The sequence below is a fragment of the Rhinatrema bivittatum genome, chromosome 11 (genome assembly GCF_901001135.1).
Source record: "Rhinatrema bivittatum chromosome 11, aRhiBiv1.1, whole genome shotgun sequence".
Classification (NCBI taxonomy): domain Eukaryota; kingdom Metazoa; phylum Chordata; class Amphibia; order Gymnophiona; family Rhinatrematidae; genus Rhinatrema; species Rhinatrema bivittatum.
This window is the reverse complement of record NC_042625.1, coordinates 54,195,257-55,089,127: the sequence shown is the minus strand read 5'-3', so window position 1 is coordinate 55,089,127 and position 893,871 is coordinate 54,195,257. Positions and strand designations below refer to the sequence as shown.

The following is an 893,871-nucleotide window of genomic DNA, read 5'->3' as shown; positions in this document are numbered from 1 at the left end:
CTGTATGCTCTTGACTCGATCTGTTTCTCTGGCCAGTGGTAAGCAAAGCTTTTCTTAAGCTAAAGGCGACTAAAACCTACCTACCTACCTACCTTCTTCATTGATATGACAGACTTGAGCTTTCCATCAAATGAACATGAAATTACAAAAAACATTGACTTGAAGAAACTTGTTTCTACATTTGCTAAACTTAAAATTGTAAAGTGCATAGTTATGAATACTAGACAACAAATTGAAACATGAGAATGTACTATGTATCATTCTTTTTTTCATGTAAACAATTTTTATTCACACTAATACCCAACTTTATCACTTTCACAGTACCAAAATATCCTGGGAGCATTTTATTTTCAGTTTACTAATTGGAATATATAACAGTGATGTTAGAGGAGCATGGCTCTTGGAGTAAACTGAATTCACTGCAGGCTAAAATAGCTTTTATTGGATCTTTATTATCCAAACATATCGTACAATATATATTCTATCTGCAGCTGTGAATGTCCCTGCTATATCTAAAAACACTATATCTATATATATATATATATATATATATAGTGTCTTTAGATATATGCTATATCTAAAGACACTATATCTAAAAACACTTCTGTTCAACCATGCTTACCCAGAATAACTCTTCCATCTCCCCTCGTAGTCCCCCCCCCCTCCAGGGGACTGCCCTCTCCTTATATTAAGGAGACTACCATTGTAAATTATAAATTGTATTCTCTGGTTATGACTTTCTTGTTTTATCTATCCTTCCTACTGCCTATTTATTTTACGCCCCCGCCCAGTTACATTCTCCTTGTTGAAATGTATTTTCCAAGCTTTAAGTTATTATGTATGATGTATTATGTATGATGTACCCACTAATGCCGGTATATAAAAGTTTCTAAATAAATAAATAAATAAAATAAGAAGGGACTTGCACAGTTTCAAAAACTTGCATACAGTATGTGTAGATAATTGTGATTCAATATTAAGCCAGAAGTCCACAATTGGAACAAAGTTCAATATTAAATTATTGTATATTCTACATACAACTTATTTTGTTATCTGGAGCAAGGTGCAGGTGGTCAAATAAGTATGTGAAAACTAAGAGCAATTCACCAAGTGCAAGAGAGCTGGTGAGGGCTTTGTGAGAAGAAACTGGCAGCACAGCACTGATTGTATAGGAATCAGCCTAAGTGGCATAGACCCTTGGTTTTTGCAGTATGATTGGTGCACATTATAAGGCTAGCAGAAACTTGGTGACAGTCCATTATGTGCTTCTAAAGGATTCCTCAGGGAAGGGGGTGCTATTTTATAACTGTTGAGTTTAATTATACAAATGTCAGGAGCAGTCTTTACCTAGCAATGCCTTTGTAGAATGGAAAACAGGAGCAGACCTTTTACCCCCAAATCCTCAAGCGTGTCCAGTTATGGCCCCTAGAAAACCAGACACCCTCCCCAGACCACAGCAAAGTTAGGGCCAGCCCCTAAACCATGCCCAGGGCACAAGATGGGTGGGAGAAGCTGGCCAGTGATGGCCTCTGCCCCAAGGCAAAACAGAGGTGATATGATGAATGGAGGAGTAACCTAGAGGTTAGAGCAGTGGGCTGCAAATCTGGGTTCAAATCCCACTGCCACTCTTTGAGACTTTGGGCAAGCCACTTCACCCTCCATTAGCTCAGGTACAAACATACGGGCCGATACAGTAAGATCGCAGGAGAGCGGGCGAGCGCCCACTCTCCTGTGCGTGCGATACAGTATTTTAATTTATTTAAATTAGGCCCCGCAGTAAAAAGAGGCACTAGGGACACTAACGCATCCCTAGCACCTCTTTTTTTGACAGAAGCGGCAGCTGGCAGCGGGTTTGACAGCCGACGCTCAATTTTGCCGGTGTTGGTTCTCGAGCCCGCTGACAGGCACGGGTTCGGAAACCGGACACCAGCAAAATTGAGCTTCCGGGTTTCGACCCGCCAGCCGCGGGCCCATTTTACTTTTTTTTTTTAAATTTTTTACGTTTTTAAACTTTCGGGACCTCCAATTTAATATTGCCATATTAAGTTGGAGAATACCTACTAGGGCCATCAACATGCATTTGCATGTTGCAGGCACTATTAGGTTTGGGGGGGGGGGGGGGGGGTTTGGACATGCGTTTTGGCCTGATAGATTGTAAGCCCTCTAGGGATAGGAAATAGCTATAGTACCTGAATGGAATCCACTTTGAAGTGCTTGAAAAGTGGAATGTAAATAAACTTTAAAAAGAAGGGTATGTCCACAGTTGGGCACAGCAGGCAGGAATGGATAGGTGAATGCTGCACTCCTACTCCCTACAGAGATTGTAGAGATGAGATGCACACAAACAAGGATAGAGGAGCTACTGAGGAGTGTTCTGATTATGAGGAGATGCAAGTAAGAGCCAGCCCCCATACTGCAGGGAGGCACTAAATCTCACTGGTAGAAGAAGCAGGCTCAGAATAGTGGAGAGAGTTCACATTAGCCTTGGCCATGAGCACAATCGACAGTCGTATTGCTATTGTTCAGTTGCAAGTTTCCCAAAAGGGAAGCAATGAGCTCTGGCTTATAGCTCCTTTACCCTTTATGTCAAACCAAAAGCTTGATTAATACAGACTACAAATGCCAAATAAAGGGGCTTTTCTTTGCATAGAAAGCTGATGAAATTATAATTTTTTTCGTATAGAAATCTGAAGATACAATATGCTTTCTAGTTGCAAATTACTAACATCATTTATAACATTATCTGGCACTGAGCTATTTTCAGTTAGGATATGAGATCCAAAAATTAATATCTTTTTTCTGTCGAGAAGCAGTATGAATTAGCCATGCTGCATAAATGATGTCATCAGGCAGCACTAGAGCTTTTAGCTCTACTGAGCATGTGCAAATCAGCTTCCAGATGTTTCCTCAGTCTATTTTTGGCAGCGCACTGCACACTCAGGCCAATACAGAACGGTGTGCTCGGCCGAGCCCAGCATTAGACCCCGGCTGGACACGCGTTTTCAACGCACCCCCTTATACAGTAAGGGGTAATAGCACGAGGAAACCGCGTGTCCAACCCCCCAAAAACTAATAGCCCCCACAACATGCAAATGCATTCTGATGAGCCTATTAGTTATTTCCACACCATACAGAAAGTAAAATTTGCAGCTAAGCCACACATTTTACTCTCAGAAATTAATGCCTGCCCAAAGGCAAGAGTTAATTTCGTCTGGCACCGGGAAAGTGTAAAGAAAAGCAGAAAAAACTGCTTTTCTGTACATCCTCCGACTTAATATCATAGCGATATTAAGTTGGAGGCCCCAAAAAAAAAAATCAGCTCGCGGGTTGGAAGACAGATGCTCAACTTAGCCGGCGTCCATTTTCCGAACCCGTGGCTGTCAGGGGGGTTGACATCCGACACCGATAAAATTAAGTGTCGGCTGTCACCCGCTGACAGCCACCGCTTCTGCCAATAAAGAGGCGCTAGGGACGTAGTAGTGTCTCTAGCACCTTCTTATTACCGCGGGTCCTCATTGGAATACAAAATTGCGCACCCAGGAGAGTTTCCCTAGATAGCAGGATGAATTAGCCATGCTGACCCACCCACCTCCCTAGACAGTCTCGAACAGTCAGACACACCTCCTAAACTTACTTCTCGCTTGGCTACAAAGAAACTGAAGAGGTGAGAGAACCGCGTGGGAAGACGACCGCGCAGACGCACAGAGTTCAAAACTCTGTGGTTAACTAAGAGAAACTCCGCCTAACAGGGATCGCGGTGCTTCCCCATACAGCATGGCTAATTCATCCTGCTATCTACGGAAACACCGTTTACGGTAAGCAAACTTGCTTTTTCCTAAAGTCTAACTTCTTTCACCATCTGAACTATTTATGTCATATATGAAAGATGTTTTGGAGATTCCTGATGGAGCTTTACCTCCAATTGCTAAGTTTTATCATCTACAGGTTCCTAAGAAATCTACAGATACTGAGGTTTCTGGGAGTTTGTCTAACCTTTCTAATTTTCTTGAAAATTTGGAAGATAACTTGGGACTGCTCCAGTCCCACTCGAGGGGATTGTGTGCCCTTGAGCCTCGGCACAGTCCCAGACGAATCCAAGAAGCAACGAGGGTAGGCGAGGCCCGTCCCATCATGGGTGGAAGCTGACAGTCCAACCCTCTGCCGGACCTGCATGCTTCTGGAACCAACAATCATGATGTTGGTAATGAACAGTCCTCCAATTGTTCCCGGCCCTTTCGGACCTGCCGCTGGAATGGCAAGAAGCAGCAGGCCGGACTCCGGACGAGGGCAGACGAAGGCTCAGGGCAATGCACTGGAAACGAAGACACAGGAACAAGGCACTGAAGACAAGGAATCAAACGAGGCAAGGTTCAAGGTATTCAAGGAATTCAGGCAAGGATTCAGAAGCAAGTGAAGTACTGGGTTGAGCCCTACCACACAGCGTGCCCTACACAGCCACTAACCATGGGCTGGTCGCAGACCACGCTTGAATGCGAAGCAGACTCCAGACGAGGTGTGGAATAGCTGAAGCTGGAACATGGCGAAGATACTGAAGAGGCCTGCACCGGGGCGCGCCCCTACACAGCTGCCAGTGGCTGGTCGCGGACCATGCTAAGATGGAGCAGGTTCGAACAGCGTCTTAGGCATGGATGGAGCTAGCTCAAGTATCCGAGGGCAAGACAGAGTTCAAGACACAGGACCAAGACGGAACTTGGCTTTAGGCAAGGATACAGGTCCAAGACGGGACTTTGCTTCAGGCAAAGATACAGGACCAAGATGGGACTTGGCTTCAGGCAGGAGGGTCCCTCCGGAGGCTTGAGCTGCGGACATTAAGGATGGCGACGAGGAACCAAGGGTAGCGGGCATCAGGACAGGATCACGGACATCAGGAATGGAACTGGAACATGAACATCGGGAACAGGTAACACAGGACATGGAGCTCCAATGAAGAACATGGACCTGACGGAGCGCTGGAAGGCAAGACTTCCAGGGGCGGGAAACTCTCAAGCAAGGCAAGGCAGAACTGAAAGTGAAGCCCTTTTATAGGCCAGAAAGCAGGCAACTCCCTGGGAGGAGTTCCGATGGGCCACACCTGGCTGGCCCTATAAGTATAGAGAGAAGCTGCGGGCTGACCCCTTAGAGAGAAGGGCAGGGCCCAAACCAGAAAGTCCAAGCTGAGACTGGAGCAGGCCTCAGGCAGGCTCCGATGACATTGAAGGCCTCCCAGGCAGTGGAGCAAAATCCGGAAAGCCAGTTCAGGCGAGGCCCCGGCTTTGGAGCGGCCTCCCGTGGCTCCAGCTACGGGAGGAATCGTAACAATAACATTACATTTAGAGCTACACTTTGTTTCATTTGTCTTTTTACAAGATAGAAATCACATTCTATGTCTATTTTTCCACCATAGAGGTGTTTTGTTCAAGGGTCAGCAGCTCTGGATCTTTCCAGATTTATCCAGGGCAATGCATAATCACAGAAATACATTTCTTAATATGAGATCCAAAGTTTTGGCTTTGGGTACACCTGTGATATAAGATATCCTTGTAAATGTTTGATATTTTTGAATGGTGTTAAATATCCTTTTTGATCCCACTCAGTTGCAGGGGGTTTTGGATGCTAATTCATGTTTCCTTAGATATTGTTTGGAATGTATATTAGTGTCTAGCCTCAGGCCTATTATCATTTTGCCCCACTATAGTGGTCTGTATAATGCATTAAAATTGCCTATAATTTTTTTTCGATATGTATTCTATTTTCCTACTGTGTACACTTTTTCTGTCAAATATATTTGTACTTGATGTTTATTTTTAAATTAATAAAAGAAAAAAGTGATACTACTCCCACTATAAAAGACCACTTTTATCGAAGAAGGTCTTACCTGCCGAAACAACAATATCCGTAGCCGTATCAGCTGCCTTGACAACAAAGCCAATCTTCCCAAAATCTAAGTTACCAAAAAGACTGACAACAGCAGAAACCATAAATCCAGACAGCTCTTAAACCTCAGCAGCATTTTTAAGGATACCACCATAACACAAAACATTGGTAGAGGGGGGCAAGCTACAATTGTTTTACCAGCAGTGGTCTAAGATCACCACCGACCAGTGGGTATTGACTATAGTTCATCAAGGGTACCACCTGAACTTTTTCCGTCATCCACACCTGCCTCACCTACTGTTTCTCAATAGATCACTCCCACTGTTCCATCCTGTTCCAAGTCGCGTGCTTACTTCAAGATAACACCATCCGGGAGTTGCCTCCTCCCCAACAGGGGTATTACTCCAAATACTTCGTATTACTCCAAATACTTCCTCATTCCCAATAAATCGGGTGGGCCTTCGCCCTATCTTAGATCTCAGAGCGCTCAACAAATATCTCCGGCGCATAAAGTTCAAGATGACATTTCTGGGAACAATATTATCATTCATCCAACTTCACCATTGGATGTGCTCTCTCGACCACAAGGATGCTTAGGCATACATCCCCATACACCCCTCTTATTGCATATGATACCTCTGCTTTAAAGTAGGAATGAGGCACTCCCATTTGGATTCTTGCCTGCCCCCAAAGTCTTCATGAAATGCCTAGCTGTGGCGGTGGCATACTTATGATGTTCGAAAATTAGAACTGGTTAATCATAGCCCCCTCCAGGGAAATACTGCAGTCAGACATGGAAGCAACCATCACTTGTCTAGAGGAGCTGGGCTTCCTAATAAATTATGAAAAAGTCAAAACTACAACCAGATCAAGTTCTGCAATTCATAAGGGCCCACACTTCAAGTCAGAGCTTTTCTTTCCGACAACAAAACCAAAACTCTTCGTACCTTGGTGACACAATTGCATCACAGTGAATACATGACAGCACGCCATGTATTAAGGCTCCTCGGATGCATGGCCGCAGCAATCCATGAAGTCCCTTTCCCCAGGTAACATATGAGACACCTTCAGTGGGGATTATGGTCTCAATGGGATCAATTTCTACAACCACTAACGTCCCAGATTTGATTTACTGACCAGATGAAAATGATGAACATGGACACTCTATGGTGGCTATAACCACATGTCCTAGAGATGAGGCCTGCTCTTCAGCCAATCCTCCACGGGTGATCTTAACCACAGATGCCTCGCCTCCCAGATGGGAGGCCATCTTCTTCAGTTCAAAACACTAAATTTCTGGACTTTCAAAGAAAGTATCAAACCAACCTGCTGGAGTTATGAGTGATGCGCTACGCCCTATGCACATTTCAACATCTGCTTAAAAGTTTAATGATTCACAAAACAACCAGGTAGCTCCATTCTATATAAACAAGCAGGAGCAAACAGGCTTTTGGATCCTGTGTCAACTTTGGAGCCCTTCAACTTTAGAGTTTGGCACACCATAACAATACGATGTGTTGCAAGCAGCATATCTTCCAGGCATAGAGAACAAGGAAGCAGATAGATTAAGCAGAATATTCTACCCACACAAATGGGCCCTAACACAGAAAGTCACAGTCAGTCTTTTCAGACGATGGGGATGGACTATGGATAGATCTCTTTGCAACAGAAAGCAACTGGAAGGTGAAGCGTTTCCGTTTCATTCGTCCCAGTCTATACAGAGAAGCACCAGGTGCCTTCTTAATATCATGGAGCAAAGAGAGGTCTTTCTCTATGCATTTCCCCCAATTCCGTTACTCTACAAAACAATTCAGAAATGCATGCAGGACCGAGCCATGAAGATCTTGAGAGCTCCAGCATAGCCGAAACAACGATGGTATGCATCTCTCCTACAATTTTCAATCAGTCCTCCGCAGAAGCTGGGATGCAGCCTGACCTTCCTAACCCAAGAAGAGGGCTCTTTCCTGCACCCATGCCAATCTTCCCTCAACCTCACTGCGTGGATGTTGAACATGCAACTATAGTAAACTGGGGCCTCTCCACTGATACTGAGGATATCTTATTGTCAGCCCAGAAGCCTTCCACAAGAAGAAATTATGCGTTAAAATGGAGCTGATATACAGAATGGTGCAGGGAGTATTTGATTAGCCCCCTCCCCTGTGGACCAAAGCAGCTATTCTTATACTTGTTTCACCTTGCCAAAAGGAGTCTTGCAACATTATCAATCAGAATACATATGAATGCTATTGCTGCCTATCACCAGCACATAGAGGGATCCCTGTTCACATACTGATCTCAAAATTCATGAGGGGCCTCCTACATCTTCAGTCCTCTATGAGGAAGCCTCCAGTTCCCTAGGACATCAATGTGGTCCTAGCAGCTCTAATGGAAGCCACACACAAGCACTTGGACATAGCTGACCTAAAATTTTAGCCTTGGAAAGTACTGTTTTTAGTTGCATGAAGAGTGAGTGAGCTGCAGGCCTTTGTTCACCTCCCTCCATATTTACAATTGAGCCACGAAAACACCCAAAATTTCTACCGAAGGTCTTAACTTGATTTTAATGAAAAGCAGATATCACTTTTCTCACTTATTTTCCAAAACCACACATGCAGGACAGAGAAAATGCCAGCACACCCTGGATTGCAAGAGAGCCTTGGCCTTTATAAATGGAGCATAGGATGTTCTTTGAAATATTTTATATCCTATGATCCCAGTAGGCTGGGTGCTCCAGTTGCAAAAAGGACTTTATCAAATTGGATCACATCTTGCATACACAGCATTGTCATATCTCCAGGCCCTCGTCTCTATCTCATCCGATAAAGGTGCATTATGTATGGGCTACAGCAACATCAATTGCCCATTTGTGCAATATACCCATTGAAGATATTTGTAAAGCAGCTACATGGTTATCTGTGAACACCTTCACTTCCCACTATTGCTTGGATGCACTGGCAAGTATGGATAGCTCAATAGTTCATCCTGCTATTTACAGAAAACACCGTTTAAGGTAAGAAAATTTGCTTTTCTTAAAGTAAGGTTAAAGGACTTATAGAGGAGGATGGCTCCGTTTATCAACAAAATGATTCTAACAGGATAACATTAAAGCATTCTTAAACATTCCTTCTTTTAATGGCAATCATATTTTAATTCCCCCTACACTAGGATTTGAATTTCAAATTTTATTTAAAGAGCTTCAGATCTGCAGAGAAAAAGAACACACTTTAAAATCATAAGCAGCAACTGGAAACCACAAACATTAAGTTCACTTTTGCATAAAGAGCTGTAGAAAGCTGACATAAAATCCAATTTCTTTAGTTTTTATACAGTTTCACTATAAGGAAGTGTCATACGCAGACACTAGTTCAGCAACCAGAAAATCAGACTTGCTGGTTGATCTATTCTTTCCCATAAAAAAAAATATTACACTTCAACTTTTCAATCTGGTAAGGGCATAAGGCAGTCTCTTTGGGTACATTTTGATAACAAAATATCTTTGTGAACCTTTTTATGGTCTGTACCTTTCACCATAAAATCTATTTTCAAAAATGAAAATAATTGTAAAGTGAAATGCTGATGCTATCAAGTTGGCTCATCCATGTTGTCCTTTACTGTCATGTCAATATCGTTTCATCGATCATTTCACTGGAATCAGCCTGGCTAGCAAGTTTCTTTAGAGACCGTCGGCAGCTTTCATTTAGAAGCTCAATGCTAGCTACATCGAGGATCTTGCAGACCGCCTAAGAAACAGAAAAGGGATACCAGTCAAGAAGACTACAGTCACAACTAAAACTACCCTTTTCTTTAGTCACCAATTCCAGTATAATAATTGGTACCATGGAAAGCTGTTACAGCACATAGCTATGTACCTAAGATTTGCATTTTATTCACAATTATTATTATTTTTTTTTTAGCACTTGCCTTTTTATCAAACTGCTATATGGCGTTTTCCCATGTGAAAAGCACCTTTAATACATGCGAAAACACCTTAATGCATGGTGCGATGCAAATTAGGAAAAGGGGAGGAGTTTGGGGCAGGATTTCTGGATAGTGGGCCATATCACACAGTTTTAACATGGATTTTAACTATACCTTTTTCATTTGCATTAAGCCGGGCAATATGGCTTCATCGCACTTTGCGATGTTTTTGCAAATAGCGTTTTCAGTATTTTGAGCTGCTGGAGAGAGAGAGAGAGAGCACCTAGCTATAAGGCCCTCATACTAGGTAGGTATTTATACCTCTATAAGAGGCCCACCTATCTACTCGAGGTGAGGTTTAGGTATTAGTGTAGGAGCTAGGGGCCACTTTGACATCTTGTGAAGATTTGATGACCAGTCCTTTTTCTTAGACTGACAGCAGTTCTGATGGTGTTTTGTGATTGAGATACCAATTCATTTCACATATACAGCTAAATTAATACCAAGTTAGAAATAATCTGTTTCCAGCTGATCTGAGGAGAAGAAAAAAATTGAAGAGTTTCTCAGTAGACTCATTCTGTTCACTATAGTAAACAGCAGAATGCTCTTTTGATGCTTACCTGAAGAACACTTTCACCTTCCCTCATCTTTAGAATGTTAACGATGGCCTGGTCACTGTAAGCCCTCACACTGGTGTTTTTATCTTTTGTGTTGTCCAGAAGAGTTTTCAGAATTGGTTTGATTATTTGGGGATCCAGTGGAGGGAGTTGCTCTTTATTTGCCCACCAGATCATCTTTTCTGCAACCAGTTTTATATCACTGGAAGGGTTTTGTAGACACTGAAAAAGTTAAGAATGTCATCAAGTTTATTTATATTTGAGAAAGCAACAGATCAAGAAAGCAAAAAATAGTGATTTCATGCATCTGTAACAACTTTATATCCTAGTCTTTATTTAAAGTGGTTCTCATCATACTGATCACTAAGCCTTAAATAAAACTATAGTACAACACTCAACAGGCATATGCAGAAATCAGGGTCAACATCAGGAACAGATGATGGAGGCTGGGCAGCAGCAGACTAAGAGGTTATGGGATAACATAGAAAAAAAGTGAAGCAATAGCACAAGTGCAGCCTAGTGATACATGTTTAAAGGACCCTATTCAAATGATTCCACAACTAATGTTGGGTTTGCCACAATGAATGGCAAGCGAGTAATATGAAATGTTAGAAGTCCTAGTGGATATGGAGGATACACATGGCTGGGTCTGTTTGACAGGTTGCAATGAAAATTAACTAGCTGATGGTGTTGCAAGCGGGGAACCTTGGGCAGAGGTGGAGTTGGAGCAACCTGAGGGAGGAGCCCTGCAAGTCCCCACCATTGGCTGGCAGAGGCCCAACTGGAGCTTCACCCATACCAGCCCTAGTTCCCCTTAGGATGAGCCTCTGGGTGCCGAGGCTGACAGGTCCTTAGGCCTCTGCTAACAAGCTGGATGTCTGTAGAGATGTTCGGGTCATAGGCCAGAGTCCGAGGCAGGCTGGCTTTAGGCATAGTCAGAAGCAGGCAGTGGTCGAGGCAGGCAGCGTTCAGATGTGATGAGTCAGGCAGAGGTCAGTGGCAGACGGAGTTCAAGTGGAGTCTAATGACAAGCAGGCCAAAGTCAGAACCAGAAATTCTGTCTGAAGGAAGGTGGGATGGATACACAGGCAGGGACGCTAGGAACAGCACAGGCAGGCAGACAATGACATTGAAGAACTGATGACTGAACATAAGACAAGGAACTGACAAAGAATTGAAGACTGACACAGGATGAAGTTGAAGACCAGGAACTGAAGAGATGAAGACCAGGAACACGCTGAGGCAACTTGCTCTACTTGCAAGAGTGGATTCTATTGCCGAGGCGCTGGTTGCAGGAAGGAAAGGCCTTTTAAGGCCAAGACTAATATGATCATCACGTGGGGCAACGGTGCTTTACCTGCCGTGGTCTCTCCACATTTAGTCAGGAGGTGCATGTGCTTAGGGAGGACTCGCCTCACTGCAGAGCATCAGCCACATGTGGCTGCGTTGAATGGTGGCTTCCCTCTGGACCAGGGTAGAGGGAAGCCTGCAGACTGCCGATCTTATCATTAGGTTTGTCTGGCAGGCTGGAAATATGATGATAACTTAGTACTAGTGAAATCACGTGCTCATGTAGCCAGGTCTGTCTGACTGGCCATGCTCAGGAATTGGCTATGCTGCTATGGGTAGCTATTTAGATTATTATGAAGCCATGTGGTTAGACACAGGAAGGGAGAGGTGCTAGGTGCAAAGTAAGTGGGTGATCTTGTATGCTTATCTGCCCAAAAAGATAGAATACAAAGGAAGAAGATAACAAAAACTGACCTGGATAAGAAATCTTAGACGTGGTCATGCTATATAGCTGGCAACTGATAGATATATATATATATATATATATACAGTGTGAGCAGGAATAACTGGGCAGACTGAATGGGCTGCTTGATTTGTTTCTGCCATCTTCTACTATGTTACTAGGCTGGGCAAATACCTTTTTACTGGATTAACAATATTATTGTGACTAGCCTTCAAAAGTTTAATCCCTTCATCAGATTAGTGCAGAAGAGGTTGCCTGAACATACATGTACATTGCAGATTGCTTTAAATGGTGCTGTTCATTTTCAAAGCTGTAACAAGCTATAAAGGAAACTGACTGGGAATGATGTATTTGTAGAGGGGTGAGAAAACAGAAAGACAAACAATTTTTCAACTACAGAAGGACTCTGGTAGTGGGTGAAGAAACCAAAGGCCCTATTAAGTCCCCTTGTGCTTGATCATCTTAATTTCAAATATTCTACATTCTTGGGGTAGCTTTGAATTTTAGTTCTTGTCTATCTTGTAACCTATTTCACTGATGTAACATCCCTCTTCACTATTCCCTCTAGTAGTATATAATGAAGAGCAAGAAAAACTAAGAAAAATCATAAGAGCCTACAGCTACTTTTACTGGAGGATGAATCACTGAAAGAAATATTCCCCATTCCTCCATTTCTAGTTCTCCAGTAACCACCTAATCTGAAACAAAAACTAGTAAGGTACAAATTTCAAACTCAAACAAAAAAAAAAAAAAAAGGCACAAAACTTTGTAAGATGCCATTCTGAAAACTGTGCCAGAACATACCTTATGGGAGAGAAATTCAACATAAGGGATACACATTCATGCTCCTCTATTAACACAGTGTGTATATGTATATATACAGTTGCTTGCAAAAGTATTTGCCCTCCTAAGAAGATTTGTGTGGATTACAAATGACACACAGATTGTTCCAGACAGTATGTTTATTGCAAACCAGTATACTCTTAAAGTAAATTTTCAAAGTCACATTGATTATTTCTCTGCATTATTTATAAAATAAAATTAAAACTGAAAAATGCTGCTTGCATAAGTATTCAGCCTCTTTAGATTAGTACTTGATAGAACCACCTTTTGACGCAACAGCAGCTTTAAGTCTGTTGGGGGTAAGTTTCTACCAGCTTTGGACACTGGGAATGATTTTTCCCATTCTTCCTGGCAGATTTGCTCCAGATTGTTCAAGATGATTGGATGACGCTTATGGACTGCAATTTTCAAACAGTGCGACAGATTCTTAATTGGATTGAGATATGAACTTTGTCTTGGCCATTATAGAACATTCACCTTTTTATTGTTCAACCACTCCTGTGTTGCTTTTGCCTTATGCTTGGGATCATTGTCTTGCTGAAAGGTGAACTTTCTCCCAAGTTTTAGTTTTTAGCAGGTTGTCTTGCAGTATCTCACTGTATGCTGCACCATCCATCTGTCCTTCGATTTTAACAAGATGCCCAGTCCCCGCTGAGGAAAAGCATCCCTACAACATGATGCTGTCACCTCCATACTTTAGTGTTGGGATGGTGTTTGCTGAGAAATGGGCAGTGTTAGGTTGTGCCACACATAGCCTTTTGAATTTTGGCCAAAAAGCTCTATTTTTGTCTCATCTGACCACAAAACCTTATCCCACATTTTAGGTGGCTCACTCTGTCACTTTCTGACAAACTCTAAACATGCTTTGATGTGGTTTTTCTTCAGTAATGGCTTCTTTTCTAGCCACCCTGCCATGCAGGCTAGTTGTATGCAAAGCTCTTGATATGGCTGACTAGTGCACCTCCACTCCAGTCTCAGCCACTGAATTCTGTAGCTCCTTCAAAGTGATGGTTGGCCTCTCTTTGGCTTTCCTCACAAGTCTCCTTTTTGCTGTTTTGAGGGACGGTCTTGTCTAGGCAGGTTCTGAGTGGTACAATGCAGCTTCCATTTCCTCACAATTGATCCAACAGTGCTCACTAGGATATCCAAGCACTCAGATATTATTTTGTAGCCTTTTCCTATCTTGTACATATCTATAACTTTAATTTCCTTAGAATGCACTTTGGTTTTTATTTTCACAGCTTTCCTTCAGATTCATAGTCTTGACCAATGGAACTGGAATTAGGAAGCCTTTTATCCAGAAAAGCTGACCTTTTTTTAATGATTCACAGGTAGAAGCCAATTTTAAGCCAATTGTTGGGGCAATATCTTTCATCTGTGTAAACTTAGAGCTTCCACAGCATTTTTCAGTTTTAATTTTATTTTACAAAGAATACAGAGAAATAGTGAAACGTGACTTTGAAAGTTTACTTTAAGAGCATACTGGTTTGCAATAAACAATTTGTGTGTCATTTGTAATCCACAAAAATCTGCAGACTTTTTAAGGGGTTGAATATTTTTGCAAGCCACTGTGTGTGTGTATATATATATATGTCCAATACAGAATGTGGGGTCAAATGTTAAAGATAAAACAACAAGAGATAACACAGAACAGATGTAAACATGGCGACTCTCCTGTGGGGAACATTTTTCCAGCCCAGACCACTGCATCAATGATCTTACAATTAGGATAATAAATTCAAAACTACCCAAGAATGTAAAGCATTAAAATGATCAAACACTTTCAAACACACATAAAGGGACCTGATAGGACCACTGTTTTCTCACCCATTATCAGAATGGCCCTGGAGCAGTAAATTCTGTTTGTTTCCCTCAGTTTCCTCACCCCTCTGCAACCTCATGCCCTTTCCCAGTTTGTTTATAATGATTTACAATAAAAAAACCAAATCTTCTAAATGTAAGCAAAAAATAAAATATTGGCTCTTTAAACATGCATTTGCTAGACTTTAGGTTACATTTTAATATTTTTCTTGTATATGGGGGGAGAGGGGAGTAGCATATATTCTTTGTCATCCTGCTTCTCCAGTCCAGCTGCATGGATTTCGTCCATCTTGCCAGCAGATGGTGATAGATAACCACAACTTTTTCAGTACTATAAGGCATAGTGCAAAACAGGCACTTTTGCCTGTATTTTCTGTCTCTAGCAGATGATAGCACTTCCTGAGCTGGTGCAGCAGGATTCCTTGCTTAAAGTTTTAGGGCTCCAGGAATTTCCTGGTAAAGCTAATTTCATGATGTTTGCTCCCAGGGCAATAGCTTTTATATTGATATCTCTGGTACAAATGGTTCTTCCACTTCTAGGGCAACAATTCTTGTGATTGTTTCTCAATTCCAGATAGCCTAAGAAATATCGAAAGCAAGAAAGTATTCAAAAAGAGCCTAAAACCTACCTCTTTGAAGCTGCATTTAACAGAAGCAATTAGCTGGTAACACCTCGAAACCTCATACATTTCCACAGAACTAACTCAGACCTCTTTCCCGCCCCTTGCCCTGCGTTCTTATACCCACCACCCTTGAGATCTGGGCTCAGTTTAATTTGCTGTTAATTCATTTCTTTTATTTACTTGTATTTCTTTTATCTTTAATTTTATTATTTTTACTTTGTTTTCTGCTCGAGTTAGTTATATTTTAATTGTCTACGTGATGTTTTTATTATTACTATGTATGTATTAAGCTGTAAACCGTTTTGACTACCCCCGGTAAAAAAAAACAACAAACGGTATATAAAATATTGTCTAACTAAATAAATAATAGAGCTGCCTCTGGTACTGGCTCTCTGTGCAGTTGGTTGAGCAGGTCCTGGTAGGTGGCTGTCAGGATTTGGTTGGGCATGGTTGCGCCCCAGGGATTTTGGGGGTATCAGGAGAGGGTCCCATGGGTAGGCATCTCTTCTCTTGCCTTCTGATCTTCCCTTCCCTGTTCTCTGCCTTACTTATTCTACTTGTCAGAATTGGTAAAATTAAAAAAAAAAAAAAAGAAGAGAGGAGAGGAGTTTGCTGTGCTGCAGCTGAGGCTATATAGCTCACCGGTGTCAAAGATGAAGAAAGTGCAGCCTTTAGCCAGTTGGGGCAAACTCCATTCCATGGTAAGGTGATGGTGAGCGACTTCAGCTGACCCTTGGGGTGGCCGGGAGGCATTTTTTTCTTTGCCAGCTGTGGTAGGGGGCTGGTCTGGAGGAACAGGTAGTCCTTGCAGTCTCATAGCAGAGGCATGTCACATATGGGGGAGGTGGGCTTGTGGGAGCCAGAATGTGTCCAGTATGCCAGGCTCCTTTTCTTCTGAATGTGACCGTGACAAGGGCAAAAACTAGGCTCTTTGCATGCAGGAAAGCTGTGAAGCAGCCCACCAATGGAGACAGCCTCCATTTTTTATTCTGCAGGCAGCCCTGCCTTTTTCTCCTGGCATGAAACCCTAGGCCCCAAAGGGAGAGCTTGTGAGAGCCTCTTCTCTTTCCAGTTAATCTCAGTAGGTGGCCATCTCTAGCAGTTTTACGGGAGTGGGCCCATATTACTTCGGACCAGTAGGTTCTGGATATTGTGCAGAACGGTTATTCCCTAGAATTAGTCACTTCCACTTCAGACACCTTTATGGTGTCCCCTTGCAGGTCTGACTAGGCACTAGGCAAAGAGCTGACTCTCAAAGCTCAAATCTTTTTTTTCCCTACTGGACATGTGCAGTAGTTTCCATGCAAATGAGCCTTCCAAAAGTCTCCTCAGCATTTTTTCATCCGCACTTTCCATGGTCATGGAATTTGTCTAATTTCTCCTCAGATATACTCATGTTTTTCTTGCTTCGACGACTCCAAAAAAGCACTTTTAAGTGCTACCCTGCCCCAGAGGAAGATCAGGGGCTTTAAGTATTGTAGTTGGGGGCCACATTATGTCCATCAAGGATGGCTAAAACTATTGTTATTAGTGCCTAGGAATGGATCACAACCAGGCCAATTGTCATGAACATCCAGGCAGTAGAACCTAGAGAAGGTGTGGATGGAGGACCATGTCGCCGTCCGACAGATCTCAGCGGGTGACATCCACTTGGTTTCCGCCCAGGACACTGACAGGGCTCTAGTGGAATAGGCCTTGACTTGTAGAGGTGGGACTTGCCTGCCTCTACCTAGGCCGCCTTGATTACTTCTTTGATCCAGCGGGCTATGGGTGCCCGCAAGGCCGCTTTCCCCTTGTTTCTTCCCGCTGTGAAGACCGAAGAGGTGGTCCGTCTTTCATACTGATTCCGTCCTTTCCAGGTATTGGACTAGGAGTCTGCCAACGTTAAGGTGGCGAAGGCGGCGAGATTCTTCCGAGTCCTTATGCTCGTCTGGCGATGGCAGCAAGATGGTTTGGTTTAGATGGAAGTGAGAAACCACTTTTGGGAGAAAGGAGGGGACTGTGCGTAGCTGTATGGATCCCAGTGTGAACCTGAGGAACGGTTCTCGATAGGACAGTGCTTGAAGCTTGGAGATGCAACGGGCCGCACAGACTCCACTAGAAATGCAGTCTTCAATGTTAGTAGTTGGAGGGACAGACCGTGGATGGGTCTGAAGGAGATTCCATAAAGGTACCGGCCACTTTAGGGGTGGTCGGATCTGTTTGACCCCTTTCAGGAAGCGGAAGACGTCTGGATAAGAGGCTAGGCTGCCGCCCCCCACCTTGGCTCTGTAGCAGGCCAACACGGCCACCTGCACCTTGATGGAGTTGAGAGACAACCCTTTCTGTAAGCCGTTCTGCAGGAATTCCAGAATCGTGGGAATTTTGACTGAACACGGGAGGATGTCGCAGTCTTCACACCAGGCTTTGAATATCCTCCATATTCGTATGTAGGTTAGAGATGTGGAAAACTTGTGTGCTCGGAGCAGAGTGTCAATCACCGCCCCCGAGTATCTGCTCTTCTTCAGGCATGTCCTCTCAATGGCCAGACTGTAAGAGAGAATAGAGTTAGGTCCTTGTGGAGGATCAGGCCTTGTTGGAGCAGATCCCTGTGTGGAGGTAGAGGGAGAGGGCTCCCTGTCAGTAGTCTTCGCATGTCTGCGTACCACGGTCCTCTTGGCCAGTGCGGGGCCACTAGAAGTACTAGTCCCCTGTGGTGTTCTATCTTGCGGATGATCCCGCCCAGTAGCGGCCACGGTGGGAAGGCGTATAGCAGGATTTCCTGTGGCCAGGTCTGGACGAGAGCATCGATCCCTTGGGATTGTGGTTCCCGTCTGTGGCTGAAGAAGTTGGGAACTTGTGCGTTTGACTGGGTTGCCAGGAGGTCCATGGCTGGTGTTCCCCAGCGGTTTACTATCAACTGGAAGGCTGTGTTCGACAGCCTCCATTCCCCTGGGTCTAGACTTTCTCTGCTGAGGTAATCCGCAGTGACGTTGTCTTTTCCCGCGATGTAGGTGGCTGAGATCTCTTGTAGGTATGATTCCGCCCACGCCATTAGGAGGTCTATTTCCAGGGACACCTGTTGGCTTCTGGTTCCTCCCTGGCAGTTGATGTAGGCCATTGTCTGACATGACTCTGACCGATTTGCCCCGGAGTCTGTGACTGAAGCGTAGGCAGGCTAGTCTGCCTGCCCGTGCTTCCAGTCGGTTGATGTTCCATCCCGACTCTTCCTTGCCCCATTGTCCCTGGGGGGTCAGTTCCTGGCAGTGGGCTCCCCACCCTCGTAGGCTCGCATCCATGGTGAGAAGGATCCAGGTCGGCGGGGATAGCCTTACTCCCTTGTTCAGATGGTCTTCTTGTAGCCACCATTGTAGCTGGTTTCGAACTTCCTCCGGGAGCTGGAGGCAAAAGGAGTAGTTCTGGGACATCGGATTCCATCGTGACAGTAGGGAACGCTGTAGGGGGCCGCATGTGAGCTCTTGCCCATGGAATCACTTCCAGTGTGGATGACATGAGGCTGAGGACTTGGAGGTAGTCCCACACCTTGGGGCGAAGACTGCTTAACAGGTTTCGCAATTGGTTCATCAGTTTTGTTCTCCTTGGAGGAGTTAGTATGACCTTGTCTTGTCTGGTGTCGAACCGGACTCCCAGGTATTCCAGAGATTGGGAGGGCTGCAGACAGTTCTTGTTCGTGTTGACCACCCACCCGAGGTTCTCCAATAGAGTTTTGACTCTGGTAGTCGCCTGATGACTTTCCTCTGGGAATTTTGCCCTGATCAGCCAATCGTCCAGATATGGGTGTACGAGGATTCCTTCTCTCCTCAGCGTCACCACCACTACCACCATGATTTTGGTGAATGTTTGGGGCGCTGTGGCTAGCCCGAAGGGTAGTGATGGTCCAGGATCGCGAAGCGTAGAAAACGCTGATGCTCGTGGTGGACCGGGATGTGCAGGTAGGCTTCTGATAGATCCAGAGAAGTAAGGAATTCTCCCAGCTGTATCGCTCTTATGACCAAGCGTAGGGTTTCCATGCGGAAGCGAGGGTCTTTCAGGTGACAGTTGACGGACTTGAGGTCCAGGATGGGTCAGAACGTACCCTCTTTCTTGGGAACGATAAAATAGATGGAATAGTGCCCAGTATTTTGTTGTTGTGGGGGCACCGGCGTTATGGCCTTTAAGGCGAGCAATTTGGTCAGCGTGGTTTCCACTGCCGTCCTCTTGGAGAGGTCGTGGCAGGGAGATTTCACAAATTTGTCCGGAGGAATGTTGTGGAAGTCCAGATAATATCCCTCTCGAATGATGGTTAGGACCCACTTGTCCGAAGTTATTTCGAACCATCTTTGGTAGAATAGGGCAAGTCTGCCCCCTATGGCTTCTTCCTGTGGATGGGCCGGCTGATTTTCATTGCGGGGTGCGGCTGGGGCCTGGGCCAGAGCCTGCTCCCCTTTTGTTGTGCTTGTTCCGAAAGGACTGGCCCCTGCCTGCGGGGTGAGATGTTTGATATGTACTTTTGTACGGTTTGAAGCGCTGTGATCCCCTGCCCTTAGATGTTCGGGGAGAGGGGCGCTGGCCTCTCTTGTTCTTGTCCTCTGGTAGCCGCAGTAGTGGGGATTCGCCCCATTTGTCGGCTAACTTCTCCATTTCGCTTCCAAATAGGAGGGTTCCCTTAAAAGGCATTCTCGTGAGTCTCATCTTGGACGTCACGTCGGGCGACCAGCTTCGGAGCCAGAGTTGTCTTCTGGCTGTCACAACGGACGAAACGCCTCTGGCTGTGGTGCGTACCAGGTCGGAGGTCGCATCCGTGAGGAATGATACTGCTGCTTCTAGTGCTTCGACAGGCGTGGTGGCGTTCCTGGTCTTAGATAAGCAGGTGCGTGTCACCATGGCACAGCAGGCAGCAATCTGTAGTGACATAGCTGAAACGTTGAATGACTGTTTGAGGATGGATTCCAGACGTCTGTCCTGGGCATCGTTGAGTATTGCTTCTTTTTTTTTTTTTTTTTTTAATTTATATCTTTATTGATTTTTGTTTAAACAAACAAGAAATTTCAATGTTTCACATATTATCCAGGTTACAAAAGAAAATAATGCACTTTCTTTCACCTATGTGAACACATACAAGAAACAAATTTTAAATGTTACCTGGTTTGTGTACATTGAATTAGTATAATAAAGGAAATACCGGGAGATCATGGGTGATTGTAGCAGTACAATTAAGGAAAATATGATTTTAACAAGAAAATAGCCGATTTAACAGTGGGTTACGCCAACTAAATACTCTTACTTCCAACACTTTGGGATTAACTAGGTTTGCACAGAGATATCTAAATGTTTCCGTAATTGTTCAGGGTCTACAAATATAAACTTTGCATCACCACGAGAAATTAAACAACGACAAGGAAAACGCAATAAAAAACGTTCCCCTCTTTCTACCACTTCTTTCCTCATTTCTAAGAATTTTTTCCGCTTAATTTGAGTTATCCTAGCTATGTCTGGGAATACACGTAATGGCTGGCCAAAGAATTTCACATTTTGGGATCTAAAGTACAATTTTAATACATTATCTCTTTCTATCCTAGAGGAGAATTGTACAATTAGCGTCGCTCTTAATGGAATGTCCATTTCAAATGATTTTTCTAGAAAATTTGTAATATCCAAAGTTTCTTCCTCTGGTATCTCTTGATTTTCTTCAGGTTTCAATTTCCCTTTCTCACGACCTTGTTGTTCTTGATAATATGTAGTTGCTATTACTGGAATATTTTCTGATGAAAATTTTAAAACATTAACAAAATAACTTCTTAGCAAGTCCAAAGGTGACTGTAGTCTCGTTTTCGGGAAATTTAAGAAACGTAGATTTGCTCTCTTTGATATATTTTCTTGAGCTTCCAACTTATTTTGAAACATTTTCTCCGATCTTATGAGATTCCCTTGTATTTTTTCTATCCCTTCTACTTTTTGTTCCAATGTTGCCACTCTTGTCTCAACCATACTCATTTTTTCTTCTACTAGTATAGTTTTGTTAATAGCTTCTTTCACAGTCAGCGTTAGTATATTTATCGATTTTTGCATCACAATCAAGATGTTTTTTATTTCCTCCAACGAAGGGGCTAAGGTAGAAGTGGTATTGAGGAAAGGAATATTACTCACTGCAACTCCTACGTCCGAAAGTCCTTCACCGCTAGACTTGAGTTCTCCTCCTGGGCCCTGCTGTTGTTGGGCCTCTTTCCCACGCTCCCTGGAACCTGGTTCCTCCAGGCTCACCGAGGGGAAGTCTCCATCTCCTCTCTGGGTAGCGTTCTCTAAGTCGGATGTTCTCTTAGGCGGGTCTGGAGTCGTTGGATATCCCGGGCTTAGAGATATTTCAAAAGTCTGGGGGCTGTGCTGCTGCTCCAACGCAGCCCCAGCAACCATAACATCCGGGTCTGAAGATGGCGTTTGGGCGAAGGCAGCTTCGATCCTCATCTGTCTCGAATAATCAGGAGTAGAGGTATTTTCTCGAACCCGCGCCTTCCTCTTAGTGTGCGGCATTTTCTTTGCAAAAGAAAAACGCCAGAGATTACCGTCAATAGGAAAAGATTTCTTAGGATTTAGCTGGGAGGAAAAATGACGAGGCAGGAGCTGCGATCCGCACACCCTCACTGTTCGGCGGCCATCTTGGTTCGTTCCTGTTGAGTATTGCTTCTACCTCGACTGGGATGGTAGTGCGCTTAGCGACCACACAGACCATGGCATCCACTTTGGGGACTGCCAGGAGATCTTTGGCGGTGGGGTCCAGGGGGTACATGGCTGCCAGGGTCCGCCCCCCTTTGAATGTGGCCTCCGGAGAGTCCCAATTCCAGGCCAATCAGCTATTGGATGGCTTGCAGCAAAGGAAAATGGTGGGAGGCCTGACGGAGTCCCTGGAGGAGGGGGTTCGTCTTCGGTTCCCCTGTGGCACTTGTACCTGAGATAGCGAGCTCTTTCAAGCTGCGTGCCACGAGGTCTGAAAGCTTGTCTATGGCGAAGAACCGCCTCATGGTTCAGTAAGTTTCCGTTCCTGGAGGGATTTCTCCTTCCTCCAGGGAGTCTTGATCCTCATCCGAGGTGTCCGTGTCCCCTATGTTGGGGCTTTGAGGTGGGAGGGGCACCTCTGGGTTTAGAGGGCCCTGGGATGTTAAGGTCCTCTGGTGGAGGCTGTGGTTGTATCATCGGGGGCGCCGGTTGCATGTGGACAAAGGTATATAGGCCTTTGAAGAATTCTACCTAGAAGGAAGATGCTGAGTCTAAAATGAGAGGCGCTGCATCCCGGGAGAGCCCCGTTTGAGGGAGGATCCCGCTGGGGGAAGCCAGATCCAGTGTACTGTTGGATCCGGATGCCAGTGCCGGCTGGAGAGGACCTTGGCCTGGTTCATCCAGAGCCTCCTCGCACTGTAGACACAGGGCTGTGGCCTCTTCGTGTTGCGCAGCTCTAATGTGGCATGCTGGGCAGAGGCCCTGAGCCTTGAGCTTCTTGTCCGGTGGTGCCATGGTTTGTGTGCGCAGAAAAACTCCGGTTTGTGCGTTCAAGCGTACGCTGGGAGGCTGAGTTGTGTGCTCTGGGTGCGCCGAAGTTGTGCACATAGGTCGGATGCTCGCTCAAAGAGATGCGCGCGCCGCTGTGCGCACGGGGTTTACTTATACGCCCAGCACCGATGAGCGTGTGGCTGTGCGTCCGGCGCCCTTGTGCACGTCGCTGTGCGCACAAGTGATTTTGTGTGCACTGCTCGCCTCTGTGCGCACGGATCGAATCGGCGGACAGGACGGTGATCAAGCGAAAATGATCAAGCGAAAACGGCGAGCAATGTGGCGACCACCTCGGAGGGTCTCTAATTGAGAGGACCCTCGTATCGGACCGGGGTCTAGCCCGGATAGGGATGATCAACCCAGTGGCACTGACGCCGGCTGGCGATCTGTGCGGCTCTTCCAGCCTCAGAGACTGGAGGCTTTTAGGAAGTTTTCTACCTTACCTTGTCTCTGTGTTTCCCCAGTCTCGTTCCGGGCGGTCTCAGGCTGCGGGGGTAGAGGGGAGTACCTTCACCACCACGCTCGAAGTTGCACCCGCTGCCTCTCAGCCATGCCCGATGTTGGGGGCTAAGTCCACGCCGGGAACAGGCTGCCAGACCGAGGCTTACCTCTGAGGGATCACAGAAATCACCTCGAATTCTCAACTGGAGGAGGGACCCACAGGTATCACCGCAGGAGAGTGGGGCTCGTCTGTAGAGGTAAGATTTCTTCTTAATTTGGATTTCTTTGGTTAGAATACTCTAACGCTGTGCAAGCGTGTATAGTGTCCCGAACTGCTATGGAGATGGAAAATACTGAAGAGCATGGCGTCCTGCAAGGGTATATGTACTAGGGCTGACGTCAGATTGAAATCTGATCCGTCTCCAACTGCTATCAGGAGCACACTATACCCATTGGTCCTGAGTCCATCCGTCATTGAAACTCCAACGGGGTTTCAATGACTGCCAAGATTATCTTTTAGTTCATTTAGATGGCTGCCTTCGACACCAACCACAAAATTCTAGCCTGTAGGCTAAAAAAGACTAGGATCAGTGGTCAAACACTGCGTTGGTTTGTTTCTTAGCTGAGTGATTGCACTCAACAAGTTATTTGGGACAGCAAGATTTCTAAGAAAGTCCAGGCAGGGGTGCCACAGAGGTACACCCTTTCTGCGATGCTTTTTAACATTTATTTGTTACCATTATGTAGGATGATGGCTTGTCTGGGCTTGAATTTTTACACCTATGCTGATGGCATCCAGTTTCTTGTCCCTATTAAGATTCTCTGGTGATTACTATTGAATTTGTGAAAACCTACTTGAATGCTATTAACCGATGGATGTCATACAATTGCTTGTTTCTTAATGTCTCAAAATCTGAACTCATGTTATCCAGAACAAGAAATCTCCTGTCAACTTTACAATTGAATTCAATGGCCATTCTATTCAGATTTCTTCCACGGTGTCCTCATTGATACTCAACTGTCCATGGGCCCACAAATAAAAAATCTGATCCATGCCAGTTATTTTAAAATTCCTTTACTAAAAAATGTGAAACCCTTATTTGACAAATTCAAAATATATGCTGGCTCAAAAACCTCAATTATATTACTATGAAACAAAACCAAACCGTTGCAACTTGAGGTACTGCAAAATAGCAGATGTGTCTTACAATTATTATTAATTATTTATAATTAAAAAGACTTACCCAAGAGAGTGGTATCAGAAAGATGTCAGTGTGTTCGCAGTCTCATGAGCTCTTGCCCTTACAGGGCTACAGCCCCTCTCTTGACTTCACCACTTATTAATTACGTCATTTACCTACTCTCTTCAGGTTTGTCAATTGATATTACGTTTTTATAAAGTGCAAATGTGCCTCCCTTAAAATCCCTAGAAAACCCGTATTTTGTCATCTAACATGCCACAACTAATTATTAAAATCTTATATTTTGTTTTATGCTTATCTCTCAATAGTAGTGCTGTTATGTTTCTTCGCCGTGTTTCATCACTGCTTCAAATGAATCGCCCGACATTGGCCATGTTTCGGCGCACTCCTCGCGCCTGCTTCAGGGGCTACCGTTCCTTCACAAACTCTATTACAAAAACATAAATCTATAAATACCTCTAGAAAAATATCTATATATGTCTCACTCTACTGCGGCATTAGTACTCACGATTCAGTGTGACACAGATCCCTTCTACCGTGTTGCCTTTCAAAAAATGGCGCTCAAACGCTATTCTTCCGTCTCCACCGGATGTCAGCTGTTTTATACCCGAACCTCAAATCCAGAACTAAACTATCCACTACAGAAAGACCGCCCAATCAACTTCCTTATTAAGCCCAGCAGGGGCAATTGTGTTCAATTTAAAAATCCAACGCTGTTCGCGCTGTAGTAAACACAGATTTAAATCCCCTCCCCGCTCATCCTGCTCAATACAGTCCAAGACCGTACTATGTAAAGTTTCAAAAACATGAGATTGTTCAGCGCAATGCTGAACCAATGGAGCTTCCATCCTTCCTCTCTTCAATGCGCTTGTATGCTCTATTAGGCGTGTTTTTAATGCTCTCGTGGTTTTACCCACATAAATGAGCCCGCAAGGACACCAGATGGCATATACAACATTTCGTGAGACACAGGTGGTCACTCTAATAGGTTTAAATTTTTTAATTTCTCTTGGGTAAGTCTTTTTAATTATAAATAATTAATAATAATTGTAAGACACATCTGCTATTTTGCAGTACCTCAAGTTGCAACGGTTTGGTTTTGTTTCATAGTAATATAATTGAGGTTTTTGAGCCAGCATATATTTTGAATTTGTTAGATATTTGAAAAGAATATAATTTTCTTGGCCATAAGTAAATATGGCGATGCATTGGGACGATACGTTCAGTTTCTCACAGTCTCATCTGCTTGAAGTTTTGTCAGCACCAGCAGTGAGCTTGCCAGGTATTCAAGGGGACAGTTGGGAAAATCTTGTTCGTCTGAATAAAAGATTAGTACGAACCAGTTTACATCATGGCACCCTGATTGAATACTGTAGAGCGCAACGAATACCAAGAGGATTGAGGATAATGAAAGAACCGAAGTTGTATGTAGAACATGAGGATTTTTTGACTAAATGGAATCAAATCCTCAACAAATGTTCTCTTGATTTGATGTTGTTGGTTATAGAAAGAGCTAAAACATTAGCGGAATCTTTGCAGAAAGAACATGATGAGATGATTGAAAAAATTAAAAGTCAAAATGTGGAGACTTTTGATGATAAATGGAAGGAATTTCAAGATACGATTAATAATTTTACAGAAGAACTGAAGCAGTTTAAAGCTAATAAATTTGTTCGAGATGAACAAGATTATAAGAAAGGTTCCATTTATTATTGGATGAATCCACAAGTTAAAAGATCGTATGGCCAGAAAAAAACTTTTGACTTAAGCTCAGATGACTCTTCTGGTGAAGAGACATCACGGGGGCAAAATGTGATACCAACAGGTGGGCAATCCGCTGTCCCTTTTTCCGAGGTAAAGCAAGACCGCAAGGTCAGATTTCATCCTCATACTCAAGACCCACCGGTAGGACAGAGACCACAGAAACGATGGACCCGTTCTCAAGGGAAAGGGAGGTCAGCGACTCCACAGTAATTAATCTCTCCTCACGTCCTCTTACTCAAGCACAGATCCAAGTACTACAAAAAGGTTTAACTTATGTACCTACAGTGCAATTTGATCATTTTGAAATAAATAAATTTTTCCAAAGATTTCTGAGAAATCTTAGATTACGATTATTTTTTGCCCAACAGCCACCAGGAACTGTCGCTGATGAGTCGGTAGTACATCCAAAATCAACTTGGTGCCCTCCTGGCAATATGGATCCCGTTATACACACTTTTGCAAAGTTAGTGCAAAAAGATATTGATAATACGCAGAGAAACATCAAAAAGGGCCAATGGAATTTATCAATACAAGAGCAGAGAGCGGTGCAAGAAATAAAGAGAGATACATCTCTGGTGGTTAAAAGTGCCGACAAAGGTGGTGCAGTGGTAGTAATGAACCGGGATTTTTATAGAGAGGAAGCTTTGAGACAGCTGGCTGACCAGAAGTTCTATAAAAAACTGGAAGCAGATCCTACCAAACAGTTGAAAGATTCAATTGATGAATTGTTGGAAGACGCTTTTGCGCAAGGTTGGTTAACTAAGAGAGAATTCCGGTTTTTAAAGGTAGAACACCCTAGGGTACCAACCTTTTACCACCTTCCAAAGATTCATAAAGATCTGGTACACCCGCCAGGGCGTCCCATTATTTCATCTAAGGGTTCGCTTCTGGAGCCACTCTCTCAATACGTTGATACGTTTTTGAGACCTTTAGTACCATCTTTGCCCTCTTATGTTCGGGATTCAGGTCAATTGATACAATTTTTGGAGACTTTAGATGTCCCTTTAGACGGTGTGCTTCTAGCCACAATAGATATCGTGTCGTTGTACACAAATATACCGCAGGATGCGGCACTAGAGGTGCTTAGGGACAGTTTAACAGCACAGGTAACATCTACTCGCCCTCCCATAGCTTTCATTATAGATCTAGCCACTCTGGCGTTGAAAAAAAATTTTTTTCTATTTGAGCAAAGCTATTATCAACAGGTTGGTGGCACGGCAATGGGGGCCACCATGGCCCCCAGTGTCGCTAACCTGTATGTGGGACATTTTGAAGCACACTGGTTAGAGACTTCTCCATACAAAAATAATATCATAGTATGGCGCCGTTTCATCGACGACATTTTCATAGTGTGGCATGGGACTGAGGTCCTTTTCCAAGAGTTTATGGTTTGGCTAAATTCCTGTGAACAGGCATTGCAGTTTACTTATAATTATGATCATGTTTCAATTCCTTTTTTGGACATAAGGATCTCTTTGGATAACAATAAATTCTGTTTCACGATTTTTCAGAAACCAACGGATCGAAATACATTACTAGAATACTCTAGCTGTCATCCTCTAACTTTGCGCAATAGTATTCCTTTCGGCCAATTTTTAAGGCTGAGGAAACTATGCTCATCAGTTCAAGAATATAAATCGAGAGCAGGAGAGATGAGTCAGCGTTTTATGGAAAGAGGTTATCCGTTGGGGGTAATCCGAAAAGCCTATAAACGAGCTAGATGGAATCATAGAGAATATCTATTGCAATCGAGACAAAAATCCACAAACAATAATAGGTTGACATGTGTATTACCATATTCTATGGGAGTGAATGGGATAGTGCGGAGCATTAGACGACATTGGAACGTATTACAGGTTCACAATGAGTTTATAACTCAGCCTTTGATAGCCTTCAAAAGAGGAATGAGCATTAAAGATCAGGTGGTCAGGTCACACTTTAAAGTTTCGGCGATTAGATCTGAGGAAGGGAATGGTCATTTCCCGTGTGGGTCGTGTGCAATGTGCCCACTTGCTCATTCCAACATAAAAATTCCTCTTGAGAAATTAAAAAAATTTAAACCTATTAGAGTGACCACCTGTGTCTCACGAAATGTTGTATATGCCATCTGGTGTCCTTGCGGGCTCATTTATGTGGGTAAAACCACGAGAGCATTAAAAACACGCCTAATAGAGCATAAAAGCGCATTGAAGAGAGGAAGGATGGAAGCTCCATTGGTTCAGCATTGCGCTGAACAATCTCATGTTTTTGAAACTTTACATAGTACGGTCTTGGACTGTATTGAGCAGGATGAGCGGGGAGGGGATTTAAATCTGTGTTTACTACAGCGCGAACAGCGTTGGATTTTTAAATTGAACACAATTGCCCCTGCTGGGCTTAATAAGGAAGTTGATTGGGCGGTCTTTCTGTAGTGGATAGTTTAGTTCTGGATTTGAGGTTCGGGTATAAAACAGCTGACATCCGGTGGAGACGGAAGAATAGCGTTTGAGCGCCATTTTTTGAAAGGCAACACGGTAGAAGGGATCTGTGTCACACTGAATCGTGAGTACTAATGCCGCAGTAGAGTGAGACATATATAGATATTTTTCTAGAGGTATTTATAGATTTATGTTTTTGTAATAGAGTTTGTGAAGGAACGGTAGCCCCTGAAGCAGGCGCGAGGAGTGCGCCGAAACATGGCCAATGTCGGGCGATTCATTTGAAGCAGTGATGAAACACGGCGAAGAAACATAACAGCACTACTATTGAGAGATAAGCATAAAACAAAATATAAGATTTTAATAATTAGTTGTGGCATGTTAGATGACAAAATACGGGTTTTCTAGGGATTTTAAGGGAGGCACATTTGCACTTTATAAAAACGTAATATCAATTGACAAACCTGAAGAGAGTAGGTAAATGACGTAATTAATAAGTGGTGAAGTCAAGAGAGGGGCTGTAGCCCTGTAAGGGCAAGAGCTCATGAGACTGCGAACACACTGACATCTTTCTGATACCACTCTCTTGGGTAAGTCTTTTTAATTATAAATAATTAATAATAATTGTAAGACACATCTGCTATTTTGCAGTACCTCAAGTTGCAACGGTTTGGTTTTGTTTCAAACCCTTATTTGAGCCATAAACTACTGAAAATCTTTTCTGTTGGGTTTCTCTGGCCTTTACAGCTTTACAGAACTCAGCTGCCCACTTGCTAAATGGTCAGAAAATGTTTGATGACATTACTCCAGTTTTGGAAGCCTTGCATTGGCTTCCCTTAATGCCAGATTTGACTACAAAATTTTGATATTACTTCACAAAACTGATAACTAATATTGAAAGCACCTTGGCTTGTTGCAGCACTAAGATTTTATTTTATTTATTTTTATTTATTTTATTTATTTTATTATTATGTTATTTTTCAATGTTCAATGTTCGATGTAATCAACCCCGGTCTGACCTCCCAGACTGGGGCAATCTTTTCGTTTACTGTAAACCGGACTGATTTGTATTGTATACAGGAATTCCGGTATATAAAAATTAAAAATAAATAAATAAATAAAATAAGAATTTACACGCCATCACAAAGTCTCCGTTCTCAGGATAAGGGACTGCTTGAAGTTCCTGCAATTCGTCATGCTCATTTAGGTTGCTGCTCCCATTCTTTGGAACAAAATGCCAGAACATTTACAAATCACTGCTACAAAATTTTTTCAAACAAATTTCAAGACATGGCTATTCAAACGTGAGTTTAGCAAGGCGCTGGTTAGAAACTAATATCAAAATATAAACAGCAATAAATAAATAAAGTCCTCTCCTCTATATGGAGTACAACCACAAGCAGGTCTATCACATCCTATCTTAACGCACATGCCCCTAAACATCATCGCGGTCCAATCAGATGAAAGTCCTCGATCAAGTCCACTTGCCCACCTAATAGAAACATACAGGTCTTCCTTCACATCCTATTTTGGGAAGGAAAGCCCCCAGGGTGTCATTGCAATTTAAACAATTCAGAATATCACTTTTGCACTTGTGGATTAGATCAAAGAATACCAGTTAATTTTTTCATTGAGGCCGTATGGGTCCACGGTATTCAAGGTAAATATCCAATAGTGCTCACGGCGATTCAACCAAGATTGTACATCACCTCCTCTCTGGTTTTGTCGCCCCTGTTCCAAGATTGACCAACGTAGATCAGTGAAGCTATGCTTCTCTTTAACACAATGTTGAACAAGCGGTGCAGTGATCTTCAGAGTCTTAATGCAGCTCCTGTGTTCAATAAGCCTAGTCCGTATTTTTCTTTTGGTCCGCCCAACATATACCAGATTACATGGGCATTGAATAACATAGATCACACCCACAGAATCACATGTGGTAACTTATCTTGATGCACCACAACACCCGAGTGAGGGACCTGCCATTGATCTTTATTGAGAACTGCGTTTTCAGCTGTGTTTCCGGTGGAGCTCCATAAAGGGTTCCGGTTTGTTGCCATTTTTCAAATTATGCGAGTCTGAGTGCAGACCGCGGGAAGAAAGTTCTCTGCACTGAAACAGCCGTTTTGATGAGATGCTGATGGAATGATAAATGCTTTTTGATGACGAAACGATATATAGATTTGGATTTAATTATCAAGTTATTCCCCTGAAGCAGGACCTCCGGTCCGAAACATGGCCGTGTCGGGACTTTGACGTTTGGAACCTTGATGCTTCCGTGATGTTAAGTATTATGCTTTAAACTAAGCCCTTGGTGACTGGAAAGTATTTCTTTTGTCATAGCATTCTGTAGGAATAATAGTCCATTTGGAGGATTTGAAGGTTATCAGCATTTTTGAGACGTTGGTTTTTATGGAAAATATATAAAAATATGAACAAAATAGAAATGCTATTTAAATAAAAGTAATGTGACCCAATATCACAAACGAGTCTGTTATAAATTCTGACTCAAGATTTGAGGGTCCAACAAACTTTGTTGGCAGTAGGGTGTATTATAAATGAATACCAGTACACTGCTGTTTATATTTTGTTTACAAATTAGTGTACTTGATTACACATTTGGTGTTGGTGGGTTATTTTGTGATAGAAACTAATATCTCCATCCAGGTTCCTTCAATTTTGTTGTCACTTATGAAGTGATAGGCGCAGGAAAATTTGGGTAGTTTGTATGTTTTTAGTTGTTTTAATTGTGTATCTGACCATATCTGCCTGAGATTGTAAGCCCTCTGGGGATAGGGAAATACCTACAGTACCTGAATGTAATCCGCTTTGAGTGCCGAAAGTGTGAAAAGCGGAATATAAAAATCTAAATAAAAATAAATAAATATCATTGTAAACTACTGTGACATTTTTTCTGTGAGCATGCTATATAAAAGTGGTTTTAAATAAATAAATACATGTATTCCACCTATTAGAAAAGGAAGAAAGAAGACCAGATGACTGCCAGCATGGTTAATTGGTGAGGTTAAAGAGGATATTATAGCCAAAATGACATCTTTCAAAAACTGGAAATTTAATCCAAATGAAGGAAAAAGCATAAGCACTGGCAAGTTACTAATAAGGCAGGCCAAAAGAGAATTTGAAAAGAAGCTTGCCAGAGAGGTAAAAATTCAGAATAAAACGTTTTCAAGTATATTTGAAGCAAGAATCGTGTGAGAGAGTCAGCTGGACCACTAGCTACCGAAAGGTAAAAGGGGCATTTAGGGAAGACAAGGCCATAGCAGAAAAAAATAAATGAATTCTTCGTTTTGGTCTTTACTCAGGAGGGTACTGGGGAGATACCTATGTCAGAAACATTCTTTGTAATGATTCAGAGGAACTGAATCAAATCACAATGAACAAGGAAGTTGTAATAGAAGAAATTGACAAACTAAAGAATAACAAATCACTGGGACCGAACGGTATACAGGAAATGTGCTCTCTGGAGAAAACATACATCTCAGAGGGAAAGAGAATCACAGTTCACATAAAGTCCCTGTTTCACCACAGTTTCCTTTTACCCAGCCTATCAGAGTGCAACTTGAACAAAATAATAACCAAGAAGAGTCCCATTGTTGTTTTGTTGGGGGTGATCAGTAGCTTACATACAGATTTAAAGCAAGTTTATAATTTAATATTTATATACTGCACATACCAAACTTACGGGCCGATTCAGTAAAGTCTGCGGGACAGCGGACGAACACCCAGTCGCCTGTGCACGTGATACAGTATTTAAATTAGGTGGTGCGGTAGAAACGGGCAAAAGGAGGCGCTAGGGACACTAGCGCCTCCTTTTAGCCCGGAGCAGCGGCTGTCAGTGGGTTTACAGCCGACGCTCAATTTTGCCGGCGTCCGTTCTCGAGCCCGCTGACAGCCATGGGCTCGGAAACCGGACGCCGGTAAAATTGAGCATCCGGTTTTCCGCCTGACAGCTGCCAGCCCATTTAAAAAAAAAATTTTTTTTTAAACTTTTTTTTTACTCTTCGGGACCTCCGACTTAATATCGCCATGATATTAAGTTGGAGGGTGCACAGAAAAGCAGTTTTTACTGCTTTTCTGTGCACTTTCCCGATGCCGGCAGAAACTAGCACCTACCTTTGGATAGGCGCTAATTTCTTAAAGTAAAATGTGCGGCTTGGCTGCACATTTTACTTACTGTATCGCGTGGGCATACCTAATAAGGCCATCAACATGCATTTGCATGTTGAGGGTGCTATTAGGTGCCGCGGGTTGGACGCACGTTTTCCTCCCCTTACTGAATAAGGGGTAAGGGAAAACGTGCGTCCAAGGGCAGGTTAACAGTGCGCTCCGTCGGCCTGTTAAAGAGTAGATCAAGGTGGTTTACAACAAATACAGCAAAAAAATATATAAAAACATTAAAACCTCCCATACTCAGACCATTCCCTCTAGACATCAATAAAACCCATTCTCTCCTATACTCTGGCAAGAAACTGTCATCTCTACCTGTAATACTCATATCAGTATAATACTGAATCGCCCATTCCCCATTTCTCACCTTAATGAACAGGTTGACAAGTTTTGCTGGTAGGTTTCCACCTTCAGCTTCAATGTGATGCTTCATTAGGAAGCCCATGCCCTGGATGCCACTCACTGCAATTGGGATCTGCAACAAAGAGAGCAAAAGTACAAACAAAATCCCATCCACTCATAGCCTTCCTTTTGAATCAGGTGCTATTATCTATCTATTGATTCAAAGCTATTTGACACTGACCACTGAAAAGTAGCCAACAGTCTATAGATAGGATTGATCACTTACATTTTTACTAGTCAGAGTTGGTCAGGTTGAAATGTATAGGAGACACTTTTTAAACTGTATATTTGATTTATTTAAGGCACTTATATACCACCTATAGCAAGGGTTCCCAAGCTTTCAGGGAACATGGACCCCTTTTCATCTTCAAAAAGTGTCACAGACCCCCCACATAAGTCTCTTTAATTTTTGCATGCCATGACAAAAGAAATATTGAGATGCACTCCAGAATTAGCCATAATATATAAAAACATTGATCTAAGCCGAATACGTAGAGAGGGCAATTTCCAAAGCTGTTTAAAAATTGTCCTCATAATTGAAGGTTAAGGCCATTCCGTCTTCAAATCTAGCTGCAATGGGGAAAAGGAAGCATGTTCAAAAAAGTTCCAATCTAGCAACTTGGCATGACCTGACAAAATCAGCACTGCTACCTGCAGACTAATTTTCAAAGGGAAACTACCCACAAAGTTTTCTTTTAAAAACTTGGGCTGGCAGGGGAAAGCCAGTACTTTTGTTCCTGCGTACTTTTCATCTGCTTTGAAGCAGGTGCAAAGGAAATGCGTGGAAGTATGCACAAACATTTCAAAATTAAATCTGTGTGTAATAGACCCTCCGGTCTCATTACCAGTAAGCCCTGGGTAATTCATGGTTTAGCAAGTGCAGTGCAGGTTAGTGAGTAAGGGGTGGCACTATTCTTTATGGCCTTCTCTTTGAGGGTGCTGCAATGGCGATCCCCTTTCTGAAGTTTTATAAGCAGTTCTCTCCCAAGAACTGTGAGGGCAGTTTGAGTTACTTTTGAAGTTATTGGAGGTGTTAGGAGTTTTTTCCTAAAATGGATTTTTGGGTCTGCTCTTAGGACTCCAGCAAACCCTGCTGGGAGTTTATGAATTAGGTCAGGGATCTGCCCTGCTTTTCCACTCCCTGGTGGGTAGGGTCTACATCCTGAGTTCATTTTTGGGCTTAATTAAAGAGATTTTTAATTTGTAAGAAGCCTGGTGAGACCCCTCGATACTGTGTGGGGAGAGGGCCAAGGGAACACTCTCTCTGGGAGTCCCAGACTAGGGAAGACCTGCCCTTCTGCACCTCAGTGAAGACAGAGGAAGGGGCGACCCGGTGCCAGTACCTTCTGGTGTTTAGCTTGGTTTTGAAGAAGAAGAAATCGGTTTTGGGAAGATCTGGATGGAAGTATTTGGCTGCCCCTCTGAAAGAACATCTAAATCTGCTTGTTCCAGAGTGGATCCCTCTCATCAGGGATTCGTCAGAGTAAAGAACAATTGAGAACACCCATCAGGAGTCTTCACTCTGGGGAGAGAGAGGTCTTGGATTCTCTGCAGAGACAGTAAATTCACCTTATTTTTTAGATAGTTCTGGAAGGGGTTTTTCTGCCCAACTAAAGGATACCCTGCCCACCTGGGAACTCCACTTAGCCATGCCCTGGAGGGTAGTTATTTCTCTTGCCCTGGTAACAGAGACACTTGTACAGATAGAGGGGAAGAACTATAAGAAGAGATATTCTGTGATGCTGAGGACTAAGTTTTGTGCCATAGATCATCTGACTTTCGTAACATTAAAGACTTTGATTTTGGACACTAATCCAGTGGCTCTAACTTATTTATTTCACATTTACAGCACACACAGTGAAGAAAAAATATCCCTCTCTTCCAGGGACACGAGTATAGCTATAGAGTCACGACTGGAAAGCAAAACCTTTCCCACCATTCAACAAAGAATTTAGATCTTGGAAGTAAGAGACAATGTTAGAGCTAGCCAGGAGCGATTCCAACTCCGAAGAGACAGTGAAATCTTTTATGGCCTATAGCACAGTTCTAAACTGCTCATAATAAAGTACATAAGATAAAACAGAACATAAAACATGGCAATAAAAGACTGCTACTAAAATAAAACAGTAAATTAAAATTGAAACATCAGACAGAAAATAAACGCAAACAGCAGAAAAAAAAAAAGCTCAAACTGCATCATAAGAACATAAGAAAATGCCATACTGGGTCAGACCAAGGTCCATCAAGCTCCGCATCCTGTTTCCAACACTGGCCAATCCAGGCCATAAGAACCTGGCAAGTACCCAAAAACTAAGTCTATTCCATGTTACCATTGCTAATGGCAGTGGCTATTCTCCAAGTGAACTTAATAGCAGGTAATGGACTTCTCCTCCAAGAACTTATCCAATCCTTTTTTAAACACAGCTTTACTAACTGCACTAACCACATCCTCTGGCAACAAGTTCCAGAGTTTAATTGTGCGTTAAGTAAAAAAGAACTTTCTCCGATTAGTTTTAAATGTGCCCCATGGTAACTTCATGGAGTGCCCCCTAGTCTTTCTATTATCCGAAAGAGTAAATAACCGATTCACATCTACCCATTCTAGACCGCTCATGATTTTAAACATCTCTATCATATCCCCCCCTCAGCCGTCTCTTCTCCAAGCTGGAGACTAGTTTCTTTGAATGTTGATGCCATGGACACTAGGACTTGAGGATAATCCCACACTCTGGGGATTGGGAGATGCAGTAGAAGGCGCACCTGCTGCTCCAATTTGCACATCCTGTCCGTTGTCAGGAACACCCTGCCCAGCCGTTAAGCCGATACTGAAGACACCATGATCCGGGCAGACGCACATGCACCAGGTCATATAAAGCATCCGCCACATAAGCGACCGCCGCCTGAGACGTGGACAGGACACCCGAGGACGTGCTTTCTTGCAGTTTCTGAATCCAACAAGAACATGCTCGCTGCATCATGCTCACGCCCACCGCCGCCCGAAGGCCCAACGAGGAGACTTTGAACAAGTGTTTCAGCTGCAATTCCAGCTTGCGGTCTTCGGATGGTAGTTTTCCTAGTGACTGCCGATACTGCCGCATCCACCTTAGGGACCTTAAGGCATTCCAAGTGCTCATCAAGTAACGGATATAACTTTTGCATTGCCCGGCCGACCTTAAGACCTGCGTCTGGGGACTCCCACTCACGATTGATGAGCTTCTGAATCTTCTTCGGGATGGGGAAAGCGCTAGGTGGCTCCCAGAGGCCATCCAGGACCGGGTTCACGCCGTCACTGTCTGATTCTTCCAGACAGAGTTTCACCCCCAGTTCCTCAAGCACCTGGGGAATAAGGGGCCACAGCTCCTCCTTCTTGAACAACCACACCACGAGGGGATTGTCACCTTCCGAGCCAGGATCCACCTGACACTGGTCGCCATCGCCCGCATCCAAGTCCAGGGGGACCTCCCCCTGATCGTCAGCGGTGTCACCGCTGGGGGAGGGGGGAACCTTGTCCCCCAACAGGTCGTCCAAGCCATCCAAATCTTCCCGCACCAAGGCAGCATGGGAAGTACGATTGGACGCTTCGAGGCCCCCACACTCCCCTCCAGGGATCTGCGCTTCGCAAACTTCCATGCCAGGAATGCCTTATGCATCAGGAGCACAAATTCCGGCGAAAAACCGCCCGGGCCAGCGTCATCACCGCTGGAATCCGACTCCGTGGCTCTCAAGTTCTCCAGTCTCGGTTCCTGCACCACAGGAGACAGCGGAGGAGGGTCATCCTGGGAATCTTTTCCCACAGGGGGAACAGCAGACGCCGAAGCCCTACCTTTGGGACCCAGTGCCGGCACCCGATCCGCGTGCGGCCTTCCGAGGCTTAGACCCCTTAACTGAAGACCCCTCCCACAGCACAAGTAGTACGAAGTGAGAGGGTGTTCAAATAGGCAGATCACAACCCACAAGCCTTGCAGGGTTCCACCAGTGGCCCAAGGTCACTTCCCCCGGGAAGAATCAAGAGCTGCCTTAGAGAACTGATGTTGCCCAAAAGAATCCCTGGCAAAAATCAGTCCCAGCACCTTTAGGGAACCTCATGGAAGCTGAAAAAGAAAAAACAAAATGGCCACCGCCCCAAAAATAGACCCGGGACCGCCGCGGAGACACTGCTTAGGAGGCCCTTCCCCACCCGGGGAAGGCTCCACTAAAGGCTGCTAGCTCCCACCTCTTCAGAGAATCGAAATTGGGGCTCTCTGATCCAGCCCGTGAGCCATGGGACAGAAGAAAAAAAAAAGGCACTTTTTTCTTTTTCCCCTCCCAACAAAACAAAGTAAGCAGGAAAAAATAATTTCTTCAGCGGGGATACTTCCCTGAACCCGCGGTCATGGAGAGGGAGCCTTCAGGCCGCTGAGAGAGCCAGTCCTCTGGCTATCAGGAGTCCTGGATCACTCGGGTTAGCACTGCCGGGGGCATCCAACCCCCCCATTCGCCCGGCTCTACTTGAGGGATGGTTTAGAAAACTAAACCTGGCATCCCGAGGAGCAAGAAATCCAAACTCAGCTCAGAACTACAGGTATGCACCACCATCTGCTGGAGACAGAGAAATACTGAGGAGCTGGCAGGTGGCACACTTGGATATAGCAGTGCCTCAAAGTTTGTTCTCTGCCTCCATCTGCTGGTGGGAGTGCAGAACATTACTTCATAATATATTGAAGACACCGTATAGAAATGATCCTTACCCTATCTGCTGTGGCATTGTTGAAAGTTGTTGCTTGAACACCATCAAAGAATCTGGGTGAGCAGAGCCTTCTGGGAGCAACGTTTATGGCAACAGATAGTGCCAAGCTCCGTCCATGTCTTACCATCCAATCAATTCCAGAGACATCCGCTGCATCGAACAAAGCAACATGTTTAACTTTACAAATGTATGGAACATCAATTACTCAGGTTCCAACTTCTAACGGAACCTATTTTGAAAGTTGCAATAACTAGTGATCTAAATATTATTATGGCTCTCTCTTCTACACACTAGAGAGATAATTTTCAAAAGGATTTACGCATGTAAATGGACTTTTGAAAACTGCTTCTTTTACACACAATTCCTTTGAAAATTCACTCCATAGGGTTGAATTTTCAAAAACATTATGCGTGTACATGGGCTTTTCAAAATTGCTACAACATATGCAATTTTTTTTTATATGTGCAACTCCTTTGAAAATTCAATCCTTAGCCTTTTATTGTTTTGAAAATTATGTCGATATATGGGGTCAATTCAGAGAAGGTCCTTTCTGGAATAATTCTTCAATAAGTAGTAAATTAACTTGTCTTTATGGCAGTCCAAAGGTTTATTGACTCTAGATAGCATCCTTCATGAAGGAAGACTTATGACTTGTGTAAAATTAAGAATCAAATATAATTTATCATTGTCACATCAATTTGGGTGGCTTTAGCTTAAACACTGTTCGATTAGAAAACAGATTTAAACAAGTTAACTGAAATTTCAAGAATTTATTTTGTCTGTGGCATGATGGTATATAAAACATTTAAATAAATACATAAATAAATATGGAGCACTGAGCAAATTTTTTCTAATTTTTACAAAGTTTTAAAAAATTCTGTACTTATGCTTCCCATTGTAGTGGTTTGCAGAACAGAATGTGAATTAGGGACTATGTTAACTAATTGTCAATGACAATATTTTGGGAATAGGTTATGAGGCATTTTTTGTCAGTAGTAACACAATCCCTTTTTCTCTTGACAAGCAGGCATGGATCAGTTTTACTGAGAATGTGTAGACCAGAGCTTTCCAAAGTGTGTGTCGCGACACTTTAGTCTGTCGCCTGCAGTGGGCCGGTGTGTTGTGCAAGCCCGGTGCACGTGACACACCGGCAAGTGGGAGCCAATGCAGCCGCCGGTGGACCTCATCCCACTGGCGGCTGAGCAGTAAAGAATCGCTGTGCTGTGTGCTGGAGACACAGCAGGAAGATCGGTAGGACCATGGTGGAGCTCACCTCACCACGGCCCAAAGAACAAGGTCACATCGAAACGTGCAGATGCTCCTCCTCCTTCCTGCCCACGCGGCCCCGGAAGGAAAATGTTGCCGGAGCCGCACGGGCAGAAAGGGGGAGGAGCATCAGCCGCGTGCAGAAGAGGAGCAGCGTTGTTACAGCGTGCAAGAAGAGGAGGAGGCCCGGTAGCAGGGCCCCCACCGCGGATCGGCCCGAGAAGATCAGGGCCGTTGCAGAGCCCGTCCTGCAGCGACCCGTGAAGAGGAGGCCCAGAGGTGAGAGAGAGGCTGAGGGCCTGTAGAGTATGTGTATGAAGTGAGTTGAGAGATTGGGTGCGCGTGTGAGGTGCTTTGAGAGATTGGGTGTGGGACCGAGGACCTGAACGTTTGCAGAGACAGCACGTGAGAACCTGTATGTGTGTGAGAGAGACAGCATGTGATAGTGAGAGCTTGTGCTTGAGCAAGACAGCATGTGGGAGTGAGAGAGAGCCTGGGTGTGTGAGAGTCAGACAGCATGTGCAAGAGAGAGACTGTATGAATGATTGTATGAGAGAGAGCATGTGAGAGTGAGAGCCTGTGTGTGTGTGAGAGAGAGAGAAAGCATGTGAGAATGAGAACCTGACTGAATGTTTGAGGCAAGAAGATAGATGGAGAGAAAAGAAATAGAAAAAAAGACAATATGAAAGGAATTGGCAAAAAAATAAGAAAGGGGAGGTGGAACAAAAAAGCCTGTGACCAACCGATTAGAAAACTAAGATCAGACAGCAAAGGTAAAAAAAAAAGAAATAAATTACTTTTTACTGATTGGCACATGTAATCTTTGGTAATGTGCAAGAGTAGCCCTTTCTCTATGCGGATCTCACAATGTACGAGATCAACATGGAGGAAGTGGAAACCCACGGGGCCTGCACAGAGGAGGCAGCAGAATGGGCTTCAGTGCCAAAAGCAGCAATCAGCGCCTCCCCAATAGCCATGCGGCATCAGTGACAGTGGCAGCAGAGGAATGAGAGAGGCTCCGAGGTTGCTGGCAAAAGAAAGAAAAGGGGTCTGCCTTTAGTGTGTGCATGTGTATGAATGGGAGTCTGCCTGGGGGTGTATGTTTGTGAATGCATGGGTGCCTGCCTGAGGGTGTGTCTGTGTGTGAGAATGTATGGGTGTCTTCCTGGGGTTTGTATGTGTGAGAATAGGTGCCGGCCTCTGTGTAGTATATGTGTGTGTGTGAGAGAATGAATGTGTGTATGCCTGGGAGATGGTGAGGGAGTGGTGTGAAAATGAATGGGAGCCTGCCTGGGGGTCAGTTTCAGTGTGTGAGAATGACTGGAAGCTTGCCTGGGGGTCAGTTTCAGTGTGTGAGAATGACTGGAAGCTTGCCTGTGTGTGTGTGTTTGTGTGAGAATGAGTGGGAACTTGCCTGTGTGTGTGTGTTTGTGTGAGAATGAGTGGGAACTTGCCTGTGTGTGTGTTTGTGTGAGAATGAGTGGGAACTTGCCTGGGTGTGTGTTTGTGCGAGAATGAGTGGGAACTTGCCTGGGGGGGGTGTGTTTGTGTGTATGTGAGGGAGCCAGAGAGAGTGTGTATGAGAAAATCCAGGGGAGTAAGAGTTTGTGTGGGGGGGTGTGTGTGGAGGGGGAGAGAATGTCTTAGAGCCTGAGAGTGTGTCAGTGTCTGCGAGAGGTTATGGTGGGTATAAGAGCATGAATGTGTATGTATGTGACAGTGTATGTGTGAGAGAGAATGGACATGTGAGTCTGTGTGAGAGAGGATAACCTCCTAATCCTGGACAATATCAGGGTGACTGGAAATCAAGAGCTCCCACGTATGGACAGCAGGGGCTTTTTAAAATCCTTATTAGTTTCAATTATTGGGTGTTATTTGATATATGTGCTGTTTTGAAATATTTTATTGGTGTTTGGGAAATTGTAAAAAATGTATATGATTTTAATTAATAGAAATTCTATTTATCAGTAGTTTTAAAATATTCTTTTATTAGTATGGTTTTACTATTATAACTGATGCTTTATGTTTCTTGATTTTATTTGTTTTATGAGGAATGGTGGTTCTGTTTTTCCATTGTTAATACACAGAGTCTGGCTTTTCTTGGGGTTTCCATTTCAGTTTTTGTCTAATTTGTGCTCCTTTATTTTGTATTCTGTATTTGGTGAGGGTCTGTCTCTGCTCTGTGTGTGTGACCATTATGAGAGATTCTGCTAGTATAGGGATCTATAGCAATCTGGTTTGTTTTGTTTCCTCAGTAGGTGGTGTATTGGTATTCTAGGACCCAGTGTAATATTTACCCTTGCTTTTTCACAGGTAGGGTTATTGTTGTTTGAGTCCTTGGTGTTATTACTGTTGTGTTACAATGGGATTGCAGTATAGATTTTGAGTATCTTTTTTGCGAGGTTTTGTGTTAGTTCACAATGTGCCTGGCAGTGGAAGGTGTTTGTGCTGCTGTTACTGTGAGGTGACACCAGCATTTGAAAATATCTTTTAGTATGATGAGCTGTAAGGGAAACATCCAAGCTCCATTGTTTGGGGGAATTTCAGTGGATGCACAGAGTTACAGAACGGTGCAGGATTTATATTGACATTCTGTCCCTTCCTATAAATTCCAGACTTCACTCTCATAGCCATATATAATTAGTTGAATGAGGCTATCAATTTTATAGTGTGAAACTGGCCAGCTTTTTAAAATTACGCAGAAGACCCTTTGGACTTTAACACCAAATATTCAAAAGCTGTGTTCATCCCGTCAAGCTCATATATCTCATTAAAGAGGTAAATTGAATAACACAATAACTTTGTTTTATTATTGTTATTCATAAATTATAACAATAATATTAATCTTGGAATATTATATATTTTTAATATAAATGAAAGGTTTTCACAAGATAGGTTGTGTCGTGAAACATTTTATTATGTATATATTTAAGGAAACATACGTAAATTGTCGAAATACATTTTGTTCGTTTAACCTTTAACCTCTGGTTTTCTAGTAGACTGAATTACTGTGTCCTGAAATTATGTGTGTCTAAAAAGTGTGTCACCAACATGAAAAGTTTGGAAAGCTCTGGTGTAGACAATCAAACCAATGGGAAGTATTGACAACTGGTGTGGAGCGCCTCAGAACCAGGCACTTCTATAGTTACAGCTGCTATGGCTCCAAACTCCTACTCAGTACCACCAGCCCTTACTGAAGATGAACCAATTTGGATTTCTGTAGAAATCCAACTCCAGTGCAGAGGGTCCCTCTACCAGTGGGAGCCTGTCAGAGCAGATGAATTTCTTTGTCTCCTTAAGCCCCAATTGCCAGAGAGGGATTTTGAAATCTCACTATTCAAGAGGGAGGACATTTTCACAAATAGTGGGGCTGCTCAGAGTTCCCCAGAGATGCATGTCTTGCCCCAGGGGTGCCTGGCACTGGGAGTAAGTCACCACCTTGAAGTGGTAAATTCATTTCCTTCAGGGAAGTCTCTTCATGGATCAGAAAGGAAAGAAGTGGGATCAGCTTGTTGTGATTTCCTTCCAGATGCTTCCCCCTTGGATCAACAAATATCGCCTCCTGGTTCTCCATCATTGTTCCTGGCTCAGTGTACCTCTGTGGTCAGGAGAGGATTCCACAGGATTCCTTCGATCCCCTTCCAGATTTTCCTCAGAACACCTTTTCTCTAGAAGATCTCAGTTATTCACAGTTTTTGGATAAGTTAGTGACGTCACTGTACTTTTATTTATTTAGACCTTTTATATACCGTCATTCCATATATAGATCACAATGGTTTACAAAGACATTCATAGTTATAACTCAACAAACAATGAATGAATGGTTACAGAGGTAGTATTCCTATACATGTATTAATATGCTATCTTGTGAAGTTTCTATTACATATTAATATTTCTCTTATTAATTTTCAAGTTTTGATTATTATATCAGTGTTAGGAAGGAGGAGGTCCTGAGAACAGATGACTGACTTCTGCAATTTCTCCAATTTTCAGTGCATAGCCTCAAGGACCTGCAAATGAGGATGTGGCAGGTTTTGATAACTGTTATGGGATTATTTCTGGCTATTGATGAACTCACAGCCATATACAGACAGAATGTACATAGGCATATAGAAACAGATTCTGGGCCTGACCAACTCAGAACCGATTAACAATTTACACAAACTGTTCCAGACATTTGATCCCCCAGATACTGCTCGCATAGCTTCCAACTCTTTGCTAATGTTTAGAGCAGAAGGGAGGTGTCTCACAAATGCAGATTTTTTATTTATTTATTTATTTATTTAACGGTTTTATATACCGACATTCATCAAAGATATCACATCGGTTCACAGCGTAACAAGAAACTAGTGCCAGTGACGGCGCTTTACATCGAACAGGTTTAACATAATACAATTAAAAAATATTGGAACATAATAACTAGAGCAAGAGGAAAGGAAGGGGAAATAAAACATTAAACTAAAATTAGAATAACATGATTACAAGATAGTAAAAGCAGAGAAAAAGGGGGGAAGAAGTGACAGAAGAATAAAATTAGATTAGTAAATTATTGTAAGCGAAGATTGCAGGTATATACAAAATGTACAATTATAGGGAATAATATAAAATAACAATAGTTCAGGGAAGGGGAGAGGTGAGGTGAGAAGGGGAGGGGGAGAGGTAGGGAATGGAGGGGGGAAGGGTAACACAGGAGGGAGGGAGAAGAGGAATGGTGTAAGCTTAGGTAGAAGCCGGTTCAAGCGGGGGCTCACCCGCTTATAGTGAAAAACCAAGTCAAGGGGGACAGAGAAGGGAGGGTGTAGATGAGAGCACGGGGACTTTAAGTATATGCTTTGGTGAAGAGCCAGGTCTTGAGCTTGCGCTTGAAGGTTTTTGAGCATTCTTCTTGGCGAAGTTCAACTGGCATTGTGTTCCAGAGAATAGGCCCGGCGATAGATAATGCACGGGCTCTCGTGGAGGTTAATTTGTAAAGTTTGGGTGAGGTGGTGGGCATGGTGGCGAGATGAATGTGTCTAGTGGGTTTATTGGCTTGGTGAAATCGGAGGGTGTCATTGAACCAATTCATTTCAGGATTGAACAAGGCCTTATGAACGAGTGAGAGAGCCTTATATTGTATACGGGAGGCTATGGGAAGCCAATGTAGATCTTTTAGGACCGGTGTGATGTGGTCGTGTCTGTGAGTGTTGGTCAAAATCCGGGCTGTTGTATTTTGTAGTATTTGAAGGGGGTGGATGGCATTGTTGGGGAGTCCGAGGAGAAGGGAATTACAATAGTCGATTTTGGCAGAGATAATGGTTTGTAGAACCGTACGGAAGTCAGGGGGATGAAGTAGAGGTTTAAGTTTTTTAAGGGTGTGAAGTTTAAAAAATCCATCTTTTATTATACTACTGATGAATTTCTTCAGTGTGAGGTGGCCATCGAGAATGATACCCAGATCTCGGACTTGTTGAGCAAATGGGATGTGTGAAAGAAGAGAGGGGTTCAGTTGGTTTTGGGGTGAGATAAGCATAATTTCAGTTTTAGTGGTATTGAGGGCTAAGTGGATGGAAGATAGGAGATTGTTTATGGATTGAAGGGTATCTTTCCAGATATCCATGGTTTTTGAAAGAGAGTCGGTAATGGGGATGAGCAACTGTACGTCGTCAGCGTATATATAGTGAGGGAGGTTGAGGCTAGAAAGGAGGTAACAGAGGGGTAAGATGTAGATATTGAAAAGGGTTGAGGAGAGGGATGAACCTTGTGGGACACCTTGCTTGAGGGGTATGGCCTTGGAGATATGATTTCCTAACTGAATTTTGAAATCTCTGTTACTAAGGTAGGAGTTGAACCAATTGAGAGCAACACCTGTGATGCCAATTTCAGTTAATCGCTGTAGGAGAATGGAATGGCTGATGGTATCAAATGCAGAGGAGATATCAAGAAAGGCAAGGATATAAGATTGTCCTTTCTCAAAGCCTTTGAGTATATGATCTGACAGAGAGAGTAAAAGAGTCTCGGTGCTATGAGATTTTCGAAAACCGTACTGAGAAGGTGCAAGGATGTGGTTGTCATCGAGATAGTCGGTAAGTTGTTTGTTAACGGTTTTTTCAAGGAGTTTGGATATGAAAGGGAGATTGGAAATGGGGCGGTAATTGGCTAGATCAGAGGGGTCTAGTTTAGGCTTTTTTAGAATAGGTTTGACGATTGCTTGTTTAAGGGGGACAGGTACCTTTCCTGAGTTAATGGACAGGTTGATGATGTTAGTTAAGGGTTTAGCAATGAGGTTAGGTATTGCGAGGAGATGTTTGGTGGGTATTGTGTCAGTTGGATGGGTGGAGGGTTTGGCTTTTTTAATGAGAATTTCTATTTCTAGTGTAGAAGTGCATGATAGAGAAGATAGAATATTAGTGTTATTTCTAGTCTTAATTTGGTTGCAGATGGGTTCAGATTGTTGGGTGGGAGTGGATGATGCATTGGTGAACCTGGATATCAACTTGTCTATTTTGGTTTGGAAAAATGTGGCAAGTTCTTTACATTTAGATTTGGCTACGTCATCTGGGACGTCAGAAGCTGCTGACTTGGTAAGAGAGTTAACGTACTCATATAGCACTTTAGGATTGTATTGGAATTGGTGTATTTTGTTAGCGAAGAAATCTCGTTTTGTATTGTTAAGTTTTTCTTTATACAGGTGTAGGGAGGATTTGAATTGTGCCAAATGTTTATGAGATGGGTCATGGCGCCAAATCTTTTCGGATTTTCGAAGTTGTTGTTTGAGGTTTTTAAGTTCGTGGGAGTACCAAGGTTTCTTTTTGTTGTTGTTTTGTGAGGAGATGAGTTTGGCTTGTAGGGGGCATGTGGAATTGGCTATATTATTTGTAATGTCATGCCATGAAGCCAGTGCTGTGTCAGCGTTGGAGAGGTCTAAGTGATCAAGATTGTTTGAGACTGCTGAAATAAGGTCATCTCTAGTACAATTTTTTCTGTAGTGGATAGTTTTATTTGTGTTATCGAGGCGTGTGGGTATCTTGATGGAGAGAGAAGCATTGATAAGGTGATGATCTGACCAAGGGATGGGTGTTTGGGAGGGAGGGTCAGTTTGAATGAGGGCATTAGTAAAGAGGAGATCGAGGGTATGGCCTGCCTTGTGAGTAGGGAAATCAATGGATTGTTTGAATCCAAGAGCATTTAGTGAGTCGAGTATAGCGTCACATGATGGGGTCCGGGGGGAGCTATCAACATGTAAGTTGAAATCGCCTAATATGATTGCTGGGGTGTCGATAGAGATGTTCTTAGCGATGTATTCTATAAGGATTGACGGGTTGCTATGTAGAGTTCCTGGGGGGGCATAGACGAGACAGATTTGTAGAGAGGGGGACTTGAACAGTCCTATTTCAATTTTAGGTGGGGGAGGGATGGGGAGGAGAATCATATTGAATTTTTTTTTGATGGCTAAAAGTAAACCACCTCCTTTCTTTTTTGCCCTGGGGATAGAAAAAATGTCGTATGTATCAGAAGGGAGCTGATTAAGGAGAACCGTATCAGATTCCTTAAGCCAGGACTCTGTTATGGCACAGATATCCGGATTTTGGTCTATGAGTAGGTCATTGAGTAGAGGGGTTTTTTTGTTTAGTGACTGGGCATTGAGGAGAACAAGAGAGAGAGCGGTAAGACCAATGATGCTGTTAAGACTGTCTTAAGTATAGTGCCAAAGCATAAAGGTTTGATGTGCTTAACTAGGACTGATAAGAAAATGGAGGACGACACCCCCCCCCCTTGTCTCAAGCAGTTTGCTCATTCTTAACTCGTGCATCTACCAGTGTTCATTTTCTCCTGATAGATTTTTCTCAAACTGTACAAAGGTGAACTATGCTGTAAAAGAAATCAACATCAATACAGACCTTAGACCATGACAGGGCAGATTGATCTCTTGGATTCTTGTTTTCAGCTGTGGCTGGGAAGATAAGCTCTGTATCTTCATATGTATATATGTATGTATATTTGGGTGTTCTCTGTGATAGTTGTTATTGCCTGCACTCAACCATTTAGTGTTATTTGTAGCAATTCCCTTTGTCTAATTATTCCTATAAACCAATAAAATATCCATTAATTTTACCTGGCACAAGGTGTTTTGTATGTGCTGTCAGTCACAAGTATTCTAGTCTCATTCAGATTGGACCTAGATCATCATCATATCTTCCAGTGGCCCAGAAGCTTGATCTGAAGTATAAAATCCTGGCCTCACCAGGCTATCACACCACTCTGCCGTGATGAAGTCTAAATCGAAGTGTGCAAAGTGTATCCATGATCACTAATAGGCCTCCTAGGAAGGACCCAAATGTGTTGGATGTGTTTGGGAAGGTGGTCTTCCAGGGAGCCATGCTTAGTGCTTGGATTGTGGCTCATTAGTTGTGTATGGTACAATATTTGCATAAATGTGATCAAATACTCCACCCGCCCACTACAGATCATACAACACTCAGCAGCAAGACTCCTTACCAGCACCCCCATGCACTATCACATCTCTCCTGTACTCAAATCTCTTCAATGGCTCCCTATCTCCTACCGAATACAATTCAAGCTGGCCATGATCACCCACTCCTCTATCCATAACTTATACTCCACATGGCTCTCTCCAACAATATAAATCCCCCCCCCACCCCCCCCAAACTCAGATCATCCAACCAGATGCCTCTAGATGCCCTGCCTACAAAACTCACCCATCTCGAGGAAACCAGAGAATGAGCATCCTACCAAAGGCAATAAGATGTATCCAAGAAAGAACTTTCTTCAAAAAAGCCCTAAAAACTTTCCTCTTCAAGAGAGCATACTCCAACCTAGATGACAATGGACTACCCTCAACTTGTCCCCCTTCAGAGGATGCTACCTAGTCTTCTACTCCCCTCTCCTCTGACCCCCTGGCACAAATGAACTCATTCCCTCGATGCTTGTCTGTCTTCTCCCCCCACCTAAGATTTTGCATTGCCCTTTCCCTCCTCTGTTGTCTGTACATGTTCTATATTGTACCCCACTCTGAATGCAGGAAGGGCAGGCAATAAGTGCTTTAAATAAATAAATAAAGTTGAAGTCTTTGATAGAACTGTCCATCTGTGTGAAGAATGTGAAAAGCATTTGAAGCATTCAACATCACAGTCAGAACCTCAACTGCATCTTTAGGATGACAAGATCTCACATGGTTCAACTATGTGGCCTGGCACAATTTATTTGGAGATAAGTTACAAGAGATGGCCACTCTGATTAAGAAGCAGTAGCAGGAGACCAGCTGGCCCAAGCCCAAAGGCAGTTTTTCTCCTAAAGCGCCTGTTTATTTCATTTATATTCCACCTTTCAGGCACTTCAAAGTGGATTACTTTCAGGTACTAAGTACTTCCCTGTCCACAGAGGGCTTACAATCTAAGTTTGTACTTGTAGCAATGGAGGGTGAAGTGACTTGCCCAAGGTCACAAGGAGCAGTAGTGGGATTTGAACTCCGGCTTCTCTGGTTAATAGCCTACTGCTCTAACCACTAGGCTACTCCTCCACTCCAGCCTTGCTGGTGTCTGGTTCTGCCAAAAAATCTCCTGAAGAGAGATATCCATGTTCAGTCTGGCAAAGCTGACTTTCTTGAACCAGCCATTTGTTCAGTCTCAATTCTCCTGTTTTCTTGGATATGAGGAAAAAAATCAGGAGTAAAACCCCAACAATTCTGGAAAGGCACAGGCTTGATAGTCTTCTGCAAGAGAAACAACTCCACTTCCAACCTACATTGGGAAGATTGAGATGGGCCTAAACTAAAGGCCAAAATCCACTGGGTCGGAGGCAAACAAGGCAAATTTTAGTAGTATCCAAGTCAGATAATATTCAGGGCCCATCGGACCTTGGTGATCGGTTGATACTCCAGCATGAATGACTGGACCCTTACCCCTACTGGCAGAAACCTGTGCCAAGTTCAGGCTGTGTCTGCAGCAGAAATCGAGACTAACGCCTTCCCCTCAGATACTCCAAGATAGTTTTTTATCAGCTTCTTCTACTGTACACCACCTGCTTGGGCAGTTGACAGTGCAAGATCTCCTATTTAGTTCACAAAGAGCAGCAGTTGCTGTTGCAGAGTGGATAGAGCTTGATGGCACTGAAAAGGATGGAAAGGCATCTTTGCAAGAAAGGCAATTTAAAAGAGAGAGACAGCTGCCAAGCTGGGGCTGGCTGGACCCCCGCCTCAGCTGATGACTGTTGCGAGGATTGATAATCTCTAATCTGAGCCATCTGCTCCCTGACTTTATTGCTAAGCATCTTGCCCTCTGACCAGGAGACATGAGCAAAAAGGACATGAGCATCTTCACATAGGTTTCTAGTCTTCAATCATGCAAACCTGTGGCTTTTCTTCCAAAGATGACCTTTCCACTCTTTTCAACGTCATTGAGCTTCTGGCTAGATGTTGGCAGAAGGAGAGGCATCAAAGGCCCAGTTATAGTCTCAGCCAAAGCCTGGGTCCAGTTTTTGATGTCCTTGAGGCCTACCTCCTCACCTCCTCCAGTGGGGGAATGGTCTATTCCTTCCTTCCAGAATGGATCCATGTCACCTAGCACAGATGGGTCCTGAGAACTGTGAATATGGCTTCCGCTTCTCTTGCCCTCCTCTGGCACAACATATATTAGACCCTTTCAATCTGCTCAATTATAGCTGAAAATAGCACCTCTCCTTCAAACAGATGGTGATCCAGTTTGTACCTTCACAGGAATGTGGTCAGGGATTGTATTGCTGGTATTTTCTAATACCCAAGAAATCAGGAGGATTGAGACCTATCCTGGAGTTATAGAAGCTGAACGAACTGTGATCCAAGAGAGGTTGAAGATAGAACTCCCTCCAGACAATTCTTCCCTTCATTCAACCAAGGAATTGGAAGTGCACTCTGGATCCCTTGTCCTGTGGCTCGAGGAACTCATTTCAATATCTTTTCTTCCTCTTGACCTCAAGACTTCAGCACCTCTTCAGTTACAGTTCATCTCAGTGCTACTGTGATATATCACTAGCAAGTGGAAGGAGCTGTGATTTCTCTCCGCTCTAATATCTAAGATCTGTGGCATTCTAAGCTTCTGGTAAGTAAACCTCCAGTTCCTTGTGACCTCAAAATAGTCCTAGCTCAACTCACAAAATCTCCCTTTGAACCTATTGGTGGATTTGAAGTATCTCACCTGGAAAGTGCTGCTGCTCGTGGCTGTCAGCTTGGCATGAAGAGTAAGTGAATTACAGGCTCTGGTTTCATATTTTTCATACCTGTAGTTTTTACACAACAGGGGTGTCTTTCACTCAGCACAAAATTAGATATGGAATCTGTTGCCAGGAAGCGATCAAGGCAACTAACGTAGTAGGGTTCAAAAGAGGACTGGCCAAATTCCTGAAGGAATAGTCCATAAACAGTTATTAGCCAGGTAGACTTGGGACAGCCAGCACTTATCCTTGGGAGTGAGATATAAGAAATATATCGTTCCTGGAGCCCCTGGCGATTAAACTTCGCATGTTACCTAGGTTTCAGGGCATTCAAATTGGCCAAAATCAGGTGAAACTGGGCCTCTATGCGGTTGATATGACGCTATTTGTTCGCAACCCGGGAGAGGCTCTGGGGGAAATCTTGCAGGTCATTGACCATTTTGGCTCCTTCGCGGGCCTCCGTCTCAATCTCACTAAGTCGGAGATCCTGCCGCTGGATGCAGCTCTCCCGCAGCGCTGGGTGGGGTCTTTTCCGCTGAGTTGGGCGACCCAGTCTCTAAAATATTTGGGTATTCATCTTGATGTACAAAACAAAAAGGTCTATGAGTCTAATTTTTTGCCCATCCTGGACCAGTTCGGAAATCCTCCGCCTGATTCACATGAAAAGCTAAGACTACCTTGGGCACGAAGGAAGGAACCGTACGCAGCAAAATTCTATCATCGTAAATCCTAAGAAAAGGATCTCGACACGACAAAGCCTGTAACTCTAAAATGCATTGAGCAGAACAAATGGCTACGAGGAAAACGGTCTTCAAGGTCAAATCCTTAATGGGAGTCCTCCATAAAGGCTCAAAGGGGGCTCTGCAAAACACCCGAAGCACCAGGTTCAAACTCCAGTCCGGACATAATGGGCGTAAGGGAGGACATAAATGCTTTACTCCTTTGAGGAAACACGAAATGTCTGGATGCACTGCCAGCGACTGACCGTGAACTCTGCCCCTTAAGGCACCTAAGGCAGCCACCTGAACCCTAAGAGAGTTGAAAGCTAAACCTTTGGCCAACCCCTGTTGCAGGAAGCCCAACACCTGGGGAATCTCCTTTGACAAAGGATCCAAGGAGCGCTGGCGGCACCATGCCTCAAATAATTTCCAGACCCTAACATAGGCCATACAAGTAGAAGGCCGATGCGCCTGAAGAAGAGTGGAAATGACCTGCTTGGAACATCCCCTCAATCGCAATCGCCACCTCTCAAAAGCCAGGCCGCGAGAGAGAAGTGATCCTCCCGATCCGAAAATATAGGCCTCTGACGGGGTCTGGCAGTTGTAGAGGACCTTCCATGGCTAATCGCACCATGTCCGCAAACCACGGGCGATGAGGCCACTCCAGAGCCACCAACACTACACTGCCTGGATGCCGCTCTATGCATCGTAGAAGGCGACCGATAAGAGGCCAGGGAGGAAAGGCCTCCTGAGACTCCGCTCGGATTAGCCAGTCGTCGAGATACGGGTGAACAAGGACTCCCTCCTTGCGCAGGAATGCCACCACAACCACCATGACCTTGATAAAAGTACGTGGAGGCGTTGCCAGGCTGAAAGGGAGAGCTTGAAACTGGAAATGTTGGCCCATCACCTTGAAGCGGAGGAACCACTGATGAGCCCGGTGAATTGGGATGTGGAGATATGCCTCGGTGAAGTGTAACGACGCAAGAAAACTCTCCTTTGCGTACAGCAGCCACCACAGTTCTCAACATCTCCATACGAAAATGGGGAACTCGCAAACACCTGTTCACTTTCTGCAGATACAGATTGGGACGAAAGGTGCCCTCTTTCTTGGGAACCACAAAGTAGACCGAATACTGTCCCTTGCCCTGTTCCGCCAGAGGAACTGGAACAATGGCCTGGAGATCGAGCAGCCCTTGTAGAGTCCCCTGTACTGCCTCGCACTTGGACCCACGAAGCGACGCAAGACTGCACAAAAACCTCCCACATTGGGCGCGAAAACTCGAGAGTGTAACCGTCCCGGACCACTTCCAAGACCCATCGGTCCGAGGTAATCTTTTTCCACTCCGTGTAGAAGCTCGACAATCTGCCTCAGACAGCTTCTATCACTGCTTCATTGGGTAGGTTTTCCATGACCAGCACCCTGGCCCATGGACTCTCTGCCTGGGCGCCGACCTCCACGAAAGGACTGCTGATGTCCCGAGGCTGGCCTGGACCCCGAAGGAGCTGAAGACCTACCAGGGCGAAATCTGTGAGAATCCCGAAAATAAGCCCACGGGGGAAAAACGTTCCCCGAAGGTTTCCTATCCTCTGGCAATCGGTTGCCTTTGGACTCCCCCAGGAATTTCACCAACTGGTCGAGATCCTCCCCGAAGAGAAGCTTGCCCTTAAAGGGGAGGTTACAAAGTTGAGACTTGGAAGATAAGTCTGCTGACCAATTACGCAACCAGAGCAATCTACGAGCCGTAATCGCAGACACCATACTATGCGCCGAGGTCCTAATCAAGTCATACAACGCATCCGCGACATAGGCAACTCCTGCTTCCAAATGCACGGCTTGCAAGGGCCCCCCGCCATCGGGACTGGGGGTTGCAGCCACCTCCTGAACCCAAAAACAGGCTCTCTGCATGAGGCTGGTGCAAATCGCCACCCTGAGACTCAGCGCTGAGACCTCGAAGACTCGCTTCAGATGAATCTCTAGTTTGTTGTCCTGAATGTCCTTCAGCGCAGCAGCCCCGGCCACAGGAATGGTGGTCTTCTTAGTCACGGCAGACACCGCCGCGTCCACCTTTGGTATCTTTAGAAGATCTAAAACATCCTGTGATAGCGGGTAAAGCTTTGCCATGGCTCTTCCCACTTTTAAAACCGCATCCGGCGAGTCCCACTCCCGGGTCACTAGCTTCAGGACCTTCTTAAGTAATGGGAAGGAAGTCATCGGACCCCGAATCCCATCCAGGACCGGGTTGACACCTTTGCTGTCTGATTCCTCCTGTGAAACTTTGATCCCCAGGATCTTCAAGATCTGGGGAATAAGAGGTCGGAGCTCCTCTCGCTTAAACAAGCACACTACGCTGGGATAGTCGTCTTCCGAGGGTGGGAGGTCATACTGGTCCTGGTCGTCCTGTATCACATCACCCATATCCTGGGTGAGTCCCAGATCTTGATCCGCCCCAGGGTCTGAGATATACCTGAGTAGGGCTGGCAACCTATCCCCACCTTGAGCCCCTTGGTGAGCCCCTGCAAGGTGATGGCAGTCCGGGGATCCCGTGGGTATCCGCTTTGGTGGAGGTTCCACCAAGGGTCTGGCTGCACTGCTCTCTTCAGGACCTCCTGTTTCTTATCCAGGAACACCTGATGCAGCAGGAGTACAAACTCAGGGCAAAACTCCCCTGAATCAACACCACCTCCTGCAGGAGGGTCTAGTGGCCCAGAGTCATCCCAAATGCAGGAATTTGGTTCACCGGAGAAAGAATGGGAGGGGCCTCCTCCCTCGGCAGCCGCCGCGAGTTACCCTCCCCCACAGAGGAGGACCGGCGCCCTTGCCTGCTTGCTGCTCTCCCCGAGGAAGTTCCCTCCTGCCCTGAAGAACAGAGAGAATATAGGGAACTAGCATTTATGGCCTGCCCTGACGCCCCAAACGCGCGGCAGGTTCCCAACTTAGGCCAGGGTACCAGTGAGAAAAAATTCCAGTCAGAAAACCTTTGCGCGACTGCAGGAGCTAAAAATAGAAAAACTCCCTGCTGGCGTAAAATTGCTGAGGAGAGCTGCCGGCACAAATATAAAAACAAGGCCTCACACGCGAAGGGCTACACCCCCCCCCCCCCCGACCTACCCGAAGCCCCGGGCCGTTGTGAGGACCCGCGGGGTTAAGTTCACCACTCCAGCTGGCCTGCCGACTAAACGGCACGGCCCGTCCCCCAAATGAACTCCTCCTACCTTGAAAGGCTTCTTCCTTGCTTTCTTTCTAACCTGAGAGAGTTGGAGTCTGAGGAAGGAGTGAGAGGAGCCTCCTCAGTGCTCGAGGAAACCAGGAGCCCCTGGCTATCAAGACACTGGCAGTGATGCGGGTGAGACACAGGCAGGGGTATCCACCCCCCCCCAGACGCCCAGCTTCAACTGAGTGATGGCCCACGAAGGTGCCTAAACCTCAGGAAGCTACACAACTAACTGCAAACTAGCCTATCCTAGGAAAAAAAAACTTTCCCTAACTTTTTTTTTTTTTTATTAAACTGACTAACAGACTGCAGGTTTGGAACTCTACCATCTGCTGGAGTCTGAAAAATACTGAGGGGCTGCAGGTGCACTCTCGTTAAGTAGCAGTGCTCAAAGTTCTATGTTTTTTGACGCCATCTGCTGGTAGGAATGCACAACCCACTGGTCTGGACTGATCTGGGTATGTTCAGGAATAATGGTTTATGGACTCTGTTTCCAGGAACTTGTCCAAACCTTTTTTAAACCCAGCTACACTAACATCTTTCACAACATCCTCCGGCAACGAATTCCAGAGTTTAATTATGTGTTGAGTAAAAAAATATTGTGTCTTAAATGTATCACCTAGTAACTTCATTTGAATGTTCCCTAGTTTGTGTATTTTTTGAAAGAGTAAACGACCAATTTGCGTTTACCTGTTCCACTCCACTTGATTTTATTGTTTTTGTTGAACATTTTCATTTATTCTGTAATTTGCTTAGCACAGGTGGCCATTCTAGGCAGAATATAAATATTTTAAAATAAATTAAATGTTACAGCAATTTGAGCAGAGTGTCTTTAAAAATACAGTATTCCAAACATAATTTAGCAAAATCACAAATTGTGTTTTGATCTGAGAATCTGAAACCAAAGTCCAAGTGCTTTCCATGCTAAAAATACATTTGTTTAGCTTAACCAAAGAAAATCTTTTGAATTCAAGGCAATTGTTAGAAATATGTAGTATCCATACCCAGCAGGTGCTGCAGAAGAACTGCATTGAGCTCTTCATCTGGAAGGAATGCACAGAACTCCCCTAGACAACCAGCTGAAGCCATACGAGTTGCATCCTAACATGGAGAAAAGAGATACGAGACATCTTTAAAAAAAAAAATAAATTATAATAGATTTCTATTGTAAAGGATTAGCAGTGACAAATACATGAAGCATGAACAGTATTAATTAAACCACAGCGTCTTATATAAACATAGTAACAGATAACAGCAGTTATTCCTGGCCACACTGATACCAGATATATTTCAGCTATCCGCCATATAGCATGACTGCCTGTAGGATATCACTCTTTATTCAAGATAGTTTTTTATCAGCTTCTTCTACTGTACACCACCTGCTTGGGCAGTTGACAGTGCAAGATCTCCTATTTAGTTCACAAAGAGAACCTCTCATCTCCTTTATCATTTACAACCACAAGGTTCCATAATAATCCAAACAGCCATAAACATGGCTGTTACCTGTGGGAAATATGCGCTTGCCAGCAAGCCATTTCATCAGGGTTTAAACACTTAACTTCCCTTCTCCCTGACATTTGCCTGAATAAAAGCATCACTTGTGCTTAAGTCTCTGCCTAGGAAAGGATACCTGACTATCATGTATTTCTCTGGCTTGTGCTTAGCCCTGAATTCCTGGGGGAGGGGCTGGGTGTTCCCTAGTCAGAGGCAGGACAAAGTCAGGAGGTATAGATTTCAGCAGCCAATGAAATGATCCGTGCACACCCCCTGAGCCAAAGCCAATAGTGTAGGGACTCGTCTGTTGCTATGGGAAAGTAGCCAATCATGTAATGACACATCATCTGCCTTTGTATGAATGTACAATAAAAGGAAGAGCCTCGTGAGGGCTCAGCCCTTCCCTTCTCTTCCTGCCTGCGATGAAAGCTGTCTCAAGTGTCTTCCTTGCCTCCATATTCAACAGTTACCTAAACATCTTGCCTCCCAGGTCTATGTGGCCTTTCTCAATAGTGCTTCCCCATCAACAACCTGCTACACTGATCCAGTCAAGCCCGCAGCTTGCCAGATCCTATCACATAAGTCCCTGCATTTCCACTAGGATTTCTAGTTATTACTGTACTTGAAAACTGTCAGACAGATCCAGCTCCTAATAATTATTTTTTAAAATAGTATTTTTAATGAAAATTCCATATCAGTGATAAACAATATATCGAAACAAAAAAATACTATTACTATATGTTTCCAGGAATTTAAAACCAATTTCAATTATTCTAGATCTATGTTTCTCAATAAATGTAAACCAATAAAAACCTTGTTTTTTATTTTTTTATAAAAAAGTTTGCAAAACATGCTTTCACCTTAAAGACACTGAGATCTGAATTACTAATGAGTAAACTTCATAATAATGGGCTAAGTTTCTTGCCTTACAAGCTTTATACTGCAAATATCTCTTGCTTTGTGCCCCAGTAGAATAATCTATAGCTCATACATAATGTGACTTTCTAGTCTTGGCAGCAGCAATGAACGCATTTGCCCCCTGCCTCTCACTCCCCCACACATATACTTAGATGGAACACATCAGTGAAAACACGCACACTATTATTTTGGATGAAAAAAGGCTGCAGACAGTTTTATTTAATACATTTCCAGATTGACAAAACTGCTAATCTAGTGTATCCGAGCTGGACTCTGTTACAACCCGGTTTGGCCCAATTTCAGCCACCTGCTGTGTAGCTAGCAAGGCAGCAATGATGTTTGAACATGCCCCCCACCATGTTACCAAGCAAGGGGGTCCTCTGTCGGGTATTAGCATGCCCTCATCTTTGTTGCATTAACGGCCATGTAGGCCCAAAATGAACCGTTATTGTATCTACCACAGACATATCTAGCACTAAAATGCACACCAGCTCCAGCACTCCGCCACAGGCATGAGGCAGTGTTATAATTGCCTCGTCCCCTCCCCACATCCCTAAATACCCTATCATTAAATTGCTCCTGTGATATGCAATGCGATTTCCAAGGACTCCTGTAGTACATTGTTTAATAGGGCGATCCGGGAAACTACAGACCAGTTAGCCTGACTTCAGTGCCAGGAAAAATAGTGGAAAGTGTTCTAAATGTCAAAATCACAGTACATATAGAAAGACATGGTTTAATGGAACAAAGTCAGCATGGCTTTACCCAAGGCAAGTCTTGCCTCACAAATCTGCTTCACTTTTTTGAAGGAGTTAATAAACATGTGGATAAAAGTGAACCGGTAGATGTAGTGTACTTGGATTTTCAGAAGGCATTTGACAAAGTTCATCATGAGAGGCTTCTAGGAAAAGTAAAAAGTCATGGGACAGGTGACGATGTCCTTTCGTAGATTACAAACTGGCTAAAAGAGGAAACAGAGAGCAGGATTAAACTGACAATTTTCTCAGTGGAGGGGAGTGGGTAGTGGAGTGCCTCAGGGTTCTGTATTGGGACCCGTACTTTTCAATATATTTATAAATGATCTGGAAAGAAATACAATGAGAGGTCATCAAATCTGCAGATGATACAAAATTATTCAGAATAGTTAAAGCACAAGCGGATTGTGATAAATTGCAGGAAGACCTTATGAGACTTGAAAATTGGGCATCCAAATGGCAGATTAAATTTAATGTGGATAAGTGCAAGGTGATGCATATAGGGAAAAATAACCCATACTATAGTTACACAATGTTAGGTTCCATATTAGGAGCTACCACCCAAGAAAGATCTAGGTGTCATGGTGGATAACACATTGAAATAGTCAGTTCAGTGTGCTGCTACAGTCAAAAAAGCAAACAATGTTGGGAATTATTAGAAAGGGAATGGTGAATAAAATGGAAAATGTCATAATGCCTCTGTATCGCTCCATGGTGAGACCGCATCTTGAATACTGTGTACAACTCTGGTCCCCGCATCTCAAAAAAAGATATAGTTGCGATGGAGAAGGTACAGAGAAGGGCGACCAAATGATAAAGGGGATGGAACAGCTCCCCTATGAGGAAAGACTGAAGAGGTTAGGACTGTTCAGTTTGGAGAAGAGACGGCTGAGGGGGAATATGATAGAGGTGTTTAAAATCATAAGAGTTACAAATTGGAAGCAGAAAGCAAAATTTAGTCAATCATTTGAAGATTGTTTACATCAGTACCTCATCATGTCCCAACATGCCCAGCAATGCTGACATAATATTTTTCCGGATTGTTGCATCCACCTTGGTACCAGCTCCCCGTGTAACAAATCGTATGGCTTGCAGCATGGTCTCCCTACAAAAGCAAACAACAGTCTGCATTAGGCATCTCTGTGTGTAACAGAACATAATATTTATTTATTTATTTATTTATTTAGGGTTTTTATATACCGACATTCTCGATATACATATCAAATCAAGTCGGTTTCCATAGAACAAAACTGTCGCCGGTAAGGCGTTACATTAAACAATAAACAGAGTATTGAACAAAAGAACATACGGCTTTACATTAAACAATAAACATATAGGATGAAAGAGAGCCCAAACCTACAGCTGCTAGTTTCTCGCTGAAACAACCTATTAATGTAAGAGCCTAACCCTGCAGTTGCTAGCTGCACTGTACAACAACCTGACTTTCTGCATAGAACCCTATGTAATCATATAAGCACTGGAGTGGAAAACTCCATGTAAAAGCTATTTCTGTCTAAAACTGCCTAGAGTTTAAGAGGTAGATATTAAGTGGGTCAGTAAATGGGAAAGTTGCTCAGATAATTTTATCTGGATATTCAGTGAAAGATATCCAGATAATTGTTCCACAGCATATATATAGCTAAAGTTATGCAGTTATTTTTCTGACCAGACTTACCCGGCTAACTTTAGCTGTATAGCACTGAATATCAGCACTCACTGACTAACATATAGCCCCATCTCTGATCACCCAGCTAAATTTTATCCAGGTAATTAATTAATTAATTAACAAAATATTTAGTCTGGGAACAGGGGGAATTATTTAAATCTAGGGTTTTGTCTGAGTAACTAGAAAAGTTATACAAAAAGCTCCCCTATGAGGAAAGACTAAAGAGGTTAGGACTTTTCAGCTTGGAGAAGAGACGGCTGAGGGGGAATATGATAGAGGTGTTTAAAATCATGAGATATCTAGAACGGGTTAATGTGAATCAGTTATTTACTCTTTTGGATAATAGAAAGACTAGGGTGCACTCCATGAAGTTAGCATGTGGCACATTTAAAACTAATCGGAGAAAGTTCTTTTTCACTCAACGCACAAGCAAGTTTGCTTACCATAAACGGTGTTTCCGTAGATAGCGGGATGAATTAGCCATGCTGTCTGGGATCGCGTCGCGACCGGTCAGTAGGCGGAGTTTTCTCAGTTAGTACAGAGTTTTGAACTCTGTGCGGCTGCGCGGTGAGGTTCCCGCGCGATTGCCTTGTTACCTAAGTCTTTTGTAGCCAAGTGAGATGTACGTTAAAAAATTTTCTTGGTAAGTGTTCATATACTGTTTAGGGAGGTGGGAAATGATCGCATGGCTAATTCATCCTGCTATCTACGGAAACACCGTTTACGGTAAGCAAACTTGCTTTTTCCCGTCGATAGCAGGGCTGAATTAGCCATGCTGTCTGGGAATCCCAAGCTCCCGGGTTGTGTCCAATTAATATGTTTTATGAGTTGAGGCACTACCCTTCAAAAAAGGTAGACAGTCTTATTCATTATTTAGGGTTGACAGGACTGCCGAACCCAGAGCTTCATCGGAAGATGTTTGCTGTTCGATACAGTAGTGAGATGTGAAGGTTTGAAGAGAAGACCAAGGTTGCCACTTTGCATATGTCCAGCACCGGAACCTCTCTCAAATGCACCACAGATGCTGCTGTTGCACGCATCTGGTGTGCTATAGGTTTTGGTTCAAAGCAAGAGAATGTTTATTGTAGCAGAATTGAATGCATTGGGACAACCAACTAGCAATGGTACTCTTGGAGACAGGCTGGTTTGGATTATTAGGGTTAAAGGAGAGGAACAGTTGAGATGGTCTGCATTGAGATTGGGTCCTTTGTTTGTAATAAGCCAACGCTCTTTTACAGTCTAAAGAATGTAGAAGTCTGTCTCGATCATTATCATGAAGTATAATTGGCAGTATAATTGACTGGAAGAAAGGTAGGATGAGGCCGAAGAGTGACTTTATTATGGAAAATTCTAAATAAGGGGAATAGTGAACCAAGGCTTGTAGCTCACTTTCTCTCCGTGCTGTGACGGCCACCAGGAATATCGTTTTCCATGTTAAGTATTTTATGTGGCATGAATCTGGTGGTTCGAAAAGAGGCAGCAATAGTTGTTCAAGGACGATTTTGAGATTCCATGTATAGGTGGCTTTGTCACCGGTGGTCTTAGACGTAGCATGACCCGCATGAATCTGGAGATTAAAGGATGGTTGGAAATGGGGAGACCATTATGAGAGTGGTGGAAAGCTGCAATGGCGCTAAAATGCACACGAACTGAAGCGGACGCTAAACCAGCTAGGTAGAGCGTAAGGCAGTTGCGTGACTGTTGATGAGAAAGGGTTTAGTCGTCGCGGTTTGCACCATTCTGTGTAATGATGCCACTTTCCTGCATAGTTACGTCTGGTTGAAGGTTTCCTGGATGCAATGAGAATGTCGTCAAGTTGAGATGGCAGTCCCGGGTGGTTTAATAATTGCCTTTCAACCTCCAAGCTGTCAGGTGAAGGGAATGATGCATTGGGTGAAGGAGGGATCCCCCTTCCTGAGTCAACAGACATGGATGGTTCTCTAGTGGAATTGGTGGGCGAATGGATAGTCGCATGAGATACGGATACCATGGCTGCCTTGGCCATGCTGGAGCTATGAGGATCATATCCGCTGTGTCTCAGATGCATTTTTGAATCGTCCTTGATATTAGCAGAATGGGAGGGTAAGCTTAGAGCAAGCCACCCGTCCATGGCATGAGAAAGGCATCTGGAGCATGAAGAAGTTTGCTCCGGGTAAATGGAGCAAAATGTTGCGTTTGATGGTTGTTCTCTGTGGCAAGAGATCTATTATCGGGTTGCCCCAGCGTTGAAAGATTCTGGTTGCTACTTCCCGATTTAAAGTCCAATCGTGTGGATGAAAAATTCTAAGGCGATCCGCCGGGACGTTGTCTAAACCTGGGAGGTAAGTGGCTTGTATCGATATGTCGTTTTCTATTGCCCACGTCAGTATCCGAAGTGTTTCCCGACAGAGGATCCATGACCCTGACCCCTCCTTCCTTGTTTATGTAGAACATGGTGACTTAGTTGTCTGTGTATACTATGAAATGTTTGCCCTGAACTTGAGGAGAGAAGGTTTGAAGTGCTTTCCAAATGGCTCGACGTTCCAGGAGGTTGATCTGGTGTGTGCTCTCCTGAGGAGACCAGAGACCTTGAATCTTTAGATTGCACAGATGGGCTCCTCAGCCCCTTCCGGATGCATTTGTTGTGAGCGTGAGTTGATGGGGAGGTAACCGGAAAGGTGCTCCCGAGGTCAGATTGGTGGTGTTTCTCCACCATTGAATGTCAGTGCGCATTTGAGTGGTAAGTTGTATCCTGGTTGAGAGGGGTTGTAAATATTGAGACCATTGATTCTTTAGGCCCCATTGTAGGCGGTGCATGTGTAGTCTCGTGTAGGGAACCACATGAATAGCTGCCGCCATACGACCCAGTAGCTGGAGGACTTGACGTGCCGATGCATGTAATCGATTGTATAGATGTCGAGCTAGTGAGGATAGAGCTTGAATCCTGTCTTGCGGGAGGTATGCTCTCTGTTGTGTTGTATCGATGAGTGTTTGGGTCAGTTGCAGGTTGGACTTTTCGTAATTGATTATAAAGCCCAATGTCTGAAGACAGTTGGTTGTTTGGAACGTGTGAGTTCGTAGAGTAGCCTGATCCGAGGCTACTAAAAGCCAGTCGTCCAGATAGGGAAAAATCTGGATCGCCAATTGTCTGAGGTGAGCCACCACCACTGCTAAACATTTTGTGAATACTCTTGGGGCTGAAGACAGGCCAACGGGTAGAACCCTGTATTGATAGTGGCTGCTCTGAGCTTGAAAGCAAAGGTATTGCCAGGAAGAAGGGTGCATGGGTATATGGGAGTACACATCCTTCAAGTCTATGGAACATAGCCAGTCGTTGGGTTGTAGGAGGGGAAGGATGCTTTTGAGAGAAGTCATCTTGAATTTTTATTTTTGAGTGTGTTTGTTTAGGTTCCGTAAGTCTAAGATGGGTCGAAGACCTCCGGACCTTTTTGGAATGAGAAAATAGTGGGAGTAGAATCCCTGATTTTCCTGTGACATTGGAATTATTTGAATGGATTTCTGGATTTGTAGATTTTGTAACTGTTCTTGAAGATACAGTGAGTGGGTTGATGTATTTTAGGGGGAGGGGACATGAGGGAGGCATAGGAGTGTTATAAAATTTATTTGATAGCACCTCTCTTATGATATTCAGCACCCACAATCTGAGGTAATCGCCTCCCTATTGGCATAAAATCGTTGAAGGCGACCTCCTATATATGGTGGTGGAGGTGGCTCGGGATAGCTCAAAAAGATGAAGTCTGTTTTTGAAAAGCTGGCTGGTGCTTGCTTTTGTGGTCGTTGTTGACGAGGTCATTCACGGGATTGACGAGTCTGAGATTAGTATCTTTGGAGGGAATAATTCTGTGCTCGATAGGTATTGTATGGTTTAAAGGGTGCCCTTGAATAGGATTTCTTTCTGAATGAAGAGTAAAATTTTCTGGACGAGGTATGGGGGTCCGTTGGAGATGTTAGTGACAGTACAGCGGTACTCTGTTCTTTTAGAAGGGTAGCAGTTTCCCCAAATTTATCACCAAATAGATTGTCTCCTAGACACAGTATATGTCCACTAACGTATCGTGAACATCCTCTCTTATTGCGCTTGCTCTCAACCACGCCATTCGTCGTGCTGCTATAGGCATAGCCGAAGATCTTGCGGAAAGACCTCAAATGACTCATATACAGTCTGAAGTAGATGGCGAAGACCTTCTTCCCATGTCTGTAAATGGTTGTGGTAGGGTGTTATCAGAGGCTAAACATAAGGACGTAAGCTCTGAAGACATTCAAATAAATACTGGATTACATAAAATTGATTGTGTTGAATTTTTGTTGCTAGCATGGACGAATGGTACACCTTACGACCGAAGTCATCCATATACTTATGGTCCTTTCCTGGTGGTGAATTGGCATGAAGTTTTGTCCTTTTTGCCTTTGATAGTGCAGATTCCACTACTATTGAGTTGTGTGGAATCGTAAATTGTGAAATTACGCATACGCTACTTTAAGCCCGTTTTCCTCGATGCGGATGTGGTGGTAAAAGGTTTCTCCCATGTTTTACGAAGAACTGCATCCAGCACGGCATGTGGTGGCAGAGCTGTTGGCTCTGGAGACATTTCAAATATTTTCAGTATTCCTAGAACCTCCAACCTAGGATCAGAGATCTTTCCCGTCTCGATATTTAAAAGAGAACCTACTTTCTTGATGAATTTTGCATAGGACAGGTCTTCAGAAGGAGAATAAGGTTCCGGGAGATCTTCTGGAGGGTCAGATGGGAATCCGGGGGATGAACCAGGTGACGATATCCATTGAGAGTCTGAAGAAACCTGGTCGATCTGGGACTGGAGATGGTGCTGTCGGCTGAGACGGAAGGAGAGGAGTCGGTGATGCAGATGGCGAAGGTTGAGAAGGTGCAAGTGGAGGCTGAGGATGTGCAGACTCCAGATCTTGGAAAAAAAGTATTTAATGCCTGTGTAATTTGTAACATCGCTTTAGATGCGAGATGTTGAGGTTGTGAAGGTTCTGGAGATGGATTTGGTCCTGGAGGCAGAGCTGCTATGATCAAGCCTTGAGGAGGCAGGCATGACTTATGTGGAAGACGAGGGGATTGTGGTCTACTAAATGAAGACCCATCAGATTCAGCACCCTCGCTAAATGAATGATTGTTAGAGATGTCCTGAGTCATGGTCAGAGACTAGCTCCACATCTTGGTCGAATCTGTCTCACAAGGATTTGATGGCCTTATATGTTTCATTTTTTGTGTCCTTTTAAGGTGTTTTTGACTGTGCAGTGTAAACTGCATTGAGACTGGTGTCATATGCAGAGTTCGAGGTTGGTTTGAGAGCTTCGATCTGGTGTGGTGCGCTTAGATGCGCCGATCTGTGCGCCGATGCGTTTTGCGCGCACCCCTGCGCAGATGTGTTGTGTGCCGATCCCCGAATGCTTCATTCGTTTGGATTTTTCATGCTCTGACTTTTTTGGCATCGAGGAGCGGAACGAGCAGGTACAGAGCCTTGTAACCCGAGCGGCTCATGAGGGTCTTTTGTAGAAAAGGAGTTGAGGCCTGCTATATATGCCTTTACCGGCCCTGGTGGTATAACAGACCTGACCGAGGTGCCCTCCAACGAAGCAGATCTCTTAATTGGTGTCTTCTTCGGTCCCGGTGAAGACTGTGTGGACGATGACTTTAAACACGCGATTTTTTCTGTGCGTTGCCTTTGGCCCCGGTGGGACATACAACCACAGTCTTGGCATGAGACTTGGTCGTGCTCCGGTCCCAGGCATATATAGCAGTAATTATGTCCATGTGTTATGGACATAATTTTACCACACTGACAGTACTTAAATCCTGATGGCTTAGGAGCCATCACTGCCAATAAGAAAAAATGAAAAAAAATTCGGAAAAAAAAAAATCGAAACATTTCTTCAGAGAGATGAGAGAAAAAACCCCGCATGCAGACTGCTCGCAGAAAAAAAAGACTGAGGTAACAAGGCAATCGCGAAGGAACCTCACCGTGCAGCCGCACAGAGTTCAAAACTCTGTACTAACTGAAAAAACTCTGCCTGACTGGTCGCGACGCAGCATGGCTAATTCAGACAGCATGGCTAATTCAGCCCTGAAATTGACGGGAAAAATTAAACTCTGGAATTTGTTGCCAGAGGATGTGGTTAGTGCAGTTATAGTGCAGCTGTGTATAAAAAAGGATTGGATTAAGTTCTTGGAGGAGAAGTCCATTACCTGCTATTGATTAAGTTGACTTAGAGAATAGCCACTGCTATACTAGCAACATTAGCATGGATAGACTTAATTGTTTGGGTACGTGCCAGGTTCTTATGGCCTGGATTGGCCACTGTTGGAAACAGGGTGCTGGGCTTGATGGACCCTTGGTCTGACCCAGTATGGCATGTTCTTATGTTCTTAAATATCAACCTCTGAGTTAGAGGAACCTTGGTGCTGTAACAAAAGCCTAGATTCTCACTATATTACTTGCGAAATGATCTTAAAGGAAAATAGTTCTTACCTGTTAATTTTCGTTCCTGTAGTACCACGGATCAGTCCAGACAGTGGGTTTAGCCTCCTTTCCAGCAGGTGGAGACAGACTAAAACTGAAAGGATATCCTATATGAGGACAGAGGCCTATACTGTAACCCTTCAGTATAACCATTATCAAAGCAGAAAACAACAAAACCCAAATAGGCTCAAGCAAGTAACCATAAAGCTCAAAGGAGCAAACTATAGAACAATAAGACCAACGGGGTATACCTATACCCTCTTGCATATACTTGGTATGAAAAAAACCGACCAAGGCTTCCGGTGTAATTGCTCAGTATTTGTGCATCACATAAGAAGGAAGAGAATCTGCAGACCTGTAAGAAACAAGCTTCGAGAGGAGACAGAAAAGACAGACAGGGAATGGCATCTGGACTGATCCGTGGTACTACAGGAACGAAAATTAACAGGTAAGAACTAATTTTCCTTTCCCTGTACGCACCCGGATCAGTCCAGACAGTGGGATGTACCAAAGCTTCCCTAAACCGGGTGGGACCGAGATAGTCCCCGCTCAAAGCACTTGTCGCCCAAAGGAACAGAAAACTGGGGCGTGCACATCCAGACGGTAGTGCCGAGCAAAGGTATGCAAGGACGTCCAAGTGGCAGCCCTGCAAATCTCCTGCGGAGAGACAGATTGACTCTCCGCCCAAGAAGTAGCCTTAGAGCGCAGAGAATGAGCCTTCAGGCCCTCAGGAACCGGCCGACCTTAACAAAGGTAAGCCGAGGATATGGCTTCCTTCAACCACCGCGCAATCGTGGTCTTAGAAGCCGTTTACTAAGGTTGGGACCACTCCAAAGGACGAAGAGATGGTCCGAAACACGAAAGTCATTGGTAACCTGAAGATAGCGAAGCAGGGCTCGTTTGACATCTAGACAACGGAGATCGCCCCCAGCCGGACCCGCAACCTCCTCAGGAGAAAACGCAGGGAGTTCTACCGACTGGTTGAAGTGGAAAGTGGACCCAACTTTAGGCAAGAAATAAGGAACCGTCTTGAGAGAGACCCCTGAATCAGAAAAACGCAAGAAGGGCTCCCGACAGGACAAAGCCTGAATCTCGGAGATCCGCCGAGCGGAAGAGATAGAAACCAGAAAGACAGTTTTAAGGGTGAGGTCCTTAAGCGTAGCGCGGCGAAGAGGCTCCAACGGAGCCGCACAGAGAGCACGAAGGACCAGATTGAGACTCCACGACGGGCACGTGGCACGAGAGGGAGGGCAGAGATGTTTGACGCCCTTCAAGAACCGAATCACGTCCGGATGACCCGCAAGGGAATGACCTTCCACCCAACCTAGGAGAGAAACCGAACGCAGAGACCTGTATGCGCAGAGAACTGAAGGAGAGGCCCTTGGAGAGACCCTTCTGAAGTAAAGAGAGAACCACAGAGACCGAGGCGGAGCACGCTGGGATATCAGACTCCGCACAGACAGACTCGAAAACCTTCCAGATGCGCACGTAGGCCAGGGAAGTTGACTGTTTCCGGGCCCGCAGTAAGGTGGAGATGACTTCCTCCTTATATCCCTTATGCCTCAGGCGTCGCCGTTCAAAAGCCAAGCCACTAGACAGAAGCGATCGGCCTGGTCGAAAAATACAGGTCCCTGTCAAAGGAGACGAGGAAGATGACCGAGACGCAGGGGGCCGTCTGTCGCCAGGTTGACGAGATCTGCGAACCACGGTCTTTGCAGCCACTCGGGCGCTACCAGAATCACCGGTCCGCGGTGGAGTTCGATTCGGTGGAGAACTTTTCCCACCAGGGGCCACGGGGGGGGGAACACGTACAGTAGGACGTTCGCTGGCCAAGACAGGGCCAGAGCATCCATGCCCTCTGCTCCGTGCTCCCTCCAGCGGCTGAAGAACCAAGTGGCCTTGGAATTGCGCAGAGTCACCATGAGGTCCAGGTGGGGAGGACCCCACCTGTCCACTATCAGAGCCATAGCCGCATCCGAGAGTTCCCACTCCCCCGGATCGAGCGATTGTCGGCTGAGGAAGTCAGCCTGGACATTCTCCTTGCCTGCAATGTGGGAGGCCGCCAGGCACTGCAGATGTCGTTCCGCCCAGGTGAAGAGATATTTGGCTTCCAGGGCCACCAGGGGACTGCGAGTGCCCCCTTGGTGATTGATGTAGGCCATCATGGTAGAGTTGTCGGAGAGGACTTACCGCCTTGCCGCGAAGCAGGGGGAGGAACTCCTGAAGGGCCAGGCGTACCGCCAGGGTCTCCAACCGATTGATGTGCCAGTGAGACTGAGTCGGGGACCAGGTTCCCTGGGTGGACTGGGAGAGACAAACCGCACCCCAGCCCGACAGACTGGCATCCGTGGTCACTATTGTCCACTGTGGCGCTTCGAGAGGCATCCCTTGAAGGAGATGAGGAAGCGATAGCCACCACTGCAACTCTGCGACGGTAGAGTCCGAGAGCGGGAGAACTATGTGGAACTGTTCCGACACCGGCTGCCAGCGGGAGAGCAAAGCTTTCTGTAACGGACACATATGAGCAAAGGCCCAGGGGACGAGGTCTATGGTGGAAGCCATGGATCCCAAGACCTGCAGATAATCCCAGGCCGTCGGGGAAGATAAGGCAACCAGGTTCTGGATTTGCTCGATTAGCTTGAGAGCGCGTGCACGCGGAAGGAAAACCTTGCCTATTCGGGTGTCGAAGTGGGCTCCCAGGAACTCTAACTCCTGGGAGGGCTGAAGATTGCTCTTGGAGAAGTTCACTATCCACCCGAGAGACGCGAGGAGAGATAAAACGTGATCCACTGCCTGTTGGCAAGAAGCCGCCGACTTGGCCCGGATGAGCCAGTCGTCCAGATAGGGATGGACCAGAATCCCTTCCCAGCGCAGCGCCGCCGCAACCACCACCATGACCTTTGTGAAGATGCGAGGCGCCGTCGCGAGGACGAAAGGGAGCACCCGAAACTGGAAATCCTGATTGAGAATGTGGAAGCGAAGGTACTTCTGGTAGTCGCAGTGAATGGGAATATGGAAGAACGCCTCTGCGAGATCGAGCGAAGCGAGGAACTCTCCAGGACGAACCGCCGCTATGACCGCTCGCAGGGTTTCCATGCGGAAGTGAGGAATTTTGAGGGCCCGATTGACCCTCTTGAGGTCCAGTATCGGGCGAAAGGACCCGTCCTTTTTGGGAACGGTGAAGTAAATAGAATACTGGCCGGTGCCAAGCTCCCTCTCCAGGACTGGGACCACCGCGCTCAGAGCCAGGAAAGAGTTTGTTCCACCGCGACCCTCTTGGACCGTCCGCAGGGCAAGAAAAGAAAAAGATCCAGCAGGTCGCGAACAATCTCGAAGGCATACCCGTCTCTGATAATGTCGAGGACCCACTGATCCGACGTGATTTTGACCCACTCCTCGAAGAACAGGGAGAGGCGACTGCCGAGGTAAGGGACAGAGGAGTGAGTCAACTGAACTTCATTGCGTGACAGGCTTAGGGGTGGCACGCGCGGGCTGGCCCTCGCAAAGGGCCGCAGCCCACGAAAGGACTGTGACCAGGACTGAGCACGAGAAGAACCCCTCGAAGAACCACCCCGCCCACGCAGAGCGTAACGACGCTGACCCCTGAAGCGAGAACGAGAGGGCGCGTAAGACCGGGTAGGTTTAGGACGGTCCTCCAGAAGTTTATGGACCTTGTTGATAGCCAAGGAGTCCATAAGCTTCTCAAGGTCCTCCCCAAAAAGCATCTTACCTTTGAAGGGCAACTTGCCTAGCCGGGCTTTGGAAGACGAATCGGCCGACCAATTGCGTAGCCAGAGGAGCCTCCGGGCAGACACCGCTGAAGCCATCGCCTTCGCCTGAACATTTGCCCAGATCATAGAGGGCGTCCGCTCCGTAAGCGATCACAGCTTCCAGCCGCTCAGCCTGCTCCGCCTCTGCCGGCGGAAGCTCCTGAGCGCAGAGCAATTGCTGGATCCAACTGAGGCCTTCCCGTAGCATAAGGCTGCTGCAGCAAGACGCCCGGACTCTAAGAGCCAAGACTTCAAAGATGCGTTTCAGATGAGCCTCTAGCTTACGATCCTGTCCGTCCTTGAGAGCCGATCCCTCAACCGGAATCGTGGTGTGCTTGGTGACCGCTGAAACATAAGAATCCACAGAGGGATACTTCAGCAATTCCAGACATTCCTCCGGGAGGGGATAGAGCTTATCCATGGCACATCCGGAGATTCCCCTCAGGGGCCTCCCATTCCCGTAGGATCAGAAGCTTAAGCATGGGATGGAAGGGAAAGGCGGTAGCCGGAGCCCGGAGCCCTCCCAGGACCGGATTCATATCTTTGGGCAGGGAGTCCATGAGGGTATCCACAGTGGGATCCTCTAAGCCCAGTTCCTGAAGCACGAAGGGGAGGAGGGGCTCTAATTCTTCCTTACGGAACAAGCGAAGGGCTCTTGGGTCATCCCCCTTCAGAGGGGGGGTATCCTCCGATTCCGGGGAAGCAGCGGGGTCCAGGAACCCTGGATCCACTGGGGGGGGGAGCCCCTGGAACCACCCACACCTGAACCGGCCCCTGGGGCTCCACAGCCGGGCTAGAAGTCAACGGCGCGGAACAAGGGATTTTTGGAGGGGGGGGTTGAGGGGGGGCCTTCGTCCTCCTCCTGCAAGCTAGCTAAATAAGATTTATGCATGAGGACAAATTCCGCAGAAAAAGGGACCCTGGATTTCCCGGAGGGGGGGGGAGGAGAGGGGGCGGGACCCCCCTCCTGGGGACCCGCGGGGCTCAAATCGGTGGGTATTTCAAAATAATCTGGCCCCCAAGCCTCAGGGAGCTCCGAAATCGGGGCCACTGAAAAATCCAATATGGCCGCCGTTCCTGGGCTTTGCCGACCCGGGAACGGCCTGGCCATGCTTCAGGGAGACGATCCCCGGGCTGGATTTGCTTGTCCTGACGAGGAGGGGCCCTCCCCCACCCTGCAGGCAAGCAGAGCAGAGGCCCTGCTGCGAAAAACGCGGCAAAGGCAGCCCACAAGAGAGGCAGACTGCCGGCCGGGGCATAGCAGAGCCCCGGCCGGCAGTCTGCCTCTCTTGTGGGCAGACTGCCGGCCGGGGCTCTGCTATGCCCCGGCCGGCAGTCTGCCCACAGAGAAAAAAAAAGTAGAAAAAAAGCTGTGATTGACAGCCTGCAGGGCCGGAGTGAAGCAGGAGGGAATCCTGCTGACTCCTGCCTGTCTGGCTGCCAGATCAAGGCCGGCTAGGACCAGAAAAATAAAAAAGACTGGTCTACTGCTGCAAATAAATTAGAGGTATGTGAATACCTGCAACTTATTTAAAACTTGGAAATTTTATTCCTAAATTTGGGTTTTTTTTACTGAGCGCAGCAGCAGGTTCTAAACCCTCTCGGCAGCCAGATGGGGGGGGGGGGGGGAGACGAGACCCCGAGAGACTCGGTCCCCACGCATGGAAGCGTCACGGACTCAGGCTATGCAGCGCAAAAGGGGCAAAGCCCCCCTGAGCCCGGCAAGAGGCGGGAGACGGAACCATCTCCCTCACAGAAAAAAGGAAAAAAACACTAAAAGACAAACAGGCCTTATTATGAGGAGGAGAAATTTGTAAAACGAAAACTACAATAAGTACTTGCTTGAGCCTAAGGAAAAAGGCTAGCTAGCCTACAAGCAGAGAACCGAAGGGGAGCTGCTACACCTGCTTGGAGACAGACGAATACTGAAGGGTTACAGGATAGGCTCTGTCCTCATATAGGATATCCTTTCAGTTTTAGTCTGTCTCCACCTGCTGGAAAGGAGGCTAAACCCACTGTCTGGACTGATCCAGGTACGTACAGGGAAAGAAAATATTCTTATTGTGCACCTTATAGTATTTTAAAACTATACAGACTGCAATATTTATTATATATCACGTTACTTTTAAGCCATGCTTTTAGACAGATTTAAAGTTGCTTCCCAATAAGCATCCAGTAGAGCAGAAAGTCACAAATGAAAGTGACACACTGACCAACTGAAGCAGGATCGGAGATCTCATTTGTGACTATCACTTGATAGGACAAATTAGTTTCGGGACAGATGGGGGTTTTTTTTTGACAATGTGTGTTTTAGTCAAATTTTCCAAGCACAAACAGGACTGTGCAGTACAACATAACATAAGAACATATGTTTCACCATGTTGGGTCAGACCAAAGGGCCATCAAGCCCCACATCCTGTTTCCAACAGTGGCCAGACCAGGATTCCTAAATTCAATAGATTCCACGCTGTTTATCCCAGGGACAAGCAGTGGATTTCCTAATGACCGGCTTAATAATGGTTTATGGACTTTTCTATCACAAACTTGTCTAAACCTTTTTTAAACCCAGCTACACTAACAGCTTTTACCACATTATCTGGCAACAAATTCCAGAGTTTAATTATGTGTTGAGTAAAAAAGTATTTTCTCCTGTCTTAAATGTAGCACCTAGTTCCTAGTAAATTCATTGCGGCAAAAACGGAGCGGACGCTAGGCTGGAGCACCCAAGACAAGAAAATACAACTTTTACATCTTTTTTACCTGGTCGGGATGGGTCCCGCTGAGGGTGAGTGAGCCGGTATCACCCTCAGCCGCGGCAGTTTCAGGGTCTCCAACCCTCTGCTCACCAGCCTCAAATACCAGGGGGGATGGTCCCACCAGGACATACTGACCCCCTGGGAGGCTAAATGCCACAATCTGTGTGAACAAACTTTTTTTTTTTTTAAACTAGTTTAAAGATAAAGGGACAGTAACCTAACCTTCCTCTGAAAAATACCTGTGCCAATCAAACCTAAATCAGAGAAATTTAAACCTAACACCAGACACTAGGCTTTGCAGATCCACCATCTGCTGGAGACAGAAAAATACAGACAGACACTAGGTGGCACCTCAGGAGTATAAGACAGTCCGCGAAGTCTTTTTCTGTCTCCATCTGCTGGAGGGGAGGCAAAACCCAGCTGCCCTGGACTGATCCGGGTACGTACAGGGAATTTGCATTTACCAGTTTCATTCTATTCATTTTATATGCCTCTGTCATATCTTCCCACAGCCATCTCTTCTCCAAACTGAAGAGCCCTAACCTCTTTAGCCTTTCCTCATAAGAACCTCTGATAATATCCTGTTCATTACCTAGAGTTTTGCAGTAAAAGATTTGCTATGAGAGACGGATTCAATCATTCTTTGCAGTTATTGTATACTACCAAGGGTTGTTGGAACTAGCTTATATCAATCTGAGTAATGTGAACTTGTATTTGATTGTGATGTTTTAGCTGTTCAAATGAATACAAAGAAACTGCAGATGAGCCATATACACATTCAAAAAGTATGGTTTAAAAGTAGAATACTTATAGAAACATAGAAATGACGGCAGAAGAAGACCAAATGGCCCATCCAGTCTGCCCAGCAAGCTTCACACACTTTTTTCTCTCATACTTATCTGTTTCTCTTAGCTCTTGGTTCTATTTCCCTTCCACCCCCACCATTACTTGATACAAGTACTTGATACAAGTAAGAACATAATGACATGCCATACTGGGTCAGACCAAGGGTCCATCAAGCCCAGCATCCTGTTTCCAACAGTGGCCAATCCAGGCCATAAGAACCTGGCACATACCCAAAAAATTAAGTCTAATCCATGCTACTGTTGCTAGTAATAGCAGTGGCTATTCTCTAAGTGAACTTAATCAATAGCAGGTAATGGACTTCTCCTCCAAGAACCTATCCAATCCTTTTTTAAACACAGCTATACTAACTGCACTAACCACATCCTCTGGCAACAAATTCCAGAGTTTAATTGTGCGTTGAGTGAAAAAGAACTTTCTCCGATTAGTTTTAAATGTGCCACACGCTAACTTCATGGAGGCCCCCTAGTCTTTCTATTATCCAAGAGAGTAAATAACCGATTCACATCTACCAGTTCTAGACCTCTCTTGATTTTAAACACCTCTATCATAATATCCCCCCTCAGCCGTCTCTTCTCCAAGCTGAAAAGTCCTAACCTCTTTAGTCTTTCCTCAGAGGGGAGCTGTTCCATTCCCTTATCATTTTGGTAGCCCTTGCCTAATAAACTTTTGAAATACTGTGTTTATACATGCATAAGAGATAAAAGGTTTTTTTTCAAAATGCTCTTGATATGACCTCTTTGGTGTGATGTCCAGTACCTGATTCCAGAATCCTCACTGCTGCGGATACCATTCAGCAGCTCAGTGAAGAGCGGATCCACCTTTGTATGGATAATTATCAGTTGTCCCAGGGCATCTGCAGCCCTAGGCGCACAGAGCGGTTCGAGTCCTGCAATGCTTTGGTAAAGGTAGTCTGCAGCTGGGGCAGGAATGGTTTAAGAGCAATCCCCACCTATAGAAGCAGAAAGATTAGATGTGGTCATAACTGAAACAAAAGCTAATAAGGAGCAAGACAGAGCAAACAAGAAAGCAAAGATACAAGTCTGTGCCAGGACAGAGACATTGGACATAGTGTGGCAGTTTGAAAATAGCCCATCCTGTATAGAGTAAAAAGAAATACACAAATCCACAACTGGCAGACTTTCTCTCGCATTGTAGCAGAGATGTTTCCAGAGCACTTAGTTTTGGTTGGAAAAAATTTCTACAGAAACATTTTTGCCAGTACTTTTCCTTCGACACTGCAAACTTTTACTTTGAAAACTGATAAGACTGTGAGTAAAAAAGTACCCACATAGGGGTAGATTTTCAAACATAAGTGCGCGTGTCCACGTGCGTACAGTTCCCTGCACGCACACATGGATGCGCTGATTTTATAACATGCACTCGCTGACATGCACATGTTATAAAGTCGGGTCCCGGCACTGTCCCGGCCCGCCCCACCCCTTTGAAGAGGCCTGGCACTTGTGCGCATTCCGGGGTTTACGCAAGGCCCGGCCACCGCCTAAACCCCAGGATTTATGCGCACAGGCCTTTTAAAATCCACCCCATACTTTGCAGTTGGGCAGGTGTGATGTTTTGACGACTCATGAACGATAGTCAGGAATCATTTGAACCATTCGAAAACACAGCCCTTAATACTGATACAATATTACAAGGAATTTTTGGATACCCTAGTTCCAAAATTAAATTGCAACAAGTATTGTCAAAGACTATGATACAGACAATTATAATGCTTATCTCTAAGGAAAGGAAGGATCCCTTATTCTGTTCCAGCTATAGCTACATTTATTTATAAACCTCACCATAAGTAAAACTATTAGAGTGGTTTACAATAAAAACATCCATAAAAAATATAAAAAAAAAAACAAATAATCACCCTCTACAGTGTTAAACCCTTTATTCCTGCAGCCCTACGCACTCAAGTATTAGGGAACAGGAAAGCATTAACATGTTTCCAGAATTTTCGCTAGGTCAGTTTCAACAGCACTGCAATTGGTAACTTATTCCATAGTTGTGAAGCTATGCTAGTAAAAGGTTTTATGAAAATACTGCAGCCAAATCTATATCCCACTGAAGTTGACAACTGGAAACCCTGTGAAGACAGCAAGGTCTGATCTGAAATGTAGCATTCCAATTTATCATACAAGTATGTTGGACCATTACTCTGCAAACAGCAAAAGGCCACTGTTAATAATTTAACTTTATTCTCTCCAACACTGGTAATCAATGGAGGTAAACTAACAATGGAGCAGCATTTTCATTTCTACTCATACCACAAATTAACCTAGCTGCACTATTTTGAATAAGTTAGAGCTTTCTGAGTACAGCAATCGGCATCCCTATCAACAAAACATTTCAAAAACCTAACACCCTAAGAATTAAAGATGAAATCACTATCCAGAAAGCAAAATCATTCATATATAGGCTTCAGATGCCTAAGCATTTAATAATTGAAAGTAGACATGCCAAGCCACCTGAAAAAGTACGGTACCAAAGAGAAGCTGGAGTCTAAAGTGACCCCCAGCTTTTGACACTATCTGAAATCTCTACATTAATTCTTAATGTGGATTTAAAAATCTTAATCTACAATATTAGCTTAACAACTCAAAAAAAAAATAGATGTGATTCACCTGGACCAAGTTGGTTTTATTGCTGGACAGTCATCCACAGGTTATATAAGGAAGGTGGTATGTTTAGTATGAAAGACATCAGGGATGTTATTATATTGACCATTACCTTGCCAATTATTCTTTGTAATAAATCTGTCCCAAAGTAAAAACTTTTATAAAACCAAACTTGCCCATAATGCTAAATAAAAAATATTAATTCAGCTTTATTGAAGGTTTTTTTTTAGTGTCCATAGACAACAGAGAAGTATTCTCTCATATTTACTGTTATTTTTCAAGGATGTTTACTGTTAGTTATCTATTTATTTTATTTATTTATTAATTGTTATTTTATCTATTATTATTACTTCTTAATTGTTAACATTATTATATATATTTTCCTGTTATTTGGATTAACCATGTTCATTGTAAACCGCTAACTTGAAGCGATAGTTACTGTTCATTGTAAACCGGGGTGATATGTATATTATACAGGAACCTCCGGTATATAAACCCTTAAATAAATAAATAAATAAATAAATAAATAAATATATCAGATATCTTTCATACTAAACATACCACCTTCCTTATGGAAATCCCTGTTGATGTGCCCCTTTTCATTTAAATATCTGGGATGTTATTATATTGACCATTACCTTGCCAATTATTCTTTGTAATAAATCTGTCCCAAAGTAAAAACTTTTTATAAAACCAAACTTGCCCATAATGCTAAATAAAAAATATTAATTCAGCTTTATTGAAGGTTTTTCCAGTGTCCATAGACAACAGAGTAGTATTCTCTCCTATCAAATATTTAAATGAAAAGGGGCACAACAACAGGGATTCCCATTATCACCATTGTTGTTTGCTCTGGCCATTGAACCACAAGCCATAAAAATTAGATATACAGCAACAATTAAAGGGATTTTTATTTGGAAACTAGAAAATATACTTCTGTTGTATATAATTTATTACTTAATTTGATTCCCACTTTTTCCTAGAAACCCAGTCATTACAAAAATATAATAATTCACAATATTAATAATCACAAAAAATACAATCCCCAACCCTAATCAATATTCTATAACCGCTTAATCCAATTATCTCCCAAATCATCTGATACTGATGCTGGGGGATCTGGTGAGTTTTGGAGGGAAAACTGGGGAAATTCTGAAGTGTTGGGGGAGGGTACTGGAAAGATTTTGGAAGGTGTTTAAGTCAGTGGATAAGTTAATGTATTCAGCAATTTTTCTAACTCTAAAATGGTAAAATATATAAAAAAAACTAATTATAATTTGGAGAAATGGGTATATTTATAATTTGTGCTGTTGTCAAATTATGTGTGCTTTCATTTCCTGCTATATATTGCAGAAAATAATTTTAAATAACTAGAAGGTGTACACTACAAATTTTGAGGAGGAAAGGAAAATTAGTTCTTACCTGTTAATTTTCGTTCCTGTAGTACCAAGGATCAGTCCAGACTGCTGGGTTATGCCTCCCTTCCAGCAGATGGAGTCAGAGAGAAACTGAAAGGCACCTCCTATATAACCCGGGGTGCCACCTGCGATCCCTCAGTATTATCGATATCAAATCAGAATGAATGGCCGTTGCTACCAAAAAATTTGTTTAATATAGAACATTATGCGTAAACACGCTTTTTCAACCAGTGACTAGATCAAGTTAAAACTAAACCTACTCAAAATGAAGAACGAGCATGAACTTGCAAGAACAAGATAACCGAAGGTGGTTCTGCCAAAGGAAAACGGACTTGCGTAATAACCTGTCGAGAAAATATGAACAGCTGACTGGACTCTCCTGTGTACGGGCGGGCGTCTGGACTGATCCTTGGTACTACAGGAACGAAAATTAACAGGTAAGAACTAATTTTCCTTTCCCTGTACGTACCAGGATCAGTCCAGACTGCTGGGATGTACCCGAGCTGCCCTAAATGGGGTGGGACCTGGAGAGTCCCGCGCGAAGCACACTGTCACCAAAGGAATCCACTGTCAGATCCCTCACATCTAACAGATAATGCTTAGCAAACATGTGCAAGGATTTCCACGTGGCCGCCCAACAAATCTCTTGTGGGGAGACACTGGCTTTCTGCCCATGAAGCCGCCTGAGACCGAAGAGAATGCGCCTTAAGACCATCCGGCACTGGGTGCCCACAACATATGTAGGCGGAAGCAATAGCGTCCTTCAACCATCGGGCGATAGTAGTTTTAGAAGCCTGAGCCCCCTTCTTAGGACCGCTCCACAAAACGAAGAGGTGATCAGACAATCGAAACGGATTAGTAACCTCCAAATATCGCAATAGGACCCGGACATCCAACCTTCTCAGATCTTTATCTGCATCAGAAAATGCCGGTAACTCGACCGACTGGTTGACATGAAAAGCCGAGACTACCTTGGGCAGAAAGGAGGGCACTGTGCGAAGAGATATACCCGAATCAGAAATACGCAGTAAAGGCTCTCGACAGGACAAGGCTTGGAGTTCTGAAACCCGCCGAGCCGAACCAATAGCTACGAGAAACACCGCTTTAAGCGTCAAGTCTTTAAGCGTCGCTCGCTTCAAGGGCTCAAATGGTAGTCCACATAGGGAATGGAGAACCAAATTTAAACTCCAGGATGGACAAACCGTTCGCACTGGTGGTTTCAAGTGCTTGGCCCCCTTCAAAAACCGTATCACATCCGGGTGAGCCGCAATGGAAATACCATCAATTTTACCACGGAGACTGCCCAAGGCCGAAACCTGAACCCTGAGGCAAGCTGTAAGACAGACCCTTTCGTAACCCGTCCTGTAAAAAGGACAGGATGTGAACGATCGTGGCTCGTCGTGGGGACAAACCGAGCCCACTTCACCAGGAATCAAAGACCTTCCAAACCCGAACGTAGGTAAGCGACGTAGAAGTTTTCCTGGCTTGCAGAAGAGTAGAGATAACTGCTTCAGAGTAACTCTTTTTCCTTAACCGCCTCCTTTCATAAGCCAGGCCGCTAGACAGAATCGATCTGCCTGCTCTAAAAATACTAGACCCTGCCTTAGCAGGTTGGGCAGGTGATTGAGACGCAGCGGACTGTCCACCGCTAGGTTGATCAGATCGGCAAACCATGGCCTTCGGGCCCACTCGGGGGCCACTAGAATCACTGGGCTCTGGTGACGTAATACCTTTCCAATCAGCGGCCATGGAGGAAACACATAAAGGAGAACATGCGGTGGCCAAGGAAGAACCAAAGCATCCTCTCTTTCGGACCCGTGGTCTCGCCTGCAACTGAAGAAAACGAGCCGCCTTTGCGTTCCGACGAGTTTCCATCAGGTCCAGATGGGGAGTCCCCCATAGTCTCGATATCATGCTCATCGCTTCCTCCGACAGTTCCCATTCCCCGGGATCCAATTGTTGCCGGCTGAGGAAGTCTGCCTGAACGTTGTCGACTCCGGCGATGTGAGACGCCGCAATCCGGTCGAGGTGGCGCTCTGCCCATCTCATCAGCCTGTCAGCCTCATCAGCCACGGGACGACTTCTGGTGCCTCCTTGTCTGTTTATGTAGGCCACCACGGTCGCATTGTTGCAGAGGATCCGTACCGCCTTGTTGCGTAACATGGGTAAGAAGTGTTGTAGAGCTAGTCGGACCGCTCTGGTCTCCAACCTGTTGATGGACCACTGTGTCTGAAACGGAGTCCAAGGACCCTGAGCTGACCTCGACTGGCACACCACTCCCCAACCGGAGAGGCTGGCATCGGTCGTTACCACTACCCATTGGGGGGCTCTCGAGGTTCACCCCCTTCAGTAGGTGATCCGGATTGAGCCACCAGGCCAGACTAGACCTGGCCGGCTCGAGCAGAGGCAAAGGGATCTGGTACTCCTCCGATTTGGGATCCCAATGCGAGAGCAGCGCCCTCTGTAAAGGTCTTAGATGTGCGAAGGCCCAAGGGGCTAGCTCCAGGGTAGATGCCATATATCCAAGAATCTGCAAATAATCCCACACCACTGGGGAGGGGAGTGACAGCAGACGCCCACCTGGGACATCAACCTGTCCATGCGATCGAGGGGAAAGGAGACTCTGCCCGCCAACGTATCGAATCGAGCCCCCAGGAACTCTATCACCTGAGTTGGAGTCAGCTGGCTCTTGGCATAGTTGACAACCCAGCCCAGCGACTGCAGACAATACACAACCGAACGGACCACCACCCGGCAGAGTTCTTCCGACTTCGCTCGAATAAGCCAATCGTCCAGGTAGGGATGCACCAGAATTCCTTCCAGACGTATGCTCACCGCTACCACCACCAGCACCTTGGTGAATACGAGAAGAGCAGTCGCCAGCCAAAGGGTAAGGCACAAAACTGATAGTGTTGCTCCAGGATCATGAATCTGAGAAACCGCTGATGGTGTTCTTGGATCACTATGTGAAGATATGCCTCCGACAGATCCAAGAAGCCAAAAACTCTCCTTTGTGGACAGCCGCAATGACCAACAGCAACGTTTCTATCCGAAAGCGAGGCACCCGCAAGGCCTTGTTGACCTGCTTGAGGTCCAAAATCGGATGAAAAGTCCCATCATTCTTTGGTACCATGAAATAGAGTATCGACCGGTCCGGTGCTCCAACGGAGAAACTGGCATAATGGCTCCGAGAGCCTTCAACCAACCTAGAGTCTTGAAGGACCACTGTTGCTTTCGCGGTGGCCCGCAAGGGGACATCAGGAAAAGATCCCGGAGGGGACGAGCAAAATCCAAAGCGTAACCGTGACTTATAATATCTAGTACCCACTGGTCGGAAGTAATTTTGACCCATTCCTCATAAAAGTGGGACAGCCAACCCCAGACGTTCGGTATGGAGGAATGGGTCGGCGTCCCTTCATTGTGCAGGCTTGCTGTTGTGTGCGAAGGCATGGGTCCCGACTCGCTGAGGCCGCCTGCCTCGAAAGGAAGACGACCAAGACTGTGCTCTTGAAGCTGATTGCCGAGGGGTATAGCCCGAAGCCCCCCTACTTGATCGAAAACGCTGTCCCCTAAAATGGCCTCGGTAGTTACCCAGAGCGCAGGCCGCCCTGGGCTTGTCCTCTGGCAGCTTGTACACCTTGTTGTCACCCAAGGCCTTGATAAGTTGTTCCAGCTCATCACCAAACAATAACTTACCCTGAAAAGGGAAGGATCAGAGTTGGGATTTAGAAGAGGCATCCGCAGACCAGTTCCGGAGCAACAACAGAAGACGCGCAGATACCGCCGAAGACATAGTACGTGCCGAGGTACGAAGAAGATCATAAAGGGCATCTGCCGTATAGGCGACAGCTGATTCCATACGGGCCACCTGTTCAGTTTCCCCAGGGGGAAGGTCTTGGGCCGTCAACATTTGCTGAACCCATCGAAGCAAATCCCGCTGCATAAAGGAAAATTGGTTCTTACCTGCTAATTTTCATTCCTGTAGTACCATGGATCAGTCCAGACCCTGGGTTATGTCACCAATCCAGTAGAGGGAGGCAGAGAAAACATTCTAATGACTCTGACGTATACCCTGGAGCACCACCTGCAGTCACAATCAGTATTGAGCAGTATCAAAGCAGAAATTTAGCTACTAACATATTAACTAGCTATCTAAATAGGAGAACAAATTTCCAACTCACAAATCCTAAATGGAAGCAGAATCCCCCCAAAAAATCTTGGGAACAAACAAGAAAATATTAAGAACAATAGACAGCATGAAAGGCGGTTTAATCACCCAAACAGTGAACGAGCGGACTCTCCGAAAAGACAAATATAATACAGAGACATAAAGGGTGGGCATCTGGACTGATCCATGGTACTACAGGAACGAAAATTAGCAGGTAAGAACCAATTTTCCTTTCCCTGTACGTACCTGGATCAGTCCAGACCCTGGGATGTACCAGAGCTGATTCAATTAGGGTGGGACCCAGAGAGTCCCGCTCGGAAAACACTCTCTCCGAAAGCTGCCGAACTTGGAGCGTGAACATCCAAGCGGTAATGACGAGCAAAAGTATGCAACAACTTCCAAGTCGCTGCTTTACAAATCTCCTGAGGAGAAACTAACTGACATTCTGCCTAAGAGGTAGCCTGTGACCTAGTAGAATGAGCTCTCAACCCTTCAGGAAGGTCAAGACGAGCTAGAAGATAAGCTGAACGAATTGTTTCTTAACCAACGAGCAATCGTAGCCTTCAAAACCTTATGACCTTTGCGAGGGCCACTCCACAAAACAAACAAATGATCAGACAATCGAAAATTGTTTGTAACTTCAAGATAACGCAACAGAGCTCGTCGTACATCCAATTTTTTAAGATCCCTAGAGGATGGATCCAAACAATCTAAAGATGGAAAAGCCGGAAGCTCTATGGACTGATTTAAATGGAAAGAAGATACTACCTTAGGTAAAAAAGATGGTACAGTCCATAATGAAATTCCTGTATCAGAAATTCTAAGAAAAGGCTCTCTGCAAGACAAGGCCTGCAACTCAAATTCTACGAGCTGAAGAAATGGCCACAAGAAACACCACCTTCGCATGATTAAAGGGTTCAAAGGGAGCCGAACACAGAGCCCTAAGAACCAAATTCAAACTCCAAGCAGGACAAGGATTCCGAAATGGAGGACATAGATGTTGCGCACCTTTGAGAAAACGCGCTACATCCGGATGCGCAGCCAAGGATAATCCCTGAACCTTACCACGAAAACATCCAAGCGCTGCTACTTGTACCCGTAAGGAACTACAGGACAAACCCTTGGCTAAACAGTCTTGTAAAAAAGATAAAATATTGGATACCGAAGAGTGAACTGGATCTACTTGATGCTCATTACACCAAGATTCAAAAACTTTCCACACCCTTGCATAGGCCAAAGATGTAGAAGGTTTTCTAGAACGCAATAAAGTAGTCACTACAGCATCTGAATAACCTTTATTCTTTAACCGACGCCTCTCAAAAGCCATGCCGCTAGAGAGAAGTGTTCGACCTCTTCCAAACAAACCGGACCCTGAGACAGAAGGCAGGGAAGATCTCGAAATCGAAGGGGACCGTCCAGTGCTAGTCTGACCAGGTCTGCGAACCACGGACAGCGTGGCCACTCCGGAGCCACTAAGACAACGTTGACTTGTTGAACTTCTATCCGATGCAGAACCTTGCCGATTAGAGGCCAGGGAGGGAACACGTAGAGAAGAACATCCCTTGGCCAAGGAAGTATCAGAGCATCTACTCCTTCCGCTCCTCTTTCCCTCCTGCGACTGAAGAACCGAGGAGCTTTGGCATTCTGAAATGTGGCCATGAGATCCATTGCCGGAGTGGACCATCTGTTGCATAACATTTGATAGGCTTCCTCGCACAGTTCCCACTCACCTGGGTCGAGATGATGCAGACTGAGAAAGTCGGCTTGAATGTTGTCCACCCCGGCAATGTGTGAGGCTGCGATGCTGAGCAGATGTTGCTCCGGCCAGGCGATCAGCTGTTGTGCTTCCTGAGCTACCAGGAAGCTTCGGGTTCCTCCCTGACAGTTGATGTACGCTACCGTGGTCGCATTGTCGGAAAGAACCCGAACCGACTTCCCGCAAAGGAGAGGCTGAAGAGCGATTAAGGCTAAACGAACCGCTCTGGTCTCTAAAAGATTGATCGACCACTGCGCTTCCTCTTCGGCCCACTGACCCTGAACAGATGTATTCTGACATACCGCTTCCCAGCCTGAAAGACTGGCGTCGGTAGTGACCACAGTCCATTCCAGAATCTCTAGTGGTACACCTCGTTGCAGATTCGCTGTCTGTAACCACCAATCTAGGCTGGAACTCTAAGAGGAAGGGGAAGGTGGTATAGTTCCGAAACCGGATTCCAGCGTGAAAGCAATGCAGACTCAAGTGGTCTCATGTGCGCAAAGGCCCAGGGAACCAACTCCAGAGTAGAGGTCATTGAACCTAAAACTATCAAGTAATCCCGCACACGAGGAATAGGAATAGACTAAGTCTCGAATTTGTGATTGAATCTTAAGAAGGCAATGCTCCGGAAGGAACACTATCCCTTGACGAGTGTTGAACCATGCACCCAAAAACTCCAGAGATTGGGAAGGTAATAGGTGACTCTTGTCTTCGTTGATCACCCAGCCTAGAGACTGCAAAAGGCTGATTACCCTGTTGATTGTATAATAACAAAGAGATTCCGACTTCGCTCGAATCAACCAGTCGTCCAGGTACGGATGTACCAACAGGTCCTCCCTTCCTGAGTTGAGCGGCCACCACAAACATTATTTTGGTAAATGTTCTGGGAGCTGTGGCTAATCCGAACGGGAGAGCCCTGAATTGATAATGTTGCCCTAGAGTGCAAAACCTGACAAACTTCTGATGATCGGATTGAATGCCGATATGAAGATAAGCTTCGGTAAGGTCGAGAGATGCTAGAAATTCTCCTCTGTGAACCGAAGCTATGACAGACCGAAGAGTCTCCATCCGGAACTCTGGAATCCTTAGACAACGGTTGACCCTCTTGAGATCGAGAATGAGACAAAAGGTTCCTTCCTTTTTGGGAACGACGAAGAAAATTGAATAACGACCTTCCCGATGTTCTGATGTTGGAACTGGAACTATAGCTCCTAGGTCGCTTAAACGCTGTAGCAAGGTCTTGGATTATGAGATGCTTTTGTAGGGAAGAACATGGTGAAATTAGGAACAGGTGGTGAAGTCACCAAACAAAATCTAAAGCGTAACCTTGATTTATCACTGATAGAACCCATTGATCCGACGTACATCTGGCCCATTCTCCGTAAAACAGAGACAGCCTGCCCCCTATGACGGGAACCGGAGAAAGGACCGGCCTTATCTCATTGGACAGACTTTGTGCCTCCTGAGACTTGGGAAGTTCCAGGTCTACCAAAGCGGCGGCCACGAAAGGACTGAGACCAATTCTGTTGTCTATCTGAAGACTGTTTAGCTGGAGGAGCCGACGGATGAGAAGAACAGAGAAGGGCTACCAAAATGATAAGGGGAATGGAACAACTCCCCTATGAGGAAAGACTAAAGAGGTTAGGACATTTCAGCTTGGAGAAGAGATGACTGAGGGGGGAAATGACAGAGGTGTTTAAAATCATGAGAGGTCTAGAACGGGTAGATGTGAATCGGTTATTTACTCTTTCGGATAGTAGAAAGACTAGAGGGCACTCCATGAAGTTAGCATGGGGCACATTTAAAACTAATCGGAGAAAGTTCTTTTTTACTCAACGCACAATTAAACTCTGGAATTTGTTGCCAGAGGATATGGTTAGTGCAGTTAGTATAGCTGTGTTTAAAAAAGAATTGGATAAGTTCTTGGAGGAGAAGTCCATTACCTGCTATTAAGTTCACCTAGAGAATAGCCACTGCCATTAGCAATGGTAACATGGAATAGACTTAGTTTTTGGGTACTTGCCAGGTTCTTGTGGCCTGGATTGGCCACTGTGGAAGCAGGATGCTGGGCTTAATGGACCCTTGGTCTGACCCAGTATGGCATTTTCTTATGTTCTTATGTTCTGTTAGACCGAAAACGAGAGCGAGATGAAAAAGAGCTTCTAGGCCTAGGACGGTCCTCTGGCAATTTGTGAATCTTATTTTCCCCTAGGGACAAAATTAAATCTTCCAATTCCTTACCAAATAATAATTTTCCCTTAAAGGGTGAAGCCCCTAATTGAGCTTTGGAGGATGCGTCTGCAGACCAATTCCTCAACCAGAGAAGTCTGTGAGCCGATACAGAAGCAACGATACAGCGAGCCGAGGTCCTAATGAGATCATATAAAGCATCTGCACTATAAGCAACTGTAGCTTCCAGTCTACCAGCCTGAGCAACTTCTTCAGAGAGGAAAGAATTGTTTTGTAAAGCCTGGACCCATCTTAGTCCAGCTCGCAAAGTCAAGCTACTACACATGGCCGCCCACACACCAAGAGCAGAAACCTCAAAAATTTGCTTAAGCTGAACCTCCAGCTTACGATATTGGAGATCTTTAAGAGCCGTAGCCCCAGTTACTGGAATAGTTGTTTTCTTAGTGACGGCTGAAACAGCGGCATCCACCTTAGGAAATTTTAAAATTTCCAAAGCTTCCTCAGGTAATACAATTTTTCCATGGCTCATGCTACCTTAAGCCCCAACTCAGGAGTATCCCACTCCCGGTACATAAGGTCAGTGAGAGAAAGATGAAAAGGAAATGATGTCGTGGGACCTCTAAGGCCAAGCAACACTGGGTCAACGTCACCCATCCGAGAATCCTTTACTGGAACCTCGAGACCCAATTCCAGTAAAATAGCTGGAATTAAGGGGCTAAGTTCCTCTCTTCTAAACAGGCGGACTACTTTGGGGTCATCCCCATCCGCAACATGAGGGTCTGAACTAATACTCAAGGCAGGGTCTTCATTTAAATCCCCCTCTGACAAGGACTTGTCCAGGATAGGTAAAGAGCCATGTTCAGAATCATCTGAAAAAGAAAAAATTGTCTGATCCGGACCCTGACGAAGGGGATGCTTCAGAGCTGACCCCACTCCCAAATCCGTGGGACTAGCCCTTTTTGAGGAACGTGGCCTTAACCTCTGTTCAGATGAGAGACTCTTATGTCTCTTATGAAATTTCTTAGATTTGTAAGCTTTGTGAAGAAAACGAAGAAAATCCCCTGAAAAGGCAGAAGAAGAAGAGGAAGAAGAATCTGAAATCTCCTCCAGGCTTTCAGCCGATAAATATGGCCCTGTTTCGCGCGGCTTGTCCCCCCCCAGGGACCGCAGGCTGCGGCGACAGTGGAGGCGGGTCAGAAGCACCCTGACTAGCTTGTTGTGTCGCCACCCTCAGAGTAGACAGGAGTGCCTCAGTTCCCGCACTGCAGCGAAAAGAGTCTGGGGCAGGAGAGCAGCTGGGCCGAGGTTTTGGGGCCACGCGAAGTGTCCAAGTCCCTTACTTGATGAGCCTTCCCCCCCGGGGTGACAGGATGAACAGAGACTCTCCCTGGAGAGACGCGCGCGCATCTCCACAAGCGCGGCAGGCCGTGCCTCGCGGCATTATAAAGAAAAAATGGCGCGAAATAAAAAGTATGAAATAAACTAAAAAACTAAAAGAAACCCCGGCGAAAAACAAAGGCACAGGCCCACCGAACACCAAAAGGTAAGAAAACAACAATTCAGCTGACAAGAAAGGAAAATTAGTTTCTTACCTGATAATTTTCGTTCCTGTAGTACCAAGGATCAGTCCAGGACACCTGGGTTGTGACTCCGCACCAGTAGATGGAGACAGAGCAAGATCTGTCGGACTTGGCTACATTTAGCGACGTGCCTCACACAGCCCCTCAGTCTTATGTAATGTCAAAGTAGAAAATCCAGAACAAACAAACTAGCTAAATAACTAACATCAACAGGGAGCCATTCAAAGGACCCCCAACTGGAACAGGACCCCCAAACCGAAGGAGCGAAACCAATAATCAGAATAGCTAGTAAAACTGCGAGCGGACTCTCCGTTACTTCAGCACAGCAAAAATGGGCGGGATCCTGGACTGATCCTTGGTACTACAGGAACGAAAATTATCAGGTAAGAAACTAATTTTCCTTTCCCTGTACGTACCAGGATCAGTCCAGGACACCTGGGATGTACCAGAGCTAAATTACCGAGGGTGGGAAGCAGAGAGTCCCGCTTGGAGTACCCTCTCTCCAAAACCCCCAGAATCAGTAGCCTGAACATCCAAACGATAATGTCTAATGAAGGTATGTAACGACTTCCAGGTAGCCGCCCTGCAAATCTCTTGAGGCGACACCTGAGAAGATTCCGCCCAAGACGCAGCATGAGCTCTTGTCGAGTGAGCCCTGAGACCGATCGGGATAGGCTTCCCCCGTACAACGTACGCTGAGCCGATGGCCTCCTTAAGCCACCGGGCGATTGTCGTCCTGGAGGCCTGGCCCCCTTTCTTTGGACCAGAGCACAGAACGAAGAGATGATCGGACACCCGGAAAGGGTTAGTGACTTCCAGGTAATGAAGGAGGACTCTCCGCACATCTAACTTCCGTAATTCCTTCCATTTCGGGTCCGAGTATTCCCCACCCGCGAACGCAGGGAGCTCTATTGACTGGTTCAAATGAAACGGTGACACGACTTTTGGCAAAAAGGACGGAACCGTCCGTAGGGAAACTCCCGAATCGGAAATCCGCAAGAACGGCTCCCTACAAGACAAAGCCTGTAACTCCGAGACTCTCCGAGACGAAGTAATCGCAACCAGAAAAACGGTCTTCAACATGAGATCCTTGAGAGTAGACCGCTTCAAGGGTTCGAACGGAGCTGCACACAAAGTGGAAAGGACCCAATTAAGATTCCAGGAGGGACATGGATGACGCAGCGGCGGGCGAAGATGCTTAGCCCCCCGAAGAAAACGAGAGACATCCGGATGCAGGGCCAGAGAGGAACCGCGAACCTTACCCCGCAAACAACCAATTGCTGCCACCTGTACGCGAAGAGTACTACAGGAAAGACCTTTGGCAAGACCGGCCTGAAGAAAAGCCAGGACATCGGAGACTGAGGCGGAGATGGGATCCAGCCCTCGGTGTACACACCAATCCTCAAAGACTACCCAGACACGGACATAAGCCAAGGACGTAGACTGCTTCCTGAACCGTAGCAACGTGGTCACCACCGCATCTGAATAGCCTTTCCTCTTCAGGCGCTGCCTCTCAAAGCCATGCCGCGAGACAAAAGTGATCCGCATCCGCCAAACAAACGGGGCCCTGACGGAGAAGTCCCGCAAACCCCTGGAGGCGAAGGGGAGCATCCACCGAGAGCTGAACGAGATCCGCAAACCACAGGCGCCGTGGCCACTCCGGTGCTACCATGATCACGTTGGATGGGTGCAATTCTATGCGCCTTAGGATCTTGCCTATCATTGGCCACGGAGGAAACACGTACAGTAACACGTTCGTCGGCCAAGGCAGAACTAACGCGTCGACGCCCTCGGCGCCTCGCTCCCGACGTCGACTGTAAACCCGAGGAGCCTTCGTGTTGTGCCATGTGGTCATCAGGTCCATGTGGGGCAGCCCCCACCTTTCGCAAATGAGACGAAACGCATCGTCCGCCAACTCCCATTCCCCGGGGTCTAGGCGGTGTCGACTGAGGAAGTCTGCTTGAACATTGTCGACCCCGGCAATGTGGGACGCTGCGATGGAGCTGAGATGGCGCTCTGCCCAGCTCATCAGAAGCTGTGCCTCCTCCGCCACTAGTGGACTCCTTGTCCCCCCTTGGCGATTGATGTACGATACCGTTGTTGCATTGTCCGACAACACGCGGACCGCCTTCCCCCGGACCAATGGGAGAAAGGCCTGCAGAGCCAGACGTACCGCTCTGGTTTCCAGACGGTTGATGGACCACTGCGACTGGACGGAGGACCACCGGCCCTGCACTGACTTGTCTAGGCAGACCGCTCCCCAACCGGAGAGGCTGGCATCCGTCGTCACCACTGTCCAGTCGGGAACTAGCAGGGATACTCCGCAAGTGAGATGGTCCGAATCGAGCCATCAGTGAAGACTGGCCCTCGCCTGGGCCGTGAGCAGAAGCGGTAGGTGAAACTCTTCCGACACTGGCTTCCATCGGGAAAGCAACGCAGATTGTAATGGTCGTAGATGAGCAAAAGCCCAAGGAACCAACGCCAGTGTGGACGCCATAGACCCCAGAACCATCAGATAATCGCAAACCAGCAGCAGCTGAAGACTCAACAATCGACGCACTTGAGACTGAAGCTTGCGTGCACGATCCGTGGAAAGAAATACCTTGCCCTGTTTTGTGTCGAATAGGGCTCCCAGGTATTCCAAGGACTGGGTAGGAACTAGCTGACTCTTGTTGAGATTGACGACCCATCCTAAGGTCTGTAACAGCTGGAGGACTCTGGCCACCGCCTGACGGCACCGACCTTCGGACTTGGCCCGAATCAGCCAATCGTCCAAGTAGGGGTGTATCAAGAACCCTTCTCGTCGAAGTTGTGCCGCCACCACTACCATCACCTTCGTAAACGTGCGAGGAGCCATGGCGAGTCCGAAGGGGAGAGCCCGGAATTGGTAGTGCCTGCACAAGATGCAAAATCTGAGGTACCGCTGGAAGAACGGCTGGATGCCTACATGGAGGTACGCCTCTGTGATATCCAAGGAGGCCAGGAATTCGCCTGGACGTACCGAGGCAATCACTGACCGAATCGTTTCCATCTTGAAGTGTGGAACACGCAGGCATTTGTTTACCCCTTTGAGATCCAAAATTGGCCGGGACGTGCCATCCTTCTTCGGCACGATGAAGTAAATGGAATAACGACCTGTGCCTTGCTGATTGGGAGGTACGGAGAAGATTGCTCCTAAGGCTTCTAGGCGCCGGAGGGTGCTTTGCACTGCCGCCGTCTTCCTTGGGCACTTGCAGGGCGACATCAGGAATTTGTCTGCTGGAGTCCATGCAAAATCTAATGAGTAACCGTGCCTTATGACGTTGAGGACCCACTGGTCGGACGTTATTTTGGCCCATTCCTTGAAAAACAAGGTCAACCTCGCCCCTACGTTTGGAACAAAGGCCTGTGGTTGCCGTAAGAAATGGGCCAGCCGTATCTCATTGAGAGGCCTTGGGCCCCGTGCCGGACGGGGTTCCTCCCTGTCTACCGTAACGCTTCCCCCGAAAGGACTGCGGCCACGAGGAGGCCCGGGAAGAAGTCGAGCGGTAAGAAGGACCCAGAGGACCTCTGGGGACGAGATCTCTTGTTACCTCGGAAACGGGACCTACCAGAATAGGAGGACCGGGTTCTGGACCTGTCTTCTGGGAGCTTAAAAGCCCTGCTCTCTCCAAGGGAAAGCATCAAATCATCCAACTCCTTACCGAATAACAACTTTCCCTTGAAGGGCAGCGCTCCAAGGTGAGCCTTGGAGGATCCATCCGCCGCCCAGTTGCGAAGCCAAAGCAAGCGGTGCGCCGAGACAGCAGAGACCATGGATCTAGCCGAAGTACGCAGTAGATCGTAGAGAGCATCCGCACTATAAGCAATGGCCGCCTCCAGTCGATCCGCCTGCGTGGCCTCTTCAGCAGAGAGACCTGCATTCGCCTGTAGAACTTGGGCCCAGCGCAAACTAGCCCGCATGGCATAGTTACTACAGATGGCAGCCCGGACCCCCAACGCTGAAACTTCGAAGATCTTCTTGAGCTGCACCTCCAGCTTCCTGTCCTGTATGTCTCTAAGGGCCGTGGCCCCTGTGACCGGGATCGTTGACCGCTTCGTTACCCGCCGACACCGCCGAGTCCACCTTCGGAAGCCGTAGAAGTTCCAGTGCGTCCTCTGGCAGTGGGTAGAGCTTATCCATTGCCTTGGTCACCTTCAGCCCCAGCTCAGGAGTATCCCATTCCCGAAACAAGATGTCCGACGCCGAGAAATGGAATGGGAAGGCCACCGCTGGACCAGTGAGACCCAGCAGAACTGGGTCCATGTTTGCACCAGGACGCGAAACCGTCGGCGGGGCTTCTACCCCTAGCCCACCTTAGGGTCATCCCCATCACAGGCTTGCGATGGTTTGCCCGGACCAGTCTGGGCAGAACTGTCCCCTGACGCTCCATCGCCCCCCCCCCCCCCCCGGGGGCTCGCCGGGCGGATCCACCTCATCCTGTGAGGTGGACTCAGATTCCGTATCCTGCGGGTCACCTCTTGGTGGCCGCTTTCCTGTTGCTGGAGCCGGGGAGAAATCTGGGCCATCCCGGGATTTCTTCTTCCATGGACCATCCCTTTTAGTGTGGCCATGCTTTTCCTTGCGCCTGCGGCCCTTGTATTTTAAAACCTTGCGCAGTAGGAGCGCAAAATCGGCCGAAAACGACGACCCCGATCCGAGGAGTCCACTTCCTCACTAGCCTCCACCGGGGATTCAGCCCCCCCGGGGCAACCCCCCCCCAAAGGCCTTTGTTGAGGCGACAACGCGGGAGGCATGCCGGTATCCCCTGCAGGTTCCCGCACAATTTCGCGGGCTGACCCCAAAATGGCCGCCGCTCCCGCGCTGAGCGGGAAGGGGTCAGCCGGCATGACGCGACGGCGATCGTGCCGACCGGGATCGGCCCCCCCTGCCTGTCCCGGACAGTCCCTCCCCGCCCGGGACGCAGGCGGAGCAAATCCCCTCTCGAGAAAGCCGCAAGCGCGCCGAGCCGCAAGCGCGGCAAACCGTTCCCCTCGGCATCCTCGCGGTCGCGGCGGAATGGACGGGCAAAGAAAGGCAAAAATTAAATTCATTAAATTAAATTCTAACAGCCCAAAGGACCCCCCCCCCCCTCCCCTCCCCTCGCCGAGCAGAGTGACTCCCCCCCCCCCCCCGGCGAAGAAACGGAGAGCCGGCACAAGAAAAAAAAACTGAACTCAAAAGCTAACTTTTTTTTTTTTTTTTAATCAAACCTGCCGCTGTCCACAGTCCTGGGGCTCCTGCTTCTGTTGGGGGTGAGTGAACCGGGCTCCCCGGTGTCACCCCCGACGCTGCTGCCTTTGGTAGACCGGGTCCTCGACCCTCAGCAGCGGCCTCAACCAGGGGGGGATGGTCCCCTCAGAACCTTCCAACCCCCCTGGGAGGCAGGACGGACAGCTTCTTTTTGCCTACTCTCACCTTAAATTATTATAATAATTAATTTTTTTTTTTTTTTTTTTTTTAAACCAAAACCAATAAACCAATAATGAACCCTGACTAACTATCTATCAGTCCTCAGGGCACTCAGAGGCTGTGACTGCACCTGCACCACCTACTGGAGACAGAGTAAGACTGAGGGGCTGTGTGAGGCACGTCGCTATATGTAGCCAAGTCCAACTGATCTTGCTCTGTCTCCATCTACTGGTGCGGAGTCACAACCCAGGTGTCCTGGACTGATCCTGGTACGTACAGGGAATTTTTTTTTTTTTTAACCTGACTGAAACGTCCTCCCAGGACTTGGCAACCTCCCGGGAGGCAGTGAAACGGCTGTGAAGAAAAAATAAAACTTTTTTTTTTTTTAATAACTTAAATGAAAAGAACAGGCTCTCTTCAAAAGAAAAAGAAAGCCTGCAAAAAATTAACTCCTAAACTACCTGACTAAAAAATAACAAACTGCCACAGACTGCAGGGGTTAGGGACGTCCACCTCTGCTGGGAGACAGAGAAATACTGATTGACCGCAGGTGGTGCTCCAGGATATACGTCAGAGTCAGTAGAATGTTTTCTCTGCCTCCCTCTGCTGGATTGGTGACATAACCCAGGGTCTGGACTGATCCAGGTACGTACAGGGAAAACTACTACATACAGCTGCTCGTATCCCCAAGACGGATACTTCAAATATACGCTTAAGCAACGCTTCCAACTTCCTATCCTGTAGGTCTTTAAGCGCAGTGCCCCCAGTCACCGGAATAGTAGTGTGCTTGGCTATGGCCATGACTGCGGAGTCCACCTTTGGAACCATAAGGAGGTCAAGCGTCTCAACAGGGAGTGGCTATAATTTTTCCATGGCTCTGGTAACCCTCAAAGAGGCCTCCGGGGTCTCCCACTCCCGGGACACAATCTGTGAAAGCTTTGGGTGAAAGGGGAACGTCTGTGGTGGGGCGCGAAACCCCACTAACGCTGCATCCCCCATAGATAAATCCGACGATTCCTGAGACAGGGGGAGTTCCAGCTCCTGCAGCACATGCAAAATCAAATGGTCCAGTTCTTCCCTATGGAACAGACGTAGGACCTGTGGGTCGTCGCCCTCCACCTGGGTGACGTTGTCTCCCTTATCGTCCAGAGCAAGGTTGAAAGGATCCTGACAACCCGGATCCACCGGGTCCACCGGATCAGGCAATCTATCAGGCAACCTACCCCCCGAGTCCCTTGGGATCTTTGCTGGGAGGGGAGACTGGGCATCCCACTCAGTCTCCGCCTCCAGATAAGTTTTATGCAGCAACAATATAAATTTTAAAGAAAAAGGTTGCCGTCGCTTTAAGGACCCCCCCGAGGACTTACACGGAGGAGCAGCTGGTTCGGCTGGCAAACCGCGCGGTCTGTGCAGCGGGGACAGTGGGAGAGGGAGATCCCCTCCCTCCTTCGAGTCATCAGCGTCCCCGTCTGAGGCAGACAAAATGGCCGCTGCTCCCGCGCTAATCGGGAGCGAGCTAGGCCCCTGCCCCTCTACCCCGTGTGCCTCTCGCAATTGTCTGCGTCGCGAAATGGCCGCCCCCCCCCCGTGCAGAATCGCCGCGCTGCGAAGGCCCCTCGCCCCCGTGGAGACACCGGGAGCAGAGGCCTTCGTGGGAGAGCCGGAGCCCAGGCTCTCCACAGGAGCTGCACACCATCCCCCTAGGCATAGTTTGCAGTCTTGTGGAAACTCCACCCCCTCCGGAGGCCTGGGAGAGTGCTGGCAGGCGCAGCTGAGGAAGGAAATCGCAAACGAAGAAAAAAGTAAAATTCTGCGAGATATATGCATTTTTTTATTTTTAAACGAAACTCAGCCCACGGGGAACGGCGTTGGGGGGGGAATCAGAGGAATGAAAGCGTCTCTGAGGGAGGGGGAGAGTGACTGGCCCACCAGTAAATCCTCCCCCTCTCTTCTCACTGGGCCAGACTTAAACACACTCCGGAAAGTAGAGACAGGACAATGCCCTGCCTTGCCTGCCTGTGGGTGGCTGCTTCAGCAAAATAGATGAGAGAAAGAAGTCAGAAAATTGCTTTTTGATCTTTTTTTTTTTTTTTTTTTTAAATGATCCAGTCAAAGGCTCGGAAGCTGTATTATTGCTGATATATAATAATTTTTTTTTTTTTAAGGTGTTCAAACCTGGTGGGGCACAGCCCCAGGGAAAACCAAGATCAGGACCGCAGGATATGCCTCTCAATCTGCTGGAGTCAGAGAAAATACTGTGGGATTGCAGGTGGCACCCCGGGTTATGTAGGAGGTGTTTTTCAGTTTCTCTCTGACTCCATCTGCTGGAAGGGAGGCATAACCCAGCAGTCTGGACTGATCCTGGTACGTACAGGGAAAGAAACATCACAGAATTAAGAGGAATCTACTGCAGACTACTTGGGAAGAAGGTGGCTTGGGTTTACCATGCCCGATATATTAGTGGGCCTTGCAAATAATTCAGAGCTCCAGTAAATAAACTTGAAAAAAACCTTGCTGGTTAAATCTTGAAAAGGAAATTCTGGATACCTTTACAGTGTTAGATAATGCCTGGCAATTATATATTGCTAATAAAAACAATCATCCAGTGATATTAGCCACTAAAACGATTTGTAAGAAGGTGTACAAAGAAGTAAAAGTCTCCCACGAATTTTCACTAAATATTTTTTCTTTCACTAAATATTTCTTTCTTTGGAAAAATATTTCTTTCTTTCACTAAATATTTTTTCTTTGGAAAAATCAGAATATAAAAATATTTTAAAAAACATAAAAATAAAAAGAATGGCATATAATGAAAGGAAAATATTGGATAACTTGGGATACAATAAGGATTCAATATGTTCAAATTTTCAGCAAAAAATCTCTCTGAGCTCCAAACAGAATTTGGTTTACACAAAGATGATTCTACAAACACAGATCAGAAATGATTTGAGAGATAAAGGACTCCTCATCGAAGGTTGGGTGGGGACAACTATCTGGGATAATTTAATATGGTTGGTAGGGGTTATAATATTCAAGGGATGTTATACCTCTGGAATTTGATTCCCCTTAAGGAAAAATGGGAAAAGGACTTGGGGATTTGTCAGAAAAGATATGGGGGAAAGTTAAAGTTATGTGGAAGACTAAGATTAGAGGCTTCGATAACAAAGTAATATAATTCTTACATTTTTTCACAGGTGCCCAATCAACCAAGTAGAAAACCTAGGAATAGCTCTTGGTCATGTTGGCAGAGGTTGACAGTAAAGGGGCACTTATTTTCATACGATCTGGTAATGTCCTCTTATACAAGCTTTTTGGCAAAAGGTTCTGGACCAAGGCACACCTCTGAGGGATATCGGAGATCAACCTCAGGAATTCTCGACTGGGGGAGGGACCCTTAGATATCACCGTAGGAGAGCGGGGCTCGATCTTCCTTAAGGTAAATTTTGTTTCTTCTTTGCTGTAATTCATAAGAATAGTGCCGTAATTCACTAGAATAGTGATTCTAGTGTGTGGGATAGTGTCCGCATCTGCTAGGAAACGGAGAGATACTGAAGAGCTGAAGTTACTGCAGGGGTATATATCGAGTGACGTCAGCTTTGAAATCTGACTCCATCTCCCATCTGCTAGCAGAAGAGCACAATACCCATTGGTCCTGAGTCCATCTGGCTACATGCTAGGAAACCCCTTTTTCTCTCCCCTCCTCTAGGCTATACAAATTAAGATTCTGAAGTCTCATCTCATATGGACCCTTCTTTAGAACTGCCTCCACTGTGTTTATGGTGACATCATTATCAAGAACTTAACAATTCCTGAATAATGAGAAAAAGTCTTTCAGAAACTGTATGTCAAAAGAGGCAGAAGAATTTTAACTGAGTAATTTAGCTTCTTTTGTCCCTTTCAATTAAAATGAAATTAGAGAAAGGAGTTGAATATATAGGTAAATTTTAGATGGTTATGCTGTATAAGATGAGTGTTTCTGTTGCTTGTATAGAAACATACTGAGACATATTCTACATAATACATAGTGCCAATGTTTTACAACTTACCTTGGCTAGCAGCAGGCTCAGTGTCTCCAACAATGCCACCTTGACATTCCAGCTGAATCTGTCTCCTAAAATGCGGATGAGTGGTCCGGTAATGCTCACCACGGAAGGTTTCAGAGCTTCTGCTGATGTCAGTCTGATAACAAGTCCCAAAGCTTTGGCAGCTTCCTCTTTCTGCTCTGGGTTTCCAGTTAGCACACCTTCTCTCAGTATTGGCAGAATTGATGTTACTCCCTGACCAAAGAATCAGAGCAAAAATTCAGGATCAAACAGACTTTTTCCTTCCTCCAACTGTAATAACCAGTTGCAGTCTTCCACTATCAATCTACAGCTTATTAAAAATTTACTTTGAAACAAGATGACATTTGTGGGAACAACTAAATATTCCAGTTGAAAGACACAATATGACTCATTCTTGGACTCCAGAGACTCACTCTCTATTGGATACTGATCATACATGTAATTTACCTTCTTAGGGATACAGAATCCTGGTACATGTTCTCCTTTGGCCTCATTCCCTACCATGCGCACATCTTTGTGTAGGTCTTCAATAAGAGCTAGCTGGTTCCCAGCATCCAGTTTCTGCAGAAAATTTAAGACATGGTGCAAAATTAAGGCATGCTTTCAAGGAAATCCTTAATGCAATAGGGTATCTTCTAACAGATTTCAGACCTTTAATGACATAATTCCAAAGACATAATTATAACCAAATTAGCTTTTACGCCATGCTATATCATCATCAATGTTATTCCATCTCACCTTGGTAATGGCACTGAGGGCGTCCCAGCTCTCATTCAGCACTACACTATTTGTATCGTTGAAGAGTCGGATGAGACCAGAGACCAAGTTTCTGAGGTGGCCAGTGTAGTCTGCTTTTGTCTTAGCACAGTAGATATTCAAAGCAATAGCTGCTGCCTGCCGCATCCCCACATCAGGGCTTCGTGTAGCATCCAGCAAGTCCTCAATAACAATTCTTTGCCCTGCCTCATCTTCCACGGACAAGACTACAGCCTGGCAGTTAGCCAACTCCTAGAAAAAAGTTTTGGTTTTTTTTTACTTATTTACTGATAGAACATTTTAACCAAATCAAATTTGAATCCATTATAAATAATAATTCAAAGTCAAAGCCAGGAATCCGAAAGATGAAGGTCAAAAGACATAGGTAGAGAGCAAGAATCTGTTTAAGAACTGAAATGGAAGAAGCTGAGTAGTTAGAAAGCATAAATTTATTCCAGAAAATGTGATCTAGGAATTAAAAAGCACAGGGCAGTAGAGAGAGAAAAAGAGCTTACTTCTGCCTTGCCATGCTGTTTGGCAAACTTATGATCATACCTAACACATAATGCTAGACTTTCTTACATTAAATCACTCTTCACCTTTCTTCGATCAATCCTCAATTTTTACTATTCCATCTCTGAAGTATTCACTCTGTCAGCAAATGCCAGCTTGTCTCTCTCCTCCTCCAGACCAATTTTTCATGCAGTTTCCTGTGTCACTATAGGCCAATTTCTAATTTGCCTTTTTTTGGGAAGATTATGGAAAAAAATAGTCCTTAGTCAATTATCAGAATTTTTGGAAGGTTCTAGTGGTTTGTTGGATGGGAAGTCATGCATTAGACCTGAACATGGCACAGAATCGGTAATGATGTCCTTAACAAATGATTTCTTTTGCTACCTTGATGCTGGTTGGTCAGTATTTTTGATCCTGCTAGACCATGCCTGCACGTTTGATTTGAAAAATTACAGTTATCTTGGAGAGATGTAATTAGGTGGTTTGAGTGGGCAGGTGTTAGCCTGGATTGCTTACTTTTTGGACAGAAAGACTGAGATAGTGCAGGTGGCAGGGGCATATTCGCAACCAATGATTTTACAGACGGGGGCTCCTCAGGATTCCTGCCTTTCACCCTTGCTGATTAACATTTCAGTCCATCCTGTAGTTGACCTTTTTTGGCAGCTGGATGTCACTACATATATTTTATGCAGATGACATCCAGTTTCTAGTACTTATTGATTCAAGCATAGCTGCAACTGTTGATCTGGTTAGTAACTGACAAAGATCGCTTGTTGGATGAATGCTAGTAAACTGGTTTTGAATAAAGCGAAAACCAAACTTCTTGGCATAAGGAGGTTGATTGATGGCTTGGATAGCCAGATAGTAGGGCCTGTATTGGATGGCTCTGTTACAAAGATTTTGATTAATGTTAAAAGCTTGGGGGTCATGTTAGACTCAGTTTATCTTTGGTACTGTACACATTTCTCAGGTAGCTCAGCATGCCTACTTGCAACTATGAATGTTTAGGCAACTGAAGCCTTATATGAATGATTTTCCTTTCTGGACAGTGGTTTCATCTTTAATTTTTGGGATGTTAGATTGTAATGTTTTGTTGATAGGGATGCCGATTGCTGTGATCAAGAAGCTCCAACTTAATTAAAAATAGTGCGGCTAGGTTAATTTATGGTAAGAATAGAAATACGAGTGCTGCTCCTTTGTTAATTTACATCCACTGATTACCAGTGTTGGAGAGAATAAAGTTTAAATTAATAACAGTGGCTTTTGCTGTTTGCAGAATAATGGACCGAAGTACTTGTAGGATAAGCTGGAATGGTATGTTACACATCAGCCTCTGTGGTCTTTACAGGGTTTTCAATTTCCGTGGGATATGGATTTCAGTTGCATTTTCATAAAAGGGCGTTTACTAGCATAGTTCCACCACTATGGAATATGTTCCCAATTGTAGCATGGTTGTAACTGATCAAAACTTCTGGAAATATCTTAAGGCTTTCCTGTTCCCTAGTGTGTGAGTGGATGGGATTGAAGGGGTAAAGGGTTTAGCAGTGAAGAGGGTGATTTTTTTATTTGTTTTTACATTATTATGTATGTTTTTATTGTAAATCACTCTGATAGTTTTGGTATGATATATACATTTTTAAATAAAATAAAATAAATGTAAGCCAACAAGGAGATGGAAACCTAAAGAAGGAAAACAAAGAACTTCTGTCCACATCATAAATAAAATGAGCATACAGCAATGATTCTACTATGTGCTTATGAAGAAAAGTGGCATCCTTCCAATTGTCCATATCCATTACAACAGCAGACTTCAGCACAAATTCAATATTTAATTAGTTATAGTCATGGAAGAAAACAATTTAAGCAATAATACAACCAATGTTTAAGGTCATATGGAAAGTTCACTATAAAGTGAATCAGCAGCTGTGTAACTGGCTATTACATTTGATAGCACAATGCCACATTCTTGCATCTAGTTGTGGTATGATCTGCCCCCTAAAGCATCTGTGAGGACAGCTGTCAACACATGGAGCAAGAATCTATCATCAGGTTTCAAGAGTAACAATTACCAGAAATAAAAAGATGATAGTGAAAAACTGAGAACCTGAAAAATAATTAAAATGTTTTGGATTTTGTGTTATAAACCATGCTCATCAGTGGTTTAGTGAAATGGTCTTATAAGGCAAATGCACCAAAGAATGAACTTGAAGGCTGACCTGTATCTCTTCTTCTGTTCCCAGCTTATCTTTCAGGGCAGACATCACAGCAGGCAGGATCACACCAAGGTGCCGTGTCAAAGCCTCTCCTGCCACAGATGATAGGAATGCTAGGACTCGGGTGTTCACAGGAGGACATGTCAACTACAGAGGGTAAGAAGGGTATGACATATTTAGTCAGCACCAAAATCACAGGAACTATGCAAGAAAGAAAACTTCAAAACAGAATGTAAAATGCAACCCTGGGCATTTGTCCAATATGATTTAGAAGTCTACTTTTTATGATTTTTCAATGTATGTATCTGAGATTTGTTCTCAGACTTTTACCTTAGGTACCAGGTATGGCAGTACCACACGGCTCTTCACAGCCATAACCTGTTTGAGTCCATCCAGGGCAAAGTCAGACAATACTTCAACACCCTGCAGTGAGAAAGACAAGCTAATCAGTAGCTAGAAATCAGGCTTGCTCAGATCCCAGACATAGAAGTTATGCTACTGAACAGTAGCAATGGTAAACAGAGATAGAAATAGTTTTTAGAGAAGATGATGGCATCTTTGTATTTTATTACCCTAGTCAGTGTTCACTATACATTACCAAAACTTTTGGTTTTGTAAATCTTCTCAAAGGAGATATTCATTTTTAACTGATAATTTCCTTTCTTTGAGTCCAGCCAGACCAGTCCAGACACATGGGTTTATGCCTCCCAACCAATAGTCCCAAACCAGGTTTGCTGACATTTCCCTATACACGCTCCCATGCTGACCTCAGCCTGCCAGTATTCTACATAAGTTAAGATAAACATTTTTAGTACAGTAAAACTTTCCCCTCACTCTCTATGCAAAAATCTGAGGGCTTCCAAGGGAACAAAAAACATGACATATCCTGCACTTCTTGATGAGGCTTATTACCTTAATATCCATCATGCTGACTAGCACACACAAACGGTTATTCTGAAAGGAATCAGGAGAATAATACACTTGGCAGGATAAGGAGGGACCTGTACTGGTCTCGCTAAACTCAAGGAAAGAAAATAATCAGATAAGACTTTCCTATTTATCCAGCCACACCAGTCCAGACATATGGGATATACCCAAGCTATTCCTCTACTGGGTGGGTGGGACGGACACTGCCTAGTCCACTCCAACTTCCGAATCAAAAGAAGCCCCTTTTCCTGGCTTAAAGGTTGAGATGATAATGCTTCAAAGAAATATGCACAGACGACTAGAGATTTGCAGAGCAGACAACATCAGACTAAGTTCTGCCCATGAAGCCACCTGCACATTGGTAAGGCATACCCTCAATTTCTTGGATATGTAAGCCTCCCCATCACTTTCTTAATCCAACAAGCTATTACAAGTCTTCAAACCTGCTCTGATCTTTCTAGAACCACTAAACAGAACAAACCCCTCTCTTAAATTTGGACAATTAAGTTGATCATACTCTTTCACCTGAATCCCTCTAAAAGGAAAGGAGATATATCATTTAGTTAAGATGAAAAGGGCAAAACCAACTTAGGGCAGAGCAAAGCAACCATACAAATTTTCACCACCTTGTCTGAAAAACCCAAAAAGAGGCTCCCTACACCCCAAGCCTGCTGTTCCAAAATTCATCTGGTAAAAAGTTGATAATCATCTCCCACACATTTACTGAAAGGTCTGGGAACTTCTGGACCCTCCCCAAGATTTAATCTTTACCTCCCTTCTTGCAGTTCTGAAAGGACTGGAAAACACTAAAGGATCTAGACTGCTGGCCTCCTGTCGACCTTCTCAGCATTATATGCTTGAAACCCCTAAAGCAGCTCCTAGCTGTTGGTCACATCGTCTTTGGGCAATATGAGAAATTTTGATTTCACCCATGGGTTCACCAGCTTTCCTAGATTTTTTCAAAAGATTTTTATCTGAAGGATTGTTTGGCCCAACTTGTGTTTGAAATTGAATCTGCTGACCAGTTACGTATCCACAGCAAATGACGATAGCTACACTGGAAGTCATACTCCTAGCTAAAGCATGTACCAATTCCTACCCAGTTCCATCTGAGCTGAATCCCCCAAAACTGTTGTCCCCCTCCCCCCATACAAACATATCCCAAGGAACTTTCCTGTATGTGTGGTGCAAATGCAGTTCTGCCCTAGCAACAATACCACTGCACACAGCAGCCTCTGATGCCTGCTTAAGTATATCCTCTATGTGCTTATCCTGATCATCCTTGAAGACAGAGACACAGAAATAGAAGCCCTCCTAGTGGTTGCAGAAATGAACATGTCCACCTTAGGAGATTTCATCTTTTCCCTTTTTTGAGCCAGGAGGACATATAGCCTCACCATAATCTTACCCACTTTAAATTTTATTTCTGGAGCATCCATTATACAGAAATCAAATCCCTAAATGAACTATACCATGGAAATGCTTTTGATGGCTTTCTTAAACTTGTCATTATATAATCAATCCTTTACTTCCACAACATTCAGCAATCTTAGGGACTGAACTATAGCTAAAACTATAGCTAAACATCATCTTTCCTATGGAAACATTCCCCCTCCTCCCACTTACCCTTAAATCCTTAAGGTCTAAAAGTGACAAAACCAAAACAGGAGGGCTTCCTCCCCTCCCAATCCTCCTCGTCTGCTCTGGATTTCCAGGAGTTCCAGGGGAGGAATTCCCACAGGAGAGAAATCTGGAGCTGTACTTAACCCTATAGAAAAAAGGCTTGATATAAACAATTCACAACTCCGTGGAAATAGAGGCCCAGGATAAGAAAGGAATCGCATCTCCATATGAAGGAAAGGGAGCTGACTTCCGGTTATGCATGGCTGCTGAGAAGTCGCACGCTGGGGAGCTCCAGAAGAGCCTACTTAATTTTTGCTGATTAACTACCCCCAAAATCTTTTTTTCTTTCCTTGTATGTTCTGTTGTGTACCCTGAGCAATGGACGCTGCCCTAACCTTGTAATGCCGGTAAAACTGGTGAGTGTGGCAAAGATAAAACAAAAACGACAGAAGGCAATATGGTGGACGATACTGAAAAAATTATTACTGACCTCAAGGAAGATTTAGTTAGAAATATTTCGAAGATGGTTTCCATAAATTTGGAAGACCACCTTTCTAAGCTACAATCCTCGATGGATGAAATAAAAGATAGCATGGCAAAACACACAATCATTAACAGACCTGGAAAATTGAGTGGCGGCTCAAGAACTCTCCTCTGATCAGCTTATGACGCAAGTAGCTGACTTGAAGAAGGATAATGCAGTGCTGCGTGAGTGCCTGGAAGACTAGGAGAATCGGGCCAGAAGGAAAATTTAAGGATTATTGGTTTCCGGAACAGATTAGAGAGGAAGATCTTATGCATTTTATGCAAGTTTGTCTTCCCAAATGTTTGGGCCTTTCTCTGGAAACGGAGCCGATCATAGTGGAAAGAGTCTATAGGGTCGGCCTGGTAAGGGAAAACATGCAGCATCCTAGACCGGTCACTGCACGCCTCAACTTTGCGAATAAAAGCTTGCATCATGAAAGCCTTTAAAAAGCGGCCAGGGGCCTTGGAATACAAGGGACAGAAACTTATTCTATTCAATAACTTTTCCCAAAAAGTGTCTGAAGTGCGTCGACAAATGTCGCCTATATTCACATTCCTCTTACCAGCCATTATAAAGGTTTTTCATGGCTCTAAAGTGGTTATCTTGAAGAAGAAGGATCAAGCCCAGAGGTTTATGGCCTCCATGAGAGAGTGAAATCGAGGCGCAGGACTGAATGGGAATTATTTTCTTGATTGTCTCTCAATATTTTTGGCTGGTTCCTAACTTCTGACACAGTTGTTTTAAGACTGCGCATAGCTAATATATGCTTCTGTGTGTTGCTGGCTGCAGAACTGAATCGAGCTCATTGAAATTTTCACTTAGTTGTTTACATACTTAAACTACCTCCTGATGACTGTTTCTGTGACATTTCTCTTCTATTTTTATGGGGTACGATTTTTTTCTCTTTTAGAATGTCCCCCTAGCTGGCTCAGTCGTGCCTGGTGATATTTTCTTTTTATCATCAGCTTTTATGACACTTGGAAGATTCACCCTCCTTTTTCTGATAATGTGATTGACAATGAAAAAGGAAAAAAAGGAAGAAAAGAAAAAAGCCAGCATGGATTTACCCAAGGGAAGTCTTGCCTCTCAAATCTCCTACATAATTTTGAAGGGGTGAATAAACATGGGGACAAAGATGAACCAGCAGATGTGGTGTATTTGGATTTTCAAAAGGCGTTCGACAAAGTCCCGCATGATGGGCTTCTAAGAAAACTCAAAAGTCATGGTATAGGAGGTGATGTCCTTTTGTGGATTGCAAGCTTGTTAAAAGACAGGAATCAAAGAGAATTAAATGGCTTGTTTTCACAGTGGAAAAAGGTAACACAGTGGAATACCTCAGGGATCTGTACTTGGACTGATGCTTTTTAATATATTAATAAATGATCTGTAAAGGGGTACGACAAGTGAAATGATCAAATTTGCAGATGACACAAAATTATGCAGAGTAGTTAAATCTCAAGCGGAATGTGATAAATTACAGGTGGACCTTGCGAGATTGGAAGATTGGGCATCCAAATGGCAGATGAAATTTAAAGTGGACAAGGGCAAAGTGATATATATAGGGAAAAATAACCCTTGCTGTAGTTACACAATGTTAGGTTCTATCTTAGAAGTTACCTCCCAAGGAGGAAGTGGTGAAGTCTAAAACTGTGAAGGACTTCAAAGGGGCGTGGGATAAACACTGTGGATCCATCAAGCCTAGTGGGCGTAAATAAAGAGGAGGCAGCAAAACACTGCACGGAGCGGCAGTAGCCATAGAAGCATTCACGGAGCGGGATGCCAGTGGCCAGTAGTTGGTGTTCCACCTTCAGGCAGCAAAACACTGCACGGAGCGGCAGTAGCCACTGAGGCATTCACGGAGCGGGATGCCAGTGGCCAGTAGTTGGTGTTCCACCTTCATGCAACAAAACACTGCACGGAGCGGCAGTAGCCACAGAGGCATTCACGGAGCGGGATGCCAGTGGCCAGTGGTTGGTGTTCCACCTTCACGGAGCGGAAGGATGGAGGGCTGCCATCTCCAAAAAAAAATAAAAAAAACCAAGCAAGCAAACAAAACAGGGGTGGGTAAGGGGCAGGGGTGTAGTCTGCTTGTTGCAGCGGTTGCTACCCCTGATTGAGCTGGATGTTCACTAGGATGCAGATACGGCGCTGCTCTCTGCATTGGTGGAGGGGTGCAAGGGAATTGGGGCCGGAGGGTGCTGGAAGCCAATAGTGATGAGTGGGAGGGAGAAAAAAGGATGGGAAAAAAAATGGATAAACTGCGTAGCTTGCTGGGCAGACTGGATGGGCCGTTTGGTCTTCTTCTGCCGTCATTTCTATGTTTCTATACACTGAAATTGTTGGCTTAGTGTGCTGTGGCAATCAAAAAACAGAATATTAGGAATTATTAAGAAGGGAATGGCAAATAAAATGATAAATGTCATAATGCCTCTGTATCTCTCCATGGTGAGACTGCATCTTGAATACTGTGTGCAATTCTGGTCGCCACATTTCAAAAAAAAAAAAAAAAAAGATATAGTTGCACTGGAGAAAGTGCAGAGAAGGGCGACCATAATGATAAGTGGCATGGAATGGCTGTCCTATGAGGTAAGGATAAGGAAGTTAGGGCTGTTCAGTTTGAAGAAGAGATGACTGAGGAGGGATATGATAGGTATACAAAATCATGAAAGAACTTGAAAGTTAATGTAAATCAGTTATTTACTCTCTCAGATAATAGAAGGACTAGGGGGCACTCCATGAAATTAGCAAGTAGCTCATTTAAAACAAATCGAAGATAATTATTTTTCATTCAGCACTAAGCTCTGGAATTCATTGCCAGAGGATGTGGTTACTGCAGTTGTGTAACTGGGTTTAAAAAAGGTTTGGATAAGCTCCTAGAGGAAAAATTCATAAACTGCTAATAATTAATAAGCAATAGTAGCTTGAGATTTATTTAATGTTTGGGTACTTGCCAGATACTTGTGACTTGGATTGGCCACTGTTGGAAACAAGATACTAAGCTTGATGGACCCTTGGTCTGACCCAGTTTAGCAATTCTTAGGTTTTATGAAAGAAAAAGGAAAGGAAAAAATTTTTTTTTCTTTTGGAACTAGTTCGAATTCAGAGCGATGAAGCCTTTCAAGTTTTTCTCTGTTTCAGTTGCCCGAATTATGTGGGAAATTTCCGAGAGAGAGAGACTTCTTCAAACAAGTTTGGTCTTCTTCAGTATTCGATGGGGAAGATTAATCTATTGCCCTCGCAGGGTACATTTTCGCTAAAAGAGACGTCTAGCAGAAGAGAATGCAGACCCTTGAAGATTGTTTTGGACATGTATTTGTTCATCAGCTTGTTTTGTTGTGTGAATGTGTGGTATGTGCTTGTTTGGGACATAAGATGTATGCATGGTAGAGTTCGTGTTACCTCGGGTGCGCGGGTTAGAGCAGGGCAGCGCGCGGGTGGGATCGGCCTGGATCCGGGGAACAGCAGGACGGACATCGCAGCGTCCTCTCCGCGGCCCGGTGGTGGTCGGGGCATTTCCCTGCGTCAGACGCGCCAGCACTCCGGCACAGAACAAGGCACAAAGCATCGCGCGATTCGGGGGCTGGCCACGCCCCCTGATGTCAGACGCCGGGAGAGGCGCATTTGCGCGGGAAAAAGGGTTATTTAAAGAGAGCAGTGTCTCTAGCTCTCTGCTTCGGCCACATTGGTTCCTCGGACTCTCTGTGGGATTAGCTGCTGTTTTCGCTGCCTTTTGACCCCGACTCGGACTGCCTACCGGACTACTCTGCCTGCTGCCTGCCTATTTGGATTTCTGCTTGGTTCCTGATTACTCGCTGCCTGCCCCGATTCGGACTGCCTACCGGACTACTCTGCCTGCTGCCTGCCTATTTGGATTTCTGCTTGGTTCCTGATTACTCGCTGCCTGCCCCGATTCGGACTGCCTACCGGACTACTCTGCCTGCTGCCTGCCTATTTGGATTTCTGCTTGGTTCCTGATTACTCGCTGCCTGCCCCGATTCGGACTGCCTACCGGACTACTCTGCCTGCTGCCTGCCCATTCGGATTATCTGCTTGGTTCCTGATTGCCCGCTGCCTGCCCCGACTCGGACTGCCTACCGGACTACTCTGCTTGCTGCCTATTTGGATTATCTGCTTGGTTCCTGTCTGATCGCTGCCTGCCCCGACTCGGACTGCCTACTGGACTACTCTATCTGCTGCCTGCCTCGACCGGAATTATCTATCAACCTCTGGGCTTACCCCCTGGTTCCCGACTCTCCAACCACAAGGTAAGCGGTCTAAACTGTGGTTCCATACTATCCATAAGGAGGCCGTAACAGTTCGTTAGTGGACATGGAGCCCTATTGTTGGTATCTTGGGTTTCTGCAGGATAGAAGCTTAAAAACAGATATTACTTATGTTGTAAGCATCCTGTTTACTTTTGGGGGTGTTTAGGCTGGGAAGCACTCCTCTCTTACATTTCTCAAATTATAATAGCTTGTATGCCTGATTTTCTAGATGTGGGTCCACAAAAAATTCAGTTTGTTGTATGTTGGCGTCCATTCCCCTATAAAGCACAAAAAGATTTTGAATCTTTTTAAAAAAATCTAATTCCCAAATTTGTTTTTACAAGAGACGAACTTGACATTGAAAGAACATCTTAAATTTAAAAGGGATTGGGTAGGTCAAACTATTTCTGCTTCATATTCTGGCGGCCAGCGAGCGGTTTTGATTTTGATTCATAAGAACCTCTCATTTCATAGAAACAAAATTGACAGCAGAAAACGACCAAATGGTCCATCCAGTCTGCCCAGCAAACTTACGGTAGTATCTACTGCACCATGCTTATCAGTTTCCCGGAACATAAAAGTCAGGGCCCTTGTTGGTTGCGGTTTGAATCCAATTCCCCTTTTCCCCCTGCCATTGAAGCAGAGAGCCATGATGGGAGTTGCATGAAGAGTATGAAGGCTTACTGGTTAAGGGTAGTAACCGCCACACCAGCAAGTTACCCAATGCATTCTTTTTTTCAGTTCCATCCTCTAGCCTTTAGGGATCCACAGTGTTTATCCCATGCCCCTTTGAATTCTTTCACAGTTTTCATCTTCACCACCTCTTCCAGAAGGGCATTCAAGGCATCCACCACCCTCTCCTTGAAGAAATATTTTCTGATGCTGGTTCTGAGTCATCCTCCCTGGAGTTTCATTTCGTGACCCCCTAGTTCTATTGATTTCTTTCCAACAAAAAAGTTTGTTGAATGTGCATCACTAAAACTTTCAGGTATCTGAAGGTCTTTATCACATCTCCCCTGCACCTCCTCTCTTCCAGGGTATACATATTCAAATCCTTCAGCCTCTCCTCATAGATCTTCTCATGAAGACCCATACCATTTTGGACTCTGGGCCGCCTCCATCCCTACTTTGTCCCTCTTGAGATATGGACTCCAGAATTGAACACAGTACTCCAAGTGAGGCCTCATCAAGGATCTGTACAAGGGCATTATCACCTCCTTTTTCTTACTCGTTATTCCTCTTTCTATGCAGCCCATCATTCTTCTGGCTTTAGCTATTGCCTTGTCACATGCTTCGCCATCTTCAGATCTCCAGACAGTATTACCTCAAGATCCGTGCACATCAATTTTTCACCCCACTATCACATACAGCTTTTTTGGATTACCAGACTCCAGATGCATGGCTATACACTTTTTGGCATTGATCCTAGCTGCCAAATCTTTGACCACTCTTCCAGCTCTCTCAAATCCCTTTTCATTCTCTCTACTCCTGCAGGCATGTCCACTTATTGCAAATCTTTGTATCATCCGCAAATAGACCAATTTTACTTTCCATGCCTTCTGCAATGTCAATAACAAAGATACTAAACACAACCAGTCCCAAAACCAAACACTGAGGCACTCCACCTAACACTGTTTTCTCTTCAGAGTAGGTTCCATTTACCATTACACTCAAGTTGAGACGGTTATTGCTGATAAAGATGGGCACTGTGTTTTTGCTGCTGGGTCACTGTATAATCAGTAATATCTGTTAGATAATATCTATGCACCAAATGTTTATAATCATGCTTTTTTTTCTGAACTGCTAGTAAATTCTTGGACCATGTTTTGATTTTGGGTGGGGATTTCAATGTGGTCTTGGATCCTAATATTGATGCAACACCACCTACATTACAGCATCTATTGGGTAAAGGGATAGGAATCTCCTTCTTATTAAGAAAATTGCAGTTGATGGACATCTGGCAGATTTTGAATCTGGAGGAAATGGACTTTACGTTTTATTCAGCACCTCATATTGCTTATTCCAGATGATTATTTTCTCATTTCTACATTCTTTTTCCCAGAATTAAAGCAGCCAAGATTATCTCTGATCATGCCTCTATTACAATAGAGCTAGAATTGATACAGAGGGCGTTTTACCTAGATAGTGTTTCCCTTCCTTTTTATATCAGAATGATGCCTTTAAGGAGTTCTTAAAAACTAGGTAGCAACAATATTTAGACGATATGTCCCCTGAGATCTCTCCACAGGTGTTGTGGAAAGCAGGTAAATCTAATTAATTAATCATTTCCCATATAAGTAAAGTAAGAAATGCACATATAATACAACTTACTCAAAACCTAACTAATGCTAAAAAAAAACCCGCAGCATATTCGTTCAAGTTTGGAATCCGACAGGCTGGCTATGCTTAATCTTAAAAATCAACTAAACAATCTGCTGTTTCAAAGGGCTCAAAGATCAGTGTTATGGACAAAAGCTAGAATGTTTCTCTACACCAACAAGGCTAGCACAGTAATGATGAGGTTTACTTAAAAGTTCCCAATCAAAATATTATATAACAAATATGGCTGGTAAAAATGCTGGAGTTGTTACAGATACTAAACGAATCTTGGAAATTTTTATGGACTATTATCGTATTTTATGCCAGGGTAAGCCAGTACAGGAAGACTTTTGCACTTCTTTTTTTGAGAATTTAGCTTTCCCTGGTCTGTCTGATTCTCAAATTCTTCACCTAAATAGACCACTTAACCTGATGGGAATTGATCTTACTATTAAAGTGTTGAAGTTAGGGAAGGCCCCTGGACTTGATTGTTATAGCCCAGAATTTATAAAATACTGAGGTCGTTGTTGACGTCCCCATTATTGCAGTTTTATAGCGGAGCTTTGGAAGCTGGTATTCTTTTGGGGAGTGCCAATTAAGCATTAATTACAGTGTTCCCTAAGAAAAGTAAAGATCTCTCTAAACCAGAAAGTTATTGACCTATCTCTTTGTTAAATGTGGACCTTAAACTTCTGGCATCTTGGCAAAATGACTTAGTTTGGTGGTTCCTGACCCGGTTAACCCTGACCAGGTGGGTTTTGTAAAAGGGAGACATGGTGTCTAAGGTCCGCAAACTAATAAATGCCTCGTGGTCCTCAGCATCTACTGATAAGGATAAGCTGATTATCAGCCTTGATGCTGAAAAAGCCTTTGACAAAGTTCAATGGCATTACCTGTTCTGGATTGTGGAGCGCTAAGGCTTTCAAGTAAATTTTTTGAGGTGCTAAAGCTATTATATGCTAATCCAACAGCTAGGATAACTGTCAACAGTTTGATCTCAGACTCTTGATCTCCAAGGAGGGACACGACAGGGCTGTCCTCTGTCACCTTTATTGTATTTATTATTAGAACCATTGGCCCTAAAACTTCATAATTGTCCTGATTTCCATGGTTATATATTAGGGCAATATGAACAAAAAATTTGTCTATTTGCAGATGACTTTTTTGTCTCTGAACCTGTAGCCTCTCTACCTATTATGCAGATTTTTCAAGATTTTGGTAGGTTTGTGGGGTTGTCCATTAAGTAAAAGGAGTCAGCAATACCACCGCTTAAGGATTCATGGGTTATTCTCAAGTTTTATGTGTTTACGATTAAAATTTTCTTCTGATTATAGGCAGATTTATCAACTTAACATAACTCCTGTTATAGAGTCTATTCAGTTGACATTTCAATCCTGGATGGATCTTCCTTTATTATTTGGTAGGGCTGCATTGTTCAAAATAGTACTTTTTCCTAAATTGTTGTACCAATTACAAATGCTGCTTTGGTGGCTTCGCAAGAAAGATGTCCATCATTTGCAATCATTGGTTTTGAGCTTTTAATGGAGGAACAAAGCTAAGCATATCAACCAGGTTTGGTTGTCTATACTATTTCCATTGACCCCTTGGGCGGAATTGCATTTGCCCAATACCAGTATTCCGAACAGTTTGAAATCTTATCCATTACTTCAGGCTGTATATCTAGCCTAGAAATATATCTGCTCTTGGTGGGACTCTGATTACAAGAGGTCAGGCTTTTTGCTGTTTGTAGGCAATGTTGCCTTCAAACCTGGTATGCAGCATAGTTTTTTTTCAACTGTGGGGAGGGAAGTGTCTAGGTGTTTGTTTCTGATGTAGTTTCTGTAGCTGATAATTTGAACAGTTAAAATGTATGTTTGATTTACCTGCTTCTCATTTTTATGCCTATTTGCAGGCTAAGCATTATGTGTCTTTTCTACTGCGCTTATCTTCAACCTTTATGGATATCAACTCTATATCATATTTGCTACAGGGTGTGGGTAAAACTTGCAACAAAGTCTCATTTTGTAACAAATTGAAAAAAATGTCACATTGTTTTGTTAAAATTAATGACACAATGGTCTATTGAGTTTGGTACAATAGTTACTGAAGAGTTGTGGCATATTCTTATGCAGTTGAAAAAACTAACAATTAATACTAAACTTCAAGAGATGCAATTTTGTATTATCCATAGAAGTTATTATACTGTGGTGAGACTATATCAGATGGGATTATTGGCATTGGATCAATTTATACACTGTAAAGTTACTAAAGCTAATATGATCCGTAGTTTTCTCTTATAACCTTTTGTTATATCCTAAAACCTTTTGTTCCATGTACCACTGTTATAATATGTTATAATTGGTTTTTTTTTTTTGGTTACCATGTTATAATGTAAAATAGGGCGGACTACGCCCTATTCTCTTGGTTATCTGGAAACCGATGTGATATCTCGATTGAATGTCGGTATATAAAAGAAATAAATAAATAAATAAAAATATACTATGTTGAATGGTTATTTGATATCTGTCCTAGTAAGTGTTGATGCTCTGGCCACCTTTCCTTGCAGAAGTGTTAATTTTAGGAGACTCTACATGGGTGAAGCATTTATCTAGGAGTCGTTAAATTTATACAAATTGCACTTCTTCCAACAAGACTGTTTATTCTGCAATGTTGAAAGAATGTGAATCCCCCGTCTGTGCAGATGTGGATTAATCAAATGCAGAAATGGAGGGCTATTGAAGATTTGGATACTAAAATGGTTCACAAACCATTGAATAATGGTTATACCACAGTATGGGGAAGATTTTTGGATGCTAATCAGATTCTAAAATGGGTAGAAGTCTACTGGGGGTGTGCGAATAATGGGGTGTATGAATGCATTCATAGTACTGTGGTAGATGGTTTGTCTAATTTTGTCTGCTGCTATGGCTGTTATAAGGAAAAACTGGTTAATGTACCGGTTGCAGTGCTCTCATTTATTATACAGTTGTATTTTTGTTGCTGTAGCTGTACATTACCACAATAAAGATACGTTTAAAAAAAGAAAAACAAAGGAGCTGATCCTCTTGGAACATTCAGAGGAGCTATGAACCAGACTACAACAGCATCCGAGACTACTGAAATTAGTGTAGGAGGCCCTTGCTCTGAGCTACTCCCTTCTTGCGGTTAAATTATGGCTGCTGTTCCCACCGTAGTAGCAAGAATGCTGATGGAAATGGCCAGAAGACAAACCTGCCAATGCAGTTCCCCCTGCCCCTCCCCCAACTCCGGGACAGATGACTCCATGTTTTGTCCTTTCTCCCCCACAAGATTTATAGAAGCTTCCCCCTCCCAGTGCCCGACAGCGCCATCCATATCAACTGCAAACTACTGAATTCTTCTCACACTCCTGAGATGCCATTGCTTCCTCCCCTATGTCTACTGCCTCAACCTGCAGTTCCTGAGCACACCATCAAGAAAAACCCCACATTAACTGCAACTCACCCTCAGATTGCAAGCTGTTCTGTTTTTAGCTTTCTTTTCCTTTCCCTTTTTTAAACTGCTTTAACAAGCAAGAACCAGGGCTCAGCAGAAGAAAGGGAATGATAGCAAGGGAAGCCTTGTTTAGTTTTTATTTTTTTGAAAAGGAGAGACCTCAGCGGAGGCGAGAAAAAATGTGGAGGAAAAGAGGTAATTCAGCAACTTTGTTCAAATAACTAGAAGTCCCGTGATCCACTGGCTGTGCTCAACCGAAAGAGATAGTACAAGACTTTCACCTCAGGAGCTGCCCATCCAAATTACTGTCTTCTTCACTTGGCCTAACCAGGTCTTAGCGCACTGCATGGAATACTTACCTGCCATCAGCTGGAGACAGAGAATACTGGCAGGCTGAGGTCAGCACAGGAGCCTTTATATGGTGAAATCAGCAAGCCTGTCAAGTCTCTGTTTCCATCTGCTGGTTGGGAGGCATAAACCCATGTGGCTGGACTGGTCTGGCTGGATGAAAAAGAATAAAGCAGATACAACCCACATGTTCCAAAGGAATATTTGCTGGTTTTACTTGTTATAGAAATAGAATACAGAAAGTTTTCTTACCAACTGATCCAACAAAAATGGCAGAATGTCTTCTAGTGCCTGGTGGCCAATTGTTGTGTGCAGCTGTTCAAAGGTTTTGGCTGCAGCCTCTCGGACCTCTTCCAAAGGATCACAAAGAGCCTTCCTTACTGTTGGAACTAAAGACTCAGAAAAAAACAGCACCTACAAACAAAAAGCAAAGGCTTCTGAATGTTGAACACAGAGCCAAGTAATAATGAATCAGTATTAAAAGAAAATTATTCCTTTCCTGCTAATTTTCGTGCCTGTAGTACCATGGATCACTCCAGATGTTGGGTTATGTCCCCCGTCCAGCAGATGGAGCCAGACAAAGCTTCGGAGGGTGCTGCCTCATAAACCAGTGCACCCTCTGTAAGTCTTCAGTATAGAGAATATCAGAGCAATAAGACAGAGAAGGATGGATCAAGATAACCAACCACCCATGACTATGAATAAAATATACAGAACCGATAAAGAACTGGTGTCAAAAAGTGAACTTGCAAAAAGAACTGTGGAACAGCCCCTTAAACCGAGAGGCTAACACCGGATTAGATGAAACAGAGTAGCAGAGTCAGAGGGAAGTCGAGCAGTAAACCCCAATCCCCAGAAACCTTAGGGAGGGCGTCTGGACTGATCCATGGGTACTACAGGAACGAAAATTAGCAGGTAAGGAATAATTTTCTTTTCCCTGTACATACCAGGATCATTCCAGACGGTGGGATGTACCAAAGCTTCCCTACGTAGGGTGGGCCCTTGATAGCCCTGTTTGAATGACTCTGTTGCCAAAGTAACCGGAAGTCAGCGACTGGAGATGCAAGCGGTAGTGCCTTGCAAATGTATGCAATGATTTCCATGTCACCGCACGGCAGATCTCCTGAGAGGAGACAGACTGGCTTTCCGCCCAGGACGCCGCCTGAGAACGAAGAGAATATGCCTTGACGCTTAGAGGGGGCTGTCAACCCGCCCCTATATACGCTGTCACAATAGCCTCTTTGAGTCATCGAGCGATCGTTGTCTTCGTAGTCTTGGAGCCTTTCTTTGGGCCAGACCAAAGGAGAAACAAATGGTACAACAGACAAAAATCATTGGTGACCTCCAGGTAACAGATCAGTATGCGCTTAACATCAAGTTTGCGGAGATCCCGTGGATGGTCGGCAGAGAAGGACGGAAGTTCTACCGTCTGATTCAGATGAAATGCAGAAACCACCTTGGGCAGGAACGAGGGAACTGTGCGCAAGGAGACTCCAGAGTCCGTGAAACGGAGGTAAGGCTCCCTGTAGGACAGCGCTTGGAGATCGGAGACCCAGCGGGCAGAACAAATGGCCACCAGAAAGACAGTCGAGGGTGAGGTCTTTGAGAGTGGAGGCACGCATACGTTCGAAGGGAGGGCCGCCCAAAATCCCGACAACTAAGTTGAGGTTCCAGGAGGGACAAGGGGCCTGAACTGGGGGCCTCAGGTGTTTCACCCCTTTGAGGAACCGGACGATGTCAGGGTGAGAGGAAAGCGGAAGCTCTTCCTGGAGGTGGACCAGGGATCCAAGAGCAGAAATTTGGACCCGCAGGGAGTTGTAAGCGAGGCCCTTCTCCAGACCCTCCTGAAGGAATGCAAGGATCTGAGGCACAGAAGCCGATCGCGGCCGTGCGGCCTGAGAAGCGCACCAGGATTCGAAGATCTTCCAGACTTGTACATAAGCGATGGAGGTGGATGTCTTCCTAGCCTTGAGGAGAGTGGAGACTACAGCCTCCAGGTATCCACGGCATCTAAGTCTCCGCCTTTCAAAAGCCAGGCCGCAAGACAGAAGTGATCTGCCTGGTCGAAAAATACTGGACCTTGATGCAGTAGGCGCGGCAGGTGGCCCAGGCGTAGAGGACCGTCCACCGCGAGGTTGATCAGATCCGCGAACCAAGGACGGCGTGGCCATTCCGGTGCCACCAGGATCACCAGACCTTGGTGGACCTCTATCCTCCGGAGAACCTTGCCCCTAGTGGCCACGGGGGGGAACATGTAGAATAGAAGGTGACGTGGCCAAGGAAGGACCAGCACATCCACGCCTTCTGCGCTGTGCTCCCTTCTGCGACTGAAGAATCACGGTGCCTTGGTGTTGTGAAAAGTGGTCATGAGATCCAGGCGAGGGGTCCCCCAACGATGATTAAGGAGCTGCATCACCTCCTCGGAGAGTTCCCACTCTCTGGGATCTAAACGTTGTCGACTCAAGAAGTCTGCCTGAATGTTGTCCACACCCGCAATGTGAGAGGCTGCAAGTCTAGAGAGGTGGACCTCCGACCACGACATCAACTGGTCCGTTTCCAATGAGACATGATGACTTCTCGTGCCCCCCCCCTGGCGGTTGATGTACGCTGCCATGGTCGCGTTGTCCGAGAGGATCCTGACCGCCCGATGCCACATGAGGGGACGAAAACGTTCCAGTGCCAAACGTACAGCTCTCGTTTCCAGGCGATTGATTGGCTACGCTGCTTGAGATTTTGTCCACTGCTCCTGTACTGAACTCGTCTGGCACACTGCCCCCCAGACGGATAGGCTGGCATACATGGTGACCACCATCCAGTCTGGAATTTCCAGGGGTATGCCCTGTGCCAAGTGGAGCGGGTCTAGCCACCAAAGCAGGCTATCCCTGGCGAGTTGGGGGAGTGGGAGGATGAGCTGGTACTCTTGCGAGACCGGTTTCCAGGGAGAGAGTAACGCTTTCTGTAACAGACGCATGTGCGCAAATGCCCAGGGTACGAGATCGATAGTGGATGCCATGGATCCCAGGACCTGTAGGTAATCCCAGGCTGTGGGAGAAGGGAGACAAGAGAAGCACTGAACCTGCCCCCGGAGTGACTGGGCCCGATCCGTTCGCAGGAAGACCTTGCCCATCGCCGTGTCAAAGCGCGCACCCAGGAAATCCAAAGTTTGTGACTGAATAAGACTGCTCTTGGCGAAGTTGACAACCCAACCTAGGGATTGAAAGAGCTGCACCACCCGGGTGACCGCTGCGTGACCCTGTGTCAGTGTCTTTGCTCAGATGAGCCAGTCGTCCAGATATGGGTGAACTAGAATCCCCTCGCGTCTGAGAGCTGCCGCCATTACCTTCGTGAATGTTCAGGGGGTGGTCGCCAGGCCAAACGGGAGGGCTTGGAATTGGAAATGTTGACCCAGAACCTTGAAGCAGAGGAAACGCTGATGCGCTTTGAGGATGTGAAGATAAGCCTCCATCAGGTCCAGGGAGGCAAGAAATTCCCCCTGATGCACTGCCGTGATCACTGAGCGTAAAGTCTCCATCTGGAAATGAAGGACCTTGAGGGACTTGTTGACCACCTTGAGATCCAAGATTGGAAGGAAGGATCCCTCCTTCTTGGGGACCACAAAGTAGATCGAATAGTGGCCTGAGCCCACCTCCTTGGGAGGTACTGGAAGGATGGCCCTGAGAGCTAGAAGTCTGTCGAGAGTCTGCCGTACAATGAGCTGCTTTTGAGGTGGTCCGCAGGGAGAGAAGAGAAATCTGTCTCTTGGGGGTCGAGCAAAATCCAATGCGTAGCCGTATCTTAGGATGTCTAGTACCCACTTATCCGACTTGTCCGACGTGATCCGGACCCACTCCTCGTAGAAAAGAGAGATTCGCCTCCCGATCCTGGGGGTCGGGGAGTGGGACAGTCTGGCATCAATGAGAGGACATGGAGGGAGCCCCTTGGGCTACAGTTGGCTGCTCAGACTCCCAGTGCGGAAACCTCAAATACCCTTTTGAGGTAGACTTCTAGCTTCCTGTCCTGCAGGTCCTGCAGGGCCGTGCCTCCCATGACTGGAATAGTCATACGTTTTGTGACAGCTGAGACTGCGGAGTCGACCTTCGGAACCTTAAGAATATCTAAGAAGTCCTCAGGAAGAGGGTACAGTTTATCCATCGCCCTGCTGACCTTCAGTGAGGCTTCGGGCGCATCACATTCTCTAGCCAACAGTTGCAGGAAGGTAGGATGGGTAGGAAAGGCCCTGGTCGGAGGGCGGAGACCCGCCGGCACTGGGTCCCCCTTCTTCCCCGAGGTGGTGGGTCCCGGCGGATCCAGAGGAGCCTCGATGTCCAGCTCTTGAAAGATATGTGGAATGAGAGCATCCAACTCATCCCTCTGAAAGATCCGTAGCAACTCTGGGGCATCCCCTTCCATCTGGGCAGCGAACAGGGGATCATCCAGGCCAAGCAGGGGATAATCCAGTCCAGGATCTGGGGCCGACTCAACCCCCCCTGCAGGGGGAAGAGTGAGACGTACCCAGGAGATCCCCTGAGGGATCCCCCCCCACTGGGCCCTGGGCTCCCTGGAGGGCTCCCTCGGGAGGAGTATCGGCTGCCCTGGGAACCTTGTGAGGCGGGGGCCCTGTTGCGGAATCCGGAGGCTGGGCCATTCTTGCCAAATAAGCGTTGTGCATAAGTAGCACAAAGTCCGTGGTAAACGGAGCCAGGCCCGAGGGGGTAAGGCAGAAGGATTCCCAGGCTGTAAATGGGGTCCCAGAGGCGGGACCGGTGTTAAAACCAGTGGTAGCAGTTCAGAAAGATCCTCCAAATCCTCTCCTGATGGCAACAGTATAGCTGGTTCTGAGACCAAAATGGCCACCGTTCCCGCATGAAGCGGAATCGGAGCCAGCCTGTCTGTGAAGGCACGCTTGACCACGCGAAGAAGAATGTCCCGCCGGCTGTGAGGTGCCCTCCCCACCAGGGAGGCACCTCATACAAATCCCCTCGCAGGAGAGCCTCGATCCCGGCTCCCCGCATGCTGCACATCTTAGAGCCCTCTGCATGAGGGGGAGGGGGAGAGAGCCGCGAGGAAACACAGACAGTACCGCGAGCAGCGGGAAAATGCCTCCGCTTTTAAACACACTGACCCCGAGGAAACAAGAGTGCCAGCAGAGGAATGTTACTTCTCTGCAGTCAGCAGCACCGAGGAATGCGCTTCTCGGGGGTGCGGGTCGGGACACGGCGGGGGGGGGGGGGGGGGAGGAGGGAGAGGTTGAAACCTCCAACATGCACCCCCAGGAGAGCTGGTTTGAGGAGACCTAAAGGAAAGGAATAAAATCACAAAAACTTACCCCCAAACCAAGAAGGAAAGAAGAAAACCAGACAAAGTGAAAGACAGATCTGTCTGCAAGTTAAGGCAGAATAATTTGCTTGCTTTTTTTTTTTTTTTTTTTAAATAACTTGATCCATCAAACAAAAGTACAGAGGAGAAAGAAAGAAAGAATAACTCTCTCCATATACTGGGGAAGCCAAGGTTCGCATGCTCCTATCTGCTGGAGTCAGAAAGATACTGAAGACTTACACTGGTTTATGAGGCAGCACCCTCCGAAGCTTTGTCTGACTCCATCTGCTGGACGGGGGACATAACCCACCATCTGGACTGATCCTGGTACGTACAGGGAATTGAGTTTCTCTCTTCATCATGATAATGATTACTTCATAAAGGAGAATCCACTGACTGTCTCCCAACATAGCACCCACAGGTACCCCTCAAACTCCATTAGCTTAGACACAGACTGAAGGTTTCCTGGTACAGTGCCAACTGCACGTATGCAAAGCCTTCTTCATATATGGTGCCATGCAGTATCACCCTCACGTGGGACTCAGTTCTGCTGTCCACAGAGAACACCAGTGTCATCTCCCGTCTGCTTTCATTTTGGAAAGGGGAGATGACGCTTCATTTACACTGTAGTGCAAATATCAAAAGCAGAAACTTAGCTTATATCTCTGCCATAGGAATCACCCTATGGTGGAGTTATAAGTTAAGTTATAAGCTATTTGTATTTTACTGCCATCACTGGTCAAAACAATACATGCACGAGTAGCACCAAGAGAATAATTAAAAAATAAAAGAAGACCCTGGTGTTGTGCTGATTGAGGTTTTTCCCTTTCAAAAAAGAAATGGTAGTCTAAGCAGTTGTGGTTCAAATGAATTTTTACAGTCATTTGAAGTGTATTAAAAAACTAATATAAAAAAAAGATTATAAAAAATTAAAAACAGTTAAAAATTAAAAAAGAGGATTGTTATCCAGTGAGCATTGGTGTAGATCTAGTTGGAACTATACACTGGAAAAGTGAAGGTATTTTTAGAGATTGTTTAACTTCTTATCATGTAGAGGTTGTGACAGCTTCTGTTCATTTAAAGATTCATTGAAACATCCAATTTGACTAGGGGTTCTTAAACATTTGCTCCAATGCTTAATTGTGTATTAAATGAAAAAAGCAGAATTGCTTACCTTGTAATAGGTGTTATCCCAGGACAGCAGGATGTAGTCCTCACATATAGGTGACATCATCAGATGGAGCCCTGATACGGAAAACGTCTGTCAAAAGTTTCTAGAAACCTTTGGCTGGCACACTGAGCATGCCCAGTATGCCATGATAGATAGATAAATTAATTAATAAATAAATAAATATTCTCAGCCACAGGGGTCTCCCTTCAGTCTCCTTTGTAGCAGTATGCACGAGCTAAAAAAATAAAATAATAAAACGTAGCGGATCCAACTCCGCGGGGTGGCGGGTTGGTTCTGTGAGGACTACATCCTGCTGTCCTGGGTTGCGCTGTTATTGGCACATCCCCTATTCCCTTGTGATATGCCGTTATGGCACTTAGGTGTACCCTTACCGAGGATGTCTGGAGACCAGAATCCGAAAGGTGGCATAGGTAATCTAATAAAGAAGGAGTGGGGCAAGAGAAAGGGTCAAAACTTTTTTGTGTGCACCACTTGGAAAATCTAGTCCACTTAAAGTGGTAAGATTTACGTGTGGAAGGCTTTCGTGAAGCTACGAGCACTTTAGAGACTTGTGTTGAAAGATTAAGTGGTTGCAGAATTAAGCTTTCAACATCCAAGCTGTCAGGGCAAGAGTTGTCAGTTTGGGATGACGCAACTTGCCCTGATTCTGAGTTACGAGAGTGGGCACTATGCCCAGGCGAATTGGCTTTCTGATCGAGAGGTCAATGAGTATGGGAAACCATACTTGTGTAGGCCAGGACAGAGGATCATTATTCCTCTGTCCTGTTGTAGCTTCACGAGAGTTTTTGCTATGAGCGGGATTGGAGGATACACATATAGAAGTCCTGTGTTCCAGGGGCGAGCAAAGCCGTCTCTGGGGAATGCTTGTCGACGGTCGTGGAGGGAGCAGAATCTTTCCAGAGGTCTATGGTTGGGCGACCCCAGCGTTGAAAGATTTTGCTTGCTACACGTGGATCCAGAGACCATTCGTGGGGATGGAAATGTCGACTGAGATCGTCCGCTAGGACGTTTTGTATGCCCACTAGATAAGTTGCTCGGAGATGCATGGAGTGCTCTAGAGCCCAAGCCCAAATCTGCATCGCTTCCTGGCAGAGCAGATAAGAGCCTGTGCTTCCCTGTTTATGTACCACATTGCTACTGTGTTGTCCGTTTGTATCAGCACAGTCTTGTTTGAGAGGCAGTCTTTGAAGGCATAAAGGTCATATCGCATCGCTCGAAGTTCTAAGAAGTTTAGCTGACACTTCATTTCGAGTGTAGTCCACGTCCCTTGTGTTTGAAGGTTGTTGACGTGAGCTCCCCATCCCAAGTTGGAGGCATCTGTGGTCAGGATGACTTGCGGAGTTGACTGCTGGAATGGGAGACCAGCTTTAAATACTGTTTGATTTGTCCACCAGCGGAGCAATAGGCGTAGCTGGTGGATAATTTGAACTGTGGTTGGAAAGCTTGTAGCCATTGAGATTTCAAAGTCCATTGAGTTCTTCTCATGGCTAATTTCGCCATAGGGATAACATGTACTGTCGAGGCCATGTGTCCTAGTAGCATTAGAAGTTGATGGGCAGATGCGAACTGGCATTGGGTTATAGAGTTCGCCAAACGTGCTAGATTGTTGGCACGGTTGTTTGGAAGAAAAAGTTTTCACCATTGTGGTGTCGAGGTCTGCTCCGATGAATGTGAGTTGAGACGGGTCGATGTGGGATTTTTGATAGTTGATGAGAAATCCCAGGGAGTGTAATAGTATTATTGTGCTTTTTAAGGCAGACAGAGCTCCCTGCCTGGATGGACTTCTGATTAGCTAATTGTCTAGGTATGGAAAAACATGAATGCTGTTTTTTCTTAGATGTGCAGCAACCACTGCTAGACATTTTGTGAATACTCGAGGAGCAGAGGCAAGTCCGAATGGTAGGACTCGAATCTGGTAATGATTTCTTCCTACTATGAATCGTAGATACTTGTGATGTTGTGTGGAAATGGGTATGTGTGCATAAGCGTCTTGAAGATCTAGAGAACAGAGCCAATTTCCCCGTTGAAGTAATGGAAGGATGGTTCCCAGAGATACTATCTGAAATTTTTCTTTGTGAAGAAATTTGTTGAGGTTGCTGAGGTCTAAGATAGGGCGAAGACCGCCTGTTTTCTTTGGAATTAGGAAATAGCGGGAGTAGAACCCCTTTCCTTGTTGAGACCGGGGAACTGGTTCGATAGCCCTGGCAGGCAGCAAAGTAGAGAGTTCAACTTGGAGTTGAGGTGTGATGACCATGTTTGTCCAAAGTGGAATGGGTGGAGAATGTGGGGGTATTGCTTTGAACTTTAGACGGTATCCCCAATTTAGTATGGCTAATACCCACTGGTCCTTTGTAATAAGACTCCACTGGTGTTTGAAATGATGGAGTCAACCTCCTACTGGTATGTGGGGTATAGGGTGGATGGAAAGACCTCTGTTCTCTTGATTGACTTCAAAAACCCGCTGTTGGACCAGTTTGTGGTGGTGGTTGGGGTTTTTGCTGTTTTGGCTGGCGTACCCATCCCCTTTGTGGTGGACGGTATGAACGCGCTGAAGAAGCAGGTGGGTAATATCTTCTAGGTCTATAGAAGGGTCTCCTGGTGTCCCTTCTAGTGGATTTTCTTAGGGAGGATGGCTGATCCGATGGTAGTTTGGAGAGTTGGCGGAGTGTCTCGTGGTGATCTTTTAACTGAGAGACGGTAGCTGAATCTTTTCTCCGAAGAGATTCTCTCCAGTACAAGGGAGATCTGCCAATCTTTCCTGGACTTCTTGTCTGAAGTCCGAGGCCTTAAGCCAAGCCCACCTCCTTGCATTAATTGCTGATGCTTATAGGCGAGTAGATGTTTCAAAAGCATCATAAGCTGCCCATACCTCGTGTTTGCCAGATTCCAGACCCTTTGCAATGAGTGTGTTCAAAGCCAGTTGTTGCTGAGGGAGATCATCGGCAATACCTTGAACTTGCTTCCACAAGTTTCTTGGTACTGTGTCATATAAAGCTGGTACGTCGCAATACGAGATACCAGCATGGATCCCTGAAAAACGTTTCTTCCTAAGGTATCTAAGAACTTCTAAGTGTGGCTTCCGTTTCCTGGCTTTTTTCTGAGCTGATTCAATGACTACCGAGTGATGAGGCAGTTGGGCCTTTTGGAAACCTGGAGCATGTTGTACCAGGTATGTGGCATCTGTTCTTCTATTTACAGCTTGTACTGAACATGGATGTTCCCACATCCTTTGCTGGAGTTCTAATAGGGCTTCATGGATTGGCATTGCCATTACCTCCTTTGGTGCATCCATGAATTGAAGGACTTCTAGGGCCTTGTGTCTTGTGTCCTCCTCCATCAGTAATTCAAAAGGAATTGTGTCCACCATTTCATTAGTGAAGTTTGTAAAGGACAAGTCTTCAGGAGGGGATTTTCTTCTCTCCTCTGGTGGAGAAGGCTCAGACTGTAATTCTTCTGACTCAGTATCAGTATCCACATCCTTCCAGGGAGTATACAGAGGATAAGGTGATTCAGGATCATCTGGCTGTAGATGATGCTTTGTCTTAAAAGCAGATTTTGATGGAATCTGCTTTGGCAGCATAGGAGGTAATGAAGGCATCGATGGAGAATCGATGGGCCTTGATGGGAACAGATGTCGGGTATCACCCGATGGACCGGGACGCATTGGTATCGAGGGATCTTTTACTGGCATCGATGGTTTTTCCGGTATTTGATGACGGTGAAGGCCCTGGGACGGAATCTGATCCCCTATCATCTTCCTACGATGAACCTGGGATCGGAATGGAAGGAGTCACAGATGGATGCTTCGACATCGATGGAGTCTATGGTTGCATCGGAGGTACCGGCGGCGTCGGTGCCGGTGGAGGAAATATACCGATCAAGGCATAGATTTTGTTCAGCAAAGGCTGAAATATCGACAGATCTGATGTCGATGTCGGTACCGATGGTACAGAAGGCGGCTGGAAGTTTCGAAAAGCCTCGACGATGACCTGCTGGACCATGAAAGTCACCTCTTCCCTGGAAACTGGGACTGGGTCCACTGTCACTGGGGAAGGTAAGACTGGCGCTACTGACACTTCCACGACTAAGTGTGGTGGCACTGTCTTTAACACCGAGCCTGTTGGAGAGCGCCTCGGTTCCTAGGGTACGGTAGGGCGTGTTGGTTCCAGTACCCGGACTCGCTTGGGCATCAGCTCGATGTCCTTTGACGTCGATGGCTGTCTCTTTCCATCCGATGGGTCGGTGGAACGATGTCGATGGCATCTTTTTTCTTGATGTTCCTTCGATGCCGAGGAAGACGCTATGGAGGACACCGATGGAATCGGTGACGGACGGTCACCGGTCCTTATTTTTCCTCGATGTTTTGCAACCAAGGGAGATGTTATTCTTGGAGATGTCGTCGACGATGACGACGGGGTTTTCTTAAACAACTCCTCCATCTTGTCCAAACGGGCACGCCTGCCCTTTGGTGTCATCTGGGCACAAGTTGAACAAGACTTGACATTGTGTCCTGATCCCAGGCACAAAACACAAACATTGTGGGGGTTGGTAATCGACATAGTCTGGTTACAATCCAGACATTTCTTGAATCCGGAGGCCATGATAAAAAGTTAGGCCGAGTAACGGTCGATGACCGATGGATTCTGTTAGTGAGGGTGACCGGAATCGACCGAAAAATGATTCAAAAAAATGTACTCACTGAAACTATGTCGAAGGGAGACCCGATGACAATTATTTTGTGACTGGAAATATTTTCTTCCCTGAGGAAAAAAGTGAGGGAAAAATTCCCAGAGCTCCTCATCTGTTTTGCTTACAGCAAGGCAGAAAAAAAGAGACTGAAGGGAGACCCCTGTGGCTGAGAATATCATGGCATGCTAGACATGCTCAGTGGGTCAGTGTGCCAGCCAAAGTTTCTAGAAACTTTTGACAGAAGTTTTCCGTATCAGGGCTCCATCTGATGATGTCACCCATATGTGAGGACTATCATTCTGCTTGTCCTGGGACAAAATATTTTATCCAATTTGTTTTAAATGTGCTAATATTTAGTATCATCATAAATTGTTTCCTAGTCTCAATGAGGATCACATTCAGTAGGGCAGTTAGTGGACAAGTAATGAGTAACAATGTTGCATGGCAATGGAGATCAATGTCTTCTCACTCTAACTGGATGGTTGTGACTACTTTGGCATGTACATAATATACAATGGAATTCATTTCCTATCAGCTGTGGGATTTTTACCCTAATGTGCCCAAGAATTTTTATTCAAAAATAAACCCCTTAGTTAGGTTAATGCAGACTCATGCCAAGAAATCTAATGAATTATCTGCCTTTGCTTTTTTATTTCCAGAGCTTATATTTGAAACGAAATATGGATTGCATATAGTTCTAACTTGTATAGGACTATTTGTTCTTTTAGGTCAGATGCACATTTTTTGAAATTTTGTTTACCTTGTTTTTGCTGATTTCATCTGACAACGTACTGCATTTTAATCAATAAAACAAACGAGTAACCATTTCAAGTTAACTATACTCAGCTAGAAATCCAAATATACATACACTGCAGAATTAAGACGCATCATTTGTTCCTTTTCATTCACCCAGAGGCTAAAATTATATGCAACACAGACCACTTTTTGGGTTACTAATAGGTCTTGCAACAGTCTAGTGCAGTTAGGGAAATAACTAGGGGATTATCCATTCACAGATAGACCTCCCACTGGCAGAGATGTAATGGATAGCCTTGTCCTGAAGTTTTAGAGCAGAGCTCTGCAATAGGTTCGGGGCAGACTAAGTTGAGAGTGAGACGTTGTATTTCCCTAAGTTGAATTTTGAACCTACCTGAAGCCTAACTCCTGGGGGAATTCTGCGCAAACAATTTAAAATTCTGCAAACTTTATATTGGTCAAAATAACAATTTACATGGAAGTCTAAGCAATTACATTTTAAATTAATACAGAAAAAAGTTATTACTTAGAGATACAGAATTTTAAATATTTTGAGAAGAATTTCCCTGGAAATTCACCTTAACCGGGTCCCCTTCCACTCGCTCTCCCTACTCCCCTGGCCACTTTGCCCTCTCAGGCCCCAACCACCTACCAGTATCTCTCACTCCACCCCTTCCACTCTATCACCAGTCCCAGAGTTTGACCCCATTCTCAGTACTACCCCTCACACAGGCTCCCCTCTGTCCCTCCCTCACTCACACACATGCTCCCTCTCTCTAGTACACATACACACACCCTCGTACAGGCTCCCTCACACACACACACATCCCCTCATACAGTGTCTCTCTCTCTTGCATACACACCCACACAAGCTCCCTTTCTCTCTCACACAGGCTACCTATGTCTCTTCTCTCATGCACCCCTTCACAGAGGCTGTATTTCACACATACACAATCCCTTCACACAGGCTAGCACCTTCACATACACACGATCCCTTTTTCATACATACACACTCCCAATCTCTCTCACACTTACTCACTCCTTCACAATCTCCTCATATAGGCTCCCTCTCTCTGGCACCCACACTCAAGCATCCACCCCCCCCCCCCCGCTCTCTCACCCTCCCCATCTCTCTCACACCCCTCTCCCTCTCCTCTCACACAATCACACATTCACTCTCACCGGGGCCTTCATCGTCACCGCAAGTAGAACGCGACCTGCGGCACACGGGGGGGGGGGGGGGTCCTTCATCGCCGTGAACGGCGTGCCAGGGCCTTCATCGTCGCCACAAGCAAAGTGCATTCTGCGGCACATAGGGGCCTTCATCACCGCAAATGACACACCGGGGCCTTCATCGTTGCTGCGAGCGGAGCGCATCCCACAGCACATGAGGGCCTTCATCTTCATGAGCTCCGTTCGCAGCATGCCAGGGTCTCCTCTGTCATTTTCTGCGCGGGGGGAGGGGGGGGGGAATTCTGCACAGTAGCGCAGAATTCCCCCAGGACTACTGGAGCCTCAGAAACCCAGAGACCCTTCCAGGATAGGCCAAAGAGGCTCCACTGCTGTACTCTCCCCACGAGTTGCGGAGTGGCTACTCTGGGACTAATTTTTAGGATTTTGAACTTTTATTTAGAGGAGCCCTGCTGAAGACGGGACTTTCCAAAGCGCAGGGAATGGGGAACCCTGGGCTGAAGACACCCAGAGAGTTTAGGAAAGATCTGCCAAACAAAAGTTGTGACCCGTTGCAGTGGATTCCTATAGTTATTTAAGTTGGGGAAGAAGATTATTTTCCAACATCTGGGAAGCAGTGTTTTTCTGCCTCTCCTTCCAGTCCATAAAGGGGGCTGGTAAGAACTGCAAGCTGCAAGGCTTCCTACCACCAGGGATCCCACCAGAAGATCAAGCTACTAACTGTGAGGGACAGAGACATTAGCTCTGTGCCGAGACAGATGTTGTGCCATTGGGAGGGGATTCCCATTCATCTAAGAGGGCCTGGCCCAGGGGGACCACTGCACAATCTAATCCAGAAGTGTGGATGGGTTCCTGAGTTAATAAAGACTAATGCACAGATAGAGGAGAAAAGATCTGTAATTCAGAGAGAAACTGCAGAGACTTTGGTGTGTTATTTATCATATTTAATTGTGTCATTCAAAGAAACTGTATCAGTAAAGCATTATTTTGTGCACTGCCTATGTGGTCCAAGTGGGGATTGTTTGGCACACAACACACAGCAAAAACAGGAAACTCCAGCACAGCCTACTAGTCGCCCAGTACTGGGCCTGGAGAGGACTCCTTTCCACCCCTAGTTCGAAGGACCTACACTTTGGGTTGGGGGAGAAGTAAAAGCTAGCCAGGGTCCCTTCCCCAAAGAACTTACAAATAACTTTATGTCCCTCTCTGTACTTAACTTGTTCCTTAAGGAGGGGCTTCATATACAATTATCAAACAGAGCAAGTTTCCAGCATACAAATCCTTACCGCATCCCTGCCTGTGGATTTCATGATCTCGCTCAGTCCTATACACACTCCCTGCCTCTCATCACTCTTGTCTGATCTCAGACCCTCTTCCAAGATTGGGATGATTTCTGGAAGGATTTTCTCTCCAAGCTTCCGAACAAGATCACCAAGTGTTCTAGCTGCAATCTGTTCCAAAATACAATAGCAGTCTCATTTTCTGAGGTTATATCAATATAGAACTCAGGGCAGAACACAAACACTTATGTATTTATATTAAGGTTTATACACCAACACAAGATACTGCTGTCTCTTTGCAGCACAGCAGCATAGGCAACACAAAGATCATTTATTCATATGCATAACATTATGGATGGATATAACCATTCCTATTCAATTTTTTCCATATCTATGAACAGAAGAGTTGTGAATGGAGCAGGATGGAGATATTTTACATAAACAAACATTGGCCAATACTGAACAAATGCTGCTAACACAATTCATGAAATAATCTTACCGTTCTCTTGTCTGCACATGTGCTGGCCAAGAACCCCAGCAAAAGACCAAAGAGAGTTGGCAGAATTTCACGCAGAGTGCGAGGTGTGTTTGAAACCACTATCTTCCAAACATGCAGGGATGCCTGACGAACTACAAGCTGGGTATCAGAGCGCCCCATGTACAGCCCTGCCAAGACCCTGTTCCGTCGCTCTGCTCCTAATGCACTGATGATAGCCTGAAACAGAGCAGATACACAAGTGAAGACATTTTATTCAGCTCATCCAAAATAGGAAGAATAAGGATCTCACTTCCCAGTGGCTTTCCCGAGAAACCAACCTGATTCTGTGCATGGTAAGAGCTCTCTGATAAATACTCACCTTGGTTGACTGGGCTGTTCCAAAATTGTCATCTTCTGAGGCTGTTTCTGTAGTCATTTTGCCAGTGACTCCAGAAATATGGAAGAGAAGATCCCCAAGAAGCTGAACAGAGCTAAACCTGAAGAAAGGAAGATGCCACTCTTATGACATGGGAAAAAAACAGTTTCCCTCCACCAGATTAATAAAAAAAAAAAAAAAAAAGAGGAGAAAGCAGAGCAGAAACAGAAGAAATATGACTCCAAGATATGGAGCATGTCAAGAAGTAAAACAGCATCTACATTCTGCACATGCCAAACCTCAACAGGAAAGCAAATGAAAGTAAGAAACTACTTTAAATATACAGTTTATCTTTGAAAAATAGGAAATCAGGATTAAGGAAAATATGCCCATTGCACTGGATATTGTCACTAGAAAGCACAGTCTTCTGCCAAGTAAGATTTGACTTTGCAAAATCATCAGAAAGGAAAAGTAGTTTCTTATCTGATAATTTTTGTTCCTGTAGTACCACGATCAGTCCAGACACCTGGGTTTTGCCTCCACAGCAGCAGATGGAGACACAGCAAGATTTGACAAGCTCTGCCACATATACCAGGGTGCCACCCACAGTCCCTCAGTCTTACATAATGTCAAAGCAGAATGGAACAAACAACCAAACTACCTAACTAACTATGCTTCGCCTAATAAAGGCTTAGTCCAACCCCCAACTGGAAACAGAACTCTCAGAAGCAAAGGAACCAACAATAAGATATCATAAATATCCAGGGAAAAATGAACATACGAGCGGACTCTCCGTTACTTTAGAATACACAGACATGGGTGGGTCCCTGGACTGATCCGTGGTACTACAGGAATGAAAATTATCAAGTAAGAAACTAATTTTCCTTTCCCTGTACGTATCCTGATCAGTCCAGACACCTGGGATGTACCAGAGCCAACTTACCGAGGGTGGGAACCAGAGAGGCCCGCTCGGAGCAGTCCCTCACCAAATCCTCCCGAAGTCGAGGCTTGAACATCCAGACGGTAATGCCTTGCAAAAGAATGTAACGACTTCCAAGTAGCCGCCCTGCAAATTTCCTGAGATGTCACTTGATAAGATTCCGCCCAAGAAGCTGCATGAGACCGCGTAGAATGAGCCCGAAGGCCCACGGGAACAGTTTTTCCATGCAGCAAATATGCAGACCCGATAGCTTCCTTGAGCTATCGTAGTTTTCGAGACCGCACCACCTCTCTTTGGACCACTCCACAACACAAAGAGATGGCCAGACACATAGAAAGGATTCGTAACCTCTAGATATCGCAGCAGCACCCTGCGAACATCTAGTTTCCGTAAATCCTGTGCCATAGGATCAGCCCGCTCCACCTCGGAAAACGAAGGAAGCTCAATCGATTGATTCAAGTGGAAGGAAGACACCACCTTTGGCAGAAAAAAGGGAACAGTCCTCAATGACACCCCCGAATCCGAGATCCGCAAGAACGGCTCCCTACACGACAAAGCCTGCAATTCAGACACTCGCCTAGCTGAAGAAATCGCAATCAAAAACACCACTTTCAGCGTAAGATCCTTCAACGTCATCCTCTTTATAGGCTCAAAAGGCGGCAAACATAAGGCTGAAAGCACCAAATTGAGGTTCCAGGAAGGGCAAGGATGGTGAAGCGGAGGATGTAAATGCTTAGCCCTCCCCCCCCGAAGAAAACGCGCCACATCTGGGTGTAAAGCCAATGACACTCCTTGAACCTTACACCGGAGACAACCCAGCGCCGCCACCTGAACTCGGAGGGAACTGCAAGAGAGACCTGCCTGAAGAAAACCTAGAATGTCTGAAACCGAAGCCCACATGGGATCCACCCTGCGATCCGCACACCAGGCTTCAAAAACTGTCCAGACCCGAACATAAGCTAGACTGTTTCCGTGACCTCAATAATGTAGCTACCACCACATCGGAATAACCTTTATTCTTCAAGCGCTGCCTTTCAAAAGCCATGTCGTGAGACAAAAGTGATCCGTCTCCTCCAAACAGACGGGGCCTTGATGAAGAAGAGCCGCGGACTCCCGAAACCGAAGAGGTGTCTCGACAGACAGGTTGAATAGGTCCACAAACCACGGACACTGCAGCCACTCCGGAGCTACCAAAATCACCTCCGGATGAAGCTCTATGCGTCGGATCACCTTGCCTATCAGGGGCCATGGAGGAAACACGTACAGCAACATGTTCGTTGGCCAGGAAAGGACCAGGGCATCGACCCCTTCGGCCCCTCTCTCCCTGCACCGACTGTAGAACCGTGGGGCCTTTGCATTCTGGAAGGTGGCCATCAGATCCATGTGAGGCGTGCCCCACCGTTCGCAGATGAGCTGAAACGCCTCATCTGCTAGTTCCCACTCTCTGGGATCTAGATGGTGACGACTGAGGAAGTCTGCCTGTATGTTGTCTACCCCGACGATGTGAGATGCTGCAATGCTGCTGAGATTCTGTTCTGCCCAGATCATCAATTGTTGTGCTTCCGTCGCAACTGGTCGACTCTTGGTTCCTCCTTGGCGATTGATGTATGCCACTGTGGTTGCATTGTCTGATAAGATTCTGACCAACTTCCCCCGAAGGATCGGGAGGAATGCTTGCAGGGCCAGAGCCACTGCCCTGGTCTCCAGGCGGTTGATGGACCACCGAGATTGTGCTCTGGACCACTGCCCCTGCACTGACCTTCCCAGACAAACCACTCCCCAACTGGAAAGACTGGCATCCGTGGTGACTGACCACTGTCCATTTGGGCATTACCAGGGGTACTCCACATGTCAGATGATCCGATACAAGCCACCAATCGAGACTGGCTCTCGCATGGTCCGTAAGCGGAAGCGGTAGATGGAACTGCTCTGACACAGGACTCCAGCGGGACAGCAATGCAGATTGTAAGGGACGCAGATGAGTGAAAGCCCAGGGAACCAATGCCAGCGTGGACACCATGGAACCCAAAACCTTCAAGATAATCTCTCACCTGTGGTATCTGTAGGGACAATAAATGCCTCACCTGACTCTGCAGCTTGACCACCCGTTCTGTGGTGAGGAATACTTTGCCCTGCCTCGTGTCGAAAAGAGCTCCCAGGAACTCCAGAGACTGTGTAGGGGTCAAATGACTCTTGGCAAGGTTGACCACCCAACCGAGCGACCGCAAAAGTTGAAGAACCCGGCTGACCGCTGCCTGACACAGAAGCTCCGACTTCACTCGAATCAGCCAATCGTCCAAGTAGGGATTTATCAGGAAGCCCTCCCTCTGGAGTTGTGCCGCAACCACCATCACCTTGGTGAACGTGAGGGGAGCGGTGGCGAGGCCGAAAGGGAGAGCTCGGAACTGATAATGACTGCCTAGAATGCAGAATCTGAGGAACCTCTGGTAAAACGGCTGGATGCTGATATGGAGATATGCTTCCATGAGATCTAGAGAGGCCAGGAACTCGCCTTGCCGGACTGAGGCGATGACCGACCGAATAGTCTCCATTTTGAAACGCGGTATCCGAAGATACCTGTTGACTCTTTTTAAGTCTAAGATTGGTCTGAATGTCCCCTCCTTTTTGGGGACTGTGAAGTAAATGGAGTAGCGGCCCTTGCGTTGTTGCGCAGGCGGAACCGGAATTATGGCCCCCAAGTCCCGTAGGCGCTATAGAGTTCCCTGAACTGCCTCTTTTCTCGGTACTCGCAGGGAGAGATGAGGAACTTGTCTAAAGGAATCTGTACAAAATCTAAAGCGTAACCTTGACTTATCTCGGTGAGGACCCACTGGTCCGACGTTATTTTGGTCCATTCCTCGAAGAATAGCGATAGTCTGGCTCCCTCATTTGGTACTGGGTGAGAAACCTGAAGAGAGGAATGGACCGGATGTATCTCATTGCGAGGCCTTAGCACCTGCCCCCAATTGAGGGTTACTTGGTTTGCCGAATCTTCTGCCGCAAAAGGACTGAGGCCAAGAAGGTTGCCTGGCCGAGCTTGTGCGGTAAGATGACCCGGAAGACCGAGCTGGACAAGGACAAGGCCTCCTGTTCCCACGGAACCAAGTCCTAGAGGAAAAATAGCCCCGAGACAGAGGCCTGTCCTCTGGTAGTTTATGAACCTTGTTCTCTCCTAGAGATTGTATCATATCCTCCAACTCCTTGCCAAACAACAACTTTCCTTTGAAGGGAAGAGAGCCCAGGTGGGCCTTGGAAGAACCGTACGCAGCCCGATTCTGGAGCCAAAGGAGGTGGCGTGCGGAAACCGCGGAGACCATGGATCTGGCCAACATGCGCTGGAGATCATACAACGCATCTGCGCTGTATGCGATCACCGCCTCTAGCCGATTCACCTGAACAGCTTCTACTTCTGAGAGATCGGCATTGGCCTGAAGTTGTGAGCCCAGCGAAGGCCCGCCCGCAGTGCAAAGTTACTACATATCGCCGCTCGGACACCCAGGGCAGACACCTCGAAGACCTTCTTGAACTGGAGCTCCAGCTTCCTGTCCTGTAAGTCCTTAAGGGCTGTAGCCCCTATAACTGGAATCGTGGACCTTTTTGTCACAGCCGACACCGCTGCGTCCACCCTAGGAAGTCGAAGAAGCTCCAAAGCGTCCTCTGGGAGAGGATATAGCTTGTCCATGGCCTTGCTTACCTTCAGACCTAAATCCAGGGTGTCTCATTCCCTGAAGAGAAGATCAGTCGCCAAGAAATGGAAAGGAAAAGACACCGTAGGTCCCCTGAGGCCTAGCAATACCGGATCCATAGCTCCCAGACGTGACTCCGCCGACGGAGCCTCTATGCCGAGCTCCTGTAGGATAGCCGGAATGAGCGGTGCCAGCTCATCTTTCTTAAAGAGACTTACCACCCTTGGGTCGTCCCCTTCCATCGTTTGAGATCCTTTGCTGGTACCTGGCTGAACCAGTACCTCCACATCTGCCTCATCGGCCCCTCCCCAGGGGGCCTCACCTGCGGGTCCGTCTGAGACGTCGAATCAGTGTCCGTCCTCGGTGGGACGGACTGCAACGGTCTTTTATCTTTAGGTGGGTCCGAGTCCCCCCGGGACCTATTCCTTTTCCGTTTCCCCTGGGACCTTGGCTGTAGCACAAGCCTCCCAGGTGCCAGCTTTCTCCCTGCTTTCTTGGCCTTAAACACTTTGTGCATAAGCAGCACAAACTCTGAAGAAAACGAAGACTCCGAAGAAGAAGCCTGCTCCCGCAGGAGCGCCCCCCCCCCCCCCCCCGACGGGAGCTGCTGTGGAGAAAGCGCGGGGGGGGGGGGGGGGGGGGTTGCGTCCCCTCCCCCAGTGCTGCCCGCGTGGCTTCTCGGAAGGAGCCCAAAATGGCCACCGTTCCCATGCTCAGCGGGAACAGGTCCTCAGCCCCTTTATCACTCTGTCCGGCGTGAGCCGGCAATCGCAGCTCCCGAATCAGACCCCACCCCCCCCCCCACCCCCGAACGGGACCGGAGGAACCCTCGCTGCCCTGCACGCAGCCGGTGCAAAGGCCTTCGCGCGAAAGACACACACGCGGCATGATGACCCCCCCAGGGCATCACAGCCCGCGAAACAACACAACAGAAAATTTGGATAAATTAAACTAACCAAAGGCACAAACAAAGGCAGCGGAGAGTTGGCGTGCACACACACGGAAAAACAAAACTTTTTTTTTTTTCAGAGGGGGAAACTTGCCGTTCACTGTCCCTGGTTCTGGAACTCCTGCTCCGGTGGGGGTGAGTGAGCCGGGCTCCCCGGTATCACCCCCGACGCTGCTAACCAGGTAGGGCCAGGTCCCTCGACCCTTAGCTGTGGCCTCGACCAGGGGGGGATGGTCCCCTCAGAACCTTCCAACCCTCTGGGAGGCTCTCAAAACAGACAAGGGACTTGTCTCCAACTTTCAATTATTTTTTTTTTTTTTTTAAACTTTAAAGAAACAGATCACCCACACAAAACCAAACAGACCCCGACTAAAACTAGACTACCAAAAATTTGCAATCAGGGATCCCAGAGACTGTGGGTTCTGCACCTGTACCATCTGCTGGAGACAGAGTAAGACTGTGGATGGCACCCTGGAATATGTGGCAGAGCCTGTCAAATCTTGCTCTGTCTCCATCTGCTGGTGCGGAGGCAAAACCAGGTGTCTGGACTGATCTGGGTACATTCAGGGAAATAAATATTCTAGTGAAATTGGGTAAGGACAGTATTAATCTTCCACTCAGCCTCACCTGATTCTCCAAAGATCATCAAAGAGGCCTTGCTCTAGCTGAGGCAGAAGGAGAGCAATGGCAGTCTCTGCATACATAGTTATGATTCTTTGTCCAGCACGAAGGGCGGTATCACGTACAAATTCATTCTCATCAGCCAAAGCCTGGAGAGAGAAAGCACAGGCACCAATTCATTTTCATTGATAATACGGCAAGCTAGAAGCGTTCCTGCTTCTTCAGAGACGGCTGCAAAACAGAGACGCTGCTGTTCCTCTAGATATGTTCTCACTGAGTTAACAAACATTGCTTCTACAAACAAGTTCTACTCCATCCATTTAATTTTTCATAGAACAAAAAGGCTGCATTCACTTTGAAATTTGCCACAGGTACAACATATACATGGTTACTTGTATCTGCTTTACTGTGGGTAGATTTTTCCTGGAAAAATACATACACAGATTTGAAAATGCAATCTATATGCATATATTTCCTCTCCCAACTTAAACACATCTCTAGCAAACCTCCTATCAATGTGGCTAAGACTTTGAGTGTTGTTTTCCAGATTGACGGGGTAATTTTCAGACAGCTGGTTAAAATTAGTTTTCCCATGTAAATTGATTTATAAATTGTCCTCTAAGTTTCCTTAATGAAACATGCTTTTCTTCTAATTGTTCTTTCCCAACATTATATAAAAAATGATGTCGATGAGTAGCTTAGCGATTAGAGCAGCAGGCTACAAACCAGGAAAGCCAGGATTCAAATCCCACTGCTGCTCCTTGTGACCTTGGGCAAGTTACTTCACCCTCCATTGCCTTAGGTACAACTTACTGGGTCATTCATCAAGCTGTATTAGATCCTTATGGCATGATAAATGGGGTCTAATGCACGATATTTATCGTGGTACACCTCATCATGTAAATATGATAGTCAATTTGCAAAACCAGGAAATTTATGCAAATGAGGGACCCCTACCGCATTCTGCAATAAAATGATGAGGGAAATAACACCTTTAAAATAATGAGTGGAATGTAACAAGTAAATGTCAAATCAGCTTTAGATTTGTCTTTCACCTCTAAGTCGAAAGTGACATCATCTTATGACATCGTCTTTACAAAAACTGGGAAAGTTTTCTGTAGGGAGAAGTACTCTTGGCTAGTGGAGGCAATGGGTCAGATGATTTATCCAATGAGTAATCTCTATCAGAGTTCAGCTCCATTGATCTGTACTCAGTTTACCACGTGTGATCTGATTCTGAATTAGACTTAAGCAAGAAAGAGGAACTATGAGGCACTGGAGAATGGCAAAATGTGTACCTCTTTTGGAGTGTAGTCCTAGAAACTACCCTATCAGGATCTGGAACAGAACATAAGAACATAAGAAATTGCCATGCTGGGTGAGACCAAGGGTCCATCAAGCCCAGCATCCTGTTTCCAATAGAGGCCAAATAATGCCACAAGAACCTGGCAATTACCCAAACACTAAGAAGATCCCATGCTACTGATGCAATTAGTAGCAGTGGATATACCTCCCTTTCAGCGGCTGAATGATTTCTCATGTCATGGTTTGCTTCATGGAGATGAATCTATCCAACCCATCAGCCCTGAAGACTATTGTTGATCTTGACTTACATGGAAGGATTCTAGTACAAGATCTAGCTGTACTGATGTAAGATGCATTATTTGTTTATTTATACAATTCATAGCCTGCTGATTCACAAATCTCAGCAGGTGACAAATACATATATAATTAAAATTCAGTATAAAACAACATATGACTAGAACACATTACTAATCACAAAAGACAAACACTTTGTATCTGCTTGACCCAGTACAAAGAACTTGGAATGCAATCAATGGCATCTATCTGAAAAAGCCATGGAGAGCAAGTGAGTTTTAAGAAGTTTTCTAAAATGAAGAAGGTTGTTTTCAGCCTAAGCGCTTTCAGCAGTGCATTCCAAAGAGCTGGACCAATTATATCAAACATCCATTCTCTAATGGAGGTTAAACGAGTATACTTCACAGTATGGACTTGTAGAGGATGTTGGGAAGAGGAACAGAGAGCATGAGAAGGAAAATATCTGCAAATGACCAGTTGGAGAGATGGAGGAACCAGATTGTGCAAGTGTGGGATAGTCAAGCAATTTTCCCAGGCTGGAGGCACAGACACTCAGACATCAGCCTTCCTTCTTTACAAATTATAGCTTTATTAAACTCTTTCAGCATACAAATAGGTAGACTGCTTAGCTTCAGCAGTGCACTTCCACCATTACCTTAATACAGAGATGTATTCAGGAGCTTCTTCTCCTAGAGATGTGGTGCCTCCTGATCCTAGCTCGGCTCAGCCTCTTATCCTGCCTTAGTAGGATCCTGCCCACAGAGCTCTCCCTCACTTTGGATTTTAAGGTGGACCAGGCATCTAGCCTGGTCCTGCTCAGGTTAAGGAGAGGTAGCAAAGACACTCCTTCACAGCAAGGCTTTAAAACAATGGGGAACACCTTAAATATGATCCTCCACTCTACTGTAAGGTACAGGTGCTGTTGGCACTGAAGGTTCCTGAAGCATAGCTAGATGACAAGTGAGAAGATCATATATCTTTTTGTCTAAATCCTTCTCACATACAATGCTAGCAAATGCTGACAGATGGAGACAGGATGCTTTTATGTGCAGAGGGAAACATAGGAGATGTTTTCAATGCAGTCAGTATTGACAGAATCTCTTAGTAAGACAAACTTCCATGTTATTGTCATCAATGACAAAGGATGATGCCACAAGACTAGACAGATGTTGAAGCCATGGCCTGATGCTTGGTCTCGACAGCTCTTGTGCTCAACCCAGACTCCCTGTCCAGGGAAATTTGAGGATTTCCTTTGAAGTATCTTACCTTTCCACAGACGACACCAAATAGAAGGTGGCTACTTTTCATGTCAAAGGTTTGTGAGCTGAAATGGAAGTTTTTGATGTTGAGGGTTTCTATACCTATAATTTGGAAGGATTCAGTGCTGAAGCCGATGATGGCTTCAAAATGGTTTGGAAAATATCTTGAAGACATAGCCTTCTATGGCCCAAGGAGATATTTTGGAACAAATTAAATAATTTTGATCATCATGTTAGAGTCCTAGACTGTGCATACACTCGGTATAGTAATTAGACATTTTATAGTAACAAGCAGGACACCATTTAAAGCCAAAAGAAAAACCACTGAGGGAACCTTGTGACTAAAGTGAAGAACATTTTGCCAAAGCATGTCCATATCTGTCTTGTTCTATCAGAAAAGACTTGACTGAGGATAGGCTTTCAGGCATGCAGTGCCAGCTGCGTATGAGCAGAAAACCCTTCTAGGCTTCATCCTCGGCACTGCGGGATGACATCACTCACATGTGGGACTGATTTCATCCTGCTTATTCATAGAGAAAGTATGACCAAATTAATTACAAAACACTCATACAGAGAAAATCAAAGAGCCCAAAGTGTGTCTGCTCATTGATTTATAGTCTTGAACCAATATAGTGAGTGATAAAATAATAGAACATTACACATTTTCTTTTCCACTCTAGAAATTAAATGTCTTTCATATAATCTCCATGGCATTTCCTACCTTAAGAATACATGGTATAATGGGTCCAACATAAGGTGTGAATTTGTCCCCAAAAGTGATTGGCAAATAGATAAACATCATGATATATCCATCTCTGACATGGGGTGCAATGTCCACTTTGCTTGCTGTAGATACAATTTCTGGCATCAGCTTCTCCAGTTTTTCTACCCCTAAACCAGCCATAACTTCAGCCAGACCTGAAACAAGAGACAATGGTTGGCAACAATATAACAAAGGTCTACAATTATAAACAATGGTTATATGAGATCTTGAAATACATTAGCCTTTTATTTCTCATCTGCTAATGACCAAATTCTCAAAGCGCTGCGCGCACTAAAACCAGGGACTATGCACATGGCCGGGCAATGCACGGGCTGAGCACATTTTAAAAAACGGCCCAGTCACTTGCGTATCCCAGGTACGCGCGGAAATGCCGGCCTGTCTAAAAAGGGTGGGCATGTTCTGGGCGGGGATGGGGCCGGCCGGGACAGCGGCCATTAGACTCTGTCCCGGGGAAGCACACAGCAGCAGCTGGCTGGCGCGCCTAACTTACTTCTTCTCCAAAGAAGCAGGTAAGTTATAATACAAAAAAATTAGGGAGGGTAGGTAGGTAGGTAGGGGTTGGGGAGGAGGGGGGGGGGGGAAGGGTAGTTAAGGGGATAGGAAAGTTCCCTCACAATCTGCTCCTTAATTGGACCCCAGCTCCTTAATTGGAGTGGACTGGGAGGGAAGTGGAAAAAAATCAGATCATCTAGCTCGTGCATGAGTAGGGCACCTGCACGCGCCGATACAAAATCGGCCACTCATGTGTGCACGGGCATCGGATTTTATAACATGCATGCGTTGGTGCACGTTATAAAATCGGTGCGTCCATGGACGCCTGAGTGTTTATTTTTTTTGTTTGTTTTTTTTAAATCTATCCCTAAGAGAACAATTAAGATGACCAAAATGCTGAGATCTGCTCAATATAATATGAGGATACAAAGAACTCAACCCCACATCCATGTTCTTGTCTATTCACATTCAAGAAAAAAAACATGCTCTATTTCTAACTAGCCTTTTACCACTGTTAGCAAACATTTCATATCTTCCATAACACTAAAATGATCATTGCTGGAACAGCCCAGCAAGCATTTTATCCTGTGTATCACGGTTTTCTTTCTACTACAATCTGCAGTTAATTTACTGAACAACATATGCATTCCGATGGTTTCAATTAACCCCAACAATTTCCTCACCTTGGGCGGCTCCTGAACGATCCACGGAGCTCTGCTCAGAAGCCAGTGTGTCCATCAACCATGGCAACAGATCCTCAAAGCAAGACTCCCCCATCCCCTTCACCATAGCACCTAATGCCTTGGCAGACACCGTCCGCACCTAAAGAGAGACAAAGGAGAAACAGATTTTTTTCAATTGCTTTTCAAAACTGATTTTAAAAAAACTGGCATGTTAAAATACAATTATAGTGTACCTTATATTAGTCCTGGGGGAATTCTGTGCTACTGTGGAGCGTAGAATTTGCGTAGAATCCCCCCCTGCGCAGAATTGCCAAATTCTGCACAGAAAATAGTAGAGACGACCCCAGCTTGCCCCGAATGGAGCGTGTCCCATGGGACGCATCTGTTCATGGCAAAGATGAAAGCCCCAGTGTGCCATTCGTGGTGAAGATGGAAGGCCTCCGAGTGCCGCGAACGGAGTTTGCTCCACTCACAGCAAAGATGGAAGGCCCCCATATACTGCAAATGGAGTGTGCTCCACTCGCGGCGAAGATGGAAGGCCCCGGTGAGAATGTGTGTGTGTATGAGAAAGGAGAGGGGGAGGGGAAGGTGAGAGAGAGCAAGAGGGTGTGAGAGAGCATGGGAGGTAAGAGGGGGATGCTTGAGTTTGGGTTTCAGAGAGAGGGAGCCTATATGAGGAGATTGTGAACGAGTATGTATGTGTGAGAGAGATTGGGAGCTCGTGTGTATGAAAAAGGGATCGTGTGTATGTGAGGGTGCTAGCTTGTGTGAAGGGATTGTGTACATGTGAGACAGAGCCTGTGTGAAGGGGTACGTGAGAGAGACATAGGTAGCCAGTGTGAGGATGTATGTGTGAGAGAAAGGGAGCTTGTGTTGGCGTGTATGCAAGAAAGAGGGCCCTGTATGAGGGGATGTGTGTGTGTGTATGTGTGTGTGCGAGAGAGTGAGGGAGCCTGTATGAAGGTATGTGTATTAAAGAGAGGGAGCATGTGTGTGAGTGAGGGAGGGAAAGAGGGAGCCTGTGTGAGGGGCAGTACTGAGAATGGGGTCAAACTCTGGGACTGGCAATAGAGTGGAAGGGGTTGAGCCTAGAGGTGGAGGGGAGAGATACTGGCAGGTGGAGGAGTTGGGGCCTGAGGGGGCAAAGTGGCCAGGGGAGTAGGGAGAGCGAATGGAAGGGACACTCTTACAGTGAATTTCTAGGGAAATTCTGCTCAAAATAGTTAAAATTCTGCATCTTTAAGTAATAACTTTTTTCTGTATTAATTTAAAATGTAATTTCTTAAAGGCTGTCATGTAAATTGTGTTATTTTGACCAATATAAAGTTTGCAGAATTTTGCAGAGTTTTAAGATTTTGTGCGCAGAATTTTAAACATTTTTGCGCAGAATTTCCCCAGGAATATTATATATATGTTTTGCATCTTTGTTATTTCATGCACATATAACTATTGTCCTTTGGTATGCTCTATAGGTTACAATGAATAAAGTTTTATTCATCAAGTATATATGTTAGAATATCAACAGAAGTAGATGTGGGGGTTTACAAATGGAATCTGGCACCCCACAGTGCCAATGTCAAATTTTCTGTTACAGATTCTCAAGATTTGCACTTGTAACCTTCCTGCTTCCAACCTCCAACTCTAGCCTTAAGCTTCATCTTTTCTAATTTGGCTGGATTGCTCATTTCCTGTTCCACTTATATTGCCCTGTCACTATAAATCATCAGAATCCAGCTTTTGATTAATAAAAGGTAATCAATCATTTTCTTGCCTTCCTGCAAATATAAACTTTTTTGAAAGATTCTGCAGTATTAAATTTGCTAATAAGAAAAAAGGAGTTAGTCACCTTAAATATCAAAAACTGAAGTAACAAAATGCAAAAAAGGTGCCCAGTCAATTCAAATTTCAATACAATTTAAGGAATTTGTTTTCAGTGCTCAAGGTCTAATCCACAGTCTCCTGCCTGCAATGGGCTCCAGACTCTATCATGTGAAAGCACTATAATAGACACACCTCAATCTTGGCACTTATGAGGCTGTCATCTGGCATAAGAAATTGCCATACTGGATCAGACCAAGAGTCCATCAAGCCCAGCATTCTTTTTCCAAAAGTGGCCAATCCAGGCTACAAGTACTTGGCAAGTACCCAAAAGCTAAGTATATCTCATGCTAGTATTAGCAGTGGCTATTTTCTAAGTCAACTTGATTGATAGCAGGTAATGGACTTCTCCTCCAAGAACTTATCCAAACCTTTTTTAAACCCAGCTCCACTAACTGCACTAACCACATCCCTGGCAACAAATTTCAGAGTTTAATTGTTCATTGAGCGAAAAAGAATTTTCTCTGATTAGCTTTCAATGTGCTACATGCTAACTTCAGGGAGTGCCCCCCTATTCCTTCTATTATCCGAAAGAGTAAATAAGAACATAAGAAACTGCCATGCTGGGTCAGACCAAGGGTCCATCAAGCCCAGCATCCTGTTTCCAACAGAGGCCAAACCAGACCACAAGAACCTGGCAATTACCCAAACACTAAGAAGATCCCATGCTACTGATGCAATTAATAGCAGTGGCTATTCCCTAAGTAAACTTGATTAATAGCCATTAATGGACTTCTCCAAGAACTTATCCAAACCTTTTTTGACCCCAGCTACAATAACTGCACTAACCACATCCTCTGGCAACAAATTCCAAAGCTTTATTGTGCATTGAGTGAAAAAGGAAAATTAGTTTCTTACCTGATAAATTTTCGTTCCTGTAGTACCACGGATCAGTCCAGACACCTGGGTTTTGCCTCCCCTCCAGATGGTGGAGACAGAAGTTTTTCAAAACAACCCTGCCATATATAGCAACGTGGCACCCATGGTCCCTCAGTCTTACGTAATGTCAAAGCAGCATGGAACAAAACCAACCCATAAACGTAACTATAACAATGCTCAGCAAACCCCAAACGGGAACAGAACTAGCAGAACCAAAAGAACAAGCAATACTGTAGCAGAAACAGTCAGAAAGAAAAACTAACAGGATCCGAGCAGACTCTCCGTTACTTCAATATACACCGGAAAGGGCGGGGCTCTGGACTGATCCATGGTACTACAGGAATGAAAATTATCAGGTAAGAAACTAATTTTCCTTTCCCTGTACATACCCGGATCAGTCCAGACACCTGGGATGTTCCAGAGCCAACTCACTGAGTGTGGGAGCCGGAGAGGCCCGCACGGAGCACCCCTTCTCCAAATCCCCCAGCATCTGAAGCTCGCACATCCAATCTGTAATGCCTTGCAAATGTATGCAAAGATTTCCAAGTAGCCGCCCTGCAAATTTCCTGGGGCAAGACTTGGTCACATTCCGCCCAAGAAGCGGCCTGTGACCGTGTAGAATAAGCGCGAAGCCACACCGGTACCATCTTCCCACGCAGTAAATACGCAGAACCGATGGCTTCCTTCAGCCAACAAGCTATTGTAGTCTTGGAGGCCATCCCACCTTTACGTGGACCATTCCACAAGACAAAGAGATGATCAGATACCTGGAAAGGATTCATTACTTCTAGAAATCGAAGCAGATCTCTGCGGACATCCAGTTTCAGTAAGTCCTTGGCTACCGGATCCGATCGATCCACATCAGAGAATGAGGGAAATTCAATGGACTGATTCAAGTGAAAGGAAGACACCACCTTTGGGAGAAAAGATGGGACCGTTCGCAACGAGATCCCTGAATCAGAAATCCGCAAGAAAGGTTCCCGGCACGATAACGTCTGCAATTTGGACACCCGGCGGACCGAAGAAATTGCCATCAAGAATTCCACTTTCAGTGTGAGATCCTTTAAGGTCGATCGCTTTATAGGCTCAAAAGGTGGTGCACACAATGAGGAAAGCACCAAATTGAGGTTCCAAGAAGGACATGGATGGCAAAGAGGAGAGCGCAAGTGCTTTGCCCCACGTAGAAAACGAGCCACATCCGAGTGTAACACCAACGCTACCCCCTGGACCTTACCTTGGAGACAACCAAGTTCCGCAACCTGTACACAGAGGGAATTACAGGAGAGACCCTTAGAAAGACCCGCTTGCAGAAAACTGAGAATGTCGGAAACAGACGCCTGCGTAGGATCTACTGCGCGATCTGAACACCAATCCTCAAAGACCTTCCAGACCCTGACATAAGCTAGAGAAGTAGACGGTTTTCGTGACTGCAATAATATGACCACCACCGCATACGAATAACCTTTATTTTTTAACCGTTGCCTCTCAAAAGCCAGACTGCGAGATAAAAGCAATCTGCCTCTTCCAAACAGACGGGGCCTTGATGAAGAGCAGCCGCGGACTCCCGAAACCGCAGGGGAGCCGTGGTGGAGAGATTGAGCAGGTCCGCAAACCAAGGACGCTTCGGCCATTCTGGGGCTACCAGAATCACTTCTGCCGGATGGAGCTCTATTCGCCTGATCACTTTGCCGATCAGCGGTCAGGGAGGAAACACGTACAGTAAGATGTTTGTCGGCCAGGGAAGAAACAGGGCATTCGACCCCCTCGGCCCCTGTCTCTCTGCGCTGACTGTAGAACTGTGGAGCATTGGCATTCTGAAATGTGGCCATCAGATCCATGCATGGCGTGCCCCATTGCTCGCAGATGAGTTGGAAGGCCTCGTCGGCCAATTCCCACTCTCCGGGATCGAGATGGTAACGACTGAGGAAGTCCACCTGTATGTTGTCCACGCCTGCGATGTGAGAAGCTGCAATGCTGACGAGATGCTGCTCCGCCCAGTGCATCAACTGTTGCGCTTCCGTCGCCACCGGGCGACTCTTGGTTCCTCCTTGGCGATTGATGTAGGCCACCATAGTCTCGCTGTCTGACAAGACTCTGACAGACTTCCCCCAAAGGAGCGGGAGGAAGGCTTGCAATGCCAGAGCCACTGCCCTGGTCTCCAAGCGGTTGATTGACAACTGAGATTGATCTCTGGACCACTGTCCTGCACCGACTTTCCCAGACAAAACGCTCCCCAGCCGAAGAGACTGGACGACCGTCCAGTCGGGCATTACCAGGGGAACTCCACGCTCCAGATGTTCCGAGATAAGCCACCAGTCAAGGCTGGCTCTCACGGAGCCCGTAAGCGGAAAGCGGCAGGTGGAACTGTTCCGACACCGGATTCCAGCGGGACAGCAATGCTGATTGTAAGGGACGCATATGAGCGAAGGCCCAGGGGACTAATTCCAGGGTGGACGTCATGGATCCCAAGAATCTCAAGCAATCTTTCACCCTGGGCAGCCGCATGGACAAAAGGTCCCTCACCTGTCCCTGAAGCTCTTGACTATCCGCTCCGTGGTGAGGAAGACTCTCCCCTGCGCCATGTCAAAACCGCACTCCTAGGAACTCCAGCGACTGCGAGGGAACAAGACGACTCTTGGCACGGTTGACCACCCAGCCGAGTGAACGCAAGAGCTGGAGCATCTGGCTGATATCCGTCTGGCACTGAGCCTCGGACTTCGCCCAAATTTGCCAATTGTCCAAGTAGGGGTGCACTAACAAGCCCTCCCTCCGGAGCCGTGCTGCAACCACCACCATAACCTTGGTGAACGTTCTGGGTGCGGTGGCGAGTCCGAACGGCAGAGCCAGGAACTGGTAATGATTGCCCAGAATGCAGAACCTGAGAAACTTTTGGTGTGAAGACCGGATACCGATATGGAGGTACACTTCCGTTAGATCCAGAGAAGCCAGGAACTCTCCTTGCCGTACAAAGGTGATGACAGACCGAAGGGTCTCCATCCGGAAACAAGGTACCTGAAGACATCTGTTGACTCTTTTCAGATCTAAGATTGGTCGGAAAATACTTTCCTTTTTGGGGACTATGAAGTAAATAGAGTAGCGGCCCCAGAACTGTTCTGCGCGCGGGACCGGTGTTATCGCCCCCAAGTCCAGGAGGCGCATGAGTGTGCGGTATACCGCCTCCCACCTTTCTCGGTATGCGCACGGAGAGACCAGGAATTTGTCCCGAGGGCGCTGTACAAAATCTAAAGCGTAACCTTGACATCACCGTGAGGACCCACTGGCCCGACGTCAGTTTGGTCCATTCATCGAAAAACAGCGATAGTCTGGCCCCCACATTTGGTACTTGAATGGAGGAATGGACCGGCAGGATCTCATTACGAGGCCTTAGCCCCCGCCGCCGGTTGCGGGTTGCTCAGTCTGCCGAAGCGCCTGCCTCGAAAGGACTGAGGCCACGATTGCTGCCTGTTTGAACCCGGGCGAAAGGAGGAACCGGACGACCTCGCTGGACGGGGTCTCCTTGAACCACGAAAACGAGACTACGCTATAAACGATCCTCTTGACCTGAGTCTGTCCTCCGGCAGCTTGTGAACCTTGTTCTCTCCCAGCGATTGGATCATGTCTTCCAACTCCTTGCCGAACAACAGCTTCCCCTTGAAAGGTAGTGAACCAAGGTGTGCCTTGGATGAAACATCAGCCGCCCAATTGTGGAGCCAGAGGAGTCTTCGCATGGAGCCAGCGGACACCATGGATCTCGCTGATGTGCGCAGCAAATCGTAGAGAGCATCTGCGCTGTAGGCGATGACCGCCTCCAGCCTGTTTGCCTGGAGAGCCTCCCCCTCGGAGAGATCGGCACTGGCCTGGAGCTGTTGGGCCCAGCGAAGGCCCGCACACAGTGCAAAATTACTGCAGATCGCAGCCCAGACTCCCAGCACTGACACCTCGAACACCTTCTTGAGCTGTAGCTCCAACTTTCTGTCCTGCAAGTCCTTGAGAGCTGTAGCTCCTGTAATTGGGATGGTGGAATTCTTGGTTACTGCAGACACTGCTGCATCCACCTTCGGGACTCTCAGCAGCTCCAATGCCTCCTCCGGTAGAGGATATAGCTTGTCCATCGCTTTACTGACCTTCAACCCCAGATCTGGAGTATCCCATTCACAAAAGAGGAGATCCTTTGCCAAGAAGTGAAAAGGAAAAGACACTGACGGATCCCTGAGTCCTAGCAATACAGGATCCATAGCCCCCAGCCGGGACTCCGCCGGCAGGGCACCCATTCCTAACTCGCTGAGGATGGCCAGAACTGGAGAAATTACTTACCTGATAATTTAGTTTTCCTTAGTGTAGACAGACGGACTCAGGACCAATGGGTATAGTGTACTCCTGATAGCAGGTGGAGATGGATTAGATATCAATCTGACGTCAGCCCTAGTACATATACCCCTGCAGGAAGTGCAGCTCTTCAGTATTCTCCTCGAAAAGCATTGTGGATATACGTATGACTGAATAATTTGAATAACTTGATTAACTTTATAACTTGGTTAACTTGATTAATTTGAACTGGTTGAATTGGCTATAGCTGGAGACCGCCAATGCCCTCAACCGAGAAACGCCGACACCCAGTAGGATGGGTGTCCTAGATGAAGGAAAGCATGGCTTACCCTTGAATCACTCGCTCCCAGGGATGTCCCCCAAGAATTCCATGAGTAACGGCAGCTGTGGGTGGGATGCTGAGTCCATCTGTCTACACTAAGGAAAACAAAATTATCAGGTAAGTAATTTCGCCATTTCCTAGCGTGTAGCAGATGGACTCAGGACCAATGGGATGTATAAAAGCTACTCCCAAACCGGGTGGGAGGCTGCCCGTGACCCACTTAGTACTGCCCTTGCAAATGCTGTGTCCTCCCGAGCCTGAACATCCAGGCGGTAAAACCTGGAGAAGGTGTGGATGGAGGACCATGTCGCCGCCCTGCAGATCTCAGTGGGTGACAGCATCTTGGTTTCCACCCAGGACACTGCCTGGGCTCTAGTAGAATGTGCCTTGACTTGTAAAGGCGGTGGCTTGCCTGCTTCCACGTAGGCCGCCTTGATGACTTCTTTGATCCAGTGGGCTATGGTTGCTCGCGAGGAACGGTTCTCAGCAGGACAGTGCTTGTAGCTCGGATATACGACGGGCTGAACAGCCAGCCAGCAGGAAGGCTGTCTTCAATGTTATTAGTTGGAGAGACAGGCCACGGAGAGGTCTGAAGGAGGTTCCTGCTAGGAAATCTAGGACCAGGTTAAGGTTCCAAAGAGGTACCGGCCACTTTAGGGGTGGTTGGATGTGCTTGACTCCTTTCAGGAAGCAGGAGACATCCGGGTGAGAGACTATGCTGCCGCTCTCGCTCTTGGTTCCATAGCATGACAAGGCAGCCACCTGTACCCCTTGATGGAGTTGAGGGATAAACCCTTTTGTAGCCCGTTCTGTAGGAATTCCAAAATCGCAGGAATTTTGACTGAGCGTGGTATGATGTCATGGTCCTCGCGCCAGGATTCGAATACTCTCCAAATCCTTATGTATGTTAGGGATGTGGAGAACTTGCGTGCTCGGAGTAGTGTGTCAATTACTGCCCCCGAGTATCTTCTCCTCCTTAGGCGAGCCCTCTCAATGGCCAGACCGTAAGAGAGAATCGAGCTGGATCCTCGTGGAGGATCGGTCCCTGTTGGAGCAGGTCTCTGTGTGGAGGTAGCGGCAGGGGGTACTCTGCCAGCAGCCTTCACATGTCTGCATACCACGGTCTTCTGGGCCAGTCCAGGGCCACCAAGATGTACTGTCCCCTCTGTGGTGTTCTATCTTGTGGATGATCGCGCTCAATAGGGGCCATGGTGGGAAGGTGAATAACAGAATCTCCTGTGGCCAGGTCTGTACCAGGGCATAGATTCCCAGGGACTGGGGTTCCGCCTGCAGCTGAAGAAAATGGGTACCTGGGCGTTGGACTGGTTTGCCAGGAGGTCCATGATTGGTGTACCCCAATGGTTTACTATCAATTGGAATGCTGTGGTTGACAGTTTCCATTCTCCTGGATCTAGACTTTCTCTGCTGAGGTAGTCCGCTGTGACATTGTCTTTGCCGGCAATGTGGACGGCCGAGATCTCTTGAAGATTCACTTCCACCCATGACATTAGGGGGTCTATTTCCAGAGACACCTGTTGGCTTCTGGTTCCTCCCTGACGGTTGATGAAGGCCACTGGTGTGGCGTTGTCCGACATTACTCTGACCGCTTTGCCTTGGAGTCTGTGACCAAACCTTAGGCAGGCTAGTCTGACTGCCCGGGCTTCTAAGCGATTAATATTCCATCCTGACTCATCTTCGTTCCATTGCCCTTGGGCAGTTAGCTCCTGCCAGTGTGCTCCCCATCCTCATAGGCTGGCATCCATGATGAGTAGGAGCCAAGTTTTGGAGGATAGTCTCGTTCCCTGGCTCAGGTGGGCTTCTTGTAGCCACCATCGTAGTTGGGCCCAAACTCTGTCCGGAAGCTGAAGCCGTACGGTGTAGTTCTGGTACAGTGGATTCCATCATGATAGTAGTGAGCGTTGTAGGGGTCTCATGTGAGCTCGTGCCCATGGGACTACTTCCAGTGTGGATGCCATGAGGCCAAGAACTTGCAGATAACCCCATGCTGTGGGGCGAAGTTCGCTCTACAGGGTTCGTAACTGGGTCATCAGTTTTGATCTCCTTGTCTGTGTCAGGATGACCTTGTCTTGTTTGGTGTCGAACCGGACTCCCAAGTATTCTAGAGATTGGGAAGGCTGCAGACAGCTCTTGTTTGTGTTGACCACCCACCCGAGGCTCTCCAGTAGAGTTTTGACTCTGTTGGTTGCCTGGTGACTTTCCTCTGGGGATTTCGCTCTGATCAGCCAATCGTCTAGATAAGGGTGCACACGGATTCCTTCCTTCCTCAGTGTTGCTGCCACCACCACTATGATTTTGGTGAACATCCGGGGTGCAGTAGCTAACCCGAAAGGTAGTGCCCGGAACTGGTAGTGACAGTTCAGGATCGAGAAGTGTAGAAAACGCTGATGCTCTTGATGGATCGGAATGCGTAGGTAGGCTGACAGATCCAGGGAGGTAAGGAACTCTCCCGGTTGTATCGCCCTTATTACAGAGCGTAGGGTTTCCATGCGGAAGCGAGGAATCTTCAGGTGACGGTTGACCACCATGAGGTCCAGGATAGTTCTGAACATTCCTTCCTTCTTGGGAACGATAAAATAAATGGAATAATGGCCAGTATTTATTTGTTGTGGAGGCACCGGTGTTATAGCCTCTAAGGCTAGTAATCTGGTCAGTGAAGCTTCCACTGCCATTCTCTTGGAAGGGTCGTGACAGGGAGATTCCACAAACTTGTCCGGAGGGAGGTGGTGGAAATCCAGGTAATATCCCTCTCGAATGATGGATAGGACCCACTTGTCCAAAGTTATCTCGACCCATCTTTGGTAGAATAGGGCCAGTCTGCCCCCTATGGCTTCTTCCTTTGGATGGGTTGGCTGATTTTCATTGTGGGGTGCAGCTGGGGCCTGTGTCCGAGCTGGCTCCCCTCTTATTGTGCTTGTTACGAAAGGACTGGCTCCGGCCTGCGGGGCGGGCCGCTTGATATGAGCTTGTATATGGGTTGAAGCGCTGTTATCCTCTACCCCTGGAGGTCCGGGGGAATGATCGCTGGTTTCTCTTATTCCTGTCCTCCGGTAGCCACGGCAGTGGGGACTCGCCCCACTTGTTGGCTAGTTTCTCTAGTTCGCTTCCAAACAGGAGTGTTCCCTTGAAAGGCATCCTTGTGAGTGTCGTTTTGGAGGATGCGTCAGCTGACCAGTTTCGGACCAGATTTGTCTTCTGGCCGCCACAGCGAATGAGACTCCTCTAGCTGCTGTGCGTACCAGATCCGAAGCGGCATCCGTGAGGAATGATACAGCTGGTTCCAAGGCTTCCCCAGGAGTGTTGTTCCTCGTCTGTGCTAAGGAGGCGCATGTCACCACGCCACAGCAGACCGCGATCTGTAAAGACATAGCGGAGACGTCAAAGAACTGTTTGAGGATAGATTCCAGTTGTCTGTCTTGAGCACCACTGAGTGCTGCTCCTCCCTCCACCGGGATAGTAGTGCGCTTCAAGACCGCGCAAACCATGGCATCCAGTTTCGGACATGCCAGGAGATCTTTGGCAGCTGGGACCAGAGGGCACATGGCTGCCAGAGCCCGGCCCCCTTTGAACATGGTTTCTGGGGCATCCCATTCCAAGTCAATTAGTTGCTGGATGGCTTGTAATAGTGGGAAATGGCGGGAGGTCTGACGAAGCCCCTCCAAAAGTGGGTTCGTCTTAGGTTCCCCCAAGGCACTTGTGCCCGGGATGGCAAGCTCTTAAGCTGTGTGTGACCAGGTCTGGAAGCTCGTCCTTGGTGAAGAAGCGTCTCATGGTTCGGTAGGGTTCTGTCCCCGGGAGTTCCCCTTCCTCCAGGGGTTGTGACTCCTCATCTGAGATGTCTGTGTCCCCGAAGGTGGGGCTTCTGGGCAGTGGGATCACTTCCCTGGGCATAGAGGGTCCTGGCATGTTGAGGTCCTCTGGTGGGCCTGTGACCGCATTGTAGGAGGCCCCGGTTGTATGTGGACGAAAGTATGTAGACCTTTGAAGAATTCCATCCAGGGAGCCCCATTTGAGGGGGGTCCCACTGTGTGATGCTAGGTCCGGCGTACCGCTCGAGAGGCTGGGGTCCAGTACCGGCTGGGGAGGGCCATGAGTTGGGTCCCCTAGGGCCTGTTCGCACTGTATACACAGGGCCGAGGCCTCCTCATGCTGTGCAGCTCTAATGTGGCATGCTGGGCAAAGGCCCTGAGCTTTGAGCTTATTTTCAGGTGGTGCCATGGCTTGTGCGCGTACAATACAGTTGTGCGTTCCGGTATGCGAAGTTGCGCGCGTGGGTTGGTGCGCGCATGCAGAGAGGTGTGCGCGATGTTGTGCGCACGGGTCGAAATTATGTGCCCGGCACAGTGAGCGCGTGGCTATGCACTTCGCTTGTACGCACAAGGTATTTGTGCGCATAGCTCGCCTCTGTGCTCACGGATCGAGATGGCGGAGAGGGCTGCGGACAGGGCCAAAATGGTGACGGCGACCACGTGGACAATATGGCGATCACCTCGGAGGGTCTCCACATGGGAGGACCTTCGGGTCTTACCAGGATCTAGCCCTGCTAGGGCAGATCAACCCGGTGGCACTGGTCCCGGCTGATGACCTGTGCGTCTCCTTGAGCTTTGGAGACCGGAGACTTTTAAATAGATTTCTACCTTTACCTTGTCCCGGCGCTTCCCGGTTTTGTTCCAGGCGGTCTCCAGCTGCGGGGGGAGAGGGAAATACCTTCACCACCACGCTCGAAGTTGCACCCGCTGCCTCTCGTCCTCACCCGATGTTGGGGGCTAGGTCCCCGCCGAGGGTCGACCGCCGGACTGATGCTTACCTCTGAGGGATTGCGGAAATCACTTCGGAAATCTCGACTGGGGAAGGGACCCAAAGGGCGTCACCGCAGGAGAGCGGGGCTCGTCTGTAGAGGTAAGATTTCTTCTTAATTTGGATTTCTTTGGTAAAATTTACTCTAACGCTGTGCTAGCGTGCATAGAGTCCCTAACTGCTATGGAGACGGAAAATACTGAAGAGCTGCACTTCCTGCAGGGGTATATGTACTAGAGCTGACGTCAGATTGAAATTTAATCCATCTCCAACTGCTATCGGGAGTACACTATACCCATTGGTCCTGAGTCCATCTGCTACATGCTAGGAAAAAGCGGATTCAGCTCATCTCTTTTAAAAAGGCGGACCACCTTTGGCAGACCACCTTTGGATCGTCGCCTTCCATAGCCTGAACTCCTTGGCCCCGCTCCTGCGGTAGATTAGTATCCTCATCAAACCCCCCCCCCCCCCCCGGGGGTTTGGATGGTGGATCTGGTTCATCCTGGGATGTGGAGTCCGAATCCGTCCCTGGAGGCACAGACCGTAAGGGCCTCTTGCCCCTTAGGATGGTCCGCCCCCTCCCCAGAGCCTGCACGCTTCCGCAGCTTCTTATGAGAAGCCTGTGAAGAGAATTTTTCCCGATTCCTCCTAGCCTCTCTCTCCTTAAAGGCCTTGTACATCAGCAGGACAAACTCCGAAGAAAAAGAGGAATCAGACTCAGGAGAAGCTAAATCAGCCCCCTCGAGGTCACTCTCAATTGCAGGGGGAATAGGGGCTGCAGTCACCTCCCCCTCGGGGAGAATTCGCTGCGGAGATAAGGAGGGTGGTGAATACCCCTCCCCCATCACATCCGCGTGGCTGCCCGAAGGGAATTCAAGATGGCCTCTGTTCCCGCGCTCAGCGGGAATGGATCAACTGGGGCCGGGTCGGCTGCCTGGAGCTTTGCGGAGGACCGAGGAACCCTATGGCGATCTCCCCGGGGCAAAACAGAGGGGCCTTCCCCTCTGGGCAAACAAGCCACACAAAGGCCCTCCCTGAAAGGCGCACGCGTGCCACAGGTGCAACAAGCCAAACCCCGAGGCATCCTTGCCGCGGCAAGAAAAAGTATAAAATACAACAGAAAAATAATAATAATAAGACCGAATAAAAAGCGCGGTGAAAAGCAGCGAAACGGCAGCACGGCTGAGGGATAGAGAAATAACGGAGAGACGGCGCAGCAAAAAGTAACAAACTTTTTTTTTTTGGTAAGGCTTGCCAGATCGCTGTCCTGGGTTCTGTAACAGGGCCTGCTCCTGTAGGGGTGAGTGAGCCGGGCTCCCCGGTATCACCACGACGCTGCTGATCACCCAATGCAGAGTCCTTGACCCTTACAAGCAGCGGTCTCGACCAGGAGGGATGGTCCCCTCAGGACCTAGCAACCTCCTGGGAGATGGACAGAACCGCCGTCCTTCCTCAGCTTCTAACAAAAACAATTTTTTTTTTTTTTTTTTTTTTTTTTTTAAATTAAAGGCACAGACTCCCAGAAAATGTACCAACTCTAAACCTGACAACACCACTACACTAAGCACTAATTGTCATCAGGTAATCAGCAGAGACCATAGGTTTTGCACCTCTGCCACCTGCTGGAGACAGAGTAAGACTGAGGGACCATGGGTGGCACCTCGCTATATATGGCAGGGTAGTTTTGAAAAACTTCTCTGTCTCCACCTGCTGGAGGGGAGGCAAAACCCATGTGTCTGGACTGATCCAGGTACATACAGGGAAATAATTTTCTCCGATTAGTCTTAAATGTGTTACTTGCTAACTTCATGGAATGCCCCCTAGTCCTTCTATGATTCGAAAGTGTAAATAACAGATTCATATCTACTCGTTCAAGACCTCTCATGATCTTAAAGACCTCTATCATAACCGCCCTCCGTCGTCTCTTCTCCAAGCTGAACAACCCTAAACTCTTCAGCCTTTCCTCATTGGGGAGCTGTTCCATCCCCTTTATCATTTTGGTTGCCCTTCTCTGTACCTTCTCCATCGCAGCTATGTCTTTTTTGAGATGCGGTGACCAGAATTGTACACAGTATTCAAGGTGCGGTCTCACCATAGAGCGATATAGAGGCATTATGACATTTTCCGTTTTATTCACCATTCCCTTCCTAATAATTCCTAACGGGCTGATACAGTAAAATGCGCGGGAGAGCCGGCGCTCCGAGGTGAGCGCCCACTCTCCTGGGCGTGCGATTCTCTATGCTAATGAGGGCCCATGGTAATAAGGAGGCGCTACGGACACTAGCGCGTCCTTAGCTCCCTCATTGGCAGAAGCGGCGGCTGTCAGCGGGTTTGACAGCTGACGCTTAATTTTACCGGTGTCGGTTGTCTAACCCGCTGACAGCCATGGGTTCGGAAAACGGACGCCGGCAAAATTAAGCATCCATCTTCCAACCCGCGAGCTGATTTTTTTTTTTTTTTACGATTTTTTTTTTTTGGGGCCTCCGACTTAATATCGCTATGATATTAAGTCGGAGGGTGTACAGAAAAGCAGTTTTTTCTGCTTTTCTGTACACTTTCTGGTGCTGGCAGAAATTAACTCCTGCTTTTGGGCAGGCGTTAATTTCTGAGAGTAAAACGTGCAGCTTGGCTGCACATTTTACTTTCTGGATCATGCGGGAATAATAGGCTATTAGTTTCGGGGGGTTGGCCACGCGTTTTTCACGTGCTATTACCCCTTACTGCATAAGGGGTAAAAATAGCACGTCAAAAATGCGCAGCCATATGGGGGCTAACGGTGCACTCGGTCGAGCGCACCATACTGCATCTGCCCAATTGTTTGCTTTTTTGACTGCCACAGCACACTGAGCTGACGGTTTCAAAGTATTATCCACTATGAAGCCTAGATCTCTTTCCTGGGCGGCAGCTCCTAATATGGAACCTAAAATCATTTAACTACAGCAAGGGTTATTTTCACTTATCCAGTTAGTGTGGATAAGTGCATCACCTTGCACTTATCACACTAAATTTCATCTGCCATCTGGATGCCCAATTTTCCAGTCTCACAAGGTCCTCCTGCAATTTATCACAATCCGCTTGTGATTTAACTACTCTGAATAATTTTGTAACATCTGCAAATCTGATTACCTCACTCATATTCCTTTCCAGATCATTTATAAATATATTGAAAAGCACAGGTCCTAGTACAGATCCCTGAGGCACTCCACTGTATACCCTTTTCCACTGAGAAAATTATCCATTTAATCCTACTCTGTTTCCTGTCTTTTAACCAGTTTGTAATCCACGAAAGGACATCGCCTCCTATCCCATGACTTTTTAGTTTTCTTAGAAGCCTCTCATAATGACCTTTGTCAAATGCCTTCTGAAAATCCAAAGACACTACATCTATCGGTTCATCTATATCTACATGTTTATTAATCCCTTCAAAAAAGTGAAGATTTGTGAGGCAAGACTTGCCTTGGGTAAAGCCATGCTGACTTTGTTCCATTAAACCATGTCTTTCTATATGTTCTACAAGTTTAGGAGGCTCATAGATAAGTATATATTTTAATTTGAATGGTTGAAAGTTTTTTTTATATAACATATAGAAAATAATTTTTTGCAGTATTTAAGATAATTTATGAGATTAAATATAGGTTGAATATATAATTCACTCTGCTTCCACATGATAGTCTGGAGCCCATTGCAGGCAGGAGACTGTGGATTAGACTTTGAGCACTATATTAAACTAAAACCAAATTCCTTAAATTGTATTGTAATTTGAACTGAGTGGGTACCTTTTTTGCATTTTGTTGCTTCATTTTTTGGTACTAAATTTGCTGCCATGAAACTAAAATTATCAGCAGGAGAACCTAGAATGAATACTATGGAGGCCAGTATCTCACTCAAGAGCCTTCAAACAGTGCTTACCTTAGGCACGGGATCTAAGAGGGAGGATTTCAGGCCAGGAGTCACGCTGGGAAGGTAGGGAGCCAGATCCTGAAACAATCAAGTCAGACAACTCAAGACTATATTGCTTGATTTACTTAGATTGTTACCAATAGACACAAAATGGCAAACCCAGCTTAGTAAAGCAACAGATATAAACCATTTGGAACAGCCTCCATTTGCCCATTGTACCAGCCTTACTGTGCCATCACTAGAACCCTCAGTTTTCTGTGGCAGATTTTCCAATGTTCTGCAACAATTATTTGTAGTAATTTCTATTCCACCCAATAACCAGAGTCTGCAAAATCTGTGGCAGATTTTTCAAAAATATGTGATCAATATGCAAAATTTTGCATAAATAACCTATCAGTGATCCTTCAGGCACTCCATTAGTTACTTTCTCTTCATCAGAATGAGCCACTGATCAACATTCTCTGAGTTATGTTTCTTAACCCATGAGTTCCAACCCAGTCCTCCGGGAACACCTATCCAGTCAGGTTTTCAGGATATAGGAAAATTGGTTCTTACCTAATTTTCGTTCCTGTAGTACCATGGATCAGTCCAGACAGTGGGTTGAGCCTCCTGTCCAGCAGATGGAGCCAGAGAAAAACTGAAAGGGCATACCATATAAGGACAGCACTCACCCTGCACCCCTCAGTATAAGTGTTATCAAAGCAGAAAAAACAAATGCAAATCGAACCAGAATAAGATCAAGCAAGTAACAAAACCAACAAAGCTAATATAATGAGAACATTGAACAGTGCAAGAAAAAAATCAGCTCTTGTCTATGTGTTAGATACATCCAGTGCCAAATCATCATGTTACATCAAAGATCTGCAAGGAAGAAGGCATTCTCCAGAGCTGAAAAGGAAAAAACTATGAGTGGACTGACAAAAGAAATATGGGAGGGAGTCTGGACTGATCTGTGGTACTACAGGAATGAAAATTAGCAGGTAAGAACCAATTTTCCTTTCCCTCTACGTAACCGGATCAGTCCAAACAGTAGGATGTACCAAAGCTTCCCTAAGTAGGGTGGGACCGAGACAGTCCCCGCTCGGAGCACATGTCTGCCAAAAGAACCAAAAACTGGCACCACTACGTCAAGACGATAATGCCGAGCAAAAGCATGCCTAGATTTCCAGGCAGCCGCTCTGCAAATTTCCCGAGGAGAAACCAACTGGCTCTCTGCCCAAGAAGTAACCTGCGAACACAGAGAATGGGCTTTTAGTCCCCTCTGGGCCTGGCCAGCCCCGACAAAGATATGCCGATGTGATCACCTCCTTTAGCCAGCGAGCAATGGTGGCTTTAGAGACCTTCTGACCTTTATGAAGACTACTCCATAAAACAAAGAAATGATCGGAGACTCTGAAATCATTAGTAACCTGCAAGTACTGAAGGAGAACACGCTTAACATCCAAGCGTCGGAGATCAGTACCCAACATGCTAGCAATATCCTCCGGAGAAAAGGCAGGGAGCTCCACAGATTGATTGACATGAAAAGAGGAAACTACCTTTGGCAGAAAAGAAGGGACCGTCTTTAGAGAAACCCCCGAATCAGAGAGTCGCAGGAAGGGCTCCCGGGAGGATAAAGCCTGCAGCTCGGAAACCCTCCTGGCTGAGCAAATAGCCACGAGGAACACAGTCTTAAGTGTGAGGTCCTTGAGTGTGGCCCGACGTAGAGGTTGAAAAGGTGCGGCACAGAGAACCCATAAGACCAGGTTAAGTTTCCAAGACAGGCAAGTAGCCCTGACCAGCGGATTCAAATGCTTAGCCCCCTTAAGAAATCGAACAACATCCGGATGGGCGGCCACCGAGTAACCATCAAGCCTGCCCAAAAGAGAGCAGAGAGCAGAGAGCCGAAACCTGAACCCGCAAGGAGTTGAAAAACAACCCTTTAGAGAGCCCGTTCTGAAGGAAGGAAAGAACCAGAGAGACCGAGGCCTTGCGCGTCGACACCCCAGCCTCCACGCACATATTATCAAAAACCCTCCAAACCCGAACATAAGAAAGAGATGTCGAGGTTTAACGGGCCCGCAATAGCGTGGAAATCACTTCCTCCTTGTAGCTCCTCTTCCTCAGCTGCTGCCGCTCAAAAGCCAGACCGCAAGACAAAAGCGATCTGCCTGATCTAAAAATACTGGACCTTGTCGCAGGAGGTTGTGGAGGTGAGCGAGACGAAGAGGGCCATCCGACGCGAGATCCACGAGGTCCGCAACCCACAGTCTCCGAGGCCACTCCGGCGCTATGAGAATGACCGGCCCATGGTGAAGTTCTATCCTTCTGAGATCTTTTCCCACCAGAGGCCAAGGAGGGAATACATAAAGGAGGACATTGCTGGGCCAGGGCAGGACCAGAGCATCCACACATTCCGAGCAGTATTCTCTCCTGCGGCTGAAGAACAGAGGAGCCTTCGCATTCTTCAGGGTGGCCATCAAGTCCAAGTGGGGGACCCCCCCACCTGCGTACAACTAGATCCATCGCCTCGTCTGACAACTCCCACTCTCCGGGGTCAAGATGCTGACTGAGGAAGTCGGCTTGAACATTCTATTTTCCTGCAATGTGGGAAGCCGCCAGGCAGTCCAAATGGCGCTCTGCCCAAGCGAACAATAGGCTGGTCTCCAGGGCTACCAGGCGACTCCTGGTGCCCCCCCCCAGCGATAGATGTAAGCTACTGTGGTGGCACTGTCGGAGAGGACTCTCACCGCTTTGTGACGGCATCAAGGGAAGGAAGAACTTGAGTGCCAGTCGAACCGCCTGGGCCTCCAGTCAACTGATGTGCCATTTGGATTGGATCGGAGACCAAGAGCCCTGCGTCGATTGAGACTGACAAACCGCTCCCCAGCCGGAGAGGCTGGCATCCGTCATCACGACAATCCACTGGTGAGTCTCCAGGGGCATGCCCCTCGACAGGTGGTCGAGAGAGAGCCACCACTGCATGCTGATGATGGTAGACTCAGGAAGTGGTAGGGGCGCCCGAAACTCCTCTAAGACCGGCTTCCAATGGGCCAGTAAAGCTTTCTGCAAAGGACGCATATGCGCAAACACCCAGGGCACCAGATCTATAGTGGAAGCCATAGAGCCCAGAATTTGAAGGTAATCCCAGGCCGTGGGTATCAACAGAGATAAGAGATGCTGTACCTGCTGCATGAGCTTGAGTGCACAGACCTTGGGCAGGGAGAACTTGGACACGCAAGTGTCAAAGCGAGCTTCCAGAAATTCCAGAACTTGAAAGGGCAAGAGGTTGCTCTTGGAGTAGGTGACTATCCACCCGACTGACCGCCATCACACCCAGCTGCTCCGACTTCGCCCGGATGAGCTTGGAACTGAAAATGCCGGACCAGTATGTCAAAGCGAAGATACTTCTGGTGTTCCTTGCGAATCGGGATGTGAAAGTAAGCTTCTGTGAGGTCGAGCGAAGCCAGGATCTCGCTGGAGTGAATCGCTGCAATGACCGCCCTCAGGGTTTCCATCTGAAAATGGGAAACCTTGAGCACCCAAGTTGACTCTCTTGAGGTCCAGAATCGATTGGAAGGAGCCGTCCTTTTTAGGGACAATGAAGTAGATGGAATAGTGGCCGGATCCCTGTTCCTCTGGAGGAACAGGGACTATGGCTCAGAGTTCCAAGAACCTGCCAAGAGTCTGGCATACCACTGCCCGTTTTCGACTGCCACATGGAGAGATCAGGTAGCTGTCGGGAACAACCCGAGCAAATTCTAACGCGTAACCTTTATCGATCACATCAAGGACCCACTGATCTGTGGTGATTTTGGCCCATTCCCCAAGGAAAAGGGACAGACGTCCACCTAAGGCGGGAGAGAAAGAATGGGCCTGCCTCATCTCATTGCGAGGACTTGGCGGCGGATCCATGGGGATTGCCATCCCAGAACGGTCGACGTCCTCGAAAGGAATGAGACCATGCCTGCAGAGCCCTCAGACCCACCAGGACCGGGTCAACGGTATGGGAGGCGGCGGCAGAGGCGGGATCTTCTTCGAGCACATAGATTTCAAGTTCAACCAGAACAAAAGGAATAAGCGGGTCCAGCTCCTCCCGCTTAAACAACCTCAAATCCCATGGGTCATCTCCCTCCACGGGGGGATTATTGAGAGAAAGATCTGGGTCGGCATCTGGATCGGGCAGCGGAGTGGGAGGAGGAGGAGGGTCAGATGGGTCCGACCCACCAGGTACAGTCCTGACTCTAGTAGTACCCTGCGAGTCTGGGACGCCAGAGCCCTGGCTAACAACCAAACAAGGGATTTTTGCCGGTGGAGGGCCCGGAGAGGGATCCTCCTGCACCTCCAAGCTTGCTAAAAAAGTCTTGTGAAAAAGGAGCACAAATTGTGGTGAAAAAGGAATATGTGCCCTGACGGACCCCTTGGGGGGGGGGGGGGAAGAGGGCTCCTCGGGGAGGGTCAGAATCGGCATCAGGAGATCCCATAGAGCTTAAGTCAGGCAGTAAAACGACAAAAATCCGGCTCCCCTCCCCCCTGAGGATCCGAGTCTGCTTGTGAGGTCTGGGCACAAAATGGCCACCATTCCTGCAGTATTTTATGTGGAGGATGGCCCGGACACATGCTTGCCGACCCAACCTCAGGTTGTCGACTTCAAAGGAGCCACGGAGGGTCCCTCCCCTCCGGGCAAGCAGAGCCCATTGCGGGAGAGCCGCGAGGCAGGCTCCCCGTAGGCAAGACAAAACGCAGACCTCGGCATCGGTAAGTCAGCTGTGAGTGAATCAGCTGAGCCTGATTGCTGCAAAGCGGGGAAGCCAACTGAACGGCCTCGAGTCGTTGCTTTCCCTGCCAGACGGCCCGGAGCCGTGAAGAACTGCCTTTTTCAAACTTTTACACTGAAAGTAAAAAATTCTGCTGTGTCTCTCTTTTTCTTTTTTTGAGAAACAGTTAAACAGGCTGAAGGGTTTGTGCCACAGCAAAGGAATTAAACATCTCTGCAAACGACCCGAGGAATAATCACATCTCAGGGTCACCAGTGCAAAAGAGGGGGAGTGACTGGACCACCAGTATCACCCCTAGGCAGGGAATTAGGCTACCGGGAAGAGACCTAGGCTGAATTACTCAAGGGGAAACACCCCCCCCCCCCCCCTCCAGGTCTCTACAAGAGCCTGGAGACAGAACTGTCTCCAGAGAAAAAAAATTCACTGTTCCTGTATACTTTTTTAGAAATACTTGCTTGACCCAGCGAAGAGAAAACAGAAGACTTCGTAAGAAGAAATAAAGAAATATCACTAAGAAGAGGGAACCGCAGGTTCATCCGTCTGCATCTTCTGGAACTAGAGAAATACTGAGGGGTGCAGGGTGAGCGCTGTCCTTATATGGTATGCCCTTTCAGTTTTTCTCTGGCTCCATCTGCTGGACAGGAGGCTCAACCCACTGTCTGGTCTGGTCACGTACAGGGAACAACAATGAATATGCATGAGATGTATTTGCATGCACTGCCTCCATTGTATGCAAATTTGTCACATGCATATATAGATATCCTGAAAACCTGACTAGCAGGTGTGTCCTAAAGACTAGGTTGAGAACCATTGGCTTAACCAATTTCTCATCTGGTTTATAATTTTTGTACTTACTCCATTAACAGTATTATAAAGAATATAAATCTGGGGCTGGCCTTTGGATGAATGAGACAAAGTCTCTGTTATTGATGGGGAATGGGCATATTGCAAAGGTGTTGCACCTTTGCAATATGCCCATTCCCCATCAATAACAGAGACTTTGCAAAGTAGGATGCAAAGTAGGAGGGAAGATGGCAGCCAATACTATAATGACCTGCATGTGCCTTGCCATTTAGTTACTAAGCGCTAACATCATTAGAAACTTAGAGAGAGCACACACTTCTACAAACACTTAAGTCCTGAGTTCACAAGGACAGGATTAACATAGGGTAGGGTTATGCAACTCTGGTCCTCAAGCCATAAGCCAGTTGAGTTTTCATATCCATACTGAATAATCATAAGAACATAAGAAATTGCCATGCTGGGTCAGACCAAGGGTCCATCAAGCCCAGCATCCTGTTTCCAACAGAGGCCAAACCAGGCCAAAAGAACCTGGCAATTACCCAAACACTAAGAAGAGCCCATGCTACTGATGCAATTAATAGCAGTGGCTATTCCCTAAGTAAATTTAATTAATAGCCGTTAATGGACTTCTCCTCCAAGAACTTATCCAAACCTTTTTTGAACCTAGCTACACTAACTGCACATCATGAGATGCTGTGTTGATTTAGGTGTGTGTGTGTAGTGGTCTTTAAGCAAAAGGCAGTAACAGCTTGAAGCTGGGGTGACAAATGTTTACACTAGCAGGACTACAAATCCCAGGATTCCAGTCACCTAGTTAAAGAGAGGTGGTACAAGAAAAGGGGCTGAGTCAGAGGGAGGTGCCCTCAACTCTCCAATGGGCTGCTAGTTTCCATAACAGGAACAAGAGGGGAACAGAGCACAGATCAGAGCGGGCTGGAGGAGGTGGAGACAAGGGGCACCTGGCAAACAATGGAAGGTAGTGCTGAGGAGGATGACCCTGATACAGATGGTCATTCCCATTTCTAAACAGTCTTTATCTAGAAAAAGCAGGGAAATTGTGGCCATTCCCCATGAGGATTTGGGGAGAACATGTCTTGAAAGCAACTAAAGGCTAAACTTTTGAAGTAATGTATTAGAAACTACTGCAGAAGGCTACGCCTGTTAGAGCACAACTCAAGGGAAACCCAGAGAGGGAGAGCTCTAAAAGAAATAAAAGGACAAGAAACAGGGAGAGGAAAAGGGCTTATTTCAAATCCCAGGGAACACTAATCAAGCGGGTGGCTAATTCAAGAAGAGGAGATTTTGCTGCACTTAAGGTTATTGGCTAAAACTTGATTAGAGAGAGAGACAAGCCCATTAGTGGCAGCAGAAAGGCTGAGCTGTATACACCCAGGCACATTAAGCTGAAGTTACCTTAACCATTGCTGGGGCAGCTTACATGTGTGTTGATTGGTTAATTTGTGTTCTGAAACCCTAATGCTGGAAATGCTGAAGCTGTGTGGTGAAAGTTTAGCACTTCTGAGCTGTGCTTGATAAAGTCTGTTCCTGTATGCTTTTGGGGAAACTGGTGTTTGGAAACCCTGACCATTTGAGTTTGAAAGGTAATCCCATTAATTGCCTATAACATGTACTGCAAACTATATCAATTGGAACTCCAGGCTACAAGGGTTATTTATCTTAGTCAATCACTTGGAAACGCTGGCATGGAATCCTTTTAATTTGTGCAAACCAGCCCATGAGTAATAGGACTACAGGCAATACTTTTCTGCAGGTGTTTGTGTCTGCTTGAAAGCTTAAAGGTTGAGTTCTTTTAAGCCTTGCTAAATACCTGCTCCAACTGTTGCTGCTATGCTTGAGTGTTAGCTGTTACTGAATAAACAGAATTTTGGAAATTGAATTATGGCTTGGTTTGGAGTCATTACTAAGGACTAGAATGGCATAAAAGGTTTTGGGAGACAGAAATAGAACATTGCCAGAAGTGTCATGAGGAGTTTCAAATCCAGTTCCAGATTTTGTTTGGAGTTAAAAGGGGAGATTCCCCATGGTTGCCAAAGACATAGGGGAGCAGAAAATGTGGGAATACAATCTTCTGAATGGAGCTGGGATTATTGGTTGACACTGGTAATAAACTCAAGATACCCAAGATTTGCAACAGCTAGGGATAAGGACCCCTTTTGCCTTAAGGTAAGAGGTATATGATTTATGTGCAGGGGGGATTCTGGTCATAGAAAACCCACTTATGTGTACAGGGTGTTCCACTTCCTGAAAATCCTAAGACCCAGCTCTTGAAATTGCTCATACTAACTTGCCAGGATTGGCCACTGTTGGAGACAGGATGCTGGATTTGATGGATCCTTGGTCTGACCCACTATGGCATGTTCTTATGTTCCAGAAATCAGACCCACAGTCACCCTGAGACTACATGCCAAGCCACAAATGCATTTTGCATGAAATGCCTCCATTACATGCAGATACATCTCATTCGAATTCACTGTGGATATCCTGGAGGGCTGACCAGCTTGCGACACTCAAGGACCAGAAATGTGTAGCCCTACATGTGTTGTTAATCTCCAAAAGTTGATACAAAAGAACCCACCAACAGCCACCACAATATCCTTACTGAGAATTTAGTATAACCTCTACCCCCTCAACAGGTACTAGAGATAACTAACAGAGTGATGTTTTCAGCCATTCGCTAAATTACTTTCTTCAGCTCCTACCTTCTGATCCGTAAGCGAGTACATGTTCCCAATGATCTGAGCTGCCATTTTCCTGGTGTCCGTGGAACGGTCCTGAAAGGCTCGCTGAACAATTGGCATTATCAGGGCCAGAGAAGGTGCATCAATAAAGTGGACAAATTTTGTGTCCAGCAGGGTCTGCAGGCACTTCTGGGTCTTCCTAGATGGATCTGTCAGAGCATCCAGCAGAATTGGAGAGATTGCTGTACGGAGCAAATTACCAGAGTTATGCAATTCCAACCTAATACGGATTAAGGCAACAGAAAACATCAGCATATAGCATCTATAAACACAATCCCAGACATATAAGTTGAAACTCCATGCATAGGATTATAAAGAATGTGTAAGCATTCTACTGTAATACATTTTTTTATATACAGTCCATGTTAAATCTATTTTTTAAAAACAGTTCCAATAATTTGTAATCAGGTTTAGATTTAAATATAGCTTAAACAGTGCTTAACACATTCATTAATATAATTTGTATAAAGTCATCAGTACCCAAAGCACTACACAAGATAGAAAGGAATTTTGTTATCAGATTAGTCTCTCAATTCCTGCAAGAGGCAGAACCGTAACAGACCAGCAGCAGGTCTGATGGCACAGCAATACCTCACAGAGCTTGGAGAAGTTATCTTCCAATGGTCCCATCTACCAATACTCATTTCTCCACTTCACCAATTTTACCACTGATTAAATTCTGAGGGGAAAAAATGCTCCTTAGTTCAATGCTGGGTCATGGGTTTAATACTCAGAGGAAATGTGTCCATTAGTTTTGCCTTTAGAAGGAGGGATGAGTGTCTCCCGCTGAGGCACTAAAACCACTTCCTGCAACTGCTATCCTTATCTAAACAACTAGAACAAACAGGCACATAGTTCTATTTTCCTACTCAGGATTTTAAAATACAAATATTTATTCATGAAGAGCAGTGGTTCCCAACCAGGGGTCTTTCAAGGGGTCCTCTAGAAGAGAAGCAAGTAAGTTTATCTAGGGGGAAAATAAGCAGGCTGTTGCCACAGGCCAGGAGAGAGAGAATAGATACACGGAAGAAAGCGGGGTTATCAGTGGTGAGAAACATTTCTCACTATTGCCACGTACTCTGCATCTAGCTTGACAGAGAGGAAAGCTGCACCAGGAAAGTGAGTAGAATGGCTCAAAGTAGGAAAGGAAGAAATGAGTCTGAAATGGACAGTAAAAAGGGGTAAGACAGCAGAGAGAAGGAACAAGACAAAGAAGGAATGAGGATAAAAAGGGAGACAGAAATCCATGATTGAGCTGGTTAAGGAGAGTGAGAGTGGATGGAAGATTATCAGGGGAAAGAAGGAGGGGACCCTTCAGGAATCATGATGGACAAAGGTAGAGAGAGGAAAGAGGGATAGAGGACCACCATAGTCCAGAAGGGAAAGATGACCACCAGAGATCAAGGAGGAGGGAGGATGAGATTATAGTCAAGTGTGGATATAACATTAAACACACAAGTTATTTAGGGGTATACACAAACAGAAATGGAAATCTCATTAGCTGCCTTCCCATTGAAAAGTAGGCTTTTGTTTTGCTTTTTCTAAAATTAACTTTTGTGACTTTTGCTGTACTTTTGTAAAAACTGTAAAAGGAAATAAAGTATACAATAAAAACAGGCTAAAAGGAGGTGAATTTTCAGGGAAGGTAAATTTCAAAACTTTAGATGAGTTAACACCTGTTTACCCAAGTAAATAGGCCCTTTTGAAAATTACTATTCCCCACCACTGAAGGTAGAAGTACCTACGCTGTGTACAGCCAATATATTTTTACCGTGGGGGGGGGGGGGGGGGAAGGAAAGTACATGCAGAGATTTAATTCTGAAATCCTCATGCTTACTTTCACGCATGTACTTTACACCTGCTTCAAACGCAGATGAAAAATATGCAGGAACAAAAGTACTGGCTTTCCTCCACCAGCCCGAGTTTTCCAAAGGAAACTCCATGGGTAGCTTTCCTTTGAAAATTAGATTGCAGGTATCAGTACTGATCTTTTGTCAGGGCATGCCAAGTTGCCAACCTGAAACTTTTTTGAACTTGGTTTCTTTTCCCCATTGTTACTGCATTGGAAGATGTAATAGCCTCAACCTTCACTTATGAGGACAATTTTTAAACAGCTTTGGAAATTCCCTTCTTACTTATTCAGTTTAGACCAAAGTTTTATACATCAGAATGATTCTGGAGTATCTCTCATTATTTCTTGTATTATAGCATATACAAATTATATGTGTGGGGGTCCGTGAAACTTTTTGAATCTGAAAAGGAATCCATGTTTCCATGAAAGGTTGGGAACTCCTGATGTAGAGTGTTGAATGCATGATAAAGCTTCTGACTGGGCACTGTGAAGGTAAAACCAGTAACAGAATTTAGGAAAAGAGGATCCTTAGCTGTGGTAAAGTGAGGAAAGAGCCAGAAGGTTATTTGGTGGGCAGACTGGATGAACTTTGTGATCTTTATCTAGTCATACTCTGATCTCAGCCAGGAACACTGCACTGCCACCTTCAAAAAAAAGCTAAAGACGTGGCTGTTTGAACAAGCCTACACTTGAATTATCTCCCTCTGCCATATCACACCCCCCTTCTAACTCCCCCACCCTGAAGTCCACAAGCATTTGTATTATAGTTATTGTTCTATCTCTTGAAAAATCTTCTCCTACCTCCCAAGTTCACCTATATTCCTCTCGGTTCATTATATTTATTCCCTTATTACCTGTAAACCGATGTGATATGTCTATGAACATCGGTATATAAAAGTTTTAAATAAATAAATAAATAAATAAATAAGAGATATGGCTAGAACACCAGAGTCTGTTTTACTCTATCAGGCCGATACAGTAAGGAGCAGTAGGGAGAGCTGCGTTAGTGCCGGGCGCACCCGCTGTTGCCGCATGCACAGTCCGGCTCACCTACCGCTCAATACTGTATGTAAATAGCTTGCAAATGCAAGCTGCGTCTAAGAAGCGTCCGTGAAGCGTTAGGCCCGCGCAACCCATTTTACTGTATAGAGCGCTATACAGTATCCTGGGTGCGCTGGCCTAACGCTTCACGGACACGCCGGTATCTGTCATTTCAAATGTCACTTGAAATGACAGGTACCAGGAAGTGGATGGTTTTCCTACGCTCGGAATTGCCAGTCCTCTCTCCTCTCCTCCCGAAGCAAGCAACGAAAGCGGAAAAAACGAAAAAAAAAAAAGTAGCAAGAGAGAGAGGGGAGAGAGGACGGGCAATCCTACGCTCGGGATTGCCAGTCCTCTCTCCCCTCCTCCCGAAACAAGGCGCGAAAAGCAGCCTTGCTTTTCGGGAGGAGGGGAGAGAGGACTGGCAGTGAAAAGCAATGAAGCGACTTACTTTTTTTGCAGCCCAACTCCGGAGACGGACATCGGCGACGAGGGACCGCGGCTCCCCTGCCTCCAGCTGCCCGTGAAGATAGACGCATCGCACGGGCGAAAGCAGCCCCTATGCGTGCAATTGGCCGCTCAAGACGTGACGTCACATGCCATGACGCCAAACATCGTGACGTCACATCTTGAGCGGCCCAAATGCACGCACAGGGGCCGCTTTCGCCCGTGCGATGTGTCTATCTTCGCGGGCAGCTGGAGGCAGGGGAGCCGCGGTCCCTCGTCGCTGATGTCCGTCTCCGGAGGGGGGCTGCAAAAAAAGTAAGTCGCTTCGTTGATTTACACTGCCAGTCCTCTCTCCCCTCCTCCCGAAGCAAGGCTGCTTTTCGCGCCTTGCTTCGGGAGGAGGGGAGAGAGGACGGGCAATCCCAAGCGTAGGATTGCCCGTCCTCTCTCCCCTCTCTCTCTTGCTACTTTTTTTTTTTTTCGATTTTTCGATTTTTTCCGCTTTCGTTGCTTCGGGAGGAGGGGAGAGGACTGGGGCTGCCCCAGAGACCAGCACCCATGGACGCGGCTGGGGCAGGGGGAAAGTTTGCCGCCTACCCTTACCCCTGCCTCTAACGCAGGGGTAAGGGTAGGAGGTAAGTTAGCAGGTTAAACGCGCGGCAAAACGGCAGGGTAAAAAAGCGATCGTCGGGGCGCGCGTTCCTGTATGGGAGGGAATAGCTAATTCGATCGTTTACATGTAATATACATGCCGCGGGCGGAAGGGTTTACCCGGTGATTTAAGGACGCGGTAAGAGTAGGTTAAAAGGGATTGTGTATCGCAGGAAGGGCTAACGCGGCCGAAAAATGGGTAGAAAGCGGGTTAGGAGCAGGGTAACCGCGGCCACACTTTACTGTATTGACCTGTATATAAGTAGCCACCATTGCTCTGATGGAAGATTCTCTGAAGAGCCTTGTGTGCTTTTTTTTTTTTTTTTTAGTATGACCAATAATGCAAAAGTTAATTTATCATGAAACAAAAGTAGTAGAAACTAGCAATCCTCTTGAAAAAGTTTGTTTTAGCAAATAAAAATTAAGATATAAAGAAATACACCTCTGCTTCAGGCCCAAAGTAGAAAGAACAATTTCTTGGTTAATGTGACATACAAATACATATTCTAACAATTTAAAACAAAAACTTGAATTAGCACAAGTTTAATACCTGCCAATAGTAGTAACATTTGCCACTATCTTTAAGGTAATCAAGTTCAGAATGTTTAGAAAAAAATGGGTTAATGAACTGTAATAAGTAATAAGTAGGCTGAAAGCTTAACGAATAGTGCTGCTACTGACAACATTCTTACTAGGGCTAACGTAACCCTTTCTTGTATGTGTTGTGTGCATTTTTCTATGTATCTACAGCTAGGCATATTCAGCATGCTCTCTCTATTCAGGAAGTTCTTTACAGCTCCATTTTAGGAAAAAGATTTTTTTTTTTGCTTAGAAAGTCTTCTGAAATGTACTTTTAGCAAAGGTGTGGAAAGTAGAATTTGTAGGATGATATCTCATGTTTTACCCCTGAAAGCAGAAAATATGAATCATAATAGAGAAGAAACATACAGTTCAGTGTACTGACAGGCCAAAACCCTGTCACAGCAAGAGAGAACTTTTGCCCAGATGAACCTTAAAACAGCACTGTCTCAGTAAACAAAGAAGAAATCTTGCCCTGACCAGAACAGAAGGATACCTTATCAGATCTGCCTGTTCATTTAATTCTTTTTTTTTTTTTTAATAAGTTTGTAAGTTCCTGTGTAAATATTTTTAAATAAATGTTTGTAAGTTCCTCTGTAAATAGGAGCACAGCAGAGGGACAATATGACTTAAGCTCATAAGCAGGTGTCAGGGACAAGCCAAGGCAAGTCCATAGGTCAGAAAGACCCCCACCCTTGGAAGAAACAGGGGGTAGTTAGAGAAAAACACTCTGACACACAGCTTGGCATATAGATGTGGCAGGATCCCCTAAAGTAATGAGGAGGGGGAAAAGACCTGTAATGCAGCAAAGACCCTCCACCCACCACACGATTATGCATATTTATCAGATGGAAAATATAAGACAGGGGGGCAAAGAAGAAGAAGTGAGTGAAACTAAGGGCAAAATCCTGGGAGCAGACCCGAAGAGTGAACTTTGAGATCCTGATGGAAAGAAACAAACTTGTGGCGAAGCACACCAGAAGCAGACCAGCATTCCCTGCTATCTAGGAGGGGATCACCTAATATGAACCTAATGGTGACCAGAAGAAATGCATAGGGCATCAACGCTGTAGTCCTGCCGTGGCCTCACAACATGCTGCTGTATACCCACCAGATGCCATGGAGGAAAGACAAAGTGATAAGGCGGATAGAGAAGCATCTGTAAGACATGATAGTGGCTCCGGAGTGGCCGGTCTGTCCTAGGTTCGCAGACCTTGTCAACATGGCCATAGACAGGCCCTGAGGTTCAGCCATCTAGAGAATCTTCTCCATCAGGGACCTAGAAGATCTATTCTTGCACCTCCTGCATCACTGCTGGACTCCTGGTTCCACCCTGGCAGTTGATATAAGCCACTATAGTCGCATTGTCCATCAAAACTTTCACTAAACGACCTCATAATCTTGGAAGAAAAGCACATAAAGCTAATCGTACTGCTCTCGTCTCTAACCAATTGATAGACCAAGAAGCCTCTTTCTTCAACCACTGGCCCTTGCCCATCTGATCCTGAAACACAGCTCCCCAGCCTGAGAGATTAGTATCGATAGTGACCACCACCCAATCCGGAACTTCCAGAGGCATTCCCTGTTCTAGATTGGCCTGAAGTAGCCACCAAAAGAGACTGTACCTGCTTTCCCCCCTCAGCCGACAAAGGATTCCATCGGGAGAGAAAAGCCCTCTGGAGAGGTCGCTTATGTGAAAATGCCCAAGGGACAGACTCCAAGGTTGAAGTCATAGAACCCAGGACCAGCAAATAGTCCCAAAACCTGTCCTCCTTGAGGAATACTCTCCCCTTCCTTGTGTCGAACCATGCTCCTAAATATTCCAGGGACTGAGAGGGAACAAGCTGGCGCTCTGGAAGATTCACCATCCAGCCTAGTGACTGTAATCGGTCCAGCACCTTTTGCACAGAGATCCACTGACTTTGCCCTGATGAGCCAATTGTCCAGATATGGATGCACTAGCACTCCTTCCCTTCTTAACGCCGCAGCCACCACCATCACACCTTGGTAAACATACGCAGTACCATTGTTAAACCAAAGGGAAGAGCTTGAAACTGAAGATGTTTCCCAAGAATCATAAACTGGAGAAAGCTTTGGTTGTCCTGCCTGATGGCTATGTGCAGACAGGCCTCTGTCAGATACAGAGACACTAAAAACTCGCTTCCTCGTATCGCTGCAATGACTGACCTTAAGGTTTCCATGCAAAACTGTGGAACTCTGAGGGCCAAACTTATCTTTAAATCCAGGATGGACCTGAGAAACCCTTCCTTCTTTGGAACCATGAAATAGATGGAATACCTCCCCATTCTCTATTCCTCTATGGGAACGGGCGCTACAGTCCCCAGAAGTTTCAAATGACTCACCGTCTCTCGGACCCCCAATTGCTTTGCAAGTGGACCGTAAGGGGAAATGACAAAGGCATCCCTGATGGGACAAGCAAAATCTAAAGCATAGCTGTCTCTTACCACCTCGAGGACCCACTCCTCGAAAAAAAAAGTGATAAATGCCCTCCAACAAGTGGAACCAAAGAGTGGGCCAGCCTCACATCATTGTGAAGGCTTTGCGCTACCTGAACCTGTCCCAGAATTGTCCCTGGTGGCTCTATGGCAGACAACTGGCATTGTCCCTGGTGGCTCTATGTCCTGGCAGACAACTGGCACTGCGGCCCCCCAGAAGTTACTTGTGCACCTTGGTTTCACCCAGATGCTTCATAACCTTCTCCAAGTCTTCTCTAACAAAAGGAAGTGCTACAAGCTGCGACTTGGACCAAACATCTGCTGACCAATTCCACAACCATAGCAGATGCCTAGCAGACACTGCAGACATCATAATCCATGAAGAGGTCCTGATTAGATCAAAGTCATCGGCTCCATACGCCACTGCTGCTTCCAGCCAATCTGCCTGTTGTACTTCCGCTGCTCCCGCAGGATGCGATTTCTGCAATTGCTGGATCCACTGGAGGCACACCCTCTGCTCCAGACTGCTGCACACCGCAGACCTGATGGCCAGAGCGGAAACCTCAAAAATCTGCTTGAGATGGAGCTCCAACTTTGAATCCTGCACATCCCACAATGTGACGGAGCCCACTACCAGAATAGTAGTTTTCTTGGTGACTGCAGACACCAAGGCATCCACCTTTGGTAGAGACAACAATTCCAAGGTGTTCTCCGGTAATGGATAGAACTTCGCCATAGCTCTTCAGACTCACAGGCCAGACTCAGGAGTATCCCACTCCCTGACCACCAGCTTCTTCACAGGCTTGTGGAAGGGAAAAGCCTTAGCCAGCTCTGCACCCTCTAAAAGTCTGACTCTTCCTGCGGTACCTTGATTCCAAGCTCCTGAAGAACCTGTGGAATCAGTGGTCCAAGTTCCTCTCTGCGAAAGAGTTGAACCACCTCGGGATCGTCCCATTCAGCCACAGGCACATCTTGCGGATCCTGGATCAAATCTGATGCATCCTGCAGTAGAGTATCTCCTGGGACTCCCTAAGTGGCCTCCTGCAGATCCTTATAATCATCCATATTATCCTGTGGGGCCCCAAAACCCAAAGCCAAGCTGAAAAGATGTCGAGGTCTCTAAGCACACTCTAAGGAGGATTATACTTTGTTCGCATTTTAACCCCCCCCCCCCCCCCCCCAAGGAGTCAAGGCCGAGAGTCAACTTGCCCCCCCCTCCCTTTCCTGGCCAGAAAAGCCTTGTGCATCAGGAAAACAAACTCAGAGAAAAAAACCAGAGTTATCAGAATCCTGCATCCAGAGGGAAATCTTCCCCTTCCAGGTCATCCTGAACCATCCCAGGACACGAAGCAGCTAGGAAGAGATGTGGAGAAGGACCGGGCTCCCCCAAAACTGCGGGACATCACATGGCCAGCCACGCGGCAGCATCTAACAAGGTTGCAGACCCCCCCACCGGAGAGAAGTGCCCTAGGGGAAACTCTGGCACAGCACACTGAAGATGCAGTGAAAAAATGAGGGGAGGGCCCTGCCGACACGCCTTTCCCACCAGCAGCACACCCAGCGTATAGGCTGAAATAATTGAGCCGTGAACACAATTCCCTGCAGGCCCGGCAAAGAGCAGAACGCGGCATGACCAAAAATGCACACTTAGTGCCTGAAACTAGTCCCTCACAGCACTGCTGAAAAAACAGACACTGGGAAAAACTCGCCTGTTGCACTGTACCCCTTCAGTCACTTGTCCCTCCCGAACTAAGAAGCAAAACAGCAGCAGAGAAAAAGAAAAAAATTAAACATACTTTTTTCTTTTTTTTTTTTTTTTTTTTTTTTTAAAGAAAACTTTACTAGGAAAAGAAGGGAAGCCAAAAGAAATAAGATACTTCCCTGTATCTTTGATGGAGTGGACAGGATCACCAACAGGTCACAGCGCTGTCTTGTGAAAACTGAGGGATCTGGACCACCAGATGTCAGCCACACGGTAACAGGAGCGAGCTAAAGAAGGATCACCAACCTTCTGCTTGTCTGCCTTGACCATACTATCCCTTCTTAGAGCCAATGGTAGCTTCTGGTTTTCACATTGGCACCAAGAAGGATAGCATAGCAAAAAAGGCAACAATTTAACATTTAAAATAATTTGAAAATAGAAGGAAGAGCAGTTACAGCAAGACAACACCCTGATGCAGTGATTCAAACACAGACCCTTGTCAGAGAGTTCCAGTTTCACGACTTACTAAAATACATTTTAATTGCAAAAGAAAAAAGAAAAAAATGTGTTAATCAGATATTGGCTGATGATTATATATAAGGCAAAGAAGGTGTTTGATACCAGACATGCCTATTATGATGGCCACATAGATGGTAAAAATATTTATCTTAGAAGCTATTCTCTTGATATTGATTACATTTAAAAGTCCCTTCCATTTGAGCACCATTGACATATTATTTTGATAGGGAAATACCTACAGTACATGAATGCATTCTTTTTTGAAGTGCCAAAAAGTGAAATATAAATTTAAAAAAAAAAAAAAAAAAGTTACTATAATCAAGGAATCTTACCCAGGATCTCTGGATTCCTGATAACAGAGCCGATCTGCCTCAGAGCCTGCTGCCCAGCCTTTTGTACTTTCACATGTGAGTCTGTCAGGACTTCCGTCAGCTTTGGCACAATGTTTGGGAGACAGGACGACAGCTGTTTAGGGGCACAATATGCCATAGCACCCAGGAGTTCCACAGAACCTAAAATGTAAAAGCCATCACTATAATTAAGAACACTAATTAAAAAGATAAATCATAGAATTCACTGTAAGCTGCTTAAGAAAATGCAGGCACCCAAGAGCTTATTAGAGTTAGGATGAAGGGATCTGGGACTCTCTCTCTGGGTATCAGTGTGAGAGGAGTTGGAACTCTTTCTCTAAGTGAGACACTATCAGTGTGAGGGGATCTGGGGCCCTCTCTTTAGGTGGGGACACTGTCATTGCGAATGGAACTGAGACTCTTATCTCTGGGTTGGAACCCTATCTCTGGGTGAGATGCTGTTAGTGTAAGGGGAACTGGGACCCTTTCTCTAGGTGGGATGGGACACTGACAATGTGAGTGGAGCTGGAATCCTATCTCTGGGTGAAATGTTGTAAGTATTAGAGAAGTTGGAACTCTATATGAAAATTTGGTTATCTTCTAATTTTCATTCCTGGAATATCACAGATCAGTCCAGACACATGGGTTTTTCATCCCTACCAGCAGATGGAGACAGAGAAGAAAAGCTTTACTGATACTGTTACTTAAGATAGCAGCCCTCATACTGAAGTCCCTCAGTATGACTTGTACCCAAACCAAGATGAGATATAATCTAAAACTAACTTCATCACCTCTACATTGAGCAGGGAAAAGATTGAGCCCCCCTCAACTGGAGCCCGTTCATCAAGAAAGGGGATTGAAAAGTCCCGAACGACATTTCTCCACTATTTACCCACAGAAAACAGAGCGGTCTTTCCAGAAAAGGGGGGGGGAGCACCACTAGACTGATCTGTAGTATTCCAGGAATGAAATTAGCAGGTAAGAGCCAATTTTCCTTTCCTGATCATACCCTAGATCAGTCCAGATGCATGGAATGTATTCAAGCTCCCCTAAACTGGAAGGGAACCTGAAAGACTGGCTCGCAGCACACTCTCTCCAAAACCAACTGACTCCAGCGCTTAAATATCCAGACGGCAATGCTTATTGAACGTGTGCAGAGGAGACCAGATCACTGCCCAACAGATCTCCTGAGGGGACATCAACTGAAATTCCACTCAGAATGTCGCCTGTGCTCTAGTAGAATGAGCTGAAGCCCTTCAGGGCTTGGATGCCCCTTACAAATGTAAGCCCTCACAAAGGCCTCCTTCAACCATCGAGCAATCGTGGCCTTCGAAGCCTTATTTTCTTTATTTGTTCTTCCAAACTGAACAAAAAGATGATCAGACCTCGAAAACTGGTGGTGACCTTCAAGTAGCACAACAGAACCCGAAGAACATAAACAAGTGAAGCTATCTTGCATGCAAAACAGAAGAGTCCAAATTCTGAAGCGAGGGAAGCTCTACCTTCTAACAAATGAAAGGCAGAGACCACCTTCAGTAAAAAGGAAGGTACAATGCGTGGAGACACCCTATCCTCTGAAAACTGAAGGAAAGGGTCTCCAACAAGAATATGCTTGCAGCTCTGAAATTTTCCTGGCCGAACAGATGACCACCAGGAACAGTACCTTTAAGCATAAGGTCCTTCAAAGGCACCTTCCTGAATGGCTTGAACAGAGGACAACAGAGGACCACAGAGAACCCACAACACCAGATTAAGGTTTCTTACCAGAGGACACAAATGATTCACTCCTAAGTAAACTGACCATATCCAAATGTGAAGCCAGCTACACCCCGTGCACCTTAGCTTGGAAACATCCTAAAGTGGCTACTTGGACTCTTAGTGAATTGAAGGCAAGACCTTTCATTATACTGCTTTGTAAAAATGCCAGAGCATGAGATATTGATGCCCAAAGTGGGAAAACTCCCTCTCAAAGGCACCATATCTCAAACACTTTTCATACCCAAACATAAAACATACGCCAGAGACATGAAAGGTCTCCTAGCCTGCAACAAAATGGTAATGACTTCTTCCGAATAGCTCCTCAAGCACAATCTGTTTCTTTCAAAAGCCAATCCATGAGACAAAAGTGAGTGCCCAATTCAATAAAATTGGTCCTTGAGTCTTTAGTAGATGTCTGAGTCTTAGAGAACCATCTACTTATAGATTTACCAAGTCCGTGAACCACGGACAACAAGGCCACTCTGAAGCTACCAGGATCACTTTCCTCCAGTGTGCCTTAACACCTCTCCTATTAGTGGGCAAGGCAGAAAGATGTCCAACAGAATCTTGCGGGGCTCCAGAAGGACCAGAGCATCAATTCCCTCTGCCCTGATCTCCCGCCTATGACTGAAAAAGCGAGTTGCTTTGGCGTTCCACCTCGATACCCTCAGGTCCAGCTGTGGAATGTACCACCTGGCATAAATAAGCGTCATTGCTTCTTCTGCCAGCACCCAGCACCTGTCGATTTAGGAAGTCTGCCTGTATGTTGTCCAATCCAGCGACATGAGACACTTCCAGCGCCATCAGATGCCGTTCCACCCAGCAGAAAAGCTGCTGAGCCTCCCAAGAGACCATGAGACTCCTGGTCCCCCCCTTGGCAGTTGAAATCCGCCACCATTGTTGCATTGTCTAATAGGACTCTCACTGCTCGATTGTGCAATTGAGGAAGAAAGGAGAGTAACATTTTGCAAACCGCCCTCATCTCTAACCAACTGATAGACCACGATGCCTCTTCTGCTTGGTACAGGCCCAGTGCTGCTTGGCCCTGGCAAATGGCTACCCAGCCCTGTAGACTGGCATCAGTGGTCACTACCACCCAATTCTGGATTTCTAACTCCATGTCCAGATCCTAATTGGTTCAATAAAGCCATCAGGAGAGACGACCTGGATTCCCTCCAAAGCGGTAATAGCATTTGGAACTCCTCTGACTGCAGACTCCAACGAGATTGATGCGCCCTCTGATATGCGCAAATGTCCAGGGAACTAGATCTAGCAGAGACGCCACAGAACCCAGGACCTGCAAATAATCCCAGACTCTGAGTATTGAAAGCTGTAATAACCTCCAGACCTATGCCTGCAACTTCGGCACCCTGTCCTCTGGTAGACACACTTTGCCCAGTTTGGTATCGAAGGGGGCTCCAGGTACTCTAGAGATTGGATCCAAGTTGCTCTTTGCCAGATTCACTACCCATCCCAGGGTAACATCTGCATAATGTGGTGGACTGACTCTGGACATAGATCATTTGGCTTTATCTGAATGAGCCAGTCATCCAAATAGAGATGCATCAGAATGCCTTCCCTTCACCATCACCTTGGTGAATGTCCAAGAAATCAATGCTAGCCCAAACTGGAGCATTCGGAACTGAAAATGCTCTCCCAGCCCCATGAAGTGAAGGAATTTCTGATGCTTCTCCCTGAAGGTAATCTATAGATATGCTTCTGTGAGATCCAGAGAAGCCAGGAACTCCTCTTTGTGGACAACCACTATCACCAAGTGCAGGGTCTTCATCCAGAAATGTGGCACTTACAGAGCTGCATTCACCTTCTTCAAATCTAGAATGGGCCAACAGGTACCTTCCTTCTTCGGGACTACAAAATAGATGGGATACTGCCCTGTGTCCTGCTCCTCTGGAGGCACCAGAACAATCACCTCCAGGTGCTACAGATGATCCAGGTTGGAGCAAACTGTCTTTCACATGGTACAGGAGGTGCATAGGAGCTCATGTAGGACTCGTGGACTGGACGAGCAAATTCTAAGACGTAGCTGTCTTATGACTGTAAAGACCCACTAGTCTGTGGTTATCTTGGTCCACTCCTCTCGTAAGAGAGGGCTAACTGCCCCACAATGGCCTCTGGGGAAGAGTGGACCAGCCTCATTTCATTGTGCGGTTTTACTTCCTCCAGCACCTTGTGCGGAGCTCTCTCGGGCAGGTCTACATGAGCCATGAAAGGACTGTATGCTGCCCAACTCCTGTCTCTAGGCGGAGGCTGAGCCCCTTCCCGGGTGAAATCTTCTTTTCTTCCAGTATTGCCACTGGGCTGGAAAGTTATTCTTGCCGCCTTTCAGCTTATCTTTGAACAACTTATGCCTCTTCGACTCGCCTAAATGCTTCAACAGGTACTCCAGATCCTCCCCAAACAAAAGGCTGCCTTTCAAAGAGAGATGGCCCAGTTGCGACTTGGACCAAACTCCGTAGTAGAGAAACTGCTGCTCACCAGCATCGACACAATTAGGTGTGGTTTTGACCGTGGAACTAGTTACATTATGGTACTTTTAGATGTGTCTTCTGCCTTTGACACTATTAATCACCATATTCTCTTAAAGCATTTTGAAGAGATTATTTCAGGTTACATCCTCAAAGAGTTTATCATCATATTTTTCTAATAGATTATAGCTGGTTTCCATTGTGAAGTCTTCTTCTAGCTGGCATTGTGTTGCTTCTGGGGTACTCTAGGGTTCCGCGCGGTCAGCGGTTCTCTTCAATATTTACATTTCCCCACTCTGTAAACTGATATCTTGGCTGGGAGTTATTTATACATTATATGCTGATGGTATACAGTATTTTGTCCCTAAGCAATCATCATGGTCAGCAACTAATGACTTGTTGAATATTTGTTTCTCATCCATAAAATCTTGGCTTTCCTATCAACATTTGGCTTTAAATTTATATAAAACTGAGATCTTAATTTTAAAGAGACTCCAATTATGTTCCATCTTTATTTACTTTTGAGAATTTGACAATTAAAGTATCCGCTGTCGTTCGGAACCTTGGGGTCCTTCTTGACAATGAACTAACTATGAAACCTTTTAGTTCTCTGGTTAAATCATCCTTCATCAAATTGAAGATGTTGCGACAATTAAAGCTCTTTTACCTGCACATTATTTTAGATCGATATTGCAAGCTCTGGTCCTCAATAAATTAGAATATTGCAATTCTTTATTGATTGGACTACTGGTTAATTCATTGAGAGCCCTTCAACTGATACAAAATTCTGCTGCCAGGCTATTAAGAGCAAAAGATTTATGTGGGCACATTACTCCTGCTCTCTTTTCCCTTCACTTGCTTTCAATTGTGTGTCGTATTAAGTTTAAATTTTTCTTACTTTTTAAGTTTTTATATTCCGATGTTTCTCCTTGAGTGCATGCGATTTTAAAATTTTATGTTCTGCCTTGTACCTTGTTAGAGGTCCCATGCTTCAGAATAGTTCATCTTTCTGAAGCATGTGCCCGTGCCTTTTCTGGGGAATTAGGTCCTCGAACATATCAGAACAATAACCTGTGTCTCTATATTCAATAAGGCAATAAAAACCTTTTATTTGAAAAGGTATTTAATTAATTTGCAGTAAGTTTAAAACTAGGATGATCTGGTTTGTTATGCTTGCAGATAGCAACTTCTAGATTCCTTAACTGTATTTATTTTGGTGGTATTGGAAGTCTCTGGTTACAATTTGATTTTAACTAAGTTTATTCTATGTAGTTTGTTTTTATTTTTATTTATTCTATAGTTTTTAATCTATGTTTTAATGAATGCATTATTTATCTGCCTTGAACATTTGGATATGTGCGGAAAATGAGTACTTTAAATCAACTGACCAATTTCACAACCACAGGAGTCTTCACTGCTGACACCATGTTCTGAACAGATGTGCAAAGCAAATCACACAACACGTCCACCACATACACTATTTTCACCTCCAAGCACTCTGCCTGTTTGGTGGGGACAGAGGACACCGTTCTTTTCACCTGAAGCTGTTGAACCTAGCACAAATAGGCACGTGCCATGAAGCTGCTGCAAACAGCTGCATTTATGCCCAGTGTTGAGACTTCAAACATCTTTTTAAGATATCTCCAACTTCCAGTCCTGAGCGTTCTTCAGAGCAACTGACCCTGCCACCGGAAAGCAGAGTTGCTTACCTGTAACAGGTGTTCTCCTAGGCAGCAGGATGTTAGTCCTCACATGTAGGTGACATCATCAGATGGAGCCCGGCACAGAATGACTGGCACACTGAGCATACCCAGCATGCCACTATAAGCGCGTCCTTGCGGGATCCCTCTTTAGTCTTGTAATATAGAATTTCACAAGCGAAAAATAAAACAAAATGCAGGAGAACCCAACTCCGCAGGGTGCTGGCCGGGGTTCCTGAGGACTAACATCCTGCTGTCCTGGGGGAACACCTGTTACAGGTAAGCAACTCTGCTTTCTCCTAGGACAAGCAGGATGGTAGTTCTCAAATATGGGTGAATACCAAGTTACAGGCTGCTCCTATTCAGTGCTGTTGGCAACAGAGGGAGGCAACCTGAACCCTAACAATCGGCCCTAGGCAGGAAGAGTTGGGTTTAAGGCTAGAAGAGATTGCGAAGGAGAGATTGGCTGAAGCTACTGTTGTGCCAACCATCCTTGTCCATGCAGTAGTGGCAGCGAACGTGAGTAGGGAACTCCATGTCACAGCCTTGCAGATTTCGGTGACAGAAACCGCCTGCAAGTGGGCTACCGATGCTGCCATAGCTCCCACAGAGTGAGTCTTGATACAGCCTCCAAACTGAAGGCCTGCCTGAGCATAGCAGAAGGAGATACAATCCACCAGCCAGTTGGACAGAGTTTGCTTGCCTACTGCAACTCTCACTCTATTCTTGTCGAAAGAGAGGAAGAGTTGTGTGGACTGCCTTTGGCCTGCTGTGATTTCTAGAAGAAAGGTAAGGCCCACTTGCAATCCAAACTGTGCAGAGCCCGTTTGCCGGTGTGAAAGAGGCCTCAGAAAAAAAGTGGGCAGAACAACCAACTGATTGAGATGAAAATCAGTCACCACCTTAGGCAGGAACTTAGGATGCAAATGCAGAACCACCCCATCAAAATCAAAATGTCCCATCATCACCAAAGAAATCAAAACCGGAAGCACTCTCAAAGCACCATGGTACAAACACGAGCTGAAAAACATCAAACGATCACTCCGACATGCCGAGAAAAAATGGAGAAGAGATCCTACCCCAACCCACCTGAACAAATACAAAACAATTCTTCACATCTACAAAACTGACATAGAACAGGCCAAACGAGAATACTACGAAAAGAAAATTAATGATCACCAATACAACCCAAGAGCCCTCTTCAACCTCATCACCAAACTTACTCAACCCATCCAAACCCCACCTGCAAACAAGAACACTTCTGATACCTGTGACAAACTAGCACAGTTTTTCATGGATAAAGTCTCCAAACTAATAACACCCACATCTCAACCTACCAAGGATATGACGACTCCCCAGGTCACGACCGCCCCCACCTGATCCACCTTCGACAACACAGCCTCCACAGAGATTAAAACCATCATACAAAAAACAAACCCAGCCACACACCCACTTGACTCCATACCAATCGCAACCTTGAAACTAATCCCGGATATCACAGCCAAACCCATAGCAGACGTCATTAACATATACCTAGAGCAAGGAGTTTTCCTAGAAGCTCTCAAATGTGCCATCATCAAACCCATACTAAAAAAACCACACCTTGATACCAACGACCCTACCAATTTCAGACCCATATCGATCCTCTCTTTCATCACAAAAATCCTAGAAAAAACTGTTAACCATCAACTCTCCAAACACCTGGAATCACAAAAAAATACTATACCCATTGAAACACGGATTCAGAAAAACCCTCAGCACAGAGACCCTTCTACTTACACTTACCAACTCAGCTCTCAGAGGTCTAGACGCCGGCCAATCCTACCTTCTTATACTGCTGGACATATCTGCTGCATTCGACACCATCAACCACAACATCCTCCTAACCAGACTAAGAGAGATTGGACTAGACGGCACCACAATCAAATGGCTCAGCTCCTACCTAACAAACAGAACATACAAAGTAACTTTCAACAACAAAGAATCAAAACAGTTCCCCCTCCCACACGGCGCCCCCCAAGGATCATCACTTTCCTCTACCCTCTTCAACATTTACATGCTCCCATTATGCAAACTCCTAACCAACCTGAGCCTACAATACTTTGTGTACGCCGATGACGTCCAGATCCTCCTCCCCACGAAACAAGACATACAGAACACCCTCACTCAATGGAACTCCATCCTGACTCAAATAAAAATACTCCTATCACAAATATCACTCACCCTTAACCACTCCAAAACTGAAATCCTACACATCTCTAACAAACCCCCTACATGGAATATTCAAGATCCCACTTCCTCCCTAAGCCAAAGCCAATTTGTCACAACCGTAAGAGACCTAGGCATCACACTAGACTAAGAGCTCAACCTGCAAACCTTCATAAACACAATAATAAAGGAGGGCTATTTCAAACTACAAGTCCTCAAAAAAATCAAACCCCTACTACACACACAATCCTATTCTCATCCTATCTAAACTTGACTAATGTAACTCTATTCTCCTCAGACTCCCTGCCTCCACCCTCAAGCCACTCCAGCTACTGCAAAATGCGACAGCCAGATCCCTCACAAACAGCCCCATACTGAAAGACCTCCACTGGCTCCCCATAATCCACAGAATTCAATATAAAACCCTCACTCTCATGCACAAATCCCTCAACAATGAAAAGACTGACTGGCTAAAGGACACCCTTCTTCCATACAACTCTCAAAGAAACCTACGTTCTAAAAACACTGGACTCCTAACCGTCCCTTCAATCAAACAGGCACACCTCACCTCTACGCGAGAACGCGCATTTTCCTTAGCAGGCCCCAGACTGTGGAACAAACTACCAGCAAAACTCAGAACGGAACCTTCATCTCAGAACTTCAAGAAAGCCGTAAAAACAAGGCTACTCCGCAAAGCGTATCCTGACAACAATTAACCCATACTACTGGGCTCCAACCCCAAACAACCAGCCCTCTAACCCCCAATTTAACCCACCAAGAGAACCCCCTAACACCACCAGCAAAGGTTCTCTCAATCTTGAAACCATCAGCTATTAGAACGATAATGCCAAGAAACTAAATAGCATTTGTCAGTCAAGGTATTGTTAAAATGTTAATATTGTTAAACTTTTCACTTAAATGTAATTTTCAAAATGTTACAATGTTACGATGTCCATATAATATAACCGCTGTCACATTATCACTCAAGTTCTCATGTAAACCAATGAGATACCCATGTTTGAATGTCGGTATATAAAAAACAAATATATAAATAATCTAATGGCCCTGCTTAAGTCCACTGGACCCTTTTCTTTCCTCTACTCCTCCCAACTTGTTTCCTCATTCTCCCTGTTACATGTAACTTTAATTTTATCTCTTTCTAAAGCATGTTTTTATTATCCCCATTAATTGTAAACCGATGTGATATGCAAATGAATGTCACCCGTTTGGAAGCCCACTTCCCCTTACCCCAACGGGATCGAAAATGTCAGCACAGCACACCAAGCAAGGAGACTGGAGGAAGTCTTACTGAAACCCCTCCAAACGTCTCTGAATTGGGAGGTAATTTTATTTATTTTTTTTTTAAACTTACCTGGGTTCAGCGCTTACCAGCTAAGTACAGAGATGGTCTCCAGCTGCGAGGGAAGAGGGCTTTGGCAGTCACCGCCGCGCTCAGCTTCCTGCATGCTGGGAACTGGCTACCGGACCAAGGCACCCCTCTGAAGGATCTCGGAAATCGCCTCAGGAATTCTCAATTGGGCGAGGGACCTTTAGGTATCACCACAGGAGAGCAGGACTCAATTTTGTTTTCTTCAATTTAAATGTAGAATTTTTTCCTTCCAAAAAGTACAGCAATCCCCATAGAGAGAGGTACATCCACCATCTGCTGGAGACTAAGAAATACTGAAGGCCTAAGGTCACTGCAGGGTGTATGTGGGGTGACGTCAGCTTTGAAATCTGACTCAGTCTCCAACTGCTGGCAGGGGAGCATAACCCATTGGTCCTGAGTCCATCTGGCTACACGCTAGGAAAGCTTTTCTTCTCTGTCTCCATCTGTTGCACTGGAGGTGGATTCTTGGACTGAGGAGGGGTTGACGCAACCCGCAGGCAAGGGCCTACAGGTCCCCACCGTCAGCAGGTGGAGTGGGCTGAAGCTAGAGGCCACTGGAGCTTCACCTACACCAGCCCACGTTCCCCTCGGGTTGAGCCTTTGGGTGCCGGGGCTGGCAGGACTTAGGCGGGCCTCGAGATTGGACATCAAAAGCAGGTAGTTCAGCCCAGAGACAGCAGCCAGTAGGTGGCGTAGTTGTAACCTGGACTGGTCCCAGTACAGGAACCCAAGCACAAAGGAACGAGGATTGACTGAAGGTGCTTGAGCAAAGAAAGGCATCCACGCCCAGAGGCGTCACTGACGAACTGGAATGAGAGCTGGTGGCAATTGGAGGGTGTAGCAAGCAACATAGAACTCTGGACACAAAGGAGTCTATAGCTTGGTCATCCGTAGCAATGGTCAGGGCACAGAGAAGGCAGGCGTGGTCAGGCGTAGCAATGGTCAAGGCACGGAGAAGGCAGGTGTGGTCAGGCGTAGCAATGGTCAAGGCACGAAGAACGCAGGCGCGGTCGGACGTAGCGGAGGTCAGGCTTGGAGAAGGCAGGCAAGGTCGGACGTAGCAGAGGTCAGGCTTGGAGAAGGCAAGCAAGGTCGGACGTAGCAGAAGTCGGCACCGGGAGGCCAATCAGAGTACAAATGAGACGAACGAGGAATCAGGAACTTGGAGACAATAAGAAATACGGATCAAGGAAGCACGGAGGCAACGAGTACTCAGAACCAAACAGGGAACCGAGGAGACCTGTTGCAAAAGCAACGCTATGGTGCGAGGCCTGAGCATTTACACGCTGAAGGGTCTGACGTCAGCATCCGGGTCTGCGGCCAGGTTCCCACCATGGGCCCTTTAAAAGGTTTACTGAGGGGCGCGCCCTCTGCGAACCCCGCAGAGAGGCCCAACGGATGGTGGCATCTTCGCTATAAGTCCCGGGACGTGGAGCAGGGCCGGAGGCGCTGGCGGGAGCCCAAGGTCGGAGCCCAAGGTCGGAGCCAGCAGCCACTGCCACAAGCGATGGGGAGTTGGAGCCTGGAAGTTGCTTAGAAAGGTGAGAGGGCCGCACTGTGGGGCTGCCGCGGGCGGCAAGCATAACACCATCTTCTGGAAGGAATGAAAAGCCCAAGCATCTATACTGATTTGGGGGATGAACAAAAACTCTTGGTTGGGACCCTGTTAGTGTGAGGGAAGTTGGGACGCCATTAGCATCAGGGGAGCTTGGACCCTCTCTCTGGATGGTACGCTATCAGTGTAAAGAAAGCTGGGAAACTCAATAGCAATAAAGAATCTTGTGGGGGGAAAAAACAGTGAAGCTACTCAGCATCAGAATTACATATGTTTGAGTCATTTCAAATTCTGAAGTTTCATACCAGCTTTGGTTCTCCAGGATTCCTCCTCAAGTGCTACTAGGAGAGATGGCAGCACCAGTTTTACACCATGGGCACTCAAGTTACTCATCACAGCCTTGGCACATTCATCTGCAGCCTTAGAAAAAATGTGGGAGATAAATCTACTTTATTTATCCTCTTGATAAAAAAACCAAAACAAAACATGTAGTACTCAACCCTTGAACCCAAGAGAATAGTCACTACCCACAGAATTCATCAGCATAGCCCCAAGCTCTTAGTGCGCTTAAAGGACTGCAAATTTAGCATTCCAGAGCCAATAGTAGGAAGGACACACTCAAAGGATATCAGTAGCTTACTGAAGAACATCCAAGCTCATGCTAAGCATGTGTTTATTCTATAGCTAATACCAAAAAAGAAGCAATATAGGTTTCACTCTAATTATAAATTCAGAATAGAAGGGAACCAAATATTTGCAATATTTAAGCAAAAATATTTAAAAATTAGTGTAAAGATGGTATTATAAAAAGTGTCTTTAGCCACTGAACTCGGCTCAACTTCACAAACATATAAGCTCTAATCATATACCAAAAATGCATCATTCATGTCAACAGGTGTGCATAAATTCCAAAACAACATAGTGCTGTGTGTGGAATATCAAACAAAACTGCTATATAAAACTTCTTTATCCAAAAACTACTTATCTGAAAAGCAACACTGCTCCAAAGATTCTCTTGCTATATAAAGGTCCCAGGCATATTAGACTATCAAGGAAAACAAACCCTGATTGACAAAGTTTCAGCATGTAAGCTCAAATCTAATCTAAAATTTTGATATGACTGTTTTGTTTAATATTCCACACATGACATATTATTTTGTAATTTATATACACCTATGGAACTGAATGATGCACTTTGATGGTGACAAGGTCCCCAACCCTCTGCTCAGCCACTCAATCCGGGGATGACCCTTAATGAAGCTTAACACTCCAGAGACAAGTCCTTCGCCTTGTTTTATTTTTCAAACTCCAGACTGCAGATGTTACACTTCTACCATGTACTGGAGACAGATAAATACTGAGGGACTGCACGTGGCACTCTAGGTTAAGTAGCAGTGTCAGTAAAGCTTTTTTCTCTGTCTCCACCTGCTGGTAGGGAGGCAAAACCTATGCGTCTGAACTGATCTGGGTGTATGAACAGGAACTGAAAATTTTTATTTGTTTTGTTTAATATTCCACACATAGCACTATATTATTTGTAATTTATACACACCTATGGAACTGAATGATGCACTTTGATGGTATATGATAAGAGTTTATGTGCCTGTAGTTGAGCCAAATTCACTTTTTTATGATACCATAATTGTTTTTTGGGGGTTTTTTTTTTACTTAAGTGTTGCAAATTTTTTGGTTTACTTCTTTTTTAAGTTTATTCTATAGCTATCATATACAGGGCACATACCTTGTACATTATTCACAGGGCTCAGCCCCTCTCCAGAGTGCACGCTATGCAGGGCATATACTACATTGACCATCACAAGGCTCAGTCCCTCCCCCAGATAGTGCTATATAAAGGTATACAGAAAGAGGGAGAAAGTGTACTTCACAGTTTTATTAATGATATAATTTGGAGCATTTCTTTTTTGTGCAAAAGTTTATAATAAAGATATTTTACCAAAGCACACAATAGCTAAGGATCACCACCTTTACTTGTTCTCAATTAAAACCTATTCCATTCACCTAATGATTCATCCAACAGACATACACACATCACATTCAAGCTGCATACTCATGCAAACAATATTCAAAATCACTAAATATCACAAAAACCCCAACAGAGACCCCTGTTTCGTTATGAAATAGCTTCTTAAAGGGGATTTCTTAACATCATGAATGAATTAAAAAAGAGACCCGATAGCTACTGTGACATCCTGCACATGAGATTTGCATTCACATAAGGGTTAATTATACAAATGTATTTCCATGAGACTGTAGTTCAACAAATATAATTCAATAAGACCGCATGAAGGAGTTGACTTCACATGTTATAGACAACAGCATAGCTCATCTCAATTGGCAAACTGAAAACAAAAAAGGAAGAGAAAACAAAAATTAAAAAAGAAAAATTAGAGCAAAATTCTAATAAGACCTACATACTTGGCACTACTGGAATTCAAAAAACATACATAAAGGGGCTGTCTGATTTCTCTTCCCACAACCACACTGGGATATGAATTTAGGGTAAACCTATGCATCATCAAAAGAAATAAGAACAAGTTAACCGAACATACCCTAAACTCCACAACCACTATCTGAGACACAAATATATTAAAAAATAATATGTGCAGCTGTGCACTGTCACTTACTAGATTTTAGGGCAATGTGGTTTTGGGAAGATAAATCAGAATTTTGATCTAATTTTTTTTTTTTTTTTTTTTTTTGTTTTCTCTTCCTTTTCTGTTTTCAGTTTGTCAACTGAGATGAGCTATGCTGTTGTCTGTAACATGTGAAGTCAACTCCTTCATGCGGTCTTATTGAATTATATTTGTATAACTCCGGTCTCATGGAAGCACATTTGTATGATTAACACTTATGTGAATGCGAATCTTAAAGATATTTTACCAAAGCACACAATAGCTATCATAAAATATCTTTATTATAAACTTTTGAACAAAAAAGAAATGCTCCAAATTGTATCATTAATAAAACTGTGAAGTACACTTTCTCCCTCTTTCTATATTTTATGTCTATTCATTTTGGAAGGAAGTCCCTCGTATACATCATCTTTCTTTGACCTATACAAAGGTATGCACCATGTGCACCATCACAGGGCTAGGCCTCTCCTCACAGAGGACTATACACAGTGCATACATATACTACATGTACAGGAACAGGAACTATAAGCACAGGAACCAGCCTTTCCCAAGAGGGCACACACCATGCACACTATCAGATGGTCCCAGATTACTATACACAAGGGATATATCATGTTCAACATCATAGGAGCCAGCTCTTCCCCAATGTGCGCCATACATACGGCAAGTATCATGTGCATCATTATAGAAACCTGCCCCTCCCTAGAGAGTACATGTGCAGGGTATATACTATCTGTACAATCACAGGAGCCACCCTATCCCCACAATGTGTCATACGCAGGCCATATACCATGTGCAACAAGCAGCCATCCCCTCCCCAGAAGGTGCTACTTATAAGGCAGAAATTATGTGCAGCAACAGGGTGGGATGTGGGGGTTAATGGGTGGTGGAAGGTGTGTGTGTGTGTGTGTGTAGGGAATGGAGGGATATAGAAGTGGTTATGGGGTTTGAGAGGTGTGGGGAGGGTTAGGCATGTGTGTAGAAACTAAGGCTTGGGGCAGGATTAAGCTCCAGGGGTTGTAAGCTCCTCCTTATGTACATCATGATCAGGTTTCTTTATAGGGATCTAAACCCTTGAAACATTACATGGCTCATTCTCTCCATACTTTTCAGAACCTCCTTCAGCACTGCCATTTATGACACCAGCATTATAAACTTTCCATTAAGGCCACCATAGATTTTTTCCTAATTACAGCCCACCCTTCCTCTTTGATTAGCCATCGTAGCTTCAGGGCTTGGCAGGAGGACATAGACTGAAGCTACATTCAAAATATGGCACAGAAAACCTGTAAGCAAATGTTATTAGCGTCATAGGTGTCATTACTGTGTGATAGCTGTAATTTCCTCACTCTGGGAAATGTCAACAATTTCCCCAGCCCCGGCCAGCATAACATCCAGAATCTGGGGATCACAACTCAAATACGTCCAGCTATGCATTTCAGGTCTAAGAGGAACTGTAAAACTGTACTAACCTCTCGCACATACTGATTCCCATCTCCAAAGCAGAGCAGAAGGTGAGGTAGCACATGAACCACATAGGGCTCAAATAACTTCCCTAGCATGTTACACAGCATCTCAAAGGCAAAAAGAGCACCTGTAGAAACAGTACGTGATGTCAGCCAAGAGAAGGACACAGAAAACAAGAACCAGCAGCAATTCATTCAACCTCATCAAACCAGAAACATGCATTATACTTATCTATAGATCAACATTTCCCTCATGCAACTGAAACCAAGGGGCTGCACACCAGGAAGACCTAAGCTGGTAGAGCTGGCAATCTGTTAAAGGGATGTAGGAAATAAAATAATAGCATCTATCAGGGAGGGGACTTTAATCATGACAGTGCTCGAAACCAGCACTGCACTTTATTATTAGGCAGACTAAATGATTAACTAAGGCACCAGCTTCTGGAAAGTGGAAAAGAACAGCAGCAATCACAGCAAAAAAATAGGTTCTGACAGCCACACAAACTCAGAGCCATCAGCGTTTTTAATCACTTTGTAATATCTTTGCTAAGCACAAACAAACTGACATACCAAGGGGCCCATGCAATACAATGTGCTCACCCAAGCGCACTGTTTAATCCGCAGTTGGACGTGGGTTGTGTAGGCATATCTTCAGCCCCTTATGCTAAGAGGATTAGCGCCTCCACAATGTGCCGTGAAACTAATAGCGCCCATCACATGCAAATGCATGTTGATGAGGCTATTAGTTAGTCACCCCAAATGCAAGAAAAACATGTGCATCCAATACGCACATTTTTGCACTCAGAAATTAACGTCTGTCCAGAGCATGCGTTAATTTCTGAGTGCCCCCAAAACGTTGTACAGAAAAGTAGGAAATACGGCTTTTCTGTACATCCTCCAACTTAATATCATGGTGAAATTAAGTAGGAGGAACAAAAGATTTAAAAAAAAAATTTTTTTAAGTGCCGGCTGTGCACAGATTAGGAAAACGGACACGGATAAATTCAGCGTCTGTTTTCTTAACCAGCGGATAGCCACGGACAGCCGACTTCTCCTGGGTGTCCGTTGTCAAGGATGCGCTAGGGGTGCACAATCAACCTTAGCGCCTCCTTGACAGTGCACCCCGTAATTTTAATATTGCATGGCAGCCCCAGGAGAGGTGCCTGGGGGGCATTAGGAAAGTGGGTGCTGAACACTCAGCGCCCGCTTTCAGCACTTTTTTTTTTGCATCGGCCCCCAAGTATTTGCTTTTCATCATACTTTGATTATTCTTGTGTTTTAAAGCTTTGTTGTTTTTTTTTTTTTTTTAAGAGATTTAACACTTTGTGACTTCACCTCTTAACAGGACCTGAAAATTCATTTTTGAACCCAGGTTTTAGCCTGTAGTGCATGAAACAGGTGGGGAGGGAACTGACAGAGTTACTCTGCTCCCTAATCCCAGCCCCTCCCCAGCAATTGCAGGGAATAGGAAATGATGGGTGTGGCTAGAATAGATAGCAAAGAGTTCACACTTTACACATTTCTACTTCTAATTTGTGGTCTCTTAGTCTGCATTTGGTGAGGGATTGTCTGTGTTCTGCATGTGTGACTAAGATGAGGTATTCTGCTAACAGGTAATTTCTGTGTAGGAATCTGCAGAAGTCCAGCTTGTTCTGTTTTCCCAATAGGTGGTGTGCTTAGTGCTGCGAATAAGCTGACTCAATAAGGTATCAGTACTTGTTAACATATTTACTGCCAGTATGCCACACTAGAATGACACAGAGCCAAGCTCCCACCCAGGGAATACCCCCACAGCTGGTGAGCAGCATGGGGGCTAATGCCTCAATTCTATAACCAGTGCCCAGAATCTCAGGGAGCAGAAAAAGAACTGCTCTGCTAAGTGCTGTAGCTCCTCCCTCTCACACAGCATCCAAGCAGGGGGTGAAACAGGAGCGAAGAAGATAGGATTATAGACAGTGCTGGGGAGGAGCCGGCCGTCGTGATACATGTGGGCACCAACGACATAAGAAAATGTGGGAGAGAGGTTATAGAAGCCAAATTTAGGATTTTAGGTAGGAAGCTGAAATCCAGAACCTCCTGGGTGGCATTCTCTGAAATGCTTCCTGTTCCACGTGCAGGTCCCCAGAGGCAGGCAGAGCTCCAGAGTTTCAATGAGTGGATGAGACGATGGTGCAGGGAAGAGGGATTCAACTTTGTAAGGAACTGGGGAAACTTTTGGGGAAAGGGGAGACTTTTCCAAAAGGATGGGCTCCACCTTAACCAGAGTGGAACCAAGCTGCTAGCACTAACTTTCAAAAAGGAGATCGAGCAGCTTTTAAACTAGAACAAGGGGGAAAGCAGACAGGCACTCAGCAGTGCATGGTTCGGAGAAATGTATCATTGAAGGATACTAATAAAACAGGAGAGTTAGGGCATCCCAACAGAGAGGTTCCATTAAAAGCAAACATAGTCCAAATGCCTATATGTAAAAAATCACCGAAGCTAATCATTTCCGAATTATCCCAAACAACTGAAAAGCAGGTTGTTAAAACAAACAAAAAACACACTTTGAAATGTCTGTATGCCAATGACAGAAGTCTAAGAAGTAAGATGGGAGAGTTAGAGTGTATAGCAGCAAATGATGATATTGACATAACTGGCATCACAGAGACTTGGTGGAAGGAGGATAACCAATGGGACAGTGCTATAATCAGGGTACAAATTATATCGCAATGATAGGGAGGATCAACTTGGTGGGGGTGTGGCACTTTATGTCCGGGAGGGTATAGAGTCCAACAGGATAAAGATCATACAAAAGACTAAATGCTCAGTAGAATCTATATGGGTAGAAATCCCATGTGTGTTGGGTAAGAGTATAGTGATAGGAGTATACTACTGTCCACCTGGACAAAATGGTCAGACAGATGATGAAATGCTAAGAGAAATCAGGGAAGCAAACCAATTTGGCAGTGCCATAATAATGGGAGATTTCAATTACCCCAATATTGACTGGGTAAATGTAACATCAGGACTTGCTAGAGACAAAGTTCCTGGATGTAATAAATGATTGCTTCATGGAGCAATTGGTTCAGGAACCAACAAGAGAGGGAGCTATTTTAGATTTAATTCTTAGTGGAATGCAGGATTTGGTGAGAGATGTAACGGTGGTGGGGCCACTTGGCAACAGTGATCATAACATGATCACATTTAAACTAATAACTGGAAGGGGGACAATAAGTAAATCTGCAGCTCTAACACTAAACTTTCAAAAGGGAAACTTAGATAAAATGAGGAAAATAGTTAGAAAAAAACTGAAAGGTGCAGCTGCAAAGGTTAAAAGTGTTCAACAGGCTTGGACATTGTTTAAAAATACAATCCTAGAGGTGCAGTCCATATGTATTCCACACATTAAGAAAGGTGGAAAGAAGGCAAAACGATTACCGTCTTGGTTAAAAGGTGAGATGAAAGAGGCTATTTTAGCCAAAAAAACATCCTCAAAATTGGAAGAAGAATCCATCTGAATAAAATAGGATAAAACAAACACTGTCAAGTTAAGTGTAAAACATTGATAAGACAGGCGAAGAGAGAATTTGAAATGAAGTTGGCCAGAGGCAAAAACTCATAAAAACTTTTAAAAATATATCCGAAGCAAGAAACCTGTGAGGGAGTCGGATGGACCATTAGATGACCGAGGGGTTAAAGGGGCTCTTAGGGAAGATAAGGCCATCGTAGAAAGACTAAATGAATTCTTTGCTTCCTGTTTACTACTGAGGATGTTGGGGAGATACCAGTTCTGGAGATGGTTTTCAGGGGTTATGAGTCAGACGAACTGAACGAAATCACTGTGAACCTGAAGATGTAGTAGGCCAGATTGACAAACTAAAGAGTAGCAAATCACCTGGACCGGATGGTATGTATCCTAGGGTACTGAAGGAACTCAAAAATGAAATTTCTGATCTATTAGTTAAAATTTGTAACCTATCATTAAAGTCATCCATTGTACCTGAAGACTAGAGGGTGGCCAATGTATCCCCAATATTTAAAAAAGGCTCCAGGGGCGATCCGGGTAACTATAGACCAGTGAGCCTGACTTCAGTGCTGGGAAAAATAGTGGAAACTATTCTCAAGATCAAAATCATAGAGCATATAGAAAGACATGATTTAATGGAACACAGTCAACATGGATTTACCCAAGGGAAGTCTTGCCTAACAAATCTGCTTCATTTTTTTTGAAGGGGTTAATAAACATGTGGATAAAGGTGAACCGGTAGATGTAGTGTATTTGGATTTTCAGAAGGCGTTTGACAAAATCCCTCATGAGAGGCTTCTAAGAAAACTAAAAAGTCATGGGATAGGAGGTGATGTCCTTTCGTGGATTAGAAACTGGTTAACAAGACTGGAAACAGAGTAGGATTAAATGGTCAATGTTCTCAGTGGAAAAGGGTAAATGTCTGGTAAAAAAGTGTGCAATGACTTCCAAGTAGCCACCCTACAAATCTCATATGGCAATACTTGTTGACATTCGGCCCAGGATGCCACTTGCGATCGAGTAGAGTGAGCCCTTAACCCCTCAGGTACAGGGCTGATAGATGTACGCTGAACCTATCGCTTCTTTCAATCATTGCGCTATGGTGGACTTTGAAGGCTTATGTCCCTTTTTTGTGTCACTCCATAGCACAAAAATATGATCTGATAGCCAAAAGCCATTAGTGACTTTAAGATACTGCAACAAGGCTCATTTCACATCCAAAAGCCACAACTCTCTCGCGTGAGGCGTCGCCACATCCAGATTTGGGAAACCCGGTAGCTCTACCGATTGATTCAAACAAAAAGATACCACCTTCTGAAAAACAGAAGGAACCGTGCACAAAGTGACGTTAGCATCCATAATACTCAGAAAAGGATCCTTACACGACAGAGCCTATAGTTCCAAAATCCTCCTAGCGCAACAAATTGAATACAGGGTAAAATATAAAACCCTTTGCACTATATTTGGGAATATATTTAGTGTGTTTGTGTGTTTGTGCCTTTAATAGTCAGTCAGTAAATAAAACAAGTTAGACTGTTTGCATTTTTAAATAGTCAGTCAATAAGGTAGCAGTAGGTAGTGTGTTTATTTTTTAAAAAGTCTGCCTGACTATTAAAGTGTCCTCCAGACTTTTAAAGAGCTAAGTGTTTTATTTAATAAATAACTGAGTGCATTGTATTGAAAACAAAAAAATCCACAAAAAAAAAAAAAAAAAAAACCCAACAAAAAAGTAGCCAGAAGCTAGAAATAAGCTAGGAGCAGTATATACCAAAGTAAAAAAGTTGAATATTTCAGCTCAGTTACTCACCTTGGAAAGGTGTTGAGGTAGTGTGATTAGGTTTGAATAGGGAACAACATTTGTTAATCAAGGGAGCTGTGAGTCACTCAGGCTGACTAACTAAAGTTAGACTGTTTGTAATTCCCAACCCTCCCACCCCTCGCCCACCCACCCCAAGCTCATCCCTTAATTTATAGGCAGGTGCCACTTGCACAAAAAAAAACCCAAAAAAAAAAAAAAAAAAAAAAAAAACCCCATCAACAAAAACTTTATTGAGAATTCGATCAGACCCCAGTAGGCCACTACCAGACATATAGTGAATTCACTAATACATTTAAAGGAACTTAGACACATTCCTAATCCCATAGCAACCTAAAACTTAACTAGGAACTGATCAAAATTGAGATGAAGGCAGCAGTCCAGCAGCAAGAGGGGGGCTTCCCAGTCTTTTGCATCGAGTGTCACATGTATGATTTTTTACCCACCGGTGAGAAGTTGTACATGTGCACGCGATGCAAAGAGCTCCTGGCTCTCAGAGAACGAGTCCGATCTCTGGAGGCTAGAGTGGCAGACCTGGAGGAGCTGAGGGAGACAGAGAGGTATATAGATGAGACCTTCAGGGACATAGTAGTCCAGTCCCAACTTCAGACTGGCAGCCCTGGTGCTGCCTTGGAGGAAGAAGGTCTCATAATGGGAGAGCACCAACCAGATGTAGCAGGAAAGGATCCTGTAGCAAGGACCTGCTCTCTAGGTGATGCATTGTCCTTTCGCACTGAGGATATCTCCCCAAGGCCTACTGCCCAGGAGGGAAGGGTTAGGTCGGCCGTCATAGTTGGTGATTCGATTATTAGGAATGTAGATAGCTGGGTGGCTGGTGGGCGTGAGGATCGCCTGGTAACATGCCTACCTGGTGCGAAGGTGGCGGACCTCACGCGTCACCTAGATAGGATTTTAGACAGTGCTGGGGAGGAGCCGGCTGTCGTGGTACACGTGGGCACCAACGACATAGGAAAATGTGGGAGGGAGGTTCTGGAAGCCAAATTTAGGCTCTTAGGTAGAAAGATTAAATCCAGAACCTCCAGGGTAGCATTCTCTGAAATGCTCCCTGTTCCACGCGCAGGTCACCAGAGGCAGGCAGAGCTCCGGAGTCTCAATGCGTGGATGAGACGATGGTGCAAGGAAGAGGGATTCAGTTTTGTTAGGAACTGGGGAACCTTTTGGGGAAGGGGGAGTCTCTTCCGAAGGGATGGGCTCCACCTTAACCAGGATGGAACCAGACTGCTGGCGCTAACCCTTAAAAAGGAGATAGAGCAGCTTTTAAACTAGAACAAAGGGGAAAGCCGACAGTCGCTCAGCAGCGCATGGTTCGGAGAGATGTATCTTTAAAGGATACTAATGATGCACTAGAATTAGGGCATCCCGACAGTGAGGTTCCAATAATTAGAAAAGTAGTCCAAATGCCTGTAACTAAAAACTCACCTGAGCTAAAAAATTCTAACTTATCCCTATCAATTAAAAAGCAGAATAAAAATACAATCAAAAAACAAACTTTGAAATGTTTGTATGCTAATGCCAGAAGTCTAAGAAGTAAGATGGGAGAATTAGAATGTATAGCAGTAAATGATGACATAGACTTAATTGGCATCTCAGAGACATGGTGGAAAGAGGATAACCAATGGGACAGTGCTATACCGGGGTACAAATTATATCGCAATGACAGAGAGGAGCAGTCGGGAGGAGGTGTGGCGCTTTATGTCCGGGATGGCATAGAGTCCAACAGGATAAACATCCTGCATGAGACTAAATACAAAATTGAATCTTTATGGGTAGAAATCCCTTGTGTATCAGGGAAGACTACAGTGATAGGGGTATACTACCGTCCACCTGGTCAAGATGGTGAGATGGACAGTGAAATGCTAAGAGAAATTAGGGAAGCCAACCAAATTGGTAGTGCAGTAATAATGGGAGACTTCAATTACCCCAATATAGACTGGGTAAATGTATCATCGGGTCACGCTAGAGAGATAACGTTCCTGGATGGAATAAATGATAGCTTTATGGAGCAAATGGTTCAGGAACCGACGAGAGAGGGAGCAATTTTAGATCTAATTCTCAGTGGAGCACAGGACTTGGTGAGAGAGGTAACGGTGGTGGGGCCGCTTGGCAATAGTGATCATAATATGATCAGATTTGATTTAATGACTGGAAAAGGAACAGTGTGCAAATCCAAAGCTCTCGTGCTAAACTTTCAAAAGGGAAACTTTGATAAAATGAGAAAAATTGTTAGAAAAAAACTGAAAGGAGCAGCTACAAAAGTAAAAAATGTCCAAGAGGCGTGGTCATTGTTAAAAAATACCATTCTAGAAGCACAGTCCAGATGTATTCCACACATTAAGAAAGGTGGAAAGAAGGCAAAACGATTACCGGCATGGTTAAAAGGGGAGGTGAAAGAAGCTATTTTAGCCAAAAGATCTTCATTCAAAAATTGGAAGAAGGATCCAACAGAAGAAAATAGGATAAAGCATAAACATTGGCAAGTTAAATGTAAGACATTGATAAGACAGGCTAAGAGAGAATTTGAAAAGAAGTTGGCTGTAGAGGCAAAAACTCACAGTAAAAACTTTTTTAAATATATCCGAAGCAGAAAGCCTGTGAGGGAGTCAGTTGGACCTTTAGATGATCGAGGGGTTAAAGGGGCACTTAGAGAAGATAAGGCCATCGCGGAAAGATTAAATGATTTCTTTGCTTCGGTGTTTACTGAAGAGGATGTTGGGGAGGTACCCGTAATGGAGAAGGTTTTCATGGGTAATGATTCAGATGGACTGAATCAAATCACGGTGAACCTAGAAGATGTGGTAGGCCTGATTGACAAACTGAAGAGTAGTAAATCACCTGGACCGGATGGTATACACCCCAGAGTTCTGAAGGAACTAAAAAATGAAATTTCAGACCTATTAGTAAAAATTTGTAACTTATCATTAAAATCATCCATTGTACCTGAAGACTGGAGGATAGCAAATGTAACCCCAATATTTAAAAAGGGCTCCAGGGGCGATCCGGGAAACTACAGACCGGTTAGCCTGACTTCAGTGCCAGGAAAAATAGTGGAAAGTGTTCTAAACATCAAAATCACAGAACATATAGAAAGACATGGTTTAATGGAACAAAGTCAGCATGGCTTTACCCAGGGCAAGTCTTGCCTCACAAATCTGCTTCACTTTTTTGAAGGAGTTAATAAACATGTGGATAAAGGTGAACCGGTAGATATAGTATACTTGGATTTTCAGAAGGCGTTTGACAAAGTTCCTCATGAGAGGCTTCTAGGAAAAGTAAAAAGTCATGGGATAGGTGGCGATGTCCTTTCGTGGATTGCAAACTGGCTAAAAGACAGGAAACAGAGAGTAGGATTAAATGGGCAATTTTCTCAGTGGAAGGGAGTGGACAGTGGAGTGCCTCAGGGATCTGTATTGGGACCCTTACTGTTCAATATATTTATAAATGATCTGGAAAGAAATACGACGAGTGAGATAATCAAATTTGCAGATGACACAAAATTGTGCAGAGTAGTTAAATCACAAGCAGATTGTGATAAATTGCAGGAAGACCTTGTGAGACTGGAAAATTGGGCATCCAAATGGCAGATGAAATTTAATGTGGAAAAGTGCAAGGTGATGCATATAGGGAAAAATAACCCATGCTATAATTACACGATGTTGGGTTCCATATTAGGTGCTACAACCCAAGAAAGAGATCTAGGTGTCATAGTGGATAACACATTGAAATCGTCGGTTCAGTGTGCTGCGGCAGTCAAAAAAGCAAACAGAATGTTGGGAATTATTAGAAAAGGAATGATGAATAAAACGGAAAATGTCATAATGCCTCTGTATCGCTCCATGGTGAGACCGCACCTTGAATACTGTGTACAATTCTGGTCGCCGCATCTCAAAAAAGATATAATTGCGATGGAGAAGGTACAGAGAAGGGCTACCAAAATGATAAGGGGAATGGAACAACTCCCCTATGAGGAAAGACTAAAGAGATTAGGACTTTTCAGCTTGGAGAAGAGACGACTGAGGGGGGATATGATAGAGGTGTTTAAAATCATGAGAGGTCTAGAACGGGTAGATGTGAATCGGTTATTTACTCTTTCAGATAGTAGAAGGACTAGGGGACACTCCATGAAGTTAGCATGGGGCACATTTAAAACTAATCGGAGAAAGTTCTTTTTTACTCAACGCACAATTAAACTCTGGAATTTGTTGCCAGAGAATGTGGTTCGTGCAGGTAGTATAGCTGTGTTTAAAAAAGGATTGGATAAGTTCTTGGAGGAGAAGTCCATTACCTGCTATTAGGTTCACTTAGAGAATAGCCACTGCCATTAGCAATGGTTACATGGAATAGACTTAGTTTTTGGGTACTTGCCAGGTTCTTATGGCCTGGATTGGCCACTGTTGGAAACAGGATGCTGGGCTTGATGGACCCTTGGTCTGACCCAGTATGGCATTTTCTTATGTTCTTATGTTCTTATGTTCTATACATAAACTAATCCACGACGAAAAAGCTGAATGGCTAAACACAGCACTCCACGTCCAAGTCCCACACAGAAACCTGAGATCTGCCAACAAAGCCCTCCTAACCACCCCCTCAGTCAAAACTGCAAAACTAACACAAGTCAGAGAAAGAGCACTATCATTGGCTGGACCGATACTATGGAATACCATGCCCATAGAGGTAAGACTACAGAGATTTCAAAACTTTCAAAAAGAGCTTAAAGACATGGCTCTTTAGAGAAGCTTTTTCACAAAGCGAGCGAGAAGGAGAAAAACACTGAAAGCTGTACACACAAAATCTTTATACAGCACTAGCACATTTTATGTATGTACGTCATGGTTTGTTTACTACACCTCTTAATTGAATGTATAATCTAACAGTCTTTATTGTAGTCACAGGTCAGATTAGACAACACTAAACATATAGCCATTATTGTGAAACTATGTTACCAAGCTTATCAGGCACCTCCATTACTAATAATAGAAACAGATGCATGTGCAATTTACTATATGTGCCTCTATGTAAACCGTTGTGACGGTAATATACTGAACGACGGTATAGAAAAGATTTTAAATAAATAAAATAAATAAATAAATTGCCCCCATAAAAACAACCTTTCAGGTAAGATCCTTCATAGTTGCCCTTTTAAGTGGCTCAAACAGAGCCATTCACATCCCCCTGAGAACTAAGTTAAGGTGCCAGGGAGGACACATTCTACACCAGAGGCTACAAATGCTTTGCCCCACTGAGAAAACGCATCACATCTGGATGTGCAGCTAGGGCTGCTCCCTGCCCCTTTCCTCTAAGACAGCTCAATGTTGCCACCTGGACTCTGAGGGAGTTAAAGGCCAAACCCTTCACCAACCCCCGTTGTAAGAAAGTAAAAATGTGTGCCATAGATGTTTGAGTAGATTCAACCCCCTGCTCTGCGCACCAAGTTTAAAAACTTTCCACATCCTCACATAGGCTAAGGATGTTGAGGTCTTCCTAGTTTGCAGCAGAGTGGAAATGACATCCTCGAGATATCCTTTGCACCTCAAAATGAAAATTGGTTCTTACCTGCTAATTTTCGTTCCTGTAGTACCACAGATCAGTCCAGAAAAGTGGGTTGTGTATCCCTACCAGCAGGTGGAGTCAGAGAACAATTAGAACTTTGGGCACTGCTACATAACGAGAGTGCCAGCTGCAGTCACTCAGTATTGACCTGTACCCAAGCCTATACTAACAAAACTAAATAAAGAAGGGTAGCACCCAACCAAATTTCCGGACTACCACTTCGTCACTGGCAAAAACCAGACCGAACAACTGCTAAAAACTGCTCCATAAATCATGTCTGCAAAAAAAGAGCTTCAACAATAAAAAACTTAAGCAGGTTCTGCCCAAGACAGTCTTTTGGTATCTGAAGAAAGGGGTGGGCCTCTGGACTGATCTGTGGTATTACAGGAATGAAAATTAGCAGGTAAGAACCAATTTTCATTTCCTGAACATACCCAGATCAGTCCAGAAAAGTGGGATGTACCCAAGCCACCCTACACTGGGTGGGAACCTGAAAGACCCGCATGAAGCATACTCTCCCCGAAGGATGGTTCATCAGAAGCCTTAACTTCCAATCGGTAATGTTTCATAAAAGTGTGAATAGACTACCACACCGCCGCCCTACAGATCTCCTGAAGCGACAGTAACTAACACTCTGCCCAGGAGGTAGCCTGAGCCCTAGTGGAATGAGCTCTGAGACCCAAAGGCACCTGACGCCCTCAGGCTATGTATGCTGCGCAAATGGATTCCTTAATCCACTGAGATATGGTCGCCTTTGACACTTTGTCCCCCTTCTTTGGGCCACCAAAGAGAAAGAACAAATGATCAGAACGTCTGAAGTCATTGGTAACCTCCAGATAACGGAATAAGGTGCGCTGCACATCCAAAAGATGAAGGTCTCTGTTCTGAGTACACTCCCGGGACCAGTTGGGGAACCCCAGAAGTTACACAGTTTGATTGACTTGAAAGGCTGAAACCACCTTAGGGACAAAGGACGGAATCGTATGTAACGATATCCGATCGTCGTAAATCCAAAGAAAAGGATCCCGACAAGACAGCACCTGCAACTCTGAGATCCAACGGGCCGAGCAAATGGCCAGCAAAAACACCGTTTTCAAAGTCAGATCTTTCAGGGAAACTCCACGAAGAGGCTCGAAAGGAGAGCCACATAGAACTCGCAGGACTAAATTCAAACTCCAATCTGGACACACCGAACGGATGGGAGGGCATAAAAGTGTTTGACCCCCTTAAGAAACCGAACAATATCTGGATGCTCTGCCAGCAAACAGCCGTCAAAGTTTCCCCGCAAGGCACCAAGAGCTGCAACTTGTACACGAAGGGAATTGAAGGCCAAGCCCTTAGCGAGGCCCTTTGCAGAAAGTCAAGCACCAGAGGAACATGCACCGCTAAAGGGTCGCAGGAATGCTGACGACACCACGTCTCAAAAAGCTTCCAAACTCTCACATAGGCCATAGTGGTGGCTGGACATCTCGCCTGTAGGAGGGTGGAAATGACTTGTTCTGAATAACCCCTGAAGCGTAAATGTTGCCTCTCAAAAGTCAAGCCGCAAGAGAGAAGCGATCCTCCATATCCGAAAATATGGGCCCCTGACTGAGCAGATGCGTTACATGTGCCAGCTGAAGTGGACCCTCTAGAGCCAAGCGTACCAGATCCACGAATCACGGACAACGTGGTCACTCCGGCGCCACCAGAATCACCCTTCCTGGGTGCAGTTCTATGCGATGGAGAAGCCGACCTATGAGGGGGCCAGGGCGGGAAGGTATATAGCAGAATCCCCGTGGACCAAGGACACACGAGAGCGTCAATGCCCACCGAGCCCTGTTCTCGGCGACGGCTGAAAAAACTAATTGTTTTTGCGTTCGTCTGCGTTGCCATCAGATCCAGCTGAGGAGTTCCCCATCTGGTGCAAATGAGATTCCATGCCTCAAGAGATAGTTCCCATTCCCCTGGGTCTAGTTGTTGACTGCTGAGATAATCGGCTTGCACATTCTCTACTCCCGCGACATGGGATGCGGCAATGCCCTCGAGATGGCGCTCTGCCCAGGTGAACAGAAGACGTGCCTCCAGTGCTATGGCGGGAATTCGAGTCCCGCCTTGCCGGTTGATGTACGCCATCGTTGTTGCATTATCCGAGAAGACTCGCACCATTCTGCCCTGGATCCAGGGAAGAAATGCCCGCAGGGCCAGACGTACAGCCCTGGTCTCGAGCCAGTTTATGGACCAGGATCTTTCCATCGCCGACCAGAGCCCTTGGGCGGACCTGTCTGCACACACCACCCCCCAATCTGAGAGGCTGGCATTGGTGGAGATTATCAGCCTTTTCGGAGTGTCCAAATCCACCCCCAGTTCCAGATTGTCCAGTGACAGCCACCATGACAGACTGGCTCTGGATTCCGGAAGTAGAGGCATTGGTAGATGGAACTGCTCCGACACTGGGCTCCAGCGAGACAAAAGCGCACCCTGAAAAGGTCTTAAGTGAGCAAACGCCCAAGGTTGAAGCCATGGAGCCCAGGACCTGAAGATGATGCCACGCTGAGGGATTGTTCCTTCGAAGAAGGGAATGTATTTGTTCCTGCAACTTCCCTATTCGGTCCGCCGCTAGAAACACTTTGCCCAACAAGGTATCGAATTGTGCTCAGAGATAAATCAACTTCTGAGTGGCTTCCAAGTGATTCTTCTGCACATTGATTACCCAACCTAGGGATCGCAATGTGAACATCACCATGTGCACTGATCTCTCGCAGTCCTCCCGAGACTTCGCGCGAATCAACCAGTCATCCAAGTACGGGTGGACCAAGATTCCCTCTTGACGAAGGAAGGCCGCCGCCGCCACCACCATCATCACTTTGGTGAATGTGCGAGGAGCTGTTGTGAGACCAAATGGGAGGGCTCGAAATTGGAAGTGTCGTCCCAATACCTTGAACCGCAGAAACCTCTGGTGATTCAGCCGGATTGGAATGTGTAAATACGCCTCTGTGAGGTCCAGAGAAGTGAGAAACTCCCCTTTTCGAATTGCAGCCATCAGAGTCCTCAGGGTTTCCATACGAAAGCGAGGAACCCAAAGGCAACGGTTCACCTTCTGCAGATCGAGGATGGACCAAAAGAACTGGTTCCAGAACTGCTGCCTCCCAGTGTCTTGTCTCTAAGCTCCTCCCAAAGCCCGATTCTGCCAAAACCGCCAATCCATCCAAAAGCAAGGCCGTGTAGAAAAGGATCCTTTTCCGCTCTTCAGCTTATCCTCCGGCAACTTATGCCCTTTATTCTCTCCCAGATGCTTCACAAGCTCCTCTAAGTTCTCTCCGAAAAGCAATTTCTCCTTAAAGGGTAACGCCTCTAACAGACATACCAAATGTCTGCTGACCAGTTACTCAACCAAAGGAGCCTCCTCTGACAGAGACCACTGACATCATAAGTCCTGGAGGACGTTCTGATGAGATCATATATTGCATCTGCTCCATAGGCCACCACTCTTCCAGCCACTCAGCCTGCTTAGCCTCTGACACTGACATCGCTTTATCAGCCTGCAGCTGCTCAACCCAGCGCAAACCAGCCAAAGCATAAAACTGCTGCAAACCACAGCCCGAATGCCCAGAGAAGACACCTCAGGTATCTTTTGGAGATGGACTTCTAACTTCCTGTTCTGCATATCTTTAAGTGCTGAGGAACAGGTCATGGGAAAGCAGAGTTGCTTACCTGTAACAGGTGTTCTCACAGGTCAGCAGGATGTTAGTCCTCACATATGGGTGACATCATCAGGATGGAGTCCAATCACGGAAGACTTTTGTCAAAGTTTCTAGAACTTTGACTGGCACCTACTGGGCATGCCCAGCATAGCATCAACCCTGCAGCCAGCAGGGGTCCCCCTTCAGTTTTGTCTTATAGTAAAAGTATATACGAAAAATAAAATAATAAATCGTAAGTGAACCCAACTCTGCGGGGTGGTGGGCGGGTTTTCTTGAGGACTAACATCCTGCTGTCCTGTGAGAACACATGTTACAGATAAGCAACTCTGCTTTCTCACAGGACAAGCTGGATGGTAGTCCTCACATATTGGTGAGTACCGAGCCGAGGATGCCCGAGCAATGCACCAAATGTACTTAAAGACGTGCAACAGGCACAAGAACTGGGATGGAATTTGGTAGAGGGCATCCTGAACCCTACCAGGTTGGTGAAGGATGTTGGTACCTCAGTTCGCAAATAAGTTGCATAGCACAGACTGGCCAAAGATGGTATGTCTGCCAGCCTTGTGTAAACAATAATGGACTGCGAAGGTGTGGAGAGAGCTCCAGGTAGCAGCCTTACACGTGTCAGTAAGCGGCACCGAGCATAGGTGCGCTACTGATGTTGCCATGGCCCTAACAGAGTGTGCTTTAACACGGTCTTGAAGCGGGAATGCCTGTCTGTTGGTAACAAAAGGAAATACAGTCCGCTAACCAGGAGGAGAGAGTCTGCTTACCCACAGGTTTGCCCAATTTGATGGGATCGAAGGAAACAAACAATTGAGTGCCCTTCCTGTGGGCAGCTGTATGGTCTAGATAAAAAGCTAGAGCACGTTTACAGTCAAGGATATGCAGAGCCCGTTCTCCTGGGTTTGAGTGGGGCCTGGGAAAGAAAGTGGGTAGTATAACGGATTGATTATTATGAAACTCTGATACTACCTTAGGCAAAAATGTAGAGTGAGTGCGGGGTTCTACCCTGTCATGCAGAAGTTTAGTGTAAGGCAGGTAAAGGTGACTAAGGCATGTAACGCACTAACTCTGCGAGCCGATGTGATCACCAACAGAAAAATCACTTTCCAAGTGAGATAACAGAGATCACAGGATTGGAGAGGCTCAAACGGCGGTTTCATGAGCCTTCCCAAAACCATGTTGAGGTCCCAAGAAGGGGCTGGAGGGCGCAGTGGAGGTTTAAGGTGAAGCAAGCCCTTCAAAAAGCGTGTGACGAGGGGTTGTACTGAAATGGGTACATCCCCCACACCTTTACGGAAGGCAGCTACTGCACTGACATGTACCCTGATAGAAGTAGTTTTGAGGCCTGACTGACAGGTGCCAGAGATAGTCCAGAAACTTCGGTGTGGGACAAGTGAAGGGATCGATGGACATGGAAGTACATCATCCCGTAAACCTGTTCCATTTATAACGATAAGACTGCCTTGTGGAAGGCTTTCGTGAAGCTACTAGGACACGGGAAACCGGCTCTGAAAGGTTAAGAGGTTGAAGTATTAACCTTTCAACATCCAGGCAGTCAGGGAGAGGGCCTGGAGGTTGGGGTGACGAAGGCAGCCATTGTTCTGAATGATCAGAAGCGGGTCCTTCCCTAGAGGAATGTGCTGGTGTACCGATAGGTCGTGGAGAATTGGAAACCAGACCTGGCATGGCCAATGAGGGGCTATGAGAATCATTAGACCCCTGTTCCTGCGCAACTTCACGACAGTCTTTGAAATGAGTGGAAGTTGAGGGTATGCATAAAGGAGACCGCTGGCCCACGAGAGGGAGAAAGCATCTCTGGGCTGGCGGTGTTGGCTGTAATTGAGAGAGCAGAAGTTCCCTACTCTGCAGTTGTGAATTGACGCAAAGAGGTCTATGTGAGGGTAACCCCAACGTTGGAATATTGAGTCCGCTACAGTAGGGTTGAGGGACCACTCGTGCGGTTGAAAAGTGCGAGTCAGCTTGTCCGCCAACACATTGTCAACTCCCGGCAAGTAGGTGGCCCTGAGGTACATCGACTGGGAAAGGGCCTCCGCCCATATCTGTGCAGCTTGCTGACACAGGAGGTAGGAGCCCGTTCCCCCCTGCTTGTTGATGTACCACATGGCCACCTGGTTGTTGGTTTGAATCAGGATGACCTGGTTGGAGAGGTGATCCTGAAAAGCCCTGAGAGCATATCTGATTGCACGAAGCTCCAGGAAATTTATCTGGTGTTTGGCTTCCTCTGGAGAACAGATGCCCTGAGTTTGCAGGTGTGCAACGTGAGCACCCCAGCCGAGGTTGGAGGCATCTGTTAAAGTTATTTGAGGTTCTGGAATCTGAAATGGAAGGCCTTGAACCAGATTGGATTGGTTTGCCCACCATCCTTTTGGATTGATGCTATGATGCGCATGCCCAGTAGGTGCCAGTCAAAGTTCTGGAAACTGACATAAGTTTTCCATGCCAGGCTCCATCCAATGATGTCACCCATGTGTGAGGAAAACCATCCTGCTTGTCCTAGGAAAAATCACAGATATCTTCAGCTTTTTGAAGTTGCACATATTGTTAAATTGATATTCAATTAAAGGAAAACAGTTACAAGTTTAATTCTATTTTGGGAAAACTGCAGACCTTCTGTGAGGGATGTGAATGTCTAAAATTTCTGTTTCAGTTCAGTTCAGTTTTTCAGTTCAATTCATTTCTCAAACTGAAAAAAAAACATTACATTGCTAAAAAAAAATCTTGCTGTGGCAAAACAGAGGTTTTGCATGTTTAGTAGTTTATTTTTCTGCTCTATAACACTTTTCTCCAAAGAGCTCATTTCCTGTGTGATGGCCCTGCAGATGGTGTTGGACCTCTGCCTGTAGGTTCAAACAGAGGCTTTGAATGATGACTTGACTGAAGGTGGCTTTGATCAGCATATACATTCCAACAGCCCTGAGTGCATTTAACACCGAAACACCCTATAGTACCATTGGCCAGAAAGCTCACTATTAATGCTGTGTGCCCTGACTGGCCCTGGAGACAAAGAACTCAGCTCTAAGGTTTCTGGAACTCTCCAGTCTCAGCTGGGAGTCCAGAGGGAACAGATCTCTGCACTGAGGCCCTGTTCAACTCCTGTGGACAGACTTTTCCAGACCTCCCCAGGCACTAGTAAGATAGTGAAAAGTGTTAGCTAGTTTATATTGTTTAATCCTTGTTGTGTTACCTGTTTCTGTTTGAAATGTAAAACTTTTATCCGTTCACTGTTATTACGTTTTCTTAATAAACTTATTAGTTTGTTAGCTCTGCCTGTCTTGGACTGACTAACAATCCTGGTATTGTGTATATTTGGTCTGTGGGTGTATTTCTAGGAACTGTGTGACCCCTTAGTTATGAGGGGTCTCAGTGGCCCTAGAAACCACCAGGGGATAACTTGTGGTCAGGGAACTTGCCCAGAGGCAAGCAGAAACCCAGCTGGCGCGGTGAGAAGTTGTCCGTGTAGAAGCACATGAGCAACAGGCCTGTGCAGTGCTTGATAGGACCTCCAAGTGGCCATAGGGTTAACCCTGCATGGGTATTAGGGGTGAAGCTGCTGCATTATGTGACACTTGCTGGCATCATTCTTAGTATATCCACTTGGTCCTATTGCCTTGACCACTTACAGTTTTGCTGGCTCCATACAAACCCTCCTCTCTGTATGCCAGAGTAATATCAACCTCTGTAATTAATGTATTCCTGGCATCTACCAGCAGTCCTTATCCAAACCCTTCTTTAATGAACAGTAAACAAAAGTATTTCAGGGGAGGGAGGATCCAGATTGTGGGAATGGGGGGAAAATGCCCCTCCCTTGTCTTTGGTTTGAGAAAAGGGAAAGAAGGCAGCCCTTTCTTACCCTCACGTCGTCTGAAGTTCTTTTTATCTTGAATAGCATCTGTGAGAGTTGTCATCATTTCTTGCTGCTTCAGAGATAAGATTCCCAGGCCTTTCACCAGGCCAGCAAGGCCATAGGCTGCACCTTTGCGTTCAGCATATTTATCTGATTCTAACAGCAGTTCCATGAGCTTTTGTATCATTCCTCCTGCATCCTCCTTGATAGCTGGTACAAGAGGTGGCAGACAGCTGGCTACAGATTCCTGAACCTGAAGAACCACCCATCAAAGAAGAAATATCAGTATATTCATGTCACACAAACCTACCTACTGCATCTAAATTGCAAATCATCTTCAGCAATGGTCTGGAAAGGAGAGTAATTAAATCCAAATCCACCACCAAACACTAACACTCTCCTTTTATGTAGAACCATTGCAACATCTCTAAAAACCCAAAGCTCTCCGCCACTTTCCCATCAGCAATGACAGGGTCAAACTGTTGTTTAGAGCCCCCCTTCAATGGAACCCCTGCTAATGTATAATGTAGTCATATTGTACATTTTGTATATATGCTATATGCCACATCTATATACCCACATTTAATATTTAATTTTAATTTTATTCTTATGTTACAATGTTCCTTATATTAATTGTTTAATCAACTGTTATCTTGTTACAATGTAAAATAGGGCAGTTCTGGCTCTATTCAACCTGTTATCTGGAAACCGATGTGATATCTCGATCGAATGTCGGTATACAAAAGAAATAAATAAAATAAATAAATAAATAATGGCACTGTGTACTGTCTCTAGCGCGCCTAAGCAGTGGATCCCAAGAGATTCTGTAGAAGATACCTGCTGAGATGGCGTAGACAGTGCTGTTATCAGTTTGGCTACAATTGGTTTCACTTTGGGGTCATTCTTGTCCAAGTGCTTTGCCAATGAGCCCATTAGAATGACTACACTCTGTCTCACTGCATCATAACTAGCATCAGTGGGAGCATTTCTTAAAAATTCTTCAAATACTGGCAAGAGAGAATTAACACTGTCCTAAAAAAAGAAACAAATATGTCACTTCATAATATACTGGTATGGAAACAGAATGAGCTTAATAAGGCACTTAAAAAAAAAAAACCCACACAAATCTGCTTATTTAGTCCACCACCAGCCAGCAAGGTATGCAACATTAATGACAGAAATATTCTCATACAAGGATTAACTTCTTAGCATGATGCTATTAAAGAGAATTTCTGGTGCTCAGCCTGAGCAAAGCAGAGAGTCTCATGACACAGTCATGTAAAACAAGATAAATAAAGACTTACAGCATATTATTTACTAATATCAAAACTTTTCAGTTTACTCTAAAGTATCTGCCATACGGGGTTCTCTAGAACTGTTGGCCTGATGCAATTTTGCACTCAAGAGACCTACCTTGCCGTGGGTGTTGAGTGCAGAAAGAGCAGCATCCAACATGCACTTCCTGACCTCAGGGTGACGATCATTGAGGGCATCAGGAACAAAGAACTGAAAAAGAGGCTTGATTTGAAACCCATCCAAGTATTGTGCCAGCTTGTTTAGTGCTAGGGCTATGCCACACCTAGAGAGGAAGCAAAACGACAAAAACTTCACATGTTACACATTCTGCATGATGCAGATAAAATACAGTCTATTTAGTTGGTCTATTTTTTTTCCTGACAATACTGCAGTTTAAATTTAAGATAACGGAGAAATGACTTACCTGATAATTTTGTTTTCCTTAGTGTAAGACAGATGGATTCAGGACCAATGGGTATAGATGGGAGACGAAGTCAGATTTCAAAGCTGACGTCAGCCTACATATACCCCTGCAGGAAGCTCAGCTCTTCAGTATTCTCCTCGAAAAGCAATTGTGAATATATGTGTGCTTTAATAACTTGATTAACTTGGTTAACTTAATTAACTAGGACTGGTTCAAACTGATTTCCAAATTGGAGACCGCCAGTGCACTCAACCGGATAACGCCGACACCCAGCAACTATGGGTGTCTTGAACTAGGGATAATACCTGGCTTACCCTGTGTGTCTTGTTCTCAGGGTTTGTCACCTGAGGTTCCCGGATTCCGGGGCAGCCGTGGGCAGGGTGCTGAGTCCATCTGTCTACACTACGGAAAACGAAATTATCAGGTAAATAATTTCTCCATTTCCTAGCGTGTAGCCAGATGGACTCAGGACCAATGGGAAGTACAAAAGCTACTCCTGAACAGGGCAGGAGGCTGCCCGTGGCACACTTAGTACCGCCCTTGCAAAGGTTGTGTCCTCCCAGGCCTGGACATCCAGGCAGTAGAACCTGGAGAAGGTGTGTATGGAGGACCATGTTGCCACCCGACAGATCTCGGCAGGCGACAGCATCTTGGTTTCCGCCCAGGACACTGCCTGGGCCCTTGTAGAATGGGCCTTGACTTGCAAAGGTAGGGGCTTCCCTGCCTCTACGTAGGCTGCCTTGATTACTTCTTTGATCCAGCGGGCTATGGTTGCCCGCAAGGCCGTTTCCCCCTGTTTCTTCCCGCTGTGAAGGATGAATAGGTGGTCCCGTCTTTCGCACAGATTCCGATCTTTCCAGGTATCAAACTAGGAGTCTGCCGAAGTTTAGATGGTGAAGAAGGCGTGAGTCTTCAGAGTCCTTATGTTAGTCTGAAGATGGCAGTGAGATGGTTTGGTTTAGATGAAATTGAGAAACCATTTTTGGTAGAAAGGAAGGGACAGTGTATAGCTGTATGGTTCCCGGTGTGAACCTGAGGAACGGTTCCCGACAGGATAGCGCTTGACGCTCGGAGATACGACGGGCTGAACATATTGCCACTAGGAATGCAGTCTTCAAGGTCAGGAGCCATAGTGACAGGCCGCGTGTTGGTCTGAAGGAAGTTCCCACTAGGTAGTCTAGAACTAGATTGAGATTCCCCATAGGGGCACCGGTCACTTCAATGGTGGTCGGATTTGTTTGACCCCTCTCAGGAAGCGGGAAACATTTGGATGAGTTGATAGACTGATGCCGTCCACTTTGGCTCTGAAGCAGGCTAACGCGGCCACCTGAACCTTGAGGGAGTTGAGAGACAACCCCAAGCCATCCTGCAGAAATTCCAGGATCATGGGAATTTTGACTGTCCGCAGAATGATCTCACGGTCCTCACAGCAGGCTTCGAATACTCTTCATATTCGTATATAAGCTAGCGATGTGGAGAAAAGATGTGAAGAAAAGAGTATCTGCTTTTCTTCAGGCGAGTCCTCTCAAGGGCCAGACCATAAGACAGAATAGAGTCGGGTCTTCGTGGAGGATCAGTCCTTGCCGGAGAAGGTCCCTGTGTGGAGGTAGGCACAGAGGGTTCCCCGCAAGAAGTCTTCGCATGTCTGCGTACCATGGCATTCTTGGCCACTCCGGGGCCACTAGAAGTACTAGTCCCCTGTGGTGTTCTATCTTGCGGATGATCCTGCCCAGTAGTGGCCATGGGGGAAAAGCATATAGCATGTCTTCCTGTGGCCAGGTCTGGACGAGGGCGTCGATTCCCCGGGATTGCTGTTCTCATCTGCGGCTGAAGAACTTGGGAACTTGGGCATTGGACTGGGTTGCCAGTAGATCCATGGCTGGGGTTCCCCAGCAGTTTACTATCAACTGGAAGGCCGTGGTCGACAGCATCCATTCCCTTGGGTCTCGGCTCTCTCTGCTGAGGTAGTCCACAGAGACGTTGTCTTTTCCCACGATGTGGGAGGCTGAGATCCCTTGCAGGTTTGTTTCTGCTCACGCCATGAGGGGTTCTATCTCCAGGGACACGTGTTGGCTTCTGGTTCCTCCCTGGCAGTTGATGTAGGCAACTGTTATGGCGTTGTCCAACATGACTCTGACAGACTCGCCCCGGAGTCTGTGGCCGAATCGTAGACAGGCTAGTCTGACTGCTCGGGCTTCCAGTTGGTTTATGTTCCATCCTGCCTCTTCTTTGTCCCATTGTCCCTGGGCCGTCAGTTCCTGACAGTGGGCTCCCCCACCCTCGCAGGCTCGCATCCGTGGTGAGCAAGATCCAGTTCGGTGGGGATAGTTTTACTCCCTTGCTCAGATGTCTTCCTGTAGCCACCATTGGAGCTGGGTCCGGACCTCTGCTGGTAGCTGGAGGTGAACGGAGTAGTTCTGGGATATTAGGTTCTATCGTGACAGTAGGGAACGTTGCAGTGGGCACATGTGGACCCTTGCCCATGGAACGACTTCCAGGGTTGATGTCATGAGACCGAGGTCTTGGAGGTAGTCCCATATCTTGGGGCGAGCATAGTTCAACAGTTTTTGCAGTTGACCCATCAGTTTCTTTCTCCTTGGAGGGGGAAGGACAACCTTGTCTTGCTTGGTATCGAGCCAGACTCCCAGGTAACTCTAGTGATTGGGAGGGCTTCAGGCAGCTCTTGGCTGTGTTGACGACCCACCTGAGATTCTGCAGCAGATTCTTGACTCTGGTGGTCGCCTAGTGACTTTCCTCTGGAGATTTTGCCCTGATCAGCCAATCATCCAGGTAAGGATGTATGAGGATTCCTTCTTTCCTCAGTGTTGCCACCACTACCACCATGATTTTGGTGAAGGTCCAAGGGGCGGTAGCTAGTACGAAGGGTAGTGCCCGGAACTGGTAATGATGGTCCAGTATCGCAAAGCGTAGGAAGCGCTGATGGTCGTGATGGACCGGGATGTGGAGATAGGCTTCGCTTAGATCCAGTGAAGTCAGGAATTCTCCCGGCTGTACTGCCCTTATGACTGATCGTAGGGTTTCTATATGAAAGTGTGGTATCCTCAGGTAACAATTGACAGTCTTGAGGTCCAGGATGGGCCGGAATGTTCCTTCCTTCTTGGGAATGATAAAATAGATGGAATAGTGACCAGTATTTTGTTGGTGTGTGGCACCGGGGTTATCGCCTTTAGGCTGAGTAGTCTTGTCAGTGTAGTTTCCACTGCCGTCCTCTTGGAATGGGAGTGGCACGGTGATCTCAAACTTGTCTGGGGGGATGCTGTGGAAGTCCAGATAATATCCCTTTCGAATGATGGTTAGGACCCATTTGTCCGACGTTATCTCGACCCATCTTTGGTAGAAGAGGGTAAGTCTGCCCATATGACTTCTTCTTGTGGATGAGTCTGTTGATTCTCATTGTGGGGTGTGGCAGGGGCCTGTACCTGAGCCTGCTCCCCTCTTGTTGTGTCTGTTCCAAAAGGACTGAGCCCTGCCTGCGGAGCGAGGTGCTTGGTAGTGTGTGTTCTGAGATCCTCTGCCCTTGGTTCTTCGGGGGGAGGAGCGCTGGTTTCTTTTGTTCCTGTCCTCCGGTAGATGAGGAACTGGAGATTTGCCCCATTTGTTGGCTAGCTTCTCCAATTCGCTTCCGAACAAGAGAGATCCTTTAAAAGGCATCCTCGTGAGGCTCGTTTTAGATGTTGCGTCGGCTGACCAGTTTCGGAGCCATAGATAGCTTCTGGCTGCCACCGGAGGCGACGTTCCTGGCTGAGGTGCGCACTGGGTCTGAGGTTGCATCCATGAGGAAGTATACCACAGGTTCCACCGTCTCAACAGGTGTGGTTGCATCTCTGGAGAGGAGCAAGCAAGCAAGCAAGAATGCGCCACCAGAGCACAGCAAGAAGCGATCTTAAGAGTCACTGCTGCTACGTTCAAAGGACTATTTAAGGATGGATTCCAGTCGTCTGTCCTGGGCATCCTTTAGTGCCGCTCCTCCCTAGATGGAAATGGTCGTGCACTTGGAGGTTGCACAAACCATGGCGTCCACCTTTGGGAACCGCAGGACTTCCTTAGCCGCGGTTTCCAAGGGATATAGGTCTTCTAGGGCCCGTCCTCCTTTGAAGCTGGCCTCTGGGGCATTCAATTCCAGGTCAATCAGCTTGCAACACTGGAAAATAGTATGAAGCTTGATGGAGGGAGACCAAGATGGGGTTTATCTTTGGTTCCACTGTGGTGTCCGTGCCTGGAATGTCCAGCGTCTTCAGGGTCTGGGACACGAGAGCTGGTAACTCGTCTTTGGAGAAGAATCACAGCATGGTTCTGTATGGTTCCATCCTGGGGGGATTTCTTCTTCCTACAGGGAGTCAGCCTCGTCCTCCAAGTTGTCTGTATGCCCAGTAGGGAGGCTCTTGCTTAGGAAGGGCATGTCTCGAAGGGCCCAAGAGGTGCTTGGAAGGTCTTGCACTTCTGGTGGCGACTGGGACAGAGTTGCAGCCAGACCTATTAGTAAAAATTTGTAACTTATCATTAAAATCATCCATTGTACCTGAAGACTGGAGGATAGCAAATGTAACCCCAATATTTAAAAAGGGCTCCAGGGGCGATCCGGGAAACTACAGACCGGTTAGCCTGACTTCAGTGCCAGGAAAAATAGTGGAAAGTGTTATAAACATCAAAATCACAGAACATATAGAAAGACATGGTTTAATGGAACAAAGTCAGCATGGCTTTACCCAGGGCAAGTCTTGCCTCACAAATCTGCTTCACTTTTTTGAAGGAGTTAATAAACATGTGGATAAAGGTGAACCGGTAGATATAGTATACTTGGATTTTCAGAAGGCGTTTGACAAAGTTCCTCATGAGAGGCTTCTAGGAAAAGTAAAAAGTCATGGGATAGGTGGCGATGTCCTTTCGTGGATTGCAAACTGGCTAAAAGACAGGAAACAGAGAGTAGGATTAAATGGGCAATTTTCTCAGTGGAAGGGAGTGGACAGTGGAGTACCTCAGGGTTCTGTGTTGGGACCCTTACTGTTCAATATATTTATAAATGATCTGGAAAGAAATACGACGAGTGACATAATCAAATTTGCAGATGACACAAAATTGTGCAGAGTAGTTAAATCACAAGCAGATTGTGATAAATTGCAGGAAGACCTTGTGAGACTGGAAAATTGGGCATCCAAATGGCAGATGAAATTTAATGTGGATAAGTGCAAGGTGATGCATATAGGGAAAAATAACCCATGCTATAATTACACGATGTTGGGTTCCATATTAGGTGCTACAACCCAAGAAAGAGATCTAGGTGTCATAGTGGATAACACATTGAAATCGTCGGTTCAGTGTGCTGCGGCAGTCAAAAAAGCAAACAGAATGTTGGGAATTATTAGAAAAGGAATGATGAATAAAACGGAAAATGTCATAATGCCTCTGTATCACTCCATGGTGAGACCGCAACTTGAATACTGTGTACAATTCTGGTCGCCGCATCTCAAAAAAGATATAATTGCGATGGAGAAGGTACAGAGAAGGGCTACCAAAATGATAAGGGGAATGGAACAACTCCCCTATGAGGAAAGACTAAAGAGGTTAGGACTTTTCAGCTTGGAGAAGAGACGACTGAGGGGGGATATGATAGAGGTGTTTAAAATCATGAGAGGTCTAGAACGGGTAGATGTGAATCGGTTATTTACTCTTTCGGATAGTAGAAGGACTAGGGGACACTCCATGAAGTTAGCATGGGGCACATTTAAAACTAATCGGAGAAAGTTCTTTTTTACTCAACGCACAATTAAACTCTGGAATTTGTTGCCAGAGAATGTGGTTCGTGCAGTTAGTATAGCTGTGTTTAAAAAAGGATTGGATAAGTTCTTGGAGGAGAAGTCCATTACCTGCTATTAAGTTCACTTAGAGAATAGCCACTGCCATTAGCAATGGTTACATGGAATAGACTTAGTTTTTGGGTACTTGCCAGGTTCTTATGGCCTGGATTGGCCACTGTTGGAAACAGGATGCTGGGCTTGATGGACCCTTGGTCTGACCCAGTATGGCATTTTCTTATGTTCTTATGTTCTTACTGAGTGCGTTTGGACAAAGGTCTGTAGCCCTTTGAAGAATTCCACCCAGGAAAAAGCCCCTGGGTCCATGGTTATTCCCGGCGGCGCTATAGTGGAGGTCCTGGAGGTGCTTTCATGTGTAGGTGCAGAGTTGGAGATACAGAGGTCCAGGGTACTATCATTAGTGGATCCGGATCCCTCTACTGGCTGTGAGGGACCTTGGTTTGGTTCCCCCTGAGCCTCTTTGCACTGCTGGCATAGGGAGGAGGCCACTTCAGGTTGCGCAGCTCTCAGGTGGCAGGCTGAGCAGAGGACTTGGCCCTTGGCCTTCTTGGCAGGCAGTGCCATGGTTTGTGCTCTTGGGGAGCTTCAAAACTCGTCTGTGCGCGTAGGTGTGCGCGCCGGGAGGCTTAGTTGTACGCTCTGGGTGCGCCGAAGATGTGCATGCAGAATGCGTACAGATGAGCATGCAGGCTACTACTTATGCGCCTGGGTGAGATGTGCGCGCCGCTGTGCACACGGCAATATTTGTGCGCTCGGTTCATCTAAGCGGGCCGCTATGCACCTGGCACAGATGTGCACGTCACTGTGCATACAAGTCTGTTGTGTGCACGGCTCAGTTGAGTGGGCAATATGGCAGTCAAGGGGGGGAAATGATGCAGACAACCACGAGGACAAGATGGCGGCCTCCCCAGAGGGTCTCCATGTGTGTGGACCCTCGCGCCGGATCAGGGTCTAGCCCAGAAGGGGCTGCTCAACCCGATTTAACAGATGCCGGAAGGGACGATCTGTGCGGCTATTCGAGCCTCGGAGACCGGAGACTTAAGAGAAGTTTCTACCTTACCTGGTCTCGTGCCGGGCGGTCTCCGGCTGCGAGGGGAGAGGTCATTTCCTTCACCGCCACGCTGCCTCTCAGCCACCCTGGGGGCTAAGTCCATGCCAGGAGCCAGCTACCGGACCGAGGCTTGCCTCTGAGGGATCTCGGAAATCACCTCAGGAATTCTCGACTGGGGGAGAGACCCTTAGGTATCACCGCAGGAGAGCGAGGCTCGTCTTCTAGAGGTAAATTTTCTTTCTTCTTTGATTTAAAATTGCTAAGACTATTCTAGTGTAGTGTCCCTATCTGCTTAGGAGACGGAGAAATACTGAAGAGATGAGCTTCCTGCATGGGTATATGTAGGCTAACATCCGCTTTGAAATCTGACTCAGTCTCCCATCTGCTATCAGGAGTACACTATACCCCATTGGTCCTGAGTCCATCTGGCTACACGCTAGGAAAAGGAAAGATCAAGTTCCACACATCCACTATCCTTTTGTAAATAAATATTTCCTAATGTTGGGCCGGATCCAGTTTGAATCCTGGATCATGTCTTCTGTACTCCAAGTCAGCTGAGGCAGGCAGTGCTGCTGATGCAATGGTCACAGCCCCAGGAGGGTAGGCGGGAATCATGGCTATTGTTAAAGGTGATTATTTATTTGTTTTTGGATCTCGGCCTCAGGACCATTGTTGTAGTGACCAAACTTGGAACAGCGGGAGGGAGGGTCTCAAATAGGGAAAAAAATCCATGGGCAGTCCTTATCTCTCCTCTTCTGTAGGGTGCACCTGTTATGGTCCTTAAGTATCACTTCTTAGGATTTCTTTCCATCTCTGACCTGTCTCTAACTCTGTAACTTTGGAGGTATTAAACAGTCAAGCACTCAGATTACTACTTTCCCTCCTATGTGGGAGCAGATCAAAGACTTTACTGAAATCTAAGTGTACCTTGAGCTAAACATTTGGTCATCCAATCAAAAATATAGATATATTTGATGAGCTCTCTCTGGCAAAAACATGCTGCCTTGGATTATGGAATCTGCTAGATTATCTAGAGTCTCCATTATCTTCTCTTTTAATGGCTACATTAATTTATCTATTAGCAAAGTCATACTAAAATTGTCATCAGCCTGCTCCCCACTCCTACATTTATGAAGAGGAACATCGTCTGTCTGTCTCTGACCCCTGCTATATCTTCTTTTTCCAAAGAATGACTGAACAGAACTATCAACAGAGCCGCCAAAACTTAAGATCCTTTCATATCTTAGTATATCCACCTGGTCCCATTGCCTTGACCACTTACAGTTTTGCTAGCTCCATATAAACCCTCCCCTCTTGTATGTCACAGTACTATCAAGCTCTGTAATAAATGTACTCTTACCCATCTACCGGTAGTCCTTATCCAAACCCTTCTTTAATGAACAGTAAACAAAAGTATTTCAGGGGAGGGAGGATCCAGATTGTGGGGATGGGGGGAAATGCCCTTCCCTTGTCTTTGGTCCATTCCCCTCACAATCCTATCTTCCCTTTCCTTCCCATTTCTCATAATTGTTATTCTCTCCCTTTCTCTACCCACCTCTGATTCTCTCTCACTCCCCTCCAAGCCCTTCACATTCATAAACAACCCTAATGTTGAATCCCTCTCTTACATACATATCTGGAGTCAATCCCCCCACTTTCCTTCTTACAAACAACCTTGTGCTATTCCTCTCTCTCTCACACACACACACATCTGCACCAATCCTCTCTCGTTCTCACACCCTAGGAATCAATACCCTCTCTGTCTTAAAACACACACACAGAGGTGATCCCCCTTTCTAACTCACTGACAAGCTGGTTCCCTCTAATCGATCTCTCCCTAAACTGGCTCTCTCATATAGCGCATCCCCAAGCTAGTTAGTCCCCTTGCTCACCACCAGAAGGAGAGACACTCCAGCTTCCAAAAACTGAAGAAAAGGATCCCTACAAGGCAATACCTGAAGCTCCAAAATCCTCCTGGCTAAACAAATAGCCATTAGAAAAACTACTTTTAGAGTAAGGTCCTTCAGTGACATCTTTCTCAATCGCTCGAATGGAGGACATCTGAGAACCCATAAAACTAAATTAAGGTTTCATGAGGGAAACACTTGTCTCAGAGGATGCAGATACTTCACCCCTTGAAAAAATGGACCGTATCTGGATGCGAAGCCAGGGATACACCATGCACCTTACCTCTGAAACAGCCCAAAGCTTCCACATGGATTCAGAGAACTGAATGCAAGCCCTTTCGCTAGCCAATTCTGCAAAAAAGGCCAGAATGTGAGACACCAATGCCCAAAGGAGCATAACAATCTCTCCGAGACACCTTGTCTTAAATACTTTCCATACCCTGACATAAGCCAATGACATGGAAGGCTTGCTACCCTGCAACAAAGTAATAATGATGCAAACGATTCCCTTCCAAAGCCAGGCTGCGAGACAAAAGCGATCCACCTAATCCACGAGGATTGGTCTTTGATGAAGCAACTTGGGAAGATAGCAGGCCCTTAGAGAACCATCCAGTGCCAGATTTACCAAGTCCACAAAGCACGGGCGGCATAGCCATTCCAGGGCCACGGCGATCACTCTCCTCAGGTGAGTCTTGCCTTAGTACCCTTCCAGTTAGGGGCCAAGGAAGGAAGATGAGCATCAGAATCCTGGACGGCCACTGACCTCCCACCTGCGACTGAAAAAGGACACTGATATTCTGCTTCAACTTTGTTCGAATGAGCTAGCCATCCAGGTAAGAGTACACTAAAATGCCCTCCTTTCATTGCATTGAAGCCACTATGACCATCACCTTAATGAATGTAAGGGCAACATCGCTAGCCCAAACAGAAGGGCACAAAACTGAAAATGCTCTCCTAGCACCTTGAAGTGAAGGAATTTCTGATGTTCCACCTTGATGGGAATATGTAGATACTCTTCTGTAAGGTCCTGAGAAACCAGGAACTCCCGTTTGCAGATGGCCACAATCATCAGATGAGAAAATTCTAAGGCATAGCCATTCCTTTTGACTGAGAACCTACTGATCTGTTATAATCTTGGTCCACTGATCATAAATAAGCGCCAACTGCCCTTTGATAACCTCTAGGGAACAGTGGACCAGCTGCATCTTATTGTGCATTTTTAATTCCTCCAGATCTCTGACCAGAGTTTTCTAAGCAAACCATAAAAGGGCTGCATTCTGCCAGACCCCTGCCTCTGGGAGAAGGAATAACCCCTACCTAAGCAATATCGCCTCGCCCCCCTGTACACGATCTGGCTGGAAAGCTCTTCTTGCTTCCTTTTGGCTTGTCTTGGGGCAATTTATGCCCTTTTGACTTACCCAAATGCTGCTCCAGGTCCTCCCCAAACAAAAGCTTGCCTTTAAAAGGGAGACGCCCAGTTGCAACTTGGACCAGACATCCACTGACCCAATTGCGCAACCACAATAGTCTTCCAGCAGAAACCACTGGCATCATATTTCAGGCCGAAGGGCACAGGAAGTCATACAAGGAATTAGGGATGTGCATTATTTTTCTTCCAATTCAGCAGTACGTGTGTACCTCGTCGACTTTATAGTACACACGGGAAAATGGATAGTGTGTGTTTAGTTTTTAATAATGAGATACATGCATACTATCCGTTTTCCCATGTGTACTATAAAGTTGGTGAGGTATGAGCGTACCACTGAATCAGAGGAAACCAATGCACATTCCCACAAGGCATCAGCCATAAAGGTAAACCCTGCTTCCAAGTGCTCTGCTCGTTTGGGAGAAAAAGGGGGCTCTGTGCCCTTTACCTGCAAATGCTGAACCCTCTTAAGATCTATCTCCTTTTTACAGTCCTGAGTACCTTTAAGCACAATGGAGCCTGCCACCGGAATGGTAGTCTTCTCCAATCACTGCAGAAACTAACGCATCCTCCTTAGGTAGCTGCCACAACTCCAACACCTCCTCCAGCAGCAGATAAAGCCTCGCCATAGCTCTATTAACTTTTAACCCAGTCTTCGGGATATCCCACTCTTGAAACTCCAACTTCTTAGCAGTGCAATGAAAGGGAACCGTCCTCGTCGGACCCTGAAGCCCTTCAATAATGGGGTCTTCCCCAACCTGTTAATACCAAGTTCTTCCAGAACTTGGAAAATAACTCCTCTGTATGGAAGAGACAAACTATTTTGGGGTCATCCCCTTCTGCCACCGGGATCCTATGTCCACACTCCGGATCCTTCAGACTCTCCATCTAATCAGAATCAGTTCCGCGAACCGAACTGGGATCTCAGACCCAACCCCAAGGGGCCACTTTGTGCACCTTAGTTGGGAATGATGCTCCTCTGGGCCCAGGCCTCCTCCCTGTGGATCCTTTCCTGGTAAAGAAGGCTTTGTACCTCAAAAACACAAACTCAGGGAAGAAGAATACCTCAGAAACTGAGTCACTTTCCAGAGGAAACACCAGTCCCCTCCTGGGCCAAAGTAGGGGCCTCTGCAGTCGATGACAACACTAGAGAAGAGGCTTCTCCCTCCCCCACTGACCTCTGAACCTCATGAAGAGAAATCTAAAATGGCCACTGGTCCCATGCTGTAGATCGGCCCAGCCTTACATGCCTCAGCAGACTGTGGCAAAGATTTTCTCCTTCTTTCCCACAATTGCGGCACTCCCAGTACATGAAGGACCCTTCCCCACCATCTGTGCAAACCAAGGGAGGAGAACTTGCCCACTTGTCCCAACATGTGGTACAGTGCTTCTCGCACTCACAGGATGTCACCATTGTCAACACTCTTGCTACATCTGCAGGTCGCTGCCGCAAAAAGGCTCGTTCTAAGGTCCTGTACCCAGCAACACAGATCAACACACACTCACAGGTACTGCTTTTGTTAGCCACTCCAGGACTCAGTCACTAGCCGAATTCTCCTTCCTCCAACTCTAAAAGCTGGTCCCTTGAGGCCACACTTTTTTTTTTTTTTACTTTAATAGACAACCCCCCCACCCCCTCCCCAAGCCATAAAGGAATAAAATGGGAATAATTTCCTGACAGCTAATAACTGCTGACCGGGAGCCAGAGAAGCCAAGAAGAAGGGCAGGAATAGAGAGAAACCAGACCATTGGATATCTAAGGGTCTAACACCTCTGAGAGTAACTGAACACTCCAGACTGCAGATTTTGCATCTCTACCCATCTGCTGGAGACAGAGAAATACTGGGGGTCTGCAGGTGGCATGCTATCTTATGTAGCTCACATTAGTAAAGCCTTTCTTCTCTGCCTCCATCTGCTGGTAGGGATGAAAAACCCATGCATCTGGACTGGTCTGTAAAGAAAAGACCATGTGTCATGTTAATCAGCATGTTAAAAGAGATCTAAAATAAAGTGTGTGCTTGAGATGTGTTTCCTAGAGCACAAACTATTTTTTTAAACTATTTTAACAACCAAAACTATTTTTTAATAAAAACTTTGCCAAGTTGGGGGCATAGACCTTCTCGGTTCTTTTAACCATTCCCTCCTTTTCGGATGTATGTTTGTCCACTATCAGGTGGCCGCATTCAATTATGTTGATCCAACAATGTGGAACTTTGTCCCTTCAGAGATGCGGGATGAATTAAATTATGTTCAGGAAAAAACCAAAATCTGGAATGTTAGACAACTGGTGTAGAAACATGATGGCGCGAGGGATTACTCTCGTTAGAGGGAGAGAGTTCTATAGAAAATTAAGACTGGGTTCTTGTAATTTGAACATGTTTTATGAGTGTTTGTTAATACTGAATTACTGGAATTTTATCATAACCCACAAGACATTTTAAGCATAAGGAAGGAAATCAAATGTTAAATAAACATTTTCCTCATTAAAATATATTGATGAAGTTTATTTTTCCACATGACAAAATCTGAGGGAGCATTTGATCTATAACAAAATAAAATGTCTTCCTATTAAGGATGCATTTCCAAGGAACATCTTATGATGCTTCTTGCCCAACAATTTATTTACTTCCCCTAAGATATCTACAGCACTTCAGTTTTAATCAGGCAACTTTATGTAACATTATTCAAATACAGGATCAGCTCATCCCAAAACGCTGCAATTCTTGCAAACTCCATAGACAGTGGATTATAATCCAAAAAGCAACAGGAGTTTAGGACAAGGGCTAGAAGCAATCAGACTTACCTTACAAGTTCAAAAGGATGAATTGCAATTTTAAATTCAAAATTGACGTTTTCTCATGCTTAATTTGAAAGGCAACTTTTTAATGTGGCAAAAGCACTTATTAGTTCTGGGGAAATATGACCTTTTACATCACCATGCCATTTAGTCATCAAAGATAGCATGACCAAAATAACTTTTTAATGCTTTTCCACCAGGACTAGAAGCAGTGATTCAATCTGACTGTAAAAATGACCAATTAGGTCCAAACATGAGGGAAGGGGTTGGCAGAAGTACAGTATGGCCCTGGCTCTTACCCTATTTAAAATGACTGATCTTATTCGGGTGAGGTAATTTTCAACAAGATCAAAGTTGAAAAGCTTGAAAATCCCTGCATTAGCCTGGTTATCACTTCCTTCCTTCTTAATATTGGATAATGATTCTTAATATTGGAGTGTGATGCAACAGTGACATATGTAGTCTCCATAATTTCTTATGACAATGCCTAGGAAAGGATTCTGGAAGTACACTTTAAAACTTTCGCATCACTGAGTTCATGTAGCAACTTGCTTCTAAATTTGATTAGGAGAATGAATAAAAAATGAAGTTATTTACCTGTAATTTTTTCTGAGCTGGTGTTCCCACTGCGCGAGTCTTCGCTGTCTCTGTAGCAAGCAAACTTTTAACTCTAAGAGGAGGGTGGGATTGTGTAACTGATTTGTTCTGCTGTCTATAGAGAACATCTGTTGCAGCTAAGCAACTTTGCTTTCTCTGTGGACAAGCAGGACAATAATCAGCCACATAAGTGTGGACTCTCAAGCTGAAGGTAGCATGAAATTCTCTTGTATTCTTACATTAGAAATGAAAGTCATGTGACCTGTATGATGAAGTTGGAAGGAGAGTTAAAGGAAATAAACTTTTGAGAACTTTGACATGAAGTATTTTCTAAGCAGGATGTGAGCTACCGAAGTCTGACTCTATCCTACTTCCTAACTGGTGCACCAGGACTCGAAGACTTTCCAAATTCTTTCATAAGACAAAGAAGTGGACATTTTTCTAGTCTGCAACAAGGTGGAAATTACATCCTCTGGATATCCCTTCTCCCTCTCTAAAGCCAAGCCATGAGACAAAAGTGATCCGCCCAATCCAAAAACATTGGACCCTGATAAAGAAGGTTCGGCAAATAGGCAACCCACAGCAGACTGCCCACCACCAGGTTGACCAGATCCATGAACCACGGGCTCCTTTAGCCACCGGGATCACTTCCTCGGGATAAGCTTCCATTTGCCATAACACTTTTCCCACCAGGGGCCATGAAAGAAATACATAAGGCAGGATCCCTCAGGGCCAAGGCAGAACCAGGGTATCTATCCCTTCTGCTCCTTGCTCTCGTCTGCAACTGAAGAATTGGAACGCCTTGGCGTTCCTCGGTGATGCCAACAAGTCCAGGCGAGTTGTACCACACCATTGACATATCTGAGCCATAACTCTCCCAAAAGCTCCCATTCTCCAGGATCCAGTTTCTGGCGACTGAGAAAATCCACTTGAACATTGTCTACTCCCGCAATGTGGGATGCCGCAAGCAATGCTAGATGCCTCTCCGCCCAGAGAAACAACTCCTGAGCTTCCTGGGCCACCGCCTGACTCCTGGGTCCCCCCTTTTGTCGGTTGATATAAGCCACCATGGTCGTGTTGTCCAGCAAGATACGCCCTGAGCGGCCGCCTAACAGAGGCGGAAAAGCAAGCAAAGCGAGCCACACCGCCCTCGTCTCTAAATGATTGATAGACTAGGACGCCTCTTCCTTGGACCATTGCTCTTGGGCTGACTGGTTCTGGCATACCACTCTCCAGCTGGAAAGCCTAGCATTGGTGGTAACTTCCACCCAGTCTGGGATTTCCAAGTCCACCCCACACCTTAGATGCTCCGGACCAAGCCACCATGAAAGACTGGACCTGGCAGGCTCCTTGAGCAGCAGCGGAAGATGAAACTGCTCTGACAAAGGATCCCAACAGAAAAGGAGAGACCTCTGCAGAGGCCTAATATGCGCAAAGGCCCAAGGGACCAGTTCCAACATTGAGGCCATAGAGCTCAACACCTGCAGGTAATTCCAGACGCTGGGTACCGTCACCTGCAGTCAGCGTACCTGCTTCTGCAGTTTGAGAATGCAATACTCTAAGAAAAATCCTTCCTTAACCTGGTGTCGAAGCATGCTCCCAAGAACTCCAGAACCTGCGACAGGGTGAGATGACTGTTTGCCATATTCACCACCCAGCCTAGAGACCTCAATTGCTCTACAACCTGAGCCACTGCCTGAGTACAGAGGGCCTCCGACTTCACCCAACTGAACCAATCGTCCAGATATGGATGAACCAAGATGCCCTTCGTCCTGAGCACAGCTGCAACTGAGCGTTGCTGCCACCACAACCATTACCTTGGTAAATGTACGTGGCACCGTTGCCAGACCAAATGGTAGGACACAAACTGGAAATGCTTCCAGAGAATCATGAAGCACAGAAATCGCTGATGATCTGGGTGGATTGGAATATGCAGGTATGCCTTGGTTGAGTCTAGAGAGGCCAGGAATTCTCCTTTGCTCACCGTTGCAATCAAGAATGCAGAATTTGAAAATAGGGAACTCCCAAGTCTCACATTCACCTTCTTTAAATCCAAAATTGGGCAGAAGGACCCTTCCTTCTTTGGTACCACAAAATAGATGGAATACCTTCCCTTTCGCTGTTCTCCCAAGGGAACGGGAACTATCACCCCCAGCTCCTGCAACCATTCCACGGTCTTGGACTACCTTTTTCTTGCTGAACAGAGTGCAAGAGGAAATCATGAACAAAGTCCAACAGAGGACGAGAGAATTCTAACAAATAATCTGTCTCTTATCACGCTGAGAACCCACTGGTCTGTCATAATTTTGGTCCACTCCTCATAAAACAGAGTTAAACGCCCCCTATCAGAGGAAGAGAGGAATGGACCGGCCTCGCTTCATTGTGAGGACTTTGCCCCACGAGAACCCTGGACAAGACCCTCTGTCTGGTTTTCTGTCCCCTCAAAAGGACTTGGCTGCAGAATTGCTGCCTCCCAGTACCTTGTAATTGAGCTCCCGCCGGAAGCCTACTCAGACAAAACTTTCTACTCGTCTGAAACCGGGAATGCTGTTTAAGGAGTCTTTACTTCTTTTAGGCTTATCTTCTGGCAGCCTATGCCCTTTGGTCTCAACAAGATGCTTCACGAGCTCCTCCAAGTATTCTCCAAATAGAAGCTTACCCTTGGAAAGGTAACACTCCTAAATCAAGACTTAAGACCAAACATCCACTGACCAGTTCCTCAACCAAAGGAGCCTTCTGGCCGAAACCGAAGACATCATAATTCTCGAAGAAGTTTTGAATAGGTCTTACAGGGCATCTGGAACATAAAAGCTGCAGCCACCTCCAGACAATCCTCCTGCTTAGCCTTTGACGCCATGCAACTGCTGAACCCACCGTAAACTGGCCCTCTGCATAAAGCTACTGCACACAGCCAAGTGCAGAAACCTCAAAAATCTTCTTGAGTTGAATTTCCGACTTCTTGTCCAGAATGTCCTTCAGTGTCACTTTTTAGTGACCGCAGACACTGAGGCGACCACCTTAGGAAGCGCTTACAGCTCAAGCATGTCCTGAGGCAACAGATATAACTTCGCCATCGCCCAGCCAACCTTCAGGCCTGTCTCTGGAGAGTCCCACTCCCTGAGCACCCACTTTTTCACTGATTTATGAAAAGGGAAGGCTTTTGCTGGACCTCTCAGGCCATCCATGACCGGGTCTACTCCCTCCTGACAAGACTCCTCCTGAGGAACACTGATCCCCAGCTCCTCGAAACATGCGGGATTAAGGGCCATAATTCTTCCTTCCGGAAAAGACACCACTTTCAGGTCGCCCCTTCAGCCACTGGCACCTGGCTCAATCCTTCATCCGGGACTGGTACATCTGGGGTAGCATCAGGCACAGCTGGATCAGGAGCGGCAGAAATTTTGCTGAACCCGTCAGAATCATCAGAGTACCAGCTGGCCTGCACAGAGCCGTCTTCTACCAGAGGACCCTAGGGGCCCACTGCGGAACCGGACTCTTTGAGCAGCCCATCCTTTTTCCAGGACAAAGACCCAACCGTCTTTTGCACCAAATACATGTCATGCATAAGGAGGACAAACTCCGAAGAAAAAACTGTGGGGTCCTCAGATCCATCCCTGGAAGGATCCCCCTTGACAGAATCTGGCCCCCTCTGGTTGCCTATACCCTGGGCCACTGGAGATAAAGGGGGGAGGATGGAAGATCCTCACACCCCCGAAACAGTTCCGAAGGGTCTGCAGGCCCTGATAATATGGCCGCCTTTACCGTGCCCAGCGGGGGAGGGGCAGCCAACTTCAAAGGCGCTGCAAAGTCTGACTTTTGTGTAGGCTGCAACTCCGATGTGGCTTCTGCTGGCCTCAACCCGCCCTCTCCAGGCAGCAGAAGTACAGCATGGAGCGGGAAAGCTGTGCACATAGCTGCAAGCACAGCAAGCACTCCCGCACGCCATTACTGCAACTGCTGACCGCGTGGAAGAAACAAGCACCACCACACCAACCCACTCTGCCACCCGAGAACTCCCTTCCCCGAAGCTAGTGAGCACCTCAAGGGCTCCTCACACCCTTCCCAGCTGCTATACACTGCCACTTTCACCTACAGGTTCTTTTTTTCCCTTCTCTTTTTTTTTTTGCCCCCCCCCCCCCCAAAAAAAAAGTAAGGGTACTTTCCTGAGGAAGAAGAGCCGTGAAACTCGAACTGGTGTTCGAGTTTCACGAATAGTTTCACGAATAGTGAAACTTTCTCTATTTCCATTTGCTGGAAGGGAGGCATAATCCCAGGAGTCTGGACTGATCCGGGTATGAACAGCAACTGAATTTTTTGATTGATTGACAGAGATCTATATATCTCAGCACAAAGATGACAACGCTGATAAAAATATATTATCTATGCTTGTCAAGAGAACCAGCAAAAATTCTGTGCTAAGGAGTGATGGCACTAAAAGCACTTTTCTATGTGCAAATGTGTTGTTGGTGCCCCAGGGACTGTTTTGGCTCCTGAATGCTTACATGCTGAAGAACACATTTTCTCTTTTTCTTTAGAAGAGGGGGAATGATGCCTGCGCCAAGATTTCCGAGTCATAGCACATAACATGAGAGGGCTCCGCCTTTTTTTTTTTTTTTTTTAATTTAAATGGTCTCCTCTTCACTGACCCAGAGAGCTGAGGAGAATTAAAAAATTCTGCAAATGTGTAACTTCTGGATCTTCTTGCATTAGGGCACAGGTAGCATACTTAGGAACATTAGGGACATTCCTAAGCAGTGAACACAGCAATCATGATGATCCGATAAAATCATCTTGCAGGAACAACAGGGACATCTTTGGAAGACTGGTTTGCTGCCCACCTTCATGAAGAGAACTAAGGTTAATTCGAACTCTTAGAATAATTAAAAGTAACAAAAAAAAATTGGGGGTGTTTGTGGAAACTTGCGAAAGAAAAAATGAAAGAATACTTCAACAAAAGGAAAGAAAATAATAAAGAAGAAACATAAGAACAAAATTTTGATGAGTGTTTTAAGGAGAGAGAGAGAGCAAACATCCTTTTGCAAGAGTGGAAGGAAAAAAAACTGAGGAGACTTGTGTGGCACTGCTTGGGAACACCCACACATGCTTAGAAAAACCTTCTGAGTTTTTCTGAGCTCTGAAAGAGCTTTCCATCTTGGTATAAGATAACAACATTACTCATGTATGCTGATTATTGTCCTGCTCATCCACAGAGAAGAAAATTTTGTTTACCTTTCAATGGTCCCTTTTAAATTAGTCTACAGCTCTAATTCACCTAGATCCTTCCACCTGGCTAATGCTTTCCCTCTAAGGTACTCCTGAAGTCGAGTCCAGATTAAATCCCTTCCTTTTCCTGAAGAACTATATGGTCTGGAAAACACCTGAGAATCATCTCTTGATAATTCTTAAATCGGTCTACAAAAGGTAGCCCCACTTCACAAGAATTCAATTTTCTTCAGGATCAATACAGCTTCTAAAATTGTTCAATCCAATTCTGTGAGAATAAATACAGATATCCTGAACAGGGAAGATCAATAGGATTCAATGTGCACACTGTGAAGTTATAAATGTCTCCAAAACATGCATCACATCATACAACTATAATTATTCCTAACTTTACTCTCTTCACGATGCTAAAATATTATAGGGCAGTCATGGACTGAACACCACCACAAAACAGTAGTACCTGGATTCCCACTGGTCAGGCGGAGGTTCAGAAATCACACGCCCGAGAGCATCCAGAACTGGAGGCGGTCTCTGGAAAACACAACTTGGTCAAGCTAAAGGTCAAAAAAACAGTTACTAACTACACAGTCTATGAAAGCAAACTGGTAATGGTTACTGACCAAATGTAGAATACTGCAGCTTTTTAAAATGCAAAATCTTAAAAACCTACATCTTATCCGAATAACCAAAAGAAAATTATTCCTTACCTGCTAATTTTCGTTCCTGTAGTACCACAGATCAGTCCAGACAGTGGGTTGTGTCCCCCTTCCAGCAGATGGAGTCAGAGCAAAATTGTAAGGACAGTCCCTTATAGGTTAGAGCACCCGCTGCATCCCTTCAGTATTAAGAATATTCAAGCCATTAAGAACACCATTGGATGGATCATGAAACAGGTAACATTGAACCTTAAAAAACTGGTATTGAGCAACAAGGTGGCCCAGAAACTTGCAAGAATGAACTAGTAGGCACATAAAAGAATAAGGTGAAAACAAGTAGTCGAGCTGAGAGCAATCCCTTTCCCATAGATTCTTAGGGAGGGCATCTGGACTGATCCATGGTACTACAGGAACGAAAATTATCAGGTAAGGAATAATTTTCTTTTCCCTGTATGTACCCGGATCAGTCCAGACAGTGGGATGTACCAAAGCTTCCTACGTAGGGCGGGCCCCGGATAGCCCAGCTCGAATGACATGTGCACCGAAAGAACCAAACACCGGTGGCTGTACATTCAAGCAATAGTGACGTGCAAACGTGTGTGCAACAACTTCCAGGTCGCCGCTCTGCATATTTCCTGAGGAGAAACGGCCTGGCTTTCTGCCCAGGAGGCGGCTTGAGCACGAAGTGAATGCGCTTTGATACCTACTGGAGGAACACGACCCGCCCCGATATACGCGGAAGAGATCGTAGCCTTTAGCCAACGCGCAATGGTGGCTTTAGAAGCCTTGTGTCTTCGGTTAGGACCGCTCCAAAGGACAAAGAGGTGATCCGATAAGCGGAACTCATTGGTGACCTCCAAATAGCGAATGAGTATGCACCTAACATCAAGTCGTCTGAGTTCTCTGGAGTCTTCGTCTGTAAAAGATGGGAATTCCACCGTTTGATTCACGTGAAAGGCGGACACCACCTTTGGCAAGAAAGCAGGAACTGTGCGCAAAGATACTCCAGCGACAGAAAAACGGAGGTATGGTTCTCTGCACAACAACGCTTGAAGCGCCATTATCCTTCGAACAGCTAGCCACTAGGAAAACAGTCTTGAGAATGAGATCCTTGAGGGAGGCTTCTGTCAATGGCTCAAAAGGCGGGCCGGATAGGACCAAGAGGACCAAATTCAGGCTCCACGAGGGACAGACACTGAGCCCGGTGGCTTGACATGCTTCGCTCCCCGCAAGAACCGGACGATGTCAGGATGAGACGAGAGAGGAGCACCATCCAAGTGACGCACTAGAGAGCCAAGGGCCACCACCTGGACCCTGAGGGAATTGTAAGCCAAGCCTTTGTCTAGGCCCTGCTGTAAGAAGGAGAGAATGTTGGCTACCGAAGCATGCTGCAGAGGGACCTGCACGGTGTAACACCAAGTCTCAAACACCTGCCAGACTCGCACATAAGCAATGGATGTAGAAGTTTTTTGGGCTTGAAGGAGGGTGGAAACCACCGCATCAGGGTAACTGCGCCGTCTCAGCCTGCGCCGTTCAAAAGCCAGATCGCAAGACAGAAGCGATCTGCCCGGTCGAAAAATACTGGTCCTTGACGTAGAAGGTTCGGAAGCTGAGCCAGCTGCAGAAGTCCGTCCACCGCCATGTTGACTAGTTCCGCTAACCACGTTCTGCGGGACCGCTCTGGTGCCACGAGAAACACCATCCCTTGGTGGACCTCTATTTGTTGAAGCACTTTCCCCACCAGGGGCCACGGAGGGAACACGTAGAGGAGAAGGTGTCATGGCCAGGGGAGAACCAGGGCATCCACTCCCTCCGCGCCGTGCTCTCTTCTACGACTGAAGAAGCATGGAGCTTTCGTATTTTGTCGCGTGGCCATGAGGTCGAGATGAGGAGTTCCCCATCGATGGAAAATCAACTGAATTGCTGCGGACAGTTCCCACTCTCCGGGATCCAAGCATTGACGGCTTAGAAAGTCCACCTGAACGTTGTCTACTCCCGCTATGTGAGAAGTTGCTAGACGAGCGAGGTGGAGTTCCACCAACGCCATCAACTTGTCAGTTTCCATGGATACGCGACGGCTTCTTGTCCCTCCTTGACGGTTGACATACGCCACAGTCGTCGTGTTATCAGAGAGTATCGGTACCGCTCGTCCCTGGACCAGGGGAAGAAAACGCCGCAGCGCGAGGCGGACTGCTCTGGTTTCTAGATGATTTATCGGCCATCATGCTTGGTCGGATGTCCATCGACCTGCGTCGACAATCTCTCGCACACTGCCCCCCAGCCGGATAGGCTGGCATCCGTGGTGACAATCACCCAATCACGAGGAGGGCTCGTGCCCTGTCCCAACGAAGAAAGACCTTGCCCAGACTGGTGTTGAAATGAGCCCCTAAGAAGTCTATTGTCTGTGAAGGGGCCAAACTGCTCTTTGCCAGGTTGATAATCCATCCGAGGGAACGGAGGAACTGGAGGACTCTGTCGACCGCCCGCTGGCACAGATCCTTGGACTTTGCATGGATAAGCCAGTTGTCCAGGTAGGGGTGGACCAGGATTCCTTCCTTCTGTAGTGCCGCCGCTACTACCACCATTACCTTGGTGAACGTGTGCGGCATGGTCGCCAGTCCAAATGGGAAAGCCTGGAACTGGAAATGCAGACCAAGGTTCTTGAAACGATGATAGCGCTGATGATACCGGAGGATGGATATGTGTAGATAGGCCTCTGTCAAATCCAAGGAAGCTAGGAACTCCCCTTCGTGTACCGCCGCTATCACGGAGCACAAGGTTTCCATCCAGAAACGTGGAATCTTGAGGGATCTGTTGATCATCTTGAGGTCGAGGATGGGACGAAAGGATCCTTCCTTCTTGGGAACCACGAAGTAGATAGAATAATGGCCTGACCCTTGTTCTCCCAAGGGTACCAGGAGGATGGCCCATAAGTCCAGGAGACGATCCACTGTCTGGCGAACTACGCATGGTTTGTGCACTGGTCCGCAAGGGGTGAAGACAAACCGATCTCTTAAAGGTCGAGCAAATTCTAACATGTAGCCATGCTTTAGAATATCCAGGACTGAGGTGATTTTGACCCTCTCCTCGTAGCAGAGAGCCAGCCAACCCCCTATCCTGGGTGTCGAGGAGTGGGCCGGCAATACATCATTGAGACGACTTGGTGGGAGCCCCTTGCGAGGGGCTATCCCTGGACGATCTCTGTCCTCGAAAGGAATGGGAACAGGACTGCGACCTGGAGGAGGGAGTCCTCTGCGGGAGTGTCCGTGACTGGCGGAAACAATGTTGGCCCTGGAATTGGGTACGAGTGGCAGCGAAAATCCCGGTACTGCGAGAACAATCTTTGAGTAACTTGTGCACCTTATTCTCACCCAGGGACTTGATGAGTTGGTCCAGGTCCTCTCCGAACAGTAACTTCCCTTTAAAAGGCAGGGAGCCCAGCTGAGACTTGGAAGAGGAATCTGCCGACCAGTTGCGGAGCCAAAGCAGACGCCTGGCCGAGACTACCGAGACCATGGACCTGGCCAGTACCCGGAGTAGGTCGTAAAAAGCATCTGCCCCATAAGCTATGACCGCTTCCAGATGTTCCACCTGCAGTGCCTCTTGTGGAGATAGCTCTTGGGTACCAAGCAGCTGCTGCACCCATCTGAGGCCTGCTCTTTGCATAAGGGAGCTACAGACAGCTGCCCTGACCCCCAGAGCGGACACCTCAAAGACGCTTTTAAGGTATACCTCCAGCTTGCAATCCTGCATGTCCCGGAGCGCTGCACCCCCAGTGACTGGGATAGTTCGTTTCGTGCCCGCCGACACTGACGCGTCCACTTTGGGGACCTTGAGAAGATCCAACAAGTATTCAGGAAGTGGGTACAACTTGTCCATTGCTCTGCTGACCTTTAGAGAAGCATCTGGAGTATCCCACTCCCTAGACAACAACTGGAGGAGCATAGGATGAAAAGGGAATGTCTTGGCTGGTGGACGGAGGCCCGCCAGGACAGGATCACCCTTCCTTGACATTGTGCTGGGGCCTGAGGTATCATGTGGGGCCTCAATGTCCAGTTCGTCTAGCACATGTCCATCTAGCACATAGCATCTCCATTGCATGCATAATGGATCCAACTCATCCCTTTGAAAAAGACGTAACACTCGGGGGTCATCACCTTCTATTGGCGTGGATGGTGACGAGTCGTCCAGGTCGGGGTCCGGATCCGGATCCTGATTAGCGAGACTGGGAACGGACGGGTGAGCGACCACCCGTACCTGGGAGGACACTTGAGATGGAGCCTCGGACACTGGGGGTACTGGCCCTCCTGTAGGCCCCTGGGGCAAAGTGCGCCCTGGGCTCTCTTGGGAGCCCTGGGGGTTGGAAGGGAGCCCCAGCATTCCCAGGCTCATCCAACCTAAAAATCTTCGCAGGCGCAGGCAGGGTCCATATGAGCTAAGTAGGTATTATGCATCAAAAGAATAAAGTCAGAGGAGAAGGGCAGAGGTGGGCCTGGTGGGGGATTCTCAGAAGGGTGCCCCGAAGGAGGCTCTGGGGCTGGGAGGATCGCAGGAGTCAGGATCGGCGGCGCTAGTGGAAAACCACCGTCAGAAACGGAGTCTGGCTGCTCCGGAGCAGGCAGAGGAGGCGGCAAGATGGCCGCCGTTCCAGCGGACGGGAATGGGGCCGGCCTGTCTGAAGCCGTGCGCACGCGCAAAGAAGAATGGCCCCCTGGACTCGAGGTGCCTTCCCCGCCGGGGAGGCAGCTGGTACATAGGCCTTCGCGGGAGAGCCGCAATCCGGGATCCCCGCAGGCACAGCATTGCGCCAGGCGCGGCATCGGAGGGGAAACGGGACCTGCAAAGAACCACCCTCTGGAAAATAGCAGCAGCCACAAGTGGAGCCTGCATTGGCTAGGTAAGGCAGAAGGAGCACAGAGGAATGGCGCCTCTCTGTGGGGGCTGCTCCGAGGAAAGACGACGTCTCAGAGCAGCCGGCCAGAGGGGGAGAGGCTGGATCACCAACGTGCACCCCAGCCGGCAGGAAAGTAGGGAATAGGATTCCTGTGAAAAAGAAAAGAACAGAACTTACGCCAAAACAAAGGAAAGTAGACAATTTGGGAGTACCAAATTCTGACTGCAAGTTTCACAGATTGGAAGGAGGAACTCCTCCACAGATCCTCTAAGTTAGGAATTTCCCTCTTTTTTAAATATGATCCATCCCAAGACAGAAAATTAGTAAGAAAATCTATCAAGAAAAAGGGGAACTGCAGGTGCAACCTTCATCTGCTGGAGTCAGAGTAATACTGGAGGGATGCAGAGGGCGCTCTAACCTATAAGGGGCCGTCCTTACAATTTTGCTCTGACTCCATCTGCTGGAAGGGGGACACAACCCACTGTCTGGACTTATCCGCGTACATACAGGGAACAGATATTTCTCAGATTTACAAGGCAACATAAATATGTACAGCTTTCTACCATAACCCTTTATTTTGTTTTTTTGGTGTTCCATAACACTTACATAAAGCTTCTCCTGGTAAATCTCGATCAGTTTGCGCATGATGTCTGCAGATTGATCCCGATACTGCATCACAGCAATGGAGAGCGCTTTAGCAGCAGACTGGCGCACAGCTTCTTCATGATATGTGATGTCCTTAAGCAACATTGAACAGAGCTCAGGCTGCAATTCCAAAGCCATAGAATCCCACAGTCTACAGGAAAGATAGAATGCATGTTACAGCCACAACAATATCCAAGATGACATCTCCGCACTGTTCCCCTACCCATGCATGATGAACCTTTCCATCCTTATTTCCAAGGGGAAATAGTATTTCCATTTACACTAGTGTGATCTTCAGACTTCCAGCACAGATTTAAGAGCTGGATAGAAATTTAGTCAAAGACATCCATAAGATTGCTATGAGGAGGCGTTCCTGATCTTAATCTTCCAGATGCTGATTGAAGCATCTCCACTGCATGCACATATATTTATTTATTTTTATTTATTAAAGGCTTTTATATACCGACTTTCTTGATACAAATCATATATAGAAGCAGGAAGATCCTAAACACCCTACAAGGAACAATATTCAGACAACTGGGAAAAAAAAAAATCAAAAGGCAAAAGGCAACAATGGACCTTGTGCTATTAAATGAAGAATTTGCAGTGTTGCAACTGGAATGCGGCCATGCTCGAAGCAGATACCTGAATGCCATGCCGCTTTTGCCACATACACATGCTGATTCTCCCCGCACCTGCGGCACCACCAACACCTCAACGGCAAGCAGGGGAACAATCCCTCAGCGCCACGGAGACAACATCCAGTCTCCTCCGTAGGTAGAGAAATTGCTGAAAAACCTCATCGCTGAGCTCCCTGAGCTGCTAAGGTAGCTCCCCCACTGGAACCCCGCTGCTGCACAGATTCCTCTAACTAGTTCCTTGTACTTTTTTTTTTTTTTTTTTTTTTTTTTTACTCTGAGAACAAATAAAGATACATAGAAACCAATATTTTCCTTTGTGCAGAGATTCCAGTTCAAGGAGCGCAGAATGCATTGCATCTCATAAGAGAGCCAGACCACTGGCTATATCCGTCTACTTGCACCAAACTTTAGCAACTCAGCCCAGGACAAACCATATAAAAGGGATACTTCCCTGTTCTACTGGGCTTGCAGTGCAAAACTGCCAGCAAGTTCCACCCTTGTCTCGTGGGGGATGAGGTATCTGGACCACCAGATGTCCGCCCCACGGATCTCCAGACTTAGCTATTAGAAGGGTCACCAACCCCTTTGCTCGCCAGAACTTACAACCCTCTGGGAGGATCCATAAATTTTGTCTTTTAATCTTTTCTCTCTCTCTCCGAACGCCCCCGACACGGACTGCACCCTCACCACGACCCTCCGAGGCGCCGTGGAAGCTCCCTCTCCCCCAGAAAGGCAGTTGGAACAGAAGCCATCCTGCGACAGGCGCGCACCGCGCCACAGGCCCATCAGGCTATCCGACGCGGCATAAGGGATAATAAAAAGAAGTTACCCCCCAAAACGCGGCGAAAACGGAGCGAAATTACCACACACCCCCCCCCCCCCCCCCCCCCCCCCGAATTGGAAGGGAAGGGAGAGCGAAGCTGCAACAAAAGGAACTGACAGCCCAAAAAAAATTTTTTTCTTTTTTAAAACAAATACTTGCCACTAGCCCTCCGGGTCCTGGCCCTACTGGGGGGAGTGAGCCGGGCTCCCCGGTATCACCCCCAGTAGTGAATGAGTTGGAACAAAGAAAGGGCTTTCACCCAGTACCTCAGCTGCAGCCTACAACCAGAGAGGATGGTCCCCTCAGGACCTCACAATCCCCTGGGAAGTGGGAGACTCTGACCTGCAGGCAATCACTGCAGTCCCAGTCAAGCTACTAAAACTGTCCTTTAAGTTTTTTTGTTTTTCTTTAAACTAAACCTGTCACTAAAGCCCAAAACTTAACTTAGGCCCTAAAACAGACTGTAGGATTTGCACCCCTTCCATCTGCTGAAAACAGAAGAATACTGCCAGACTGTAGGTGGCACCATCCTATATAAGGCGGAGTTTTTGTTGATAACCTTCTGTCTCCATCTGCTAGAGGGGGGGCAAAACCCAGGAGTCTGGACTGATCCAGGTATGTACAGGGAATATTGTTTCAGTATGTGGTGACCGCAGCACGAGTGTTGGTGGCGGCTCAATGGAAGTCGCAGACAACGCCGTCCCATACACAGTTGTTAGTAAAACTACGGCACTTCCAGAGGCTGGAAAAACTGACGGCCATCAGAAGGGAAGCTTTTTCTAAATTTCATAGAGTATGGTCCCCGATTACCAATTATCTCCAAGAAGAAAGAGGAATTGGAACACTAGGAGGGTCCCCAGGGGGATGGGGGGGATGAGATTATAGCACTGGGGGAGGGATAGGGGGAGTTGGTCCATGTAAAAGACAAATGAGGATGTTTTGTTCCTGCAGTCAGTATTTTATTGGTAGCATGTCTAATTATACTGTCTCTTGTAATTTGTCATTCTGCATGTGATAGTTCTATTCGTTGACAATGTATTGTTAATGTGATTATATAAAAAACTGTCAATTATAAATAAATAAATAATTCCTTTTTGGCTTAATAGCCTTTTTCACAGTGCTATACAGCCATTGTGGGAGATGCTTTTTCTTCTTTTGATCTTTTAATTCTATGATGCTAGAAGGGAGAAAATGGAAGAAGCAGAGAAACCAGCTACTTTGCAAACCAGAAGAAAACTAATGGAAAAAGTAGGCACCACCCACCTCTCTGCTTGCTTTTTTATCTCCTCCTCTACATCAAATTTCACCACCCACAGCCTGTGAAGAAGATTCAAACCGTTCTTCTCATCACTGTCTGGGGTTGGCAATACCATTTGCAACTCCATCAGACCCTGTCAGAAACAGCAAAAGAAACAGTGAATAAAACGTTTGTCTTTACCTATGCATACTTGAATTCTTTCAAAGTTCTGGCTCCTGTAACTTCATCTGGAAGTCTGATCCAGGTGTCCACCACCCTCTAGTGAAAAATTATTCTCATTATTTTTCAGCTTCCCTCCCTTCAAGCTTCATATGACGACACTATTTCAATTCAATAGCAAATGTTTCCTTCTGGTACTTTATTGTAACTTGTTATGATTAAAGGTCCATCGAGCCCAGCATCTTGTCTCTAACAGTGGCCAATTCGAATCATATGTACCTGGTAGGATCCCAAAGACCTTGCTCAACCTCTCTTCTAGAAAGTACATCTTTAGCTCTCTCACCCTCTCTGTTTATAGCTTACAGTGCAGACAATGCAGCATTTTTAACTGCCTCTATCTTGTCACTATCCTTTTGTAGACATCTCCATACTCATTTGGGTTCTCACTAGAGACCTATGGAAGTGTAATATTACTTCGCTATGATCTCTCAATATTTGAACTCAAGAATGCCATCAGCTTTCCCAACTGCTTTGGCAAACTGATTGGTGATGTTGAGATCAGAGATAGTGATACCCAAGCCTCTTTCCTCTATGGTGACTGCTAATTATTCCCCTTGAATTTCTGCATCTGAAATGCATGAATTTACATGTATTTGGATTAATGTATACTTGCTATATCTTTGACTACTTTCTAAGTTTTTCAAGTTCTCTCTCATCTTTGTGGCAAACTTTCATATCATTTGTAAACAGGTACACTTCCCCTTCTATCCCTTTCCCAATAAATTCAGATACTGTCCTTGTCTCCACCACCTCCACTAGGAGGCTGTTCCAAGAACTCAAACATGAAATTGCAAACCTGTTTCCAGTAAGATATAACATATCATTTAAAATAGCCACAATATCTGAATACTGGCAAGGATAGGTAAATGTAAAGCTAAATTTTAAAAGAGGCTCTGGGCTGATTCAGGCAACTATAGACCAGTGAGCATGACATCAGTGCCAGGCAAAATGATAAAAGCTATTCTTAAAAACAAAATTGCTGGCCATATAATCACCACCCAAGGAAAGTACTTTGGAGTTCTTGTGGACCTTTGAAATCTTGGTGACGCTGGCAACTGGAATTGCCATGGCCCAGATGCTGGTACAGCAGGACATGAAAGTGGTGAACTGCACCTAGAGCACGTAGAAGATCAAGAAAGTCTGATCTACGTAATGAAGAGGAGATCCTCTCCATGTTCTGTGCCACCAAGACCAACAATGCTGGCTTGGCCCACCCGAGATGCTGCAGTTTGGAAAAACTGAGGGGTGGAGAACCATAACAGATGCCAATCTTCTGGCTATAATTATTGACAAGTGTCGAGAGAACCAAGTTCTACAAAATCACAATCTAATATACAAAAATATGTAAAAATTTATTTTTATGTTTCCTTTGTTAACTAAGCTATTTCATTGTATTCGACTAAGGAATTTTTTCCTGCTTTTTCTGTTTCACTGTAAACCGGCATGATTTGCATTTAATGCAAGAATGTCGGTATATAAAAGTTAAAAACAACAACAAATAGAGACACCACTATTCCATTATATTATCAAACATATAGTTACTTATAGGTCCCTCTCCTGTGTTGTCACCCACATTTTGTTGCATTGCTTCTTCGCTCCCTTCCCCCAGCCTATCTTGTTTCTCCTCTACCACTTTTTCCCACCAAAATTTATTTTTATTTATTTTTATATACCGCCATTCAATCTGAAATATCACATTGGTTTACATTCAGGTACTGTAGGTATTTCCCTATCCCCAGAGGGCTTACAATCTAAGTTTGTACCTGAGGCAATGTAGGGTAAAGTGACTTGCCCAAGGTCACAAGAAGCGACAGCGGGACTTGAACCCTGGTCTCCTGGTTCATAGCCCACTGCTCTAACCACTAGGTTCATCTCAAAAGTGGGTAGATCTCTGCACCAGATTCAACAGTGTTAGTGGAAACAGAAGTCGCGAGCATTGGCGGGAAGAGCAGGAGCCTCTCCCTCCTCCTCACAACAGTAGTAACCAGACATAGCTGTGGTTTGGGAATGGGAAGATAGAACCTCTGCCACTTGCACTGGTGACTGAAAATAGTGACAGCCACTGAATACAGAAAAGCATGATTCCCCATTGTTATAACCCAGCTGTCCAGACTGAGGTGGAGGAAGACACAACCATCTGCAAGGGTAGGAAATGATAACTAGTATCAAGAGTGACTTGATTGCTAACAGTTAATTAATAAAATTGTGCAGACTAAATGGAGTTAAAGCTCATCATCTAATCTGTTGTCATATTCTGTGTTTCTGCGTCTCAGCAAAATAAGTTCCTCACACCCTGATTGAGCAATTAATAAAACTTCAGTTACTAAATCAAGGGTAATTTGATGAATTCTTTCAATTTTTGATGGATATTTGCAGTCATCATTCCACAGAAAAAACATTATACCTTCTACTCTCCTCGACAAGTTATGTATAGTAGAACTGATTACTTCTTATGCGCTCCACATCAGGTTTGGCAATGGCAACACCCAACCTATTCCTAGCAAAAGAAATAAAAAGTTGGGTGGACTGTCTAAGAGATTCTGTCCGCTCCAGATAGAAGGCTAAGGCTCGCTTGCATTCCAAACTGTGCAGTGCTTGTTTGCTCTGGTGTGAATGGAGATTGGGAAAAAATATTGGCAGAACAATTGACTGGTTAAGATGAAAGTCCCAAGTTCACACCGCCTTGGGTGTGAACTTGGGGTGCGTATGCAAGACCACCCTGTCATGATAAAACTTAGCATAAAGTGGATAAGTCACTAAGGTGTGGAGCTCGCTTACTTTGCACGCTGAAGTGACCATCACCAAAAATATAACCTTCCAGGTCAGGTACGTCAGGTAGTGGCTGAAAAGGAGCTTTCAGTGGCTCCACGCTGAGGACCCCAGACTTTAGGGGAGGCTTCAATTGATGCAGGCCCCACATGAAGTATACAATTATAGGCTGTATAAAGATGGGCATACCATCTACACCTTGGTGGTATGCACCAGCTGCACGGAGGTGAACTCTAATTGAGTTGGTTTTTAAGCCAGCTTCCGAAAGGTGTAGAAGGTAGTCAAGCAGTTTTAGTGTGGAGCAGGAGAACGGATCTAGGGCCTTCTGCTCACACCACACGGAAAACCTCCTCCACTTCAGTCCATAGGACTTTCTGGTGGAAGGCTTTCTAGAAGCCACCAGGACCTGAGACATCCAATGAAAGATTAAGCGGCTGCAGAATTAACCTCTCAACATCCAGGCTGTGAGCGACAGGGCCTGGAGGTTGGGATGCCACAGTCTGCCTTGATCTTGCATGATGAGATGTGGGGAAGTCCCCAGACTGATCAGTCTCCGAAAGGACAACTCCCATAGGAGTGGAAACCAGACCAGTCTCGACCAATGAGGGGCTATGAGAATCAGTCCCCCTGTCCTGACGAAGCTTCAAGAGAGTCTTCATCACTAAGGGAATCAGAGGATATGCATACAGAAGACCCTTGCCCCAATGATGGCAAGAGCATCCAAGGCTGGTTTGCTGCCTGACCTATACAGTGAGCAGAACTGAGGCACCTTCCTTTTCTTAGCAGAGGGCTTAGATCCTTGAGAAATGACCTTTTTACCAGATTGCAGCTTCCCTAATGTCCTCTCCTTGTAAGCTTTATGAAGCAATAACACAAATTGTGACAAAAAGAGAGGAAGAGGAGGAGTCAGAGGCCCCCTCGAGGCTATCCTCCATTGCAGGAGAATTAGGCTGTAAAGGTTCCCTGTCCCTTGGGAAACCTTGCTGGGGAGAAAGAGGAGGTAAAAAAAAAAACCCTCCCCCAGCGCTGCACTTGACACAACCCTGAATGACTGGAAAATGGTCCCCCATTCCTGTGCTGAACGGGAACTGATCAGCCTCAGAGTGAATTGCAGCAGACATCCCAATCGGGACCGGGGCAGACTTTGATTTAACTAGTTTTGCCATTTTAATATATATATAATTTTTTTGGCTCCCGACAGCCCCTCCCCCCCGGGATGCAAGCTGAGCAAAGGCCATCCCTGGAGAGCCGCACGCGGACCGACCCGCACACATGGCAAACGGACGAACGCAGCATCGAGTCGTGACAGGAAAATAAAGACAAAATAAATTAAAGAAAAGTCAATGAATAAACAGCAAAACGAAAGGCAAATACCACGCTGCGACAGGGAGTGAAGGAGAGAGAGCCGGTGCAAGAGAAAACGAAAGCAAAGCTTTTTTTTAAATTATAAAACTTCCCCGGCAGTGGTCCAAGTTGCTGATCCCTTTGGTGGAGTGAACCAGTCTCCCCGGTGTCGCACCCAAGCTGCTAAGTAGATAAGTAGGGCCCTCGATCCTGTGAAGCAGCTGCCTCAGACCAACATGGGATGGCTCTCTCAGAACCTAACGACCACCTGGGAGGCTAACGACCACTGTGCTGTCACAAGCTCCTTTTTTTTTTATTCTTTTTAAATAAAGCTGAAATAATCCATAAACAAAAGACAAAAAAGTCTCCTAAACTAACTAAACACAAGATATCAACTTAAGCACACAGCCCAGACTGTAGGTTTGGCACCTCTCCCATCTGCTGGAGACAGAAGAATATTTCCGAACATAGGTGGCATCAGCCTATTTATAGGCGGAGTTTGTTTTGATAACTGCTCTGTCTCCATCTGCTGGGGGTGGGGGGAAACCCAGGAGTCGGGACTGATCGGGGTTTTAAAAAAAAAAAAAAGTTCCTCACCCTGAGAACTGCATCTCGCACGTTTGAACAAGGAGACTGCAGTGCTTGCAGCAGCACATCAATCTCCTCTTGCTCTGCATAGGCACAATAGTCTTCTCCACTGCTGCTGTTGCACAGAGTTGTCAATGTGTTTGATGCCAGTACCTAAAATGCAGAGATAATTATCGTTACATATTCTCATGGTCAAACTGTGAATTCCCCAAGGCAGATACACTCATTTCAGCTTCTTTCCATAATGCACCACAGTGTTTAACTTGCCTACAAATTTTGTGCATATTGCTCTGCACCATTAGGCCAGGACTTTTAGATGGGCACATAACTAACCTGTAACCGTGGAGAACCAGTTCCAATCACCCTCGTCAGCAAAAGCAGCATTTCCTTACGAGGCAGCAACTCAGGGCCATTCTAAGACAGAGAAACAATTTCAGAGAGAGCAAAAACACAACAAACTCTCCAAGCTAAAAAAATAACCAAGACAACAAGTAACAATCAAGATGGCACAGAAAGGAGATCCTGGAAAGCCCAGAAAGTGAAGCAAACAACATAAAAAAGATTAACACCCACTTTAGAAACAGTCAGCAATAAGAAGGTGAATGCCCTATAAATGCAGGATTATAAAAATATAAATATTCATAAGTAAACCTATCCCAATGGGCAGTAGGGACAAGAGTTTAGGCTCCTTGCCTGTCAAGGCTGCTTAGGTGTAGAAATGAGAGGAAGAGCTTATGGAACACTGACCTCATCCACTAGCCCCGTCTGGCTACTGCTGGATCTCAGCTGAGCATGGACAGTAAAAATGTGGAGAATGTGAACCAACAGTTCCTCCTCTTCTTCATTGTCATTACGTGTCTCCATCAACACCATTCTCAGGAATGGAAAAACAAAGGAAAATGCTGGCGCTGACAAGGGAGAAGCACCTGCAACAAGGAGAAAAGTGTTAAGCCCTCTAGATCATTGGCAGCACCTGTGTGAGCTTCGGGAAATCTTTTCAGGAAATCTTCTCCCCAGCCTCCAACATCTGCAAGAGTTATATATGCATACACAAAACTTAGCACAGCAACACAGAAGAAATCTTACTATTGCCCATTACCTGGTTCCCCTTTCCCTGTCCGACTTGGGATGGTGTAAGTGTGCAAGAGCTTCACAGCCCTATTCACACTAGCATGTAAGTCTTCCTGGCACCAGGACTCATCTAACTCACACTCTGGCTTCAGCAAACGTAGTGTCAAATGACCCACTAAGGTACCTGAAGAAACAGAACACACAAAAAGGCTGACTTTTGTTTAGCTGTAATGTGCTGCTATATCACAGAATCCAAACGCATCTGAAATCCAGGAGTCCTAGACAGGAAAATTGGTTCTTACCTGCTAGTTTTCGTTCCTGTAGTACCACAGTTCAGTCCAGACTCCTGGGTTTTGCCTCCCCTTCCAGCAGATGGAGACAGAGAAGTTCTGCAGACACCACCTCTTAACCTGGTGTGCCACCTGCAGTCCCTCAGTATTACTAAATACCCAAGCAGAAAATAGTTTAAAAAACTTCTAATAAACCAACGCTATAATATCCCCCAAATGAGCAGAGGAAAGAGGAAAATTTATAATTGAGAACTATAACCAATTCTGGAACTTTAATTGTAAGTACTAACCAGAAACCTGTGCCATTCGTCAGAATTATTATAGCAAACAGATCGAACGGACTCTCCAAATTTCCTCTCCCCCACCGGGCGGGTCTCTGGACTGATCTGTGGTACTACAGGAATGAAAATTAGCAGGTAAGAACCAATTTTCCTTTGCCTGTACGTACCCAGATCAATCCAGACTCCTAGGATGTACCAAAGCCTCCCTAACCAGGGTGGGACTGCAAGAATCCCGCTCGAAGTACACTTTCACTAAAATTGCCGACGTCCAAGGCCTGAACATCCAATCAGTAGTATTTGGCAAAGGTATTGAAAGACTTCCAAAGTAGGTACCCTGCAAATTTCTTGCGGCGATACTAGTTGACATTCTGCCCAGGTCGCCGCCTGGGACCGGGTAGAATGAGCTCTTAACCCTTCTGGGATAGGACGACAGCAACAGATGTATAGCCTCTTTCAACGAACGCACAATCGTGGCTTTTGATGCTTTCTGACCCTTTTTCGCACCACTCCATAGAATAAAAAGGTATTCCGATAATCTGAAACTGTCAGTGACCTCTAGATACCGCAACAAAGCCCTTCTAACATCCAGATGTCAATTCTTTTGCATGAGGCACAACCTCCAGATTTGGAAAAGCCAGAAGGCTCCACTGACTGACTTAAGTGGAACGCCAAAACCACCTTCGGCAAAAAAGACAGAACCATCTGCAGAGAGACTCTGGAATCCGAAATCTGCAAAAAAGGTTCCCTACACAACAGGGCTTGAAGCTCTAACACCCTTCTAGCTGAACAAATTGCCACCAAGAAAACCACCTTCAAAGTGAGATCTTTTATGGTGGCCCTTTTAAGAGGCTAAAACGCCGCACACATACCCTTGAGGACCAAGTTAAGGCTCCAAGAAGGGCACACCTTATGAACAGTTGGGCACAAGTGCTTTGCCCCTTGGAGGAAACATACCATATCCGGATGCACAGCTAGGGTTGTTCCATGAATCTTGCCTCACAAACTGCCCAGGGCCAATACCTGCACACTCAGGGAACTAAAGGACAAACTTAAGGCCTCTCTGCAAAAAAAGCCAGAATCTGCACCACCGACAGTCACCGAGGATCAACTCTTTGCTCTGTATACCAAGACTCAAAGATCCTCCAAACCCGGACATATGCCTCAGGATATCTTTTCTTCCTTAATTGCCTCCTTTCAAAAGCCAAGCCGCTAGACAAACGCAATCTACTTGATCTGAAAATATGGGGCCCTGACGTAGCAGATTTTGCAGATGGCCAGACTTAATGGGCTGTCCACTGCTAGATTGACCAAGTCTGCAAACCACGGAGCCACGAGAGTCACCTTTCCTGGATGGATCTCTATTCTTCTCACAACCTTGCCCACCAGAGGCCATGGCGGAAACATGTAGATCAGAATGTCGTGTGGCCAAGGAAGAACCAGGGCATTGACCCCCATTCTGCTCCGCGCTCTCTTCTACAACTGAAGAATCGTAGTGCCTTGGAATTCCACTGAGTTGCCATCAGATCCATATGAGGAATGCCCCATCTGCAAGTAATGAGGCCCATTGCTTCCTTCAATAGCTCCCATTCTCCGGGTTCCAACTGTTATCAGCTGAGAAAATCTGCTTGCACACTGTCAGACTTCACTATGTGAAAAGCCGCTATCAAGGCCAGATGCTGCTCCGCCCAACACATCAGCATCTCTGCTTCCTGAGCAACTGCTCAATTCCTGGTACCACCTTAGCAGTTGGTGTAGGCCACCATCGTCGCATTGTTTGATAGGATTCTGACTGGACGGTTGTGCAAAAGAGGACACTTCCTCCACCAACCATTGGCCTTGCACTCACTGGGACTGACACAGTGTCGGTAGTCACTACCATCCAATGAGGCACCTCCAGATCCAAGCCACGGCAACAATGGTCCCAAGCCACCATGTAAGACTGGACCTGGCTGACTCTGTAAGCGGTAGTGGAAAATGAAACTGCTCTGACATAGGATACCACCGGGATAGTAATGCATTCTGTAGAGGTCTCATATGAGCAAACACCCATGGGAGCAGCTCCAGGGTAGATGCCATGGAATTGAGGACCTGCAAGTAATCCCAGACCCTGGGCACTCAGGAATCTAATAGATTCCGAACTTGAGTCTGCAGCTTGATAATCTGCTCCTCCATGAGAAATACTTTCCCCACTCGGGTATCGAAGCGCGCACCCAAGAACTGCATAACCTGCGAAGGGGAAAGATGGCTCTTGGAAAGATTCACTATCCAGCCCAAGGATCTCAAGCAGTGCAACACCACTTCCACTGCCTGCCTAAAAAGGTCCACCGATTTTGCTCGGATGAGCCAGTCATCTAGATATGGATGAACCAGCACCTCCTCCTTTCTGAGGGCTGCCACCACCATCACCTTGGTGAAGGTCCTCTGATCCATGGACTAGCCCAAACAGGAGAGCGCAGAACTGAAAATGCCTCCTGAGGATCATAAAACAGAGGTATTTCTGAGGATCTTGGTGGATCCCTATGTCTAGATTCGCTTCCGTTGGATCCAAGGAAGCCATCCAGAAACGGGGAACCTTGAGAGCCACATTTACTTTCTTCAAGTCGAGAATTAGATGAAAAGTTCCTTCCTTCTTTGGTACCACAAAATAAATGGAATAAACATCCCTTCCTCTGCTCTTCCTGGGGAACAGGAACAGTGGCTCCCAGCTCTCACAGTGTTTGGATGATCTGCTTAACAATCCATTTCTTTGCCATCGAAGAACAGGGAAATACCATGAATAGGCTTCTTAGCGGCTGAGCAAATTCTAAAGCGTAGCTTTGTCCTATCATGCTTAGAACCCACTGGTCCAATGTGATCTTGACCCACTCCTCGACAAACTGAGTCAACCGACCCCTGACGGCTGGAATTGAGGAGTGGGTCGGCCTCGCTTCATTGCGCGGACTTGATTCCAACAGCCCCTTGGCTGGAGCCTTCTCACTACGTGCTGCGTCCACGAAAGGATTGGGTCCAGAACTGAGACCTCCGCAAGGTCTGCCTCTGGCCTGCGCCCAGAGTTCTGCTCTGACGGAAATGCCTTTGCCTTTAAAAACGAGAGCACAGAGGCAGAAAACCTTTAGACCTTTAGCTTGTGCACCTTATTATCACCCAGATGTTTAATCAGCTGCTCTAAGTCTTCTCCAAAAAGGCAACGCCCCAAGCTGAGCCTTCGTTGAAACATCCACTGACCAATTCCGTAACCAAAAGAGCCTCCTAGCCAAGACAGTGGACATCATCCTGGAAGAATTACAAATAAGATCATATAAAGCATAGGCCCCATAAGCGACCGCAGCCTCCAAGCATTCCGCCTGCTTAAAATCCTGGGGTGACATATCCATTTTACCCTGAAACTGCTGCACCCAACGCAAGCTAGCCTGAAGCATAAAACTGCTGAAGACTGCAGCATAGATGCCCAGAGGAGACACCTCAAAAATCTTCTTAAGGTGTCCCTCCAGCTTCCTGTCCTGCAAATCCTTCAGAGCAGCCGCGACAGCTACTGGAATGGTGGTTCTTTTTGTAACTGCCAAGACGGAGGCATCCACCTTCGGAACCCTTAAGAGCTCCAGAGTGTCTTCGGACAAGGGATAGAGCTTATCCATGTATCTGCTAACCTTAAGGCCAGTCTCTGGAGTATCCCACTCCCTGACCACCAACTGTTTTACCGACTTAAAAAAAGGGAAAGTTCTGGCCAGACCGCAAAGGCCAGCCATGCCTGGATCCCACTGAGTCCTGGTCTGACTCCTCCTGTTGAACAGTTATCCCTAACTCCGCAAGGACATATGGAATCATGGGTCCTAGTTTCTCCTTTTGAAACAAGCTACTTTGGGATTGTCCCCCTCCATAGATGAGACCTTCACCAATTCTTCATCTGGATCCTGCCCATTCCTGGGTAGACTACAGTCGGGAGGACCGTCCCCAGACGGCAACCTATGATTGGACTCCTCGGAGGAACCATCGACGGCCCCTGACACCACTGGACCGAGGACTCTCCAAATCCTTTTGGCCCCTGAGGCCCCCCAAAAACGTAGATCTCTTCTTGGGCAGAGCTTCTGAAGATTTTCGCATTGGGGGGTGGGGGGGCTCGCAGTACTCCTGGCCATAATGGCTTCATGCATGAGGAGACTAAACTCCAGGGAAAAAGGAGCAGGACCAGGAGGAATCCCCCTCCAGAAGATCTGGCTCCTGTTCAGACTGCTCCTCCTGGGCCCCCCAGGCTCCATTGGGGCTGTAATCCTCTTGCCCTGCCATCCTTTCTGCAGCAGCCATGAAGGTTTTCAAAATGGCCACAGTTCCCGTGCTGAGCGGGAATGGATCAGCAGCATCCTCCAATGCAGCTGGCAACCTACCAGGCCCATACTGCCTCAATGATGCTGCTGCAGCCCTCCTAGCATTGGGAACATCAGCCGGCCCTCAGCAAACGCAAGCTGTGCTCACTGCATGCAGCACAGCGAATCCCATAAGGCATGGATCGACCCAACTGACTGCTCGGCACGTGCCCGGAGAGAAGGAAGGGGGAAAGCCACAAAGACAGGAGTCCCCTGAACGGCTTACCTCCCTCTGCCATCACAGACAGGAAGACCTGGATGAAAGAGAGGCCCCTGTCGTATACTGTTTCTCTTTTCAGTCTTCTGAGACCTTTTTTTTTTTTTTTTTTTACTTTAAAAGAGAACCACTTTCCTGCATGAAGGGTGGCAGCGGCTTCCTTCAATCCTCTTGAAGGTGAGGGAACTGGACCACCAGCTTTCACCTCCGGTGTGATTCAAGGAGCAAATTAGGGTCCCCAACCCCTGCTCATCCTGCCCTACAACCAGAAGGGATAGTCCCTCCAGGACCTGCCAACCTACTGGGAGGATAAACTCCTGCTAAAACTCCTGCTAAAAATCCTCTTTTTTTTTTTTTTTTTTTTTTTTTTTTTTAAACTTAGGTACAGAGCAGCAGGTTTGGCACCTCCTCCATCTGCTGGTGACAGAGAAATACTGAGGGACTGCAGGTGGCACACCGGGTTAAGAGGCAGTGTCTGCAAAACCCAGGAGTCTGAACTGATCTGGGTACGTATAGGGAAATCTAAATAAAAACCACTGTCCAAAACCCTGCTGTCCTGTAGCCCTCAGATAGCCCCCTTGTACAGAAGGAGCGAGGAATGAATGCCCAATGATCTGGCAACAATACATATAGAAAATGACTAAAAGAAAATTGGTTGTTACCTAATTTTCGTTCCTATAGTACCAAGGATCAGTCCAGAGAAGTGGGTTGTGTATCCCTACCAGCAGGTGGAGTCAGAGAACAATTAGAACTTTGGGCACTGCAACATAATGAGCGTGCCAGCTGCAGTCCCTCAGAATTGACCTGTACCCAAGCCAAACAACCAATACTAACGGGCGAAGGGGCGACCAAAAACCACTGTCTCCCACTTTGCCCCAAGGAAACAACATGAGTAAATAAACCGTTAGAAAAAAACTGCTCCAACAATCGTATTCTGCAAAAAAGGAGCTCTATGAAAAAACTAGTTACTTTACAAAAATCACTACTTGGTTCTAATGTTTTAACTAAGTATTTACTGAAACCTTACTCAATTTTTATTTTTTAAATTTTTTTAAATCAGAAAAATGTTTTGGAAGGACGGGGATGGTTTCATATAGTTAATGTACGGCAACCCCCTTGGTGCCTTTGCCGTCTAATCATCAACGTACCCTCCAACCTCCATATTTTTATTTCAACAAATTATATTTTAAAAACTTTTAGAGTTGAGTATCAGTAAATATCATTTTTGTTCTTTTTTTTTGTAATTATTTATTTAAATAAACTTTCTTCTCTTTGTGCAAAAGCACTATTTATTGTTGTTCCAAACAGTCAGAAATTAATATGCTATACTTAGCTTTGGAATGTCTTGAATTAATCCCGACTTGCGCAAGTTTCGACATGCAATGTCTTCCTCAGGGTTCATTCATGTACATTTTCTTTTCACCAAAGTCCAACAAGATATTCATTCGTTTTTCAATTTTCCAGTGCTCAAACAAGCCTCCGCCTAACGCTCTTCCTGACGGCGTTCTACACTGCTCCACTTCCGGCTTGCATATAAAACATCTTCCTGGATACCAGCTGATCGTATCATTAAATCTTAGACCAAAGAGAACCAATCAAGCTGATCATTAAGACCCGCAAGTTGTTCTGAGCCAAGTTTGAAAATCCATGCTTGCTCACGATAATTTAACAAGGACTGGTTACCTTGTTTCTCCTCTAGACTGTCAATTACTGTCCATTGCAACTGATCATACGTATGACTTTTTTCCATGCAATGTTGCACAATGGGAGCAGATATTGTAGCGTTATTTATGCGGGACCGATGTTCCGCCATCTGAGGTAATCTCTGTTGTGGAATAGGAACTATGAAAAAACTAGGCAAATTGTAGCCAACACAGTCTTTCGGTAACTGAAGTAAGGGGTGGGCCTCTGGACTCATCCTTGGTACTATAGGAACGAAAATTAGCAGGTAAGAACCAATTTTCTTTTCCCTGTACGTGCAAGGATCAGTCCAGAGAAGTGGGATATACCCAAGCCACCCTACACTGGGCGGGAACCCGAAAGACCTGTGCGTAGAACACTTGCACCGAAGGACACCTCATCAGAGGCCTTCACGTCCAAGCGATAATGCTTAGTAAATGTGTGCAAAGAGGACCACATCGCCGCCCGGCAGATCTCCTGAGGTGATAGCAACTGACACTCCACTCAGGAAGTAGCCTGAGCCCTGGTGGAATGAGCTCGGAGACCCAAAGGCACTTGGTGGCCGCGGACCAAGTATGCTGAAGTAATAGTCTCTTTAATCCATCGAGAAATGGTAGCTTTAGACGCCTTGTCCCCTTTCTTTGCACCCCCGAAAAGAATGAACAAATGATCGGAGCATCTGAAGTCATTGGTAACCTTTAGATAACGCAATAAGACCTGACGCACATCCAAAAGAAGAAGATCCTTGTCCTGAGGCAACCTCCTGGAACCCTGTGGGAACCCTGGAAGCTCCACTGTCTGATTAACATGAAAGGCCGAAACCACCTTAGGAACAAAGGAAGGAACTGTGCACAACGTCACCCTATCGTCGTGAATCCGCAAAAAAGGGTCACGGCACGAAAGGGCCTGCAATTCAGAAATCCGACGCGCCGAGCAAATGGCCACCAAGAACACCGTCTTCAAGGTTAGATCTTTCAGGGAAGCGGTGCGTAGAGGTTCAAAAGGAGCACCACAGAGCACACGCAATACAAGATTTAATCTCCTATCTGGACACACCGCACGGACGGGAGGTTGTAAATGTTTGACCCCCTTGAGAAATCGAACAAAGTCAGGGTGTGCTGCAAGCGAACCACCGGCAAACTTTCCCCACAAGGCTCCCAAGGCCGCTACCTGGACCCAAAGAGAACTGAATGACAAACCATTCTTCAGCCCCTGTTGCAGAAAATCCAGTACCAGAGAGACCTCGACCGTTAAAGGATCGCAAGAGTGCTGATGACACCAGGTCTCAAAGAGCCTCCATACCCTCACATAGGCCAGGGAAGTGGAAGGATGTCTTGCCTGCAATAGAGTGGAAATAACTTGTTCAGAATAACCACTCAATCGTAAATGTCACCTCTCAAAAGCCAAGCCGCGAGAGAGAAGCGATCCTCCCGATCCGAAAAGATGGGACCTTGACGAAGTAGATGCGGTAGATGAGCCAGCTGCAAAGGACCCTCTAGGGCCAAGCGAATCAGATCCATGAACCATGGGCGGCATGGCCACTCTGGAGCCACCAGCACCACCCTTCTGGGGTGGAGTTCTAAGCAACGGAGAAGCCGACCAATGAGAGGCCAGGGGGGAAAGGCATACAACAGAATCTCCGTTGGCTAGGGGCACACCAGAGCGTCGAGACCAACTGAGCCTTGTTCTTTTCGACGGCTGAAGAAGCGTTCTGTCTTCGCATTCTCCCGCGTTGCCATCAGATCCAACTGTGGGACCCCCCATCTGGCACAAATGCAGTTCCATGCTTCGGGAGACAGTTTCCATTCTCCCGGGTCGAGTTATCGCCTGCTGAGAAAATCCGCCTGCACGTTGTCCATGCCTGCGACATGCAACGCTGCAATTCCCCAAAGATGACGCTCCGCCCAAGCGAACAGAAAACGTGCTTCGAGCGCCACTGCGGGACTTCTCGTCCCCGCCCTGTCGGTTGATGTAGGCCACCACCATCGCATTGTCGGAGAACACTTGAACCATGCGTCCCTGAATCCAGGGTAGAAACTCTTGTAGGGCAAGACGTACAGCTCTTGTCTCGAGACGATTGATGGACCATGAGCCCTCTGTTGGAGACCAAAGCCCTTGGGCGGATCTGGTGTCGCACACAGCTCCCCAACCTGACAGACTCGCATTGGTGGAGACTATCAGCCAATTCGGTGGGTTCAAATCCACCCCCCTTCTCCAGATTGTCGCGCGAAAGCCACCATGACAGACTGGCTCTGGAAGCAGAAACAAGGGTAGGTGGAACTGCTCCGACACCGGTCTCCACCGTGACAACAGCGCACGCTGTAGCGGATGTAAGTGAGTGAACGCCCACGGAACCAAGTCTAAGGTGGATGCCATAGATCTCAGCACTTGCAGATGATGCCACACAGTGGGTGTATGCCTGAGAAGAAGCACCTGTATCTGGCTCTGCAACCTGGCTACCTGGTCCGATGCCAGAAAGACTCTGCCTCGCAAGGTATCGAAACAGGCTCCCAAATAGGTCAGCTCTTGGGTGGGTTCCAGGTGACTCTTCTGAAGATTGATGACCCATCCAAGTGATCTCAAGGTGAACATCACCATGCGAACCGATCTTTCGCAGTCCTCCCTGGTCTTGGCGCGAATCAGCCAGTTGTCCAGGTATGGATGGACCAGGATCCCTTGCTTGCGAAGGAAGGCTGCTACCACCACCATGACTTTGGTGAAAGTTCGAGGAGCCGTCACCAGACCAAATGGAAGGGCCTGAAACTGGAAGTGTTGTCCCAAGACCTTGAAGTGTAGAAACCGCTGGTGGCATAGCCGTATCGGAATATGCAGATAAGCCTCCATAAGATCCAGGGATGCAAGGAACTCCCCTGTCCGAACGGCAGCCAGTACCGTCCACAGGGTTTCCATGCGAAAACAAGAGATTCGGCGACAACGGTTCACCTTCTGTAGGTCTAGGATGGGACGAAACATGCCCTCCTTCTTGGGAACCACAAAGTAAATCGAGTAACATCCCTGACTCTCTTTTGCCTCCGGAACCGGGACAATGGCATGTAGCTGGATTAGGCGCTGCAGAGTCTCCCGTACCACTTCCTGCTTGCTGCACGAAGCCACGCGGGACTCCACAAACACCTCCTGCATGGGACGTGAAAACTCTAGAGCGTAGCCTTCTCTGATCACCTCCAGGACCCAACGGTCTGAGGTGATCCTTGCCCATTCCGTGTAAAAGCTGGACAATCTGCCCCCAATAGCTTCAACGACGGAATGGGGACTCGTGGCTTCATTGGGAGGGTTTACTACCTCCTGTCCCGAGGTGTCCAGAATCCCGGCTGGGACGACGACCTCCTCGAAAGGACTGTTGCCGTCCTGAGGTCTGCTTAGACGTGGAAGGTGAGGAATACCTGCCGGAACGAAATCGGCATGAATCCCGAAAACGCGGCCGCAAAGGAAACACCTTTCTGGTGGGCCTTTTATCTTCCGGCAACTTATGCCCCTTAGATTCTCCAAGTAGCTTTACCAACTGCTCCAGTTCATCACCGAACAGGAGCTTACCCTTAAATGGGAGGTTACACAGCTGAGATTTTGAAGACAAATCCGCTGACCAATTGCGCTGCCACAGCAGTCGGTGCGCAGTCACTACAGAAACCATGCTGCGCGCTGAAGTTCGCACTAGGTAGTAAAGCGCATCTGCTACATATGCGATGCCCGTCTCTAAATGAGCGCCCTCCAAGGCGGCACCACTGCCAGCTCTTGTAGTGGCGTTAGAAGCCTGAACCCAGCACAAACATGCCCTCTGCATGAGGCTGGCGCAGATCGTGGCCCAAAGACTCAATGCAGCCACTTCAAAGACTCGCTTCAACTGGATCTCCAGCTTACAGTCCTGCATATCTTTTAAAGCGGCAGCACCGCTATCGGAATAGTGGTCTTCTTTGTCACGGCCAAAACCGCCGCATCCACCTTCGGAATTTTCAGAAGATCCAAGACATCTGTTGAAAGAGGATAGAGCTTGGCCATAGCTCTTCCCACCTTGAGCCCCGCGTCCGGTGCATCCCACTCACGGGTCACCAGCTTGCAAACCTTTTTAGGCAGTGGAAAGGACGAAGTGGGCCCCCATATTCCATCAAGAACCGGATTAACCCCATCACTATCTGATTCTTCCTTAGAGATCTTAAGCCCCAGAACTTCCAACACCTGGGGAATAAGGGGTCGTAGTTCCACCCCGCTTAAAAAGGCGGACCACACTGGGATCATCCCCTTCTGTGGGTGGCAAATCATCACCATCTTGATCAGGGTCCCCAAGATCAGGAACCTGAGCCGAACCCGGATCCGGAACTCAGGAGGGTGGGGGCGGGGTCTGCGGCCCCTGGGGACCATCACTTCCCCCGCGGGCCTGCTGCTTCTCAAGTCGACCCTTTTTGAGTGGTGGCTCGGAAAGACCCACTTATTGAATTTGCCTCCTGAAGCCTGCCTGCTTTCTGGCCAGGAAAGCCTGGTGCATGCCTGCTTTCTGGCCAGGAAAGCCTGGTGCATTAACAAGACAAACTCCTGCGAAAACCCCTCCAGGTCTCCCTCTGCCGGAATGGGATCCTGAGGAGCCGGTTCACCAGTCCCCCAGCGCTGTCCTCCGCCACAAGGGCTAAGACTGGAGGGGATCCCTCCTCCCTTGAGCCTCAGCATGAAGACCCCCCGTCCCGGGGGAAGGGCTCAGGGCCCGACGAACTCTCCATCCCTAGGAAGGATAAGGGAGGGGAAAAAAAAACTAAATTCTGCCTTCACGCCCACACGCCTGACAAAGCGCGGAGAAAAAGCAAGGGCCCCTTGAAAAAAACCGCTTAGCCACGTGGCTCAGGAGCTGAGGGGAGGAACGAAAAAAATGGCGCGCTGCCGGCAGTCTGATATCGGGAAGGAGCAAGGCCCCACCGGAGCTGAAGAAAAAAAATGCACGCCGAAACCGAGGCAGGAGGAAAAAAAGTGCCGACAAACCCACTGCAACGGGTCGCGCTGCCGAGCGCGGTGAGCCGTGCCAAAAATTGGCTGGCAAGAAAACACTTATCCCGTCCCTTCAGAGCAACCCAGAGCCCCGGCAGTAGAGGGAAAGGGGGCCGGAGGGCTGCCAAACACCCCAGATTGTCTGCAAGGCTGGCTGTCCCGACCTGACTCCTTACCTCAGCTCGAAACCACAGAAGAAGTCTCACTCCGTTTTACTTTTTTTTTTTTTTTTTTTTAATTTACTGAGTCCTATAGAGCAGAGAGGGTCGAAGGAGCAGCTTTGGGGGAGCAGCCACGGAAGTGAGTAACCAGGAGTCCCTGGTCTTCACACTCCAAGTGGTGACGGACGAAACCCAGACGGAGGTAACCAACCCCCCGGACGTCCGGCTTCGACTGAGGGATGGCTCACGAAGTTGCCTAACACCTCAGGAAGCAATCCTGAAGAAAAAACCCAGAGAAAAAAATCTAACTAACCAACCTGAAAAATTAATTAAGACTGCAGGTGCCTCTCTTTCAGCTGCTGGAGTCAGAGAAATACTGAGGGACTGCAGGTGGCACTCTCGTTATGTAGCAGTGCCCAAAGTTCTAGTTGTTCTCTGACTCCACCTGCTGGTAGGGATACACAACCCAATTCTCTGGACTGATCCTTGTACGTATAGGGAACATGGGCTGACCAGGTAGTCAGAGCTGAACTGATTTAAACAGTGAAAAAAGCAAACAGATGTAACTGAAAAAACATATGTACACGCACCATATACACAGAGAGAGAAAGAGAGAGAGAGATGTGTGTATATATAGATAGATGTGATGTGTGTGTATTAGCTGTCTATTTCTAAGGTTTTTAATATTTTTTCTCTTGGGATTTTCCCCCCCAATTTAGGACCCCACCCCCCGCTGTTCTATCTAGCCCACAGACTGCAGTTCCCTTTAAAAGCCAGTACATGCACCCCTTGAGCTGTGATTGGTGTTAACAGATGGCTGGGACTTTGCACCTCCTGGGGCTATAGACTGTTTCCACAGCACTCCTAGTCTCTTTTGCCCCATGTGCTTGTCTTGATTAGATTGTAAGCTCTATGAAGCTGGGACTGTTTGCACAGCACTGCATACATCCAGTAGCTCTATAGAAATGTTAAGCAGTAGTAGTTCTCCCTGCTGGTCTGTGTAGGTGCACAGTACAGGAATCAAATCCAGGTATTTTGCATTACTGTGCTGCAAGCCCTTTCTCGTTTAATTAATTTGTAAGAACTAATTACTACTTGACATTTCTGAAAGCAGATCCTATTTAGCCAAACTCATCATTCTAAAAATAATCAGAACCTTATCAGATTCCCATGCAGACATTACACTAATATAGGTAAAGCGATAGAACCATGATGGCATAAGTATATGAACTCAGAGAAAAAAAGGTTTCTTTAAGATTTTATAAAAATGCATTAAAAAAGTAACTGCAGATATTTAGAAATGTTTTAATAAAGATGCATACTCTCTTTCAGAATACAAATTTTAACATTCACACTTCAAAGTGTCGATGATTTAAGTATTGGAAAACATGAGGACAAAAACATTCGAAGTATAAAAAATAGAATGCATTAAAACATTAGAAATACTACAACAGGAAACAGAACCAAGAAATGACAACATTTGATATTTTAAGAAATGTGGCTGGTTCTGCCACTTTATCGAACTCATAATCCCCAATAGATTCATCTCCACTGCAGAACTGCACTTTCAGGACAGAACATAATCTATATCACAAACATCTTCACTTTCTTCTTTTAATATGAATTAAACCTAGAATTAAAAAACTCATTTTGGCAAACGGGAAGCTGGAAAATATATCTAGTGATAAACAGCAACATTTCAAACAAGCTGGAGAAACTAACCTAGATTTTTTAGCCGAGCAGGCATGGCACACTCAGCTAAGGACAGGAAGGCGATCCGGACTCGAGGAGCTGCGAGTGGAGAATTTAACAATGGCAAGTAGCAGCGGATTAAAACTGGGATGTACTGGGAGAGTCCAAGAGGTGCTCTCTTTTGAACAGAATCCAACAGCCCTAGAACTGCCTTCAGTTTCTCATCCAACTGTGAGATAAAAATGAGCAATGGTTAATGCCAAAAACATACAGCAATTAATTAATGGCAGTTAGTAGATTGTGACAACTTTTAAAGAACCATCAAAAAGATATTGTGGTGTCACAGTTCCCTACTTCAAATGTCACATCTGAAGGCAGCTGTGTACTCGCACATCAGTTTTTCTACTGATCCTTTAAAGTTCTCACAACCTGCTAACGGCCCAGTCCAAAAGATTTTATCCCATTCAGTGCCTATGGTAAAAAATCTTTCTTGATTAAGGCCCTAAGTCTCCAGATTTCCCAGGACTGAAAGGCTATTAGAACTGACCAATAGAGCAAATGTCCAAAAATATTTGAACGTATTTAAACATTTTATGGAAAAGAAAGCAATGACGAATTCTTAACACAGTCATGAACAACTGCAATGTTTCATTACCCCTTGTTTGGACTAACCTCCCGCAGCCGCTTCCTAATCTCAGACTCCCTCTCTAGCTGAAGTTGCAGCATCTCCTTCTGCTTACTACTCAGCTGCACTTCATCCTTTATACCCTTCTTCTTCTTGATCTCCTACAAAGAAAGAACAAAGTATTAAAACACCAGTACTGCTCCTCCATCAACAAGGGCAGACACGGCAGACAAAGAGATAATGCAAAGAGGACTGGGAAAACAGTCATAGAGAGAGAGACACACACACACAGACAATATGGAAAAAAACAGAAGTTGCCTCACCTCTTTCAGCTCCAGCTCAATAATCTGTTCCTTGAAAGAGTAGGCCTTGTTTTCACGCTTCATGTTGGCTTTCTTTAAACCATCTTGCTGTGCACTGCAGAAGAAATGGTAAAAAGAGCTGATACATAAGGAACACAAAGAAAAGCTGACTACCAGTAAATGATGACTCTTACCTCTGGATGATGGATTTATCATAAAGCTCCCCCTCTGGTGTCTGCATGATGGCAAATTCTTCCCTGGTCACCTGGTGCAGCGCAGGAGTCTCCAAAGACACAGTGATAATGTTCATCAAGCGTGGGAGCACTTTATTTGGTGCAAGAAGAGCGAGAACACTCACCATATTCAGTGTAGCCTGCAAAGAGAAAAAAGGAATAATCAGCCCTGATCTAGAAGAGCGCCATATACACACTGCATGCCTATCAACTCCCCCAGAGAGATTCATAGTAACAGAGAAAGACAAAATGGCCTATCCAGTCTGCTTATTTGAGAATCGTCCACTATTAACAGATTCATATATAAGGAGAAAATTTGACCTGTTCTTTCCAGAAGTCCTACTACAGGAGTCCAGTTCCAATAAGTGGATTGTATCTCTCTATCAGCAGATGGAGGCAGAGCACACTAATTTCTCCAGTGACATCATGTCACTATGTATACATAGTGCAGGAGTAAAAGAATCCAGTATCTCTATGACAAAGCAGTTAAAGGGTGTATTGTATAGGGACTGCTATGATTGTATCAAAATTGTCATGTTTTGGTGATTGATATGTTATGTGTACAGCTATAGCAAATGAGTGCTGTATTGTTGTTTTTGATTTTTACACTCAATAAAAATATTTCAATACAAAAAAAAAAAAAAAACCAACTAGAACACACAATAGATAACATTCAGAATGACATTCTCAATTTATCAAACAAGAAATCCTTGTGATTTCATCTGCCTGTCCAGATTACTAGAAACCCATGGATGGAAACAGGATGGGCAACTATATAACATATTGAACTTGTGCTGAATTGCCTTTGACATACATATATAAAGACAGAGATCTGAGCCGTACACTCCTCACAGCCACAGAGGCTCAATTTCCTGGGAGGGTCCTGGACTGGTGTGGCAGAACTCCTGGAAAGAAAATTAACAGGTAAACATTTCTTGTTCCATTTCGTCCTGCTACACCAGTCCAGTCCCAACAGGTGGTAACTACCCAAGCCCCACTATTTAAGAAGGGAAGAAGTTGGGGCCTCTTTGAGGACACCAGCCCCAGAGGCATAAGAACATAAAATGCGCCATACTGGGTCAGAGCAAGGGTCCATCTAGCCCAGAATCCTCTCTCCAACAGTGGCCAATCCAAATCACAAGTACCTCGAAAGTACCCAAATTTTTATTTTAGTTTCGCTTGCGCTTTTAGCTATAAGACAAGACTGAAGGAGACACCTGTGGTTCACAGGGATAATTGCAGGCTGAGCATGCTCAGTGCACTCAGTGTGCCAGTGTCAGTCAAAGCTTTGTAGAAACTTTGACAGAAAAGTTTTCCCATACAGGGCTCCATCCTGTGATGTCACCCATATGTGAGGACTAACATCCTGCTGTCCTGTGAGAACACCTGTTACAGGTAAGCAACACTTGCTTAATTCCTGGATTAAATAATCCCTGGTTTTTTCCCTGCAGAATCTAAGCTGCCTGGTATCTGGCACCTGATTCTAGATGAAAAGAAACAGATTTTCACATCTGAGAAGTTCCTTTCTTTGGCAACCGAGGAAGGCGAGTTAAAATGATGGAAGCATAGGATAAACACAGAGGACCCTAGTAATGAAGGAACCGGACAGCCTTCACTGAGCTACAATTACAGCCCAAGGCAGCAGTGATATGACTGCATTGGGCTTCCTGGATGGCATGGGGTAACCTGCACGGAGCAACAGTTGCAACCTTAAAGAGGACACAACGGGATTGAGAGTTGTGTTCCATGTGGGAATTGATCTATTTTGGGTAAATGCGCATAAAATTGCTTCTGGGCATATTGATGTACCTTTTGGGTCTTTACCTGCTATTTACTGTGTTTCTATTTGTGTTTACATTCTTGAATGCTTGTTCCACTTCTGTTTGCCTCGGCACATATCACTTGTATCAGTGCTGTACTTGCTGCTTGTAGTGTAGTCTATGGAAAGTTCATCTCCTTCCAGGGTGGAGAAAATCCATGCAACTAAATTTTTTTTACCTACTACTGGGCAAAGGAGCCAGGGCTGGGAGTGGGATGAGCAGTGGCTACTCTGGGCCAAGAGGACTACTGGCATGCTAGGGCGAGAAAGGACAGTAACTGCTGAGGCGGGGAGAAACATTGAAGCCCAGAGGTGGGAAAGCGCAGTGATGTCCTCGACCTGGGAGAGGCAGCGGTTGCTGGGGTCCTGATCAGGCCCATGGGGAGCAGCAGTAGTGGCCCCAGGACAAGACGAGGGGCTGGAGCCAAAAAAAAAGTATAAAAAAAATATAGCATTAAATATTGCTCTCCCACTCCAGCATCTAAGAATTTTGGCTGCTGCCTGTTTTTGAACCCTTTTTGCAGCCCATTCTCCTCCTATTCCCTGAAGCATTTTATTCCATATGCTGTGTCCTCCCGAGCCTGAACATCCAGGCTGTAAAACCTGGAGAAGGTGTGGATGGAGGACCATGTCACCGCCCTGCAGATCTCGGCGGGTGACAGCATCTTGGTTTCCGCCCAGGACACTGCCTGGGCTCTAGTAGAATGGGCCTTGACTTGTAAAGGCGGTGTCTTGCCTGCTTCTACGTAGGCCGCCTTGATGACTTCTTTGATCCAGCGGGCTATGGTTGCTTGCAAGGCCACTTCCCCTTGCTTCTTCCCGCTGTGAAGGACGAATAGATGGTCCGTCCTTCGTACGAATTCCGACCTTTCCAGGTATCGGACTAGGAGCCTGCCGACGTTGCGATGGCGTAAACTTCAAGCCTCTTCCGAATTCTTATGCTCATCTGGCGTTGGTAGCGAGATGGTTTGGTTGAGATGGAAGTGAGACATCACTTTGGAGAGGAACGACGGAACTGTGTGTAACTGGATGGTTCCCAGGGTGAGTCTGAGGAACGGCTCTCGGCAGGACAGTGTTTGTAGCTCGGATATACGACGGGCCGAACAGACTGCCGGCAGGAAGGCTGTCTTCAATGTTAACAGTCAGAGAGACAGGCCGCAGTGAGGTCTGAATGAGGTTCCTGCTAGGAAATCTAGGACCAGGTTGAGATTCCAAAGAGGCATCGGCCACTTTAGGGGTGGTCGGATCTGCTTGACTCCTTTCAGAAAGCAGGAGACATCCGGGTGAGAGGCTATGCTGCCGCTCCCTCTCTTGGTTCCGTAGCATGACAATGTGGCCACCTGTACCTTGATGGAGTTGAGAGACAATCCCTTCTGTAGGCCATTCTGCAGGAATTCCAAAATCGCAGGAATTTTGACAGAGCGTGATATGTCGTCACGGTCCTTGCACCAGGCTTCGAATACTCTCCAAATCTTTATGTATGTTAGGGATGTGGAGAACTTGTGTGCTCGGAGTAGGGTGTCAATTACTGCCCCTGAGTATCCGCTCTTCCTTAAGCGAGTCCTCTCAATGGCCAGACCGTAAGAGAGAATAGAGCTGGATCCTCGTGGAGGATCGGTTCCTGTTGGAGCTGGTCTCTGTGTGGAGGTAGCGGCAGGGGGCTCACTGTCAGCAGTCTTCGCATGTCTGCATACCACGGTCTTCTTGGCCAGCCCAGGGCCGCTAGAACTACTGGTCACCCTGTGGTGTTCTATCTTGTGGATGATTGCGCCCAATAGGGGCCGACGCTGACCCGCGGCTGGCCCTGCCCCAAGGCGCGCACTTGCGTGCACCAGGGCCTCAGATTTAAAGGGGCCAGCGTGGGAAACCTGGGAACAGCCTCCTGATGATGTCAGACGCTGCCGAACCATTTAAACCCGGCAGCTGAAGCTATACCTCGCCTTGCAACGAGGTTCTCTCAGTTCGCTGAGTTCTAGTTGCTGCTTTAGATCTTGGATCATCTCTTGTGTCTTCTCGCTTGAGTCTCCTGTGGCCAGGTTTGTACCAGGGTATCGATTCCCTGGGACTGGGGTTCCCACCTGTGGTTGAAGAAACTGGGTACTTGGGCATTGGACTGGTTTGCCAGGAGATCCATGGTTGGTGTTCCCCAACAGTTTGCTATGAATTGGAATGCTGTGGTCGACAGCCTCCATCTCCTGCATCTAGACTTTCTCTGCTGAGGTAGTCCGCAGTGATGTTGCCTATTCCGGCAATGTGGATGGCCGTGATCTCTTGAAGATTCACTTCCGCCCATGACATTAGGAGGTCTATTTCCAGAGACACCTGTTGGCTTCTGGTTCCTCCCTGACGGTTGATGTAGGCCACTGTTGTAGCGTTGTCCGACATTATTCTGACCGCTTTGCCTTGGAGTCTGTGAATGAACCTTAGGCAGGCTAGTCTGACTGCATGAGCTTCTAGGCGATTGATGTTCCAGCCCAACTCTTCTTCGTTCCATTGCCCTTGGGCAGTTAGCTCCTGGCAGTGTGCTCCCCATCCTCATAGGCTGGCATCCATGGTGAGTAGGATCCAGGTTGGTGAGGATACTCTCGTTCCCTGGCTCAGATGGGCTTCTTGTAGCCACCATCGTAGTTGGGCCTGAACTCTGTCCGGGAGCTGAAGCCGTAGGGTGTAGTTCTGGGACTGTGGATTCCATCGTGATAGTAGTGAGCGTTGTAGGGGTCTCATGTGAGCTCGTGCCCATGGCACTACTTCCAGTGTGGATGCCATGAGGCCGAGAACTGGTTGGTAATCCCATGCTGTGGGGCGAAGTTCGCTCAACAGGGTTCGAACCTGGGTCATCAGTTTTGATCTCCTTGTCAGTGTCAGGATGACCTTGTCTTGTTTGGTGTCGAACCGGACTCCCAAGTATTCTAGAGATTGGGAGGGCTGCAGGCAGCTCTTGTTTGTGTTGACCACCCACCCGAGGTTCTCCAGTAGAGTTTTGACCCTGTTGGCTGCCTGGTGGCTTTCTTCTGGGGATTTGGATCTGATCAGCCAATCGTCTAGATAAGGGTGTACTAGGATACCTTCCTTCCTCAGTGTTGCTGCCACCATCACTATGATCTTGGTGAACGTCCGGGGTGCAGTGGCTAACCCGAAAGGTAGTGCCCAGAACTGGTAGTGCCGGTCCAGGATCAAGAAGCGTAGAAAACGCTGATGCTCTTGATGGATCGGAATGTGTAGGTAGGCTTCCGACAGATCCAGGGAGGTAAGGAACTCTCCCAGTTGTATCGCCCTTATTACCGAGCATAGGGTTTCCATGCGGAAGCGAGGAATCCTCAGGTGACGGTTGACCACCTTGAGGTCCAGGAAGGGTCTGAACGTTCCTTTTTCTTGGGGACGATAAAATAGATGGAATAATGTCCAGTATTTATATGTTGTGGAGGCACTGGTGGTATAGCCTCTAAGGCTAGCAATCTGGCCAGTGTAGCTTCCACTGCCATCCTCTTGGAAGGGTCATGACAGGGAGATTCCACAAACTTGTCCGGAGGGAAGTGGTGGAAATCCAGGTAATATCCTTCTCGAATGATGGATAGGACCCACTTGTCCGAAGTTTATCTCGACCCATCTTTGGTAGAAATAAGGCAAGAATGCCCCCTATGGCTTCTTCCTTTGGACGGGTCAGCTGATTTTCATTGTGGGATGCAGCTGGAGCCTGAGCCTGCTCCCCTTTTGTTATGCTTGTTCCGAAAGGACTGGATCCGGCCTGCGGGGCGGGCCACTTGATATGTGCTTCTATATGGGTTGAAGCGCTGTGATCCTCTGCCCCTGGAGGTTTGGGGGAAGGATCGCTGGTTTCTCTTATTCCTGTCCTCCGTAGACACAGCAGTGGGGGACTCGTCCCATTTGTTGGCTAGTTTCTCTAGTTCGCTTTTGAACAGGAGTGTTCCCTTGAAAGGCATCCTTGTGAGTCTCGTTTTGGAGGAAGCGTCGGCCGACCAGTTTCGGAACCAGGATTTGTCTTCTGGCTGCCACGGTGGATGACACTCCTCTAGCTGCTGTGCGTACCAGATCCAAAGCGGCATCCACGAGGAATGATACAGCTAGTTCCAGGGCCTCCCCAGGAGGGTTGATCCTGGTCTGTGCTAAGCAAGCGTGTGTCACCACGGCACAGCAGGCCGCAATCTGTAAAGACATAGTGGAGACGTCAAAGGACTGTTTGAGGATAGATTCTAGATGTCTGTCTTGAGCATCCTTGAGTGCTGCTCCTCTCTCCACCGGGATAGTAGTGCGCTTAGAGACCATGCAGACCATGGCATCCACTTTCGGACATGCCAGGAGATCTTTGGCGGCTGAGTCCAGAGGGTACATGGTTGCCAGAGCCTGGCCCCCTTTGAATGTAGTTTCTGGGGCATCCCATTCCAGGTAAATTAGTTCCTGGACGGCTTGTAATAATGGGAAATGGCGGGAGGTCTGACTGAGTCCTTCTAATAGTGGGTTTGTCTTAGGTTCTCCCGAGGCACTTGTGCCCGGGATAGCAAGCTCTTTTAAGCTGTGTGTGACCAGGTCTGGAAGCTCGTCCTTGGTGAAAAAGCATCTCATGGTTTGGTGGGGCTCTGTCCCCCGGGGGGAGTTCCCCTTCCCTCCAGGGGTTCTGTATCCTCATCTGAGTTGTCCCTGTTCCCGAAGGTGGGGCTTCTGGGCAGTGGGATCACGTCCCTGGGCATAGAGGGTCCCGGCATGTTGAGGTCCTCTGGTGGAGCCTGTGGCCGTATTATAGGAGGCCCCGGTTGCATGTGGACGAAGGTATGCAGACCTTTGAACAATTCCACCCAGGAGATAGATGCTGGGTCTAGACTAAGGGGCGCCGTGTCCCTGGGGAGCCCCGTTTGAGGGGGGGTCCCACTGTGCAATGCTAGGTCCGGCATACTGCTCGAGAGGCTGGAGCCCGGTACTGGCTGGGGGGGCCATGAGTTGGATCCCCTAGGGCCTCTTCGCACTACATACATAGGGCCGTGGCCTCCTCATGCTGTACAGCTCTAATGTGGCATGCTGGGCAAAGGCCCTGAGCTTTGAGTTTATTTTCCAGTGGTGCCATGGCTTGTGTGCACTCTGGTGTGCATCGAAGTTATGTGCGTAGGTTTGGTGTGTGCTCAGGGAGATGTGTGTGCTGTTGTGCGCACAGGTCGAAGTTATGCGCCCGGCACAGTAAGCGCGTGGCTATGTGCGTCGCTTGTGCGCCCGGTACTTGGGCGCGCGACATTGTGCACACAAGGTATTTGTGCGCACGGTTCGCCTCTGTGCGCACAGATCTAAACGGTGGACAGGGCGACGAACAGAGTAAAATGGTGACAGTGACCACGCGGACAATATGGCGACCCCCTCGGAGGGTCTCCACATGGGAGGACCCTCGGATCTGACCAGGGTCTAGCCCTGCTAGGGCAGATCAACCCAGTGGCACTGGTCCCGGCTGGTGACCTGTGCGGCTCCTTGAGCTTCGGAGACTGGAGACTTTTAAATAGATTTCTACCTTACCTTGTCTCGGTGCTTCCCGGTCTCATTCCGGGCGGTCTCCGGCTGCGGGGAGAAAGGGAAAATACCTTCACCGCCACGCTCGAGGTTGCACCCGCTGTCTCTCAGCCTCACCCGATGTCGGGGGCTAGGTCCCTGCCACCGGACCGAGGCTTACCTCCGAGGGATCGTGGAAATCACCTCAGGAAATCTCAACTGGGGGAGGGACCCAATGGGTGTCACCGCAGGATCTCGTGTGTAGAGGTAAAATGTAGAGATTACTTACCTGATAATCTCGTTTTCCTTAGTGTATGCAGATGGACTCATTACAAATGGGTATAGCGTGCTCGTGCTAGCAGTTGGAGACGGATCTGACGTCAGCACGGGTACATATACCCCCGCAGGAAGTGCAGCAACTCAGTAATCTTCCTTGCAAAAGCTTTATGGCTATATGTGTGACTGACCGATCGATTAAATGAACGTGATTACCCTTACCGATTGATAGTAGCTGGAGACCGCCAGTGTTCTCAACCGGAAGGCGTCGACACCCGGCAGGGTGGCTGCCCTATATAAGAAAACATGGCTTACCGTGAGTAGGTGAATCCCCATGTATACCGGCAGCTGGGCGGGATGCTGAGTCCATCTGCATACACTAAGGAAAACGAGATTATCAGGTAAGTAATCTCTACATTTCCTAGCGTGTAGCAGATGGACTCATTACAAATGGGATGTACAAAAGCTACTCCCGGACTGGGTGGGAGGCTGCCCGAGGTCCGTTTAGGATTGCCCTCACAAATGCTGTGTTCTCCCTAGCCTGGACGTCCAGACGGTAGAATCTGGAGAAGGTATGGAGGGAGGACCACGTAGCCGCTTTACATATCTCTGCAGGCGACAGCATCCTAGTTTCTGCCCAGGAGGCCGCTTGGGCCCTGGTAGAGTGAGCCTTGACCCGTAGAAGTGGTGGTTTTCCCGCTTCTACGTAGGCCGCCTTGATAACTTCCTTGATCCAGCGAGCAATAGTCGCCCGTGAGGCCGCTTCTCCTTGCTTCTTCCCACTGTGAAGAACGAACAGGTGGTCCGTCTTTCGTACTGCTTCCGACATTTCCAGGTATCTGGACAGCAACCTGCCGATGTCGAGATGGCGCAGTCTTCGACCTTCTTCTGACTTCTTCAAACCTTCCGTGGTTGGCAAGGATATGGTTTGGTTGAGGTGGAAGTGTGAGACTACTTTGGGTAAGAAGGAAAGAACAGTGCGAAGATGGTTAGCCCCTGGAGTGATTCTGAGAAACGGATCGCGGCAGGACAGCACTTGTAGCTCGGAGATGCGGCGTGCTGAGCATACGGCCAGCAAGAACACCATCTTCAAGGTTAACGAACGGAGGGACAGGCCTCGGAGGGGTCTGAAGGCGGGTCCCGCTAGGAATTCCAAGACTAGGTTGAGGTTCCACAGGGGCACTAGCCACTTCGGTGGCAGGCGAATGTGTTTGACTCCTTTCAAGAAACGTGAAACGTCTGGGTGTGTGGCAATGCTATTGCCGGCGCTCCTGGGGCCGTAGCAGGATAGCGCTGCCACCTGAACCTTGATTGAACTGAGGGTCAGACCCTTCTGAAGTCCATCTTGCAGGAAATCCAGAATGATGGGGATTTTAGCGGCATGCGGATTGGTGCTGCGAGTTTCGCACCAGGCTTCAAATACTCTCCAGATCCTTATATAAGTTAGTGATGTGGAGAACTTGCGTGCTCGGAGGAGTGTGTCTATTACCGGCCCCGAGTATCCCCTTTTCTTCAGTCTAGCCCTCTCAATGGCCAGACCGTAAGAGAGAATTGAGCTGGATTCCCGTGGAGGAGGGGACCTTGTCGCAGCAGGTCCCTGTGAGGGGGCAGGGGTAGAGGTTCCCCTGCCAGTAGTCTTCTCATGTCTGCGTACCAGGATCTTCTTGGCCAGTCCGGGTTCACCAGAAGAACTAGGCCTCTGTGCCGCTGAATCTTGTGTATAGTGGCACCTAGCAGGGGCCATGGGGGAAAGGCATATAGCAGGATCCCCGGAGGCCATGGCTGCACCAGGGCGTCGATCCCGTGGGATAGAGGATCTCGCCTGCGACTGAAGTATCTGGGTACTTGAGCGTTGGACCTGTCCGCTAGTAGGTCCATGCCCGGGGTCCCCTACTGATCCACAATCATTTGGAAGGCCGTGGGTGACAGCTGCCATTCCCCCGGGTTTAGGCTTTCTCTGCTGAGGAAGTCTGCCGTGGCGTTGTCCTTCCCGGCAATGTGGAAGGCGGAGATGTCCTGGAGATTTGCTTCCGCCCAAGCCATCAGGGGGGCTATTTCTAAGGATACCTGTCGGCTTCTGGTTCCACCCTGTCGGTTGATGTATGCCACCGTGGAGGCGTTGTCCGACATCACTCTGACTGCTCTGTTTCGAAGTCTGTGGGCAAATCACAGGCAGGCTAGCCTGACTGCCCGTGCCTCTAGCCGGTTGATGTTCCACCCCAACTCTTCTCTGTTCCACCGCCCCTGGGCGGTTAGCTCTTCGTAGTGTGCTCCCCAGCCACTCAGGCTGGCATCTGTAGTGAGCAGGGTCCAGGTTGGGGAGGACATCCTTGACCCCCGGCTCATGTGGCCTGGCTGCAGCCACCACCGTAACTGATTCCGTACTCTGGCCGGTAGAGGTAGATGCACGATGTAGATCTGTAATCGTGGGCGCCACCGAGATAGGAGGGCGCGCTGCAACGGTCTCATATGAGCCCGTGCCCATGGTATCACTTCCAGAGTGGAGGCCATTAGGCCGAGGACCTGTAGGTAATCCCAAGTCGTGGGCCGGGTGGTGCTCAGCAGATTCTGCAAGCGATCCCGGAGTTTTGATTTCCTCTTGGAGGTCAGGCTGATCTTGTCTTCCTGGGTGTCGAAACGGACGCCTAGGTATTCCAGCGACTGCGAAGGCTGTAGGGAACTCTTGTTTATGTTGACTACCCATCCTAGGCTTTCCAGAAGAGATAAAACTGTTGGTTGCCCGGTGGCTCTCCTCCGGTGACTTTGCCCTGATCAGCCAATCGTCTAGGTAGGGATGGACGAGAATGCCTTCCTTCCTGAGTGACGCCGCCACCACTACTATTACCTTGGTAAAGGTCCGTGGCGAGGTGGCTAACCCGAAGGGTAGAGCCCGGAACTGAAAGTGCTGATCCAGGACTTTGAAGCTTAAGTAACGCTGGTGATCCCGATGAATTGGGATATGCAAATAGGCCTCAGAGATCCAGGGATGTGAGATACTCCCCCGGCTGTATTGCATTTCGGACTGACCACAGAGTTTCCATGCGAAATCCTGGGACCCGTAAGTGCCGGTTGACTGACTTGAGGTCCAGGACGGGTCTGAAGGTGCCCCCCTTCTTGGGGACAATGAAATAAATGGAGTAATGCCCAAAATTTATGTCCAATGCAGGCACTGGGATTATGGCTTTTAGGGACAGGAGTCTCTCCAAGGTAGCTGCCAGCGCCGCCCTCTTGAGGGGCGGACAAGGCGATTCCACAAACTTGTCCGGAGGGAGCTGAAGGAAGTCCAGGTAATACCCTTCCCGGACAATGGCGAGGACCCACTGGTCCGAAGTAATCTCGACCCACTGCGGTAAAATAGGGTAAGCCTGCCCCCTATGGCTTCTTCCCCCAGATGGGTCGGCTGATTCTCATTGTGGGGTGCGGCGGGGACCCGACCCCGAACCAGTTCCCCTCTTGTTGTGCCTGGTCCGAAAGGACTGGTTCCTGGCCTGAGAACGAGGTGCTTGGTAGCGAGCCCTGTAAGGATTGAAGCGTTGAGAGCTTCTACCTCTGGATGGTCTAGGAAAAGGGCGCTGGTTCCTCCTTGACCTGTCTTCCGGTAGACGGGGTAATGGAGATGCACCCCATTTATTAGCCAGTTTCTCGAGGTCGCTGCCGAACAGGAGGGATCCCTTAAAGGGCATTCTGGTAAGGCGAGTCTTGGAGGAGTCGTCGGCTGACCAATTTCGTAGCCAGAGGTGTCTTCTGGCAGCCACTGAGGATGACACTCTCTTGGCTGCTGTACGGACTAGGTCGGAGGCAGCGTCAGTAAGGAACGAGAGGGCTGATTCCATTTCTTCTCCTGGGGTGTTGTTCCAGGCTTGTGATAAGCAGGAGCGCGTCACCACGGTGCAGCAAGTTGCAATTCGTAGGGACATGGCTGCCACCTCAAAGGCTTGTTTCAGAATGGCATCCATGCGCCGATCATGTGTATCCTTGAGGGCCACCCCTCCTTCCACCGGAATGGTGGTGCGCTTCACAATTGCGCTAACTATGGCGTCTACCATCGGGCACGCCAGCAGCTCCTTGGTTGCCGGGTCTAGGGGGTACATGCTAGACAAAGCCCGACCCCCTTTGAATGAAGCCTCCAGCGCATTCCACTCCAGATCGATTAACTGCTGTGCTGCTTGTAGGAGGGGAAAATGGTGAGCCGTTGGATGCAGGCCCTCTAGCAGGGGGTTCTCATTCTAGGTTCCCCTGGGGTGCCTGGGCCCGGGATAGCCAGCTCCGACAGGCATTGAGACACCAGGTCTGAAAGATCCTCCTTAGGAAAGAAGAGTCTCATGGTTCGATACGGTTCTATCCCCGAGGGGAGTTCCCCCTCCTCGGGGGGCTCGCCATCTTCCTCAGAGTAATCCGAGTCCCCATAAGTGGGGCTTCCGGGTGGCAGGGGGCCATGCGTAGGTCTTGAGGGTCCCAGGGTAGGGTCATCCGGTACGTATGGGTCCGGTCGGGGATCAGACTGCATCTTGACGAAGGCATGAATCCCCTTGAATAATTCCACCCAGGAGAGGGAAGCAGGTTCTAGCCATAGGGGCACCAGGTCTGTAGGGTTCCCTGGCTGCTCACCACGGCCTGCTAGGTTCGGGGTGTTCCCTGAGGAACTGGCAGTCAAACTGGGCTGAGACCGGTCCTGGCCTGGAACTCCCAGGGCCTCCTCACATTGAGCACATAGGGAGTCTGCTTCCTCGCTCTGTGTGGCTCTGAGGTGGCATGCTGAGCAGAGGCCAAGAGCTCTTATGCATGATTCTGGAAGTGCCTGCTCTGCGGACGTATGGGCTCTCTTACGCTCCATCGCGTCTGTTATCCGCACACTCCGGTGTGTTCTCAGCCCTTTCAATGTGCTCCTACCAAAGAGCGCCTATGAATGTGCGCCTATCAACGTGCGCTTATCAATATGCGCCTAGTACGTGCGCCTATCAACATGCGCCCATGGTCGTGCGCCCATGTGCGCGTATCAGCGTGCGCCTCTCAACGTGCGCCTAAGCAATGGGCGCCCAAACCTTTCCGGGCGCCTAACATACGCGCTCGTCGCCCTGTTGAGAACGAGGCGGCGAACCAGGGCTGGCGACCGAGCCGGCAGGCAAAATGGCGACCTCCTTGGCGGGCTGCCACGTAGGTCGACCCAGCTAATCCTCGCTCTCCGGAGACCAGTAAAGTAAAGATGTACGCCTTACCTGATCTTCGGCGCTTCCCGGCTGCGACCTGGGCGGTCTCCGGCTGCGGGGGGAGAAGGTAAGTACCGTCACCGCCGCGCTTGAGGAAATGCACCCGCTGCCTCTAAGCCGCGCCCGAACTCGTCTCGCTCGGGGGCTAAGTCCTCACCGGGACCGAGGCTGCCTCTATGCCGCGCCCGAGCCCTTCTCACTCGGGGCTAGGTCCCTGCCGCGAACTGGCCAGCGGACCGAGGCGCTCACCTCCGAGGGACCACGGAAATCACCTCGGGAAACTCAACTGGAGGAGGGACCCGAGGGTATCACCGCAGGAGTGCGGGGCTCGTCTTCAGGATTTCTTCTAAGAATTTAGTCGTTAGAATTTGGAAGAACGCTCAGCGAGCGTAAGGGAGCTCCAAACTGCTTTGGAGACGGAAATTACTGAGTTGCTGCACTTCCTGCGGGGGTATATGTACCCGTGCTGACATCAGATCTGTCTCCAACTGCTAGCACGAGCACGCTATACCCATTTGTAATGAGTCCATCTGCTACACGCTAGGAAATTTCTTCTTATTTTGGTTTTCTTTGGTAAAATTACTCTAACGCCGTGCGAGCGTGCATAGAGTCCCTAACTGCTATGGAGATGGAAAATACTGAAGAGCTGCACTTCCTGCAGGGGTATATGAACTAGGGCTGACATCAGATTGAAATCTGATCAGTCTCCAACTGCTATCAGGAGTACACTATACCCATTGGTCCTGAGTCCATCTGCTACACGCTAGGAAAACATATATTTCTAGAGCCGGAACAGCTTAGGGGCTTTCTAGATGGGAATTCTGGACGTGTGTAAAAGGGATAAGGGGTGTCCCGTGTTATAGTGAGGTTAATTTCTTATAATGATTGACAAGATATTAGGGCTCCATATTTCCTGTATAATCTTGGTTCCGAAATTTCCAAATACATTGAGAGATTTTGTGTTAGAATGTTTAAAACATTCTTTACCATTAGTTTCTTATATATTTTTCCTTTGAAAATAAGGTGTACAAATTCTCTATTTTCTTTTGTAAATGATATTGTAATATATCTGAAAATGCAAAATTTAAAATTAAAGAAACAAAAACAAAAAAACAGGCTCACAAATTATAAGACAGAACTCTGCTTGATATAAAATCAAAACTGTATTGAACAGCACTCTTCAGACCCTTTGTTGCAATTTTAGTTGCAACTCAAGTTGAACGCTTCCCTAAATAGAAATGTTTTAAAATGCTTTAGAACATGCCACCTTGCAGAGAGCATCAAGGAGTTGGTTCCATAATATTGGACCTAGTACCACAAAAAGCCTCTCTTGTGACTCTGCTGATTTAACAAATTGAGCGGAGGGCGCATCCAGCAGGCATAGTACAGAAAGTCAAAGACTTCTCACCGGCCCTCTTTTCTTTAACATATGATGTATAAAGGCCCTGATATTTTACCTCATAGGACTTGTGATGCAGAATCCAGCAGTGTGATAGCTTTTCAGTGGGCTCCTTTTACTCCATCTATTTCTTTTTAAGTGAGAAACTAATTTGACTCAATCTGACCCTTTTGTTCTCCCCTCCCCTTTCAGAAAATGTCTAGTCACCTGATCCATGGTACTCTGCAAGGCAATTGAGGGTAGAATCTCATCCAGATGTTTATTAATAAAACACACAGGATCAATCTTCATCCTGAGCAGAAGAGCTGGCCAAAGTCCTGACTGTGCTGCAACTGGTAAAGAGAGAGGAAGCATCAGAAACAATTACCCTACAACATCCAATCGTTACTTCCCAGGCAACACTTACAAGCGCAAGCCATGGGTGACAGACAGGAAGGAAAGCACAGAAGATTTACATGAGCCCTTCTCCTAAGCACAAAGCCTCCTCTCACACTCACCTATGGAAGGGTGGTGTGCCACAATCAGGAGCTCATGTGCTATTTTCTCTCCTTCATCAGGATCTGCTTCCAAACCTGGCCCACTAACAATGACACACAGTGTCTCTTGCAAAATCCGAGGGGAGATGTATGCTTTTCCTGGCTCAGATAGCTCCCCTGACTCAGTCACCATGACCTCTGGTGGAAGTACCTAATAAGAATATCATGATAAGTCATGCATGATGATTCTCAGTAAATGACAAGATCTATTCAATGTCTTCCTCTTTTTTGACTCACCTTATGAGACAGAAGAACAACTCTGAGCTCCTCCAGGAGACCATATGCCAGTTTAGCTCCTCCGAGCGAAGACAGGAGCTTCCTCGCGGTCTTCTGGGCCTGTCTGCGAACTCTCCAAGTACGAGTCAGCAACACAGTGATCAGCGTTCGATGATATTGCCTGAAATCATGACAAAAGCAAGTTCAATGGTAAAAAAATGCTGACAGATTTATAGAGAATGCAGCCAATTTTGGAACAGACTGCCTGTATTTCCTGTTTCTGAGACAAATAATACTCCTGAACACAATTCTGGAATGACTTGGCAGGTAAGCACTTCATATCTCTACCCTCAGGCAGGTATTTTCATATTCAATTACAATGAAGATTTATTATTCATTTTTACCAGCAGAGCAGGGCTTACAATGTAGCTGTGAACCTGGAGATCTGTGTTACCACTCTCAGCAACTTACCTCTCTGGTAAGTCTGTGAATCATTTGGGAAAGGTACCCAGCACTTTAATGGACCAACCTATATAGCACTATGTACAGTGATGGTGCTACAAACATATAAAAAATAAATTGTAATTTCGACCCTCCTGACATAATTGTGCAATGTTTTGATAGTGGCCCCAAGACTACTAGTTGTCTCTGGCTTCGCCTGACACAAATCAATTCCTCATCTCTCAAGGGGTCAGTCTGTCCACCCACTTTATTTGCAATGCAAGGTGCTTTCACGTGCTCTATTTATAATGTGAATGTTTTATCCGAGGTCCTAAGCAGCTCACATAAAAACATTCTTAACAGATAAAACAAGCATACTCACAAGTTAACTATAAAACCAGATCTCTGCTTAATATAAAATCAAATCTGTATCTGTCAACAGCCCACTAGCTTGAATATCACTCTTCAGACCCTTTGTTGTTATTTTAGTTGCAACTCAAGTTGAACACTTCCCTAAACAGAAATGTTTTTAAATGCTTTAGAACATGCCTCCTTTATTTGCAGTGCTGACCCCTTCTCCATTTTCAGGATCTTAATCTACCTCCAACATCCTTTTCTCCTTGAAGTCCCCTCCTTTCAGTTTCTGAAGCTCCACATTCTTAGTTTCTCAGTGCTTCATCTCTCCTAATTCTACATCTCTTCCTTCTCTGACCTTTTTGCTCAACATCTGCTCTCCTCTTTCTCCCTCTCAATCCCTCTCCCCCACACACCCACCTCTGTAAATAGTCAGCTGCCTTTAATTCACCCAGCAGCTACATCTCCTCCATTCTTCACAGTGTGCATCTCTTACTCAGGAAGAAAGTGAGAGTCACAAGGAAGAGACAGTCATGCAGATTCCACCCGCTATAGCGGCTGAATATGCTCCATTAGCCTGTAAGACAACATGTCTGTCTCTTAATCTACCTTCCCATCTTTCTCCAAATTCCTCCATTCCCCCTCTCATTTCACCTACATCTCCTATCATATTCCTAACATCCCTCCTTGGCAGAGGCAGCTTTTGGCCATTAGTTAAGAGAATATGCATTCAGCCTCTCTCCACTGTGTGTTAATTGCTTCAACATGGAAGCAAATTAGTGGAAAGGAGCAACAACCCTGGGGATCTATCCCTGCATTACCTGCTCCTCAGGAAAATTTGTTTCTTACCTGATGATTTTCGTTCCTGTAGTACCACGGATCAGTCCAGACTCCTGGGTTTATTCATCCATGCCAGCAGGTGGAGACAGAGAAAGTAAAACTGACACTGCTTTATATACACTGATGACACCTGCAGTTCCTCAGTATTGATCTGTACCCAAGCTAAATGCAAAACACACCATAAAAAAACATTTCAATACAAACTTGATAAAAAAAACTTCTATTGTCTGTAATTTAAAACAGTTGAGCGGACAACTCTCCACCCTCCTTACTACTTGGGTGGGTTCTGGACTGATCCGTGGTACTACAGGAACGAAAATCATCAGGTAAAAAACAAATTTTCCTTTCCCTGTACGTACCCGGATCAGTCCAGACTCCTGGGATGTACCAAAGCTTCCTAAACAGGGTGGGTCCTGGAGAGTCCCGCTCGTAACATGCTTTCGCCAAAAGACAGGGACTCCCGATCAGCCACATCCAGCTGATAATGCCTTGCAAAAGTATGCAGAGACTTCCAAGCTGCCGCTCTACAAATCTCTTGTGGTGATACCATGTGAGCCTCTGCTCAAGAGATCGCCTGAGAACGAGTGGAATGGGCCCTCAAGCCTTCCGGAACTGGCTTACCCTTGAGAATGTAAGTGGAGCCAATAGCCTCCTTAAGCCATCTGGCAATGGTAGTTTTGGAAGCTTGAGACCCCTTTTTCGGACCACTCCATAAAACGAAAAGATGATCAGATCGTCTAAAACCATTTGTGACTTTAAGATAGCGAAGTATCGCTATATGGACGTCCAGTAGCCGAAGCTCACGAGCATTAGACTCAGAGGCTGCCAAATCCAGAAAGACCGGTAGCTCTATAGACTGATTAACGTCTATGAACAATTTCAAGAAGAAATTGAAAACATGGCTGTTCATCCAAGCCTACCCAGAATAAAAGTCATTAATCCTTGCCAAAGTAGACCACAATAGGCCTACCCCCTTTTTTCTCATATTGAGGAACTATGTTTGTTATACTCCATCTCCTCACCTCGAGGACCTTGTTTTAGTTAACCTGTCTTTCTGAGCTGCCTGTCGTTACCCCCCCTCCCAGTTGAATTTCCTGTTAAAATGTAATTTTCCAAACCTTTTTGTTTACTGTAAACCGACATGATGTCCACAACGAATACCGGTATATAAAAATGTTTAAATAATAATAAATAACATGGAAGGTGGACACTACTTTCGGGAGAAAGGATGGCACCATTCGCAAAGATACACCCACGTCCGATATTTTAAGAAAAGGATCTCTACATGACAGCGCTTGTAATTCCGAAATTCTCCTCGCAGAGCAAATAGCTACTAAGAAAACAACCTTTAAAGTCAAATCTTTAAGAGTAGCTCTGCGGATAGGTTCAAACAGAACCTCACACAAACCCTGAAGGACCAGACTGAGGTTCCAAGGAGGACAAACTCTCCTCACCAGTGGACGTAAATTCTTGACTCCTCAAATAAACCTGATCACATCAGGATGAGAGAACCAGCGGTAACCATCCAGCTTTCCCCTCAAACAAGCCAAAGCTGTCACATGAACTCTAAGAGAGTTGAAAGCAAGGCCCTTGACCAGACCGTCCTGAAGGAAAGACAAAACGTGTGACACTGAAGCTCGCAAAACCTTAGCCCCCTTAGCCATGCACCAGGACTCGAATACTTTCCAGACTCTGACATAAGATGACGAGGTGGACTTCCGTCTAGACTGGAGGAGGGTAGTAACTACAGTCTCCGGGTACCCTCTCAACCTTAAACGCCTCCTCTCAAAAACCAAGCCACTAGACAAAAGCGATCTGCCTAGTCGGAAATTACGGGGCCCTGCTGCAGGAGGCGAGGGAGATGACTGAGTCGTAACAGGCTTTCGACCGCAAGGTTTATCAGATTGGCGAACCATGGGCGGCGTGGCCACTCCGGGGCTACTAGCACCACCTTCCCTGGATGCCTCTCTATCTGCCACAAGATCTTTCCTCCCACCAGCAGCCAAGGAGGGAAAACATATAGAAGAACTCCCCGCGGCCAAGGAAGAACCAGATCATCTATGCCCTCTGCTCCGTATTCCCTTCGTCTGCTGAAAAATCGAAGAGCCTTTGCATTGTGGCGCATCGCTATCAGATCAACCTGAGGGTAGCCCCATTTCGTGCAAATGAGCTGCATAGCTCTGTCCGACAACTCTCATTCTCCCGAATTGAGTAGCGTGTGACTGAGATAATCTGCTTGCACACTTTCGACTCCGGCAGTATGAGACGCCGATATTTGAACTAAGTGCTGTTCTGCCCAAAAGATCAACTCCTGAACTTGATAAGCAGGCACGTGTCACCATGGCACAGCAGGCAGCGATCTGTAGTGACATAGCTGCTGCATCAAATGACTGTTTAAGGATGGATTCCTGACATCTGTTCTGGGCGTCTTTGAGTGCCGCTCCTCCTTCGACTGGAATGGTAGTGCGCTTCGTGCCAGCGCAGACCATAGCGTCCACTTTGGGGAACACGAGGAGTTCTTTGGCTGAGGGTTCCAGTGGATATAGGGCTTCTAGGGCCCATCCTCCTTTGAAACTGGCCTCTGGGGCATTCCATTCCAAGTCGATCAGTTGTTGTACGGCCTGCAGCAATGGGAAATGGTGTGAGGCCTGACGGAGACCGACCAGCAGAGGGTTCGTCTTTCGCTCCGCTGTGGCGCTTGTGCCTGGGATGGCCAGCTCCTTCAAGCGCAGAGCCACGAGGTCTGGTAACTCGTCTCTGGAGAAGAAATGCATCATGGTACGGTATGGTTCCATTCCTGGAGGGATTTCTCCATCCTCCAGGGAGTCTGGTTCTTCCTCCGAGGTGTCCGTGTCCCCTAAGAGGAGGCTTTTGTCCAGAGGGGCATGTCTCGGGGAGGCCGAGAGAGGCCTGGAAGGTTTTGGTCTTCTGGTGGAGGCTGTGGCTGTGTCACCGGTGGCACAGATTGTGCCTGGACAAAGGTTTGAAACCCTTTAAAGAATTCTACCCAGGAAAAGGTTCCTGGGTCCATATTGAAGCCAGCGGCGTTCCCAGAGGGACCCAACTGAGAAGGGGCCGAACCGGGGATAGAGAGGTCCAGGATACTATCGTTAGTGAAGCCGGATTCCTTTACTGGCCCGGGGGGGGGGGGGGGGGGTGCCTTGTCCTTATTCCCCCAGGGCCTCTTCGCACTGCAGGCACAGGGCCAAAGCCACTTCGAGTTGTGCCAATCTCAGGTGGCAGGCTGGGCAGAGAGGTTGTCCCTTGGCTTTCTTGGCTGATGGTGCCATGACTTGAGTGCTTGGAATCGTTCAAAACTCATCTGTGCACCTAAATGTGCGCAACAGGAGGCTTAAATATGCGCTCCGGTTGTGTCGGAGATTTGCGTGCAAGCTGCGGAAGATGTGCGTGCAGGCCGCTATGTGCACCTACGGAGAGATGCGCCCGCCAATGTGCGCACCGGCTTAATTTGTGCGCCCGGCACCATTGAGCGCGCCGCTGTGCACCCGGCACCTTTGTGCTCGCGCCACTATGCGCACAAGTACTTTATGTGCCTGGCTCACCGCTATGCGCCCAGCTCAATTGTGCGGACAATACGGCAATCAAGGGGGGGAGATGGCGCCAGCGACCATGCAGGCAAGATGGCGACCACCCCCGGAGGGTTTCCACGAGGGAGGACCCTTGTACCGAATCAGGGTCTAGCCCGGATGGGGCTGTTCAACCTGATGGGACAGATGCCGGAGGGCGATCTATGCGGCTATCCAAGCCTCGGAGACCGGAGACTTTAAGAAAAGTTTTCTACCTTATCTTGTCTCGGCGCTTCCCGATCTCGTGCAGGGCGGTCTCCAGCTGCGGGGGGTGAGGGAAATACCTTTACTGCCGCGCTTGGTATTGCACCCACTGCCTCTCAACCACTCCCGTTCCTGGGGGCTAAGTCAACGCCGGGAACTAGCTACTGGAGCGAGGCTTACCTCTGAGGGATCTCGGAAATCACCTCAGGAATTCTCGACTGGGGAGGGACCCTTAGGTATCACCGCAGGAGAGCAGGGCTCATCTTGTGGAGGTAAGATTTGGAATTTTCTTTCTTTGGTTTGAATTTCCTAACACTGTGCAAGCGGGTGTAGAGTCCCAAACTGCTAAGGAGATGGAGAAATACTGAAGAGCAGAGCTTCCTGCATGGGTATATGTAGTGCTGACGTCAGATTGAAATCTGACTCCGTCTCCAACTGCTATCAGGAGCACGCTATACCTATTGGCCCTGAGTCCATCAGCTACACGCTAGGAAAGGGGGGTTTTGGCCACCCCCACCGGGCACAAAGCTCTCCTGTTGTGCCAAAAAGCTTTGTGCATAAGCAGCACAAATTCTGGCGAGAACGGAGCCGGGGCCCATATGATATCCGCATCCATCGAAAAAGAGCCCCCCAGGCAGCTTGCCGAGTCCCCCTGTTCCCCAATAGGACCTGGGTGATCCAGGGAAAGGACTGGAGGAAAATCCCCCTCGGACCCCAACAGCGTGGGCCCGACCTCCGGGGGATCCAAAATGGCCGCCGTTCCCGCACCGGACAGCTAAATGCTAACTTAACCATTCAGAGCCGCAGGAGGAGGAAAGGACGCAACCTTCCTCAGTTTGGCAGGCACTGGGAGTTCTGAGGGAGCCCCTCCCCTCCGAAACACAGGCTAAGCACAGACCGAGGCGATTCAGCCACACAGGAGTCGCTCCACAAGCGCGGCAGGCCACCCCCCTCACCATCGAGTCACCAGCAGCCCGATCACACCCCAAAAGTAAAAAACAGAAAAACAGAAAACCTAAGAAAAAGACCTCCGAAACTGCGCACGCCGGGGGGGGGGGAGAACCGACCTAATACGCTGTTCCTACCTGCTTTTTTTTTTTTTTTTTTACTTTATTGCTCTAAAAGCAGCCTCACTGCAGGTTCCTGCTCCTAACACTGAAAAAAGCTGTCCAGCTCAATTCAGCAAGTTAACTAAAATAGGAGAGGAAAGTGAGGAAAAAATAAGGAGACAACACGTGAAAGGGAGGGATCTGGACCACCAGATGTGCACCTCACGGTTACCTGTGGAGCGGGCATACAAAAGGGTCATCGACGCCCAGCCCGTCCGCCTCGACCAAACAGGGTAGGGGTCCCTCACGAGAAATCCCGACCCCTGGGAGGAAGGCTCAGAGCAAAAATCAAAAATAAGACCAAAAAATACTGCAACAAACTGCAGGTTTATGCATCAGTCACCAACTGCTGGAGACAAAGAAATTCTGAGGACCTGCAGGTGGCATCAGTGTATATAAAGCAGTGTCAGTTTTACTTTCTCTGTCTCCACCTGCTGGAACGGATGAATAAACTCAGGAGTCCGGATTGATCCGGGTACATATAGGGAACTCCTCTTACCATGGCTAAAGAGCAGCGGTAAAAAGTGCTGCTACAGTACAATAACCTGTACCACTCCCCACTTGCTTTTCAGTCCGTAGCAGGTGTGCATCCTCCAGATGCACTTCACACCTCCTCACACTCTGAATCCAATAAAGAAATATTTATTTGATTTACATTCTTTTTGCTATTTCGCTGTCTCCAGAGGGTTCACAAATCTAAGTTTCTAGGTCACAAGGAGCGGCAGAGGGATTTGAACCCTGGCTTCCAGAGTTCATAGCCCACTGCTCTCACCACTAGGCTACTCCTCCACTCCACGTAAATTTATGTTAGAATATTTACAAATACATGCATATTCTAATAGCAGCACACTGGATAAGTTCTCAGACCTCAGAAACATTAGAAAAAATGTCTACATACTGCACTTTCTTATCCGGGAGTCGATGCATCTGGTCCAGTAAGAGTCTCTCAGTGAGTTGCAAAACTGTACATAGTGCTGTGTGAGGGAAAAGAGGCATATGGAATAAAATGCTTCAGGGAATAGGAGGAGAATGGGCTGCAAAAAGGGTTCAAAAACAGGCAGCAGCCAAAATTCTTAGATGCTGGAGTGGGAGAGCAATATTTATTGCTATTTTTTTATACTTTTCTTTGGCTCCAGCCCCTCGTCTTGTCCTGGGGCCACTACTGCTCCTCCCCATGGGCCTGATCAGGACCCCAGCAACCGCTGCCTCTCCCAGGTCGAGGACATCACTGCGCTTTCCCACCTCTGGGCTTCAATGTTTCTCCCTGCCTCAGCAGTTACTGCCCTTTCTCGCCCTAGCATGCCAGTAATCCTCTTGGCCCAGAGTAGCCACTGCTCATCCCACTCCCAGCCCTGGCTCCTTTGCCCAGTAGTAGGTAAAAAAAATTTAGTTGCATGGATTTTCTCCACCCTGGAAGGAGATGAACTTTCCATAGACTACACTACAAGCAGCAAGTACAGCACTGATACAAGTGATATGTGCCAAGGCAAACAGAAGTGGAACAAGCAATCAAGAATGTAAACACAAATAGTAACACAGTAAATAGCAGGCAAAAACCAAAAAGGTCCATCAATATGCCCAGAAGCAATTTTATGCGCATTTACCCAAAATAGATCAATTCCCACATGGAACACAACTCTCAATCCCATTGTGTCCTCTTTAAGGTTGCAACTGTTGCTCCGTGCAGGTTACCCCATGCCATCCAGGAAGCCCAATGCAGTCATATCACTGCTGCCTTGGGCTGTAATTGTAGCTCAGTGAAGGCTGCCCAGTTCCTTCATTACTAGGGTCCTCTGTGTTTATCCTATGTTTCCATCATTTTAACTCACCTTCCTCGGATGCCAAAGAAAGGAACTTCTCAGATGTGAAAATCTGTTTCTTTTCATCTAGAATCAGGTGCCAGATACCAGGCAGCTTAGATTCTGCAGGGAAAAAAATGGGGATTATTTAATCCAGGAATTAAGCAAGTGTTGCTTACCTGTAACAGGTGTTCTCACAGGACAGCAGGATGTTAGTCCTCACATATGGGTGACATCACAGGATGGAGCCCTGTACGGAAAACCTTTCTGTCAAAGTTTCTACAAAGCTTTGACTGACACTGGCACACTGAGTGCACCGAGCATGCTCAGCCTGCAATCATCCCTGTGAGCCACAGGTGTCTCCTTCAGTCTTGTCTTATAGCTAAAAGCACAAGCGAAACTAAAATAAAAGTAAAAACGTATACAGACCCAACTCCACAGGGTGGAGGGTGGGTTTCGTGAGGACTAACATCCTGCTGTCCTGTGAGAACACTTGTTACAGGTAAGCAACACTTGCTTTCTCATAGGACAAGCAGGATGGTAGTCCTTACATATGCGTGAGTACCGAGCTGAAGATGCCCGAGAGTGCACCAAATGCACCCAAGACGTGCGAAAGGCGCAATGATGAGGGTGGAATTTGGAAGGATGTTGGGTAGTTAAACCGAAAGGAATAGGAGTAGACGGACTGGCCAAACATGGAGCATGCCAGCTAGTCATATTTAAGCAGTAATGGGCTTTGAAGGTATGGAGAGAGATCCAGGTTGCAGCCTGATAAATATGTACAAGCAGCAGCGGCCGAAGGTAAGCTATGGAGGCTGGGACGGACACAACAGAATGTGGTTACACACAGTGTTGTAGTGAAATGCTTGCTTGTTGGTAGGAAAAGAGATACAGATCATCAATTAGGAGAATAGGTCTTTTTGCCCACTGGAACTCGCAGCTTGACTCTTGCCACAGAAGGAAAGAGTTAGGTGGAATTCCTATGGAGTGTAGTGCGATCTAGATAGAATGCAAGTGCACTATTACTGTCCATGGAGTGGAAAAACCCTCTCGCTTTGGTGAGAGAGAGGTGTTGGGAAAAATAGACAGAGTATATTCTGAGTAAGGTGAGATGCAACGTCTACCTTAAGAAAGATGTGAAGTTGAATACGTAAAACCACTCTGTCACGGAGGAACGCAGGGTCGGATGAGTATGTAACAAGGTGTGTAACTCACTGACCCTGTTGGCAGAAATGACATTTATGAGGGAAAGAATTTCCCATGTCAAACTGTGAAATGAGAGGAATGGAAAGGCTCGAACTGAGAACATATGAGACTTATAAGGATAAGATATAGGTTCCATTCCGTGACTAGTGAAAATAGAGGCGGCTTGATCAGTGGATAATCCATGGTAAGCTGACTCAGAAGGGGTTTACCGTTAATCGGGTATTCCCACTCCCGAACGATACACCATTTGGAACAGAGGTGCACGTGTGTGGAGGATGTCTGGGGAGCAGAATCCGAGGAAGCAAGAGAAAAGAGTGGTGTAGAAAAAAGAAAAAGGGAAATATCTTTTGTATGCGTCATGTGGTAAATCATGCCATTTTGAATGGTAGGATTTAGGTATGGAAGGTTTTGTGACGCTACCAGTACCTGAGAACATCAGTGAGTCTACAATTTGAGACTGACTTGTGAGAAGGCGAAGTGGTTACTGGTGTGATAGATTGAGAAGTATGGGAAGCATACTGGTCTCGGCCAGGACGTGGGTCTGAGGAACAGTGAACCCCATCCTGCTTCAGCATTAGAAGAGTGCTGGCTAAGAGGCAGCAGAAGAGACACATTTAAGAGGCCCTTGATGGAAGAAAGGCGTCTATGGGAACACATTGGAAACATGCATAGGGAGTAGAATCTGTGCACCGTATGGTTCGATTCGGACGCAGAGGGCAAGTTCGGTTGACCTCAGCATTAGAAAACCTTTCCCGTTACACATGAACTCCGAGACCATTCGAAAGGATGGAAACCTACATGGAGAAGGTCTGCGCGTTCAGTAAATCTCTTAGATAAGTGGCCCGAGGATACATGGAGTGAGCAAGGGCCAAATGTAGAGCTGCGCAGCTTCCTTGCAGAGCAGCTAAGAGGTTATGCGTGATTGTGTGCTGGAAAGCACATTGTCCCTATGCAGTCTGTCTGTATGCACAAAGATTTGTTGCAGAGGCAGTATTGGAAGGCATAAGGGTATAACTCATGACTACAAGCTCCAGGAAGTTCATGTGAAACTGTGCCTGGAGTGGAGTAGACGCATATTAGGTTGAGAAGCTTTTAGGTCAAACTTTACAACCCTGAGTAAATGCGAGCATGAGCAGAATCAGACTGCATGGGTTCTAGATCTGCAATATGGATGAGGGACGAAAGCGGTTGAACAGCTTAGACCCACTGATAATGGAATTTCACTGAATCTAACTCAAAGCAGTTTTCTATGAGGAAAGTGCATAGTGAAAAAACCCCATGGCCCAACAATGAAGAATTGAGGGGCTGAGGTTATGGAAAATGCACGCAGGAACATGTAAGAATTTATTAGAATGTCTGCGTGTATGCTGGACAGGAAGGTCACTATGACTGTGGTGTCCAGAAGTGTTGTATAAGGGATTCATGGCAGTGACGGCAGTGACAGGAATCCCAGTTAGTAAATGTATAGTGAGTCATGAAGAAGTTAGAGCTCCTTGCGTGGACTGACTGTGGTTATGCAGCTGTCCATGCAAGGAAAAGCGAGAATGATGTTGCACTCCGCAGAGAAACAGCAGTCACAGATAGTGATTTAATGAATACCCCAGTTGCCGAAGCTGGTGCAACCGGCAGAACTTGGGATTGTAATATTTTTGACTCACCATGAAGCACATAGAAAGATTAGAGGAATGTACTTTCTGCGATATGGAAGCATGGTAATGAGAGATACCATTTTGCCTGTGCCTTCTGAAGAAAGTTGGTATTTCTGAGGTCTAGGATGGGTGGAGAGTAACTACTTTCTGTTGAAAGAAAGAATAGTGTAATTAAAACTCCCCAACTCCCCCTCCCCCTCTCTGCGCTTTGTAGCGTCTGGGGGAGTGTACCGGGAACTTTAGTACAAGGTGGGATGGCCACTCTGATATCCGGCCAGTTGGGAGACCAGGTGGTGTCCAACTGGAGGGACTGATGTAATCTGGATATCATGTAACACCGTATGTGTTACATGATACAGATCGGGAACATGAGCGGTAAAGCCTTACCCGCATTTCTGTGTGCTGTACAAAGAGACATCGAGACCTGTCGTCAGGCTTCGAGGTGGATTTGCACTTGAGGCAGTATTTGCTGGATCTCGTGTTTAACAGATCAGTGAATGCACCTGGAAAAGAAAATTATTCCTTACCTGCTAATTTTCGTTCCTGTAGTACCAAGGATCAGTCCAGACAGTGGGTTATCTCCCCCTTCCAGCAGATGGAGTCAAATAGAACTTTGAAGGATGCTTCCTTATAAGGTAGTGCACCCTCTACTAATCCTCAGTATGGAGTATATCAAAGCAAAGAGGAAAATCAGGATAGATCAATACAATAGAATTAAGTAACAAATAACAGTGTGCAAAGGGCACAAAATCAGTGTCAAACAACAAACTTGCAGAATGAACCATTAACCAGCCAAAGGAAAAAAGGCACTGAAGAACAATTTGAGCAGAGAGGCAATCCCAAACAGAATAAACAGTCAGGAAGGGTGTCTGGACTGATCCTTGGTACTACAGGAACGAAAATTAGCAGGTAAGGAATAATTTTCTTTTTCCTGTATGTACCAGGATCAGTCCAGACAGTGGGATGTACCAAAGCTTCCCTACGTAGGGTGGGCCCCGGAAAGCCCTGCTCAAATGACCCTAGAGCCAAAGGAACCAAAAGTAGGCGACTGTATGTGTAGACGATAATGACGAGCAAAGGTATGTAATGATTTCCAAGTTGCCGCTCGACAAATCTCCTGGAACAAGACCGATTGCATCTCCGCCCAGGAAGCAGCCTGAGCTCGAAGAGAATAGGCCTTGACACCCGTCGGAGGTTGTCGACCCGCTCCAATGTAGGCCACCGAGATCACCTTCTTCAGCCAGCGAGCAATGGTAGTTTTCGACGCCTTGGCCCCCTTCTTCGGACCATGCCAGAGAACAAAAAGATTGTCTGACAAGCGAAAATCATTAGTGACTTCCAGATAGCGAATGAGGATACGCTTGACATCTAGCTTGCGTAGATCCTCCGATGCGTCTGCTGAGGATGGAAGCTCTACCGTTTTATTCAAGTGGAACTCGGAAACTACCTTGGGCAGAAAAGCAGGCACAGTGCGCAAGGAAACTCCCGAATCCGTAAAACGAAGGTAGGGCTCTCTGCACAAGAGTGCTTGAAGCTCCGAGATTCTGCGGGCAGAACAGATAGCTACCAGGAAAACCGTCTTGAGAGTGATATCCTTGAGGGTCGCGGAATACATGGGTTCAAAGGGTGGTCCGACCAAGATTTGGAGAACGAGATTGAGACTCCACGAAGGATAAAGAGCGTGCACCGGGGGTTTCACGTGCTTCACCCCCCTGAGGAATCGGATGATATCCGGGTGAGAGGAGAGGGAAGTTCCCTCTCATTGATGAAGTAGAGAGCCTAGGGCAAAGACGAACTCTCAGCGAGTTGTAGGCCAGACCCTTGTCCAGTCCCTATTGAAGAAAAGATAAGATCTGAGCCACCGAGGCAGTCCATGGCAAGACAGGTATGGAGGCACACCAGTTCTCAAAAACTTTCCATACCCTGACATAGGAGATGGAGGTAGACGTCTTTCTAGCTTTGAGGAGGGTCGAGATAACGGCATCTGGGTATCCACGCCATCTCAGCCAGCGCCTCTCAAAAGCCAGTCCGTAAGACAGAAGCGATCGGCCTGGGCGAAAGATACCGGACCCTGATGCAGCAAGCGTGGAAGGTGACCCAGACGAAGAGGTACTTCCACTGCGAGGTTGATCAAGTCTGCAAACCACGGACGACAGGGCCATTCCAGCGCCACCAGCATTACCGGACCCTGGTGGGACTCTATTCTCTGGAGCACCTTGCCCACCAGAAGCCAAGGGGGGAAACACGTAGAGGAGACCGTGACGGGGCCAGAGGAGGACTAAGGCATCCACTCCCTCTGCGCCATACTCTCTTCTGCGACTGAAGAACCGAGCTGCCTTGGCATTCCGGGAGGTTGCCATTAGATCCAGATAGGGGGGTCCCCCATCTGTAGAACAGGAGATTCACTGCCTCATGATAAGTGGGCCTGAACAGAAAACCAACATGAAGAAGGAAATCCCCAGAATCCTCTGCTTTTCTTTAGCCTGCCTGGGCTGAATGAACTCTAAGTGACTCTCTGAGCATGACTTGCAGAATTTCCCTGGATATCTATAAAGGCAGACAAGCTGGCACCAGAAAGGTGAGGCCTATTCATTGGGTCACAAAGAAACCAACGGCGGGAGATTCAGGCACTATTCTCAGGAGTTTTTATCAACACAGCCACAGATGTGTTAATTATCTTGACCAGTAAGATTTTAACAGAACAAAGGACTATCTCGAGAGTGAGGGCAAATGGGCCATGCCTGGGAAAACTAATCAGGGCAGTTCAGAGATAGTCACATCGTGCTGTTGACATGACAACCTATGTAAATTATTCTTTGGGCAGTCACGCAAGTCTAGAAGCTTCCACAATACTGAATGTTATCTATAAAAGAAGGATAACTTCCTGTATACGATGAGATGCTGGTGGACAGTTTGTCAGAGGCATGGCATCAGTATCTCCCAGGAATACTTATATTGTTCAATAAAAGATTATGGTTTACACTGAAAATCTAAGTATTCTTGTGTCCCTGGCCAAAAGCGTCCTGAAAAATGGCATGGCGCTTAACACTCCTCTGAGAGTTCCCACTCTTCGGGATCTAGATGTTGACGACTGAGAAAGTCGGCTTGAACGTTGTCTATACCTGCGATGTGGGAAGCAGCTAGGTGGGAGAGATGAGTCTCCGCCCATGCCATCAACCTGTCTGTCTCCCGAGAGACATGCCGGCTCCTCGTGCCCCCTTGGCGATTGATGTAGGCCACAGTGGTCGCATTGTCTGAGAGTATTCGGACTGCTCGATGATAGACAAGAGGTAGGAAGCATTTCAATGCCAGACGCACTGCTCTGGTCTCCAAGTGATTGATTAGCCAAGTTGCTTGGGACGGCGTCCACTTCCCTTGCGCAGAACTCATCTGACACACCGCTCCCCAGCCAGAGAGACTGGCGTCCGTTGTGACTATTATTCATTTCGGGATGTCCAAAGGAACACCCTGGAGAAGATGAGACAGGTTGAACCACCATGAGAGACTGTCCTTGGCTCCCTGCGGGAGAGGAAGGATGGCTTGGAAGTCTCGAGACACCGGCTTCCAGCGGGAGAGCAAGGCGCGCTGTAAGGGACGCATATGAGCAAACGCTCAGGGGACCAGATCGATGGTGGAAGCCATGGATCCCAGGACCTGGAGGTAATCCCACGCTGCAGGAAGTGAGAGACCGAATCGCTGTATTTATTTTTTATTTATTTATTTTTAATTTTTATAGACCGAAGTTCTTGTAGGAACTACAAATCAATCCGGTTTACATACAACTTTTAAATGCCCAAAAAGAGTAGTGGGCTTTACATAGAACAGTTGAACAATAAAACAGGTAACAATAGAACAATAACAATAATGATGGAACAAATAGAATAGATAACCAATTAAACATAGTAATATAGTAATAAATATTATATAGAAAATAAATATAAAAGAGATAGAGTAAATGGAGTGTGAGTACAGTATAAATACAAAAGATGAAAGAGCTCAAAAATTAAAGTACAGTTGTATCTGAGTTGTATCTGAGCTATGAGCGTATGAGCCCTGTCCGGAGGCAGAAACACCTTGCCCAGCGCTATGTCGAAATGCACCCCCAGGAAGTTCAGAGACTGAGATGGAGAAAGGCTGCTCTTGGCGAAGTTGACCTCCCAACCCAGGGAGTGAAGAAGTGTCAACAACCTTATCAACCACCCGGTGGCACTGGGCTGAGGACTTTGCCCGAATAAGCCAGTCGCCCAGGTATAGGTGCACCAAGATTCCCTCCTTCCAGAGAGCGGCAGCTACTACTATCATCACCTTCGTGAAGGTTCGAGGAGAGGTCGCAAGACCAAAGGGTAGAGCCTGGAACTGGAAATGCTGTCCCAGAAGCTTGAAACGCAGAAAACGCTGATGCGCTTGGAGGATGGGAATGTGTAGATAAGCTTCCATCAGATCCAGGGAGGCCAAAAATCTCCGGAGTGTACCGCCACTATCACGGAGCGCAAGGTTTCCATCCGAAAGTGGGGAATCTTGAGGGCCCTGTTGACCATCTTGAGATCCAAGATCGGGTGGAAGGAACCTTCCTTCTTGGGGACTACAAAGTATATCGAATAATGTCCCTGGCCTACTTCCAAGTGGGGGGGGGGGGGGGGGGGAACCAGACGAATCGCTCTGAGAGCCAGAAGCCTGTCGAGTGTCTGCCGAAGTATGAGTTGTTTCTGGACTGGGCCACATGGAGAAGAGGAACCTCTTACCGGCCAAGCAAATTCTAACACGTAGCTGTGTCTTAGAATATCCAGGACCCACTGATCTGACGTGATGTTGACCCACTCCTCGTAGAAAAGGGAGAGACATCCCCCTATCCTGGGGATCAGGGAGTGGGCCGGCATAGTGTCATTGTGAAGACTTGGAGGATGTCCCCTGGGCCAGATCAGAGTGGGGCTGTCTTCGGGCACGAAAGCACTGAGTCCAGGATTGAGATCGAGAGGACGGCTGACGAGGAGCTGCAGTTCGTGCCTGGCGGAAACGACGTTGATTCCTGAATTGGCTTCTAGTGGAATTAAAAGACCTAGAAGAATGAGGGCGATCCTCTGGCAGTTTGTGTACCTTATTCTCTCCGAGGGACTTGATAATCTGGTCTAGATCCTCCCCAAATAGTAGCTTGCCCTTGAAGGGTAGAGATCCCAGCTGCGACTTGGAAGAAGAATCAGCCGACCTGTTGCGAAGCCAGAGGAGGCGTCTAGCCAAGACTGCAGAAACCATAGATCTGGCCAATACTCTAAGAATGTCATATAGAGCGTCTGCTCCATATGCTATGACGGCCTCCAGGTGGTCTGCCTGAAGTGCTTCCTCAGGAGGCAACTCCTGGGAACTGAGCAGCTGTTGAAGCCAGTGGAGGCCTGCACTCTGAGCGAAGGAACTACAAATGGCCGCCCAGACCTCCAGGGCGGACACCTCGAAACTCTTAAGATAAACTTCCAGCTTTCGATCTTGAAGATCTCGCAAGGCTGCACCACCCGTTACTGGAATGGTAGTTCTTTTCGTCACCGATGAGACTGCAGAATCTACTTTGGGAACCTTAAGAAGCTCCAGGAAATCATCCGGGAGAGGATATAGCTTATCCATGGCTCTGCCGACCTTGAGGGAGGTCTCCAGAGAATCCCATTCCCTGGATAACAGTTGAAGGAACGTGGGATGGGAAGGAAAGGACCTACATGGTGGACCGTAGACCAGCCAGAAGGGGGTCCCCTTTCTTCGCTGGTGGATTAGGCTCAGGTGGGTCCTGAGGGGCCTCAATGTCCAATTCCTGTAGGATATGTGGAATGAGGGGGTCCAGCTCATCCCTCTGAAAGATCCGCAGAACTCTAGGATCATCCCCTTCCAATTGAGCCGTAGTTGAAGGTTCATCTGGATCCGGATCCTGCTGAGGAACAGACCCCTCGCAGAGGGGTGTACCAAACGGACCCTCGGAATGCTTGAGGTGGTCGGAGGTACCCCTGGTCCCGGGACCGCTGACCCTTGGGCACTCCCCACCGTCTGGGCATTTCCCAAGACCTCAGTGGAATCAGCCATTCTGGGTACCTTAGGAGGAGGAGGTCCTGCCAAAAATTCCTGGTGCTGGCCCATTCTGGCCAGGTAAGCATTGTGAAGCAGGAGAACAAAATTTGTGGAAAACGGAGGTGGTCCCGATGGAGGAAGAGTGGTAAGATCCCCTGATGGAGGAAAGGGCTCCAGAGTGGAACGGGTGTCAAAACCGGCAGCTGAGATGAAAAAGGAGCATCCTGCTCTTCTCCTGTTAGTGCCGGAGCAGCAGAGTCTGGTGACAAAATGGCCGCTGTTCCCACGGTCAGCGGGATCGGGGCCGGCCCCTGAGCATCGAGGCACGCTAGAAGACGAGAACCAGAGCGGCCAGGTGGTTGAGAGGGTCCCTCCCCACCAGGAAGGCAAGCTGTGCAAATCCCCTCGCGGGAGAGCCTCGACCTGGGCTCTCCACAAACGCAGCACCTGGACGAACGAGGCATGGGGAACCCCAGAACCGCGAGGGAACCGGCTGTTCTTAACGCGAGAAACAGGCACAGTTTAAAGCTGCAGGAAGCGGGAAAAACCTCCGCTTCAGCCTGTTCTTCCTCACGCTCACCAGGTTCGTGGCTGTAAGAAGCAGGTAATAGCCTCCGCTTCAGTCCTGCTCTCTCTCTATCCCTCAGCGACCCACAGATAGAGGCACAGAGGAATAACGCTTCTCTGTGCCGGCTGCCCCGAGGAAAGCGGCGTCTCAGGGGCAGCAGGTCGGATAGCAGCCACAGGGGGAGAGGTCGGCACCACAGACTTGCACCCCCAGAGAGAGGAAGAGAGGAAATAACCTGTCAAAAGGAAATAAAAACAAACTTACCCCGACAACAGAGATGGGAGGGGTGGGGAGAGCTGCAAATAGTACTGCCTGCAAGCAATAGAATGCTCCCACTAAAACAGGAGCAGATGCTACAGGAAAGCTCTCCAAATAATTCTCTCAGAAAATTCAAAATTCAAAGATTTTTTTTTTTAATTAGACTTGATCCATCCAAAAGAAAGGAAAGCTGAGGAAAGTAGAGAAAATTCCTAAAATAGCTTTCTAGTCATCTCAGTGGGGAACGAAAGCCACCACTGTCATCTGTTGGAGTTAAAAGAATACTGGGGATTAGTAGAGGGTGCACTACCTTATAAGGAAGCATCCTTCAAAGTTCTATTTGACTCCATCTGCTGAAAGGGGGAGATAACCCACTGTCTGGACTGATCCTGGTATGTACAGGGAACTTTGGTTCTGAAGCAGAAACCAGAGCGTTAATCAGTACAGAGCCTCATTGCTGAAAAAGGGAGGAAGAACTGATGCAATCCCAAAGAAATGATAGAGAGGCTCTCCTGGTATTGTGGCTGACATAGCTGGCATAGCGATATGTGACACTAATAATGTTCCTGGAAGGTACATGACCTAGAACTTTTCAAACCATGTGGCTCGAATTAGAGAACACATCTCAATGGGAATGCCGCAGAATCGGGTACTTACCATCCGACGTGGATCGACGAAGAACAATCCAGTGAAGACTGCTGGCTCCGTGGATTTCAGGAGTCATCGAGGGAGTAGATGCCCGTCTCAACTCTGATGCCTGGTATGGTGGCGCAGGTATAGAGGAGACAGGCTGAGTGTGGCTGGCGCTATCACGGTAGTATTTTGTGGAGGGCCACTATCCCCCACCAATGTCGGTGAGGCACGCCTCGGGAACAGGGGAGCCGATTAACAGCTCGTGAACCCGGCCCTCGTCGCAGCGGCTCAATGTCTCGTGACACCAGTGCAGAATTCTTCGGAAATCGTTCCGGTGTTTCTGGAGCACCAAGGACTGCCAGTACTGTGCGGAACAGTGTCGATGGCAGTGGTGATGTTACTCGGCCCGAGCACTGTCCAGCAACGAGAAGAATAGCACCAATGTGCTGGATGGCGTCTGTGGCAGACGCTCACCGTGTCAGTGACGATGCATGCCACGGTGCTCGGCCCGGTCTTTCCCCAGCGCCGAGATGGATGCCCTCGCTGTCTTGGATGGCGACTGATGATGGACTGTCAGCATGCCTGCATCCTATCGATGCCCATCGATGGAATGGACCCGGGCATCGATGGCATCAATAAAATAAAGGATGGCATCGATGGAAATGACCCTGGCATCAATGGAAGTGCCCCGGGCGATGGTGGCCCCGACCCGGGCATGGATGGCACCGACGAGACAAGGTGTACATCGATGGCATCCATCCGGGCAATGATGGCACCGATGAAACCCAAGGAAAAATCAGTGCCATGGATGAAAAACATGGATGGCACGGAGAGAAACGATGCAGGGACCGAAGGCATCAATGTACCGCGGGGGAGGCGTACCGATGGCATCTAAGAATCCAGGACGGTCTGAAGGGGGTACCGACGGTAGCGATGGGGCATAGACTGCGCGAGTGTACCAAGGAATCGAAGGACCTGAATCAACAGGGGCCCTGGCGACAACGGAAACCGTGGAAGTCCCTGTCCCACTAGCGCTAATAACCAGGCAGAGTGTCACAGAGGGACACTCGCAGGCTATGTGTGGCTAACTGAAAACATAGGAAGAGGGAAGGCCGCAGTCGGCTGGCAGGCCAGAAAGGTGACAGAAACCAACCGAAAAAACAGGGCATAGTACTCACCGAGCGTCGAATAAACGTACGCGAAGAGAGACCCGTGCAGGGAAAAGTGTATGTGAAGTAAAAGTTTGTGTTTCCGTGTGGAAAATGTGTTAGAATTTCTCACAGAGCTCCTAACCGCTATGCTTACTGCAGAGCAGAAAAAAGAAGACTGTGGCTCACAGGGATAATTGCAGGCTGAGCATGCTCAGTGCACTCAGTGTGCCAGTGTCACAAAGTTCTACAAAACTTTGACAGAAAAGTTTTCCGTATAGGGCTCCATCCTGTGATGTCACCCATATGTGAGGACTACCATCCTACTTGTCCTGTGAGAACATGGAAACAACCTGGAATCAACCTGAACAAAAACTTCAAAGAGCAGCCTTATCTAGCCTTACAGCAGACAAATTTCAGCCGCCCTCACCATTATGTATCTACAAGCTACATCATGCTGGATTCATAATGTCCCGATGCCAATAGATTTATTCGATTATACTATTACATATTGGTCTCATAGTAAAGGAAATGGTTTCTTTAGTTCAGTCGTTTCAGCTCTCCCTGACTTAGATTGTCAGTTCTATAGAGCATGCACTCTCTTATGTGTATCTGTACAGCACTTTGTACATCTTGTAGTGCTTTATAAATGTTTATTAGTGGTATGTGACAGGCTGATAGCAGATAGCCAAGATACAGTTGGGTTTTTCTTACCAATCTGAACATCCACTGCAGACATCCTGCAGATCAGAACAGCAGCTGCAACAGCTTCAGTTATCAAGGGAACCTGAGTGGTCGGCGCTGCAGCCTTCTCTACAGTCTGAATCAGCAAGGGAAGCAGCTCAATGGCCTGCAGTAAGGTGTCACCTGCTTGGACAGAAACAAGCTCACATAACCAAGGCTGCTGAATCCTTTTGCTTCCAATGATCCTTCCACCATAAGAATGCTACACACAGAAACAATACAGCAGCAGATGGAGACTGCAAGATCCAATTTCCCTTTCTAATGCAAAACTAAAAACGTTACTTGATCTCTGGCTTACACTAACTTCCCCCTCTGCTTGTTCTATGCATTCTTGAAATCTGGTATTTTTGCCTCCACCACCTCCATTAATAGCTTGTTTCACACATTCATAATACTTTCTAGGAAGAAATATATTGGAAATTTTCACTTATCTAAAAGGTCTCAACATATAAGGACCACTAGTTTCACCCAGTCTGCTCTTTTGTACTATCACAAGACTTGCACCATTTGTGGTACTCTCCCTCCTTTCACCTGCCTATTAAGCTCTCTCTATGTGTATCCCTAAAACCTATTAAAGGGGGGTTTCTATAAACTTAACATCTTAAAAAAACTCAAACCCCTCCTCCACACCCACGATTTCCGCACAGTCGTACAGACCACAATGCTCACAAAACTAGACTATTGCAATTCCCTATTGCTAGGACTCCCCGCCACCACCATCAAACCCCTCCAAATTCTGCAAAACTCCATGGCTAGAATCATAACAGGCACACAAAAAAGGGAACACATCACCCCCATACTAAAAGACCTACATTGGTTACCCATCTCCTTCCGCTCACAATACAAAACCCTCACCATCCTTCACAATTCCCTACACAAACATAATCACACCTGGCTCGACGAAATGCCTCGTTACCGGTCATCCGACCGACCCACAAGAACAACCCATGCAGGTACTCTACACACCCCATCCCTAAAGGCAGCACATTCTACTCACACCAGAGAGAGAGCCTTCTCCATCGCTGCCCCCACCCTCTGGAACTCCCTCCCCACCCTCCTACGCCAAGAGACATCCCTGCAAATTTTCAAGAAAGGAGTCAAAACATGGCTATTCCGACAGGCCTATCCCGACACAAACCAAACTTAATTTCTCCCCAGCCCCCCCTGTTCGAATTTCCCCCTCCCCATCCTAAGTTTCCCCCCGCCCCTCCCATGGATACCCTAGAAGAAACAACATTCCCCTACGGCTTAATTTAATTTATTTTTTGATCATGATCGGTTAATGTGTACTTTTGTAAGAAATAGTATGTTGCTCCAAGATTACATTGTTATGGTTTTACTTTATTTTATTCTTTATACATCGTTTTGTTTTAATGTTTTATTGTATCGCCCATCTGAGTTCTTTGTAAACCGGCATGATGTGCTGCACGAATGTCGGTAAATAAAAGTTAATAAATAAATAAATAAATAAATAAATCCCATGGAGTTAAAAAGGTTTGGACAAACATCCATAAATCATTATTAACCAGGGATAAGCAGTGGCTTATCCCTGGGATAAGCAACATGGAATCTATTGACTATTTGGGATCATACTGGGTGAGGCAGAGCCCCTATGTTCCCCCTTAAACGGTGCAGGACCAGGCTAAGTACCTGGTCTGTTTAATTGCCCTTGTGAGAGTGAGCTCTGTGGGCGAGGCCCAGAGGGGAGGAATAAGAGCTGAAACTCAGGTGGGTTAGTTAGACCAGGCTCAAGTCTCTAGAAGGAAGGTAGATCCTATAAAGTAACACTGTCCAAACACTGAGCTATGCCGAAGCTGAACTGTGAGTACTGAGGGAAGCGATACTGAACTCTGAGTAATTCAGTACACTGTTCTGAAGGGAAGACAGTCTACTGTGGTGTATGATGAAGCTGTAATAAAGCTATTATGTTTTAAGAAAAGCCAGAATCAGACTGAATTTAAGTCTCCAGGCCTATGGGAATCAATGCTAGGTGCAACATATGCATGGGATTTTATTCTCTAAACTTAGTAAAGAGAAAAAAAACCTCCAAAGAAAGTGTAGGGTGTGACCTGCCAGAAGCAGTTTGGAGGCCAAACAGTTTGCAGAAGAGAGAAGCAAAGTGTGTTTGGAGTACAGAGAGTTGTGAAGAGGATTCTAAACAAAGTACAGAACACAGGGGGCCTGTGGCTCTAAAACAAAATACAGAGTGCAGGGGTGTACAGAGCATGGTGGCTTGTGAAAGGGTGTGGTTCAGAAACTGCACAGAAGGAAAAATGTTTCAGGTAGAGAGGAAATTATAAGTGGGCCTGGTTGCATGGACAGTCAGAAAGTATTAGGTTTGAACCGGCTAAAAAGAGAAACTTATCTGGGAGGTAGATAGAGATTTAAAAGTGATTAAGTTATTGCTGGTTATGCAAGCTTTTTACCTTTTTTTGCCATGAAAAAGAAAAGAGGAAGGAACACTTGCAGCAATGCTGTGCTGAGCAGGGTGTGGCTCTGGAAAAGCTGCCAGAGTGAGCTGTGAGTGCGGTGAATGGGAACAGGGTATGGCCCTCTTCCAGCAAGCAAGCTACTCTGCTGTTTCAGGTGTGCAGCCACAGGAAAACTTTGAGTGGAGCAGTCCAGGTACTGCAGCAACCAGTGAAGCAAAGCAGCCAAAGGGCTGGAAGGAAAGAACCGCATGTATTTCTGTATAGTGGGAGTTCCCCAGTCCCAGAAGCCGGGTCAGAGGGAAGACCTGAGGCTGAAGGTTTAGCAACTGGAAAGGCCAGCCAGGGTAATCAAGCAAGGGAACCCACTCCCAGAGTACAGGCCAGGCAAGAGTGTGAATGCCTAGACTGGCTGGACAAGAAGTACTAACAGCTCATGGAGGAACTAGATGAGTGGCTAGCAGAGGGGTCTGACCAGCTGACAGAATCATGACAACAGTCTGAAACTGGCATGACAGGTGGTCCTGAGGAAGACTCTGTAGGGTGCCCAAACACTACCGGGAGTCTAGAGACTTCTCCCATGAGAATCCTAGAGAAGGGGGCTTTGAAGAACCCTGAAAGAGGAGTCACAGACTGCCCAGGAGGGGGAGTATTGAGCAGTTGGAAGTCAGCGCTACAGGAAGTCCTGATAAACACTGCAGGGTGCCTAAACACTACTGGGAGTCAAGAGATAAATGACTTATGAGAGAGACTGAAGAACCTAAATATGTATACCCTGGAGGAGAGGAGGAGCAGGGGTGATATGATAGACTTTCAGATATTTGAAAGGTGTTAATGATCCATGGTCAACAACAAACCTTTTCTGTTGGAAACAAATCAGTAGAACTAGGGGTCACGATTTGAAACTCCAGGGAGGAAGACTCAGAACTAATGTCAGGAAGTGGTGGATGCCTGGAATGCCTTCCGGAGGAAGTGGTAAAGACTAAAACTGTGAAGGATTTCAAAGGGGTATGGGATAAATACTGTGGATCCATAAAAGCTAGAGGATGGGAATGACGAGAAGAGGCATGGGGGTGGCTTGCTAGAATGGTGGCTACTACCCTTACTCAATAAGCCTTCACACGGTTAATGCAACTCCAACATCGCTCTCTGCTTCACCGGCAAGGGGAAATGTGAAAAAGAGGATTTGCATTCAGACAACAATCAACAAGGACTGAACTGCACAGTCTGAGTAAACAAATAAGCATGGGGGTAACTTGCTTGTTGCGGCAGTTATTACCCTAAAACAATTAAGCCTGATACGTCACTTTGAATGCATATCCAGCATGCCTCTCTGCTTCAACAGCAGAGGTAAATGTGGAAAAGAGGATTTACATTCAGACAACATCCAACAAGGCATTGATCTGTGCAGGCTGGGTAAACAAGCTTGATGTGGCGGTTACTACCCTTAACCATTAAGCCTTATGATTCACTTTTGAAGCAACTTCAACATTATTCTCTGCAGCAACGGCAGGGGGTGGCAGGAAATTAAAATCAAACAGTTACCAACAAGGGCCCTGAACTTGGTGGTTGGTGAGCCAGATAGGTATGGGAAAATAAGTGTGGGAGCTTGCTGGGTAGACTGGATGGGCCATTTGGTCTTTTTCCACCGTCGTTTCTATGTATGACACAGAAGATCCAGCAAAAATTTGGGAACAGACCCTGTGCCAGGAAGTGCCCTACCCAGCTCCACGTGGACTGGTCAAAAATCACGATGCTGGCACGCCTGGAGGAAGGACAAGGGAGAATCCAGAAGACTGAACTTGAAATGAAGATTGGAACATCAAGAACTTGATTGAAGATTCAGATGAGGCGGAGATTCAAAAGACTGGATGAGGAACCGGCAGGAGACCAGGAACATACAACAAGCAACATGACTGAGCTCCAATGAGGGACAAGGAAATCAGGAACCAGAACTTGGAACAGGAACAAGAGAATCAGGAACATCCAACGTGGAACATGAAGACCATCAAGACAGAGATGACTACAGAAGACTTTGAAGGAAGACACACCATGGACAACCATGTACACTCCTTGCGAAGGCCCCAAAAAGCTGTCAGAGAGCTCTTTTATAGGGCTGAAGGCAGGACAAGGCAGTGACATCATCAGTAAGGGCTGCGGGCTTTTCCCGCTGCGGGTCCTTTAAATCCGGAAGAGAGAGACGCACATGCCTATGTAGAAGCCAAAGTCAGGGCAAGAATCCTTAACCAAAAAATTCATATTAATATCAGATATACTACAAGAAAAAAACCCTGACTTCATAGCCATAACCGAAACCTGGTTCAAAAATACTGATCAAGTCATAACGAACCAACTAAACAACAAGGCATACGACACATTTTCAATCCCACGCAAGTCTCACAGAGGAGGAGGACTACTCCTCATCATAAAAAAACACTTTGCAATGAAATTGATCCCACACGATCTCCCAAGACAATACGAAATATCTCTCTGACTTGGAAAACCTGCAAATATGCCTAGTGTACTGCCCTCCCAAACTTCTTGAAAACGAAATCTCTCCATTCCTAGAATTCCTAATAACATACATTAGTACAAAAACACCGACAATTATATTTATTTATTTAACAGTTTTATATACCGAAATTCTTGTAAGGGTTTACAAATCAGTTCGGTTTACATTGAACACAAACAGTGCTTCAGTAAATGAAAGCAATTACATTGAACATTGACAGAGCTTCAAATGTGGAACAATTACAAAGAACTAAAATAAAATATCTTATTAACCAAAAACAAGCAGAATAACATTTAACATTTGTACAGAAAACAATGTCTCAAAGAGCGTAAATATAATACATATGTGATCGCAGAGGCTTAGGTCTTGGACTAAGCAACAGAAAACTAGGGGTTGACGCTAAGGTATAGCACCAAACTGAAATCTTGGAACAGAGGGGCATAAGGGTGTCACTGTACAAATATAATAAACGGCTAGTGGAGTGAGGATTAGGTATGTGAACCGTAGTGAAGGCAACAGGAGCTAAGTAGAGGAGCAAATCTGAACATGAAATTTTTGACTAAGGAGATATAAATGAATAGGAAAAGTGTAAATACTGCTGAGGAACGGGGAGGAATTTAATTCAGAGGATTATCTGAATGGGAAAAGGCCTGATTGAACAACCAGGTTTTGAGTCTTTTCTTAAAAGTAACCGGGCAGTGTTCTAGCCGTAGGTCTGGAGGGAGAGAATTCCAGTGTTTTGGACCAGACGCTGAGAGGGCTCTCATTCCTGAAGTTGTTTTTTGAAAGGGAACTTGGAGGGTGTCTTTATATGCTGCTCTTACCGGCCTGGATGGTAAGTGCAGTCTGAGAGGGAACTTGAGATCCAAAGGTGTGATGTTGAAAATTGCTTTGTGGGTGATGGTTAGAACTTTGAACAGTATTCTGAAATTGATAGGGAGCCAGTGGAGGATCTTCAGAATGGGGGTGATGTGGTCCCATTTTTTGGATCTGGTTAGAATCCTGGCAGCGGCATTTTGTACCATCTGTAATGGCTTGATAGTATTTGCAGGGAGGCCGATCAGGAGTGAGTTGCAATAGTCTATCTTTGAGAAAATGATTGCCTGAAGTACTGTACGGAAGTCTTGGAAGTGGAGGAGAGGTCTGAGTCGTTTTAAAACTTGGAGTTTGAAAAAGCAGTCCTTGGTGGTGGTGTTGATGAAGCTTTTGAAGTTAAGTTGTTTATCCATGAGGACTCCTAAATTTCTGACTTCGGAGAAGGAAGGAAGGGTTGCAGGAAGTGGGTTAAACTGTGTGAAATTGCCGTCATGTGAGATAAGTAGATATTCCGTCTTTTTTGTGTTCAGGATCAAGTTAAGGCTTGATAGAAGGTTGTTTATTGACTTGAGGCAGGTGTCCCAAAACTCGAGGGTTTTGCTTAATGATTTGGTAATTGGTAAGAGAATTTGTACGTCGTCTGCGTACAGATAGAAGATTAGATTAAGACTAGTGAGGAGATGGCAGAGAGGGAGGAGGTAGATATTGAAGAGGGTTGGGGATAGCGAAGAGCCCTGGGGAACTCCCAACGTAGAGCCGACAGGTAGGGATTCTTCACTGTTGATTTTGACCTTGTAGGTCCTGTTTTGAAGGAATGACTTGAACCAGCTTAGGGCGGTGCCTTTGACGCCGATGTCCGATAGACGATCTAAAAGATAGGCGTGGTTCACCGTGTCAAAAGCCGCAGAAAGGTCGAGGAGAATGAGAAGACTTGGTTGTTTTTTATCCAGACTTGTGAGGATGGTGTCTGTAAGTGTGATTAAGAGTGTTTCAGTGTTGCGGGCTTTTCTGAACCCGAACTGATATGGGGAGAGGATTTTGTTGTTGTTCAAGAATTCTGTGAGTTGCTGGTTTACTATTCTTTCCAAAATTTTTGCAATGAATGGAAGGTTTGCAATAGGGCGGAAGTTAGCTGGATCATCCGGGGAGAGATTCGGTTTTTTTTAGCAGAGGTTTTAGGATAGCAAGTTTAAGAGGGTCTGGTACATGACCCTGTGAGAGCGAACAATTGATGATTTTTGCAATATGTTTGGAAATGGTACTAGGAATGGAGAGAAGCAGGTTGGATGGAATTGCATCCAGAGGGTGAGATGCAGGTTTGAGCTTTTTGAGAATAATTTCTATCTCCAATGAAGAAGTAGGTTCGAAGGTTTCCAGATTAGTAATTGGATGAGTGGTTGCAGTAATAGGGGTTGGAGGGAGAGGAGTATTGTTGTTCGTGAGCGGAGTTATGAGGTTTAGAATTTTCTTTTTGAAGTTTCTTTTTATACTTGGCGACTTCAATCTTCACACAGACACCAGCCCCAGATCACAAAACTGCCAAACCATGATCGACATGCTATCAAGTCTAAACCTAAACCAACAAGTGAACAACCCCACACACAAAGCGGGGCACACATTGGACCTGATCTTCACAAATCAAAATTTCTCAGTCACATCAATATCATACAGACCAGTCCCTTGGCCCGATCACTACCTCTTACAATGCAAGACACAGGCAAACTTCAACAACACGACAAAAACAAACATTTCACTATCTTTTAAATACGGTCCACCATTCCAAACTGACATTCTCCAACAAGAACTTGGAAAACAACTAGCAAATCTAGACCTTTCCAATATAAACAACGCCATTCAATCCTGGTTCAAACTTACAGAAGAAACTGCAAATAATATAAACCCTGAGAAATTTAAACAGATAAAGAAAAACAGAGAACACCACAATCCATGGTTCAACTCACAACTAAGAATATCAAAATCCAACCTTAGGAAAATAGAAAAGGAATGGCAAAAATACAAATGTCCAGTGACACTACAAAGATACCGCATGCAACTCGCCTCTTATAAAAAAAATGATTCTGAACACTAAACGTGACTACTATAGTCAAAAGATCAAAAACTCCACCAATAACTCCAAATCCCTATTCAACATCATAAACAACCTCTTATCTGAAAACAACTCCCCCAAAACCAAAAACAAAAATTTAAGCCAAGACCTAGCCATGTTCTTCAAAAACAAAAACAAACAAAATAATTGATACAATCAACAAATCCTCGATCTCAGAAGACCAAATATCCACAACAAACAAAATACCATGGTCTAATTTCGAACCAATCTCAACCACTGAAACAGAAAAAATGCTAAAAAAAAATAAACCCAGCATGTCATGATCTTGACATAATCCCAACACGAGAACTAAAGGAAATTGCCCATACCATAGCCCCAACCGTAGCAGCAATTATAAATAAATCTCTCGAAGAAGGTGAGCTACCAGTCAAACTGAAAATCGCAACGTTCAAACCAATTTTAAAGAGGGAAAACCTAAATCCAGACGACTTGAACAACTACCATCCAATCTCAAACCTACCCCTACTTGCAAAACTGACTGAGAAAACTGCCCTGACACAGCTCAATGAACACCTCGAAAACAACAAAATCTTACATCCCACCCAACACTGCTTTAGGAAAAACCTCAGCACTGAAACCCTACTTCTTAACCTATCAAACAATATACTAAGAGGTTTCGATAACAAACTAAGCCATTTACTAATCCTACTAGACCTCTCCGCCACATTCGACACAGTAGACCACAGAAGCCTAATATCAAGATTAGCAAGCCTAGGTCTCTCAGACAGAACTCTAGAGGGGTTCACATCCTTCCTAAAAGACAGATATTTCAAAGTCACCATTAACAACAAATCATCTGAAGCCATCCCCCTCGAAACAGAAGTACCACAAGGGTCCGCTCTCTCGGCCACACTCTTCAATATTTACCTACTCCCACTCTGCCAGCTCATCTCAAGTCTAGCCATAACATACTATATGTACGCCGACGATATTCAGCTCCTCATACCAATAACTTCCACCATCGAAGATGCACTGACCCTAGCAGCCTCTTACCTTGAATCAATTAGAAACATGCTAAACAGGCTAAACCACCTAAAATTATGCCTCAACATGAACAAAACAGAATGCATTCTGATAGAAAGAAAAAACTCAGGATCAAAGACCAATCCCTCCATACAAATAGACAACATCAGTATCCAACTAAAAGACCTCGGTATATGGACTGATAGTGAACTAAACTACAAAAAAGCATATAACAAAAACAAAAGAAGGCTTTCATAAAATCCAAATACTTAAACATTTAAAACCGCTGCTTCACCACCAAGAATTCAGAACCGTCCTACAATCACTTATTTTCACCAGCCTAGACTACTGCAACTCACTCTTGATAGGACTACCAAAAACGGCATTAAAACCTCTTCAATTACTACAGAATGCTGCAGCTAGAGTCCTATCCGGCAAAAAAAAAAATCAGACCACATCACCCCTGTACTCCAAAGTCTACACTGGCTACCGGTAGAAAAAAGAATTGAATTCAAGATACTGACAATCTTACACAATGCAATATACAAAGCAGAGAATACTGCCCTCAACAACATAATACAGATACACAGATCTCAACGCACAACAAGAACCGCTAGTAAATTACATCTATTCATACCATCACTCCCATTAGCTAAGCTATCAAACACAAGAAACAGAGCCATCTCCATCGCTGGACCGAAACTATGGAACTCACTACCAGACTACCTGAGCTCTCAAAGCAACATCAAATCATTTAAAAAAAGAGCTCAAAACATGGATCTTCAGTCAAACTTTCAAAGATGGCATCGGTTAATGTCACAATTTATGGAACACAACACTCTCGGTTATGCAATGATAACACAATTGCAAATTAGATAAATTTATCACATTCTAAGTTGTTTCCAATTTCACTAATGCTCTATTTTTTGATCATTACACGGTTTGATCACAGTTATACCCTGTTTGTATCAGTTGTTGACATAATGTACTTAGTTGCTTGTATCAGTTGATGAAAAAATGTACTAAATTGTTGTATCTGTAAACCAGAGTGAAAGCAGCTTGCTATACTTCGGTATATAACCTTTAAATAAATAAATAAATAAGAACAGCAGCATCCTTGCCACTTAGATGGTGTTGATGGAGGTGTCAGGCCTACCACACGAAAGAGACTGTAGGAGCAGCAGGGGTGATAGCAGCCAGCAGCAGCAGCAGCACCCAGCCGCAAAGAGAGCGAAGTCAGTGTCCAGTTGGCAGGTAGCGGCAGCTCCCTAGCTGCAAAGCTGGTGAGGCCTGCAGTGGCGTTGGACCCACCGCAAAAACAGCAGCGACGGCAGTAGCGACACTACATGCCGCAAAGGAAGCATGGAGCCGATGGGGAACAGCGCGGTGTCAGGCCGGTGAGGTGAGAAGCTGCTCGTGGATAACCCCACGAGCGGAATCGCAACAGTAACTTGCTGGTGCGGCGGTTACTATCCTTAACCAATAAGCCTTGATGCTTTTGATGCAACTGCAGGAGACCACAAAAACAATGCACAAACTGGTTTTAGAGGGATATAAATATCACAAATACACAAAAACCGATATCACCTCAGATCATTACTATATTAATTTTCCTAACATTTTTCAAACAGGAAAAAATCTCTCAACATTGAAAAATCTATCGAATGAAATTGTTTATCCACTAACAAGGCAAAAGAAAATTTTACAAAAGAAAATGGCGACCATTAATTTGGCGGTTGAAAGTATGTGAAGATGCCGAACATTTTTCAAATTTTGGACTAGAACTACTGTCCCCTGATGAAGAATCTACGATTCGAAACAAGGCCTTGTCGGGATATGGACATGGATTTGAGATCTAGAGCGTGCACAGATAAGTGACAGGGAAGTTCCCTGCAGTAAGATTGGATGCGAGAGAACTGTGTGTCGGCGTTATTGAAAATAGTTTTGGTGCTTCTTGAAAAAGAGAAGGTTAAAAAAAGCCCAATTGTGGGTGGAAATAACTTCAAGGAAAAGTTTTAAGTCATTTTTCACTAAATTTAATCACGTTAAAAATAGAAAAAATATTCACGGGTTGGAGGTCGGTTTATGATTAAAAATGCCATACATTGCTGGATGCAATGATATGAAATTGTATGAAACCTTCCTCTTCTTCCCCTAAAAATTTTCTTTTGCCTTGTTGGTGGATAAACAATTTCATTCGATAGATTTTTCAATGTTGAGAGATTTTTTCCTGTTTGAAAAATGTTAGGAAAATTAATATAGTAATGATCTGAGGTGATATCGGTTTTTGTGTATTTGATGCAACTGCAACATTGCTCTCTGCTTCAATGGCAGAGGGTAAAGAAGAATTGGATTCAGATAGCAACCAACGAGGGCCCAGATATTTACGGTCTGGGAACTGATAAGCATGGAGGTAATCTGCATGGAGCAGTAGTTATTACCCTAACAGAAGGCATGGGATTACAGCCCTTAACCAATAAGCCTTGATACTTTTGACGCAACTGCAAAATCGTTCTCCACTTTGGGGGGGAGGAATTGGATGACGACGACTTATGGTCTGGAGTCCTGATACGCAGACAGAGGAAAAAGCATAGGATTGCTTCTATGGCCAAAAGCAAAGCACATCATCAAACAGCACTGAATTTTCAAGAAGGCTCATCATCCAGTAAAAAAAATTTCTAGCAGTATTTTTTTTTTTATAGGTTATCATAAGGCTTTGGGATAACTGCACAGAGAGGCAGTTCCTACATTTAAGAGAAACATGAGGGTATCCCTGTACTGCACAGCTGATCTACCACAAGAAGCTTGCAGGGCAGATTGGAAGGAACATTTGGTCCTTTTCTGCTGTCATTACTGTGTTACTATGGCCTTAACTTCGCATCCAGATGTGATCCAGTTTCTCTGGGGGGCGGGGGGTAAAGCATTTGCGCCCTCCAGTACAGTGAATTGTTTCCTCATGGAATCTGAACTCTGTGTTGAGGATCCTTTGTGATCCACCATTTGATCTGTTGAGAAAGGCAATGCTAAAGGACATAACGTTAAAGATGCTTTTTCTGGTGGCACTCTCGTCTGCCAGACGGATTTCAGAACTTCACTTTGTAGTTTCAGGATACTTTACTTCAGTTTACAGAGGATGCGGGATGTCATTACGCACCATGCTTTCCTTCTTGCCTAAGGTGGCTTCTATTTTTCTTCTTAGCCAGACAGTGGAGCTTCCCTCCTTTAGGGACCTGGCTATGAATCCACAAGCAAGGGAATTGCACTTGATAGATGTTTGCCGACAGTTGTTGAACTATTTGAAGGCAACTAATAGCTTCCATCATTCTGATCATCTATTTGTTCTCTTTGGAGGAGCAAAGAAAGGGAATAAAGTGTTTAAGGCGAGTAGTAAAATCACAAGCGGATTGTGACAAATTGCAGGAGGACCTTGTAAGACTGGAAAATTGGGCATCCAAATGGCAGATGAAATTTAATGTGCATAAGTGCAAGGTGATACGTATAGGAAAAAATAACTTATGCTGTAGTTACACAATGTTATGTTCCCTTTTCAATATTTATCATTTGCCACTTTATAAATTGTCAGGACTAGGACTAATTTACTATATCCACGCTGACGATGTACAACTCAATTTCTTTAAAAAATACTTTGGAAGACACTTTAAAAGAACTTGAAATCTACCTAAATTCAATTAGACAACTTTTGTCTCATATGAAATTGATTTTAAACAATCAAAAGACAGAACTAATTCTGTTAAGCAGTGAATCTAATTTTAGTAAAACCTTCCAATTTAATACCAATTTCATGCAGATTGAATCTTCAAGTCAAGACCTTGGTATTTTAATTGATTCTGATTTTAGATTAAATACAGTCATAAGAGGCAGATGACGTCACCGCGCAAGATGGCCGCCTAAGCCCCGAGCTGGGTTCCCCCCAACATTTAAATCTGATACCATCGGTGGCCGAGCACATATAAAAATCTCAAAACTAGCTAATTTAAGCTTATAAACAAGCCGTCATGGCAGCCGTGAAGAAAAAAACGGACCTCAAACGTTTTTTGTTCGCCGCTGCAGCAGCAGAGATAGAATCAGACTCAGGAGACAAAATGATGACCAGGCCAGGCTAACAGACGGAAGCGGAAGAATGGAGAAATTACTTACCTGATAATTTCATTTTCCTTAGTGTTAGACAGATGGACTCAGGACCAATGGGTATAGTGTACTCCTGATAGCAGTTGAAGACGGATAAGATTTCAATCTGACGTCAGCCCTAGTACATATACCCCCTACAGGAAGTGCAGTTCTTCAGTATTCTCCTCAAAAAGCATTACGGATATATGTATGACTGAATAATTTGAATAACTTGATTAATTTGTAACTTGGTTAATTTGAACTAGTTGAATTGGCTATAGCTGGAGACAGCCAGTGCCCTCAACCGAGAAACGACGACACCTGGTAGGATGGGTGTCCTAGATGAAGGAAAGCATAGCTTACCCTTGAATCACTCGTTCCTGGGGATGTCCCCCGAGAATTTCATGAGTAACGGCAGCCGTGGGTGGGATGCTGAGTCCATCTGTCTACACTAAGGAAAACGAAATTATCAGGTAAGTAATTTCTCCATTTCCTAGCGTGTAGCAGATGGACTCAGGACCAATGGGATGTATAAAAGCTACCCCCGAACCGGGTGGGAGGGTGCCTGTGACTCACGTAGTACTGCCCTTGCAAATGCTGTGTCCTCCCTAGCCTGAACATCCAGGCGGTAGAACCTGGAGAAGGGGTAAATGGAGGACCATGTCACCGCCCTGCAGATCTCGGCGAGTGACAGCATCTTGGTTTCTGCCCAGGACACTGCCTGGGCTCTAGTAGAATGGGCTGATGAAACAGCAAGGAAAGCTATCTAACAAAGCCGTGGAGGCAACAATACGGGATTAGTAGCCAAATGTCCAGTCTTGATTCTTTATTGAACAGACACACAAATCTTTACACAAGCCCGACTCAGGCATCAATTGGTCTCTGGCAGATAGTATTATCCTGTGCCGCAGTGTAATTAGAAAAAACCAACGCACTCCAATAGATTTTGATGTGATGGAAGTTCTTAATCTCGTGGCGGCAACAAACTCTGTCTCTCTGTCTCCAGACGACTGCCAGAGACCAACTGATGCACAAAATTCTCAATAATAGTCGGAGTGACAGGCCGTGGAGAGGTCTGAAGGAGGTTGCTGCTAGGAAATCTAGGACCAGGTTAAGGTTCCAAAGAGGCACCGGCCACTTTAGGGGTGGTCGGATATGCTTGACTCCTTTCAGGAAGCGGGAGACATCCGGGTGAGAGGCTATGCTGCCGCTCTCGCTCTTGGTTCCCTAGCATGACAAGGCAGCCACCTGTACCTTGATGGGAGTTGAGGGACAATCCCTCCTGTAGACCTTTCTGTAGGAATTCCAAAATCGCAGGAATTTTGACTGAGCGTGATATGATGTTGTGGTCCTCGCACCAGGCTTCGAATACTCTCCAAATCCTTATGTATGTTAGGTATGTGGAGAACGTGCATGCTCGGAGTAGGATGTCAATTACTGCCCCTGAGTATCCGCGCTTCCTTAGGCGAGCCCTCAAAATGGCCAGACCGTAAGAGAGAAACGAGCTGATTCCTAGTGGAGGATCAGTCCCTGTTGGAGCAGGTCTCTGTGTGGAGGTAGCAGCAAGGGGGTACCCTGCCAGCAGCCTTCGCATGTCTGCATACCACGGTCTTCTGGGCCAGTCTAGGGCCACCAGACGTACTGTCCCCTCTGTGGTGTCCTATCTTGTGGATGATCGCGCCCAATAGGGGCCACGACGGGAAGGTGTATAACAAGTTCTCCTGTGGCCAGGTCTGTACCAGGGCATCGATTCCCTGGGACTGGAGTTCCCACCTGCGGCTGAAGAAACTGGGTACCTGGGCGTTGGACAGGTTTGCCAGGAGGTCCATGGTTGGTGTTCCCCAACGGTTTACTATCAATTGGAATGCTGTGGTTGACAGTTTCCATTCTCCTGGATCTAGACTTTCTCTGCTGAGGTAGTCTGCTGCGACATTGTCTTTCCCGGCAATGTGGACGGCCAAGATCTCTTGAAGATTCACTTCCGCCCATGACATTAGGGGGTCTATTTTCAGAGACACCTGTTGGCTTCTGGTTCCTCTTTGATGGTTGATGTAGGCCACTGTTGTGGCGTTGTCAACATTACTCTGACCGCTTTGGCTCGGAGTCTGTGACCGAACCTTAGGCAGTCTAGTCTGACTGCCCAGGCTTCTAGGCGATTGATATTCCATCCCGACTCGTCTTCGTTCCATTGCCCTTGGGCGGTTAGCTCCTGGCAGTGTGCTCCCCATCCTCGTAGGCTGGCATCCGTGGTGAGTAGGATCCAGGTTGGGGAGGATAGTCTCATTCCCTGGCTCAGATGGGCTTCTTGTAGCCACCATCGTAGTTGGGCCCGAACTCTGTCTGGGAGTTGAAGCCATACGGTGTAGTTCTTGGACAGTGGATTCCATCACGATAGTAGTGAGCGTTGTAAGGGTCTCATGTGAGCTCGTGCTCATGGGAATACTTCCAGAGTGGATGCCATGAGGCTGAGAACTTGTAGGTAATCCCATGCTGTGGGGTGAAGTTCGCTCAACAGGGTTCATAACTGGGTCATCAGTTTTGATCTCCTTGTCGGTGTCAGGATGACCTTGTCTTGTTTGGTGTCGAACTGGACCCCCAAGTATTCTATAGATTGGGAAGGTTGCAGGCAGCTCTTGTTTGTGTTGACCACCCACCTGAGGCTCTCCAGTTCAGTTTTGACCCTGTTGGTTGCCTGGTGGCTTTCTTCTGGGGATATCGATCTGATCAGCCAATCGTCTAGATAAGGGTGCACTAGGATTCATTCCTTCCTCAGTGTTGCTGCCACCATCACTATGATCTTGGTGAACGTCCGGGGTGCAGTGGCTAACCTGAAAGGTAGCGCCCGGAACTGGAAGTGGCGGTCCAGGATCGAGAAGCGTAGAAAACACTGATGCTTTTGATGGATCAGGATGTGTAGGTAGGCTTCCGACTGATCCAGGGAAGTAAAGAACTCTCCTGGTTGTATCGCCCTTATTACTGAGCGTAGGGTTTCCATGCAGAAGCGAGGAACCTTCAGGTGATGGTGGACTGCCTTGAGGTCCAGGATAGGTCTGAACGTTCCTTCCTTCTTGGGAACGATAAAATAGATGGAATAATGGCCAGTATTTATTTGTTGTGGAGGCACCGTTGTTATAGCCTCTAAGGCTAGTAATCTGGTCAGTGTAGCTTCCACTGCCATCCTCTTGGAAGGGTCATGGCAGGGGGATTCCACAAACTTGTCCGGAGTGAAATGGTGGAAATCCAGGTAATATCCCTCTCGAATGATGGATAGGACCCACTTGTCCAAAGTTATCTTGACCCATCTTTGGTAGAATAGGGCCAGTCTGCCCCCTATGGCTCCTTCCCTTGGATGGGTCAGCTGATCCTCATTGTGGGGTGCAGCTAGGACCGGGCCCGAGCTGGCTCCCGTTTTATTGTGCTTGTTCCGAAAGGACTGGATCCGGCCTGCGGGGCGGGCCGCTTGATATGAGCTTGTAAATGGGTTGAAACGCTGTGATCCTCTGCCCCTGGAGGTTCGGGGGAAGGATCGCTGGTTTCTCTTATTTCTGACCTCCAGTAGCCGCAGCAGTGGGGACTCGCCTCACTTGTTGGCTAGTTTCTCTAGTTCGCTTCCAAACAGGAGTGTTCCCTTGAAAGGCATCCTTGTGAGTCTCGTTTTGGAGGATGCGTCGGCTGACCAGTTTCGGAGCCAGATTTGTCTTCTGGCTGCCACGGCAGATGAGACTCCTCTAGCTGCTGTGCGCACCAGGTCCAAAGTGGCGTCCACGAGGAATGATACAACTGGTTCCAGGGCTTCCCCAGGAGTGTTGTTTCTGGTCTGTTCCAAGCAGGCGCGTGTCACCACGGCACAGCAGGCCGCGATCTGTAAAAACATAGTGGGGACTTCAAAGGACTGTTTGAGGATAGATTCCAGGCATCTGTCTTGAGCATCCTTGAGTGCTGCTCCTCCCTCCACCGGGATAGTAGTGCGCTTCGAGACCACGCAGACCATGGCATCCACTTTCGGACATGCCAGGAGATCTTTGGTGGCTGGGATCAGAGGGTACATGGCTGCCAGAGCCCGGCCCCCTTTGAAAGTGGTTTCTGGGGCATCCCATTCCAGGTCAATTACTTGCTGGACGGTTTGTAATAGTGGGAAATGGTGGGAGGTCTGACGAAGTCCCTCCAAGAGTGGGTTCGTCTTAGGTTCCCCCCCGAGGCACTTGTGCCCGGGATGGCAAGTTCTTTTAAGCTGTGTGCGACCAGGTCTGAAAGTTCGCCCTTGGTGAAGAAGCGTCTCATGGTTTAATGGAGTTCTGTCCCCGGAGGGAGTTCCCCTTCCTCCAGGGGTTCTGACTCATCATCTGAGATGTCTGTGTCCCTGAAGGTGGGGCTTCTGGGTGGTGGGATCACTTCCCTCTATGGGTCCTGGCATGTAGAGGTCCTCTGGTGGGAACTGTGACCGCATTGTAGGAGGCCCCTGTTGCATATGGACGAAGATATGCAGACCTTTGAAGAATTCCACCCAGGAGATTGAGGCTGGGTCTAGACTAGGGGGCGCCGTGTCCCTGGGGAGCCCCGTTTTAAGGGGGAAGTCCCACTGTGCGATGCTGGGTCCGGCATACCGCTCGAGAGGCTGGTGACCGGTACCGGCTGGGGAGGGCCATGGGTTGGGTCCCCTAGTGCCTCTTCGCACTGTATACATAGGGCCGTGGCATCCTCATGCTGTGCAGCTCTAATGTGGCATGCTGGGCAAAGGCCCTGAGCTTTGAGCTTATTTTCAGGTGGTGCCATGACTTGTGCGCGTACAATACAGTTGTGCGCTCCGGTGTGCGAAGCTGCGCACGTAGGTTCGGTGCGTGCATGCAGAGAGATGTGCGTGCTGTTGTGCGCACAGGTCAAAATTATGCGCCTGGCACAGTGAGCGCGAAGCTATGCGCTTCGCTTGTGTGCCCGGTACTTGTGCGCACGGCTCACCTCTGTGCACACGGCTCGAGACGGCAGACAGGGCAGCGAACAGGGCCAAAATGGTGACGGCAACCACGCGGACAATATGGCGACCACCTCGGAGGGTCTCCACGTGGAGGACCTTTGGATCCGACTGGGGTCTAGCCCTGCTAGGGCAGATCAACCCAGTGGCACTGGTCCCGGCTGGCGACCTGTGCGTCTCCTCGAGCTTCGGAGACCGGAGACTTTTAAATAGATTTCTACCTTACCTTGTCTCGGCGCTTCCTGGTTTCGTTCCGGGCGGTCTCCGGCTGTGGGGGGAGAGGGAAATACCTTCACCGCTGCACTCGAGTTTGCACCCGCTGCCTCTCAGCCTCACCCAATGTCGGGGGCTAGGTCCCCGCTGAGGGTCGGCCGCCGGACTGAGACTTACCTCCGAGGGATCGCGGAAATCACCTCGGGAATCTTGAATGGGGGAGGGATCCAACAGGTGTCCTCAGGAGAGCGGGGCTCATCTGAAGAGGTAAGATTTCTCCTTAATTTGGATTTCTTTGGTAAATTTTACTCTAACGCTGTGCTAGCGTGCATAGTGTCCCTAACTGCTATGGAGACGGAAAATACTCAAGAGCTGCACTTCCTGCAGAGGGTATATGTACTAGGGCTGACGTCAGATTGAAATCTGATCCGTCTCCAACTGCTATCAGGAGTACACTATACCCATTGGTCCTGAGTCCATCTGCTACACACTAGGAAATTGTGACCCGGCGGAGATCGAACAGAGCGAAATACCTTTGCATTCGGAATTCCAAGCCTGGTTTGGAGCTCTTCATGCGGATATGGCCCAATATCGCCGAGAAATGGGTGAGATGATGGTCAGGCTAAAAGCAGAACTGAATGAGCTGTCGCGTCGCATGGAAGAAACGGAGGAGGGGCTGGAGGAACAACAATTGGCAGCTCAAAAAATACTGGAAGAACAGCAAAAAATCAAAGGCATTCTAGTAGAAATGGGATCCCAATTAGAAGATACGGAAAATAAAATGAGGAGATCCAACCTCCGATTCAGAGGGGTTCCCGAGGAAGCTGGATATGAATACAGCTTTCAGGTAATACAAGAAATCTGCTTGCAGCTGCTCACAGAGAATAATGACAGAGAGGAGACAATTTCAATTAAATTGTACAGACCACATAGAACCTTGGGAGCCACGCGGAACAAACAGGCAAGAGATATAATCACCTGCTTCCACAACTTTTCTATAAAAGAAAAGGGCATGAGGGCTGCCAGAAAGCAAGGCACCATGGCTTGGAAAGGAAATGTGATTGAAATTTTTCAGGACTTGGCACAAACAACTATAAAAAAAAAGACGCGAATTTTGTGAGGTAGTGCAGGCGCTACGGAGTCAAAACATGCGGTACAGGTGGCTTTTTCCTTTTGGACTTAGCTTCACTATACATGGAATCACCTCAAGAGTTAAAACTGTAGCAGAAGCTGAAGACATCTTAAAAGCAGCAGGTTTCCTGACTCAAGCTAGGCAGCCTGCAACCATGGAGATTCAAGGAACCACGCACAACCGCGACTACCCAAAATGGCAATGAGTGCCCAAAGGAGGGAAAAGATTGCGATGACACTCTGGAGACCCACCTGCAAGTAAAGGCCCAGGCTGAGGCGAAGGGATATCCTTGGGGCATCAGCGAGAACATATGGACTTACGGTCTAGTATGAGGGTTTAAAGGGTGGAAGAAGAGATGTGTCAATTCTGGTTAATTATTATGTTTGCTTAATTCATTAATGATTAAGGGGTTTCAGATTGTATATCTATAAGATCAAGCAGGGAAAGAAGGGGGGCGGGGAGATGCAACGGGGTCTTGTCCAGTGACGTCATCTCCTCATATGGAAGAGACCCACAAAGGTGTCAGTGGGTATGACAGGGGATGGGGAAGGGGTAGGGGGGCTTCAGAAATATCATGGTCCCTTAAAAACAAATAAGAGAAGGGTTGAAGTGCTGAGCAGTGCTGAAAGGACATGGTCCCTAGCTTTCTTGAATACTGGTGGCAATAGGGCAGGAGGGACTGACATAAGAGAACCACACACACAATATGTCATTTAAGGATGAGTAGCCCTTGGGAGAACCATGGCGGACTGAGGGGGGATATGATAGAGGTGTTTAAAATCATGAGAGGTCTAGAACGGGTAGATGTGAATCGGTTATTTACTCTTTCAGATAATAGAAGGACTAGGGGGCACTCCATGAAGTTAGCATGTAGCATATTTAAAACTAATCAGAATTTGTTGCCAGGGGATGTGGTTAGTGCAATTAGTTTAGATGGGTTTAAAAAAAGGTTTGGTCAAATTCTTGGAGAAGAAGTCCATTACCAGCTATTAACCAAGTTGACTTAGAATATCCACTTCTATTACTAGCATCAGTAGCGTGGGATATACTTACTTTTTGGGTACTTGCCAGGTACTTGTAGCCTGGATTGGCCACTATTGGAAACAGGATGCTAGGCTTGCTGGACCCTTGGTCTGACCAAGTATGGCAATTTCTTATGTTCTTATGATGGCTCAAGGAGGCCATTGTGTCAGCTTATGTTTGCAAGGGGCATTCAGCTCCGGAAGGTCTTATGAGTCCATTCTACCAGGGTGCAGGCAGTGTCCTAAGCAGAGGGTCAGTTGGTATCCTCACAAGAAATTTGTTGGGTAGCAACTTATCTTTGCACACTTTTGTGAGACATTACCACCTGAATGTGCATACGCCACAAAAGGCGGGTTCTGAAGAGTGTGTCCTGTGAGCAGGTCTTACAGGGTTCCGACCAGTGTTTTGGTTTTTTTTAGATTTATATTCCACTTTTCACAGCGCTTCAAAGTGGATTACATTCAGGTACTGTAGGTATTTCAGTGTAGGGGAGCTTGGGTACATACCATGCGTCTGGACTGATTTGGGTATGAACAGGAAAGGAAAATTAGTTCTTAACTGCTAAATTGCGGTTCTAGAATACCACAGATCAGTCCAGAGACCCACCCTCTCTGGAAAGACCGCTCAATTCTGTTATGATTCTAAGTTTGGATTATTCCGTGCAGATATTTAGTTCATTGATTAAGTTTGTTGTGTTTTCAAATTCCATGTTGGACGATGGGGCCCAGTTCTAGAACTTAATCTTTCCCCTGCTATAGTAAGGAGTAACAAATAGTTTAGAATTTTTCTCATCTTGGCTTGAGTACAAGTCATACTGAGGGACTGCAGGTGGCACACTTCCTAAGTACTAAAGGTTCAGTAAAGCTTTTCTTCTCTGTTTCCATCTGTGGGTAGGGATACAAAATCCATGCATCTGGACTGATCTGTGGTATTCCAGGTTATTTACACTTTCGAATAATAGAAGGACTAGGGGGCATTCCATGAAGTTAGCAAGTAGCACATTTAAGTCTAATCGGAGAAAATTCTTTTTCACTCAACGCACAATAAAGCTCTGGAATTTGTTGCCAGAGGATGTGGTTAGTGCAGTTAGTGTAGCTGGGTTCAAAAAAGGTTTGGATAAGTTCTTGGAAGAGAAGTCCATTAACTGCTATTAATCAAGTTTACTTAGGGAATAGCCACTGCTATTAATTGCATCAGTAGCATGGGATCTTCTAGGTGTTTGGGTAATTGCCAGGTTCTTGTGGCCTGGTTTGGCCTCTGTTGGAAACAGGATGCTGGGCTTGATGGACCCTTGGTCTGACCCAGCATGGCAATTTCTTATGTTCTTAAAAATTAGAAGGTAAACACCAATTTTTCTGTCTCATGAAAACAATAGCTAATCAGCTAGCTTAACTGTCATATTTGAATTCAATACAGCAACATTAATAATAAATGGTACATTTTATCGCTGAAGCAGACTTCTAAAATTTGTATACCAGTGATTTGATGACACTCCATAATTTAATTCCTAATTTTCTGTTGTGATATATTTAACATAATTTGTAAGAATTGTCAATTATCTCTACATCATTTTGAGCTACAGGTAGTCGATTCAATAAATAATGAAAACCATGTACATGGTTTCCAAGGGGAACATTATGCACATAGAGAGCAGGCTGAGCCTCTGAAATAAATCAAAGCAAAAGCCTGTGCAGACCCCGTGGAGTTAACTTTGATTATTGCCCCCTTAAAGCATAACTTTCAGGTGACAAAAATAATTTCACCTGGCATTGCACTGTATGTGATCTGTTCATTTTAGCTGGACACTTACCATGAAAGGAAGCCAACATGCACTGCAGGTAAGCATGTCTCACTGCTGATGTGGCACTTTTAAGACTTAAGGCTTTCTTGAACCACTCAATCAGTTTCTTGGGCACCTCTGTAGAGAACCTCTGACACCAAAGTGTAAGAACTGAGACAGCATGAACCAGAGTGCCTTCATGAACTAGAAGACAAAAGAAAACAAAAGAAACTCATTAAGCAGTCCAGTTACAAGATGGACAGATAGGAGGAGGAGTGAAAAATCTACTAAAATTCCTAACTGTACTCAACCAAACGCTGGATTCCAGCAAGATTATAGATGCCCTGATCTAGAGACTGGGTGACGGATTACCCGTAACCTCTTTGAATCTATATTCACTTCACGGATGAACAGTACGAAATTGTAACGCTCCTGGGATCATCTGGAGGAATGGTTCCATACACGACAATGCCTGTAGTTCAGAGATGCGACGATCCAAGCATATCGTCACCAGGAACACCGTTTTCAGGGTCAATAGACATAAGGACAGACTGCACAGCGGCCGAAAGGATGGCCCTGCCAGAAACTTCAATACTAGATTAAGATTTCACAAAAGGACTGGCCACCTTAGGGGTGGCCTAGGTGCCTTACCCGTTTTAGAAAACAGACCATGTCCAGATGCGCCTACAGGCGGGTTCCGTTCACCTCGCCTCTGAAACAGGAGAGAGCCACTACCTGGATCTTCAAGGAGTTAAGGGACAACCCTTTATTCAAGCCATCCTGTAAAAATTCCAGAACCAGAGGGATTTTGGCTGACTGAGGGGCAACACAGTGTTCCTCGCACCAGGCCTCAAATACTCTCCAGACCTGCACATACGCTAAGGACGTAGAGAACATCCGCGCTCGAAGCAAGGTGGTAATTACTGCCACTGAATATCCCTGCCTCATGAGGCAAGCCCTCTCAAGGGCCAGACCATAAGACAAAATTGAGTCGGATCCTCGTGAAGAACCGGACTTTGCTGGAGAAGGTCCCTGTGCGGTGGGAGGCACAGGGGGGTCTCCACCAGAAGACTCTGCATGTCTGCATACCATGAGCACCTGGACCAATCTGGAACCACAAGGACTAATCCCCTGTGGCGCTCGATCCTGTGAATGACCCTGCCCAGCAGTGGCCACGGAGGGAAGGCATGTAGTAAATCCTCTAGGTAGGTCTGAACAAGAGCGTCGATCCCAGGGACCACCGATCACTTCTGCGACTGAAGAATCAGGAAACCTTCGCATTGTGAGATACGGCCAGCAGATCGATGGACGGGAGGCCCCAGCAATCTACCAGTAGCTGAAAGGCTCTGGCCGACAATGCCCATTCTCCTGGATCCAGACCACCTTCATTTTTATTTCCTCAGAGCAGCTTGAATCAAAATTCAGTATCACCCCACAAATGTCTTTCATGATCTGTACACAATCAGAGAGACCTTCAAGTGCACTTCTGATCCTTATATTATTTCTTCAGGATCTATTTTCAAGATCCTCCAGTTTGTCGGTAACCTCAGCATTCAATTGCTTTGGCTACTGCATTTCTTTTGCTTACTGCATCACATCTTCAGTCTGTTCATCTGCTCTTTGTTCCAGGTCAAGCATCCTCTGCCCCAGCTCATCCACTTCCCGCCAAAGTTCCCCCACAGAAACTTGTATTTCATTTTTCATGGCGGCAATATTACATTTTAAATCCTTGATCCACGCTATGAACTTCGCTCTTATTGGTCCCTCCTGACCGCTCACATTCTCATCCATGGGGTTGGCTGCAGCCTTTTCCAGCGCACGCTCTCCAATACTTTTATTGCCAACCTCCTTCAAACGGTAAAAGAGAATTATTTCAGATCAATCATTTTCCGTCGATTTACCATGCTCAGAGGCGCAGAATCGCTGATTTATTGGGGTGCAAAATATGCTCAAACTGATTGAATAGCCACTTTTATTCCTTGGCCATGTGGTGCAACTGCGTAAGCAGCCATCTTTATCAGATGACGTCACTTCCTCCTCACAACCCTAACCTATTTAAACTTGCCCATAAACTTCCAATTCATAGTTGTTGCAGCGAGAAAACCTTCCACTTATCGTAATTGCGCTTTTAAATGGAACTGCTACTCCAAGTGTTACGAAAACCACAGAATCAATCCTTTCACACACAAACCGCAACAACTGCTTTCCTACCTCCATCATTTGTCTCTGGATTGAATAGCAATCTCATCAATTCAAGTTCACCATAGCATGATAGCGGTGTATCATCAACAGGAAGACAGAGCCCCAATCTCCGTACATCCACTAATTTAAAGTTTCATGTGCGGCCTTCTTCGCTTACATCCCCCGACACAAAAACCCTCGGTACCATGGGACATTAATATAGTTCTTGCAGCACTCATGGAACCTCCATTCGAGCCCTTAAGTTCCAGAGTGGAAATTCCTGACTTGGAAATTAATATTCCTAGTGACGGTGACTTCGGCTAGAAGGGTCAGTGAACTTCAGGGCTTAGTACATTATCCGCCTTACCTACAATTTTACCATGACAAAGTTGCGGACACATCCAAAATTCTTGCCAAAAATTGTGTTTGAGTTCCACCTCAAACAGAACATTACTTTACCGATATTCTCTCCGAATCCACACAAGCAAGAGAGAGAAATAAATGCACAATCCTGACTGCAAGCGAGACTTAGCTTATTACAAGAAAAGTACTTAAGGACATAGAAAATCGGCTGTCTCCTCCTATGATCCTAACAGACTAGGCACACTGGTAAACGAAATTTGTCCAACAGGATCACTTCTCGCATTTAGTACTGCTACACTTCTAAATTGATGCCTTTAACACTTCCAGTAAAGGCACATCAGGTTTCAGCGAAGACAACCATCACACACCTACGTAATATACCCAATGAAGATATCTGTAAAGCTGCTAACTGGTTATCAGTAGACACCTTTACATCCCATTACTGTCTAGATGAAATGGCCCATTTAGATAGTTCCATGGGAGCGGCAGTACTGACCCTATTTCGCATCCACATAGATTGCTGTCCATGAAGGAGTCCAGGTTGAAATATTATAAACTCCACCTGGCAGCAACCCTAAACTTTGGATAATTCAGCCTGCTTATTGACAGAAAAAAGCAAATTTACTTACCATAAACAGTATTTTCTGTAGATAGCAGGATTAACTAGCCATGTGATCCCACCCTTCTCTCTGGACAGCATTCCTCGAACAAAGTACTATGCAGCTTTATAGCAGACCAAGGAGGACTCTAGATAGATGAGATGTGCGGGAAATGCTGTGAATGACCAGTAGAGCAAAGCTGTACTAGCTTTGAGAGGCAGCTCCACCTAGTGCCACCTAATGTCACCTATTGAGCATGGCTAATTCATCCTATTACAGAAAACCCCGTTTACAGTAAGCAAACTTGCTTTTGTTTGTTTTTTTGATGGCTGCCACACATTTATTTAAAATTCTTCTATTCCATCCAATGTTCGGCGCAGATTACAAAATAACACTCATAAAATTATAAAACAACATTACATAAATAAAACATTAATAAATTAATATATAAAAACAAAAATAAATCAGCATATAACAAATAATAAAACAGTTAAAACAGTGCACCCTAGCCAAATGCTGCTTCAAAAAATACTGCCTTCAAAGCTTTTCTAAAATCTTTTAGATCCTGCAGCTGTCTCACTTCTTGGGGGATCTTGTTCCATTCACTAGGAGCGACAACAGAGACGGCACGACCTCTGGTTCTGGCTGACTTGAATTTCCTGAGGGTATCTCTAACAGGTGTAAGTGTGTGGAATGCAAAGAGCGGGAGGGCAAGTAAGATCTTAACATGTCATGTAAACTACATGACGAAAAATTGTGAACAAATTTGAAAACTATGGGGTAGATTTTATAAATGTACGCACGGGCGTACTTTTGTTCGTGCACCAGGCGCGAACAAAAGTACGCTGGATTTTATAAGATACGCGCATAGCCGCGCATATCTTATAAAATCCGGGGTCGGCGCACGCAAGGGGGTGCACATTTGTGCAACCTGCGCGCGCCGAGCCCAGCGCGCGCTGCCTGTTCCCTCCGAGGCCGCTCCGAAATCGGAGCGGCCTCGGAGGGAACTTTCCTTCCGCCTCCCCTCACCTTCCCCTCCCTTACCCTACCTAACCCACCCCCCCCCCGGCCCTATCTAAACCCCCCCCCATCTTTGTTGGTAGATTTACGCCTGCGGAAAGCAGGCATAAATCTGCGCGCGCCATCACCCGACCCAGGGGCTGGTCCGGAGGCCTCGACCACGCCCCCGGGCCCGCCCCCGAAACGCCGCGTCACTCGCAGCACGCCCCCAAAACGCCGCATCACTTGCGGCACGCCCCCGACACGCCCCTCCATGCAAGCCCCGGGACTTGCGCGCGCCGCCGAGCCTATGCAAAATAGGCTCGGCACACGCAGGGGGGATTTGGGGTAGGTTTTCGGGGGGGGGCACGTGCATATCGTACGCGCGTACCCCTTTGAAAATCTACCCCTATGGTTATTAATCTAAATTTGCTCCTCCATCTAAATGGCAACCAATGTAACTCTCTTAGAATTGGGGTTATATGCTGGGTTCTAGACATCCCCGTCAAAACTCATGCAGCTGTATTTTGTATCATCTGCATTGCACGCAATAAGCTATCCGACAAACGTATAATGTGCTACAATAATCAAGACTAGTAAGAATCAGGGCTTGCAACACTGATCGAAAGAATGTAGGAGGTAAAAACACTCAATGGACATAGCATCTTAAGCTTATACAATGCCAACTTAACATGACAAATTTGCCCTTTCATTGATAGTTGAGAATCCATGAAAACCCTAAACTCTTGATCTCCGATTGCACAGGCACCACAAGATTTGTAAAGAACCACAGATTCTTCTCAATCGTTGTTTCTGCATCCCTTCCCACCCATAAAATATTTTTTTTCACATTTAAGAAAAAACAATTGGCGGCTAACCAGTCATTCAACATTTTAATAATTTCTTGAAATTTATCTTCTGAAATTTCACCCTCTGCATTACTGGGCAGAAAAAATTGTAGATCATCTGTGTAGATGAAATACTTAACATTAAAAGATTGAAAAATTTCTCCAATGGGGGCCAAATAAAGATTGGAAAGTACCAAGGATAAGGCTGAACCCTGTGGCACACCCCACTTGATCTTAAACCAGTCCGAATGTTGCGCCCCTATTTGTATCATTTGCTCTCTTCCAATCAAATAGAACCAGAACCAGTTTAAAACAGTGCCTCCTATGCTTATTGATTGCAGCGTCGTCAAAAGGATATCATGTTGAATCGTATCAAACAATGCTGACAAATCCAACTGAACCAAGATACCAGGGAGGAAGACTCAGAACCAATGTCAGGAAGTATTTCTTCACGGAGAGGGTGGAGGTGCCTGGAATTCCCTTCCAGAGGAAGTGGTGAAAACTAAAACTGTGAAGGATTTCAAAGGGGCATGGGATAAACACTGTGGATCCATAAAGGCTAGAGGATGGGAATGAAGAGAAGAGGCATGGGGGTGGCTTGCTGGAATGGTGGCTACTACCTGGTGATTACTACCCTTACTCAATAAGCCTTCACATGGTTAATGCAACTCCAACATTGCTCTCTGCTTCAACAGCAAGGGGAAGTGTGGAAAAGAGGATTTGCATTCAGATAACAACCAACAAGGACTGAACTGCACAGTCTGGGTAAACAAATAAACGTGGGGGTAGCTTGCTTATTGCTGCGGTTACTAACCTAAACCAATTAAGCCTGATACTTCACTCTGAATGCATATACAACGTTGCTCCCTGCTTCAATGGCAGGGGGAAATGTGGAAAAGAGGATTTACATTCAGACACCAACAAGGCATTGATCTATGCAGTCTGGGTAAACAAGCTGGGTAACTTGCTTGATGCGGCGGTTACTACCTTTAACCATTAAGCCTTATGATTCACCACTGATGCAACTCCAACATTACTCTCTGCGTCAACGGCAGGGGGTGACAGGAAATTCGAATCAAACAGTTACCAACAAGGGCCCTGAACTTGGTGGTCGGTAAAACATAAGTATGGGAAAATAAGTGTGGGAGTTTGCTGGGCAGACTGGATGGGCCGTTTGGTCTTTTTCTGCCATCATTTCTGTTTCTATGTAACATCGTGTAATTACAGTATGGGCTACTTTTCTCTATGTGCATTACTTTGCACGTGACTACATTAAATTTCATCTGCCATCTGGTTGTCCAGTCTTCTGGTTGCGCAAGGTCCACCTGCTAGTTTCACAATCTGTTTGTGATTTAACAACTTTGAATAATTTGATTTCGTTGGCAAATTTGATCACCTCACTCACTGTTCCCTATTCCAGATCATTTATAAATATATTAAAAAGCACCATTCCCTGAGACACTCATTGTAATCTTCTTCACTGAGAAAACTGATCATTTAGTCCTACTCTGTTTCCTATTGTTTGGCCAGTTTGCAATCCACTAAAGAACATTGCCTCCTATTCTATGAATTTTTAGTCTCCTTAGGAGTCTCTCATGAGGCACTTTGTCAAACTCCTACTGAAAATCCAAATACACTATATCTACCAGCTCATCATTATTCACATATTTATTAACACCTTAAAAAATATAACATGGCAAGATTTCCCATGTATAAAACCATGCTAGCTATGTCCCATCAAAACAACTTTCTATATGTACTGTGATTTTCCAGATCACCCCTGGAGCACTTTTTAAAGATTGGGGTTATATTGGCCACCCTCCAATCTCAGGTACAATAGATGATTTTAATGACAGAGTTCTAAAAGAACTAAAAAAGGATGTAACCTGAGATATGTACCATCTGGACTGTCAATTTGTCAATCTGCCCTACTACATCTTCCAGCTTCACAGTGATTTGTTTCAGTTCTTCTGAATTATCACCACTAAATACAGTTTCTAGGTATCTCCCCAACATCCTCTTCTATAAACACTGAAGCAAAGAATTCATTTAGTTTTTCCTTTATAGCCTTACCTTCCCTAAGTGCCTCTTTAACCCCCTCAATCATCTAACAATCCAACCCTTACAGACTTTTTACTTTGGATATATTTTATTATGAGTTTTTGCCTCTACAGCCTATCTAATCTGCCCACTATCCTCTCCGCAGAAGGCAATGCAGTAATACAATCTTGATTACAGGGCATGGCTAAGAAGCCAATGAGGAAGCACTACCCTCTCTTCAAAGCACTGCTCAGAAATTGTAAGGGATCAAGGGTTCAAGGATGTCAGGGGAACATATTATGATGCAGGATTCCTGAGCCAGACTGAGTGAAGACTGCAATATTCTTACCTTCCTGCTGCAGGAACGGGATAAAGAGTTCTGCAATGGTCACACTCAGAGTCTGGCAGGAGGATCCAACAACCACATGGTAACTGAAACTTCCAATTCCTGAAAAAAAATCACAATTGCCAGGAATAAATACAGAATGCATGGTAAGGCAGCACTCAAGAATCCCATTTATTAACTATGAGTAGCCTTAAAGTCTCTGTGAGCAAAATATATAGATTCATTGCTATTGCTGTGGTCCAAGGCATGCCTCCTACACAACCAACCCAAATGGAAAAATTATTTACCTGATAATTTTGTTTTCCTTAGTGTAGACAGATGGACTCAGGACCAATGGGTTATGCTCCCCTGCCAGCAGATGGAGACGGAGTAAGAAGCAAAGCTGACATCACCCTACATATACCCTTGCAGTGACCTCAGCCTTCAAGTATTCTCTTCAAAAGTTACTGTGGACATATTAGTGAAAGAGAACTTGATTAAAAATATGATTAAAAATGGATAACTGTAACTGTACTCACCAACTATGAACACTGAACTTCAGTAAGAATACAGGTGCCCTAATCTAGGGACTGGATGACCACTTATCCATAATCTCTGGGATTCGAAACTCACAAGGAAATTCTTGGCACAGTTCTCAGGCAGCTGAGGAAAACGAAATTATCAGGTAAGTAATTTCTCCATTTCTAGCATTAAGCCAGATGGACTCAGGATCAATGGGATGTACAAAAGCTACTCCCGATCAGGGCAGGAGGCTTCCCGCAGTCCGGTTAACACTGCCCTTGCAAAGGCTGCGTCCTCTCGGACCTGTACGTCCAGGCGATAAAACCTGGAGGTGGTGTGCAAGGAGGACATCACCACTGCTTGGCAGATATTGATGGGAGACAGCAGTCTAACTTCTGCTGATGAGACCACCTGAGCCCTGGTGAAATGCGCTTTAACCTGAGAAAGTAACAGCTCTCCTGCCTACACATAGGCTCCAGTGACCACCTCCTTAAACCAGCAAGCTATGGTAGTCTGTGAAGCTGGTTCACCCTGCTTCCTTCCATCTAGAAGGCCAAACAGGTGGTCCATCTTTCAGACTGGGTCTGAGACTTCCAGATACCACACCAAAAGTTTCTTGACATCAAAATGACAGAGGAGATGATATTGCGCCGCGTCCTTCAGCTTAGGGATGGCAACAAAATGGACTGATTCAAATGAAACTCCAATACTACCTTGGGCAAGAAGGTTGGAACAATATGTAGCTGTACTAAATCTGGAGGAATGGCTCCTGGCATGTCAATGCCTGCAGTTCAGAGATGCAATAAGCCGAGCATATAGCCACTAGGAACACCGTTTTCAAAGTCAATAACTGCAATGAAAAGACTGCGCAGCGGTTGAAAGGAAGGACCTACCAAAAAATCCAATGGCAACTGTAAGGGAGGTTGAAGGTGTTTCACTCCCTTCAGAAAATGGGCCACGTCAGGATAAGCCAACAGGAAGGCCCCATTAACCTCACCCCTGAAACAGGGGGAGAGCCACAACTGCACCTTCAAGGAATTAAGGGCCAAACCTTTATTTAAGCAATCCTGCAAAAATTCCAGAATAAGTGGGATTTTGGCTGCCTGAGGGAGGACACCACATTCTTCGCACCAGGCCTCAAATACTCTCCAGACACGCACATATGCTAAGGATGTGGAGAACTTCCGGGCACGGAGCAAGGTGACAATTACCGCCACAAAATAGCCTCGCTTCATCAAGCGAGCCCTCTTAAGGGCTAGACCGCAAGACAGAATCAAGTCTGATCCACCTCCTCTTGCAGCAGGTCCCTGCGTGGTGGGAGGCACAGGGAGTTCTCCACCAGGAGTCTCCGCATGTCCGCATACCATGGTCGCCTGGGCCAATCTGGAGCTTCTAGCAGGACTAATCCCCTGTGGTGCTCAATTCTGCAAATGACCCTGCCCAGCAGGGGCCATGGAGGGAAAGTATATAGCAACTCTTCTTCCGGCCAGGACTGAACCAGAGTGTCGACCCCCAGGGACAAAGGATCTCTTCTGTGATTAAAGAATTGGCGGACTTTCGCATTGTGAGATGCAGCCAGCAGGTTGATGTACGGGAGGCCCCAGCAATCTCCTATCAATTGAAAGGCTTTGGCCGACAACACCCACTGTCCTGGATCCAGACTCTCCCTGCTTAGAAAGTCTGCTCTGATGTTGTCTTTACCTGCGATGTGGGAGGCTGAGATCATCTGTAGATGTAGTTCTGCCCATTCCGTAAGGAGATCTCTCTCCTGTGACACTTGCTGGCTCTTGGTTTCTCCCTGGCGGTTGATGTAGGCTGTCATTACATTGTCTTACATCACGCAGACCGCTTGACCCTGGAATATCTGGCTGAATTGTAGACATGCCAATCTGACTGCCCGAGCTTCCAGGTGGTTGATGTTCCAGAGGGCCTCTTCCTTGGTCCGTCAGTTCCTGACAGTGAGCTCCCCAGCCCCAGAAGCTCACATCTGTTGTGAGGACCAGATAGTTCAGAGAGGACAGGGGGGTACACCCCTGCTCAGATGAGCTTCCTATAGCCACCACTGGAGCCGAGAGCATACTCCCATCGGTAAATGGAGGCGAATCGCATAGTCTTGAGACCGCGGGTTCCAACGTGAGAGTAGTGAGCATTGAAGTGGTTACATGTGTGCCCTCGGCCACGGCACTACCTCCAGGCTGGCTGTCATCAAACAGAGAACTTGGAGATAGTTCCACACCGTTAGGCGTATAATGCTCATCAAGTGACGCACTTGGGACATCAACTTCCTTATCTGCGTGATCAGAAGGAAGACCTTGCCCTGCTTAGTGTCGAACCAGACTCCCAGACATTCCAAGAACTGGGAGGACTTAAGACTGCTTTTGTCCAGGTTTACAACCTGAGTTCCTGAAGCAAGGTGGTCAACCTGTTGGTTACCTGGAGACACTCTTCCACGGACTTGGCCTAGATCAAACCAGTCATCCAAGTATGGGTGCATCAGGATTCTCCCTTTTCTCAATGCTGTTGCTACGACTACCATAATCTTGGAAAGTGTTCTGGGGGTGGTGGCTAGGCCAAAGGGTGGTGCCCGGAACTGATAATGGCGACCCAGTACCATAAAGCATAGAAAGCTTCGTTCTTGATGGATTGGAATATGTAGGTAGGCGGATAGGTCCAGGGAGGTTAAGAACTCTCCCAATTGTACGGTCATTATCATGGAGCATAGGGTTCCATGCAGAAATGATTTATTTATTTAAGGTTTTTTTATACCGGCATTCGAGAACTCGTTCACATCATGTCGGTTTACAGAAAAACAGGGGTGTGAGAAATACAACCAAAAACATAAATAAACGTGATGAAGAGATGCAGTTACAATTAACAAGGGCTAATGAACTGGGATTGTAAGAAATAAAGAAAGATAGAGGAGGTTAATTATGTACAATATAAATATGGAGTCCACTATATACAGCTACTAAGCAGAGAAATTATTGATGGTGCTTGTTAGGTGGAGTTCGGGAAGGCTTGCCTGAAAAGCCATGTCTTAAGTCTTTTCCTAAAGGTTAGGAGGCACGGTTCATTTCTGAGATCTGGTGGGATAGAGTTCCATAGCGGTGGGCCTGCTGTGGAAAGGGCTCGGTCTCTCAAGGTTCTGTGATTAGTAGTTTTTACGGGTGGAACAAGGAGGCATCCTCTGTAGGCTTCCCTGGTCGGTCCTGTGGATTTGTGTAAATGGGGAGGAATTTGTAGGTCGATTAAGGTATGTTGGTGAATGATTTTGTATAACAAGGTGATGGATTTGTAAATGACTCTGAAATGGATTGGTAACCAGTGGAGGTCTTGAAGGACTGGAGAGATGTGGTCTCTTTTCCTGGTGTTTGTTAGTAGACGGGCTGCTGCGTTTTGAACCATTTGGAGCGGTTTTGTATATGAGGAGGGGAGGCCAAGAAGAGTCGAGTTGCAGTAGTCTAATTTAGAGAAAATGAGGGCTTGGAGAATGGTTCTGAAGTCTTTGGCGTGGAAGAATGGTCTTATCCTTTTTAAAACTTGCAGTTTATAGAAGCAGTCTTTGGTAGTTTTGTTGATGTGGGCTTTGAAGTTCAATTTATTGTCGATTAGCACACCTAGATCCCTTACATGAGTGGTTTGTAGGTTGGTTGGGAGACCGACTGTGGGATTGTTTTCGGGAGTTATGAGTAGAACTTCAGTTTTAGATGAGTTTAGTACCAGATTAAGGCTGTTGAGGAGGCTTTTAATTTCTAGGTGGCAGGATTCCCGGAATTCGAGGGTTTTTGAGTATGATTCTTTGATGGGGATCAGGATCTGGATGTCGTCCGCATAGAGAAAGTGTATTAAGTTGAAGTTGGTGAGGAGTTGGCAGAGTGGAAGGAGGTAAATATTAAAGAGTGTAGGGGATAAAGAGGAACCTTGTGGGACTCCGATGGTCGAGTCGTGGCGTGAGGATTCTTTGTTCTGGATTTTTACCTTGTAGCCTCTGTTGATTAGAAATGATTTGAACCAGGAGAGCACTAATCCAGAGATTCCTATAGCAGCTAACTGTTTGATGATGTTCGCGTGATTTACGGTATCGAAAGCTGCTGAAAGGTCCAGAAGGACCAGTAGAAAGGATTGTCCTTTGTCTGTACCTAGGATGAGGAGGTCTGTTAGGGATGTAAGTAGGGATTCTGTGCCGCGATTTTTGCGGAATCCATGTTGTGAGGCGGATAGCAGTTTGTTATCTTCAATGAAGTCCGATAGTTGGGTGTTCACAAGCTTTTCCATAATCTTAGCTATGATAGGGAGATTAGCTATTGGGCGGTAATTATTGGGGTCTTTTAGGTCCAGGTTGGGTTTTTTTAAAAGTGGTTTGAGTGATGCTTGTTTGAGGTCTTCTGGGAAGGAACCTTGGGAAAGCGAACAGTTGATGTCAGCCAATGTTTTGGAGACGGTGTCTGGTATTGTGAGGAGAAGTTTTGTGGGTATATGGTCCGCTGGGTGCGAAGATGGTTTCATTTTTCTAAGGATGGTTTGGATTTCGGAGGAGGAGGTAGGTTCAAACATTTCTAGGTGAATGTTTTTGATGTGAGGCATCAAAAACATCAAAAACAAAAAAATTTACTATTAGATGTCGGTTGATGCTCTTGAGGTTCAGGATGGGGCAAAAGGAACCTTCCTTTTTGGGTATGATGAAACAAATGGAGTAACACCCCGTATTTTCCTGGGGCGCAGGTACTGGAATTAATAGCCCTCATCCTGAGGAGCCTTAAGGCCTTAAAAGACTGGTCTCCACTGCCTGCTTCTTGTGCTGGGAGTGGCAAGGAGACATCATGAATATGTCCCAAGGAGTGTTGTGAAATTCTAGCGCATATCCTTCTTATATGATCTCCAGTACCCATTTGTTCGAAGTGATCTCGACCCACCTCTGGTAGAAGACGGACAGTCGACCTCCTATCTCCTCATTCCAAGGGTGGGTCGGCAAATTTTCACCGGGGGGGGGGGGGGGCTGTTGGGACAAACCTAAAGCTGAGCCTGCCCCTCCTCTTGGGCTGTCGACTATGAAAGGACTGAGACTTCCCAAAGGGCCAAGACCTCTGAAACGTCAAGTTTCTGTAGGAGCAAAAGCATTGGGAGGCCCTGGATCGATCCTTCATAGGCAAGGGCACTGTAACTTCTTTCTCTTATCTGATTACCATCAGATAAGAGAACTGGAGATTCACCCCATTTACTGGCCAGCTTTTCCAATTCGCTTCTGAAAAGAAGTGATCCTTTAAAGGGCATCTTTGTAAGATTTATCTTGGAGGTTGTGTCTGCTGACCAATTCTGCAGCCATAGCAGTCTTCTACCCGCCACCACTGAGACCACTCCTCTGGCCGAAGTACAGACTAGATCCGAGCCCACGTCAGCTAAAAAGGTGGCAGCAGGTTCCATAACCGCTCTGGGATTCACCCCCGAGTCATCCACCTCCTGAGAGAGGAGTAGGCATGAACGAGCTATCAGGGCACAACAAGCAACTTTTAAGGCTACTGCGTCAAAGGCCTGTTTAACAATGGACTCCATCCGTCTATCATGTGCATCCTTTAAGGCTGCTCTTCCCTCCACTGGGAAAAGCGTATCCACTTTAGGGAAACGCAAACGCTCTCTCACTGCCGGATCCAATGGGAATAGAGCTTCTAACACTCGTCCCCCTTAAAAACTTGCTTCTGGGGCATCCCATTCCAGGTCAATCAACCCCTGGATGGCTTCCAGTACTGGAAAGTAGCAAGAGGCTTTCCGTATGGAAATTAGAATGGGGTTCTTCTTTGGTTCCGCCTTGGAGTCTGCTCCAGAAATTCCCAGCATATTCAGGGTCTGGGAAACCAGGTCGGCCATTCATCTCTATGGAAAAACCGTAACATGGTCCGATACAGTTCTAAACCAGAGGAAATTTCCCCATCTTCCAAGGAATCTGTATCCTCCTCTTCGTCCGTGCCATCTAAGTCCCTGCCGGGGATACCCCTGGTGAGGCAAGGCATTCCTAGAGGTCTGCCAATAGGACTAGGAGAGGGAGGGCTTACTGGCTGAGGTTCCATCCAGACAGGGGCAAGTGAGGTAGCAGACCGTGCCTGTATGAAGGCTTGAAGGCCCTGGAAAAATTCCACCCAAGAAAGGCAGCCAGGTCCATGCCTAGCCCAGGAGGTACTGGAGTAGGTGCCACTGAATTTCCCTCTCCCATGGATGACCCAGTCCCGGGGTTACTCAGATCTGGGGTACTTCCAGTTAAGGCTGTAACTAACCCATCCTCTGAATGAGAAGCCAGGCTTAGCAAAGTCCAGGAAGGCTAGTTCTCCCTGGGCTTCCTCACAGTGCTGACATAAATTGGAATCCAGGTCAGACTGTGAAGCACTAATATGACAAGCAGCGCAGCGAGAAAGGCACTTATGTTTCTTGGCTGCCGAAGCTTAAAATTTTATGCACACACATTTCGGGTGCCTAGGCTTTACCTAGGCTTTACCTGTATTTTGCGCTTAGAAGGTTGTGCGAGTATGTATGCGCATGACTTTATGCGCACAGCACATGCACAGAGCCGACACACTGCGCATACCGACTTTCTATGGAGGACAATACGGCACACACAAAGACGCGAGTAAATGGCGCTGCCGCAGCCTATCACATGATGTGCTGACCAAGCCTAAAGCGGGGCCAAGCCCACCAGGGAGCCACTCAACCCACTTGGAAGCCCACTTCCCTTACCCCAACAGGATCAGGAACGACATCGGTACAGTGCACCAAGCAAGGAGACCGGAAGTCTTACCAAAACCCTTCCAAATGTCTCTTAATCAGGAGATAAATCATCTCTCTCTTTTTTTTTTTTTTAAACTTACCTGGGCTCAGCGCTTACCAGCTGAGTACAGAGACTGTCCTTGGCTGCAGGGGGGAGGAGGGTTTTGGCCATCACCGCCACGCTCTGCTTCCTGTATCCGCTGCCTTTCAGCTACTTAAGCAGCAAAGTCCAAGCCGGGAACCAACTACCGGACCAAGGCACACCTTTAAGGGATCTCGGAAATTATCTAAGGTATTCTCAACTGGGGGAGGGACCTTTAGGTATCACCGCAGGAGAGCGGCGCTCAATTTATTTCTCCAGTTTAAACGTAGAATTTCTCCTTCCAAAAAGGACAGCAATCCCCATGTGGAGAGATTCGTCCACCATCTGCTGGAGATGGAGAAATACTGAAGGGCTGAGGTCACTGCAAGGGTATATCTAGGGCGACATCAGCTTTGAAATCTGACTCCATCTCCATCTGCTGGCAGGGAAGCATACCCCATTGGTCCTGAGTCCATCTGGCTACATGCTAGGAAAATTAAAATAAAACCATTAAAATCAAAATCCCTCCTAGACTAGTCCCTCATTGCTTACATACAGAATCTATCCTCAAATCCAGGTATTGCCTGTTCAAAAAGCCAAGCTTTACCAGATAATTCATATTCTGTTATCACTTCAATGATAACATAGTGCCTACCTGTCTCTGTTCTGGACCTACATGGATAAGCACTCATCACTTTTACCTAAATCTGAAACTCCCCTTTCCTTCCATTCATCCATATCATCTGCATACAGTGATAAGAGAAATCTCAGATTTCCCTGCCTCACCTGAAAGAACACTCATTTTCTGAGCAATGGCCGTCACTTTTCCTTCTGAACCTACAGGAGAAAAAAATGAACAGAAAAGGGAAAAGGACTTCAGGACTGAAAGGGCAAATCAAGAATGAATCATACAGCTTTAGTTACAATTAAACAGTTCCCACTTTCTAAATACTTTAAAGGACTATATTTCAAACTTAAGTAGGTTTGTCAGTATTCCACCAGGAAAAGTCTAGACCATGAAATGAAGGCAGAGCAGCTCCTGTTGTACTGCTTCCATACTAGAAGAAAGCAAAAGCACACAAACTTCATATTCTAATTAACTTCTCTCTGCTTCTACATTCATTCCCTCGATGATTTCATGATCATGCATCTCAGAATGTGTATATCTGAAAAATCTCTTAAATATGTTTGTGCCCAGTTGAGCAACTTGTTTCTGCTTCCACTTTGATTACTATAACTGCACTGTCTGATTTTATCAACACCTGTTTTAAAATGATCTTTTTTTCAATACCTGACATCATAGATTCTTATGACCGTGTCATTTGTGCCATGTTCTGCTTAGCAAGAATCCTACAACCTCTAAGACTTGCATCTGTTGATATTCCTCGTCCTTTTGTTCCAGCAGTCAGACACGTGTATTTAGTCCCAGTAGATGGAGGAAGAGGTTTTTGTTTTTTTATGAGATCACCTGTATGTATGTCATGCATGGAACTGGATACAGCCAATGCTCTCTGCCTCCAGCTATTGGATGGACAGTTGTGGACAAGCCTTGACCCAGTTGTTTTTTTTTGGTGGTTTTTTTTAACTGAAGAGAATTTTTATGGCTATTTCATGGTTGTAATATAGTGCTTAAATTATCTTTGAGACAAATTTATCTTAAGAGACAAGCTCCTGCTAATTGTTCTCTGCAGTGAATTGAGCCAAGACAGCAGCGCAGCTCACTACCCATCTGATGGGGGGGGGGGGGGGGGGGGGGTTTCCCTCTGGGAGAACACTACATGTGTAGTTGAGATAACTATGCTTCTTTGAGATAAGTTATTACATTTTTGTGTTTTTTTTGTTGAGATTAGCTCAAAACTTTAGATTTCAGTTATCATAGTTTTGTGGTGTTTGCTAGATGCTATAATTTAAATTTAGCTTTGACACTAGTATAACTGGCTATATCTGGTTCCATGCAGAACATGCATACATGTGATGTAAAAAAAAAAAAATAAAATAATAATCTATGCCTCCAAATGCTGGATGAGGGACTAAATCCATATGTTCTTGACTGATGTAGCAGAAGTAAAGGAAGGAAATCATCATGTAAATCTTAATTTCTCCTTATCTCTCCATTTCCTCTTGTATATTCTCTTTTCTATTATTCCAGGAATTTTTTTGGAGGAGAAGTCCATTACCTGCTAGTTGAAGCAGGGCGAGCCAGTCTCGTCCTGCGAATTTAACTGGAGGAAAGCGAGTGAAGTGAAGGAAAGTGGGAAGATAGGAACAGAGAAGGGAGGGGGGATTAGGAGGAGGTTAAGACCAATAGGGAAGGGGATATTTAAATGGAAGGCAGGGATTGGTTAGGGAAAAGAAGAGAAGCAACGGTTGAGGTGTTCGCGCTCACTCGGTGAGGAAGACTGAAGCAGTAAGTGAGGCTTTCCCACCCACCCGCCCAGTTGTAGGGTGGTATGTTATGTATTGATGGTGTGTTGTACTTCTCGCAGTTGGCGGTAAACCCGAGCCCGAAAGGTTGTTAATTGATTGTATTGTTAAAAGTTAAAAGGGGGGGAAAATCTTGTGTAGTGCGGGGGGGCTGCTACTCGAGATTGCCGAAGAGCAGGAGGGGGGCCGATGCTCGGAGGCTTTGGACAATGATGCCTTACCACTGGAAGAGGTGGGGGGCACCGTGAAAATATCACATGTATGGGGGGGTGAAAGTTGTATTGTATTTGAATTGACGGGCTCGGGTATTGGAAATAAACTGCGGCCTGCATTATACCAAAAAGAAGCTTGTCTGTAATTTGTGGAAAGATAAAGGATGGGAAAAGTGGGGAGGGGGGGTAAAAGGGGACGAGTGAGTCTTGCATCTCTCAGTTATTAAGTTCACTTAGAGAATAGCCACTGCCATTAGCAATGGTAACATAGAATAGACTTAGTTTTTGGGTACTTGCCAGGTTCTTATGGCCTGGATTGGCCACTGTTGGAAACAAGATGCTGGGCTTGATGGACCCTTGGTCTGACCCAGTATGGCATTTTCTTATGTTCTTATGAATGTCTTACATGAGCCTACATCTTGATCTCTGGTTCCATGTCCTTAAGAAGTCTAACTAGAACGATCCTATTTCACTACATCTTCTACAGAAGCCAATCAGATCTAATGCCAACAGGCATTGTTTTGCAGTGATTATTGCTATGTACTCTGCGCCTCTGACTATGGATTCTTTTCTACACTTATCTCTAAAAATGATGCCATTGGTATTGCTATGTTTAATTTTACACTCAAAAAATTCAGAACTTTGAAAGATACTACGAATACAGGGTAAACAGGTTAGAATTCTTCAGCTTGCAGAAAAGATGGCTGAGAGATTGTGATACAGGTTTAAAAATTATAAGTAATGTGAAACAAGTTAATAGGTAACGGTTATTTACCCCTTCAAATAGCACTAGGAACTAGGGGATACTCCATGAAACTAATTGGTAGTATATTTAAAACAAATTTAAGAATGTATTATTTTCAGTCAATGAATTAAGTTGTGGAATTTGACCACAGAGGTGGTCAAGACTAATAGAATTACCAATTTAAAAAAAGGTTTAGACAAGTATCAGATAACATTTAGGGCAACCCCTAAGTCCTACTCAGGGTTAATCCTATGGACGATTGGAGGGTCCTCCCAAGCACTGCTCAGGCCCACCTGCACCTGAGCACATTCCCCTACAATAGTAACTTCATGTTCTCCAACTGGGCTCCCGCTTGCCTCTGGGCAAGCACTCTAATCACAAGCTAGCTCCTGGTGGTTTCTAAGAGCACAAACCCCAAATAATCCAGGATATTGCACAGTTCCTAGAAATGCACCTACAGACCACATACAAAAACTGCTGGGATAGTCAGTCAGTTAAAAAGCAGATCTAACAAACTAAAGAGTTTTGGGGGTTTTTTGGGGGTTTGTTTTTTTTAACAAATAGTAAGAACAGTGAGCAGCAACAACTGAAATTGAATCCCTACTCAAAAAAGCTAGACCCTCCTCTCACCCCTCTGATACCATCCCCACAAAACTCCTCCTCACCGTCCCTGATCTAATAGCCAGCCCTATCTCTAACATTATCAATGCATCCATTGAATTTGGGCAAGTGCCCAACTCTCTCAAATTTGCTATCCTTAAACCCACTTTAAAAAAACCAAAACTCGACCCATTAGACCTTGCCAATTACCGCCCAATTTCTAATCTCCCATTTATTGCTAAAATCCTAGAAAAAACCATTAACCGTCAACTTAGTGACTATTTAGAAGAACACCAAATCCTCTCTCCCTCACAATACGGATTTCGCAAATTACATAGTACTGAAACCTTGCTCTTATCTCTGTCTGATTACCTTCTCAAAAGCCTAGATAAAAATCAACCTCATCTTCTAGTAATCCTGGATATCTCAGCGGCTTTTGATACCGTTAACCACCAAATTCTCCTCCAACGCCTTCACGAGATTGGAATAACTGGTACTGCTCATAACTGGTTTACCTCCTACCTGTCTAACCGTAACTATAAAGTCAAAATTGGCAACCACCTATCAAAAGAAATCCCCCTGAAGCAAGGAGTCCCACAAGGCTCTTCACTTTCATCTACCCTTTTTAACATCTATCTCCTACCACTCTGCCATCTCCTCGCCAATCTTAAGCTTCCACACTTTTTGTACGCTGATGATGTACAAATTCTTATTCCAATAACGGAATCCATACCCAAAGCCCTTGAAATCTGGGACACTACCCTCGCTTCTATCAATAATCTACTAACTTCCTTACAACTTGCCCTCAACTCCACAAAAACAGAACTCATGATCATATCTCCTCCCACACCACTACATGCTTCGCCTACCTCACCAATAACACCGATGCACATACAATTCTCCCACCAAGTCCGAGACCTAGGAGTCATTATTGACGACCAAATGACCCTCAAAAAATTTATCAGCGCTATCCTTAAAGAGTGTTTTTTCAAATTACATACACTCAAAAAATTGAAACCCTTGCTTCACGCATCTGATTTCCGGACAGTTTTACAAGCCATGTTGTTTTCCAAAACAGATTATTGCAATTCACTCCTCCTAGGCCTACATAAAAATGCCATCCGCCCCTTACAAATCCTGCAAAATACTGCAGCCCGCATTCTTTCTAATACAAACTCAAAGGAACATTTTACACCAGTTTTGAAGGATTTACACTGGCTCCCCATTCAATCTCGCATACACTATAAGACACTAACACTTATCCATAAAGCCCTCCACAATCCCGAAATGAAATGGTTTAATAATACACTACAATTTCAAAATTCTATCAAACCTACCAGAAATCAATACCTTGCCACATTGCAGACCCCTTCGCCTAAACTATATAACTATGCCTCCACCAAAGCGCGAGCACTTTCTTTTGCTGGCCCTTTTTTATGGAATACCATGCCCACCGAACTGCGCCTTGAGCCATCTCCCAAAACATTCAAGCAAAAACTCAAGACATGGTTATTTACACATGCCTATACTTGAAATATATATGTCCTTCCTCTCCTCTACCTGCCCTGCCTTATCTACCCGACATCCACTGTCTATATACCAACTCTAACTTCCCTATTTCTATTACTATAAATATCCTACCATATAATTGCTCTTAATCGCATTCGAAGCGCTATCTCTCCCTTCTTACCACCTCTAATTTAGAACTCCATCCCCTCTTAACCCTTTCCCTTAGCTTTTACTTATTCCCCTTGAACCATTTACTCTCTAGTACTGTTTAATTTAGTTCAGTTAAGTTACAACTATATGATAGTTGTCTAAAATAAAAAAAAATAAAAATTCTAATTGTTTGATGTTTAAATATTTATATACTTACCTTTGTTAATTGTATAACGCCTATATAACTCTGTTAAATGTATAACGCTTTGGCGTAAGTTCCTGTTTACTGTACACCGACGTGATATCTTTGATGAGCAGCGGTATATAAAAATTTATAAATAATAAATAATAATAATGTAATCTGCAACAGTAACAGGTAAATTAACAAGAATTCATACAGTTAATGCTAACTATGCATTAATTTTCACTGTAGTTAACCAGTACCTGGGGAGGTTCAGGCTATCCTCTCACAAGGATGTGTAGAGCTGGGACAGTCTTGGCAAAGATGTGCTTCCTTTGCAGACCCAGCCAAGCCTAGAGAGTTCTAATTAATTCTGGACTAGTTCTCTGCAGGCTATATCTGAAGAACCAAAGAGGGCACAAAGTAATAGCTCTCTCACCAAATGCACTGCAAGTTGTTACAAAACTCCCTGAGGATACTCGTAATCAAATGCTCCAAGCCTCCTTCTCAGTGTAGCAGGTATTCTAAGACTCAGTTTGAGCTACAGTGTTGTAAAGGTCAGAGCACAAACTGTTGGCTAGCTTAATTGAAATGAGCTCTCTGGAGAAGACAGGGCAAAAGTAATCAAAATGCAAATAAAAACCCTGATTTCACCACAAATTTCTGGAAGACAGGTTTATAAATAATTATTAGCAAAACAGACTTGGGTATCTCTACTGCTTACTTCTAGGAGTAAGCAATATGGAACTGACTTTCTTATTGGGATCGGCCAGGCACATCCAATCCCAACTTCAAAGAAATAATGCTAGGCTTGATGGACAATTGGTCTGATCTAACATTACATGTCTTCTTTCCCTGTACACACCCACATCAGTCCAGACTCTTGGGATGTACCTAAGCTCCCTTTAACTAGGGTGGGACCTGGAGAGTTCCACTTATAGAACACACTCACCAAAGCACATGGAAGTCAGAGCCCCGACATCCAAGTAATGTCTAGCAAAAGTGTGTGACTTCCCAGTAGCTGTCCTGCAAATTTCATGTGGAGATGCCTGTTGTGACTCAGCCCAGGTGGTCACCTGAGAACACATCGAGTACACCCCTAAACCCGACACCAGGTGCCCTATAGAAATGTAAGTCAACTCAATTGCTTCCTTCAGCCACTGCGCAATTATAGCCTTAAGATGCCTTACCTCTCTTCTTTGGACCACTCCACAGAACAAAAGAGGTGATCCGATTTACAGAAATCATTAGTGACCTTTAGATGCCTCGATAATCCACACCTCCCATCTAAGAACCTAAGCTCCACCGCATGAGGCATAGAGGAATCCAAATCCGGAAAAGCTGGAAGTTCCACTGTCTAAGATGGAATGCCAAGACTAGCTTAGGCAGAAAACAAGGCATCATGCATAAAGATACCCCCAAATCTAAAATCTGTAGAAATGGATCTCAACACAACAGTGCCTGGAGCTCTGAAATTCTCCTGGCTGAACAAATAGCCACCCAGAAAGCCACTTTAACAGTTAGGTCCTTAGAAAATTAATTTTTATTGGTTTTTACTTTACAGTAAGAATGAGTGACAGCCAAATCTACCAGGTGGTACTAGTGAACAAGTATATACATTTCCAATTTTAACACAGAAAAATAGTTTCAACAGGTAATACCACTATACGAGCTAAGCAGGCATCACCACCAACTCAAAAATTCCTGGTACATCTTCTCATCCCTATAACAACCCTCTCCCCCCCCCCCCCCCTCCCCATCCTCACTTCCCAGAAGCGATCGTTAATACCATACCATCATTTATATCAGGCAAGAAAATTTCAACTCCAAATGTGTAGTCCCTACTTCACCAATTTTGTCTCAGAGTTCTGCAGGAAATGATGGAAAGAGTGGCCTTCAAATCACATGGAAGCCATTAATGGAGTTAGGATTAAAGGATCCACTGATGGATTTACTTCTTCTACAATATCAATCATAGCCAGCTTCCAGGCAGCTAGTGATGGGCCAGATTTCTCAAGCCATACTTTCAAAATACTATTTTTTTGCCATCAAGCAACTTTTGACAAGTAGAAGCCTCTGATCTCTCCTCAGGACACTAGGTCACTCAATGTGCCCTAAAATACAGAAGGACTGTGACCAGGTAATGTCGAGTATCTGCATGGAGTTCAGGAAGTCTCTAACATCCTTCCATAATTCTTGAATGAATAATAAGAAATTCCCAAAGACAAAGAAGAAAGGATGCCTCCACTTTGCTGCATTTTCCACAGGCACTAGAATCCGATATACGAACTCTAAAGGTTTTAAGCGGCCAGTAATACAACCTATTCACTATATTATATTGCATCTCTCTTAATGTTACATTTTGAGCAGCCTTAGTGAGCTGTGAAGAACAAGCATACAAATCATGCTAAGCATGGGTGTAGCTTGCTTATTGCGGCGGTTACTACCCCTACTACCTCTAACTAATCAAGCTAGATATTTCACTTGGATGCAGCTCCATCACCGCTCTCTACATTAATGGCGGGGGTGGAAGGGAATTAGAACCAAGAGCTAAGAGAAACAGATAAGTATGAGAGAAAAAATGAGGGAAGCTTGCTGGGCAGACTGGATGGGCCATTTGGTCTTCTTCTGCCGTCATTTCTATGTTTCTATGTTTCTATGTATACTCAATCATTAAATCTTTACTCCAAATATCTGCAAGAGAAATTAAGATATGATAATCTGTTATAGAGTGTAAGTATTTATACAATATTGTTAAAAACAGTTTTCTCCTTTGATAAAGATGACAGTCTTTGAAATGGACCAGAAGTATATTGCTCCCCCTTCTTACCTAAGATTCTGTTTATATACGGGTCGATCCTGTAAGGCCGCGGTAATAACAGTGCGGCAGTGTCAGGCGCACCCTTCCTCCCCGCACGCACAGTTCTCTTCACTAACTCCCCAATACTCTCCTCTAATCGCATGCAAATGCATGCCGCGGCTTTAAAGCGGTAGGGAAGGGTTATGCCCGCGTAACCCATTTTACTGTATAGGCGCTTAATACAGCGCCTATACAGTAACCAGGGTGCGCTGGTACCTGTCATTTCAAATGTCATTTCAAATGACAGGCACCATGAAGTGAAAAAAAAAAATACCAAAATATGTAAAAACCTGAGTGTTCAAAAAAAAAAATTTTTAAATACCTGTCGGAGGGCCGCATGGGTCCAGGTGGCGGCGGGAGCCGGGTGGTCGCGTGTTAAATCTAGGCCGCGGGCGGGTGGGCGCCTGTTCCAGGCGGCAGCGGCAGCGGCGGCGGGGGGACACGCGTTAGTTCGAGACGGTCGGTGGGCGGCGGGTGGTCGCGTGTTAAATCTAGGCCGGGTCCGCACAGGCGCGCATTCCTTCACTGCCGGTGGGGGCTGCCTCTCGGCAGCCCCCACCGGCAGTGAATGAATGCGCGCCTGTGCGACACCTGCGATTCGGCGCTCAAGGCAGTCACATGCCGTGACGTCACGGCATGTGACTGCCTTGAGCGCCGAATCGCAGGGGTCGCATTCATTCACTGCCGGTGGGGGCTGCCCCGGCAGCCCCCACCGGCAGTGAATGAATGCGCGCATGTGCGACCCCGGCAATTCGGCAGGGGTCGGCCGTGACGTCACGGCATGTGACTGCCTTGAGCGCCGAATCGCAGAGGGTCGCACAGGCGTGCATTCATTCACTGCCGGTGGGGGCTGCCGAGAGGCAGCCCCCACCGGCAGTGAATGAATGCGCGCCTGTGCGGACCCGGCCTAGATTTAACACGCGACCACCCGCCGCCCACCGACCGTCTCGAACTAACGCGTGTCCCCCCGCCGCCGCTGCCACTGCCGCCTGGAACAGGCGCCCACCCGCCCGCGGCCTAGATTTAACACGCGACCACCCGGCTCCCGCCGCCGCCTGGGCCCACGCAGCCCTCCGACAGGTATTTAAAAAATTTTTTTTTTTTTTTTGAACACTCAGGTTTTTACATATTTTGGTATTTTTTTTTTTCACTTCATGGTGCCTGTCATTTCAAATGTCATTTGAAATGACATTTGAAATGACAGGTACCAGCGCACCCTGGTTACTGTATAGGCGCTGTATTAAGCGCCTATACAGTAAAATGGGTTACGCGGGCATAACCCTTCCCTACCGCTTTAAAGCCGCGGCATGCATTTGCATGCGATTAGCGGAGAGTATCGGGGAGTTAGTGAAGAGAACTGTGCGTGCGGGGAGGAAGGGTGCGCCTGACACTGCCGCACTGTTATTACCGCGGCCTTACAGGATCGACCCGTATATAAACATCTCTCCAGGCACAGTGTGGGAATGCTCTAAGGCTGTACTGAGAGACCAGCTTATATCTAAGGCAGCCTCCTGTAAGAAAGCGAAGGAAAGAAAGAGGCTGCTCTTACTAAGTTTGCGTATGTTGTTGGGTAAGACACTAACACAGTCTACTGCTGTTTATCATCGGCTACTTGGAGTTAAATCTGCATTACAGTGGCTTGATGATGACCAGCTAGCATACCGATCAGATATGGTTAAGCAGACTTACTATGAAGGAGGCAATAAAGCTGGAAGGTTACTAGCTCGCTAGTTAAAAGCATGATTAGCTCAAAGGTCAATCACTAAAATTAAAGACGCACGAGGAAATATCTGTACTACTACAGCTGAGATGCGGGATTGCTTCATGGAGTTTGTATAAAAACATTTTATTAGTTTCAAATAAACAAATACAACCTCCACAGTGAGGAAAGGGATTCTGCAATCCTCACCAGGAACACTAACAAAGTATGATCTAATGTTATTCCCTCTTATCCACTCCCTTCCCCTCCCCCCCGGGGTAATCCCTCAGAGACTACAAATATTACAAAAAACAGAGTTCAAGAGTCCAAAATCTTCAGGGCAATTAGCTCATCCAACTGGACGTGAGGATTGTGGGCTAGGTCAAACATTGTTGAGAATTAAACTGCGGGCTCTGTGTGGCAGGGATTGCAAATAAGGCTCCCAAATCTTTAGAAATTTCCACTTGTGTTTTGGGAAGAGTCGTAAAGAGAGAGATTCCATATGCATCAAACAATGAAACTGGTTTCGCCATTGCAGGAAGGATGGAGGAGTCGACTCTTTCCATTGCAGTAAGATCTGTTTCTTTCCCACATAGCACACCTTTTGAAAAAGTATGCGTGTGGAAACTGTCCATATTGTCATTAAAGGGAGATGATCAAATAATAGAGCACGTGGGGAGAGTGGAACAGAGATATCCAACAAACCATTTAAATACTGTAACACCCATATCCAAAATTTCCTGATGCATTTACAGTCCCAAAACAAGTGTATCAATGATCCTACTTGAAGATTACACTTCCCACATAGTGACGAAAATGTCAGCTCAGAGCGGCAGGTTGTCAGGGTGGAGACATAAGCTCTCCATAGGAATTTAAATTGCATTTCTCGGTAATATTGATTGGAAGTCACAGCCGTGATGGAGTGAAATCCTGCTTTAATCATATTACCAGTCAATTGGAAGGGGTGATCTTTCTCCCAGCGATCTTGTAACAACCACCACAAATCTTGTCCACTATTCACACTCAGGTGTTTATAGTGGCTGGAGAGAGAGGGGGGTTGATTTTGATCCAAAGACCAGAACTTTTCCAACTTATGAAAAATCGCAGCCTGCACGCTCTCAGCCGGCAAGGAGGTAACATGCTTCATGGAGTTTTATTCCTCCCTTTATAGTGAGAATACTTACATTAGTGATTCAGATATTGACCTTTATTTACAGACCATTTCCTTGCCGTCTCTCTCTCCAGAACAGCAGCAATATTTAGATAGGCCTATTATCACAGCGGAAGTCCTTCAGGTTATAAAGCAGCTCAAGAATGGTAAATCCCATGGGTTAGATGGCTTTTCTAGTGGGTATTATTGTCATCTATCTCTAGTGGCCCCCTTAACAGACATGTTTAATCCAAAAGAGATGGTAGCTCTCTACCAAGACACTTATTGTGGCTGGAATATCAGTAATAGCCAAGCTGGGGAGGTCCCTACCATCTGCGGGTCTTATAGACATATATTATTGATCAATCTAGATTTGAAAATTTTGACTAGAGTTCTAGCTCTTTGGCTGAATACTTTTGCGCCAGAGCTTGTCCACTCAGATCAAATGGGCTTTATTCCGCAGCGAATGGCTGCACACAATGTTCGTAAGATTATAGATTTAATGTGGTGGGTTGATCGGGAACGCATTCCATCCATTTTATTGTCCATTGATGCTGAAAAGACGTTCAAGCCTTGTTCACTGGTCATTTCTATTTAAAACTTTACAGCAAATTAATTTTGGCCCTTTCTTCCTTCAATGGTTAATGAAATTATACGAGAGCTGAGGCAAGAGTGAAGGTAAATGGAGGATACGGGCGTAGTTTCCAGATTGGCTGTGGCACCAGACAGGGGATGTCCACTCTCCCCACTATTATTCGCGCTGTTCCTGGAACCTTTAGCCTCTAGAGTTCGAGCATCCTCAGTCATTAGAGGGGTTTGCATGGGTTCGTCCTACTTTAAGTTATTTTTATATTTAAGTATCTCTATTAAGAATTTTTTAAGAAAAACAGGTACATAATGAGCTGTGTAACAAAAACAGGATCAGACACATTGGTGTAACACTTTCCAATGTCTGTATACCTTACATGTATCACATCCCTTCCAACCAAGCAAATCCCCATAAGACAAACTCCCCTTCCCCCACTAACCATCATCAAAGGTGTTATCCAAGCAAAAACAAAAAAGAGATACCTAGTAATCATTAAGGATTACACTTCTAGCTCTAAGAGACAAAGATTGAAATAGGGTTCCCAAACAGATAGGAAAGTCCTACATTAACTCGACAAATCAACTTTATCAATATACTTTACATTCAGGCACATAATATGAATTTGATTCCTCCAAGGTGTAAGAATAGAGGAAACATCACCTACCCAATATTGCAATATGACTCTTTACAAACAACAAAACCTTTCTAATCTAGAGTCTAAGGAAATGTTTTCTCAACGCCACTCCTCACATATCAAAAAGCATCACATCAGGCTGGAAGGGTAAAAGTATATCAGTAATCTGAAAAATATAGTTCCTCACCATCTTCCAGAACCTGAGGACAACTCCAAAATTGATGTCCCAAGGTTCCAATCGAACCAGAGCATTTACTACAGAGTTCCGAATTTGAAACAGACATGCTGGCCCGAACAGACACTCCATCTTCTCAAGCCAGGCCTGGTGTCCTTTTGGGGTCATCAGAGCGCACCTGCTGCAACCCCGATGTCATGCGATGCCCCCTGGCACAGGACACACCTATCATGGGAGTTCATGATAAACAAGTCCTCATGCACCGGTCGATGATGTCATTGCAAAAGAAAATGGACATGATGCTAACATCGATGGCCGACAGGCACAGAGTGCTCCACCACCCTGGGGATAGACTGCAAAAGGAAACTTACTGAAACATCAAATACCTTGACTGAGACGATAAAAGAAAACCAGGGGTACCTTGCGTCAACTGTGCATTCCTGATGTATCAAAATTACTGCGAAAAACACCACAAATCTTCCAAAGCAGAAAAAGAGAGACTAGACACTGGCCTCTGCGGAAAAGAAGAGATTGAGGGGACCCCATGTGGATGCGTGAGATTGCCAGAGCATGCTCAGAGAGACTCGGACAAAGTTCTAGAAAATTTAATATATGTTTTCTATTCCAGGCCTCATAAAATGACGTCAACCATGTGTGAGGATTACTATTCCACTTGTCCTCAGAGAAAATATATTCTACTCCAACCTGGTGCTTCACCTTTCCATAACACAGGAGAGGGTCAGAGAATTAAATAAGAATGGTTTTGGATGTTACACAGCAACCGCTATTCCCCAAGAATATCACAGAGCAAATAAGTATAAAGTGACTCACCACCAAGGATGGACAACAGGTGTTTCCCCAGTGCCTCTATAGCAGATGGGTCACTGCACTGCTGGGCTAGGTGTTTTAACGCTACCACTGCCTCATCCATCAGTTGTGCATTGTTAGATTTCAACTGGTCTAAAAAAAATAAGGAAAAATTAGAAACAAGCTGCAATATGCAGTAGTCTTTGACTCAGCAATAGCACAAGAGAATAGTAATCCAAAAATTCTGTTTACGAGCACACAGCTCGTGAAAGTTCAGAGTATGCTCTACATTATAGGAAATAGACAACATTTCTCTTTTTTCAGGTTTTTATCTGACTTGGTTTGCACTTCTCCTGGTGGTTGTGCGCTGTTGCCTCATGATTTTATTTTACTATTTGAAATATTTCATGTATTTTTATTGTTTTGTCTGTATTTATTTTCATTGCTTTGCTTATTTTGCAATTTGTTTTGTTTTTTTGTTTTGTTTAAATTAATGTTTTCCAAATATTTTCAAGCCCAAGACACACCTACATCAACAAAAATGTATGGCACACCAACCTTCATGGGATAGGCCGTGCAGATATGGAGAAGACTCGTATGGTCAAAAAAAGAGCTAAGGAAGCACTAAAAGCCTCATCAGTTTCTGTTACAAATTTTAAAACAAAGGGCAAGAGGGGACAGAGACACACGTTTCCCTCGTATGTACAAGAAGGGAGAAGTCAGTGTGCTGGTGGCAGCGGCTCAGTTAGTTACCTTGGCTGCTGCATGTGGATGCCAAGAACACTGTCTCATTCAGCCTGGGGATAAGAAAGGGGAGAAAAGATGAGGAGATGCTGCTGCACTATGTATGCCGAACAAAGCAGGGCCTGGCTATCCATGCCCTGAAAGATGCTGAGAGTAGAGGCCAGGTAATAGTCTGGATCCAAGCTAACTCTAGTGGTGACTTCTCCAGAGCACACCTCTGAAGTTTGAAGGCTTTCTGGTTGGGAAACACTGGCTTATATTTTTGCCATACTTACATTTAGATTTTGAATTAACCATAGTGTATTATGTGTATTGATCATTATTATGTTGTACCTATCCTGGAGTTACTTTTAGAGGTCAATATTCAAAGGCATTAACCAGAAAACCAGTAAATTATCTGGCTAAATACCAACTTTGGAACATCTAAGGCACTTAAGCCAGCTAAACTTTAGCCGATTAAGTACCTGATTCACTCAGGGTTTTTCCCCATAGACACAAAACAAAAGAAAATCATTAATAAATCTGGCCCTAAGTTAGGGGCGTTTTGGGGGCATTCTGCGATGGGGATTAGTTAGCCAAAAGGCTTACAAGCTAACACCGATATCTGAAGTTAGATTAATATGTTTTTCAGCTAACTCTAGCTGGCCCCAGAAATAGGTCTAAATGTTATCTGGGAACGTGCTCCTAGGTAACTTTAGGTTTAATGAGCTACATTCAAAAGAATATAGCTGATTAGGCAGCTACAGAATTAAAAAAAAAAAAAAGAGAAAAAAGAACAGAGCAGGTCTGGCTGTCTGATGTTCCACCACTGCTCCCTTTGAGTTATGTGCACGTGCATGTGTACACAGATCATGAAATCTGCACACATGGCAAAAACACAGTACACACAAACTGCATTATAACATATCTTTACTATATATTTAGGCTTAATTATAACAAACATGAAATCAAATTTATTTGATGTTTTCTATTTATTTAAAACTGATATGCTGTAATAACAGAATTATTTTCATTAATGGAGAAATTAATTACCTGATAATTTCTTTTTCATTAGTGCAGACAGATAGATTCAAGACCAATGGGTTCTTTGCTCCACTGCTAGGAGATGGAGATGGAGTCAGGTTTCAAAATGGACGTCACCTTAGATATAGTCCTGCAGTGACCTCAGCCATTCAGAATTCCCTTCAAAAGCCATTGTGGACCAACTCTTATTCAAAAACTTGAGTAAAATTTGGCTATAATGTAATAACTTGATTAAAAACTGGGGACCGTAACTGTACTCAACCAAACATAAGCGCTGAATCCCAGCAATATTATAGATGCCCTGATCTAGGGATAGGGTGATGGCTTACCCATAACCTCCTGGAATCAATATTCACCTCATGGGTGATTCCTTGGTACCGTTCATGGGCAGTCGTTGGCGGGATGCTGAGTCCATCTGTCTACACTGAGAAAAATGAAATTATCAGGTAAGTAATTTCTCCATTTTCTAGCGTGAAGCCAGATGGACTCAGGACCAACAGGTTGTACAAAAGCTACTCTCGAACACGATGGGAGGCTGCCCGCGGCCTATTTGGCACAGCCCTCGCAAAGGCTGCATCCTCTTAGGCCTGAATGTCCAAGCGATGGACCTGGAGAAGGTGTGTAAAGGAGGACCACATCGCTGCTCGACAGATGTCAATGGGAGACACTAACTTACTTTCCGCCCAGGATACTGCCTGGGCCCTAGTAGAATGAGCTTTAACCTGAAGGGGTAAAGGCTTCCCTGCCTCTACATAAGCTCCCGTGATCACTTCCTTGATCCAGCGAGCTATGGTAGCTCCCAAAGCTGCTTTGCCTTGTTTCTTCCATCGTGAAGAACAAACAAGTGGTCCATCTTGCGCACCGGTACTGAATGTTCCAGATACCGTACTAAAAGCCTACTGACGTTTAAGTGGCGTAGCATGCGGTAGCCTTCCATGTCCTTGCATCTATCAAGGGATGGTAAGGAAATGGACTGGTTCAGGGGAAACTCCGAGACTACCTTTGGTAAGAAGGAAGGAATGGTGTGAACCTGTACTGTTCCTGGAGTAAACCAAAGGAATGGCTCCCGACATGACAGCGCCTATAGTTCAGAGATGCGATGAGCGGAGCATATCGACACCAGCGTTAAAAGGCATAGAGACAGACTGTGCAGCAGCTGAAAGGAAGGCCCTACTAAAAAGTTCAATACTAGATTGACGTTCCATAGGGGGACCGGCCACATTAAGGGTGGTTGGAGGCGTTTATCCCCTTTTAGGAAACGAGCCAAATCCGGATTCGTCGACAGGCAAGTCCCATTCACCCTACCCCTGAAAAAGGAGAGCGCCACCACCTGGACCTTCAAGGAGTTGAGGGACAACCCGTTGTTTAGGCTGTCCTGTAAAAATTCCAGAATCATGGGGATCTTGGTTGTCCGCGGGGGCACCCCGCATTCCTCGCACCAGGCCTCAAATATTCTCCAGATCCACACATATGCCAGGGATGTCGAGAACCTCCGTGTGCCGAGCAAGGTGGCAATTGCAGCCGCCAAATATTCATGCTTCATCAGGCAAGCCCTCTCAGGAGCTAGACTGTAAAACAAAACAGAGTTGGATCCTAGTGAAGGATCAGACCTTGTTGGAGAAGGTTCTATGCAGGGGGAGACATTGGGGGCTCTCCACTAGAAGTCTCCACATGTCTGCATGCCACGGGTGCATAGGGCAATCCAGGGCATTCGATCTTGCAGATAACCTTGTCCAGGAGAGGCCACCAAGGGAAGGTGCACAGTAAGACTTCCTCTGGCCAGGTCTGGACAAGGGCGTCGATCCCTTAGGAGTGCTGTTCTCTTCTGCGACTGTGAGATGCGGCCAGTAGGTTGATGGATGGGAGTCTCCAGCAATCTACTAGGAGCTGAAAGGCTCTGGTCGACATCGCCCATTCCCCTGGATCCAGACTCTCCCTGCTGAGAAAGTCTGCTCTGACTGTCTTTTCCCACGATGTGGGTGGCCAAGATCCTTGTAGATTTAACTGCACCCATTCCATAAGGGGGTCTATCTCCAGAGACACTTGCTGGCTTTTGGCTCCTACCTGGCAGTTGATGTAGGCTACCGCTGTTGCACTGTCTGACATCACGTGGACTGCTTGTCCCTGGAGCCTTTGGCTGAATTACAGACACGCTAATCTGACAGGTCATGCTTCCAGGCGATTTATGTTCCAGCGCGCCTCTTCCTTGATCCATCGTCCCTGGGTTGTCAAGTCCTGACAGTGAGCTCCCCACCCATCGTGAGGACTAGCCAGTTCAGTGGGGACAGGCTTACACACTTGCTTAGGTGACCTTCCTGTAGCCACCACTAGAGCCGAGAAATATTTCCATTGATAGGTGGAGGCGAATCGAGTAGTCTTGAGACAGTGGGTTCCAATTTGACATTAGGGAGCGTAGGAGTGGCCGCATGTGTGCCCTCACCCACAGTACTACCTCCAGGATTAACACCATCAGGCCAAAGACCTGGAGATAGTTCCACACTCTGGGGCGCATAGTGTTTGTCAACCGATGTACTTGGCACATCAGTTTCCTTATCCTCGAAGGAGAGAGGAAGACTTTGTCCTGCTTGGTGTCAAACCAGACTCCCAGGTTCTCTAAGGACTGGGAGGGCTTGAGGCTGCTCTTGTCCATGTTCACGACCCAAGTTACTGAAGCAGGGACCTTTCCCTGCTGGTCATCTGGAGGCTCTCATCCAACAACTTTGCTCAGATCAGCCAATTGTCTAAGTAAGAGTGCCACCAGGATCCCTTCTTTGCTCAGTGCCACCGCCATTATTTTGGAGAACATTCTGGGGGTGGTTGCCGGGCTGAAGAGAAACACCCGGAAATTATAATGGCGGACCAGTCCCACAAAGTGTAGGAAACACTGGTGGTCTTGAGGAATTGGGATATGAAGTTAGGCCTCAGAGATGTCCAGGGAGGTAAAGAACTCTCCGGTTGTACGGCCATTATGATGTAGCGAAGAGTTTTCATGTGGAAGTGAATTATCCGCAGATGACGACTAACACTCTTGAGGTCCAGGATGGGTCAAATGAACCCTCCCTTCTTGGGTACGATGAAATAGATGGAATAATGCCCGTTATTTTCCAGGGGCATAGGTACTGGGGTTATAACCCTCAAACTGAGGAGCCTTATCAACATGGATTCAACTGCCAATATTTTGAGCTGGGAGTGGCAAGGTGACATGAACATGTCCCAAGGGATGCTGTGAAATTCCAGAGCATATCCTTCTCGTTATATGTCCAGTACCCATTTGTCAGACGTGATCTCGACCCCCCACTGATAGAAGAGCGATAGTCGGCCTTCTATCTCTTCTTCCCGTGGATGGGTTGGCCAAAGTTGGGAAGTTCAGGTAGAACCTGAGTCCAAACCAGCTCCTCTTTTTGGTTGTTGGCTCTGAAAGGACTAAGACTTTCCAGAGGGCAGAGATATCTGAAATGACGAGTTTCTGTAGGGTCGGAATCACTGGAAGCCCCTGGCCCGACCCCTCATGGACGAGGGGCACTGCAACCTCTTTTTCTTATCTTCCAGTAGCCGAGGCACTGTAGATTCACACCATTTACTGACCAGCTTTTCCAATTCGCTTCCGCATAGGAGAGATCCCTTAGAGCATCTTTGTGAGGTTTGCCTTAGAGGTCATGACCGCTGACCAATTTTGCAGCCTTAGCTGTCTTCTGGCTGCCACCACTGAGGCTACTCCTCTGGCCAAGTTCGCGTCCACATAGGGGTCACTCTTCAGAATCCTAACATAAAATTACAAAATAACAACACAAAAAAAATGGGAGAAACCCAACTCCGCAGGGTGGTGAGCGGGTTTCGTGAGGACTAACATCCTGCTGTCCTGAGAGAACAACTGTTACAAGTAAGCAACTCTGCTTTCTCCAAGGACCCGCAGGATGGTAGTTATCACACATGGGAGAATATAGGCTGCTACCCCAACAGAAAAGGAGACCAACGGATGCCTAACAGGTGCCAATGGGCACAACACCAGTGATGTTTGTAACAGAGGAGGAGGAGACAGCCTAAATCTAAACAACAGGCCCTAGGTTGGGAGCGCTGGATTCTACACATCGAACAGGTTCCCGAGGATAGACTGGCCGAACCTACTGTCACGTCGGCCGTCCCTATCCAGACAGTAACGGAATATGAATGTGTGGCGAGAACTCTACATTGCAGCTTTGTAGATCTCCTCCATGGGAACTGCTAGCAAGTGACACTGCCATCACTCTGACAGAATGAGCCTTCACATGACTCGCAAGATGGAGTCCCACCTGGGCATAACAGAAGGTGATGCAATCTGCTAGCCAACTGGATAGTGTCTGTTTGACAACTGCAACCCCAACCTAGTCCTGTCAAAAGAAATAAAAAGTTGGGTGGACTGTCTACAGGCTTCTGTCTGCTCCAGATAGAAGTCAAAGGCACACTTGCAGTCCAAACTGTGCAGTGCTCGTTCGCCTTGGTGCGAATGGGACCTAGGAAAGAAAACTGGCAGGACAATTGACTGTTTTAGATGGAAATCTGTCACCACCTTAGGCAGGAACTTTCGCTGCATACGCAGAACCAACCTGTCATGAAAGAACTTAGTATAAGGTGTATAAGTCACTAAGGCCTGGAGCTCGCTGACCCTGCGAGCTGAAGTGACTGCCAACAAAAATATGACCTTCCAGGTCAGGTACTTCAGGTCACAGGTGCACAGCAGCTCATAAGGAGCTTTCATCAGCTGAGCCAATACCACACTGAGGTCCCAAGACATGGCAGGAAGCCTTAAGGTAGGCTTCAACTGAAGCCTGCCCTACATGCAGCATACAAGTATAGGCTGTACAGACATGGGTGTACCATCTACACCATGGTAGTATGTGCCAACTGCACTAAGATGAACCCTGACGGACTTCATTTTTAAGCCAACCTCTGAAAGGTGTAGAATATAGTCAAGCAGTTTTTGTGTGGGGCAGGAGAACGGATCTAGGGTCTTCTGCTCACGCCACACAGAAAACCTCTTCCTCTTCAGTCCATAGAGCTTTCTAGTGGAAGGCTTTCTGGACGTCACAAGGACCCAGAGACACATCCTCAGAAAGATCAAAAGGCTGCAAGATTATCCACTCAACATCCAGGCTGTGAAGGGCCTGGAGGTTGGAATGCCACAGCCTGCCCTGATTTTGCGTGATGAAATCTGGGGAAATTCCAGACTGATCAATTTCCGGATGACAATTCCTGCAGGAGTGGAAACCAGACCTATCTTGGCCAATGAGGGGCTATAAGGATCATAGTCCCTCTGTCCTCGCAAAGCTTTAAGAAAGTCTTCACCACTAAGGGAATCGGAGGATATGCATAAAGAAGACCACTGCTCATGATGGGCAAGGGCGTCCGATGCTGGTTTGCCATTTGACCTGGTCATGGAGCAGAACTGAAGCACTTTCCAATTATAAGGGGACGTGAACAGACCTACATCTGGACTCCCCCAGAGGTGGAAAATCCAATCTGGTACTTCCTGGTTCAGGGACCACTCATGGGGTCTGAAGGCTCAGCTCAGTATGCCTGGCATCATGTTCTCCGTTCTGGCCAGGTACATGGCCCTGAGCACCATCCTGTGGGACAGGGCCCAGGACTAGATCTGGACCGCTTCCTGGCACAGGAGGTACTTGGTTGTCGGTCTGGATCAGGACAATTTTGTTTTGAAAGTCCATAGCGCGTACCTGATCGCCCAAAGCTCCATGAAGTTGATTTGAGAAGATCGTTCCTGAGCAGACCACAGCCCCTAGGTGCCGAGCCCATCCACACCAGCTTCCCACACCAGGGTAGATGCATCCATGATTAGCACAATTTGAGTAGGGAGACTCCGAAAGGAAATGAAGAAATTACTTACCTGATAATTTTGTTTTCCTTACTGTAGACAGATGGACTCAGGACCAATGGGCATAGTGTACTCCTGATAGCAGTTGGAGACGGATCAGATTTCAATCTGACATCAGCCCTAGTACATATACCCCCCTGCAGGAAGTGCAGATCTTCAGTATTCTCCTCGAAAAGCATTGCGGATATATGCATGACTGAATAACTTGAATAACTTGGATAACTCGATTAATTTGAACTGGTTGAATTGGTTATAGCTGGAGACCGCCAGTGCCCTCAACCGAGAAACAAAATTATCAGGTAAGTAATTTCTCCATTTCCTAGCGTGTAGCAGACGGACTCAGGACCAATGGGATGTATAAAAGCTACTCCCGAACCGGGTGGAAGACTGCCCGTGGCACTCTTAGTACTGCCCTTGCAAATGCTGTGTCCTCTCGAGCCTGGACATCCAGGCGATAGAACCTAGAGAAGGTGTGGATGGAGGACCATGTCGCCGCCCGATAGATCTCGGCAGGTGACAGCATCTTGGTTTCCGCCGAGGACATTGCCTGGGCTCTAGTGGAATGGGCCTTGACTTGTAAAGGTAGCGGATTGCCTGCTTCTACATAGGCCGCCTTAATAACTTCTTTGATCCAGCGGGCTATGGTTGCTCGTGAGGCCACTTCCCCTTGCTTCTTCCCGCTGTGAAGGACAAATAGATGGTCCGTCTTTCGTACGGATTCCGACCTTTCCAGGTATCGGACTAGGAGTCTGCCGACGTTGAGGTGGCGCAGACTGCGAGGCACTTCCAAATTCTTATGCTCGTCTGGCGATGGAAGCGAGATGGTCTGGTTGAGATGGAAGCGAAAGACCACTTTGGGGAGGAAGGACAGGACCGTGCGTAACTGGATAGTTCCCGGAGTGAGTCTGAGGAACGGCTCCCAGCAGGACAGTGCTTGTAGCTCGGAGATACGATGGGCCGAACAGACTGCCACCAGGAAGGCTGTTTTCAATGTTAAGAGGTCTGAAGGAGGCTCCTGCTAAGAAATCTATGACCAGGTTGGGGTTCCATAGAGGCACCGGCCACTTTAGGAGTGGTTGGATCTGCTTGACTCCTTTCAGGAAACGGGAGACATCCTGGTGAGAGGCTAGGCTGCCTCCCTCACTCTTGATTCCGTAGCATGACAATGCAGCAACCTATACCTTTGATGGAGTTGAGAGACAATCCCTTCTGTAGGCCGTTCTGCAGGAATTCCAAAATTGCAGGAATTTTGACTGAGCGCGGAATGATGTCGCGGTCCTCACACCAGGCTTCAAATACTCTCCAAATCCTTATGTAAGTTAGGGATGTGGAGAACTTGCGGCTCGGAGTAGGGTGTCCATTACTGCCCCCGAGTATCCGCTCTTCCTCAGGTGAGTCCTCTCAATGGTCAGGCCTAAGAGAATCGAGCTGGATCGGCCCTTGTTGGAGCAGATCCCTGTGTGTTGGTAGCGGGAGGGGGCTCCCTGTCAGCAACCTTCGCATGTCTGCGTACCACGGTCTTCTTGGCCAGTCCGGGGCCACTAGAAATACTGGTCCCTTGTGGTGTTCTATCTTGTGGATGATTGCGCCCAATAGGGGCCATGGTGGGAAGGTGCATAATGGAGTTTCCTGTGGCCAGGTCTGTACAAGGGCATTGATTCCCTGGGACAGTTTCCCTTCTGTGGCTGAAGAAGCTGGGCACTTGGGCATTGGACCGGCTTGCCAGGAGGTCCATAGTTGGTGCTCCCCAAAGGTTTACTATCAACTGGAATGCTGTGGTCGACAGTCTCCATTTCTCCTGGGTCTAGACTTTCTCTGCTGAGGTAATCCGCAGCGACGTTGTCTTTCCCGGCGATGTGGATGGCCGAGATCTCTTCAAGGTTCGCTTCAGCCCATGACATTAGGGGATCTACTTCCAGAGACACCTGTTGGCTTCTGGTTCCTCCCTGACGGTTGATGTAAGCCACTGTTGTGGCGTTGTCCGACATGACTGACTGATTTGTCTCGGAATCTGTGACCGAATCATAGGCAGGCTAGTCTGACTGCCCGGGCTTCTAGGCGATTGATGTTCCATCCCGACTCTTCTTTGTTCCATTGCCCGTGGGCGGTTAGCTCCTGGCAGTGTGCTCCCCATCCTCGTAGGCTGGAGTCCGTGGTGAGCAGGATCCAGGTTGGTGAGGATAGCCTCACTCCCTGGCTCAGATGGCCTTCTTGTAGCCACCATCGTAGTTGGGTCCGAACTTTGTCCAGTGTAGTTCTGGGACAGCAGATTCCATCGTGATAGTAGTGAGCGCTGTAGGGGTCTCATGTGAGCTCTTGCCCATGGCACTACTTCCAGTGTGGATGCCATGAGGCCGAGGACTTGGAGGTAGTCCCATGCCGTGGGACGAAGCTCGCTCAACAGGGTTCGCAACTGGGTCTTCAGTTTTGATCTCCTTGTCTATGTCAGGATGACCTGGTCTTGTTTGGTGTCGAACCAAACTCCCAGGTATTCTAGAGATTGGGAGGGCTGCAGACAGCTTGTTTGTGTTGACCACCCACCCGAGGCTCTCCAGTAGAGTTTTGACTCTGTTGGTCGCCTGGTGACTTTCCTCTAGGGATTTCGCCCTGATCAGCCAATCGCCTAGGTAAGGGTGTATGAGGATTCCTTCCTTCCTCAGTGTTGCTGCCACTACCACCATGATTTTGGTGAACGTCCGGGGTGCTGTGCCTAACCCGAATGGTAGTGCCCGGAACTGGTAGTGGTGGTCCAGGATCGTGAAGCGTAGAAAACGCTGATGCTCTTGATGGACCGGAATGTGTAGGTAGGCTTCCGACAGGTCCAGGGATGTAAGGAACTCTCCCGGTTGTATCACCCTTATTACTGAGCGTAGGGTTTCCATGCGGAAGCGAGGATTTTTCAGGTGGCGTTTGACCGACGAGGTCCAGGATGGGCCGGAACGTTCCTTCTTTCTTGGGAACAATAAAATAGATGGAATAATGTCCGGGGATTCCACAAATTTGTCTGGAGGGAGGTGGTGGAAATCCAGGTAATATCCCTCTCGAATGATGGCTAGGACCCACTTGTCCGAAGTTATCTCGATCCTTCTTTTGTTGAATAGGGCAAGTCTGCCCCCTATGGCTTCTTCCTTTGGACAGGTTGGCTGATTTTCATTGTGGGGTGCGGCTGGGAACTGAGCTCGAGCCAGCTCCCTTTTTGTTGTGCTTGTTCTGAAAGGACTGGCTCCTGCCTGCAGGGCGAGCCACTTGATATGTGCTTCTGTATGGTCTGAAGCGCTGTGATCCTCTGCCCCTGGAAGTTCGGGGGAAGGGTCACTGGTTTCTCTTATTCCTGTCCTCCGGTAGCCGCGGCAGTGGGGATTCGCCCCATTTGTTGGCTAGCTTCTCTAGTTTGCTTCCGAACAGGAGGGTTCCCTTGAAGGGCATCCTTGTGAGTCTCGTTTTGGACGATGCGTCGGCCGACCAGCTTCGGAGCCAGAGTTGTCTTCTGGCTGCCACGGTTGAGGACACTCCTCTAGCTGCGGTACACACCAGATCAGAAGCAGTATCCGTGAGGGATCATACTGCTGGTTCCAGGGCTTCCCTGGGAGTGTGGTTCCTGGTCTGTGATAAGCAGGCGTGTGTCACCACGGCACAGCAGGCCGCGATCTGTAGAGACATAGCGGAGATGTCAAAAGACTGTTTGAGGATGGATTCCAGCAGTCTGTCTTGAGCATCCTTGAGTGCTGCTCCTCCCTCAACTGGGATAGTAGTGTGCTTCGAGACTGCGCAGACCATGGCATCCACTTTCGGACATGCCAGGAGATCTTTGGCAGCTAAATCCAGAGGGTACATGGCTGCCAGGGCACGCCCCACCTTTGAACGTAGTCTCCAGGGCTTCCCATTCCAGGTCAATTAGCTGCTGGATGGCTTGAAATAATGGGAAATGACGGGAAGTCTGGCTGAGTCCCTCTAGGAGGGGATTCGTCTTAGGTTCCCCCGAGGCACTTATGCCCGGGATAGCGAGCTCTTTCAAGCTGTGTGTGACCAGGTCTGGAAGCTTGTCCTTGGTGAAGAAGCACCTCATGGTTCTGAATCCTCATCTGAGTTGTCCGTGTCCCTGAAGGTGGAGCTTCTGGGCAGTGGAATCACTTCTCTGAGCATAGAGGGTCCCGGGATGTTGAGGTCCTCTGGCGGAGGTTGTGGCCGTATTATCGGAGGCCCCGGTTGCATGTGGACGAAGGTATGCAGGCCTTTGAAAAATTCCACCGAGGAGATAGATGCTATGGCTAAATTAGGAGGCACTGTGTCCTCGGGGAGCCCCGTTTGAGGGAGGCTCCTGCTGAGGGACACTAGGTCCGGCGTACTGTTCGCGAAGCTGGAACCTGGTACCGGCTGGGGAGGGCCATGGGCTGAATCCCCCAGGGCCTCCTCGCACTGTATACACAGGGCTGTGGCTGCCTCATGCTGTGCAGCTCTAATGTGGCATGCTGGGCAAAGGCCCTGAGCTTCTTCTCCGGTGGTGCCATTGCTTGTGCGCGTAAAATACAGGGCCCGGGTGGCTTAGTTATGCACTCTGGTGCGTAGAAGTTGTGCAAGTAGGTTTGGTACACGATCAGTGAGATGTGCGCGCTGTTGTGCGCACAGATCGAAGTTATGTGCCCGGCACAGTAAACGTGTGGCTATGTGCATCGCTTGTGCGCATGGAACTTGGGCGCACGACTTTGTGCGCAGAAGATATTTGTGCGCACAGCTCACCTCTGTGCGCACGGGTCGGGGCGGCAGACAGGGTGGCGAACAGGTCAAGATGGTGACAGCAACCACGCGGACAATATGGCGACCACCTCGGAGGGTCTCCATGTGGGAGGACCCTCGGATCTGACCGGGGTCTAGCCCTGCTAGAGCAGATCAACCCAGTGGCACTGGCGCCAGCTGGCAACCTGTGCGACTGCTTGAGCTTCGGAGACCGGAGACTTAAATAGATTTCTACCTTACCTTGTCTCGGCGCTTCCCGGTCTCGTTCCGGTGGTCTCCGGCTGCAGGGGGGAGAGGGAAATACCTTCACCGCCACGCTCGACATTGAACCCGCTGCCTCTCAGCCTTGTCAGATGTCCACGCCGAGGGTCGGCCGCCGGTCCAAGGCTTACCTCAGAGGGATCGCGGAAATCACCTCGGGAATTCTCAACTGGGGAAGGGACCCAAGAGGTGTCACCTCAGGAGAGCGGGGCTCCTCCATAGAGGTAAGATTTTCTTCTTGTTTTGGTTTTCTTTGGTAAATTACTCTAATGCTGTGCTAGCGTGCATAGAGTCCCGAACTGCTACTGAAGAGTTGAACTTCCTGCAGGGGTATATGTACCAGGACTGACGGATCAGATTTCAATCTGACCCGTCTCCAACTGCTATCAGGAGTACACTATACCAGTTGGTCCTGAGTCCATCTGCTACACGCTAGGAAAAAGAAAATTATTCCTTACCTGCTAATTTTCGTTCCTGTAGTACCACGGATCAGTCCAGATAGTGGGTTATGTCCCCCTTCCAGCAGGTGGGGTCAGAGCAAAACTCAAAAGCTGGGGCGCCCTCTCTGTCCCTTCAATATTAAGAATATCAAAGCAAGAGAAAAAATTTGGATGGATCAAGGAATCTGTATAAAATACTCAACTTATGAACTGCAACAAAATTTTGGAAGAAACATGCCAACAGGCAAAAAACTTGCAACGTGAACCAACTGGTAAGAACAGTAATAACAGCAGAGAGCATATAGGAAAACAGATGCTGGTAAGGAGAGCCGCTATCCCAAATCCATGAATCTGAGGGTGGGAGTCGGACTGATCTGTGGTACTACAGGAACGAAAATTAGGTAAGGAATAATTTTCTTTTCCCTGTACATACCCGGATCAGTCCAGACACTGGGATGTACCGAAGCTTCCCTACGTAGGGTGGGCCCTGGATAGCTCGGCTCGAAGGACCTGGTCTCCAAAGGAGCCAGACCCAGGAGGTTGCAGATTCAAGCGATAGTGTCGTGCAAAGGTGTGCAATGATTTCCATGTAGCAGCTCTACATATCTCTTGGGGCAAGACAGTTCGACTCTCAGCCCAGGAGGTTGCTGGAGCACGGAGCGAATGAGCCTTGATACCTTCCGGAGGGCGACGGCTGTCTCCAATATATGCTGAGGCAATGGCATCCTTCAACCAGCGCGCGATCATGGTTTTAGACGCATGGTGGCCGCGCCTGGGACCGCTCCAGAGAACAAATATGTGGTCCGATAAGCGAAACTCATTGGTGACCTCCAGATAACGAATAAGAACCCGTTTGACATCCAGTCTCCGAAGTTCCAGCAGATCCTCAGCAGTGAAGGAAGGAAGTTCCACCAACTGATTCAGATGAAAAGGCGAAACCACCTTAGGCAAGGAGGGCGCTGTGGACAGGGACCCCCCGGAGTCCATAAAACGGAGAAAAGGTTCTCTGCAGGATAGAGCCTGTAACTCCAAGATCCGGCACGCAGAACAAATGGACACAAGGAAGGCTGCTTTGACGGTGAGATCCTTGAGAGATGCGCTCCACAAAGGCTCAAATGGCAGGCCGGTGAGCACCCGAAGGACCAAGTTGAGAATCCACGAAGGATAAAGGAGGTGAATCGGTGACCTGACATGCTTTACTCCTTTCAAGAATCAGACAATATCCAGATGTGCAGAAAGAGGAGCTGTCTCCTGATGACAAACCAGAGCCCCAAGTGCTGCGACCTGAACCCGCAGGAAATTGTATGCCACCCCTTGTCCAGGTCACGCTGTAGGAAAGACAAAACATGTGCAATGGAAGCCCAGCACGGAGAGATGTCCATGGAAGCGCACCAAGCCTCAAACACTTTCCAGATTCGGACATAGGAAAGGAAATGGAGGTGGACGTCTTTCGCGCCTTGAGGAGCGTGGAGATGACTGTTTCTGGATAGCCACGTCTCCTCAACCTCCGCCCTTCAAAAGCCATGCCGCAAGACAGAAGCGATCTGCCCAGTCTAAAAATACTGGCCCTTGGCGCAGAAGGTTCGCTAGGTGTCCGAGGCGGAGAGGACCGTTGACCGCTAGGTTGACTAGGTCTGCAAACCATGGTCTTCGAGGCCATTCCGGGGCCACCAGAATGACAGGCCCTTGATGAAGCTCTATTCTGTGCAGCACCTTGCCCACCAGGGGCCATGGCTGGAATACACAGAGGAGGAGATTTTGCGGCCAGGGAAGGAAGAGAGTATCCACGCCCTCTGCGCCGTGTTCTCATTGTCGGCTGAAGAAGTGGAGAGCCTTCGCGTTCCGGAGCGTCGCCATCAAGTCCAGGTGTGGGGCTCCCCATCTGCTGAAGAAAAGCAACACCGGTTCCTCGGAGAGCTCCCATTCCCCTGGATCTATGCGTTGTCGGCTTAGGAAGTCCGCCTGAATGTTGTCGACCCCGGCTATGTGGGACAAGGCGAGGCGAGAAAGGTGCAGATCCGCCCTTGCCATCAGCAAGTCCGCTTCCCGCGCGACATGTTGGCTCCTTGTCCCTCCTTGGCGATTGATGTATGCCACCGTGCTTGCATTGTCGGAAAGGATCCGCATCGCTTGACAATGAACCAAAGGGAGAAATCGCTGCAGGGCGAGACGGACCGCTCTGGTCTCCAGCCGGTTGTTCGGCCATGAGGCCTGGAGTGATGTCCAAAGTCCCTGAGCCGACTGCCGCTGGCACACTGCTCCCCACCCGGAGAGGCTAGCATCCGTTGTGACGATCACCCACTGTGGGACTTCCAGATCCACTCCCTTCAGCAAGTGGTCTAGGCTGAGCCACCGGCCCAGGCTGCGGCTGGCTATGTCAGGCAGCAGAAGTAGGGCTTGAAAATCCTGATACCGGCTTCCAGCGGGAGAGTAACGCCTTCTGTAGGGGGCGCATATGCGCAAAAGCCCAGGGCACTAAATCTATAGTAGAAGCCATAGTGCCTAGGACTTGGAGGAAATCCCACGCAGTAGGAAGTTGGAGGCTCTGGAAGCGCTGGACCTGCATTAGAAGAGACTGAGCCCAATCCTGGTGCAGGAAAACTTTCCCCCGGCGTTGGTATCAAAGCGTGCTAAGAAGTCTAGGGACGGAGGAGGAGTAAGGTTGCTTTTGGGGAAATTGACGACCCAGCTGAGGGAGCGGAGAAGGTGCAAGACTCGTTCCACCCCTTGAAGACACAGTTCTTTTGACTTTGCCCGAATGAGCCAGTCGTCCAGATAGGGATGGACTAAGATTCCTTCCCGACGTAGAGCAGCTGCCACCATTACCATGATCTTGGTGAAGGTGCGGGGAGCCGTCGCCACCCCGAACAGTAAGGCCTGAACTGGAAATGCTGGCCGAGGACCTTGAAACACAGGAAGCATTGATGTGCTTTGAAGATGGGGATGTGGAGATACGCCTCAGTCAGAGGTCCAAGGAGGCCAGGAACTCCCCGCGGTGCACCGCCGCCACGACTGACCAAAAGGTCTCCATACGAAAGTGAGGCACCTTGAGAGCCTTGTTGACCAGCTTGAGGTCTAGGATGGGACGAAAGGAGCCTTCTTTCTTGGGAACCACGAAGTAGACGGAATAATGGCCCTCAGTGGCACTGGGAGGATGGCCCCCAGGGTCAAGAGGCGGTTGAACATCTGTTGGCCCATGGCCTGCTTCTGAAGGCTTCCGCAGGGGGAGAAGAGGAACATGTCCCTGAGAGGTCGAGCAAACTCCACAGCGTAGCCGTGTCATAGAATGTCTAAGACCCATTGATCTGAGATGATCTTGACCCAGTCCTCATAGAAGAAAGACAGGCGGCCGCCTATCCTGGGAATGGAAGAGTGGGTCGACAAGCCTTCATTGGGAAGACTTGGCAGGAGCCCCATGAGGGAGGTTGTCTCGAACTGTTCTCCGGCCATGAAACGGATGAGACCAGGACTGAGAGCCTGAGGAAGGTGGCCTTTGTGCTGGAGGCCTGGTCTGACGAAACCGTCGTTGCCCACGGAAGCGAGATCTGGAAGAGCTGAAGGCCCGAAAGGTCCTTGGCCCATCTTCTGGCAGCTTATGGGCTTTGTTCTCCCCGAGTGACTTGATGAGCTGTTCCAAGTCCTCGCCGAAAATCAATTTTCCTTTAAAAGGAAGCGATCCCAATTGTGCCTTGGAAGATGAATCCGCCCACCAGTCGCGAAGCCAAAGGAGCCGCCTGGCTGAGACCACTGAAACCATGGACCTGGCAAGGACCCGGAGGAGGTCATAAAGAACATCCGCCCCATACACCATGACTGCTTCCAGGTGCTCAGCCTGCTGAGCTTCCTCGGGCGGCAAATCCTGGGCGCCGAGCAGTTGCTGTACCCAACGAAGCCCTGCTCGCTGCATGAGAGAGCTGCAGACAGCAGCCTGGACCCCCAGAGCAGACACCTCAAAAATCCGTTTGAGGTAGACTTCCAACTTACGGTCCTGCAGATCCTTTAGGGCCGTTCCACCCGTAACCGGAATCGTGATGCGTTTCATAACCGCGGACACAGACGCGTCCACTTTAGGGACCCTCAGGAGCTCCAGGTACTCTTCAGGTAGAGGGTAGAGCTTATCCATAGCTCTGCCCACTTTGAGAGAAGACTCTGGCGAATCCCATTCTCTAGTCAACAGTTGCAGTAGCATCAGATGAAAAGGGAAAGTTCGAGAAGGTGGGCGCAGACCGGCAAGGAGGGGGGTCCTGTGGGGTATCTATGTCCAGTTCGGCTAGAACGTGAGGAATTAGGGGGTCCAACTCGTCCCTTTGAAAGGGATGCAGGACCCTTGGGTCATCCCCTTCCACCTGCATGGGAGAAGGGTCATCCGTGTCTGGATCATTCGGAGCAGATACAGGTGGTACAACCTATATCCTGGGAGCTGGCTGCTGTCCCCCTGCTCCAGGGGAGGCCGTGGGCTGACTGGCTCCTAGCGTACCCCCCAGTTGGGAGATCCCCACGTCATCCTGGGATCCAGAAGGCTGACCACAGCCTGGATCTGACCAACGAATTACTTTGGGAGGTAGAGGCCCCGCAGCAGAGCCCTGCTGGTAGCTTATGCTGGCCAAATATGCACTGTGTAACAATAAAATGAAATCAGTGGAAAAAGGACCAGGGGGAGGGCCCAACGGAACAAACGCCGGGGTCGGGTTTCCCATGGGCTGAGCTGAAGGAGGCTGCGGCTCCGGGGGAGTCACTGGAGAGAGGTCCAGTGGAAAATCGAGGTCTGAGTCAGGGCCTGGCTACGTGGGAACTAGCGGCAGGGAATCCAAAATGGCCACCGTTCCCGCACTAGGCGGGAACAGAGCCAGCTTCGCTGCGAGACGTGCCTGCGAGCGTGAATGAAGCCGCCCAGCTGGGGAGACATCTCACACAAATACCCTCCCTGGAGAGCCGCGAACCCGGCTCTCCACAGGCGCAGCAACAAGATGGGCGCGGCATGGCTGTTCAGCAGAGCTGCCGACTGCAGGCTGACTGGAGCGGGAAGCAGGAGTCAGCTAGCAGAGCAACGACAAGTCTTAGAAGCCTGAAAAACGAGAGGAATAACGCTTCTCTGGAAACACTGCCCTGAGGCAACGACCTCTCAGGGCAGGGCACTATGTTATCATGAAACTCGGTATAACAAAAAACAATATTGGGGGGGGGGGGGGGGGGGGAAGAGGCTGGCCCACCAGCGTGCACCCCTGAGCCCTTGAACTCACTCCTGAAGAAAAAGCTGGACCTGAAAGTAATAAAAAGGAACAGCACTTATCCCAGAAAGAAAAGAAAAGAACAACTGGCTCCGCTTACAAGTTGAAGCCTAGAGCTGAGGGAGTGAATCCCTGAAAATTTGCCGAGAATAAATTTTTTTTTTTTTTTTTTTTTTTTTTTTTTTATTTAAACTGTTTTTATTTGCAAGCCAAAAGAAAACATTTAGTACAATAGACACCAAACTGGTAAGCGACAGGCCGCAACCATTATACAGCAACAAGCAGTATCGATAATAAAAACAGAAAGCTATAAGCATAACATATACGTAACGTTGTCTAATGATTACACAAACAGTACTAACCCTCCCCCCACCCCGTACTGGAGTCCTGATACAATATCATAGGGAATAAATACTCTGAACTCGTGGAATAATGTGTGATCTGGGATGCGGCTGGCATCCGTAGGACAGTGAAATCTATGATCACGGTGTGGAATTGTGTGCGTCTAACCATTTGGTATAGGGTCCCACATGGCTTGAAAGGAAGGCAATCGATTCAGGTGCACTGCAGAGAGTCTACCCAATTGATAATAAGAGAAGAGTTGGCGTTGCACCGCGGCCACCGCTGGAGCTGTGGCTTGTGTCCAGTGCAATGCCAGTTCCGTCCGGGCAGCAATAAAGATTTGTAAAACCAATTTCTGTGTTGGAGTGTTGTATTCAGTCATGGGAAGACCCAGCAATACGTGCCATGGCTCAGCAGCGCATTGTAAGTCAAGTAATTGCGTGATCCATTGGGTCACTCCTTGCCAATAATCCTGAATGCTAGGACAGGTCCACCATATATGAATGTATGTGCCCTGCTGGTCACAGCCTCGCCAGCATTTGTCAGACACAGCCGGATAAAATCTATGCAGCGCAACCGGAGTGTAGTGCCAACGGTACAACATTTTGTAACAATTTTCTTGTAAACCAGCGGAGATAGAACACTTATGAGCCATGACATATATGAGGTCCCAGTCACTATCCCCCAGGTGTTTTGAGAAATCTAGTTCCCACTTTGCCCGGTGTGTGGGAGTAACCGGTGTTGCATTGCTCAACATAGCATATATCTTAGATATAACACCCTTAATAATGGAAGCATGTTGGCATAGTGTCTCAAATAAAGTGTTGGTGGGCCTCACCGTTCTCCGTCTCAGCCCTGTGTGGATGAACGAGGAGACCCTAGCATACAATAAGAAATCTATAGTCCTTCCTGGATAAAGGTCGCTCAATTGTTGTCTCGTGAGCATCTTGCCCTGCTGGAGAACATGGCCCAAGCGAAAGACCCCAGTGGCCCTCCAATTGCGGATAGCCACAGACCGTTCCAACGTAGGGGTTACTGTATTAGTAAACAAATGGGTCATTAAAGAATGACTCTCAGGACCCATCAAGACAACTTTCCACCGGTGCCACACACGCATTGTAGTGCGCAGGGTGTAAGGGTAGAAACCGAGCGTACCCCAGGATGACCTAGGTTGCCATGGCATGGCATCTATAGGGAGAGTCCCCAGTAACCCCTGTTCAATTGTGACCCACTGAGGAGTGTCCCGCTGCCCATGCAAGGCCACCAAAGCTCGTAGTTGAGCAGCATAGAAGTACCAGGCTAAATTGGGTAAATGCATGCCTCCCCTATTTTTGGGTAAAAAGAGGGTAGACCGAGCCACCCTAGGCGGCCTTTTCCGCCAAATAAAGCTGCAGATGAGCTGTTGCCACTTTTTAAGAAAAGCACTAGGGATACTGATAGGGATGGTAGTGAAGAAATATAAAAAGCGAGGAAGGATATTCATCTTAACGATGGCCAGTCTGCTCAACCAGGAAAATGCAAGGCGATCCCACCGTCTTAAGTTTTCCCTTATATTAGTCACCAAGGGGCTATAATTGAGGTCAAACAATTGGCTAGGGCGAGGTCCAATCTTAACACCCAGGTATTTCAGGTGTGAAGACGCCCACAAAAAGGGAAACCTGTGTTTAAGACCCTGTACTTCTACAGCAGGCAAAGTCAAATTTAGAATTTCCGATTTGTCATAATTAATTTGCATGCCTGAGACTGCTGAGAAACTCCTCAGTTCGTCCATAACACCTTGTAAGGAAGACTGAGGTTCAGAAAGGGTTAACATAACATCATCGGCAAATAATGAAATCTTTGAGTGTGTATTGCCCCCCCTCACCCCCTTAATATGGATAGCCTCTCGCACCCTGGTAGCAAAGGGCTCAAGGAACAAAGCAAATAAAAGTGGCGAAAGCGGGCACCCTTGCCTGGTACCCCTCTGTATGTCAAAGGAAAGCCCATACCCCCCATTGGCTTTTACTCTGGCCGACGGGTGTTCATAAAGCTTCTGTATCCAAGTCATAAAAGCAGTCCCAAATCCCATGGTTTCCAGTACTTTAAATAAATACTCCCAATGGACGAGGTCAAATGCTTTTTCAGCGTCTAATGCTAGGAGAATCGCCGGTATCTGGCTCTGAAGTACTAGGTCCACTATGTCAACTATCCGCTGGACATTATCCGCAGCCAGACGCCCGGGCACAAAACCCACCTGATCATTATGTATCAAGTCCGGGAGGCCTACATTAAGTCTGGCCGCCAACACCCTCGTCAAGATTTTCATGTCAATGTTAATGAGAGAGATGGGACGGTAAGAGCCGCATTTAGAAGGGTCCCTACCAGGCTTAGCCAGAACGGTAATCCCTGCAGTGTTAGATTCCTTAGTAAAAGATTTTCCCTCAAGGAGAGAATTGAAAGCCCTGGTCAAGGGTTCAGCCAGGATGTTAGCAAATTTGCGATAGTACACGCCCGTGAAACCATCCAGCCCGGGTGCTTTACCAGGTTTAAGCTGTTTAAGAGCGGCCAACACTTCATCGATGGCTATGGGCTTATCTAGTTGAATTTGCCGGGTAGGGGCAAGAGCTGGCAACTGTACCGACCGCAGATACGTCTCTATGTCTTCAGGTCGAATGGAGGGCTCCAATGCATACAGGGTAGAGAAAAAGACAGTAAAGGACTCTCGAATACCTTCCGATGACGTAATCATTTGGCCTTGAGAATTCTGGATCTTAGAGACCACTGTTCTAGCCTGTGCCGCCTTTAATTGTTTAGCCAGATATTTGCCCGCCTTATTTCCCCCCTCAAAATGCTGTTGTTTAAGCAGCATTAATTGGTGGCTAATGGTTGTGTCCTCTAGAGAACGAAGCTTGTCCTTAAGCCGTAAGATGTGTTGATAGGTCACTCCGGCTTGAGTTCGACTATGCAATTGGGTCAAGGCAGTTAACTCCTTTAGCCAGGCTTGCCTCTGCCCCTCCCGCTCCTTATTGCAATGAGCCGCTCTAGCTATGCACTCGCCCCGGACCACTGTTTTGGAACACTCCCAAACCAATAAAGGGGACATACCCACCGTCTGATTATCCTTAAAGTAGTCTCGTAGAGATGTCTCCATGCGACTAATGAAGGCTCCATCCTTGAGCAGGCTATCATTGAGGCGCCACGGTCTAAACCCCTTATCAGTGTCTTTAAAGTGGCATATCATCCAAAGGGGAGCGTGGTCGGACCATGTAATGTTATCAATATCCGTTTTAGAAATCATGTTCTGAATTGCCGTGTGTATAAAGAAACAGTCTATCCTAGTGTAAGTGGTATGGGCAGGAGAGAAATAAGTGTAAGCGCGTGATAAGGGATATCTGTCTCTCCAAATGTCTACCAAACTCCAGTCCTCTAAGAACGAACGCCACCTCCGACGCGTCTGAGGGTCAGCGATCTTCCCAGAGCTAGAGTCCAACGCCGGATTTTGCACAAAGTTGAAATCCCCGCCTAGGATAAGCTCTCCCTCAAGATGGCGGTGCAGCAAAGCGTCCAGTTCTGCAAGAAACTGAACTTTTTGTACATTAGGGAAATAAACATTAACCAATGTGTAGACCCTTTTTCCCACCCTAATTTTAACCAGCACAAACCGCCCCTGTGGGTCATACACATGCTGTAGTGCTTCATGCACGAAAGTGGAGGCAAACAATATACCCACCCCTGCGTATTTAGTGGTTTTTGTGCTGGCTGCCCAGTGTGTAACAGGGTACTGGGGGAAGTGCAATAGCCGCTGATGGTGCCGCCTCACGTGTGTCTCCTGGACAAATACCACCCCTGCCCCTTGTCTCTGCATTTCCCTCTGCAATAAGGTACGTTTCCTCGGGGTATTAATTCCTTTCACATTAAGTGACAATATTTTAGTCGCCATTCATCCCAAATAAAAGTGCAAGCATCATGCCTGTGTCCCAAGAACTGAGAAAATCCAACACCTGGAACAACCCCACAATGTTTCCTCCCAAACCCAGATCAACACCATCAATCTTCCCCTTAAGAAAGCATATAGTCCACTGCAAACAACCAGGATCCCCAGTACAACCCCTATTAAGTCCATCAGTATCCCGCTGATCCATAAAGGGATACACCTCCTCCGGAGGACTATTGTAGCGCATGCAATGTGTGCCATTCCCTCCGTGACCTCTGTACACCTCCCCACCCACCTCAATATACCAAATGCAAATAGAAAACTGCAAAAGTCCCTTCTGAGAAAACAAACTCTGTGGAGGTTTCTTCCGATTCGGTCAAACCCCCGAGATCGCCAGAACTTGGAAAACAAAAATGTCCAAATCAGCGTGAAAAAATGCAGGTTCATGGACCTCCGTCTCCGCGTAGATGAAAGTACCAAGGAATCAATATGACTCAGCGCAGAAAGTAAAGTCACCCGTGGTCCGGCATCCCTGTGCCGCGTGCTTCTGCATGGCGTCTGAGCCTTTTTCCTCCTTTATCCGCCCTTTGCCATCTGGGAGCATTGTCCATTTTGAGTTGGCTTGGCGGCTCTCTGGATTTCTGAAATAAGACCGGGATCTGGGCCTTAGTAAAAACTGCTGATGCGTCCTCCAGCGACGTTATTTTGTTTCCCACCCCCTAGACCTGAAAAGTAAGCCCAAAGGGGTAGGTCCACCGGTACTTGATGTTCCTCTCTCTCAATTGCGCAGTAACCTCTCGCAGCTCGTAGCGCTTCTTCAGAGTAACAGGGGAGAGGTCCTGGTAGATGGCTAACTGATGATTATGCCATTTAAGATCCTTTAAAGTGCGAGCTGCAGCATAGATCCTTTCTTTGAGAGGAAAACTGGAGAAACACAATACAATATCCCTGGGCCTCTGATCTGTTCTAGGCCCCAACGCCCGGTGCGCTCTCTCAAATTTTATGTCCTCTTTGGTCACGGGGACTGCATTCACCAACTCTGTCGCAGGTATTTGTAGCAGTATATGAGCACAAATTTGAGACGCGATCTCTGCGGCCTCTGCATATTCAGGCACCTCCGGCACTCCCCTGATGCGCAGGTTATTACGCCTGCTCCGATTCTCCAGATAAGAACATAAGAACATAAGAAAATGCCATACTGGGTCAGACCAAGGGTCCATCAAGCCCAGCATCCTGTTTCCAACAGTGGCCAATCCAGGCCACAAGAACCTGGCAAGTACCCAAAAACTAAGTCTATTCCATGTAACCATTGCTAATGGCAGTGGCTATTCTCTAAGGGGTAGATTTTCAGACGAGCGCGAATAGCCTACTTTTGTTTACGCTCCAGGCGCAAACAAAAGTACGCTGGATTTTAGTAGATACGCGCGTAGTCGCGCGTATCGGCTAAAATCCTGGATCGGCGCGCGCAAGGCTATCGATTTCGTATAGCCTGCGCGCGCCGAGCCGCGCAGCCTACCCCCGTTCCCTCCTAGGCCGCTCCGAAATCGGAGCGGCCTAGAAGGGAACTTTCCTTTGCCCTCCCCTCACCTTCCCCTCCCTTCCCCTACCTAACCCACCCGCCCGGCCCTGTCTAAACCCCCATCCTACCTTTGTCGGGGGATTTACGCCTCCCTCCGGGAGGCGTAAATCCCCGCGCGCCAGCGGGCCACCTGCGCGCCGGGCCGCGACCTGGGGGCGGGTACGGAGGGCGCGGCCACGCCCCCGTAGCCGCCCCAAAACACTGCCGACACGCCCCCGCAACGCCGCGCACTCCGGCCCCGCCCCCGACACGCCTCCCGACACGCCCACTCCGAAAACCCCGGGACTTACGCGAGTCCCGGGGTTCTGCGCGCGCCGGTGAGCCTATGTAAAATAGGCTCACCGGCGCGCAGGGCCCTGCTCGCGTAAATCCGCCCGGTTTTGGGCGGATTTACGCGAGCAGGGCTCTGAAAATCCGCCCCTAAGTGAACTTAATAGCAGGTAATGGACTTCTCCTCCAAGAACTTATCCAATCCTTTTTTAAACACAGCTATACTAACTGCACGAACCACATTCTCTGGCAACAAATTCCAGAGTTTAATTGTGCGTTGAGTAAAAAAGAACTTTCTCCGATTAGTTTTAAATGTGCCCCATGCTAACTTCATGGAGTGCCCCCTAGTCTTTCTACTATCCGAAAGAGTAAATAACCGATTCACATCTACCCGTTCTAGACCTCTCATGATTTTAAACACCTCTATCATATCCCCCCTCAGTCGTCTCTTCTCCAAGCTGAAAAGTCCTAACCTCTTTAGTCTTTCCTCATAGGGGAGTTGTTCCATTCCCTTTATCATTTTGGTAGCCCTTCTCTGTACCTTCTCCATCGCAATTATATCTTTTTTCAGAAGCGGCGACCAGAATTGTACACAGTATTCAAGGTGCGGTCTCACCATGGAGCGATACAGAGGCATTATGACATTTTTCCGTTTTATTCATCATTCCTTTTCTAATAATTCCCAACATTCTGTTTGCTTTTTTGACTGCCGCAGCACACTGCACCGACGATTTCAATGTGTTGTCCACTATGACACCTAGATCTCTTTCTTGGGTTGTAGCACCTAATATGGAACCCAACATTGTGTAATTATAGCATGGGTTATTTTTCCCTATATGCATCACCTTGCACTTATCCACATTAAATTTCATCTGCCATTTTGTACCTTGGTTTGTAGATCCATGAAATTGGTGGACAGGGATGCTTGCCGAGTAATGATAGAGTTAATGGACTCCCCGTGGCAATCTATCCTGTTTTCAGCGTCGTCCACCCTGTTTCCGAGTGCAGCCAGATCTTCTTTGAGGTCTGCCACAGACGCCATATCTGCTCTGTGTTGTTTCATGTCAGCCCTTAACTCCATAAACCAGGTTCTAATTTCAGACCTAGTAATAATCTCTCCGGCTGGGATTCCCCCAGTTGCCGCTGTCTGCTCAGCTTGCTGCTCTAACGGCCCTCCCTGAGCGCTCACCTCAGCGCTCTCCGTCGCGGCGCCATCTTGTCCTGTCTCTCCCGCCGACTTCTCATATGAGAACTGCCGCAAGTCAGCCGTCTTTCTTTTTGTAGCCATGGCCCCGGGGAGCGCCGGATGAGTACTCACTGTTCGGGGAAATTTCGCCGGTTTGTGCGCTGTTTATGAGCCGTTTCGAGGGACTTTTGGTGGGTGGGAGGACGGAGCTCTGCTCTCATGCGTCTGCACACATGCGCCGCAAACAGCGCCCCCCGAGAATAAAATTTTTAATAAAGTTCTCTTTTTCTTTTTTTTTTTAATTAAAGAGCCCCAATCCAAGAAAGAAATACTTCAAGAGAAATAAGAAGGAAAAAGAAAAGTTCCCTTTGTAAGCTAGATGGAGGATAAGAAAATTATTACTTACCTGCTAATTTTCGTTCCTGTAGTACCATGGATCAGTCCAGACCGTGGGTTATGTCCCCAATCCAGCAGATGGAGTCAGCCCAAAACTTCGAGGGAGCGTCACCATAAGTACTACTACCCCCTCTGCAGGAGTTCAGTATCGAGAATATCAAAGCCCGAGTAATCAGAAACCCCCTGAATTGGATCAAGTTAAAACAAGACGGCAATAATGAGCCGCTGAATTTAAAACAGAGAAACTGTACCATCCCACCAACGGATGGGAGGTCACAACTCGTGTCGATCCCCAAGGAAAGAACAATCACAAATAGTGAAACGGGGAACACGTGAGAGAAGATAGTAAGAGAAGACAAGAAGACACTACTGTATAACAGCTGAGTCAAGTCAGACCCCAAGACAGCCGAGCAGGAGTAGAACCCAAAAGCGGTGGGCGTCTGGACTGATCCATGGTACTACAGGAACGAAAATTAGCAGGTAAGTAATAATTTTCTTTTCCCTGTACGTACCTGGATCAGTCCAGACCGTGGGATGTACCCAAGCTTCCCTAACCCGGGTGGGATTCTGCGAGGCCTGCTCATAGAACCTGTTCGCCAAAGTGTCCATGGACAGACGAGGCGAGGTGTAGTCTGTAGTGTCTCGAGAACGTGTGTAACGATTTCCAGGTGGCCGCTCTACAGATTTCCTGCGAAGACACCGATCGGCTCTCCGCCCAGGAGGCCGCCTGAGAGCGTGTAGAATGCGCCACAATACCGGGTGGAGGAGTCCGCCCCGTCCCGATGTAGGAGGCGGCAATGCCGGCCTTCAGCCATCGGGCAATCGTAGTCTTCGAGGCCTGGGATCCCTTCCGGGGACCAGACCAAAGGACGAAGAGATGGTCAGAAGTCCGAAAGTCATTCGTGGCCTCCAGGTAGATCCGCAGAGTGCGCTTGACGTCGAGGAGACGAAGAGTCCGTGGCTCAGACGAGGAGAAGGAGGGCAGTTCCACCGTCTGATTCACATGGAAGGCGGACACCACCTTCGGGAGGAAGGAGGGCACAGTCCGAAGTGAAACGCCCGAATCGGTGAACCGTAGATAAGGCTCTCGACAGGACAGAGCCTGCAGTTCCGAAATACGCCGAGCGGAACATATGGCCACCAGGAACACCGTCTTGAGAGTGAGGTCCTTGATCGTCGCACTCCTCAGTGGTTCGAACGGAGGTCCGGACATGGAACGTAGGACCAAATTGAGGCTCCAAGAGGAACAAGGATCCCGCAATGGAGGCCGCAAGTGCTTGACGCCCTTGAGAAAACGGAGGATGTCCGGATGGTGTAACAAAGATCCCCCTCCCCGCAGGAGGGAGCCAAGGGCGGCCACTTGAACCCTAAGGGAGTTGTAAGCGAGCCCCTTTTCCACTCCCGCCTGTAGGAACTGGAGGATCTGCGGGACAGACGCCTCCGTGGGTCTTGTGTTCCGGTCGGTACACCACAGTTCGAACACCTTCCAGACCCGCACGTAGGCCACCGACGTCGAAGTCTTCCGAGACCGCAGCAGAGTTGACACTACCGCCTCTGGGTACCCTCGTCGGCGGAGGCGGCGCCTCTCAAAAGCCAGGCCGCAAGACAGAAAAGTTCTGCCTGGTCGAAAAATACCGGTCCCTGGTGTAGGAGGCGGGGAAGATGTCCCAGCCGGATGGGTCCATCGATTACCAGGTGGAGGAGATCCGCAAACCAAGGTCGTCTTGGCCACTCTGGTGCGACGAAGATCACCGTCCCCTGATGAACTTCTATTCGTCGGAGTACTCTTCCCACCAGCGGCCACGGTGGGAACGCATATAGGAGCAGATTGGCCGGCCACGGCAGCGCGAGAGCATCTACGCCCTCCGCTCCCCTTTCTCTCCGGCGACTGAAGAAGCGAGGCGCCTTGGTGTTCTGTGCGGACGCCATGAGATCCAGGTGGGGGGAGCCCCACCGCCGGACGAGTAGTTGCATGGCCGTGTCGGAGAGCGACCACTCTCCGGGGTCCAGGAGCTGGCGACTGAGGAAGTCGGCCTGGACGTTGTCCACGCCCGCGATGTGTGAGGCCGCAAGGCGGCGCAGATTCCGTTCCGCCCACTGCATCAGCATCGCTGCCTCTAGCGCGACCTGCGGACTGCGAGTGCCGCCCTGACGGTTGATGTAAGCCACCGTGGTCGCGTTGTCCGATAAGATTCTGACTTCCTGATTCCGAAGGAGTGGCAGGAAATGGAGGAGCGCCAATCTGACCGCTCTGGTCTCCAGGCGATTGATGGACCACTTCGATTTCTCCGCGGACCACGTCCCCTGCGTGGCGCTTCGGTCGCAGACGGCTCCCCAGCCGACGAGGCTGGCGTCGGTGGTCACCACCACCCAATTTGGTAGGTCGAGGGACACGCCGCGAGCCAGATTCCCCGGTACCATCCACCAGTTCAGGCTGTTCCTGGCGAACTGGGGCAGCGGAAGAATCACCTGGTAGTCCTGCGAGAGCGGTTTCCAACGGGACAGGAGAGCTCTTTGTAGAGGACGGAGGTGCGCAAAAGCCCAAGGAACCATGTCGATGGTGGAGCCCATCACCCCCAGGAGCTGAAGATAGTCCCAGGAGGTGGGAGCTGGTAATGCAGAGAATCGCTGTATATGTTCCCGTAGGGCGTGCGCCTTGTCCTGCCGTAGGAAAACCGCTCCCAGTCGGGTGTCGAAGGTCGCCCCCAAGAAATCCAAGCGCTGCGAGGGCACGAGGGAACTCTTGGAGAAGTTCACCACCCATCCTAGGGACTGCAGAAACTCTATCACCCTGGCCACCGCCGCCTGTCCATGTCGAAAGGACTTCGCTCGGATGAGCCAATCGTCCAGATAAGGATGAACTAGAATCCCCTCCTTCCGGAGGGCAGCCGCCACCACTATCATGATCTTGGTAAAGGTGCGCGGGGCCGTTGCCAATCCGAACGGAAGAGCCACAAACTGGAAATGCTGATCCAGGATCTTGAACCGTAGTAGGCAATGATGCTCCTGGCGAATGGGAATGTGAAGGTAGGCCTCCGTCAGGTCCAAGGAGGCCAGAAACTCCCCTCGATGAACCGCCGCGATCACCGAACGTAGCGTTTCCATGCGGAACCGGGCCACCCGAAGGGATCTGTTGACTTCCTTCAGGTCCAGGATGGGGCGGAAGGAACCGTCTTTCTTCGGTACGACGAAGTAGATGGAATAATGGCCCGAGCCCACCTCTCCGGAGGGTACGGGCGTAATGGCACCTATCTCCCACAATCTGTCCAGGGTCAGCTGCACCGCCCGTCGCTTGATGGCCGACCCGCAGGGAGAAAAGATGAACCGTCCCTTCGGAGGGCGGGCAAATTCCAACGCGTAGCCGTGTCCTATGGTGTCCAGAACCCACTGATCCGAGGTGATCCGTGCCCACTCCTCATAAAAGAATGCCAGCCGTCCCCCGATCTTGGGAACGGCGGAGTGGGCGAGCTGAACATCATTGAGAGGATTTGGGCAAGGGCTGTCCCGCCGTGGGCGCGGCCCGCGCTGGGCGGCGCCCGCGAAAGGAACGGGACCATGGCTGAGCCCTGGAGGGAGGGGGCCGGGAGACCGCCGGCCTGTAACTCCTGTAGCGTCTTTGCGCCCTCGCTCTGGTCCGGGAGGACGGGAACGACCTGGTAGAGCGATATCTGTCTTCCGGCAGGCGATGGACCGCGTTTTCCCCCAGCGACTTGATGATCTGGTCCAGCTCCTCTCCGAACAGGAACTTACCCCTGAAGGGCAGGGAACCCAGGCTCGACTTGGAGGACGTGTCCGCTGCCCAGTTGCGGAGCCAGAGGAGTCGGCGCGCCGCCACTACCGAGGCCATGGAGCGTGCAAGGATTCTGAATAGATCGTAGGAGGCAACGGCCCCGTATGCCACTGCGGCTTCGAGCCGATCCGCCTGGGCGGCCTCCCTGGGAGGCAGCACCTGGGAAGTGAGCAGTAGCTGTACCCAGAGAAGGCTGGCTCGCTGGGCAAGAGAGCTACACATCGCTGCCCGCAGTCCCACTGCGGAGACCTCGAAGACCCGCTTGAGGAATACTTCCAACTTGCGATCCTGCGTATCCCGCAGCGCCGCTCCACCCGTCACCGGAATGGTCGTCCTTTTCGTGACCGCCGTCACCGCGGAGTCCACCCTGGGTACCTTGATGAGATCCAGAAAATCTTCCGGCAGCGGGTACAGCCTCTCCATGGCTCTGCTGCCCTTTAGCGCAGCTTCCGGGGAATCCCATTCCCGAGTGAGAAGTTGCAGGAACGACTCGTGGATGGGAAAAACCCGCGCCCGCGGACGAAGAGCCGCCAGGACCGGGTCCCCCTTCTTCGAAGAAGTGACGACCGAGGGCGCGACTGGAGCTGGCGGGTCCGGCGGGGGATCGAGATCCAACCCCTGAATGATTTGTGGGATTAGGTCATCCAGCTCTTCCCGCTGGAATAGTCGCAGCGTGCGTGGATCCTCTCCCTCCGAGGTCGACTCCCCTTGTCCCGAACCGGCGGGGTCCGATCCTGGGGAGACTGGGTCCGAGCCAGCCCCCCCCGAGCCCACAGGAAGCCGGACGTTTGCGGGGAGCTGTGGGGCCCCCACGCCCCCCGGAGGGGGGGGGGCCGAGGAGAGGGACGAAGGGCGCGGTAGTTTGGGGGGCGGAGGCCCCGTGGGAGCTGCCAGCTCCCGCAGGTACGCTGTGTGCATCAGACGAATAAACTCTGGGGAGAACCCCGGCCTACTCGGGGGAATCTCCGTGGGGGAAAAACCCGGGGGGCCCTGCTCCTGTGAGTCCATCTCCGGATCTTCCTCCGGAAGCAGGTTCGGGGGAGAATCCCCTGAAGCCTCCCCATCCCCCAGCGCTGTCCGATCTTCCTCGCGTCGCAGCGCGTGCAACATGGCCGCCGTTCCCGCCAAGAATGGGGGAGGGGCCGGCCCACGGCGCCCGGGCAAAGCTGACAATGGAAACCGAGTGCGGGGCCCGGACGTGCCTTCCCCCCCTGGGAGGCACCTGGCACAGATGCCCTCCCTGGAGATGCGCGAGCCGGGCTCGCCGCAGGCCGAGCAACGCGACGGCCGCGGCATATCCGGCGTTCAGAGGAACCACCCCCGGCTACTAAAGTCCCTCGGTGAGTCTCCGGGCGGGAGGGGGGGGGCCGCGAGACGGTGCGCCGCTGCGGGGGGGCCCGGACGGCCTGCACAACCCGCGGAGAAAACAAGCGGCGCCGCGGGGGGGCCTGTCCTGGCCTCGCAACCCGCTGAAGACGAGCACCCTGCTCCCTGCAGCCCATGAGGAGCGCACAAGATGGCCGCGGGAGCGAGGAAAATTGCTGGTAGGCCGGTCACACCGGCAGTCGTAATTCAGCTAGCTGAAAATAAAAACTACAGCCCAGCAAAGCAAGAAAAACAACTTACCCCGGCAAGAACACAGGCCGTGCTGAGGAAACAAAGGAGACAGAGAGCCAGCACAAGGAAGGAGCCCCGCCTCCCCAATTAATCAATTAGTTAGTTTTTTTTTTTTTTGTTTTTGTTTTTTTTTTTTTAAATAAAGCACAACTTGATCCAAGACAAGACAGAGAAGAAAAATTCCAACTAAGGGAAAAAACAGAATAGGTTACAGGAAATCGGGAGCAAGCCCAGATTCCCCTACTCGCATCTGCTGGAGTCAGAAGATACTGAACTCCTGCAGAGGGGGTAGTAGTACTTATGGTGACGCCCCCTCGAAGTTTTGGGCTGACTCCATCTGCTGGATTGGGGACATAACCCACGGTCTGGACTGATCCAGGTACGTACAGGGAACGAAGGGACTGCTACCTTTCACCTGCTGGAGTCAGAGAAATACAGAAGGGAAAGAGAGGGCGTTCCAGCTTATAAGAAGGCCAGCCTTTTTGCTCTGACTCCACCTGCTGGAAGGGGGACATAACCCACTGTCTGGACTGATCCGGGTACGTACAGGGAACCCCCGTTACAAATTGGAGAGTACCCGCCACAAGAACAAAGAGTCCCGGAGAGATGCAGTGACACAGATGCAATCCTGGAGGCTCTGAGTGGCCTGGCGCCACTGATCTCAGGATCCATTGGGCTCTACACATGTATAATCATGCCAAGGGAGTGATATGGACTGTCGTGGCCATGTGACTCAACATCTTCAACATGTGCCTGGTGGCTCTGTTGCAATTGTGTCACAATGGTCACCAGAGCAACGGCCCTCTGGCAGGGTAGTAGAGTCGTGTCTAGCAGGATTCCGATGAAGTCCAATTGAGGTGACAGACTCAGATGGGACTTTGGGTGGTTGACAACGAACCTTAGTGATTCTAACATCCGGATGGTCAAGCGCATGGACTGGATGGCCTCTGCCTAAAACGTGCACTTGACCAACCAATCATCCAGATACGGGAAAACATGCACTCCCAGTCTGCGAAGGTGCACCACCACCATGGCCAGGCATTTTGTGAAGATTTGTGGAGCGGACACAAGCCCGAATGGCAACACCCGGTATTGGAAGTGCTGTTTCCCCACCACAAATAGGAAATACTTCCTGTGATCAGGGAAGATCTCGATATAGGTGTATGTATCCTTCACATCGAGGGAGCATAACCAGTCCCTGTTTTGCAAGAGGGGAATCAAGATGCCACGGAAAACCATCTTGAACTTTTCTTAGAAACTTGTTCAAGACCCTCAGGTCTAGGATAGAATGGAGTCCTCCAGTTCTCTTTGGAATCAGGAAGTAACCGGAGAAGAATAATCGCCCTCTTTACCCTGGTGGAATGGGCTCAACTGCCCTGGCCATTAAGAGGGTGGAGACCTCCGTTTGCAGTACCTTCTAATGTGCTACTGGCCCCCAAGATGGGCACAAAGGGCAATTTGGTGGGATACCCAATAGGTTTAATTTGTACCCCTGGCGGATGAAAGATAAAACCCACTGGTCCGAGGTTACACTGGGCCACTGGTTCGCAAAGAACCCAGCCTGCCCCCAGCTGGACAGCAAAAAAAAACCACAAAAACGTTTTCCACAAGGCAAAAATTCAAGGTTTTAGAGCTTGATCTAACCGCGATGCTGACAGCTCCGCAGAAAAAAAAAAGAGACTGAAGAGGGACGCCGTGTGGACGCATGGTATAGGCAATGCTGGGCATGCTCTGTGTGCCTAGTCAAAGTTTTTAGAAACTTTGACATAAGTTTTCCACATCAGGCTCCATCTGATTATGTCACCCATGACAATGAGCCCAAACCTGCTTTGGTAAGGGTACCTCAGCTTCTACGTACACCACTGTGATCATTTCTTTAATCCAGCATGCCATCATAGCCTAGAAGCTGCTGCACCTTTTCATACACCACTGTACAGCACAAAGAGATAAAACTCATTAGTAATCTTGAGATATCTCAGAAGATAGCACCACACATCCAGAGGACGCAGAAGTGCATAGTCCTCTGCATCTCTCTGCTTATCAAATGATGGTAGGGACACAGACTGATTCATGTGAAAACTACAAAGTACCTTCGGAAGAAAGGAGAGTAACATGCAGAGCTGGACCCTATCCTGCATAATTGTCAGAAAAGGCTCCCTACTAGAAAAAGCCTGCAATTCCATTAATCTACATGCCAAACAAATTGCGATCAGAAACACTGCCTTCAATTTGAGCAAATGCAGAGAAACACTCTTGAAAGGAACGAAACAAGGACCAGCCAAAAAGGACAGACCTAAAGGCAGATCCCAAAGAGGAAACATGATTTATTTATTTAACAGCTTTTCTATGCCGACATTAGTAGGCACATCATATCGGTTTACATCAAACAATAGATGGAAAATACAATGAACAGGGAGAGGGGCAGGGCACAAAATAAAGATAAAATATTGCAGCAAGGGGGCTGCTATACTGGTGAGCCTGATAAAACTGGAGAGGTAATAAATTAACTTACTAACTTAGAAAAGCATATTAACGTACTAACTTAGAGAGGCATGAGGTTAACGGTAAGGTGAGGAGGGTGAGGTAAGGAGGTACATAGATCTAGTCTGGATATGCCTGGTGGAAAAGCCAGGTCTTTAGCATTTTCTTGAATTTAAAGGGGCAGGGCTAGAGGCGGAGGTTTGTAGGTAGAGCATTCCAACGAGTGGGGCCAGCAAAAGATAGAGCGCGATCCCTTGTTGAGGTGAGGCGAGCATTCTTGAGGGATGGGATAAGAAGAGTACCTCTGAGGTTTGCTCTGGTTGGGCGGGAGGAGTGTGTGGGTCGGAAAGGTTCATTGAGCCATGGGGAATTGTTTTTGTATATGGCTTTGTGCATTATGGTGAGGGTCTTAAATAGGATGCGAGATGGTATAGGGAGCCAGTGGAGGTCTTTGAGGAGGGGGGTTATGTGGTCAGATTTGCGTGCATTCATGATGGTTCTTGCGGTGGTGTTCTGTAGCATTTGGAGAGGTTTGATAGTAGAGTAGGGAAGGCCTAGATATAGAGAATTGCAGTAGTCCAGTTTGGATGAAAGGGTTGCTTGATTGACTGTTCGGAGGCCGTGGTATGGAGTAAGGGTTTGAGTTTTTTTTATGACGTTGAGCTTATAGAAGCCTTCTTTTAGGATGGAATTAATGTGTTTTTTTAGGTTTAGGTGTTGATCAATTAGAACACCCAGGTTTCGTACTGGAGGCTGTGATGTGAGGGTGCTGAGAGCTGGGTCATTGGCTGGGGCGAACTTGAGTGTTTGGTGGCTGTGGATAAGGAGGAATACGGTCTTTGAGGAGGTTAAGGGCAAGGTGGAGGTTGGTGAGAAGGGAATTAATGGATGTGAGGCATTTCTCCCATAATTTTAGCATTATGGATATGGATTCTTGAATTGGTATAATGATTTGTACATCATCTGCGTAGATGTAGAATTTGAGGCCGAGTTCAGATAGAAGATGGCATAGGGGCAGGGGGTAAATATTGAATAGGGTGGAGGAGAGGGAGGAGCCTTGGGGGACTCCTTGGGAGAGGGAGAAATGCGTGGATTCTGAGTTGCCTAGTTTTACAGAGAACTGTCTTTGGCCAGGTAGAATTTGAACCAGAGTAGGGCTGTGCCAGAGATGCCAATGTCAGACGGGACAGCAGGAGATTGTGGCTTATTGTGTCAAAGGCAGAGGAGATGTCAAGGAAGGCAATGATGAAGCTATGACCTCGGTCTAAGCCAGTGAGGAGGGCGTCAGAGAGGGAGAGTAAGAGTGTTTCGGTGATCTAGAGTTGTAGCGGAATGTGCTTAACATTTTGTAAAAAACTAGACACATCTGAATGAGAGGATAGGAGTCGAGTGCTGCCACCTGCACCTTCAAAGTATCGAGGGCTAATCGCTTAGAAAGGCTCTCCTACAGGAAATCCAAAACCTGGGAAATAGAGGCACAGCCAGGCAAACAGCCATGTCTGGAACACCAATTCTCAAACACTCACCACACACACACAAAAGTCAAAAAAGTGGAAAATTTCCTGGCCTTTAAAAGCATAGAGACTATGGCCAGTGAATAATCTTTCTTCACCATAATGCCCTTTCAAGGGCCAAACTGTAAGACAGCATCAAACCGGTTCCTCATGAGACACCGGACCCTGGCAGAGCAAATTTTGGAGAGACAGGAAGCTAAGAGGACTGTCGTACATCAGGCACGATAGAGCCACATACCATGGCCCCTGGAGTCAACCTAGAGCCATCAGAAGGACAGACCAAGATGCCCCACAATCCTATTCTGCTTATCATTCTACCATCTGCTGGAGACAGAATACTAAATTTAACCAGATCACTAGGTATGGGTTCAACTTGAAACATTCAATAAACACTCTATAAACCCATTACATCAATTTTTTTTTTTTAATTTCACTGACGTGGTCACTTCTAATATTTCTATGTTAAATATATGAAAATTATTTGAAAAATATTTTAGAAGTGAATGGTGGTGGTTTCATATAATATTTAGGAGGGGACCATCCCAGTTACCCCATCATTGTCTTATATAATCATAAACACACCACCTCATGTGTTATTTTAATCGTGCCATGAACAATAAAATTTACTATTTTTATAAATTTCTCTATCCAAGTCTCTCAATTATTTATTGTGCTTGAGCTGTGTCATATGTAACATCAAATTGTTTAAACAACAAAGCCGCCGTTGTTAAACTACTTAGCTGAAAGTTGTAGCGTCTACATCGATGTTATGTCTCCAATGATCTTTCTTAGGTGTATTAATAAACCCTCAGGAATTACCATCTCACAGAAACATACTGCTCAAATAGTTTTAACGCTCATTCCTTTTCAGTTAAACTTAGGTGCAGCAAGCCACCTCTCCAATGTCATAATGGCGGTCATTATCCGTCTGCTGGAGAGAGAGAATACTCGCAGGCTGGTGTCAGCACGGATGCATATTAGGGGTAACATCAACAAGCCTGTTGATCTCTGTTACCATCTCCTGGTAAGTGTGCATAATCCATGTGTAATGGACTGGCTGTCAGGATGTATCCTGCTCAATATCCCCAATAACTTATCTGGTTAACGTTATTGAAAATTGCCCTCTGTGTTTTTAGCGAATAGTAACTTTTACAAAGAAATGAACTTTATCTAAAGACTACATGCATCACAAAAATATGGAGAAATTGCTCATGGTATTTGTCATAGAAGGTAAAAAAAAAAAAAATAAGTGTGGAGCCCAGAGCTACTCTCTTAGTTTCCTTTTTATTTCAAAGCAGATACAGTCTGGATAATTAATTGTATTTACTTTTTTTAATTTAAAAATAATTTCTTTCTTGGTGATCAGATTCCCTTATTTCCAGACATTACCAGGGTGATTCAACTGAGCTGTAAATCTTTCCTAATGAAAAAGTAATTGCTTTAGGAGCAGCTTTTTTTCCTTCAATATCCATGTGTCAGCTCAATCTCGATCCTTCAGAATAGGCAACTGTTAGCTGACTCCTCTTCCTTACTAGTTGAGGCTAGTTAAAACATCACTTGAGTACTTTTATGGTAGCTTTAACTGTATTGTAATTCTTTTCCTAGTGTTATATTTTTCTACTTACCCTCCCTTATTTGATCTAACTGTATAATGTGTGATTCTTTTTCTCTCTTTTCTTGTCATGTATTCTTTTCTCTACTTGCTGTAAATTAAGGTTTGATTTGTTTGTATCATTAAGAATAAAAAAATAAATTAAGAACCCTTACTGGCCAGTCCTTTCCCAATGTCCATAGCATACTGACTGAGGTCAAGGGTCACCGATGCCAACAAAAAGGAGATTGCTGTTAAAGAGAACAATGGAAAGAGTTTATAAGATTTTAATCATTCAGTGGTAACATACAAAAAGACAAGAGAGACATCAGGAACCCCATACCCACAAACTCTCAGGCAACCAATCACTCTTCACACTCACTCCACCCTACCCTCTCACTCACAGTCAAGCACTTTGCTCATCCAACCAGCAGACCCTTCTACTCTTGCACCAACTCTCACTACATCAACCACTACATCAGGGCTTCACAAGCCTGACTGGGGACCCCACATCCAATCATGTTTTTAGGCTATCCACAATGAATATGCATTTGATAAGTTAGCATATCATGGAGACTCAGTATAGGAAAATTGGTTCTTACCTGCTAATTTTTGTTCCTGGAATACCACAGATCAGTACAGACTCCTGGGTTTTGCCTCGCGGCCAGCAGATGGAGACAGAGAAACGTTTAACTGAAACCGCTATGTAAAATCCAGTGTGCCACCTGCAGTCCCTCAGTACTGACCTGTACCCAAGCTTCTAGGAAAAGTAAAAAGTAAAAAGTCATGGGATAGGTGGCGATGTCTTTTCATGGATTGCAAACTGGCTAAAAGACAGGAAACAGAGAGTAGGATTAAATGGACAATTTTCTCAGTGGAAGGGAGTGGACAGTGGAGTGCCTCCGGGATCTATATTGGGACCCTTACTTTTCAATATATTTATAAATGATCTGGAAAGAAATACGACGAGTGAGATAATCAAATTTGCAGATGACACAAAATTGTTCAGAGTAGTTAAATCACAAGCAGATTGTGATAAATTGCAGGAAGACCTTGTGAGACTGGAAAATTGGGCATCCAAATGGCAGATGAAATTTAATGTGGATAAGTGCAAGGTGATGCATATAGGGAAAAATAACCCATGCTATAATTACACAATGTTGGGTTCCATATTAGGTGCTACAACCCAAGAAAGAGATCTAGGTGTCATAGTGGATAACACATTGAAATCGTCTGTTCAGTGTGCTGCGGCAATCAAAAAAGCAAACAGAATGTTGGGAATTATTAGAAAAGGAATGGTGAATAAAACGGAAAATGTCATAATGCCTCTGTATCGCTCCATGGTGAGACCGCACCTTGAATACTGTGTACAATTCTGGTCGCCGCATCTCAAAAAAAGATATAATTGCGATGGAGAAGGTACAGAGAAGGGCTACCAAAATGATAAGGGGAATGGAACAGCTCCCCTATGAGGAAAGACTAAAGAGGTTAGGACTTTTCAGCTTGGAGAAGAGACGACTGAGGGGGGATATGATAGAGGTGTTTAAAATCATGAGAGGTCTAGAACGGGTAGATGTGAATCGGTTATTTACTCTTTCGGATAGTAGAAAGACTAGGGGGCACTCCATGAAGTTAGCATGGGGCACATTTAAAACTAATCAGAGAAAGTTCTTTTTTACTCAACGCACAATTAAACTCTGGAATTTGTTGCCAGAGGATGTGGTTAGTGCAGTTAGTATAGCTGTGTTTAAAAAAGGAGTGGATAAGTTCTTGGAGGAGAAGTCCATTACCTGCTATTAAGTTCACCTAGAGAATAGCCACTGCCATTAGCAATGGTAACATGGAATAGACTTAGTTTTTGGGTACTTGCCAGGTTCTTGTGGCCTGGATTGGCCACTGTTGGAAGCAGGATGCTGGGCTTGATGGACCCTTGGTCTGACCCAGTATGGCATTTTCTTATGTTCTTAACTATGGAACCAACACTAATAATTTTGAATCCAAATTCACACAACAAGCAGGAAAAAGGTGAAGTTGCCCCAAGAAACCAAAGAGTAACAATCCTGAATATCTAAAAAAAATCTGCATTGTATAGCAATCATCAGAACGAGCAGACTCTCTCCTCACCAATGGGTGGGTCTCTGGACTGATCTGTGATATTCTAGGAATGAAAATTAGCAGGTAAGAACCAATTTTCCTTTCCTGTACATACCTCAGATCAGTCTAGCTCCTGGGAAGTATCTTAGCTCTCAAACTGGGTGGGTTTGTGAGAGTCCTGCTCTTAGAACACTCTCACCATGTAAGGGCAATAAAATATTGATGATCATGTAGACTCCATTTTGTATCAGCAGGAATGACTACATTTCATTCCATACAGAATAGCATGTAGGCACTGGTGCAAAAAAGTAAACTTGTTATTGCAAAAGCTGTTTCACAATGTATTTTGCGTTTTTCATGTTTTCAGACCAGGTGTTGTCTTGTCTACTGCTGAGCCGAGGTCTTATGACCCTGACTCACTCAGGCTGGAAGCTGGCCACTTTCAGCTTAGAGTGGACAGGGAAAATAACACACAGGCTCCGATCGTAAGGTATAAAAACAGCGGGACTTTCCAGGATGGGCAGAAGCTCATTACCTATGGTAAGAGGGACACCTCCCCGTAGTTGGTGTTTCCCAGACGAGTATCTCTGCCCACACTGAAGGAGCTTCCCAGCTGATATTAAATGGACAGAAGATGCCTACTCTCCAGTGATGTACTTTTTTGATCCTTTGATTATTGATAATCACTGCAAAAGAGAAGCTTTGCATCTACTTGAGGAGTTGTAAATAAAAATCACTTTCTTTAAAGTGTAACTCAGACCTGTTCTTTATTTGGCAATACACACCAAAACACACGGAATCCAGAACCCGGACATCCAACTGATAATGTCTGGCGAAAGTGTGTAACGACTTCTGAGTAGCTACCCTGCAAATCTCTTGCGGAGACATCAGTTGTTATTTAGCCAAGTGGTCGCTCGAAAAAAAACTCAAATGAGCCCTCAACCATGAGGCACAGGACGCCCCTTACAAATATAGACTGAGTCAATCACCTCCTTCTGCCAATGTGCAATTGTAACTTTCAATGCCTTACACCCCCTTCTTTGGACCATGCCACAGCTCAAAAAGGTGATCTGTTCTCCTGAAATCATTAGTAATCTTAAGATACCTCAAAAATATTTGCCTAATCTCCAAGACTCAAAGCTCTTTTGTGTGAGGCACGGACAAATCCAAATCCGGAAAAAGCCGAAGTTCCATCATTTGACTAAGATGGAATGCCGAAAGCCCCTTTGGCAAAAAGGAAGGCACCGTACACAATATCCCAAAATCTGAAATTTGCAGACAGGAGGTCTCGACCTAACGAAGCTCCAAGATTCTCCTGCCTGAACAAATAGCCCCCAGAAAACACACCTTTATGGCTGCCCTCTTCAGTGGCTCAAACTGAGCCTCATTCATTCTTCAGTACAAGATTAAGGTTTCCAAAAGGAACAGATCTCTCACCAGTGGACGCAAATTCTTCGCTCCCAAAAATAACACAACATATTCGGATGCACGGACAGAGATTATCCCTGCACCTTTCCCAAAAGACAGCCCAAGGCCACTACCTGCACACGCAAGAGAGTTAAAAGTCAGACCCTTGACTAAAACTTCCTGCAGAAAAGCCAAAATATGCGACACTATAGCCTGAATATGCTGCATTCTGTTAAAGGTACACCAGGACTCAGACCTCCCAAATCCTCACATACACTAAGTATGTGAATGATCGCCTAACCTGCAATAAAGTGCTAACAGCAGCTTCAGAAAATCCTCTCTGTCTCAGCCGTCTCCTCTCAAAATATTAGGCCCTGGCGGAGAAGACCCGACAGATGGTCGAACTTCAGCAGTCCAACTATGGCTATGTCGACCAGACCCACAAACCATGGTCCACATGGCCCACTCTGGAGCCAACAGAATCACGTTGCCCGGATGTTGCTCTGTCAACCAGACCCAGAAACCATGGTCCACATGGCCCAACTCTGGAGCCACCAGAATCATGTTGCCCGGATGTTGCTCTATCGGCCATAACACCTTGCCCACCAGTGACCATGGAGAAAAGACATGAAGAATGCCTCGAATAGAAATAGAGCATCAGTTCCTTCTGCCATTTGATCCCTCCAACAGTTGTAAAAAAAAACAGGTCACATTGACATTCTGTCTGGTCACTATTAAGTCCATATGGGGATACCCCCTATTTCATGAGAATGAGATGCATCGCTGTGTCTGACAACACCCACTCCCCGGGGTCTAGTTTTCTCCAACTGAGAAAATCCACCTGAACATAGTCTACTCGGGTGATGATGTGAGACACTGCCAGTCGCTCTAAGTGCTGTTCCGCCCAGCGAATCAACTCCTGGGCCTCCTGAGCCACTGTCCAACTCTTGGTTCCACCCTGTCAGTTGATTTAGGTCACTGTCGTTGCACTGTCAGATAGAACCCGCACCGGACAGTTGCGTAATCATGGCAGAAAGGCAAATAACATGAAACGCACTCTCATCCCTACTCGATTGATAGACCATGAGGCTTCCTGTTCAACCACTGGCCCTGCACCAACTGATCGTGACACACCGCCTCCTCATCCAGAAAGACTGGCATTGTTTGTAACTATCACCCAGTTTGGAACCTTCAATTCCACTCCACGCTTCAGACTGGCGTGAATAAGCCATCATGAAAGACGGTCTCCGTCTTCCCCCAACAAGTGAGAGAAAACGATAAAACTCCTCCAATAACAGATCCCACTGGGAGAGAAGAGCTCTCTGAAAAGGCAGCACATGCACAAATGCCCAGGGCACCAGCTCCAATGTTTATGCAATAGAAGCTAGGACTTCAAATAGTCCCAGACTCTGGGCACTGAACACCCTAACAGGAAACAAATCTGACCTGGATTTCAGCATCCTCTCCTCTGTTGAGAAAAACTCTTCCTTCCCGTGAGTCGAATCAAGCCCCTAGATACTCCAGGGTTTGAGAGGAAACAAGATGACTCTTTGCTAGGTTCACAACCCAGCCCAGAGACTTTAACCACAGCAGAACCTGCTGCATGGACAGCTGACAGAGGTCCTCTGACCTGGCCTGTATGAGCAAGACATCCAAAAACAAAAGCACCAACATCCCTTCTCGACTAAGGACCGCTGCCACCATCACCATCTCCTTTGTGAACATTTGTGGTGCCAGTGCCAAACAAGATAAAGAGCCCAGAACTGAAAACGTTCCCCTAGGATCATGAATCATAAAAATCGCTGGTCCTCCAGTCTGATGGCTATGTGTAGACATGCCTCTGTCAAGTTGAGAGATGCCAAGAACTCCTCCTTTGCGTACCACAACTATGTCTGACCTCAGAGTCTCCATGCAGAAACGAGGAACCTAGAGGACTGCAATTACCTTCTTTAAATCCAAAATCGGCTGAAATGTCCCCTCCCTTTTGGATACCACCAAATAAATGGAATATCTTCTTTTCTTTGCTCCCTTGGAGGAACTGGCCTTACAGCCCCCAGACACCGCAAGTGGCCCAACGTCTCTTGAACAGTTACCCGCTTAGCCTGAGGAACTCAATGAGAAACGATGCAATCCTCTCTTATCGTCTGAGCAAATTCCAACCATAGCCATCCTTTAGCACACTTAGGACCAACAGGTCCGTAGTATCTTTGGCCCATGCCTAGCAAAAGAGTGCCAGACGCACTCTTATAGCTGAAACAGAAGAGTGAACCAACCTTGCTTCATTGTGAGGACTTTGTACACCCAGTCCTCTGACCCGGGTTGGTTTGAGACCACGCAAAAAAAAAAAAAAAAGACTGTCCCCAGGCCTAAACTCTTCCTGAACCTTGCCTCTGCGATCCTGAAGAAGCTTTATTCTGGCAAAATCTTTTATTGCCCTCCAGTAGCTCATGCACCTCAGACTCCCCCAGATGTTACATCATCTGCTCCAAGTCTTCTCCAAACAAAAGCTTGCCCTTGAATGAGAGGACAGCCAGCTTTAGACAAACCATCCCCTGATCGGTTTCTTAACCAAAGCAATCCTCTGGTTGACACCGCAAACATCGTAATCCTGGAAGAAGTTCCGATCAGGAGATAGAAGGCATCTGCACCATATGAAACAGCTGTTTCCAAACACTCCGTCTATTCCAAAGTAGCCAGTGTCTCCTGCAACTGCTAGACATAGTGCAGGCACGTCCTCTGCATAAAAATACTGCAAATCGCAGCACTCATGACAGGCAGAGATCTCAAAAATCTTCCTGAGGTGGACCTCAAACTTTCTATCCTGCATTTCTCACAATGCAGCCAACCCTGCCACTGGAATAGTAGTCTGCTTGGTTACTACCAACACTGAAGTATCCACCTTCGGAAGAGCCAAAAGCTCCATCAACTTTGAAGCCGGACTCCAGGGTATGCCCATTCTCAAACCACTAGTTTCCTCACAGACTTGTGAATGGAGAAATTACTTACGTGATAATTTTTTTTCCTTAGTGTAGATAAATGGACTCAGGACCAATGGGTTATGTGCTCCCCTGCTAGCAGATGGAGTCAGGTTTCAAAGCTGATGTCACCACAGATATACCCCTGCAGTGACCTCAGCCATTCAGTATTCACTTCAAAAGCCATTGTGGACATATTGAAAAAAAAAAAAAAGATTAAAATTTGATTATAACTTGATAAAAAACTTGATTAAAAATGGATACTGCAACTGCACTCAAACATAAGCGCTGAATCCCAGTAATATTATAGATGCCCTGATCTACGGATAGGGCGCTGGCTTACCCGTAACCTCTTGGAATAGAGATCCACGTCATGGGCGAATCCTTGGCACTATTCATAGGCAGCCATGTGCAATATGCTGAGTCCATCTGTCTACACTATGGAAAACGAAATTATCAGGTAAGTTATTTCCCCATTTCCTAGCATGTAGCCAGGTGGACTTGGGACCAATGGGATGTATAAAAGTTATTTCCGAATGGGGCGGGAGGTTGCCCACGGTCAGGTTAGCACTGCCCTCACAAAAGCTGCATCCTCTTGGGCCCAGACATCCAGGCGATAGAACCTGGAGAAGGTGTGTAAAGAAGACCATGTCGCTGCTCGGCAGATTTCGACGGGAGACAGTAGCTTAGCTTCCCACCCGGATACTACCTGGGCCCTAGTGGAATGAGCTTTAACTTGAAAATGTAAATCGCTTCCCTGCCTCTACATAAGCTCCAGTGATCACTTCCTTGATCCAGCGAGCTATGTTAGCTCACGAAGTTGCTTTGCCTTGTTTCCTTCCACCATGAAGGACAAACAACCAGTCCATCCTGCGCACTGGTTCCGAGATTTCCAGATACCGTACTAAAAGCCTATTGACGTTTAAGTGGCATAGAAGGCAATAGTCTTCCATGTCCTTGTGTCTAGGGACGGTAAGGAAATGGACTGATTCAAGTGAAACTCCAACACTACCTTGGGCAAGAAGGACGGAATGGTGTGAAGCTGTAATGCTCCTGGAGTCAACCAGAGGAATGGCTCCCGACACGACAATGCCTGCAGTTCCGAAATGCAACGAGCCGAGCATATCATCACCAAGAGCAGAGTCTTCAGTGTTAACAGGCCTAGGGATAGACTGCGCAGCAGTCAAAAGGAAGGCCCTGCTAAAAAGTCCAATACTAGATTAAGATTCCACAGGGGAACTGGCCACCATAAGGGTGGTCGAAGTTGTTTAACCCCTTTTAGGAAACTGGCCAAGTCCAAATGTGCCGACAGGCATGCTCCATTCACTTCACCTCTGAAACAGGAGACAGCCCCTACCTGGACCTTCAAGGAGTTGAGGGATAGCCCTTTATTCAGTCCGTCCTGTAAAAATTCCAGAACCATAGGGATTTTGGTCGTGCGAGGGGGCACTCCGCATTCCCCACACCAGGCATCAAATATTCTCCAGATCCGCATGTATGCCAAGGACAGAGAACGTCCACGCATGGAACAAGGTGGAAATTACTGCCACTGAATATCCACGCTTCATCAGGCGAACCCTCTCAAGGGCCAGACGTAAGACAAAACTGAGATGGGTCCTTGTGAAGGATCGGACCTCGTTGGAGAAGGTCCCTGTGAGGAGGGAGGCATAGGAGGCTCTCCACCAGAAGTCTCCACATGTCTGCATACCATGGGTATCTGGGCCAATCCAGGGACACTAGAAGGACTAGTCCTCTGTGGTGTTTGATCTTGCAAATGGCCTTGCCCAGCAGAGGCCATGAGGAAAGGCATACAGTAAGTCTCCCTCTGGCCAGGTCTGAACAAGGGCATCAATACCTTGGGAACGCTGATCTCTTCTGCAACTGAAGAATCGGGAGACCTTCGCACTGTGAGATGTAGCCAGCAGGTTGATGGACATGAGGACCCCAGCGATCTACCAAGAGCTGAAAGGCTCTGGTCAACAACGCCCATTCTCCTGGATCCAGACTCTCCTTGCTGAGAAAGTCTGCTCTGACGTTGACTTTTCCCATGATGTGGCAGAGATACTCCGTAAATTCAACTCTGCCCATTACATAAGGGGGTCTATCTCCAGAGACACTTGCTGGCTTTTGGTTCCTCCCTGGTGGTTGATGTAGACTATCGTTGTTGCATTGTCAGACATCACGTGGATCGCCTGGCCTTGGAGTTGTGGCTAAATTGTAGACATGCTAATCTTACTGCTCAGGCTTCCAGGCATTTTATGTACCAGCTCGCCTCTTCCTTGGTTCAACGCCCCTGCGTTGTCAATTCATGACAGTGAGCTCTCCACTCTCACAGGCTCGCGTCCGTCATGAGGACTAGCCAGTTGGGTGGGGACAGGCTTACTCCCTTGCTTAGGTGAACTTCTTGTAGCCACAACTGGAACCGAGAACATATGTCTATCAGAAGGTGGAGGCAAATCAAGTAGTCTTGAGACAGAGGGTTCCAACATGACAGCAGGAAGCGCTGAAGTAGACACATGTGTTCCCTTGCCCACGGTACTACCTCCAGGGTTGATGCCATCAGACCAAGGACCTGAAGATAGCTCCACCCTGGGGGACATTGTGCTCATCAACCGATGCACTTGGCACATCAGCTTCCTTATCCTGGAGGGTGGGAGGAAGACTTTGGTTCTACATCAAAGAGGCCAGACTCCCAGATACTCTAAGGACTGGGAGGGCTTGAGACTGCTTTTGTCCATGTTCACGATCCAACCAAGGGTCGCCACCCTGCTGGTCACCGGAAGGCTTTCTTCCAACGACTTCACCCAGATCAGCCAGTCGTCCAAGTATGTGTGCAGCAGGATCCCTTCTTTCCTCAGTGCCATTGCCATACCACTAGAATTTTGAAAAATGTTTTGGGAGCGGTAGCCAGGCCGAAGGGCAATGCTCGGAACTGATAATGGCGGCCCAGTACCGCAAAGAGTAGGAAATGCTGGTGGTCTTTTCGGATTGGAATATGAAGGTAGGCCTCCAAGAGGTCCAGGGATGTTAAGAACTCTCCCGGTTGTACGGCCATTATGACAGAGCATAGAGTTTCCATGCAGAACTGAATTATCCATAGATGACGATTGACATTATTTATTTATTTCGGATTTTTATATACCGACATTCTCAATACATGTATCGAATCAGGTTGGTTTACATAGAACAATAACTGTCGCAATAAAGGCGTTACATTAAACAGCTTTTTTTTTAACATAAGAGTAACATATAACATATAAATATGAATATAAATAAATAATACAACTTAAATTACATAGACAATGATAGTAATAATAATGATGATAACAACTAGTCGACAGGACGAGGATCAATGTAAGGAATGTTTAAAGCGTGAATAAATATCTTGAATAATTAGAGGGGTAGTCTAAGTTGTGATGTGTGGGTACATAGACCTTATTGAAGTGTAAAAAAACATTCTTGAGATCCAGGATGGGGTGAAAGAATTGTCCTCCTTCGGTACGATGAAATAACGCCCCATATTTTCCTGGGGCGTAGGTACTGGAATTATAGCCCTCAAATTGAGGAGTCTTATCAAGGTGCAGTTTCATGTGCATGTTCATTGTGGATATTCTGAAAATCTGACAGGTTTGGGAAGCCCAGCACTACATTCTCCCACTTCCCCAGTGTCTTCCACTAGATCCTAGCCTCCCAAAACCACTCTCACCATTCAACCACCACACCATAAGCAACTAGATTCCTCCCAGTACCCCATCACCACACTCCCTATGCAAGTTCCATACCCTCCAATCTATCCCAAGCAAATATTGCATCTTCTCGCCCACCCAACCACCACATAACCCCCCAAAATCCACCCCCTTCTGATTACACAGTAGTCTTCAGTTTCCTTGGGTGTGGGCTCTTACATTTGGTTCCATTTAAATAAATGACATTCAAGAAGTTTACAATTTCTGTTTTTAATAAGGCTCAAATATTTTTCTTCAAAGACACTCAAGTTGGTTGCAGTCTTTTCACTATCCTGAAATCTACTTTATGAGTCCATAGTACTTGCTTAGAGTACAATTTACACACCTCTGCCAGGACCCTAAGTAATAGACTTTTACATTGCTTAACTGGACAAAAACACATGCTGACTTCATGGGAAACAGTGCTCAAACACCCATAAGTTGTCCTACCAGTCTATGTTTCATAAGCAGCTCAACCACAAACTTCCTTTTTCCTTCTCAATCGGCTCCAGTATATCCTTGAAATGTCTGTATAGCTGGATATGATCAAGCTTCTTTGAAAAGGAGCCCAAAATTACTCCTACTCTTATTTCCATAGTATCCACTCTCAAGCAGGATAGTCTCCTCCTAGAGCTAACAAGGTAAAGGACAGCAGAAAGAAACACAAATAGCCCATCCAGTTTGCCCAGCAAGGTTTTTAGAGCTGTAAGTGCTGCTTTGTGCATGTTACCACCACACTTTATGTTTAGGGTTGTAAATGCCTCTCCGGACACATTACTCTGACGTTTCATTACCATTCTACAGATCCTTTGTAATTATCCCATGATTTCTTGAATTCTACTGTTCTTTCACCACTGTGACCCCTTCTGTGAAAAAATATTTTTGGAGGTTGATCCTGATTCTACCCTCTTGGAGCTTCATATTGTGCCCTGTAGTTCCAGAATTTACTTTCTATTGAAAAACATTTGCCTTTTGTATATTACTAATACCTTTCAGGCATTAAAACATCAAACAAAAGAGCCCTATCCACAGCAGGTCCTTTCCACTGGAACTCACTACCATCAGATCTTAGGCTTGAACAATGCCCCATCACTTTCAAAAAAAGACTTAAAACTTGGCTTTTCTCTCAAGCATACGCCTGAGCTTATTTTCACAATATCCCCCTTCCAGGACAAGTTCATTTCATACTACTTTATTCAATAATTCTAGAACCAATTGCATATCCATATAGACAAGTTTCAAATACTAGATACTCAATTTGATTCTTATTGCCTGTCCATAAGATTGTTGTTATTTATTTGTTGTACTATTTTGCCTTATTTTTAATTTCAATTTTGTCCAAGTTCTCTCACCTGTTCTATGTAAGACTCATATGTTTTAGTCATCCTAATGTTATATGTAAACCGAAGTGATTAGTAACATTGTTACCAGAACCTCGGTATATAAAAATGTTAAATAAATAAATTTAATTAATTAATTAAAAGTCTGTATTATATTCCCTCTGCTCTCCTCTCTTCCAGAGTATTCATTTTTAGATTTTGATACAGACCCCATAAAATTTTAGGTTGTCTCTCTCTGGACTGCTGCTAGCTTTTCTCTATCCTATCTGACATGTGATCTCCAAAACTGATAACAGTATTCCAGGTCAGACCTCACCAATAACCAGTATAGGGGCATTATCACATCTTTTTTTCTGATGGTTATGCCTCTCTCTATGCATCCCAGAATTCTCTGGCTCTAGCCACCACCCTGTCACACTGTTTCACTACCTAGAGACTACCAGTCACTCTCACCCACCACTCATATAGATCCTGTGGATTTATATAGCCCAAATGCATGATTACATTTTTTTGCACTGAATCTCAACTGCCAAACATGACCACTCCTCCAGTTCTCTTCTCTTTCTAGCTGCTCCCTCTCAGGTGAGTCTACTTTGCTGAAGATTTTAATATGTCTTCTGCACAAAGGCAAATTTTTCTTTCTAACCCTTCCACAATATCATTCACAACATATTGAACTGAAGCAGCTTCAGGACAATCCCTGAGATACTCCACTAAGCACTGCTTTCTCCCCTCAGAATTCCATTTACTACCACTCTCTATCATCACTAGAAATGTTCCCAATAAGTCCAGCTCTAGCAACAAAGCTACATAAAAACCCTGAGCACATTCATTTCAACAATTATTAACGTCTTGGATCCTTGTTCCACACTACCTCAACCTCTACCATCCAAAACAATGCCCATTCTCTGCCATTCCCTCCCTTTACCACCCTACTACAATGCACACATCTGTAGGATCCCTTCCCCACCCCACCAAAATGCTCATCTCAACAATTCCCTCTCCACAAAATGCCCACCTCTATCATCCCCTCCCCAAGCATTATACTTTCAGCTCTACATCCCTCCAAATGGTACTACCCCACCTCTCCATTACCCTGAACTATTCTTATCACACGCATATTCCCACATCTCTCATACCAGCACACAAACATCCTCTCATTAAGTTTGAATCATATTGCCACACATCTGCTCCCTACATCTCTTCCAGAACCACACTGCCATACACAGCCCACCTCCACGAGCTCTTCTACCATGCACACATCTCTCTATGACAGTCCTCAAAACATATTACTACCTACATATTCACTTTTCAGGCCACTGATCTCAAACTCACTCTGAATAACGTTCTCAGGGCTGCGAAGCAGAGATTTCTGCAGTGTGGGCAGCATAAGGTCCTTGAATTCTGTGTGAGAGATGTGTTGAAGCAGTGGGCCACAGGTATCCTATAAAGAAATTATAGTCAGGCACAAGACATCGCTACTATAACAGAATCAAATGGATTACAAAAAAAAGGATACAATCTTACCAGGAGGTGTTTTTCAGGCTTCTGTTTGCTCATCAGGACCATCTTTATATAGAAATCCAGCATGGAGCTCTACAGTCAAACAAAAGTAAAACATTGCATTTTAATGAGTAAGCCAAGCCCCAAGCCAGGCAGGGCAAACAGGATGGAGAAGCCAGTGGGATAAGGGGCCGATTCACACACCTCTCATACACACCCTTACCCCTAGATAGGGAAAATGATGCAACTTCTCAATTCATCCCCCCCCCCCCCCCCCCCCCACACACAGACACAGATATACCCACCCTAATACACCCGATCCCCCTGCAACACCTCCTCCCACTTACAAACACAGAACCATAGCCCAAAAAAATCCCCCCAATACCCCTTACATAGACAACCTTGCCACACATTACCCTACACACAAACATCATTCCCCCAACACACATCTTGATACTTAACACACCCACTTACATTTCCTCATACATATTCACACCCATACACTCCCATACATACCACCCCTCCACACACAATCCCCACCCAAGCTCTCCCTCACAATATCTGCTACCAACATACATACAGGCATTCCCAAAAAAACTCCACCTACAAAACACCATGCACACACGCCACATATCCACCCAAAAACACACACACCAACACTAAACACAGCCCTATGCTCCCCCATATATAGAAACGCCCATAACCCCAAACACACAACTCCACCACCCAAACTCATAGACATCCCCTCCCACACACAGTCCCATCCAACCCCACACTTATACCCATACCCTCTACTCCCCACACCCCTTCTAAAAATCTATGTTGGAAAACTTTCTCAAAGCCATGACTCTGCATGCTTTCCCTTCTTGTTATAATTTTCACCATACAGAATATGCTGGAAAGAATTACATAAAAGAAATGACTGCCCGCCCATCCATCTATAAGCACAATAACTCTCTAAAAAAGGGACTAGAAATTCACCAAATATGACATGCAGAAAGAAAACAATCTCTCAGACAAGTTTGAAAATAAGAAACATAAGAAAACAGAGCAATGCTTCATCCCCTCACCCTTCCAGCATTCTGAGATGCAGCAACGCAGGCAAAGACAGACGCACACATACCTTCTCCCTCCCTCCACCAATACCAGTATTCCCTTTAATTTTTTCTGGCTGTGTGCGCAAAAATGTTCTCCTGTGTAACGTAGTATACAAATTCGTGCGCTGTGTTCTTTTCTCCTTTTCTTGTGCTATATTTACCTAAGCACAGCTTATAGGGAACATTAAGAACATAAGTTGCCATACTGAGTCAGACCAAGAACCTATCAAGTCCAGCAACCTGTTTTCAACAATGGTAAATCCAGAATACAATTACCTATCAAATACCCAAACAGTAAATAAATATCATGCTACTAATGCCGGAAATAAGCAGTTGCTATTCCCTAAGTCATAAGAACATAAGAACATGCCATACTGGGTCAGACCAAGAGTCCATCAAGCCCAGCATCCTGTTTCCAACAGTGGCCAATCCAGGCCATAAGAACCTGGCCAGTACCCAAAAACTAAGTCTATTTCATGTTACCGCTGCTAGTAATAGCAGTGGCTATTTTCTAAGTCAACTTAATTAATAGGTAATGGACTTCTCTTCCAATCCTTTTATAAACACAGCTATACTAACTGCACTAACCACGTCCTCTGGCAACAAATTCCAGAGTTTAATTGGGCGTTGAGTGAAGAACGACTTTCTCCAATTAGTTTTAAATGTGCCACATGCTAATTTCATGGAGTGCCCCCTAGACTTTCTATTATCTGAAAGACTAAATAAAAGATTCACATCTACCCAATTCTAGACCTCTCATAATTTTAAACACCTCTATCATATCCCCCCTCAGCGATCTTCTCCAAGCTAAAAAGTCCTAACCTCTTTAGTCTTTCCTCATAGGGGAGCTGTTCCATTCCCCTTATTTTGGTCACCCTTCTCTGTACCTTCTCAATCGCAATTATATGTTTTTTGAGATGCGACGACCAGAATTGTACACAGTATTCAAGGTGGGGTCTCACCATGAAGCGATACAGAGGCATTATGACATTTTCCGTTTTATTCACCATTCCTTTCCTAATAATTCCCAACATTCTGTTTGCTTTTTTGACTGCCGCAGCACACTGAACCGACGATTTCAATGTGTTATCCACTATGACACCTAGATCTCTTTCTTGGGTGGTAGCACCTAATATGGAACCTAACATTGTGAAACTATAGTATGGGTTATTTTTCCCTATATGCATCACCTTGCACTTGTCCACATTAAACTTCATCTGCCATTTCGATGCCCAATTTTCCAGTCTCACAAGGTCTTCCTGCAATTTATCACAATCTGCTTGTGATTTAACTACTCTGAACAATTTTGTATCATCTGCAAATTTGATTACCTTACTCGTCGTATTTCTTTCCAGATCATTTATAAATATATTGAAAAGCAAGGGTCCCAATACAGATCCCTGAGGCACTCCACTGCCCACTCCCTTCCAACTGAGAAAATTGTCCATTTAATCCTACTCTCTGTTTCCTGTCTTTTAGCCAGTTTGTAATCCACGAAAGGACATTGCCACCTATACCTTGACTTTTTACTTTTCCTAGAAGCCTCTCATGAGGAACTTTATCAAACGCCTTCTGAAAATCCAAGTACACTACATCTACCGGTTCACCTTTATCCACATGTTTATTAACTCCTTCAAAAAAGTGAAGCAGATTTGTGAGGCAAGACTTGCCCTGGGTAAAGCCATGCTGACTTTGTTCCATTAAACCATGTCTTTCTTTATGTTCTGTGATTTTGATGCTTAGAACACTCCACTATTTTTCCTGGCACTGAAGTCAGGCTAACTGGTCTGTAGTTTCCCGGATCGCCCCTGGAACCCTTTTTAAATATTGGGGTTACATTAGCTATCCTCTAGTCTTCAGGTACAATGGATGATTTTAATGATAGGTTACAAATATTTACTAATAGGTCTGAAATTTCATTTTTTAGTTCCTTTAGAACCCTGGGGTGTATACCATCCGGTCCAGGTGATTTACTACTCTTCAGTTTATCAATCAGGCCTACCACATCTTCCAGGTTCACCGTAATTTGGTTCAGTCCATCTGAATCATTACCCATGAAAACCTTCTCCGGAACGGGTATCTCCCCAACAAACTCTTTAGTAAACACCGAAGCAAATAAATCATTTAATCTTTCCGTGATGGCCTTATCTTCTCTAAGTGCCCCTTTAACCCCTCGATCATCTAACGGTCCAACTGACTCCCTCACAGGCTTTCTGCTTCGGATATATTTTAAAAAGTTTTTATTGTGAGTTTTTGCCTCTACGGCCAACTTCTTTTCAAATTCTCTAAACCTGTTTTATCAATGTCTTACATTTAACTTGCCAATGTTTATGCATTATCCTATTTTCTTCTGTTGGATCCTTCTTCCAATTTTTGAATGAAGATCTTTTGGCTAAAATAGCTTCTTTCACCTCCCCTTTTAACTATGCCGGTAATCGTTTTGCCTTCTTTCCACCTTTTTTAATGTGTGGAATACATCTGGACTGTGCTTCTAGGATGGTGTGGGGGTTTTTTTGGGGGGGGGCGGGGGTGTTTTTTTTTTTTTTTTTAACAATGACCACGCCTCTTGCACACTTTTTACCTTTGTAGCTGCTCCTTTCAGTTTTTTTCTTACAATTTCTCTCATTTTATCAAAGTTTCCCTTTTGAAAGTTTAGCACGAGAGCCGTGGATTTGTTTACTGTCCCCCTTCCAGTCATTAATTCAAATTTGATCTTATTATGATCACTATTGCCAAGCGGCCCCACCACCGTTAGCTCTCTCAGCAAATCCTGTCCTCCACTGAGAATTAGATCTAAAATTGCTCCCTCTCTTGTCAGTTCCTGGACCAATTGCTCCATAAAAATATCATTTATTCCATCCAGGAACTTTATATCTCTAGCATGTACCAATGTTATATTTACCCAGTCAATATTGGGGTAATTGAAGTCTCCCATTATTACCGCACAACCAATTTGATTAGCTTCCCTAATTTCTCTTAGCATTTCACTATAAGTCTCACCATCTTGACCAGGTGGACGGTAATATACTCCTATCACTATAGTCTTCCCCGACACACAAGGGATTTCTACCCATAAAGATTCAATTGTGCATTTAGTCTCATGCAGGATGTTTATCCTGTTGGACTCTATGCCATCCCGGACATAAAGCGCCACACCACCTCCCAGGTGCTCCTCTCTGTCATTGCGATATAATTTGTACCCCGGTATAGCACAGTCCCATTGGTTGTCCTCCTTCCACCATGTCTCTGAGATGCCAATTAAGTCTATGTTATCATTCACTGCTATACATTCTAATTCTCCCATTTTACTTCTTAGACTTCTGACATTAGCATACAAACATTTCAAAGTTTGTTTTTTGTTTGTATTTTCATTCTGCTTTTTAATTGATAGGGATAAGTTAGAATTTTTTTTAGCTCAGCTGAGTTTTTAGTTACAAGCACTTGGACTACTTTTCTTATAATTGGAACCTCACTGTCGGGATGTCCTAATTCTAATGCATCATTAGTATCCTTTGAAGATACCTCTCTCCGAACCATGCGCTGCTGAGCGACTGTCGGCTTTCCCCTTTGTTCTAGTTTAAAAGCTGCTCTCTCCTTTTTAAAAGTTAGCGCCAGCAGTCTGGTTCCACCCTGGTTAAGGTGGAGCCCATCCCTTCGGAAGAGACTCCCCCTTCCCCAAAAGGTTCCCCAGTTCCTAACAAAATTGAAACCCTCTTCTTTGCACCATCGTCTCATCTACGCATTGAGACTCCGGAGCTCTGCCTACCTCTGGTGACCTGCGCATGGAACAGGGAGCATTTCAGAGAATGCTACCCTGGAGGTTCTGGATTTAAGCTTTCTACCTAAGAGTCTAAATTTGGCTTCCAGAACCTTCCTCCCACATTTTCCTATGTCGTTGGTACCCACATGTACCACGAAAGCCGGCTCCTCCCCAGCACTGTCTAAAATCCTATCTAGGTGACGCGTGAGGTCCGCCACCTTCGCACCAGGTAGGCATGTTACCAGGCGATCCTCACGCCCACCAGCCACCCAGCTGTCTACATTCCTAATAATCGAATCACCAACTATGATGGCCGACCTAACCCTTCCCTCCTGGGCAGTACAATATATCACCTGGAGAGAAGGTGCTTGCTACAGGATCCTTTCCTGCTGCATCAAGTTGATGCTCTCCAATCACGAGACCTTCTTCCTCCAAGGAAGCACCAGGGCTGCCAGTCTGAAGTTAGGACTTGGCTACTATGTCCCTGAAGGTCTCATCTATATACCTCTCTGTCTGCCTCAGGTCTTCCAGGTCTGCCACTCTAGCCTCCAGAGATCGGACTCGTTCTCTGAGAGCCAGGAACTCTTTGCATCGCATGCACATGTACAATTTCTCACCGGCGGGTAAAAAATCATACATGTGACACTCTATGCAAAAGACTGGGAAGCCCCCCATCTTGCTGCTGCACTGCTGCCTTCATCTCAAATTTGTTCAGTTCCTACTTAAGTTTTAGGTTGCTATGGGAGTAGGAATGTGTCTAATGTCCTTTAAATGTATTAGTGAATTCACTATATGTCTGGTAGTGGCCTACACGGGAATAATCAAACACTCAATAAGGTGGGGGGTTTTTTTGTTTTGGTTTTTTTTTAAGTGGCACCTGCCTATAAATTAAAGGATGAACTAGGGGTGGGTGGTCGAGGGTTGGGAAATACAGTCTAACTTCAGTTAGTCAGCCAGAGTGACTCATTGCTCTCTTGATTAACAAATGTTGGTTCCTAATCAAACCAAATCACACTACTCCAACACTTTTCCAAGGTGAGTAACTGAACTTAACTTTTCAACCTTTTTACTTAGGTATACACTGCTCCTAGCTTATTTGTAGCTTCTGGCTACTTTTTTTTTTTTTTTTTTTTTTATTATACAAACACTAACTTCTGCTTACTAGCTGCCTTACAGACTTTTAAAAATAAACATACTAACTACTGCTTACTAGCTACCTTACAGACTTTTAAAAATACAGTCTAACTTCTGTTTATTTGCTGCCTTACTGACTATTAAAAGCACAAACACATTAAATAATATTACCAAATAGTTAACTTTGCCCCAATACATTTAAAAAAGACAATGTCCCAAGCAAAACCTTAATGATTCCTTTCAGCCACCAGCAAGGAGATCCTCTCCTCTCAGTGCTCCCACTGGATTGTCCAGTTTATGGACTTCTCCAGGAATTTGTCCAAACCTTTTGTAAACCCAGATATGCTGCCTTAAGTGCATCTCTGGCAATGAATTCTAGAGCTTAACTGTGAGTGATTTATTTACTATTTTCATCATTTACAGCCCACTGATTCAATTTTAAAAGATTGGGCTTCCAAATGATAGATGAAATTTAACATGGACAAATGCAAAGTGATGCATATAGGGAAAAATAACCCTTGCTGTAGTTACACAATGTTAGGTTCTATCTTAGGGGTTACCATCCAGGAAAGAGATCTAGGCGTCATAGTGGATAATACATTGAAATCTTCGGCTGAGTGTGCTGCGGCAATCAAAAAAGCAAACAGAATTTTAGGAATTAAGAGTTGACTGGGAAATAAAACGATGGATGTCATAATGCCTCTGTATCGGTCCATGGTGAGACCGCATCTTGAATACTGTGTGCAATTCTGATCGCCGCATCTCATAAAAGATAGAGTTGCACTGAAGAAAGTGCAGAGAAGGGCGACCAAAATAAATGGCAGAGAACTGCTGCCCTATGAGATAAGGCTAAGGAAGTTAGGGCTGTTCAGTTTGGAGTAGAGACGACAGAGGTCTACAAAACCATGAAAGACTTTAACAAGTTAATGTAAATTGGTTATTTACACTCTCAGATAATAGACGGACTTGGGAGCATCTATGAAGTTAGCAAATGGAGAAATTACTTACCTGATAATTTCGTTTTCCTTAGTGTAGAAGATGGACTCAGGACCACTGGGTTATGTGCTCTTCTGCTAGCAGATGGGACACGGAGTCAGATTTCAAAGCTGACGTCACCCTAGATATACCCCTGAAGTGACCTCAGCTGTTCAGTATTAAGAACATAAGAAAATGCCATGCTGGGTCAGACCAAGGGTCCATCAAGCCCAGCATCCTGTTTCCAACAGTGGCCAATCCAGGCCATAAGAACCTGGCAACTACCCAAAAACTAAGTCTATTCCATGTAACCATTACTAATGGCAGTGGCTATTCTCTAAGTGAACTTAATAGCAGGTAATGGACTTCTCCTCCAAGAACTTATCCAATCCTTTTTTAAACACAGCTATACTAACTGCACTAACCACATTCTCTGCCAACAAATTCCAGAGTTTAATTGTGCGTTGAGTAAAAAAGAACTTTCTCCGATTAGTTTTAAATGTGCCCCATGCTAACTTCATGGAGTGCCCCCTAGTCTTTCTACTATCCGAAAGAGTAAATAACCGATTCACATCTACCCGTTCTAGACCTCTCATGATTTTAAACACCTGTCATATCCCCCCTCAGTCGTCTCTTCTCCAAGCTGAAAAGTCCTAACCTCTTTAGTCTTTCCTCATAGGGGAGTTGTTCCATTCCCCTTATCATTTTGGTAGCCCTTCTCTGTACCTTCTCCATCGCAATTATATCTTTTTTGAGATGCGGCGACCAGAATTGTACACAGTATTCAAGGTGCGGTCTCACCATGGAGCGATACAGAGGCATTATGACATTTTCCGTTTTATTCACCATTCCTTTTCTAATAATTCCCAACATTCTGTTTGCTTTTTTGACTGCCGCAGCACACTGCACCGACGATTTCAATGTGTTATCCACTATGACACCTAGATCTCTTTCTTGGGTTGTAGCACCTAATATGGAACCCAACATTGTGTAATTATAGCATGGGTTATTTTTCCCTATATGCATCACCTTGCACTTATCCACATTAAATTTCATCTGCCATTTGGATGCCCAATTTTCCAGTCTCACAAGGTCTTCCTGCAATTTATCACAATCTGCTTGTGATTTAACTACTCTGAACAATTTTGTGTCATCTGCAAATTTGATTATCTCACTCGTCGTATTTCTTTCCAGATCATTTATAAATATATTGAACAGTATTGAACAAAAAGCCATGTTGGATGTATATCTTGCTTAAACAACTTGATTAAACTGATTCAACTGATTTCAACACACTGGAGACCGCCAGTGTACTCAACCAATTAACACCGACACCGGGCTAACTACGGGTGTCTTGAACTAGGGGTAGGCAACAGCTTACTCAGTATTTGTTTAATCTCATGGTTCGCTTTTCGAGATCCTCCTTCTCTGGGGGCAGCCATGGACGGGAGGCTGAGTCCATCTGTCTACACTAAGGAAAACGAAATTATCAGGTAAGTAATTTCTCCATTTCCTAGCGCGCAAGTTCTCAACATCTCTGGCTTACATATGGATCTGGAGAATATTCGAAGCCTGGTGCGAGGACCGCGGGACATTTCCGCGGACGGCCAAGATCCCCATGATTCTGGAATTTCTACAGGACTGTATGAAGAAAGGGTTGTCACTCAATTCCCTCAAGGTCCAAGCAGCAGCCCTCTCCTGCTTCAGAGCTGAAGTAAACGGAATCCGTCTTTCAGCTCATCCGGACTTGGCCCATTTCCTAAAAGGGGTTAAGCAACTTCGGCCACCCCTAAGGTGACCGGTGCCCCTATGGAACCTCAATCTGGTATTGGACTTTCTAGCAGGGGCTTCCTTCAGACCAATGCGCAGTCTGTCACTACGCCTCTTAACATTGAAGACGGTATTCCTGGTGGCAATATGTTCAGCCCGTTGCATCTCCGAGCTACAGGCACTATCCTGTCGGGAACCATTCCTTAGGTTCACTCTTAGAAACGATACAGCTTCACACCGTTCCCTCCTTCCTACCAAAAGTGGTTTCCGAGTTTCATTTGAACCAAGCCATCTCCCTACCATCTCCAGATGAACATAAGGACTCTGAAGACTCTCGCCTTCTTCGCCATCCAAATGTCGGCAGACTCCTGGTTGATACCTGGAAAGATTGGAACCGGTGCGCAAAACGGATCGCTTGTTCGTTCCCCACAGCGGTAAAAATTGAGAAGCGGCCTCGCGAGCGACCATAGCTCGCTGGATCAAGGAAGTAATCAAGGCAGCCTACATAGAGGCAGGAAAGCCCTTACCCCTACAGGTTAAGGCTCATTCTACTAGGGCCCAGGCAGTAGCTTGGGCAGAAACCAAACTGCTGTCGCCTGCCGAGATCTGTTGGGCGGCTACATAGTCCTCCCTACACACTTTCGCCAGGTTCTACCGCCTGGATGTTCAGGCCCGAGAAGTCGCAGCCTTCACAAAGGCAGTACTAAGTGGGCCATGGGCAGCCTCCTGTCCTGTCCGGGAGTAGCTTTTGTACATCCCACTGATCCCAATGTCAAAGTCTCAGCAGATTACTCTACATAATAACCCAGACTCCATATGGGGTATTTTTGACAATGTCTCATCTACCGAAATTGAAATTCTAATCAAAAAGATGAACCCGGCTGCCCAACCATTAGATGCAATTCCTATTAAAGCACTAAAGTTAATATTGAACATTATTGCTAAAACACTCGCTGATATCATCAACATTTCCCTTGATAAAGGCAAATTTCCTGAAATTCTCAAATGTGCTATAATTAAACCCATCTTAAAAAAAACTCAGTTAGATACTTCAAACCTGACCAATTACAGACCCATCTCCAATTTACCTTTTGCAGCAAAACTTATAGAAAAAATAGTGAATCAACAACTCATAGAAACATAGAAATGACTGCAGAAGACGACCAAACGGTCCATCAAGTCTGCCCAGCAAGCAGAACATCTGGAAAAAACAATATTCTGTACCCAGCACAATTTGGTTTCCATAAATTTTTCAATACTGAGACACTTCTTGTCTCTCTTGTCGACACGGTACTCAGAGGACTGGACAGTGGTCAAAACTACCTCCTGATAATGTTAGACATCTCAGCAGCATTCGACACAGTCAACCATGACATACTGCTTAATAGATTAGCTGAAATTGGATTAAGGGTAACACAATCCTCTGTTTTAAATCATACCTAGAAAACAGATCTTATAAAGTAAGATTAGGAATACATGAATCACAAAAAATTGACCTTGAAACTGGTGTTCCTCAGGGGACCTCCCTCTCTTTAACGCTTTTTAATTATATATATATATATATATATATATATATATATATATATATATATATATGTGTGTGTTACCACTGTGAAAATTACTAGCTGGTCTTGGACTAAATTACTACATCTATGCAGATGACGTTCAGATTGTAGTCCCAATTAAAGATTCTATTACTACTACATTAAAAGTATGGAACGTATATCTCTCCGCCATTAATTCATATGAACCTATGCTTAAATGAAGCCAAAACAGAAATCTTATTATGTGATAAACTAAATGAACATTTTATCCATGAAATTAATGAGTTAAAAAGTAATCAAGCTGTAGAATACCATGCAAAAAACTTAGGAGTAATTTTAGATTTGGAACTCAATTTTAAAAACTTTATTTCTTCAATAACTAAAGATGGCTTCTTTAAGCTGCATGTACTGAAAAAACTCAGACCTCTTTTACATAACAATTTTAGAACAGTTCTGCAAGCACTGCTTTTCCCAAAATTAGACTACAGTAATGCACTATTTCTCGGCCTCCCAGCATCCACTACCAGACCTCTTCAGATCCTGCAAAATACAGCTGCTAGAATTCTCAAACACAAAAAAACTTGACCATATTATCCCCGTTCTGAAAGAACCTTCTTTAGCCAAGCTGCTTGAATCAGTGATGCTATATCAGCTTTCAGATTTTTTTTTATCGGCACATGACATTTTACATGCAAATCAGCATGGCTTCCGTAAAGGACACTCTACAGAGACTCTACTCCTCGCCTCCTTTTATACTTTACTTAGAGGTTTCAATTCCAACATTGGCTTCCTTTTTTTATTTCTTGTTATTTCTGCGGCATTTGACACTGTAGATCACCAGATTCTTATATCAGGCTTACAATCTATAGGCATCTCAGACAGTTTTACAATGGTTTTCTTCTTTTCTTTCTGGCCATATACAACAAATCAACACTGGTAATCATTCATCAGATCAATGTACAATCCCCTCTGGTGTCCTGCAAGGTTCTTCCTTATCTCTTATTCTTTTCAATATTTATCTGCTTCCCCTTTGTCATATCCTTGCTTTGTTAAATCTTCAATTCAAAATATATGCCGATAATATTCAGTTTCTGGTTCCATACAATACCTCTTGGTCTTCTACTCTATCCTTTGCATCACTATATTTAAACACTATCAATACTTGGCTTTCACATAACCGTTTAAAATTAAATCCTTCAAAAACAGAAACTGTTCATCTTACGTCTATTTCTAGTTCCACGATCGGCCCCCCCAATCCCATCTTTCTACAAACGGAGTGTCTATTCCTATTCGAAAATATGCACCCAATTTGGGAATAGCAATCAATTCTGATCTGTCAATGATTCAACATATTTCAGCAGTTACAAAAAAGTCTTTTTACAAACTTCAACTGTTAAAACGCCTTCATCCTCTACTTTTTCATCAAGATTTTCATACTGTCCTTCAATCTCTTGTCTTTTCTGGTCTTGACTATTGTAATGCACTTTACTTGGGCTTACCTGATACCACTATTCACCCACTTCAATTGGTACAGAATGCCGAGGCATGCATTCTATCAGGTGCTTCTTTCCGAAACCATATAACTCCTATTCTTCAATCTTTTCACTGGCTTCCAATAAAATTCGAATTCAATACAAAATCTTGACCATAATTCACTCACTCATATATAATTCTATTTCAACCTGGTTATGTTCCATTTTACGCATGTAGAAACCTACAAGACATTTAAGATCCTTGACAAAAAATCTCTTGGATATTCCATCAATTCATCTAGCGAGTCTAAACATCTCTAGAAAAAGAGCACTCTCAGTTCCTGGACCTTCCCTCTGGAACTCATTACCCAACTTTCTTCGCCAAATATCCAACTCTCTACAATTCAAAAGATCTTTGAAAACTTATCTATTTCAAATTGCATTTAAAATTCCAATAACAGAACATCCATAACTACATTTATTTCACTAACGCATATAACCCCCCCTTTTTCCTCCCACCTAGAATCGTAGCACTCTCAGCGGTACTCATGGCACTTGATTAAAAAGAAAATTATTCCTTACCTGCTAATTTTCGTTTCTGTAGTACCACGGATCAGTCCAGACAGTGGGTTATGTCCCCCGTCCAGCAGATGGAGTCAGACAAAGCTTCAGAGGGTGCTCCCTTATAAACCAGTGCACCCTCTGGAAATCCTCAGTATACAGAATATCAAAGCATGAACAAACAGAATGGATGGATCAAGGAAACAACCCGATTAACAGTTTAGTACATAGCTATGCAAAACAGCTGCAAAAAACAGCAAAAAAAAAAACTTGAAAAAGGAACTATGAAAACCAGCCTTAGAGACTGAGAAAACAGAGAAGCAAGTGAAGAACATTTGAGTATATGAGCAGGAATAGCAATCCGTGGTACTACAGGAACGAAAATTAGCAGGTAAGGAATAATTTTATTTTTCCTATACGTACCCAGATCAGTCCAGACAGTGGGATGTACCAAAGCTTCCCTACGTAGGGTGGGCCCCTAATAGCCCTGCTCGAATGACCCGATCGCCAAAGGAGCCAAACACTGGTGGTGGTAAAGTCAAATGATAGTGCCAAGCAAAAGTATGCAACGATTTCCAGGTTGCAGCTCGGCAGATTTCCTGAGAGGAAACCATGCGGCTTTCCGCCCAGGAAGCCGCTTGGGCACGGAGCGAGTGGGCTTTGATGCCCACCGGAGGCTGCTTCCCTGCACCAAGGTTGGCTGCTATGATAGCTTCTTTTAGTGAGCAATAGTGGTTTTCGAAGCCTTGGCCCCTTCTGAGGTCCGTTCCAGAGGATGAAGAGATGATCCGACAATCGAAACTCATTAGTAAATTCTAGATAGCGGATCAGGATACGCTTGACATCCAGCTTACGTAGATCTCTTGGATCAGTAGCCGCGAAAGACGGGAGCTCAACCGTCCGATTCACAAGGAATGCTGAAACCACCTTGGGTAGAAAAAAGGGTACTGTTCGTAACAAAACTCCCATGTCTGAAAAATGCAAGTAGGGCTCCTGGCAGGAGAGTGCCTGTAGCTCCGAAATCTGACGTGCAGAGCAAATAGCCACGAGAAAGACCGTTTTGAGGGTGAGATCCTTGAGAGTAGATGATCGCATAGGCTCAAACGGAGCACTTCCCAAAATCCGAAGGACTAAGTTGAGGCTCCAGGAAGGACACAGGGCACGCAACGGCGGATGTAGGTGTTTCACTCCCTTGAGGAATCGTACGATATCTGGGTGCGAGGAGAGAGAAACTCCCTCGCAACAATGTACTAGGGAACCAAGGGCTGCTACCTGAACCCTCAAAGAATTGTAGGCCAAGCCCTTCTCCAGTCCCTGTTGTAGGAAAGACAGAATCTGAGCTACCGAGGCAGTACGCGGAGACGCCGCTATGGAAGTACCCCAGGATTCAAAAACCTTCCAGACGTGAACATAAGCTACGGACATAGAAGTGTTCCTTGCCCTGAGAAGGGTGGACACCACAGCCTCCAAGTATCCTCGCCGTCTCAATCGGCGCCTTTCAAAAGCCAAGCCACAAGACAGAAGTGATCTGCCTAGTCGAAAAATACCAGCCCCTGATGAAGCAGGCATGGGAGATGGCTCAGTCGAAGAGGTCCGTCCACCGCGAGATTGACCAAGTCCACAAACCACGGGCGACGTGGCCATTCTGGAGCCACCAGGATCACCGGGCCCTGGTGGACTGCTATCCTGGAGTTTGGAGATATGCCTAGCCAAACAAATAGCTACAAGAAAAATCGTCTTAAGAGTCAAATCCTTCAATGTGGCCTGTTTAAGAGGCTCAAATGGAGCAGTACAAAACCCGCGGAGTACGAAATTCAAACTCCATGAAGGGCAAACAGCCCGTATCGGCGTGTGCAAATGTTTAGCTCCTCATAAAAAACTAACAACATCCGCATGACATGCAATGGAGGACCCTTCAATCTTACCTCGTAAGCAGCCTAACACCGCCACCTGCACACTAAGCGAACTATAGGCTAAACCTTTCTTCAAACCGTCCTGAAGGAAAGCGAGAATGTGAACTATGGTGGCCTTTCGTGGGGACACCTTCAACTCACTGCACCAGGAGTCAAACACTTTCCACACACTAACATAGGTAAGAGATGTAGATGTCTTCCGAGCTCTCAAAAGAGTAGTAATGACCGCCTCGGGATATCCTTTCTTCCTTAATTGCCTCCTCTCATAAGCCAAGCCGCTAGACAAAAGCGATCCGCCTGATCGAAAGATACTGGTAAATGACCCAGCCGTAGAGGCCCGTCCACCTTTAGGTTGATCAGGTCCGCAAACCATGGTCGCCTTGGCCACTCCGGGGCCACCAGAATGACCGGCCCCCGGTGATATTCTATGCACCGAAGAATCTTGCCCACCAAGGGCCACGGGGGAAACACGTATAGGAGAATGTCTAGAGGCCACAGTAGGACCAGAGCATCCACGCCTTCTGACCCGTGCTCTCTTCTGCAGCTGAAAAAACAGGCCGCTTTGGTGTTCAAGCGAGTCGCCATCAGGTCCAATCGAGGGATTCCCCACCGGCGTGTGACTAGCCGCATCGCTTCGGACAGTTCCCATTCTCCGGGGTCTAGCCACTGCCTGCTGAGGAAATCCGCCTGAAAGTTGTCCACCCCAGCTATATACTACGCCGTGATGCAGGACAGGTGGCGTTCCGCCCAAGCCATCAACTGGTCCGCTTCGGAGGCTACCGGGTGACTCCTGGTACCTCCCTAACGGTTGATGTAAGCGACGGTGGTTGCATTGTCAGAGAGTATCCGATCCGCTCTGTGTCGAACAAGGGGCAGACATTGGTGCAGCGCTAACCTGACTGCCCTGGTTTCTAGACGATTTATGGACCACTGGGGTTTGGACCAGGGACTGACAAACCGCTCCCAAACCTGTTAGGCTGGCATCTGTTGTGACTACGATCCATTGGGGAGTTTCCAGGTCCACACCCTGTAGTAAGTGATGTGGAACCAACCACCATTCCAGACTGGACCTCGCTGGATCCAGTAATGGCAAGGGCAGATGAAACTCCTCCGACTTGGGGTCCCAACGAGAAAGAAGTGCCCTCTGTAACGGTCGCAAATGAGCAAAAGCCCACGGTACCAACTCCAGGGTAGACGCCATAGAACCAAGAACCTGTAAATAATCACCGTTGGCAAAAGTAGATCCAACAGGTGTTGTACCTGGGTCATCAACTTCTCCATTTGCACAAGTGGCAGGAAAACTTTCCCCACTGCTGTATCGAAGCTCGATCCCAGAAATTCCAGTACTCGTGACGGAATCAGGTGATTCTTGGCAAGTTGACGACCCAGCCTAGAGAATGCAGGCGATTCAAGACCAACTGTACCGCTGCCTTGCAAAGATCCTCCGATTTTGCTCGAATGAGCCAGTCGTCCAGGTAGGGATGCACCAATATCCCTTCCCCCCGAAGACTCGCCGCCACGACCACCATCACCTTGGTGAACACGCGTGGGGCCGTCGCCAGGCCAAAGGGAAGTGCGCGGAACTGGTAATGCTCTCCTAGCACCATGAACCGCAGAAACCTTTGATGGTGCTCCTGTATACCTATGTGAAGATAAGCTTCCGTTAAGTCCAAAGAAGCCAAAAATTCTCCCTTGTGGACGGCTGCAACAACTAACCTCAATGTCTCCATTCGGAACCGTGGGATTCGCAACTTTAGATTGACCTTCTTCAAATCCAATGTCGGCCGGAACGACCCCTCCTTCTTGGGAACCACGAAGTAAATGGAGTAGCGACCGGTCCGACGCTTGGCTGATGGAACCGGGACAATCGCTCCCAGCGCCTTCAGCCGAGACAGCGTCTGGTGAATAACCTGTTGCTTCTCCCGAGGCCCGCATGGAGATACCAGAAAAAAAATCCTGAAGTGGGCGAGCAAAATCCAAAGTGTAACCGTGATTTATAATATCTAGAACCCACTGGTCTGAGGTTATCTTGACCCATTCCTCGTAAAATCGGGATAGATGTCCCCCGACCATCGGAATGGAGGAATGGGCCGGCACCCCTTCATTGGGAAGACTTAGTAGAGACGAAACTGTGGGAGGCGCCACCACGCTGAGGTCGCCTGCCACGAAAGGAATGCGCCCATGTCTGAGACCTGGTAGGTGTCTGCCGGGAAGTAAAGGAAGCCCCCCTCCCGGCACAAAAACGGCGTTGGCCCTGAAAATACCCCCAGAAGGTGCCTGAAAAATGTGAAGCTCTGGGCTTGTCCTCCGGGAGCTTGTAAACCTTATTGTCTCTTTAATAAGTTGCTCCAGCTGTTCGCCAAACAGCAGCTTACCCTTGAAAGGGAAGGAACCAAGCTGAGACTTAGACGTGGAGTCCGGCGCCCAATGACGGAGCCACAATAGCCGCCTGGCTGAGACTGCCAAGGACATTGTGCGTGCAGAAGTCCTGAGGAGATCTTATAAGGCGTCAGCTGTATAGGCGATCGCCGACTCCATGCGGTTTGCCTGCTCAGTCTCAGCAAGTTCCTGAGATGTGAGCAATTGTTGAATCCAACGGAGGGTAGCCTCTCTGCATAAGACTGCTACAGACAGCTGCCCTTACCCCCAAAGCTGATACCTCAAAAATATGCTTAAGTAAAATCTCCAATTTCCTATCCTGAAGATCTTTGGATGCTGTTCTTCCAGTCACGGGAATTGTGATGTGTTTGACGATAGCCGTAACAGCCGAGTCTACCTGAGGGATCTTAAGGAGATCTAAAGATTCCTGAGGTAAAGGATAGAGCTTTTCCATAGCTCTGCTGACCCTTAAGGATGCTTCAGGCAAATCCCATTCTCTAGAGACAATCTGAAAAAGTTTCAGATGAAAGAGAAAGGTTTGGGGTGGAGGTTGAAGCCCTGACAAAACTGAATCCCCCAGAGAGGGGTCCAGGGTCGTTGGGGGGAGGGAACTTCCAGCTCCCGGAGTACATGCAGGATCAGGGGATCCAACTCCTCCTTACTGAACAAACGCAGCACCTGCGGATCATCTCCCTCCACTGGGCAGCAGCATCTACATCAATATTCACATCCAGATTGGCCAGGTCCGTAAGGGAAGGATCCGCAGGTGCCGAGGGCCCAGGAATCTCGGGAACCGCAGCTGGCATAGGGAGCCTCGGCCCAGAAACCCCCAGGTCTGGAACAGGACTCAAAAGTCTGGCTGGGGTAGCCTCTGTATTATTTAAGTCTGCTTCAGCCTCTATGCATTAAAAGAATAAACTGGGAGAAAAAGGGGGATTGTTTCTTTAAGGGCCCCCCCCGGAGTTAAAAATCGAGGGAGGGGCCACAATAGGAAGCGAATCGCGCTGCCTCTGGGGGTTTAATGCCGGCGGGGAGAGAGGAGGAATCTCCTCCTCCTCCCAGGGCTGCTCTGCATCGGCACCCAATGCAGACAAAATGGCCGCCGCTTCTTCCCCGAGCGTGCCCAGCCGGAATCTCTTGGCTGCTGGCATCTCTGATGCGCTGCGCGACAGGGGCTCCTCCCCGATATCGGCCTCCGCGAGGATCTGCCGCCCATCGACAGAGCCACAGCTACCGCCTGGTGGCTACAGCAGAAGACATAGTACGAGCTGAAGTCCGGAGAAGATCATATAAGGCATCCGCCGTGTAAGCCACCGCAGCCTTCCTGCAATTGGCCTGCTCCGCCTCATCTGGCGGAAGATCCTGGACTGTAAGCACCTGCTGGATCCAGCGAAGCGTGGCCCGCGGTATGAGGCTACTACAGGCCGCCGGTCGGACACCTAGGGCCAGCACCTCAAAGATATGTTACAATAAGACCTCCAACTTTCGGACTTGGAGACCTTTCAAAGCTATCCCCCCTGTCACGGGGATGGTAGTGTGCTTTATTACGGCCGTGACCGCCAAATCCACGAATTTTGAGAAGGTCCAAGGACTCAGGCGGCAATGGGTACAGCTTATCCATAGCCCTGCCCACAAAGAGGCTTCAGAAATGTCCCAATCCATATATGCAATCTGCAGCAACTTGGGGTGAAAGGGAAAAGTTCACAGGGGTCCCCTCTTCAAAACATGCTGTATTAAAAAAAATTCAATTCGTCCTTCCCAATAAAGGAAGGACCTGGGGATCAGCCCCTTCTACAGCCCTCTGACTGTAGGGATCCGGTACCTCCGGATCTGCCGCAGCCCCCTGCGTGTGAGGACTTCGAGCCCCCTTTCCCCCCAGCTCTGGTACGGACCTGGGAATCCTAGGGGGTGGGCCTCCTCTCCCCCCAGCTCCAGTGCCGACCTGGGAATCTTCGGGGGAGAGGGTCCAGCTGCCTCCCAACCCGCCTCTGCCTCCAAAAAGGGCTTGTGCCTTTAAGGCACAAATGTCGAGGAAAATGCCCTTACCAGTTTTGGTTTTTTGGGGTTTTTTTGCGGGTCGGGAGGAAGGGGGGGGGGGGGGGGTCGAAGAACCTCAAACCCGGTTGTGCTCTGCGGGCTAAGCGCCGGCGGGGAGGGAGGAGGGGAATCCTCCTCCTCCGACGCTGTACCTACTGATTTCAACGTGTTCAAAATGGCTGCCGCCGCCTCCTCTATGGGAGGCGGGGCTGCAGACCTTGATCCAGCAACCCTCCGAGGCCGCGCCGAAGAAGCAGGGAAAGAAGACCTGCGGGCAGCGCTCTGCCCCCGAGAGGGTCCCTCGCCCCCGGCAAGGCATTAGGAGCAGAGACCCTCTCGGGAGAGTCGCCCCCCCACCGGCCGTGCAGGCCGAAGAATGCGGCATGGGGACGCAGGGAGAGAAGCTGCCACAAAAAGCGCGCCAAAAAGGTAAGCACTACACAGTTGCAGAATCGCGCCGGGTGAACCAGCCACCCCCTCCAGAGTCCCGGGACCGATCGATGGCAGGCTGGGGCTGAAATGAAAAGGCTCACTGCCTGCCCCCAGCAGGACTCACGCGGCCGCAGAGCACAAAGTTTTTTTTGTTTTTTTTAAAGATTAATTAAATCTGAATACAAGCCCCCTTCAGAGGAATCCTCTGGAAGATGTGCACTGAGGGGGGAGGGTGACCGGCCCACCGGTAAGCTCTCCCCCTGTCCCCTGGGACTATCCTAGCTCCGGGTAACTAGATAGAGGGCAGTGCCCTACAAGCCTGCCCGCAAGATTGCTACCTCGCTGCGCGAATACCCCAACAAACAAGACCAGCTTCCCTTAATCCAAAATCAATTTTTTTTTTTTTTAAACTAGACAGACAAGGAAGGAAGAACAAACTACTTGATCTAGTCAGGATTAATTCCAACAAACAAAACCTGTAAGTAATGTAGAAAACCGAGAGATCAGGACCGCAGGTTATGCCTCTCAATCTGCTAGTCAGAGAAAATACTGAGGGATCGCAGGAGGCACACCGGTATATCTAGGAGGTGCCTTTCAGCTTTTCTCTGACTCCATCTGCTGGAGGGGAGGCACAACCCAGCAGTCTGGACTGATCCTGGTACGTACAGGGAACACCCGCTACCTACAAACACAATCATATCCTCAAACCTTGAGGCCCATACATACACAAACCCCTGACCACCCAAAAATACATACCCATCCCCCAGACCCTCCATACACTATATGCAGCCCTATTCCCTTTACATACACACTTCCACATTCCCACACACATCCCACCTATACGCCCCAGACATTTACACCCTCCATTCTCCTCAAATACACCCCCCCACAGCCATACCTCACATCCACAAATTATATTGGAAAGCGTTCCCAAAACCATGCCTCTACAGGCTTTTCCCTAATTGTTCAGATCTTCTGTGTAATTAATTTTGATCAGTATAACCAACCACTTCACCTTTCCAAAAGTGAATATGCTGTTCTATGTTAAAAATTACTCTCCTGATTTCACGCTATTCTCCATGACACTGTTTCTCTTAGAACCCAAAACTTCTCTCACATCATTCCCTGGCTTGTTCTGGACCTTACAGCCTTTTCTTTCTTCTGCTCTTTTTCTTATTACTTCTTCCATTGCATCAGGCCACCTCCACAATCCTGCTTGTGCAATAATGCCTAAAAATCCTTCAGTTCGTTCCTTTTGGTCTTCTCAGTTCTTTACCTATACTGTTGACCTTCATTTTGTTAAATCCTCAATTGTCTGCCTGTTTTAACCTTGATCTTCTGATGATTTGTGTTACATCTGATCAAGAATTCCACAAATTGCAATAAGAAAGCAGAAAGAACACAGAAAAGTTAAGTGATGCAGTCAAAAATAATCTCTTGTTTTCTAAGCAGAGTAAATCTAAAGCTTACCTTGTATCTCCTGATAATCTCCAACTCTTTCTGACTTGTGCAGAACTGCACTAAGAGCCCCAGCATCACTGCATAACTCTGGTGGGGTTCCAGACAAAGAGTGGTGGAAAGATATTGATCCACAAGAGCAGGGTTCTGAGAAAATCAACACAGCACATTATGGAATACGTCTACACCTGGATCAGACAGTCTAGTCAGAAAGAAATGGAGAAGTTACCTGTTTCCACATCTGCCTCAGTTTCTTCAAAGCACCCTGAACTGTGTGCCTGCTTGCACCTCCTAGTATTTCCATTAGCAGCAAACACTGAACATCCACCTATTCAGAGCAAAATAAAGACTCATTTTCTAAGTCTTTGATATTTTATATTTTAAATCAAAGCACATCCCTAGCAGGTTTAGGAAGATAGCAAATATTATTTATCCAGAAAAGCATGCTTATTGCTAAAAGATGCACCATTCTTATGTGGTCTAAGGAAGCCCCATCAGATAGACCCTTGTGATGATGCCACTTACACTATATGCTAGTGATGGAATGGCAAATTCCTCCATCTGCTGGAAGGGAGGCATAGCCCACAGTCTGGTCTGATCCGGGTACGTACAGGGAATAGAAAATTCCCACAAATGGACAGTGTTTCAGCTTATATGAAAACCCTTAATAATGTCCATACCAACAAGAGCTAAATTGAAACTTCGGGGAAAAATATCCAGTTTTTGCCGTCTTGGTGTACTGTACAATCAAGGCTTTGAAGACTTTCCAGGGTCATTTATGGTCCAATGGTTCAAAGCTCATTCTTGGAAGGGTTAAGGGTGTGTATGGATTAGTGAGTGCCATAGACTATTGACTGGCATGCCCTCCCCTCCCTCAACCCAAATTTTACCCCAAACACTTCTTTTGAGGCAAAATGCCAATCTTAAAGAGTTTTAGTGTGAGAATAGATGACCAACAATGCATGAGAGCCCAAATTTCTCTGTAGTATATTGTACCTTTATGAACTTGCAGTAAATTCATGAGTTCAGCATCAGAAAAGATTTGTTTCCCTTACTCCATGTTTATGATTATTAATTGGCTGCATTACTGCAATGAATTGTCCTGTGGCAAAAAAGGGGTTTTGTATGCTCTGTGGTTTATCTTTCTGCCTGTTAGAGCTCATTTCTTCTATGCTGGCCTGCAGGTGGTGTTTGACCTCTGCACTGCAGTTCATGAAGAAACTTGGATGCTGCTTTGATTCAGAAGAAGTTTGAACAGACATCCAGCAGCCCTGAAGAAATGTAAGACAAACACCCTGCAGTGCCATTGGCAAGAAAGCTATTAATATTGTGTTTACCGATTGGCCCTGCAGACAAAGAACTTGCCCTGAAGGTTCTGGAACGCTCTACTCTAGGTTGGGGGTACAGAGGGAGCAAATCTCTGTGCTTAGGCCCTGTTCAGCTCCTGTGGACAGCCTGTATCCTGACTCTCCAGGCACTAGGATAAGTAGTGTAAGGTGTTTATTCTTTTACCTGTTCCCATTTGCAAATTTACAGGCCGATACAGTAAGGGGGCGTAAGAAAAAGTGCAGCAGAGCCGGGCGCCCGCTCGTTTGCCGCACGCACAGTTCGGATCACATACCACTCGATACAGTATTTAAATTAGACGCAAATGCAAGCCGCGTCCATGAAGCGCAATCCATTTTACTGTATAGAGCGCTATACAGCGCCTATACAGTATCCTGGGTGCGCTGGTACCTGTCATTTCAAATGTCAGGTACCAGGAAGTGGATGGTTCTCCTATGCTCAGGCATCGGGGATTGCCAGACCTCTCCCCCCCTCCCAAAGCAAGGTGCAGGGCGAAAATAGACTCGACATGTTATTAAAGCAAATAGAAATTGTAACAAAAGTAAACTTATGCTTCCAGCAGCCCCAGTCCTCTCTCCCCTCCTCCCGAGGCGCCCACCGTGGCTCCCCTGCCTCCCGGGGGCAGCCGGCGGCGAAAGCGGCTTCCAGCAGCCCCGCCGGCGAAGATGCATGAACGCACGTCCAATTTGGGCGCTCAAGGCAGCGAAGGCGCATGAGCGCACGCCGTGACCTGAGCGCCCGGATGGACGTCCGAAGTCACGGCGTGCGCTCATGCGCCTTCGCTGCTTGAGCGCCCAAATTGGACGTGCGTTCATGCATCTTCGCCGGCAGGGCTGCTGGAAGCCGCTTTCGCCGCCGGCTGCCCCCGGGAGGCAGGGGAGCCGCGGTGGGCGCCTCGGGAGGAGGGGAGAGAGGACTGGGGCTGCTGGAAGCATGCAGTAAGTTTACTTTTGTTACAATTTCTATTTGCTTTAATAACATGTCGAGTCGATTTTCACCCTGCGCCTTGCTTCGTGAGGGGGGGAGAGAGGACTGGCAATCCCCGATGCCCGAGCGTAGGAGAACCAGGCCACACCATGTTACTCGCTTGCTCCAACCCACCCACTTATTTGACCGGAGCCTGCCTATTGCTGTCACATCCCTCTAACGCCAGGGTCAGGGTAGTCTGTAAATTAGCGGGTTAAAGAAGTGGCAAAACAGTTGGTTAAAAAGGCGATAATCGGGCCGCACGTTACTGTATGGGAGGGAATAGCTAATCCGATTGTTTACATATCATATACATGCCGCGGGCGGAAAGGGAAACATGTCGATTTAAAGAAGCGGTAAGGATTGGTAAAAACGGATAGTGATTCGCGGGTTAGACTTAGGCGGCCAAATTGTGGGTACAAAGCGGGTTAGAAACAGGGTAACCGTGGCCGCGCTTTACTGTATTGGCCTGTTAATGTTTTTCCACTTACAGTTCCCATTTTATGTTAATAAGCTTATTAGTTTGTTAGCTCTGCCTGTCTTGGACTAATGATCCTGGGTATTGTGTGTATTTGGTCTGTCTGAGTTTTTCTAAAAACTGTGTAACTCTTGGGTCGCCCGAGGTCTGAGTCTCTCTAAAAACCACCAACAGATAGCTTGCGAGCGGGGAACTTGCCCAGAGGCAAGCAGGAACCCAATTGGTGGGTGGGAGATTGCCAGTGTAGGAACACGTGTGCAGGTGCAGGCAAGCTTGGGCAATGCCTGGCAGGATTCTACAAGTAGCCACAAGATTACCCTGAGTGGGTGTTAGGTTTAACGTTGAGGCGCTACGTGACATGTACAAAAGACTTTCTTTACAAACTACAGTGGTAAGGCTTTTTATGGGTGGTAAACAATGATATTTCTCTGATCTAACAAGATCTACATAGGCTGAAATTGAAAGTGTTATCACTGTTCTATTTGTTTACATCAGGAGATTACAAAATATATATCCAATTTCTTAATATAGTATGAACCTACTAGGATACTGTGTTTGTCTCTAAAATGCTGTTAATAAATGTATCTCTGCAAAGTAGCACATCCAGCTAGAGATTATTGTATTGATGTATTCTTTGCCTATTGTAATCCCCACACTATACAGTGCCTTGCTGTTATTACTGATAGTATACTTTGTCTATTGTAAACTTCTCCATGTTGGAACATACTCTGAACTCATGTGCTGGAAGGGCATAAGATAAATAAATGTTGCCGATGTTTTAATCTGTCCCAGAAATATTTCTGCTCTTTATTGCCCCAAAGTTTTGGAATTCTCTTCCATTGGGTCTTCACAGTGAATATAATTATCTTCATTTTAGAAAAAAAGTTAAAGGTTTGGCTTTTTACTCAAACATTTATGAAAAGTTTAGTTGGTGGGAGAGCCTTTTAGATTAAGAGTTGAATTGAAGGGATGGCTACTGCACTTTAGTGATTAGATTGGATAATCTATCTACTTGTATTGATGATATGTTTGTTGTATTTTTTTTTGTATACTATGGTATGTGCTTTATTTTATTATTTTTATTATACCCCGTTTTGATATGACTAGTGAAATGCAGGTAATCAAATTATTAAATAAAATTTAAAAATAACCATATTTAAGTATCTACTTGAAATGATTTATGTATTGTGTGTTCATTTCAATTACTATATCAACTGCTATATATTTTATGTGGATGAATTCTGTTGTCACTCAACAAAATAAATAAATAAATATAAAATAAAAGGGTACTGAAGAGTGTGAAGATCCCTCAGACACACACAGAGAGAAGCCCACAGTCGAGCACCAATATAAGAAGTGATGAAGAAACCCAAAAAGACAAAAACAATTTATAGGAAAATTTGTTCTTACCTGATAATTTTCGTTCCTGTAGTACCACAAATCAGTCCAAACCAGTGGGTTTTGCATCCCTACCAGCAGATGGAGGCAGAGAATAAAAATTTAAGGCACTGCTACATATCCAAAAGTGCCACCTGCAGTCCCTCAGTATTGACCTGTATCCAAGCCAAGATGTTCACATTAACAAACCCCAACAAAAACTAAGGGCTAGCAGAGAATACAGTTGGAGCCCCCTAAAACTAGGTCCCCTTGATTACAAACAAGGAACATAACCTATGTACACTTTCAGAAACTCTGCATATGACTCTATACAGTCTCAGAAACATCCAGAAGCAAGGAAGTCTTTTGAAAGAAGGGGATGGGTCTCTGGACTGATCTGTGGTACTGCAGGAAAGAAAATTATCAGGTAAGAACAAATTTTCCTTTCCTGTTCATACCCCAGATTAGTCCAGACAAGTGGGATGTACCCAAGCTCCCCTATACTGGGCAGGAACCCAAAAGACCTGCATGCAATTCACTTTCCCCAAAAGTCGCCGCCTCTGGTGCCCACACATCCAAGTGGTAAAGTTTGGTAAAAGCGTGAAGAGAAGATCATGTCGCAGCTCGACAAATGTCTTGCGGCGATATCAATTAACACTCCACACAGGAAGTTGCCTGCGCCCTCATAGAATGCGCCCACAACTCTTCTGGAGCTAATCGCCTCTTACAAATGTAAGCTGAATTTATAACCACTTTTCAACCATCTTGGGATCATTCCCTTGGAAGCTTTATTTCCTTTCTTTGCTCCACTAAAATGGAGAAAAAGATGATCCAATCTCAGAAAGGAATTTGTCACTTTAAGATACCGCAAGAGCATTTGTCACACGTCCAAGAGGTAAAGCACGTTTGCCAGTGAATCGTCCGGAGACAAATTCAGAAAGGCCGGTAGCTCAAGCGTCTGGTTAAGACAAAAGGACGAAACCACTTTAGGCAGAAAGGAAGGTTCTGTACGCGACATCCCATCCTCCGAAATCCTCAAAAAAGGATTTCTATACAACAGCGCCTGAGCTCAGATATCCTTCTGGCTGAACAGATGGCCTCCAAGAAAACAGACTTCAAGGTTAAATCCTTCAAGGATGCCCTCCTAATCGGCTTAAATGGAGGACCACACAGAACTCTATGCACAAGATTAAGGATCCAGGCCAGACATACCTTCCGGACCGGAGGGCACAAACATTTTGCCCCTTTGAGGAAAAGCAACACATCCGGAAGAGCAGCCAACGTCCATCCCTATACCTTACCTCGAAGACACCCTAAGGCTGCCACCTGAACCCGGAGAGAATTATAGGCCAAGCCCTTGGACAGAGCACTTTGCAAAAAGGATAAAACCTGCAGAACTTCTACCCTCAACAGTTGTAAGTAATTCTGTAAGCACCATGAATCGAACACTCTCCAAACCCAGACATAAGCCAGAGAGGTGGAAGGCCTACACACCTGAAGCAAAGAAATAATCACAGATTCAGAGCATCCTTTCATGCGGAGCCACCGCCTCTCAAAAGCCAAGCCGCTAAACAAAAGCGATCCACCCAGTCTGAAAATATGGGTCCCTGCCACAACATCCTGAAAGATTTGCTAAACACACAGGTCAGTCTACCGCTAGATAAACCAAGTCTGCAAACCATGGCCGGCAGAGCCACTCGGGTGCCACCAGAATCACTCTGCTCGGATAAAGTTTGATGCGGTGCAACACTCTCCCAACTTTTGAGGCTGGCGTATGTAGTCGCCACCACTCAGTCTGGTACCTCCAGGTCCATTCCTCTCTCCAGATTGGTCCGAGACAGCCACCACGAGAAACTGGATTTGGCATCACCCTGAAGGTGATGCCAAATCCTCTGAAAGCGGATTCCACCAGGATAAGAGAAGCCCTCTGCAGAGGCCGCATGTGAGCAAAGGCCCATGGAAATATCTCCAGCATAAAAAAAGACATAGAATCCAGGCCCTGCAAATAATCCCAGAATCTGGGAACCGACAACCGCAGAAGACAGAGTACCCGACTCTGCAGCTTGACCACTCTCTCCATGGTCAGAAACATCTTCCCTATCCGGGTACTGAACTAAGTCTCCAGATATTGCAAAGACTGGGATGGCTCCAAATGACTCTTCACCAGATTCGTCACCCAGCCCAATGAGTCCAGGAGCTGCATGACCCAGCAAACCGAACACCACCACTCCAATTCCAACTTTGCCCTGATGAGCCAATCGTCCAGATTCAGATGGCACTAGGATCCCTTCCCTCCTGAGTGTAGCCACCACTACTATCGTCACCTTTGAGAACATGTGCGGCACTGTCGTTAATCCAAAGGGAAGGGCCTGAAACTGAAAATACTCTGAGAATCATAAATCTCAGCAACCTCTGGTGCTTGGTCCTTAAGGGAATATGAATATAGGCCTCCATCAAATCCAACGACTCCAGAAACTCTCCTTTGTGAACCGCCACTATCGCTGTCCATGTTTCCATGCGAAAACGTGGCACCCGGAGGGCAGCATTGATCTTCTGAAGATCGAGAATGGACCAAAATGTCCCTTCTTTTTTGGGAACCACAAAATACACTGAGTACCTTCCTTGTCCCCTCTCCAGAAGGGGTACCGGAACAATGGCTCATAGGAGACAAAGACATTGCAAAGTATCCCACACCACTTCCCGCTTGAAACGGGAGATGCAGCGGGAGATTACAAGGGCGACCATGAGAGGCCAAGAAAATTCTAAAGCGTAGCCGTCTCTTATCACCTCCAGCACCTACTAGGGCTGACGTGATAGTGGTCCACTCCTCGAAAAAAGGGAGAGCCTCCCTCAGTCCACCTCCAGAGAGGAGTGGAACATCCTACCCTCACTGGCCAATTTTGTTTCCGCCTCCCCCCTGGGAACCACCATCCCAAGGAGGTCTATGCTGCACTCGAAAGGACTGCTGACTGCCCAAGCTCTGCTTCTGCACCTTAGGCAAGAAGGATCTACTTGAACGAAATCTTCCCACGACCTGGAAACGAGTATGCGGGGGACTACCTGGTGGATTTCTTGTTCTCTGGCAACTTATTTCCCTTCGACTCCTCCAACTGCTTCATGAGTTGTTCCAGATCCTCTCCGAACTACAACTTGCCTTTAAAGGGGAGATTTGACAGCTGGGCTTTAGACCTCATATCCGCTGATAAATTCCACAACCACAGCAGCTTCCGCGCCGCCACCACAGAGACCATACTCCTGGCAGAAGTCCAAATCATGTCATAGAGGGCATCTGCCACATAGGCCACACCCACCTCCAAACAGGCAGCCTCCCGTAGTCTCTAACACCTTCTTATGCATTTCTGCACCAAGCACAAGCAGGCTCTCTGCATCAAACTCCTGCAGACTGCCACCCAAAGGCTTAAAACCGAAACCTCAAACAGCCTCTTCAACAGGACTTCCAGCTTCCAATCCTGGAATTCCTTTAGAGCGGCCAAGCCTGCAACTGGGATGGTTGTCTTCCTGGTCACTGCAAACACTGCTGCATCCACATTGGGAACCTTCCAGTACTCCAAGGTTTGCTCCGGAAAAGCATATAACTTAGCCATTGCTCTGGCTACCTTCAGGCCCACATTGGGAGACTCCCACTCCCGATCCACCTATTTCTTCACCTTCTTGGGCAATGGGAAGGCCTTAGTTGGTCCTTGCAGCTCTTCTAGGACCAGATTCACCCCCTCATTGTCCAGATCTTCCTATGTGACCTTAATCCCCAACTCATCCAATACCTGGGAAATCAGTGGACCCAGTTCCTCCCCGCAGAAGTGTCTGACCACCTGAGGGTCATCACCCTCAGCAAATGGAACGTCGTCCACATCCTGCATAGGATCCCCCAAATCGCTGACCAGGTCCTTGCCCAGATCCAGTGGACCACCCTGCTGCTGACTGGGTACATCTGACTCACCCGTCGAGTCCACATCCTCAATTGTGGACTGTCCCAACCCAAGGAGACGCAGGATACCTCCCAAGCCTGCCTGCTTCCGGGTCTTTCTGGGAAGCTGCCGCCTGGATCCTGCCTCTTTCTTGGTCAAATAGGCCTTATGAAGGAGGACAAAATCTGTGGAAAACTGCTCCGCATCCAAAGAGGACCGATCCTACTCATCGTACCCCAGGACACCTTCCCTACCACCAGCAGGACTTATATCTACAGGAAACAGCGCAGAAGGGGACTCCCAAGGCCCTGCAACAGCCTCCTGGCTCCTACCATGTGCAACCAAAATGGATGCCGGCTCGACAGCCCCACACCCCCCCCCCCCCCCCCCCAGGGCCTCTAGCTCAGGCCCAGCCGACCTCATGCTCCAGCCGCTCCCTCGCGGAAGTCCCAGCCCTTCCCGAGGCATACTCCACGCAAAACGCAGTCGTACTGAGGTGCACCCATTTTGAGCCGCAGCAGAGGAAACTTCCTGCACTAAGCGGGCATCGGCATGATTCACAATTGTGCCTAAAAATAGCCCCTGCCACTGCAAACACCACTGGCAGCACGCTCCCGATACTGCCCAGTGATCGGAAGAGTTCCATGCTCACTCACCCAACCCTGCCTCCCAGCAGCCCGGCCAATCAACATTCCAACAAGCTTCCTCCCCAAGCTGACTTCTCTCTCCTTTTCCTTTTTTTTTTTTTTAAGGCACAGCCAAACTAAAACAAGAAAACAGCCAGTAAGCAAGCAAAGAAACAAAAAAAAGGCTATTTCCCTACTTCTGGATGCCCAGAGGAGGCTGCACTGGAGGTGAAGCCCCAGATGGGGTGAGGATACCCCCCCTTACCGACAAAGCTGAGCTAGTTCAGGGATCACCAACCCCCCACTCGCCCTGCTCTACCCATGGGATGGCCCATGAAGGAATCTAATACCTCAGGGATCATGCCAGAAATCTTCTCTCTTCCTTTGCTAAGGTTTGGGTTTGTTTTTTTCCCCAAAACTCCAGACTGCGGGTTTGCACCTCTACTGTCTGCTGGAGACAGAGAAATACTGAGGGACTGCAGGTGGCACTCGGATATATAGCAGTGCTTCAAAGCTTTGTTCTCTGCCTCCATCTGCTGGTAGAGTTTCAAAACCCATTTGTCTGGACTGATCTGGGGTACGAACAGGAACTGTACATAAAATGGAAGTCATTGTGAGTTTCAAGTCTTCACATCAAAAAAGGGACTTGTTTGGACTCAAAAGCTGATATACTACAACTTCCTTTATTGTTAATTTTTGAAAAGTTTCACAAGCTGGAAAGAAACCAGAAATAGTGAGGAGAGGTAAAAGAATGCAGGGAGATATTTCCCTGAAAGAGTATGATGGAATTAGAAGCACTGAACTCTAAGCACTTACTAGCTTTTTCCAGGTTTCATCCTGCCTTTTTTCAGGTTCTGAGAAGACAATGCGAACCAGGAGGCAAGTCCAGGAGAATGCGCAGGAGGCAGCAGATCCACTGCTCTTACTGCTACAACAAAAGTTAGCAAATCAAAAAGCTCTCCTTTTCCAAATGACATGCCAGATACTCCAAAACCTGACACTATAATGCAGAGCCCCCTACCCTCTCTAATCCCACCAAATGAGTCTGTGCTCCAGCCCCAGAATTTATCACTAATCCCACCAAGAGGGGATATGTTGGCTTCCCCAGAACCCATCACGAGTCTCCAGAATGGCAGAATGTCAGAACAAACCGCTCCTAGAGAGATGCTAAGCCAAGATCCTCAAAATCTATTCCTATCCCATTTACACCAAAAGGTGTTATGTTGAAATAAAAAAAATCAAAACATTGTTAATCTAAAGAAGAACAGGGATTCATCTAAAACCACAGCTTCTGATATAGCTGAAAAAGTACATCCAGCATATACATCTTTCCTTAAGTCTATTCCTTCATGTATTCACCCAAGCTCACATTGAACCACTGTTAGAGAGATCCTAAGCCACCAGTTCAACAGTCCTACACTTGTCAGGTATTCAGCCCCATCAGGGTCTTCCTACAGCAAAAGACAGCAGAGAGAGCTCTTCTGACCTGGGGACATTGCTCTTGCCACTGATCCCCGCGGATTCTATGGAAAGCAGGAGATTTTTGGCTGTTGATTCAGGCTGGGATTCTGCTAGCTGCTGGATGGCATACTGAAGCGCCTTGCGGGACCCTGCATCTCTAAAGAAGAAAAACAAAGGACTGCTGTGAAGAAACAAACATCGTATGTATTCACGTAGAAAGGGCTTCAATCACAATAAAAAACCTTAGCAGAAAAAAGACCTACTTCATTTGTATATTACAATTGCTTCCCAACCATCAGTCAATGCATTGTTTGGAACAGCCGTGGAAGCAGAAATGCGCAATAAGCAGCCTAATGTCCAAAATTAGAATTTATTGTGTAGAACCAAATTATGCAATAGGCCCGACTCCAGCCGAGTTTCGCCCTCTTTCAATAGGGCTGCATCAGGGGCTAAAAACATACAATAATTGACATTAAATAATATAAAAATAAATTATTAAAAACTAATAAAAGCATAAGATAACCAGACATTCAAAATGGACATATGAAATCAACATATAAAATGAACATATAAAATGGTAGCATGGATGTATGTAGTGTGAACATAAAATAAAATAAACTGCAAAAGTTAATAAAATATCATGAACATAAAAGTGCAGTAAAAAGTGACAATAGCTAAAACCAGCAATAAATGCTAAAAGATGACAGATACCTAAAAAATGGATATTGCCTTTAAATATATATATAGCTAATATGAATGTCCAATAAGATTCTAAATAAATTGCTCTCCAAGTAATATGAAAAGGAAAAGAGAACTGGTAGGAAAAAATGATGTATATAAAAAAAGATTGTGATTATTATACCATGACTGAACAGGATTTGTTTGAAAAATTAAATGCTTACAATTTACATATGTAAATGTTAAATCTTTATCAGGGAGTTGTAAGTAAAGCTTATAAAAGGTGCCTATGAAGTTAATGTGGAGAAAACAAAATAGTATTCAAAATTGATAAGTGGTATTTACAGAATAGTCATGATGAACTATCAAAATACCTCAAATTTATGATAATTCACTATACAGTAAAAAAAGTAATCCAGCTAAATAAATATATTCTCTTAATTAACAGCCAAATCCACAAAATTCATACTAGGAAAATGAACACCGTAAAGTCAGATATCGCTGCATGAGCAGTGATTATTACATTATGTATCATGCAGCGATATCTGTCAATTCATTCATCTTTATTCAGTTCAATATTTATTTCTTTTTGCCAGCACTTTGTATAGCATTTTCCTCCCATGTTTGACTTTACGGTGTTCATTTTCCTAGTATGAATTTTGTGGATTTGGCTGTTAAGAGAATATATTTATTTAGCCGGATTACTTTTTTTACTGTATAGTGAATTATCATAAATGTGAGGTATTTTGATAGTTCATCATGACTATTCTGTAAATACCACTTATCAATTTTGAATACTATTTTGTTTTCTCCACATTAACTTCATAGGCACCTTTTATAGGCTTTACTTACAACTCCCTGATAAAGATTTAACATTTACATATGTAAATTGTAAGCATTTAATTTTTCAAACAAATCCTGTTCAGTCATGGTATAATAATCACAATCTTTTTTTATATACATCATTTTTTCCTACCAGTTCTCTTTTCCTTTTCATATTACTTGGAGAGCAATTTATTTAGAATCTTATTGGGTATTCATATTAGCTATATATATATTTAAAGGCAATATCCATTTTTTAGGTATCTTTTAGCATTTTTAGGTATCTTTTAGCATTTATTGCTGGTTTTAGCTATTTATTGTCACTTTTACTGTACACTTTTATGTTCATGATATTTTATTAACTTTTGCAGTTTATTTTATTTCATGTTCACACTACATACATCCATGCTACCATTTTATATGTTCATTTTATATATTGATTTCATATGTCCATTTTGAATGTCTGGTTATCTTATGCTTTTATTAGTTTTTAATAATTTATTTTTATATTATTTAATGTCAATTATTGTATGTTTTTAGTCCCTGATGCAGCCCTATTGAAAGAGGGCGAAACTCGGCTGGAGTCGGGCCTATTGCATAATTTGGTTCTACACAATAAATTCTAATTTTGGACATTAGGCTGCTTATTGCGCATTTCTGCTTCCACGGCTTTATTAAGCAGCCTTCCTTGCTGTTTTGTTTGGAACAGCCGAAGGAACATAGATGGCAAAACCTTCACTCTGTTTACATATTGGAGGACTGGTCAAGTCCCATAATCACCAAAAATTAGAGGATTTGGTCTTTTGGTTTCCCCCAGTCCCTTTAGAGGAGCTTCCAGAGCAAATGGGAAAGAAACATTTAAATGACTGAGGAAATCAATGTTTCCTTTATTTTATATCCTTGAGGGTTCTCTGCTTAGGTGCAATCCCCAGATTTATTGAAAGGGAAGCTCTTCTCTCTTCCCACCCATGGACAGGCTAGGACACAAAGAATACACCACATCTTTCATGAAGGCATTCAGAATCCCCCTCGCAAGAAAATCCCTTTTCATTCCTACTTTACCTGCTCTAACCATTTCCTTCTGCTGTTCTGTCAGAAACAGAGAACCACCACCACTTGGTCCACCCTGTCCATATATTGTCACCTGTGGCTTTCCAGCTGATACTCTCAGAGAATTAAGAAATGAGTTTTCTGAAGTCACACTGGTTGTCCTTCAGATGATACAGTACAGTATACCACAACTTTTACTTCATATTGTTTCTCTGCTCAGATATGCTTTTACTAAACTCCACTTCTGCTACACCTTTCCTTCCAAGAATTCCGGGCAAAGGGACTAAATCCTGAAAGTCAAGGCCACTGGAGAAGTTAATACAAAGTTTCATTTATTGAAAATTCACTTTCATAAAATTAGACCTCTTGAAAGAGGATTTGCAATATAATCAGCTGTATTACCATACACTAAACCTCGAGGAGCCATTCCCCTTTCCATTATTTACTGCACACAGTTTCCAGCAAATGACCCAGGAAGCACATCTGAACAATGATGCTAAGGCAAACCGCCCCCACCTCCCTGTCCAGAACACTCACCTATACCGATGCAGAGTTAGGCAGAATAATTTACAAAGACCCTTAACAGCACCCTCGGGAATATCTGCAAAAGAAAGCAACAATCATCCTACAGCTTCAACAGGAAACAGGGGAAAATATATGATCAATAGAATTCAGCTACTGAAAATCAAATATCACTGGCCTTCATCACTCTTGCAGGAAGATTATTCATAATGCTTTACCAATGAAGTCAGAACTAAAACAAGAGCACTAAGCTATACAGAAAGGAAAAGGGAAGACTGAAGGAGAACATAAATGCTGATAATGTGAGCAGGAGCAAACGCACTTTGGGTTACTCCAGACAGAGGAAATATAACTGCTATTCATATTAATGTGACCTACAGAACTCCAGCACAGAAAGAGAAAAGAGGGGCTTTCAATCAGGATATTCCTGCCGCAGCTCCACATTAGAGTAGCGATATAGGAAAATTGGTTCTCACCTGATAATTTTTGCTCCTGTAAGACCACAGCTCAGTCCAGACTCCTGGGTTTTGCCTCCATGCCAGCAGATGGAGACAGAGAAAGTTTCACTGACATTGTACATAACCCAGTGTGCCACCTGTAGTCCCTCAATATTAACCTATACGCAAGCCAAGATGACAACAACCATACATTTCTAAGCAGACTTCTAAGCAAACTTCCTCCCCTCCAATTAGCCAGAAGGAGGAGAAGTTGCCCAAAAAAAAAAAAAAGACAATGGAAAACTCATTTCCCAAATTTAACATAAGTGATCAGCATTGAAAACCTCCAACAACTCTGCACTATATACAAAGCAACAGTATGAGCAGACTCTCCCCCCCAGCAAATGGGCGGGTCTCTGGACTGATCTGTGGTACTACAGGAGCTGGTAAGAACCAATTTTCCTTTCCCTGTATGTACCTGTATCAGTCCAGTTTCCTGGGATATACCTAAGCTCCCCTTAATTCTGGTGGGACCTGACGAGTTCTGATCATAGAACACTCTCACTAAGGCACATGGAAGCCAGAGCACCAACATCCAAACGATAATGCCTAGCAAACGTATGCAACGACTTCCCAGTAGCCGCCCAGAAAATTTCATGTAGAGATACCTGTTATGATTCAGCTCAGGAAGTCACCTGAGAACACGTCGAGTGTGCCCCTAAAACCCCCAGCAGCGGATGCCCTTTAGAAATGTAAGTCAACTCGATCGCTTCCTTCAGCCACCGCACAATTGTAGCTTTAGACAACTTATTTCCCTTCTTTGGGTTGATCTACAAAAATCTACAAAGAGGTGATCTGATCTATGGAAATCATAAGTGACCTTTAGATACTTCAATAATGCATGCCTCCCATCTAAGAGCCTAAGCTCCCCCACGTAAGGCGTAGATGAATCCAAACCTGTAAACGCTGGAAGCTCCACTATCTAACTAAAATGGAACACCAAGACTACCTCAGGCAGAAAAGAAGGCATCATGCATAAAGATACCCCTGAAGGAAAGAATCTATATACAACAGTGCCTGGAGCTCCGAAATTCTCCTGGCTGAACAAATAGCCACCAAGAAAACCATAAGAGTCAAGTCCTTAACCGTGGCTCTCTTCAGTGGGTCAATCAAGGCTCAAGGACTAGATTTAGATTCCAAGATGGATAAATGTTCCACACCTTTTTAAATCCCCGAAGGAACCACAGAACATCTGGATGTGCAGAAAGAGGATACGCTTGCACCTTACCCCAGAGACAAGCCAATGTCGCTACCTGGACTCAGAGTTAAAAGCCAGTACCTTCACCAGAACCTAAGAACATAAGATATGCCATACTGAGTCAGACCAAGGATCCATCAAGCCCAGTATCCCCAAAAGTGGCCAATCCAAGTCACAAGTACCTAGCAAGTACCCAAACATTAGATTAATAAGCAATAGTAGGCTTGTGATTTATTACCTTATTAGCAGTTTATGGATTTTTCCTCTAGGAACTTATCCAAACTTTTTTAAAATTCAGTTACACTAACTGCTGTAATCACATCCTCTGGCAATGAATTCCAGAGCTTAACTATGCACTGAGCAAAAAAGAATTTTCTTCAATTTGTTTTAAATGAGCTACTTGCTAACTTCATGGAATGCCCCATGGTCTATTATCTAAGAGAGTAAATAACCGATTTACACTAACTTGTTTATGTCCTTTCATTATTTTGTAGACTATCAAATCCCCCCCCCCCCCCCCCCCCCCCCCCCCCCCAGTTGTCTCTTCTCCAAACTGAACAGCCCTAACTTCTTTAGCCTTTCCTCACACGGCAGACGTTCCATGCCTCTTATTTTGGTCACCCTTCTCTGCACTTTTTCCAGTGTAGCTATATCCTTTTTGAGAAGCGGTGACCAGAACTACACACAGTATTCAATGTGCAGTGTAGAAAAGCCAAAATATGTTTCACCATAGCCTGAACAGGCTGAGGCTGCACACCATCAACAGCAGACCAGGACTCGAAGATCCTCCAAATTCGCACATATGTCAAAGAATGTAGAAGGTCGCCTAGCCTGCAAAAAGGTAGAAATAACCTCTTCAGAATGCCCCTCCATCTCAATCATTTCCTCTCAGAAGCAAAGCTGCAAAACAAAGTGAGCTGCCTGACTCAAAAATATTGGGCCCTGGTGGAAAAGAATCCGTCCGAAACTCAGGGGCCTGTCTATGGCCATGTTGAGCTAATCTGGGAAGCATTATCGATGAGGCCACTCTGGAGCTACCTGGATCACGTTGCCCAGATGTTTCTCTATTCGCCGTAATCCCTTGTCCACCACAGGCCACAGTAGGGAAGACAAAGAAGAATTCCTCAAGTCCACGGCAGCACTAGAGCACCCAATCTCCCCAAAGCCGCATGCCGCTCCTCCTGGCCGCAGAACCTGACCGGCACAACCACCAATTAACAAACAATTAAGCACCCCCCCTTTTTTTTTTTTTTTTTGGAAAACTTAATAAACTTTATAAACGGCAACGTCCCTTAAAAAGGCTTCAAACTCCAGCTGTCTGGCTATAGGAGGGAAGAGAGGGAACTGGCAGCACCAGTTATCTCTTCCCTCAGTGGGTCCAGAATCTGGACAGACTCAGGGGTCTCCAACCCCTCCGCTCGTCCCCTCCTCTACCCAAAGGGATGGCCCCATCAGGACTTACCAACCTTCGGGGAGGGCAACAGACATCTATACCCTAAATTTCTTTTTCTTTTTTTTTTTTGTCAGACTGCAGGTTTCGCACCACCTTCCATCTGCTGGAGACAGAGAAATACTGACAGACTGCAGGTAGCACACCAAGTTATGTGGCAGTGTCAGCAAAGCTTTCTCCTTCTCCATCTGCTGGAAGGAAGGCAAAACCCAGGAGTCTGGACTGATCTGGTAAGTACAGGGAACCAAGGAGACTGTGGCCAAGAGCCAGCATCCTGCTAAACAAGCTTTGCGCATAAGCAAATCAAAACCAGCAGAAGACCTCTACCAGAACCAGAGACGACTCCTCGATGCAAGTGCCATGCTGCATCTCCACAGGACAGGGAACTGCCAGCGATAGTTGAAGATAGGAATCCTCTGCCTCTCCCACTGACACTGCTAGGGAATCGAAAATGTCCGTTTCCGCGGTGATGGTGGAGGTTTCAGTACTAGACCCCCTCACCCATGAGGCTTGTTCTACCAGTGCAGTCATGCTTTACGCAGACCCCCACTCGAATGTCATGCTGCTTCTGCTGCGTGCACACACTGTTCCTCCCTGCACCCGCAGCAACACCAAAGCAAGTGATAAAACAGTCTTTCAGTGCCACAGAGTCAACACCTGGTCTCCTCTGCAGGCAGAGAAGCTGCTGGAAAACCCCATCGCTGAGCTCCCCCCCCCCCCCCCAGCTGCTAAGGTAGCTCCCCCTACTGGAACCCCCACTGCTGCACAGATTCCTCTAACTAATTCCTTGATCTCTCTCTTTTTTTTTTTTCTCTCCAAGAACAAGATACATAGAAACCAATACTTTCCTTTGGTGCAGGAGCACAGGCAGCATGGCAGATCAGAAACAAGCCAGACCACTGGCTATAACTGTCTCCTTTTGCCGAACTTTAGCAATCCAGCCCAGGACAAACCATACAAAAGGGATAGTTCCCTACTCCACTGGGCTTGCAATGCAGAACTGTGAGCAGGTTCCACCGCTGTCTCGTAGGGGATGAGAGATCTCAACCACCAGATGTCTACCCCACGGACCTCTGGACCAAGCAATCGTCTGCCTCAAACCAGGGAAAATGACCCCACCAGGACCTCACAAGCCCCTGGGAGGATCCAGAAATCTTGTGTTTCAATCATTTTTTTTTCTCTCTCTCCAGACTGCAGGCTTTACACCATCTACCATCCGCTGGAAAAGAGAAAAACTGAGGGACTACAGGTGGCACACTGAGTTATGTACAGTGTCAGTAAAACTTTCTGTGTCTTCATCTGCTGACAGGGAGGCAAAGCCCAGGAGTCTGGACTGATCTGGGTACATGCAGTGAACCAGGACTGGCTTCATGAGGGTCCCACTTCAGACAAACAGTAACAGAACCCATATGGGAAGATGCAATATTGGATCTTGTGCTCATAAACAAAGATGTTGCTGATGTTACAGCAGGCAAACACCTGGGGGTCTAATATTCAGTTAAACAGTAAGCAGATGAGTAATCCTGCTAATCGTCCCACTGAATATCCCTGATTAAAATAATCCAGCTGAATTTAGATGGATAACATTAAACCTAACCGGACAGATTTTGAATTTTATAAAGTTAACCGGCTACAGTTAGCTGGATAACTAGTCTTAACCAGCTATATTTAAAAGAACATAACCGGTTAAGTGGTGAATAGAGAAACTTAAAAGTAAAAGCTTGCGGGCCAACTGGTCCTAACACATCCCCACCTTCTCCCTCTCACTCGAAATCCAACTCTTCGGTTCTCCTGGGCCAAACCTGCAGCACCCCCCCAAAATCAGTAAAATATAATCACCACAGCTGGTCCCAGTATATTGCCCCGCCGCTCCTCCTGACAAAATTAAAAACTAATTATAGGCTCCAAAGCCCCTGGAACCTCCTTGATCCTTCCACCCAAATCCATAATCTCCCACCCTCCTGGTATCTAAATGACCTTCATTCTTCACTCAGATAGCAGTAGCAGCCTACCGCGACCCAGGTCAGTTGCTTCTTGTATTGCTAAGAAGCTACATGTGGCCGAGCAGGTTGGTGCTTAGATCCCTTCTATTCAGGGATCCTTCTGCTGTTGAGAAAATTCACCTATCAAACCTCAGGAATGGCAAAGCAAATCATTTGGGACACCATGAAGTTCTTCTCAGAGATAAGTGTACCACTCTTCAGCATTCATGCAAGCTCTTAGGGCGTGCCCCCCCCCCCCAAAAAAAAGAGACTAATGAAAACATTTAAGAAATGTTAGAAATTCAAGAGGGAGACTTCCATGATGATCAGGAATGGCCAACTCCAGCCCTTGAGAGCCACAAACTGGCCAAGTTTTCAAGATATCCACAATGAATATGCATGAGATAGATTTGCATACAAAGGAGGCAATGCATGCAAATATCTCTCATGCATATTCATTGTGGATATCCTGAAAACCTGGCCTGTTTGTAGCTCTCAAGGACCAGAGTTGACCACCCCAGGCTAGTCCATGTCCAAGAGCAGTTGAAGCGCCATTTAGGCAGTCTGAGAACAAAGCAAAGGTATTATGCTATATGCAATAAAGCAGGTAAGTTGTTAAAAAAGGTAGAAAAAGATAGGTTAGTAACATTTTTAAAAATATACAGTCAGGCAATTTGTAGCACTTTTGTTGATTTTCACAAATCATTGTATACCTCTGAGATGGATTTTGCACAACGAGAATTTGAAGAACTCTTAAAAGGGGTATCCATAGGGGCCTTTAAGTGAGGGAAAGAGGGAATCTTTGGAGGCCACAATCTCCTGTGAGAAAGTGTGTGCAATTAAAAGCCCTGAGCTTAGGTAAAAGTCTTGGTGTATATGGTTTCATCATGTCCTTTTACAAATGCTTTGTATGCATATTGGCTCCCAAGTTAGTGAATAACTTCAATATATACTATTAGGAGCATCTTTGCCAGGCTCAATGAGATATGCTTCTGCCTAAGGAGGGGAAAGATCGAATGGTTTGTCCTTCCCATAGATCTATAGTATTCCGTTACTAAACAATGATATAAAGATATATACTTTTATAAGGCTAAATGATGTTAAGAGACTTTGAGAAACATTTTCTCATACAGAGTCCTTTCCATAGAATGGAAATGCCGAATCATTCCCCCATGATAAAGAGAAAAAAATGAGTTGTCCTCTGCGAGGCAACGAAACATTTCTACCTTTGGCAGTAACACATTTTCCCAATTCGCTAAGGATTTCTTTCCGCTCCTTGACACTAGCGGTGGTCACCTTCACAGCAAACTTCTTCAGAGTTTCCTGAACCTTCAACATTCAGAAGACAGAAAAAGACAAATTAAGAAGGACCTTCCTCATCACTCAGCAGCACATTTACTTCCTCCCCTTTTCTTGAGATTATACCCCTTGCAAAGACAAGCAAGTTTGCTCACCGTACATGATATTTTCCATAGTTAGGATGAATTAGTCATGCTGTCTTGGGTGACGTCATTCAACAGCACTCTGTGCGGAGCCTTCTCTCTAAATTCACAAAGCTTTGCTGCTCTGCGCATGCACAGCAGTTTCCATGCTATTGATTGTTGCAAGATCTCCTCAATTTGTATTTAAGCTTATATTCGGTCTGTGATATAAGTTAGGGACTTAGCCAGAGAAGTAGGCAGGTACGCATGGCTAATTCATCCTATCTATGAAAAATGTTTGTGGCAAGCAAATCTGCTTTTTTCTATCAATAAGCAGGCTGAATTAGCCATGGTGTCATGGGGAGTCCTAAGCTAAGGGTTGCTGCAGAATGCTTCACCCTGTTCTGTGTCTTTTTTTTTTCTTCCCAACCCATCTGCCTAGGTGAAAAGTCCCTACTTGCATTACTTAAAACTGCGCAACGCACAGAGCTGATAATTGATCGAGACAGTAGTGGGATGTGAAAGTGTGCACAGATGACCACATCACTGCCCTGCAAATGTCTGCAATCGGAACATTATGCAAGTGTGCTACTGATGAGACAGTAGTGCGCACCTGATGTTTCTTCACTGAGCTGGACAATGGCAAAGAGGCTGAGTTGTAGCAATGTTGAATACAGTTTTGTGATCCAGTTGGATAACGTTCTCTTTGTTACAGCTACTCCGAGGATTAGGGTTATACAAGACAAATAGCTGCTGGGTATGCCTGTGGCTCTGGGTTCATTGTTTATAATAAGCTAAGGCTAGTTTGCAATCCAAGGTGTGTAATTTCCTCTCTCTCTCGTTCCGGTGTAGTTTTGGGAAGAAAGTTGATAGTGTGATAGTTTCATTAAGGTGAAAAGCAGATACTACCTTAGGCAGAAACTTGGGATGTGTTCAAAGTACCACCTTGTTATGGAAGAATGGCATTTAAAGAGAGGTATGGACTAAGTCTTGAAGTTCACTCACTCTTCTTGTGAAATGACTGCAACTAGGAATAATACTTTCCATTTTAGATATCTGAAAGTTGCTGATTCCAGGGGCTCGAAGGGGGCTTCCAAAAGGGTTGCCACAACTATTTTAATATCCCAAGGAATTTGTGGTTTCGGCAGCAGAGGGTGTAAAGGAAGCAGGCCTTTCATGCACCGTGAAATGAGAGGGTGCATGGAGATAGATAGCCCCTTATCCTGACATTGATAGGCTACAACAGTACTTGAACTCTGAGGAAGTTTTTAATCCAGATTGGGAAAATTGGTACAAGTAGTTGAGCAATTGTTCCAGAGAACAAGTGAACGGGTGAATAGCATGAGACATACACCAGTTGGAATAGTGTTTCCACTTTGAAAGAGTTATTATGACGAGTTAACAGTTTTCTTGCTGAGATAAGTCTAAATGTGCCAAGATTTTGTGTTCAACATCCATGCTGTGAGATGGAGCAATGAATGAAGCAGGTGGAGAAGGGATCCCCCTTCTTGCATTAGGAGGTTTGGGTAGTACCCTAAATCTCTCTGAGGCTGGATTGAAAGTTGCATGAGATAGGCATACCATAGTTGTCTCTGCCACACTGGAGCTACAAGTATCATCTCTGCTCCATCTTGAATGCATTTCTGTACTGTTCGGGTAAAGAGAGGAATTGGAGGAAAAGAATATGACAGACCCATTGACCAAGACAGCAGGAACGCATTCTGCGATTCCCTAATGGAACTAAGTAGAAGGGAACAAAACCAGTCTGGCTTCTTGTTGTATCCCAAATCTTAAATCCAAATCTTAAATCCCAAAACTTCAAATCAGTTTTCATGGACATTGCTAGTCCTGAGAAGGGAGATTCCCATGCCTTGTCCATTATTGCATCAAGTACTGAATGGGAGGGTAAGGCCGTAGGCTCAGCTGGGACCTCAAAGATCTTCAAGATCTCCAAGACCTCCGATCTGGGATCTGGCACCTTCTCGGTTTCAATTTTCAAAAACGTCCCCACCTTCTCAATAAACGTAAATAGGACAGGTCTTCCATGGGTGAAGATGGTTCGGCTGGTTCCTCCAGTGGGTCTGACGAAATTCCCGTAGAGGACCCTGGTGAAGTTGGCAGGGAGTCCACGGGTTCAGAACTTGACTGCAGGGAGAACTGCGGTAGGAGGTCCCCCGCTTCATCTTGTGGGCTATGATCATCCTGTGTGAGGGACAGGGAGCCCCTCTCAGGAGAAAAATCTTCAGGCGGGAAGGCCAGTTGACTGGTTACACTGCTTGTCGCTCTGCAGAGACGTGAAAAGGTTACTCAGAATTGCGGAGATTTGAGACATTGCTTGTGAAGCTAGTCCTCCCTCCATAGGGACCTGTCGACTCTTCCCCTTGGCAGTGGGTGTGACTCCCTCATGCCTCTTGCCCATTTTGGGCTTGGACACCCTGGATGGTGGAGGTACTGCAGCTAAGAGGATAGAGAAATCGGGGCCTCTATCGCACTCTGTTGGAGTCTGGTCCTTGTGCGGTAGCTTGTGTCTGTTAAGGGCTACTGTAACTGAGGCGAGTGTATCTTTCTCTTTGAGGCTCATGACATGTCCGAATAAACTCTTTGGGATGATCCTGAAGAATTCTACAAGTGATAGTCATCCGAGAGTGGTTCAACATCAGAAAACCCCAGCTCCAAGAGCTCCTCTGGCGAGAACACACCCTAAGGATCACTCTCTAGCCCTTTTTCTTATGGGAAGCCTGGGCTTATGCACCGCCTTCTCCTATTGTTGGCTCAATGCCCTGTTGGTATGCATCATGTGCGCCTTAGACACTGCATGGTCGGTTCCTCCGTCATTTGCTTTTTGGGAAGCACTTGTGACAATGAAGAGTGGCACTTGAACACCACGCTTCATTGTGTCGTGTGCATCGCTCTGCAGTGCATTCCTGCATCATGCGAGGTCTTCCTCTAGGCACCCGTCAACTCATCCTTGCATCGTGCGTGCCTTGCTTCAAAGTGTGTGTCTGCCCACAAGGTTTAACTGCTGGCGACGCCATCATCGGCCTGGGTTTTAGCAGCGCATCCCCCAAAGCTTGGGGGAGCTTGAGCACTGTGGCAGCATGTACCACTTGGCTCTCTTTTTACCACCTAATGGGCCCAGGGAAATGCCCTCCTTGCCTGCTTGGTACGGTGCATTTTCGGCCCTATGGATGAGTGCGAGGATAGGCATTCCAATGCCAGTGCATACAAACTTACCCCTTCCTCTCTTAAACTGGCTATCTTCAGAGCCCGTTGCCTCTGGGCTCTAGGTGACATCCTCCTGCATTCCCTACAGGTGGGCTGGTCATGTTCCGGGATCAAGCAGAGGTAGCAGTAGTTATGTCTTTCCACATTGGCAGTATTTAAAACCCGGAGGTTTTGATGCCATGGTAGCACTTAAAAGTGCTGTTTGGGGTATTCACCTAAGTAAAATGCTGAGGAGAATGAGAGAAGAAAAAAAACTCCAAGTGCAGCTAGCAGCATGGAAGAAAAAAAGACTGAGACGAGTCTGTATCGCGCAGGAAGAGCCACACAGGCACACAGAGACAAAGCTCTATGATCTTTGAGAGAAGCTCCACCTGGAGGACGTCCCAGACAGCAGGGCTAATTCAACATGCTTATCGACAGGAAAAAAAATACAAACACATTAATATTTCCTAACAAACATTAAAATGGTACTCTCACCTGTGCATTAGGTAACGAGTTAAAAAGCCTGCCCAAACAAATGAGCTTTAAGGTGCTTTCTAAATAACTTACTATCACTACAGGCATGTAGGGCCTCAGGTACCACATTCCACATTCTTGGTCCAGCCACTGAGAAAGACTTACTCCATTGTCTCTTGCAATCATGCTACTTGAATAGAAGGAATTACTAATACGTTATCACTTGATCGCAGATTTTGAGTAAAAATATACTAATGCAACAGTTCAGCCAAATAAGAAAGTCCATCTGATCTCAGGGTCTTAAATATAAGAACTAAAATTTTAAACTCCAGCCGAAAATTGACTGGCAATCAGAGGAGTTCCCACAGCCAAGAAGTAATATGTTCCCAGAGCTGTCTGCCAACTATCAGGCGAGCTGCAGAATTTTGCAGAACTTGAAGCAGCAGGTAGTCTTATAAATAGTAGTCTTATAAATAGGGAGTTACAGTAGTCTGCTACAGACAGCATGAAAGCATGGACTACGGTCCGGAAATCATCCCTTCTCAAGTACGCACTTTAGATGTCTCAACAGTCTCAATTTAAAATAAGCAGCCTTCAGAATATTCTGTATATGATTCTTGAATATAAGTCTAGTATCAAATGTAACACCCAAGTTACGTACTGAATTTTTAAACTGTATAATAGTACCTAGTACCATGAGGGTACTGACATTATGTTTTTCCAAATATTGAGTCTCAAGAAAAGCAAATTGCTTCAGTTTTCTGTACATTCAATAACAGTTGGCTCTTTTTCATCCAGTCAATCAATAGTACACTCACTGCAATGTGACTAAAGGCTGCAGTGGGATTACCCCTTATGACAAAATACAATTGTAAATCTTGTAAATTATCAGCATACAGTCTGAATGTAATTGACAGATTCCAAGACAGAACATAAGACCTTAAATAAATGCGACCAATACAGAGCCTTGCGGAATACCACATAAGGTTCAAACGAAGCTGATTGCTCTCCTTGAAAGGAAACCTGTTTACTTGTACCTAGATAAGATCTAAACCAGGCAAGGGCAACCCCACCAATCTCAATTGATTTAAGTCTCTCCGGTGCTATAGCATGGGAGACCATATCAAATGCCAAAGATGCACTTAAAATCAGCACTTAACTGAGTCACCCTTATCGGGCTCCAAAAGCGAGAAATTTAGTACCAAGCAAAGCAAAGTCTCAATATTATGCTTTTGTCTGAACCCATACTGAAACTGATGAAGAATTTGATTTTCATTAAGAAAATATGCTGGTTATGAGTTGATTATTTTCTCCAAAAGTTTTCCATAGGGTGATAACTGGAAGAGAGATCTAATGGCAGATTTTCTATCTTATAAACTGGGAGAAAAGATGCTCACTTGAACACCGGAGGAACAATACCTTCCTTGAGGGATGAATTTACTAAGTGCCCAATGATCTCGACAAAGTCCTTTTTTAATATATACATCAGTGAAAAGGACAAGGCTCAAGTGGACTAACTGAATTCTTTACCTGAGCCATCACCTTTTCAATTTCAGCCTGCCCAGTATCACTGAATGATTCCCAAACCACACCCTGCTCTGTAATGGGCGGAGGGGTTCATCAGGATAACTGATAATGGACTGCTGAAATTCTGCCTTTGTACTCATTTTCTCCTGAAGATAAGAAGAGAATTCCTCTGGAGAAAAAATTCTGTTCAATATCTTCATGAGCGACATTGCAAAGGGGATAGAAGAAAAGGTTTGTCTTTTTGCGGATGATACCAAGATCTGTAACAGAGTGGACACACCTGAAGGAGTACAAAGAACGAAAAGCTTGATTTAGGAAAGTTTAAAGGTTTGGCAGCTGAGGTTCAATGCCAAGAAGTGCAAAGTCAGGCATCTGGGGTGCAGCAATCCAAAAGTACTGTATGAAATGGGGGGTTGAAAAAATGTGCAGACTCAGAGAGGGAGCTTGGGATGATGGTTTCTGGAGATCTTAAAACAATGAAACAATGTGACAAACCATTGGCTAAAACCAGAGGGATGCTGGGCTGCATAAAAAAAAAGAAATAACCAGTAATAAAAAGGAAGTGATAATGCCCTTCTACAGATCCTTGGTGAGGCCTCTCCTGGAGTATTGTGCTCAGTTCTGAAGCCCCTATCTCAAAAAGGATAAGGACAGAATGGAAGCTGTCCAGAGAAAGACCAAAATGGTGTGGGGTCTGCATCATAACCATATGAGAAAAGACTGAAGGACCTAAATATGTACACCCTAAGGAAAGGAAGTGCAGGGGAAATGATGCATAAAATATCGAAACTTTTATGCTGGAAAGGAAACTGCTAGAACTAGTGGTCATAATATGGAACTCCAGGGGGGGACAACACAGAGATACACCACGAAATTTTGCTTCACAGAGAGGGTGGTTGATGTATGGAATGCCCTTCCAGATGAGGTGGTGAAGACAAGATAGTAACAGAATTCAAAAGGGCATGGGATAATCACTGTGGATCCCTACAGGCTAGAGGATGGAAATGAAGACAATGGGGTAACATTAACTTTAGGGGTAACAAATACTTCTGTGTGGGTGTATCCTACTAACTTTAACAGAAGGCATGAATGTAACCTACATGGAGCGGAGTCAATACCCTCAACAAAAAACAAGAGGAAACTTGCACAGAATGGCAATTACTACAAAAGCAATTTGATGGGCAGAATGGATGTCATTTACTATTTTACTATGAGTATTTTCAAAAACAAGATGCACATCTGGCCTGCAACTTATGATACCTCTTGCTGTATCAGCATTCAGAAGAGAGCAGCTTGCCGGTCTAAAATAAGCCCGAGTTAAAGAAATTCAAGAACATTATACCATTTTGAATGTCTGATATTTTGTCTAAGGACAAATTCTGATCTAGTAAGATGTTCAATTTAAAAAAATAGGGAGATCTGCAGTCCAACTCAGTAAAAGGTAGATAATGGCAGAAAAAGATCAATTGACCTATCCAGTCTGCTCAGTTCTTCCTGTCCACACTGCCAGCCATAGAATGTGACCTTAGGACAAAGTGATATCAAGAACAGATTTGTAATCATACTGCTTTGTATTCCACCCTCTTGGGTAGCTGCAAGATCCCCTACTTAGTTCACACCCAGCATCTCTTCCCTCCTATGTCTAACTACAAGTTCCACAGTAATTCAAACAGCCAACCTCCTAGATCCCAGTGGCCTTTTCTGATGGCACCTGCCTCCCTGACCCTATTAATACGAGATGCACATAGCCTGCCAGAAAGACCTTAAACAGAAGGCATGGGGAAATCTGCACAGAGCGACAGTTACAACCCTAAACAAGGTGAGGGGGTAACCTGCACAGAATGAATAAATAAAGTTGGGAGGGAGAGGTCTGGCAATCACCTTATGAGGGTGCTCTGCAAAGTTTTTAAGAAAAATACACCTCTGACAGGTATATCTCAAAGTGGTGAAGAGGAAGAAAGGCAGGCTAAAGGCAAGCTACAGTATAAGCCATTATTCTTATAATTGTATCACATTTTTGCTTAATATTGAATGACTTATTTGGAAGACAAAAGCAGTATGAGGAAGAAATGATCTGGAAGACACTACTCCTGCAAGTTCACTGTGGAAAAAGTACTTGGAAATTTTGAAATGTACCAAAGGTCAATGCCTGCATTCCATCTTAGCTCTAAGCTCATCTTATACATCCTTAAACTTATAGGAATAGTCAAGGCAACTGAAATGCTAAAAAGGTATGTAATAGGTCAAAAAGCATGTCAAGGGTCAGCACTAAGTTTAATTTCTGCCCTCTGGGCTCAATTTACAATAAATCATGACTTACAAGAAAGAATCATATCTTAATAGTATATATGAGATAAAATTATAATGCCAACCAATTAGGAAAATGTTATGTTAACTAAGTAGCTAACTCATTGGTATGTAAGTTAGAGGCAGTGACGTATTTAACTGACTGGAACAGCCTGGGATTCTGAGCTGAAGGTCTATCCTGCATTATTTGATAAGCACTGCTCTTAAGATATCTTATAATATAAAAAAAAAAGACTACAGATTTTTCTCTTACTAGCTGTTGCTCCTTTCCCTTACAACAAGAATGGTCAGAATGTGGCTCCTTCATGTGCAAAATGACTCTTGCCTTCATGTTCCCATGCCAACTAAGCAGAACTTCAGAGGGAAAGGGTTGAAGCAGAAAGTACAAACAAAAGAGAACAGAGAAGAGCTTTTCTGCTCCCTATTCCTATCCCGTCCCTCTTGTCCTTACAATGCTGCTATGGTGGAAACAGGCGGGAAGGGCTGGAGCAGGGAACAAATGCTTTCCTCTTCTTATCAATGTTCCGTTCATCCCATGTTTTCTGTAATCAGGAGCACTGGAGGACAGAAGGGGAGGAGATGAGGATGGAGCAAACAGGACAGAAAATAGCAAGTCAACTCCCTGCTCCAGCCATCCCCAACCTATCCACCTCACCTGCTAGCTGGAGTAGAGGGCTCTTCTCTGGTTTGCTGCCTGGAGGGATTAGGCTGAAGTAAAAACTACCCCAGGCCTAGCAGATCACTCTGCTCCCAGAACTTGGGACTCAGCAGACAGAAAGAGGGAATCATCCAGAACTCCAGTCAGGCCAGAATGATTTGTGGTGAGGGAAAGGAAGTGAATGCTAAAAGGGGGTGAATGCCTGGGGAGGGACAGTATGTGAAGTTGTGAATGCTTGGGCAAAAAGAGTGGTGCAAAGAGGTTGAATACTTCTGGAGTGAATGACATGAAAAGGTAAATGTTGGGAGAGTTGAGGTAGAGTTGAATGCTTGGAAGAGGTGATTGCTGGGGGACAGCACAAAGAGGAGCTGAATGCTATAGAGGAGGTGAAAAGGGGTTGAATGTCATCTTCATTCCCGTCTCCCTGAAACCAGTAATGCAAACTGGGCTAACACTGTTTCTCCTCAAGCTCCATACTGCCACATGTTCTGCAACAGTGAGAGAGAATCAGGGCTTGGGGGGGAGGTAGGAATAAAGGGAAGGTGAAATGGCTGGGATAGAGGGTTACATGAGAGCGACATAGGAAGAGGGATTGCATGTGAAATAGCATGTGAGGCGTCAAAGAGACATAAGAGTCAAGAATAGGGTTAGAGGAACTGGGGGAAAGGCAGTAGAGAGCTGCAAGAGGGGAAGGGTGTATATAAAAGTAGGCCAGAGGTAGTGATTGCAGGGAAGTGTGAAAGAGCCAGAATGGTGTCAAGGTGGGGGTGGGGCAGAAATGGTAATAAGGGTGTGTGACACAGACCCAGGAGTGTTGAAGGGGGAGAGAGATTGGCAGATACAGTTGTTGAAGGATGGGTAACAGAAAGCCATAGGTAATGATGGGAGAGAGGAAGGATAACAACAGTCAGAAGTGGTGATGAAAGAGGGAGCATGAGTCAATAGAATGATTGGAAAAGTGGACCATTTGAAAGAGGAGTGGGGGGCAAGTGAAGAGAGAGAGAGAAGGGCAGGGGTAAGGGGTACTGGTGTTGGACATAGGGTAGGGAGAAAAAGAGATGATATCAAGAAGCATACTGATGCTGGGTAGAAGGCAAGAAAAGAGGGAGCAAACTAGTACAAGATGTGGAATTATATTGGGGCTGCTGAGCCCCCGTCATTATTATGGAGGATGATATACTGGGACTGTGGAAAGTCTGGTGAGGATGAAGATAGAGATTGAGACAGACTTGTGGGGTCAGGGTGGGAAAACTGAGATACTGGTAGGTATAGGGATAGAGTTAAGTGAGGCTAGGAGGGGAAGGATGGGAGAATTGAGGCAAGAGACTGGTGAGAGGATTGACAGAAATTGGTGGGGCCAGGATTTGGGGTGGGGGAGATTATGAGCATGGTGGAAACAAGATGCAGGCCAGAGATTGGAAGGAACTTTAAAATCATGAGAGGTCTAGAATGGGTAAATGTGAATCATTGGTTTACTTTTTCGGATAATAGAAGGACTAGGGGGCACTCCATGAAGTTAGCTAGTACATTTAAAACTAATCGGAGAAAATTCTTTTAAACTCAACACACAATTAAGCTCTGGAATTTGTTGCCAGAGGATGTGGTTAGTGCAGTTAGTGTAGCTGGGTTTAAAAAAGGTTTGGATAAGTTATTAGAGAAGTCCATTAACTGCTATTAATCAAGTTGACTACTGGCATCAGTTGCATGGGATCTTCTTAGTGTTTGGGTACTTGCCAGGTTCTTATAGCCTGGTTTGGCCTCTGTTGGAAACAGGATGCTGGGCTTGATGGACCCTTGGTCTGACCCAGTATGGTTAATTTATGTTCTTATGAACTGGATGGGAAGACTGAAAGATACTGGTGGGAACAGATTGGCAGGACAGAGAATAACTGGTGGGCACGGGACGGAGAGACTGGTGGAGAATGGGCTGGGTAACTGTGAAAGAGAAACACTGGTGGGAACAGGATGGTGAGGGGGTGGGATATAGAGGAATAATGATAAGGATAAGAAGTCCTCATTGAAACACCCTGAAAATGTGAGGCTGTTTTTTACAGTGCATTCTGATTTGTTGGCTGTTAGTGTGTGAAAGATTGGCTACCTCTGCCTTAGATAACCTACATGGAGCGACAGTTGCAACCTTGGGCACTGCTAGGCAGACTGGATAGCCCATTTTAGTCTTTATCTGTCAACATTTACTCTGCCGGCCCCCATTTCATTAGGACTTTGCTTTTATTGTACTCGCAGCCTACCAGACAAGCCCAGCTGGAAATTCTTGAATTGTCGCTGCACGTTTTAGCAGCTGCTCGTGAAGTCCGTTACTCTCTGCTCCGGAGAACGTTCCAGGCCAGCTCATTTTAATACTCCGCAACGCTCTTAAACCAGATTATAAACTCAGTATTTTCAAGGCACTGTGATCCTAATGGGGAGTACAAACGTGACCGCTGCACAATGGAGCACACGCAGCCCAATACACGAAGTGCGCGGAGTCAGCACAGACACCAGTGACTCGCAGGGGGGAGGACATGCTCCATGTTAACGTATGCCTAAGTTTTCACAGCACCTGAAGAAGAGTTGAGACCCTGGCAGCACATTCTTCGGCCGAGTCCAACTCCTTACACAGCACTGCCCCCCCGGCAGAACGTAACCTATGGCCAGGAACAGGAACCTCCACCGCTGTCCCTCTCCCCTCCGAACGAAGCCTCGACACCTCACTCACCTGCGTGTCCGCCGCCATCACGCCGGCTGTAACGCCGAACGCACTGCGCTCACTTCCGGTCTGTGCTTACTGCTTCCGGTGCAGGCGTGAAATGTAACTCCCCTTCCCTCTGCTGCGTCAGAGAGCGCGTGTAATAGATCGAAAGTATTCTTATGCCTGGCCTATTCATTTACAAAAATCTTTTTTTTAACATTAGCAAAGAAAGTGCCTCGCTGATAATTCTTCCCGTAATTCATTACTGTAAATATGCAAATCCTTAAAATATGTGCTTCTTGGATTATAGCTGAGCCGACGATAAGCTATCTGAACACACACATATAAAGGTTAACAAACTTTCTTTCAGCAAATATTTGCTATCATTGACAAGTTTGTAATAGTAGAGAGTAGATTAAATCAGGGGTGGAGACACAGGTGGCCCGCTGGATCGGGGAGTGTACCGATCGTAGAGTTAATGGACTTCTTACAGCAGCACGTGGTGGAAGAACCAGCACGATCAGACATCACTCCTCCTGTGGAAAGATGGAAGTGGCTGGGACATTCACGCTACTACAACGCAGGAGCATAGCTATGGGCGGTGTTTTGTCCTCTTCCTTAATTGTGCTTTCTGTCAAACGTAGGTCAGATGGAATGGAATACCAGAGCGCAGATGCTGCTACTGAGAATACCTGTTCCTGATATTTACAAGATGTGCCTGATGGACAGAGAACACATCCAATAAACCCAATTGCATGGACTGCAGAGACCTCGTCAGATTATAGACCCAAACCCATGCGTTAATTCAAGGAAGAGTATCCTGCGATAACAACCTGTGAACCAAAACAGTTTTATACTTGATTCCTGATTGTACAGAAAGCCAATGGAGATTGGCGAGAACGAAGGAAATATGAACCCTAATTCCTCAATCTGAGATGAAACTAGCTGCATCATTCTGAAGCAGTTGTAAAGCATCAGTTGTACAGACTGGAAGCACGGAATAGAGAGAATTGCAATAATCCAGCACTAGGAATATCATTGCTTGCACTATGGTTCCAGGAGAAATTACTACTTACCTGATAATTTCCTTTTCTTTCATGAAGACAGGTAAATCCATGACCAGTGGGTTATGCACCTCTACCAGCAGATGGAGACGGAGCAAAGCTGACGTCATGGTATATATAACCCTGCACAGACATCAGCCTGCCATTATTCTCTGCAAAAGCCAGTAGTGGACAACTACACAATACATGATCATAACTATTATCAAACAACCATTCAAGCACACAGTTAACAGCAAATCATTGAGCGCAGACAAAAAGTGTAATATCATAAGAACATAAGAAATTGCCATGCTGGGTCAGACCAAGGGTCCATCAAGCCCAGCATCCTGTTTCAACAGAGGCCAAACCAGGCCACAAGAACCTGGCAATTACCCAAACACTAAGAAGATCCCATGCTACTGCTGCACCCGAGGTGATGTTTAGACTAACATCGGTATAGAAGACTTTTTAAATAGATAAATAAATAAATGCAATTAATAGCAGTGGCTATTCCCTAAGTAAACTTGATTAATAGCTGTTAATGGACTTCTCCTCTAAGAACTTATCCAAGCCTTTTTTGAACCCAGCTACACTAACTGCACTAACCACAGCCTCTGGCAACAAATTCCAGAGCTTTATTATACCAGTAATCCCCTGAAACACAGTCACTCAGGAGGATAATAGCACCACCATCTGGCAGCCAAGGGCGAGTAGGTGGATTAACCTGTCCATTAAAGAAAAGGAAATTATCAAGTAAGTAGTAATTTTTCCTTTCTTAGCATTCAGACAGGTTAATCCACAACCAGAGGAATGTACCAAAGCTACTCCCGAATAGGATGGGAGGCTGTCCATGGTCCGATCAAAACCACATGCACGAAGGCTGCATCCTCCCAGGCCTGCGTATCCAGGTGGTAATGCCTGGACAAGGTGTGCAAGGAGAACCACATCGCAGCTCGGCAAATCTCGACGGGAGACAACAATCTAATCCCTGCCTAAAACACTGCCTGAGCCCTAGTGAAATGAGCCTTAACCTAACTAGGCAACAGCTGCTCAGCATCCACATACACGGCCGTGATAACCTCCTTAAGCCAGCGAGCTATCATAACTCACAATGCCGGCTTACTCTGTTTACTTCCACCGCGGGGTATAAACAGCTGGTCCCTCTTCCTGAGAGGTTTAGAAACCTCCAAATACCTCATGACATGGCACTTGACATCCAAGGTCTGTAACAGACGATACTCATCCACATCTCTCTCCCTGTCCAGTGTCATAAGAACATAAGAAAATGCCATACTGGGTCAGACCAAGGGTCCATCAAGCCCAGCATCCTGTTTCCAACAGTGGCCAATCCAGGCCATAAGAACCTGGCAAGTACCCAAAAACTAAGTCTATTCCATGTAACCATTGCTAATGGCAGTGGCTATTCTCTAAGTGAACTTAATAGCAGGTAATGGACTTCTCCAAGAACTTATCCAATCCTTTTTTAAACACAGCTTTACTAACTGCACTAACCACATCCTCTGGCAACAAATTCCAGAGTTTAATTGTGCGTTGAGTAAAAAAGAACTTTCTCCGATTAGTTTTAAATGTGCCCCATGCTAACTTCATGGAGTGCCCCCTAGTCTTTCTACTATCCGAAAGAGTAAATAACCGATTCAGATCTACCCGTTCTAGACCTCTCATGATTTTAAACACCTCTATCAGAAGGGAAACAGATTGATTCAAGTGAAAACCCGAGACCACCTTTGAAAAAAAAGACGAAACAGTTCGTAATTGGACCACCCCCAGAGTCACTCTTAGGAACAGTTCCTGGCAAGACAGAGCCTCCAGTTTGGAAACTTTACGTGTAGAACAGCATCCTCAAAGTAACCAACCTCAAGGAGATGGTACACAGTGGTCGAAAAGTAGGACCCACCAGAAAATCCAGAACCAGATTTAAGACTCCACAAGGGCACTGGCAACCACGAGGGATGATGAAGATGCTTCACCCCTTTCAAGAACTGAGCCATATCCTGCCGACAAGGATTCACCTCTCACCTCACCTTGAAAACAGGCAAACGCCGCCATCTGTACCTTCAAGGAATTAAGGGACAAGCCCTTAATCAACCCATCCTGCAAAAAATCCAAAATAAGTGGGCTCTTAACTGAACGAGGATGAACCCCTTGTTCCTCACAACAAGCCTCAAATACTCGCCAAACCCAAACATAGGCTAAGGAATTAAGAGAACTTTCGCGCTCAAAGCAAGGTGGAATCACAGCAGTGGAATATCAACGCATATCACAGAGCATAAGGTTTTCAAACGGAAACAAGTCACTGGCAAATAACTGTTGACTCTCTTGAGATCCAGAATGGGGCGAAAGGAACCCTCTTTGCACCCTTCTTGGGTACAAAGAAATAAATGGAATATCAGCCCGCATTTTCTTGTGACATGGGCACTGGGATCATGGCCTGCAGGCTGAGGAGCCTTGATAATGTACACTCCACTGCCTGTCTCTTCTATGGACAGCCTCAGGGAGACACCATGAAAACGTCCCGAGGAACGCTGAGAAACTCCAGAGCATAGCTGTCTCTTATTTCTAGAACTCATTCATCTTATGTGATCTCCACCCACCTCTGATAAAAAAAAGAGAGGCAGGAGACTCCTATCTCCTGTTCTTGGGGGTGTGTTGACACACCCTCATTAAGGGGGATCGGGGGGCATCACTACTTGAACTCCTGCCCTGGCTGGGATGAAGGACTGAGACCTACCCAAAGGTCAAGTCCTCTGAGAAGCTGCTCCTCTATAGGATCAAAAATATTTGAAATCCCTAGCATGACTTCTCATGCTGAACAAGCGCGGCACCTGCTTTTTATCCTCTAATAGCTCACCCCACTTATTTGCCATTTTTTCCAACTCACTCCCAAACAAGAGTGATCCTTTAAAAGGTATTTTCATAAGATTAGACTTTGAAATTTTATCAGCTGACCAATTTCTCAGCCATAGCTGATGCCTGGCTGCTATCACCGAAGCCACCCTTCTTTCAGAAATGCAGACCAGGTCGCAGCCTGCAACCGCCAAAATGGCGGCTGCTGGTTCCACCACGACCCTGGGATTCAAACCTGATTCTGTCCAATAAGCCGCACACTACGGATGCCCAAAATTTAGGTGCCCAATACATGGTCCAGATAGGTGCCCACCTGGGCACGCAAGCGCCCAGAAGGGGAATAGAATTCCTAAAATTATCTTTTTTTTTTTTTCATATTTACTCTTTACCTGAGCTCAGCCCATCCCGACCAAATATAGAGTCGGTCTCCAGCTGCGAGGGGGGGGGGGGGGGGGGAGGCAAAGGCCTTCACAGACGCGCTTGGCTTCCTGCACCTGCTAGCCTCTCAACTGTTTCTCTCTCTACAGCTAAGTCCATGCCAGAAAATCAACTACCAGACCGAGACACTTTACTGAGGAAGGGATCTGCAGGTATCACCTCAGGAAAACTCGTCTGAGGGAGGGACCATAAGGTATCACCCACAGGAAAGCATGGCAAATTAATTTCCTTCTTTTCTCCTACTTTTTTTTTTTTTTTAAGAAATCCCCAGTAGAGAGATGCATGTCCACCATCTGCTGGAGGTGGAGAATACTGGCATGCTGATGTCAGTGCAGGGGGTATATATACCGTGACGTCAACTTTGCTCCATCTCCATCTGCTGGTAGAGGTGCATAACCTACTGGTCATGGATTAACCCTGTCGGAATGCTAAGAAAACTTGCTTTAAACACTGATTTTATCTTATTTTGTCTTGTGCATTTAGAGCTGGTCTCCCCTTCACCAGAATGGTTTGTTTATTTATTTATTTATTATTTTTACTATACCGGCTTTCATGACATGGATCACATCAAACCGGTTTACATTTAACAAAGTGTGCAAGAAACGTGATAACTCAAAACAACTGAAACAAGAGCATTGTAAGGAGAGTGACAGTTACAATAAAACAAGGAAATAAATAACTGGGAGTTAGAGGTGAGAAGAGGGGGATATAACTTACAGCAAATTATTTACAAGGTTACAAGATTGAATCCGATTAAATGTGATTTGAATAGTAAATGATAGTGTTAACACTGTGAAGGTGATGGCAGCGAATGACAAAGTTTGTTGTTTAAAACCATTTTTTTAATAGTGTGGTTGAGATGTGGGGTGTAGGTCTCAGTCGGTGGTAGTTCGCTAAGTAACTAAGCAAACCATGGCATCCACCCTGGGAAATCAAAGGTCTCACTCTCTCTCGATACAAAAGGATACAATTTAACCAATGAGTGCCCTCCTTTAAAATTAGCCTCTGGGAATCCGCATTTGAGTCAGTAAGATCCTGTACTGCCTTATGCAGGGGAAAGGACTTAGCCAGCTTCCGAATACTGGTCATAAAAAGATCCTCAGCATAAGAAATGGAACATTGCTTTTCTTCAGGAGATGCACTTAGATGATATAGAAAATCAGAAATTAAAGCGTGAATAGGTGAGTCATTGCTTTTATGCATACTTTTTGTCCAAATGGTGTGTCTATTCTAATTAATAAAAATATGCCATTTCTTTTGGATCCTAATGGCAGATATATTATTGTAGTTGGGTCTTTGCATGGGACAAAAATTGTACTGGCTAACATCTATGCTCCGAACGTTTATCCATATTTTTTTTTTACTAACCTAGTTGCTAAACTTGTAACATGGGAAGGTTATTCATTAATAAATCGGGGGACTTCAATATTTTGGATAGCCCATTGATTGCAAACCTCTTGAAAACACCTAGAAAAAAATCAGACAGATATAGGAGTTGGATTTTTATCTAAAGAATCGCATCTTTTTTATTCCTGGCACACTACTCATGTGGATGATTATGAATTTTTTTTTATCACATCCATAATGTGTATTTTCGCATTGATTACGTCTTACTTGCTGACTTCATAAGAACATAAGAAATTGCCATGCTGGGTCAGACCAAGGGTCCATCAAGCCCAGCATCCTGCTTCCAACAGAGGCCAAACCAGGCCACAAGAACCTGGCAATTACCCAAACACCAAGAAGATCCCATGCTACTAATGCAATTAATTAATCACCAACCAACCTCTTTTCCCTGCTTATTCAATTCTCCAACTGTTCTCTATTGCTAGGGAAACCTTGTTCAGTGGTATTTGTACGGGGGTTTCGTATAAGGATGACCGATTTGCAGTTATCCTTTTTATTCACCCCCGTCTATTATTCTTTTATTATTTCTGAAAACATTCACTTTTTATTTTTTTTATTATTTTTTTATTTTTTCCTTTTAAATCCCTTCTCCCTGGCTGCTTGTCCGACCCACTTAAGTTTTTATTTATTACTTATCAAGGTCGCCGCCTCTGTTGATATTCATGGGTACGGAGCTGCCCGTCCGACATTGGCCATGTTTTGGAACTGTGTGCCTGCTTCAGGGACAAGCACGAAAGGCGTCGCTCACTTGACACACGGTACAACAAGAAGTGACACTGACACTGTGAACCTGGTATACAGACACAGTGCCAAATTCTCCCGCAGTCCCTGAAGCAGGCACACAGTGCCGAAACATGGCCAATGTCGGACGGGCAGCCCCGTACCCATGAATATCAACAGAGGCGGCGACCTTGATAAGTATTAAATAAAAACTTAAGTGGGTCGGACAAGCAGCCAGGGAGAAGGGATTTAAAAGGAAAAAATGAAAAAATAAAAAAGTGAATGTTTTCAGAAATAATAAAAGAATAATAGACAGGGGTAAATAAAAAGGATAACTGCAAATCGGTTATCCTTATACGAAACCCCCATACAAATACCACTGGACAAGGTTTCCCTAGCAATAGAGAACAGTTGGAGAACTAATGCAATTAATAGCAGTGGCTATTCCCTAAGTAAACTTAATTAATAGCAGTTAATGAACTTCTCCTCCAAGAACTTATCCAAACCTTTTTTGAACCCAGCTACACTAACTGCACTAACCACATCCTCTGGCAACAAATTTCAGAACTTAATTGTGCGTTGAGTGAAAAAGAATTTTCTCCAATTAGTCTTAAATGTGCTACTTGCTAGCTTCATGGAATGCCCCCTAGTCTTTCTATTATCTGAAAGTGTAAATAACCGATTCACATCTCATGATCTTAAAGACCTCTATCATATCCCCCCTCAGCCGTCTCTTCTCCAAGCTCAACAGCCCTAATCTCTTCAGCCTTTCCTCATAGGGGAGCTGTTCCATCCCCTTTATCATTTTGGTTGCCCTTCTCTGTACCTTCTCCATCGCAACTATATCTTTTTTGAGATGCGGCGACCAGAATTGTACACAGTATTCAAGGTGCGGTCTCACCATGGAGCGATATAGAGGGATTATGACATTTTCTGTTTTATTAACCATTCCCTTCTTAATAATTCCTAACATTCTGTTTGCTTTTTTGACTGCTGCAGCACACTGAGCCAACGATTTTAAAGTATTATCCACTATGATGCTTAGATCTTTTTCCTGGGTGGTAGCTCCTAATATGGAACTTAACATTATGAAACTACAGCAAGGGTTATTTTTCCCTATATGCAACACCTTGCACTTGTCCACATTAAATTTCATCTGCCATTTGGATGCCCAATCTTCCAGTCTTGCAAGGTCCTCCTGTAATGTATCACAATCCGCTTGTGATTTTACTCTGAATAATTTTGTATCATCCGCAAATTTGATAACCTCACTAATCGTATTCCTTTCCAGATCATTTATATATATATTGAAAAGCACAGGTCCAAGTACAGATCCGAGGCACTCCACTGTTTACCCTTGTCCACTGAGAAAATTGACCATTTAATCCTACCCTGTTTCCTGTCTTTTAACCAGTTTGTAATCCACGAAAGGACATCGCCTCCTATCCCATGGCTTTTTAGTTTTCTTAGAAGCCTCTCATAAGGGACTTTGTCAAACAACTTCTGAAAATCCAAATATACTACATCTACCGGTTCACCTTTATCCACATGTTTATTAACCCCTTCAAAAAAATGAAGATTTGTTAGGCAAGATTTCCCTTGGATGAATCCATGTTGACTATATGCTCTATGATTTTGATCTTTAGAATAGTTTCCACTATTTTTCCCAGCACTGAAGTCAGGCTCACTGGTCTATAGTTACCCGGATCGCCCATGGAGCCCTTTTTAAATATTGGGGTTACATTGGCCATCCTCCAGTCTTCAGTTACAATGGATAATTTTAATGATAGGTTACAAATTTTAACTAATAGATCAGAAATTTCATTTTTTAGTTCCTTCAGTTCCCTAGGATGCATACCATCCGGTTCAGGTGATTTGCTACTCTTTAGTTTGAATTCTTTAATAACAGTGAAATTCTTGAGGTTCCCTTCTCTGATCATTTTATAGTAACCGTATCCCTTGCTTTTTGTCCTATGGGACCAACGCCATTTTCTTGGAGGATGGCCCCCTGGTTGTATGAGGACAGTCTTTGTAAAATTTTTGAAAGAAAAATGGAAAATGTATTTCTTTTAATTCTTCTTCAAATGTGAGTCCAATGGTTTTTTGAAATATGGCAAAAGCTGTATTACAGGGACATACTATATCATATCAGGTTGGAAAACATAAAAATGCAAGACAACAGATCTATGATCTTACACAAATGCTCCATGCTTTGAAGAGATTGCATGTACATATCTCCGCAGGTGAAAGAACAATTGCAAGAAGTCAGAAAAGAATTAAATGCTCTCTGTACTTTTCAATCTCAACAAAACTTGCTTTATTACAAATATCACCTTTCTCAATGGGGCAATAAATCTCACAAACATATGGCTAAACTGGTGAAAGATGATGCTAGACCCAGGTCTTTTGTAAATAAATTTATTTATGGTGGAACTTGTATAACAATTGCCTCAATTACGGCGGCTTTTGAAAATATATTCATCTGGTGTATGCTCAGAGTAGGTATGTGTAGCACAGAATTTTTAAAAAATTTGCATCTTCCCAATTAAGTGTGGAACAAGTCTAACTTGGATGTGCCTATTCAAATAGTGGAGATCAAGAAAGCAGTTCAGCAATTAAAATTTGCTAAGGCCCAGGGTTCTGATGGACTGGGTTCAGAATTTTATAGGATTTTAGTGGATTCCCTCCCGACTCCCTTAAAACAATTTTTCCAAGCAGTACAGGTATCTGGGATATTTGACACAGAACAATTTAGCAACGGTAGTGCTCCACCCTAAGCCTGGAAAAGATACTCAGTACCCGAAGTCCTATAGATCAATCTCTTTACTAAATCAGGATATTAAATTGCTTACCGCTGTTCTTATGAACAGGCTGAATGCTGTTTTATATTGTTTGGTATCTCCTGATCAAATTGGATTTGTTAGGGGAAGACAGTCTTGTTCAAATATGATCAAGGATTTATTGGCCTTGTTTTCTTCTAAAAAGGCCAACAAACAGGATTATTAAATCTAGATGCCGAGACAGCTTTTGTTAGGGTAGAGTGGCCTTATTTTGGATACTTAAACAGTATAATATTAGGGAGGCTTTTCTTGCATATGTTTACTGTATCATAATCCCATGGCGCAGCTTTTGGTAAATGGGGCCCGGACTGGGCAGTTCATCTTGGGATGGGAAATAAGACAGGGATGCCCTTTGTCTCCATTATTGTTCGTGTTATCCCTAGAACCATTAGCAACTAAATTACAATCTGTGGAGGCTTTTGAGGGGATGCCAGTGGTTGGTGTTCCACCTTCACGGAGCGGAAGGATGCAGGGCTGCCATCTCCAAAAAAAAAAACAAACAGGGGTGGGTAAGAGTATGGGGCAGGGGTGTGGCCTGCTTGTTGCAGCGGTTGCTACCCCTAATTGAGCTGGATGTTCACTTGGATGTAGATCCGGCGCTGCTCTCTACATTGGTGGTGGGGTGGAGGGGAATTAGGGCTAGAGGGTACTGGAAGCCAATAGTAACAGGTGGGTGAGAGAAAAAGATTAAAAAAAAAAAAAAAAGGATAAAGTGCGTAGCTTGCTGGGCAGACTGGATGGGCCGTTCGGTCTTCTTCTGCCGTCATTTCTATGTTTCTATGTTTAGGTGGAGAGGAAACTGGTTAAAATAAGTTTATTCACTGATGATATGATGCTCTCTTTGGGTAATCCCAGGCATAGTATCCCCATTATTATGAGTTATTGATTCTTTTGGAAATTTTCTGGCCTAAACAATAATACATTTCAAGCATTTCCTGTCTATGTTTCTCTGCAAGACACCTGGGCCATTCCCACTAGTGTGGGCTTCTAATACTTGGGTATCCAATTAGCCTGTTCTGTAGGTGTACTATATTCTTTGCATTTTTTGAATACCTGGGAAAAAATTAAAGCTTTATAACTCACTGGAGGCTGCTGCCTCTATCTTTAATGAGGCAGTGTGCCCTTATCAAAATGGTAATATTTCCCTAAATTTTGTATAGCATGCAAATGTTGCCCTTGTTGATAACGAGATCAGATCATTAGCATTTTCACTCTGCTATTTATTCATTTATTTGGAAAGGAAAGAAAGCTTGTTTAAGTTATGCAATTTTACAAAATGAGAAGTGGGTGGACTACATTTACCTAACATATGGTTCTATATGGCCTGCTTGATTTGATTTATACAGAATGGGTTATTAACTGACAAATGATCCAGAAACTTTGTTTCTTGAATGGGAGCACCCCTGTAACCCAACTAATTTACTGCATTTGACATGGGAAAATCAGATTCCTTACAGTGGACTAGTTTTTGGTTACAGGCCATGCAAAAAGTAGGCAAGTAGTGGAGACCTGATGGGGATTAATTTTTCAATTTCTCCTTTTATTCTTGTTTGGCAATGTTTATTTTCCAGCTAGGCTTCAAGCATCCCTTTTTCAAGACTGGAAACATCAGGGGTTAATGTTGCTTAGACCAATTAATTGATCCCGAATTGAAAAGCATTTATTCATTCCAACAACAAAGATCAATGGTCTCTCCCTGAATCTCACTATTTTGCTTAGTTGCAGGCAAGACCATGTTTACATGTGGGAAGAGGTAATCTTGATAGTTTTATTTTTCAGATCAGGATGAATTTTTTTTTTTTGATACTCCTAAATTTAATAAAATATCAATTTGGATGTTAATGCTTAAAAAGCATCTAATAGTGTCCTCTTTAAATAAATTGACCATAAAATGGAGCACAGATCTGGGGGCTTGTTTTGGAAGAAACAGACATATCAGAAGCCTTCATCTGTGTACAGATGTTTTATCTGCTACCAACATGAAAGAAATTCAATTTGTTATCCATCAACTTACCTTACCCGAGCATTTGGAACAAGAATCCAATTATGGGACAGTGATGTCTGTTTAAAATGTAATACTCAACAAGGTACCTTCGGTCATATGTTTACAGGATGTTGTAAATTGCAAGATTACTGGAAACAGATGTAGGATTGTTTGGAACAGGTTTTAAAATACTAAATTATTTGGTTTGGTAAACTTCTTTATTTGCACTTGTATGAGGGTGGCGTGGGGGGGGGGGGGGGGTAGATTTCTGCAATGGTGGTTTTATTAGCTTAAAAGGTGATCGGAAAAGGTTCCTGTGATTAAAAGATGGTCTGACCTAAAATCTAGCACTGTTATTAGTTCCGGTTGTGTACCTCAACTGTACAACATATTGCTTAGTTTCTGTAGCAGTCTTCCTGTATGGTTGGTTTTTTTTTGCTTGTCTGTACTCCATGTGTTGGACTGCACACTGTTGTTCTGCTGTTCATTTTTGTGGTATACTACAACTGGTTTTTGCTTCAATAAAAAACCTTTTCAAATTAAAAAAAAAAAAGATGGTCTGACCTTATGAGGCACACCACACTGCTGGAATCCCCTAGAGAGAAAACAGTTAACTAACCCTAAAAGTAAGCTGACTCTTAGGGAATAGTGGCAGCTCTGGGCATTGCATGTAAACTGCTGTAACAAGTTTTTCTATTATACTGATTGCATATAATATGGTAACAGATGGATATGTTTGTTAATTGTATATTATATGTACTTTGTGTATGCTTGTGATGTTGAATGGGTGTTTGTGTGTATAAGTGTGAGTAGTGAAGGGGAGGGTAAGAACACTGTTATAATAGTACACAATTTTGAATGTAAATTTTCATTGTGTTGAGTTTTTCTTTTGACTCTTTTCAAAATGGTATTGTGTTGCACCAATTTAAAAAAAAATAGGATACGCAGCACAACTGGGACCTTCTTCTCAAAAACATTCAATACTCAGAACAGAGAAATTAAGAAAATTCCTCCTTATTTTATTTATTTATTTAACAGTTTTTTATACCGACCTTCATAGTAAATAACCATATCGGATCGGTTTACAGTTTAACAAAGGGAAAAACTAGAGTAAACAAATTCAAGTAAACGAAAGATAACAATAGGTAGGAATAAGTCAAAGTTACAAATCAACAGGGGGAGAGAATTTGGAAGCTTACTACAAGCTGGAAAGAAGAAAGGCCGGTAATAAAAGTATTGTTACCATAGAGTATACGAGTTATAAAACTTAAAAAACTGTGCTTTACCCTGAAAGTCTCAGAGTCCATTTTTTTTTTTTTTTTTGTTTTCGAGAAACAAATGAAAGAACCATACCATGAACAAGCGATCCTCTCCCTCTGGAAGATATTCCCCTTCATCCAGGTCTTGCCTATCACCAGCTTGCAAACATTTCATGCCAGCCAGGGAATTCCCTGATATGAAGGATTTATCTATTCAACCTCCTCCTCTCTTCTGTCTCTCTTCCTCCTGAAGACTGCAGGGAAGGAGGAACCCCTGCAACAGATGCTGGGAACAAATTGTGTCCTATACAAAAGGTTTTGTGCAAATACTTCAGCAATTCCTCAAAGACTGAACTCCAAGCTGAAGAAGCTTCCAAATGGCGGATCCAACTCTCAGCCACAGCTCCTACCACCATAGAAACCCCACTGGCAGGAAGAGTACAACTGCTTGTCTCCCCCCCCCCCCCCCCATTAGAAAAATTGGTTATTACCTGTTAATTTTCATTCATGTAATACCACAGGTCAGAATCCTGGGTTTTATCACCCTCCCCAGCAGATGAAGACAGAGAAAAAAAAAAGTTCACTGATGCTGCATACGAACCTACGGGCCAATGCAAAACCACGTGCTGCAAGAAGTGCATGGTTTGATATGAGATTGGACACTCATCCATAACCTCCAATGCAAAACAGGGGTTAGCATGTCCAATCGCATGCATAGCTAATAGCGCTCATCACATGTAAATTCATATTGATGAGGCTATTGGCTATTCCCCCCGCCTCCGCCCGATGCCAAAAAAAAAAAAAGTGCAACTGACGTGCACATTTTTACTCTCCAAAATTAACACCTGACTGAGCAGGCCTTAAATTTTGAGGAGCACAAAAAGTGTACAGCAAAGCAGAAAATACTGCTCTTCTGTACTTCCTCAGATTTAATATTGTGGTGATATTAAGCCAGAGGAACTGAAAAATTAGAATTGTCCAAAAAAAAAAAAAAAAAAGGCATACCGGCTGTCAGGTTAGGAAAAGGGATGCTCATAAAACTGAGCACCCATTTTCCTAACCTGCTGACACAGCTGCCTCTCCTGGATGCCCGCTGCTGAAGAGGCGCCAGGGGTGCACAAATTTCCCCTAGCACCTCCTTTTAACCACAGCATCAGGTGCCCCGGAGAGGTCAATCAGCACGGGTTAGGAGAGCAGGCGCTCAATCATGAGTGCCCGTTTTCCCCGCACAGATATTACATTGGCCTGCTAGTGTGCAACCTACAATCTCTCAGTATTGACTTGTTCGAGCCAAAATGGTTACTACTACTTCAGCCTAAGACTCCAATTCCCCCTCAAGGAGCAGGGGAAAAGATGAAACCTCCAAGGCAGAAAGTGGGAAACCGCCTGAGAAGCCAAAAAAGCCTTGTGCATCAATAGCACAAAATCCAGGGTAAAAGTGTTTGAACCAGCCCCTCTCCCCCCCCCCAGGGGATCAGGCTCACCTTCATCAGCATCTTGGTCACCATGTTCCTGATCAGAAGAATCCTCAGGACTAGTAGGGACTGGAGACAAATCGGGAGGAAACTCCCTTGCTCCTAAGGCCGTCATTCCTGCACTGACCAATTTTCAGAATTACTGGAACAATTTGCTGTTTTACCCTCCGATTATTATCTTTACTTGCAACTCCGACACTATATGGCCCAGCCACAGATTAAGGCTGACTTGGCGAGGGGCAAGTCATTCTTTGAGGGTTTTTGTGATACAGTAGAGTGATTCCCCAAGGTTATCTCAAAGATCTACACATTATTAAATGGGGATCTCCAGACACCAACTCACATTGCTCAGTGGGAAGGCGATATTCCTGAACTCAGGACTGCTAAATGTTTCAATGAATGCTTTCTTAACATTAAGCAGAGCTCTGTCACAGCTTCATTGGTAGAACATGGGTACAAGGTCCTCTATAGATGGCATATAACCCCTTCTAAATTGCATACATTTGCCTCTCACTTCAGCAATTTGTGCTGGCGACAGTGTGGACAGATTGGGTTGTATTTTCACATGTGGTGGACCTGTCCAAAAATTTCTGTTTTCTGGTTGGAAATGTCACAGTTAATTTTAGAAATAACAGGCGTACAAGTTGCTCCACATCCGGCTTTATTTTTATTGACCATACAGGCCACAGTAGGGATAATAGAACATTTCCATCTCATCACACATATCTTAATAGCTGCAAAAATAGTAATTGCGAAAGGTTGGAAACAGAAGCACCCTCCCGACAGAACGTTCTTTTGAAAATTGCACATATCCATCATCTGGAGCATTTGACTGCCAAACGGTTGGGTAGGTTCATGAAAAGATGGCAACCCTACCTTTCTTGGGTAGCGAGCCAGGCATTAGTCTCTTCCCCACATGCAGACCAGTAACCACAAATCATGCCATCTCTTGGGCGGTGGAATTGTTATCAATGACATCCTACTGGTATATTAGACAAATGTTATCTTCCACCAATGTGGTGTGGGGAGGGAGGGAGGGGGAGAACTCTATTCCTTATAATGAAAGTATTGGTAAAACAGAACCAATTCCTGTTAGATTTTGTTTTATATACTGTTGTGATTAGTCTTGCCTATATTTGATAATGTGTGATTTATCTATGTATGAAGACTTGACTTTGATGTTGTTACTTGTTTAACCATGCAAAAATACAAATTAAAAAAAAAAAAAGACTTCCAAAATTTAGTGAATTAGTAAGATTAGTATTTATCGGTAAAAGAATTTGAATATCTGCATAAATATAATAAGTTAATTTAAGATCTGATAGGAGTTTACATAATGGGAGCAAGTAAATATTAAAAAGTGTTGAAGATAAAGAGGATCCTTGAGGAACGCCATGAGGAAGGGGTATTTGTTTAAATTCTTTGTAATTAGTTTTGACAATGTTGAGCTGGGAAAAGTATTCTGTGTTTTTCTAAATGTTCCTGAAGTTGCTGATTACCAAATTTTTCAAGTATTTTAGCTATGAAAGGGAGGTTAGAATAGGTCTATAGTTAGTAATGGTAAATTGGTCGAGGTGAGATTTTTTAAGTGTAGGTTTGATTACAGCACATTTTAATTATCAGGGATAGTTCCCTTCATTTAATGAAAGATTTATTATATCTGCAATTGGCTTAGCAATAATATTAGAAACTAGTTTAAGTAATTTTATGGGGAGAAAATCAATTGGGTGAGAAGCAGGATTCATTTTTTGGATAATGTTTTGAACTTTAATGGAAGCTATAATGTCAAAAGATGACCATTTTGAATTTAATTTGATTGGAAGGGATTTGGTGTCTTCGTTAATTTTTGGTATATTCTTGATAAGGTTAAGTATTTTGTCTCTAAAAAATATAAGTGAACTGTTAATCTGTCTCCCGCTGCTGATAAGAAATACTAGCAGATAAAGACCATAATGTCCCATACAGTTTGCCCAGTTGAGAAGGCCCCCCCCCCCATGCTGTCTCTCTCTTCTCCACAGACCCTGTAATTGTTTTTCATAAAGTGCTATGCTTCCCTTTTCAGTATATCCTGCTCCTCAAGATTACAGCCCATTCCTGGAGCTTACTGAACCATCTGTCTTTCACAGCAATACTTAAATCTACCTCTGCACTTATGGCATGCAAATCTCATGTTTATTGCAAGGGATAGCCCAGTTCAGGCAACTTCCACTTCTCTAATCCAGGTTAAATTTGTGTAAGTGTTATCTGAGTATTTCAGACAGATCTTCATTCTCCTCTCTGACAGATGTAGACCATCAGGACAGTAACCTCTTATCCGTCTGGGTAAACCCCGCTCTCCAATAAGTTTCAAACTCTCTTTACACCAATGCTTCAGCCATGTATTGAAGATTTGGGTGCACTAGAGCCCATTGGCCCCGTCCCCTAATTTTCTGATCTCTATTATGCCGACTTGGTTCCTAGCCAAATAGCTATAATTAAGAGCTTCATACTGTGGCAAATATTTTTCATTCTCCAATACCAAACAGAAGATATAATGAGCAATGTTTCTCAAAACAAACAGGCAAATTGAAAGGTATAATTCCTTTATTTCTTAAATTGGTTTGGATGTGACAATCAATAACTATAATTAGTCAAACAGACCAAATCCCATGTCCTCATCTGACTCCTCAGACTCTTCCTTCTCTTCTTCCTTGGTAGGTGCAGCTACAGCAGGAGTGGCAGATGCAGTCACAGGAGCAGCAACTACAAAGGCAGAGGGATCTGCTAGGAAGGCTTTCACCTGAAAGAGAAACAGCATTGAGGCACAAATACAACACAACAGCATGCAGTTCTCATGGTCCAAACGAGTCACCCACACTCCGTCCCATGCTCTCCTACCCACTACTCTCCATCCCCATGCTATATACCTGTCACCTCTCACCACATTTCACACTGCCTCAACCTCTCCCCATGCTGCATACCTCCATCACATACACACAACACTTTCATCTACATTCAGCAATCTATCAAGTGTTGATTAATTTAGTGCAAATGACTATAAAGCACATGTTCACCCATGCATTTTTTGCCATTCATCTTCCATGCTTCTGCGTCCCCTGCTCATATAGCATGCCAGGCCAGCTCGGAACGCCTGCCAGCCCAAAAGCACCTGTGCTGCTTGTTGGCCTGCAAAGGCCACCACCGTAGCAGCAGTCATCTTCTCTCCCTTCCTGATTCTGACTGCATCACTGCTGCAGTGCATCCAGGCCTGACAGAACCAAACCCAGTAGCCATAGTTCTAGAACCGGAAATGTTTTAAAGAAATAATCTTCAGCCATTGTTTGTAACTTGCAGGCTGAATGAATTCAGTCTTCACCTTGTCAGCCAGAGGGAAGCTGTAGTTTGTCTCCACTGCCACAGCCAGGACTCGTTTATAACCATTTATGATACTGTGAGGTACTGATGCAATGGTGGGATAACCAATCTGCAGGCACACACTGGCAACATTACGAACACCCTGAAGAGAGAACATTCAAACTGTTAACACGCCCAGACACCCCAGTCTATGCTCTGCTGAAGTGCCATGCTGGGTCAGAGAAATGGTGCATCGAACCCAGTATTCTGTTCCAACGGTGACCAATCCAGGTCACAAGTACCTGGCAGGATCCCAAGGGGTAGACAGATTCCAAGCTGCTTATCCCAGGGGTAAGAAGTGGATTTCTGCAACTCTATTTTAATAATGGTTTATGGACTTTTCCTCCAAGAATCTGTCCAAACCTTTTTTAAACAGAGCTACACCAATAGCTTTCACCACATCCTCTGGCAACAAATTCCAGAGCTTAGTTATGCGTTGAGTAAAAAAAATTTTTTTAGTTTTAAATATATCACCTAGTAACTTCGTTGTGTGTCCCTTAGTCATTGTACTCTTTGAAAGAGTAAACTAACGTTAACTCGTTCCATTCCACTCATTTTATAGACCTCTATCATATCTTTCCTCAGCTGTCTCTTCTCCAAGCTGAAGAGCCCTAAACCTTTTTAGCCTCACTTCATAGGGGACTTGTTCCATCCCCTTTATCATCTTGGTTGCCTTTCTCTGTACCTTTCTAATTCTGATATATCTTTCTTGAGATGTGGTGACCAGAACTGCACACAATACTCAAGCTGAGGTCACAACATAGAGCGAAAGAGGCATTATGATATTCTCTGTTTTATTCTCCATTCCTTTCCTAATAATCTCTAGCATTCTATTTGCTTCCTTTGGCTGCTGCTGCACATGGAGCAGAAGATTAACATTTTCAATGATGACACCTAGATCCTTTTCCTGAGTGGTGACTCCTAATGTGGAACTTTGCATTTTGTAGCTATAATTTGGGTTACTCTTCCCTAAGTGCATCACTTTGCACTTTTCCACATTAGATTTCATTTGCTATTTGCATGCCCAGTCTTGCAATGTTCTCACAATCCTCTTGTGGTTTAATAACTTTGAATAATTTTGTGGCAACGGCAAATCTGATCACCTCACTAGTCATCCCCATTTTCCAGGTTGTTTATAAATACATTAAAAAGCAGTGGTCCCAGAACAGATCCCTGGGGCACGCCACTATTCACCTTTCTCCATTAGGAAAATTTACATTTTAGTCCAAATCTGTTTTCTATCTTTTAATCAGTTCGCAACCCAAAATAGATCACTTCCCCTATCCCATGACTTTTTAATTTCTTCTCATGAGGGACGTTTGTCAAATGCTTTGTGGAAATCCACAAAGCATTTGACAAAGCATCCTGTACATAAGAAAATAAGTGCCGCCCTAGGTCAGACCAATGGTACATCGAGCCCAGCATCCTGTTACTGACTGTAGCCAGTCCAAGTTGCCTGGAAGTACCTGGCAGATCCATATCTTATTGCTCATTCCCAGTGGTAAATGGTGGTGATCCCCCACATCTGCCTGTTAATGGAGCTGCTCTCCAGAAAGTTTTTAAAACCTTTTTTAAACTCAGCTATACTATTAACCTTGATCACATCTTCCAAGAAAATTTCACAGCTTGTGTGATTTGGCTGAAAAAACACTTTTGTAAGTCTGCCACCAGTTAATTTCAAGGACCGATTCCTAATCCTAAATTGAAAAGATAAATGACTGTTCCCTATTAACTTGTTCTACCCTGTTTATAATTTTATAAACCTCCATCCTAACCTCTCTTCATCTTTTCTCCAGCTGAAGAACTCTGACCTGTTTAGCTTTCCTTCATAAGGGAGTTTTTCCATCTTTTTTCATTTGGTTGCCCTCCTCAACATCTTTTCTAATTTTGCTGTATCTTTTTTGAGATGCGGTGACCAGAACTGCACACAATACCCAAGATCTTATCTGGTCTTCCTTTTCCTTCTTACTCCAAGTTCTATTTTTCCTTGTTAAATGTAACTGCTTTTTCCGCACCATTTGTTCAAGTTTAAGTTTATTTTGCACTCCTGTTTCATGTGAACCAGCATGATGGGACTATTGTCTTGAATGTTGGTATATAAAAAAACTTAAAAATAAAATAAGATGAGGTTGCACCATGGAGTGATACAGAAGCATTATGATATTGTTTTATTCTCCATTCCTTTCCTAATAATTCATAGCATTCTATTTGCTTTTTAGGTCACTGCCACAACATATCCACAATGATTCCAAGATCCTTTTCCTGGCTGGGATCTAAATATGAGGCCCAGCATTGTGTACATAACCTAACTGCACATTGGCCTCTCTCTCCCATATATTAATCTCCCAACATAACTATCCCACATCAACTACCCTTCAGCCGCAGACATCTTTATCTGCAACTTCTCCCCAGAAAATGCGCTCATCCCTCCACCTGTAAGCATTCCAACCTCACCTCCAGGAAGCGCTGATGTAAGGTCTCCTCTGTGATATCCAGCACTTCAGGGTTGTAGATGCTGCCATTATCATATACCTGCTGGATAATCAATCCAAATGAGAATGGGGAAATATTCAGCATGTTAAGTAAGGTGGCTTCACTGGCTCCCACTTTATCTCCAGTTTTAATCAGCTGCACGTCACTCTAGAAGACAAGAAAAGAAAGGTTAAAAAATCCACAGTGTGGTTACAGCTAACAGCAGTACTCCAGGCTGGCTGGGGTAATTTACATGGCTATAACCCTATCATCAATAAGCATGCTTGTAACAGATAGAGAATAGTGGTGGGAACAGGACTGACAGGTCAGGTAAGAGACAAAAGGGGGAGCTGGCATTGGTATATAACAAGCTTAAATAAATATGCACATCTGCCCAAAGTGGTAGAAAACCAGAAAGACTGGACAGACTGGATAGGCCAACTGGTAGAAACTGTTACTCTATGCAGGTTAACAGAAGGCACAGAGCAAGAGTACAACCCTAAACTTGCTGGACAGACTGGATGAATATTTGGGTTTTTAACTGCCATTTACTTCAATACTATCCTTTAGTATGTTATGATGTTTAAACTCAATATAGTTTGTATTCAAGCCCCATTACTTTTCTGCAGTTACCAGGAAGTTTTAAAGTGTAAACTTTTTTTGATGCTGTACTTCAATATTCAAATGTTAATAGGAATTTACCTCAAGCTTAAATTCTAACCTCTTTCAGCAAAGAACAAATTTGAAAACGATATTCAAAATAGATTTAAGTGTGGCCATAGCAATTCCATCAATGCTGGCATTTAGCATCAGTTTACACTGATAAACAAGAGTTTGCAGCCTGACACCTGGAACACAGGCTTAACTAGCACAGGTCAACAGGGCCATCCCTCATCCTCAGCTTTAATAATGCTGGCCCTTCACAAGGCACCTCAATGCGGAACTAAAACTTACCAGGATTTCAATGGTACCTCTAGAGATCTTGGTGGTGATGCCTAAAGCCTGGAAGAAGGAGGTCTTCTCGGGACCTAAACCAGTATTCTGGGCAGGTACAGTGACATCACAAGGGGCAATGGCACCAGCACGAGCTGAAGCTGGCACCTACAACAGGAAACACAAGTATTCACACCAGTCAGGTGTATATGACGCATTACCTTTAAATTTCAGGTATTTATAAACCACCTTTCCAAGTCACAATGCATCCAAAATGGTATATCAATATAACAAATACAATCAACACGAAGCATAAAAACACATCAACATATAATCAAACAGTAACTTCTGAAAGGACATGCATTAATCATAAAACATATATAAAAATTCTAGGATAGCACACATACTAACAATCATAAGATATCTCATTATTCTTAGAGAGGCCCCATACTAAACAAGCACACCTGTTCTAATCACATAGAAACCTCCAATCAGACATGCTTATCATTAAAGCACCACACAATAAATGCCTATTGAGTGCTACATGAAGCTCCTGTGCCAAATTTCTCACATCCCTCAATAGCCCACAGTATATGCAGATAGCAAGCTTCTCACTGAAGAAAATCTCCTCCTCAAATACTAACTTTTAAAGTAACTTGAATCTAGGTCCCCACCGACCAAACTTTTCTGCTGCAAAACTTGGGTAGCTTACCTTATTTGCCAGCAGCATGTCCCTGATTTCTGTCAGATCCTCCTTGGTAAAGACAAATCCCACATTCCCACGGATGTGAGGAAGTAGCCTGATGAATGAAAGAAAGGAGAGATTTAATTTCACCTGATAGTTTCCTTTTCTTGAATCCCACCATACCAGTCCAAGTAAGTGGGTTATGCCTCCCTGCCAGCAGGTGGCGCCAGAACCACAAGGTTAAAAGACCACTCATGGCACATGAGCTGGTGCAGCAGTAAACCTTGACAGTATACCTTTGCCAAAGCTAATCGATTGCACAACCATCAGAACAGCAAAGTAACAACTCATATTTAACTTAAAAATGGGAGCTACTCCATGGCTGCTTCTTATCCCCCTCCCCTTTGAGAAAGGAAGGCTTAAAGAAGAGAAAGGATTAATAGGTCCTGCTCCCTTCTGTTGTCGCAACAAGTAAATTGCTGTAAACCAGCCTAAACTGATGTGAGAGGGGTCTCAACTGGTATGGCAGGATTCAAGGAAAGGAAATTATCAGGTAAAATTTTTTTTTTTTTAATCACCCTGCCATACCAGTCAAGTGGCTTGTACCCATTCCTTCTGGGTCAGAGACCTCTGCCCCAAAGGCATTATCCCTAGCCCAAACATCCAAGCAGTAACCTTTAGCAAAGGAATGCAAGGACCACTTAAGTCACCGCACTGCAAATATCCTCTGGAGAAGCCAATCTAGATACTGCCAAGGAAGCTGCCAATGCTGTTGAATGCACTCTCAGCACTTCAGGAACTGGTAGCCCCCGGCCAAAATATGCTGCGACATAGCTCTTTAATCCATCTGGCTAAAGAGGAAATATAAATGCTGCCTCAGTACAGGCAAAATGGTAGAAGCTATTCTGAACAACAAAATTTCTGGCCATCTACGTAGAAAGGTTAATGGGTCAGAAGCAACATGGAGTTAAGCAAAGGGAAGTGTTGACTTAGAAATCTGTTACTTTTTTTTTTGAAGGTGTTAAACGTGGACAAGTCGATATGGTGTATCTGGATTTTTAAAAGGTGCCTGAAAATCCCTGACAGGCTATCAGGAAATTAATTGGGAACTCCCCCAGCCAGTGTTCCTCACTATCTGAATGAAATTCATCATCATTATCACCTCCACCAGAGCCTCTAGCACCGGGGATAAAGCAAAAGGAAAATGCCCCTCCCCCTCCACGGCCTGTGAAGTAGCTGCGAAGGGGAACAAAATGGCCACCGTTCCCGTGCTCAGCGGGAATGGGTTGTTCACAAGAGAGCCTTCCAAGCTCGCGGTGGCCGCCTGAAGTTGCTACTGCCTGCGAAGTGCCTCCGGGAAAAAGTCCTCAATAACGAAAAGCCGGTGCAACAACGGCACTCTGAGCAACTTGACTTTTTTTTTTTTTTTTTAAACAGGCTCAGCAGCAGAATGGCCTCAGGCTTAGTCTGTCCTCCAGGGCTAGGGAATTGGACCACCAGTTGTCTGCCCACACCAGCGGAGGACTGAGCAAAAAAAAGGTTCTCAACCCCCTGCTCGTCTGCCTCAAAACCAGGGGGGGGGGGGGGCCCCACCAGGACCTAGCAACCCCCAGGGAGGCACTTTTTTTTTTTTTATTCTCAGTCTCAGACTGCAGGCTTTGCACCTCCACCATCTACTGGAGATGGAGAAATCTGAGGGATGCAGGTAGCACCTCGTGTTATGTGACAGTGTCAATAAAACTGTCTCCATCTGCTGGAGGGGAGGCAAAACCCAGGAGTCTGGACTGATCTGGGCACATACAGGGAACTGGCTATTCCTTGGCCCCCAAGGAACCGAAGGGAGAATCTGATAAATAGCAAACTCCCCCCTCACTATAACTGGAGAGTCAACTGATGAAGCAGAGCATGCCCCATGACATTTAAACTCTCGCACCCAGTGAAAGAGACGCAATGGCGTGAAAATTTGCAAAAAACACCACCGGACTCAAACCCCCCCCCCCCCAGTTTGTAGCAAAGCGATTCCCTGTTGCCACTGAGCCGATAATATTTCCCCAGGGCCGTTATACTCCTCCCGCTTGCCACGGGAGCTAGCCCAACTAGCGCTACCTAACTAAGTGCTCGCATTGAGCAGGAAGCCTTGTCCTGGCACTGGAGGACTTTTTCCTCACGCTCTCAGCCAAAGGCTTAAATATGGTGCCGCCCAAGAACAGTTGCCCTGGTACAGGACGTCCTGTTTTCCACTCCCAGCGGTAGATATTACATGGCACAGTGAATACTTGACTGCTTGCACAGATCCAGAACACTTGATCTGGCATCAAGGAACTCCTATGTCCTCCTGCTCTCCGCAGCAACCAGCACCATGGCGTCACTACTACCTGCAATGAGTGGGAAGATTTGCCTATACACCCCAGGGCTTCTTCCCCCTGCTAGTGGATGCAATTCCAATAGCGCTGCCAGATTATCAGACTCATGCCACTCTGAAGCGGACCCAAGGACCCCACAGGAATCCTCTCCCCGCTACCCATGGGAGTGAGTTGCAAGACGCTGCCTGTTTCAATCGTTTGCAGTTAGCAAGAGTGTCAACTATAAAGCAAAAAACTTTTATATCGCACCCAGCCCTAAGACGATGGACACTCTCCACCTCCCCTTAGCCGACCCTTAACTAGCCAGAAAACCACTCCTCGAAAAGGACTCCATCTGCTGGTAGGGATGCACAACCCACTGGTCTGATCTGTAACTAGCCAGAAAACCACTCCTCGAAAAGGACTCCATCTGCTGGTAGGGATGCACAACCCACTGGTCTGATCTGGGTATGTTCAGGAACTTCAGTTATTTTCTCTTTTTACACTCTATTTCTGTTCCAGACTGCAATTTTGCACCTTCATCATCTGCTGGAGACAGAAATACTGAGGGACTGCAGGTGGCACACTCAGTTATGTAGCAATGCCTGACAAGTTTTTATTCTCTGTCTCCATCTGCTGGTAGGAATGCAAAATTCACTTGTCTTGACTGATCTGGGGGTATGAACAGGAATGTAAGTTTATTTTTTAGTGGAATCTCAATTTCAGTCATCTGATGAAAGTTTTTCATCTGCCTCCCTTCCTACTGATTCAGATTGCTTCCAACTTAGCCAGATTCACTTTCAGTCTGTGATCATGTAGCCATCCTGCCATTTGTTGAATTTCATGAGTTCATCTGATTATCCAAAAAAGCCAGGACTTTTGTCATCAGCTTACATATAACTATATCCCCTTTTTTGAATTTATTAGCTAACTGCAATACATAAATTGAAAAGAACTGGGGCCAACAGAGAACTCTGTGTTACCCCCCCAGGTTAAACAAGTCTTATCTAACTTGAAAGGTACATTCTTCTAAAACTTATGTAAGCCATGTAAGAGCAGTTCCAACAATACCAAAGTCTATGAATCAAAATTTTATGATGTATGGAGATCTCGAGAATATTGTCCCCCCAGGCCTGCCCTGCAGAAAAAAGGCCTTGTGTAAACATAGCACAAACTCTGGGAAAAAGGACAGTGATACAACAAATAGATAATTACTGGGGATCAGACTGGCCACTGTTGGAGACAGGATGCCGGACTCTATGGACCTTGGTTTGACTCAGCACAGCACTTGTTCTTATGACATCCAATCCTGAGCTCTCCACATGAGAAGCCCCCTAACTTTCAGAAGACAGTCTTGGGGGTCCCTCCTAAGGGAAAATGTTCCAGGTTCTCCCTCTCGTGCTCACTGCACTTAAAATGGCAACATCTCCCCACAAAAGTCATCTGGGTCATTTATCAGAGCCAGCCGAACTCTGGAATCCCTCCATATGCCCTTGCACCAGGGAACCTTACCACATAGGCTTCCCTGTGCTTCCTTTGCCTGCTCACTCCAGGCCCGCAGAGGAACTCCAGCAGCAGGCTCTACACATACAGTACTCTATATCTGCTGGAGACAAACATTGGCATGGTGTACTTCTACACCAAGCTCAGATATTGTGCCTGTCACATGACACCTGTAGTTCTGTCTCCACCTGTTGGCAGGGACACAAAACCCACTGCCTGAACTGGTATAGAAGGACTAGCAACTGTACCTGTTCTACACCCAGGCGGCGAGCCTTTAAACTTTATATTGGTCAAAACACAATTTACATGACAGTGTTTAAGTAATTACAGTTTAAATTATTAAAGAAAAAAGTTATAACTTAAAGTTGCAGAATTTTAAATATTTTGAGGAGAATTTCCCTAGAAATTCAGTGTCCCTTCCACACACACACCCTCATACAGGCTCCCTCAATCTCTCGCGCGCACTCACACACATCCCCTCATATAGGTTCCCTTTCTAAAACTCACATTCATGCATCCCCTGCACTCCCCCTCTTACCAACCAAGCTGTCTCTCGCACTCCCCCACACCCCCTCTCCTCTCTCATACACACATTCTCTCTCACTGGCATCCCCCTCCCCTCATTTAGGCTCCCTCTCTCTGAAACCCACACTCAAGCATCCCCCCACCCTCTCTTACCTCCCATGCTCTCTGTCACCCCCCCCTCACACACACACACTCTCTCTCACCGGCATCCCACCCCATGCTCTCTTTCACACCCTCTTGCTCTCTCCCACCTTCCCCTCCCTGACACATTCTCTCCCCGGCATGCCGCAGGACCCGTGCCGTTCACGGCGAAGATGAAGGCCCAGCGCACTGTTCGCAGCACACGGGGGCCTTCTATTTTCGCCTTGAGCAGAAAATAGCAGCGGAGAGCCCGGCATGCTGCAAACGGAGCGTGTGCCACAGGACGCGCTCCGTTTGCGGCATGCCAGGGTCTCCTCAGCTATTTTCAGTCTGTCCCACAATGGCCGCTGCAGAATTCCCCCAGGAGTACCCTCTTGTACCTGATGTTGCAGAATGTTTGAGCCTCCAAGGCGTCCAGGGAGCCACCTGCGCCCCAGCCCGATATATTATAGCGCCATCTATCGGCGGGCTGGAGAACATGCGCGAGCACTGATGGACACACTACCAAGCCCGATATATTATGGATGATAAAGAATGGCTGTTTTGCACCATCTCTACTTATTTTCTCAGGAAGAAAAACGGACGATTAGGAAAGCACCTTGAGCTGTTCTAAATGACTGATACCAGAAAGGGAAATGGGTGAGATATCACAAAACAGATAGTGCAGCTATGATTCATCTCCACAGAGAAGAAAATCTTTACACTTGGGACTCACTTTTCCAAAGCAGGATTGTTCTCCAAGTGGCCGCGGATGGCCTTCCGCATCATAGTGTTCTTCCCCATCAGAACCACAGCCTTTCCACGCAGGGACATACGGATCTGCTGCATTTGTTTTGATCCAACATTATCCGCCCCCACGATGAAACATTTTGGAAAATCATCCAGTAATTGCTACAGAAAGATAGTATTAAATGCAGGTTTGCATATTACAATTATATTCAAAAGACCCTTCATCTAAAAGTTTGAAGGGTAAGGTGAAATTACCCTCTTACCTGGTAATTTCCTTTCCTCAAAGTAGCTCAAAGCAGTCCATATCAGTGGGTTGTGTACTCCAACTAGCAGATGGAGAACGACTCCTCGCTGATGTCACCTTCATATAACTCAGCTCAGGCACCAGCCAGCCAGTATTTTCTTCAAAAGCAAATTGTGGACACTAACCTCTAAACATTAAAAAGAAATATTGCATCCTACAAACACTGTTGGAAATTTACCTCTCAGCGTAAATGGGACAGACGCATGAGTAGATGGAGCAGACTTTGGGGCACCAAAACGTTTCTCCATCTTATCAAGGTGCGCCCAATGCCCTTTGGGGGTCATCTGATCAGAGAGACATCACTGATGAACATTGTGCGAGGCCCCCAGAGGATGCAAACCTCATGAAAATCCGTAATAGACATGGTCCGCAGGCAATGGGGGCACAGACAAAAACCAGTCGACGCCATGAAAAATACCTGGTGTGCGGTCGGTGACTGGCAGTCACCTCGGGGTCAGAGTTGGGAATCAGCCACAAGACTGGAAAAAAGCAATAGGAAATCTACCATCTATCACAACTGGAATCCCAACTATCACTCTGCCTCAACCAAGCTAAAACAGAAATCATTCACATCCAGGACGACCGTCCCTCTTCCCCCCTCGAGAGCACCCCCCCAAACGATCCAGGAAGCTCAAACAACACGGGGATGCCAAACTCATCAAGAACCTCTCTCACACCATCCACAAAAAACCTAGGAGTTACCATCGACAGCCAACTCAACTTTAAACGACACATCTCCAATACAATCAAAGATGGATTTTTCAAACTTCAAACACTAAAAAAACTCAAACTTCTCCTCCATCCGCATGATTTCCGCACAGTACTGCAATCAATTATTTTCTCAAAACTCGACTACTGCAACTCCCTCCTCCTTGGACTTCCGGAAATCCACATCAAGCCTCTCCAAGTCCTACAAAACGCCGCCGCCAGAATCATCACCAACCACAGTAAATCCTCACACATCACTCCCACTCTCAAAGACCTCCACTGGCTGCTCATCACACAAAGAATCCAGTATAAAACACTCACCCTTATACACAAAAAAATAAACAACAACAAAATGGTCTGGCTAAACAACACCATCCAACCATATATCACACAAAGAACTCTCAGATCCTCCAACTCAGGTCTCCTCTCCATCCCAAATCTCAAAAAATGCTCACCTCAATGCAACACGCAAACGAGCCATTTCAACTGCTGGCCCTATCCTGTGGAACTCCCTCCCCACACTTCTCAGAAACGAACCCTCACCCCAAGCCTTTAAAAAACAGCTCAAAACATGGCTGTTCTTAAAAGCCTTCCCTCCTGAACCCCAACATCCTAAAATACATGTTCTTGAAAGCCTCTCCGCTTGACTACTACCCTGCACTAACGCATAACCCCCCCTCCCCCCCCCCTCCCCCTCCTTTCCCTCCCTCTCCCCCTCCCTGCACTCCCTCCTCCCTGTCCCCCCTCTACTCGTAACCAAATCATATTGTACATTTTGTATATAGGCTATAGGCCATTTCTCTATACCCACATTTAAGTATATTCAGCTGTTACAATGTTTCTTGTATTAATTGTTTAATTAATTATCTTGTTACAATGTAAAATAGGGCTGTTCTCGCCCTATTCAACCTGTTATCTGGAAACCGATGTGATATTTCGATCGAATGTCGGTATACAAAATAAATAAATAAATAAATAAATAAATAAATAAATACCACACCGAGGGAGCACAGACTGTGAAGAGGGACTTGACGAGGAGATAAAGGAACCTGAAACTTATCGAGAAAAACAAGAAAATGGAGAGCTCCACAACCGCACCACGGAAAAGAAGACAGTGAAGGAGGACCTCGCATGGACGCACGGCTAGCAGCAGGCTGGGCATGCTCAGTCTGCTGGTCAAAGCTTCTAGAAACTATCACAAATGTTTTCTGTGCCAGGCTCCATCGGATGTTGTCACCCACATGTGAGGATTACCATCCTGCTTGTCCTAGGAGAACATATAGCCACCAGGAACAATGTCTTCAGGGTCAATAACTGCAAGGATAGGCTATGTAGCTGTCAAAATGTAGGGGACGCTAAAAAATCCAGCACCAGGTTAAGACTCCACAAAGGAACCGGCAACTGCAAGGGAGGCTAAAAGGTGCTACTCTCCCTTCAAGAAAAGGGCCACATCAGGATGGGACGATGGGGAGACACCACTTACCATGCCTCCGAAACATGTAAGAGCTGCCACTTGAACCTTCAAGGAATTAATGGCCAAACTCTTATTCAACCCATCCTGCAAAAAATCCAGAATAAGCGAGATCTTAACCGATCGAGGAAGGACACCGTGCTCCTTGCACCAGTCCTCAAACACTTTCCAAACCCGCACATATGCTAGAGAAGTGGAGAACTTCCAAGCGTGAAGTAAGGTAGCAATCACTGCAGAAGAATACCACGTTTCAACAGGCGAGCCCTCATAAGGGCCAAACCATAAGACAGAACCGAGCCGGATCCTTGTGAAGAACCGGCCCCTGCTACAACAGATCCATGTGCGGCGGAAGACGAAGGGGGGTCCTTTACCAGGAATCTCCACAAATCCGCATACCACCGATGCAACGCATGGGCCACTTCGGAGCCACCTGTGGATTTCAATTCTGAATGACCCTGTGTAGCAAGGACCATAGAGGAAAGGCATAAAGCAACTTGTCTTCCGGGCAGACCTGTACAAGAGCATCGATATGCCCAGGGACTACGGACGACTCCTGTGACTGAAGAATCGAAGAACCTTCGCATTGTGAGAAGTCGCCAGCAGTCTAGGGACGGAAGGCCCCAGCGATCCACTATCAGCTAAAATGCCTTGGCGGACAACACCCATTCTCCAGGGTCCAGAATCTCCCTGCTTAAAAAGTCTGCTCGTACGTCATCTTTTCCTGTGATGTGAGAGGCAAAGATCATATGAAGCTGTCCTCCCACCATTCCATAAGTTGGTCTATTTCCTGTGACACTTGCTGGCTCTTGGTTCCTCCCTGGCGATTCATGTAGGCCACTGTCATTGAATTGTCAGACATCACTTGGACCGCCAGACTCAGTAGTCTGTGGCTGAACTGCAAACATGCCAACCTGACCGCTCGGATTTCCAGGCGATTGAAGTTCTAGAGAGCCTTTTCAGCCGTCCAACGTCCCTGGGTCGTCAGTTCCTGACAGTGAGCTCCCCACCCTGGAGACTCATCTATCGTGAGCACCACCAGTTCGGCGAGGACAAGGAAACTCCCTTTGTCAGATGAGCCTCCTGCAACCACCACTGGAAGCGAAAGCAGATTTCCATCGGCAAGTAGAGCCAAACTGAATAGTCCTGAGACTACGGGTTCCAACGAGAAAGTAGTGAGCACTGAAGATGACGCACGTGAGACCTCACCCACAGCACCCGGTTTGCTGCCATCAAACCAAGCACCACCTGTAGATAGCTCCATACCATCAGGCGCAGTTAGTGTTCACCAACTGACGCACCTGAGACATCGTTTGGATCCGTCCAGTAGAAAAACCTTGCCCACCCTAATGTCGAAGTGAATTCCCAGATAATCCAATGACTGAGAAGGCCGGAGACTGCTCTTGGCCAGGTTCACCACCAACCAAGCACCTGCAGCAAGAAAATTACCTTGTTGGTCACCAGACTGCTCCCTGCCAAAGACTTGGCCCAAAGCAGCCAGCCGCCACCACAACCACCATAACCTTGGAAAATGTTCTGGGGGCGGTGGCCAGACCAAAAGAGCAGCACCTGAAACTGATAATGGTGACCCAACACTGTGAAGCGTAGAAAACGTTGGTGCTCCAAACAGATGGGAATATGTAGGTAAGCCTCAGACAGATCCAGGGAGGTCAGAAACTCGCCCAATTGTACGGCCATTATCACAGATCATAAGGTTTCCATGCGAAAATGAGTCACCTGCAGATGACTGCTGAAATTCTTGAGGTCCAGGATGGGATGAAAGAAACCTTCCTTCTTGGGTACAACAAAATACATGGAATAGCACCCCGTATTTTGCTAAGATGTAGGCATGGGAACCATAGCCCCCACTGCCTGCTTCTTCTGCAGGGAGTGGCAAGGGGGTCGCCATAACCACATCCAGAGGAATTCTGCGAAATTCCAGCACATAGCCTTCCCATATCACTTCCAAGACCCATTGATCTGATGTGATCTCAACCCACCTCTGATAAAAGAGATAAGCGCACCTCCCCCAACTCCTCCTCCCGAAGGTAGGTCAGCAAACCTTCATTGGGAAGCTCGGGATGGTCTGCCACCCGAGCCTGCTCCTATCTTGGAATGTCAGGGTCGAAAGGACTGAGACCTACCAAAAGGCCAAGTTTCTGTAGGGACGAAAATGCTTGGAACCCCTAAGACAACCCCTCATAGAAAAAGGGTGCTGCAATTTTTATTTATTTGGTTTTATATACAGACATTTGATCAAGATATCACTTCGGTTTACATGAAACTAAAGAGTCAAATAAGACAATTGCTTCATATCCTCCAGTAATCAGGGAACTGGAGATTCATCCCATTTACTGGCCAGCTTGTCTAACTCGCTCCCAAACAAGAGTGAGCCTTTAAAGGGCATTTTTGTAAGATTAGCCTTGGAGGCTGTGTCAGCTGACCAATTCTGTAATCATAGCTGATGTCTGGCCGAGGTACTGACCAAATCACAGCCGGCGTCTGCCAAAAAGGCAACAGCGGGTTCCATAACTGCTCTGGAATTCATCCCCGAATCATCCACCTCCAGAGAGAGAAGCAGACAGAACATGCCACAAGAGCAAGCAATCTGCAAGGTCATTACCACTGCAAAGGTCTACTTAAGGATAGATTCAATCCACCTACCATGCACATCCTTCAAAGCCACTCCTCCCTCCACAGGGATAGTCCTTTTAGATACAGCGCAGACAAGCGCATTCACTTTGGGAAAACACAAACGCTCTCTCACAGCCGGATCCAGAAGGTATAGGCCTTTCAATGCCAGACCCCCTTTGAAATTTGCCTCTGGGGCATCCCATTCAAGATCAATCCGTTCTTGAATGGCATCCATAACAGAAAAAACGCAAGAGGTTTTACGCAAGGAGACCAAAATTGGATTCTTTTTCGGCTGTGACAGAATCTGCCCCAGGCACTCCCAGTATCTTCAATGTCTGGGAAATCAGGGCCAGTAGTTCATCTCTATAAAAGAACATAGTTTGATACAGCTCCAAACCAGGAGGAATATCACCATCTTCCAAAGAATCAGGATCCGCCTCATCATCCATGTCATCCAGGTCCCCACTGGGGATATCCGTGGCGAAACGAGGCATGCCACAGCACTTAACCGTAGGATTGGAAGAGGGAGTGGCCACCGGTTGAGGGTCCGACTTGACCGGAGTAAGCAAAGTAGAGGACTGTGCCTGAACAAAGGCTTGTAAACTCCACCCAAGAAAAAGCAGCCGGATCCAGACAAGCCAGAAGGTACTGGAGCGGGCCCAACTGAACTGCCATCTCCTGTAGAGCAGCCAGTCAAGGGAGTACCAAGATCTGGCGCACTTCCAATCAAAACCATAACCAGACCATCGTCAGAATGATAGTATCCAGGCTTAGCAAAATCCAAGGAAGACAACTCTCCCTGCGCATCTGAACAGCGCTAACACATATTGAAAGACAGGTCTGGCTAAGCCCTAATATGACAGGCAAAACAAAGAGAAAGGTGCTTAGGCTTCTTGTTTACCAGCATCATGAGCAACGGTAACTGTGTTCAAACACCTCGCGCTTAAAAAAAAAGTCGCGTGCACAAATTATAGCTGCCCCAGCAATAAGCGCAGCAAGGCACGCCTACTACTAGTGCACCGTGCTGGCGCGCATACCATGTTCAAAAAAGTTGTGTGCGCAAAAGTCACGTCTAGCACAGCACACGCTGAGATCCTGTAGAGGGCAGTAAAGCGTGCACGAAAATGCCACTGCGGCCTACCATGCAGTGCGCAGAGAAAATCCTACTGCGGAGCCTAGCCCACATGGGCCCCTCAACACCCCAGGCTGCTCAGTTCCCCTAACCCCAACGGGAGTAGGAACAACGGCAGGATGCCGCACCTAAAAACCCCGTCTCTGTAGGTAAAAATTCTCTTTTTTTTTTTAAACCAGAGTTCAGCACTTACCAGCTGAGTACAAAGACAGTCTCCGGCAGCGGGGGGGTGGGGGGAGAGGGCATCTGCCATCTCTGCCTTCTGCACCCACTGCCTTTCAGCTGTACAAGCAGCTAAGTCCGGGATCCTGCTACCGGACCAAGGCACACCTCCGAGGGACCACAAAAATCACCTCAGGAATTCTCAGCTGGGGGGGTACCTTTAGGTAGCACTGCAGGAGAGCAGAGCTTTTATTTCTCAACAGAAAATTCTTTCAAAATTCACAGCAATCCCCATAGGGAGATGCATGTCCACCATCTGCTGGAGACGGATAATACTGGCAGGCTGGAGTCACTGCAGGAGTATATATACTAGGACGTCATCTTTCTCCATCTCCATCTGCTGGCAGGGTGTATGACCCACCTGAATCCATCCTGTCTACACACTAGGTAAATCAGAGTTTATTTTGGTGACAGAAACCAGTATTACAGATTCTCCTACCCACCACCTCCATCCCCTGCCTAGCATGTCCCCCTCTCGCCCACCTCCCATTCATCTTTACCAGTGGCCGCATCTGGTTCCTCTTCCCTCCTTTAGCAACACGTACCTGCTTCAAATGCCACATTAGTGGCACCAGACAGCAGATACTTTGGCTGTTATGGAGAGGGAGCTGGGACTTGAGACTTGAAACATTGGATTGGAGGTACAGGAGGATGAGCACATTTGCTGGTGGGGGACAGGACTTGAATCACAGCACACACTTTTGGCCCACATTGACAGGAAAACTTGAAATGCTGCATCCACAGTTCTGGGGCTGCTCTTTAAACCAGCCTAAAATTACAGTGAATCTGTTTAAACAGATTTTCACCTTTGGAAAAATCCTAGAATTTATGGGTGAAAAATCAGTTTAAACTGAAAATTGAGGACAAAAAATTAAGCACATTAGGATCCTGGAGCAGGGATTCCAGAACTTTTTAAGAAGGCCCCATAACTTGCAAAATCATTGTCGGCGCCAAATAAACATTTTGATGAACTTTTGTCTCAGCATCTCCCCTTCTCTCCCTCGCAATCATTCCTCTCTTCCAGTGTCTTCTCTACCCTCAGCATCTCCCCCTCTTCCGGGTGTCCTACATCTTCCTTTCCTCTCCACTTCTTCACCCTTCCTCCCAGACGACAGCTTCTTGTGCCTCCCTGCTCAGCAGCAGTTCCAATGGCAGCTTTGGCCTTCCTTTCCTCCAGTACAGCTCCAGCAGTTATTCAGACCTCCCTCCTCCTGCCATGGAGACTCTGGCTTTCCCCAGCAACTTCCTTCTTTCCCCCAATAATATGGGCATGCGATTATGGCTACAGCATGCACATGCCTGCTGCTTCTGCTCTGTCCTGCCAAATGTACATCTGGGTCCAGTTCCTGTGTATGACCTGTCAGTCTTCTAGGGAGGAGATACTAGAAAACCTGCAGCTTTGCTTTTGAAATTAGGATGAAATTCAAATTAGTCTGAAAACGTAAGGTCCCTATGCATCAGATACAAATACATTTCTCAGTATCCATTCATCATTCCTCAGTGTCCCCTTAACTTCCACCACCAAAATCTCATCAGTTCCTAAACATACAATAACCTTACATAAAGGGGTGTAGGCTAATTCTGTAAGGGAAGGTTACAATATAGCAACTCAGTGGGAAATAACATATAGGCAAGACTGAAATATTTTTCGGCAAGATTAAAAATGGTAACTGATAGGGCGCATTTAGAGCTCCCTATCACTCTAGGATCAGTACTCTCCAACACTTACTATGATCTTCAGAAAATAGTTGGACTTCCACGTAGCTCTGTCTTCCCTGGGCATCTCGAAGGTGCTTCCAAGGATTGCCACACAAAGGGTTTAAAGACAAGGTAACTGCAGAGTGGAAGAATACACAAGCAAATAAGAACATAAGAAATTGCCATGCCGGGTCAGACCAAGGGTCCATCAAGCCCAGCATCCTGTTCCCAACAGTGGCCAAACCAGGCCACAAGAACCTGGCAATTACCCAAACACTAAGAAGATCCAATGCTACTGATGCAATTAATAGCAGTGGCTATTTCCTAAGTAAACTTGATTAAAAGTAGTTAATGGACTTCTCCAAGAACTTATCCAAACCTTTTTTGAACCCAGCTATACTAACCACATCCTCTGGCAACAAATTACAGAGCTTTATAGTGTGTTGAGTGAATCTCTGGGTGGGGAGGGTGATATGAATAAGCAAAGCTGAATCTCTGAGTGGGGGGGAATGATGGATAAGCAGAGCTGAATTATCTGGGTGTTTAATGGATAAGCAGAGGGCATTTCTGGATGGTGGAGGAATAAGTAGAGCTGTATGTTGGGGTGGGGGGGTTAAGCAGAACAGTTTATTTGGGGTTGGGGGATAAGCAGAGCTGAATATTTGGGGGGGTGGGGGATAAGCAGAGAATCTGGGTGAGGGTGGATAATCAGAGTTGATTATTTGGGTAGGTGGGGTGGATAAGACCAACTTTATATTTTAGGTGGGTGGGGTGGATAAGCACAGCTGTATATTGTGGGTGGGGTGGATAAGCACAACTGTATTTTAGGTGGGTGGGGTGGATAAGCACAACTGTATATGTTGAGGGTTGGAATGAAGGGGATAAGCAAAGCTGTATATTCAGGGAGAGAAGCAGAGCTGTACATTTGGTGGGGTTGAGTGGTAGAATAAGCAGAGATGTACATTTGGAGAGTTGGGGGATAAGCAGAGCTGCATATTTGCAGGTGTGAGAAGTGGAATAAGCAGATCTGTATATTTGGGGGTGGGGTGGATAGGCAGAGCTGTATATTTTGAGGGGTGGGGCGAAGGGGATAAGCAGAGTTGTATATTAGGGAGAGAAGCATAGCTGTATATTTAGAGTTCGGATAAGCAGAGCTGGATATTTGAGAGGGAGTGAGGGATGGGATAAGCAGAGTTGTTTAGTTGCGGGGTGGATAAGAACAGCTGTAGATTTGGGGGAGTGGATAAGCAGTGTTAGGCAGCCTAGGCTCGGGATTTGTTTTACTGACTCCGTAGGAAATGGAAATCTCGCAGAGAGAAGGAGAGAGTGAGAGTGGTGGAGGGGCTGTGGCGGCGTTTTCAGAAGCGCCCAAGGGTAGCTAAGCACAGGTTTACGTTTCGCTCCCGCGCACAGCGAGGAGGAAAGGGCAGGAGGGAGAAGACCGTGATACTGACGATCTCCCAAAGCAGAACGAGGGAATGAGAAACGACCCCGGGACCTGAGCCGGGACGCTTCCGCTTAGGCCCAGGCCGAGCATGAGCACACAACATACCTCACGCTAGAGCTTCGCGGACAAAAGAGAATGGAGGCCGCCACCTCCGGTTACTTTACGTCCAATGGTAACCAATCACAGTGCGCTAACTGCACATTGCGTGTGGCGATTGGATCTTACAGCCTTCATTCCCGAGAAGAGCTACTGACCAATCAGCAAGTAGCACCACAAACCCACCTTTTAAAGGTACAGTATGCCTGGCAGTGACAAACCTCTCGTTTAAAGTCATGGTCACAGCATTGACTTCCGGCCATGGGGAGGTACAACGTAAACTTGTGTTTAGCGATTGAAAATGCGGGACTATCTTATGTTAGAAACATAAGCTCATCTGGTGGGTAAACGCAATAGGGCATTTTGGTGTCTTGCCCCTCTCTTTGAAGTAAACTGGGAGAGATGTTCGTTCTATTAGTTACTTTCCTTTACGAAACAATAAATCGGGGCTTTTTACCCAGGTCCTTGAAAGCTGAATTTTCTACCCCCGTTTCAGCCGTTTAGCAGAGAGTACTAAAATTTTAAAGACCTTTCTGTGTTTTTTTTCTCATTCATTGCCCTGTCGTGGTGCAATCCCTTTGCACAAGAAATATCCGCATAATGGCTTGAATGATACTCATAACTGATATCTATTTAATTGGGTGGTAGTGTAGTTTTATTATTTTATTTTATTTATTTAACAGTTTTATATACCGACCTTCATAGTAAATAACCATATCGGATCGGTTTACAATTAACAAGAATAAAAAACTGGGGTAACTATTCAAGTAAACGAAAGATAAACAGTAAGTAGGAATGAGTCAAAGTTACAATCAACAGGGAAGAGAACTTGGAAGCTTGCAACAAGCTGGAAAGAAGATAAGGCGGGAAATAAATTATAAACTGTATTTATCTGAAGTGCTTGATTGGCATTTGTATTGATTTTGTTTGTTACATTATTGCTATTGTTCCTCAGTTTGAGTTGTATTTTGATTAAAAAATGTTTTAAAATAAAAATGACACTGCTTCCATGGTGGTCTAGTTAGTTCTCTGTTCAGGGCTTAAATAATTGCCAATACAGTAAAGTCCGTGGGAGAGCACACGCACAGGCCCCTCTCCTGTACACGCGATTCAGTATGCAAATTAAGCACAGCAGTCAGCGGGTTTGACAGCCGACGCTCAATTTTGCCGGCATCGGTTCTCGAGCATGCGGACAGCCACGGATTCGGAAACCGGACGCCGGCAAAATTGAGCGTCCGGTTTTCGACCCGCGAGCCGACTTCAAATTTTTTATTTTTTTTTAACTTTTGGTAACTTTCGGGACCTCCGACTTAATATCGCCATGATATTAAATCGGAGGGTGCACAGAAAAGCAGTTTTTACTGCATTTCTGTGCACTTTCCCGGTGCACGAAGAAATTAGCGCCTACCTTTGGGTAGGCGCTAATTTCTGAAAGTAAAATGTGCAGCTTGGCTGCACATTTTCCTTTCTGAATCGCGCGGGAATACCTAATAGGGCCATCAAAGGAAAATTGGTTCTTACTTGCTAATTTTCGTTCCTGTAGTACCATGGATCAGTCCAGACCCTGGATTATGTCACCAATCCAGCAGAGGGAGGCAGAGAAAACATTCTAATGACTCTGACGTATACCCTGGAGCACCACCTGCAGTCAAACAGTTTGACCAGTATCAAAGCAGAAATTTAACTACTAACATATTAACTAGCTATCTAAACAGGAGAACGAATTTCCAACTCACAAATCCTAAATGGAAGCAGAATCCCCCAAAAAAATCTTGGGAATAAACAAGAAAATATTAAGAACAATAGACGGCATGAAAAGGCGGTTTAATTACCCAAACAGTGAACGAGCGGACTCTCCGAAAAGATAAATATAATACACAGACATAAAGGGTGGGCATCTGGACTGATCCATGGTACTACAGGAACGAAAATTAGCAGGTAAGAACCAATTTTCCTTTCCCTGTACATACCTGGATCAGTCCAGACCCTGGGATGTACCAGAGCTGATTCAATTAGGGTGGAACCCAGAGAGTCCCGCTCGGAGAACACTCTCACCGAAGGCTGCCGAACTTGGAGTGTGAACAAGCGGTAATGACGAGCAAAAGTATGGAACAACTTCCAAGTCGCTGCTTTACAAATCTCCTGAGGAGAAACTAACTGACATTCTGCCCAAGAAGTAGCCTGTGACCTAGTAGAATGAGCTCTCAACCCTTCTGGAAGGTCACGACGAGCTAGAAGATAAGCTGAACAAATTGTCTCTTTTAACCAACGAGCAATCGTAGCCTTCGAAACCTTATGACCTTTGCGAGGGCCACTTCACAAAACAAACAAATGATCAGACAATCGAAAATTGTTTGTAACTTCAAGATAACGCAACAGAGCTCGTCATACATCCAATTTTTTAAGATCACTAGAGGAAGGATCCAAACGATCTAAACACGGAAAAGCTCTATGGACTGATTTAAATGGAAAGAAGATACTACTTTAGATAAAAAAAATGGTACAGTCCGTAATGAAATTCCTGTATCAGAAATTCTAAGAAAAGGTTCTCTGCGAGACAAGGCCTGCAACTCTGAAATTCTACGAGCTGAAGAAATGCCCACAAGAAACACCACCTTCAATGTGAGATCCTTCAAAGTCGCATGATTAAGGGGTTCAAAGGGAGCCGAACACAGAGCCCTAAGAACCAAATTCAAACTCCAAGCAGGACAAGGATTCCGAAATGTAGGACATAGATGTTGCGCACCTTTGAGAAAACGCGCTCTATCCGGATGCGCAGCCAAGGATAATCCCTGAACCTTACCACGAAAACATCCAAGCACTACCACTTGTACCCATAAGGAACTATAGGACAAACCCTTGGCTAATCCATCTTGTAAAAAAGATAAAATATTGGATACAGAAGAGTGAACTGGATCTACTTGATGCTCATTACACCAAGATTCAAAAACCTTCCACACCCTTGCATAAGCCAAAGATGTAGAAGGTTTTCTAGAACGCAATAAAGTAGTCACTACAGCATCTGAATAACCTTTATTCTTTAACAGACGCCTCTCAAAAGCCATGCCGCTAGAGAGAAGCGTTCGACCTCTTCCAAACAAACCGGACCCTGAGACAAGGCACGGAAGTTCTCGAAATCGAAGGGGACCGTCCAGTGCTAGTCTGACCAGGTCCATGAACCACGGATGGCGTGGCCACTCTGGAGCCACTAAGACAACGTCGACTTGTTGAACTTCTATCCGATGCAGAACCTTGCCGATCAGAGGCCAGGGAGGGAACACGTAGGGAAGAACTTCCCTTGGCCAAGGAAGTACCAGAGCATCTACTCCTTCCGCTCCTCTTTCCCTCCTGCGGCTGAAGAACCGAGGGGCTTTGGCATTCTGAAATGTGGCCATGAGATCCAAATTTAAGTGTCACAACAATACTAAGTAGTAGGAACCACAGAAGACCGTATTTTTAAATTTCTCATGAACCCTTGAGTCACAGATTGTCTTTACAACACCTCTGGGGCTGGAGTTAAATTTGCCATGTTAAATAGCGTGCATTGGGCGTTCAGCAATTTTCTGCATCCGGGGGGGGGGGGGGGGGGGGTAATAACTAATAGCCTCATCTACATGGAATTTCCCAGGGATGGGCACCATCGGCTATGCACTTGTTTGGGCATGCGGTTTGGAAGTGCTAATCTTATTGCCTCGGGTCCTAATCTAGAGCAATCCTGTGTGCTAGGCTAGGTGCACTTTATTGCATCGGCCCCAGTGTTCGTAGTAAATGATTGTTTGGGATTTGCTGGGGTAGGTAACTATTGCTTATTAAGGACAATGTATATGTTAGTGTTTTGCTACAAGTAGGGGGGAGAGACTATAAGAGCTGGATAAATTATTGTTCAAAAACATAGAAATGACAGCAGAAGACCTCCAAACGGCCCATCCAGTCTGCCCAGCAAGCCTTCGCACTCTTTTTTTTTTTCCTCCTCTCTCATACTTATCTGTTACTCTTGGCCCTTAGTAACCTTTTGGATCTGTATCCCTTCCACCCCTGCCATAAGGCAGAGAGCTGTGTTGGAACTGCATCTAAGTGGATATCTAGCTTAATTAGTTAGGGATAGTAACTGCCGCAATATGCAAGCTACACCCATGCTTGTTTACCCAGTCTATGTAATTCAGTCCTTGTTGGTTGTTGTCTGTATATAGATCCACTTTTCTTCATCCCCCCCCTGCCATGGAAGCAGAGAGCTATGCTGGATATGCGTGAAGTTTGTACAAGCGAGACTGCAATTTCTACCAGTTTCTTTTTTTCATATACCGAAAAATGTTATTTATATTTCATAAATGTGTAATATGAGTATTTGCATGTCTGGATGTTATGTTCTTTTTCATAGTTACAATAAAAATTTTGGAATTAAAGCAGCAAAGTGAAAGCTGAGGGGACTGCCCATGAGTGCTGGAAGGAGCAGAGAGAGATACCCATGATGTATAATTTTGCTTGATTTTTACTTTGACTTTATAATTCTGGATTTTTTTTGGATGTATGTAATCTGCTCAGAACACATTGCTGTATGTGCAAAATGTGTTATTAAATAAATAAATAGTGCAATGTTAAGGATGGGATAATGGACACTGAGGGCAAGTAGAGGTGGATGAGGGCCTATAATCTATGGCCACTCAGGGTGTGCAGCAGAGGGAAATTTGAGATTACAGGATGAAACACCAGGCCAACACATAATATCTCACACATTTTAAATGGAATAATTTTTATTGATGTAATCAGATAAGTTTAAATGAAAAGCAAATTTAAATTTTTACAGAACAGCATTCAAATTCTGACCCAGAATCCAGTGAGATCATGATTATGAGAAGGAAAAGCAACTACCAGAGTTCTCCCTTTCTTAAATTTGCATTAGATGTAAATAGAACCAAGACCTAAAAAGCAGACCTCTTGCATGAGAGAACCCAGAGGAATGTGCCAGACTTTTCCCGTCTTACAGTTTTATATCTTTTTAAAGTTGCTGTGGTTCCCCAGTGGCCTTCTTCATTAACAGCCATCTACCTCCTGAAAACTGACATGCGGGGCAGCGTCCGCACCACTCCAGAGCATTTCTAAGGGCAGCATCCTTAGGATAAAGGGTTGTAATAAAGCTGCCACTCAAACTGCAGCTTTTAAAGCATTCCTTCTAGGCACCCATTTTCTTTTCTTACAATAAGAAAAGCCTCCCCATGCAAGAACTCTGCTTTAAAAGCAAAGTTTACAGTAACCCTAGAAAATGTTTCAAAGAAACTAAAAAAAAAAAGGAAGGTGCTGCTCTGAAGTCCTGATCATGCAATCCCCAAACTCAATGTAACGCAACCTCCATGGCAATTATCAGCAAGTTAACATCTCATGCCCATAGGCCACTACCCAGTGCAAAAAGCAACCTACAGCACTACTCTAGCACAGGTACCAGAGCCATTATTCCCACAACAGATGGTAAACCTGCCACTGGCTTTTGACCATCGCTGTTACATTACCCTATCCCACTTGACAAACAGCAAATTAAGAGCAGCTCAGCAAGATCTTAAATGTCCTCCCTTCTATCCATTTAATGCTGTGAATACTGCAGGCTGCAAACTAGACAGCAGAGAGTGAAGAAATCAGTTTCCACTGTGTTTGAAACTGTTCAGAGCCCATTGATTACTGAAGCCTTTGGTAAAAGGAGGTTTTTCAATGCAGCAGTTTACAGGTTACTAAAACTTCTAGGTTGCTGAGAGAGCAGTATATGCACCTGTTCATACTGCAGAACTCCCTCTGTCCCAGTTTACAAATTTTCAGCTTTAGTAAAAGAAAACAGTTAGTGCCTGATTTATAAAGGGTTTCTCCCACTTGTTTCCTATGGGGGAAAAAAAAAACCTTTCACAAATCCGGCTTATAATATTAACAGCCAAGTTTAGAGGTGAACCAGCACTAACAAATCACTTTTGCATATATAATACTTGAATCAGAAAACTGCCAGTGAATCAAATTAGAAGAATTAAAATCTCAATGTAAAAATTACAATTTATATAAAGACATGCTATGGTGCTCATGGTGAGAGAAACTGGAATAAGAACCTCTCAAACCAGTCACAGAACACATTATTGCTCTAGTCTATTTTTCAGCATATTTGCCAAGAGCAAATTAAAAGCAGAATTAAAAGCTGCTACCCAAAGAAAGAAAATAATTCTAACATGATTATACAGAGTCTCCAGCTGGAGTTTTCTTTTGATTTATTTAAAACAACCTCCCCCCCCAAAAAAAAAAAAAAAAGAAAAACCCCCATTTGTATTGCAAAGCTATCCACTACTGAGGAGGCAAACTTCATTCCTGGGATAAACTGACCACTGATTGAGAAGGAAGGAATTCCCTGGTTGTCCTCAGTGTACATTCACATCTTTATCAGCACTGCATACTTCTAGTGGTGCTAGAGAAATGATAAATAGTGGTAGCAGTGGCTGGAGGCTCTGTGCATAAAACTCCAGTTTTACTATATCATAGTCATTAACCAACCATGAGGCCACAAACCTAAACAAAGGCATCATTCCCCATTTTTATTAATCTGGTACTTATGGCTAGGACAGGTGGAATCTCAGTTCCATGCCCTAAAGGAGAACTGTACCTCAGGGAGTAATTAAGTGTCCTGCTTCAAGAGGAGCTATATCAAAAATTACACCAAACAACTAGTAGTATGGAGAATAAGCAAAAGAAGAAAAATCCTCTTCAGTTGCTCAGATCCAACAACTATTTATTTATTGATTGAATTTATATTCCGCTTATTCCAAGGTTCGTGGTTTCTTTATCATAAGACCCTGGTAAAGAAAAATCAGTTACCAAGCTCAGGACTGGGAGGCAGGGAAGGAATGAAGAGGAATGAAATACCAGAATCATGTTACACTGTGGAGGGGCAAAATGGAAATTCCCAAGATATCAGCCCAGTGCCTCATCCTCCCACAGAACAAAGGCCCTTATCTCTCCATTCCCTGCTGATTCTGTTCTTAATGCAACTCTGTCAAAACGGGTATTTCTACATCACTCCACTTCCACTTGCCAAGAAATATTTCCAATGTAGTGGTCCACAGTGTTGTTGTCTTTCTTCATATAATTCCAGATATACATACTCCTCTTATTCCTAACCAGTAAGGTTTGCAAGTCACAGTGAACAAGATAAAGATAGAGAAAGGGAAACGCGGAAACACTCCAGAGAGAGAGAGAGAGAGAGAGAGAGAGAAAGAAGCCCAAGCATGCATCTAGCAAAAGTAGTCCCCATCACTAATGCATGCTCTCCTAACAGAAAAGTTTGAGAAAACAATTTTGACAGTAGGGCTTATCATTCTGTTCCTTGAAGGTTCCTTTGTTAAGCTGCTTGAGGCAGAAGGCACAAACAAAGTGTTCTGGGTGAAATTTCTTGCCCATGGCAGTGATGCAGCGACCCGTAATTGGCTTCTGGCAGCCTGAGCAGAGAGAGCCCCGACGTTCGTGGTAATGCACCTCACAATAAGGTTGTCCATCATGCTCAAAGAAGCTGCCATTAATGAATGGTGTGAAACACTCCTACAGAGACAAGAAAGATCTGAAGTAGCATCATTGTCCTAGACAAACCAGCAAAGCTTCCTCACCAGTTTATCTCCCCTCCCCTGCTATATCCCACTGCTACAGGAAATAGAGAAAGACAGACACACAAATCCAGAGTGAAAACCTCGAGAGGGCTCAGGTTCTAATGAATAGTGGAGACAAGAGGTAACAGTCCTATTCATAGCAATTACAGCCAGCTCTACAGAAGGTTAAAAATCAAGTCCTTATGTATTCATCCTTTCCCTGAACCTTTAGGCTAGGCAGAGAGGTGGATGAGGGCCTTACTTACCCGACACACAAAGCATTCTGGATGCCAGAGAGTGTTCAGTGCTGAGATATAGTTTTCTAGGATTGCTCTAGCACAGCCACCACATTTTGGAGCAAACATGTCAAAATAATCTTTACGACAATATGCCTTCCCATCTCGTTCATGAAAACCTGCAAAAATACAAAATGGTATGGACCTCATTAAAAAAAAAAACAAAAACAAAAAAACCTGATACAGAAATCTCTGTTGCATCCAATGCTCCTAATTTGTTCTTCCTGAGAAAACTGCGCCCTAACCCAAGCTAACCCCCTCCATGGGGACAGCATAGCCATTTCATTACCAAGGGGAGATTTGTCTCTAAACATTCCAACCCCTTTTACAAGACAGTTTATTGTACAAGCTCTTTTCCCCATGATGGATATTACCTTCTGGTCCAAAGAAAGATCCACACTGAGCGCAGAAAAAATGTTCTGGATGCCATGTCCGGTCCAAAGCAGTCACCACTTTCTGTTGAAACAAGTTAAGCATGTTAATATCCAAGGTATGTCATTATAAACAAGGAAGTAATCTGGAGAAATGCCAGAGACCGGTGAACAGAAAGGCAGGAAAAATACATAAGGAGAAGATACAATTATTTTAGCATGTCAAGCACTTGCTAATACTAAATAATTTATCATGCAAATAGTATCACAATACATTTCATTTGCCCAGTTCTAGGAGACCTAGCCACAGACTCCTGCAAAGAAGTCAAAGGTGACTTCTGTGGGGGATGTTAGAAAAAACAAATGATACAATGACACCCCAATCACACCATATACTGCAAGATATTTAAAAAGATAGTAATATTGCAAAAAATTGAATTGCTTATGGCACACAATGGATAGTGACTTATGAAACCAGAAATCTGAACAGCATGTCTCTTTAGAAAAGCATTTGCATGGCTCTACATGATCCTTAATATACAGCATTCTTTCTACCATCTGACTCAGTATTAAATAGAGAAATGGCTCTAGTAAGTAGCATACCTGAAACAGTCATGTAGGGACAATTCAAAGACTGTTTACAGTTATTTTTATAGGGTGGTAGTTGGTGGCTAGTATGGAAGATTAATTTAAAATCCTAAAAGACATAGAGGTTCACATTCAGCACGTTTGTATGGCTAAGTCTGACAGACAAATGCCAAGATTTAACAATCCTGCTGGTTTGACTGCCTTGACAAACCTAGATACCTTGTTATCCAGTTAAAAACTTACCCTGCTATTTCAAGGATATTCCAGGGTACAGCACTGTTTATCTGGCTAAGTTTATTTTATTTATTTAAAAGCATTATAGTCCACATTGTATGATAAACATATTCTAAGTAGAATACATAATATAAAACAACGCATATAACACTGAGCCTTAACAACACTACAAAGCACACCTTAATGATTTCACAAATCAAGACAAATACATCAAGTCAGAAGATAAATGCATAAAAGCATCTTCATAAAGAGAGAATAGAATTTAAAACAGCACTGAAAGCTTATTGGTATCAGATTATGATCTGTTATTACGGCACCTGGATAAATGGAGGACTTGCAACATGATTTGCTTAGATATATCCACAGCCTTTGATATGGTCAGCCACTTGTTACTTTTTATTACAGGGATAGGGGGCTATGTTTTGAAATGGTTTAAGGACTTTTTGATCAAACCGCAAGCAGATTAGGTTTGCAGGACATTGCTCTGCTTGGCATTCAATTACATCTGGAGTCCCTCAAGGCTCTGCACTCCCTTCAGTTCTTGGCTTTTTTTTTTTTTATAACTCTGTATTTAATAGGTTTTTTGGCATATATGTGAAATATATTTTGCTCACAAACAGTAAAAAATGAGAAGGGCAGATAAAAGGCCCTGCATGGAAACATCATAATAAACCTAAACATACACAGCTTTCAAATTAAGAGTCTGAAAAAATCAAAGTAGGGACACCACACTTTGTTATATTTAAAATTTTCACTTTTTAAGTCATACCTCAGCTGTTCAATATCAGCTATTTCTCATACTTGAGCTTTCCAATAATCCATACTGGGATATGATTTCCAAAAGGTTGCTATAGTGAATCTAGTCGCCAAGAGCTGGCTTACTAATACTCTGTGCTTGACGGGTATTAAAGAACCCTCCCATCTGCCCACCAAGCCCTACAGTGGATACCCATATATCCGATACTTCCTGCGATACCAGAGATCAAAACTGACAAATGCCCCGACAGTACCACCACATGTGCATACAGGTGTCAACCTCTCCAACAACTGGTGCTGTAGTCAGGGAAAATTTGCAGAACAAATTTGGGGTTCAGTAAGTTCTGTGTAGCAATTTAATTATGAGGCCTGGAGTGCCAGACCTGTTTGTGGCACTCCAGGCCCAGAGTTGCCCACCCCTGCTTTAGGCTGTACAAATCAGCAAACACATGAGCTGGTATAAGACATAGAACATACTGATAAAACTATAGCAGCAAATGCAAACCTGTCACATTTAGAAATGATTTTAATAAAGTATCTGCAGTTAATAGCAGGGGACCAAACAGAATAGCTTGTGAGCACTCTTTTAGTCAGATATGACCCTACCAACAGCCAAACGCAAACACTGCACAGGTAATACAGACATAGAAACAGGGACACTCCGCAGAGACTGTTCACAGGGACAGAAATGAGTCGTCCTACAAAAACTTGCAGTACATCAATAGAAGTGTGAGGAGTGAGAGATGTACTGCAAGTTTTGTAGGACGACTCATTTCTGTCCCTGTGAACAGTCTCTGCGGAGTGTCCCTGTTTCTATGTCTGTATTACCTGTGCAGTGTTTGCGTTTGGCTGTTGGTAGGGTCATATCTGACTAAAAGAGTGCTCACAAGCTATTCTGTTTGGTCCCCTGCTATTAACTGCAGATACTTTATTAAAATCATTTCTAAATGTGACAGGTTTGCATTTGGGACTCTAGAGAGTTAGAGGGTCAGCGTTCTGCTGGAAGCCTGAACAGACCTCTGTTTTATTTTTGCTTGGGCACTCTCATAATTGCCTTCTTCTGCTATTCATTGTGAGGTTCCACAATGAATAGCAGAATAGAAGTGAAGGTTCCACATCTCCCAACTTCCACCACATTACTATGGTCTTCTGCATTTACAGCATAATACAGACCTCAGTTAGTCCTAGCCATGTGGCCTTGCCGCCATTTCTGCAGCCATTTCTTGGCAGCTTTAACACTATCCAGCATAACGGATTTCCCATTAAAGATAACACATAACTTTGCATATTTGCTATTTAATTTCTGTAAGGCACATTTAATTTCTATTTAATTTCTGTAAGGCACATTTCACATTTGTGAGCTTGCCTCTTTCTCTGTAGTTCTGATGAGAAATCCTGAAAAACATGACTTGATTTCCCTGATAAGTAACATCTTTTAGCTCCCTGGCAGCATTTAATATGAATCGTTAGTCATTGAAATTATGAAGTTTAATTATGGCCACTTGTGAGCGGGTGCTAGGGCTCCATTCACCCTATCAATTTTAACCACTTCTTTACTGCCCAAGATGTTTAGTATTTCAGGCAGCTATTTTGAAAAAAAGCCTTGAGCCTTCTCAGGAATCCCCAGCTCTCTGATGTTGCAATGTTGAGACCTGTTTTCCAGGTCATCTATTTTCTCCAGGGCAAGATTGTAATTCCTCTCCAGCTTCTTCAGTTTAGTATTGGCTGATGTTGCTAACATCTCCAGGACTGATATTTACCTTGTCTTTGAGGCATGTTGCCTTTTCTTGAGCTGATTTCACTAACTCAGCCACCTTCTCAACAATCACCACTAAATGGAAATCAAATTTCTGTGATATTTTCTCCGCAAATTGTTCCATGAGTTGTTTAAGATAAGTTGCAATTTCCACAGATGCACAAGTCTCAATTTCTAGTTTCGAGTCAGAGGTCGAGTCAACTGTTCACGTCGCTTCTCCTTGCATGCTGATTTATTTACCTTTCTAAGCTTGCAAGTCTGATCAGCCTATAATGATGAACTGAGATATCTCAGTTGCCAAGGTATCTGAAACAGCTTATTTCTGGCGGGAGCTCAGCTGGGCTGCAGCCACCCCAATCAATGCATAACTGGAAGTCCCCTCCTTCAATTCTTTTTAACATTTATATACAACCACTGTTTGAAAAAAAAAAGAAAACAAAAAGACCAAAGTAGGGGATGGAGTTTAAGAACTATGCACGTGACAAACAGATCATATGCCCTGTTGTCCAGAGGCTTGATATTTCGACTAACAGGCTGACAAATTGTTTGCGTGATGCTCATCTTTGGTTGAGTGAGAACGGTCTTTCTTTAAACGTCAACAAATCTGAGGCTTTGATGGTATCTGTGGGCCCTTAGTGTTGTGGTGTGATTGGCGCAGCCCATGCCAACAGCTGGCAGACATGCCCTGCAGCAGAACAAGCTGGAGCTTCACCTAAACAAGCTACCTCCCCCACAGGTTGAGCCCTTGGGTTCTGGCGGCCGACAGGACTTAGGTGGGTCCCTGGGGCAATCAGGCAGAGTGTCCAAGGGCAGACCAGAATCGGGACTGGCGGCAGAAAGGAGATACCGGGGACAGGCCAGAGAAGGGGCAGGTAGCAGACAAGGGATACCGTAGATAGGCCAGAGGTCGGGGCAAGCATCAGGCACAAGGCATAGTCAGATCCAAAGTGAAGATTAGGTCCAGGCAGCAAGCAAGAGAGGTCAAGATCCAAGGCAGAAGTCAGAATCTGAAAGGCCAGGCCAAGGACAAAGCAAGATTGGACGGACAGGGCAAGGACCGAAGCAAGGCAAAGGAAAGGCTGAACACAGAAGGAAGTCAGAGCACGGCAGAAGAGCAGGAATAAGGAAGGCTCTGGACTTGACAGGAGACCTGTTGCTGAGGCCTGCTGACATGATCAGAGGGTGTTGCAGGGCTTTTCCCACCGTGGGCCCTTTAAGACACGATGTATGTTGTGCGTGCACGCCTAGGCAGAGCTGGGCCAGGTGTGGCATGGCGGCATTCAGCCATGAAGAGCAGCCGGCAGCATGGTGAGGAAGGCAGATCGCAGGGGCATCCTGTGAACCACCGAACGTAACAGTCGACCTACTACCTTTGATTTTTGCACAGTGTCCGTAACTTAGGGGTTTAGTTGGACACACATCTGACCTTGAATCTCCAAATACTTTCAGTATTAAAGATTGCATTTTATCACTTGAGATTGGCAAAATGGCTAAAATATGTGATATCAATGCAAGACTTTCAAACCATTGTGCAGACTTTTGTTGTTATTTTTGGACTATGCAGGCTTTTGTTGTTACTGCTTTGGACTACTGCAATTCTTTACATGGGTTTGCCAAAAACTCAGTTTTAGGTCTTACAACGAACAGAAAACGCTGCAGCTCAGCTTATTATATCTAGCTCACAGGTTGATCATATTATTCCCATTTTAAAACAATTACACTGACTGCCAATTCAATATAAGGTTTCCTTTAAAATAGTGCCTTTGATATTCAAAGTTGTGCATGAGGGAAAGCCACAGTATTAAAGATATTTTACAGTCGTATCAGCCTTTACACACTTTGCTTTTGCAGAATCAAGATTTGCTTTTAATTCCCTGTGTTAAAGACGCAAAGCTAGGTTCAGCCCGGAGCGGGCATTTTCTGTGGTCTCCCAGTAGGTTTGCTGGGAGACCACAGAATTAATATTAATGCAGGCTTTTGCTTAATTTTAATCTATAACTGCTAAATATTTTATTATATATGGGTTTGTTTGCATGCTTGTTTTATTATGTTTTATGAATACTATTTACATGTATTGTTCCTCACTCAGGATGGTGGGGCAGAAGAATTTTTAAATAAATAAAAGAAAGTTAAAAAGCCTAGATAACGTAGAAGGAAAGCCTGGAGCTGCCATCAAAAAGACTTGCGCTTAGTAAGTTCTCACAGTGTTAAAGGAAATGAATTCCTCAATAGCAGACGACCCACACAAAATATCCACTTTCAGATGTCCTGGAAACAGGCCGAAGGACCAATAAATGATGTTCAAGGGATCTTAGCACACAATGAGGAATATATTTATCAACTAATCCGGCTAAATAAGTGCATTCGTACAGGGAATTGCGGTTTTCATCATTGATTGCCTTGAATACCAGGGCAGCAAGTTTAAAATTTATCCTATAAGAAAAATAATGAGAATGTTGATTTTCAGCGTTATCCAGCAGGTAGTTGGATAACTTTAAGACATTGGGGTATATGTAGTGGCATGGCTCTGCTATTAAATATCCCAGTTGAGTTAGATGGCTAAGTTTATCCAGCTAACTTTCCTAACCAACCAGTGGCTGAAATTGGACCCCATTCAAATTATGTACGAGTCACAGCATTTCCTAGAAGGGAGGGGGAAATCGACATCTGGTGGCCAGATTTAAAGCCAATGATACAGGGCTCTGGAAGGAGCTCTGGTGCATGGCTCTTGGCCATATTACCCGACTTGGAACAGTGGGAGGTAGGCTCTATTAAATAGTGGAAAATACCTGGAGAGTTTTGAATAAAAGCTCATATTTTGGTTAAGGCTTGTTTAATGGCAAAGCGTTGTATTTTTCTTAAATGGCTTGATACACTCCCGCCTGATATACAGGCCGATACAGTAAGGACACGTAAGAAAGAGTGCAGCAGTGCCGGGCGCACCCTTGTTTGCCGCGCGCAGAGTTTGGATCACATACCGCTCAATATAGCATTCAAATGAGACGCAAATGCAAGCTGGGTCCAAAGCACGTCCATGAAGCGGTAGGCGTGCGCAATCCATTTTACTGTATAGAGCGGTATACAGCGCCTATACAGTATCCTGGGTGCGCTGGTACCTGTCATTTCAAATGTCATTCCACCAGGAAAGTAGATGGTTCTCCTACAGACCCCGCTGCCTTGAGCGCCGGCAGCAGCAAGCCCCAGCAGCCGGCCATTGGCGGCAGGGAGCGCAACAAAGCACCTGTGCGCGCAGCTCCGAATTTCCGCCTCCTTCGGACGGGCAAGAGAGAGAAAATTTAACGGCCAAACTTTCCCCCAACCCCCGCTCACCTGCCCTGGCCGCGGCCTCGCAAACCCCCAGCAGCAGCAGCAGAAGGGCGTCCATGGGTGCCAGTCTCCCATGCGGGCGCGCTGACAGCTTTGGAGCAGCCCCAGTCCTCTCTCCCCTCCTCCCGAGGCGCGCACCGCGGCTCCCCTGCCTCTCGGGGGCAGCCGGCGGCGAGAGCGGCTTCAGCAGCCCGGGACGGATCGGGCGCTCCCCATGCTAGGCGGCTTCCAGCAGCCCCTGCCGACGAAGGTGCATGAACGCACGCCTGTACGCCCAATTTGGGCGCTCAAAGCAGCAGGCGCATGAACGCGCGCCATGACCTCGGACGTCCAGCTGGGCTGCTCTCGCCACCGGCTGCCCCCGGGAGGTAGGGGAGCCGCGGTGTGCACCTCGGGAGGAGGGGAGAGAGGACTGGGGCTGCTCCGGAGCTGTCAGCACGCCCGCACGGGAGACCGGCACCCATGGACGCCCTTCTGCTGCTGCTGCTGCTGGGGGCTTGCGTGGCCGCGGCCAGGGCAGGTGACCGGGAGCTGGAGGAAAGTTTGCCCGTGAAATTTCGTCTCTCTTGCCCGTCCGAAGGAGGCGGAAAATCGGAGCTGCACGCACAGGTGCTTTGTTGCGCTCCCTGCCGCCGATCGCCGGCTGCTGGGGCTTGCCTGAGTCAAGCTGGCAATCCCCAATGCCCGAGCGTAATACAGAAATGATTTTCGCCCTGCGCCTTGCTTTATTTTTTGTAATAATTTTTCCCCCTTGTGCGAGAAGCATTTTTTTCTGTGGATTGGGTTGGTTTGGGACTGGGCGGCTAAGTTCACCACACTAACGCCAGGGTCAGGGTAGGCGGTAAATTTGCAGGTTAAAGACGCGGCAAAATAGCTGGTTAAAAAGGCGATAATCTGGGCGCATGTTACTGTATCGGAGGGAATAGCTAATCCGATCATTAACATATCATATACATGCCGCGGGCGGAAAGGGATAAGCGTTGATTTCAAGAAGCGGTAAGGACGCGTAAAACCGGATACTGAATCGCGGGTTAGACATACGCATCCAAATTGTGCATACAAAGCGGGTTAGAAACAGGGTAACCGCGGCCGCGCTTTACTGTATCGGCCTGATAGAGATGTGGCGATCCCAAATGTTTGAAATGATGACTATGGAATACAAAACTGCAAACCTGAAAACAGAAAAGGTACAGAACTTTTATAATGCTATATGAAAAAGTTTGCTACAGACTTTGGACCCAGAGTCAAGAAAAATTTACCGTTTCTTAAATGACTCGAGATTTATGGTTCCTGCTGAACTAAATTGTGTTATTCCACTCTGCGCTTCTTCCTTGATTTCTGTGTAGGGTGGAGAAGGGGAGTTGGGGAGAAACTGGGGGAAAAATTAAATTATTGATTCTTATCATCTTTGTACTTAGATTACTGTTTGCAATAAAAAAGTTTATTACAAAAAAAAAAAAAGCAGCTCATGATGCCAGAATCCCAGCCCTGATTCTGACTGAGCTGGAAAAACATTTATTCAATATTTCCATTGTTTTTACAGATAATCCCCATACACAGGCACTGCACTACAGTTGAAACTCCTTACTCTCCACCCCTTAGAGAAGGAACTCACATCAAGGATTGGCCCATTACAGTAGTAGCAGCGAGGGGAGAACAAGTTATGATAATCCTTTTCACAGTAGGGCTGACTGTCCCGTTCAAAGAAATTTCTTGATCCAATTTCCTCCTGACAATGCGTACAGACGAAGTGCTCTGGGTGCCAGGTTCTCCCCATTGCTGTGACAACCTGTAGAAAGAAGGAAGAGAAATGCGCTTTTACATGTCTACCTTCCCTTACGTCAACTGAGGTCATCACAGATATACCATCTATGCAGCATGCCCGTCTTGTTAGCGCAAGAGACTGTGCTTTTTCAATCGCAGCCCCTATTTTTTTGGAACGGTCTTCCAGAGGCTCTGCAATTGGCAGATAGTATGAAGACATTCAAGACCTTGCTTAAAACTTTCCTTTTCAGACAGGCTTATTATTAATATTTTTTTAAAGCCTTTAATGCTCAATGGAGCAAAATCTGTGGAGGGTACAAGTTGTTGTGTTATATGTTTTTGAAATGTTGTTGTGACATTTGTGCTTTTGATTGTTCTACTTGTACATCATTTAGTGCTTACAAGTAAGCAATTCATCAATTTTAAATAAAGATAAAGATGATAGTCAGGAACCTCACCTCAAAGAGTGCAAAGTCAGAAGATTTCATGTGCCTTGGACAGACCTCTCCAAGCTTTACAGGAATTATACTCACCTGTCCAGCAATAGGCTTTTTACATGCTCCGCAGACGCCTTTGGCCACTGTAGCCACCCCAAGTTTGTTCAAATCAGACTGCAGGCTCCCCAACATGTTATCCAGTTGACTCCCAGGTTTTGGGGGTGCAGACGGAGGGGAGCCACTTCCACCTTTACCTTGTGTCATGAACTGAAAAAAAGAAAAAAAGACAGAAGAACAGAAATTTTCTCATCATTTGCTCTAATTACCAACTTAAACTAAGATCTCTTCCAGCAGAATTCTGAGCCCAGAAGCATCCAGGCAGAGAAGAATGACAGGGCTGGGGTGAGAGGGGCTCTTCTAAAAGAAACAAAACTATTAAAGTTTCCTAGTCCACCTTGTTCCCATTACATTTTAATGTCTGTGTTCATTTAACATCAACCCTTCTTCTTCATCAATACAGTTATATAAGCTTTAAGTTGTTGGATAAAGGTATTTAATAATTTCAGCTTTAGGCTTCACCATATTCCATTTGTGTAGGTCACCCTGCTTATACTTCTCAATGCTCTTTCTCTATCAGATACAGATTATCTGTATCACTATGCTTTCTTATTAAAACATTTTCCTTCTTCACAATTTACACCTGCCCTCAAAAACAGATTGCTACTGATAGCTCTGCAGAGCTAATACTAATGACACAAGATAATGCTGGCAGGAGTACAGTTCAGGAAAACCATATGCTAAATCCTCATCCTGGAAAGAATCTCGCCATTAGAGAAAACAGGGCACAGCAAAAGGCTAGAAAGGGTAAGCTTGGCAAAGCCACCACTTATTCCTTGGAGTGAGCAACAAGGAATGGATCTGCCAGCTACTTCCTAGTTATGCAATTGGCCAATGGCCACCATCATAGACAGGATGCTGGGCTCAATGGAAAGCTGTTCTGATCCATTATGGTATCTCTTATATTCTTAAGGGAGATAAGAGAAGAACAGGAATACAATGACTGCTGGGTGACTACAGCAAAACACTCATCATATTGTGGGGTTTGTGGAAAAACACAACAGAGTCTCCTGTCAATTCAATCAGAAGAAAAATTTCCCATCTCAGGAGCAGCAACATGTTTCTTTCTCCAGGAGTTCCCAACAATGACAGGAAGCCCTAAAGTACCAAGAAATCCCCATCTTAGTCATGGTCAATCATGGTCAATAAAGTAAAGGTAGTCAAATATTCTGAATCAAATTTTATTAAAATAAAACCCAAAGCCCATGAACTGTACCTATGGAAACAATTACATTCACTGCACTCTCAACAACAAACATGCAAAAATTTCTCAGAACCAAAATGGATCTGGTACCCTTGAGAATAGCCCAATATGAAGACAAATAACTATACATCCAGGGTAACAACATCCATGATGCCAGAGACCATAAAACCCGTATTCCTGCTAACACCACACCATGCACAGAATCACTCAAACAGCAGTCCATGCTGAGAACCAGGAGCATCTTGCCTTTTCAGTAATGGTAGGGCTGAAAAGCAGATGGGCTGTTTGTGCACCCTTATGTAGGCCTACAGCTGGAGTCATAATCATCTGCAAATAAAACAGAGGCCATAATTATTCTGCAGAAATTGTATTTTCACAGAAAAGCCTTCCAATGCACTGGAGACAAAAATGAAACTGGAATGCAAGAAAGTCTGAGACAAGCATAGAAGATCCTTGTCCGTGAGGAAGCAATACTAAGTCAGAGACTCAAAAGGGTCAGTGCTATTACAGCAGGAAAATGGAATAGGTAGACCAGATGGGCCTTGAGGTCTTCATCTCTGTTTCTCTGTTTGAATTTGGCTGCAGGGAGTGAGAATACAGAGTTTAGGATATATTTGCTATAAAAATCTAATGCTGGCAGCTTTCATCAGAAACTATCAGACTCAGCAGATTCCATACTAAATATGTTCAGAGAGACTGTGCAACACTTCTCCATATACTGCATGAAAAACTCAGTGGGCTAAATAAGTGTTCATTCTGCATATAAATGAGCTTCCCTTAAAAATGAAGACAAGCCTTTCAGAAGAGACTGCAATAAAAAGCAGAAAGAAAGGAGCCTGCCTGTACTGGCTGGAAGAATGGATCCTCAGTCTGACAGCCAATAGAAGCTTGGGTTTTGGCAGGAGGTGACATTCTTGCTGGCAAAGGCTGCATAGCATGATTCTGGTCCAGAGATGAAGAGAGGAGCCTAATATCTTCAGGAGCAGCAGAGGAGAGGTCCTGGTAATCATTAGAGACAGTAACCCCAGGTGGTACAGGCTGGGAGTACAGGATGGGAAATGAGGAGGTTGGAATTGGAGGTATGGGAGCAGTAGGAAGTGTATAGGGAAGTGCAGGAGGAGGGGGGAGTGGAGGAAAAGGAAGGGGAGGGGATATAGCTTTTGAAGCGACATGGTGGGATACATCTTCAAACTGTTTGAAAAGAGGAGAAGTTGGGACCAAGATGGTTCTTCTCACTGTAGTTGGAGATTCTGGAGGAATTATAATCTAATGAGAAACAGACAAGAAAAGAAAGAGCAAGACAAGAGAGAGTGCAAGATAAAAAGATCAGTTCTCCTTGAGAAGTGCCATGTGCACGCCTGGGAGAAATCAAAACATGGCTGGCACAAATTCTATGAAGAACCTCACAGTCCTACAGCTTAAACTGTACCCAGAGACTTTCAAACAAAGATACAGCTGTTTATGCATCCATCAGAACCACTCTTACCCCCTCCCCCCAAAACACACACACACATACAGTGACAGCCTGCAGTGCATCTATCAGAACCTCTCTAACCCACACACACACATACAGTGACAGCCTACTATGCATCCAGCAGAACCTAACCCCCCCTCACACACACATACAAAGACAGCCTGCTGTACATCTATCAAAAACTCTCTACCCCTCATACATACATACAGTTACAGCCTGCTATGTATCCATCAGAACCTCTCTAACCCCTCAAAACATACAGTGAGAGCCTACTGGGCATACAGCAGAATCTCTCTTCCCCTCATAGACACATGCAGTGACAGCCTGCTGTACATCCAACATAACCTCTCTAATCCCCCACATACATACAGTGACAGCCTACTATGCATCAAGCAGAACCTAACCCCCCCCCCACCCCCACACACACACAGTGACAGCTTGCTGTGCATCTATCAGAAACTCTCCAACCCCGACATACAGAGTGGCAGCCTGCTGTGCATCCATCAGAACCTCTCTACCCCTCATACATACATATAGTTACAGCCTGCTCTGCATTCATTAGAATCTCTACTCCCCATATACACAGTGTCAGCCTGCTGTGCATCCATCATAACCTCTCTATCCCCGACTCATACAGTGACAGCCTGCTCTGCATCCATTAGAAAATCTTTATCCCCCACTCATATTCAGTGACAGCTTGATGTGCATCCATTAGAATAATTCTGGGGGAATTCTGCGCTACTACAGAGCACAGAATTTGCGCAGAATTGCCATTTTCTGCACAGAATGGAGGCGGCCCCGGTGTGCCGTGAGCAGAGCCCATCCCATTCACGGCAAAGATGGAGCAAGTAAGCGAGTGTGTATGTTGTGTGTAAGACTACAAGCCTGGAGGGGGTGAGAGAGAGCATGTGTGAGGGTGCATCACTGTGGGTGCCAAAGAGAGGGCACCTATGTAAGGAGATTATGAAGGAATGTGTATATGTGTGAGAAATTGGGAGCTGGTGTGTGTGAAAAAGGGATTGTGTGTATGTGAGAGTGCTTGTTTGTTTGTGAGAGAGGGAGACTGTGTAAAGGGATTGTGTAGGTGTGAGAGAGAGCCTGTGTGGGTGTGTGTGCGCAAGAGAGAAGGACCCTGTATGAGGGAATGTGTGTGTGCAAGAGAGAAGGACCCTGTGTGTGTGTGCGAGAGAGAGTGAGGGAGCAGGTATAAGGGGGGGGGGGGTGTATGTGCCCTAGAGAGAGGAAGCCTGTGTGTGCGAGAGAGAGAGAGAGAGGGACAGAGGGAGCCTGTGTGAGGGGCAGTACTGACAGAGAGGTCAAACTCTGGGAGTGGAAATAGAGTGGAAGGGGTTGAGCCTAGAGGGGGAGAGGAGAGATACTGGCAGTTGGAAGAGTTGGGGCCTGAGAGGGCAAAGTGGCCAGGGAATTAGGGAGAGAGAATGGAAGGGACACTCTTACAGTGAACTTCTAGAGAAATTCTGCTCAAAATATTTAAAATTCTGCATCTTGAAGTAATAACTTTTTTCTGTATTACATTTTAAATTACTTAAAGGCTGTCATGTATATTGCATTTTTTTTTTACCAATATAAAGTATGCAGAACCTTGCAGAATTTTAAGTTTTGTGCACAGAATTTTTTTTTTTGGTGCAGAATTCCCCCAGGAGTAATTAGAATCTCCCCATATACACAATTCCAGCCTGCTATGCATCCATTAGAATCTCTTTCCCTGTACGTACCTGGATCAGTCCAGACTATGGTTTGAGCCTTCTGTCCAGCAGATGGAGACAGACTAAAACTGAAAGGGTATCCTATATCAGGACAGAGCCTACCCTGCAGCCCTTCAGTATTTGTCTGACTCCAGCAGATAGGACAGCTCAACCTGCGGTTCCCTGTTAGCTTGCCCTTTTCCCTGTGGGGTTTCTTTTCTCATTCGTGGGGCAAGCTCAAGCTAAATTGAAAGCAAAAAAAAAAAAAAAGATTTTATTTTTCCTCTGTGTTAGGGAGACAGCTCTGTCTCCCTCGCTCTTGGGGGGCCTAAGGGGGCCTGCCCCTTGCTTTGGTCAGCCTAGGCTCCCTTCCTGGTGACCTTGTTAGTCTATAGGGGCGATACTGGTGGTGCCAGTCACTCCCCCTCAGGCTCCTGCCTTAACCGAGAAATTTCATTCCTCGGGTGTTCTACAGGGAGGTCTCATTCCCCTGATTCACAAACATAATTAACTTAAATTAAAGCAGCAGGATTTACCAGGCAGGCAGGAGTTTTTATTCAATTTCTGTGGCTCAATAGCAGGGAGTGCAGGGTTTGATTGCCTGCGCTTCTCCCTGGGGGTTTTCCTCTCTCATAACCTGTTTGCTGTTCCTTCGCGGCAGCTTCTCTGCCCTCATGCCGCGTTCAAATGTGTGCCTGGCTTGTGGAGAGCTGGCCCCCGGCTCTCCCACGATAATTTATGTTCCGACTGCTTGCCGGGTGGGGAAGGCCCTCCTCAGCAGCGCCGAAGAATTTAGCTCGGGGACGCACTCCACGACGCATGGCCAGGCCATTCCCGACCCACAAACCACGGAAACGGCGGCCATTTTAGGTGTCAGCATCGATGTAGTTTCAGAGCACCAGGATGAAGAGGACCCTGATTTTCAGGTTTTACCCCCCGATTTGAGTCCGGTGCATGTCCAGGGTGATGACCCGGACCCCCGCTCCAGCTCCAACCCCCGTTTCCCCCCCCGCCGCCCTCTCGGAAAAAATTCCTCGGCCCTGATTATCATCCGAGTTTGTGCTCTTGATGCACAAATCTTACTTAGCCAGCCTACAGGAGCCTGAGGACCCTTCCTTGGGTCCCCCTCCCTTGAATATCCCTCAGGTTTCCGCTCCGCTACGCCCGGTGATACCGGAGGCACCAGGATCCGTCCAAGTTAGGGTTGTCCAGGGGGCACCCCTCCCCCCGGATCCACCTCCGCCTCCCGCAGAGCCCCTCCAGGATCCAGATGAGAATTTTTCTTTGCCTGCTCCTCCCCTGGAGGGGATGATCCTCGGGTTCTCCGTCTCTTCCAGCGGGAAGAGCTCGAACTGATTATTCCATTTATTTTGCGGGAATTGGGTATAGGTGCCCCCCCAGAGGATACAGGTATCTTAGGTAGGTTCAACAGTTACTCAGCACCTGCGGAGGCCGAGCATTTAGAAGGCGCCATTGCATATGGCGCTGATGCCCTCTATGACTTGCTTCGCGTTGGTCTCCGCAGTGTCGGCCAGATGCCTCCTCTGTCTGCCTAACTGGTCCGCAGACTCTTCTTCCAAGGCCCAGATGGGCACGCTCCCCTTCAAGGGCAAGTTGCTTTTGGAGAGGACCTAGAACAGCTTATTAAATCCTTGGGTGAGAACAAGGTCCATAAGCTGCCAGAGGACCATCCTAAACAGTCTAAGTTGTTTTTCCCAACGCGTACCCGCTTCCGAGAGCAACGCAGGTACAGCAGCAGGGCACGGGGTTCCTTCCCAAGAGGGACTACTTCCAGGTCGCAGTCTTGGTCTCATTTCTTTCGTGGCCTTCGGGCCTTCAGAGACTGTAATCAGCAACATCAGTCCGCCAAGTCAGCTACCCAATGAGATCTGGCAGGTCCATTCCTCTGTGCGAAACTTAGGTGGACGTCTCTCTCAGTTTCGCGAGGAATGAGCCCAAATTAAGTCGGATCAGGGGGTCCTCGAAGTGATAGACGCGGCTACGCGTTAGAATTTGCCAGGGACCTACCGGATCTCTATCTCGTTTCTCCTTGTGGCTGACAAAAGAGGCCTGCCATCTGTCAGACCGTCGACAGGCTCCAGCTTCTTGAAGCAATAATCCCGGTTCCAGTGGAGGAGCAAGGCACCGGCCAGTATTCCATCTACTTCATCGTACCAAAGAAGGACGATTCCTTTCGTCCAATCTTGGATCTCAAGAGGGTCAATCGTGCCCTCCAGAAGCCCCAATTTCGAATGGAGACCTTGAGGGCAGTCATTGCGGTGGTTCGTCCAGGAGAATACCTGGCTTCCCTAGCCCTGATGGAGGCTTATTTTCACATCCCAATTCGTCAAGAGCATCAGCGATATCTCCGCTTCCACATCCTGGACCAACACTTCCAGTTCCGAGCGCTGCCCTTCGGACTCGCCACTGCTCCCCACCATTTTTACCAAGGTCATGGTGGTCGTGGCGGCCGCACTTCACCGGGAGGGAATTCTAGTACACCCTTATCTGGACGACTGGCTTGTGCGGGCCAAGTCTTCAACTCTTTGCAGGTTAGCTGTCGACAGGGTCCTAGCTCTCCTCACCTCCCTCAGCTGGATAATCAACTTCGCCAAGAGCAATCTCCAGCCCTCCCAGGTCCTGGAATTCCTGGGAGCTCGCTTCGACACCCGGGTCAGGAAAGTGTTTCTCCCGGATGCTCAAGTGAACAATCTTCTTTCTCTCTCACTTCCCACGGTGTGGGATTATCTGTGTTCTGTGAGGAGTTAACAGTCTGCTTGGGATTAGCAATCTGTTGTTATTTAGGAGAGTTGTGGGTGGATCCTTGGACCGGTGGCAGATGACCACACCTCCGGGAGGAGATCCCGAGAGGGACCACCGGTCAGGCTCAGAGTATGGAGACAGACACACACTAGTTCTTTTATTAGACAGTATACTGAACCACCAGAGTTGACAGTAGTGAGCTGAAATGCCTGGCTGGGCTGTAGTCCCTCAGGTACTGGAACAGCGATCCCTGGAGGCTGAGCTGTAGAGAAACTGAAATATAGTGAGTATGCAGGGTATGCAGAGTTCATGTACTGAACCAGATGGTAACACTCACACAATGTCTCATAGAAGCCTAGGAGCTGGAATGTATAGGTCCTCGAGGAGTGAGTACCTGGTTCCAGGGAAAGCTCTGAGAGAGCGATGGTAACTTACTGATGTAGTTGGCAGTGATGACTTCCAGGCAGAAGAGAGTACCGAGTAAGTCTGGGAACAAGGGCCCTCAAGGAGCGAGTACTGGTTCCAGACTGTCACCTGAAAAACAAAGGAGAGAGCGAGGGCCCCGAGGAGCAGGTACTCCTAGTAAGTCCGAGGAGGCAGAGTAGCTTAGGTAGGATAACCCTTTAGTAAGTCCGAGGAGGCAGAGTAGCTTGGAAAGTCGAAGCAAGTCCGTAGTCATTCCTTGCTAACTCAATCTGTTAGCAATTTCTAAGACCTTATATATCCGTTGCAGGTGATGTCATCTTCGGGGGACGCCCCCGAGGTTCACACTATCGCCGGTACTTCAGTCAGAGCCGTGCCGCGCACGCTCGCGCCCCTAGACCTCCAGGAAACATGGCGGGTTGCAGCGTCTAGCCAGTCCGGGGACGCCAGAGGACCTCAGCAGAAGGATGCCGCGGCAGCCAATCTTCCCGTGGACGAAGAGGGAGGCGTCAAAGAGGTAAGGAGGGCAGAGAGAGGGCGTCGGGACCGACGGTCACAACAGTCTGCAAATTCTGGGGACTATGGCCTCCACTATCGACATGGTCCCCTGGGCTTTTGCGCATATGCGTCCATTACAGAAAGCATTGTTGTCCCGCTGGAAGCCGGTGTCCGAACAGTTCCAGGGGACTCTACCATCGCAGACATACAATGGTGGCTGTCGCCTGAGCATCTCTTGAAGGGGATGCCCTTGCTGACTCCACAGTGGGTCATAGTCACGACGGATGCCAGTCTCTCCGGGTGGGGAGCGGTCTGTCAATCCCAGACGACGCAGGGTTACTGGTCCCCAACCCAGTCATGCTGGCACATCAATCGTCTGGAAGCTCTTGCAGTGCACCTGGCCCTCAAGACTTTCCTACCGCTGATCCGCCGCAAGGAGGTGTGTGTCATCTGCGACAATTCCACCATGGTGGCCTATATCAATCGTCAGGGAGGTACCAGGAGTCGCCTGGTGGCACTGGAGGCCAGTAAGATCTTTACCTGGGCTGAACGGCACCTGGGCTGAACGGCACCTGGATCGCCTAGCGGCCTCCCATATAGCAGGCAAGGAGAACGTACAAGCCGACTTCCTCAGTCGACAAAGCCTCGATCCCGGCGAGTGGGAGTTGTCCGATGGAGCGATGGACCTGATTGTCCATCGGTGGGGTCCTCCTCACCTGGATCTGATGGCCACCCTGAGCAACGCCAAGGCTCCCAGATTCTTCAGTCGTTGGAGGGAGCATTGCTCGGAAGGCGTGGATGCTCTGGTCCTCCCTTGGCCTCGCGACGTTCTCCTCTATGTGTTTCCTCCGTGGCCTCTCATGGAAAAGATTCTCAGACGAATAGATCTACACCGGGGGCCGGTCATTCTCGTGGCACCCGAGTGGCCCCGCAGACCGTGGTTCGCGGATCTGATAAATCTGGCGTCAGACGGACCTCTTCGCCTTGGCCACCTCCCCCGCCTCCTTCGGCAGGGTCCCGTATTTTTCGACCAGGCAGATCACTTCTGTCTAGCGGCATGGCTTTTGAACGACGCAGATTGAGGAAAAAAGGCTATAAAGAAGAAGTGATCTCCACTCTTCTTCGGGCTCATAAGCAATCTACCTCTCTAGCCTATGTCCGTGTTTGGAAGATTTTTTAAAATGCCTGTGCGGAATCGGGTGTCTCGGCTCGTTCGCCATCGGTTTCTATGATTCTCTCGTTTCTTCAGAAGGGCCTCTCTAAGGGTCTTTCCTTCAGTTCTTTGCGCGTTCAAGTCTCCGCTCTCAGTTCCCTTTTGGGCACCGTCGATGGTCATCCTGTGGCTTCTCACCAGGATGTCGTCCGTTTCCTCAAGGGCGCCAAGCATTTGAAGCCGCCCGTCTGGGCCATTTGTCCTTCATGGAGTCTCAACTTGGTTCTTCTGGCTCTGTGTGTGGCCCCGTTCAAACCCCTCTGTCAGGCTACCCTTAAGGATTTGACTCTCAAGACAGTTTTCTTGGTTTCTATTTGTTCCGCTAGACGAGTGTCGGAGATTCAAGCGTTATCCTGTCGGGAGCCTTTCCTGCGGTTCTCTGATTCGGGAGTATCTCTCAGAACTGTCCCTTCCTTCTTGCCGAAGGTTGTTTCTTCCTTTCATATCAATCAATCGGTAGAACTCCCCGCATTCTCTCCTGAGGACATTGCGGATCCGCGGGAAGTGATCTTTGCCGCCTCGACGTGAAGCGCGTTTTACTCCGCTACCTTCAGGTTACCAATGACTTTCGGGTCTCCGACAACCTCTTCGTCCTGTGGAATGGTCCGAACAGGGGTAACCAGGCCTCTAATACTACGATCGCTCGGTGGTTGAAGGAGGCGATTTCCTCGGCCTACATCTGTCAGGGCCGTGCAGTCCCAGAGGGCCTGAAGGCACATTTCCTTGCGTTCTCAAGCTACTTCCTGGGCAGAGAGTCTAGCGATCTCTCCGCAGGAAATATGCAGGGCCGCTACATGGAAATCCCTGCATACCTTTGCTCGTCATTATCGTCTGGATGTCCAGGCGCCATTGTTCAGTTCTTCTGGCTGACAGGTTCTTCGAGCGGGACTGTCTCGGTCCCACCCTTTGTAGGGAACCTTTGGTACATCCCATGGTCTGGACTGATTCGGGTACGTACAGGAAAAGGAAAATTAGTTCTTACCTGATAATTTTCGTTCCTGTAGTACCACGGATCAGTCCAGACGCCCTCCCGTGTTTTCTCCGCTTGAACTACTTACTGTTTTCTCCTCTCTTTAGGAGTGTCTCTGCATGGCTATCTTGAGTTCTCATTGAAGGCACCAGAAGCATCTCCTATGATGATCAGGGCTAGTTATACAAGAGCGTTTAGTTTCACAGTTCATGCAATTGTTCTATTGTTTGATTATTCAACGACTTTAATAGTTATATTATTACTTGCTTGACCTTATGCTCGTTACTGCTTTGACAATGGTTATACTGAAGGGCTGCAGGGTTGGCTCTGTCCTGATATAGGATACCCTTTCAGTTTTAGTCTGTCTCCATCTGCTGGACAGGAGGGTCAACCCATGGTCTGGACTGATCCGTGGTACTACAGGAACGGAAATTATCAGGTAAGAACTAATTTTCCTGTTCCCCATATACACAGATACAGCCTGCTGTGCATCCATTAGAATCGCTACTCCCCAGTGACATCCATTAGAATCTCTACTCCCCAGTGACAGCCTGTTGTGCATGCATTAGAATCTCTATTCCCCATATACAATTACAGCCTGCTGTGCATCCATTAGAATCTCTACTCCCCATATACACAATTACAGGTTGCTATGCATCTGTTAGAATCTCTCTATCCCCCACTCACATACAGCGACAGTCTACTGTGCATGCATTACAATCTCAGAAGTCAAATATGATAAAATAGGACCAGTCTTCTTGGCTGGAAGGATTCCTTTATTAATTATATAATTAAAATTACATATAGATAAAATATGCCCAACTCAGGCCAAGTTTCGCCCTGGCAAAGGACTGCGTCAGGGGCTATACTTTCTTAAAAACATCAAAAGTTGAATATACTTCGAAGGACGCTAGGTACATGTATGCATTGCTGCGGTCCCTTCTTTAGTGCAGTGACTCAAAAACCAGTTGGTATATCTCAAAATGAAGCCACTAAATGTGACGCAGCCCTATGCCAGGGCGAAACTCGGCCTGAATCAGGCATATTTTAGGGAGAGAACGTTATCATTGGCAGGACCCAAAATACAAAACATGCTCCCAACAAGTCTAAGACTTGAGACCAATTTTAAAAAGTTTAACCCTAGCAGAGTTACATTGGCTACCAATTGAACACAGAATTAATTACAAAACCCTATGTATCATTCACAAACTAATTTATGATGAGAAATCAAACTGGTTGAACACAGCATTACGGGTACACATTCCACACAGGAACCTCCGATCAGCAAATAAAGCACTCCTAACCATTCCATCAGTTAAAACAGCAAAACTAACCCAAGTGAGAGAAAGAGCCCTATCACTAGCAGGACCCATAATCTGGAACACAATGCCTCCAGAGATCAGACTACAAAGTGATCTCAAGACATTTAAGAAACGTTTAAAAACATGGCTTTTTAAACAAGCATTTTATAAAGAGACAGGAAAATAGAGAGAAATTATTCAGGAAAAGACAGAAAGGCACCGACACACAGTCCGAGGACTGTACAGTAGATTAGTCTACGAACTCCACACCACAATAAAGCATAACGATAATACTATATGTGACAAAACTACCGGTGTAAGTACCTTGGTACAATTGGTCATGAACTACTTCACTAAATGTCTATGTTTAATGATATATTGTAACCGAACCTTTGACGGCACCTGTTAGAATGTACTATAGTACACTTTTACCTACATTAAATATGTGCCTACATGTAAACCATTGCGATGGTATTTAACTTAGCAACGGTATAGAAAAGTTTTTAAATAAATAAATAAATAAATAAGCGTGACTTAAAAACCTGGCTCTTCAGCGAGGCATACAGAGTTTGATTTTAGTATGCTTTTATTCCAAATTTTATACTTTTTACTGTTTTAGCTTGCTTCGATGGTTTCTAATGGATATTTTTTACTTGTATTTAATTATATACAGTTAAGCTTTATTATTTATGTATATTTGCAGCCATTACTTAAATGCGTTTATTTGATGAGTTTCTCATTTTATTAATTTTAACAGTTTTTGATGAATTTTTAGGTCTTATTTTTATGCTTTTTTAGTTATTTTATATTATTGTTTGTCCTTTTATTGTGCTGTGAACCGTTACGATGGCCTGTCTTAGTGATGATATACAAAACCTAATAAATAAATAAATAGCTGTGATGTTAATTATATAATTAATAAAGGAATCCCTCTAGCTAAGAAGACTAGTCTTGTTTTATCATATTTGCCTTCTGGCTCTATCCAACCATCTTCTGTCTCGTTTTTTTGGACCAACCTGCAATACAATCTCTACTCCCCATATACAAAATTACAGCTTGCTGTGCATGTATTAGAATCTCTACTCCCCATATACACAGTTACAGCCTGCTAAGCATCCATTAGAATCTATCCCCCATTCACATACAATGACAGCTTGTTGTGCATCCATCAGAACCTCTCTATCCCCCACTCACATACAGTGACAGCTTGCTGTGCATCCATCAGAACCTCTACTCCCCATATGCACAGTGACAGCCTGCTGTGCATCCATTGACACTCTCTCTACTCCCCATATACAGTTACAGACTGTTGTGCATCCATCAGAACCTCTCTAACTCCCAAAACAAGAGCGATAGCCTGCTGTGCATCTCTCACAACCAATCCCTCTCATATATACAGTGACAGTCTTTTATGCATCCATCAGAACCTCTAATCCCCCACACACAGAACAGCAGCCTGCTGGGCATCCATCAGAACCTAACCCCCCACACACATACAGTAACAGCCTGCTATGCATCTATCAGAATCTCTCTAACCCCCCACACACATACAGTGATAGTTTGCTGTGCATTCAGCAGAACTTCTCTAACCCCCATACACACATACAATGATAGGTTATGATGGTGCACAGTAGGCTAACACCACACACGCAGTGACAACCTACTGTGTATCCAGCATGCACACATACAGTGACAGCCTGCTCTGCATCCATTAGAATTTCTACTCCCCATATACAGCTACCGCCTGCTGTGCATCATCAGAACCTCTCTATCCCCCACTCACATACATGGACAGCTTGATGTGCATCCATTAGAATCTTCATTCCCCATATACACAGTTACAGCTTGCTGAGTTTTTATCAGAACCTCTCTAACCCCTTCCCCACACACATACAGTGACAGCCTGCTATACATCCATTAGAATTTCTACTCTTCATATACACAGTGACAGCCTGCTGTGAAGCCAGCGACTCGTGAACGCATGTACTCCTGCAGACTGCTGTATATCACATCTGAGAACTTTTTGTTCCCACACAGTATGTCTCCTTTAGCAGAGATTATTCTGATCCTCACACACTACATTTATTACAGTTATTTCCAAGCCAAATTCCATTTGCTTTCTACCTTTTCTACCAGCTGTCCACTATCCTGCTGCTTTCTGGGGGGTCTGGATGTAACAATCACTCCCTCGGTCAGCCAGTCTTCCTCCTGGCTTTTCCAGTGTTCCTGTTTGCCAATTCCTAGCTTCCCATGCAGCTCTTCTATCACTCGATCCTGGGAGATGGTTTTGTGAAATATTGCTGGCCCCAGCTTGCGGCGTGGAGAGGTGTCACGGTACATTGGGTGGACATTTGGGGTCTCTTTTGTTCTTTTGATTACAGATTTAATCTGAACAATAAAGTAGAAATTTTACTGTAAAATGATGAATGTCGCTACAAGTGCCAACAGCACAAGCAAACAATGAAGAGCAAGTGCATGGAAAAAAATGGGAATAATCCCCTCCTTCCTACAGCACAGCTCTAGGAATCCAGACAGCCAAAGCTGCATTATAGTTAAAAGCATCGGCCTAGAAGCTGCTTCTCAAAAAAATACTCATAACTTAGGTCCCAAAGGAAGGATTCAGAGCACTTTTCTAGGGCTGGCAGGGAGTCCTTCATGCAAAGGTAAGAATTCAAACAGCCTATAATGAAATGTGCTCTCAAAGCCTCTGCATATTCCGCTGTGCTTTGTTTCCATTGGAGCTGTCGCTGCACAAGGGTCCACCACAGGCTGACATGCAATGCAGTAAGACATGAATAAAAGATTAGTGAAATCAGAATCCTGCCAGCGGCATCTCACAAGTTATTGTACAGCTGATGCCTGATAGTACACTTATACCATGCACAGGTCGCCATACAGAATTCAAAGCATGCATCTCAGCACACCCACTCCTATGCCTGCCTGACGGGAGGTCGAAATCTTCTCTATCACTGGAAGCTCTGAATAGGGCAGCAATTCAAACTCTTCTCTTCTAACATTTCCTGCTGAATCTATCTGAACACTATCTTTTCCTTTATCTCTTCCACGTGTCATATCTTTTGAACCAGATTCCTCCACAACGCTTTCTCGGTACCAATCTTTTACAACGTGCTTGGCTTTTATATCTTCTTTGCTTTCTGGCTGAATCTTTTTGCCTGTCACATATGCTAAGTTTGCCTGGCATGGCCATGTTGCAGGATCTTGCTCTGAATCATTTGCTTTGGTGTTTAGGAAGACATTTTTCCTATCCACAGACTTCATCTTGTGCTCATGTACTTCCTCCAAAATATGGTCCTTCTTAGCACGTTCTTCTGATTTCAGAGCCCATAGCTGGGTTAATGTAGCTTCTGTGATCCCATTTTCATGAGAAACAAGTTGCTGTTCTGACTTCTCAGAAACTGGCACTTTCAGCTGAACGGCTTTCACTGAGCTTGAATCAGCAATACTGGGCTGCATGCTTTCCATTTCCTTCTTCAAGGGCACTCGACTCTGGACTTCTGTATCACAATGAGTCACCAAGGACTCTACTTTGGGAGACAGCATAGGAGACATATCCCTAGTGAAGTCAGAATTATCACCAAGCATGACTGAGGCAAAAGCAACAGATTCAGTCAGAGGAGTAGCCAAAATAGCTGAGATGAGCTGGGGGCGTCCTTGTGGACTTTTCAGAGATTTGAAATTGAGCTGGTGGGACCCAAGAGAAGATCCTGAAGTCACAGGCGCGCTGGAGGTGGTGGTAGAGATAGCGTTCTCCTCATCAATATGAAGAACAGCCAGAGGACTGGAGTCAGAAAGAAATGAATCCTGGATGGGACAGTCAGACTGAAGTAGCCCAATGGCACTGGGTACAATGGCAGTAACAGAAGAATTTGGAAGAGTTGTGCAGAGTGTGTCTTTCAGACGTTCTGCAGATGGCTCAGAGACCAATAAAAAGGTGGAATATGTCTACCAAAAAGAGAAAGAGAGGGGAAAAAGATTCAGACAGGTGAGGGAATAAAAGAAGAGCGAAAAATGTGCCCAGCACAGATGGTTTGCTCAAAAGATTATAGACTCACAGTGATGTTAATGATAAAAACAAAGTAAAAGTTCCAAACCCAGGAAACCATCCAAAACAAGAAGTCAGAACAGACGTTTGTAGCTGTTCTCCCTGTTCTAGACAGCTTTTTTTTTTTTTTCATTGTGCATATTGGAATACATACTCTCTTACATAGAAATTGCCATGCTGGATCAGACCAAGATCCATTGAGTCCAGCATCCTGTCTCCAACAGCAGCCAGTCCGGGTCTCATTTACTCAGCAGATCCCATAAAGTAGATCTAATGGAGAAATTACTTACCTGATAATTTCGTTTTCCTTAGTGTAGACAGATGGACTCAGGACCAATGGGTATAGTGTACTCCTGATAGCAATTGGAGACGGATCAAATTTCAATCTGACGTCATCCCTAGTACATATACCCTTGCAGGAAGTGCAGCTCTTCAGTATTCTCCTCGAAAAGCATTGTGGACATATGTATGACTGAATAGTTTGAATAACTTGATTAACTAATAACTTGAATAACTTGATTAACTTTATAACTTGGTTAACTTGATTAATTTGAGCTGGTTGATAGCTGGTGACCGCCAGTGCCCTCAACCGAGAAACGTTGACACCTCGTAGGAAGGGTGTCCTAGATGAAGGAAAGCATAGCTTACCCTTGAATCACTCGCTCCTGGGGATGTCCCCCGAGAATTTCATGAGTAACAGCAGCTGTGGGTGGGATGCAGAGTCCATCTGTCTACACTAAGGAAAACGAAATTATCAGGTAAGCAATTTCTCCATTTCCTAGTGTGTAGCAGATGGACTCAGGACCAATGGGATGTATAAAAGCTACTCCCGAACCGGGTGGGAGGCTGCCCGTGACCCACTTAGTACTGCCTTTGTAAATGCTATGTCCTCCGGAGCCTGAACATCCAGGCGGTAAAACCTGGAGAAGGTGTGGATGGAGGACCATGTAACCGCCCTGCAGATCTCGGCGGGTGACAGCATCTTGGTTTCCGCCCAGGACACTGCCTGGGCTCTAGTAGAATGTTCCTTGACTTGTAAAGGCGGTGGCTTGCCTGCTTCCACGTAGGCCGCCTTGATGACTTCTTTGATCCAGCGGGCTATGGTTGCTCGCGAGGCCGCTTCCCCCTGCTTCTTCCCGCTGTGAAGGACAAATAGATGGTCCGTCTTTTGTATGGATTCCGACCTTTCCAGGTATCGGACTGGGAGTCTGCCAACGTTGAGATGGCGTAGACTTCGAGCCTCTTCCGAATTCTTATGCTCATCTGGCGATGGTAGTGAGATGGTTTAGTTGAGGTGGAAGTGAGACACCACTTTGGGGAGTAACAACGGAACTGTGAGCAACTGGATGGTTCCTGGGGTGAGTCTGAGGAACAGTTCTCGGCAGGACAGTGCTTGTAGCTCGGATATACGACGGGCTGAACAGATTGCCAGCAGGAAGGCTGTCTTCAATGTTAATAGTCGGAGAGACAGGCCACGGAGAGGTCTGAAGGAGGTTCCTGCTAGGAAATCTAGGACCAGGTTAAGGTTCCAAAGAGGCACCGGCCACTTTAAGGGTGGTCGGATGTGCTTGACTCCTTTCAGGAAGCGGGAGACATCCGAGTGAGAGGCTATGCTGCCGCTCTCGCTCCTGTACCTTGATGGAGTTGAGGGACAATCCCTTCTGTAGACCGTTCTGTAGGAATTCCAAAATCGCAGGAATTTTGACTGACATTGGTATGAAGTCGTGGTCCTCGCACCAGGATTCAAATACTCTCCAAATCCTTATGTATATTAGGGATGTGGCGAACTTGCGTGCTCGGAGTAGGATGTCAATTACTGCCCCCGAGTATCCCCTCCTCCTTAGGCAAGCCCTCTCAATGGCCAGACCGTAGGAGAGAATCGAGCTGGATCCTCGTGGAGGATCGGTCCCTATTGGAGCAGGTCTCTGTGTGGAGAAAGCGGCAGGGGGTTCCCTGCCAGCAGTCTTCGAATGTCTGCGTATCACAGTCTTCTTGGCCAGTCTGGGGTCACTAGAAGTACTGGCCCCTTGTGGTGTTCTATCTTGTGGATGATCGAGCCCAATAGGGGCTATGGCAAGAAGGCATATAATAGAATCTCCTGTGGCCAGGTCTGTACCAGGGCATCGATTCCCTGGGACTGGGGTTCCCACCTGTGGCTGAAGAAACTGGGTACCTGGGCGTTGGACCAGTTTGCCAGGAGGTCCATGGTTGGTGTTCCCCAACGGTTTATTATCAATTGGAATGCTTCCTTCTTGGGAACGATAAAATAGATGGAATAATGGCCAGTATTTATTTGTTGTGGAGGCACCGGTGTTATAGCCTCTAAGGTTAGTAATCTGGTCAGTGTAGCTTCCACTGCCATTCTCTTGGAAGGGTCATGACAGGGAGATTCCACAAACTTGTCCGGAGGGAGATGGTGGAAGTCCAGGTAATATCCTTCTCGAATGATGGATAGGACCCACTTGTCCGAAGATACCTTGACCCATCTTTGATAGAATAGGGCCAGTCTGCCCCCTATGGCTTCTTCCTTTGGATGGGTCGGCTGATTTTCATTGTGGGGTGCGGCTGGGGCCTGGGTCCGAGCTGGCTCCCCTTTTATTGTGCTTGTTCCGAAAGGACTGGCTCCGGCCTGCAGGGCGGGCCGCTTGATATGAGCTTCTATATGGGTTGAAGTGCTGTGATCCTCTGCCCCTGGAGGTTCGGGGGAAGGATCGCTGGTTTCTCTTATTCCTGTCCTCCGGTAGCCGCGGTAGTGGGGACTCGTCCCACTTGTTGGCTAGTTTCTCTAGTTCGCTTCCGAACAGGAGTGGTCCCTTGAAAGGCATCCTTGTGAGTCTTGTTTTGGAGGATACGTCGGCTGACCAGATTCGGAGCCAGATTTGTCTTCTGACCGCCACGGCGGATGAGACTCCTCTAGCTGCTGTGCGTACCAGATCCAAGGCGGCGTCCGCGAGGAATGATACAGCTGGTTCCAGGGCTTCCCCGTAGTGTTGTTCCTGGTCTGTGCTAAGCAGGCACGTGTCACCACGGCACAGCAGGCCACAATCTATAAAGACATAACAGAGACTTCAAAGGACTGTTTGAGGATAGATTCCAGACGTCTGTCTTGAGCATCCTTGAGTGCTGCTCCTCCCTCCACCGGGATAGTAGTGCGCTTAGAGACCGCGCAGACCATGGCATCCACTTTCGGACATGCCAGGAGATCTCTGGCGGCTGGGTCCAGAGGGTACATGGCTGCCAGAGCCCGGCCCCATTTGAACGTGGATTCTGGGGCATCCCATTCCAGGTCAATTAGTTGCTGGACGGCTTGAAATAGTGGGAAATGGCAGGAGGTCTGACGAAGCCCCTCCAAAAGTGGGTTCGTCTTAGGTTCCCCCTCATGGTTCAGTGGGGTTCTGTCCCCGGAGGTAGTTCCCCTTCCTCCAGGGGTTCTGACTCCTCATCTAAGATGTCTGTGTCCCCGAAGGTGGGATCACTTCCCTGGGCATAGAGGGTCCTGGCATGTTGAGATCCTCTGGTGGGGCCTGTGACCGCATTGTAGGAGGCCCCGGTTGTATGTGGACGAAGTTATGCAGACCTTTGAAGAATTCCACCCAGGAGATAGAAGCTGGGTCTAGACTAGGGGGCGTCGTGTCCCTGGGGAGCCCCGCTGGAGGGGGGGCCCCGCTGTGTGATGGTAGGTCCGGCGTACCGCTCGAGAGGCTGGGGTCCGGTACCGGCTGGGGAGGGCCATGAGTTGGGTCCCCTAGGGCCTCTTTGCACTGTATCCACAGGGCCTTGGCTTCCTCATGCTGTGCAGCTCTAATGTGGCATGCTGGGCAAAGGCCCTGAGCTTTGAGCATATTTTCAGGAGGTGCCATGGCTTGTGTGCGTACAATACAGTTGTGCGCCTATAATACAGTTGTGCGTCGAAGTTGCACGCGTAGGTTGGTGCGTGCGTGCAGAGAGATGTGCGCGCTGTTGTGCGCACGGGTCGAAATTATGCGCCCGGCACAGTGAGCGCGTGGCTATGCGCTTCGCTTGTGCGCCCGGTACTTGTGTGAGCGACGTTGTGCGCACAAGGTATTTGAGCGCACGGCTCACCTCTGTGCGAATGGATCGAGGCGGCGGACAGGGCTGCGAACAGGGCCAAAATGGTGACGGCGACCACGCGGATAATATGGCGCCACCTCGGAGGGTCTCCACGTGGGAGGACCCTCGGATCTGGCCGGGGTCTAGCCCTGCTAGGGCGGATCAACCCGGTGGCACTGGTCCCGGCTGGCGACCTGTGCATCTCCTAGAGCTTCGGAGACCGGAGACTTTTAAATAGATTTCTACCTTACCTTGTCCCGACACTTCCCGGTTTCGTTCTGGGCGGTCTCCAGCTGTGGGGGGAGAGGGAAAATACCTTCACTGCCGCGCTCGAGGTTGCACCCGCTGCCTCTCAGCCTCACCCGATGCCGGGGGCTAGGTCCCCGCCAAGTGTCGGCCGCCGGACCGAGGCTTACATCCGAGGGATCGCGGAAATCACCTCGGGAATCTCAACTGGGGGAGGGACCCAACGGGTGTCACCGCAGGAGAGCGGGGCTCGTCTGTAGAGGTAAGATTTCTTCTTATTTTGGATTTCTTTGGTAAAATTTACTCGAACGCTGTGCTAGCGTGCATAGAGTCCCTAACTGCTATGGAGAAGGAAAATACTGAAGAGCTGCACTTCCTGCAGGGGTACATGTACTAGGGCTGACGTCAGGTTGAAATCTGATCCGTCTCCAACTGCTATCAGGAGTACACTATACCCATTGGTCCTGAGTCCATCTGCTACATGCTAGGAAATTCCTGTTACTCACCCCCAGAGATTTCAATAGCTTTCTTTAGTCTCCCTGGCTAATAATGTGTTATGAACTTTTCCTCCAGGAATTCCTCCAAACCTCATTTAAATCCCACTATGCTAATCACCTTGATCGCATCCCTCTGGCAACAGATTCTACAGCTTGATAGTGCGCTGAGTGAAAATATACTTTGTACAATCTGTTTTGAATCTGCTGGTTGTTAGTTTTATGGAGTGTCCCCTTGTTTTATTATTATTTGAAATGTTAAATAATCATTCTTTATTTACCTGTTTCCACCCCACTCATGATTTTATAAACTTCTATCATATCCCCTCTCAGCTGACTCTTTTCCAAGCTGAAGAGCTCTAACCTGCGTAGCCTCTCATCATAGGAGAGATGTTCCATCCCCCTTTATCATTTTTTGTTGCCCTCCTCGGCACCTTTTCTAGTTCCTCTATGCCTTTCTTGCGATGGAATAACCACATCTGCACACAGTGCAGTCACACCATGGCTCAATACAGAGACAATATGATATTTTCCATTTTATTCTCTGTTCCTTTTTAGATCATTCCTAATATTCTACTTGCTCTACCCTTCTGCCTTTCTCAGTGCAGGACTTCTGCTTGCTATCTAACAAATAGCTTAGAGATAGAAACCCATTTGGTAAACAATCGCTGAGAAAAATCTATCAGAAGCCAAATGGCATTGCCCTCCCTACAGATATGTTTGCAAATGCATTAGACAGTAAGTTCCTCTCGCTCTCAGCCCCAATCTTCTCTACACACTACTCATCCATCATTCCAGATACTGGTCTCAGCCCTCGCCTTAGCACAACACAAGTTGGCTTGTATAAGAGCCATCAACTTTATGGATGGAGAAGGTTGTATAGGAAAGAGAAAACAGCTGAAGAATGGGAGCGAAGAGCAGGCTGTTATTCTTATCTGGTACCTTGAAATCTGAGAGTGATGCCATCAGCTCATCCAGCTCCCGGGTCGCTGATGAAGCGGATATGCGTTGATGTTGCTGGCTTGTTGTGACACGCTGTGGACTGCTAACTTCTCCCTGAGACACAGTGATTACTGGGCTATAAAGGTAGAAAAATAAAACAAAACTAAGTAGAGTCAAAATATTACATTGCTATTTCTAACCTTTGTATGAAAAAGTATACGTACTTCACAACAAATTTTAAATCAAGATACATAAGTAAATTCAGGCAGGAAAATTTACCCTCTCCCAAAAACTGACTAGCAAAAATCATTGTGTCCTTATTACTCTCATATGCTAACATGAGAGAACAAATGTTTCCTCCACTCAAAGTGAAGAAACAAAGCAGAAGACACTTAACAATATAGCCTTTGTTAATAGGGATTACTGCTATTAAATATTATTATAACAGTGAAAAATACACATTTTTCAACAGCAGAACTGTGAATATCTTATATCATTTGCACAAATAGTTATAATTAGGTGATCAAGTACATGGCATAGCTGGGAGGATAGTCAAGGGACCAAGAGTCTGGCAAGACTAGAGGGCTTCGAGGCAACCAGGCATGAGGCACATGCCTGCTGAGAGAGCACATGGTGGGAAGGTGATGGAATGTCATTTCCCAAGCGGTACTGCAGTTTGTATTAAAGAAAGAACAGTTCTCTCTTTGGAGTGCATATGATGCTGGTTTGGGGTAAGGTTGCATGCTGACTCTCTGGATGACACTGCTGCCCTTTGGTTGAGGAGGGAGGCAAAGATTTGAGCATGGGGTTGCTATACAGAACTGGACAAATAACTCACACTGGACTAGGCACAGAGCTCTCCAGTTCATCCAGAAGGCTCTCCACACTGGGACGCACATCCTCAATGCTGCGGCCGCCACGCCGATGGTTTAGCGTCTCCTTTGAGGGAGGAACTGTCTTCACCCCAGCAGAGATCACATTTTCTGCAGTGCTGTATTGGGTTCCAGCAGCACCAGGAAAGGGGCCCTGATTGACTTCATCTTATAGAAGAAAAGCAACAAAATCCACTTGCATGATTATTATTTATATATGAAGAGCAAGTTTGCTTACCGTAAACAGTGTTTTCCGTAGATAGCAGATGAATTAGCCATGCTATCTGGGTACATCTTCTGTGCCACTAGGTGGCAGAGCTCTCTAAGTATAGTAAAGACTTTCACCGGGTGCACCCTCTTATATCCTCTCTGATTCACCTCAGACTCCTCACTCAGTATTAAAGCAAGTGCAGGTATTGCTGGAACTGTTCGGGGAGGCAGGTGGGTCAGCATGGCTAATTCATCTCCTATCTACGGAAAACACAGTTTATGGTAAGCAAACTTGCTCTTTTCAGGTAGATAAGCAGCTGAATTAGCCATGCTGTCTGGGAGTTCCCAGCTGAGATATTGAGCTGTAGTTTAGTGTAATTTGTAATTAGCTCAATACAGAGTTTGAGGTGGACAGTTCCTATGAAGGCTGTATATGCGAGGAACATGGCTCTTCTGTAGGATAGTCCTACCCATTAGTGCATCATTCACAGTTTGTTTGTCCAAACAGTAATGGGATGTGAAAGTGTGCAGCGATGACCATGTTGCAGCTTTGCAAATATCTATGATGGGAACATTCATAGAGATGGGTCATTGAGGCTGCCAGCACATGAACTTGGTGCGCTTTTGAACTGGAAGAAAGAGTTTGCGAACGTTGCTGATAGCAAAATTGGATACAGTTCGAAATCCATGTGGAAAGCGTTCGTTTAGTCACTGGACATCCTTGCGCGTTCGGATTGAAAGATAGAAAGAGTTGCGAAGGTCTGTTAGGTGAAGTAGTGCACTGCTTGTAGTAGGCTAGTGCACGTTTACATTCCAAAGTGTGGCGTTTTCTATCATTGTCATTTGCATGAGGTTTTGGATGAAAAGTTGGTAAGGTTATAGTCTGGTTAATGTGGAAACTGGAAATAACCTTTGGTAGGAATTTAGGATGAGTGCGAAGAGTCACCTTGTCATGGTGAAATTGCAGATAAGGCGGATAGTGGACTAGCGCCTGCAGTTCACTTATTCTTCTTGCTGAAGTTAACGCAACTAGGAAAAGTACTTTCCATGAAAGGTATCTAAGCTGACAAGTGTCTAATGGTTCAAAGGGGGGAAGCATTAGTTATTCGATGACCACGTTAATGCCCCTTGGTACTGGTGGTTTTTGTAATGGAGGGCGTAGATGTAACACTCCCTTCATGAATCTGGAGACTAAAGAATGACACGAAATGAGTTCTCATTAAGATAAGTATGGTAAGCTGCAATAGTGCTTAGATGAACTCGGAGTGAGGAAGTCGCCAGGCCATCATCATAGAGTAAATGAAGGTATGAAAGAAGTCGTTCAGGTGGGCAAGTGAACAGATCTGTTTCTGTTGTTGAACACCAAGAAGCATAGCGAGACCACTTTCTTTTGTAACTTAGTTGAGTTGAAGGATACTAAGATCTCTTGAAGAGCAGGAGAAATATCTAGGTGTTGGTATGCGATCCGTTCAACCTCCAGGCTGTGAGATGTAGGGAGGAATGAAGAGGATGTAGGAGATACCCGTTGTCCTGGGTTAGCAGCTGAGTGTTGTTTCCCAGGGGAATGGGTTTGCATATTGATAGACGAACTAGATAACTGTACAATGGTTGTCTTGGCCAAACTGGCGCTACTAAGATTAGATCGGCTTCATCCTCGATGCATCTCTGTATGGTGCGGGAGATGAGAGGTATTGGGGGAAATGCATACAGTAGGTTGTGAGACCAACTGATGAGAAAGGCATCTGATGCGATTCTTTGTGAGCTCGGGTAAATTGAACAGAAGTTTTCCAGCTGTGTGTTGTGTTCTGTTACAAAATGGTCGATTGAGGGATGACCACAAATCGTGAATAGGTGTTGGGCTACTTTCTTGTCCAACTGCCATTCATGAGGACGAAAAATCCTGCTGAGTTTGCCTGCCCTGGAGTTTTGAATTCCAGGCAGATAAGTTGCTTGAAGAGATATTGTTCATTGATGAGCCCACTCCAGTAATTGAACTGTTTCCTTGTAGAGGTTCCTTGTTTATGTAAAACATCGTGACTTGATTGTCCGTGTGAATCATTATCATCTTTCCTCAAAGGGAGTTCTTCAAAAACTCGAAGGACGTTTCTGATCACTTTTAGCTCTAGTAGGTTGATGTGCTGAGTCCTCTCAAATGTCGACCACAGACCTTAAGTTGTCAAATGATCGAGATGAGCCCCCCAACCCTTGGGGGAGGCATCTGTGGTTAGTATTAGATGATGTTGTAACGGTCTCAATGGCGCCCCTGTTTGCAGTGTTAACGGAGAAATCCACCACTAAAGGTCTGTTTTCATACTGTTTGTCATGATAATGGGTGTAGACAATGGTTGGAGAAATTGATTCCACTGGTTTTTCAGTCCCTATTGCAGGCGACACATGTAGAGTTGTGTATGAGGGACTACATATATGGAAGCTGCCATGTGGCCGAGAAGGGTTAGAATATGGCGAGCTGATGTTATCCAAGTTTGTAGGAGATCTGTAGCCAGAGTAGAGAAAGCCACTGCTCTCGGATGGGGAAGGAAAGCCTTGTCGTGAATTGTATCGATGACTGCTCCTATGAATTATAAAGTTTGAGTGGGCTGCATATTTGACTTTTCGTAGTTTATGAGAAGGCCTAGATTGTCCAGGCAAGAAATAGTTCGTAGGAGATTGGCCCGCCGCAGAGCTTGATTGGAGGCTACCAGGAGCCAATCGTCCAGATAAGGAAATTGTTTCATCCCTTGACGACGAAGGTGCGCCACCGCCACTGCTAAACACTTGGTGAAGACTCTGGGGGCAGAGGAGAGGCCGAATGGAAGAACCTTGTATTGGTAATGTTGATTGTCCACCTGAACACATAGGTAACAGCAGGAACTGGGGTGCATTGGAATGTGAGCATATACATCCTTCAAATCCAGGGAGCACATCCAATCCTTTGGTTGAAGAAAGGGAAGGATGGATTTGAGAGAAGTCATTTTGAATTTCTCCTTATATAGATGTTTGTTCAGGGAACGGAGATCCAATATCGAACGCAGTCCCCCTGATATCTTGGGAATAAGGAAGTATTGGGAGTAGAATCCCAGACTGGATTGTTGGGAAGATAACCTCTGAATGCAGTTGTTCTGCAGAAAATTCTGAATTTCCTTCAATAGAGGATCTTTATGAGATGTTAATTGTTTTTGCGGAACTCAATGTGGAAGGGTTGGGAGGGATGAGAAATGAAGATTGTAACCGTGGGCTATGATTGATAACACCCACTGATCTGATGGGATATGATTCCAGGTGGGAAGAAAGCTTGACAATCTGCCTCCTACCGGGGGATGATGGGACAGTGGCTGCATCATTCTTAAAAACCGGTTTGAGTTTTGACGGGCTGAGGGACAGCTTGTTGCTAGACGGGCGAGGGGCCGGAGGCTGGTATGGTTGTTACCTCGAAGGTTGGTAAGGCTGAGGTTTGTAATATGAAAACAGTTTGTATGACTTAAAGGGTGGTCTTCTGTAGGAACCCGGGGTAGTATATTGCCGTCTCGAAGTGGCTGCTACTGTTTCAGAGAATTTATCTCCAAAAAGATTGTCTGGATGACACGGCAAATTTGCTAATTTGTCATGGACATCGTCTCGTATGGCGGTAGAATGAAGCCATGCGAGACGTCATGCAGCCAGAGCGTTTGCTGAATCTCTTGATGAGATATCAAAGCCTTCATAAACGGTCCTTAGTAAGTGCCTTAAGCCTTCCTCCATGCTGTGATATTGAGGAGGCAAGGCTATATCCAGAAAACTCTGTTGTAGATTTGTCTTAAGTGCCTGTAAATTGTCAAACAGGTACTGAGTAATATAGAATTGGTGATTGTGAATTGACGTGTTTAACATCGTTGAATTAAAGGATTTCTTTGAAAATTCATCCAACAGTTTATGGTCTTTGTAACGTAGTGTATTTGAATGAATACAAGATTTTCGTGCCTTCTGCATCGCAGACTCAACAATGACAGAGTTATGCGGAAGCTGAATGGAAGCATGAAAGGGAGAATCTTTCATCTTATATTTCATATCAATCTTTCTGGATGTTGGTGGTGTAGATAGTGGAGTGTCCCATGATTTCTCTATCAGCTGTGTGAGAACAGAATGCTGAGGTAGGGCTATCGGTTCTGTGGGGGCATAAAAAATCTTCAATATGCCCATCATTTCCTGACATGGGTTTCTACATTTAAGAATTTACCAACCTTCTCTATAAATTGAGCATAAGATAAATCTGGGGGTGACGATGGTTCTGGAGGTATCTCTGCCGAGTCAGACGGATAACACTCATGCAAGTGTCTGCAGAGGAATCAGTATCGTATTCAATTGGGGATGAATGTGGTACTGGATGGACCTTGGGTGCTGGACCTGGTGTGACAGGGACCACTGGAATTGTTGGTAATTTAGCAGGTTGAGGTGGAATATTTGATTTTTCTACTGATTGTAGAAACTGAGACAGAATGTTGGTAATTTGGGTCGTGGCTTGAGTAATGAGACCCGAAGTGGACGGTCCTGTTGTTGGCTCCGTATTTGGCTGTAGAGGAAAAGGGATTACACATCTTCTGAACCGTTTCCTGGAGCCGGCTGAGGTTGACCAGGACTTGATGCATCAATGGAAATTATGGATTTAGATGATACTGTTCCAGGTCAGATAGGAGTTGTGGGCGAAATATGAGGAGGCGTCTAACTGCTGGCCGTCGATGTGTCGAGTGCGTCTGTGATCCCACTGACGCATCCCCGGCACCGTGCCCCGGTTTTTCACAGTAAAGCAACGATGGATGTTCTGACCTGGGGGACTCAACTGAGGAGGCTCTCCTCGATGAGGGAGACCTTTTTCTTCTTTTTGGTCCTGGTGACGACCTTACCAAAGCCTCAGATGGTGCATAGGAACCCAAAGTCCTGGATTGAAGGTACTGTATCTTTGCTGCTCGCTGACGCTGGGCACGTGGGGACATGCGTCCGCAGTCCGCACAATTAACTTGGTCGTGGGAGGGTCCCAGACACAAGAAACAAGATTTGTGGCATCAGTGGCAGACATAATTTTGCCGCAAGATCAAAATTTGAAACCAGGACGTGGCATTCTTCTATCTGTTGTTAAATTCAAAGAAGTGCTGATGATTTTCACGGTTTCTTTCCTTTTTTTTTTTTTTTTACTACACAGAAGTTTCTCTCACAGGAGAGCAGAGCTCCGCGTGCCAACTGCTGAGCGGAAAAAAACTGACCGAGGAGCCTGAGGTGAATCAGAGAGGATATAAGAGGGAGCACCCAGCTGAAAGTCTTTACTATACTTAGAGAGCTCCGCCACCTAGTGGCACGGAAGACATACCCAGACAGCATGGCTAATTCAGCTTATCTAAGTAAAAACATTTGATATTCCATCTTTCCCAAAGTTGATCTCAATACTCAAGGTGAGGTCGCATGGCTCAATACAGAGGCAATATGATACTGTCTGTTTTATTCTCCATTCCTTTTTGAATCATTCCTAATATTCTACCTGCTCTATTCTTCTGCCTCTCTCACTGCAGAACTCCTGAAGAAACCGTATGCTCCTCTCACTCTGAGACCTAACAGTCTGTACATATTACCAATACATAATTCCAGACACTGGTCTCAACCCTCACCTTAGCAAAACATAATTTGGCGTGTATAACAGATTTGTGAACTATCAACTTTATGGATGGTGGTAATGGGCTCTGCCAAACAACACAAGGAATGGTCGAAAGTAGATATTTTTATTTTTGGCCTACCATATAAGCCTCTTACAAATGCAGGGAAAAATGGACATTTAAAATGCAAAACTTTTAAGTTTCTGCAATGGGCATTCTATAGATACAATTAATATTTAAAAATGATGGACATTTTAACACATACAATAACCAGAGAAACTAGGCCTAGAGACTCTTCCAGTATTTAGACCTTTTAGAATATTTCACAACATTTAAATGTCAGTTGCACAGCAGATGGACCCTGTACTAGCAAGGCAAACAAAAACCTTTTGGAACTTGGCAAGTATCGACAAGAATGAAGACATGATTGGAGGTAAGCCCAAAAGGTTCAGCTTTGCCAGATATCGATCGACTGATGAGAGCTGCAGAATAAGAAGTATCATATAAGCATCATATGTATTTTAAGAGAAGAAATAATCAATGAAGACCCCCCCACCCCCATCACATGTGAGAAGAGGTAAACAGCATGTGATGATGTGATGAGCCTTTTGGTGTTCTTTTGACCTAAATAACCCACACACCCTGATATTTTAGGGGTTTGGATTTATGCTCAGATCCAACCAATGAGATGAAAGACATGCAGTCTTGCTCCTAGATTGCATAAAATAGCACCATAGAACCTAAACATTTGGCAAACACTCAGCCCAGCGTATCCAGACAACATGAGGCATCAGCCCCAACGCATAAAACTTGGGCAGATGTCCAGGCCTTGGGGGTATGACCAGATAGCTAAATCCAGCCCAAAGCAGATGTAAGCAGCTCAGTCGCAGATGTGACCAGAATGAGACAGACTAAACCATGCTGAGGTGGACCTAAGACCAGGAGACATGCAGAGGCGATAAGGACTCTTGGCTATGTTACAAGACACTTCACTTCAAGGAGCAGTAAGAAAGAGGTCATTGGGTAGTTAGAAGCACTATCTGCATATAATATAGTATTAAATAATTGAACTTTGAAAATACCGATCCTTGTGGTACACCACTTGTACAACACCGATCCTTGTGGTACACCACTTAAAACCTCCCTCTCTTCATGGAGCTCTCTCTGAAGAGAGGGAAGTTTTAAGTGGTGTACCACAAGGATCGGTGTTGGGACCGGTCCTGTTCAATATATTTGTGAGCGACATTGTGGACGGGATAGAAGGTAAGGTTTGTCTTTTTGCGGATGACACTAAGATCTGCAACAGAGTGGACATGCCGGAAGGAGTGGAGAGAATGAGACGGGATTTAAGAAAGCTGGAAGAGTGGTCGAAGATATGGCAGCTGAGATTCAATGCCAAGAAGTGCAGAGTCATGCATATGGGGAGTGGAAATCCGAATGAACTGTATTCGATGGGGGGAGAAGGGCTGATGTGCACGGAGCAGGAGAGAGACCTTGGGGTGATAGTGTCTAACGATATGAAGTCTGCGAAACAATGCGACAAGGCAAAAGCAAAAGCCGGAAGAATGCTGGGCTACGTAGAGAGAGGAATATCGAGTAAGAAAAGGGAAGTGATTATCCCCTTGTACAGGTCCTTGGTGAGGCCTCACCTGGGAGTACTGTGTTCAGTTCTGGAGACCGTATCTCCAAAGAGACAAGGACAAGATGGAAGCGGTACAGAGAAGGGCGACCAGGAAGGTGGAGGGTCTTCATCGGATGACATACGAGGAGAGATTGAACAATCTAAATATGTACTCCCTGGAGGAAAGGAGGAGCAGGGGTGATATGATTCAGACTTTCAGATACTTGAAAAACTTTAATGATCCAAAGAAAACAACAAACCTTTTCCGTCAAAAAAAAATCAGCAGAACCAGAGGTCACGAGCTGAGGCTCCAGGGAGGAAGACTAAGAACCAATGTCAGGAAGTATTTCTTCACAGAAAGGGTGGTGGATGCCTGGAATGCCCTTCCGGAGGAAGTGGTGAAGTCTAAAACTGTGAACGACTTCAAAAGGGCATGGGATAAACACTGTGGATCCATCAAGTCTAGAGGGCGTGAATAAAGAGGAGGCAGCAAAACACTGCACAGAGCGGCAGTAGCCACAGAGGCATTCAAACACTGCACGGAGCGGCAGTAGCCACAGAGGCATTCACGGAGCGGGATGCCAGTGGCCAGTAGTTGGTGTTCCACCTTCACGGAGCGGAAGGATGGAGGGCTGCTATCTCCAAAAAAAATAAATAAATAAAAACAGGGGTGGGTAAGAGTATGGGGTAAGGGTGTGGCCTGCTTGTTACAGCGATTGCTACCCCTAATTGAGCTGGACGTTCACTTGGATGCAGATACGGCGCTGCTCTCTAAATTGGTGGTGGGGTGAAGGGGAATTAAGGTTGGAGGGTACTGGAAGCCAATAGTAACAGGTGGGAGAGAAAAAAAGGGGAAAAAAATGGATAAAGAGCGTAGCTTGCTAGGCAGACTGGATGGGCCATTTGGTCTTCTTCTGTCGTCATTTCTATGTTTCTATAAAATTAATTATACATATTTACCATCAAAAAATTACATTATGTACATTATCTCATAGTCTTAGAATCTGGACCAGTGTGTGAAAGGTTCCAGAGTGAATCTGTACTGTGTGGCTCATAGGTATACATTACCCATTATTCCATTCTCCAGTTGGGCTTAAATCACATGGGTACATGATCTATACATTAAGTACCCAAACATTCCATCATTAAAACTTCCTTAACACTCTAAGCCACACCATACACTGAGCTCTGATAAAGGCTGAGGAGGTACAAGAAAAGGAATCAAACGACTCAAACAGATCTGAGGAAGTGACAGATGTCCTCTTTGGCATCCATAAGCAGCTGGAATTGTTGTGGGCTGCAAGAAAATGCTAAATACCAGCAATTAAAAGAAAAAACCTTTTTAAGGTTTAAACAGGTCAGTCTCGATTCAGATTTCAGGATGGAGTTTAGACACCCCGCACACTGGGAAGAATTGGAATCTTGGCTTTCACAGTAAGTCTCTCACCCTTGAACAGATGAAGTGTCTCTTCTTACCTATGGGGAAGGTGCTGGTTGGACTCTGCTGAACAGCATTCAGTTCTAACAGCAAACGATCCAGTTCTGATAGGTTACTACCCAATGAGGAGTTAATCATGGTTGGGGATGGTTCTGCAGATTTCTGCTTGTTGGGAAAACTATAGTTAAAAAAAAAAAAAAAAGACACTCTCTTCAGGTAATATATTTCTCAAAACAGTCATCTCAGAACACCATGCACAACAAATTCAGGGAAACAATGATTCTCTGTCCAAATATATGGCCTAAGTCACGTAATACCTTAATCCTATCCCTCATGCCCACTCAGGAGGGTCCTAAGCACTGCTCAGGCCCCAGATGCATCTGTAAATGTGTCCCTAAGTTGGCAACCTGCCACCTGCCAGCTAGGTTCTGCCTTGCTCACAAGTTGTCCCCTAGTGGTTTTTAGGCACACTGCAACTTCATAAAACCCAGGGTTCACACAATTCTCAGAAAGAACACCTATAAATACTGGGATCATCCAGTGACTTACTTATGTGGGTCACTGAGCTAATAAATTAAATTGTTTATTAAGAAAAAGGAAGAACACTGAACATGAAAAATACAACTTGCAGACAACAAGCAGGGGACAGAGGGGAAGGGGAAAAAAAGGAATTATACAACTAACACTAGCCAATTAAGTTTACTTTAACTAGCCAGTGCCTGGGAAAGCTCCAGTAACTGTTTGTCCACAGAATACTGTTCAAAAGTGGGACAGGATCCTGACACAGATCTGGTCGGCGTGCTTCTCAGTCAAGACTAAAGCTGTCCTGGCACATTAAGAACAAAAGAACATAAGAAAATGCCATACTGGGTCAGACCAATGGTCCATCAAGCCCAGCATCCTGTTTCCAACAGTGGCCAATCCAGGTCATAAGAACCTGGCAAGTACCCAAAAACTAAGTCTATTCCATGTTACCATTGCTAATGGCAATGGCTATTTTCTCTAAGTGAACTTAATAGCTGGTAACGGACTTCTCCTCCAAGAACTTATCCAATCCTTTTTTAAACACAGCTAAACTAACTGCACTAACCACATCCTCTGGCAACAAATTCCAGAGTTTAATTGTGCGTTGAATAAAAAAGAACTTTCTCCGATTAGTTTTAAATGTGCCCCATGCTAACTTCATGGAGTGCCCCCTAGTCTTTCTACTATCCGAAAGAGTAAATAACCGATTCATATCTACCCGTTCTAGACCTCTCATGATTTTAAACACCTCTATCATATCCCCCCTCAGTCGCCTCTTCTCCAAGCTGAAAAGTCATAACCTCTTTAGTCTTTCCTCATAGGGGAGCTGTTCCATTCCCCTTATCATTTTGGTAGCCCTTCTCTGTACCTTCTCCATCGCAATTATATCTTTTTTGAGATGCGGCGATCAGAATTATACACAGTATTCAAGGTGCGGTCTCACCATGGAGCGATACAGAGGCATTATGACATTTTCCGTTTTATTCACCATTCCCTTTCTAATAATTCCCAACAGTCTGTTTACTTTTTTGCCTGCCGCAGCAACATTGTGTAATTATAGCATGGGTTATTTTTCCCTATACGCATCACCTTGCACTTATCCACATTAAATTTCATCTGCCTTTTGGATGCCCAATTTTCCAGTCTCACAAGGTCTTCCTGCAATTTATCACAATCTGCTTGTGATTTAACTACTCTGAACATTTTTGTGTCATCTGCAAATTTGATTATCTCACTCGTCGTATTTCTTTCCAGATCATTTATAAATATATTGAAAAGTAAGGGTCCCAATACAGATCCCTGAGGCACTCCACTGTCCTCTCCCTTCCACTGAGAAAATTGTCCATTTAATCCTACTCTCTGTTTCCTGTCTTTTAGCCAGTTTGCAATCCATGAAAGGACATCGCCACCTATCCCATGACTTTTTACTTTTCCTAGAAGCCTCTCATGAGGAACTTTGTCAAACGCCTTCTGAAAACCCAAGTATACTACATCTACCGGTTCACCTTTATCCACATGTTTATTAACGCCTTCAAAAAAGTGAAGCAGATTTGTGAGGCAAGACTTGCCCTGGGTAATAACAACCTCAAGTTTTCCCGCCTGGAGAGCTTCCATCTCTGATAGCGACTCGTTAACCTGTAGCTGTTGCACCCAATGAAGACCTGCTCATAAAGAAAAATTGCTACACATTGCAGCATGGATCCCAAGCGCAGAGACCTCAAAAATCTTCTTGAGCTGAATCTCCAACTTGCGATCCTGCAAGTCCTTGAGGGCCATCGCGCCCGTGACCAGAATGGTGGTCTTTTTGGTAACAGCAGAGACTGCTGCTTCCACCTTGGGAACTCGCAACAGGTCCAAAGCCTCCTCCGGCAGAGGGTATAGTTTATCCATCACCTTGGACACCTTCAGACCCAAGTCCGAGGTGTCCCATTCCTTGAAAAGCAAATCTGTGGCCGAAAAATGAAAAGTGAATAACGAAGGAGGTCCCTGCAGACCCAACATCACCGGATCTGTAGACCCTAGCCGGGACTCTTCCTGGGGAACCTCAATACTTAATTCCGCTAAAATAACCGGAATGAAAGGACCCAGCTCTTCGAAAAAGCCGGAGCACCATCGGGTCGTCTCCTTCCGCTCCATGAGACCCCCCTGTAGCTGGTCGGTGTCCCCTTCAACCCCCCTTGGGGGCTGGGAAGGTAACTCTCGATCCTCCAGATCCTCAGAGGAAGTATATGAAACAGCCAGAGGGGTCCGCAAATTGCAGTGTCGCTGCAAGGGAGGATGGCCCGTGTCCTGAGCGTACCTAGAGCGCTTCTTAGGCCTGGCTTGTGGATCCGAAGCGAGGGGCCTCTTCTTACCTGCCTTCTGGGCCTTAAAGGCCCTATGCATCAATAGTACAAAGTCAAAAGAAAAAGAAGATGCCAAGGAAGAATCATCTGTATCCCCCACAGGGACATCCCCAGCATCTTGTGAGCCAGGCCCACCGGCCTTGTCCCCCCCTCAGGGACTGCCCTTTGCGGAGATAAATTCGGCGGGAGATTGTGCTCCCCTTGTGCTGTAAGCTCCGCCGAAGATGCTCACACTAGCGAATCCAAAATGGTGCCCGTTCCCTCGCTCCATGGGAACGGGCCGAGAGACGGGGGCTGTACCTCCCCAAATGCTCCAGAGACAGTCTAGACCCTGACAACGACCCTCACTGGGGTCGTGGAGGCTCCCTCTCCCCCCGAGAAGCAATTAGAACACAGGCCTTCCTGCGAGAGGTGCACTCATGCAGCGCCACACACCCGACACACGGTTCACCACGACATTTGCTGGGGAATAAAAACCACAAAAAAACAAAAAAAAATACCCCGAACCCCGACGAAATAGTGGCGAAACGGCATGAGAGGGCACCCAACGCGATCGGAAGGAAAGGGAGAGTCGAGACAGAAGTAAAACCAAAAAATAAAATTTGAGTTCTTTTTTTTTTTTTTACAGTAAAAACTTGCCCGCTAGCCTCCGGGTCCTGGACCTACTGGGAGGAGTGAGCCGGGCTCCCCGGTATCACCCCTAGTATCTTTCTGAGCTGGCAATCGGGTCTTCAACCCTCCACACCAGCTGCCTCTGAAACCAGGGAGGATGGTCCCCTCAGGACCTAGCAACCCCCTGGGAGGCCGAAGACTGTCTCCTGCCGCAAGGTCAGTTTTGTCCCTACTAACCTATTTATATATATATATATATATTTTTTTTTTAAGCTAACTATACTATAAAGGCACAGACTGTAGGCTTTGCCCCTCCACAATCTCCTAGAGACAGAAGAATACTGCCAGACTGTAGATGGCACCATCCTATATAAGGCGGAGTTTTCTTTTTAAAACTTCTGTCTCCATCTGCTAGAGGGGGTGCAAAACCCAGGAGTATGGACTGATCTGGGTATGTACAGGGAACAAGGAATCACATCAAACATGGAGATCCGCATTTCACCATGCCCCATTTCAAACATTCCAGATGCCTGGCTCCACATGCACAGCTACCCTCTCAATAAATGCCTAGCTCATCTCCTTTATGTCTAGTTATAAACACCACACACAAAACCTTCAACCTACCTGATGGATATGTTCCATGCCACACTTTTCTGTTATTCAAACACCTTTGCATTCTCTCCTTCCCTCACTATCTAGATCCTCAATCCTTCCATACCCCCGATTCCTCAAATAAGTCTTTCTTCTCCATGTGAAAGAAAGTTTGTAGTCGCTTTCAGTTACACTGCACAGATTATCCAAAATTAACCTCATGTCATCAACTGGCGGGCAGAATAACTATTACAGGAAACTTGACTGATACAGTAAGCTAAATCACGAGACACATGAAGAAGTGCTCTCTAAAGGTGCATAGCAGAGAGTTTTATATCCCTAGTTGGTACTAATATTGTATTCATACATAGTGTCTTCTTTCTCCATCTGTCATACTAAAGTTTTACAAAGGGGGCGGAGTAAAAGGCACACATTTAAATGAATCACAGCAAAATAATGTGCAGCAAACAATTAAACTGGACAATATCACTTTAACCGAACACTGTGTGCACACAACAATAGTGCACAGAACTTAAATTGTGGAGTATAAGGCAAGAAATCATATGGAGCCCCGTATGATTACTTGCCTTGTACTCCACAATTTAAGCTCTGTGAACTATTGTTGTGTGCACACATTAAAATATTAGTGTTCCGGTTAAAGTGGTATTGTCCAGTTTAATTGTTTGCCGCACATTATTTTGCTGTGATACTAAAGCAGTGGTCCCCAAACCTGTCCTGGAGGGCCACCAGCCAGTCGGGTTTTTGGGATATCCTCAATGAATATGCATGAGAGAAAATTTGCATGCACTGCCTCCGTAACATGCAAATTTTCTCTCATGCATATTCATTGTGGATATCCCAAAAACCCGACTGGCTGGTGGCACTCCAGGACAGGTTTGGGGACCACTGTACTAAAGTTTTACACATATCCGTTCATGCTGTTGTCTAGTCCTTTAAACTGTTCTTTGAGCAACATCAAGTCACATTCAGGTAGATGTTTAATTTTACACTGTAAGCAGTTTGTAAATCACAGAAGAAAACTGCCTGCACTTCCTTCTCAGAATCCTTTAGACACTTATTCATCTACAGATAATCCTATTCTTTCCAATATATCTGGTTCAGCTCCACCTTGATACATTGCACATACCTGTACACATGTTCTTCATCACTAGCTCGTAACACAGAAGGATCAGTGCTCACGTCAGGAACTGGGACACTACTACTTTTGGTAGAGTTGCACAGCAAGGATTGAGACTGAGGCTAAAGAAGCAAAGCCAGAAAACGAATGACTATGGATGAAAGTATGAGAAATTAGCACCTCACATCAGACCAAACATCAGAATGGCAGAATATGTGTGATATGAAATGAAGAAACTGGAAAACTATGCGGCTACTACTGTGTGGCTACAGCCGTAGTAGCCACACAGTAGTAGCAAGAAAAACCTCCAGCTAAGACACCCCCTGATGAAGATCTCGAAACACGCGCTGTGTCGGGCGTCATAGAGCCGATGTATCAAACGCTTTTGCGCTACCTTAAATGATAAGTGTCTTAAAATCTATGATGGGGTTATAATAGCAAATCGCTTTAAATGGTGCCATATACATTTATTACGTGTCAAACCCCGTGATTAAATACGTGGAGGCTTTTGTTACACTTTGCAACAAAAAATTGCATCATCATAAGTGGTCAATTTTCAAAACGCATTTGCATCTGTGCCTTTTGCTCATTTATGAGGGTTAACACATATCATAAAAATTGGCATTCACGTTCATACGTGGTTCATTGTTCTTCAGAATATGTGTGATGGCAGGCCTTATAAATATACTCAAGGATTACTAGACAATAGGAGGGTAATCATCCATCAAATTATCTCCCCTGGCAGTCTTTTCATTTCCCATCTCTCTCTATCTTTAGCCCTGACCTCTCTCCCTTCCATCTCTTTTACCCCACTTCTCATTCCTTCCTTTCAGCTTTCCACTTCTCCTCAGTCACTCATCTTCCTCCTCTCCCAAGTGCAGTGGAATCCCAACCCTGCTGTGGTTGCTGCTTCTGAAATGCACAGGCTGCACGTACTGCACAACTTGTGAATTTCAAAAACAGTAACCATGAATCAGCTCTTTGCACAAGCAGGGGCAACAGAGAAGAGTTCCTGTTTTTTCGAGGGGAGTTACGACACCTGGGATGGTGCAGAGAGCAGGGAGAAGAGTTCTACAGAGGGAATGATGATCGCAGTGAGAGATAAAGGATGAGAGGGAATTTTCTGGTGGCCATGAGATATGCAGTTCTTCCTCTCCTCCGTGCAGTCTATATTCTCTTCTTCCTAGCAGATGGTGCCAAGACAGCCCTGAAATGTTACGAATGCCTGACAAGCAGGTAAGAGCATATTACCACACAGTATCCATCTCATGCTTAATTCCTGACCCCAGTGTCTGCTCTATAGATCAGGGTGAGAGGAGGCCCTTATGCAGGGTGGTCAACCTGTGGCTCAGGAGCCACATATGGCTCTTGCTCTCTTGGCCACATGGTAATTGAGCAGCACTGAGGGACTGGAGCAACAAGCATATACAATAGAACAGAGCAGAGAAGTGCTTGGCACTATATGTGAAACAAAAAAATGAAAACTATTAGGGCCTGATTTTCAAAAGCATTTGCACTTTTAAAAATGGGTTTCACGTGTGTAAATGCACTTTATGCACATAAGTGGGCTTTTGAAAATTGCTACAATACATGCCGTTGAAATATCAAAAGGTTTTACACGTGAAAGTGCACGTTACTCATATAAATTACTTTTGAAAATTGCTACAATAATATATTACATTTACGCAAGTAACTCCTTTGAAAATTCACCTGTAAGGTAACTATTAGTGAGGTAGAAAGAAAGAGTAAGGAATAGCAACTGCAAAATACACTGAAGCAGCACAACATGCAATATTCATTCATTCTTATACAATATTCATTTCAAATGAATCACATACTAACTTCTGTAGTATGTGTACATCAATAAAGTTCTCTGAAATGAACAATCAGAAAAGAGAAAGGGAGAAACAAAGAGAATTAATGGAAGTGGAAAACATTGTGAGACAGAGCCGAAATAGGGGGGAAAGTGTTGAGAGCTTCCAGGACCCTTTGTACATCTCAGGAATCTCACACGTGCCTTCAGTACCAGATGGGGGTTGCCTTATCACAGACTGCCTAAAGCCAGGCAAGATGGAAAGAGGCAGGGAGAAAGGGAACAGGGACACAAAACAAATAAATGTTTATTTGTAAAAGCGGTATACAAACACTTTTAAACAAATAAATAAATAAATAAATAAATAAATAAATAAATAAATAAGAAAGGTATTGGGGGGCACAGCCCAGGTAAAATTGACATCGGTTGTCTCACCTGCTGGTGCATATATCGAGAGATACCATTCTGCCACTGATCCAGAGGGTCAATCACGGTGCCATTCAATGCTTCGCTGGAAGGTGGTGGCGGCACTGGGGGTGGTACCAAGACCTCCTGGTATGTATGGTTCCCAGTTGGATAGGAATATGTGGTCTCCTCAGAGAGAAACACGGGGCGCTTGGAAATGTGCGACGTTGTGGATTCTAGGTCTGCCAGTAGTGCATCTGCAATAAGACATCTGTATATATAAATGAAGGGTGGGGAGGACGGTAGAAAGTGCATGTCTCCCAGCATTAAGAAACAGCAGATATCTCTTGCACAATCAGCCCTCTATTGACATGACAATTTGTACAAGTTCTGCCAAAATCATACACCAAGAGGACAATAATGAGCCTCAATAATAACTTATTTATATTCCGCCTTTTGTGACACTTCAAAGCGGATTACATTCAGGTACTGTAGACATTTCCCTGTCCCCAGAGGGCTCACAATCTAAGGGGCTGTTGCAATAATGTCTGGCTTAAAACCGTGCACTGAAATTCAGAACAGTTTCTTAACACAAAGGTTACAATTTTTTTTTTAAACTCCCAATGCAGTAAGCTAATGGTATGCTAATGTATTGGGAATTAAAACAACGCGCTAACTGGAAAATACGTGCACAAACACAAGTGAAAAGGAGAGCCTAGCAGAGGCTGAACACACATTTTAAAATCGGGGGAGCGGGAGAATCTCTCAGCAGTGATTTATGTGCACAAAACTCATGTTTTGTGCACATAAAACTTGATTTCAGCGCAGAAAGCACTTTTTGTGCACATAAAGCATCTTTATGTACAGATTGTATGTTTTGTTTATACAAAACATGTTTTCTGCACATAAATCTCATTTACAGGTCCCGGTGTTGGAACTTCAGCTTCTGCCCATAGACTGACACAATGACTGGAAAAATTACTCCACCTCTGACCAGGAGTAAAATTTCCAGCGCTAAGAAAACTTGAGTTAAGCCAGCACATCTCTCTGCATGGCAGGGGGTAATAGTTAATGTCTTCATTTGCATGGGATTTCCATGCGAGGGCGCTGAGCATGATGCACAATTTTACACACACACTTTGTGCACAAAAGTCCTTGCTGCATCGGGAGTAATATTTGTGCACAAAAAAATGAGCGCACATTTGAAGGTAACATCGTGTGCTCTGCTGAAAACTCTTACTGCATCAGCCCCTAAGTGCGTACCTGAGCTAATGAAGGGTGCATGAGGGAGCCCAACATCAGAAGGAGCAGCAGAATTTGAACCCTGGCTCTTAGCTTACTACTCTAACCATTAGGCTATTCCTCCATTCCCCTTCCTATAGAACATGCAATCCTTACAGAGTTCCTCTGAAAACCCCACTGGTACCCACAACATGGGTACAAAGTGCATGCCAGAAATTACATGTCAAGATTGGATTATTCTCACCCAACCTAACAAGTACCTCTCCTTCTGCAGGAAACATATATGAGCTGAAAAGAGCAGCAATATTCAGATTGCATTTCTACATACTAAACATGAGTTCACTCATGTAAACATTTTGTACTGCCCCAAAATGTCTAAAATTGTATAAATAAAATAAAATTAGACCCTTCTGCAGGACTTTTATCAACCATTAAATAAGATTGTGGTCCCGGCTGAACTCCAGGAGGCTCTTATACATCTGATACTGGATCTGAGTTTGTAAAAGCTATCAAGACTTTGGCTCCAAAGAAAAGCCCTAGCCTTCGATGGTTTTCCGCTTGATTTTTATAGTCAACTGCAATGGAATCCGAGTGTATATAAGATCTAATAAATAAATAAAATAAATAAATAAATAAATAGATACATGTTTTGCTTCCTATTTTATGTGAATTATGGTGTGACCACACACTGAGTATTGTGTGCAGTTCTGGTCACCCCATCTCAAGAAAGACACAGCAGAACTAGAAAAGGTACAGAGAAGGGCAAAAAGAATGCTAAAGGGGATGGAATGGCTCCTTATGAAGAAAGGATAAACAGATTAGGGATATTGAGCTTGGAGAAGAGCAGATTCAATCCCCATTCAAAGACGATAATAAAATCATAAATGGGGAGGAACAGGCAAATAGGAAACCATTATTAACCCTTTCAAATGTTACCAGAACTACGGGACTTGCCATGAAACTAGCAGGTAGCAGATTTTAAACAAACTGGAGAAAATATTTTTTCACTCAGTGCACAATTAAGTGTGGAATTTGTTGCCAGAGGATGTGGTCAAGGCATCTAGCAAAGCTGGATTTAAAAGCCATTTTGATAAGTCCTTAAACAATTATTAGCCAGACAAGGAAAAACCAAATCTCTTTCAAACCCGCCATGCTCGTCACCCTCTGTTGCATTCTCTCCTTCCTGCCTTTCTCAGTATAAAATACTTCGCCATACAGAATGAGTTGCTACTTCCTGGATGGAGACACAATTTCAAGCTCCAGTAACAGTTACAAGCTCCTTTTGCAGAAACTGCTTCAAAGTTCCTGAAACGAGAAGCTGAAATGTCACCCTAAGGAGGAAGTTATTAAGAAATATTTCCCAAAGTCTCTAACATACAAAATAAGGCAAGAGTTTCTGAGATGGGGGTGGCAGGGGGGGGAGTAGATACATTTGCCAGCAACAGGGAACAATTCAGTGAAAAAAAAAAAAAGAATGACTTGGAAACAAGATAGTTCAGCCATTCCTCACATAGTATGAAATGATCCAACGCCCCTCCTCAAATCCACCTAACTTATACCCACTCCAAACCCCTCATGTTATTCACCAACAAAGATAGCGTCACTCTCTCGAAGGCTCAGAGGAGGTAAAAAATTTCTGTCTCCGCCTGCTGGAGGGGAGTTAAAACCCAGGAGTCTGGGCTGATCTGGGTACGTACAGGGAACTTCATTTAAAACACCCAGGGCAAGGCTGGAAATTTCCCAAGTGCCCGGTGGCCCAGGCACCAAATATATTAATGCTGCTGGGAGCCCAGAATCTGAAGTAGAGCGGTCCAGTCTCTACCAATTCTGTTCACCCCATTTCAAAAAGGATATAGCGAAATTAGAAAAGGTGCAAAGAAAGCCGACAAAAATGGTTAAGGGGTTGGAAGAGCTCCCTTATGAAGAAAGGCTAAATAAGTTAGGATTCTTCAGCTTGGAGAGGAGATAGGATTGAGGTCTACAAAATCATGAACAGAGTGGAGTAGGTAACCAAAGAACGGTTATTTACCTTTCAAATAACAAGAGGCAACTCCACTATGCGGAAAATGTCCTTCATCTTGGACAGTACAGGCTCTAACCTCCATCGCACGTCTTCAGGTGTTAAGGAGGCACAGCAGTTCTTCACTAGCTCTGATAATTGGGTTTCTACTGGTTGGAGGACCCTTTGAGCTGGAGTTGGAGGAGATGCTTTTCCTCACTAGAGCTGGTGGTAAAGCTGAAGTGTTGTAATGGCGGCTGGCTCCAACGTACTCTGCACTGGCAATTCTTGACGATTGGTATTCCTCTCTGTAGATGGCACCAGTAATTCCTTCTTCACCACGACATCCTCACCAATCCTCTTCCCAATAGCAGTCCCCTCTCCACCACCAACCCTCTGCCTAGTAATAGCAGCAGCCCCCTCTCTCTCTGCTCTCCTCCAGCCCAGCAGCGGTCCCCTTTGGCTCCCCCCTTTGCCCCTGTCCAGGGGCAGCCCCTCTCCTCTCCTTTCTCTTTCATCCCTCATACGCTCCTTGGGCTGCAATGCTGTAGCTCTTTGTCCAGCAGCAGCAGCAATAGCTGCAGAAACTTTAATATAAAATCAGCATGGGGCCTGTGAGGCAACACACACCCACAGACCCTGAGGCAGCCCCAGCCTTGACCCATAATACATTCATTGCAGTATCCTGAAAATATGACTAGCTGAGAGTCCCCAAGACAGGTTTGAGAGCCACTTCCCTAGGTCCTTTAGTCTTGCACATTACCCTCACAATTAATTTTCAAGCCCATAGGGCCTCCTAAGATTTTGTTTCGTTTATCAATTATAACAAATTCATACTCCACTGGTTGAATGTAATCTCTAAAATAGCTGGCTGGGCTGAACTAGAATGATTTTCCCTTACTACTTATAGGAATAACATACAAATTATAATGTCAATTCAGTAACAGTGACACAAAGTCCCTTCATTATCAGGCAGTTTATGAAGTAACAAAACCCAGCAAAACGTCACTCAGAACCTAAAGAGCAAATCTGACAAACCAAATCAGCACTAATTCCCAGAACTCAAACAGCAACAATCCTGTATGAAAAGGCAACACTGCCAACATTTCACCTGGTCCTAAAACACCAACATACCATCCAGTGGGAAAACAGAACAGGCTGAACTACTATAAATCCCTACAGAGAAGCTACACTCTAGCAGAATATCTCACTCGGTCACACATACAGAACACAGGCCCTCAGCAAATACACAATAAGGGATCACAAATTAGAAATAGAAATATGCAGACAAAAACTCTGTTCTGCTATCCACTTCAGCTTCACCCTCCCCGCCCATGCCACCCAGTTCCTGTTCCCTGCAGACAGAGGGGAGAGGAGGAGGAACAAGAAGAAATGAGGGGCTGGATTAAGAAGCAGAGGGCTCTTCTTTGCCTTCCATTATATGCTCTGCGTCTCCAAGCTCACCTACCCCTCACCCTATGCTTTGGATTCTTCTAGGGAGAGAAGGGGGCTGGAGCAGAGATCAGAGTGCTGTTCTCTGCTGTCTGAGATTCGGAGCACTTGCCAATAGAATCATCATGGCAGAGCCTTGTGTGTTTATGCCTATAGGTAAAAGCAGCCTTACTAATTTTGCCCCTTAAATTTGATACCCCACCTCCCTCCCCAGCCTTGGTTTACATCACAATAAATTAAAGCCATAATAAAACAGTAAAAAATACAATAAAGATCTCTATAGGGAGCACTTAGATGAGCTCTGGTCTGAGTCTGTTGGGCGTCTGAGGCCAGGATGCTGGACTAGAAGGACTATTTGTCTGATCCAGCTTGGCCTTTCTTATATTATGTTCTTGAGGTTGCCTGCTTTCACCCTTTTGCACTGGAACTTCCTGTCACCATAAGACAAGCCCTATTCTCCCGTATGGAGATTTTCAAATAAATATTTCCTCAAATGCAAATGATACCCTCCTCCCTCCACAACTTTCTTTCTCCTCTCCTCAACTACCCTCTATCTACAACCTTCTTTTCTTTTCTCAATTATTATTTCACTGCTACCACTGGCTGCTGGCTTCTGTTCGCAAGAGCCCTTTGGGCCTCTCCCACAGATGCTTTCTCCTGCTCCTGCCAGTGGCCTTTAGCACTTCTATTTTTTGGGGGAGGGGGCAGCTGGTAGTTTCCTCCTGCTCCTTTGGGCTTCTAGCTCAATCAGAACCAGAGTTGAGATCCAGTATCATTTGCAACTGCCCAGGGATTTTTCCTCTTTTTCTCTCTCTTCAGTCACTGCAGAGAGAGTCCCTAGCTAGGACCAAGCATCAAGGCTCCTTCTAGAATCCTGCAATTATGGGCCCTAAATCCAGCCACTAGGTGTCAACATTGCACAATGCCTGGGACTCTCTCCTCCCAGAGGCTGGGAACACTTTCTCTGCATAATCCCTAGTCCTACCAGAGCTTGGAAGTGAATTCAGGTGCTCTGCATGGTAGCATACAGCACTGCCCCCAGCCTTTAGTATTTTTGTTGCAGGCTCCTATTGGTGGCCCCCTTGAGCATCTCACAAAGTCACCAGTTTTGTTAATGTCAGATTTTATATGCAAAGGCTCATTAAGTGATGGGATCTCACTTAAGAAGTTGTGATGCTAAATCAAACTATTGACGTTCAAATTTAATAGAGATTCTCACTTTACATCTGTCATGCACTTAAACTTAATAAAAAGCAAGTTCTGTTTTTATCCTTTTTGGAAATGAGGCTTCCAGAACTGGACAAAAACTAAACAATGAATTGTATGGAAGCATTAGCCACTTCTCATTCCTACTGTTGATGCCCCACTCTATTCACCTTAGTATTTTTCTGGTTCTTGCCATTTCCTTGTCATACTGTTTTGTGACCTTGAGCTCATCAGATATCACCATACTAAGATCCTTCTTTTCTTTGGTGCCCATTACCTCATCCCTGATTCTTTAATTACTATAACAATGCATAGTTTCAGGGTCTACTAGTCGGAAAAACATCCAACATATCTATAACTTGCTCTTTTTCCATTCTAACATGAACTCCTAAGGCTGATGCTGAGTGTTTTAGTTACTTGATCACCAAAGCCCCAAGGGAAAAAAAGGCATTCAATAGTCTTTCAAACTTTCCCACCAGAGCTGCTCATCAATGCTAATTTCAAAGCTTAGTACAGTATTGGATATTATTCTTTATTTTCTTTATTTTAAATCTTTCTGCACAGAAGGCATATTCAGGTAACATGTTCCCTTACGAAGGACTTTAGAAGAACCCTCCCAGTACTACTCTTGTCAGTAGGGGTCTCCGCAGTAGTGGCTCTTGCCTTCACTTTGTCCCTGGAGCTTGAGCACATCCCCTACGTAACGCGAGCTCTGCTTCAAACCCAAGTCTCCAGCACTCTAGTGATGCCAGCGGGCCTGCCTCTTCTCCAGCCTTAATACTGAAAGGGTTAACAGGCACCAGAGATAGGTCCTGTCTAGGGAGCACTGCTGCCTGCTCAGACAAAACCACCTTCTGGTATCAGGTACAGGAAAACATGAAGCATTCCAGCACTTAGACACATTTCTCTGGCATTCCCTGCGTGCCTGCACTTGTTACTCTTGCAGAGACGCCAATAAAGAAATGAAATGTAGAGGCAAAGTATGAGAGACTGGGAGCAAGGGAAATAAATACATATTGTTGCTAAAACAGTCAAGAATGTTGAATCAGCAAGCAATGCTGGTACAACAACAGCCATTTCCTTTCTGTTGCCCTGAAGACTTCCCATCCAGCAACAACGGAACCTCATTTCCAGCATCAAAATCTGCTGTTCGGCTGCTGTTTCCTCCCCCTCCCTCCCCCAGGCAACTCATTGTCAACTACCACCCCCATCCAGTTCCTACCCTAAGATAAACAAGATAACTAGATATCAGGTTATCAGCAGCTGTTATAAACTGTGCTCCATAACATTATACAGGTGAAGAACAGAGAAAAGTATGGTGAGAGAAACCTCGAGGGGCATCTGAAACCTCTCCTCAGTAACAAAAGAAATAAAAATGAGTTATTTGCGCCAAAATCCAACTCTATAGCTCAGACATAAAAACAATTCCTCTATATACCCAATAGCAAATAAAGATAAGAGGCTGGCACGGTGTCCAGTCATACTGATCCCAGGAGGGCTAAAAATCATACTTAGGCACTTACAAAAAAAAAAGACAGACACTTGCAGTGGGTGTGTCAAGGGAAATATTTAAAAGATTAAAATTCTGTATGCATTAAGCACTTGCAAAATTTAATTCTTTTGCTGGGGGAAGGTGTGAGTGCCATTCCCTGGAGAAGCAATCAATAGTGTTTTATTTTCTCACCTACTCTCCCCATTCACTGTAATTTCATACAAAGTCTGTTACCCAAATTAGAAGATTAGGTGGGGAATTTGTCACCATAAAAGTCAATTAGGTAATTACATCAACTAGTAAGTAATTAACCCTGACATTAGCAATTAACTGTAAACCTATAATAGGTCATTGGCAAACATTAAAATAAAGTCCCTTATAAATGTATTAGAGTATTTTAAATTGGATTAAGCAGACCCAGGCCTTATAACATAACGATGCAGCCAGCAGTCCAGAACATGATGGGAGCTATCACATCTTTTGCACTGAATGCCATATTTACAATTATCTATTTGTTGAAGACTGGTTGTATGTGTGCACCCAGTGCAAAAATCTAGTCCTGTAATGCAGGACCTGGAGCAAGAGATGGTGAGGCCATTTAACAAAAGTGAACATAATGCAATCCAATTTGACTTAATTACTGGAAGAAGACATTAAAACTATTTTATTATTGGTTATTTTATACATGAATAATTTGTTATAATTGTGTACAATATATTGTTTTATTGAAATTGTTCACATTTTAATATTTTTACTTTGTGTTTGGATGTATACTTGGAATGTGACTGCTGTAATCCACTTTGGAGCAGTCTTTGGACTATGGAAAATGAATATAAATATGTAAAGTAAATTAGAACTACTGCAGGAGCATTTGACTTTCCAAAGGGGACAAGCAAATTTGCTTACCGTAAACAGTGTTTTTCATAGACATCAGGATGAATTAGCCATGCTGTCTGGGGGCGCCCCCCTGGCAGCTAGAAGCGGAAACTCTCTCCAGAGATACAGAGCTGTGCTCTGCGCACCTGCGCAGCTGTTCCCGTGCAATTACCCGACTCTCTTCAGTTAACAGAAAGCACAGACAAGCAGCGAATGGAGAAGAAAAACAAGGCAGAGACAGAATGAGTAAAAGGCTGTACAGGGAGGAGGGTGGGGACGCATGGCTAATTCATCCTTCTATCTATGGAAAACACCATTTATGGTAAGCAAACTTGCTTTTTTCCCTTTGATAAGCAGGCTGAATTAGCCATGCTGCCTGGAAGATTCCAGCTTCTGTTTGTTTGGAGCACACCTGTAACTCTAAGGCAATGAAGTTAAGTTACATGGGTTGAGAGGCGTGGTGTGCTCTCAAAAACACTTTGAGTGGTGGACTGCTTTATGTTTGAGTAGCAAAGTGCAACATTGCCTCTCCCATCACTGCATCTGATCTAGCTTATTGACAGAGGTAATAATAAGCCATGAAGGTATGCAGAGACGACCAAGTGGCTGCTCTGCATATGTCCAGAATTGGCACATCTTTGAGGCGTGCTATGGAGGCTGCCGTGGCTCTGAGTTGATGCATTTTTACTCTGTCCAGACGTCAATCTTGATGAGACAAATAGCAAAAGTGAATACACTGGAACAGCCAGTTCGCTAATGTCCGTTTAGAAACCGGTAAACCTGGCGCATTCGAGTTGAAAAAGACAAGTTGAGAATTTTGCTTCGAGTTCTCTGAAGATAATAAGCCAGAGCTCTTTTGCAGTCTAATGTATGAAGGACGTTTTCTCTGTCCAAGGCATGTGGTTTGGGGAAGAAAGTCAGCAAGGTGATTGTCTGATTCAAGTGAAAGGCTGAGATTACAATGGAGAGAAAAGCTGGGTTGGTTTGCAGGGTGACTGTCATGGAAAAACTGCAAATAAGGAGAGTAGCGAACTAAAGCTTGCAGCTCGCTGACCCGTCTCGCTGACGTGATGGCCACTAGGAACAAGACTTTCCACATCAGATATTTTATCATGGTGGAATGCATCATTTCAAATGGCGGATGAATGAGTTTCTGAAAGACCAAATTAATGCACCAGGGAACAGTCAGTTTGGTAATCAGAGGCCGAAGTTTAATAGCCCCTCTCATGAATCGAGATGGATTTATCTTGTATAGAACAATGGTACGCCGCAATGGCAATTAGGTGTACTCTAATAGAAGACACTGCTAGGCCAGAGGATACTGAAGAATTTGTTCCGGAGAACTTGTGAGGGGGTCTATTGATGAAGTGACACACCAACTGATGTATCTGTGCCATTTGCCTGCAAAATTCTTCCTTGTAGATGATTTTCTAGTGGAAATAAGAATATCCTGAATGGCTGTCGGGAGAACCAGGTGACCTAAAGCCTGCCTTTCAATCTCCAAGCCATCAGATGTAAAGAGGAATGGAACGGATGAAGAAACGTGCCTCCTTCCTACGACAGAAGGTCTTCCCTGTCTCCCATGGGAATTGGCGCTTGAATCGTTAACTGTACAAGATAGGTATTCCATGGCTGCCTGGGCCATGCCGGAGCAATGAGGATGAGATCTGCTTAATTTGCGATGCACTTCTGTATCACTTGTCCCACCAAGGGTATTGGTGGATAAGCGTAGAACAGGTTCCCCGTCCAGAGCAGCAGAAACGCATCCTGGGCAACCCTGCATGTGCTTGGGTAGAGGGAGCAAAAACGCAGTAGTTTTGCATTGGCTTCTGTTGTGAAGAGGTCCATGCAGAGTGTTCCCTACTCCCTGAATGGTCTGTTTGCAACCTGATGATTTAATTCCCACTTGTGGGGATGAAATTCTTGCTGAGCCTGTCGGCTTCCTTGTTTTTTATTCCCAGAAGATACATAACTCGCAGTTGAATGGAATGGCTTATTGCCCAGTCCAGGATTAGCACCGCTTCCCCGCAGAGAATCCTGGAACCGGACCCGCCTTCCTTGTTTATGTAAAACCATGTGTAAACAATTACTCTCTTCCCTGTAAGTAGACAAGAGAAGGTGTGCACTGCGTTTTTTTATAGCTCTTAGTTCGAGCAAGTTGAACTGGCGGTTTCTTTCTTGTGGAGACCAGATCCCTTGCGCATTCAGGCGTAGCACGTGTGCTCCCCACCCCTTTGTGGATGCATCTGTTGTCAAAGCAATCTGGTGTTCCAGAGTTCAAAATGGTGCTCCCATTTCTAGAACTTGGGGGGGAAGCCACCAGTCTATGTCCGAAATCATTCTGGGAGTCATAAGAATTCGCCACAACATTGGGTGGTCATGCTGAGACTACTGTGCTTTTAGTCCCCACTGTAGGCATCTCATGTGGAATCAGGTGCGTGGTATATAGCTACTGCCATATGACCCAGAACTGTAAGTATGTAACATGCTGAAGTTTGAGAGTGATCCTTTAAAGCAGAGCTTTCCAAAGTGTGTGTCGCGACACTTTAGTGTGTCGCCTGAGGTATGCTGGTGTATAGCGCAAGCCCGGTGCACGTGACACACCGGCAAGTGGGAGCCAATGCTGCCGCCGGTGTACCTCATCCCACTGGCAGCTGAGCAGTAAAGAATCGCTGTGCTGTGTGAGGAGACACAGCTGGAAGATCGGCAGGACCGTGGTGGAGCTCACCTCACCACGGCCCAAAGAACAAGGTCACGTCGAAACGTGCAGGTGCTCCACCTCCTTCCTGCCCACGCGGCCCCGGAAGGAAAATGTTGCCGGAGCCGCACGGGCAGAAAGGGGGAGGAGCATCAGCCGCGTGCAGAAGAGGAGCAGCGTTGTTACAGCGTGCGAGAAGAGGAGGAGATCCGGTAGCAGGGCCCCCACCGCGGTTCGGTCCGAAAAGATCAGGGCCGCCGCCACCGATCGGCCCGAGAAGATCAGGGCCGCTGCAGAGCCCGTCCTGCAGCGACCCGTGAAGAGGAGGCCCAGAGGTAAGAGAGAGGCTGAGGGCCAGTAGAGTGCGTGTATGAGGTGAGTTGAGAGATTGGGTGCGTGTATGAGGTGCATTGAGAGATTGGGTGTGGGAGTGAGGACCTGAATGTTTGCAGAGACAGCATGTGAGAACCTGTATGTGTGTGAGAGAGACAGCATGTGATAGTGAGAGCCTGTGCTTGAGCAAGACAGCATGTGGGAGTGAGAGAGAGCCTGGGTGTGTGAGAGTCAGACAGCATGTGCAAGAGAGAGACTGTGTATGAATGATTGTATGAGAGAGAGCATGTGAGAGTGAGTGTGTGTGTGTGTGTGTGTGTGAGAGAGAAAGCATGTGAGAATGAGAACCTGACTGAATGTTTGAGGGAAGAAGATAGATGGAGAGAAAAGAAATAGAAAAAAAGACAATATGAAAGGAATTGGCAAAAAAATAAGAAAGGGGAGGTGGAACAAAAAAGCCTGTGACCAACCGATTAGAAAACTAAGATCAGACAGCAAAGGAAAAAAAAAGAAATAAATTACTTTTTACTGATTGGCACATGTAATCTTTGGTAATGTGCAAGAGTAGCACTTTCTCTATGCGGATCTCACAATGTACGAGATCAACATGGAGGAAGTGGAAACCCACAGGGCCTGCACAGAGGAGGCAGCAGAATGGACTTCAGTGCCAATAGCAGCAATCAGCGCCTCCCCAATAGCCATGCGGCATCAGTGACAGTGGCAGCAGAGGAATGAGAGAGGCTCCGAGGTTGCTGGCAAAAGAAAGAAAGGGGGTCTGCCTTTAGTGTGTGCATGTGTATGAATGGGAGTCTGCCTGGGGGTGTATGTGTGTGAATGCATGGGTGCCTGCCTGAGGGTGTGTCTGTGTATGAGAATGTATGGGTGTCTTCCTGGGGTTTGTATGTGTGAGAATAGGTGCCGGCCTGTGTGTAGTATATGTGTGTGTGTGAGAATGAATTGGTGCTTGCCAGGGGGTCTGTGTGTGTGAGAATGAATGTGTGCATGCCTGGGGGATGGTGAGGGAGTGGTGTGAAAATGAATGGGAGCCTGCCTGGGGGTCAGTTTCAGTGTGTGAGAATGATTGGGAACTTGCCTGGGTGTGTGTGTTTGTGTGAGAATGATTGGGAACTTGCCTGGGTGTGTGTGTTTGTGTGTATGTGAGGGAGCCAGAGAGAGTGTGTATGAGAAAATCCAGGGGAGTAAGAGTTTGTGTGGGGGGTGTGTGTGGAGGGGGCGAGAGTGTCTTAGAGCCTGAGAGTGTGTCAGTGTCTGTGAGAGCGAGAGGTTATGGTGGGTATAAGAGCATGAATGTGTATGTATGTGACAGTGTATGTGTGAGAGAGAATAGCCTCCTAATCCTGGACAATATCAGGGTGACTGGAAATCAAGAGCTCCCACGTATGGACAGCAGGGGCTTTTTAAAATCCTTATTAGTTTTAATTATTGGGTGTTATTTGATATATGTGCTGTTTTGAAATATTTTATTGGTGTTTGGGAAATTGTAAAAAATGTATATGATTTTAATTAATAGAAATTCTATTTATCAGTAGTTTAAAAATATTCTTTTATTAGTATGGTTTTACTATTATAACTGATGCTTTATGTTTCTTGATTTTATTTGTTTTATGAGGAATGGTGGTTCTCTTTTTCCATTGTTAATACACAGAGTCTGGCTTCTTGGGGTTTCCATTTCAGTTTTTGTCTAATTTGTGCTCCTTTATTTTGTATTCTGTATTTGGTGAGGGTCTGTCTCTGCTCTGTGTGTGTGACCATGATGAGAGATTCTGCTAGCATAGGGATCTATAGCAATCTGGTTTGTTTTGTTTCCTCAGTAGGTGGTGTATTGGTATTCTAGGACCCTGTGTAATATTTACCCTTGCTTTTTCACAGGTAGGGTTATTGTTGTTTGAGTGCTTGGTGTTATTACTGTTGTGTTACAATGGGATTACAGTATAGATTTTGAGTGTCTTTTTTGCGAGGTTTTGTGTTAGTTCACAATGTGCCTGGCAGTGGAAGGTGTTTGTGCTGCTGTTACTGTGAGGTGACACCAGCATTTGAAAATATCTTTTAGTATGATGAGCTGTAAGGGAAACATCCAAGCTCCATTGTTTGGGGGAATTTCAGTGGATGCACAGAGTTACAGAACTGGAGGTGCAGGATTTATATTGACATTCTGTCCCTTCCTAAAAATTCCAGGCTTCACTCTCATAGCCACATAGAATTAGTTGAATGAGGCTATCAAATAATTTTATAGTGTGAAACTGGCCAGCTTTTTAAAATTACACAGAAGACCCTTTGGACTTTATTAACACCAAATATTCAAAAGCTGTGTTCATCCCATCAAGCTCATATATCTCATTAAAGAGGTAAATTGAATAACACAATAACTTTGTTTTATTATTGTTACTCATAAATTATAACAATAATATTAATCTTGGAATATTATATATTTTTAATATAAATGAAAGGTTTTCACAAGATAGGTTGTGTCGTGAAACATTTTATTATGTATATATTTAAGGAAACATACATAAATTGTCGAAATACATTTCGTTCGTTTAACCTTTAACCTCTGGTTTGCTGGTAGACTGAATTACTGTGTCCCAAAATTATGTGTGTCTAAAAAGTGTGTCACCAACCTGAAAAGTTTGGAAAGCTTTAAAGGGTAAGTCAGCTTGCGAAAAGTCTGGGCTCGCTCCACTAGGAGGAAAGTTTTGCAGAGCTTGGTGTTTATCAAGGCTCCAATAAATTGAAGGGCTTGAGTGGGACAAAGAGGGGTTTTTCATTGTTGATTATGAATCCTAATTTCTCCAAGCAGGTTATGGTCTGCTGCAAGTGCAAACAGAGTGTCTTTGGTCTTGAGGAGACTAGGAGCCAATCATTCAGGTAGGGAAATATCTTGATTCCTTTACTGCAAAGATGAGCCACAGCCACAGCAAGGCATTTCATGAATACTCTGGAGGCTGAAGATAGGCCAAACAGAAGTACTCGATATTGGTAATGTTTCGTGTTTACTTGGAAGAAAAGGTACTGCCACGAGAAAGGATGCATGGGGATATGGGCATAAGCAACCTTGAGATCCAAGGACCACATTCAGTCATTGGGTTGCAGAAATGGTAGAATGGTTTTGAGCAATTTCATCTTGAATTTCTCCTTCTGAAAAAATCTGTTCAGGACCCAAAGATCCAAGATGGGTCAGAGGCACCCCCCCCTCTTCGGAATGAGGGAGTAAAAACCCTGACTGCACTAACTCTAAGACAATGGTTAGATAGCATATTGCCTGAAAAGCGCTTGCACTTTCTGGCGAAGAAGCATATGGTTCCGACAATCCCCCAGAGGTGGTGTGAGATGGGGTAATTGGGGGGCTAAATGGAAATGTGATTGGTAACCTTTCTCCACAACACTGAGCACCAACAGTCCGATGTAATTAAGGACTATGCATGGTAGAAGTAGGATATTCTTCCCCCTATCGCTGATAAAGGCTGTGGCCGAATCGCCCTCAAAAAGTTTGCTGCTGCTTTTGGCTAGGGCCCTGCAACTGTTTCGCAATCGTTGTGCTCTTGGACAAGTCCTTGCTTGCGTTTGCAGTAGCTGTTTTCTTTGGGTTTGGTAGGGAGGTGTCCGGTAGGGTTTAAATGGCCTGTATGGACATCTCTAGTAGTACGGTTTCTTATAGGTAGGGTAAAACCGCTTGTATGGGTACTACTCCATTGGGAACTTGAGAGAGGAGACCTCCATACTCTGCTCTTTTAGGTGGGATACCATTTCACATAGTTTGTCCTCAAAAATATTATCACTTTTACAAGGAAGATTGGCTAATTTTTCATGCACGTCTTCTCAAATCGCACTTGCCTGGAGCCAAGCAATTCTGCGGGCTACTATGGCTACCACCGACACCCTGGCTGAGGTGTCAAAGGCTTCATATACAATCAAAAAGAGATGACGTAGGCCTTCCTCTATGTCAGATATGACCTGCGCCTGCAGTTGGCCGTCATTTTTGGAATTACCCCCAGGTTTAAAGATTTGTAGACATTCATACAGCTGGTGTTCAGCAAAGCAGCCTGGAAGATCTTCTTCCCGAAGTCATCCAGATATTTATTTTTCCTCCCCGGTGGTGTATTTGAGTACAGGCATGTTTTCTTAACCTTCTTCATAGCCGACGACCACTATAGAAGCATGAGGCAGCTGTACTGATCCATAATGTAATGATCTGCGCATCCTGAATTTGAGATCCGTTTTCCTCGCCACAGGAGATCCTGAAAAAGGACATTCCCAGGACTTATCCAACAGGCCCTCCAAGACTGTAGGAGATGGGAGTGCTCTCGGTTTTGATGGAATATCAAAGATTTTCAGAATCTCATGGACCTCTGCTCTTGGGTCGGGTAGCTTCCTCATTTCGATTTTCAGCAAGGACCGCACCTTCTCAATGAATTTGGAGTATGTTAAGTCCTCAGGAGTTGAAGAAGGTTCCGATGGTTCCTAGAGGGGGTCCAAAGGAATCCCCGTGGATATTCCTGGAAACGTCAGCAGAGAGTCTGGAACGTCCCTGTCTGTCTCTGAGATTGTTGGACTCTGATCCTTTCACCCACTATCCTGAACTGCTTCTTCGGGAGGGGGGGGGGGGAGATGGGAGAGACCGAGAGGAGACATTGTCCTCTGACCCATTAGAGGGTATGACACCGTGAGTAGTTGGTATAGACGCAGTTTGCAGGATATACGTAATTTGGGACATGGCCTGTGAAGCCACCCCACCAAATTTTGGACCAGAAGGAGGGCAACCCTTTCTCTGCAGGGTCAAGACAGTTGAGTCCCTGCCTTCAGCAGGGTCTGCCTGCTTGGTTTTAGAAGACAGTAGTGCCGCTAAGAGAATGGAGGAATCCAGTCCTTTACAGTGTCATGATTTGACATGTGGCTACTGCTATTACTAGCAACGGTAACATGGAATAGACTTAGTTTTTGGGTACTTGCCAGGTTCTTATGGCCTGGATTGGCCACTGTTGGAAACAGGATGCTGGGCTTGATGGACCCTTGGTCTGACCCAGTATGGCATGTTCTTATGGAATGGAATTTATGTCTTTTTTGCAGGGATTTCTGTAGCTGAAGCTGCGCTTGCTTACGTTTGGACACAGAGAGGCCTGTAAATATAGTACCCCTGGAAGAGGAAAATGAAGATTCCTCTGAAATCCTATGACATCCGTGTCAGAGTCCTCCTGCCGATGAAGCTTCTCCGCAGTGAAGACAATCTGGATGCCACAGGCTCCAAGAAACACCCTTCTGCTGCTCCTTCGCATTATGCCTTTTATGCATCGAAGGCTTGGATGAGTGATGGTCCTGCGCCGCATGACTAGCTCTTTTCCTGTCTTTCGATGCATGAGGTCGCCATCGGTGTCAAGTCGTGCCTCGAGCACCGTATTGTGTCATTGATCTTCCTGCATCGGATGCTTTTGTGCATCATGCATCAAGTGTCGTGGCCTCTCTTGTGTCAAATGGCGTTGTGAATCATGCGGTGTGCATCGATAGGCATCGTGTTTCGCCCTCTTCAGAGCCACCAGCTCCTGTGGGATGTTCTTCGGTTTCGATGGCACACTGGGGTCTTTCAGGGGTTTGTCTCCCAAACCCTATCAGGCCTTCTCAGTGGGTGTTCCACTCGGCCCTGCCCCTTAGACACCAGTTCCAGCGATGCCGCTCTTTTATCTTGTTTAAGCTTCTGTGCCAGAGATGACTGAGAGGATCGGTGCGTTGGAGCATATGAGCCTGACGAATCATTCCGCAGTCTGGCAATTTTTTCGGCTCACTGCCGCTGGGCCCTCGGAAACATCCTCCCGCAGTCCCGACAGGATGTCTGGTCGTGGTCCAGCCCCAGGCACAGATAGCAATATTATATCTGTCAGTAACAAACATAACTTTGCCACACTGACAGTACTTAAATCCTGGGTGCCATCAATAGCACTGAAAAGTGCTGTTTATTTTCACACAGAGAGTGAAAAAGAATAAAGGCACAAGAAAGAGAGAAACCGTGACTGTGCGCTGCTCAGGAATAATGAAAACTGAAAAGAGTCGGGTAATCATATGGGAACAGCCACACAGAGCACAGCTCTGTATCTGTGGAGTTTTCACTTCGAGCGGCCAGGGGGCGCCCCCAGACAGCACGGCTAGTTCAGCCTGCTTATCAACAGGAAAATACAATAAAATGAGGAAATTAGAACAAACTAAACAGAGTGATTACAAATGTTAAAAGTGGAAGCCCAGATAAAAAAATGTATTTCGTGCATTAATAAAGGTCAAAGGAAGATCAAATGACTGCCAACACAGTTAAATGGTGAGGTGAAAGACAAAAAGCCACATTGACATCCTTCAGAAAATACAAAGCAGACCCAAATGAGGAAAACTAGGAGAGAGCATAGATAGTGGTAAAATAAATGTTAAAACATTTTGTAAAATTAGATGTAAAAAGTTCTTCTGTGCACAAAACAATAGTGAAATCTAAGGGCACCATATCTGATGATCTTAATGTGGCCAAGCAGATAGATAAGGTGACCACAAAAGCCAAAGTGATACTTGGATATATGGGGAGAGGAAGTGTCAGCAGGAAAGGGGAGGTGATATTGCACCTGTTATAAGTCTTTGGTGGGAACTCATTTGAAGTATTAATTAGAATTCTGTAGAGCGCACCTTCAAAAAAGATATAAACCACATAGAAGTGGTCCAGAAGGTACCTACTAAAACAATTAAGAATCTTCATCGTAAAGCATATGGGGACAGACTTAAAGATCTATTCATATATACCCTGGAGGAAAGGGGTAATACGATAGAGACATTTAAAAACCTCCAAGGAACACATACACAGGAGGCAGGTCTCCTTCAATGAAAAGAAGGCTCTGAAATGAAGGGTCAGGGAATGAGGGTGAAAAGCAAGTTTGTTTTCCGTAGATAGCAGGATGAATTATCCATGTCTTCTGGGACGTGCACTAGGGGGCTGCCTCGATGGAGCTTCACAAAGATCACAGAGCTTTGCTCGTGCTGCTGCACAGCTGCTCTGTCTTTCCCGCGTGGCACCATTTTCTCTCAGTCCATAACAAAGCCCAAAAATATGAAAAAAGGTGTTTGGGGTTTTTTTGGGTTTTTTTGCAAGGCTATCCGGGGAGGCAGGTGGGCCAGCATGGCTAATTCATCCTACTATCTACGGAAAACACAGCTTACGGAAAGCAAAATTGCTTACCTTGTAATAGGTGTTATCCCAGGACAGCAGGATGTAGTCCTCACATATGGGTGACATCGGTAATGGAGCCCTATCACGGAAAACTTTCTGTCAAAGTTTCATAAACTTTTGACTGGCAGCCAGAGTGCCCACTGAGCATGCCCAGCATGCCATGATATTCTCTGCCACAGGGGTCTCCCTTCAGTCTAGTTTGTAGCAATTAGCGTTAGCCAAAAATAAAATAAAACGTATCGGACCCAACTCCGCGGGGTGGCAGGTGGGTTTCATGAGGACTACATCCTGCTGTCCTGGGATAACACATATTACAAGGTAAGCAATTTTGCTTTATCCCAGGACAAGCAGGATGCTAGTCCTCACATATGGGTGAGTAGCAAGCTAGAGGCCGAGTCATTACGTAATGAAGCAACAATGCAGTCTTGTTGATGGGAATGAGTCAGCCGAAGATCACCGCAGGATGGATGTAGAAGGAGTTGGGATTAAACTGGAAACAGGTTCTTTAAGACAGATTGTCCGTAGGCGGAATCCTGTCGACCTTCTTAGTCCAAACAGTAATGAGCTGCAAAGGTATGAAGAGAACTCCATGTTGCTGCTTTACAGATGTCAAGAATTGGCACAGAACGAAGGTGTGCTACTGAAGTTGACATAGCTCGTACTGAATGTGTTTTTACTCGCCCTTTGAGAGGAAGGCCTGCTTTTTCATAGCAAAACTGTATGCAATCTGCTAGCCAGTTGGATAGAGTATGTTTACCCACTGCTTCACCTGGTTTGTTTGGGTCATAAGAGACAAAAAGTTGATTGGATTTTCTGTGGACTGCAGTGCGATTTAAGTAAAGATAATGCACGCTTACAGTCCAAGGTATGTAAGGCCCGTTCCCCTTCGTGAGAATGAGGCCTTGGAAAGAATGTGGGTAAAACAATGGACTGATTCAAGTGGAATTCCGTAACCACCTTGGGAAGGAATTTTGGATGCGTACGGAGTACCACTCTGTCATGTAGAAACTTTGTATAAGGTTCATATGTGACCAGTGCTTGTAACTCACTAATCCTTCTAGCTGATGTAATGGCTATGAGGAAGATAGACTTCCATGTGAGAAATTTTAGATCACAGGTATCTATGGGTTCGAATGGAGAACGCATGAGTCTGGTTAATACCACGTTCAGGTCCCATTGTGTGATTGGGGGTCGAATTGGTGGTTTAAGGCGAGTTAAACCTCTCATAAATCTACTGATGAGAGGTTGAGCAGAGATAGGTGCATCTCCCATTTTATTGTGGTAAGCAGAGATTGTACTTAAGTGTACTCTTACAGATGAAGTCTGGAGACCAGATTCTGAAAGATAGTATAGATAATCTAGTAGTGAAGAAGTGGAGCAAGTGAAAGGATCAGTATTGTTTTGCTTGCACCACAAGGTAAATCTTTTCCATTTGGAAGCGTAGTTCTTTCATGTGGAGGGCTTACGTGAAGCTATAAGTACTTGAGAGATATGGGTTGAAAGATTGAGTGGTTGTAAAATTAAGCTTTCAACATCCACGCTGTCAGGGCAAGGGATTGGAGGTTGGGATGGCGCAATCGACCCTGATCCTGATTTATGAGATTGAGAGCTACTCCCAGACGAATGGGATCCCTGACTGAGAGGTCTAGAAGTGTGGGAAACCATACTTGTCGAGGCCAATATGGGGCTATGAGAATCATGGTTCCCCTGTCTAGTAGCTTCACTAGAGTTTTGGTTATAAGCGGTATCGGAGGATACGCGTATAGCAGGCCTAAGTTCCAATGGCGAGCAAAGGCGTCCCTGGACAAACTGTTCTCCTGCTTGAACAAGGAGCAATAAGTGTTCACTTTGTAGTTCAGATGTGATGCAAAGAGATCTATTGTTGGTTGACCCCAACGTTGGAAGAGCCTGGATGCTATCGCTGGATCCAAGGACCACTCGTGTGGTTGGAACTGACGACTGAGGCGATCGGCTACTATGTTGTGAATGCCTGCTAGATAAGTGGCCCGTAAGAGTATTGAATGTGCTAGGGCCCAGTCCCAGATCTGTGCTGTTTCTTGGCAAAGGAGATACGAGCCCGTTCCCCCTTGCTTGTTGATGTACCACATGGCTACTGTGTTGTCTGTTTGTATGAGAACAGTCTTGTGTGAAAGGCAGTCCTTGAACGCATGCAGCGCATAACGTATAGCTCGAAGCTCTAGGAAGTTTATCTGAAACGTGGCTTCGCGCTTTGTCCACGTCCCTTGGGTCTGCAGATGACCTATGTGCACACCCCAACCCAAGGTGGATGCATCTGTAGTTAGTGTGACTTGCGACGTCGGTTGCTGGAAAGGTAGACCTTTGAGCAAATTGTTCATTGATGTCCACCAGAGGAGGGAAAAACGCAGTTCTTGAGTTATTTGAATGTGAGAAGACAGTGGTTGAATGGCTTGAATCCATTGTGTTTTGAGAGACCATTGCATTAGTCGCATAGTCAGTCTGGCCATAGGAGTGACGTGAACTGAAGAGGCCATGTGACCGAGGAGGGTGAGGCACTGATGAGCTGTGACCTGGGATTGAGTTCGGAGAAATTGTGCCAGGAGAATGAGTGTCTGTGCACGGTCTCTTGGAAGAAAAGCTTTTGCTATGATGGTATTTAAATCTGCACCGATGAATTGTAGTAGGTGAGATGGTTTGAAATGGGATTTTTGGTAATTGATGAGAAACCCCAAGGAGTGAAGTAAGTTGATTGTGAGCTTGAGTGAATTGAGAGCACCTTCTTTCGTTCGACTCCTGATGAGCCAATCGTCTAGATAAGGAAACACGTGTATTCCTTGCTTGTGTAGGTGTGCTACCGCCACCGCTAGGCACTTTGTGAATACTCGTGATGCTGAGGCGAGGCCGAATGGAAGCACCCGGTATTGAAAATGTTGGCCGTCGACCAGAAATCGCAGATATTTGCGATGAGGAGGAAAAATGGGAATGTGAGCGTATGCATCTTGAAGATCCACAGAGCAGAGCCAATCCCCTTTTGAAGAAGAGGTAACATGGTGCCCAATGATACCATCCTGAATTTCTCTTTTTTGAGAAATTTGTTGAGATTTCTGAGGTCTAGGATGAGACATAGGCCTCCTGTTTTCTTTGGAATGAGTAATATCGGGAGTAGAATCCTATGCCCTGCTGAGGCCGGGGAACTTGTTCTATGGCCCTGGCTCTCAGAAGGGTGGATAATTCTGATTTTAGGAGTGTGGACTGATTGTTTACTGTCCAAGACGAGATGGGTGGAGTTTCGTTTGGTACAGTGAGAAAATCCAAGCAGTACCCTTGTGCTGTGATGGAAAGTACCCATTGGTCTGTGGTAATGGAGGTCCAGGTGTGATGAAAGAAAGCAATGCGACCTCCTACCGGCAAGTGTGGGAGCAGATTGAAGGATAGGCTTCTGCTCTCTGAGAGTGTCTCAAAACCCCGACGTCGAAGCAGTCTGAGGCGGTGGTTGAGGTCTCGATGGTCTTTGTTGTCGAGGTTGAGAACGTTAAGTTGGGCGAGATGTACGTGCCCAGGTCGTAGGAGGATAGTAACTCCTCTAGCAGTAATATGGGCGTCTTGCATCCCTTCTGGGTAGCCTCCTAGAAGAAGGTTGAGACTCCTGAGGAATTGAGAGCTGTTTTAGAATTTCTGTATGCTCTTTCAAGACGGCAACAGCTTCCTTCACTTTGTCTCCGAAAAGGTTATCTCTGAGACAAGGAAGGTCGGCTAGTCTCTCCTGCACCTCTGGTCTCAAGTCTGAAGCTTTAAGCCATGCCCAACGGCGGGCTGTGATACCTGAAGCTGAAAGACGAGATGCGGTTTCAAAGCTATCATATGTCGCCCTGACCTCATGCTTGCCTGCTTCTAGGCCTTTATGCACCAGCTGAGAGAAAACATCCTGAAACTGCTCAGGGAGTGTCTGGGTAAGATCTTGGACCTGCTTCCAGAGGTTACGTTGGTATTGATTCATGAAAAGCTGGTAAGCAGCAATTCTAGAGACCAGCATAGATCCTTGAAATACTTTTCGACCTAGATTATCAATGAATCTATTATCCTTCCCTGGTGGTGTTGAAGAGTGTGTTTTAACTCTTTTTGCTTTCTTCTGCGCTGACTCAACTACCACCGACTGGTGAGGTAGCTGAGCCTTTTGGAAACCTGGGATAGGTTGAACCAGGTAAGTAGCATCTGATCGTTTGTTAACCGATGAAACGGAGCCAGGATGTTCCCATAATCTGTACATGAGTTCCTGGAGTACCTCATGCCCTGGCACAGCCAAGATTTCCTTTGGTGGATCTACAAATTGTAGAACTTCAAGTGTCTTTTGCCTGGAATCTATCTCCGATTGTAGCTGGAATGGGATAGTGTCCGCCATCTCCTTCACAAAGTTGGAGAATGACAAGTCCTCTGGAGGAGATTTTCTACAGTCTTCTGGAGGCGAAGGTTCCAAAAGCATCTCCTCATCTGTAGAGACATCTGTATCTGTGTCTGACCAGGTGTCTATGGGGTGACCTGTAGGCTGTGGCCTGGAAGGCAATGATGGTAAAGACTTTGGAATCGATGGAAACATCGGAGACTGTGGAGGGAGAGGTCTTGGAATCCCCGAAGGCCCCGGCATGGGTTCTGGTGTGGTATCTTTATCGATGTCTTGAGGTTTTGTAGGAAGAGCATCGATTAAAGTATTTAATTTATCCATCAGAGGTCCCAATATGGAGACATCGGGGATCGGCAACGGTGGATTCATTGAAGGAACCGATGCTGGAATCGGAACTGGCACCGATGGCATCGGTGGCTGGATCGACGGCGACATCGGTATCGAGATGGGTAGCGGGTCTGACGGTGCCGGAACTGGCATCGATGGAAGCGCCGGCGTCGATGGCGCTGGTCTCGATATCGCATCGAGGAGCGCATCGAGGACCGCTTGACGGATGTATCCGTCAAGTTCCGCCCGCATAGCTGATGGAATCAGAGCAGCTATGGGGGGAGGCGGTGATGGTGAACCGGTGGAGGTACCAGGTACCTCCCCCGGTTCCTGGGGAGGTACGGTTCCCTGCACTGATGCCGGTGGGGATTGCCCTGGAATCGAAGACCTCTGAGACGCCACATCCAACCGGGGTTTCTTAGAGGACGTAGCTGATTCCATCGACGGTGTTGCGGGAACCGGATCGATGGTTGATCCATGCGGCCTTCGGTGCCAATGACTATGCTTTTCCTTCGACTTTTCACTGCCTGACGTCAATGCCTTCGAAGACGGCGAGGGGGAGGGAACGGAAGCATCTCCCGCTTCACCTGGGACTCGTTTTTTGAGAACGACCTTGCGAACCGACCCAGCCGGAGGCGATTGCAGGGAGGTCGATGCTGAAGGGGGCAACAGGATTTGAAAAAGTTGCTCCATCTTCTCCATCCGGAGTCGACGTCCCTTCGATGTCATCTCAGCGCAGAGGGGGCAGGACTTGACATCGTGGTTCCCGCCGAGGCAGAGCACACACTCCTGGTGTGGGTCCGTTATGGACATGGTTCTAGTACAATTTGGGCATTTTTTGAAGCCCGAAGCAATTTTAGTCAGACAGCCGTCGACGACTCTGGCACGAAAAACCCGGTACAGAACCGACGAAAACTGAAGAAAAAAACTTACCGCGATGGTATTTAAAAGGGAGACCCTTGCGGACAGAAGTTTTTCTTACAATTTCTAAGACTTTTTAAAGACGTTTTGAGTGTGGAGAAAATCACCACAGGACTCCAAATTAACCGCAAGGCTAACGGCTCCACGGAAAAAAGAAGACTGAAGGGAGACCCCTGTGGCAGAGAATATCATGGCATGCTGGGCATGCTCAGTGGGTACTCTGGCCGCCAGTCACAAGTTTATGAAACTTTGACAGAAGTTTTTCCATATAGGGCTCCATTACCGATGTCACCCATATGTGAGGACTAGCATCCTGCTTATCCTGGGATAAAGCAAACTTGCTTTTTTCCCGTCAATAAGCAGGCTGAATTAGCCATGCTTTCTGGGAATCCCCAGCTAAGGATATATAGAGAGTTGCAGTCTGATATTAGGGTCAGTGATGGGCAGGCAAGTTTGGTTTCTGCAGTACAATGGTGTGGACAGCCCTCAAAGCTTGACAAAGGAGTGGAGAACTGCCCTGTCTCGGGCTGCATCTGAAGAAGCCTGTTGGTCCAGGCAGTAGTGCGATGTGAAGGTATGCAAGGAAGACCAAGTGGCAACTTTGCAAATTCCAGTAATGGAACATCTTGAATATGGGCTATTGATGCAGCTAACTCCCTCACTTGGTGGGCCTTTGGAGTCCCTACGAGGGCATCTAATCGTAAGGAATAGCAGAAAAGTATGCAATGTGATATCCAGTTACATAAAGTCCATTTGGCCACTAGATGGCCCGAAGCATTCCGGTTGAAAGACACAAATAACTATGACACTCTTGTCTGATTGCGTCCAATGCTTGTAGTAAGCCAGTGCACATTTGCAGTCTAGTGTGTGGAGCAACCTCTCTCTGTTGTTGGCATGCAGTTTTGGAAAAAATGATGTGCAACGCAGACACCACCTTTGGCAGGAAAGTGGGATGCGTCCTTAGTATTACTTTGTTGTGATGAAATTGCAAGTAGGGGGAATAGTGAACTAGGCCTTGTAGCTCACTAACTCGCCTGGCAGAGATTATTGCCACCAGGAAAAGCACTTTCCATGTGAGGTACTTCATGTGACAGCTTTGTAAAGGTTCAAAAGGGGGAAGCATAAGCTGCTCCAGGACTACATTGAGGTCCCATAGCACCAGGGGCTTAGCCACAGGAGGATGTAAATTGAGGAGTCCTCTCATGAAATGTGTGACCAAGGGATCGTGCGAGACTGGTAGGCCATTGTGTGGATGTTGGTAGGTTGCAACTGCGCTGAGATGGACTCGACGGGACGTCGTCACTAGTCCTGATTGAAAAAGCGAGTGTAAATATTGTAAGAGCAACTGAGGTGAGAGGGAATAGGGGTCAATGCCCCGTACCTAGTCCATTTGTTCTGATAGTTCTTCCTGGTAGACTGTTTTCGAGACGACACGAGGACTTCCTGGATTCCCATTGGTATTTGCCAGTTGTTCAATACCACCCTTTCAACCTCCAAGCAGTTAGGTGTAGGGATGGAGAAGGGAGCCATCGTCCTGAGTCAGAAGGACTCTGTCTGGCAGAAGGAGGGGAGGTGCTACTGAGAGTTGTACCAGGGTTGCCTGGGCCACGACGGAGCGATGAGAATAAGGTGTTCCAAAGGCCAAGTCCCACTACAGAGAATGACCTTTGATGTATCTCCTAGGTGTTACCAAAGATATTGGTGTTTTCAGAAAACAAGTGAAAGCATACTTTTTTAGCAGGCTTTCAAATGGATTGAATTTTAATATTTAATGCTGCTCAATAATAATTTTTTTTTAATGTTTATATTCATTTTCTATTATTTCAATTGCTTTTAATTGTCTTGTATTTATTGTCATTTTATTTTGAATATGACTTGTATGTATATTTTTTACTGTTTTTTAATTATTGTAATCCGCTTAGCATGTTATCTCAATGTAAGTGGAATATAATTATTTTTAATAAAATGTGATGTATCACTTTTCTTACTACAAATCAAAGCAATTTACAATAAAAAATAGAAATTGACAAATCAATAAACTACTAATCATAATTTAAAACATACAATAAAAAAATTAATACTCGTACAATAAATAATCAGCAGAATAAAATTATAAAACAGGTTAATATGGTTAGGGCAGTTAGTGTAGCTGGGTTTTAAAAAAGGTATGGATAAGTTCCTGGAGGAGAGGTCCATAAACTGCTATTAATCAAACTGATTTATGGAATAGCCACTGCTATTACTGGCATTAATGGCATGGAATCTATTTAATGTTTGGGTAATTGCCAGGTACTTGTAACCTGGATTGGCCACTGGCTTGATAGTCTCTCTGTCTGACCCAGTATGGCAATTTCTTAACTATCATAAGGATCTTCAATCAGTCCAAACATTCAAGGGTATGCCAACTTTTGAACAAGACCATTTTATTATTTCTTTTATTACTATGGTTGTTTAATGATAGTGCTATTCTGTGACACATCCTCAAGATAATTCTCTATATTCTTCCTCTTTAATGGTAGAGTCCGAGGAATAAAGCTCTAGATAAAACTGGGCAAATCTGTTAGAAATTTATGTGCTATCATAGATAAAATTTCCCTCTCTATTCTTAATTTTAAGAATCTGGTTAAGCAAGTGTTGATCTTTTAGACGTCTAGCTAACAGTCTACTTGCTTTATGACTAAATTAAAAAAATTTCTGTTTTGTCCATTCTAATTTAAATGCCAACTCAGCAACATCCAGAGCTTTCAATTCCTGACTTGCCACGTCAAGGAGTGAGAAGGTGGGTCCCTCACTACATCTCTTATGTTTAATTTCCAATTTCCCAATCTGAAGCATCAATTGCATCCTAGTCTTTTCCTTCTCCTTCTTTAAATATGAGGTCCTAGATATCAACTTACCCCTAATAACCACTTTTAGCCCTTCCCAAACTACCAAAGGACTCACATCCTCTGTCTAATTGAGAGTTAAATAATCCTCAATATCTCCTATAAGGCTGGCAATGAAGGACTTATCTGCAACCAGTTCTTCATTAAGCCTCCAGAAAGTCCATCTCATTGGTTCTCTACCCACACTCAGGTCCACCCATACTGAAGTGTGGTCGAACCAAGTTATGTTACCAATAACTGCATTAACAACTTTTCCCGCTAGACCTCTATCCATTAAAAAATAGTTGATTCTAGAGCAAGACTTATGGGGCTTAGAGTAAAATGTATAATCTCTCACAGTAGACTTCCGCAGTCACCACACATCAACCAATCCCCAAGTATCAATCAACTCCTTCAACTTCTGTCTCTGCAATCGTAGTGTATATTGCCCCCCATCTGAATTGTCTAAGAAGGGGTAGGTAACGTGTCATATTGAATTCACCACCCATGATAATGTGCCCTTACGCTCATCCAGATAGTATGGTAGATAACGAATCCAAATAGGTTTCCTGGCCCATGTTTGGAGCATAGACATTAACCAGCATGAATAATTCCCCATGAATTAACACTTTCAGAATCAGAAATCTGCCCATCAAATCCCTGATAACCACAATTATACCAGAACTCCACTCGGAGTACCTCTTCCCTTCGGAGCAATAACCTCATCCAAGCACGGCGACTATCACCCTCGGTCCACTCCTAAAACTCATAATTGTGCAACATCGCAACTACGCAAGCACCAACCCCAGCATATCTATGAACTCAAAGGGACTCCAAGGCTGCCACCGAGCTGTTAGTGTTCCAAAGTTCCAACAGGTTCCAACAGTTCTCTCATTACACACTCGCCATTCCAGGTAACAAGGAACAATCCGAATGCCTCTGTAACCGTCGCCCCAAGCCTGACACTCTCTGCCAATGTGTCTGATCCTCCCTCTTCTTGAGTTAGAACTTGTTGAGTGCAGCCTGTGACTCCTCTGTCATGGTAATGCCCATATCCAGCAGAAAATCCATAGCCGCTGCTACAGTCTTAACCTTAGTAGACTTTCCCTGTATAGAAAATTGCAAGCCAAAAGGAAATAGCCAGCGATATTTAATCCCTGCTTTCCACAAGGTGGTAAGAACTCCACAAAATTCCCTTCGCTTCTTGATAGTAATCGCCGACAGGTCCTGGAACACCTCAACCTTTTGGCTTTACCACAAAACTTGTCCCACTCTTCTAGCTATCTGGGCCACCTTTTCCTTAATAACAAAATTGTGAAAACAGGCCACTATAATCCCTCGGAAAGTTACCTCTCGGACCACCTAGAGCTCTATGGACTCTGTCCAGTTTAATCTCAGTAGCATGCGCAACAGCCTCTTCAGATTTCAGCATTGTTGTGCAAATGCTGGACAAAGTCTTAAAACAATCAGCAAATTCAGGAAGCTCCTGCACTCCTCTAAAACACAGATTAGCCCGGCGGGATCTGCTTTCAAGGTCCTCGAGTTTGTCCTCCAAGTCCTGGATCAATAACAGAGCAACCCCCTGTTTCTGATGCGCAGTGAGATCTGTTGCCTGCTCATCCAAGCATGATTTCACCTCCTCCATGCGGTGACCAAGAGCTGCAACGTTGTCCTTCACCTCGGCTACCATTGCTCCGAATTCAGAGTGAAGTAGCACCATATCTTGCCGCACTTCAGCAAACCAGCGGCGGAACTTGGCTCGGGTAGGCAGACCGTCATTTTTCATCCTCCCACTCGTCTCTCTTGTTTTCGAAGGCCGCACCTGCCACCATGCACTCAGGCTCCTCCTCCCCCTCCAGGCCCACCATGCAGATTACCTCTCTACTGGAGAAAGAGAAATGTTTTAAATCTGGCATTTTTTTGTTCAACGCCATCGCTGGATCTTCCTCTGGCAGGAGAATGTGTGTAATCAGATCTCAGAGGGCTATTGACACCGTGACTGCAGCAGATAGTGAGGTGGGAGTCAGGAGCTCTGGGATCAAGCGTCCATATTGTTGGATGATGTCACTTCCTCTCAGAAGAGGGAGCTTTTATGTCTGGGAATCTATATGACATCTACCCAAAGTGTTAGAGAACCACAGAGGAAGACAACTGGGCAGAATGGAGGGGCCAGTTGCCATTATCTCCTATGTTACAAGGCTCTGAGGACACTCAGCATTCTGATTAACTGAAATATAAAACTGTGGAAGTTTCTTACAGGCCGATATAGTAAAGTTCGCGGGAGAGCGGGCGAGCGCCCAGGCCAGTGTCCTGTGCGCACGATTCAGTAAACTAAAATATTTAAATTAGGGCCGGCGGTAAAAAGAGGCACTAGGGACACTAGCACGTCCCTAGCGCCTCTTTTTTTGGACAGGAGCGGCAGCTGTCAGTGGGTTTGACAGCCGACGCTCAATTTTGCCAGCGTCGGTTCTCGAGCCCGCTGATAGCCACGGGTTCAGAAACCGGATGCCGGCAAAATTGAGCATCCAGTTTTCAACCCACAAGCCGCGGGCCGATTTCAATTTTTTTTTTTTAACTTTTTTTTTAACTTTCGGAACCTCCGACTTAATAGTGCCATGATATTAAGTCGAAGGAGTTTTTACTGCTTTTCTGTGCACTTTCCTGGTGCCGGCAGAAATTAGCGCCTACCTTTGGGTAGGCGCTAATTTCTGAAAGTAAAATGTGCGGCTTGGCTGCACATTTTACTTTCTGTATCGTGCGGGAATGACTAATAGGGCCATCAACATGCATTTGCATGTTGCGGGCGCTATTAGTCTCGGGGGGGTTGGACGCGCATTTTCGACGCGCTATTACCCCCTTACTGAATAAGGAGTAAAGCTAGCGCGTCCAAAACGTGCGTCCAAATGCAGGTTAACAGTGCACTCCACCGAAGCACACTGTATTGTATCGGCCTGTAAGTAAGGAAAGCTTCTAGAAACTTTAAAAACAAATATCTTCTTGAAAACTAATTTAAAAATAGCAGAATGAAATATGTGACTTTAATATATTTCTTTCATTTAACAGACATCTGAATTCTCAGCAACAAATTCCTAGTACCAGGGCTGGAAAAATCCCAAGTGTCAGGTTGCCTGCACACCTAGAATATGAAGCCCAGCAAAAAAGCACTCAGTTGCAAGAAATCACGCTGCTGATTGTAAATACCACCACACCCAACAGTCAACCACGTTCAAAGTCCGCAACACAGCACTGTGGAACCCCCTCCTCCCTAAGCAGAAAGTGCCAGACTGAGCTCCCATGAAGCGACAGCCCTGCAGAGTAATTCAATCCTCTGTAAGCCAGCAAGAACTTTTACAGCATGAGTAACTACAGAGGAATGGACAGCCTGGTTATATTTACCTAAAAGAAAGTGTTACAACACTAAAATAGAGCCTGCATCAGACCCCCGATGTCAAAAAGAGGGATCTCAGAGCTTGAGCTGAATGCTTGTAAAGTGTCCAAACTGCTGCCTCACTACTAAGAACCAAGAGACTGAAAATGAAAAAGAAAAAGGCTTTCAGGAGATCTACAAAGCAGTATTAGAGCACAACAATTACTCTGAAGTGAGAAAACATTGCAAAGTACTCCACAGAAGCTCAGAAACTCTTTTAAGGACCTTTCTACATGTACCTAGTAATCTGAAATTAAAATGAGTGGACACATTTATTACAGCACAGGCAGTCATTGGCAGCGATCAATCTTCTTCCCTTACAATATGCCGGGCTTTGTCTCAGCTGGGAAAGAAGCATGTACAGTAACCCCCAGCATAGAAAGTAGGGCTGACCAAGAAACAATGGTCTTATTCCCAGAAAATCCTGTGGAGCATTGCAATCAGGAAAAGGAGTAGATAGGGCACAACACTCATCTGCCCCCATTACACATAACAGTAATCAATGGCTGCCCCTGAGACTGGCAGAGCAGTGTCAGTGAGTCTGCTCTACAAAGGGAAATGACCTAAGAGCAGGTGCAGAAAGGAGCTGCATAGGCCAAAGATCCTTGCCACAAAGCGGATAGGTATCCCTGCCACCAATCTCAGTACGCACTAACTAAAGCCACCAGTGGGGATCACTTACTAGCACAGGCCTACATCTGTCCAGATGTTAATCCCAGATTTTCTTGAAAGCGGAGAAGCACAGAAAGAGAAACAGATACACCCTCCTGCACTCCAAGATGGCACTGAAAAGGAGCAGCTTACACACAGCCCCCTCCTACAACGTGAGATAGCACTCAGGGAGTGCAGCTTGCACACATACTCTCTTGCACCCCAAGACAGCACTCAGCAAGAACGAAATGCACATGCCCCCTCCTGCACCCTAAAACGGCACTCAACAAGAGCAGCTTGCACATGCCCCCCTCCTGCACCCTGAGACAGCACTCAGCAAGACGGGCTTGCATACGCCCCCTCCTGCATCCTGACACAGCACTCAACAATAGCTGCTTGCACACATTCCCTCCTGCACTCTAAGATAGCACTCAACAAAAGCAGCTTGCACAAGCCCGCTCCTGCATTCTGACATAGGATTCAGCAAAAGCTGCTTCCACACGTCCTCTCCTGCACCCACACACAGCACTCAGCAACAGCTGCTTGCACACGTTCCCTCCTGCACACTGAGACAGCACTCAACAAAAGCAGCTTGCACAAGCCCGCTCCTGCACTCTGACATAGCATTCAGCAAAAGCTGCTTCCACACGTCCTCTCCTGCACTCTGAGACAGCACTCAGCAACAGCTGCTTGCACACGTTCCCTCCTGCACACTGAGACAGCACTCAACAAAAGCAGCTTGCACAAGCCCGCTCCTGCACTCTGACATAGCATTCAGCAAAAGCTGCTTCCACACGTCCTCTCCTGCACTCTGAGACAGCACTCAGCAACAGCTGCTTGCACACGTTCCCTCCTGCACTCTGAGACAGCACTCAGCAACAGCTGCTTGCACACGTTCCCTCCTGCACACTGAGACAGCACTCAGCAACAGCTGCTTGCACACGTTCCCTCCTGCACACTGAGACAGCACTCAACAAAAGCGGCTTGCACAAGCCCGCTCCTGCACTCTGACATAGCATTCAGCAAAAGCTGCTTGTACACGCCCCCTCCTGCACCCACACACAGCACTCAGCAACAGCTGCTTGCATACGCCCTCTTCTGCATCCTGAGACAGCACTCAGCAATAGCGGCTTGCACAAGCACTCTTCTCATCCTGAGACAGCACTCAGCAATAGCGGCTTGCACACGCACTCTTCTCATCGTGAGACAGCACTCAGCAGCAGCTGCTTGCACACACCCCCTCCTGCACCCTAACACAGCACTCAGCAGCAGCTGCTTGCATATGCCCCCTCCTGCATCCTCCTATTACTACAACACTACTTGAGGTATGAAGCACATGAGGTATGAAGCACTGTACAAAAGCATGTAAGAGACAGTAAAACACAACTTACAATCTAATTAAGACAAACATACAAGGCAAAGGAGACTTTGGGAATTTCATTTATTAAGAAAACAGTTAAAATTAACAACATTGTAAGCAGGATATTCAGGGATTGAGATTTAATGGCAGCCTCATAAAGGTGGTTTTTAGACTAGATTTAAAAAGGCAAGAAAGGAAGCATGACACACCAGCTCAGTAAGTCCTATTCCAAGCGCATGGTGCAGCCAGATGGAAAGCACTGAGTCGGGAGTTGGCAACAGAGGAGAAGGGCAGGGATAAGAGTGACTTGTCCAATAAGTGGAGTTCATATGGATGGGAATAAGAGGAGTTAAGAGTGGGGGTAGTGAGGAGCCACAAAGTGAAGGCTCTTGTAGGTAAGAGGAGCTTGAATCATATGTGGAAATGCATAGGAAGCCAATGTAATGACTTGAGAAGAGTGTGTAGTGACATTGGTGAAAGATAAGTCATGCAGCTGAATTTTGTAGTGGAGAGAGATGGTTCACTTGGAGACCTGTGAGAAGCAGATTGCAGTAATCTAAGCGAGATGTGATGAGAGAGTGTACAAGGATCTGGTAGTGTGTCTAGAAAGGAAGGAGCATATTTTGGTGATATATGTTAGAGTGGAGTGGAGTAGTAGCCTAGTGGTTAGAGCAGCAGGCTGCAAGCCAAAGAAGCCAAGGTTCAAATCCCATTGACTCTTTGTGACCTTGAGCAAGTCATATTGCCTCAGGAACAAACTTAGATTGAGGATAATGGGATATACCTAATCTGCTTTGAAATGTCACAAAAGGCGAAATAAAAACAAAAAAATATTACAAACATTTTGGGAGTCCAAGATGACCCCATGGTTATGGGTTGAGGGGACTGTGAGGATGACCGTGTTATCCACAGAAATGGAAAAAGGGAAGTAGGCTTGCGGGGAAAGATGAGGAGTTCTGTCTTGGCCATGCTGCGTTTACAGTAGCAGCAATGTCAGACAAGCAAGCTGAGCTTTGGGATTGGATTTGTGCAGATAAGTAAGTCTGGAAACCATCAGGATCCATGCTATACCTGTCTACATCTGAATTTCTGCAATCCGCTTTTGAGATCAAACCTGGCAAAAAGCAGAATATCAAAAGTTTGTAAATCAATAAATAAAGATAGAACTGAAAGCCATGGGAGGAGATCAGAGCACCAAGGGAATTAATAAACATAGAGAACAGAAGAGGGTCCAAGACAGAGCCCTGAGGCTCACCAACTGATAGTAGGATGGTAGAATAGGAGACTCTGCCAGAGGACAACACTAAAACTGCAATGGGAAAGGTAAGAAGAGAACCAAGAAAGGACGGAACCCAGAAACCCAAGTGAGGACAGAGTATCAAGGAGTAGGTAGTGATCAACAATGTCAAATGCAGCAGATATGTCGAGGAGGATAAGGATTAAGTAAAGACCTTTGGTTTTAGCCTTAAGCAGGTCATTGGAGGCTTTGGCAAAAGCTGTTTCTATGGAATGCAGAAGGAGAAAATCAGACTGGAATAGATTAAGGATGGCATGCAATGAAAGACAGTCAAGAATGTCAAGCCAGTAGTGATGAACAGCACATTCAAGTGATTTGGAAGCAAATGAGAGGAGCAATTTCACATCTAGCAGCCATCAAACATTGGGTGATTAACCCCTCTTCTCTCACATATCCATCAGTTCCTTCCAAACTGAACACAAATATATATAGTCCCATCTCCATTTTAATCTTCATCCAATAATTCCTTATTACATTTAAAACTAATTGAGAAAATTCTTTTTCACTCAACTCACAATTAAACTCTGGAATTTGTTGCCAGGGGATGAGGATAGTGCAGTTAGTGTAGCTGGGTTTAAAAAAGGTTTGGATAAGTTTGGATAAGTTCTTGGAGGAGAAGTCCATTACCTGCTATTAATCAAGCTGACTTAGAAAATAGCCACTGCTATTACTAGCATCAGTAGCATGGGATATACTTAGGTTTTGGGTACTTGCCAGATACTTGTAGCCTGGATTGGCCACTGTTAGAAAAAGAATGCTGGGCTTCATGGACCTTTGGTCTGACCTGCCAAATTGCAATATATGTTTGGTAAAATAATTATTTCACCTACTTTTATGCCTCTCATACTCAACCATGGGAGATATTTAATAAGCACCTGCTCCCAACTATATTGCTCTATTTGTACCTATCTTTTTTGTTTCTCTTTGCTGATGCCATTTTACAATGATCTGTAACTGTGCCACAACATAACACCATTTTGGAGATATTCAGCATCAGTTTGTTTTGGTACAATCAGTGATTAATAATCTTAAAATAATCTCAGACTGTGTGTGTTGGTAAAGTACCATCCAGAGTCCATAAAATGAAAAACTGGATGTCATCTGCATAAAGAAAATACCCCTAAAGTAGCCAACCATTTCCACAAAGGTTAAATATAAAGATTAAACAAGGGCACCAGAGCTGACCCTTGCAGAATCCCAAAGATTGTCTTGTGTGTCTCTGTACCCGTTGTTTTGGTCCTTTTAAAAATGAGGCGAACCATGCAAGAACCGACCCTCCAATTCCATATGAATGGAAATTACTGTAAGATTTCATGACTGATTGTATCAGAGGCTGCTGGTATATCAAGATGTCCTAATAAACCAGATGCCTTGCTATCAATTCTGCAGTGCAAAGTATTTAACGAGATTAGCAATATTTCAGTTCCATGTGCCTTCCTAAACCTGTATTATTGAGAATCCCAGATACTCTTATTCTATTAATTCCTCCAATTGTTTTAATGCACATTTTTCTAACACCTTCCCTAAAGAGGGAAGACTCAGTAATGGCCAGTAATTAGAAACCAAATCTTTTGGCAATGCAGAAATATTCTCCACTGGTCTAATTTGTCTGGATGGTGAGAAACTTGGCTGTTACCATCACCCTGTCACTTCTTCCTCACATTAAACAAGCTGTGCAAAATCATTCTTTAACTAAGGGTCTTACAGGATCTTCAACTCTTGCTGTGGCTGGATCATTTTTTCCCCATTGTCCAAAATATAATGATCAGTACACTCTATTGTAACACCTCTAGAACTTTGAGCTCTATTGTAACCCCAAACACTGCGCTCTGTCGTAAACCCCATAGAACATTGCGCTCTACTGTAACCTTTCTAAAACACTGCACTCTATTGTATACCCCCTAGAACATTGAGTTCTATTGTAACCCTTCTAGAACACTACTCTACTGTAAACCCCATAAAATATTGCATTCTATTGTAACTCCCCTAGAATATTGCAATCTATAGTAACCCCCCAGAACATTGTGTTCCATTGTAACCCCCTAGAACATTAGGCCCTATTGTAACCCCCCCAAGAACACTGTGCCCTATTGAAACCCCCCAGAACTTTGTGTTCTATTGTAACCCCCTCGTAGATGGTGTTCTATTGTAACTCTTCTAGAACACTGCGCTCTACTATAGCCCAATAAAATATTGCATTCTATTGTAACCCTTCTAGAACAATGTGCTCTACTATAACCCCCATAAAATATTGTGCTCTTTTGTAACCCCCCTAGAATATTGCGCTCTATTGTAAACGCCCCTAGAACACCACGCTCCATTGTAACCTCCCTAGAACATTGCGCTCTACTGTAACTCCCCTAGAACACCGCACTCTACTGTAATCCTCCATAACACTGCACTCTACTGTAAACTCCCTAGAACACTGCACCCTACTGAAACCCCCCCTAGAGCACCGCGCTCCTCCCAGAAAGTACTTCTGGATGTTCCCTTTGTCCACCAAGCTATACTCTGAAACAAAAGAGTGCACTTTTTCTATTGTGGCACCTACGCTATGGAATACCCTTCCACAGAACCTAGGATAATGAAGTATGTAAAGAAATTTGAAAGTGCTTTAAAAACCTTTTTATTTAAGCAGGCAATCTGTTAATTTTAATTTGAAGGAGATATGCAGTATAATTGTTTTACTGTTTTGAGCCTCTTTTTATCTGTGCAGTACGATTTTTTATGTTTTATCCTGTTCTTACCCGTTTTAATTGATTGTTGTGAGCTATTATGTATGTTTTATTGTAAGCCACTTTGGGCCTTGGTATTAGCAGCATATTAATATAAATAAATATATGTTATATACTTAAGGCTCGGGGGGATTTTCAAAGAGTTATGCACTCGCATAATCGCTATTTTATAAACATCAGAAATACGCGCCTACTTTACGTATTGTGTGCACACTGCATTCCAGGGTGGAGCCAAGTCGCACACATAGATTGCTATTTAGAGACTTACGTGCATATATTTGGCAACTTATATTAGCAGGTGTAAAATAATGTATCTTGCAAAAATATTATCAGCTTTTGTTTATTGTGTACTTTTGGCTGGGTGGGAAGTCTGGGGTGAACTGCGGGATTTCAGGCTGAAAAACCAGGGGAGTTTTGATGTCCTGGAGAAGGACTGAGTGAACTGATAAAATTGGAAAACTGGTCAATTCAATTACCCACGCATGATTTAAAATATACCGGATTACACACGTAAATCGGGTTATACACGAGTTAGTCCTACTTAATGCTTGTGCATAAAATATATGCGTGTGTATTTTTAAATTAGTAGGAAAAGTACACAAGTTCAATGCATTGATTTATTTGGGTCTAGGGGAACTGGAAGAACTGCAGGCTATCAAACCAGGTGGGTTTACAGGACCTAACTTAACTACGCAAACTGGTGTACGAACTGGTGAAACTGGCAATGGTGTGGACGTGCGCCAGTTATAAAATACCCTGGCTTATGCGGTAGAATCGGGATTTATCCACCTAGGCACATGCACAGTTAAAATTGAGTGCACATGTGCACGCGGCCAGGCAATTTTATAACATGCACAATTGCCGCGTATCTGGACGCAGACTGATGCACATGCACCAAAGTGAGCCCGCGTGCCAGTTTGAAAGTTTCCATTTAAATCTTCTGCAACCTTTCAAATCTCCTAAGAGCTTGGCCTTTCTTTCCGTAACTCCTGATTCTACCAAGGCACTCATATCTGATCATTTCTACAGTTCACTCTTTTAACGGGCAGGATTTTAATTGGAGCTTCAAACAAGTAACATTTAAATGTGGAAATTAAATCTTATAAATAAAACAAGCTCATAAATCTCATCTTACTTTTTCAGAGCAGTCATTTCATGCTGTCTTTCCAAATGCTTAATTTTCTCTTGCCATATTTTAACCTTCTCCCCCCTTTACAGACCCCAAGATACATTTCCCTCTAACCACTGCCTTCCAGCAATTCCAGAAGATTCCTTGATCCACATCTCTCATGTCATTTATATTTAAATATTCTTCAAAGCTGGTTCTAATGCTTTGTGCCTCTTAAAAGACTGTCATTCTCCCCTGCTAAATGCCTAATCCCTGTATCTCAATATAGGGATTGTTTTCAATAACTGCTTTTGATATTTCATGTAAAATGCTTTTATCAATTAATAAAAAATCTATACTAGAATATATCTGGTGTGTGTATGAAAAAAAGTAAAAATCTCTGCTGTATACAAAATGCTCTTCTCACATAGAAATAAACTGCAATAGTTTTAGCCTTTCCATACTCCTTGAGGGGAAATAGTCAAGTTAAAATCCCCTCTTATGTTTTTGTAGACCATCCACAAAAGAAGTCAATTCACGGGATATCAACTCCAAAAAATTCCCTGGAGCTACATTTAGCCAATATACATTAGCCATAGTTATGCCTTTATTATTAATCTTCCCTTAAAAAAATATATATCTCCCTCCTCTAACCTGTAATACTACATTTAACAAATTTTGAATCAAAATACTTATGCCAGCTTTCTCTCTTTCCTTGTTTGAAGCACAGATCTGATGATAATCCTTGTTCCTAAGCAATCCCTCATCTCTAACTCTAAAATGTGTTTCCTGTATCATAGCTATATCCAATTCTAACCTCGATAATTCCTTAAAGAGTAAATGTCTTTTCATAGGTATGTTCAATCTTTTCATATTTAAAGATCCAATTTGACTGCAGCATCATCAAAAGCATTTATAAGCCAACGAACCCACTCATTTTCCTCTTCAAATACAATCCTATCTGTATCCAAAGCTTGTGCCACCTCTCCTTCTCCTCTTCCATCCGTTCTCATCTAATTACTCAACCTTTCCTCTCCCCTATCAATTCACCAAACTCTCACCCCATGATATATCCCTGTCAACCCCACTTCCATGCAAGGGGTCTCTCAAGAGGAAAAGAGCCCCTATGTGGATGTAAGCCCAACTTCCTCCAACCAATCATACATCTAAACTAAACAATAAGAAAAACACATCAAAAGCAGTCTCAAAGTCTTCATCATGGACAAAATACAGACTTTCCAGGTTCTATATCAGCCCGATAGCCAATAATAAATCATGTCTTACAGATTCACATTTCCATGCTAGTCTTTAAACTCTAACAATCTTCAAATTGCTTTCATCCCCTTCTTACCATTCTTGGGTACCCTCTGCCAGCAGTAGAAGTTCTTATTCCAGGCTGAATGATCCACCTTTTTAGATTCTACAGCGCAGGCCTCAGCTCCTTCAATTCCTGCCTTCCCCACATCATCGCATGTTTCTTCCACTGTTTTTACGCAAGAGATAACTTGTAGCTAGGAGACCAAATGAATACAGCCATCTGTACCTGATGTTTTCTCATCCAAGTTTATAGGTAACGGCCTTCAAGTCTATCCTCCTTTCCAATGTGACTTATGTCATTGCTCTTCCTGCATCATTGCCTTTCATCCTAGCCAGTTCAGCAGTTTTAGCATTCACCAGGAAGTCATGGAAACCTGTAATTGTGTTTCTTGGAAGATTCTTCCTTACAGTATCCAGAACTCTATGTACTCTCCCAATTTTTATCTCAGTCTCAGGGCTTGGGGTCTCTCCAGTGCTCATTATTTATTTATTTATTTATTTATTGTATTTAAAATCTTTTCTATACCGTCATTAAGTTATTTACCATCACAATGGTTTACAAAAAGGCACATATAGTAAAAAATCGTTAATACTTAACAGAAGTGCCAATAAATATCCGGTAACATATAATTCCAATATAAAGACTATTTGATGAATGTCATATATTGTCCTTTTAATACATGTCTCATAGTTGGATTACAAGTAATTCATTCTTGCAACTCCAAGTTTTATCTACGATTAACACCTTACATAATTTTTTATGTACCTCCTCACAGCCTCCATATGAAGCTGTTTCAGAAATACTTCTTACTCAGATTGTTTTGCCTGAAGCAGTTTTCCAATAGCTCACAATGTTCTTTTTCCAGTCCTTCCATCTTTTCTCAATTACCTCTTATATTACTGTACCGCTCTTCTAACTTCCCTTCCACCTCCTCTACACCAATGCCCACTTTGTTCATTTCTCTCCATAGCTCAAGCCACCGATTCAATAACTTCCATTTTCAAGCCTATTTCTGTAAACCAGCTTTTAAACTCTGCTCTCGTGATTTCACCTGTTTGCTCAAAAGCTGACCTCTTCTTCCTCCTCCTCTGACTCAGAATGGGATGCCACATGCCAGGCCCCACAGCACAGCTGATTCATTGTGCCAAATGCGACCTTCCGTAGGCTCATTTTCTTGCAGGGCATCCATTTTTACACTTCCTCTCCCCCCACCTGGTGACTTAACCTATAAATTGTTTTTGGGAATTAAAGTTAAGGATTAGGTTTAAAACGTATATCCTGATGGAGCCTTTCAGCTAAGCAGCCATCCCAATTGGTGATGTCATGTCCCCAAGACTGTTTTCAAATCTTAATCCCCTGATTATCCCACTCACAGCCTTATTGTTTTTTAACCATTTTCTTAATAGATAAAATTCCCAATTTTGTCCTGTATGTTTGGCTCTACTGAGAAGGGACTGTCTACATTTTGTTTTGTTTTTCACGGAGCTGCGTACATCAAGTAGCACCTCAGAAGTGATAAGCAGTAGGAGTAAAAAGGCAGAGGAGAAAACTGCCCTTCCAATAAAAGATGAGATAAAAACAGATATAAAAAAATGTTGCAAAATCTAAGTGGGAACAATTAAAATACATCCAGGAGAAAGTGAGGATAATGAGGAGGACCGGCAGAAATCTTAAAGAAGTTATTTTGATCAGTATACACAGAAGAAGGGGGAGGTGATGGATTATGAAATGTTCACATATCCATTTATAAAGGAGAAAGGACATGAAACCCCAGAATAGTGGAAGAGCTCAAACACATGCCGACTGCCCGCCTTGCAATCTGCTCAATTTGTCCTTGGAGACAGCTGAGGTTCCGAGAGACTAAAGGAGAACAGATGTAGTCCCACTCCACACAAGTGGGGGCAAGGAGGCAAAAGACCACTACAGCTCCAATCAATCTAATTTCAGTACTGGGCAAAACTATGAAAACAATGCTAAAGAAAAAGACAGTACAGCTCCTTGAAACAAGTGGATTACATTATAGAACACAAGAGAACATTGTTTCAAACCAGAGGAAAATGTGATAAAGACCCTAAGCATTTCCTACAGCAAGAGAGCCTCTGCCCTCCTCTGACATCCCCACAAATCACTCATCAACTCTCAAAAGAAGAAAAGTCCAATGTCTCTGCCCTCACAAGCACCTAATTCCACCCAAAGCTTAGTACAGCTAGGTCTAGCCATGCTAAAGTTATAGAACAAGCACAAGTCATGAGCCTCTCTGTTCTACTGAACTGATGCTAAAAAGGAAGAAACTGTCAAACAACCCTGACAGTTCTTTAATAAGGTGACAAAAATCAGGGAATTTCGGTGGTTGTTACCTGTCTGGGCTTCAGTAAAGCTTTTAATACTGTAAGCAAACAAACCAATGTGGGAGTAAACAGAAAGCTGTTGACTGGGCTAGGATTTGGTTAAGCAACAGAACTCACTAGTGGCTACTGAAGTCCACTCTGATGAAGGTAAAGTAACCAGTGGGCTATCCCAGGGCTTGGTGCTAAGGCTTGGAGACTTGAGAGAACGATGTGTCTGCCTGTTTACAGATGACAAAAATATGCAATAGGATAAGCACACTAGACGGGGGTGGAAAATGAGAAATCAAAAGGGTCACAAGTTTGGAAAATATGTTTCAGTGCAAAAAAAATGTGTAAAATACTGTATTTAAGGCACTGAAATTCATTAGTCACAAATACTGGAAACTGCCAGACAGCAAAGGAAGCTTGGTGTAATCATCCTGGACAAGCTAAAGGTTGCCAGTCAGAGTAATAAAGCAGCTGGTAAAGCTCTCAGTATGTGCAGGTGCACAAATACAGCCCACGGTTCCCTGCAGAAGGTACGAAAGGAAGAAAGTGGGATCAGCATAGGGATGGGGGGGCCATAGAGGAGAGATATGGGGGAGGAGAAAGAAGGTGATGGAGGAGTGGGGAAGAGTAGCAGATGGAGGAGATGGCAAGGGGAAGAGAAAGCAAAAGGGAGGATGGGAGAAAAGAGAGATAGGTAAAAGGGAGGAAGAATAGGGAAGGGAGAAGGAGGGAGCAGAAAGGAATGGAAAGCAAAAGACTAATAGAGTGAGGAATGGAAGAGGAAAGGAGAGTGGGAGAAGAAAGGTTGAAGGAATGGGGAGGAAGGATGGAGAAAGAAACGAAAGAGCATGGAAAAGGAGGAGGAGGATAGGATAGTGAAAGAGCAGGATGGAGGGGGGGGTTTGGCAGAGTGAAGAGCCACTCCAGCTCCCGGCACCATAAATTGGAGATTGGAGGCAGCAAAGGCCAGTGGGAAGGGCCTGATGTCAGTTTGCTACTCCTTTCCTGCACTCTCCTGCCCACCTGGGACTTGGTCAATGCTACCCGTCCACCAGCGAGTGACCCAGTGGTAAGAGCAGTGGCTGAGAACCAGGGAAGCAAGAATTCAAATTCTGCTTCTCCAACTGACTCTCCATATGACCATGGGCTCCCTCCATTGCTCCAAGTACCAATTTAGATTGTAAGCCCTTTGAGGCTAGGACTTACCTATTGTAACAGAGAGCTGTAACTCGCCTTGAACATGGTTTTGAAAAGATGAGTAATTCAATCCAAAATCTAAATACACCGCCAGTTCAATATCCCTCTGATGGTGCCAGAGCTGCTCCTATTCTGGCACCATCAAAGGGATATTGGCAGCAGCAGATGCAAGTGGGGAGGGTCCAGTGTCAGCTTGGTGTCCCTATTTTCTACATATTCCTACCCCTCTCTCTCTCATACACACACACAAGCACCGATCCCCTCCCCCTTGAATCACCTCTCTCCTTTTTCATACTCACACACCCCTCCAATGCTGAACTCGTCTCTCAAACACGCCACAGATACCAATCTCCTATTCTATGATAATCTTTACAAAGGTATGAGCTCCAGAAATAAACACAATGCTTAATGTGTATGTTTCACTATAAACCAAAGGGCAAAGTTGCCTTCTTTTTTTTTATTCTGGTGAAGCTTTGCCTTGCAAACAGTGTCCCTGGTTTCCTGTGCGCCTCGATAAGGGCTGCAGAATCTGGCCCTTGGTGCAGAATTGCCCAGTTCCAGTGAAATCATAGACAACTAGGAACAGGCAGCTGAGCATGAGCAGAGGCAGCCCCCTCTCTCCTGCAGATTTCCTTGCTCCCCTCTCCACTTCAGGTGCTGCTAATTCCTCAGCTGGCTGCCAGTAGGAAAGGGAGAGTGGTGGGTTTTTTGCTAGCTGGAGCCATGCTTTAATTGCATAGCTCTGTGGTGTCTTTCATGGTTCAAACAGCGAATCTGGTTCTTGACAACAGAGGAGGATGTGGCCTGAGGCACCACTGCTACCCTTCTCTTGCTAACCTCCTTGTCATCTGGGAAGAGGGTGGAATCAGACTAGTGGAGAGGAAGGATTGGCTAGGGAAGGGGAATTAGCTTGGGATAGGGGATAGATTGGGAGGCTGAGGATTAGGGAAGAATTGGCTGGGAGGAGGGTGGATTAACTGCGGTGGAAAAGCAAGAAGGGGGAATTGATGCATGGGGGTGCATGGTGAGAGATAGAGGCAGTTAAGAGAAAGGATACTAAAATAGCACAGGGTATGCAGCACAAACACAGACAAGCTTAAGGACAATGAGAGAAGGGGAAAAAAGGATATAAGAGAAACAAACATTTACTGGGCTTCAGGAAAGTCAAAGGTGGCATTTCCCATTACAAAAGTGAAGTGGCCTAAAGGGAACCATAGTACTTTATCCATATAAAATCATATTTTATGCACAAAGCATGAATCCCGACTATAGGTCCCGGCACAGAACTCCAGCTTCTGCCTACAGACTAATACTAGCTCTGAATATGTCATGCCACCTTTCTGTACTGAGGAGCAATAGCCAATGCCAGCATTAAGTTGGAATGTGCATGAGAAGATGCTAACCTATATGCAGAACTCCTTGCTGCACCAGCAGTAAATCGCGTGCTCTGCCGAACACAGGTTATTACATCGGCCCTCAGGTCAGATGCCTGAAGACCCTGCTAGAAAACTGCCCACCCTCCAAACTATCGCTGATGTTTCATGCTGCTTAGTCTTGCTTCTTCTTTTTGAAAGCTTCGCATAGGGCTAAAGTCATTCTGGGCAAATCAACTCTCTCTTCTCCCCAGTGTGATTGAACATGTAGGGTTCCATAACAAGTCCTATTTTATTTACCACTGCCCTCTGTATCAGTCCCAACTGTGTTTACATTCCGTCGTGTTTTTGGTTATTACTGTTGCTGCTGGTGGCTATTCTGGGCATTCACCATCTTCTCAGTAAAGAAATTATCTCCTCGTATTTCCTCTGAATATACCTTCCCCAAAATTCACATCATGACCTCTTGTCCTTGAATTTCTATTTTTGTGTGTATAAAAATGTTTTCAGCGCATAGATTCCAGCGACAGAACTCCAGCTTTTGACACTAGCCCTGGAAACCTTACTCCACCTCTGACTAGGTCTAGGAGTTAAGTGCCCAGCATTAAGAAAACACGAGGAAAGCCAGCACACCTCTGGCTTTTTCTGCCCCATTCTTTCTTTTCCTACAGCACCAGATCTTCTCCCTCCCGAGTTACAATGTGCCCTCAGCCTATGCAAAAGGCTGAGTACACATTTTAATTGGGTTTGCAACTCTCAATACATTGGCAAACCTTTAGCTTATTGCATAGGGAGTTATTTTTTTCCAGTGCAGGTTAATAATGCTGTACTGCATTTCAAAGCAGAGTTTTACCACACCCCTTCTTACCGTGGGCCCTTGGTAATACCTTCCAGCTACGGAGAAGAGGCAGTATCCTGCAGGTAACAGCATGGAAACACTCACAGCTGAGAGAAGCATCAGGTCTAATGACCTTTATCTACTAACATTTACTAGGTTACCATGAACAAGGAACAACTCTGATTAGTTACTAAACGTCAGCTGGCTTTATGGAGTGTTTCTAAGGAATAAAGCCAAAAGTTTTCAAACAGCCAATGTGATGCCAGTTTTTGAAAAGGGTTCCAGGGGTGATCCAGGAAACCACAGACCAGTGAGCCGATGTCAGTGCTGGGCAAAATGACTGAAACTATTCTTAAAAACAAAATTACTGATCACATAAATCTTATGAGCATCTTTCTCCAGCATTACAGAAGCTGCATTGGTGCTCTCAGTTCAAATTGTTGGTTATTATTCATAAATTATTACATGGAGAGCATCGATGTGTAATACATAATTCATTACGAGTATATTACCCAACCCGACTTCTTCATTCTGTGGGTACCTATTTATTGGTTGTGCCTCCAATTCACAATTACAGGATGCAGACCATGCATGCAAGGGCCTTTTGCCATATGGGACCAGTATTATGGAATGCTTTACTTTTGGATTTGCAAGGGGAAGCAGACATTAAGGTGTTCAGGAAAAAAATAAAAACATTATTTTAATAAAGCATTTTTCCGATTTTATTTTTTTGTGTGTTTTATTTAATGGTTTGTTTTTATCTTAATTTGTATTATTAATAATTTAACAACAGTAATTGTAATCCACTTTGAACTGTGGAATATGAATATGTGTAAATAAATAGATAGATATAGTTTAATGGGGGAGAGTCAACATGGGTTTTGCAAAGGGAAGTAAACATGCAGAAAAAGATGACACAATTGACATAGTGTGAATTTTCATAACGCATTTAATAAAGTCCATCATGTGAGACTCCTCAGGAAATTAGGAGGTCATGGGACTGGAGGCAATGTCCTAGCATGGATTGGTAATTGGCTAAAAGATAAGAAATAGAGGGTAGGACTAAATGCTCAGTTTTCCAACTGGAGAAAAATCAATAGTGGAGTGCCCCAGGAGTCTGTATTGGGGCCTGTGCTATTTAGCATATTCATAAATGATCTGGAGAAAGGAGCAACAAGCAAAGTAACCAGTTGTGAAGATGATATAAAATTGTTTTAAGTCATTAAAACAGCAGTGGATTGTGAGGAAATGCAGAAGGACTTTATGAGACTAGGCTTTTAAATAATATAGTAACATAGTAATGATAGCAGAAAAGGAGCAGATGGACCATCCAGTCTACCCAGCAAGCTTCCTATGATAGTATCGGCCTCTCCGTGCAGTTACCCCCAGGCCTTATGATAACAGTAGTAATATTTACAATCAGATGCAATTTAATATGGACAAATTAAAAGTAATGTACATAGGGAAAAATAATCCCAACTACAGGTTCACAATGCTGGATTCCACCCAACAAAAGGATAATACCTTGAAATCTTTGGTTCATTGTGCGGCAGCAGTCAAAAAGGCAAATAGAATATAAGGAACTATTTGGAAAGGAATAGAGACCAAAACTAAGGGCTAGATTTTAAAAGCCCTGCGTGCGTAAATCCTGCCGGATTTACGCACGCAGGGCACTCGCACGCCGGCAGCCTATTTTGCATAGGCTGCCGGCACTCGCAAAGCCCCGGGACGAGCGTAAGTCCCGGGGCTTCGTAAAAGGGGTGGGAGGGGCGTGTCCGGGGGTCAGTCCGGGGGCATGGTGACGGTTCGGGGGCGAGCCGGGAGGGTGGTCCCGAGTCCCCTGGCACTGCAGCCAATGCCGGGAGATGCCGAGGCGACGCGTGCAAGTTAGGTAGGGGGGATTTAGGTAGGGCTGGGGGGTGGGGTAGATAGGGGAAGGGAGGGGAAGGTGGGGGGATGCAAAGGAAAGTTCCCTCCGAGGCCGCTCCAATTTCGGAGCGGCCTCGGAGGGAATGGAGGCAGGTTGCGTGGCTCAGCGCGTGTAGGCTGCCGATTTTGCGCAGCCTTGCGCACACCAACCCCGGATTTTATAAGATACACGTGGCTATGTGCGTATCTTATAAAATCCGACGTACTTTTGTTCACGCCGGTTGCGCGTACTTATTTAAGATCTACCTCTAAGACTATCATAACATCTTTGTGTAGATCCATGGTGCAACTGTACCTCAAGTATTGTGTGCAGTTCTGGTTGCCTCATCTCAAATAAGAGATAGCAGACATAGAAAAGGTACAGAGAAGGGTGACAAACATGATAACGTGGACAGAAAAGCTCCCTTATAGAGAAAGGCTAAACAGATTAGTGATCTATAGCTTGGAAATGAGACAACTGACAAGGGATGTAATTGAAATCTGGTTATGGACTTTTCCTTCAGGAACTTGTCTAATCATCTTTTGAACCCTGCTATGTTGCCTTGACCACATCCCCCGGCAACAAATTATATAGTTTGATTTTGCACTGAGTGAAAAAATACTTCCTATGATTTGTTTTAAATCTGCCAGTTGTGTCCCCTAGTCCTAGTGTTGTTGAAAAGGTAAATAACCATTCCCTATTTACCTCTTCCACCACATTCATGATTTTATAATTATTAGCTAGGTAGACATGGGAAAGCTGGTGCTTAACCCTGGGACTGAAATATAAAAAATAGATCAACTGTTGGGGGGTCCGCCAAGTTCTTACGACCCAGACTGGTCACTGTCAGAAACAGAATGCTGGGCTTGATGGGCCACTTCTTATGTTCTGAAGCTGTGATTTAGAGAATTGCTGTATAATGTATTTTGTTAGCATACTGTTAGAATAAAGAGGATTTTCCTCTTACACCAACTCCCATTACAAGTAAATTATTTTGAATTGAGTAGAATGTCACGTAGGTGTAAAAAGAAGGAAAAGAGAGATTAGTGGAATTTAGAAAAGGCTGAGCACACAAGAAACAGTTTGTCTGTACCTCAACGTTTAAGAGAATAAATCACTAGGGTCCTAACTAACTAAGGCTTTTCTCTATGAGAAAAGAGCTTAAGTCAATCAGGCCCTAAGAAGTGCAGCATCTCACTTCACTTTTAATCCAACTCAAACACAGGAAGCCTTACCAAGGTTATACATAAAGAAAAATAATTAAAATAAATAGGCCAGAAGTCAAGGATGCAAAACCATTCTCCCTCAAAGCCAGCCGTGACCAATGAGCGAGCCTGCATTCTCTCAGAGATAAATCCAGCAAAGAGACAGACACAGAACCTGGCAGCCCTGTGCATTTCCAGTCTTAATCTGACAACAAAGTCCAAACCTTAAGCACCAAACCTTGGTCCATTTTGTGTAGACCAAGTCCTAAGAAATAGCATTCAAGAACCAGCATGAGGAAAATGTAGAGACACACCCTCAGGCTACACAAATACCTACAGCATTCTCATGCATATCAGTCAAGAAGGGAAGGACTGGAAAAGTGCAGGAAATTACTCCTCCATCACCTTTCTTATGCAACATAGGGGTTGCCAGGAACAAAGCTTGTTCCAAGGGTGGAAACGAGCTGAGGCACTCCTTTCCAGGGCTCCAAGCCAAGAGGAAGCCTGGACAGCTCTGCGCCTGGAAATGAGAGTGGAAATGAGAGTAGCGGTACCCCCAATCCAAACTGATAGCAGTAAAGTAGAGCTATATAAATATTAAGTAGCAGGTTACAAAAAAAAAAAAAGACAAACACAATGTTCAAATACTTCTCTGGGCTAAATTTTATACTTTTATATAATTTTATACTCTAAAACCTTTCCAATCCCACAAACTTCAGAACTCTTGGAGCCCAAAACAAACAAATCCCAGTCACAGCCAGCCCCAAGAATAAGCCTCTACCCCTCCCTCCAAGGCTCAAACATACACACATATACATGTACAGGCACACAGACACAAAGATATATATATACACGACACATACATATAAAGCTCATACATACAAACACGCATGTAGATTCAGACACAAGCACTTGCAATACAGGCACACAGACATGTAGAAACGCTGCGACATATACACCCATACATGTACAGGCTCACACTCACATGCCCAGATTCATACAAACAGAAGCATGCACTTACATGTACAGACACACAGGCATGTAGAGACGCAGCGACATATACACGCATACATGTACAGGCTCATACTCACATTTACAGATTCATACAGATACACACATGCACTAACATGTACAAGCTCACGCAGAAGGACGCGCGCGAGCACTTCCTCCCCCTCCCCGGCCCGGGACTTCTCGGGAGTTGCCTGGAACTTGCTCCGCTCGGGAGTTGGCGGGAAGGGAAGGGACGTGGTCGGGCTGCTCTCCCGGGTCCTTACGCGCACTCACCCAGGTCATCCATGCTGCTGGGTCTCGGCCGGACCGGTCCGAGCCGGGCCGGGTCTTTTCTCCGGGAGCCGTTACTCAGACCCGAACTTTTCGGCCGCTGTACCGTGAACGGGCCGCGCGCTCCCCTGCAACAAAGAACGTGCGCGCGCCCACGCCACTCTCAACGCTCATCCTCCTACGTGCGCGTTCCGGCCAGCTCTCTGCCGCTGTGCCGGCGGGAGTAGAGTGCCGCCTGCTGGTAAATGGCCGAACATACAGCGCTGTCGTCTTTAACAGAGGAATGACCTGAACGGCGTAAGAGGGTCCCTGACATACCAAATCCAAACACGCAACAAGCCAGAAGTTTAATACAGGGTCCTGACAAAAAAAAAAATCCAAACACTCAAGACAGAGTTTTATAACACGGCCCTGACATACCAAATCCACACATACAACAAGCCAGAACTTTGTAACAGGGGCCTGACAGAAAAAAAAAAATCCAAACACACAAGCCAGAGTTTTATAAGAGGGGCCTTCCATACCTAACCCAAACCTAAGTATAGTTATATGCACCATCAGCACTTGATACATTGGATCACTGCATACTGCTGGCTCGTCTGGCAGTGATCGGGATCTCAAGAGTTCCTTCTTGGGTTTTGGTTCTATATGTCAGATCGCTTTCAACAAATACAATTTACAGTAACTCCCAAACATTTTCTTGGTACCCCCTTTTCACTGGGCTACTGCAGGGCTCCTTATTGCCTGAAACACTGTTTAATATCTATTTTTATTTTATTTAGATTTTAGATTTTTTAAATTTAGATTTAGATATTTTATATTCTATCTTAGACCAATCTGTAAACTTCATGCAGGGCTTGTATTGCACTATAGGATCTATACTAATGATAAATATTATATTTTTCTTTCTCGTAACTTTGTGTTGTGGTCCGGTCCGCGAAGCTCGCGTCCCGGCCCTTACCTCGAGGGTCTTTTCCAGCTGGGAACGAAGCGGAATCGGGTCCTGGGCGTCCCCGCGGGGGAGACGCCATTACTGGCCTGCCTCTAGGTGCGCGCACACGGCTGCCCCGCACTTTTCTAGGCAGTTTCCCGCCCGAGGGTGGCTCCGCCCCTGGTCTGACTTCAGAGGCTGCGGCCTATTTAGGGTCACCGCGGACACCTGATCAGCGCCTTGCAACAGGGTTCCCTTGGTCCCCCGTTGCCTTGAGCCCCGGAGTCCGCTAGCGTTCTAGCCACTCCGTTCCTGCCTGCCTGCCTGTCGTGCTGGTACTCGTCTTGCTCTCTGGTACTGGTTCCTGCCTGTCTTCAGCCCAAGCCGGGTTCCTGCCTGTCTACAGCCCAAGCTGGGTTCCTGCCTGTCTTCAGCCCAAGCCGGGTTCCTGCCTGTTTACAGCCCAAGCTGGGTTCCTGCCTGTCTACAGCCCAAGCTGGGTTCTTGCCTGTCTACAGCCCAAGCCGAGTTCCTGCCTGCCTCGTCCACGCCTGGTACTCGCCTGCTTCCACTCCATTGGCTGTCGTACCTATCTTAGGTCCAGCTCCGAGCCTCGCCTAAGTCCCAGTGGTCGGGCCCCTACGGGCTCCTCCCGGGGGAGCTCCAACTTCCAGGGTGAATCTCCTAAGTCCCAACGGCTGGACTCCCAAGGGCTCCTCCCGGGGGAGTACCAGCTTCCAGGGTGAAACCATCTCCACCTGTCCGCCAGAGGTCTGCCTCCCGGCCTGTTCAGTCGAGATCAGTGAAACCCTTCCCAAGTCTCCTGTAGGCCGGCCCAAGGGTCCACTAGTCCATTGATCACAACACTTTGTACCATAATTCCACTCTGGGGCTGATTATTTTATATCTTAAAGTTATTCAAGCATGGTTGACCAGCAGTAAGTTAAACTTAATATTGAGAAATCCGAGATCATCAGAAAGGGCAGATTTCTGTCTTCATCATTTCCTCCTGATGTTCAGTTTGGTGGTGTTATTCCAATCGTTCAGGAGGCTAGGAATTTGGGAGTAATATTTTATTATGAGTTTTCATTTAAATCACATGTTAAATTTGTCAAACGAAATTCATTTTTTTAACTTTGTATGCATCAAAAGCTGAAGCCTTTTTTGAATGATAATGATTTCCGTACCATTCTTCAGTCTCTTGTTTTATCTAGAGTGGATTACTGTAATGCAATTTGCTTGGGCTGCCTGCCTCGACTTTACGTGCATTACAAGTTGTTCAGAAGGTAGCAACTTGTATTCCGGGTATGATTGTATCATCCCCACCCAGCTTGCTATCTTACACTGGTTATCAGTGGAAGCATGAATAGTATTTAAAAGTGAAGCGCCATATTGCATCTGCTCATTATTTCAAATTTACTGGCCACTGAGGATCCTGTGTTCTGTTGGACAATGTCAGATTGGCTGAGTCTCCAGAGAGGATGTTTGCAGTTGCGGGTCCCGTGTGCTAGTTTGAGTCATCGTGTGAATAACCTTGCTTCAAGACCTTTAAAAAGGACAAAGACTTACCTGTTTAAAAAAGCTTATCATTAGGGCATCCAAAGTTATCTTTTTAGGCTGATTTTATTTTTCTTTTATTTTTTGTTGCTATTTACTATGTAGTTGATGATGGCATTTAAGCCCCCTGCTTGGTGTCACAGGTTCTGTATTTGTTATTGTCTTGTCTTGTTTTATTTATTTAATTCATTTTATCTTTGTTTTTAGTAATTTGGGAATGTTTTAGTGTAAACTGCTTAGAACTGTAGAAAACGCAGTACATAAGTGTTTTAACAAATACATCACTAAAGTGCTATGTTGGGCTTTCTTTATTTTTATTTTTGTATGTATATTCCACTTTTTTCAGACACTTCAAAGCAGATTACATTCAGGTACTGCAGGTCTTTTTCTGTCCCCAGAGGGCTCATAATCTAAGTTTGTATCTGAGGCAATGGATGGTGAAGTGACTTGCCCAAGGTCACAGCAGGATTTGACACCAGCCTAAATTCTAGATGGATAACTTTTTATCTGGATAAAATTTGGCCAGATAAGTTAGGGGCATTCTGGGGAACAACTGGGAGAAGCTGAATTAGCTGGATAAGTTATCCAGCTAACTCTAGTCAGCCCACAGACCTGTCCTAAAGTTAGACACTGAATATATTGGCTAGGGATGTGAATCGTTTTTTGACGATTTAAAATATCATCCGATATATTTTAAATCGTCAAAAATCGTTAGGGCCACGATACAATACCAATTCCCCCGATTTATCGTCAAAAAATCGTAAATCGGGGGAAGGGGGAGGGCAGGAAAACCAGCACACTAAAACCCCCTAAAACCCACCCCCGACCCTTTAAATTAAATCCCCCACCCTCCCGAACCCCTCCCCAAATGCCTTAAATTACCTGGGGGTCCAGCGGCGGTCCGGAACGGCAGCGGTCCGGAACGGCCTCCTGCAATTGAATCGTGTTGTCTTCAGCCGGCGCCATTTTTCAAAATGGCAGCGCAAAATGGCGGCGGCCATAGACCGACACGATTCGACTGCAGGAGGTCGTTCCGGACCCCCGCTGGACCCCCAGGGACTTTTGGCCAGCTTGGGGGGGCCTCCTGACCCCCACAAGACTTGCCAAAAGTCCAGCGGGGGTCCGGAACGACCTCCTGCAGTCGAATCATGTCGGTCTATGGCCGCCGCCATTTTGTGCCGCAATTTTGAAAAATGGCGCCGGCTGAAGACAACACGATTCAATTGCAGGAGGCCGTTCCGGACTGCTGCCGTTCCGGACCGCCGCTGGACCCCCAGGTAATTTAAGGCATTTGGGGGGGTTCAGGAGGGTGGGGGATTTAATTTAAAGGTTCAGGGGTGGGTTTTAGGGGGTTTTAGTGTGCCGGCTCACGATTTTCACGATTTTCACGATACTTTAAACACCCAAACGGCAACAATACGATTCCCTCCCCCTCCCAGCCGAAATCGATCGTTAAGACGATCGAGGACACGATTCACATCTCTAATATTGGCAAAGTTAGCCAGATAAGTTTATCGTACTAACTAGCCAAGCCATACAGTGGCTGGATAGGAACTTGTAAGCTTTTCAGACCATTACATGGCATAATTGCATTATTATGCCGACTACATGCATAAGTGACTGGTTTATAGAAGGACATTTTCAATCTAATCCTCAGCATCTTCTGCCTTTTAGTCCCCTCTCATACTCGCTTCTGCACATTTGGGGCAGCAAGTCTGAGCCAGGAGACCCCCTTCCTCCTCTCTGGTTATCAAGGGTTTACTACTGGTATAAAGTCCTCAGTCACTTGCAATGGAAGCAACATCCATGGCCAGCCCTGTCCTGATGCTTCCTTCCATGGTGGCTTTCTAGTGTGAGAGCAAATGTCCTTCACTTCTTTTCTGCCCTCCTGGGGCTGAAATGGTATTGGGCTCAGCAGAGTTTGATTTACAGGCATGGCAACCCTAGATAGGATGTGTGTGGGGGGGGGGGGGGGGGGGAGGAGAGAGATTTCCCTTCTGAACTTCTGGTTCAGTTAGAACGTATAGTGATGTGAGGAAGGGGAGGGATCATATGTTGAAAATTAAAATTTGCCACTTCCCTCCCACCACAAAATCGCCACCCTTAAGCACATACCAGCTTTGCCTAATTGTAAATCTGGCCCTATTGCTCAGGGTTTCTCATACTGCCTTGGCTCATTCCTTGCCACTTTAACCCATTATGTCCCAGTGACCATTAAACAATTTGGAACATAATGGGTTAATGGATTAAAGCCTGCACAAGAACAGAACTGCACCAGGTACTGGGGAGCTGCTGCTGAAGGCAGTGGCAGGATGACATTATCCGAGACTGGAAGAAGCTGCCCTTGGCATACTCAGCCCTGGCAAACTACCTATATATGTGCACAGACTCCAGCACACAGCCCCTCTTGGTTAAAAATGTACCCTTTCTCTGGCTGTCAGCTACCCTTGAGCTATTAATTGCTCCTTGCCACAGTGATTGTCTGTCTTTGGGTTCTCTGTGTCCCACCTCTTTGTGTGTCTCCAGCATCTTGATTGGACAGCAGATTAGTTCTTAACTATGGATGCTGCAGGAACTATTCAAGAAAAAGCATTGCCTAAGAGGCAATGGGATACCAAGAGCCTCACAGCTTCCCCATAAAGAACCCAATGATGAGAGGTAGCTGGATAGAGATTTTATAAGCATTATTTAAATAGTATTGAAAAAAACAAAAGAAATTGCAGGCATACTATTAGTAATTTGTAAATTATTTTTAGAATCATCTATGGGACCTGAAAACTGAGGGTTGCCAACTTAATGCCATTTTTTAAAAAGGGATCCAGGTGTGATTCAGGAATCTCCAGGTCAGTAAGCCTGACTTCAGTGCCAGGCAAAATGGTAGAAACTATCATAAAGAACAAAATTATTGAACATATAGTCATAATTTAACGGGACAAAGCCAACATGGATTTAGCCAATGGAAATCTTGCCTTACCAATCTGCTACATTTTTTTTACAGATGTAAATAAACGTGTGGATAAAGGTGAGCTAGTTGATATAGTTTATCTGGATATCCAGAAAACATTTGACAAAGTAACTCATGACAGAGAGACTCTTGAGGAAATTGGGATAGGAGACAATGCTTTATTGTGGATTGGGAACTGGTTAAAAGATAGAAAACAGAGAGTAGGGCTAAATGGTCAATTTTCTGAATGGAAAAAGGTGAATAGTGGAGAGCCCCAAGGATCTGTATTGGGACCACTGCTTTTTAACATGTTTGTAAATGACCTAGAGATGAGTACGATGAGTGAGGTGATCAAATTTGCAGATGACACAAAATTATAAAATCACAAGAGGATTGTGAGAAATTGCAAGAGGACCTTCCTTGCAAGACTGGGAGACTGGGCATGCAATTGGTAAATTAAATTTAATGTGGACAAGTGCAAAGTGATGCACTTACAGAAGAGTAACTCAAATTATAGCACCCAGGAAAAGGATTTAGATGTTATCATGGATAATATGTTGAAATCCTTAGCTCACTGTGCAGCAAAAGTCAAGAAAGCAAATAGAATTCTAGGAATTATTAGGATAAGAATGTAAAATAAAACAGAGAATATACAAATGCCTCTGTATCACTCCATTGTGTGCTGCACCTTGAGTACTGTGTGCAATTCTGGTCACCACATCTCAAAAGAGACATTATTATCACACATATTGATTGAAAAAGGCATTGCTGGAAATGTATTAAAATGGTTCAACTCGTTTTTAGAAAATAGAACGTATCAAGAAAAATAGGAAACAAGTAAAAACAGGAAACAACTTGTCTGAAATAAAAAATATGAATACAGATATACCTCAGGACTCAGCACTATCAGCTACTTTGTTTAATATGTACTTCTTCCTGCTATGCAAACTATTATCAGGTCTAGGACTATATTTTTGCATTTACGCTGATGTACATTTTTTTATACCAGTTGATAATTCTATTGAACATGCACCAAATCTTTAAATATATCCATGTCAGCTGTTCAAAAACTTCTATCCCATATCAGACTGGTACTGAATACACACAAAACATAGAAACAGAAATGACAGCAGAAAAGGACCAAAATGGTCCTTCCAGTCTGTCCAGTAAGCTTCTTATGGTAGTAATAATATGGCTCAATAGAAAGACAACACTGGACACTGTATTTTACTACAGGGTCACAAAAAATTGCATTCAATGAACATGTACACAATCGCTGAGGTAGATTTAAAAAACATACGCGCGCACGAACAAAAGTACGCTGGATTTTATAAGATATTTATTTATTTATTTATTTATTTAAAGAATTTTTTTTTATAAGATACGCGCGTAGCCGCGCGTATCTTATAAAATCCGGGGTCGGCGCGCTCAAGGGGGTGCACATTTGTGCTACTTGCGCGCTCTGAGCCCTGCGCGCGCTGCCTGTTCCCTCCGAGGCCGCTCCAAAATCGAAGCGGCCTCGGAGGGAACTTTCTTTCTACCCCCACACCTTCCCTTCCCTTCCCCTATCTAACCCACCCCCCAGCCCTATCTAGACCCCCCCCTACCTTTATCGGAGAAGTTACTACTGCCTCCGGGCAGTAGTAACTTACGTGCGCTGGCGCGGCAGGCCCCGACACAGGCCGCTGTGTCGTGGCACTCGGCCATGCCCCCGGACCGCCCACACGTCCCCAGACACGTCCCCGATCCCTAACCGCAAAATAGGCTCAGCGCGCGCAGGGGGGGTTTGGGGTAGGTTTTCGGGGGGTACACGCGTATCTTACGCGCGTACCCCTTTGAAAATCTACCCCTAGGTGTAATATTAGATAATAATGTTACCATAAGCAAACACATATAAACAATAATCAAGTCTGAGTATAACAAATTGAGCTTACATCAACATCTAAAGCTTTTACTAAAGTTAAATAATTTTCAGACAGTACTGCAAGCTCTGATTTTCTCAAATCTAGATTACTGCAAACGCTAGCAATAACGTGTGCTGTTTGGGTGAAGTTAATGGTAATGAGCAGCTTCTGTGCATGCAAAAAAGGAGTGAGTGAGTGAGTGAGAGAGAGAGAGCACCTCTGTAGAGAAATCAATATGTTCTTGGTATGGGGTTTTGGGAGTGGGATAGGTTTGGGAGGGATAGTTTTACATACACAATAGGAGGTACAAACACCAAAGTTGACATCATTGAAGATTTTCGGCTGTTTGAATCGATGAAAGGTACAAGAGGAGTTGATTTGTGCAATGCACTCCTCTTGAGACAAATTGATTTCTCTACAGAGGTTCTCTCTCTCAGCTTGGAAATTAGCCATGTCCCTTTTTATTGTGCGCACTATTTCTGCTATACATATAGCACTTTGATAAATCTAGGGGTAAGGTCAATGCAAATGCTGCAGAATGCAGCATTTGCATTGACCACAAGTATTTTCAGGTAGTAATAAATATGATCATCTTAATATCACTACATTGGTTACATATAACATTTCATAAACAATATAAAATGTTAGATCTCATTTACTAAATTGTCAATAATAAAGAATCTGATTGGAATGAAGCAGCCCTGCATTTCCATACACTCCAAAGAGTCTTCAGATCAGCAAATAAAGGTTTAGTAACCATACCCTCCCTTCAAAGCCTTCATTGAAGTGAAGTCATGGATAGAGTCATTTGGGTGGCTGGTCCTAGATTATGGAAAACAACGCCTGAAGAACTTCAAACACAAACAGATATTAAGAGGTTCAAGAAGGAATTGAAAACTTGGGTTTTTAAAATAGCCTTTGATATCATTTAAGAAACAGAAGCAAAGATTAGGTAGTTGCAAGAAGATTAAATTATATAATTGTAAATACATTCTAGATATGCAGTTATCTATCTGTTTAAGAGAAGCAGAGACACTGAGACTATGTTAAATTTATAACTGTTAAATTTGTTTTAAATTGTATTATTTTATGCTTACTTGATGTATGATTTTATTTTCTATTTTATGCTTATTTTATATATGTTGTTTTGTAAACTGCTATGATTATATTTTAGAATAACGGTATATAAATACATGAAAAAAGGTACAGAGAATGGCAACCGGAATAATAAAGAGAACTGAGTGATTCCTTATGAGGAAAGGCTAAAGAGATTGGAGAAGATAGGACTAAGAGGAGATAGGACAGAGGTCAAGGTACATACAAATCAGTTGTTTACTGTTTAAAAAATACAAAGACATTATAACGACAATACAGGAGCCATTCAATGAAGGTACTAGGTGATACACAAAACAAAGAAAAAAAATCTTTTTTTATCAATGTATAATTAAGCTCTGGAATTCGTTGCCGCAGTATATGGTAAAGTTTAAAAAAGGTTTAGACTAGTTCTTAACCTCTTTCTCTGTATTCAACAAGAGTACGACACCATTACCTATAAAGGAAACACTTAACTTTTTCTTTGTTTCAAAACCAGAAATATCAGTCTCCGTAGAGACTGTCAAAAATTGCCAGTGCCGACTATATTTCAAGTCGTCACGGCGGGGTATTGGGAAAAGTTTTCAATTAGCAATAATCGCGCCTCGGATTGACCTCATTGGCTACGATACTGCCACTGCGCAAAGCTAAAGATACACCGCTGCCGCCGCCAGCCCCTTGCACTGGACCCCTTATTGACTCAGGGCCGGCTAGCCAGCCGGCCACAAAGACTGTGCCAGCAGACTGTATAGTAATCTCCCATGCTAGAAAATACCGAGCCGGCACTCTAACGAAAAACGAGCTGTGAAGACTAGAGCGTTCTCTAACCAGCCCTCACTGCAGACTCCGCAAAGGATTCTGGGCTTTCCTATGCTAATTTGAACGTCAGGAGCAGCCAACAGCCGGAAATACAGTAACAGAACGGCGGGTAGAGGCTTCCGGGGGAGTGAATGAATGGAGGAGTCGCCTCTTTCTCTGGGGAGGTGCTAGTTTGAGCTTTGCCTCTTCTTAGGATCTCTTTAAAGTGATTTGCTGAGCCCGCGGAGATGCTGCTGGCGGTCTTCCTTTTATCTTGCACTGTAAGGGAAGGGGAAGCCACCAAAACCCAGAAGTGTGTTTTAAGGACACATCTTAACAAAATACAGAAAAACCTTGAAATAAAAAAAAAACAACAAACTATCAACATAGGCCAGTCCGGTGGCTCGGAGGACTTGAAACAGGTCTTCCAAACCCCAGGTTGGCTGAGGATGCCCGATACAGGCATCCTCAGCCTGTATCGGGCATGTATCATAAATCTCAACACTCCCAATTTTAAGCATCAAATAAATCTGTAAAAGTAGTTAAAAGTAGAATACTTAGCCCAAAAAGTTGAAACGCTTAAACCAGCAAAAACAGCTTATCCACCACAATTCTCAACATTTATGACTCATACAAATTATTGTTGGATATATTTAAATTCATATTGGGAATAAAAATTATACAAGGAGATACCTTTTTGCAAATGACAATAAATGATTAGAATTTCAGACTGCTCTAAAGGCTGAATACAGCTTGCGGCCCATTACGTGGCGAGAGGCTGCAGATTAAAATATCTTGGAGCTGTTTTTTATGATATTGTCATTTGTGATTTAAAAAGATCTAAAGGACTGTTTTATGTGATTTGGACTTTGATCCTTTTCCCTCTCTGTTTGTCTCTATTGTTAAAATATAGTTAATGCATGCAAAGATGCTTTCTGCACAGAAAGCATTTTCTGTGTGTATGAATAATATTTTATGGGTGGAAAACATCTTTTTTTTTTTTAGTACAAAGTCTGTTTTCTATGTAGTAAATACTGACTAGCTCTCAGCACTGGAACTCCAGCTCTGCTCGTAGACTAAAGGCCTGGATTAGGAATTGTTTCCAGTGCTAAGGAAACATGAAGTAAGCCAGCATACCTCTTTACACTGGGGATAATTGCTAATGTCTTGACAGTAAAGCTTGAGCACCCAACTGATGGTAAACTGTGCTAAGTGCACCTTATTGCATTGGTCTGTAAATTTATACCTAAGGCAATGGAAGGTGAAGTGACTTGCCCAAGGTCACAAGGAGCATCAGTGGAACTGGAAGCATGGTTTTACTGGTTCTTAGCCCACTGCTCTAACCACTATGCTATGCTGTTTCTTAAATTTATTTGGATATATTTATCTGGATACGTGCTGCTGAATATTCAAAGTTTTCTGGCAGCTTAGGGATTTTTGGAGGGTACTAAAATAGTTTATTGGTATTTTCACAGCATGAGCACTAATGGAAAAATATAATTTGGATCAAAGCTCTCTACTAAAAGGCCAAATAAATACTAAAGATGAGCAGTAACTTGGGAGAATTTGAGCTGTTTATAGAGACAAGACAGGGACATCCCCCTTGCTTTTTGCTGTGGCAATGGAGATCCTGGAATGCAGGATCCCGAAAAAATCCCAACCAAATAGCCCTGAATGAGGCCAAGGTGTATGCAAGCACAAAGTCTCACCACATACAGATGACACCATGATATATATGCAAGAAACCAGAAAGGAATTTGAATTCAAACACAAATTATACTAATAAAACAATTTTTACTTTTAAACCACAATATAAAATTAAATACAAAAACATATCCTAAGCAGTACTGTATATGCAAAATCTATGCACTATGTGCATCACGTATGAACATCACATCTTAAACAATTATATGTATTACAAACATAAATAATATAAAATTCATATAAATCACATATATCCCCACACTCATATATACCAATCACTCACATTCCACTAAAAATGACCACTGTATTATATCACATACATCTATTACTGTATTCCAAACTAAAAGCGACTCCCCAATTTTATCACAAATACATATACAGTGACCACATAAAACACATATTTATGAGTAGCAATAAGGTCACAATATAAATAAGCATTTTATATGATTATAGATGTGTGGATATATCTGGTACCTATAGCAATGACTGCCTGAATAAGAAGTTGAACATTAAGGCATAGTCAAGCCTCCTGCAGCAAACACATTGATATACGAATAGTGATTTATTACAGCAAACACGATCGATTGATCCATCTTTAAGAAAAACAATATCCCCCTGAAGAAGCCTAATAGGGCCCTTTGTTGAGGTTATATTAATGGTTCCTGTATATGGGGATATATCAACAATCTCTGATTATGTGTTCGCAATAATATTGGGGAGTCGCTTTTAGTTTGGAATACAATAATAGATGTAATACAGTAATAGATGTACATGATATAATGCAGTGGCCATTTATAGTAATATGTGAGTAAATCTTGTTACACGCCGAAGTGCCGGGCGTCTCCAAAGGGGCGAGCCGAGGGCGTGGTCTGGGCAGAGCGGGGGCGGGTTGGGACAGTGCCATTCGATGCTGTCCTGGGGAAGCGCACACCGGCAGCCAGCCTGCATGCAGAGATTACTTCTGCTCCCGAGGAGAAGTAAGTAATCAAACAAAAAAAAAAGTAAGTAGCCAGGAAGGGGTTAGGGGTCAGGGAGGACAGGGGAAAGGGAAGGAAGGTTAGGTAGGGGTATAGGGAACTGGGAAAGCCCTACTCCTATTGCCGCGTGAGGCCTTTTAAAATTTCTCCCCCCATGTGTGGAGGAGGCCATCCGCCTGTACATGCGCATGTGGATGTTAAAATCCGCCGCGCATGTGTGCCGGATGTCGTATTTTATAACGTGCGTGCCAACGCACATGTTATAAAATAGCCAAATGCATGTGCACATGCCGGGAACTGCACGCACATGGATGCGCACGCACAGGTTTTAAAATTGACCCCTTAATTTCTTAGGGGCAGATTTTAAAAACCCTGTGCCTGCCCGCGCGCCTATTTTGCATAGGCTGCCGGCGCGCATAAAGCCCCGGGATGCGCGTAAGTCCCGGGGCTTTCGAAACGGGGAGGGAGGGGGCGTGTCCGGGGGCGTTCCCGAAACGACGCGGCGTTTCGGGGGTGTGCCGCGGCATTTCGGGGGTGGGCCCGGGGGCGTGGCCCGGGGGCGGGCCCGGGGTCGAGGCCTCCGGACCACGCCCCCGGGACCGGAGGACGGAGTGGGGCTGCCGGCGACGCGCGCAAAGGTAAGGGGGGGGGGTTAGATAGGGCCGGGGGGGGTGGGTTAGGTAGGGGAAGGGAGGGGGAAGGTGGGGGGAGGGCGAAGAAAAGTTCTCTCCGAGGCCGCTCCAAAATCGGAGCGGCCTCGGAGGGAACAGGCAGGCTGTGCTGGGTTCGGCGTGCGCAGGTTGCACAAATGTGCACCCCCTTGTGCGCGCCGACCCCGGATTTTATAAGATACGCGCGGCTACACGCGTATCTTATAAAATCTGGTGTACTTTTGTTCGCGCCAGTGGTGCGAACAAAAGTACCGGCACACGTATTGTTTTAAAATCCGCCCCTTAGCGTTTAGACAGGTGGATCCAGAACAAGTGGGTTATGCACCTCTACCAGCAGATGGAGATGACGCAAAGCTGACATCACAGTATATATACCCCTGCACTGACATCAGCATGCCAGTATTCTCCATCTCTAGTAGCTGGACGAGCATCTCCCTACTGGGGATTTCTTAAAAAAAAAAAAAAGAGATAAAGGAGAAAGGAATAAATTAAAGAAGATTATATGCAACACTCTCTTGAGGTGATACTTAAAGGTTCCTCCCTCATTTGAGTTTCTCCTGGGGCAATAACCATTTGTTCCTCCCCAAGTCGAGTGCCTTGGTCTGGTAGTCGGTTCCCGGCATGGAGTTAGCTGATGGGAGATCCAACTGAAAGGCTAGCGGTTGAGTGCCTTGGTCCAGTAGCCGGTTTTCTGGCATGACTGAGCTGATGGAAGAGCCAGCTGAAAGGCTACTAGTTGCAGAAAGCCATGCGCAGCGGTGAAGGCTGATGCCCTCTCCCCCCCCCCCCACAGCCGCAGACCTGAGCTGTATTCAGCTCAGGTAAAATGTTATAAATTAAAAAAAACAAAACATCAAGAGAGTAAGGAGGTAGATCCACTTTTTTTCTTGGATGGAATTTTTCAGGGGCTCCAATTCTTTCTACAGGTACGAAAGGCGGAGCCAAATAAGGTTGACAGTCCAGAATCGTAGGCTACAAAATCCCGTAAGGCTGGTGGAGCGGGCAGGTGCCAGAGTGCATCTTGCCCTGCTACAGGACATTATGAGGATGACACAGATGATGGTGGGGTTTCCTGGAGGATAGGGATATTCCTCCGGGTTTGAAGCCGTACAGAATGTGTTACGTTTCTTCACAGCGATGAATACCAACTCTGGGTTCCTGGACACTGAAGGTGTTGGGAGTACTGGCTGCTGAGACCCCAGCTGAGCCATGAAAGAATCCCATTTTGACTTCTTTGTGTAAAACCTCATGTTTTTTCCCTATAATGGAGGCCATTCAAGAATTGATTGATCTTGAGTAGAATGCCCCTAAAGCAAATTTTAAAGGGGGACGAGTCTTGGAGGAGCAGCCTTGAAGGATGCACACAAACAAAGAATTGAGGCCATACTTAAGCAAACATTTGAAGCAATGGCAATGAATTTGCAGCTAGCTTCTTGTTGTTCCCTGGTGGCTTGCTCTTGTTTTCTTCTTTCAGTGTGAATTCCAGGGCAGTAATGGAACCAGCAGCCGCCTTTTTGACAGATACAGACTGAGATTTGGTCCGCACCTCAGCCAGAGGGGTGGCTTTGGTGGTAGCGGCCAGGCATCAGTTATGACTGAGAAATTGGTCAGCCGATACAACCTCAAGTCTAACCTTACGAAGTTGCCCTTTAAAGGCTTGCTCTTGTTTGGGAGTGAGTTGGAGAAAATAGCCAATAAATGGGGTGAGTCCCAGGATCCTCAATTCTCGGAGGATAAGAAGCAGATGCAGTGTTCCTTTAGCATGATAAGCCATTCTAGGGTATCCAAGGGTTTTCCACCCTACAGAGGAACGGCTTTTTATCAGACTTGGCCTTTGGGTAGGCCTCAGTCCTTTCGTCCCTGACAGCCCAGATGGGGCGCAGGCTCAGGTAGTAGGACCTCCTGAGCCTCCCAGTGAAAGTGTGCTGACCCATCCCCGGGAACAGGAGATAGGGGGTCGCTTCTCTCTCTCTCTCTTTTATCAGAGCTGGGTTGAAATCACATTGGACCAGTGGGTCATGGAGGTGATATGAGATGAATATGTGCTGGAGTTTCACAGTGTTCCTCGGGACGTATTCATGGTGTCTCCCTGCCACTCCCCACAGAAGATTCGGGCAGTGGAGTGTACATTGTCAAGACTCCTCAGTCTGAGGGATGTGGTTCCAGAGCCTGTAGCTCAGGAAAATATGGGCCGATATTCCATTTATTTCATTGTGCCCAAGAATGAGGGCTCTTTTCACTCCATTCTGGGTCTCAAGGGGGTCAACCAACATTCTCAGGTAACTTGTTTTTCCATGGAAACCTTGCGCTCAGAGATAATGACTGTACAGTCGTAGGAGTTTCTCATGTCCTTGGATTTGTCTGAGGCATACCTGCATAATCCCCATCCGGCTAGAGCATCAACGATTTCAGCACTGAGTGGTTTTGGAGCATCAATATCAGTTATGAGCGCTACCTTTTGGTTGGCCACTGCACCCAGAACCCTTACTTGGATGATTGGCTTCTTCGGGCCAAGACTCTGGAAGAGAGCCTCCTGGTGTTGCACAAGGTGATTTCCTTGTTGCAAGAGCTTGGTTGGGTGGTGAACCTGGCCAAGAGCAGTCTTCAGCTTTCCCAGTCACTAGAGTATCGTCGTAAATTTACGATCCCAACTAAAAATAACTTCCCAGCCTCATCTCAGCTGTGGAAGAACCTGGTTATTAAACATTTCCATTGAACAACTGTTAGTTTCCCTTTTCTTTTAATGTAGAAAGAAATGATATGCAACACTTCATCTTTCATTATATTTATTAGAGGTAAAATTCTACATGGCTATGACATAGTTGATCTATTCATCCTCTCTCCTTCCAGCCCCCGGGGTTCATCCCTAATATCTTTCATTAACAGGGCATGTAACCAATCAATGCTTTATTCCCTGATTGTTGTGGACTAGCTAGACAGTGGACCCTTAGGCCGGCCTGCGGGAGACCTGGGGTAGTTGGACTATGGTCTTGGGACAGCAGGCCGGTAGGCAGACCAGGCTGATGTAGACAGTAGGCTTCACCTGGAAGCTGGTACTCCCCCAGGAGGAGCCCTTGGGAGCCCAGCCGCTTGGGACTCAGGAGGTTCACCCTGGAAGCCGGTGTCCCCCCGGGAGGAGCCCGTAGGAACCCGGCCGCTGGGACTTAGGTGATCTTTGGTCCGGATCTTGAGTTGGCTAGAGCTGAAGCGGATGAAGGAGGTCTGGCAGGAACTGCGGCGGGCCGAAGTCAGGCAGCGTGAAACAGGCAGGAACTGCAGCGAGCTGAAGGCAGGCTGAGAGAAACCAGGCAGGAACTGCAGCAAGCTGAAGGCAGGCAGAGCGAAACCAGGCAGGAACTGTAGCAAGCTGAAGGCAGGCAGAGCGGGACCAGGCAGGAACCTGGACAGGTGCTGAAGCAGGCAAGAACTAAGAGGTTAGAAGTGCGAGCAAGTCACGTAGTAGACCAGGCAGGCAGGAACGGTGTGCAAGGAAGTCACACACCGGGGCTCAGGGCAACTGGACACCGCAAGGGACCCGGTTGCAAGGCGTTGTAGTGGGGTCTGCGGGGAGTTTAAGTAGGACTGGGCGTCTGACGTCAGGAGCGGGGGCGGAGCACGCTCTGGTGGGAAACGGGCTATATCAGCGACGTGACTGCGCGCGTGCCTAAGGAGCCCAGGGTAATGGCATCTCCCCCGCGGAGACGCTCATGGAGCTGGTTCAGGCATCAAGTGGCCCAACTGGAACTTTGAGATAAGGGCCAGGACGCGAGGGTCGCGGAGCGGACCGCAACACTGATGACAAGCATTCTTCATCACATCATTATTCTTTTTGACACCTAGTTTGTCCAATCACAGACCTAATTTAGGGCCGGATTTTCTAAACTACCGCGGCTTCCTGAATCCCGGCGCTAACAGGGAGCGGGGGGGGGGGCGAAGTGGGGGCGGGCCTGCGAAAGCTGGCAGCGATCGCACCACTGCGGTGTTATCGCTGCCGGCTTTCGCACCCAATAGCACCATCGTAAAAGGTGGTGCTATTGGGCGCGCTACAGGCAGCGGTAAGAGTTCCTACCTTTTTGCCACCAGCAATGTTTCCGCCGTGTCCGCCCCAGTGCCGCCCCAACTCCTCCTCTTCCAGTTCCGACACTGCCCCAACTCTGCTCCTATGAAGCTTTCGCACATGAAAAGTCCCTTTTCGTGTGCGATATCAATAGAAAACGACCCCCTAAGGGTCTGCTACCAGTCATTTAATCAAGTCTGAGTATTTAAACGGCGCCTATTTTTCATACATACTAGGTGTCATCAATTTTATCATGCTAGGTGTCAGTTGCAAGGTCTTTTTCACTCAACGCACAATAAAGCTCTGGAATTTGTTACCAGAGGAGGTGGTTAGTGCAGTTAGTGTAGCTGGGTTCAAAAAAGATTTGGATAAGTTCTTGGAGGAGAAGTCCATTAATGGCTATTAATCAATTATACTTAGGGAATAGCCACTGCTATTAATTGCATCAGTAGCATGGGTTCTTCTTAGTGTTTGGGTAATTGCCAGATTCTTGTGGCCTGGTTTTGGCCTCTGTTGGAAACAGGATGCTGGGCTTGATGGACCCTTGGTCTGACCCAGCATGGCAATTTCTTATGTTCTTATGTTCTTATGATGCAACATTGCACAATTCATTCTTCAAGTCAGCATGTAGACCGCTCCATATTTTGACTACAAGATGTTAAAAACAAATTTTAACAGTGCATTCACTGCTTGATGAGATAACAGAAACTCAGAACAATAACATGCTTGCTAAGCTGTACAAATTATAAAATGTTTATTTTTCTTATAAATCCACTGTGCTTCTCTATATAGTCAATCCATCAAATATAGAGACCTTTAAAAACCCAGAAAAGGATACTTTTTACTCAAATTCCACAGTATCTCGGTGTTAAGTTCAACACGATGCAGGGGCATCTCGCTCCCCGGATCTCGCTGCCACCCCTGGATCCTGCTACCGCTGCCCCCCCGGACCCCGCTGCTGCCTACCCGCCGCTCCCGGATCCTGCTGCCGCCCCCCCGCTGCCGACCCGCCCGTGCGATTTTGGCGCTCATCCAGGCAGGGGAGGGAGGGAGGAAGGGAGAAGGGACTACCGGATGCCGCTGATGGCTGCCCGCCGCCCACCGGCCGCCTGGACCCACGGCCCTCCGACAGGTATTTAAAATTGTTTTATTTTTTTATATAACACACAGGTTTTTTGTTTTTAACACTTTTTACACTTCCTGGTGCCTGTCATTTCAAATGTCATTTGAAATGACAGGTACCAGCGCACCCAGGTTACTGTATAGGCGCTGTTACAGCGCCTATACAGTAAAATGGGTTGCACAGGCATAACCCTTCCCTAACGCTTCACTGCCGGAGGAGCCAATCATGTCTTGTGGTTATTGCTATGTTCAGGGTGGTTGCGAGTGAGTGTGGTCCTGGTTGCCCATATTACATTAACAATGAGCACTCAGTTAGCACTGAAATCTTAAGTAAACATGTAACAAAATAACTTCCTAACTTTTATACTATTATCGTTCAGTGGCTTTTTTTATTGCCTAAGCTTCTTTATTTCTATTATTTAACTTCTTTTATCAGTCTCCGTAGAGACTGTCAAAAATTGCCAGTGCCGACTATATTTCAAGTCGTCACGGCGGGGTATTGGGAAAAGTTTTCAATTAGCAATAATCGCGCCTCGGATTGACCTCATTGGCTACGATACTGCCACTGCGCAAAGCTACAGAAACAACGCTGCCGCCGCCAGCCCCTTGCACTGGACCCTTTTAGACTCAGGGTCAGCCAGCCGGCGAGGAAGAGTATGCCAGCAGACTATGCCTTGATCTTCCACGCTAGAAAATACCAGGCCGGCACCGGCACTAACGATAAACAAGCGGAAGATACCGCAAGAATCTGACACACACCGCATCCTAAAAGTACAATATCTACAATGCATTCTGGGATTATGCATAGTAATTAAGTATCCGTCCGAGCTTCCTCACATGTTGCCACGGAAGGGAGGAGCCAAAGATGTCATAGGGGGCGGGCGTGGAGGCGTCTGCTTGGAGTTGGTGCTGATTCGTTCTGACCGGTAACGGAAGCAGCTCGAGACGGGGACCAGGTGATAGATGTGAGACGGGCGTGCCCTTCGTCCAGTCTTGTCAGAATAGTAAGTGCGGCCTGCAGCCCGGTCCAGGTCTCATTGAGAATGAAGGGATGTGGCAGGTGACGAGACTTTACACACGCCATTCAATGTCAAGAAACTTTATTAAAATAACGGTCACGGTTTGCGGCTACCTGAACGCGAATGATAACTTACAGGCCCCTGGAATCGTCTGATGCATACTACTCATCGTTTCTTTATCGTTGCACTGCATTCCCTCCTTAGCTCCCATCGCTCAGTCTCGCTAATCTTGTCAGTCCTTCCCGCACCTGGGCCCAGTATTTGTAGCTGTTTTCTTCCGGTACGCTGCCCACGCTTAGATCAGTATCACTCAGCAAGATACACTGATGGCCACACGGTGCTAGAAAAGGCATAAGAAGTGCTAAGGGCAGCGGAACACCTTTTTATGGGTGGTTGTTGTTGTTGGGTTTTTTTTTGGGGGGGGAACAAACAAACCAAGCTCCACCGTCCCAGCTCCCTAGTTGCTGAAGCCATGTGACGCAAAGAGTTGGTAGTGCCATGGCCCCAATGGCTCGTCCTGTTCTGCTGCCTATAAGACATGCCATATTAGATCAGAACAAAGGTCCATCAAGCCCAGCATCCTGTCTCCAACAGTGGCCAGTCCCAATCCTCTGTCTTCCCACTCCCGGGAACGCCTCCCCTAATACATCAGAAGTGCCACACTAGTTCAAATCAGTGGTTCATCGACCACAGCATCCTGCCTTTGACAGTGACCAGGCAGAGTCTGGGTCAGGTGGAAATACCCAGAAGATCTCTTCCCTGTTGCTTAGTCCCAGATGTAAAATAGTAATGATGGCAGAAAAAGACCAAATGGTCCATCCAGTCTGCCCAGCAAGTTTGTTATGGTAGTAACTACCGCTCCATGCAGGTTACCTTCATGATTCTGTTAAGGGTAGCAATATCTACTGTCAAAATCAAGCAACTGTCAAACACATAACAAAATTACTGCTAGCAACATTTTTATGCTATGAGCAGCCTTCTTTTTTTTTTTAATTATTTTTATATACTGACATTTGATCTGAAATATCACATTGGTTTACATTCAGGTGCTGTAGGTATTTCCATATCCCCAGAGGGCTCACAATCTAAGTTTGTACTTGAGGTAATGGAGGGTAAAGTGACTTGCCCAAGGTCACAAGGAGTGACAGTGGGACTTGAATGCTGGTCTCCTGGTTTGTAGCCCACTGCTCTAACCACTAGGCTATTTCTCCTCCCTTCTTGATAATGCAGACAATGCTGCTTGAACGTGCTTTGCTTATGGACTTGGCAGTAGAAGCAATCCTAAACTTTTTCCCTAATATCTGCATATTAGTACCCTGGTTTATACAAGTGAGCCCAGTGTTAGTTGTCGTCTGAATCCAATTTCTCATTTTGCCTCCACTGTCGAGCAGTGTTGCAGTTGCATCAAAAGCATCAAGGCTAACTGGTAAAGGTAGTAATCCCCTTGCCTTCTGTTAAGGGTAGTAACTGCTATTCCATGCAGGTTACCTCCATGCATACATATATTTTTTTATTTCCAGCCTCTAGCCTTTAGGGATCCACAGTGTTTATCGCATGCTCCTTTGAATTCTTTGACTGTTTTCATCTTCACCACCTCACACTAGGTGAATGACCTGCAGATGTACCGCGAGAAGAGAAGGTGATGATGATGCCAGAAAGGTGAAGGGAAAGGGAAGATCAGGAGGTGGTGATGCCATATGGGTAGAGGGAGAAGGAAGATAGTGATGATGCCATTTAAACAAGCTCCCCTAGATCATTACCAACTGTGTGAGGTAATGATCTAGGGGAGGAATTGGAAGACATTGACATCTTTATGGCTTTTAAGTCAATATATCGGTCATTATTGTCTGCTAGTATGTGGGAGACACAATTAAACCTTTGGATAGAGTGTGTATAACCAGTGTGCTGGGGGCCAGGATGAAATTGTGGGATTTGAATGTGTCTGAAATGTAATGTCCAGCAGGGCACTCTGCCAGATTAATACTCCATAAGGGCACCGGTAACCAGAAGGGCACACATCATTCTTCCTCCTAGGGTGTGCCCAGGTTGTTCTCCCCCATGAACTATATTTGACATCACATGCATTTTTATAAGCAATATTCCATAAATGTTACATTTAAACCTTATGCCAGCTATAACAACACCAAACTTCTTTACCATGCAATTTCTCAAGAATTGAGTGACCTCGGTTATCCTTCTTCTCAAACATATTCAGCCTTAGATTCAGAAAAAGCTTTTGATTTGCTGCTTTGGGAGCATATGTTTTGGGCTCTGGAGAAATATGGGCTTACTGGGGCTGTCATAAAATATCGTATAGATATTTTGAATCGAAGAGAGGCATTTTGGATCTTCACACTACAAACTCAAACACCGGGCGGTCTCAATGAAGATCTAGACTAGGGCTCTTTACTTTAAAAACCTGCAATGATACAGCACAAGTGGACTCAATGAAGAACTAACCGGTACTCCTCATTTCAAAAATATGTGATGATGTCACAAAATACATAATCGTTGTTTGGTGATCCTCGAAACCAGAAGAGGGATATAAGAGCAGTCAGCAAACATGGGGATTTAATGCGAACCGGCGATAGAGATCACATCCATGCCGTGAAGCTTATTTAAGAATTTAAAGACATGCTGAGAAATGAAGCGCCGAACTATTCCAACAGTTTTGAAGGAGGCAGAAAATCCCCTGAGGAAAGATCTACGGATCTGAAACAAGGACTCGGGAAACGATTATCTTCAATCAGATAAGTCGGTTTTATGTTCAGATTAAAAGGACTTGTATTGAAAGCGGGCGCTTTAGAAGTCGACATTAAGTCGGCATTATAAACTAAGTAGCAGGTCCACGTTTGACCGGTGATTGTTTGAACAGTCTATGTAAAAGTTTTAACTCACGCTGGATATAAAAACAAAGAAAAATCAGGTTGGAGGAGGTCGGTTAATGATTAAAACGAGTACATTACCGGATGGTAGTGACAAAAATAATGTAGTATGAAACCTTCCCCTCCCTCCAAAAAAATTTTTCTTTTTGAAAACAATGTTTATTTTGACAGAATTTCAATTAAAAATAGTGATTAAGAAATATTCACCAATTTGTATGGGTGGTTAAAAAAACACACAAGAAGAAAATATCTTTAAAAAAATCTTTTGAAAAGAGGTGATCATTATTTGAGTACTAGTTTTAAGGTATATATCCCTCTAAACACATTTTCAGTGCATTTATAAAATGATTAAAGGCATTCTATAATAACCCTTTGGCTAGGATCCTTAATGGATCAGTTTCAAGGAGTTTCCAACTAGGACGGGGGCATGAGGCAAGGCTGCTCCTGTCCCCCTTGATATTTATAGCTATGGGCTATAGAGCCCATAGCTATAAAACTAAGGAAGGCACCTGAATTTCAGGGGATAAAAATAGAAAGGAGAACAAAATCTTGATGTTTGCTGATATCTTATTATATATCAGTGATGCATATAAAAGTGTGCCAGAAATACAGGAGCTGTTTCACAATTTAAAAAAAATTGCTGGTTTGAAAATTGAGAAATCTGAAGCTTTGGCATTTGACGTGATGTTAATGAAAGATTAGTCCAGAGACTTCCCCTTTCATTGGGCGGAGGACAAGATTAAATATTTAGGGGTCTGGATACCGCGGAATCTTGCTAAATTATATGATTTAAACGTAGTGGAGAATTTAAGGGCAATACAAAGTCAATTAAGCACCTGGATCAATCTGCCTGTTTATGGGATGGGGTGCTTTGCTGAAAATGATGATCATTTTCAGCAAAATGCTTTAGAGGTTACACATGTTCCTGTGCTGGCTGCGGAAGTCAGACAGTGTTGATTAAATCTATGTTTGTTAAACTCCTAAGGAGGGGTAATTGAGCCAGAATCAGCTATCAGAAGTTGATGAATGGTAAAGAAGAGGGTCACTGCAGTGTATCAGTTGCATTTCATTGGGGAATGGCTTGCTGACAAATATAAGTTTTGTGAAAAGGACATGCTGTCCTCAATGGTAGAACCTTGGTCTCCATTATATGCTCTTCATGATTCTGAAATAAATATGAAAAAAATGGTAGATAGCAATGTCTGCTATAGGCAACCATAATGGCCTGGCAGTGGATCAGAAACTGGGGTGGGAGTGCAAACCTCAGTCCGTATCTCTGTTATTGCCTATTTTAGGAAATAAAGCTTTTAAACCTGGTTTAGAATACAGAACAAACTTTCATTGTTGGATCAGAGTGAATTGTGCAATCTTGGCACATATTACAGATGACGAGAAGCTTGTATGTTGCAGTTTTCTAGATTTGCAATTTCAATCTGATGTGTTGCAAACGCATTTTTTGCATTTTTATAATTACATCATTATTGGGAGTCTTATAAATGGTTTACGGAGAGCCTACATGGTGAACTTGAATTTGCCTCTTTCATACAAGCTATAGGAGAATCGAAAAATTCTATCTCACAATGGACCATATTGTGTAAAAAACAGCAACAGAGTGATGAACTAACTTTCAGGCCGATACAGTAAAAATCGCGGGAGAGCAGGCGAGCGCCCGCTCTCCTGGCACGCGCACAGGCCACTCGCCTGTGCGCGCGATTCAGAAAAAAAAATTATTCAAATTAGGGCCCGCGGTAAACAAGAGGCGCTAGGGACACTAGCACGTCCCTAGCGCCTCTTTTTTGACAGGAGCGGCGGCTGTCAGCGAGTTTGAGCCAACGCTCAGTTTTGCCAGCGTCGGTTCTCAAACCCGCTGACAGCCACGGGTTCGGAAACTGGACACCGGCAAAATTGAGTGTCCAGTTTTCGAGCCATGGGTCGATTTTACATTTTTTTTAAAAATTATTTTTAACTTTGGGACCTCCGACTTAATATCGCCATGATATTAAGTCGGAGGGTGCACAGAAAAGCAGTTTTTACTGCTTTTCTGTACACTTTCCCGTGCCGGCAGAAATTAATGCCTACCTTTGGGTAGGCGCTAATTTCTGAAAGTAAAATATGCGGCTTTGCTGCACATTTTGCTAAATGAAATGAGATTTAAGATCTTACATAATTTCTATTGGGCAGAATTACGGAGATATATGAAGTTGAGTTCCTCACTTGTGTGTTATAGATGTCATACTGAAAATGGGTCTATGATCCACCGTCTCTTAACCGTTTTGGGATTAAGTTCAGTTGTCAATATATAACTGGTCGGGGATAATGCTTACAATGAATGTGTGACTGTTCTTTTGGGGAGTCTTTCAAAATGACTAAACAGGAAGGAGGGATGGGCCAATTTCATGCATTAGCACTAGCAGTGGCTTGTAAAAGTGTCTTGATTCAGTGGCTGGAGGAAAAACCACCTGACATATATATTTGGCAGTGCAGAATAGTTGATTATATGATTTTGGAAAGGTTGTAGGTGAGGTACAATAAGCGTAAAGCGGATGAGGAACATGTATCTCCTTGGGTTACATTTTTTCAAGCATTGTCAGATAAATTAAAAGCCTCAACCATAGCGCAAATTTACACAGTCCAGTGGTAGGAATGATAGTGGCCGGGGTGGGGGAGGCGGGATTAGGTAGAGAGTATCTACGCTGGTATGTCAGGTATGGAGGGTGGAGTATAGAGTGGGGAGTATGTGCTGTGATGGTGAGGGTGGATGAGGTCTTAGTGTTAAGGAAGGGTAAGACTGAGGAACTGATAGGAGAAATAGGTCTCTTGAAGAGGGAAGGTGTGGTTAATGATAATGTTGGTGGTAATATTACTGTTACCATGGATATAGAAAATGTCATCATTGACGCTTGTCGGGCAGAAGTGTTATTGAGGGGTTATGAGAAGATATTTGTTTTTTGTTGCTCTGCTTCTTCTCTTTTTTTCTTTTCATCTTCCAATATATAGAACTGGTCATGTATGTTCATGGGGTATGCATTGGTTTTGTTTTATATTCTATTGTACTACATATATCATACTGTTCAGATACTGACCACATGATGTGTCTTGCTGAATAAAAATGATTTTCAAAAAGAATTCTGACTCAGGGGTCTCCCACTCTACCAACATCATTTCTTCCACCTCAGGGTGGAGGGGAAAGGAGTAGTGGACCTCCTTTCTTCTTAATAATAGAATCCCACACCGGGGTCTCTTGGGGCTTCAGCTTTTCTAAACGGAGACAAGTGAGCACCTGTTCTATTAAAAAGCCTATCTCAATTCTGTGAAACAACCAGATCACAGAGTCATCCTCCAGACCTGGGGGGGACCTCTCCTTCCTTCAGGGAGGCTGAGTTATCCACATCTCCATGGTCTTCTGACCCTCCAAGGTCTTCTCATGAAGGCTGCGGTGGTGCCTCACACTCTCTTTGGAGGCACCAGGGGAGATAAGGGAGGTGGAAGAATCTCAGGTGCCTTTCCCCTATACCCATGTGGGGCTTCCCCAGGTCTCAAAAAAGTACAAAAAGTACAAAAGGGCTGGTGCAAAAATAGAAAGAACTCTGGGAAAAATCCCATGGTTCCACCTACATCGAAGACCCTGATGGTATAACAGGCACAGGGATAGAAGGTGCATCAGCTCTTCCACAAATCTCCAAGATTGCCCACATGGGAAGCTCAGCTAAAATGGCCGCTGAACCTGAGAGACCCATGGCTGACCACATACCAAGGCCTTCCAACCTTAGCGGTGTTTACCAGGTGCCATGCAAGGGCAGGATGGAGACAGAACAGCTGACGCACACTCCTTAGGAACTTCACCCATTCGCTCGCACGCCAGACACAGCAGGCCTTTTTCTGCCATCGCCTTGAGCACCCCGCAGGCACTGCACTAACGTGTACCGCAGGCAGCCCTCTTCATCCCCTCTGCTGCTTGTCTTCCTGTTGACTAGCAATCGAGCAAAAACACAGTACTCATCGCTGCACAGAACACCCCTCTGAGCTTGTTCCTGCCGCAGATCAGCCAACAGGCTGTCTTCTCTGAATGCCTTGCCTATTGTAATTCCCATTTTTTTGATCAACTTTATAAAGAGGAAAGGAAATGGGTTGGGGGGAGAAAGCTGGGTGGGGGGAAGGGGAAAAAGCTGGAGGGGAAAAGCAAGTCAAACAGCAAAAACTTCCTCTCAGAAGAAAAAATATCTTTTTTTTTCAGCTGCTTTTCCTGCCATGCTCAACCAGGGACCCCCTCTGGGATTGGGAGCAAATGTTCAGGCTTGTACTGCTGGCCGAAATCAGTGGCCTGGCCCAGGGTCTGATCCCAGATCCAACGTCGAGCTGCTGCCCCACCTAGTCCTACCATCTGCTGCAGGCAGAAAATATTTGATTCTTGCTGCTTGGCACCACCCCTATGTAGTGGCAGTGATGTCAGAGGGAAAACAGGGTTGTCTGCCTCCATTTTCTGGTAGAGGGAAACAACCCACTGGACTGGTGTAGCAGGACGAGATGGAATTTTGGATTAGTATGCTTTTTTAACTCCTGATACATTAGCATACCAGTAGCTTATTGCATTGGGAGTTCTTTTTTTTTTATTAGCATATGAGCAAAGAAAATATGCACTGAAGTTCAGTGTCCATTCTTTACTCACATCATAATACATCAGGGCCAGAGAGAGGGAGAATAAAGGGAGGATGGACTCCTAACGTACAGGACTAGGGAACAAGGCAGGCTCCTAAACCAGGAGACAGAGTACACAGGATTTTAATCCCATAGAGATAGAAAGTGAGATCAGTGAGAGGGTTCAAACCCTAGAATAATAGTAACTGAAGGCACGTAGCCCTGCTAGATCTGGAAGGCAAAAGAAGCAGGAGTAAACTGCTGAGTCAGAAAAAAGCTTCCCCCTGCAACCACCATCAGAACAAAAATTGATTACTCGTAAGTTATTCCTTTTTGTTTTCACTCTTGTCTTTTATTTTATGTCCTAGATGAGAGTTTGCACTATTTCAAAGACAATATCAGGATGCAGAGTACGGAGGCTCCAGCAACACAGACTCACCTCTGCAGCAACACAGACTGAAGCGAGCCTGGCTTTTGTCCCAAACAGCCCACCTTTGGATTCTGCACAGCTGAAGCAACTGCAGGAATTTATCTACAGTTCCCAACGACTGTTTGTAATGACTGGTGCTGGTATTTCCACAGAGTCAGGCATCCCAGATTACCGTTCAGAAGGGGTGGGCCTCTTTGCCAAGACAGATCGGCGACCTATCCAACATAGAGAGTTTGTCCAGAGTGCCAGTGCTAGGCAGCGGTACTGGGCACGCAATTTTGTAGGCTGGTCCCAGTTTTCTTCACACCAGCCAAATGCAGCTCACTGGGCCCTGAATTACTGGGAAAGAGTGGGGAGGCTGCACTGGTTGGTAACACAGAATGTGGATGACCTGCATACAAAGGCTGGAAGTCAGTGCCTGACAGAACTTCATGGCTGCACTCACAGGTACTCAGCTATTCTAGCTTCAGGACTCGGGTCTATTAGGGATGTGTTATATTATAGACCATTAACTCAGAAAAGTATTCAAGTGGAGGCTTAGTTTCATATCATCAAAAGCAATTGATTTCCTAGCGTGTAGACAGATGGACTTAGGACCCAGTGGGTTTGTGCCCCCCTGGCAGTACTCCTGGGGGAATTCTGCGCAAAAAAAATTAAAATTCTGCGCACAAAAACTTAAAATTCTATGTGCAAAAACAAAATTCTGCAAACTTTATATTGGTCAAAATAACACAATTTATATGACAGTCTTTAAGTAATTACATTTTAAATTAATACAGAAAAAAGTTATTACTTAGAGATGCAAAATTTAAAATATTTTGAGCAGAATTTCCTTAGAAATTCACTGTAAGAGTGTCCCTTCTATTCGCTCTCCCTACTCCCCCGGCCACTTTGCCCTCTCAGGCCCCAACTCCTCCACCTGCCAGTATCTCTCCCCTCCACCTCTAGGCTCGACCCCTTCCACTCTATCGCCAGTCCCAGAGTTTGACCCCGTTCTCAGTACTGCCCCTCACACAGGCTCCCTCTGTTCCCCCTCCTCTCACACACATGCTCCGTCTCTCTAGTACACATACACACATCCTCATACAGGCTCCCTCACTCTCTCGCACACACATATCCCCTCATACAGGGTCCCTCTCTCTTGCATACACACCCACACAAGCTCCCTTTCTCTCTCACACATACATCCTCACACAAACTACCTATGTCTCTCTCTTTTACACAGGCTCTGTCTCACACATACATAATCCCTTCACACAGGCTAGCACCCTCACATACACACGATCCCTTTTTCATACACATGCACTCCCAATCTCTCACACACACACTTCTTCACAATCTCCTCATATAGGCTCCCTCTCTCTGGCATGCACACTCAAGCATCCCCCCCCCCCCCCCGGCTCTCTCACTTCCCATGCTCTCTCATCCCCCTGCTCTCTCTCAACCTCTCTCACACCCTCCTCTCTCACACCCCTCCCCTCTCCTCTCACATCCCCTCACCTCCCCTCATACCCCCTCCCCTCTCTCACACACATTCACTCTAACCGGGGCCTTCCTCTTCGCCGTGAACAGAGTGCCGGGGCCTTCATCGTTGCCACAAACGGTGTGCTGGGGCCTTCATCTTCGCGCACTCTGCGGCATATGTGTGTATGTAGCGCAGAAATCCCCCAGGACTACCTGCCAGCAGATGGAGACGAAGCAACTGACGTCACAGTATATATAGTCCTGCAGTGACCCCAGCCTGCCAGTATTCTCTGTCTTCAGCAGATGGTGGACATACATCTCCCTATGGGGATTGCTTCGAGTTTTTTGGAATGAGAATTTTGAAATCTAAATTAAAAAAAAAAAAAAGCCCCGCTCTCCTGCAGTGATACCAAAAGGTCCCTCCCCCAGCTGAGAATTCCTGAGGTGATTTCCTTGATCTCTCAGAGGTGTGCCTTGGTCTGGTAGCTGGGTTTCCCGGCATGGACTTAGCTGCTAGTTCAGCTGAAAGGCAGCGGGTGCAGGAGGCCAAGCACTGTGGTGATGGCAGATGCCTTCTCCCCCCACAGCCAGAGACCGTCCCTGTATTCAGCCGGTGAGTGCTGAGCTCAGGTAAGGTTTAAAAAAAAAATAGAGAAGTTTGAAACAGAGACAGTTAGAGGAGTTAGAGGAGTTTCAGGACTTCTTCCAGTCTCTGTTCTCGGCGCGCCGTCCTGATGTTCGTTCCCACTTCTTTTGGGGTTGGGGAACTGGGCAGCCTGGCGGGTTGAGTGGCATCCGGTGGGCTAGGCCCCGCAGTTAGGCTTTTTTCTTGCATGCTGTGTAGTAGGCCACAGCAGCATTTTTCACGCACCCCCTTGCGAGTTCTGCTGCTTTCTACAGGCCTTTGGTGTGCGCAGTGCGTTGGCTCTGCACACACAAGTTGTGTGCTCGGTTTTGGGCACACCTTTTACCCACACAAATTTTTAATTGCTCACACGCTTACCTTCGTGCACAAGTTGTGCATGCGCCTTGCCAGACTTCCTTCTGTGGTGCTTATTTTTTGTGCGCATAGCCTTTTTGAGCACGAGCCATTTAAAACGCACATTTACCGCTGCAATGGCGCCAGTAAACATGAATGCTCGAGAAAATACTTAAGGAACCACCAGTGTATATAAACCAATGAACTAGAAAATGGCTGGTGTATAATGATTATTTTTTTGACTGCATAAATATAATGATGTTAGTAGAGGGAAAGATCTCAGCACTGGTGTTTCTCTGAATTTAGTCAATCAGAATATAAACCAGTTGATACAATCATCGATCATAAAAACCTCTTATATATTTTTATTGAGAAAACTATTTTTTTTGTATTGTTTATAAATTTTCTTAAAATGCTCTTAGACACATACTGAAAAACTATCACTATTGTAGAACTGGCTATATGAGCTCTAGTATCAATTAAGTTTTTCTGATTCAGAGCCGGCAATTAACTTCATTCAATGAATCGACAATTCAAAACAGCCGGTGCCACTGTGTGTCTTTTAAACTTGCAGTCTACAAAATACCATATGCCTGGTGAAAAGATCTCAATGGCACTTCAATAAGTTGCCAGTGAAGTAATTTTGAATAAAATTGTGACAATTTTATCAGCACAAAAACAGTTGCCTAAATGGCGTCAGAAGTACTTATCTTTGAGAAGTGATTTCCTTCTTATGAGAATAGGCACCGAAGGTTGCCTGTAGATGCCAAGACACTAGAAACGCTGACTTTGGCAACGTTTCGCAATATGCTTTGTCAGGGCAGTGTCGTGTCTAGAAAGAATCTTTAACAACAAAAAGTATTGGTTAATGACAAAAACAATTGCTGTCTTGTATATTCACATTGGTCAAAGACCTACTTTCAATTGCTGTCACGCCATGTCTGGGGACAGACTGCCAGCGCGCGCAAGTTGCTATTGCTCCAATGGAGCAGTAAGCAATGAAATAAAGGTAGGAGAAAGGGTTTAGGGGGTGGGGAGGTGAGAGAAAGGGGAAGGGAGGTTAGGGTAGGGGAGTAGGGAAGTTCCCTCCCAGTCCGGTCCTTAATTGGAGCGGACTAGGAGGGAAATGGGGAAGGCCGGGATGCATCACCACGCGAAATTTGCTTAAGTCTACCCCACTTTGCATGCGCCACTCGCACATATGCGTGCGGATGTTATAAAATTGGTGTGTCCATGCCGGCGTGCGCTTCTTTAAAAATCTACCCCTTAGTGCGCACTTACTCCCATTAGTGCGCATTGACACGAAATTCAAATTTTCCCGAATTTCAGAGAATTATTGTTCATTTTGGGGAGCTCCCGAGACAGGACAAATTAGACAATTTTGTTGAAATTATCTAATTCGTCTAAAACGAATGCACATCTCTAATATATAGTGCCACTCCTCCAATTTGATCCATCCTATCATTTCGATATAATTTATACCCTAGTATCACAGCATCCCATTGGTTATCCTCCTTCCACCAGGTCTTTGAGATACCAATTATATCTACCTCTTCATCCAGTGTTATACACTCTAACTCTCCCATCTTATTTTTTAGACTTCTAGCATTTGTATATAGACATTTCAAATTATGTTTCTTGTTTGTATTAACAACCTGCTTATCAGTTGACAGGGGTAATTTTTCTTTATCTTTATTTAGATTTGTGAATCGTCTAAAACAAAGATTAGGTGATTTAGAATAAAATACAAGAATAAAAGTTACAACACAGTCACAACACAAATACATAAACACATTTGGAATCTTTCTGCACTTAAAGACACCTGGTCCACTTTGGCATTTATTGCAACCTCTCTACTGGGATGCCCTATTTTCCCTGTTCTCTTAAGTGTCCTTCAAACATACATCATTCCGAATCATTTGTTTCTGAGCGACTCTCAGTTTTCCCCAATCATCTAGTTTAAAAGCTACGCTAACTCCTGGTTCCCCTCTGGTTAAGATGGAGCCCGTCTTTTCAGAAAAGGACCCCATTCCCCAAAATGAAGCCCAGTTCCTAACAAATCTAAAACCTTCTTCTCTGCACTGTCTCATCCACGCATTGAGACTCTGGAGTTCCCACTGCCTCTGGAGTCCTGCATGTGGAAGCTGAAGTTGTCTGGACATGCCATCTGAGGAAGGGATTTAAAGTGCAAAAATGGGACAAAAAGAGAATAATGCCTATATTTTTTATTTAATTATAAACAAGCATCCCAACTAGATTTTAATATTACTTTCACATGTCCTTTATTTAGAAAAGTATTTACAGAGTAGCTGTACTAATGACAGGCAAAAAAGAAAAGCTGATACTCTAAGCTTTCTACCTGTTTTGCCCTAATAATCTATTTTTTAGAGGAGTAAAAGGTTTATCCCTTTATTTATGATCACATTCTGAGTCCTCTTTTCAGCTGTCTGGGCTGATGCCTGCATTGCCCCCAGTTTTCAGACATTCAGAATGGTGGGAGCAGCATAGCAACCAGCAGCAGAGTATGGTAGGGAATGCACGTACTTTGCTCTCTAGTGGCACCCTGCTGACCAGCTCCTTCAGCTTGACCTAAGGATTCCTGAAGGAGTCACTATTAAAGAAGGGGCTATTTAGTTAGAAAGAGGGTCTTTGTGAGGCACTTCCTCTATATCTTCAAGGCCAAAATAAGGATGGGATGTTTCAAGGTGTGAACAGTTCCAAGTTGCACATTATGGGGTAGATTTTATAAAAGAACGCCCGCGCGTACTTTTGTTCGTGCACCAGGCGCAAACAAAAGTATGCCGGATTTTAATAGATACGCGCATAGCCGCACGTATCCTTTAAAATCTGGGGTTGGCGCACGCAAGGCTGCCCAAAATCGGCAGCCTGTGTGCACCGAGTCGCGCAGCCTGCCTCTGTTCCCTCCGAGGCCGTTCCGATTTCCCTCCCTTCCCCTACCTAACTCACCCCCCCAGCCCTATCTAAACCCCCCCCACCTTTGTTTTAAAAGCTCTGGCAGGCGTAACTTGCGCTCACCGGCCAGGTGGCCGGCGCGTGAGTCCCCGGCCCGGGAGCTGTTTCGGAGGCCTCGGCCACGCCCCCGGGCCGGAACCACGCCCATGGCCCCGCCCCCTAATGACACACCGCCGTGACACGCCCCCCGCCCCAGGAAAGCCCCAGGACTTACGCGCGTCCCAGGGCTTGCGTGCGCCGCCGAGCCTATTCAACTTAGGCTCAGCACACGCAAGGGGAACTTGGGGCAGGTTTTTGGGAGGTACGCGCGTATCTTACGCGTGTACCCCTTTGAAAATCTGCCCCTAAGGGCCTGATTTTCAAAATCATTTACACACTTAAAACTGGGTTTTACTCATGTAAAAACACGATACCCATGTAAGTGGGATTTTGAAAATTGCTACAATTTATACCATTGAGAATTGTCCATAGGTTTTACCTATGTTAAGTGCACTTAACATGGGTAAATGGCTTTTGTAAATTGCTACAACATTATGTTACATTTACATGCAAAACTCCTTTGAAAATTCAGCTGTTTGGTTATATGATGCCCTTGTCTGGGTCCGCTTTCTTAAGATAAAGAATCTGGTGCTAAGACGGGTTCCAGTAGGTCCAGAAAAAGGAGTGAAGGTTGGTCCAGCAAGAGGCAAAAGAAAAAGCATAAAGAACTACCAACTGAATAATTTTTGTTTTTCAACTTTATTTAAAAAGAGCACATCTGAATCTGCACAATAACTTGCATGCCCATGGAATCAACTGGGTCAGATTTGTGGGGAAAGGTGAAACATGGGCCTGATACTTACCTTATTGCAAATAACCTCAATTTGATAAGGATCCATGGACCACCTTTCTCTACAAATTTAACCCAGATCCATTTATGGTCCATTGAGAGGTTTGCACTGTCTTCCTTCCTGACAAACTCCATAAATTGCTTTCTCATGGTTCTGCCATTTCACTATATTTATTTTTTTCTATGCTACTTTTTAATAAATACAAAATTATTCCAGATAAATATAAATGAGTGTAATGATAGGACAAGCAAAATATTAAAACAGGAATCAGATATCTGGGAAGGCCTAGGGTACAGAGTTGGTCTTAAGGCTCAGGCAGATAACATAAGAAGTGCCAGACTGTGTCAGACCAAAGGAGTAGTCTGAATATCTGATGGATAGTGGTTCCAACAGACAGGGAGCTGGAGACTGAGCACAGAAATGCAAGGAAGCCCAACAAGAGCAGAAGAATAATAGAGTAGTTGACAGGAAAGAATAAATGTTGCTTTTATCTATACAAGTAATTGGAGTATCTAGTAAAGGAAGAAAGATGCTGGGAACTTTAAAATCAAAGGATGTTTTATCAAGAGGAGGGGCATTACCTTTGTTTCGCAGAAGCAAACTTTTGCAGTCTTTAGGACATGCACTCAAAGTCACGGTATACCCCAGCGTCTGCACCTGCCATCGCTTTAGGGACTAAAAGCCTAGAAGAAAAGAAACACTGCAAGGGCCTGAAGAGGTAGATGGAGTGGCTGTGGAGAGAGGGCCATGGCTATCAGTGAGATGTCCCAAATCACCTTTCCTCCTTTGCAGGGTTATTTGCCTTGGCTGTGGATTCAAAATTCCAAGGTCTGAGCTTCAGGACAGATTCATGGCCCTGAATCCAATGTGGAGTGCAGAGGCTCAGGATGTGGCTCCTGATGGGGATGTGTTCCTCACTGAGGAACAAGTGCTCCACTTCCGCATACCTGCCTGTGCCACCTGTGGAGGGATCTTAAAGCCAGATGTAACATTCTTTGGTGACAGCGTGAGTCTGGAGAAAGTGACAGATGTGTACAGATGCCTCTCTGAATCTGATGCGGTGCTAGTTGTCGGATCCTCACTACAAGTAAGTGAATAGACATTGCTGAAGGGTCTCTGATTTCCAAGGATAGCATGAGTATGAATTTTCCATTTCAAATAAACCTTGGAAATACAGAGCAAGCAGTCACACTTCCCTTCATATAACTGATTAAGTAAAGAACAGTGTTCATGGGGAGGAGGGAGTTTGCCATACTACAGTGGGGAAAAGGGAGGGAAAAATAAGAATGGAGAGCAAGGATGAAAGACTGCAGAGAGTGGGGGGCAGAAGGGATAAGAGGGGAAAGGTGAAAACTGTGAGTAGAGGCAGTTAAGAGAAAAATGGGGTACAGGGTGAACAGAGTAAGAAAAGAAATATACAAAATTTAAAAAACCCTAAAATAAGAAAAAGATTGCAATACACATGATTTGAAACATTTTTTAAATAATACATTTTCAATAGACTTTCATATGCAAAGAACAATTTTCAAAGCAGAGTCCCACAGAACATTCTCACCTTTGCTGCTGAATCTACCCTTGAACTGCTCTGTGAAACCATTGAATCATAGCACTCTAATAACTCTATTTCTGTTTAAGCAGCTAAAGGCCTAATTCCTGCTTCTAATCTGCTTCCTTGAGGACTACTCGGCCAGTTTGGTTTTCTGGATAGCCACAATGAATATTCATAAAATATATTGACAGTAAGTGGAAGTGGTGCATGCCAGTGTATCTCATGCATATTGATTGTGGAAAGCACAACTGGCTGGAGGGGTGGTCCTGAAGGTAAATTGTGTGTTCAGCCTTTGCCAAACACACATTTCTTAAGGCTCAGACAGGTGAATCCAAAACCAGTGGGTTATGCACCTCTACCAGTAGATGGAGATGGAGCAAAGCTGATATCACAGTATATATACCCCTGCAGTGACATCAGTCCACCAGTATTCTCCGTCTCATGCAGATGGTGGACGTGATTCTTCCTACTGGGGATTGCTTAAAAAAAAAAAAGGAGAAGAGAAGGATTATTTGCCCGCTCTCCTGTGGTGATACTTATGGTCCCTCTCTCAGTTGAGAATTCCTGAGGTGATTTCCATGGTCCCTCAGATGAGTGTCTTGGTCCGGTACCTGGTTTTACAACTGGCATGGACTTAGCTGTAAAAAAAAACAAACAGCTGAAAGGCAAGCGGGTGCAGGAGGCTGAACGCGGCAGTGAATATTTATGCCCTCTCTCCCCTCAGCTGGAGACTGACCTTGTACTCAGCCGGGTCGTGCTGAGCTCAAGTAAAGGGTAATTTAAAAAAATAATAAAAAGAGAATAATAAAGAGAAGGGAAGTTTTGTGTAAGGATTCTTCCCCCTCCCCTCCCAGTCTCCATGCTCGGCGCGTGATCCGATGGTCGTTCCTGCCTCCGTTGGAGTTCAGGGGATAGAAGCAGCCTGGTGGGTTGAGCAGTCCTTGCGACTAGGCCTCGCTCTAAGGTTTGTCACATGGTAGGCTGCAGTGGTATTTTCGCGCATTTTTGTGCGCCATTAGGGCGCATTGACAGGCTGATGGCGCCATAGCGAAGAAGCCTAAGCCCCTTGCCCTATGTGTTACTTGTCATATTTGGGCATCTCAGCCTGGCATTCCCTCTAACTTGTGTCAGTGCTACTTGGAGTCTCAGGGAGAATTGCCTCCGTCTGATTTTACTAAGCCTGGTTCTTCCCAGCCTGGTACAGGAATGGAGAAAGAACTGCCAGAAGGGTCGCCTGATTTTGGAGATCCCCTAACTGATTCATTAGTGGGGAAAGGTAGTTCAGTGGGCACAGGCAGATGCCCCCTGGTTTTGGCATGGATCCTTCTGCCTTTTCTTGGATAGAATTTTTTCAAGGACTGCAGTTCTTCCTTCAGCCGTAGTTCTCAACCACAGCCAATCTTAACAAGTCAGGGTCACAGGCAGTGAAATCCCACAAGCCTGGTGCTGCGGATAAGCATCGAGGGATGCCTGGAGCCGGTCCTCCCAATAGGGTCCCAGATGGCACGGATGATGAGACCGATCCTTACTCCCTGGAAGATTGGGAAATTCCTCCGGGATTGGAGCCGAATAAAACTATGTTGCGGTGCTTTCATAGAGATGAGTTACCGGCTCTGATTTCCCAGGCATTGAAGATGCTGGGAGTGCCTAGGGCTGAATCCATGTTTGAGCCAAAGAAAAATCCCATTTTGATTTCCTTGCATAAAAACCTCATGTTTCTTCCCTATTATGGAATCCATTCAAGAATTAATTGATCTTTAATGGGGCGCCCTGGAAGCTAATTTTAAAGGGGGACAAGTCTTGGAAGGAATGTACCTCCTGGGGATCCAGTTGTGAGACAGCATTTGTGTTTTCCGAAGGGGATGCGCTGTGTGAGCCTTTACCAAGTGGACGACTATTCCCTTAGGAGGAGGAGCGGCCTTGAAGGATGCACAAGATAGGAGAATTGAGACCTTTGAAGCAATGGCAATACATTTATTTATTTATTTATTTATTTATTTATTCATTCAGCATTCCTTATATACTGCTCATCAAATACCAGATCTGACCAGAGCGGTTTACAATAGAAATACAATCAATTTATACATATTCATAAACAAATAAACAATAAAATACATAATACTCAAATGGCCTAATCTATATACTTCAAGCCCTATCTATCTATGCTGGTCTCAATTTAAAATTTGCCCAGGCTAAGATGGAAAAAGCCAGGCTTTTACCTTTTTTCTAAAGTTAAGATAATTCTGTTCCACCCTCACCTCCTGTTACGCTCCGCGGCCGCAGACCACTGCGACCTCTGTTGCTCACTTCCTTTTTCTCTGCTTTGGCTCTGTTGGGTGAACTCGCGGCCTCTGCCAGCTACCGTCGGCCTTCCTGCCTCCGTTCCCGGGCCCACCTGAGCAGCATGGACGCTGCCGACCGCCATCTTACCCTTGGGGCCCCCTAGGCACACACGCACGCTCCCGGTCCTGCTTGAACCACATCATGGCGGGAACCTCGGGGGCATCCCCTGCAGATGACGTCACTCATCTTGAATACTTAAGCCCACCGGCCCAGACAGCCAACGACTTGGCAACAAGTTCATCTTGCTGAATCCACCTACTCTCGCTTCAGTACTTGTTCCGGGTCCTGCTTCTGTGGTGTGAGACTACCAGGTTCCCGCTCCTCAGGGGGCCCTTCCTCGTCTCTCAGCTATCCGCTCCTCGGAGGGCCTTTCACCTGGACTTCTGCCTGCCTCGCTCCCCGAGGCTTTCTACGGAATTTGTTGGGCAAAATGGCAGCCTTGGTTCATGTTACCCCATTAACCCATCTCTCCATGCATAGAGCATAATGGTCTTTGCGATCTCAATGGCAGCAGGCATCCCAGGACCTCGAGGTCTGAGGCTCCATCATGCAACATCTGAGAGCCTCTCTATCCTGGTGGGAGAATCTCTACAATCTGGAGCGTGGGATCCCCTTCCAGGCTGCCCTGCCTCAAATAATGCTGATGACTGATGTCAACCTCCACATGCAGGGTCAGTGGACTACTCAAGAAGCTCTATGTCAGAAAAACCTTTTGGAGCTTCGGGTGTTTTGTGCTACATCGTGCTACATCAACAAGCAAGGAGGCACAAAATCGTTCCCCCTCTGTCAAGAGGCTGTGCAAATCTGGTCCTGGGCTCTGTCGCAAGGGGTGACTCTGGCAGACCATCTAAGCTGCTCTTTTCAATCACATGTGTGGTCACTGGATCCGAAAGTTGCAGCCCAGATTTTACGCCTGTGGGGAACTCTGGATGTGGACCTTTTCGCCTCCCTGTTCAACTGCAAGGTGAGCAACTTTTGCTCCCTATTCAGGATGGATGGCCGTCCACCCTCCAATGCCTTCATCCTTCATTGGGGCATGGGCCTCCTGTACGTGTACCCTCCTCTTCCGCTTCTCATGAAATCTCTCCTGAAGCTCAAATAGGACCAAGGGACCATGATCCTAGTGGCACCTCACTGGCATAGGCAGGTCTGGTTTCCTCTTCTTCAGGAACTGTCGATCAGGAATCCCATCAGCCTGGGGACTGCACCTGATCTGATAACACAGAATCAGGGCGCTCTGCGCCTTCCAAACCTCTGGGCATTAGCCTTAACGGCCTGAATGTTGAGCATTTAGTCCTTCAGTTCCTGGATCTCTCAGAAAATGTCGCACAGGTGCTGGTAGCTTCCAGGAAGTCTTCCACTAGGAAGTCTTACAAGTTGAAGTGGAAGAGGTTCTCAGTGTGGTGTGAGGGGCAGGGATTAGATCCATTTACATGCCCACATGCCCACATCCCAGATTCTTGGATTACTTGTGCTTCCGAGGTTGGGCTTAAAACCACCTCAGTCAGAATCCATCTAAGTATGATTAGTGCTTACCATTAGGGTATTGCCTGTGCACCCATCTCGGTTCAGCCTATAGTAGGTCGCTTTATGCGGGGCCTGCTTCAAGTAAAGCCCCCTATCCGTGGTTTCCTGGGATCTCAATGTTGTGTTGGCATGGCTCATGCATCCTCCTTTTGAGCCTATGCGCACCTGTGAGCCAAAGTTCCTCACCCGTAAGGTCTTATTCCTGGTGGCGGTTACTTCAGCTCGTAGGGTAAGCAAGCTTCAGGCCTTGGTGATGTACCCACCTTATACCAAATTCTTTCATGATCGTGTAATTCTGCGTACACATCCCAAGTTCCTGCCTAAGGTTGTGACTGAATTTCACCTTAATCAGTCCATTGTGTTACCCACTTTTTTTCTGAGGCCCCATTCCCATCAAGGGGAATGGGCTTTGCATACTTTGGATTGCAAGAGAGCTCTGGCCTTCTGCTTAGAACAATCAGCAGGCCATAGACAGTCCATCCAGCTATTCATAACTTTCGATAAAAACAGGCTGGGGGTCGCGGTGGGTAACAGACCTTATCCAGCTGGCTAGCAGATTGCATCTCATTCTGCTATGCGCAATCGGGCTTTCAACTGGAAGGCTGAGTTCAAGCTCACTCTGTGAGGGCTATGGCGGCATCGGTGGCCCACTTACAGGCAGTCCCCCTCATCGAAATCTTCAGTGCTGCGACATAGAGCTCCCTACATATGGTTGCCACTCATTACTGCTTGGAGAAGGATAGTCGACAAGATGGTAAATTCGGCCAATCTGTCCTGCGCAATCTCTTCCAGACTTACACCTATCTAGGGCCCCCTAGTTGAGGCCAGGCTGTCTCCCTACTGTCCAACAGTACCTCAGTTGTTTTGTGCCCATTGGCACCTTATTGCAGTACTTGTTGGTCTTGGTTGTTGCCGGGAACAGCCTGAAGCTTGGTATTCACCCATCTGTGAGGATTACCATCCTGCTTGTCCTAGGAGAAAGTACAGTTGCTTACCTGTAACAGGTGTTCTCCTAGGACAGCAGGATGTTAGTCCTCAGGAAACCCACCCACCACCCCACACAGTTGGGTTGTCCTGTGTTTTGTTATTTTACTTTTTTGCTTGTATTTTGCTATGTTATGAGACAGAAGTGGGTCCTTGTGTGCACAAGCGGATAGCAGTATGCTGGGCGTGCTCAGAGTGCCAGTCAAAGCTTCTAGAACTTTGACAAAATTTTTCCATGCCAGGCTGTATCTGATGAAGTCGCCCATCTGTGAGAACTAACATCCTGTTGTCCGTAAGCAACCGCACTTTCTTCCCATTTCAGTACAATATAACCTTGAAACCTGAAAATAAAAGGGAACAGAAATTTTCCATTAGGATAAAAGTATAGTGTTTTTAATAACAGGGGCAAGAAAGGTTTATACTCAGTCTCACAATTTTTGGATGATGAAGAGAAAATGATTACATTTGGAGAACTACAGAAATTATATGATCTTCCACAAAAAAATATTTTTTTGGTTATCTCTAAGTTAGACACTATATATTACCTCTTTAAATAATGTGAACCTTACAGCCCATAGGTTGGTAATGCTGACTGATTTATTTGATATAAAAAGCCCAAGAAGATATAAAATAACCCTGTTAAAGTTTTGATATAGTTGGAAACAGATAGATTACCTTTCTATCTGTCAAAAATGTACACAAGAACTCACCTAAAACTGAGAAATGTATTTTTTGCTTCTCACAGGTTAACAGAATTACCAAAAATGTACAATTGAGAGAAAACTCAATATCAATTTTTGACAAGGGTTTTCTGTTCTCAAAAACAAGCCTACCTGGCTAAAATAGCACAGACTAATATTTCTATAAAATATGGTTAAGCAGTGGGCACACTGCAATATGATTCCTGGGCCTGTGACTGTGTTCAGTGCTTTTGGCGTGGTATATTTAAATGTATTGAATTAATTATTGGTTTTAAGATATGACATACTCTGGAGTTAGCCCTGTTTGAGGATAAGTCATATTTCCCACATGGTACTGCATTTAAGAAACTATGGGCATGGAAAGAATATGTTTTAGCTAAAAAGTCTATATTGTGTTCTTGGAGATAGAGGGAATCTCCTTCGAGGAATGCTTTACATAATCTTTTACTCATGGAAAAACTTGCTGAGAGAGAGGAGACTTTTAAGAAGAAACACATGGTTCTGGAGATGTAGGAACCTTATCTTCAAGCTTTACCTTCTGTTGCTAGAAGGCAGTAATTTTTAGGTCTGGTTTGGTACTTCAGAGGGGGGGGGGGAGGAAGAGGGATTTACTCCCTCTGCTCTCTTCTTTTTCATCATAAGACATGTATCTGGCTATGGATGGGGGGGGGGGGGGGCAGGGGTTTAACACAACAACTGTTGTCTTATTATTCCTTGTATTTGACTTTGTGAAAGTTGTTCTATGCTGGTGGTAGACTGCTTTGGTTATTGTATTACTGTTAATAATGATAATAATAAAATCTGAAAAGAAATGGTGGAACTCAGTTTGAGGCATATCCCCTTATTGCAGGAAGCTTATTCTAGCAATAAGATGAACTCTCATGGGCTAAAACTAAGAATGAAGAGTAGTCTGACATCACTCACAACACAACTTCAGGTTTGCAGAAATGAGTTAATGCACTTTTTAATAAAGTCCAATTTGTTTCATTCTTATTTCTGTTTGTCATCACTTGACAGGACCTGTATTGTAATGGAGATAAAATAGAAATAAACATACAGTGTATTGAACAATATATAGTGTCATCTGAATATAGGCATAATATTAAGTTTTTATATCTGCACATTTACAACCTTGGCTCAGTATTTGTCCTTCTTAACCAAACTCTCTATCTTTGATCCCTGCAGGTTTACTCTGGCTACAGATTTATACTCAGTGCTTATGAAAAGAAATTGCCTATTGCCATCCTCAACATTGGACCCACAAGAGCTGATCACTTGGCATCCTTAAAAGTGAGCTCCCGCTGTGGGAAGGTTTTGCCTGAGATCCTGACATTGGGAGAGATTCAGTAACGAGATTCTGCTGTAAGAAGGTTTTGCCTGAGATCCTGACATTGGGAGAGATACAGATATGAGCTTCTGCTGTAAGAAGGTTTTGCCTGAGATCCCGACATTGGGAGTATGTGCTTATCCCACCTACTCCTGGCCAATTTGTTTCCCAGTCAGTGTACCATGCATATTTAGTAGAGATATCTTGAAAGCCGACCTGGCCTGCAGCACTTGAGAACTGGGGTTGCCTTCTCTGCACTACATTACCTGCTTGTGCAGCATAAGTTTAGTATGGTCCATCACAAGGCATCCCATAGTGCTTGCCACTAAGCCAGCCTTCCCATATTTTATTTTAACCTTTTTATCTGCATTGATCTAGTACAGGTATCACAGTGACAGATTGTGACTAGGGACCACAGTCTGTATCTGTCACAGGAAACTGATACACGTACATCAGATGAAAACCCTATTCTTCTAATGTATTTGTAGAAATATTCAAAAGAGAAAGAAGGCTTATGAGATTACTGTATGAGTGTCCTATTGCCATGAAATGTTGAAGATATTTCAGTGGAGACAAGGGAATTCTGAACAGGGTGGGATTTTATGCTCGCCAGAAAGCAGGCTGGATTAGTTATTGGTGGAACATCTTATGCTATTCTGAGCTTAGTATAGTTGAATTGCTGTGTTATACATTATGCACTACTCTGAAACCCAAGTGTACATGTGGTATATAAAATCTCTAAATAAAAACATTTTTTAATGAAGTAGGTAATGATTTATTGCAATACATTTGCAAAAATGCATTTAATGTTAAGCACTATCAAATGTGTCAAACTTTTACTATGGCTTTTTAAAACTAGACTTAGAAAATGTATTTAAAAAGTGGTAGACTAATAAGCATGTACCTGAGACATTGAACTAAGACATATGTGCACTAACAAATCAAAGAATAGCTGAGCCCCTACCAGCAGGGAAAGAAAAATATCACATGTATGTGTAAAGTTGATGGTTAATAAAGAGTTGACTGACTCCTGAATCTTGAGATCCTGCTGGTAACTTACAAGGCTCAGTTGCTAACAATACGCAATGTCTATGATAAAAGACAAAAGAATTGTTCCTTCAGTTACAGAGACTTTTATCTTCATCCATATTTAGACCAGAAAGCTTTTGTTACTCTGATCTATGCTTTTATTTTCTGCTGGCTGGATTACTGTAATTTGTTGCTGGTAGATCTGCCTAAAAAGTTAAGTTATGTTACATTTCTGTATCTCATTTCTTGAACAAAAGTTCAACCCAAAGCAGTTTACAAAACATTGAAAATAATACAATATATAGCAATACATCATATAATATATAATACTGATTTTTATGCTGTATTTTTAGATGTATCAACAAATTATAATAAGCATTAATAGCAGGGGCTTGGTTCAAATTCCCTTACTCTGAGATTGGACAGAACTATTGACCCACCCACTCAACAATAGCACATTGTTAAAACCACCCTACATCCCCAGCATACCTAAGAAAAGAAGAGGAGCTATTCTGGTCTTTGTCAGTGACAACCTGTTTGGATCCTGCCTTCCCAACAGCAATAAATAAACAGTTTCAGAGACTTCGTGGCCATTACCCTGTGCCACCAAACCTTACCTACTTCAACATCTGAACAATGCTACCATGAAAACCCCCTTCTCAGCATAAAGAACCTCCAACTAATCCAGAATATAGCAGCTAGACTGTTTACAGGATCCAGTCATAGGAAAGTATCTTGTCACTTCTCTGTGTACTGCATTGGTTTCCAATTGAGATTTGTTCAAAACATAAAATCTTATTGTTAAGATTTAAGGCTTTAAATAGACTTGCACTAAAGTATCTCAGATCTCATCTAGTGGATTATAAACTTGTATGAGCCTTTTGTTCTGCAGAAGAAGCTATTTACAATGCACTAATCAGGGAGCTGTCTCAGTGTGTGGCACTGGAGCTCTGCAATAACTGCCATTTCATTGAGGATTATTAGGGTTTAAGGAAAAGTAAAAGCCTCGTTGTTTGAGCAGGCATTTAATTAAGTCAGCTAATGGAAATGGCATGCTTTCCAGGGTTTCATATCCTTAAATATAGCATTTATTACATGCTAGGGATATGCCATTGTCTTTAACTTTTTTCTCTCTTCCTCCCCTACATAGAAATGTATAAATGACGATTTACATCTAGATTTTATTAAGACACTTCTGTGTTTCTTTTGGTGCTATCAGAATATGGTTGTCACTATTGGGAATATTTCCTGATGTTTCTTGTTTTTATTTTCTAATGTATTTAATATTTTTCTCCGAGGACAAGTAGGATGGTAGACCTCACACATGGGTGACATCATCGGATGGAGCCCGGTCTGGAACTTTGCTCTCAAAGATTCTAGAACTTTCAAACATGCCCTACTGAGCCTGTGTAGCTGTAGTCATCACCCTGCCCCCTAGGCAGAGTCCCTCAGTCTCTTTTTTTTCCGCGGAGCATTGTAGTCGCAGGAGCCGTGTGTGTCACAGTATTCAGCTTTGCTCTATCCTCAATTTTGTAAGTGATTTTTTCTAGAGCTGCAGCTGGTTTTCTTCCTTTCCCTTATGGTAGTTTCATTTTCATTTTCTTTTCCTTTTTCCTCTTCTTTCCACTGTCTGCCAGCCGCATGGCAGGCCTTAGTTGCTGTGCAGTTTGGCAGAGTCTATTTCTATCCCTTATTAAATAAATACCTTACCTGCAGTTTAGCATCTGTGTCCTCTCCTTGCTCAGTCTGTTTTTGTACCTTTGTCAGGTGCTGGCAGGACTGACTGAATACAGTCCATGTATGATCCGTGATGGCTGCTGAGCCTAGGGAATGGGCTGAGTTCTGCCTAGGCAGGAGTTCCATATCATTTCACCAATTGATCGGCATTGATGGAGGTTTAAACAGTGGAGCGATCGAGGACCACACCCATTCCTGTGGGGGGGGGCAGGGCTCATCCTCCCCACATTCAAAGGAACTAGTCTCCATGGGCAGAAGCCCTGAACAATGGAGCCTCCCCTCCTGCTTGCCTGTGATGGCAGTGCAGTTTCCTTGAGAAAAAGGGTGAGCAGGAGCCTGGGCAAGCAGCTTGCTGCTGCATCTTTGGTTCCATGCCTAGTGACGGTTGCCCGTGCACGTCTGTGATCAGCGTGCCGTTGATCTAATGTGTCGATGACAGGACCACGTCGGGGACCAGGACTGCCATTGATCGCCATGGTCACCCTGGATGCTGTCGAGGTGCTGTAGAACCCTCAATGCCATCAAGGTGCATGACCACCCTCGCTGCCATAAGGGCCTTCTGTGCTGTAGGCATCATCTCGATGCATCAGATTCATCGAGTGCCTTGGGCCTCAATGTGGTAGAATAATGGCACCAATCTCTAGTGTCAGGGACCAGGACTGCCATCAAGCACCATGGCCCCCCTTGATGCCATCGGAGCCGCCCTCAATGCCTTCAATGTGTATGGCCTTGATGCCATCAAGGTGCAGGGCCTCAATGCCCTCACAGTATGGAGCTCTTCAATCCCATCAATGCTCTCGATGTGTGGGGCCACCATGGAGGCCATTGGGTATGTTGGCCACCAATTCCATTCATTGCTCTCAACGAGGTGAAGCACCATTAACGAGGCACAAGGATCGTCGTCGTGCGCCCTGGTCGTCCTCAAGACCATCGACCACTGGGGCTCTTGAGAGCCCTTGAGTGCCACTGAAGCCCTCGGGCGAAGGGATTTCGACAGATCGATCACCAAAGTCACCAGCAACTCAAGGCACCCCAGGACGCCGAGGCATCCAGGCACAGTGGTATGGTGCCCTCCAGGCTCCTTGCTGTGTCCTGATAGGGCACTGAGGATCATCCTGCTGTCCCACTCCTGACTTCAGGTTGGCATGTTGAGGGGAGGAAAAGTAGGGCATTTGTGGTATATCTTAGTGTTTATCTGCAGGAAAAGATACACCACTCTTTCCCTATATTTTCGCCAATTTCTGGTAAGTACTGCCTTTAGCTTTTCTCACTTCACTAGATTGTCCAACGTGCCTTCCTGCTCACCTGAACTATCCTGTAAACAGGGATGTATAGCCCTGCCCTTGACAGGGTGCAGTGTAGGAGAGTTTCAGGCCTAACTTATCTCCTTGCTCAGGGTTTGGGCTAGTGATCCCATTCAGGGTTTGCCTTTCATCTCCTGAAACTCTTGATGCTGTCCTGCATGGTCAGCTATGTCTGGTGCTTTGGCTCGTAGGGTCTGTCACAGACCCTGCCATTGTTGCTGATTATTCTTCCAAGCGTTGCTTGGGTTTTTCTAACCATTTGTGCCTATCAGCCAAACATGGGCACACTTCTGCAGATGCATTCTGTCCTTTGGATACCAGTGGATCGCAATTTCTTTCTGGGGAGCTCTCATCTGCAGGTGAGATGAGAGCTCTGCAAACTGCAGGTGAGATGAGAGCTCTGCAAACTGCAGACTGCATTCTGTCCTTTGGATACCAGTGGATCGCAATTTCTTTCTGGGGAGCTCTCATCTGCAGGTGAGATGAGAGCTCTGCAAACTGCAGTTTGCTTTTCGGTTGTCTTGTATCAAAAGAAACTATGCGGTCTTTGTCCAAGAGTCCTTCTTTTGTTTACATCTCTAGACCTTTTCCTGTATCCAGGAGTTTCTAGGCCTACTGTCATTATCAGGGTTTCCTGACCCGAAACCCTGCTTGTAATGTTTTCTGTGATGCAGAGTTTGTTTCTGCTAGCACTCACATCACTCCTCTGCCTTAGGTGCCCCTCTACACATGGGGGTTTAGTGTTTCAGTCGTTTCTATGGTTTTCTCTTTATAGAACCCAATTCTTTTCCCGCCTAGATCCCTTTGTGAGTCAGCTGTCTCATAGGCAATAGGGAGAGAGATGGTGCTTTCAGCATGGTGAGGTTTCCCACTTTGTCCTGCTCGGATAGCCTATAGCTTGGGATTCACCCATGTGTGAGGAATAACATCCTGCTTGTCCTCGGAGAAAGCAGAGTTGCTTACCTGTAACAAGTGTTCTGCAAGGACAGCAGGATGTTAGTCCTCACAAAGCCCACCCGCCTCCCTGGGAGTTGGTTTCTCCATGTATTAGCTATATCATGGCCTGAGGGACTCTACCTAGGGGGCAAGGTGATGAGTACAGCTGCACATGCTCAGTAGCGCATGTCCAAGAGTTCTAGAATCTTTGAGATCAAAATTCCAGACTGGAGCTCCATCTGATGCTGTCACCCATGTGTGAGGACTTACATCCTGCTGTCCTGGGGGAACACCTGTTACAGGCAAGCAACTCATCTTTATTGTGATTTGTTTAAATTTGGGTTTGATATGTGTTTTAGTGTATGAATTTATTATATATTGTTCTACATGCTGCTCTTGGTTTATGAGGATTAGTAGTTTATAAAATAAAATTGGATTTTGATTTATTAAAAATTAGTAAAACTCATTTCTTGCTCCATTTCTTAAAGCCCCTTCACCCTCTTCTCCCCATGTTTCACTGCTGGTGCAGTTCTGCAGTGAAACATTTTGTTCCAAGTATATTTTTTCTCATGTATTTGTTAAAACCATGCAGAGATGGCTTGGGATGTTATGGATATCACCTCACAAAGTTATCTGACTTACAGTTTTCTGCTACCATAAAAATCTGCACTTTTAGTTGAGCACATGCTGGCCAGCTGACATGTTTTCTTACCTCTTACTATGTGGCACAGATTCATTTTTGGCATAAGAGTTACTATAACAGTTTGTATAATTATGATGTTTGAAATTTGCAGTTCATCTAAGCGGGTTGTAGAGATGGAAAATAAATGTAAATTTAAAAAAATAGTTCATATATTGCCATTGTAATAGGCTCTCTGGCTCTCATTTGAATGTAGAGCCCTGGATCTTCTGCTGCAGTTTTATTCAGAGAAAGGAAGAGAAGAGGCTTAAGGTGTCCCTGTTGGAGTTCAAAACCTGAATTTTCATTCTCTGTTTCTCCATCTTCTGAACTTGTTATGCTGTGAAACTTGGTCAGCAAAGCAATGTTAAAGGCTGAAGCTGGACATCTGACTATCGCGGGAGATTTCAGAGGAGTTCCCCCTGGAGACCTATCAACCTCAGCAATTTGTCAGAGTCTGTGGGGATCTCCTTCTCAGTGAAAAGACTGGAAGGTGCACCAGAGAAGTTCCAGAGGACAATCCTATTTAATAAGGATGGAAGGAGGCACATCATAGGGATTCCCCTAAAGAGAACAGGGATTCAGGAGTTTACTCTGGCAGCCAGAAAGCTCAAATATCCAGCATCTTTAAGGAGGTCATGGATCAAGTCACCCTGAGATGCTAGCATTTTCAGTTTGTAAATGACCCATCTCTCGATGCCTGTGCAGTGAAGCCACTTCATGTGATTACTGGCCAGGAGCTTGGACTAAAAACAAGACCTTCTGTTAGGTCACTGGAATAAGAAATTTTATCAGATAGCCTGCAGAAAATAAGGGGCAGGAAATACAGATTAGAGTTCTAAATAGACAGCACTTAGAAGAAGAGAACATGATAGTAGATAAAGACCATATGACCCATTCATATCATCTGCTCAGCTTTATATTCCCTTCCTCTCCTTTAGAGATCCTCTATGCTTGTCCCATGCTTTCTTGAAATCAGATACTGTCCTTGTCTTCATCACCTGCAGAGTGGCTATTGCACACATCCACCACAAAATATTTCTTTAGATTACTCCTGAGTCTATCCTCTTTCATCCTCATCCCATAACCCCTTGCTCTAGAGCCTCCTTTGCATTTATTCCTTGGAGGTATCTAAATGTCTTTATCATATCTTCTTTTCTCTCCTTCCCTCTATGATGTATATGTTTAAATCTTTAATTCTGTCCCCATACATTTTATAATGAAGACTTCTGGCCATTTTAGTAGCTACTCTTTGGACCAGCTTCATCCCATTTATAGCCTTTTCGAAGTGCAGTCTTCAGAATTGTACAATATACCTCTTTTTTTCCTGCTGGCTATTCCTCTCCCTCTGCAACCAAGCATCTTCCTGGCTTTTTCCCTCACTTTACCTACCTGTTTGGGTACCTTTTATCCTGGATTTGTGTGATGCATGGTTATGTGCTGTTCCTTAATGTGGACCATTAAACCTATTTGTCTTGTGTACTCCCCTTTCTTTAGTGCTCTGTTAATCTTTGCCAGATTTCTCTTATTATTGAGATTTGATACTGGATTGGCTGTTTGCATGGGTTATTAAAATAAAAAGTTTAAACTGTTTGGCCACCTTAAGATCATCAGATATAATCATCCCCAGCTTCCATTCTTGTTTTGTGCACACAACTTCACCCCCTATACCAGGGGTGGCCAACTCTGCTCCTGGAGAGCCACAAACAGGTCTGGTTTTCAGGATATCCACAATGAATATGCATGAGATAAATTTGCATGCACTGCCACCATTGTATGCAAATCTATCTAATACATATTCATTGTGGATATCCTGAAAACCAGGCCTGTTTGTGGCTCTCAAGGACCAGAGTTGGCCACCCCTGTCCTACACTGTTCTGCTCCCTTGGGCTTTTGCAACCCAATTCATGACCCTGCATTTCTTAGCATTCAGTTGTAGCTGTCAGACTCTATCTCCTTCTTCACATTTTTTTACCAATTCCATGGTGTCTACCCTGTTGCATATTTGATATTATCCACAAAAAGACAAACCTTTTATGATAGGCTGTCTGCAATATCACTTCACTATGGTCTAGGTCAGGGATGGCGAACTCCAGTCCTCGAGTGCCAAAAACAGACCAGGTGTTCAGGATATCCACAATGAATGTGCATGAGATAGATTTGCATACAGTGGAGGAAGTGCATGCCTGTTTGTGGCACTCGAAGGCTGGAGTTCGCCATCCCTGGTCTAAGTAAAAAGAATGTGTATCTATGGTTTCGGCATATGAAATGTCTCTGCCCCATGCTCTCAAATGTCCTCATATGCATAGTTGTATTTGAAATCTTTCTCACCTCTTACAGTTTAGTATCCTTAGCTCATGCCTGGACAGTGGAGGAGGAGTCACCATAATGGTTCTCTTTACATATTGCAAACAAACCTGTTAAATAAGAGTTACACTGCATTTTCAAATCCCTAAGGCTTAAATTTCTATTGAGAAGTTGGGACTGCAGGAGCTGTAAACCCCCTTCCTAACAGCCAGTGCTCAGCATGATTCTCTACAATGGCTGCTGCTGGCTGAGGCTAGGACAGAGGAAACAGAAGGCTTCCCCACAGCTTCCACTGAACCTATGTTGGGAAAAACTAAAATTAATCATCTCCAAATGCTGTAGAGAACTGATACTGCAAAAGTCTGGAGCATCAAACCTTGCATCCTTTCATGAGATATGCATTGAGTTTAGAAGCAATTAATCATCATTCTCAGTAGCACATTGTGAAGAGCCGGCGGAAAGAGCTGGACATGGACTCTCTGATCGCTCTCAAGCTGCTCTCCCCGGCACATCCAGCCTTTTATTATCTAATATCTATGAGCTCCACCAGGAGAGCTGGCCATGCACCCTCTCTAGAGCTACCATACCTGATTGAAAGGGACCATTGAGAGGACTGAAGATTATCTGCAGAACAATCACCAAAGACATATCCTTATACATACTTTCTGTTTTGTTTCTCTCTTTTTCTCTTGTAGGCAATTCTCATGTGGTCCTATATAATCACAGTATGCTTATCAGATTATTACCATTGCATATATTGTATTTTATCATAACCATTGCTTTTACCAGACTATATATGTGTGTGTGTATATATATATATATATATATATATATATATATATATAATTATTGTGTGCCTTTTTTCCACTGAGTAACATACAGCACCAAAGGGAAAATATTCTTACACCATCATGAATGACATCCTACCCCCACTTTTAGTGATGTGGGTCCTTGATTTTTTATGATGATGCAGTGTATCAAACCAATCAAACCTGGTGAGTCTGAAACTTCAACAATTTTGTAAAACTATTGTACATTTTTTTAGGCATAATCACAGGTATTTTCAGCTGCCATCTGCATTCTAAAATACCTAAAATCTATACTTAAGGATATATCTCATAAGAACATAAGATATGCCATACTGGGTCAGACCAAGGGTCTTAAGAACATAAGAACATTAAGAAAATGCCATACTGGGTCAGACCAAGGGTCCATCAAGCCCAGCATCCTGTTTCCAACAGTGGCCAATCCAGGCCATAAGAACCTGGCAAGTACTCAAAAACTAAGTCTATTCCATGTTAACATTGCTAATGGCAGTGGCTATTATCTAAGTGAACTTAATAGCAGGTAATGGACTTCTCCAAGAACTTATCCAATCCTTTTTTAAACACAGCTATACTAACTGCACTAACCACATCCTCTGGCAACAAATTCCAGAGTTTAATTGTGCATTGAGTAAAAAAGAACTTTCTCCGATTAGTTTTAAATGTGCCCCATGCTAACTTCATGGAGTGCCCCCTAGTCTTTCTACTATCCGAAAGAGTAAATAACCGATTCACATCTACCCGTTCTAGACCTCTCATGATTTTAAACATCTCTATCATATCCCCCCTTAGCCGTCTCTTCTCCAAGCTGAAAAGTCCTAACCTCTTTAGTCTTTCCTCATAGGGGAGCTGTTCCATTCCCCTTATCATTTTGGTAGCCCTTCTCTGTACCTTCTCCATCGCAATTATATCTTTTTTGAGATGCGGGACCAGAATTGTACACAATATTCAAGGTGCGGTCTCACCATGGAGCAATACAGAGGCATTATGATATTTTCCATTTTATTCACCATTCCCTTTCTAATAATTCCCAACATTCTGTTTGCTTTTTTGACTGCCGCAGCACACTGAACCAACGATTTCAATGTGTTATCCACTATGATGCCTAGATCTCTTTCTTGGGTAGTAGCACCTAATATGGAACCCAACATTGTGTAATTATAGCATGGGTTATTTTTCTCTATATGCATCAACAGTTTCCAACAGTGGCCAATCCAAGTCACAAGTACCTGGCAAGTAACCAGACATTAGATAGATCACAAGCTACTATTGCTTATTAATTACCGTCATAGCAGTTTATAGATTTATCCTCTTAGGAACTTATTCAAACCTTTTTTAAACCCAGTTACTCTAACTGCTGTAACCACATCCTCTGGCAATGTATTCCAGGTAGGCAGAAAGTCAGAAAGTATTTATGGCCAAAAACATTTTTGATGGCTAAAAAATGTATTATGGTTAATTGGTTAAGTGGATTTTATGATGTGGAAAAACAAGTTCTTTTAGTTCGTTTCTATGGGTTTTAGTACTTCTCTAGGAATTTATAAGACTTATGCTAATTTCTATAAAATTTTGAAGCCTTTTATTACTACTTTGTCAGTAGACCAACAGAAATTATTTTGGGGTGTAGATCGGGGATCTTGATTATATCAGAGATCTTTTTGTTAACTGTTGCAGACTGGCTAGCAAGTTAGCAATCTGTTATAGACTTGCTAGGAAGCTAGCAATCTGTTACGCTCTCCTCCAAAGGGGCGGAGCTAGAAATCTGTTACGCTCACCTCCTCCAGAGGGGAGGAGTTAGTAATCTGCTGTTGCTCACTCCGCTAGGAGGGCGGAGTTGGCAAGCTGTTCTGCTGTGCTCCTGAAAGGGGAAGGAGTAGCGATATGACATGACCTGCTCCTCCAGAGGGGAGGAGTTAGCTATCTATAATTCTGTTAGCGAACTGCTGTAGATACTCCTGTAAGGAAAGGAAGTAGCTAGCTGTATCAATCTGCTAAGGAGTAGCAATCTGTTATGGATCAACTCTTCAAGGAAGAAGAGTTGGCAATAGGTATATAGTACTTCACTATTAAGATAGCAATCTATCATGCCCCCCGCTACGGAGTAGCAATCTGTATATATATATATATATATATATACACAGGGACATCTATCCAGTTTTAACAATTCTCCTGATCATGATCAGGATCCAGGCAAATGTAATAAAGCTCATGTCCAACTGTAATGGACATTTTTCTGCCTCAGATGCAGTCCTTAAAATCACTTACTGTGGCATTCTTCTTTCCTAACGTGAGGAAAAAAATCTTCTATTTGTGAAGCTGCTGAAGCAGTGAGGCAACTTTTAGATTGAAAAAAATATAGGATATTTTGCTTGGATGAAAGAGTGAAGGGGCTCATGAGGCAATGTCAGAGTGGGAATTCCCGCACATGCTCAGTACAACAAAAGCTCTACTAGCAAAAGGCCAGATTTTCAAAAGTATTTACATGTTTAAAATTGTTTTTTTACATGTAAATGCACTTTACCCATGTAAGTGGGCTTTTGAAAATTGCTACAGTATATATCATTGAATTGTCAATAGATTTTACCTGCATTAAGTGCACTTAATGCAGGTAAATGGCTTTTGAAAATTGCTTTGATAGTATGTTACATTTACATGTGTACCTCCTTTGAAAATTACTTCCCACTGTAGCAATTTTCAAAAGCCATTTACCTGCGTTAAGTGCACTTAACGCAGGTAAAATCTATTGACAATTCAATGGCACACTTTCTCTCTAATTTCCATCTATCTGAATCAGAGAAGGGGAAGGAAGTTTGTTTAACCACTCTTAACATAGGGGGTCATTTTCTAGCGGTATCACACGCGAAAAGTCCCTTTACGCATGCGATAGCTTGATAGGGGCGGAGTCGGGACCGGAAGAGGAGGAGTCAGGGCGGTGTCTGGGCGGACACGGCAGTAACTTCGCTGGTGGCGATAAGGTAAAACCCGTTATTGCCGCCAGTAGCACGCCCAATAGCACCACCTTTCACGGTGGCGCTATTGGGTGCGAAAGCCGGCAGCGATAACACCGCGGTGGTGCGATCGCTGCCGGCTTTCACAAGCCCGCCCCCCCCGCCATCGCGGAATTCAGTAAGCTGTGCGCCGATAGAAAATCCAGGCCATAGCCAGATACGTTTTTAGCTGGCTAAAGTCTTATCCAAATATGTGAGAGACGGTCCAAGGGCGTTTCGGGATGGAGCAGAGATATCCAGATAGGTTTGTTTTATTTACTATATTTCTGTTTATAGAATTTTATGTGTACAGTTTTGTACTTTGCACCAAATATCTTTCAATTAGAGGCTGCAGAATTCAAGCCTTTTGGATAAATAAAAATAAGTAACGACAGGTTTCAGCATTATCTGGTTAACAACTGAATAATGTTAGGATTGCAAAAGTTAGCTGGGTAAGTCAGCTGCAGGCTTGCACCACTGAATATCCTGGCTAGATTAGCTGATTAAGTTTATCTGGCTAACTTTGCCAACCATTCAGAAACTGAAAATAGACTTCATAATTTTTGTAAAACCCTCCCCCCCCCCCCCCCAGATATACTTGTAAAAAAAAATCCCTGCATGAACAAACCTGAACTATATATGTTTCTAGAATTTCAGGTTTACTTATTCTCAGCCCATGAGAAGCCTAGACCTCAGGTGTTGACTGCTTGCAGATTAATAATTGAGCTAGTTTTCAGACATTATCAGACGCATTTCATAAGAATCAGGATAAGAAGAGCTGTCAATGACCGAGCAGTCAGTCTTTCCAGAGACTCCAGGAGCAATCTGAGCGTGACTGCTCCATGTCACATCCAGGCACCATGACTGTGGGCAAGCTTGTCTTCTGCTCTCTCTGTGTGGTAATGGGGGCTTATTACTTCTCTCGCCAAAAGACCCTGACCCCAGGTAAGAAATTATAACATCTCTTCAGGTGAGAGCTCCCTGGTTTTTTTTTTTTGTTTTGAAACAGCCTGTTGTATTCCAGGGGCTACAATGAATCTATTGCCCTGCACAGCACATCCGTAATATCTGTTACAGTACAAAAGTCACTGCCTGACAGAAGAGGCTTCTGCTGAACTGGTGTCACTGAGATCTGACAGGCACACTCCATTAGCAAGACTCTTCTAACCCATGCTGTGTACTGTTCCTTTACTCCTGCAGAGCTGGTGCAGGGAAAACGGGTGCTGGTGACAGGATCTAGCACAGGAATTGGAGAGCAGATCGCGTATCAGTTGGCAAGCCTGGGAGCCCATGTGCTGCTTACAGCCAGAAGAGAGAAGCAGCTCAAAGAGGTACCAGTGCAAGGTTATTCCTCTAAGCAGAAGACTGTGCTAAGGTCATCAATTCCAGAAATGCTTGGGGATTAACTACAAACATGAAATACTTGTACGGAAATGGGGAAAAAAAAGGGCAACATTTGGAAAGCTATGGTTCATGCTAAGGTGAGGGTCCTAGACTTCAGGAAAACTCTCTTAAAATGGGGGGAGTACCTCAAGGAGTCATTAGCTGGATGGGAAAATCTAGGGGAAGTAGAAGGGCAGTGGGCAAAACTAAAAGGAGATATTATAAGGGCAACTGACCTTTTTGTTAGGAAAGTAAATAAAGGGAAGAGGAAAGAGACATGGATTTCTAGAGAAGTAACTGAAAAGGTAAGGGAGTAAAGGTTAGCATTCATAAACTACAAGAGATCGCAGAAAGAGCAAGAAAGGTGACAATATCTGGAAAAATTAAGAGAAGCTAGGAAAGTACTCAGGAATGCAAAAAGTCAAACAGAAGAAAAAAATAGGAAACATGGTAAAACAGGGGACAAGACTTATTTTTAGATAGTAGTGATAGGACAAAGTGCAAAAATGGCATTGTGAGACTTAGAGCTGAAGGGGAGGAATATGAAGACAAGGAGAAAGTAGAATTGCTTAACAAATATTTCTGTTCACTGAGAAAAGGCCAGGAATAGGATTCCTCCTTATTCTAGGCTGAAGGGATCCTCCCTTGCTGGGTTACGACTTAAGGAGGACTGGGCCAGATAGCTGTGGCTGGTCCCTTAAGGTATTCTGAGGGAGTTTCTTATATATGCCCTCATAGCAGATTTATAAAATACATGCAAATAAATGTTTGCACTTCTCTGAATAAATTCAGAGTTATCCACTTAAGAAAAGGCACTTATCCAGATACACACATACCACATTCATTTCTCACACACTCCCTTTTTCATATACATGCCTATGCTCTCATACATACAGACTCACTCTCACACATACACAGGCTCACTCTCCCTCACAGATACATAATGTGTAGGTGTGCATGCCTGTGAGAGCCTTTATGTGATACATAGGTTTTCACAGGTGCATGCACACACACACAGACACATACATGCAGACTCACACAGACACACATATACACTCACAAACACATAGGCTCTAACAGACACACACACACACAAGCAGGGCCGGTTCAAGGGTATTAGGCGCCCTAGGCGAAATGTCAGCTATGCCGCCCCCCCCCCGCCTCCACACACAATTAACTTACATTGTGCATTAATGAAAATAACGAAGTCTGTATTTATAACAGAACACTTATTTGACATTTTTATGCCATGTAAACCATTGAGATGATTTGTCTTATCGACGGTATAGAAACTCTTTTATAAATAAATAAATAAAAATAAATAAAATAAACATAAACCAAAGCTATACTTGTTGCTCAAACAAAAAAAGCAGACACATCACATAATATTAAATAATTAAAATGGCAGTCAATCAAGAAAAATAAACTTAAAAAGCCATCTTTACTTACCCCCTCCAGCAGCTCTCTTACTCCTCTTCTATGCAGGCTGTAGTACACACCAGAAGCAGCAGTAGTGGCTAAGCTCTATACTCATGGTCCTCTTCCTTAGGGCCCATGTCTCTCACACACACACACCATACCAGTCATGCCCCCATGACCAGTTTCTGTCTCTCACACACCAATCACCTCCCAAACAGTCTTTGACAAACACACCAGTCACCTTCCTGAACAGTTTCTCTCATGCCATACACACACAGGCTTCCCACGCCCGTGTTCCACTTACATATATGGGCTTCTCACTCTCATAATCACTTTTTCTCTCTCACACACACTCACCAGTCTCTCACTCCCATGCTTGTTCTCTCCACGTGCACAGGCTTCTCATTCCCATAATCACTTTCTCTTTCTCACACACATACCCAGAGTTCTCACTTCCATGCTTTTTCTCTCTTTCACACACACACACACACACACACATCAGTCACATCCCTGACTGTCTCACACTCTCACACATCAGTCATCTCTCTGAGCAGTCACTTTCATTGTCTCTCACATATACACATACATCAGCTCTCTGACCAGTTTCTCTCAATCACACACACATGCTCTCGATCAAATACATTCTCTCACTTACACACAGGCTCTCAATCACACACAGGCTAGCTGGCTGCTTCTCTCTCTTTCTCTCACTCACTTCCCCCCCCCCCCACCCCCCACCCCCCGAGAACAAATGGTAGCTGCCGCAGCCTCCTCCAGCCCCCACACGCCAAGAAGGAAGAATCCCATCGGCCGCAGGAGGCTCGTGCTGCTGACTCCTTTCCCGATTACCGGCTGCTTCAATTGCTCAGGGGCCGATGCTGCTGTCGCCGCTATTTTTTTCATGCGGCACGGCTCTTTCTCCTTCCCGCCAGTGGCGTAGCCAGAATTGATTTTTTGGGTGGGCACAAGGTTAACATGGGTGGGCTGTAGGCATGCAGGTCTACTAGTTGTTTTTTTACTGATAAATAATGCCAAATTATGCAGCATAGCATTCACATCTACGCCTAAGTATGAGGTTTACTTAATAATACAAACATAATTCACGGTGATTTGTGGTACTTTAGCCTTCTTATTATTACGATTTTATACACGGCTCCTACCTGTCCATAAATTTTGAGAGAGCGGTTGTGTTGCTTATATTTAAATTGCTAACATCTCAAAATATAGATATATATTTTTACCTTTGTTGTCTGATCTTTGTATTTTTCTAATCAGTTGGTCCTGGTCTCTTTTTCCCATTTTTTCCCTTATAGCTCATTTCCTAATTCCTTTTCAGTGTCTTTCTTATATTACTGTCTTCTTCCCTTCCACACACACACACACGCTTTCTCTCACAGACTCCCTCTCACACACTCAAGCTGTCACTCTCATATGCTCTCGCCCCCCCCCCCAAGCTCACATTCAAGTTCTCACTTTCTCACCCCTCCCCAGGCTTATATTCTTATGCACACACAGACGCACATCCAGGCACCCATTCTCACCCACACACATAAACCCAGACTCCCATTCTCACCCACAAACCCATGCTCCCAGTCTCACCCACACATATTCAAGCTCCCATTCTCATCCATACATATACACATTTAAGGTCCTATTCTCACCCACACATACACACATTCAAGCACCCATTCTTATCCACATATTCAAGCTTCCATTCTCACCCACCCACACAAACCCAGGCTCTCATTCTCACCCATATATACACACATTCAAGCTCCCATTCTCACCCACCCACAAACCCAGGCTCCCATTCTCAACCACACATACACACATTCGAGCTCCCATTCACCCACATATTCAAGCTTCCATTCTCACCCACATACATACCCAGGCTCCAGTTTTCACCCACACACACTCCCATTCTCATCCACACATACACATTCAAGCACGTGCACAGCTTCCGCTTTCTCCCCCAGAGCAGGAAGATCAGCTGCCTCTCCTGCTGCCACCGGCCTCCTGCTATCTTCGGGCGTCGGGCAGTATGGCCCGCCGAACTTCCTGTCGGGGGGGGGGGGGGAGCGGAAGCACAGCGCACAACGTCCGCTTCCTCCCTCCCCCCCCCAAGCAGGAAGATTGGCGAGCAGTACGGCCCGACGCCCGAAGATAGCAGGAGGCCGGTGGCAGCAGGAGAGGCAGCTGATCTTCCTGCTTTGGGGGGAGAAAGCGGAAGCTGTGTGCAGCGCTTCCGCTCCCCCCACCCCCAAACAGGAAGTTCGGCGGGCCGTTTGGCCCGAAGATAGCAGGAGAACGGGTGGCAGCAGGAGAGGCAGCTGATCTTCCTGCATTGGGGGGAGGAAGCGGAAGCTGCGCGCGGCGCTTCCGCTCCCCCCCCCCCCCCCGAACAGGAAGACCGGTTGGCCATACGGCCGCAGCAGCGCTTCCCCATGTGTGCCGTGATGGCGCGCGAGGCGTGGGTTCTCTTGTTCGCTGTCGCGGGGATGGGATCCCGCGACAGCCTTGCAGTTCTGGTGCCAGTTGGGTGGGCCTGGGTCTAAGTTGGGTGGGCACCTGCCCACCCAGGCCCACCCGTGGCTACGCCACTGCTTCCCGCGCATCACTTCCTGTTCCAGGTCAGGGGGGGGGGGCGGGAAGAAGAAAAGGGCAGCCGCGGATGCAACAGCTTTTTTTTTTTTTTGCACCGCGGGGCAGGGGCGGGCTGCCGGCAGCAGCTCTTTTATTTTTATCGGGGGGGGCGGCGGCTTAATGCAGCTCTTTTATTTTTACCGGGGCAGGCTACGGCTCTCTTAATTTTACCGGGGCAGTGCCGCCCCCGGGAAGCTGGCGCCCTAGGCGACTGCCTAGTTCGCCTAGAGCTTCCGCCGGCCCTGCACACAAGCTTTCACAAAACACACAGACAAACAGGCTCTCACACACACACGTACACGGCCTTCTGTTTTCTTCGGGCCGAACTTCCTGCTCTTGGGGGAGGGGGCAGGGGGTTTGGAGCTGAAGCTGTACATGCCTGAGGGAAAAGTTGGGCGCGGGCGCACACGCCACAGATTACAGGGAACACTGCTGCAGCGTGGTATTTCCTTATTTTCGGCTGCCGGCGGATGAATTCTGCCGGCGGCCTCTCTTTCTCTTCAGCTGCTGGCGGATTGGACTCCACTGGCAGACCTGCAGCCTCTTCAGCAGCCATTGCCCCTCCGGTGTGCCACCCTGTGCAAATGCACAATATGCACACCCGGTCATGCCAGGCTTGCTCGGCCTGGTGGGCCCAATGTACACCCTATTGGGGAGGAGGGGTTGCTGGCCTGCAACGACCTTTGTTATTTTTTTAGTTACTGTGCTACTTAACCAGATATATTTTTTAAGATAGCTGGTTACCCTAGCCACACAAGACTAGGTACCTTAACAACCTAACCAGTTATATTTAAATGTAGCTGGTTAGGTTTTTAAGTTATCCAGTTACATGTAGCCGGATAAGTTTAGGCGAGTATATTCAATGGGACATTTATCCTGCTAAATATCAGGCCGATTCGGAAAAACGCACGGGAGAGTAGACGAGCGCCCGTTCTCCCGGCGCACGCACAGACCACTCTCCTGGGCGCGCGATTCAGGAGGGTGGCCTATGCAAATTAGGGCCCACAGTAAAAGGAGGCGCTAGGGACACTAGTGCGTCCCTAGCGCCTCCTTTTTGACAGGAGCGGCGGCTATCAGCGGGTTTGACAGCCGATGCTCACTTTTGCTGGTGTCTGTTCTCAAACCCGCTGACAGCCACAGGATCGGAAAACAGACGCCAGCATAATTGAGCATCCATCTTCCGACCCACGGGCCAATTTTTAATTTTTTTTTTTTTAATTTTTACTTTTTTTTTTTTTTTTTTTACTTTTGGGGCCTCCAACTTAATATCACAGCTTTTCTGTGCAAATCAGTTCTGTGCACTGTATCGCCATGTATGTGGGACAAGCTTTTTGGCTATCTTTAGCCAGATAACGTGTCCCACTACCCAGCTTACTGAATATGGACCTGTTTAAGATCTAAGTATGTATACCCTAGGGAAAGTCAGGATGTGAGAGATATCTTGAAGGTATTTGAATGTCTCACTCATATCAATGCATAGGAGACAGACCACTTTCAATGGAAAGGAGGCTCAGGAACGAGAGATCATGGGCCGAGGGTGAAAGTGGGTAGACTCAGGAGTAATCTAAGGAACATTTTATTTACAGAGAGGGTGGTGGATGCATGGAACAGTCTTCCCTTGGAGGTGGAGCAGACATGGATGGCATCTGAATCCAAGAAAGTATGGGAGAGGCACAGGGGATCTCTAAAGGTGGGACAGAACTTGCAGTGATGGGCAGACTAGATAGGCTGGATGGTCCTTCTGCCATGTTTCTGTGGATGGTTGTTGAATAATGTCAGGGTCAGTTTTATCAGGATTTGCTGGGAGGAATGAAGAGGTATAAAGGTAATCATAAGGCAGGTCTCTTCCCAGGAATGGTTTGTTTGGGGGAGGGGGGAGAGGGGACAGCGGGCAAAATCGGGTGACTGCCAAAGACTTATCTTTTTCTTACCCCATCTGCCCTTCCCGGGGGGGGGGGGGTGGAAATCTCTGGGGATTAAGGTCAGATATCCTCAGCTTTGGGAGGAATAGTCATAACAAAACACAGTTCTTTTTCCAGGTGGCAGCAAAGTGCCTGCGACTGGGAGCCAGTTCTGCCCATTATGTTGTGTCTGACATGAGTAATCTTACTTCGGCCCAGAGTGTCATTAATGCAACAAACAAATATCTAGGTAAGATTTTTCAGCATTTTCCCTCAGTTCTCCAAAAGCTTCCTTTCTCTGCCTTCTTATGCTGTCTTTTCCCAAATTTTGGTTGGTAAAAGGTGCTTCTCATTGCCTGTCTAGACTTCTGCTCTACTGCCAACTCTCCTCCACTGCAGCACAGCTAATTAAAAGCTTTTCTAAAGTAGAAATCTTTTAAATGCTCCGTTGGGTCCAGTGTATTCCCTTTTCTGATGCTCTTGCTGTTCCTTTTGTAGGGGGCCTGGATTATTTGATTCTGAACCACGTTGGGGGAGTTGGGCTTTTTGGCCCGTTCCAGGGAGATATGACTGCAGTGAGCAGCTCCATAACTGTGAACTTCCTAAGCTATGTACAACTGACATCTGCAGCACTGAGTCTGCTCCAGGAGTCTCAGGGCAGCATCATCGTTATGTCATCTTTGAGTGGTAACAAAACTTTCAAAGTGCTATAGCTTTTCAGGGGACCTGGGAGGCTGAACATTTAGCATATGGCCATGCTAAGAACATAAGAAATTGCCATACTGGGTCAGAGCAAGGATCCATCAACTCCAGCATCCTATTTCCAACAAAGGCCAAACCAGGTCCCAAGAATCTGGCAAGTACCCAAAAACTAGTATTGGTAGCAATTGAGATCATTACAAAAGCTTTGTGGCTGCTCAAAGCAGAGAGGGGAGCTGGATGTGAATTAAGTGGGGAATTTGCTCATCTGCCCAAGATGGCAGAGTAGAACTGAGGAAGATAAGGGGAGAGCTCTTAGAATCTGTCACACATTCCAGCCGGCAGCTGGGATATAACCTTAGCAGTGTGGGCAGACTGAATGGGCTACTTGCTTGTTGTCTGCTGTCATCTTCTATGTTACTACATTCTTGTTCAGTGCTTAATCTTAGCTGTTACTTCTGGAGTAGACCTAAATACTGTCTGAAAAATAGAGGTGAAAAAAAACCAAAGTTAAAGGCGAAACTTTTTTAATTGGAATAGCACCGATAGGTTATGCTTCATCAGCTAAGTGCAGAATAAGCTAAAGATGATGATGCCCACATAGAAAAGTGGATTATGTCAGTGCTGTAAAAAAAAAAAAAAAAAAATAAAATTGTAAAAAATATATATAATGTGTTTTTACAATCTTAGACAGCAATATAAGCTTGCCAATCATATTCCTATAATCAGAGCAATAATTAACAATTCCAACACAGGAAGCATAAATTCTAAACAAGAATATTAATTCAATTTTGCTCATAGGAAATTATTCACCTGTTATAAAGAAATAGGGAGATCCAAGATCCTAACTAGAACAATATGAAGAAAAAGAAACATTATTTTAGGCATAAAGAAGATTACAACATTTTTCTTTTAAACTTCTCCCGTACTTGGGTCAGATAGCGCTATATTCTAAGAAGAATGAGAATCAAGAAATATATGCAAATCAGGAGGATCAAAGAACACAAATCTTTCATTATTTAGTTTGACTACACATTTACTAGGGTAATAAACTACCATCTGAGCATGCAAGTCTTTTACCTCCTGGGTCATTTGAAGAAATCTTTTTCTATGTATTTGTGTAGCCCTAGTTATGTCCGGGTATATCCATATTTTTTGCCCGAGATAGAGCTTCTCTCTATTTTGGAGAAATAATCTCATTATAGTGTCTCTATCAGAAGAAAACATAAATCTGACATACAGGATCCCCCGAAATTCAATATGTTCTTCTGATAACTGCTCCAGAAAAGCTGTAAGATTTTCCAAATCTTGATGTTGCTCATCTCTGTTCTGTTTTTGATTCTGATTCCTAGTTTTCTTCCCAGTATTAATGAAGAAGATCTTAGTTATAGGTAGTATAGTGTCTATGGGAATTTGTAGGTTTTCCTGCATATATTTTTTAAATTTTTCCATAGGAGAAATTAACTTGACCCGTGGGAAATTTAACACTCTGAGGTTTTTATAACTAGTTTCGTTCTCCAAATTTTCTATTTTCCTCGAGTTTACTATTTCTCCTTGCTGGGCAGATGGATGGCCCATTTTGGTCCTTATCTGCCACTAACTATTCATTTACAATTAATGTGTAAATTTATCTCCTCAAGCTTCCTATGGCCATAAATCATCACTGAATCCATCTTAGATGTACAGACATCAATTAGCAGTGACCCTACTCCCATCAGTTTGTATTCCATAGACAAAAGTATAAGGACCTCTGAGTCCTTACAACCACCACATAGTAAACCCACATCCCCACAGCTTCCCCCTCCCTCATAACCATTGCACAGTGATCTCACATGCCCAGATCTACATCTTTTTATTCACTCACTGTAACCCAGGACTTCTCTCTCCTCACAGCCATTGCACGGTGATCTCACATGCCCAGATCTACATCTTTTTATTCACTCACTGTAACCCAGGACTTCTCTCTCCTCACAGCCATTGCACGGTGATCTCACATGCCCAGATCTACATCTTTTTATTCACTCACTGTAACCCCAGGACTTCTCTCTCCTCACAGCCATTGCACGTGATCTCACATGCTCACAGCTTCCTCCCCTCGCAACCATTGCACAGTGATCTCACATCCCCACATCTACACCTTATTCACTCACTGTAACCCCATGACTTCTCCCCTCTGTTCACAACCAGTGCACGGTGATCTCACATCCCCACAGCTTCCCTCTCACAACCATTGCACAGTGATCTCACATCCCCACATCTACACCTTATTCACTCACTGTAACCCCAGGACTTCTCCCCTCTGTTCACAACCATTTCACGGTGATCTCACATTCCCACAGCTTCCCTCTCACAACCATTGCACAGTGATCTCACATCCCCACATCTACACCTTATTCACTCACTGTAACCCCAGGACTTCTCCCCTCTGTTCACAACCATTGCACGGTGATCTCACATCCCCACAGCTTCCCTCTCACAACCATCGCACAGTGATCTCATATCCTCATATCTACCCCCTCACAATCACAGTGATCTTGGATTGATCTCATAGCCCCACATCTACCTCCCCACAAACATCACACAGTGATCTCAATGTCAAGATCTACATCTTTTTATTCACTCACTGTAACCCAGGACTTCTCTCTCCTCACAGCCATTGCACAGTGATCTCACATCCCCACATTATTTATTTATTTAAAGGCTTTTTTTTTATACCAGTATTCGTGGGTACATCATATCGGTTTACAGAGAACTTAACAAATTACAAAAAACAAAGGGTGTGAACGAGGGGCAAAAGTGGAACAAAAACACTATGTTCATGGAGTCAAGTGATAATATCATACAAACAAAGGAGTAACTTATATACAAGATATTATTAGCCTCCTCGCAACCACCACACAGTGATCTCACATCCCCACATCTACAACTTATTCACTCACTGTAACACCAGGACTTCTTTCCGATCCTCACAGCTATTGCATAGTGATCTCACATCCCTCACAGCCACTGCAAAGTAATCTTACATGCTTCATCAGCCCCCCTTTTCATAACCACTGCCCAGTGATCTCATAGTGCCCCACTCTCATTCACTGTATAGTAACATTTTGTCTCCACAGCCACTGCAATGTGACCATAGTTTCCCCAGCCCATCAACAGGCCTGATAACTCCCAAGGCTCCCCTTGCCCCGCCCAAAGCAAGGTAACCCCCCTCAGTCCTGCTCTGACAGGCACTGCATGATAACCTCTCAACCCCACTTCTTCCCAGTCACTGCTTATTAACCAATCTCCTCTCATGCTTACACCATGTTAATTTCTATGTATGAAACTCAGGTCGAATTGGAGCCCCATTCTCTACCTCATACTGTGCAGCCAAATTTGCTTTGGAAGGATTCTACAGCTCACTCCGCAGAGAGTTTTCTCTTCAAACAAAGAATATCTCAATCACAATTGCAGTGCTAGGATACATCAACACAGGTGAGGAGTGGGGCAGCAGCTCACCTTAGATAGTGCCATGGTCCCTGTGTGGCAGCAAGCTCACCAGAGGCAGGGCCAAGATATATATATATATTTATTTTTTTATTTATTTAATTTATTTATTTATTTATTTATTTATTTAAAGAATTTATATACCGGGGTTCCTGTATAGTATACATATCACCCCGGTTTACAAGGAACCATAACTATCGCTAAGGAACCGTAACTATCGCTTCAATTAGCGGTTTACATTGAACATTTAGCGGTTTACATTGAACAAGTATATGGCAACAGCTCACCGGAGACAGGGCCACAGTTCCTATGTCTCAGAAGCTTACCAGAGACAGGGCCAAGATCTCTATATGGCAACAGCTAACCGGAGACAGGGCCACAGTTCCTGTGTCTCAGCAGCTCACCAGAGTCAGGGCCCATGGTCCCTGTGTGGCAGCAAGCTCACCAGAGGCAGGGCCAAGATCTCTATATGGCAACAGCTAACCGGAGACAGGGCCACAGTTCATGTGTCTCAGCAGCTCACCAGAGTCAGGGCCACAGTCCAACACAGGTGAGAAGCATTACTACACTGGAGAGGAGCACAGGTGGGAGTATAACAGATAGTGGAAGTTAAGGCTTTGATCTTTCATGAAACAAAGAATTTTAGATCGTGTGGTATAATTTATTTTAAATAAATGAGGGCCAGATTATGTAACCAGCATTTTTCTCAAACATAAAAACTGTGAAAAAACTCTATTACATCTGGGCCTAAGAACAAGTATAAGACTGATCTCTGTTTCCCTAGACAATGCTGTGCAGAAGGTGGGTGATAAGGTGAAGATGACAGCTGCTTCCAAGGAAGAATGTGCCCAGGCAGTGGTGCAGGCCGGAGCCCTACGATATCCACAAGTCTTTTATCCCTACTGGAGCACAAAGCTGCTAGTGCTCTTCAGAGACTGGGTGCCTGACCTCCTGGCAAAACTGCTGGATCATTTCTATATCCTGGAGAACATTCTGTAAGCCTGATAGTAAAAGAAGGCTGCTGAGTACTTCCTCTATTTAATTTCAGATTTATTTTAGCCTCAGTTTCCACAGCTCTTTTGGACTTTTGGCTCAGTCAGAACCAGAGTGGAGATCTGGTGCCAAGAGTTTTCATTCCCCACTACTCAGGGGGGGGGGGGGGGTTCCCAGTCTTCACCTTTTCCTGCCTGACCAGAGGCCACAGAAACCCCATACAGATGTACAACTGAGGTTACGAGCGCTGCCTCTGCACTAGCCTCAGCCAACTTGGTGGAAGCAAAACCATTGTTGACTTCTTATTGGCGGTTACAATACAACTTTGTGATTCATGGTAAAAGGAATACAGCCCACTAACAAATTCAGATAGCTTTCCACAAACAATTCCTACCATGTAGAGCTGGCCTCACAGATCGCATAGACAGGTAAGAACATGCATACTGGGTCAGACCAAGGGTCCATCAAGCTCAGCATCCTGTTTCCAACAGTGGTCAATCCAGGCCATAAGAACTTGGCAAGTACCCAAAAACTAAGTCTATTCCATGTTACTGTTGCTAGTAATAGCAGTGGCTATTTTCTAAGTCAACTTAATTAATAGCAGGTAATGAACCTCCTCCAAGAACTTATCCAATCCTTTTTTAAACACAGCTACATTAACCACATCCTCTGGCAACAAATTCCAGAGTTTAATTGTGCGTTAAATGAAAAATAACTTTGTCCAATTAGTTTTAAATGTGACACATGCAAACTTCATGGAGTGCCCCCTAGTCTTTCTATTATCCGAAAGAGTAAATAACCGATCCACATCTACCTGTTCTGTACCTCTCATGATTTTAAACACCTCTATCATATCCCCCCTCAGCTGTCTCTTCTCCAAGCTGAAAAGTCCTAACCTCTTTAGTCTTTCCTCATAGGGAAGCTGTTCCATTCCCCTTTATCATTTTGGTCGCCCTTCTCTGTACCTTCTCCATCGCAACTATATCTTTTTTTGAGATGCGGCGACCAGAATTGAACACAGTATTCAAGGTGCGGTCTCACCATGAAGCGATACAGAGGCATTATGACATTTTCCGTTTTATTCACCATTCCCTTTCTAATAATTCCCAACATTCTGTTTGCTTTTTAGACTGCCACAGCACACTGTACCGACGATTTCAATGTGTTATCCTCTACGACACCTAGATCTCTTTCTTGGGTTGTAGCTCCTAATATGGAACCTAACATTGTGTAACTATAGCATGGGTTATTTTTCCCTATATGCATCACCTCGCACTTATCCACATTAAATTTCATTGCCGAATTTTCCAGTCCCACAAGGTCTTCCTGTAATTTATCACAATCTGCTTGTGATTTAACTACTCTGAACAATTTGTATCATCTGCAAATCTGATTACCTCACTCGTCGTATTTCTTTCCAGATCATTTATAAATATATTGAAAAGTAAGGGTCCCAATACAGATCCCTGAGGCACTCCACTGCCCACTCCCTTCCACTGAGAAAATTGTCCATTTAATCCTACTCTCTGTTTCCTGTCTTTTAGCCAGTTTGTAATCCACGAAAGGACATCGCCACCTATCCCTTGATTTTTTACTTTTCCTAGAAGCTTTTCATGAGGAACTTTGTCAAATGCCTTCTGAAAATCCAAGTACACTACATCTACCGGTTCACCTTTATCCACATGTTTATTAACTCCTTCAAAAAAGTGAAGATTTGTGAGGCAAGACTTGCCTTGGGTAAAGCCATGCTGACTTTGTTCTATTAAACCACGTCTTTTTATAGGTTCTGTGATTTTGATATTTAGAACACATTCCACTATTTTTTCTGGCACTGAAGTCAGGCTAACCGGTCTGCAGTTTCCTGGATCGCCCCTGGAGCAAATGCAAGCCCTTTTTAAATATTGGGGTTACATTAGCTATCCTCCAGTCTTCAGGTACAATGGATGATTTTAATGATAGTAAATATTTGTAACCTAATAGGTCCGAAATTTCATTTTTGAGTTCCTTCAGAACTCTGGGGTGTATACCATTCGGTCCAGGTGATTTACTACTCTTCAATTTGTCAATCAGGATAGCAGCAGTTATTGGAAGGACAAAGGAAAAAGCCTCACGGATAGCATGGACATTTAAGGAAAGCAGCATTATTGTAAGGACAAAGGAATAGGGCTCATGGATAGCATGAATAAAAAACCAAGTAGTTATGGGAAAGAACAAAGCAAAGGCCTCATGTTTTCAAGGATAGTATGAAACACGAATTGCGTGTCTGTTAAAGGCTTGTTGATGGACGCCCAAGTCTTAAATGTCCGTAAATAGCGGTCTTTAATGGATGGTCAAATCCAGTTCCTATCATCGATGTCCAGGAATTGGGCATCCATAAGAGGCCTTTAACAGACGGCCACATCCTGCATACCGACAAAAGGTGCCAGAGTTGGGCATCCGTAAAGAGACCTTGAATGGCAGCCTATTCATGCACACCAACGAAAGAAGCCAGATTTGATAGTCCATTAAAAACCTGATACGGATACCAGACTCCTTTTTCATTGCCCATGTAAACAGGCCTTCTGTTCAAGTCCTCTTTATGGACACCCAGCACTAGCTCCTTTTGTCGATGTCTAGGAATAGGCCGTCTGTTCAAGACCTTAAATGGCCGACCAAGTCTTGGATGTCAATGAAAAGAACCGGATTTGAGCGTCCATTAGAGGCCTCTGTTTACAGACGTCCAAGACATGGGCGTCCACGTTCTGTTCCATGTTATTCCTTAGGCCTATTCTTTTCTGCTTCCCATAACTATCTTTATACCCACAGGCATCAAGAAATGGGAAAAATATAATATTAAAAAACCACAGTGCCAAAAAGCAATGCACATAGGAAAAACAAACAAGCACAAAGCAAACACAGCGTACCTGTTGAAAATGAAGAAAATGAAACAATACTGTTGATCTTCTTTCTGCAAGAGCGAATCCTCGGAATTCCAAGCACCAGGTCACACAGGTAAAATTTGAACTGAGCACAAAAAAGAAAATTGGAGTCCCAGCAGCGATTTATATATGGATTATGACCTCGCGATATCACATTGGGGGAGCACAATTAAATTTCAAAATATTAAATTCATATTCAATTTTTCCTATATTCCATTTGACAGATTATGCCCTTTTGACAGATGTGTGCATGAGCAGATATCGTACGAGCAATGCTATATGGACATCCAATGCAAAAATCTGGATAGCTCTACGGCCACTCTTTATGGAACAACGCTCGCTTTTGGGCACCTTTTTAATTTCTATTTCATTTGAATACCGCATTGGGCACACAGGGAAGGTGGATATGCGCACGTTCAAATCGTGGGCACCCACTTTGGACGCATGTTGTTTGTGCGTTAGCATTGCATCAGCCCCTTAGAGATCTGTATTAGATCTTCAATGGACACAGAGCTCTGTCTCAGTGAGCTGAAACATACAGCTCTTTCACAGAGACAGCTTAGAGCATTGAAAAAAAACCTGAAAAAAACAAAACCATAACACTGTATCAGAGACACACAACTTTCTCAGACATCTTCGGGAATTAAGAACCCTGAAAGAGACACACAGCTCTGTTGCATAAATTCCCCAAGCGCTAGCAGAGACACACAGCTTTCAGAGAGACATCTTAGAGACCTGAAAAAGACACCCAGTTATCTCAGAGAGGTACCCCAGATAGTGGAGACACAGAGCTCTCGCAAAAAGACTCCTTAGAGAAGTAAATGATACCAGAGACACACAGCTTCCTTTTGAAGATACACCCCTGAAAGCAACAGTCCCGGAAACCTGACAAAGCTGAGACACAGAGATCTAAGAGAACATCTTAAAGCACACGTAGCTCTATCTCAGAGATACTTGAGAGATCAACGAGACACCCAGCTTAGTCTCAGAGAAACACTTTAGAGTGTTGGTGCAGTTAGTGTAGCTGGGTTTAAGAAAGGTTTGGATAACATCTTGGAGGAGAAGTCCATTAACTGCTATTAATCAAGTTGACTTAGGGAATAGCCTCTGCTATTACTGGCATCAGTAGCATGGGATCTTCTTAGTGTTTGGGTACTTGCCAAGTTCTTGTAGTCTGGTTTGGCCTCTGTTGGGAACAGGATGCTGGGCTTGATGGACCCTTGGTCTGACCCGGCATGGCAATTTCTTATGTTCTTAAAAGACAGAGATACACAGTTCCTTCAGAGAAGCCTCACAGAGCAGAGAAATCCAGCTCAATCTGAGACACTCCAGACAGCTAAGATCCCTATGCAAAAGGCCCTAAGAGTTAGACAACTGTCACAGAGATATATCAAAGAAGTAAAAGAGACACAGCTGTCTCGAACATCTGAAAGCTGAGATGCCCCCAAGGCACTGAATCGCACAGTTCTTTTTCAAAGACACCCCAGATAGCTGAGACACCTAGCTCAGTCTCAGAAAGCTGAAAACAGGACATAGCCCTCACAGACACCTTAGACAACTAAGAGACCTAAAAGAGATACCTAACTTTGTCTCAGACATCCCAGAGCAGAAAGAGCCACACACAGGTCTGTCTCAGACACCTGACAACACAATTTAAATTTAAGCAAACAGAAAAACAGAACAAAGAGTATGAAGAGTCAATTCTTTCTTAGATACCTACAACATATGAAAAAGGCACACTGCTCTGTCAGAGAGTCATCTTTGAGATCTAAGAGACCTGAAAGCAGGGCCAAATTAAAGATTTTGGTGCCTTTAAGCAGGATGAGAAAGCATGGACACGAAGAACTCCCTGGAGGGCAGTGGGAAGGCAAAGAGCCATAGTATTGCCCCTTTGAAGAGATTCTGGCATACAGCCTAAAGTAGGTGAGAGAAGGCTCCTCTTCTCAGACAGCACAAAAAGACACAAAGCTCCATATTAGAAACCTCTCTGAGGAGAGACACCCCAAAGAGCAGGAAAACACACTACTCTTCTCAGACACCCCAGACAGCTGAAAGAGACACCAACTCTCTCAGAGGGAAACTCCCTCAGAGAGAACCCCAGAGAGTTGATGGAAAGACGCAGCTCAAGTTTTTGAGCACTCACAGATTTCACATCTCAGTTTATATTTTAATAAAGTAGCAATTCACTCTGGCTGTCCTAAAAGATGCTGTAGAGATGCTAGTGTATCTTACACAATATATCAGTTATAAAATAGATAATCTTACATGTTTGTATAATTAAGTGCAATTATATATTAAATGGCATGCTTCCACCACTGAACAGCATGACAGTAACTTTCATAGCAGTGCGCGGGCACACACATGCATGCAATCGTTGGCCCACACCCAGGGACGTGGTCATTTTATAACATATGTGCGTATCTGCACGCACATTATAAAATAGCCTTGCCACATGTACTCGTGCACTCAATTTTAAGTGGCTGTGCGTATGTGTGTGCAAATCCCACTTCTGCCACATAAGTTGGGAAATTTTAAAAGGGACGCATGCAGACACCATTGATAGTTTTCAGAGTTCATTCCCAGTTCAACCAGTTAAGGGATAGACAGGCCCTCCAAACCTTGGATTAATAGCCTCCCTTTTCCCGTGTTAGCCATGACCCTTAAAACCCTGCTGATCTGTTTGGTTTTTATGTTTTGTTTTATTACTTACACGTCATCCATACAGAAGTAAAGTTCCACAGCAGGGGATCCCGGTGCGCTCCTGTGTGCATAAAGTATTTGTGTGCTAATTTCAAATTAAAAGCTAGGAATGCTCACACCCCGCCCCCTTTTTTTGAACTTCATTTGTGCATGCAGTGGCAAGTATGCACGTACCCAGGCACCTTTTAAAAAACGCTTAGCATGTGCCAGCCCAACTTGTGCACATAACTCCCACTTTTGGTGTGCACTGGGCTTTTAAAATTCTCCTTAATATATATATATATATATATATATATATATATATATATATATATATATATATATGAGAGAGAGAGAGAGAGAGAGAGAGAGAGAGAGAGAGAGAGAACTAAACACTATGGGGTAGATTTTCAAAGGGATACGCGCATAACCCTTTAAAACCCCCCCACGCGTGTATGTCCCGGGGCTTTGAAAAAGGGGTGGGAAGGGGGCGGGGCCCCGAGTCCTCCGGCACAGCGGCTGTCCCGGGGGGTGACACCCTGGCAGATGGCCGGCGTAACTTAGACAACAAAGGTGGGGGGGGGGGGGGGAGAGAAAGGAAAGTTTCCTCTGAGGCCACTCCAATTTCGCAGCGGCCTCGGAGGGAATGGGGAAAGCCATCGGGCCTCCCCTAGGGCTCGGCGCACGCACGGTGCACAAGTGTGCACCCTCTTGCGTGCGCCGACCATGGATTTTATACCGCGCACGCATGTTATAAAATCGGGTGTACATTTGTGCGCGCCGGGTAGTGCGCACAAATGTACCCCGCACGTGCTCCTCTAAAAATCTGCCCCTTTATGAAGTGAAAAAAAAAACAAACATTTGAATTGTACAGATGACTAACCCTAAGGTCACTAATCACAGGAGACCTTGGATGTGCAGGAACAGGGTGCACTCCAGAGACAAAACTCCCATTTCCCAGCTAGACAAATCAAACAATGCAGCATAAGGGAGCAAAGATTTTCAAATAATTTATTAGGAATTCAAAACAGAAATCATACAAAAAAATTAGATGAAAATTGTCAAGAATGTAATAACTTCTTATTTCAAGGACGGAGATTGATTATATAAAAGAACAGCCTTATAAACCAACAGCTTCTGTCCTGGCAGCAGAAAGGTGACAGACAGCTGTGTGATACCAGAGGGAGAGAGGGGAGGAGGGACTGATGGGCACAGAGTACTAGAGTAAGGATAGTACTCTCTGCCATGTGATGCTGCAGGTGGGACTGATGGGCCCTGAGAATTAGGATAAGGAGCGGGTTCTGTGCCGTGTGGTACAAGAGGGAGGAGAAGGGAAGGTACTGATGGGCACTCAGTACTAGGGTACAGACAGTGTCATGTTTTGTAATGCTGGAGCGAGAGAGGGGAGGGACTGAGGAGCACAGAGTACCAGGGTAATGACAGTGCTCTTTGATACCAGAGGACGAGACGGGAGGGGACTGATGGGCAAGGATAGGGTAAGTGCTCTGTGCTGTGTGATACTGGAGAAAGAGAGGGGAGGGGAGGGGTACATGCAGAGTACCAGATTAAAAATACAACTAAACTCTACACTTAATCTAGAAAGATGCAAAAAAATATAAAGTCAGCTTTTATTACCAAATATTAAAAACACAGATATTGTCTCAGTAACAAATATTATTGCTTTGAAGTTTTCATATGGATTTGTTAAAATACCTCTTACCAAGATAAACTCTCCAAAAAATGCATCAGTGTGCTCAGATCCATTGCATATTATATATTTCATGAAAGTAGCCAGAGAGGTAATATTTTTCTACAGGGTGGGGGAAGAAATTTAGTGCCATGCTGAGGAAGACTGCATCTCACAATTCATCATTTTCATGTGACGATAGTTAAGGGGCACCCATAGAGAAAATGTGAAATTTACTACACTTCTTTGGTTCATGTAAGAAAATGAATGCTGATGGTGACGCTGTTTCAGGCCCTTAGCCTGGGAAAGGGACTAACACAGAATGGGCACTGGGAAGAGATTCTCTTAAAGAACATAGCTCACCTGGCTTCTCAGCTGGCTCCACTTTTTCAGGACAGCTTGATCCAATCCGACTTTGAGACTCATAGATCTGGGGATTTTTTTTTTTTTTTTTTAAGAAAATTCAATAAGGAAATCCTAACTACAAGTCACTGCATGCATTAGGCAAGCCAGGAAGGGATAAACCTGAAAAAATGGAGCCAGCTGAAAAGTGACCTTGTAACCCAAGGAAATCCTCCCATCTCCCAGCAGCAGCAGATTCATCCTTTCCTTGCTCCAGGGGACAAGGAGGGAAATCTGAGTGTAAAGGGAGCAGAGGCTCTTTATGAACACTGGACATTTACAGCTTCTCTGCTTTTTGGATCATATCCAAGAGTAGGGTTTGCGCTATTAGCTGAGAATGGTCTCTGCTAGGCCTTTGGCTGAGAATCTGCACAATACGGGAGGTCAGGTTACAGGCCTGATACCGGACTCAGGTGGAAACACGGTAACGTACAGGCAGTCCAAAAGGGCTACCAAAATGGTGCAGGGTCTGCACCCAAAGCCCTATGACATGAGAACTAAAGAACTAGCTATGTCCACCCTAGGGTGAAGGAAGAACAAAGGTATAAAAACCTCTTCCATTGGCAAGAAAGTTCTAGAACAAAAGGTCATGGTTTGAAGCTTCATTGGGGGGGGGGGGGGGGGGGGGCTCAGACGTAACATCAGATATATAAAATAAATAAAATACTACTTCATGGAGAGTCTGGTGGATGCATGAATGGCCTTCCAGAGGAAATGGTGGAAGCAAAACCAGAAGCAGAGGTTCAGAAAGGAAGAGATAAACCCAGGTCCCCTGCCACAAGAAATAGAAAGCCTGAGCCACGCCACATGGACAGACAGGATGGGCCCTACAGTCCTAGTCTGCTCTCATGTTCTGTATTTCTATAATTACTTATGACCACTACCTCCTGTTAAAAAAAATTAATTAGAAAAAAAAACCCCCAGAGAAACAGGAATCTACATTTTGACAAAAAAATGCTGGTTCTTTAAACCAAATCTCCTCCTCCTGTTTATGGACACCTTACCAGCATGCAGAAACTGGGAGACTCCCTGTAGGGATCAGTGCAGCTTTAGAAACACAAATCACCCCAAAGTCACAAGAGGTTGGAGAGTTCCTTTGGCATTAGAGATATTTCAACCTAAAGAAATGCTTCCAGCAGTGCTCAAGTACAGCTCTACACCTCGGAAGGAGAAAGTACTTTTCAGATTAATAATCCATGTGGCCATAAATCAAGGCAGAACCAGCAGCGCTCCAGGCCCTGCAGAGTGTGCTCCCCAGGCAGTTTTCTGATAAGCCCAGCAGGTCAGAAGGCAGGCCCAGCAAGAAGCTGAATTTTCATCTGACACCGAGTTTTCTCTGCATGCGCTGAAAGGCAGGTGGCATAGTTGCCACATTTTGTATTTTAGCCTGATACAATCATTTGCTTGAATTGGCTTTGTAAAGATGCACTGTCTCCTACTTGTGGCTGAACCAAAGGTGTCATGACTTCTGAAAGAGCATTTAGAAATGTGGCAGCTGCCGCCAGAGCACCTGAGAATGCGAGGGGCTCTCAGTTCTCGTCCTAGCTGGACGTGTCAGGTGAGCCTTGCCCATGTGCCCTGGCTGGCCCTCTGTGAGGGAGGGAAGGACTCAAGTCTTCGAAGGCGACTGGCTGGAGGCGTGCTTCTTCTAAGAAATGGCTTGTCATGAATATTACTGGCAGTAGGAGCTCAGCAATTTTACACTGAAAGTCCAGCTTGTAATATTTACATATTTTACAGAGAAAAAAAATCCAAATTATAGAAAAAAAAACCCCAAGTATTTTCAACGTAAATGTTTCTCATTTAGCAAAATATAAAAATTTGTTTTGTAGTGATCTTCATAATTTCAAATTCTTTGCGTATTACAAGTTTAAAAGCTGACATATACAGATAGAATCGTAAAAAGTTTAAAAAATATATCAGTCCTTATGCTGCTCTCTTCCTTCAGGACTTGGTTACATTTTGACATCAACTTTGTGATGACACTAGGAATAATATTCAAAACAGTCTGAGACAAAATAAAAATACATCTTCATTTCTTCAGCTACCGCAGCCAGGAAATCAGTTCCTGGCTGCATCTACCGACTCTTAAAAACAGTAACAAAAAGAGGAAAAACAACAAATGTCTTAAAACTTGTCAACCTAATAAAATAAATAAGAGAGTCTTGCAGCAGCAGAGTTGAGTGGTTTGTTGGAGCCTCCAGACAGGACCAAGGGGCATCCCCTCACCAGGACTCTGTGGGAACACAAGGAGGGAGGCTGGGATTACATTTCAAGGCTAGGCAACTGCTGCTTCTAAGTTTTGCCATTTCTCACCTTCAATCCCTTATTTTCTCTCCTCATACATTTGTATCCATTTTTCTAGTAGGATGTTCACACTCCCTGCACGCCCCTTCCTCATGCTTTATTCTCTCAGTGTCACCCTCACATTGGCTCTGCACAATTTCATTAAATTCTCCATGAGTTTGACTAAGTAGGAGGAGCTTTCAAATATTTTAAATACCGTATTTTTCGCTCCATAAGACGTACCTAGGATTCAGAGGGGGAAAATTTAAAAAAAAAAAAAAAAAATTGTGCTAAACCGGCTCTGCGTCTGGGCGTCTTATGGAGCAAATTAGGGGAGTGCATAGCTTTTTTTTTTCCCCCCATTTTGTTTTCGGGTCTGGGGAGGGCCATTTCGGTCCACTCCCCAGATCAGAAAACTTTTTTCTCTGGGAACCCCTCCCCCCCCCCCAAAAAAAACCCCCATCCCACACTTTAAATTAACAACCCCCACCCTCCTGACTCCCCCAAGACCTGCCAAACGTCCCTGGTGGTCCGGGAACGATCTCCTGGGCGTGGGCCGTCGGCTGCCAGTAATCAAAATGGCGCCGACGGCCCTTTGCCCTTACTATGTCACTGAGACCGACCAATAGCAGCGGTCGGTCCCTGTGACATAGTGAGGGCAAAGGGCCGTCGGCGCCATTTTGATTACTGGCAGCCGACGGCCCACGCCCAGGAGATCGTTCCCGGACCACCAGGGACGTTTGGCAGGTCTTGGGGGGGGTCAGGAGGGTGGGGGGTTGCGGTAAATTAAGTCGGCAGGTCTTGGGGGGGGTCAGGGGGGGGGGGGGTTGCGGTAAATTAAGTCGGCAGGTCTTGGGGGGGTCAGGAGGGGGGGTTGCGGTAAATTAAGTCGGCAGGTCTTGGGGGGGTCAGGAGGGTGGGGGGTTGCGGTAAATTAAGCCGGCAGGTCTTGGGGGGGGTCAGGAGGGGGGGGTGCGGTAAATTAAGTCGGCAGGTCTTGGGGGGGGTCAGGAGGGTGGAGGGTTGCGGTAAACTAAGTCGGCAGGTCTTGGGGGGGGTCAGGAGGGTGGAGGGTTGCGGTAAACTAAGTCGGCAGGTCTTGGGGGGGGTCAGGAGGGTGGAGGGTTGTTAGATTTTTGTTTGTTTTTTTTATATTTGCTCCATAAGACGCACATACATTTTCCCCCCACTTTTGGGGGAAAAAAAGTGCGTCTTATGGAGCGAAAAATACGGTACTAATGGGCCAGTTTCAAAGAGGTTGCTAACCTTTGGAGTTAGGCTTCTAAATTGTCCCTTTTGAAGATTTACTAGGGCTGAGTGCTTAAATGTAGGCTTCTGGCTTCATTAGGCTTCTAAATTTAGGGGCTTAGCTTCTTTTGAATATCGGCCCGTAATACTTCAGGAATTAAATACAAACCTCAGAGAAAAAGATTATCTTCATTTTAATTGCCAGCTGAACTACAGTGCTGAGAAAAAGTCTGAACCCCAACTATAACAGTGAGAAAAAGAAGTTCTTACCACAATAAACATGTTTAATTGAAACCTGTCTTTTCTTATCCAGTAACGATGGTATAAATTAAACAATTCTATTACTTAATGTACAAAGTAGGAATGATAAGAGAGAATCCGTGTGTGAAACAGTAAGTGAACTCAGTTTCCTTAGTACAGTTAATTGGCTAATTAGAATCAAGTACTTAAATAATCAGGTGGCACCTTATAGACTAAAATAAATTAGTCTGTCTATAAGATGCCACCAGACTCCTGGGGATTTTGCTACACCAGACTAACACCGCTACCCTCTGAAGATTTTTAAATAATTAGGTAACAAGTAAACCACCCTGCAGAGTAAATCTGCATGACTGAGTTTGAATATCCAGGCCTGTATAAAGGTCAGAAAGGGTTTGAGTTTGGTCTTCGAACTCATCACACCATGATCAAAAGAATTTTCAGAAGACCTTTAAAAAGCAGCTGCTCATCTGTCTGCAGAGCTGTAGCTAGCCTATGGCCGATGTGGCCGCGGCCACAGGCGCCATCCACTAGGGGCGCCATCATGCAAAACTACTGGCCTCCAGCCTCTTCCTCCTTCCTGCCACCCTGGCAGTAAATAGCAACATGACCTGTGGAGCTTCGAAAACAATCGATCTCCTTCTCCTTCCTCCCGCCGGGCCAATGAAGAACAGCACAGCCCACACTCTGCCCCACCCCAGTAATGAAGACTAGTTCTGCCCAAAGGGCAGCAAAAAACATCAGCTTCCTTCTCCCCCCCCCCGTAATACAGAGCAGCGTGGCCCCAGGACCACAAAAAGCATTGGTCTTTTCCTCCCTTTCCCTGCCCGGCAGTGAAAAGTAGCGCGGCCGGCAAGGCCTCAAGGAGCAGCAATGAGCCGCAGCAGTGTGGATCACATGATGCCAATAAGCATTGGCCTTCCTCCTCATGCTTCAGCATACCTGGAGGCTAGATATATGAGAGAGAGAGATTATGAGAGTGTGTGTCTGATTAGAATGTGAGAGAGGTATAAGTTTGTGAGAGAGAACCTATGTGTAAGTGTATATGACTGAGTATGTGAGAGAGAGGTATAAGCATGTGTATATCTGATTGAGCAAGTGAGAGAGGTATGAGCTTGTGAGAGACAGCCTATATGTGTGTGTGTGTGTATGATTGAACATGCAAGAGAGGTATGAGCGTGTGTTTGTGTGTTTGACTGAGCATGTGAGAGAAGTAAGAGATCGTGAGAGAGAGTCTATGTGTGTGAGGATATGATTGGGCATGTGAGGGAGAACCTATGAGTATGTGTGTATATACAGAAGCACAGAAACACAGAAATGACGACAGAAAAAGATCAAATGGGCCATCCAGTCTGCCCATCAAGCTTATGGTAGCACAAGCCTCACCACACAGGTCTCCCCCATAAAGGTATCATTGGGGGGGAAGTTCCCAAACTGTTAAAGTCAAGGCCCTTGTTGGTTCCTGTCCTTCTACGTTAACTCTTGCCGTTTGAAGCAGAGAGCAGTGTTGAGTTACATCACAAGTATAAGGCTTGTTGGTTAAGGTTGTAGTAACTGCCACACGAGCAAGTTACCCCCCATGTGCTCTTTTCCTCATTTCCATCCTCTAGCCTTTATGGATCCACAATGTTTATCCCATGCTCTTTTGAAATCTTTCGTCTTTGTCTTCACCATCTTCTCCAGAAGGGAATTGCAGCCATGTGAGAGAGAAGGAAGTGTGTGTGTGTAAGTGTGTGTGTGTGTCTAAGCATGTATGAAAGAAAGCATGGAGAAAGTATGTATGCAACAATCCCCTCCTCTCTCCCTACTAATTCATGACAATCTCAGGTCATCTTCCCAGGTATGGACAGCAGGAGATTTTTTTTTTTTATCCTTATTAGTTTTAACTATTGAGTGACATTTGATGTATCAGCTGTTTTGAAATATTTTATTTACTTTTGGAAATAGAGATAAGAGTTTTTAATTACTGGATTGAAATATTTAAAATTTTTATTAGAATGGTTTTATTATTTATAATTTATGTTTCTTGATTTTATTGTTTAATGTTTTATGAGGAATGGTGGTATTTCTGTTTTGTCTGCACATTTCTATTTACAACTTACAGTCCCTGTTAGAAATTTGGTGAAGGTCTGTCTGAGTTTGGCATGTGTGAACAAGGTGAGGTGATCTGCTAGCTTGTAGTTTCTGTGTGGGGATCTGTAACAGCCTGGTTTGTTCTGTTTTCTTAATAGGAGGAGCTTTGGTGTTTCGGGCCTGGTGTAATATTTGTAATGTTGCCTTTTCATAGATAGGATTGAATGCTGGCAGTTAGTGCTGTTTTGGTATGGGAGGTTAGTACTTTGTAATTCTGTTTACTTATGGCTTTCTGAGGGTCAAGCCTACATCAGTAAATATAATATAGATGTTGTAAGTGATATTTTTAGCTCAGGATTGTTTGTGGGGAGGGAGTGACACCTAGTGGCTGGATTGGGAGCCCAGGATTACTGGTGCATGGCTCCCAGCCCAGGACTGACACTGCAATGACTGGATTAAAGAAAGTTGAGGAGAAAAAAATATTCCCAGGAATTGTGAATGAAGGCTCCTGGCACCAGGCACTCTCTATTGGTTCCTACTGAGTTGGAAGCCCAAAGGAGCTGGAGGAAACTGTTAAATGGAGGGGGCTTTGAGTTTTATTTTTACCCAGCAGTCTCCTAGCTCATGGAGTCGTGTGTTGTGCTCAGGATGAAGGCATATTTTTTCCCTTGGCCATAGGTGCCACATGGCCTGGCTCTGGCTGTCTGTCTAAACATTTGGGGCTCCATTCATCCACTGTCAGTCAGTCTACAAATGGAAAAAGCTGAACATTAGAGTTACTCTATCCAGGAACAGTTGCTCTGGCAAAATCACTCCCAACAGCAAACCGGAAAATCATCCACAAAGTCCAAAGAATCTCAGATCTGCAGGCGTCTCTTGCTAGAGCTGATATGACCCAATGCGACACTTATGTACAGGATGCTGGCCTCCATGCACCATTGGTCTGACCCAGGGTGGCACTTCTTGTGTTATGTATAAGATGCTGGCCTCCATGCACCATTGGTCTGACCCAGGGTGGCACTTCTTGTGTTACGTATAAGATGCAGGGCTCCATGCACCATTGGTCTGACCCAGGGTGGCACTTCTTGTGTTACGTATAAGATGCTGGCCTCCATGCACCATTGGTCTGACCCAGGGTGGCACTTCTTGTGTTACGTATAAGATGCTGGCCTCCATGCACCATTGGTCTGACCCAGGGTGGCACTTCTTGTGTTACGTATAAGATGCTGGCCTCCATGCACCATTGGTCTGACCCAGGGTGGCACTTCTTGTGTTACGTATAAGATGCTGGCCTCCATGCACCATTGGTCTGACCCAGGGTGGCACTTCTTGTGTTACATATAAGATGCTGGCCTCCATGCACCATTGGTCTGACCCAGGGTGGCACTTCTTGTGTTACGTATAAGATGCTGGCCTCCATGCACCATTGGTCTGACCCAGGGTGGCACTTCTTGTGTTACGTATAAGATGCTGGCCTCCATGCACCATTGGTCTGACCCAGGGTGGCACTTCTTGTGTTACGTATAAGATGCTGGCCTCCATGCACCATTGGTCTGACCCAGGGTGGCACTTCTTGTGTTATGTATAAGATGCTGGCCTCCATGCACCATTGGTCTGACCCAGGGTGGCACTTCTTCTGTTCTTATGTGCAGCTGGAAATTGGGATGTATCCTTAGCAATATGGACAAAGAGTAGACTGAATGTTTCATTTGGTTGTTGTTGTCATCCACTATGTTAATGTGTGTAGTAGGTAACATGTTAATTTTGTGACTTTGGGAAATTAAATAACAAAAGGGATTGAAAACAAGGGTATATAACTTGCTCTTAAGCAATGAAAAGAATTGTAAGAAAAAGGTGGGTTACATATGTATCACTAGATCTCACTACAGAACTGAAATAATATCTGGCTAAGGATAATTATGATGCGAGATCTGTGTGCTCACACCAGTTCTTCTTGCAGATACACTACACTTACATCCTTGAGACTGCACAGCATTAAGCCAGAGATGGTTAAACTTCTGTGAAAGACTATGGCTTCAAAGATAATGTTGCTCAGAACTGGTGAGAAGTCTTAAGATTCAGATTCAGGGCATTAACTGGATTATTAGTTTCACCTTGTAGTCAATGCAAGGAGTAGCCTAGTGGTTAGAGCAATGGGCTACGAACCAGGAGACCAGGGTTCAAATCCTGCTGCTGCTCCTTGTGACCTTGGGCAAGTCACTTTACCTTCCATTGCCTCAGGTTCAAACTTAGATTGTAAGCCCTCTGGGGATAGGGAAATACATTCAGTACCTGAATGTAATCCACTTTGAAAAAGTATGAAAAGTGGAATATAAATATAAATAAATAAAAATGCAGCTCCTGAGCTTTACACCTTTAACATAGGAGACAGACCACAATCTCAAATCTGCTACTTGAGAATCCTCAACAGCTCAGGTTTTAGGATATCCTCAAAAAACAAACATTCATGGGTTAGATGTGATTGCAGATTTTGGTTACCCCAAAAACAGTGATATTAGTTTTCCTGAAGTACAGCCTCCATGAAATGGGACACTGACATTATCTGCAACCCTACTGGCCTTTCCTTCACTAGACCTCTTTCTACCTCTATCAGGCCTCATCTCTATTAGCTTTTCTAATTATGACTTAGTACCCTCTTGTTCCAGTTCTGTCTCGCAAAATTGCTATATACTATTTTTTTTTTTTTTTTTTTTTTTAATACTAATAGCATGATTTACTTAATGTATTGACAGATGGAAAATTCAACAAGATCAGACAGCAAAACTCCCTGAAGCGTGTGAGGTGAATGTTGCATGGAAACATGTGTCTGTAAGAAGGCATGTATAAGAGTGTGTGTGTGCTAGGACAAGCATATATGTGTACCTAACAGAATCCGTGCAAGGCCATATACAATAAGAATGTATGAGTGTATGACAGAATGTATATGTGTAGGAGCAAGATTGTGCACATGTGAGTGTGAATCTGCAGGTGCAAGTGCATGAGACTAAATCTGTGCAAGCATGAGTGAAACCTGTATGTAAGCATGTTATTGTGAGCATATGAGTTGGACAGGGGACACTTGTGAATCTGAGAGAGTAAGATCATCCTTGGGTAAATCTGAGACAGTTTGCGCAAGCAGGAGTGAGAACGTGATCCTGACCTCTCTTTTGAGCGCTTACCTCCTGCCTCCGTGGTTCCATTTTCAGTGGTAACCATTGGTGAAAGCTGCAGCAATTAAAGGACCCTGAAATAGCCAATGAAGAAATCAATCAGAAGCAATAAGAAAATGGAACTGTGCAAATCCTCCTGCTTCCTGTGTTCACCCCATACCCTTTGCCCTCCAGTACTTCCCTGAATCTTCCTCTTCCTTCAGTGCTTGCCCCATATCCTCTTCCCCCTTCTGCTCCTACCCCCCCCCCTTATACTCCTCCCTCTTGTGTCTCCAGGACACCATCAGGATTGAAGAAAAGGGACTGACAGAAGGCTAAAGTTTCTTACTTTTAATGTGTTCTCCATAGACAGTAGGATAAATCAGTCACACAAGTGTGTGAAGTCATCCAGTGGCGCTGAGACAGATAAAGTTCTCTCTGAGCATGTGCAGGGGTTCCCCTGCGGCCAGTGCCATGCGAGTCTCCTCAGTTTTTGTACCAAGCTAACCTTCAACAATAAGGGAAGGTGAGTGAAATTGTGTGGATGATTTGTCCTGCTGTCTATGGAGAACACCCGATCAAGTAAGCATTGTGGGGCCGTTCTTCAAAAAGTTCAGGGTCCTAACGTTTGGAATTAGGCTCCTAAATTGGCCCTTTTGAAGATTTACAAGGGCTGCGTGCCTAACTGTAGGCTCCTGCCTTCATTATGATCCTAAAGAGTGGGAGGCTGTGGGGGAAGAGTTAGGGCATGGAAACAAAGTGAAGAGCTTAGCAAGGATTTTCATTTACATTTATTAAAATTTGTTAATTGCTTAACACTAAAAAAAAAAAAAAAATGCCTAAGCGATGAACAATAAAACATACATAATAAAACAGAGAGAGAACATATATCATAAAACACTAAAAACTTAAAATACAATCTTTATATAAAATAATATTCTGATAAAACATCTTTCTGGAGATAAGGCACTTTTGAAAGAATAGATTTCTAAAAGTGAGACATTAAAAGGTTTATAATAATACTCTGAATGTTTTTAAGATTGTCACATAAATGTATTTCCATGGAGAAAGAGTTCCAGAGAGCCGGGGCTGCAACCAAGAACGCACATTCCCGCATCACATGAAGACGTGCTGCTTTTACTAAAGGGATGTCTAAAAGACCTCTCTGTGAAGATCGCAGATGCCTAGAAGGCTGGTATATCTTTAGGAGAGCATTAAGCCAAGGACATGAATTGGGCGGACTTGCCTGCACCCTGGGAGGAACCATCTCTTCCAGGCCTCCTCCCTCGAAAGAGCTGGTTCCAGGATGGCTGCCTTCCCGAGGACTGCCACTGAGAGTTCCCTGATGCTCTGGTACGCCAAAACCACCTATTTCCTCTGAAACAAGAATGTAAGAAGAGAGCCTTTTGCCTTCGGCTTATCTTCAGGCAATTTATGAACCTTGTTCTCCCTGAGAAGTTTGATCATCTCCTCCAAGTCCTGACCAAACAGCAGCTTCCCCTTGAAAGGCAAGGCTCCTGAGACATCGGCCAATTGATTCCTCAACCAGAGGAGCCTGCTGGCCGAAACTGCCGACATCATTGTCCTGGAGGATGTCCTGATAAGATCATACAATGTATCAGCACCATAGGCTACCACAGCTTCCAGATGCTCCGCTTGCTGCGTCTCAGGCTGAGACAAGGACCTGTCAGCTTGCAACTGCTGAACCCATCGCAAGCTAGCCCTCAGCATGAAACTGCTACACACAGCCGCTTGAATGCCATCTCAAAATCTTTTTAGGTACGCTTCCAGCTTCTGATCCTGAAGGTCCTTCAGGGCTGTAGCACCAGAAACTGGAATAGTCGTCTTCTTGGTAACCGCCAAAACGGATGCATCTACCTTTGGGACCTTCAGGAGTTCCAGTGTTTCCTCTGGCAAAGGATACAACTTATCTATGGCTCTGCTGACCTTCAGGCCTGTGTCGCGAGTATCCCACTCCCTAAACATTAACGTGCTGACCGACTGGTAAAAAGGAAAAGAACTTGTTGGACCCTGGAGGCCAGTCATGACTGGGTCCACCTTTTCCAGACCCGATTCCTCTCATGGGATCTTTATACCCAGCTCTTCCAGAACCGCAGGAATCAAGGGATCCAGCTCCTCCCTGTGGAATAACCGTACCACCTAGGGATCATCCCCTTCCACAGATGAGCTTTTGTTCAGCACCTGATCCAGATCCTGGTCCGCAAAACCCAGATCAGACTCAGATTGGCTCTGTGCCCGTGGATCCCCTACCTCTGAAGCATCAGAGGAGGTGTCCGCTGTGGTAGATAGTGCTGAGTCACCGGGACTCGCCGGACCCTATTAGCCCTGGCAGCTTGAGAAGACCTGGCCCTCTTCACCTGTCTTGAGTGTGACGAAGGCCCCTGCACAGCTTTAGCTTTCCTGGCCTTATAAGCCTTATGTAAGAGGAGAACAAATGCAGATGAGAAGGAAGAAAAAGAATCAGAACCTCCTGGGAATCATCTTCGCCTGCTCTTGTATTCCCCTCAGTCTCCTAATCTCCCCCGGCGGTCCTAACCACTGGGGACATCTGAGGAAGGAAATCCCCCTCCCTCTCTGCGGCACGCGAGGCAGCTGAGAATGTAGACAAAATGGCCGTTGTTCCAGTGCTCAGCAGGAAGGGGTCGTCTACCGGCTGCCTCACTGAAGAGAGCCTCCCAGATTTGTGGCGCCCGGCCAAAGCAGCTTTCACCTTCCCCGAGGCGTGCTCTCCTCTGGAGAGACACCGGGAGCATCGGCCCTCGTGGGAGAAACGCGCACTTGTGTATCTCCACAAACAGCACAGCATGGCCCGTGCGGCATGGAAAACGTGGTGCTGAGCTACAGAAAAACAGACACACCTCCAGAGGAACAAGGAATAAAAGTAGAGCCGCCCGATCGCCTGCGAGGAAAGATTCTGGGCAAGCTTGCCGACCAACGGCAAATCTTTCTCTCTCTTTAGTCTTTTCTCTTTTTTTTTTTTTTTTTTTAACAAAACCTTAAACAAAAAGGAAAATTAGTTTCTTACCTGATAATTTTTGTTGCTGTAGTCATGTCAGTAGGGGGTAATGGCTAGCCACCAGTTAATGTTATTTCTCTCAATGTGCAAGGGGATTGGGCACCCAGTTAAAAGTAATAGAATTTGGGGTTTTCTTAAAAAGAAGGCGGCACAGGTAGAATTATTGCAAGAAACACATCTTACTGACAAGAAGCATGACAAGCCAGTCCGGGATTGGGTTAGGCGAGTGGCATATGCCTCATACAACTCGAAGAGCAGGGGAATATGTATCTTGATACACAGATCTTTTCCTTTGAATGTAGATAAGATATATAAAGACCCAGAGGGGAGCTAATTATGGTGGAGTGTTCGTTACATGGGAAGGGATTTATGCTGGCCTGCATGTATGGTCCTAATGCAAATCAATAGGGTGGGTACAGGAGACTGTGGAAGTTTTTTCGGAGCCCTGTGGTGATGGGGGGAGATTGGAATATTTGTTTAGATGCACTTTTGATTAGGACCTCAGGGGGCCAGTCAGAGGGTCAGGTTGACTCAATTAAATTTATGATGAAGCGGCTGGCGTTAGTAGATGTTTGGAGTGCCCAAAATTCATGTGGAAGAGATTACACGTATTTCTCCCCATACCATAAAAAACTTACAGCCGTATTGATTTTTTTCTGTGTTCTGGATCCTTATTACCATTGATGGGAATGGCGCACATCTTGCAGAGTTTATTCCAGATCACAACCTTAATTTGTTACACACTCTGTTTCGAGTTGTTGCTGGCATCTCAATGCTGCTCTCTTGTGACATAAGCCTTTTTGCGACATGATTCAAGATTCACAATACCAATGAATACTCTCCAGTTCTCTTATGGGAAACCCTAACATCTGAGTTTAATGGTAGAATTATCAGTTTTGCCTCTCACCATAAGTGGGAGAAGAGGAAACAGGAACAATTCTTGAAAAAACAGATTGGGCAGCTGGAACGTGCCCATGAGCATATGGGGTCACATTGGATCTATAGAGCTCTAGAGAGGTATTGAGCGGATCTTAAAGGTTTGCAGTTGGAAAACGTGGAGCGGGCGTTGCAGTATGCACGGCAAAGGATACATGAACATGGTAACAAAACTGGGGCTATGTTGGCCCGTTTGTTGAGGCGAAGAACTCGGAGGGCTTTAATTACCAGACTTAGGAAAACAGATGGGACCATTACTCACTCTCCCACTGAGATAAATGATAGGTTTAAATCTCTTTTTGCCCATCTTTATGAAGCGGATGACCAGATGGGGGGAGGAGGAAATTCAGTAATACTAGAAGGTCCAATTGCCCACACTGCTGGATAGGAGGAGAGATAGGTTAGCAGCACTTTTGACTACGCTGGAAATCCAAAACAGCAATGATCTGGCAGTCAGGGGAGGAAGTGTCCTGGCCCAGATGGGTACCCAAGTGGGTCCCTTGAAATATGTTTTTGACCATATTCAAATTTTTCCAGAACAGACAGGTAATCTTACCGATGTGACCATTGTGTTAATACCCAAGCCGGGGCGAAATGGGGTGGAAGTGGAGAATTATAGACCGATCTCCCTTCTGAATGCTGATATCAAGATTCTTGCTAAAATGTTGCAGTTGGAGAATTACATGGTGGACCCTTGAAAGGACAGATCAGACTAGGTTCATTAAGGAGAGATCTGCCATTAGTAATACTTGGTGCTTCTTTGACATTATTTCCTTGGCACAAAAGGAGAAAATTCCTGGGTTGGTGGTAAGTTTAGATGCAGAAAAAGCCTTTGATAAGTGGCTTTTTCTGTTTGCGGTGTTGGGGAAGTTTGGTTTCCTGGACCAGTTCTGTCAGTGGGTTAATGCTCTATATGCGAACCCAAGGGCTAGGATATTAACTAATGGCTTCTTGTCTGACTTTTTTCCTATTCAGAAGGGTACCTGGCAGGCATGCCCATTGTTCCCTTTGCATTTTGATCTTGCCATTGAAGTGCTAGCTAGTCAGATTCATTCTGACATCTCTTTGCAAGGGTTTTGGGCGGGGCCAAGAAGCATATTATTTTCCTGTATGCTAATGGTGTGCTTTTATTTTTATCCAATCCTAGGGAATTTGGGCCACGGTGTTGCAGATATTATCTGCTTTTGGAAGGGTTGTGGGTTATTGGGGTAATTATCACAAGTCAGAAATATTACCAGTTAGTACTTGTGCCCCGAGTGATAATCCTGCATGCCTGGATCCTTTTCAGAGGACATAACAGTTCATTAAATACTTGGGTATATATTTTCTTTGTAATGTGGGAGATTTGTATAAATTAAATTATGCCACAGTGTTCACTAAAATTCAGAGTGACCTAAGGGATTGGCAAGGACATTAAATCTCCTGGGTGGGGAGAGTGAATGTTATCAAGAACGTACTCCCTCGGTTGCTTTATCTGCTTCCGAATGTACCCTGTTTCTTGCCTAATAGCTTCTTTTCTGTGGTCAATGGAATGCTTTTACAGTTTCTCTGGGATGGTAAACCTTTACGGGTGACGATGTCGACTTTATGGAGGCCTAAGAATTATGGGAGCGTGGCATTCCCAAATTTACAGGCATATTATTAAGCTGCCGCCAGGCTGATATGTGCATACCCTACCCTTATAAGTCTTTCTGAGTTCAGAGAGCCTTCCTTCCATTTTGGCACTGTCTGATGTCACCTGCTTGTCCATGGAGAAATTTAATTGTAAGCGATGCTGCAGCAGATCTGCAACATGGCACCACTGCAGCTCAGCAGGATGGGCTAATCCTGTTTCAAAATTTTCCTACTGCACCAAGAGAACTTTTGCACTCCGGCAAAAGCTGGAGAAGCTGGAGACAGTCTAGAGAAGAGTAACAGAAATTATCAAAGATCTAGATAATGAGATGTAGGCTGAAAGAGTTAGGAGGGAGGTTGGCCTGGAGAAAAGAGCACAGAATGGTGATTTGATAAGAGCTGCAGACAGCATCAGCTTGTTTTCCATCTCCACCAAGGAAAAGGCAAGAAGCAGCAGCCTCAAATTGAGGCAAACAGATTTAGGATAGATATTAGAGTGTGTGAAAGTGGATAAGGCCCTGGAACAAATCACCAGTGGAGGGCACTGGAAGATTTTAAGAGAAGAATTTATCTGACTTCGTAAGTCCAGCACTTTGAATCTCTCTTTCTGCGCTGTTCCTTTGGAACAAGGAGTGGTTACCTGCATGTTTCTCTGAAGTTCTTGTACCTGGTTCAGGTTCTTTTCAATAATCCCCCTGTTGATTTTAAACCAAAGCCTCCTATCTGACTAAAATATAAGCACCACAGAGAAGAGATAAAATTGCCTTTATCTGCTTTCTATTTAAGGAGGCATATGTGTACTAGAAGCCATGCATATTAAAATAATGTATTATTATATTTTGTTTTATGTAATATGATATTGTTTTACTGTGTTTTGTGATGTAATCCGCTCTGAACGTGATCGCTGAAAGTCAGCGGAATACAAGATTTTATACAAAACAAAAATAGAGACTGTACAGTGCTTTGTACATCTAATATTACGATTACAAAAATAATCAGTCGTTGTAGATAAAGATCTGCCTGGAATCATTTTGGTACAATTGATACTGTCCAGAAGCAAGGATTGGACTATGAGCTCTTAAGAGTCCATCTTTGTGAGTCAACAATTACATACCAAAGACAAAATACAAGGAATCACACTACAACACAAGACCCTCAAGCCTTCTTTTCAATTCCTGTTTCTGCATCCCAATAGTGTCACTCACCCCCAAGCTGTGGCCAAACCCAGTGCTGGGAGCTGGACTTGCCGCGCTGATATAACTGCTGACAGCGGAATCCTGGCTGGCTGCTCCATAGAGTTCTGCCATTGGCCCTGGACTGCTGGCTCCCAGAAAACCTCCACTACGATTTGGAGTGGAACCTAATCAAAGACACAGAGCTCAGGAGTAGAAAACACACACCCTGCGCCCCTCACCTCCTGATCTCTAGGGTCGACAGCTGCAGGAGTCATATGTGAGCATGCATGATCCCCCCAATCCTCCCCTATCTCTAGGGTCGAGCAATGATGCTCTCTAGTGAGGAAGGAGATAGGCATGAGCACAGCCTGCTCCTCTGCAGACCCCAGAACTGATCACTGCTGCTCTTTAGTAAGTTATGGGTTGTGCAAGAGACAGGCGTGAGCACACCCTGCTCCTCTACAGACCCCAGAATGGAGAAATTACTTACCTGATAATTTTAATTTTCCTTAAGTGTAGACAGATGGACTCAAGACAAATGGGTTATGCTCCCCTGCCAGCAGATGGAGTCAGATTTCAAAGCTGACGTCACCCTACATATACCCCTGAAGTGACCTCAGCCCTTCAGTATTCTCTTCAAAAGCCACTGTGGACATACTATTGAAAAAACCTGATTTAAAATAGGATTAAAAATGGATAACTATAACTGTACTCAACCAAACACTGAACCCCAGTAAGAATACAGATGCCCTGATCTAGGGATTAGATGATAAGTTACCCGTAATCTCTTGGAGTTGATATCCACTCCATGGGCGAATCCTTGGCATCGGTCTTGGGCAGCTGTGGATGGGATGCTGAGTCCATCTGTCTACACTAAGGAAATCGAAATCAGATAAGTAATTTCTCTATTTCCTAGCATGTAGCCAGATGAACTCAGGACCAATGGGATGTACAAAAGCTACTCCCGATCGGGGTGGGAGGCTGCCCGTGGTCCAACACTGCCCTTGCAAAGGCTGAATACTTTCGGGCCTGTACGTCCAGGCGACAGAACCTGGAGAAGGTGTGCAAGGAGGACCACGTCGCCAATCAGCAGATATTGACGGGAGACAGCAGTCTAGCTTCCGCCCATGAGACTGCCTGAGCCCTAGTGTAATAAGCTTTAACCTTCCTTTTTGGGTACAATGAAATAGATGGAATAACACCCCATATTTTCCTGGGGTGCAGGTATTGGGATTAGAGCCCTCATCCTGAGGAGCCTTAAAAGAGTAGTCTCCACTGCCTGCTACTTGTGCTGGGAGTGGCAAGGAGGCATCATGAATATGTCCCTAGGAATGCTGTGAAATTCCAGTGCATATCCTCCTCGTATGACCTCCAGTACCCATTTATCTGAAGTGATCTTGACCCACCTCTGGTAGAAGACGGACAGTCGACCCCCTATCTCCTTGTTCTGAGGGTGGGTCGACAAATTTTCATTGGGGGGGTTGGGACGAACCTGAACCCGAGCCTGCCCCTCCTCTTGGACTGTCGACTACAAAAGGACTAAGACCTCCCAAAGGGCCAAGACCTCTGAAATTTTGAGTTTCTGTAGGGGCAAAAGCATTGGGAACCCCTGGATCGATCCCTATAGATGAGGGGAGCTGTAACTGCTTTCTCTTATCTTCTGGTAACTGGGGAACTGGAGATTTGCCCCATTTACTGGCCAGCTTTTCCAATTCGCTTCTAAAAGGGAGTGATCCTTTAAAGGGCATCTTTGTAAGATTTGCCTTGGAAGTTGTATCTGCTGACCAATTCCGCAGCCACTGAGGCCACTCCTCTGCCTGAAATATTGATTAGATCAGAGCGCACATCAACTAAAAAGGTGGCAGCAGGTTCCATAACTGCTCTGGAATTCACCCCCAAGTTATCCACTACATAAGAGAGAGGAGCAGGCACGAACGAACTACCAGGGCACAAGAAGAAGCAATCTAAAGGTCATTGCTACTGAGTCAAAGACTGTTTAAGGATGGACTCCATCCATCTATCGTGCGCATCCTTTAAGGCCGCTCCTCCCTCCGCTGGGATAGTTGTTCACTGTACGAAGGCCCTGGAAAAATTCCACCCAAGAGAAGGCAGCCGGGTTCATGCCTAGCCCAGGAGGTACTGGGGGAAGTGCCGCTGAATTTCCCTCTCCTATGGATGACCCGGTCCTGGGGGTTCTCAGATCCGGGGTACTTCCAGTTAAGGCTGTGGCTAACCCATCCTCTGAATGGGAGGAGCCGGGCTTAGCAAAGTCTGGGAAGGTCAACTCTCCCTGGGCTTCCTCACAATCCCAACATGTTGGAATACAGGTCAGACTGTAAAGCCCTAATATGACAAGCAGAAAGAAAGGCGCTTCTGTTTCTAGGCTGCCGGATTTATTGGGGATGGTAACTGTGTGTTCTGTTGGCTTGTGATTAAAATTTAATGTGCACAGATTTTGGGTGCCTAGGTGAGACCAGCGAGGCGCATGCACAGCCTGTGCGCCCGGCTTTACTTGTATTCTGCGCTTAGTAGGTTGTGTGCGTATGTATGCGCACAATGTTATATGCACCGGGCGTACCGACGTTCTATAGAGGGCAATATAGCACACACAAAGATGCGAGCAAGATGTCGCCGCCACAGCCTACCACGTGGTGTGCAGACCAAGCCTAAAGTGGGGCCTAGCCCACCAGGGTGGCTGCTTAACCTGCTCGGAAGCCTACTTCCCTTACCCCAACGGGATTGACGTTGGTAGGATGCGCCAAACAAGGAGACCGGAGAAAGTCTTACCGAAACACCCCTCCAATGTCTCTGAATCAGGAGGTAAATCTTCTCTCTCTCTCTCTTTTTTTTTTTACACTTACCAGGGCTCACCGCTTACCAGTGGAGTACACAGACTGTCTCCAGCTGCAGGGGGAGGGGGCTTTGGCCATTACCGCCGTGGTCGACTTCCTGCACCCACTGCATTTCAGCTGCTTAAGCAGCAAAGTCTATGCCAGGAACCAGCTACCGGACCAAGGCCACCTCTGAGGGATCTCGGAAATCCACTCAGGAATTCTCAACTGGGGAGAGACCTTTATGCATCATCGCAGGAGAGCAGGGCTCAATTTTTTTTCCAATTTAAATATAGAATTTCTCCTTCCAAAAAGTACAGCAATCCCCATAGGGAGAGGTACGTCCACCATCTGCTGGAGACGGATAAATACCAAAGGGCTGAGGTCACTGCAGGGGTGTATTTAGGGTGATGGCAGCTTTGAAATCTGACTATCTCCATCTGCTGGCAGGGGAGCATAACCCATTGGTCCTGAGTCCATCTGGCTACACGCTAGGAAATTGATCACTGCTGCTCTTTAGTAAGCGATGGGTTGTGCAAGAGACAGGCGTGAGCACACCCTGCTCCCTATGGTCCCCACAACTGAAGCACTATTGCTCCTTAGTAAGTGATAGGTTGTGCAGGAGGCAGACCTGAGCACATCCTGCTCCCCAGCACCGAGCGCTGCAGCTCTCTTGCAAGTTACAGATCACTGTGCAAGAGTCAGACTTGAGCACACCCTATCCCATAGTCTCCAGAATTGCACCACCCTAAACACAGCAGAGGACAAACCTCGCACCACAGCTGCTGCTGCTGCCGCCATTGGTCCATATGCAGTGAGGGGAATTGCTAAAAAAGAAGAAAATAGCATTTCAGATTTTAAAGTTAGCGATTACAGATACTCTTCTCTCATAACCAGTCACCATTATGCAAGCAATAATCAAAGTCATTATTTTAATTACCTATTTAAAATTCAAAAAGAAGTTACTGAAGTACCCTATACCACAGGGTCACATGTCTGCAGGGTAACGTTTCCAAGGTTACGCAAGTACTCTGAGGCACAGAGTCACTTTTCTGCACAATAAGTGCCTAAGGTTACAAATTATTCTCTAGGGCAAGTAATTTGTCTGTAAGGTAGCAAATATCCAAGGTTACTCAGGTATTCCAGTTGCTACAACCATGAATCAAAGGTATTACATTGAGCCTGTGCTTGGATGGGGTCGATATGGAGATCTAAGGAGCGCCCAGAGAAATAAGCACAGAAGGAAGACAATGTTGGTCCACCCTAGGATAAGTATCAACTCTTCCATTACCTCTTCCTACTTATTGTTTACTCTGCTTCTACTGAATGCTCAGTCTCTGTCAAAAAAAAAATCCCTCTGATTAATGACTTGCTAGAGGACTTAAATCCCACCATTTTCTGTATCATTGAAACCTGGCTGAAAGACAGAGATAATGTTCTCCTAAACCAAACTGACCACCCTAACTATGATGTATTTCTTTTTCCTAGAGCTAAACGAAAAGGTGGGGCTTAATAATTAGCAAAATAGAACTTAAGCTTGTACCGTACAAAGTAGAGATGAATCCTCCCTATGAGGTGGCAATTCTTAAGGCGCCACAAATAAACACAAGAATGGTCTACTGTCCTCCAGAAATACTACAAAAAGATTGCTCACCAGTGACTGAATTATTCACCAAGGTGTTTCCATCACCACAATCTACATTAATTGTAGGAGACTTTAACCTCCATGTAGACAAAATATCAAGAACCTTAGCCTGTGAAATGTTTTTAGAAGCAATGGAAGCCCTGGGATGGTTACAATTTGTCTCGAAAGCCACTCATAAAGCTGGTCCCACTCGACCTAATATTTGCAAATACCAGTAATTGCTTAATCAATACTTCGCACACAATATTGCCTGGTCTGATCACCAATTACTAAAGGCAGTAATAGCCTTAACCAACCAATTTCATAATAGTATAGATAATAAGCTTATTTTTACCTTCAGGAAAAAAAGAGAGGAAAGTACTTGTTGAAGCAACAGAAAATAAGCTCCATAAACTAAATCAAACCAATTCTACATTTTGATTCCTGGGATATAATTGCCAATGACATAGCTGAAAACCTTAGCCCCAATCCAGACGAAAACTATTAACAAAGAAAGGAATAACTCCAAGCATAAGCAGCCCTGGTATCTATTCAGCTATCTGCTGAATCCCTAGGAAAATATAAATCTTTCCTTACAAAATACCATACACTAACCAATAAAGCAAAAACAGATTACTATGCTAAGCAGATTCACAGGGTTATATTTAATTCTAAACTCATCTTTGAGGTTGTTAAACATTTAATTAAAGACCAAACATCTTCCATCTCAAGAAACTATAACTTCACAAAGGCTGCTTGCAATGAATATGCCACCACATTCTTAGACAAAATCAATAAGTTGAAAACACAGTTCCCTATCCATGCTCCAACAAAAACACTTGAAGATTCTATTGGCACGGTTATATGGTCTACGTTCGACAGAGTATCAAAACTGGAAATTAGTCAAATCATTACTAAAATTCAACTTGCCATTCACCCACATGACCCAATTCCAGCCAGTTCCTTGAAACAAGTGCACGGGGTTATCACTCAATCACAACATTAATTACTCTCTCTCTCAGAAGGAGCTGTTCCAAATGAGTTAAAACAAGTTGTGATAAAGCCGATCCTAAAAAAAAAATAAGAGTGGTAGAACTGACGATTAGGACAACTATCGTCCAATATCCAACTTGTCCTTTCTCACAAAACTTCTTAAAAAAGCAGTGTTATTCTAGCTTCTAAATACCTGGAAGATCCAAATATTCTCTCCTCAAATCAATTTGGATTTAGGAAATATCACTCAACTGAGACATTACTCCTCTCATTAATGGACTCTGTTTTACAAGGGATTGACGCAGATAGAAACATTGGGAATCGATGGCAGGGTTCTCAGATGGTCTCTTCATTTCCATCTACCTAACATAACATTCCAAGTCAAACTGGGCAACCATATATCTGATACTTTCCAGTGTGATACAGGGGTCCCTCAAGGCTCAGCCCTCTCTGCAACACTATCAATATTTACATGCTCCCACTGTGTAAATTACTGACAAATCTAGGAATAACTCTTCCTGTATGCTGACATACAGTTTACATCCCACTCTCCAGATCATTTGAAAATACAGCTTTATTACTCTCTACCTATATGAAACAAGAACTTTCGCAACTTTAATTAACATTAAACCCAAAAAAGACTGAAATCATCTGGCTGAGTAGAAACTCATAGATAGTTAAACACCTGCCCTAAAAAATGGGTTATTTTTTCAAATTAACCCCTCAAATCAAATATGGGATTTAGAATACAGCTAGATGAGAACCTTACAATGAAAATGCACATCAGTAAATTAATCAAGACAGGTTACGCCAAGTTGAGTATACTTCATCGGTTGAAACCATTAACTTTACATGACTTCTGTACTGTACTGCAAACAGTAATCTTCTCAAACCCTAGACTACTGTAACTCCTTACTACTAAGTCTTCTGGTGTGTCACTTACAACCACTACAACTATTACAAAATGCCGCAAGACTCTTAATAGGATTTAGGAAATATGATCACATTACATCCTTGCATTGGTTACCAGTACAATCCAGAATCTACTATAAAGCATATTCAACAATCTTACAATCCACAACGAACACTAAGATATCAAAACAAAGGACTATTGACTATTCCCACAATACGGTGCACACATCTGATGCAAATAACAGATCGTGTGTTTTCCATAGCGGGTCCAAAGCTCTGGAATTCTATGCCTGAGGCGTTCTGTACTTTATCGGCTAGAAAAAGATTTAAAGGTGAGCTAAAAACATGGCTATTCAAAACCGCATATAAATTAACTTAAAAACTTCAGAATATACAGAGCCACAAAGTCAAGAAGGACATAAGATAATAATCAAATCATGAAGAAAAAAAATCAAAAAGAGAATATAAAATTCTCAAAACAGTCCACTGACTAAGATGTGAAAAACATCACTGCGATTTATTTTTCAATACTCTTTGCCTTAAGTAGCAGATCTATTATTAATTCCTACTAGAAATTTCACTTGAAAAATATTAATGCTTATCTATGAATACAATCTCTGTAACAAATCTCTTTTTTGTTGCATTATAACTATGAATGTCATTTTGTAAACCGTTGTGATTTATATAAAATGTCTAAATAAATAAATAAATAAATACGTAAATATTCTGCAGCACAGGGTCAAAAATCTGCATGGTAATAAGTATCCAAGTATACTCAGGTACTCTGAATTGTAGGTTTACAAGTCTGCAGGGTAATGTATATCCAAGGCTAATCAGGTATTCTGCAGAGTAATGAGTATCTGAAGTTCCTGTTCATACTCTAGACAAGTGAGTTTTACATCCCTTCCAGTAGATGGAGGCAGAGAATGAAAACTTTTCAGACACTGCTACATAACAGAGAGAGCCACCTGCAGTCCCTCAGTATTTCTCAGTCTCCAGCAGAAAGTAGTGGTGCAATCCTGCAGTCTGGAGTTTTGAACTTAAAAAAGAAAAGAGATTGAATTAGAAGAAGGAAGATTTCTAAGAAGGTAGCTCCTCAAGTTGCTAGGTACCTTCGTGGGCCATCCCTCAAGTAGAGCAGGGCGAGCGGCCATTATCCCTGATCTAGCTCGGCCCTCTTCGTCCAAAGGGAGGGAAAACCAGGGGTCCTGTTCCCTTGCTCCCTCTGGGTTCTCCTCACCCAACAGCATCCAGGAGCAAGGGACGTATTCATTTTCCTTTTTTTTTCTGCCTTCTCTTGAGTGCTGTTACTTTAAAAAAAAATAATAATAAAAATTTTTAAATTTAGTAACTAGCCCGGGAGTGCAACAGCAGAGTTAATTGTGCCGGGAGGCCAGAATTGGGTGAGTGGAGACGCAAGCGATTCGGCTGCTGCGCCGGGTGCTGGGGCAGAGTTGGAGATCGTTCCTGCGTTGATGGGGGGATTCAGTAGCAGCAGGAGTTATTTTTACCATTAACTGCGGCTTCAAGGTGCCTCCCGCTGAGCACGGGAAATTCCATCAGGGCTGCAGCCTGAGGCAATCGCGTTTCAATGTAGCCTCGTTTTGCCTGATTGTGCCTCTGGAAGGGTAAGGATCTCCGCAGGGGTTACAGAGGTGGTTGCTCCACCTGGTTGTCAGGCCCGTGCAGGAGACTTCTTGGGGGGGCTGTGTAGGGCGCGCCGCGTCATAGCCTCAACATAGTCCTTGATCCTGAACTTCCTCGTTTTGAGTCCTCATCTGAGTCTCCACGTTCCAAGTTCCTCGTCTGAGCCTTCCATGTTCCAAGGCTTTCGTCTGTTCATGGCCTCCATCCGGCCTGCCGCTTATTGCCGTTACTCAGCAACAGGTCCGAAAGAGCTTGGAATGGTCGGAGGACCATTCAAAGACCACCATTGCGTTGTTGGTCTTCCTGAAGCGTGCAGGTCTGGTGGAGAGTTTGAACTTTCAGTTCCACCGATGCTTGGACACATCTCGCCTGCCTCGGTACCGCCTTGGAGCCCTCTGGGGTTGTGCCATGGCCCAAGGACACACATTCCCCTCAAATGGGACCGCTCTCCTAGCACTCCCTAACAGTCTCTTCTCCAAGCTAAAAAGTCCTAACCACTTTAGTCTTTCCTCATAGGGGAGCTGTTCCATTCCCTTTATCATTTGGTCGCCCTTCTCCATCGCAACTATATCTTTTGGTCGTACCTTCTCCATCGCAACTATATCATTTGGTCGTACCTTCTCCATCGCAACAGTATCTTTTTTGAGATGCGGTGACCAGAATTGTACACAGTATTCAAGGTGCAGGTAACCATGGAGTGATACAGAGGCATTATGACATTTTCCGTTTTATTCACCATTCCCTTTCTAATAATTCCCAACATTGTTTGCTTTTTTGACTGCTGCAGCACACTAAGCCGATGATTTTAAAGTATTATCCACTATGATGCTTAGATCTTTTTCCTGGGTGGTAGCTCCTAATATGGAACCTAACATTGTGTAACTATAGTATGGGTTATTTTTCCCTATATGCATCACCTTGCACTTATCCACATTAAATTTCATCTGCCATTTGGATGCCCAATCTTCCAGTCTCAGAAGGCCTTCCTGCAATTTATCACAATCTGCTTGTGACCCAGGCCTGCTCCCAAGTCACAAGGTGCAGGAAGGATAGACCTCTCATGCAATGTCTTCTTCAGTTGCCAGTGCCTTTTATTTAGCTAAATACCTACAGTGCCTCCTTTTGGGAAAACCTGGGACTGCCCTCGCTAGCTTTGTTCCATCAGACTCCACAGGGTTTCTTGTGGACAGAAGTTGAAATTGCAGGAGCTGTGAACTCACCCACAGCCACCACTCCTGCACCATTCCTACAACAGCCCCTGCTGGGAAAGGCTGGGGACTGCAGAAGCTGTGAGGTTCTCCACAGCCAGCTCTCCTGTATCATTTCCTACAGTACCACCTGCTCGGAGAGGCTAGGACTGCAGAAGCTGTGAGGTCCCCCATAGCCAGCAGTCCTGTATCATTTCCTGTAACACCTCCTGCTGGGAGAGGCTGGGACTGCAGGAACTGTGAGCTCATCCAAAGCCAGCTCTCTTGTATCATGTCCTACAGCACCACCTACAAGGAGAGGCTGGGACTGCTGAAACTGTGAGCTCCCCTTCAGTCAGCATTCCTATATCATTCTCTATAGTGCCTTCTGCTGGGAGAGGCTGGGATTGCAGGAACTGTGAGCACCTCAACAGCCAATACACCTGAATCCTTTCTTACAGCACTTCCTGCTGGGAAAGGTTGAGACTTCAGCTGTGAACTCCCCCACAACCAGTACTCCTGCATCATTTCCCACAGCACCTCCGTCTGGGAGAGGCTGAAACTACAGGGGCTGGGAACTCCCTCACAATCAGTGCTCCTACACCATTCACAGTCATCTCTGATTCAGATGGGTTACTGCCGGTCAGCTGTGGGTGTTACTGGGTGGCTGTCTGCCATTAAGTGAGTGGGAAATCTGTCAGTGTACATATAGATAATGTGCTGAAAGGCAAAAGAAAAAAACATTAAAACTACATTTCTAGGTTATCCAAGACTACTGTAAATGGTTCATGTATCCCCCACCCAAACAGACAGATATCTATTCATAGAGAAACAGAAAGGCAGCCTCTGGTCCCTTCTCCTTCCTGAGAACTCTGGGGAATTGCTCAGACTGACCTGTCAGCTCGGGAAGGACAGGGGCACTCGCCAGAGGGCTCCGCTCTACGCAGAATTCTAAAATGAAACGGAAAAAAACCCCAAACATTTAAGAACCTCTTAGAGTTGCAATGCTAACAAAAATCTAATAATTCAGCACACAAAGTCAGAGTCATAAGCTATAAGTCAGTTCTGAACAGATAAGTAATTTTCTTCTTTGCCTGCTTCTTTTTCCCTCAGAAGCAGGCTAAAGCACCTGGGATTTTTCCCCATCTTCCCCAGTCATTGCAGTGATGGTTCTTGGCTGGAGCCGCAGACTTCAGCTCTCTGCATATACTCTGACTCTAGCCTTGAGGTATCACCTTAGTGAAATGTCCGAGACTCTTCCCAACCAGGGGAGATGTGAAGGTTCTGACAGATCAGGCCAGTACTTTTAGGCACCACTGTGCTCAACCTTTAGTTAGGACAGGAATACAGTACAGCTAGAGATATTTAAACCAGAGGTCTGCGCCTTTTATTGCAAAAAAAAGTGGACAAATGAAGACAAACTATAGGAGACAAAAAAAAAAAAGAGAGAAGCCCTAGGAATAAGTCTAAGAGAAAGCAAAATAGACAAACCGGTATATAAAATATCTAGCAAGTACTACTGATCTGGGTATGTACAGGGAAGAGTAAATTAGCAAATGGGGGTCTCTCTCATGCATACACAATGCTGTACGACACACACCATCACACGTTACATCCTCTGTACACACATACACAATGCATGACACTCCATCACACACACAGCACTGTGTGCACACATACCATCCTGTTCAGTGTTGCATGCACACACACTATCCTCTGTACACACACACAGCGCTGCACACCCCCATACACATCGTCCTTTGCACACACACACAGCACCAGGTGCACACACACCATCCTCTGTTCACGCATAGCGTTACTTGCACAGACATACACACTATCCTCTGTATACACACCATCTTCTGTACATACACAGCGTTATGTGCACAGAAACACACTATCCTCTGTATACACACACACACCCCACTGCATGCACATACCATCCTCTGAACAAACATAGTGCTGCATGTACCCACACACCATCCTCTGGACCCACAGAGTGCTATGTGCACACACATACACAATCATCCTCTGCACATATGTACCATCTTCTGTACAAACACAGAGCTCTGTGCACATACACTATCTTCCATACAGACACTCAGCTCTACGTGCACACATATCTTCCATATAACCACAAAGCTCAGTGTGCACAGGAACCTTTGGAGGGGAAGCTTTTCCTTTTCCCTCAGAGTGTGTAATCTTTTTTTCCTCTTACACGAAGACTCGTGTATGTTTCAGATAGCCCATTTACAAGTTCTTGAAAACCTCAGCAAGTGCCAGTCCTCCCTAGTTCCCCACTGACCCTTAAGCTCCCAACAATCCAGTCTATAAGAAATGCAACAGAAACACTTTTGGCCACGTGATATACAAGAGTACAGCATTGAAGGCAAAAAGCAGCTGTAAACTAACTTACCAGGGAAGTGATAGGTGTAGCCTGGGGCAATGCCAGCGTAACTGCGACTGGTATAGGTGGCAGCCTGGAAACCTGGGTAACCTGCCAGGAGACAGACAGAGTATTTGAGAACTTCTCCCATCAACTCCCAATGTAACAGGCAGGACGGGAGTAACAACAGAAACAAGCAGAACAATAGTAGCAGCCACAATGAGGAGCACTCCATCCTGGTGATGGAGGTTGTAGTAGTCTGGGCACCACTCTCACTGTTTTCTGCAGCAGCTCAGGGGTAGATTCTATAGCAATAATTAGAGTTTTAGTTTGGTGGCAAATCTGCATATATGTCTGTACAGTTTCATATCTCCACGAGCTTCCATGGAGCCTCTCTGCCTATCCAAAACCATTATAGATGACACCCAGGAGCAGAAGTTAACAACTGAAGACATTCTGGCCCTTGCCTAGGCACCTGCAACATTCCTGATGATGGTCAGCAATGGACATAGGAGTTCAAGGCCCCAGTCACACCAGTTCAATCTCATGCAGCAGCTAAAGATGCATCAATAAGAGCAAGAGAACTTAAAAATTGAAAATGCCTCACTACATTGTCTAGTCACTTTATCCATAAAAAGCTAGCTGGATATCAGTCTCTAAATGCTGTAAAAACAATACAGCAGCAATGAAAAGACCCACAGAATGAGAACAGGACTTCAAGCCTTTTAAGCAGAGGAGTTAGAAATATTACAGCAGAAAAAGACCGTATGGCCCATCCAGTCTGCCCATCCGTCAAATTAATTTAGCATTATAATACCCATCACTTCCTTAGACATTCCCTGTAGTTATCCCATGGTTTCTTGAGTTCAGATATTGTTTTTATCGTCACCACCTCCACGCATCCTCCCTTTTTCTCTGTAAAGAAATATTTTCTGAGTCTACTCCCTTTCAAACTCATCTTGTGACCCCTCGTTCTACAGCCTCCTTTCCATTGAAAAAGGTTCACCTCCTGTGCATGTAAACCTTTGAGATATTTGAATGTCTATCATATCTCCCCTATCATCTAGGGTTTACATGTTTAGATCTTTAAGTCTATCCCCATATGCTTTAGAATGAAGACCACTGATGATTTTAGTAGCCACCCTCTGGACCAACTCCATTCTATTTTTATCCTTTCGAGGGTGCAGTCTCCAGAATTGTACACAATATTCCATGTGAAATTTCACCAGGGACCTATATAGGGGCAATATCACCTCCCTTTTTCTGCTGACCATTCCTCTCCCTATGCAGCCAAGCATCTTTCTAGTTTTTACCATCACTTTAGCCACCTGTTAGAACATAAGATATGCCAAACTGGGTCAGACCAAGGGTCCATCAAGCCCAGTATCCTGTTACCAACAGTGGCCAATCCAAGTCACAAGTACCTGGAAAGTAACCAAACATTAAATAAATCTCAAGCTAATATTGCTTATTGATTAACAGCTTATTGATAGCAATTTATGGACCTCTCCTCTAGATACAATTACCCCCAGATCCCGCTCTTTCTTTGTGCTTTCAAGAATTTCACCTCAAATACTGTTCCTGTCCCTTGGGTTTTGGCATCCTAAATATATTACTTTGCAATTTTTAGCATTAAATCTTAGCTGCTAGATCTTAGACCATTCCTTGGGCTTCACTAGATCCCTTCTCATGTTTTCAACAGCTTTCTGGCTCTCTGCCCTGTTGCAAAGTTTGGTATCTTGCAATAATGTCTGTGTTGTATTTAGAATTGCTCATTCTATTTAAAAACTGAAATTAGATGTTGAATGTTCTGCACCCACTTTGGACTATTGGCAAAGTGGAAGATGAAATAAATAAATAATAAAATAAAGATGCAGGGAGTAAGTATTTTACCCATTTTGGCCACATCTGCAAACTGCCCTTCCTCATTCCTAGGGTGTGTTTAGGTTGAGAGAGGAAATAGTTTGCGTTCTCAGCGCCATCTGCAAACTTTTCTAGCAGGTGCCTGGTTGTTAGAGTGGTGGGCTGAGAGTCAGGAAAACAGGCTTCAAATCCCACTTCTACAACAGACACACCTCAACACTTCAAATTCCATTGCCCTCTGGGGCTGGAAAATGCCTATAGTATCCGATGGTACATCGGCTTCAGCTTGGGTTGAAATTTAAAAATTAACAGATGCAAGTACTTTGTATCCACCATAACTTTCAAAGCAACAGTGCACTCCTACTTCAACTTTCAAAATCAATGCAGAGTCTGTGGGCTAAAAGTACAGGTGGACTTTATAGTAATGTTGACAGTTTGCTTCCAAAACATACATGAGAAGTGCCATGCTGGGTCAGACCAATGGTGCATGGAGCCCTGCATCCTGTGCATAAGAACATAAGAAGTGCCGTGCTGGGTCAGACCAATGGTGCATGGAGCCCTGCATCCTGTGCATAAGAACATAAGAAGTGCCGTGCTGGGTCAGACCAATGGTGCATGGAGCCCTGCATCCTGTACATAAGAACATAAGAAGTGCCGTGCTGGGTCAGACCAATGGTGCATGGAGCCCTGCATCCTGTACATAAGAACATAAGAAGTGCCGTGCTGGGTCAGACCAATGGTTTATGGAGCCCAGCATTCTGTACATAAGAACATAAGAAGTGCCGTGATGGGTCAGACCAAAGACACATCAAGCTCTGACAGTTGCCAAGCCGGGTCATTAGGAAGTACCTAGCAGATCTCAAGGAGTGGATCCAATTCCTTGTTGCTCAGTCCCATGGATAAGAAATGGCTTTCCTGAAGTCCATAGATAAATGTCTATAGACTTTTGCTCCAGAACTTGTCCAAACCCCTTTTAAATCATACTACACTAGATGTCTCTAGACCTCATCTTCCGGCAACAGATCCCACAGTTTGATTTTGTGCCGAATGAAAAAACATTTTCTCAAATTTGTTGTAAATCTGTTAGTTCCATGGAGTGCCCCCTAGTCCTATTTAACAGAGTAAATATCTGCTCCCTATTAACTTGTTCTACACCACTCATGAATTTTATAAATCTCAATCATATCCAAACTATAGAGCCCTAATCTGAGTAGCCTCTCATCATAGGAGAGCCATTCCATCCCCTTTATCATTTTGGTCGCCCTCCTCTTTACCTTTTCTAGTTTTGCTAGATCTTTATGAGATGAGGTGACCAGAATTGCACACAATGCGGTTACATCATAGATCTAAGCAGAGGCATGATGATATTCTATTTTATTCTCTATTCTTTTACAAATAATTCCTAGCGTTTTATTTACTTTTTTGACCACTGCCACACACTGACCTGAGGACTTCAACATATTGTTCACAATGACTCCAAGATTCTGTTCCTAGGTGGTTTTACTATGGAACCTGGCATTATATTATTATAGTTAGGATTATTTTTCCTTATATGCATCACTTTGCGCTTGTCCATATTAAATTTCATCTGCCATTTAGATACTTAGTCCACTAGTCTCACAAGTCCCTCCTGCAGTTCCTCACAATTCACTTTTGTTTTAACCACTCTGAATAATTTTGTGCTATCTGCAGAACTGATCACTTCCCTTACTGCTCCCTTTTCCAGACACCCTCTGCAGATGATAGACTGAACTGAAACCAATTAGCAGCTGATTCCTATCATGCATATGCAAATGTTTCTTCTAGAAAGCTTATTTAGATGTTCCACACACATGGCTAACCTGAAGGCAGAGAGAGCATCGTGTCATACATGATCTGCCTTTAAAGCAGGTTTATAAGCAGAGTGCTTCTGTGCTTTGTGCTGGCCAGCAAGAAGGAAAGGATAATTAGCTACACTGCAAACAAATAAAAAGGTTGCAATGGTTGACAAGGTGATTGAGGAAAGCAGAGGTAGTAGAAAGCTGTTAAGATCATCATGGACAAATTACTTATCTGATAATTTTATTTTCCTTAGTGTAGACAGATGAACTCAAGACCAATGGGTTATGCTCCCCTGCCAGCAGATGGAGACTGAGTCAGATTTCAAAGCTGACATCACCCAAGATACACCCCTGCAGTGACCTCAGCTCTTCAGTATTCTCTTCAAAAGCCACTGTGGACATACTATTGAAAAATCTTGATTTAAAATATGATTAAAAAAACAGATAACCGCAAGCTGATAGGGTTCGTCTTCACAAAATGGGCTTGGTAGACTATTCTGACCATCACAAACATGTTCTTGATAAGGGCTCCTTTATCCACCTTTTCCTGACATGTCACAAAAATGTTTCCTTTTGGGAGATGGTTCTATTTTTCTATAAGAAGCAGTACATCTATTCAGTTGCCTTTCCAAGGGGAGGTTTTGTTATTGGGTGGGATGAATTTGTGGTGAAATGTGGCGCCATCTATTACAAAAAGTCAAAATTTCTTTATTTCTATAGCCTTTCTTTTGGCTTGGAGGTGCATCCTATCGGAGTGGATTACAGATGCCGTTCCTTCCTTTTCTCTCTGGAAGGAGCATACAACAACTTTTATGCAGATGGAGCGGTATGATGTTTGTTAGTTATGTCATAAGGTCCCAAAAGACTATCTCCATTTGGCAAAAATATTATGAAGCTTTGTCACCAGGAATGCAAACCAAACTTGGGGAGTTGGGGTACTCTCCACATTGGCAACTGCGGGCTCACAAGTGGGCTCCAACTTAACTGTTATAGCTCTGGGGAAAGGAGAGATTGTGTGTGTGGAGAGTGTGCAGGGTTAATGTGGGTTGACTGAAGTTGGGAATGGGTAATTGTGTTTTTGGGTGGGTACTGGATGGGGGTTTATTTGGGGATAAAATCACATGGAGAAGGTGGAAGTGGAGTGCTGTTCTTGTTTTCTGACCTACGTAATGCCTGTACTATGTTAGCTATTGTAATGGTTAATGGTCCTGTTGTTCATGGTTTGTTTTTTGTCACCTTCTGTGTCTTAATAAAAATGACTTTGCAAAAAAAAAAAACAAAAAAAAACAAAACTGGATAACCGTAACTTCTCAACCAATCATAAACACTGAACTCCAGTAAGAATATAGATGCCCTGATCTAGGGATTGGACAACGGCTCACTCGTAATCTCTTGGAATCGATATCCATTCCATGGGTGAATCCTTGGCCCCATTCTTAGGTAGCCATGGGAGGGATGCTGAGTCCACCTGTCTACACTAAGGAAAATAAAATTATCAGGTAAGTAATTCTCCATTTCCTAGCGTATAGGCAGATGGACTCAGGGCCAATGAGATGTACAAAAGCTGCTCCCAATTGGGGCAGGAGGCTGTATCCTCTCAAGCATGTACATCCAGGCAATAGAACCTGGAGAAGGTGTGCAAGGAGGATCACATCGCCACTCGGCAGATATCGATGGGAGACAGCAGTCTAGCTTCCGCCCATGAGACCGCCTGAGCCCTAGTGGAATGAGTTTTAACCTGAAAGGGTAATGGCTTTCCTGCCTCCACATAGGCTCCTGTGACCACCTCCTTAATCCAGTGAGCTATGATAGCCCGTGAACCTGGTTCGCCCTGCTTCCTTCCACCATGAAGGACAAACAGGTGGGCCATCTTTCGGACCAGTTCTGAAACTTCCAGATACTGTACCAAGAGTCTACTGACATTCAAATGACGGAGGCGGCAGTATTCTTCTGCGTTCTTGTGCTTATCTAGGGACTGCAAAAAATGGACTGATTCATATGAAACTCCGAGACTACCTTGGGCAAGGATGGATGGAATGGAACAAAGCTGTAACGCTCCTGGATTTATCTGGAGGAATGGTTCCTGATATGACAATGCCTGTAGTTCAGAGATGCGACGTGCTGAGAATATAGCCACCAGGAACACCGTTTTCAAGGTTAATAAACGCAAGGACAGACTGCGCAGTGGCCGAAAAGAGGGCCCTGACAACAATTCTATTAGTAGATTAAGATTCCACAAGGGAATCAGCCACCGTAGGGGTGGCTGGTGGTGCTTCACCCCTTTCAGAAAACAGGCCATGTACAGATAAGCCGATAGGCTGGTTCCATTCACTTTGCCCCTGAAACAGGAGAGAACCACTATTTGGACCTTCAAGGAGTTAAGGGTCAAACCTTTATTCAAGACATCCTACAAAAATTCCAGAATAAGTGGGATTTTGACCGTCGTACGGGGGACATCACGTTCTTTGCATCAGGCCTCAAAATACTCTCTAGACCCGCACATATGCTAGGGATGTAGAGAACGTCCGAATGCGGAGTAAGTTAGCAGTTACTGTCGCAGAATATCCTCGCTTCATCAGGCAAGTCCTCTCAAGGGAGGATCCTCATTAAATGACCGGCCCCTGCTGTAGCAGGTCCTTGTGCTGGAGGAGGTATTGGGGGGGGGGGGGGGGGGGGGGTGTCTCCACCAGAAGTCTATGCATGTCCGCATACCATAAATGCCTGGGCCAATCTGGTGCTACTAGTAGGACTAATCCCCTGTGGTGCTCGATGCTGCGAATGATCCTGCCCAGCAGGAGCCATGAAAGGAATGTGTACAGCAACTTATCTTCTGGCCAGATTTGAACGAAAGTGTTGATCCCCAGGGACCACTGATCTCGTCTGCGACTGAAGAATCAGAGAACCTTCGCATTGTGAGATGCAGCCAGCAGGTCGATGGACGGGAGACCCCAACAATTTACTATCGGCTGAAAGGCTTTGGCCAACAACACCCGCTTAACACTCTCCTGAATCCAGACTCTCCCTGCTTAAAAAGTCTGTTCTGATGTTGTCTTTTCCTGCGATGTGGGAGGTTGAGATCATCTGTAGATGTATTTCCGTCCATTCCATAAGGAGAGCTATCTCCTGTGACACTTGATGGCTCTTAGTGCCATCCTGGCACTTGATGTAGGCTACCGTCTTTGGGTTGTCCGACATTACATGGACCGCTTGACCCTGGAGTTTGTGGCAGAATTGTAGACACGCCAACTGGACCGCCTGGGCTTCTAGGTGGTTGATTTTCCAGAGGGCTTCTTCCTCGGTCCAATGTTCCTGGGCCGTCAGCAATGGAGACTTGCATCAATTGTGAGGACCAGCCAGTTTGGAGAGGATAGGGGTACACCCTGCTCAGATGAGCTTCTTGTAGCCACCACTGGAGCTGAGAGCATACTCCCATCGGTAAGAGGAGGCGATCGAATAGTCTTGAGACAACAGTGAGCATTGAAGTGGTCGCATATGTGCCCATGCCCACGGCACTACCTCCAGGGTTGCCGCCAAACCGAGAACTTGGAAATAGTTCCACACCATTGGGCGTATCGTGCTCATTAACTGACGCACTTGGGACATCAACTTCCTTATCCGTGTGGTTGGAAGGAAGACCTTGCTCTGCTTGGTGTCGGACTGGACTCCCAATATTCCAAGGACTGGGAGGGCTTGAGACTGCTTTTGGCCAGGTTTACGACCCAGCCGAGTTCCTAAAGTAAGGAGGTCACCCTGTTGATCACTCAGAGATTCTCTTCCACGGACTTAGCCCAGATCAATTAGTCGCCCAAGTACGGGTGCACCAGTATTCCCTCTTTTCTCAATGCTGCCGCCACGACTCCCATAATCTTGGAAATTGTTTTGGGAGTGGTGGCTAGGCCAAAAGGCAGTGCCCGGAACTGATAATAGTGACCCAGTATCTTCCTTCTTGGGTACGATGAAATAGCCCCGTATTTTCCTGGGGCGCAGGTACTGGGATTATAGCCCTCATCCTGAGGATCCTTAAAAGAGTAGTCTCCACTACCTACTTCTTGTGCTGGGAGTGGCAATATCATGCGCATCCTTTAAGCCTGCTCCTCTCTCCACTGGGATAGTTGTTCACTGAGAGAGGCGGCACAGACCAGCGCATCCACTTTAGGGAAATGCAAACACTCTCTCACAGCCAGATCCAGTGGTTATAGAGCTCCTAAACACTCATCCTCCTTTAAAACTTGCTTCTGGGGCGTCCCATTCCAGGTAAATCAACTCCTGGATGGCTTCCAGTACTGGAAAGTATCAAAAGGCTTTCCATAGGGAAATCAGAATGGGATTCTGCTTTGATTTGACCCAGCATGGCAATTTCTTATGTTCTTATGTAGAGTCTGCCCTAGGAACTCCCAGCATCTTCAGGGTCTAGGAAACCAGGGCCGGGAATTTGTCTCTATGTAAAAACCGTAACAAGATCCGATACGGTTCTAAACCAGGGGGAATTTCCCCATCTTCCAAGGAATCTGTTTCCTCCTCTTCATCCATGCCATCTGGGTCCCTGCCAGGTGAGGTGAGGCATGCCTCGAGGTCTGCCCATAGGACTGGGAGAAGGAGGGCTTACCGGCAGAGGTTCTATCCGGACAGGGGCAAGTGAGGTAGCAGACTGCGCCTGTACGAAGGCTTGAAGGCCCTGGAAAAATTCCACACAAGAGAAGGCAGCCGGGTCCATGCCTAGCCCAGGAGGTACTGGGGTAGGTGCCACTGAATTCCCCTCTCCCATAGATGACCCACCGTACGCACGGCTCGCCTCTGTGCGCACGGATCGAATTGGCGGACAGAGCGGCGATCAACTGAAAATGTCAACGGCGACCACGCGAGCAACATGGCTACCACCTCGGAGTGTCTCCACGTGGGAGGACCCTCACGTCAGACCGGGGTCTAGCCCGGATAGGGCTCATCAACCCAGTAGCACTGACGCCGGCTGGCGATCTGTGTGGCTATTCGAGCCTCGGAGACCAGAGACTTTTACGAAGTTTTCTACCTTACCTTGTCTCGGCGTTTCCCGATCTCATCCCGGGCGGTCTCCGGCTGTGGGGGGGGGGGGGAGAGGGAAAAGTACCTTCACTGCCGTACTTGAAGTTGCACTCGCTGCCTCTCAGCTGCACCCGTTGCAGGAGCTAAGTCCACTCCGGGAGCCAGCTGCCGGACTGAGGCCTACCTCTGAGGGATCGTGGAAATCACCTCAGGAATCTCGACTGGGGGGAGGGACCCGTAGTATCACCGTAGGAGAGCGGGGCTCGTCTGTAAAGGTAAGTTTTCTTCTTTGTTTTGGATTTCTTTGGTTAGAATACTCTAATGCTGTGCAAGCGTGTATAGAGTCCTGAACTGCTATGGAGAAGGAAAATACTGGGGAGCAGGGCTTCCTGCAGGGGTATAAGTACTAGGGCTGACGTCAGATTGAAATCTGATCCGTCTCCAACTGCTATCAGGAGCACACTATACCCACTGGTCCTGAGTCCATATGCTACACGCTAGGAAAAACGCTTATGTTTCTTGGCTACCGAAGCCATAACTGTGTGTTCTGTTGGCTCGCGCTTAAATTTTTATGTGCACAGATTTCAGGCTCCTAGGCGGGATGCGGTGAGGCGTACACATAGCCCATGTGCCCGGCTTTATCTGTAGTAGGTTGTGCACATATGTATGCGTGCGAAGTTATGCGCACAGCACATGCGCAGAGCCAACGCACTGCGCGTACCAATATTCTATGAAGGGCAATACAGCACGCACAAAGACACATGCAAAATTGCGCCACCGGCCTACCATGTGGTGTGCCAACCAAGCCTAAAGCTGGCCTAGCCCTCTGGGGTGGGGGGCTGCTCAGCCCATTCTCCTTACCCCAACGTGATCGTAAACAACGTCGAGCAGGGAGAACAGAGGAAGTCTTACCGAAACCCCTTAAAATGTCTCTGAATCAGGAGGTAAATCTCTCTCTCTCTTTTTTTTTTTTTTTTTTTAAACTTACCTGGGTTCAGCGCTGACCAGCTGAGTCAGAGACAGTCTCTGGCTATGGGGGAAGAAGGCTTTGGCCGTTACCGCCGCGCTCGGCGTCCTGCATCCACTGCCTTTTAGCTGCTTAAGCAGCAAAGTCCACACCGGGATCTAGCTACCGGACCAAGGTACACCTCTGAGGGATTTTGAAAATTGCCTCAGGAATTCTCAACTAGGGGAGGGACCTTTAGGTATCACTGCAGGAGAGCGGGGCTCAATTTTTTCTCCAATTTAAATGTAGAATTTCTCATTCCAAAAAGTACAGCAATCCCCACAGGGAGATGTACGTCCCATCTGCTGGAGACGGAGAAATACTGAAGAGCTAAGGTCACTGCAGGGGCGTTTCCAGGGTGATGTCAGCTTTGAAATCTGACTGTCTCCATCTGCTGGCAGGGGAGCATAACCCATTGGTCCTAAGTCCATCTGGCTACATGCTAGGAAAAGGGAAATTTTTTTTTTTAATTTTTATAGTAATTGCCATTCAGAGCAGATCCTAAGGCTCTGCAATATGTAGCCACCTTTAGTGTGCAGTACAATGTGTGTGTGACCCAGACAAGCAAACATTCAGGCTGATACAGAAAGAAACGCAGGAGAGTGGGCGAGCTCCCGGCGCGCACACAAGCCAGTGTCCTGTGCGCGCGATACAGTAAATAAAATTATGCTAATTAGGGCCCACGGTAAAAGGAGGAGCTAGGGACACTAGCACGTCCCTAGCGCCTCCTTTTTGACATGAGCGGTGGCTGTCAGCAGGTTTGACAGCCGACGCTCAATTTTGCCTGCTTTGGTTCTCGGACCCGCTTACAACCACGGGTTTGGAAACCAGACGCCGGCAAAATTGAGCGTCCGGTTTTCAACTCGCGAGCAGATTTTAATTTTTAATTATTTTTTATTTTTGGGACCTCCGACTTAATATCTCCATGATATTAAGTCGGAGGGTGTACAGAAAAGCAGTTTTTACTGCTTTTCTGTACACTTTCCCGGTGCCGAGAGAAATTAACGCCTACCTTTGGGTAGGCGCTAATTTCTGAAAGTAAAATGTACGGCTTGGTTACACATTTTACTTTCTGAATCGCGCGGGAATACCTAATAGGGCCATCAACATGCATTTGCATGTTGCGGGTGCTATTAGTTTCGGGGGGGGGGGGGGGGGGGGGGGGTTGGACGCGTGTTTTCGACGCGCTATTACCCCTTACTGAATAAGCGCACTGAACTGTATCAGCCTGATTATGAATAGAAGTAGATATAACAGGCGCATGACAATATATAAGTATCGAGGGATTGAGTGTCAGGGAAAAGGAATGAGGAAGAGAGGAACAGGAAAAGAGAGAAGGGAAAACATGATAGATAGTCTTCCAGAGAGCACTACCCCAAAAACCTTAAAAGGCAAGATGCTTTGTAAATAGTAATCATTGCTTTTGCAGGTCTAAAGGCTTCCAGAAGAGGGCACTCTGTGATCAATGACAGTTTCACCAATGCGGCACCTTTGCCAGATCATCTTTAAGTTTATTAAAGTGTGCACTTGATTTCTCTTCTACAGTACCCTCAGTATCTCCCCCCTTGTACTTACACTTTCTGTGTTTTAAGTATGAGTCTCCTTAGGCTCAAGATACGTTTGGCAGGTTTGGGCCAAAGAGACAGAACTGACAGCCAAGTGCTCTGTTCTGCCCTCAGTTTCTCTCTTTTCAGCTGTGAGGATCCCTGGAAGTTCTTAGATACCAAAAATGGGTGTCTAGGAAACTTAATGCATCAGAAAAAGTTTTAACTTTCAAGAGTCCTCATCAGAGACCCAGTTCCCTAATGTGTAACCTTTTGTGAGATACTAGAGAAGAATGGCACAGGGATCTGGGACTGATTGGCAATCAATCTGAAAGAAGTCGCACAAGAACTGCTAGTTGAACAAAAGTGCTGAATTACTTATTAGATTGTTGCACCGTACTTATCTCTATCTCCCATTTCTTTCTCTAGATTCTGTCCTTGTTGGAGGGTGGTAGAAAGTTCTGATGCACATCTCCAGATGTGATGCCACTGTCCCTTTGGCTATAGTTTGAAGTCTGAAATTTGTTCTGTTACTGCTATTACCTTATCTCTCACCCTAGGTCTCATGTGGTCCTGCCTTGTCACTCAATGAGTCATTGTAAATAATGGCAGATAAAGACCACAATGGCCCATCCATTCTGTCCAGTTGAGATTCATTGTCTTTTGGAAGATGTACATGTACATTTCCAAATGCAACCCAACACTAACTCTCCTCTTGGGTCTTTCACTTGCTCTCTCGACTCTTCTGTCATATCTGTCCCACGCATGGCCAAGTCGATTGCACTGTTGGGCTCCTCATACTTTCTTTCAGCCCTGATGAGGTCATACTACAGCTGTTTGGATTGCAATCGCCACTCCGTGCAGGTTACCCCCATGCTTTATGGAGTCCTGATGCAATTGCAAACTGCTGTTTTGGGATGTAACTGCTGCTCTGTGCATGTTATCCCAATACATTTTCATTCTTGTGCCATTATTGATCCTCTGTGCTTATCCCACACATTTTTTAATTCCATTTTTCTCTCCACTACATCAACTGATAGGGCATTCCAGGCATCCATCACACCCTTTCTGTGAAAAAATATTTCCTGATGCTGTTCCTGAATCTTTCCCTTTGGAAGAACACATTATGACCCCTAGTTCTACAACTTCCTTTCTATTGAATAACTTTCAGGTATTTAAGTTGTCTGTCATATTTCCCCTTTTCTCTTCTAGGGTATACATATTCAGTCTCATCTCATATGGCTTAGGTTGTCTTCCTCTGAAATGCCTCTAGCTCTCTGTCCTTTTTAAAATATGGCCTCCAGAAATGAACACAGTATTCCAGGTGAGGCCTCAATATGACCTGCACAGGGGCATTCTCACCTTTTTCTGCTGATTATACCTCTCCCTATACTCCTGGCTTTGGTCACTGCCTTGTCACACTGCTTCGCTTCCTTGAAATCAGACACTACCATCCTGAAGTCTCTCTCCTGCTCAGCGCACATCAGCTCCTCACCTCCCACATCCTGCTCCCTCAGCTCTCTGAACTCTTAAGGCATGACTCTGCTTTTATTGTTTCCATTAAATCTTAACTGCCAAGCATTCAACCACTTCTCAAGCTTTTTTAGATCACTTCTCATGCCTTCTACTTCTTCAGGGTTGTCCAATCTGTTTCTGATCTTTGTGTCATCTGCAAAAAGGCAAACTTTTCCTTCTAAACCCTCCGCAATGTCCCTCACAAAGCAAAAAACTGGCCCCAGGACTCATCCCCAAAGCACTGCACTAATCACTTTTTTCCTCCTCAGAGTAAATTCCATTTACCTCTACCCTCTGTCGTTTTACATCCATTTTCAAAGAATGTAAAGGAAAATCGGTTCTTACCTGCTAATTTTCGTTCCTGTAGTACCACAGATCATTCCAGACCTCTGGGTTTATGCATCCGTGCCAGCAGATGGAGACAGAGCCCCACAGAGCACAGTGAGAATATCCCCTGAAAAACACTGCCCCGATAGCAAAAACGCCGCCCGTAGAGCCCAGGAGAGACTTACCGCCCCGCTGAAACTGTTTTGTTTTTAAACTTTACAAAAATAACAGGGCCGCTGCTCTCCTAAGGCCAAAGGGGGGCTGTCCAGCTTCAGCTCAGCCTGAAAACTAGGAAAGAGCCCTAAAAACAAAAAGCAGCTGCCCCGAGCTGAAAAGCCACCTAGGTGGCCTCGTGAAGGGAGGGATCTGGACCACCAGATTTGCACCTCACGGATGGGAGCTAGAGCGAGCGTACAAAAAGGTCACCGACCTCCAGCTCGTCCACCTCAACCAAAACAGGCGACCCCTGGGAGAAATGCTCCTGAGAAAAAGAAACAAGACCGAAAAAAAAATCACCAGAAACTGCAGGTGAATGCACCAGCCACCATCTGCTGGAGACAGAGAAATACTGAGGAACTGCAGGTGGCACCAGTGTTTATCAAGCAGTGTCAATTAAACTTTGTCTCCATGTGCTGGCACAGATGCATAAACCCAGGAGTCTGGAATGCTCTGGGTACACACAGGGAACTGAAGCATTATTAAACTATTACTCCTTTCTATAGCACTACTAAATATATACAATGCTAGATAGACCCTCACACAAGATAGTGTCTGCTCTGAATCATAACAGCATTTCAGAGGATGCCATTTCCTCCAGAACATCTGGTCTTGTAAATAATGCTTGAGGGTCTTACTCCTGTGGCCACTGCAGTGTTTATTTACAGACTGACACCTTGTCATTTTAGCAAAGAAACATGATGTGATCAGTAAGGATTATTTTTCACTGAAGGGCCCCATATGTGGTGTATTTAATATTTTGCAAATGCTGGTTGTGCCGCTCCTGAATTAAAACTAAGAATTTAAACACATTGAACAGCAATCAGGAGAATGACTAATCTAGTGTGGTAAGTCACTTCAATAAATGCAAAGATGGCAGGATATTTGTGTTGTCTCTTTCTACCAGATTTACTGTTCCTACATTCTGGAAGGCCTGCCAAAAGACCTGTCTCAGATTCAGGAGATTGTCTCTCTTGAAAGATTTACTTTTTTTTTTTTTTTTTCCACTAAAAGGGCTTTTGAATATTTATAACAAGACCTGGAATCCATTTTGGCCTTGCATGACCTTATCACAGGTAGTTTGCTCCTATGAGCTTCCAGCTCAGTCAGAACCAGGCATGGTATTTGGCCCCATCAGCCTGGAGATTTTCTTCCCTAGTTTATGCTTTCTCCCAACTAATGTTCCTTCTAATTTTTCTGGGGTCTGTACAAATATGCACATTAACTTTTGTAAGTGAAATGGGGAAGGGTGTCCCCCACCTAGTGCTGTTTCTACCCCTCTCCCCCAAATCTTCAGCTGTTTCTGTCACAGCAATGCCACCAGGGACCGGAGCTCTACCTTTTTTCTCCTTTCTCCCTGGTTCTTGCCATCTTTCTCTTCTCAGCTTCCATTTCTCTTCCCTTTGTTGCCATCTCTTCTCACATCTTTCAGCTCCCTCTCCAACTCCTCCACTTCATTTTCCTCTCTCCTACCTTTTCATTCCTTTTCTTTCCTTCCCATCACATCCTCATCATCCCTTATTCCTATAATGCCTCCTTTTGCCATCACCAAGCCTCCATTTTGTTCTTCCCTAAAACAATACCCCCCCCTTCCCCCAGTTTCTGCCCCTCTCCCTCTTATCACTCTTCCCCCAAGATCTGCCCCATCTTTTCCCCCTCTTCCCTAGTATCCACCTCCCCATCTCTTTGGCCTCCATAGGTAAACTTAGCTAAGCGGCAGGAGCTAATTCCATGGCTGCTGTCACCTTGCTCCATTTGTGCCAGCCCTGCAAACATGTTCAAGACCTGTGAGGTCAGCCAAGTGCCAGCCAACAAGCTCTGAAGATGCTTACAGGGCTGGGGTCAGCGCAATTCATAGCCACAGATTCACTCAGTCAACTCCACCCCATCTCATTTCTGTTATCAGACGCATTTCTTGTCTCTGTGTTTGATATTGTCTGATTATCTTTTTCCTTATTTAGTATTATTGTACTTTGTTTTTCTGTGTTGTTCCTTGTGTGCTGTCATTCCTGTTTAAATAAACAGTTTACAAAATACCTGGATCTTCTCTAAACAAGAAGAAAGCATACCAGTTTTCTCTTTTCTTGCTCACAACTTTATCTCCCAAATAGCAGGGATGTAACAGATTGTGGTTCCTCCCAATGCTCTTAAACCCAGAAGGAACTGCACTGTAAGCTCTCAGTTCTCATAATGTTGTGAAAAAGGAGTATGGCAATAACTCACCCAATGCCGTTCCTCATACCACAACCCAGCTGCAAACATGCACATGCAAACACTGACGTGAACTGGGTTATCTGAATGTACCAAATTGGCATGCACTACCACCCAGATTTATTTCTGCACTGCTGCCACCCAGCTGTGCACAGCCACTGTGGAAACACAGGCATACAACTGCACCAAATACTCCAAGCACACTGCACTACACTGCACTATCCTGCCACACATCACTTACCCAACTATACATATAGACTGTGCCATTGTAGCACATCCCATGCCTCTCCCTGACTATGCACATGCTACATGCACACATGCAGTGCACCAGGTTAGCACACCATGTTGTTCACACCCCAGGGCATTCAATGTAAGACATTCTGCTTTAGAACCTGACAGCTCCAGCACAACATCATCGCTGCATTACCACTCAATGCATGACCTTTCAGGGCAGGGACGTTGTACACTAACAACAACAGCTGCAATATTCACCCAGCATGCCAATTCCTAGCATGAAGGCATCCATCCCATAGGGCATCATTCGAGAGCGCCCCCGTGCAGAGCCAGTGGGTGACATCACTTCCTTTGGTTGTGCTTTCTTACATTCCACCTGAACAAAGAAATACAAGTTATCTCAGAGCGTCCCTTTATCTAAATACAGCCTCCCTGACTGTCCTTGCCCTTTCCCTTGCTCTCCCCAGATCTGTGCTCCTCTCTTGCAACACACTGACAGATGCAGTGACTTTAGGTATCCCCTGATTTCTTCTTAATCGGTTCTTCCATTCATTTGCAATCAACTTCATGACCTAAGTGCATCTCCTCTATGTCCTTTGCCTCCCTGCCCGCAAGCACTTTTAACCCATCCTTGTGCTAAACCCTCCCACTAGCCTGTCCTCCTTCCCGCAAATATCTCCAGCTCCTCTTTTGCCCTGTACATATCCCTCGCCATCAGCCTGTCCTTTTTCCCCCCAGTGTCCTTTCATGTATGAGCTCACCATTTTGTTGTTAATTTCATGGAAGTGAATTTCGCACACTTTCTCAACAACATCTTCACTCTCAAATGTCACAAATCCAAACCCTGAGAAAAGAAAATAAGAGTGAAGCAGTCATGGTAATGAGGAGGGGGGGGGGGGGTTAGGGTGATAAGAAGAAGCTTTTGCAATAATAATCCATACAATTCACTATTAACAAAAGTAGTAGTATGAAATAATGCTAAAATCACAGGACTGCAGCCTACCCACAAGCCCTCTCACCTCTATGCCGGTTGGTAGTTTTGTCAAACATGAGCATTGTATCATCCACCTGCAACAAAGAAATGAACGCGTCAACCCAGCACAGAAGCCAGGGTAACCCAGTCAAAGGAACAGAGCCCATGGGGCAACAAAGCCAGATGAGGAGAGCACCAAGCCCAGGAGTAACATTATGGGAGGGAGGGGGAAGGGAGTATAGAAAAACAGCCCAGTGAGGAAGGCACCAAGCCCAGGAGTAACATTATGGGAGGGAGGGAGTATAGTAAAGCAGCAAGGTGAGGAGGGCACAAAGCCCAGGACTAACATTAAGGGAGGGAGTGGGGAGGGAGTATAGTAAAGCAGCCCATTAAGGAGGGCGCCATGCCCAGGAGTAACATTATGGGGGGGATGGAGTATAGAAAAGCAGCCCATTAAGGAGGGCACCAAGCCCAGGAGTAACATTATGGGAGGGAGGGGGGAGGGAGTATAGTAAAGCAGCCCATTAAGGAGGGCACCATGCCCAGGAGTAACATTTTGGGGGGGGGGGGGGGGGGGGGGGGGGGGGGGGGGGGGGGGGGGGGGGATGGAGTATAGTAAAGCAGCAAGGTGAGGAGGGCACCAAGCTCATGAGTAACATTATGGGAGGGAGAGAGGGGGGATGGAGTATAGTAAAGCAGCAAGGTGAGGAGGGCTAGCATGCAGGCACTTTTACTGCAGGTACTCTGCAGTTCATTATCAAAGGGAAGTTATGCCAATAGTTCATTAGCATAAAGTAGGAGCACTATAGGCACCCCCTATACCTTTACACCTGCTATTTGTGCAGACAGCTGGAGGGAGATAAAACAGTTTGCGTACATTTGAAAATGCAAAGCATCCATGCTGTTTTATTCTCCTGACCTAAACAAGCCCATAGCAAAGCCCCATTTGAATGCAACTAAAATTCCAGACATTATAAGAACATGAGATATGCCATACTGGGTCAGACCAAGGGCCCATCAAGCCCAGTATCCTGTTTCCAACAGAGGCCAAACTAGGCCATAAGAACCTGGCAAGTACCCAAACATTAGATTAATCACAAGCTACTATTGCTTATTAATTACCATAATAGCAGTTTATGGATTTTTTCTCTAGGAACTTATCCAAACCTTTTTTAAACCCAGTTAAACCGCTGTAACCACATCCTCTGGCAATGAATTCCAGAGCTTAACTCTGAGGATGACAGTTTACCCAGGCAAATCACTGTTTAACTGCCTAAATGTCCTGAAAATGTGCATTGCAGCAAAGGCTCCTGCGGAGAAGAGCTGTGCACCATCATGGATTACAGATGCAGTGCTCTCTCTGTGCCTATAATGGAGGAATAAGGATTAAAGATGCTGAGACTGATACAGACAATCACAATATGGCTGCTTCAGATGTCACTACACTGCACTCCAGGTCATGTGACTCCACAAACCAATGAGTGGAGGAGCAGGATTTCTCAGTTCAGCCCCAGCTTTTGGTGAGACAGAAAGGGGACAAACAGCAGATCCTGACTCAGCTCAGCCCTGCAGCAAGTATTCAGCACAGCTTGGGAAAGCTGCAAAGGAATTACAGTATCTCTGCTGTATTCTCGTGTTTGCTGAAAACTGTTGTTGGATTGCTGCAGTTCTGGACAGGAGAGCTGGGATAAAGGCTTCTGGAATGAAGACCAGAGCATGAGTACTTTTCTCAGCCACACAGAGAGAGATTCATTATAGTGACATTCACCTCCACCTTAAACACAGGCATTCATCTGCTTCGCCTGCCAGCCTATTAATTACAAGTAAACCTGCGCTCTGTGTTTCCACATTAATCCTTGCATCCCCAGTCCCATCACTGTACCCCAGAAGGATCATCTTTATGATCATCCTAGCTGAACCAGCATTAAGCTTCAATATTGTCTGTCACTCTCAAGGGTGCATCACGTGGGAAGGAACATTTAAGCACTGCGATACATATCAGTGGAGGGCCAGGGGGACACATCACATGGCTGCTAACTCCTGTGGGTTAAGGAACATTTAAGCATCGCAGACATATCTATGGAGGGCCAGGGGACAGTTGTATTTGCTTGTGCACGAGTAAAACTGGACCTAGTGATTAGTGTGGTGATATTCCCTTGAGGGATATCGAGAACTCACTGATAATTTAAAGGCAAATCAAGCCTTGGTGCAAGTAAATACAAAAATATACAATATCCATGGTTATGAATTTAAAGGGCAGAATGCTGCTGTAATACTGTTCATGCTGATTATGAATGTGTGTTTAACCTTTTATGCATAGCTTCTGAATGCAGCTCTGGTTCCTGCAGCAGTAAAAGCAGTCTTGTTTTACCTCAGTGTGTTTGTTGGTTCACAGAACAGCTCCCCTCAGAAGTCTATTCATAGAGGGGGAATCCATCACTACACAGGCCACTACCCTGGGTGGAGCGACAGAAGGTGAGTGTCTGAAACACTGGCGATACAGAGCCAAGCTTGATAAAAAACAAAAAAAAAACAAAACAAAAAACAGCGCACAACGGCAAAAGCTCTTGTGAATCAGAGCTGTGTGCCAGTATGGATTCAGGACATCGTACTGGAAGATTACACTCTTGTGGGACACAGAATGTGAGCGCAGGAAACACTGGCGATACAGAGCTCAGCTTGATAACAACTGCAGGTCTCTTCTTCATGCTAGTACAACTGCATCTAAAAGTTACCAAGACCAATATTCAGATATAGCCAGCTACATAAGTTAGCTGGATAAGACTTATCCGGCTAACTTACAAGTAATATTCTGCAGGTCTAACTTATCTGGTTAATTAAACTTCATAAGTCTGAATATGGCTGGATAAGTAGCACTGTCCAGTTACGCCCACTGACTATCTGCCTAACTACTTAAGTGTCTTAAGAGAACGCAGCTAGATATTCAGCAGCCGCCACTTAGCTACAGAAGTCCTACTTATCCAGCTAAGTAGCATTTGAATGTCGCCCTCCCTGTGTTTATGTTTTAACACAAAATGTAACTTTTGTTATGATTGGTCAGGGCTTGTTATCTGTCTCGGAGACCTCATAAGAACATAAGAAATTGCCATGCTGGGTCAGACCAAGGGTCCATCAAGCCCAGCATCCTGTTTCCAACAGAGGCCAAACCAGGCCACAAGAACCTGGCAAGTACCCATAGGCAGCAAGTCACAGCTAAGCCTGCAGCTCCTAACACCTGTCTCTCTGAGACCCCACAGACAGAGCTCTCAGTTATGCCTGTAACTTTTTCTATCACCTGTCTCTCTGAGCTCTCAGCTATCCTATAATTCCTTGATACCTGTCTCTGAGACCCCACAGAGTGAGCTCTCAGCTAATATAGGGGCCGATGCCATATCATGCGCAGTAAAACAGGCACTCATATTGAGTGCCCGTTTTCCTATCATGTGCATTTAAATGAGCTGCCATGTTAAAAAGGATGTGTTAGGAAAAATTTGCAGCCCTAGCACTCAAATACATCAGACGCCCAAGAGACGTGGCTGTGTGTCCGTAAGGAAAACGGGTGCTCAATACGAGCATCCATTTTACCTCATCGCAGATAATTTACACGCAGTGAAATCGGCCTGGAGCGTCTGGATTGTGCATGGATATTTTGCCGCCAGAAATTTTTTTTTTTTTTTTTTAAATCGAGCCCTTACATTTTTCTTTAAATTTTAATCACCACAAAAGGAAAATTGGTTCTTACCTGCTAATTTTTGTTCTTGGCATACTACAGATCAGTACAGACAAGTGAATTTTGCATCCTACCACAGATGGAGGCAGAAAATAAAAACTTTTCAGGCACTGCTACTTAACTGAGAGTGTCACCTGCAATTTCTTTGAATTGACTTGTACACAAGCCAAGATGTCTCCTCCCAAAAAACCCAAATGATTTCCATCTGGGACGAGCAAAGAATCAAAGTTGGAGCACCCTTTATAATCTGGACCCCCAACCTCCAGGGTAATGGAAAAAAAAAAACCTTTAAACCCTAACTGCTTAACTATATACAGCCTTTGCAAAAGTCTTCATTTTATAAACATCCAGAAGCGGGAAAGGTCTTTCGCAAAAAATACAGGGACGGGAGTCTGGACTGATCTGTGGTGTTCCAGGAACGAAAATTAGCAGGTAAGAACCAAAATTTTCCTTTCCTGTTCATACCCCACATCAGTCCAGACAAGTGGGATGTACCCAAGCCCCCTTCACTCTGGGTGGGAACCCGAAAGACCCGCCCGTAACACACTTTCTCCAGACATCGCTTCATCTGGCACCCGAACATCCAGGCGGTAATGCTTGGTAAAAGTGTGTAGGGAAGATCACATTGCTGCCTGACAAATCTCTTGTGGTAATCCCAGCTGACACTCCGCGCCCAGGAGGCTGCCTGCGCCCTAGTAGAGTGCACCTGCAGTCCCTCTGGAACCAATCAACCCTTACAAAGATAGGAAGCAATTCTTTTCAGCCTTCAACCATCCTACAATCATACATTAGCTGCCTTACATCCCTTCTTTGCTCCACTGAATAAAAGAAAGATTATCCGACCTCAAGATATCGCAACAGAGTTCGATGGACATCCAATAAATGAAGTTCCTTCACATGCGGCATATCTGCCGTCAGGTAAGGAAAGGCCAGTAATTCCACCGTCTGGTTGAGATGAAACAAGGACATGACATTGGGCCAAAAGGAAGGAACCATATACAGCGACTTGCCTTTGTCCAAACTCCGAAGAAAAGGATCTCTGCATGACAAGGCTTGAAGCTCAGAAATCCATTTAGCCGAACAAATCGCCACCAAGAAAATGGCTTTCAAGGTGAGATCTTTCAAAGATGCCCTTCTCAATGGATCAATAGGAGATCCACAAAGCACTCGAAGAACCAGATTAAGCTCTCATGAGGGACACATCCTATGAACCAGTGGGCTTAAGTGCTTGTCTCTTGAAGAAATGCATGATGTCGAACAGCTTCCCCTGAAGCTTTCCTTGAAAACAGCCTAAGGCTGCCACCTGAACTCGGAGCAAATTATAGACCAGCCCCTTCGCTAAGCCATTCTGCAAGAACGCCAAAACCTGGGAAACATCAATCTTCAAAGGATCCAGGCCATGTTCCCCACACCAGGGCTCAAATACTCTCCACACCCAGATATACGCCAGCAAAATGGAATGTCACCTAGCCTGCAGCAATCATTGAGTCTGAATACCCTTTCAAGCAAAAACGTCACCTCTCAAAAGCCAGGCCACTAGACAAAAGCGGTCTGCCTGTTCCGAAAAGATGGGTCCCTGGCGCAGCAACCCCTGCAGATGCCCCAGCCAGATGGGACCGTCCACTGCGCACCGCACCAGATCTGCAAACCATGGATGACGAGGCCACTCCAGCGGCACTAGAATCACCCTTCCTGGATGTTGCTCAATGCGATATAGCACTCGGCCTACGAGAGACCATGGGGAAAATATGTTCAGCAGAAATCTTGTCGGCCAAGGCTGTACCAGAGTAGACCTCCCACCTGCAGCTGAAGAACCTGCTTGCCTTGGCATTTCCTCAAGTCGCCATAGATCGAACTGGGACCTGCCCCACCTGCTCCAAATGAGGGCAAAGGCCTCCGCTGACAATTCCCATTCCCCGGGATCCAGCTACTGTCTGCTGAGATAGTCCGCTTGCACACTGTTCACTCCAGCTACGTGAGAAGCTGGTATCACTGCCAGATGTTTCTCTGCCCAAAATACTCCTGAGACACTAGCCGACTCTTTGTCCTACCCTGACGACTGATGTATGCCACCATTGTTGCATTGTCTGAGAACACTTGCACTGCAAGCCCTCAAATCCACAGAAGAAAGGCCCTTAACACCCTGCGAACCACCCTTGATTCCAATCAACTGACAATCAGGACGCTTCCACTGGCGTCCACCAATCTTGAGCCATGGGTCCTTCTCATACCACTCCTCAACCACTGAGATTGGCATGTGTGGTCACTACCGCCCAGTCCGGGACCTCCAGGTCCACTCCTTTCTCCAAATTGGGACGTGACAGCTACCATGAGAGACTGGATCTGGATTCCCCAGAAGTGGTAAAGGTGGTTGAAATTCCTCCAACAACGGATTCCAACAGGACAAATGTGCCTGCTAGAGAGGCCGCATATGAGCAAATGTCCACAGGACCAACTCCAGAGTGGATGCCATAGATCCCAGAACCTGCAAATAATCCCAGACTCTGGGACGCAACAGACGAAACACTTGAGCCTGCAACTTGACCACCCTAACCGACGTAAGGAACACCTTGCCTAAACTGGTATCAAACCGCGCCCCCAGATATTCCAATGACTGGGCCGGCTCTAAATAGCTCTTTACTAGGTTTATCACTCAACCCAGGGACCTCAAGCACTCCATGACACTAACTCCGACTTCATCCGAATGAGCCATCTAACACCAGGTGCACTCCCTCATTGTCAGAATCCTCATGTATGACCTTGATCCCAGTTCCTCCCACATGTGGGGAATGAGGGGCCGCAGTTCTTCCTTGAGGAATAATATTGGGTCATCTCCTTCCACAACAGGAACCTCCACCACATCAGGATCACTACCTCTCAGAGCACTCACAGGATCAATGCCTGGATCAACTTCGCAGATCCTCCTGGAGATCTTCACCCTCAGAGTCCTCAGAGGTTTCTTCATCTCCCCCCCCGATATACATCCCAGATCCAGGAGCCAAAGAATCCCACTAGACCTGAGCTGCACACCTGCACTAGGCTTCTTAGACGAATGCTGGGGCTTCTGGGAGGCCGTACACTTACTCACTGCCTCCCTTTTTGCCAGATAGGCCTTATGGAGCAGCAACACAAAATCCTTGAAAAGTTCCTCGGATCCATTGGATCCCTTTTTCCACTGCATCCTCCTCTGGCATCCCTGCCCCTTCTCTTTCTACAGTGCCTAGATCCACTGGAGAAAGTGGGGGAGGAGTCTCTAAACTCCCTAGAAAAGCATGCTTCCTGCCATGTGGAGACAAGATGGCCACCATCTCTTCCGACCTCCCCTGGGCTCTCCAGAATGGGACCCGCAGAACATGTGCAGTGACTGCTGTCTGAGACCTCTGCGAAGGTCCCTTCTCTTTCGGAGGCACAGCCGGCGCACAAAAGCTCCATCGGGGAGAGATTTCCCCTCCCCACAGGCCCGACAGTTTCCCACTCTCTGCAGGAGGCACCATGCTTCTGCTGCGGCCCGCAACAAAAATACCCCTGAGCGCCATGAACGCTGCAACCGATGCTGTCCCGGGCACCTGGTGCTGAAGACAAGTCATGCGCATCCCCTCTCACCCCCGGCAATGGTCTCACTGCAGAGACACAGCCGGCGTCCAACTGCGGGTTATACAGTGCGCTCAGCAAATGCATGTGAATGAGGCCATTAGGTATTCACTCCCAATGCAAAACAAATATGTGCGTCTAGGACACACATTTAGCAACAAGATACAGTACAGAAAAATGGCTTTTCTGTACTGCCTTAATGATGTAAATCTGCTGTTAGACTGCGGAGTAGCAATTTGTTATTAATGGCTCCTAAAGGAGGAGGAGTCAGCAATCTTGTAGTGTCTCAGATATCGTCTTGCTAAGGAGTAGCAATCTGTAATGAATCTGATATAGTTGTGGGTGGATCCCTGGGCCGGTGGCAGATGACTTCGCTCCCGGGAGGATATCCCGAGAGGGACCACCGGCTAGGCTTGAGTATGGAGACAGACACACATTAGTTCTTTTATTAGACAGGTTTTTGAAACCACCAGAGGTGGCAGTAGTGAGCCGATATGCCCGGCAGGGCTGTAGTCCCTCAGGTACTGGAACAGCAATCCAGGATGGCTGAGCTGTTGAGAATCTGTAGAAAGTGAGTAGGCAGAGTTCATGAACAGAACTAGATGACAAAACTCACGTAAGGTCTCAAGGAAGCTCAGGAGCTGGAAAGGTTTAGGCCCTCGAGGAGCGAGTACCTGGTTCCAGGGAAAGCTCTGAGAGAGTGATGGTAATTCACAATTGTTTGTAGCAGCGATAGCTTCCAAGCAGTAGAGAATCTTCAGAGTGTCCAGGAACATGGGCCCTCGAGGAGCGAGAACCAGTTCCTATCTGTAATCTGAAAGTAAAAGAAAAAGAGCGAGGCCCCCAAGGAGCGGGTACCTCTGGTAAGTCCGAGGAGGCAGAGTAGCTTGGGAGGTATAGCAGAAGCAATCCTCTTGCTAACTCAGTTAGATAGTGAAATAGAGACCTTTAGATACTGGAAGCGGATGACGTCATCTCAGGGGAACGCCCCTGAGGTTTGTGCTCTTGATGGTACTTCAATTACAGCGCGCGCCCTAGTTCTTCAGGCAACATGGCGGAACTGCAATGTCAAGCCGGTCTGGGGACGCCAGAGGGAGATGGCATGGAGACGCCACGGCAGCCAGCCGTCCATCAGACCTGGAGGGAGTCGCCACACAGTTAAAGAGGGCGGAGTGAGGACGTCGAGCAGCAACGGTCACAACACTTAAAAAAGCTTAAAAAAAAAAGTTTAAAAAAAAAAAAAGCTTCGACCCGTCGGTCCGAGTGTCTTCACTCCCTCTGGATCCCATCCAGGGGAGTGCCTCATCTCCCCAGCCCCTCTTATCTGGCCACCCACCAGTTAGGCTTGGGGTTTAGGTTCTAGGGTTATGCTTACCTCCACCTCCCAGGGTAACCCTAGACTGCCCTTCCACTACCCAATGTACCGCCTACACCTCCAGTCCTTTAACCAAGTCTCTTGCTGGCTCTGGGTTCAAATTCCACCCCAGCAGAACTTCTTGGACTGGCTGTAGTGTCTCCACTGGCGATTCCTCTGGTATCTCCTCAGTGCTCTTTGGCCACTCACCCATGCCGGTTGTTGGCTCCTTTGCAGCCTCACTCACTGGGGTCTCCACAGTGCCACCCTCTGGGCTCTCTGCGGTTCCTTCCTTTGGGTTCTCCTCCGCAGCCTCACTTGCTGGGGTTTCCACAGCACCACTTTCTTGGCACTTCATCTCCTCTCTCACTGGCCTTTTCATGCCATTTCTCTCTGGGCTTCTCACGGGAGATGTCTCCAGAATCCCGGTAGTGTTTGGGCACCCTACAGGGTCTTCCTCAGGACCACCTGTAGTGCCAATCTCAGACTGTTGCCACAACTCAGTCAGCTTGCTGGACCCTTCTGCCAGCCACTCATTCAGTTCCTCCATGAGCTGTTGGTACTCCTAGTCCAGCCAATCTAGGCATTCACTCTCTTGCCTGGCCTGGGCTCTTGGGAGTGGGTTCTCTTGCTCCATTATCCTGGCTGGCCTTTTCAGCTGCCAAACCTCAAGCCTCTGGCTCGGTTCTTAGGTCTGGGGAACTCCCCCTACGCAGAAATACATAGCTGTTCTTTCCTTCCAACCCTCTGACTGCTTTGCTTCACTTGTTGCTGCAGTACCCTGACTGCTCCAGTCCAGGTTTTCTCGTTGCTGCACACCTCAAACTGCAGAGTAGCTTGCTTGCTGGAAAAGGGTCCTGCCCTGTTCCCATTCACCGCACTCACTGCTCACTCTGGCAGCTCTTCCAGGGCCACACCCTGCTCAGCACAGCCTTGCTACACCACTGTTTCACTCCCTTTTCTCTCTCAAGGCAAAAAAAGGTAAAAAAAAAAAAAAGCCCAAACAAACTGCATAACCATCACTTTTAAATCCCCGACTACCTCCAGCAGAGCTCCTCTCTTTAGCTGGTTCAGACCTACCACTTTCTGGCTGTCCCTGCAACCAGGCCCACTCAGTTTCCTCTCTACCTGAAACTTTTCTCTTCTTGGACAGTGCAGCTTCAGAGACACACCCTTTCAAAAGCCACCGGGCTCTACCGCTGCCCTCTGTAATTTGTTTTAGCGCCACAGGCCTCCTGTGTTCTGTACTTCATTTTAAAACCACAGGTCATCTTCACAACTTTCTTTGGAGAATGGGTTTTCCTCTGTACTAGGTTTAGAGAAAAGAAATCCCACTTCTAACATTGTATGTGGGAACGAGTGGTGATTCCCTAGCACTAACCTGGACTGACTCCAGCCTCTCTTAAAACACTATCTTTATTTGGCATTTTAACACATACACATTAGTAGACTGCCTTTACCATCACAACAGTGTACTCCAATTACTTACAGTTAGGACCACTTTCCTCAGTACTCATACAGCTTCGTTACAGCTCAGTGTTTGGCTAGCAATATTCTACGGGAGCTGCTTTCCTCCTGGAGACCTGGGACTGGTCCAGCTCTTATTCCTTCCCTGCTGGGCCCTGCCCACAGTGCTCTCTCTCACAAGGGGAATTAAAGGGGACAAGTCACCTAGCCTGATCCTGCATCGTTTTAGGGGGAACATAGCGGCACTGCCTCACAATCCCCTTATTGCACCAGGTGTTACTCTAGCACGTCTACCTGCACATTATTGCATCAGCCCCTTAACATAGTAATGACAGCAGAAAAAGACCATCTGGTCCATCTACTCTGCACAGTAAGTTTCTTATGGTGGTAACTGTAGCTCCATGCAGGTTACCCCCCTGTTAAGGGTAGTGTCTGCTGCTCTATGCAAGTTATCCCATGTTACTGTTAAGGGTAGTTACTGCCACTCTGTGCAGGTTACCCCCAAGCCTTATGTTAAGGGAGATAATGTTAACATTCAAAATCAAGCAACTGTTATCTCATAACAAATTACTGCTAGTAACATTTTTACAGGGTGAGCAGCCTTCTCAATAATTCAGACAATGCTGCTTGAACGGGCTTTGCTCTTGGACTTGGCTCTAGAAGCAGTCCTGTGCTTCTTCCTAATGTCTGTATCAGTACCCTGGACTGTAAAAATCAGGGCTCAGCATTGGCTGTTGTCTAAATCCAGTCTCTCCCCCCCCCCTTGAGGTGGAAAGCGATGTTGCACTTCCATCAAGGCTAATTGGTTAAGGGTAGTAATCCCCATGCCTTCTGCTAGGTGTAGTAGCTGCTGTTCCTTGCACATTACCCCCATGCCCCCCTTTTCTTCATTCAACCTCCAGCCTTGAGGTATCCACAGTGTTTATCCTATGCCTTTTTTAACTTGTTTACTGTTTTCATCTTTACCACCTCTTCTGGCAGGGAATTCCAGGTATCCACCACCCTAAATTAAGCCTGTAATTTCTTGTTCCCTCTCTCAAACCCAACAGACAGAGCTCTCAGCTATGCCTGTAACTCCTTGTTACTTGTCTCTTTGAGACCCCCACAAATAAAGCTCTCAGCTAAGCCTGCTTACCTGTCTGAGACCCCATAGACAACAGGTCACAGCTAATCCTGTAACTCATTACCTGTCTCTCTGAGACCCCACAGACTGAGCTCTCAGCTATGCCTATAACTCCTTGTTACCTGTCTCTGAGACCCCACAGACGTTTCTACAAAAAAAGCTTCTTAGGACAACTTTCAGTGCTTTTCCCTGGGCTAATTTCTGAAACTTGGCCACAGCAAAAGGAGGTGCAGAGCCTAAGGGCATTTTTGTCAGCAGGAATTTAAAAAAAATCTATGTACTGGTTTTCTGTAAGTATTGCCTACCAGGACCTCAGACTATGCATCTAGGCGGGCTACTGAAATTGCCCCTTCATCAACAGAAGTGATGCAAACCAACCAACTGTGGCAAAACATGAAAATAAAAAGTAAAATGTATGAAAAGGATGAGAAAAGCATTGTTTTCTAGTAAGTCCAGTCTGAGTTCAGAGGCCTCTCTCAATGCCAGACAAGTTCTTGCCTGCAAACTACAAAATGTCCTTCAGAGTTTTTGGTTTCCAGGGAAACCTTGCGGGCACGGGAGGGATTAACGGCGGGTACTCTGGGGACAGGAGCCGCAGCCAAGTGCTAAATCTGACTGACAGCCATTTGCACTGCAGCTTTCCCTCCTCTCATTGATTGCTGCCTTTTCTGAAGCTTTTCCCTGCTGAGCGAGTCTTTAGCCTGTCTCTCTCCCTCTTCTGCCCTATTCTTTCCCTCTTTTCTTCTCTAGGGCTGCTTCACCATGCCAACGCTAATTTAGACCTGAACAAAAGAGCCTGCCACCGACTGCTTTTCTTGGGTCCTGCTGTCATGACAACCCTGGCCCCAGGGGCAGAACGCCTCCAATCACAGATTAGTGTGAGCTCTAATGCCCCTCTTCTGACTGTTCAGCACAAAGACCGTCCTGCTGAAGTATGAGTCCTACTTCCCAAGGCCCACTTACTGCTCCTGTCAAAAGCCCAACTGCAAACAGCAAAAGAAACTCAGTGTTCCCCTTCTCCCCAGCAACTACCTTATGCTTCTCCCTTCCCCAATACCTGACCCCAGCAGCTACCCTGTGCTTCTCCCCCCTCCCAATACCTGCCCCCAGCAACTACCCTGTGCTTCTCCCCCCTCCCAATACCTGCCCCCAGCAACTACCCTGTGCTTCTCCAATTCCCCTCCCAATACCTGACCCCAGCAGCTACCCTGTGCTTCTCCCCCCTCCCAATACCTGACCCCAGCAGCTACCCTGTGCTTCTCCCCCCTCCCAATACCTGCCCCCAGCAACTACCCTGTGCTTCTCCAATTCCCCTCCCAATACCTGCCCCCAGCAACTACCCTGTGCTTCTCCAATTCCCCTCCCAATACCTGACCCCAGCAGCTACCCTGTGCTTCTCCCCCCTCCCAATACCTGACCCCAGCAGCTACCCTGTGCTTCTCCCCCTCCCAATACCTGACCCCAGCAGCTACCCTGTGCTTCTCCCCCCTCCCAATACCTGACCCCAGCAGCTACCCTGTGCTTCTCCAATTCCCCTCCCAATACCTGCCCCCAGCAACTACCCTGTGCTTCTCCAATTCCCCTCCCAATACCTGCCCTCAGCAACTACCCTGTGCTTCTCCAATTCCCCTCCCAATACCTGCCCCCAAGCAACTACCCTGTGCTTCTCCAATTCCCCTCCCAATACCTGCCCCCAGCAACTACCCTGTGCTTCTCCCCCCTCCCAATACCTGCCCCCAGCAACTACCCTGTGCTTCTCCAATTCCCCTCCCAATACCTGCCCCCAGCAACTACCCTGTGCTTCTCCAATTCCCCTCCCAATACCTGCCCCCAACAACTACCCTGTTCTTCTCCAATTCCCCTCCCAATACCTGCCCCCAACAACTACCCTGTTCTTCTCCAATTCCCCTCCCAATACCTGCCCCCAACAACTACCCTGTTCTTCTCCAATTCCCCTCCCAATACCTGCCCCCAACAACTACCCTGTTCTTCTCCAATTCCCCTCCCAATACCTGCCCCCAACAACTACCCTGTTCTTCTCCAATTCCCCTCCCAATACCTGCCCCCAGCACCTACCCTGTTCTTCTTCCCCCTCCCAATACCTGCCCCCAACAACTACCCTGTTCTTCTCCCCCCTCCCAATACCTGCCCCCAGCAACTACCCTGTGCTTCTCCCCCCTCCCAATACCTGCCCCCAGCAACTACCCTGTGGTGGTCCCCTCCCCAATACCTGACCCCAGCAACTACCCTGTGCTTCTCCCCTCCCCCTGCCTGCCCCCAGCAACTACCCTGTGCTTCTCCCCTCCCTCTGCAACTAACCTGTGCATTTCCACTCCATCTCCCCCTCCCAATACCTGCCCTCAGCAACTACCCTGTGCTTTCCCCTCCCTGCAACTACCCTGTGCTTCTCCCCTCCCCATGCCCCTCCCAATATCTGTCCCCCCCCCCCCCACAACTACCCTGTGCTTCTCCCCTCCCAATACCTGCACTTTGCAACTACCCTCCTAATACCTGACACTACCCTGTGCTTTTCCTCTCCCCCTCCCAATACCTGCCACCTGCAACTACCCTGTGCTTCTCCCCTCCCTCTGCAACTAACCTGTGCTCCTCCCCTCCCTATATCTGCCCCCACAACTACCCTGTGCTTCTTCCCTATCCCTCTCACTACATTCCCCACACAACTACCCTGTGCTTCTCCCCTCCCCCTCCCTGCCCCCAGCAACTACCCTATGCAACTAACCTGTGCATTTCCACTCCATCTCCCCCTCCCAATACCTGCCCTAAGCAACTACCCTGTGCATCTCCCCTCCTTCCCCGCCCCCTGCAACTACCCTGTTCTTCTCTCCTCCCTCTCCCTCTCCCACTCCCAATACCTTCCCCTAGCAACTACCCTGTGCTTCTCCCCTCCTCCTCCCAATACCTGCCCCCTGCAATTAACCTGTGCTTCTCCCCTCCCAATACCTGCCCCCTGCAACTACCCTGTGCTTCTCCCCTCCCCAATACTTGTCCCCAACGCTTCTTCCCCTCCCAATATCTGCCCCTGTGCTTCTCCCCTCCCAATACCTGCCCCCAGCAACTACCCTGTGCTTCTCCCCTCCTCCTCCCAATACCTGCCCCCAGCAACTACCCTGTGCTTCTCCCCTCCTCCTCCCAATACCTGCCCCCAGCAACTACCCTGTGCTTCTCCCCTCCCCAATACTTGCCCCCCAGCGCTTCTTCCCCTCCCAATATGTGCCCCTGTGCTTCCCCCTCTCAATACTTTCTTCCAGTAACTACCCTGTGCTTCTCAATTCTTCCTAGTTCCCCTTCCTAACAGATGCTCCAAGTGTCTCGCCCAGGTGTCTCATTTCTTCCTGCCATTACCGTCCCTAAATACATGCCCTCATCACCGCTCCCCACATGTCTCTCCTGTGTAATACCTTTCAATACATAAACCCAGCACTCTTCTAATGCATATGCCTGCATTTTCTTCTTACTGTTTAAAGGGAACTCATGCAGGCCTTACCTGTCTTTATTTACCCTCACATAGGTGCTCAAGTTGCCCATACTTGGTTAGTTTCTATAGAATTTGAAATCAGCAGCTTACCTTCCCAAACTGATCAAAATATTGCTTCACATCTTCCATGGTCGTGTTTACAGACAAACCACCCACAAATATCTTCTTTGTCCGTGTCACCATCTGAAAATCAAAACGTTGCAAAGTTAAGGATGAAGATCAAACTGGAGCAGGGAACACAATCCTCCTCTAAGCAAAATGCTTTTCTGTTGCCAAAACCTAAGTACTTCAATTTTGTTTTGGTTTCTTTTTTACGAGTTTTTGCTCTAGTGATGCTATAATTCACTGTCTGTATCCAATCATTTGAGTCACTGAAGTGATCTGCCTACTCCGGGTCAAGGAGTCTTCGGCAGGGGCAGATGCTAAGGAAAATCTGAAATTGGCAAAATCCATTTCTGCCTTAACTGTATTCCTATGCAGCACATGGTCAGGATTACTCAAAGGCACAATCACATAATCTGCTCCACCACTAAAGCACCATCTGTTACTAAACTCCTTTCTGTCATGTGATTCTCTGTCTACCTATGGCCCGCTTTCCTCTGTTTTTATGCTATTCCCTCTCACCTGTTCATCACTCTGTCCTTTCCTTTCCTTTCACGTTAACTGTTCCCGTTCCTTCTCTCTATTGCACACCTTTCTCCACTGGAGTCTTTTGGGGAGCGGACGTCTGACAGTCAGGCTTGTTGTATTTTGTCCTGAAGGGGCAGGGCCACAGAAAATGCTCCCAATATTTCCTTAAAGTGAAACTTCAGTTATAAATGATAATAGCTTTTTAATTAGTGCAGTTGCCCTTTAGAAGCTATGTGTATGTGTTCTCTTCCCCTTTGATGGTGTGAGACTGACTGACAAGTGAGACAGGAGCAAAGGTTCCCACTGCCTGAACTAATGGAGACTGTTAGAGGACAGACACTGCACAAGAGAAGAAGTCAGAGCTGCAAACGTGTCCACAGGCAAGCCAGAAGGGAAACCATCAAGAGCAGGTACACGCTGCCCCTGGATCAGCAATCATGAAACGAGAGGTGGTCCAAAGCATTACAGATGCAGTCACCAAGCCAAAAAGCAAAGATGAAAAAATGGCAAGAGATACTTAGCTTTTCTAACAGGGATAGAACTCCAATAGCCAAGATGGAAAACTCCACTAGAGTCAGGTTTTTGTGCTGTACAGAAATTTGAATGGCACTCCTCTTAGGTAGGATGACATTTCTGCTTTGCTGAGGAGCCAGACATATTTTGTATGTCAAATTGGCCTGAATTTCTAGCAGTCTTTTCTCTAATTAAAGCTGTCTCAGAAACTCTTTCCTGAGGAGCTAAGACTCTGCTCTACACAGTTCACCTGCTGGGAATGGACTATCATACCTATTACTTTTGAAGCCCCTTGGGCTACTCCTTTTTTACAGTTTTGCATGTTTACTATTTTTACAGATATCTCAAGGCAGGGAAGAAGGGGATGTATCTCCTGCCTCTCACTTTATTTTGTCCTGAACTCACTGCCTGCAGTATAGAGCACTGTATTAACTGAGACAGCTGAAGAAAAGAGACTCCATCATATCCTCTTCCTAGGGGACATGGCATACCCTTTTTATGTAAATACTGCATCTAACCTGTGCTAAGATACATTTAGAGCAGGAGATACTTGTGTGCTCAGCAGCTTATCCTAGGGACAGGAAAGAGGACAGGGGAAGGCTGAGAGGAAAGGTTACTCAGGAGTTCATGGATTTTTTTTCACCTCTGTACCTATTAGCTTCCTATTCAGGACCCGAAATTCTGTAACAAACAAAAATATGATTTCCTTTCCCGAGATGTCAGCCTCCAGCAAAGCATGCAAACAGCACTGGCACACAAAACTCTTGATACCACATTATCCAAAAGGCAAATTCTCCTTGAGCTGCAGCATTCACTGGCTTTAAAGGACATTGGCAGCTACATACCTTGGGCTGTGCTCGCCGAGGAAAAGCCACTTTTGGATCAATCTGCAAGAAAAGGGATATGGTTGAGAATCACTGACAGATTATAGATTGTGCCCTGTTCTTGAACTATAATGCGTTACTTCCCAAACTCACACACCTCCAATGCTGTGTGCCAACCATTGATGACATGGCAACAGTGCAGGCAGTCTTCCAAGAGAAAGGGACATAATACTGCGAGTGAATATCTCTCAGCCTAACTTTCATAGCAGTGGACACATTAAGAAGGCAATTATGAAAGCCATTTCCGTGCATAAAATGGCATTTTATATGCAGCAATGGGGTCTTTGAACATTGTCTACCCTATCTGCGAGTAAAAGTGCACACATAGTGCCAGGACAGAAAGTGGAAGCCTTCCTGGGGGTGGACCAAGGAAAGGCTTAGCAGTTATGCGCATTCGCATCTCAGGATCACTTTGTTGCAAAAAATAAATAAATAAATAAATAAATAAATAAATAAATAAATAGCAGGTGCAAGTATGTGTGGACTTGTCAAAGGGATGTGCAAAAGTTTGCCAAGAGAAATCATTTGTGGCTGGTTACTTTTCATTACATTGAAAACATGTCTGGGAAGGATGAATGTAGAAGTTATTTAAAAGAAGTGTTAATGGATTCTAAAACTTCTATGCTGCCCTTGTTGGGGGTGTATCATTTAGGATGGTGACTGAGGAAAGCTTTCCTGAACCTCTGAGCCCTTTTACACCTCCTCCATCAGAAAAAGTCACTCTATCAGTGACTTTATATTAGCATCCAGTCCAGACTGGGTCTTGAAATCTTATCTTTTTTTTTTTTTTTTTTTCAGAATTCTGTGAAAAAATGTTTAGGCCAAGTGATAAAAAGTACATCTGAAATTTGCTGGAACTGCTCAGTTGCACTGGAAGCCACTTTGAGAGTTAAGATAAGCTTTGTTCAATCTAGATCTAAGGACACGTTTTTATTCAAATGACCGCTGCAAGCATCGAATAATCTTTCAGCAGAAAGGATCTCCTTTCTGTGGTGCAGAGACAGCATCTTGTCTCCTCTGCCTTTGTACTCTCAGACACTGGATCCTGGCCAATCTGCTTGTTTAAAGATCTTCTGTCCCTTCACTTTTGTAGGCTTACTTTTATAACAGCGATTATAGTGAATATACTTTTGAATTATTTGTTTTCCTGTTAGAGATTTTCTCTTTGTTTTATAATTTTCTTTGTGTTGATGAAAAAGAAATATAAAAGAAAGGACCAGCCTTTCAACAACAGAGCAGCAGCAGGAGCTGGAAGGAGGAAAAGCATCCTGCTTCACAAGAGGCAAACGACCTTTCTTAACCTCATGCTCCTATATCAAACAGGGACACTCATCACTGACATAGGACTCCATTTAACAACGTAGTGAATCCACAGCCTTGTAATCTAAGGGGGCCCCTTGGCCAGCACAGGACTTTCACACAGCTTTCACATATGCACTAACCTGACACTTTGTGCAGACACTCAACCAAAATTCATTCCTTTAAAAAAAAACAAAAACACAACTTTCCTCAGTACTGCTGCAGCCCTGCTCTGCTCATGTGTCAGAGCAGGATGGTATCCGACTCACTGCTGTCCCTAACAATGAGAATCTGTACTACTTCTGCCCCACAAAAGAAAAAGCACTTTCCCCTTTGCCTTTCAACATTGATAGCATCTTTTCTCTTGAAAATCAGGTGAGAAATAAAAGATACAGAATAAGTTAAGAACTGGATCTTAATGGGTAAAGGACTAGAAAGGAGCACTGAATCGCTTCAAACACTCTCCCAAATCTCCTGCAGACAGATTAGGAATACGCTCACGAAGTGCTTTCTTCTTGGATGAGTTTCCAGAGATTCAGGGCTTAGAGGTCCGGGCCCATGGCGAGAACCTAGATCGGATTTTGGGTCAGGTCTTCTGCTCCCTGGACCAGCCATGGCAGTCCTCGGGAGAGGGTGTCCTTCATCGTAACATCTAATGGCCAGGTTTAGGATCTACAGTTACAGGTTCCTGAGGGAGCCCCCAGCCAAGCTTTAGGCCTAGTGAGGTAGAAGCTATGAACGAAGGCTCCTGGTACCAGATTCCAGGCCTGGCTCTGACTGAGCTGGAAGCCCAAAGAAGCAGAGAAAAGAAACACAAACATTTCCCTAGCAGAGAGAAGCCTGGGGAGGTTGCTTTTTCTGCCCAGGAGGGCATCACCACATAGCTACAAAGGTTATTGTCACCATCCTCAACAGTAACAGGAAATGGGAACACTTTCAGAAAAGCTGAATTAACTTTGCTTTCTTTCTGGAAAAAATTTGGTTGTTCTTGACTATTATGTAATGTAAAAGGCCATTTGCAAAGGTGTGTGTACGTACTCTCATTTTCACCTGCTTATAAAACTTGAAATTAACCAATAAATTCTTGGGGGGGGGGGGGAAAAAAAAACAAACCAAGCTCCACGTCTTGATGTTACTTTCCAGGCCAATGACTGAAACAAAGTGAATCTGCAGGGAGATAATCTGGGGACTAGGAAATAGAAGCTATGACAATAATCCATAATTTTAAGGTTTCAGTGGCATTAAGCCCAAGGAACCAGCCTAGACCCCATGCTCAATTCCTTTAAACTTGAGCCACTGGGTAACCACCCCACACCCTTGGCTACAGAGAACAGTTTCACAAGACCAGAGCAGAAACATCTCCCAGTGCAAGCATGCAGAAAAAAAAAAAGAATTAAGATTAATGCAAACACCACATTTTCAGTCCCAGCTAATCAGAATCACCATCCCAGTTTCTTGCCCCAACTACCACAGCTGCCAGTCATCCCAATCCAGGGCCACCACCATCCTAATGCAGAGAAGCTTTCTGTAAGATACGAGGAGTTCCAGGATCCAGGGAATAATGCTCAGACTCAGCAGTCATTTAGGCTCTGCACAGTTGCTAACTAATGTTTAGCTACTCCACATTGAATTTTAGATATGCATAGAATATACATTTTTGAAATAAATACATAAAATTCAATTTATATTTTAGATTCTGTCCTCACAATCACTGTTTACTTATTAGTCACTGAAGGTCCTCACCGTCTTGGAATCCAACTCATGTCTTGATTGGGCCAGAACCTTGTCCACACCAGCTTGGTCCATGAAGGTGATGAATCCGAACCCCCTGATGCCCCACCCCAGTGGAGGATAAAAGGAAGGAAAAAAAAAGAAAGAGTTTGGGTTAAAACTGGAAAGCAGGCAGCACCAAAGCCTCTGGACTGAACTGTGTTCTACCTGGATCTTTTGGTCAGTGGATCGCGCATCACCAGGCACTCCTTCACTTCTGCAAACTGACTGAAGTACTCCCGGAGGCCCTCTGCAAGCAGGAAACAAGCCTTGAGTGCTGCCCCAAGCGTACGAGACCTAAACACAGCCCAGGCCCCAACCACCTCCTCTACCTGCAAGCAAGGAATTCCCAGAACCAGAAGAGTCATCGAGAGGGTAGGAATTTGGGAACTGATGCCTTCCAGCAAGAGTAGGTGCTTTTCTCCTCCTCGTATTCCCAGGAGGAATACGAGGAGGAGAAAAGCACCTACTCCAGTGGAGACACAGAAAAGGAAACCAGGATAAACAGCCTAAGGGGCTTGAGGAAAGAGACTTTCCCACATGGTAAACAGAAAAAGCTTTTGGAACCAGAGAACCCCACAGCATCCAAGGATCCTAATTCCACATTTTCCAAAGGCTACTGGGGATCCCAGTCCCCTGTGTCATCCAAGGAAAGCCCAAAGGGTGACAGAAAGTGTGGCATCCCCCAGGATCCTTGGGATCTTCATGCCCTGCATGATTGCCCGGCCTCCAGAGAGCACCAATAGCATCACTGGCAGACCCACACTGTCCCACGGCAGCAATCCAGGCAGCTTTCAGGGTTTCAGAAAGTCTTTAAGGACCCCACAGCATTCCAGTGAGACTTACAATGTACCATAGCTTCCACCACATGAGCTGAAAAAGCAAAGGTAATGCTCCAGCTGGAACTCTGGAAGCATCGGTAACAGATTCTAGAACATTACAGGTCCCAAATCAACATCACCTATCTCCCCACTACTCCTCTCCCTCACTAAGGCCGCCACAAAACACGCCAGCCTTCTAGCTCTCTCCCCAAACACACATCACCCGCATCCCACATTTGCACACATCCTCTCCCCTCCGCTCCCTGCACTTCTGTGCCTCTAGACAGCAACGCACCTTGGGTTGTTTGCCAGCTCAGTCCCCCGATGAACATTTTACTGTTAGAGAAAGAGGAAACGTAAGTGTAAGAACATGTGAGCCAGAAACAAAAGAAGAGAAACTAGTACATGAGAACCACTTGAGCACGAAGCTGCCACCAGGGAAGAAGGAGTGCAGGGAATGAGAAACAGAGTGAGATCTGTCTAGAGAACAATAAACCAGAGGCAAAGTGTGTCTCAGCAGTATATGGGGCCATATATAGGGCATCTCTTCCCAGGGAGGGGGTTCCTATCATCAAAGCTGTACATAGGGCATCTCTTTCCGGGGAGGGGGGGGGGGGGGTCCCTAACCTTAGGGCTGTATATAGGGCATCTCTTCCCAGGGAAGGGGGCAGTATATGTAGGATGCATATGGATTTATCCTTGGGCGTGTATAGCTGGTTTCTCCCTAGAAGTATGTATTGGGGGGGGGGGGGGGGTTCACTTCGTAAGACCATGTGGAGGACAGGGGTCTCACCACAGGTGATGTATCCCAAGGCATATGGGGTTCTATCCTCAGATGACTGCAGTGTGTCCCAGTGCAGGGGAGGAATTGCATCAGGTGTATACTGAATGATTATTCAAGGGGGGGGGGGGGGAGGGAGAAATCTTGTTGTTAGGGTTACATATAAGGTTTGGTCTGGGGGGAATCCTCTTGATAGCAGTATATGGAGGGTTTCTTTCGGGGAGGGGAATCCTCTTTTAAAGGATATATACAAGTTTTGTCTGGGGAGGATCCTCTTATCAGGTCTATGGAGGGGGGTCTTCTGAGGGGGGTTTCTCATCCAGAGGTCAATGCAGGGTTCCTCCTCCTGGAGTCTATACAGGGATCTTCTGAGGGGGGTTCCTCTTCCAGGGGTCTATGTGGGTTTCTTCCGGGGGGGGGTTCCTCTTCCGGGGGTCTATGGAGGGTTTCTTCTAAGGAAGGTTACTCTTTCATGGTTTTTTTGCTGAAGGGATCTCTCCTGGAATGTAAGGGGGGCTGTCCCCGAGGTGGGTTTTTTTTGTGGGGGAGGTCTCTATGAAGGAGGGAGAGCTTCTTGCCGCGATCGGCCATGATTACAGCCTGGTGAGTGGCCGACGGGGCAGCGAGAGCCCAGAGTCCGCTTACCAGGGATCGTGCGCCGAGTCCGGGGATGAGGCCTGAGGCGCTTCCGTCTCCATTCGGACTCTTCTCGACCCCAGGAGCTGCGGCTCGAGGCGCTCACAGGGCAGATGTGAGGCTGCAGCGCGGCGAGGGGCCGGCGAGGTTCCCTGCTCCCTCTCCACCTCTCCCCGCCCCCAGCCTGTCCCGCCCCTCCTCCCGGTCCACTCCCAACCCCCTCCTCCCAGCCTGTCCCCACTGCTCCCTTCCCACCTCCCCCCCGGATTGGCCCTCCCCTCCTCTCTGCCTGTGCCCACCTCCCCCCATCCCAGCCTGTCCCGCCCCTCCTCTAGCGACTTTTCCCCACCTCCTCTCCCCAGTCTGTCCCACGCCGCTTCCTCCGTGCTCCATTACCACCTCCCCCTAGCCTGTTTCGCCCCTCCTCCCGGGCCATTACCGCCTCTTCCCCCGCCCCACCTCCCCTCCCCTCCCCTCCTCCTGGCCTATTCTGCCTCCGGCCCTCCCCCCACTTACCCTCCTCTCAGCCTGCCCCGCCCCGTCTTCTCCCTCCTCCCTGCTCCCACCCCACCTCACCCCGTCTCCGGTATAATCCCCACTCCCCACCTCTCCCAACCTGACCCATCCCGCCTCCTGCCCACTCCCCACCCTCACCTTGTTCTTCTCTGCTTACGGCCCTCTCCCCACCTCAGTATGTCCCGTCTACTTCCAGCCTACTTCCCCCCCCCCCCCCCTCCTCCCTGGATTGTCCTGTCCTCTCCTGCCCTCCCCGTCTCCTTATATTCCCTCATTCCCATAGGGTTGCCAACTGGCTCCAGATTTTCATAACAGGTTGATCCAGTCCTGGTTTTAGCCCATTGCATGCTGGAACTTATTTGAACTCTCTATTGTATTCCTTAACAAAAGCAAGACTATAAGTATCTGCATTCAGGGAAGTAAAACCAGGACTGGATCATCCTGTCTTGAAAATCTGGAACCAGTTGGCAACTCTATGCTAAACCCTTCCTCCTTCCCTTCTCACTCCTTCTATCACTTCCATCCTCCCCTCTCATCCCATCCCTTCTTAGCCATTCCTTTTATCCCTTCTTCCCTACCCTCTCATCTCATCCCATCTCTCTCACTCCTTCAATTGGATCCCTCTTTCCCTTCTCATCCCTTCCCTTTTATTGGATCCCTCCTTCCCCTCTTATCCCCACCCGTCTCTTTCATTCCTAATGGATTCCTCTCTCCCCTCTGTCTTCTTTTTCATTTTTTGTATCAGATCCCTCATCCCATCCCTTCTCTCTCTTTCTGTGGGATCCTTCTCTCCCTTCTCATCCCATCCCTTCTCTCTCACTCTTCTATCAGATCCCTCCCTCCCCTCTCTTCTCCTCTCCTCCATCCTTTTCTCTCATTCCTTCTAATGGGTTTCTCTCTTCCTTCTCATTCCATCCCTTCTCTCACTCTTAGATTCCTCCCTCCTTTCATCCCTTCTTTTTCATGCCTTCTATCGGATCCCTCCCTCCGCCCTCATCCCATCCCTTCTCTCTCACTCACCTATGCCCTGATCCCTTACATAAGGAGGGAGTATCATAGTAGATGATAATGGGATAAAAACAAAAAAACATCCAACATATTCATTTAGACATTTTATATACCATTGTTCCAAATGAAAATCACAATGGTTTATAAAAGTAACATTCATACTACAGATCAACACAACAAGGATTACTATAAATCTGCTGTGATTTTCTAATACATATTAGCTAAAGGTCTAGGACAGCAGGTTTGTTGTATAGAATATCTATTTCAACAATTTTTCACATAATAGTGAGTTGTCTTAAGTTACGTAAAATATCTCATTACTTATTATTCATTCTTCAATGATTATCTCTGTCCTTAGTATTGGCATTCTGATAGTTTTAAGTTAGCTTATATGCATTTTTGGATAGCCAAGTTTTCAGCTCATGTTTCTTTCTGTTATCAAATGTAATGTCTCAGGTAGAGAATTCCTGCTATGGAAAACACACAATTTCTTATTTGTATCAGATGTGTAAGGCACAATCAATAGTCCTTTATTTTGAGATCTTAGTGTTCACTGCGGTGTGTATGGTTGTAGTGTCATGCCTATCAGACCGGGGTTACTGGAGTGGATGATTTTAAATATTAGTCTTAATATTTTATACCCACTTTTGCTCCTTATGACCTTGGGCAAGTCACTTTACCCTCCATTGCCTCAGGTACAAACTTAGGCCTGGGTTTATCAAAATGCACTAAATATCGCCTGTGATAGGAACACTTTGCGATAAGTGACATTCAAAGTGAGACATACGAACAGAACAGTGCACTCTAAGTTGAGAGAGCATTGCACAAATCTCATCTTTGTGTGAGTTTCCTCACTCCGAAGGTCATCAAATCTTCACAAGCGTGCACTGTGCTGTTTGTAGGTTTCACTTTGAATGTCAAAGTGGCCCCTAAGCCCTACACTAATACCTAAACCTCACCTTGAGTGACTAGGGAGGCCTCATATAGAGGTATAAATACCTACTTAGTATGAGGGTATTATGGATACTCTCTCTCCTAAATCCAAATGGTTTACCAGTTGGGATAACACTGCTTTTTCAAGAACTTTTGAGAGAAAAGATAAATTGGATATTGGATGATAGTTGTCCCAATCGTCAAGTGTACCAGTGTGCTCAGTTATGTGCTCACTGGAAAGGCTGCCAGCCATAGAGGTGACCACATGTAAGATTTCTCCTTGTCCAAAATAGCCTTTTTATCTCCCTCCTTTGTACTGCACCATCTTGATAAAAGGGCATACAAGATCCAATTATACTTGCACATATATGATAAAGTGCAGGTTCAGACCACTGTGCTCCAAGATGGATGTTTAATATTGGAGCTCTCTCCCTCCTGCCACAAAAACCAATGCTTTAAAACACTCCAGATCTGATTTTGTTGGTGCTTCTACTGTATTTTCACTACCATTATCTCAGGGTGGCTACTAGAAAGAGAACAACAGATTTAAAGCATTTCTCATTTAGGAAACACTCTGCAAAGCTAGCTATCGAGGACAGTGACCAGGCCGCGAAAGGAGCAGGGGGCCCTGGCAGCAGGAATCCAGAAGCCTTACTGATCTCAACGCAGCCTGCTGCGGAACACCCTGAGGAACATACAGACTTTCCATCCCGATCAGAGCTACGGGAATGGTTTCTAGAGCTCCAGGCTGACATGCACCAGAAGAAAATCAGATCTCCTGGCCTCCATTTCGGAAGTTCAGGAGGACTTAGTGGCATTGGGGCACCAGGTAGACAAGCTTGATACCCGAGCCGAGAACCATGGAGTGGCGCTGAACAATTTAAGTGCACAACACATTTCTATGGCTATGGAGATTGCTCTTTTAGCCGATAAAGTGGAAGATCTCAAAAATCACTCGAGATGGTGCAACATCAGAATCAGAGGGATTCCGGAGACAGAGGAGTGTGTTAACTGTGTCACTATTGCTTTCACGATTTGTGCCTTTATTCTTGCTAGTAAGGACGGCTCATCGGAGGATTAATCCGGCTCTCAGCAACTCATCAAAATTGAGTGAGCTCATAGAGCATTGTGCCCAAAACGTGACAACCGGCCAAGAGACATTGTCCTTTGTTTACATAGTTTTGCCCAAAAGGCGAACATTGTTAAAATTGCCTGGAAAAAATCCACTTGGCGATGGAATGGACTGGATATCGCTATTTATAATGATTTGACGCCAACTACACTCCGAAAATGATTTGAGCTAAGGGAAGTTACTAGTGCACTTCACCAAGAGGGCATACGCTATAGTTGGGCTTTCCCTTTTGCTCTTCAATTTCAGTATAAAGGAGCCTCATATAGGGTAAGATCCGTCGTTGAAGTGGTGTTGGCTTTTAAGCAAGCAGGACAGTCTATTGGCTTTACCATCCCAGCTGCAATTCCGATCACAGCAACTACTGACTCATTCCCAACATGGCGCCGGGCAGGACAAGGAGGAAGACATTTGTGACGCCACTCTGAGAAGTCTCGTTTGGCTCTTTTGGACCAGGACTGAGGCCCTATTTACTTGCCTTTTTTGCATTTCCATAACCTCCAATTTGCGATTTCAGTGTGATGAGTGGTATTGCTGGTTGCTACTTAATCATAGTCATTTGGTAGTTTGTGTTTTATATGTTCTATGCACCTTGTAATCTGGTATGGGTATTGGTCATTTCTAGTTTTTTGGTATGTTAAATTTGGGGGGGGGGGCGGGGTAGGTTGGGTGTTCATTTTGGCCTGGGGGGTAGCCCTTTATGGGAAGGGGTTTGGAGTTCTCCATTCTGGCTGGCTTTTGTGATTTAGCCTTTGATCTGTGGGATACACTCTATGGGACGGATTTTAATAGCTACGCCCGATTTTATAACATGTGCGCGCAGCCGCTCGCATGTTATAAAATCCGGGGTCGGCGCGCACAAGGGGATGCAGACTTGTGCACCTTGCGCGCCGAGCCCTAGGGGAGCCCCGATGGCTTTCCCCGTTCCCTCCAAGGCCGCTCCGAGGCCGTTCCCTCTGAGGCCGCTCTGAAATCGGAGCGGCCTCAGAGGGAACTTTCCTTCCACGCCGCCCCACCTTCCCCACCCTTCCCCTATCTAACCCACCCCCCCCAGCCCTACCTAAATCCCCCCACCTTTATTTTGTTGTTTATCTGCGCGCACCGGCCGGCTGCCGGCACGCGATCCCCCAGCACGGCCGCTGTGCTGGAGGCCTCGGTCCCGCCCCCGGACCGGCACCCCGCCCCCTTCCCGCCCCTTTTTCAAAGCCCCGGGACATACGTGCGTCCCAGGACTTGCATGCGTCACCGGGCCTATGCAAAATAGGCTCGGCATGCGTAACCCCTCTGCATGCGTAAATCCAGTCAGATTTACGCATGTAGGGCTTTTAAAATCTGCCCCTATATGCCTGAGTGTGGTTTGCTTGGGTTTTTTAATTTTCTTATTGCACTTGTGATTTTTCATACGTACAAATGACAGCTTGTATATTTTCACTCCATGTTCAAGGCCTTAACTCCCATTGGAAGCGTTACCTTCTTTCCCAGGAATTAGTCTCAGTTCAGGAAAGATTAAGTTCTCTCAGAAGGTATCTATTGCTTTCCTACAGGAGACACATTTTTGAAAAAGACATGAATATCTGTTGTCACTTAAAGAGTTTCCACATAAATTCCTTTCAGCTAGTGTGAAGGATGCAAGATATGCAGGAGCAGGCATTCTTACATCATCTCACCTGGCCCATGAGCTATTATTTCAGATTTCAGATCCGCATGGGCGATATGTATCAATAAAATTTTGACGAGGGGCTGACATTTTTACTCTAGTTTCATTAGAAGCTCCTAACCAGGACCAAAGGTCCTTTTTGCTCTCTATCAGAGAGTTGCTGGATTCCAATGGAGAATGTTTCATAATTATTGGAGGGGATTTCAATTTCTCTCCTTGCCCTAATCTTGAAAATTCTCGTCCGCATAATACTTCCTTACAAGGGACAAGGAAGCTTCTGTCATCTATTATGACTGATTGGAGTCTTTCAGATATTTGGAGGCAGAGATATCCCACCTCCCGTACTTATACATTTTATTCATCTCCACATGATACCCACTCCCGTTTTGACTATTTTTTAGTTGATACAACTTTACTATCTTGGGTGCACACTGTTGGAATTGGTCCCGTCACCTGGTTGGATCACGCCCCTGTGTGGCTAGATCTGTACCTTAGTGATATGGACAGTGGGTCACAGTGTTGGCGCCTGAATGAAACTTTATTTAAAGATGACGCTTTTGTGCGGATCCTGGGGGACCATTTAAGTGAGTACTTTCAATTGAATTCTCAATCCTCTGTTTCCCAGGGAGTAGTTTGGGAATGCTCCAAGGCTGTGGCAAGAATTTGTTTGAACTGAATTCAATCACTGAAATGTAATCTTTTTTGAAATGCTTAATAAATTGTTAATTACAAAAAAAAAGTGAAGGTTCCAGTTTTGAGGTAGCATGTTGCATTCAATAAAGCTCCAGAACTGCCAGCACATCAGTAGTTGTTAATAGTGTCTGATACAATTTAATAGTCCAACATCAAGCAATGCTGTTCATACTTCTGAGGCTTCACCATTGGTGGAACTAGTGTAACCCCATGGTACAAGGTCAGGATGATTTACCCCATGCCTCAGTGAAAAGAGTCCCAGTAAAAAGTTGGTATTTCCTCCCTGGAGCTTATAAGTGCTCAACAGGGATCTGCGTCCTCTAGAGCTACATGCTGGATATACTGCTTGTTCTACATGCTGGATATACTGCTTGTTCTACATGCTGGATATACTGCCTGTTCTATTGCTCTCCAAGGAGTGGCCACACGAATACTGGAACATAAAACATTGAAAATTCCACAAGAGGCCGCTTGTCAGCTAATAACCAGGGAATACATATGCATTTAGAGGTGAGAGGAACATACTATTTACAAGGGTATTAGGCACCCTAGGCAAATATCCAACCTTGTATGCCTTCCCCACCCCTGATATTTGATAATTAAACTCAATAATCATGATGATCCCATCACCTCCTCCTCTCCGAGAATAATCCTCTACAAACATAGAATCAGATACATTAACACAATAAACTTTGCTCTGCTATCCATTCCAGCCTCACCTCTCCCCTCCTGTTCCCTGCAGCTACCCGGGAGGGAAGGGGAAGAGGAGGGGGAACAACAAGCAGGGAAGGACTGCATTAGGGAGCAGAGTAGCTCATCTCTTTTCTGTTTGCTCCAGCCTCACCCACTCCCCTGCACTACAGCTAGGGATCTTCATTTTAAGTTGTATTTTTTCCCTGGGAATTTATCAGTGTTTATTAAAACAAGAACAAAAAATATATTTATCTGTAGAATAGAATCTTATGTCCACTAATGTCTCCTATTTGTATTCTTGTTGAATCTACCATCATTCCTGTTATAGGATACTCATCCAGTATCCAGAGGAAGCAGAAGCAGACGTCAGGAGAAGAAGTGGCACAAGGGGCTTCTTCAGTCTCTACCAATCCCGTATACACCAGTTGGAATAGGTGGTAGAGACATTACATTTCACAAAGGAGTAAAGGAGACCCAAGAAACAAAGGCGAGACTACACAGTTGTTGATTCGTGTTTATTTCTGGATTGCGGATTTACTAAAGGCAAAGCATATTCTGTGTCAGCTTCATCAGGAAAGACTTTCTGTTAGAACTCCAGTCAAATCTCCCTCTGACTGGCACATTTAATACTGTGGGCCCTGAAGGATAACCTCTCCCTCCTCCCGACGAGTAATCCACTGAAAGGGGCTTCATGACCGTGCATGTGTTAGCCCTGGAATCTTTTATGTCTGACCCTGTGAATCTTAAAGTAGTCCCTGAGTTTAGCGTTACACTTACAATTTTTTATCAATAAGCATTCCCAACTCTGTCAGTGGCTAAGGTCTCATGATCTTTGACAGGACGGTTTGCCAGAATTCAGCCAGCTACATATACAGTAAATCTTGCAATTCACTCCCGGTACTTTTAGTTTAGCGTGGAATAACAAGTGGAGCAATTTATTAAGTGTTGCTCCTTATGTAGGTAGAATATTTTATTCAATAAAGTCAAAGATTTCTACAGCTAATAGAAACTATCCCAGGAGAATAAGGAGCAGACTTACATTGTTTGGTTTTTTTTTGTACAGCACCTTTCTTATCCTTTCTGCAACGCATATAATCCACCAGCCGCCTGGTTTCTGTAGTCTTTTATGCATTATGAATGCTTTAATTTGTAATCCGCACTGAACAACTTCGTTAAACTGCTTTAAATAAATATATAAACACGTTAACAAATAAACCAGAAAACAATTGCACAAGCATTACCCAAAATATTAAAACTAGAAACACGCTGTAACTTAACAGCAATTGAAATACAAGGGCGGGTGCTGCACTTAAAACAGACTAAAGCTACAAGACGGAAGAGTCAGACTTCACGTTCACATAACTTTCAGCTCGATACAGTATCGTCCGGTCGAAGATTGCCCGTCTGTAACGTGCTCGGAGCGCACAATACAGACGAGTAAGGCCATCCAGCGATACAGTCTCCAGTTTCACGCGTCCTTAGCGCTTTGTAAAATAGACACATAACCCTTTCCGCACCCAGCATGTAAATGAACGAAAAAGCTGTATAATGAAGGAATTAGCTATTCCCCTCCGATACTGTAACGGGCGCTGATACTATCTCCTCAGTAACCTGCTGTTTTGCCGCGGCCTTAACCTGCTACTTTACCGCCTCCCCCTAGAAGGAGTTAGGACTGTGTAACAAATCCATCGACACCGCTTAAGATACTCAAACACAATAAAACAATAAGCCTGGCACCCTCCTTGATGTAGTACGTCCCAGATGCCCCCCCCTCCCCAGCGCGCCCGCCACTACCCCTTTCATCAGCTGCATCCACCCATTATGCCCCTCACGGGCATGTCCCGCTTCACAGAGCGCTCCCACTCAAATCCGTTCATGGGTATATACCCTTTCGCCCCCCTCACAGCGCCATGCTACCACTGCGACCCGGCAGTCCCGTGAGGCCTACAAAAAAAAAAAAAATCCCCGGCTCCCGCGCCCCCGCACTGGCCCGCCGACTCTAACCCCCTCCTCCCGATCAGGCGGGTAGGCGGCGGCGAAAAGCAAAAAAAACCAAAATCAATTTTTTTTTTCAAAAAGCGACATCACACAATGCATAAAATAATTTCTCCAGCCTTAAAGCGACAATTTTGTTTTTTTCCAAAAGCGACTTACTTTTGGGATCTGTCAAGATCCCAAAAGTAAGTCGCAAAGTAACTTACTTTTCTGAAGCCATCAGGAACACGATCTTAGCTCCTCCGGACGAAGACGAAGATGGCCGCCTGCACGGGGAAAGCGTGCAATTGGCAGCTGAAGACGTGACGTCACGACGTTTGGCGTCACGAGATGTGACGTCACGTCTTCTGCGGCCAATTGCACGCTTTCCCCCGTGCAGGCGGCCATCTTCGTCTTGAGCTACGATCGTGATGGCTTCAGAAAAGTAAGTTACTTTTGCGACTTACTTTTGGGATCTAGACAGAGTCGGCGGGCCAGTGCGGGGGCGCGGGAGCCGGGGATTTTTTTTTTTTTTTGTAGGCCTCACGGGACTGCCGGGTCACAGTGGATGCAGCTGATGAAAGGGGTAGTGGCGGGCGCGCTGGGGAGGGGGGGGCATCCGGGACGTACTACATCAAGGAGGGTGCCAGGCTTACCGAACCGCTGCTATTGCCTCTGCTCGCAGGGCCTCACGGGACTGCCGGGTCGCAGTGGATGCAGCTGATGAAAGGGGTAGTGGCGGGCGCGCTGGGGAGGGGGGGGGCATCCGGGACGTACTACATCAAGGAGGGTGCCAGGCTTACCGAACCGCTGCTATTGCCTCTGCTCGCAGGTCTATTTCGCCGGCTTGCTGCACGCTTTCGCTTTGCTCGGCTCTGCTTTTTCTCCTCTCCCGACTTTTCGTGTTTTTTACACTTCCTGGTGCCTGTCATTCCAAATGCCATTTGAAATGACATTTGAAATGACAGGTACCAGCGCACCCAGGTTACTGTATAGGCGCTGTATTAAGCGCCTATACAGTAAAATGGGTTACGCGGGCATAACCTTTCCCTAACGCTTTAAAGCCGCGGCATGCATTTGCATGCGATTAGAAGAGAGTATCGGGGAGTTAGTGAAGAGAACTGTGCGTGCGGGGAGGAAGGGTGCGCCTGACACTGCCGCACTGTTTTTACCGCGGCCTTACTGTATCGACCTGTTTATTGGCATTCACAAGCGTTGTCAAAGTAATCGTCAGGTGAACAGAAGTGGCAAGGTCGAGCAGACTCCTCTCACTATGCGATGACGCATTCTTGCTCTCAAAATGTTTGGGCATTTCTGGACGGGTACATGTTGCTGTAGTTACAGCGTCCTCTAAGTCACAAACTGATGAAAACGTTATTGGTACACTATTAATTGACATGAACAACTTGTGAGATCTATTCTATAGGGCCCGCCTCCTGAGCTCGGCGTGCCGAGGTAGCTGATGTCACTCGGGAGCAACAGCAGCAGGCGCCCGGCCGACAAGCTGTGTCGAGATTATTTTATTGCTACAACCTATGTCTGTCATGCATATTCCGAATTTCTTAGTCTTGCTGGCTTTAAACCTGGTGTGCACTTTAACAATAGAACGTCCAAGCATAAAGTTAAATAAAAAAAAACCAGCTGTGCTGGAAACCGGAAAGAACAAGTCCACCAGCCCCACGCCAGGATGGGAGGGTAGGGCTATTAACTGGCTCAGCTCTGGTGTTAAGGGGTCAGCTGGCTCCTATGGTGTTGCACATACATTACAAAAGGATATGGGCAAAGCAGAGGTAGTCTAGAGAAGGGCAACCAAAATAGTGCAGAGTCTGCATCAATAGCCTAATAAGAGAAAACAATGGCCTAAGTTTGTATATCTAAGAGGAGAGATAGGACAGTCAAATAATTTAAATGTATGCATCAGGCACAGAAAAGCTTTTTAATGGTAAAGAAAGCTCTAGAACAAGAGACCATGATATGAGACTCCAAGGGGGTAAACTCAGGAGCAACATAAGGAAAGGTGATGGATGCAGTACCAGGACCAGGGCAAGAAGAATGGGATGCCTGCCCTGGGCGTAATGTCAAAAAGAGTGTCGTTATGGACACTCCTCTTGGGAATGGAGGAAGGCCCAGTGCTTGGTGGGCTGCTTCCCAGGTACAGGTACAGAGATACTGTTGGGTTAACTGCAGAGCACGGAAACCAGACCCAACACAAACAGGAGGGAAGAGAAGTGCAACCTGGACCAGAGCATGCAGCTGCTGCCACAGAAGCAGGGGACAGCATAGCCTGTGCCAGAGCCTGGAGCCACCTCCAGTAGGAAGTGGGACAGGCATTGAAGCTTGGGGGAGGAGTGGAGAGAGAAAGGGATAGAAGCTGCTGGACAGGATGGAGAGAAAGGGGGTGAGGGAGGATGCTAGGCAGGGGAAAAGAGAGAGATGATAGGATGTTGAGCAGTGGCCATGGATAGTAAAGGAATGCAGTACCAGAGCCCATGCCACAACCACAGAAGGAAGGAAAGCTGTGCCAGAGCTATCACTGCTGCTGGAGAAGAAACTGTCTCAGAACCTCCATTACTAGGAGGAGGGAGGCTCTGGGTAAAGGATCTACAATCTACAAAAGAGAGAGGAGGTATGCTGGGCAAAAGTGGGGGTGGAGGGTGTATAATTCTAAATATCTGCCCCAGGTGCAGAAAAAGCTGGTGCTGGCGCTGGGTGGATTCATGAAATAGCCTCACAGGGGATATGGTGGAGAAAAAAAACCTTGAATGGAATTTTAACAAGCCTGGGATCAGCAAAGATGATCCTTAGTGGCAAAGTTGTGCAGCTCTGATTATTGGGCAATAGTCATTTTGCGTTTTTACTTAGAAGATTTTATGCTAGTTTTTAGTTGTGTGATCCTAATCCGTGGGCCACACAACTTTCAAAATCACTCGTTCCACTTTCATCCCAGCATTTCTCCTCTCCACCCATCTTCCCTAACCCAGTGTCTTACCTCTTCCTCCCCTGTCAGCATCTCCTCTTAGTGACTCTTCTCCCAGCAGGATATAGTTCCTTGCGGCCTCCTTCCTAGCAGTGCTCCAGTGGTAGCTCTGGCCTGAGTCCAGCACAACTCCAGTGACGATCGGATCTTCCTTAACAGCAGCAGCTTTGGCCTTCCTCCTCCAGCGAGGATCCAGGGGTGGATCCAGTGCGCTTCTTCCACTGGTGACTTCCTTTTTCCTTTTGTGGTGCAGAGCTTCAGCTATGTTTTTGAAATCAGTTTAAACTGATTTTCACTTTTGTAAAAACCAGGAATGTATTTGTTTAAACTGATAATAAAGGACCCTAATTATAGGTTCAATGCAGGCCTGCAGCATTTCCTTCAGGAAATCTGGGCCAGCCTGAGAAGACACTTACTTTGCAGATACTTTCTCTCCCCTGACCTCATGTGAACAGTGCCTACATTTTACCCACACTGGGGGTTGCAGTTTGCATATGAAAATTTTTTCAAAATTATCCTCTTCATCTGCTATTTGCCTCTGCGCTGGCTTTGAATAGCACTTTTTAAAAAACATTCCCTGAAGTTCCCAAATAACTATTTGCCACAGCCTTTCCAGTCTACACTTGGATGAATCAAACTGTAAGAAAACAAAAGTGAGATTTTCTGTCCACATCATTCCGCAGTAGGTGTTTGTCCTGTCTCCTACCGGCCAGGAATTGTCATAGGCTTTTCCCAGCTATCTCAGCTTCACATTTGTACACTGAAAAGAAGAGCTGGGCTGGTTTGTTACTTTTTCCCACTTAGCTCAAGAATGCCAGAGAGAGAAGCTGCTCGCTACTGAATAAGGAGCTTGAAGTTTGTGTGTGAGGTCTTTCTTATTTCAGCACACAGGAGCACAAAAGGCTTCAGTTCAATTCATGGACTTTTGATTGGCTCACTGCTGGGGGAGGTTTAAGGGGTTCTCTTTTAAGACAGTGATCTGTTCTCCTTTAGGGCTCACCCAAATGCATGTTTGTCTTTTAAGTAAAAAAAAACAAAACAGAAAGCAACACCAGATGAATGAAGAAAGAGAAATCAGGGAGAGGAAATGTGAAAGAAAGCGTGAAAGAGGAAGGTAGAAGGATTCCCGAATTTGCACACAGGCACCCTAGGCAGTGATGGATTTCGCTTTCTGCCTCCTGTGGGCACTTACAGTGCTGGGGTGTGCTACTGCTCCCATCCCTAGTTTTCTGAAGCCCTCTCCTACCTACACCAGACCAGTCCCCAAGTCTCATGGACATGTAGTTTACTTTCCATCCTCTCACGCCTGCTGGTTCTTTAATTATTTGCACTCCCCCAACCCCCAAACAAATCTTACAGCTCCTGCTCTGTTAGCACACAGGCACTGAAGTGTCCCCATCCTTTCTGTGCTTTCATGTGGGAGGTGGGGGCCTGTAAGCTTGGGATGCAGGCTTACTCAGTCCATGCATGCAGTAGGGCCACTATCAAAGGGCAGGGCCTTTGGATGTGCAATATCCTCCCCCATCCCAATCAATTTAATTCCCTTTCTCCAACTGGTCCTTTGTAGATGGCCTCAGAAAACTGAAGTTCCAAGGGTGGAAGGGAGGAAGCACACCCCCAATTGGGCCACAAAAATGGATACAGTGAATGGTTAGAGCATGTTGTTCTTGATTATTATGTTGTTCCATTTCCATTTTATGTATGTTGGATAAAGCTGTTGTGGCTGTTTCATCCACTGAAAGAAAGAAGTTTATCTGGACATGGAAGGAAAGGGGAGGAAGGGTTGTTGGGGTGAGTCCTTTCCTCCTCTGACCTATCCCCAGACTGAGTGAGACAGGGAGAGCATGCACTGTGCACTAGATGTGACTCACTCTTAAGTGCTGGGAGCAGCATTGGAGCAGCTCTGGCAGTCACATGCAGCAGACAAGGTAATTAACCAAGCTGACTGCCACCCCCTTCTCTGTTTTAAAATTTAGAAGAGACTGCAGGAGCTTTCAGTGCTTCCCTAGCTCGTTTTTTGGCCATAGGAGTCCTCTCCATGTACACACTGTGTACTTGGTGGAGTTTGTGGTGCCACACATTTTTTGTTAAAGTAGGTGTGTCTTGGGCATGAAGAGGTTGGGAAACAGGTCTGTGTTCAGGTCAGTGTGCATCAGCCTCTCACTCCACAATTGTGTACAGCTTCTCTGGATTTTTACACACCAAGGGGCCGGTGCAATAAAAGTGTGCCGAAAGCGGGCACTCAGTGTTGAGTGCTCGCTTTCCTAAGGCATGCCCAGGCACCTCTCCTGGGAGCGCCATGCAATATTTAAATTAGGGGTCTCACTGCCAAGGAGGGGCTAGGGTTGATTGCGTGCCCCTAGCCCTTCCTTGGCAGCAGGCGCCCAGGAGAGATTAGCTGTCTTTGGGTTAGGAAAACGGATGCTCAATTTTACGAGCATCCGTTTTCTTAACCAGAGCTCAGCCATGGGTTAGGAAAATGGATGCTCATTAACTGAGTGTCCGTTTCCCTAACTTGACCACTGGCACTTTTTAAAAAAACTTTTTGGTTCCTCTGACTTAATATCACTTAATATCACCACGATATTAACCTTTTGGGAGTGCTCAGAAATTAATGCCTGCTCTGGGATGGCGTTAATTTCTGAGTGTAAAAATGTGTGGGTCCAGCGCACATTTTATTTTATTTTTTTGCATGTGGGATGAATAACAAATAGCCTCATTGACATGCATTTGAATGTGATGAGCGCTGTTAGTTTCGTGGCACATTGGACACACGTGGACGCGCTAATCCCCTTATAGCATAAGGGGCTGTAGACGCGCATACAACCGCGGGTTAAAGAGTGCACTTGGCTGAGCACACTGTTTTGCATCAGCCCCAATATGCATGACTCTGTACTTCCTGGCATTGAATCTTAACTGTCAAGCATTCAACCACTCCTAAAGCTTTCTTAGATCGCTTTTCATTCTGTACTCCAGACCTACCAGTAAGTATAATGGACTTCCCCGTAGTTCCAAACGAATATCCGCAATTGCACCATGTAAAAGATAGGACAACGCTACTGGGGAAACCATACTTTGCCACATCTCAAAAAAAGATATAGTTGCACTGGAGAAAGTGCAGAGAAGGGTAACAAAATGATAATTGGCATGAAACAGCTGCCCTATGAGGAAAGACTAAGGAAATTAGGGCTGTTCAGTTTGGAGAAGAGACAACTGAGGGGGGATATGAAATAATGAAAGGACTTGAAAAAGTTAATGTAAGTAGGTTATTTACTCTCTCAGATAATAGAAGGACTAGGGGGCACTCCATGAAGTTAGCAAGTAGCTCATTTAAAACAAATCAAAGAAAATTATTTTACTCAGTGCATAGTTAAGCTCTGGAATTCATTGCCAGAGGATGTGGTTACAGCAGTTAGTGTAGCTGGGTTAAAAAAGGTTTGGATAAGTTCTTAGAGGAAAAATCCATATTAATTAATAAGCAATAGTAGCTTGAGATTTATTTAATCTTTGGGTACTTGCCAGGTACTTGTGACTTGGATTGGCCACTGTTGGAAAGAGGATACTGGGATTGATGGACCCTTGGTCTGACCCAGCATGGCATGTCTTCTGTTATGTTATGTTCTTATGTTCCTTCAGTAGCATCCACTCTGCTGCAGATCTTATTGTCATCTGCAAAAAGACAAATTTTTCCTTTGAACCCTTCCACAATATTACTCACTAAAAGATAATGAACAGGACTAGACTCAGAACCAATCCCTGAGGTATTCCATTTATCACCTTTCTCTCCTCAGAGTGAATTCTGCTTACCACTACCCTCTGTCGTTTATCACTCAGCCAATTTCTAATCCAGTTCATCACATTGGGGCCCACCCCCAGGTTGCTCACTTTGGGGCAGATTTTAAAATCTGCGTGCGCGGGTACATTTGTGCGCGCTATCCGGCACACACAAATGTACACCCGATTTTATAACATGTGCACGCTGCCGCACGCATGTTATAAAACCTGGGGTCGGCGCGCACAAAGGGGTGCACACTTGTGCACGCCAAGCCCGAGGGGAGCCCCGATGGCTTTGCCCGTTCCCTCCAAGGCCGCTCCGAAATCAAAATCCGAAATCGGAGCAGCCTCGGAGGGAACTTTTCTTCCGCTCCCCCCCCCACCTTCCCCTATCTAACCCACCTCCCAGCCCTACCTAAATCCCCGCCCACCTTGTTTTACTTATTTACGCCTGCCTCTGGCAGGCATATCTTGCGCACGCCGGCCAGCTGCCGGCATGCCAACCCCTGGCACAGTCGCTGTGCCGGAGGCCTCGGTCCCGCCCCCGGACCACCCCCGGATCGGCACCGCGCCCCCTTCCCGCCCCTTTTTCAAAGCCCCGGGACATGTGCGCGCCACCAAGCCTAGGCAAAATAGGCTCGGCGCGCGCAGGAGCAGGTTTTCGGGGTTACGCGCATATCCCTTTGAAAATCTACCCCTTTATATATAAGCTTCCTATGTGGGAAAGTATCAAAAACTTTAGTGGAAGGAAAGGAAAGCGTAATCAAATATTGAGATTGTTTCTTAGGAATAGGCAATTACTTTTCTTTGGGTGACCCATATGGATATACCCTGATGTTATAAAGGCAACTCAAATTCGCCGGAAGAATTTTCTATCGATGCATTCAGAGGTTCTCCAGATGGGGGCAAGCTATATATTAAAATACCCTTGTAAATGTTCGATTAGGCATCTGAATGTTCAATATGTATTTTATGAGTCAGACCAGCTCAGATCATTCCTGGAGGCACGCTCCCAGGTACCTCCTGTTACTAGCCCGGCTCTAGTAAGTTAATATAGCGTTCGCACTACTCGAAGATGTGGTCTTTTTTCTTGTACTTAGAAATATTGCTTTATAAATTTGCTCCTTTTCTGCCTCCCAATTACTTATAATTTTGATATTGTGTACTGCAAAAGTTGATTTCTGAATAATTGAGAATATTTCTGATAAATTATATGTATGTATTCAAAAGTACCAATATCTTTTTTTTCTATACAAGGTTATGTACTTGGAACTTGTTTTGAAAACTGAAAATAAAGAATTAAAAACAAACAAAAAAACTTTAGTGAAATCCAAGTAAACCATATCTAGCACATGTCATATCTAATTCTCTAATCACCCAATTGATGAAAGCAATCAGATTCATCTGACATGCTTATAGTGTTACATACATGGCCTTGCGTGCAGAAGTACTTCTCACATATGTTTATATAGATACATACTAATACAGTGTCATAAAAGTCTCTGTGCCTGCTTTTATTTCAGTCTTTATAATTATCTGTTCCTGTGTATTTTGCTGGGTTTTTTAATGTTCTTTTTTTTTATTATACAGCTGTTTTGAGCATGAATAAACCTAATACATTGAATAAGTACTTATACACCCACAAATTTCTCTAACTCACTGCTTTTCATACTTGGGGTCATGACCCAGTAATGGGTCATGGCACACCAGCAACTAGGTCACAGTTCCATTCCTGACAGTTCTGCTCCACACGGGCATACTCTCAGGCATCTGGGTCTTCATTGTGTGAACAGAGCTAAGAGTATGGAACCGCATGGCTCCAACCTCCGGAGAGCTAGGCAGTTCCCGTACTCTCAGTGAAAAGTACAGGCACTTGTGTGATTCAAAGTGACCGAGCTGCATGAAGCAGGACAGTGGATTGGAGACAGTGAATGATAGGTGCTGAGGGGAGGAGCTGGGGAGGGTGAGTAATGGGAGCTGGGGAGGAAAGATGGTGAAAATGAGCAGTGGATGTTGGGTGGGGGAGCTGGTGGGAGTGAGCAGCCAGGGGCTGGGGAATGCATGTGTGTGTGCTGATGAAAGATGTTTTTCTTCCCCTGGGTCCTGAGAAGAAAATGTTTTCTTCTCACTGGGTTTGATGGAAAAAGATTTGAAAACCACTGAACTCACTGGTCTTGCCAAGTCCTCCTATAGCGAAATAGGGACAGGTGGCTTATCTCTGGCTCCAAGGAAAATGATGGTGCTTTGTGCTCCTTTCCTCTCTGCTTCTTTTTTTTGGTGACTCTGCTGCTAAGAAAGGGGAATATGTCATATGCCAAGAGCTGGGAGGCCTAGACCCTACTTCAGTGCAAGTATAATCAGGTGTACAGCAGTGTATCACCCATGAGTGAGAATAGGAGTGCAGGAGATGGAATGTTTCCACATTCCTGAGCAATGCTGGGGCAGAGACACTGGGAGGAGCACTCTTCACAATGGCCTTTGTCAAGCTGATCACACAAGCAGCATGAGGCCACTTTCAGGGCTTACTGAATGCCATGCATCACCTTCCAAAAGAGCAGAATCCTGAAAACCATCTCCTCATTCCTTTAGAAGTCACTTCCATAAGTGTGTACATATATATATATTTTTTTTTTCACCTTGTCTTTATGTAGAACTCTCTCAATCTCAGCAAATATTCTTTCTTCAGAAAACAGATAGGAGTACTTAGCCCTCCCCTACAGCAGCATAGACAAAAGCAGCTCCCCCCCCCCCCCAACACAAGAGTGTGTGTGGCTGGATGGGGCTTGAACCAGCAAGCCAATTTGTGGGCATTGGCCATTCACTCACAGAAGAGACTGGAAGCGGTTTAGTAAAAGAGGAACTCAAACAGGCCGATGCAATATCGGCATGGGGAAAACGGGTGCTCATGATTAGCACCTGCTCTCCTAACATGCACCGATTGATCCCTCCAGGGCACCCAATTTAATATTTAAATCAGATGCTGCAGTAAAAAGAGGTGCTAGAGGGAATTGTGCACCCCTAGCGCCCCCTTGGCAACAGGCGCCCAGGAGAGGTGGTGTCAGCAGGTTAGGAAAATGGATACTCAACTTTATGAGCGCCCGTTTTCCTAACCTGTGCACAGCCACGTGTCCCTCTTCCTATTCTGACCGCTAGCACACTTTTTTTTTGTTTTCCTCCTTTTTGTTCCTCCAACTTAATATCGCCACAATATTAAGTCGTCGGAAGTAAAGCAGAACAGTATTTTCTGCTTTTCTGTTCACTTTTTGGGTTGCTCAAAAATTAACGTCTGCTCCGGGCAGGCGTTAATTTCTGAGGGTAAAAATGTGTGCTTTGGGCACACATTTTTTTTGTTTTCCATCGGAGGGGACGGGAGAATAACGAATAGCCTCAACAACATGAATTTACATGTGACGAGCACTATTAGCTTCGCAGGGGTTTGGACACGTGTGGACTTGGACGTGTTAATCCTCTTATAACATAAGGGGTTGTGGACGTGTGTCCAAAATGCATATCCAACCATGGGTTAACTAGTGCGCTCGGCTGACCACACTGTATTGCATCGATCTATTACTGTTCATGCCAGTATTCAAAAGGACCTCCTGCAAGCTTCTCTCATTAATCCCCTTCTTTACTTCTCAATTCATACCTCCACAGCACCACCTAGTGGTGTTCCTATGTAGAGCACAGCATCTGCTGACAGAACATAAGAAATTGCCATGCTGGGTCAGACCAAGGGTCCATCAAGCCCAGCATCCTGTTTCCAACAGAGGCCAAACCAGGCCACAAGAACCTGGCAAGAACCCAAACACTAAGAAGATCCCATGCTATTGATGCCAGTAAAGCAGAGACCATTCCCTACGCCGCCTAAAACCTTTCATTTCCCCCAATGACTTCAGAACAGTCCTTCAACTACTCATCTTTTCCAATCTGGACTTCTGCTACTCCCTCTATTCAACTTACCTCTCACTATCATCCGATCACTCCAAATCCTCCAAAATACAGCCGCCAGAATACTCACTGGAACTAAAAAACACGATCACATTACTCCTACACTTATATCACTACACTGGCTTCCAATAAAATTCAGGATAGAATACAAAATACTATCCATATTACACAAAATAATATATGAAAAACAAACAAACTGGCTAAGTACATCTATAAAACTACACTCTCCAAACAGAAACCTCCGCTCAGCTAACAAAATTCTATTAAAAATTTCACCTGCTTGTTCCAAGCAACTTACCTCAACTCGGAAGAGAGCCATATCCCTAGGAAGTCCCAAACTCTGGAATACCCTCCCAACTGAACTTAGAGCACAGCAAAATTTAAAAACCTTCAAAAAAGAACTAAAAACCTAGATGTTTACCAAAGCCTACCAAAACACCCAATGACTCTCAGATATTACTTCCCTCCTACTGGCTGAAACTGTATAGTTTGACATCCGAACTACGTGTTATAGTGTTGCATTCATGCCTCTTCTTGCCCCTCGCTCCACCCTCTCTACCTGGGATGCGACTCCCTTCGGCTCTGACGGAGAGTGCAGCCGCGGCTTCTCTCCGCCTCCATAGTCCCGGTTCCCTGACGCTACGGATCCGCCATGTTCCTGATGATGTAAGGGCGCGCACGCTCCAGACTTTGTACCAGCAAGGGCGTGAACCTCGGGTGCGTCCCCCATAGTGACGCCATCCAGTGCTCCTACCATGTGACAGGGGCCAGCCAATGGCACGGATACCCTGTCACATGGTAAGGGCAAAGGGCCATCGGTGCCATTTTTATTAGTGGCAGCCGACGGCCTGAGAGCGGGAGATTGCTCCCGGCGCCCCCACTGGACCACCAGGTAATTTTAAAACATTTTTGGGGGGGTCGGGAGGGTGGGGGAGGCTAAAGGGTCAGTTTTAAAGGGTCGGGTGGGGTTTTTTTTATCGGGCCATCGGCGCCATTTTTATTAGTGGCAGCCGACGGCCCGAGAGCGGGCGATCGGTCCCGGGGCTTCCACTGGACCACCAGATGATTTTAAAACGTTTTGGGGGGGTTTGGGAGGGTGGGGGAAGGTAAGGGATTAGTTTTAAAGGGTTGGGGTGGGTTTAGGGGTTGTTTTGGTGTGCCGGTTTTCCCGCCCCCCCCCCCCCTAAATAACTCCCATTAGTGGACACAAACCCGATTAACGATTTTTCACGATAAATCGGGGGAATTTCTATTGTATCGCACTGTTTAATGATTTTTGACGATTTAAAAAATATCAGATGATATTTTAAATCGTCAAAAAACGATTCACATCCCTACTGTCTACTCACTACTTCTAGTCTCTCTCTACAGCTCAGCGACCCAGAGATTATATTCCAGTATCAGAAGGATTTCAGCCTTGCCGGACACAGCAACTCACTACTGCCACCTCTGGTGGTCCAGCTTCCAGTCTAAGAAAGAACTATTGTGTTTATCTCATATTCTAGCCTGGCCAGTGGTTTATTTTTTATTTATTTATTTAAGTTTTTTATATACCAACATTCAAGACAATAGTCCCATCATGCTGGTTCACATGAAACAGGAGTGCAAAATAAGCTTAAACTTGAACAATTGTGCGGAAAAAGCAGTTACATGTAACAGGGGAAATAGAACTTGGAGTAAGAAGGAAAAAAGGAATAGGAAAACCAGATAATTACAAGGAAAAAGGAATAGGAAAACCAGATAATTACATATGGTTCCTCTCAGGATCTCCTCCTGGGGGTGCTGTCATCTGCCATCGACCCAGGTATTCACCATATCCTCCAAGTGGTCATTCCTTCCGTAGCAAGGGGCATGATAGATTGCTATCTCAATAGCGAAGTACTATATACCTATTGCCACCTCCTCTTCCTTGGAGAGTTGATCCATAACAGATTGCTACTCCTTAGCAGATTGATACAGCTTGCTACTTCCTTTCCTTATAGGAGCATCTAACAGCAGTTCGCTAATAGAATTACAGATAGCTAACTCCTCCCCTCTGGAGGAGCAGGTCATGTCATATCGCTACTCCTTCCCCTTTCAGGAGCACAGCAGAACAGTTTGCCAACTCCGCCCTCCTGGCGGAGTGATCGACAGCAGATTGCTAGCTCCTCCCCTTTGGAGAAGGAGAGCGTAACAGATTGCTAACTCCCTAGCAAGGTCGATAACATATAGTTAGTGAAGTTTGGGTGGACCCTTGGACACTGTGGCAGCTAACCACGCCCATGGGGGGAAGTCCCGTGAGGGGCCACAGGTCAGGCTCAGGTCTGGACACACAAACACACAGGTCAATACAGTAAAGTGCGTCCGCGGTTACCCTGCTCCTAACCCGCTTTCTACTCACTTTTCGGCCGCGTTAGTCCAACCCGCGATACACTATCCCCTTTAACCCATTCTTATCGCCTCTTTAAATCACCGGGTAACCCCTTCCACCCGTGGCATGTATATTAGAAGTAAACGATCGAATTAGCTATTCCCTCCCATACAGTAACGCGCGCCCCGACTATCGCTTTTTTACCCTGCCGTTTTGCCGTGCATTTAACCTGCTAACTTACCGCCTACCCTTACCCCTGCGTTAGAAGCAGGGGTAAGGGTAGGCGGCAAACTTTCCCCCACTTTCTGGTACCTGTCATTTCAAATGTCATTTGAAATGACATTTGAAATGACAGATACCAGCGTGTTCGTAAAGCGTTAGGCCAGCGCACCCAGGATACTGTATAGCGCTCTATACAGTAAAATGGGTTGCGCGGGCCTAACACTTCACGGACGCTTCTTGGACGCGGCTTACATTTGCAAGCTATTTTAATACAGTATCGAGTGGTAGGTGAGCCGGACTGTGCGTGCGGCAACCGCGGGTGCGCCCGGCACTAACGCAGCTCTTCCTACCGCTCCTTACTGTATCAGCCTGACAGATAGTTCATTATTAGTAAATTAATTTTGGAGGTCTTGGGGGGGCGTCAGAAGGGTGGGGGATTTTGGTAGATTTTTACTTTTTTATTAAAGATTTGTCTGCGAGCCAGATGCAGCCATCAAGAGCCATATCTGGTTCACGAGCCATAGGTTCCCGACCCCTGTGCTAGGCGGTATGGAACAAACCTGACCTGGTCATTATGGACTAACTGGGGTAGAAATTGATTTAGTTGTAAGGCTCAAATTCTGGCCAGGATTTTTAAATCTAAATTGATTAGAGATATGGGTCTATATGAGCTGCATAGGGTTGGATTCCTTCCCGGTTTTGCTAAGATTGTTATACCAGCTATGTTGGAATGAGGATGAAGGGTTCCCCCCTCACGGAGATAATTAAAGAAGGCTGCCATTGGTTCTGCTAAGACAGAGAGTTTACAGTAATATGCGCTGGAAAAGCCGTCTAAGCCTGGTGCTTTATTAGCCTTGAGTACTTTAATAACGTACTCTACTTCAGAGGTAGATATAGGGGAATCCAAAGCTTGCTTCTGGGATGTAGTTAGGTTCGGTAGGGACACAGATTGTAAATAGGTCTCAATGCCTTGGTCTGATATGGTTGTGTCTTTGCTATATAGTTTGGCATAAAAATCTGAAACGCATTGCCTAATTACATTAGAGTCCATGCTAATATTGTAATCAGTGTTCTTAATCTTAGGGATGATGGACTGCGCTACTCTGGATTTAAGTTAGTGAGCCAGGAGACGATCTGCTTTATTTCCCCCCCTCATACAATTCTTGCTTATTGAGCGCTAAAGAATGGGATAGCTTTTTGTTATCTAACTGGCGCAATTCATCTTTAACCACTAGAAGTTTAATATAAAGGGGGTGAGACTGAGATTGCATATGATGATGGGATAATTTCTCAATTTTGTTAGTTAGAATCAAGCGCTGTGCTTCACGTTCCTTTTTACAAGCAGCAGCTCGAGAGATAAGTCGTCCCCTGGCAACTGCTTTTGAGCACTCCCAAATTGTGCCCCAAGGAAGAAAGGGCGGTTGATTCTGTATAAAATATTCCTGCATTTGCTTGCTAAGGATTGGACAAGTCCCTCCTCAATCAAAAGGGACTAATTTAATCACCAAAAGAATGACCAACCTCCCTCCCAGGAAAGCGAATGTCCATCCAGACTGGTCCATGATCTGACCACGAGATGGGACCAATATCCGTGGCTAAGATCCTTGGGAACAGGGCTTTATCTACCAGGAGTAAGTCTATACGTTAAGTATTATGGGGTGAAGGTGTATACCTTGGATGTGGGGTAATTTTGTCTCCAAACATCAACAAGGCCTCAATCCGATATTATAGAGGATAGTAAATGCCTAGGGCCTTTGGTGGAGTGCAGATTAGAGGTGGATTTGAGTTGGGAGTTGTCCAATCTAGAATTCAACATAAGATTCAAATCTCCCCCTACTATTGTATATCCCTCAGCGTGGTCATCCAAAACCCTTCTGATAGAATTAAAAAAAGGTGGCTTGGACCACACTGGGAGCATATAGGGAGATGAGGGAATAAATGTTACTGCCTAGCTTAACTTTAAGAAAGACAAATTGACTATCAGGGTCACAGATACAAGTTAATAACTCGTAAATAATATTAGCAGAGATAAGTATAGCAGACCCAGAGTAACGGTTCTTATTGCCACTTGAAGCCATATATTTATAGGGGAATTCTCTGATAGACAGAAGATGTTCATGTCTTTTGCGCAAGTGGGTTTCTTGTATGAGAGCAATAGAAATCAGCTAAGAAAGAAGCTCGTTGCGCAATAAGTATCTTTTTCTGTGGGAATGTAATCCTTTTACATTGAGAGATAAAATGCGAATCATTGCTGCCAAAGTTTGAGTCCAGAATGGCATATGAAATAAAAAATAATTCCATTGGATGTTGGCTACAAGGGAAATAGCTGAGAGAACTGAACTCCATATAATCTAACAGATGTAAATAGTCTTTATCCGCCTGGAAATTCCCCAATAACCATGATCCGTACATGCCTCCCCATGGCTCCCCTTTCATTGGGGGGGGGGGAGGTGCCATTACCAAAGAAAAATCCGGAATCCTACCTCCCTCCACCCGATATGTGAAAGTGAGCAAATAACTGCATTTTATGCCTTAACATACAGTTCAGTGCCATAGAAGGAACCATCGGTTAGCAAAGAACAACGTCCACTCTGAGATTGTGGTGATATCCGCTAACAAAGGGCATCTGAAACTGCATGCAGGCTTCTGAAGAGATTCAACCTTGATCGGAGAGTGAGTCCTGGACGTTTGTATAATGGCGTCCGACCCGGCGCCATCTTGGTGTAGCTTCGAACCTGGTGGCTGACGAAGTGGATGGTGATATGGAGATAGTAGCTGCTATATCAGCTTGTCTAAAGGTCTCAATCGCTTCAGGCAAGGTTTTAATGCAGTAGATACCTTTGTGCTGGAAAATGAGGGCAAACAGAAACGCCCACCTATAACACACATTCTCCCTTCGGAGGGTTTGAGTAATTTCCTCAAGTTCTTCACACACTAGAGTTATGGATGCCAGATCAGCTTTATGTTGCCACATGTCAGCTCTTAACTCCATAAACCACTCTCTGAGCTCTGACTTTGAAGGGAAGTCTCCCAATTCAGTAGTGCAGCTGGATTTTAGAGGGAGCATAGATGATAAAACTAGGGATGTTCAATCGTTTCGGACGAATTAGGCAATTTCAACGAAATTGCCTAATTCGCTCTGGTTCGGGGAACCCAAAACCAAACCAAATTTTCCCGAAATTCTGGGAAAACTCGGTTTTCAGGTTAGTGCGCACTAACATTTTAACGTTAGCGTGCACTACCCTGAAATTCGGGTCCCCCAATGTTTAACATTGGCGGTACGTTTTTGAGTAGCCATCTGATTGGTAGTAATAGGATCAGCAGCCAGTAAAGATTGCTTTGGTTCACTTCCACACAGATATAGGCTAATTTTTAAGGCTTATTACATTAGGTGGGGGAGGAGAGCCGCGATCAGGATTGTGGCAAACAGCGCCCTGTCACAAAATTTTTTATTCATTATTGGCGTCTTAGAGCAATATGTCACTAATATATACCTTTTGAGATATTACTGGGACGTTTACAAGAATTTGATTACTTCTCAGTTGTATGGCTTTTTAATCAATTTGTATTGAGCATTGCACAATAGGTTCATTTGAATCTCTATTGACCAATCAGTGGTGAGCAAAAGATATATATTAGTGACGATTTGCTCCAAGATGCCATATTTGCTTATTGAAAACTTGGCAGACACCTTGTCATTTAACATTTGGTTCTGCGATTCAGTATTCAGTGGTAAGAGAATGCATAATTATTACTTCACAATGTTGAAGAAATAATTTTGTAACTAATATAAAACATTGTATTGTTTTAGCTTACCTTGATGCAGCCATAGTGGCAAAAAGTGAATCATGTCAGGCTCCTTATTTATTTAAAATGTATATACTGCAAATCATAATTTCTAAGCGGTTAACAAAGAAATATTCACAATTTCAATTATACATAAAAAAACCCAACAAATTGTTTTTATGTGATTCCGAAAGCACATAGTAAGTAAAAAAATTTGCATTAATCAAGACTCTTCGAAAGAAGAGATATTTACAAGCCAAAGTTTCACTTTTAAATTTAGCACTTAAAATTAGAGAAAATAAATGACTGATGATGAGACCAGTAGCAGAGTGCAGTTTAATGCACAGTGCTAAATGAGATCATTTCTCTCTATAAAAAATAATTATTTTGCATACTTAAGAGAAAATTGTGATTAGGTCTGGTTTATTCTGTTGGTTTGTGTGTTTGACTGAGCATGTTTGTGTGAGTGAGCAAACAAGCATGTATGTGTATAATTGTGCATATGAAAGTGCACATAAGTGTATGATTGAGCATGTGTGACTGAGCATGTGATAGCACGAACAAGTATGTACATATGATCGAGCATGTGAGAATTTGAGCATGCATGATTGCACATGAGAACAAACGAGCGAGTGTGTATGACTGAGCATGTGTAAGCAAATAAGCATTATATATGATAGCATGTGAGAGAGAAAGCACGAATGAACGTATGTATGTGTATGACTAGGCATGTGAGAGCGAATGAGCATTTGTGCGAGAGAGAGGAGAAAGTTTGTATGCAACAAATCCCTCCCCTCTCCTTGCTAATCCATGATAATTTCAGGGCAACTGGAAATCAAAAAGTTCACAGGTATGGAAAGCAGAGGATTTATTAATCCTTATTAGTTTTAATTATTTATTTGATATAACTGCTGTTTAGAAATATTGTATTGCCATTTGGAAGTTTTATATGAGTTTTTAATTATTGGATGCTGTTCTATTTGTCAGCTGTTTTGAACTATTTCTTTATATTTGTATGGTTTTATTATTATGACTGATGTTTTATATTTCTTGATTTTGTCTATTTTATGAAGAATGGTGATGTTTCTGCTTTTCTCTTGTTGCACTGCATACAGAGTCTGGCTTGATGAGGCTTCCAGTTCAGTTTTTGCCTGCATGTTTCTATTTATACTTTATGTTCTTTAATTATGTGTTCTGCAAATGTGACATCTGTGATATTTTAACTTCAGAAAGTTCTTTTTCATAAAAGAGGACTTTCAGTGAAAGTAAATTATAAATGCATAATTTGTGATTGTGTGAGGGGAAGGCATGACTGGGGAGAAGGAGAGTGCAAGGCTGTAAAATTCACATAGGGTGCTTAATAGAGGTGTGAATCGTGTGATCGATCGTCTTAACGATCGATTTTGGCTGGTGGGGGAGGGAAATCTTATCGTCGTGTTTTTTTTTTTTAAATCGTTAAAAATCGTAAATCAGGGGAGGGCGGGAAAACCGGCACATCAAAAAAACCCTAAAACCCACCCCGAACCTTTAAAACAAATCCCCCACCCTCCCGAACCCCCCCAAAATGTTTTAAATTACCTGGGGTCCAGTGGGGGGGTCCCGACGCGATCTCCCTCTCTCTCTGGCCACGGCTGCGTTGAGAAATGGCGCCGGTGGCCCTTTGCCCTTATCATGTGACAGGGCAAAGGTAGCGCCGGCGCCATTTTGGTTCCTGGCTCCCGACGTCACGCGTGCAGATCGCCCCGGACCCCCGCTGGACCCCCAGGGACTTTTGGCCAGCTTAGGGGGGGCCTCCTGACCCCCACAAGACTTGCCAAAAGTCCAGCGGGGGTCCGGGAGCGAGCTCCTGCACGCGGGCCGTATTGCCAATCTTCAAAATGGCGCCGGCGCTTCCTTTGCCCTCACTATGTCATACGGGCGACCCATATGACATAGTGAGGGCAAAGGTAGCGCCGGCGCTAGGGATGTGAATCGTTTTTGAACGATTAAAATTATCGTCAGATAATTTTAAAATCGTCCAAAATCGTTAGAGTGCATGATACAATACAAATGCCCCCGATTTATCGTCAGGGGCATTTGTATTGTATCGTTAAATAGGGCGCGAGAAAACCGGCACACCAAAAAAACAATAAAACCCACCCCGAACCTTTAAAACAAATCCCCCACCCTCCCGAACCCCCCCAAAATGTTTTAAATTACCTGGGGTCCAGTGGGGGGGTCCCGACGCGATCTCCCTCTCTCTGGCCACGGCTGTGTTGAGAAATGGTGCCGGTGGCCCTTTGCCCTTATCATGTGACAGGGCAAAGGTAGCGCCGGCACCATTTTGGTTCCTGGCTCCCGACATCACTCGTGCAGAACGCCCCCGGACCCCCGCTGGACCCCCAGCTGTCATACGGGCGACCCGTATGACATAGTGAGGGCAAAGGTAGCGCCGGCGCCATTTTGAAGATTGGCAATACGGCCCGCGTGCAGGAGGTCGCTCCCGGACCCCCGCTGGACTTTTGGCAAGTCTTGTGGGGGTCAGGAGGCCCCCCCCAAGCTGGCCAAAAGTCCCTGGGGGTCCAGCGGGGATCCGGGGGCGATCTCCTGCACGCGTGACGTTGGGAGCCAGGAACCAAAATGGCGCCGGTGCTACCTTTGCCCTGTCACATGATAAGGGCAAAGGGCCACCGGCGCCATTTCTCAATGCAGCCGTGGCCAGAGAGAGAGGGAGATCGCGTCGGGACCCCCCCACTGGACCCCAGGTAATTTAAAACATTTTGGGGGGCATTTGTATTGTATCGTGCACTCTAACGATTTTAAAATTATCTGATGATAATTTTAATCGTTCAAAAACGATTCACATCCCTAGACTGCTTAATACCCATATACTGATCCTAGGAAGAGTGGAAGGTATGATTGGTTGGAAGATGAGCAAGGGGGAAATGGAAAGGAGGATTTGGGGGTAAGGGAGTTTCAGGAGAACAAGGATGCAGCTGTTGAGAGGAAAGACAAGGAGGACAGATAGCTGGAGATAGTTTTAGGAGCAACTCGATGAGGGGGCAAAGGAGGACTGAGAGAGGGCAATAGAGGGGAGAGGTGGTGAGATGTGGCATTGGCACAAAGACCTGGAGGGACAGAAGGAGGGATGAAATCTAGATGAGTGGATAGAGAGGCAGAGAGAAAGAATGAAGAAAAAGGAGAAGAAAACAATTAATATTAGCCAGATATAAGGGAACAAATGAAGACGACAGGAAAGCAATGAAACAGAAAATGAAGAGGAGACCAACAAGAGGAAAGCAGTATAAAGAGGATTAAAGTGATCAGAAAAATAAAATGTCCAGACAGCAAAAGTAGAAAAAACTCCCAAAACATTTTATATTCAGTTTAACGAATGGAATATGTCATCTTCGGGAATGTGCAGCTCTTGGTATCTTTTTACACAAAACAGAAGGAAATGTATGTTTCTCTTTCTTTGATGTTGCATGGGTGGCATGCAGAATCGGGCTTCTTGGGGTTTCCAGTTCAGTTTTTGAATGAAGGTTCATGGTACCAGGCTCCCCATACTGGTTCCAACTGAACCGGAATCCCAAAAGAGGAGGAAACGTCTGGGTCAAAATAAGCATGAAAATGAAAGCCTCTATATTTAACACTGTCCCATTTCGTGGTGCTGTAAGTTGTGTTCGTGCCCGGGCGAGGGCGCACTTTTATACCTGGCTATAGATGCCAAATGGTCTGGCTACAGCTCTACTTGAGATTCTCATATTTAAGTTTTAAGTCCACGGGGAAAAATACTACCGGCAAGGCCTACAGTTCCTGGAATCATGGTCGGGCCCCAAACATATGAGGTAAAGGGTGTGCTGGTCCCCACTAGCTGGTGCAGCGTTGTCCTTTCCTGGAACCTTTACCTGCTGTAGACATAGCGACTAAAGCAAAAGACTGACGAAATTCACCAAAATGTAGCAATTCTTTGGAGAAACGAGCAACCCAACCCCGCGCAGAGACCAAAGGAAGCTCATGCTGCGGCGTTGGCGCGGAAGTATCACGTAGAAAAGATCTAGAATCCTGAGGTGGACGGCATTGGGCGCTGTCAGATGAGGTCACCCAATCGTTGGCTGAATGCTCTGCAACCGAGTCGGAGGCGTCTCCTCAAGCGCACAGTAGCATCAGTTCCGCTCGCAGTGACATCAGTAGCGGGAAGATGGCGGCGCTAGGCAAAGTCTCCCGGGTCCTGGCTCGCAGCCTTCAGGCCGGCGGGCGGCGCTTCTCGGCTGCGGCGCAGCATGAAGGACACTCGGGTAAGGTGGAAGCGAGGGTTGCGCTCTTCCCCTGTGCTCCGGGGTCCTCGCTGCGGCCTTCGGTAGCCCAAGGGCAAGCAAGGGCGAGGGTCAGACTAGTGCTACTGACTGGAATCGTGCTGCAGTAGTCGCTATCGCTCTTCGTTCAGATTTTTGTCACAGTTCGTGTGCCCTCAATCGCTTTTTCTTATCTGGAATCGCAGAGAGGGTAAAGCCCATTGCTTAGGGCCTGGAGGTCTTTGATCAGCAACAGGAAACGCAATTCTCTGTAAAGAAAACAAAAAATTGCAATCTGTATGAGCTGTGGTAACCATATGCAAATTTATGTAGGAAAGAAGGCAGCTAGACACTTAAAATGTTCACTTTAATATTTAAAGCTCTTCTTTTTTTTTTTGGAAAATAAGTAGCATGCATTGAGTCTTCATAATAAAATGTTTAAAATGGCTGCCTTTGTCAAGTTCGATTCAGTCGCACATAAACTATCTCACAAGGGGCTCAGGTGGTAAGTTCCATTCCTTGGTGGGTTTTGGAGATATTGTGGCCGGATTCATGCTCCAGGACCTAACTGAATGTAAACTGGGAGTGGATATAAACTGAGCTCCACGTAGCTGTGAATGGAAGCTCATCGTCCAGATCCTAGCCCTGCTTCCAGTTGAGCTGGAAGTACAAAGATGCTGGGGGAAATTGTCAGGGAAAACAAAAGAAAACATTTTACTGTGGAAGTGTTTGCTAGAACTGACTGTCTCTCCCCTCCGTCTTCCTTCCTAACTAAACCCAGGACTAATCTTCTAAGTTCTATGAAGACTGGATTTTCTTAAATAAAACACAAATATGCCTTCTAAAAAACAGGCCGATATAGTAAAGTGCACTCAGATGAGCACTCTGGTCACAGCTTTTGGATGCGTGTCTACTACCCTTTATACAATAAAGTGTTTAGTGCATCCAAAACACGTGTCCAAACCCCCTGAAAACTAATAGTGCTCATCACAAGCAAATACATGTTGAGGCTTTTGCTATTTGCCTGGGGTACAGTAAAAAAAATGTGCACCTGATCTGCACATTTTATGCACATTTAATTTCTGAGCAGCCTGAAAAAGTATACAGATAAGCAGAAAATACTGCTTTTCTGTACATTTTCCGACTTAATATTGTGGCGATATTAAGTAGGAGGAACCAAAAAGTAAAAAAAAAAAATTTTTTTTCATTTAAAAAACAAATGTGCTGGCAGATCAGGTTAGGAAAAAGGGTGCTCAATTTTATGAGCTCAGAAAATTGAGCATCTGTTTTCCAAACCTGCTGACAGTTACCTCTCCTGGGCTTCTGCTACTAAGGAGGCGCTAGGGGTGCGCTATTTATTTATTTAAAGAATTTTTATATACCGGGGCACGTAGCAAAACATCACCTCGGTTCACAGTGTAACATAACATAGCAAATAGCTTTACAATGAATATAAATAACGGTTCACAATATAAAATGATATAGTAGCAGGCTTTACAAAAGATTATTATCTGCTTGTAAACTATATACAAGAGACTGAAAATTAACTATATACAAGGGAGGATGCAGTCAAATTTGACTGATAACATGGGCAACCGTAAAGGTTTGGGGAGGAGGGGGGTGGCGGAGAGGTAGGGTGAGCTGAAGGGAATATGGAATGGTAACATGGGTAACAGTAAAGGTTAGGGGAGGAGGGGGGTGGCGGAGAGGTAATGTGAGCAGAAGGGAATATGGAAGTCTGAGGAGGAGGGAGATGAGAAGGCGGGTAGATGCGGGAAGTGTATTAGTAAGTTTGGATCAGGTAGGGGGTAGAGTTGTAGATGTGGATGGTAGTCAATTAGTCGGGGTATGCTCGTTTGAAGAGCCATGTTTGTCCTAGCACCTCCTTTTTAGCGTGACCCCTCTTTTAAATATGGTATCGCACGCGTTAGGAAAGCACCCTGCACATGTTACAATTTATTTATTATTTATTTATTTAAAGTTTTTTGTATACCGACATTCGTTAGGAAAATATCACATCGGTTTCCATGGAACAAAAAAGTAACCAACAGGGCTTTACAATGAAACTGATAATCGAACTGGGGGGGGGGGGGGGGGGGGGGAGGGGCGAGGGGAAGGGAGGTTGGAGGAGGGAAACCAAGGTTTTTGCTTGGTTTCCCAAGCAGACTGATATAGTATCTCCCTGCACTTGCAAATAAGTTTCTCTATAGAAAATACATTCCATTTTCTATATCCAGGAGTTAGGTACTCCTAACAGGAGTGGGCGAATAAAGGGATGGATCTAGACCATCACCTGTTGTCATGACTTTTGTGGCCTGTCTATCTTGTGCTGGTGTTTCATTATCTCCAACTTGCCCATGCTGACATTGCTTGTGTCTGCATGTCATTTCAGACCTCGGTTGATGATGATGGTGTAAGCTGTTAGATACAGGCATAGTTGCCTTTAATTTGTATCCTGCAACACTGGATAATTAGCCCAATGAAGGCATGAGTGGCATTGGCCAGCTTGCCTAGAGATCTATGATTTCTTCCTCCTATCCATGGAGCATGATATTGAGAAGAGCAAGAGGAAGGGTGGCCTAAAAAAAGGAAGCCTGAATCTTTTCAGTTGTTAACAATCAAAAGTGGAAGGGAATCTGGTTTTTTTTTTTCCTTTAGTTGCCTGTGCTTGTACTTATTAGCCTGCATTTTTTCCTTAGAAAATCAGTTTGATGCTCAGCAAGCAGGGTACTGTGGTCATGCTGGTTGCTTTTGTGATAGTGACTTGTGTGCTGATGTAATATGTTATGCTCAGCAGAGCATGCAGTTGTGCCTGTGGTCTGTGCACATTTTTGGTGTGCAAACCTTACTCCTGATACAGTAAATGGATGTAAGGCTGTGATTGCCACCATCTGTAACAGACCATGCATATAGCAAGCAAACTGAACTTGTTAGTGTCTCGGGTGTGAGACATCTCATGTACACCACATCCAGTGATCTAATTCCCTGGTCACCCAGTGAAAGAAATCTATGAGATTTCTTTGACATCACTTCTTTCTGTGGGCATAGTCATGGTATTTTAGCCCATCTGTAGTCTTGTTGCAAAGAACTCCTAGGACTGCATTAGTGTCCTTCATCTGACTTTTTTTTTTCCTCTACCTGACAGCTCGGACTTGGAAGATTCTGACGTTTGTGGTGGCGCTGCCTGGGGTTGGGGTCTGCATGTTAAATGCATACCTGAAGTCACAGCATCACTCACATGAGCAACCTGAGTTCATACCCTACTCCCACCTGCGCATTCGGACCAAGGTATACAATCAGTGAGGCACACTGTGCCTCACCCCAGAAACCTAAAGGAATTGCTGCCCTCTGGAGAGAGCCATAAAGGGGGAAGTAATGGGGCAGGGTAGCATTTGCTGATTTAAAGACACTTCTAGTTACTGGCAATAAGCCTGTGAATAAGTGAAAGAGTACTTGTGCTCTCTGAACTTCTCAATCCTTTGCTGTTTGGTATGAGGATGCAGACGCTCTTCTCTTATAGGCCATGAGCATTCTGCTACTACTGTGTCCAGAGCACTGACCCTTAGTCTCTCCCTGCCCTCTGTAAAGGCAGTGCAGAAACGTGCTTACTGACCTCAGGGCTACTTGTCCTCCCCCTCCCCTGTGGGTCTGTGCTTCCAGTCAAAAGGGGAACTACCAAGGGAGGAGGAAAAGCAAACATGCAGCTATTCCAATGCTGCTGCCATGAGGCAGCCTGCTATTAGGCTGGGGCCACCTCTTGATGTCTCTACCAGACTGGACTCGTGTTTCAGTATCCAGGGATAGCTCTTGCAGTCACTAACAGATATTACTTCTCTTATTGCTTCCACAGGTGTTTTTTTTTTCTGTTTCCTGTGGGGGGCAAGGGAGCAAGAAAGAACTAGATGTGGGGGTTAGGGATATGGGGACAGGGAGTGGGGAGATATACAAGCAGTGTCCATAATCCATTTCACATAAAATTGCTTTCCTAGCATATAGACAGATGGACTCAGGACCAGTGGGTTTATGCTCCCCTGCCTGCAGATGGAGATGGAGCAAGCTGACGTCACAGTATATATAACCCTGCAGTGACCCCAGCCTGCCAGTATTCTCCGTTTCCAGCAGATGATGTGTGTACATCTCCCTGTGGGAATTGCTTTGAGCTTTTGGAAAGGAGAAATTTGAAATTCTAAATTCAGGAAAAGAAAGCCCCGCTCTCCTGTGGTGATACCTAAAGGTCCTCCCCCCCCCCCCCCCCAGTTAAGAATTCCTGAGGTGATTTCCGTGGTCCCTCAGAGGTACGCCTTGTTCCGGAAGCTGGGTTTCCTGGCATGGACTTAGCTGCTAGTTCAGCTGAAAGGAGGCAGAGCATGATGATGACCGGTAAGTGCTGAGCTCAGGTAAAGTTAAAAAAAATAATTTTTTTTTACCTGAATCAGAGACAGAGGGGTTTCTGGACTTCCTCCATTCTCAGTTCTTGGTGCGCCATGCCGACATTGGTTACAGCTTCCTTTGGGGTTGGCGAATTGGACAGCCTGGTAAGTTGAGTGGCCCTCTGTGAGCTAGGCCCCGTACAGACTTTTTTCTTGTACGCCGTGTGGTAGGCCGCGGTGGCCGTTTTTGCATGTTCTTGTGCATATTCTGCTACCCCCTATAGGCTGTCGGTGTGCACAGTTTATCGGCATTGTGCATTTGGTTTTGGATGCGCTTTTTATGCACACAAACGTTTTTACGTGCTTAACTTGGTCTACAGGTTGTGCGTGAGCCTTGCCGCGCTTATTTTTTTGGGCGCATTTCATTTTTGAGCATAAGCCATTCTGACGCTTGTTTACCGCAGCGATGGCGCCTGTAAGCAAGAAACCTAAGCGTCTTTCTGTTTGTGTTGCCTGTCATATTAGGGCTTCTCAGCCTGATTTGGCTTCTAACCTGTGTCAACGCTGCTCGGATTCTTGCGGAAAGTTGTTTTCCTCGAATTTTCCTAAGCCTGGCTCTTTCAATTCTGATGATAGGTTGGTCATGGCCTTGACTGGGGGGATAATCCAACAATGGAAATAGGAGAACTTCTACTCTCCAATAGTAATGCACACACAAAGAAGGAGAGTAGACAAAGTATGCAGTCCAAAGACTTAAATAAAGTTTTTCAAACAAGAAGTCTTTCTTGCTTTTATTGCCGTGGGCAAAGGTGCATATGCTTCCTCTTCAGCGCTCTCTGCTGTCTCGTGGGAATCCGCAGTCTCAGGATTATGCAGTTTGGCTCCACTTGCCAATGGAAATCTGCTCCTGCCTCCAGTGGTGGTTGCAGGAGGATCATCTGGTGAAAGGAGTTCCCTTGTCCTCTCCGGCCTGGTTGGTACTCACGAAAGTTGCAAGTCTCCAAAGTTGGGGGGCTTAATGTTAATGGCCCAAGGGCGCTGGAATGCTGAAGAGTCCCGCTAGAACATCAGTCGCCTGGAGGCCCAGGCAGTACGGCTGGCATGCTTGCAGTTCAGCCACAGGCTATGGAATCGAGCGGTTTGCATGATGTCGGACAATGCAACGACAGTGGCCCTTATTAATCACCAGGTAGGAACCAAGAGCCAGAAAATGTCGCAGGAAATAGACCAGTTAATGGAATGGGCGGAAGGTCATCTGCAGATGATCTCGGCCTCTCACATTGCAGGAAAAGACAACGTAAGAGCGGACTTCCTCAGCAGGGAGCGTCTGGACCCAGGAGAGTGGGTGTTGTCAACCAAGGCATTTCAGCTGATTATGGATTGCTGGGGCTTTCTGTTCCTAGACCTGCTGGTGACTTCTTGAAATGCGAAGATTCTTCGCTTCTACAGTCGCAGGAGAGATTCGTGGTCCTTGGGAATAGACGCTCTTGTCAGGTCTGGTTGGAAGAAAGATTGCTTTATGCCTTTCCTCCGTGGCCCTTGCTGGGCAGGATAATTCACAAGATTGAAGGCCACAGGGGGCTAGTACTCCTGGTGGCGTCGGACTGGTCCAGGTGTCTGTGGAATGCGGATTTGCAACGACTCCTGGGGGAGGCCCCCCTTAGTCTTCCACCGCACATGGATCTGCTTCAGCAGGGACCAGTTCTTCACGAGAGTCTGACTTGATTCTTTCTTATGGTTTGGCCCTTGAGAGGGCTTGCCTGTTAGTCCTCTGCAGTGATTGTCACTTTACTCCACACTTGCAAATTGTCCACTTCTTGGCTTATGTGCAGGTTAGGAGAGTTCTTGAGGCTGGTGTGAGGAGTAGAGTGTTCTTCCTTGTTCAGTTAAGATCCCTCTCATTCTAGATTTTTTTGCAGGATGGATTGAATAAAGGCTTGACTCTTGGCTGTTTCAGAGACTTGATGAATGGTGTTTCCTTGTCGTCTCATCCTGATGTGGCCCGTTTTCTGAAGGGAGTGAAACACCTTGGGCCTCCCTTGAGGTTACCTGTTCCATTGTGGAGTCTTAATTTGGTGCTGGACTTTTTGGTGGGCCCTACATTCTGACCATTGCGTAGCCTTTCCTTACGGTTGTTAACTTTGAAGACTGTGTTCCTGGTGGCTGAATGTTCTGCACATCCGATTTCTGAGCTGCAGGCCTTGTCTTGCCGGGAGCTGTTCCTTCGGGTAACTCTGGGGGCATTACAGCTGCATAGTGTTCCATCCTTCTTGCCCAAGGTAGTCTTGGACTTTCATTTGAACCAGTCCATCTCCTTGCCATCGCTGGATAAGGTCAAGGATGTGGAGGAGTTTCGCTTTTTGCACTCCTTGGATGTTAAGTGTCTTGTCGTGTTGTATCTGGATGTCTGTGAGTCTCTTTGAAAGATGGTTGCCTGTTTGTTCTCCATAGTGGGGGTTGCCTACTCAGGTTAGGGCTCATTCCACAAGGGCTCAGGCAGTGTCATGGTCTGAGGTTAGTCTGTCTCCTGTCAATATCTGCCGAGCTGCGTTGTGGTCCTCACACTTTTTTTCCAGGTTTTATCGTCTGGATGTGCAGGCCCGGGAGGATGTAGCCTTTGCATGTGCGGTGTTGACTGGACTGCGGGCAACCTCCCACCCTGTCGGGGAATAGCTTTGGTACATCCCACTGATCCTGAGTCCATCTATCTACACTCTAGGAAATGGAGAAATTACTTACCTGATAATTTTGTTTTACTTAGTGTAGACAGATGGACATAGCTTTCTGCCCTTGGCTGCCGCATGAGTGTGTCAGTAGTCCTCCTGTGGGGCTCTGGGTCCCAAGTGATTACTGATAAGTGTTCATCTAGTCCCTAGCTTGGAGTACCTAGAATCGTTTGTGAGTTCAGTGTTTATGGTTGGTTGAATACAGTTTTGGTTATCTGTTTTAATCAAGCTTTTTTGCTAGTCTGTCCACAGTTGCTTTTGAAGAGAATACTGGCAGGCTTGGGGTCACTAGTTTGATCCGTCTCCATCTGCTGGCAGGGGAGCATAAACCCACTGATCCTGAGTCCATCTGTCTGTACTAAAGAAAACAAAATTATCAGGTAAATAATTTCTCCATTTTTTTAAGGTCGTCTGACAGCTTGAGTGAGCTATATTTACAGATAACACAAAGTAGTAACACAATAGATGACAGAAAAAGATCAACCACCCTATCCAGTCTGCTCACTTATATTGTCCAGAATGCTAGAGACATCCCACCTGCTAGCCACTGTTTATCCAGGACCAATGCGTTCTGTAAACTGTGCTCATGTACAAGAAAAGAAAATAATGGACAGATATGAGATCAGGGAGGAGTTGGTGCTCGGTTGCATTTGGGAATTTTTATATGCACATCTGTCAAGAAGATGAATCTGAACCAGGTAGACTGGATGGTCTTTATCTGCCATTTTTTACTGTTATGTAAATGTTGATTAAATCTCAAAATAAACCAAACTGGTTGAACCAGTGCGCTGCATTGCTAGGTGGAGGGATCTGGGTTCATTTCTTGGCTTAGGTCTTCCACTTTCTTGGCCAGCCGGAGCTGATGATGCTATAGGGAGGAGGGAGTCCTAGTTGTTGCACAATGGTGACACCTGGTGGCTGGATTCAGGGCCCATGATTTGCAGGGTTCTGGAAGAAGCCCTGGTACATAATCCCTGCCCCAGGACTGTTGCTGCAGTGTCTACTCCAGTACATGGTGGGGGAATATGAAACATTCCCGAGTAGTTTTGAATGAGGGATCATTGGATGGGATCCCAGTCCTAGTTTTGATTATGCTGAAAGCCCAAAAGAGCAGGAGGAAACGGGCTCCTTCTTCCCCCCAAAAAAGAACTAAACCAAAATCTAAAAGGAGACTAGGGAGTTCAGAAGAGAACTAGCTTTGTTCTTGGCCAGTAATGTATTGTGCTATACAGTAATAAAGGTTAAACAAAAAACAATATAAGGTTGAGACCTTTTTGTTGAACTAAACTTGATACATTTCTTGACTAGCTTTGAAGAGTTAGCATTCCCTTCCTCTGCTCCAAGCAGGACTAAGACACTGCCTGAAACTGGCAACAAAACATAGGAAGTATTTTTTTTTTTTTCACTCAACACACAATCAAGCTATGGAATCTGTTGCCAGAGGATGTTGCCAAGGCAATTAACATAACGGGGTTCAAAAGAGGATTGGACAAGTTCTGAAGGAAAAATCCATAATAAGTAGGTTTGGGAAAGGCATTGTCAGAGACTGGATGCTGGGCTCAGTGAACCCTGGTCTGACTCAGCAAGGCACTTCTTAAGTTCTGAAACAGAATAAGTAGATCAGAGCAAGAGATGGCATTGCTAGAAAATACGAACAAATCATAAAATGACTTTCAAGGGTAGTGTGAGCAGTAGAAGGGGTGTAGTGTTACAGTGATAAGATTAGTCCTGGGGCAATTCTGTGCTACTGCGGAATGTGGAATTTGCGCAAAATTCTCCTTTCCTGCAGATTTCCTCCCTCCCCTCACAGAATTGGAGATTTCCTCTCTTGCCTAGCGTAGCAGTCTTGGCTACACTGCCTCCGAGAGTGCTATGCTAGCATGCTCGCCTGCCAGAAGAGGAAGCGCGCGGAGGCAGTGCGGCATGGGCGAGGTTCGCATGGAGGCATAGTGGCACGAAGGCCAGGATTATACAATTGGTGAGCGAGGAGAGGAGGGGGAGGGTGTTTCTGGTGGGGGCTCGAGGAATGAGGGGAAAGCAGGTGAATGGGGACAGGGGCAGAGGTCAAGGGGGGATTTGTATTTTCATTTGTTTTGGGCCAGAGATCTGCAGCCTTTGACATGTGCTCTGGCACTGGACAGCTGAGCGGACTCTGACTTCCCCACAAAGGTGTGGTTTTTTTTGTGTGTAAATTTCTTTGGCATAAAGATCATAACAAATATAGCTACGAAACAGCACATGCCCACATTTTTCAAATGTACAATCATCTGAAAGCAAATCTACCAAGCTTCTAAACAATATTCCACATTATCCCCTACAACCCTCCCCATCTTCCTTATATATCAGCCATGTGAGTACCTGAGGGAACATCTTCCGATCTGCATTTTTCATTGAAGATCGTGTATATTACTCTTCTCCCATCTGAAATGTACTACGCTTGTATAAAGGGGCTCCATATTTGGAGAGAGGATTTAGTAGTTCTCCGGGGCTGAAGTAGCCAGGACCTATAATCTAGTGTGAGTAACATTACTAATTCTCAGTGCCAAAAGGCCATTGTAGGGGCCTCTGCAGTGACCCGCTTTGTCAGTAGGCATTTCTTAGCGACTGCTAGGCTTTTATTTACAAAAAGCAAGCTCACTGGTGTCCCACATAAATTGTCTAATCCCACTCCCAACAAACACACAGATGCCTTACAAGGGATAGTAATGTGTAATAATGCAGTCAGCTTGCATATTATCTCTCTTTCCAAAAGGCTGTGACCATTGGGCATGCCCACATATTGTGTATGAATGTAGCATGTGGACTAGAACACTTGAGACAACTGGCAGACTTGGCTATACCCATCCGGAATGCCTGCATAGGATAGATTACAATTCTATACAGAACCCATAAATATTGATCCCTCAAAGCTGCAGAGATAATATCAGTGTAGGCAGTGATAGACCCTTCAAGGACATCTGAAGTAATTCGGATCCTCTTCTTTGTCAGCTCTCCACTTGACCACCAGGTTTTCCACTGTACTCATCTGTGCCTGTTTATGTAAAAAATGGTACATATGAGACAGCTTATAGCATTTGGTGTAAAAACTGCATAGCAATGTCTGAAAAACAGAAGTAAATGGGATCCTGGGGTCAGGGAACAATTTTATTTAGCTTTATAATTGTTTATAAGCCAGAAAACCCTTTTCTGGAAACCCAGTGATTCCTAAAACACCTCAAAGCTATGCTATGTTGAGGATCAACGAAAAAACTGAGGGTGTCAATACCCCTTTGTCTTAAATGGGCCCCAGGAACAAAATCAGGGTTTCCACAAACAGCCGCAAAGAAAAATCCTACGATACCCCCAAATGCTGCTACAACCCCCTCCACACTTGGTGCTTGTTGCTCACTAAAATATTAGAGCTCACACGTAGAAAGATTTTCTCTGCATGTGTGTGTAAAACATAACGCATATCCATTGGGGCTGTCAGTGTCTGCTCCATGGTAATGTCACCCAAGCCTATGTTTTATTTTTAAAAATGGGGTCTACATTACTGTCATACCATTTTCCCAATTCCCTATGAAGATAAATCCCCTAAATATTTCAATTTTGGGCAGTCCATTGAGGAGGAAATTCCTCCCAGGATCTTTCCAATCCATCTGCTAGAGCTAATGCTTCAGACTTATCAGTATTAATTTTAAAGCCAGAAAAAGTGCCACAGCAGGCAAAAATGCCCAGTATCGTTTCGCTTCTGGCGAAAATAGTTAAATATCGTCACCAGACAAAAATAGCGCTGGAAGGTTGTTATTCTTAATGAACTCTTATCTGTCTAAGGTACTCATCTAATACTCGGATTAATGGTTCAACTGATAATATAAAAAGTAACGGCGATAAAGGACAATCCTGTCTAGTGCCCCTGGCTAAATAATATGGGGGGATACAGTTCCATTGACACACATGCTAGCAGCTGGATTGCTATATAAAACTTGAATTTCCTCCTTGATGAACCCTTGAAATCCCATAATGTTTAATATCCTTGCTAGGAAGGACCAGTCCACCATGTCAAACGCTTTCTCCATGTTGAATCCAATTAGATCTGGGTCCTCTACCCCGCTAGTCACACACAGGGTCTGAAGAACCTATTCTGCGGACGTACATACTCTGTTTTCGTCCCCGCACAAATCATGACTGACCTATCAAAATTGTCAGGCAGAATGAGTTTCAAGCGGTTAGCTAATATTTTTGCAAATATTTTGATATTTACATTTTAACGAGATAAGACGCTAACTGGGGTTCCCTGCCCGGCTTAGGTAGTATAATAATGTGCGCCATTTTCATGGTGTCTGGCATTGCTTCTTGCTCTATCATCGCCTGAAACAGGTTTTTTAGGGATTCAACTACTTCCAAACGCAGTGTCTTATAAAATAACACCATCAGGCCCAGGTGCTTTTAAGGGTTTGAGCTCTGCTATAGGAGTTTGAATCTCTACTGCATTGATAGGCCTGTTCAGAAATTCTAACTGACGATCCGTTAGGGAAGGCAACTTAATGTCTTTCAAGGAGAACATAAGAACATAAGAAAATGCCATACTGGGTCAGACCAAGGGTCCATCAAGCCCAGCATCCTGTTTCCAACAATGGCCAATCCAGGCCATAAGAACCTAGCAAGTACCCAAAAACTAAGTCTATTCCATGTAACCATTGCTAATGGCAGTGGCTAAATTCTTTTAGTGAACTTAATAGCAGGTAATGGACTTCTCCAAGAACTTATCCAATCCTTTTTTAAACACAGCTATACTAACTGCACTAACCACATCCTCTGGCAACAAATTCCAGAGTTTAATTGTGTGTTGAGTAAAAAAGAACTTTCTCCGATTAGTTTTAAATGTGCCACATGCTAACTTCATGGAGTGCCCCCTAGTCTTTCTACTATCCGAAAGAGTAAATAACTGATTCACATCTACCCATTCTAGACCTCTCATGATTTTAAACATCTCTATCATATTCCCCCTCAGCCGCCTCTTCTCCAAGCTGAAAAGTCCTAACCTCTTTAGTCTTTCCTCATAGGGGAGCTGTTCCATTCCCCTTATCATTTTGGTAGCCCTTCTCTGTACCTTCTCCATCGCAATTATATCTTTTTTAAGATGCGGCGACCAGAATTGTACACAGTATTCAAGGTGCGGTCTCACCATGGAGCGATACAGAGGCATTATGACATTTTCCGTTTTATTCACCATTCCCTTTCTAATAATTCCCAACATTCTGTTTGCTTTTTTGACTGCCGCAGCACACTGAACTGACTATTTCAATGTGTTATCCACTATGACGCCTAGATCTCTTTCTTGGGTTGTAGCACCTATTATGGAACCCAACATTGTGTAATTATAGCATGGGTTATTTTTCCCTATATGCATCACCTTGCACTTATCCACATTAAATTTCATCTGCCATTTGGATGCCCAATTTTCCAGTCTCACAAGGTCTTCCTGCAATTTATCACAATCTGCTTGTGATTTAACTACTCTGAACAATTTTGTGTCATCTGCAAATCTGATTATCTCACTCGTCGTGTTTCTTTCCAGATCATTTATAAATATATTGAAAAGTAAGGGTCCCAATACAGATCCCTGAGGCACTCCACTGTCCACTCCCTTCCACTGAGAAAATTGACCATTTAATCCTACTCTCTGTTCCTGTCTTTTAACCAGTTTGCAATCCACGAAAGGACATCGCCACCTATCCCATGACTTTTTACTTTTCCTAGAAGCCTCTATCAGCTACATCAGTATTTTCTCTAGAATATAGAAAGTGGTAGTAGTCTTGAAAAACTCTCCCAATGTCCCCAGAGGTGGATACCAAATTTCCCTGCTGATCTTTCAGCGTTGTTATAAAAGAAGCCCCCATTTTAGGCGTGACAAGCTTGCCTATCTTGTTTCTGTGAACATACACTTTGTTTAAGAGCAGTTATAGATGTGCGTGCTCTCTGATGTAATTTGGCATTAAGTCGACTTTGAAAAGACCAAAAGGTTTGTTTGTCCATTTCCGAGTGGACGCTCACATATGCTCGTTTTGCTTCCTTTATTAGTAGGCTCCAGGATATCTCAATCCAGCTCCCTCTTTTTCCGAATAGTATACCCAATTATTTCTCCCCTCAACACAGCTTTTGCTGATTCCCAAAATAGTATTGCCTGAGAACTATGCTGGGCATTATAATGCACAAACTCTTGCCATATTTCACAAAGAAACCTGTTAAAACTGGTATCTTGTAATAACCATGCTGGCATTTTCCATTAACTCTAAGATCTTTGTATGCCTAGCTTTATGACACATGACACTGGTCCGAAATGGTCATCTATTCAATCTCTGCCCTAGAGCAGTGCCCAAACAATCCCTTAGAATAAAAAATATAATCCAGTCTGGATTTAGAGGGATGAGACCTGGCAATATGGGTATAATCTTTAGTATGGGGATTCAATATTTGCCAGATATCCAAAAATTGCAGCTTATTACCCTCTAGCAGCTTTACCATAGGCTGCCAAATTTGCTGGATACCTATATACCACTACTCAAAGAACCTACACTTGAAACCCCACATTTTCTTCTTTTTTTTTTTTTCTTTTTTGCTGATTCTATTTCTTATTCCATTTTTAATTGCAAAATTCACCTGTGTATTTCACACTTAACTGTGTAACCCCTATTCTTAAATGAATGTTATTTATAGTTATTTCATTTTTTCTTAAAAATTGTGTTAACTCCTTTGACTTGAAAATATTTAATAGGTGTGCAGTGATGCTTCATAAAGTTCAAGGAGCACTAACCTTAAGTGCCTTGCTCAAGTCTTTGATTTAATCATAAGCACCACCGTCCACCCAATTTAAATTATTTATTAAATTCCTCAAAAATATCTCTTTTTTTTATTTTTTTATTTTATCTTGAAAAGCTTTTCTTGTTTCTTCTTGTTTGTTTCTAAAAATGTTTTTAGTAAGTGTGAAAACACTAAAATACAAACACGGTTCACGTGACTTTAGGCATGGCTGAAACCGGAGGGAACAGTATTGGATTTTTACATTAAAAATGGAGACGCCTGTGGGTTTGAATGACCAGATTGACTGGCTGTCCCTCCTCTGAATTTCTGTTCAAGGGGAGGAGTTTTGTTTCAGCCATGCCTAAAGTCACGTGATGGAGTCCCTTTAAACCGGGACGCTGAACAGAGGAGAGCGGGTTCGCCATCTTTTGGAAGAGGAGTGTGGAGTGAGCAGCGTGAGGACGAGCTCTTATGAAGGTTGAAATTAATGAAAGATACTGTGCTACAGGGTGCAGCGAGAGAGTGGCTTCCCCTGATGAAGAGTAATTGAAACCTGGCCTCGTTGGGGCAAGTGCCGCCAAAAGACTACCTTTTCGAGGATTTCATACGTTAAGATAAGTGCCATTTGGGATTTGGAGCTCCCGTCTTAAATTTTTGGCGACCTGACATTCTCTGTTTGTATTTTAGTGTTTTCACACTTACTAAAAACATTTTTAGAAACAAACAAGAAAGAAACAAGAAAAGCTTTTCAAGATAAAATAAAAAAATAAAAAAATATTTTTGAGGAATTTAATAAATAATTAAAATTGGGTGGACGGTGGTGCTTATGATTAAATCAAAGACTTGAGCAAGGCACTTAAGGTTAGTGCTCCTTGAACTTTATGAAGCATCACTGCACACCTATTAAATATTTTCAAGTCAAAGGAGTTAAAACACAATTTTTAAGAAAAAATGAAATAACTATAAATAACATTCTTTTAAGAATAGGGGTTACACAGTTAAGTGTGAATTTTGCAATTAAAAATGGAATAAGAAATAGAATCAGCAGAAAAAAAAAAAAGAAGAAAATTTGGGGTTTCAAGTGTGGGTTCTTTGAGTAGTGTGATATTGGACATACCCTCACATTTGTGGATAATTTTCAGGATACTTATATACAGCAGGATCCATGAGACAATTTAGATCACTTCCCAGGATAAATAGCACAGATCCCCAACCCCATAATATTAGACATCAGTCTTGTTAAGAATTTGGGGTCATAGGTGTTTGGCCCATAGACTGCAGCCAAAATAGTAGGCTTCCCAAAGAGTTCCAGATACCACTACGTACCGCCTTCCCTTATCTGCAGTTGTCTTTTGTGCTGTAAAGGAGACCGATTTATGGAGTAAAATGGTGACACCTCTGCTTTTAGAGGAGCCTTGGGGAATCAAACACCTGCCCTACCATCGTCGTTTTAACTTCATATGTTCTTTGAGACATGGGTTTTCTGCAAAAATGCAACAGTGCCTTTTTAATTTTTGGATTTGTGATAACACCTTCTTCCTTTTTTACCGGTGTACCCAGACCTGCAAAATACCATGTGATGCATTTTATTGTCGACCCCCATATTTGTGACATAATGAAGCATACCAAAGTCTCCTCCATGCAGGAAGACACTATAGACAGTATCCTCTCATAAAAGCCAGCTGCGTAGCTTCTCCGATACCATATAACCAGATAGGGTCTGACCGACCTTTCCCCTTCAATGATAAATATACTCCTACAACCGCTGTTGAGCTCACCTATCTGTCCCCACCCCCAACCTCCTCCCACCCTCCATTCCCTTACCTCTCCTCCTGTTCCCATCCTCTGCACATCTGGCACTCCTGCATCGGAGTACAAGGAGCTATCAAAAGTAAACAAATATTCATAGACAATTTCCCAGTTATAACACAAACAAATAGTACTCTGGGTTGTGTGCCAACAGAATATCTTATCTATAAATTACTGTAGATAAGTAAACTCGCACACAGTACCCCACTAACCAGGGTGTAAGGGTAACAATCAAAATGTTAAAGGATATAACCATGACGATGTAGTCATCTTCTCCCTTTCCACTGAACATTCCCCGTTGGACATCATTTTTCGCATTGACATCCAAAGCATCTGGTGGTGACCATGGAGGCACCATATCCACAAATGGTTGCGCCACTTGCATCAGGTTTTGCATTGTGCCACTCTTTTAAGTTTTGCCAAATAGACGTGCAAATTTGATTTGTATCTGCACCAAAGCAGTGGCACGTGGCAAACGCTCTCATTTTCACTGCCACTGCAGCCGAATAGTCCTGGAAAAGCAGGATTTTTTTTTTCCTTGAAACTTCAGAGTAAGCCACTTATTAAACTGACATAGAATCTCTGCCTTGTGTGCAAAATTCAAAATGTGAGCTGTTACCACACTTGGCTTCTGCAGATTGTCTCGTCGCTGTCTCAGTCTGTGTGCTCTCTCCACCTGTACATGGCCTTGCAGTTCTGACAATCCTAGCACTCCTGGGGGCCAAGTTTTCAATGGTCAGACATAAATCTTTGACTGGTAGCGATTCCGGGAGACCAATAAACGGAATATTGTTCTGTCTGGATCTGGTTTCTAAGTCCTCCAGCTTTTCCGTTTTTCTCTGCCACGGATTTTCCAGCTTTGTAATTTTTAGCTGCAGCGTGTTTACTTCTCTTCATTGCAGCACATCCATGCCTCTTCCGTGTCCATTCTGCTGGTAAAAGCCTCAAGGGAGTCCTGAATTGACCTCCCCTTGAAAAAGAGGCCCAGGCCCTGAGAGTGTATGTGTGAGCCGTGTGTTTGTTGTTAGCTGGTGTGGGTGGATAGGTTTCTGCCTGAGAGACTGTATGAGAGAGAGTTGTATGTGGGAAGACAGAACATGTGTGTGACAGATGGTATGTGTAAGAGAGAAATAATTTTGCAGAATTAGGAAAATGGGTGTGCAGATTTTTAATTTTTTTGCGCAGAATTCCCCCAGGAGTATGAGCTGACAGCAAAGCAGCAGAAAGATTTTTGGTAGCAAATCTCTGTTTTAGTCAGGAGATCTCAGGAGTGAGGCATATGTGTTGTAGGATGGGCATATGCTCTCTTTCTGAGGATCTCAGAGGGAGGAATGAGGATCGTGGAAGTGACTAGTTGATGTGGATAGGCCGTGTACTTTTTTTTTTTTTTTGCTTTTCTGTACTTCCAGGACTGTTCGCGATTGGTCCTTTCACTGACATGTGACAATGAATGGACCAATTGGCAATAAGTGAAGGAGTGAATAAATTAATATTACATGCCCGACACTTTAATATTGATCACTCCGTCACTTATTGCCGATTTAGTCCTTTCACTGAGAATTGTCAGTGAAAAAGATTAATCGGAGGCCAGACCTTGGGGGGGAGGGAGCTTAGGGCAGGTCAAACATGGGCTCCCAGCCATGTCTCCGAGGCACCCAAGGCGCTAGGGATGCACATTTTTCCCTAGCATAACTTTTTTTTTTTTTTTAGTGCGGCAGGTCATTTGAATATAACATCGGGTCTCCGGGAGAGGTGGTTGGGCGCATGTTAAAGCGGGCGCTCAGCGTTGAGCGCCTCCTTTCTAGGCGCCGATACTGCATCGGCCTGAGTGCGTAGCTTGTCCCGAGTTAGAATCGTGGAGAAACAGCGAGGGGAAGGGGAGAGCATAAGTATAGTGGAGATGGCACAAGATGAGGGTAGAGGAATGAGAGTATAGGGAAGCGAATACATAAGAAGAGGGTAGGGGGTGCATAGTAGGAAAGCACAGTGCAGGAGGAAAACTAGAGAGAGGCAGAAGGAAGGCTATACAGAGGTGGAATATAGTGAATCAAAGGAGTGCAGGAGACAACTGAAACTAGAAAGAAGAGGGAAGGCAGAGAAAAAAAATGGAAAGGCACCAGGTGGGAGAGAGAATGAAAGTGAAAACAAATTGACATAAAATATCTTGGGATATGATCTAAGGTAATGCATCTTATTTGTTCATGTACCCAAAAATTTGGTGGGGTCTGCCCTCTCCGTTTTTGCAGGAGATATCCACCAGCCCTGAGGGTTTGCATGGAGAACCTTGTATTTTGTGATTTAAAAAAATCTTAGAGGATATGTTAAGTATCAGGATATTGCTAAATATTTTCACAGGGGTTACTCTCCCTCATGCCCCATAAATTGGCTGCCTTGCTATGCTCATTGTCTGTAACCAGCACCACAGAAATAAGTACCCCAAAATATAAGGATCTTATTTCTTTGCTAGAAAGGAGCAAGAGAAATTATACACAATCACGGAACACTAACATAGTGGAAATAACCATACAACAAAATTATAGAAAACAAACCATAAAATAAAAACAACTAAACAGGAAATGAGAATAAATAGCACTTAGCCAAGAAGCCTAAAATCATTAAGGGAGGGAACTGCTCAGCGTGCATAGCCAAGTCAGAGGTGCTGTGACTGACCTGGAGCTGAGTGGGCTGGGGAGACCATGGAAACTTGGCTCTGTTGCTGATTGCAGTGAGCTCAGAGCATTGCCAGCCCTGGGACTGCAAGTCGGGCTTTGCTAGGGATTTCCTACTAATAGTGTCAGAACCTCTGTAGTACTGCAAAAGTTATCTTCTGATTAGCATCTTCTGCTTCTAGGAGAACACAAAATGGTCACAATCACAAGGCAGGAATTGTCTGCTATTCCATTAATTAGCCTTATTTGTAAGACTTATATTTTGTTTTCTTCCACAGCCTTTCCCCTGGGGCAAAGGAGACAAGACACTGTTCCACAACCCTCATATGAATCCTCTCCCCTCCGGCTATGAGGAGTGAACATTAAACTTGACAGTCGCTCAGCTGATCTTGACCAGATTTCCTCTTCCACTGAACATTCTGAAATGCTTTCTGACTTCTGGTGGTGTCCTTGTAGCAGAAGTCACTTAAATAAACATATTATAAATTACTCATTGGGTGTGTAATGTCTGGCTTGGTCAGAGCTTTCATTTGCTTGTTTATACCAGATTTTGTTGTGCTCTTCTGCAAACAGTCTCTCTTCCTGTGATTTTATTTATTTAATGATTTTATATACTGTCCGAGGACCATTACAACGGTTTACATAATTTTGTGAGATCAGAGAAAAATAAAATACAATACAGTTTAGTAATAAAACAATAAAAGCAAAAACTTGAAAGCAAGTAGCATCAGCCTAAGAATTAAAACAAATTATCAAACAGAACAGTATAATATAAAAAAAAATGAAATAAAAGCAGGCAGTGTTGAATAACATGATCGATCATGACTTATGTTGCATCCTGATAGGCCTTCATGTTTTTACCTCCTTTCTGAAAATGTTTAATTCTGATTGGAGTCATAACTCCGTAGGGAGGGAATTCCAGATTTTTGGGCCTGACAATGACAGTGCATGATCTCTTACTTGACATAGGTGAGCAGATTGTACAGAGGGAAGGGAAAGAAGACCTTTATTGGCAGAGTGAAGATTATGTTGTGGAGTGTGAAGTCAAATGGTGGCATTGAGCCAGTCGGTTGATGTCCGTATATGATTTTATGTAGGATGCATAGACTTGTATTCTATTTGATACTTAACCGGTAACCTCTCACAGTGAAAGTGGTGGAGTCCATCTCCATCATACTGATATAAAGTACTCCATCCTGTAACTTACTCTGAGTACCACAGTATGAGAGTTTGTAGTAAATCCCTGTAATCAGTAATAAATAGCTCACCCTAGGTTGCTGGGCTTGCTTGAGTTTGAGAAGGAGAATTGTCTGATCTGACCTTTATGCCTTCATTTTTCAACTTCTAAGCCTCCTTCAGTAATTCTGCACAAGTTCTCATTGAAATTTGCTTTTATAAATCTGGAAATAACCATTACCACTGTGGTGATATCCTCTTAAATCTGAGGAATATCCTTTTACTCTAGCAACTTACCCAGGGGTTCAGATAGAAATCTGCCAAATTCAAAGGTGCTTTCATGTGCTCTGCCCCCAGTGTTGGAGGCCTGCATGTCCAGTTCTTACCTCCCCAAGGGCTAAGAAACAAGGCACTTAAAATCATTCTGGCCTCTGGAAGTCAAATGAGAGAGAGAAGAAAATTGGTTTTTACCTGCTAAGTTTTGTTCCTAGAATACCACAGATCAGTTCAGATGAGTGGGTTTTACATCCCTACCAGCCGATGACGGCAGAGAACAAAAGCTTACATAACTTAGTGTGCCACCTGCAGTCCCTCGGTATTGACATGTACCCAAGCCAAGATGATAAATGAAAACTCACTTCATCCCCCTCTAACCCGAGCAGGGAGAAGGTATAGCCTCCAACATGAAGCCTAAATTTCAATGAGGGGGACTGAACTACCCAAACCATAGTAACACGATTCTTCACTACACTCAAATATGTGAATGGTCTTTCCGGATAGGATGGGGCTCTGGACGGATCTGTGGGATTCCAGGAATGAAAATTAGCAGGTAAGAACCAATTTTTCTTTCCTATTCATACCCCATATCAGTCCAGACGAATGTGATGTACCCAGACTCCCCCTAAACCAGATGGGAAAGTGAAAGACCGGCTTGCAACACACTTTCTCCAAACTATGCCTCCTCTGGCAGCCAGACATCCAGACAATGCCCAGGGAAAGTATGTAGCAAAGACCAAGTCACTGCCTGACAGATCTCCTGAGGAGACACAATTGTCACTCTGCCCAGGAGGTTGCTTGTGCTCTAGTAGATTGTGCCCGTAACCCATCAGCGATCGTTCACACCTTCAATTTTCCTTCAGCCACTACGCAATTGTGGCCTTGGAAGCCTTGCATCCCTTTTTTGCTCCACTAAATAGAATGAAGAGATGATCAGATCTTCGGAACTCATTGGTCACCTTGAGATATCACAACAAGGCTCAACATCCATCCAACAAACTAAGCTCCCTTGCCTGCAGATCTCTGGAATCCAAGTTCCTAAACACAGGGAGCTCCACTGTCTATCCAAGATGAAAAGCTGACACCACCTTCAATAAAAAGGAAAATACAATGCACACTGATTCCCCGTCATCTGAAAAGCAGAGGAAGAGATCGCGACATAAGACCTGAAGTTCTGCGATTCACCTGGCCAAACAGATCGCTACCAATAAAATGACCTGCAGAGTAACATCTTTCAGTGGCACTTGCCTGGAATGGAGGACCAAAGAGTACCCATAGCACTAAGTTAAGGTTCCAAGAGAGTCCCATTTTTCTCACAGGAGGACACAAATGCTTTACCCCTGTGAGGAAACTGACCAAATCTGGATGTGAAGCCAAAGACTCTCTGCACTTTCCTTCGAAAACAGCCTAAAGCTGTCACCAAAACTAAGGGGCAGATTTTCAAAGGGTTATGTACGTAAAAGCTACCCCTTCCACCCCCTGCGTGCGCCGAGCCTATCTTGCATAGGCTCGGCGGCACGCGCAAGCCCTGGGGCTTTCCGCGGGGGCGTGGTTTCAGGGGCGTGGCCGCGGCCTCCGGACCAAAACATGGCGTGCAGGCAGGTGTAACTTGTAAAATAAAGGTAGGGGGGAATTTAGTTAGGGCTGGGGGGTGGGTTAGATAGGGGAAGGTGGGGGGCCGGAGGATGGCTGCGCGGCTTGGCACGCACAGGCTGCTGATTTTGTGCAGCCTTTTGAGTGCCGACCCTGTATTTTATAACATGCGCGCGCATGTTATAAAATCGGGAGTAGATTTGTTTGCGCCGGGTTGCGTGAACCAATCTACTCTCGCACACACCTTTTAAAATCTACCCCTAAGGGAATTGTATGCCAAACCTTTCAGGCACCCATTCTGCCAAAAAGATAAAATATGTGACAAGGAAGCCCTAGTAGGCTTTACTGTCCCCCTGATACACCACGGCTCAAAACACTCTCCATACTCTAACATAAGCTAGGGAAGTAAAAGGTCTCCTAGGCTGCAGCAAAGTGGTATTGACTGCCTCCAAATATCTCTTCATCAGTAACCGAAGCCTCTAAAAAGTCAAGCTTGAGACAAAAGCAATCTACTTGTTCCAAGACAATTGGCCCCTGATGAATTAAGCATTGTAGGTGTCCCAACCTTAAGGGACATCCACCATGAGATTTATTAGATCCATAAACTGATAGACGTGGTCACTCTGGAGCCATGAGGATCACCTCCCCCGAATGTCTTTTGACCCGCCGCAACATCCTTATCAGGGGCCACTGAGGGAAGACATATAATAGTATCTCCAGCAGCCACGGGAGGACCAGAACATGCAGTCCTTCTGAACCAAACTCATGCCTGTGACTGAAGAAGAGGTGCGACTTGGTGTTCTGTCTTGACCTCATCATCCAGATAAGGACTGTTCCACTTGGAGCCCCAGGCTCTGCTGGCTGAGAAAAGTCGCCTGCACATGTCTACCCCAGCCACATAGGACATTGCCAGGAACCCCAGGTAACGTTCTTCCCACCTAAAGAGTTTCTGGCCCTCCTGAGTTACCATATGACTTGGTTCCCCCTGATCAATTGATAAGTCACTGTTACATTGTCCAGTAAGATGCGGACTGCTTGCTCGTGTAACGTCTGTAGAAAGGAATTCAGAGCCTTGTAACCTACCTGTGTCTCTAAACAATTGATAGACCATGACACTTCTGCTGATGACCAGACCCTGAGCAGTCTGATCTTGGCACGTGGCCTCCCAATTCTTCAGGCTGGCATCAGTGGTCACCACCACACGATTTGGGACTTCCAAGTCCAACCCCTGCTGTAAATTGGCCTGAGAAAGCTACCACCAGAGACTGGACCTGGTCTTTCCTTGCAGTGGGAGCTGGAATTCCTCAGACCGTGGGTTCAAGCAAGCCAAAAGTACCTTCTGAAGTGGTCTCAAGTATGCAAACACCCAAAGAACTAGATCTAGCATAGAATCCATAGCACACAGGACCAGAAAATAATCCCATACTCTGGGCACTGAAAGCTGCAATATGCAACAGACCTGTCTGAAGCTTCCTCATCCTGTCCATAGTGAGGAACACCTTGCCTATTTTGGTATTGAAGTGGGCCTTCGAATACTCCAAAGATTGAGTTGGGGCCAGTTTGCTCTTCGCCAGCTTCACCACCTAGCCCAGGGAGTGCAACCTCTGCATGACCCTCTGTATGGACTGATGATATTTTGCCTCCGAGTTTGCTCGAATGAGCCAGTCAAGATAAGAGTGGACTAAGATGCCTTTCTTCCTCAAGGCCGCCACTAATACAACCATCACCTTGGTGAAAGTCTCTGTGGAGCTGTCGCCAAACCAAACAGTCACACTTAGAACTGAAAATGCTCCCCAGGACCATGAATCTCAGGAATGTCTGATGCTCTGCCCTGATAGATATGTGCAAATATGCTGCTGTCAAGTCCAGTGATGACAGAAAGTCCCCCATGTGCACCGCCACTATCACAGATCGCAGGGTTTCTATTCGAAAGCACGGAACCTTGAGGCCCACATTCACCTTCTTCAGACCTAGGGTTGATTATGTTTCCTCTTTTTTAGGACCTGCAAAGTAAAATGAACATCTTTTTCCCTGCTGCTCCGGAGGAATAGAAACTTGCTTCTAGTTGTTGCAGACCACCTCTCCTTTGACTCGGGATGCAAGAGGAAATCATGAATGTCTCCTGAACTGGTTGCACAAATTCTAATGCGTAGCTATCTCTTTTTATCACTTCTAGGACCTACTGATCCATGGTAATCTTGATCCACTCCTCTTAAAAGAGGGCTAATCTTTCCCCTTCCACGTCTAGTGAAGAGTGGACCAGCTTTGCATTGTATGGGTTTGTTATCTCAGACCCCTTGGCCGGAGTTAAACACTGACTTAAGCCCTGAAAGGACTGTAGCTTGCCAGAACTTTCTCTGTGATGATGAGGAGCCATTAGAAGGGTGATACCTTCTTGAGTCTCTAAATTTGAGATGGGGAAGGAAAACTCCTCTTGTCCTCTTTCAGCTTAGCTTCAGGCAATCTATGCCCCTTCGACTCTCCCAGGTGCTTCACCAGCTGTTCCAGGTTTTTTCCAAACATCATCTTTCCTTTGAAAGAGAGATTATCAAGCTGCTACTTGGACCGAACATCTGCTGACTAGTTAGACAGCCACAAAAGTCTTCGGGCCAATACAGCAAAGACTATAATCTTGGTGGATGTACAGATTAAAAAAAATAATGCATTTGCCAGGTAGACGCCCCCACCTCCAGGTGCTCACCCTGCTTGGCAGAGGCCGAGGATACCAAACTCTTTCCCTACTAATGTTGGACCCAGCGTAAACAGGCATGCTGCATAAAGCTACTGTAGACCACCGCCCAGATATTCAAGGCTGACACCTTAAATAGCCTCTTAAGTGGATCTAATATTTGTGTATCCTTCAAGGCTGCTGACCCCCCCATATCTCCAGAATTGTGGTTGTCTTGGTGACCACAGAAAGTGCAGTTGCTTACCTGTAATAGGCGTTCTCCTAGGACAGCAGGATGTTAGTCCTCATATATGGGTGACATCATCCGATGGAGCCTGGCACGGAAAACTTTTACTCAGCATACTGCTATCTGCGTATCCACGCGAGGGCCCCCTTCATTCTCTTTTCCGCGGTGCAGTTGCCTCGCGGTTGGTGGAGCTCTTCAATTTCCTTGTTTTTCTTGATATTTTTCAAGTGTTTCCCCGAGTTCCTTGTCAGGTCCCCCTTCACAGTCTGTGCCTCCTTGGTACACCGAGGATCAAGGAGACAGGGATAGATCCTCGATCTCCCTGCTCTCCAGGCCATCGGGAAACAGACCGGGCCGAGCTTCGGAGGAGATCCTGCAAGCATCGATACCGGTCACTGTCGACACACTGTTCCGGAGTGAAATCGGCGGCAGCAGAGCCGCTATTGAAGCGGCACCGAGCAGTGGAGGCCCCATCCTCCGATACCCTCGGTAGCCCTCTGCGTTCTCCACCGATACTAGTGTTGGGCACTGTGCCACCTTGGAGACCCAAGGAAGAGCCAGTGACGCCTCGTCCCCCTCCATCAGTCCTGGCCACTCCGGACTTTCAGGAGGAGTTGGACTGCAGGGTGCAATCCGTGTTGCTCAAAGTACTCCGAAGTGTCAAGCTACTGGTGCCATCTGCCCCCATCCTGGTGCCTGAACCTCCACCATCGATGATAGCACCACTGCTAGAGCGTCTGGACATCCTCTTGGGCACCCTTCCCATGCAGCTGGTCCCCGAAGGACCTTCAGTTCTCCAACGGCCACCGGAGTGATCCTGAATCTCGGGTCCTCCAAGGAGGAAGATTCGGCTGGTACTATGTTTCTGGCTTACCGTGTCTTCTGGTCCCCTTGATGCCAGGGGAACCATCAATGCCTACGGTACCCTCACGGCCTCCTAAGCCATTGGAGCCCAGGGTTGATACCCCTCATGGGCCTCACCCATGGTATGCTGGTCCCAGTGAGGCGGAGGGGCCTTTCGACCCTTGGGGTGACGATTCCACAGACTTGTCCTCTGTCTACCCCCTCTCGGAGCCTTCTCCACCGCAGGAATGGCGCCGATCACCACCCGAGGACTTGTTCTTTGCAGGGTTTGTCATGGCCATGGCTGAAGCCATTCCCTTTTAGCTGCTTATGGAGGAGGATGCGCGACATAAGATGCTGGAAGTGCTCCAGTTTGTCGATTCTTCTAAGGAAATCGTGGTAGTCCCTATCCATGGGAAATCCTCCAGGCCAGGTTCCCGGAAGCCTTTTTACCAGCAGAAGAAGTATTATCCTCCAGCCTCCCGGACTCATACCCCACGCACCGGGTCCAAGAGCTACCCTCGCCAGCAGCGAGCCCCCCAGACCGCAGCCGGCTCCTCAGCAAGCCTTGGCTACGGGCTTTTGACTGGTGGCGAGGGAGCAGAAGTCAGTTGACTGTACTCCAGGTGCCGGATCTCCCGGTGGGAGGCAGGCTCCTTGGCTTCACCTGTTGCTGGGAAGAGATCATGTCAGACCGCTGGGTCCTTACCATTATTCGGCAGGGGTCCCGTCTAAACTTCAGCTGGCTCCCATAGACCTTTCCCTATGTCAATCGTGGGGTTCGTCCACCCATCAGGTCATACTTTGGGCAGAGCTCAACGCCCTCCTTGAGACGGGCGCAGTGGAACCGGTCCCTCACCATCAACAGGGCCAAGGGTTCTATTCGAGGTATTTCCTCATTCCGAAAAGGAATGGTGGCTTGCGCCCTATCCTTGACCTCGGGGTGTTGAACAAGTTTCTCTCTGGTCCAGCTCCTCAGAGGAGACTGGCTTTGCTCCCTCAATCTTAAGGAGACTTACATACACATTGCCATCGGCCCCAGCCACCGCAAGTACCTCTGCTTCGTGGTGGAGAAAGCACATTACCAGTACAAAGTGCTGTCCTTTGGGCTGGCATCGGCCCCCCATGTCTTTACCAAATGCTTAGCGGTCGTGGCTGTCTATCTCAGGTGTTGCTCGGTGCATGTGTTCCCCTACCTGGACAACTGGTTGGTCGAGCAACTCTCATTCATGAGCCTTGCATGCCCTGAACTTGACGGTGCAGACGGTCGGGTTTGTCATAAACTTCCCCAAGTCTCATCTTTGTCCATCTCCCCAGGCTGGACACGGTGCAAGCAAAAGCTTTTTTGGACTGGGTGATCGCCACCCTTGCCCAGAATAGTTGGAGGGTGCCAGCTCGCCTTCTGCTCCGCCTGCTGGGCCATATGGTGGCCCCCGTCCACATGACCCCTTTGGCTCGCCTCTGCATGAGGAATGCCTAATGGACCTTATGGTTCCAGTGGTGGCAGGCTTCTCAGGATCTCGAGGCGCTCATCTTGGTCACGGACCCTCTAAGAATCCCTCTTTCCTGGTGGGAAGATCTCTCCAACGTGGAATGGGGGCTTCCCTTCCAGCCCCCTCCGCCTCAGGTAATTCTCACCACAGATGCCTCTCTTCACGGCTGGGGGGGGGGGGGGGGGGGGTTCTCATGGACCCGATATCCACATGCAAGGGCTCTGGACTGCCTCCGAAGCCCACTGCCAGATAAACTTCCTGGAGTTTCAGGCAATCTGATATGCCCTATGGGCTTTCAGAGACTGGTTGTCATTTAAGGAAGTCCTGATTCGGACAGACAAACGGGGGGCACAGGCTTGTTCCTCCTATGCCACGAGGCGCTGTAATGTGGTCCTGGGCCCTTTTGCAGGCTATGTCCCTCTGTGCGACTAACCGGCCAGGCCATTTCAATGTGTTAGCGGACCACCTAAGCTATTCCTTCCAAACCACACGAGTGATCCCTCAATCCAGAGGAAGCGGCCGAAGCTGGTGGGGTATGCCGGATGTGGATCTCTTTGCCTCCCCACTCAACCACTTGGTGAGCAAGTTCTGGTGCCGGGGGATGGCCTTCCGGCCTGAAATGTCTTCTCCCTTCATTAGGGGAAGGGCCTGCTGCATGCTTACTCCCGTCTGCTGTTCCTCTCAAGGACTCTGCTGAAGCTTCAGCAGGACCATGATGCTCATGGTGCCTTCGTGGCCCCGACAGGTTTGGTAGCCATTCCTGCAGGACCTGTCAGTGCGGGTGCCCATCCGCTTATGGACAGCACCCGATCTCACAGAATCAGGGCTCCCTGCGCCATCCCAACCTCCGGGCGCTAGCTCTCACTGCTTGGATGTTGCGTGCGTAGCCCTCCAGCCCTTGGGGCTCTTGAACTGTCTCCCAGGTCCTGGTAGGATATTGAAAGCTTTCTAGCAGGAAGTCTTACAGCTTGAAGTGGAAAAGGTTTTCTGTTTGGTGCAAGGGCCATGATTTGGACCCTTTCTCGTGCCCCCTTCCCTGGCTGTTGGGCTACCTGAGGCATCTGTCCAAGGCTGAGCTTCAGACCAGCTCCGTGAGGGTGCATCTCTGCGTGTACCATCCTGATGTTGCTGACACACCCGATTTGGGGCAAACCTTGGAGAGGTGCTTCATGCGGGGTCTCCTGCAGCTGAAACCTCGTGGCGGCAGCTTCCGGTTGTGTCCTGGGACCTCAACGTGGTCCTAGTGCGGCTCTTGCACCCTCCTTTGAATTGCTGCAGTCTTGTGACCTGCAGCTCCTCACCTGGAAAGTCCTATTCCTAGTGGCGATCACTTCGGCTCGTAGGGTCAGCAAGCTTCAGGCGCTGGTCATGTACACATACCATACATGAAGTTGTTTCACGATCATGTGGTCCTACATATGCATCCTAAGTTTCTGCCCGAGATCATGACTGATTTCCATCTCAACCATCTTGTGTATCCTTCAAGGCTGCTGACCCCTGTCACCAGAATGGTGGTGGTCTTAGTGACCACAGAAATGGATGCATCCACTTTTGGTAGCATCAGGAATTCCAAGGCATCTTCTGCTAAAGAGTTCAGTTATGATATCCCTCTCCCCACCTTCAACTCAGCAGTGTCCCACTTTGACCACTTAACTTGTTCAGTAATCTATGAAAGGGAAAGGCCTTTGTAGGGCCCCATAGAACCTCCATTACCAGATTCACCCCCTCATGATCATATTTCTCCTGAGGAATCTTAATCCCCAGTTTCTTCAGTGTGTGCAGGCACAGCAGTCTCAACTCCTTTCTGAAAAGCCTGACCACCGTAGTATCATCACCCTCTGCCATTGGCACATCTTCTGGATCTGAGAGATCCTTATCTGTATCTGCTCGGCAGCTCTTTGTACATGCTCTACAGATGCCATTGTAGCACTCTGCTACTCACCATGTGCTCCTGCTGACTGACCTCCAGCTGCCTGAGTCACTGCCCTCAGCGCCTGCTGATCTTCCAGGTTGTAATAGTAGTGGTCAGCCCCTTCCTTCCCTGCGTACACTTCTTGTTTTATTTAAGGTGACAGGCACATAAAATGCATTCTAATAAAAATGTATATGTCCCTTTCCTGGCTATGCTGGCCAGATTGTCCACAGGACGGAGGAAGGACCCTGGAGAGGCAGAGGGAGCTAGACTAATGCTATCAATTCCTGCAATCCCTTTCAGATCCCCAACCCCCTTTTTTGCTCTATTCTAGGGCTTCCCAAACCCATCCTGGGGACCCTACAGCCAGTCAGGTTTTCAGGATATCCACAAGGACTATGCATGAGATAAATTTGCATAGACTGAGTTTCCATGGTATGCAAATAGCTCATGCATAGTCCTTGTGGATATCCTGAAAACCCGACGACTGACTGTGGGGTCCCCAGGACAGGTTTAGGAAGCCCTGCTCTACTCTTGTCAGGCACCCCAAACTCTGGAAGCAATTTGAACTCTTCTTTCCCTCTTTTTTTTTACCTCACTTCTCCAGAGTGCTGCTGGACCCAGAGAAATACTTCCTTATGAACAAGTGTCAGCGAAGCTTTTGTGCTCTGCCTTCATTTGGTGGTAGTGATGCAAAACACACTCATCTAGCCTGATGGGAGGTATGAAAAGGAATTGGAATTTGCTGAAAGTTTGATATGGAGAGTACAAAGGAGAGGACTCAATTTATGCCTTCTCCTAAATAAACACCTTTTATTTGTATTGGTAGTAGTCATGCCTGGAGGCAGAAGTAATGCCAGGCTGCAGCCCCTGTAACTTCCTAGGGGAATTATTTTTTTAAACGCTTGAGGATTTTTTTTTCCACAATAAAATTCATTTACTTGATTGCAGTGATACCTAAGAAAACATTTTAGTAGCCACAAACTTAGGAATTATGAGTTACAGAAAAAGTTAAACCAACCGGGGCAGAGTATAAGGTTGAGTAGTTTAAAGTTTTAAATAAATAAATCTAAGTCTAAAACAATAAATGAACCCCAAGGGTAGCAGTTTGCTCAACCTGGGCTCTTCAGTGGCTGAACTGTGATTCTTGAGTTTGAGTGGTAGTGCTACTCTATGCCCAGCAGCAGGTACTAGTGGCATTAGCCAAAATCTGATCATTCTTAGACCTGTCTCCCCGCACAGGCCCAGAATATCATATCGATGGGGTAAACGCTACATTACAAGTCAGGATAAGATTCATTTCTCTCACCTGCTTTTGCCAAAATTCAAACCCCTAAGGGCAGGACCACCCTGTATGTGAATACCTTCCACAGTGTCTGCTAGCAGCTCAAACAGACCTGTTTAGTTAATATAAATCAACACATCTAAGTTTGAAATTATGTGCCTTATTGTGAACCGTTGTGACGGCAACTAGCTTAACAATGGTATAGAAAAGATTTTAAATAAAATAAATAGTATAGAATATCTCAACTCCTTGTCATTTGGTACCATTCTCTTTGCTTTTTTGACCGTTGCTGCACACTTGAGCTGAGGATTTCAATGTATTACCCACAAGGACGCAAGGTCATTAATAAATTCATTAATAAATATCATTGTGTACTCTAAAATAGAAAACACTTGCTCCAATAATATAAAACAATGTTTTCTTTTAAGGCAGTGGCTCTGCAGGGGGCCTGGAGGACTTCTGCTCCTTACTTGCTTCCTCCCTTATGAAAATGTTTTTCTGTAGGTAAGAAAGAAAAACATTTATTACATAACATTAAACCTTTGTTATGCAATTACCAATTTCATTAGAGTAATTTTAAAGAAAATTCTCTACTAAAAAATATTTTCTAGCTGGTGTTCAAATCAATCAGGACTCTTTTAAATGTGCCTATTCCCCTCTTGCTTCAATACCTCTTAAGCCTATCTGATGCAGGTTTGAAAACTAACTCAAGTCATATAGTTATGGTGCATCTTCGTATTATATATGACAGTTTTTATTGAAGCATGTGCTTTTGAGGACAGTGTCAGATGCTAAAGCAGCATACCACACAAATTCAGGAGGAATTCCCATCTCCCTGCAACCTACCAGATTCCTGACAGGCATAATTCATTTAGAACCCCAGAGTGAAGATTCACCTACTCCTTGGAAGCAAAATCTAGTTCTGGCCCAGCTTATGAAATCCCCTTTTGAGCCTTTAAGAAGCAGATATAAAATTGATACAGGTAACATGCTTTTCCACTACTGAATATATTTGATTGCAATTCCAAATTAATAAATTGATTGCAGTTTACAAATTAACAATGTACAAAAACCATAATCATCATTACATGGCAACTATTCACTAAAAAATATTAATATTCATAGCAATTATAAAAGTACATATGTGCATTTTAGAAAGATTTTATAAAATCTGATAATGGAGAAATTACTTACCTGATAATTTCATTTTCCTTAGTGAAGACAGATGGACTCAGGACCAATGGGTATAGTGTACTCCTGATAGCAGATGGGAGACAGAGTCAGATTTCAAAGCTGATGTCAGCCTACATATACCCGTGCAGCATGCTCAGCTCTTGAGTATTCTCGAAAAGCAATTGTGGATATATGTGTGCTTTAATAACTTGATTAACTAGGACTGGTTCAACTGATTTCCAAACTTGAGACCGCCAGTGCACTCAACCGGATAACGCCAGCAACTATGGGTGTCTTGAACTAGCGGTAATACCTGGCTTACCCGTGCTTGTCTTGTTCTCTGGGTTTTTTGTTTTTTTTTCACCCGAGGTTTCCAGATTCCGGGGCAGCTGTGGGCGGGATGCTGAGTCCATCTGTCTATACTAAGGAAAATGAAATTACCAGGTAAGTAATTTCTCCATTTCCTAGCGTGTAGCAGATGGACTCAGGACCAATAGGATGTACAAAAGCTACTCCCAAACAGGGAGGGAGGCTGCCCTTGGCCCACTTAGCACTGCCCTTGCAAAGGTTATGTCCTCCCAGGCCTGGACATCCAGGCAGTAGAACTTGGAGAAGATGTGTATGGAGGACTACATCTCCGCCCGACAGATCTCGGCAGGCGACAGCATCTTGGTTTCCGCCCAGGACACTGCCTGGGCCCTTGTAGAATGGGCCTTGACTCAGAGGTAAAAGGCTTCCCTGCCTCTACATAGGCCGCCTTGATTACTTCTTTGATCCAGCTATAGTTGCCTGTGAGGCTGCTTCCCCCTGTTTCTTCCCGCTGTGAAGGACGAATAGGTGGTCCGTCTTTCACAAAGATTCCGATCTTTCCAGGTATTGGACTAGGAGTCTACCGACGTTAAGATGGAGAAGAAGGCGCGAGTCTTCCGAATCCTTATGTTCGTCTGGAGAAGGTAGCGAGATGGTTTAGTCTAGATGAAATTAAGAAACCACTTTCGGTAGGTTGTGGATGATCCTGCCCAGTAGTGGCCATAGGGGAAAGGCGTACAGCAGGTCTTCCTGTGGCTAGGTCTGGACGAGGGCATTGATTCCCCGGGATTGAGGTTCTTGTCTCCGGCTGAAGAACTTGGGCGTTGGACTGGGTTGCCAGTAGATCCATAGCAGGGGTTCCCCAGCGGTTTACTATCAACTGGAAGGCTGTGGTCGACAGCGTCCATTCCCCTGGATCTAGGCTCTCTCTGCTGAGGTAGTCCGCAGAGACGTTGTCCTTTCCCACGATGTGGGAGGCTGAGATCCCTTGCAGGTTTGTTTCTGCCCATATCATGAGGGGTCTATTTCCAGGGACACCTGTTGGCTCCTGGTTCCTCCCTAGCAGTTGATGTAGGCAACTGTTGTGGCATTGTCCGACATGACTCTGACAGACTTGCCCAGGAGTCTGTGGCCGAATCGTAGACAAGCTAGTCGGACTGCTCGGGCTTCCAGCCGGTTTATGTTCCATCCCACCTCTTCTTTGTCCCACTGTCCCTGGGCCATCAGTTCCTGACAGTGGGCTCCCCACCCTCGCATCCGTGGTGAGCAAGATCCAGTTCGGTGGGGATAGTCTTATTCCCTTGCTCAGGTGGTCCTCCTGGAGCCACCATTGGTGCTGTGTCCGAACCTCTGCTGGTAGCTGGAGGTGCATGGAGTAGTTCTGGGACGTTGGGTCCCATCGTGACAGTAGGGAACGTTGTAGTGGGCGCATGTGGGCTCTTGCCCATGGAATGACTTCCAGGGTTGCTGTCCTGAGAACGAGGACTTGGAGGTAGTTTCATACCTTGGGGCGAGCATAGTTCAACAGTTTTCACAGTTGTCCCATCAGTTTCCTTCTCCTTGGAGGGGGGAGGATAACCTTGTCTTGCTTGGTGTCGAAGTGGACTCCCAGGTACTCTTGCGACTGGGAGGGCTGTAGGCAGCTCTTGGCTGTGTTGACGACCCACCCGAGATTCTGCAGTAGATTCTTGTCTCTGGTGGTCACCTGGTGACTTTCCTCTGGAGATTTTGCCCTGATCAGCCAGTCGTCCCAGGTAAGGATGTACGAGGATTCCTTCTTTCCTCAGTGTTGCCGCCACTACCACCATGATCTTGGTGAAAGTCCGAGGGGCGGTAGCTAGTCCGTAGGGTAGTGCCCGGAACTGGTAATGATGGTCCAGTATCGCAAAGCATAGGAAGCGCTGATGGTCATGATGGACCGGGATGTGGAGATAGGCTTCGGATAGATCCAGTGAAGTCAGGAATTCTCCCGTATTGCCCATATGACTGAGCAGAGGGTTTCCATGTGGAAGTGTGGTACTCTCCGGTAGTGACTGACGGTCTTGAGGGCCAGGATGGGCCGGATCGTTCCCTTCTTCTTGGGAATGATAAAATAGATGGAATAGTGACCAGTATTTTGTTGGTGCATGGGCACCGGGGTTATCGCCTTTAGGCTGAGTAGTTTTGGCAGTGTGGTTTCCACTGCCGTCCTCTTGGAGAGGGATTTTATTTATTTATTTATTTATTTAAGGTCTCTTTTATACCGACATCCGTTGACACATCGCATCGGTTTACAAAAAACAAAAACTTTTGGGCGGAGCCCTTACATAGCACAGTAATCTCACAAATTTGTCTGGAGGGATGCTGTGGAAGTCCAGATAGTATCCCTCTCGAATGATGGTTAGGACCCACTTGTCTGACATTATCTCGACCCATTTTTGGTAGAAGAGGGTAAGTCTGCCCCCTATGACTTCTTCCTGTGGATGGGTCTGCTGATTCTCATTGTGGGGTACAGCCGGACCCTGTACCTGAGCCTGCTCCCCTCTTGTGAAAGGACTGGGATCTGACTGTGGGGCGAGGTGCTTGGTAGTATGTGTTCTTGTATAGTCTAATGCGCTGTGCTCCTCTGCCCTTGGTTCTTTGGGGAGAGGAGCGCTGGTTTCTTTTTTCCTGTCCTCCGGTATGCGAGGTACTGGAGATTCACCCCATTTGTTGGCTAACTTCTCCAATTCGCTTCTGAACAAGAGGGATCATTTAAAAGGCATTCTCATGAGGTTCGCTTTGGAGGTCGTGTCGGCCAACCAATTTCGGTGCCATAGTTGTCTTCTGGCCTCAACTATGGAGGAGACGCCCCTGGCTGAGGTGCGCAATAGGTTTGAGGTCGCATTCCCGGGATACAATCTGAGAAAGCTTATGATGAAAGGGAAATGTATGTGACGGCGCGCGGAGCCCGGACAACTCTAAGTCCCCTGGCAAAGAATCGGAGTCTGCCTGTGGAACCGGAAACCCCCAGCTCCTGAAGGACATGCGTGATTAAATGGATCCAGTTCCTCCTTGCAGAACAACCGGAGTACTTCCGGATCATCCCCCTCTTCTGAGTCCGCACCACCCACGTCAATTCCTGTATCCGGAATGTGAGGGTCCTGGGATAAAGGATCCGCAGCTGCGCTGGGGGAAGGCCTAGGAGCTGGGACCGGACCAGAACTCCCCAATTCCAGGCCATCCTGACCTGGAGAAGGCTTACCACGCTTATCGGGGACAGGGACCCCCTGCTCCCATTCAGCTTCGGCTTCCATGTAAGCCTTATGTAGCAAGAGCACAAACTGCGAGGAAAAGGGATGTGGTCTCTTCAAGGGACCTCCCTTTGTGCCCAATGGAGGTAAATCAATCTTCCCTTGCAAATCGCGGGGTCGGTGGGGGCTAAGGTCCAGAGGAGACAGAGAAGGGAAATCCCCTCCTTCCCCTATTGAATCGGCATCGCTATCAGACTGCTCTAAAATGGCCGCTGCCTGCTCAGAAGAGGGAAAGATGGCCGCCGCCCCCGATATCAGGAGCAGGCTGTGCTGCTGCCTGCCGCGGCAGCAAAGTTTTTCCGGTCGGGGCCGCTCTCCGCGAAGGCCCCTCATCCCCGGGGACGCATCGGGAGCAGAGGCCTTCGCGCGAGAGCTGTAGCCCCCGCCTCCCCACACGCGGACCAGACAGTCCCTCTAGGCATCCTCTAGCGGCGCGAAAACTGCGCAAAACGGGACCGGGTGACAGGCCACCCCTTCCGGAGACCCAAGTGAGTAAACCAGGCCCAGGGAAAACACAAAATAAAGTAAAATACCTTGTTTTTCTTTTTTTTAAAACGCTGCCCTTGGCAGCTGGCTGTCGTTTCTTTATTGTCTTTTTTTTTTTGAAAACTTTATTTGAAAACTTTAGAGCCTGCAGAGGGTTAAATAATAATACCCCTCTGCCCCATCTTCTCCGAGGAATTGAGTGTCTCTGGAGGCGGAGGAGGAGAGTGACCGGCCCACCGATGAATCCTCCCCCTCCTCTCACTGGGCAGGGGAGCAATTACACTCCGGGAAAAGGCTCTAGGGCAATGCCCTGCCTGGCCTGCTAAGGCTCTTGTTTGTTTGTTTTTTTTTTCCTTAAATTGATCTAGTCATAGGATTCCCCACAAAATTTAAATCAAACCTGACCGAGGAACCCTTCCCAATTTAGAGGAGATCAGGACCGCAGGTTATGCTCTCTCATCTGCTGGAGTCAGAGATATACTGAGGGATCGCAGGTGGTGCACCAGGGTATATAGGAGGTGCCTTTTCAGTTTCTCTCTGACTCCATCTGCTGGAAGGGAGGCATAACCCAACAGTCTGGACTGATCCTGGTACGTACAGGGAACGGCGGATTCCCGATGAAGACCGGCCCATTCCCGATGAAGACCGGCCCAGGGATTTGCCGCCCACCAGGGGATGCCCAATCCCCCGATAGGCCAATCCACTCCTGGTCAGGACGGGACTATATAATCCGTGACATCAGCTTTTGCTCCGTCTCTATCTGCTGGCAGAGGTGCATAACCCACTGGTGGGGACTGGCCTGCCTAAAAGCAGGGGAACTCAATTTTTCTGAGCTCTGAGTGGCTCATGTAGTAAGCTATTCAGTGCAATTTCTTAGTGCGCACACACAAAATTAACTCCCAATGCAGTAAACAAATGGTATACTAATGCTGCAGAGTAAAAATTTGCACTCAGCATTATTCATAGGCTAAAATGCACACTTTAATTTGGGAAAAAGGATCTCAGACTCATGATTTATGTGCACAAAGCAAACACAAATCATGAGGCAGAGTCCAGGGCATATAGACTGCAAGGGAGGATGTGAACGGACAAAGGACTCAAGCCTCTGGAGGGCTGCTGTCTCCCTTCCTCCCAAAAAGGATTCCCCATTTAAAATAGAACTAAGGGGATCCCAGATGTCATTGCCTGTTCTGGGGGGAAGACGCAGCCTGCAGTGTTTTGAGGGAAGGAGAGAGCAGCAGCCCCATGAGCTCATTAAAAAAAAAAAAGTAAGGGAAAGATTTACACACACAAATCACCTTTTGGGTGCATAAATCTGGAATGCATCTCTCCAGCACCAGCACTATTTGCCCCACACTAACAATAGCGCCAGAAATTTTACTCCACAGCTGACCATGAGTAAAATTTTCAGTGTTAATAGAACATAAATTAAGCTAGCTCATCTCTCTGTACAGGGGGCTAATAGAATGACAAGCAGTAGCCTATAGCATATTATGAGCACATTTTTTGTGCATTACTTTTGTTGCATGGGCAGTAAAGGTTATGAGCCAGTGCACCTTATTACAGCATCCTCAAGAGAGCTTTTCTATCTTGGCTTAGATATCATCACACGACTTGTATGGCTGATTTGTTCTGTCTATAGAGAACATTTGCTACAGGTAAACAAACAACTTTGCTTCCTCTGTGCATAGAGTAAGATTTATGTGCTGAAAATAGCATTGATTTTATTTTAAAAAGTTTCTTACCAGCACTATCCACAGCAGCACACAAGTGTATGCATAATAAAAACAAAAACATTAAATTCAAAGCCAAATAAAACTGCCTAGTTCCGTCATATTACCTGTGCCTGCCTTATTTCCACCTTCTTAAAAAATCAGCTTAAGAGAAAGCGATGTACTTACCACAGTAGCTAAATGAAAGTTGCACACCAATAGTGTGTTACGTGCTTAAATTCCAAGTACAGGACCCTCACACCAGCAAATTCAGGCTTATTCCTACAGACTAACACTAGCCCCAGAAACTTCATCTCTGAATAGGAGTTAGATTTCTAGTGTTAAGAAAACAAGAGTTAAGCCTATGCACCTCACTGCATTGGGAAGTAAAAGCTAATGACTTCAGACGGGATTTGAATGGAGAAGTGCTTATTAATTCAAATGTGTGCACAACTAAGCACACCATCAGGCTGATGCAATATGGGCACGGGGAAAACAGGCGCAGTGCCCACTCTCCTAACGCACGCCAATCAACCTCTCGGGCACCCGATTTAATATTTAAAATGGCTGCTGCAGTAAAAAGGAGGTGCTAGGGGAATTTGTGCGCCCCTAGCGCCTCCTCGGCAGTGGGAGCCCAGGAGAAGTGGCTGTCAGTGGGTTCGGAAAACGGACGCTCAATTTTACGAGTGTCCCTTTTCCTAACCTGACCGCTGGCACACTTTTTTTTTTTTAATTAAAAAAAAAAAAAGTTTTCCTTTTTGTTCTTCCAACTTAATATCACCACGATATCAAGTCGGAGGAAGTACAGAAGAGCAGTATTTTCTGCTTTTCTGTACACGTTTTAGGCTGATCAAAAACTAATGCTTGCTTTGGGCAGGCATTAATTTCTGAGGGTAAAAATGTGCGTGTTGGGCACACGTTTTTTTGCATCGTGGTGAATAGCTAATAGCCTCATGGACATGAATTTGCATGTGATGAGTTCTATTAGCTTTGCGGGAGGTTGGACACGTGCTTTGGACTCGCTAATCCCCATATAGCATAAGGGTTTGTGGAAGCATGCAACCACAGGTTAACAAGTGTGCTCAGCTGAGCACACTGTATTGCATTGGCCTGCTTGTTAGGAGTGGAGGAGCAGCCTAAAGCGGGCTGAGAAGCAGGGAAGCCAGGGTTTAAATCTCATTAACATTCCTTCTTACTTTGAGCAAGTCACTCTCCATTGTCTCAGACACAAACATAAGTCCTTGGGTATTGGGAATTACCTGCCTGTAATTAACCTTGAGCTACTAATGAAAAGGCATGAGCTAAATGTAAATAAAATTGAAAAAAAATGTATTATAGCTACAATCTGAACTCATTGCTGTCTCTCTCCAGTTGTCAGTTCTACTCCAGACTAAATCTCATCCCTGTGCTAAATTAACACAGCAAAGTATATCAGTGCATCCCAATAGAGACAACTGGAGCTCCCACCAACTTAACTATGTTTGGAAAGTGTATAATGAAAAAAATGGCATGCGAACAAGAGGACTTTTCTAGATATACAGATAAATGGATTTTTGATAATTATTTTGAAATGAAAAGAGTAATTATTATACTATTTAAAACATGACTTAGCACCAGTTTGATATTTTTTATAGTCTGCCTTTTGTGACTGTAAATATGCATAAAATTACTGCTGGGCAGTCTAAATGGGCCTTTTTGGGTTTTATCTGCTGTCATTTTCTATGTCAGTTACTTCAAAGCAAATTGTATTCATGTGCTGGAGGTATTCCTCTAGCTCAAGAGGCTCACACTCTAAGTACCTGATTCACTAAGGAGTAGATTTTCAAAGGGTTACACATGTAACCCTTTTAAAACCTACCCCTCTGTGCACTGAGCCTATTTTGCATAGGCTTGGTGGCGTGCGCAAGCCCCAGGGCTTTGAAAAAGGGGCGGTCCGGGGGCGGCCCCGAGTCCTCAGGCACAGCGGCTGCAATAAAGGTAGGGAGGGGGATTTAGATAGGGCATGGGGGTGGGTTAGATAGGGGAAGGTGGGGGGGAGCGAAAGGAAAGTTTCGGAGCGGCCTCGGAGGGAACGGGGAAAGCCATCGGGCCTCCCCTAGGGCTCGGCGCGCGCGCAAGGTGCACAAGTGTGCACCCCCTTGCGTGCGCCGACCCTGGATTTTATAACATGTGCGTGGCAGTGCGCGCATTTTATAAAATCGGGTATACATTTGCGCGCGCCACGTAGCGTGCACAAATGTACCCCGCACGCGTAAGATTAAAAATCTGCCCCTAAGGGTTTTTCCCATAGACACAAAATGGGATAAAAGCCTTAATAAATCTGGCTCTGCACAAGCCTGCCATCTTATTTACAGGGCAATGTTTTTATAATCCCCATTATAAAAGCATGGCAGACTGGTTAAAATTGACCATCGTATATTCCATTTTTTACCCATCCTGGGGAACGCGGATTTCAGCCCTGGTTCCTCTTCCCAGTCCTTTCGCGAATGGACACTGAAGGGCATCTAAACTATACAGCAGGTTCTTATGGATGAGGGCTCACTAAGGCCCTTTTGCAGAGCTTTGCACTATGTATACACTATCAGATAAGCATCAGTCTGCATATATCCAGCTACGCCACCATCTGCACTCGTTGGATCTCACCGCCCTGTGTGGCAATCAGCGTGAAATAATGTTAGAGCTTTTTGATGTGGAGGATCCGGATTGCTATTCTATTTCTTTTTGGTACAAAATGCTGAGGAATCCCTACAGAGGCCCTGGCCTTGGAGTGGTGGTGAATGCCTGGAATAGAGAATTACATACAAATATCATGGAGGAATCTTTACTCACGTGTTTGTCAAGAGGGCGCACTATAACTACTCACGCTGCCCTTCGAGAGACTCAATTCAAATTTTTGCTTCAGGCTTTTTGTTCTCAGTCCCAGGCATTTAAGTGTCATTTAACGTCCTCGGCAGTTTTACCTGAAATGCAAAGTGGGTACTGGGACACTAGGACAAAAGTTTTTGGACATGTACTTCTCTCCAGTTATTTTGGAAAGGGGTACAAGAATATGTGTACAGTTTCAAAAGTGCTATTAAAAGTGTTCCTATTTGATGACCTACATTCTTGTACATTTTCTAATCGATAGATCAAATTATGGTGTCGCAAAGCTCTTTTGCTAGCTAAGAAATGTATTCTCCAACACTAGACGAGTGAAGACCCTCCAACCATTGGACACTTAAAGAACAAGTTATTTCAAACCTGCCTTATGGAAAAAATATATAGAGCATTTGGAAATGTCTCAAACATAGTCGTTCCTGCAAATTTGGGACCTTTATATGTAATATATATGTTAAAGAACGTAGTTGAATTTTAAATGATATTACTCTACCACAATTGGTAGACACTGTCAATTACGTTAGTGATTTGACCTCAATGGCTATCTGAATGTATGCAGGGTGTGGGGGAGGGAGGATGCTGAGGGATAGGAAACACAGGGGGGAAAAATTTGTATTGTAGCGCAACTGAACTGTATCTTTATTTATCGTGTTTTATATACCATCGTTCGGTTTTGTACCATATACCATATACCATATACTATCACAACGGTTTACAAAGTTTCGATGCTTAACAGAGTTTCTGCTATAGATAGCCGAGGTATTGCAGAGTCCACACACCTCAGCTTCTGCTTGTTAGACTTTTTACTTTCACAGTAAACAGATTTAAACATAATAAATCTGGCCCTAAGTTTGTTTCTAAGGCAAAGTAAGCTGCCAAAGGTCACAAGGAGTATCTGAGAGATTTGAACCCTGGCTCCTTTGGTTCTCAGCCTACTGCTCTAACAATTAGGTTACTCCTCCTTGAGGTAAGGCAAGACTATTTATACCTCTGGGTTTAGTATTCTCTGTATTGTTACAAACAGATTTGAAATAAAGCTCATCCTGCTGCTGTTCCACCTAAAGTGTGACTTGGCTTAAGATGAGGATATTGGTGGGAAGTCATTAAGGTGGCAGGGAAGGGGTATGCTCCTCCAGGTTAAGATGGCTTCAAGACTCCTCCCTTTCCCTCATCAAAATTCTCCCACCAAATCTGAAGTCCCAGCCATTGCTGCCAACAGGATAAATAAATCCTTTGGGCCCACTGCCAAAACTGATGATTCATTGGGACAAGTGCACATCGTACCCTTTCTCTTGTCTATAAATGAAAAGAGGGAAACAGTGGGGCAGCCCTGCAAGCAATAGAATATACAACTGGGAAAACAGCAGGTCTGGCATGAACTTGTTTGCTGCTGGAAAGATTGTACAACAAAATTATGTTGCAAATGATCAGAACTGACCCTAGAAGGATGAAGGGACCAAAGCGAAGCAGCTCATAATAGGGCCCTGGTGTCCTGAAATTACATAGCTGAACATGGGGCAACCATGGTGGTACCCTACCAATTATTGCCAGAGAAAGGTGACCAAAGTGGTGCGGGGTCTGTACCAGAAGACTTATGCCGAGAGGTTGAAGGATCTGAATATGTATACCGTGGAGAGGTGCAGGAGAGATATGATACAGCCCTTTCGATACCTGAATAGTTTTAGTGATGCATGTTCCTTGAATCTTTTCCAGAGAAAAGCAAACAGTAGATCTAGGGCTCACAATATGAACTTTAGGGGGGATGACTTAGAACCAACATCAGGAAATATTTCATCATGGAGAGGGTGGTGGATGCCTGGAATGATTTTCAGGAAGAGGCGGTTAAGGCAAAAGCATTAAACAAATTAAAAATGGCATGGGGTAAACACTGTAGATCCCTAAAGGCTAGAGTTGGAAATTAAGAAAAGGGTGCATGGGAGGTAACCAGCATGGAGCAGCAGCTACAACACTTAACAGAAGGCATGGGGATTACTACCCTTAACCAATAAACTTACATGATTTTAATGCAACTGCAGCATCACTCTCCGCTTCAACGGGAGGGGGGGAGAGAAGGGGAATTGGATTCAGACAACCACCACGCTTGGCCCTGATTTTTACTGTCCAAGGTACTGATACACAGATGTTATGGAAAAAGCACAGGACTGCTTCTATGGCCAAGGCCAAAAGCAAAGCATGTTCAAGCAGCAGCATTGTACAAATTATCAGGAAGACTGCTCACTCTGTAAAAATGTTTCTAGCAGTAATTTTGTTGATTTTGACAGTTGCTTGGTTTTGATTTTTAATATTATTACCCTTAACCTAAGGCTTGGGGGTAACCTGCATGGAGAAGCAGTTACCACCATAAGAAACTTACTGGGCAGACAATGGACAATTTGTTCTTTGTCTGCTGCCATTTCTATATTATTATGCATGTTTATAGTATATTGTTTTAGACATTTTAGCTATTTGAATATGTATGGATTATTGATCCCCCCCTGGGGAATTGTGCTTGTATAAAACAAAATTTAAATCGTGCAAGAGTAGTTTTCTCACTTTGTGTTGATGTAGGATCCCCAACCTACAATTATAACAAGAACACACTCAAAACCTACTACCAGAAAAGTTTATTTGCCTAGTTTTACATTTGAGATTTTTTTTTTAACTTTTGTATGTAAAATTAAAAGGTCAAAAAAATAAAGTGTAGGTGAGCCCTTCTAATTAGACTAGCTTAATATTTACGTTGTGATTAGCTTTAAAGGGCAGCGCCCACTTCCTCGGGTCAATGTAGAACTTTTTGTAATAAAGCAGACTCAGTATCAACCGTTTGTCGTCTGTACTCAGAGTTCCTCACGTTGGACTCTTTCCACATTATTGTAGATTATAAATTCAAACTATTCTTATATGTAGCTTGTCAGCAAAAGCTATTTCCTTAGAGGCACTTTCCATAGCAGCCGGAGACCCTTCACCTGTACCTCCGGCTTTACCCTGCTTTTCTGACACTTCCCTGTTGGGCAAGCACTAGGAACCGAAGAAATATTTTGGGGAGAGGCAGAAATGCGAAATTTCAAGTACGATGTGGACCTTGTAGACAACGTGCGCTCGTCTCATCAGACGCACGGGATGCAGCTGCAAAATCTCTCCGGATCCGTGACCCACAGAACTGACAGTAATTCCAGAGCGTCACGGACAGTCATCAGCCTTCTCCTTGCTCGGGCCCATGAACGGCAGCCCCTCGATCGGGATTTCCTTCTCCTTTATAGCTTTCTGCAAGAGAGCGGAGCAGAGCGCAGGCTCAGTGCAGCGGGCGAGCGACGCACGCGCCCCCCACCCCGACACGCGGCCCCTTCCCCGCACCTGCACGCAGAGCTGGTATTTCCGGAAGAGCTCGCTGCACGGGTCCCTCGAGCCCTCTCCCTTCAGGAACTTGTCGGCGAACCAGCGGTTGAAACACTGGTCATACTCGCGCTTCATCTCCGTGCACTCCTCGCCTACGCTGTTCATGGCGCCTCTGACGTCACGGCCCGCAACCGTCACACCGCGCACCCACTTCCGGCTACCAGGTTCCGCCCCGCAGGCCCGATGTTAGTCTCTGCGACCCCGGAAGTGTGAGCCATCTGACATGTGGCGGCGTAAGCTATGGCTTGGCGCGTTCCTCAGCCCAACAGCACGAGCTGAATCTCAACGCCCGAGTCAAAACGCGCCTCTCAGCCGCTGCAGCAGGGTACGTGAGGCCCGCCTGCTCTCCGGCATGAAGGATATATAGTCTGATACACAAGTGGGAACAGGTTTTGTCAGATCTTTGATGTTGAAACAATTACTTACCCCTTCAACTGTTTAAGGTGACTTACAGCACTATTAGTATTCAGATACAATAAGTCCCCACCTCGAAGAGCCTACAATCTACGTGGGAACCTGAGGGAATGGAAGATAGCGATTTGCCCAGAGTCCCAAGGAGGGGAAGTGGGATTTCAACCTCAGTCCATTGTTGCATTACTAAGCCGCTACATAATGTTTAACGTCTGTTTCTGTACCACCCCTCACCCATAGGTACCCCAGAATCCAACATGGCAGCCTACACAGGAGAGCCAACTCTTCAAGGTACAGCAAGATAAATATTTCAAACTGGAATAAGTATCTAGCACCTTGCACAAGATTATGTTACCTGTATGAAAACCAAAGCATATTTGAAACGTTACGAGTCCAATAAGGAAGTCACACTGTTCCTCTCGTATAAGACTAAGCCGTTTATCAATGCTTGTTTGTCTTTGATTCTGTACCTATCCCATCTCTTTCCCTCTGTACTTGTGTTGTTGGCCTTTGCCTTCCTGATTCTGATGTGGCACTGTGTGGGTGCATCTCTTTGATCGTGTCTGCATCCTTTATTTATGGTATACTTTTTCAACAAGAGAGTTACAAAGTGTGCTACAAATTAGCATAGCAGATTAACACAGTAGGTAAATAGAACAATTTAGTTTGGGAGCTGCTGGGTACTACAACTGGGCTCGGGGGTCTTGGATCCAATCCCGCATGGCCTTTATGTTCTTAGTATAAATGTAATTAAATAGAAAACGGTGAGTGACTGCGAATATTCAGAGTGCAAGAGGAATTTAGGAGATATATACAGGCTCACATTTCTGATTTCATGCACAAGCTATGCAGCAAAATGTCACTGAAAGGGATAAATACAAGTATTGGTTTCAGCAATAGAGAAGTAGGTGATCGATATACATTACTGGTGAGGAACACAAACACTGGTTAGTGCAAAAGCGATGTAGGGGTTATATAGTGTTCATCAAGCTCATGTTACTGGTTAGAGACATAGGCTATTCAAAAAGCCAGGTCTATAAAAGTTTCTTGTAGGCAGAGTGGGTGGGGTGATTCTGATGTAAGGTGGTAGAGAATTTCATACCTTGGAGTAGATCCAACAACTGTTCTCTTCCTAATGTTAGTGAGGCAGATTGTTTTTCAGGGATACTACTAGGTGAGCCTGAGACAACATACAGGCTGATACAGTTAACCTGCGCTTGGACGCGCTAGCTTTACCCCTTATTCGGTAAAGGGTAATAGCGCGTCGAAAATGCGCATCCACCCCCCCCGAAACTAATAGCGCCCGCAAGATGCAAATGCATGTTGATGGCCCTATTAGTTATTCCCGCGCGATTCAGTAAGTAAAATGTGCAGCCAAGCCGCACATTTTACTTTCAGAAATTAACGCCTACCCAAAGGTAGGCGTTAATTTCTGCCGGCACCCTCCGACTTCATATCATGGCGATATTAAGTTGGAGGTTCCAAAAGTTAAAAATAATTAAAAATTTAAAAAAATAAAATAAAATCGGCCCACAGTTCGCTGGTTGAAAACCGGACGCTCAATTTTGCTGGTGTCCGGTTTCCGAACCAGTGGCTGTCAGCAGGTTTGAGAACCGACGTCGGCAAAATTGAGTGTCGGCTGTCAAACTCGCTGACAGCCGCCGCTCCTGTCAAAAAAGAAGCGCTAGGGACACTAGCTCCTCTTTTTACTGCGGGCCCTCATTTGCATGTGGGCCAATACTAAATCGCACGCACACTTTTACTGTGTCAGCCCGATAGTGAGGAAGTTATGGCCCATTGTATCAATAGTTGCTGAGAGGTCAATAAGTAGTAGAGCTGATTAAGTAACAGTGCCTGAAAAGTTTATCTTCTCTGCCTCCATCTGCTGGTAGGGATGCAAACCCACTTGTTTGGCCTGTGCTGTGGTATGAACAGGAACACCATTTTATTTTGGGATTTATAAATCTAAAGGTCTAGGTGGCCCACAAGGAACTAACACAATTTTGAAAGCAGCTAAAATCCAGAATAATCCATCCAGTCTGTGCATTTGAAATTCATCCATTTTGGACAGATGTGCATATAAATTCCCATGTGTAACCTAACACCAGCTTTCCCCTCTCCCATGTCTCTTACCTGAAGTCTCAACTGTTTTCCTTCCACTACTTTCCATGTCTGTCTTACGTGTGCCAGAAGTTTAGTGACTGCCTGGGGTAGGTCATTTCAGGCCTTGTCATCGTTATATTTGCCTCTCACAAAATCAATACTTAAGCCAAACCTCAGGCCTCCTTCTATGTATTATCACATGGTTTGTTTTTACAGCCACCAAGGTTAGTGAGGTTGTTCTAAAAATCCAGCCTCCCCCTGCTCATAGAAATTTTTGTTTCATGCAGGGTTTATTTATTTATTTATAGTTTTTATATACCGATCTTCTTGCATTAGATACAAATCAAACCGGTTTACAAAGAACAAAGAACTTGCCTGTAGGCGATACATGGAACCATGAACGTATAAGAAAAAACTCTGGGTAACATAGTCAGAAAGTAAACTGACCAGGAAAATAATTAGCATTACATAGTAATAACGTCACGATAAACGGTCGATCCAATTGATTGTGCATGAATCAATTAGGCAGAAAAAGACTAAAGGGTATCCGAGGGTCTCTTCAAGGTAACATGAGTTAGAGAAAAAATGAAAAATGAAAGAGAACTTATAACAAACCATATCATAATTGTGAAGAGAAATGAGGAGGGATATGTTGCGAGAAATGGAGAGCATGAGTTAGCTAAAATGAGGGTTCTGGAAAAGCAAGGTTGAATAACCATGTTTTTAGTTTTTTCTTGAAGGAGATGGGGCAAGGGTCCTGTCAGAGGTCTGGTGGGAGAGTGTTCCATTGATTGGGACCTGCAGTAGAAAAGGCCCTGTTCCTTAGAGACGTTTTAGCTTGAGGGACAAAGAGAGTGCCTTGGTATGCTCTTCTCATTGGTCTAGTGGAGTTATTGGTGCATGATAGTCAGCACTTTGTAGAGGATTCTATATTTGATAGGGAGCCAGTGAAGTACTTTGTTCCATAAAGTTTCAGGCTTAAAGGTTTTTGTTTCGCTTAGTGACTTTTGTGATGAGGGCATAGACAAAATTTTCTTCCGACAACTTTTCCATGTTGTTTAAGTTAGCTGCTGTACTGTGGACAATTACTCCAGTATTAGCTAAACTTCTCAGCAGGTCATTTTCAGTGATCTGTTGGTTCTATTTTTCAGATGTGATCCATTTTCAGCCAGTTTTATCTAAAATTTTTCTTAGTCTGTCAGCTCTTGCCTTGACTTCAACAGTTCTATGTAACTTGTATTACTTAATTTTCTGAAAGTTGAAATTGCAAGCTGGAATTGTTTAGAGATTTTTTTTTTATTTGTTTTTTTTTTTTTAGCCTTTCCTTGCTTTGTAAGAATGAATTATCTTCATTTTCAAATGTTCAGACAGCTATTGGTTAGAGGCACCTATGCTTGTTGTAAGTAGACATAACCACTCGTGTTGTCATTGTTGTTCTTATTATAGAGTGTGTGAAGTAACACAAACTGTTGAACCAACATATAAGAGGAGAGGGAGTTTGTCACTGTTACAAAAGAGACACCAGCATTAGAATATTTTTTTTGTAGGGTGAGTAGTTAGAGTAGCAGTGGATGCAGTGCATCTAGTATAGAAGTGGTGTTCTTTCATATTCTGTATAGGTTTGGGTTAAGGACAGACCCTCAGACTTCACTCGTTTGAGAACTGGTTGAATCATACCATGAAATAATTTTAATAGTTTAAGTAGAGGGTTAAAACTAGCCACAGGTTTCTTTGTGTAGAAAGGAAAATTGGTTCTTTCCTGCTAATTTTCATTCCTAAAGACCTACCGATCAGTCCAGACAAGCGGGTTTATACATCCTTACCAGCAGATGGAGGCAGAGAACAAAACAGAGAGCAGCTCCCCTATGAGGAAAGGCTGAAGAGGTTAGGGCTGTTCAGCTTGGAGAAGACGGCTGAGGAGGGATATGATAGAGGTCTTTAAAATAATGAGAGGTCTTGAACGAGTAGATGTGAATCTGTTATTTACACTTTCAGATAATAGAAGGACTAGGGAGCACTCCATGAAGTTAGCAAGTAGCACATTTAAGACTAGACAAAGTGGAGAAAACTCTTTTTCACTCAATGCACAATTAAGCTCTGGAAATTGTTGCCAGAGGATGTGGTTAGTGCAGTTAGTGTAGCTGGGTTTAAAAAAAGGTTTGGATAAGTTCTTGGAGAAGTCCATTAACTGCTATTAATCAAGTACTTGCCAGGTTCTTGTGGCCTGGTTTGGCCTCTGTTGGAAACAGGATGCTGGGCTTGATGGACCCTTGGTCTGACCTAGCATGGCAATTTCTTATGTTCGTAACGTTGAGGCAGTGATACATAAGCAAGAGTGGCACCTGTAGTCCTTCAGTATTGACCTATACCCAAGCCAAGATGTGTACCTTAACAAACCCCACTAAACCTTGGGAGAACAGAGACTTAAAGTTGAAGCTCCCTAACAGCTAGGCCCCCTTGAACATATAGTAAAATTATGTACACATCTCATTAATCTGAATATATTACATATCAGCTCAGCACCATCCAGAAGTGAGGAAGTCCAGACAAGTGGGATGTATCCAAGCCCCTCTTCTCTGGGTGGGAACCCAAAAGACCTGCACCCAACACACTTTCCACAAAAGACGCCTCCTCTGGCGCCTGCACATCCAAGTGGTAATGTTTGGTAAACGTGAAGACCACGTTGCCACAAAACCAATCTCCTGCAGCAAAATCAGTTGACAGCCCGCCCACGAGGTTGCCTGTACCCTGGCAGAATATGCTCTCAACCCCTCCGGCACCGACCGGCCCTTACAGATAGAAGCAGAGGCTATTGTCTCTTTTAATCATCGTGCAACAGTGCCCTTGGAAGCCTTATTTCCATTATTTGCTCCACTGAAGGACAAACAGATGGAAAGACATTTGTCACTTTAAGATATCGCAAAAGAATTTGCTGCACCACCAATAAGTGAAGCGCCCTCGTCATAGGAGCATCCGGTGACAAATTTGGAAAAGCCGGTAGCTTGCTCGCCTGCTTAAGGTGAAAGGAGGAAACCATCTTAGGCCAAAAACAAAGAAACTGTATGTAAGGAAAACCCCTTCCTCCGAAAAGCACAGGAAAGGGTCCCTACATGACCATGCCTGCAGCTCAGATATCCTCCTGGCTAAATAGATAACCACGAGGAAAACAGCCTTCGGGGTTAAGTCCTTTAAAGAAGTCTTCCTAACCAGTTGAGGGGGGGGGGGGAGGGGGAACTACCATACAGCACCTGAAGAACCATATTAAGATTCCATGCTGGACAAATCTTCGGACCGGAGACCGCAGATGTTTTGCCCCTTGAGGAAACAAACCACATCTGGATGAGACACTAAAGGGGTCTTCCCTGCATCCTTGCTCGAAGAGAGCCTAAGACTGCCACCTGAACCCGAACACTTAGCCAAGCCACTTTGCAAAAAGGCCAGAATCTGTGGGAATGGAATGGTTAATAAAATGGAAAATGTCATACTGCTTCTATATCGCTCCATGGTGAGACCACACCTTGAATACTGTGTACAATTCTGGTCGCCGCATCTAAAAAAAGATATAGTTGCGATGGAGAAGGTACAGAGAAGGGCAACCAAAATGATAAAGGGGTTGGAACAGCTCCCCTAAGAGGAAAGGCTGAAGAGGTTAGGGCTGTTCGGCTTGGAGAAGAGACGGCTGAGGGGGGATATGATAGAGGTCTTTAAGATCATGAGAGGTCTTCAACGAGTAAATGTGAATCGGTTATTTACACTTTCGAATAATAGAAGGACTAGGGGGCATTCCATGAAATTAGCAAGTAACACATTTAAGACTAATCGAAGAAAATTCTTTTTCACTCAACGCACAATAAAGCTCTGGAATTTGTTGCCAGAGGATGTGGTTAGTGCAGTTAGTGTAGCTGGGTTCAAAAAAGATTTGGATAAGTACTTGGAGGAGAAGTCCATTAATGGCTATTAATCAAGTTTACTTAGGGAATAGCCATTGCTATTAATTGCATCAGTAGCATGGGATCTTCTTAGTGTTTGGGTAATTGCCAGGTTCTTGGAGTCTGGTTTGGCCTCTGTTGGAAACAGGATGCTGGGCTTGATGGACCCTTGGTCTGACCCAGCATGGCAATTTCTTATGTTCTAAAAGGTTGCACCTTGTTCTGCATACACTACGATTTGCCCATTTTCCACACTCTGACTTAAGCCAATGATGTGGAAGGCCTACTTGCCTGAAGCAAAATTGCAATCACAGGCTGCTAATTACTCTTCAAGCAGAGCCATCGCCTCTCAGAAGCCAAGCTGCTAGACAGGAGCGATCCTCCCGGTCTGAAAATATGGATTCCTGCCACAACAACCCTGACAGATGGGTCCAGTGAATGGGACCGTCCACGGCCAGCGCGGCAACTCAGGTGCCACCAGAATTACCCTGCTCGGATGAAGTTTGAAGCGCCGCAGCACTTGATCTGTGAGAGGCCATGCTAGAAATACGTATAGCAGCAGATGTGTCAGCCACGGTTGAACGAGAGTGACTATGCTCTCTGATCTGACCTGCCTCTTCAACTGAAAAAACGATGCATCTTCGCATTTCCTGGAGTCTCCCTGAGGTCCACTGCTAGTCTGCCCAACCTCGCCAAAATCAAGGCGAAGGCCAGCGCCAACAACTTCCACTCCCCCGGATGTAGACGCTGTCTGCTGAGGAAGTGCGCCTGCATGTTGTCCACTCCAGCAACATAGGAAGCAGCTATTCTTATCAGATGTTTCTCCATGCAAACAGCGAGTTCTTGGGCTACCAGCGCTACTAGATGACTCTTCATTCCACCCTGATGCTTGATGTATGCCACTGTCGTCGTATCGTCCAAAAACACTCGCACTGACTTGGCCTGAATGAGTGGGAGAAATGTCAACCAGGCTTCGTGCACTGTCCTGGTTTCCAGCCGATTGACGGACCAGGTTGCCTCCTCTGACGACCACTGACCCTGGGCTGATTTTCCTTGACAAATCACTCCCCAACCAGTGAGGCTGGTAGCAGTGGTCACCACCACCCAGTCAGGCGCTTCCAGATCCATTCCTTTCACCAGACTGTGCCGAGACAGCCACCCCGAAAGACTGCAGCTGGCCTCCTCTGGCAATGAAATTCCTCCAAAAGCGGATTCCAACTGGATAACAGAGGCCTCTGTAGAGGACGCATGTGAGCAAAAGGCCCATGGAACCAATTCCAGTGTAGAAGCCATGGAACCCAGGATCTGCAAATAATCCCAGAATCCTGGGAACTGACTGACGCAGCAGCCGAAGGATCTGACTCTGCAACTTGACTATCCTCTCAGTAGTTAGAAACACCTTCCCATATGGAGTATCTGAGCACGCCACCAGATATTTTAACGACTGGCTTCAAATGACTCTTTGCCAGATTTATCACCCAGTCCAACGAATCCAGGAGTTGCAGAGCCCGCTGGACTGAACACCAACACTCCACTTCCGACTTCGTCAATCGTCCAGGTATGGGTGCACCAGAATACCTTCCTTCCTAAGAGCCACTTCCACTATCGCCTTTGTGAACGTGTGCAGCGCTGTCGCCAACCCAAGGGAAGGACCCGAAATTAGAAACCTCGAAAGGACTACTGACCACCTGAGGCCTGCTTTTGCCTCACACCCAAGGCCAACCTGCCAGACCCAAAAACACCACATCTCTAATCCTGACCTCTGGTGGAAAAGTCTGCCTGACAGCCTCTTAGTCCTCTGGCAGTCTATTCTCCTTGGAATCCTTCAAGGTTTTCAACAGCTGCTCCAGGTCTACACCAAACAGCCGCTTCCCCTTAAAGGAAGATTACTCAGCTGCGACTTAGACCACACATCTGCCAAGTTGTCCTTTAAGGAGAGATTACCAGGCTGCGTTCAAAACCACAAATCCGCAGGAGCCTCCGAGCCGCCATAGCAGAAACCATATTTTGGGCTGACGGCTGCACCAAAACATACAGGATATCTGTCCCACAGGGCACACCTGCTTCAAACCTAGTTGTCTGCATGTTCAGCTAGCACAAAATAGCAGCCCGAAGACACAAGGCCGAGACCTCAATCTCCTCAAAAGGACCTCCAACTTCCAATCCTGGATGCCCTACAGTGCCGTTGCCTCTATCACCAGATTGGTCATCCTCTTGGAAACTATCAGCACTGCCACATCCACCATCGGAAAACTTCCAGAGTTCCAAGGACTCTTCTGGTCAGGGGAACCAGCTTGCTGTGGCCCTAACCATCTTCAGACCAGCCTTAGGAGAAGCCCACTCAAAGGCAATGAGTTTCTTCTTTTTCTTCGAGCCCTCCAGAACAGGCTTTCTTGTCAGAGTTCTCACAAGTGACTCCAGCTCCCACTGCCCCTAGAACAAAAGGAATAATAAAAAGTAGCTCTTTATTAGGGACCTCATCCGCATCAGGAGCATCGCCAGCTGATACCCCCACAGGAAACAATGCCTGGATGATCTTGTGGGCCCTCTCGTAAGCCCTCCTGGAGACCAACCCCCTTGGGGACAGTCCACACTAGAAATAACCAGTCTCCAAAAACAAACCCGATGGGCTCGGAATCCAAGGATCCCCACCCCCCCGAGAACATGGAGATGTTTCCACTTTTGGCATCTTATCTGAGCAATTGGACCCCTGCAAGGCTGCTCATTTTTCTGATGCTTCCTTCTATACCCTAAACCCCCTATGGAGCAAAAGGGCAAAACTGAGGAAAACTCCTCAGACTCAATGGACCACTTGCCCACCATGTCCTCCCTGGCATGAAACTTGATTGGGAACGAGGGGAGAGTCTAACTCCCAAGCTGCTGCTCCACATACATTCAAAATGTCTGTCATCCCTTCCAACCCCTCCAGAATGAAGCCCAATGCCCAGGTGCAGCGCTTGATATCTGTGCCTTCCACTGAGGTTCCCCCCCCACACACAGAGGCACAGCAGCTCACCACGCAACCTTAGAGATGCAAACACCTCAAACCACAAGCCCTGCCACGTTCCCATGCTGAGTGGAAGGTGCTATGCTGCCACCATGGTTAGCACCAAAGATAGGACAGAGGGGGAAGGGAGAGCAACTCCCTAGCCACTGCTCCCTGCACAGTCAATATGGCCGTCATCCCCTTCAAACCCCCCCCCCCCCAAGGCTTCACAGCCAGGCACAGCTTATGGCAACTACGAGGACTTGCCCTTCTAGCGGCACAGACAGCACACCACAAGGCCTTACTGGGGCGCGATCACTTCAAATTACAGGTCCTGCATACTCTCCCGTGCTGAGCGGGAGACATTATGCTGCTGCTGTGGCCAGCACCAAAAAATCAGACAGAGGGGAAAGGGAGAGCAACTCCCTAGCTGCTGCTCCACGAGCAGACACAATAGCCCCCCCCCCGGGCCTCCTGAATGGGACCAGATGGCTTGGTGCAGCGCTTCAGACCCCTTCCCCCTCTAGCAGCACAGACAGAACACAAGGAGACCTTATTGAGGCACGATCGCCTCCAAGTACCAGCCCCGCACACTTTCGTGCACTGAGCCGAAGTTGCTACGCTGCTGTTGCGGCCGGTGCTAAAAATAGCCCGATAGCCACATGTTCCATCACAGCTCCTCTTGGCTCTATCCCGGACTACCAAGACTGTGAAACTCCCTCTCACTTCCCCCCACCGTGATCACTGGCAGGAGCAAAGCTGCCCAAGCCATCCCAGTTTTTTTTTTTACTACTAAAAGGAGCAGCAACCAACAAAGGGAAACGTAACCAAAAAGAATATTTCCCTGCTTCTGGTTGCTCCTGGCTGCTAGCTGAGGGTGAGAGGGCTCAGGGGGAGTGAGGGAACCAGGACCCTTGGCTTTCCCTCCCTCTGGAAGATGAGGGCCAAGGCAGAACAGGAATTACCAATCCCCTGCTTGCTTTGCTCTACCCAAGGGATGGCCTACGACGGAACCTAACATTTTGGGGAGCCTCTTCTTTCTTCCAAGAAGTTAAACTATTTTTTTATTTTTATAAAGTTCAGACTGCAGATTTGCACCTCTACCATTTGCTGGAGACAGAAAAACTTAGGGACTGCAGGTGGCGCTCAGTTATGTAGCAGTGTGTCAAAGTTTTGTTCTCTGCCACCATCTGCTGGTAGGGATGCATAAACCCACTTGTCTGGACTGATCCAGGGTAGAAACAGGAAAGCCCTTAGTTTTTTGTTTTCTTGTAATGCCTTTATAGACAGTTTAAAACTTCCAAATGCACTTAGTGTCAAGCCAAGGTATGTATGACCTAGGATATGCTCTACTTGGTTACAATTTGAATTTGTATTGGGCAAGGAATTGTGGTTGCCATATTAGTGCACTTGCATATGTACCATTAAGAGTCAGCAACAACTTGTAGGTGACACCTTAATACAGCTGGCTGTTGCCCCTTAAGTCTACTCAACAGTTTGCATTGGAGACTTTTTGGCTTTCTAGAAAATCACAATTCTTGTCTTATACATTCACCAGTAGGGCCTATGATTTTGAGTGAATTGCTCCCAGGTTTAGGTTATTTTGCAAGCGGTATAGGGTAAGGAATAAAATGACTGGAAATTCCCCCCTCTGGCTTTCTCCCATGTCTATTTCCTCCTCTCTTGCCCTGGTGGATGTTGGTTGGTCTCTCTCTTTCTCTGATCCTCCAGGACCTCCACCCCCCTCGTCATCTGATTTTTCCAATTTTTGTTTTAGAAACCCACAATTACTATGGAGGTGATTGATCATTTAGAGCATCTTGCGTTGGTTGATTTTCGTAACCAAGAGGGTGTGCAAGGTCTGGAGAAAGCTATCCAATTTGCTGATCAGCTTCATGAAGTTCACACTGAGGGGGTGGAGCCACTAGTCTCAGTACTGGAGGACAGGTAATAGATGTCAGCCAGCAGCATGTGTTGCCTTATAATAGGTGGTATTATGTGGGTTTGATAAGTGTGAAAACATTTTTATGTGAATGTGTCAGAAAATTCAAAATGGTGTAAAGAATTTGTTCTCTGGCTCCTAAAAGTTTTAGTTGGCACACAAGTTTTCTAAACATGTTTCTACCTTTATTAATAATGGCTTCTTGGAACCAGAGGAAAGAAATGTTTGTCGTCTTCATACTACAGGTGCTTGTTCTTTCGAGAGGATGATGTAGAAGGGGTCAACTGTGCTAAGCTGCTGCTGGCAAATGCTCAGCAGAAGATCGAAGAGTATTTTGTGGCACCTCCAGGTAATACTACAGTGGAGATTTAATCCTTTTGGGAATGTATACAAATGAATAAATTACTTACCTGATAATTTCATTTTCCTTAGTGTAGACAGATGGACTCAGGACCAGTGGATTATGTGCTCTTCTGCCAGCAGATTGGAGACGGAGTCAGATTTCAAAGCTGATGTCACCCTAGATATACCCCTGCAGTGACCTCAGCGCCTCAGTATCCTCCTCAAAAAGCCATTGTGGATATATATCTTCGCCTAAAGAATTTGATTAAACTTCTTAAACTGGTTTAAAAAAACTGGAGACCACCAGTGCACTCAACTAAGTAAACGCCGACACTAGACTAATTGTGGGTATCTTGAACTAGGGGTAAGCAACGGCTTACCTGTATTTGTTTAGTCTCTAGGTTTGGTTGCTGGGGTCCTCCTTCTCTGGGGCAGCCGTGAGCGGGATGTTGAGTCCATCTGTCTATACTAAGGAAAACGAAATTATCAGGTAAGTAATTTCTCCATTTCCTAGTGTGTAGCCAGATGGACTCAGGACTAGTGGGATGTACAAAAGCTACTCCCGACAGAGTGGGAGACTGCCCGTGGCCCACTTAGTACTGCCCTTGTGAAGGCTGCGTCTTCTCGGGCCTGTACATCCAGGCGGTAGAACCTGGAGAAGGTGTGTAAGGAGGACCACATCACCGCCTGACAGATCTCGGCAGGCGGTAGCAGCTTGGTTTCTGCCCAAGATACTGCCTGTGCCCTAGTAGAATGAGCCTTAACCTGCAGTGGTAAAGGCTTCCTGCCTCTATGTAGGCTGCCTTGATTACTTCTTTGATCCAGCAGGCTACGGTTGCCCACGAGGCCGCTTCTCCTTGTTTCTTCCCGCTGTGAAGAATGAATAGGTGATCCATTTTGCGCACTGGTTCCGATGTTTCCAGGTATCGCACCAGGAGTCTGCCAATATTTAGATGGCGAAGAAGGCGGGAATCTTCCAAATCCTTATGTTCATCCAGAGATGGTAGGGAAATGGCCTGGTTCAAATGAAACTCGGAAAACACTTTCGGTAGGAAGGAGGGGATAGTGCACAGCAGTATGGTTTCAGGGGTGAACCTAAGGAATGGTTCCCGACAGGATAGAGCCTGTAGTTCAGAGATGAGACGAGCTGAACATATTGCTACCAGGAATACCGTCTTCAATGTTGAGGCGTAATGACAGACCGCGGGTTAATCTGAAGGAACCCCCCGCTAGGATGTCTAATACCAGATTGAGGTTCTATAGGGGCACTGGCCACTTTAGGGGTGGCCGAAGTTGCTGAACCCCTTTTAGGAAACGGGTGAAGTCCGGATGAGCTGATAGACTGGACTACAATCTTTGAGTTCTAAAAATTCGTCTTATTTTTATTTATATTTTCCTCTGCAACTGGACTACAATATCTAAGTTCAAAAATTCAAAAACTCATTTTATCGTATTATTTACATCTGGCATGGTTCTATGTCACTATATCCAAGTTAAATAGTTAAATTATACAGATTATATTACATAATTTTATTAATTACAATGTTAATCTATAATATTTATTATCATTTTGTTATATTGTCATCCAGTTATATTGTTACATATGTGCCACTGTTCTATGTAAAGCCCCTTATCTCTGTTGGGCAGTTTATTGTTATATGTAAACCGGAGTGATTTGTAGTCTCTATAAGAACCTCGGTATATAAAAATTAAAAATAAATAAAATAAATAAATAAATAGACTGATACCGTTCACGTTGGCTCTGAAGCAGGAGAGGGCCGCTATTTGGACCTTGAGGGAGTTAAGTGATAACCCCTTCTTCATACCGTCCTGTAGAAAATCCAGAATCCAGTTAAGTAGTAATTTCTCCTTCCTGAGGCTTCGGGTAGGTTAATCCTAAGCCCAACAAGTAGGATATAGCAACAGGGGCAGGAAGCTGCCAGCAGTCCAGTCAAAACCACCCATGGCAAAGTGGTATCCTCCCTAGCCCTAACCACCAAAAGGGTAATGCTTGCAAAGATGATCATGTTGCCCCCTGCACAAAACTTCAGCAGGCAACAGCTGAAGTTCTACCAATGCTACCACCTGAGCCCGTATGGAATGTGGGCTAATCTTTCATTAAGTAATCACAGTAGCTAGATAGGCAATGACCCCCCCTTAACCCACTGGGCAAGCATTACGGGAGCCTGTGTCACTGGTGCTACCTGCTTACCTTCACCATGGTACACAAACAGGGGATTGAACTTACAAACATTCTTAGTCATCTCCAAAAACTGCAATAAGCGATGCTTGACATCCAAGGAATGCAAAAGGCGGTACTCTGCTTCATCTCTGTCCCTTTCCAAGGCAGGTAGAGAAATGGACCAATTTAAATGAAATGCCGAAACCACTTTGGGCAAAAAGGAGAGAACAGTCTGAAGTTGAACCATACCCAGAGCCATGCACAGAAAGAGCTCATGGCAGGAAAGAGCCTGCAGCTCAGAGACAAGACATCCCAAATAGCTTGTTACCAGAAAAACCATTTTCAAGGAAAGAGTATGCAGTGGTCAAAAGGTCAGACTTACCAAAAACTTGAGGATCACATTATGGTCCCACGGCGGCACTGGAAGCCGCAATTTGGCAGGGGGGGCGGGAGGAAAGATGCTTAACCCCCTGCAGCAAACAGGACACATTTGGATGAGAAGATAAAGGCCCTCCATTGATTCTACTATAAACAAGCCAGAGCTGCAACAGGAACCTTCAAGGTGTTAAGGGCCAAACCCTTAAGCAAGCAGTCTTGTAAAAAATTCCAAAAAATCACAGGAATATCCACATTGAGCAAAGTAGTCAACTGCTCAGAACACCAGGCCTCAGCGACCCTCCAAACTAAACTAAGCTAGAGCAGTAGAAAGTTTCCGGGTCCAAAGAAGAGTGGAAATTACCACAGGTGAAAACCCAACTTTCAGTAGCCAAAACAAGACAGAATTGACCTGCCTCCTCGTGCAGAAGGGGCCCCTGCTGTAATAAGAGCCAACCGAGACGGAAGCCCGAGGGGGCTGCCCACCAAGAGTCTCTTGAGAGATTGGCATACAACAGCCTTTGCGCTCAATCGGGAGCCACTAAACAGGATCGTGTTGGTTTGACTTCTGGACCAGCCTACCTATGAGGCCAGGGCGGAAATATATACTGAAGGGTACCATATGGCCACTCCTGAACAAGATCATTTATGCCCATCGCTTTTTGGTCCCGCCTGCAACTGAAGAAGTGTGGAACTTTTGCGTTGTTGAAAGTTGCCAACAGGTCTAGTTCCAGTAGGTGCCAGTGGTTCACTAGTAGCAGAAAGGCCTCATCCACCAGCTCCCATGGTCTTGGGTCCAAGTTTTCTCCTGCTGAGGAAATCTGCTCAGATATTGTTCTTTCCGGCAATTTGAGAGGCAGAGATGCTTTTCTGCCCTTAACTTGAGCCATCTATCGCCTAACAACTCTTGGTTCCACTCTGACTGATGTAAGCCACCGTTGTCGCATTGTTGGACATTATACAGACTGCCAGAGACTCTAGCCGCTTGGCGAACCGCAGGCACACCCAACCAAAATGCTTGTGCCTCTACTCTGATGATGTTCCACTGCCGCTCTGCTGCAAACCAGCACTCTTGTACCACCAACTCCTAATAATGAGCCCCCTATCTGGCATGAGTACCAGCCAACCAATCTGGCATTATCAGGGACATTACCTTCCTGAGATGATCTGCATGTAACCACCAATGCAACTGGGATTTCACCTCTAAACTGCAGGAGCAGCCTCACTGCATAGTTATGTGACTGCACACTCATTCGGGAGAGCAGCATATGTGCCCTCACTCACAAAACTACTAACACAGCAGCCTTCAACTCTAGGACCTATAGAAAGGATCACACAGTTGCATGAACAGAGATGTGCAAGGACTGAACTAGCAGGATAAATATGTGGATCAGAGATTCTGGCAGAAACACATGATACTTTCTTGTATTGAAATGAACCCAGAGAGACTCCAGGGTCTAAGAAGGCTGAAATTGCTTTTAGCCTAATTCACCACCTAGCCTAGTCCGTCTAGTAAGGAAACCACCCTGCCGGAACTGCAAAGACTCTTCCAGTGTCTTGGCGCAAATCAACCAGTCATCCAGATAGGGGGTGAACTAGAGAATGCCCTCCTTGGAAAGGGCTGCCACTTCCACTACTACGACCTTGGAAAAGGTCCTGGGCACTGTGGCTAGTCTGAAAGGCATGGCCTGAATCTGGAAAGGACTATCCAGGATGGCAAATCAGAGGAACCACTGATGTTCCTACCATATGGGAATATGCAGATTCACCTCGGTCAGATCCAGAGACGCGAGGTACTCCCCTGCTTGAACTGCCACTATGACAGAGTGCACAGTTTCCATCCTGAAATGCATGACTTGTAGATGTTGGTTGATGCCCTTGAGATCTAGTATTGGCTGAAACGACCCTTGCTTCTTGGGCACAACAAAAATGGAATATCAGCCCCTATTTCGCTGTGATTCGTGAACGGAAATCACCGCTTTCAGATTAAACAGCTATTGTAATGTTACTTTCACTTATACCCTTTTCGGAGGGGAGTAGCATGGCGAGACCATGAAGGCATCCTGAGGAATGGAAAGAAATTCTAGAGCATGCCAGTTCATCACTTCAAGAATTCATTGATCCTAAGTAATCTGGCCTCACTTGTGATAAAACCAGGATAATTAACCACCTATCTCCTGCATTACCAGGCAAGTCTGCAAACCTTCATTGGAAGGACCAAAGGGCTCCACTTCCAGAGCCTGCATCCTTTGAGGGCTTTGGGGGTGAAAGGACAGAGACCTGCAGAAGGGACAGGATCTTTGGGAAGAACCTCCCCTGTAAGGCTGAAAACACCAGTAGTCTCAAGAGTGGTCACTTGCCCAAGAAGTCCAGACAATTGGTTTCTTATCCTCTGGCAAATGAAAGACCTGGGTCTTTCCCCATTTACTTGCCATTTTTTCCCCTAATTCTCTGCTAAACAAAAGCAAGCCTTTGAAGGGCAGCTTAGTCAACTTGGACTTTGAAACAGTATCCGTGGACCAGTTACACAGCCACAGCTGTTACCTGGCTGCAATAAAAGAAGGCGGCCCCCGCTTCTATCACAGGCCGAAGATTGGATCCAGTGCCACCAGATTCTTGATAAAGACACATAGTAGCCTGAACTACCAAGTTGCAACCAGAAGCAATTTCCAAGTTCATTGCCCCTGCCTCAAAGGCTTGCTTCAGGATAGCCTCAGTCCTCCTATCCTGAGCATCCTTCAATGCCACACCTCCCTCTATCAGGATGGTGGTACATTGAGTAACAGAACATACTAAACATCCTCCCTAGGAAAATGCAATTTGCTCTCTGGACTGCAGATCCAAGGGGTATAAAGCACCAAGACCCATCCCCCCGTTAAAATATTCCTCTGGTGCACGCTATTCGAGATCAATGACCTTTTGGATGGCATCTAAGAGAGGAAACAAGAAGCCTTGCGAAGGTTGACCAAAATAGGATTCTCTTTCAGTGTCCAAGGAGTCTGGCGCAGCCACTCAAGTGTCTTCAGGGTTTTAGATATCAGACCTGGCAACTCATCTCTGAGAAAAAAACCCCAGTTACATATGGCTCCAAATCTAGGGGAATGTCTCCTTCCTCACCAGAACAGCTATTGCCATCATAACTGGTATTATCCTGATACATCTGCATTTGAGTTTTGTCAAACCACATTGTGCCACTGCACTTGCCTGTGAAGACAGAGGAGCATTCTAAGTGCATGAACCTACCTTAGAAGTAACTGTCACTTCAGAAATGGTTGCAGTCCCTGGCAGAATTTCACCCAGGAAAAAAGGGCCTGAACCTGACATCCTGCAAGCCAAGTGTCCCCTGAGGTCTTGACCCATGGACCAGTCAGGGGAGGGGACACCCCTGCAGCATCTCCCTCTGTCCATCTCCCCTCAGGCCAGAGTAGATGGACTATCATCGGCAAAACTCCCCTAGAATCTAGGCAGCGCCGACACAGGCTTAAAGAAATTGGGACCTTTCAGCAGGAGCTATGGCATGCAGTACAGATAACCACTTAGTTTTCTTCGCCCTGGGGGCCATGCTGTAAGCATACAGCCAGATGAAGGCTTGCACATAGCTTTCTCATGCATACTAGTGTGCCCAAAATGGACGCAAAAAAAATTTGCATCTGGACTGTTCTTCCAGTTGGATGCCCAAACTAGAGCCCAGTAACGATGCCTAAACTTAACACCCAAGATGTGCGTCCAGAAGAAAGAATGTCCAAATGAAAATGGACACACATGGATGCACAAATGCGCACTGATGGCCTGTCAGCAAAAAAAGCATGAAAAATTACTCCGTGGCCTACTGTGTGCCAAAATGGGGGAAGCCTGGTGAGCGGGGCCTAGCCAAATGGCTGCTCAACCCACCATGCCTGCACTCTCTCCACACCTCACAGAACTGCCCAGAGCTGTGGGAAGACAGTAGAATGCCAAGGAAACAGACCCTTCTGCTATCACTGTCTTTTTTTAAGTTAAACTATTACCTGAGCTCAGCCCTCCCTAGCTGAAAGCAGGAATGGGTCCCAGCTTAGGAAAGAGGGCTAAAGCCTTTACTGCAGAGCCTCTCTTTCCTCAGTGCCGCTGCCACGACCACCATAATTTTTGCCAGGCTGAAGGGTAATGCCCAGAACTGATAATGACTTCCCAGTACCTCAAAAGCATAGGAAATGTTGGTGGTCTTGATGGATTGGTATATGAAGATAGGCCTCCAAGAGGTCCAGGGACGTTAAGAACTCTCCCGGTTGTACAGCCATGACGAAGTGAAGAGTTTCCATGCGGAAGTGAATAATCCGCAGATAGTGATTGATGCTCTTGCTGTCCAGGATGGGGCAGAACGAGCCCTCCTTCTTGGGTATGATGAAATAGATGGGAATAATGCCCTGTATTTTCCTGGTGTGTAGGTACCAGGGTTATAGCCCTCAAACTGAGGAGCCTTATCAACTTGGATTCTACTGCCAGTTTCTTGTGCTGGGAATGACCAGGTGACATCATAAGCATGTCCTGAGGGATGCTGTGAAATTCTAGAGCATATCCTTCTCATATGATGTCCAGTACCCATCTGTCTGACATGATCTCGACTCATCGCTGCTAGGAGAGGGAGAGTCGGCCCTTTATTCTCCTCGTCCCGTGAATGCGTCAGCCAAACTTCATTGGGAAGTTCAGGTTGAACCTGAGCCAGTTCCTCTTTTTGGTTGTCTGTTCTGAAAGGACAGACCTTCCTGAGGGCCGAGATGTCTGAAATGACAAGTTTGTGTAGGGCCAGAAGTGCTGGGAGCCCCTGGCCAACCCCTCATGGGCAAGGGGTGCTGTGACCTCTTTTTATTATCTTCCAGCAGCTGAGACCCTGGAGATTCACCCCACTTACTGGCTAGCTTTTCCAAATCACTTCTGAATAGGAGGGATCCTTTAAAGGACACTTTTGTGAGGTTTGCCTTATAGGTTATGTCCGCTGACCAATTTTGCAGCCACAGCTGTCTTTTGGCTGCCACCACTGAGGCCACTCTTCTGGCCAAGGTACATGCTAGATCAGAGCTTGCATCTGCTAGGAAGGCCACGGCAGGCTCCATCACCTCTCTGGAATGCGCTCCTGAGCTATCTGCCTCTCTCTCTTGAGAAGCAGGCATGAGTGGGCCACCAGGGCACAACAGGAAGCGATCTGTAGTGTCATTGCTGTCGCCTCAAAGGCTTGCTTAAGGATGGACTCCAACTGCCTATCATGCGCATCCTTCAAGGCTGCTCCTCCCTCTACTGGGATAGTTGTTCACTTCAAAACGGCGCAGACCAGGGCATCCACTTTTGAGAAGCACAGGTGTTCTTTGGCCGCCGGGTACAAAGCCTCCAAGGACCATCCTCCTTTAAAGCTGGCTTCCCGGGTGGCCCACTCCAGGTCAATCTACTCCTGGATGGCTTCCAGCATTGGGAAATAGCAAGAGGCTTTCCATAGACACCAGGATGGGATTTTTTAGTTCCGACATATGGTTGAGGGGCCGGTATGACTCCAGGCATGGAAGGATGGCTGCATCCCCTCTCTCATCCGTGGTATCTGGCTCCAGGGTATCCCTGATAGGGTGAGGCAAGGCAGGTCTAGAGGCATACTGCTCAACCCTTTGGAAACCCCCTTCCCTTGCCCTAACAGGATCAGGAACGTCGGTACGGCACGCTGAGCAAGGAGACTAGAGGAAAGACTTACCAAAGCCCTTCTACATCTCTGTATTGGAGGAGTTCTTTACTTACCCAGGCTCAGCACTTACCGGCTGAGTACAGAGACTGTCTCCGGCTGTGGGGGAAAGAGTGCTTAGGCCATCACTGCCACGCTCCGCTTCCTGCACCTGCTGCCTTTCAGCTGCTTCAGCAGCAAAGTCTACGCTGGGAACCAGCTACCGGCCCAAGACACACCTCTGAGGGATCTCAGAAATCCCCTCATGAATTCTCAATTGCAGGAGGGACTTTTAGGTACCACCACAGGAGAGCAGGGCTCGAGCTTTCTCCAATTTAAAGGTAAATATTCCAATTAGTATTGCAATCCTGCTAAACCACCAATGCTGGTGTAGGGATAGCATGTTCTTCCTAGGAGACAGATACCCTGCAGTGATCTCAGCCCCCCAGTATGTCTAAGGTGACATCAGCTTTGAAACCTGACTCAGTCTCCCTCTGCTAGTAGGGGTGCACATAACCCATTGGTCCCAAATCCATCTGGCTACATGCTAGGAAATTTAACTTAAGAGGGATAGAAAGTGGGGGTTGTGGCGAATCCCCCTCTACTTTTCAGAGAAGGTTCAGGGAATCAGATCCATCCCTGGTTCTCACTCAGCTGGGCCTATAAAAGAGTCATAGTAAAAAGGTAGGTTGGGTAACAAAAAGATGGTACCTGCTAAAATGTGAATGTCTTCCTGTAGGACTTATGCCACAAACCCTACACCATTTTGGTAGCCTTTACTCTCTGTCTTTCGTATGCTGTCAGAGTGGAGTGTTATCTCTTCATGAACCTGAACATCCTGTTTAGCTCTATCTGGTGCTTCACCTCACAGCTTCATAAATGATCACACTGTGGTCCTTTGCCAGTTCTTAGTCAGCAATGGGCCTCTACCCCCATACTCCCTACCCCTTCATTTCTCCCAATAATGTCCATATCAACTACCTCTTGAACAAGGTGAAGGGTAATTTTCCCACTATCTGCCTGGGGACAAAAGCTGCAGCTCCAAAGTACACAGACATTTGCAGGTCTCCCTTCATGGAAAAAGTTTTTCTCTCCACTGCCTGCCAAAGCTGTAGCTAAGGCTAGGTACACCTTGTCAGACCCTACATATCTTTTTTTAGCTGTATTTAGGACGACAGCTTTTCTTCACTTATGTGAAATCTCATATCTACTTAACTTCAATGTATATTCTGTTTGTAACCAGGTAACACCCTTGTACCGAAGGTTGATGGCTAAAGACACAATGCTGAAGGTTCGGGCTGCTGCTGAAGTTATGTTTCCACCACTTTTCAACTAACCTTTGCCTGAAAATAAAATGTTTTCAGGCAACATTCATTATGAAGTTTTCCACTAGGTACAAGAGCCTGAACGAAATGGTGGCAGCTGTTTAGTGAATTACTATGGAAATGAATAAATATGGACTTCACTTAGTAAACTGATGTTATGCCTTACTCATCTCTTTGAAGGGAAGGGTAAACTAGTCGCTATAGTACAGCTGGATCTTCAGCACTCATGCCAGAGACTATCATATAGTGAACTGGTAACTGCTTTAAGGATAAGGAACATAAGGTGTAAATGGTCCATTTTCTTAATGGACAGAAGTGCATAAACCACCATCCTAATGCTAGTGTTTAACTTATTTAAGGAGCTAGAAAAAACAGTAGTTAATATGTAAGCAGGCTGAAACTGAACTGAAATGAACATGTAAATGGCAGATGAGGTTTAATTGTAGACAAAATGTGAAGTAAATGCAGAGGATTTTTTTTTCCCTCTTAACTACATGTATCCAAATCCTGGGTGCTATATTAGGAAGATTATATCATCCTTATAGACTGTACAGTAAAGGCCTCAGTTTAGAATGGGGTAGTGGTGACTACCCACAGTCACTTTTATTCTCTACCTCTTCCTCAGTATAGCTCTAGAGTATGATTAGGGCTCATGCATTTTGTATAGTTCTACTTATCCTCTCTCTCTTGAGAGAAAAAAAAATATAGCAAAACTAGAAAAGGTACAGAAGGGTGATAAAGGGGATGGAACATGATCAGAATAGGACTCGTCCAGTTAAAGAGTGAGTGGCTAAGAGATTGTTTGAAATTAATAATGCTAGGCTCCTCAGGAAAATGGACTAAAACTAAAATACCAGATTTTACCAAACAAGCATGCACTTAGGATGCAAATAGTATTAAGGCTATTAACATCAGGGTTAAAAAAAATTTGACAAGGGACTGGTCTGTTAATAATTAAGACATGGGGAATTCTCTTAAGAACATAAGAAATTGCCATGCTGGGTCAGACCAAGGGTCCATCAAGCCCAGCATCCTGTTACCAACAGAGGCCAAAACCAGGCCACAAGAACCTGGCAATTACCCAAACCACTAAGAAGATCCCATGCTACTGATGCAATTAATAGCAGTGGTTATTCCCTAAGTAAACTTGATTAATAGCCAATAATGGACTTTTCCTCCAAGAACTTATCCAAACCTTTTTTGAACCCAGCTACACTAACTGCACTAACCACATCCTCTGGCAACAAATTCCAGAGCTTTATTGTGCACTGAGTGAAAAAGAATTTTCTCCGATTAGTCTTAAATGTGTTACTTGCTAACTTCATGGAATGCCCCCTAGTCCTTCTATTATTCGAAAGTGTAAATAACTGATTCACATCTACTCGTTCAAGACTTCTCATGATCTTAAAGACCTCTATCATATTCCCCCTCAGCCGTCTCTTCTCCAAGCTGAACAGCCCTAACCTCTTCAGCCTTTCCTCATAGGGAAGCTGTTGCATCCCCTTTATCATTTTGGTTGCCCTTCTCTGTACCTTCTCCATCGCAACTATATCTTTTTTGAAATGCAGCGACCAGAATTATACACAGTATTCAAGGTGCGGTCTCACCATGGAGCGATACAGAGGCAATATGACATTTTCCGTTCTATTAACCATTCCCTTCCTAATAATTCCTAACATTCTATTTGCTTTTTTGACTGCTGCAGCACACTGAGCCGACGATTTTAAAGTATTATCCACTATGATACCTAGATCTTTTTCCTGGGTGGTAGCTCCTAATATGGAACCTAACATCGTGTAACTACAGCAAGGGTTATTTTTCCCTATATGCAACACCTTGCACTTGTCCACATTAAATTGCACCTGCCATTTGTATGCCCAATCTTCCAGTCTTGCAAGGTCCTCCTGTAATGTATCACAGTCTGCTTGTGATTTAACTACTCTGAATAATTTTGTATCATCCGCAAATTTAATAACCTCTTCTACTGAGAAAATTGACTATTTAATCCTACTCTGTTTCCTGTCTTTTAACAAGCTTGTAATCCACGAAAGGACATCACCTCCTATCCCATGACTTTTTAGTTTTCGTAGAAGCCTCTCATGAGGGACTTTGATCTAGTGCTCCTTCTTGCTGGGAAGGAGCACTAGATCAACTGGCTCCTCCAACTGACCCAGCCTGTCCACCAAACAGAAATAGGCTCAGTAATGGAGAAATTATTTATCTGATAAATTTCATTTTCCTTAGTGTAGACAGATGGACTCAGGCCCAATGGGTATTGTGCTCTCGTGATAGCAGATGCGAGATGGAATCAGATTTCAAAGCTGATGTCAGCCTACATGTACCCATGCAGCATACTTAGTTCTTCAGTATTGTCTTAGAGAAACCAGTATGAATGTTGCTTAATAGTTGATAAGTTGATTAACCTTGAACTGGTTCAAATGATTTAAATATATATAAACTTTTGGAAATGGAGACAGTGCGCTGAAACAAACACAGACTGCTGGCGTCTTGAACTAAAGGTAGGCTGAGGCTTACCCATACTTGCTGTCTCAAGATTTGATATCCGAGGTTCTCTATTTCTGGAGCAGCCGTGGGTGAGATGCTGAGTCCATCTATCTACACTAAGGAAAACAAAATTATCAGGTAACTAATTTCTCCCTTTCCTAGCATGTAGCCAGATGGACTCAGGACCAATGGGATGTACAAAAGCTACTCCCCTGCAGGGTGGGAGGCTACCCATGGCCCACTTAGTGCTGCATCCTCCCTGGCCTGAACATCCAGGCCGTAGAACCTGGGGAAGGCGTGTAGGGAGGACCATGTTATGGCCAGCGAAAGTAGCCAGGTTTCAGTTTAGAAGACTGCACCTTGACCTGTAGAGGTAGTGGATTTTCCTGCCTCGATGTAGGCTGCATTAATTACTTCTTTGATCCAACGGACTATGGTCATCTGCGATGCCGCTTCCAGTTTTTTTTTTGCTGCCATGAAGAACAAACAGGGGATCAGTTTTGCGCAAGGATTCAGATTGGTTCAGGTATTGGACTAGGATTCTGCCGACATTCAGGCGGCGAAGGAGGCGCGAGTCTTCCGAATCCCTGTGCTCATCTGGTAATGTAAGGATATGGTTTGGTTCATGTGGAACTGGGAAACCACTTGCAAAAAGAAGGATGGTACCATGCCCGGGATGAACCTGAAGAACGGTTCCTGACAGGATAATGCTTAAAAGGTCGGCGATGTCGAACTGAGCATATAATGACCAAAAATGCTGTCTTTAAGGTCAAGAGCCGTAGAGACAGGCTGCTGATTGGTCTGAAGGACTCTCCTGCTAGGAAGTCTAGTACTAGGTTGAGGTTCCATAGAGGCACTGGCCACTTTAGTGGGGGTCAGAGTTGTCTCACTTTCTGAAAGTTGTCAAACATCAGGATGAGTTGATAGTCTGATGCCATCCACTTCGGACCTGAAACAGGCCAGTACTGCGACTTGAACCTTGAGGGAGTTGAGGGACAACCCTTTCTGCATGCCATCTTATAGGAATCTTGGCTGTCCTTGGAAGGAGGCCACAGTCTTCACACCAAGCTTCGAATATTCTCCAGATCTGTATGCAAGACAGAGATATGGAGAACTTGCATGCCCAAAGCAGGGTATCAATCATGGCTTTTGAGTAGCTGTGCTTCTTTAGGCTAGTCCTCTCAAGGGCCATACTATAAGAGAATCGAGCCGGGTCTTCGTGGGAGATTGGTCCCTGGATGGCGGTAGACGTAGAAGATTCCCCGCTACTAGACCTCACATGTCCGCGTACCATGGTCTTCTTGGCCAATCCGGGGCGACTAGACGACCACCACAGGGGATTAGTTCTATCTTGTGGATGATCCTGCCCAGTAGTGGCCAGGGTGGGAAGGCGTACAGGCGACATTCCTCTGGCCAGTTCTGGCCGAGAGCGCAGATTCCCTGAGATTGTGGTTCTCATCTACAGCTGAAGAATCTGGGGATCCCGACATTGTGACAAGTTGTTAGTAGGTCCATGACTGGGAGACCCCATTGATTTACTATCAGCTAGAAGGCTGTATCTGCCAGTGACCATTCCCCTGGGTCTAGGCTCTCTGGTGAGGTAGTCCTCAGAGATGTTGTCTTTTCCTGTGATGTGGGAGGCAGCAAGCCCTTGTAGATTTATTTCTGCCCACTCCAAGAGGGGGTCTATTTCTAAAGACATCTGCTGGCTCTTGGTTCCACCCTGTTGGTTGATGTAGGCAATGTTTGTTGCGCTGTCCGACATGACTGTCAGACTCACTGCTGAGTCTGTGGCTGAATCATAGGCAGGCTAGTCTGACCGCTCAAGCTTCCAGGTGGTTTGTTCCATCCCACCTCTTCCTTGATCCATTGTCCCTGAGCCGTCAGTTCCTGACAGTGGGCTCCCCACCCTCACAGGCTTGCATCTGTGGTGAGCAAGATCCACTTTGGTGTGGATAGATTTACACCTCTGCTTAGGTGTTCTTTCTGTAGCCACCATTGAAGCTGCTCCCAAACCTCTGTTGGTAGCTGGAGGCAAATTGAGTAGTTCTGGGACACTGGATTCCATCGTGAAAGTAGGGAATGTTGTAAAACCACATATGGGCCCTTGCCCCTGGAACAACTTCCAGAGTTAATGTCATGAGGCAGAGGACATGAAGGGGTAGACAGAGGGCAACAGCTTTTGTAATTGATCCAGTAGCTTCCTTCTCCATGGAGGGGGAAGGTAGACCTTGTTCTGTTTGGTATCGAACCGGACTCCCCGGTATTCTAGTGCCTGAGGGCTGTAGACAGCTCTTGGCTGTGTTCACAACCCACCTGAGTTCATGTAGTAGATTCTTGACTCTGGTGGTTGCATGGCGACTCTCCTCTGGACACTTTGCCCTGATCAGCCACTCATCCAATTAAGGATGTACCAGGACTCCTTCTTTCCTCAGTGCTGCCGCCACTACCACCATGATTTTGGTGAAGGTTCTGGGGGCGGTAGCTAGTCCAAAGGGTAGTGCTCGGAATTGATAATGATAGCCCAGTATTGCAAAGCACAGGTGGTTGATAGACCGGGATGTGAAGGTAGGCTTCGGATAGGTCTAGGGAGGTTATGAATTCTCCCGGTTGTACCATTATAACAGAGCGTAGGGTTTCCATGCGGAAGTGTGGAACCTTCAGGTAACTGTTGACAGCCTTTAGGTCCAGGATAGGCCTGAATGTTCCTTCTTTCTTGGGAAAGATAAAATAGATGGAATAGTGGCCAGTATTTTGTTGAAGCATGGGCACTGGGGCTATTGTCTTCAGGCTGAGTAGTCTTGCTAGCGAGGTTTCCACTGCCAGTCTCTTGGAGTGGGAGTGGCACAGCGATTTCATAAATTTGTCTGGGGAATGCTTTGGAATGGCAGCGAGTACCCCTTTCGAATGATAACTTCAGACAAGTGGGTCCTAACTACCTTGACCCGTTGGTAGAAGAGGGTAACGTCTGCCCCTATGTCTTCTTCCTGTGGATGGATCTGCATCTTCTCCTTGTAGGGTACGGCCGGGGCCTGCCCCTGAGCTTGCTCCTCTCAATGTGCGTGTTTTAAAAGAATTGAGCCCTTCCTGAAGCACGAGGTGCTTGGGACTGTGTATTCTTGTAAGGCTTAAAGCGCTGTGATCCTCTACCCTTGGTTCTTCTGCTCCTCAGGTAATCAGGGTACTGGAGATTCACCCCATTTGTTGGCTAATTTCTCCAGTTCGCTCCTGAACAGGAGGGATCCTTTAAAAGGCATTTTTGTGAGGTTTGCTTTGGAAGTCACGTCAGCCGACCAATTCTGGAGCCATAATTGTCTTCTTGCCACCACTGTGGCGGCAACACCCCTGGATGAGGTGCACACGAGGTCTGCAGTAGCATCTACGAGGAAGGAGACTGCAGGTTCCATCGCTTCTCCGGGTGTGGCTGCTTCTCTGGCGAGGAGCAAACAGGAACGTGCCAATAATGCGCAGTAGGAAGCAATTTGTAGCGTCATTGCTGAAACAAAGGACTGCTTAAGGATGGCTTCCAGCCTTCTATCCTGGGCGTCCTTCAGTGCCGCTCCCCCCCTCCACTGGGATTGTAGTGCGTTTTGAGACTGCAGATCATAGCATCCACTTTGGGGAAATGTAGAAAGTTCCTTAGCTGTGGGTATAGGGCTTCTAGTGCCCGCCCCCCTTTGAAAGTGGCCTCTGAAGCATTCCATTCCAGGTCAATCAGTTCCTTGATGGGTTCCATAGGAAAATAGCATGAGGCATACGGAGGTACATAAACATGAGATTCTTCTTTGGTTCCGATGTAGGTTGTGTGCCTGGAAGACCCAGTGTCTTCATAGTCTGGGACATGAGGGCTGGTAATTAGTCCTTGTGGAATAATCTGAGCATGGTCCGGTATGGCTCCATCCCTGGGTGAATTTCTCCTTCATCCAGGGAGTAAGTTTCCTCATCTGAGGTGTCTGGATCCTCATCAGGGACGCTCTTGGTTAGGAGAGGCATGTCTCGAGGAACCCAGGAGGGGCCAGGAAGTGCTTGAGCTTCCGGCAGGGTTTGAATTAGGTGGGTAGTAGGGGCTGGTTGTGCCTGGACAAAGGTTTGCAGCCCTTTAAAAAAGTTCCACCCAGGAGAAGGTTACATGTTGATCCCAGGGGGGATTGTAGTGGTTGCCCCAGAGGAGTTTTCCTGTGGGGGCACAGAGTTGGAAATACTTAGGTCTGGGGTGCCATCATCAGTGGTTCCGGATCCCTCTCCTGGCTGTAGAGGGTCTTAATTTGGTTCTCCCTGGTTCTGCTCACACTGTTGGCACAGGAGGGATTCCAATTCAGGCTGTGCGGCTCTTAAGTGGCAGGCTGGGCAAAGAAAAAGGTCCCTTGGCTTTCTTGGATGGTGGTGCTATTGCTTGCACACGTGTAGGTCTTGAAAACTCGTCCGTGCGTGGGGTTATGCTCGCAAATATGCTTAGTTGTGTGCATTGGGTGTGTGGAAGTTATGCGCACGAAGTGCGTGCAAGTTGTGCATGCAGGCAACGGAACTTGTGCGAGCGGCAGTTATGCACACAGTGTGCAGATGCAGACATTATCCCAAACAAGAATAGTAACATTTTATAGTAAGAGAAAAAAATTTACCTTAAGAAGAGAGCCCTGCTTCTCCTGTAGTGAAATCTAACAGTCCCTGCCCCAGTTGAGACTTTCCTGAGGTGAGACTTTTGGTATCCCTCAGAGGTGAGCATTGGTCCGATGGCAGATTCCTGGTGTGGACTTAGCCTCCAGGGTGACAAAGGCAGCAGGTGCAGATTAGAGCACGGTGGTGAAGGTATTCCCCCCCCCTGCAGCTGAAGATCGTCTGCCATGTGACCGGTAAGCGCCGAGACCAGGTAAGGTAGAAACCTAAGTCTCCGGGTCTCCAAGGCTCGAATAGCCATACCGTCCTTCCTCAGAAGAGGCTTTAAAATCGGGTTGAGCAGCCTTCCTTGGGCAGGCCCCGATTCGGTGTGAGGGTTCACACATGTGGAGACCCTCCGGGGGGGGGGGGGGGGGGCGGCTTGTTTCGCCATCTTGTCTTCGGGGTCATGGGCACCATTTTCCACCTTGACTGGTAGTATGCGCCGGGCAGGCCGGAGCGTCTAATTTAAATGCTCATCTACGGGGTGAGGGCACAGTGGTGCGCACAACTAAGCCGCACGCACTTTGTAGAGACATAGTGGCTACGTCAAATGACTGTTTGAGGATGGATTCCAGACACCGGTCATGTGCATCCTTGAGCGCTGCTCCTCCCTCTACTGGGATAGTGGTGCGCTTAGAGACCGCACAGACCATGGCATCAACTCTTGGGCATGCAAGAAGATCTTTGGTCGCCGGGTCCAGGGGGTACATGGCTGCCAAAGCTAGTCCCCCTTTGAATGAGGACTCCGGGGCATTCCATTCCAATCAGCTGTTGTGCCACTTGTAACAGAGGGAAATGGCGAGAGGTCTGATGAAGACCCTCCAGCAGGGGGTTCGGTTTAGGTTCCCCCGAAGTACCTGGGCCCAGGATAGCAAGCTCCGTCAGATATTGGGTGACCAGGTCCGGGAGCTCGTCCTTTGTGAAGAAGCATCTCATGGTTTATTGAGGCTCTGGCCCCGGGGGAGCTCCTCCTCTTCTAGGGGCTCAGCTTCCTCTTCAGAGATGTTAATGTCCCCATAGGTGGGGCTTCTGGGTAGTGGAAGCCTGTGCCTGGGTCTTGAAGGTCCTCCGGCGGAGCACGTGGCTGACCTGCTGGAGGTTCAGTTTGCATTTGAACAAAGGCGTGAATCCCCTTGAACTCCACCCATGAGTTCGACACTGGATCCAAGCTGAGGGGCACTGGTTCCCTGGGGGTCCCCGTCTGTGGGGAGGTCCCACTGGAATCTGCTAGGTCCGGGGTACTCCCTGAGGAGCTAGTACTCAGCCCTGGGTGAGACTGGCCCTGAACTGGATCTCCCAGGGAGTCTGCCTCCTTGCTTTGTGCGGCTCTGATGTGGCATCCTGGGCAGAGGCCTTGAGCCTTTATCCCTGTTTCTGGTGGTGCCATGGCTGTTGGGGCGTAAACTCTTATGCGCTCCGGGGCGCTTAAGATAAGCATGTGAGTTGTGCGTCCAGCCGTAGATATGCGCCCTCTGTACAACTTACACGCACATAAAACCTTATGCACATAAGTCTATGAGCACAAGTGCTTTGTGCGCCTAGCTCGGTTTTGTGCGCTCGGGCCAAACAGCACAGCGATTAGGGGCAAGATGGCGGCAGCAAGCATACAGGAAATATGGCGAGCCCCTCAGAGGGTCTCCACGTGGGTAGACCCTTGGAAATAGCCGGGCCTGGCCCTGCTAGGGCGGATCAACGCGGTGGCACTGGTCCCGGCTGGTGACCTGTGCTCTTCCTCGAGCCTCGGAGACCGGATTCAAGCAGAATATTTCTACCTTGTCTTTGGCACTTCCCAGTTTCGTCCCGGGCAGTCTCCGGCTGCAGGGGGAGAGGGCAAATACCTTCACCACTGCGCTCGAGGGTGCACCCGCTGCCTCTCAGCCACACCCGAGGATCGGGGGGCTAGGTCCTCACCGCGATTCGGCCGCCGGACCGAGGCTTACCTCCAAGGGACCACAGCAATCACCTTGGGAATCTCAACTGGGGGAGGAACCAGCGGGTATCACCGCAGGAGAGCGGGGCTCGTCTTCAGGTAGGTTTCTTCTTTGAATTTGGTTCTAATGCTGTGAGAACATGTAGATAGTCCCTAACTGCTATGGAGACGGAAAATACTGAAGAGCTGCACTTCCTGCAGGGGTATATGTGCTAGGGGCTGATGTCAGATTGAAATCTGATCAGTCCCTAACTGCTAGCAGGAGTACACTATACCCATTGGTCCTGAGTCCATCTGCTACACGCTAGGAAAACTAGCATTGGTGTAGCTGTACTTATGGTGAACTCTTTACCTAAAAGAAAAGCACAGGCTCATTTCCATTCATGAAGGAAGAGGGGCTCTTTTGTACCATTTGTATTATGTTTGCACCTTATAGTAGTGCAAGTTTGTATCATTTATCTCACTTACCCTCGCCCTAGAGGGACATTTTAGTTTTGTAAATACATCCCTTCTCCCACATTCAGACTTCTGCTATCACTACTTTCCTTCATTTGTAGCAAAGGTAACATTTCTCCATTACTGGAATTTTCCCCACCCACATGCTTCGCACAGCCCCTTCCGTGAAGGCCAAACAGAACACAATGTCTTCTCTCCCATGAAGGTAGAGGAACCCACTCTTGTCAGTCTCAGAGTTACTGCCTCTTGCAGAGTGGTCTACAGTACTTAATGCAAGGAAATTAGAGTTCATATGAAGGCTAAAAAAAAAAATACACTCTTCAAAACACACAAACATTTCATTTAACATTTGGACATAAGACTAGAAGCAAAAGTGGTAAAACAAGAACTTTTATAGGATTTTTAAAAAAAATTGAGTCACTGCAAGATCTACTACGCTATGATGCCCACAGCTCTCATCAGTATCAGAAGAACTAATGTGAGAAAGTTTGCAATACAATCTGCTGCCTTATCCATTCCACCTCTGAGCCAGCAATTACCTAAACATAAAAATGTGTGCAACACCCACTAAGACAATTTGAGTCCAGAACCTCCCTTCCCAAATCAGCAAGGAGAGTCACAATGGCCCACCCCACACTAAAGAATGAAAAATAGTACAGGTTCAGAACAGTTCATTGTCAGTAGCTCCTGAAATGAAACTAATTAAAAAAAAAAAAAAAAAGTTTAATTTTATTGAAAAGGAAAGGTTGGTTCCATTGGGTTGGAATGTAATTCTGAGTAGGTGTGCTTGTGTCACATTTAAAAGTAAAAGTTCAGCAGGATCAGTACAACCTGAAGGGAGAGGAATAGCGCGGCGAGCCCCTGCTTTGGTATGGAGAATCACGCCCTCTTGAGCCAGAGCGTGAACGTGAGAAACCATAGCTGGTACTTCTCTCTGGGCAGACATGAATGTATGATGTTTCGCCCTGAAATTCAAACACAAAAGATTTATATTCTGATCCTGGGCTCCAAGTAAACACCACCACTACCTCCTGCCCTTACCAGCTGACATACATCTTCAGAAGTAGAATGCATGTTCATACACAAAGAGAGACATTTGTATGAGGGCATGTTTTATGTATTCAGAAGGATGGATGTGTTTGCTTTACCTCCTGAATGTATCTCAAACTAGAAGTTTATGTAGTCTCTGGCTCAATTGTTCAGTTATCCAGCCATATAATTTTTCCAAGAGATCTTTTCAGATTCCATTGTTTAGCTTTTCATTTCTATCAGTTTTCAGATTATTTCTCCCCCACAAGAACCAGTTTAAAGATTTTCACCTAGGCTGAGTTTATGGAATAGCCAGCTCCACTCAGAGAGCCACAAAACAGGCTTGGCTTTCAGGATATCCACAATTAAATATGCATGAGATATTTACATGCACTGCCTCCATTCTATGCAAGTGTGACCTCAATGGCCCCCCAACCTGTGGTCAAAGCATCTGTGGTGAGAATCAGTCGATGAGGTGGAGGATAGAGCTGCATTCCTAGCGATAAGGTAGTCTGCTGGAGCCACCACTGTAGGTCTGATCACATGCTGGAGGCAAGGTGAACCTGACAAGATAGTGGTTAGGTGAACTGAGTCTACTGGGCTTTCAGGCCCCATTGCAGCCTACAGTTGTGTAGGTGTGTGTGAGGCACAACATAGATGGCTGCTGCCATGGGGGCCTAGTAATGTCAAGAGCTGCTGGGCAGACATGCAGGTAGAGTCCTTCATCTATAGGGGTGGAGCATGGAGCGCATTGGTCCTGTCCGTCGGTAGGAACACCTGGCCCTGAGCTGCGTTGAATCAGGCACCAAAGAAATGAACATTTCGCATGGGCTGAATTTTTCATAGTTTAATCACCAATCCCCAGAACTTCCAGGCACTGGCTTGGTGAACAGATTGCTTTGCAGGGTGGTGGGCTGTGAGGCTACTAGCAGCCAGTCGTCAAGGTACAGAAACAGTCAAATACCCTGTCTCCTTAGGTGGACCACTGCTACCGCCAGGTACTTGGTAAATACCCTCAGGGTAGACCCTTGTATTGATAGTGGTGGTTCTCAACCTAAAAACACAAGTAGTACCAGGAGGAGGGTTGCATGGGTATGTGTGAGTAGGCATCCTTGAGGTCTAGCAAACACATCCAATCATTGGGTTGGAGGAACGGCAGGATGAACTTGAATGAGATCATCTTGAATTTCTCTTTGACCAGGAAATTGTCAGGGCTCCAGGATCTAAGATGGGATGCAACCCCCCCCCCCCCCCCCACTTCTTGGGTGTTAAGTACTGGGAGTAGAACCCTTGACCCCATGGGACTTGGGAATCCACTGGATGGAACACTGGTGTAGAAGTCAGGATATTTCCTCCCACAACCAGGTGCGATCCCCTTCTGTGGAGTGATGTGGGCTCACTCGCTCAATGCGGGAAAGCCACCCTTGACAACTGAGAGAACCCAAAGATCAGAGATGATAGTTTCCCAGGAGTTGTAGAAATGTGAAGTTCCCCCCCCTGTGCATAGCAGTGGAAGTGTTCCCTATGTCTCTAAAAACCCTGTTGGGGGGTTTGGGATTAGCAGGAGTAGTTGGTGGAAGTAGTTGCTGGCCCTGTTGACGAATCCATGGTTGTGCCGATGGCACTGGTCAGGATTGAGGGTAGGAAGGTGCCCAGTAAGCTGGGTACTGGCAGAACTGTTGGCAGGGGGGTGGAATGACGACACAGCTTCCTATAGGTTGGATAATACTTTTGAGCCAGACTGGTCTGACAGGGACACTAGGGACATCACAGACAGTTCTGTTCCTTCAGCTGCACCACATTTCTCTGAAGAGGTTGTCAGGATGGTAGGTGAAGTCTGACAGCTTTCCATGGACATCCTCACAAATGGCACTGGCTTGGAGCCATGCTATCCTCCTGGCTACAATGCCACCCCCCCCCCCTACTGTCATATGGGCTGATGTTTTGAAGGCTTCATAGATAGTTTGCAACAGATGCTGCAGGCCTTCCTCCATGTCATAGAAGGGTTGAGGCACTGCATCTGGCTGTGAGGTGGTAGCGACAAAGGGCTTGAGAGACTGAGTGCCTACAGAGGTAGTATTATGAGGAATTGATGTTGCTGAATCTTAGAGTTCAGCATACTGGATTGGAATGCCTAATGCCTGAAGTCATCCAGGAACCAGAGTCCTGGCCTGGAGGTAGGACCTTTTGGCCCTCTCCATCACAAATTCCACCACCACAGAAGCTGGGGAAGCTGAAAAGCACCATACAATGGTGACTATTGCATTCAGAACTTGAGGTCTGTTTTATTGGAGGTGGCCAGGCCTGAGAACGGGGACGCCCAGGCTTTGGTCATGACATCTAGCACTGCATGTGATGGGAGGGTGGTGGGCTCAGCAGGAGTCATGAAAATTGAGACAACACAGGACTTCTGCCTGGGGGGGGGGGGGGGGGTTGGGAACCTTCTTGGTCTCCCTTTAACCCAGTCCCCACTTTCTCCACAAACTGAATAGGAGAGATCTTCAGGTGGGAAGGTCAGCTTCTGCAGTCCCTCAAGCAGGTCTAAGGGGTATCCTGTGGACGATCCTGGAGAAGAAGGCTGTGAGGGAGATGGTCCCCTGTCTGACCTGATGGCACCTTGGTCTAGGCTATGTTCACCCCTAGGTGATGGAGGGGAAGCACCTGGAGAACAGAGTTGAAAGGCATGGGGGAGCAAGGTGCGGCCCTGTACTTTTTTCCCCTACTGAAGAGTGTAACTTGAGAGAATGTCAGATATCTGGGTCATCGCCTGAGACACCAAAGTTCCTTGCTCATCCTTGGGAGTTGGGGTAGTACAGCTGCCCCGAGGATGAATTGGGCCCTCAAGGGAAGACAGGAACACACCCCTCCACTGGGGACCCTGTGTGGATATGTGGTATAGGGCATGCTTAGTATGTCTAGTCAAAGTTCTAGAAACCTTGACATGTTTTCTTTATCTGGCTCCATCTGATGTCACCCATTCGAAGACTACCATTCTCCCAGGACAAGCAGAAGTATTATTACTTTAAGTAAATACTAAACTCTGCAGATGTGCCCCTGGAAGAGGTGTGTCCCATAACATCTCAACTTTTATTTTGTCAGGACAAAACAAAAAAGGAGCAGACAAGTTATGGAGTCTTATTGGTTTAAAGACTGAAGTTTTTCCCCATGAAACATCACTTTCTGGAGTAGAGCTCCTGAAGTACTGCATGGTTTGCACAAGTCCTGGCGTGTCCAGTTACAAACAAACTTTAGGAAGGAAGTATTTGTAAGAAAAAGCAAGATCTGCTTTATTTCCTAGAACACCAAAAACAACAGACAATCCAACAACCCAGGTAGGAGTTGCTGCAAATCCACTCTTATCCTACCTAGGAAAACAGCAATTAAAGAACACCAGACACCTTTTCAGGACAAAGTTGTAGCCCATTCCAATAAATTATCATAAGGTAGTGAGTAGAACTGACCTCATGGGATCGAAATTTGGTGTCATCTAATTTGCGCAATGCATAATCCATATCTTCCTTACGAAGGAACTCCACCACTCCCATTCCATCCTTCTGCACATCTGCATAGCAGACATCACCAGCTTCACGCATGTGGTCCTTCAAATCCTGCCAGCTGCCCGAAGGAGGAAGCCCTGAGGAAAAGCAACATGTCACATAAGCAGACATCACCCCCACCTGTCCCTGGCGGTAGGGATATGTCATGAGAAACATGAAAAATATACTTGGGAGAAACACACACTATGCAAGGATAAAAATTGTGGGAATTAAAAAAAAAAAAAAAAAAAAAGTACAAGCCAAAATCAATATTCCAGAAGGTGGCATTCTGAGCATGCATGATCAAAACTTCATGCTGTCAGAACTGTGCCCTTGCCAAGTCTCCTCCTGCTTGTATACCCAACTATAGAGCTGTATATTACTTTGTGGGTTCAAGTCCCAACTTAAAGCTCCTGCTCCCCAGGCCAGCTGGGAGTCCTTCTCTGGATAAGAGATACTACAAAAATGCAAAGTAATTGAAAGCATTTTGGTTTTGGACACTTACCCCCAGCATACACCTGCTGAAATTGGTCTTCTCTCCCCCAGTCTTCAAAATCTCTGCATATACTTTAAATCTGTTCTAGTCCTCTTAAAGATGAAAGCATCAGCAATCTATCGCCACCACTTCTGGAACTCAGATTCTGCCCATCTCTACATTTTTAGTGCTACTTAAACTACTTATCCCAGAGACTGCGTTACCATGGGCCTGAAAAGAGTTTCTGCACTCATAGGACAATTGGTTCTTACCTGCTAATTTTTGTTCTTGAAGTATCATGGATCAGTCCAGACAAATGGGTTTATGCATCCCAACCAGCAGATAGAGGCAGAGAAGGGGGGAAAAAATGCCACTTGCAGTCACTCAGTATTGACCTGTACCCAAGCCAAGAGGTCTACCTTAAACCCTAATAAACCTGGGGCAAACAGAATTAAAGGTTGGAGCTCCCTAAGAACTAGGTCCCTTTAATCTAACAGAATGCACATCTCAAAAGTTGTACACTTATTACTCTGAATATATAAGACATTTCAGCTCAGTAACATCCAGAAGCAAGGAAGTCTTTTGCAAAAATGGGGATGGTCTCTGGATTGATCTGTGGTACTTCAGGAACAAAAATTAGCAATAAGAGCCAGCTTTCCTTTCCTGTTTGTACCCAGGATCAGTCTGGACAACTGGGATGTACCTAAGCCCCCCTATTCCGGGAACTTGAAAGATGCATGTGCAACACTTCCCCCAAAAGACACCTCCTCGGGCACCCTCACATTCAAGTGGTAATGTTTGGTAAAAAGTGGGAAGAGAAGACCACATCGCCACACAACTCTCCTGCAGAGAAAAAACAAACAGTTGACACTCTGCTCTAGTGGAATGTGCTCTCAAGCCCTCTAGCACTTATAGATATAAGCCAAAACTATCATCTTTCAGCATTGTGCAATGATGGCCTTGGATGCCATATTTCCCTTCTTAGCACCACTGAAAAAGGACAAACAGATGACCATATCTCAAAGGCATTTGTCACCTTAAGATATTGCAAAAGAATTCGGCACCCATCCAGCAAGTGAAGCTCCCTTGCCAAAGGAGCATCCACAGAAATTCGGAAACATCAGTAACTAAATCACCTGAGTTAGGTGAAAGAAGGAAACTACTGTAGGCAAGGAGGGAACCGTATGTAAAAAACCCTCAAAAGAATGCAGGAAAGGTCTACTTGACAAAGCTTGCAGCTTGGAAATCCTTCTACGGTAGTTGAAGATAGCCACCAGGAAAATAGCCCTCCTAACCAATTCAAAGAGGACCACAACACCCAAAGAACCAAGTTCAGATTCCATACTGGGCAAAAACTCTGAACTGGAGAATGCAGATGTTTTGCCCCCCCTTGAGGAAACCAACCACATCTTCCCTGAAGACTACCTCGAAGGGAACATAAGGGTGCCACCTAAACCTGAAGGGAATTATAGGTCAAAACCCATAGTCAAACAGCTTTGTGCAAAACAAAAACACACTAGAATCTGTGGGACATCCACTTTCAAAGGCTGCATGCACCTTGTTCTGCAAACATCAGGATTCAAAACTCCACACTGATATAAGCCAAAGATATGGAAGACTGAAGCAAATTTGCAATCATAGGCTTCAAATAACCTAAGCGGAGCAGTCTCCTCTCAAAAGGCAAGCTGCTAGACAGAAGTTATCCTCCCAGTCTGAAAATACGGAGCCCCGTTGCAGCAACCTTGACAGATGGGCCAAGTGAACATGACAGTCCACCGCTAGACAAAAGAGGTCTGCAAACCTCAGCTGGTGTGGCCACTCGGATGCTACCAGAATGAACCTCTATGCATGTTGTCCACTCCAGTGATCAGAGACACAGTTAGTCCATCTTCTGTTTGCTCTATTGTTAAATGGTTGTTAAGAGTTATCCCCTAGTTCCATGTAAACCGATTTGATATGACAATTGTCATGAAGGTCGGTATTTAAAAGAATTAAATAAAATAAGATAGCATTTTTCCCAAGCAAACAATGGCTGGGCCTCCAGAGGTACAGATCAACTCTTCATCCCTCCTTGGCGATTGAGATAAGACTGTTGGAAAACACCCAGACCATCCACCTTTCGAGCCAGGGCAGAAAGGCCTCCAGGCCATGGCAAACCACAAGCACTGTCAACCAAAGACCTTGAGCAGAACTACCTTGACACTGGCCCGCAGCCTTCAAGACTGGTATCCGTGGTTACCACCACCCACTGAAATCTAAGTTGTGCCAATAAAGACACCAGGAGAGACTGGAACCGCCCCGAAGAGACAGGGGCAGATAATGCTCTTCTTAAACTGTATTCCACCTGGACAAGGGGTCCCTCTGCAATGGCCCATGGCACCAAATCAAACATGGAAGCTGTTGCCCCAGGACCTGCAACTAATAACCAAACCTTTGGTACCCCAGCCGAAGGAGGCAAGTCACTTGTGTCTGTAATTTCAGGCATCTGGCTTCGGTCAGGAACACCCTGCCTCCGAGTATCAAACAGCGCTCTCAAATACTCCAGTGACTGGGTTGGAACCAGAAGACTCTTTGCCAGATTACCCAACCCAGCAATCTCAAGGCATCTATCCCCCCCCCCCCCCCCGGAAGGACCAAATGTATTCCTCCTTTGGCTTCACCTGGATGAGCCAATCGTCCAGGTACGGATTAACTAAAATTCCTTCTTGCTGTAGGGCAGTCGCCATCACCATTATGACCTTCGTGAAGGTTCTGGGTACCGTGGCTAAAACTATCCTAATACAAGGTTCTGGGTGCTGAACTGAAAACTATCCTAATACCATGGAGAAGAAACTTCTGATGGCCCTTCCGAATAGGACCTTTGTCAGGTGCAATAACTCTAGGAACTCTCCTCTGCGCACCACTGCTGTAGCTGTGTGTGCAATGTCCATCCAGTAATGCGGGACTCGCCATGACCCATTTACCTTTTTGTAAGTCCAGAATGGGCTGAAAAAATTCCCTCCTTTTTGGGTACCTCGAAGTAAACTGAATACAGTCCACACCCCTGCTCTAAGTACCAGTTTCCCTCGATCACATACAGGTCCAGAAACCTCCGCATGATCCCTTTCACCACCTCTTGCTTACCACAAGACGTGTCATGGGAATACAGGAAGGCCTTATGGTCTGGGCAAGAAGATTCTACAGTGTGACAGACTTTTACGACCTCCAGAACCCAGTGGTATGAGGTAATCCTGGCCCATTCTTTGCAAAAGCTGGACACACTGTCCCCTACTCCTTCTAGGCAGGAATGGGTGACTCTGGCTTAGTTGAGCTGCCTTTCCTCTACCGGCCCCTGTCCAGCAACATCTCTGGAAGTCCTGCAGGAACCTTGAAAAAATTGCTGCCATCCACTCGATTGTTTCGTTCCTGCTCAAACTAAACCTATGTGAATTCCTGAAATAGGAGCATAGTGGAAACACCTTCTTGTCCTCAGGCAACCTGTTCCCTTTAGACTTTCCCAGCATCTGCATGAATTGATCCAAATCTTCCCCTTAAAAGGGAGATTGCACAACTCTGCTCTGGACCACATGCCAGGCAACCAATTGCATAGCCACAGTAGCCTCTGGGCCACCACTGCTGAGACCATGCTCCTCGCCAAAGTGTGCACTAAGTCATATAGTACATCTGTGACATAGGCCACTCCAGCCTGCAGGCACATGCTGTAGAGTACTCACATCCCTGGATGAAGCCGCTTCTTGCGCTCTCTGAACCCAGTACAGGTATGCCCTCTGCATCATACTGCCACAAAAATCGCTGCCCAAGACTCAAAGCAGGAGGAGGGAGGAAGGGAACCAGACGAATCACGCAGAGAGCCAGAAGCCTGTCTAGTGTCTGCCGGACTATGAATTGTTTCTGGACTGGGCCACATGGAGCGAAGAGTAACCTGTCTTAGCGGCCGAGCAAATTCTAACACGTAGCCGTGTCTTAGAATATCCAGGACCCACTGATCTGACGTGATGTTGACCCACTCCTCATAGAAAAGGGAGAGACTTCCCCCTATCCTGGGGATCGGGGAGTGGGCTGGCATAGCTTCATTGTGAAGACTTGGAGGACGTCCCCTGGGCCAGACCAGAGCGAGGCTGTCTGTCTTCGGGCACGAAAGGACCGAGTCCAGGATTGAGATTGAGAGGACGGCTGACGAGGAGCTGCAATCCTTGCCTGGCGGAAACAACGTTGATTCTTGAATTGGCTTCTAGTGGAATTAGAAGACCTAGAAGAACGAGGGCGATCCTCTGGCCGTTTTTATGTACCTTATTCTCTCAGAGGGACTTTATAATCTGGTCCAGATCCTCCCCAAATAGTAGCTTGTCCTTGAAGGGTAGGGATCCCAGCTGCGACTTGGAAGAATCCGCCGACCAGTTGCGAAGCCAGAGGAGGCATCTAGCAGAGACCATAGATCTGGCCAATACTCTCAGAATGTCATATAGAGAGTCTGCTCCATATGCTATGATGGCCTCCAGGTGGTCTGCCTGAAGTGCTTCCTCAGGAGGCAACTCCTGGGAGCTAAGCAGCTGTTGAAGCCAGCTGAGGCCTTCACGCTGAGCGAAGGAACTACAAATGGCTGCTTGGACCCTCAGGGCGGACACCTCGAAAACTCTTAAGATAAACTTCCAGCTTTCGATCTTGAAGATATTGCAAGGCTGCACCACCTGTTACTGGAATGGTAGTTCTTTTCGTCACCGCTGAGACTGCAGAATCTACTTTGGGAACCCTTAAGAAGCTCCAGGAAATCATTCGGGAGAGGATATAGCTTATCCATGGCTCTGCTGACCTTTAGAGAGGTCTCCGGAGAATCCCATTCCCTGGATAACAGTTGAAGGAACGTGGGATGGGAAGGAAAGGACCTATACTGCGGACGTAGACCAGCCAGAAGGGGGTCCCCTTTCTTTGCTGAAGGATTAGGCTCAGACAGGTCCTGAGGGGCCTCAATGTCCAATTCCTGTAGGATGTGTGAAATGAGGGGGTCCAGCTCATCCCTCTGGAAGATCCGCAGGACTCTAGATTCATCCCCTTCCAATTGAGCCGTAGTTGAAGGTTCAGCCGGATCCTGCTGAGGAACAGGACAACCCCCCCCCCTGCAGAGGGGTGTACCAAACGGACCCTCGGAACGCTTGAGGTGGTCGAAGGTACCCCTGGTCCTGGGACTTCTGACCCTTGGGCACTCCAAGACCTCAGTGGAATCAGCCATTCTGGGTACCTTAGGAGGAGGAGGTCCCACCAAAAATTCCTGGTGCTGGCCCATTCTGGCCAGATAAGTCTTCGTGAAGCAGAACAAAATCTGTGGAAAACCGAGGTGGCCCCGATGGAGGAAGAGTGGGAAGACCCCCTGACGGAGGAAAAGGCTCCAGAGGTGGAATGAGTGTCAAAACCAGTGGCTGAGATGAAAAAGGAGCGTCCTGTTCTCCTGTTAGCGCCGGACGAGCAGAGTCTGGAGACAAAATAGCTGCTGTTCCTGCCCGAGCGTAGAGGCGTGCCAGAAGAAGAGAAGCAGAGTGGCCTGGCGGTTGAGAGGGTCCCTCCCCACCAGGGAGGCAAGCTGTGCAAATCCCCTCACGGGAGAGCCTCTACCCAGGCTCTCCATAAGCGCAGCACCTGGATGAATGAGGCATGGGGAACCCCCAACGGAGCCTCGAGGGAACCGGCTGTTCTTAACCCGAGAAACAGGCAAGGTTTAAAGCTGTGGGAAGCGGGAAAAACCTCCGCTTCAGCCTGTTCTTCCTCACGCTCACCAGGTTCGTGGCTGTAAGAAGCGGGTAATAGCCTCCGCTTCAGTCCTGCTCTCTGTCCCTCAGCGACCCACAGATGAATAATGCCTCTCTGTGCCGGCTGCCCTGAGGAAAACGGCATCTCAGGGGCAGCGGGTCGGATAGCAGCCACAGGGGGAGAGGTCAGCACCACCGACTTGCACCCCGAAGAAAGGAAATAACTTGTCAAAAGGTAATAAAAAACAAACTTACCCCAACAGAGATGGGAGGGGAGGGGAGAGCTGCAAATAGTGGGAGCATTCTATTGCTTGCAGGCAGTACTAAAACAGGAGAGCTCTCCAAATAATTCCCTCAAAAAAAAAAGCTTTGAATTATTAGACGATCCATCCAAAAGAAAGGAAAGCTGAGGAAAAGAGAAACATTCCTAAAATAGCTTTCTAGTCATCTCAATGGGGAAAGAAAGCCACCACTGTCATCTGGAGTCAAGAGAATACAGAGGATTAGTAGAGGGTGCACTACCTTATAAGGAAGCATCCTTCAAAGTTCTATTTGACTCCATCTGCTGGAAGGGGGGAGAACCCACTGTCTGGACTGATCCTGGTATGTAGGTTACAGTCACCATATTGTCCAACAAGACTCACCAACCAGCCATGTACCAAAAAGACAGAAAAGCAATGCTAACCTCACTGCCCTGGTCTCCAACTGACTGATGGTCCGTGAAGGAAACTTCTTGGTCTAAGTGCCCTGAGCTGTCACTGACCTACTGCTCCCCAACCAGAGACTGGCATCAGTAGCTAATCCAGGACCTCCAAGAACTAGATTGGACGTTAGCAGCCACCAAGAGACTGTCCTGTGCACATCCTTCTAGAGGTAAAGGAAGATGAAATTCCTCAGAGAGCAAAGCACCACTGCACCAACAGCGCTCTGTGCATATGAGACTGCTGCAGAAAGGCCCACTGCACCAACTTGTGTTGAAGCCATCGAACCCTGAACCTGCAAATAACCCCAGACTCGTTATTTGTAACCTCAACAAGTGCCAGACTTGACTCTGCAACTTCTGAACTCACTTCTGTCAGAAATACCTTGCTTTCCCGCATGTTGAACCACACCCCCAAATTATCTAGGGTCTGAGACAGCACCAGGTGACTCTTCGCTAAATTTACCACCCAGCCTAACGACTTCAGAGAAGTTATCGCCTTCTGCACTGAGCTGCGACAACCTTCTTCTGACAAGCCAGTCGTCCAGATAAGGGAGCACTAGCACTCCCTCATGCCGAGATACAGCTGCAACCACCACTATTACCTTGGTCAGTCCAAAGGGAAGAGCATGAAAGGGAAGTGCTGGCCCAGTACCATGAACTTCAGAAACTGCTGGTGGTCTGGGCAAAGAGGAATATGTAGGTATGCCTCAGTCAGATCCAAAAGCCACCAAAAAAACTCCTTGCGCACTGCCATAAGCACCATCTAATGGTCTCCATCAGGAACCTTGAGAGCCACAATTAGTCGCTTCAAGTCCAGAATCCATCAGAAAGTGCCTTCCTTCTTTGGAAAAAAAAGAAATGGAATACCTTCCTTCACCTCTTGTCCTGGGGAAAGGAAAATTGGTTCTTACCTGCTAATTTTCATTCCTGTAATACCACAGATCAGTCCAGACAAGTGGGTTGTGCATTCCTACCAGCAGATTTGAGTCTGAGAACAAAAATGTTGGGTACTGCTACATAAGAGTGCCACCTGCAGTCCCTCAGTATTGGCTTGTACCCAAGCAACTAACCTCACTAAAGGGCGAAGGGGATTGGAACCCAAACACACAGCCAACCCCTTGCCCGTAACGGAGAAAACAGAAAACCACTAGACCACCTTGGAATCTGCTCCTTCAAGAGCATCTGCAAAAGAACAAAATTTCTTTCAGGAAGTCACCACCTCTCAAGGCAACCTTTCGGAATCTGAAATGGGGGTGGGCCTCTGGACTGATCTGTGGTATTACAGGAATGAAAATTAGCAGGTAAGAACCAAAATTTTCCTTTCCTGAACATACCCAGATCAGGCCAGACCAGTGGGATGTACCCAAGCCACCATACACTGGGCGAGAACCCGACAGACCCACGCACAGAACACTCTCACCGAAGGACGATTCATCTTGCACCCTAACATCCAAACGATAATGCTTGGTGAAAGCGTGAAGGGAGGACCAAACCACCGCTCTGCAGATTTCCTTTGGCGACAGAAGCTGATACTCCGCCCAGGAGGTAGCCTGGGCCCTAGTGGAATGAGTTCAGACCCAAGGGAACTGACGCCCTTGGGCAAAGTAGGCTGAGCAGATAACCTCCTTAATTCAGCACGAAATAGACATCTTGTCACCTTTAAGTCCACTGAAAGAGACAGATGGTCTGACTGCCGGAAGTCATTGGTAACCTCCAAATAGCGCAACGCATATCCAAAAGATGTAGCTCCTTCTCCTGAGGGGAATCCTGGGACCACTGCAGGAATCTGGCAGATCCACTGCCTGATTAACATGAAAGGCAGACACCACCTTGGGAACGAAAGAAGGAACTGTGTGCAGCAAAACTTATAAATCCTAAGGAAAGGATCCCGACATGGCAAAGTCTGCAACTCTGAAATCAGTCGTGCAGAACAAATGGCTACCAGGAAAACAGTCTTCAAGGTCAAATCCTTAATCGGAGCCCTGTGTAAAGGCTCAAAGGGGGCTCTGCAAAGCACTAGGTTCAAGTTCCAATCTGGACATAACAAGCGGACAGGAAGGCATAAATGTTTGACTCCCTTGAGGTACAGTGAAATATCTGGGTGAACCGCCAGCAGCAGACTGAAACCTGCCCCTTAAGGCACCTAAGTCTGCTACCTGGACCTGAAGGGAATTGAAAGCCAAACCCTTAGCCAACCCCTGTTGAAGGAAATCCAACACCTGGGGAACCTCCGTGACAATGGATCCAAGGAGCACTGGTGGCACCATGCCTCAAACAGCTTCTAGACCCTAACACAGGCCATAGAAATAGCCGGTCTACATGCCTGAAGAGTGGAAATGGCTTCTTCTGAATAGCCCCTCAAATCGCAATAGTCGCCTCTTAAAAGCCAAGCCGCGAGAGAGAGAAGTGATCCTCCTGATCTGAAAATATGGGCCCCTAATGGAGCAGGCGTGGGAGATGAGCCAGCTGCAGGGGATCTTCCAGTGCTTTTCGAACCAAGTCTGTGAACCACGGCCACTCCGGAGCCACCAGCACTATGCTACCTGGATGTCTGTGTGTCGGATAAGCCGACAGATGGGGGGAGGGAAGGGAGGCATAGAGAAAAATTCCTGTGGGCCAAGGACACACTAGGGCGTCTAATCCTACTGAGCCCACCTCCCGACAACTGAAAAAGTGTTCTGTCTTCGCATTGGTCAGTTGCCATCAGATCCAACTGAGGCACGCCTCACCTAGCACAAATGAGGTTCCAAGTTTCGGGAGATAGCTCCCACTCCCCCGGATCAAGCTGTTGCCCGATGAGGAAGTCCGCCTGACATGGCGATCTGCCCAAGTGAACAAAAGCCTTGCTTCCAGCACTACCACGAGACTCCTTGTTCCGCCTTGCCAGTTCATGTAAGCTACTGCCATCGTGTTGTCTGAGAATACGTGAACCATTCGGTTCTCGACTAGGGGCAGAAATGCTCGCAGGGCCAATCGGACAGCCCTCGTTCTGAGGCGGTTGATGGACCAGGATCTTTCCATTGGGGACCAAAGACCTTGAGTGGATTTGTTTAGGCAAACTGCACCCCAGTCTGAGACTGGCATCTGTGGAGATAGCCACCCAATTTGGCAGATCCAAATCTACTCCCTGTTCCAGATTGCTGCACAAAAGCCACCATGACAGACTGACTCTGGAAGCAGAGGCAACAGTACATGGAACTGTTCCGACACTGGGCTCCACCTAAACAGTGCACGCTGCAATGGCTGCAAATGATAGCAAATGCCCACAGGACCAAATCCAAGGTGGAGGCCAAACAGTCAGATCCTTCCTCTGAAGGAGGGCCTTGCCCTGATCTTGCAATTTCGACACATGGTCCAATGCTAGAAAAGCCTTGCCTTAGGAGGTATCGAAAAGCATGCCCAAGTAAGCCAGCGACCGAGTGGGCTCCAAGTGACTTTTCTGGATATTTATGACCCAGCCAAGCGACTGCAAGGTGAGCATCACCCTCTGGACCCATCTCTCGCAGTCCTCCCGTGACTTCACTTGAATCAACCAGTCATCTAGATGCAGGTGAACTAGGACTCCTTTGCGCAGGAACGCCACCACGACCTTGGTGAAGGTACGTGGGAGCCATCGCCAGGCTGAAAGGAAGAGCTTGAAACTGGAAATGTTGACCCAGCACCTTGGATCTGAGATACCGCTGGTGATCCTGGCAGATCGGGATGTGGAGATATGCCTCTGAAGTCTAAGGATGTGAGAAACTCCCCTTTGCGCACATCGGCCACCACTATCCTCAAGGACTCCATATGAAAACGGGGGACTTGCAGACACCGGTTCACAGTCTGCAAATCCAGAATGGGACGAAAGGTGCCCTCTTTCTTGGGAACCACAAAGCACACCGAATACTGTCCCTTGCCCTGTTCCGCCCCCCAACTGCCCTGAAGTACAGGCTGCACAGAGGGAAAAAGAATCCAGGGCCTGTGTTGCCGTGCCACACATGCAGCATGTCGGCGTTTTTACTCTGGGTGCCATGAGCTGGGCTGCGCAGCCATGTGGTCGTCAGCAAAGGGGGACATTTCAGGTTGAAGAGCCTCCGCGTGGCAGCCAGAACCAAAAATTAACAATTCCTTGCAGGCATGAAAATGCCCTCACAACGGCCTGCCGGAGAGAGCCGCAAGCAGAAAAATGCTGCCTCACACGCAAAGGCCTCCTCCCGCCGAGTTAACCCAGAGCCCCGGGATGTCCAAGTCCCTCCTCTCCAACTGGAGTGCTGGGAAAAAAAACCAAAAAAAACCCCACAAAAACAGCTCACTCCGTCCCCAAATCAGACTCTTACCTTGAGAAGATCTTGCTTCCTTTAAAAAAAAAAAAAAAAAAGTTTGAAACTTTACTCAGTTATCCAAGGAGTCTGAGGAGGACCAGAGGAAAGGGAGCCCCAGGATATCGAACCCACTGGACTATTGTGGGAGCTCCTCAGGCAGGAGTGTCCAACTCCCCTCCCCCCCCCCGGATGCCCGGCTTCTGAGGGATGGCCCACGAAGGTGCTTAACACCTCAGGAAGCAAAATTCACTAACTACTAAAGGAAAATTAGGACTTACCTGATGTAAGTCCTAATTTTCCTTTCCCTGTACGTACCAGGATCAGTCCAGACTGCTGGGAAGTACCCAAGCTGCCCTAAAAGGGGTGGGACCTTGACAGTCCTGCTCGAAGCACACCGCTGCCAAATGAAGGTACCGTCGGATCCTGTACATCCAAACGGTAATGTCTAGCAAAAGTGTGCAAGGATTTCCAAGCCGCCGCCTGGGAACGCAGAGAATGAGCCTTAAGACCTTCCGGAACGGCACGTCCCCTACAAATGTAAGTTGAAGCAATAGCATCCTTCAGCCAGCGGGCTAGTTGTCTTAGAAGCTTTGGACGCCTTCTTAGGGCCACTCCATAAAACGAAAAGATGATCAGACAATCGAAAAGGATTGGTGACCTCTAAGTATCTCAACAACGCCCGAACATCCAGCCTCCTAAGGTCCGAAGCCTCACTGTCTTTCGCCGAAAAGGCTGGGAGTTCTACCGTCTGATTCACATGAAAAGACGTAACCACCTTAGGCAAGAAGGGACAGTTCGAAGCGAAACACCCGAATCTGAAATGCAGAGGAAAGGCTCTCTGCATGTCAGCGCTTGGAGCTCTGAAATGCGCCTCGCCGAACAAATAGCCACCAAGAAAACTGTCTTGAGAGTGAGATCTTTGAGCGTAGCCCGCTTCAGCGGCTCAAAAGAAGAAGTACTAAGGCCACAAAGAACTAGATTTAGACTCCAAGCAGGACAGATAGGTCGCACCGGCGGACACAAATGCTTGACCCCCTTCAAAAGTCTGGCTACATCGGGGTGCATGGCTATGGAAACTCCGTCAATTTTGCCGCGGAAACAGCCTAAAGCCGCCACCTGCACTCTAAAGGAATTATAGGATAAGCCCTTCTTTAGGCCCTCCTGCAGGAACTGGAGGACCTGTGACACTGTAGCTAGTCTTGGAAACATGGAGGAACCACGACACCAAGAGTTGAACACCTTCCAAACCCGCACGTAGGTAACTGAAGTAGACTGCTTACGAGCTTGAAGAGTAGTAATGACTGAATCAGAATATCCTTTCTTCCTCAATTGACGCCTCTCAAAAGCCAAGCCGCTAGACAAAAGCGATCGGCCTGGTTGAAACACACTGGACCCTGCCACAATAGGCAAGGAAGGTGACCGAGACGCAAGGGACCGTCTACCGCTAGATTGATCAGATCGGCAAACCACAGCCTCCTGGCCCACTCTGGCGCCACGAGAACGACCGGACCCACATGGGATTCTATCCAACGCAACACTTTGCCTATCAGTGGCCACGAAGGGAACACGTATAGGAGAACATGTTCGGGCCATGGAAGAGCCAATGCATCCACGCCTTCCGAGCCGTGCTCTCGTCTGCGGCTGAAGAAATGTGCTGCCTTTTCATTTAGGCGCATTGCCATGAGGTCTACGCGGGGCGTTCCCCACCTTTGAACGATGAGTTTGAGTGCCTCTTGTGACAGTTCCCACTCCCCCGGATCTAACTCCTGCCGGCTGAGATAGTCCGCCTGGATGTTGTCGACGCCGGCAATGTGTGAGGCCGCTAAATAGAGACAGATGCGCTTCCACCCAATCCATTAACTTGCTCGCCTCGGCCGCAACCAAGTAACTCCTGGTTCCTCCTTGGCGATTTATATAGGCCACCGTCGTTGCATTGTCTGACAGGACTGACTGCTTGATGTCGGATCAGAGGGAGAAACCACTGCAGCGCCAAGCGGACTGCCCTTGTCTCCAGACTGTTGATGGACCACCTGGACTGCGAAGCTGTCCAACGCCCCTGTGCGGACTGAGATTGGCAGACCGCCCCCCCAACCCGACAGGCTGGCTTCCGTTGTGACGATGATCCATTTCGAAGGCTCCAAATAGACTCCCTGGAGCAAATGGGTCGGCTGCAACCACCATTGCAGACTGGCCCTTGCCGAGTCTAGAAGTGGTAACGGCACCCGGAATTCTTCCGACTTGGGGTCCCATCGAGATAATAGCGCTCTCTGTAATGGTCGCATATGCGCAAAAGCCCAAGGCACCAACTCTAGGGTGGACGCCATATTTCCAAGAACCTGTAAATAATCCCATACCACCGGCAGTGACAGAGCTAGAAGACGAACGTGCGCCATCAGTCGCTCCATTCGCGCCTGCGGCAGGGAAACCTTGCCCCACTCCGTATTGAACAAGGCCCCCAGAAACTCTAGGGTCTGGCAGGGAATCAGCTGTCTCTTGGAGTAGTTGACGACCCAATCTAGGGAGCTCAGACGGTAAATGACTGTGCGTACTGCCTCCTCGCAAAGCCTTCTTGATTTTGCCCGAATGAGCCAGTCGTCCAAGTAAGGATGGACGAGCACTCCTCTTCGGAGACTTGCGGCGACGACTACCATTACTTTGGTGAAGACCCTCGGGGCTGTTGCGAGACCAAAGGGGAGAGCACAAAACTGGTAATGGACTCCCAGGACCATGAACCTTAGGAACCTCTGATGACATTCCTGTATCCCGATGTGCAGGTAAGCCTCCGTGAGATCCAAAGAAGCCAAAAATTCACCTTTGTGGACTGCCACAATGACGAAACGCAGAGTCTCCATTCGGAAGCATGGGATTCTTAGAGCTCTGTTGACCTGTTTTAGATTTATTATTTATTTTAGATTTATTATTATTTATTTATTTATTTATTTATATTTATTTATTTATTATTATTTATTATTTATTTTAGATTTATTATTTATTTTAGATTTAGATGCATTTCCGGACCCTTAATGATTCACTTCCATCAAATGCAGCAACACTGAGCATCTTCTATTAAACTGAAACAGACAATACCAACCAATCACTACAAGGTTTTACTTCTTGTTAAACTTTTTCTCTCTCCTCTAACTCTAATCCCAGTTAGAATAACCCCTGTTTTATTGTAACTTTTTCTTCTATGCACTTGTTATACTTTTGTAATGTATACTCTTACGTTTTAGCTATGTACGTTATAATGTATTGCTCACCCCTTGTTTTATGTAAACCGACATGATACGAACTTCCGTGAATGCCGGTATAGAAAAACACAAATAAATAAATAAATAAATAGATAAGGAAGGAACCTTCCGTCCCATCCTTCTTTGGGACGATGAAATAGATGGAGTAGCAACCCGTGCCTTGCTCGGCCACAGGTATGGGAACTATAGCCCCCAGAGCCTGTAACTGCGCTAGCGTTTGCGAAATAGCCTTTTGCTTTTCTCGTGACCCGCAGGGGGAGGCTAGGAAGAAATCGCGCAGGGGTCGTGCAAAATCCAAGGCGTAGCCGCGGTTTATAATGTTGAGGACCCACTGGTCTGAGGTTGTTCTGGCCCATTCCTCCTGAAAGTGAAATAAACGATCCCCACTTCCGGAACGAAGGGATGGACCGGTGTCCCCCTCATTGTGGCGTCTTATTATTGAAGGCATGGCTCGCCCCCGTGCGCGATTGCCGCCGGCCACAAAAGGAAGGAGACCATCCTTGAGAGCGTGCTGGCGGTTGCCGTGGTGCAAATGAAGAGGAACCTCTCCCGGAGCGATACCGGCGCTGTCCGCGAAAACGACCACAAAAGGATCCCGAGGAACGAAAATGATTTCGGCCTGTCTTCCGGCAGTTTGAAGACCTTGTTCTCTCCCAAGGACTTAATAAGCTGCTCCAACTCATCCCCAAACAACAACTTACCCCGAAAAGGGAAGGAACCAAGTTGCGCTTTGGAGGATGAGTCCGCCGCCCAATGGCGTAGCCAGAGGAGTCGGCGCATGGAGACTGCTGACGCCATGGAGCGGGCTGAAGTATGGAGAAGATCATACAGGGCGTCCGCCGCATAGGCCACCGCAGATTCCATTCGGTTCGCCTGCTCTGCTTCCCCTGGAGGCAAATCCTGAGACGTTAACATTTGCTGCATCCAGCGGAGGGTAGCCCTTTGTACCATGCAACTTCAAACCACCGCTCGCACCCCTAGGGCTGATACTTCAAAGATTCGCTTCAGCAACACTTCCAATTTTCTATCTTGGGGATCCTTAAGGGCCGTGCCACCTGTAACTGGGATTGTGGTATGTTTAGCGATGGCTGTGACCGCCGAATCCACCTTAGGCACCTTAAGCAATTCCAAAGCCTCAAGAGGAAGCGGGTACAGCTTATCCATAGCTCGTCCAACTCTCAAGGTAGCCTCCGGAGCATCCCATTCCCGGGACACGATCTGGGAAAGTTTGTTATGATAAGGAAACGCATGGGACGGCGCGCGGAGCCCCGTCAACTCCCAAGTCGCCTGGTAAAGAATTTGAATCAATCTGTGGGACTGGGATCCCCAGTTCTTGAAGAACATGCGAGATCAAGGGGTCCAACTCCTCCTTATGGAACAATCTGAGGATGAGCGGATCATCGCCCTCTACGAGATCCATGCTCCCCATGTCTGCCCCTGAATCAGGAGTAGGGGGATCTTGAGGGGCAGGCTCCACCAGATTATGCTGCGGGGCCTTAGGAGCTGGGGAAGGAGCAAAATTTCCTAAACCTAGTCCCTCAGGACTTATAGAAATTTTCCCCCGCTTATTGGGAGCCGAAGATCCCTGCTCCCAATCTGCTTCTGCCTCCAAGTAAGCTTCGTGCAGCAAAAGCACAAATTGAGACGAGGTGTGTGGCCTCTTCCGAGTATCCCCCTTAGCATGCCCAGATGAACTGCGGCCCCTGGGAGGACTTAACTCCGGTGGGGAGAGGGGATCATCATCCTCTTCCTCCTCTGACAGCTCCGCTTCACGACCGGGTTGATTTAAAATGGCCGCCACGTGATCCAAAATGGCCGCCGCCTCCGCACTCGGGAACGCTCCCTTATGTCTACCCCCACGAGGCCACCCGAGGAGATCAGCCATGAAGGGAGTGACTTCTCGGGCGGGGCTGCTCTCCGCAAAGGCCCCTCATCCCCGGGAATGCACCGGGAGTAGAGGCCTTCGCACGAGAGCCAGAGCCCCGACTCCCCGCACGCGACACAAACGAGTCCCCTGGGCATTGCCCTGAAGAGAAAGGAGTGCGAAACGGGGACGGGTGGCAGGCCACCCCCTCTGGAGACCCAAAGAGTACAGCAGGCAGGGGATTTGTAAAAACACCTAGTTTTTGGGTTTTTTTCTTCTTCAATTCAACAGCGCTTAATGCAGCACTTTTTTTTTTTTTTTACACAAACTTTGAAAACGCTTAGAGCCTGCAGAAAGGAGAAACTCCTTCTGCCAACTTTCTCAGAGAGATGGGCTTCTCTGGAGGTGGAGGGGGAAGTGACCGGCCCACCGATGAATACTCCCCCCTCCTCTCACTGGGCTGGGTAAAATGTACTCCAGGGAAAGGCTTCAGGGCAGAGCCCTGCCTTGCCTGCTATGGCTCCTCACTTCAGCTTTTCTCGAGTTCTAGTCACAGTTGCCTCCCAGATAACTTAAATCAAACTTGAAATAGTGGATCACTTCACTCCTCTTAATAAACTTTGTGGGTTGTTTTTTTTTTTGTTTTTTTTCAGTAGATCAGGACCGCAGGTTATGCTCTCATCTGCTGGAGTCTGAGATATACTGAAGGATCGCAGGGGGGCGCACCAGGGTATAGGTGGTGCCTTTTCAGTTTCTCTCTGACTCCATCTGCTGGACGGGAGGCATAACCCAGCAGTCTGGACTGATCCTGGTACGTACAGGGAACTAGATAGATTTCTTTTTTTTTTTTAAACTGGATTTGCACCTCTATCTGCTGGAGTCAGAGAAATACTGAGGGACTGCAGATGGCATTCTCGGTTATGGAGCAGTGCCCAAAGTTTTTGTTCTCAGACTCCATCTGCTGGTAGGAATGCACAACCTACTGGTCTAGACTGATCTGGGTATGTTCAGGAACTAGAATCACAATCCCTAGCCTCTGCAATCAGTCTAACGTCTTGCGCACTGCCCACTTTTCCCCAATGACTCCGCAGGGAGAGACTAGAAACAGGTTGCAAACAGGCTGAGCAAATTCTAACGCATAACCATTTTATTACACTGTGGACCCATTGAAGCAGAGTGACTTTGGTCCAGTCCTGTCCCCCCCCCTCCAAAAACAACCACGAACTAGGCGACCCCCTGTACAGGGAACAGTGGAGTGGACTGGCCTAGCAGCTCTACTTTCTGTGGAAGCTCTGAAGGGTCTCCAGCCTCCTTGAAAGGACTGTCCCCAGGACTGACCTCGTGGAGCAACTGTTTTTGCAAAGCTGGGGGCTCTTCTTGCAGAACAAGACCTCCTAACGTCCTGAAAACACGAGCGAGACTGAAAGAACAGCTTGCCCTTAGGCAACTTAGGAGAGAAGGTGGTACATAAGTCTTTCATCAAGTGCTCCAGGTCTTCTCCAAAAGAAAAAAAAAAAAGTCTTTTAAAAAAAGGGCAGAGAACCCAACCAGGACTTTAGACGAAACATCCAACCAGTTACACAGCCATAACCACTGCCTGGCTAACACCACAGATCCCATGATGCAAGACAAAGTCCACACCAAGTTATACAAGGCATCTGCAATGTAGGCCACCATTGCCTCTATGCGCTCAGCCTTAGCCCCCGACTTCACCTGCCTGTCGTGCAACTGTTGTACCCAACACAAACAAGCTCTTTGCATGAAACTGGAGCATATGGCCACCCTTAAGCTCAGTGCAGATACTGTACCTCAAATCTGCAAGGTGAATCTCTAGATTCCGATCCTGCATGCCCTTCAAAGCTGCAAAACCCACAAATGGGATAGTAGTCTTCTTTGTGACCACCGACACTGCAGCATCCACCATTGGAAAGGAAAACAGCAGTCTGCTCAGGCAAAGGATAAAGCTTCACCATAGCCCTCCCCACTCTTAAGCTGACATTGGGATTTTCCTGATGCACCAGTTTCTTCACTGACTTATGATAGGGGGAAGGCTGTCGTGGGACCCCCCTAAGCCCATCCAAGACCAGGTCTGCCCTTCAAAGTCCAAATCCTCCTGGGGAATCTTCAGCCCAAGCTCCTTTAGGACCTGTGGAATCAAAGATCCTAGTTCCTCCTTGCAGAACAAGCAGACCAACTTGGAGTCATCCCCCCTCAGAACATCTTCCAGATAGTCTCCCAGACCCGTGCTGGCAGTATCCAGATCCCTCTGGTCCTTCACTAACAATGCCCCTTTATCTCCGGCAGCTTCTCCTGCTGGAACAGAGTCCCTTGAGTCCTTGTCAGCCAGAGCAGGACCCAGTAAGCACTGAACTATGAAGGCCTGTGTCCAGGACTACCCAGATCTAGAACTCACACCCAGACTCCCAGGAGCAAAAGGCTGAGGGGCTCCAGCCCTGCCTACTAAGCCAAATACGCCTCATGGAGGAGCAGAATAAAATCAGATGAAAAAGCCTAGGAAGTAGCAGAAACCAGATGGAAGTCAGCCAAAGAGGAACCAGACAGTGGCACATCCGAGGCAAAATCCTCAAACACCCTTCCCCTGCTCCTCTGAGCTTGCATGGCTCAGGAAAAGCCTGGGGGGGGGGGGGGGGGGAAGGGAGGAATAAAATTTTAAAAAAATCACCCCCCTCCTCCAGCAGCACGGTCCACTCCGACAGAATTCAAAATGGCCACCTTCCCGTGCCAACAGAAGATGAGGCCCCAACCCACACCAAACCTCCACACACAGTGAGCCAGTACACCGCCTACACCAGACCCTCTGACAGCCCTTCTTCCCCTGAAGCACATGAGGCACAGATTCCCAAGCGGCTCAAGTGCCACACACCATAGCACTCCGGTGCTGTGTAAAAAAATAAATAAATAAAATTCCTCCAGACTGTAGAAACTGCAGGTTTGCACCATCCACCAGAGACAAATTCTGAGGAACTGCAAGTGGCACCAGGGATTGTGTAGCAGTGCCAGTAAAACTGTTTCCATCTGCTGGCAGGGATGCATAAACCCAGGAGTCTAGACTGATCTGGGGACGTACAGGGAATGAAGGTTAGGAATTCTGCTAGTGTGTAGTTTGTCTAGGGAGCAACAGCAGCCTGGCTTGTCTTGTTTTCTAATCTGCACCTCCCTAGAAGTGCTGCCTTTTCATAGATAGGTTGTTAGTGTGGTCAGAGTATAGCAGATTTGCTGTATTTTGTGGCAAGTGCTTTTTGCACAATATTGCTACTTAAAAAGCATGCCTGGTACTGGAGTGTGACCTCATTGTGGAGGTGAGAACAGAATTTGCATAGTCTTTTTGTATGTTGAGTAATAAGTAGGAAGCAGCCTAGTTCTGTTCTACATTCATTATTGGGAGAGTTTGTGGACATGGGGAATGCATCTTTCCCCTTCTCTTCCCATCCACTCAAGGTCACTATCCTCTAACTTTGCTCTTCCAGCACCTCTTCCCTCTGTTGCATCTTTGCTGCTCTACCAGTTATAAATGTTCAGCACCTACAAAAAAGGAAAATTGATTTTTACCTTCTAATTTTTGTTCCTGTAGTACCACAGATGAGCCCAGACTGCTGGGTTATGCCTCCCTTCCAGCAGATGGACAGAGAAGGGGGCACCCCCTGCAGTATAAACAGTATTAAAGCAGAAAGTAAATTCAAACAGGTAACCATAATCCAAATTTAGTGGCTAAATCAATTAGATGACCAACAACTATGTAGAGATTAAGAGCACTGTGAAATCTTCATTCTGATATAGTCAGACAGAAAAATGGAAATGTTTGAGCGGATCTGAGGGGGGGGGGGGGGGGGGACGACACGACCAACTGACTTTCCGCCCAGGACGCTGCTTGAGACTGAAGAGAATGAGCCTTAAGACCCTCAGGAACCACTCACCTGTGACATATGTACGCCGAAGCAATAGCCTCCTTCAACCATTGGGCAATAGAGGTCTTTGAAGCCTTATGCCCTTTTTTAGGGCTGCTCCACAAGACAAAAAGGTGATCAGACAAACTAAACTCATTAGTGACCTCCAAGTAATGCAGAAGAACCTGCCCAACATCCAACCTTCTCAATTTGCGTGCACGTGGAGAATCTTGATCCAAATCCGGAAGAGCCGGCAACTCAACCGACTGGTTCACGTGAAATGCCAATACAACCTTAGGAAGTAAGGAGGGTACCGTCGTAGAGAAACACCAGAATCCGAAAAAAAGGTTCACGACAAGATAGTGCCTGAATCTCAGACACTCTCCGAGCTGAGCAGATAGCTACCAAAAACACCGTTTTGAGTGTAAGGTCCTTTAAAGGTAACGCATTTGGGTGGTTCAAAAGGGAGGTTCACACAGCATCCGAAGGACCAAATTCAAACTCCAAAATGGACAAACAGCCCGGAAGGGAGGATTCGAGTACTTAGTACCTCTAAGAAAAATGCACCACATCAGGATGAGCCGCCATGGACACTCCTTCCACCGTTCCTCGTGACCGTCCTAAAGTTGCCACTTACACTCTTAGAGAACTGAAAGCTAACCCCTTTGTCAAACCTCTTGTAAGAAAGCTAGAATGTGAACTATCGAGGCGTGTCTAGGGGAATCCTTCGATCTAGAGCACCAAGAGTCAAAAACCTTCCAGATCCGGACATACATGAGAGGTTGATGTTTTGCGAGCCTGCAAAAAAGAGAGTGGAAATTACCGTATCCGGATAACCCTTCTTTCTCAACTGCCGCCTCTCATAAGCCAAGCCACTAGACAAAAGTGATCCACCTGGTTGAAAAATACTGGACCTTGCCTCAGGAGATTTGGAAGATGATCCAGACAGAACGACCGCCCGCCATGAGATTGTTGAGATCTGCAAACTACAGCCTCCATGGCCATTCCAGAGCCACTAGAACCACTGGTCCCAGACAGGCCTCTATTCTTCTTAAAACCTTGCCCACTAGGGGCCAAGGAGGAAAACCGTAGAGCAGAAGGTTGTGGGGCCACGAAGGACAAGAGCATCCACTCCTTCCACCCTGTGCACTCTTCTGCAACTGAAGAATCGAGGCACCTCGGCATTCAACAGAGTTGCCATCAAATCCAAGCATGGAATCCCCCATAGATGAGTGGAACTTGAATGCCTCGTTGGACAGCTCCCATTCTCCTGGATCTAGTTGCTGACTGCTCAGAAAATCTACCTGAACGTTGTCTACTCTGGCAATGAGAGAAGCTGCTGTCCTGGAAATATTTCTTTCCTTCCAGGCCATGAGCTCATCCGCCTCCAACACCATGGGACGGCTCTTCGTTCCTCCTTGCCACAGTCGTCATGTTGTTGGATAAGACTCTCAGACTGATGACAGGAAGGAACTTCTGCAAGGCCAATCGTACCGCTCGTGTTCCCAGATAATTGATGGACCATTGCGCTTCCTGCCGCGTCCATTGGCCTCGCGCCGCTTGAGATTGGCAAACTGCCCCCTAACCGGAAAGACTGGCGTCTGTCGTAACAATGATCCACTGAGAAACTTCTAGCTCTACTCCCCGAGACAAGTGCTCTGATATTAACCACCAAGCGAGGTTGGACCTGGCAGGCTCCTGGTGCGGCAAGGGAATCTGGAACTCCTCCGATTTGGGATCCCGATGTGAGAGCAGGGCCCTCTGCAATGGTCTCATGTGAGTGAAGGCCTAAGGAACCAACTCCAGTGTTAGCGCCATAGAACCAAGCACCTGCAAATAATCCCAGACTTTGGGGAGCGGCAGAGCCAAGAGATGACGAACTTGAGACGTCAGCTTGTCTATCCGTTCCTGCATAAGGAAAGCCTTCCTGATCAGAGTATCAAACTGCGCTCCCAAAAAAAAATCTACGATCTGGGCAGGACACAGCTGGTTCTTGGTCGGATTAATGACCTATCCCAGGAAGTGAAGGGTCTGCACCACCTTGCCTAGCTCTTCTGACATCACTCGACTGAGCTAATCGTCCAAGTAAGGATGGACCAGGATCCCCTCCCGGAGAGCCTCTACAACCACCATCACCTTGGTAAAGGTGCGGGGAGCGGTAGCCAGCCCGAAGGGAAGAGCCTGAAACTGGAAATGTTTGCAGAGGACCATGAAAATGAAGATATCGCTGATGGTCCTTCCGAATTGCTATGTGTAGGTACGCCTCAGTCAGATAGAGAGAAGCTAAAAAAAAACAACAAAAAAAAAAAGCCACAAAACACCTCTCCTCCTCTGATGGAGGAGACTACGGACCATAGAGTTTCCATGCGAAAACGGGGCACTAAGAACTCTGACCTTCAAGTCCAAAATCAGATGGAAGGACCCATCCTTTTTGGGAATCACAAAATAAATTGAATATCTGCCTGTTCTCTGCTTGCCAGAAGGAACCAGGATCACCGCTCCTAGGTCTATCAACCGACAAAGTGTTTGATCCACCTGTTGCTGCCTCTTAAGGACCCGCAGGGAGATACCAGAAACAGATTGTGCAATAGACTAGCAAAATCTAAGGCGTAACAGTGTTCTATGATGCTTAGAACCCAGTGGTCCCGACATGATTTTGACCCATTCCTCGTAAAAAAGGGACAGCAGTCCCCCGACCATCAGAACGGAGGAGTGGGTCGGCACTATTTCATTGGGTGTTTATTTCCTGTTGCTCCTAGAGCACTGTCTCTCGGGGTGGCCTACAGCTGTGAAAGGAATGAGACCAAGACAGACCTCCCGGACGGCTGCCTTTGGCCAAAAGTGGTTGGTTTGGACTGGCGTAAACTGCACTGGCCTCCAAAACTAGATGTCCCGAAACCCCTGGAGGCCTTCAGCCTATCCTGAGGGAGCTTGTATACCTTATTATCCCCCAAGGATTTAATGAGCTGCTCCAAATTATCTCCAAAAAGGAATTTTCCCCTAAAAGGAAAGGTTCCCAACTGGGACTTGGGACAAGACATCCGCTGACCAATTATGTAACCACAAATGTCTGCGGGCCGATCCCACACTATGGCTTCCGTGGTAAGACACATGGAGGAGATCATACAAAGTATCAGCTCCATACACAACTGCGGCCTCCACCGATCAGCCTACTCCACCTCTTCCGGGGAAAGTTCTGGCGCTCAGGAGCTGCTGCACCCATTGGAGACTCGCCCGCTGCATTAAATTACTACAAAACAGCCACCCTAACCCCCAGGGCAGACACCTTGAGAATTCTTTTGAGAAGAACCTCAAGCTTAGGATCCTGAGGATCCTTAAGGGCAGCCGCCCCCACAACAGGAATCGTGGTACACTTCGTGACCACAGACACTGTCGCATCAACCTTAGGAACCTTGAGAAGATCCAGAGAGTGGTCCGGCAGCAGGTACAACTTGTCCATATCCCGGCCCACCCGAAAGGCTAGCCTCTGAAGAATCCCATTCCCGAAACATAAGCTGAAGTAACATGGGATGGAACGGGAAAGTTCGAGCCGGGGGGGGGGGGCATAGACCAGAAAGCACTGGGCCCACCGTATTCTGATCCTGGGATGCCTGCATTGCTGGCATTCCCAGCTCTACAAGAACATGTGGAATCATCGGCTCTAGCTTATCCCTACGAAAGAGCCTCAAGACTTGAGATTATCCCCTTTCACAGGCACCAGCCACTCGGAATCATCAGAGTCAGCCTGCAGCGGATCCGCCGGGTGGTATTCCCCTGGTCCCCGGTACCAGATGCTCCCCGGACCACCCGAATCCAAGAAGCCTCCGGAGGATCCACCCTAGGGACCTTTGTGGGCAGAGAGGGCTCAGCCGCAGGTCAACTGGGAGGGGGCTCAGGGTCCCCTGGAGGCACAAGGCTAGCTAGGTAAGCCTTATGCATTAATAAAAACAAAGTCAGCCAAAAAGGATGGCTGGCTCTTTAAATTTCCCCTTGGGGGGAGTTCCCAAAGGCACCGGAGGAGTTGCACAGCCGTCCTGAGGAGACCCAGGACTCTGATCTTGAGGAAACAGCTGAGGAGGGATATCCCCTCCCCCTGCCGAGCAATCTGCATTGGCGTCAGCAGAATACAAAATGACCACCGTTCCCACACTCCGCAGGAACGGCCCAGGTCTTATACCATGCGGCAGCAACTGGTTACCCGCTCCACGGGACCGTGCTGCCTGCCCCCCCCCCCCATCCCTCCTGCCGACCGCTGTCATCGACGGGCCCTCGCCCCCGGGGAGACACCGGGAGCAGAGGTTCTCATGGGAGAGCTGGGACACATCTTTGGGGGGGAGGGGGTGTTAAGAATATCATTCTGAGCATGGAAGGCCAAGAAACAGCGCTGCCAAACATTTTTTTTTGGTACTTTAGCGAGGCAAAATGAGCCACGTGGGCCTTACCAGAGGGAACCCGACTAACTTCTCTGTGCCAGGGGGAGAGGGACCGGCCCACAGGTAGATCCCCCCCCCAGTAACTCACCATCTACCGCTCCAGGAATGCAGGTGGGCAGGCGACCCCTCGCCAAGCCTACCACAGTGGTATGAAGGCAGATAAGCCTTCCCCTCAGGAGGTGACGTGCTCCTTTGCCCAACTCCAAAAAAAAAAAAAGTCGGCATTTGCAAGACAGTGTCATTGATTTAGCCAAGAAATAACAAGTCAGGATTCCTGAAATATCTCCTTATTCTCTTTATTTAAAAAAAAAACAAAAAAAAGTAATCAGGACTGCAGGTTCTGCCACCTTCCTCTGCTGGAGACAGAAATACTGAAGGGAGCCGCAGGTGGTGCACCGTACTACACAGGGAGTGCCCTTCAAGTTTTTCTCTGTCTCCATCTGCTGGAAGGGAGGCATAACCCAGGAGTCTGGGCTGATCCGGGTACGTACAGGGAAGGGAGAGTTACTGACATATCCAAATATTTCTGAGTAATAGAACTTTTGAGGCAGGGGACTAACATTAGGATATAATTGTTAATCTGACCAGCATACCTGAGACAAGCACTCTAAATTCAGATCGACGTGAAGGGGGTCCATTCCTCCCACGGGGTCCTCCGAATCCTCCTCCACGACCACGCGAAGATCGCGGAAACTCAACACGCAGGCGACAGTGACCATAATCATAACCATTTCTCCCATAAACTGCATCCTCTGCATCCCTATATGCAAGAAATGAACACTGGGAATGATTATATGGGTTTCCTCAGTTTCTTTTATATTACACATTTAGTGCAGAATGTATGTTTGGATCTCCTTCCTCAGTTCTCTGAATGTCAGGCAATAATATGCTTGGGGGGTACTATCAACTATTCTGATGCTACTGAAGTGGCAGGAATATCAGATATAGGCTAGGAAACAGTGTCCTATCATGGATTACAAACTGGTTAAGAGATAGGTAACAGTAAGACTAAATGGTCAGTTTTCTCAGAGAAGGGTAGAGTGGAGTACCTCAGGGATCTGTACTGGTTCCTGTGCTTTTTATAAATAATCTGGAAAAAGGGAACAAGTGAGGTGATCAAGTTTGCAGATGAAAAAATTATTCTGAGTTGTTAAATCAGAAGCAGATTGTGATACAACTGCAGGACCACCTTGTGAAACTGAAGACTGGGTATCCAAATGGCAGATGACATTTAGTGTAGTCAAGTGCACATGAGGAAATGTAACCTACCCAGGAAAAGGATCTGGGCTTCACAGTGGACAATACTTTGAAATCCTCAGCTGTGCAGAGGCAGTCAAAAAAAACAAAACAAAAAAAAATACCCCACACAACCCCAAATTATGTTGGGAATTAAGGAAAGGAAAATAAAACAATGTAAATGCCTCTGTGCATGCCATGGTGATTCCATACCTAGAGTGCTGTGTGCAATTCTGGTCACGGCAGCTCAAAAAAAAAAAAGATATAGCAACATTGGAGAAAGAATGAGAAGGGTAACCAAAATAACAAAGAAGAACTCCCTTATGAGGAAAGATTAAAGGGATTAGGGCTGTTCAGCTTGGAGAAAAGATGTGTCAGAGGGGATATAATATAGAGGTCTATAAAATCATGAGTGGAATAGAATGGGTAAATGTAAATCAGTTATTTACTTTCAAAAAATACGGGGGACACTCCCAGAATTTAGTAATGCTAAATAATCAGAATATTTTTCATGCAATGTACAAATAAAGTCTGGAATTATTATAAGATGTGGTTAAGGCAGTTAGTGTAGCTGGGTTTAAAAAAAAAAAAAAAAAAAAAAGAGTTTGGACAAGGTCATGTAGGAGAAGTTCATAAACTTATTAACCAAGAAGACTTAGGGAATAGCCAATACTTATCACTGCATGATAGCAGCCTGGGATCTATGGTTTGGGATCTTTCCAGGTACTTGTGACTTGGATGGGCCACTACTGGAAACAGGATACTGGGCTTGATCCTCTGTCTGACCCAGTATAGCAATTCTTATGTTCTTATGTATTGTGCTTTTGGCACAAAGGACAGGATTCCTACTATATCCAGGGATAAAGCAGATAAGGTTCAAGGAGGAGGAGGGAAGCCAAAAAAGTAAAAAAGTAAAATGCACACATCGGAATACTGTTACACTAATGGGATGATATATTTCACAAATTTTAGCACACATTTTTCCAGAAGTTGACCCTGGTAGTTAACAGGTTTTTTTTTTTACACCGAGAACATGCGCATCAAAATAGGAGTAAAAAGGCAGCGCTAAAATTAGCACTGAAGCATGAAGATCTTATCTATTCCCCAGCAATGCAGAGAGGTTTGCTAAAGGGGCAGATATTTTCTGAACACTGGAAATTTAACTCCTGGGTCTGAGATGGAATAAACTCATATTTCTGGTGACCTTGTTGTATTGCTGTACCTGTGTGGAAGCATCTAGCTGTTTGTACCACCTTGGGCATAGCAACAGAACATGGCCACCAAAAATGTGAGTTTATTCCACCTCAGACCCAGGAGTGGAATTTCCAGTGTTGTCCCAAGCCATGTACACACAGAGCCCATCACCCTTCCCCCTTACTTACACACACAGGTACAGGAGGGGGAAGAGAAGAGTGTTACAAGGGAGGGGGAAGAAACTCACATCTCTACTCTCTTCCCCTCCACACACACAGTGGGGGGTGCCCCCAGCCAAATACATCCCCTGAAACACATACACACCTCCCTTACATCATAACACCCATTCTAATTACTGAATGCTGGGGGGAACCCTACCATCTGCCCCCCAACCCCTGGGGAAGTGGGAAAGGGGTGAATGGTGGAGGTCTGTGTGTGGCTCTCCCAACCCCCATAGAGCCTTGCTCCCTCTTTTATTCCCTACCATCTGTAATGTTAGATTATGGCAACTTATTTTATATTCTGCTTTTCAGCACTTCAAAGTAGAATACATTCAGGTACTGTAGTTATATTCAGATACCATAGGGTTTTCCCAGTCACCCAGGGGATTTGTACCTGAGGCAATGGTGGGTAAAGCAACTTGCCCAATATCACAAATAACAGTTTGGGGATTTGATCCCTTGTATTTCTGGTTCTAACTAGCTACTCTAATCACTAGGCTACTTCTCTACTCATACCCCTCTTCCTTTCCCACCCTTGCCAAACTGGCCTTACATCTGAGATTGGCATTGTGCATCCTGACTTGGGCACATTCTCATATAAGGTCATTGTGGGAAGGCATACCAAGTGAAATCAAAGGGTGAACTATCAGGGACAAACACCTACAGTAAATAGTATGCACTTTGATGCCATGCATTCTAATTTGGACACAAAAGTGTAACCTGTTCAAACTGTAGGTGCCCACCTCAAGAGTACTTACCCTTTAGAGTCACTTAGCATACCTTGCATACAAGATTGGTACTGTGCATCCTGACATGGGCAGTTTGGGTCACACACCTTTCAACTTCCAGGACTCACCTCCCTACACCTATTTCTAAAGCACTTTCCTGGTCAACTCTTTAGTGTATTTTTTTCATTTAGTGCACCAATTCCTGCTCCATTTGAAAATTAGTTTATTGTATCCAGTGGGTTTCTACTGGATGAGTAAACTAATACAGTCTAAACATTTAGCTCTGATTTTAGCACTTTTATTATATCAGCCCCTAAGCAAGAACTAATCCAGCTATTCAAGTCAATTGCCACAATTTGTTGCCTGGATGAATTGGCTATAAAAGTGTAGAGTGTCTTTCACCGTCTCCCCCCTTAACCTGTTAGACAATCAGACATTGGGACTAGATAGACCTCTGGTCATTTATCAACATCACTAGGCAAGTATCCAGCTCTTTGTCCTCTTAGGAACACCTCTACCCCCGAGACCCCTGCCAGCATCTCCTCAGCACCACTTGTGAGGTAAGCCTGGGTACAAGATGTCACCTAATTACAGCCCTTCTAGCTTCCTCCTCACCCCCTTCTATCCCAGTGTTCTACCTCACTATCGCCACCCCCTTTCCCCAGAGCTGCCAGGCCAGTCTAGTCCTTGTTGTACCTCCCTGCATGTGTGGATTTGTAATTCTGCATTTTCCATTGGATTTTACTAGGTAACCCTGAGCCTTCAGCAGCCTCCCATACAGGTATTTTCATACCTTTAAGTAGATCCCTAAGAAATTCAGGCCGACAACTATATGCATGGATGGGATAAAACCTGTTGGCTGATTTAGTGAGATGGTACCCCTACCCCAAAGCGGGTCCCTCGCTTGCCCTGCCCCACCAACCAAAAAGGCATCTCTGACCCCGGAGGCTTCTCCTCCCAACCCCCATCCTTCTTAAGGCTCTTCCCCTCCACATTTTTAAGGGGGCATTCCACCTCCTCCCCCACTTGCCATCTCCCTCAAGAGGCAAACCATTCCTCATCTTCAGAGGGTGCTCCCTGCCCTACTCTTCCTCTACTCTGAAAGCAGCTTCCCACCTAGTCTCAGGAGGAGACCCTACAGCCCCTCTTTTCCTTCATTGTCACCTTTAGGAGGGGCTTGCTCTACCCTCCCTTATAGTAACTGACAGCAGATAAAGACAAAATTGGCCCATCCACTTTGTTAGTTGAGATTTTTCCAGTTTGAGCTGATTAACAAATTCTCTACTGCAAGCCATCATCAGCACCCTTCCTCACCTGTTATAATACCTGACCTTTCAACCCTTTTCCTACCATTAACCTGTTAGAAGTATACCCCAAATCTGTACGACTGCTGGGCCTTTTCACCTCCATAAGTAGACCATTTCTGATCTTATCGTCATTGCTGATTATTTCAAGACAAGTATGTAATTGAAAAATAAGATATGGTTCTGGCTAAAATGTTATAATATAGTCACCAGAATTAGTGAGGGTGTTATCCAAAATATTAGCACCTCTCCATGTTCACTAGAATTTGGGTTTAAACTGTGGTCCATCCATGCAGGTTACCCCAAATCCCTTAGAAGCCTAAAGCTGCTGCACTATTACTGTTTAAAGTGCCACTACAAGCAGGTTAACCCAGTACTTTACCATCCTGGGTGTTCAAATGTAAATCTCATACTTAAGCCTCCCCTCATACCATGTCCTACCACCACCAAATCTAGCAAGTCTGTTAGCCAAATATCCAGTTCCTCCATGGTCCTTAACACCCAAAGGTCAACAACCTGCCAGCTGTGACCCGGTTGGTTTCTGGGGCGTTGTGGCCCACTGGTACTAAACTTGCTACCCAATGGCCTGCAACGAAGCTGGATCATATTCCATCTCTCGGTGCTTTGTTCGCGCCACCTTCTCTCTGTCCTCGAGTGTGTGAAAGGAGAATTATTGTAATCTTCCCACACGGCAGAACACAGCAGCAGTTAGGGACCAGATAGGTGCACTTCATTTTCTAGCATCAACCACTGGGCCATGCCATATACCAACCCTCCTGAGGAGGACAAGCAAGGCAGGGTAGCGCCTCGTGGAAAGAGTGGCAGATGTATAATATAGCCTCGATAGAGGTGGGAACTCACAATTAAAACTCAAGGGATACACAGGATCCCTAGTGGCAAAGGGGGGGTTATTTAAAAGAGTGGCAGGCGTTACACGAGGCACCGCCCTACCTTGCTTGTACCCCTCAGGAAGGTCCCCCTCGTTTTCCACTCTTTTCTATTACCCCCTCATCCCTCCTACAGGAAATATCACATGCCCCCTCCATGAAATTCCTTCACCCTCCTTTTGGGATACCACCTTCCCCTATCCCCGGGAATTTCCCTCTCATCAAGAAATACCCTTTCCTCCTCAGGAGATACCACCACCCCCTCCCATCTGTGGAAATACCCATTCCGCCAAGAAATACCCCTTTCCTTCTCCTTTCTCAGAAGATATAATCCCCCTCCCCTGCCTCCTCAGAATATGCTGCCCCTCCCCCACTCCTTCTGACCTGGGGTCCTCGAAGCACACGAAGGCGAAGGGAACGAGCCCCTGTCGGTTCTTCAGCTCGATATCGCGGATGCGGCCATACTTGTAGAAAAGATCTTCCAGATCCTTCTCGCGTACGTCAGCCGGCAGATTTCCCACATAAATACGCCCGTCCGCCGCACTCTCCCTACCCCAGCCGCCTCTAGACATGGCTCCGTCCGTCTGCTGCAGGCCGCGCTCTCCCCGCATCAGCGCCGCGTCGGAGGGCGGGAAAGAGGCGGCGTCTTAAAGGAGCAGGCCAGGAACGTGCGCGGCCCCGTGCCTCGGGCGTGCGCCCCCCGCTCCTGCTCCCGCCATTTCTTCTTGATTTGGGAAGACGTAAAGTATAACTAAAAATATAAAGACTAACTGAAGCGTAAATAAGAATGGTAATTTTGGAGTATTAAAAAAATTCCTTATTTACAGTTTATGATAACGTCTTCAGCACTTTTTCAAAATATATAGATATATTTGAGAGGAAGGGATTTGCCAGATAACTTCATCTTCATGCCACTACATGGGCTCTCGCCACATCCCTGCCCACTATCGCTCATAGCAAGCTGAGGTGCCCAGCTCATCTATAATCCGTGATCACTTAAATAAATGTGCCCTACAGCTGCTGTGTACTGAGCAGTGTCTCACTCCTGAAAGGTGGGGCATGCTGCCCCTATTGCCTTCTAGGCTAAAAGGAAGTACGGTAACTAAATTGAACCTGTTTCTTTGGGCTGCTCCCAAAATAAGTTATTAATAGAAAAATCAAGGACACTGTCATATTGATCATAGCCCTTAAGCCTTACACTTCACGCACGAGACATCAATTTAGACATCAATCTCATGCACAGACAGGGGGCAGGTGTTCGCTACCAGGAAGGGGCTGCTCTGAAAAAGCAGGTCATGGCGGGATTCCCCAAGATGAGCAGGAGTAATCCTAGAAGGCTCCCCACAGTAGACTAAAGATGAGAAGTTATACTGGCAGGTGAAGAAAAGTAGCCTGAGCACGACTTACTAAAGGTTTTTATTTATGTCTTTATTAGAAATGCAACAACTGTTCAGCAGATGGCTTCAAGCAGTTTAACAAAACATAACATAATATAATCAGAATAAAATCTAAAATGTACAAAATCTCAAGTAAAAATTACAAACAATTAATATACATAATCAAATAATACAATTCTGAATCAATATGAATCTGCACAATCGAGTTAGAAGCTAGAATAAAAAAATCAAGCTTTACAAAAGCCCAAGTAATTAGGTATTTATCAAATCTCCCTAGATTCTGAGTTCCAAAGGGAGGGCCCAAAGTATTCATCAATTTTACTTCTTTGGGAGACAAAATTTGTAAATATCAATCCTGTATTGACTGAAGTATGTAGCTCAATACACTGCGAGTTATTTTGGCTCCAGACCATGGAGGGCTTTACTTATTAAAGTTAGTATTTTAAAGATGAGGAGCACTGTTGGGAGGATGTCTTTTAGGTCCTGCTGGCCGAAGATGAGGAGGAGTTGTGCTGATGGAGATTAAAATGTGTAGTACTGGCAGGGATCAGGACCCACAGCTAAAGATGAGGAGGGATGATGCATTGCCTGACCAGGCCTACTGGCTGAAGATAAAGAGGTGTGATACTGGCATGTTTCTTTAGACTTTGCTGAAGAAAAGGAAAAGCAATTCTGGTACGTATCCGCAGCCCTTCTCATTATGAGATGCCCACCTTCCCTGGCTACCCTCTTCCCTCAGCACCTGTACTGTTTGAAGATGAGGAATCCTCAAGTTCTGTCAGCCTAAGGTAAGGAGAAGCAATGTTTATTTAGTGCTGAAAGTGCTTCTAAAGATGAGGAGAATGCTGGCAGGGATCTGCGGGTCCTGTCAGCTGAAACTGAGGAGGAGCCATGTTGGTGGGCTTCTTCAGACCTTGCTGAATGAAGGTGAGGACAACAGATCACAGGTAGAATGTTTCACTCATTGTGCCCTGTCAGCTGAAATTAAGGATCAATGCTGACAATAATCCTCAGGCTTGCTACCTGAAGATGAGTAATAGTAGTGGCAGGGATCCAGGCCCAGCAGCTGAAGATGAAAAGAAGTAATACTGGTAGGTATCACTGAAATTACATGATGGCAGATAAAGCACATACAGCCCCTTCAGTCTGCTCATCCACATCTCCTGCTCAGCTTTATAGTTCCTTCTTATTCCTCAGAGATCCCCTGTGACTATCCCATGCTCTCCTTGTTTCCAGCATGTTGAGAGGGAAGCTGTTGCATGCATCTATCACCCTTTCTGTAAAGAAATATTTCATTAGATTAGTCTACCGCTTTTCACCCTCATCCCATGAACCCTTGTTCCAGAACATGCATTCTGTTGCAAGATGCCTGTCTCCTTTGCATTTATTCTTTAGAGGTATTGAAATGTCTCCATAATATCTCCTCTTTCCTTCCTTTTCTCCAGAGTATACAGTACATCTGTGGATCTTTAAGTCTGCCCCCATTGTTAGGATTTGTGGGTATGTGGGCCTCTTGGCCGAGGTGAGAGGAGTACCTCCCAGGGGAGGAGCCCCACTGAGCCTCACTGTCGGGAGGCGAGGTCTCGGCTGCGGGATGGTATACAGCAGAAGTAGAGAAGGAGAGGGTGACCCCAGAAGCATCTGTGGAGCTGGGCTCAGCTTGGCAGACGTTGAGGCATTGTCCAGCCGGTTATTTAAAAGATTTATGGCGTTAGCCAAACTCTCCAAAACTTTCTGCTGATCTGAAATCCGCTGGGCCAGGCCAGGGATGGCCTTGAGGGCCGAGATCTGTGCCGGGTCCATGGACTTGGCAATTTGTTAGGATTTGTGGGTACGTAGGCCCGTTGGCCGAGGTGAGAGGTGGTACCGCCCAGGGGAGGAGCCCCACTGAGCCTCACCGTCGGGAGGCAAGGTCTCGGCTGTGGGATGGTATACAGCAGAAGTAGAGAAGGAGAGGGTAACCCCAGGAGGCAGACCATGGAGTGACAGCGCAGGTGCTGATGTCAGACTCAGCTCGGATAACTGGCGTCAGGCAATAGGTGCAGCACTACCCGAGGAACGGGAGTGCCGAGCGAAAGTACAGTCACTGAAGTTACACTGAGTCCGTAGAGATGGTACACAAGAGGGTTCCTCAGTGGGAGGCACGGTAGTGGTCCGCAGAGCGGGGTACACCGGCGAGGCTTCCTCTAACAATATCACAGCACAGGTCTGCAGAGCGGGGTAGACCCAGAGAAGGCTTCTCTAGCGATATCACAGCAATGGTCCGCAGAGCGGGGTACACTGGAGAACATTCCAACGTTGATATCACAGCAGTGGTCCACAGCATTGTTACTCACAGTGACTGAAGACAAAGGAGTAGTTCCATAGGAAGCCTCGGGAAGCGACACAGGCAGGAGTCCGGGTGAAAGGCCCTCCGAGGAGCGGATAGCTAGGAGATGAGGAAGGGCCCGCGAGGAGCGGGTACCCGGTAGTCTCTCACCACAGAAGCAGGAACCGGAACAAGCATTGAAGCAAGAGTAGGTGGATTCAGCAAGATGAACTCGTTGCCAAGTCGTCAGCTGTCTGGGCCGGCGAGCTTAAGTATCCAAGATGAGTGACGTCATCTGATGGTGACGCCCCCCCAAGGTTCCCGCCATGATGTGATTAAAGCAGGCCCGGGAACGCGCGCGCCTAGGGAACCCCAAGGGTAAGATGGTGGTCGGTGGCGTCCATGCCGCTCAGGTGGATCCAGAAACGGAGGCAGGAAGGCTGGTGGTAGCTGGCAGAGGCCGCGAGTTCGCCCAAAGGAGCCAAAGCAGAGAAAAAGGAGGTGAGCAACAGAGGTCGCAGCCGTCTGTGCCCGCGGAGCGTAACATCCATATGCTGTAATATGAAGACCCTTGACCATTTTAGTAGCTGCCCTCTGGATTCACTCTATTCAGTGTATATCCTTTTGAAAGTATGGTCTCCAGAATTGTACATAGTACGTCAAATGAGGTCTCACCAAAGACTTATACAGGGGCAATATCACCTCCCATTTCCTTCTGGCTATTTCTTTCTCTATGCACCCAAGCATCCTTCTGACTTTTGTCATCGCCTTTTGTATCTGTTTGACTACCTTAAAATCATCAGATATGATCACCCCTAGATAGCTGAATTAAAGAAGATGATACGTGATCTGGGTTTATTAGTAGGTGGTCTGTGCAACCACAAATCCGTTCAGTGGTAAGGGTTTCTTTCAGCTAGCTTAAACTTGTTTGGCAACTAAGACCTTTAGAATAGACCGGCATGATTAGGGTAGTCCTTGCCTTAGTGTCATCAAGATTGAACTATTGTAATACCTTGCTAAATCTTTGTGGCTTGTATTGTTATAGGTTGTAAATGACAGGAGAGAATGATGCCAGTTTTATCTAAGCACATAAGAAATGCCATGCTTAGTCAAATCAAGATTGCTGGTAGAGTACCAGGTTCAATTTAAGATCTTATGTCTTGTGTTTAAATCTCTTCAGGGTCAGGGTGCAACCTGTTTTTCAGAAAAATTGGGAGTGTTATGCTCCTTGTCAGAGTTTGTGTTCCTCTCAGGGACTTTGTTGACAGAAACTACAAGAAAGGATGTTCATTTGGTAATGACTTGGCAATGAATTTTCAGATATAGCAGGACAAAACTGTGGAACAAGCTTCCATTAGAGATATGGTTAGTAATTATTAGATATTTAAGACGTTGGTCAAGACATCCCTTTTTGGACAAGCTTATGAAGATTAGAGTTAAGCAGGCTTAAAACTATGATTAATTGGCTGCTTTCTCTTGAAATTGATGGGTTGACTGTGAGAAGGTTAGGCACTCAGTTGGACTAGGTAGGGGGTGGTTGGATATATTGACAAGAAGAGGTTAATTGCTGGGGTCTGTTTGGCATTGTATTTCTGTCTGGGGTTGGGTAGGTGTGGGGGTATTGTTAGGTTTGGGAAGTAAGATTATATGTCGGTGGGTGGGGAAGTGAAGTCACCAGCATGAATGGCAGCATAGCAGAGGAGCTCTCGATCCCCCACTGAGAAAACTAAAGATTACAAGCCCAGTACGCAGCGAAAAATAACCTGTTTTGGAAGGAGACAAAGCGTTATCATCTCAGAGGGCAAATAAGAGCAAAACAGTAGATTTGTGGCAATATTCATATACGGCAGCTCCTTTTCAAGATAACAACGACACCCAGGACAAAATGGCCGCTGGACCCATGTCGGAGCCAAATCAAAGGGATGGCACACCGCCGATAACAAAAACTTCACCGACCCATTACGATACCATCTCAAAATAGGACTTCATTAAATGGTTTAAAGAGCTCAACAACAACATAGGAGGTATTAAAACAGAACTCTCTCAACTAGTTGCTGAGCTCCGCCATGATATAGGGGCTATTGGACAGCATGTTGATGACATGGAGAATCAGATGGAGGAGCAAATGGTAACAGCAGACAAGCTATCGAAAAAGTCAAAGAACTGGAAAAAGTACACAATCTGACACAAGTAAAAAATAGAGGATCTAGAGAATGGATCACGCCACTGTAATCTCCGCTTTCAGGGGATACCAGAACTCGATGAATATAAAGACGCTAAAACGGTGATTCAACAAATTAGCAACTTCATTCTCAACCACAGAGAGGGCAGCAACATAGGTGATATACACCTGGAAAGAGCACATAGAGCCTTGGGCGCTAGAAAAAACAATCTACCAAGAGACATAATTCCATGCTACAGGGAATTTCAACTGAAGGAAGAAATCTTCCAGGCTGCCAGGAAAGATAACCAATTACAGTGGCAAGGACATAAAATTTCCATATACACAGACCTCTCTCCACTAACATAACAGAAACGGAGGAGTTTCCAAGGCATAACTGAGGCTTTACGCAGAGAAAATATAAGATATAAATGGTTATTTCCATTCGGGTTGGCATTCTTGCTGGGAGGCACCATGTCACAAGTTAAAACGCACATAGAAGCCACATGCATTCTCAAGGAGGCTGGGATACCTACATCTGCGCCAACAGAACACCAAGACCAGTCTTCTGAATATGTAAAAGAAACACCTCACTGGCAAAGGGCAACGTCAGGAAGGAGACGGCCGAGGAGAAACTCAGGAAGCTCAACCTCTTCCAGGAACGCGGAATCATGACCGCACTGATATGGTATGGCCGAGGGAGCACTTTCGCCTCTTTGGGAGGCCAAAGAGATTTATAGCTAGCGCACCCACTAACTTTTTTTTTTTCCACCACTACGATACACCTTTATTGCTGGACGAAATCATTGGTTGGTGTACGCAATAAGCGCTTTGGGGAGATGCACTCCTGAAAAAAGGCTTTATAATAAGCGGGACTGGAACTCACGTGTGTTCCGGAGAGCGACGCGGCCTTCTTTAGATCTGGGGAGCTAGCACTGAGTTCTCTGTATTTGGTTATTAATAGTTTCGCAATGTTACAATGAAAAATTGGGTCTGTATAATTATTTAAAGCAATTGGTTTAAGACGGGGTGGTGGGATGGCGGAGGGCCGTGCTGGGGCCAACTTTCACTGTTCACTTTTCAGGCTGTTCTTTCATCAGCCTGATATGACATGCGGGGTTAGGGGGGTGAGGTGGGGGGTATTCGGGAGAATCTGGGTTGTACTAAGATTGTTAATAATTGTCCACAGCCCCCATATTGGAGGAACAAATAGGGTTACATTGGCTGACCAGCAAGATAATATTCTGGTTGATGACGGTTTACCTCCACCTTTGATTTCCACTTTTCTTTTGAATGCTTCTGCTTTGACTTTTCAAGATGAGGGCATGGCTCAGGGGTTGCATGATAGAAAATACTTATAATGGGCAAGTTCCAAATAGTATCTATTAACCCGAAAGGCTTGAATTCTCCGTTTAAGAGGAGCATGCTCTTTAAAGAAGTTAGACGTCTCCATTCAGATATTCTTTTTGTACAAGAGACGCATTTAAAAAGTAGAGACGGAGGGCTTTTGCGAGGAAACCATCATTACCCTGTTATGGTTTGAGGTGTTGGAGTGGATTCTTGGGTACTGCGGCAATGGACATGTCCTCGGGAAGGAGCCCTGTGAGGAGCTGCAGTACTAGGCTAGACTCTATACACGCAAACACAGAGAATTTGTATTTATTATACAGCTCGGTGGTACTGCCCAGGAGGGGCAGCAGTGAGGTAACTTAGTAGAAGCAGTCCAGGGGTCCTCAGCAGAGGAGACCAGCCCCACACTCGAGTAGATGGTAGGCAGCGCAGGGTAGTAGAGGAAAGTCCCGGATGCAGACTCTGAGCGCTGAAGCTGGAGGTGCGACAGACTGATAAGGTTAGTTACTCACTGAAGTAGATAGCTGTACTGATGAAGATCCTAGCAGGCAGAAGTAGATCAGTAAGGCACCAGAGTAGGAAGAGCAGGCCCTCGAGGAGCAAATACCCGATGTCCCAGATTGGTACCTGTAAGAGAGCATAAGGGCCCCCAAGGAGCGGGTACCCAGGTTAGCGATGAATTACCCCGAAGGGCAGAGAGAAGGCTTCCTGCGGCAGCTAGGAAGCGGTGGAGCAGTTTAGACCGAAGGCATTCCAATCCTTACTAACTCAGTTTATAAGCAAACGAAGGGCAGGCTAAATACCCGGATGTTGTGCATCACTCAGAGGGGACGCCCCCGAGGTTCCCACCATGACGTGGGTGGCATGCGCGCGCACACCCTAGGAGGCCCTCAAGAAATCCATTGCGAACACCTTCGCCGCTGCCATTCCGGGGACGCCAGAGAGAGCGGCATGAAGATGCGGCAGCAGCCATCTTCCCAAGGCTTGAGGAGAGAGAAGGAAGAAAGTTGAGGCACAGAGGTCAAAGCCGTCTGAGACCGACTGACGCAACATACCCAAAAGCATTTCTCATCCCTAGCAGGACTTCTAACAAGTATGGGGTATTCTGGTCGCTAGTCATGTTTGTGCGGATTTCCAGTTAATGTATCAAGACCCAGAAGGAAGGTTCCTGATTTTATATATGGCCACACCCCAAGGAAAGTATACACTGGTAAGTGTGTATAGTCCCACACACAATCAGGCCTCATTTTATCACAATCTGCAATATCACTTAAACCTAACTCAGGGGGATTTCTTGATAGTAGCGGATGATTTTAATATTATCTTGAACCCCATACTAGACACATCGAAGGGCAAAAGTTCAACGTCCCATAAGCACAGTAAATGCTTGAAACGGTTTATGACTCATTAATAAGCACACTAACACAAAAGACTTCACTTTCTACTCCGCTGCACACGACTCCTATTCCAGATCGACATGTTTTTAATAGATAAATTACTCACATCTAGAATTGTGAAGGCAACTCTTGATATTATAACATGGTTAGATCATGCGCCTATATCGTGTGACGTAAATGTGCCCCAGGATGACACAGGACAACGCTTTTGGAGATGTAACGATTCTTTGAGGATAAAAATATAGTACACAAAATACGGGAAAAAACCGAGGAATATGTGCAGATGAACGACACGGGAGAGGTGTCCCCAATGACCTTGTGGGAGGGCTTCAAGGCAGTGATCAGAGGCCAGCTGATAGTGCAGGCTTCCTATAAGAAAAAAATCAGAAACAACAAAGGCAAGCATTAGAAACTCAAATATAGGCACTAGAATTAGAACATAAGAAATATTACCTGGAGATAATACCCTTATTCAATAAACATACACATGGTTAATGCGACTCCAACATTGCTCTAAGCTTCAACGGCAAGAGGAAATGTGGAAAAAAGGATTTGCTTCACAAAAAAGCGGGGAGTAGCTTGCTTGTTACAGCTGTTACTACCCCAAACCAAATAAGCCTGATACTTCACTTTCAATGCATATCCAGCAGAGCTCTCTGCTTCAACGGCAGGGGAGAAAGTCTGCTACTTCACTTTCAATGCATATCCAGCATAACTCTCTGCTTCAATGGCAGGGAGAATGAAGAAAAGTGGATCTATATACAGACAACAACCAACAAGGACTGAATTACATAGTCTAGGTAAACAAATAAGCATGAGTGTAGCTTGCTTATTGCGGTGGTTACTACCCCTAACTAATTAAGCTAGATATTTCACTTAGATGCAGTTCCAACATTGCTCTCTACATTAATGGTGGAGGTGGAAGGGAAATAGAACCAAAAGGTTACTAAGAGCCAAGAGAAACAGATAAGTATGAGAAAAAAAAAAAGTGCGAAGCTTGCTGGGCAGACTGGATGGGCCGTTTGGTCTTCTTCTGCCGTCATTTCTATGTTTCTATGGATGGCCCACAGACTTGGGCAAATTTTACACAGCCCGGCAACAAATACAACAATTGAATATATCTGAAACGGCTCACCAATTGAATCTGGCCAAACAATGTTACTTCGAAGGAGGTAACAAAGCCGGCAGACTGTTAGCAAACGCATTAAAAAAACAAAAGGCCCAGGCCCAAATACTAAAAATCAGGGATGTACAGGGATCACGTCTCAAAATAGAGATCGGTTTGTTCAATTCTGTATGGACTTATATTTATTTTATTTTAAAGTATTTATATACCATTTTTACAAATGGAAATTTTATCAAAACGGTTCACTTCCAAATGGACACTTCCATTCACCTAGAAGACATATCGAACTACCTCTCCACAGTAACACTCCCTACTCTTATAGATAAGCAGAAAGAGTATTTGAATAAAGAAATAACACCAGCAGAAACCAGCCAGGCAATTAAGGAATTGAAACCCTGGGAAAGCTCCAGGCCTTGATGGTTTCACAGAAAAATTCTATAAAAATTCTATAAATCTATAAAATCTACAATGAGCAAGTGACACCCCTTATAATGAAGGCTTTCAACTCTTTACTTGGAGACTCACAACTAGGGCCCCATACTAATACAGCAGGCATAACAATTTTGCCTAAGCCAGGCAAAGATGTTACATAATGTGGCTTATACCACCCAATATCGTTATTAAATATAGATTTGAAATTATTAGCAAAAATATTAGCCAATAGATCAGGGACCCTTTTGCCTCCCTTGGTCCATGCAGATCAATCCGGCCTTGTTCCCGGTTGAATGGCCTTGGACAACGTATGCAGGGACTTGAACCTGATAAGTACAGCTAAGACTCGACAATTACCAACCATTTTAATGTCAGTCGATTTCTTGTTTCATGTATTAGAGAAGTATCAGCTAGGGCCTCATTTCACTAGATGGATCCATCAGCTATACACATCTCCAGAAGCGTTTATTAAAGTCAATGGGGATATTCAACAAGGTTTGCAGTAGGAAGAGGAACGAGGCAGGGGTGCCCTCTTTCCCCCTACTATTTGCATTGGTTCTGGAACCTTTCGCCACCAGAATACGTGCTAATGAGGCAATCCAGGGAGTCGAGGTTGGGGGTACATCATAAAAAATATCGATGTTTGCTGATGACATACAATTTACCTTAAGTCACCCACAGACAACTTTCACGGCCATGGTAGCAGAATTCAGTTCTTACAGTAAGGTTTCGGGATTTAAAATGAACTATGATAAAACAGAACTGTTACCGATTTACATCAACGATGCCATGCGAAGGCACTTAAAAACACAATATACATTTAAGTGGGCCCAACATATTATTCACTATTTGGGCATAAATTTAACTGGCACAGGGACAGATTTATTTAAGCTAAATTATAATCCGTTAGCAAACAAAATATCTCAAGATCTAGTGGTGTGGAACTCTCTGAATCTATCATGGTTGGGAAAGAAAGCAACTATAAAGATGAATAATATTCCCGTCTGTTATATTTATTTCAAACTTTACTCATTGAAGTCCCTGATAGCTATTTAAAACTTATGCAGAAACGTATCTTTGACTTCATCTGGCGCAGACGACCGCCACGTATAGCTAGACGGATATTATACCACCCAAAATTGCATGGTGGGGTAGGTATGCCGGACATTAAAAGATACTATTTAGCAGCACAATTGAAGGCGATTATAGATTGGCATCTAGACCACCCGAGAAAACAATGGGTCCTTATAGAAGGAGCATCGGTTAACTGCACATGGTTGGCTGGACAAGTATGGCTCCCACGACATGCCAGGACCGTGAGCCGAGAAATGTCTCCTTATACATTACACACTTAGATTATGGGACAAATGGAAGTGTTACGTTTCGGGTGGTTTTAGTGTGCCCATGGGCCTCAGCCCGACCCAGACCTTCAGGGCCGAGCCAAGGGTTGACGGTGGCTCCGCATGGCTGACGGTCCTACCCTCTGCCAGGCCGGCAAGCTCCCAAGGCCAACATCCGAGAACTTTGGAAGTTGAATGGTCCTCTGACCATTCCGAGCCCTCTCGGACCTGCTGCGAACAGCATGGAGCAGCAGGCCTGGTCTGAGGTTGAGGGCAGACGGCCTTGACACGAAGACAAGACTATGAAGATTGATGCGACGGCATCACATAACACGAAGACTTGGGTTGATGCGACGGCATCAGACGAGACTTGGGTTGAAGACATGACACCAGGACTATTGAAGACGTGACACCAGGATCAATGCAACGGCATCGCAGACGAAGACATCACGGACCAGTGGTCGATGCGACGGCATCCTGGACCAGGGTCGATGCGACGGCATCAGAAACATGATGCTGAAGTGCAGACATACCGAGGAACTTGGAATCCAGACAAGACGAGAAGTAGGGAAGGCGGACATTGGCACCGTCTCTCAGGGCGCCCTACTCAGGCCACCCGCGGGACTGAGTCGCGGACCACCCTGTCCCACTGCGCGCCCTTCACAGCCCTTGCAGGCTGGTTACGGACCATGAGGAGAACAGGACAACGCAGGAAAGATCCAGGACATGACGGCTCGAGAGCGCAGGACACCAGTCCACCTGCAGGCCACTCCAACCCGGGAAAGACGTCGTCCAAGGGAGTCCGGCCCACAGGACCAGAAGGCTCAAGAGCACCAGACGAAGACACAGGAACAAACATCCAGGAAGGCAGGAACACCAGGACGGAGAAGATCATAATGAGACACCAGGACACCTGGACGAGGACCTCAGGCTATGAAGACATGACAAGACGACAAGACAAGATGAGGAGCTCCACAAAGACATTAGAGGACCTGACGGAGCTCTGGCAGGCAGGAGCCTCCAGAGTGAAGTAACTCCGATGCAAGGCAAAGAACAGAATGACGGAGCAGCCCTTTATAGGGCTGATGCAGGAAGTCCCATCAAAGGTGGGGCCAGCACACTTCCTGTGCCTGGCCCTTTAAATTCTGTAGAGAGGCGCGTGCTGGCGCCTAAGGAGAGCAGCAGGGAGCTGTGCAGGACCGCGGACAGCGGCCTGCACCCTCGTCATCGCGTACAGACGCTGACAGAGCCTGAGAAGCAGGCCCTGCCGTCGGCAGCGGCTCCAGCCGCCGGGCCAGCCCAGGGATGCGGCCTTAGCGCCGTGAAGATGAGAGGCAGCGTCAGGGGCGGTCCCAGCCCCGAAGAAGGCAGGAAAGTCCGTGGCTCCGGCCGCGGTGAAGAGGACGATCCAGGGCAGCCTCTGGGCCGCAGAAGGAATTTCAGTCCGCGGCTCCGGCCGCGTGGGAAGGCCCGATAGCAGCGTCCTGCCGCGTCGGGTGAAGATGCAGCATGAGGTGAGTGTGCCTGCTCACGGGGAAACCCGCGGGTAGCTGCAGTCATAACAGGAAACAAGCATTGACGGGACCACGGACCATTTTTAGAAGTACTCCTATTTGTGATAACAGAGATTTCCCCCCAGGTCTCAAAAAGGGAAGTTTACATCAATGGAACAGGTTGGGAGTTCGAGTGGTGGGACAACATATAGGCCATAATGACCTAATTTGTTTTATCACTTTACGGGAAAAATACAATCTGCCTCAATCTGATCTATTTATGCACTCACAATTAACACACTATATGACTCACGCCAAAGTTAAGCAACAATTACAATCTGATAAATCACTTTTTGAGGGACTATGCAGTACGGAGGGGAAAATTAAGAAATTGGTCTCTAAGATACATTTTTATCTTCTGGGGGATATGAGGGACATCCCCAAACACATTCATGCATGGACAAAAGAAATGGGGGAAAATATAGAGGAAGCAGACTGGGATATATGCTACCAGCGCGTTGGGAGAAGCTCAGTATCTGCTCGTGGAAAATGGGTATTAGTTATTATACTGATGGTACTTGACACCCTATAAGTTACATGCGATATACCCTACTCTGTCTAGTTCATGTTGGAAGGATTGCAATCAAGAAGGCACGTTTTTACACATGTGGTGGCAATGCCCGGGTATTAGTAACATCTGGGACTCCGTCTTTCAAATGTTATCTGTGATATTGGGCACATCATTATTGAAAGAAGTTAAATGTTGTCTACTTACCTTCCCATACCCAGATACCACCAGAGAACATCAGATGTTGATAACCCAGGCGGCTTTAGCAACCCGGATGACCATAGCTGCCGCATGGAAACAAGTGACATGCCCCAATAGCAAGGATGTTGTTACAAGCGCACGCGGGCGCAGTCGTCGTAAGCGGGTGGTGAGCCCTTGGGCCACGGCAGGACTCAAGGAGGAGCCCCAAGCCACACCGTGGGAGGTGAGCTGAGCAGGCATGGTGAGCCAGGCAGGCAGGAACAGAAGCAGGGAGTCCGACCCTCAGCCGGACCTGCATGCCCATGGTAGCCAACACAGGGAAGTTGACTAATGAACGGTCCTCCGACTGTTCCCAGCCCTTTCGGACCTGCCGCTGGGAACGGCAATGGGCAGCAGGCCAGACAGAGGCAAGGGCAGACAGAGTCCTTACACTGAGGACATGAGACGGGGCTGAAGCAGACATCCAAGACAGGCTGAAGCAAGACATTGGAGACATCAGGGCAAGGGCTGAAGCGAGACATAGGAAAGATCGAGGCAAGCAGGAACTCCGATGCTGGGATACTGACATCCAAAGCCCCTCGGCTGGCAGGAACAGAAGCTCAAGAGCCCGTGGGACGAATCCCTCCTGTTGGCCACTCCAGGGCCCAACAGGACAGAAGGCTCAGGAACCAGACAAGGACATAGGTCAAGGCAGAGACACAAAGACATCAGGGCACAGTCAGAAACAGACATCGAGACACAGTACCATCTAGACACAGCAGATCAGGAGCAGCCACAGACAACTGTGTAACCCAATCCAAAGGCAAACAGGAACTAACAAGCAAGTCCTTATATACTGGAGGTTGTAGGCAACTCCCTGGGAGGAGTTAGACAGGACCGCCCCTTGCTGGCCCTATAACTGGGGAAGAGAGCTGCGGGCCAGCCCCTAGAGAAACGGGCGTGGCTGGAAACAGGAAGTCCAAACACAGGCACGAAGCCACAGGAACAGCTAGGCCTCTCAGGCCCTGGAGCAAGTCCCGGATGGAACACAGGCGAGGCCCTGGCTTCAAAGCGGCCTCTGGAGGAAGGTAAGATACCTCCTGTAGCGCAGCAACAGGGGGGATCGCAACAGATGTTTGGAAGAGACTGTCTAGAATTTATTATGTAAGCAAACTGACTGCAACCCGACAAGATCGGCTGGAGCATTTCCAGAAATTATGGAAATCTTATGAACAATGGATGGAATCCGACTCTGCTCCATAACTTGGGTTGATTATGTATCATGATGGTAATACTGTGGAGGGAACTGTGGACATTTGGGATATACGACTGTAGGAATGTACGACCAGAAGGGAAAGGGGAGGGGGGAGGAAATGTTTTGAAAGAAAAAGATGGTTGGATACTTTATTGTTTGCATTCTTGTGATTCTTTGTGCCTATATGCACAATGGGGTAGATTTTCAAAGGGCTACGCGCCCTGAAAACCTACTCCTGCGCACAAGCCCTGCGACGGACGTATGTCCCAGGGCTTCAAAAATGGGCGGGCCGGGGGCGGTCCTGAGTCCTCCGGCATAGCGGCCGTGCCGGAGGTTCGCGCGCCAGCAGCTAGCCGGCTCACGCAAGTTACACCTGCCTCGGGCAGGCGTAACTTTGACAACAAAAGTTAGGGGGGGATTTAGGTAGGGCTGGGGGGAGGGGAAGATAGGGGAAGGGAGGGGAAGGTGGGGGGGGGGGGGGCCGAAAAAAAGTTCCTTCCGAGGCCGCTCCGATTTCGGAGCGGCCTCAGAGGGCGCAAGGTGCACAAGTGTGCACCCCCTTGCGCGTGCCGACCCCAGATTTTATAACATGCGCGCGGCAGCGGACACGTTATAAAATCGGGTGTACATTTGTGCTCGCCGGGTAGCGCGCACAAATGTACCCCCCGCGCATAAGAATAAAAATCTGTCCCAATGTGTTTATGCTTGACCAACAACCTGCACAATAAAAATTTAAATTAAAAAAAAAAAGATTATATGTGGGTGTGATGGGGTTTGGGCTGTTGAGGATAAGTTTATAGTGAGAAGTGAGATCGTAGTTGATTAAGGGAGGTTGTAGTTATGTGAAAGGTATGCATGTTCAGTGTATGTAGGCAGTTTGGGAATGAGTGGTGTTTGTGAATATGTTGAGCATTGTGTATTTAGTTTTAGAAATGTGAAATTGGAATTATTTTAATTTTATGTTGTTCAGACTGTAACTCGCCTGGAATGCAATGGCATTAGGCAGTAGATAAATGTAATAATTCTGCTTTGTGCACAGAAGAATTTCACCTCCTGTATTGATCTCTTGGGTTTATTACGCGTGTTGGCTGCGGCAGACACGTGGCTCAGCCCCCTCACCTCTTTCAAAGTGATCCAGCATCTGGTCCCTCGTCTCTGGCGGCTGTGGGCCGCTGGCTCCATCCTCAGGCCGCCTCTGGGGCCTCCGGCTCTGCTGCAGCTCCTGATGCTCTACATCGGGCCTCTCCGAGTGGCCCACAGAGAGATGCCATCCCGACCAGCGCCGTGCCCCTCCCAAGGCAAGCGCGTGCACAGCTAGTCTTTAAATAGGGCCCGCGGCGGGAACCTGGCCGCAGCCCCGGATGATGACGTCGGCAGAGCTCCGGTATATATGCCCGGGCTCCGCTCTCTCAAATTGCCTTTGCAACAGGTTCCCTCGCTAGTCGAGTACTCATTGCCTCTTCAGTTCCTGGTTCCTGATCCTGATTGCCTTCGTTCCTGTTTCCTTGTTCCTGTGTTCCTATTCCTTTGTCTCTCCGTCGGATTGCTAACCTGGTTTGACCTCTGCATTGCCTGATTAGTCCGTTGCCTTTCTCCAGCCCCGGACCTCTGCATTGCTTGACCACTCCATTGCCTCTCTCCAGCCCCGGACCTCTGCATTACTTGACTATGCCATTGCTTCTCTCCAGCCCTGGACTTCTGCTTTGTCTGACCATCCTTTGACTCTCTCCTCGTCTAGACCTCAGCCTTGCTTGTCACTGCTTCCAGACTGCCGCCAGCTCCTTTATCCTGGACGTGGTTCATTCAGGCTTTGGCCTGCTCTTGCTCGGGCGCCCTCTGTCAGACTGTGTTCCTACTGGTGCCAGGGACTCCGCCTCGTCCAGTACAGACTGATACCTACACTAGTTGCTGCCTCTGGGCTGACCTCGATCCACCCATCGACGACCACTGAGGGAGGCCTCCTATGTCCAGCCGGCCCTGGCACCCAATGTCTCAACCCGCGGGGAACGAGGGCTGGTATTGGTGAAGTGCCAGCCAGCCTCCGTCCATCAGCCCTCTCTGCCTGCCAACGGTGGGGACCCCACCTCAGCCCAAGGGTCCACCTCCGGCGCAACAGGGTTTTTGCAATCCAAATATATAACCCTGCATTTGTTAGCATTAAATTTAAGATACCAGACATTGGACTATTCTTCAAGTATCACTAGATTCCTTCTCAAGTTTTCCATAACTTCCAGCTTGTCTACCCTGTTGCAGATTTTGGTATCTTCCTCAAAAAGCAAACCTTTCTTGATAGTCCTTATGTAATATCGCTGATAAACATGTTAAACAGAACTGGAGTGAGGATTGATCCCTGTGGTACACAACTGGTAACCTCCCTTTCCTCAGAGTGTTTACCATTATCCTTTGTTGCCTCTCACTCAACCAATTTCTAATCTAGTCAATCACTTTAGGGCCCATAACTATGTGGAAAAGGCCCCTCAACTTCAAGTACACTACATCTAGCACTCTCCCCTGATCTAATGCTCTGATCACCCAGTCAAATATTACATTTGTCTTACAAGATATACCTCTGGTGAAAACATACTGCCTTGCATCCTGTGATACACTGGATATCAGAAACTGCACTATTCTGTTTAAGCTGTGATTTCAACAAGGTCAGTCTAACCAGCCTGTAGTTTTCAGACTTCTCCTTACTTCCGATTTCATGAAGATGAACTCCTATAGCCAAAGCAGCATTGAAAAGATCAAACAATGGAGCTGACAAAACTTCCCTAAGTTCCCCTAATACCCTCAGATATATCCCATTTAGCCCCATTACTTTATCTTTAGTTTTGCTAGTTTGTCATGAATACAGTATCCTGAAAATTGTTTGAAGTCTAACTCATTTCCATTCCTATTTGTGGCAATTTTCTATGGTCCTACTCCAAGCCCTTCCTCAGTGAATATAGAACAGAAATATTTCTTAAGCAATTCCACTTTCTCCTCATCAGCCTCTACATATTTCTCCTGTGATCTCTGAGTTTTATAATCCAATTTTTGTGCTTCTGTTATTAACAACCTAAATAGTCTTGTCCTCCTGTTTTACTGTATTAGATATTTTTTCTCTCATTTGCACTGTCACTCTCCTGACTATTTTCCCAGGTTCTCTTAGCTTTTCCAGATATTGTTGCCTGTCATCCTCTTTATGTGATCTTTTGTAGTTTTCTCTCATCTTCTGTAATACCTGTTGGAGAAGTGGAACCCTAGTGCCAAGGAGTGGTTGACGCTGCCTAGTGATAGTGCCCACTAGGCTCACCCCGTCGGCTGGCAGAGAAATCCTGTGGCAGGATTGACTGGAGCTTCACCTATACCAGTCCCGTTCCCCACAGTTGGTGGGTTTCTAGGGCAATCCTGTTGGAAAGGTGGACCCCTGAGCCGAGACGAAGTTGGCACCACCTATAGAGGGAACCCCCTATATGCCCTCATCATCGGGAGGTGGATGCAGGTGAAGTGGAGACCCAACTGGACCTTTACCTATACCAGTCCACGTTCCCCACAGGTTGAGCCCTTGGGTATCAGGGCCGGTAGGACTTAGGCGCAGGTCTCCAGACGAAAACAATCCCACGAAGGCAGAAGGGAGAAGCAAAGTCAGATATATCAGTGGTCGGGGCTGGCAGCAGGCTAGCGAATCCAAGAACAGGCTAGAAATTGGGGCATGCGGCTAAGGCGAAGAGATGGTAGGCAGGTAGAAGGTCAGGACGGGCAGCAGATGAAGCGAAATCCAAGGACGAGCCGAGTCAGGAACCAGAAGAGCAGACCGAGGGGAGGAGGAGCTGAAATGGAAGCAGGGGCAGAAGCAGGATACGGGAAGGAGCTGAAACTGGAGCGGGAACACAGGATAAGGAGCCGAAAAGGAACATAAGAACATGCCATACTGTTGCCATACTGCTGCGACCATTGCTGCCCGACGTCTCCACTCCGCCCTCTAGGCGTCATAGTGGATAACACATTGAAATCGTCGGTTCAGTGTGCTGCGGCAGTCAAAAAAGCAAACAGAATGTTGGGAATTATTAGAAAGGGAATGGTGAATAAAACGGAAAATGTCATTGTGCCTCTGTATCGCTCAATGGTGAGACCGCACCTTGAATACTGTGTACAATTCTGGTCGCCGCATCTCAAAAAAGATATAATTGCGATGGAGAAAGTACAGAGAAGGGCTACCAAAATGATAAGGGGAATGGAACAGCTCCCCTATGAGGAAAGACTAAAGAAGTTAGGACTTTTCAGCTTGGAGAAGAGATGGCTGAGGGGGGATATGATAGAGATGTTTAAAATCATGAGAGGTCTAGAACGGGTAGATGTGAATCGGTTATTTACTCTTTCGGATAGTAGAAAGACTAGGGGGCACTCCATGAAGTTAGCATGGGGCACATTTAAAACTAATCGGAGAAAGTTCTTTTTTACTCAACGCACAATTAATCTCTGGAATTTGTTGCCAGAGAATGTGGTTCGTGCAGTTAGTATAGCTGTGTTTAAAAAAGGATTGGATAAGTTCTTGGAGGAGAAGTCCATTACCTGCTGTTAAGTTCACTTAGAGAATAGCCACTGCCATTAGCAATGGTAACATGGAATAGACTTAGTTTTTGGGTACTTGCCAGGTTCTTATGGCCTGGATTGGCCACTGTTGGAAAACAGGTATGCTGGGCTTGATGGACCCTTGGTCTGACCCAGTATGGCATTTTTCTTATGTTCTTATGTTCCTTACCTCTTTGGCAACTCTCTCCTGGGTTGATGGAAGTTTGGCTGCCACAGCATCATCTTGCCAACCTCCTCCGGCGTTCCCGGACCGGCTAGACGCTGCCTTCCGCCATGTTCTCCTGAAGCCTAAGGGTGTGCGCGGCGCGGCCCCGACTCAAGAACCAGCAGTGGCACGAACCTCAGGGGCGTCCCCCTGAGATGATGTCATCATCTTCGGATATTTAAAGGTCTTTCATTTCGCTAACTAATCGAATTAGCAAAGGGATTCATACCTAGCTGCCTCCAGGTATCGCTGCGGATGGGATTCTCTCTCCGCATATCTTGCTACTCTGCCTCCTCGGACTTTACCAGGGGTACCTGCTCCTCGGGGGCCTCACTCTCTCTTTACTTTTCAGGTCGCAGTCTGGAACCGGTACTCGCTCCTCGAGGGCCCACGTTCCGGACCTGCTTCTGAATACAACTTCTGCAAGGAAGTCACCGCTGTCTACAACACCAGTGAGTTACCATCTCTCTCTCAGAGCTTTCCCTTGAACCAGGTACTCGCTCCTCGAGGGCCTACTTCATTCCAGCTCCTGGGCTATTCTAAGAGACTACAGTGTGAGTGTCAACATCAAGGTTTTGTTCCTGAACTCTGCATACTCTGCCTACTCACTATCTCAGTTTCTCTACAGCTCAGTCTTTCTGGGATCGCTGTTACAGTGCCTGAGGGACTACAGCCCAGCCGGGCTCTTCCAATTCACTACTGCCACCTCTGGTGGTTCTCAAGAACTGTTATTAAAAGAACTTGTGGGTGTGTGTGTCTCCCAATTCTGAGCCTGACCGGTGGTCCCTCTCGGGATCTTCCCCCATGGGCGTGGTCATCTGCCACCGGCCCAAGGATCCACCCACAACCATCATGAATAATAACACATACTGGGTCAGACCAAAGATCCATCAAGCCCAACATCCTGTTTCCAACAGTGGCCAATCCAGGCCATAAGAACCTGGCAGATACCCAAAAACTGTTGCGTCCGTCGGACTCAAGACGGCTTCGTCCCACATACCTCACCTCAATATTCGCTTTCTTCACTAGCCTCGGGAAGATGGCGACCGCCGCGTCTGCTTACCGCACTCTCCGGCGTCCCCGGAACAGCTATGGCAAGGTATTTTGTCATGATTCACCTGAGGGTCAGAGCAGGAACACAGCGCAACTCACACTCACAAGGGAGCAGGACCTGTTGCTGAGGCAAGGGGGAAATGACAAGGCAGGGTATTTATACCTGCCTTGCCTGACGTCATCTCCGCAGGCCGCAGGGAACGCTCCCGCTGCTGGCCCTTTACATAACAAGCAGAGTTGCACGCGTGCGCCTAGGGGAACCATGCAGAGCGGCAGTGTTGGCGTTGGGAGCCGCAGTGCGGCTAGAGGCAGGCCGAAGCAACAGGAACCGGCAACTGGGGCCTGCGAAGGACAGAGCAGGAGCGTGCCCTCGGCCCCCCACTGTGAGGAGACCCAGCTGCGTGGACCCGTGGCCGGGGCACCTAACAAATCCAAGAGAAGAGGCCAGGCGGCAGACAGCAGAACGGGTAATAAGCCAGAGGTCAGGGCAGGCAGCAGACAGCAGAAGGACAGAGGCCAGACGAGGGTCAGGATCCAAGTGGTCAGTCCAAGACAAACAGGACAGACAAGACCAACAGGACAAGCAAGGAAAGGAACAAGCAGGAACTGGAACGAGATCAGACAGGCAAGGAACTGGTCAAGGAATAGAGCACAGAGGAATTAGGGACAAGGCAAGGAACCACAACAAGGCACTTAGAACAAGATACAAGGTAGGAACAAGACAAGGATAGCACCACACATTGGAACACAAGAGCACCAGGAGACCTGTTGCTGAGGCGCTGGCTGGTTGAAAGAGACTTTCTTATATAACCCTGGAGGATGTAACATCATCAGCCAGTGCCATAGGAAGTCCTGGCTAGGGGACTTATAAAGGCTATCCAGAGTTAGAGGAAGTTCTATCCCGGGTCCTTGGAACAGCATGATGCCAGAGTCGCTTCGGATCAGAGGTGAGGAGCATAACACCTTTTCAGCTATTTCTTTAGAAAACCATAGTGGCCCCTTTTTCTTCTTTTGTTGATTTACTTTCATGACAAAAAGATTAGTTGCCCTTATAATATCTCCTTTTACCCACTGCTCTTTTATTTCTTTTAGATTTTCCCATCCAGATAACAAATCCGGAGGGTTCTCCCCATTTTAACAAAGAATACCATTTCCTGAAGTCTAGGACCCTCGCCTTTGAATGAACCTTCATTGCCTGCACTCTAATACTGAACCACATTTGGTAATCCCAGTAGATCCCAGATGATCATCTATACAACACCTGATATACTGGCCCTGTTGGTAAGCGCCAGGTCCAGTATCGGCCCCCTCCCTTGTGGGTTCTGTTACCAGTTGCAGAACAATTCTCCTTGCAGAAAATCCAGGATCTCTCTGCTCTAGAAGACATCCTAGCTAGGATAGTCAAGTCAGCATCTGGCAGACTAAAATCCTCTAGCAATGGCTTCTCCCCTTTCATAGCAATTTTGTGAATATCCTCCATTAAATCTATATCTATTTCTTATGTCTGCGATAGAGGTCTGTATATTACACCAGTTTAAATAGATCTCTTTTTCCAGATTAACCCACAGTGCCTCCTACTTACCTTGTAAGTCCTACAGTTCTGTTGCTTTAATATTATTTTTTTTTTATAGATAATATCATGCCTCCTTCCTGCCTTCTTACCTGGTACTTCCTGAATAGATTGTAGCTCGGTATAAATATATCCCAGTCATGGTTTTCTGTGTACCAGGTCCTCGTGACAGTTACTTCATCAACATCAACTTTTTCCATGATTGCCTTTAGATCAGGAACTTTATATCCCATACTATGAGCATTAATGTACATAGTGTTACGTGTGCCGTCCGCGGAAGACCTGCGGCGCGGCCCCCTCACCTTCTTTCACACTCCAGCTTCTGGTTCCTCCTTGCTAGCGGCAGTAGGCCCGCCAGCTTCAACCTCGGGCCGCCTCCAGTGCCTCCGGCTCCACCATAGTCCCCAGCGTTTCAGGTCAAGATGCCATTGCTCGTCGGGCCTCTCCACATGGCCCACGGAGAGACGCCACTAATCACGCTGCGCCCCTTCCTAGGGGCGCGCATCACTGATCCTTATGAAGGGCTCGCGGCAGGAACCTGGCCGCGGCCCCGGATGATGATGTCAAACTCTTCAGTGTATTTAAGCTCAGGCCTCGCGCCATAGCGTTGCCTTTGCAACAGGTCTCCTCGCTACTCGAGTACTTATTGCTGCTAGAGATTTGTCTCTATTCTTCACTCCTGACCCTCGTTGTTCCTGGTTCCTGTTCTCTTAGTTCCTGCCCTGACTATGCCTTGGATTGACTACACGGATTTCAACCTCGCTTTGCTTGACTACACTTCATCCTATCTCCAGACCCAGACCTCCGCTACATCTGACTATGCTACTGCCTATCTCTAGACCAAGACCTCCGCTACGCCTGACCACGCTACTGCCTATCTCCAGACCTCGACCACTGCTTCGATTGACCAACGCTATTGCCTATCTCCAGACCTCGACCATTGCTTCGATTGACCAATGCTATTGACTTCTCCGTGATCAGACCATTGCTTCAATTGACTAACGCTACTGACTTCTCCATGATCAGATCTCAGCATTGCTTGCCACGATTTCCACTTTGCCGCCGGCCCTGATCCAAGCCTGTCATTAACGCCTCTCCTAGCCTACTCCCTGGACGTGGACTTATTAGGCTTCGGCCTACCTTTGCTCGAGCGCCCGAGTTCCGGTACCTAACCCAGACCAGAGTAGGACTACGCCACCTATCGTCTGCTGTCTCTGGGCTGAACCAACCTCCTCTGATATCCAACCTCGAGGCCCACCTAAGTCCTGCTGGCCCCGGCTGTTGCGAACCTGCCCGCGACAAGCGCAGGCAGGCTCCCTACCTTCGCGGCCAGACGGGCCACTGATGCTGCTTCCCCAGACCGGGGCAGTCTTCTGCCCTGCGCGGCAGGGCTGAGCCGCTGAGAGCCGTCCCATGCGGCTGGGACTGCCGCTACCGCTCCTGCTCTCCCCGACATGGTTGGAGCCACTCCTGCCTCTGTCTTCACGCTTCTGGGGTCCTTAGACGGCAGGGAGGCCATCCTTGCCTTGCCGGCAGCCTGCCTCGTTCCTCCTGGGGTCCTTGCACGGCAAGGGAGCCGTCCTTGCTGCTGCCGGGGTCTTCAGACGGCAAGGAACCACCCCTGCCGGTGCCTGCTGCTCTTCCTCTTGCCATCTTCGCGGCATGGAGCCGCTTCAGCAGTTTTCCTTGTCTCATCCTGGGCCCTCCACGTGGCAGACGCCACCAATATGCCTGCAGCTTCTTCTCCAGCTCTCCTTAGGTGCAGGCGCGCGCCTCTACTCAGCATTTAAAGGGCCCCCTGCTAGCTCCTCCCTGGGCGTAGTCCTCTTCAGCCCTACAAAAGGGCCCAGCGTTCATTCCAGCTTTGCTTTCGCAAGGAGTTAGACGCTTGAGCGGATGCTCTCTCCCTCTCTCTTGAACCAGAGGATATGCCTGACACCCCTAGGCACATTATCGACCCAGCATATATAACCCTCGCAGTCACCAACACTGTACCAGCAGGGGACAGTGGTTTCACACCGCCTCCGTGAACATGTCCTTCGCTGGGCTCACTACTTGAAGTTGGCCGGCCATCCCGGTCGGGCTCGAACCCTTGAAATGCTAAGGAGATACTACTGGTGGCCTAACATGGTCAAGGATTCCCACAACTATGTGAACTCCTGTTCCATATGTGCGCAACAGAAGCCCCCAACTGGCCGTCCATGGGGACTCCTCCAGCCTCTCCCAGTGCCAAGAGAACCTTGGTCAAGCATCTCCACTGACTTCATCACAGATCTACCTCCATCCAAAAGCCACACGGTCATCTGGGTCATTACTGACCGATTTTCAAAAATGGGGCACTTCATCCCACTCCAGAAGCTTCCCTCAGCTCCTGAACTGGCTAAACTCTTCCTCAAACACATCATCTGCCTACACGGGCTATCCAAAGAGATCATCTCGGACCGAAGGCCATAGTTTGCCGCCAAGAATTGGAAATCCTTGTGCAAAAAATTTGAAATCACTCTGAGTTTGACGTCGGCTTAGCACCCCCAGGCGAATGGGCAAGCAGAGAGAACAAACAGGTCCTTAAAGACTTTCTTACATTCTTATGTTAATGACCAGCAGGATGACTGGTCCGATCTATTACCCTGGGCTGAGTTATCCCATAATACTCATGTCGCCTCCGCCACTGATGTGTCACCCTTCTCCGTGGTATTCGGTCGCCAGCCACTTCTGCCTCTACTAGCACCACTCTCAGTGCCTTCACCTGCGGCTCAGTCAATGGCCCAGACGATAAGACGTTTATGGAACCAAGTTAAGGAAAGGCTGGGCCAGGCCGCCGAGCAAGCTAGGCGCTCTACCGACGCTCATCGTCACACCGCACCCTTATTCCAGCCAGGCCAGAAGGTCTGGCTAAGCACCAAGCACATCAGGCTGAGACTCCCTTCTCAGCGACTCGCCCCCAGGTTTATTGGACCGTTTCCAATAATTCAACGCATTGGTGCTGTAACCTATCAAGTACGACTCCCTGAATCCATGGGCATCCACAACACCTTCCACGTTTCCCTGCTAAAACTATTGGTATTGTCTTGGACCTCTCGAAGAGCTCCCGCTCCCACTCAACTTGAGGCTGAACTTGAGGATGTACTTCAAGTCAAGGAAGTTCTGGACATCAGTCGATACAGAGGCCATTGGGAGTACCTCCTGTCGTGGGAGGGCTTCGGACCGGAGGAGAACTCCTGGGAGCCTTCCCATCACATCTACGACAAGAATCTCCTTGCTGAATTCCATCGTCTCCATCCTGAAAAGCCCAGGCTGGTAAGGGGGAGGCCTACAAGAGGGGGTACTGTTGTGCTCCCCAGCCGCGTTGGCTCCACGACTGGGCCCGCTTACCTGGTGTGACCCTCTACCAGCGCTGCCTCGAGTTCCTGCTCTGTCCAACCACGCCCTCCACGGGCGTCCCCGGCTCCCTTGAGGCCTTCGACATCGCAGCTCTTCTCGTGCCGGGGCTCGGCGTCCTCCTCACCCCTCTAGCGCACGCACGCGGATCTCAGCTTAATTTAAAGAGCCAAGTGCAGGAAAACCTCGGGCGGCACCCAATTCTGACATCACTCATGCAAGGTATATATACCTCAGCCCGGCCCTGGGGTAATAGCGCGTTGAAAACACGTGTCCAATCACCCAAAAACTAATAGCACCTGCAACATGCAAATGCATGTTGATGAGCCTATTAGTTAGTCTCGCGCAATACAGAAAGTAAAATGTGCAGCCAAGCCGCAGATTTTACTTTCAGAAATTAACGCCTGCCCGAAGGAGGCCCCAAAAATAAAAAAAAAAATCTTAAAAAATAAAAAAAATCTGCCCACTGCCCGCGGGTTGTAAAACAGACACTCAATTTTGCCGGTGTCCGTTTTCCGAACCCGTGGCTGTCAGAGGGTTCGACAACCAACGCCGGTAAAATTAAGCGTCGGCTGTCAAACCTGCTGACAGCCTCCGCTTCTGTCATAAAGGAGGTACTAGGGACGCGCTAGTGCCCCTAGCGCCTCCTTTTTACCGCGGGCCCTAATTTGCATACCTTTTCTTAGTGAATTGCGCACCCAGGAGAGTGGCCTGGGCGCGCGTCGGGAGAGCGGGCACTCACCGGCTCTCCCACGCGGTTTACTGTATCGGCCTGTAACTGCACTAACCACATCCTCTGGCAACAAATTCCAGAGCTTTATTGTGCGTTGAGTGAAAAAGAATTTTCTCCGATTAGTCTTAAATGTGCTACTTGCTAACTTCATGGAATGCCCTCTAGTCCTTCTGTTATTCGAAAGGTAATTAACCGATTCACATCTACTCATTCAAGACCTCTCATGATATTAAAGACCTCTATCATATCCCCCCTCAGCCGTCTCTTCTCCAAGCTGAACAGCCCTAACCTCTTCAGCCTTTCCTCTTAGGGGAGCTGTTCCATCCCCTTTATCATTTTAGTTGCCCTTCTCTGTACCTTCTCCATTGCAACTATATCTTTTTTGAGATGTGGTGACCAGAATTGTACACAGTATTCAAGGCGCAGTCTCACCATGGAGTCATACAGAGGCATTATGACATTTTCCGTTTTATTAACCATTCCCGTCCTAATAATTCCTAACAATCTGTTTGATTTTTTGACTGCTGCAGCACACTGAGACGACTATTTTAAAGTATTATCCACTATGATGCCTAGATTTCTTTCCTGGTTGGTAGCTCCTAATATGGAACCTAACATATAGAAAACATAGAAATGACAGCAGAAGAAGACCAAATGGCCCATCCATTCTGCCCAGCAAGCTTTCACACTTTTTTTTTCTCTCATACTTATCTGTTACTCTTGGCTCTTAGTAACCTTTTTTATTCTATTTCCCTTCCACCCCCACCATTAATGTAGAGAGCAGTGTTGGAACTGCATCTAAGTGAAATAGCTTAATTATTTAGGGGTATTAACCACCGCAGTAAGCAAGCTACACCCATGCTTATCTGTTTATCCAGACTATGTAATTCAGTCCTTGTTGGTTGTTGCCTGAATATAGATCCACATTTCTTCATTCCCCCCTGCCTTGAAGCAGAGAGCTATGCTGGATATGCGTGAAGTGTCAGACTTTCTCCCCTGCTGTTGAAGCAGAGAGCTATGCTTTATATGCATTGAAAGTGAAGTATCTGGCTTATTTGGTTGGGGTAGTAACCGCAGTAACAAGCAAGCTATGCCCTGCTTTTTTTGTGAATGCAAATCCTTTTTTCCACATTTCCTCATTGCCGCTGAAGCTTAGAAGAATGTTGGAGTCGCATTAACCGTGTGTATGTTTATTGAATAAGGGTATTATCACCAGGTAGTAGCCGTCGTTCCCGTGAGCCACCCACTCTTCATTTCACATCCTCTAGACTTTATGGATCCACAGTGTTTATCCCATGCCCCTTTGAAGTCCTTTACAGTTTTGGTCTTCACCACTTCCTCCGGAAGGTCATTCCAGGCATCCACCACCCTCTCCGTGAAGAAATACTTCCTGACATTGGTTCTGAGTCTTCCTCCCTAGAGTTTTAAATCGTGACTCCTGGTTCTGCTGATTTTTTTTCCAACGGAAAAGGTTTGTCGTTATCTTTGAATCATTAAAACCTTTCAAGTATCTGAAAGTCTGAATCATATCACCTCTGCTCCTCCTTTCCTCCAGGGTGTACATATTTAGATTCTTCAATCTCTCCTCATAAGTCATTCGATGAAGACCATCCACAGCAAGGGTTATTTTTCCCTATATGCAACACTTTGCACTTGTCCACATTAAATTTCATCTGCCATTTGGATGCCCAATCTTCTAGTCTTGCAAGGTCTTCCCGTAATGTATCACAATCCGCTTGTGATTTAACTACTCTGAATAATTTTGTATCATCTGCAAATTTGATAACCTCACTCATTGTATTCCTTTCCAGATCCCTTGAACTTTCTCTCTAGGAGACCCTGCAAGGCCCACCTAAGACCAGGTGGCCCGGGTAACCAAGGGCTCAACCGGAGGGAACCCCGGGTTGCTATTGGCAAAGTTCCAGCTAGCTTCTGTCTCCTCCTGTGCTCCGCCTCCTGGTGGCAGGCGCTCTCCGGGTCTGACCGGTGGGCCGTACCAATCCTGCACCAGGCCACACACAATAGTCACCTGCCTGACCAATTTCTCTTGCTCACACACGCGTACACACACACACACACACCGGTCACCTGCCTGACCAATTTCTCTTGCTCACACACATTTCTCTTACTTACACACACATTCTCTCATACACTTACACACATGCTGACTCACTCTGTCTCACTCACCCCCACCCACAGCACACATAGCAGCTGCAGCACAAGGTAGCCGGTATGCTGCTATTAAAAGCAGAGTCCTGACAGGCTGGAAACTGCAGCAGGAGCGACCTCCCCAGCCCCACAGCGCTAAGAAGGCAGCACTCAGCTGTTTGCTTGTGCTGCCATCAATCGCGGCACAGAGCAATCAGCTGAGATTGTAATTTTATTCTTTTCTCCCCACCCCAGCCTTTTTTTTTTTTGCAGTTTAATTATTATAATTTTATATTTTCTTGCAGGTGTCGCGCTGATGAGAGAAGGGGAGGTCGGAGCTGGGGGGGGGGGGGAGCAGCGGTGCCGTGCTCCTTCTTCAGCAGTAGCATGCAGGCATGGCCATTTCTTCTTCCGCGTGCCTGGTAGACATCACTTCCTCTTCCGGGCCACAGGGGCGGGAAGAAGAAAAGGTCACGTTCCTGTTGCCGGCTTCCACAAAACACTGCTGCCGTTCCCCTCGGGGCTTGAACGTGCTGATAGCCGAGGCAGGAACGGCAGCAGTGTTCATCTCGCTGAGGTGAAAGGGGCGGGGGGAAGAGCAGCGGGTGCCCGACACACCTGCTGGTGCCTCGCAACACACCGGTTGAGAACCGCTGTTCTAGACAACCCCTCCATTATACTCTTGTTCTACAACCTTTTTCATTG

The 893,871-nt window shown here is 46.0% G+C and overlaps 10 protein-coding genes, 1 long non-coding RNA gene and 2 other non-coding genes across 16 annotated transcripts; 4 read left to right on the top strand and 9 right to left on the bottom strand.

Annotated features, from left to right (window-relative positions):
• Nucleotides 1-8,971: 8,971 nt before the first annotated feature.
• GCN1 (GCN1 activator of EIF2AK4) lies at nt 8,972-442,161 on the bottom strand. The gene is given in 59 exon segments (XM_029571925.1): nt 8,972-9,614; nt 10,413-10,631; nt 33,347-33,454; nt 38,109-38,257; nt 55,496-55,592; nt 58,649-58,763; nt 73,959-74,064; nt 74,067-74,151; nt 96,413-96,643; nt 96,878-96,991; nt 97,169-97,438; nt 99,916-100,059; nt 100,243-100,335; nt 113,647-113,808; nt 127,825-127,989; nt 128,318-128,533; nt 128,676-128,793; nt 134,875-135,017; nt 138,448-138,644; nt 139,686-139,824; nt 155,815-155,883; nt 164,087-164,307; nt 173,705-173,884; nt 185,125-185,239; nt 188,946-189,067; nt 207,392-207,638; nt 208,223-208,417; nt 208,799-208,964; nt 228,401-228,471; nt 234,097-234,286; nt 236,863-236,990; nt 241,787-241,930; nt 242,111-242,191; nt 242,525-242,703; nt 242,877-243,032; nt 256,550-256,748; nt 257,192-257,305; nt 257,468-257,561; nt 257,641-257,819; nt 272,075-272,199; nt 272,365-272,554; nt 272,641-272,800; nt 280,053-280,128; nt 280,984-281,076; nt 293,175-293,327; nt 315,328-315,501; nt 322,677-322,775; nt 330,796-330,846; nt 343,769-343,897; nt 380,899-380,973; nt 393,599-393,707; nt 393,791-393,859; nt 414,311-414,445; nt 414,528-414,626; nt 423,835-423,943; nt 424,505-424,636; nt 427,567-427,630; nt 433,905-434,007; nt 442,066-442,161. Coding segments are annotated over 59 exon segments (8,073 nt in total). The 5' UTR covers nt 442,147-442,161; the 3' UTR covers nt 8,972-9,488.
• A 19,396-nt stretch (nt 442,162-461,557) lies between these two features.
• RPLP0 (ribosomal protein lateral stalk subunit P0) lies at nt 461,558-481,560 on the bottom strand. Its single transcript, XM_029619594.1, has 8 exons — nt 481,434-481,560; nt 479,913-480,017; nt 471,702-471,877; nt 466,503-466,590; nt 465,812-465,958; nt 464,840-465,025; nt 462,348-462,488; nt 461,558-461,771 (listed from the first exon to the last, which is right to left on the bottom strand). The coding sequence occupies exons 2-8, from the start codon at nt 479,964-479,966 to the stop codon at nt 461,619-461,621; spliced, it is 945 nt and encodes a 314-aa protein (XP_029475454.1). The 5' UTR covers nt 479,967-480,017; nt 481,434-481,560; the 3' UTR covers nt 461,558-461,618.
• Nucleotides 481,561-486,153: 4,593 nt separating this feature from the next.
• Nucleotides 486,154-586,440, bottom strand: PXN (paxillin). 4 transcript variants are annotated; one of them, XM_029619614.1, is made up of 15 exons: nt 586,267-586,440; nt 537,261-537,487; nt 535,022-535,134; nt 529,840-529,979; nt 520,881-521,082; nt 520,043-520,178; nt 513,155-514,189; nt 512,351-512,614; nt 500,719-501,144; nt 500,125-500,205; nt 498,654-498,824; nt 497,972-498,145; nt 489,699-489,780; nt 489,295-489,443; nt 486,154-488,984 (listed from the first exon to the last, which is right to left on the bottom strand). In XM_029619614.1, the coding sequence occupies exons 1-15, from the start codon at nt 586,277-586,279 to the stop codon at nt 488,718-488,720; spliced, it is 3,480 nt and encodes a 1,159-aa protein (XP_029475474.1). In that variant the 5' UTR covers nt 586,280-586,440; the 3' UTR covers nt 486,154-488,717. The 4 variants fall into 4 exon arrangements, with proteins under 4 accessions (XP_029475474.1, XP_029475473.1, XP_029475475.1 ...); XM_029619613.1 differs by lacking the exon at nt 586,267-586,440 and adding an exon at nt 540,502-540,592 and having other exon boundaries at nt 513,167-514,189; XM_029619615.1 differs by lacking the exons at nt 500,719-501,144; nt 512,351-512,614; nt 513,155-514,189; nt 586,267-586,440 and adding an exon at nt 540,502-540,592.
• Nucleotides 586,441-595,199: 8,759 nt separating this feature from the next.
• On the bottom strand, nt 595,200-595,340 carry LOC115073570. Its single transcript, XR_003852055.1, has one exon. It is a non-coding gene; the product is annotated as a U4 spliceosomal RNA (small nuclear RNA).
• Nucleotides 595,341-604,456: 9,116 nt separating this feature from the next.
• On the bottom strand, nt 604,457-604,597 carry LOC115073569. Its single transcript, XR_003852054.1, has one exon. It is a non-coding gene; the product is annotated as a U4 spliceosomal RNA (small nuclear RNA).
• Nucleotides 604,598-604,906: 309 nt separating this feature from the next.
• SIRT4 (sirtuin 4) lies at nt 604,907-628,429 on the top strand. Its single transcript, XM_029571549.1, has 4 exons — nt 604,907-605,024; nt 612,928-613,436; nt 620,028-620,322; nt 627,525-628,429. Exons 2-4 carry the CDS (start codon nt 612,928-612,930, stop codon nt 627,687-627,689), a joined length of 969 nt encoding a protein of 322 aa, XP_029427409.1. The 5' UTR covers nt 604,907-605,024; the 3' UTR covers nt 627,690-628,429.
• An 11,829-nt stretch (nt 628,430-640,258) lies between these two features.
• Nucleotides 640,259-652,028, top strand: LOC115073046 (hydroxysteroid 11-beta-dehydrogenase 1-like protein A). Its single transcript, XM_029571181.1, has 6 exons — nt 640,259-640,414; nt 640,670-640,800; nt 646,954-647,065; nt 647,314-647,502; nt 650,845-650,988; nt 651,785-652,028. Exons 1-6 carry the CDS (start codon nt 640,312-640,314, stop codon nt 651,997-651,999), a joined length of 894 nt encoding a protein of 297 aa, XP_029427041.1. The 5' UTR covers nt 640,259-640,311; the 3' UTR covers nt 652,000-652,028.
• Nucleotides 652,029-658,584: 6,556 nt separating this feature from the next.
• On the bottom strand, nt 658,585-726,029 carry MSI1 (musashi RNA binding protein 1). The gene is made up of 15 exons (XM_029571265.1): nt 725,868-726,029; nt 724,737-724,777; nt 723,789-723,870; nt 723,594-723,678; nt 720,513-720,554; nt 718,615-718,707; nt 703,810-703,858; nt 703,552-703,634; nt 703,049-703,166; nt 687,066-687,146; nt 685,544-685,600; nt 679,057-679,113; nt 675,486-675,640; nt 668,724-668,788; nt 658,585-661,915 (listed from the first exon to the last, which is right to left on the bottom strand). The coding sequence occupies exons 1-14, from the start codon at nt 725,918-725,920 to the stop codon at nt 668,747-668,749; spliced, it is 1,038 nt and encodes a 345-aa protein (XP_029427125.1). The 5' UTR covers nt 725,921-726,029; the 3' UTR covers nt 658,585-661,915; nt 668,724-668,746.
• A 28,822-nt stretch (nt 726,030-754,851) lies between these two features.
• Nucleotides 754,852-767,549, bottom strand: LOC115100829. Its single transcript, XR_003859193.1, has 2 exons — nt 765,247-767,549; nt 754,852-756,061 (listed from the first exon to the last, which is right to left on the bottom strand). It is a non-coding gene; the product is annotated as an uncharacterized LOC115100829 (long non-coding RNA).
• Nucleotides 755,663-774,638, top strand: LOC115100828 (cytochrome c oxidase subunit 6A1, mitochondrial). The gene is made up of 3 exons (XM_029619778.1): nt 755,663-755,795; nt 758,938-759,080; nt 774,428-774,638. The coding sequence occupies exons 1-3, from the start codon at nt 755,699-755,701 to the stop codon at nt 774,506-774,508; spliced, it is 321 nt and encodes a 106-aa protein (XP_029475638.1). The 5' UTR covers nt 755,663-755,698; the 3' UTR covers nt 774,509-774,638.
• A 23,440-nt stretch (nt 774,639-798,078) lies between these two features.
• On the bottom strand, nt 798,079-799,005 carry TRIAP1 (TP53 regulated inhibitor of apoptosis 1). The gene is made up of 2 exons (XM_029571257.1): nt 798,826-799,005; nt 798,079-798,735 (listed from the first exon to the last, which is right to left on the bottom strand). The coding sequence occupies exons 1-2, from the start codon at nt 798,970-798,972 to the stop codon at nt 798,652-798,654; spliced, it is 231 nt and encodes a 76-aa protein (XP_029427117.1). The 5' UTR covers nt 798,973-799,005; the 3' UTR covers nt 798,079-798,651.
• A 53-nt stretch (nt 799,006-799,058) lies between these two features.
• On the top strand, nt 799,059-820,295 carry GATC (glutamyl-tRNA amidotransferase subunit C). Its single transcript, XM_029571256.1, has 5 exons — nt 799,059-799,192; nt 799,519-799,569; nt 810,074-810,243; nt 810,484-810,587; nt 820,061-820,295. The coding sequence occupies exons 1-5, from the start codon at nt 799,091-799,093 to the stop codon at nt 820,090-820,092; spliced, it is 459 nt and encodes a 152-aa protein (XP_029427116.1). The 5' UTR covers nt 799,059-799,090; the 3' UTR covers nt 820,093-820,295.
• A 9,764-nt stretch (nt 820,296-830,059) lies between these two features.
• On the bottom strand, nt 830,060-865,125 carry SRSF9 (serine and arginine rich splicing factor 9). Its single transcript, XM_029571271.1, has 4 exons — nt 864,882-865,125; nt 859,521-859,687; nt 834,180-834,352; nt 830,060-830,654 (listed from the first exon to the last, which is right to left on the bottom strand). Exons 1-4 carry the CDS (start codon nt 865,106-865,108, stop codon nt 830,511-830,513), a joined length of 711 nt encoding a protein of 236 aa, XP_029427131.1. The 5' UTR covers nt 865,109-865,125; the 3' UTR covers nt 830,060-830,510.
• Nucleotides 865,126-893,871: the final 28,746 nt, after the last annotated feature.

Bases quoted from the DNA above. Each gene is read 5' to 3' on its own strand.
- RPLP0 (XM_029619594.1), bottom strand. From the start codon at position 479,966: ATGCCCAGGGAAGACAGAGCTACGTGGAAGTCCAACTATTTTCTGAAG. The intron at 471,878-479,912 runs GTAAGTGTTGGA...ATCTTTCTGTAG, and splicing joins ACTATTTTCTGAAGATCATA to CAATTACTGGATGATTTTCC. The intron at 465,026-465,811 runs GTAAGTTTTAGT...CTTGTCTTCTAG, and splicing joins GAGGTACCATTGAAATCCTG to AGTGACGTGCAGCTGATTAA.
- PXN (XM_029619613.1), bottom strand. From the start codon at position 540,577: ATGGAGGTTAGAGCCTGTACTGTCCAAGATGAAGGACATTTTCCGCAT. The intron at 535,135-537,260 runs GTGAGACAACCG...TTGCTTCTTTAG, and splicing joins CTCGATATATGCACCAGCAG to CCTCAGTCTCAATCCTTGCT. The intron at 498,825-500,124 runs GCAAGATGCTCC...TCTTTTTTTCAG, and splicing joins GCCCTACCATTACTGAAAAG to TTCATGACACAAGGTAAAGG.
- SIRT4 (XM_029571549.1), top strand. From the start codon at position 612,928: ATGAGAGTTTGCACTATTTCAAAGACAATATCAGGATGCAGAGTACGG. The intron at 613,437-620,027 runs GTACTCAGCTAT...CCTCCTTTGCAG, and splicing joins CTTCATGGCTGCACTCACAG to GGTTATTTGCCTTGGCTGTG. The intron at 620,323-627,524 runs GTAAGTGAATAG...TGATCCCTGCAG, and splicing joins TTGTCGGATCCTCACTACAA to GTTTACTCTGGCTACAGATT.
- LOC115073046 (XM_029571181.1), top strand. From the start codon at position 640,312: ATGTCACATCCAGGCACCATGACTGTGGGCAAGCTTGTCTTCTGCTCT. The intron at 640,801-646,953 runs GTACCAGTGCAA...TTCTTTTTCCAG, and splicing joins GAGAGAAGCAGCTCAAAGAG to GTGGCAGCAAAGTGCCTGCG. The intron at 647,066-647,313 runs GTAAGATTTTTC...TTCCTTTTGTAG, and splicing joins TGCAACAAACAAATATCTAG to GGGGCCTGGATTATTTGATT.
- MSI1 (XM_029571265.1), bottom strand. From the start codon at position 725,920: ATGGAGACGGAAGCGCCTCAGGCCTCATCCCCGGACTCGGCGCACGAT. The intron at 718,708-720,512 runs GTATGTAGCTGC...TTTGATTTTCAG, and splicing joins CTCGGCGAGCACAGCCCAAG to ATGGTGACACGGACAAAGAA. The intron at 679,114-685,543 runs GTCAGTCTGAGC...CTTCTTTTTTAG, and splicing joins TGTCCTTCCCGAGCTGACAG to CAATTCCCCTCACTGCATAT.
- LOC115100828 (XM_029619778.1), top strand. From the start codon at position 755,699: ATGGCGGCGCTAGGCAAAGTCTCCCGGGTCCTGGCTCGCAGCCTTCAG. The intron at 755,796-758,937 runs GTAAGGTGGAAG...TCTACCTGACAG, and splicing joins GCAGCATGAAGGACACTCGG to CTCGGACTTGGAAGATTCTG. The intron at 759,081-774,427 runs GTATACAATCAG...TTTCTTCCACAG, and splicing joins ACCTGCGCATTCGGACCAAG to CCTTTCCCCTGGGGCAAAGG.
- TRIAP1 (XM_029571257.1), bottom strand. From the start codon at position 798,972: ATGAACAGCGTAGGCGAGGAGTGCACGGAGATGAAGCGCGAGTATGAC. The intron at 798,736-798,825 runs GTGCGGGGAAGG...GCTCTCTTGCAG, and splicing joins AATACCAGCTCTGCGTGCAG to AAAGCTATAAAGGAGAAGGA.
- GATC (XM_029571256.1), top strand. From the start codon at position 799,091: ATGTGGCGGCGTAAGCTATGGCTTGGCGCGTTCCTCAGCCCAACAGCA. The intron at 799,193-799,518 runs GTACGTGAGGCC...CCTCACCCATAG, and splicing joins CTCTCAGCCGCTGCAGCAGG to GTACCCCAGAATCCAACATG. The intron at 810,588-820,060 runs GTAATACTACAG...GTTTGTAACCAG, and splicing joins GTATTTTGTGGCACCTCCAG to GTAACACCCTTGTACCGAAG.
- SRSF9 (XM_029571271.1), bottom strand. From the start codon at position 865,108: ATGCGGGGAGAGCGCGGCCTGCAGCAGACGGACGGAGCCATGTCTAGA. The intron at 859,688-864,881 runs GTCAGAAGGAGT...TCTTGCATATAG, and splicing joins GTGTGCTTCGAGGACCCCAG to GGATGCAGAGGATGCAGTTT. The intron at 834,353-859,520 runs GTATGCTGGTCA...GCTTTTCCTCAG, and splicing joins ATTTAGAGTGCTTGTCTCAG to GGCTTCCTCCTTCGGGCAGC.